An 885224-nucleotide genomic window follows, 5' to 3' on the forward strand; every position below is an offset into this window, starting at 1 on the left:
CTCTCACAGGCACTGAGAGCTCACCTTCACCCACTTCTCATCCCCTTATCACATATGTGTATGATGAAATAGTTTTTAACGTATTCTGTGTGTAAATTCTCCCAGAAAGGTAGTATCATATGATATGGCAGGTTGTGTGTGTTTTTCTGTCACTTTACTCAAAGAAAGTTAATGCCTTAGCATGCATGAGGTGTTCTTATTGTACCCCAACTCCTTGGAACACAGTAAACACCTCACCTATGAATACATTAAGAAACTGTGAAAATACAGTTCTTGATCAGCAAACCTAATGCATCTGAAATATGTTAGATTAAGATTTACCTTAATAGGACATATCAAATCAAAATATTCTCACACGGGGGAAATCTTCCTCTTCCTAGCTGGCTCCATCCTCTTACCTATCCTTCTCTCCTCACTCTCCCTAATCTCAAAACTATCTCTCTCTCACTTAACTCCCCAAACTATCTCCAAACTACATAAACGCTATCCAAACTCGAGTATCCAAACTATCAAAACTCAAAAAGTGAACTGACTGCAACTCTCCATAAAAAAAAACACATTTTAAATGGAGACTGAGGGGTTTCTACGCTTGGCATATAAATCTGACAAAATCTGAAGCGTTTACGGAAGCAGTCACGTGGTTGGGACGGGTAGTCAGGTTGCGGACGTCATCATTTTCGGCTCCTCCCCTAAATTAAGTAAACCGTCTCCTCCATTACTCCAAACACGCTTCGAAGCCTCAGCACATTTCAGAACATCACTACAGGAAGCTGCATGCAGGTGAGTCCAGAAAAGAATACATGTAGCGGTCAAACATTTGCAGAAATGTCTTCAAAGTGCTTTGTGTCATTGGTTTGATTCCTGCACCTGGACACGGGCAGTCAGAACATGTACTAAAGAGTAAAAAAGTTCAAATAACCTGGCTGCTATACACAGTTAGCATGTCCTGCTAATGCTAATGCTCTGCAAACCGTTGTACTCAAAGCAGAAACCAGAAACACAACATCAACTATAGATTTCAATAAGCCGGTCAGATGGACAAATAAAATGGAGCTTTATCCTTCTACCTGTGTGTTAAACACATTTTCCACTAAAGCTGCAGTTTTCTAAACTTTTTTCTGTAGTTTTAAAAAATTTAAAAAAATTTGATAATCAATGTAAAATTTAGAATTGTTCTTTCCGGACTTATCTGGGTATCATTTGGCTTTTTGATAAAACTGTGGAGTGAAAACATGTGATATGATGTGTTTAATGTGTTTTAGTGTTTAAAATCTTAAAATGGGATTTAATTATGGTCTATATAAATGCTTCAATTACATTAAGAGTTTATGTTGTTTGAAGAGGAGTCATAGCATTATAATATAGATTTGTCAGTGATCCAGGAAAGTATCACAGGAGCAGTAGAAATATACAGTTCAGTATCAGTGTCTGAATTCTCAGATTTACACTCACAAGCCCATTAAAAGACAGTCTGACTGTCCTCTTCAGAAGTGTCTCATGAAAGCTTCATTTTTCAGTTTCCTTTACATATCCAATATTTTCTTTTATCCACTTATCAAAAAGGACTGACCGCATGATAAAAAGGTTGTACATGTCTTTACTCATAAAGTCCACCTGCCAACATCTGGAGTTAAAATGGAGCTAAAATGATCCTTATTAGGAGGATCTGTGCAACTTTTAGGAGCTGATACTCTGATCTGACCACAACACAAGATCACTTTTTTCTCTTCAACTGGACACATAAGTTTACCAGTTAAGATAATTTCAGAATTAATATAAAGGAGATTGTAGGTTATTAAAACACTCCTTTATATTTAAATGACGGCCTCAGAATGGTCCACTTCATGTTGTTCTTCACAGTGTCTCAGATCAGTCAGACAGCTCCTGCTGACATGCTGTTCGCCACACAGAACTAGATCATTCCCCCACTGAAACATCACATCTTCTCAGTTTCAAGCCTCAGGCCAGACTGAAGCTCCCTGAGTGCTGAACCGTGGGCTTCAGAGTTTAACCTGTGACAAATCTGAGATTACTCTGTTACTTTTGTGGATCCATGACAGCTTCTGGAAATGAGAACAAATTTAGAAATAGAGAAAATCTGAACTTCAGGCTTTGGGATGATATTGGGACCCTTTCCTCAAACAGTATCATTGTCTTAATGTAGTAAAATGATTTAAGTTGATCATGTTACACTGACTCAGATGAGATTTATGGGCTATTGCACACAGTGGGTGTCATTCTACAGAGTATATTATACATTTATTAAAAAAAATCTTCTGAATTTGATCAAAAAGCTCCAAATATTTTGATCTGTGACCTCAGTGGGTCTTTAAAGAACCAGTTTAAAGTTCACAGGAATTTAAATTAAAACCACGGTAATAAGTTTAATTAAATGTGACTAGATGGTTAAAAATTGTCCACAAAGGTTTTCAAGAGAAGAAGAAAAGTGGGTGTGATTTAACATGCTGCACGCCACAGCTGGATCTTATTGTATGTACTGACAGTTGCAGACAGAGTCCATCAGTCGGAGGACCAGGACCAGAATGGAGCAGCAGAACCAGGATCCAAACCCCTCCACTAAGAACAGAGCCGGTTCATCCTCTGGTTCCACCGGGCTACAGGTCAGTGTGGAGGACATTAAAGACACGAGGACGAGTGTCGAGGCTCTGTGTATCGTCCGCTTGTTCTGCTTTTCCATCAAATGTGGAAAAAGTGTCAGCAAAGTATTTCCTGGTTTCATCTACCCTCTCTGATACAGATGTGCTTAGACTGAAAATATGCTGCAGGCTGAATGATCTGCTGGAAGAAACTCAGTGGCCAGATTGTTGTTGTGGGACATTTTCTAGCTCTCAGTCTTCAGATTTGAGAGGTTCAGGAGCTTATATTCATTGTTTGTGTTTAAAGTCTCTGGATTACATGAATTAAACCTGGTGGTGGTAATACTTCTGGGTCTTTAATGGTTAGATGACAGGTTTGTAGATCTCTCTACCTCAGGGTAAAGAGTTGTTTTAGAGCGAAACAAAGGTTGAGTTAAAACTGTTTCCCTGATAGCTGTTGAGCTCAATGGCTGCAGACCTCTGGGTTGTAATCTGGAACAAAGCGTTAGTGTAATGAATGTCATGTATTACCACCACTGTTACTTTTATTCATTTAAACCAGTGGTCATCAACCTTTTTCAGTCCAACCTCTACATGGTGTTTAACTGAACAACTTGGACAAGACTGTGCTTCATTCTATCATTTAGAAATATTGTAGCACAAGTTCCTTTTCAGAATTTCATCATGATAAAAAATAATTAGTGAAAGAGCAAAAAGCAAGAGTTTACTGCTTAAAAACCTGAACGTGTGTAGAACACATCAGAGCACAGTGTTGACAGCTGAGGGCACTTATAAACACACTCTCAGCATCTCAGCACGTTTGATCTGAGATATTGAGACCTGTGGCTCGGTCTATACACGTCCAGTTAGAATATGTTGGTTAGCTTAGAGAAATCTTTTCTGTGAACTTTCAAAAGGATCTAATCCTTCTTCCTCTCTGTCATTGCAGAAACATATAGCCCAAGAGGGCTCCAGATGTCACTCCTGTAAACACTGTGGGAAAGTTTTCAAAAGATCATCACATCTGAGGTATCATCAGAGGCTTCACACTGGAAAGAAACCATATAGCTGTGGTCAGTGTGGGGCAGCTTTCACTACATCTTCCTATCTTAAGATACACCAACGTATTCACACAGGAGAGAAACCTTACAACTGTAGTCAGTGTGGAGCAGCATTCACAACATCTTCCTATCTTAAGATACACCAACGTATTCACACAGGAGAGAAACCATACAGCTGTAGTCAGTGTGGAGCAGCATTCACAACATCTTCCTATCTTAAGAAACACCAACGTATTCACACAGCAGAGAAACCATACAGCTGTGGTCAGTGTGGAGCAGCTTTCACTCAATTATCTCACCTAAAGACTCACCAACGTATTCACACAGGAGAGAAACCATACAGCTGTGGTCAGTGTGGAGCAGCTTTCACTCAATTATGTCACCTAAAGGCTCACCAACGTATTCACACAGGAGAGAAACCATACAGCTGTGGTCAGTGTGGGGCAGCTTTCACTCAATTATCTGGTCTAAAGACACACCAACGTATTCACACAGGAGAGAAACCATACAGCTGTAGTCAGTGTGGAGCAGCTTTCACTCAATTATCTGGTCTAAAGACACACCAACGTATTCACACAGGAGAGAAACCTTACAGCTGTGGTCAGTGTGGGGCAGCTTTCGCTACATCTTCCCATCTTAAGACACATCAACGTATTCACACAGGAGAGAAACCTTACAGCTGTGGTCAGTGTAGAGCAGGTTTTGCTCAATTATCCAGTCTAAAGACACACCAACATACTCACACTGCGGATAAATTATTGGTTTAAACCAACAATATATTTTACGGCAGATAAGAAAACATTCACCTGGGAGCAGCAACAGGAACTACCAATCAGAAGAATTTCCCTTGTTCAGATTAAAAATCTTCTTTGTGGATTACCACCTTCTCTTGTCAGGACTTTTGTTCTGAATGTTCTGTGGGTAGCACATGTTTGAAGAGTCATTGAAAATGCTTTATAATTTGTTGGGATAGTTGGGAACTATGGACGGATCTCCCACCGTTCAAGATAAATATGGCATCAGTTGTGAGTTGATAGACAGAACAATATCAGTGCCTTGAGATGACATTGTTTTAATTTGGCGCTATATGAATAAAACTGAATTGAATTGAAAATGCAATCTTTTTTAAAGTAGATACACTTTTTATTCTATTATACTGAAAATATATGTTTTGTTTAAAGTTAAAATTCACAAAGTAGCTTTGCACCAGCTGTGGGTATGTTTGTAAACATACAACATCTTTAGAAGCAATATATCATTTCAGTTTGATGTAAAGTCTAGCTTTACACTTGTTTGTATTTCATTGTTCTGCATTTTATTAAAGGTCAGATGTCAACATTTCTCATGCGTTTCATCTTCTTGCTACAGAGATATTTAAAAAAAATTGTGTTTGGTTCTAATCTTTGTGCTAATCTTTCCCAAAGAATTTTTAACGCTGTCTGAAAAAGGTTTGGAGTTGTTCCCTGTACTTTCCAGACAGCTGTTTGATTGTCATGACTAAAGCTGAAAGTTAAGGCTGTTCCAACACTAAAAGGACACGAAGCTCAACTTCAAGCTGTGAAACTATGTCAAATGTCTGTTGTGTTGGTGTCAAGAAAATTCTCTCAAAATGAGGCTCAGAGTCGCTGGAGACAATACCAAACATTTATTCTCACAGCAAGGAGTCTGCATGACATATCAAGAAGCTGACACAGATTTGTCTGAGTTAAAAAACAAAACAATGATGCTATCACTATTTAGTTTCCACTTTGTTTTTTCTGTACATTTCTGTATATAACAGTGCTGAGCCTGAGTGAGATGGAGATTTCAATTTCCCAGAGGCAACCTCCCAAAGGGATCAATAAAGTCATCCATCCATCCTACAAGAACACTGGCCACACAAGGTTATGCGACATTCAGTCAAACAAGGATTAGACTGAAGTTAAAATAAGATAGATAGGACTCTCAGCACACAGTGTCTCTTGACCCTGCAGCATCTCACAAGTGGTACTTCCTTTTTGTCATAATATAACTTCATGATTTTTTTTTAACATATCTCTCCTGTTTATAATAGAAAAGAGGGTGTAAATTCACAGTAGAGTCATATATACACATGCATTTTCTTGTATATCTTCTACGTCATTGTCATTGTTAAACAGTTTGTTATGTTGTCCTCTGTTTGTTCTTGGCTCTCAGTCTCCATGTTGCTGATCCTGGATCTGCTGAGATGTCCCAGGTCATTGTTGGCTTTGATCCTCATACATTTCTTTTTGTCCTGAGAAAGAAGAAGTTCCAAAAAGAGAAACAGGGACTGCTTTTGAATTTGACACAGCCTATATCATGTCAGCGTTCATTTGGGTCTGCCGTTTTTCATTTAGTTTCAGACTTGTTATTGGATTCAAATGTTGATGAGTTTATGTGACAGATAGGCTCCAGTCCCCCTGAAACCATGTAAAGCAAATGGAAGGATGGATAGTTTGTGGCACCTTTATTCATTCATTCCACTTCGGTATTGAAATATTTTTGTTCCATTCATTGTAAAGTTATCCTGAAGATAGCAGGCAGGATTTGAACCAGCTCTTGCACCACTGGCAAGTTATGGTCTCTGTGAGGGGGTGAGCTGGTTCGTTGCGCAATTATTGATGAATGTAATTGGCAGATTGTCTATGATCAATATTATGTGTAATTGTACCGTATTTATTGATTGTTTAATAGAAAATGGGTATTTTGAGTCTCACACTATAACAAATATGACAGCACCTCAATGAATTCTCTATAATGAATTAGTTTTCTAAAGAGTTTCATAAAAAATCATGAAAATATTGACTGTCTGTCCTTCCAGAAACTTACATTCCACAGCTTTGAATAAGGTATTTGATATGATACCTTTTTAATCCACCTGGGAATATGACAGTATCATAATTATGATTGTATGAGCACAGTGGTCGATCCTGTAACGCCTATTGTTCAATCTGTACATGTTCCCATCAGGCCAGCTAATACGCAGCTATAATATGTCCAACCACAACTATGCAGATGACACTCAGACCTACGTGTCACTGACGGCAGAAGAACACGGGCCTGTAGATACATTGTGTCACTGCATCCAACAGATCAGTGTGTGGATGCAAAACAATTTTCTCCAGACAAAACTGAAATCATTGTCTGTGGCCCACAGAAACAAAGAGACAGTGTTATCGGTCAACTTGAGACTCTCTCTCTAAAACCTAATAATCAGGTTAGAAATATAAGGGTAATATTGAACTCAGACCTGAACTTTAACAGCCACATTAAATCAATAACATCAGCAGCTTTTTACCATCTAAAAAACATCACCAGAATCAAAGGAATAGTGTCTAAACCAGACTTAGAAAGACTAATCCATGCATTTGTCTCCAGCAGGCTGGACTACTGTAACGGCCTGCTCACTGGGCTCTAAACAGGCTGTAAGACAGCTGCAGTACATCCAGAACGCTGCTGCTCGAGTCCTAACTAGAGCCAGGAAATACAACCACATTAGTCTGGTGCTCAGGTCTCTGCTCTGGCTTCCTGTCGCTCAGAGAATAGACTTTAAAACAGCTCTGCTTGTGTACAAGTCTCTTCATGGTCTAGTGCCAAAGTACATCTCTGACATGTTAGAGCCATATGAACAAACTCCTGCTGGTGCCCAGAGTCAGGACTAAACAAGGTGAGACTGCGTTTTAGTTTTATGCTCCTAAAATCTGGAACAGTCTTCCAGAAGATGTGAGACAGGTCTCAGCTCTGACTGTGTTTAAATCCAGGCTGAAAACAGTTCTATTTAGCTGTGTATATGACTCTCGTCACTTTTCATTCAATTGATTAATGATTATTTTTTGTTTTATGGAATTATTTTATTTGCCTTCTTGTGATTTTATGTAGCTGTAAAGCACTTTAAATTGCCTTGTGTACAAATTGTGCTCTAAAAATAAACTTGCCTTGCCACATGAAACACAATCGATGTCATTTATTCACTTGCTACTGTACTGTTTGCTACCAACAATCAATAAAGTATAATTAATTTGATTTAAAGCATATTTGTGAGTGATCTTTTTTTTTCAATGCCGTTTATGCTTTTTACAGAACAATTGATATATTTAAGGATGGTTGAAGGCTGGTTAAAAGTAGTTAAATATTTCTGAAGCCCATTCTGATCTGTTTACATGTGCAAAATGATGTAATATTGTTTTACATGCGCTTAGTTGGAGAGCAAACTCCAACAAAACAACATGAGGGAGGTGTGGAGTTTTTTCATCGGTGGCCATGAAAAAAAGAGTGGCCAGGGAATGGAAGGAGGCCACTGAGTTAAACTTGTTCTTTAACCCCTCTAACTCCTGATTCCTTACCATCTACCTCGGATGAAGTCCCGCACGGTCTTGACGTTTATTTTAGGTAGGGGAATGCCAGCTTTGCAGAGAACAGGGTCATCCACTAAAATCCGGTGCTGGACCCGCTCGTATGCCTCCAGGATGGTCGTCTTCTCCGGACTGCTGCGTGACCCATGAGGACAATGCAGCCACAAAAGTTTCACCAGTGTGTACATTAGCCTGTTGTGCTGAGCACTTATGTTTTGTTGTGCTGGTGCGTAGCGTTTGGCCATCTTTACTTTCTGTATCACAGCAGCATCAACAAGGTCGTCTCTTTTAGTGCGGCAGTACAGAGTGTTGCCCCAGTGCGTCCTGTACAGCTGATTGAACTGCTGAGGCTGCTTGTGGTGCTCCTCCACGGCATTCCAGGCTTCCAGGATATTGTTCCTCTGCTCGGTGGTGAGTGACAGCTTGTCCTCTGTCAGGCCAATGTCCAAAAGAAGAGAGCAGAACTTTTCCAGCTGCTGAAAGCCAGGAAGAGGAGTTGGACTGCAGACATCCTCCTGTGCAAACAGTGACACACAAATGTTATGCCTGTCTAGTCTTATTTGCTTTTCATCTGCTTCTGTCTCTTGTGACTGCAAGTTTTTTAGATTTTGTAACGTTATGTTGACTTTGCACACGACCACGTTGACTTGTTAAGCTTTTTCCTCAGTGATTATTTCCTTCTTCTACACAAGCTTTAAATACTTTGCTACTGTTTTCACTGTTGTTTTAATGTCTAATTTAACTCCTGGCAAAGTGGCAACATTTGAAAACTCGTCTAACACTGGCTCATACGTAGCAGTTGAACGGCTTTAACTCCTGGAATAAAATGTACATCCACATCAACAAACAAACAGCTACTCACAAAGACTGGAAGGTGAGCACTAGCCATTTCACTGCTGGAGAGCCGGATGTGGGGCAGCTCAGCACTCAGCGCATTGTCACAGGTCTCCACCTCACTCTCGTAAGCCTCATCTGGCACATCTGGATCATGCTGCCCAGGCTGAAGCACCTCCTCCTCTGGATCCGGCCCATCGTTCACGATGTCTGCGAGAGAAAAAGGGCCCGATTCTCCTGTACTCTGACTAAACAGGTATTCCAACCCCAGCAGCTCATTAGAGGGGACATCAGCGGGAGCCTGGAAGTTTCCCTCCACAGTCTCTCCGAACAGCTGCAGACAGCGGGTGTTGAGGCGGTCGATAAGCGGTGCAGAGTAGATTCTGTGGTGCCGTCCTTTTCCCCCAAACACTGCATCAGAGCGGCGGTCAGAATTCCACCGTGCAATGCCACTTATCAGATAGACCTGATAGGGCCGGGCTGCGCAGTGGGGACCTGAACATCACAATAAAACACATGAGATGACTCACAGTGACACGTGTGACATTTTATAAATATCCACACTACACCTGTGTACCTGGGAGCATGTTGGGCAAAGTTTTGTGGAATCCTTCCAGGCTGTTGTTGCCACGCAGACATTTGTAGTAGGGCACATCCACTTTGTTGATGGTCGTTGTACGCGCCACCCTATACATGTAGATGTCTGGAGGATCCTGGATGCACTCCAGGTGTCGCCGCCCACATCTCATCAATGGCCGCTGCAAATACAAATGACGTACAGACACACAAACCGATTGTTGTGTAGACTTTTTTATGCCACACAACTAGTATTAATGTTGTAACTTTTAGTGTCAGGTCTTTATACCAGGTGTCTTGAAGAGGCTGACTCCACTCTCATCCAGCCCCGCGGGGCCTTTCAGTTCCTCAATGGCCAGGTTGATGAGCCTAAACGTTTCCTGCGCCCCTTGTGTGACCCGTCGCACGTCATATTTCAGCTGCTCCTTGGAAATAAAAAGGCGGATGACGTCCTCATCTGTCACAGCCTTCAGAGCTGTCGGGTCCTTGGCTCTGACAGCCTTGATGAGGAGCTCCATGTCTGCTCGGCTGTACGCCAGCACCGCCCCAGCAAGAGCAGACTTGAACTCTGCGTACTTGGAGTGAGACTCTGTGCGGACGGCTGCATCAAAACGGTGAATCCAGTGAAAGATGTGCAGACGCACAACCATTCCACTGTCCACCCAAGACTGGAACAAAGTCTCCACAGCTGTTGGGCCCTGTGCACGGCAACACCCACGGTCCACATACAGGATGCTGGGGACAGGTTGGTTGGCCAGCCGAAACCTCTCCATTACTCCACGGCACATAGGTCCCAGCTTCTCTGTGGACTCCTCACAGGTCAGCACAAAGGTCACTATCTGGGAGTACTCATTTCCAATGCTGGTGAACCTGAGCCGTGACCCTCACCAGACAGCTTCTTCACTACCTAAAAAACATTTGGAGTTAGCATCCCAACTTAGTTGCTTGTTCTTCTATAATTTAACAGTGCATGACAATATGTTTATAATAGGAAATATGTTCTGTATGCCACAATCTATGATTGCGTTTTGATTTACATACTTTCTTGGTGGAATCCATCTTTAGCACAGTGCCAAAAGTGGAAGGATCTGGCTCCTGTAGTCCTGCACGTTGTCGGCCTCTGCCAGCAGGAAGGCGTGGCGCAGGAGCCGTGCAGACGGGAGATCTCTTGGAGGAGGCGGAGCCTGAAATGTGTGACCTACTGCAGAAACAATCCCTCCAGGTTTCACTAAGCTCATAAGGAGTGTGGTGTACAGGTCTTTGCACTGAAGGTGCTTCTCCGTGTGGTTTTCCTGTATCTGACGCCACACCTTGACCATAGTGTTCCCTTCGGTTCGGTCCCTCAGAAAACGCACAGCATTCTTGTCCGCACCACGCCTGTTAGTGGAGGAAAAATTGGTAACTTTAGGTCGGTTCGAATAACTTCTTTAAAGACTGACACGTGCACACACGATGCTGAGTGTACTCACTTGCTAGTGAGGACGGCAGGGAACACAGCTTGATGTGCCTCGCTCAGTTGTGTTATAATAACAGGATCCCATGCAAGCCACCGACCTGTTGTGCCACCTTCACCACCCCTGGCTGACTTTGTGCAAGGCCCACAGCACAGGACCTCCGTCAGCATCGTGTACCAGTTGGATACGTCACAAATGTGACGTACCTGGAGTACAGATCAGGGAACAATATATAATAACAATAATAACATATAACAATATATAATCAAATCAAGAGGATTTTCAAGGAACTTTTGCATGTTTAGATACAATGTAATCATTATTCAACCATGATGTTTTTACTCTAACACAGCTGAATTGAGTTATACCCGGTGGTGGTAGCCAGACTTGTACAGGTACACATTACGACCCTTTCCAACACACTCATCGCCACAAGGACACTTCAGGGAAGATCTCCAGACTCCTACAGGGCGCCACACAAAGACACGGCAGCGTAAAAACAGGTGTGGTACAGGCAGAGCACCTCCGACGAAGCCTGGAGGTTCTGGAGGGGAAAACCACATGTGGTCTGACTTCATCACCCTTCGCCTCTTGAGCACACCAGGGATATCCTTGTAGATTTGAACGGCAGTGAAGAGACCTCTCTGTGTCCTCCTTTAGCCATGAGATGTCAGCTGCTGGAATGCCATTTGGGTTTTCCCAAAGACGTACCCAGCCCTCTAACTCCACCTGTAACACGCACAACACGTACAAAGCAAAGTTGTTTTTATGATTTGTAACATGAAATGATACACATGGAGCACAGTTTAAAGAAGCGTCTCACACTTATGTTTGCATTCACTGTAAATGTTACTTACAGGTGAGTCACTTAGAGGTGGTTTCAGTGGATAATCCTGGCCTTGGGATGCGGACGGGGCTTCAGTTGGCTGTGCAGCAGATTCCGGCTGATTGGGCGGGATCCTGGATATGCGCTTCTTGTGTGGCAGCTTGGGTGGTGCGGTGGACTCAGGCAGCTTGGGTGGTGCGGTGGACTCTGGCAGCTTGGGTGGTGCGGTGGACTCTGGCAGCAAAAAGCCTTTGGGAAACACTGTAGTCTGGCAGCTTTACCTTGTCTCTGGGACCAGAATCTTCAGTCTTAGACTCCTGGGACTGGGTAGAGTCTAAAAATGTATACATTTTTTTATCTTATATTATGACTTATTTACATAAAACTACTTCATATAAATTGACTGATGTGTCTTACTTACATTCCACAGCCTCGCATGCAGCTACCATCTCAGCTTCATCACCGGGCCATAATGAAGGACTAGACTTAGAGGTGCTTTCCTGCAGTTGCTGGACAATAAGGCAGTGTAACAATCAGAATGTATGATATACCACGTTTCACTTACTAAACACAAACAAGCATACTTACAACACTAAACACTCAACACTTAGTTGATGAAATACCACCTATTTGAGTATTTGTTATTTTCTGTGTAATTCTAACCTTTCTCTTTCTGAACACTTACTTTCTCCTTCTCATAAATATACTTTCTGAACCTCTTCATCGTCACACTTGTGATGTGGGTCACCGGTGTGTTCAACCACCTCCTCACTGAGCTGTAGGCCTTCTGTGCTCTGTCTCTCTCGCTGTCAGTGAACTGCTCTGGCTTCTTCTTTAATCTTCCATGCTGACTGTAGAGCTCCCACATCTCCTGAAAGCTGCTGTCCTCGAAGCCTTTCTGACCATAGATGCACCTGTCGATGTTTGCCTCAAGGACAATGGAGACTTGTGTGAAGCTCTCTGCATACTCAGCGAGGAAGTCTTTCACCCACTGGTTCACTGCCTCTCCTCTCTTTGGTGTGTTTGACTTCTCTGACTGTGCTTGTCAATTATGCTGGAATGATATATATTACCTTATTTCAAACAAGCATCATTTATATCATCTGACTGTGACAAACAGATTAGTAATTGAACCAAGAATGAAACAGATGTGTAAACATGCCACCAAATTTGGCATATTATATATATATATATATATATATATATATATATATATATCCTGAGCGTGCCTGAGGCGACTGTGGAAAGGAACGACTCCCATTTAACAGGAAGAAACCTCTTGCAGAACCAGACTCAGGAAGGGTGGCCAAAAAAAACCCCCACTTTGCTTTAAACCTTTATGTTGTCAAGCATTTGCATGACTAAGAGCATAGTTTGCTTGTGGAAGGGGTTCCATGGTGTAAAGGTCAGCACTCTGGACTTTGAATCCAGTGATCCGAGTTTAAATCTCGGTGGAACCTTCAGGTGTGCGCTGTCATGTTTATGTTCTGGAAAGAAGATGAGTGGATGAGGTTCGTCACACCAGAGTGTGTGATTGACCAATTCCAAAGAGAGGGCTTAAATTGGTTAATGTTGAAAAAGTAAAACATTCAGCTGAGAGGGTCTGTGCTATTTGCCTTCTCACCTCTGTGTGTCACTAATTGAATCTATTTGGTTTCTTCTTGCGTATTAATTTGCAATGCATATATTTTTCCATGCTCTCCATTTGGAATTTGGACACAGAAGCCAAAGGAGACGGAAACAGGAAAAACAATCTTTTATGAGGTGCGAATGGCGATCGCCCTCTTCATCACGGGCCCAGGTGTTTGCTGTCCGCCACTCCACCTCCCGGTGACCGGGTTCAGCGTCACCGGAATAACTCACAGACTTTTCCTTGCTGGTTTCTTGGTGGAGCTATTTATTGTGCCCCCTTTTCTCCCCACATGTGTGTTCAGTCCCAAAAATTACTACAGTCTGTACATATCTTTTTTTACCAATCAAGCCCACATCAGCTCCAGCTTTTACATCATTCCTAGCCATTTTTCACTCCCTTCTCCACCCGTCTTTCTCTATTTAAAGGGCTCCCTCTCTTAATTGAACTCCTCCCCCATAATCATCAACCTCCAGGTAACAGGTGCTCCTTATCACCTGCAGCCGACATAGATTCCCCCCGATACACAAAAATACTCATACACAACCACCAACATAACAGATTTTAGATAAGCACCCATCAGTGCCAGTGATGTCCCAGTCTCCATACTGATCCAACCCCAAACCCACAGACTAGTAGGTGTGCACCCCTAATAGCCTGCAGACTACAGATCAGGTCCTGGAAAATAAGGGACGGGGTCACTCCGTCACACAATCCCATGGTAACAATCAGCGACAAGGAGAACTACTCAAAAGCCTGTACAATTAACCCGGTGCCCACCCATGGGCCAACCAATCATCCAATCAAGGAGCTGCAATTTCTGAGCGCCAACTCCATGCGGTGCGCACAAGTTGGTACTGATTTAGGAAAAAGAGGATTGTACAATTTTACTCCTTGGTATGGATACTCTTTCAAAAAAGTCCAAAAAATGAAATATGTGGTTGACAAAACTGTGTGACTCAGTCCTTCAACACAAAAGGCAGGCAAAGGAAAAGATGTCCTCTCTATTTAATCATGGGAGGATGGCCTGACTACGATCAGGGACCTGAGCAGCAAAGAATAGATAGACATGATAAATAGTTATATATATGTACATACTAATCTCCAATACTACTATGACAAAAAGAGATCCAATGCACAGGTCCAAGTTGTACAGGAATGTGTTGTAGAAATTTGTTCTATATTTTTGTTGATTCCAGTACCTATATAATGCACATTTGTCACAGACGTTGTTTCTTACGGCCACACCACCCTGAATATCCCCGACCTCGTCTGATCTCGGAAGACAAGCAGGATTGGGCCTGGTTAGTACTTGGATGGGAGACTGCTTGGGAATACCAGGTGCTCTAAGCTTTTTCTCTTCTCACTACCACCTGCATGTCTTTTGTTGCAACGTCTGATCACCCTGTGACACATGAGGAAGTTGGTCATCTTCAGCTGCTGCTGCTTTGTTGGCAGACAGGAAGTGATCTGAGAGTCTCAGTTTCAACTGCAGGTAATAATCACATCAGGGATGAAGATGTGCCCACTACATATCAGCCTTTTTCGGCAATTATCTGGTTACATAGAGTAACCGTATGATTCCATTACCTATATAATGCACATTGGTGACAGCCATTGTTGCTAACGGCCACACCACCCTGAATATGCCCGACCTCATCTGATCTTGGAAGCCAAGCAGGGTTGGGCCTGGTTAGTACTTGGATGGGAGACTGCTTGCGAATACCAGGTGCTGTAAGCTTTTTCTCTTCTCTCTACCACCTGCATGTCTTTTGTTGCAACGTCTGATCACCCTGTGACACATGAGGAAGTTGGTCATCTTCAGCTGCTGCTGCTTTGTTGGCAGACACGAAGTGATCTAAGAGTCTCAGTTTCAACTGCAGGTAATAATCACATCAGGGATGAAGATGTGCCCACTACAAGTTAGCCTTTCTCGGCAATTATCTGGTTACATAGAGTAACCGTATGATTCCAGTACCTATATAATGCACATTTGTCAAAGACATTGTTGCTTACGGCCACACCACCCTGAAACTACCCGACCTCGTCTGATCTCGGAAGCCAAGCAGGGTTGGGCTTGGTTAGTACTTGGATGGGAGACTGCTTGGGAATACCAGGTGCTGTAAGCTTTTTCTCTTCTCACTACCCCCTGCATGTTTTTTGTTGCAACGTCTGATCACCCTGTGACACATGAGTAAGTTGGTCATCTTCAGCTGCTGCTGCTTTGTTGGCAGAAACGAAGTGATCTGAGAGTTTCAGTTTCAACTGCAGGTAATAATCACATCAGGGATGAAGATGTGCCCACTACATATCAGCCTTTCTCGGCAATTATCTGGTTACAAAGAGTAACCGTATGATTGCAGTACCTATATAATGCACATTGTTCACAGATATTGTTGCTTACGGCCACACCACCCTGAATATACCAGACCTTGTCTGATACCTGGAAGCCAAGCAGGGTTGGGCCTGGTTAGTACTTGGATGGGAGACTGCTTGGGAATACCAAGTGCTGTAAGCTTTTTCTCTTCTCTCTACCACCTGCATGTCTTTTGTTGCAACGTCTGATCACCCTGTGACACATGAGGAAGTTGGTCATCTTCAGCTGCTGCTGCTTTGTTGGCAGACACGAAGTGATCTGAGAGTCTCAGTTTCAACTGCAGGTAATAATCACATCAGGGATGAAGATGTGCCCACTACATATCAGCCTTTCTCGGCAATTATCTGGATACATAGAGCAACCGTATGATTCCAGTACCTATATAATGCACATTGTTCACCTATATTGTTACTTACGGCCACACCACCGTGAAAATACCCGACCTCGTCTGATCTCGGAAGCCAAGCAGGTTTGGGCCTGGTTAGTACTTGTATGGGAGACTGCTTGGGAATACCAGGTGCTGTAAGCTTTTTCTCTTCTCACTACCCCCTGCATGTTTTTTGTTGCAACGTCTGATCACCCTGTGACACATGAGTAAGTTGGTCATCTTCAGCTGCTGCTGCTATGTTGGCAGACACGAAGTGATCTGAGAGTCTCAGTTTCCACTGGAGAGAATAATCACGACAGGGAAGAAGATGTGCCCAATACGCATCAGCCTTTCTCGGCAATTATCTGGTTACATAGAGGAACTGTATGATTCTAGTACCTATATAATGCACATTTGTGACAGCCATTGTTGCTTACGGCCACACCACCCTGAATATGCCTTACTTTGGAAGCCAAGCAGGGTTGGGCCTGGTTAGTACTTGGATGGGAGACCGCTTGGGAATACCAGGTGCTGTAAGCTTTTTCTCTTCTCTCTACCACCTGCATGTCTTTTGTTGCAACGTCTGATCACCCTGTGACACATGAGGAAGTTGGTCATCTTCAGCTGCTGCTGCTTTGTTGGCAGACACGAAGTGATCTGAGAGTCTCAGTTTCAACTGCAGGTAATAATCACATCAGGGATGAAGATGTGCCCACTACATATCAGCCTTTCTCGGCAATTATCTGGATACATAGAGCAACCGTATGATTCCAGTACCTATATAATGCACATTGTTCACCTATATTGTTACTTACGGCCACACCACCGTGAAAATACCCAACCTCGTCTGATCTCGGAAGCCAAGCAGGTTTGGGCCTGGTTAGTACTTGTATGGGAGACTGCTTGGGAATACCAGGTGCTGTAAGCTTTTTCTCTTCTCACTACCCCCTGCATGTTTTTTGTTGCAACGTCTGATCACCCTGTGACACATGAGTAAGTTGGTCATCTTCAGCTGCTGCTGCTATGTTGGCAGACACGAAGTGATCTGAGAGTCTCAGTTTCCACTGGAGAGAATAATCACGACAGGGAAGAAGATGTGCCCAATACGCATCAGCCTTTCTCGGCAATTATCTGGTTACATAGAGGAACTGTATGATTCTAGTACCTATATAATGCACATTTGTGACAGCCATTGTTGCTTACGGCCACACCACCCTGAATATGCCTTACTTTGGAAGCCAAGCAGGGTTGGGCCTGGTTAGTACTTGGATGGGAGACCGCTTGGGAATACCAGGTGCTGTAAGCTTTTTCTCTTCTCTCTACCACCTGCATGTCTTTTGTTGCAACGTCTGATCACCCTGTGACACATGAGGAAGTTGGTCATCTTCAGCAGCTGCTGCTTTGTTGGCAGACACGAAGTGATATGAGAGTCTCAGTTTCAACTGCAGGTAATAATCACATCAGGGATGAAGATGTGCCCAGTACATATCAACCTTTCTCGGCAATTATCTGGTTACATAGAGGAACTGTATGATTCCAGTACCTATATAATGCACATTTGTGACAGACATTGTTGCTTACAGCCACACCACCCTGAATATGCCCGACCTAGTCTGATCTCGGAAGCCAAGCAGGGCTGGGCCTGGTTAGTACTTGGATGGGAGACAGCTTGGGGATACCAGGTGCTGTAAGCGTTTTCTCTTCTCTCTACCACCGGTATGTCTTTTGTTGCAACGTCTGATCACCCTGTGACACATGAGGAAGTTGGTCATCTTCAGGTGCTGCTGCTTTGTTGGCAGACACGAAGTGATCTGAGAGTCTCAGTTTCAACTGCAGGTAATAATCACATCAGGGATGAAGATGTGCCCACTACATATCAGCCTTTCTCGGCAATTATCTGGTTACAAAGAGTAACCGTATGATTCCAGTACCTATATAATGCACATTGGTGACAGCCATTGTTGCTTACGGCCACACCACCCTGAATATGCTCGACCTCGTCTGATCTCTGAAGCCAAGCAGGGTTGGGCCTGGTTAGTACTTGGATGGGAGACTGCTTTGGAATACCAGGTGCTGTAAGCTTTTTCTCTTCTCTCTACCACCTGCATGTCTTTTGTTGCAACGTCTGATCACCCTGTGACACATGAGGAAGTTGGTCATCTTCAGCTGCTGCTGCTTTGTTGGCAGACACGAAGTGATCTAAGAGTCTCAGTTTCAACTGCAGGTAATAATCACATCAGGGATGAAGATGTGCCCACTACAAGTTAGCCTTTCTCGGCAATTATCTGGTTACATAGAGTAACCGTATGATTCCAGTACCTATATAATGCACATTTGTCAAAGACATTGTTGCTTACGGCCTCACCACCCTGAAACTACCCGACCTCGTCTGATCTCGGAAGCCAAGCAGGGTTGGGCTTGGTTAGTACTTGGATGGGAGACTGCTTGGGAATACCAGGTGCTGTAAGCTTTTTCTCTTCTCACTACCCCCTGCATGTTTTTTGTTGCAACGTCTGATCACCCTGTGACACATGAGTAAGTTGGTCATCTTCAGCTGCTGCTGCTTTGTTGGCAGAAACGAAGTGATCTGAGAGTTTCAGTTTCAACTGCAGGTAATAATCACATCAGGGATGAAGATGTGCCCACTACATATCAGCCTTTCTCGGCAATTATCTGGTTACAAAGAGTAACCGTATGATTGCAGTACCTATATAATGCACATTGTTCACAGATATTGTTGCTTACGGCCACACCACCCTGAATATACCAGACCTTGTCTGATACCTGGAAGCCAAGCAGGGTTGGGCCTGGTTAGTACTTGGATGGGAGACTGCTTGGGAATACCAAGTGCTGTAAGCTTTTTCTCTTCTCTCTACCACCTGCATGTCTTTTGTTGCAACGTCTGATCACCCTGTGACACATGAGGAAGTTGGTCATCTTCAGCTGCTGCTGCTTTGTTGGCAGACACGAAGTGATCTGAGAGTCTCAGTTTCAACTGCAGGTAATAATCACATCAGGGATGAAGATGTGCCCACTACATATCAGCCTTTCTCGGCAATTATCTGGATACATAGAGCAACCGTATGATTCCAGTACCTATATAATGCACATTGTTCACCTATATTGTTACTTACGGCCACACCACCGTGAAAATACCCGACCTCGTCTGATCTCGGAAGCCAAGCAGGTTTGGGCCTGGTTAGTACTTGTATGGGAGACTGCTTGGGAATACCAGGTGCTGTAAGCTTTTTCTCTTCTCACTACCCCCTGCATGTTTTTTGTTGCAACGTCTGATCACCCTGTGACACATGAGTAAGTTGGTCATCTTCAGCTGCTGCTGCTATGTTGGCAGACACGAAGTGATCTGAGAGTCTCAGTTTCCACTGGAGAGAATAATCACGACAGGGAAGAAGATGTGCCCAATACGCATCAGCCTTTCTCGGCAATTATCTGGTTACATAGAGGAACTGTATGATTCTAGTACCTATATAATGCACATTTGTGACAGCCATTGTTGCTTACGGCCACACCACCCTGAATATGCCTGACTTTGGAAGCCAAGCAGGGTTGGGCCTGGTTAGTACTTGGATGGGAGACTGCTTGGGAATACCAGGTGCTGTAAGCTTTTTCTCTTCTCTCTACCACCTGCATGTCTTTTGTTGCAACGTCTGATCACCCTGTGACACATGAGGAAGTTGGTCATCTTCAGCAGCTGCTGCTTTGTTGGCAGACACGAAGTGATATGAGAGTCTCAGTTTCAACTGCAGGTAATAATCACATCAGGGATGAAGATGTGCCCAGTACATATCAGCCTTTCTCGGCAATTATCTGGTTACATAGAGGAACTGTATGATTCCAGTACCTATATAATGCACATTTGTGACAGACATTGTTGCTTACAGCCACACCACCCTGAATATGCCCGACCTAGTCTGATCTCGGAAGCCAAGCAGGGCTGGGCCTGGTTAGTACTTGGATGGGAGACAGCTTGGGAATGCCAGGTGCTGTAAGATTTTTCTCTTCTCTCTACCACCTGCATGTCTTTTGTTGCAACGTCTGATCACCCTGTGACACATGAGGAAGTTGGTCATCTTCAGCTGCTGCTGCTTTGTTGGCAGACACGAAGTGATCTGAGAGTCTCAGTTTCAACTGCAGGTAATAATCACATCAGGGATGAAGATGTGCCCACTACATATCAGCCTTTCTCGGCAATTATCTGGTTACATAGAGTAACCGTATGATTCCAGTACCTATATAATGCACATTGTTCACAGATATTGTTGCTTACTGCCACACCACCCTGAATATACCCCACCTCGTCTGATCCCGGAAGCCAAGCAGGATTGGGCCTGGTTAGTGCTTGGATGGGAGACCGCTTGGGAATGCCAGGTGCTGTAAGATTTTTCTCTTCTCTCTACCACCTGCATGTCTTTTGTTGCAACGTCTGATCACCCTGTGACACATGAGGAAGTTGGTCATCTTCAGCTGCTGCTGCTTTGTTGGCAGACACGAAGTGATCTGAGAGTCTCAGTTTCAACTGCAGGTAATAATCACATCAGGGATGAAGATGTGCCCACTACATATCAGCCTTTCTCGGCAATTATCTGGTTACATAGAGTAACCGTATGATTCCAGTACCTATATAATGCACATTGTTCACAGATATTGTTGCTTACTGCCACACCACCCTGAATATACCCCACCTCGTCTGATCCCGGAAGCCAAGCAGGATTGGGCCTGGTTAGTGCTTGGATGGGAGACCGCTTGGGAATGCCAGGTGCTGTAAGATTTTTCTCTTCTCTCTACCACCTGCATGTCTTTTGTTGCAACGTCTGATCACCCTGTGACACATGAGGAAGTTGGTCATCTTCAGCTGCTGCTGCTTTGTTGGCAGACACGAAGTGATCTGAGAGTCTCAGTTTCAACTACAGATAATAATCACATCAGGGATGATGATGTGCCCACTACAATTTAGCCTTTCTCGGCAATTATCTGGTTACATCAAGAAACTGTAATATTCTAGTACCTATATAATGCACATTTGTGACAGATATTGTTGCTTACGGCCACACCACCCTGAATATGAACGACCTCGTCTCATCTTGGAAGCCAAGCAGCGTTGGGCCTGGTTAGTACTTGTATGGGAGACCGCTTTGGAATACCAGGTGCTGTAAGCTTTTTCTCTTCTCTCTACCACATGCATGTCTTTTGTTGCAACGTCTGATCACCCGGTGACACATGAGGAAGTTGGTCATCTTCAGCTGCTGCTGCTTTGTTGGCAGACACGAAGTGATCTGAGAGTCTCAGTTTCAACTGCAGGTAATAATCACATCAGGGATGAAGATGTGCCCACTATATATCAGCCTTTCTCGGCAATTATCTGGTTACATAGTGTAACCGTATGATTCCAGTACCTATATAATGCACATTTGTGACAGACATTGTTGCTTACAGCCACACCACCCTGAATATAACCGACCTCGTCTGATCTCGGAAGCCAAGCAAGGTTGGGCCTTGTTATTACTTGGATGGGAGACCGCTTGGGAATACCAGGTGCTGTAAGCTTTTTCTCTTCTCTCTACCACATGCATGTCTTTTGTTGCAACGTCTGATCACCCTGTGACACATGAGGAAGTTGGTCATCTTCAGCTGCTGCTGCTTTGTTGGCAGACACGAAGTGATCTGAGAGTCTCAGTTTCAACTGCAGGTAATAATCACATCAGGGATGAAGATGTGCCCACTATATATCAGCCTTTCTCGGCAATTATCTGGTTACATAGAGGAACCGTATGATTCCAGTACCTATATAATGCACATTGTTCACAGATATTGTTGCTTACGGCCACACCACCCTGAACATGCCCAACCTCGTCTGATCTCGGAAGCCAAACAGGGTTGAGCCTGGTTAGTACTTGCATGGGAGACTGCTTGGGAATACCAGGAGCTATAAGCTTTTTCTCTTCTCTCTACCACATGCATGTCTTTTGTTGCAACGTCTGATCACCCTGTGACACATGAGGAAGTTGGTCATCTTCAGCTGCTGCTGCTTTGTTGGAAGACACGAAGGGATCTGAGATTATAAGTTTCAACTGCAGATAATAATCACGTCAGGGAAGAAGATGTGCCCACTACAAGTTAGCATTTCTCGGCAATTATCTGGTTACATACAGGAACTGTATGATTCCAGTACCGATATAATGCACATTTGTCACAGACGTTGTTGCTTACGGCCACACCACCCTGAACATGCCCGACCTCGTCTGATCTCGGAAGCCAAGCAGGGTCGGGCCTGGTTAGTACTTGGATGGGAGACCGCTTGGGAATACCAGGTGCTGTAAGCTTTTTCTCTTCTCTCTAGCACCTGCATGTCTTTTGTTGCAACGTCTGATCACCCTGTGACACATGAGGAAGTTGGTCATCTTCAGCTGCTGCTGCTTTGTTGGCAGACACGAAGTGATCTGAGAGTCTCAGTTTCAACTGCAGGTAATAATCACATCAGGGATTAAGATGTGCCCACTACATATCAGTCTTTCTCTGCAATTATCTGGTTACATAGAGTAACCATATGATTCCAGTACCTATATAATGCACATTGTTCACAGATTTTGTTGCTTAAGGCCACACCACCCTGAATATGCCCGACCTCGTCTGATCTCGGAAGCCAAGCAGGGTTGGGCCTGGTTAGTACTTGGATGGGAGACTGCTTAGGAATACCAGGTGCTGTAAGCTTTTTCTCTTCTCTCTACCACCTGCATGTCTATTGTTGCAACGTCTGATCACCCTGTGACACATGAGGAAGTTGGTCATCTTCAGCTGCTGCTGCTTTGTTGGCAGACACGAAGTGATCTGAAAGTCTCAGTTTCAACTGCAGGTAATAATCACATCAGGGATGAAGATGTGCCCACTACATATCAGCCTTTCTCGGCAATTATCTGGTTACATAGAGTAACCGTATGATTCCAGTAGCTATATAATGCATATTTGTGACAGACATTGTTGCTTACAGCCACACTACCCTGAATATGCCCGACCTCGTCTGATCTCGGATGCCAAGCAGGGTTGGGCCTGGTTAGTACTTGGATGGGAGACCGCTTGGGAATACCAGGTGCTGTAAGCTTTTTCTCTTCTCTCTACCACATGCATGTCTTTTGTTGCAACGTCTGATCACCCTGTGACACATGAGGAAGTTGGTCATCTTCAGCTGCTGCTGCTTTGTTGGCAGACACGAAGTGATCTGAGAGTCTCAGTTTCAACTGCAGGTAATAATCACATCAGGGATGAAGATGTGCCCACTATATATCAGCCTTTCTCGGCAATTATCTGGTTACATAGAGGAACCGTATGATTCCAGTACCTATATAATGCACATTGTTCACAGATATTGTTGCTTACGGCCACACCACCCTGAACATGCCCAACCTCGTCTGATCTCGGAAGCCAAACAGGGTTGGGCCTGGTTAGTACTTGCATGGGAGACTGCTTGGGAATACCAGGAGCTATAAGCTTTTTCTCTTCTCTCTACCACATGCATGTCTTTTGTTGCAACGTCTGATCACCCTGTGACACATGAGGAAGTTGGTCATCTTCAGCTGCTGCTGCTTTGTTGGAAGACACGAAGTAATCTGAGATTATAAGTTTCAACTGCAGATAATAATCACGTCAGGGAAGAAGATGTGCCCACTACAAGTTAGCATTTCTCGGCAATTATCTGGTTACATACAGGAACTGTATGATTCCAGTACCGATATAATGCACATTTGTCACAGACGTTGTTGCTTACGGCCACACCGCCCTGAACATGCCCGACCTCGTCTGATCTCGGAAGCCAAGCAGGGTCGGGCCTGGTTAGTACTTGGATGGGAGACCGCTTGGGAATACCAGGTGCTGTAAGCTTTTTCTCTTCTCTCTAGCACCTGCATGTCTTTTGTTGCAACGTCTGATCACCCTGTGACACATGAGGAAGTTGGTCATCTTCAGCTGCTGCTGCTTTGTTGGCAGACACGAAGTGATCTGAGAGTCTCAGTTTCAACTGCAGGTAATAATCACATCAGGGATTAAGATGTGCCCACTACATATCAGTCTTTCTCTGCAATTATCTGGTTACATAGAGTAACCATATGATTCCAGTACCTATATAATGCACATTGTTCACAGATTTTGTTGCTTAAGTCCACACCACCCTGAATATGCCCGACCTCATCTGATCTCGGAAGCCAAGCAGGGTTGGGCCTGGTTAGTACTTGGATGGGAGACTGCTTAGGAATACCAGGTGCTGTAAGCTTTTTCTCTTCTCTCTACCACCTGCATGTCTATTGTTGCAACGTCTGATCACCCTGTGACACATGAGGAAGTTGGTCATCTTCAGCTGCTGCTGCTTTGTTGGCAGACACGAAGTGATCTGAGAGTCTCAGTTTCAACTGCAGGTAATAATCACATCAGGGATGAAGATGTGCCCACTACATATCAGCCTTTCTCGGCAATTATCTGGTTACATAGAGTAACCGTATGATTCCAGTAGCTATATAATGCATATTTGTGACAGACATTGTTGCTTACAGCCACACTACCCTGAATATGCCCGACCTCGTCTGATCTCGGATGCCAAGCAGGGTTGGGCCTGGTTAGTACTTGGATGGGAGACCGCTTGGGAATACCAGGTGCTGTAAGCTTTTTCTCTTCTCTCTACCACCTGCATGTCTTTTGTTGCAACGTCTGATCACCCTGTGGCACATGAGGAAGTTGGTCATATTCAGCTGCTGCTGCTTTGTTGGCAGACACGAAGTGATCTGAGAGTCTCAGTTTCAACTGCAGGTAATAATCACATCAGGGATTAAGATGTGCCCACTACATATCAGCCTTTCTCTGCAATTATCTGGTTACATAGAGTAACCGTATGATTCCAGTACCTATATAATGCACATTTGTGACAGAGATTGTTGCTTACAGCCACACCACCCTGAATATGCCCGACCTCGTCTGATCTCGGAAGCCAAGCAGGGTTGGGCCTGGTTAGTACTTGGATGGGAGACCGCTTGGGAATACCAGGTCCTGTAAGCTTTATCTCTTCTCTCTACCACCTGCATGTCTTTTGTTGCAATGTCTGATCACCCTGTGACACATGAGGAAGTTGGTCATCTTCAGCTGCTGCTGCTTTGTTGGCAGACACGAAGTGATCTGAGAGTCTCAGTTTCAACTGCAGGTAATAATCACATCAGGGATTAAGATGTGCCCACTACATATCAGCCTTTCTCTGCAATTATCTGGTTACATAGAGTAACCATATGATTCCAGTACCTATATAATGCACAATGTTCACAGATATTGTTGCTTACGGCCACACCACCCTGAATATGCCCGACCTCGTCTGATCTCGGAAGCCAAGCAGGGTTGGGCCTGGTTAGTACTTGGATGGGAGACTGCTTAGGAATACCAGGTGCTGTAAGCTTTTTCTCTTCTCTCTACCACCTGCATGTCTATTGTTGCAACGTCTGATCACCCTGTGACACATGAGGAAGTTGGTCATCTTCAGCTGCTGCTGCTTTGTTGGCAGACACTAAGTGATCTGAGAGTCTCAGTTTCCGCTGGAGAGAATAATCACGACAGGGAAGAAGATCTGCCCAATACGCATCAGCCTTTCTCGGCAATTATCTGGTTACATAGAGGAACTGTATGATTCCAGTACCTATATAATGCACATTGTTCACAGATATTGCTGCTTACGGCCACACCACCCTGAATATACCCAACCTCGTCTGATCTCGGAAGCCAGGCAAGGTTGGTCCTGGTTAGTACTTGGATGGGAGACTGCTTGGGAATACCAGGTGCTGTAAGCTTTTTCTCTTCTCTCTACCACATGCATGTCTTTTGTTGCAACGTCTGATCACCCTGTGACACATGAGGAAGTTGGTCATCTTCAGCTGCTGCTTCTTTGTTGGCAGACACGAAGTGATCTGAGAGTCTCAGTTTCAACTGCAGATAATAATTACGTCAGGGAAGAAGATGTGCCCACTACATATCAGCCTTTCTCGGCAATTATCTGGTTACATAGAGGAACTGTATGATTCCAGTACCGATATAATGCACATTTGTCACAGACATTGTTGCTTACGGCCACACCACCCTGAATATGCCCGACCTCGTCTGACTTCGGAAGCCAAGCAGGGTTGGGCCTGGTTAGTACTTGGATGGGACACCGCTTGGGAATACCAGGTACTCTAAGCGTTTTCTCTTCTCTCTACCACCTGCATGTCTTTTGTTGCAACGTCTGATCACCCTGTGACACATGAGGAAGTTTGTCATCTTCAGCTGCTGCTGCTTTGTTGGCAGACACAAAGTGATCTGAGAGTCTCAGTTTCAACCACAGATAATAATCTCATCAGGGATGAAGATGTGCCCACTACAAGTTAGCCTTTCTCGGCAATTATCTGGTTACATAGAGGAACCGTATGATTCCAGTACCTATATAATGCACATTGTTCACAGATATTGTTGCTTACGGCCACACCACCCTGAATATGCCCGACCTCGTCTGATCTCGGAAGCCAAACAGGGTTGGGCCTTGTTAGTACTTGGATGGGAGACCACTTGGGAATCCAAGGAGCTGTAAGCTTTTTCTCTTCTCTCTACCACCTGCATGTCTTTTGTTGCAACGTCTGATCACCCTGTGACACATGAGGAAGTTGGTCATCTTCAGCTGCTGTTGCTTTGTTGGCAAACACGAAGTGATCTGAGAGTCTCAGTTTCAACTGCAGGTAATAATCACATCAGGGATGAAGATGTGCCCACTACATATCAGCCTTTCTCGGCAATTATTTGGTTACAAAGAGTAACCGTATGATTCCAGTACCTATATAATGCACATTGTTCACAGATATTGTTGCTTACGGCCACACCACCCTGAATATGCCCGACCTCGTCTGATCTCGGAAGCCAAACAGGGTTGGGCCTTGTTAGTACTTGGATGGGAGACCACTTGGGAATACCAGGTGCTGTAAGCTTTTTCTCTTCTCTCTACCACCTGCATGTCTTTTGTTGCAACGTCTGATCACCCTGTGACACATGAGGAAGTTGGTCATCTTCAGCTGCTGCTGCTTTGTTGGCAGACACGAAGTGATCTGAGAGTCTCAGTTTCAACTGCAGATAATAATCACGTCAGGGAAGAAGATGTGCCCACTAAAAGTCAGCCTTTCTCGGCAATTATCTGGTTACATAGAGGAACTGTATGATTCCAGTACCTATATAATGCACATTTGTCACTGACATCGTTGCTTACGGCCACACCACCCTGAACATGCCCGACCTCATCTGATCTAAGAAGCTAAGCAGGGTTGGACCTGGTTAGTAGTTGTATGGGAGACCGCTTGGGAATACCAGGTGCTGTAAAATTTTTCTCTTCTCTCTACCACCTGCATGTCTTTTGTTGCAACGTCTGATCACCCTGTGACACATGAGGAAGTCTGTCATCTTCAGCTGCTGCTGCTTTGTTGGCAGACACGAAGTGATCTGAGAGTCTCAGTTTCCGCTGGAGAGAATAATAACGACAGGGAAGAAGATGTGCCCACTACTTATCAGCCTTTCTCGGCAATTATCTGGTTACATAGAAGAACCGTATGATTCAAGTACCTATATAATGCACATTGTTCACAGATATTGTTGCTTACGGCCACACCACCCTGAACATGCCCGACCTCGTCTGATCCCGGAAGCCAAGCAGGGTTGGGCCTGGTTAGTACTTGGATGGGAGACTGCTTGGGAATACCAGGTGCTGTAAGCTTTTTCTCTTCTCTCTACCACCTGCATGTCTTTTGTTGCAACGTCTGATCACCCTGTGACACATGAGGAAGTTGGTCATCTTCAGCTGCTGCTGCTTTGTTGGCAGACACGAAGTGATCTGAGAGTCTCAGTTTCAACTGCAGATAATAATCACGTCAGGGAAGAAGATGTGCCCACTAAAAGTCAGCCTTTCTCGGCAATTATCTGGTTACATAGAGGAACTGTATGATTCCAGTACCTATATAATGCACATTTGTCACTGACATCGTTGCTTACGGCCACACCACCCTGAACATGCCCGACCTCGTCTGATCTCGGAAGCCAAGCAGGGTTGGGCCTGGTTAGTACTTGGATGGGAGACTGCTTGGGAATACCAAGTGCTGTAAGCTTTTTCTCTTCTCTCTACCACCTGCAGGTCTTTTGTTGCAACGTCTGATCACCCTGTGACACACGAGGAAGTTGGTCATCTTCAGCTGCTGCTGCTTTGTTGGCAGACACGAAGTGATCTGAGAGTCTCAGTTTCAACTGCAGATAATAATCACATCAGGGATGAAGATGTGCCCACTACAAGTTAGCCTTTCTCGGCAATTATCTGGTTACATAGAGGAACTGTATGATTCCAGTACCGATATAATGCACATTTGTCACAGACATTGTTGCTTACGGCCACACCACCCTGAACATGCCCGACCTCGTCTGATCTCGGAAGCCAAGCAGGGTCGGGCCTGGTTAGTACTTGGATGGGAGACGGCATGGGAATACCAGGTGCTGTAAGCTTTTTCTCTTCTCTCTGCCACCTGCATGTCTTTTGTTGCAACGTCTGATCACCCTGTGACACATGAGGAAGTTGGTCATCTTCAGCTGCTGCTGCTTTGTTGGCAGACACGAAGAGATCTGAGAGTCTCAGTTTCAACTGCAGGTAATAATCACATCAAGGATGAAGATATGCCCACTACATATCAGCCTTTCTTGGCAATTATCTGGTTACATAGAGGAACTGTATGATTCCAGTACCTATATAATGCACATTTGTCACAGACATTGTCGCTTACGGCCAAACCACCCTGAACATGCACGACCTCGTCTGATCTCGGAAGCCAAGCAGGGTTGGGCCTGGTTAGTACTTGGATGGGAGACCGCTTGGGAATACCAGGTGCTGTAAGCTTTTTCTGTTCTCTCTACCACCTGCATGTCTTTTGTTGCAACGTCTGATCACCCTGTGACACATGAGGAAGTTGGTCATATTCAACTGCTGCTGCTTTGTTGGCAGACACGAAGTGATCTGAGAGTCTCAGTTTCAACTGCAGGTAATAATCACATCAGGGATGAGGATGTGCCACTACATATCAGCCTTTCTCTGCAATTATCTGGTTACATAGAGTAACCGTATGATTCCAGTACCTATATAATGCACATTGTTCACAGACATTGTCGCTTACGGCCAAACCACCCTGAACATGCACGACCTCGTCTGATCTCGGAAGCCAAGCAGGGTTGGGCCTGGTTAGTATTTGGATGGGAGACCGCTTGGGAATACCAGGTGCTGTAAGCTTTTTCTCTTCTCTCTACCACCTGCATGTCTTTTGTTGCAACGTCTGATCACCCTGTGACACATGAGGAAGTTGGTCATCTTCAGCTGCTGCTGCTTTGTTGGCAGACACGAAGTGATCTGAGAGTCTCAGTTTCAACTACAGATAATAATCACATCAGGGATGAAGATGTGCCCACTACAAGTTAGCCTTTCTCGGTAATTATCTGGTTACATCGAGGAACAGTATGATTCCAGTACCTATATAATGCACATTTGTCACTGACATTGTCGCTTACGGCCAAACCACCCTGAACATGCCTGACCTCGTCTGATCTCGGAAGCCAAGCAGGGTTGGACCTGGTTACTACTTGGATGGGAGACTACTTGGGAATACCAGGTGCTGTAAGCTTTTTCTCTTCTCTCTAGCACCTGCATGTCTTTTGTTGCAACGTCTGATGACCCTGTGACACATGAGGAAGTTGGTCATCTTTAGCTGCTGCTGCTTTGTTGGCAGACACTAAGTGATCTGAGAGTCTCAGTTTCAGCTGGAGAGAATAATCACGACAGGGAAGAAGATGTGCCCACTACGCATCAGCCTTTCTCGGCAATTATCTGGTTACATAGAGGAACTGTATGATTCCAGTACCTATATAATGCACATTTGTAACAGACATTGTTGCTTACGGCCACGCCACCCTGAATATACCCAACCTCGTCTGATCTTGGAAGCCAAGCAGGGTTGGGCCTGGTTAGTACCTGGATGGGAGACCGGTTTGGAATACCAGGTGCTGTAAGCTTTTTCTCTTCTCTCTACCACATGCATGTCTTTTGTTGCAACGTCTGATCACCCTGTGACACATGAGGAAGTTGGTCATCTTCAGCTGCTGCTGCTTTGTTGGCAGACACGAAGTGATCTGAGAGTCTCAGTTTCAACTGCAGGTAATAATCACATCAGGGATGAAGATGTGCCCACTACATATAAGCCTTTCTCGGCAATTATCTGGTTACATAGTATAACCGTATGATTCCAGTACCTATATAATGCACATTGTTCACACATATTGTTGCTTACGGCCACATCACACTGAATATACCCTACCTCGTCTGATCTCGGAAGCCAAGCAGGGTTGGGCCTGGTTAGTACTTGGATGGGAGACTTCTTGGGAATACCAAGTGCTGTAAGCTTTTTCTCTTCTCTCTACCACCTGCATGTCTTTTGTTGCAACGTCTGATCACCCTGTGACACACGAGGAAGTTGGTCATCTTCAGCTGCTGCTGCTTTGTTGGCAGACACGAAGTGATCTGAGAGTCTCAGTTTCAACTGCAGATAATAATCACATCAGGGATGAAGATGTGCCCACTACAAGTTAGCCTTTCTCGGCAATTATCTGGTTACATAGAGGAACCGTATGATTCCAGTACCTATATAATGCACATTGTTCACAGATATTGTTGCTTACGGCCACACCACCCTGAACATGCCCAACCTCGTCTGATCTCAGAAGCCAAGCAGGGTTGGGCCTGTTTAGTACTTGGATGGGAGACTACTTGGGAATACCAGGTGCTGTAAGCTTTTCCTCTTCTCTCTACCACCTGCATGTCTTTTGTTGCAACGTCTGATCACCCTGTGACACATGAGGAAGTAGTTCATCTTCAGCTGCTGCTGCTTTGTTGGCAGACACGGAGTTATCTGAGAGTCTCAGTTTCAACTAAAGATAATAATCACGTCAGGGAAGAAGATGTGCCCACTACAAGTTAGCCTTTCTCGGCAATTATCTGGTTACATAGAGGAACTGTATGATTCCAGTACCGATATAATGCACATTTGTCACAGACATTGTTGCTTACGGCCACACCACCCTGAACATGCCCGACCTCGTCTGATCTCGGAAGCCAAGCAGGGTTGGGCCTGGTTAGTACATGGATGGGAGACCGCTTGGGAATACCAGGTGCTGTAAGCTTTTTCTCTTCTCTCTGCCACCTGCATGTCTTTTGTTGCAACGTCTGATCACCCTGTGACGCATGAGGAAGTTGGTCATCTTCAGCTGCTGCTGCTTTTTTGGCAGACACGAAGAGATCTGAGAGTCTCAGTTTCAACTGCAGGTAATAATCACATCAAGGATGAAGATATGCCCACTACATATCAGCCTTTCTTGGCAATTATCTGGTTACATAGAGGAACTGTATGATTCCAGTACCTATATAATGCACATTTGTCACAGACATTGTCGCTTACGGCCAAACCACCCTGAACATGCACGACCTCGTCTGATCTCGGAAGCCAAGCAGGGTTGGGCCTGGTTAGTACTTGGATGGGAGACTTCTTGGGAATACAAGGAGCTGTAAGCTTTTTCTCTTCTCTCTACCACATGCATGTATTTTGTTGCAACGTCTGATCACCCTGTGACACATGAGGAAGTTGGTCATCTTCAGCTGCTGCTGCTTTGTTGGAAGACACGAAGTAATCTGAGATTATAAATTTCAACTGCAGATAATAATCACGTCAGGGAAGAAGATGTGCCCACTACATATCAGCCTTTCTCTGCAATTATCTGGTTACATAGAGTAACCGTATGATTCCAGTACCTATATAATGCACATTGTTCACAGATATTGTTGCTTACGGCCACACCACCCTGAATATACCCAACCTCGTCTGATCTTGGAAGCCAAGCAGGGTTGGGCCTGGTTAGTACCTGGATGGGAGACCGGTTGGGAATACCAGGTGCTGTAAGCTTTTTCTCTTCTCTCTGCCACCTGCATGTCTTTTGTTGCAACGTCTGATCACCCTGTGACACATGAGGAAGTTGGTCATCTTCAGCTGCTGCTGCTTTGTTGGCAGACACGAAGTGATCTGAGAGTCTCAGTTTCAACTACAGATAATAATCACATCAGGGATGAAGATATGCCCACTACATATCAGCCTTTCTCGGCAATTATCTGGTTACATAGAGTAACCGTATGATTCCAGTACCTATATAATGCACATTTGTGATAGACATTGTTGCTTACGGCCACACCACCCTGAATATGCCTGACCTCGTCTGATCTCGGAAGCCAAGCAGGGTTGGGCCTGGTTAGTACTTGGATGGGAGACTGTTTGGGAATACCAGGTGCTGTAAGCTTTTTCTCTTCTCTCTGCCACCTGCATGTCTTTTGTTGCAACGTCTGATCACCCTGTGACACATGAGGAAGTTGGTCATCTTCAGCTGCTGCTGCTTTGTTGGCAGACACGAAGTGATCTGAGAGTCTCAGTTTCAACTACAGATAATAATCACATCAGGGATGAAGATATGCCCACTACATATCAGCCTTTCTCGGCAATTATCTGGTTACATAGAGTAACCGTATGATTCCAGTACCTATATAATGCACATTTGTGATAGACATTGTTGCTTACGGCCACACCACCCTGAATATGCCTGACCTCGTCTGATCTCGGAAGCCAAGCAGGGTTGGGCCTGGTTAGTACTTGGATGGGAGACTGTTTGGGAATACCAGGTGCTGTAAGCTTTTTCTCTTCTCTCTACCACCTGCATGTCTTTTGTTGCAACGTCTGATCACCCTGTGACACATGAGGAAGTTGGTCATCTTCAGCTGCTGCTGCTTTGTTGGCAGACACAAAGTGATCTGAGAGTCTCAGTTTCAACTGCAGGTAATAATCACATCAGGGATGAAGATGTGCCCACTACATATCAGCCTTTCTCGGCAATTATCTGGTTACATAGAGTAACCGTATGATTCCAGTACCTATATAATGCACATTTGTGACAGACATTGTTGCTTACGGCCACACCACCCTGAAAATGCCTGACCTCGTCTGATCTTGGAAGCCAAGCAGGGTTGGGCCTGGTTAGTACTTGGATGGCAGACTGCTTGGGAATACCAGGTGCTGTAAGCTTTTTCTCTTATCTGCACCACCTGTCTTTTGTTGCAATTTCTGATCACCCTGTGAAGTTAAGCAGGGTCGGGCCTGGTTAGTACTCGGTTAAATCCGGTTGTTCTACTGTACTTCTCTACAAAAACCAAAGAGGAAGCTGCTGTCCCATCAAAATTCAACATCTTCAAGATCAAAAAAGAAGTCCAGTTGCTCTTATGAATACTCTCCATCATTTCAGTTTATTTCTGACATTCAGCTTTTCATAGCACATGATGACTGTGTTGAAAATATGTGCAACAATGTAAACCACCAAGATATTCTGAATAATAATTGTATTTATTTTCACTGAGGCTTGTGTAAACCACAGACTGTATTTAGTGTAAACTGTGTTTTCATTCCTGAGCTGATCTCATTCACCTGATGACACTCCTTAACTGTCACTGTTGAAAAATTCCTCCAATTATTTATAGTTTAGATAGAAATTGTTAGAAACGTTTGTTTTTAATGTCCCTCATCAGGATGTAGAGGCATTACTGTGGTGAAGGAGTTTGTCCAAGTTTGGGGTTGAGTTAACGTCTGAAATCATGGGGGATGGATGGTAACATCACCGTCCTTTCAGTTGTTTTATTTAACTTAAATCATTCCTGTTGCACACATGCTTAGCTAACTGGCTAACGACACGTTTACTGTTAGCGAGTCAAGAGAGACCGCACACAGGCCGAGTTCAGTCTGAATGAACAGAGCAGGAGCTTTAACCTCCTCTACATCCCTGTGAGCAGGATGAAGGCATCCTCTTGTGTTAGTTTTCAGATTTCAGCTGTGAACCTGCAGGACGACATGAGAAAAGAGAGATTTAAACATCTGTAATATCACACTGTGTCAGTTTGTTCACAGGACTCACAACCTGTAACACTGATGCTGCTTTCAGGGAACTTCTTCCTGTTATTGTTTGTTTTTTTGTAAACTTTAACTTTATCAATAAGTGGCAGACCAAACCGCGCAGTCACCTCTCCATCTGTGGTCTCCAAACCCGACTGAAACTGAGGAGTCTGCTGGAAACTCCACTTTACTCTGACCCGCTCCACCCAAACTCGTACCTGTGACGATCCTTAAACAATACGTGGAACAGAACAATGAGAGTTAAACAGTTCTCAGCCCCACCACAAAACCTTTTCATTCATTTGGATGACATGATCCTTTCTTCATCATATTCTCATTAATGATCAGAGCTGAGTCAGATTTCTTTGAAAAGTCCATCACTGGCAGCAGCAGAAAGTGACTAAATATACTGAACATAATTACAATGTTTTCAGTATTTTTAGCTTGTGCTACTTTCTATTTGTGCTCCACCACATTCAGAGACTCTGTTGTACCTTTTAGTCCACTACATTCATCTGATAACTTCAGCACATTCAGACTAATACTAAAAAATATTAGAAAGAATAGAATCAGATCATAGAATATGATGTAAGATCACACACATCACCTTTAATCATTCCATAACACTTTATTCCAAAGTGTGCCATTCTGCCTCATTTATTCTATTTTTTACATTCAAATATGTTTTCATATGAATGTTTTTGTAATTTGAGTAAAATCAAAAGTAAATCTACAGTTTTTACATGAAACAAAATCTCTGTGGTTCTGATTCTGTAACTTATGTCCAAGAATTCTTCTTCCACTTCTTGTCTCTGAGAACAAATGACATCTCCTGTAATGACTGACATCATATAATATTGTTACATTTAGCTTTGATTTGAATCACTTTGAGGTTTCATGTTGTTCTTTTTGTTTTCGGAGTTTCTTCCAACATCTCAGAACACATTCAGAAACAAGTTTGAAGCGTTTGTGAGCAAACAGGTGAAACCCAGAATATGATCCTGAACCAAAGCAACTCTTCCAGCCACAGATGGCTTTCAACAAATATCTCTGAAACAAAGCAGTTACTTGTTGCCGCCGTGTGTTGCCACCATGAGGGATGCTGGTGGTGTGACAGCCTCACTCCCATTTTCACAGAAACACAATTCATGATCAGGATGAATCCACAATTTATTATTTCCAGAAAAAACATCCAGAATCAGAACATTTAGTTTCTGGGTTACCAAGTAGATCATTACTGAGAGTTTTCAAAGCAGCAGCAACATTTGATCTCTGAAACAGATCAAAGTAAGTTTAACTGCAGAATTATTTTCACATTTACAAAGTGATGAGATGTGAAAAGAATCTGTGATAAAGGAAGGTCTGCTGATTTCTCTGTTTGGCTCCATGAAGTGGAAGAGAAACAACAACATACAAACACATCAACACAAGGATTCAACTAACATTCAGAGCTCAGAGAAGTTTAGATGTTCATGTGGAGAAATCTTTCTGTGAATAAAACTCAGCATTAGCAGCGATATCCTCCATGCCTGCACAAACAGGAAAAAGCAGAAAATAAACAACAGAACAGCAGCGCAGAGACATCACAGCAATGAACTCTCAGCAACAAACTGACTGAATACCTTTATTTCACTTCACACAGCTCAGCTGTGGCTCCAGTCCATCCAATCCTAACTCCAGCATAGAGCGGCTGAGTGAATGTGGTCTGGACTCTGTGGAGGAGAGTCATGGCTTCAGAGACGCTGTAGAAGGACAGAATACCTGCTCTGTGATCCAGGTACACTCCTACTCTGGAGGACTGAGGACCTGAGATGGAGGCTTTCATCTTGTTGGACCAAAATTCAAAACTGTTTTGGGAACATTTTAATGCCCAAGATTTGTCATTATGTCCAAATCCACATTCATTCCCTGTTCTGCTGATGTTCTTGTATGCGACTGCTACATCAGCTCCTCCCCCTCTCCTCTCCACCTCCCAGTAACAGCGTCCAGTCAGACTCTCTCTGCTCAGGACCTGACACCATTCCGTGAATCTGTCTGGATGGGCAGAATAAGACTGAGGTTGTCTCATTACTGTCACTTTTCTGTTCCCCTCTGACACTAACAGATATGTGTTTGCTGTGTTTGGATCCAGTGTGATGTCACATGAATATCTTAAGAAGGCAGCTCTGCTCTTTGGCTCTGGTTCTGGTTGTGGCAGTAAAACATCCACTTCAGTGACTGTCAGTGAGCTGTTTGTCCATTTCTCTCTCAGAATGTCCTGTAGTTTCTCTCTGAGCTCTGACGCAGCTGCTGTCACATCCTCAAAGTACCTCAGAGGACGGGTATTGATGCTGGATGAGTGTGTAGACTCACTGAGTGCTGACACTGAGGGGTAGTTGTGTAGAAACTGGTTGTGATCGTCTGTGTGTGAGAGCTGCTTCAGCTCAGCATCTTTCCTCTTCAGCTCAGTGATCTCCTGCTCCAGCTTCTCCTGAAGCTCTTTGACTCGACTCACTTCAGTTTGCTGCTGGGATCTGAGCTGCTGCTTCACATCAGAGCTTCTTTTGTGGATGAGACGGATCAGCTCGGTGAAGATGTTCTCACTGTCCTCCACTGTTTTATCAGCAGACTGATTGATGGCCTCCACCTCCTGTTGAAGCAGCTTCACATCTTTCTCTCTGTCCTGGATTCTCTGCTGGATTTGTTGTCGACTCCCCTCCAGCTCTCTCTGCCTCTCAGTCCTTTCTGCTGCAGCTGACACTGTGTCGTGGCCTTTATGATCATCCACAGGGCAGAGATAACAGATAGACTTCTGATCAGTACGGCAGAACATCTTCATCACCTCATCATGACGACAGCAGATGTTCTCCTGGAGGCTCTTGGAGGGCTCCACCAGCTTGTGTTTCTTGAATGGAGTCACATCATAATGAGGCTGAAGGTGTTTCTCACAGTAAGAGACCAGACAGAATAAACAGGACTTGATGGCTTTCAGTTTTCTTCCAGAGCAGAAATCACAGGCCACATCTTCAGGTCCAGCATGGCAGAGATCAGCAGGAGCAGCTTGGACTCCAGTCTTCTTCAGCTGCTTCACTAAATCAGCTAACATGGTGCTTTTCTCCAGGACAGGCCTCGGTGTGAAAGTTTTCCTGCATTGAGGGCATCTGTGAATTCCCTTCTTATTCTTTCCATTCCAGTAGCCTTTAATACAGTTCATGCAGTAGCTGTGTCCACAGGGAATAGTCACCGGATCCTTCAGTAGATCCAGACAGATCGAACAAGAGAAGGTTTCCAGGTCCAGTTTAACACTTTTTTCAGCCATTTCCTCCATTTGGCAGAGCAGTGTGTGACTCTCAGAGCAGAAACACCGTCTGTGCTGTGATACAAAACTAATTCCACCTCCTTTTGTTGCAGCTGATCAGCTGATCTTCACTTAAGAGCTCCTCTACTATCACACAATGGTTTCACACATCCTCCCACCTTTAGATCAGTTTGGGGAGGGAACAAGAGAACAGTGCTGGTTTCACCTCAATCCAGGCAGGATTGTTCAAGGGGTTGTTGAATTCTTATTTGTTCTCTGTTGAAGGGAAAGATAAATTCATTAACCTTCCACTGAAAGTTCAACATGAAGAAAATTGGTTTCTATCAGATCAACATTGTCCGATACTTTTAGCAGGCAGCAGTACAGGAAATGTAAATGTTGCTGTTTCTTAGTATTTTCATGCTTTTCATTTATATTTATATAATCAGCCCTGCTCTGCAGCAGCTTGAAATTCATAAATCATGATCTTCTGCTGAAATTCTCTCCTGAATCTTCAGACTGATGCATTCAAGTGCGTGACATGAAACATGAGCTCTCATACGGCTGTTGGACTTCAGAAGAGGTAAAAACCTGCAGAGTTGAGCTGCCTGAAAACTAAAGCTGACCCCTAACCTGCAAACTTTCTGTACTCCTGGCTGGCTGGACCAGAGTCCAGAGAAGAGTCCAATATTAGCTCTTAACTCACATGTAGATATTACCGATTAAAGGTTTCTTAAGACTGCATCAGACATGTTTGATCATAATCTATCTATCGAGCTCTGTATGCTGACTGGTGTCTTCAGGCTGAGCCTGATAGAAACCCTCTTTGTCTCGTTGTCTCTGTGTAGAAAAGAAGCTGCATCTTAAGATGGAGTTCCTGTGGTGTTTTGTCCACTCTTGTCCACACTGAAAACACAAACAGCATAAAACAGCAGAATGACTTCTTTTTCAGCCTTTTTAAGTTGGCAGGAAACAACAAAACGCTTCACAGCAAACATCTGTTCAGAAGTGAGAAAACCCAGCTGAGCAGATTAGTGTGATCAGAGATTTCTGTGTTGCTCAGATAACATTTCATGTACTTTATGTTTCTGCGTCACGTCGACAGTATTGGGTGTGACGCCGTCATTGAGCATTCAAAGTTCTGCATTGAGGGACCGTGTTTCTCTGCAATTCACCATGCTGCTAGGGGTGTGTGGCTGTGTTTGTGTGGTTTCAGGGGTTATAGCTGAATCCTTGCTTTTTCTTCCGGTCACAGTTAACAACAGTAAACTATGGCAATAGAGGTGGAGCAGCTGTATTTGTAGTTGGAGCTAATCAATACTGAAGAACAAATGCTTATATTGCAAATGTTGAAGCGCAGGCGACAGAAAAGACGTTTGCGTCACTACGTTCACACACTGAGGGACCTGAACAAGTGCACTTTTGATACTTTTGAATATCAACGGGCCGATTTGACGAGCTTCTTCGCCGTGTACAGCCGTTAAGACCTGAAAAAGCAACTGCCGGAAATTACGTTTGGCCCAGAGATTTTCACTTCTGCTGCATCCCCTCCCCTCTGCAAAAATTGTGTATTCCTCTCAAGGTGCTAACTGTCTCCATTGTATTGTGATTAGCCACTCCACCCCCCACTGAGGTTGCTGCCTGTAATGACAAAGGCCAAACTGCTGTTTGAATGAACTCTGATCAGCCCAACATACTGTGTGTTGAGTTATGTCTGTTGTACACAGACTGTACAAAGACAGACCCTTTTTCATATTTATATTTCATTTAGCCAACTAACAGATGTTCACATTCACCTTATTTTGTGAGATGATTTCTATTTGTCATAACACTTGTTTTAATAATGGTCTGTTATTTTAGGAAGGGACATACTAAATCATTCATGAACGGTAATTTGGTTGTAGGTAAACCTCAATTTCAATGACAATTTACTCTGCCAAGCTCACAATGTGAGAGGACAAAGGACTGGAATTAGTGCCCCAAAAATTCCAATTTCAGCTTGGAAAAACTACAAACAGACGATATAACTTATATATAAATGTTTATTTCACACTAAGAAAAGTAGGCTCACTACATATGAAGGCTATACAAAGCACAGAAATGTAGCATACAGTTGTCCCATCTAGCAGTTTCCACATTCCCATGGTGAGTCTTTCCTACATTTGCCACAGGTGTATCTGCGGCAGCGTACACAAAGTTCGGTGCTTCTGTTATTATTGCAGAGTATGTGCACCTGGCACTGTGTCTTTTTCTTCTGAGAAACTCATCTCGCGAAGCTGCTGTTTGTGTTCTTCCCCTTTTCCTGCAAAAGCCTGTTTTGAAGTTCCTCTGCAAGCTCCAGCATGAACAGTTGGCAACGTTCTTTGGATCCTGTACATGCTGTGTACAAGACCTGTGCATTTGTGACAGCCATGTCAAGCAGATTGTAAAACACAGCCATGGGCCATCTCTGTGTTCCTGCACGCACCGAGTGGTTGCGTGATTTCTGGCCCATGATATCAACGCCTTTGAAATGGGTGTAATCAACAAAAGTGTTTGTTTTTTGTTTTTGGGTGTCCACAATTTCCACTTTCTGATGCATGGTGCTCAAAAGACAAACAAATTTTTTGTTGCAAACACCGTCAGCAAAGCACTTCCAGATGTGAACACCTGTGTGGAGTACAACTGGCGCCCCAAGGTTTCCTTTGCAGTTGCTGGTAACTCCCAACGATTTTTGTTGATGGTGCCAAGCAGAGTTGTTTTTCGTTGAAGAAGCCTGTTAGCCAAAGACAGAGAGGTAAAGAAATTGTCCATAGTTACAGTCCTTCCCTGGTCCATAAATGGTTCCATCAATTTCAAAACAACATTCTCTGACAGCCTCTCTCCCGTCGGACGAGTGGGATCTTTCCCTAAGTAAGGGATGGCATTACACATGTATTTTGTGTCCAGATCTATTACAATCCAAAACTTGAATCCAAACTTGTCAGGCTTTGATGCAGTGTACTGCAGAAAGGGACAACGAACCTTTGAAGGAAATAACTGCTCATCCACGGTAACATGCTGCCCTGGACCGTAGGACGACACACATTTCTGAACAAACCGCTGCCAGATGTCTGAAATTGCTGCAAATTTGTCCGTTTGTATGCACTCCTTGCGGGTCTCCTTGTTGTCGAAGCGAAGGTACCGCTTTATTTCAAGAAAGCGGTTACGGGGCATTATGGCTTTGACATCTGGGTTTCTGAATCTACTGGACCACATGAGTCGCATGGCACCAATGTAGCCCTTGGCAGCCCTGTGAAAAAAGATTGCGAGGAACGCCATCCGCTCGAAGACACTCATCTGCCAGCTGGGTTTTGTTCTACAGCCCTCCTGGATTGTGCAGTCTCTGATGGTCAACAACATGCTGATATCCAACAAACACAGGAAGCTTTGAAGGCGACTCGTGATTTTGTTTGTTGAAAACTCTGTTGGCCCTCCAGATCCATCAAATGCCATCTGTGAAGTTTCATGAGCAGAAAAGTCTCCAACTTTGCGGTGGAACCACATAGTGCCATCTTTCGCCTTTTCTGTGGATCCAGGTGTTATGCCCACATCTGCAACTTTTTGTTTTTTATTACAAGGGGGATTTACATGCCACGTGTCTTCCTCCTCATCTGACATGGCCTCTGTGTCTGGACTGTCCTGCTCAATCACATAATTGATCACCCGTCTCCTGGTGTGTCTTTGGAGGGGAGGATTTATTGGTGCAAGAGAAGTCGCATCCTCATCACTTGACGAATCTGTGACAACGTTTTCATTCTGAAATGCAAATCTCCACCATTAGATTCACAGTCCGACGTGCTCTGTAGAACTGCTAAAGCCTCCTGAGCACTGATCCCTCTTGGTTGCCTTGGTTGTGACATCGTGAAGTCTGGGTCTGTGTGCCAGGCATTCCCTATTTATGATTGTTTCTCGCCCACAACATTCACACCTTTTACGACACTCCCTTCCTCTCCCTTCCTTCATCGAATCTAAATTGTATGAAGCCCATTGAGTCTTACAAAAGGGCACATCAACTATAATCAAACCCACATAGTCAACTTGAAAGAGGCTATTTCTCAGATAACACAATTTGTCTTATGCCTTTGTCAAATGCCAGCACAGATTTTGTTACAAATGTTATTGTGGAAAAATAGCAAATGTGCCTTTTATGGCCAGTGATTCTTACAGAGGAGCACATCAGAGTTGCTGGCCTGCAGAATTTCCTTTGTGTGGGGGTGGGGTGCTGGCAGGGACACAGCTCAAAAATTAGGCTTCTTTACACAACAATGGGAGGCAGATAGTGGTATGTTAGACTTTTTTGGGGGGGATTCATACTTTGGGTACACTTTTGTAAACTTAAGAATGTTCAAGTTTAGTCTGAAGAAGTATTGAGTCAGTATACTTTCTAGTTCACTACAAGTACATGGTCCATAGTATACTTGCTATACTTATACTAATAACATACTTAATTAAATAAACTTCAGCTATACTACATTTTGCAAAGGGATGTCTTTAAGGTACATAAATGTAATGCAATTGAGCACACATATCATTTACTGTAAACTTTTAAACTCCAGTACTATATGATTAGTATTCTGCTAAATTAAAAGTAAGCATGAGCGAATGACTTGACATTATTCCATACTTGGATCAAGATAAACTAACTATTAGTACTTTGTGGCAGAAAGAAGTAGAATGTATGCTAAGATACAAGTATAAGCTTTAGTATTAAAATAGAAGTGTAAGTCTTAGTATTAATGTAATGACCATGTTAATACCTTCATTTTCCTATAGTTGCAAGTATCATTTACTCATAAAATGCACTTAGTAAGGAAAAGTGTGAAATTAAACAAAAGAATGGAAGAGGAAACAAGGAAACCACAGCTGCTCTTGAAAGTGATGAAAAAGAGGTAAGCTGAATATTATGCAACAGTTGTTCTAAGTGCCTGATTGTTTCAGCTCTCATATGAATAGGCTATTTCATTCCTCATTCATGTGGTCGGTAGTTCCAGACGACCAACAGGATGGTCTATGTGTCAGTGATACAACTGAGACAATGACTGTTATAATATCTACTGCATGAATGTTAAAAACAACAGCTTCTAAGCCTTGAACGCCCCACGTGTGGATTTAGCATTTGAACAGCCCATTCAGAAGAAAGCTGAAATATCTTCCAAAAGCAAGTTGTCAATTACTTTCTATTCAAGCACCCAAGATTGCAATGACTGAGGACGGAATACACCGTAACCGGGTACAATGAGTGTTCACACAAAGACAGTAAAGTATCTCATCTCATCTCATGAAAAACAACAGCACATCGTCAGGATGCCGGCTTCATGTAACTTGTCTTTCTGTGAAAAGCAAAAAATATTGGAACTCATGAAGTAGATAGTTGCTCATGCATCACTGCAGTTTTATCCATGGATGTATATATGGAGCCACATGTGAAGAAATGTACACTTAAGTTGTTTGCAAAGGGTATTTAATTAAAAGTTTGATCTACTTTAAAATTGCGATTATCATTGTCAGACATCACTTTAGGATCCATTCAGTCGTGTTATGTTTGTGGTTTTACAATCTTTTTAAAAATGTAGAGATGGATGTGGATGTGACACTGATGTTTTCCAGTCAGGGAAAGTGGAATAATGTTTAATGTCCTGTATTTGTGTCACTTACAGGATAGTGATGAGTCAGTCTATGGGGATGACAAAGTATTTATTAGTGGTCATATGTAAAGTATATTGCAGCGCTGGACTCGGAGTGACAGAGCTCTCGCAGGAAATCCATCAGGCCGAGCCCCGATATCAAGAAGCATTCCATATTTATATTCAGCTTTATCTCACAGAGGTTGTACTGTCCTCCTCGTGTTCTTTGGATGTGATAAATAATGGGTCTTAGTGCTGTTTTAGGCGTGTATCTAATGTACCAGACCTATCTACTCCAATAGAGATGTTTTGTCTGACCCAGTTGTTTTGTCTTGCTGTCATCCTAAGGTCTTGGACTATCTAAGGTCATCGATTGTGTAGTATGAGCAGAGTGTAAAAGTACCAGCTAGGAACATAGGTTTTTTAGTAAAATACAGAATATGAATACATAATGTCTAAGAACAAAGGCAATTATAACAATATCCAATACTAGGATTTGCTATAGATGTATACATAGAGGGTATCCTAGATATGTTACAGATTAGATCTTCCCGTATATCCCCGGAAACATTTTGGATATGTGGCAGATGCATAAACTTGTGTACTGTTGGATCTCTCTGGATATTAGATGTTTAAGAGCAGAGTTAAGTAACAGGCAGTCACATGTTTTACCCTTAACTCTCTCGAGGCAAAAGCAATACAATACACTACTTTCAACTGCTGTGTGGTTCCTATCAATTAAATACCACAGAGGGTGACAACTGAATGCTTTTCCTCCATTGACCCAACACGTTTAAAACACCCTGCAGTCTGCAGCATGGTGCTGCTGTGTACGATCAGGTCCTGCAGGCTCTCCAATGACGAAGCATTCTCAATCTAAAAATGGGATCTGTTACTCATTTCAAGTAGAAAAAGGAATTCTAAATAGAAATGGTATCAGAAAGCTGTCATGACAGAAAGTTTGAAGTGGACCAAATTGCTGGCTTTCCCAACCTTTCACATTTTCAGAGGGGTTTTATTATTTTGGAAGTGGGATTGCCGCTCCTTCTCTTTTAAACTCCCAAAGTTGTATAATGACTCCACTGCACATCTTACTGTGCCTCCTGAATCAAAGTATAATCAGATTTCGTCAGTCAGTAGATCAATGATGTTATAACTGGCTTTATTATTAGACATTATGTATTCATATTATGTATTTTTCTATATAAGCCATGTTCCCATTTTGTAGTTTTCCACTCTGCTCATACTACGTAATGTATGTCCTTGAAAAGGCCAAGACTTTAAGAGTGCATAACGGAACTAAATAACTGGGTCAGACAAAGCTTCTCTATCGTGTCAGATAGGTCTGGTACATTAGGTAAATGCCTAGAAAATACACTCACACACACACACGTTGTTTATATCATCCAAAGAACATGACAAAGATGGTGGTTGGCCTGCTCATGTCACCAATAACTGGCCAATTTTACTTGGTCGCGTGTAAATCAAACCTCTGTGAGATAAATGTGAAGAAGATAAATATGAAATATTTCTGGATATCGCGGCTCAGGATTCCCTGCGAGCGCTCTGTCACTCTGAGTCCAGCGCTGCTATACTTTACCTGTGATCACTAACAATTTAAGAATTCTCCAGCTTGTTCTCGGGCTTCTAAAAGAAAGAATCAGGCTAACACTGTGAATGACCACACACACAAATTGTGGCACCTAATTTAGGTCACTCTGTTATATCACTTTCCAGCAGCGCTCAGCTCACAATGACATCATCTGTCTGAATTCTTCTGGATAACAAACACACAAATATTATTCTCTCACATTAGTCTGCAGACTGTCAGCAGATCTTCCTGCAGTCTCCAGATTCATCTGATCTTCTTCTTTCACTGCTGATGTTCAAGGTGCTGAACGTGGATCTGTATGGCAAGCCATTTTAATGTTTAACAGGCAGACTGAATATGTGCTAAGGGAGACTGAGAGTCCATTTTATTTCTTGTTTTATTGAGGATATTTAAACGTTCTTAAAAATTACAATGGTGTAAAACACAGAAATAAAAGTTTATTTTAATTTAAACTGTGTGCATTATTATGATATACAGTATATGTTGACAATAATATCGTTTATTCTGCAATAATTTGTGGGACAATATATCGTCAAGCAAAACTTGTTATCGTCCCAGGCATATCCAACACTACATTTATTTTTAGGACAAACGTCACTTTTGCCATTCATGTGTATGGGGTTTGTCATTACAGATATCTACAATTCAGTTGCAGATATCCGCTATGTGAACTACGGATATCTGTAAGTGAATTAGGACAAGTCATAATTCCAGTTACAGATATCTTCCAGTTTCTACAAAGATAGCTCATATACACAGTTCTGTTGGAATGTTTCTGTACAGTCATCATGGACATTCATGTCATTTCCATTTAGTCATTTAGCAGATGCTTTGATCCAAAGTGACTCACAGGTGAGGAAACAACATCCCAGTGCAGTCAGGCATACCTCTCATTTCCCTGTATTAGTGTCCATCCTCCAGACTCCTGTGGATCCTTTTTACCTCACGCTAAAAAAGCCAATATCACAGACGGAGAAAAGTTAGATCATGAGAGAGAAAAAACTCTTGAAACTTTCTGTGAACAAAGCAAGGAGGTCAATAAATAAGTCTACACCTCATTACAGTGGTTAATATTTCTGTCTGAATACTTTTTTTGTTTGCATCTGTGTGGTTGTGGACATATTTGATCTAAGGGAACTTCAGATTGAAACCTCGCCAGTGAAGAACTGATAGTAGCACAACGTGTTGGTGTAAAAGACCACTCTGATGCTTAGAAGTCCATACTCCCACCAACTAGTTTAAAGCTGAATAATCCTTTCAGATGAGAGATGAAACGTCTTCAAGAACCAAGAAGAAGAAGAAGTTGCCCTTATTCAGGCTCTTACCCACAAAGTGTCACCGTGAGGAGCCCCCTTTCCAATCAGTAAACCTTCTTCTAAAAAAGTAGCCCTGAACAGCTGCCTCCAGCTCCTCTGAGGGACACACCTGCTGAACTGGTCATTGACATTAAAATAAAAAGGCTGCAGACAGACCAAAACTCCTGCATTGGAGATGAACCCTCTGTGTAATGCTTCTCACAGTTCATGAAAGAATATTATAAAATAACAAGGATTTTAACCATCTGTAATTATACTGGGGCAGCTGCTTATCTGAAGTGTTGCATATGTCACTGTGATCTATGTTATTAATGTCCAAAGACATGTGAGCTGTGTTTAGATTTAGCCAAAAGCTGAAGTGGAGAAGATCTTGGAATAAAAAAAGTAGAAAGGATGGTGCACAGTTTTTACAGTAATGAATGACACACAGTGGTTCCAACGGCGCCCTGGAGCTGTTCACATCTGGTCTTAACGTGATGATCAGAAAAGTGAACTAAGTACATCTGTGAACACGTTCAACAACGATTCAGCAGCTCCTTTCTCCACCTCTCAACCAAACTCTGTAGTTCTTGTGATGAGAGATTTCAACTCGTGTAACCTCTCCCAGGAACTGACGAGCTCCAAACAGCTGGTGACATGCGCCATGCAGGACAGCAACACACTGGACCACTTCTACTCCACCATAAAACCCTCATACCGCTCCATCCCCCACGCTGCTCTTGGACACTCCGACCACTGCATCATACAGATGGTCCCCACATACAGGCAGCAACTGAGAAGGGCCAAACCATCCAGGACTACAGTAAGGAGGTTGACTCCAGAGGCAAGGGACATGCTTCAGGACTGCATGGAGTCTACTGACTGGGAGTCACTGAGGGGCCCTGAGGATGCCAACGGCAGCTTTTCTGACACTGTATGTTCCTGCATCAGCTTCTGTGAGCAGGTCTGCCTCCCAACCAAAACCATCACAAGGCACAATAACCAAAAGCCCTGGTTCTCCAAGCAGCTCAGAGAGCTCAAGCGCCGGAAAGAGCAGGCGTACAGAGAGGGTGACATGGACACATTCAGGCTGGCCAGACAGGGCCTCAAGAAGGCCATCAAAAATGCTAAAGAGGACTATAGAGCCAGACTGGAGCGTGATTCAGGCACCAACGACCCTGCAGTTGTGTGGAGTCCTCTCAGAACCATCAGACACTACAAAGGTAGAAGCCCTGTGGTCGCCCCCTCCCCCAGACTAGCTGATGATCTCAACACCTTCTACACCAGGTTTGAGAGACCCCCTGCTGCTTTATTGTCTCCAATCCCCCCCCCCTTCTCTCTCTCTCTCTCACAGGCACTGAGAGCTCACCGCCACCCATTTCTCATCCCCTTATCACATATGTGTATGATGAAATATTTTTTAATGTATTCTGTGTGTAAAGTCTCCCAGAAAGGTAGTATCATATGATATGGCAGGTTGTGTGTGTTTTTCTGTCACTTTACTCAAAGAAAGTTAATGCCTTAGCATGCATGAGGTGTTGTTATTGTACCCCAACTCCTTGGAACACAGTAAACACCTCACCTATGAATACATTAAGAAACAGTGAAAATACAGTTCTTGATCAGCAAACCTAATGCATCTGATACATGTTAGATTAAGCTTTACCTTAACAGGACATATCAAATCAAAATATTCTCACACGGGGGAAATATTCCTCTTCCTAGCTGGCTCCATCCTCTTACCTATCCTTCTCTCCTCACTCTCCCTAATCTCAAAACTATCTCTCTCTCACTTAACTCCCCAAACTATCTCCAAACTATATTAACGCTATCAAAACTCTAGTATCCTGAACCTGAACTGACCGCAACTCTCCATAAAAAAAACACATCTTAAATGGAGATTGGGGGGTTTCTCTGCTTGTCAATACTCGGGTATATAAATCTGACAAAATCTGAAGCACTTCCGGAAGCAGTCACGTGGTTGGGACGGGTAGTGAGGTTGCGGACGTCATCCTTTTCGGCTCCTCCCCTAAATTAAGTAAACCGTCCCCTCCATTATTCCACACACGCTTCGAAGCCTCAGCACATTTCAGAACATCACTACAGGAAGCTGCATGCAGGTGAGTCCAGAAAAGAATACATGTAGCGGTCAAACATTTGCAGAAATGTCTTCAAAGTGCTTTGTATCATTGGTTTGATTCCTGCACCTGGACACGGGCAGTCAGAACATGCACTAAAGAGTAAAAAAGTTTAAATAACCTGGCTGCCATACACAGTTAGCATGTCCTGCTAATGCTAATGCTAATGCTCTGCAAACCGTTGTACTCAAAGCAGAAACCAGAAACACAACCTCAACTAACGATTTCAATAAGCCGGCAAGATGGACAAATAAAATGGAGCTTTATCCTTTTAGCTGTGTGTTAAACATACTTCTGTACCCTTTTCTTCCGATTTTCTCACCTCGTTGGACATTTTTTGACCATCTTGTTACAATTTCCACTAAAGCTGCAGTTTTCTAAACTTCTTTCTGTAGTTTTTCTGAAATCTTTTGTCATTTAAAAAATGTGATTATCAATTTAGAATTGTTCGTTCCGGCCTTATCTGGGTATCATTTGGCTTTTTGATCAAAATGTGGAGAAAAAACATGTGATATGATGTGTTTAATGTACACATTATGCCATATTTCATGATTAGATCTTAAAATGGGATTTAATTATGGTCACTATAAATACTTTAATTACATTAAGAGTTTATGTTGTTTGAAGAGGAGTCATAGCATTATAATATAGATTTGCCAGTGATCCAGGAAAGTATCACAGGAGCAGTAGAAATATACAGTTCAGCATCAGTGTCTGATTTCTCAGATTTACACTCAGAAGCCCATTAAAAGACAGTCTGACTGTCCTCTTCAGAAGTGTCTAATGAAAGTTTCATTATTCAGTTTCCTTTACATATCCAATATTTTCTTTTATCCACATATCAAAAAGGACTGACCGCATGATAAAAAGGTTGTACATGTCTTTACTCATAAAGTCCACCTGCCAACATCTGGAGTTAAAATGGAGCTAAAATGATCTTTATTAGGAGGATCTGTGCAACTTTTAGGAGCTGATACTCTGATCTGACCACAACACAAGATCACTTTTTACTCTTCAACTGGACACATGTTTACCAATTCAGATACTTTCAGAATCAAATAAAGGAGACTGTAGGTTATTTGGGTTGAAAAATATTTCAGAGTTTTATAGGTCTGTGAGTTTCCTTCATCTCAAACTTTAGGTTTCACTAAAGCAGCTTTCTGGAATGAATCACTGGACGAGCACTTCTGATGCCAGAAAAACACTCCTTTATATTTAAATGACAGCCTCAGAATGGTCCACTTCATGTTGTTCTTCAGAGTGTCTCAGATCAGTCAGACAGCTGCTGCTGACGTGCTGTTAGCCACACAGAACTAGATCATTCCCCCACTGAAACATTACATCTTCTCAGTTTCAAGCCTCAGTCCAGACTGAAGCTCCCTGAGTGCTGAACCGTGGGCTTCAGAGTTTAACCTGTTTCAAATCTGAGATTACTCTGTTACTTTTCTGGATCCATGACAGCTTCTGGAAATGAGAACAAATTTAGAACTAGAGAAAATCTGAACTTCAGGCTTTGGGATGATATTGGGACCCTTTCCTCAAACAGTATCATTGTCTTAATGTAGTAAAATGATTTAAGTTGATCATGTTACACTGACTCAGATGAGATTCATGGGATATTGCACACAGTGGGTGTCATTCTACAGAGTATATCATTAAATTTTTTTCTGAATTTGATAAAAAAGCTCCAAATATTTTGAACTGTGACCTTAGTAGGTCTTTTAAGAACCATTTTAAAGTTCTCAGGGATTTAAATAAAAACCACAGTAATAAGTTTAATGAAATGTGACTAGATGGTTAAAAACTGTCCAGAAAGGTTTTCAGGAGAAGAAGAAAAGTGGGTGTGATTTAACATGCTGCATGCCACAGCTGGATCTTATTGTATGTACTGACAGTTTCAGACAGAGTCCATCAGTCGGAGAACCAGGACCAGAATGGAGCAGCAGAACCAGGATCCAAACCCCTCCACTAAGAACAGAGCCGGTTCATCCTCTGGTTCCACCGGTCTTCAGGTCAGTGTGGATGACATCAAAGACACAAGGAGGAGTGTCAAGGCTCCGTGTATCGTCCGCTTGTTCTGCTTTTCCATGAAATGTTGAAAAGGTGTTAGCAAAGTGTTTCCTGGTTTCATCTCCTCTCCTTGATTCTGCTAAACTTTCTCCCACTGTAAAATGTGCAAAATTATATGATTTGAATAGCTAGTACCACATCAAATGTGGAAATAGTGTTTCTTGGTTTCATCTCCTCTCTCTGATACAGATGTGCTTAGACTGAAAATGTGCTGCAGGCTGAATGATCTGCTGGAAGAAACTCAGTGGCCAGATTGTTGTTGTGGGACATTTTCTGGCTCTCAGTCTTCAGATTTGAGAGGTTCAGGAGCTAATCTTCATTATTTGTGTTTAAAGTCTCTGGATTACATGAATTAAACCTGGTGGTGGTAATCCTTCTGGGTCTTTAATGGTTAGATGACAGGTTTGTAGCTCTCTCTACCTCAGGGTAAAGAGTTGTTTTAGAGAGAAACGAAGGTTGAGTTAAAAGTTTCCCTGACAGCTGTTGAGCTGAATGGCTGCAGACCTCTGGGTTGTAAGCTGGAACAAAGGGTTAGTGTCAAGAATGTCATGTATTACCACCACTGTTACTTTTATTCATTTAAACCAGTGGTCATCAACCTTTTTCAGTCCAACCTCTACAAGTTTTTTTTTTTTTTTTTTCCCTTGTCCTGTTCAGCATTATGGCAGCAGAATTGTAGTCTGAATACGTTTTATGCCAAACAGATTTGCTTTGCCAAGGGAAGTTTTATAAATGTAAAGCTACCCTTGATGCCCATTTATTTATTTCTGTTTACAATATATAACATGTAATAGAACTGAACCGGACCGGGGGACAAGGAAAGAAGAAGAGGAAACAGAACAAAAATAGAAACAAAAACCAGACAACCAGCTGCTACACCTGTACAAAAAAAAACAGACTCTGGTCTCTGTTGCGAATCCAGCCTTAGCGCCACCAGGAACACCTGAAAGCAGACAAGCAGAGAAAAAACAAACACACAAACAAACAAAAACAAGCACAAGTAGCGGCAATCGCATACAACACAGCTGTGGATATAGATGACCTGAGACGACATGATAATACATCACCCTACTGGGCTAATGAATGTGTGTAGTGGAGTGTAGTGGAGTGTAGTGGAGTGTAGTGGAGTGTAGTGGAGTGTAGTGGAGTGTAGTGGAGTGTAGTGGAGTGTAGTGGAGTGTAGTGGAGTGTAGTGTAGTGTAGTGTAGTGAGAGTGAGAGTGAGAGTGAGAGTGAGAGAGAGAGAGAGAGAGAATGAATATATGCAACACCCATGGCACAGGACCTACATGGTAACCGTGCTTAGTTATGAGTGTATAAGTGTACACGGCCACAATCCACAGCCCCCCCAAGCAATCAGAAGCAGGCAGAGAGGGCCACAAGACCCAGGCCACCAGCAGCCCCCACGGAGCACAGAACCCAGGAAGCCCACCGCAGGGACAACCACGCATCCACCCAGAATACTGCAGAGGAAGCCCCCGGACAGAGCCCCCATAAGCATAGGGCAGAGGCCCCCCAGGAGGCTGGGGCAACAGCCCACCGACCCCACCAGGCCCCAGCCGCCCAGACATGGGCCGTGCACCGGATCCGGGCCCCAGGAACCCGAGCGCCCCCAAACCCCCCGACAGAGGCCCCACCCAATACCCATGAGGGCCAAGCGCCCCAGACAGCCACACAGTGGGTCAGCGCCTGCCCCAGCACCCCTGGCCAAGTGCCCTGGGAGTCAAGACGTGCCCACAGGTGGGTGAAGTCGCGAGCAGCGGGGAGTGCCCCCCCATCGGGAGAAGCACAGGCAGGCCAGGCGACAGCAAGTCCCAGGCCCAATCATCATCACCACACACACTTTCACATCCTCCCTCCCTCGACTCCGCTGGGGTGTGTGTGTGTGTGTGTGTGTGTGTGTGTGTGTGTGGGGGGAACTGCAGAGTGCAGTCAAGGGGATGTGCAGAACACATCAGAGCACAGTGCTGACAACTGAGGCCACTTCTAAACACACTCTCAGCATTCATGTTTGATCTGAGATATTGAGACCTGTGGCTCGGTCTATACACGTCCAGTTAGAATATGTTGGTTAGCTTAGAGAAATCTTTTGTGTGAACTTCAGAAGGATCTAATCCTTCTTCCTCTCTGTCATTGCAGAAACATATAGCCCAAGAGGGATCCAGATGTCATTCCTGTAAACACTGTGGGAAAGTTTTCAAAAGATCATCACATCTGAGGTATCATCAGATGCTTCACACTGGAAAGAAACCATATAGCTGTGGTCAGTGTGGGGCAGCTTTCATTACATCTTCCCATTTCAAGAAACACCAACGTATTCACACAGGAGAGAAACCATACAGCTGTGGTCAGTGTGGAGCAGCTTTCACTACATCTTCCAATCTCAAGACACACCAACGTATTCACACAGGAGAGAAACCATACAGCTGTAGTCAGTGTGGGACAGCTTTCATGCAATTATTTCATCTAAAAACACACCAACATATTCACACAGGAGAGAAACCATACAGCTGTGGTCAGTGTGGAGCAGCTTTCACTCAATTATCTAACCTAAAGACACACCAGCGTATTCACACAAGAGAGAAACCATACAGCTGTAGTAAGTGTGGGGAAGCTTTCCCTACATCTTCCAATCTCAAGAGACACCAACGTATTCACACAGGAGAGAAACCATACAGCTGTAGTCAGTGTGAGACAGCTTTCACTACATTGTTTAGTCTAAAGAGACACCAACGTATTCACACAGGAGAGAAACCATACAGCTGTGGTCAGTGTGGGGCAGCATTCACATCTTCTTCCTATCTTAAGACACACCAACGTATTCACACAGGAGAGAAACCTCACAGTTGTGGTCAGTGTGGGGCAGCTTTCACTAAATCTTCCGATCTTAAAAAACACCAACGTATTCACACAGGAGAGAAACCTTACAGCTGTAGTCAGTGTGGGGCAGCTTTCTCTGAATTATCTAATCTAAAGACACACCAACGTATTCACACAGGAGAGAAACCATACAGCTGTACTCAGTGTGGAGCAGCTTTCACTACATCTTCCGGTCTTAAGACACACCAACATATTCACACAGGAGAGAAACCTTACAGCTGTGGTCAGTGTGGGGCAGCCTTCAGTACATCATCCCATCTTAAGAGACACCAACGTATTCACACAGAAGACAAACCATACAGTTGTAGTCAGTGTGGGGCAGGTTTCACTCAATTAGCTCATCTAAAGACACACCAACATATTCACACAGGAGAGAAACCATACAGCTGTACTCAGTGTGGAGCAGCTTTCACTACATCTTCCGGTCTTAAGAGACACCAACGTATTCACACAGAAGAGAAACCATACAGTTGTAGTCAGTGTGGGGCAGGTTTCACTCAATTAGCTAATCTAAAGACACACCAACGTATTCACACAGGAGAGAAACCATACAGCTGTGGTCAGTGTGGGGCAGCTTTCACTCAATCATCTAGTTTAAAGACACACCAACGTACTCACACTGTGGATAAATTATTGGTTTAAATCAACAATATATTTTACGGCAGATAAGAAAACATTCACCTGGGAGCAGCAACAGGAACTACCAATCAGAAGAATTTCCCCTGCTTAGATTAAAAATCTTCTTTCTGGATTACCACCTTCTTTTGTCAGGACTTTTGTTCTGAATGTTCTGTGGGTAGCACACGTTTGAAGAATCGTTGAAAGTGCTTTGTAATTTGTTGGGATTGTTTTAACTGTGGACAGATCTCCCACCGTTCAAGATAAATATGACATCAGTTGTGAGTTGATAGACAGACCAATATAAGTGCCATGAGATGACATTGTTTTAATTCGGCGCTATATGAATAAAACTGAATTGAATTTAATTAGCAATCTGTTTGAAAGTAGATACATATTTTATTCTATTACACTGAACATATATGTTTTGTTTAAAGTTAAAATTCACAAAGTAGCTGTGCACCAGCTGTGGGTATGTTTGTAAACATACATCTTTCGAAGCAATATATCATTTCAGTTTGATGTAAAGTCTAGCTTTGCACTTGTTTGTATTTTATTGTTCTGCATTTTATTTAAGGTCAGATGTCAACATTTCTCATGGGTTTCATGTTCTTGCTACAGAGATATTTTAAAAAAATGTGTGTTTGGTGCTAATCTTTGTGCTAATCTTTCCCAAAGACATAGAAATTTTTAACGCAGTCTTAAAAAGGTTTGGAGTTGTTCCCTGTACTTTCCAGACAGCTGTTTGATTGTCATGACTAAAGCTGAAAGTTAAGGCTGTTCCAACACTAAAAGGGCACAAGGCTCAACTTCAAGCTGTGAAACTATGTCAAATGTCTGTTGTGTTGTTGTCAAGAAAATTCTCTCAAAATGAGGCTCAGAGTCGCTGGAGACAATTAATACCAAACATTTATTCTCACAGCAAGGAGTCTGCATGAGATATCAAGAAGCAGACAAATTTGTCTGAGTTAAAAAAACAAAACATTGATACTATCGCTATTTAGTTTCCACTTTGTTTATTCTGTACATTTCTGTATATAACAGTGCTGAGCCTGAGTGAGATGGAGATTTCAATTTCCCAGAAGCAACCTCCCAAAGGGATTAATAAAGTCATCCATCCATCCTACGAGATCACTGGCCACACAATGTTATGTGACATTCAGTCAAACAAGGATTAGACTGAAGTTAAAATAAGATAGATAGGACTCTCAGCACACAGTGTCTCTTGACCCTGCAGCATCTCACACACGGTACTTGCTTTTTGTCATAGTATAACTTCATGACATTTCCCTCCTGTTTATAATAGAAAAGAGGGTGTAAATGCACAGTAGATTCATATATACACATGCATTTTTTTGTATATCTTCTACATCACTGTCATTGTTAAAAAGTTTGTTATGTTGACCTCTGTTTGTTCTTGGGTCTCAGTCTCCATGTTGCTGATCCTGGATCTGCTGAGATGTCCCAGGTCATTTTTGGCTTTAATCCTCTCACATTTATCTTTGTCCTGAGAAAGAAGAAGTTCCAAAAAGGGAAACAGGGACTGCTTTTGGATTTGACATAGCCTACATCATGTCAACATTCATTTGGGGCTTCAGTTTTTCATTTAGTTTCAGACTTGTTATTGGATTCAAATGTTGATGAGTTTCTGTGACAGATAGGCTCCAGTCCCCCTGAAACCATGTAAAGCAAATAGAAAGATGGAGAGTTTGTGGGACATTCATTCCACTTCGGTATTGAAATATTTTTGTTCCATTCAATGTAAAATTATCCTGAAGATAACGGGCAGGATTTGAACCAGCTGTTGCACCACTGACAAGTTATGGTCTCTGTTAAACTCACCAAGCCACCTTCCCAATTGAAGATGTTTTCGGAGTGCTTTTTAATTTGTATATTTAGTGTTGGAGCTGAAACTTCACTGAGTCATAAGTTTTGATCCCAGAATATCTGACGTTTAAAACATTCACCAAACAGCCTGAGCTATTCCACTGAACCCTTTGCTCTGACTGTTGCACAGACAGCAGTTTCATAATGAATCAGTCGGGGTGTTGAAAGGAATGTTTCCATGACATCGAACTCAGAGCCGTCTCCATTAACCTCAACAGTAAATATCATCTTCCCCTGTCCACACTACCTCTGTGAAGAATGTTTGCTGCAATTCTTCATTCACCATCCTGTCTCCTGTGTTACTAAGAACAGCAAATGAATAAGTAAAGTAAGTAAATGAGATCTTGTATGTGTCCAATGAGTGTGATCCTGACCGCATCAAAACCAGTCAAACGTCTGCTTAGTTCAGGTTAAATTGAAGGTTTAGCCAGTGGTGTTATTTATTTAGTCATTTACAAATCCTCTGAAAAGTAGATCATACACCAAATAAAGTTTGATTTATTCAAGCCTGCTCTTTAAAGTACAGAGCGATGTCACCTCCCAAACCCAACCCTGTCCCTGGTTCTGAAGGAGAGGAGGATGTTAGCGGAGGGCCCTGCTTAGAGTCCTGCTTCAGTAAACTACAGCAACCAAGTAAACCTGCGACACTTCTGCTGGGATCAAATTGATCTATGAGTGCTTAAAGATTCAATAAAGAAAAACATTCAGCTATTTCCAGCTCTGTTAGCATGAAGAGAATCCCCCTTTCTCCCAAAAAGATCCCAGGTGTTGCTCTTCAGGTGTTTCTGTAAGTTTATCACACCAGGTGGTGAAATGATATGAGTCACTCTACAGTTGTTGTAGATTTCAGCTGAGATTCAAACTAAAAGACACATTTTGTGTCTGAAACTGTGAGAGACTGTTCAAGTCGGACTGAAAGCAGATTCAGAGGGTTGTGATGTATGTTTTCTCCACCCAAATGAACTGTCAGACATGCAGCAGTGCTATGAAATCCACTTTAGAAGCTACATTTATTGGACACAGTGAAAGCTGACCATCTTTGTGGCTGAGATGGAGGTGATCTTTGTGATGGTGGATGGTCGTCTTGTTGCCTTCATGTTGACGAGCCGCTCTTGGTGTTGGATGAAGTCCCGCACGGTCTTGACGTTTATTTTAGGTAGGGGAATGCCAGCTTTGCAGAGAACCGGGTCATCCACTAAAATTGGGTGCTGGACCCGCTCGTATGCCTCCAGGATGGTCGTCTTCTCCGGACTGGTGCGTGACCCATGAGGACAATGCAGCCACAAAAGTTTCACCAGTGTGTACATTAGCCTGTTGTGCTGAGCACTTATGTTTTGTTGTGCTGGTGCGTAGCGTTTGGCCATCTTTACTTTCTGTATCACAGCAGCATCAACAAGGTCATCTCTTTTAGTGTATGTAGTCTGTCCTTTACCACGAGAGGCCTCACCACCATTTGAACAATTCAATTCAATTCAATTTTCTTTATATAGCGCCAGATTACAACAATTGTCATCTCAAGGCACTTAAATAATATAGTCCAATTCAAGCCAACTGGAATTCAATTCATTGTAATCATAATCCAATTCATTCATATAGAGCCAATTCAAAATAATATCCTAGCTAAGGAAACCAACAGATTGCACTGAAACTTGTCTTCAGTCTAATCGCCCGTCCTTAGCGTGCCTGTGGCGACTGTGGAAAGGAACGACTCCCTTTTAACAGGAAGAAACCTCTGGCAGAACCAGACTCAGGAAGGGTGGCCATCCGCCTCGACCAGCTGGGGTTTGAGAAGACAGAAAAGAGGGAAAAGAGGGGGGAAAAACACCATAACGCCATTCAAAGGATATCTGTTGGAACAGGGAAACACAAGTTAATAACCACAATAATGTCACATGTACATAAAATCAATTGAGAAATTAAACGGGGAAGAAGAGAGCAAAGTGAGGAAAGGTGTGACAGATGAGGTCCCCCAGCAGTCTAAGCCTATAACAGCGTAACTATGGGATGTTTCAGGATTACCTGAGCCATCCCTAACTATAAGCTTTATCAAAAAGGAAAGTTTTAAGCCTAATCTTAAAAGTGGAAAGGGTGTCTGTTTCCCGGACATTTACTGGCAGCTTATTCCACAAGAGAGAAACATCTTAGATCTAAAACATGAAATGCTCAAAGTATTTGTTATAACACTACATAAAGAACCATATTCCCACTTCCGACCTGTAGTTACAGGACCACAATAAGCACCCACAGATACGTGAGTTTCCTCTTTCACAGCTGAAACCTAAACCACCATCAGAGATTACATTTCATTCCTACAAAAAAAACCTTTCAGCCGTAGAAGCTGATGCTCAAATTTAGGTGGCATAAAAACTGAGCCTGTAATATGTGACCATTCCTGATGTGCCAGGCTGCGATTGGCTAAATGAACCACTCACAATGAATCAGCTAAATGAAGCTGCAGAAGATGTTTGTATGTATGCTTATTCTTTGCTTTGCTACCCGTAGGAAGTGTTGCATGTTCATTACAGCCAGCGTCACCTGAGACTGAGACTACAGAAGCTCATCTCCAGCATTTCACACAGGAGACGAGTCAGAAATGTCAATACAAGAAAACAAAGAGATGTTTAACCTTTGAAATTCTAAATTTTGAGATATATGAGACGTTTTATGGGATATGTTCTCAAAGAAGTCCAAATAAGACTTGAAATTATCAATTTACTGATATCAGTGAAATCTGTTGGTTTCCTTAAATAGGAAACTTTGTTTTTTTGAGTTGGACTCATTTGAAATTAATTGCATTTGATTTGTTTGGATTATGATTGGATTATAATGAATTGGTTTATACAGTCACCGACCACTTTATACGGTACACCTTGCTAGTAAAAGGTTGGAGCCATGATAGCATCACACAGTTGTTGCTGATTTGTCGGCTGCATTGAATTGAGACCCGGTGACTGTGGAGGCCATTGGAGCACAGTGAACTCATTGTCATGTTCAAGAAACCAGTTTGAGATGATCTGAGCTTTGTGACATGGTGCATTATCCTGCTGGAAGTAGGTAGTAGCCCTTGGTTTATCTCACCTTCTGTCAGATCCTTGCTGTTTCTGCCATCATTATCATTCTCCTCTTCTGTAATTTTCTGGTTTCTTTGCTGTGTCGTATTTTTTCTTGTTGTGTTCTTCAATTATTTTTACCTGCGCTTTTTGCTTATTTTCTTTATAAATATTTTAGCCACACATTATTTGACTGCTGCTGTTCCACATCTGGGTCCTCTACGCCATATACATCAGAAACATGGTAAATCTGACTCATTTCAAAGCCAACAACACACTCTGACAGAAAGTAAACACAAACTGAGCAGTGTTGTGTCTGCAGGCCAGTGCAGCGAGGAGAGCCTTAACCTTTAAACAGTTGAAACTAAACAATCACTTGACAACAACATGGCCCCACACAGGAGAACCTGCTCCTCAGCAGTTCACCTGCATCTCAAAGAGAAGGAACTCACCTCTGAGGACAGTAATGTCCACAGTTTGGTCAGAGAAGACGGATGGTTTTAAACAAAGGTTAAAGAAAGTCTTCAGTTTATTAATCTGGAAAAAACATCCAAATGAGCACGTGGCCTCAGGCATCACATATGTAACACCTACTTTGAGTCTTCACCTCAAACTCAAACTATTCACATTTTAAATCATGTGACCAAAACACCATTTTGACCCAAAAGACCAGCTTGGTCAGAAACAGACGAGACCCAAACTACTTTAAGCACTCTCAGCACTTTCATCAGCTGAGCTAGATTCACTCCTCCTGCTCAACGTGCTGCTTATCCTTCTGAAGATAATCAGACCATTGAACAGATACTGGGCCTCACAAAGGATCAGCTGCAAATCTCAGTCCATACTGGGGCCAATCAGAACTGTTTTGGCTGCATGAGCCACACAGAATCACACAGAGTGTCTGAATGTCACAGCTCACTGGTGGATGTTGAAAGTAAGAAGATAAATTGTGTTGTCAGTTATAAGTAGAATCAGATATCTAATCTGCATCAGACACAACAAACAGATCAGTGTTGACTGTCAGCTCTGTGCATTCATATCAGCACAACTCTCCTGTTCTCCAAATGATGTAGATGTGGAAATAGTTTGATTTCCTTTTATTAAAGTATTTTACTGAAGCAGCTGATTCAATGAGCGGATTTAAGAACAGAAACAGGAGGTGAGGCTTTTTTCTCGGGACTCTCAGTTCAGATACACATAAGCAGCAGAAAGCAGATATTTTGTAACATGACAGCGTAGGTAAGTGATGGTTATAGTCAGATTAAGTGTTATCATATTGTGCTGCACTATCATCTACGTCATACCCACTTGTGGTTTGCATTACAGGATGTTGCCGCCACATATGTTACAACATGGTCAGTCTTCAGCCAGCAGACACGATGAAGACAGCTCTGCTTGTTCTCTGTAAGTAGACAAAACAACTAATGATTATAATCAGAAACAATCCTGTGACTGATGTTTGTAAAGCCAAAAGTCAGATATGAGCGGACCAGCTCTCTGATTCAGCTGGAGATTTAAAGCGCAACACTTTGAGGTCTCAGTGACAGCTGATGAAGTAGAAGAAGTGTGTGACTCAGATGCATGTCTGTCACTGTGCTCACACTGTGGCTTAACTTTGATGTTTCAGTGCTGTTGAGCTCCTGCCAGACATCTGCCAGTCATGGTAAGTTTGGACCCTTGTGTGTGTGTTTAAAGTGTCGTGTCCAGTTTAGAACTGGGCACGTGTCCGGATTACACTGTAAATATTAGTTTATTTGATACTCTTTTTGAGGAACTTTCATGCGTGCTGCCCACCTCTCATCACTTCCTGTCTGGCGGTTTATTGCCTGCTGATGCAGTTTTTTTTGCCAGTCATTTGTGGCAGACAAAAGGATCAGTTTGTTCGTTGCTTTTTTCCATCTATTGCACTTAAAACTTTGAGTGTACGGGCGGCGTATCAAGTTTATCGTTGTTTGAATGAGTTATCCTCGTTTTTTAGACGACAACCCTTTAGAATTTTGTCGTACAGTATGTGAAAAAAGGCTGCCTTTTGTTCCGTTTCCTGTCAAGATGATTCCACACTGCTTAAATAATGTTGAGGTCCGGGCTCTGGGGAGGATTCATCCCTCCATAAGACCTGCTGCCACTGATCTTCAGTCCAGAAATGAAGACATCATGATGAGACTATTGGAGGAAGATAAAAAAAATGTCATTAAAAGGGACACAAAGTAATTACAGTAGGGTATCAGGATGGATGGAAGGGTCCACAAACAGCAGATAGTTTGGATTCTTTAAATAAACTGTCACCAATTATACACCAACCTAACAACTGGGAGGTTACAGAAACATTAGGAGAGGTCAAATCTACAGTTTGGTTCATTCAGAACATAAATACCACAGAAAACAGCAGCAGAATTATTTCACTTGATCCAGATAAATTCCTTCATAACAATCAGTTAATAATTATCAAAGTCTACCGTGAGGAGAAAACCTCACAGAGTGAATACAGAGGCTTCACCCTGAGGACAAAACCTCAAAGAGCGAATACAGAGGCTTCAGCCTGAGGAGAAAACCTCACAGAGCGAATACAGAGGCTTCACCCTGAGGAGAAAACCTCAAAGAGCGAATACAGAGGCTTCACCCTGAGGAGAAAACCTCACAGAGCGAATACAGAGGCTTCAGCCTGAGGAGAAAACCTCAAAGAGCGAAAACAGAGGCTTCACCCTGAGGAGAAAACCTCACAGAGCGAATACAGAGGCTTCACCCTGAGGAGAAAACCTCACAGAGCGAATACAGAGGCTTCACCCTGAGGAGAAAACCTCACAGAGCGAATACAGAGGCTTCAGCCTGAGGAGAAAACCTCACAGAGCGAATACAGAAGCTTCACCCTGAGGAGAAAACCTCACAGAGCGAATACAGAGGCTTCACCCTGAGGAGAAAACCTCACAGAGCGAATACAGAGGCTTCACCCTGAGGAGAAAACCTCACAGAGCGAATACAGAGGCTTCACCCTGAGGAGAAAACCTCAAAGAGCGAATACAGAGGCTTCACCATGAGGAGAAAACCTCACAGAGCGAATACAGAAGCTTCACCCTGAGGAGAAAACCTCAAAGAGCGAATACAGAGGCTTCACCCTGAGGAGAAAACCTCACAGAGCGAATACAGAGGCTTCACCCTGAGGAGAAAACCTCAAAGAGCGAATACAGAGGCTTCACCCTGAGGAGAAAACCTCACAGAGCGAATACAGAAGCTTCACCCTGAGGAGAAAACCTCAAAGAGCGAATACAGAGGCTTCACCCTGAGGAGAAAACCTCAGAGCGAATACAGAGGCTTCACCCTGAGGAGAAAACCTCACAGAGCGAATTCAGAGGCTTCACCCTGAGGAGAAAACCTCACAGAGCGAATTCAGAGGCTTCACCCTGAGGAGAAAACCTCACAGAGCGAATTCAGAGGCTTCACCCTGTGGAGAAAACCTCACAGAGCGAATACAGAGGCTTCACCCTGAGGAGAAAACCTCACAGAGTGAATACAGAGGCTTCACCCTGAGGAGAAAACCTCACAGAGCGAATTCAGAGGCTTCACCCTGAGGAGAAAACCTCACAGAGCGAATTCAGAGGCTTCACCCTGTGGAGAAAACCTCACAGAGCGAATACAGAGGCTTCACCCTGAGGAGAAAACCTCACAGAGCGAATACAGAGGCTTCACCCTGAGGAGAAAACCTCACAGAGCGAATACAGAGGCTTCACCATGAGGAGAAAACCTCACAGAGCGAATACAGAGGCTTCACCCTGAGGAGAAAACCTCACAGAGCGAATACAGAGGCTTCACCCTGAGGAGAAAACCTCAAAGAGCGAATACAGAGGCTTCACCATGAGGAGAAAACCTCACAGAGCGAATACAGAAGCTTCACCCTGAGGAGAAAACCTCAAAGAGCGAATACAGAGGCTTCACCCTGAGGAGAAAACCTCACAGAGCGAATACAGAGGCTTCACCCTGAGGAGAAAACCTCAAAGAGCGAATACAGAGGCTTCACCCTGAGGAGAAAACCTCACAGAGCGAATACAGAAGCTTCACCCTGAGGAGAAAACCTCAAAGAGCGAATACAGAGGCTTCACCCTGAGGAGAAAACCTCAGAGCGAATACAGAAGCTTCACCCTGTGGAGAAAACCTCACAGAGCGAATACAGAGGCTTCACCCTGAGGAGAAAACCTCACAGAGCGAATACAGAGGCTTCACCCTGAGGAGAAAACCTCACAGAGCGAATACAGAGGCTTCACCCTGAGGAGAAAACCTCACAGAGCGAATACAGAAGCTTCACCCTGAGGAGAAAACCTCACAGAGCGAATACAGAGGCTTCACCCTGAGGAGAAAACCTCACAGAGCGAATTCAGAGGCTTCACCCTGTGGAGAAAACCTCACAGAGCGAATACAGAAGCTTCACCCTGAGGAGAAAACCTCACAGAGCGAATACAGAGGCTTCACCCTGAGGAGAAAACCTCACAGAGCGAATACAGAGGCTTCACCCTGAGGAGAAAACCTCACAGAGCGAATACAGAGGCTTCACCCTGAGGAGAAAACCTCACAGAGCGAATACAGAAGCTTCACCCTGAGGAGAAAACCTCACAGAGCGAATACAGAGGCTTCACCCTGAGGAGAAAACCTCACAGAGCGAATTCAGAGGCTTCACCCTGTGGAGAAAACCTCACAGAGCGAATACAGAAGCTTCACCCTGAGGAGAAAACCTCACAGAGCGAATACAGAGGCTTCACCCTGAGGAGAAAACCTCACAGAGCGAATTCAGAGGCTTCACCCTGTGGAGAAAACCTCACAGAGCGAATACAGAAGCTTCACCCTGAGGAGAAAACCTCACAGAGCGAATACAGAGGCTTCACCCTGAGGAGAAAACCTCACAGAGCGAATACAGAGGCTTCACCCTGAGGAGAAAACCTCACAGAGCGAATACAGAGGCTTCACCCTGAGGAGAAAACCTCAAAGAGCGAATACAGAGGCTTCACCCTGAGGAGAAAACCTCACAGAGCGAATACAGAAGCTTCACCCTGAGGAGAAAACCTCACAGAGCGAATACAGAGGCTTCACCATGAGGAGAAAACCTCACAGAGCGAATTCAGAGGCTTCACCCTGTGGAGAAAACCTCAAAGAGCGAATACAGAGGCTTCACCCTGAGGAGAAAACCTCACAGAGCGAATACAGAAGCTTCACCCTGAGGAGAAAACCTCACAGAGCGAATACAGAGGCTTCACCCTGAGGAGAAAACCTCACAGAGCGAATACAGAGGCTTCACCCTGAGGAGAAAACCTCACAGAGCGAATACAGAGGCTTCACCCTGAGGAGAAAACCTCACAGAGCGAATTCAGAGGCTTCACCATGAGGAGAAAACCTCACAGAGCGAATACAGAGGCTTCACCCTGAGGAGAAAACCTCACAGAGCGAATACAGAGGCTTCAGCCTGAGGAGAAAACCTCACAGAGCGAATACAGAGGCTTCACCGTGAGGAGAAAACCTCACAGAGCGAATACAGAGGCTTCAGCCTGAGGAGAAAACCTCACAGAGCGAATACAGAGGCTTCACCCTGAGGAGAAAACCTCACAGAGCGAATACAGAGGCTTCAGCCTGAGGAGAAAACCTCACAGAGCGAATACAGAGGCTTCAGCCTGAGGAGAAAACCTCACAGAGCGAATTCAGAGGCTTCACCCTGTGGAGAAAACCTCACAGAGCGAATACAGAAGCTTCACCCTGAGGAGAAAACCTCACAGAGCGAATACAGAGGCTTCACCCTGAGGAGAAAACCTCACAGAGCGAATACAGAGGCTTCACCCTGAGGAGAAAACCTCACAGAGCGAATACAGAGGCTTCACCATGAGGAGAAAACCTCACAGAGCGAATTCAGAGGCTTCACCCTGTGGAGAAAACCTCAAAGAGCGAATACAGAGGCTTCACCCTGAGGAGAAAACCTCACAGAGCGAATACAGAGGCTTCACCCTGAGGAGAAAACCTCACAGAGCGAATTCAGAGGCTTCACCCTGTGGAGAAAACCTCACAGAGCGAATACAGAAGCTTCACCCTGAGGAGAAAACCTCACAGAGCGAATACAGAGGCTTCACCCTGAGGAGAAAACCTCACAGAGCGAATACAGAGGCTTCACCCTGAGGAGAAAACCTCACAGAGCGAATACAGAGGCTTCACCATGAGGAGAAAACCTCACAGAGCGAATTCAGAGGCTTCACCCTGTGGAGAAAACCTCAAAGAGCGAATACAGAGGCTTCACCCTGAGGAGAAAACCTCACAGAGCGAATACAGAGGCTTCACCCTGAGGAGAAAACCTCACAGAGCGAATACAGAGGCTTCACCCTGAGGAGAAAACCTCACAGAGCGAATTCAGAGGCTTCACCATGAGGAGAAAACCTCACAGAGCGAATACAGAGGCTTCACCCTGAGGAGAAAACCTCACAGAGCGAATACAGAGGCTTCACCGTGAGGAGAATGGCTTTAAATGGCTTCTAAAGAGTAATGTTTACTGATGAGGAGACAGAGGCCAGAAGCAGCCGGATGAACTCTGAATGAAATCTGCTCAGATTCATCCACAGACAAAAAAGTCCAAAAATACACTGAAAACAGCCAAAGAGTTTCTGGGTGTCGTGTTTGATATTAACCTCATGTAGCTCCATTTCAGTCCTGCAGACAGGTGAGTTTCTTTTAGTGTTTGTCAGCTCAGGCTGCACATGTTTGTCTGAACCTCTGAGAACAATAAGGAAATGTACTGTGTAAGTAAGAGAGACATGTTTTAAGTTAAAGTTTCCATCCATCTTAACTCAAAGGTATCTGAAGAGGAAATGTTTGTTCCTAATGAGATTTAGTACATGAGCATCTGGCTGATGGAAAAAAAAATCACCAGTTATTGTAAGTCACACGGAGAAGTGAAGTGAGCCTTTAAAACATGCACCATCAGCAGAATACAGTGAAAGAAAAGATGGTAATCTGTCTTTTTGTCTCCGTCAGCCTCCCTGACGGTCACTCCCAGCTGGTCTCAGTATTTCGAGTATGAGGACGTCTCCATCAGCTGCGAGCAGCTCGGCCCCGGTGAATGGACAGTGTGGAGATCCACCACAAAGTGAGTTCACCAGCACAACACTCATGTCACAGCAGAGAGAGTTTGACTGCTCAGATCACAAACTCTGTGCAGTCAGACCTCACAGGCATCTGCTTTCTGACTCTGAGGATTGCTTCTTTATTGTCGGCCACGGCAACTGATTTCATCTGCCTTAGGTGAGTAAATGTGTGTTGCTCATCACACACTCCTGCACTGCGCTGTGAAGATAAGGCCTCAGAAGCTTATCGACTTCCTGTTTTGTGAGCCTGACAGATGAGATCATTAAACAGCGCTAAGAGACGACGAGGCAACGCTGCCAAATCTAAACTGACAGCTTAGTGTCACATGTTAACAGGTGTCACAGTAAAGGCCCAGAAATGCACACATGGGGATGTTTTATGTTCTATAATGAAGCGTTCTTGATGGTTGAATCTTGTATTATGCCTCATCCTAACAAACCACAATGCCGTATAAAACAGGGAAAAGTCCCTGAACGTACTGGTTCTCTTGACGCTGTTATTACATATCCCCATAATCCACCGAGATAATGAGATTCATTCAAACATAAAGGGTCAAATTTATGTGGCGGGACCAGTATGGTGATAAATGTGGATTAGTGAGAGCAGACAAAAAGGTAAAGCAAAGCTATTACCACCATCCCAAACTGGGTTTACACAAATTCGCCACAGAGGAGGCTCGAGACAAACTCATCGAAGTAACATGTTTATTCCACAATATAAAAATAAAAGGATCATTATTAAAAGCCGAGCAGCTACTCACACATATACAAAGAAAGAGGGACACAGTTTTCTCTGGCTCAACTCCCAGAGTTGAGAGACAGGCAGGGCAGTAATCTAAAAAGAAAAGCACAACACAACATGCACGAAAAGAAGAGAAATTATACCACGCACCAACAGAAGACCACCACCCTGGAAATCCACCACCAGGAGCTGGCCGTGCCCTGTGCCAATTACAAAAGAAAGTTAAAAGATCAAAAGTAATAAATCAAGGTTCAATTACTTGAACGTACAAAATAATCAACAATAGTAAAACATAAATCAAATCATTCCCGTCAGGTCACAGCAGATTGCCAAGGCGACTGCTGAACGGCAATACAGCTGACCTGGCGCTGGGACAAGCAGCCGACCAGAAGAGGCTACACAAAGTAGCCCGAGTCTGTAGAGTGCAGATGGACGGAGAGTCAGGCCACTTCGACTGGTGTCCTATTAAAACATGGAGGTTGAGCCCAAGCCAGCAACATACAGAAAAATAATAAAGAAGCTTTCTACCGTAAAGAATTGTTAGGAGCGGCATTCACACAGGGTGAATCGGCAACCCCGGAAGTCTGAACCCAGCAGGCAATCACCACAGAGGTGAGGGAGGGAGTTTTATGTGCCACCAGCCGGCCCAGTGATCAATAACAGACAGGCACTGACATAGTGCAGTCAGGGCCTACTGCCACATTTATCATGTAACATTTCACCACGATTTACTGTAATACCGGTAACTGTTACATCCCTTGTGTGTGTGTGTGTGTGTGTGTGTGTGTGTGTGTGTGTGTGCTGCAGGGTAAGAAAACACATCTAACCCTCTGACTCCACACCTCTGATCAGAAGTCTTCTGCCAACAATGAGATAAATGCCTGAGTGTGGATGACTAACACAAATGGGATGTTCCCAGGTTGTCTCAGTGTGGCGTCGGATGGGGCACCCAGACCTCCTCCACCTGCAGCGTGAAGTCGCTGAAGCCCGATGACAGCGGAGTGTATTGGTGTGAATCCAAACACAGAGACAGCAGCAACGCCATCAACATCACTGTCACTGGTGAGACTCTTTCATCTCCTCTAAAGACACACATCCAGCCACTTACAGGTGATACACATGAGCTGCTGTAAAGGAAACGGGTTCCAACAAGGAGAAGTGAATCTCTGTGAGAGGATTCAGCTCAGAGGACACAGACCACAACCTTCACACGTTAACATGCAGTTCAGTTCAAATCTGATATTTGACAGCAACAAAAACACCAGAAATGCCAAGAAAGGCCAGAGAAAACATTTTAAAAGTTTATATTTCAGAGGTTCATCCATCCATCATCTGCCACTTATACAAAGTTGTCCAGGAGGGACACCCAGACATCCCTCTGCCCAGCGACACTCTCCAGCTCCTCCTAGGGGCTCCTGAAATGTTCCCAGGCCAGATGGGATATATGATCCAGCCTGCGTCTGACCCAGGTCTTTTCCCCACTGGAACTGCCTGGAAATATTTATGTTTTGGGGCAAATTCTGGCCTGGTACTGACTGAATTTTTCATTTGAAGTCATCACATCACAACACAAATGCAGATAAAACCTGGATCAGAAAGAACACGTTTCCAGGGTAACATACCTGCGCTCCACAGTGTACGGTGTCTGGCTCACCCACTCCCACTTCCCAGTCCTCCAATCAGACAAACCGACCCAGTAAAACCCAGGAACTGAGTGCTTGGGCACAAAGTCCTGCACAGACAGGAAGACAGAGACACATGTGGCAGAAGCTGCTGTGTTTGACAGGTCAGTGGATGAAGTGGAGCAGGGCTGGAACAGGGTATCAGTATGTTTTAAGCAGAGTCAGCCTCATCACATCCAGTTAGTTCAGACATAAATTCTGTTGCAGAATTGACTTTATTATTGCTCAGACCATTTTCAGGTGTACTTCTATCCTTTCATATCAAACATACAAAAAACACATATTTTCATGTTCAGATCCTGAATTTTTCCTTTATCTTTATTTTACTGCACTCATTTCAGCCTCCGGCAGGTGTCGCTTTTGTCTCCAAGTCTCTTTTTGTCTTATTAATTTCAAAACAAACACATTTTTCAGAACGTCAACAACATTCAGTGATCCTGCAGAGTCCTGCCCTCCCTGTGATGGAGGGAGATGACGTCACTCTGAGCTGTCAAATAAAAAATGGAACAAAGACCACTTCCTCCAACCTCCCAGCTGCTTTCTATAAAGATGGCTCCTCCATCAGGACTGAGCCTACAGGTCACATGACCCTCCACCATGTTACCAGGTCTGATGAAGGCCTCTACATGTGTAACATCAGCATTCACAAAAAGTCTCCACCCAGCTGGCTGCTGATAAGAGGTAAAGATCAACGCTGGCAAATGAAAATATGAATCATATTTAGTTTTTCTTCCCCACTGCAGAACTCCATCTGTTGGTACACAGAATATACCGTAAGTTGGGCTTTATTTATTTGATATGACATGAGATCATGTTGGGTTAGACGTCAACATAATGTTTTCCAGTAAGAGTCCATCAGATAACCAGTGTCTGCACACATGTACAGTAAGTCTGCAGTAATGATAAACTGCTTCCACAGTATTTGGGAGTCTGTCGGGAACATTTAAGGAAGCGCTGCTGTACACCCTAAGTTCCACTCTTTCTCTGATCCCAGATGATTCCAAACCACCATTTCTGACAGTGTCTCCAGACTCGTCTCAGCTGTTTGAGTATGACAAACTGTCCCTGAGCTGCAGCAACAACAGCAGCTCTCATGGATGGAGGATTCAAAGGTTCCTCTTGCATAACGGCATTCTGTCCAGCTGTGGTAAGGGATTGGGGATCCAGAATTCTGCTGAATGTACCATAGAAATAGCCAAAAAGCAGGACTCTGGAATCTACTGGTGTGAATCTCCTGCAAAGCAGCGGAGCAACTCCGTCAACATCTCTATAACCGGTAGGACCAGTGGAACCCAAACCCATACAACACTCATTTACATGATTATTAACTTATTGTGGAGGTAAATTAGAACAGATGTGCAGTCTTCAATGTTTAAAATGTTTGCTCCTCTTTCTTTAAGTCTGTTTCCTCCCACAGGGCCCAGTCTGCTCTGATTAGGCAGAAATGTTTGCAACTGATTATAATTTGTGATGTACTTCTATCCTTTCATATCAAACACACAAAAAAACACATTTTTTCATCCTATGTTCAGACAACCCAGTGATCCTGCAGAGTCCTGCCCTCCCTGTGATGGAGGGAGATGACGTCACACTGAGCTGTCGATCAAAGACCACTTCCTCCAACCTCCCAGCTGCTTTCTATAAAGATGGCTCCTCCATCAGGACTGAGCCTACAGGTCACATGACCCTCCACCATGTAACCAGGTCTGATGAAGGCCTCTACATGTGTAACATCAGCATTCACAAAAAGTCTCCACCCAGCTGGCTGCTGATAAGAGGTAAAGATCAATGCTGGCAAATGAAAATATGAATCATATTTAGTTTTTCTTCCCCACTGCAGAACTCCATCTGTTGGTACACAGAATATACCATATTTATTTTTTACATGAAGTTGTTATCTGCACATCTGACCCATATCTTACTGCACCACCATGACATTTGAAGCACAACAGCTCTTCAACAAACCAGTTTATTTTTCTTCTGTTCTTGGCACAAAATAAAAAACTCCCTCAGCTGCAGTGCTTCCTTCCATTTGGTCTCTATTGTACATTTTGACAGCCTTCGAGATGAAATACCGGACTGACCAATCAAAAACCTGTTGGGTTCTCGAGCTTTAGTTGTATTTGCGGTGAGAAAGGTAAAATCTTCAAATCCTGGACAAGCCCCAAAAGGTTAAGAGCCTTTTTTTATGGGTGTCTGAAACTCAAAGACTTTGTATGCTTATAAAAACAGAGCTGCTCAAACAACCTTCCTGTTTGTTGTCCACAGGACACAGTGCTCCTCGTTTAGTCGGTACAGGATGACGTTTGTTTCGTGATGTGACTGTTAACGGATGGGATTTTAGAACTTCCGATGAGCTGTGTTTGTGTTTGTTTTTCTTCCAGCTCTCAAGGTTTCTGAACCAACGCCGACTGCGCTGGACGTGGCGCCACATCCTGGTCTGCGCTCCGTACCTGATCTCCACCGTCCTCGTGGTGTCTTTGTATCGACACAGACCAACAGGTAAAGCTCCACTCACACCGACATCATGGTGATTTAAAAACTCAAGAGTCAGGGGAAGTCTCCAAGTGTTCTACCAACATGTTTTTTATCAACAACCAGTTCATCTCAGCGATGACTGAAGCAGTCAACAAATTAGCACAAAGCAGCAGACCTGGGGATAATCAGGAGTGACTTTACTAACAGCACAGCCGCAGCTTATTGCTGTAAAATCATAACAGGATGTAACTATGACTGAGACACTGCTTCCAACTGAGCTCATTTAAAACTGTTACTTCTTTAATCAAACTCCTGCTTTCACACCATCAGACTTCATTCTTCAGTTTAACTACAACTTCATTATTTTTCATGCTTCAGTTAAAAGGTTGAGCTGATTATTAAGTCATTAAATTATTTTAGATAATTATTGATAATAATTATTGATAATAATTACTGTGAAACGCCGTACGTGTTACATTACAATGATTTCAAATATTCAAAAGTAAGAAAAATGTTTTCTAAATTCTGCAGGAAGGAAACCACCTGTTTCCATGACAACGTCTCCACAAAATGAGGAAGATGAGGGACTGGACTATGATGATGCCGTGGCTCATATCACCACTGAACATCATTTCTGAAATACTGTCTTCAGCTGCACGTTCAGTTCAAACAAAATGACTGCTTTGTGTGTCGTGTTGCTTTTTTTTTGGATGTTCTTCATCATCACAATAAAGAAATTACTTTTTAACTTTCTGAAGGGTGTTTTCTTTGGTGTGTGATGCTTGAAACTTTTGATCTAATTATTTAAACAGTATTTTCCAACAGTTTGAATTGTCATTTAATGCCTGAATCCTTTCAGGTGTTGTTTTTCCTCTGTGAAGAACTTTACTTCACCTCATATTTCTAAATATGAGGTGTTCTGCCTAATTCCCCCCAGCCGGGGGGAATATTAAAATGTGAAAAAATCTTTAATAACATGGATCTTCTCTTGTAAAGTTCAAAGGATTTATTCACATAGAATTCAGGTATGGTTCACGTTGGCGTGGTGGTTAGCACCGTCTGTCTCTGTGTGGCCCTGTGATGGACTGGCGAGGTGTTCCCTGCCTACATTCTATATTCTGCCCTTAATTCTTACATGCATTGTACTCAGTGTTACTGTGTATAACCTGCAGATGGCCTCCTGCAAGATAGCAACATATCCTGTTTTTCTCTTTTCTCCCGAGGACATTGTGTGCTGTGATAAAGCTGCACTTTAAGGAGGATAGAAGGGGAGCTGGTACTTGCAGCTGTGTCTGTGTAACCTTGACTGTAGTTAGGGTGGAAAAGTAGATAAGAACACTCAACAATACCCAAGGAGCGATGAAGCAACAATGTGCATTATGACTGAAGTGTCTTCGGTCAGTTGTCAGAACAACTGTATTTTGTACTGTGTTGTTCTCCCTTGCAAGATATTATTATAAAAACCTCTTATATCCTCAGAAGAAAATAACTGACTCTGTGCATTACTAAAATTTCCACCACAATCTCATTTTAAACCCTGGTGAGAACCAGATGATTTCTTATTTTATCAAAACCCTAAATACGATGGAGAAGCTTAAATACCAGCAATGAGATAAGAATTAGATGTATGTACCAAATAATAATGTTGCTATTTGAGTATTTATGGAGCAAAGATGGTCAGAGGATCTCCAGTTTGTTCCTCAAAGAAAGATCGGAAGGGATTTGCATATTTCTCCCTCTACAGTGCAGAATATAATTAAAGCATTCAAGGAATCTGGAGGAATTTCTGTCACATTCTGCTCATCTGCTGTCTGCTGGTATTTTTCCACTCACCTGTCTCTGCTCCACTCTGTCAGGCAGCCACGCCCCACTCATCAGGCCAACTCCCTACACCTGTGGCAGCACCTGCCTCTCATCAACACTGGCTGCATTTAAGACTGCTCCTGTCATCTCCCTCGTGCCGGATTGTTCTCGTGTCACGCCAGACTTTCCAGCGGTCCTTTCTGGCCTGATCTCCTGTTGCCGACCTGCCTGTTTCAGCTCTGGCCTGGATATTACCTCAGTCTTCTGTCTCCGACAACGAGTTCTGTCTGTTCCCTTCTGTTTTTTGGCACAGCTCTTTACTGGACCTGTCTATAAGTTCAGCCATTAACAACTTACTACCTGTCTGCCTGTGCTGAGTGTGGATTCAAACCATACCCATGACCATTTCAGTGTGTAAAGGACAAGCATAAGCTGGACACCCGTGATCTCCGTAGGTTACGCCGTGAACAAGGGATCACTGTGGGAGACCTTTGTCAAGAACTACAATACACAGTTCCATTCACAAACTTTACTGTGCAGAAAAGAAGCCTTATGTTAACCTCGTCCAGGGGTGGCGTCCACTTCTCTGGGCTCAGGGGCATCTGGGATGGACCATCAGACAGTGGAAACATGTACTGTGGTTAGACCAATTAGTATTCCCGATCTTTGTTTATGCATTTGTCAGACGCTTTTATCCAAAGTGACTGACAAATGAGGATATAACATACAGCTAACATCAAAGCTAATTATAGCTTCATAGAAGGAAACAAGTTGTCAGAGCTGACAGGGAGGACACTGTAGAGGGAAGTACAGGGTAAGTGCTAAGATAGGAGATGCTGTCTGAGTTTGGGTTTTTCTAATTTCAACAGTATATAGCTAGCTAAAACCAGACTGGTGTAAAAATATCCTTTGTATAAGGCTGTACAGCGCATCATGTAGAAGACAGACACAATTACGTCAGAGGCTTTTCCGCCACAGAGTTGATTCTCAAGTCAAGTGCGTGCTCAAAGAAAAAAGCTTGGACACTCCAACGAGTAAAAGGAACACAGGTGAACTTATACAATACTGTATTAAACACACATAAGAAAATAAACAATTTACAAACCCTACCGGCAGTTACTTTTATTCCCTTTTTTAAAATGTCTTAACTGGGTGCACCCTAAATAAAACATCGGCCTCTCAGTTACTGGTGCACTCTTGTCATTGATCAGATCAGCAGCTGGCTTCAGAATTATAGCCTGTGACACGTATGAAGCCACCGCCGGGTGCTCAATAGTCTTAATTTTGGCCCTCATGTTGTACCATACCCTCAAGTTCCGTGATGAGTCTCTGCCTGAAGTGGAGGAGTTTAAATAGCTTAGGATCCTATTAAATCTAAAATGAATTTCAATTTTAAGTGTCAAATACTCTGGAAGAAAAATCTGTTAAAACTCAATGTCCCCAAAGACGAAGTAACAATTGTATCAATCTACTGAGAGTAAAATAAATAAAAGTGACAAATAGTGTATAAAGAAATGTTAAAAAGAATAAAATATTTCAGATACAATTTCTAAAAAAAGTGGAGTTTCCGATTTATAAAAAAAAAAAAAGTGAACATTCACATACTAAATACAAATTGAATGTAAAAAAAAGAAAAAGTGATTTTTGGAAAAATTTAAAAATTAGACATTTCAGATACAAAGTCCAACATTGAGACTTCAAAAAATCATGTAAAATATCAAATTTCTGAGATCAGAAATCACTAATTCTATAATTGCACAGCATCAGGATGAACCATGGCTGCTCAGCAAAATTCTGCTCATTGGAACAGAATCAGTGAAGATCTGTCAGCAGGTTGGAAATTCATCTTGGCTGATTGCAGCTCAGTGATTCCTCTCTAATATGTTTGTCACATGTGCAGCAAAATAACTGCAGCTGACAGCAACTGAATGGTCTCAGTGGAAGTGAGCTGCAGAGAAACACAACATACTGATATTCAGTGTGAAGCTTTGACTGGAAACACACAGAAAAACAACATCCTGGAAGAATGGCAGCTTCCATCTTTAAAGGACTGGAAGAGGAAGAAGTTTCCAAGGAATCATTCAGAAGAGTTTCAAACAGAAACTGACTGAATCCATGAATCTGAAAAGGTGTTTCTGAGTGAAACAGACAGACATGTACAGACTGAACTATCTGTTCAACAGTGATTCTCTGACAGGAGGAAACTCTTTATACTCAACACAGAGACACTGAGGAACCAAGTGGCCAGAACCAGAACCCAAATCCAGGATGCAGAGGTTCATCAGTGAATGTGATGTTGAAGGTGTGGAGGTGGATCAGTGTGTCAGAGGAGACTCTGTAGAAGGACAGAGTGCCAGCAGGACGGTCCACATACACTGCTGCTCTGTTAGAGACAGAGGAGGAGGAGGAGGAGATGGATGTTCGTATGTCTTTGTGCCAGATACAGTAACCTAAACGATCAGAGCAGCTCAAACTCCAGGAGTGATCATTGTATCCAAACATACACTCTCTGCCTCCTCTTCTTCTGATTCCTCTGTAACTCACTGATATAAAAACATCTCCTCTCCACTCGACCTCCCAGTAACAGCGACCAGTCAGAACATTTCTACACAGAAGCTGAGACCAGTCATGAAATCTGTCTGAATGATCAGGATATGACTGAACCTCCTCCACACGTGTCACCTTCCTGTTGTTGTCAGACAGTTCCAGTTTTCTGTTCACTGTGTTTGTGTCGATTGTGAGTTGACAGGAATCTGATGGAGAGAACAAACACAATCCAGCTGCAGTTATTGATCTATCATCTGTTCACTTTGATCAATGAGTGATGTGACAGTGTGAAGATGGTTGGATGTCATGAATCAGATGAAGAACACACTTACACTTCCTCAGACCTGGTGTCAACCATCGTTCTCCAGCAGGCTCCACCCTGAAAGGAGGAGGGGGGTCAGAGCAGCACAGTCTCTTTCAGCATGCAAACATGGACATTACATGGCTCTCACACACATTGTTCTACACTGAGAAAGAGTGTACAGCCCCATTTAAAAAACACATAAATATCCCTTTAACTGGATGAATAAAGTCTCTGAATCTGCTGAATATGTTTCCTTACAGGCTGTGCATTAACCAGGAGATGATTGCTGGTATGTATGTTCTCTTTGTGGTCCGTTTATCTCAGAAAAGACATGATAACCCTCCATCATTCTGACAGATCCACGCTGTTTTAAGGGGACACCTGCTAATGCTGGCAGACATTTCCTCCTCCTCCTTACAGAGGTTTTCTCCTCCCTCGCTGCTCGTCATCACTTCTAACCAGCTCATGAGTCGGTGAAAGGAAAAGGAGCGGACTGTGTCTGAAGTTATGGAAATAAGTTATCAAAGTATGTGGACAGTATGGGACGTTTCAGAAGTTTCATCTCCACTTCAGATCACACTTAAATTACACTGAAAATATTTGTGTGCACGGTCTGAAGAATGTGTGAAGTGTGCAATTCTCTTTATTTAATGTAGGAACATTTGTATGAGTGGTTTGTATATCTGTATGTGAGATGGAATCTAGACCCACCCAGGTGGACCCTGCCTCTCACCCTGTGGCTGTTGGGATAGGCTCCAGCTCCTGCGACCATGAATGAATTAAGCAGGTATAGAAAATGGATGAATGGATTTATGCATCTGGTCCCTGGACTTTGGGATAATTTTGGATGGCATTAAAACTTTATAATTTGGACACTGTAACAGGGAACCTGTTTGGTGTAAACTAAAAGCAACATTTGAGCAGAAGTACTTTAAACCAACAGTGAAGCCTGAAGCTGTAAAAGTAAAGATTTGGGTCTGAAGCAAGGCCTGGTCAACTGTCCATCATAGAATCCAACATGAATTCTTCATCATTTCAGAGGCTGTTTGAGGAAAATGTGAAAGATTGGAAAGATCTGTCTTCTTGGGTTCTAAAGCGAGTGTGAGGGACCATCAATAGATGTTGAACAGAGGATCTCAAGCTACGATCTTAAGTGTAGGGCTGGATCAGTTCACAGATGTCGGGAGGAAACTGTCCATGCAACGCTCTCAATGTCAAAACCAAAATTTCATAATTTATGCGTTAAAATACAGGAAGCCAATGAAGAGATTTTAAGACGGGGGTAATGTAGGCTCTTCTGTCAATGCTTGTCATGATACTCACAGCAGAATTTTGTACAAGCTGTAAACAAGTCAAATACTTCTTACTCAGACAGGTGAACAGCTGACTGATGTTTAACATGAACATGATCACATAGTGAGATGTAAGCTGTATCTCTGTAAGAGGAAAACAGTCTCACACAGTTTTTCAACCTTTATGCTGAAACTAATGTTTTTGTGCTGCAGGCTAACATAAAGCTGTTAAATGTTCTGTGTAAAGATCTGCCTGAGTGAACAAAGGAAAAAGGCTCCTACATTTAGGTTCATATAAAACTCAGAAACCAGCATGAAGGAAAAACACAGGGCTGAGTGAAGCACAGAAAACATCTCTTCCTCCTCCATCAGACATTGTGTGATGCTGCAGCAGACCTCTCCATACCTGAGAGTTACCAGCCTCCACTGTGGATCCTCCAGTCCAGCTGATAGCTGCTTCACTCCTGAGTCTCCTGGATGGTTGTAGCTCAGGTCCAGCTCTCTCAGATGGGAGGGGTTGGAGGTCAGAGCTGAGATCAGAGAAGCACAGCCTTCCTCTGTGATCAGACAGCCTGACAGGCTGCGGAAAACAACACAAACGGCAGATACTGAGAGAACTGCTCTGAAACTAAAGCTGAATGTGATCAAATGTGACATCACACACAGTGTTTGAATCACCTTCTCTGAACACTTCTTCTTTATTTTGGTGTTGTTTTAATTGGAGACCCCAACTTCTGTATATTAATTCACTTTCCTGAAAATTTATCCTAAAACCTCACGTCATCCCCAAAGTAAACTGAGAGCAGTTCCAGAACCACATGGAGTAGATGCTTCATTGTGTTTACAGTCCCTATATAGTCAGAATTTGTTCTCAAACTTACTCAGTCTAAGTGTTACTGGGACTGAGTTAAAAACATTTTTCTGACAAACTTTCTCAGTTAGATTTTTTTCTTTTCTGTAATCAGTTTCCTGTAGATGTTTATGCATTTAACAGACACTTTTATCCAGAGACTCTAAAGCCTTCATGCCCATGGTACCAAGCTGAATGTTTTTTTTTTGCAAACAGTGAAAAAAAAAAGACTGGACTACATTGTTGTCCACCGGTTTTAACCAGTTACAAAATGCTTGCATTTCTCGCCAAGCGTTAAATTTACATTTTCCCATAAAACATGAAATGGGTAAACTAATGTTAAAAACAAACTTCTTGTGTTGCTTCTGCTTGGCTTGGTGTCCTTGTCTGTTTGGTGGCCCGTGCTGTCGCAAAGTGACGTGATCAGACCCGGAGCAGTTGAGTTCTCAATTATTGGTACCACCACTCTTTATTTAGGCTACGTTATTTAATCAAAATAATAGTGGTGAAACTTCTGAGGAGAATGCAATACGGAGAAGTTACATATTGCACAAGTTTTAAGACCCATATATAAAAATTCAAGACATTTTCAAGTGTTTTTAAGGTATTATTTCCAAATTCATAAATTCAATGCTTTTAAGACTTTTTAAGACCCCACGGGAACCCTGTCTTAGGTCTTTATGAGGAGTTTGTTGATTCTTCAGGAAACACTTGAGAACAAGGTCTGCTCTGATGTGCAAACATTCATATGAGTTGGTGAGTTACCTCAATGTCGTAATTTCACTTTTTTTAATAGTTTAGTTTGTATTGTTGTTGGTATTGATTTTTCCTGCTATGATTGCTGAAACATAACATTTGTTATACAAAGGAATCAAGAGAACATTGGTTTTCTCACAGTCTGTCACATGTGCAAACATTAATACACTTTAGAGCTGTTTGAATTCAAATAAATCTGAAAGATCATTTAGAGCATGTCTCCAACAACATTTTCAGTCAAAGTCAAAAGAAATATTAAAAAATCATCTGTGATTAAAAACTAATGAGAAAAAATTACGTTTGAAAATATAATGAAAAATTCTAATTTAAACACCATCACTGGGTTAAAAAAAAGACACCAACAGCAGACACCATCCTGAACAGGTCAGCTGTTCATCCATGACTGTAAAGCAGAATTGAAATGATCAGCAGTTGAACAGTTGAATGAATCCTGACCTGAGAGCCTCCAGGTTACAGTTTGGACTCTTCAGTCCAGCAGAAAGCTGCTTCACTCCTGAATCCTGCAGGTTGTTGTTACTCAGGTCCAGTTCTGTCAGACTGGAGGACTGGGAGCTGAGAGCTGAGGATAGAGCTGCACATCCTTCATCTGAGAGGTTACAGCCACTCAGTCTAAGGAGAGAATAACAGGGAAAGAATGAAGTTATACCCGTTCAATCCAACTCATGATCATAGGGATGGAGCCTATCCCAGATGTCACTGGGTCAGAGGCAGGGTACATGCTCCACAGGTCGCCAGTCCATCACAGGGACACACATAGACAAAGCAGACAAACAACCACACACACGCTCACACTCATTAATTTAACTTTTCTAATAAAATGAATAATCATTCATAAGGTGTTGACATTCTTGCAGCATGTTTCTTTCCTCTTTATGTAAACTGATCTGATGTAACTGTTTGCTGTGAATCTGTGTTATCTACAAACTGAAATTATCTGAGAAATAACTTTTTTAAAAATGTTCTCTGCTTTTAACAAGTAAACAGAATATTTAAAACACATTTATCTCTGTACTTACAGAGCTTTGCTGGAGGCTTTGACCACTGGCAGCAGCCTCAGAAGAGCCTCCTCTGAAGCAGAGTATTTCTTCAGGTCAAACACATCCAGATCTTTTCCTGATGACAGTAAGATGAAGACCAGAGCTGACCACTGAGCAGGAGACAGTTCATCTGTGGAGAGACTTCCTGAACTCAGGTAACGTTGGATCTCTTCCACTAGAGAACGATCATTCAGTTCATTCAGACAGTGGAACAGATTGATGCTTCTCTCTGCAGACAGATTCTCACTGATCTTCTTCCTGATGTAATCAACTGTTTCCTGATTGGTCTGTGAGCTACTTCCTGTCTGTGTCAGCAGGCCTCGTAGGAGACTCTGATTGGTCTGCAGTGAAAGACCCAGGAGGAAGCGGAGGAACAGGTCCAGGTGTCCATTTGGACTCTGTAAGGCCTTGTTCACAGCACTCTGGTAGAAGAGAGTCTCTTTTAGTGATTTAGACTCCTGAAACTTTGATTGTTCTTCCATCAGGTTGACTCCAGAGTTGATGAAGGTCAGATGGACATGAAGAGCAGCCAGAAACTCCTGAACACTCAGATGGATGAAGCAGAACACCTTCTCCTGGTACAGCCCTCTCTCCTCTATAAAGATCTGTGTGAACACTCCTGAGCACACTGAGGCTGCTGAGATATCGATGCCACACTCTGTCAGGTCTGATTCATAGAAGATCAGGTTTCCTTTCTGCAGCTGCTCAAAAGCCAGTTTTCCCAGAGACTCAATCATCTTCCTGCTCTCTGGACTCCAGTGTGGATCTGTCTCAGCTCCTCCATCATACTTGACCTTCTTCACTTTGGCCTGAACCACCAGGAAGTGGATGTACATCTCAGTCAGGGTCTTGGGCAGCTCTCCTACCTCTCTGGTTTTCAACACATCCTCCAGAACTGTAGCAGTGATCCAGCAGAAGACTGGGATGTGGCACATGATGTGGAGGCTTCGTGATGTCTGGATGTGGGAGATGATGCTGCTGGCCTGCTTCTTATCTCTGAATCTCTTCCTGAAGTACTCCTCCTTCTGTGGGTCAGTGAACCCTCTGACCTCTGTCACCATGCCAACACAGTCAGGAGGGATCTGATTGGCTGCTGCAGGTCGTGTGGTTATCCAGAGGCGAGCAGAGGGAAGCAGTTTCCCCCTGATGAGGTTTGTCAGCAGCACATCCACTGAGGTGGACTCTGTAACATCAGTCAGGGGCTCCTTGTTGTGGAAGTCCAGAGGAAGTCGACACTCATCCAGACCATCAAAGATGAACACAACCTGGAACTCTTCAAAGCTGCAGATTTCTGCTTCTTTGGTTTCAGTAAAGAAGTGATGAACAAGTTCCACCAAGCTGAACTTTTTCTCTTTCAGCACATTCAGCTCTCTGAAAGTGAATGGAAACATGAACTGGATGTCCTGGTTGGCTTTGCCTTCAGCCCAGTCCAGAGTGAACTTCTGTGTTAAGACTGTTTTCCCAATGCCAGCCACTCCCTTTGTCATCACTGTTCTGATTGGTTCATCTCTTCCAGGTGGGAGTTTAAATATGTCTTCTTGTCTGATGGTTGTTTCTGCTCTGCCTGCTTTCCTGGATGCTGTTTCAATCTGTCTGACCTCATGTTCATCATTGACCTCTCCAGTCCCTCCCTCTGTGATGTAGAGCTCTGTGTAGATCTGATTCAGAAGGGTTGGGTTTCCTGCTTTAGAAATCCCCTCAAACACACACTGGAACTTCTTCTTCAGAGCAGATTTATGTTGGAAAACTGGGTCAAAAAGTTCTAAATAAACAACAAATAAGATCAGACAATACAATACACAGAAAATCTTCAAACTTTTCATTTCTCTGAGAATAAGTATTTGAACATCTGTTGTTCTGTGTGTTGAGACATCAGTAAATGTGTCATTTATCCAGCAGGTTAAATCTTTAGAGAAATCCTCTTACTGCTCTGCAGACGGTCAGCCAGCTCCTCCTGCTTCATTCTCCTCAGGAAGTGAACTGTGATCTTCACTAATGCCTCTCTGCTGCTCCTCTGCTCTTCATCCTCATCCTCCCTCTGACTCGCTAAGCATTCTGGGTAAACTGGACTCAGAACCTTCTGCATCTTCTTCAGCTCCTCCTTCACAAAAGTGACCATGTTGTCCTCCAGCAGCTGGAACAGAATACTATATGAATGAGCCAATCAGACTGAAGTCATGGAGCCAAACATCAGATCCATGTTGGACACACTGACAATCCACTGGTCTACAAAGTGCAGCATGGAGATGACTGTGAACGGAATAGATGGAAAAGTAGTTGTTGTACATGTACAGACCATAAATATGGAGTCCAGCTGTGTTTGATGCTGCTGGGCAGACTGACCACTGGGAACCTCTGAGCTCTGCTGGTCCACTCTGTGGAGGAATCATGAAGAATGAGCTCACATTCTGTCTGTCCACACAGAGACAAACACAAGGTAAAGCTCCATGAAGTGATGTGTGGATGTGAACAGTGAATCAGAGGACTCCCTGTAGTGGGAAAGCTTTACTAGTCCTGCTGATCCCACTGAGAATCAACAGCTCAGTCTGCAGCTGCTTGGAGCTTTCAGCTCACTTTGGTTGGGTCCAACAGCTCTCAGCAACCCCTTCAGAAAGCTTTCCCTCCCTGCTGAAGTGCCCTGGAGCAGGGCAGCCAGAGCCAGTGTGTGCTTGGATCAGACTGGTTGTACTGATATGCTCCCAGTGTTAGACAGATAGATGTTTAAAACAGAGTCGTCACTGAGAGAACTTTATCTGTGTTAGTAAAGTTGTACTGAAGATGTAAAGAATAAATTAAATGCTTTAGTTTCCGTCTGTCATCTCTAAACTATTCCAGTACATTTGAACATCTGGGTGGTGCCTTTTCCCTGGAGTATGTATTATAGATCGATCAGTCTTCTGGCACTCGGAGCTGGGTTTAGGTTCAGGTGAGCCTGGTTTTTCCAGCTTTCTAAAGAACACAAAATAATTTCAGCACTGCACTCAAAAGACAAAAAGACAAGTGATGACAAAACATTTGAAAGGATATTTTTGAAAATCTTATAAGATATTCAAAACCATGTTTGTTTGTCTATATTTCAACCACCTAAAACAGACCTGACTTTACTTTAGAAGTCAGCTGCTTCACACTTCCTACACTGTGTTAAGAGCCAAAGCACAAAGTGGCACCTGCTGGACCAGCTGGTGTCCTACAGACACTCAGAAACACCTCCTCCAACATCCATTCTTTCCTCTTTGACTGCTGTGTTTGTGGAAAACATCCAACACACACCGCTTCACATATGAACATAGAAATGGATGTGAAACAGAGCTGAGCTCACATTAAACTCATGTTGGAATAAAAACTGTTCAAACTGACTCTGCTACATTTTACTCTGTTACAACATTTACACTCAGCTCACCTCTGAAAGGATGGATGTTGGTCTGATTTGAAGAAAAGAGGTAGATCCATTGACCGGTCACTCTTCATGGACACACAGCTGGTTCCAGGTTCAGGTCTGAGTCTCTGATGGATCCTGAGAGAAAAACACTTGTTTTCTTCAGACTAAAGTATTCAGTGATAGTGTTTGAGTCTGCAGTGAGACGGCCTGTCAGAGAGTCAGTGTGGCTGCTGTGGAACAATGTAACAGCTCCCCCTTGTGGCAGCTCTGTCACTCTGCAGGCAGACGTCAGCAGGTGTGTGAAACTGGAAGCTGGATGTAATTTTACTGAGAGAAAACAGGAAGACTGAAGCTCTGAGCTTTCAGCATGGTTTCCTGACTTAGTCTTTACTGTTTGTGTGATCAGATTCATTCTGTCACGGTCGGCATAAACCTATCTGTGTGTGCCAAATATTTTGACATGGACTGCTTCCTCAATTTAGGTCAGTACAATGCAGGACTGGCAGCAAAACTTTTCCTAAAAGAGGTCATCCATGGGGAAAGGACAGACGATGTAAGTGTGCTTTGTGTTTCTTTTGTCCAATTACCACGAGCTAAGGCTAACCGCTAGTTCATGCAGGTACAAACGATGTTGAAATAAATTATTTATACAGCAGGTTGTGTTATATTAAGAGTATATACATTCTCAGGGTCTGACTCTGGCTCAAACATATAAGGTTGCAACTGTGTGTGGGCAGCCATGACCAGTGCTTGTGCTCAACCTCAGCCTGATGCCGAACCGAGGGGCGGAGTGAGCATTAGCAGCCGCAGCATGAAAATCTGACCGCCTCAGAGCAGAGTGCTACAGACAGGGCTGCTGTTTTTAATCTGTGAGGAATTTGACCAAATAATTTCACAGACATGTCATTAAGGTGCCTGGGATCTGTGTGAACCGGTGGAAAAGGGGTATAATTAGGCGCATTCCCACTGTAGGAACCTTTTGCAGTTCCTATAACCTTTTAAGGAACTAGGCCGTTTTTTCGTGCATTCGGACATACAGGAACTAGGGACCACGGCCCTCAGTTCCTAGAACCATTTTAGCTCCTTCTCCGAGGCGGGGTCTTTTCTGGGTTCCATAGGAACACATGACATAGGTGTTTGGTGGCTGGTAGCTCCGCCCCTTGACTGAAATATTTACTCATACGACACGGACACAACCGGCACCTGTTTAATAAGTTAAACTTGCACGTCGTCTCCTTTGTCTGCGGCACTCTGCTCTCCTTCATTCCTTCATGAAACAAAGAAGTATCGCCTGATGCTCGATTCTTCATCTCCTGACTCTCTGTGTGCTCTTCCAACCTCTTCCAACCATCTGAGACGCCTGATGTGATCGTCCATGATTAATATCACCGTCACGCAGACCATGAACACGGTGGCCTCCTCGCTCTCCATGTTAGCTTCTTGGTGGTGTTGTTTTTTCTTCTCTCCTTACTTTTTGCAGGTTTTGTTTTGTTGTTGAGTGGCGCTACAGTAACACGTCACGGTTGCAGATGGTTGCGTCACATCAGTCCCGACCAAGGTCCCCGACTTATGTGTGAATGCAAAATGAAACAGTTCCCCTGGGGAAGGGCAGTTCTTATAACTAAATTCGAGGTGGACAGTTCTTAGAACTGCCTTCTTAGAACTCTCTGTCCGAATGCACCTATTGTTCTCAATGAATTGAGAAAATTTCCTTTTTTTGGCGCTATCATTTTTTAATTTTCTGTAGAACCGTAAGTACTTTATTTTGAAGGACTTGAAACTATGTAATTAATGTAGTTTAATAGAACATTGGACAACAACAAAAGGAAAGGACGAACTTTGGTTCAAAGTTAAAATCAGAACAAATAAAAAGGCTAAAGGTAAGGTTTAGCACCATTTGAAAAGGAGGAACAAAGTATATTTCTGTGTACTTCCGAAATGTTTTGCATTAAATTAGTATAGCACATGCTAATTGGTGTAATTTGGAAATATTAAAAATTACGTTTAATTTCTTTTATCTATTTATATGTGTGTATATATATATATATATACACACATATATATGTGTATATATATATGTATATATGCATATATATGTATATATATATATACATATATATATATACATATATATGTGTGTATATGTATATATATACATATATATGTTTGCCACTCTTACGTTAGTTTAAGAGTGGCACATGCTTGAGAAAATTATAAAACAAAATAAACATCAGTAAGGCTCATCTTTGTTCGACTGGGAGCTACAGGTTGATTTGGTCGTTTTGTTCTTGTTTCTTCAGAAGGTCGTTTTAAACTGACGTCATTAAACACAACGTGTGAGAACGTAATATTTCTACATCAGCCGCCCTGTTCACTACATAATCAGCATCCTGTGAAAAAGCCACATCAGTGGACAGATATTCAGCAATATTCTCCCTTTGTTTTAATAAAGAGCTGCAGGACTGAACTAAAATATTACATTACACACATGATGCAGCTAATTAGTCTCATCAGAGACATCAGGAACTGATCCAAGTCTCAAGTAATTCAGCTGAAAACTGGTTACCATCTGAAACATGATGCAGCCTCCACTGAATACTGACAGATACTCACTGTTGGGCTGATGGAACATCATGCTGGAAATTAATCAACCAATCCTTTGACTGGTCGCTCTTAAGGGACACACAGCTGGGTTCAGGTTCAGGTTCTGGTTCTGGTTCTGGTTCTGGTTCTGGTTCAGGTTCTGGTTCTGGTTGGTTCCTGTGAATAAAGGTGGTTTGGTGATGTGAGTGCTGAGCTCTGACATGGAGAAGAGTCATGGACAGTTAGAGATGGTCATCTCACCTCTGAGCTTTGCTCTGGCTCTCATGTTCCCCACACAGAGTGGTTTTAGTGTCCTCACACTGATCCATGCTGCTGAATTCACATCAGCTCACACACACTTTCTACCTTCATCTGCAGAGGAAACACAAATCATTCATCTGCACATCAACTCAAATCCTCCTCTCCATCATTTGGGCTGTAAAAAGATCAGCTGCTGTACTTCCATCAGTCCACTAGATGGAGGCATGGAGCAGCACAGACATCATGATCCTGATGATGATGATGATGATGATGATGATGAAGCATTTCCATTCAGTGACACACACTGATTATCTGAACCTGCAGCACGATGATAAATCTGATATCTGAAACACTCTGATGGGCTGAATGCAGGACTGAACTGACATGAACAGCTATACTGTAGATAAGTAGCAGCAGGACTCCAGAAATCCATCCTGCAGGATCACTGCAGTCTGACAGGAACCACCAGGGGGCGCTCACTGCTCTCTGTTAAATATTATTCACTGATGAGTCCACATGATCACACACAGAGGCTCCAGACACACCTGAATTATGATCCTTCATAAAACAGGTTGAGTATCAGAGTCCAACAGGATCAGAGTCCAGGGTTAATCTGGATCTCATGTCAGGACTCTATTGTGAGTGTGTTCAGAGAGCAGTGATGAACAGAGTGTCAGTGAACAGCACATTCCAGTCAGAGTTCCTCTGTTGGAGGAGAAAACAGCAGCAGACTGAGTGGGAAACATTTCATGTTGGTAACAAGCTGCAGCTCCTCATCAACACACACTGATTGTTGCTGTTTACTCTCAGCTCACATGACTTGTGTCTCATCAGCAGAGGAAATCTCTCTCTGCTCAGAGACTTTGTTAAATGAATCAAAGTGTCACTTACTCAGCTTCTTCCATGAACTTCTTCCCTCTGCAGCTCTCTGCTGTCTGGACCAGGTCTGTGTGGAAGAAGAGGAAATCCTCTGCTGCTTCTCCGACATCAGTCCTCTGTGTCTGCAGGCTGCCGTCACTCTGAAACTCTGCAAAGCATAAAAGAGTCTTAAAGTGATCAGAGGTCAGCTTTATATGACTTTAATTCATAAATAATTAACCTGCAGAGCAAACAGCTTAAACAGAGCTGAGGCCTTCAGTCCGATCACTGATCAGCGCCTGGACATAAAAAACTGAAGAAAATTATTAATTTGTTCATGTCGTTGGAACCAAAGCTCTGGTGAAGACTTCAAGGCAAACTGAAAAGTGTTTTTTTCCCAGTTTGTGTGTGAGGGAAAAAGCTTTCAATGTGCTGCATTCAGGACCAAAGCTGACTCATGTTTGGTGATAATTCATCTCTTTCAGTGGTCACTGCTGGTACACGAGTTACAGGTGAGGTGGAAACACTTGATGTCAGAGAATCAGGTGAAGTTATTGTGACTTATAGAAGCTGCTGGACTGCAGCTAAACACTTTAAATGTTTCTGACAGCAAACATCCAATCAAAAGTGTTCAAAACAAGATAATAAAAATAAGACTAATGATAAACTTTTATGGGCTGGATGTGAATCGTGTGAAAGTTTGTGATTTATTGATCATTTTCAGTAGAAACTGATAAAAACATCATGTGGTTAACATGAATAATTTTAGAAGTGATGTTGAATTATTTCCATTGTTGTGAATAATATTAACAAATCCTGCTGTTGGTGAGAAAATCCCCACCTATTACCTGCCCTGCCCCCATCAGGGGTGGAGCTGTGACTCATTCCAGGCAGCAGCTCAGCTGTGCCTCAGTCTGTGGAGAGGAGAGTCCTCTTCTTTAACGCTCTGTTTGAACAAACTGTGAGTCTGAGCTTTGTCTTCAGTAACTTTCCTGTTTTACTTTATTGTTGTGTTTAATCCAAGTGGAAAACATTTAGTCTTGTTTCCTCTTTCCTTTTTGGTTTAGTTCAAGTAGTTTAAGAACAAACATTTAGAGTTTTGTCATTGTTTGCATTTCCTGTTAAAAAATCCTCTAAAACTAAAGCGTAAGTCTTCAAAATGTTGAGGTGACTAAAGCTTCCAGTCAAAGTGAACTGGGAGATGTTGCTTCATCATCATCAGAATCATGCTGTGTGTGCTGGGCTGCAGCTCCATGCCTCCATCTACTGGACTGATGGTAGAAATCCAGCAGCTTCCTCTGCCTCAGACTCCACACTTTAACTTTATTTGGAGATCAACAGGGATCAACATAATTAATATATTTATAATACAAAGGGAAGGGTTTTAAATCATGTGTGTAACCACCAATAATCTCTGGTTACAGCACCTAAGGGTCCAATATGAAGAGTACAGCTTTAACAAATCTTAAATATACTGAGGGGCATCACCGTGCTGCAGCTGAGGTGCAGATGAAGGTAGAAAGTGTGTGTGAGCTGATGTGAATTCAGCAGCATGGATCAGTGTGAGGACACTAAAACCACTCTGTGTGGGGAACATGAGAGCCAGAGCAAAGCTCCATCTCTAACTGTCCATGACTCTTCTATCAGCTCTCACATCAAACCATCAGCAGCAAACTTCTCCCAGTGCTGGAACTGGAGCCAGTTGTGTTCTTCCAGAGTGACCACAGAGAGGATTTTATTCAGCTTAGGATCAATATTCTGCCTCAGTGAGCTGAGTTGTGTTTGAGTGGTGGTGAAATGTAAAGAACTGTCTCTTTCTGCAGTGAAGTGGCTTTAGTGGGGTATGAAAATGTAAAAGCTATCAGAAGGTGCCTGTGTGGCTCTCTGCTGATGATTATCTACCCCACAGTTTGTTGCTGCATGTGGACTTGATTGTGCAGTTATTGTGGTCCTTCATGTGCAAAACAGGAACATCAGTGAGACGAGTAATCCAGGATGGTTCTTCTGGTAATTCTAGTGATCTAAACTTAACCGGCTCGTAGATGAAGGAGGACCCAGATTCACATGCAGGAGTCAGAGGAATGAGAACTTCATTCAGAACTCAATGAGCAGCCCTGGTCATACATGTGCTGAGGGAGGCGATGACTAATACAATCAGTAACAGCAACCAGGAGTGAAGCAGAAGCAGAACTGAACAAAAGGGACTGAGCAAACAAAATGAAACAGGAAGCAAACTGACTGACGTCCAAAAGTGAACTAATTTCAAGATGAAAAAGAACACTGAAATCCAGAGAACAAGATCAACACAAAAACTGAAACATTTAACGTAATAGCTTGCAAAATATGGAAAAATAGCGCTGAAAAAGAACATTTCCCACTTAAATAACACTAAACTTAACACAATTTAGCAGCTATGATGTGAACACAAAAAGAATAAACTCATCTGGCCATTTCGCCCACACGTTTATCAGCAGGTCATACTTTTCTGCTGCTGCTGGTACAAATGTGCCTTTCTCTGCTCTGCAGGTCATCTCTCATACTGGGGAACAGATTCTTTTCAACCTTTTGCTGTATCCTGACACTGGATTGGCTGCAGGAACTGGATGAGCGCTGGTCTCTGAGCACTTGGACTGGGTTTGGTTTCAGATTCATTTGCACATTGATGCTAAAAGCATCTTCAAAGCATCTCGCTCTGTTATTATTGCTTTTACTGTCATTTCTAAGAGCTTGAATATGCAGCTGGGCTCGAGTTCTGTGATGCACACTTTCATCTCCATTGATCCTTTCTGCAGTTCCACCACTGCTGGAACACTGATTAATGGTGAAATAACACAAGGCCAGGGCCGTACGCAGGGCCCAAAAAATACTGAGGTCATGAGTCAGAACTTCTAGTCGGGTTCAGGGGCTCCCCTGGAAATTTTTTTAATTCCGTTATTTAAATCTGGCCATTTTCAGAGTCTTAAAAGATCAAAAACAACATCATAATGACTTTTATTTGTTTTGTTTGTTATCAGAGAACATCAGCCTCATCCTAAATGATTTGCAAATGAGTTACAATGTAAAACTGGAGAATGAATTTCATCAAGTCATGGATTAGGAATAAAAAGGAATGAACTGTCCTGGGACAGAGGGATAATATATACAAATGCTTCATATTTCCTTCAGTATTTAAAATAGATACCCAAGCCCTATTTCACTATCATGTTGGTGATAGTGTCTAATCTGTTCACTCTTGTTAAGGAAAACCATCTTTTGAACATATTTCTATTATAATCTTACACAATACTTCAATTATCCTGCATTATACATCTGACTTTTAAAACATACACAGGTCTGGCATAGTCTCTTCCTTTTATAGTACCTGCTCTCCCTCTATCACTGCTCCTCTTCTTGCTGCTTGGCCCAAAGATGAGCTTGGTTTGGCTCAGCCTTTTCCTCCCTGTCCTGTTTTCCCTTTAGTGAAGAATATAAAAAACTGGACGATCTCACTCACCTGCACCTTAATGCTAACGTCAATAATATTGTTAATATTGTACATTTTTACACTTATATTTTAATACCCTACACTCGACACTTTTTTACTGAAGCATTTTCTCTTATTTTGTGTGGACTTATTGTGCCAAGTTCTTTTTTTTCGACATATTTATATTTAAATTCTTATCTTTAATTCTTGGTAGCAGGTAAAAAGAAAATTTCACTGCACATTGTACTATGTATGATTATGTATGTGACAAATAAAACTCTTGAATCTATAAACACAGTCAAATACTAAACTGATAGAAATGAAAACAATACTCCATTTCAACATCATGTTTTCAGATGTGTCAGAAATCTTAAAAAAAAAAACCTTGAGGGCGCTGCAGAGCTTTTGGAATTTGAGGTAAAAATGGGGCATTCTGAGGCTTTTTGAAGGACCATTATGGTGACTCATGAAGTAAGGGCAAGTTACCACAGAAAATGATTTATTATTATTATTTTGAAAATTAAAGGGGTGTTTTATTTTGTTTCTGCGCACGACTTCCTGTCCCGCGCGAGCTGCTCTGTGCAGTGTTGCTGCGTTGTGCTCCGGCATCCGGCAGAAATATAGAACAGGTTCAGCATCCAACGTTGAGAAATCAACACTGAATAAACGATTAATTTTCAATCGAAGACGTCGCTGACATTTCAATCGCAAAATGAATGTTGACTCAACCGGTGGAAATTGATTGACGACCGGTACTGACGGAGTTAACCAAAATGAAACTTTGATTCATGTTTCCTTGCTATCCGAGTAGGACGCTGGGCTGCAATAAAAATATCTCCACATTAGAATGCATTTTTTCTCACAGTCATCTACCACTTAAACTGCTCTCCACCTACATGTTTAGCTTGATGTGCTCCTCTTTCAGTGACTGGTGTGACTGACTGACTCACTAACGGTAACAACATCAAAGTCCGACTTGTGTGGTAGTTACCATAGCGACAGTGCATGTTGTTCTGACGCGCAGCACGTCTGCCCAAACTGAGACTGACGCACTTCACACCCACAATCAAACCACTTCACCATAATGGTTTTTTTAAAACAAATTCTCCAGAAACTGGAAGTGATCAATGCTGGATCATCTCTGGAATCACACAGTCTTAAAGTGGAGCTTCTTCTTCTTATGTTTCTATGCAGCTGAACACTCACATCATGATGATGACTGACGTGTGTAGAAATCCTGCTCTTCAGCACATTTCATTTCTCATCCAACGATGTTTAAAGTTCCCATTTTTCAGCTTTGATGCTGCTTCCACATCTCTTATTGTCTGTAATGCAGCTTCAGCTGTTATTTGATGTCTTTTGTTGAAACATGTGATCACCTCATGACACATCAGGAAGTTGATCAGCTTCAGCTGCTGCTGATTTGTTGGCAGACGCCTCAGTTTCTCTTTGGCTCTCAGTTTGCTGGTTCCTGGATTTCCTGGATCTGTTGACATGTCCCAGGTACTTGTTGTGTTTGATCCTCATACATTTAACTTTGTCCTTAGAAAGGATGAGTTCCAAAAAGGGAAACAGGGACTGCTTTTGCATTTGACACAGCCTATATCATGCCAATGTTCATTTGGGGCTGCAGTTTTTGCTTTAGTTTCAGACTTGTTATTAGGCTGGAATGTTGAGGAGTTTCTGTGACAGATAGGCTCCACTCCCCCTGAAACCATGAATTAAATTAAACAGGTAAAGAAAGCGGAAGGTGCTCTGATTTTGTTGAACTTTTAAGCTTCGTGTCTTAAAATATTCCATAGCTGAGTGCTTCTGTACAGCTCAGAGGCACATAGAGATTCATACCTGATATAAGTGTCTCCCCAACCTGCTGCCAGAGCTCTGCTTTTACAGCTTACTTGGCGTGTTTTTCAGTGATGTCATAAAGAGCTCGTCTCTCTGAATCGTGGTTATCAGCAGGTCCTCAGTTTGTTCACAAAAGATGGGCAAGTTTCTGTTAAAGGAATTCCAGGAATCCTCACATGCCTCTGCAGTTATCTGCACCTTTAAAAGGTGGATAAGGCACGAATGTCAGGGAGGGTTGCTGCTCCTGCAGTTAGATTTTTACTGTCGTTTCCTTTGCCTCTTTTGTTTCTACTTGCAGTTGAGTTGCTGACAGGGCAGGAGGGTTGACAGTATCTGGGTTCATGGAAACACAGGAGTCAGTTACAGAGTACCACAGCTTCTGAAGGTGCTGCTTAGGCCCGACACCTTTTTAGATTGAGGTGAAACAACTTTCAGAGAATTGGTTCAGCATTTCAGAGAGGAGATCTACTTCCTGATGACACAGCACTCACTGTTTTGGTTAAATAAAGCTGCCTCATCTGTAACTGCTGTGCTTTTCTTGCACAAACTGGGTGTGCACTGGACTGGCCTGCCTGCAGTCCTTGCCCAATAGAGAAGGTTGGAGAACTTTGAAACAACCACCACCCCGTGCTGTTGCACACCTTAAGACGTGTTTTCAGGAAGAATGGAAGAATGGGACAAATGTGGGTCCACACCTGTCAGCTGTGGACAGGGCAGTAAAAGCTAAACTGGATAGATAAGAAATCTTTAACACTTGGACAATAGCAGTAAATAATAACAGCAGATTATGATGGCTTTGAGGGAATAAAAATGGTTTAATAACCACAATAAATCAAATGTACATTTGTGGTGGAAATAGAAATAAACATAGTAACATAAAGAGTGAATACTGATTATATTCATTCTATATTTTATTTAACAGTAGAAAGTGTATGGAAATAATATTTACAAACACACATGAATACACACATGCATGCATTCATACATTAATAATATAATACATGTTTCAAAGAGAGAAAAAAATAAAAAAGATCAAATTAAATGAATAATAAGATGTAAAAAAAGACAAAAAAGGAGACAGAAAGACAGGACTCTTCTTTGAGCTTCAAACGTATTTGATTTCCATCAACTGGTTTGATTGATATGTGATTAAAATAATTGTCAGAATTTGTTTCTGAGTCGTCAGTTTCATTTGATTGAGACGTGAGTTTAGTTCTCAGACTTGGTTCTGGAGGTCTTTACCTGTATATAAAAGCAGCTCACTTCAACAGACCCAACGCTCTGACGTATATGCTTAAATAATACGTCATATTTGTGTTGTGTAGACAGTCAGATTGTCCCTTTTTGTCCCTTTGTTTCCTCTGCTGTCATCCAGACACAGTCTGATGTCCTGTTCACGTTTTTCACCATGTCAAAACGCAGACTTGGGCTTGAGAAGCCTGTTTAACATTTATTCTGTTTTACCCTGAAAAGACAGAGGCCATGTAATACCACCTGGGGGTCTCTGAAAGGCGTATTTCTGCTCTCTTGGTGGAAATAAAACAAAAAAAGATGTGAGTTCACAACAGGTTTGTTACTGCAGCACATTTACAGCAGCTTAGAAGAATGAAATGGGCTCAGTTTGTCATTTTGCTCCAAGAAAGTATCAGAAAATATGAGCCAGCTCTGTTTCATTCATCATCATAAGTTCTGCTCATTAAGTAAATTCATCTTGGCTGATTGCAGCTCAGTGATTCCTCTCTGATGTCACAGTTTGTCACATGTGCAGCAAACTAACTGCAGCTGACATCAACTGAATGGTCTCAGCTGAGCTGCAGGGAAACAAAATGTAAATGTATGTACAGACTGAGCTTTCTGTTCTACGGGGTATTTCTCAGACATTAAGAGTCTTTGTTCTAAACTCAACACAGAACCAGGCACATAGAGTGTGAATTTAAATCCAGGATGCAGAGGTTCAGTGAATGTGGTGTTGATGGCGCAGTAGTGGATCAGAGATGATGTTGTAGACGGAGAGAACGCCAGCAGCATGGTTCACATACACTGCTGCTCTGTTAGAGACAGAGGAGGAGATGGATGTTGGACTCTCACTCGGAGGTGAACTGTCCCAGAGGTCTACATTCCAGGACTGATCATTCCTTCCAAACACATTGTCAGAGTCATCAGGGAACTGCCTGCTGATTCCTCTGTAACTCACTGATATATAAACTCCTCCTCTCCACTCGACCTCCCAGTAACAGCGACCAGTCAGAACATTTCTACACAGCAGCTGATGACACCAATCATCAAATCTGTCTGGATGATCAGGATATGACTGAACCTCCTTCACACGTGTCACCTTCCTGTTGTTGTCAGACAGTTTCAGGTTTCTGTTCACTGTGTTTGTGTCGATTGTGAGTTGACAGGAATCTGATGGAGAGAACAAACACAATCCAGCTGCAGTTATTGATCTATCATCTGTTCACTTTGATCAATGAGTGATGTGACAGTGTGAAGATGGTTGGATGTCATGAATCAGATGAAGAACACACTTAAGCTACATTTATACTCTTCCATCAGTCTTCATTCATTATTCAAAGATCTGCGTCGAGGGAACACATTGCTCTGCAGTTCACCATGCCGGGGATCTAACAATTTCTGCTACCTGTAGAGAACTGTTACTTTGTGCTTTTGCGCAGAACCGATTTTCTAAGTTTGATTGGCACAACCATAATTTTTTTGAAACCCTGGTTGCGGTTAATGGTGAGTTAACAACGGCGGTGAGGGGACTGAAAATGTTTCAGTGAAACATCTGAAGATGCCAAAGCTTTTGTTTAAGTCTCAAGAAAGCCTTCAAAATCTTGAATAAGCTTAAAACTGTGATGGTGTTTTATTTGTGTTCAGGTGGAGGCAGACTGTGGGACTGACTGGGATGGACCACACGGCTCTGATGACCTCGGAGGTGAAACGGACCGAGTTGAAGGAGCCCAAGTGCAGCTTGAAGGACACCTGAGCGAGAACATGGCCAGGTCACCTGACCCCGATGTTCCCTTCATGGATGCACTCCACATCTATGCAGCCGCACCACAGCAGCTGATGCAGCCACAGCAGAACTGGACGAGTTCACCAACGTTCACACACTGCTGGATGGAAAAGTGCACCAAACACTTCATGTTCAATTGTCTTTATTCACCAAACTTTAACATTTGTAACTAAAACTTCAGATTGAAATGTTTGTTCTCAGTTCTCCTGAACTGTTACCAACCTCACACACTTCCAGTTAATGAGGTAAAGCCTTAACATGGCTCACTGCTCCACAGCCTTCAATGAGCAGCATGAAACAGAGGAACAGACTAACTGCTACAACTTTGAAATGTTCAACTTAAAGACGCTCAGTTTCTCACATTATTCACATCAGATCATTCCAAAGCCAAAGTCTGTACTTCTAACAGACGCTTGGAGCTTTTCTCTGAATGTCTGCTAGCTTTGGCTCTTCAGAGGCAGTTTCAGCAGGTCCTGCAGGCTGAGGCTACAGGCGTGGTCATTTCAGGAGGAACTCCTGCATACAGGTGCTGGGGAGGTATACTCCAACCTGTCCACAGCTTCAGGAGTTGGTGCAGTTCCTGAGAGGAGCCCACAGAGACACAGTCAGAAGTATTTAAAGCTGCCAATAAGATGCTGAACAGCAGAACTTTCTCAAGTTTACCCAAAGATCAAAGAATCTCTGCTTCACCTGTAAAAAGAAACTGGTCTTTCTGCGGTAAAATAAAACGATGTTTCCATCATGTTACCGGGTAGATTTTCCACCACCAGGTTTCATAAATATGGAGTCAGTGTGAAGAATCAGCAGCAGCTTTAGGAGATGAACATTGTTCAGGTCTGTTTCTCTGAGAGAACATTTACAATCTGAGCATTTTCAGTGTGGTCTCTCAGAAAGCCTGAGCTGCACGTCTCCTCCAGGCTGCTGTGCTCATCCTCACTATCTGGCATCGGCCTCATGATCCTTTTCAGGATGGTCTGAGAAGTAAAAACAGCCTCAGAGGCTTTCTTTATATAAACAACAGGTTGACGATCTCCTCACAGAGCAAAGAAAGGAGCTGTGAAACTCCTGAGCACTCTCCTCAATAACTATGGAGGAGGAGAGTGCAGCTGTGAAAATGATCAAACCAAAAGCCTCTCCACTCCAGGAGGAAAACAAAGAGCTATTAAAGATAAGAAACTCGCAGCTCTCCTAACCAGGCGGACTTAAACAAAAGAAGCTCTCTCAAAAACAGAGGCACTATGAAACCTTAACAGTTATCTATCAGCACACCTATAACGGCGGCACAAAGATCCTCCAAGAGCAAAACACAAAATCACTCCACTAACGGAGGGCTATGAAACTAAAACAATTAACCAACGCAAAAGCTCCGCTAACGGAGATGATTAAAAAATATCCCTCCAAAAAACAGAGGAACAAAACCAGGCTATGAAACTGAGCGTAATAAAACTAAAGCTACGGATAAAGAATAAATTACAACAAAGGATACGCTCGACTGCAGGCTGAAGGAAGCTGTGGCTGTGGAACAAAGAGGCGAGGGTGAGGCTCATGGTGGAAACAACACACTGGCACAAGACAAGGGAGACACAGACTATTAGAGCACAAGAGGAGCCAAGGAGAACAGCTGGAAACACTTTGGAATCAGGGAAGACAATCAGACGCAGACACAGGAGGAAGGGCAAGGTACCTGAAAGGAGAGGGACGTTAGTGATTTCAAAATAAAACAGGAAATGACGAGACAAGACATGAATCAAAACTTAAATCGTCACAGATTTCTTTTTTAAAAAAATCAGAGGTTTAAAAATACTTTTGACAGTAAAATTGCACATTGGAAAACAACTTAGACCCCAAATAGTGACCAAAGTCCGACTGTGTTTTAAGTACTTGAGGGAACTGAAAAAATGACATTAACATTAACTATCATGGCACAAGAAGCTCTGACAATGAAGACATTTTCTTAAAGTCCATGTGTGTGAAATGTTGGGATAATCTGTGTTTATATTTGAGTCACCTTCAAATGAAGAGAAGTTACAACATGAACAAGGGAACCCAGAGAAGGATGCAAGATTTGGATAGCAAGCATTTCCCAGCTGGTTGGCTGTTGTCATGCTTCCTGAGCGATTTACACAAGTCAAACAAATTCCCAACATCTGACACTGAAACACATGTTTGGTCCTGCAGTAAACCTGGAGATTAAGAGGGGTTTCCCCTTTTTTATCCTGTCAAAATAAAGAATGAGCAGATTTCTCACTCATTTTGGTCACAGGCCCATTATACGTGACTTACAGTTTATCATAGAGGGAGAAGGACAAGGAGAGGAGCCGTTCATCCCTGCACTCTGTGGGGCTACAGACCGGTGCGCAGCCGCAGCTTCTAGGCTTCGGACGTCATCATTTTCGGCTCCTCCCTTTCAGAACATCACTACAGGAAGCTGCATGCATGTGAGTCCAGAAAAGAATACATGTAGCGGTCAAACATTTGCAGAAATGTCTTCAAAGTGCTTTGTGTCATTGGTTTGATTCCTGCACCTGGACACGGGCAGACAGAACATGTACTAAAGAGTAAAAAAGTTCAAATAACCTGGCTGCTATACACAGTTAGCATGTAATGCTAATGCTAATCCGCAAACCGTTGTATTCAAAGCAGAAAGCAGAAACACAGCATCAACTATAGATTTCTTTTTTTTTTTTTTTTTTTTTTTTTTTTTTTTTTTTTTTTTTTTTTTTTTTTTTTTTTTTTTTTTTTTCCCCTTGTCCTGTTCAGCATTATGGCAGCAGAATTGTAGTCTGAATACCTTTGATGCCAAACAGATTTGCTTTGCCAAGGGAAGTTTTATAAATGTAAAGCTCCCCTTGATGCCCATTTATTTATTTCTGTTTACAATATATGACATGTAATAGAACTGAACCGGACCGGGGGACAAGGAAAGAAGAAGAGGAAAGAAGAGGAAACAGAACAAAAATAGAAACAAAAACCAGACAACCAGCTGCTACACCTGTAAAAAACAAAACAGACAACAATCCATGGCCTCTGAGGGGAATCCAGCCTTAGCGCCACCAGGAGCACCTGAAAGCAGACAAGCAGAGAAAAAACAAACACACAAACAAACAAAAACAAGCACAAGAAGCGGTAATCGCATACAACACAGCTGTGGAGAGATGACCTGAAACCACAGGATAACACATAAACTGCTTAGCGAGCATGCTACTGGGCTAATAAATGTGTGTGTGAGAACATGCAACACCCATGGCACAGGATCTACATGGTAACCGTGGTTAGTTATGAGTGTATAAGTGTACAGGGCCACAATCCACAGCCCCCCCCCAGCAATCAGAAGCAGGCAGAGAGGGCCACAAGACCCAGGCCACCAGCAGCCCCCACGGAGCACAGAACCCACGAAGCCCACCGCAGGGACAACCACGCATCCACCCAGAAGACTGCAGAGGAAGCCCCCGGATAGAGCCCCCATAAGCATAGGGCAGAGGCCCTCAGAGAGCCAGGGGCAACAGCCCACCGACCCCGCCAGGTCCCAGCCGCCCAGACATGGGCCGTGCACTGGACCCGGGCCCCGGGAGCCCGAGCGCCCCCAAACCCCCCGGCAGAGGCCCCACCCAATACCCAGGAGGGCCAAGTGCCCCAGACAGCCACGCAGTGGGTCAGCGCCTGCCCCAGCGCCCCTGGCCAAGTGCCCTGGGAGTCAAGACGTGCCCACAGGTGGGTGAAGTCGCGAGCAGCGGGGAGAGGCAACGCCGCCCCCCCATCGGGAGAAGCACAGGCAGGCCAGGCGACAGCAAGTCCCAGATCCAGGCCCAATCATTACCACACACACTTTCACGTCCCATACATCCACACGTCCTCCCTCCCTCGACTCCACTGGGGTGTAGTGCAGCGGGCACACCAGGGGGCCAGCAGCCCCCCAGCCACCACAGACCCCGAACCAACAGAACAATTAATTAATCCTCTTGGCCCCTCCCGCCCCGAGCAGCAACCAGGAAGCAGGGGTGTGGGAAGAAGACCCCTCCCCTCACCCTTCTGGCTCTTCAATATTTTCTAATAGTGAGCGATTAAAATTGAGGGGCAGCCCAACTTGTAGGACTGGGAGCGCGGCCCTCTGGGCAGCCTACATACCCAAAGAGCCCCGCCCACCAGATGCCACTCAGTGTAACCACCCCCCAAGACCTAATGTGTGTGTGTGAGTGTGTGTTTGATAAGTAGTAATGTCTAAGGTGTAATTAAAACAGGGGCGGGGAACTGCAGAGTGCAACCAAAGGGGACCACCTACGTGGCCCCATCCACTACACCCCACCGAACACACACGCCCCCAAAACCCTTCATGTGTGAGTGTGTGCTGTGTACAGGAGCCAGAAGGGAGAGGGGTATGGGGATATACACCGGGGGGAGCTACTCTTCCCCGGAGAAGGCAGCCAGGGACTGGCTGCAATAGGCATCCCCGCTACCTGGGAGCCAACCCAGGGCAGGAGGGGCTGATGTCCACCAGGCTCGGGGCCTGCAGCGACCATATTGCGGGAGCTACTGTACCCCCAGAAGGTACCCATCCCGCCCCACCCCACCCCGGAGGACCTCTACAAACAACAAACAAACAACAACAAAAAACAAACAAACAAACCTCCCGGTCACACCAGTCGCAGCAGCCCGGGCCTGAGACCCACCATCACACAGGCCACCCCTCCCCCCCCAACAGGGGAAAAGCACCGCCCCCCCCCACCGCACGCCCCAACACCCTGAAAAAAAAACAACCATCTGCGGACACCTTGGAGGTCCCAGAGCAACAAGCCCGGCACCAGGACCTGCACCAACCCACCCATACTGTGGCGCGTCCAGGACAACCCAGCCCCTCCAGGCACAGGCAGGGCCCCCCCCCGGGCGCAAGGCAGCGCCCAGCCACCAGGGCCCAGGCCCAGCACCACCACCCATGCCGGAGCGGCCCAGCCACCCGGCATAGAGCCAGCAGCCACCACCCCAAGGCCTCTAAGTGACCCCTCCCCACACCGCAAGACAGTCCCACCCGCAAGCCCCCAAAACTGCCCTCCAAGCCCGACACACAGTCCCCCCCAGCAATGACCAACCCGGTCCCCACGACCCGCGAGACCACCAGACACCCGAAGCCACACAGCCCCCCCCAGCACACACCCAACCGCCCAGAGCGACGGGACAGCAACCCACCACCACCACTATGTGATAAAGCTAATCAGCGGGAACCAGAGAGAGTTAAATTCAGCCAATTGATGTTTTGAGGAGGCAGACATTGTTTCCATGCTAATATAATCTAAAAGAAAATTTCTAAACTGGTTAATACACAGATTGTTCTTCGCTTTCCAGTTCATGAGAATAGTTTTCTTTGCGATACATAACACTGTGAGAACCATGTGTGCTGAGTTAATTTCCATGTTGATGTTGTCTAAGTCACCCAGTATGCACAGTCTGGGGCATGCAGGAATGCTACACTTTAGCCATGTTGATAGGTCCGCACAGACTTCAAGCCAGAACTTCTGGACAGGCGCACAGAACCACAAAGCGTGTGCATAATCATCAGGTGTGTTATCTGTGCAATGTGAGCAGATGTTTGAGTGTGTTAGACCCATCCTGAACATCCTTTGTCCTGTATAGTGTGTTCTATGAAGGATTTTGTATTGTATGAGCTGTAAATTAGAATTCTGAGTCATTCTGAAGGTGTTCAAACATATTTGTGGCCAGAAGCTATGACTAGAACTGATGGATAAATCTGCCTCCCATTTTGAGGATGGAAGAGACATTGTGTCATCTATTTTAGACAATAATTTATATATTTTTGATAGTAGTTTTGGGGTGCAGATGCTTAGAAATTCTGCTACCCTAGTCGGGAGTTGTAAGTCTGGTTGGTGGAGGATATATTTCTTTGTTATTATAGACTTAAGTTGTTGATATTCTAGGAATTTATTGCTGCCTATCTCGTGTTGTGATATGAGCTCATCAAATGAAATAAAATGTCCATTTTGGATTATATGTTCCAGATGTTTGATTCCTTTGATCTTCCACAGAGTAAAGTTTAGCATTTTTTTGTTTTGCAGTATGTCAGGATTGTTCCAGATGGGTGTAAGCTTACATGGGACAATTGAAGACTTTGTTATTTTAAGAAATTCCCACCAGGCTGTCAGAGAGGTGCTGATGTTAATGCTTTTGAAACATTTGTGATGTTTTACGTTTTGACTAATAAGTGGCAGGTCAGCGATTTCCAGATTATCACACAATGCTTGTTCTACATTTATCCATGGTTCATCTATTGGGCTAGGTTTAAACCATTTTGATATATACTGTAACCTATTGGCTAAGGAATAGTGCTGAAAATTAGGTAAATCTAATCCACCACTGTCCTTGGTCTTCTGTAGGGTTTTTAAACTAATACGTGGTGGTTTGTTTTTCCACAGAAATTTGGAGATGCAAGAATCTAGTGACTTAAACCAAGTAGCAGATGGTTTTATGGGGATCATTGAGAACAAATAATTAACTTTTGGTAGTATCATCATTTTAATGGTTGTAACTCTCCCCATAAGTGATATAGGTAAGGACTTCCAACGAGAGAGATCGTCCTCTACTGTCTTTAATAATTGCACATAATTTAGCTTTGTTAGCTCTGAGAGCCTGGAGGAAATGTTTATGCCTAAATATCTGATATTTCCTGACTGTAAAGTGATTGCAGGTATATTCTGGACTCTGCAGTTAATGGGCAGAACTGTGGTCTTAGACCAATTGATAGAGTAGTCAGAAAGTGCTGAGAATTTATTTATGAGTGTGATCGTGTGAGTGAGAGACGTTTGAGAGTTCTGAAGGAAAAGTAAAACATCATCAGCATAAAGACTTATTTTATGCTCAATATTTTGGGGTTGGATGCCTTTAATATTTCTATCTTGTCTGATAGCAGCTGCTAAAGGTTCGATGAAAATAGCAAAAAGTGAGGGAGAAAGTGGGCAACCCTGTCTTGTACCTCTCTGCAGACTGAAGTTTGGAGAGGTTTGATCATTTGTCCTAACACACGCATTTGGGGAGCTATATAATATCCTTATCCAGTTGATGAAATGTGACCCAAACCCAAATTTGTTTAATGCTGCAAATAAAAATTTCCAGTTCACTCGATCAAATGCTTTTTCTGCATCTAGAGAGACTATTGTGGTTTCCAGGTTGTTGATGGTAGAATAGTCTATGAGATTAATTAGCCTGCGAGTGTTAGTGGATGAGTGTCTACCCTTTATAAAACCTGTCTGGTCAGGATGTATTATAAGTGGAGTTATTTTTTCTATTCTTTTGGCGAGGGCTTTACAAATTATTTTGAGGTCTGCATTTATTAGAGATATTGGGCGGTAGCTGGATGGAAGTATGGGGTCTTTTCCTGGTTTCTGTAGCAAGATAATGTTAGCAGAGTTCATGTGTGGGGATAATCTGCCATTCTGCTTAACTTGTAATACCATTTTGTGAAATGCAGGTGCCAAAACAGTCCAAAATTCTTTGTAGAACTCTGCTGGAAAACCATCTGGTCCCGGGGCTTTGTTACTAGGCATATGTTGAAGGGCTTCATGGAGTTCTCCTATTGAAAGAGTTGAATCCAGAGCCATTGCCTGTTCGGTTTGTAATTTTGGAAGGTTGATATTACTAAGAAACTGATCTATGTTACTGTCTGATGGATCATTTTGTGATGAATATAAGGTTTTATAGAAGTCCCTAAAAGCATTGTTGATTACATCGGGGTCATGGGTGACATTTCCTTTTGAGTCTTTAACAGAAGTGATTGTTGTTTTCTCTTTGTTTCTCTTTAGTTGGTTAGCTAGGAACCTTCCAGATTTATTGCCGTGCTCAAAGTTCTCCAAGCGAAGTCTTTGTATGAGAAACTGTGTTTGTTTATCAATAATTTTGTTTAATTCAAGTTTAGCTTTTCTTAATTCATTCAGTGTGTGTTCCTCTTTGGAGGTACTGTAGACAATTTCTAATGATTTAATCCTGAGTTCTAAATCTGATTTCCTTGAACTTTCCCTCTTTTTCTTATTCGATGAAAAAGAGATTATTTTGCCTCTCATAACTGCTTTTCCGGCTTCCCAAAGAGTACAAGCTGACATTCCTGGCAGGTCATTATTTTCTAAATATACAGACCATTCCCTTTTGAAATAATTAATAAAATCAGGGTCTTTTAGTAATGATGTATTAAATCTCCAATTCCTAGCTGGTGGTGTAACTCTGTTATTCTTCAATGTGATAGAAACTGGAGCGTGATCACTGATAGTGATGGGGTGGATTTTGGTGTCTGAAATATCCCTCATCAAGGAACTGCTAACTAAGAAATAATCTATTCTTGAGTATGAGTGGTGTACCGGTGAGAAGAAGGTGTATTCTCTAAGAGTGGGGTGGTGGGAGCGCCAAGCATCACAAAGACCAAAATCTTTCATATACTGTTTAACAATATTCATGGACTGCCAGTTCCGCTGACTTCCTGAAGTACTGAGTCTGTCTACTCCTGAGTCTAATACCATGTTAAAGTCCCCTCCTATGATGAGTGTGTTATCTGAGTGATCAGAGAGTGAAGTGAAAAAGGAGTGAAAAAATGAGGGGTCATCCACATTTGGACCATATATATTTGCAATGCATAAATTCATATTTTGAACAGATAAATTAACTATTAGAAATCTACCTTCTGGATCTATAACTGTGTTGTTTACGGTGAAATTTACTCTTCTATTTATCAGAGTTGTAACAGGCTGAGTACACATGAGGAAACTGTGCTGTGGTGAGAACATCAGCTACAGTCTTTGATAAATGAATCTCCTGTAATAAAACAATGTCCGCCTGTAAATCCTTCAATTTATTGGAGATTTTTAATCTCTTCTCTCTGGACCCAGCTCCATGCACATTCCATGAGATAAACCTCAGTGTGGACATGCTCAGACTAACGCAGTGAGTGCTGGATGCTTGCTAAAAGCATCCCGTGCGTGTGTGTGCATATATGCTTCCGTGAACATGCCATTGTTGGTGTTTCAGTTGTCAGTATGAGCTTGCTACAATATGTACTTGCGCTGTCGATGCTGTGTGGAACTTGATTATGTGCTCTGCTCAAAACTCTATGTGCGCCGTGCTTGTTAACATTACTTATTAAGGTGGAAACGCAGCGGGTTGGGGAAGAAAGACAGAATAGAAAAACAGTGCAAAAGAGTGGAAGTGTGAGATAGAAAAAGGAAAAACAAAAACAAAAAAACATACCCAAATAAACAAATATGAACTGCATATATCCTATGCTGGTGAGACTGGCAGTGAGCTATATATTTTGCCTTGATAGATAACTGTGAATTGGATAGATTATTTCAGAGTTACTTATGTACCATCTATGGTGATATGATTTATACAAGTTAACGAATACAGATCACCTGGAGTTTAGAAGAGCCAAGGAGTGGTTTCCTGGTCGCGGTACAGCTGCCCGTTGATGAATAACTTATCCACCGCGATGACAGCTCGGGAGCCTCCTTCCATGAACTTTCTCCGGATGGGGAACAGAACCCTGCGTCTTTCCAGGATTTCTTTGGGAAACTGGTCGTTGACGCTGAAGTCCGTTCCTCTCAGCTCCCTGCCGCGGCCCCTCACCTGGACCTTCTGTTGATAATGCTCGAACTTGGCCACAATCGGTCTCGGTCGGCGGGCATCAGGTCTCTTCCCTCCCAGGCGGTGGACTCGGTGAAAAGTAATGTTTTTCACTACATCTCCTGGAAGTTTCAGCTGATTTTGAATGAAGCTTTTCACTGTGAGTTCAGGATCCTCGTCTGCCTGCTCCGGGATTCCAGAAAACACCAGATTGTCCCTCATACTACGAGCCTGGAGATCAATAATTGATTCTTTCATCCTCTTGTTCTCGTCAGAGATCCGGCTCATTCCTTCGGTGAGTGTTTTCACCGATCCTCTGAGGGTTGCGTTTTCTGCAGCCAGCGTCTGCACCTGTTGCTGGCTGAACTCCAACGACTCCCGTAATGCCTGGAACTCTCTGTGTAGAATTTCTAACAGAGACATACGGGCGTCGAAGCTGGATAATTTGTTATCGATCGATGTTAAAATGTCCGTCGAATCATTACCAGCTGGAGAAGTCGCTCCGGGTGACTCTTCATTGCGACTTCTCTTTGAAGTTGAAGCCTTGCTGCTAGCAGATGGGGTTTGGTTGGTTTTCCCCATGACGATCCTGTCAAAACACTCGTCGATGAAATCCGTGAGGCTCTCCAGGCTTTCTTCACTGTACTCCAGTGTTTTGTTTTTGTTTCACCCGATAATATATTTATTTAAACAGTAGTTATTGGCGTAATTATAATCTTACTATATTGTTTGCTGTATTTGAGGCGCGCCTTGTTTGAATCTGCCGATAGTCTCACACAATCTCGCGACACTACAGCATCACACACTACCCAACTATAGATTTCAATAAGCCGGTCAGATGGACAAATAAAATGGAGCTTTATCCTTTTAGTTGTGTGTGAAACATACTTCTGGGCCCTTTTGTTCCTCTTTTCTAACCTTTTTGAACAGTTTTTGACACATTTTCCACTAAATCTCTCGTTTTCTGAACTTCTTTCTGTAGTTTTGCTGAAATCTTATGTGATTTTTGAAGTTTGATGATCAATGTAAAATTTAGAATTGTTCTTTCCAGACTTATCTGGGTATCATTTGGCTTTTTGATTAAACTGTGGAACGAAAACATGTAATTTGATGTTTATTGTACACACTATGCCATATTTAATGATTAAATCTTAAAATGGGACTTAATTATGGTCAATATAAATACTTTAATTACATTAAGAATTGATGTTGTAGAAGAGGAGTCATAGCATTATTATAAAGACGTATCTGTGATCCAGGAAAGTATCACAGGAGCAGTAGAAATATACAGTTCAGTATCAGTGTCTGATTTCTCAGATTTACACTCAGAAGCTCATTAAAAGACAGTCTGACTGTCCTCTTCAGAAGCGTCTCATGAAAGCTTCATTATTCAGTTTCCTTTACATATCCATCATTTTCTTTTATCCACGTATCAAAAAGGACTGACCGCATGATAAAAAGATTGTACATGTCTTTACTCATAAAGTCCACCTGCCAACATCTGGAGTTAAAATGGAGCTAAAATGATCTTTATTAAGAGGATCTGTGCAACTTTTAGGAGCTGATACTCTGATCTGACCACAACACAAGATCACTTTTTACTGATTGACACATAAGTTTACCAGTTAAGATAATTTCAGAATCAAAATAAAGGAGACTGTAGGTTATTTGGTTTGAAAAACATTTCAGAGTTTTAAGGGTCTGAGAGTTTCCTTTATCTCAAACTTTAAGTTTCACTAAAGCAGCTTTCTGGAATGAGTCACTGGACGAGCACTTCTGATGCCAGAAAAACACTCCTTTACATTTAAATGACAGCCTCAGAATGGTCCACTTCTTGTTGTTCTTCAGAGTGTCTCAGATCAGTCAGACAGCTCCTGCTGACGTGCTGTTAGCCACACAGAACTAGATCATTCCCCCACTGAAACATCACATCTTCTCAGTTTCAAGCCTCAGTCCAGACTGAAGCTCCCTGAGTGCTGAACCGTGGGCTTTAGAGTTTAACCTGTTTCAAATCTGAGATTACTCTGTTACTTTTCTGGATCCATTACAGCTTCTGGAAATTTGTTTAAGTTTAAGTTGATCGTGTTACACCGACTAAGATGAAATTCATGGGATATTGCACACAGTAGGTGTCGTTCTACAGAGTATATTATTAAATTTTTTTTTTCAAATTTTGAGGTCACAGACCTTAGTGGGTCTTTAAAGAACAATTTCAAAGTTTTCCGGGATTTAAATAAAATCCACAGTAATAAGTTTAATGAAATGTGACTAGATGGTTAAAAACTGTCCAGAAAAGATACCCAGGGAGGAAAAAAAGTGGGTGTGATTTAACATGCTGCACGCCACAGCTGGATCTTATTCTATGTACTGACAGTTGCAGACAGAGTCCATCAGTCAGAGGACCAGGACCAGAATGGAGCAGCAGAACCAGGATCCTAACCCCTCCACCAGGAACAGAGCCAGCTCATCATCTGGTTCCACCGGGCGACAGGTCAGTGTCGAAGTTCCGTGTATCCTCCTCTCGTTCTGCTTTTCCATCAAATGTGGAAAAAGTCTCAGCAAAGTGTTTCCTGGTTTCATCTCCTCCCTCTGAGCTGCAGATACAGATGTGTTTAGACTGAACATATACTGAATGATCTGCTGGAAGAAAATCAGTGGGCAGATTGTTGTGGTGGGATGTTTTCTGGCTCTCAGTCTTCAGATTTGAGAGGTTCAGGAGGTAATCTTCATTATTTGTATTTAAAGTCTCTGATGAATTAAACCTGGTGGTGGTAATGTTTCTGGGTATTTAATGGTTAGATGGCAGGCTTGTAGAATATTAATTGGATTATGATTACAATGAATTGAATTCCAATTGGCTTGAATTAGACTATATTACTTAAGGGCCTTGAGATGACAATTGTTGTAATCTGGCGCTATATAAATAAAATTGAATTGAATTGAATTAGATCTCTCAACCTCAGTGTAAATAGTTGTTTTAGAGAGAAATAAAGCTTGAGTTAAAACAGACTGTGGTTCCTTGATGGCTGCAGACTTCTGGGTTAGCTGGAACAAAGGGTTAGTGTAAAGACTGTCATGTATTACCACCACTGTTACTTTTATTCGTTTAAACCAGTGATCATCAACCTTTTTCAGTCCCAACTCTACATGGTGTTTAAGTGAACAACTTGGACTAAACTGTGCTTCCTTCTATCATTTAGGAATATTGTAGCACAAGTTCCTTTTCAGAATTTCATCATGACAAATTAAGTAATTAGTGAAAGAATTATGTTATGGTGGGATGTTTTCTGGCTCCCAGTCTTCAGATTTGAGAGGTTCAGGAGCTAATCTTCATTATTTGTATTTAAAGTGATGAATTAAACCTCTTGGTGTTAATATTTCTGGGTATTTAATGGATGTAGTGGTAAGATTGTCACCTTTCATGTGGGTGACAAGGGTTCAAATCCCCTGCATGAAAGGTACTACCTCCAGTAGGGGTCCTCAGGCAAGACCCACTTACCCTGACTGCCTACCAATGTAAGTCGCTTTGGATAAAAGCATCTGCTAAATGCATAAAAACTTCAAAAGGATCCAAGTCTTCTTCCTCTCTGTTGTTGCAGAAACATGGGAAAGTTTTCAAAAGATCATCACAGAGGCTTCATACTGAAGAGAAACCTTACAACTGTGACCACTGTGGGACAAGCTTTAGTAGGAGTGATGACTTACAATCACAAAGACGTATTCACACAGGAAAGAAACCTTACAGCTGTGATCAGTGTGGGACAGCTTTCACGGTACTATCTAGTCTAAAAACACACCAACGTATTCACACAGGAGAGAAACCTTACAGCTGTGGTCAGTGTGGGATAAGTTTCACAAAATCTTGCCAACTAAAGACACACCTGCATGTTCACAATGGAGAGAAACCATACAGCTGTGGTCAGTGTGGGGCAGCTTTTACTGTATTATCTAGTCTAAAGACACACCGACGTATTCACACAGGAGAGAAACCTTACAGCTGTAGTCAGTGTGGGGCAGCTTTCACTGTAATATCTAGTCTAAAGACACACCAACGTATTCACACAGGAGAGAAACCTTACAGCTGTGGTCAGTGTGGGATAGGTTTCACTAAATCTTGTCATCTAAAGACACACCTACATGTTCACGATGGAGAGAAACCATACAGCTGTGGTCAGTGTGGGGCAGCTTTTACTGTATTATCTAGTCTAAAGACACACCAACGTATTCACACAGGAGAGAAACCTTACAGCTGTAGTCAGTGTGGGGCAGCTTTCACTGTAATATCTAGTCTAAAGACACACCAACGTATTCACACAGGAGAGAAACCTTACTGCTGTGGTCAGTGTGGGGCAGCTTTCACTACATCTTCCGATCTTAAAAAACACCAACGTATTCACACAGGAGAGAAACCATACAGCTGTGGTCAGTGTGGGGCAGCTTTCACCGCATTATCTAGTCTAAAGACACACCAACGTATTCACACAGGAGAGAAACCTTACAGCTGTGGTCAGTGTGGGGCAGCTTTCACTACATCTTCCGATCTTAAAAAACACCAACGTATTCACACAGGAGAGAAACCATACAGCTGTGGTCAGTGTGGGGCAGCTTTCACCGCATTATCTAGTCTAAAGAAACACCAATGTACTCGCACTGAAGATAAATGATTGGTTTGAATCAACAACATATATTACGGCAGATAAGAAAACATACACCTGGGAGCAGCAACAGGAAGTACCAATCAGAAGCCTTTCCTTTGTTCAGATTAAAAAAATCTTCTTTGTGGATTACCACCTCAGGATTTTGGTTCTGAATGTTCTATGGGTAGCACATGTTTGAAAAAAAGATTGAAAGTGCTTTATAATTTGTTGGGATTGTTTTAATATCTGACAGATTTCTCACTGTTCAAGAGAAACATGACATCAGTTGTGAGTTGATGGGCAGAACAATATATAATCTGTTTGAAAGTAGAAACATATTTTATTCTGTTATACTGAATATATGTTTTGTTTAAAGTGAAGATTCACCAGCTGTGGGTATTTATGTAAACATACAACATCTGTAGAAGTAACATATCATTTCAGTTTGATGTCTGTATGTCATTGTTCTGCATTTTATTAAAGGTCAGATGTCAACATTTCTCGTGCTTTTCATGTTCTTTCTACAGAGATATTTTTGAATAATAAGTGTTTGGTTATGTGGGAAAGTTGACCCTTATCATCTTTCCCAAAGACTCAGAAATCTTTCACGCAGTCTGAAAAGGGTTTGGATTTGTTCCCTGTACTTTCCAGACAGCTGTATGATGCTCATGACTGAAGCTGACAGTTAACGCTGTTCCAACACTAAAAGGGAATGAGGCTCAACTTCAAGATGTGAAACCGTTTCAAATGTCTATTGTCTTGGTGTCAAGAAAAATCTCTCAAAATGAGGCTCAGAGTAGCTGGAGACAATTAACACAAAACATTTATTCTTGTGGCAAGGAGTCTGCACAACATATCAGGAAGCTGACACAGAGTTGTCTGAGTTAAAAAAAATTATACTATCGCTATTTATGTTAATTACTACGAGATCACTAGCCACACAAGGTTATGAGACATTCAGTAAAACAAGGCTTAGACAAAAGCTGAAATAAGCTAGATAGGAGGCCTTCTCCATTCCAGTGTCCCTTGACCCTGCAAGATCTTTTAACGCATGCTACTTGCTTTTTCTCATAGTATAACTTCATGATATTTTTCTAACATTTCCTTCCTGTTTATACTAGAGGATTCGAGGGTGTAAATTCACTGTAGATTCAAACATACACAAGTTGTTTTTTTTTTTCAAACTTTGCATAACCTTGTATATGTTCAACATCATTGTTTTAACACTTCAGGGAGATTTCCATTGAACAGATCATTGAGAATTTACTCAGGTTCACTTTGCGCTTTAAACATCATCTGCATCCTTGTATCCATCATCCTCATGTAGCTCGCCGTATCGTCACTCTCTACCTGTTGATAAATTGTTTGGTGGTAAGGGTAGTCTCAATCAGTCTTTGGAACAGTCCTCTCAAGAATGGGACCTAATTGTTCAGCAATGCCTTGTAGATGTAATTTATCCAATCAACATTCTTATTTATTGTTGCCCACCAGAGAAGAAAAGATTCAAAACCTTAAAGCAACTTGATTTCTAGCTTTAAAGTCATCTGGGAGTCCTCAGAACCCCTATGCTATCCAGGTACACTCTGTTGTCAAATGAACCCCCAGGCACAGTTTAACACTTGGAGGCCGGTGCTGATGGCCTGTGGTCCTATTTATTTTCTTCAGGATAACTTCTATTAAATGGAACAAACTCTCCATCCTTCCATTTGCTTTACATGGTTTCAGGGGGACTGGAGCCTATCTGTCACAGAAACTCATCAACATTTGAATCCAATAACAAGTCTGAAACTAAATGAAAAACTGCAGCCCCAAATGAACGTTGGCATGATATAGGCTATGTCAGCTGTCCCTGTTGCACTTTTTTGGAACTTCTCCTTTCTCAGGACAAAGTTAAATGTATGAGGATCAAAGCCAACAATGACCTGGAACATCTCATCCAGGATCAGCAACATGGAGACTGAGAGCCAAAAAGAAACTGAGGTGTCTGCCAACAAATCAGCAAATTAAGCTGATTAACCTCCAGATGTGTCACAGGGTGATCAGATGTTTCAACAAAAGACATCAAATAACACCTGGAGCTGCATTACAGAATATAAGAGATGTGGAAGCGTCATCAAAGCTGAACAATGTGAACTTTAAACCTTGTTGGATGTGAAATGAAATGTGCTGAAAAACAGGATTTCTGCACACATCAGTCATCATCATGATGTGAGTGTTCAGCTGCATAGAAACATAAGAAGAAGCTCCACTTTAAGACTGTGTGATTCCAATGATCATGGCTTCCTTGACTCCTCTCTCAAACCATCTCTTCTCTGTCCAGAATGTGGACATTACTGTCCTCAAAAGAGTGTCCCTTCTCCTTGAGATGTAGGTGCACTGCTGAGTTTGACCTGAAGAGGTGGCTCTCCTATGCTGTGCCATGCGCTCGTGGAGCTGTTGTTTGGTCTCTCCTATAAAGAGGTCTGCACAGTCTTTGCTGCACTGCATACACAACACCACCCAGTTTGTGTTCGGGTGTTTAATCCTTGAACCAGTCTCTGTCTGAGGGTGTTCTTTGTTTTATTTAAATTAGTTGTTTAAACTCAGCTCAATGAGGCCTATAAGCTATATATAGTTGAAAGGGACTGTAGGTAATATGTCTGTATTACGACTTAAAATCAGCTAAGATGTTCTGAGTCAAAGTGAGCAGAACACAGGCAGAGTTCAGTCTAAATGAACAGAACAGGAGCTTTAACCTCCTCTACATCCCTGTGAGCAGGATGAAGGCGCCCTCTTGTGTTAGTTTTCAGATTTCAGCTGTGAACCTGCAGGACGACATGAGAAAAGAGAGATTTAAACATCTGTAATATCACACTGTGTCAGTTTGTTCACAGGACTCACAACCTGTAATACTGATGCTGCTTTCAGGGAACTTCTTCCTGTTATTGTTTGTTTTTTGTGAACTTTAACTTTATCAATAAGTGGCAGACCAAACAGCGCAGTCATCTCTCCATCTGTGGTCTCCAAACCCGACTGAAACTGAGGAGTCTGCTGGAAACTCCACTTTACTCTGACCCGCTCCACCCAAACTCGTACCTGTGACGATCCAAAAACAATACGTGGAACAGAACAATGAGAGTTAAACAGTTCTCAGCCCCACCACAAAACCTTTTCATTCATTTGGATGAAATCATCCTTTCTTCATCATATTCTCATTAATGATCAGAGCTGAGTCAGATTTCTTTGAAAAGTCCATCGCTGACAGCAGCAGAAAGTGACTAAATATACTGAACATAATTACAATGTTTTCAGTATTTTTAGCTTGTGCTACTTTCTATTTGTACTCCACCTCATTCAGAGACTCTGTTGTACCTTTTAGTCCACTACATTCATCTGATAACTTCAGCACATTCAGACTAATACTAAAAAACATCAGAAAGAACAGAATCAGATCATAGAATATGATATAAGATCACACACATCACCTTTAATCATTCCATAACACGTTATTCCAAAGTGTGCCATTCTGCCTCATTTATTCTATTTTTTACATTCAAATATGTTTTCATATGATTTTTTTTTTGTAGTTTGAGTAAAATCAAAAGTAAATCTACAGTTTTTACCTGAAACAAAATCTCTGTGGTTCTGATTCTGTAACTTATGTCCAAGAATTCTTCTTCCACTTCTTGTCTCTGAGAACAAATTACATCTCCTGTGATGACTGACCTCATATAATATTGTTACATTTAGCTTTGATTTGAATCACTTTGAGGTTTCATGTCGTTCTTTTTGTTTTCTGAGTTTCTTCCAACATCTCAGAACACGTTCAGAAACAAGTTTGAAGCGTTTGTGAGCAAACAGGTGAAACCCAGAATATGATCCTGAACCAAAGCAACTCTTCCAGCCACAGATGGCTTTCAACAAATATCTCTGAAACAAAGCAGTTACTTGTTGCCGCCGTGTGTTGCCACCATGAGGGATGCTGGTGGTGTGACAGCCTCACTCCCATTTTCACAGAAACACAATTCATGATCAGGATGAATCCACAATTTATTATTTCCAGAAAAACATCCAGAATCAGAACATTTAGTTTCTGGGTTACCAAGTAGATCATTACTGAGAGTTTTCAAAGCAGAAACAACATTTGATCTCTGAAACAGATCAAAGTAAGTTTAACTGCAGAATTATTTTCACATTTACAAAGTGATGAGATGTGAAAAGAATCTGTGATAAAGGAAGGTCTGCTGATTTCTCTGTTTGGCTCCATGAAGTGGAAGAGAAACAACAACATACAAACACATCAACACAAGGATTCAACTAACATTCAGAGCTCAGAGAAGTTTAGATTTTCATGTGGAGAAATCTTTCTGTGAATAAAACTCAGCATTAGCAGCGATATCCTCCATGGCTGCAGAAACAGGAAAAAGCAGCAAATAAACAACAGAACAGCAGCGCAGAGACATCACAGCAATGAACTCTCAGCAACAAACTGACTGAATACCTTTATTTCACTTCACACAGCTCAGCTGTGGCTCCAGTCCATCCAATCCTAACTCCAGCATAGAGCGGCTGAGTGAATGTGGTCTGGACTCTGTGGAGGAGAGTCATGGCTTCAGAGACACTGTAGAAGGACAGAATACCTGCTCTGTAATCCAGGTACACTCCTACTCTGGAGGACTGAGGACCTGAGATGGAGGCTTTCATCTTGTTGGACCAAAATTCAAAACTGTTTTGGTAACATTTTAATGCCCAAGATTTGTCATTACGTCCAAATCCACATTCATTCCCTGTTCTGCTGATGTTCTTGTATGCGACTGCTACATCAGCTCCTCCCCCTCTCCTCTCCACCTCCCAGTAACAGCGTCCAGTCAGACTCTCTCTGCTCAGGACCTGACACCATTCCGTGAATCTGTCTGGATGAGCAGAATAAGACTGAGGTTGTCTCATTACTGTCACTTTTCTGTTCCCCTCTGACACTAACAGATATGTGTTTGCTGTGTTTGGATCCAGTGTGATGTCACATGGATATTTTAAGAAGGCAGCTCTGCTCTTTGGCTCTGGTTCTGGTTCTGGCAGTAAAACATCCACTTCAGTGACTTGTCAGTGAGCTGTTTGTCCATTTCTCTCTCAGAATGTCCTGTAGTTTCTCTCTGAGCTCTGACGCAGCTGCTGTCACATCCTCAAAGTACCTCAGAGGACAGGTATTGATGCTGGATGAGTGTGTGGACTCACTGAGTGCTGACAGTGAGGGGTAGTTGTGTAGAAACTGGTTGTGATCCTCTGTGTGTGAGAGCTGCTTCAGCTCAGCATCTTTCCTCTTCAGCTCAGTGATCTCCTGCTCCAGCTTCTCCTGAAGCTCTTTGACTCGACTCACTTCAGTTTGCTGCTGGGATCTGAGCTGCTGCTTCACATCAGAGCTTCTTTTGTGGATGAGACGGATCAGCTCGGTGAAGATGTTCTCACTGTCCTCCACTGTTTTATCAGCAGACTGATTGATGGCCTCCACCTCCTGTTGAAGCAGCTTCACATCTTTCTCTCTGTCCTGGATTCTCTGCTGGATTTGTTGTTGTTATGGAAGTTTTTAATCGCTTCCTTCCTAATACCTCTGATGAGCAATGAAATAGAGAAACTTACTTTTTCTGCCGGCCGGCTAAGTTTTTATTCTTCGTTGCAAGGAAAAAGATCAGTCCACACCATTCAGCAGCAATGGTATGAAAAGATACAAACAAAAGGAATCCAGAGTATTTATACCTTTAGATGTGTAACAACATCTCCAGAGGGGGGCAGGATGCAGTCTTGATGATAAACAGGAGGTTAAAACAATTATCTTGTCTGAGTGTTAATTAAGAAGTAAATAGTTTAAAACAATTAGCGTGTCTGGGTGATACAAATGGTTAATGTGGATTGGAGGGTCTGTCAGTCCTGAGACATAAAAATTACCATCACAATTCTCCCTTTTGATTATTAATTAATCACTAACAGAAAACAAACTTAAGAAAAATAAAATGGATGAAAACTAAATGCAAGAGAATACTTAAGTATCCGGTATGCTATTTCAAGCAGATTTGAAAATGTATCATCGTGGTAGTTGATTAGAGCAGATAAAAGACTAACAAAACAAAGCAAACAAAAAAAAAAAAAAAAACAACCCAAAGAAAAACAAAATGAAAAAAATATCGGGTTAAGGAATATGAGGAGAGGTTGAATTTTGATCAGCATTATTGGCGTTCACCTGAACATATGTGGAGGAATGAATCATCTTTTTCATGAGCACGTTAGACAGCCTTTTCAATACACATGGAATTAAGGTGCAGAGCAAAAGGAAAATCATTACATATGGGATTATTGTTAAAAACCATGTTGGCCATCCTTGGCCCAAAGATTTCAGCCAAGGGAACCATGAGTCATTTATTACAGGAGGGAGTTGAATGGCATCTTTCATGTGTTTGATAATGTTGGTAATGTTCTCATATTCGTCGGAGTGGTTGTCTTCAATTCCAGAGGTCAACATGACCGTGTTAACATCTGACAGCATGTTAAGTAGGGCGTCATGTGGGTCTGGTGGCCCATTGACTATGACTGAGTTGTCTGTACATATCCGAGCTTGGATATTCAATTCCACACCAATACGTTACTGCATCAGTGGGTTTGACATCAGAGATGGTGATCTGGGCTCCGTTGGAATTTGGAAGTTTTGTTATTGTGAAGCGGTTTGGAGCAATGGTTTTGTCAGTGGTGGCAACGATCAAGTGCCAATCGTGTGGGCCGCAGGGGTCTCTGCATAGGTATTTGTCATACTTGGCATAATATGCCTGAACCCGTCCTGATTGCCAAATTTCAGGGTAAACGAGGCAGGTGAATGTTGCACTTTGACCTTCTGTCAAAGTGACAGTCCTGGCAGGTTTGTAGGTGTAAGCCTCCATCAGCTGTGCCAAACATGACAGCATCAGAATCAGGTGATGCATGGTGGAGTTTGGTGGAACACGTCTGGTTGGTGTTTGTTGAATCCACAGGGCCAATTCCACGGGTCGTCCTCTTTGGCGTCTGTGCGTCCTTGCACCGTCCGTCGTCTTTGGCCTCTGCTCGTCCTCGTGTCGTCCGTCACCGTCCGTCCTCTGTGCGTCCTCGTGTCGTCCGTCCTCGCGTCGATCACGTTGGCAGCTGGGCTCCTCCGTTGGCTCGGGGATCTTCCTGCAGTGGATGGCGTGAACCCACGTTGCCCTCTCGGCTATCTTCGCAATGGTATGCGTTGTCAGAATGGATCTCGTCACCGTTTGGAATTCCAGTGCTCCTTTCTGAAGTCGTTTCTCACCACCCAGGTTGGAAGTCTGCAGAGAGAGAGAGGGAGAGAATAAGTTTTTGCAATATTTTAGCATATATTCTCACATAGGCCAGTGGAGGGGAGTGGCCTGGTTACAGGTTTTACTCCCAGAGATGGAGGTCTGCCAAAATTGAAATTTTGATTTCAGAGTGCCATTTTCTCGTTTGACAACGTCTCTACTGGCAGGGTGTTATACACAATGTTGTCTGAGGTTAATGATAAGAAATTCACTAATTTGGGTTATTGCAGAATTGACAAAGTGAGAGCCATTATCGCTGCTCAGTTTTGGTGTAGTTGTAGTTCCCAGATGGGGAGTAATCTCTGTTAGCAGAGCCTTTGCTACCACTTGGCTACTCTGGTGTTTTGCTGGAAATACTTCAATCTATTTTGACCACGTCAACTATTACTAAGCAGCGTTTCTTTCCTTCTGCTGGTGACAGTTCTATGAAATCCATCATTAAGTGTTCGAATGGTCTGTCTGGTGATGGGTGAGCGATGTGTGTGACTGCTTTGGTTTTACCTTTTATGCGTTGCACAAACCATACGCGGTTGACTGATCTTCTGCTGTATGAACTGAAAATTCTTTGGTGAACCAGTGCTGGGTTATGGCATCCATCATCCCCCCTTTTGACACATGGTCCAATCCATGTGTCAATTTCGCGAAATGAGGGAAAAAATGTTTAGGTAGACAAGGCTTATTATCGGTTCCTCGCCACACATCTTCCTGTGGTGTGGCAAAAGATTGCACCGTTGTGAAAGAGGTGGAAATGGTGACAGGGATCAATTTTTAGTGGGTAGGAGTGTAGCTTCTTTTTCAGCAGCATCCACTCTTGCATTTCCTTGAGAGACAGGACCTGTGTTGTTAGTGTGAGCAAAGCGTTTACAAACAGAGATTGACTTTTTGGAATAAAATGGCATCAAGAAGAGCTGTGACTTTGTCATGATGGAGAATGGGTTTGCCGTTAGATTTTAGGAATTGTCTGTGTTTCCACAGAGTGTCAAAATCTTGGACAACCCAAACATGTGTCTGAAATCAGATTAGATGGTTACTGCTTTGTTGTTAGCTAGTCTGCATGCCTCTGTCAAAGCTATCAGTTCTGAGGAGGGAGTGAGCTGGGGAGAAGAATTTCATGATTAGTGACAACAGTAAAACCAACTCTGTTGTGACCCGTTTGTGGGTCACGTGAAGCTGATCCATCTGCAAAGAGAACCAAATGAGGGTTTGTTAATGTTGTTTCTTGGCAAGCAAACCGGTTGGGGGACAGCAACAGTTATGTTGTGTTCTGTCATCTGGTGTGGGGAGGAGAGTGGCAGGTTTTAACACAGGGTGTTTGACAGTGATGTTAGACATTTCTAAAAGTGTTTTGTTGTATCGTTGCCATTGTGCTGTGGAGAGGTAAGAAGTCTTTTGTTCAAGTAAAATCATGGACACATCAGAATAGCCCACAATGTCTCTGGAGGCCATAACTGCCTTTTCAGCTGCCGCCACATATCTGAATATATCTTGGGATCTGCAACCACGGGGTCCAGTTTTGAAGAAAAATAAGCTACAGGCCGCAGCTTATTTCCATGATCCTGCAACAAAACAGAAGTCATACATCCATCTTTTCCATCTACTGATTGAGTGAACGGTCTGGTAGGGTCAGGCAGGCCCAATGTTTGAGTGCTTTGTAAAGCAAGTTTTAGTTCTGTGAAAGATTGTTCTGCTTCAGGAGTCCATTTGATCTTATGTTTTGCTTGCAGGCCTTTGCCATGAATGAGGGAGGTGAGTGGAGCTTCAAGAATGGCATAGTTAGAAATGAACTGTCTACAGTAAGAGTACATAGCAAGAAAATTGCGATGGGTTTTGGAAGGTTCTGAATTGCATCAACTCTTTTTGTTGAAAGAGTCTTCCTTTCAGAAGTGATGACATGACCTAAGAAGACAAATTGAAGTTTAGACAAGCTGGCTTTGTGACCAGTTTTAGCCAGATGTTTCAAGGATTTGACTGTGTTGGCTTCACACTGCTCATTGGTCAGACTGCAGATCATGAGGTCATCAAAGCAGTGCCTGGGGAGAGAACAAAGGGTTCAAGACTGTCTGAGAGCTTCAATGCAAATGGTGGGACTTTCACAGTATCCTTGGCACAGACGTGTGAATGTGTAGTCCCTCCTATTGAATTTGAAAGCAAACCAGAATTAGCTTCCTGGGTGACCTGGAACACTGGAGGTGTCTGAAAGGTTGACCACTGAAAAGAATTTTGCATTAGTTGGTTGCATCACCTGCTTGCAGATCCTGAATATAGCGCCAGTCTGTTGGTTGATCTTTGCCTCTGATTTTATGACAGGAAACAAAGGCGTGCGTATTGGAGAATCGTTACGTGGAACAATTACTCCTGCTGCCTTAAGAGACTCAAAGAATGGTGGTATATTAACAATGGCTTTTTGTTTAAGTGAGTATTGAGCCTTGCAAGGTTTAAAGTCTGATTTTAGAATGATGACAACATTTTCACAATTTTTGACAAGGTTAACATCATACTTACTGTTGACTGTTCTTTGTGTGTGCACAAAAGATGTCAGTGAAGGTGAAAAAATAATAGATCTATCAGATGTTTGTTGCCTTTCGGCTGTAGGCTTACACAATTTCATAACTGGGCTCAAATCTTCCCAGCTATCCGATGTGTGTTTTTCTAGTGGGATGTGTGGGACTGAGTAGTCCATGGTGTATATGTTACGTTGAGCTGGTGTGAGAGAGACTGACACAGCGCATTTATGTTCTGTCCAAAAAATGTGTGTCAGTGTTAGTTTGTCAAACCTCTCCCTTAACCAGCTTTCCTCGTACGATTCGTCAGATTCTGGTGACAGATGGGAGGTACACTGCAGGTCCTCTTTGGCCATGAAGTCTGTTGAAATGATGTTTTTTGCTGAAACAAACTCAGGGAAGGTTGTTAGTGGTTGCAGATGCATATGTCATGTTCGAGGTGTGGAAGACAACTGGGGTTGGGATTATCATTTACACATCCAGTTCCTGCCTGTCAGGTTACTGGGACAGATTTTAGAAAGCAACATTTTTATTTATTTATTTTTTTTAATCAGTTTCTCTTCTAGTTTTTCCGTTTTTCTTAGTTTTTTTTTTTTTTTTAATCTAAGGGACCACCCTATTGGGAATCTGAGCTCATTTGTCCATAAATTTTAATATTTTAAGCTTTTATCCCCAAATCTCTTTTTCATGATTTCCACGATGGGCCCCTCCGGAGGCTCAACCACCTCAACGGAAAATCTCCCCATGCCGAATGGGGATGGGGAGGCCGTACGACAAATCCAGTCCAGACGTCTCTGTACTGGGTGCTTTTTTCAAATGCCAAGTCACAAATGCTAACTGTTTCGTATTTTGGCCACAAACAGCAAAAAACCCCTTCCTTTTGTGTTTTCTTTTCTTCTTTTTCTTTGTCCAAAGGATACAAGCAACAAACGGAATTATTACGTGTTCGTTTTAAAAGAGAAAGAATAGAAATAAAGAAAATAAAAAGAAGCCCCGTTACTTGTTTATCCAAGCACCGTAACATTACTTCGTCTAATTTAAACTGCTACAAGTAACAAAAAGCATGGCCACTTCGTCTTAACGCTACAAGTGGCAAAAAGCTGGCCAACTGTGGAGACCATGAAAAAACTCAAATGTGCCTAATTAAAACCCAAATTTGAAAGACAATGTATTAAGTCAATATTTCAAAACTCACCAGACGAGCTTCGCTGAACTCTGTTCTTGGAACCCCGGTGGCAGCGACTCAGGACGTGTTACCGGTTAGCCCTCCCGTCTCACAAATTAATTGAGGTTTGGAGGCTGGAAATAATCTATTTCTCCAGGATGGCCTGTCGCTTTCCGTGCCTCGTCCTGAACGGCTGCTCACGGGGTCCAGCCAACAACGCCAAACTGTTATGGAAGTTTTTAATCGCTTCCTTCCTAATACCTCTGATGAGCAATGAAATAGAGAAACTTACTTTTTCTGCCGGCCGGCTAAGTTTTTATTCTTCGTTGCAAGGAAAAAGATCAGTCCACACCATTCAGCAGCAATGGTATGAAAAGATACAAACAAAAGGAATCCAGAGTATTTATACCTTTAGATGTGTAACAACATCTCCAGGGGGGGGCAGGATGCAGTCTTGATGATAAACAGGAGGTTAAAACAATTATCTTGTCTGAGTGTTAATTAAGAAGTAAATAGTTTAAAACAATTAGCGTGTCTGGGTGATACAAATGGTTAATGTGGATTGGAGGGTCTGTCAGTCCTGAGACATAAAAATTACCATCACATTGTCGACTCCCCTCCAGCTCTCTCTGCCTCTCAGTCCTTTCTGCTGCAGCTGACACTGTGTCGTGGCCTTTATGATCATCCACAGGGCAGAGATAACAGATAGACTTCTGATCAGTACGGCAGAACATCTTCATCACCTCATCATGACGACAGCAGATGTTCTCCTGGAGGCTCTTGGAGGGCTCCACCAGCTTGTGTTTCTTGAATGGAGTCACATCATAATGAGGCTGAAGGTGTTTCTCACAGTAAGAGGCCAGACAGAACAAACAGGACTTGATGGCTTTCAGTTTTCTTCCAGAGCAGAAATCACAGGCCACATCTTCAGGTCCAGCATGGCAGAGATCAGCAGGAGCAGCTTGGAGTCCAGTCTTCTTCAGCTGCTCCACTAAATCAGCTAACATGGTGCTTTTCTCCAGGACAGGCCTCGGTGTGAAAGTTTTCCTGCATTGAGGGCATCTGTGAATTCCCTTCTTATTCTTTCCATTCCAGTAGCCTTTAATACAGTTCATGCAGTAGCTGTGTCCACAGGGAATAGTCACCGGATCCTTCAGTAGATCCAGACAGATCGAACAAGAGAGGGTTTCCAGGTCCAGTTTAACCCTTTTCTGAGCCATTTCCTCCATTTGGCAGAGCAGTGTGTGACTCTCAGAGCAGAAACACCGTCTGTGCTGTGATACAAAACTAATTCCACCTCCTTTTGTTGCAGCTGATCAGCTGATCTTCACTTAAGAGCTCCTCTACTATCACACAATGGTTTCACACATCCTCCCACCTTTAGATCAGTTTGGGGAGGGAACAAGAGAACAGTACTGGTTTCACCTCAATCCAGGCAGGACTGTTCAAGGGGTTGTTGAATTCTTATTTGTTCTCTGTTGAAGGGAAAGATAAATTCATTAACCTTCCACTTAAAGCTCAACATGAAGAAAATTGGTTTCTCTGAATCTATCAGATCAGCATTTTCCGCTCTGCAGCAGCTTGAAATTCATAAATCATGATCTTCTGCTGAAATTCTCTCCTGAATCTTCAGACTGATGCATTCAAGTGCGTGACATGAAACATGAGCTCTCATACGGTTGTTGGACTTCAGAAGAGGTAAAAACCTGCAGAGTTGAGCTGCCTGAAAACTAAAGCTGACCCCTAACCTGCAAACTTTCTGTACTCCTGGCTGGCTGGACCAGAGTCCAGAGAAGAGTCCAATATTAGCTCTTAACTCACATGTAGATATTACCGATTAAAGGTTTCTTAAGACTGCATCAGACATGTTTGATCATAATCTATCTATCGAGCTCTGTATGCTGACTGGTGTCTTCAGGCTGAGCCTGATAGAAACCCTCTTTGTCTCTTTGTCTCTGTGTAGAAAAGAAGCTGCATCTTAAGATGGAGTTCCTGTGGTGTTTTGTCCACTCTTGTCCACACTGAAAACACAAACAGCATAAAACAGCAGAATGACTTCTTTTTCAGCCTTTTTCAGTTGGCAGGAAACAACAAAACGCTTCACAGCAAACATCTGTTCAGAAGTGAGAAAACCCAGCTGAGCAGATTAGTGTTATCAGAGATTTCTGTGTTGCTCAGATAACATTTCATGTACTTTATGTTTCTGCGTCACGTCGACAGCATTGGGTGTGACGCCATCATTGAGCATTCAAAGTTCTGCATTGAGGGACCGTGTTTCTCTGCAATTCACCATGCTGCTAGGGGTGTGTGGCTGTGTTTGTGTGGTTTCAGGGGTTATAGCCGAATCCTTGCTTTTTCTTCCGGTCACAGTTAACAACAGTAAACTATGGCAATAGAGGTGGAGCAGCTGTATTTGTAGTTGGAGCTCATCAATACTGAATAACAAATGCTTGTATCGCAAATGTTGAAGCGCAGGCGACAGAAAAGACGTTTGCGGAGGTGGTCTGTACGACCACTAAACTGGTCAAGGCTGGGAACGAGTGAATTTACAACACTGGTTCACCCACTGAGGGACCTGAACAAGTGCACTTTTGATACTTTCGAATATCAACGGGCCGATTTGACGAGCTTCTTCGCCGTGTACGAAGATCCCCTCCCCTCTGCAAAAATTGTGTATTCCTCTCAAGGTGCTAACTGTCTCCATTGTATTGTGATTAGCCACTCCACCCCCACTGAGGTTGCTGCTTGTACAAAGGCCAAACTGCTGTTTGAATGAACTCTGATCAGCCCAACATACGGTGTGTTGAGTTATGTCTGTTGTACACAGACTGTACAAAGACAGACCCTTTTTCATATTTATATTTCATTTAGCCAACTAACAGATGTTCACATTCACCTTATTTTGTGAGATGATTTCTATTTGTCATAACACTTGTTTTAATAATGGTCTGTTATTTTAGGAAGGGACATACTAAATCATTCATGAACGGTAATTTGGTTGTAGGTAAACCTCAATTTCAATGACAATTTACTCTGCCAAGCTCACAATGTGAGAGGACAGAGGACTGGAATTAGTGCCCCAAAAACACAATTTCAGCTTGGAAAAACTACAAACAGACGATATAACTTCAGGAAGAATAAATGTTTATTTCACACTAAGAAAAGTAGGCTCACTACATATGAAGGCTATACAAAGCACAGAAATGTAGCATACAGTTGTCCCATCTAGCAGTTTCCACATTCCCATGGTGAGTCTTTCCTACATTTGCCACAGGTGTATCTGCGGCAGCGTACACAAAGTTTGGTGCTTCTGTTATTATTGCAGAGTATGTGCACCTGGCACTGTGTCTTTTTCTTCTGAGAAACTCATCTCGCGAAGCTGCTGTTTGCGTTCTTCCCCTTGTGCCTTTTCCTGCAAAAGCCTGTTTTGAAGTTCCTCTGCAAGCTCCAGCATGAACAGTTGGCGACTTTCTTTGGATCCTGTACATGCTGTGTACAAGACCTGTGCATTTGTGACAGCCATGTCAAGCAGATTGTAAAACACAGCCATGGGCCATCTCTGTGTTCCTGCACGCACCGAGTGGTTGCGTGATTTCTGGCCCATGATATCAACGCCTTTGAAATGGGTGTAATCAACAAAAGTGTTTGTTTTTTGTTTTTGGGTGTCCACAATTTCCACTTTCTGATGCATGGTGCTCAAAAGACAAACAGATTTTTTTGTTGCAAACACCGTCAGCAAAGCACTTCCAGATGTGAACACCTGTGTGGAGTACAACTGGCGCCCCAAGGTTTCCTTTGCAGTTGCTGGTAACTCCCAACGATTTTTGTTGATGGTGCCAAGCAGAGTTGTTTTTCGTTGAAGAAGCCTGTTAGCCAAAGACAGAGAGGTAAAGAAATTGTCCATAGTTACAGTCCTTCCCTGGTCCATAAATGGTTCCATCAATTTCAAAACAACATTCTCTGACAGCCTCTCTCCCGTCGGACGAGTGGGATCTTTCCCTAAGTAAGGGATGGCATTACACATGTATTTTGTGTCCAGATCTATTACAATCCAAAACTTGAATCCAAACTTGTCAGGCTTTGATGCAGTGTACTGCAGAAAGGGACAACGAACCTTTGAAGGAAATAACTGCTCATCCACGGTAACATGCTGCCCTGGACCGTAGGACGACACACATTTCTGAACAAACCGCTGCCAGATGTCTGAAATTGCTGCACATTTGTCCGTTTGTATAAGCTCCTTTCGGGTGTCCTTGTTGTCGAAGCGAAGGTACCGCTTTATTTCAAGAAAGCGGTTACGGGGCATTATGGCTTTGACATCTGGGTTTCTGAATCTACTGGACCACATGAGTCGCATGGCACCAATGTAGCCCTTGGCAGCCCTGTGAAAAAGGATTGCGAGGAACGCCATCCGCTCGAAGACACTCATCTGCCAGCTGGGTTTTGTTCTACAGCCCTCCTGGATTGTGCAGTCTCTGATGGTCAACAACATGCTGATATCCAACAAACACAGGAAGCTTTGAAGGCGACTCGTGATTTTGTTTGTTGAAAACTCTGTTGGCCCTCCAGATCCATCAAATGCCATCTGTGAAGTTTCATGAGCAGAAAAGTCTCCAACTTTGCGGTGGAACCACATAGTGCCATCTTTCGCCTTTTCTGTGGATCCAGGTGTTATGCCCACATCTGCAACTTTTTGTGTTTTATTACAAGGGGGATTTACATGCCACGTGTCTTCCTCCTCATCTGACATGGCCTCTGTGTCTGGACTGTCCTGCTCAATCACATAATTGATCACCCGTCTCCTGGTGTGTCTTTGGAGGGGAGGATTTATTGGTGCAAGAGAAGTCGCATCCTCATCACTTGACGAATCTGTGACAACGTTTTCATTCTGAAATGCAAAGTCCACATCTCCACCATTAGATTCACAGTCCGACGTGCTCTGTAGAACTGCTAAAGCCTGCTGAGCACTGATCCCTCTTGGTTGCCTTGGTTGTGACATCATGAAGTCTGGGTCTGTGTGCCAGGCATTCCCTATTTATGATTGTTTCTCGCCCACAACATTCACACCTTTTACGACACTCCCTTCCTCTCCCTTCCTTCATCGAATCTAAATTGTATGAAGCCCATTGAGTCTTACAAAAGGGCACATCAACTATAATCAAACCCACATAGTCAACTTGAAAGAGGCTATTTCTCAGATAACACAATTTGTCTTATGCCTTTGTCAAATGCCAGCACAGATTTTGTTACAAATGTTATTGTGGAAAAATAGCAAATGTGCCTTTTATGGCCAGTGATTCTTACAGAGGAGCACATCAGAGTTGCTGGCCTGCAGAATTTCCTTTGTGTGGAGGTGGGGTGCTGGCAGGGACACAGCTCAAAAATTAGGCTTCTTTACACAACAATGGGAGGCAGATAGTGGTATGTTAGACTTTTTTTGGGGGGATTCATACTTTGGGTACACTTTTGTAAACTTAAGAATGTTCAAGTTTAGTCTGAAGAAGTATTGAGTCAGTATACTTTCTAGTTCACTACAAGTACATGGTCCATAGTATACTTGCTATACTTATACTAATAACATACTTAATTAAATAAACTTCAGCTATACTACATTTTGCAAAGGGATGTCTTTAAGGTACATAAATATAATGCAATTGAGCACACATATCATTTACTGTAAACTTTTAAACTCCAGTACTATATGATTAGTATTCTGCTAAATTAAAAGTAAGCATGAGCGAATGACTTGACATTATTCCATACTTGGATCAAGATAAACTAACTATTAGTACTTTGTGGCAGAAAGAAGTAGAATGTATGCTAAGATACAAGTATAAGCTTTAGTATTAAAATAGAAGTGTAAGTCTTAGTATTAATGTAATGACCATGTTAATACCTTCATTTTCCTATAGTTGCAAGTATCATTTACTCATAAAATGCACTTAGTAAGGAAAAGTGTGAAATTAAACAAAAGAATGGAAGAGGAAACAAGGAAACCACAGCTGCTCTTGAAAGTGATGAAAAAGAGGTAAGCTGAATGTTATGCAACAGTTGTTCTAAGTGCCTGATTGTTTCAGCTCTCATATGAATAGGCTATTTCATTCCTCATTCATGTGGTCGGTAGTTCCAGACGACCAACAGGATGGTCTATGTGTCAGTGATACAACTGGGACAATGACTGTTATAATATCTACTGTATGAATGTTAAAAACAACAGCTTCTAAGCCTTGAACGCCCCACGTGTGGATTTAGCATTTGAACAGCTCATTCAGAAGAAAGCTGAAATATCTTCCAAAAGCAAGTTGTCAATTACTTTCTATTCAAGCACCCAAGATTGCAATGACTGAGGACGGAATACACCGTAACCGGGTACAATGAGTGTTCACACAAAGACAGTAAAGTATCTCATCTCATCTCATGAAAAACAACAGCACATCGTCAGGATGCCGGCTTCATGTAACTTGTCTTTCTGTGAGAAGCAAAAAATATTGGAACTCATGAAGTAGATAGTTGCTTATGCATCACTGCAGTTTTATCCATGGATGTATATATGGAGCCACATGTAAAGAAATGTACTCTTAAGTTGTTTGCAAAGGGTATTTAATTAAAAGTTTGATCTACTTTAAAATTGCGATTATCATTGTCAGACATCACTTTAGGATCCATTCAGTCGTGTTATGTTTGTGGTTTTACAATCTTTTTAAAAATGTAGAGATGGATGTGGAGGTGACACTGATGTTTTCCAGTCAGGGAAAGTGGAATAATGTTTAATGTCCTGTATTTGTGTCACTTACAGGATAGTGATGAGTCAGTCTACGGGGATGACAAAGTATTTATTAGTGGTCACATGTAAAGTATATTGCAGCGCTGGACTCGGAGTGACAGAGCTCTTGCAGGAAATCCATCAGGCCGAGCCCCGATATCCGGAAGCATTCCATATTTATATTCAGCTTTATCTCACAGAGGTTGTACTGTCCTCCTCGTGTTCTTTGGATGTGATAAATAATGTGTGTTAGTGCTGTTTTAGGCGTGTATCTAATGTACCAGACCTATCTACTCCAATAGAGATGTTTTGTCTGACCCAGTTGTTTCGTCTTGCTGTCATCCTAAGGTCTTGGACTATCTAAGGTCATCGATTGTGTAGTATGAGCAGAGTGTAAAAGTACCAGCTAGGAACACATGTTATTTAGTAAAATACAGAATATGAATACATAATGTCTAAGAACAAATGCAATTATAACAATATCCAATACTAGGATTTGCTATAGATGTGTACATAGAGGGTATCCTAGGATATGTTACAGATTAGATCTTCCCGTATATCCCCGGAAACATTTTGGATATGTGGCAGATGTGTAAACTTGTGTACTGTTGGATCTCTCTGGATATTAGGTGTTTTAGAGCAGAGTTAAGTAACAGGCAGTCACATGTTTTACCCTTAACTCGTTCGAGGCAAAAGCAATACAATACACTACTTTCAACTGCTGTGGGGTTCCTATCAATTAAATACCACAGAGGGACCCAATGTCTGTGCTTTGACATCGACCCAATGTCACGTACCAGAGAGGGATTCAGGACGGAGATGCAGGGTCGTGGTTTCAAGAGGGTTTTATTTAATAAACACAAGACAAGGTAGCGGCACTGCAGGGCGCTCTCCGGGCAGTGCGAACGAAACAGGCTATAAAACGCCTAAGCGCTCTCCTCTGTAACTACGAGGGAGGAGGAGCGCGGCTATGAAAGTTCAAAACATAAAGTCTCTCCAAAACGGGAGGAAAACCAAAAGCTATGAACTCTTAACAAAGCAAAGACGCGCTCTCAACGTGAGGCGGAATAAAACAAAGGCACACTCTTTACAAAACAGAGGTTCTATGAAAATGTAACTTTAACTTAACGCTCTACTTTAACGGAGGCGACTATGAATGGTTACAACAAAAAAATCACTCCGTAAAAATGGAGGAAAAACAAAGGCTCTGAAACTTACTGTTCAACAATAAATAAACTAAGGCTAAGGCTGTGAAATAAATTACCAAACAAGATGCACTGCAGGAGAGTCGCCCGCTGCAGGCCCGTGGAATCTGTGGAGACGAGACAAGACAAGGTGGCTGGTAGTGACGCTCAAAAGAGACAACATATTGGCGACGACACAAGGGAAACGCAGACTATTTGAACACATGAGGGACCAGGGGGAACAGGTGGAAACACTTGGGAATCAGGGAAGACAATGAGACGCATGACACGGGAGGATGGGCAAGTTACCTGAAACGAGAGGACAAGGTTAATTTCAAAATAAAACAGGAAGTGACGAGACAAGACATGGAACAGAGAATAAACCGTGACACCCAACACGTTTAAAACACCCTGCAGTCTGCAGCATGGTGCTGCTGTGTACGATCAGGTCCTGCAGGCTCTCCAATGACAAAGCATTCTCAATCTAAAAATGGGATCTGTTACTCATTTCAAGTAGAAAAAGGAATTATAAATAGAAATGGTATCAGAAAGCTGTCATGACAGAAAGTTTGAAGTGGACCAAATTGCTGGCTTTCCCAACCTTTCACATTTTCAGAGGGGTTTTATTATTTTGAAAGTGGGATTGCCTCTCCTTCTTTTTTAAACTCCCAAACTTGTGTAATGACTCCACTGCACATCTTACTGTGCCTCCTGAATCAAAGTATAATCAGATTTCGTCAGTCAGTGGATCAATGATGTTATAACTGGCTTTATTCTTAGACATTATGTATTCATATTATGTATTTTTCTAAATAAGCCATGTTCCCATTTTGTACTTTTCCACTCTGCTCATACTACGTAATGTATGTCCTTGAAAAGGCCAAGACTTTAAGAGTGCATAACGGAACTAAATAACTGGGTCAGACAAAGCTTCTCTATCGTGTCAGATAGGTCTGGTACATTAGATAAATGCCTAGAAAATACACTCACACACACACACGTTGTTTATATCATCCAAAGAACATGACAAAGATGGTGGTTGGCCTGCTCATGTCACCAATAACTGGCCAATTTTACTTGGTCGCGTGTAAATCAAACCTCTGTGAGATAAATGTGAAGAAGATAAATATGAAATATTTCTGGATATCGCGGCTCAGGATTCCCTGCGAGCGCTCTGTCACTCTGAGTCCAGCGCTGCTATACTTTACCTGTGATCACTAACAATTTAAGATTTCTCCAGCTTGTTCTTGGGCTTCTAATGAAAGAATCAGGCTAACACTGTGAATGACCACACACACAAATCGTGGCACCTAATTTAGGTCACTCTGTTATATCACTTTCCAGCAGTGCTCTGCTCACAATGACATCATCAGTCTGAATTCTTCTGGATAACAAACACACAAATATTATTCTCTCACATTAGTCTGCAGACTGTCAGCAGATCTTCCTGCAGTCTCCAGATTAATCTGATCTTCTTCTTTCACTGCTGATGTTCAAGGTGCTGACCGTGGATCTGTATGGCAAGCCATTTTAATGTTTAACAGGCAGACTGAATATGTGCTAAGGGAGACTGAGAGTCCATTTTATTTCTTGTTTTATTGAGGATATTTAAACGTTCTTAAAAATTACAATGGTGTAAAACACAGAAATAAAAGTTTATTTTAATTTAAACTGTGTGCATTATTATGATATACAGTATATGTTGACAATAATATCGTTTATTCTGCAATAATTTGTGGGACAATATATCGTCAAGCAAAACTTGTTATCGTCCCAGGCATATCCAACACTACATTTATTTTTAGGACAAACGTCACTTTTGCCATTCATGTGTATGGGGTTTGTCATTACAGATATCTACAATTCAGTTGCAGATATCCGCTATGTGAACTACGGATATCTGTAAGTGAATTAGGACAAGTCATAATTCCAGTTACAGATATCTTCCAGTTTCTACAAAGATAGCTCATATACACAGTTCTGTTGGAATGTTTCTGTACAGTCATCATGGACATTCATGTCATTTCCATTTAGTCATTTAGCAGATGCTTTGATCCAAAGTGACTCACAGGTGAGGAAACAACATCCCAGTGCAGTCAGGCATACCTCTCATTTCCCTGTATTTGTGTCCATCCTCCAGACTCCTGTGGATCCTTTTTACCTCACGCTAAAAAAGTCAATATCACAGACGGAGAAAAGTTAGATCATGAGAGAGAAAAAACTCTTGAAACTTTCTGTGAACAAAGCAAGGAGGTCAATAAATAAGTCTACACCTCATTACAGTGGTTAATATTTCTGTCTGAATACGTTTTTGTTTGCATCTGTGTGGTTGTGGACATATTTGATCTAAGGGAACTTCAGATTGAAACCTCGCCAGTGAAGAACTGAATGTAGCACAACGTGTTGGTGTAAAAGACCACTCTGATGCTTAAAGTCCATACTCCCACCAACTAGTTTAAAACGGAATAATCCTTTCAGATGAGAGATGAAACGTCTTCAAGAAGAAGAAGTTGCCCTTATTCAGGCTCTTACCCACAAAGTGTCACAGTGAGGAGCCCCCTTTCCAATCAGTAAACCTTCTTCTAAAAAAGTAGCCCTGAACAGCTGCCTCCAGCTCCTCTGAGGGACACACCTGCTGAACTGGTCATTGACATTAAAATAAAAAGGCTGCAGACAGACCAAAACTCCTGCATTGGAGATGAACCCTCTGTGTAATGCTTCTCACAGTTCATGAAAGAATATTATAAAATAACAATGATTTTAACCATCTGTAATTATACTGGGGCAGCTGCTTATCTGAAGTGTTGCATATGTCACTGTGATCTATGTTATTAATGTCCAAAGACATGTGAGCTGTGTTTAGATTTAGCCAAAAGCTGAAGTGGAGAAGATCTTGGAATAAAAAAAAGTGGAAAGGATAGTGCACAGTTTTTACAGTAATGAATGACACACAGTGGTTCCAACGGTGCCCTGGAGCTGTTCACATCTGGTCTTAACGTGATGATCAGAAAAGTGAACTAAGTACATCTGTGAACACATTCAACAACGATTCAGCAGCTCCTTTCTCCACCTCTCGGCCAAACTCGGTAGTTGTTGTGATGAGAGATTTCAACTCGTGTAACCTCTCCCAGGAACTGACGAGCTCCAAACAGCTGGTGACATGCACCATGCAGGACAGCAACACACTGGACCACTTCTACTCCACCATAAAACCCTCATACCGCTCCATCCCCCCCGCTGCCCTTGGACACTCCGACCACTGCATCATACAGATGGTCCCCACATACAGGCAGCAACTGAGAAGGGCCAAACCATCCAGGACTACAGTAAGGAGGTTGACTCCAGAGGCAAGGGACAGGCTTCAGGACTGCATGGAGTCTACTGACTGGGAGTCACTGAGGGGCCCTGAGGATGACAACGGCAGCTTTTCTGACACTGTATGTTCCTGCATCAGCTTCTGTGAGCAGGTCTGCCTCCCAACCAAAACCATCACAAGGTACAATAACCAAAAGCCCTGGTTCTCCAAGCAGCTCAGAGAGCTCAGGCGCCGGAAAGAGCAGGCGTACAGAGAGGGTGACATGGACACATTCAGGCTGCCAGACAGGGCCTCAAGAAGAAAGAGGACTATAGAGCCAGACTGGAGAGTGATTCAGGCACCAACGACCCTGGTTGGTAGAAGCCCTGTGGTCACCCCCTCCCCCAGACTAGCTGACGATCTCAACACCTTCTACACCAGGTTTGAGAGACCCCCTGCTGCTTTATTGTCTCCAATCACCCCCCCCCCCTTCTCTCTCTCTCTCTCTCTCTCTCTCACAGGCACTGAGAGCTCACCGCCACCCATTTCTCATCCCCTTATCACATATGTGTATGATGAAATAGTTTTTAACGTATTCTGTGTGTAAATTCTCCCAGAAAGGTAGCATCATATGATATGGCAGGTTGTGTGTGTTTTTCTGTCACTTTACTCAAAGAAAGTTAATGCCTTAGCATGCAGGAGGTGTTGTTATTGTACCCCAACTCCTTGGAACACAGTAAACACCTCACCTATGAATACATTAAGAAACAGTGAAAATACAGTTCTTGATCAGCAAACCTAATGCATCTGAAATATGTTAGATTAAGCTTTACCTTAATAGGACATATCAAATCAAACACGGGGGAAATCTTCCTCTTCCTAGCTGGCTCCATCCTCTTACCTATCCTTCTCTCCTCATTCTCCCTAATCTCAAAACTATCTCTCTCTCACTTAATTCCCCAAACTATCTCCAAATTACATTAACGCTATCCAAACTCGAGTATCCAAACTATCAAAACTCAAAAAGTGAACTGACTGCAACTCTCCATAAAAAAATGGAGACTGAGGGGTTTCTACGCTTGGCATATAAATCTGACAAAATCTGAAGCGTTTACGGAAGCAGTCACGTGGTTGGGACGGGTAGTGAGGTTGTGGACGTCATCATTTTCGGCTCCTCCCCTAAATTAAGTAAACCGTCTCCTCCATTACTCCAAACACGCTTCGAAGCCTCAGCACATTTCGGAACATCACTACAGGAAGCTACATGCAGGTGAGTCCAGAAAAGAATACATGTAGCGGTCAAATATTTGCAGAAATGTCTTCAAAGTGCTTTGTGTCATTGGTTTGATTCCTGCACCTGGACACGGGCAGTCAGAACATGTACTAAAGAGTAAAAAAGTTCAAATGACCTGGCTGCTATACACAGTTAGCATGTCCTGCTAATGCTAATGCTAATGCTCTGCAAACCGTTGTACTCAAAGCAGAAACCAGAAACACAACTATAGATGTACACACTATGCCATATTTCATGATTATATCTTAAAATGGGATTGAATTGTGGTCAATATAAATTGAATTACAATTACTTCAATTACATTAAGAGTTAGTTGTTTGAAGAGGAGTCATAGCATTATAATATAGATTTGTCAGTGATCCAGGAAAGTATCACAGGAGCAGTAGAAATATACAGTTCAGTATCAGTGTCTGATTTCTCAGATTTACACTCAGAAGCCCATTAAAAGACAGTCTGACTGTTTCCTTTACATATCCAATATTTTCTTTTATCCACATATCAAAAAGGACTGACCGCATGATAAAAAGGTTGTACATGTCTTTACTCATAAAGTCCACCTGCCCACATCTGGAGTTAAAATGGAGCTAAAATGATCTTTATTAAGGATCTGTGAAACTTTTAGGAGCTGATACTCTGATCTGACCACAACACAAGATCACTTTTTACTCTTTAACTGGACACGTATGTTTACCAGGTAAGATCATTTCAGAATCAAATAAAGGAGACTGTAGGTTATTTGTGCTGAAAAACCAAATAACCTGGTTGTTTTAAGGGTCTGAGAGTTTCCTTCATCTCAAACTTTAGGTTTCACTAAAGCAGCTTTCTGGAATGAATCACTGGACGAGCACTTCTGATGCCAGAAAAACACTCCTTTATATTTAAATGACAGCCTCAGAATGGTCCACTTCTTGTTGTTCTTCAGACTGTCTCAGATCAGTCAGACAGCTCCTGCTAACGTGTTGTTCGCCACACAGAACTAGATCATTCCCCCACTGAACCATCACATCTTCTCAGTTTCAAGCCTCAGTCCAGACTGAAGCTCCCTGAGTGCTGAACCGTGGGCTTCAGAGTTTAACCTGTGACAAATCTCAGATTACTCTGTTACTTTTCTGGATCCATGACAGCTTCTGGAAATGAGAACAAATTTAGAAACAGAGAAAATCGGAACTTCAGGCTTTGGGATGATATTGGGACCCTTTCCTCAAACAGTATCATTGTCTTAATGTAGTAAAATGATTTAAGTTGATCGTGTTACACTGACTCAGATGAGATTCATGGGATATTTCACACAGTGAGATTCGTTCTACAGAGTATATTATTTTTTTTTTTTTTAATTTGATCAAAAAGCTCCAAATATTTTGAACTGTGACCTTAGTGGGTCTTTAAAGAACCATTTAAAATTTCTCAGGGCTTTAAATAAAAACCACGGTAGTAAGTTTAATGAAATGTGACTTAGATGGTTAAAAACTGTCCAGAAAGGTTTTCAGGAGAGGAAGTAAAAAAGAAAAAGTGGGTGTGCTTTAACATGCTGCATGCATGGATCTTATTGTATGTACTGACAGTTTCAGACAGAGTCCATCAGTTGGAGGACCAGGACCAGAATGGAGCGGCAGAACCAGGATCCAAACACCTCCACTAAGAACAGAGCCAGCTCATCGTCTGGTTCCACCGGGCTACAGGTCAGTGTGGAGGACATTAAAGACACAAGGACAAGTGTCAAGGCTCCTTGTATCGTCCGCTTGTTCTGCTTTTACTTCAAGTGTGGAAAAAGTGTTTCTTGGTTTCATCTCCTCTCTCTGATACAGATGTGCTTAGACTGAAAATATGCTGCAGGCTGATTGATCTGCTGGAAGAAACTCAGTGGCTAGATTGTTGTGGTGGGACATTTTCTGTCAGTCTTCAGATTTGAGAGGTTCAGGAGCTAATATTCATTATTTGTGTTTAAAGTCTCTGGATTACATGAATTAAACCTGGTGGTGGTAATACTTCTGGGTCTTTAATGGTTAGATGACAGGTTTGTAGATCTCTCTACCTCAGGGTAAAGAGTTGTTTTAGAGAGAAACTAAGGTTAACCTAAAACTGTGTTTCCCTGATAATTGTTGAGCTCAAATGGTTAGTGTCAAGAATGTCATGTATTACCACCACTGTTACTTTTATTCATTTAAACCACTGGTCATCAACCTTTTTCAGTCCAACCTCTACATGGTGTTTAACTGAACAACTTGGACAAGACTGTGCTTCCTTCTATCATTTAGAAATATTGTAGCACAAGTTCCTTTTCAGAATTTCATCATGACAAAAAATAATTAGTGAAAGAGCAAAAAGCAAGAGTTTACTGTTTAAAAACCTGAATGTGTGCAGAACACATCAGAGCACAATGCTGACAGCTGAGGTCATTTACAAACACACTCTCAGCATTCATGTTTGATCTGAGATATTGAGACCTGTAGCTCGGTCTATACACATCCAGTTAGAATATGTTGGTTAGCTTAGAGAAATCTTTTGTGTGAACTTCAAAAGGATCTAAGTCTTTATTCTTCTCTGTCATTGCAGAAACATATAGCCCACGAGGGATCCAGATGTCACTCCTGTAAGCACTGTGGGAAAGTTTTCAAAAGATCATCACATCTGAGGTATCATCAGAGGCTTCACACTGGAAAGAAACCATATAGCTGTGGTCAGTGTGGGGCAGCTTTCACTCAATCATCTAGTCTAAAGACACATCAACGTATTCACACTGGAGAGAAACCATATAGCTGTGGTCAGTGTGGAGCAGCTTTCACTCGATCATCTAGTCTAAAGACACATCAACGTATTCACACAGGAGAGAAAGCATACAGCTGTGTTCAGTGTGGAACAGCTTTCACGACATCTTCCGATCTTAAGAAACACCAACGTATTCACACAGGAGAGAAACCATACAGCTGTGGTCAGTGTGGAGCAGCTTTCACTACATCTTCCAATCTTAAGCAACACCAACCTGTTCACACAGGAGATAAACCATACAGCTGTGGTCAGTGTGGAGCAGCTTTCACTCAATCATCTAGTCTAAAGAAACACCAACATATTCACACAGGAGAGAAACCATACAGCTGTGATCAGTGTGGAGCAGCTTTCACTCAATCATCTAGTCTAAAGAAACACCAACATATTCACACAGGAGAGAAACCATACAGCTGTGATCAGTGTGGAGCAGCTTTCACTCAATCATCTAGTCTAAAGAAACACCAACATATTCACACAGGAGAGAAACCATACAGCTGTGATCAGTGTGGAGCAGCTTTCACTCAATCATCTAGTCTAAAGAAACACCAACATATTCACACAGGAGAGAAACCATACAGCTGTGATCAGTGTGGAGCAGCTTTCACTCAATCATCTAGTCTAAAGAAACACCAACATATTCACACAGGAGAGAAACCATACAGCTGTGATCAGTGTGGAGCAGCTTTCACTCAATCATCTAGTCTAAAGAAACACCAACATATTCACACAGGAGAGAAAACATACAGCTGTGATCAGTGTGGAGCAGCTTTCACTCAATCATCTACTCTAAAGATACATCAACGTATTCACACAGGAGAGAAACCATACAGCTGTGGTCAGTGTGGAGCAGCTTTCACTACATCTTCCAGTCTTAAGCAACACCAACGTGTTCACACAGGAGAGAAAACATACTGCTGTGGTCAGTGTGGGACAGCTTTCGCTCAATTGTCTAGTCTAAAGAAACACCAACATATTCACACAGGAGAGAAACCATACAGCTGTTGTCAGTGTGGAGCAGCTTTCACTCAATCATCTAGTCTAAAGACACATCAACGTATTCACACAGGAGAGAAAGCATACGGCTGTGGTCAGTGTGGAGCAGGTTTCAATACATCTTCCAGTTTTAAGCAACACCAACGTGTTCACACAGGAGAGAAACCATACAGCTGTTGTCAGTGTGGAGCAGCTTTCGCTCAATTATCTAGTCTAAAGAGACACCAACGTACTCACACAGGAGAGAAACCATACAGCTGTAGTCAGTGTGGAGCAGCTTTCACTACATCTTCCAATCTTAAGAGACACCAACGTATTCACACAGGAGAGAAACCTTATAGCTGTGGTCAGTGTGGAGCAGGTTTTGCTCAATTATCTAGTGTAAAGACACACCAACGTACTCACATTGCGGATAAATTATTGGTTTAAATCAACAATATATTTTACGGCAGATAAGAAAACATTCACCTGGGAGCAGCAACAGGAACTACCAATCAGAAGAATTTCCCTTGTTCACATGAAAAATCTTCTTTGTGGATTACCACCTTCTCTTGTCAGGACTTTTGTTCTGAATGTTTTGTGGGTAGCACATGTTTGTAGAATCATTGAAAGTGCTTTATAATTTTTTGGGATTGTTTTAACTGTGGACAGATCTCCCACCGTTCAAGATAAATATGGCATCAGTTGTGAGTTAATAGACAGAACAATATGTGCCTTGAGGTGACATTGATTTAATTAAGCGCTATATGAATAAAACTGAATTGAATTGAATATGCAATCTGTTTGAAAGTAGATACATGTTTTATTCTATTATACTGAACATGTATGTTTTGTATAAAGTTAAAATTCACAAACATACCCACCAGCATCTTGCTACAGAGATATTTTTAAAAAATGTGTGTTTGGTTCTAATCTTTGTGCTAATCTTTCCCAAAGACTTAGACATTTTTAACGCAGTCTGAAAAAGGTTTGGAGTTGTTCCCTGTACTTTCCAGACAGCTGTTTGATTGTCATGACTAAAGCTGAAAGTTAAGGCTGTTCCAACACTAAAAGGGCACGAGGCTCAACTTCAAGCTGTGAAACTATGTCAAATGTCTCTGTTGGTGTCATGAAAATTCTCTCAAAATGAGGCTCAGAGTCGCTGGAGACAATTAATACCAAACATTTATTCTCACAGCAAGGAGTCTGCATGACATATCAAGAAGCTGACACAGAGTTGTCTGAGTTAAAATAAACAAAACAATGATACTATCGTTTTTTAGTTTCCAGTTAGTTTATTCTGTACATTTCTGTATATAACAGTGCTGAGCCTGAGTGAGATGGAGATTTCAATTTCCCAGAGGCAACCTCCCAAAGGGATTAATAAAGTCATCCATCCATCCAACGAGATCACTGGCCACACAAGGTTATGCGACATTCAGTCAAACAAGGATTAGATAAAAGTTGAAGTAAGATAGATAAGAGGACTCTCAGCACACAGTGTCTCTTGACCCTGCAGCATCTCACACGTGGTACTTGCTTTTTGTCATAGTATAACTTCATGATATTTTTTAACATTTCCTTACTGTTTATAATAGAAAAGAGGGTGTAAATTCACAGTAGATTCATATATACACATGCATTTTTTTTGTATATCTTCTACATCATTGTCATTGTTAAACAGTTTGTTATGTTGACCTCTGTTTGTTCTTGGCTCTCAGTCTCCATGAGAGATGTCCCAGGTCATTGTTGGCTTTGATCCTCACATTTATCTTTGTCCTGAGAAAGAAGAAATTCCAAAAAGTGAAACAGGGACTGCTTTTGGATTTGACACAGCTTATATCATGTCAACGTTCATTTGGGTCTGCCGTTTTTCATTTAGTTTCAGACTTGTTATTGGATTCAAATGTTGATGAGTTTCTGTGTCAGGCTCCAGTCCCCCTGAAACCATGTAAAGAAAGATGGAGAGTTTGTGGGACATTCATTCCACTTCGGTATTGAAATATTTTTGTTCCATTCAATGTAAAGTTATCCTGAGGATAACAGGCAGGATTTGAACCAGCTGTTGCACCACTGGCAAGTTATGGTCTCTGTTAAACTCATCAAGCCACCTTCCCACTTGAAGATGTTTTCGGAGTGCTTTTTAATTTGTATTTTTAGTGTTGGAGCTGAAACTTCACTGAGTCATAAGTTTTGATCCCAGAACATCTGACATTTAAAACATTCACCAAACAGTCTGAGCTATTCCACTGAACCCTTTGCTCTGACTGTTGCACAGGCAGCAGTTTCATAATGAATCAGTCGGGGTGTTGAAAGGAATGTTTCCATGACATCGAACTCAGAGCCGTCTCCATTAACCTCAACAGTAAATATCATCTTCCCCCGTCCACACTACCTCTGTGAAGAATGTTTGCTGCAATTCTTCATTCACCATCCTGTCTCCTGTGTTACTAAGAACAGCAAAGTAAAGTAAGTTACTAAGTAAAGTAAGTAAAAAGATCTGGTTTGTGTCCAATGAGTGTGATCCTGACCGCATCAAAACCAGTCAAACGTCTGCTTAGTTCAGGTTAAATTGAAGGTTTAGCCAGTGGTGTTATTTATTTAGTCATTTACAAATCCTCTGAAAAGTAGATCATACACCAAATGAAGTTTGATTTATTCAAGCCTGCTCTTTAAAGTACAGAGCGATGTCACCTCCCAAACCCAACCCTGTCCCTGGTTCTGAAGGAGAGGAGGATGTTAGCAACGACTACAGGCAATGTGAACTTGTCAAAAGTTTAAAACTGTATGTTTTTCCTTTGACTAAATATTAGGTCAAAGGTTAAGAAAATTGAGCATGCGCGGTCAAACGCAGTTTTAATTGCTATTAGCTTGCTGTGGTTTGACAGGGGAGCAAATAATTAACAACTGGCATGGAAAACTCATTTCGTGAGTTATTTTTTTACTACTTGAATCCATCTTCTCAGTATCTAGAAATACTATCAATCGTACAACTCGCATAACAATTGCCAAGATATATTTTTTGTGTTTAATGCAGCAGGACGATTGTATATCGCCCAGTTAGCAAGCTAGCATGCTAACGTGAAACTCTTTCTGACTTTATTGGCTAACTGCGCATGTCTTAATTTATGTAACAGTTGTCGTGAGTGGTGACGTTGGTGGAGTCTTACGTCTGTTATCTTTTATTTTTACTAAATTATTAAATATTGTACTACGCTGAATTTCACATCCAGCTCGGTTGTTGAGAGAAGGGGCAATTTCACTTTTTATAGACATAATATAAAAATATATATATTTGTCTGAACTAGAATTGAGTACCCTTCAGTTAATGATTTGTAAATACTTTAGCTACATTTAGCTATGACTTAATCACAACATTGTGTATTTAGTGTTTATTTTAGGACCCTGTTTTATGGCTCATTGTCTATTGGTTGAATCCTGCAGTTACCTCTGTTCTCCACCAGGGGCCGATAGAGCTCTATAAGTTGTTTTACAACCTAACAAACAGCTCAGTGACTTTCACTTGATCATTTTCATGTCTAATCTGTTCACAGATTATAAGTAAAACATGGTTTTAAGCCCCAGCTTTCACTCGGCATCAAGTCTGTTTGAGCCTCCTATTAGCTGGCTGGTAACGTAGTTGTGGGTGAAAGAGGTTACCAGTGTTAACAAACAACAAAGTTTACTCTACAAACCGGCAAACTGCCATTTGGTTGATATTTGGAAGCTAAGTTTGTCAACTGTTAATTATAACTGTTCCCAATGGAAAAGTGCTGAAGCTTTTAGTAAAGTCTGTGATTAGCATTTAGAATATTAGTGATGTTGTATCCAGCTGTGTGCCAGCCCACCTTACATCTGTTTGCTTTTCTGTTACTTTTCCTGCTCACATATACCTGTGTTTCCCAAATATATTAGGCAACCTATTCACAATACCAACATGATTTTTTGAACACCTTCTTTTCCTGCTCTTTTACCGGCAGATGTTACAGCTGACTTTACTGCAGCTTCTCCAGTGAGTAACCAAGAGAACAAGGAGCAGCTGACAAGGACACAAATGTGAGTGAGACAAAAAAATCACAAGCAGGTTATTATGTAATGATGTGTAATGTAAAGATAAATATAACTGTACACATAGATGTAGCAGTCAAATCCCATAATTTCATGTTTCTGGAGTCAGACAGCAGTGCAGCCCATTAAAAATTAGATTCTGACTTTGTAACGTCCCTTTATGTCCCTCCAGTCTCTCTCCATGCTGAATATATAAACATACAGACAGTAAACAGTTTAAAAGGTGCAGCACTTAGCTGTGATTTCTGTGCAGAGTTATAACTGTTATGGCTCAGATGTTTGTTACACGGTTGAATCCTGCAGGTATTTCTATTCTCCACTAGAAATGGACTGAGCTGATTTATTTATTTATTTATTTGTAGCACGAGTTTCTTGTTTACTTTGAATTCCAGCCTGACAAACAGATAAATGACTTATTTATTGATGCTTTACACATGTGAAGATAAACATTCACTTTAAAGGTTATTAGGAACACCTTGTAGTGGTTCTTAAGTGTGTTGTGTACTTTTCAGCAAATAAAACCAAAAATCCCATAAGTCACCCAGTGCAGTTCCCACCCCAGAACAATAGGTGGCAGTGTGAACATTATCACGCTCCATACTGAGTCAGTTTCATGGCGCCACAAACAAACAAAGAAAGAGGAAGCGCTAACTCTGTTAGCAGAAAAGAACCTGTGATCTGTGTGTTTTTATTCTTTTTTCTGGATGTCAGGTGTGTATTAAACAGTTTCCGGATGCTGTTTAAGTGAGATTTGGTTCACTTGAACTCCATGTTGGACCGTTGGTGGCTGCAGGGGGACAGATGGATGAAATAAGGGATTTCCTTCAGTTAGCCCAGTGGTTCTCAAACTTTTTCGTTCATTCCCCACTTTGGACAAGCGGGACTTTTCAACCCCACCTGGCCCCATCGTCCCAACACAATGCCAGTGAAATACGCCAAGCTTAACATTTTCAAGTAACATCATGCTGTATCTAAATTCTAACTCAATAACATCAAGACAAGATTGACAAGACAGGTGAGCAAGTGAACACAGCAAAGCTACAAGCTTAAAATGTTTCAATTTATTAAAGTAACATCAAGTAACATCCTGTTGTATCTAAATTCTAACAACATCAAATAACCGCAAGTTCAAAAATAAAGAAAAAAAGTGCAGCTGTGTCATAAGTTGCATCAAGTTAAAAAATAGAGAAAATAAAAGTGCCACTTTGCAATCTGTTAAAAAAAAGAAGAGAAATACATTTGGTGAACAGGTGAACATATGATTGTTATCCCTGCATTAGTGGCTGCAGTGAGCCTGTTTTGCATTGCACATCTTTTCAAAGCAGGGTTGCAGGCTTGATACCGCCACTCTCAAGTCATGCTCAATGTTCAGCTGAGATCTGTATTTTGTCTTCAGTGAAGCAACAGCTGAAAAGCCCATCTCACAGAGATATGTTGCAAAGGGAAGCAGAATGCACGCAGCTCTCTGCCCGATGAGTGGATACTCCCTCTCCACTCCAAACCAGAATTCACTCAGTCTGAGCCTTAAACCTCAGTCTCAGGGTGGAGTCAGATGTCATCTCAATAAACTGGTCCTCCTCAGCAGAGCTAAAATCAGCAGGTGCTGCAGGCAGAATATAAATAAATGAGCTTACTTGTCATTGCATAATAAACACAAATCTGTTTGCCAACAATCCATTCCAGTTAGTTGGTAGCAAACATCATAAATAAAATGTCAAAATACCAACCTGCTGCATTGAATGGATCCATAACCCAGGCATACTGAGCACTGTTGTTTGGGAAGTATTTTGAAACAATCCTCTCAGGGAAGAGATGTGCTGCTTAATACATGGGATCACTGTGGTGGCTCCAGAATCAGTGGTTTCAGCAACTTCACTCAGGTTCTCAAAGACATCTATGTTTGGCTGATCGAGGCGCCTGCCCCATACCTCGAGCTTTCGGGAGAATGCTGTGACCTTGTCTGCCAGGTGAGGTAGGTGCTTGTCTTTGCCTTGAAGCTGAAGATTTAATTCATTCAGCTTGCCAAACACATCGCTGAGGTAGGCCAGTTTAAGCAGAAATTGTTCATCACAGAACTTGCTTGCAGCCTCATACATGTGCTCCTCCTCCAAGAACATCCGAATCTCTGCCCTGAGCTCAAAGACACGCGACAGCACTTTACCCCGGGAGAGCCACCTTGCTTCACTGTGAAACAGCACAGATGTGTGATCAGCTCCCATTTCCTCACAAAGTGCGGAGAACAGTCGCGCTTTCAGGGGTCGGATTTTGATAAAATTCACCACGCTCACAACTTCTGTCAAAACCTCATTTAGTTCAGGGCTGAGCTGTCTTGACGCGAGCGCTTCCCTGTGAATAACACAGTGCGTCCAGTGCGCATCTGGCGCAACCCTCTTTATTAGCGCCTGCAGCCCGTTTCTTGACCCTGCCATTGTCTGTGCGCCATCAGAGCAAAAGCCCACACAGTTTTCCCATTTAAGATGGTGTTCTTTGAGGTAACTGTCCATGATCTTAAACAGCTCATCAGCTGTGGCTCTATTTTTTTATGTATTTGCAAAAGAGCAACTCCTCGCACAGTGACTCGCAATTCACAAAGCGCACGTACGAGATGAACAGGCAGTCTTTAGGCAAATGTTGAGTTCCTTTCGTTTGAACTTCTCCAACATTTAATCTGGTGAATGTATCTTTCAAAAAGCTTATTGTAAAAAAAATTATAAAGATAGGCATAAAAGGGAAATATTTCCTCCCGTTTGGCGCGCCCCACCTGTCACGTCTCTATTCCCCACCAGTAGGGCGCGCCCCACACTTTGAGAACCGCGGAGTTAGCCTGTTGTGCACATAAACAGCACTGCATTATGGGAAATAAGAAGTATGTTTTTAAAATGTTAAATGTTACATTATTTCACTCTTTTTTTTTAACAAACCTGCTTCCTCTGTACATATATGTAGAATCCCAGCCTCTGTAACCTCTGGTGTAGTTAGCTTATAGACTGTTAGCACCGTCAGTGTGCTCAGTATGTGTGTGAGTGACTCCCCCCTCAGTGAGCTGAACAACTCATACTTACTTGGCAGGGGAGACACCATGATCAAGAAGATGGTTCTCCCAAGGTGAGGCTCAGCCATTGCACTGAGGCTGTTCTGACCTTTGTGAATTCCCCAAATGTGGGAATGTCTACTGTTTAATTTCTGGTAGTGGGGGACTGCGTTCGCGCTCTCCCCTGATAAACTTGTTCAAAGAAAAATATAAATTCTGAGAGCTTAAGGTAGAAACAGTTACATGGAACAGTTTTTCACATCAGTTTACATCGGTTCAATCTTGATTCTTTACTTGTTTTATTTTGTTCACAACAGATATTAATTGTTGGGGAGACTGGAGCAGGGAAAAGCTCCAGTGGAAACAGCATCCTGGGAAGAGATGAATTCACTGCGGAGATCAGTCAGTCCTCAGGGAACACAGAAGCTCCACTCTGCTTTGGGATTTTAGCTTTTAACTGCAGAACTGTTCATATACAAGCTGAACCAGAGGAAAGTGGAGTTGAAAGATGAGACTATTGTGCGAATTAGTTCTTCACGTATGTTTTTAAAATGTGTTCAACTGTCGACAGCCGGCTTTATCACTTTATGTTTATGCATTTAGCTTTTATCCAAAGCAACTTACAAATGAGGATATAACGATGCAGCTAACAGCAAAGCTAACAATAAGCTACATAGAAGGAACACCATTAGCCAGGCTCTGTCAGAGGTGACAGTGTAGAAATGGAGTGCAGGCATAGAGGGAAGCACAGTTTAAGTGGCAGATTAAATTTATACACCTGAACAGGGACTTGAACCCTGGATCCTCAAATTAGATGTCTGATGCTCTGCCGACTGAGCTGAAGCAGGGGAGCAGTAGTCTGTATTTGAGGCGGAAGAAGAGGGAAAAGGGGGAAGACATTTTGAGAAAATGAGTGGAAAAAATGGAAGGAACTTGTAGTTATTTGTGTTTCTGCTGTCCATTTCAAGTAAAAGCACACAGTCTGGTGTATTCATTTGAGAAATCTAAGCTAACTTGACACTGCTATAGAATAGTGCAGGAGGCTCTCAATCCAAAGGTTGCCGGTTTGATTCCACCATTGGACATGAGACAAACTTTTACCAAGTGTTATCAAATGTAATTTTTAAATTTCTGAATTGAGTACTGCAACAATGTAGTCGTCTTCTATGAATGAGTTGAAAAAACTGAAGACACTCACTGAAATGTAACAAATTTATTACTAATTTCACACACACACAAACACTCAGAAACACATGTGAAATTAAACCTGAAGCAATAAAAACAGGAATAAATTAAATTCAAAATAGAAAAAAAAAGATATATAACATAAATAAAGTAAAAGCAATAAATGAACAAATATAGAAAATAATTAAATTTAGGAAACATTACAACAAGAGCAACAAGAGTACAATAATAACAATAAAATAGAATGAATAAAGAAATGATAAATACCAAAATAAAATACATACAATAAATAAACAAAAAATGGAAAATATTTAAAGTTATTAATTTCTTTCTTTATTAAGTAATTTAGAACAAGAAACAATATAAAATAGAATAAAAAGATAACTAAAACAAAACAAAATAAATACAATAAATTAACAAAAGAAACTAATTAGAACAGTAAATTAAGACATTTTTTTTCTTTTAAAACTATTTACATGCATATTGACATGTAAAGAATGATCTGAAACACTTTTTTTTCCCTCCCTCTTTCTCCTCATCTCCTGCATCCATTCTTCCAGAGACATTCTGTTATTTTTGGGACAGTATATATTCCCATAATACTGCCCATGACCATTTTCTTTTATGCGCGGCAGGTGGCACTGACGGCATTAGTTTTCTTCCACTGTGCGGGTGCACTTACGCTCTCCGGGTTGGCGGAGGTGAGGGCAGGGGACCAGACGGCACAATCTGTTTGTTTCCAGTTGGGATGACAAACACAACTGGCACAATGAAGGGGCTTAAAAGTACAGGAGCTGGAGGTGGTGGCTGACTGAACACCTGCCTCTGAGCTGCTGACTTCTGCTTATCCACTGCCTGTCCAGCTGTACTCTGGGGAGTCAGGCAGGTTGACCCCTTGCAGCAGAATGCTACTGTCCTGCCTCTTCAGCCTCTTATTGCGCCACTGAGTCAGTGTTGTTTGATTGCACTACTCTGCAGTTGTTTGATCAAGTGTTTCCCAGGATTTTAGGAGACTGTGGTGGGAGAGTCTCTGACCCTCGGGGGTTTTAATGTGTGTGTACGTTTTTAAGCCTGATGGATCACACTTAAGTGCATTTTGAGACCATGGATATAAATTGCTGTATATGAACATACGTTGATAAATAAGAACTTACAAAGGCATATCAGAAGTATTTTAAATTTAATTCAGAATAAAACAATACCAAAAACTAACTCAGTTGCTGAAGTTTATTAGGGAGGTCTGATTTCACCTAAAAATGAAGATAACTGCAATTAATCAAAAGAATGAAAGCAGGAGGTGCCTTTGGAACACACATTTTGTACCCTAGTCTGGTTATGTATCCAGTTCCCTGTAAATGGATTAAATATTAGGCACACCACTCAATGTAGGTGGAGAGCAGTTTAAGTGGTAGATGACTGTGAGACAAAATGCATTTTAATGTGGAGATATTTTTATTGCAGCCCAGCGTCCTACTCGGATAGCAAGGAAACATGAATCGAAGTTTAATTTTGGTTAACTCCGTCAATCAATTTCCACCGGTTGAGTCAACATTCATTTTGCGATTGAAATGTCAGCGACGTCTTCGATTGAAAATTAAACGTCTATTCAGTGTTGATTTCTCAACGTTGGATGCTGAACCTGTTCTATATTTCTGCCGGATGCCGGAGCACAACGCAGCAACACTGCACAGAGCAGCTCGCGCGGGACAGGAAGTCGTGCGCAGAAACAAAATAAAACACCCCGTTCATTTTCAAAATAATAATAATAAATAATTTTCTGTGGTAACTTGCCCTTACTTCAGGAGTCACCATAATGGTCCTTCAAAAAGCCTCAGAATGCCCCATTTTTACCTCAAATTTCAAAAGCTCTGCAGCGCCCTCAAGGTTTTTTAAGATTTCTGACACATCTGAAAACATGATGTTGAAATGGAGTATTGTTTTCATTTCTATCAGTTTAGTATTTGACTGTGTTTATAGATTCAAGAGTTTTATTTGTCACATACATAATCATACATAGTACAATGTGCAGTGACATTTTCTTTTTACCTGCTACCAAGAATTAAGGATAAGAATTTAAATATAAATATGTCGAATAAAAAAAAAACGTGGCAAAATAAGTCTAAGAAAATAAGAAAAATGCTTCAGTAAAAATGTGTTGAGTGTAGGGTATTAAAATATAAGTGTAAAAATGTACAATATTAACAATATTATTGACGTTAGCATTAAGGTTTTTTATATTCTTCACTAAAGGGAAAACAGGACAGGGAGGAAAAGGCTGAGCCAAACCAAGCTCATCTTTGGGCCAAGCGGCAAGAAGAGGAGCAGTGATAGAGGGAGAGCAGGTACTATAAAAGGAAGAGACTATGCCAGACCTGTGTATGTTTTAAAAGTCAGATGTATAATGCAGGATAATTGAAGTATTGTGTAAGATTATAATAGAAATATGTTCAAAAGCTGGTTTTCCTTAACAAGAGTGAACAGATTAGGCACTATCATCAACATGATAGTGTAATAGGGCTTGGGTATCTATTTTAAATACTGAAGGAAATATGAAGCATTTGTATATATTATCCCTCTGTCCCAGGACAGTTCATTCCTTTTTATTCCTAATCCATGACTTGATGAAATTCATTCTCCAGTTTTACATTGTAACTCATTTGCAAATCATTTAGGATGAGGCTGATGTTCTCTGATAACAAACAAAACAAATAAACCTAAAAGTCATTATGATGTTGTTTTTGTTCCTTTAGAACTCTGAAAATGGCCAGATTTAAATAACCGAATTTAAAAAATTTCCAGGGGAGCCCCCGAACCCAACTAGAAGTTCTGACTCATGACCTCAGTATTTTTTGGGCCTCTGCATCTAAAACCTCACTCAGGTAAAAGAATCAAAGTGTCATCAGCAACATTTACTAACACTTCCACCAGTAAAAGTATTTATTCTGCAGAGCAGCTCTCAGTGTTTGCTGTTAGATATAAAGTTGCCTGTTTGACAGTTTAAAGTGGCTGCACGTGCACTTTTTCTATCTGGCCTCAGTAAATCTCTGTAATTTATTCATTTGTGTTTGTAAAACATTGGAAACTTTATTTCTGAGCCCACATCAGTGGGTTCTGGTTGTTAACACGTAGATGAGGAGACAGTTCAGTGTGTGAGGATAAAAGCAGAGGAGAACCTGGGACACCTGAGCAGATCTGGGATCATAATGAATCTGCAGACTGCAGGAAGATCTGTTAACAGTCTGCAGACTAACGTGAGACAATAATATTTGTGTGTGTTTGGTATCCAGAAGAATTGAGACAGATGAAGTCACTGTGAGCTGAGCAGTGCTGGAAGATGATATGACAGAGTGACCTAAATGAGGTTTATGTGTGCGCTCATTTCCAGTCTTTGACAAAGATTGAAAAGTGAATTTATTTGAGTGATTTCCTTCCTGATGTGAAGTATGTCAAGAAGCTGTCCGTGTTGAGTGAGCAGCAGCGCCTCCTGCAGGTGTAAAAAGCGTACAGCACCTGGTATTCCCAGGCGGTCTCCCATCCAAGTACTAATCAGGCCCGACCCTGCTTAGCTTCCGAGATCGGACGAGATCGGGCGTGTTCAGGGTGGTATGGCCGTAAGCGAGAGAATCAGTCACAAATCAGCTTTTTATAGATGCTGAACCAACATCTATTACTGTGTTCTGACTTCTTCAATATTAATGTAACTGTTTAAAAATGAGCAATTTGTGATGATTTCATCTAACTAAGCAGCCTCGGTCTCTCTGTGTGACGCTGAACACAAAACTACACACAGGGAACAGAAGAGGTCGACAGACACTAAGTTATCTGAGAGTCTCACTTTCAGCTGCAGAGAACCAACACAAGAGAAGAACATGTGCAGGATCAGCATCAGCCTCTCAAGCCAATTACGTGAAAGAATAAAATAAACATGTGGTTCCTGCAGTTATATAATATATATTTGTTACAGTGACTCAAACAGGCCTAACGTTAGCCTGTTCGGGCCATGGTTAAAGCGAGTTTGGGCGGTTTCCCACCATAGTCCTGTGATTTTCTTAAAACCTTTTTACAGTTCCAAAGCCTAATTACTTTGAAAGTCCCACATTTGAAATGTTGTAGCACGAGTTTTCCGTTTTCACCAAGTTGACAGGATGGCATTTTGGCCGGACTTTCAAATTTGCAACGTGGAAATAAGGTTTTTTCAGTGAACGCAGCTTTAATGTGTCTGACGCAGAGAGGAGGATAAATGAGCTTCATAATGCACTGGCGCTGTCTTTCCTTTGAGAAATGGTGAAGTTTTTTTTTTTGTTATTTTGAATACAGTGTGGGTGAAGGAAAAATATGTCACGATATGAAATAATAATGAAAGCGACAGTTGTTTATGAGTACATTAAACGTCAGGGCTGCAGCCATAGTTAAATTTCCATGGAGCAGGGGAGTCGTTTGCTCCGTGTTCATTTGACTCAGTCTGAGTCTGCAGAGAAGCTGCGGCTGCGCACCGGTCTGTAGCCCCACAGAGTGCAGGGATGAACGGCTCCTCTCCTGGTGGTCCTTCTCCCTCTATGATAAACTGTAAGTCACGTATAATGGGCCTGTGACCAAAATGAGTGAGAAATCTGCTCATTCTTTATTTTGAAAGGATAAAAAAGGGGAAACCCCTCTTAATCTCCAGGTTTACTGCAGGACCAAACATGTGTTTCAGTGTCAGATGTTGGGAATTTGTTTGACTTGTGTAAATCGCTCAGGAAGCATGACAACAGCCAACCAGCTGGGAAATGCTTGCTATCCAAATCTTGCATCCTTCTCTGGGTTCCCTTGTTCATGTTGTAACTTCTCTTCATTTGAAGGTGACTCAAATATAAACACAGATTATCCCAACATTTCACACACATGGACTTTAAGAAAATGTGTTCATTGTCAGAGCTTCTTGTGCCATGATAGTTAATGTTAATGTCATTTTTTCAGTTCCCTCAAGTACTTCAAACACAGTCGGACTTTGGTCACTTTTTGAGGTCTAAGTTGTTTTCCAATGTGCAATTTTACTGTCAAAAGTATTTTTAAACCTCTGATTTTTTTAAAAGAAATCTGTCACAATTTAAGTTTTGATTCTTGTCTTGTTTCGTCATTTCCTGTTTTATTTTGAAATCACTAACGTCCCTCTCCTTTCAGGTACCTTGCCCTTCCTCCTGTGTCTGCGTCTGATTGTCTTCCCTGATTCCAAAGTGTTTCCAGCTGTTCTCCTTGGCTCCTCTTGTGCTCTAATAGTCTGTGTCTCCCTTGTCTTGTGCCAGTGTGTTGTTTCCACCATGAGCCTCACCCTCGCCTCTTTGTTCCACAGCCACAGCTTCCTTCAGCCTGCGGTCGAGCGTATCCTTTGTTGTAATTTATTCTTTATCCATAGCTTTAGTTTTATTACGCTCAGTTTCACAGCCTGGTTTTGTTCCTCTTTTTTTTTTGGAGGGATCTTTGTTGTAATCTTTTAATCATCTCCGTTAGCGGAGCTTTTGCGTTGGTTAATTGTTTTAGTTTCATAGCCCTCCGTTAGTGGAGTGATTTTGTGTTTTGCTCTTGGAGGATCTTTGCGCCGCCGTTATAGGTGTGCTGATAGATAACTGTTAAGGTTTCATAGTGCCTCTGTTTCTGAGAGAGCTTCTTTTGTTTAAGTCCGCCTCGTTAGGAGAGCTGCGAGTTTCTTATCTTTAATAGCTCTTTGTTTTCCTCCTGGAGTGGAGAGGCTTTTGGTTTGATCATTTTCACAGCTGCACTCTCCTCCTCCATAGTTATTGAGGAGAGTGCTCAGGAGTTTCACAGCCCCTTTCTTTTCTCTGTGAGGAGATCATCAACCTGTTGTTTATATAAATAAAGTCTTGACTTTGAACTCGACCCTGTGTCCTGAGGCCTCGACTAAATCTTCAGACATATTTTTATTTTGTCTATATTTAAGTTTTAGACTAATCGACGAGCAAATTGTTGGTCAGGAACATCCCTCGTGGGTCCAACTCGCCTCAGCTGAACTCAGATGGATCGTCCCAAGAAATCTACAGTACATCCGATGTGATAGAAGTACAGCCTACAACCCCTGTAGAGCTTCTGTTGCTGCTCTCTGTCACAGCTGTGGATTGTTTCTCCAGTCAGTAACTTGTTTGCTGCTCTGTCAGATAATGCAGCGACACGTGTTTCCTACAGACTGTCACAGACATTTTTGTGCTGTAGCTTTTGAATGCTGCTTTATCTACAGCTTAATTTAACTTAAAGCAGCACTTTGCTGCTTGTTTCCTCCTCTCTCCCCCTGCTTTTTCTGCCTCTGCTTTTATAAAAGTGCTGCTCTGTTCTGTTAATAAACCCTTTCAGTTTACAGCCTCTGAGGCTGTTTTTACTTCTCAGACCATCCTGAAAAGGATCATGAGGCCGATGCCAGATAGTGAGGATGAGCACAGCAGCCTGGAGGAGACGTGCAGCTCAGGCTTTCTGAGAGACCACACTGAAAATGCTCAGATTGTAAATGTTCTCTCAGAGAAACAGACCTGAACAATGTACATCTCCTAAAGCTGCTGCTGATTCTTCACACTGACTCAATATTTATGAAACCTGGTGGTGGAAAATCTACCCGGTAACATGATGGAAACATTGTTTTATTTTACCGCAGAAAGACCAGTTTCTTTTTACAGGTGAAGCAGAGATTCTTTGATCTTTGGGTAAACTTGAGAAAGTTCTGCTGTTCAGCATCTTATTGGCAGCTTTAAATACTTCTGACTGTGTCTCTGTGGGCTCCTCTCAGGAACTGCACCAACTCCTGAAGCTGTGGACAGGTTGGAGTATACCTCCCCAGCACCTGTATGCAGGAGTTCCTCCTGAAATGACCACGCCTGTAGCCTCAGCCTGCAGGACCTGCTGAAACTGCCTCTGAAGAGCCAAAGCTAGCAGACATTCAGAGAAAAGCTCCAAGCGTCTGTTAGAAGTACAGACTTTGGCTTTGGAATGATCTGATGTGAATAATGTGAGAAACTGAGCGTCTTTAAGTTGAACATTTCAAAGTTGTAGCAGTTAGTCTGTTCCTCTGTTTCATGCTGCTCATTGAAGGCTGTGGAGCAGTGAGCCATGTTAAGGCTTTACCTCATTAACTGGAAGTGTGTGAGGTTGGTAACAGTTCAGGAGAACTGAGAACAAACATTTCAGTCTGAAGTTTTATTTACAAATGTTAAAGTTTGGTTAATAAAGACGATTGAACATGAAGTGTTTGGTGCACTTTTCCATCCAGCAGTGTGTGAACGTTGGTGAACTCGTCCAGTTCTGCTGTGGCTGCATCAGCTGCTGTGGTGCGGCTGCATAGATGTGGAGTGCATCCATGAAGGGAACATCGGGGTCAGGTGACCTGGCCATGTTCTCGCTCAGGTGTCCTTCAAGCTGCACTTGGGCTCCTTCAACTCGGTCCGTTTCACCTCCGAGGTCATCAGAGCCGTGTGGTCCATCCCAGTCAGTCCCACAGTCTGCCTCCACCTGAACACAAATAAAACACCATCACAGTTTTAAGCTTATTCAATAGTTTGTAGGCTTTCTGGAGACTTAAACAAAAGCTTTGGCATCTTCAGATGTTTCACTGAAACATTTTCAGTTGCAGTTTTAAACTGAAGCTATGAAATCAGTTCTCCTCAGTATAAATATTAAGTTCTGTAATCTAGCCAAATCATTTTAGGCCTTTTAAATGTATCATTTAAATAATGGCTCCTGATATGATGCACTCAGCTGTTTTAACACACCTGATCAGGATCCTGAAGGTGTGTGAATGATGTCCAAAGCTGGTGGGGAGACTGGCTGCCTGCTGCTCTCAGGCCGTGATGCTTCCAAGCATCCATGAAGAAGGCAAGTTGCCTCTGCAGCTGAGGCAGAAAAGCCCAGTGGAGAGCAAAGAGATGACTCATCATCAGGGGTCAAAAGCCCTTCTCTCTCCAGGCTGAGAAACAGAGTATGGAATGGGTCAAGGACTGGAATGGAAACATCTGTCCATCAGCGTTCTATCCTGGAAGAACAAGAGACATGATTCAGAGAAACATTCCAAGCAGGAAGAGAAGATGTTTCTGCTCTGAATTAGAACTTCTAGCTGCTGGATGTTATGACTCTACAATGAGGAAACTGATGCTCATAAGTTCAGTGATGGCTTTAGAAATGTGTGTCCAGCCTAATCTGGTCTTGGTGGAGCACTCGCCTGAAAAACTAAGTCTGAAAAGGTTTGATGCTGCTGCAAATACAAACAGTTCCAACACAAGAAATAAGAAGAAGGAAAACATGTCTGAAGGTCTTTCCCCCTCAAATATACTTTACATTTAGGAAATGTGAAAAAACAACAGGCTCTGAAGCAGATGACAGATGTCATTCATGCTTTGTTCAGTGTTTTCTGTCAGTAATGGAGGACAAAGCAGAGTTTGTGAATGAGGCCAGTGAGAGTCCTGCAGAGGAACAGCAGGATGAACGTTGGGGAATAATAACACTCGTTATGTGCTCTCCTGCAGAGCTTTTCTCATAATACATCACTATGGAAACCTCACCGTTGGTTATGGAAACTCCTTCCTGTAACGTGTGAGTCTGGGTTCTCTCCTCGCTGTTCCACCATGAAATGGGCGACCTCAGTATTCTCAGCAGCCTGTCAGAGCACACAGCTGATGGCAAACCAGACGTGTTGATGGCACCAAGGAAGCTCTCCAGCACTGGAGATGCTCCATTGTTTGTTGCAGCAGACAGATGAACAGTTAAACGGCTGAAGCATCTATTCCAGCGTGAAGGACAAAGAAAAAGAAGATATAATGCATCAGATCTAAATCTGAAGAAGGTTCATTCACAGCTTCTTTGACACAAAGCAGAGAGACTGCACTGATGCAGCTTACAGAGGACTTTCACATAAGGATCCACTTCATATCAGACTCACTTTGCAGCAGCAGTCCCCTGGCATGAAGGAATGATTTCATCATTCTGTGTCCTGTGTTTGGGGGACTTAGTTGGATTTCTGCAAAGACGGCATCCAGCTCTGCGTCACTCAGTCAGAACAACATGTCCGACCTAAACCCCAGGAACTCCACCCGGGGAGTCTTAAGGTCGCTCAGGTTAGAATTCCACACTAAGACAGACGTGATTTCATGTAGATCTCATGGACAGACATCGCTGCCAAACATTCCCACAATGCACTTGGGCCTAACAGGTCTGGCAGTCTTTCCCAGCAGTGGATCCACTGACCTGTATGAACTGCCTTTCTGAGCTAAAATCATCAACTGGTTCACAGCTACGAGCCCTTAACTCACTGAACAAACTACAGCTGCAGCAGTGTTGTTCAGGCTGTTCACAGCAGAGTTAAACTGCAGTTTAACTCACTGATGACAAGGTCTTCTCCTCCTGCATGATCCCATGAAGATAAACTCCTCTGACACACTGATCCACCTCCACACCTTCAGCACCACATTCACTGAAGAACCTCTGCATCCTGCACTCTGCTCAGTTCATTCCTCTGTATCTTTATAGAAAGTGTCTTTCTGTCTGAGAAACACTCAGTGTTGAGCAGAAAGTTCACTCTGCACATACCTGCCTCTTTCATTCAGAAACACATTTTCAGCTTCATGGATTCATGGAGGGATGCACAGATATATCGTCCTAACATCGGTATCAGCCAATACTCAGCTTGTTATCTGCAATCGAGGAATCAGCAGAAAGGATAACATGAACCGATGGCATTGACTGATGTTGAGCTGGTGTTGCAGGAGCTTTGCCCTGAAACTGACCGGCTTGGCCTACAGTTGCAGATTCAGCAAATATCCAGTAGATGGAAGCTTAACTCCACAGCAGGCAATCTATTCTTCACAAGAACATTTTGTTTGGGTATACAAGTACTGAAGTCATTGAGTAGGTAAGAGTTTAACTTTTGAAACTGTGACTCCATTCTTCACCCTGGGCTGGGACTCCTGCCCCTGGAAATCTCCTTGACGACACCTCCTCCTGAATCTGATGAATAGCACCAGAAGTCATCTGGGACCTGGCTTGGCACCTCCTTCCACCACAGGCGCAACTGCCTCGGCCGCCGGATTAGTGGCACAATGTTCAAGGAACTTAGCTTTCAGAGCAGCCCCCAGGCCAGCGAAGAAGCGTCGAAACTTCTCCTCTCTTTGTGCCACATCTCCATAGTCGGGAAATGCCTCCACGACCAGCAAAAACGCAGACTTGCTCAAACAGGTTGGAGGAATCCTCGCGAGCTCACTGGAGTAGTCGCCGCCATCTCCCGTCCCTCCAGCCAAGGAAACTCCGGCTTCCGTCACCAGCAAAAGGAGCGGGTAGATCCACCAAACAGAGACCAACTGAACTTGACAGGGTCATGTCTCCACGCGGGGGGCAACACCCATTCCGAAATACCGCCATTCCGACATGCAAACGTCCCACCATTCCGACAAGGCTTTCAGTTTAAGGAAATGTGCGTTACTCAACAGGCGAGTCCCTTCTTTCTGTTCATGCAATTTATATGTTTAACACATGTTTACAGATAATTAAAAACACAAAGTCTCGGCAACTGGAGGAGGAGAAGCAGACCGCGGTGGTTTTCAATCACACACTCCAATGCCACTTGTTTCAACTTCCGAAAATTTAATCCAGGAAAAAAAGGCTTACAAATATGGACCGAAACGGCTCCATAACACGCACAAGAATCCAAAAGAAACGAAAGTTAACTAAAAGAAAGCAAATACGCAGCATGAAGTGGTCAAAATTGGTTTTACGCATGCCTATGTGCGTCTGGCACATGCGTCTTCGGGCGCTCCCACGTTGGTTTGTGGATGAAAGCTATATGTTCAGCTGTAATGTCATGTAAAAACAATCTCTACATGACATTTACTCCCAGGTGTGACCAGTTAGGTCCTTAAGATATCAACAGGCTGTATAAAGCCTTGCGCAACGGCTGTGTGTTTGTGCCAAATGCGCAAAGCCCCTCCGCGCTTCCCATAAGTACTCATAAATCACGTGAATTACATGAATAAACGTTTTTACTGCATTTTGTTGTGTTTTATACGTTCTATGCTGTCGTTTCTCTCCTCTCCTATTGGCAAGGCAAGGCAGAGTGCTCGCAACTGTGTCCTGTGCAGTAGCCGTGATCTGTAATTGCAATTATTACTTTTGCATATGATGACAGCGGGCAAAAGACGCATGGGCTCTGTGGAGAGCTCCGCTCCATCTGGCTGCTGTGACAGCTCACTGACACTGTATTTCTGCTTAATCAGTTTCAGTCTCGCCAGAGTTACATTAATATCTGTATTTTTATATTTGACATTTCAGGGGATTTTGATAATAGAATATTAAAGTTTGTTTGCAAGGCTGATATGCCGGCGCAAATACGCGCGCCGGCATATCAGCCTTCATTAGTGTAAAATGTTTTGGGTAAAACATAGGCTATTAAAAGGAACTGTCGGAATGGCGAGATGTCGGAATGGCAGCATGTAACCTCTCCACGCCGCGTGATGCTAACTTAGCCTCGCGCTAACTCACACAGCAAGCTAACTTCCATGGAGCGGCAAAAGTCTAAACATATAAAAACATCACCTCTGCCACCAATGTAACCAAGCTTGCTGGGTTCATTCAACTTAACACTTAAAATAAAAACATTAATGGAGACTGGATACTGAGTTTAACTTTCAGAACCTGCCGCCCCCGTTGTATTACTCCTCCCAGAATGCACTTTTCCAGCAGGACATTTGACATGAGAATACAATACAATACTGTCTGTTACACTTTATTATTAAGGTTAGTCATTTTAAATCAAAGAAAGGGGGATACAAGTGAAAGATATTGGTACGACTGGATTAATATAACCAAGCGTCGCTTTGAAGATACTTTGCCTCTTCACATAACGTGTCCATGGGGTGTTCATGACAGGCAGAGACACAGATGCAGCGTATACTGAGGTTAAAAAATGTGCGACATCTAGTGGTTGTTAGAATAACTGCACGTGAAAAGAAAAATGCTGGCCATGACATATTTATTCTTCTTTTTTAAAAAAAATCCTTAACCACGCTTGTTTTCTAATAATTTATATATATTTTATTACTAATAATTTAGCTAAGTGAAGCTCTTTTCTAAAACCAATCGGAAAGTGACGATGTTTGAAGTGAACTTGTTTGTTTACGTGTAACCGTGGCAACCAACAAAATGGCGTCCATGCGGGGGAGAGTCGCGTTATTTGAACATGCGTTTTAGGCTATACTACCTTTGTTTTGTGACTCTGACCAGTTGATGTTATTGCCTAAATCCAAGTATGAATTGATAAAAAATGTGTTAAAGGAAAGTGTTGATATGTTCTTAAAGAATTTTGAAGCAGTGTCGGTCTCACTTGACTTAAGTCAGTTGGTTGACAGATGAGTTCAAAGGCATTCAAAGGGACGCTACAGATGCCCACAAAAGCACAGGTGTGTCTGCTTGTATGAACATTGGACATCACATCAGTGATGTAAGTTGCTGTACTGTAGAGATTTTTGTGGAGCCCAGGAGGAACACCTGCTCAAAGTTAATGCACCCCGAGCCTCGGGGCTGTTGTAAGATTAAAAAAATGGAGTCCCAAAGCTGTAAGCTCTGGACTCCAGGTGGTGGCTTAATGTCTTCCCCATCTGTCAGGGCATCCTACCGGCCACTTCACTCAGAGGAGAGGAGCGAGACACCGGCCAGCCGCCACGATCCGGGACCGACGGAAGCCGCCCAGGGAGGCTTCGGCGTCGGTCCTGGACCGAAGAGCCGGCCGATGTCCCACCCAGCACGCTCCAGGCCAGGACAGTCTATCAGACTCCATAACTACCACCTGTATCACTGCAGGAGGGGCAGAGCCCACTGCAGAGACCCTGGAAGGAGTCTGATAGAGAGGCGACCCTTCACGGCTCCTCGAGGGAACGTGTAGGATTAAACTTTCAGTAGTCCTACTGGCCCTATTTATATGATTTCTACGTTCGAAATATGATCACATGACCAGTAGACACCGTCACTGTTGCCCCGGTTTTTACCATATATGGAAAAAAAGAACTCACAGAACCTTCCATAAATGGAAATCTGCAAACGTCAAACGAATATCCCCAAAATAGGGGTCTATCAGTGACATGATTGGTCACGTGTGCAGGTGAGGTTGGACGTGCATGCGTCACCCCAGCACCTCCATGCTCCATGGAAACATGGTCGGGATCAACATCAGCCTCTCAAGGCAATTCTGTGGTAAAATAGAGGAAACATGTCACAGTTCATGTTCATGTCACAGTTTATGTTTTAATAGTCTTGCTTTCAGGTTATGTTCAAGTCATGCTTGTTCATGTTCATGCCTCATAGCCACAGTCTTGTTATCTTGTTATCAAAGTTATTTATTCATAGTCTTGTCACAGTCACAGTTAATCATAGTCTTGTCTTATTTTTTCCATATCCTTGGTTTTTGTTAACGTTAAGTATTTTTGAATCCGGCTCTGTCACGCTTTTTGTTCTTGCTTTTTGCTCCCTGTTTTTTGGAATAAAACTTTTTGTTGAACATAAAGAACTGCATCTGGGTCCTACCTCGCCACGAATCGTGACAAAACATATGGTTCCAGCACCTATAGAATTGGGAGAAATGTGAGAAGTAAGTGAAACACTGATGCTAGTTCATGTTTAACAGCTTTAGCCCATTAAATACACATCTCTTTTAAAGGTTAACTGTTCTGGCCAACTGCTTAATAATACTTTATTTGTTTTATTACGTAGGATAATGTTTTGTCCTTCTTGTGGATTCAGCCTTGAATCAGTTCATGTGGCAAGGACATCAGATTATTGAGTCCTGATAAGACAACTGAAGGCAGTGTTTAAAAGACATTTTAAATTGGACTTCACAGTATAACTACACATTCATTTGAATACATGACCTCTGAACAACAAGATTATCATTGATCCACTTACTCTCTTAATGAAATCTGATTACACTGTGAATCAGGAAGCACAGTAAGATGTGCAGTGGAGTCATTACACAACTCTGGGAGTTTAAAAGAGAAGCAGAGGCAATCACACTTCCACCACTGAAAATGTTCCACTTTGGCAAAGGTGAAAGGTTGGGAAAGCCAGCAATTTGGTCCACTTCAAACTTTGTGTCATGACAGCTTTCTGATACCATTTCTATTTAGAATTCCAGAGGTCCCATTTTTAGATTGAGAATGCTTCGTCATTGGAGAGCCTGCAGGACCTGATCGTACACAGCAGCACCATGCTGCAGACTGCAGGGTGTTTTAAACGTGTTGGGTCAATGGAGGAAAAGCGTTCAGTTATCAATGATTACCTTCAGTGGTATTTAATTGATAAGAACCACACAGCATTTGAAAGGTAGTTTATTTTATTGCTCTTGCCCAGAAAGAGTTAAACATGTGACTGACTGTTAGTTAAAATCCTCTGTATTATTGCATTATAGCTTCAAAGATGGACTTGACAGCTTGCAGTTTGTCACAGCACTGCAGCAGTATCCTACAGTCCTGACCCCTGTTCTGTCACTCAAGTGAAAAGTTATCTGCCACAGACACGGAAAACTTATTCCAACCCCAGCTTAGTCCTGCCTGAAGTAACAAGAGGAAAACAAGAAGTTTGTGGGCAGACTGCCTTCTGACTGCGAAGGTTGGTCAGTTTAATCTTTATCAACATAAAATATCATCCCAAGTCTTGTTTTAGATTGACATTTTCAGTAAATTAGTCCAAATGCTTTCTACTTTTAGGAGACACTTCAGTGACCCTGGAGGAGATCTTCATGCTTGCCACAGGTGTAGCAGGCAAACCTCCTGCTGGCACGGATCCTGGAGCGTCCCTTCAGCTCCTCACCAGTTCAAACTACCCCATGGCAAATACATGTGCCAACACATTAAAGCCGCCTGTCTCTGATAACTGCAACAGCTTTAAAGCCAACATGAACTTTGGAATTAAGAATTCCTGCTTTGGATGCTTTTAAACACACTGAACTATGAACACCTGAAATGTCCCAAAAGAAAAAGGTTTTGTTCAGGTTGGAGATGTTAAACACTCAGCTTTAAACTCCTGTTTAAACCTCTGTTCTGTCTTCTCTTTTTAAAATCTACAAGGTGCCGGTGTTCCTCTGTGCCGGAGGGTAATGCATAAGAATAAAATGTTTTGCCATCCCAGTTTATTTGTCTAAATGTGAAATGAAGATAAAGTTCAGCCATGTTGTTCAGAGTGATGTAGTTCTCTACAGCAGACTGCCACTGAAGAGATGGTGTCAGAGCACTTTGTCTCTGTGGTTCTTCAAAGGGATGCAGGTCATCGTCCCCAACAGTAACTGGTGGTGCTGCTCAGGGTCTGTGAAGATGCTGAGAATCCACAGTTCATCCCATTGAATCTGGGAAGAAAATACAGAAAAACAACCAGATTTACTTTGTTTTCTCTCCAAGTTTAAATGTTGTTGGCGTTCCCTGCCAGTGATTGGCCAGATTTAGTCAACAAGACTCGTATGCAGAGACACCACAAGACGACATGATAAAAGCTCAAATACACCATCAAATAAATATTAGAACTAAAGTGATGCTGACTGAAGCATGAGTGTAAATTCTCAGACGTAATGACTGATTTTAAAGTGACAGCTTCAAGGAAGAAACTATTTTCTTTTTATATATATATAATTTAAAAAAAGCTCTCTGGTACATATACTGTTTTCTGAGCTTTTACAGCCTCAGTCCAACCTCAGGTTAAACTCATGTAACCATGATTTTCCTGTGAATGCTTCATGTAGATGTAATAAAAGGTCGCCCTGTTGTTTTTGCTTTAACATGGTTTGCAGTGTTCACCTGTGAGACAAATGATACATCACCTCTGCTCATCCAGATGTTCAGTTAGACTGCCGAACAGCACGGATAACGTGAGCGTTCCAGTGGTGCTTGTATTCATCCAGTTCTTTCTGTCGTGCTCCCAGACGGCTGTACCGCAGCAGCCTTGTGTGTTCGTAGCTGCTTTTGAACAGATGCTTCTCCCTCAAGTCACCAAACAGATCCATCCAAAACTGTGTGTGAGTACGCAAACACACATTTTATTCTGAGGAAATATATCACCTTCCTCCTGTAAAATACAGCTGAATTGCTGCCTGTTGTGTTTTAGGTAGTTTATTATGTAGAAGACATTTAAAATCTTAAGCAGGAACTGAATTGATTCAACATAAAAAAAACACCAAGTAAAAGCGAGCATTGTCTTCATCAGCACAGTCATCTACAGTAAATCCAAAAGTGTGATGTGAAGTAGATAATCAGTGAAGAATGAATATGAGATAAAAACCTTTGTTTGCCAAAGCAGGACCTCCAGCTTTCAGTTCACTGCTCAGATGCTGAAGTGCCATACATGTGACTTCTGGCTCCTGCAAATGCATCTCTGAGCGCTGATCTTAAGGAACGATGAAGTGCAGCCATCAGTCCATTTTCTGCCACAGTCTGTGCGGCGGCGCATTGGAAAAACTCAAAGCTCAGCGACACACTCAATGTCATTTTGAGCACCGACACCAGGATCATTGTTGGACTTTCCACATGTGAGCCACATCATTTTTGTTGAGAAGCCATCGATACGGCCACTTCAGGCAATCCCAAAAGGTTTCAGTTTGTCGTTCCCACCAACATGCCACACTGAACAATACTCTATTCCAGATGTGTCAGGTTCTCTTCTTCTGTTCATCACATCACATCTTCTGACTGTAAAAGAGTACTTTTGTTTCAGAGGCTGCCACATCGCTCTGTAACCTAAAAGCTGCCTGATCCCTGAGGTTCCTCAGAAAAAGCTGCCTGCACAGCAGCAACTGGAGCGTAGTTCGTCCTCTCGGTCAGGTCTGCATTTTGTAGTCTTTTGAAAGTGCTGACACTCACTGAAATGTTGTGCTTGGCTGCCAGTAAGTCCAGCATGATTTCAGAGGCAGGGTCCTCAGTGAAATACTTGTGGATAAGTTCATCCACCACAGCTGCTTCAGGACCTGATGGATGAATATATGAAAACACCACATGAGAAAAAAGTAAATCCACTGCATTTACACTCTTTCGTGTCAGGTTTTAAATGATTATGGATTAACAAAGTAAGAAACTGAACTTTGTAAATGGTTCACTTAGATTCTCATACATTTAGTGTTCATCCCAGTAGCTAAAAAAGAGTAGAGTAAAATGCCACCCTAAGTAGTGGAATTTGACATTTTATGTTGAGGGTGCCTCTCTGTTTTTCTGAATGTATTATTCTTCATCTGTTGCATTTAACATAAGCTATATGTTTTGAGTTTATTTGTTTTGAGGTATTCTCAATAATAATTCACAGTACAATGAAGAAATCCATAATCTTTAAGAAGATGATCAAAATATACCTTCCTCTTGAAGATTTCTGCATCATGAGCCACAGTGTGACAGGACAGGCTGAAGATTTATTCCACAAAATGGACAAAACATCATCTGGTAAAATACAAAGGGGAAAGGACTCTTAGCTTACACATGATGGTAATTTGCTGTGTAAAGTTGAGAAACTAATACTCATCTCACTGATAAAACAGTGATAACAGCACAGTTAATAAACATCCAGCATCAGTGTCTCACTTCCTTCTCAAACTTTTCCTAATTTCCCTCTCTTTATCCATTAAAACCTGAAAACTGCCCAATTGAGTTGTGGCTTGTTGTATTGCTTTTGTATTCTTTGACACTTCAGGGCCACCGTAGAGACCGCCTGGGAATACCAGCTGCTGTATTCGTGGCACCTCATTTAAGTCAGTCTGTTCTAACAGCTTCCAGCACTGCTCAGCTCACAGACTTCATCTGTCTGAATTCTTCTGGAAAACAAACACAAATTTTATTCTCTCACCTTCTCAATTCTCTGTATTGTTGAGGATGGTGAGAAGGGAAGAGTGAGGGGTTTCCTCTGAAAGTCCACTGTCATCTCTACAGTGTTGAGCGGGTTCAGCTCTGGGTGGTTCTGACTGCCCAGAGGACCAGGCTGGACCCTGCTTGGCTTCCAAGATCAGGTGTGTTCAGGGAGGTGTGGCTGTAAGCAACAGTCACTGTGACAAATATGGATTATATAGGTGCTGGAACCATGTTTCCTCTATTTTAAATCAGAGTTTATTTGAGAGGCTGATGCTGATCCTGCACATGTTCTTCTCTCACATGTTGGTTCTCTTCAGCTGAAAGTGAGACTCTCAGATAACTTAGTGTCTGTCGACCTCTTCTGTTCCCTGTGTGTAGTTTTGTGTTCATCGTCACACAGAGAGACATCCATCCATCCATTTTCTATACTGTCAATCGGGTAGCGGGTGGGCTGGGGCCTATCCCAGCAGTCATCGGGCGAAGGGCGGGGTACCCTGGACAGGTCGCCAGTCCATCACAGGGCCACATAGAGGCAAACAACACAAACAACCATGCACGCTCACACTCACTCCTAAGTGAGTTAAGAGAGATAAGTGATCACTTCTCTCGCTTATGGCCGTACTGCCCTGAACACACCTGACCTCATCTGAGCTCAGAATCTAACCAGGATTGGGCCTGGTCACTTAGATGGGAGACTGCCTGGGAACAACAGGTGCTGAAAGCTCTTTTGCTTCTCTTCAAAAACCAAAGAGGAAGCTGATGTCCCATTGAACTTCATATTAAGTTTGAAATTATCTCAACAACTTTCCCATTTTTCTCCAAAGACTGTGAATGAGAGCACACACAAATCATGGCATCTCATATAAGTCAGTCTGTTCTAACAGTTTCCAGCAGTGCTCAGCTCACAATGACTTCATCTGTCTGAATTCTGAGAAGTTAAAACATTTATAAAAAGTATTCCATCGAAATAATACCAAGAAAACTGAGCTTTTCCTGATAAGTTCAGGAAACTTTAGTGATATTAGGTAACTTTCCTCAAACAGATCGGTCAACATGTCTTGTACTGAAGTTACTGCATAAAGTCTCATATTATATTTAAAGTCTACTTTCATCAACTAAAAAGAGGTTGAGAAACAATCAATTCAAAGTCATCATAGCATATATAGACACTTGCTGTGTCTTTAAAGTTTGCTGCTCATACACAGAAGGTGGTTTGAAGAACTATTTTAATAGATTAAATGATGGACCCCATATAGTTTAGTCCCCAGAATGACCGAGATCATACATTTACAAGCACATAACATGTTCCTTAATATTAGTTTACTTCTTTTATAAATACTACTTGGATATAGTATATAGCAGAGTGTTAAAGCTGTTTCTCTTGGTTTCTGTGGTGTGTGACTTCCTCTCAGGAACACAGACAGCACGCAGACACATGTGACATCATGAACAGAGAAGGAATATTTCTGTGAAACATTAAAGCTGTAACGGATCAAATACAGGTGCAGATGAACAGGTTTTCATTGTAATCACACATGATGTTCAATACACACATACAGCAATCTGTTGTATTTTTGTACTGTGCTGTATCTTTTAAAATGGCTTCATGTTTAATATTCTATAGCAGCGAGCAGTTAATAATGCACAGACATGAGAAATTCAAAGGAGAGTCTTTGGAGTCTTCACTCCTGGACCTGTTGCCTAGGCGACCTGACCTCAGGTAATTATCGATTGTTGAAACAATGTCAATAAAATCTCCTTTAACTGTGAAGGAAGTGGAGTCTTTATTGATGGAAATGTGTCGCCCTCTGGCGGTGAAAATATAAATAGCATCATGTCAGTTTGGGAGTGTTTTTAAACGACTGAATACTTTGGTAGATTTCTTATCATTGTAATAATGAGCAACTGGACTTTCTGAATATTTCAGATTTTCTCATCTGAAAGATGTCTTCAGCTTTAACTAGTTGGTGACTGTCGGCTGATCAGCAGCTTAAAGACTATTCACACTTGGCAGGTCTGTACGGTCACACTGACACACCTCAGTCCAAACCATCTGTTTTCTTTGTCCAGAATGTGGACATTACTGTCCTCAAAAGAGTGTCCCTTCACCTTAAGATGGAGGTGAACCGCTTAGCCTTCAAACTGCACATCTGTATCTGTCAGATAAAAATATGATGACTCTACAGAAACGGACATTCAGGACCAGAGGGTGAAGAACTTAGAAGATGGGGACCTCACCCAACCAGAAAAGGATGTTTGCAGCAAAGCACTCAGTTTGGCCATTTCTCCACAACAGCTGCCAGTAGTGGACCTCATCACAGCTACTGAATCTGTGATAAGGACTGACAACATCTCAGAAGAAGGCAGAAACAAGCTCAGGAGGAGGAGGAGAGACACTCTGAGGAGGAACAACACAAACTGATCCCCAAACAGAACATGAAATGACGCAAACAAATAAACGGAGTCCAAAGGGATGCTGAACTTTGATGTCTGAATCCAGATGTTGTCAGTAAGAAATGTGGATTAGAACACGTAGAAAAACTGAACAAATAGTGTTGAAGCTGCTTCACAAGGTGATGGAAATATTAACATATTCACAAATATATCAGGTGTGAGTGTTGAGATTAAAACAAGATGTGATTTGTTCTGCAGGAACTGCCTCATTAACAAGCTTCTGCTCTCAAACTGCACAGATCTGAGCGCAGAATGGGATTTGTTGAATTTTTGGACATTTTCTGACCTTCCCATCAAACTGAAAATAATAATTGGACAACACACTAAAACACACATTTCTCGTGTAAATTAAACTTGTCCTGAGAGAAGTGGGTGCAGAATATTGAAAATACAGCCCCTAAACAGACATAAAAAGATCACACCAGCTTCTCAATGAGGAACATACATGTACATGTACCAGTTAAAGTCAGTTTTTGACACATTTATTTTGCTTTTGATACATAATTCTTGTTCTGACGATCAACATATTTCATTCACAGCAAGTTGTGTCCCTCCACACATGTGCAACACTTTTACCAAAACCAGTTCAACGTGGCATCAGAAAATAAACCGCGAGTGACACGACCAACAGGAAATGACATCATCAAGCCATGTGCTAACTAACACAATGAATAGAGCAAAACTAAGTCAGTAATGATGTGTAAAATGTAATTAATCCCACAGCACTTTACACTATGAAAGTATACGTGGATGTGCACAGAAAAGTGAACATCTGCACAAAGATGTCCCGGTTATCAGATTTCTATGGAACATTTTACTGATCTGATCTGCATGCAGTTCTGTCTTCACCCAGCTGTCTGTTTGACTGATTAAAGGAGAAAAGTGCTGATATGTTGGCAGCCCGTTAGCCATGGTTTGGTGAGGCAGAGTAAAGCTGTTCTCTGTGCAGCATCTACAGTGGAAGTACAGCAGATGTAGGGGTGCACAGTGTAAAACAGCTGTGTTAACAGCTGGTTTACTCCCCTGTTACTCGTGTCCTCTGCAGTGTGTTTGGGATAATGTGGGATGGGAATGTGTGGGCGAGCTGCTTCTGGGTTTTAGCTGTTCAGGAAACGGCTTTAAGGTTGATGGTGTGGTTTTGTAAATTTAACTCTTTATAATCAAGTGTTTGTAAGAATGAATGCGTACAGGAAATACTCAGAATATTTTGTATTGTGAAACTATTTTGTAAAACAGAGACACCTCCTCTGTAAGGATGTGGTTTGGCACCGTCAGTGGTCAGTTAGTTCGTTAAGGCCTGCTGATGGTGGAGGATGATCATGTCCCATTATGCCTCCATGCTGTTCTTGGCTCTGTGCACCTTTTCTAGATCAATAAAACAAATACTTTTGCACCATATTCTGTTTCTGCATTGCTGTCATCAGCTGCTCAGAAGCTGCCTGGTTACAGTCCTCTGATATATTTAGTTTCTCTGATCTTTTCCAAAGTGTTTGAGACCCTCCACCCATTGCACCGTCACCTTTATTACAGAAAGAAGACAAAAGTCTTTATTTAGATTATTCTCCAGTAGAACATAAAAGAATAATAACATCAGTAATTTCAAAAGAGCAAAAAAGCATAACATTCTGAAGGTTTTCACTTCAAATATCAACATGTTTGACTTAATTTATATTTTACATCATTAATTATTATTGAGGTAATTAAATGTTAGTAATTTTATTTAACTTACATGTTAAAGTTACTGTTAAAGTCCAAATGTTGTTTGTAAAGGATCATTTCAGTCCTCTTTGTGAGTGTTCAACAACAACATTTAGCAACTTTCTGCCATCAGAAACTAGTTCCAGTCCAGTTGTCCTTTCATCATCAAACAGGAAGTGAATGTGGAGAAACATCAGGATGAACCCTGGCTGCTCACCGAACTTCTGCTCATTGGAGCAGAATCAGTGAAGATCTGTCAGCTGGTTGGAAATTCATCTTGGCTGATTGCAGCTCAGTGATTCCTCTCTGATATCACAGTTTGTCACATGTGCAGCAAACTAACTGCAGCTGGCATGAACTGAATGGTCTCAGTTGAAGTGAGCTGTAGAGAAACACAACATACTGATATTCAGTGTGAAGCTTTGACTGGAAACACACAGAAAAACAACATCCTGGAAGAATGGCAGCTTCCATCTTTAAAGGACTGGAAGAGGAAGAAGTTTCCAAGGAATCATTTAGAAGAGTTTCAAACAGAAACTGACTGAATCCATGAATCTGAAAAGGTGTTTCTGAGTGAAAGAGACAGACATGTACAGACTGAACTATATGTTCAACAGTGATTCTCTGACAGGAGGAAACTCTTTAAACTTAACACAGAGACACTGAGGAACCAGGATACCAGACTGTAAATCCAGGATGCAGAGGTTCTTCAGTGAATGTGGTGTTGAAGGTGTGGAGGTGGATCAGTGTGTCAGAGGAGACTCTGTAGAAGGACAGAGTGCCAGCAGGACGGTCCACATACACTGCTGCTCTGTTAGAGACAGAGGAGGAGGAGGAGGAGATGGGTGTTCTTCTGTTATTGTGCCAGACAGAGTAAACTTCATCAGAGCACCTCAGACTCCAGGACTGATCATTCCATCCAAACACACAGTCTCTGTCTCCTCTCCTGCTGATTCCTCTGTAACTCACTGATATATAAGCTTCTCCTCTCCACTCGACCTCCCAGTAACAGCGACCAGTCAGAACATTTCTACACAGCACCTGAGGATACCAGCCATCAAATCTGTCTGGATGATCAGGATATGACTGAACCTCCTCCACAAGTGTCACCTTCCTGTTGTTGTCAGACAGTTTCAGTTTTCTGTTCACTGTGTTTGTGTCGATTGTGAGTTGACAGGAATCTGATGGAGAGAACAAACACAATCCAGCTGCAGTTATTGATCTATCATCTGTTCACTTTGATCAATGAGTGATGTGACAGTGTGAAGATGGTTGGATGTCATGAATCAGATGAAGAACACACTTACACTTCCTCAGACCTGGTGTCAACCATCGTTCTCCAGCAGGCTCCACCCTGAAAGGAGGACGGGGGTCAGAGGTCAGAAAAATGAGGAAAGAAAAGAAAGTGAAGAAAGAGAAGAACGATGGATGGAAGCTTCATTTTGAGGTTTAAAAGCACCAAATGTTTTCTGCAGTCAGATTATGGAGATTAGGTTTCTGTCTCTGAATTCAATTCTTCAAGTTTGGAAGAATTTTCACTGATTTTTCACTCATTTCTGAATCCAAATATGAGCTTTAAAAATTCTAATGAAATCACTTCAGTTTCTGACATCATGGTCTCTCCTGATGGTCACATTGTTTCTGCTGACTCCTCCTCTCAGTGTGTTTCAGGGCAGCCAAACATCCAGATCCTTGCTCAGACCCATTGGTCCATCTGAATGCTGCACAGCCAACCAGGGGAAGACATTCATCTAGAAAAGTTAGACTGGAAACACTCCCCTCATTCCACCCTCCACATTGAACATTAAAGGCTCAGAATAAGATCAGAGGAGATTCTATAGTCATTGGAAGTAAATTAGCTGCCAGGTGTTGTGATTTTATTGATCAGAATCACTCATTTATTTCAGCCTGATCACTTTTCAGGAATCTGAAACAGACTGAAAAGCCTCCAGCCTCTTCCTCTCCTTCCCCCAGTGTCCCTCTCTTCCTGTTTCTCTGGAATTCCTTGGATAGTGTTTATTGGATTGTCCCCCACCCGATGGGATGAAGAACAACCAAACGCAGCTCCAGTTCAACTTTGGTCTACTTGGTTCTCATCTGGAAGGACGGTCAGAACCACAGAAGGGCAGAACTCTTTGGACCTGGTACCGTGTGATCTCTGAGAAAGCTCATCTGCTTCCACAGTCTGACTGCTACACACTACACTAACACAATGACATCAGCCACTGGGACACACAAACACAGTCAGATGCAGAGCTATCTGGGCTTAAGACGAGCATCAGCTGTGGAGGAACACCTGAGCACAGAGACTGAACAGCAACACAGAACCACGTTAACAGAGGACACACTCAGTGCACACACACTGGCCACTGAGACGGGCCTCTATCAGAGATCATGGCTCCCTGTGGAGCAGAGAGGATGTACACAGTCCAACAGCAACACTGTGGAGACACAGCTACACTTTCTAACACAATGTGACTCATTCTAACAGCTGCCTGAAAAGGATCTGAAGAAATGTCCCTTCATATACCCACAGTTCTCCTTCTGCCCAGCACGGACAAACTGCCCGTTCTGTTAGGAGAAATGAAGCAGAGCTGGACCAGGCTTTGTCTCTGCTGTGGATGGCTTCAGAGAGCTGTGGAGAACCAAGGACTGGATCTGGTTCTGATTCTGTGCTTTTATAAGGGTCACATCTGTCAGCAGGAACATTCAAACACTGTGAAAAGTCTTCCAGAGCCACGGCAGGATCAGTAACAGAGAATATATGATCAGAGTAATTTCAAACATCCTGTAGATTCAAATGCTTCTCATTTCCTGTACTGACCATTAGAGACTGAGTGATTTTAGTGTCTCTGACACAGGTGATGTAGCAGTGATCACTAACATCACAAACTCCAGAGGCAGGGGATCTGTGTGCTCTGTCAGTAAGTCTGATATCAAGTCATGTGGAGCTCAGAGGATTGTTGAAGTTTGCTCTGGTGGCTTTATCTCTGAGCTGAAACACATCCAGTTCCACACACTGTTCTTTGAATGTGTTGGAGCTGTCAGAGAGCCGGTCCAGCTGAAGATCCCCCATGTGGGCGTATGGAGTGAGGGACACAGGTCTAATCCACATGTGCACATTTCCAGATGTACGGTGAACATGGTTTTATAAATCTTTGTGCTAAGCTAGGCTAACATGTCCTGGACCCATCTCTGTATCTGATCCAGGGTCAGAGGACCAACAGACACTTCTCACTGTTGTTCCTGCAGATGTTCTCCTTGGAGACCTCCTCCACAAATATCTGCTGTTTCTGTTCAACCAGTGTTTCTGCTGTGAGCAAAGGAAAAAGGCTCCTACATGTGTGATTGTTCATGTAACACTCAGCAGGAAGCAAAAACACAGGGCTGAGTGCAGGACAGAGAACATGTTTCCAGCTCTTCCTCCTCTATCAGACATTGTGTGTGGCTGCAGCAGGCCTCTCCATACCTGAGTTTGTGTGGATCCTTCAGTGCAGCCGTCAGCAGCTTCACTCCTGAGTCTCCTGGATGGTTGAAGCTCAGGTCCAGCTCTCTCAGATGGGAGGGGTTGGAGGTCACAGCTTCAGCCAGAGAAGCACAGCCTTCCTCTGTGATCAGACAGCCTGACAGGCTGCAGACACACAAAACAACACAGAAACTCTGAGAGAACTGCTCTGAAACTGAAGCTGAATGTCAGCAAATGTTGACCTGATGATGGAACTGAATAAAAGTCAGAGAATCATCAACTACTGTAACTGGTCCCTCTGAGGACGACTGATGACATCACAATCTATGAAATGTTGAGACATTTCAGTCTGAACCAAACTGGTGGATCAGCTTCAACATTTCAAACTGCAGGAGATATTAACAACATTCAAACATGCTGAAAAGTGTTCATGTTAAAGGAAGAATAAAAACATGCTGCATGCTGAACATGTGACTTCACACACAGAGGAAAATGGTTGAATCTTTAGTCTGCAAACAGGACCTGATTTATGTTCTTTATCTATTTTATGTGATTCATCAGATGTGTTTGAAATAACTTTAAAGATGATTTTCATCATTTTGCTCCAGTAACAAAGAGTTTCAGATAAAATGAGAAGAAAATATGAACAATATTCTGTGACAAACAAAGAGGAAACATGGCAGCAGTGAATGAAAAACCTGGATGAAAAGAAAACCTCTGAGAATATGTTTTATGTTTATGCATTTGGCAGACGATTTTATCCAAAGCGACTTACAGGTAGGCAGGTAGGGTAAGGGGGTCTTGCCTAAGGATATTGTGAATATTTCAACTTTTCACTCTTCACTGTACTCTCACGGTTTCTCTTCACTCTGCACACCTCAGACTTTCAGTACACCCCAAAGTCCTGTCATCTCCACAGATATTCTGCTGACTCTGCAGCTGTTGGCTGTATCAGTCAGCACAGTTACGTGCACATTTGAATGGAGCTTTGCTCACAGCCTGACTGGAGCATTTAACTGGAACACCATCCTTGTAACTGTTCACATGCAGAGGAGCAGAATCCAGTTACTGACTGAAGTCTGTGTGACGCTGCAACTCTGTGGACTAAGTGAGAAACATCTCATAGTTGGAGATTTTCCCAACAGAGCACTTTGTTCTCAGACTGCAGGTTTACTTGTTGTTCCCAGAGTTTCTAAAAGTAGAATGGGAGGCAGAGCCTTCAGTTATCAGGCCCCTCTCTGTGGAACCAGCTGCAAGTTTGGCTTCAGGAAGCAGATACTCTCTCTACCTTTAAGATTAAGCTGAAAACTTTCCTTTCTGATGAAGCTTATAGTTAGGGATGGCTCAGGTGACCCTGAAACATCTCATAGTTATGCTGCTGTAGGCCCAGACTGCTGTGGGTCCTTCCATGATGCACCTCTCCTCCCTCTGCTCTCTTTATTCTCCATGTTCATATGACATCATTGTTGTCATTAACTTGTGTTTCTCTTTCTCAGCAGGTATCTCTGGCCTGGTGTTATGGTACTTGTTGTCCCCTCTTTCCTTTCCTCTCAACCCCCAGCTGGTCGAGGCAGATGGCCACCCTTCCTGGTTCTGATGGAGGTTTCTTCCTGTTAAAAGGGAGTTTTTCTCTCCACAGTCACCTCGTACACGCTCAGGACAGGGGATTAGATCAAAGAGAAGTTTCAGTGCAATAACCATACAGATATCATCACTTTGTTCCAGTGCAGTGTGTCCACATTTAAAGGAGGTTTGATGCTCACATTTAGAGGAAAAAACAGATCATATTTCTGTAAAGTAGTTTACTTTGGGTATGTGATGGATCTCTGTTTTAGGAAATTTACAAATCTGCAGGAATGGAAAGGAGTTAAAGTAAAAGAGCATATGACAATAATTAATGCAACTTGTCTGAAAAGAGGTATGAAGAAGCAAAACGTCTTCCACAAAAATATATGTATACAGATGTACATACACATACCAAACTGTATTCAAACCTATATAACAACAACCCCAGCAGGCCCTTGAGAGACAATCACACCTAAGTACACATTCACACCCTTGTACATCAGCACTCGGAGTACAGAGACCCTCCCCAAACCCACAATCATCTGTGCCACAACCCGACACCACAGTCCCTCTGTCAGGCCCCGCCACCAACCCCAACCCTGCACCACACAGCACCAGGAGGAGGACAAAGTCCCTCAGACCCCCACGAACCAGCCCGGGAGTGAAGTGAAGACACCACATCAACATCATCAGCATCCGAGTCCCCGGCACCAATGCCGGAGAGCCAGCCCAGGCGCACCCAACCCCCCCGGCAGTCACCAAAATCACCAGTTTGAGCCTTTTTTTTTCCCCCAAACAGACATGCTTGGAAATTGATTCAGTTCTTTTTGAAGTTTATTCCAGACCTTCACACCACTGACTGAAATGCACATTGTCTTCATGGTGGTTCGAACCCTAAAGGTTCTGAAGTTAAGGTTTTCCCTGTAATCATAGCCCCCCACTCTATCAGTGAACAGTTTTTGGATATTATCTGGTAGTTGTTTATTTCTAGCTTTATACATCAGCTGAGCAGTTTGAATTTCTACCAGATCTGGGAGTTTGAGGAGGCAAGACTCTATAAATAATAAGTTAGTATGGTCATAGAATCCTGCCTTTGATAACATTCTGAGCCATCAGAGTGGTTCATGAGTTATTTAAGCCAGATAATCAAAAGGCAGAACAGATCAACCTGTTTCATTGATCAAGGTACCTGGAAGCTGGTTTTTTATCCATCTAAGCCAGAATTGTATCAGCTCTCAGCTGAAAAGTTCATGAATCCTTACCTGAGTTTTTCCAGTCTGCAGTTTGAACTCTTCAGTCCAGCAGAAAGCTGCATCACTCCTGAATCCTGCAGGTTGTTGTTACTCAGGCCCAGTTCTGTCAGATTGGAGGACTGTGAGCTGAGAGCTGAGGACAGAGCTTCACAGCTTCTCTCTGAGAGGTTACAGCCACTCAGTCTGAGGAGGAAATGAGATGGAAGGAAATAACTTGATCCATTAATCAATCAAACAACATTCATATTTGATTAGTGGAAGAATTCTGTTTCCCTGTTTGTTTCTGTTGATTTGTCCAAGGAAATAAATTATATGAATAAAATAAAAGAAGCTAAATATAGTTTTGTTTTAGAGTTTCTCATTTTCAAACACAACAAAACAGACAGAAAAACTAAATCTACATCTGTCTAAGCCAGATAACTAATTAATGAGATGGGAGCAAAAACACTTATTAGTTAATCAATCAATTAAACAAATTAATTGTAAAATTGATAAATAACTGTCACCAAGTTCTTCCTAAGAGAAACTGCTGAGTTTCTATTTCCAACAAAGTATCATCTCACATCACTTGTAAGATATTTTATTGTGAACTGACACTTCATAAATAAACTAAAGTTTATTTGAAACTTAGTTTAACGCTGATTCTGAAGTTTTTCACCAGTTAATAAGTAAATAATGTATTTAAAAAGAAATATATCTATGTTTGTACTTACAGAGCTTTGCTGGAGGCTTTGACCACTGGCAGCAGCCTCAGAAGAGCCTCCTCTGAAGCAGAGTATTTCTTCAGGTCAAACACATCCAGATCTTTTCCTGATGACAGTAAGATGAAGACCAGAGCTGACCACTGAGCAGGAGACAGTTTATCTGTGGAGAGACTTCCTGAACTCAGGGACTGTTGGATCTCCTCCACTAGAGAACGATCATTCAGTTCATTCAGACAGTGGAACAGATTGATGCTTCTCTCTGCAGACAGATTCTCACTGATCTTCTTCTTGATGTAATCAACTGTTTCCTGATTGGTCTGTGAGCTACTTCCTGTCTGTGTCAGCAGGCCTCGTAGGAGACTCTGATTGGTCTGCAGTGAAAGACCCAGGAGGAAGCGGAGGAACAGGTCCAGGTGTCCATTTGGACTCTGTAAGGCCTTGTTCACAGCACTCTGATGGAAGAGTCGAAGAGAATCTGCAGATTGATCTTCTCTTGTTTCGGATGTCCAGGAGGTTGTTTGTTGTTCTTTCTGCTGAGTGACACCAGAGAGTAAACCGAACATATTTCTCAAAGACTCAAAGACTCTCAAAGATTTTTGTGCCCTTGCGATATGAGCTGATGATGATGGCTGTTCTTCCATCAGGTTGACTCCAGAGTTGATGAAGGTCAGATGGACATGAAGAGCAGCCAGAAACTCCTGAACACTCAGATGGATGAAGCAGAACACCTTCTCCTGGTACAGCCCTCTCTCCTCTTTAAAGATCTGTGTGAACACTCCTGAGCACACTGAGGCTGCTGAGATATCGATGCCACACTCTGTCAGGTCTGATTCATAGAAGATCAGGTTTCCTTTCTGCAGCTGCTCAAAAGCCAGTTTTCCCAGAGACTCAATCATCTTCCTGCTCTCTGGACTCCAGTGTGGATCTGTCTCAGCTCCTCCATCATACTTGACCTTCTTCACTTTGGCCTGAACCACCAGGAAGTGGATGTACATCTCAGTCAGGGTCTTGGGCAGCTCTCCTACCTCTCTGGTTTTCAACACATCCTCCAGAACTGTAGCAGTGATACAGCAGAAGACTGGGATGTGGCACATGATGTGGAGGCTTTGTGATGTCTGGATGTGGGAGATGATCCTGCTGGCCTGCTTCTTATCTCTGAATCTCTTCCTGAAGTACTCCTCCTTCTGTGGGTCAGTAAACCCTCTGACATCTGTCACCATGCCAACACAGTCAGAAGGGATCTGATTGGCTGCTGCAGGTCGTGTGGTTATCCAGAGGCGAGCAGAGGGAAGCAGTTTCCCCCTGATGAGGTTTGTCAGCAGCACATCCACTGAGGTGGACTCTGTAACATCAGTCAGGGGCTCCTTGTTGTGGAAGTCCAGAGGAAGTCGACACTCATCCAGACCGTCAAAGATGAACACAACCTGGAACTCTTCAAAGCTGCAGATTCCTGCTTCTTTGGTTTCAGTAAAGAAGTGATGAACAAGTTCCACCAAGCTGAACTTTTTCTCTTTCAGCACATTCAGCTCTCTGAAAGTGAATGGAAACATGAACTGGATGTCCTGGTTGGCTTTGCCTTCAGCCCAGTCCAGAGTGAACTTCTGTGTTAAGACTGTTTTCCCAATGCCAGCCACTCCCTTTGTCATCACTGTTCTGATTGGTTCATCTCTTCCAGGTGGGAGTTTAAAGATGTCTTCTTGTCTGATGGTTGTTTCTGCTCTGTCTGCTTTCCTGGATGCTGTTTCAATCTGTCTGACCTCATGTTCATCATTGACCTCTCCAGTCCCTCCCTCTGTGATGTAGAGCTCTGTGTAGATCTGATTCAGAAGGGTTGGGTTTCCTGCTTTAGAAATCCCCTCAAACACACACTGGAACTTCTTCTTCAGAGCAGATTTATGTCGGAAAACTGGTTCAAAAAGTTCTAAATAAAAACAACAAATAAGATCAGTCAATACAATACACAGAAAATCTTCAAACCTTTAATTTATCTGAGAATGAGTATTTGAACATGTGTTGTTCTGTGTGTTGAGACATCAGTCCATCATTTATCCAGCAGGTTAAATCTTTAGAGAAATCCTCTTACTGCTCTGCAGACGGTCAGCCAGCTCCTCCTGCTTCATTCTCCTCAGGAAGTGAACTGTGATCTTCACTAATGCTTCTCTGCTGCTCCTCTGCTCTTCATCCTCATCCTCCCTCTGACTCTCTAAGCATTCTGGGTAAACTGGACTCAGAACCTTCTGGATCTTCTTCAGCTCCTCCTTCACAAAAGTGACCATGTTGTCCTCCAGCAGCTGGAACAGAATACTATATGAATGAGCCAATCAGACTGAAGTCATGGAGCCAAACATCAGATCTGTGTTGGACACACTGACAATCCACTGGTCTACAAAGTGCAGCATGGAGATGACTGTGAACAGAATAGATGGAAAAGTAGTTGTTGTACATGTACAGACCATAAATATGGAGTCCAGCTGTGTTTGATGCTGCTGGGCAGACTGACCACTGGGAACCTCTGAGCTCTGCTGGTCCACTCTGTGGAGGAATCGTGAAGAATGAGCTCACATTCTGTCTGTCCACACAGAGACAAACACAAGGTAAAGCTCCATGAAGTGATGTGTGGATGTGAACAGTGAATCAGAGGACTCCCTGTAGTGGGAAAGCTTTACTAGTCCTGCTGATCCCACTGAGAATCAACGGCTCAGTCTGCAGCTGCTTGGAGCTTTCAGCTCACTTTGGTTGGGTCCAACAGCTCTCAGCAACCCCTTCAGAAAGCTTTCCCTCCCTGCTGAAGTGCCCTGGAGCAAGGCAGCCAGAGCCAGTGTGTGCTTGGATCAGACTGGTTGTATTGGGCAACTCCCAGTGTGAAAGCCTCAGACGATGACTGTACAACATCATCTGATGATTATTTCCCAAAGACAGGAGACAAACTTTCATTGCAGCTTCCAAAAGCTCTGTTTAGTTAACTGGAAGAAGCAGAGTTACTGTCTGTTTACCAAGTTTCATTTCAGTCTTTCAGGACAAACTTTTGTTCTGTTGCTCACTAATTTGAACTTCTCAAAGCTTTAAGCAGCTAACCAGCACCCTGCTGACTGTTCCTCTCCTAAACCTGGAACACATCACACCTCCATCAGCTTGATGTGGTTCAGACGCACAGGTTTTTAATTCTAAATAAATCTATCTGTCCTCCTCCATCCAGCAACACCTGCCACCTGAGTGGAAGTTCCTACCTACACTGTGTTAGAGCCAAAGCACAAAGGTGACACCTGCTGGACCAGCTGGTGTCCTACAAACACTCAGAAACACCTCCTGCAACATCCATTCTTTCCTCTTAGACTGCTGTGTTTGTGGAAAACATCCAACACACACCGCTTCACATATGAACATAGAAATGGATGTGAAACAGAGCTGAGCTCACATTAAACACATGCTGGAATAAAAACTGTTCAAACTGACTCTGCTACATTTCACTCTGTTACAACATTTACACTCAGCTCACCTCTGAAAGGATGGATGTTGGTCTGATTTGAAGACAAGAGGAGGATCCATCGACCGGTCACTCTTCATGGACACACAGCTGGGTTCAGATCCAGGTCTGAGTCTCTGCTGGATCCTGACAGAAAAACACTTGTTTTCTTCAAACTAAAGTATTCAGTGATAGTGTTTGAGTCTGCAGTGAGACGGCCTGTCAAAGAGTCAGTGTGGCTGCTGTGGAACAATGTTACAGCTCCCCCTTGTGGCAGCTCTGCCACTCTGCAGGCAGACGTCAGCAGGTGTGTGAAACTGGAAGCTGGATGTCATTTTACTGAGAGAAAACAGGAAGAATGAAGTTCTGAGCTTTCAGTGTGGTTCTCTGACTCAGTCTTTACTGTTTGTGTGATCAGATTCATTCTGCTCTTTCAGAGACAAACTACAGCTGCACCACACTGGAAAACACCGACTTTGGAATGTTTGATTTTTCTGGAATATAAAGTGTCAGATTAAAAAATGAGATATTTTTTACCAGATAACATGAGCAGGTTTATTAGGAGAGAATTCATAACAGATCAGTTACTAACATTACTGGGTTGATTTGGTCGTTTTGTTCTTGTTTCTTCAGAAGGTCGTTTTAAACTGACGTCATTTAACACAACGCGTGAGAACGTAATATTTCTACATCAGCCGCCCTGTTCACTACATAATCAGCATCCTGTGAAAAAGCCACATCAGTGGACAGATATTCAGCAATATTCTCCCTTTGTTTTAATAAAGAGCTGCAGGACTGAACTAAATGATGCAGCTAATTAGTCTCATCAGAGACATCAAGAACTGATCCAAGTCTCAAGTAATTCAGCTGAAAAATGGTTATCATCTGAAACATGATGCAGCCTCCACTGAATACTGACAGATACTCACTGTTGGGCTGATGGAACATCATGTTGGAAATTAATAAACCAATCCTTTGACTGGTCGCTCTTAAAGGACACACAGCTGGGTTCAGGTTCGGGTTCAGGTTCAGGTTCAGGTTGTTTCCTGTGAATAAAGGTGGTTTGGTGATGTGAGTGCTGAGCTCTGACATGGAGAAGAGTCATGGACAGTTAGAGATGGTCATCTCACCTCTGAGCTTTGCTCTGGCTCTCATGTTCCCCACACAGAGTGGTTTTAGTGTCCTCACACTGATCCATGCTGCTGAATTCACATCAGCTCACACACACTTTCTACCTTCATCTGCAGAGGAAACACAAATCATTCATCTGCACATCAACTCACATCCTCCTCTCCGTGTGTCAGTGGATCTTATGCTCTGATAATAAAGACGTGTTTCAGTAATAAACTCATCAGAAATGTGTTGTTTTAACAGTGGACACATATGTTCGACATTCAGCTTTAAGGGTGAGATGTTAGAGGCTGATCTCACAGCCTGAGCGAAGAAACACGAGTTAGAATTCAGGGTCTGTTCACACAGAAGAACCTCAGAGGAAGCAGGAATACAACATGGCGTCTAACCAAACCGCTGCACGATGTCAGCTTCACATTCTCAGAATAAAACTTGAAGTTAAAGTCCTGCTCTGTGAAAACACACATGAGCTCAGTGAGATGAACTTCATCACACTGTGCACGTGAACATGTCAGTCATTGACTTTAATGGTCTGAAGCAGCTGAAAAAGTGCAGAGCAGTAAGAAATAAGTGAGCTCCTCTGAAATGGAGTCCATGCATAAAGCAGCTCAACATGGAAATGTTCCAGTAAAGCAGAAGTCCTTCATCTATGAAATCTGTGGAACTCTTTCAGGGAGTCCTGGCCAAGATAAGCAGCAATAAATACAGAACACAGGTCCAAAAGCACACAGCTGAAGCACAAACAAAAGACAAAAACAAGTGCATGCAGTGGAGTCGACCTCAAGAACTCTCAGTTTGGATTTAAAAGCGCTCCATGAAATGAGTTCAGTTCATTTTCAGTCTTTCTGCAACATATTCCATGTAACAGGAGCAGAGAGGACAAAAGCCCTTTGACCCGGTTCAGTCCAGACATCTGGAACAGAAAACCACAAATCTTCTGAACGGCCAGGTTACACTCATCAATAATATCTGCCAGCTGTGGGGAGAAGCAGGGGTTTTCTCTCCCCTTAACCCCGTATCTCCTTAAAGGGGCAAATGTATTCACAATGTGCAGAAATCATTCCCCAAAGCATGTCCAAGCTTTCTCTACATCAGGGATCAGTTCTATTTTCTTCCATTTCATATCAGACAGATTGCGATGATCAGCTTGTTCATTAAAGTCTTTAAGACTCCTCTTAGAAATAATAGCAGCTTCAGATTTGGGCACCTTCATGTTTCTAACAAAAGCAACAACACAGAGGTCACTTCAGTCACTGCAGAAGATGCCCACAGATGAGTATTTATGAGGAACATTTGTCAAAATCAAATCAATACAGGAGGACCTCTCAGGGTGGATGGAAAAGAAGAATGGAATCACAGAGTCATTTAAAATCATCTCAAGTTGTTTTAAGCCAGTCCCAATTCAGATCAGCAGCTCAGACAAGCTGACTATAATTCAGGACAGGACTGGACAGAAGATGCTTTAAAGACTGTAATGCTTCCTTGGAGGCAGATGGAGGCCTGTAGCACCCAACAACAGTTACACAGAGGTCCTTAGCAGTTTCCACATTCAGAGCCACACATTCACGTTGTTTCCACATGGATTTAGACAGAACTATAGAGGAATCAACTCTGGATTTAACGGAAGTAGCAACACCGCCACCACAAACACTGCATCCAGTTCTGTTCATATCTTCATCAGGAACAGATTTGGTCAGCCAGGTTACAGAAATTACAACCATGCCTGCATCTGTTGATTTAACCCAAATCCTGACCTCGTCCATCCTGGAGAACAAGCTGCACACATTAAGATGAACAATTTTAGGAGCAGACGAGGATTTAAAGTCAGATGGTGTCTGGATACACTGCAGCTCAGGACCAGGTTAGGTTGCATGTTACCAGATAAGAGAATAATAAGACCATCAACAATGTCTGCCTTGTAACTACATGTTAAAGCTGACATTTGATATGTAGAAACCAAGCAAGATCTCTCACAGAAGGGGAGGTAATTATGCAAAGCTGGCAGGCTTTGAAGTTGGGCTGAGTCTCTGGGCAGATGGGATGATAAGTTCATGTCCTGAGCCAAACAGATCGTACAGTAACTACAGAGCAAGTGCATCCATGAGCAACGTCCAACAGGCTCAACACATTATAGATGTTCTCACCCAGGAACCATCGTTTGCCCCGAAGTGCCACACAGTCAGTAAACTAAAGAAAATCAGAAGAAAAGCTTTTGTCCACAACCGTCAGCTCTTATTAAGGTAGAGTGAATGGATATCAGCAAGCTGTGCAGGCCTCAGATCATCCATGAACAGCCCATCATTTACACCGGACAGGTGGAGTAGAAGAAGAAGACGCTGTGTACAGAGCTGCTGTCTATAAGGTGTGTGTTTCATGTCCAACAGACGTGTCTGAGTCAAACTGTGTGGATTCAGGTATCCTTTGAATGGTGTTATGGTGTTTTTCCCCCCTCTTTTCCCTCTTTTCTGTCTTCTCAAACCCCAGCTGGTCGAGGCGGATGGCCACCCTTCCTGCGTCTGGTTCTGCCAGAGGTTTCTTCCTGTTAAAAGGGAGTCGTTCCTTTCCACAGTCGCCTCAGGCACGCTCAGGATGGGAGATTGGACTGAAGACAGTTTTCGGTGCAATCTGTTGGTTTCCTTAGCTAGGATATTATTTTTTGAATTGGCTCTATATGAATTAATTGGATTATGATTACAATTAATTGAATTCCAATTGGCTTGAATTGGACTATATTATTTAAGTGTCTTGAGATGACGATTGTTGTAATTTGGCGCTATATAAATAAAATTTAATTGAACTGAATTGAATCAAACATTCGAATCATTCCTGCTGACGGCTTCCTATTCACGAATCAAAGGGATGGGTATAAAGGGCCATTTTACTGCTTGTTTCCATGCTGATGGCTCTACACGAGGTCCTGGATGAAAACTGCTGCAGTTAGACGACTCAGATGAGGTCAGAATTATTCTAAAGGGGGAACAGAGTCTTTATGATTTGCGGAACCTTTCTTTGTCCCTAAATTCACAGAAGTCCTTGTCTCTCCATGTCAATCTTTATTTCCATGAGGATCTCCTGTTCATACATTTTTCTTCATTACTTTAAGAACTGCGGAGATTCTTCATCACTTGGAGACTCTTCTTCTTCTGTTCTTTTATCCAGAAACAAAGACTGCTGCTCCCTCTCCTTTCTTCCACCTGCCCGTGGTCAGCCTCTGCCACCGCTTCAATCCGAGTCATTTTTCTAACTACTTCCACAGCCTTTATTGTTGCCTGCATTAGTGATAGAATCATTGTTATCCTTTATGCTCACTTAATCAGAATATTTTTTTTACTTCTGCTTATGTAGCCACTATAGGACTGTAAGAAATGTTTGAGTTTCACTATTGAGAAGGATTCTTGTCTCAAAGTCAGAGCCCTTAAATAATCACCGGAGACAGTTGTCAGCAGTGAAGCGCAGTAACGTGTTACTGTAATCCGATTAGTTTTTCAAGTAACAAGTAAAGTAAGGGATTACAATTGCAAAAACAGTTATTAGTATACTTTTACTTTCCCGCAAGCAGGCCTCGTTACTGTGTTACTAAACTGTGATTTTGTTTGTGAGAGCGTCTCAAGACAATCATGTATGAGCGGTGTGATGTCAGCAAGAGATAACATGGAGCGCAGGAGAGAGCAGGACCGTGCAGCGTTTAATGCTTGGAAGTACCAACATTACTTTGAGTTTGAGTCGGTAAAAAGTGTCAAAAATATTAGCGTCCGCTGTACACTCTGCGTGGGAAGAAAAATTGTATCTACAGTGAAAAATTTCACCTCAAATCTGAGCAAGCACCGAGCAAGACAAGAGGTGTTGTTAGAAATTCTGTTCCCCTGAAATAATCATAGTGTTTGTCTGATGCTTACCACCTGTGCAAAGTTGTTTTGGGAAAATGACGAGAAGTCTGGTAATTGCCAGCTGTGTAAGGGAGTTATGGTTATAAATCAGGACATTTTGAGAATAACAAACGCCCCAGTTAGTTTGTCCAAGAATAGGCTCAAAATTACGCACACACCATGTCCGGGCTTTGTGCTTAGTGATGGGAACATGCAACATCTTCAAGGTCACTAAGAACAGGCAGATTCTACTTAATGAAGACCGCACCCTCAGTAAGGCAGAGATTTTGGGGAATCCGGGCTTGACACATCTCTCCAGACTTGATGCATCATTCTGTAATTCTGATACGGACCTGGTTGACAATAAAGGTTTCTGTGTTCGACCAACTCTGTGTCAGCAGAGTTCTTCCTGTATCATCTCCACACAGGCTGTTTGTGTCAGAATCGGGCAGGACTCTCCTGACAGAGAAAACAAGGGGCTATGAAATCCTAATACACTATCCTCAATAATTAGGCTTGAGGCTCGTGTAACTATAAAACTTAATGAAAATCAAACTCACTCAAAGCCAGGAGGAAAACGAAAGGCTATAAAAGATTATCTTTAATCTCTACGCACTCGTCTAACGAGGCGGAACAAACAAATGACGCTCTCCCGAAAACGGGGGCACCATGAAACTTTACAGAAAACCAAACACTCTCCATATAATGGAGGCTCTATGAAATTACAAATCACTAAACACAGCCGCTCCTTTAACGGAGGTGCTGTGAAACATTATAAACAAAAGATCACTCCCAAATGGAGGAAACCAAAACAGACTATGAACTTTAAACGAATCTAAACTATGGCTATGGTTCAAAACTTTACAAACAAAAGATCTCTCTGAAAGAGGAACGCTCAACTTCAAAGGACAAGGTAAGGTATGGAACACTGGAAAAGGCTCGGATGACAAACTCTCATAAGATTGTAGCGACACATTGGCACAAGACAGGGAAACACAGACTATTTGAACACACGGGGAGCCAAGGGGAACAGGTGGAAACACTTGGGAATCAGGGAAGACAATCAGACATTTGACACGGGAGGAAAGGCAAGGTACCTGAAACGAGAGGGAAGTTCATATTTGAAAATAAAACCGGAAATGACGAGACAACACATATTTCAAAACATAAAGCGTCAATGAATCCTGACAGTTTGAAGGCGACCATCCCCAATACACCACAATAGTCTTTTCCAAATTGAGTCGTGTTCACTTGAACAATAGTTACAAGTAACAGTAACAAGTAACAGATAACACAGTCAGTCACCCAAACATTTAATGTTTATTTACTCTTATTGCTGATATAAAAGGCTGGAAGCTCGGTCTGCTGGACACGAAAAATAAAACATGGAGGTTTTCCATGTTATTCCTGTAAACCACGTTTCTAATGTAACACATTACTGGATAAATTAAAGAGATTTCTAGTAGCTACCATAACTTTTAGTTATTAATGTCAGTTAATGTGCTTTGTGTCTGAAAATCATCTGCTCTAGCAGATGTAGTGTTGAAATAGCTTACTGTGTACCGTGTATTCCTCTCCTCAAATACACTGTCCCTGTGAAATATTTGAATATAATCTCCTGTTTAGCAGGACAGTCCTTAGCAAAAAGTCATTTATCCAAGTGTACTATCAGAGTATACTTATGTTATACTAAAATTGAGGTTTAAATTTAAAGTTTTTTTTAAGTTTGAAGTTTACATTTTATATTCTATATTTTCTATATTTAAGAATAGTATAGTGACATATACTTGTCTTATACTGAAAGTATAAAGAAAAGTCTAAGACTAAGTAGATTAATACTAAGACTTACACTTGTACTTTAATACTAAAGCTTATACTTGTACTTTAGTATACTTCTTGTTTCTTTCTGCCACAAAGTACAAATACTTAGTTTATCTTGATCCAAGAACAGAATAAGGTGAAGTTGTTGACTCAGCAAAGAAGGACTTGAGGCTCTTTGTCTTTTAAATGTTTTCAATAGTCATGTTTCCATCCAAAATTGATTCGAATAATTGGGAAATGCGCATTAAAAGAAATTCGAATCGTGTGTTTCCATCAAAAGTAGGGACTTTGGTGAAAACTACTACCTCGCGCAGTAGGGTAGTCACACTCGTCCTCTGGCCTCTGTCCTCTGGATGTCATTAATTTCTTTGAAGAATTTTTAAATAATTTGAGATCCCGACCCACTTCTGCTGAGCTTCCATTTTTCTGCCATGTACCGCTGCTTCAGACTTCTCCATGTATTTCTCAATGCAGTCCATGGTTTATCAAACCCCCGGCTACACATTTCCATGCGGAGCTCTTGATATATCCTGGTATTTCTCTGCTGTTTACTGTCAATGATAGCGGTTATTTGTTTATCCTTAATTAAAGTTAAAAACACCACAAGTTCTTCCTCCGTCCACACAAACCTTCCGTTGTCCGCCATGCTTGTTGTCTTGTGAGTGAGCCGCGAACACTGGAAGCAGTTGGGGTGAAAGTGCGCTACGACAGACTTGATGCGAACGCAGCTGTTTCTATTCCTTTGGAATCAACCAAAACCCGGTGCTGGCGAGCGTATTTTCATTTGTGCGAATCAGGGGATTTTAATTCGAATTATGGCGTTTCCATCAGAATTTTCCGATGCGATACTCCTCGAATGTCCCTAAACGTATTGTATGTTTTTTAAATGAACTGTCAGTGTAATGGTATCATTACCACCTTTCATGTGGGTGACTCGTGTTCACATTTCATGCATGACAGGTACCTCCTCCAGCTTTGGACAAGAGTTCCTGCAACATACATAAATATAAATATCTTCCTACAAGTAATATGTTAAGCAGAAAGAAGAATTTTCTTTTTGGTTTTAGTAATTCTAAGTTCAGAAATTTATACTTATCGTAGACTTCAATAACCTAAAATGTGGACTGGAAGTATATCAGTACACTAGAAGTATATAGATGAGTGTACTTTTGAAAACGTAATATGTTCCAATTTAGTCCGAAGAAGTATTAAATTAGTATACTTTCTAGTACACTACAAGTACATGCTCCATACTGCTAATACTTATACTCATGCATACTTCATAAAATTAACTTCAAGTATACTACTTTTGCTAAGGGAGAGGAGATGGATGTGGTAGCCGCAGCGTTTATGGGGGATCCGGGGGTTTCCCAATGAGTTTCACATTCCTGTGTCTTGTGAGAAATTCTTTTCCCCTGAATTAATCTGTTCCTCTGGTGTCGGGAGCGCGCACAAAAGCTGGAGAGGCGCATTATACAATCTGTACGCCATTTCTGATGACGCACACACCTATGATAGATACTAACAGGCCTATTCTAAAAAAAGAACCGACTGCGATCTGAGCAGTATAACTATTTTAGGCCGACATTTATGCAAAGTTTAACTTTGAACAGCTTCGTTCAGGACTTACTGACACCAGAAGTGACAACATGACGGACAGGCCGAACAGCTGCCTCCTTCGTCCCGACTTCACGGTTCCAGCTGTGAGTCCGGTGCCGTAAAGTTTGGAGCGGAGATTTCTGCTGAGACTGAGCTGCCCACAGCTGATGTTAACGAGTCACACATTAAAAACAGCTGAAATGACCTTCAGATGGAGCTTCACACGGAGAAAATCAGCTGCGCCACAACAGGACGCAGGACAAGTCAAACTGGGAGGAAACAGTTCTGACCCAATGAGAGATCAGTACCGGTGTCGCTCTAAAATTGTTATCCACGATAGAAATTATATCCCCTGACGCGGGAGCGCGCACTCGCTCAGTACAGCTGGCTCCTCCCTACCAGAGCCTTATAGAAAGTTTGTACACCTCTCTGCTCCTTACTATGCTTGATATCACCCACGTTAAGAGAAAATAACAGTATTCAGGTCACTTAAGTTATTGTTTGATGGTTGCTGTTATCAGAGGTTTTTCTAAGTCTATTATTTGCAGCACAATACATGCTTAGATTTGTCTTCTTAGGAAGGAAGGAAGGAATCGGGCGTGTTCAGGGTGGTATGGCCGTAAGCTAGAGAATCAGTCACATATCAGCTTTTTATATATGCTGAAACAACATCTATTACTGTGTTCTGATTTCTAAAATATAATGTAACTGTTTAAAAATTAGCAATTTGTGATGATTTCATCTAATTAAGCAGCCTCGCTCTCTCTGTGTGACGCTGAACACAAAACTACACACAGGGAACAGAAGAGGTCGACAGACACTAAGTTATCTGAGAGTCTCACTTTCAGCTGCAGAGAACCAACACGAGAGAGAAGAACATGTGCAGGATCAACATCAGCCTCTCAAGCCAATTATGTGAAAAACTAGAAGAAACATATGGTTCCAGCAGCTATATTATATATATTTGTCGCAGTGACTTTTTCTTACAGCCACACCACCCTGAACACGTCCGATCTTGGAAGTTAAGCAGGGGGCCTGGTTAGTACTCGGTTAAATCCGGTTGTTCTACTGTACTTCTCTACAAAAACCAAAGAGGAAGCTGCTGTCCCATCAAAATTCAACGTCTTCAAGATCAAAAAAGAAGTCCAGTTGCTCTTATGAATACTCTCCATCATTTCAGTTTATTTCTGACATTCAGCTTTTCATAGCACATGATGACTGTGTTGAAAATATGTGCAACAATGTAAACCACCAAGATATTCTGAATAATAATTGTATTTATTTTCACTGAGGCTTGTTTAAACCACAGACTGTATTTAGTGTAAACTGTGTTTTCATTCCTGAGCTGATCTCATTCACCTGATGACACTCCTTAACTGTCACTGTTGAAAAATCCCTCCAATCATTTATAGTTTAGATAGAAATTGTTAGAAACGTTTGTTTTTAATGTCCCTCATCAGGATGTAGAGTCATTACTGTGGTGAAGGAGTTTGTCCAAGTTTGTGGTTGAGTTAATGTCTGAAATCATGGGGGATGGATGGTAACATCACCGTCCTTTTGTCTTTCAGATCAGTGCAACTTCTTCAGGTCTTTGGTTGCATGGATGTTATTATCATGCAGGAGTCTTGAGGTCAGAGGTCAGTTTGGGATTTGTCTGAAGCCTCAGTTGAAAGAAACAGAGTCGTTATCTTCTATCACCATCTGAAGCCTCCACTTTTTGTCTTCTACACCTTTGCCTGTCCCCACACAGGTTACATTTCAGACCTCAACCATCTGAGCTGTGAAACATCTTCTGCTTCAGATGCTCATCACAGATAGAAGTTCTGACAGGATCTCCCACTCCTCCATTATAGATGTACTGAAATCCCTGCAGTGGTTTAGAGTTCAGGGTTTTGGGGGCATCAGATGGACCGTGATGTTGTCAGAGTACAGTCACGTTATTTCAGGTTAATATATTAAAGCCACTTTTTCTCTCACGTTCATCCCTCTGTCCAGATAAAAATGATGCTTTTCTCTGCTTAATAACAGAGCTCATCAGAGGTAAAAGTAATCCTGCCTCCTCAGTTTAAATCCCCTCACTGACCAGGATGTATATAGACTTAGCTGCATAACAGCATGATCAAAAAATAAAGCCTTTATCAGCACCTCAGACTGCAGCCTAACATGAAATGTTATCTGAGCCGCACAGAAATCACTGATCTGCTCAGCTGGGTTTTCTCACTTCTGAACAGATGTTTGCTGTGAAGCGTTTTGTTGTTTCCTGCCAACTGAAAAAGGCTGGAAAAGAAGTCATTCTGCTGTTTTATGCTGTTTGTGTTTTCAGTGTGGACAAGAGCGGACAAAACACCACAGGAACTCCATCTTAAGATGCAGCTTCTTTTCTACACAGAGACAAAGAGACAAAGAGGGTTTCTATCAGGCTCAGCCTGAAGACGCCAGTCAGCATACAGAGCTCGATAGATAGATTATGATCAAACATGTCTGATGCAGTCTTAAGAAACCTTTAATCGGTAATATCTACATGTGAGTTAAGAGCTAATATTTGGCTCTTCTCTGGACTCTGGTCCAGCCAGCCAGGAGTACAGAAAGTTTGCAGGTTAGGGGTCAGCTTTAGTTTTCAGGCAGCTGAACTCTGCAGGTTTTTACCTCTTCTGAAGTCCAACAGCCGTATGAGAGCTCATGTTTCATGTCACGCACTTGAATGCATCAGTCTGAAGATTCAGGAGAGAATTTCAGCAGAAGATCATGATTTAAGAATTTCAAGCTGCTGCAGAGCAGGGCTGATTCTATAAATATAAATGAAAAGCATGAAAATACTAAGAAACAGCAACATTTACATTTCCTGTACAGCTGCCTGCTAAAAGTATCGGACAATGTTGATCTGATAGAAACCAATTTTCTTCATGTTGAGCTTTAAGTGGAAGGTTAATGAATTTATCTTTCCCTTCAACAGAGAACAAATAAGAATTCAACAACCCCTTGAACAATCCTGCCTGGATTGAGGTGAAACCAGCACTGTTCCCTTGTTCCCTCCCCAAACTGATCTGAAGGTGGGAGGATGTGTGAAACCATTGTGTGATAGTAGAGGAGCTCTTAAGTGAAGATCAGCTGATCAGCTGCAACAAAAGGAGGTGGAATTAGTTTTGTATCACAGCACAGACGGTGTTTCTGCTCTGAGAGTCACACACTGCTCTGCCAAATGGAGGAAATGGCTCAGAAAAGGGTTAAACTGGACCTGGAAACCTTCTTTTGTTCGATCTGTCTGGATCTACTGAAGGATCCGGTGACTATTCCCTGTGGACACAGCTACTGCATGAACTGTATTAAAGGCTACTGGAATGGAAAGAATAAGAAGGGAATTCACAGATGCCCTCAAGGCAGGAAAACTTTCACACCGAGGCCTGTCCTGGAGAAAAGCACCATGTTAGCTGATTTAGTGGAGCAGCTGAAGAAGACTCCAAGCTGCTCCTGCTGATCTCTGCCATGCTGGACCTGAAGATGTGGCCTGTGATTTCTGCTCTGGAAGAAAACTGAAAGCCATCAAGTCCTGTTTATTCTGTCTGGCCTCTTACTGTGAGAAACACCTTCAGCCTCATTATGATGTGACTCCATTCAAGAAACACAAGCTGGTGGAGCCCTCCAAGAGCCTCCAGGAGAACATCTGCTGTTGTCATGATGAGGTGATGAAGATGTGCTGCCGTACTGATCAGAAGTCTATCTGTTATCTCTGCCCTGTGGATGATCATAAAGGCCACGACACAGTGTCAGCTGCAGCAGAAAGGACTGAGAGGCAGAGAGAGCTGGAGGGGAGTCGACAACAAATCCAGCAGAGAATCCAGGACAGAGAGAAAGATGTGAAGCTGCTTCAACAGGAGGTGGAGGCCATCAATCAGTCTGCTGATAAAACAGTGGAGGACAGTGAGAACATCTTCACCGAGCTGATCCGTCTCATCCACAAAAGAAGCTCTGATGTGAAGCAGCAGCTCAGATCCCAGCAGCAAACTGAAGTGAGTCGAGTCAAAGAGCTTCAGGAGAAGCTGGAGCAGGAGATCACTGAGCTGAAGAGGAAAGATGCTGAGCTGAAGCAGCTCTCACACACAGAGGATCACAACCAGTTTCTTCACAACTACCCCTCAGTGTCAGCACTCAGTGAGTCCACACACTCATCCAGCATCAATACCGTCCTCTGAGGTACTTTGAGGATGTGACAGCAGCTGCGTCAGAGCTCAGAGAGAAACTACAGGACATTCTGAGAGAGAAATGGACAAACAGCTCACTGACAGTCACTGAAGGGGATGTTTTACTGCCAGAACCAGAACCAGAGCCAAAGAGCAGAGCTGCCTTCTTAAAATATTCATGTGACATCACACTGGATCCAAACACAGCAAACACATATCTGTTAGTGTCAGAGGGGAACAGAAAAGTGACAGTAATGAGACAACCTCAGTCTTATTCTGCTCATCCAGACAGATTCACGGAATGGTGTCAGGTCCTGAGCAGAGAGAGTCTGACTGGACGCTGTTACTGGGAGGTGGAGAGGAGAGGGGGAGGAGCTGATGTAGCAGTCGCATACAAGAACATCAGCAGAACAGGGAATGAATGTGGATTTGGACGTAATGACAAATCTTGGGCATTAAAATGTTACCAAAACAGTTTTGAATTTTGGTCCAACAAGATGAAAGCCTCCATCTCAGGTCCTCAGTCCTCCAGAGTAGGAGTGTACCTGGATCACAGAGCAGGTGTTCTGTCCTTCTACAGCGTCTCTGAAGCCATGACTCTCCTCCACAGAGTCCAGACCACATTCACTCAGCCGCTCTATGCTGGAGTTAGGATTGGATGGACTGGAGCCACAGCTGAGCTGTGTGAAGTGAAATAAAGGTATTCAGTCAGTTTGTTGCTGAGAGTTCATTGCTGTGATGTCTCTGCGCTGCTGTTCTGTTGTTTATTTGCTGCTTTTTCCTGTTTGTGCAGCCATGGAGGATATCACTGCTAATGCTGAGTTTTATTCACAGAAAGATTTCTCCACATGAAAATCTAAACTTCTCTGAGCTCTGAATGTTAGTTGAATCCTTGTGTTGATGTGTTTGTATGTTGTTGTTTCTCTTCCACTTCATGGAGCCAAACAGAGAAATCAGCAGACCTTCCTTTATCACAGATTCTTTTCACATCTCATCACTTTGTAAATGTGAAAATAATTCTGCAGTTAAACTTACTTTGATCTGTTTCAGAGATCAAATGTTGCTGCTGCTTTGAAAACTCTCAGTAATGATCTACTTGGTAACCCAGAAACTAAATGTTCTGATTCTGGATGTTTTTCTGGAAATAATAAATTGTGGATTCATCCTGATCATGAATTGTGTTTCTGTGAAAATGGGAGTGAGGCTGTCACACCACCAGCATCCCTCATGGTGGCAACACACGGCTGCAACAAGTAACTGCTTTGTTTCAGAGATATTTGTTGAAACCCATCTGTGGCTGGAAGAGTTGCTTTGGTTCAGGATCATATTCTGGGTTTCACCTGTTTGCTCACAAACGCTTCAAACTTGTTTCTGAACGTGTTCTGAGATGTTGGAAGAAACTCAGAAAACAAAAAGAACGACATGAAACTTCAAAGTGATTCAAATCAAAACTAAATGTAACAATATTATATGATGTCAGTCATTACAGGAGATGTCATTTGTTCTCAGAGACAAGAAGTGGAAGAAGAATTCTTGGACATAAGTTACAGAATCAGAACCACAGAGATTTTGTTTCAGATAAAAACTGTAGATTTACTTTTTATTTTTACTCAAACTACAAAAACATTCATATGAAAACATATTTGAATGTAAAAAATAGAATAAATGAGGCAGAATGGCACACTTTGGAATAACGTGTAATGGAATGATTAAAGGTGATGTGTGTGATCTTACATCATATTCTATGATCTGATTCTGTTCTTTCTGATGTTTTTTAGTATTAGTCTGAATGTGCTGAAGTTATCAGATGAATGTAGTGGACTAAAAGGTACAACAGAGTCTCTGAATGTGGTGGAGCACAAATAGAAAGTAGCACAAGCTAAAAATACTGAAAACATTGTTATTATGTTCAGTATATTTAGTCACTTTCTGCTGCTGTCAGCGATGGACTTTTCAAAGAAATCTGACTCAGCTCTGATCATTAATGAGAATATGATGAAGAAAGGATGATTTCATCCAAATGAATGAAAAGGTTTTGTGGTGGGGCTGAGAACTGTTTAACTCTCATTGTTCTGTTCCACGTATTGTTTTTGGATCGTCACAGGTACGAGTTTGGGTGGAGCGGGTCAGAGTAAAGTGGAGTTTCCAGCAGACTCCTCAGTTTCAGTCGGGTTTGGAGACCACAGATGGAGAGGTGACTGCGCTGTTTGGTCTGCCACTTATTGATAAAGTTAAAGTTCACAAAAAAAGAAACAATAACAGGAAGAAGTTCCCTGAAAGCAGCATCAGTGTTACAGGTTGTGAGTCCTGTGAACAAACTGACACAGTGTGATATTACAGATGTTTAAATCTCTCTTTTCTCATGTCGTCCAGCAGGTTCACAGCTGAAATCTGAAAACTAACACAAGAGGACGCCTTCATCCTGCTCACAGGGATGTAGAGGAGGTTTAAGCTCCTGCTCTGTTCATTCAGACTGAACTCGGCCTGTGTGCGGTCTCTCTTGACTCGCTAACAGTAAACGTGTCGTTAGCCAGTTAGCTAAGCATGTGTGGAACAGGAATGATTTAAGAAAAATAAAACAACTGAAAGGACGGTGATGTTACCATCCATCCCCCATGATTTCAGACATTAACTCAACCCCATACTTGGACAAACTCCTTCACCACAGTAATGCCTCTACATCCTGATGAGGGACATTAAAAACAATCGTTTCTAACAATTTCTATCTAAACTATAAATAATTGGAGGGATTTTTAAACAGTGACAGTTAAGGAGTGTCATCAGGTGAATGAGATCAGCTCAGGAATGAAAACACAGTTTACACTAAATACAGTTACACAAGCCTCAGTGAAAATAAATACAATTATTATTCAGAATATCTTGGTGGTTTACATTGTTGCACATATTTTCAACACAGTCATCATGTGCTATGAAAAGCTGAATGTCAGAAATAAACTGAAATGATGGAGAGTATTCATAAGAGCAACTGGACTTCTTTTTTGATCTTGAAGACGTTGAATTTTGATGGGACAGCAGCTTCCTCTTTGGTTTGTGTAGAGAAGTACAGTAGAACAACCGGATTTAACCGAGTACTAACCAGGCCCGACCCTGCTTAACTTCACAGGGTGATCAGACGTTGCAACAAAAGACATGCAGGTGGTAGAGAGAAGAGAAAAAGCTTAAAGCACCTGGTATTCCCAAGCAGTCTCCCATCCAAGTACTAACCAGGCCCAACCCTGCTTGGCTTCCGAGATCAGACGAGGTCAGGCATATTCAGGGTGGTGTGGCCGTAAGCAACAATATCTGTGACAAATGTGCATTATATAGGTACTGGAATCATAGAGTTCCTCTATGTAACCAGATAATGTTATGGAAGTTTTCAATCGCTTCCTTCCTAATACCTCTGCTGAGCAATGAAATAGAGAAACTTACTTTTTCTGCCGACCGGCTAAGTTTTTATTCTTCGTTGCAAGGAAAAAGATCAGACCACACCATTCAGCAGCAATGGTATGAAAAGATACAGACAAAAGGAACACAAAGGATTTATACCTGAGGAGGTGGGCTTTGTTCTTTAGGTGTGTAACCACACCTCCAGGGGGGGTAGGATGCAGTCTTGATAATAATTAAGAAACAGGAGGTTAAAACAATTATCTTGTCTGAGTGTTAATTAAGAAGTAAATAGTTTAAAACAATTAGCGTGTCTGGGTGATACAAATGGTTATTGTGGATTGGAGAGTCTGTCAGTCCTGAGACATAAAATTTACCATCACAATAATTGCCGAGAAAGGCTGATGCATATTGGGCACATCTTCTTCCCTGTCGTGATTATTCTCTCCAGCGGAAACTGAGACTCTCAGATCACTTCGTGTCTGCCAACAAAGCAGCAGCAGCTGAAGATGACCAACTTCCTCATGTGTCAAAGGGTGATCAGACGTTGCAACAAAAGACATGCAGGTGGTCGAGAGAAGAGAAAAAGCTTACAGCAACTGGTATTCCCAAGCAGTCTCCCATCCAAGTACTAACCAGGCCCAACCCTGCTTGGCTTCCGAGATCAGACGAGGTTGGGCATGTTCAGGGTGGTGTGGCCTAAGCTACAATGTCTGTGACAAATGTGAATTATATAGGTACTGGAATCATACAGTTCCTCTATGTAACCAGATAATTGCCGAGAAAGGCAAACTTGTAGTGGGCACATCTTCTTCCCTGATGTGATTATTATCTGCAGTTGAAACTGAGAATCTCAGATCACTTCGTGTCTGCCAACAAAGCAGCAGCAGCTGAAGATGACCAATTTCCTCATGTGTCACAGGGTGATCAGACGTTGCAACAAAAGACATGCAGGTGGTAGAGAGAAGAGAAAAAGCTTAGAGCACCTGGTATTCCCAAGCGGTCTCCCATCCAAGTACTAACCAGGCCAAACGCTGCTTGGCTTATGAGATCAGACGAGGTCGGGCATGTTCAGGGTGGTGTGGCCGTAAGCAACAATATCTGTGAACAATGTGCATTATATAGGTACTTGAATCATACGGTTACTCTATGTAACCAGATAATTGCCGAGAAAGGCTGATATGTAGTGGGCAAATCTTCTTCCCTGTCGTGATTATTCTCTCCAGCGGAAACTGAGACTCTCAGATCACTTCGTGTCTGCCAACAAAGCAGCAGCAGCTGAAGATGACCAACTTCCTCATGTGTCACAGGGTGATCAGACGTTCAACAAAAGACATGCAGGTGGTAGAGAGAAGAGAAAAAGCTTACAGCACCTGGTATTCTGTCAGAAAAGTTTGCTTATTATCATTAAATAAAAGTCACAGCCAAAGAGGCCAGTTCATATCAAAACTTCACAAGGAGAAGTTTGGAGACAAAGAGAACTGTGTTCGAAGAAGGAATGTTGTCTCCCCACTGATTGTTATCTTTATAGCTCCCCAAATAAGGAGATGCCTCCAACCTAAGGAGATATGCCAGACCTGGGCATATAGAGGATTGTATGTATGTGTGTGTGTGTCACCTAATAAAAGAGCAAGGGAGGCAACCACTCGTTGGAGAACTCTTGTGAATCTGCAGAGAGAAGGTCCGTGTGTTGTTCTCCCCTTGCAAGTAAAATTCTGAGGCCTCTGAGGGATTTCTTGGTTTCATACCGTTGTCTGTTAGTTAATTTTTCTAACAGGTAGTTGTAACACAGGGTATATCATGAGATAAATGTTAAAAACCCTAACAGTCAGCCTCATTACATCCAGTTAGTTCAGACATAAATTCTGTTGCAGAATTGACTTTATTATTGCTCAGACCATTTTCAGGTGTACTTCTATCCTTTCATATCAAAAACACATATTTTCATGTTCAGGACCTGAATTTTTCCTTTATCTTTATTTTACTGCACTCATTTCAGCCACCGGCAGGTGTCGCTTTTGTCTCCATGTCTCTTTTTGTCTTATTAGTTTCAAAACAAACACATTTTTCAGAACGTCAAGAACATTCTGTGATCCTGCAGAGTCCTGCCCTCCCTGTGATGGAGGGAGATAACGTCACACTGAGCTGTCAAATAAAAAATGGAACAAAGACCACTTCCTCCAACCTCCCAGCTACTTTCTATAAAGATGGCTCCTCCATCAGGACTGAGCCTACAGGTCACATGACCCTCCACTATGTTACCAGGTCTGATGAAGGCCTCTACACGTGTAACATCAGCATTCATGGAGAGTCTCCACCCAGCTGGCTGCTGATAAGAGGTAAAGATCAACGCTGGCAAATGAAAATATGAAACATATTTAGTTTTTCTTCCCCACTGCAGAACTCCATCTGTTGGTACACAGAATATACCGTAAGTTGGGCTTTATTTATTTGATATGACATGAGATCATGTTGGGTTAGACGTCAACATAATGTTTTCCAGTAAGAGTCCATCAGATAACCAGTGTCTGCACACATGTACAGTAAGTCTGCAGTAATGATAAACTGCTTCCACAGTATTTGGGAGTCTGTCGGGAACATTTAAGGAAGCGCTGCTGTACACCCTAAGTTCCAGTCTTTCTCTGATCCCAGATGATTCCAAACCACCATTTCTGACAGTGTCTCCAGACTCGTCTCAGCTGTTTGAGTATGACAAACTGTCCCTGAGCTGCAGCAACAACAGCAGCTCTCATGGATGGAGGATTCAAAGGTTCCTCTTGCATAACGGCATTCTGTCCAGCTGTGGTAAGGGATTGGGGATCCAGAATTCTGCTGAATGTACCATAAAAATAGCCAAAAAGCAGGACTCTGGAATCTACTGGTGTGAATCTCCTGCAAAGCAGCGGAGCAACTCCGTCATCATCTCTATAACCGGTAGGACCAGTGGAACCCAAACCCATACAACACTCATTTACATGATTATTAACTTATTGTGGAGGTAAATTAGAACAGATGTGCAGTCTTCAATGTTTAAAATGTTTGCTCCTCTTTCTTTAAGTCTGTTTCCTCCCACAGGGCCCAGTCTGCTCTGATTAGGCAGAAATGTTTGCAACTGATTATAATTTGTGATGTACTTCTATCCTTTCATATCAAACACACAAAAAAACACATTTTTTCATCCTATGTTCAGACAACCCAGTGATCCTGCAGAGTCCTGCCCTCCCTGTGATGGAGGGAGATGACGTCACTCTGAGCTGTCAATCAAAGACCACTTCCTCCAACCTCCCAGCTGCTTTCTATAAAGATGGCTCCCCCATCAGGACTGAGCCTACAGGTCACATGACCCTCCACCATGTAACCAGGTCTGATGAAGGCCTCTACACGTGTAACATCAGCATTCACAAAAAGTCTCCACCCAGCTGGCTGCTGATAAGAGGTAAAGATCAACGCTGGCAAATGAAAATATGAATCATATTTAGTTTTTCTTCCCCACTGCAGAACTCCATCTGTTGGTACACAGAATATACCATATTTATTTTTTACATGAAGTTGTTATCTGCACATCTGACCCATATCTTACTGCACCACCATGACATTTGAAGCACAACAGCTCTTCAACAAACCAGTTTATTTTTCTTCTGTTCTTGGCACAAAATAAAAAACTCTCTCAGCTGCAGTGCTTCCTTCCATTTGGTCTCTATTGTACATTTTGACAGCCTTCGAGATGAAATACCTGACTGACCAATCAAAAACCTGTTGGGTTCTCGAGCTTTAGTTGCATTTGCGGTGAGAAAGGTAAAATCTTCAAATCCTGGACAAGCCCCAAAAGGTTAAGAGCCTTTTTTTATGGGTGTCTGAAACTCAAAGACTTTGTATGCTTATAAAAACAGAGCTGCTCAAACAACCTTCCTGTTTGTTGTCCACAGGACACAGTGCTCCTCGTTTAGTCGGTACAGGATGACGTTTGTTTCGGGATGTGACTGTTAACGGATGGGATTTTAGAACTTCCGATGAGCTGTGTTTGTGTTTGTTTTTCTTCCAGCTCTCAAGGTTTCTGAACCAACGCCGACTGCGCTGGACGTGGCGCGCCACATCCTGGTCTGCGCTCCGTACCTGATCTCCACCGTCCTCGTGGTGTCTTTGTATCGACACAGACCAACAGGTAAAGCTCCACTCACACCGACATCATGGTGATTTAAAAACTCAAGAGTCAGGGGAAGTCTCCAAGTGTTCTACCAACATGTTTTTTATGACCAACCAGTTCATCTCAGCGATGACTGAAGCAGTCAACAAATTAGCACAAAGCAGCAGACCTGGGGATAATCAGGAGTGACTTTACTAACAGCACAGCTGCAGCTTATTGCTGTAAAATCATAACAGGATGTAACTATGACTGAGACACTGCTTCCAACTGAGCTCATTTAAAACTGTTACTTCATTAAGCAAACTCCTGCTTTCACACCATCAGACTTCATTCTTCAGTTTAACTACATCTTCATTAGTTTTTATGCTTCAGTTAAAAGGTTGAGCTGATTATTAAGTCATTAAATTATTTTAAATAATTATTGATAATAATTATTGGTAATAATTATTGATAATAATTACTGTGAAACGCCGTACGTGTTACATTACAATGATTTCAAATATTCAAAAGTAAGAAAAATGTATTCTAAACTCTGCAGGAAGGAAACCACCTGTTTCCATGACAACATCTCCACAAAATGAGGAAGATGAGGGACTGGACTATGATGATGCCGTGGCTCATATCACCACTGAACATCATTTCTGAAATACTGTCTTCAGCTGCACGTTCAGTTCAAACAAAATGACTGCTTTGTGTGTCGTGTTGCTTTTTTTTTTTTTTGGATGTTCTTCATCATCACAATAAAGAAATTACTTTTTAACTTTCTGAAGGGTGTTTTCTTTGGTGTGGGATGCTTGAAACTTTTGATCTCATTATTTAAACAGTATTTTCCAACAGTTTGAATTGTCATTTAATGCCTGAATCCTTTCAGGTGTTGTTTTTCTTTTATGAAGAACTTTACTTCACCTCATATTTCTAAGTATGAGGTGTTCTGCTGAATTCCCCCCAGCCGGAAGGAAAATTTAAATTTGAAAAACAGATCTTCTCTTGTAAAGATCAAAGGATTTATTCTCATAGAATTCAGGTATGGTTCACGTTGGCGTGGTGGTTAGCACCGTCTGTCTCTGTGTGGCCCTGTGATGGACTGGCGAGGTGTTCCCTGCCTACATTCTAAATTCTGCCCTTAATTCTTACATGCATTGTACTCAGTGTTACTGTGTATAACCTGCAGATGGCCTCCTGCAAGATAGCAACATATCCTGTTTTTCTCTTTTCTCCTGAGGACATTGTGTGCTGTGATAAAGCTGCACTTTAAGGAGGATAGAAGGGGAGCTGGTACTTGCAGCTGTGTAACCTTGACTGTGGTTGGGGAGGAAAGGTAGACTTGATAAGAACACTCAACTATACCCAAGGAGTGATGACGCAACAATGTGCATTATAACTGAAGTGTCTTTGCCTCAGTTGTCAGAACAACTCTGTATTTTGTATTGTGTTGTTCTCTCTTGCAAGATTTTATTATAAAAGCCTCTTATATCCTCAGAAGAAAATAACTGACTCTGTGCATTACTAAAGTTTCCGTCACACCCACAAAAATATACATGAGGACATTGAGAGACTGGCTCTGAAATTGAAGCAGAATCTGACAAAAGATCTTTAAAAGCTGAACATTTCTCTTATTATTGGATCTGTGTTTAAGGTCTGCGTTTATGAGTACACCACTCAGTTTGTAACTAATTTCATATTTTTATTTTCAACAGCCATTTCAGGGATTTCCTCTGACAGCTCTCTGCCTCCTTTAAGGAGATGTTCTTCAACTCTAAACCTAAATACTCCTCAAGAGATGATAAGTTCAGGTATTTCAAAGTGAAGAAAACAAAATGAACACGAAATGCTGGTGTTTTTTTAAGCAAGATAAGTTTATGGTTATGTTGTTGTATTTAGCAGACGCTTTTATCCAAAGCGACTTACAAATGAAGATATAACAAGCTATATAAAAAGCTAACAATAAACTACATAGAAGGAACCCACTAGTCCGACTCTGTCAGAGGTGACAGAGATTGAGTGCAGGCATAGAGGGAAGTGCAGAAAGATAAAGTGCAGAGATAGAGGGGGTAGGTAAGTACAAGGTAAGTGCTAGGATAGGAGATGCTCTCTGAAGAGCTGGGTTTTCAAGAGTTTCTTGAAGATAGACAGGGACGCCCCTGTTCTGGTAGCGCTCAGTAGTCATTCCACCATCGTGGGACGACACATGAAAAGAGTTTGGATTGTCTTAGGCGTGGTGTAGGAGCTGCTAGACGACAATCCTGGGACAAACGGAGGGACCGAGTTGTGACATAAGCCTTTGCAAGAGCATTCAAGTAGATGGGAGCCGTTCCATTAAGCACTTTGTAGGCTAACATCAGTGACTTGAATTTGATGCGGGCGGCTAAAGGTAGCCAGTGGAGTTCAATGAACAGAGGGGAGACGTGTTCTTTTAGGCTGATCGAAGACCAGACGCGCCGCCGCGTACTGGACCATCTGCAGAGGTTTCATAGTACAGGCTGGGAGACCAGTTAGGAGAGCGTTGCAGTAGTCAAGGCGGGAGCTGACCATGGCCTGCACCAGGAGCTGGGTGGCATGTTGGGTTAGATATGGTCTGATCTTTCTTATGTTTAATAATGCAAAGCGGCATGAATGAGCAACTATAAGTTCTGCATTTGTACACATAAACTTTAGATTACTCATTGTCTAGGGTTAACTTTTAGTCTTTTGTAACCTGAGTTGCAGTAATTTACATCCTCCACTCAATCTGATAGCTGTCAAATACTGTGTCTTCTGAGCTGGCTGGTTTGGTGGTTCGATATCAACTACAAAACAAATGTAATGAAGTTTTAAAAATGCAGCAAAAGAGATGGGAATAAATGGAGATCTGACACATTACAAACTACAGGACAGTTAAGATTAGCTGTTGTTTGCATGAAGATAAAACAGATTTTAAAGGTGTTGCATCTAACATTCAGAAACACTTGGTGTAACTCTAGAGCACCAGAGCCTCTGACCAAAAGAAAAACTAATATAAACTTATTTACTTAAGGAACTTTATCTCGAGAGTGGCTGACTCTGGTCTTATCTCGCTCTGTGCTCGAGGCCTTTTAGGCCAAAGGATGTGAGCTCCTCAGATTACTGTGACCTGGATGACTTAGAATCTTCATCAACATGCAGTGTGTACTGATGTTAACTGTAAAGACATCCTCGACAGAAGATCTGCTTGTTGTATGAGGACAGAGTGTGTGTCTTATATGGAGGTGGAAGCCTGGTTCAAATATAGAAATAATTTCTTTGTATGTTACTGATTTAAATGTGTCCTGCTCCTACTGAACCCAAACCTCATCTAACCACTCTGCTGTGATGCTTTACTGAGCCCACTGTACCCTGGACTCTTCAACATCAAAAGTCCATCTACTGTTGATTTAGAAAAGATATCTTTAAGATCTGTAAGGAAAGAAGGAAAATCATGCTCACTGATAACTTTCCAGTGGATGTATGTGTATGTAAGATTGGTTTAAAGGTGTAAAGTTAGGGTTAAATGATGAATGTAAAGGAGTTGTTTGCTGTCAGTTGGTAAAAGGTAAAAGCTGCTGGTGGATTTGTTTGCAGGCAGATGGTGGAGACAAAAGTTGTTACTGATTTAAAAAAAAAAGAAAAAGAAGTTATTTATCAAAACTTAAATGTCGGAAATAATTTCCAGATTTGATCATATTTAACCATTGAACTCACATTTGTGTCAGACAGATTATTTGCTATCAAATAGATTTCTTAGATATTTTTTAGATGCTTTGGTTCATGTAAATGTCATAAAGGGAAGGATGCACTCCAGTCCCAGAAGACACATCAACATTCAGAAGCCCGTCTTCACTGATTAAAATGTTCCTGAAGCTTTAATTGTAAAGAACATTCATCTGAAAGAGTTGCATCTTGATAGAGACAGACGGCAGCATGTCATCAACCACCTTGTGGTAAATCTGTAGGAGCTCCTCCACTGAGTGGTTGAGAATCTTCAGAGGGCCGTCGTCCTGCAGCGGAGACCTGGAGGGCTGCAGGCCACAGGTGACACTGCTGGGAGATCTTCAGGTGGGATGAATTTTCATTCAACCCAATAAAAGATATAGAATGTCCAGAAATCTCATCGTTAGAAATCCAGTTACTTTCTCAAGCTGTTCCTGTGATTCTGAACTCTCTCAAACATGATGCATAATTATGGAATGATGTTTACGTTTTGTCAGGCATCAGCAAAGAAGTGGGGAGCAAATATTTCCAGACATAATCATTTAGTTGTAAAAATAAAAATAATTCCTTCTCCCCGTCGGGGAATCGAACCCCGGTCTCCCGCGTGACAGGCGGGGATACTCACCACTATACTAACGAGGAGATGACGTACTCACTGTGATGATGCTTTCACGGCCGGTCAGAAATTCGATGATTAATAATTTTTGAGGGAGACCATTGCTTATATCTGGTGTACTGGCTCCGCAGGGAATCCCATCTGTTCTTCATCTCTTTCGCTGACAGACAAAGTCAAACTGTGAGCAAAAATTGATTCACAACAGGTTTGTTACTGCAGCACATTTACAGCAGCTTAGAAGAATGAAATGGGCTGAGTTTGTCATTTTGCTCCAAGAAAGTATCAGAAAATATGAGCCAGCTCTGTTTCATTCATCATCATAAGTTCTGCTCATTAAGTAAATTCATCTTGGCTGATTGCAGCTCAGTGATTCCTCTCTGATATCACAGTTTGTCACATGTGCAGCAAACTAACTGCAGCTGACATCAACTGAATGGTCTCAGCTGAGCTGCAGAGAAACAAAATGTAAATGTATGTACAGACTGAGCTTTTTGTTCTACGGGGTATTTCTCAGACATTAAGAGAGTCTTTGTTCTAAACTCAACACAGAACCAGGCACATAGAGTGTGAATTTAAATCCAGGATGCAGAGGTTCAGTGAATGTGGTGTTGATGGTGCAGTAGTGGATCAGAGATGATGTTATAGACGGAGAGAACGCCAGCAGCATGGTTCACATACACTGCTGCTCTGTTAGAGACAGAGGAGGAGATGGATGTTGGACTCTCACTCGGAAGTGAACTGTCCCAGAGGTCTACATTCCAGGACTGATCATTCCTTCCAAACACATTGCTCTGCAGTTCACCATGCCGATGTTCTAACAATTTCTGCTACTTGTAGAGAACTGTTACTTTGTGCTTTTGTCTTTTTTATTTCTAAGTTTGATTGGCACAACCATCATTTTTTTAAACCCTGGTTGCGGCTCGTCAGTAAACGCTGTTTTAATGGTGAGTTAACAACGGCGGTGAGGGGACTGAAAATGTTTCAGTGAAACATCTGAAGATGCCAAAGCTTTTGTTTAAGTCTCCAGAAAGCCTACAAAATATTGAATAAGCTTAAAACTGTGATGGTGTTTTATTTGTGTTCAGGTGGAGGCAGACTGTGGGACTGACTGGGATGGACCACACGGCTCTGATGACCTCGGAGGTGAAACGGACCGAGTTGAAGGAGCCCAAGTGCAGCTTGAAGGACACCTGAGCGAGAACATGGCCAGGTCACCTGACCCCGATGTTCCCTTCATGGATGCACTCCACATCTATGCAGCCGCACCACAGCAGCTGATGCAGCCACAGCAGAACTGGACGAGTTCTCCAACGTTCACACACTGCTGGATGGAAAAGTGCACCAAACACTTCATGTTCAATTGTCTTTATTAACCAAACTTTAACATTTGTAAATAAAACTTCAGATTGAAATGTTTGTTCTCAGTTCTCCTGAACTGTTACCAACCTCACACACTTCCAGTTAATGAGGTAAAGCCTTAACATGGCTCACTGCTCCACAGCCTTCAATGAGCAGCATGAAACAGAGGAACAGACTAACTGCTACAACTTTGAAATGTTCAACTTAAAGACGCTCAGTTTCTCACATTATTCACATCAGATCATTCCAAAGCCAAAGTCTGTACTTCTAACAGACGCTTGGAGCTTTTCTCTGAATGTCTGCTAGCTTTGGCTCTTCAGAGGCAGTTTCAGCAGGTCCTGCAGGCTGAGGCTACAGGCGTGGTCATTTCAGGAGGAACTCCTGCATACAGCTGCTGGGGAGGTATACTCCAACCTGTCCACAGCTTCAGGAGTTGGTGCAGTTCCTGAGAGGAGCCCACAGAGACACAGTCAGAAGTATTTAAAGCTGCCAATAAGATGCTGAACATCAGAACTTTCTCAACTTTACCCAAAGATCAAAGAATCTCTGCTTCACCTGTAAAAAGAAACTGGTCTTTCTGCGGTAAAATAAAACAATGTTTCCATCATGTTACCGGGTAGATTTTCCACCACCAGGTTTCATAAATATGGAGTCAGTGTGAAGAATCAGCAGCAGCTTTAGGAGATGAACATTGTTCAGGTCTGTTTCTCTGAGAGAACATTTACAATCTGAGCATTTTCAGTGTGGTCTCTCAGAAAGCCTGAGCTGCACGTCTCCTCCAGGCTGCTGTGCTCATCCTCACTATCTGGCATCGGCCTCATGATCCTTTTCAGGATGGTCTGAGAAGTAAAAACAGCCTCAGAGGCTGTAAACTGAAAGGGTTTATTAACAGAACAGAGCAGCACTTTTATAAAAGCACAGGCAGAAAAAGCAGGGGGAGAGAGGAGGAGACAAGCAGCAAAGTGCTGCTTTAAGTTAAATTAAGCTGTCGATAAAGCAGCATTCAAAAGCTACAGCACAAAAATGTCTGTGACAGTCTGTAGGAAACACGTGTCGCTGCATTATCTGACAGAGCAGCAAACAAGTTACTGACTGGAGAAACAATCCACAGCTGTGACAGAGAGCAGCAACAGAAGCTCTACAGGGTCAGATGTGTCACAGGGTGATCAGATGTTTCAACAAAAGACATCAAATAACACCTGGAGCTGCATTACAGAATATAAGAGATGTGGAAGCGGCATCAAAGCTGAACAATGTGAACTTTAAACCTTGTTGGATGTGAAATGAAATGTGCTGAAAAACAGGATTTCTGCACACATCAGTCATCATCATGTTCAGCTGCATAGAAACATAAGAAGAAGCTCCACTTTAAGACTGTGTGATTCCAATGATCATGGCTTCCTTGACTCCTCTCTCAAACCATCTGTCTTCTCTGTCCAGAATGTGGACATTACTGTCCTCAAAAGAGTGTCCCTTCTCCTTGAGATGTAGGTGCACTGCTGAGTTTGACCTGAAGAGGTGGCTCTCCTATGTTGTGCCATGCGCTTGTGGAGCTGTTGTTTAGTCTCTCCTATAAAGAGGTCTTTGCTGCACTGCATACACAACACCACCCAGTTTGTGTTCGGGTGTTTAATCCTTGAACCAGTCTCTGTCTGAGGGTGTTCTTTGTTTTATTTAAATTAGTTGTTTAAACTCAGCTCAATGAGGCCTATAAGCTGTAAGGGACTGTAGGTAATATGTCTGTATTACGACTTAAAATCAGCAAAGATGTTCTGAGTCTAAGTGAGAAGAGCACAGGCAGAGTTCAGTCTAAATGAACAGAACAGGAGCTTAAACCTCCTCTACATCCCTGTGAGCAGGATGAAGGCGTCCTCTTGTGTTAGTTTTCAGATTTCAGCTGTGAACCTGCAGGACGACATGAGAAAAGAGAGATTTAAACATCTGTAATATCACACTGTGTCAGTTTGTTCACAGGACTCACAACCTGTAACACTGATGCTGCTTTCAGGGAACTTCTTCCTGTTATTGTTTCTTTTTTTGTGAACTTTAACTTTATCAATAAGTGGCAGACCAAACAGCGCAGTCACCTCTCCATCTGTGGTCTCCAAACCCGACTGAAACTGAGGAGTCTGCTGGAAACTCCACTTTACTCTGACCCGCTCCACCCAAACTCGTACCTGTGACGATCCTTAAACAATACGTGGAACAGAACAATGAGAGTTAAACAGTTCTCAGCCCCACCACAAAACCTTTTCATTCATTTAGATGAAATCATCCTTTCTTCATCATATTCTCATTAATGATCAGAGCTGAGTCAGATTTCTTTGAAAAGTCCATCGCTGACAGCAGCAGAATGTGACTAAATATACTGAACATAATTGCAATGTTTTCAGTATTTTTAGCTTGTGCTACTTTCTATTTGTGCTCCACCACATTCAGAGACTCTGTTGTACCTTTTAGTCCACTACATTCATCTGATAACTTCAGCAGATTCAGACTAATACTAAAAAACATCAGAAAGAACAGAATCAGATCATAGAATATGATGTAAGATCACACACATCACCTTTAATCATTCCATAACACGTTATTCCAAAGTGTGACATTCTGCCTCATTTATTCTATTTTTTACATTCAAATATGTTTTCATATGAATGTTTTGTAGTTTGAGTAAAATCAAAAGTAAATCTACAGTTTTTACCTGAAACAAAATCTCTGTGGTTCTGATTCTGTAACTTATGTCCAAGAATTCTTCTTCCACTTCTTGTCTCTGAGAACAAATGACATCTCCTGTAATGACTGACATCATATAATATTGTTACATTTAGCTTTGATTTGAATCACTTTGAAGTTTCATGTCGTTCTTTTTGTTTTCTGAGTTTCTTCCAACATCTCAGAACACGTTCAGAAACAAGTTTGAAGCGTTTGTGAGCAAACAGGTGAAACCCAGAATATGATCCTGAACCAAAGCAACTCTTCCAGCCACAGATGGGTTTCAACAAATATCTCTGAAACAAAGCAGTTACTTGTTGCCGCCGTGTGTTGCCACCATGAGGGATGCTGGTGGTGTGACAGCCTCACTCCCATTTTCACAGAAACACAATTCATGATCAGGATGAATCCACAATTTATTATTTCCAGAAAAACATCCAGAATCAGAACATTTAGTTTCTGGGTTACCAAGTAGATCATTACTGAGAGTTTTCAAAGCAGCAGCAACATTTGATCTCTGAAACAGATCAAAGTAAGTTTAACTGCAGAATTATTTTCACATTTACAAAGTGATGAGATGTGAAAAGAATCTGTGATAAAGGAAGGTCTGCTGATTTCTCTGTTTGGCTCCATGAAGTGGAAGAGAAACAACAACATACAAACACATCAACACAAGGATTCAACTAACATTCAGAGCTCAGAGAAGTTTAGATTTTCATGTGGAGAAATCTTTCTGTGAATAAAACTCAGCATTAGCAGCGATATCCTCCATGGCTGCACAAACAGGAAAAAGCAGCAAATAAACAACAGAACAGCAGCGCAGAGACATCACAGCAATGAACTCTCAGCAACAAACTGACTGAATACCTTTATTTCACTTCACACAGCTCAGCTGTGGCTCCAGTCCATCCAATCCTAACTCCAGCATAGAGCGGCTGAGTGAATGTGGTCTGGACTCTGTGGAGGAGAGTCATGGCTTCAGAGACGCTGTAGAAGGACAGAACACCTGCTCTGTGATCCAGGTACACTCCTACTCTGGAGGACTGAGGACCTGAGATGGAGGCTTTCATCTTGTTGGACCAAAATTCAAAACTGTTTTGGTAACATTTTAATGCCCAAGATTTGTCATTACGTCCAAATCCACATTCATTCCCTGTTCTGCTGATGTTCTTGTATGCGACTGCTACATCAGCTCCTCCCCCTCTCCTCTCCACCTCCCAGTAACAGCGTCCAGTCAGACTCTCTCTGCTCAGGACCTGACACCATTCCGTGAATCTGTCTGGATGAGCAGAATAAGACTGAGGTTGTCTCATTACTGTCACTTTTCTGTTCCCCTCTGACACTAACAGATATGTGTTTGCTGTGTTTGGATCCAGTGTGATGTCACATGAATATTTTAAGAAGGCAGCTCTGCTCTTTGGCTCTGGTTCTGGTTCTGGCAGTAAAACATCCACTTCAGTGACTGTCAGTGAGCTGTTTGTCCATTTCTCTCTCAGAATGTCCTGTAGTTTCTCTCTGAGCTCTGATGCAGCTGCTGTCACATCCTCAAAGTACCTCAGAGGACGGGTATTGATGCTGGATGAGTGTGTGGACTCACTGAGTGCTGACAGTGAGGGGTAGTTGTGTAGAAACTGGTTGTGATCGTCTGTGTGTGAGAGCTGCTTCAGCTCAGCATCTTTCCTCTTCAGCTCAGTGATCTCCTGCTCCAGCTTCTCCTGAAGCTCTTTGACTCGACTCACTTCAGTTTGCTGCTGGGATCTGAGCTGCTGCTTCACATCAGAGCTTCTTTTGTGGATGAGACGGATCAGCTCGGTGAAGATGTTCTCACTGTCCTCCACTGTTTTATCAGCAGACTGATTGATGGCCTCCACTTCCTGTTGAAGCAGCTTCACATCTTTCTCTCTGTCCTGGATTCTCTGCTGGATTTGTTGTCGACTCCCCTCCAGCTCTCTCTGCCTCTCAGTCCTTTCTGCTGCAGCTGACACTGTGTCGTGGCCTTTATGATCATCCACAGGGCAGAGATAACAGATAGACTTCTGATCAGTACGGCAGATCATCTTCATCACCTCATCATGACGACAGCAGATGTTCTCCTGGAGGCTCTTGGAGGGCTCCACCAGCTTGTGTTTCTTGAATGGAGTCACATCATAGTGAGGCTGAAGGTGTTTCTCACAGTAAGAGGCCAGACAGAATAAACAGGACTTGATGGCTTTCAGTTTTCTTCCAGAGCAGAAATCACAGGCCACATCTTCAGGTCCAGCATGGCAGAGATCAGCAGGAGCAGCTTGGAGTCCAGTCTTCTTCAGCTGCTTCACTAAATCAGCTAACATGGTGCTTTTCTCCAGGACAGGCCTCGGTGTGAAAGTTTTCCTGCATTGAGGGCATCTGTGAATTCCCTTCTTATTCTTTCCATTCCAGTAGCCTTTAATACAGTTCATGCAGTAGCTGTGTCCACAGGGAATAGTCACCGGATGCTTCAGTAGATCCAGACAGATCGAACAAGAGAAGGTTTCCAGGTCCAGTTTAACCCTTTTCTGAGCCATTTCCTCCATTTGGCAGAGCAGTGTGTGACTCTCAGAGCAGAAACACCGTCTGTGCTGTGATACAAAACTAATCCCACCTCCTTTTGTTGCAGCTGATCAGCTGATCTTCACTTAAGAGCTCCTCTACTATCACACAATGGTTTCAAACATCCTCCCACCTTCAGATCAGTTTGGGGAGGGAACAAGAGAACAGTGCTGGTTTCACCTCAGTCCAGGCAGGACTGTTCAAGGGGTTGTTGAATTCTTATTTGTTCTCTGTTGAAGGGAAAGATAAATTCATCAACCTTCCACTTAAAGCTCAACATAAAGAAAATTGGTTTCTCTGAATCTATCAGATCAACATTGTCCGATACTTTTAGCAGGCAGCTGTACAGGAAATGTAAATGTTGCTGTTTCTTAGTATTTTCATGCTTTTCATTTATATTTATATAATCAGCCCTGTTCTGATGCAGCTTAAAATTCATAAATCATGATCTTCTGCTGAAATGCTCACCTGAATCTTCAGACTGATGCATTCAAGTGCGTGACGTGAAACATGAGCTCTCATACGGCTGTTGGACTTCAGAAGAGGTAAAAACCTGCAGAGTTGAGCTGCCTGAAAACTAAAGTTGACCCCTAACCTGCAAACTTTCTGTACTCCTGGCTGGCTGGACCAGAGTCCAGAGAAGAGCCAAATATTAGCTCTTAACTCACATGTAGATATTACCGATTAAAGGTTTCTTAAGACTGCATCAGACATGTTTGATCATAATCTATCTATCAAGCTCTGTATGCTGACTGGTGTCTTCAGGCTGAGTCTGATAGAAACCCTCTTTGTCTCTTTGTCTCTGTGAAGAAAAGAAGCTGCATCTTAAGATGGAGTTCCTGTGGTGTTTTGTCCACTCTTGTCCACACTGAAAACACAAACAGCATAAAACAGCAGAATGACTTCTTTTCCAGCCTTTTTCAGTTGGCAGGAAACAACAAAACGCTTCACAGCAAACATCTGTTCAGAAGTGAGAAAACCCAGCTGAGCAGATCAGTGATTTCTGTGCGGCTCAGATAACATTTCATGTTAGGCTGCAGTCTGAGGTGCTGATAAAGGCTTTATTTTATGATCATGCTGTTATGCAGCTAAGTCTATATACATCCTGGTCAGTGAGGGGATTTAAACTGAGGAGGCAGGATTACTTTTACCTCTGATGAGCTCTGTTATTAAGCGGAGAAAAGCATCATTTTTATCTGGACAGAGGGATGAACGTGAGAGAAAAAGTGGCTTTAATATATTAACCTGAAATAACGTGACTGTACTCTGACAACATCACGGTCCATCTGATGCCCCCAAAACCCTGAACTCTAAACCACTGCAGGGATTTCTGTACATCTATAATGGAGGAGTGGGAGATCCTGTCAGAACTTCTATCTGTGATGAGCATCTGAAGCAGAAGATGTTTCACAGCTCAGATGGTTGAGGTCTGAAATGTAACCTGTGTGGGGACAGGCAAAGGTGTAGAAGACAAAAAGTGGAGGCTCCAGATGGTGATAGAAGATAACGACTCTGTTTCTTTCAACTGAGGCTTCAGACAGATCCCAAACTGACCTCTGACCTCAAGACTCCTGCATGATAATAACATCCATGCAACCAAAGACCTGAAGAAGTTGCACTGATCTGAAAGACAAAAGGACGGTGATGTTACCATCCATCCCCCATGATTTCAGACATTAACTCAACCCCAAACTTGGACAAACTCCTTCACCACAGTAATGACTCTACATCCTGATGAGGGACATTAAAAACAAACGTTTCTAACAATTTCTATCTAAACTATAAATGATTGGAGGGATTTTTCAACAGTGACAGTTAAGGAGTGTCATCAGGTGAATGAGATCAGCTCAGGAATGAAAACACAGTTTACACTAAATACACTCTGTCGTTTACACAATTCAATTCAATTCAATTCAATTCAATTCAATTTTATTTATATAGCGCCAGATTACAACAATTGTCATCTCAAGGCATTTAAGTAATATAGTCCAATTCAAGCTAATTGGAATTCAATTCAATTCACAAGCCTCAGTGAAAATAAATACAATTATTATTCAGAATATCTTGGTGGTTTACATTGTTGCACATATTTTCAACACAGTCATCATGTGCTATGAAAAGCTGAATGTCAGAAATAAACTGAAATGATGGAGAATATTCATAAGAGCAACTGGACTTCTTTTTTGATCTTGAAGACGTTGAATTTTGATGGGACAGCAGCTTCCTCTTTGGTTTTTGTAGAGAAGTACAGTAGAACAACCGGATTTAACCGAGTACTAACCAGGCCCCCTGCTTAACTTCCAAGATCGGACGTGTTCAGGGTGGTGTGGCCATAAGCAAAAGTCACTGTAACAAATATATAGTATATAGCTGCTGGAACCATATGTTTCTTCTAGTTTTTCACATAATTGGCTTGAGAGGCTGATGCTGATCCTGCACATGTTCTTCTCTCTCGTGTTGGTTCTCTGCAGCTGAAAGTGAGACTCTCAGATAACTTTGTGTCTGTCGACCTCTTCTGTTCCCTGTGTGCAGTTTTGTGTTCAGCGTCACACAGAGAAACCGAGGCTGCTTAGTTAGATGAAATCATCACAAATTGCTCATTTTTAAACAGTTACATTATCTTGAAGAAGTCAGAACACAATAACAGATGTTGTTTCAGCATCTATAAAAAGCTGATTTGTGACTGATTATCTCGCTTACGGCCACACCACCCTGAACACGCCCGATCTCGTCCGATCTCGGAAGCTAAGCAGGGTCGGGCCTGGTTAGTACTTGGATGGGAGACCGCCTGGGAATACCAGGTGCTGTAAGCTTTTTACACCTGCAGGAGGCGCTGCTGCTCACTCAACACGGACAGCTTCTTGACATACTTCACATCAGGAAGGAAATCACTCAAATAAATTCACTTTTCAATCTTTGTCAAAGACTGGAAATGAGCGCACACACAAACCTCATTTAGGTCACTCTGTCATATCATCTTCCAGCACTGCTCAGCTCACAGTGACTTCATCTGTCTCAATTCTTCTGGATACCAAACACACACAGATATTATTGTCTCACATTAGTCTGCAGACTGTTAACAGATCTTCCTGCAGTCTGCAGATTCATCCCATTTCCTTCCTTCCTAAGAATCCCTGCTGATATCCAAGGTGCTGATCCCAGATCTGCTCAGATGTCCCAGGTTCTCCTCTGCTTTTATCCTCACACACTGAACTGTCTCCTCATCTATGTTTTAACAACCAGAACCCACTGATGTGGGCTCAGAAATAAAGTTTCCATTGTTTTCCAAACACAAATGAATACATTTCAGAAATGTACTGAGGCCAGATAGAAAAAGTGCATGTGCAGCCACTTTAAACTGTCAAATAGGATATGTTATATTTATGTTTCGTTTTAAAAAGCGGTCCGGTAAACTGGAAGCATTGATATGGATCCAATTAAGAAAGCAATCAACGAAGGGTGGTGCGGCCACAAGCAACAATGTCTGTGACAAATGTGCATTATATAGGTACTGGAATCATACAGTTAATCATACAGATCAGACGTTGCAACAAAACACATGCAGGTGGTAGAGAGAAGAGAAAAAGTTTACAGCACCTGGTATTCCCAAGCTGTCTCACATCCAAGTACTAACAAGGTCCAACCCTTCTTGGCTTCCGAGATCAGACGAGGTCGGGTATGTTCAGGGTGGTGTGGCCGTAAGTAACAATCTCTGTGACAAATTTGCATTATATAGGTACTGGAATCATACAGTTCCTCTATGTAACCAGATAATTGCCGAGAAAGGCTGATGCGTATTGGGCACATCTTCTTCCCTGACGCGATTATTCTCTCCAGCTGAAATTGAGACTCTCAGATCACTTGGTGTCTGCCAACAAAGCAGCAGCAGCTGAAGATGACCAATTTCCTCATGTGTCACAAGGTGATCAAACGTTGCAACAAAAGACATGCAGGTGGTAGAGAGAAGAGAAAAAGCTTACAGCACCTGGTATTCCCAAGCAGTCTCCCATCCAAGTACTAACCAGGCCCAACCCTTCTTGGCTTCCGAGATCAGACGAGGTCGGGTTTATTCAGGGTGGTGTGGCCGTAAGCAACAATATCTGTGAACAATGCGCATTATATAGGTACTGGAATCATACGGTTCCTCTATGTAACCAGATTATTGCCGAGAAAGGCTGATATGTAGTGGGCACATCTTCTTCCCTGTCGTGATCATTCTGTGCAGCTGAAACTGAGACTCTCAGATCACTTGGTGTCTGCCAACAAAGCAGCAGCAGCTGAAGATGACCAATTTCCTCATGTGTCACAAGGTGATCAAACGTTGCAACAAAAGACATGCAGGTGGTAGAGAGAAGAGAAAAAGCTTACAGCACCTGGTATTCCCAAGCAGTCTCCCATCCATGTACTAACCAGGCCCAACCCTGCTTGGCTTCCAAGATCAGACGAGGTCAGGTATGTTCAGGGTGGTGTGGCCGTAAGCAACGATGTCTGTGACAAATATTCATTATATAGGTACTGGAATCATACGGTTCCTCTATGTAACCAGATAATTGCTGAGAAAGGCTAACTTGTAGTGGGCACATCTTCATCCCTGATGTGATTACTACCTGTAGTTGAAACTGAGACTCTCAGATCACTTCGTGTCTGCCAACAAAGCAGCAGCAGCTGAAGATGACCAACTTCCTCATGTGTCACAGGGTGATCAGACGTTGCAACAAAAGACATGCAGGTGGTCGAGAGAAGAAAAAAAGCTTACAGCACCTGGTATTCCCAAGCAGTCTCCCATCCAAGTACTAAACAGGCCCAACACTGCTTGGCTTCCGAGATCAGACGAGGTCAGGTATGTTCAGGGTGGTGTGGCCGTAAGCAACGATGTTTGTGACAAATGTGCATTATATAGGTACTGGAATCATACAGTTCCTCTATGTAACCAGACAACTGCCGAGAAAGGCTGATAAGTAGTGGGCACATCTTCTTCCCTGTCGTGATTATTCTCTCCAGCTGAAACTGAGACTCTCAGATCACTTCGTGTCTGCCAACAAAGCAGCAGCAGCTGAAGATGACCAACTTCCTCATGTGTCACAGGGTGATCAGACATTGCAACAAAAGACATTCAGGTGGTAGAGAGAAGAGAAAAAGCTTACAGCACCTTGTATTCCAAGGCAGTCTCCCATTCAAGTACTAACCAGGCCCGACCCTGCTGAGCTTCCGAGATCTGAGGAGATCGGGCGTGTTCAGGGTGGTGTGGCCGTAAGCGAGAGAGTCAGTCACAAATCAGCTTTTTATAGGTACTGAAACAACATCCATCACTGTGTTCTGACTTCTTCAAGATAATGTAACTGTTTAAAAATGAGCAATTTGTGATGATATCATCTAACTAAGCAGCCTCGCTCTCTCTGTGTGACGCTGAACACAAAACTACACACAGGGAACAGAAGAGGTCGACAGACACTAAGTTATCTGAGAGTCTCACTTTCAGCTGCAGAGAACCAACACGAGAGAGAAGAACATGTGCAGGATCAGCATCAGCCTCTCAAGCCAATTAGGTGAAAAACTAAAAGAAACATATGGTTCCAGCAGCTATATAATATATATTTGTTACAGTGACTTTTGCTTACGGCTGTCAGAAAAATTCTCTCAAAATTAGGCTCAGAGTCGCTGGATACGATTAACACAAAACATTTATTTCTTGCAAGAAAGAGACAAGTCCGCACAACCTGTCAGGAAGCTGGCTCAGAGTTGTCTGACTAACAAAATGGTGCTATTTCTATTTATAATGTTTATGTTTGCTGGCCACACAATGTTATGGGAAAGGGACATTCAATGTTATGGGAAATGGCGCATTTCTCACTATTTAATATTATGGGAAGACGAGTTCAGACAGTCAAAACACTTTTGCTTGCTACATAGTATTATGAGAACCAAAAGACAGGAGGAGTCCTCCCCCCATCACAGACACTCTTATTCATGCAGCTTTTCTCATAGTATAACTATATAATTTTTCTAACATTCCCTCCTGTTTATACTATGAAGAAAAAGGGAAAACCCTGCATCTTGTACAATTAACATTGAATCATTTTGAACCATTAACATTGAACATTTTTCACTGTTCGCAGTGCATAGGAGCGAAAAACCCATTTGCTGTATTTACGGGAAAATTCTCCTATGGCCCCATTCTCCTCCTGGCGACCGACCGCTTAATCACTCACTCAGTATCAAAGGTCGCACTCCGAACAGTTGATTCTAATGAATGGCGATGGACATATGTGTGATTAGCAAACACAAAATGAATACACAAACAAAAAATGAAAATAAGAATAATGAATAATAAATGAATGCAATTAATAAATAATATGAAATGGATATTAAATGGAAAAATTAATCAAATGAAAAATAATAACAAATGAAAATCAAGAATAGTCAAACAATATTAATAATAATACAATGCAGTTTATTCAGTCCACTCTGCAATCGTCTGCTTCTGGCCTAACATCAGTCCGGCTGGGTCTGGAACTGCTAAGCTATCTTGGAAGGAGAGGTTACTAGCACTTCACCTCCAGGAAGAGGTCTTTACCACCTCTTATTCCCTAACTAATCCTCTTTTAGGACACATCAGGATATAATTCAGCCATACTGTGGTTGGAGGCTGTAGATTGTTAGACGTTACTTGGTGGAATGAACTCTTCAAATCAGCTTTTCATTCAGTTGGGGTGGAGCGCTTAGCTTCGCCGTCCACCCTTTTGTTCCACCATCATCTTGGCATGATGGGAATTCCAGAATTCCAGAAACCTGGTCAGTTACCTGACTTTGAGTCCTGTAGTGGTTCTGCTGCTGATGCAGTTCATTTAACCTGTGGACAAATGTTAGCAGGAAAAAGCAACATATCATCTTTACAATGCTCTACATTCAGGAATTGTCTTTTAATAGGTCCAATTCCCATGTTCATTGGTCTTTCATATGAACGCAAAAATAATCATTAAAGAAATCATTGAGAATTCACTCAGGGTCATTCAAAGTACTTTAAATGTTATTTGTATCATCATCTCCATCATCCATGTGTCTCTCGTTGTCATCATCTCCCTCTACCTGTTGATACATTATGCTGGTAAGGATGGTTTCAATCAGTCTTTGGGACAGTCCTCTCAAGCATGTGATACAACATCAAGCACAGGTGGCTACTATGGCTCTTACAATAGACAGAGACCATCATGTCAGTGAAGGGGTCGTTGATTTTCTATCAGCTCTGCAGAGAGTGATGCGAGTCCCTCTTTGTGATTCTGCCATCTGCGGAAGTATTGTTAGGAATAAAGGAACAGGAAAAAGTTCCAAACATTTTAATTGTTCAGCCATGCCTTGTGGATGTAATTTATCCAATAAACATTTTTATTTATTGTTGCCCACCAGAAAAGAAAAGATTCAAAGTCTGTAGTTACTTGATTTCTAGCTTTAAATTCATCTGGGACTCAGAATTCCAATGCTATCTAGGTACACTCTGTTGTCAAATGAACCTCCAGACGCAGTTGAACGCTTGAGACATTGCAGCTTCTCACCCAAGGCCTTAAAGTCCCCCACAGGGAACAGACGGAAAGGCATCAGTAGTTGGGCTATTGTGCAGCTGCCAGTTAGGCAGAAGGACGGACCTCAGTTTCATATCCCCACACAGCCACCAGAGGTCTGCTCTCATGGAAGTCTGGTTCCGAAACCAAGATGCTGAGTAGTTACCTGCGTCCTGAGTGACAATAGATGGATTCGTGACAATTATCTGACATGAGTGTACCCACATTCTTACCTGTACCCCTGTGGATGAAACATATATAATTACCCTTATAAGCCAACGCTGAGGGCAGTACATCTCTTTTCTTAACTGCTGGGAACAACAAAGAGAGAGTTTTACATTGCTCTGTGTTAGGTACAAAAGATTCATTATGCAATTGTAATGCAATTGTAATGCTTCATTTCTAAATTTATGTTCTGGCTTTTGCACATTCAATACAATTAGATTGGTTATTTTGTCATGCTGTATACATTCTAACAAAATTCCAACTGATACACCGACGATTCTTCAGAAATTTTGTATTAACATACATTTCACATATGTACTTTTCAGAATACACATGGGCTTTTTGGTTGTCTTTACATAAAATAATTGAGCATAAGTCAATGTCAGCCACCCCATCTATTCCTGCAACAAAAAATAGGTTGACAAGTTGTCTGTTGGACCGGAGGGACCTCCTATCTCTGTGGTCAGTCTGTGTCTGTGTGATTCATTGTAATGCATTATCTTTTAGTTTTTTATTAATCTGTGCTTAATTCCATAGAATTAGCAATACGATAATAAGAATAATGATTAACAATACACAGCTGGTTCATTTTAACCTACAAAATCCTGGTAATCTGAATAGATGCCACGGCTGCTGTCTGTCTGTCCCTGTCTTATTTTAGCCACACCCTCTATTCTTGTTTTAGCCGTGGTTTTCTTCACTGAGGTTGAGACGAACCCCCTCCTGTTGAGAGAATTCCCCTTTGTAGTCAGACTTATGCCTCAGAGAACGGTGGTGGGTAACTAATCTTTCCCTACATCTGCAGGTCGTGGCCTTACTAGTTTACAGTGTGATGAGTGAATCCAGGATATATCAGTTTAGCTGCTGTGGTTTCTGTAAGCAGTACCTGCTATGAACCTTCCCACCGTGGGCTGGACCAGTTCTCTTTCTTTATCACTTTGATGAGGATCCAGTCTCCAGGTTTTAGAGATTCCTCCACAGGTTCACCTGGAACAGACTAGACAGAAGAGATCTCTCTACTTGTTAACATTTTCTAAGGTTTCTTCTCTTTCTTCATCATGTCCGGTGAATAGTTCTGTGGGAGTAAAAATGGTCATACATTATACATTATACAAATGGAGTTAATCCTGTGCTAGTTGGAGTAATGTGCATGTTTAGGACTACTAGTGGTAAACAGTAAACCCAATTCTTCCCAGTTTCTTCAGTCTTGACCTAATTATTCAATTGTGTCTCTCCAGCAAACTTGCTGATTGTGGATGATATGCACGGTGGTTTCTGAGATCTTTTTTTTTTAAGTTCTTCGCCATCAGGAAGATAATGTTGTTTACAAAGTGCGTCCCTGTTATCACTGTAGATTTTTTCAGAAATTCCAAATCTAGGTAACATTTAATTCACCGGTGTTGAGAGTGCATCTGCCTGTGTATATGGAAATACTTCAACTCATTTGGTAAAACATCACTTATCACCAGGGAGACCCCTTTATTTAATTCAATGAAATCCATACAAACTTGTTGAAAATGGTCCTCCGGCCTCGGGAACTGTCCTCGCCCCGGTCCTAGGCCATATGTATGGATCATATTTGGCACATATTTGACATGTTAGACAAAAATTCTTTATTATCATATTATGATATTATTATTTATTATAAATAAAACCATACACTGCAAAAACCTTGTTCATTATTGCTTCCATCCCTCCTGTAGAGACATGACGTGCTCCATGGCTCGATACTGAAGCATATTTAAACAAACTCTTTGGCAGTATAAGTTCTACATTTCATAGTAAATGGCACCTTTATTCTTCCAGATCTGTCCTTGTAAGTGTACATTTGGTTTTGCATCCATGGTCCAATTTAATGGACTAGTATATGCATCCAGTTTCTCAGAATACTCTATTCCTGGCTCCACCTTCTCCCAATCTGAGGCTTCTTCACATGCAGTCACAAACACACCTAAACGCCTCCAGTGGTCATCTGTGGGTTTGGAGAGTGACACATGGGGTGCATTCCATGATCTTAAAAACTTTCTCATGCTGTGGGAGAGTAAGCAGCTGACTGCACAACAACCCTCTTTATTCCAGTATAAGTGTTTTAACTTGGTACATGGTCTGTTTTTCTCCGAAAAAACGTTTCTCATTTGTTTAAAAGAAAAAAAATATGTACTCCCCTTGAGTATATTCGTAAGACAGTGCAGTGTAGTTCATGTGGTGACCTGAAGGTGAGCTCTCCTGAGGTGTGTTCTTTTGCCTTCTTAAGGAGAGGAAGCGTGATAGAACTGGGGCCTGTAGACACAAGATCCAAACTATACCAGTACGAAGGTGGTCTCATGCTGAATCATTGTTTGAGCGGACTTCATTTGAACTACAGTTAACCCTTTTTCTTCTGGAACTATTCTTAGCTGGAATAAATGGAGTAAAGCTCTTCCCAGCAAATTACAGGGACACAGAGTGGACAAGACAACTTGACAATCAGCACTTACCCCACTCCGTGTATCTGTTACTTTCAAGAGTTTTGATAAACGCTCAGGATGGCTCTTACCATTTGCTGATTTGACCCAAATAATTTCTTTGGATTCCTCAACTCCCGGAATGTCATCAGGATGGAATACAGTTCATGTTGCACCTGTGTCGCATAGAAAGTTACCCCCATCCCGGAAACATTCAATGTAATCTCAGGTTTGATGTCATACTGTAAGATAAGTTCAATTCCCTCTAAGTTTAACAATTTTTCTGGCTCTTCTGCTTCTATCCTGGTTACAGCTCCTGTTTTTTTCTTATTTAGTCATAACTGACTCCCAAACTCTTCCTCTATCTTACTGTTGCTCCTGCAGTCCCTCGCCCAATGCCCCCTCCTTCCACACAGCCGACATGTATCTCCTCCTGCTCTGTCTCTCCTTCTACGTCACTGCTCCTGTTGTGATCTGTGTTTTTGCTTTCCCTCATCACCTAAATAGTTGCTTCTCTCCCTTCCAATAAAAAGTTAAGTCCTTTCTTGCTTTTCTTTTTTGTTGTTAGAGCGCTCCTCTGCATGTCCTCTTTATTCCTTTATTCCATTGCTGTGCAAACACATTAAGATGACTGTTTATTGTCATGTTACAAGTCACACAAAATTACTCTCTGCATTTGACCCATCTAGTTTGGCACCTGTTGAACAAACATGCACACACCTTTCTGTTTAATTTAATTCATATTTATCTGCAGGCTTAGAAACTGCTTATAGTATTAATATATTACTCCATATATTACGCTGATTTATTGCAGCTGTCTTTAAATTTCTCTTTAAGAAAGCTATTGTTTGATATCTGACTCACATAGCATATTTCATTGCTGTGTTGTTGTTTTTTTTAAAATATATTTTATATATAAAATATAGATATATATATACTAATACTCACTTTAACCCATTCTGTGAGATAAATGCTTTAATCTCTAATGAATATGATGTCAGTTCATAAGTTTTAGGGAAGTTAGTCAATCAGAAGTAATGAAGCATTACTTAACTTAACATTAATATGTTAAATTCTCTATTTCCGGCTTATGTTTCTGATACACTTATGATTTTGTTGCAGAAGAGCTAATCTCAAATTTAGAAAATGTTTCAGTTTGGCTTGAAAACCATCTGCACCTGAAAGGTTTGACTGTCTGGTCTCAGACCTGCTTCAGGTGGAAATAATTTAAATTTATTCATTTATTTATTTATTTTTTTTTTAACTTTGTCATCTGTAAATCTCATCATGAACCTGGAGCTTTGATTTGCACCATTTTCGTTCGGCTCTCTGGCACTTCCTTTTCTGTGCCCTGACCGACTCTTCTTTTCTCACATGGTGCCCTTTGTCCACTTTTTAACCATTCTAACCTTGACAGGAGCAATGGTATCCAAAGCATTCAAAAGACTTGATGTGTAAGAGCTCCATAGATCATCATCATTATAACACAGAGTATTTTCAAAACTGATAAGGGGGGGTTTAGTCACACGCTAAGTTAGACCAAACATTTCAAGGAAAGCATTGAGTTCTTTAGCTTGCTTATTATGGGCTACATGCATGTGCAGCTTCAAGTCCCCTGTTCTGACTAAACAGTCAAAAGCAGTGCACTCAATTTAAAGAAATTCAGTAAAATCATCAATAAAATCATTCTGCGGTGAGACAAAGTATTTAAGATTGTTTTATCTCTATTTTTAAATGACACATGCTCGAATTAAGGACAAAAATATATATGTTTTATCTTGTGAGTGGGTATATTGGCCCTGAATATGGCACAAAGACCCTCCCCACTCTCGGTCTTGTCGTTTCATCTCTCAGTTAAACACATAAAATCAAGACTGTGAGATGAAAGTATCAAAAGCATTGTTAGACAGGAAAAAGTCAGAAAGCTGTTGGTATACAACTTTTCCTAGGACTTTGCCTAAGAATGGCAGGTTTGATATGGAAATGATAAAAATCTCAGCTTGTAAAACATCTTTTGCTCAGACAGTTTTTCCTGTGAAAGGAGTAAAGATTTGAAATGATCTGTTTGTTTGTCTGAGATCTTCTGAACTTTAACTCTTTAAGAGAGCTGCTAAATCTTAATACACAAACTTGTACAAATGTCTAGCTTTAATCCTTGTTTTTCTTTTTTTTTTTTTTATGAAACATGATTTTAGCACTCCCACTTAACTCCCGGTTAGCTTTAAAACAGGTATTTCCCCATACTGTCCTCTTGCAGCTAATTAATTTTCAGTGGAGTTATTTTGAGTACTACTGAATGAAACACTACTTCTGTCGTTATGTCACGAGCAACAACCAGATTCCAATGTTCACTTCAACTCAATTAGTCAGTAATACATTTTTTCTGTCGTCACCATCCGCAACATCACACGCCAGCAGCTGTTTCACTCTTATACATACATAGCAAATAAACCAACACTGCAGCCAAGCAGGAAAAAAATCACAATTTAACAAACAAATAATTCAGCAACCAGCCCTTTTAGCAAACCAACAATTCTATCACAAAGCAACATTTCAACATTGACCTATACCTTCAGCAACAATACACACACACACACCTGTTTTACTCCCATACATAGCAAATAAAACAACACTGCAGCAAAGACTTTAACAACCTTCGGAGGTTGGCAAAGATTTTAACAAACAATTCGACAAACAAACCATTTAACAACCAGCCCCTTTTTACAAACAAACAATCTTATCACAAAGCAACAATTCAACAATAACCTATCCTTTCAGCAACAATACACACAAACACACTTGTTTTTCCCCCCTACATACATAGCAAATAAAACAACACTGCAGCAAAGACTTTAGCAACCTTCGGAGGTTGGCAAAGACTTTAACAAACAATTCGACAAACAAACAATTTAACAATCAGGCTATTTAACAAACAAACGATTAGACGTATAACACTAACAAAAACTAACATGGATTTAAAACTTGCGATCTTTCATCGCAAACTCTCTTAAGAAAGATTCCGTTTCTAACGCGCGGCGCGGAGTTATTTATTCCTGTAATCTTCTCACACAGACTATGGACTAATCTTTTCTGACTGCATTTTTGTTGTTCTTGGTTAATCCCACCACTACACACGGTTACCAGTTAAAAGGTTGACCTTTTCTGACCGTTTCATATGTGGGTTATCCAACACAACATACAGTCCCCAGTTAAAAGGCTTTTTTCCTTTGCATCACCTTTTCTGACTGCTATTATGTTTTCATGGGTTAATCCTATACACAGTTACCAGTTAAAAAGCTGACCTTTTCTGACTGCTTTTATGGCTAATCCAACACAACCTACACACAGTTACCAGTTAAAAGGCTGACCTTTTCTGACTGCTATTAGGTTTTCATGGGTTAATCCTATACACAGTTACCAGTTAAAAAGCTGACTTTTTCTGACTGCTTCTTTTATGGATTAATCCAGCACAATTTACACACAGTTACCAGTTAAAAAGATGACCTTTTCTGACCGCTAATTAGGTTTTTATGGGTTAATCCTATACACAGTTACCAGTTAAAAGGATGACCTTTTCTGACTGCTTCTTTTATGGGTTAATCCAACACAACCTACATACGGTTACCAGTTAAAAGGCTTACTTTTTCTGACTGCTTCATTTGTGAGTGATCCAACATAACTTTTACACAGTTACCAGTTAAAAGGCTTCTTTACTAGGTTGCATTCGAAATAGTAATATTCTTAGGAAAATAGCAACGACTCAATCTATTTAAAAGCCTCCAATTACCATCAATTGCTAGTTAATTAATCAAAATTTTCCCTAATAATCACACTATTTCCAACCAACAATAGTAACACAAAGGGTTCCTTACCATAAATCCACTGGTAAGTTAAACAACGAAGAATCCAGCGAGTCTGTCCACTGATTCAAAAATAGATTCTGTCACCTTTCCTCCAGCCAGTGGCAGCCGGCCTCTATCAGAAACTGTGCTGAGAGGACTTCAGTTAGGAATCCTGGACTCCCCCGTGCACGGTTTCAGCTCCGATTCTGGAAGGGGGAAAGGACTTAGAATCCGGCTCGAAGGACCATTATGTTAGAAAAATTCTCTGTAAAATTAGGCTCAGAGTCGCTGGATACGATTAATTAACACAAAACATTTATTTCTTGCAAGAAAGAGACAAGTCCGCACAAATCCACACAACCTGTCGGGAAGACCGCTCAGAGTTGTCTCCCGACAAAATGGTGCTCCAGTTATTTATGTTGCTTATGCTTGCTGATCAAACAATGTTATGAGAAAAGGCGCTTTTCTCACCATTCATTATTATGGGTAGGAACATTCAATGTTATGGGGAAAGGTGCTTCTCTCCCCATTTCTTGTTATGGGAAGGAACATAAGAGGTGCTTCTCACCAGTTAATATTATGGGAAAGTCTAGTACCAGAGTCAAAACACTTTTGCTTGAATCATAGAAGGTGAACAGATGGAGTGACTCTTCTGTCATAGTATAACTATATAATTTTTCCAACACACACACACTCATACAGCACGTCTTAAGATACACATAACTACGTGCTTTTTCTAATCATTCATACACACATTCATACCCCCAATGATACACTGGGGGAGCAACGTGGGGTTCAGTGTCTTGCCCAAGGACGCTTCGACATGTATCCTAGGGAAGCCAGAGTCGAACCACCGACTCTTCCTCCTGAGCTACAGCCGCCCCCCTTACACGGTGCGAGCGAAATTTGGACATTGTTTTTGCCAACGGCTTCGACAGTTTATCTGTTAAAGAAGTTAAAAACAACCAACCGACCAACACAGGGACACAGAAGATACAAGAAAAAGACATTCTGCCCCGTAAAGATGATGTCCTCATCAAAAGGTCTGAACAACAGAGTTCATGCTACCTCTGCTGTAGACAAGTTGGAGGACTGAGATGTAAATATGCCTTAACAATCTGTAAATATTCTGTAATAACTCACTGTACATATAGAAATGATATGTACATAGTAATTGTAAATAGTTTTATATTTTTATAAATGTGATTTTTTTCATGTTCAAAACAACTTTACTGCTGTGTAAAATATCCTATTTGACTTACTGCTGTGCTGTGGTTCACTTCAGTTGATTGAAATTGTTTTTAAATTTTATACAAAGATTTGAATCAAGTTTTAAATTGTCGTGCTTTGATGTCAGCAGCTTAGTATAATAAAACGTTTGAATTTTCATTCTTAGCCAGGTTTAATGACACTTTGTATTACACTGTAGTTTATTTTAAAGTTCCCAATTTCATGCACTTTGTTCAATAAAACTGCTGCTATAAGCATGAAGCATTAGTTCTGTATTATAATTTAATGTTTTTGTGATTGTTGAAGATTTGGAACACAGATGCAGACATAAGGTAAGATAAGGTTGAGGTAGATGGTAAGGGATCAGGAGTTAGAGGGGTTAAAGAACAAGTTTAACTCAGTGGCCTCCTTCCATTCCCTGGCCACTCTTTTTTTCATGGCCACCGATGGTTCTCAGACCACTCCACACCTCCCTCATGTTGTTTTGTTGGAGTTTGCTCTCCAACTTTCTCCAACTAAGCACATGTAAAACAATATTACATCATTTTGCACATGTAAACAGATCAGAATCGGCTTCAGAAATATTTAACTACTTTTAACAAGCCTTCAACCATCCTTAAATATATAAATTGTTCTGTAAAAAGCATAAATGGCATTGATGAAAAAAGATCACTCACAAATATGCTTTAAATCAAATTAATTATACTTTATTGATTGTTGGTAGCAAACAGTACAGTAGCAAGTGAATAAATGACATCAATTGCGTTTCATGTGGCAAGACAAGTTTATTTGTAGAGCACAATTTGTACACAAGGCAATTTAAAGTGCTTTACAGCTACATAAAATCACAAGCAGGCAAATAAAATAATTCCATAAAACAAAAAAATAATCAATCAATTGAATGAAAAGTGAAGAGAGTCATATACACAGCTAAATAGAACTGTTTTCAGCCTGGATTTAAACATAGTCAGAGCTGAGACCTGTCTCACATCTTCTGGAAGACTGTTCCAGATTTTAGGAGCATAAAACTAAAACGCAGCCTCACCTTGTTTAGTCCTGACTCTGGGCACCAGCAGGAGACCTCTCCCTGAGGTTCTCAAGAGTCCCAGCTGGTTCATATGGCTCTAACATGTCAGAGATGTACTTTGGCACTAGACCATGAAGAGACTTGTACACAAGCAGAGCTGTTTTAAAGTCTATTCTCTGAGCGACAGGAAGCCAGAGCAGAGACCTGAACACTGGACTAATGTGGTTGTATTTCCTGGTTCTAGTCAGGACTCGAGCAGCAGCGTTTTGGAAGTACTGCAGCTGTCTTGAAGCCTGTTTAGAGCCCAGTGAGCAGGCTGTTACAGTAGTCCAACCTGCTGGAGACAAATACATGGATTAGTCTTTCTAAGTCTGGTTTAGACACTATTCCTTTGATTCTGGCCGTGTTTTTTAGATGGTAAAAAGCTGCTGATGTTATTGATTTAATGTGGCTGTTAGAGTCTCAAGGTGACCAATAACACTTTCTCTTTGTTTCTGTGGGCCACAGACAATGATTTCAGTTTTGTCTGGAGAAAATTGTTTTGCATCCACACACTGATCTGTTCGATGCAGTGACACAATGTATCTACAGGCCCGTGTTCTCCTGCCGTCAGTGACACGTAGGTCTGAGTGTCATCTGCATAGTTGTGGTAGGACATATTATAGCTGTGTATTAGCTGGCCTGATGGGAGCATGTACATATTGAACAATAGGCGTTACAGGATCGACCACTGTGCTCATACAATCATAATTATGATACTGTCATATTCCCAGGTAGCTTAAAAAGGTATAATATCAAGTACCTTATTCAAAGCTGTGGAATGTAAGTTTCTGGAAGGACAGACAGTCAATATTTTCATGATTTTTTATGAAACTCTTTAGAAAACTAATTCATTATAGAGAATTCATTGAGGTGCTATCATATTTGTTATAGTGTGAGACTCAAAATACCCATTTTCTGTTAAACAATCAATAAATAAGGTACAATTACACATAATCTTGACCGTAGACAATCTGCCAATTACATTCATCAATAATTGCACTACGAACCAGCTCACCCCCTCACAGAGACCATAACTTGCCAGTGGTGCAACAGCTGGTTCAAATCCTGCCTGTTATCTTCAGGATAACTTTACAATGAATGGAACAAAAATATTTCAATGCCGAAGTGGAATGAATGAATAAAGGTACTTCTATTAAATGGAACAAACTATCCATCCTTCCATTTGCTTTACATGGTTTCAGGGGGACTGGAGCCTATCTGTCACATAAACTCATCAACATTTGAATCCAATAACAAGTCTGAAACTTAATGAAAAACGGCAGACCCAAATGAACGCTGACATGATATAGGCTATGTCAAATTCAAAAGCAGTCCCTGTTTCTCTTTTTGGAACTTTTTCTTTCTCAGGACAAAAATAAATGTATGAGGATCAAAGCCAACAATGACCTGGGACATCTCAGCAGATCCAGGATCAGCAACATGGAGACTGAGAGCCAAGAACAAACAGAGGTCAACATAACAAACTGTTTAACAATGACAATGACGTAGAAGATATACAAAAAAATGCATGTGTATATATGACTCTACTGTGAATTTACACCCTCTTTTCTATTATAAACAGGAGAGATATGTTAAAAAAAAATCATGAAGTTATACTATGACAAAAAGGAAGTACCACGTGTGAGATGCTGCAGGGTCAAGAGACACTGTGTGCTGAGAGTCCTCCTATCTATCTTATTTCAACTTCTGTCTAATCCTTGTTTGACTGAATGTCGCATAACCTTGTGTGGCCAGTGATCTCGTAGGATGGATGGATGACTTTATTGATCCCTTTGGGAGGTTGCCTCTAAGAAATTGAAATCTCCATCTCACTCAGGCTCAGCACTGTTATATACAGAAATGTACAGAAAAAACAAAGTGGATACTAAATAGCGATAGCATCATTGTTTTTTTTTTTTTTAACTCAGACAAATCTGTGTCAGCTTCTTGATATGTCATGCAGACTCCTTGCAGTGAGAATAAATGTTTGGTATTGTCTCCAGCGACCCTGAGCCTCATTTTGAGAGAATTTTCTTGACACCAACACAACAGACATTTGACATAGTTTCACAGCTTGAAGTTGAGCCTCGTGCCCTTTTAGTGTTGGAACAGCCGTAACTTTCAGCTTTAGTCATGACAATCAAACAAAAAATGTCTAAGTCTTTGGGAAAGATTAGCACAAAGATTAGAACCAAACACAATTTTTTTAAAATATCTCTGTAGCAAGAACATGAGAAAACGCATGAGAAATGTTGACATCTAACCTTTAATAAAATGCAGAACAATGAAATACAAACAAGTGTAAAGCTAGACTTTACATCAAACTGAAATGATATATTGCTTCGAAAGATGTTGTATGTTTACAAACATACCCACAGCTGGTGCAAAGCTACTTTGTGAATTTTAACTTTAAACAAAACACATATGTTCAGTATAATAGAATAAAACATGTATCTACTTTCAAAAAGATTGCATTTTCAATTCAATTCAGTTTTATTCATATAGTACCAAATTAAAACAATGTCATCTCAAGGCACAGATATTGTTCTGAATATCAATTCACAACTGATGCCATATTTATCTTGAACGGTGGGAGATCTGTCCATAGTTCCCAACTATCCCAACAAATTATAAAGCACTTTCAATGATTCTTCAAACATGTGCTACCCACAGAACATTCAGAACAAAAGTCCTGACAAGAGAAGGTGGTAATCCAAAAAGAAGATTTTTAATCTGAACAACGGAAATTCTTCTGATTGGTAGTTCCTGTTGCTGCTCCCAGGGTTTCTTATCTGCCGTAAAATATATTGTTGATTTAAACCAATAATTTATCCACAGTGTGAGTACGTTGGTGTGTCTTTAGACTAGATAATCGAGCAAAATCTGCTCCACACTGACCACAGCTGTAAGGTTTCTCTCCTGTGTGAGTACGTTGGTGTTTCTTAAGATCGGAAGATGTAGTGAATGCTGTTCCACACTGACCACAGCTGTAAGGTTTCTCTCCTGTGTGAATACGTTGGTGTTTCTTAAGATCGGAAGATGTAGTGAAAGCTGCTCCACACTGACCACAGCTGTAAGGTTTCTCTCCTGTGTGAATACGTTGGTGTTGCTTAAGATTGGAAGATGTAGTGAAAGCTGCCCCACACTGACCACAGCTGTAAGGTTTCTCTCCTGTGTGAATACGTTGGTGTTTCTTAAGATCGGAAGATGTAGTGAAAGCTGCTCCACACTGACCACAGCTGTAAGGTTTCTCTCCTGTGTGAATACGTTGGTGTGTCTTTAGATTAGATGATCGAGCAAAACCTGCCCCACACTGACCACAGCTGTAAGGTTTCTCTCCTGTGTGAACACGTTGATGTGTCTTAAGACAGGAAGATGTAGCAAAACCTGTTCCACACTGACCACAGCTGTAAGGTTTCTCTCCTGTGTGAACACGTTGATGTGTCTTAAGACAGGAAGATGTAGCAAAACCTGTTCCACACTGACCACAGCTGTAAGGTTTCTCTCCTGTGTGAATACGCTGGTGTTTCTTTAGGTTAGATAATTGAGTGAAAGCTGCCCAACACTGACCACAACTGTAAGGTTTCTCTCCTGTGTGAATACGTTGGTGTGTCTTTAGACTGGATAATCGAGCAAAACCTGCTCCACACTGACCACAGCTGTAAGGTTTCTCTCCTGTGTGAATACGTTGGTGTATCTTAAGATGGGAAGATGTTGTGAATGCTGCTCCACACTGACTACAGCTGTATGGTTTCTCTCCTGTGTGAATACGTTGGTGTGTCTTAAGCTCGAAATATGTAATGAATGCTGCTCCACACTGACTACAGCTGTATGGTTTCTCTCCTGTGTGAATACGCTGGTGTTTCTTTAGGTTAGATAATTGAGTGAAAGCTGCTCCACACTGACCACAGCTGTATGGTTTCTTTCCAGTGTGAAGCCTCTGATGATACCTCAGATGTGATGATCTTTTGAAAACTTTCCCACAGTGTTTACAGGAGTGACATCTGGAGCCCTCTTGGGCTATATGTTTCTGCAATGACAGAGAGGAAGAAGGATTAGATCCTTCTGAAGTTCACACAAAAGATTTCTCTAAGCTAACCAACATATTCTAACTGGACGTGTATAGACCGAGCCACAGGTCTCAATATCTCAGATCAAACGTGCTGAGATGCTGAGAGTGTGTTTATAAGTGCCCTCAGCTGTCAACACTGTGCTCTGATGTGTTCTACACACGTTCAGGTTTTTAAGCAGTAAACTTGCTTTTTGCTCTTTCACTAATTATTTTTTGTCATGATGAAATTCTGAAAAGGAACTTGTGCTACAATATTTCTAAATATTTTCTAAATGATACGACACTCGTCCTCATGTCTTTAATATCCTCCACACTGACCTGAAGCCCGGTGGAACCAGAGGATGAGCCGACTCTGTTCTTGGTGGAGGGGTTTGGATCCTGGTTCTGCCGCTCCATTCTGGTCTTGGTCCTCCGACTGATGGACTCTGTCTGCAAATGTCAGTACATACAATAAGATCCAGCTGTGGCGTGCAGCATGTTAAACCACACCCACTTTTCTTCTTCTCTTGAAAAACTTTGTGGACAGTTTTTAACCATCTAGTCACATTTCATTAAACTTATTACTGTGGTTTTTATTTAAATCCCTGAGAACTTTAAAATGGTTCTTAAAAGACCCACTAAGGTCACAATTCAAAATATTTGGAGCTTTCTTTTAATCAAATTCAGAAAAAAATTAATAATATACTCTGTAGAACGACACCCACTGTGTGAAATATCCCATGAATCTCATTTGAGTCAGTGTAACATGATCAACTTAAATCTTTTTACTACATTAAGACAATTATACTGTTTGAGGAAAGGGTCCCAATATCATCCCAAAGACTGAAGTGCAGATTTTCTCTGTTTCTAAATTTGTTCTCATTTCCAGAAGCTGTCATGGATCCAGAAAAGTAACAGAGTAATCTCAGATTTGTCACAGGTTAAACTCTGAAGCCCACGGTTCAGCTCTCAGGGAGCTTCAGTCTGGACTGAGGCTTGAAACTGAGAAGATGTGATGTTTCAGTGGGGGAATGATCTAGTTCTGTGTGGCTAACAGCACGTCAGCAGGAGCTGTCTGACTGATCTGAGACACTCCGAAGAACAACATGAAGTGGACCATTCTGAGGCTGTCATTTAAATATAAAGGAGTGTTTTTCTGGCATCAGAAGTGCTCGTCCAGTGATTCATTCCAGAAAGCTGCTTTAGTGAAACCTAAAGTTTGAGATGAAGGAAATTCTCAGACCCTTAAAACTCTGAAATGTTTTTCAACCCAAATAACCTACAGTCTCCTTTATTTTGATTCTGAAATTATCTTAACTGGTGAACTTACATGTCCAGTTAAAGAGTAAAAAGTGATCTTGTGTTGTGGTCAGATCAGAGTATCAGCTCCTAAAAGTTGCACAGATCCTCCTAATAAAGATCATTTTAGCTCCATTTTAACTCCAGATGTTGGCAGGTGGACTTTATGAGTAAAGACATGTACAACCTTTTTATCATGTGGTCAGTCCTTTTTGATACGTGGATAAAAGAAAATATTGGATATGTAAAGGAAACTGAATAATGAAACTTTCATGAGACACTTCTGAAGAGGACAGTCAGACTGTCTTTTAATGGGCTTCCGAGTGTAAATCTGAGAAATCAGACACTGATACTGAACTGTATATTTCTACTGCTCCTGTGATACTTTCCTGGATCACTGACAAATCTATATTATAATGCTATAACTCCTCTTCAAACAACATAAACTCTTAATGTAATTGAAGCATTTATATTGACCATAATTAAATCCCATTTTAAGATTTTAAACACTAAAACACATTAAACACATCATATCAAATGTTTTCACTCCACAGTTTTATCAAAAAGCCAAATGATACCCAGATAAGCTCGGAAAGAACAATTCTAAATTTTACATTGATCATCAAGTTTTTTTAATTTTTTAAAACTACAGAAAAAAGTTTAGAAAACTGCAGCTTTAGTGGAAAATGTGTTTAACACACAGCTAAAAGGATAAAGCTCCATTTTATTTGTCCATCTGGCCGGCTTATTGAAATCTATAGTTGATGTTGTGTTTCTGGTTTCTGCTTTGAGTACAACGGTTAGCAGAGCATTAGCATTAGCATTAGCAGGACATGCTAACTGTGAATAGCAGCCAGGTTATTTGAACTTTTTTACTCTTTAGTACATGTTCTGACTGCCCGTGTCCAGGTGCAGGAATCAAACCAATGACACAAAGCACTTTGAAGACATTTCTGCAAATGTTTGACTGCTACATGTATTCTTTTCTGGACTCACCTGCATGCAGCTTCCTGTAGTGATGTTCCGAAATGTGCTGAGGCTTCGAAACGTGTGTGGAATAATGGAGGAGACGGTTTACTTCATTTAGGGGAGGAGCCGAAAAGGATGACGTCCACAACCTCACCACCCGTACCAACCACATGACTGCTTCCGTAAATGCTTCAGATTTTGTCAGATTTATATGCCAAGCATAGAAACCCCTCAGTCTCCATTTAAAATGTGTTTTTTTTTTTTATGGAGAGTTGCGGTCAGTTCACTCTTTGAGTTTTGATAGTTTGGATACTCGAGTTTGGATAGCGTTAATGTAATTTGGAGATAGTTTGGGGAGTTAAGTGAGAGAGAGAGATAGTTTTGAGATTAGGGAGAGTGAGGAGAGAACGATAGGTAAGAGGATGGAGCCACTTAGGAAGAAGAAGATTTCCCCCGTGTTTGATTTGATATGTGCTATAAAGGTAAATCTTAATCTAACATATATCAGATGCATTAGGTTTGCTGATCAAGACCTCCTGCATGCTAAGGCCTTAACTTTCTTTGAGTAAAGTGACAGAAAAACACACACAACCTGCCATATCATATGATGCTACCTTTCTGGGAGAATTTACACACAGAATACGTTAAAAACTATTTCATCATACACATATGTGATAAGGGGATGAGAAATGGGTGGCGGTGAGCTCTCAGTGCCTGTGAGAGAGAGAGAGAGAGAAGGGGGGGGGGTTGGAGACAAGAGTTTTTTTCTCTCTCATGATCTAACTTTTCTCCGTCTGTGATATTGGCTTTTTTAGCGTGAGGTAAAAAGGATCCACAGGAGTCTGGAGGATGGACACAAATACAGGGAAATGAGAGGTATGCCTGACTGCACTGGGATGTTGTTTCCTCACCTGTGAGTCACTTTGGATCAAAGCATCTGCTAAATGACTAAATGGAAATGACATTAATGTCCATGATGACTGTACAGAAACATTCCAACAGAACTGTGTATATGAGCTATCTTTGTAGAAACTGGATGTTTAAGGCTGTTAGTCTCAGTTGTTTCCAGATATTTGCCACATAGCTCGCTGTGAAAGCTGCCTTATACTTAACATGTAGAGATATAAAACCGTGGAGCTGATGGATCTGAAAGTGACATGAAATCACTTAAAGATGATTGTTATTTCAGTGTCAGGGGAAGGAAATCATATCACTATCAGCACATAATGAATGTCCTTGTGTAAATGCTTTGAGAAACGTGTTGAGCATCATGCCCTCACTGTGCATGTGTTCTGTTTCTGAGCTGTAATGTGGTACAAAGACTTCACATGAATTTAGGAAGTTTTCCTGCTCCTGTCTCAGTCTCAGTGCACTCTGGATTCATCCTCTGGGAAGCAGAAACATCCACAGGAAACTGATGAACATCTGTCCAACAAAATCAGCATCCTGATAAGCTGCTGCTAGAAGGACAAAATCCTGACCTGAGATCAGTCCAAGATCTGTCTTTTAAAATGGAATAAAGTGAAATGATGTGGTGAAATCTGCTGAAAGCTGTTAAACAACAAGTGCTGCTGGAAGTGTTTTCATGAAGAGCTCATTAAACTTTTTAAAGGAGGAATGGACTTTATTCCAGCAGCAGCTCAAAGCAGGAGATTCATATTTATCTGGACATTTGAATGAAAACATTCAGTATTAAATAAATGTCTTTAAAATGTCTTGCTTTTATTTATGGTGAATTGAAGTTTCATTTGGATCATTTTCCAGAACAAATCTTTGAAATGTTCACAGTTTTTATCTTTGAACCTTCAGAAAACTTATCTTAATAATAAGAAAAAGTTGAATAAAAGTTGAAATAAATAAAGACAGCAGAGAGGAAGAAACTCCCTCAGCTCAGTATGTTTGTGACTCTGTCTGAGATGGAGGTGAAATATGTGAACCTGGGCTGTGGTTTACTGCTCTCTCACAGCCGTTCTGTTTATTCACAGCTGAGAAATCATCTTTCTGAGGATGACCATAACCTTTATAAACATCACCACTATCTTTATTAATGATAAACATTTTCTGAATGTTTCTGCTTCTTTCTTCTGGTACCAGTATATCCAGTTTTCATCACACTGGTCAGTTCCACAGCTGAAGGAGACACTTTGACCAACTCTCCTGGTCAGTGTTCACTGGTCCTGAATCAGCTGTGCTGCCATGGCAACAAGCGCTGTAGAGACTCAAACAGACAGATGAAGGTCAGTGTGACAGTGTGTGTTCCAGGGGGAGTTTGCTGGCTCCTGATTGGCTGGAAACACTCACCTGAACACAGACAGCACAGAGCAGCAGCTGGGAGGAAAAGCATTTTGTGCAGTGGTGTTTCCTCTGGTGAACCTGGGGAGAAGTGGCGCTCTGATGCAGCTGAGGCCAAACAAGGACGAGCTGTGAGATCAGACCAGGGCCACGTGCTTTCTAACAGCTCCTCAGAGCTCCCATCAGCCCCTGCGGCCCACAGATAAGACCGCTGCTGCTGACTGACAGCTCAGCTGAAGCTGCTGTGTGGTTTCATGGTCTTGATTTGAATCTGACAGCAGATGATTAAAATCGGGGTCACATGATGCAGAAAGACTAAAAAACATTCATGTTCCCACAAACACATTCAGCTTGGTGGTGAATTTAGTAACACACACTGTTATCTGTTGTTTAACAGCTGGGATGAAAATGCACAACTACAAATCCACACAGCTCCTCAACTCTGATCCAACTCTTCAATGTGTTTGACTTCATTCAATAATGGAGCTGAATTTCTGCTGACTTTCATTCTTTTCCCACTCTGTCTTCTAACATGATGGATTTAGTTTGTCATGTTGTTCTTCATCATGTTTCCATCATGCAAACAAAGTCCTGTCAGTGTTCAGCTCTCAAACAGTTCACCTTCAGTTCCACTGACACACTGATGCCTGTGAATTCATCTCAAACTGACATTTTTATCAGTGCTGCAGTCTGTCCTTCACTCACATGGGTTGTTCTGGATCACATGGCTGGAACATGATATTTCCTCTGACCCACAAACACAACTACACTGCTGTCACTGTGCTGCTTATTGGGCTGTGAATGTTGTCAGAACAGCTTTTCAACAACAAGCTGAAGATGTGGCTGTTGTGCTGCTTTTGATTCACAGTCAGTGTAGACAATATGGAAAGTAGAGCTCAGGAGGTGCAGCTGAAGCTTTTGCTTCTTTCATCATTACTTATAGAGATGACACTGAAATGCTTTTGTATTAAGAGCTTTTATTGACTGTTTAAGGGTGACAGCTTCATGACACTTTCTCCAGTCTGACCCTCACTTGGAACACAATCAAACATACTGGGACATGTGGGAAAGGATCACAGTGTTCATACTGTACATATCTGAGAACATCCACAGGAAGACACTTTATCATTTACATGCTGATTCTGTCATTTTAACATCTTTCACAGTCAGATTTTTACTAGAAATGATGTTATAGACTGTATGTTGACACATAGAAATAATCCCATTCTGCTTGTAAGCAGCTCTGAATAGAAACAACCATAACTACACTGTTATTACTGTATTATGTTGATGCATGAAAACAGCTGAATGATTGTGCTGGAAACACTGAGAACAGCCTGAAGATGTGGCTGTTGTGTTACTTTTGCTTCACAGTCAGTGTAGACAACATACAAAGCAGCTTCAAAGATACTTCCAGGTGAGGCGTGCAGAAAGCAGCTGTGAGCACCGTAACATACAATAAATACATTATTACTGACCTGGACACTGATACATTCAGATTCAGTTATCACATATATATAAAGGATCTGCAGGTCACTGCTTCTGTTTTCATTTACATTTCACACAGCATTCATACAATCCATGTTTCCCACCATTGCCTGGGCTCTATGAACATGTGCTGCATATTATTTACAGTTAAGATCATAAAGCTGAAAAAGAGAGCAGAACAGCACACGTGATGACTGGTGACTGAGAACAGAGCACCATCGCTGCTGACATCACAAGAAGTGATGTCAGCACTGATTATGACCTCACAGTTCTGCATGACATCACAATGGAAACATGTCATCAAAGGACATGACATCACTGTAGTTTATAAAAGCCTGAAAGACAAACCGCCTGAAAAACAACACTTACTTAAAAAGTCCTTTTTGAGTCAAACCAAAATATCCTCTCCTGCACTTCTGTGGGGTGACAGAGTAGATGAAGAGATTCTGGAGAATGAGTCTGAGGGTTTCTACATATTTCCCTTTGAAAGTGGCAAAGAGGAAAGTTCTGAGGAAGCCGCCAACAGGCCAGAAGATGCAGAATCATCCCCAGGCCTCTGCAGCTCAACACAGCAAGAGGAAGTTTACAGACTCAGGAACCTCTCCCACTCCCTCTGTGGGCTGCACTCAGAGGGAATGGACTCCTTCCAAGGCCTCTGCTGCCACCAATTATGGCTCAGAGAAGTTTAAGGGGAATTTCTGCTTCCAGAGTAAAAGGAAAGTTTAAAGGAAAGGTTTAATTCCAGCAGCCTTAAAACTCTGTGGTGGACTGATCAAATCCAATGTGGAGGTGTGGATTTAGGGGAAAACCTCCTCGAACAGTCTGGTGTAATTGGGTCTAAAATACAAGTTGATGGTTCAGAAGAGTTTATTTTTGTTGTCAGCTCAGAGAGCTCGACTGGACAGAAACAGTCTAAATACAAATCAGGTTTCTACACATAGTTCTAAAGCTGTCACTGAGCACTGATGCTGAAGATGATCGTCCTGTTGGGACCAGTTGTAGGTTAGACTAAATACAGAGCAGCTTGAACAGATTCATATCATCCCTTTCTTCATTAAAGCAGAAAGTTTGTGCTTTTAGAACAGGAAAAGTTCTCCACCTTTTGGAATATGCAGATTATATAAAGTACTGTGGTCAAAAGTCTTAAAACACACTTCATTCCTTTATGTTTTGCCAGGATTGTGTCATTTCTTTAAGTATTCTTCAGGAATAGTTCTCCAGGCTTCTTGAAGGACATCCCAAAGCTCTTCTTTGGATGTCGGCTGCCTTTTGTTCCGTTCTCTGTCAGATGATCCCACACTGCTTCAATAATGTTGAGGTCCGGCTCTGGGGAGGATTCATGCCTCCATAAGACCTGTTGCCACTGATTTTCAGTCCACTTCTTGTATCATTTGGCATAGCTCAGCCTTTTCTCCCTGTTTCCCTTCCTTAAGAACGGCTTCTTGACAGCCACCCTTCCATGGAGACCATTTCTGATGAGGCTTCATTGAACAGTAGATGGATCAGCTGAAGGTCCAGATGCATCTCTCAGGTCCTGTCAGGTCTTTGCTGGATTTTTTCCTCTTTCTTAAGGACATCACTTTCAGATACTGTTCATCTGCTGTAGATAGTTTTTTAGGCCTGACACTTCTTCTTCTGTCCTCCACTTGTCCAGTTTCCTCAAATGTTTTAAGGACACACTGCACACCATGCTGAGATATGCCAAGGTTTCAGCTCATAGCTCTTTGGGAATCACCTTGTTGCTGTAAAAATACCATTTTCTGTCTGTCAAACTGTGTTATCTTTGGTGTTTTTCATAGATGCAACTAAAGAAATGGGAACAAATGATGTGTCTTTGTGACAGGCTGCGAGCAACAAAGTGCCTAAAGATCCAATTTAAAATGGCTTCTTTGCTAAGTTGTCTGTTATGTGTCGATACAACTGTTATAATTGGCTTTGATCTTAGACATTATAAATTCATATTCTGTATTTTACTAAATAACCTATGTTCCTAGCTGGTACTTTTCCACTCTGCTCATACTGCACAATCGATGACCTTAAAAGGGTCCAAGACTTTAGAATGACATAAACAACTGGGTCAGACAAAATATCTCTAGTAGAGTAGATAGGTCTGGTACATTAGATCCACGCCTAAAACAGCACTCACACACACACACATTGTTTATCACATCCAAAAAACACAACAAGGACAGCAGCTGGCCTGATCATGCCACTAAAAACTGGCCAATTATACTCTGACAAGTGTGAAAACAACTTCTGTGAGATAAAGCTGAATATAAATATGACATGTTTCCGGATAACGGGACTCGGCCTGACGGATTTCCTGCGGGAGCTCTGGCACTCCAAGTCCAGCGCTGCAATATACTTTACATGTGACCACTAATAAATACTTTTTTAATAAACGATTTCTCCAGCTTCTCCCTGTGTATGCGTGGGTTCTCTCCAGGTACTCCGGCTTCCTCCCACCATCCAAAAACATGCATGTCAGGTTAATTGGTGACTCCAAATTGTCCGTAGGAGTGAGTGTGAGCGTGCATGGTTGTTTGTCTCTATGTGGCCCTGTGACGGACTGGCGACCTGTCCAGGGTGTACCCTGCCTTTCGCCCGATGACTGCTGGGATAGGCTCCAGCCCACCCGCTACCCGATTAACGGACTGTCGGTATAGAAAATGGATGGATGGATTTCTCCAGCTTATTCTTGGGCTTCCAATGAAAAAATCGGGCTAACACAACACTGGTTCATCCCTTGAGTTAGGAGCCTTTTTTCTGCTTGAATGATTCATAGGTCAGAGTTAAGTGGCTTAACAAAGAAAAACACATTCCTCTGAAAATGCTCAGGTACAAGGACTGGACTGAAAAAGAGAGAAAAAGCAGAAAATGTCCAAGGAAAATTCTGAGAGACCTTCAGAAAGCTGGAGAACTATTGATCAGGACCACTTTAAAGATGACAGGACAGTCAGAAAGAAATGAGGCTGGATCAGGAGTTTGTAATGAAACAAATTCCCACTGTTTTGCCTTTTAATGCGATGCGATAAAACCCTTATTAAACAAGTTTAATGACATGTAGCTAAATGCTGATTTTTGCTCTAAAATACTCCTGAATACTAAATACTCTGAGAAGTGTTGTGCAAGTTCAAACTTAAACTTGTTCAAGGCTGAATTCAGTCTTCTTTCCCTCTTTTATAGCTGGCATCTGTTTTAGGACGCCACTTTCCATCAGTTTCTGTCGTGCTGGCTGATGTGGGAGTGTTGCTGTGTGCTTCCAAACAAATCTATAACTACACATGTCTGGAACTATCCAAATGCATTTGTATATATGGTGTTTCTGCCCGTGTCTGGTGCAGAAATCATCGCACAGTCTGAAGCTTTCACCTGAGTGAGCATCAGTCTTATGGGGAAAAATAAAAAAAATAACTTCACAAAACTATGAACCAAAACAGATAATCAGACACAATAAACTGATAACGAGTAGGACCAAAACAAACACATCAAAACAGCCAGAGACAAAGTCATGAATGAGAACAGAGACAAACAGAGACACAGCATATAGCAGTGTAGAAGTTTGCCTTTTGGGTATTTTATGTTACTTTTGCCTTGTTTTTTTAACCTGTTAGTATTAATGTATCTGTATGTGTGATACTGTTTTTTTAAAGTGAGTTAAATTTCTCTATTTGGTGCAGCTAACATGAACACATGACATATCGGCAGTAAAACTCCTTTTACAACATTAAATAAGAGGCGTCTGTGAGGTGAATATGGAGCTCCTGGCTGCATATTATTTGTCTGTTCCTATGAGCTGTCCCCAGGCACCACTCTGGAGCTCTGTGAGAATGCATTTCCAGCAGATAATCTATGTCGTCAAGTCATTTTTTGCAGGTTTTCAAGAGATTCTCCAATGCTGAGGTGTGAAACGGACTTTGGTGAACCACCAGCTGCTCAGCGAAAATGGCACCATGGCGAACACTTTCCTAACGACATCAAAGAGTTGCTAACGAGGTCCGAACACAGGTCCGAACACAGGTCCGAACAAGCATATACGTCACTAAAAATGGGGCAAAAGGGACATGTGACGTGACGTTGGAGGGGGCGCGGTTAACGCTTGAGTGTCGGCCATATTTTCCTTCGCATACAGGTTTGTAAACTTGATTAATACTCATAAAAGTAACGCCATGTATAAGCCGAATGTTAAACCGTGGGACAACCAAAATTAAATTTAATCTTCCGTCCTTTCGGCACTTTATCCAAGTTGTATTTCAACTTCCTTGTAACGTAGCCATTTTGCCAATGGAAGTTCTGCCTGTAATAGCGTCGCTGTTCATACCGGCATTGTGTGGTGACGGTGGGGATGTTAGTGATATGACAGAATCAGAAGGCAAATAGTAACTTATGTTTTTGTTTATTTGCCATATAAACTCGGCCGATTCCTCGGGGAAAGCCTTAAGATGTGAACGATCTTTTTTGCATTTATTGTCTGTCAGTGCAATAGTAATTCGTCGGCTATCTGTGTCGTTTTCTCCACTCTGGTAACGGAGCCTGGTTATGTGTTTGAGCAGAGCAGACAGATGTGTCCAGATGTATTAACCCTTGTGTTCTGGTCATATTTATATATGTTACTCAGGCAATGTTTGTTGGTCTGGTGGACCCGCTGCATTTTTGGGGTTTTTATTCAACACAATCAAACAATTTTATGTTAAAATACTCTACAGATGTTTACTTCATCCCAATTACAAGCAATATAAACAACATACATGATTAACATGTAATATAATCACATTTATGTATTAAAGTGCAATTCGTTTTTTTCTATAAAATGTGATTTAAAAAATAAAAAGGGTGGAAAACATTCAAGAAATGTGCAAATGAAGCAAGGTTTTTTGGTATAACTATTATGTATTATTCATTTGAACTTTTTTAGAACTTTGAACATTTACAAAACATAAGTAAGATCTCAATCTCAGCTTGGCTGCTGACCACTTGGTCCTGGGGCCTGCTGCTGTCTAGCTGTGGTTCATTCTCGTTTAGGAGATAGCTGATGATTAATGTCATCCTCTTCTAAAAGTCACTGTCAGACTCTGAATTTGATCTTCATATTCTGAAACCTCTGTCTTGACCAAAATCAATTTCAAGGCCTTGTGTGTGATGAATCTTTTGGTTGTTGCGGAGAATCGGTTGTATTAGTAGTTATCACTGGGAAAGCTATATTTATATATTGGCCAGGTTCTGAACTCTGTTCTGACGACGGGTGAAGGTGCAGGGTTGGAGGAGTTGTGCCATGGCATCGTCACTCGATACAAGAATGCGGGCCAAGCTGAACCTGAGGTCATCTATGTTGACCGGGACTGCTGCAGCCAGTCAGGTGGGTAAAAATGATAAAATTCTTTATCAAATATACGTTTGAAAAACTGTGTGCCACACACACTGTTACCACTCCACTTGTGGGAGGAGTGGTACTGGCAATTGGGCAGCGGCTGACTTTGTTTTTCACAGGTGTGTCTTCAGTGGTCAAACTCTTCCACCCATGGAGGTCTGCAGTGCGCTTGGACAGCTTCCATTTCATGCGGCGTTTTAACTGCGGCGTTAAGTTTACATTAAGTGTCTGTCTGTCTGTCTGTCTGTTCGCAGATGATTGCTCGTCTGTTACTGTGTGATTATTGTTACAATGTTAATAAAGTTTGATAATTTTACTTGAACCAAGAACAGCCTTCACGTTTTTATTTAATTTCCATTTGCAAAACAGGACGACAGTGAGTGTGAGTGACATCCATTTAATGCAATTGTCAAAAGTGAAGCCAGAATTACTTGGAGAATTATTTTACATTTATTAACAAAACCCAACACTCTTTGTCTCAACCAAAGATTTTGAAAAATACTTTCTTTGCTCAATTTGGAATTTGTTTCATTCACTTGTGTTGCACAAATAGTGATACAGATAGATAGCTAGTCTCTCAAATAATTGAGTGTACCAAAAAAAGAGGGGAAAAATGATGGGAGACTTATTGACATTTACAGTTATACACATTTTGTGTGCTGCCCCCTACAGTAGGCTTTAGTAACGTCCAAAGCACTGTGGTATGTTGGGGTGTTGCCACAATACAGGTTCGAATCCCACAAGAAACATGAAAATTAAATGATAAACCTTGCAATAAGTGCAGAGGTGTGTGTAAACAATGTTGAGAACATAAGAGAATAGAGAAAAGTGGATATAGTGTACGTTAATGTTGAAAAAGTGGAACATTCAGCTGAGAGGTTCTGTGCTATTTACCTTCTCACCTCTGGGTGTCACTAATTGAATCTATTTGGTTTCTTCTTCACTAAAGGGAAAACAGGATAGGGAGGAAAAGGCTGAGCCAAACCAAGCTCATCTTTGGGCCAAGCAGCAAGAAGAGGAGCAGTGATAGAGGGAGAGCAGGTGCTATAAAAGGAAGAGACTATGCCAGACCTGTGTACGTTTTAAAAGTCAGATGTATAATGCACGATAATTGAAGTATTGTGTAAGATTATAATAGAAATGTGTTCAAAAGATGGTTTTCCTTAACAAGAGTGAACAGATTAGACACTATCATCAACATGATAGTATAATAGGGCTTGGGTATCTATTTTAAATACTGAAGGAAATATGAAGCATTTGTATATATTATCCCTCTGTCCCAGGACAGTTCATTCCTTTTTATTCCTAATCCATGACTTGATGAAATTCATTCTCCAGTTTTACATTGTAACTCATTTGCAAATCATTTAGGGTGAGGCTAAAAACAAATAAACCTAAAAGTCATTATGATGTTGTTTTTGTTCCTTTAAGACTCTGAAAATGGCCATATTTAAATAACCGAATTAAAAAAATTTCCAGGGTAGCCCCCGAACCCAACTAGAAGTTCTGACTCATGACCTCAGTATTTTTTGGGCCTCTGCATCTAAAACCTCACTCAGGTAAAAGAATCAAAGTGTCATCAGCAACATTTACTAACACTTCCACCAGTAAAAGTATTTATTCTGCAGAGCAGCTCTCAGTGTTTGCTGTTAGATATAAAGTTGCCTGTTTGACAGTTTAAAGTGGCTGCTCGTGCACTTTTTCTATCTGGCCTCAGTAAATCTCTGTAATTTATTCATTTGTGTTTGGAAAACATCAGAAACTTCATTTCTGAGCCCACATCAGTGGGTTCTGGTTGTTAACACATAGATGAGGAGACAGTTCAGTGTGTGAGGATAAAAGCAGAGGAGAACCTGGGACATCTGAGCAGATCTGGGATCAGCACCTTGGATATCAGCAGGGATTCTTAGGAAGGAAGGAAATGGGATGAATCTGCAGACTGCAGGAAGATCTGTTAACAGTCTGCAGACTAATGTGAGACAATAATATCTGTGTGTGTTTGGTATCCAGAAGAATTGAGACAGATGAAGTCACTGTGAGCTGAGCAGTGCTGGAAGATGATATGACAGAGTGACCTAAATGAGTTTTATGTGTGCGCTCATTTCCAGTGTTTGACAAAGATTGAAAAGTGAATTTATTTGAGTGATTTCCTTCCTGATGTGAAGTATGTCATGAAGCTGTCCGTGTTGAGTGAGCAGCAGCGCCTCCTGCAGGTGTAAAAAGCTTACAGCACCTGGTATTCCCAGGCGGTCTCCCATCCAAGTACTAACCAGGCCCGACACTGCTTAGCTTCCGAGATCGGACGAGATCGGGCGTGTTCAGGGTGGTATGGCCGTAAGCGAGAGAATCAGTCACAAATCAGCTTTTTATAGATGCTGAAACAACATCTATTACTGTGTTCTGACTTCTAAAATATAATGTAACTGTTTAAAAATGAGCAATTTGTGATGATTTCATCTAACTAAGCAGCCTCGGTTTCTCTGTGTGACGCTGAACACAAAACTACACACAGGGAACAGAAGAGGTCGACAGACACTAAGTTATCTGAGAGTCTCACTTTCAGCTGCAGAGAACCAACACGAGAGAAGAACATGTGCAGGATCAGCATCAGCCTCTCAAGCCAATTAGGTGAAAAACTAAAAGGAACATATGGTTCAAGCAGATATATATATATATTTGTTACAGTGACTCAAACGGTTACATGCTGCCATTCCGACACTTTTTATTAAACGTCCCGCCATTCCGACACTTTTTTCCTCCTATGGTCGGAATGGCGGTATGTTTTTTTTTTTTTAACATACCGCCATTCCGACAGTTCCTTTTAATAGCCTATTTTTTACCCAAAACATTTTACACTAATTAAACTAAACAAACTTTAATAATCTATTATCAAAATCCCCTGAAATGTCAAATATAAAAATACAGATATTAATGTAACTCTGGCGAGACTGAAACTGATTAAGCAGAAATACAGTGTCAGTGAGCTGTCACAGCAGCCAGCTGGAGCGGAGCTCTCCACAGAGCCCATGCGTCTTTTGCCCGCTGTCATCATATGCAAAAGTAATAATTGCAATTACAGATCACGGCTACTGCACAGGACACAGTTGAGAGCACTCTGCCTTGCCTTGCCAATAGGAGAGGAGAGAAATGACAGCATAGAACGTATAAAACACAACAAAATGCAGTAAAAACGTTTATTCATGTAATTCACGTGATTTATGAGTACTTATGGGAAGCGCAGGGGGGCTTTGCGCATTTGGCACAAACACACAGCCGTTGCGCAAGGCTTTATACAGCCTGTTGATATCTTAAGGACCTAACTGGTCACACCTGGGAGTAAATGTCATGTAGAGATTGTTTTTACGTGACATTACAGCTGAACATATAGCTTTCATCCACAAACCAACGTGGGAGAACCCGAAGACGCATGTGCCAGACGCACATAGGCATGCGTAAAACCAATTTTGACCACTTCATGCTGCGTATTTGCTTTCTGTTAGTTAGCTTTCGTTTCTTTTGGATTCTTGTGCGTGTTATGGAGCCGTTTCGGTCCATATTTGTAAGCCTTTTTTTCCTGGATTAAATTTTCGGAAGTTGAAACAAGTGGTATTTGAGTGTGTGATTGAAAACCACCACTGTCTGCTTCTCCTCCTCCAGTTGCCGAGACTTTGTGTTTTTAATAACGCTTATCTGTAAACATGTGTTAAACATATAAATTGCATGAACAGAAAGAAGGGACTCGCCTGTTGAGTAACGCACATTTCCTTAAACTGAAAGCCTTGTCGGAATGGTGGGATGTCGGAATAGCGGGATGTCGGAATAGCGGGATGTCGGAATAGCGGGATGTCGGAATAGCGGGATGTCGGAATAGCGGGATGTCGGAATAGCGGGATGTCGGAATAGCGGGATGTCGGAATGGGTGTTGCCACCCGACTCAAACAGGCCTGACGTTAGCCTGTTCGGGCCATGGTTAAAGCGAGTTTGGGCGGTTTCCCACCATAGTCCTGTGATTTTCTTAAAACCTTTTTACAGTTCCAAAGCCTAATTACTTTGAAAGTCCCACATTTGAAATGTTGTAGCACGAGTTTTCCGTTTTCACCAAGTTGACAGGAAGGCATTTTGGCCGGACTTTCAAATTTGCAACGTGGAAATAAGGTTTTTTCAGTGAACGCAGCATGAATGTGTCTGACGCAGAGACGAGGATAAATGAGGTTCATAATGCACTGGCGCTGTCTTTCCTTGGAGAAATGGTGAAGTTTTTTTTTTTTTACTTTGAATACAGTGTGGGTGAAGGAAAAATATGTCACGCGAATGAAAGCAACAGTTGTTTATGAGTACATTAAACGTCAGGGCTGCCGTAATCAGCAGCCATAGTTAAATTTCCATGGAGCAGGGGAGTCGTTTGCTCCGTGTTCATTTGACTCAGTCTGAGTCTGCAGAGAAGCTGCGGCTGCGCACCGGTCTGTAGCCCCACAGAGTGCAGGGATGAACGGCTCCTCTCCGCTCAGCTTTTGCGTTGGTTAATTGTTTTAGTTTCATAGTCCTCCGTTAGTGGAGTGATTTTATGTTTTGCTCTTGGAGGATCTTTGCGCCGCCGTTATAGGTGTGCTGATAGATAACTGTTAAGGTTTCATAGTGCCTCTGTTTCTGAGAGAGCTTCTTTTGTTTAAGTCCGCCTCGTTAGGAGAGCGTGCGAGTTTCTTATCTTTAATAGCTCTTTGTTTTCCTCCTGGAGTGGAGAGGCTTTTGGTTTGATCATTTTCACAGCTGCACTCTCCTCCTCCATAGTTATTGAGGAGAGTGCTCAGGAGTTTCACAGCCCCTTTCTTTGCTCTGTGAGCAGATCATCAACCTGTTGTTTATATGAATAAACAGTCTTGACTTTGAACTCGACCCTGCATCTGTGTCCTGAGGCCTTGACTAAATCTTGAGACATATTTTCATTTTGTCTATATTAAAGTTTTAGACTAATCGTCGAGCAAATTGTTGGTCAGGAACATCCCTCGTGGGAGTCCAACTCGCCTCAGCTGACGAACTCAGATGGATCGTCCCAAGAAATCTACAGTACATCCGATGTGATAGAAGTACAACCTACAACCCCTGTAGAGCTTCTGTTGCTGCTCTCTTTCACAGCTGTGGATTGTTTCTCCAGTCAGTAACTTGTTTGCTGCTCTGTCAGATAATGCAGCGACACATGTTTCCTACAGACTGTCACAGTTACTTCTCAGACCATCCTGAAAAGGATCATGAGGCCGATGCCAGATAGTGAGGATGAGCACAGCAGCCTGGAGGAGACGTGCAGCTCAGGCTTTCTGAGAGACCACACTGAAAATGCTCAGATTGTAAATGTTCTCTCAGAGAAACAGACCTTACAATGTACATCTCCTAAAGCTGCTGCTGATTCTTCACACTGACTCCATATTTATGAAACCTGGTGGTGGAAAATCTACCCGGTAACATGATGGAAACATTGTTTTATTTTACCGCAGAAAGACCAGTTTATTTTTACAGGTGAAGCAGAGATTCTTTGATCTTTGGGTAAAGTTGAGAAAGTTCTGCTGTTCAGCATCTTATTGGCAGCTTTAAATACTTCTGACTGTGTCTCTGTGGGCTCCTCTCAGGAACTGCACCAACTCCTGAAGCTGTGGACAGGTTGGAGTATACCTCCCCAGCACCTGTATGCAGGAGTTCCTCCTGAAATGACCACGCCTGTAGCCTCAGCCTGCAGGACCTGCTGAAACTGCCTCTGAAGAGCCAAAGCTAGCAGACATTCAGAGAAAAGCTCCAAGCGTCTGTTAGAAGTACAGACTTTGGCTTTGGAATGATCTGATGTGAATAATGTGAGAAACTGAGCGTCTTTAAGTTGAACATTTCAAAGTTGTAGCAGTTAGTCTGTTCCTCTGTTTCATGCTGCTCATTGAAGGCTGTGGAGCAGTGAGCCATGTTAAGGCTTTACCTCATTAACTGGAAGTGTGTGAGGTTGGTAACAGTTCAGGAGAACTGAGAACAAACATTTCAATCTGAAGTTTTAGTTACAAATGTTAAAGTTTGGTTAATAAAGACGATTGAACATGAAGTGTTTGGTGCACTTTTCCATCCAGCAGTGTGTGAACGTTGGTGAACTCGTCCAGTTCTGCTGTGGCTGCATCAGCTGCTGTGGTGCGGCTGCATAGATGTGGAGTGCATCCATGAAGGGAACATCGGGGTCAGGTGACCTGGCCATGTTCTCGCTCAGGTGTCCTTCAAGCTGCACTTGGGCTCCTTCAACTCGGTCCGTTTCACCTCCGAGGTCATCAGAGCCGTGTGGTCCATCCCAGTCAGTCCCACAGTCTGCCTCCACCTGAACACAAATAAAACACCATCACAGTTTTAAGCTTATTCAATATTTTGTAGGCTTTCTTGAGACTTAAACAAAAGCTTTGGCATCTTCAGATGTTTCACTGAAACATTTTCAGTTGCAGTTTTAAACTGTGAAGCTATGAAATCAGTTCTCCTCAGTATAAATATTAAGTTCTGTAATTTAGCCAAATCATTTTAGGCCTTTTAAATGTATCATTTAAATAGTGGCTCCTGATATGATGCACTCAGCTGTTTTAACACACCTGATCAGGATCCTGAAGGTGTCTGAATGATGTCCAAAGCTGGTGGGGAGACTGGCTGCCTGCTGCTCTCAGGCCGTGATGGTTCCAAGCATCCATGAAGAAGGCAAGTTGCCTCTGCAGCTGAGGCAGAAAAGCCCAGTGGAGAGCAAAGAGATGACTCATCATCAGGGGTCAAAAGCCCTTCTCTCTCCAGGCTGAGAAACAGAGTATGGAATGGGTCAAGGACTGGAATGGAAACATCTGTCCATCAGCGTTCTATCCTGGAAGAACAAGAGACATGATTCAGAGAAACATTCCAAGCAGGAAGAGAAGATGTTTCTGCTCTGAATTAGAACTTCTAGCTGCTGGATGTTATGACTCTACAATGAGGAAACTGATGCTCATAAGTTCAGTGATGGCTTTAGAAATGTGTGTCCAGCCTAATCTGGTCTTGGTGGAGCACTCGCCTGAAAAACTAAGTCTGAAAAGGTTTGATGCTGCTGCAAATACAAACAGTTCCAACACATCACGATCCGTCACAACAGAAAGAAATCCTCCTCCTCTGTCTCTCACAGAGCAGCAGTGTATGTGGACCGTCCTGCTGGCACTCCACACCTTCAGCACCACATTCACTGAAGAACCTCTGCATCCTGCACTCTGCTCAGTTCATTCCTCTGTATCTTTATAGAAAGTGTCTTTCTGTCTGAGAAACACTCACTGTTGAGCAGAAAGTTCACTCTGCACATACCTGCCTCTTTCATTCAGAAACACATTTTCAGCTTCATGGATTCATGGAGGGATGCACAGATATATCGTCCTAACATCGGTATCAGCCAATATTCAGCTTGTTATCTGCAATCGAGGAATCAGCAAAAAGGATAACATGAACCGATGGCATTGACTGATGTTGAGCTGGTGTTGCAGGAGCTTTGCCCTGAAACTGACCAGCTTGGCCTACAGTTGCAGATTCAGCAAATATCCAGTAGATGGAAGCTTAACTCCACAGCAGGCAATCTATTCTTCACAAGAACATTTTGTTTGGGTTTACAAGTACTGAAGTCATTGAGTAGGTAAGAGTTTAACTTTTGAAATTGTGACTCCATTCTCCACCCTGGGCTGGGACTCCTGCCCCTGGAAATGTCCTTGATGACACCTCCTCCTGAATCTGATGAATAGCACCAGAAGTAATCTGGGACGACCTGGCTTGGCACCTCCTTCCACCACAGGTGCAACTGCCTCGGCCGCCGGATTAGTGGCACAATGTTCAAGGAACTTAGCTTTCAGAGCAGGACCCAGGCCAGCGAAGAAGCGTCGAAACTTCTCCTCTCATTGTGCCAAATCTCCATAGTCGGGAAATGCCTCCACGACCAGCAAAAACGCAGACTTGCTCAAACAGGTTGGAGGAATCCTCGTGAGCTCATCGTAGTAGTCGCCGCCATCTCCCGTCCTTCCAGCCAAGGAAACTCTGGCTTCCGTCACCAGCAAAAGGAGTGGGTAGATCCACCAAACAGAGACCAACTGAACTTGACAGGGTCATGTCTCCACGCCGCGTGATGCTAACTTAGCCTCACGCTAACTCACACAGCAAGCTAACTTCCATGGACCGGCAAAAGTCTAAACATATAAAAACATCACGTCTGTCACCAATGTAACCGAGCTTGCTGGGTTCATTCAACTTAACACTTTAAAATAAAAACATTAATGGAGACTGGATACAGAGTTTAACTTTCAGAACCTGCCGCCCCCGTTTTATTACTTCTACTCCCTCTCTGTACTTACTGCCTACAATACGACAACTCTAGCCAATGTGAGAGGACTCTTCACCAAAAAGCCAAGACAACGTTTCTGACAGTTGAATCGTACTGGAGTCTGCTGAAGTCCAACAATGGTAACTGGGATCAAGCACCAAAAATACAAGAGCGAGAGACGTTCATTGGAGCTCCAAACGTGTCTGATGGACGACTGTTTGGTGTCTAAGGTCCCAAAGATGCTTAAATTAGAAACTGAAGGCCAAACTACACACTGTTAGGTTTAAGCTTTAACATTCGTATCAGCCAATAAACCAGTCGGGATGTGTGTTTTTAGAAAAACTGTCATTTAAACTGTGATCTGTCACATTCAGAGCCTGGGTAGCTCAGTCGGTAGAGCATCAGACTTTTAATCTGAGGGTCCAGGGTTCCAGTCCCTGTTCAGGCGATACTACCTTTGAATATGTCATGGTTACTATCATTGCATTATCTTATACTTCTATGAATGCAGAGAACAACTCTACACTGGTCACTTTAAAGCCAATAGGTGCATTTGGACAGAGAGTTCTAAGAACTGTACACCTCCAATTTAACTATAAGAACTGCCCTTCCCCAGTGGAACTGTTTCATTTTCGATTCGCACATGAGTCGGGAACCTTGATCGGGACTGATGTGACGCAGCCGTCAGCGACAGACGTGTTACTTTAGCGCCACACTCAACAACAAAAAAAAACCCGCGAGGAGGCCACCGTGTTTATGGTCTGCATGACAGTGATATTAATCATGGATGATCACATCAGGCGTCTAAGATGGAGGCTGGAAGAGCACACAGCGAGAGTCAGGAGATGAAGAATCCAGCAGCGGGCGATACTTCTTCGATCCATGAAGGAGAGAAGAGCGCCGCAGACAAAGGAGACAACGTCTAAGTTTAACTTATTAAACAGGCGCCGGTTGTGTCCGTGTTGTATGAGTAAATATTTCAGACAAGGGGCGGAGTTACCAGCCACCAAACACCTACGTCATATGTGTTCCTGTTGAACCCAGAAAAGACCTCGGAGAAGGAGCTAAAATGGTTCTAGGAACTGAGGGCCGTGGTCCATAGTTCCTCTATGTCCGAATGCACGAAAAAACGGCCCTATTCCTGAACAGGTTCCAGGAACTGCAAAAGGTTCCTACAGTGGGAATGCTTCTTTGCTCCACTTCTGCTACTCTTAAAACATACGTTAAAGACAGCAAGGGTTATGATCTTCTTCGTTGTGTATGACGAGGTTTCTCAAAGACAATGAAAACACTTCCTCGTAGACATATTCACCGTTCTGAACAGCCAATGTGAGAGGACTCTTCACCAAAAAGCCAAGACAACGTTTCTGACAGTTGAATCGTATTGGAGTCTGCTGAAGTCCAACAATGGTAACTGGGATCAAGCACCAAAAATACAAGAGCGAGAGACGTTCATTGGAGTTCCAAACGTGTCTGATGGACGACTGTTTGGTGTCTCAGGTCCCAAAGATGCTTGAATTAGAAACTGAAGGCCAAACTACACACTGTTGGGTTTAAGCTTTAACATTCGTATCAGCCAATAAACCAGTCGGGTTGTGTGTTTTTATAAAAACTGTCATTTAAACTGTGATCTGTCACATTCAGAGCCTGGGTAGCTCAGTCGGTAGAGCATCAGACTTTTAATCTGAGGGTCCAGGGTTCCAGTCCCTGTTCAGGCGATACTACCTTTGAATATGTCATTGTTACTATCATTGTATTATCTTATACTTCTATGAATGCAGAGAACAACTCTACACTGGTCACTTTAAAGCCAATAGGTGCATTTGGACAGAGAGTTCTAAGAACTGTACACCTCCAATTTAACTATAAGAACTGCCCTTCCCCAGTGGAACTGTTTCATTTTCGATTCGCACATGAGTCGGGAACCTTGATCGGGACTGATGTGACGCAGCCGTCAGCGACAGATGTGTTACTTTAGCGCCACACTCAACAACAAAACAAAACCCGCGAGGAGGCCACCGTGTTTATGGTCTGCATGACAGTGATATTAATCATGGATGATCACATCAGGCGTCTAAGATGGAGGCTGGAAGAGCACACAGCGAGAGTCAGGAGATGAAGAATCCAGCAGCGGGCGATACTTCTTCATTTCATGAAGGAGAGAAGAGCGCCGCAGGCAAAGGAGACAACGTCTAAGTTTAACTTATTAAACAGGCGCCGGTTGTGTCCGTGTTGTATGAGTAAATATTTCAGACAAGGGGCGGAGCTACCAGCCACCAAACACCTACGTCATATGTGTTCCTGTTGAACCCAGAAAAGACCTCGGAGAAGGAGCTAAAATGGTTCTAGGAACTGAGGGCCGTGGTCCATAGTTCCTCTATGTCCGAATGCACGAAAAAACAGCCCTATTCCTGAACAGGTTCCAGGAACTGCAAAAGGTTCCTACAGTGGGAATGCTTCTTTGCTCCACTTCTGCTACTCTTAAAACATACGTTAAAGACAGCAAGGGTTATGATCTTCTTCGTTGTGTATGACGAGGTTTCTCAAAGACAATGAAAACACTTCCTCGTAGACATATTCACCGTTCTGAACAGCCAATGTGAGAGGACTCTTCACCAAAAAGCCAAGACAACGTTTCTGACAGTTGAATCGTATTGGAGTCTGCTGAAGTCCAACAATGGTAACTGGGATCAAGCACCAAAAATACAAGAGCGAGAGACGTTCATTGGAGCTCCAAACGTGTCTGATGGACGACTGTTTGGTGTCTAAGGTCCCAAAGATGTTTAAATTAGAAACTGAAGGCCAAACTACACACTGTTAGGTTTAAGCTTTAACATTCGTATCAGCCAATAAACCAGTCGGGTTGTGTGTTTTTATAAAAACTGTCATTTAAACTGTGATCTGTCACATTCAGAGCCTGGGTAGCTCAGTCGGTAGAGCATCAGACTTTTAATCTGAGGGTCCAGGGTTCCAGTCCCTGTTCAGGCGATACTACCTTTGAATATGTCATGGTTACTATCATTGCATTATCTTATACTTCTATGAATGCAGAGAACAACTCTACACTGGTCACTTTAAAGCCAATAGGTGCATTTGGACAGAGAGTTCTAAGAACTGTACACCTCCAATTTAACTATAAGAACTGCCCTTCCCCAGTGGAACTGTTTCATTTTCGATTCGCACATGAGTCGGGAACCTTGATCGGGACTGATGTGACGCAGCCGTCAGCGACAGATGTGTTACTTTAGCGCCACACTCAACAACAAAACAAAACCCGCGAGGAGGCCACCGTGTTTATGGTCTGCATGACAGTGATATTAATCATGGATGATCACATCAGGCGTCTAAGATGGAGGCTGGAAGAGCACACAGCGAGAGTCAGGAGATGAAGAATCCAGCAGCGGGCGATACTTCTTCATTTCATGAAGGAGAGAAGAGCGCCGCAGGCAAAGGAGACAACGTCTGAGTTTAACTTATTAAACAGGCGCCGGTTGTGTCCGTGTTGTATGAGTAAATATTTCAGACAAGGGGCGGAGCTACCAGCCACCAAACACCTACGTCATATGTGTTCCTGTTGAACCCAGAAAAGACCTCGGAGAAGGAGCTAAAATGGTTCTAGGAACTGAGGGCCGTGGTCCATAGTTCCTCTATGTCCGAATGCACGAAAAAACAGCCCTATTCCTGAACAGGTTCCAGGAACTGCAAAAGGTTCCTACAGTGGGAATGCTTCTTTGCTCCACTTCTGCTACTCTTAAAACATACGTTAAAGACAGCAAGGGTTATGATCTTCTTCGTTGTGTATGACGAGGTTTCTCAAAGACAATGAAAACACTTCCTCGTAGACATATTCACCGTTCTGAACAGCCAATGTGAGAGGACTCTTCACCAAAAAGCCAAGACAACGTTTCTGACAGTTGAATCGTATTGGAGTCTGCTGAAGTCCAACAATGGTAACTGGGATCAAGCACCAAAAATACAAGAGCGAGAGACGTTCATTGGAGCTCCAAACGTGTCTGATGGACGACTGTTTGGTGTCTAAGGTCCCAAAGATGTTTAAATTAGAAACTGAAGGCCAAACTACACACTGTTGGGTTTAAGCTTTAACATTCGTATCAGCCAATAAACCAGTCGGGTTGTGTGTTTTTATAAAAACTGTCATTTAAACTGTGATCTGTCACATTCAGAGCCTGGGTAGCTCAGTCGGTAGAGCATCAGAATCTGATGGTCCAGGGTTCCAGTCCCTGTTCAGGCGATACTACCTTTGAATATGTCATGGTTACTATCATTGCATTATCCTACCCTTCGGGACTGATGTGACACAACAGACATGGAACTTTAGCGCCACTCAACAACAAAGCCCGTGAAAAGTAAGGAGAGAAGAAAACCAAACAACACCACCAAGAAGCTAACATGGAGAGCGAGGAGGCCACCGTGTTCATGGTCTGCATGACGGTGATATTAATCATGGACGATCACTTCAGGCGTCTAAGATGGAGGCTGGAAGAGCGCACAGCGAGAGTCAGGAGATGAAGAATCGAGCAGCAGGCGATACTTCTTCTTTTCATGAAGACAAGAAGGAGAGCAGAGCGCCGCGGACAAAGGAGACGACGTTAATAAGTTTAACTTATTAAACAGAACCCCCAATGTATCCATCAGTGTATGAATGGACTAACCCAGTGTTGGAATGCATGTAGTTATGTGTAGACTTAAGATGTGCTGTATGAGCGTGAGTGCATGTAGTGTTAGAAGCACTTTGAGTGGTCAGTTAGACAAGAAAAGCACTATACAAGTCCATTTACCCACATGAGCTGAAGCAACTCATGAAGTTAAGAAGGCATTTCACTTCAAAGACAGATCACAACATGAACTGGTGTACAGCGCAGAGCCATTATTTATCTTGCATCTTCTAAAAAGTCAGGCAAATCTCTTCCTCTGCAGATGTAACTCGACATTTAAACGTCTGAAGGCTGGTGCAAAAAAATATAAAATAAAATGTCAATCAAGTTTATCAAATGAATTCACAATTTTAATCGTACAATCCAAAGCGCTCTGCTAATCAATACAAACAGTTTAACAATGCCTTTACAAGTTTGCAAGCGTTTTCATGACGATTATCTTCCAATCGAGGATATTTCCCTGAAAAAAATGGCAAATACATCACAACTATTTTCATTAACTGACTTAAAAACATCCCGCCTCAGTTACAGTTTACATCAGTTCCATTTTTACACCCACCCCTCATATGTGAATGAATTACCATACAATCTATAATCAGAAGAAGTCGAAGTAAGTTCCTCATTATTGTCCCATTATTCAGAACAATATTATTCAGTCTTTAAAAAGACACATTAAAGTGATAAAATTCATTCTTACAAATTAGGACACAAACTGTCTAAAGAGCATTAGCAGATACATCAACATATGTTTGGATTTTCTTATTCAAAAGTGATGAAGCAAGTCTGCAGCTATGCATGCGACACAAAGAGGACAAAGTCGGACACAGTGTTCACTAATTTGACCTGATCAAAGCTTCCATCTCACAGATGAATTTGAGTTGAAATTTATGATCAGATGTGTCCCAGCTCTGTGTTGCGTTCCTTTTAGGGATAACCAGTGCATATGGACCTGATTGACCTATCTCCTGCTCCACCCAGTACCTTAAAATGTAAACATGAGCAATATTAATAGCATTCATAGTACAGCTAATGCACTTAATTAAATCAAACAAGTTCAGTGTTGCAAGAAACAAACAGCTGACATCAAATCCTGGTGAAACAATAGTTTATACTTTGAATTTGCATTAAAACTAAATCCTTTCTTTTTCTGTCTCAGCACCGGGCCGTAGTCGTGGTCAATATTTATTTTTACTTACCCAAGAGTGTCGTTGCGTCCATCAATCCAGAACCAGGTGTTGTCAGTTTCTTTTAACCCAATCCAGTATCCATGGTTAGGGCTCTGGTAATACCGGATGTTTTTACTGACAAATTCCTAGAAGTCATGACATGGCGGATCATCGGAATCATTCACATTTTAGCAAAGGCATCAGTTATAATAATTTAAAAGAAAATGGAAATTTGGAAAATGCCATTTATGCTCTTTATAGCTCACCTGTTCTTGCAGATTATCAATAACAACCAGATCTGCAGCTTTGTCTTTGCAATAAGTTCGACTTTGTGGCCATGTCTTCCAACTTGGGGGTTCATCATAAAACAGGCAGCACTTTTCCTGGTAAAGAATCCAGCCGTCCCGACAGGGCTGACACTCACGAAATGGGCGGAGAAATTGATTAATTATTAAATCTAACATGTCAAAATCAAATGACAGCCTTTTTAAACTGACTGAAATTATACGGATTAGACCAACTTGGATTTTAATGAATGTGATTTAATTGGAATCTTATTACAATGAATTGGATTACAATTAGTTTAAAATGGACTGTAGTTGAAATGCCTCGAGATAACATTTGTTGCGATTTGATGGTATGTAAATAAAACTGAATGATAACAAATGATAAAACCTTAAAAGACTTATGACTGTTATCCTACATGAAGAACTATAAATCTATCTACTTCTAATATTTCCATTCTGGAGCATCTTTTTTGGCAGAATAAATCCAGCAGGTATAAACTCAAGATATTAAATGTTTTTTTCAACTTTATTAGTTGCATTTCAGGTCTGAAAAATGTTTTTAAAAAGTTGTGATGTGGGTTAGTAATAAAGAAAATTAGACATCAGATGATAGTTATTATGATTTGGCACAAAATATGTTCAGAGGAGCTAAAGTTTGTCCTCAAATGTGATTAAAAACAATGTTCCTCAGAGAAAGACTGGAAGGGATCTGCATATTTCTGCCTCTACAGAGCAGAATATCATTAAAGCATTCAAGGAATCTGGAGGAGTTTCAGTGTAAAGGACAAGGGAGCAAACCTAAGCTGGACACCCGTGACCTCTGACCCCTCAGACGGCGTTGCATCAAGAACCGTCATTCATCAACAGCTGATAGAAGCACGTGGACAAGGGATTACTGTGGAAACTTTTGTCAAGCACTACAATACAGAGTTCCATTCACAAGCTTTACTGTGCAGAAAAGAAGCCTCAGAAAAGAGGCGGCGTCCACTTCTCTGGGCTCGGAGGCGTCTGGGATGGACCATCACACGGTGGAAACGTGTACTGTGGTCAGACCCATCAGTATTCCAGATCTTTGTTGGAAGAAATGGAGCAAAGAGCAAAAGCAGCATCCAGCCTGCTGTCAGCAACCAGTCCCTGCAGCCAGGCTCTGTGATGGTATGGGGTTGGATCAGGGCCCTCGGCAAAGCTCATTTCCACTTCTGTGATGGCAGCATTAATGCAGAAAAGCTCACTGAGATTTTACAGCAACATATGCTGCCTTCAAGGCCACATCTTTTCCAGGGACGTCCAAGCATTGTTCAAGCAGACCATGGAAAACCACATTCTGACACATTCCAAAGGCCTGGCTGAGGAAGAAGAGGGTACGGGTGCTGGACTGGCTGCCTGAACTTTGAAATGACAAATATGGTTATGTGCCTGAACTGCTGCACAGTTTAAGATGATTTTACTGGAAGAAAAGCTCTTCATCACTTGATATTCTCAATGCCTGAATGTCTTTTCAGTGTCATGAGAAGGAAGATTACAAAGCTTTACAGGCATGCATTTTACAGGCCTGAAATGCATAAAGAGATATACACGACCAAGATGACGAAACAATGACGTCAAGGCTACTTTTTTTTGTTTTGGGACTCTCTAAAACAAGGCTTCTGAAAGCAGAGGGTTTTCTGATCAACATGAAACTCATGTTTTAATTCTCACTTTCTGAAGAAATCAGAAACATGACATCAAAATTGAAAATGTTGATGCAGGTCAGACGTTGCATCAGGGTTGAAAGGTAAGAATGTGTTCAAAACGGTTTAAATCTCTTTAAAGAAGGCAGAGAAGATTTTACTTTTGGAAAAACTAAAGTAACGCTTGTAGAATAAATAACTTATAGAAAACTGCATGCTTTTTATTCTAAATAAACTTTAAAAAGGGTATAAAGTACTGAATTTACCATCCTGCTAATAACATTTGGGTGTTTTTTTATGAAGTATAATGTTGTTAAATTACTTTATTATGTACTTACTTTTGTCAGGGCAGAATTAATTCACTGGAAATTTGTTGAATTTCAGGATGACTTCCAGCGTCCAGTTGAAGTCGTCTTTCTGTCTGTTCAGCTGCTCGGTCCGATTTTTTAAGACTTTCATCAGCTGCTCATTTTCTGCTTCGAGGTTTGCTTCCTGTTTGTTCATTACAATGGTAACTGAACGAAAAGAGAGAGCACGTCAGTCAGTCAATATATATCATATTTGCAGTTGATATGTCCATAATGCTACTGTTATAATTGGCTTTGATCTTAGACATTATAAATTCATATTCTGTATTTTCCTAAATAACGTTCCTAGCTGGTACTTTTCCACTTTGCTCATACTGCACAACAGATGACCTTAAATGGTCCAAGACCTTGGAATGACATAAACAACTGGGTCAGACAAAACATCTCTATTAGGGCAGATAGGTGTGGTACATTAGATCCACACCTAAAACAGCACACACACACACACACACATTGTTTATCACATCCAAAAAACACAACAAGGACAGCAACTGGCCTGAGCATGTCACCCAAAACTGGCCAATTATACTCTGACAAGTGTGAAAACAACTTCTGTGAGATAAAGCTGAATATAAATATAACATGTTTCCGGATAACGGGGCTCGGCCTGACGGATTTCCTGCGGGAGCTCTGGCACTCCGAGTCCAGCGCTGCAATATACTTTATTTGTGACCACTAATAAATACTTTTTTAATAAACGATTTCTCCAGCTTGTTCTTGAGCTTCCAATGAAAAAACCGGGCTAACAAAGTACATCTGTGAACACGTTCACCAAAGATTCAGCTGCTCTTTTCTCCACTGTGGAAACCTCTCGACCAAACTCAGTAGTTATTGTGTTGAGAGATTTCAACTCGTGTAACCTCTCCCAGGAACTGACGAGCTCCAAACAGCTGGTGACATGCGCCACGCAGGACAGCAACACACTGGACCACTTCTACTCCATCATAAAACCCTCATACCGCTCCATCCCCCACGCTGCCCTTGGACACTCCGACCACTGCATCATACAGATGGTCCCCACATACAGGCAGCAACTGAGAAGGGCCAAACCATCCAGGACTACAGTAAGGAGGTGGACTCCAGAGGCAAGGGACATGCTTCAGGACTGCATGGAGTCTACTGACTGGGAGTCACTGAGGGGCCCTGAGGATGACAACGGCAGCTTTTCTGACACTGTATGTTGCTGCATCAGCTTCTGTGAGCAGGTCTGCCTCCCAACCAAAACCATCACAAGGCACAATAACCAAAAGCCCTGGTTCTCCAAGCAGCTCAGAGAGCTCAGGCGCCGGAAAGAGCAGGCGTACAGAGAGGGTGACATGGACACATTCAGACTGGCCAGACAGGGCCTCAAGAAGGCCATCAAAAATGCTAAAGAGGACTATAGAGCCAGACTGGAGCGTGATTCAGGCACCAACGACCCTGCAGTTGTGTGGAGTCCCCTCAGAACCATCACAAACGTCCCCTCCCCCGGACTAGCTGACGATCTCAACACATTCTACACCAGGTTTGAGAGACCCCCTGCTGCTCCATTGTCTATATTATTGAATATATCCTCTTACCTATCCTTCTCTCCTCACTCTCCTCAATCTCAAAACTATCTCTCACTTAACTCCCCAAACTATCTCCAAACTATATTAATGCTTTCCAAACTCTAGTAACCAAACGATCCAAACTCAAAACCTGAACTGACTGTAACTCTCCATAAAAAAACACATTTTAAATGGAGACTGAGGGGTTTATATACCTGTCAATACTGACAAAATCTGAACCGCGTCCTGAAGCAGTCACGTCGTACGGCCGCATAGCGAAGCATAGACATATACAGTAGCGAGCCTTCTGACGTCATCATTTTCGGCTCCTCCCCTAAATGCAGCAAACCGTTCCCTCCGTTACTCCAGACAAGCCTCAGTCAGCACATCTCTGAACATCACAACAGGAAGCTGCGCACAGGTAAGTCAAGAAAAGAATACATGTAGCGGTCAAACATTTGCAGAAATGCCTTCAAATTGCTTTGTGTCATTGGTTTGATTCCTGCAGCTGGACACGGGCAGTCAGAACATGCACCAGAGAGTGAAAAAGTTTAAATAACCTGGCTGCTATTCACAGTTAGCATGTCCTGCTAATGCTAATGCTAATGCTCTGCAATACCAGACACACAGCCTCAGCTATAAATTTCCCTAAGCCGGCCAGATGGACAAATAACATGGAGCTTTATCCTTTTAGCTGTGTGTGAAACATACTTCTGGGCCCTTTTCTAACCGTTTTTAACAGTTTTTTTAATAAACTTCTTTCTGTAGTTTTGCTGAAATCTTTTGTCATTTAAAAAGTTTGATGATCATTGTAAAATTTAGAATAGTTCTTTCCAGGCTTATCTGGGTATCGTTTGGCTTTTTGATAAAACTGGAGCAAAAACATGAAGAGGAGTCATAGCATTATTATAAAAACTTGTCGGTGATCCAGGAAAGTATCACACGAGCAGAAGAAATACACAGTTATCCTCAGTATCAGTGTCCGATTTCTCAGATTTACACTCTGAGAAAGACACCATTAAAAGACAGTCTGACTGTCCTCTTCAGAAGTGTCTCATGAAAACTTCATTATTCAGTTTTCTTTACATATCCAATATTTTCTTTTATCCACGAATCAACAAGGATTGATGGCATTATAAAAAGGTTGTACATATATTTACTCATAAAGCCCACATCTGGAGTTAAAATGGAGCTAAAATGATCCTTATTAGGAGGATCTGTGCAACTTTTAGGAGCTGATACTCTGATCTGACCACAACACAAGATCACTTTTTTCTCTTCAACTGGACACATAAGTTTACCAGTTAAGATCATTTTGTAATTAAAATAAAGGAGATTGTAGGTTATTTGGGTTGAAAAACATTTCAGAGTTTTAAGGGTCTGTGAGTTTCCTTCATCTCAAACTTTAGGTTTCACTAAAGCAGCTTTCTGGAATGAATCACTGGACGAGCACTTCTGATGCCAGAAAAACACTCACACTTTATATTTAAATGACAGCCTCAGAATGGTCCACTTCATGTTGTTCTTCAGAGTGTCTCAGATCAGTCAGACAGCTCCTGCTGACGTGCTGTTAGCCACACAGAACTAGATCATTCCCCCACTGAAACATCACATCTTCTCAGTTTCAAGCCTCAGTCCAGACTGAAGCTCCCTGATAACTGAACTGTTCAAAAATGGGCTTCAGAGTGTAAATGTGACAAATCTGAGATTACTCTGTGTTGCTTTCCTGGATCCCTGACAGCTCTTGGAAATGAGAACAAATTTAGAAATAGAGAAAATCTGAACTTCAGGCTTTGGGATGATATTGGGACCCTTTCCTCAAACAATATCTTTGTCTTAATGTAGTAAAATGATTTAAGTTGATCATGTTACACTGACTCAGATGAGATTCATGGGATATTGCACACAGTGGGTGTCATTCTACAGAGAATTTTTTTTCTGAATTTGATCAAAAAGCTCAAAATATTTTGAACTGTGACCTTAGTGGGTCTTTAAAGAACCAGTTTAAAGTTCACAGGAATTTGAATAAAAACCACAGTTAAAAGTTTAATGAAATGTGACTAGTGTGGCTGTGTAGACGAATGGCTGACGGCTTTGCTTTGCGGTAAGACGTATTGCATCACTTCCTGTTGGTTTGTGTGTGCACTGTGACAGTTCTCGCTCTTCTTGAACTACTAATAATCACCTTATTTCTCCCTATAATTTACACATCTTGCATAGTTAACTCTATCCCATACTTGTTATATTCTAACGCTCACTCTTACAGATCTTTAGTTTTTATTTTTCACTTTTTAGCGGTGTGTCTGGTTCTCTAGCTTAGCATGGCTACCAGTTCTCTTCCTCTATCTCCTGCTTTCACCTGCTCCGTGTGTCAGATGTTTAGTTACTCCTCTGCCTCCTTTAGTGATAATGGTACATGTAACAAATGTAGTCTTTTTGTAGTTTTGGAGGCAAGGTTATCTGAATTGGAAGCTCGGCTCTGCACTGTTGAAAACCACCCGATAGCGAGCCAGGCTCCTTTAGTCAGTGCGGAGCCGCCTAGCGTAGCTAGCTCTGTTAGTCGTCCCCGAGCAGATCCCGAGTAGCCGGGACTTAAGAGTGGCTGGGTGACTGTCAGGAAGAGGAGTCATAGTCCTAAAGTTAAGCCCGTGGTTCACCATCAACCTGTCCACGTTTCTAATAGATTTTCCCCACTCAGCGACACACCCGCTGAGGAGAAAACCCTGGTAATTGGCAGCTCTATAGTCAGAAACGTGGCATTAGCGACACCAGCGACCATAGTCCAATGTATTCCAGGGGCCAGAGCGGGCGACATAGAATCCTATTTAAAACTGCTGGCTAAGGATAAACGTAAATACGGTAAAATAGTTATTCACGTCGGCGGTAATGACACCCGGTTACGCCAATCGGAGGTCACTAAAATTAATGTTGCATCGGTGTGTAATTTTGCCAAAACAATGTCGGACTCCGTAGTTTTCTCTGGACCCCTGCCAAATCTGACCAGTGATGACATGTTTAGCCGCATGTCCTCATTCAATCGCTGGTTGTCTAGATGGTGTCCAGCAAACAACGTGGGCTACATAGATAATTGGCAATCTTTCTGGAGAAAACCTGGTCTGATGAGGAGAGACGGCATCCATCCCACTTTGGAAGGAGCGGCTCTCATTTCTAGAAATATGGACGAATTTATTAGTCATCCAAAAACATGACATCCCAGGGTTGAGACCAGGATGCAGAGTTGTAGTCTTACACACTTCTCTGCGGCTTCCCACCTGATGCTGCCCCCCCCTCAATCAAAAAACACAAAAGGAGCAAATCCTCTTGTGCAAAAAAAAATTAAAACAAAAACTTTAACTGAACAAAAACATCAAACTATTAAATGTGGTTTGCTGAATATTAGATCTCTCCCTTTGAAGTCTCTGTTAGTGAATGATTTGATCTGTGATCATCATATTGATATATTTTGTCTTACAGAAACCTGGCTGCAGCAGGAGGATCATGTTAGCATTAATGAATCAACTCCCTCTGACTATTTAAATGTTCATGTTCCTAGAACCACAGGCAGAGGAGGAGGAGTGGCAGCTATCTTCAGATCAGGGTTACTAATCAGTCCTAGACCCAAGATTAGTTTTAGCTCTTTTGAATCTCTGATTCTCAGTTTTTCCCACCCAAAGTGGAAATCACAAAAACCTCTTGTGTTTGTTGTTGTGTATCGTCCACCTGGCCCTTATTCTGAGTTTCTGTCTGAATTCTCAGAGTTTTTATCCCAGTTAGTGGTGAGTACAGATAAAGTCATTGTAGTGGGTGACTTTAATATTCATGTAGATGTTGAAAATGACAGCCTAAATATTAACTTTAATTCTATATTAGACTCTATTGGATTTTCTCAAAGTGTTCACAGACCTACTCACTGCCTTAATCATACCCTTGACCTTGTGCTGACTTATGGCATTGAGAGTGAACAGTTAACAGTGTTCCCTCATAACCCTGTCTTGTCTGACCATTTTTTAATAACTTTTGAATTTACATTACTTGACTACACGGTTTCTGAGAAGAATTCTACATATAGAAGGTGTCTGTCAGAGAATGCTGTAACCAGATTTAAAGAGTTGATTTCATCATCCTTTTCTTCACTGCCATGTGCAGATATGACAGAGGACGGCTACCTAAATTTTACTCCAGTAGAACTTGACTCTCTTGTTGACAGCACTACAGCTTCAATGCGTACAACACTGGACAATGTTGCCCCTCTGAAAAGGAAGGTAATCAGTCAGAAGAGGTTGGCTCCTTGGTATAATTCACAGCTGCGTGCGTTAAAGCAGACTGCAAGAAAGCTGGAGAGACAGTGGCGTTCCTCTAATTTAGAAGAGTCTCAATTAGTCTGGAAAGATAGTTTAATAACGTATAAGAAAGCACTTCGTAAAGCTAGAACTGCGTATTATTCATTATTGATAGAAGAGAATAAGAATAATCCCAGGTTTCTTTTCAGCACTGTTGCCAGGCTGACAAAGAGTCCGAGCTCTGTTGAGCCATGTATTCCTTTAACTCTCAGCAGTGATGATTTCATGAGATTCTTCATCAATAAAATTGTTTCTATCAGAGAGAAGATTAATGGAATCCTTCCCATTATTATCACTGATCATCAAGTAGAGCAGCTTTAGAAGTATCTTTCGAACCTGAATTGTATTTAGACAGCTTCTGTCCAGTTGATCTTTCTGAGCTAACAACAGCAATAGTCTCTTCTAAACCATCAACTTGTATGTTAGACCCAATCCCAACCAGACTGTTCAAGGAGGTTTTCCCCTTAATTGACACTTCCATATTGGATTTGATCAATCGGTCTTTGTTGATAGGATATGTACCTCAGACTTTTAAGGTTGCTGTAATTAAACCTTTACTTAAAAAACCTACTCTTGATTCAGAAGTGTTGGCTAATTATCGACCTATATCCAATCTCCCTTTTTTGTCCAAAGTTCTTGAAAAAATAGTTGCAGCTCAACTTTGTGATCATTTACATAGAAATAATCTGTTTGAAGAGTTTCAGTCAGGATTCAGAGTGCATCATAGCACAGAAACGGCCCTGGTGAAAGTTACCAATGATCTCCTGTTAGCTTCTGATAGCGGACTTGTTTCTGTGCTTGTCCTGTTGGATCTCAGTGCTGCATTTGATACGATCGATCACACCATTCTGTTACAGAGACTTGAACATGTTATTGGGATTAAAGGAACTGCATTAGGCTGGTTTAAGTCATATTTATCTGATAGATTCCAGTTTGTTCTTGTAAATGAGGAATCTTCCTCACACGTTGGAGTAAGTCATGGAGTTCCTCAGGGTTCTGTGCTTGGACCGATTCTTTTTACTTTATACATGCTTCCATTAGGTAACATTATCAGACAGCATGGCATAAATTCCATTGTTATGCTGATGATACTCAGCTGTACTTATCTATGAAACCAGATGAAACCTACAGGTTGGTCAGGCTACAAGCCTGTCTTAAAGACATAAAGACCTGGATGACTCAGAACTGTCTGCTTTTAAATTCAGACAAAACTGAAGTTGTTCTCTTTGGACCTGAGCGCTTCAGGGAGAAATTGTCTAGTTATATAGTTACTCTAGATGGTATTTCCTTGGCTTCTAGTTCTACAGTGAGGAACCTTGGAGTTATTTTTGACCAGAATTTATCATTTGACGCACATATAAAACTGGTTTCTAGGACTGCCTTCTTTCACCTTCGTAATATTGCTAAAATCAGGAACATCCTGTCTCAGGGTGATGCAGAGAAACTAGTCCATGCATTTGTTACTTCAAGATTGGACTACTGTAATTCCTTATTATTGGGCTGTCCCACATATTCTCTGAAAAGCCTCCAGCTGATCCAAAATGCTGCAGCCAGAGTTCTGATGAGAACTAACAGGAGAGATCATGTTTCTCCAGTTTTAGCTTCTCTTCATTGGCTCCCTGTTAAATTCAGAATAGAATTTAAGATTCTTCTTCTCACATATAAAGTTCTTAATGACCGAGCTCCATCACATCTTAAAGATCTAATTGTAAGGTATTTTCCTAACAGAGCACTTCGCTCCCAAACTGCAGGTTTACTTGTTGTTCCCAGAGTTTCTAAAAGTAGAATGGGAGGTAGAGCCTTCAGTTATCAGGCCCCTCTCTTGTGGAATAAGCTGCCAGTAAATGTCCGGGAAACAGACACCCTTTCCACTTTTAAGATTAGGCTTAAAACTTTCCTTTTTGATAAAGTTTATAGTTAGGGATGGCTCAGGTAATCCTGAAACATCCCATAGTTAAGCTGCTATAGGCTTAGACTGCTGGGGGACCTCATCTGTCACACCTTTCCTCACTTTGCTCTCTTTTTCCCCCTGTTTAATTTCAAAATTGATTTTATGTACATGTGACATTATTGTGATTATTAACCTATGTTTCCCTGTTCCAACAGATATCCTTTGAATGGCGTTATGGTGTTTTTCCCCCCTCTTTTCCCTCTTTTCTGTCTTCTCAAACCCCAGCTGGTCGAGGCGGATGGCCACCCTTCCTGAGTCTGGTTCTGCCAGAGGTTTCTTCCTGTTAAAAGGGAGTCGTTCCTTTCCACAGTCGCCACAGGCACGCTCAGGACGGGAGATTGGAGTTGGAGATTGGAGAAGTTTCGGTGCAATCTGTTGGTTTCCTTAGCTAGGATATTAATTTTTGAATTGGCTCTATATGAATTAATTGGATTATGATTACAATGAATTGAATTCCAATTGGCTTGAATTGGACTATATTACTTAAGTGCCTTGAGATGACAATTGTTGTAATCTGGCGCTATATAAATAAAATTGAATTGAAATTGAATCATATTTAAATGTATTGTAAAATGATTACCATCTCTTCTTGTCCCTGTCGTTGTGCTATCCTCTCCTCCTTTCTCTCCTTCTGTCACTTTATTTATCTGCCTCTAGAGAATATTCTATCCTCTCTCCCTGGAATGTTATGTTCATGTCTTTCTTGCCTTTGTCCATTACTTTCTCTTCATCTCTTCTGTCCCTGTATTCTTCCTGCTCCTTAGTTCCTGTATTAGTCCTAGTCTTCTTTATTCATCTTCTTCTTATGACCAGGAGGCACAGTTGAGATCATACTCATACAAATCTGACCTTTCGTGCTTTGGCCTCAGCAAACCTGCCTATCACTGAGTCCATATCCAGTGTTTTTCAGACCTCATGTTCTATTGAAATGGTTGCGAGGGCAGACAGCCTGTGCTGAGACATTGTGGAACGCATGCACGTTTTCAGTCAGTTCAGTGTTGAAAAGCTTCTCTCACCTGAAGCTACAGTGACAGGGTGTCTTAGAGCTATGCTCAGATTTGGATAAATGTCTAAGACACTCTCCTTATATATATGCTCTAGCATTTCAAGTGGTGATGTGATGTGTGGGGGGAAGGACCGAACAGCTCCTTCGATCTCCATCTTAAGGTCCTCTGCATCCACATCCTCCACTGCTTGCTCCAGCTTTCTGCAGCACTCTTCAAGCTTTCCTCCCTGAACGGTGCTTCTCAATAGCTCAGATGAGTAAAGAAACCCATAAAGGTTATAGAAAACCTGCATGTTTGAGAATCTCTCTTTTAAAGTTGCACTGGCTGTGTCAACAAGATGGAGGAAAAACTCTCTTTTAAAGAGCTCCTCTGGAATAGACCGAGTCTCATCTCTCCCCTCATAATCGAACTGCCTTTTTCTTGCTCTCTGTCGCACCTCAGGCCAGCTCATCTCAACCTCCATCTTCTCTGCCATTTCCCTGGCATCTGTTTGTGCAGACTTAAAGCCATGCTCTCTAAATTCCTCCAGATAGTCGGACACTGCCATGACCTCTCTCCTTACAGTCTCAACTGACACACTGGGGCTCTGCAAGATTTTACTGACACGGTTTATGTGAAACAACACATTGTACCAAACAAAGGTACTCACCATGAATGACCACTTTGTCATGTTGTCTCTGAGGCTTTCAGCAGTGGAGGCACATTCTGGGTCCTTCTTCACTGTTGCACGCTCCTGCACAGCTGTCAACGCATCCACAATCTCAAGAAGCTGGTAGCGCACCACCTTAACAGCATCCAAACGACGATCCCATCTTGTTGTGCACAAGGCTTTTACTGACAAATCTTTCACATGATCCTGAAGAATTGTCCAACGTTGAACAGAGCCACTAAACAAATTATACAGCCTTTGCAATGTCCCAAAGTACCCTAAAGAAATTGTTTTGACTTGACAGCATCCCCAACCACCAGGTTTAATGTGTGGCTGCCACATGGAACACACAGTGCTTTGGGGTTGAGTTGAAGGTGCCTCGCCTGGACCCCTTGCCTTTTCCCTTGCATGTTGCTGCCTTTATCATATGACTGGTCATGGCAGTCGGAGAGATCCAAGCCCAGTCTTTCCAGGTGTCCCAGAAACAGGTCAAGAAGACCTTTGCCAGTGGTGTCATCTGCCACAAGGAATCCCATGAAGTGCTCATGGATGGACACTCCCTTTGTGAGCTCACAATTAACAATCCGCATTACCACTGACAGTTGCTCATCGTGGCTGACATCTGGTGTGCAGTCCATGATGATAGCATAATATTTCGCCCTTCTCACGCGCTCTACTAATGCATCAGTGGTGCACTGTGCAACAAGGCATATTAATTCATTTTGAATATGCTTACTGGGGTATGTATCTGTGAGCTGTTTTTCTTGAATTCTCCAGAGATGCTCCTTCATGACGGGGTCAAATTGAGCCATTAATTGCACTTGTCCCAGGAAATTGCCATTGCTATGTTCATACAGCTTCTCTCTGTGTCCTCTAAATGCAAGATTATGCTCAGCTAGATGGCTAACAATGGCAAGCAATCTTTTTCAAATTTATTTCCATCTAGTAGCTTCAGCATTTATGAGATCCTGTCTCACCTGATCAATAGCTGTGCCACTTCGAAGGTGAGTGCTCAGTGTGTGCCAGGCATCCATGTGTGAGACGTGTTGGACAGACCTCTCATGTTGCTTAAGGTGAGCTTAGAGGTTTTTCCAGTTGCTAAAGCCGGTGTTGGAGCTCAGCTGTGTATCTCCTTCATCAAAAAGCCGGCAACAAAAGCACATGACAGAATCCTTGGACTTGCTGTAGACTAGGCAGGACCTGTTGACAAAAAATTTTTGCTGAGCAGAAAGCAGAACTGAGCGGAGCGTTTTGGTGTGACTTTGAGCAGTGGATCGAACACCTATATTAGCGAGGAGCGGAAATTCTTACTGCTCAGCTCCTTTCACATGCTTTGGTTCAAATACATCATGTGAGAGACATCGGCTTTAGGAAGATCGTGTAACTTGTTGATAACTTGTCAATGATGTATACCAGAGTTTTGAGCAGTATCTATCCCCCTAAAATGCAACAACATAATTGTTTTTAGACTATCCGTGTTGGCAGCTGTGTTGCTAAGTGTCTCCAAATGAAACGGAACCGAAGGCACCCAGTCTACTGTCGGCTGTGTGTGCTCCATTGAGTGTAGTGATGTGTTGTTCGCGAACGATTCGTTCGAGATGAACTAATCTTTTATATGACTCGGGAGTAATGAGTAGTCTCAGTGAGTAATTCGTTCATTTTCACGCAGTATCCCTTCCTCCCCATATGACAGGCGGCTGCTGCATAAGCTCAGTCAGCAGGACAGGAAACAGTATTGATTCGTTCACAACTCAACTCCTCGCACAGGAAACAGTATTGATTCGTTCACGACTCAACTCCTCGGGTTACGGATCCTCGCACAGGAAACAGTATTGATTCGTTCACGACTCAACTCCTCGGGTTACGGATCCTCGCACAGGAAACAGTATTGATTCGTTCACAACTCAACTCCTCGCACAGGAAACAGTATTGATTCGTTCACGACTCAACTCCTCGGGTTACGGATCCTCGCACAGGAAACAGTATTGATTCGTTCACAACTCAACTCCTCGCACAGGAAACAGTATTGATTCGTTCACGACTCAACTCCTCGGGTTACGGCTCCTCGCACAGGAAACAGTATTGATTAATTCACGACTCAACTCCTCGGGTTACGGATCCTCGCACAGGAAACAGTATTGATTTGTTCACGACTCAACTCCTTGCACAGGAAACAGTATTGATTCGTTCACGACTCAACTCCTCGGGTTACGGCTCCTCGCACAGGAAACAGTATTGATTCGTTCACGACTCAACTCCTCGGGTTACGGATCCTCGCACAGGAAACAGTATTGATTCGTTCACGACTCAACTCCTCGGGTTACGGCTCCTCGCACAGGAAACAGTATTGATTCATTCACGACTCAACTCCTCGGGTTACGGCTCCTCGCACAGGAAACAGTATTGATTCATTCACGACTCAACTCCTCGGGTTACGGATCCTCGCACAGGAAACAGTATTGATTCGTTCACGACTCAACTCCTTGCACAGGAAACAGTATTGATTCGTTCACGACTCAACTCCTCGGGTTACGGCTCCTCGCACAGGAAACAGTATTGATTCGTTCACGACTCAACTCCTCGGGTTACGGATCCTCGCACAGGAAACAGTATTGATTCGTTCATGACTCAACTCCTGGGGTGACGGATCATTGCACAGGAAACAGTATTGATTCGTTCACGACTCAACTGCTGGCGGCTGGCGGCTAAAAACACTGTGAGATCGGGATGTATCCTAGCGACAGGATGTCAATAAATGATGTGGAAAGGAAGCTCAAAGAAGGTCTTTACAGCACACAGAAATTCAGCGGGAGCGGGTGAAGAAAACAGTCCCGCGCAGGGCTCTACTGTGGACTGAGAAACGAAGGAGGAAATGAATGATGTCTGATTTGTGATGTTCATTCATTTGTCATGAAATCATAATTAATTAGTGGTCTTCGGTTCTTGTAGATGTGTATAGTGTTGTTGTGTATATAATGCGTGAAGTGTGTAAATAGATAAATGATAATGTAATAATGTGAATAGATACTTTTGAAAATTATATCAACATATTGATTTTGTGTTATACTCTACCATAAAATAGTATAATATAATAATAATAATAATAATAAGAAGAAGACACAATAAATGCACTATGTAACATTTTAGGGAACTTATTGTTACTTTTTTCTCACTAAATTGTGTTACTAATTGTCTAAATGAATGTGAGTTTTACATTCATTTGTCCTCTACCAGCTGTCACGTGACAGGGCTGAACGGATCGTTCTCGTTCGTTAATTTGTCACGTGACAGCTACCGAGTCAGTGTCGGGCTTTAAACAACAATGGCAGAGAGGATACAGACACAAGTCACCTTATTGTGTATTTGCTTTCCCAGGTTTTCACATGGTTTAAATTGTTTGTGGCATTTCGTGTATTGTATTTTGTCAGCTCAGCTGAAGCAAACTATGTTTCCTTCAGTGTTAAGTGTTTAGAACCGTGGCCATTTAGTGCAACGCCTACAGTAGGGCTACAGCGCCACCTGCTGGAAATATGAACGAAATGATTCGTTCAAAGATTCGTTCAATTTACTGTTCGAGAGTAAACGATCCGATTCAGCCAAAAGAGTCGAACTTCCCAACACTAATTGAGTGGAGCCGACACAATGTAAGGATGCGTAAAAGAATGTAAACATGTTCATTAACGTTAGGAAGAACATACGGGATATTTATGATAGCGAGTTAAAAACACAAGTTGATATTGACAGCGAGTTATATAATAAACTCTCTTTCTGTGCCTGTTGCCTGCCCTTTTAATGTGAAAGTTTGATAAGATTTTGGCTTCTAATGTTTTAGTATGACAAGAAAATCACAAGATTTCATGAAATGATTTCAATGTATGTGTCTTTTGGACATTTGTACAGCAGTTGAGAATAATATCGTTAACCGTGATAATTTGGTCACTATAATTGGGTCATTACAATACAATTACATGTCCAAGGACAAGAGCGAAAGCTGTTCATAGGTCAGAATTTACTCAAAAAGTAATTTTACATTTGTCGTTTTGTCCTTAAACCCTGTATCAGATGAGTTTAATCTCTTAACAGAAATAGGTCAATAACATGTTTAGCCTGTGTATAAAACTGTTAGCATAGCTTCATCAGAAGAGGAAAAGTAACTCACTAATAATGCCTGATATTCTTCTCTAACTATGCTTGAGCACAAGCACACAAAATAGATTTAGAGTAGCTACACTTAGTGTTATCTGTCCAGATGTTGAACTGTTCCTTTCTCAGTGTAGAACAATGTGTGTGTGAGAGCCATGTAATGTCCATGTTTGCATGCTGAAAGAGACTGTGCTGCTCTGACCCCCCTCCTCCTTTCAGGGTGGAGCCTGCTGGAGAACGATGGTTGACACCAGGTCTGAGGAAGTGTAAGTGTGTTCTTCATCTGATTCATGACATCCAACCATCTTCACACTGTCACATCACTCATTGATCAAAGTGAACAGATGATAGATCAATAACTGCAGCTGGATTGTGTTTGTTCTCTCCATCAGATTCCTGTCAACTCACAATCGACACAAACACAGTGAACAGAAGACTGAAACTGTCTGACAGCAACAGGAAGGTGACATGGGTGGAGGAGGAGGTTCAGTCATATCCTGATCATCCAGACAGATTTGATGACTGGTGTCAGCTGCTGTGTAGAAATGTTCTGACTGGTCGCTGTTACTGGGAGGTCGAGTGGAGAGGAGGAGTTTATATATCAGTGAGTTACAGAGGAATCAGAAGGAGAGGAGGCAGAGACTGTGTGTTTGGATACAATGATCAGTCCTGGAGTCTGAGGTGCTCTGATGAAGTTTATTGTGTCTGGCACAATAACAGAGGAACACACACCTCCTCCTCCTCCTCCTCCTCCTCCTCCTCCTCCTCCTCCTCCTCCTCCTCCTCCTCCTCCTCCTCCTCCTCCTCCTCCTCCTCCTCTGTCTCTCACAGAGCAGCAGTGTATGTGGACCGTCCTGCTGGCACTCTGTCCTTCTACAGAGTCTCCTCTGACACACTGATCCACCTCCACACCTTCAACACCACATTCACTGAAGAACCTCTGCATCCTGGATTTGGAATCTGGTACAGGTTTCCTGGTTCCTCAGTGTCTCTGTGTTGAGTATAAAGAGTTTCCTCCTGTCAGAGAATCACTGTTGAACAGACAGTTCAGTCTGTACATGTCTGTCTCTTTCACTCAGAAACACCTTTTCAGATTCATGGATTCAGTCAGTTTCTGTTTGAAACTCTTCTAAATGATTCCTTGGAAACTTCTTCCTCTTCCAGTCCTTTAAAGATGGAAGCTGCCATTCTTCCAGGATGTTGTTTTTCTGTGTGTTTCCAGTCAAAGCTTCACACAGAATATCAGTATGTTGTGTTTCTCTGCAGCTCACTTCAACTGAGACCATTCAGTTCATGTCAGCTGCAGTTAGTTTGCTGCACATGTGACAAACTGTGATATCAGAGAGGAATCACTGAGCTGCAATCAGCCAAGATGAATTTCCAACCTGCTGACAGATCTTCACTGATTCTGCTCCAATGTTTAGGGACTCTGGTTTAAACTGATAGAATTACTCAGTTCTGTCAGAGACAGTCGAGTTCTGTTAGAAACTTTCTTCCTGGTTAACATGTCATAGGTGTGATGACTCTGTGATGACATCAGCAGAGAGTTTGACCAAAGCCTGTCTCATACATCTTACTAAGACCTAATTGTTAGAAAACTGTTAGAAAAAAAGGCAAATGTGTCTTTCTATTCAAATGTGTTTTAGTTTGTGTAGCAAAAGCTGTTAAAAAACATGGATCATATAAAGAATGCAGCAGAACTGAGTGTTTGTGTTAATATGGTGTTATCTACTCTAAACATTGTTTTCATTCTATCTGTTCTGTTTCCTGTCTTCTCTGCTAATTATTCACAATAATAAAGCTGAACTTCAACCTAAATGCAGCCGTGCTTCCTTAAAGCAAAAATTATTCAATGAATCTGATGCTGGTGTTTCACAGAGATGTTACTACACTGTTGTTGGTTTGATTGTTGAAGATTTGGATCATATATTGATATCTGACTGGAGTTATTTACCCCATTAAATGTGTAAATCTTCCACCTCTCCGTTAAAACAAAACTTGTTTCTGCAGAGAGTTTTATTCTGAAATAACTGAGTCATGCTTTTCTATCAGGATCCATCACAGACCAGATTTCCTGGAAGCTGAAAAACAGCTGGAAGGTCGCGCACGTGTGATGATCCAGACACATTTGATCACTTATTTAATCACTGATGTTATTCAGATAGTTAAGAGCTGACAATATTCTTGGTTTTCTTGCTGTAAACATTCAACACATCAGTTGTGGTTCAAAGCAAAATGTTGCAAAGCAAAATGCTGCAAAGGTGAAAATCTTTCTCTCACAGCGGTTGTGTTTTTCTGAGCGGTCTGATGTCTGTCTGGACAACTGGACTGGAAACGTGACTAAAACAATGAAGCTGCTGTTTTAGCAACCTCATGAAGTCAGGTGTTGTCCTGCTGTGAAAAACAGCAGCTGAGAGCTCAGATCAGGCATGAGGAGGGAAAACTGGGCAGAAACCTTCAAACACACCAGACTGAGAGCTGAAAGCACCCAACCACAGAGCCACAGCCAGGACCAGGACCCACAACCAGAACCAGGTACCATAGCTTTGGCAGAACTAACAATTAGCCACTTTAAATATGTTTTAAGGCTGTTAAAATGTTTTAATTTTACACTGATTAGGGTCAAATGTGGAACTAACAAATACAAAGAGTCTTCAAGGTCAGATTACAGTTTAAGTACAGACGGTTCACGCTTTGTTGTCCTCTGGTGGGACCATAAAGATGTGAAATGACAGCTGATCATCATGCTGATCTGTCATGTTCATGTTAGCTGCACCAAATAGAGAATTAAAAAAAAAAAAAGTATCACACAGACAGATACATTAATACTAACAGGTTTTAAAAAAACAAGCCAAAAGTAACATAAAATCCCCAAAATGCAAACATCTACACTGCTCTCTACACTGGAGAGTGAAACCTACTTTGAAGCGGACTCAGGTTCAGGTTGCTTCTTTCTGACCAGCAGCTGCAGCAGTTTCACCTCTGAAATCAATCTAAAGCAGTGTTTGTGCATGGAGTTTGTATTTTCTGTCAGTTTTGAACTGACAAAGGTGAAATGAGGGCTCAGCTGATTGGAAACGTTTAGTTCATGATCATGTTTAATGTGGTATAAACACAGCTTGAATGAATGCATGGACTTGATCTTTATCTGAGTGCATTTTAGATCAGACAGTTATTGCTCATTTAAATACAACTTATTCCTCAGAAGTTCATAAAACCATTCTTATCATCCAAGCTCTGCTTGAGCCACATTATTAACTGATATCATTCATCATAAAGCAATTCACTTTACATTTAGCATCCTACAGATGTAAATAATCTCTTCTCAAAGTGGTGCAGAGATGGTGGTTCGGTTGCTTGTTTGGTGGCTTCTGCTGCTTCGTGTTAACCTCGGCTCCCCATAGGACTGATGCTCACTTCAGACTGTGCAATGATTTCTGCACCAGACACGGGCAGAAACACCATATATACAAATGCATTTGGATAGTTCCAGACATGTGTAGTTATAGATTTGTTTGGAAGCACACAGCAACACTCCCACATCAGCCAGCACGACTGAAACTGATGGAAAGTGGCGTCCTAAAACAGATGCCAGCTATAAAAGAGGGAAAGAAGACTGAACTCAGCCTTGAACAAGTTTAAGTTTGAACTTGCACAACACTGATCAGAGTATTTAGTATTCAGGAGTATTTTACAGCAAAAATCAGCATTTAGCTACATGTCATTAAATTTGTTTAATAAGGGTTGTATCGCATCGCATTAAAAGGCAAAATAGTGGGAATTAGTTCCATTACAAACTCCTGATCCAGCCTCATTTCTTTCTGACTGTCCTGTCTTCTTTAAAGTGGTCCTGATCAATAGTTCTCCAGCTTTCTGAAGGAGTTTTTCTTTGGACATTTTCCGTCCAGTCCTGGTACCTGAGCATTTTCAGAGGAATGTGTTTTTAAGGTCACTTAACTCTGACCTATGAATGATTCAAGCAGAAAAAAAGGCTCCTAACTCAAGGGATGAACCAGTAAAACCTGACACAGGACCTGAGAGATGCATCTGGACCTTCAGCTGATCCATCTACTGTTGGCCCAAGCCTCATCAGAAATGGTCTCCATGGAAGGGTGGCTGTCAAGAAGCCATTCTTAAGGAAGGGAAACAGGGAGAAAAGGCTGAGCTATGCCAAATGACACAAGAAGTGGACTGAAAATCAGTGGCAACAGGTCTTATGGAGGCATGAATCCTCCCCAGAGCCTGGACCTTAACATTATTGAAGCAGTGTGGGATCATCTGACAGAGAACAGAACAAAAGGCAGCCGACATCCAAAGAAGAGCTTTGGTATGTCCTTCAAGGAGCCTGGAGAACTATTCCTGAAGAATACTTAAAGAAATGACACAATCCTGGCAAAACATTAAGGAATGAGGTGTGTTTTAAGACTTTTGATCACAGTACTTTATATAATCTGTATATTCCAAAAAGTTGAGAACTTTTGATTCTGCACAAGCTGGACATCCTCTGAGTGAGGAGTCACAGGAGCAGCAGAGACCTCTGACTGCTCGTTTAACAACAGGATATTTTCTTTGTTGGGTGTCTTGGAAACAGCAGAGACCTGGGATTGAGCGTTTTCTGAGCTCGGTGTTACAGTTTCTGGCCTGTTGGTGGCTTCCTCAGAACTTTCCTCTTTGCCACTTTCAAAGGGAAATATGTAGAAACCCTTGGACTCATTCTCCAGAATCTCTTCATCTACTCTGTCACCCCACAGAAGTGCAGGAGAGGATATTTTGGTTTGACTCAAAAAGGACTTTTTAAGTAAGTGTTGTTTTTCAGGCGGTTTGTCTTTCAGGCTTTTATAAACTACAGTGATGTCATGTCCTTTGATGACATGTTTCCACTATGATGTCATGCAGAACTGTGAGGTCATAATCAGTGATGACATCACTTCTTGTGATGTCATCACTGATCAGAATCAGCATGTAAATGATAAAGTGTCTTCCTGTGGATGTTCTCAGATATGTACAGTATGAACACTGTGATCCTTTCCCACATGTCCCAGCTGCTGCTGGAATAAAGTCCATTCCTCCTTTAAAAAGTTTAATGAGCTCTTCATGAAAACACTTCCAGCAGCACTTGTTGTTTCACAGCTTTCAGCAGATTTCACCACATCATTTCACTTTATTCCATTTTAAAAGACAGATCTTGGACTGATCTAAGGTCAGGATTTTGTCCTTCTAGCAGCAGCTTATCAGGACGCTGATTTTGTTGGACAGATATTCATTAGTTTCCTGTGGATGTTTCTGCTTCCCAGAGGATGAATCCAGAGTGCACTGAGACTGAGACAGGAGCAGGAAAACTTCCTAAATTCATGTGAAGTCTTTGTACCACATTACAGCTCAGAAACAGAACACATGCACAGTGAGGGCATGATGCTCAACACGTTTCTCAAAGCATTTACACAAGGACATTCATTATGTGCTGATAGTGATATGATTTCCTTCCCCTGACACTGAAATAACAATCATCTTTAAGTGATTTCATGTCACTTTTAGATCCATCAGCTCCACGGTTTTATATCTCTACATGTTAAGTATAAGGCAGCTTTCACAGCGAGCTATGTGGCAAATATCTGGGAAACAACTGAGACTAACAGCCTGAAACATCCAGTTTCTACAAAGATAGCTCATATACACAGTTCTGTTGGAATGTTTCTGTACAGTCATCATGGACATTAATGTCATTTCCATTTAGTCATTTAGCAGATGCTTTGATCCAAAGTGACTCACAGGTGAGGAAACAACATCCCAGTGCAGTCAGGCATACCTCTCATTTCCCTGTATTTGTGTCCATCCTCCAGACTCCTGTGGATCCTTTTTACCTCACGCTAAAAAAGCCAATATCACAGACGGAGAAAAGTTAGATCATGAGAGAGAAAAAAACTCTCTGTGAACAAAGCAAGGAGGTCAGTAAATAAGTCTACACCTCATTACAGTGGTTAATATTTCTGTCTGAATACGTTTTTGTTTGCATCTGTGTGGTTGTGGACATATTTGATCTAAGGGAACTTCAGATTGAAACCTCGCCAGTGAAGAACTGAATGTAGCACAACGTGTTGGTGTAAAAGACCACTCTGATGCTTAGAAGTCCATACTCCCACCAACTAGTTTAAAACTGAATAATCCTTTCAGGTGAGAGATGAAACGTCTTCAAGAACCAAGAAGAAGAAGAAGTTGCCCTTATTCAGGCTCTTACCCACAAAGTGTCACCGTGAGGAGCCCCCTTTCCAATCAGTAAACCTTCTTCTAAAAAAGTAGCCCTGAACAGCTGCCTCCAGCTCCTCTGAGGGACACACCTGCTAAACTGGTCATTGACATTAGAATAAAAAGGCTGCAGACAGAGCAAAACTCCTGCTTTGGAGATGAACCCTCTGTGTAATGCTTCTCACAGTTCATGAAAGAATATTATAAAATAACAATGATTTTAACCATCTGTAATTATACTGGGGCAGCTGCTTATCTGAAGTGTTGAATATGTCACTGTGATCTGTGTTATTAATGTCCAAACACATGTGAGCTGTGTTTAGATTTAGCCAAAAGCTGAAGTGGAGAAGAAGATCTTGGAATAAAGAAAGAGGAAAGGATGGTGCACAGTTTTTACAGTAATGAATGACACACAGTGGTTCTAACGGCGCCCTGGAGCTGTTCACATCTGGTCTTAACGTGATCAGAAAAGTGAACTAAGTACATCTGTGAACACGTTCAACAAAGATCCAGCAGCTCCTTTCTCCACTGTGGAAACCTCTCGGCCAAACTCTGTAGTTCTTGTGATGAGAGATTTCAACTCATGTAACCTCTCCCAGGAACTGACGAGCTCCAAACAGCTGGTGACATGCGCCATGCAGGACAGCAACACACTGGACCACTTCTACTCCACCATAAAACCCTCATACCGCTCCATCCCCCACGCTGCCCTTGGACACTCCGACCACTGCATCATACAGATGGTCCCCACATACAGGCAGCAACTGAGAAGGGCCAAACCATCCAGGACTACAGTAAGGAGGTGGACTCCAGAGGCAAGGGACATGCTTCAGGACTACTGACTGGGAGTCACTGAGGGGCCCTGAGGATGACAACGGCAGCTTTTCTGACACTGTATGTTCCTGCATCAGCTTCTGTGAGCAGGTCTGCTTCCCAACCAAAACCATCACAAGGCACAATAACCAAAAGCCCTGGTTCTCCAAGCAGCTCAGAGAGCTCAGGCGCCGGAAAGAGCAGGCGTACAGAGAGGGTGACATGGACACATTCAGGCTGAAATCCTCCTCTTCCAAGCTGGCTCCATCCTCTTGCATATCGTTCTCTCCTCACTCTGCTCAATCTCAAAACTATCTCTCTCTCACTTAACTCCACAAACTATCTCCAAACTTTATTAACGCTATCCAAACTCTAGTATCCAAACTCTATCCAAACCCTGAACTGACTTCTTCATCGAAAAAACACATTTTAAATGGAGACTGAGGGTTTTATATGCCTGTCAGTACTCTCGGCAAAATCTGAACCGCTTCCTTAAGCAGTCACGTGGAACGGCCAGGTAGCGAGGCTCCTGACGTCATCATTTTCGGCTCCTCCCCTAAATGGTATTGTGCTCAAAGCAGTGCACAATACCAGAAACACTTGAGCTATAGATTTCAATAAGCCGGCCAGATGGACAAGTAAAATGGAGCTTTATCATTTTAGCTGTGTGTGAAACAGACTTCTGGCCCTTTTTCTTCCTCTTTTCTTATCTTTATGGACAGTTTTGACCATCTTGTCACATTTTCCACTAAAGCTGCAGTTTTCTAAACTTATTTCTGTAGTTTTGCAGAAATTTTTTATGATTTAAAAAGTATGATTATCATTGTAAAATCTAAAATAGTTATTTCCAGGCTGATCTGGATATCATTTGGCTTATTGATAAAACTGTGGAGCGAAAACATGTGATCTGATGTGTTTAATGTACACATGCCACATCTCATGCTTAGATCTTAAAGTGGGACTTAAAGGGGAACTCCAGTATTTTTAATTCTAGACCTTATTTCAGAGGCACCGGGCCCGAGCCCGAGCGGTAAGTCTGCCGCAGCGTGCTTGTGGCACCACTAAAAACAAACTCCTAAAGCCACATTTGGAGCTATTTTGGGTTTAAACAAGGCACACACGGTAAAGTAAATAGACGATGGCCATTACTGTGCAGGCGCTGCCACCAAGCTATAGGAGCCAAAGGAGGCAACACTTCTAACCTCATAAAACACCTGCAGTGTCGTCACCCAGATTTACATGTTGAATACCAGGTTGGTATGCCCTGTTTATTTTCTAATTGGCTTATATTAGGCTATATTCTGCGTGTACAGGCTGAAGAATGAAGAGTTAAAAGATGTCAAAGCACCTAGAAAATACATAAAAAGGGAATCATTTTACAATGTTTATTGTATTTTGTCCTCTGTTTTATTATGATGGAGAAGCATCATTATTGTCAAATACATTTTTTTAAAAGGATTTGTTATCTTATGTTGATTATTTATATTAGTATTATGTTTATCATGCACATAACAACATACGTAATTAATAAGTATTTATAACTTGTACAAATACATTGAAGTTCATAAAAATAATAATAATAAAAAAAAAGGCTACAGTATCGCGATAATACCCGGAACCGTGAGACTTTGTCTGGTAGAGTATCTTGGTTACTTATTTTGGTATCGTGACAACTCTAATTGAGCGTGACATTCACGTTTATCGGTCTTTAGTCACACACTCCCCCACACATTGTATTTCTTGCGCTGAAAAAAAATTATATTATACATTTCTCTGGTGCGCCGCTATCGCTATGGACACGGCAGGAAACAAACACGACTCTCATGAGTTAAATTCAGTTTTATTTATATAGTGCTAAATTACAACAAATTTCATCTCAAGGCACTTAATATAGTCTAATTCAAGCCGATTGGAGTTAAATTCATTGTTATCATAATCCAATTAAATCCAATTAATTTATTTAAAAATAATCCAATTATCCAATCCAATTAATTGGCTCTAGAAATCTAGAGCCAATTCAAAAACAACAGCCTAGCTAAGGAAACCAACAGATTGCACTGAAACTTGTCTTCGGTCCAATCTCCCGTCCTGAGAGACACGACTCCCTTTTAACAGGAAGAAACCTCTGGCAGAACCAGACTCAGAAAGTGAGGCCATCTGCCTCGACTTGCTGGGGTTTGAGAGAGGAAAGGTGTGACAGATGAGGTCCCCCAGCAGTCTGGGCCTATAGCAGCATAACTATGGGATGTTTCAGGATTACCTGAGCCATCCCTAACTATAAGCTTTATCAAAAAGGGAAGTTTTAAGCCTAATCTTAAAAGTGGAAAAGGTGTCTGCTTCCCAGACATTTACTGGCAGCTTATTCCACAAGAGAGGGGCCTGATAACTGAAGGCTCGGCCTCCCATTCTACTTTTAGAAACTCTGGGAACAACAAGTAAACCTGCAGTTTGGGAGTGAAGTGCTCTGTTAGGAAAATATTTTACAATGAGATATTTTAAGATATGATGGAGCTCGATCATTAAGAGCTTTATATGTGAGGAGAAGAATCTTAAATTCTATTCTGAATTTAACAGAATTTTAAATATTTTGAACTGTGACCTTAGTGGGTCCTTAGTGTGGTTTAACATTCTGCACGCCACCGCTGGATCTTATTGTATGTACTGACAGTTGCAGACAGAGTCCATCAGTCGGAGGACCAGGACCAGAATGGAGCAGCAGAACCAGAATCCAAACCCCTCCACCAAGAACAGAGCCGGCTCATCCTCTGGTTCCACCGGGCTACAGGTCAGTGTGGAGGACATTAAAGACACGAGGACGAGTGTCGAGGCTCCGTGTATCGTCCGCTTGTTCTGCTTTTACTTCAAATGTGGAAAAAGTGTTTCTTGGTTTCATCTCCTCTCTCTGATACAGATGTGCTTAGACTGAACATGTGCTGCAGGCTGAATGATCTGCTGGAAGAAACTCAGTGGCCAGATTGTTGTGGTGGGACGTTTTCTGGCTCTCAGTCTTCAGATTTGAGAGGTTCAGGAGCTAATCTCCATTATTTGTGTTTAAAGTCTCTGGATTACATGAATTAAACCTGGTGGTGGTAATACTTCTGGGTCTTTAATGGTTAGATGACAGGTTTGTAGAACTCTATCTCAATGTGAAGAGTTATTTTAGAGAGAAACGAAGGCTGAGTTAAAACAGTGTTTCTCTGATGGCTGTTGAGCTCAATGGCTGCAGACCTCTGGGTTGTAAGCTGGAACAAAGGGTTAGTTTAAAGAATGTCATGTATTACCACCACTGTTACTTTTATTCATTTAAACCAGGGGTGCCCAACCTTGTTTGACCTAAGATCTACTTTTCAAGTTCAGCAACCACCCGAGATCTACCAGTCCAGTGTCAATATCACAAACCCACACCCATCATTTCCAACCTGCAGTAACTAACCACACAACACTTTTTCTTGTTGTCACACAACCACTACACATCACATCAAAAACCCTCTCAAACACACACAGACTTGCACAAATAAGTTGATCCAAAAAGAGCTGTCAGGTTCAAGGCACATCTTCTGAGACTGGGATACTTCTCCTCCACCAGTAGTTTCCAGAACACTACATGCTCTCCAGGTTGATCTCAATGTCATTTTGCAATGTCAGAATCTCATCCTCAAAAGCAGAGCTTTCCAGGTCAAAAAGTTATTTGACTTTGACGGCATTGTCATCAACACCGATACCTGTACTGTAATGGATAACAGTTGGCTGACTGCTCGATGGATACAAAGTCAGTAAAACGCCTCTCAAACTCTTACAAGATGCTCTGAACATGCTCCTGATAATGTGCACTGTCAAGCTGTGTCACACCTTTACCGTAACGTTATACTTCTGCTTACATGTGAGGGAAGTTGTGCAGGTTACCACTCTGCAGCCTGCTTTTAAACTTGTTCACTTTCAGTGAGGAAAGATGCATCTAAAAGCAACTCTGGCTTTGTATGGTAATCCACATGTTTTGAAAGCTTCAGGAAGTTCTTGATTTCAGGGAACAGCTCCATAAATCTGGTAAAACTTTCCCTCTGCTTAACCACCTAACATCCGTGTGAAGCAGCAGGTCTGTGTGCTCAGCATCATTCTCCTCTAAGTGAGCATGGAAAAGCCTTCTCTGCAGACTCCTGGCCTGAACTGAACACAAAATCTTCATTGCAATATTCATCACGTCTTTCATATTTAAAATCTTTCCACCCAACGCTTGCTGGTGAATTATACAATGATCATTCAAGATATCCGAGGAAGATTCACTTTCTTTGCACAGTGCAATGAACCCACTGGTGAGGCCCGTACTGCTGCTTCGAGAAAGGCTTCCTTCACAATTTCGCCGTCTTTGAATGGCTTCTTGTGTTTAGCAAGGACGTGACTGACGCAATAGTTGCGGCCTTACCCTGAAAATGGTAGGTCTTGGTCTCGGTTTCCCCTCAGCCGTGTTAACGTTTAGGAGTGCGTAACTGCTCTGATCGCTAGCTGCTTGCTACTGTTGACAGCTGTCAATTTTCGACCTTCGACTGCGATCAGGAGTGGAGTGGGACACAAAAATCCACCAGGACAATTCTGACTGCACTGGCCCACAACTGGCCAAACCCATCCCCTCCACCTCCCATATATCAACTACGCAAACAAAATGTAAGGACTTGCGTGCGGCCGTAGCCACGGTGATATGACGACACCGCCCCCACTGAGGAACTCAGCTCAAATGTTATGGTAATTTGCAACAATGTGTCCTGTCAACTCACCTGCATCACTAATTGACGCCTGGTTGTTTCGGAATAAATCCATAATTTTTTACCATTTTGATGCACTCTCCTCCAGCATCCGCTTCTTCTTCATTCGGGCTCTCCTTTCTCCTTTCTCTTATTTCCCTCCATCAGGTGTGACACAGAGCAAAACTAACATGCAATTCCGATTCCTCTTCGACCGTATGAACATCCGCTACTTCAATCTTGCCCGCTTTCTCTGACAGCCGCTCATTCATCTCATTCATGTATATATATGTGTGTGTGTATGTATGTGTGTGTATATATATATATATATATATATATATATATATATATATATATATATATATATATATATATATATTGGTTGGAAGTTAATCGGGACTACTTCCATAGCTGTCGGAAATCTTGGAGATATTCACGGGAACAGGCTTGATTGACAACAGTTTTAACTCAATGTGCCGCTCATGAACTTCACACGGCTGCGCAGGACAGTCTGCAGGCTGGTTCTCTTGAGCTCATTGGCCAACCGGGAAATCTCCCGGTTGTCCCTATGGCCACTCCGCCTCTGAACGCAATTGACTGGTTGGGATCTCCTGATTTAAACCAGTGGTCATCAACCTTTTTCAGCCCAACCTCTACATAATGTTTAAGTGAACAACTTGGACAAGCCTGTGCTTCCTTCTATCATTTAGAAATGTTGTACCACAAGTTCCTTTCCAGAAGTTCATCATGACAAAATATAATTAGTAAAAAAGCAAAAAACCCTGAACGTGTGCAGCTCTGTCTGTCAAGGTCCAGTTAGAATATGTTGGTTAGTGTAGGATAGCTTAGAGAAATCTTTTGTGTGAACTTCATGTTACATACTACTTAATATTTTTTACATTGCACAGCACTCTACCTTATTACTGCATACATGGTCTGTTATTTGTACTTACATTTTATACTTATAGCTTATTGTTGTAGCTACTTTTTTGCACATACTAGCATATATTTGATACTTTTTATCCTTATACTTCTTTTAATATTTTCTTATATTAAGACTTTTTTTATTCAGTTTTATTTTATTTTACTGTGTTGTTAGAGAGACCGAAAGTAAATATGTCTATGAATTACACAATTGACAATGAAGCTGACTTTGGCTTTGAAAAACATCTCATTCTTCTTCCTGTCTGTCATTGCAGAAACTTATAGCCAAAGAGGGATCAAGATGGCACTGCTGTAAGCACTGTGGGAAAGTTTTCAAAAGATCGTCACAGCTGAGGTATCATCACAGGCTTCATACTGGAGAGAAACCTTACAGCTGTGGTCAGTGTGGGGCAGCTTTCGCTACATCTTCCCATCTTAAGACACATCAACGTATTCACACAGGAGAGAAACCTTATAGCTGTGGTCAGTGTGGAGCAGCTTTAGCTACATCTTCCCATCTTAAGACACATCAACATATTCACACAGGAGAGAAACCTTACAGCTGTGGTCAGTGTGGGACAGCTTTCACTCAATTATCTAATCTGAAGACACACCAACGTATTCACACAGGAGAGAAACCTTACAGCTGTGGTCAGTGTGGAGCAACTTTCACTACATTTTCCCGTCTTAAGACACACCAACATATTCACACAGGAGAAAAACCTTACAGCTGTGGTCAGTGTGGGGCAGCTTTCACTGAATTATCTAGTCTAAAGAGACACCAACGTATTCACACAGGAGAGAAACCATACAGCTGTGGTCAGTGTGGGGCAGCTTTCACTGAATTATCTAGTCTAAAGAGACACCAACGTATTCACACAGGAGAAAAACCTTACAGCTGTGGTCAGTGTGGAGCAGCTTTCACTCAATTATCTAACCTGAAGAGACACCAGTGTAGTCGCTGCAGATAAATGATTGGTTTAAATTAGGGGTGCAACGGATCAAAAATCTCACGGTTCGCGGATCAGAGTCATGGATCGGATCATTTTTTGTATCGGCAAAAAAAAAAAAAAAAGACGAGACAAATAAACATAAGTTTAATCTTTTTGTTTATTAACACTTTTAAATAATTAAATTAAAATATATAAAAGCATCTTAATGTGCACAAGGCATAATATCTTCTTTTTAACATAATTAATGGAAAACAACTTAAAGTGCAACATAAAAAGGCATATTTCCTTCCTATAAACACACCCATACCATTTGCGATGGCTTTAACCCGGTTGGATTGTGCAACATGGGACTGCATAATTGCCGCGGTGATATGCCGTTGTTGAGCAGCCTCCGTTTTCACTCCTGTCAGTGAAACACTGGGGTGATGTTGCTTCAAATACGTGGCCATGCTTTATGTGTTTCCACTATTATTTGACTTTCTTGTGCCACAGTGCCTACACACCGTAATGGTTTTATCCATTACTGTCCTCAAAAGAGTGTCCCTTCTCCTTGGGATGTAGGTGCACTGCTGAGTTTGACCTGAAGAGGTGGCTCTCCTATGTTGTGCCATGCGCTCGTGGAGCTGTTGTTTGGTCTCTCCTATAAAGAGGTCTGCACACACAACACCACCCAGTTTGTGTTCGGGTGTTTAATCCTTTGGATGAACCAGTATATGTCTGAGGGTGTTCTTGGGTTGATTGAAATTAGTTTTATAAACTCAGTTCAATGAGGCCTACAAGCTGTGAATACTTGAAAGAGACTTTAGGTAATATGTCTGTATTACGACTTAAAATCAGCGAAGATGTTCTGAGTCAAAGTGAGCAGAACACAGGCAGAGTTCAGTCTGAATGAACAGAACAGGAGCTTAAACCTCCTCTACATCCCTGTGAGCAGGATGAAGGCGTCCTCTGTTAGTTTTCAGATTTCAGCTGTGAACCTGCAGGACGACATGAGAAAAGAGAGATTTAAACATCTGTAATATCACACTGTGTCAGTTTGTTCACAGGACTCACAACCTGTAACACTGATGCTGCTTTCAGGGAACTTCTTCCTGTTATTGTTTGTTTTTTGTAAACTTTAACTTTATCAATAAGTGGCAGACCAAACAGCGCAGTCACCTCTCCATCTGTGGTCTCCAAACCCGACTGAAACTGAGGAGTCTGCTGGAAACTCCACTTTACTCTGACCCGCTCCACCCAAACTCGTACCTGTGACGATCCAAAAACAATACGTGGAACAGAACAATGAGAGGTAAACAGTTCTCAGCCCCACCACAAAACCTTTTCACTCATTTGGATGACATGATCCTTTCTTCATCATATTCTCATTAATGATCAGAGCTGAGTCAGATTTCTTTGAAAAGTCCATCGCTGACAGCAGCAGAAAGTGACTAAATATACTGAACATAATTACAATGTTTTCAGTATTTTTAGCTTGTGCTACTTTCTATTTGTGCTCCACCACATTCAGAGACTCTGTTGTACCTTTTAGTCCACTACATTCATCTGATAACTTCAGCACATTCAGACTAATACTAAAAAACATCAGAAAGAACAGAATCAGATCATAGAATATGATGTAAGATCACACACATCACCTTTAATCATTCCATAACACGTTATTCCAAAGTGTGCCATTCTGCCTCATTTATTCTATTTTTTACATTCAGGTATGTTTTCATTCAAATGTTTTTGTAGTTTGAGTAAAAATAAAAAGTAAATCTACAGTTTTTACCTGAAACAAAATCTCTGTGGTTCTGATTCTGTGACTTTTGTCCAAGAATTCTTCGTCCACTTCTTGTCTCTGAGAACAAATTACATCTCCTGTAATGACTTACATCATATAATATTGTTACATTTAGCTTTGATTTGAATCACTTTGAGGTTTCATGTCGTTCTTTTTGTTTTCTGAGTTTCTTCCAACATCTCAGAACACGTTCAGAAACAAGTTTGAAGATTTGTGAGCAAACAGGTGAAACCCAGAATATGATCCTGAACCAAAGCAACTCTTCCAGCCACAGATGGCTTTCAACAAATATCTCTGAAACAAAGCAGTTACTTGTTGCAGCCGTGTGTTGCCACCATGAGGGATGCTGGTGGTGTGACAGCCTCACTCCCATTTTCACAGAAACACAATTCATGATCAGGATGAATCCACAATTTATTATTTCCAGAAAAACATCCAGAATCAGAACATTTAGTTTCTGGGTTACCAAGTAGATCATTACTGAGAGTTTTCAAAGCAGCAGCAACATTTGATCTCTGAAACAGATCAAAGTAAGTTTAACTGCAGAATTATTTTCACATTTACAAAGTGATGAGATGTGAAAAGAATCTGTGATAAAGGAAGGTCTGCTGATTTCTCTGTTTGGCTCCATGAAGTGGAAGAGAAACAACAACATACAAACACATCAACACAAGGATTCAACTAACATTCAGAGCTCAGAGAAGTTTAGATTTTCATGTGGAGAAATCTTTCTGTGAATAAAACTCAGCATTAGCAGTGATATCCTCCATGGCTGCACAAACAGGAAAAAGCAGCAAATAAACAACAGAACAGCAGCGCAGAGACATCACAGCAATGAACTCTCAGCAACAAACTGACTGAATACCTTTATTTCACTTCACACAGCTCAGCTGTGGCTCCAGTCCATCCAATCCTAACTCCAGCATAGAGCGGCTGAGTGAATGTGGTCTGGACTCTGTGGAGGAGAGTCATGGCTTCAGAGACGCTGTAGAAGGACAGAATACCTGCTCTGTGATCCAGGTACACTCCTACTCTGGAGGACTGAGGACCTGAGATGGAGGCTTTCATCTTGTTGGAGCAAAATTCAAAACTGTTTTGGGAACATTTTAATGCCCAAGATTTGTCATTACGTCCAAATCCACATTCATTCCCTGTTCTGCTGATGTTCTTGTATGCGACTGCTACATCAGCTCCTCCCCCTCTCCTCTCCACCTCCCAGTAACAGCGTCCAGTCAGACTCTCTCTGCTCAGGACCTGACACCATTCCGTGAATCTGTCTGGATGAGCAGAATAAGACTGAGGTTGTTTCATTACTGTCACTTTTCTGTTCCCCTCTGACACTAACAGGTATGTGTTTGCTGTGTTTGGATCCAGTGTGATGTCACATGAATATTTTAAGAAGGCAGCTCTGCTCTTTGGCTCTGGTTCTGGTTGTGGCAGTAAAACATCCACTTCAGTGACTGTCAGTGAGCTGTTTGTCCATTTCTCTCTCAGAATGTCCTGTAGTTTCTCTCTGAGCTCTGACGCAGCTGCTGTCACATCCTCAAAGTACCTCAGAGGACGGGTATTGATGCTGGATGAGTGTGTGGACTCACTGAGGGCTGACACTGAGGGGTAGTTGTGTAGAAACTGGTTGTGATCGTCTGTGTGTGAGAGCTGCTTCAGCTCAGCATCTTTCCTCTTCAGCTCAGTGATCTCCTGCTCCAGCTTCTCCTGAAGCTCTTTGACTCGACTCACTTCAGTTTGCTGCTGGGATCTGAGCTGCTGCTTCACATCAGAGCTTCTTTTGTGGATGAGACGGATCAGCTCGGTGAAGATGTTCTCACTGTCCTCCACTGTTTTATCAGCAGACTGATTGATGGCCTCCACCTCCTGTTGAAGCAGCTTCACATCTTTCTCTCTGTCCTGGATTCTCTGCTGGATTTGTTGTCGACTCCCCTCCAGCTCTCTCTGCCTCTCAGTCCTTTCTGCTGCAGCTGACACTGTGTCGTGGCCTTTATGATCATCCACAGGGCAGAGATAACAGATAGACTTCTGATCAGTACGGCAGAACATCTTCATCACCTCATCATGACGACAGCAGATGTTCTCCTGGAGGCTCTTGGAGGGCTCCACCAGCTTGTGTTTCTTGAATGGAGTCACATCATAATGAGGCTGAAGGTGTTTCTCACAGTAAGAGGCCAGACAGAATAAACAGGACTTGATGGCTTTCAGTTTTCTTCCAGAGCAGAAATCACAGGCCACATCTTCAGGTCCAGCATGGCAGAGATCAGCAGGAGCAGCTTGGAGTCCAGTCTTCTTCAGCTGCTCCACTAAATCAGCTAACATGGTGCTTTTCTCCAGGACAGGCCTCGGTGTGAAAGTTTTCCTGCAATGAGGGCATCTGGGAATTCCCTTCTTATTCTTTCCATTCCAGTAGCCTTTAATACAGTTCATGCAGTAGCTGTGTCCACAGGGAATAGTCACCGGATCCTTCAGTAGATCCAGACAGATCGAACAAGAGAAGGTTTCCAGGTCCAGTTTAACCCTTTTCTGAGCCATTTCCTCCATTTGGCAGAGCAGTGTGTGACTCTCAGAGCAGAAACACCGTCTGTGCTGTGATACCAAACTAGTTCCACCTCCTTTTGTTGCAGCTGATCAGCTGATCTTCACTTAAGAGCTCCTCTACTATCACACAATGGTTTCACACATCCTCCCAGCTTTAGATCAGCTTGGGGAGCTTGTTCCCTCCAGCTTGGGGAGGGAACAAGGGAACAGTGCTGGTTTCACCTCAATCCAGGCAGGACTGTTCAAGGGGTTGTTGACAAGAAATGTAAATGTTGCTATGTTTCATAGTATTTTCATGCTTTTCATTTATATTTATAGAATCAGCCCTGCTCTGCAGCAGCTTGAAATTCATAAATCATGATCTTCTGCTGAAATGCTCACCTGAATCTTCAGACTGATGCATTCAAGTGCGTGACATGAAACATGAGCTCTCATACGGCTGTTGGACTTCAGAAGAGGTAAAAACCTGCAGAGTTCAGCTGCCTGAAAACTAAAGCTGACCCCTAACCTGCAAACTTTCTGTACTCCTGGCTGGCTGGACCAGAGTCCAGAGAAGAGTCCAATATTAGCTCTTAACTCACATGTAGATATTACAGATTAAAGGTTTCTTAAGACTGCATCAGACATGTTTGATCATAATCTTTCTATCGAGCTCTGTATACTGACTGGCATCTTCAGGCTGAGCCTGATAGAAACCCTCTTTGTCTCTTTGTCTCTGTGTAGAAAAGAAGCTGCATCTTAAGATGGACTTACTGTGGTGTTTTTTCCACTCTTGTCCACACTGAAAACACAAACAGCATAAAACAGCAGAATGACTTCTTTTCCAGCCTTTTTCAGTTGGCAGGAAACAACAAAACGCTTCACAGCAAACATCTGTTCAGAAGTGAGAAAACCCAGCTGAGCAGATTAGTGTGATCAGAGATTTCTGTGTTGCTCAGATAACACTTCATGTACTTTATGTTTCTGCGTCACGTCGACAGTATTGGGTGTGACGCCGTCATTGAGCATTCAAAGTTCTGCATTGAGGGACCGTGTTTCTCTGCAATTCACCATGCTGCTAGGGGTGTGTGGCTGTGTTTGTGTGGTTTCAGGGGTTATAGCCGAATCCTTGCTTTTTCTTCCGGTCACAGTTAACAACAGTAAACTACGGCAATAGAGGTGGAGCAGCTGTATTTGTAGTTGGAGCTCATCAATACTGAAGAACAAATGCTTATATCGCAAATGTTGAAGCGCAGGCGACAGAAAAGACGTTTGCGGAGGTGGTCTGTACGACCACTAAACTGGTCAAGGCTGGGAACGAGTGAATTTACAACACTGGTTCACCCACTGAGGGACCTGAACAAGTGCACTTTTGATACTTTTGAATATCAACGGGCCGATTTGACGAGCTTCTTCGCCGTGTACGAAGATCCCCTCCCCTCTGCAAAAATTGTGTAATCCTCTCAAGGTGCTAACTGTCTCCATTGTATTGTGATTAGCCACTCCACCCCCACTGAGGTTGCTGTGAGGTTAATGACAAAGGCCAAACTGCTGTTTGAATGAACTCTGATCAGCCCAACATACTGTGTGTTGAGTTATGTCTGTTGTACACAGACTGTACAAAGACAGACCCTTTTTCATATTTATATTTTATTTAGCCAACTAACAGATGTTCACATTCACCTTATTTTGTGAGATGATTTCTATTTGTCATAACACTTGTTTTAATAATGGTCTGTTATTTTAGGAAGGGACATACTAAATCATTCATGAACGGTAATTTGGTTGTAGGTAAACCTCAATTTCAATGACAATTTACTCTGCCAAGCTCACAATGTGAGAGGACAGAGGACTGGAATTAGTGCCCCAAAAAACACAATTTCAGCTTGGAAAAACTACAAACAGACGATATAACTTCAGGAAGAATAAATGTTTATTTCACACTAAGAAAAGTAGGCTCACTACATATGAAGGCTATACAAAGCACAGAAATGTAGCATACAGTTGTCCCATCTAGCAGTTTCCACATTCCCATGGTGAGTCTTTCCTACATTTGCCACAGGTGTATCTGCGGCAGCGTACACAAAGTTCGGTGCTTCTGTTATTATTGCAGAGTATGCGCACCTGGCACTGTGTCTTTTTCTTCTGAGAAACTCATCTCGCGAAGCTGCTGTTTGCGTTCTTCCCCTTGTGCCTTTTCCTGCAAAAGCCTGTTTTGAAGTTCCTCTGCAAGCTCCAGCATGAACAGTTGGCGACTTTCTTTGGATCCCGTACATGCTGTGTACAAGACCTGTGCATTTGTGACAGCCATGTCAAGCAGATTGTAAAACACAGCCATGGGCCATCTCTGTGTTCCTGCACGCACCGAGTGGTTGCGTGATTTCTGGCCCATGATATCAACGCCTTTGAAATGGGTGTAATCAACAAAAGTGTTTGTTTTTTGTTTTTGGGTGTCCACAATTTCCACTTTCTGATGCATGGTGCTCAAAAGACAAACAGATTTTTTTGTTGCAAACACCGTCAGCAAAGCACTTCCAGATGTGAACACCTGTGTGGAGTACAACTGGCGCCCCAAGGTTTCCTTTGCAGTTGCTGGTAACTCCCAACGATTTTTGTTGATGGTGCCAAGCAGAGTTGTTTTTCGTTGAAGAAGCCTGTTAGCCAAAGACAGAGAGGTAAAGAAATTATCCATAGTTACAGTCCTTCCCTGGTCCATAAATGGTTCCATCAATTTCAAAACAACATTCTCTGACAGCCTCTCTCCCGTCGGACGAGTGGGATCTTTCCCTAAGTAAGGGATGGCATTACACTTGTATTTTGTGTCCAGATCTATTACAATCCAAAACTTGAATCCAAACTTGTCAGGCTTTGATGCAGTGTACTGCAGAAAGGGACAACGAACCTTTGAAGGAAATAACTGCTCATCCACGGTAACATGCTGCCCTGGACCGTAGGACGACACACATTTCTGAACAAACCGCTGCCAGATGTCTGAAATTGCTGCACATTTGTCCGTTTGTATGCGCTCCTTTCGGGTGTCCTTGTTGTCGAAGCGAAGGTACCGCTTTATTTCAAGAAAGCGGTTACGGGGCATTATGGCTTTGACATCTGGGTTTCTGAATCTACTGGACCACATGAGTCGCATGGCACCAATGTAGCCCTTGGCAGCCCTGTGAAAAAGGATTGCGAGGAACGCCATCAGCTCGAAGACACTCATCTGCCAGCTGGGATTTGTTCTAGGGCCCTCCTGGATTGTGCAGTCTCTGATGGTCAACAACATGCTGATATCCAACAAACACAGGAAGCTTTGAAGGCGACTCGTGATTTTGTTTGTTGCAAACTCTGTTGGCCCTCCAGATCCATCAAATGCCATCTGTGAAGTTTCATGAGCAGAAAAGTCTCCAACTTTGCGGTGGAACCACATAGTGCCATCTTTCGCCTTTTCTGTGGATCCAGGTGTTATGCCCACATCTGCAACTTTTTGTTTTTTATTACAAGGGGGATTTACATGCCACGTGTCTTCCTCCTCATCTGACATGGCCTCTGTGTCTGAACTGTCCTGCTCAATCACATAATTGACCACCCGTCTCTTGCACCAATAAATCCTCCCCTCTTTGGAGGATTTATTGGTGCAAGAGAAGTCGCATCCTCATCACTTGACGAATCTGTGACAACGTTTTCATTCTGAAATGCAAAGTCCACATCTCCACCATTAGATTCACAGTCCGACGTGCTCTGTAGAATTGCTAAAGCCTCCTGAGCACTGATCCCTCTTGGTTGCCTTGGTTGTGACATCGTGAAGTCTGGGTCTGTGTGCCAGGCATTCCCTATTTATGATTGTTTCTCGCCCACAACATTCACACCTTTTACGACACTCCCTTCCTCTCCCTTCCTTCATCGAATCTAAATTGTATGAAGCCCATTGAGTCTTACAAAAGGGCACATCAACTATAATCAAACCCACATAGTCAACTTGAAAGAGGCTATTTCTCAGATAACACAATTTGTCTTATGCCTTTGTCAAATGCCAGCACAGATTTTGTTACAAATGTTATTGTGGAAAAATAGCAAATGTGCCTTTTATGGCCAGTGATTCTTACAGAAGGGCACATCAGAGTTGCTGGCCTGCAGAATTTCCTTTGTGTGGGGGTGGGGTGCTGGCAGGGACACAGCTCAAAAATTAGGCTTCTTTACACAACAATGGGAGGCAGATAGTGGTATGTTTTGTTTTTTTTTTTGGGGGGGGGGTGGGGGGGGTGTCATACTTTGGGTACACTTTTGTAAACTTAAGAATGTTCAAGTTTAGTCTGAAGAAGTATTGAGTCAGTATACTTTCTAGTTCACTACAAGTACATGGTCCATAGTATACTTTCTATACTTATACTAATAACATACTTAATTAAATAAACTTCAGCTATACTACATTTTGCAAAGGGATGTCTTTAAGGTACATAAATGTAATGCAATTGAGCACACATATTATTTACTGTAAACTTTTAAACTCCAGTGCTATATGATTAGTATTCTGCTAAATTAAAAGTAAGCATGAGCGAATGACTTGACATTATTCCATACTTGGATCAAGATAAACTAACTATTAGTACTTTGTGGCAGAAATAAGTAGAATGTATGCTAAGATACAAGTATAAGCTTTAGTATTAAAATAGAAGTGTAAGTCTTAGTATTAATGTAATGACCATGTTAATACCTTTATTTTCCTATAGTTGCAAGTATCATTTACTCATAAAATGCACTTAGTAAGGAAAAGTGTGAAATTAAACAAAAGAATGGAAGAGGAAACAAGGAAACAACAGCTGCTCTTGAAAGTGATGAAAAAGAGGTAAGCTGTATGTTATGCAACAGTTGTTCTAAGTGCCTGATTGTTTCAGCTCTCATATGAATAGGCTATTTCATTCCTCATTCATGTGGTCGGTAGTTCCAGACGACCAACAGGATGGTCTATGTGTCAGTGATACAACTGAGACAATGACTGTTATAATATCTACTGTATGAATGTTAAAAACAACAGCTTCTAAGCCTTGAACGCCCCACGTGTGGATTTAGCATTTGAACAGCTCATTCAGAAGAAAGCTGAAATATCTTCCAAAAGCAAGTAGTCAATTACTTTCTATTCAAGCACCCAAGATTGCAATGACTGAGGACGTAATACACCGTAACCGGGTACAATGAGTGTTCACACAAAGACAGTAAAGTATCTCATCTCATATAATGAAAAACAACAGCACATTGTCAGGATGCCGGCTTCATGTAACTTGTCTTTCTGTGAAAAGCAAAAAATATTGGAACTCATGAAGTAGATAGTTGCTTATGCATCACTGCAGTTTTATCCATGGATGTATATATGGAGCCACATGTGAAGAAATGTACACTTAAGTTGTTTGCAAAGGGTATTTAATTAAAAGTTTGATCTACTTTAAAATTGCGATTATCATTGTCAGACATCACTTTAGGATCCATTCAGTCGTGTTATGTTTGTGGTTTTACAATCTTTTTAAAAATGTAGAGATGGATGTGGATGTGACACTGATGTTTTCCAGTCAGGGAAAGTGGAATAATGTTTAATGTCCTGTATTTGTGTCACTTACAGGATAGTGATGAGTCAGTCTATGGGGATGACAAAGTATTTATTAGTGGTCACATGTAAAGTATATTGCAGCGCTGGACTCGGAGTGACAGAGCTCTCGCAGGAAATCCATCAGGCCGAGCCCCGATATCAAGAAGCATTCCATATTTATATTCAGCTTTATCTCACAGAGGTTGTACTGTCCTCCTCGTGTTCTTTGGATGTGATAAATAATGTGTCTTAGTGCTGTTTTAGGCGTGTATCTAATGTACCAGACCTATCTACTCCAATAGAGATGTTTTGTCTGACCGAGTTGTTTCGTCTTGCTATGTCATCCTAAGGTCTTGGACTATCTAAGGTCATCGATTGTGTAGTATGAGCAGAGTGTAAAAGTACCAGCTAGGAACATAGGTTATTTAGTAAAATACAGAATATGAATACATAATGTCTAAGAACAAAGGCAATTATAACAATATCCAATACTAGGATTTGCTATAGATGTGTACATAGAGGGTATCCTAGGATATGTTACAGATTAGATCTTCCCGTATATCCCCGGAAACATTTTGGATATGTGGCAGATGCGTAAACTTGTGTACTGTTGGATCTCTCTGGATATTAGATGTTTAAGAGCAGAGTTAAGTAACAGGCAGTCACATGTTTTACCCTTAACTCTCTCGAGGCAAAAGCAATACAATACACTACTTTCAACTGCTGTGTGGTTCCTATCAATTAAATACCACTGAAGGTAATCATTCATAACTGAATGCTTTTCCTCCATTGACCCAACACGTTTAAAACACCCTGCAGTCTGCAGCATGGTGCTGCTGTGTACGGTCAGGTCCTGCAGGCTCTCCAATGACAAAGCATTCCCAATCTAAAAATGGGATCTGTTACTCATTTCAAGTAGAAAAAGGAATTATAAATAGAAATGGTATCAGAAAACTGTCATGACAGAAAGTTTGAAGTGGACCAAATTGCTGGCTTTCCCAACCTTTCACATTTTCAGAGGGGTTTTATTATTTTGGAAGTGGCATTGCCGCTCCTTCTCTTTTAAACTCCCAAAGTTGTGTAATGACTCCACTGCACATCTTACTGTGCCTCCTGAATCAAAGTATAATCAGATTTCGTCAGTCAGTGGATCAATGATGTTATAACTGGCTTTATTCTTAGACATTATGTATTCATATTATGTATTTTTCTATATAAGCCATGTTCCCATTTTGTACTTTTCCACTCTGCTCATACTACGTAATGTATGTCCTTGAAAAGGCCAAGACTTTAAGAGTGCATAACGGAACTAAATAACTGGGTCAGACAAAGCTTCTCTATCGTGTCAGATAGGTCTGGTACATTAGATAAATGCCTAGAAAATACACTCACACACACACACGTTGTTTATATCATCCAAAGAACATGACAAAGATGGTGGTTGGCCTGCTCATGTCACCAATAACTGGCCAATTTTACTTGGTCGCGTGTAAATCAAACCTCTGTGAGATAAATGTGAAGAAGATAAATATGAAATATTTCTGGATATCGCGGCTCAGGATTTCCTGCGAGTGCTCTGTCACTCTGAGTCCAGCGCTGCTATACTTTACCTGTGATCACTAACAATTTAAGATTTCTCCAGCTTGTTCTTGGGCTTCTAATGAAAGAATCAGGCTAACACTGTGAATGACCACACACACAAATCGTGGCACCTAATTTAGGTCACTCTGTTATATCACTTTCCAGCAGTGCTCTGCTCACAATGACATCATCAGTCTGAATTCTTCTGGATAACAAACACACAAATATTATTCTCTCACATTAGTCTGCAGACTGTCAGCAGATCTTCCTGCAGTCTCCAGATTCATCTGATCTTCTTCTTTCACTGCTGATGTTCAAGGTGCTGACCGTGGATCTGTATGGCAAGCCATTTTAATGTTTAACAGGCAGACTGAATATGTGCTAAGGGAGACTGAGAGTCCATTTTATTTCTTGTTTTATTGAGGATATTTAAACGTTCTTAAAAATTACAATGGTGTAAAACACAGAAATAAAAGTTTATTTTAATTTAAACTGTGTGCATTATTATGATATACAGTATATGTTGACAATAATATCGTTTAATCTGCAATAATTTGTGGGACAATATATCGTCAAGCAAAACTTGTTATCGTCCCAGGCATATCCAACACTACATTTATTTTTAGGACAAACGTCACTTTTGCCATTCATGTGTATGGGGTTTGTCATTACAGATATCTACAATTCAGTTGCAGATATCCGCTATGTGAACTACGGATATCTGTAAGTGAATTAGGACAAGTCATAATTCCAGTTACAGATATCTTCCAGTTTCTACAAAGATAGCTCATATACACAGTTCTGTGGAATGTTTCTGTACAGTCATCATGGACATTCATGTCATTTCCATTTAGTCATTTAGCAGATGCTTTGATCCAAAGTGACTCACAGGTGAGGAAACAACATCCCAGTGCAGTCAGGCATACCTCTCATTTCCCTGTATTTGTGTCCATCCTCCAGACTCCTGTGGATCCTTTTTACCTCACGCTAAAAAAGCCAATATCACAGACGGAGAAAAGTTAGATCATGAGAGAGAAAAAACTCTTGAAACTTTCTGTGAACAAAGCAAGGAGGTCAATAAATAAGTCTACACCTCATTACCATGGTTAATATTTATGTCTGAATACTTTTTTTGTTTGCATCTGTGTGTTTGTGGACATATTTGATCTAAGGGAACTTCAGATTGAAACCTCGCCAGTGAAGAACTGAATGTAGCACAACGTGTTGGTGTAAAAGACCACTCTGATGCTTAGAAGTCCATACTCCCACCAACTAGTTCAAAACTGAATAATCCTTTCAGATGAGAGATGAAACGTCTTCAAGAACCAAGAAGAAGAAGAAGTTGCCCTTATTCAGGCTCTTACCCACAAAGTGTCACCGTGAGGAGCCCCCTTTCCAATCAGTAAACCTTCTTCTAAAAAAGTAGCCCTGAACAGCTGCCTCCAGCTCCTCTGAGGGACACACCTGCTGAACTGGTCATTGACATTAGAATAAAAAGGCTGCAGACAGAGCAAAACTCCTGCTTTGGAGATGAACCCTCTGTGTAATGCTTCTCACAGTTCATGAAAGAATATTATAAAATAACAATGATTTTAACCATCTGTAATTATACTGGGGCAGCTGCTTATCTGAAGTGTTGCATATGTCACTGTGATCTATGTTATTAATGTCCAAACACATGTGAGCTGTGTTTAGATTTAGCCAAAAGCTGAAGTGGAGAAGAAGATCTTGGAATAAAGAAAGAGGAAAGGATGATGCACAGTTTTTACAGTAATGAATGACACACAGTGGTTCTAACGGCGCCCTGGAGCTGTTCACATCTGGTCTTAACGTGATCAGAAGAGTGAACTAAGTACATCTGTGAACACGGTCACCAAAGTTTCAGCTGCTCTTTTCTCCACTGTGGAAACCTCTCGGCCAAACTCGGCAGTTCTTGTGATGAGAGATTTCAATTCGTGTAACCTCTCCCAGGAACTGACGAGCTCCAAACAGCTGCTGACATGCGCCATGCAGGACAGCAACACACTGGACCACTTCTACTCCACCATAAAACCCTCATACCGCTCCATCCCCCACGCTGCCCTTGGACACTCCGACCACTGCATCATACAGATGGTCCCCACATACAGGCAGCAACTGAGAAGGGCCAAACCATCCAGGACTACAGTAAGGAGGTGGACTCCAGAGGCAAGGGACATGCTTCAGGACTGCATGGAGTCTACTGACTGGGAGTCACTGATGGGCCCTGAGGATGACAACGGCAGCTTTTCTGACACTGTATGTTCCTACATCAGCTTCTGTGAGCAGGTCTGCCTCCAAACCAAACCATCACAAGGCACAATAACCAAAAGCCCTGGTTCTCCAAGCAGCTCAGAGAGCTCAGGCGCCGGAAAGAGCAGGCATACAGAGAGGGTGACATGGACACATTCAGGCTGGCCAGACAGGGCCTCAAGAAGGCCATCAAAAATGCTAAAGAGGACTATAGAGCCAGACTGGAGAGTGATTCAGGCACCGACGACCCTGCAGTTGTGTGGAGTCCTCTCAGAACCATCAGACACTACAAAGGTAGAAGCCCTGTGGTCGCCCCCTCCCCCGGACTAGCTGACGATCTCAACACCTTCTACACAAGGTTTGAGAGACCCCCTGCTGCTTTATTGTCTCCAATCCTCCCCCCACCCCCCTCCCCTCTCTCACAGGCACTGAGAGCTCACCGCCACCCATTTCTCATCCCCTTATCACATATGTGTATGATGAAATATTTTTTAATGTATTCTGTGTGTAAAGTCTCCCAGAAAGGTAGTATCATATGATATGGCAGGTTGTGTGTGTTTTTCTGTCACTTTACTCAAAGAAAGTTAATGCCTTAGCATGCATGAGGTGTTGTTATTGTACCCCAACTCCTTGGAACACAGTAAACACCTCACATATGAATACATTAAGAAACTGTGAAAATACAGTTCTTGATCAGCAAACCTAATGCATCTGATATATGTTAGATTAAGCTTTACCTTAATAGGACATATCAAATCAAAATATTCTCACACGGGGGAAATCTTCCTCTTCCTAGCTGGCTCCATCCTCTTACTTATCCTTCTCTCCTCACTCTCCCTAATCTCAAAACTATCTCTCTCTCACTTAACTCCCCAAACTATCTCCAAACTATATTAACGCTATCAAAACTCTAGTATCCTGAACCTGAACTGACCGCAACTCTCCATAAAAAAAACACATCTTAAATGGAGATTGAGGGGTTTCTATGCTTGTCAATACTCGGGTATATAAATCTGACAAAATCTGAAGCACTTACGGAAGCAGTCACGTGGTTGGGACGGGTAGTGAGGTTGCGGACGTCATCCTTTTCGGCTCCTCCCCTAAATTAAGTTAGCCGTCCCCTCCATTACTCCACACACGCTTCGAAGCCTCAGCACATTTCAGAACATCACTACAGGAAGCTGCATGCAGGTGAGTCCAGAAAAGAATACATGTAGCGGTCAAACATTTGCAGAAATGTCTTCAAAGTGCTTTGTGTCATTGGTTTGATTCCTGCACCTGGACACGGGCAGTCAGAACATGTACTAAAGAGTAAAAAAGTTCAAATGACCTGGCTGCCATACACAGTTAGCATGTCCTGCTAATGCTAATGCTAATGCTCTGCAAACCGTTGTACTCAAAGCAGAAACCAGAAACACAACCTCAACTAACGATTTCAATAAGCCGGCAAGATGGACAAATAAAATGGAGCTTTATCCTTTTAGCTGTGTGTTAAACATACTTCTGGACCCTTTTCTTCCGATTTTCTCACCTCGTTGGACATTTTTTGACCATCTTGTCACAATTTCCACTAAAGCTGCAGTTTTCTAAACTTCTTTCTGTAGTTTTGCTGAAATCTTTTGTCATTTAAAAAATTTGATTATCAATTTAGAATTGTTCGTTCCGGCCTTATCTGGGTATCATTTGGCTTTTTGATCAAAATGTGGAGAAAAAACATGTGATATGATGTGTTTAATGTACACACTATGCCATATTTCATGATTAGATCTTAAAATGGGATTTAATTATGGTCACTATAAATACTTTAATTACATTAAGAGTTTATGTTGTTTGAAGAGGAGTCATAGCATTATAATATAGATTTGTCAGTGATCCAGGAAAGTATCACAGGAGCAGTAGAAAAATACAGTTCAGCATCAGTGTCTGATTTCTCAGATTTACACTCAGAAGCCCATTAAAAGGTAGTCTGACTGTCCTCTTCAGAAGTGTCTCATGAAAGCTACATTATTCAGTTTCCTTTACATATCCAATATTTTCTTTTATCCACGTATCAAAAAGAACTGACCGCATGATAAAAAGGTTGTACATGTCTTTACTCATAAAGTCCACCTGCCAACATCTGGAGTTAAAATGGAGCTAAAATTATCTTTATTAGGAGGATCTGTGCAACTTTTAGGAGCTGATACTCTGATCTGACCACAACACAAGATCACTTTTTACTCTTCAACTGGACACATGTTTACCAATTCAGATACTTTCAGAATCAAATAAAGGAGACTGTAGGTTATTTGGGTTGAAAAACATTTCAGAGTTTTAAGGGTCTGTGAGTTTCCTTCATCTCAAACTTTAGGTTTCACTAAAGCAGCTTTCTGGAATGAATCACTGGACGAGCACTTCTGATGCCAGAAAAACACTCCTTTATATTTAAATGACAGCCTCAAAATGGTCCACTTCATGTTGTTCTTCAGAGTGTCTCAGATCAGTCAGACAGCTCCTGCTGATGTGCTGTTCGCCGCACAGAACTAGATCATTACCCCACTGAAACATCACATCTTCTCAGTTTCAAGCCTCAGTCCAGACTGAAGCTCCCTGAGAGCTGAACCGTGGGCTTCAGAGTTTAACCTGTGACAAATCTGAGATTACTCTGTTACTTTTCTGGATCCATGACAGCTTCTGGAAATGAGAACAAATTTAGAACTAGAGAAAATCTGAACTTCAGGCTTTGGGATGATATTGGGACCCTTTCTTCAAACAGTATCATTGTCTTAATGTAGTAAAATGATTTAAGTTGATCATGTTACACTGACTCAGATGAGATTCATGGGATATTGCACACAGTGGGTGTCATTCTACAGAGTATATCATTACATTTTTTCTGAATTTGATAAAAAAGCTCCAAATATTTTGAACTGTGACCTTAGTGGGTCTTTTAAGAACCATTTTAAAGTTCTCAGGGATTTAAATAAAAACCACAGTAGTAAGTTTAATGAAATGTGACTAGATGGTTAAAAACTGCCCAGAAAGGTTTTCAGGAGAAGAAGAAAAGTGGGTGTGCTTTAACATGCTGCACGCCACAGCTGGATCTTATTGTATGTACTGACAGTTGCAGACAGAGTCCATCAGTCGGAGGACCAGGACCAGAATGGAGCGGCAGAACCAGGATCCAAACCCCTCCACCAAGAACAGAGCCGGCTCATCCTCTGGTTCCACCGGTCTTCAGGTCAGTGTGGATGACATCAAAGACACAAGGAGGAGTGTCAAGGCTCCGTGTATCGTCCGCTTGTTCTGCTTTTCCATGAAATGTTGAAAAGGTGTTAGCAAAGTGTTTCCTGGTTTCATCTCCTCTCCTTGATTCTGCTCAACTTTCTCCCACTGTAAAATGTGCAAAATTATATTATTTGAATAGCTAGTACCACTTCAAATGTGGAAATAGTGTTTCTTGGTTTCATCTCCTCTCTCTGATACAGATGTGCTTAGACTGAAAATGTGCTGCAGGCTGAATGATCTGCTGGAAGAAACTCAGTGGCCAGATTGTTGTTGTGGGACATTTTCTGGCTCTCAGTATTTGAGAGGATCAGGAGCTAATCTTCATTATTTGTGTTTAAAGTCTCTGGATTACATGAATTAAACCTGGTGGTGGTAATCCTTCTGGGTCTTTAATGGTTAGATGACAGGTTGGTAGCTCTCTCTACCTCAGGGTAAAGAGTTGTTTTAGAGAGAAACGAAGGTTGAGTTAAAACTGTTTCCCTGACAGCTGTTGAGCTGAATGGCTGCAGACCTCTGGGTTGTAAGCTGGAACAAAGGGTTAGTGTCAAGAATGTCATGTATTACCACCACTGTTACTTTTATTCATTTAAACCAGTGGTCATCAACCTTTTTCAGTCCAACCTCTACAAGTTTTTTTCTTTTCCCTTGTCCTGTTCAGCGTTATGGCAGCAGAATTGTAGTCTGAATACGTTTTATGCCAAACAGATTTGCTTTGCCAAGGAAAGTTTTATAAATGTAAAGCTCCCCTTGATGCCCATTTATTTATTTCTGTTTACAATATATAACATGTAATAGAACTGAACCGGACCGGGGGACAAGGAAAGAAGAAGAGGAAACAGAACAAAAATAGAAACAAAAACCAGACAACCAGCTGCTACACCTGTACAAAAAAAAACAGACAACAATCCATGGTCTCTGTTGCGAATCCAGCCTTAGCGCCACCGGGAACACCTGAAAGCAGACAAGCAGAGAAAAAAACAAACAAACACACAAACAAACAAAAACAAGCACAAGTAGCAGCAATCGCATACAACACAGCTGTGGATATAGATGACCTGAGACGACATGATAATACATCACCCTACTGGGCTAATGAATGTGTGTTGTGTTGTGTTGTGTTGTGTTGTGTGTGTGTGTGTCAGAGAGAGAGAGAACATGCAACACCCATGGCACAGGACCTACATGATAACCGTGCTTAGTTATGAGTGTATAAGTGTACACGGCCACAATCCACAGCCCCCCCAAGCAATCAGAAGCAGACAGAGAGGGCCACAAGACCCAGGCCACCAGCAGCCCCCACGGAGCACAGAACCCAGGAAGCCCACCGCAGGGACAACCACGCATCCACCCAGAATACTGCAGAGGAAGCCCCCGGACAGGGCCCCCATAAGCATAGGGCAGAGGCCCCCCAGGAGCCAGGGGCAACAGCCCACCGACCCCGCCAGGCCCCAGCCGCCCAGACATGGGCCGTGCACCGGACCCGGACCCCAGGAACCCGAGCGCCCCCAAACCCCCCGACAGAGGCCCCACCCAATACCCAGGAGGGCCAAGCGCCCCAGACAGCCACACAGTGGGTCAGCGCCTGCCCCAGCACCCCTGGCCAAGTGCCCTGGGAGTCAAGACGTGCCCACAGGTGGGTGAAGTCGCGAGCAGCGGGGAGTGCCCCCCCATCGGGAGAAGCACAGGCAGGCCAGGCGACAGCAAGTCCCAGACCCAGGCCCAATCATCACCACACACACTTTCACATCCACACATCCTCCCTCCCTCGACTCCGCTGGGGTGTAGCGCAGCGGGCACACCAGGGGGCCAGCAGCCCCCCAGTCACCACAGACCCCGAACCAGCAGAATAATTAATTCCTCCTGGCCCCTCCCGCCCGAGCAGCAACCAGGAAGCAGGGGTGTGAGAAGACCCCTCCCCTCACCCTTCTGGCTCTTCAATATTTTCTAATAGTGAGCGATTAAAATTGAGGGGTAGCCCTCTGGGCAGCCTACATACCCAAAGAGCCCCGCCCACCAGATGCCACTCAGTGCAACCACCCCCCAAGACCTAATGTGTGTGTGTGTGTTTGATAAGTAGTGATGTCTAAGGTGTAATTAAAACAGGGGCGGGGAACTGCAGAGTGCAGTCAAGGGGACCACCTCTGTGGCCCCATCCACTACACCCCACAGAACACACATGCCCCCAAAACCCTTCATGTGTGAGTATGTGCTGTGCACAGGAGCCAAAAGGGAGCTACTCTCCCCCGGAGAGGGCAGCCAGGGACTGGCTGCAATAGGCACCCCCACTACCAAGTTGTTTAATTGAACAACTTGGACAAGACTGTGCTTCCTTCTATCATTTAGAAATATTGTAGCACAAGTTCCTTTTCAGAATTTCATCATGACAAAAAATAATTAGTGAAAGATCAAAAAGCAAGAGTTTACTACTCAAAAACCTGAACGTGTGCAGAACACATCAGAGCACAGTGCTGACAACTGAGGGCACTTCTAAACACACTCTCAGCATTCATGTTTCATCTGAGATATTGAGACCTGTGGCTCGGTCTATACACGTCCAGTTAGAATATGTTGGTTAGCTTAGAGAAATCTTTTGTGTAAACTTCAAAAGGATCTAATCCTTCTTCCTTTCTGTCATTGCAGAAACATATAGCCCAAGAGGGATCCAGATGTCATTCCTGTAAACACTGTGGGAAAGTTTTCAAAAGATCATCACATCTGAGGTATCATCAGATGCTTCACACTGGAAAGAAACCATATAGCTGTGGTCAGTGTGGGGCAGCTTTCATTACATCTTCCCATTTCAAGAAACACCAACGTATTCATACAGGAGAGAAACCATACAGCTGTGGTCAGTGTGGAGCAGCTTTCACTACATCTTCCAATCTCAAGACACACCAACGTATTCACACAGGAGAGAAACCATACAGCTGTAATCAGTGTGGGACAGCTTTCATGCAATTATTTCATCTAAAGACACACCAACATATTCACACAGGAGAGAAACCATACAGCTGTGGTCAGTGTGGAGCAGCTTTCACTCAATTATCTAACCTAAAGACACACCAGCGTATTCACACAAGAGAGAAACCATACAGCTGTAGTAAGTGTGGGGAAGCTTTCCCTACATCTTCAAATCTCAAGAGACACCAACGTATTCACACAGGAGAGAAACCATACAGCTGTAGTCAGTGTGAGACAGCTTTCACTACATTGTTTAGTCTAAAGAGACACCAACGTATTCACACAGGAGAGAAACCGTACAGCTGTGGTCAGTGTGGGGCAGCATTCACATCTTCTTCCTATCTTAAGACACACCAACGTATTCACACAGGAGAGAAACCTCACAGTTGTGGTCAGTGTGGGGCAGCTTTCACTAAATCTTCCGATCTTAAAAAACACCAACGTATTCACACAGGAGAGAAACCTTACAGCTGTAGTCAGTGTGGGGCAGCTTTCTCTGAATTATCTAATCTAAAGACACACCAACGTATTCACACAGGAGAGAAACCATACAGCTGTACTCAGTGTGGAGCAGCTTTCACTACATCTTCCGGTCTTAAGACACACCAACATATTCACACAGGAGAGAAACCTTACAGCTGTGGTCAGTGTGGGGCAGCCTTCAGTACAACATCCCATCTTAAGAGACACCAACGTATTCACACAGGAGACAAACCATACAGTTGTAGTCAGTGTGGGGCAGGTTTCACTCAATTAGCTCATCTAAAGACACACCAACATATTCACACAGGAGAGAAACCATACAGCTGTACTCAGTGTGGAGCAGCTTTCACTACATCTTCCGGTCTTAAGAGACACCAACTTATTCACACAGAAGAGAAACCATACAGTTGTAGTCAGTGTGGGGCAGGTTTCACTCAATTAGCTAATCTAAAGACACACCAACGTATTCACACAGGAGAGAAACCATACAGCTGTGGTCAGTGTGGAGCAGCTTTCACTCAATCATCTAGTTTAAAGACACACCAACGTACTCACACTGTGGATAAATTATTGGTTTAAATCAACAATATATTTTACGACAGATAAGAAAACATTCACCTGGGAGCAGCAACAGGAACTACCAATCAGAAGAATTTCCCCTGTTTAGATTAAAAATCTTCTTTCTGGATTACCACCTTCTTTTGTCAGGACTTTTGTTCTGAATGTTCTGTGGGTAGCACATGTTTGAAGAATTGTTGAAAGTGCTTTGTAATTTTTTGGGATTGTTTTAACTGTGGACAGATCTCCCACCGTTCAAGATAAATATGACATCAGTTGTGAGTTGATAGACAGAACAATATAAGTGCCATGAGATGACATTGTTTTAATTCGGCGCTATATGAATAAAACTGAATTGAATTGAATATGCAATCTGTTTGAAAGTAGATACATATTTTATTCTATTACACTGAACATATATGTTTTGTTTAAAGTTAAAATTCACAACGTAGCTGTGCACCAGCTGTGGGTATGTTTGTAAACATACATCTTTCGAAGCAATATATCATTTCAGTTTGATGTAAAGTCTAGCTTTGCACTTGTTTGTATTTTATTGTTCTGCATTTTATTTAAGGCCAGATGTCAACATTTCTCATGGGTTTCATGTTCTTGCTACAGAGATATTTTAAAAAAATGTGTGTTTGGTGCTAATCTTTGTGCTAATCTTTCCCAAAGACATAGAAATTTTTAACGCAGTCTTAAAAAGGTTTGGAGTTGTTCCCTGTACTTTCCAGACAGCTGTTTGATTGTCATGACTAAAGCTGAAAGTTAAGGCTGTTCCAACACTAAAAGGGCACAAGGCTCAACTTCAAGCTGTGAAACTATGTCAAATGTCTGTTGTGTTGTTGTCAAGAAAATTCTCTCAAAATGAGGCTCAGAGTCGCTGGAGACAATTAATACCAAACATTTATTCTCACAGCAAGGAGTCTGCATGAGATATCAAGAAGCTGACACATATTTGTCTGAGTTAAAAAAACAAAACATTGATACTATCGCTATTTAGTTTCCACTTTGTTTATTCTGTACATTTCTGTATATAACAGTGCTGAGCCTGAGTGAGATGGAGATTTCAATTTCCCAGAAGCAACCTCCCAAAGGGATTAATAAAGTCATCCATCCATCCTACGAGATCACTGGCCACACAAGGTTATGTGACATTCAGTCAAACAAGGATTAGACTGAAGTTAAAATGAGATAGATAGGAGGACTCTCCGCACACAGTGTCTCTTGACCCTGCAGCATCTCACACATGGTACTTGCTTTTTGTCATAGTATAACTTCATGACATTTCCCTCCTGTTTATAATAGAAAAGAGGGTGTAAATTCACAGTAGATTCATATATACACATGCATTTTTTTGTATATCTTCTACATCACTGTCATTGTTAAAAAGTTTGTTATGTTGACCTCTGTTTGTTCTTGGCTCTCAGTCTCCATGTTGCTGATCCTGGATCTGTTGAGATGTCCCAGGTCATTTTTGGCTTTGAGAGACTGTTCAAGTCGGACTGAAAGCAGATTCAGAGGGTTGTGATGTATGTTTTCTCCACCCAAATGAACTGTCAGACATGCAGCAGTGCTGTGAAATCCACTTTAGAAGCTACAGTTATTGGACACAGTGAAAGCTGACCATCTTTGTGGCTGAGATGGAGGTGATCTTTGTGATGGTGGATGGTCGTCTTGTTGCCTTCATGTTGACAAGCCGCTCTTGGTGTTGGATGAAGTCCCGCACGGTCTTGACGTTTATTTTAGGTAGGGGAATGCCAGCTTTGCAGAGAACAGGGTCATCCACTAAAATTCGGTGCTGGACCCGCTCGTATGCCTCCAGGATGGTCGTCTTCTCCGGACTGGTGCGTGACCCATGAGGACAATGCAGCCACAAAAGTTTCACCAGTGTGTACATTAGCCTGTTGTGCTGAGCACTTATGTTTTGTTGTGCTGGTGCGTAGCGTTTGGCCATCTTTACTTTCTGTATCACAGCAGCATCAACAAGGTCGTCTCTTTTAGTGTATGTAGTCTGTCCTTTACCACGAGAGGCCTCACCACCATTTGAACAATTCAATTCAATTCAATTTTCTTTATATAGCGCCAGATTACAACAATTGTCATCTCAAGGCACTTAAATAATATAGTCCAATTCAAGCCAACTGGAATTCAATTCATTGTAATCATAATCCAATTCATTCATATAGAGCCAATTCAATAATTAATATCCTAGCTAAGGAAACCAACAGATTGCACTGAAACTTGTCTTCAGTCCAATCTCCCGTCCTGAGCGTGCCTGAGGCGACTGTGGAAAGGAACGACTCCCTTTTAACAGGAAGAAACCTCTGGCAGAACCAGACTCAGGAAGGGTGGCCATCCGCCTCGACCAGCTGGGGTTTGAGAAGACAGAAAAGAGGGAAAAGAGGGGGGGGGGGGGGGGGGGGGGGGACACCATAACGCCATTCAAAGGATATCTGTTGGAACAGGGAAACACAAGTTAATAACCACAATAATGTCACATGTACATAAAATCATTTGAGAAATTAAACAGGGGGAAGAAGAGAGCAAAGTGAGGAAAGGTGTGACAGATGAGGTCCCCCAGCAGTCTAAGCCTATAACAGCTTAACTATGGGATGTTTCAGGATTACCTGAGCCATCCCTAACTATAAGCTTTATCAAAAAGGAAAGTTTTAAGCCTAATCTTAAAAGTGGAAAGGGTGTCTGTTTCCCGGACATTTACTGGCAGCTTATTCCACAAGAGAGAAACATCTTAGATCTAAAACATCATGAAATGCTCAAAGTATTTGTTATAACACTACATAAAGAACCATATTACCACTTCTGACCTGTAGTTACAGGACCACAATAAGCACCCACAGATTGAGTTTCCTCATTCACAGCTGAAACCTAAACCACCATCAGAGATTACATTTCATTCCTACAAAAAAAAACTTTCAGCCGTAGAAGCTGATGCTCAAATTTAGGTGGCATAAAAACTGAGCCTGTAAATATGTGATCATTCCTGATGTGCCAGGCTGCCATTGGCTAAATGAACCACTCACAATGAATCAGCTAAATGAAGCTGCAGAAGATGTTTGTATGTATGCTTATTATTTGCTTTGCTACCCGTAGGAAGTGTTGCATGTTCATTACAGCCAGCGTCACCTGATACTGAGACTACAGAAGCTCATCTCCAGCATTTCACACAGGAGACGAGTCAGAAATGTCAATACAAGAAAACAAAGAGATGTTTAACGTTTGAAATTCTAAATTTTGAGATATATGAGACGTTTTATGGGATATGTTCTCAAAGAAGTACAAATAAGACTTGAAATTATCAATTTACTGATATCAGTGAAATCTGTTGGTTTCCTTAAATAGGAAACTTTGTTTTTTTGAGTTGGACTCATTTGAAATTAATTGCATTTGATTTGTTTGGATTATGATTGGATTATAATGAATTGGTTTATACAGTCACCGGCCACTTTATACGGTACACCTTGCTAGTAAAAGGTTGGAGCCATGATAGCGTCACACAGTTGTTGCTGATTTGTCGGCTGCATTGAATTGAGACCCGGTGACTGTGGAGGCCATTGGAGCACAGTGAACTCATTGTCATGTTCAAGAAACCAGTTTGAGATGATCTGAGCTTTGTGACATGGTGCAGTATCCTGCTGGAAGTAGGTAGTAGCCCTTGGTTTATCTCACCTTCTGTCAGATCCTTGCTGTTTCTGCCATCATTATCATTCTGCTCTTCTGTCATTTTCTGGTTTCTTTGCTGTGTCGTATTTTTTCTTGTTGTGTTATTTATTTTTACCTGCGCTTTTTAATTATTTTCTTTATAAATATTTTAGCCACACATTATTTGACTGCTGCTGTTCCACATCTGGGTCCTCTACGCCATATACATCAGAAACATGGTAAATCTGACTCATTTCAAAGCCAACAACACACTCTGACAGAAAGTAAACACAAACTGAGCAGTGTTGTGTCTGCAGGCCAGTGCAGCGAGGAGAGCCTTAACCTTTAAACAGTTGAAACTAAACAATCACTTGACAACAACATGGCCCCACACAGGAGAACCTGCTCCTCAGCAGTTCACCTGCATCTCAAAGAGAAGGAACTCACCTCTGAGGACAGTAATGTCCACAGTTTGGTCAGAGAAGACGGATGGTTTTAAACAAAGTTTAAAGAAAGTCTTCAGTTTATTAATCTGGAAAAAACATCCAAACGAGCACGTGGCCTCAGGCATCACATATGTAACACCTACTTTGAGTCTTCACCTCAAACTCAAACTATTCACATTTTAAATCATGTGACCAAAACACCATTTTGACCCAAAAGACCAGCTTGGTCAGAAACAGACGAGACCCAAACTACTTTAGCTTCAGCACTTTCATCAGCTGAGCTAGATTCACTCCTTCTGCTCAACGTGCTGCTTATCCTTCTGAAGATAATCAGACCATTGAACAGATACTGGGCCTCACAAAGGATCAGCTGCAAATCTCAGTCCATACTGGGGCCAATCAGAACTGTTTTGGCTGCATGAGCCACACAGAATCACACAGAATGTCTGAATGTCACAGCTCACTGGTGGATGTTGAAAGTAAGAAGATAAATTGTGTTGTCAGTTATAAGTAGAATCAGATATCTAATCTGCATCAGACACAACAAGCAGATCAGTGTTGACTGTCAGCTCTGTGCATTCATAGCAGCACAACTCTCCTGTTCTCCGAATTATGAGATGTGGAAATAGTTTGATTTCCTTTTATTAAAGTATTTTACTGAAGCAGCTGATTCAATGAGCGGATTTAAGAACAGAAACAGGACGTGAAGCTTTTTTCTCGGGACTCTCAGTTCAGATACACATAAGCAGCAGAAAGCAGATATTTCTGTCACATGACAGCGTAGGTAAGTGATGGTTATAGTCAGATTAAGTGTTATCATATTGTGCTGCACTATCATCTCCGTCATACCCACTTGTGGTTTTGCTTTACAGGATGTTGCCGCCACATGTGTTACATCACGGTCAGTCTTCAGCCAGCAGACACGATGAAGACAGCTCTGCTTGTTCTCTGTAAGTAGACAAAACAACTAATGATTATAATCAGAAACAATCCTGTGACTGATGTTTGTAAAGCCAAAAGTCAGATATGAGCGGACCAGCTCTCTGATTCAGCTGAAGATTTAAAGCGCGACACTTTGAGGTCTCAGTGACAGCTGATGAAGTAGAAGAAGTGTGTGACTCAGATGCATGTCTGTCACTGTGCTCACACTGTGGCTTAACTTTGATGTTTCAGTGTTGTTGAGCTCCTGCCAGACGTCTGCCAGTCATGGTAAGTTTGGACCCTTGTGTGTGTGTTTAAAGTGTCGTGTCCAGTTTAGAACTGGGCACGTGTCCGGATTGCACTGTAAATATTAGTTTATTTGATACTCTTTTTGAGGAACTTTCATGCGTGCTGCCCACCTCTCATCACTTCCTGTCTGGCGGTTTGTTGCCTGCTGATGCAGTTTTTTTTTTGCCAGTCATTTGTGGCAGACAAAAGGATCAGTTTGTTCGTTGCTTTTTTTCCATCTATTGCACTTAAAACTTTGAGTGTACAGGCGGCGTATCAAGTTTATCGTTGTTTGAATGAGTTGACGACAACCCTTTAGAATTTTGTCATACAGTATGTGCAAAAAGGCTGCCTTAATTCCGTTTCCTGTCAAGATGATCCCACACTAGTTCAATAATGTTGAGGTCCGGGCTTTCGGGAGGATTCATCCCTCCATAAGACCTGCTGCCACTGATCTTCAGTCCAGAAATGAAGACACCATGATGAGACTATTGGAGGAAGATAAAAAAAAGTCATTAAAAGGGACACAAAGTGATTACAGTAGGGTATCAGGATGGATGGAAGGGTCCACAAACAGCAGATAGTTTGGATTCTTTAAATAAACTGTCACCAATTATACACCACCCTAACAACTGGGAGGTTACAGAAACATTAAGAGAGGTCAAATCTACAGTTTGGTTCATTCAGAAAAGAAATACCACAGAAAACAGCTGCAGAATTATTTCACTTGGTCCAGATAAATTCCTTCATAACAATCAGTTAATAATTATCAAAGCCTACTGTGAGGAGAAAACCTCACAGAGCGAATACAGAGGCTTCAGCCTGAGGAGAAAACCTCACAGAGCGAATACAGAGGCTTCACCCTGAGGAGAAAACCTCACAGAGAGAATACAGAAGCTTCACCGTGAGGAGAAAACCTCACAGAGCGAATACAGAGGATTCACCCTGAGGAGAAAACCTCACAGAGCGAATAAAGAGGCTTCACCCTGAGGAGAAAACCTCACAGAGCGAATACAGAGGCTTCACCCTGAGGAGAAAACCTCACAGAGCGAATACAGAAGCTTCAGCCTGAAGAGAAAACCTCACAGAGCGAATACAGAGGCTTCACCCTGAGGAGAAAACCTCACAGAGCGAATACAGAGGCTTCACCCTGAGGAGAAAACCTCACAGAGCGAATACAGAGGCTTCACCCTGAGGAGAAAACCTCACAGAGCGAATACAGAAGCTTCAGCCTGAAGAGAAAACCTCACAGAGCGAATACAGAGGCTTCACCCTGAGGAGAAAACCTCACAGAGCGAATACAGAGGCTTCACCCTGAGGAGAAAACCTCACAGAGCGAATACAGAGGCTTCACCCTGAGGAGAAAACCTCACAGAGCGAATACAGAGACTTCACCCTGAGGAGAAAACCTCACAGAGCGAATACAGAGGCTTCACCCTGAGGAGAAAACCTCACAGAGTGAATACAGAGGCTTCACCCTGAGGAGAAAACCTCACAGAGCGAATACAGAGGCTTCACCCTGAGGAGAAAACCTCACAGAGCGAATACAGAGGCTTCACCCTGAGGAGAAAACCTCACAGAGCGAATACAGAGGCTTCACCGTGAGGAGAAAACCTCACAGAGCGAATACAGAGGCTTCAGCCTGAAGAGAAAACCTCACAGAGCGAATACAGAGGCTTCACCCTGAGGAGAAAACCTCACAGAGCGAATACAGAGGCTTCAGCCTGGGGAGAAAACCTCACAGAGCGAATACAGAGGCTTCACCCTGAGGAGAAAACCTCACAGAGCGAATACAGAGGCTTCACCCTGAGGAGAAAACCTCAGAGTGAATACAGAGGCTTCAGCCTGAAGAGAAAACCTCACAGAGCGAATACAGAAGCTTCACCCTGAGGAGAAAACCTCACAGAGCGAATACAGAGGCTTCACCCTGAGGAGAAAACCTCACAGAGCGAATACAGAAGCTTCACCCTGAGGAGAAAACCTCACAGAGCGAATACAGAGGCTTCACCCTGAGGAGAAAACCTCACAGAGCGAATACAGAGGCTTCAGCCTGAGGAGAAAACCTCACAGAGCGAATACAGAGGCTTCACCCTGAGGAGAAAACCTCACAGAGCGAATACAGAGGCTTCACCCTGAGGAGAAAACCTCAGAGTGAATACAGAGGCTTCAGCCTGAAGAGAAAACCTCACAGAGCGAATACAGAGGCTTCAGCCTGAGGAGAAAACCTCACAGAGCGAATACAGAGGCTTCACCCTGAGGAGAAAACCTCACAGAGCGAATACAGAGGCTTCACCCTGAGGAGAAAACCTCACAGAGCGAATACAGAGGCTTCACCCTGAGGAGAAAACCTCACAGAGCGAATACAGAGGCTTCACCCTGAGGAGAAAACCTCACAGAGCGAATACAGAGACTTCACCCTGAGGAGAAAACCTCACAGAGCGAATACAGAGGCTTCACCCTGAGGAGAAAACCTCACAGAGCGAATACAGAGGCTTCACCCTGAGGAGAAAACCTCACAGAGTGAATACAGAGGCTTCAGCCTGAGGAGAAAACCTCACAGAGCGAATACAGAGGCTTCACCCTGAGGAGAAAACCTCACAGAGCGAATACAGAGGCTTCACCCTGAGGAGAAAACCTCACAGAGCGAATACAGAGGCTTCAGCCTGAGGAGAAAACCTCACAGAGAGAATACAGAGGCTTCACCCTGAGGAGAAAACCTCACAGAGCGAATACAGAGGCTTCACCGTGAGGAGAAAACCTCACAGAGCGAATACAGAAGCTTCAGCCTGAAGAGAAAACCTCACAGAGCGAATACAGAGGCTTCACCCTGAGGAGAAAACCTCACAGAGCGAATACAGAGGCTTCACCCTGAGGAGAAAACCTCACAGAGCGAATACAGAGGCTTCACCCTGAGGAGAAAACCTCACAGAGCGAATACAGAGGCTTCACCCTGAGGAGAAAACCTCACAGAGCGAATACAGAGGCTTCACCCTGAGGAGAAAACCTCACAGAGTGAATACAGAGGCTTCACCCTGAGGAGAAAACCTCACAGAGCGAATACAGAGGCTTCACCCTGAGGAGAAAACCTCACAGAGCGAATACAGAGGCTTCACCCTGAGGAGAAAACCTCACAGAGCGAATACAGAGGCTTCACCCTGAGGAGAAAACCTCACAGAGCGAATACAGAGGCTTCACCCTGAGGAGAAAACCTCACAGAGCGAATACAGAGGCTTCACCCTGAGGAGAAAACCTCACAGAGTGAATACAGAGGCTTCACCCTGAGGAGAAAACCTCACAGAGCGAATACAGAGGCTTCACCCTGAGGAGAAAACCTCACAGAGCGAATACAGAGGCTTCACCCTGAGGAGAAAACCTCACAGAGCGAATACAGAGGCTTCACCCTGAGGAGAAAACCTCACAGAGCGAATACAGAGGCTTCACCGTGAGGAGAAAACCTCACAGAGCGAATACAGAGGCTTCACCCTGAGGAGAAAACCTCACAGAGCGAATACAGAGGCTTCAGCCTGGGGAGAAAACCTCACAGAGCGAATACAGAGGCTTCACCCTGAGGAGAAAACCTCACAGAGCGAATACAGAGGCTTCACCATGAGGAGAAAACCTCACAGAGCGAATACAGAGGCTTCACCCTGAGGAGAAAACCTCACAGAGCGAATACAGAGGCTTCACCCTGAGGAGAAAACCTCACAGAGCGAATACAGAAGCTTCACCCTGAGGAGAAAACCTCACAGAGCGAATACAGAGGCTTCACCCTGAGGAGAAAACCTCACAGAGCGAATACAGAGGCTTCAGCCTGAGGAGAAAACCTCACAGAGCGAATACAGAGGCTTCACCCTGAGGAGAAAACCTCAGAGTGAATACAGAGGCTTCAGCCTGAAGAGAAAACCTCACAGAGCGAATACAGAGGCTTCACCCTGAGGAGAAAACCTCACAGAGCGAATACAGAGGCTTCACCCTGAGGAGAAAACCTCACAGAGCGAATACAGAGGCTTCACCCTGAGGAGAAAACCTCACAGAGCGAATACAGAGGCTTCACCCTGAGGAGAAAACCTCACAGAGCGAATACAGAGACTTCACCCTGAGGAGAAAACCTCACAGAGCGAATACAGAGGCTTCACCCTGAGGAGAAAACCTCACAGAGCGAATACAGAGGCTTCACCCTGAGGAGAAAACCTCACAGAGTGAATACAGAGGCTTCACCGTGAGGAGAAAACCTCACAAAGCGAATACAGAGGCTTCAGCCTGAAGAGAAAACCTCACAGAGCGAATACAGAGGCTTCACCATGAGGAGAAAACCTCACAGAGCGAATACAGAGGCTTCACCCTGAGGAGAAAACCTCACAGAGCGAATACAGAGGCTTCAGCCTGAGGAGAAAACCTCACAGAGAGAATACAGAGGCTTCACCCTGAGGAGAAAACCTCACAGAGCGAATACAGAGGCTTCACCCTGAGGAGAAAACCTCACAGAGCGAATACAGAGGCTTCACCCTGAGGAGAAAACCTCACAGAGAGAATACAGAGGCTTCACCCTGAGGAGAAAACCTCACAGAGAGAATACAGAGGCTTCACCCTGAGGAGAAAACCTCACAGAGCGAATACAGAGGCTTCACCGTGAGGAGAAAACCTCACAGAGCGAATACAGAAGCTTCAGCCTGAAGAGAAAACCTCACAGAGCGAATACAGAGGCTTCACCCTGAGGAGAAAACCTCACAGAGCGAATACAGAGGCTTCACCCTGAGGAGAAAACCTCACAGAGCGAATACAGAGACTTCACCCTGAGGAGAAAACCTCACAGAGCGAATACAGAGGCTTCACCCTGAGGAGAAAACCTCACAGAGTGAATACAGAGGCTTCACCCTGAGGAGAAAACCTCACAGAGCGAATACAGAGGCTTCACCCTGAGGAGAAAACCTCACAGAGCGAATACAGAGGCTTCACCCTGAGGAGAAAACCTCACAGAGCGAATACAGAGGCTTCACCCTGAGGAGAAAACCTCACAGAGCGAATACAGAGGCTTCACCGTGAGGAGAAAACCTCACAGAGCGAATACAGAGGCTTCACCCTGAGGAGAAAACCTCACAGAGCGAATACAGAGGCTTCACCGTGAGGAGAAAACCTCACAGAGCGAATACAGAGGCTTCACCCTGAGGAGAAAACCTCACAGAGCGAATACAGAGGCTTCAGCCTGGGGAGAAAACCTCACAGAGCGAATACAGAGGCTTCACCCTGAGGAGAAAACCTCACAGAGCGAATACAGAGGCTTCACCATGAGGAGAAAACCTCACAGAGCGAATACAGAGGCTTCACCCTGAGGAGAAAACCTCACAGAGCGAATACAGAGACTTCACCCTGAGGAGAAAACCTCACAGAGCGAATACAGAGGCTTCACCCTGAGGAGAAAACCTCACAGAGCGAATACAGAAGCTTCACCCTGAGGAGAAAACCTCACAGAGTGAATACAGAGACTTCACCCTGAGGAGAAAACCTCACAGAGCGAATACAGAAGCTTCACCCTGAGGAGAAAACCTCACAGAGTGAATACAGAGACTTCACCCTGAGGAGAAAACCTCACAGAGTGAATACAGAGACTTCACCCTGAGGAGAAAACCTCACAGAGCGAATACAGAGGCTTCACCCTGAGGAGAAAACCTCAGAGTGAATACAGAGGCTTCAGCCTGAAGAGAAAACCTCACAGAGCGAATACAGAGGCTTCACCCTGAGGAGAAAACCTCACAGAGCGAATACAGAGGCTTCACCCTGAGGAGAAAACCTCACAGAGCGAATACAGAGGCTTCACCCTGAGGAGAAAACCTCAGAGTGAATACAGAGGCTTCAGCCTGAAGAGAAAACCTCACAGAGCGAATACAGAGGCTTCACCCTGAGGAGAAAACCTCACAGAGCGAATACAGAGGCTTCACCCTGAGGAGAAAACCTCACAGAGCGAATACAGAGGCTTCACCCTGAGGAGAAAACCTCACAGAGCGAATACAGAGGCTTCACCCTGAGGAGAAAACCTCACAGAGCGAATACAGAGGCTTCACCCTGAGGAGAAAACCTCACAGAGTGAATACAGAGGCTTCACCGTGAGGAGAAAACCTCACAGAGCGAATACAGAGGCTTCAGCCTGAAGAGAAAACCTCACAGAGCGAATACAGAGGCTTCACCATGAGGAGAAAACCTCACAGAGCGAATACAGAGGCTTCACCCTGAGGAGAAAACCTCACAGAGCGAATACAGAGGCTTCAGCCTGAGGAGAAAACCTCACAGAGAGAATACAGAGGCTTCACCCTGAGGAGAAAACCTCACAGAGCGAATACAGAGGCTTCACCCTGAGGAGAAAACCTCACAGAGCGAATACAGAGGCTTCACCCTGAGGAGAATGGCTTTAAATGGCTTCTAAAGAGTAATGTTTACTGATGAGGAGACAGAGGCCAGAAGCAGCCGGATGAACTCTGAATGAAATCTGCTCAGATTCATCCACAGACAACAAAGTCCAAAAATACACTGAAAACATCCAAAGAGTTTCTGGGTGTCGTGTTTGATATTAACCTCATGTAGCTCCATTTCAGTCCTGCAGACAGGTGAGTTTCTTTTAGTGTTTGTCAGCTCAGGCTGCACATGTTTGTCTGAACCTCTGAGAACAGTAAGGAAATGTACTGTGTAAGTAAGAGAGACATGTTTTAAGTTAAAGTTTCATCCATCTTAACTCAAAGGTATCTGAAGAGGAAATGTTTGTTCCTAATGAGATTTAGTACATGAGCATCTGGCTGATGGAAAAAAAAATCACCAGTTATTGTAAGTCACACGGAGAAGTGAAGTGAGCCTTTAAAACATGCACCATCAGCAGAATACAGTGAAAGAAAAGATGGTAATCTGTCTTTTTGTCTCCGTCAGCCTCCCTGACGGTCACTCCCAGCTGGTCTCAGTATTTCGAGTATGAGGATGTCTCCATCAGCTGCGAGCAGCTCGGCCCCGGTGAATGGACAGTGTGGAGATCCACCACAAAGTGAGTTCACCAGCACAACACTCATGTCACAGCAGAGAGAGTTTGACTGCTCAGATCACAAACTCTGTGCAGTCAGACCTCACAGGCATCTGCTTTCTGACTCTGAGGATTGCTTCTTTATTGTCGGCCACGGCAACTGATTTCATCTGCCTTAGGTGAGTAAATGTGTGTTGCTCATCACACACTCCTGCACTGCGCTGTGAAGATAAGGCCTCAGAAGCTTATCGACTTCCTGTATTGTGAGCCTGACAGATGAGATCATTAAACAGCGCTAAGAGACGACGAGGCAACGCTGCCAAATCTAAACTGACAGCTTAGTGTCACATGTTAACAGGTGTCACAGTAAAGGCCCAGAAATGCACACATGGGGATGTTTTATGTTCTATAATGAAGCGTTCTTGATGGTTGAATCTTGTATTATGCCTCATCCTAACAAACCACAATGCCGTATAAAACAGGGAAAAGTCCCTGAACGTACTGGTTCTCTTGACGCTGTTATTACATATCCCCATAATCCACCGAGATAATGAGATTAATTCAAACATAAAGGGTAAAATTTATCATGTAACATTTCACCACGATTTACTGTAATACCGGTAACCGTTACATCCCTTGTGTGTGTGTGTGTGTGTGTGTGTGTGTGTGTGTGTGTGTGTGTGCTGCAGGGTAAGAAAACACATCTAACCCTCTGACTCCACACCTCTGATCAGAAGTCTTCTGCCAACAATGAGATAAATGCCTGAGTGTGGATGACTAACACAAATGGGATGTTCCCAGGTTGTCTCAGTGTGGCGTCGGATGGGGCACCCAGACCTCCTCCACCTGCAGCGTGAAGTCGCTGAAGCCCGATGACAGCGGAGTGTATTGGTGTGAATCCAAACACAGAGACAGCAGCAACGCCATCAACATCACTGTCACTGGTGAGACTCTTTCATCTCCTCTAAAGACACACATCCAGCCACTTACAGGTGATACACATGAGCTGCTGTAAAGGAAACGGGTTCCAACAAGGAGAAGTGAATCTCTGTGAGAGGATTCAGCTCAGAGGACACAGACCACAACCTTCACACGTTAACATGCAGTTCAGTTCAAATCTGATATTTGACAGCAACAAAAACACCATCAATGCCAAGAAAGGCCAGAGAAAACATTTTAAAAGTTTATATTTCAGAGGTTCATCCATCCATCATCTGCCACTTATATAAAGTTGTCCAGGAGGGACACCCAGACATCCCTCTGCCCAGCGACACTCTCCAGCTCCTCCTGGGGGCTCCTGAAGCGTTCCCAGGCCAGATGGGATATATGATCCAGCCTGCGTCTGACCCAGGTCTTTTCCCCACTGGAACTGCCTGGAAATATTTATGTTTTGGGGCAAATTCTGGCCTGGTAGTGACTGAATTTTTCATTTGAAGTCATCACATCACAACACAAATGCAGATAAAACCTGGATCAGAAAGAACACATTTCCAGGGTAACATACCTGTGCTCCACAGTGTACGGTGTCTGGTTCACCCACTCCCACTTCCCAGTCCTCCAATCAGACAAACCGACCCAGTAAAACCCAGGAACTGAGTGCTTGGGCACAAAGTCCTGCACAGAAGGGAAGACAGAGACACATGTGACAGAAGCTGCTGTGTTTGACAGGTCAGTGGATGAAGTGGAGCAGGGCTGGAACAGGGTATCAGTATGTTTTAAGCAGAGTCAGCCTCATTACATCCAGTTACCGGTAGTTCAGACATAAATTCTGTTGCAGAATTGACTTTATTATTGCTCAGACCATTTTCAGGTGTACTTCTATCCTTTCATATCAAACATACAAAAAACACATATTTTCATGTTCAGATCCTGAATTTTTCCTTTATCTTTATTTTACTGCACTCATTTCAGCCTCCGGCATGTGTCGCTTTTGTCTCCAAGTCTCTTTTTGTCTTATTAATTTCAAAACAAACACATTTTTCAGAACGTCAAGAACATTCTGTGATCCTGCAGAGTCCTGCCCTCCCTGTGATGGAGGGAGATGACGTCACTCTGAGCTGTCAAATAAAAAATGGAACAAAGACCACTTCCTCCAACCTCCCAGCTGCTTTCTATAAAGATGGCTCCTCCATCAGGACTGAGCCTACAGGTCACATGACCCTCCACCATGTTACCAGGTCTGATGAAGGCCTCTACATGTGTAACATCAGCATTCACAAAAAGTCTCCACCCAGCTGGCTGCTGATAAGAGGTAAAGATCAACGCTGGCAAATGAAAATATGAATCATATTTAGTTTTTCTTCCCCACTGCAGAACAGAATATACCATATTTATTTTTTACATGAAGTTGTTATCTGTACATCTGACCCATATCTTACTGCACCACCATGACATTTGAAGCACAACAGCTCTTCAACAAACCAGTTTATTTTTCTTCTGTTCTTGGCACAAAATAAAAAACTCTCTCAGCTGCAGTGCTTCCTTCCATTTGGTCTCTATTGTACATTTTGACAGCCTTCGAGATGAAATACCTGACTGACCAATCAAAAACCTGTTGGGTTCTCGAGCTTTAGTTGCATTTGCGGTGAGAAAGGTAAAATCTTCAAATCCTGGACAAGCCCCAAAAGGTTAAGAGCCTTTTTTTATGGGTGTCTGAAACTCAAAGACTTTGTATGCTTATAAAAACAGAGCTGCTCAAACAACCTTCCTGTTTGTTGTCCACAGGACACAGTGCTCCTCGTTTAGTCGGTACAGGATGACGTTTGTTTCGTGATGTGACTGTTAACGGATGGGATTTTAGAACTTCCGATGAGCTGTGTTTGTGTTTGTTTTTCTTCCAGCTCTCAAGGTTTCTGAACCAACGCCGACTGCGCTGGACGTGGCGCCACATCCTGGTCTGCGCTCCGTACCTGATCTCCACCGTCCTCGTGGTGTCTTTGTATCGACACAGACCAACAGGTAAAGCTCCACTCACACCGACATCATGGTGATTTAAAAACTCAAGAGTCAGGGGAAGTCTCCAAGTGTTCTACCAACATGTTTTTTATGACCAACCAGTTCATCTCAGCGATGACTGAAGCAGTCAACAAATTAGCACAAAGCAGCAGACCTGGGGATAATCAGGAGTGACTTTACTAACAGCACAGCTGCAGCTTATTGCTGTAAAATCATAACAGGATGTAACTCTGACTGAGACACTGCTTCCAACTGAGCTCATTTAAAACTGTTACTTCATTAAGCAAACTCCTGCTTTCACACCATCAGACTTCATTCTTCAGTTCACTTCATTATTTTTCATGCTTCAGTTAAAAGGTTGAGCTGATTATGAAGTCATTAAATTATTTTAAATAATTATTGATAATAATTATTGATGATAATTATTGATAATAATTATTGATAATAATTACTGTGAAACACCGTACGTGTTACATTACAGTGATTTCAAATATTCAAAAGTAAGAAAAATGTATTCTAAACTCTGCAGGAAGGAAACCACCTGTTTCCATGACAACGTCTCCACAAAATGAGGAAGATGAGGGACTGGACTATGATGATGCCGTGGCTCATATCACCACTGAACATCATTTCTGAAATACTGTCTTCAGCTGCACGTTCAGTTCAAACAAAATGACTGCTTTGTGTCGTGTTGCTTTTTTTTTTGGATGTTCTTCATCATCACAATAAAGAAATTACTTTTTAACTTTCTGAAGGGTGTTTTCTTTGGTGTGTGATGCTTGAAACTTTTGATCTAATTATTTAAACAGTATTTTCCAACAGTTTGAATTGTCATTTAATGCCTGAATCCTTTCAGGTGTTGTTTTTCCTCTGTGAAGAACTTTACTCCACCTCATATTTCTAAATATGAGGTGTTCTGCCTAATTCCCCCAGCCGGAAGGAAAATTAAAATTTGAAAAACAGATCTTCTCTTGTAAAGATCAAAGGATTTATTCACATAGAATTCAGGTATGCTTCACGTTGGCGTGGTGGTTAGCACCGTCTGTCTCTGTGTGGCCCTGTGATGGACTGGCGAGGTGTTCCCTGCCTACATTCTAAATTCTGCCCTTAATTCTTACATGCATTGTACTCAGTGTTACTGTGTATAACCTGCAGATGGCCTCCTGCAAGATAGCAACATATTCTGTTTTTCTCTTTTCTCCCGAGGACATCGTGTGCTGTGATAAAGCTGCACTTTAAGGAGGATAGAAGGGGAGCTGGTACTTGCAGTCTGTGTAACCTTGACTGTGGTTGGGGAGGAAAGGTAGACTCGATAAGAACACTCAACTATACCCAAGGAGTGATGACGCAACAATGTGCATTATAACTGAAGTGTCTTTGCCTCAGTTGTCAGAACAACTCTGTATTTTGTACTGTGTTGTTCTCTCTTGCAAAATTTTATTCTAAAAGCCTCTTATATCCTCAGAAGAAAATAACTGACTCTGTGCATTACTAAAGTTTCCGTCACACCCACAAAACTACACATGAGGACATTGAGAGACTGGCTCTGAAATTGAAGCACAATCTGACAAAAGATCTTTAAAAGCTGAACATTTCTCTTATTATTGGATCTGTGTTTAAGGTCTGAGTTTATGAGTACACAACTCAGTTTTCATATTTTTATTTTCAACAGCCATTACAGGGATTTCCTCTGACAGCTCTCTGCCTCCTTTAAGGAGATGTTCTTCAACTCTAAACCTAAATACTGATCAAGAGATGATAAGTTCAGGTATTTCAAAGGGAAGAAAACAAAATGAACACGAAATGCTGGTGTTTTTTTAAGCAAGATAAGTTTTATGTTTATGTTTATGTATTTAGCAGACGCTTTTATCCAAAGCGACTTACAAATGAAGATATAACAAGCTATATAAAAAGCTAACAATAAACTACATAGAAGGAACCCACGAGTCCGACTCTGTCAGAGGTGACAGAGTAGAGATAGGGTGCAGGCATAGAAGGAAGTGCAGAAAGATAAATGCAAAGATAGAGGGGGTAGGGAAGTACAAGGTAAGTGCTGGGATAGGAGATGCTCTCTGAAGAGCTGGGTTTTCAAGAGCTTCTTGAAGATAGACAGGGACGCCCCTGTTCTGGTAGCGCTCAGTAGGTCATTCCACCATCGTGGGACGACACATGAAAAGAGTTTGGATTGTCTTAGGCGTGGTGTAGGAGCTGCTAGACGACAATCCTGGGAAGAACGGAGGGACCGAGTTGTGACATAAGCCTTTGCAAGAGCATTCAAGTAGATGGGAGCCGTTCCATTAAGCACTTTGTAGCTACCATCAGTGACTTGAATTTGATGCGGGCAGCTAAGGGTAGCCAGTGGAGTTCAATGAACAGAGGGGAGACGTGTGTTCTTTTAGGCTTATCGAAGACCAGACGCGCCGCCGCGTACTGGACCATCTGCAGAGGTTTCACAGCACAGGCTGGGAGACCAGTTAGGAGAGCATTGCAGTAGTTAAGGCGGGAGATGACCATGGCCTGCACCAGGAGCTGGGTGGCATGTTGGGTTAGATATGGTCTGATCTTTCTTATGTTTAGTAATGCAAAGCGGCATGAACGAGCAACTATAAGTTCTGCATTTGTACACATAAACTTTAGATTACTCATTGTCTAGGGTTAACTTTTAGTCTTTTGTAACCTGAGTTGCAGTAATTTACATCCTCCACTCAATCTGATAGCTGTCAAATACTGTGTCTTCTGAGCTGGCTGGTTTGGTGGTTCGATATCAACTACAAAACAAATGTAATGAAGTTTTAAAAATGCAGCAAAAGAGATGGGAATAAATGGAGATCTGACACATTACGAACTACAGGACAGTTAAGATTAGCTGCTGTTTGCATGAAGATAAAACAGATTTTAAAGGTGTTGCATCTAACATTCAGAAACACTTGGTGTAACTCTAGAGCACCAGAGCCTCTGACCAAAAGAAAAACTAATATAAACTTATTTACTTAAGGAACTTTATCTCGAGAGTGGCTGACTCTGGTCTTATCTCGCTCTGTGCTCGAGGCCTTTTAGGCCAAAGGATGTGAGCTCCTCAGATTACTGTGACCTGGATGACTTAGAATCTTCATCAACATGCAGTGTGTACTGATGTTAACTGTAAAGACATCCTCAACAGAAGATCTGCTTGTTGTATGAGGACAGAGTGTGTGTCTTATATGGAGGTGGAAGCCTGGTTCAAATATAGAAATAATTTCTTTGTATGTTACTGATTTAAATGTGTCCTGCTCCTACTGAACCCAAACCTCATCTAACCACTCTGCTGTGATGCTTTACTGAGCCCACTGTACCCTGGACTCTTCAACATCAAAAGTCCATCTACTGTTGATTTAGAAAAGATATCTTTAAGATCTGTAAGGAAAGAAGGAAAATCATGCTCACTGATAACTTTCCAGTGGATGTATGTGTGTGTAAGATTGGTTTAAAGGTGTAAAGTTAGGGTTAAATGATGAATGTAAAGCTGTTGGTGGATGGAGGCTGGAGTTGTTTGCTGTCAGTTGGTGAAAGCTGCTGGTGGATTTGTTTGCAGGCAGATGGTGGAGACAAAAGTTGTTACTGATTTAAAAAAAAAAAGAAAAATAAGTTATTTATCAAAACTTAAATGTCGGAAATAATTTCCAGATTTGATCATATTTAACCATTGAACTCATATTTGTGTCAGACAGATTATTTGCTATCAAATAGATTTCTTAGATATTTTTTAGATGCTTTGGTTCATGTAAATGTCATAAAGGGAAGGATGCACTCCAGTCCCAGAAGACACATCCACAGTCAGAAGCCCGTCTTCACTGATTAAAATGTTCCCGAAGCTTTAATTGTAAAGACCATTCATCTGAATGAGTTGCATCTTGATAGAGACAGACGGCAGCATGTCATCAACCACCTTGTGGTAAATCTGTAGGAGCTCCTCCACTGAGTGGTTGTGAATCTTCAGAGGGCCGTCGTCCTGCAGCAGAGACCTGGAGGGCTGCAGGCCACAAATGACACTGCTGAGAGATCTTCAGGTGGGATGAATTTTCATTCAACCCAATAAAAGATAGAATGTCCAGAAATCTCATCGTTAGAAATCCAGTTACTTTCTCAAGCAGTTCCTGTGATTCTGAACTTTCTCAAACGTGATGCATAATTATGGAATGATGTTTACGTTTTGTCAGGCATCAGCAAAGAAGTGGGGAGGAAATATTTCCAGACTTCAATCATTTAGTTGTAAAAATAAAAATAGTTCCTTCTCCCCGTCGGGGAATCGAACCCCGGTCTCCCGCGTGACAGGCGGGGAAACTCACCACTATACTAACGAGGAGATGACGTACTAACTGTGATGATGCTTTCACGGCCGGTCAGAAATTCGATGATTAATAATTTTTGAGGGAGACCATTGCTTATATCTGGTGTACTGCCTCCGCAGGGAATCCCATCTGTTCTTCATCTCTTTCGCTGACAGACAAAGTCAAACTGTGAGCAAAAATTGGTTCACAACAGGTTTGTTACTGCAGCACATTTACAGCAGCTTAGAAGAATGAAATGGGCTCAGTTTGTCATTTTGCTCCAAGAAAGTATCAGAAAATATGAGCCAGCTCTGTTTCATTCATCATCATAAGTTCTGCTCATTAAGTAAATTCATCTTGGCTGATTGCAGCTCAGTGATTCCTCTCTGATATCACAGTTTGTCACATGTGCAGCAAACTAACTGCAGCTGACATCAACTGAATGGTCTCAGTTGAGCTGCAGGGAACCAAAATGTAAATGTATGTACAGACTGAGCTTTTTGTTCTACGGGGTATTTCTCAGACATTAAGAGAGTCTTTGTTCTAAACTCAACACAGAACCAGGCACATAGAGTGTGAATTTAAATCCAGGATGCAGAGGTTCTTCAGTGAATGTGGTGTTGATGGTGCAGTAGTGGATCAGAGATGATGTTGTAGACGGAGAGAACGCCAGCAGCATGGTTCACATACACTGCTGCTCTGTTAGAGACAGAGGAGGAGATGGATGTTGGACTCTCACTCGGAAGTGAACTGTCCCAGAGGTCTACATTCCAGGACTGATCATTCCTTCCAAACACATTGCTCTGCAGTTCACCATGCCGATGTTCTAACAATTTCTGCTACTTGTAGAGAACTGTTACTTTGTGCTTTTGTCTTTTTTATTTCTAAGTTTGATTGGCACAACCATAATTTTTTGAAACCCTGGTTGCGGTTAATGGTGAGTTAACAACGGCGGTGAGGGGACTGAAAATGTTTCAGTGAAACATCTGAAGATGCCAAAGCTTTTGTTTAAGTCTCCAGAAAGCCTACAAAATATTGAATAAGCTTAAAACTGTGATGGTGTTTTATTTGTGTTCAGGTGGAGGCAGACTGTGGGACTGACTGGGATGGACCACACGGCTCTGATGACCTCGGAGGTGAAACGGACCGAGTTGAAGGAGCCCAAGTGCAGCTTGAAGGACACCTGAGCGAGAACATGGCCAGGTCACCTGACCCCGATGTTCCCTTCATGGATGCACTCCACATCTATGCAGCCGCACCACAGCAGCTGATGCAGCCACAGCAGAACTGGACGAGTTCACCAACGTTCACACACTGCTGGATGGAAAAGTGCACCAAACACTTCATGTTCAATCGTCTTTATTAACCAAACTTTAACATTTGTAACTAAAACTTCAGACTGAAATGTTTGTTCTCAGTTCTCCTGAACTGTTACCAACCTCACACACTTCCAGTTAATGAGGTAAAGCCTTAACATGGCTCACTGCTCCACAGCCTTCAATGAGCAGCATGAAACAGAGGAACAGACTAACTGCTACAACTTTGAAATGTTCAACTTAAAGACGCTCAGTTTCTCACATTATTCACATCGGATCATTCCAAAGCCAAAGTCTGTACTTCTAACAGACGCTTGGAGCTTTTCTCTGAATGTCTGCTAGCTTTGGCTCTTCAGAGGCAGTTTCAGCAGGTCCTGCAGGCTGAGGCTACAGGCGTGGTCATTTCAGGAGGAACTCCTGCATACAGGTGCTGGGGAGGTATACTCCAACCTGTCCACAGCTTCAGGAGTTGGTGCAGTTCCTGAGAGGAGCCCACAGAGACACAGTCAGAAGTATTTAAAGCTGCCAATAAGATGCTGAACATCAGAACTTTCTCAAGTTTACCCAAAGATCAAAGAATCTCTGCTTCACCTGTAAAAAGAAACTGGTCTTTCTGCGGTAAAATAAAACAATGTTTCCATCATGTTACCGGGTAGATTTTCCACCACCAGGTTTCATAAATATGGAGTCAGTGTGAAGAATCAGCAGCAGCTTTAGGAGATGAACATTGTTCAGGTCTGTTTCTCTGAGAGAACATTTACAATCTGAGCATTTTCAGTGTGGTCTCTCAGAAAGCCTGAGCTGCACGTCTCCTCCAGGCTGCTGTGCTCATCCTCACTATCTGGCATCGGCCTCATGATCCTTTTCAGGATGGTCTGAGAAGTAAAAACAGCCTCAGAGGCTTTCTTTATATAAACAACAGGTTGACGATCTCCTCACAGAGCAAAGAAAGGGGCTGTGAAACTCCTGAGCACTCTCCTCAATAACTATGGAGGAGGAGAGTGCAGCTGTGAAAATGATCAAACCAAAAGCCTCTCCACTCCAGGAGGAAAACAAAGAGCTATTAAAGATAAGAAACTTGCACGCTCTACTAACGAGGCGGACTTAAACAAAAGAAGCTCTCTCAGAAACAGAGGCACTATGAAACCTTAACAGTTATCTATCAGCACACCTATAACGGCGGCGCAAAGATCCTCCAAGAGCAAAACACAAAATCACTCCACTAACGGAGGGCTATGAAACTAAAACAATTAACCAACGCAAAAGCTCCGCTAACAGAGATGATTAAAAGATTACAGCAAAGATCCCTCCAAAAAGAACAGAGGAACAAAACCAGGCTGTGAAACTGAGCGTAATAAAACTAAAGCCACGGATAAAGAATAAATTACAACAAAGGATACGCTCGACTGCAGGCTGAAGGAAGCTGTGGCTGTGGAACAAAGACGCGAGGGTGAGGCTCATGGTGGAAACAACACACTGGCACAAGACAAGGGAGACACAGACTATTAGAGCACAAGAGGAGCCAAGGAGAACAGCTGGAAACACTTTGGAATCAGGGAAGACAATCAGACGCAGACACAGGAGGAAGGGCAAGGTACCTGAAAGGAGAGGGACGTTAGTGATTTCAAAATAAAACAGGAAATGACGAGACAAGACAAGAATCAAAACTTAAATCGTCACAGATTTCTTTTTTTTTTTTTTAAATCAGAGGTTTAAAAATACTTTTGACAGTAAAATTGCACATTGGAAAACAACTTAGACCCCAAAAAGTGACCAAAGTCAGACTGTGTTTTAAGTACTTGAGGGAACTGAAAAAATGACATTAACATTAACTATCATGGCACAAGAAGCTCTGACAATGAAGACATTTTCTTAAAGTCCATGTGTGTGAAATGTTGGGATAATCTGTGTTTATATTTGAGTCACCTTCAAATGAAGAGAAGTTACAACATGAACAAGGGAACCCAGAGAAGGATGCAAGATTTGGATAGCAAGCATTTCCCAGCTGCTTGGCTATTGTCATGCTTCCTGAGCGATTTACACAAGTCAAACAAATTCCCAACATCTGACACTGAAACACATGTTTGGTCCTACAGTAAACCTGGAGATTAAGAGGGGTTTCCCCTTTTTTATCCTTTCAAAATAAAGAATGAGCAGATTTCTCACTCATTTTGGTCACAGGCCCATTATACGTGACTTACAGTTTATCATAGAGGGAGAAGGACAAGGAGAGGAGCCGTTCATCCCTGCACTCTGTGGGGCTACAGACCGGTGCGCAGCCGCAGCTTCTCTGCAGACTCAGACTGAGTCAAATGAACACGGAGCAAACGACTCCCTGCTCCATGGAAATTTAACTATGGCTGCAGCCCTGACGTTTAATGTACTCATAAACAACTGTTGCTTTCATTCGCGTGACATATTTTTCCTTCACCCACACTGTATTCAAAGTAAAAAAAAACTTCACCATTTCTCCAAGGAAAGACAGCGCCAGTGCATTATGAAGCTCATTTATCCTCCTCTCTGCGTCAGACACATTCATGCTGCGTTCACTGAAAAAACGTTATTTCCACGTTACAAATTTGAAAGTCCGGCCGAAATGCCATCCTGTCAACTTGGTGAAAACGGAAAACTCGAGCTACAACATTTCAAATGTGGGACTTTCAAAGTAATTAGGCTTTGGAACTGTAAAAAGGTTTTAAGAAAATCACAGGACTATGGTGGGAAACCGCCCAAACTCGCTTTAACCATGGCCCGAACAGGCTAACGTTAGGCCTGTTTGAGTCACTGTAACAAATATATATTATATAGAACCATCATATGGAACCATATGAAAGTGAAAGTGAGACTCTCAGATAACTTATGGTCTGTCGACCTCTTCTGTTCCCTGTGTGTAGTTTTGTGTTCAGCGTCACACAGAGAGAGCGAGGCTGCTTAGTTAGATGAAATCATCACAAATTGCTCATTTTTAAACAGTTACATTATATTCTAGAAGTCAGAACACAGTGATAGATGTTGTTTCAGCATCTATAAAAAGCTGATTTGTGACTGCTTCTCTCGCTTACGGCCATACCACCCTGAACACGCCCGATCTCGTCTGATCTCGGAAGCTAAGCTGGGTCGGGCCTGGTTAGTACTTGGATGGGAGACCGCCTGGGAATACCAGGTGCTGTAAGCTTTTTACACCTGCAGGAGGCGCTGCTGCTCACTCAACACGGACAGCTTCATGACATACTTCACATCAGGAAGGAAATCGGTCAAATAAATTCACTTTTCAATCTTTGTCAAAGACTGGAAATGAGCGCACACATAAACCTCATTTAGGTCACTCTGTCATATCATCTTCCAGCACTGCTCAGCTCACAGTGACTTCATCTGTCTCAATTCTTCTGGATACCAAACACACACAAATATTATTGTCTCACATTAGTCTGCAGACTGTTAACAGATCTTCCTGCAGTCTGCAGATTCATCCCATTTCCTTCCTTCCTAAGAATCCCTGCTGATATCCAAGGTGCTGATCCCAGATCTGCTCAGATGTCCCAGGTTCTCCTCTGCTTTTATCCTCACACACTGAACTGTCTCCTCATCTACGTGTTAACAACCAGAACCCACTGATGTGGGCTCAGAAATAAAGTTTCCATTGTTTTCCAAACACAAATGAATAAATTACAGAGATTTACTGAGGCCAGATAGAAAAAGTGCACGTGCAGCCACTTTAAACTGTCAAACAGGCAACTTTATATCTAACAGCAAACACTGAGAGCTGCTCCGCAGAATAAATACTTTTACTGGTGGAAGTGTTAGTAAATGTTGCTGATGACACTTTGATTCTTTTGCCTGAGTGAGGTTTTAGATTCAGAACTTTTACTGGGAGTTGAATATTTCTCAGTGTGGCATCAGTAAAGGATCTACACCACTGTCACCTGACTCAAAATCAACACTAATCAAATTGAAAGAAGTTCATAATCAGCTTTTTTAAGTGAATTATAAGCTAAAGGCTTCCTGTTTGCCCCAGGTTAGGGTTAAGCTGATCCGGGTCAGGGGGTAAGTTGCACCGTCTGGAGGTGAACTGACCATCAAATTGAATCTAAATCAAAGCCATAAGAAATTTCAACCATAACTTACCTCTTTGAAAAACTGATTTAAAAGTCCATTATTGTTTTGTAAGTGGTCATATTCATTTTCTTCAGGATAACTTCACATTAAATCTGATAAAAAAAAAAATGTCATTAAAGTTGGAAACAGAAATGCTGAAGTGGAATGAATGAATAAATGTCCCCAAAACTTTCCATCCTTCCACTTTCTTTAATTCATGGTTTCAGGGGCACTGGAGCCTATCTGTCACAGAAACTCTTCAACATTCCAGTCTAATAACAAGTCTGAAACTAAAGCAAAAACTGCAGCCCCAAATGAACATTGGCGTGATATAGGCTGTGTCAAATGCAAAAGCAGTCCCAGTTTCCCTTTTTGGAACTCATCCTTTCTAAGGACAAAGTTAAATGTATGAGGATCAAACACAACAAGTACCTGGGACATGTCAACAGATCCAGGAAATCCAGGAACCAGCAAACTGAGAGCCAAAGAGAAACTGAGGCGTCTGCCAACAAATCAGCAGCAGCTGAAGCTGATCAACTTCCTGATGTGTCATGAGGTGATCACATGTTTCAACAAAAGACATCAAATAACAGCTGAAGCTGCATTAAAGACAATAAGAGATGTGGAAGCAGCATCAAAGCTGAAAAATGGGAACTTTAAACCTTGTTGGATGTGAAATTAAATGTGCTGAAGAGCAGGATTTCTACACACGTCAGTCATCATCATGATGTGAGTGTTCAGCTGCATAGAAACATAAGAAGAAGAAGCTCCACTTTAAGACTGTGTGATTCCAGAGATGATCCAGCATTGATCACTTCCAGTTTCTAGAGAATTTGTTTAAAAAAAGAAGCTTTCTGGTGAATTGATTTGATTGTGGATGTGAAGTGTGTCAACTCCCCCTGCAGGTTGTAGAGAGAAGAGAAAAAGCTTACAGCACCTGTTATTCCCAGCCGGTCTCCCATCCAAATACTAACCAGGCCCCCTGCTTAGCTTTCGAGATCGGGATGTTCAGGGTGGTGTGGCCGTAAGCAAAAGTCACCGTAACAAATATCTATTATATAGCTGCTTGAACCATATGTTTCTTTTAGTTTTTCACCTAATTGGCTTGAGAGGCTGATGCTGATCCTGCACATGTTCTTCTCTCTCGTGTTGGTTCTCTGCAGCTGAAAGTGAGACTCTCAGATAACTTAGTGTCTGTCGACCTCTTCTGTTCCCTGTGTGTAGTTTTGTGTTCAGCGTCACACAGAGAGACCGAGGCTGCTTAGTTAGATGATATCATCACAAATTGCTCATTTTTAAACAGTTACATTATATTTTAGAAGTCAGAACACAGTGATAGATGTTGTTTCAGCATCTATATAAAGCTGATTTGTCACTGATTCTCTCGCTTACGGCCATACCACCCTGAACACGCCCGATCTCGTCCGATCTCGGAAGCTAAGCAGGGTCGGGCCTGGTTAGTACTTGGATGGGAGACCGCCTGGGAATACCAGGTGCTGTAAGCTTTTTACACCTGCAGGAGGCGCTGCTGCTCACTCAACACGGACAGCTTCATGACATACTTCACATCAGGAAGGAAATCACTCAAATAAATTCACTTTTCAATCTTTGTCAAAGACTGGAAATGAGCGCACACACAAACCTCATTTAGGTCACTCTGTCATATCATCTTCCAGCACTGCTCAGCTCACAGTGACTTCATCTGTCTCAATTCTTCTGGATACCAAACACACACAAATATTATTGTCTCACATTAGTCTGCAGACTGTTAACAGATCTTCCTGCAGTCTGCAGATTCATCCCATTTCCTTCCTTCCTAAGAATCCCTGCTGATATCCAAGGTGCTGATCCCAGATCTGCTCAGATGTCCCAGGTTCTCCTCTGCTTTTATCCTCACACACTGAACTGTCTCCTCATCTATGTGTTAACAACCAGAACCCACTGATGTGGGCTCAGAAATAAAGTTTCCATTGTTTTACAAACACAAATGAATAAATTACAGAGATTTACTGAGGCCAGATAGAAAAAGTGCACGTGCAGCCACTTTAAACTGTCAAACAGGCAACTTTATATCTAACAGCAAACACTGAGAGCTGCTCTGCAGAATAAATACTTTTACTGGTGGAAGTGTTAGTAAATGTTGCTGATGACACTTTGATTCTTTTGCCTGAGTGAGGTTTTAGATTCAGAACTTTTACTGGGAGTTGAATATTTCTCAGTGTGGCATCAGTGCTTGTAAAGGATCTACACCACTGTCACCTGACTCAAAATCAACACTAATCAAATTGAAAGAAGTTCATAATCAGCTTTTTTAAGTGAATTATAAGCTAAAGGCTTCCTGTTTGCCCCATGTTAGGGTTAAGCTGATCCGGGTCAGGGGGTAAGTTGCACCGTCTGGAGGTGAACTGACCGTCAAATTGAATCTAAATCAAAGCCATAAGAAATTTCAACCATAACTTACCTCTTTGAAAAACTGATTTAAAAGTCTATTATTGTTTTGTAAGTGGTCATATTAATTTTCTTCAGGATAACTTCACATTAAATCTGATTTTTAAAAAAAATGTCATTAAAGTTGGAATCTTCCCTGAAACAGAAATGCTGAAGTGGAATGAATGAATAAATGTCCCCAAAACTTTCCATCCTTCCACTTTCTTTAATTCATGGTTTCAGGGGCACTGGAGCCTATCTGTCACAGAAACTCCTCAACATTCCAGCCTAATAACAAGTCTGAAACTAAAGCAAAAACTGCAGCCCCAAATGAACATTGGCATGATATAGGCTGTGTCAAATGCAAAAGCAGTCCCTGTTTCCCTTTTGGAACTCATCCTTTCTAAGGACAAAGTTAAATGTATGAGGATCAAACACAACAAGTACCTGGGACATGTCAACAGATCCAGGAAATCCAGGAACCAGCAAACTGAGAGCCAAAGAGAAACTGAGGCGTCTGCCAACAAATCAGCAGCAGCTGAAGCTGATCAACTTCCTGATGTGTCATGAGGTGATCACATGTTTCAACAAAAGACATCAAATAACAGCTGAAGCTGCATTACAGGCAATAAGAGATGTGGAAGCAGCATCAAAGCTGAAAAATGGGAACTTTAAACCTCGTTGGATGAGAAATGAAATGTGCTGAAGAGCAGGATTTCTACACACGTCAGTCATCATCATGATGTGAGTGTTCAGCTGCATAGAAACATAAGAAGAAGAAGCTCCACTTTAAGACTGTGTGATTCCAGTGATGATCCAGCATTGATCACTTCCAGTTTCTAGAGAATTTGTTTAAAAAAAGAAGCTTTCTGGTGAATTGGTTTGATTGTGGATGTGAAGTGTTTCAGCGCCCCCTGCAGGTTGTAGAGAGAAGAGAAAAAGCTTACAGCACCTGTTATTCCCAGCCGGTCTCCCATCCAAATACTAACCAGGCCCCCTGCTTAGCTTTCGAGATCGGGATGTTCAGGGTGGTGTGGCCGTAAGCAAAAGTCACCGTAACAAATATCTATTATATAGCTGCTTGAACCATATGTTTCTTTTAGTTTTTCACCTAATTGGCTTGAGAGGCTGATGCTGATCCTGCACATGTTCTTCTCTCTCGTGTTGGTTCTCTGCAGCTGAAAGTGAGACTCTCAGATAACTTAGTGTCTGTCGACCTCTTCTGTTCCCTGTGTGTAGTTTTGTGTTCAGCGTCACACAGAGAGACCGAGGCTGCTTAGTTAGATGATATCATCACAAATTGCTCATTTTTAAACAGTTACATTATATTTTAGAAGTCAGAACACAGTGATAGATGTTGTTTCAGCATCTATATAAAGCTGATTTGTCACTGATTCTCTCGCTTACGGCCATACCACCCTGAACACGCCCGATCTCGTCTGATCTCGGAAGCTAAGCAGGGTCGGGCCTGGTTAGTACTTGGATGGGAGACCGCCTGGGAATACCAGGTGCTGTAAGCTTTTTACACCTGCAGGAGGCGCTGCTGCTCACTCAACACGGACAGCTTCATGACATACTTCACATCAGGAAGGAAATCACTCAAATAAATTCACTTTTCAATCTTTGTCAAAGACTGGAAATGAGCGCACACACAAACCTCATTTAGGTCACTCTGTCATATCATCTTCCAGCACTGCTCAGCTCACAGTGACTTCATCTGTCTCAATTCTTCTGGATACCAAACACACACAAATATTATTGTCTCACATTAGTCTGCAGACTGTTAACAGATCTTCCTGCAGTCTGCAGATTCATCCCATTTCCTTCCTTCCTAAGAATCCCTGCTGATATCCAAGGTGCTGATCCCAGATCTGCTCAGATGTCCCAGGTTCTCCTCTGCTTTTATCCTCACACACTGAACTGTCTCCTCATCTACGTGTTAACAACCAGAACCCATTGATGTGGGCTCAGAAATAAAGTTTCCATTGTTTTACAAACACAAATGAATAAATTACAGAGATTTACTGAGGCCAGATAGAAAAAGTGCACGTGCAGCCACTTTAAACTGTCAAACAGGCAACTTTATATCTAACAGCAAACACTGAGAGCTGCTCTGCAGAATAAATACTTTTACTGGTGGAAGTGTTAGTAAATGTTGCTGATGACACTTTGATTCTTTTGCCTGAGTGAGGTTTTAGATTCAGAACTTTTACTGGGAGTTGAATATTTCTCAGTGTGGCATCAGTGCTTGTAAAGGATCTACACCACTGTCACCTGACTCAAAATCAACACTAATCAAATTGAAAGAAGTTCATAATCAGCTTTTTTAAGTGAATTATAAGCTAAAGGCTTCCTGTTTGCCCCATGTTAGGGTTAAGCTGATCCGGGTCAGGGGGTAAGTTGCACCGTCTGGGGGTGAACTGACCGTCAAACTGAATCTAAATCAAAGCCATAAGAAATTTCAACCATAACTTACCTCTTTGAAAAACTGATTTAAAAGTCCATTATTGTTTTGTAAGTGGTCATATTCATTTTCTTCAGGATAACTTCACATTAAATCTGATTTAAAAAAAAATGTCATTAAATTTGGAATCTTCCCTGAAACAGAAATGCTGAAGTGGAATGAATGAATAAATGTCCCCAAAACTTTCCATCCTTCCACTTTCTTTAATTCATGGTTTCAGGGGGAGTGGAGCCTATCTGTCACAGAAACTCCTCAACATTCCAGCCTAATAACAAGTCTGAAACTAAAGCAAAAACTGCAGCCCCAAATGAACATTGGCATGATATAGGCTGTGTCAAATGCAAAAGCAGTCCCTGTTTCCCTTTTTGGAACTCATCCTTTCTAAGGACAAAGTTAAATGTATGAGGATCAAACACAACAAGTACCTGGGACATGTCAACAGATCCAGGAAATCCAGGAACCAGCAAACTGAGAGCCAAAGAGAAACTGAGGCGTCTGCCAACAAATCAGCAGCAGCTGAAGCTGATCAACTTCCTGATGTGTCATGAGGTGATCACATGTTTCAACAAAAGACATCAAATAACAGCTGAAGCTGCATTACAGGCAATAAGAGATGTGGAAGCAGCATCAAAGCTGAAAAATGGGAACTTTAAACATCGTTGGATGAGAAATGAAATGTGCTGAAGAGCAGGATTTCTACACACGTCAGTCATCATCATGATGTGAGTGTTCAGCTGCATAGAAACATAAGAAGAAGAAGCTCCACTTTAAGACTGTGTGATTCCAGTGATGATCCAGCATCGATCACTTCCAGTTTCTAGAGAATTTGTTTAAAAAAAGAAGCTTTCTGGTGAATTGGTTTGATTGTGGATGTGAAGTGTTTCAGCGCCCCCTGCAGGTTGTAGAGAGAAGAGAAAAAGCTTACAGCACCTGTTATTCCCAGCCGGTCTCCCATCCAAATACTAACCAGGCCCCCTGCTTAGCTTTCGAGATCAGGCGTGTTCAGGGTGGTGTGGCCGTAAGCAAAAGTCACCGTAACAAATATCTATTATATAGCTGCTTGAACCATATGTTTCTTTTAGTTTTTCACCTAATTGGCTTGAGAGGCTGATGCTGATCCTGCACATGTTCTTCTCTCTCGTGTTGGTTCTCTGCAGCTGAAAGTGAGACTCTCAGATAACTTAGTGTCTGTCGACCTCTTCTGTTCCCTGTGTGTAGTTTTGTGTTCAGCGTCACACAGAGAGACCGAGGCTGCTTAGTTAGATGATATCATCACAAATTGCTCATTTTTAAACAGTTACATTATATTTTAGAAGTCAGAACACAGTGATAGATGTTGTTTCAGCATCTATATAAAGCTGATTTGTGACTGATTCTCTCGCTTACGGCCATACCACCCTGAACACGCCCGATCTCGTCCGATCTCGGAAGCTAAGCAGGGTCGGGCCTGGTTAGTACTTGGATGGGAGACCGCCTGGGAATACCAGGTGCTGTAAGCTTTTTACACCTGCAGGAGGCGCTGCTGCTCACTCAACACGGACAGCTTCATGACATACTTCACATCAGGAAGGAAATCACTCAAATAAATTCACTTTTCAATCTTTGTCAAAGACTGGAAATGAGCGCACACACAAACCTCATTTAGGTCACTCTGTCATATCATCTTCCAGCACTGCTCAGCTCACAGTGACTTCATCTGTCTCAATTCTTCTGGATACCAAACACACACAAATATTATTGTCTCACATTAGTCTGCAGACTGTTAACAGATCTTCCTGCAGTCTGCAGATTCATCCCATTTCCTTCCTTCCTAAGAATCCCTGCTGATATCCAAGGTGCTGATCCCAGATCTGCTCAGATGTCCCAGGTTCTCCTCTGCTTTTATCCTCACACACTGAACTGTCTCCTCATCTACGTGTTAACAACCAGAACCCACTGATGTGGGCTCAGAAATAAAGTTTCCATTGTTTTACAAACACAAATGAATAAATTACAGAGATTTACTGAGGCCAGATAGAAAAAGTGCACGTGCCGCCACTTTAAACTGTCAAACAGGCAACTTTATATCTAACAGCAAACACTGAGAGCTGCTCTGCAGAATAAATACTTTTACTGGTGGAAGTGTTAGTAAATGTTGCTGATGACACTTTGATTCTTTTGCCTGAGTGAGGTTTTAGATTCAGAACTTTTACTGGGAGTTGAATATTTCTCAGTGTGGCATCAGTGCTTGTAAAGGATCTACACCACTGTCACCTGACTCAAAATCAACACTAATCAAATTGAAAGAAGTTCATAATCAGCTTTTTTAAGTGAATTATAAGCTAAAGGCTTCCTGTTTGCCCCATGTTAGGGTTAAGCTGATCCGGGTCAGGGGGTAAGTTGCACCGTCTGGGGGTGAACTGACCGTCAAACTGAATCTAAATCAAAGCCATAAGAAATTTCAACCATAACTTACCTCTTTGAAAAACTGATTTAAAAGTCCATTATTGTTTTGTAAGTGGTCATATTAATTTTCTTCAGGATAACTTCACATTAAATCTGATTTAAAAAAAAAATGTCATTAAAGTTGGAATCTTCCCTGAAACAGAAATGCTGAAGTGGAATGAATGAATAAATGTCCCCAAAACTTTCCATCCTTCCACTTTCTTTAATTCATGGTTTCAGGGGGAGTGGAGCCTATCTGTCACAGAAACTCCTCAACATTCCAGCCTAATAACAAGTCTGAAACTAAAGCAAAAACTGCAGCCCCAAATGAACATTGGCATGATATAGGCTGTGTCAAATGCAAAAGCAGTCCCTGTTTCCCTTTTGGAACTCATCCTTTCTAAGGACAAAGTTAAATGTATGAGGATCAAACACAACAAGTACCTGGGACATGTCAACAGATCCAGGAAATCCAGGAACCAGCAAACTGAGAGCCAAAGAGAAACTGAGGCGTCTGCCAACAAATCAGCAGCAGCTGAAGCTGATCAACTTCCTGATGTGTCATGAGGTGATCACATGTTTCAACAAAAGACATCAAATAACAGCTGAAGCTGCATTACAGACAATAAGAGATGTGGAAGCAGCATCAAAGCTGAAAAATGGGAACTTTAAACATCGTTGGATGAGAAATGAAATGTGCTGAAGAGCAGGATTTCTACACACGTCAGTCATCATCATGATGTGAGTGTTCAGCTGCATAGAAACATAAGAAGAAGAAGCTCCACTTTAAGACTGTGTGATTCCAGAGATGATCCAGCATTGATCACTTCCAGTTTCTGGAGAATTTGTTTAAAAAAAGAAGCTTTCAGGTGAATTGATTTGATTGTGGATGTGAAGTGTTTCAGCGCCCCCTGCAGGTTGTAGAGAGAAGAGAAAAAGCTTACAGCACCTGGTATTCCCAGGCGGTCTCCCATCCAAATACTAACCAGGCCCCCTGCTTAGCTTTCGAGATCAGGCGTGTTCAGGGTGGTGTGGCCGTAAGCAAAAGTCACCGTAACAAATATCTATTATATAGCTGCTTGAACCATATGTTTCTTTTAGTTTTTTCACCTAATTGGCTTGAGAGGCTGATGCTGATCCTGCACATGTTCTTCTCTCTCGTGTTGGTTCTCTGCAGCTGAAAGTGAGACTCTCAGATAACTTAGTGTCTGTCGACCTCTTCTGTTCCCTGTGTGTAGTTTTGTGTTCAGCGTCACACAGAGAGACCGAGGCTGCTTAGTTAGATGATATCATCACAAATTGCTCATCTTTAAACAGTTACATCATATTCTAGAAGTCAGAACACAGTAATAGATGTTGTTTCAGCATCTATAAAAAGCTGATTTGTGACTGCTTCTTTCGCTTACGGCCATACCACCCTGAACACGCCCGATCTCGTCCGATCTCGGAAGCTAAGCAGGGTCGGGCCTGGTTAGTACTTGGATGGGAGACCGCCTGGGAATACCAGGTGCTGTAAGCTTTTTACACCTGTAGGAGGTGTTGCTCACTCAACACGGACAGCTTCATGACATACTTCACATTGGGAAGGAAATCACTCAAATAAATTCACTTTTCAATCTTTGTCAAAGACTGGAAATGAGCGCACACATAAAACTCATTTAGGTCACTCTGTCATATCATCTTCCAGCACTGCTCAGCTCACAGTGACTTCATCTGTCTCAATTCTTCTGGATACCAAACACACACAAATATTATTGTCTCACATTAGTCTGCAGACTGTTAACAGATCTTCCTGCAGTCTGCAGATTCATCCCATTTCCTTCCTTCCTAAGAATCCCTGCTGATATCCAAGGTGCTGATCCCAGATCTGCTCAGATGTCCCAGGTTCTCCTCTGCTTTTATCCTCACACACTGAACTGTCTCCTCATCTATGTGTTAACAACCAGAACCCACTGATGTGGGCTCAGAAATAAAGTTTCCAATGTTTTACAAACACAAATGAATAAATTACAGAGATTTACTGAGGCCAGATAGAAAAAGTGCACGTGCAGCCACTTTAAACTGTCAAACAGGCAACTTTATATCTAACAGCAAACACTGAGAGCTGCTCTGCAGAATAAATACTTTTACTGGTGGAAGTGTTAGTAAATGTTGCTGATGACACTTTGATTCTTTTGCCTGAGTGAGGTTTTAGATTCAGAACTTTTACTGGGAGTTGAATATTTCTCAGTGTGGCATCAGTGCTTGTAAAGGATCTACATCACTGTCACCTTTTATAAGTGAATTATAAGCTAAAGGCTTCCTGTTTGCCCCATGTTAGGGCGAAGCTGATCCGGGTCAGGGGGTAAGTTGCACCGTCTGGAGGTGAACTGACCATCAAACTGAATCTAAGCTTCTAGGCTTCGGACGTCATCATTTTCGGCTCCTCCCTTTCGGAACATCACTACAGGAAGCTGCATGCATGTGAGTCCAGAAAAGAATACATGTAGCGGTCAAACATTTGCAGAAATGTCTTCAAAGTGCTTTGTGTCATTGGTTTGATTCCTGCACCTGGACACGGGCAGTCAGAACATGTACTAAAGAGTAAAAAAGTTCAAATAACCTGGCTGCTATACACAGCTAGCATGTCCTGCTAATGCTAATGCTAATCCGCAAACCGTTGTATTCAAAGCAGAAAGCAGAAACACAGCATCAACTATAGATTTCAATAAGCCGGCCAGATGGACAAATAAAATGGAGCTTTATCCTTTTAGCTGTGTGTTAAACATACTTCTGCGCTCTTTTGTTCTTCTTTTCTAACCTTTTTGAACAGTTTTTGACACATTTTCCACTAAATCTGTCGTTTTCTAAACTTCTTTCTGTAGTTTTGCTGAAATCTTATGTGATTTTTGAAGTTTGATGATCAATGTAAAATTTAGAATTGTTCTTTCCAGACTTATCTGGGTATCGTTTGGCTTTTTGATTAAACTGTGGAACGAAAACATGTAATTTGATGTTTATTGTACACACTATGCCATATTTAAGGATTAAATCTTAAAATGGGACTTAATTATGGTCAATATAAATACTTTAATTACATTAAGAATTGATGTTGTAGAAGAGGAGTCATAGCATTATTATAAAGACGTATCTGTGATCCAGGAAAGTATCACAGGAGCAGTAGAAATACACAGTTATCCTCAGTATCAGTGTCTGATTTCTCATATTTACACTCAGAAGCCCATTAAAAGACAGTCTGACTGTCCTCTTCAGAAGTGTCTCATGAAAGTTTCATTATTCAGTTTCCTTTACATATCCAATATTTTCTTTTATCCACGTATCAAAAAGGACTGACCGCATGATAAAAAGGTTGTACATGTCTTTACTCATAAAGTCCACCTGCCAACATCTGGAGTTAAAATGGAGCTAAAATGATCTTTATTAAGAGGATCTGTGCAACTTTTAGGAGCTGATACTCTGATCTGACCACAACACAAGATCACTTTTTACTGATTGACACATAAGTTTACCAGTTAAGATAATTTCAGAATCAAAATAAAGGAGACTGTAGGTTATTTGGTTTGAAAAACATTTCAGAGTTTTAAGGGTCTGAGAGTTTCCTTCATCTCAAACTTTAGGTTTCACTAAAGCAGCTTTCAGGAATGAATCACTGGACGAGCACTTCTGATGCCAGTAAAACACTCCTTTATATTTAAATGACAGCCTCAGAATGGTCCACTTCATGTTGTTCTTCAGAGTGTCTCAGATCAGTCAGACAGCTCCTGCTGACGTGCTGTTAGCCACACAGAACTAGATCATTCCCCCACTGAACCATCACATCTTCTCAGTTTCAAGCCTCAGCCCAGACTGAAGCTCCCTGAGTGCTGAACCGTGGGCTTCAGAGTTTAACCTGTGTCAAATCTGAGATTACTCTGTTACTTTTCTGGATCCATTACAGCTTCTGGAAATTTGTTTAAGTTTAAGTTGATCGTGTTACACCGACTAAGATGAGATTCATGGGATATTGCACACAGTAGGTGTCGTTCTACAGAGTATATTATTAAAATTTTTTTTCAAATTTTGAGGTCACAGACCTTAGTGGGTCTTTAAAGAACAATTTCAAAGTTTTCAGGGATTTAAATAAAAACCACAGTAATAAGTTTAATGAAATGTGACTTAGATGGTTAAAAACTGTCCAGAAAAGATACCCAGGGAAGAAGAAAAGTGGGTGTGATTTAACATGCTGCATGCCACAGCTGGATCTTATTCTATGTACTGACAATTGCAGACAGAGTCCATCAGTCGGAGGACCAGGACCAGAATGGAGCAGCAGAACCAGGATCCTAACCCCTCCACCAGGAACAGAGCCAGCTCATCATCTGGTTCCACCGGGCTACAGGTCAGTGTCGAAGTTCCGTGTATCCTCCTCTCGTTCTGCTTTTCCATCAAATGTGGAAAAAGTCTCAGCAAAGTGTTTCCTGGTTTCATCTCCTCCCTCTGAGCTGCAGATACAGATGTGTTTAGACTGAACATGTACTGAATGATCTGCTGGAAGAAAATCAGTGGACAGATTGTTGTGGTGGGATGTTTTCTGGCTCTCAGTCTTCAGATTTGAGAGGTTCAGGAGGTAATCTTCATTATTTGTATTTAAAGTCTCTGATGAATTAAACCTGGTGGTGGTAATGTTTCTGGGTATTTAATGGTTAGATGGCAGGCTTGTAGAATATTAATTGGATTATGATTACAATGAATTGAATTCCAATTGGCTTGAATTGGACTATATTACTTAAGTGCCTTGAGATGACAATTGTTGTAATCTGGCGCTATATAAATAAAATTGAATTGAATTGAATTAGATCTCTCAACCTCAGTGTAAAGAGTTGTTTTAGAGAGAAATAAAGCTTGAGTTAAAACAGACTGTGGTTCCTTGATGGCTGCAGACTTCTGGGTTAGCTGGAACAAAGGGTTAGTGTAAAGACTGTCATGTATTACCACCACTGTTACTATTATTTATGTAAACCAGTGATCATCAACCTTTTTCAGCCCCAACTCTACATGGTGTTTAAGTGAACAACTTGGACTAAACTGTGCTTCCTTCTATCATTTAGGAATATTGTAGCACAAGTTCCTTTTCAGAATTTCATCATGACAAATTAAGTAATTAGTGAAAGAATTATGTTATGGTGGGATGTTTTCTGGCTCCCAGTCTTCAGATTTGAGAGGTTCAGGAGCTAATCTTCATTATTTGTATTTAAAGTGATGAATTAAACCTCTTGGTGTTAATATTTCTGGGTATTTAATGGATGTAGTGGTAAGATTGTCACCTTTCATGTGGGTGACAAGGGTTCAAATCCCCTGCATGAAAGGTACTACCTCCAGTAGGGGTCCTCAGGCAAGACCCACTTACCCTGACTGCCTACCAATGTAAGTCGCTTTGGATAAAAGCATCTGCTAAATGCATAGCAAACATAAAAGACATAAAACTTCAAAAGGATCCAAGTCTTCTTCCTCTCTGTTGTTGCAGAAACATGGGAAAGTTTTCAAAAGATCATCACAGCGGCTTCATACTGAAGAGAAACCTTATAACTGTGACCACTGTGGGACAAGCTTTAGTAGGAGTGATGACTTACAATCACACAGACGTATTCACACAGGAAAGAAACCTTACAGCTGTGATCAGTGTGGGACAGCTTTCACGGTACTATCTAGTCTAAAGACACACCAACGTATTCACACAGGAGAGAAACCTTACAGCTGTAGTCAGTGTGGGGCAGCTTTCACTGTAAAATCTAGTCTAAAGACACACCAACGTATTCACACAGGAGAGAAACCTTACAGCTGTGGTCAGTGTGGGATAGGTTTCACTAAATCTTGTCATCTAAAGACACACCTACATGTTCACAATGGAGAGAAACCATACAGCTGTGGTCAGTGTGGTGCAGCTTTTACTGTATTATCTAGTCTAAAGACACACCAACGTATTCACACAGGAGAGAAACCTTACAGCTGTAGTCAGTGTGGGGCAGCTTTCACTGTAATATCTAGTCTAAAGACACACCAACGTATTCACACAGGAGAGAAACCTTACAGCTGTGGTCAGTGTGGGGCAGCTTTCACTACATCTTCCGATCTTATAAAACACCAACGTATTCACACAGGAGAGAAACCATACAGCTGTGGTCAGTGTGGGGCAGCTTTCACCGCATTATCTAGTCTAAAGAAACACCAATGTACTCGCACTGAAGATAAAAGATTGGCTTGAATCAACAACATATATTACGGCAGATAAGAAAACATACACCTGGGAGCAGCAACAGGAAGTACCAATCAGAAGCCTTTCCTTTGTTCAGATTAAATAAATCTTCTTTGTGGATTACCACCTCAGGATTTTGGTTCTGAATGTTCTATGGGTAGCACATGTTTGAAAAAAAGATTGAAAGTGCTTTATAATTTGTTGGGATTGTTTTAATTGCTGACAGATTTCTCACTGTTCAAGAGAAACATGACATCAGTTGTGAGTTGATGGGCAGAACAATATATAATCTGTTTGAAAGTAGAAACATATTTTATTCTGTTATACTGAACATATGTTTTGTTTAAAGTGAAGATTCACCAGCTGTGGGTATTTATGTAAACATACAACATCTGTAGAAGTAACATATCATTTCAGTTTGATGTCTGTATGTCATTGTTCTGCATTTTATTAAAGGTCAGATGTCAACATTTCTCGTGCTTTTCATGTTCTTTCTACAGAGATATTTTTGAATAATAAGTGTTTGGTTATGTGGGAAAGTTGACCCTTATCATCTTTCCCAAAGACTCAGAAATCTTTAACGCAGTCTGAAAAGGGTTTGGATTTGTTCCCTGTACTTTCCAGACAGCTGTATGATGCTCATGACTGAAGCTGACAGTTAACGCTGTTCCAACACTAAAAGGGAACGAGGCTCAACTTCAAGATGTGAAACCGTTTCAAATGTCTATTGTCTTGGTGTCAAGAAAAATCTCTCAAAATGAGGCTCAGAGTAGCTGGAGACAATTAACACAAAACATTTATTCTTGTGGCAAGGAGTCTGCACAACATATCAGGAAGCTGACACAGAGTTGTCTGAGTTGAAAAAAATTATACTATCGCTATTTATGTTAATTACTACGAGATCACTAGCCACACAAGGTTATGAGACATTCAGAAAAACAAGGCTTAGACAAAAGCTGAAATAAGCTAGATAGGAGGCCTTCTCCATTCCAGTGTCCCTTGACCCTGCAAGATCTTTTAACGCTGCTACTTGCTTTTTCTCATAGTATAACTTCATGATATTTTTCTAACATTTCCTTCCTGTTTATACTAGAGGATTCGAGGGTGTAAATTCACTGTAGATTCAAACATACACATGTAGTTGTTTTTTTTGTTTGTTTTTTTTCAAACTTTGCATAACCTTGTATATGTTCAACATCATTGTTTTAACACTTCAGGGAGATTTCCCTTAAACAGATCATTGAGAATTTTCTCAGGTTCACGCAAGGCACTGCTTTGCGCTTTAAACATCATCTGCATCCTTGTATCCATCATCCTCATGTAGCTCGCCGTATCGTCACTCTCTACCTGTTGATAAATTGTTTGGTGGTAAGGGTAGTCTCAATCAGTCTTTGGAACAGTCCTCTCAAGAATGGGACCTAATTGTTCAGCAATGCCTTGTAGATGTAATTTATCCAATCAACATTCTTATTTATTGTTGCCCACCAGAGAAGAAAAGATTCAAAACCTGAAGCAACTTGATTTCTAGCTTTAAAGTCATCTGGGAGTCCTCAGAACCCCTATGCTATCCAGGTACACTCTGTTGTCAAATGAACCCCCAGGCACAGTTTAACACTTGGAGGCCGGTGCTGATGGTCTGTGGTCCTATTTATTTTCTTCAGGATAACTTCTATTAAATGGAACAAACTATCCATCCTTCCATTTGCTTTACATGGTTTCAGGGGGACAGGAGCCTATCTGTCACAGAAACTCATCAACATTTGAATCCAATAACAAGTCTGAAACTAAATGAAAAACTGCAGCCCCAAATGAACATTGGCATGATATAGGCTATGTCAGCTGTCCCTGTGTGCACTTTTTGGAACTTCTCCTTTCTCAGGGCAAAGCTAAATGTATGAGGATCAAAGCCAACAATGACCTGGAACATCTCAGCACATCCAGGATCAGCAACATGGAGACTGAGAGCCAAAAAGAAACTGAGGTGTCTGCCAACAAATCAGCAAATTAAGCTGATTAACCTCCAGATGTGTCACAGGGTGATCAGATGTTTCAACAAAAGACATCAAATAACACCTGGAGCTGCATTACAGAATATAAGAGATGTGGAAGCAGCATCAAAGCTGAACAATGTGAACTTTAAACCTTGTTGGATGTGAAATGAAATGTGCTGAAAAACAGGATTTCTACACACATCAGTCATCATCATGATGTGAGTGTTCAGCTGCATAGAAACAAAAGAAGAAGCTCCACTTTAAGACTGTGTGATTCCAATGATCATGGCTTCCTTGACTCCTCTCTCAAACCATCTGTCTTCTCTGTCCAGAATGTGGACATTACTGTCCTCAAAAGAGTGTCCCTTCTCCTTGAGATGTAGGTGCACTGCTGAGTTTGACCTGAAGAGGTGGCTCTCCTATGTTGTGCCATGCGCTCGTGGAGCTGTTGTTTGGTCTCTCCTATAAAGAGGTCTGCACAGTCTTTGCTGCACTGCATACACAACACCACCCAGTTTGTGTTCGGGTGTTTAATCCTTTGGATGAACCAGTATCTGTCTGAGGGTGTTCTTGGGTTTATTGAAATTAGTTGTTTAAACTCAGTTCAATGAGGCCTACAAGCTGTGAATAGTTAAAAGAGACATTAGGTAATATGTCTGTATTACGACTTAAAATCAGCAAAGATGTTCTGAGTCAAAGTGAGCAGAGCACAGGCAGAGTTCAGTCTGAATGAACAGAACAGGAGCTTAAACCTCCTCTACATCCCTGTGAGCAGGATGAAGGCGTCCTCTTGTGTTAGTTTTCAGATTTCAGCTGTGAACCTGCAGGACGACATGAGAAAAGAGAGATTTAAACATCTGTAATATCACACTGTGTCAGTTTGTTCACAGGACTCACAACCTGTAACACTGATGCTGCTTTCAGGGAACTTCTTCCTGTTATTGTTTGTTTTTTGTAAACTTTAACTTTATCAATAAGTGGCAGACCAAACAGCGCAGTCACCTCTCCATCTGTGGTCTCCAAACCCGACTGAAACTGAGGAGTCTGCTGGAAACTCCACTTTACTCTGACCCGCTCCACCCAAACTCGTACCTGTGACGATCCTGAAACAATACGTGGAACAGAACAATGAGAGTTAAACAGTTCTCAGCCCCACCACAAAACCTTTTCATTCATTTGGATGAAATCATCCTTTCTTCATCATATTCTCATTAATGATCAGAGCTGAGTCAGATTTCTTTGAAAAGTCCATCGCTGACAGCAGCAGAAAGTGACTAAATATACTGAACATAATTACAATGTTTTCAGTATTTTTAGCTTGTGCTACTTTCTATTTGTGCTCCACCACATTCAGAGACTCTGTTGTACCTTTTAGTCCACTACATTCATCTGATAACTTCAGCACATTCAGACTAATACTAAAAAACATCAGAAAGAACAGAATCAGATCATAGAATATGATGTAAGATCACACACATCACCTTTAATCATTCCATAACACGTTATTCCAAAGTGTGCCATTCTACCTCATTTATTCTATCTTTTATATTAAAGTATGTTTTCATTCGACTGTTTTTGTAATTTGAGTAAAATCAAAAGTAAATCTACAGTTTTTACCTGAAACAAAATCTCTGTGGTTCTGATTCTGTAACTTATGTCCAAGAATTCTTCTTCCACTTCTTGTCTCTGAGAACAAATTACATCTCCTGTAATGACTGACATCATATAATATTGTTACATTTAGCTTTGATTTGAATCACTTTGAGGTTTCATGTCGTTCTTTTTGTTTTCTGAGTTTCTTCCAACATCTCAGAACACGTTCAGAAACGAGTTTGAAGCGTTTGTGAGCAAACAGGTGAAACCCAGAATATGATCCTGAACCAAAGCAACTCTTCCAGCCACAGATGGGTTTCAACAAATATCTCTGAAACAAAGCAGTTACTTGTTGCAGCCGTGTGTTGCCACCATGAGGGATGCTGGTGGTGTGACAGCCTCACTCCCATTTTCACAGAAACACAATTCATGATCAGGATGAATCCACAATTTATTATTTCCAGAAAAACATCCAGAATCAGAACATTTAGTTTCTGGGTTACCAAGTAGATCATTACTGAGAGTTTTCAAAGCAGCAGCAACATTTGATCTCTGAAACAGATCAAAGTAAGTTTAACTGCAGAATTATTTTCACATTTACAAAGTGATGAGATGTGAAAAGAATCTGTGATAAAGGAAGGTCTGCTGATTTCTCTGTTTGGCTCCATGAAGTGGAAGAGAAACAACAACATACAAACACATCAACACAAGGATTCAACTAACATTCAGAGCTCAGAGAAGTTTAGATTTTCATATGGAGAAATCTTTCTGTGAATAAAACTCAGCATTAGCAGCGATATCCTCCATGGCTGCACAAACAGGAAAAAGCAGCAAATAAACAACAGAACAGCAGCGCAGAGACATCACAGCAATGAACTCTCAGCAACAAACTGACTGAATACCTTTATTTCACTTCACACAGCTCAGCTGTGGCTCCAGTCCATCCAATCCTAACTCCAGCATAGAGCGGCTGAGTGAATGTGGTCTGGACTCTGTGGAGGAGAGTCATGGTTTCAGAGACGCTGTAGAAGGACAGAATACCTGCTCTGTGATCCAGGTACACTCCTACTCTGGAGGACTGAGGACCTGAGATGGAGGCTTTCATCTTGTTGGACCAAAATTCAAAACTGTTTTGGGAACATTTTAATGCCCAAGATTTGTCATTACGTCCAAATCCACATTCATTCCCTGTTCTGCTGATGTTCTTGTATGCGACTGCTACATCAGCTCCTCCCCCTCTCCTCTCCACCTCCCAGTAACAGCGTCCAGTCAGACTCTCTCTGCTCAGGACCTGACACCATTCCGTGAATCTGTCTGGATGAGCAGAATAAGACTGAGGTTGTCTCATTACTGTCACTTTTCTGTTCCCCTCTGACACTAACAGATATGTGTTTGCTGTGTTTGGATCCAGTGTGATGTCACATGAATATTTTAAGAAGGCAGCTCTGCTCTTTGGCTCTGGTTCTGGTTCTGGCAGTAAAACATCCACTTCAGTGACTGTCAGTGAGCTGTTTGTCCATTTCTCTCTCAGAATGTCCTGTAGTTTCTCTCGGAGCTCTGACGCAGCTGCTGTCACATCCTCAAAGTACCTCAGAGGACGGGTATTGATGCTGGATGAGTGTGTGGACTCACTGAGTGCTGACAGTGAGGGGTAGTTGTGTAGAAAGTGGTTGTGATCCTCTGTGTGTGAGAGCTGCTTCAGCTCAGCATCTTTCCTCTTCAGCTCAGTGATCTCCTGCTCCAGCTTCTCCTGAAGCTCTTTGACTCGACTCACTTCAGTTTGCTGCTGGGATCTGAGCTGCTGCTTCACATCAGAGCTTCTTTTGTGGATGAGACGGATCAGCTCGGTGAAGATGTTCTCACTGTCCTCCACTGTTTTATCAGCAGACTGATTGATGGCCTCCACCTCCTGTTGAAGCAGCTTCACATCTTTCTCTCTGTCCTGGATTCTCTGCTGGATTTGTTGTCGACTCCCCTCCAGCTCTCTCTGCCTCTCAGTCCTTTCTGCTGCAGCTGACACTGTGTCGTGGCCTTTATGATCATCCACAGGGCAGAGATAACAGATAGACTTCTGATCAGTACGGCAGAACATCTTCATCACCTCATCATGACGACAGCAGATGTTCTCCTGGAGGCTCTTGGAGGGCTCCACCAGCTTGTGTTTCTTGAATGGAGTCACATCATAATGAGGCTGAAGGTGTTTCTCACAGTAAGAGGCCAGACAGAACAAACAGGACTTGATGGCTTTCAGTTTTCTTCCAGAGCAGAAATCACAGGCCACATCTTCAGGTCCAGCATGGCAGAGATCAGCAGGAGCAGCTTGGAGTCCAGTCTTCTTCAGCTGCTCCACTAAATCAGCTAACATGGTGCTTTTCTCCAGGACAGGCCTCAGTGTGAAAGTTTTCCTGCAATGAGGGCATCTGTGAATTCCCTTCTTATTCTTTCCATTCCAGTAGCCTTTAATACAGTTCATGCAGTAGCTGTGTCCACAGGGAATAGTCACCGGATCCTTCAGTAGATCCAGACAGATCGAACAAGAGAAGGTTTCCAGGTCCAGTTTAACCCTTTTCTGAGCCATTTCCTCCATTTGGCAGAGCAGTGTGTGACTCTCAGAGCAGAAACACCGTCTGTGCTGTGATACAAAACTAATTCCACCTCCTTTAGTTGCAGCTGATCAGCTGATCTTCACTTAAGAGCTCCTCTACTATCACACAATGGTTTCACACATCCTCCCAGCTTCAGATCAGTTTGGGGAGGGAACAAGGGAACAGTGCTGGTTTCACCTCAGTCCAGGCAGGATTGTTCAAGGGGTTGTTGAATTCTTATTTGTTCTCTGTTGAAGGGAAAGATAAATTCATTAACCTTCCACTTAAAGCTCAACATGAAGAAAATTGGTTTCTCTGCATCTATCAGATCAACATTGTCCGATACTTTTAGCAGGCAGCTGTACAGGAAATGTAAATGTTGCTGTTTCTTAGTATTTTCATGCTTTTCATTTATATTTGTATAATCAGCCCTGCTCTGCAGCAGCTTGAAATTCATAAATCATGATCTTCTGCTGAAATTCTCTCCTGAATCTTCAGACTGATGCATTCAAGTGTGTGACATGAAACATGAGCTCTCATACGGCTGTTGGACTTCAGAAGAGGTAAAAACCTGCAGAGTTCAGCTGCCTGAAAACTAAAGTTGACCCCTAACCTGCAAACTTTCTGTACTCCTGGCTGGCTGGACCAGAGTCCAGAGAAGAGTCCAATATTAGCTCTTAACTCACATGTAGATATTCTTAAGACTGCATCAGACATGTTTGATCATAATCTATCTATCGAGCTCTGTATACTGACTGGTGTCTCCAGGCTGAGTCTGATAGAAACCCTCTTTGTCTCTTTGTCTCTGTGTAGAAAAGAAGCTGCATCTTAAGATGGAGTTCCTGTGGTGTTTTGTCCACTCTTGTCCACACTGAAAACACAAACAGCATAAAACAGCAGAATGACTTCTTCTCCAGCCTTTTTCAGTTGGCAGGAAACAACAAAACGCTTCACAGCAAACATCTGTTCAGAAGTGAGAAAACCCAGCTGAGCAGATCAGTGATTTCTGTGCGGCTCAGATAACATTTCATGTTAGGCTGCAGTCTGAGGTGCTGATAAAGGCTTTATTTTATGATCATGCTGTTATGCAGCTAAGTCTATATACATCCTGGTCAGTGAGGGGATTTAAACTGAGGAGGCAGGATTACTTTTACCTCTGATGAGCTCTGTTATTAAGCGGAGAAAAGCATCATTTTTATCTGGACAGAGGGATGAACGTGAGAGAAAAAGTGGCTTTAATATATTAACCTGAAATAACGTGACTGTACTCTGACAACATCACGGTCCATCTGATGCCCCCAAAACCCTGAACTCTAAACCACTGCAGGGATTTCTGTACATCTATAATGGAGGAGTGGGAGATCCTGTCAGAACTTCTATCTGTGATGAGCATCTGAAGCAGAAGATGTTTCACAGCTCAGATGGTTGAGGTCTGAAATGTAACCTGTGTGGGGACAGGCAAAGGTGTAGAAGACAAAAAGTGGAGGCTCCAGATGGTGATAGAAGATAACGACTCTGTTTCTTTCAACTGAGGCTTCAGACAGATCCCAAACTGACCTCTGACCTCAAGACTCCTGCATGATAATAACATCCATGCAACCAAAGACCTGAAGAAGTTGCACTGATCTGAAAGACAAAAGGACGGTGATGTTACCATCCATCCCCCATGATTTCAGACATTAACTCAACCCCAAACTTGGACAAACTCCTTCACCACAGTAATGACTCTACATCCTGATGAGGGACATTAAAAACAATCGTTTCTAACAATTTCTATCTAAACTATAAATGATTGGAGGGATTTTTCAACAGTGACAGTTAAGGAGTGTCATCAGGTGAATGAGATCAGCTCAGTAATGAAAACACAGTTTACACTAAATACAGTCTGTGGTTTACACAAGCCTCAGTGAAAATAAATACAATTATTATTCAGAATATCTTGGTGGTTTACATTGTTGCACATATTTTCAACACAGTCATCATGTGCTATGAAAAGCTGAATGTCAGAAATAAACTGAAATGATGGAGAATATTCATAAGAGCAACTGGACTTCTTTTTTGATCTTGAAGACGTTGAATTTTGATGGGACAGCAGCTTCCTCTTTGGTTTTTGTAGAGAAGTACAGTAGAACAACCGAGTACTAACCAGGCCCGACCCTGCTTAACTTCACAGGGTGATCAGACGTTGCAACAAAAGACATGCAGGTGGTAGAGAGAAGAGAAAAAGCTTACAGCACCTGGTATTCCCAAGAGGTCTCCCATTCAAGTACTAACCAGCCCCAAACCTGCTTGGCTTCCGAGATCAGATGAGGTCGGGCATATTCAGGGTGGTGTGGCCGTAAGCAACAATATCTGCGAACAATGTGCATTATATAGGTACTGAAATCATACGGTTACTCTATGTAACCAGATAATTGCCGAGAAAGGCTGATATGTAGTGGGCACATCTTTATCCCTGATGTGATTATTACCTGCAGTTGAAACTGAGACTCTCAGATCACTTCGTGTCTGCCAACAAAGCAACAGCAGCTGAAGATGACCAACTTCCTCATGTGTCACAGGGTGATCAGACGTTGCAACAAAAGACATGCAGGTGGTAGAGAGAAGAGAAAAAGCTTACAGCACCTGGTATTCCCAAGAGGTCTCCCATTCAAGTACTAACCAGGCCCAACCCTGCTTGGCTTCCGAGATCAGACAAGGTCGGGCATGTTCAGGGTGGTTTGGCCGTAAGCGACAATGTCTGTCACAAATGTGCATTATATAGGTACTGGAATCATACGGTTACTCTATGTAACCAGATAATTGCAGAGAAAGGCTGATATGTAGTGGGCACATCTTCATCCCTGATGTGATTATTACCTGCAGTTGAAACTGAGACTCTCAGATCACTTCGTGTCTGCCAACAAAGCAGCAGCAGCTGAAGATGACCAACTTCCTCATGTGTCACAGGGTGATCAGACGTTGCAACAAAAGACATGCATGTGGTAGAGAGAAGAGAAAAAGCTTACAGCACCTGGTATTCCCAAGCGGTCTCCCATCCAATTACTAACCAGGCCCAACCCTGCTTGGCTTCCGAGATCAGACGAGGTCGGGGATATTCAGGGTGGTGTGGCTGTAAGCAACAATGTCTGTCACAAATGTGCATTATATAGGTACTGGAATCATACGGTTACTCTATGTAACCAGATAATTGCAGAGAAAGGCTGATATGTAGTGGGCACATCTTCATCCCTGATGTGATTATTACCTGCAGTTGAAACTGAGACTCTCAGATCACTTCGTGTCTGCCAACAAAGCAGCAGCAGCTGAAGATGACCAACTTCCTCATGTGTCACAGGGTGATCAGACGTTGCAACAAAAGATATGCAGGTGGTAGAGAGAAGAGAAAAAGCTTACAGCACCTGGTATTCCCAAGCGGTCTCCCATCCAAGTACTAACCAGGTCCAAACCTGCTTGGCTTCAGAGATCAGACGAGGTCGGGTATTTTCAGGGTGGTGTGGCCGTAAGCAACAATGTCTTTGACAAATGTGCATTATATAGGTACTGGAATCATACAGTTCCTCTATGTAACCAGATAATTGCCGAGAAAGGCTGATGCGTATTGGGCACATCTTCTTCCCTGTCGTGATTATTCTCTCCAGCGGAAACTGAGACTCTCAGATCACTTCGTGTCTGCCAACAAAGCAGTAGCAGCTGAAGATGACCAACTTCCTCATGTGTCACAGGGTGATCAGACGTTGCAACAAAAGACATGCAGGTGGTAGAGAGAAGAGAAAAAGCTTACAGCACCTCGTATTCCCAAGCAGTCTCCCATCCAAGTACTAACCAGGGCTAAACCTGCTTGGCTTCCGAGATCAGACGAGGTCGGGCATATTCAGGGTGGTGTGGCCGTAAGCAACACTATTGGTGAACAATGTGCATTATATAGGTACTGGAATCATACAATTCTTCTGTGTAACTAGATAATTGCCGAGAAAGGCTGATATGTAGTGGCCACATCTTCATCCCTGATGTGATTATTATCTGCAGTTGAAACTGAGACTCTCAGATCACTTCGTGTCTGCCAACAAAGCAGCAGCAGCTGAAAATGACGAACTTCCTCATGTGTCACAGGGTGATCAGACGTTGCAACAAAAGACATGCAGGTGGTAGAGAGAAGACTAAAAGCTTACAGCACCTGGTATTCCCAAGCTGTCTCCGATCCAAGTACTAACCAGGCCCAACCCTGCTTGGCTTCCGAGATCAGACGAGGTCGGGCATATTCAGGGTGGTGTGGGCGTAAGCAACAATATCTGTGAACAATGTGCATTATATAGGTACTGGAATCATACGGTTCCTCTATGTAACCAGATAATTGCCGAGAAAGGCTGATATTTAGTGGGCACATCTTCATCCCTGATGTGATTATTATCTGTAGTTGAAACTGAGACTCTCAGATCACTTTGTGGCTGCCAACAAAGCAGCAGCAGCTGAAGATGACCAACGTCCTCATGTGTCACAGGGTGATCAGACGTTGCAACAAAAGACATGCAGGTGGTAGAGAGAAGAGAAAAAGCTTACAGCACCTGGTATTCCCAAGTAGTCTCCCATCCAAGTACTAACCAGGCCCAACCCTGCTCGGCTTCCGAGATCAGACGAGGTGGGGTATATTCAGGGTGGTGTGGCCGTAAGCAACAATGCCTGTGACAAATGTGCATTATATAGGTACTGGAATCATACAGTTCCTCTATGTAACCAGATAATTGCCGAGAAAGGCTGATGCGTATTGGGCACATCTTCTTCCCTGTCGTGATTATTCTCTCCAGCGGAAACTGAGACTCTCAGATCACTTCGTGTCTGCCAACAAAGCAGCAGCAGCTGAAGATGACCAACTTCCTCATGTGTCACAGGGTGATCAGACGTTGCAACAAAAGACATGCAGGTGGTAGAGAGAAGAGAAAAAGCTTACAGCACCTGGTATTCCCAAGCGGTCTCCCATCCAAGTACTAACCAGGCCCAACCCTGCTTGGCTTCCGAGATCAGACGAGGTTGGGCATGTTCAGGGTGGTGTGGGCGTAAGCAACAATGTCTGTGACAAATGTGCATTATATAGATACTGGAATCATACGGTTACACTATGTAACCAGATAATTGCCGAGAAAGGCTGATATGTAGTGGGCACATCTTCATCCCTGATGTGATTATTACCTGCAGTTGAAACTGAGACTCTCAGATCACTTCGTGTCTGCCAACAAAGCAGCAGCAGCTGAAGATGACCAACTTCCTCATGTGTCACAGGGTGATCAGACGTTGCAACAAAAGACATGCAGGTGGTAGAGAGAAGAGAAAAAGCTAACAGCACCTGGTATTCCCAAGCGGTCTCCCATCCAAGTAATAACCAGGCCCAACCCTGCTTGGCTTCCGAGATCAGACGAGGTGGGGTATATTCAGGGTGGTGTGGCCGTAAGTAACAATGTGTGTAACAAATGTGCATTATATAGGTACTGGAATCATACGGTTACACTATGTAACCAGATAATTGCCGAGAAAGGCTGATATGTAGTGGGCACATCTTCATCCCTGATGTGATTATTACCTGCAGTTGAAACTGAGACTCTCAGATCACTTCGTGTCTGCCAACAAAGCAGCAGCAGCTGACGATGACCAACTTCCTCATATGTCACAGGGTGATCAGACGTTGCAACAAAAGACATGCAGGTGGTAGAGAGAAGAGAAATAGCTTACAGCACCTGGTATTCCCAAGCGGTCTCCCATCCAAGTACTAACCAGGCCCAACCCTGCTTGGCTTCCAAGATCAGACGAGGTGGGGTATATTCAGGGTGGTGTGGGCGTAAGCAACAATGTCTGTGACAAATGTGCATTATATAGGTACTGGAATCATACAGTTCCTCTATGTAACCAGATAATTGCCGAGAAAGGCTGATATGTAATGGGCACATCTTCTTCCCTGTCGTGATTATTCTCTCCAGCGGAAACTGAGACTCTCAGATCCCTTCGTGTCTGCCAACAAAGCAGCAGCAGCTGAAGATGACCAACTTCCTCATGTGTCACAGGGTGATCAGACGTTGCAACAAAAGACATGCAGGTGGTAGAGAGAAGAGAAAAAGCTTACAGCACCTGGTATTCCCAAGTAGTCTCCCATCCAAGTACTAACCAGGCCCAACCCTGCTTGGCTTCCGAGATCAGACGAGGTCGGGTATGTTCAGGGTGGTGTGGCCGTAAGCAACAATATCTGTGAACAATGTGCATTATATAGGTACTGGAATCATACAGTTCCTCTATGTAACCAGATAATTACCGAGAAAGGCTGATATGTAGTGGGCACATCTTCATCCCAGATGTGATTATTACCTGCAGTGGAAACTGAGAGTCTCAGATCACTTCGTGTCTGCCAACAAAGCAGTAGCAGCTGAAGATGACCAACTTCCTCATGTGTCACAGGGTGATCAGACGTTGCAACAAAAGATATGCAGGTGGTAGAGAGAAGAGAAAAAGCTTACAGCACCTGGTATTCCCAAGCGGTCTCCCATCCAAGTACTAACCAGGTCCAAACCTGCTTGGCTTCAGAGATCAGACGAGGTCGGGTATTTTCAGGGTGGTGTGGCCGTAAGCAACAATGTCTTTGACAAATGTGCATTATATAGGTACTGGAATCATACAGTTCCTCTATGTAACCAGATAATTGCCGAGAAAGGCTGATGCGTATTGGGCACATCTTCTTCCCTGTCGTGATTATTCTCTCCAGCGGAAACTGAGACTCTCAGATCACTTCGTGTCTGCCAACAAAGCAGTAGAAGCTGAAGATGACCAACTTCCTCATGTGTCACAGGGTGATCAGACGTTGCAACAAAAGACATGCAGGTGGTAGAGAGAAGAGAAAAAGCTTACAGCACCTCGTATTCCCAAGCAGTCTCCCATCCAAGTACTAACCAGGGCTAAACCTGCTTGGCTTCCGAGATCAGACGAGGTCGGGCATATTCAGGGTGGTGTGGCCGTAAGCAACAATATTGGTGAACAATGTGCATTATATAGGTACTGGAATCATACAATTCTTCTGTGTAACTAGATAATTGCCGAGAAAGGCTGATATGTAGTGGCCACATCTTCATCCCTGATGTGATTATTATCTGCAGTTGAAACTGAGACTCTCAGATCACTTCGTGTCTGCCAACAAAGCAGCAGCAGCTGAAAATGACGAACTTCCTCATGTGTCACAGGGTGATCAGACGTTGCAACAAAAGACATGCAGGTGGTAGAGAGAAGACTAAAAGCTTACAGCACCTGGTATTCCCAAGCTGTCTCCGATCCAAGTACTAACCAGGCCCAACCCTGCTTGGCTTCCGAGATCAGACGAGGTCAGGCATATTCAGGGTGGTGTGGCCGTAAGCAACAATATCTGTGAACAATGTGCATTATATAGGTACTGGAATCATACAATTCTTCTGTGTAACTAGATAATTGCCGAGAAAGGCTGATATGTAGTGGCCACATCTTCATCCCTGATGTGATTATTATCTGCAGTTGAAACTGAGACTCTCAGATCACTTCGTGTCTGCCAACAAAGCAGCAGCAGCTGAAGATGACCAACGTCCTCATGTGTCACAGGGTGATCAGACGTTGCAACAAAAGACATGCAGGTGGTAGAGAGAAGAGAAAAAGCTTACAGCACCTGGTATTCCCAAGTAGTCTCCCATCCAAGTACTAAACAGGCCCAACCCTGCTTGGCTTCCGAGATCAGACGAGGTCGGGCATGTTCAGGGTGGTGTGGCCGTAAGCAACAATGTCTGTCACAAATGTGCATTATATAGGTACTGGAATCATACGGTTACACTATGTAACCAGATAATTGCCGAGAAAGGCTGATGCGTATTGGGCACATCTTCTTCCCTGTCGTGATTATTCTCTCCAGCGGAAACTGAGACTCTCAGATCACTTCGTGTCTGCCAACAAAGCAGCAGCAGCTGAAGATGACCAACTTCCTCATGTGTCACAGGGTGATCAGACGTTGCAACAAAAGACATGCAGGTGGGAGAGAGAAGAGAAAAAGCTTACAGCACCCGGTATTCCCAAGTAGTCTCCCATCCAAGTACTAACCAGGCCCAACCCTGCTTGGCTTCCGAGATCAGACGAGGTCAGGTATATTCAGGGTGGTGTGGCCGTAAGCAACAATATCTGTGAACAATGTGCATTATATAGGTACTGGAATCATACGGTTACACTATGTAACCAGATAATTGCAGAGAAAGGCTGATATGTAGTGGGCACATCTTCATCCCTGATGTGATTATTACCTGCAGTTGAAACTGAGACTCTCAGATCACTTCGTGTCTGCCAACAAAGCAGTAGCTGCTGAAGATGACCAACTTCCTCATGTGTCACAGGGTGATCAGACGTTGCAACAAAAGACATGCAGGTGGTAGAGAGAAGAGAAACAGCTTACAGCACCTGGTATTCCCAAGCAGTCTCCCATCCAAGTACTAACCAGGCCCAACCCTGCTTGGCTTCCGAGATCAGATGAGGTCGGGTATGTTCAGGGTGGTGTGGCCGGAAGCAACAATGCTTGTGACAAATGTGCATTATATAGGTACTGGAATCATACGGTTACTCTATGTAACCAGATAATTGCCGAGAAAGGCTGATGCGTATTAGGCACATCTTCTTCCCTGTCGTGATTATTCTCTCCATCTGAAACTGAGACTCTCAGATCACTTCGTTTCTGCCAACAAAGCAGCAGCAGCCGAAGATGACCAACATCCTCATGTGTCACATGGTGATCAGACGTTGCAACAAAAGACATGCATGTGGTAGAGAGAAGAGAAAAAGCTTACAGCACCTGGTATTCCCAAGCGGTCTTCCATCCAAGTACTAACCAGGCCCAACCCTGCTTGGCTTCCAAGATCAGACGAGGTCAGGCATATTCAGGGTGGTGTGGCCGTAAGCAACAACATTGGTGAACAATGTGCATTATATAGGTACTGGAATCATACAGTTCCTCTATGTAACCAGATAATTGCCGAGAAAGAATGATATGTAGTGGGCACATCTTCTTCCCTGTCGTGATTATTCTCTCCAGCGGAAACTGAGACTCTCAGATCACTTCGTGTCTGCCAACAAAGCAGCAGCAGCTGAAGATGACCAACTTCCTCACGTGTCACAGGGTGATCAGACGTTGCAACAAAAGACATGCAGGTGGTAGAGAGAAGAGAAAAAGCTTACAGCACCTGGTATTCCCAAGCAGTCTCCCATCCAAGTACTAACCAGGCCCAACCCTGCTTGGCTTCCGAGATCAGACGAGGTCGGGCATGTTCAGGGTGGTGTGGCCGTAGACGACAATGTCTGTGACAAATGTGCATTATATAGGTACTGGAATCATACAGTTCCTCTATGTAACCAGATAATTGCCGAGAAAGGCTGATGCGTAGTGGGCACATCTTCTTCCCTGTCGTGATTATTCTCTCCATCTGAAACTGAGACTCTCAGATCACTTCGTGTCTGCCAACAAAGCAGCAGCAGCTGAAGATGACCAACGTCCTCATGTGTCACAGGGTGATCAGACGTTGCAACAAAAGACATGCAGGTGGTAGAGAGAAGAGAAAAAGCTTACAGCACCTGGTATTCCCAAGCGGTCTTCCATCCAAGTACTAACCAGGCCCAACCCTGCTTGGCTTCCAAGATCAGACGAGGTCAGGCATATTCAGGGTGGTGTGGCCGTAAGCAACAATATTGGTGAACAATGTGCATTATATAGGTACTGGAATCATAAGGTTCCTCTATGTAATCAGATAATTCCCGAGAAAGGCTGATATGTAGTGGGCACATCTTCTTCCCTGTCGTGATTATTCTCTCCAGTTGAAACTGAGACTCTCAGATCACTTCGTGTCTGCCAACAAAGCAGCAGCAGCCGAAGATGACCAACATCCTCATGTGTCACATGGTGATCAGACGTTGCAACAAAAGACATGCAGGTGGTAGAGAGAAGAGAAAAAGCTTACAGCACCTGGTATTCCCAAGCGGTCTTCCATCCAAGTACTAACCAGGCCCAACCCTGCTTGGCTTCCAAGATCAGACGAGGTCGGGCATATTCAGCGTGGTGTGGCCGTAAGCAACAATGCCTGTGACAAATGTGCATTATGTAGGTACTGGAATCATACAGTTCCTCGATGTAACCAGATAATTGCCGAGAAAGGCTAACTTGTAGTGGGCACATCTTCTTCCCTGTCGTGATTATTCTCTCCAGCTGAAACTGAGACTCTCAGATCACTTCGTGTCTGCCAACAAAGCAGAAGCAGCTGAAGATGACCAACTTCCTCATGTGTCACAGGGTGATCAGACGTTGCAACAAAAGACATGCAGGTGGTAGAGAGAAGAGAAAAAGCTTACAGCACCTGGTATTCCCAAGCGGTCTTCCATCCAAGTACTAACCAGGCCCAACCCTGCTTGGCTTCCAAGATCAGACGAGGTCAGGCATATTCAGGGTGGTGTGGCCGTAAGCAACAACATTGGTGAACAATGTGCATTATATAGGTACTGGAATCATACAGTTCCTCTATGTAACCAGATAATTGCCGAGAAAGAATGATATGTAGTGGGCACATCTTCTTCCCTGTCGTGATTATTCTCTCCAGCGGAAACTGAGACTCTCAGATCACTTCGTGTCTGCCAACAAAGCAGCAGCAGCTGAAGATGACCAACTTCCTCACGTGTCACAGGGTGATCAGACGTTGCAACAAAAGACATGCAGGTGGTAGAGAGAAGACTAAAAGCTTACAGCACCTGGTATTCCCAAGCTGTCGCCCATCCAAGTACTAACCAGGCCCAACCCTGCTCGGCTTCCGAGATCAGACGAGGTCGGGTATTTTCAGGGTGGTGTGGCCGTAAGCAACAATGTCTGTCACAAATGTGCATTATATAGGTACTGGAATCATACAGTTCCTCTATGTAACCAGATAATTGCCGAGAAAGGCTGATGCGTATTGGGCACATCTTCTTCCCTGTCGTGATTATTCTCTCCAGCGGAAACTGAGACTCTCAGATCACTTCGTGTCTGCCAACAAAGCAGCAGCAGCTGAAGATGACCAACTTCCTCATGTGTCACAGGGTGATCAGACGTTGCAACAAAAGACATGCAGGTGGTAGAGAGAAGAGAAAAAGCTTACAGCACCTGGTATTCCCAAGCGGTCTCCCATCCAAGTACTAACCAGGCCCAACCCTGCTTGGCTTCCGAGATCAGACGAGGTCGGGCATGTTCAGGGTGGTGTGGCCGTAAGCAACAATGTCTGTGACAAATGTGCATTATATAGGTACTGGAATCATACAGTTCCTCTATGTAACCAGATAATTGCCGAGAAAGGCTGATGCGTATTGGGCACATCTTCTTCCCTGTCGTGATTATTCTCTCCAGCGGAAACTGAGACTCTCAGATCACTTCGTGTCTGCCAACAAAGCAGCAGCAGCTGAAGATGACCAACTTCCTCATGTGTCACAGGGTGATCAGACGTTGCAACAAAAGACATGCAGGTGGTAGAGAGAAGAGAAAAAGCTTACAGCACCTGGTATTCCCAAGCGGTCTTCCATCCAAGTACTAACCAGGCCCAACCCTGCTTGGCTTCCAAGATCAGACGAGGTCAGGCATATTCAGGGTGGTGTGGCCGTAAGCAACAACATTGGTGAACAATGTGCATTATATAGGTACTGGAATCATACAGTTCCTCTATGTAACCAGATAATTGCCGAGAAAGAATGATATGTAGTGGGCACATCTTCTTCCCTGTCGTGATTATTCTCTCCAGCGGAAACTGAGACTCTCAGATCACTTCGTGTCTGCCAACAAAGCAGCAGCAGCTGAAGATGACCAACTTCCTCACGTGTCACAGGGTGATCAGACGTTGCAACAAAAGACATGCAGGTGGTAGAGAGAAGACTAAAAGCTTACAGCACCTGGTATTCCCAAGCTGTCGCCCATCCAAGTACTAACCAGGCCCAACCCTGCTCGGCTTCCGAGATCAGACGAGGTCGGGTATTTTCAGGGTGGTGTGGCCGTAAGCAACAATGTCTGTCACAAATGTGCATTATATAGGTACTGGAATCATACAGTTCCTCTATGTAACCAGATAATTGCCGAGAAAGGCTGATGCGTATTGGGCACATCTTCTTCCCTGTCGTGATTATTCTCTCCAGCGGAAACTGAGACTCTCAGATCACTTCGTGTCTGCCAACAAAGCAGCAGCAGCTGAAGATGACCAACTTCCTCATGTGTCACAGGGTGATCAGACGTTGCAACAAAAGACATGCAGGTGGTAGAGAGAAGAGAAAAAGCTTACAGCACCTGGTATTCCCAAGCGGTCTCCCATCCAAGTACTAACCAGGCCCAACCCTGCTTGGCTTCCGAGATCAGACGAGGTCGGGCATGTTCAGGGTGGTGTGGCCGTAAGCAACAATGTCTGTGACAAATGTGCATTATATAGGTACTGGAATCATACAGTTCCTCTATGTAACCAGATAATTGCCGAGAAAGGCTGATGCGTATTGGGCACATCTTCTTCCCTGTCGTGATTATTCTCTCCAGCGGAAACTGAGACTCTCAGATCACTTCGTGTCTGCCAACAAAGCAGCAGCAGCTGAAGATGACCAACTTCCTCATGTGTCACAGGGTGATCAGACGTTGCAACAAAAGACATGCAGGTGGTAGAGAGAAGAGAAAAAGCTTACAGCACCTGGTATTCCCAAGCGGTCTCCCATCCAAGTACTAACCAGGCCCAACCCTGCTTGGCTTCCGAGATCAGACGAGGTCGGGCATGTTCAGGGTGGTGTGGCCGTAAGCAACAATGTCTGTGACAAATGTGCATTATATCGGTACTGGAATCATACAGTTCCTCTATGTAACCAGATTATTGCCGAGAAAGGCTAACTTGTAGTGGGCACATCTTCTTCCCTGTCGTGATTATTATCTGCAGTTGAAACTGAGAATCTCAGATCACTTCGTGTCTGCCAACAAAGCAGCAGCAGCTGAAGATGACCAACTTCCTCATGTGTAACAGGGTGATCAGACGTTGCAACAAAAGACATGCATGTGGTAGAGAGAAGAGAAAAAGCTTACAGCACCTGGTATTCCCAAGCAGTCTCCCATCCAAGTACTAACCAGGCCCAACCCTGCTTGGCTTCCGAGATCAGACGAGGTCAGGCATTTTCAGGGTGGTTTGGCCGTAAGCAACAAAATCTGTGAACAATGTGCATTATATAGGTACTGGAATCATACGGTTACACTATGTAACCAGATAATTGCAGAGAAAGGCTAATTTGTAGTGGGCACATCTTCATCCTTGATGTGATTACTACCTGTAGTTGAAACTGAGACTTTCAGATCACTTCGTGTCTGCCGACAAAGCAGCAGCAGCTGAAGATGACCAACTTCCTCATGTGTCACAGGGTGATCAGACGTTGCAACAAAAGACATGTAGATGGTAGAGAGAAGAAAAAAAGCTTACAGCACCTGGTATTCCCAAGCGGTCTCCCATCCAAGTACTAACCAGGCCCAACCTTGTTAGGCTTCCGAGATCAGACGAGGTCGGGCAAATTCAGGGTGGTGTGGCTGTAAGCAACAATGTCTGTCACAAATGTGCATTATATAGGTACTGGAATCATAGAGTTCCTCTATGTAACCAGATAATTGCCAAGAAAGGCTGATATGTAGTGGGCATATCTTAATCCCTGATGTGATTATTACCTGCAGTTGAAACTGAGACTCTCAGATCACTTCGTGTCTGCCAACAAAGCAGCAGCAGCTGAAGATGACCAACTTCCTCATGTGTCACAGGGTGATCAGACGTTGCAACAAAAGACATGTAGGTGGTAGAGAGAAGAGAAAAAGCTTACAGCACCTGGTATTCCCAAGTAGTCTCCCACCCAAGTACTAACCAGGCCCAACCCTGCTTGGCTTCCGAGATCAGATGAGGTCGGGCATGTTCAGGGTGGTTTGGCCGTAAGCGACAATGTCTGTCACAAATGTGCATTATATAGGTACTGGAATCATAGAGTTCCTCTATGTAACCAGATAATTGCCAAGAAAGGCTGATATGTAGTGGGCATATCTTCATCCTTGATGTGATTACTACCTGTAGTTGAAACTGAGACTCTCAGATCACTTTTGTCTGCCAACAAAGCAGCAGCAGCTGAAGATGACCAACTTCCTCATGTGTCACAGGGTGATCAGACGTTGCAACAAAAGACATGCAGGTGGTAGAGAGAAGAGAAAAAGCTTACAGCACCTGGTATTCCCAAGTAGTCTCCCATCCAAGTACTAACCAGGCCCAACCCTGCTTGGCTTCCGAGATCAGACGAGGTCGGGCATGTTCAGGGTGGTTTGGCCGTAAGCGACAATGTCTGTTACAAATGTGAATTATATAGGTACTGGAATCATACAGTTCCTCTATGTAACCAGATAATTGCCAAGAAAGGCTGATATGTAGTGGGCATATCTTCATCCTTGATGTGATTACTACCTGTAGTTGAAACTGAGACTCTCAGATCACTTCGTGTCTGCCAACAAAGCAGCAGCAGCTGAAGATGACCAACTTCCTCATGTGTCACAGGGTGATCAGACGTTGCAACAAAAGACATGCATGTGGTAGAGAGAAGAGAAAAAGCTTACAGCACCTGGTATTCCCAAGCAGTCTCCCATCCAAGTACTAACCAGGCCCAACCCTGCTTGGCTTCCGAGATCAGACGAGGTCAGGCATTTTCAGGGTGGTGTGGCCGTAAGCAACAATATCTGTGAACAATGTGCATTATATAGGTACTGGAATCATACGGTTACACTATGTAACCAGATAATTGCAGAGAAAGGCTGATATGTAGTGGGCACATCTTCATCCCTGATGTGATTATTACCTGCAGTTGAAACTGAGACTCTCAGATCACTTCGTGTCTGCCAACAAAGCAGCAGCAGCTGAAGATGACCAACTTCCTCATGTGTCACAGGGTGATCAGACGTTGCAACAAAAGACATGCAGGTGGTAGAGAGAAGAGAAAAAGCTTACAGCACCTGGTATTCCCAAGCGGTCTCCCATCCAAGTACTAACCAGGCCCAACCCTGCTTGGCTTCCGAGATCAGACGAGGTCGGGCATATTCAGGGTGGTGTGGCTGTAAGCAGCAATGTCTGTCACAAATGTGCATTATATAGGTACTGGAATCATACGGTTACTCTATGTAACCAGATAATTGCCGAGAAAGGCTGATATGTAGTGGGCACATCTTCTTCCCTGTCGTGATTATTATCTGCAGTTGAAATTGAGAATCTCAGATCACTTCGTGTCTGCCAAAAAAGCAGCAGCAGCTGAAGATGACCAACTTCCTCATGTGTCACAGGGTGATCAGACGTTGCAACAAAAGACATGCAGGTGGTAGAGAGAGGAGAAATAGCTTACAGCACCTGGTATTCCCAAGTAGTCTCCCATCCAAGTACTAACCAGGCCCAACCCTGCTTGGCTTCCAAGATCAGACGAGGTTGGGCATGTTCAGGGTGGTGTGGCCATAAGCAGCAATATCTGTGAACAATGTGCATTATATAGGTACTGGAATCATATGGTTACTCTATGTAACCAGATAATTGCAGAGAAAGAATGATATGTATTGGGCACATCTTAATCCCTGATGTGAATATTACCTGCAGTTGAAACTGAGACTCTCCGATCACTTCGTGTCTGCCAACAAAGCAGCAGCAGCTGAAGATGACCAACTTCCTCATGTGTCACAGGGTGATCAGACGTTGCAACAAAAGACATGCAGGTGGTAGAGAGAAGAGAAAAAGCTTACAGCACGTGGTATTCCCAAGCAGTCTCCCATCCAAGTACTAACCAGGTCCAACCCTGCTTGGCTTCCGAGATCAGACGAGGTTGGGTATATTCAGGGTGGTGTGGCCGTAAGCAACAATGTCTGTGACAAATGTGCATTATATAGGTACTGGAATCATACAGTTCCTCTATGTAACCAGATAATTGCCGAGAAAGAATGATATGTAGTGGGCACATCTTCTTCCCTGTCGTGATTATTCTCTCCAGCGGAAACTGAGACTCTCAGATCACTTCGTGTCTGCCAACAAAGCAGCAGCAGCTGAAGATGACCAACTTCCTCATGTGTCACACGGTGATCAGACGTTGCAACAAAAGACATGTAGATGGTAGAGAGAAGAAAAAAAGCTTACAGCACCTGGTATTCCCAAGTAGTCTCCCATCCAAGTACTAACCAGGACCAACCCTGCTTGGCTTCCGAGATCAGACGAGGTAGGGCATGTTCAGGGTGGTGTGGCCGTAAGCAACAATGTCTGTGACAAATGTGCATTATATCGGTACTGGAATCATACAGTTCCTCTATGTAACCAGATAATTGCCAAGAAAGGCTGATATGTAGTGGGCACATCTTCATCCCTGATGTGATTACTACCTGTAGTTGAAACTGAGACTCTCAGATCACTTCGTGTCTGCCAACAAAGCAGCAGCAGCTGAAGATGACCAACTTCCTCATGTGTCACAGGGTGATCAGGCGTTGCAACAAAAGACATGCATGTGGTAGAGAGAAGAGAAAAAGCTTACAGCACCTGGTATTCCCAAGCGGTCTCCCATCCAAGTACTAACTAGGCCCAACCCTGCTTGGCTTCCGAGATCAGACGAGGTCGGGCATATTCAGGGTGGTGTGGCTGTAAGCAGCAATGTCTGTCACAAATGTGCATTATATAGGTACTGGAATCATACGGTTACTCTATGTAACCAGATAATTGCCGAGAAAGGCTGATATGTAGTGGGCACATCTTCATCCCTGATGTGATTATTACCTGCAGTTGAAACTGAGACTCTCAGATCACTTTGTGTCTGCCAACAAAGCAGCAGCAGCTGAAGATGACCAACTTCCTCATGTGTCACAGGGTGATCAGACGTTGCAACAAAAGACATGCAGGTGGTAGAGAGAAGAGAAATAGCTTACAGCACCTGGTATTCCCAAGCGGTCTCCCATCCAAGTACTAACTAGGCCCAACCCTGCTTGGCTTCCAAGATCAGACGAGGTCTGGTATATTCAGGGTGGTTTGGCCGTAAGCAACAATGTCTGTCACAAATGTGCATTATATAGGTACTGGAATCATACGGTTACACTATGTAACCAGATAATTGCCGAGAAAGGCTGATATGTAGTGGGGACATCTTCATCCCTGATGTGATTATTACCTGCAGTTGAAACTGAGACTCTCAGATCACTTCGTGTCTGCCATCAAAGCAGCAGCAGCTGAAGATGACCAACTTCCTCATGTGTCACAGGGTGATCAGACGTTGCAACAAAAGACATGCATGTGGTAGAGAGAAGAGAAAAAGCTTACAGCACCTGGTATTCCCAAGCGGTCTCCCATCCAAGTACTAACCAGGCCCAACCCTGCTTGGCTTCCGAGATCAGACGAGGTCGGGCATGTTCAGGGTGGTGTGGCCGTAAGCAACAATGTCTGTGACAAATGTGCATTATATCGGTACTGGAATCATACAGTTCCTCTATGTAATCAGATAATTGCCGAGAAAGGCTAACTTGTAGTGGGCACATCTTCTTCCCTGACGTGATTATTACCTGCAGTTGAAACTGAGACTCTCAGATCACTTCGTGTCTGCCAACAAAGCAGCAGCAGCTGAAGATGACCAACTTCCTCATGTGTCACAGGGTGATCAGACGTTGCAACAAAAGACATGTAGGTGGTAGAGAGAAGAGAAAAAGCTTACAACAGCTGGTATTCCCAAGAAGTCTCCCATCCAAGTAATAACCAGGCCCAACCCTGCTTGGCTTCCGAGATCAGACGAGGTTGGGCATGTTCAGGGTGGTGTGGCCGTAAGCAACAATATCTGTGAACAATGTGCATTATATAGGTACTGGAATCATACGGTTCCTCTATGTAACCAGATAATTGCCGAGAAAGGCTGATATGTAGTGGGCATATCTTCATCCTTGATGTGATTACTACCTGTAGTTGAAACTGAGACTCTCAGATCACTTCGTGTCTGCCAACAAAGCAGCAGCAGCTGAAGATGACCAACTTCCTCATGTGTCACAGGGTGATCAGACGTTGCAACAAAAGACATGCAGGTGGTAGAGAGAAGAGAAAAAGCTTACAGCACGTGGTATTCCCAAGCAGTCTCCCATCCAAGTACTAACCAGGTCCAACCCTGCTTGGCTTCCGAGATCAGACGAGGTTGGGTATATTCAGGGTGGTGTGGCCGTAAGCAACAATATCTGTGAACAATGTGCATTATATAGGTACTGGAATCATACGGTTACACTATGTAACCAGATAATTGCCGAGAAAGGCTGATGCGTATTGGGCACATCTTCTTCCCTGTCGTGATTATTCTCTCCAGCGGAAACTGAGACTCTCAGATCACTTCGTGTCTGCCAACAAAGCAGCAGCAGCTGAAGATGACCAACTTCCTCATGTGTCACACGGTGATCAGACGTTGCAACAAAAGACATGTAGATGGTAGAGAGAAGAAAAAAAGCTTACAGCACCTGGTATTCCCAAGTAGTCTCCCATCCAAGTACTAACCAGGACCAACCCTGCTTGGCTTCCGAGATCAGACGAGGTAGGGCATGTTCAGGGTGGTGTGGCCGTAAGCAACAATGTCTGTGACAAATGTGCATTATATCGGTACTGGAATCATACAGTTCCTCTATGTAACCAGATAATTGCCAAGAAAGGCTGATATGTAGTGGGCACATCTTCATCCCTGATGTGATTACTACCTGTAGTTGAAACTGAGACTCTCAGATCACTTCGTGTCTGCCAACAAAGCAGCAGCAGCTGAAGATGACCAACTTCCTCATGTGTCACAGGGTGATCAGGCGTTGCAACAAAAGACATGCATGTGGTAGAGAGAAGAGAAAAAGCTTACAGCACCTGGTATTCCCAAGCGGTCTCCCATCCAAGTACTAACTAGGCCCAACCCTGCTTGGCTTCCGAGATCAGACGAGGTCGGGCATATTCAGGGTGGTGTGGCTGTAAGCAGCAATGTCTGTCACAAATGTGCATTATATAGGTACTGGAATCATACGGTTACTCTATGTAACCAGATAATTGCCGAGAAAGGCTGATATGTAGTGGGCACATCTTCATCCCTGATGTGATTATTACCTGCAGTTGAAACTGAGACTCTCAGATCACTTTGTGTCTGCCAACAAAGCAGCAGCAGCTGAAGATGACCAACTTCCTCATGTGTCACAGGGTGATCAGACGTTGCAACAAAAGACATGCAGGTGGTAGAGAGAAGAGAAATAGCTTACAGCACCTGGTATTCCCAAGCGGTCTCCCATCCAAGTACTAACTAGGCCCAACCCTGCTTGGCTTCCAAGATCAGACGAGGTCTGGTATATTCAGGGTGGTTTGGCCGTAAGCAACAATGTCTGTCACAAATGTGCATTATATAGGTACTGGAATCATACGGTTACACTATGTAACCAGATAATTGCCGAGAAAGGCTGATATGTAGTGGGGACATCTTCATCCCTGATGTGATTATTACCTGCAGTTGAAACTGAGACTCTCAGATCACTTCGTGTCTGCCATCAAAGCAGCAGCAGCTGAAGATGACCAACTTCCTCATGTGTCACAGGGTGATCAGACGTTGCAACAAAAGACATGCATGTGGTAGAGAGAAGAGAAAAAGCTTACAGCACCTGGTATTCCCAAGCGGTCTCCCATCCAAGTACTAACCAGGCCCAACCCTGCTTGGCTTCCGAGATCAGACGAGGTCGGGCATGTTCAGGGTGGTGTGGCCGTAAGCAACAATGTCTGTGACAAATGTGCATTATATCGGTACTGGAATCATACAGTTCCTCTATGTAATCAGATAATTGCCGAGAAAGGCTAACTTGTAGTGGGCACATCTTCTTCCCTGACGTGATTATTACCTGCAGTTGAAACTGAGACTCTCAGATCACTTCGTGTCTGCCAACAAAGCAGCAGCAGCTGAAGATGACCAACTTCCTCATGTGTCACAGGGTGATCAGACGTTGCAACAAAAGACATGTAGGTGGTAGAGAGAAGAGAAAAAGCTTACAACAGCTGGTATTCCCAAGAAGTCTCCCATCCAAGTAATAACCAGGCCCAACCCTGCTTGGCTTCCGAGATCAGACGAGGTTGGGCATGTTCAGGGTGGTGTGGCCGTAAGCAACAATATCTGTGAACAATGTGCATTATATAGGTACTGGAATCATACGGTTCCTCTATGTAACCAGATAATTGCCGAGAAAGGCTGATATGTAGTGGGCATATCTTCATCCTTGATGTGATTACTACCTGTAGTTGAAACTGAGACTCTCAGATCACTTCGTGTCTGCCAACAAAGCAGCAGCAGCTGAAGATGACCAACTTCCTCATGTGTCACAGGGTGATCAGACGTTGCAACAAAAGACATGCAGGTGGTAGAGAGAAGACTAAAAGCTTACAGCACCTGGTATTCCCAAGTAGTCTCCCATCCAAGTACTAACTAGGCCCAACCCTGCTTGGCTTCCGAGATCAGACGAGGTCGGGCATGTTCAGGGTGGTGTGGCCGTAAGCAACAATGTCTGTGACAAATGTGCATTATATAGATACTGGAATCATACGGTTACACTATGTAACCAGATAATTGCCGAGAAAGGCTGATATGTAGTGGGCACATCTTCATCCCTGATGTGATTATTACCTGCAGTTGAAACTGAGACTCTCAGATCACTTCGTGTCTGCCAACAAAGCAGCAGCAGCTGAAGATGACCAACTTCCTCATGTGTCACAGGGTGATCAGACGTTGCAACAAAAGACATGTAGATGGTAGAGAGAAGAAAAAAAGCTTACTGCACCTGGTATTCCCAAGTAGTCTCCCATCCAAGTACTAACCAGGCCCAACCCTGCTTGGCTTCCGAGATCAGACGAGGTCGGGCATATTCAGGGTGGTGTGGCCGTAAGCAACAATGTCTGTGACAAATGTGCATTATATCGGTACTGGAATCATACAGTTCCTCTATGTAATCAGATAATTGCCGAGAAAGGCTAACTTGTAGTGGGCACATCTTCTTCCCTGACGTGATTATTATCTGCAGTTGAAACTTAGAATCTCAGATCACTTCGTGTCTGCCAACAAAGCAGCAGCAGCTGAAGATGACCAACTTCCTCATGTGTCACAGGGTGATCAGACGTTGCAACAAAAGACATGTAGGTGGTAGAGAGAAGAGAAAAAGCTTACAACAGCTGGTATTCCCAAGAAGTCTCCCATCCAAGTAATAACCAAGCCGAACCCTGCTTGGCTTCCGAGATCAGACGAGGTTGGGCATGTTCAGGGTGGTGTGGCCGTAAGCAACAATATCTGTGAACAATGTGCATTATATAGGTACTGGAATCATACGGTTCCTCTATGTAACCAGATAATTGCCGAGAAAGGCTGATATGTAGTGGGCATATCTTCATCCTTGATGTGATTACTACCTGTAGTTGAAACTGAGACTCTCAGATCACTTCGTGTCTGCCAACAAAGCAGCAGCAGCTGAAGATGACCAACTTCCTCATGTGTCACAGGGTGATCAGACGTTGCAACAAAAAACATGCAGGGGGTAGTGAGAAGAGAAAAAGCTTACAGCACCTGGTATTCCCAAGCAGTCTCCCATCCAAGTACTAACCAGGCCCAACCCTGCTTGGCTTCTGAGATCGGGCATATTCAGGGTGGTGTGGCCGTAAGCAACAATATCTGTGAACAATGTGCATTATATAGGTACTGGAATCATAGGGTTCCTCTATGTAACCAGATAATTGCCGAGAAAGGCTAACTTGTAGTGGGCACATCTTCTTCCCTGACGTGATTATTATCTGCAGTTGAAACTTAGAATCTCAGATCACTTCGTGTCTGCCAACAAAGCAGCAGCAGCTGAAGATGACCAACTTCCTCATGTGTCACAGGGTGATCAGACGTTGCAACAAAAGACATGCAGGTGGTAGAGAGAAGAGAAAAAGCTTACAGCACCTGGTATTCCCAAGCGGTCTCCCATCCAAGTAATAACCAGGCCCAACCCTGCTTGGCTTCCAAGATCAGACGAGGTCGGGTATGTTCAGGGTGGTGTGGCCGTAAGCAACAATATCTGTAACAAATGTGCATTATATAGGTACTGGAATCATACAGTTCCTCTATGTAACCAGATAATTGCCGAGAAAGGCTGATGCGTATTGGGCACATCTTCTTCCCTGTCGTGATTATTCTCTCCAGCGGAAACTGAGACTCTCAGATCACTTCGTGTCTGCCAACAAAGCTGCAGCAGCTGAAGATGACCAACTTCCTCATGTGTCACAGGGTGATCAGACGTTGCAACAAAAGACATGCAGGTGGTAGAGAGAAGAGAAAAAGCTTAAAGCCCCTGGTATTCCCAAGCGGTCTCCCATCCAAGTACTAACCAGGTCCAACCCTGCTTGGCTTCCGAGATCAGACGAGGTCGGGAATGTTCAGGGTGGTGTGGCCGTAAGCAACAATGTCTGTGACAAATGTGCATTATATCGGTACTGGAATCATACAGTTCCTCTATGTAATCAGATAATTGCCGAGAAAGGCTAACTTGTAGTGGGCACATCTTCTTCCCTGACGTGATTATTATCTGCAGTTGAAACTTAGAATCTCAGATCACTTCGTGTCTGCCAACAAAGAAGCAGCTGAAGATGACCAACTTCCTCATGTGTCACAGGGTGATCAGACGTTGCAACAAAAGACATGCAGGTGCTAGAGAGAAGAGAAAAAGCTTACAGCACCTGGTATTCCCAAGTAGTCTCCCATCCAAGTACTAACCAGGCCCAACCCTGCTTGGCTTCCGAGATCAGACGAGGTCGGGTATTTTCAGGGTGGTGTGGCTGTAAGCAACAATGTCTGTGACAAATGTGCATTATATAGGTACTGGAATCATACAGTTCCTCGATGTAACCAGATAATTGCAGAGAAAGGCTGATGCGTATTGGGCACATCTTCTTCCCTGTCGTGATTATTCTCTCCAGTGGAAACTGAGACTCTCAGATCACTTCGTGACTGCCAACATAGCAGCAGCAGCTGAAGATGACCAACTTCCTCATGTGTCACAGGATGATCAGACGTTGCAACAAAAGACATGCAGGTGCTAGAGAGAAGAGAAAAAGCTTACAGCACCTGGTATTCCAAAATAGTCTCCCATCCAAGTACTAACCAGGCCCAACCCTGCTTGGCTTCCGAGATCAGACAAGGTCGGGCATATTCAGGGTGGTGTGGCTGTAAGCAGCAATGTCTGTGACAAATGTGCATTATATAGGTACTGGAATCATACAGTTCCTCGATGTAACCAGATAATTGCCGAGAAAGGCTGATGCGTATTGGGCACATCTTCTTCCCTGTCGTGATTATTCTCTCCAGCGGAAACTGAGACTCTCAGATCACTTCGTGTCTGCCAACATAGCAGCAGCAGCTGAAGATGACCAACTTCCTCATGTGTCACAGGGTGATCAGACGTTGCAACAAAAGACATGCAGGTGCTAGAGAGAAGAGAAAAAGCTTACAGCACCTGGTATTCCCAAGTAGTCTCCCATCCAAGTACTAACCAGGCCCAACCCTGCTTGGCTTCCGAGATCAGACGAGGTCGGGTATTTTCAGGGTGGTGTGGCTGTAAGCAACAATGTCTGTGACAAATGTGCATTATATAGGTACTGGAATCATACAGTTCCTCGATGTAACCAGATAATTGCAGAGAAAGGCTGATGCGTATTGGGCACATCTTCTTCCCTGTCGTGATTATTCTCTCCAATGGAAACTGAGACTCTCAGATCACTTTGTGTCTGCCAACAAAGCAGCAGCAGCTGAAGATGACCAACTTCCTCATGTGTCACAGGGTGATCAGACGTTGCAACAAAAGACATGCAGGTGCTAGAGAGAAGAGAAAAAGCTTACAGCACCTGGTATTCCCAAGTAGTCTCCCACCCAAGTACTAACCAGGCCCAACCCTGCTTGGCTTCCGAGATCAGACGAGGTCGGGCATGTTTAGGGTGGTTTGGCCGTAAGCGACAATGTCTATCACAAATGTGCATTATATAGGTACTGGAATCATACGGTTACTCTATGTAACCAGATAATTGCCAAGAAAGGCTGATATGTAGTGGGCATATCTTCATCCCTGATGTGATTATTACCTGCAGTTGAAACTGAGACTCTCAGATCACTTCGTGTCTGCCAACAAAGCAGCAGCAGCTGAAGATGACCAACTTCCTCATGTGTCACAGGGTGATCAGACGTTGCAACAAAAGACATGCAGGTGGTAGAGAGAAGAGAAAAAGCTTACAGCACCTGGTATTCCCAAGCAGTCTCCCATCCAAGTACTAACCAGGCCCAACCCTGCTTGGCTTCTGAGATCAGACGAGGTCGGGCATGTTCAGGGTGGTGTGGCCGTAAGCAACAATGTCTGTGACAAATGTGCATTATATCGGTACTGGAATCATACAGTTCCTCTATGTAATCAGATAATTGCAGAGAAAGGCTAACTTGTAGTGGGCACATCTTCTTCCCTGACGTGATTATTATCTGCAGTTGAAACTTAGAATCTCAGATCACTTCGTGTCTGCCAAAAAGCAGCAGCAGCTGAAGATGACCAACTTCCTCATGTGTCACAGGGTGATCAGACGTTGCAACAAAAGACATGCATGTGGTAGAGAGAAGAGAAAAAGCTTACAGCACCTGGTATTCCCAAGCGGTCTCCCATCCAAGTACTAACTAGGCCCAACCCTGCTTGGCTTCCGAGATCAGACGAGGTCAGGCATATTCAGGGTGGTGTGGCTGTAAGCAACAATGTCTGTCACAAATGTGCATTATATAGGTACTGGAATCATACGGTTACTCTATGTAACCAGATAATTGCCGAGAAAGGCTGATATGTAGTGGGCACATCTTCATCCCTGATGTGATTATTACCTGCAGTTGAAACTGAGACTCTCAGATCACTTTGTGTCTGCCAACAAAGCAGCAGCAGCTGAAGATGACCAACTTCCTCATGTTTCACAGGGTGATCAGACGTTGCAACAAAAGACATGTAGGTGGTAGAGAGAAGAGAAAAAGCTAACAGCACCTGGTATTCCCAAGTAGTCTCCCATCCAAGTACTAACCAGGCCCAACCCTGCTTGGCTTCCGAGATCAGACGAGGTTGGGCATATTCAGGGTGGTGTGGCCGTAAGCAACAATATCTGTGAACAATGTGCATTATATAGGTACTGGAATCATACGGTTACACTATGTAACCAGATAATTGCCGAGAAAGGCTAACTTGCAGCTGGCAAATCTTCATCCTTGATGTGATTATTATCTGTAGTTGAAACTGAGAATCTCAGATCACTTTGTGTCTGCCAACAAAGCAGCAGCAGCTGAAGATGACCAACTTCCTCATGTGTCACAGGGTGATCAGACGTTGCAACAAAAGACATGCAGGTGGAAGAGAGAAGAGAAATAGCTTACAGCACCTGGTATTCCCAAGCGGTCTCCCATCCAAGTACTAACCAGGCCCAACCCTGCTTGGCTTCCGAGATCAGACGAGGTCGGGCATGTTCAGGGTGGTTTGGCCGTAGGCGACAATGTCTTTGACAAATGTGCATTATATAGGTACTGGAATCATACAGTTCCTCTATGTAACCAGATAATTGCCGAGAAAGGCTGATGCGTATTGGGCACATCTTCTTCCCTGTCGTGATTATTCTCTCCAGCGGAAACTGAGACTCTCAGATCACTTCGTGTCTGCCAACAAAGCAGCAGCAGCTGAAGATGACCAACTTCCTCATGTGTCACACGGTGATCAGACGTTGCAACAAAAGACATGCAGGTGGTAGAGAGAAGAGAAAAAGCTTACAGCACCTGGTATTCCCAAGTAGTCTCCCATCCAAGTACTAACCAGGACCAACCCTGCTTGGCTTCCGAGATCAGACGAGGTAGGGCATGTTCAGGGTGGTGTGGCCGTAAGCAACAATGTCTGTGACAAATGTGCATTATATAGGTACTGGAATCATACGGTTACACTATGTAACCAGATAATTGCCAAGAAAGGCTGATATGTAGTGGGCACATCTTCATCCCTGATGTGATTATTACCTGCAGTTGAAACTGAGACTCTCAGATCACTTCGTGTCTGCCAACAAAGCAGCAGCAGCTGAAGATGACCAACTTCCTCATGTGTCACAGGGTGATCAGACGTTGCAACAAAAGACATGCATGTGGTAGAGAGAAGAGAAAAACCTTACAGCACCTGGTATTCCCAAGCGGTCTCCCATCCAAGTACTAACCAGGCCCAACCCTGCTTGGCTTCCGAGATCAGACGAGGTCGGGCATGTTCAGGGTGGTGTGGCCGTAAGCAACAATGTCTGTGACAAATGTGCATTATATCGGTACTGGAATCATACAGTTCCTCTATGTAATCAGATAATTGCCGAGAAAGGCTAACTTGTAGTGGGCACATCTTCTTCCCTGACGTGATTATTATCTGCAGTTGAAACTTAGAATGTCAGATCACTTCGTGTCTGCCAACAAAGCAGCAGCAGCTGAAGATGACCAACTTCCTCATGTGTCACAGGGTGATCAGACGTTGCAACAAAAGACATGTAGGTGGTAGAGAGAAGAGAAAAAGCTTACAACAGCTGGTATTCCCAAGAAGTCTCCCATCCAAGTAATAACCAGGCCCAACCCTGCTTGGCTTCCCGAGATCAGACGAGGTTGGGCATGTTCAGGGTGGTGTGGCCCGTAAGCAACAATATCTGTGAGTAATGTGCATTATATAGGTACTGGAATCATACGGTTACTCTATGTAACCAGATAATTGCAGAGAAAGGCTGATATGTAGTGGGCACATCTTCATCCCTGATGTGATTATTATCTGCAGTTGAAACTGAGACTCTCAGATCCCTTCGTGTCTGCCAACAAAGCAGCAGCAGCTGAAGATGACCAACTTCCTCATGTGTCACAGGGTGATCAGACGTTGCAACAAAAGACATGTAGGTGGTAGAGAAAAAGCTTACAGCACCTGGTATTCCCAAGTAGTCTCCCATCCAAGTACTAACCAGGACCAACCCTGCTTGGCTTCCGAAATCAGACGAGGTCGGGCATGTTCAGGGTGGTGTGGCCGTAAGCAACAATGTCTGTGACAAATGTGCATTATATCGGTACTGGAATCATACAGTTCCTCTATGTAATCAGATAATTGCCGAGAAAGGCTAACTTGTAGTGGGCACATCTTCTTCCCTGACGTGATTATTATCTGCAGTTGAAACTTAGAATCTCAGATCACTTCGTGTCTGCCAACAAAGCAGCAGCAGCTGAAGATGACCAACTTCCTCATGTGTCACAGGGTGATCAGACGTTGCAACAAAAGACATGTAGGTGGTAGAGAGAAGAGAAAAAGCTTACAACAGCTGGTATTCCCAAGAAGTCTCCCATCCAAGTAATAACCAGGCCCAACCCTGCTTGGCTTCCGAGATCAGACGAGGTCGGGCATATTCAGGGTGGTGTGGCCGTAAGCAACAATGTCTGTGACAAATGTGCATTATATCGGTACTGGAATCATACAGTTCCTCTATGTAACCAGATGATTGCCGAGAAAGGCTGATGCGTAGTGGGCACATCTTCTTCCCTGTCGTGATTATTATCTGCAGTTGAAACTGAGAATCTCAGATCACTTCGTGTCTGCCAACAAAGCAGCAGCAGCTGAAGATGACCAACTTCCTCATGTGTCACAGGGTGATCAGACGTTGCAACAAAAGACATGCAGGTGCTAGAGAGAAGAGAAAAAGCTTACAGCACCTGGTATTCATAAGCAGTCTCCCATCCAAGTACTAACCAGGCCCAACCTTGCTTGGCTTCCGAGATCAGACGAGGGTTGGCATATTCAGGGTGGTGTGGCTGTAAGCAACAATGTCTGTGACAAATGTGCATTATATAGGTACTGGAATCATACGGTTACTCTATGTAACCAGATAATTGCAGAGAAAGGCTGATATGTAGTGGGCACATCTTCATCCCTGATGTGATTATTATCTGCAGTTGAAACTGAGACTCTCAGATCCCTTCGTGTCTGCCAACAAAGCAGCAGCAGCTGAAGATGACCAACTTCCTCATGTGTCACAGGGTGATCAGACGTTGCAACAAAAGACATGTAGGTGGTAGAGAAAAAGCTTACAGCACCTGGTATTCCCAAGCGGTCTCCCATCCAAGTACTAACTAGGCCCAACCCTGCTTGGCTTCCGAGATCAGACGAGGTCGGGCATATTCAGGGTGGTGTGGCTGTAAGCAACAATGTCTGTCACAAATGTGCATTATATAGGTACTGGAATCATACGGTTACTCTATGTAACCAGATAATTGCCAAGAAAGGCTGATATATAGTGGGCATATCTTCATCCCTGATGTGATTATTACCTGCAGTTGAAACTGAGACTCTCAGATCACTTCGTGTCTGCCAACAAAGCAGCAGCAGCTGAAGATGACCAACTTCCTCATGTGTCACAGGGTGATCAGACGTTGCAACAAAAGACATGCAGGTGGTAGAGAGAAGAGAAAAAGCTTACAGCACCTGGTATTCCCAAGCAGTCTGCCATCCAAGTACTAACCAGGCCCAACCCTGCTTGGCTTCTGAGATCAGACGAGGTCGGGCATGTTCAGGGTGGTGTGGCCGTAAGCAACAATGTCTGTGACAAATGTGCATTATATCGGTACTGGAATCATACAGTTCCTCTATGTAATCAGATAATTGCAGAGAAAGGCTAACTTGTAGTGGGCACATCTTCTTCCCTGACGTGATTATTATCTGCAGTTGAAACTTAGAATCTCAGATCACTTCGTGTCTGCCAAAAAGCAGCAGCAGCTGAAGATGACCAACTTCCTCATGTGTCACAGGGTGATCAGACGTTGCAACAAAAGACATGCATGTGGTAGAGAGAAGAGAAAAAGCTTACAGCACCTGGTATTCCCAAGCGGTCTCCCATCCAAGTACTAACTAGGCCCAACCCTGCTTGGCTTCCGAGATCAGACGAGGTCAGGCATATTCAGGGTGGTGTGGCTGTAAGCAACAATGTCTGTCACAAATGTGCATTATATAGGTACTGGAATCATACGGTTACACTATGTAACCAGATAATTGCCGAGAAAGGCTAACTTGCAGCTGGCAAATCTTCATCCTTGATGTGATTATTATCTGTAGTTGAAACTGAGAATCTCAGATCACTTTGTGTCTGCCAACAAAGCAGCAGCAGCTGAAGATGACCAACTTCCTCATGTGTCACAGGGTGATCAGACGTTGCAACAAAAGACATGCAGGTGGAAGAGAGAAGAGAAATAGCTTACAGCACCTGGTATTCCCAAGCGGTCTCCCATCCAAGTACTAACTAGGCCCAACCCTGCTTGGTTTCCGAGATCAGACGAGGTCGGGCATGTTCAGGGTGGTTTGGCCGTAGGCGACAATGTCTTTGACAAATGTGCATTATATAGGTACTGGAATCATACAGTTCCTATATGTAACCAGATAATTGCCGAGAAAGGCTGATGCGTATTGGGCACATCTTCTTCCCTGTCGTGATTATTCTCTCCAGCGGAAACTGAGACTCTCAGATCACTTCGTGTCTGCCAACAAAGCAGCAGCAGCTGAAGATGACCAACTTCCTCATGTGTCACACGGTGATCAGACGTTGCAACAAAAGACATGCAGGTGGTAGAGAGAAGAGAAAAAGCTTACAGCACCTGGTATTCCCAAGTAGTCTCCCATCCAAGTACTAACCAGGCCCAACCCTGCTTGGCTTCCGAGATCAGACGAGGTCGGGCATGTTCAGGGTGGTGTGGCCGTAAGCAACAATGTCTGTGACAAATGTGCATTATATCGGTACTGGAATCATACAGTTCCTCTATGTAATCAGATAATTGCCGAGAAAGGCTAACTTGTAGTGGGCACATCTTCTTCCCTGACGTGATTATTATCTGCAGTTGAAACTTAGAATGTCAGATCACTTCGTGTCTGCCAACAAAGCAGCAGCAGCTGAAGATGACCAACTTCCTCATGTGTCACAGGGTGATCAGACGTTGCAACAAAAGACATGTAGGTGGTAGAGAGAAGAGAAAAAGCTTACAACAGCTGGTATTCCCAAGAAGTCTCCCATCCAAGTAATAACCAGGCCCAACCCTGCTTGGCTTCCCGAGATCAGACGAGGTTGGGCATGTTCAGGGTGGTGTGGCCCGTAAGCAACAATATCTGTGAGTAATGTGCATTATATAGGTACTGGAATCATACGGTTACTCTATGTAACCAGATAATTGCAGAGAAAGGCTGATATGTAGTGGGCACATCTTCATCCCTGATGTGATTATTATCTGCAGTTGAAACTGAGACTCTCAGATCCCTTCGTGTCTGCCAACAAAGCAGCAGCAGCTGAAGATGACCAACTTCCTCATGTGTCACAGGGTGATCAGACGTTGCAACAAAAGACATGTAGGTGGTAGAGAAAAAGCTTACAGCACCTGGTATTCCCAAGTAGTCTCCCATCCAAGTACTAACCAGGACCAACCCTGCTTGGCTTCCGAAATCAGACGAGGTCGGGCATGTTCAGGGTGGTGTGGCCGTAAGCAACAATGTCTGTGACAAATGTGCATTATATCGGTACTGGAATCATACAGTTCCTCTATGTAATCAGATAATTGCCGAGAAAGGCTAACTTGTAGTGGGCACATCTTCTTCCCTGACGTGATTATTATCTGCAGTTGAAACTTAGAATCTCAGATCACTTCGTGTCTGCCAACAAAGCAGCAGCAGCTGAAGATGACCAACTTCCTCATGTGTCACAGGGTGATCAGACGTTGCAACAAAAGACATGTAGGTGGTAGAGAGAAGAGAAAAAGCTTACAACAGCTGGTATTCCCAAGAAGTCTCCCATCCAAGTAATAACCAGGCCCAACCCTGCTTGGCTTCCGAGATCAGACGAGGTCGGGCATATTCAGGGTGGTGTGGCCGTAAGCAACAATATCTGTGAACAATGTGCATTATATAGGTACTGGAATCATACGGTTCCTCTATGTAACCAGATAATTGCCGAGAAAGGCTGATATGTAGTGGGCATATCTTCATCCCTGATGTGATTATTACCTGCAGTTGAAACTGAGACTCTCAGATCACTTCGTGTCTGCCAACAAAGCAGCAGCAGCTGAAGATGACCAACTTCCTCATGTGTCAAAGGGTGATCAGACGTTGCAACAAAAGACATGCAGGTGGTAGAGAGAAGAGAAAAAGCTTACAGCACCTGGTATTCCAAAGCAGTCTCCCATCCAAGTACTAACCAGGCCCAACCCTGCTTGGCTTCCGAGATCAGACGAGGTCGGGCATATTCAGGGTGGTGTGGCCGTAAGCAACAATATCTGTGAACAATGTGCATTATATAGGTACTGGAATCATACAGTTCCTCTATGTAAGCAGATAATTACCGAGAAAGGCTGATATGTAGTGGGCACATCTTCATCCCAGATGTGATTATTACATGCAGTTGAAACTGAGACTCTCAGATCACTTAGTGTCTGCCAAAAAGCAGCAGCAGCTGAAGATGACCAACTTCCTCATGTGTCACAGGGTGATCAGACGTTGCAACAAAAGACATGCAGGTGGTAGAGAGAAGAGAAAAAGCTTAAAGCCCCTGGTATTCCCAAGCGGTCTCCCATCCAAGTACTAACCAGGCCCAACCCTGCTTGGCTTCCGAGATCAGACGAGGTCGGGCATGTTCAGGGTGGTGTGGCCGTAAGCAACAATGTCTGTGACAAATGTGCATTATATCGGTACTGGAATCATACAGTTCCTCTATGTAACCAGATGATTGCCGAGAAAGGCTGATGCGTAGTGGGCACATCTTCTTCCCTGTCGTGATTATTATCTGCAGTTGAAACTGAGAATCTCAGATCACTTCGTGTCTGCCAACAAAGCAGCAGCAGCTGAAGATGACCAACTTCCTCATGTGTCACAGGGTGATCAGACGTTGCAACAAAAGACATGCAGGTGCTAGAGAGAAGAGAAAAAGCTTACAGCACCTGGTATTCATAAGCAGTCTCCCATCCAAGTACTAACCAGGCCCAACCTTGCTTGGCTTCCGAGATCAGACGAGGGTTGGCATATTCAGGGTGGTGTGGCTGTAAGCAACAATGTCTGTGACAAATGTGCATTATATAGGTACTGGAATCATACGGTTACTCTATGTAACCAGATAATTGCAGAGAAAGGCTGATATGTAGTGGGCACATCTTCATCCCTGATGTGATTATTATCTGCAGTTGAAACTTAGAATCTCAGATCACTTCGTGTCTGCCAACAAAGCAGCAGCAGCTGAAGATGACCAACTTCCTCATGTGTCACAGGGTGATCAGACGTTGCAACAAAAGACATGTAGGTGGTAGAGAAAAAGCTTACAGCACCTGGTATTCCCAAGCGGTCTCCCATCCAAGTACTAACTAGGCCCAACCCTGCTTGGCTTCCGAGATCAGACGAGGTCGGGCATATTCAGGGTGGTGTGGCTGTAAGCAACAATGTCTGTGACAAATGTGCATTATATCGGTACTGGAATCATACAGTTCCTCTATGTAATCAGATAATTGCAGAGAAAGGCTAACTTGTAGTGGGCACATCTTCTTCCCTGACGTGATTATTATCTGCAGTTGAAACTTAGAATCTCAGATCACTTCGTGTCTGCCAACAAAGCAGCAGCAGCTGAAGATGACCAACTTCCTCATGTGTCACAGGGTGATCAGACGTTGCAACAAAAGACATGCAGGTGGTAGAGAGAAGACTAAAAGCTTACAGCACCTGGTATTCCCAAGCTGTCTCCGATCCAAGTACTAACCAGGCCCAACCCTGCTTGGCTTCCGAGATCAGACGAGGTCGGGCATATTCAGGGTGGTGTGGCCGTAAGCAACAATATCTGTGAACAATGTGCATTATATAGGTACTGGAATCATACGGTTACACTATGTAACCAGATAATTGCCGAGAAAGGCTAACTTGCAGCTGGCAAATCTTCATCCTTGATGTGATTATTATCTGTAGTTGAAACTGAGAATCTCAGATCACTTTGTGTCTGCCAACAAAGCAGCAGCAGCTGAAGATGACCAACTTCCTCATGTGTCACAGGGTGATCAGACGTTGCAACAAAAGACATGCAGGTGGTAGAGAGAAGAGAAAAAGCTTACAGCACCTGGTATTCCCAAGCAGTCTGCCATCCAAGTACTAACCAGGCCCAACCCTGCTTGGCTTCCGAGATCAGACGAGGTCGGGCATGTTCAGGGTGGTGTGGCCGTAAGCAACAATGTCTGTGACAAATGTGCATTATATCGGTACTGGAATCATACAGTTCCTCTATGTAATCAGATAATTGCAGAGAAAGGCTAACTTGTAGTGGGCACATCTTCTTCCCTGACGTGATTATTATCTGCAGTTGAAACTTAGAATCTCAGATCACTTCGTGTCTGCCAACAAAGCAGCAGCAGCTGAAGATGACCAACTTCCTCATGTGTCACAGGGTGATCAGACGTTGCAACAAAAGACATGTAGGTGGTAGAGAGAAGAGAAAAAGCTTACAACAGCTGGTATTCCCAAGTAGTCTCCCATCCAAGTACTAACCAGGCCCAACCCTGCTTGGCTTCTGAGATCATACGAGGTTGGGCATATTCAGGGTGGTGTGGCCGTAAGCAACAATATCTGTGAACAATGTGCATTATATAGGTACTGGAATCATACGGTTACACTATGTAACCAGATAATTGCCGAGAAAGGCTAACTTGCAGCTGGCAAATCTTCATCCTTGATGTGATTATTATCTGTAGTTGAAACTGAGAATCTCAGATCACTTTGTGTCTGCCAACAAAGCAGCAGCAGCTGAAGATGACCAACTTCCTCATGTGTCACAGGGTGATCAGACGTTGCAACAAAAGACATGCAGGTGGAAGAGAGAAGAGAAATAGCTTACAGCACCTGGTATTCCCAAGCGGTCTCCCATCCAAGTACTAACTAGGCCCAACCCTGCTTGGTTTCCAAGGTCAGACGAGGTCTGGTATATTCAGGGTGGTTTGGCCGTAAGCAACAATGTCTGTAACAAATGTGCATTATATAGGTACTGGAATCATACAGTTCCTCTATGTAACCAGATAATTGCCGAGAAAGAATGATATGTAGTGGGCACATCTTCTTCCCTGTCGTGATTATTCTCTCCAGCGGAAACTGAGACTCTCAGATCACTTCGTGTCTGCCAACAAAGCAGCAGCAGCTGAAGATGACCAACTTCCTCATGTGTCACAGGGTGATCAGACGTTGCAACAAAAGACATGCATGTGGTAGAGAGAAGAGAACAACCTTACAGCACCTGGTATTCCCAAGCGGTCTCCCATCCAAGTACTAACCAGGCCCAACCCTGCTTGGCTTCCGAGATCAGACAAGGTCGGGCATGTTCAGGGTGGTGTAGCCGTAAGCAACAATGTCTGTGACAAATGTGCATTATATCGGTACTGGAATCATACGGTTACACTATGTAACCAGATAATTGCCGAGAAAGGCTAACTTGTAGTGGGCACATCTTCTTCCCTGACGTGATTATTATCTGCAGTTGAAACTTAGAATCTCAGATCACTTCGTGTCTGCCAACAAAGCAGCAGCAGCTGAAGATGACCAACTTCCTCATGTGTCACAGGGTGATCAGACGTTGCAACAAAAGACATGTAGGTGGTAGAGAGAAGAGAAAAAGCTTACAACAGCTGGTATTCCCAAGAAGTCTCCCATCCAAGTAATAACCAGGCCCAACCCTGCTTGGCTTCCCAAGATCAGACGAGGTTGGGCATGTTCAGGGTGGTGTGGCCGTAAGCAACAATATCTGTGAACAATGTGCATTATATAGGTACTGGAATCATACGGTTACTCTATGTAACCAGATAATTGCCGAGAAAGGCTGATATGTAGTGGGCATATCTTCATCCCTGATGTGATTATTACCTGCAGTTGAAACTGAGACTCTCAGATCACTTCGTGTCTGCCAACAAAGCAGCAGCAGCTGAAGATGACCAACTTCCTCATGTGTCACAGGGTGATCAGACGTTGCAACAAAAGACATGCAGGTGGTAGAGAGAAGAGAAAAATCTTACAGCACCTGGTATTCCCAAGCGGTCTCCCATCCAAGTACTAACCAGGCCCAACCCTGCTTGGCTTCCGAGATCAGACGAGGTCGGGCATGTTCAGGGTGGTGTGGCCGTAAGCAACAATGTCTGTGACAAATGTGAATTATATAGGTACTGGAATCATACAGTTCCTCTATGTAACCAGATAATTGCCGAGAAAGGCTGATGCGTAGTGGGCACATCTTCTTCCCTGTCGTGATTATTATCTGCAGTTGAAACTGAGAATCTCAGATCACTTCGTGTCTGCCAACAAAGCAGCAGCAGCTGAAGATGACCAACTTCCTCATGTGTAACAGGGTGATCAGACGTTGCAACAAAAGACATGCATGTGGTAGAGAGAAGAGAAAAAGCTTACAGCACCTGGTATTCCCAAGCAGTCTCCCATCCAAGTACTAACCAGGCCCAACCCTGCTTGGCTTCCGAGATCAGACGAGGTCGGGCATGTTCAGGGTGGTGCGGCCGTAAGCAACAATATCTGTCAACAATGTGCATTATATAGGTACTGGAATCATACGGTTCCTCTATGTAACCAGATGATTGCCGAGAAAGGCTGATGCGTAGTGGGCACATCTTCTTCCCTGTCGTGATTATTCTCTCCAGCGGAAACTGAGACTCTCAGATCACTTTGTGTCTGCCAAAAAAGCAGCAGCAGCTGAAGATGACCAACTTCCTCATGTGTCACAGGGTGATCAGACGTTGCAACAAAAGACATGTAGATGGTAGAGAGAAGAAAAAAAGCTTACAGCACCTGGTATTCCCAAGTAGTCTCCCATCCAAGTACTAACCAGGACCAACCCTGCTTGGCTTCCGAGATCAGACGAGGTCGGGCATGTTCAGGGTGGTGTGGCCGTAAGCAACAATGTCTGTGACAAATGTGCATTATATCGGTACTGGAATCATACGGTTACTCTATGTAATCAGATAATTACCGAGAAAGGCTGATATGTAGTGGGCACATCTTCATCCCAGATGTGATTATTACCTGCAGTGGAAACTGAGAGTCTCAGATCCCTTCGTGTCTGCCAACAAAGCAGCAGCAGCTGAAGATGACCAACTTCCTCATGTGTCACAGGGTGATCAGACGTTGCAACAAAAGACATGCAGGTGGTAGAGAGAAGAGAAAAAGCTTACAGCACCTGGTATTCCCAAGTAGTCTCCCATCCAAGTACTAACCAGGCCCAACCCTGCTTGGCTTCCGAGATCAGACGAGGTCGGGTATGTTCAGGGTGGTGTGGCCGTAAGCAACAATATCTGTGAACAATGTGCATTATATAGGTACTGGAATCATATGGTTACTCTATGTAACCAGATAATTGCAGAGAAAGAATGATATGTAGTGGGCACATCTTAATCCCTGATGTGATTATTACCTGCAGTTGAAAGTGAGACTCTCAGATCACTTCGTGTCTGCCAACAAAGCAGCAGCAGCTGAAGATGACCAACTTCCTCATGTGTCACAGGGTGATCAGACGTTGCAACAAAAGACATGCAGGTGGTAGAGAAAAGAGAAATAGCTTACAGCACCTGGTATTCCCAAGTAGTCTCCCATCCAAGTACTAACCAGGCCCAACCCTGCTTGGCTTCCGAGATCAGACGAGGTCGGGCATGTTCAGGGTGGTGTGGCCGTAAGCAACAATGTCTGTGACAAATGTGCATTATATAGGTACTGAAATCATACAGTTCCTCTATGTAACCAGATAATTACCGAGAAAGGCTGATATGTAGTGGGCACATCTTCATCCCAGATGTGATTATTACCTGCAGTGGAAACTGAGACTCTCAGATCACTTCGTGTCTGCCAACAAAGCAGCAGCAGCTGAAGATGACCAACTTCCTCATGTGTCACAGGGTGATCAGACGTTGCAACAAAAGACATGCAGGTGGTAGAGAGAAGACTAAAAGCTTAAAGCACCTGGTATTCCCAAGCTGTCTCCGATCCAAGTACTAACCAGGCCCAACCCTGCTTGGCTTCCGAGATCAGACGAGGTCGGGCATATTCAGGGTGGTGTGGCCGTAAGCAACAATATCTGTGAACAATGTGCATTATATAGGTACTGGAATCATACGGTTCCTCTATGTAACCAGATAATTGCCGAGAAAGGCTGATATTTAGTGGGCACATCTTCATCCCTGATGTGATTATTATCTGTAGTTGAAACTGAGACTCTCAGATCACTTCGTGTCTGCCAACAAAGCAGCAGCAGCTGAAGATGACCAACTTCCTCATGTGTCACAGGGTGATCAGACGTTGCAACAAAAGACATGCAGGTGGTAGAGAGAAGAGAAACAGCTTACAGCACGTGGTATTCCCAAGCAGTCTCCCATCCAAGTACTAAACAGGCCCAGCCCTGCTTGGCTTCCGAGATCAGACGAGGTCGGGCATATTCAGGGTGGTGTGGCTGTAAGTAACAATGCTTGTGACAAATGTGCATTATATAGGTACTGGAATCATACGGTTACTCTATGTAACCAGATAATTGCCGAGAAAGGCTGACTTGTAGTGGGCACATCTTCATCCCTGATGTGATTATTATCTGTAGTTGAAACTGAGACTCTCAGATCACTTCGTGTCTGCCAACAAAGCAGCAGCAGCTGAAGATGACCAACTTCCTCATGTGTCACAGGGTGATCAGACGTTGCAACAAAAGACATGCAGGTGGGAGAGAGAAGAGAAAAAGCTTACAGCACCTGGTATTCCCAAGCAGTCTCCCATCCAAGTACTAACCAGGCCCAACCCTGCTTGGCTTCCGAGATCAGACGAGGTCGGGCATGTTCAGGGTGGTGTGGCCGTAAGCAACAATATCTGTGAACAATGTGCATTATATAGGTACTGGAATCATACAGTTCCTCTATGTAACCAGATAATTGCGGAGAAAGGCTAACTTGTAGTGGGCACATCTTCATCCCTGATGTGATTATTATCTGTAGTTGAAACTGAGACTCTCATATCACTTCGTGTCTGCCAACAATGCAGCAGCAGCTGAAGATGACCAACTTCCTCATGTGTCACAGGGTGATCAGACGTTGCAACAAAAGACATGCAGGTGGTAGAGAGAAGAGAAACAGCTTACAGCACCTGGTATTCCCAAGCAGTCTCCCATCCAAGTACTAACCAGGCCCAACCCTGCTTGGCTTCCGAGATCAGACGAGGTCGGGCATGTTCAGGGTGGTGTGGCCGTAAGCGACAATATCTGTGACAAATGTGCATTATATAGGTACTGGAATCATACGGTTCCTCTATGTAACCAGATAATTGCCGAGAAAGGCTGATATGTAGTGGGCACATTTTCTTCCCTGTCGTGATTATTCTCTCCAGCGGAAACTGAGACTCTCAGATCACTTAGTGTCTGCCAACAAAGCAGCAGCAGCTGAAGATGACCAACTTCCTCATGTGTCAGAGGGTGATCAGACGTTGCAACAAAAGACATGCAGGTGGGAGAGAGAAGAGAATAAGCTTACAGCACCTGGTATTCCCATGTAGTCTCCCATCCAAGTACTAACCAGGCCCAACCCTGCTTGGCTTCGAAGATCAGACGAGGTCGGGCATATTCGGGGTGGTGTGGCTGTAAGTAACAATGCTTGTGACAAATGTGCATTATGTAGGTACTGGAATCATACAGTTCCTCGATGTAACCAGATAATTGCCGAGAAAGGCTGATGCGTATTGGGCACATCTTCATCCCTGATGTGATTATTACCTGCAGTTGACACTGAGACTCTCAGATCACTTCGTGTCTGCCAACAAAGCAGCAGCTGAAGATGACCAACTTCCTCATGTGTCACAGGGTGATCAGACGTTGCAACAAAAGACATGCAGGTGGGAGAGAGAAGAGAAAAAGCTTACAGCACCTGGTATTCCCAAGCAGTCTCCCATCCAAGTACTAACCAGGCCCAACCCTGCTTGGCTTCCGAGATCAGATGAGGTCGGGTATGTTCAGGGTGGTGTGGCCGTAAGCAACAATATCTGTGAACAATGTGCATTATATAGGTACTGGAATCATACAGTTCCTCTATGTAACCAGATAATTGCCGAGAAAGGCTAACTTGTATTGGGCACATCTTCTTCCCTGTCGTGATTATTCTCTCCAGCGGAAACTGAGACTCTCAGATCACTTCGTGTCTGCCAACAAAGCAGCAGCAGCTGAAGATGACCAACTTCCTCATGTGTCACAGGGTGATCAGACGTTGCAACAAAAGACATGCAGGTGGTAGAGAGAAGAGAAAAAGCTTACAGCACCTGGTATTCCCAAGCGGTCTCCCATCCAAGTACTAACCAGGCCCAACCCTGCTTGGCTTCCGAGATCAGACGAGGTCGGGCATGTTCAGGGTGGTGTGGCCGTAAGCAACAATATCTGTGAACAATGTGCATTATATAGGTACTGGAATCATACAGTTCCTCTATGTAACCAGATAATTGCCGAGAAAGGCTAACTTGTAGTGGGCACATCTTCTTCCCTGTCGTGATTATTCTCTCCAGCGGAAACTGAGACTCTCAGATCACTTCGTGTCTGCCAACAAAGCAGCAGCAGCTGAAGATGACCAACTTCCTCATGTGTCACAGGGTGATCAGACGTTGCAACAAAAGACATGCAGGTGGTAGAGAGAAGAGAAACAGCTTACAGCACGTGGTATTCCCAAGCAGTCTCCCATCCAAGTACTAAACAGGCCCAGCCCTGCTTGGCTTCCGAGATCAGACGAGGTCGGGCATATTCAGGGTGGTGTGGCCGTAAGCAACAATATCTGTGAACAATGTGCATTATATAGGTACTGGAATCATACGGTTACACTATGTAACCAGATAATTGCAGAGAAAGGCTGATATGTAGTGGGCACCTCTTCATCCCTGATGTGATTATTACCTGCAGTTGAAACTGAGACTTTCAGATCACTTCGTGTCTGCCAACAAAGCAGCAGCAGCTGAAGATGACCAACTTCCTCATGTGTCACAGGGTGATCAGACGTTGCAACAAAAGACATGCAGGTGGTAGAGAGAAGAGAAACAGCTTACAGCACGTGGTATTCCCAAGCAGTCTCCCATCCAAGTACTAAACAGGCCCAACCCTGCTTGGCTTCCGAGATCAGACGAGGTCGGGCATATTCAGGGTGGTGTGGCTGTAAGTAACAATGCTTGTGACAAATGTGCATTATATAGGTACTGGAATCATACGGTTACTCTATGTAACCAGATAATTGCCGAGAAAGGCTGACTTGTAGTGGGCACATCTTCATCCCTGATGTGATTATTATCTGTAGTTGAAACTGAGACTCTCAGATCACTTCGTGTCTGCCAACAAAGCAGCAGCAGCTGAAGATGACCAACTTCCTCATGTGTCACAGGGTGATCAGACGTTGCAACAAAAGACATGCAGGTGGGAGAGAGAAGAGAAAAAGCTTACAGCACCTGGTATTCCCAAGCAGTCTCCCATCCAAGTACTAACCAGGCCCAACCCTGCTTGGCTTCCGAGATCAGACGAGGTCGGGCATATTCAGGGTGGTGTGGCCGTAAGCAACAATATCTGTGAACAATGTGCATTATATAGGTACTGGAATCATACGGTTACACTATGTAACCAGATAATTGCAGAGAAAGGCTGATATGTAGTGGGCACCTCTTCATCCCTGATGTGATTATTACCTGCAGTTGAAACTGAGACTTTCAGATCACTTCGTGTCTGCCAACAAAGCAGCAGCAGCTGAAGATGACCAACTTCCTCATGTGTCACAGGGTGATCAGACGTTGCAACAAAAGACATGCAGGTGGTAGAGAGAAGAGAAACAGCTTACAGCACGTGGTATTCCCAAGCAGTCTCCCATCCAAGTACTAAACAGGCCCAGCCCTGCTTGGCTTCCGAGATCAGACGAGGTCGGGCATATTCAGGGTGGTGTGGCTGTAAGTAACAATGCTTGTGACAAATGTGCATTATATAGGTACTGGAATCATACGGTTACTCTATGTAACCAGATAATTGCCGAGAAAGGCTGACTTGTAGTGGGCACATCTTCATCCCTGATGTGATTATTATCTGTAGTTGAAACTGAGACTCTCAGATCACTTCGTGTCTGCCAACAAAGCAGCAGCAGCTGAAGATGACCAACTTCCTCATGTGTCAGAGGGTGATCAGACGTTGCAACAAAAGACATGCAGGTGGTAGAGAGAAGAGAAAAAGCTTACAGCACCTGGTATTCCCAAGCGGTCTTCCATCCAAGTACTAACCAGGCCCAACCCTGCTTGGCTTCCGAGATCAGACGAGGTCGGGCATGTTCAGGGTGGTTTGGCCATAAGCGACAATGTCTGTGACAAATGTGCATTATATAGGTACTGGAATCATACAGTTCCTCTATGTAACCAGATAATTGCCGAGAAAGGCTGATATGTAGTGGGCACATCTTCTTCCCTGTCGTGATTATTCTCTCCAGCTGAAACTGAGACTCTCAGATCACTTCGTGTCTGCCAACAAAGCAGAAGCAGCTGAAGATGACCAACTTCCTCATGTGTCACAGGGTGATCAGACGTTGCAACAAAAGACATGCAGGTGGGAGAGAGAAGAGACTAAGCTTACAGCACCTGGTATTCCCATGTAGTCTCCCATCCAAGTACTAACCAGGCCCAACCCTGCTTGGCTTCCAAGATCAGACGAGGTCGGGCATATTCGGGGTGGTGTGGCCGTAAGCAACAATGCCTGTGACAAATGTGCATTATGTAGGTACTGGAATCATACAGTTCCTCTATGTAACCAGATAATTGCCGAGAAAGGCTGATGCGTAGTGGGCACATCTTCTTCCCTGTCGTGATTATTCTCTCCAGCGGAAACTGAGACTCTCAGATCACTTCGGGTCTGCCAACAAAGCAGCAGCAGCTGAAGATGACCAACTTCCTCATGTGTCACAGGGTGATCAGACGTTGCAACAAAAGACATGCAGGTGGTAGAGAGAAGAGAAAAAGCTTACAGCACCTGGTATTCCCAAGCGGTCTCTCATCCAAGTACTAACCAGGTCCAACCCTGCTTGGCTTCCGAGATCAGACGAGGTCGGGCATATTCAGGGTGGTGTGGCTGTAAGTAACAATGCTTGTGACAAATGTGCATTATGTAGGTACTGGAATCATACAGTTCCTCGATGTAACCAGATAATTGCCGAGAAAGGCTGATGCGTATTAGGCACATCTTCTTCCCTGTCGTGATTATTCTCTCCAGCGGAAACTGAGACTCTCAGATCACTTCGTGTCTGCCAACAAAGCAGCAGCTGAAGATGACCAACTTCCTCATGTGTCACAGGGTGATCAGACGTTGCAACAAAAGACATGCAGGTGGGAGAGAGAAGAGAAAAAGCTTACAGCACCTGGTATTCCCAAGCAGTCTCCCATCCAAGTACTAACCAGGCCCAACCCTGCTTGGCTTCCGAGATCAGATGAGGTCGGGTATGTTCAGGGTGGTGTGGCCGTAAGCAACAATACCTGTGAACAATGTGCATTATATAGGTACTGGAATCATACAGTTCCTCTATGTAACCAGATAATTGCCGAGAAAGGCTAACTTGTAGTGGGCACATCTTCATCCCTGATGTGATTATTACCTGCAGTTGAAACTGAGACTCTCAGATCACTTCATGTCTGCCAACAAAGCAGCAGCAGCTGAAGATGACCAACTTCCTCATGTGTCAGAGGGTGATCAGACGTTGCAACAAAAGACATGCAGGTGGTAGAGAGAAGAGAAAAAGCTTACAGCACCTGGTATTCCCAAGCGGTCTTCCATCCAAGTACTAAGCAGGCCCAACCCTGCTTGGCTTCCGAGATCAGACGAGGTCGGGCATGTTCAGGGTGGTGTGTCCGTAAGCAACAATGCCTGTGACAAATGTGCATTATGTAGGTACTGGAATCATACAGTTCCTCGATGTAACCAGATAATTGCCGAGAAAGGCTAACTTGTAGTGGGCACATCTTCTTCCCTGATGTGATTATTACCTGCAGTTGAAAGTGAGACTCTCAGATCACTTCGTGTCTGCCTACAAAGCAGCAGCAGCTGAAGATGACCAACGTCCTCATGTGTCACAGGGTGATCAGACGTTGCAACAAAAGACATGCAGGGGGTAGAGAGAAGAGAAAAAGCTTACAGCACCTGGTATTCCCAAGCAGTCTCCCATCCAAGTACTAACCAGGCCCAACCCTGCTTGGCTTCCGAGATCAGACGAGGTCGGGCATGTTCAGGGTGGTGTGGCCGTAAGCAACAATGTCTGTGACAAATGTGCATTATATCGGTACTGGAATCATACAGTTCCTCTATGTAACCAGATAATTGCCGAGAAAGGCTGATGCTTATTGGGCACATCTTCTTCCCTGTCGTGATTATTCTCTCCAGCGGAAACTGAGACTCTCAGATCACTTCGTGTCTGCCAACAAAGCAGCAGCAGCTGAAGATGACCAACTTCCTCATGTGTCACAGGGTGATCAGACGTTGCAACAAAAGACATGCAGGTGGTAGAGAGAAGAGAAAAAGCTTACAGCATCTGGTATTCCCAAGCGGTCTCCCATCCAAGTACTAACCAGGCCCAACCCTGCTTGGCTTCCGAGATCAGACGAGGTCGGGCATGTTCAGGGTGGTGTGGCCGTAAGCAACAATATCTGTGAACAATGTGCATTATATAGGTACTGGAATCATACGGTTACACTATGTAACCAGATAATTGCAGAGAAAGGCTGATATGTAGTGGGCACCTCTTCATCCCTGATGTGATTATTACTTGCAGTTGAAACTGAGACTCTCAGATCACTTCGTGTCTGCCAACAAAGCAGCAGCAGCTGAAGATGACCAACTTCCTCATGTGTCACAGGGTGATCAGACGTTGCAACAAAAGACATGCATGTGGTAGAGAGAAGAGAAAAAGCTTACAGCACCTGGTATTCCCAAGCAGTCTCCCATCCAAGTACTAACCAGGCCCAACCTTGCTTGGCTTCCGAGATCAGACGAGGTCGGGCAAATTCAGGGTGGTGTGGCTGTAAGCAACAATGTCTGTCACAAATGTGCATTATATAGGTACTGGAATCATACAGTTCCTCTATGTAACCATATAATTGCTGAGAAAGGCTGATGCGTATTAGGCACATCTTCTTCCCTGTCGTGATTATTCTCTCCAGCGGAAACTGAGACTCTCAGATCACTTCGTGTCTGCCAACAAAGCAGCAGCAGCTGAAGATGACCAACTTCCTCATGTGTCACAGGGTGATCAGACGTTGCAACAAAAGACATGCAGGGGGTAGAGAGAAGAGAAAAAGCTGACAGCACCTGGTATTCGCAAGCAGTCTCCCATCCAAGTACTAACCAGGCCCAACCCTGCTTGGCTTCCGAGATCAGACGAGGTCGGGCATATTCAGGGTGGTTTCGCCATAAGCGACAATGTCTGTGACAAATGTGCATTATATCGGTACTGGAATCATACAGTTCCTCTATGTAACCAGATAATTGCCGAGAAAGGCTGATATTTAGTGGGCACATCTTCTTCCCTGTCGTGATTATTCTCTCCAGCGGAAACTGAGACTCTCAGATCACTTCGTGTCTGCCAACAAAGCAGCAGCAGCTGAAGATGACCAACTTCCTCATGTGTCACAGGGTGATCAGACGTTGCAACAAAAGACATGCAGGTGGTAGAGAGAAGAGAAAAAGCTTACAGCACCTGGTATTCATAAGCAGTCTCCCATCCAAGTACTGACCAGGCCCAACCCTGCTTGGCTTTTGAGATCAGACGAGGTTGGGCATGTTCAGGGTGGTGTGGCCGTAAGCAACAATATCTGTGAACAATGTGCATTATATAGGTACTGGAATCATACGGTTACACTATGTAACCAGATAATTGCCGAGAAAGGCTAACTTGTAGTGGGCACATCTTCTTCCCTGTCGTGATTATTATCTGCAGTTGAAACTTAGAATCTCAGATCACTTCGTGTCTGCCAACAAAGCAGCAGCAGCTGAAGATGACCAACTTCCTCATGTGTCACAGGGTGATCAGACGTTGCAACAAAAGACATGCATGTGGTAGAGAGAAGAGAAAAAGCTTACAGCACCTGGTATTCCCAAACAGTCTCCCATCCAAGTACTAACCAGGCCCAACCCTGCTTGGCTTCCGAGATCAGACGAGGTCGGGCATGTTCAGGGTGGTTTGGCCGTAAGCAACAATATCTGTGAACAATGTGCATTATATAGGTACTGGAATCATACGGTTACACTATGTAACCAGATAATTGCAGAGAAAGGCTGATATGTAGTGGGCACCTCTTCATCCCTGATGTGATTATTACCTGCAGTTGAAACTGAGACTTTCAGATCACTTTGTGTCTGCCAACAAAGCAGCAGCAGCTGAAGATGACCAACTTCCTCATGTGTCACAGGGTGATCAGACGTTGCAACAAAAGACATGCATGTGGTAGAGAGAAGAGAAAAAGCTTACAGCACCTGGTATTCCCAAGCAGTCTCCCATCCAAGTACTAACCAGGCCCAACCCTGCTTGGCTTCCGAGATCAGACGAGGTCGGGCATGTTCAGGGTGGTTTGGCCATAAGCGACAATGTCTGTGACAAATGTGCATTATATAGGTACTGGAATCATACAGTTCCTCTATGTAACCAGATAATTGCCGAGAAAGGCTGATGCGTATTGGGCACATCTTCTTCCCTGTCGTGATTATTCTCTCCAGCGGAAACTGAGACTCTCAGATCACTTCGTGTCTGCCAACAAAGCAGCAGCAGCTGAAGATGACCAACGTCCTCATGTGTCACAGGGTGCTCAGACGTTGAAACAAAAGACATGCAGGTGGGAGAGAGAAGAGAAAAAGCTTACAGCACCTGGTATTCCCAAGCAGTCTCCCATCCAAGTACTAACCAGGCCCAACCCTGCTTGGCTTCCGAGATCAGACGAGGTCGGGCATGTTCAGGGTGGTGTGTCCGTAAGCAACAATGCCTGTGACAAATGTGCATTATGTAGGTACTGGAATCATACGGTTCCTCTATGTAACCAGATAATTGCCGAGAAAGGCTGATGCGTAGTGGGCACATCTTCTTCCCTGTCGTGATTATTCTCTCCATCTGAAACTGAGACTCTCAGATCACTTCGTGTCTGCCAACAAAGCAGCAGCAGCTGAAGATGACCAACTTCCTCATGTGTCACAGGGTGATCAGACGTTGCAACAAAAGACATGCAGGTGGGAGAGAGAAGAGAATAAGCTTACAGCACCTGGTATTCCCATGTAGTCTCCCATCCAAGTACTAACCAGGCCCAACCCTGCTTGGCTTCCGAGATCAGACTAGGTCGGGCATGTTCAGGGTGGTGTGGCCGTAGACGACAATGTCTGTGACAAATGTGCATTATATAGGTACTGGAATCATACAGTTCCTCTATGTAACCAGATAATTGCCGAGAAAGGCTGATGCGTAGTGGGCACATCTTCTTCCCTGTCGTGATTATTCTCTCCATCTGAAACTGAGACTCTCAGATCACTTCGTGTCTGCCAACAAAGCAGCAGCAGCTGAAGATGACCAACGTCCTCATGTGTCACAGGGTGATCAGACGTTGCAACAAAAGACATGCAGGTGGTAGAGAGAAGAGAAAAAGCTTACAGCACCTGGTATTCCCAAGCGGTCTTCCATCCAAGTACTAACCAGGCCCAACCCTGCTTGGCTTCCAAGATCAGACGAGGTCGGGCATATTCAGGGTGGTGTGGCCGTAAGCAACAATATTGGTGAACAATGTGCATTATATAGGTACTGGAATCATAAGGTTCCTCTATGTAACCAGATAATTCCCGAGAAAGGCTGATATGTAGTGGGCACATCTTCTTCCCTGTCGTGATTATTCTCTCCAGTTGAAACTGAGACTCTCAGATCACTTCGTTTCTGCCAACAAAGCAGCAGCAGCCGAAGATGACCAACATCCTCATGTGTCACAGGGTGATCAGACGTTGCAACAAAAGACATGCATGTGGTAGAGAGAAGAGAAAAAGCTTACAGCAACTGGTATTCCCAAGCGGTCTTCCATCCAAGTACTAACCAGGCCCAACCCTGCTTGGCTTCCAAGATCAGACGAGGTCGGGCATATTCAGGGTGGTGTGGCCGTAAGCAACAACATTGGTGAACAATGTGCATTATATAGGTACTGGAATCATACAGTTCCTCTATGTAACCAGATAATTGCCGAGAAAGAATGATATGTAGTGGGCACATCTTCTTCCCTGTCGTGATTATTCTCTCCAGCGGAAACTGAGACTCTCAGATCACTTCGTGTCTGCCAACAAAGCAGCAGCAGCTGAAGATGACCAACTTCCTCACGTGTCACAGGGTGATCAGACGTTGCAACAAAAGACATGCAGGTGGTAGAGAGAAGACTAAAAGCTTACAGCACCTGGTATTCCCAAGCGGTCTCCCATCCAAGTACTAACCAGGCCCAACCTTGTTAGGCTTCCGAGATCAGACGAGGTCGGGCAAATTCAGGGTGGTGTGGCTGTAAGCAACAATGTCTGTCACAAATGTGCATTATATAGGTACTGGAATCATACGGTTATTCTATGTAAACAGATAATTGCCGAGAAAGAATGATATGTAGTGGGCACATCTTAATCCCTGATGTGATTATTACCTGCAGTTGAAACTGAGACTCTCAGATCACTTCGTGTCTGCCAACAAAGCAGCAGCAGCTGAAGATGACCAACTTCCTCATGTGTCACAGGGTGATCAGACGTTGCAACAAAAGACATGTAGGTGGTAGAGAGAAGAGAAAAAGCTTACAGCACCTGGTATTCCCAAGTAGTCTCCCACCCAAGTACTAACCAGGCCCAACCCTGCTTGGCTTCCGAGATCAGATGAGGTCGGGCATGTTCAGGGTGGTTTGGCCGTAAGCGACAATGTCTGTCACAAATGTGCATTATATAGGTACTGGAATCATAGAGTTCCTCTATGTAACCAGATAATTGCCAAGAAAGGCTGATATGTAGTGGGCATATCTTCATCCTTGATGTGATTACTACCTGTAGTTGAAACTGAGACTCTCAGATCACCTTTGTCTGCCAACAAAGCAGCAGCAGCTGAAGATGACCAACTTCCTCATGTGTCACAGGGTGATCAGACGTTGCAACAAAAGACATGCAGGTGGTAGAGAGAAGAGAAAAAGCTTACAGCACCTGGTATTCCCAAGTAGTCTCCCATCCAAGTACTAACCAGGCCCAACCCTGCTTGGCTTCCGAGATCAGACGAGGTCGGGCATGTTCAGGGTGGTTTGGCTGTAAGCGACAATGTCTGTTACAAATGTGAATTATATAGGTACTGGAATCATACAGTTCCTCTATGTAACCAGATAATTGCCAAGAAAGGCTGATATGTAGTGGGCATATCTTCATCCTTGATGTGATTACTACCTGCAGTTGAAACTGAGACTCTCAGATCACTTCGTGTCTGCCAACAAAGCAGCAGCAGCTGAAGATGACCAACTTCCTCATGTGTCACAGGGTGATCAGACGTTGCAACAAAAGACATGCAGGTGGTAGAGAGAAGAGAAAAAGCTTACAGCACCTGGTATTCCCAAGCGGTCTCCCATCCAAGTACTAACCAGGCCCAACCCTGCTTGGCTTCCGAGATCAGACGAGGTCGGGCATGTTCAGGGTGGTGTGGCCGTAAGCAACAATGTCTGTGACAAATGTGCATTATATCGGTACTGGAATCATACAGTTCCTCTATGTAACCAGATGATTGCCGAGAAAGGCTAACTTGTAGTGGGCACATCTTCTTCCCTGTCGTGATTATTCTCTCCAGCGGAAACTGAGACTCTCAGATCACTTCGTGTCTGCCAACAAAGCAGCAGCAGCTGAAGATGACCAACTTCCTCATGTGTCACAGGGTGATCAGACGTTGCAACAAAAGACATGCAGGTGGTAGAGAGAAGAGAAAAAGCTTACAGCACCTGGTATTCCCAAGTAGTCTCCCACCCAAGTACTAACCAGGCCCAACCCTGCTTGGCTTCCGAGATCAGACGAGGTCGGGCATGTTCAGGGTGGTTTGGCCGTAAGCGACAATGTCTGTCACAAATGTGCATTATATAGGTACTGGAATCATACAGTTCCTCTATGTAACCAGATAATTGCCAAGAAAGGCTGATATGTAGTGGGCATATCTTCATCCTTGATGTGATTACTACCTGTAGTTGAAACTGAGACTCTCAGATCACTTCGTGTCTGCCAACAAAGCAGCAGCAGCTGAAGATGACCAACTTCCTCATGTGTCACAGGGTGATCAGACGTTGCAACAAAAGACATGCACGTGGTAGAGAGAAGAGAAAAAGCTTACAACACCTGGTATTCCCAAGCGGTCTCCCATCCAAGTACTAACCAGGCCCAACCCTGCTTGGCTTCCGAGATCAGACGAGGTCGGGCATGTTCAGGGTGGTGTGGCCGTAAGCAACAATGTCTGTGACAAATGTGCATTATATCGGTACTGGAATCATACGGTTCCTCTATGTAACCAGATAATTGCCGAGTAGGCTAACTTGTAGTGGGCACATCTTCTTCCCTGACGTGATTATTATCTGCAGTTGAAACTTAGAATCTCAGATCACTTCGTGTCTGCCAAAAAAGCAGCAGCAGCTGAAGATGACCAACTTCCTCATGTGTCACAGGGTGATCAGACGTTGCAACAAAAGACATGCAGGTGGTAGAGAGAGGAGAAATAGCTTACAGCACCTGGTATTCCCAAGTAGTCTCCCATCCAAGTACTAACCAGGCCCAACCCTGCTTGGCTTCCAAGATCAGACGAGGTTGGGCATGTTCAGGGTGGTGTGGCCGTAAGCAACAATATCTGTGAACAATGTGCATTATATAGGTACTGGAATCATACGGTTCCTCTATGTAACCAGATAATTGCAGAGAAAGGCTGATATGTAGTGGGCACATCTTAATCCCTGATGTGAATATTACCTGCAGTTGAAACTGAGACTCTCCGATCACTTCGTGTCTGCCAACAATCCAGCAGAAGCTGAAGATGACCAACTTCCTCATGTGTCACAGGGTGATCAGACGTTGCAACAAAAGACATGCAGGTGCTAGAGAGAAGAGAAAAAGCTTACAGCACCTGGTATTCCCAAGTAGTCTCCCATCCAAGTACTAACCAGGCCCAACCCTGCTTGGCTTCCGAGATCAGACGAGGTCGGGCATGTTCAGGGTGGTTTGGCCGTAAGCGACAATGTCTGTCACAAATGTGCATTATATAGGTACTGGAATCATAGAGTTCCTCTATGTAACCAGATAATTGCAGAGAAAGGCTGATATGTAGTGGGCACATCTTCTTCCCTGTCGTGATTATTATCTGCAGTTGAAACTGAGACTCTCAGATCACTTCGTGTCTGCCAACAAAGCAGCAGCAGCTGAAGATGACCAACTTCCTCATGTGTCACAGGGTGATCAGACGTTGCAACAAAAGACATGCAGGTGGTAGAGAGAAGAGAAAAAGCTTACAGCACGTGGTATTCCCAAGCAGTCTCCCATCCAAGTACTAACCAGGCCCAACCCTGCTTGGCTTCCGAGATCAGACGAGGTCGGGTATATTCAGGGTGGTGTGGCCGTAAGCAACAATATCTGTGAACAATGTGCATTATATAGGTACTGGAATCATACGGTTCCTCTATGTAACCAGATAATTGCTGAGAAAGGCTGATGCGTATTAGGCACATCTTTTTCCCTGTCGTGATTATTCTCTCCAGCGGAAACTGAGACTCTCAGATCACTTCGTGTCTGCCAACAAAGCAGCAGCAGCTGAAGATGACCAACTTCCTCATGTGTCACAGGGTGATCAGACGTTGCAACAAAAGACATGCAGGTGGTAGAGAGAAGAGAAAAAGCTTACAGCACCTGGTATTCCCAAGTAGTCTCCCACCCAAGTACTAACCAGGCCCAACCCTGCTTGGCTTCCGAGATCAGACGAGGTCGGGCATGTTTAGGGTGGTTTGGCCGTAAGCGACAATATCTGTCACAAATGTGCATTATATAGGTACTGGAATCATACAGTTCCTCTATGTAACCAGATAATTGCCAAGAAAGGCTGATATGTAGTGGGCATATCTTCATCCTTGATGTGATTACTACCTGTAGTTGAAACTGAGACTCTCAGATCACTTTTGTCTGCCAACAAAGCAGCAGCAGCTGAAGATGACCAACTTCCTCATGTGTCACAGGGTGATCAGACGTTGCAACAAAAGACATGCAGGTGGTAGAGAGAAGAGAAAAAGCTTACAGCACCTGGTATTCCCAAGTAGTCTCCCACCCAAGTACTAACCAGGCCCAACCCTGCTTGGCTTCCGAGATCAGACGAGGTCGGGCATGTTCAGGGTGGTTTGGCCGTAAGCGACAATGTCTGTCACAAATGTGCATTATATAGGTACTGGAATCATAGAGTTCCTCTATGTAACCAGATAATTGCCAAGAAAGGCTGATATGTAGTGGGCATATCTTCATCCTTGATGTGGTTACTACCTGTAGTTGAAACTGAGACTCTCAGATCACTTCGTGTCTGCCAACAAAGCAGCAGCAGCTGAAGATGACCAACTTCCTCATGTGTCACAGGGTGATCAGACGTTGCAACAAAAGACATGCACGTGGTAGAGAGAAGAGAAAAAGCTTACAGCACCTGGTATTCCCAAGCGGTCTCCCATCCAAGTACTAACCAGGCCCAACCCTGCTTGGCTTCCGAGATCAGACGAGGTCGGGCATGTTCAGGGTGGTGTGGCCGTAAGCAACAATGTCTGTGACAAATGTGCATTATATCGGTACTGGAATCATACGGTTCCTCTATGTAACCAGATAATTGCCGAGTAGGCTAACTTGTAGTGGGCACATCTTCTTCCCTGACGTGATTATTATCTGCAGTTGAAACTTAGAATCTCAGATCACTTCGTGTCTGCCAAAAAAGCAGCAGCAGCTGAAGATGACCAACTTCCTCATGTGTCACAGGGTGATCAGACGTTGCAACAAAAGACATGCAGGTGGTAGAGAGAGGAGAAATAGCTTACAGCACCTGGTATTCCCAAGTAGTCTCCCATCCAAGTACTAACCAGGCCCAACCCTGCTTGGCTTCCAAGATCAGACGAGGTTGGGCATGTTCAGGGTGGTGTGGCCGTAAGCAACAATATCTGTGAACAATGTGCATAATATAGGTACTGGAATCATACGGTTCCTCTATGTAACCAGATAATTGCAGAGAAAGGCTGATATGTAGTGGGCACATCTTAATCCCTGATGTGAATATTACCTGCAGTTGAAACTGAGACTCTCCGATCACTTCGTGTCTGCCAACAATCCAGCAGAAGCTGAAGATGACCAACTTCCTCATGTGTCACAGGGTGATCAGACGTTGCAACAAAAGACATGCAGGTTCTAGAGAGAAGAGAAAAAGCTTACAGCACCTGGTATTCCCAAGTAGTCTCCCATCCAAGTACTAACCAGGCCCAACCCTGCTTGGCTTCCGAGATCAGACGAGGTCTGGCATGTTCAGGGTGGTTTGGCCGTAAGCGACAATGTCTGTCACAAATGTGCATTATATAGGTACTGGAATCATAGAGTTCCTCTATGTAACCAGATAATTGCAGAGAAATGCTAACTTGTAGTGGGCATATCTTCATCCTTGATGTGATTACTACCTGTAGTTGAAACTGAGACTCTCAGATCACTTCGTGTCTGCCAACAAAGCAGCAGCAGCTGAAGATGACCAACTTCCTCATGTGTCACAGGGTGATCAGACGTTGCAACAAAAGACATGCACGTGGTAGAGAGAAGAGAAAAAGCTTACAGCACCTGGTATTCCCAAGCGGTCTCCCATCCAAGTACTAACCAGGCCCAACCCTGCTTGGCTTCCGAGATCAGACGAGGTCGGGCATGTTCAGGGTGGTGTGGCCGTAAGCAACAATGTCTGTGACAAATGTGCATTATATCGGTACTGGAATCATACGGTTCCTCTATGTAACCAGATAATTGCCGAGTAGGCTAACTTGTAGTGGGCACATCTTCTTCCCTGACGTGATTATTATCTGCAGTTGAAACTTAGAATCTCAGATCACTTCGTGTCTGCCAAAAAAGCAGCAGCAGCTGAAGATGACCAACTTCCTCATGTGTCACAGGGTGATCAGACGTTGCAACAAAAGACATGCAGGTGGTAGAGAGAGGAGAAATAGCTTACAGCACCTGGTATTCCCAAGTAGTCTCCCATCCAAGTACTAACCAGGCCCAACCCTGCTTGGCTTCCAAGATCAGACGAGGTTGGGCATGTTCAGGGTGGTGTGGCCGTAAGCATCAATATCTGTGAACAATGTGCATTATATAGGTACTGGAATCATACGGTTCCTCTATGTAACCAGATAATTGCAGAGAAAGGCTGATATGTAGTGGGCACATCTTAATCCCTGATGTGAATATTACCTGCAGTTGAAACTGAGACTCTCTGATCACTTCGTGTCTGCCAACAATCCAGCAGAAGCTGAAGATGACCAACTTCCTCATGTGTCACAGGGTGATCAGACGTTGCAACAAAAGACATGCAGGTGCTAGAGAGAAGAGAAAAAGCTTACAGCACCTGGTATTCCCAAGTAGTCTCCCATCCAAGTACTAACCAGGCCCAACCCTGCTTGGCTTCCGAGATCAGACGAGGTCGGGCATGTTCAGGGTGGTTTGGCCGTAAGCAACAATGTCTGTCACAAATGTGCATTATATAGGTACTGGAATCATAGAGTTCCTCTATGTAACCAGATAATTGCAGAGAAAGGCTGATATGTAGTGGGCACATCTTCTTCCCTGTCGTGATTATTATCTGCAGTTGAAACTGAGACTCTCAGATCACTTCGTGTCTGCCAACAAAGCAGCAGCAGCTGAAGATGACCAACTTCCTCATGTGTCACAGGGTGATCAGACGTTGCAACAAAAGACATGCAGGTGGTAGAGAGAAGAGAAAAAGCTTACAGCACGTGGTATTCCCAAGCAGTCTCCCATCCAAGTACTAACCAGGCCCAACCCTGCTTGGCTTCCGAGATCAGACGAGGTCGGGTATATTCAGGGTGGTGTGGCCGTAAGCAACAATATCTGTGAACAATGTGCATTATATAGGTACTGGAATCATACGGTTACACTATGTAACCAGATAATTGCCGAGAAAGGCTGATGCGTATTGGGCACATCTTCTTCCCTGTCGTGATTATTCTCTCCAGCGGAAACTGAGACTCTCAGATCACTTCGTGTCTGCCAACAAAGCAGCAGCAGCTGAAGATGACCAACTTCCTCATGTGTCACAGGGTGATCAGACGTTGCAACAAAAGACATGCAGGTGGTAGAGAGAAGAGAAAAAGCTTACAGCACCTGGTATTCCCAAGTAGTCTCCCACCCAAGTACTAACCAGGCCCAACCCTGCTTGGCTTCCGAGATCAGACGAGGTCGGGCATGTTCAGGGTGGTTTGGCCGTAAGCGACAATATCTGTCACAAATGTGCATTATATAGGTACTGGAATCATACGGTTCCTCTATGTAACCAGATAATTGCCGAGTAGGCTAACTTGTAGTGGGCACATCTTCTTCCCTGACGTGATTATTATCTGCAGTTGAAACTTAGAATCTCAGATCACTTCGTGTCTACCAAAAAAGCAGCAGCAGCTGAAGATGACCAACTTCCTCATGTGTCACAGGGTGATCAGACGTTGCAACAAAAGACATGCAGGTGGTAGAGAGAAGAGAAAAAGCTTACAGCACCTGGTATTCCCAAGTAGTCTCCCACCCAAGCACTAACCAGGCCCAACCCTGCTTGGCTTCCGAGATCAGACGAGGTCGGGCATGTTCAGGGTGGTGTGGCCGTAAGCAACAATGTCTGTGACAAATGTGCATTATATCGGTACTGGAATCATACGGTTCCTCTATGTAACCAGATAATTGCCGAGTAGGCTAACTTGTAGTGGGCACATCTTCTTCCCTGACGTGATTATTATCTGCAGTTGAAACTTAGAATCTCAGATCACTTCGTGTCTACCAAAAAAGCAGCAGCAGCTGAAGATGACCAACTTCCTCATGTGTCACAGGGTGATCAGACGTTGCAACAAAAGACATGCAGGTGGTAGAGAGAAGAGAAAAAGCTTACAGCACCTGGTATTCCCAAGTAGTCTCCCACCCAAGCACTAACCAGGCCCAACCCTGCTTGGCTTCCGAGATCAGACGAGGTCGGGCATGTTTAGGGTGGTTTGGCCGTAAGCGACAATATCTGTCACAAATGTGCATTATATAGGTACTGGAATCATACAGTTCCTCTATGTAACCAGATAATTGCCAAGAAAGGCTGATATGTAGTGGGCATATCTTCATCCTTGATGTGATTACTACCTGTAGTTGAAACTGAGACTCTCAGATCACTTTTGTCTGCCAACAAAGCAGCAGCAGCTGAAGATGACCAACTTCCTCATGTGTCACAGGGTGATCAGACGTTGCAACAAAAGACATGCAGGTGGTAGAGAGAAGAGAAAAAGCTTACAGCACCTGGTATTCCCAAGTAGTCTCCCACCCAAGTACTAACCAGGCCCAACCCTGCTTGGCTTCCGAGATCAGACGAGGTCGGGCATGTTCAGGGTGGTTTGGCCGTAAGCGACAATGTCTGTCACAAATGTGCATTATATAGGTACTGGAATCATAGAGTTCCTCTATGTAACCAGATAATTGCCAAGAAAGGCTGATATGTAGTGGGCATATCTTCATCCTTGATGTGGTTACTACCTGTAGTTGAAACTGAGACTCTCAGATCACTTCGTGTCTGCCAACAAAGCAGCAGCAGCTGAAGATGACCAACTTCCTCATGTGTCACAGGGTAATCAGACGTTGCAACAAAAGACATGCACGTGGTAGAGAGAAGAGAAAAAGCTTACAGCACCTGGTATTCCCAAGCGGTCTCCCATCCAAGTACTAACCAGGCCCAACCCTGCTTGGCTTCCGAGATCAGACGAGGTCGGGCATGTTCAGGGTGGTGTGGCCGTAAGCAACAATGTCTGTGACAAATGTGCATTATATCGGTACTGGAATCATACGGTTCCTCTATGTAACCAGATAATTGCCGAGTAGGCTAACTTGTAGTGGGCACATCTTCTTCCCTGACGTGATTATTATCTGCAGTTGAAACTTAGAATCTCAGATCACTTCGTGTCTGCCAAAAAAGCAGCAGCAGCTGAAGATGACCAACTTCCTCATGTGTCACAGGGTGATCAGACGTTGCAACAAAAGACATGCAGGTGGTAGAGAGAGGAGAAATAGCTTACAGCACCTGGTATTCCCAAGTAGTCTCCCATCCAAGTACTAACCAGGCCCAACCCTGCTTGGCTTCCAAGATCAGACGAGGTTGGGCATGTTCAGGGTGGTGTGGCCGTAAGCAACAATATCTGTGAACAATGTGCATAATATAGGTACTGGAATCATACGGTTCCTCTATGTAACCAGATAATTGCAGAGAAAGGCTGATATGTAGTGGGCACATCTTAATCCCTGATGTGAATATTACCTGCAGTTGAAACTGAGACTCTCCGATCACTTCGTGTCTGCCAACAATCCAGCAGAAGCTGAAGATGACCAACTTCCTCATGTGTCACAGGGTGATCAGACGTTGCAACAAAAGACATGCAGGTTCTAGAGAGAAGAGAAAAAGCTTACAGCACCTGGTATTCCCAAGTAGTCTCCCATCCAAGTACTAACCAGGCCCAACCCTGCTTGGCTTCCGAGATCAGACGAGGTCTGGCATGTTCAGGGTGGTTTGGCCGTAAGCGACAATGTCTGTCACAAATGTGCATTATATAGGTACTGGAATCATAGAGTTCCTCTATGTAACCAGATAATTGCAGAGAAATGCTAACTTGTAGTGGGCATATCTTCATCCTTGATGTGATTACTACCTGTAGTTGAAACTGAGACTCTCAGATCACTTCGTGTCTGCCAACAAAGCAGCAGCAGCTGAAGATGACCAACTTCCTCATGTGTCACAGGGTGATCAGACGTTGCAACAAAAGACATGCACGTGGTAGAGAGAAGAGAAAAAGCTTACAGCACCTGGTATTCCCAAGCGGTCTCCCATCCAAGTACTAACCAGGCCCAACCCTGCTTGGCTTCCGAGATCAGACGAGGTCGGGCATGTTCAGGGTGGTGTGGCCGTAAGCAACAATATCTGTGAACAATGTGCATAATATAGGTACTGGAATCATACGGTTCCTCTATGTAACCAGATAATTGCAGAGAAAGGCTGATATGTAGTGGGCACATCTTAATCCCTGATGTGAATATTACCTGCAGTTGAAACTGAGACTCTCCGATCACTTCGTGTCTGCCAACAATCCAGCAGAAGCTGAAGATGACCAACTTCCTCATGTGTCACAGGGTGATCAGACGTTGCAACAAAAGACATGCAGGTTCTAGAGAGAAGAGAAAAAGCTTACAGCACCTGGTATTCCCAAGTAGTCTCCCATCCAAGTACTAACCAGGCCCAACCCTGCTTGGCTTCCGAGATCAGACGAGGTCTGGCATGTTCAGGGTGGTTTGGCCGTAAGCGACAATGTCTGTCACAAATGTGCATTATATAGGTACTGGAATCATAGAGTTCCTCTATGTAACCAGATAATTGCAGAGAAATGCTAACTTGTAGTGGGCATATCTTCATCCTTGATGTGATTACTACCTGTAGTTGAAACTGAGACTCTCAGATCACTTCGTGTCTGCCAACAAAGCAGCAGCAGCTGAAGATGACCAACTTCCTCATGTGTCACAGGGTGATCAGACGTTGCAACAAAAGACATGCACGTGGTAGAGAGAAGAGAAAAAGCTTACAGCACCTGGTATTCCCAAGCGGTCTCCCATCCAAGTACTAACCAGGCCCAACCCTGCTTGGCTTCCGAGATCAGACGAGGTCGGGCATGTTCAGGGTGGTGTGGCCGTAAGCAACAATGTCTGTGACAAATGTGCATTATATCGGTACTGGAATCATACGGTTCCTCTATGTAACCAGATAATTGCCGAGTAGGCTAACTTGTAGTGGGCACATCTTCTTCCCTGACGTGATTATTATCTGCAGTTGAAACTTAGAATCTCAGATCACTTCGTGTCTGCCAAAAAAGCAGCAGCAGCTGAAGATGACCAACTTCCTCATGTGTCACAGGGTGATCAGACGTTGCAACAAAAGACATGCAGGTGGTAGAGAGAGGAGAAATAGCTTACAGCACCTGGTATTCCCAAGTAGTCTCCCATCCAAGTACTAACCAGGCCCAACCCTGCTTGGCTTCCAAGATCAGACGAGGTTGGGCATGTTCAGGGTGGTGTGGCCGTAAGCATCAATATCTGTGAACAATGTGCATTATATAGGTACTGGAATCATACGGTTCCTCTATGTAACCAGATAATTGCAGAGAAAGGCTGATATGTAGTGGGCACATCTTAATCCCTGATGTGAATATTACCTGCAGTTGAAACTGAGACTCTCTGATCACTTCGTGTCTGCCAACAATCCAGCAGAAGCTGAAGATGACCAACTTCCTCATGTGTCACAGGGTGATCAGACGTTGCAACAAAAGACATGCAGGTGCTAGAGAGAAGAGAAAAAGCTTACAGCACCTGGTATTCCCAAGTAGTCTCCCATCCAAGTACTAACCAGGCCCAACCCTGCTTGGCTTCCGAGATCAGACGAGGTCGGGCATGTTCAAGGTGGTTTGGCCGTAAGCAACAATGTCTGTCACAAATGTGCATTATATAGGTACTGGAATCATAGAGTTCCTCTATGTAACCAGATAATTGCAGAGAAAGGCTGATATGTAGTGGGCACATCTTCTTCCCTGTCGTGATTATTATCTGCAGTTGAAACTGAGACTCTCAGATCACTTCGTGTCTGCCAACAAAGCAGCAGCAGCTGAAGATGACCAACTTCCTCATGTGTCACAGGGTGATCAGACGTTGCAACAAAAGACATGCAGGTGGTAGAGAGAAGAGAAAAAGCTTACAGCACGTGGTATTCCCAAGCAGTCTCCCATCCAAGTACTAACCAGGCCCAACCCTGCTTGGCTTCCGAGATCAGACGAGGTCGGGTATATTCAGGGTGGTGTGGCCGTAAGCAACAATATCTGTGAACAATGTGCATTATATAGGTACTGGAATCATACGGTTACACTATGTAACCAGATAATTGCCGAGAAAGGCTGATGCGTATTGGGCACATCTTCTTCCCTGTCGTGATTATTCTCTCCAGCGGAAACTGAGACTCTCAGATCACTTCGTGTCTGCCAACAAAGCAGCAGCAGCTGAAGATGACCAACTTCCTCATGTGTCACAGGGTGATCAGACGTTGCAACAAAAGACATGCAGGTGGTAGAGAGAAGAGAAAAAGCTTACAGCACCTGGTATTCCCAAGTAGTCTCCCACCCAAGTACTAACCAGGCCCAACCCTGCTTGGCTTCCGAGATCAGACGAGGTCGGGCATGTTCAGGGTGGTTTGGCCGTAAGCGACAATATCTGTCACAAATGTGCATTATATAGGTACTGGAATCATAGAGTTCCTCTATGTAACCAGATAATTGCCAAGAAAGGCTGATATGTAGTGGGCATATCTTCATCCTTGATGTGGTTACTACCTGTAGTTGAAACTGAGACTCTCAGATCACTTCGTGTCTGCCAACAAAGCAGCAGCAGCTGAAGATGACCAACTTCCTCATGTGTCACAGGGTGATCAGACGTTGCAACAAAAGACATGCACGTGGTAGAGAGAAGAGAAAAAGCTTACAGCACCTGGTATTCCCAAGCGGTCTCCCATCCAAGTACTAACCAGGCCCAACCCTGCTTGGCTTCCGAGGTCGGGCATGTTCAGGGTGGTGTGGCCGTAAGCAACAATGTCTGTGACAAATGTGCATTATATCGGTACTGGAATCATACGGTTCCTCTATGTAACCAGATAATTGCCGAGTAGGCTAACTTGTAGTGGGCACATCTTCTTCCCTGACGTGATTATTATCTGCAGTTGAAACTTAGAATCTCAGATCACTTCGTGTCTGCCAAAAAAGCAGCAGCAGCTGAAGATGACCAACTTCCTCATGTGTCACAGGGTGATCAGACGTTGCAACAAAAGACATGCAGGTGGTATAGAGAGGAGAAATAGCTTACAGCACCTGGTATTCCCAAGTAGTCTCCCATCCAAGTACTAACCAGGCCCAACCCTGCTTGGCTTCCGAGATCAGACGAGGTCGGGCATGTTCAGGGTGGTGTGGCCGTAAGCAACAATGTCTGTGACAAATGTGCATTATATCGGTACTGGAATCATACGGTTCCTCTATGTAACCAGATAATTGCCGAGTAGGCTAACTTGTAGTGGGCACATCTTCTTCCCTGACGTGATTATTATCTGCAGTTGAAACTTAGAATCTCAGATCACTTCGTGTCTGCCAAAAAAGCAGCAGCAGCTGAAGATGACCAACTTCCTCATGTGTCACAGGGTGATCAGACGTTGCAACAAAAGACATGCAGGTGGTAGAGAGAGGAGAAATAGCTTACAGCACCTGGTATTCCCAAGTAGTCTCCCATCCAAGTACTAACCAGGCCCAACCCTGCTTGGCTTCCAAGATCAGACGAGGTTGGGCATGTTCAGGGTGGTGTGGCCGTAAGCATCAATATCTGTGAACAATGTGCATTATATAGGTACTGGAATCATACGGTTCCTCTATGTAACCAGATAATTGCAGAGAAAGGCTGATATGTAGTGGGCACATCTTAATCCCTGATGTGAATATTACCTGCAGTTGAAACTGAGACTCTCTGATCACTTCGTGTCTGCCAACAATCCAGCAGAAGCTGAAGATGACCAACTTCCTCATGTGTCACAGGGTGATCAGACGTTGCAACAAAAGACATGCAGGTGCTAGAGAGAAGAGAAAAAGCTTACAGCACCTGGTATTCCCAAGTAGTCTCCCATCCAAGTACTAACCAGGCCCAACCCTGCTTGGCTTCCGAGATCAGACGAGGTCGGGTATTTTCAGGGTGGTTTGGCCGTAAGCGACAATGTCTGTCACAAATGTGCATTATATAGGTACTGGAATCATAGAGTTCCTCTATGTAACCAGATAATTGCAGAGAAAGGCTGATATGTAGTGGGCACATCTTCTTCCCTGTCGTGATTATTATCTGCAGTTGAAACTGAGACTCTCAGATCACTTCGTGTCTGCCAACAAAGCAGCAGCAGCTGAAGATGACCAACTTCCTCATGTGTCACAGGGTGATCAGACGTTGCAACAAAAGACATGCAGGTGGTAGAGAGAAGAGAAAAAGCTTACAGCACGTGGTATTCCCAAGCAGTCTCCCATCCAAGTACTAACCAGGCCCAACCCTGCTTGGCTTCCGAGATCAAACGAGGTCGGGTATATTCAGGGTGGTGTGGCCGTAAGCAACAATATCTGTGAACAATGTGCATTATATAGGTACTGGAATCATACGGTTACACTATGTAACCAGATAATTGCCGAGAAAGGCTGATGCGTATTGGGCACATCTTCTTCCCTGTCGTGATTATTCTCTCCAGCGGAAACTGAGACTCTCAGATCACTTCGTGTCTGCCAACAAAGCAGCAGCAGCTGAAGATGACCAACTTCCTCATGTGTCACAGGGTGATCAGACGTTGCAACAAAAGACATGTAGATGGTAGAGAGAAGAAAAAAAGCTTACAGCACCTGGTATTCCCAAGTAGTCTCCCATCCAAGTACTAACCAGGACCAACCCTGCTTTGCTTCCGAGATCAGACGAGGTAGGGCATGTTCAGGGTGGTGTGGCCGTAAGCAACAATGTCTGTGACAAATGTGCATTATATAGATACTGGAATCATACGGTTACACTATGTAACCAGATAATTGCCGAGAAAGGCTGATAGGTAGTGGGCACATCTTCATCCCTGATGTGATTATTACCTGCAGTTGAAACTGAGACTCTCAGATCACTTCGTGTCTGCCAACAAAGCAGCAGCAGCTGAAGATGACCAACTTCCTCATGTGTCACAGGGTGATCAGACGTTGCAACAAAAGACATGCAGGTGGTAGAGAGAAGAGAAAAAGCTTACAGCACCTGGTATTCCCAAGCGGTCTCCCATCCAAGTACTAACCAGGCCCAACCCTGCTTGGCTTCCGAGATTAGACGAGGTTGGGGATGTTCAGGGTGGTGTGGCCGTAAGCAACAATATCTGTGAACAATGTGCATTATATAGGTACTGGAATCATACGGTTCCTCTATGTAACCAGATAATTGCCGAGAAAGGCTGATATGTAGTGGGCATATCTTCATCCTTGATGTGATTACTACCTGTAGTTGAAACTGAGACTCTCAGATCACTTCGTGTCTGCCAACAAAGCAGCAGCAGCTGAAGATGACCAACTTCCTCATGTGTCACAGGGTGATCAGACGTTGCAACAAAAGACATGCAGGTGGTAGAGAGAAGAGAAAAAGCTTACAGCACCTGGTATTCCAAAGCAGTCTCCCATCCAAGTACTAACCAGGCCCAACCCTGCTTGGCTTCCGAGATCAGACGAGGTCGGGCATATTCAGGGTGGTGTGGCCGTAAGCAACAATGTCTGTGACAAATGTGCATTATATCGGTACTGGAATCATACAGTTCCTCTATGTAATCAGATAATTGCCGAGAAAGGCTAACTTGTAGTGGGCACATCTTCTTCCCTGACGTGATTATTATCTGCAGTTGAAACTTAGAATCTCAGATCACTTCGTGTCTGCCAACAAAGCAGCAGCAGCTGAAGATGACCAACTTCCTCATGTGTCACAGGGTGATCAGACGTTGCAACAAAAGACATGTAGGTGGTAGAGAGAAGAGAAAAAGCTTACAACAGCTGGTATTCCCAAGAAGTCTCCCATCCAAGTAATAACCAAACCCAACCCTGCTTGGCTTCCGAGATCAGACGAGGTTGGGCATGTTCAGGGTGGTGTGGCCGTAAGCAACAATATCTGTGAACAATGTGCATTATATAGGTACTGGAATCATACGGTTCCTCTATGTAACCAGATAATTGCCGAGAAAGGCTGATATGTAGTGGGCATATCTTCATCCTTGATGTGATTACTACCTGTAGTTGAAACTGAGACTCTCAGATCACTTCGTGTCTGCCAACAAAGCAGCAGCAGCTGAAGATGACCAACTTCCTCATGTGTCACAGGGTGATCAGACGTTGCAACAAAAAACATGCAGGTGCTAGAGAGAAGAGAAAAAGCTTACAGCACCTGGTATTCCCAAGTAGACTCTCATCCAAGTACTAACCAGGCCCAACCCTGCTTGGCTTCCGAGATCGGGCATATTCAGAGTGATGTGGCCGGAAGCAACAATATCTGTGAACAATGTGCATTATATAGGTACTGGAATCATAGGGTTCCTCTATGTAACCAGATAATTGCCGAGAAAGGCTAACTTGTAGTGGGCACATCTTCTTCCCTGACGTGATTATTATCTGCAGTTGAAACTTAGAATCTCAGATCACTTCGTGTCTGCCAACAAAGCAGCAGCAGCTGAAGATGACCAACTTCCTCATGTGTCACAGGGTGATCAGACGTTGCAACAAAAGACATGCAGGTGGTAGAGAGAAGAGAAAAAGCTTAAAGCCCCTGGTATTCCCAAGCGGTCTCCCATCCAAGTACTAACCAGGCCCAACCCTGCTTGGCTTCCGAGATCAGATGAGGTTGGGCATGTTCAGGGTGGTGTGGCCGTAAGCAACAATGGCTGTGACAAATGTGCATTATATCGGTACTGGAATCATACAGTTCCTCTATGTAATCAGATAATTGCCGAGAAAGGCTAACTTGTAGTGGGCACATCTTCTTCCCTGACGTGATTATTATCTGCAGTTGAAACTTAGAATCTCAGATCACTTCGTGTCTGCCAACAAAGCAGCAGCTGAAGATGACCAACTTCCTCATGTGTCACAGGGTGATCAGACGTTGCAACAAAAGACATGCAGGTGCTAGAGAGAAGAGAAAAAGCTTACAGCACCTGGTATTCCCAAGTAGTCTCCCATCCAAGTACTAACCAGGCCCAACCCTGCTTGGCTTCCGAGATCAGACGAGGTCGGGTATTTTCAGGGTGGTGTGGCTGTAAGCAACAATGTCTGTGACAAATGTGCATTATATAGGTACTGGAATCATACAGTTCCTCGATGTAACCAGATAATTGCAGAGAAAGGCTGATGCGTATTGGGCACATCTTCTTCCCTGTCGTGATTATTCTCTCCAGTGGAAACTGAGACTCTCAGATCACTTCGTGTCTGCCAACAAAGCAGCAGCAGCTGAAGATGACCAACTTCCTCATGTGTCACAGGATGATCAGACGTTGCAACAAAAGACATGCAGGTACTAGAGAGAAGAGAAAAAGCTTACAGCACCTGGTATTCCAAAATAGTCTCCCATCCAAGTACTAACCAGGCCCAACCCTGCTTGGCTTCCGAGATCAGACGAGGTCGGGCATATTCAGGGTGGTGTGGCCGTAAGCAACAATATCTGTGAACAATGTGCATTATATAGGTACTGGAATCATACGGTTCCTCTATGTAACCTGATAATTGCCGAGAAAGGCAAACTTGTAGTGGGCACATCTTCTTCCCTGACGTGATTATTACCTGCAGTTGAAAGTGAAACTCTCAGATCACTTCGTGTCTGCCAACAAAGCAGCAGCAGCTGAAGATGACCAACTTCCTCATATGTCACAGGGTGATCAGACGTTGCAACAAAAGACATGCAGGTGGTAGAAAGAAGAGAAATAGCTTACAGCACCTGGTATTCCCAAGCAGTCTCCCATCCAAGTACTAACCAGGCCCAACCCTGCTTGGCTTCCAAGATCAGACGAGGTGGGGTATATTCAGGGTGGTGTGGCCGTAAGCAACAACATCTGTGACAAATGTGCATTATATCGGTACTGGAATCATACAGTTCCTCTATGTAACCAGATAATTGCCGAGAAAGGCTAACTTGTAGTGGGCACATCTTCATCCCTGATGTGATTATTACCTGCAGTTGAAACTTAGAATCTCAGATCACTTCGTGTCTGCCAACAAAGCAGCAGCTGAAGATGACCAACTTCCTCATGTGTCACAGGGTGATCAGACGTTGCAACAAAAGACATGTAGGTGGTAGAGAGAAGAAAAAAAGCTTACAGCACCTGGTATTCCCAAGCAGTCTCCCATCCAAGTACTAACCAGGCCTAACCCTGCTTGGCTTCAGAGATCAGACGAGGTCGGGTATGTTCAGGGTGGTTTGGCCGTAAGCAACAATGTCTGTGAACAATGTGCATTATATAGGTACTGGAATCATACAGTTCCTCTATGTAAGCAGATAATTACCGAGAAAGGCTGATATGTAGTGGGCACATCTTCATCCCAGATGTGATTATTACATGCAGTGGAAACTGAGACTCTCAGATCACTTAGTGTCTGCCAAAAAGCAGCAGCAGCTGAAGATGACCAACTTCCTCATGTGTCACAGGGTGATCAGACGTTGCAACAAAAGACATGCAGGTGGTAGAGAGAAGAGAAAAAGCTTACAGCACCTGGTATTCCCAAGCAGTCTCCCATCCAAGTACTAACCAGGTCCAACCCTGGTTGGCTTCCGAGATCAGACGAGGTCGGGTATTTTCAGGGTGGTGTGGCCGTAAGCAACAATGTCTTTGACAAATGTGCATTATATAGGTACTGGAATCATACAGTTCCTCTATGTAACCAGATAATTGCCGAGAAAGGCTGATGCGTATTGGGCACATCTTCTTCCCTGTCGTGATTATTCTCTCCAGCGGAAACTGAGACTCTCAGATCACTTCGTGTCTGCCAACAAAGCTGCAGCAGCTGAAGATGACCAACTTCCTCATGTGTCACAGGGTGATCAGACGTTGCAACAAAAGACATGCAGGTGCTAGAGAGAAGAGAAAAAGCTTAAAGCCCCTGGTATTCCCAAGCGGTCTCCCATCCAAGTACTAACCAGGCCCAACCCTGCTTGGCTTCCGAGATCAGACGAGGTCGGGCATGTTCAGGGTGGTGTGGCCGTAAGCAACAATGTCTGTGACAAATGTGCATTATATCGGTACTGGAATCATACAGTTCCTCTATGTAATCAGATAATTGCCGAGAAAGGCTAACTTGTAGTGGGCACATCTTCTTCCCTGACGTGATTATTATCTGCAGTTGAAACTTAGAATCTCAGATAAATTCGTGTCTGCCAACAAAGCAGCAGCTGAAGATGACATACTTCCTCATGTGTCACAGGGTGATCAGACGTTGCAACAAAAGACATGCAGGTGCTAGAGAGAAGAGAAAAAGCTTACAGCACCTGGTATTCCCAAGTAGTCTCCCATCCAAGTACTAACCAGGCCCAACCCTGCTTGGCTTCCGAGATCAGACGAGGTCGGGTATTTTCAGGGTGGTGTGGCTGTAAGCAACAATGTCGGTGACAAATGTGCATTATATAGGTACTGGAATCATACGGTTACTCTATGTAACCAGATAATTGCCAAGAAAGGCTGATATGTAGTGGGCATATCTTCATCCCTGATGTGATTATTACCTGCAGTTGAAACTGAGACTCTCAGATCACTTCGTGTCTGCCAACAAAGCAGCAGCAGCTGAAGATGACCAACTTCCTCATGTGTCACAGGGTGATCAGACGTTGCAACAAAAGACATGCAGGTGGTAGAGAGAAGAGAAAAAGCTTACAGCACCTGGTATTCCAAAGCAGTCTCCCATCCAAGTACTAACCAGGCCCAACCCTGCTTGGCTTCGGAGATCAGACGAGGTCGGGCATATTCAGGGTGGTGTGGCCGTAAGCAACAATATCTGTGAGTAATGTGCATTATATAGGTACTGGAATCATACGGTTACTCTATGTAACCAGATAATTGCAGAGAAAGGCTGATATGTAGTGGGCAAATCTTCATCCCTGATGTGATTATTATCTGCAGTTGAAACTGAGACTCTCAGATCACTTCGTGTCTGCCAACAAAGCAGCAGCAGCTGAAGATGACCAACTTCCTCATGTGTCACAGGGTGATCAGACGTTGCAACAAAAGACATGTAGGTGGTAGAGAAAAAGCTTACAGCACCTGGTATTCCCAAGTAGTCTCCCATCCAAGTACTAACCAGGCCCAACCCTGCTTGGCTTCCGAGATCAGACGAGGTCGGGCATGTTCAGGGTGGTGTGGCCGTAAGCAACAATGTCTGTGACAAATGTGCATTATATCGGTACTGGAATCATACAGTTCCTCTATGTAATCAGATAATTGCCGAGAAAGGCTAACTTGTAGTGGGCACATCTTCTTCCCTGACGTGATTATTATCTGCAGTTGAAACTTAGAATCTCAGATCACTTCGTGTCTGCCAACAAAGCAGCAGCAGCTGAAGATGACCAACTTCCTCATGTGTCACAGGGTGATCAGACGTTGCAACAAAAGACATGCAGGTGCTAGAGAGAAGAGAAAAAGCTTACAGCACCTGGTATTCCCAAGTAGTCTCTCATCCAAGTACTAACCAGGCCCAACCCTGCTTGGCTTCCGAGATCGGGCATATTCAGGGTGGTGTGGCCGTAAGCAACAATATCTGTGAACAATGTGCATTATATAGGTACTGGAATCATAGGGTTCCTCTATGTAACCAGATAATTGCCGAGAAAGGCTAACTTGTAGTGGGCACATCATCATCCCTGATGTGATTATTATCTGTAGTTCAAACTGAGACTCTCAGATCACTTTGTGTCTGCCAACAATCCAGCAGCAGCTGAAGATGACCAACTTCCTCATGTGTCACAGGGTGATCAGACGTTGCAACAAAAGACATGTAGGTGGTAGAGAAAAAGCTTACAGCACCTGGTATTCCCAAGTAGTCTCCCATCCAAGTACTAACCAGGCCCAACCCTGCTTGGCTTCCGAGATCAGACGAGGTCGGGTATTTTCAGGGTGGTGTGGCTGTAAGCAACAATGTCTGTGACAAATGTGCATTATATAGGTACTGGAATCATACAGTTCCTCGATGTAACCAGATAATTGCAGAGAAAGGCTGATGCGTATTGGGCACATCTTCTTCCCTGTCGTGATTATTCTCTCCAGTGGAAACTGAGACTCTCAGATCACTTCGTGTCTGCCAACAAAGCAGCAGCAGCTGAAGATGACCAACTTCCTCATGTGTCACAGGATGATCAGACGTTGCAACAAAAGACATGCAGGTACTAGAGAGAAGAGAAAAAGCTTACAGCACCTGGTATTCCAAAATAGTCTCCCATCCAAGTACTAACCAGGCCCAACCCTGCTTGGCTTCCGAGATCAGACGAGGTCGGGCATATTCAGGGTGGTGTGGCCGTAAGCAACAATATCTGTGAACAATGTGCATTATATAGGTACTGGAATCATACGGTTCCTCTATGTAACCTGATAATTGCCGAGAAAGGCAAACTTGTAGTGGGCACATCTTCTTCCCTGACGTGATTATTACCTGCAGTTGAAAGTGAAACTCTCAGATCACTTCGTGTCTGCCAACAAAGCAGCAGCAGCTGAAGATGACCAACTTCCTCATATGTCACAGGGTGATCAGACGTTGCAACAAAAGACATGCAGGTGGTAGAAAGAAGAGAAATAGCTTACAGCACCTGGTATTCCCAAGCAGTCTCCCATCCAAGTATTAACCAGGCCCAACCCTGCTTGGCTTCCAAGATCAGACGAGGTGGGGTATATTCAGGGTGGTGTGGCCGTAAGCAACAACATCTGTGACAAATGTGCATTATATCGGTACTGGAATCATACAGTTCCTCTATGTAACCAGATAATTGCCGAGAAAGGCTAACTTGTAGTGGGCACATCTTCATCCCTGATGTGATTATTACCTGCAGTTGAAACTTAGAATCTCAGATCACTTCGTGTCTGCCAACAAAGCAGCAGCTGAAGATGACCAACTTCCTCATGTGTCACAGGGTGATCAGACGTTGCAACAAAAGACATGTAGGTGGTAGAGAGAAGAAAAAAAGCTTACAGCACCTGGTATTCCCAAGCAGTCTCCCATCCAAGTACTAACCAGGCCTAACCCTGCTTGGCTTCAGAGATCAGACGAGGTCGGGTATGTTCAGGGTGGTTTGGCCGTAAGCAACAATGTCTGTGAACAATGTGCATTATATAGGTACTGGAATCATACAGTTCCTCTATGTAAGCAGATAATTACCGAGAAAGGCTGATATGTAGTGGGCACATCTTCATCCCAGATGTGATTATTACATGCAGTGGAAACTGAGACTCTCAGATCACTTAGTGTCTGCCAAAAAGCAGCAGCAGCTGAAGATGACCAACTTCCTCATGTGTCACAGGGTGATCAGACGTTGCAACAAAAGACATGCAGGTGGTAGAGAGAAGAGAAAAAGCTTACAGCACCTGGTATTCCCAAGCAGTCTCCCATCCAAGTACTAACCAGGTCCAACCCTGGTTGGCTTCCGAGATCAGACGAGGTCGGGTATTTTCAGGGTGGTGTGGCCGTAAGCAACAATGTCTTTGACAAATGTGCATTATATAGGTACTGGAATCATACAGTTCCTCTATGTAACCAGATAATTGCCGAGAAAGGCTGATGCGTATTGGGCACATCTTCTTCCCTGTCGTGATTATTCTCTCCAGCGGAAACTGAGACTCTCAGATCACTTCGTGTCTGCCAACAAAGCTGCAGCAGCTGAAGATGACCAACTTCCTCATGTGTCACAGGGTGATCAGACGTTGCAACAAAAGACATGCAGGTGCTAGAGAGAAGAGAAAAAGCTTAAAGCCCCTGGTATTCCCAAGCGGTCTCCCATCCAAGTACTAACCAGGCCCAACCCTGCTTGGCTTCCGAGATCAGACGAGGTCGGGCATGTTCAGGGTGGTGTGGCCGTAAGCAACAATGTCTGTGACAAATGTGCATTATATCGGTACTGGAATCATACAGTTCCTCTATGTAATCAGATAATTGCCGAGAAAGGCTAACTTGTAGTGGGCACATCTTCTTCCCTGACGTGATTATTATCTGCAGTTGAAACTTAGAATCTCAGATAAATTCGTGTCTGCCAACAAAGCAGCAGCTGAAGATGACATACTTCCTCATGTGTCACAGGGTGATCAGACGTTGCAACAAAAGACATGCAGGTGCTAGAGAGAAGAGAAAAAGCTTACAGCACCTGGTATTCCCAAGTAGTCTCCCATCCAAGTACTAACCAGGCCCAACCCTGCTTGGCTTCCGAGATCAGACGAGATCGGGTATTTTCAGGGTGGTGTGGCTGTAAGCAACAATGTCGGTGACAAATGTGCATTATATAGGTACTGGAATCATACGGTTACTCTATGTAACCAGATAATTGCCAAGAAAGGCTGATATGTAGTGGGCATATCTTCATCCCTGATGTGATTATTACCTGCAGTTGAAACTGAGACTCTCAGATCACTTCGTGTCTGCCAACAAAGCAGCAGCAGCTGAAGATGACCAACTTCCTCATGTGTCACAGGGTGATCAGACGTTGCAACAAAAGACATGCAGGTGGTAGAGAGAAGAGAAAAAGCTTACAGCACCTGGTATTCCAAAGCAGTCTCCCATCCAAGTACTAACCAGGCCCAACCCTGCTTGGCTTCGGAGATCAGACGAGGTCGGGCATATTCAGGGTGGTGTGGCCGTAAGCAACAATATCTGTGAGTAATGTGCATTATATAGGTACTGGAATCATACGGTTACTCTATGTAACCAGATAATTGCAGAGAAAGGCTGATATGTAGTGGGCAAATCTTCATCCCTGATGTGATTATTATCTGCAGTTGAAACTGAGACTCTCAGATCACTTCGTGTCTGCCAACAAAGCAGCAGCAGCTGAAGATGACCAACTTCCTCATGTGTCACAGGGTGATCAGACGTTGCAACAAAAGACATGTAGGTGGTAGAGAAAAAGCTTACAGCACCTGGTATTCCCAAGTAGTCTCCCATCCAAGTACTAACCAGGCCCAACCCTGCTTGGCTTCCGAGATCAGACGAGGTCGGGCATGTTCAGGGTGGTGTGGCCGTAAGCAACAATGTCTGTGACAAATGTGCATTATATCGGTACTGGAATCATACAGTTCCTCTATGTAATCAGATAATTGCAGAGAAAGGCTAACTTGTAGTGGGCACATCTTCTTCCCTGACGTGATTATTATCTGCAGTTGAAACTTAGAATCTCAGATCACTTCGTGTCTGCCAACAAAGCAGCAGCAGCTGAAGATGACCAACTTCCTCATGTGTCACAGGGTGATCAGACGTTGCAACAAAAGACATGCAGGTGCTAGAGAGAAGAGAAAAAGCTTACAGCACCTGGTATTCCCAAGTAGTCTCTCATCCAAGTACTAACCAGGCCCAACCCTGCTTGGCTTCCGAGATCGGGCATATTCAGGGTGGTGTGGCCGTAAGCAACAATATCTGTGAACAATGTGCATTATATAGGTACTGGAATCATAGGGTTCCTCTATGTAACCAGATAATTGCCGAGAAAGGCTAACTTGTAGTGGGCACATCATCATCCCTGATGTGATTATTATCTGTAGTTCAAACTGAGACTCTCAGATCACTTTGTGTCTGCCAACAATCCAGCAGCAGCTGAAGATGACCAACTTCCTCATGTGTCACAGGGTGATCAGACGTTGCAACAAAAGACATGTAGGTGGTAGAGAAAAAGCTTACAGCACCTGGTATTCCCAAGTAGTCTCCCATCCAAGTACTAACCAGGACCAACCCTGCTTGGCTTCTGAGATCAGACGAGGTCGGGCATGTTCAGGGTGGTGTGGCCGTAAGCAACAATGTCTGTAACAAATGTGCATTATATAGGTACTGGAATCATACAGTTCCTCTATGTAACCAGATAATTGCCGAGAAAGGCTGATATGTAGTGGGCACATCTTCTTCCCTGTCGTGATTATTCTCTCCAGCGGAAACTGAGACTCTCAGATCCCTTCGTGTCTGCCAACAAAGCAGCAGCAGCTGAAGATGACCAACTTCCTCATGTGTCACAGGGTGATCAGACGTTGCAACAAAAGACATGCAGGTGGTAGAGAGAAGAGAAAAAGCTTAAGGCACCTGGTATTCCCAAGCAGTCTCCCATCCAAGTACTAACCAGGCCCAACCATGCTTGGCTTCCGAGATCAGACGAGGTCGTGTATGTTCAGGATGGTTTGGCCGTAAGCAACAATGTCTGTGACAAATGTGCATTATATAGGTACTGGAATCATACAGTTCCTCTATGTAACCAGATAATTGCCGAGAAAGGCTAACTTGTAGTGGGCATATCTTCATCCTTGATGTGATTACTACCTGTAGTTGAAACTGAGACTCTCAGATCACTTCGTGTCTGCCAACATAGCAGCAGCAGCTGAAGATGACCAACTTACTCATGTGTCACAGGGTGATCAGACGTTGCAACAAAAGACATGCAGGTGCTAGAGAGAAGAGAAAAAGCTTACAGCACCTGGTATTCCCAAGTAGTCTCCCATCCAAGTACTAACCAGGCCCAACCCTGCTTGGCTTCCGAGATCAGACGAGGTCGGGTATTTTCAGGGTGGTGTGGCTGTAAGCAACAATGTCTGTGACAAATGTGCATTATATAGGTACTGGAATCATACAGTTCCTCGATGTAACCAGATAATTGCAGAGAAATGCTGATGCGTATTGGGCACATCTTCTTCCCTGTCGTGATTATTCTCTCCAGTGGAAACTGAGACTCTCAGATCACTTCGTGTCTGCCAACAAAGCAGCAGCAGCTGAAGATGACCAACTTCCTCATGTGTCACAGGGTGATCAGACGTTGCAACAAAAGACATGCAGGTGCTAGAGAGAAGAGAAAAAGCTTACAGCACCTGGTATTCCCAAATAGTCTCCCATCCAAGTACTAACCAGGCCCAACCCTGCTTGGCTTCCGAGATCAGACGAGGTCGGGCATATTCAGGGTGGTGTGGCCGTAAGCAACAATATCTGTGACAAATGTGCATTATATAGGTACTGGAATCATACAGTTCCTCTACGTAACCAGATAATTTCAGTGAAAGGCTGATGCGTAGTGGGCACATCTTCTTCCCTGACGTGATTATTACCTGCAGTTGAAAGTGAGACTCTCAGATCACTTCGTGTCTGCCAACAAAGCAGCAGCAGCTGAAGATGACCAACTTCCTCATGTGTCACAGGGTGATCAGACGTTGCAACAAAAGACATGCAGGTGCTAGAGAGAAGAGAAAAAGCTTACAGCACCTGGTATTCCCAAATAGTCTCCAATCCAAGTAATAACCAGGCCCAACCCTGCTTGGCTTCCGAGATCAGACGAGGTGGGGTATATTCAGGGTGGTGTGGCCGTAAGTAACAATGTGTGTAACAAATGTGCATTATATAGGTACTGGAATCATACGGTTACACTATGTAACCAGATAATTGCCGAGAAAGGCTGATATGTAGTGGGCACATCTTCATCCCTGATGTGATTATTACCTGCAGTTGAAACTGAGACTCTCAGATCACTTCGTGTCTGCCAACAAAGCAGCAGCAGCTGAAGATGACCAACTTCCTCATATGTCACAGGGTGATCAGACGTTGCAACAAAAGACATGCAGGTGGTAGAGAGAAGAGAAATAGCTTACAGCACCTGGTATTCCCAAGCGGTCTCCCATCCAAGTACTAACCAGGCCCAACCCTGCTTGGCTTCCAAGATCAGACGAGGTGGGGTATATTCAGGGTGGTGTGGCCGTAAGCAACAATGTCTGTAACAAATGTGCATTATATAGGTACTGGAATCATACAGTTCCTCTATGTAACCAGATAATTGCAGAGAAAGGCTGATATGTAGTGGGCACATCTTCATCCCTGATGTGATTATTACCTGCAGTTGAAACTGAGACTCTCAGATCCCTTCGTGTCTGCCAACAAAGCAGCAGCAGCTGAAGATAACCAACTTCCTCATGTGTCACAGGGTGATCAGACGTTGCAACAAAAGACATGCAGGTGGTAGAGAGAAGAGAAAAAGCTTACAGCACCTGGTATTCCCAAGCAGTCTCCCATCCAAGTACTAACAAGGCCCAACCATGCTTGGCTTCCGAGATCAGACGAGGTCGGGTATGTTCAGGGTGGTGTGGCCGTAAGCAACAATATCTGTGAACAATGTGCATTATATAGGTACTGGAATCATATGGTTACTCTATGTAACCAGATAATTGCAGAGAAAGAATGATATGTAGTGGGCACATCTTAATCCCTGATGTGATTATTACCTGCAGTTGAAAGTGAGACTCTCAGATCACTTCGTGTCTGCCAACAAAGCAGCAGCAGCTGAAGATGACCAACTTCCTCATGTGTCACATGGTGATCAGACGTTGCAACAAAAGACATGCAGGTGGTAGAGAGAAGAGAAAAAGCTTACAACACCTCGTATTCCCAAGCAGTCTCCCATCCAAGTACTAACCAGGCCCAACCCTGCTTGGCTTCCGAGATCAGACGAGGTCGGGCATGTTCAGGGTGGTGTGGCCGTAAGCAACAATGTCTGTGACAAATGTGCATTATATAGGTACTGGAATCATACAGTTCCTCTATGTAACCAGATAATTACCGAGAAAGGCTGATATGTAGTGGGCACATCTTCATCCCAGATGTGATTATTACCTGCAGTGGAAACTGAGACTCTCAGATCACTTCGTGTCTGCCAACAAAGCAGTAGCAGCTGAAGATGACCAACTTCCTCATGTGTCACAGGGTGATCAGACGTTGCAACAAAAGACATGCAGGTGGTAGAGAGAAGAGAAAAAGCTTACAGCACCTGGTATTCCCAAGCAGTCTCCCATCCAAGTACTAACCAGGCCCAACCCTGCTTGGCTTCCGTGATCAGACGAGGTCGGGCATGTTCAGGGTGGTGTGGCCGTAAGCAACAATGTCTGTGACAAATGTGCATTATATAGGCACTGGAATCATACAGTTCCTCTATGTAACCAGATAATTGCCAAGAACGGCTGATATGTAGTGGGCACATCTTCATCCCAGATGTGATTACTACCTGTAGTTGAAACTGAGACTCTCAGATCACTTCGTGTCTGCCAACAAAGCAGCAGCAGCTGAAGATGACCAACTTCCTCATGTGTCACATGGTGATCAGACGTTGCAACAAAAGACATGCAGGTGGTAGAGAGAAGAGAAAAAGCTTACAGCACCTGGTATTCCCAAGCAGTCTCCCATCCAAGTACTAACCAGGGCTAAACCTGCTTGGCTTCCGAGATCAGACGAGGTCGGGCATGTTCAGGGTGGTGTGGCCGTAAGCAACAATATCTGTGAACAATGTGCATTATATAGGTACTGGAATCATACGGTTCCTCTATGTAACCAGATAATTGCCGAGAAATGCTAACTTGTAGTGGGCACATCTTCTTCCCTGTCGTGATTATTCTCTCCAGCGGAAACTGAGACTCTCAGATCACTTCGTGTCTGCCAACAAAGCAGCAGCAGCTGAAGATGACCAACTTCCTCATGTGTCACATGGTGATCAGACGTTGCAACAAAAGACATGCAGGTGGTAGAGAGAAGAGAAAAAGCTTACAGCACCTGGTATTCCCAAGCAGTCTCCCATCCAAGTACTAACCAGGGCTAAACCTGCTTGGCTTCCGAGATCAGACGAGGTCGGGCATGTTCAGGGTGGTGTGGCCGTAAGCAACAATATCTGTGAACAATGTGCATTATATAGGTACTGGAATCATACGGTTCCTCTATGTAACCAGATAATTGCCGAGAAATGCTAACTTGTAGTGGGCACATCTTCTTCCCTGTCGTGATTATTCTCTCCAGCGGAAACTGAGACTCTCAGATCACTTCGTGTCTGCCAACAAAGCTGCAGCAGCTGAAGATGACCAACTTCCTCATGTGTCACAGGGTGATCAGACGTTGCAACAAAAGACATGCAGGTGGTAGAGAGAAGAGAAAAAGCTTACAGCACCTCGTATTCCCAAGCAGTCTCCCATCCAAGTACTAACCAGGGCTAAACCTGCTTGGCTTCCGAGATCAGACGAGGTCGGGCATATTCAGGGTGGTGTGGCCGTAAGCAACAATATTGGTGAACAATGTGCATTATATAGGTACTGGAATCATACAATTCTTCTGTGTAACTAGATAATTGCCGAGAAAGGCTGATATGTAGTGGGCACATCTTCATCCCTGATGTGATTATTATCTGCAGTTGAAACTGAGACTCTCAGATCACTTCGTGTCTGCCAACAAAGCAGCAGCAGCTGAAAATGACCAACTTCCTCATGTGTCACAGGGTGATCAGACGTTGCAACAAAAGACATGAATGTGGTAGAGAGAAGAGAAAAAGCTTACAGCACCTCGTATTCCCAAGCAGTCTCCCATCCAAGTACTAAACAGGCCCAACCCTGCTTGGCTTCCGAGATCAGACGAGGTCGGGCATGTTCAGGGTGGTGTGGCCGTAAGCAACAATGTCCGTCACAAATGTGCATTATATAGGTACTGGAATCATACGGTTACACTATGTAACCAGATAATTGCCGAGAAAGGCTGATGCGTATTGGGCACATCTTCTTCCCTGTCGTGATTATTCTCTCCAGCGGAAACTGAGACTCTCAGATCACTTCGTGTCTGCCAACAAAGCAGCAGCAGCTGAAGATGACCAACGTCCTCATGTGTCACAGGGTGATCAGACGTTGCAACAAAAGACATGCATGTGGTAGAGAGAAGAGAAAAAGCTTACAGCACCTGGTATTCCCAAGCAGTCTTCCATCCAAGTACTAACCAGGCCCAACCCTGCTTGGCTTCCAAGATCAGACGAGGTCGGGCATATTCAGGGTGGTGTGGCCGTAAGTAACAATGCTTGTGACAAATGTGCATTATATAGGTACTGGAATCATACAGTTACTCTATCTAACCAGATAATTGCCGAGAAAGGCTAACTTGTATCGGGCACATCTTCTTCCCTGATGTGATTATTACCTGCAGTTGAAACTGAGACTCTCAGATCACTTCGTGTCTGCCAACAAAGCAGCAGCAGCTGAAGATGAACAACGTCCTCATGTGTCACAGGGTGATCAGACGTTGCAACAAAAGACATGAAAGTGGTAGAGAGAAGAGAAAAAGCTTACTGCACCTGGTATTCCCAAGTAGTCTCCCATCCAAGTACTAACCAGGCCCAACCCTGCTTGGCTTCCGAGATCAGACGAGGTCGGGCATGTTCAGGGTGGTGTGGCCGTAAGCAACAATGTCTGTGACAAATGTGCATTATATAGGTACTGGAATCATACAGTTCCTCTATGTAACCAGATAATTACCGAGAAAGGCTGATATGTAGTGGGCACATCTTCATCCCAGATGTGATTATTACCTGCAGTGGAAACTGAGACTCTCAGATCACTTCGTGTCTGCCAACAAAGCAGTAGCAGCTGAAGATGACCAACTTCCTCATGTGTCACAGGGTGATCAGACGTTGCAACAAAAGACATGCAGGTGGTAGAGAGAAGAGAAAAAGCTTACAGCACCTGGTATTCCCAAGCAGTCTCCCATCCAAGTACTAACCAGGCCCAACCCTGCTTGGCTTCCGTGATCAGACGAGGTCGGGCATGTTCAGGGTGGTGTGGCCGTAAGCAACAATGTCTGTGACAAATGTGCATTATATAGGCACTGGAATCATACAGTTCCTCTATGTAACCAGATAATTGCCAAGAACGGCTGATATGTAGTGGGCACATCTTCATCCCAGATGTGATTACTACCTGTAGTTGAAACTGAGACTCTCAGATCACTTCGTGTCTGCCAACAAAGCAGCAGCAGCTGAAGATGACCAACTTCCTCATGTGTCACATGGTGATCAGACGTTGCAACAAAAGACATGCAGGTGGTAGAGAGAAGAGAAAAAGCTTACAGCACCTGGTATTCCCAAGCAGTCTCCCATCCAAGTACTAACCAGGGCTAAACCTGCTTGGCTTCCGAGATCAGACGAGGTCGGGCATGTTCAGGGTGGTGTGGCCGTAAGCAACAATATCTGTGAACAATGTGCATTATATAGGTACTGGAATCATACGGTTCCTCTATGTAACCAGATAATTGCCGAGAAATGCTAACTTGTAGTGGGCACATCTTCTTCCCTGTCGTGATTATTCTCTCCAGCGGAAACTGAGACTCTCAGATCACTTCGTGTCTGCCAACAAAGCAGCAGCAGCTGAAGATGACCAACGTCCTCATGTGTCACAGGGTGATCAGACGTTGCAACAAAAGACATGCATGTGGTAGAGAGAAGAGAAAAAGCTTACAGCACCTGGTATTCCCAAGCAGTCTTCCATCCAAGTACTAACCAGGCCCAACCCTGCTTGGCTTCCAAGATCAGACGAGGTCGGGCATATTCAGGGTGGTGTGGCCGTAAGTAACAATGCTTGTGACAAATGTGCATTATATAGGTACTGGAATCATACAGTTACTCTATCTAACCAGATAATTGCCGAGAAAGGCTAACTTGTATCGGGCACATCTTCTTCCCCGATGTGATTATTACCTGCAGTTGAAACTGAGACTCTCAGATCACTTCGTGTCTGCCAACAAAGCAGCAGCAGCTGAAGATGAACAACGTCCTCATGTGTCACAGGGTGATCAGACGTTGCAACAAAAGACATGAAAGTGGTAGAGAGAAGAGAAAAAGCTTACTGCACCTGGTATTCCCAAGCTGTCGCCCATCCAAGTACTAACCAGGCCCAACCCTGCTTGGCTTCCGAGATCAGACGAGGTCGGGCATATTCAGGGTGGTGGGGCCGTAAGCAACAATGTCTGTCACAAATGTGCATTATATCGGTACTGGAATCATACAGTTCCTCTATGTAACCAGATAATTGCCGAGAAAGGCTAACTTGTAGTGGGCACATCTTCTTCCCTGTCGTGATTATTCTCTCCAGCTGAAACTGAGACTCTCAGATCACTTCGTGTCTGCCAACAAAGCAGAAGCAGCTGAAGATGACCAACTTCCTCATGTGTCACAGGGTGATCAGACGTTGCAACAAAAGACATGCAGGTGGTAGAGAGAAGACTAAAAGCTTACAGCACCTGGTATTCCCAAGCTGTCGCCCATCCAAGTACTAACCAGGCCCAACCCTGCTTGGCTTCCGAGATCAGACGAGGTCGGGCATATTCAGGGTGGTGTGGCCGTAAGCAACAATGTCTGTCACAAATGTGCATTATATAGGTACTGGAATCATACAGTTCCTCTATGTAACCAGATAATTGCCGAGAAAGGCTGATGCGTATTGGGCACATCTTCTTCCCTGTCGTGATTATTCTCTCAAGCGGAAACTGAGACTCTCAGATCACTTCGTGTCTGCCAACAAAGCAGCAGCAGCTGAAGATGACCAACTTCCTCATGTGTCACAGGGTGATCAGACGTTGCAACAAAAGACATGCAGGTGGGAGAGAGAAGAGAAAAAGCTTACAGCACCTGGTATTCCCAAGCAGTCTCCCATCCAAGTACTAACCAGGCCTAACCCTGCTTGGCTTCCGAGATCAGACGAGGTCGGGCATATTCAGGGTGGTGTGGCCGTAAGCAACAATGTCTGTCACAAATGTGCATTATATAGGTACTGGAATCATACAGTTCCTCTATGTAACCAGATAATTGCCGAGAAAGGCTGATGCGTATTGGGCACATCTTCTTCCCTGTCGTGATTATTCTCTCAAGCGGAAACAGAGACTCTCAGATCACTTCGTGTCTGCCAACAAAGCAGCAGCAGCTGAAGATGACCAACTTCCTCATGTGTCACAGGGTGATCAGACGTTGCAACAAAAGACATGCAGGTGGGAGAGAGAAGAGAAAAAGCTTACAGCACCTGGTATTCCCAAGCAGTCTCCCATCCAAGTACTAACCAGGCCCAACCCTGCTTGGCTTCCGAGATCAGACGAGGTCGGGTATTTTCAGGGTGGTGTGTCCGTAAGCAACAATGCCTGTGACAAATGTGCATTATGTAGGTACTGGAATCATACAGTTCCTCGATGTAACCAGATAATTGCCGAGAAAGGCTAACTTGTATCGGGCACATCTTCTTCCCTGATGTGATTATTACCTGCAATTGAAACTGAGACTCTCAGATCACTTCGTGTCTGCCAACAAAGCTGCAGCAGCTGAAGATGACCAACTTCCTCATGTGTCACAGGGTGATCAGACGTTGCAACAAAAGACATGCAGGGGGTAGAGAGAAGAGAAAAAGCTTACAGCACCTGGTATTCCCAAGCAGTCTCCCATCCAAGTACTAACTAGGCCTAACCCTGCTTGGCTTCCGAGATCAGACGAGGTCGGGCATGTTCAGGGTGGTTTGGCCATAAGCGACAATGTCTGTCACAAATGTGCATTATATAGGTACTGGAATCATACAGTTCCTCTATGTAACCAGATAATTGCCGAGAAAGGCTAACTTGTATCGGGCACATATTCTTCCCTGATGTGATTATTACCTGCAGTTGAAACTGAGACTCTCAGATCACTTCGTGTCTGCCAACAAAGCAGCAGCAGCTGAAGATGACCAACTTCCTCATGTGTCACAGGGTGCTCAGACGTTGAAACAAAAGACATGCAGGTGGGAGAGAGAAGAGAAAAAGCTTACAGCACCTGGTATTCCCAAGCAGTCTCCCATCCAAGTACTAACCAGGCCCAACCCTGCTTGGCTTCCGAGATCAGACGAGGTCGGGTATTTTCAGGGTGGTGTGTCCGTAAGCAACAATGCCTGTGACAAATGTGCATTATGTAGGTACTGGAATCATACAGTTCTTCGATGTAACCAGATAATTGCCGAGAAAGGCTGACTTGTATCGGGGACATATTCTTCCCTGATGTGATTATTACCTGCAGTTGAAACTGAGACTCTCAGATCACTTCGTGTCTGCCAACAAAGCAGCAGCAGCTGAAGATGACCAACTTCCTCATGTGTCACAGGGTGATCAGACGTTGCAACAAAAGACATGCAGGTGGGAGAGAGAAGAGAATAAGCTTACAGCACCTGGTATTCCCATGTAGTCTCCCATCCAAGTACTAACCAGGCCCAACCCTGCTTGGCTTCCGAGATCAGACGAGGTCGGGCATGTTCAGGGTGGTGTGGCCGTAAGCAACAATATCTGTGACAAATGTGCATTATATAGGTACTGGAAACATACAGTTCCTCTACGTAAACAGATAATTGCCGAGAAATGCTAACTTGTAGTGGGCACATCTTCATCCCTGATGTGATTATTATCTGTAGTTGAAACTGAGACTCTCAGATCACTTTGTGGCTGCCAACAAAGCAGCAGCAGCTGAAGATGACCAACTTCCTCATGTGTCACATGGTGATCAGACGTTGCAACAAAAGACATGCAGGTGGTAGAGAGAAGAGAAAAAGCTTACAGCACCTGGTATTCCCAAGCAGTCTCCCATCCAAGAACTAACCAGGCCCAACCCTGCTTGGCTTCCGTGATCAGACGAGGTCGGGCATGTTCAGGGTGGTGTGGCCGTAAGCAACAATGTCTGTGACAAATGTGCATTATATAGGCACTGGAATCATACAGTTCCTCTATGTAACCAGATAATTGCCAAGAACGGCTGATATGTAGTGGGCACATCTTCATCCCAGATGTGATTATTATCTGTAGTTGAAACTGAGACTCTCAGATCACTTTGTGGCTGCCAACAAAGCAGCAGCAGCTGAAGATGACCAACGTCCTCATGTGTCAAAGGGTGATCAGACGTTGCAACAAAAGACATGCAGGTGGTAGAGAGAAGAGAAAAAGCTTACAGCACCTGGTATTCCCAAGCGGTCTCCCATCCAAGTACTAACCAGGCCCAAACCTGCTTGGCTTCCGAGATCAGACGAGGTCGGGCATGTTCAGGGTGGTGTGGCCGTAAGCAACAATATTGGTGAACAATGTGCATTATATAGGTACTGGAATCATACAATTCTTCTGTGTAACTAGATAATTGCCGAGAAAGGCTGATATGTAGTGGGCACATCTTCATCCCTGATGTGATTATTATCTGCAGTTGAAACTGAGACTCTCAGATCACTTCGTGTCTGCCAACAAAGCAGCAGCAGCTGAAAATGACCAACTTCCTCATGTGTCACAGGGTGATCAGACGTTGCAACAAAAGACATGCATGTGGTAGAGAGAAGAGAAAAAGCTTACAGCACCTCGTATTCCCAAGCAGTCTCCCATCCAAGTACTAAACAGGCCCAACCCTGCTTGGCTTCCGAGATCAGACGAGGTCGGGCATGTTCAGGGTGGTGTGGCCGTAAGCAACAATGTCTGTCACAAATGTGCATTATATCGGTACTGGAATCATACGGTTACACTATGTAACCAGATAATTGCCGAGAAAGGCTGATGCGTATTGGGCACATCTTCTTCCCTGTCGTGATTATTCTCTCCAGCGGAAACTGAGACTCTCAGATCACTTCGTGTCTGCCAACAAAGCAGCAGCAGCTGAAGATGACCAACTTCCTCATGTGTCACAGGGTGATCAGACGTTGCAACAAAAGACATGCATGTGGTAGAGAGAAGAGAAAAAGCTTACAGCACCTGGTATTCCCAAGCGGTCTTCCATCCAAGTACTAACCAGGCCCAACCCTGCTTGGCTTCCAAGATCAGACAAGGTTGGGCATATTCAGGGTGGTGTGGCCGTAAGCAACAATATTGGTGAACAATGTGCATTATATAGGTACTGGAATCATACAGTTCCTCGATGTAACCAGATAATTGCCGAGAAAGGCTAACTTGTAGTGGGCACATCTTCATCCCTGATGTGATTATTACCTGCAGTTGAAACTGAGACTCTCAGATCACTTCGTGTCTGCCAACAAAGCAGCAGCAGCCGAAGATGACCAACATCCTCATGTGTCACATGGTGATCAGACGTTGCAACAAAAAACATGCAGGTGGTAGAGAGAAGAGAAAAAGCTTACAGCACCTCGTATTCCCAAGCAGTCTCCCATCCAACTACTAATCAGGGCTAAACCTGCTTGGCTTCCGAGATCAGACGAGGTCGGGCATATTCAGGGTGGTGTGGCCGTAAGCAACAATATTGGTGAACAATGTGCATTATATAGGTACTGGAATCATACAATTCTTCTGTGTAACTAGATAATTGCCGAGAAAGGCTGATATGTAGTGGGCACATCTTCATCCCTGATGTGATTATTATCTGCAGTTGAAACTGAGACTCTCAGATCACTTCGTGTCTGCCAACAAAGCAGCAGCAGCTGAAAATGACCAACTTCCTCATGTGTCACAGGGTGATCAGACGTTGCAACAAAAGACATGCATGTGGTAGAGAGAAGAGAAAAAGCTTACAGCACCTCGTATTCCCAAGCAGTCTCCCATCCAAGTACTAAACAGGCCCAACCCTGCTTGGCTTCCGAGATCAGACGAGGTCGGGCATGTTCAGGGTGGTGTGGCCGTAAGCAACAATATCTGTGACAAATGTGCATTATATAGGTACTGGAATCATACAGTTCCTCTACGTAACCAGATAATTTCAGTGAAAGGCTGATGCGTAGTGGGCACATCTTCTTCCCTGATGTGATTATTACCTGCAGTTGAAACTGAGACTCTCAGATCACTTTGTGTCTGCCAACAAAGCAGCAGCAGCTGAAGATGACCAACTTCCTCATGTGTCACAGGGTGATCAGACGTTGCAACAAAAGACATGCATGTGGTAGAGAGAAGAGAAAAAGCTTACAGCACCTGGTATTCCCAAGCGGTCTTCCATCCAAGTACTAACCAGGCCCAACCCTGCTTGGCTTCCGAGATCAGACGAGGTCGGGCATGTTCAGGGTGGTGTGGCCGTAAGCAACAATGTCTGTCACAAATGTGCATTATATAGGTACTGGAATCATACGGTTACACTATGTAACCAGATAATTGCCGAGAAAGGCTGATGCGTATCGGGCACATCTTCTTCCCTGTCGTGATTATTCTCTCCAGCGGAAACTGAGACTCTCAGATCACTTCGTGTCTGCCAACAAAGCAGCAGCAGCTGAAGATGAACAACGTCCTCATGTGTCACAGGGTGATCAGACGTTGCAACAAAAGACATGCAAGTGGTAGAGAGAAGAGGAAAAGCTTACTGCACCTGGTATTCCCAAGTAGTCTCCCATCCAAGTACTAACCAGGCCCAACCCTGCTTGGCTTCCGAGATCAGACGAGGTCGGGCATATTCAGGGTGGTGGGGCCGTAAGCAACAATGTCTGTCACAAATGTGCATTATATCGGTACTGGAATCATACAGTTCCTCTATGTAACCAGATAATTGCCGAGAAAGGCTAACTTGTAGTGGGCACATCTTCTTCCCTGACGTGATTATTATCTGCAGTTGAAACTTAGAATCTCAGATCACTTCGTGTCTGCCAACAAAGCAGCAGCAGCTGAAGATGACCAACTTCCTCATGTGTCACAGGGTGATCAGACGTTGCAACAAAAGACATGCAGGTGGTAGAGAGAAGAGAAAAAGCTTACAACACCTCGTATTCCCAAGCAGTCTCCCATCCAAGTACTAACCAGGCCCAACCCAGCTTGGCTTCCGAGATCAGACGAGGTCGGGCATATTCAGGGTGGTGTGGTCGTAAGCAACAATGTCTGTGACAAATGTGCATTATATAGGTACTGGAATCATACAGTTCCTCTATGTAACCAGATAATTGCCAAGAACGGCTGATATGTAGTGGGCACATCTTCATCCCAGATGTGATTATTACCTGCAGTTGAAACTGAGACTCTCAGATCACTTCGTGTCTGCCAACAAAGCAGCAGCAGCTGAAGATGACCAACTTCCTCATGTGTCACATGGTGATCAGACGTTGCAACAAAAGACATGCAGGTGGTAGAGAGAAGAGAAAAAGCTTACAGCAACTGGTATTCCCAAGCGGTCTCCCATCCAAGTACTAACCAGGCCCAAACCTGCTTGGCTTCCGAGATCAGACGAGGTTGGGCATGTTCAGGGTGGTGTGGCCGTAAGCAACAATATTGGTGAACAATGTGCATTATATAGGTACTGGAATCATACAATTCTTCTGTGTAACTAGATAATTGCCGAGAAAGGCTGATATGTAGTGGGCATATCTTCATCCCTGATGTGATTATTATCTGTAGTTGAAACTGAGACTCTCAGATCACTTCGTTTCTGCCAACAAAGCAGCAGCAGCTGAAAATGACCAACGTCCTCATGTGTAACAGGGTGATCAGACGTTGCAACAAAAGACATGCAGGTGGTAGAGAGAAGAGAAAAAGCTTACAGCACCTGGTATTCCCAAGCGGTCTCCCATCCAAGTACTAACCAGGCCCAACCCTGCTTGGCTTCCGAGATCAGACGAGGTCGGGCATGTTCAGGGTGGTGTGGCTGTAAGCAACAATATCTGTGACAAATGTGCATTATATAGGTACTGGAAACATACAGTTCCTCTACGTAAACAGATAATTGCCGAGAAATGCTAACTTGTAGTGGGCACATCTTCATCACTGATGTGATTATTATCTGTAGTTGAAACTGAGACTCTCAGATCACTTTGTGGCTGCCAACAAAGCAGCAGCAGCTGAAGATGACCAACGTCCTCATGTGTCACAGGGTGATCAGACGTTGCAACAAAAGACATGCAGGTGGTAGAGAGAAGAGAAAAAGCTTACAGCACCTGGTATTCCCAAGCGGTCTCCCATCCAAGTACTAACCAGGCCCAAACCTGCTTGGCTTCCGAAATCAGACGAGGTCGGGCATATTCAGGGTGGTGTGGCCGTAAGCAACAATATCTGTGAACAATGTGCATTATATAGGTACTGGAATCATACGGTTCCTCTATGTAACCAGATAATTGCCGAGAAATGCTAACTTGTAGTGGGCACATCTTCTTCCCTGTCGTGATTATTCTCTCCAGCGGAAACTGAGACTCTCAGATCACTTTGTGTCTGCCAACAAAGCTGCAGCAGCTGAAGATGACCAACTTCCTCATGTGTCACAGGGTGATCAGACGTTGCAACAAAAGACATGTAGGTGGTAGAGAGAAGAGAAAAAGCTTACAACAGCTGGTATTCCCAAGCAGTCTCCCATCCAAGTACTAACCAGGGCTAAACCTGCTTGGCTTCCGAGATCAGACGAGGTCGGGCATATTCAGGGTGGTGTGGCCGTAAGCAACAATATTGGTGAACAATGTGCATTATATAGGTACTGGAATCATACAATTCTTCTGTGTAACTAGATAATTGCCGAGAAAGGCTGATATGTAGTGGGCACATCTTCATCCCTGATGTGATTATTATCTGCAGTTGAAACTGAGACTCTCAGATCACTTCGTGTCTGCCAACAAAGCAGCAGCAGCTGAAAATGACCAACTTCCTCATGTGTCACAGGGTGATCAGACGTTGCAACAAAAGACATGCATGTGGTAGAGAGAAGAGAAAAAGCTTACAGCACCTCGTATTCCCAAGCAGTCTCCCATCCAAGTACTAAACAGGCCCAACCCTGCTTGGCTTCCGAGATCAGACGAGGTCGGGCATGTTCAGGGTGGTGTGGCCGTAAGCAACAATGTCTGTCACAAATGTGCATTATATAGGTACTGGAATCATACAGTTCCTCTATGTAACCAGATAATTGCCGAGAAAGAATGATATGTAGTGGGCACATCTTCTTCCCTGTCGTGATTATTCTCTCCAGCGGAAACTGAGACTCTCAGATCACTTCGTGTCTGCCAACAAAGCAGCAGCAGCTGAAGATGACCAACTTCCTCATGTGTCACAGGGTGATCAGACGTTGCAACAAAAGACATGCAGGGGGTAGAGAGAAGAGAAAAAGCTTACAGCACCTGGTATTCCCAAGCAGTCTCCCATCCAAGTACTAACCAGGCCTAACCCTGCTTGGCTTCCGAGATCAGACGAGGTCGGGCATGTTCAGGGTGGTTTGGCCATAAGCGACAATGTCTGTGACAAATGTGCATTATATAGGTACTGGAATCATACAGTTCCTCTATGTAACCAGATAATTGCCGAGAAAGGCTAACTTGTATCGGGCACATATTCTTCCCTGATGTGATTATTACCTGCAGTTGAAACTGAGACTCTCAGATCACTTCGTGTCTGCCAACAAAGCAGCAGCAGCTGAAGATGACCAACTTCCTCATGTGTCACAGGGTGCTCAGACGTTGAAACAAAAGACATGCAGGTGGGAGAGAGAAGAGAAAAAGCTTACAGCACCTGGTATTCCCAAGCAGTCTCCCATCCAAGTACTAACCAGGCCCAACCCTGCTTGGCTTCCGAGATCAGACGAGGTCGGGTATTTTCAGGGTGGTGTGTCCGTAAGCAACAATGCCTGTGACAAATGTGCATTATATAGGTACTGGAATCATACAGTTCCTCGATGTAACCAGATAATTGCCGAGAAAGGCTAACTTGTATCGGGCACATCTTCTTCCCTGATGTGATTATTACCTGCAATTGAAACTGAGACTCTCAGATCACTTCGTGTCTGCCAACAAAGCTGCAGCAGCTGAAGATGACCAACTTCCTCATGTGTCACAGGGTGATCAGACGTTGCAACAAAAGACATGCAGGTGGGAGAGAGAAGAGAATAAGCTTACAGCACCTGGTATTCCCATGTAGTCCCCCATCCAAGTACTAACCAGGCCCAACCCTGCTTGGCTTCCGAGATCAGACGAGGTCGGGCATTTTCAGGGTGGTGTGGCCGTAGACGACAATGTCTGTGACAATTGTGCATTATATAGGTACTGGAATCATACGGTTCCTCTATGTAACCAGATAATTGCCGAGAAAGGCTGATGCGTAGTGGGCACATCTTCTTCCCTGTCGTGATTATTCTCTCCAGCTGAAACTGAGACTCTCAGATCACTTCGTGTCTGCCAACAAAGCAGAAGCAGCTGAAGATGACCAACTTCCTCATGTGTCACAGGGTGATCAGACGTTGCAACAAAAGACATGCAGGTGGTAGAGAGAAGACTAAAAGCTTACAGCACCTGGTATTCCCAAGCTGTCGCCCATCCAAGTACTAACCAGGCCCAACCCTGCTTGGCTTCCGAGATCAGACGAGGTCGGGCATATTCAGGGTGGTGTGGCCGTAAGCAACAACATTGGTGAACAATGTGCATTATATAGGTACTGGAATCATACAGTTCCTCTATGTAACCAGATAATTGCCGAGAAAGAATGATATGTAGTGGGCACATCTTCTTCCCTGTCGTGATTATTCTCTCCAGCGGAAACTGAGACTCTCAGATCACTTCGTGTCTGCCAACAAAGCAGCAGCAGCTGAAGATGACCAACTTCCTCATGTGTCACAGGGTGATCAGACGTTGCAACAAAAGACATGCAGGGGGTAGAGAGAAGAGAAAAAGCTTACAGCACCTGGTATTCCCAAGCAGTCTCCCATGCAAGTACTAACCAGGCCTAACCCTGCTTGGCTTCCGAGATCAGACGAGGTCGGGCATGTTCAGGGTGGTTTGGCCATAAGCGACAATGTCTGTGACAAATGTGCATTATATAGGTACTGGAATCATACAGTTCCTCTATGTAACCAGATAATTGCCGAGAAAGGCTAACTTGTATCGGGCACATATTCTTCCCTGATGTGATTATTACCTGCAGTTGAAACTGAGACTCTCAGATCACTTCGTGTCTGCCAACAAAGCAGCAGCAGCTGAAGATGACCAACTTCCTCATGTGTCACAGGGTGCTCAGACGTTGAAACAAAAGACATGCAGGTGGGAGAGAGAAGAGAAAAAGCTTACAGCACCTGGTATTCCCAAGCAGTCTCCCATCCAAGTACTAACCAGGCCCAACCCTGCTTGGCTTCCGAGATCAGACGAAGTCGGGTATTTTCAGGGTGGTGTGTCCGTAAGCAACAATGCCTGTGACAAATGTGCATTATGTAGGTACTGGAATCATACAGTTCCTCGATGTAACCAGATAATTGCCGAGAAAGGCTAACTTGTATCGGGCACATATTCTTCCCTGATGTGATTATTACCTGCAGTTGAAACTGAGACTCTCAGATCACTTCGTGTCTGCCAACAAAGCAGCAGCAGCTGAAGATGACCAACTTCCTCATGTGTCACAGGGTGATCAGACGTTGCAACAAAAGACATGCAGGTGGGAGAGGGAAGAGAATAAGCTTACAGCACCTGGTATTCCCATGTAGTCTCCCATCCAAGTACTAACCAGGCCCAACCCTGCTTGGCTTCCGAGATCAGACGAGGTCGGGCATGTTCAGGGTGGTGTGGCCGTAGACGACAATGTCTGTGACAAATGTGCATTATATAGGTACTGGAATCATACGGTTCCTCTATGTAACCAGATAATTGCCGAGAAAGGCTGATGCGTAGTGGGCACATCTTCTTCCCTGTCGTGATTATTCTCTCCATCTGAAACTGAGACTCTCAGATCACTTCGTGTCTGCCAACAAAGCAGAAGCAGCTGAAGATGACCAACGTCCTCATGTGTCACAGGGTGATCAGACGTTGCAACAAAAGACATGCATGTGGTAGAGAGAAGAGAAAAAGCTTACAGCACCTGGTATTCCCAAGCGGTCTTCCATCCAAGTACTAACCAGGCCCAACCCTGCTTGGCTTCCAAGATCAGACAAGTTTGGGCATATTCAGGGTGGTGTGGCCGTAAGCAACAATATTGGTGAACAATGTGCATTATATAGGTACTGGAATCATACAGTTCCTCGATGTAACCAGATAATTGCCGAGAAAGGCTAACTTGTAGTGGGCACATCTTCATCCCTGATGTGATTATTACCTGCAGTTGAAACTGAGACTCTCAGATCACTTCGTGTCTGCCAACAAAGCAGCAGCAGCCGAAGATGACCAACATCCTCATGTGTCACATGGTGATCAGACGTTGCAACAAAAAACATGCAGGTGGTAGAGAGAAGAGAAAAAGCTTACAGCACCTCGTATTCCCAAGCAGTCTCCCATCCAACTACTAATCAGGGCTAAACCTGCTTGGCTTCCGAGATCAGACGAGGTCGGGCATATTCAGGGTGGTGTGGCCGTAAGCAACAATATTGGTGAACAATGTGCATTATATAGGTACTGGAATCATACAATTCTTCTGTGTAACTAGATAATTGCCGAGAAAGGCTGATATGTAGTGGGCACATCTTCATCCCTGATGTGATTATTATCTGCAGTTGAAACTGAGACTCTCAGATCACTTCGTGTCTGCCAACAAAGCAGCAGCAGCTGAAAATGACCAACTTCCTCATGTGTCACAGGGTGATCAGACGTTGCAACAAAAGACATGCATGTGGTAGAGAGAAGAGAAAAAGCTTACAGCACCTCGTATTCCCAAGCAGTCTCCCATCCAAGTACTAAACAGGCCCAACCCTGCTTGGCTTCCGAGATCAGACGAGGTCGGGCATGTTCAGGGTGGTGTGGCTGTAAGCAACAATATCTGTGACAAATGTGCATTATATAGGTACTGGAATCATACAGTTCCTCTACGTAACCAGATAATTTCAGTGAAAGGCTGATGCGTAGTGGGCACATCTTCTTCCCTGATGTGATTATTACCTGCAGTTGAAACTGAGACTCTCAGATCACTTTGTGTCTGCCAACAAAGCAGCAGCAGCTGAAGATGACCAACGTCCTCATGTGTCACAGGGTGATCAGACGTTGCAACAAAAGACATGCAGGTGGTAGAGAGAAGAGAAAAAGCTTACAGCACCTGGTATTCCCAAGTAGTCTCCCATCCAAGTACTAACCAGGCCCAACCCTGCTTGGCTTCCGAGATCAGACGAGGTCGGGCATGTTCAGGGTGGTGTGGCCTTAAGCAACAATGTCTGTCACAAATGTGCATTATATAGGTACTGGAATCATACGGTTACACTATGTAACCAGATAATTGCCGAGAAAGGCTGATGCGTATTGGGCACATCTTCTTCCCTGTCGTGATTATTCTCTCCAGCGGAAACTGAGACTCTCAGATCACTTCGTGTCTGCCAACAAAGCAGCAGCAGCTGAAGATGACCAACGTCCTCATGTGTCACAGGGTGATCAGACGTTGCAACAAAAGACATGCATGTGGTAGAGAGAAGAGAAAAAGCTTACAGCACCTGGTATTCCCAAGCGGTCTTCCATCCAAGTACTAACCAGGCCCAACCCTGCTTGGCTTCCAAGATCAGACGAGGTCGGGCATATTCAGGGTGGTGTGGCTTTAAGTAACAATGCTTGTGACAAATGTGCATTATATAGGTACTGGAATCATACAGTTCCTCTATGTAACCAGATAATTGCCAAGAACGGCTGATATGTAGTGGGCACATCTTCATCCCAGATGTGATTATTACCTGCAGTTGAAACTGAGACTCTCAGATCACTTCGTGTCTGCCAACAAAGCAGCAGCAGCTGAAGATGACCAACTTCCTCATGTGTCACATGGTGATCAGACGTTGCAACAAAAGACATGCAGGTGGTAGAGAGAAGAGAAAAAGCTTACAGCAACTGGTATTCCCAAGCGGTCTCCCATCCAAGTACTAACCAGGCCCAAACCTGCTTGGCTTCCGAGATCAGACGAGGTTGGGCATGTTCAGGGTGGTGTGGCCGTAAGCAACAATATTGGTGAACAATGTGCATTATATAGGTACTGGAATCATACAATTCTTCTGTGTAACTAGATAATTGCCGAGAAAGGCTGATATGTAGTGGGCATATCTTCATCCCTGATGTGATTATTATCTGTAGTTGAAACTGAGACTCTCAGATCACTTCGTTTCTGCCAACAAAGCAGCAGCAGCTGAAAATGACCAACGTCCTCATGTGTAACAGGGTGATCAGACGTTGCAACAAAAGACATGCAGGTGGTAGAGAGAAGAGAAAAAGCTTACAGCACCTGGTATTCCCAAGCGGTCTCCCATCCAAGTACTAACCAGGCCCAACCCTGCTTGGCTTCCGAGATCAGACGAGGTCGGGCATGTTCAGGGTGGTGTGGCTGTAAGCAACAATATCTGTGACAAATGTGCATTATATAGGTACTGGAAACATACAGTTCCTCTACGTAAACAGATAATTGCCGAGAAATGCTAACTTGTAGTGGGCACATCTTCATCACTGATGTGATTATTATCTGTAGTTGAAACTGAGACTCTCAGATCACTTTGTGGCTGCCAACAAAGCAGCAGCAGCTGAAGATGACCAACGTCCTCATGTGTCACAGGGTGATCAGACGTTGCAACAAAAGACATGCAGGTGGTAGAGAGAAGAGAAAAAGCTTACAGCACCTGGTATTCCCAAGCGGTCTCCCATCCAAGTACTAACCAGGCCCAAACCTGCTTGGCTTCCGAAATCAGACGAGGTCGGGCATATTCAGGGTGGTGTGGCCGTAAGCAACAATATCTGTGAACAATGTGCATTATATAGGTACTGGAATCATACGGTTCCTCTATGTAACCAGATAATTGCCGAGAAATGCTAACTTGTAGTGGGCACATCTTCTTCCCTGTCGTGATTATTCTCTCCAGCGGAAACTGAGACTCTCAGATCACTTTGTGTCTGCCAACAAAGCTGCAGCAGCTGAAGATGACCAACTTCCTCATGTGTCACAGGGTGATCAGACGTTGCAACAAAAGACATGTAGGTGGTAGAGAGAAGAGAAAAAGCTTACAACAGCTGGTATTCCCAAGCAGTCTCCCATCCAAGTACTAACCAGGGCTAAACCTGCTTGGCTTCCGAGATCAGACGAGGTCGGGCATATTCAGGGTGGTGTGGCCGTAAGCAACAATATTGGTGAACAATGTGCATTATATAGGTACTGGAATCATACAATTCTTCTGTGTAACTAGATAATTGCCGAGAAAGGCTGATATGTAGTGGGCACATCTTCATCCCTGATGTGATTATTATCTGCAGTTGAAACTGAGACTCTCAGATCACTTCGTGTCTGCCAACAAAGCAGCAGCAGCTGAAAATGACCAACTTCCTCATGTGTCACAGGGTGATCAGACGTTGCAACAAAAGACATGCATGTGGTAGAGAGAAGAGAAAAAGCTTACAGCACCTCGTATTCCCAAGCAGTCTCCCATCCAAGTACTAAACAGGCCCAACCCTGCTTGGCTTCCGAGATCAGACGAGGTCGGGCATGTTCAGGGTGGTGTGGCCGTAAGCAACAATGTCTGTCACAAATGTGCATTATATAGGTACTGGAATCATACAGTTCCTCTATGTAACCAGATAATTGCCGAGAAAGAATGATATGTAGTGGGCACATCTTCTTCCCTGTCGTGATTATTCTCTCCAGCGGAAACTGAGACTCTCAGATCACTTCGTGTCTGCCAACAAAGCAGCAGCAGCTGAAGATGACCAACTTCCTCATGTGTCACAGGGTGATCAGACGTTGCAACAAAAGACATGCAGGGGGTAGAGAGAAGAGAAAAAGCTTACAGCACCTGGTATTCCCAAGCAGTCTCCCATCCAAGTACTAACCAGGCCTAACCCTGCTTGGCTTCCGAGATCAGACGAGGTCGGGCATGTTCAGGGTGGTTTGGCCATAAGCGACAATGTCTGTGACAAATGTGCATTATATAGGTACTGGAATCATACAGTTCCTCTATGTAACCAGATAATTGCCGAGAAAGGCTAACTTGTATCGGGCACATATTCTTCCCTGATGTGATTATTACCTGCAGTTGAAACTGAGACTCTCAGATCACTTCGTGTCTGCCAACAAAGCAGCAGCAGCTGAAGATGACCAACTTCCTCATGTGTCACAGGGTGCTCAGACGTTGAAACAAAAGACATGCAGGTGGGAGAGAGAAGAGAAAAAGCTTACAGCACCTGGTATTCCCAAGCAGTCTCCCATCCAAGTACTAACCAGGCCCAACCCTGCTTGGCTTCCGAGATCAGACGAGGTCGGGTATTTTCAGGGTGGTGTGTCCGTAAGCAACAATGCCTGTGACAAATGTGCATTATATAGGTACTGGAATCATACAGTTCCTCGATGTAACCAGATAATTGCCGAGAAAGGCTAACTTGTATCGGGCACATCTTCTTCCCTGATGTGATTATTACCTGCAATTGAAACTGAGACTCTCAGATCACTTCGTGTCTGCCAACAAAGCTGCAGCAGCTGAAGATGACCAACTTCCTCATGTGTCACAGGGTGATCAGACGTTGCAACAAAAGACATGCAGGTGGGAGAGAGAAGAGAATAAGCTTACAGCACCTGGTATTCCCATGTAGTCCCCCATCCAAGTACTAACCAGGCCCAACCCTGCTTGGCTTCCGAGATCAGACGAGGTCGGGCATTTTCAGGGTGGTGTGGCCGTAGACGACAATGTCTGTGACAATTGTGCATTATATAGGTACTGGAATCATACGGTTCCTCTATGTAACCAGATAATTGCCGAGAAAGGCTGATGCGTAGTGGGCACATCTTCTTCCCTGTCGTGATTATTCTCTCCAGCTGAAACTGAGACTCTCAGATCACTTCGTGTCTGCCAACAAAGCAGAAGCAGCTGAAGATGACCAACTTCCTCATGTGTCACAGGGTGATCAGACGTTGCAACAAAAGACATGCAGGTGGTAGAGAGAAGACTAAAAGCTTACAGCACCTGGTATTCCCAAGCTGTCGCCCATCCAAGTACTAACCAGGCCCAACCCTGCTTGGCTTCCGAGATCAGACGAGGTCGGGCATATTCAGGGTGGTGTGGCCGTAAGCAACAACATTGGTGAACAATGTGCATTATATAGGTACTGGAATCATACAGTTCCTCTATGTAACCAGATAATTGCCGAGAAAGAATGATATGTAGTGGGCACATCTTCTTCCCTGTCGTGATTATTCTCTCCAGCGGAAACTGAGACTCTCAGATCACTTCGTGTCTGCCAACAAAGCAGCAGCAGCTGAAGATGACCAACTTCCTCATGTGTCACAGGGTGATCAGACGTTGCAACAAAAGACATGCAGGGGGTAGAGAGAAGAGAAAAAGCTTACAGCACCTGGTATTCCCAAGCAGTCTCCCATGCAAGTACTAACCAGGCCTAACCCTGCTTGGCTTCCGAGATCAGACGAGGTCGGGCATGTTCAGGGTGGTTTGGCCATAAGCGACAATGTCTGTGACAAATGTGCATTATATAGGTACTGGAATCATACAGTTCCTCTATGTAACCAGATAATTGCCGAGAAAGGCTAACTTGTATCGGGCACATATTCTTCCCTGATGTGATTATTACCTGCAGTTGAAACTGAGACTCTCAGATCACTTCGTGTCTGCCAACAAAGCAGCAGCAGCTGAAGATGACCAACTTCCTCATGTGTCACAGGGTGCTCAGACGTTGAAACAAAAGACATGCAGGTGGGAGAGAGAAGAGAAAAAGCTTACAGCACCTGGTATTCCCAAGCAGTCTCCCATCCAAGTACTAACCAGGCCCAACCCTGCTTGGCTTCCGAGATCAGACGAAGTCGGGTATTTTCAGGGTGGTGTGTCCGTAAGCAACAATGCCTGTGACAAATGTGCATTATGTAGGTACTGGAATCATACAGTTCCTCGATGTAACCAGATAATTGCCGAGAAAGGCTAACTTGTATCGGGCACATATTCTTCCCTGATGTGATTATTACCTGCAGTTGAAACTGAGACTCTCAGATCACTTCGTGTCTGCCAACAAAGCAGCAGCAGCTGAAGATGACCAACTTCCTCATGTGTCACAGGGTGATCAGACGTTGCAACAAAAGACATGCAGGTGGGAGAGGGAAGAGAATAAGCTTACAGCACCTGGTATTCCCATGTAGTCTCCCATCCAAGTACTAACCAGGCCCAACCCTGCTTGGCTTCCGAGATCAGACGAGGTCGGGCATGTTCAGGGTGGTGTGGCCGTAGACGACAATGTCTGTGACAAATGTGCATTATATAGGTACTGGAATCATACGGTTCCTCTATGTAACCAGATAATTGCCGAGAAAGGCTGATGCGTAGTGGGCACATCTTCTTCCCTGTCGTGATTATTCTCTCCATCTGAAACTGAGACTCTCAGATCACTTCGTGTCTGCCAACAAAGCAGAAGCAGCTGAAGATGACCAACGTCCTCATGTGTCACAGGGTGATCAGACGTTGCAACAAAAGACATGCATGTGGTAGAGAGAAGAGAAAAAGCTTACAGCACCTGGTATTCCCAAGCGGTCTTCCATCCAAGTACTAACCAGGCCCAACCCTGCTTGGCTTCCAAGATCAGACAAGTTTGGGCATATTCAGGGTGGTGTGGCCGTAAGCAACAATATTGGTGAACAATGTGCATTATATAGGTACTGGAATCATACAGTTCCTCGATGTAACCAGATAATTGCCGAGAAAGGCTAACTTGTAGTGGGCACATCTTCATCCCTGATGTGATTATTACCTGCAGTTGAAACTGAGACTCTCAGATCACTTCGTGTCTGCCAACAAAGCAGCAGCAGCCGAAGATGACCAACATCCTCATGTGTCACATGGTGATCAGACGTTGCAACAAAAAACATGCAGGTGGTAGAGAGAAGAGAAAAAGCTTACAGCACCTCGTATTCCCAAGCAGTCTCCCATCCAACTACTAATCAGGGCTAAACCTGCTTGGCTTCCGAGATCAGACGAGGTCGGGCATATTCAGGGTGGTGTGGCCGTAAGCAACAATATTGGTGAACAATGTGCATTATATAGGTACTGGAATCATACAATTCTTCTGTGTAACTAGATAATTGCCGAGAAAGGCTGATATGTAGTGGGCACATCTTCATCCCTGATGTGATTATTATCTGCAGTTGAAACTGAGACTCTCAGATCACTTCGTGTCTGCCAACAAAGCAGCAGCAGCTGAAAATGACCAACTTCCTCATGTGTCACAGGGTGATCAGACGTTGCAACAAAAGACATGCATGTGGTAGAGAGAAGAGAAAAAGCTTACAGCACCTCGTATTCCCAAGCAGTCTCCCATCCAAGTACTAAACAGGCCCAACCCTGCTTGGCTTCCGAGATCAGACGAGGTCGGGCATGTTCAGGGTGGTGTGGCTGTAAGCAACAATATCTGTGACAAATGTGCATTATATAGGTACTGGAATCATACAGTTCCTCTACGTAACCAGATAATTTCAGTGAAAGGCTGATGCGTAGTGGGCACATCTTCTTCCCTGATGTGATTATTACCTGCAGTTGAAACTGAGACTCTCAGATCACTTTGTGTCTGCCAACAAAGCAGCAGCAGCTGAAGATGACCAACGTCCTCATGTGTCACAGGGTGATCAGACGTTGCAACAAAAGACATGCAGGTGGTAGAGAGAAGAGAAAAAGCTTACAGCACCTGGTATTCCCAAGTAGTCTCCCATCCAAGTACTAACCAGGCCCAACCCTGCTTGGCTTCCGAGATCAGACGAGGTCGGGCATGTTCAGGGTGGTGTGGCCTTAAGCAACAATGTCTGTCACAAATGTGCATTATATAGGTACTGGAATCATACGGTTACACTATGTAACCAGATAATTGCCGAGAAAGGCTGATGCGTATTGGGCACATCTTCTTCCCTGTCGTGATTATTCTCTCCAGCGGAAACTGAGACTCTCAGATCACTTCGTGTCTGCCAACAAAGCAGCAGCAGCTGAAGATGACCAACGTCCTCATGTGTCACAGGGTGATCAGACGTTGCAACAAAAGACATGCATGTGGTAGAGAGAAGAGAAAAAGCTTACAGCACCTGGTATTCCCAAGCGGTCTTCCATCCAAGTACTAACCAGGCCCAACCCTGCTTGGCTTCCAAGATCAGACGAGGTCGGGCATATTCAGGGTGGTGTGGCTTTAAGTAACAATGCTTGTGACAAATGTGCATTATATAGGTACTGGAATCATACAGTTACTCTATCTAACCAGATAATTGCCGAGAAAGGCTAACTTGTATCGGGCACATCTTCTTCCCTGATGTGATTATTACCTGCAGTTGAAACTGAGACTCTCAGATCACTTCGTGTCTGCCAACAAAGCAGCAGCAGCTGAAGATGAACAACGTCCTCATGTGTCACAGGGTGATCAGACGTTGCAACAAAAGACATGCAAGTGGTAGAGAGAAGAGGAAAAGCTTACTGCACCTGGTATTCCCAAGTAGTCTCCCATCCAAGTACTAACCAGGCCCAACCCTGCTTGGCTTCCGAGATCAGACGAGGTCAGGCATATTCAGGGTGGTGGGGCCGTCAGCAACAATGTCTGTCACAAATGTGCATTATATCGGTACTGGAATCATACAGTTCCTCTATGTAACCAGATAATTGCCGAGAAAGGCTAACTTGTAGTGGGCACATCTTCTTCCCTGTCGTGATTATTCTCTCCAGCTGAAACTGAGACTCTCAGATCACTTCGTGTCTGCCAACAAAGCAGCAGCAGCTGAAGATGACCAACTTCCTCATGTGTCACAGGGTGATCAGACGTTGCAACAAAAGACATGCAGGTGGGAGAGAGAAGAGAAAAAGCTTACAGCACCTGGTATTCCCAAGCAGTCTCCCATCCAAGTACTAACCAGGCCCAACCCTGCTTGGCTTCCGAGATCAGACGAGGTCGGGTATTTTCAGGGTGGTGTGTCCGTAAGCAACAATGCCTGTGACAAATGTGCATTATATAGGTACTGGAATCATACAGTTCCTCGATGTAACCAGATAATTGCCGAGAAAGGCTAACTTGTATCGGGCACATCTTCTTCCCTGATGTGATTATTACCTGCAATTGAAACTGAGACTCTCAGATCACTTCGTGTCTGCCAACAAAGCTGCAGCAGCTGAAGATGACCAACTTCCTCATGTGTCACAGGGTGATCAGACGTTGCAACAAAAGACATGCAGGTGGTAGAGAGAAGAGAAACAGCTTACAGCACCTGGTATTCCCAAGCAGTCTCCCATCCAAGTACTAACCAGGCCCAACCCTGCTTGGCTTCCGAGATCAGACGAGGTCGGGTATTTTCAGGGTGGTGTGTCCGTAAGCAACAATGCCTGTGACAAATGTGCATTATGTAGGTACTGGAATCATACAGTTCCTCGATGTAACCAGATAATTGCCGAGAAAGGCTAACTTGTATCGGGCACATATTCTTCCCTGATGTGATTATTACCTGCAGTTGAAACTGAGACTCTCAGATCACTTCGTGTCTGCCAACAAAGCAGCAGCAGCTGAAGATGACCAACTTCCTCATGTGTCACAGGGTGATCAGACGTTGCAACAAAAGACATGCAGGTGGGAGAGAGAAGAGAATAAGCTTACAGCACCTGGTATTCCCATGTAGTCTCCCATCCAAGTACTAACCAGGCCCAACCCTGCTTGGCTTCCGAGATCAGACGAGGTCGGGCATTTTCAGGGTGGTGTGGCCGTAGACGACAATGTCTGTGACAATTGTGCATTATATAGGTACTGGAATCATACGGTTCCTCTATGTAACCAGATAATTGCCGAGAAAGGCTAACTTGTATCGGGCACATATTCTTCCCTGATGTGATTATTCTCTCCATCTGAAACTGAGACTCTCAGATCACTTCGTTTCTGCCAACAAAGCAGCAGCAGCCGAAGATGACCAACATCCTCATGTGTCACATGGTGATCAGACGTTGCAACAAAAAACATGCAGGTGGTAGAGAGAAGAGAAAAAGCTTACAGCAACTGGTATTCCCAAGCGGTCTTCCATCCAAGTACTAAACAGGCCCAACCCTGCTTGGCTTCCAAGATCAGACGAGGTCAGGCATATTCAGGGTGGTGTGGCCGTAAGCAACAATGTCTGTCACAAATGTGCATTATATAGGTACTGGAATCATACAGTTCCTTGATGTAACCAGATAATTGCCGAGAAAGGCTAACTTGTAGTGGGCACATCTTCATCCCTGATGTGATTATTACCTGCAGTTGAAACTGAGACTCTCAGATCACTTCGTGTCTGCCAACAAAGCAGCAGCAGCCGAAGATGACCAACATCCTCATGTGTCACATGGTGATCAGACGTTGCAACAAAAAACATGCAGGTGGTAGAGAGAAGAGAAAAAGCTTACAGCAACTGGTATTCCCAAGCGGTCTTCCATCCAAGTACTAACCAGGCCCAACCCTGCTTGGCTTCCAAGATCAGACGAGGTCGGGCATATTCAGGGTGGTGTGGCCGTAAGCAACAATGCCTGTGACAAATGTGCATTATGTAGGTACTGGAATCATACAGTTCCTCGATGTAACCAGATAATTGCCGAGAAAGGCTAACTTGTAGTGGGCACATCTTCTTCCCTGTCGTGATTATTCTCTCCAGCTGAAACTGAGACTCTCAGATCACTTCGTGTCTGCCAACAAAGCAGAAGCAGCTGAAGATGACCAACTTCCTCATGTGTCACAGGGTGATCAGACGTTGCAACAAAAGACATGCAGGTGGTAGAGAGAAGAGAAAAAGTTTACAGCAACTGGTATTCCCAAGCGGTCTTCCATCCAAGTACTAACCAGGCCCAACCCTGCTTGGCTTCCAAGATCAGACGAGGTCGGGCATATTCAGGGTGGTGTGGCCGTAAGCAACAATGTCTGTCACAAATGTGCATTATATAGGTACTGGAATCATACAGTTCCTCGATGTAACCAGATAATTGCCGAGAAAGGCTGATGCGTAGTGGGCACATCTTCTTCCCTGTCGTGATTATTCTCTCCATCTGAAACTGAGACTCTCAGATCACTTCGTGTCTGCCAACAAAGCAGCAGCAGCTGAAGATGACCAACTTCCTCATGTGTCACAGGGTGATCAGACGTTGCAACAAAAGACATGCAGGTGGGAGAGAGAAGAGAAAAAGCTTACAGCACCTGGTATTCCCAAGCGGTCTCCCATCCAAGTACTAACCAGGCCCAACCCTGCTTGGCTTCCGAGATCAGACTAGGTTGGGTATTTTCAGGGTGGTGTGGCCGTAAGCGACAATGTCTGTGACAAATTTGCATTATATAGGTACTGGAATCATACAGTTCCTCGATGTAACCAGATAATTGCCGAGAAAGGCTAACTTGTAGTGGGCACATCTTCATCCCTGATGTGATTATTACCTGCAGTTGAAACTGAGACTCTCAGATCACTTCGTGTCTGCCAACAAAGCAGCAGCAGCTGAAGATGACCAACTTCCTCATGTGTCACAGGGTGATCAGACGTTGCAACAAAATACATGCAGGTTGTAGAGACAAGAGAAAAAGCTTACAGCACCTGGTATTCCCAGGCGGTCTCCCATCCAAATACTAACCAGGCCCCCTGCTTAGCTTTCGAGATCAGGCGTGTTCAGGGTGGTGTGGCCGTAAGCAAAAGTCACCGTAACAAATATCTATTATATAGCTGCTTGAACCATATGTTTCTTTTAGTTTTTCACCTAATTGGCTTGAGAGGCTGATGTTGATCCTGCACATGTTCTTCTCTCTCATGTTGGTTCTCTGCAGCTGAAAGTGAGACTCTCAGATAACTTAGTGTCTGTCGACCTCTTCTGTTCCCTGTGTGTAGTTTTGTGTTCAGCGTCACACAGAGAGACTGAGGCTGCTTAGTTAGATGAAATCATCACAAATTGCTCATTTTTAAACAGTTACATTATATTTTAGAAGTCAGAACACAGTGATAGATGTTGTTTCAGCATCTATAAAAAGCTGATTTGTGACTGATTCTCTCGCTTACGGCCATACCACCCTGAACACGCCCGATCTTGTCAGATCTAGGAAGCTAAGCAGGGTCGGGCCTGGTTAGTACTTGGATGGTAGAAAAAGTGCACGTGCCGCCACTTTAAACTGTCAAACAGGCAACTTTATATCTAACAGCAAACGCTGAGAGCTGCTCTGCAGAATAAATACTTTTACTGGTGGAAGTGTTAGTAAATGTTGCTGATGACACTTTGATTCTTTTGCCTGAGTGAGGTTTTAGATGCAGAGGCCCAAAAAATACTGAGGTCATGAGTCAGAACTTCTAGTCGGGTTCGGGGCTCCCCTGGAAATTTATTTAATTTCATTATATAAATCTGGCCATTTTCAGAGTCTTAAAGGAACAAAAACAACATCATAATGACTTTTAGGTTTATTTGTTTAGTTTGTTATCAGAGAACATCAGCCTCATCCTAAATGATTTGCAAATGAGTTACAATGTAAAACTGGAGAATGAATTTCATCAAGTCATGGATTAGGAATAAAAAGGAATGAACTGTCCCGGGACAGAGGGATAATATATACAAATTAAACTTTGATTCATGTTTCCTTGCTATCTGAGTAGGACGCTGGGCTGCAATACAAATATCTCCACATTAAAATGCATTTTTTCTCACAGTCATCTACCACTTAAACTGCTCTCCACCTACATGTTTAGCTTGATGTGCTCCTCTTTCAGTGACTGGTGTGACTGACTGACTCACTAACGGTAACAACATCAAAGTCCGACTTGTGTGGTAGTTACCATAGCGACAGTGCATGTTGTCGATGACGCGCAGCACGTCTGCCCAAACTGAGCCACTGTTTTATTAAACAGCGCTACTCTTGGCTCTTCAAATATAAAATCACCACAATTTCAGCAACAAAATAAAAATTAAAAATACAGAGGACACGACCTCGGTGTCCTCTATGGTAGTTACTGCCTTGCTCCTATGATTAGATAGAGAGGACAGCTGATTTTCCTTTGCCTGCCTTTTGTGTTGAAGGACTGAGTCACACAGTTTTATCAACCACATATTTTATTTTTTGGACGTTTTTGAAAGAGTATCCATACCAAGGAGTAAAATTGTACAATCCTCTTTTTCCTAAATCAGTACAAACTTGTGCGCACCGCATGGAGTTGGCGCTCAGATCCCGGCCGGCAGAAATTGCTGCTCCTTGATTGGATGATTGGTTGGCCCATGGGTGGGCACCGGGTTAATTGTGCAGGCTTTTGAGTAGTTCTCCTTGTTGCTGATTGTTACCATGGGATTGTTTTTCCTGTTTCCTTCTCCTTTGGCTTCTGTGTCCAAATTCCAAATGGAGAGCATGGAAAAATATATGCATTGCCAATGACTATGCAAGAAGAAACCAAATAGATTCAATTAGTGACACCCAGAGGTGAGAAGGCAAATAGCACAGAAACTCTCAGCTGAATGTTCCACTTTTTCAACATTAACCAATTTAAGCCCTCTCTTTGGAATTGGTCAATCACTCTGGTGTGACTGGATAACTGACTAACCTCATCCACTCATCTTCTTTCCAGAACACAAACATGACAGCACACCTGAAGGTTCCACCGAGATTTGAACTCGGATCACTGGATTCAAAGTCCAGAGTGCTGACCTTTACACCATGGAACCCCTTCCACAGTCAAACTATGCTCTTATTCATGCAAATGCTTGACAACATAAAGGTTAAATTTTTCAGCGGTGCTCTTACAGTTTGTATTCTTAATATGGGCACGACAGTTAAGCAACACATTCTGTATCTTCGCTGGTCAAAGGAATGGGGTTCGATTCCTTGACAGGGAGGGTGCCATTTTCGCTGAGCAGCTGGTGGTTCACCAAAGTCCGTCACACCTCAGCATTGGAGAATCTCTTGAAAACGTCCAAAAAATGACTTTACGACAGAGATTATCTGCTGGAAATGCATTCTCACAGAGCTCCAGAGTGGTGCCTGGGGACAGCTCATAGGACGCAGGGCGGGATCCGCTTTTGTACGATGCAGAACATTTGCTGTTTTCTTTCCAGCATGTCAAGAATAGCAGATGAGGCTCCCTCCTATCCATAATTATGAATATGTTGATGTTGCCATCAGTAACGTGCAGTCATACATCTACACACAAGAATGAAATAAACAGAGTTGGAGCAAGCAAAGACCTTCCGCGTGTGAGGCGAATGTGATAATCGCTACACTACGGAAACTGTTGCTGTGCCTACTGTTGAGAATTCCAACAGACAAATAATAGATAGATTTATCCATTATCATTTTTTAGTTGATGTTAATCATCAAAAAGTCCATTTTAATCATTCTTTTGGAAAGTAGTGTTTCTACCATGTTTGAGAGAAAATGGCCTGGGTGTGCAGGCTTTTGAGTAGTCAAACCCCAGCTGGTTGAGGCGGGTGGCCACCCTTCCTGAGTCTGGTCCTGCCAGAGGTTTCTTCCTGTTAAAAGGGAGTCGTTCCTTTCCACAGTCGCTCAGGCTCGCTCAGGACGGGAGATTGGACTGAAGACAAGTTTAGAGAGAGAGAGAGAAAGAGAAAAACAATAACAATAAAAAAAGATCTGTCAGTCTATCAGACCATTCCACAGATGTACTTTCTTACCGCCCGTAACCAAGCGAGAGGAAGAATGCGCGCTAATTACTGCACCCGTCCCGCTCATAGACGTCACTTTTTTCTTGACGCATTTGGCGCGACCCAGATTCCAACGACACTGGAGCGGGACTGCGGAGCGGGGGTCTGACTCTGAGGTAAGTGCAACTTCTTTTTTGGGCAATAGTCCCATGCAGAGAGTAAGCCATCAAGTTGGATAATGGAGCAGTGGGCTATGTTGTTGATCTCATCAAACCAAGTCGAACTTTCTGCCCTCCATGGTGCTGATTTCCTGCTATTTCTCCCCATTTATCTCATCCCTCTACCCAGTGCTGTCAGCTCCTTTTGATCCAGACCCACTGACTGATTTCCTAACTTATGACATGAGGTTACCGTGGCTTGTGTGTCACCAACTCAGCAGTTTTCGAGAGTTTCCGAGTCGGGAATTAAAACACAGGGACTGTACCGTATTTTCACGACCATAAGGCGCACATAAAAGTTTTAGATTTTCTTCAAAATGTGCAGCGCGCCTTATAGTGCAGTGCGCCCTGTCAGACAGTGTCTCACTCCTGCGGAGGAGTGTTGTTGTAAGGCGGACATAGTAGAGAACACCATGAGAACGTTAAAGGGTGAAGTGGGAGCGTTGATTGTACCGGTATATAAAAGTACAGGGGTGTGTGTTTAAACTGAAGGCCATCAACTACGCGGAGGAACATGGGAATCGAGCAGCCGCGAGAGAATTTAAGATCAACGGATCGATGGTTCGCAAGTGGAGGAAGCTGGAAAACGAGCTCCGACAGGTGAAGAAGACGCAGCTGAGTTTCCGTGGAAATAAGGAGAGGTGGCCCAAGTTGGAGGAAAGACTCGAGCAGTGGATCATCGAGCAAAGAACGAGTGGGAGAAGCGTTTCGACGGTCACCATTCGACTTAAAGCGGCAACGCTAGCAGAAGAAATGAAAATCGAACATTTCCAAGGAGGTCCGTCTTGGTGCTTTCGTTTCATGAAACGGTGCCATTTTTCCATCCGGACCAGGACTACAGTAGCGCAGAAACTTCCAGCGGATTATAATGAAAAGCTGGCCAGCTTCCGCTCCTACTGCTTTAAACATATCACCGATAAACACATCCAGCCCAGCCACATCACTAATATGGATGATGGATATGGACTTTCGACATCACGGTGAGTCACACTGTGGAGAAGACTGGGACCAGCGCGGTAGCGATACGCACAACGGGGTACGAGAAGTCTTCTTTTACTGTTGTGCTAGGCTGCCATGCTAATGGACAGAAACTGCCGCCTATGGTGATTTTTAAGAGAAAGACTTTGCCTAAAGAGAAGTTTCCAGCTGGAGTTATCAGTAAGGCAAATGAAAAGGGCTGGATGGATGAGGAAATGATGAAAGAGTGGCTGCGGGAGGTGTATGTAAGAAGACCAGGTGGTTTTTTCCACGCATCGCCATCGCTGTTGATCTGTGACTCTATGCGTGCCCATCTCACAGCCGATGTGAAAACACAAGTTAAGCAAACGAACTCTGAGCTTGCTATCATTCCGGGAGGCCTGACAAAGGAACTCCAACCGCTGGACATTGGTGTGAATCGGCCGTTCAAAGTCAGACTGCGAGCGGCGTGGGAGCAATGGATGACTGATGGAGACCATAGTTTCACTAAGGGTGGAAGGCAACGCCGGGCAAGTTACGCCACAGCTTGTGAGTGGATTGTAGATGCTTGGGCTAACGTGTCTGCTAGCACTGTTGTTCGAGCTTTCGCAAAAGCCGGCATCATTTCCGAGGAGCCACACGGCTTTTACAGTGAAGACAGTGAACCTGGCATGTTTGATGGCGATTTAGCACAGCTGTTCAATGCAGAAACAGAAGATGAAGACTTCGATGGGTTTGAGTTATGACGCACACTTGCTTGTTCAACCGTGTTTTTAATTAAGCACAAACAAACTCAGTTTTGCTCCCGATCTATTTTTAAATACAAAAACTTGTATGCTTGTGTGGATTGTATATAAAACTCACGCCCTATAATTAGGTGCGCCTTATGTGTGTTAAAAACACAGTAACGGCACACCACTGAGACTGCGCCTTTTAGTACGGTGCGCCGTATGGTCGTGAAAAAACGGTATATTTCTACGGGCTCCACCCACGCTGTGGAATGGCTTCTCCACGGCCTGCGGCGTCGGTCGCTTTCCACCGGGTGCACCGGCTTTTTAATGTATGTTCTCCCCTCCTGATTTAAATAAACACTTTTTTGATGTATCTCCAACTTTAAATAACTTAATTATTCAATTCAAGATCAAGGCAAAACTTGTGCAATATAAATAATCAACATCTCTCTAAAATATTTTTTTCTAGGACAAGAACCAATCTGAAGTTGTGACTCTCCTGGCAAGTGAGTGTGATGAATGGGGACAAATCTACCCCCTGCTGAGCCACTTGGCAGCAGTTGCGCTGGTCAACCCAGTTTCCAGGGTAAACTGTGAGAGAGACTTCTCCACAATGAATCGAGTAAGGCAAAATGCCATGACCAGAGTTTCTGAGTGGTGTGCCTAATATTTAATCCATTTACAGGGAACTGGATACATAACCAGACTAGGGTACAAAATGTGTGTTCCAAAGGCACCTCCTGCTTTCATTCCTTTTGATTAATTGCAGTTATCTTCATTTTTAGGTGAAATCAGACCTCCCTAATAAACTTCAGCAACTGAGTTAGTTTTTGGTATTGTTTTATTCTGAATTAAATTTAAAATACTTCTGATATTCCTTTGTAAGTTCTTATTTATCAACGTATGTTCATATACAGCAATTTATATCCATGGTCTCAAAATGCACTTAAGTGTGATCCATCAGGCTTAAAAACGTACACACACATTAAAACCCCCGAGGGTCGGAGACTCTCCCACCACAGTCTCCTAAAATCCTGGGAAACACTTGATCAAACAACTGCAGAGCAGTGCAATCAAACAACACTGACTCAGTGGCGCAATAAGAGGCTGAAGAGGCAGGACAGTAGCATTCTGCTGCAAGGGGTCAACCTGCCTGACTCCCCAGAGTACAGCTGGACAGGCAGTGGATAAGCAGAAGTCAGCAGCTCAGAGGCAGGTGTTCAGTCAGCCACCACCTCCAGCTCCTGTACTTTTAAGCCCCTTCATTGTGCCAGTTGTGTTTGTCATCCCAACTGGAAACAAACAGATTGTGCCGTCTGGTCCCCTGCCCTCACCTCCGCCAACCCGGAGAGCGTAAGTGGGAATATATACTGTCCCAAAAAGAACAGAATGTCTCTGGAAGAATGGATGCAGGAGATGAGGAGAAAGAGGGAGGAAGAAAAAAAATGGTTTCAGATCATTCTTTACATGTCAATATGCATGTAAATAGTTTTAAAAGAAAAAAAATGTCTTAATTTACTGTTCTAATTAGTTTCTTTTGTTAATTTATTGTATTTATTTTGTTTTGTTTTAGTTATCTTTTTAGCTAAGTTAGCTTAGATTTCTCAAATGAATACACCAGACTGTGTGCTTTTACTTGAAATGGACAGCAGAAACACAAATAACTACAAGTTCCTTCCATTTTTTCCACTCATTTTCTCAAAATGTCTTCTTTTCCTTCATTTTTCTCCTTCCCCCTTTTCCCTCTTCTTCCGCCTCAAATACAGACTACTGCTCCCCTGCTTCAGCTCAGTCGGCAGAGCATCAGACGTCTAATTTGAGGATCCAGGGTTCAAGTCCCTGTTCAGGTGTATAAATTTAATCTGCCACTTAACCTGTGCTTCCCTCTATGCCTGCACTCCATTTCTACACTGTCACCTCTGACAGAGCCTGGCTAATGGTGTTCCTTCTATGTAGCTTATTGTTAGCTTTGCTGTTAGCTGCATCGTTATATCCTCATTTGTAAGTTGCTTTGGATAAAAGCTAAATGCATAAACATAAAGTCATAAAGCCGGCTGTCGACAGTTGAACACATTTTAAAAACATACGTGAAGAACTAATTCGCACAATAGTCTCATCTTTCAACTCCACTTTCCTCTGGTTCAGCTTGTATATGAACAGTTCTGCAGTTAAAAGCTAAAATCCCAAAGCAGAGTGGAGCTTCTGTGTTACCTGAGGACTGACTGATCTCTGCAGTGAATTCATCTCTTCCCAGGATGCTGTTTCCACTGGAGCTTTTCCCTGCTCCAGTCTCCCCAACAATTAATATCTGTTGTGAACAAAATAAAACAAGTAAAGAATCAAGATTGAACCGATGTAAACTGATGTGAAAAACTGTTCCATGTAACTGTTTCTACCTTAAGCTCTCAGAATTTATATTTTTCTTTGAACAAGTTTATCAGGGGAGAGCGCGAACGCAGTCCCCCACTACCAGAAATTAAGCAGTTGACATTCCCACATTTGGGGAATTCACAAAGGTCAGAACAGCCTCAGTGCAATGGCTGAGCCTCATCTTGGGTGAACCATCTTCTTGATCATGGTATCTCCCCTGCCAAGTAAGTATGAGTTGTTCAGCTCACTGAGGGGGGAGTCACTCACACACATACTGAGCACACTGACGGTGCTAACAGTCTATAAGCTAACTACACCAGAGGTTACAGAGGCTGGGATTCTACATATATGTACAGAGGAAGCAGGTTTGTTAAAAAAAAAGAGTGAAATAATGTAACATTTAACATTTTAAAAACATACTTCTTATTTCCCATAATGCAGTGCTGTTTATGTGCACAACAGGCTAACTGAAGGAAATCCCTTATTTCATCCATCTGTCCCCCTGCAGCCACCAACGGTCCAACATGGAGTTCAAGTGAACCAAATCTCACTTAAACAGCTTCCGGAAACTGTTTAATACACACCTGACATCCAGAAAAAAGAATAAAAACACACAGATCACAGGTTCTTTTCTGCTAACAGAGTTAGCGCTTCCTCTTTCTTTGTTTGTGGCGCCATGAAACTGACTCAGTATGGAGCGTGATAATGTTCACACTGCCACCTATTGTTCTGGGTTGGGAACTGCACTGGGTGACTTATGGGATTTTTGGTTTTATTTGCTGAAAAGTACACGACACACTTAAGAACCACTACAAGGTGTTCCTAATAACCTTTAAAGTGAATGTTTATCTTCACATGTGTAAAGCATCAATAAATAAGTCATTTATCTGTTTGTCAGGCTGGAATTCAAAGTAAACAAGAAACTCGTGCAACAAATAAATAAATAAATAAATCAGCTCAGTCCATTTCTAGTGGAGAACAGAAATACCTGCAGGATTCAACCGTGTAACAAACATATGAGCCATAACAGTTATAACTCTGCACAGAAATCACAGCTAAGTGCTGCACCTTCTAAACTGTTTACTGTCTGTATGTTTATATATTCAGCATGGAGAGAGACTGCAGGGACATAAAGGGACGTTACAAAGTCAGAATCTAATTTTTAATGGGCTGCACTGCTGTCTGACTCCAGAAACATGAAATTATGGGATTTGACTGCTACATCTATGTGTACAGTTATATTTATCTTTACATTACACATCATTACATAATAACCTGCTTGTGATTTTTTTGTCTCACTCACATTTGTGTCCTTGTCAGCTGCTCCTTGTTCTCTTGGTTACTCACTGGAGAAGCTGCAGTAAAGTCAGCTGTAACATCTGCCGGTAAAAGAGCAGGAAAAGAAGATGTTCAAAAAATCATGTTGGTATTGTGAATAGGTTGCCTAATATATTTGGGAAACACAGGTATATGTGAGCAGGAAAAGTAACAGAAAAGCAAACAGATGTAAGGTGGGCTGGCACACAGCTGGATACAACATCATGACATCACTAATATTCTAAATGCTAATCACAGACTTTACTAAAAGCTTCAGCACTTTTCCATTGGGAACAGTTATAATGAACAGTTGACAAACTTAGCTTCCAAATATCAACCAAATGGCAGTTTGCCGGTTTGTAGAGTAAACTTTGTTGTTTGTTAACACTGGTAACCTCTTTCACCCACAACTACGTTACCAGCCAGCTAATAGGAGGCTCAAACAGACTTGATGCCGAGTGAAAGCTGGGGCTTAAAATCATGTTTTACTTATAATCTGTGAACAGATTAGACATGAAAATGATCAAGTGAAAGTCACTGAGCTGTTTGTTAGGTTGTAAAACAACTTATAGAGCTCTATCGGCCCCTGGTGGAGAACAGAGGTAACTGCAGGATTCAACCAATAGACAATGAGCCATAAAACAGGGTCCTAAAATAAACACTAAATACACAATGTTGTGATTAAGTCATAGCTAAGTGTAGCTAAAGTATTTACAAATCATTAACTGAAGGGTAGTCAATTCTAGTTCAGACAAATATATATTTTTTATATTAGGTCTATAAAAAGTGAAATTGCCCCTTCTCTCAACAACCGAGCTGGATGTGAAATTCAGCGTAGTACAATATTTAATAATTTAGTAAAAATAAAAGATAACAGACGTAAGACTCCACCAACGTCACCACTCACGACAACTGTTACATAAATTAAGACATGCGCAGTTAGCCAATAAAGTCAGAAAGAGTTTAACGTTAGCATGCTAGCTTGCTAACTGGGCGATACACAATCGTCCTGCTGCATTAAACACAAAAAATATATCTTGGCAATTGTTATGCGAGTTGTACGATTGATAGTATTTCTAGATACTGAGAAGATGGATTCAAGTAGTAAAAAAATAACTCACGAAATGAGTTTTCCATGCCAGTTGTTAATTATTTGCTCCCCTGTCAAACCACAGCAAGCTAATAGCAATTAAAACTGCGTTTGACCGCGCATGCTCAATTATCTTAACGTTTGACCCAATATTAAGTCAAAGGAAAAACATACAGTTTTAAACTTTTGACAAGTTCACATTGCCTGTAGTCGTTGGTATTTATTAAAACTAGCTTATGATATTTCAGAGTTTAATTTGAAGAAATAAATTACATGGTAACTTAATTAGCTTATTATGTCCACCTGCTGACCGAAGGGTTAATTAGGGTTTTATCTTAAACAAATCTTAGGTATCAGGTTCTGCGACACATAACAGTATTTTGTCTATGACAAGAAATAAATTGAAATTTAGAAAAGTCAACAAGTTAACTGAAAATACAATAAATAATATCCCCTTATTCTAATCATATAAATATAAAGAAAGTAGGATGTGTGCAACATTGATAAAAGCAATGCATTCTCTTTTCCCTCAGACACTTAAAACCCATATCAAATTAAAATAATACAAGAACAAAATATGTGTCTGGTTAAGGGTCCAGCAGGTCAGTTCTGGATAATTTGTTTGACTGATTTCAAGAGGATATATAGATGAAAATGTTTGTGTCTGCATTACAAATATCAGGTATGAACTAAACAATCGTGGCTACAAGTATTCATGACAACAAAATTGAAAAATGAATAGAAAACAAAAAATAGATAAATCCAGGCATTATCAAGAAAGTATTTACCTCTTCTTTTGGCAGATGAATTTCACTTGAAAAAAGGAGGTGGAGAGTTTGTGATCCTATGTAAAATACCACAAAACAAGTCCAGTTTTAAATAAAACTGATTTTAATCAAGATAACATCATGACACCATGTGCATTTTTAACACATTAACCAATCGCCAAACATCATTCTTTGATAGATATCACAAAAAAAATCAAAATAAACTATAGAAATCACCTTAAATACACCAATTACAGAGTGTTGATCACATTCATTGAAACTACAACAGGTTAAAGGCATTTATCATTAATAGTTCTGCTTTATATTAGGGCCTCTTTTCACTTATATTTCACTATTTGGACAATCTGTAATGAATGAACACCTAAAACAGAACACAAGACATTATAAAGATAAATCAACGTTGGTGGGCATTGTTTGCTTAATTTAAGTGGCAATAAAACAAAGCACTTCATCAGAAAATCAGTGTCAAAAATATATTTTGGAAAGACCTCAAGACATACATGTTTGAGGAAGCTGCGTAAACTGTGATAATGTCACAAGTTCAGTCGCAGCAGTGGTACTTACAGCTTTTGTTCCACAAAAGGAGCAGTATTCTTTTGTATTTTAGCTTTAGACTGACAACTTTTTTTGCTCAGTTTTCCTCTGAGCCACAAAGATGGTCAGATTTCACTGTGTCCAATAACTGTAGCTTCTAAAGTGGATTTCATAGCACTGCTGCATGTCTGACAGTTATCACAAAATTTGGGTGGAAAAACAAACAAATCACAACCCTCTGAATCTGCTTTCAGTCCGACTTGAACAGTCTCTCACAGTTTCAGACACAAAATGTGTCTTTTAGTCTGAATCTCAGCTGAAATCTACAACAACTGTAAAGTGACTTCTATCATTTCACCACCTGGTGTGATAAACTTACAAAAACACCTCAAGAGCAACACCTGGGATCTTTTTGGGAGAAAAGGGGATTCTCTTCATGCTAACAGAGCTGGTAATAAATCATTTATGGATCCTACAGAGTGAAACAAAAATAAATGTGATTTCTGACCCTTGACATTTTGTCCTTTTATGAGAAAAATATTCCAGATTTTAATCCCATGGAGGGAGCCGATGAAGTAAAGATTGATGTGCATAAAAACATTAAAAACCTCTCTTGTAAGTTCTCGGTTCAAGTTTTATTTTGCTTCAGCTGCATGTTTTTCTTTATTGAATCTTTAAGCACTCATAGATCAATTTGATCCCAGCAGAAGTGTCGCAGGTTTACTTGGTTGCTGTAGTTTACTGAAGCAGGACTCTAAGCAGGGCCCTCCGCTAACATCCTCCTCTCCTTCAGAACCAGGGACAGGGTTGGGTTTGGGAGGTGACATCGCTCTGTACTTTAAAGAGCAGGCTTGAATAAATCAAACTTCATTTGGTGTATGATCTACTTTTCAGAGGATTTGTAAATGACTAAATAAATAACACCACTGGCTAAACCTTCAATTTAACCTGAACTAAGCAGAAGTTTGACTGGTTTTGATGCAATCAGGATCACACTCATTGGACACATACAAGATCTCATTTACTTACTTTACTTATTCATTTGCTGTTCTTAGTAACACAGGAGACAGGATGGTGAATGAAGAATTGCAGCAAACATTCTTCACAGAGCTTGTGTGGACGGGGGAAGATGATATTTACTGTTGAGGTTAATGGAGACGGCTCTGAGTTCGATGTCATGGAAACATTCCTTCAAACACCCGACTGATTCATTATGAAACTGCTGCCTGTGCAACAGTCAGAGCAAAGGGTTCAGTGGAATAGCTCAGTTTGGTGAATGTTTTAAACGTCAGATGTTCTGGGATCAAAACCTATGACTCAGTGAAGTTTCAGCTCCAACACTAAAAATACAAATTAAAAAGCACTCCGAAAACATCTTCAAGTGGGAAGGTGGCTTGGTGAGTTTCACAGAGACCATAACTTGCCAGTGGTGCAACAGCTGGTTCAAATTCTGCCTGTTATCTTCAGGATAACTTTACATTGAATGGAACAAAAAGATTTCAATACCGAAGTGGAATGAATGAATAAATGTCCCACAAACTATCCATCCTTCCATTTGCTTTACATGGTTTCAGGGGGACTGGAGCCTAAAGTGGGGAGAATACAAATTCAGTGCGATTTTCTGGATTTTATTTTCAGATTCCGTCACTCACACTTGAAGAGCACCTATTATAAAAGATTTTTACATGCATTGCAAGTGTGAAAACCAGCTAAATCGGCAGCGTATCAAATACTTGTTCTCCCCACTGTATCTGTCACAGAAACTCGTCAACATTTGAATCCAATAACAAGTCTGAAACTAAATGAAAAACTGCAGCCCCAAATGAATGTTGGCATGATATAGGCTATGTCAAATCCAAAAGCAATCCCTGTTTCACTTTTTGGAACTTCTCCTTTCTCAGGACAAAAATAAATGTGAGGATCAAAGCCAACAATGACCTGGGACATCTCAGCAGATCCAGGATCAGCAACATGGAGACTGAGAGCCAAAAACAATCAGAGGACAACATTACAAACTGTTTAACAATGACAATGATGTAGAAGATATACAAACAAATGCATGTGTATATATGAATCTACTGTGAATTTACACCCTCTTTTCTATTATAAACAGGAGGGAAATATCATGAAGTTATACTATGACAAAAAGCAAGTACCATGTGTGAGATGCTGCAGGGTCAAGAGACACTGTGTGCTGAGAGTCCTCCAATCTTATTTGAACTTCAGTCTAATCCTTGTTTGACTGAATGTCACATAACCTTGTGTGGCCAGTGTTCTTGTAGGATGGATGGATGACTTTATTGATCCCTTTGGGAGGTTGCTTCTGGGAAATTGAAATCTCCATCTCACTCAGGCTCAGCACTGTTATATACTGAATTATATACAAAAATGTAAAGAATAAACAAAGTGGAAACTAAATAGCGATAGTATCAATGTTTTTTTTTTTTAACTCAGACAAATCTGTGTCAGCTTCTTGATATGTCATGCAGACTCCTTGCTGTGAGAATAAATGTTTGGTATTAATTGTCTCCAGCGACTCTGAGCCTCATTTTGAGAGAATTTTCTTGACACCAACACAACAAACATTTGACATAGTTTCACAGCTTGAGGTTGAGCCTCGTGTCCTTTTAGTGTTGGAACAGCCTTAACTTTCAGCTTTAGTCATGACAATCAAACAGCTGTCTGGACAGTACAGGCAAAAACTCCAAACCTTTTTCAGACTGCGTTAAATATTTCTAAGTCTTTGGGAAAGATTAGCACAAAGATTAGAACCAAACACACATTTTTAAATATAAATTAAATATCTCTGTAGCAAGAACATGAAACGCATGAGAAATGTTGACATCTGACCTTTAATAAAATGCAGAGCAATGAAATACAAACAAGTGTAAAGCTAGACTTTACATCAAACTGAAATGATATATTGCTTCTAAAGACGTTGTATGTTTACGAACATACCCACAGCTGCTTTGTGAATTTTAACTTTAAACAAAACATACATGTTCAGTATAATAGAATAAGACATGTATCTACTTTCAAACAGATTGCATATTCAATTCAATTCAGTTTTATTCATATAGAGCCGAATTAAAACAATGTCATCTCAAGGAACTTACATCGTTCTGTCTATCAACTCACAACTGATGTCATATTTATCTTGAACGGTGGGAGATCTGTCCACAGTTAAAACAATCTCAAAAAATTATAAAGCACTTTCAATGATTCTTCAAACATGTGCTACCCACAGAACATTCAGAACAAAAGTCCTGACAAGAGAAGGTGGTAATCCAGAAAGACGAGTTTTAATCTGAACAGGGGAAATTCTTCTGACTGGTAGTTCCTGTTGCTGCTCCCAGGTAAATGTTTTCTTATCTGCCGTAAAATATATTGTTGATTTAAACCAAAAATGTATCCACAGTGTGAGTAAGTTGGTGTGTCTTTAGACTAGATAATCGAGCAAAATCTGCTCCACACTGACCACAGCTGTATGGTTTCTCTCCTGTGTGAATACGTTGGTGTGTCTTTAGATTAGATGATTCAGTGAAAGCTGCTCCACACTGACCACAGCTGTATGGTTTCTCTCCTGTGTGACTACGTTGGTGTTTCTTAAGATCGGAAGATGTAGTGAAATCTGTCCCACACTGACCACAGCTGTATGGTTTCTCCCCAGTGTGAATACGTTGGTGTGTCTTCACACTAGATAATCGAGCAAAAGCTGCTCCACACTGACCACAGCTGTATGGTTTCTCTCCTGTGTGAATACGCTGGTGTTTCTTAAGAACGGAAGATGTAGTGAAAGCTGCCCCACACACACCGCAGCTGTAAGGTTTCTCTCCTGTGTGAATACGTTGGTGTGTCTTTAGACTAGATGATACCGTGAAAGCTGCCCCACACTGACCACAGCTGTATGGTTTCTCTCCTGTGTGAATACGTTGGTGTGTCTTTAGATTGGATGATTCAGTGAAAGCTGCTCCACACTGACTACAGATGTATGGTTTCTCTCCTGTGTGAATACGTTGGTGTGTCTTAAGATGGGAAGATGTAATGAAAGCTGCCCCACACTGACTACAGATGTGTGGTTTCTCTCCTATGTGAATAAGTTGGTGTGTCTTAAGACCAGAAGATGTAGTGAAAGCTGTCTCACAGTGACCACAGCTGTATGGTTTCTCTCCTGTGTGAATACGTTGGTGTGTCTTTAGACTAGATGATACTGTGAAAGCTGCCCCACACTGACCACAGCTGTATGGTTTCTCTCCTGTGTGACTACGTTGGTGTTTCTTAAGATCGGAAGATGTAGTGAAAGCTGCCCCACACTGACCACAGCTGTATGGTTTCTCTCCTGTGTGAATACCTTGGTGTCTCTTAAGATGGGAAGATGTAGTGAAAGATGCGCCACAGTGACCACAGCTGTATGGTTTCCCTCCTGTGTGAATACGTTGGTGTTTCTTAAGACCGGAAGATGTAGTGAAAGCTGCCCCACACTGACCACAGCTGTACGGTTTCTCTCCTGTGTGAATACGTTGGTGTGTCTTTAGACGAGATGATTGAGTGAAAGCTGCTCCACACTGACAACAGCTGTATGGTTTCTCTCCTGTGTGAATACGTTGGTGTCTCTTAAGATCGGAAGTTGTAGTGAAAGCTGCTCCACACTGATCACAGCTGTATGGTTTCTTTCCTGTGTGAATATGTTGGTGTGTCTTAAGCTGGGAAGATGTAGTGAAAGCTGCTCCACACTGACCACAGCTGTAAGGTTTCTCTCCTGTATGAATAAGTTGGTGTGCCTTTAGACGAGATGATTGAGTGAAAGCTGCTCCACACTGACCACAGCTGTATGGTTTCTCTCCTGTGTGAATACGTTGGTGTGCCTTCAGACTAGATGATTGAGTGAAAGCTGCTCCACACTGACCACAGCTGTATGGTTTCTTTCCTGTGTGAATACGTTGGTGTCTCTTAAGCTGGGAAGATGTAGTGAAAGCTGCTCCACACTGACCACAGCTGTAAGGTTTCTCTCCTGTATGAATAAGTTGGTGTGCCTTTAGACGAGATGATTGAGTGAAAGCTGCTCCACACTGACAACAGCTGTATGGTTTCTCTCCTGTGTGAATACGTTGGTGTGCCTTCAGACTAGATGATTGAGTGAAAGCTGCTCCACACTGACTACAGCTGAATGGTTTCTTTCCTGTGTGAATACGTTGGTGTCTCTTAAGATGGGAAGATGTTGTGAAAGCTGCCCCACACTGACCACAGCTGTATGGTTTCTCTCTTGTGTGAATACGTTGGTGTTTCTTAAAATTGGAAGATGTAGTGAAAGCTGCCCCACACTGACAACAGCTATATGGTTTCTTTCCAGTGTGAAGCCTCTGATGATACCTCAGATGTGAAGATCTTTTGAAAACTTTCCCACAGTGTTTACAGGAGTGACATCTGGATCCGTCTTGGGATATATGTTTCTGCAATGACAGAAAGGAAGAAGGATTAGATCCTTTTGAAGTTCACACAAAAGATTTCTCTAAGCTAACCAACATATTCTAACTGGACGTGTATAGACCGAGCCACAGGTCTCAATATTTCAGATCAAACATGAATGCTGAGAGTGTGTTTATAAGTGCCCTCAGCCCTCAGAGATCTACAAACCTGTTCTTTAACCATTAAAGACCCAGAAGTATTACCACCACCAGGTTTAATTCATGTAATCCAGAGACTTTAAACACAAATAATGAAGATTAGCTCCTGAACCTCTCAAATCTGAAGACTGAGAGCAAGAAAATGTCCCACCACAACAATCTGGCCACTGAGTTTGTTCCAGCAGCTCATTCAGCCTGCAGCACATTTTCAGTCTAGGCACATCTGTATCAGTGAGGAAATGCAACCAAGAAAAACTTTTTCCACATTTGAAGTAAAAGCAGAACAAGCGGACGATACGCGGAGCCTCAACACTCGTCCTCATGTCTTTGATGTCCTCCACACTGACCTGAAGCCCGGTGGAACCAGAGGATGAGCCGTCTCTGTTCCTGGTGGAGGGGTTTGGATCCTGGTTCTGCTGCTCCATTCTGGTCCTGGTCCTCTGACTGATGGACTCTGTCTGCAACTGTCAGTACATACAATAAGATCCAGCTGTGGCGTGCAGCATGTTATATCACACCTACTTTTCTTCTTCTCCTGAAAACCTTTCTGGACACTTTTTAACCATCTAGTCACATTTCATTAAACTTATTACTGTGGTTTTTAAGAGAACTTTAAAATGGTTCTTAAAAGACCTACTAAGGTCACAATTCAAAATATTTGGAGCTTTTTTTTATCAAATTCAGAAAAAATGCAATAATATACTTTGTAGAACGACACCCACTGTGTGAAATATCCCATGAATCTCATCTGAGTCAGTGTAACATGATCAACTTAAATCATTTTACTACATTAAGACAATGATATTGTTTGAGGAAAGGGTCCCAATATCATCCCAAAGCCTGAAGTGCAGATTTTCTCTATTTCTAAATTTGTTCTAATTTCCAGAAGCTGTCATGGATCCAGAAAAGTAACAGAGTAATCTCAGATTTGACACAGGTTAAACTCTGAAGCCCACGGTTCAGCACTCAGGGAGCTTCAGTCTGGACTGAGGCTTGAAACTGAGAAGATGTGATGTTTCAGTGGGGGGATGATCTAGTTCTGTGTGGCTAACAACACGTCAGCAGGAGCTGTCTGACTGATCTGAGACACTCTGAAGAACAACGTGAAGTGGACCATTCTGAGGCTGTCATTTAAATATAAAGGAGTGTTTTTCTGGCATCAGAAGTGCCCGTCCAGTGACTCATTCCAGAAAGCTGCTTTAGTGAAACCTAAAGTTTGAGATGAAGGAAACTCTCAGACCCTTAAAACTCTGAAATGTTTTTCAACCCAAATAACCTACAGTCTCCTTTATATTGATTCTGAAATTATCTTAACTGGTAAACTTACGTGTCCAGTTAAAGAGTAAAAAGTGATCTTGTGTTGTGGTCAGATCAGAGTATCAGCTCCTAAAAGTTGCACAGATCCTCCTAATAAAGATCATTTTAGCTCCATTTTAACTCCATATGTTGGCAGGTGGACTTTATGAGTAAAGACATGTACAACCTTTTTATCATGCGGTCAGTCCTTTTTTATACGTGGATAAAAGAAAATATTGGATATGTAAAGGAAACTGAAAAATTAAGCTTTCATGAGACGCTTCTGAAGAGGACAGTCAGACTGTCTTTTAATGGGCTTCTGAGTGTAAATCTGAGAAATCAGACACTGATACTGAACTGTATATTTCTACTGCTCCTGTGATACTTTCCTGGATCACTGACAAATCTATATTATCATGCTATAACTCCTCTTCAAACAACATAAACTCTTAATGTAATTGAAGCATTTATATTGACCATAATTAAACCCCATTTTAAGATTTTAAACACTAAAACACATTAAACACATCATATCAAATGTTTTCACTCCACAGTTTTATCAAAAAGCCAAATGATACCCAGATAAGCTCGGAAAGAACAATTCTAAATTTTACATTGATCATCAAATTTTTTTAATTTTTTAAAACTACAGAAAAAAGATTAGAAAACTGCGGCTTTTTTGGAAAATGTGTTTAACACACAGCTAAAAGGATAAAGCTCCATTTTATTTGTCCATCTGGCCGGCTTATTGAAATCTATAGTTGATGTTGTGTTTCTGCTTTCTGCTTTGAGTACAACGGTTTGCAGAGCATTAGCATTAGCATTAGCAGGACATGCTAACTGTGAATAGCAGCCAGGTTATTTGAACTTTTTTACTCTTTAGTACATGTTCTGACTGCCCGTGTCCAGGTGCAGGAATCAAACCAATGATATAAAGTACTTTGAAGACATTTCTGCAAATGTTTGACCGCTACATGTATTCTTTTCTGGACTCACCTGCATGCAGCTTCCTTTAGTGATGTTCTGAAATGTGCCCAGATTTCGAAGCGTGTTTGGAGTAATGGAGGAGACGGTTTACTTAATTTAGGGGAGGGGCCGAAAATGATGATGTCTGCAACCTCACTACCCGTCCCAACCACGTGACTGCTTCCGGAAGTGCTTCAGATTTATATGCCTGTGTATTGACAAGCATATAAACCCCCCAGTCTCCATTTAAAAGTGGGTTTTTTTTTTATGGAGAGTTGCGGTCAGTTCACTTTTTGAGTTTTGATAGTTTGGATACTCGAGTTTTGATAGCGTTAATGTAGTTTGGAGATAGTTTGGGGAGTTAAGTGAGAGTGAGATAGTTTTGAGATTTGGGAGAGTGAGGAGAGAAGGATAGGTAAGAGGATGGAGCCAGCTAGGAAGAGGAAGATTTCCCCCATGTGAGAATATTTTGATTGTTTACTGTGTTCCAAGGAGTTGGGGTACAATAAGAACACCTCCTGCATGCTAAAGCATTAACTTTCTTTGAGTAAAGTGACAGAAAAACACACACAACCTGCCATATCATATGATACTACCTTTCTGGGAGAATTTACACACAGAACACATTAAAAAGTATTTCATCATACACATATGTGATAAGGGGATGAGAAGTGGGTGGTGGTGAGCTCTCAGTGCCTGTGAGAGAGAGAGAAGGGAGAGGGGGGGGGGGGGGGGATTGGAGACAATAAAGCAGCAGGGGGTCTCAAACCTTGTGTAGAAGGTGTTGAGATCGTCAGCTAGTCCGGGGGAGGGGACGACCACAGGGCTTCTACCTTTGTAGTTTCTGATGGTTCAGAGGGGACTCCAACAACTGCAGGGTCGTTGGTGCCTGAATCCCTCTCCAGTCTGGCTCTATAGTCCTCTTTAGCATTTTTGATGCTGTCTGGCCAGTCTGAATGTGTCCATGTCACCCTCTCTGTACGCCTGCTCTCTCCGGCGCCTGAGCTCTCTGAGCTGCTTGGAGAACCAGGGCTTTTGGTTATTGTACCTTGTGATGGTTTTGGTTGGGAGGCAGACCTGCTCACAGAAGCTGATGCAGGAACATACAGTGTCAGAAAAGCTGCCGTTGTCATCCTCAGGGCCCCTCAGTGACTCCCAGTCAGTAGACTCCATGCAGTCCTGAAGCCTGTCCCTTGCCTCTGGAGTCCACCTCCTTACTGTAGTCCTGGATGGTTTGGCCCTTCTCAGTTGCTGCCTGTATGTGGGGACCATCTGTATGATGCAGTGGTCGGAGTGTCCAAGGGCAGCGTGGGGGATGGAGCGGTATGAGGGTTTTATGGTGGAGTAGAAGTGGTCCAGTGTGTTGCTGTCCTGCATGGCGCATGTCACCAGCTGTTTGGAGCTCGTCAGTTCCTGGGGGAGGTTACATGAGTTGAAATCTCTCATCACAAGAACTATCGAGTTGGCCGAGAGGTGGAGAAAGGAGCTGCTGGATTGTTGTTGAACGTGTTCACAGATGTACTTAAATCACTTTTCTGATCACGTTAAGACCAGATATGAACAGCTCAAGGGCGCCTTTCCTCTTTCTTTATTCCAAGATCTTCTTCTCCACTTCAGCTTTTGGCTAAATCTAAACACAGCTCACGTGTCTTTGGACATTAATAACATAGATCACAGTGACATATGCAACACTTCAGATAAGCAGCTGCCCCAGTATAATTACAGATGGTTAAAATCATTGTTATTTTATAATATTCTTTCATGAACTGTGAGAAGCATTACACAGAGGGTTCATCTCCAAAGCAGGAGTTTTGGTCTGTCTGCAGCCTTTTTATTTTAATGTCAATGACCAGTTCAGCAGGTGTGTCCCTCAGAGGAGCTGGAGGCAGCTGTTCAGGGCTACTTTTTCAGAAGAAGGTTTACTGATTGGAAAGGGGGCTCCTCACGGTGACACTTTGTGGGTAAGAGCCTGAATAAGGGCAACTTCTTCTTCTTCTTGGTTCTTGAAGACGTTTCATCTCTCATCTGAAAGGATTATTCAGTTTTAAACTAGTTGGTGGGAGTATGGACTTCTAAGCATCAGAGTGGTCTTTTACACCAACACGTTGTGCTACATTCAGTTCTTCACTGGCGAGGTTTCAATCTGAAGTTCCCTTAGATCAAATATGTCCACAACCACACAGATGCAAACAGAAACGTATTCATACAGAAATATTAACCACTGTAATGAGGTGTAGACTTATTTATTGACCTCCTTGCTTTGTTCACAGAAAGTTTCAAGAGTTTTTTTCTCTCTCATGATCTAACTTTTCTCCATCTGTGATATTGGCTTTTTTAGCGTGAGGTAAAAAGGATCCACAGGAGTCTGGAGGATGGACACAAATACAGGGAAATGAGAGGTATGCCTGACTGCACTGGGATGTTGTTTCCTCACCTGTGAGTCACTTTGGATCAAAGCATCTGCTAAATGACTAAATGGAAATGACATGAATGTCCATGATGACTGTACAGAAACATTCCAACAGAACTGTGTATTTGAGCTATCTTTGTAGAAACTGGATGTTTCAGGCTGTTAGTCTCAGTTGTTTCCAGATATTTGCCACATAGCTCGCTGTGAAAGCTGCCTTATACTTAACATGTAGAGATATAAAACTGTGGAGCTGATGGATCTAAAAGTGACATGAAATCACTTAAAGATGATTGTTATTTCAGTGTCAGGGGAAGGAAATCATATCACTATCAGCACATAATGAATGTCCTTGTGTAAATGCTTTGAGAAACGTGTTGAGCATCATGCCCTCACTGTGCATGTGTTCTGTTTCTGAGCTGTAATGTGGTACAAAGACTTCACATGAATTTAGGACGTTTTCCTGCTCCTGCCTCAGTCTCAGTGCACTCTGGATTCATCCTCTGGGAAGCAGAAACATCCACAGGAAACTGATGAACATCTGTCCAACAAAATCAGCGTCCTGATAAGCTGCTGCTAGAAGGACAAAATCCTGACCTGAGATCAGTCCCAGATCTGTCTTTTAAAATGGAATAAAGTGAAATGATGTGGTGAAATCTGCTGAAAGCTGTGAAACAACAAGTGCTGCTGGAAGTGTTTTCATGAAGAGCTCATTAAACTTTTTAAAGGAGGAATGGACTTTATTCCAGCAGCAGCTCAAAGCAGGAGATTCATATTTATCTGGACATTTGAATGAAAACATTCAGTATTAAATAAATGTCTTTAAAATGTCTTGTTTTTATTTATGGTGAATTGAAGTTTCATTTGGATCATTTTCCAGAACAAATCTTTGAAATGTTCACAGTTTTTATCTTTGAACCTTCAGAAAACTTCTCTTAATAAGAAGAAAAAGTTGAATAAAAGTTTAAATAAATAAAGACAGCAGTGAGGAAGAAACTCCCTCAGCTCAGTATGTTTGTGACTCTGTCTGAGATGGAGGTGAAATATGTGAACCTGGGCTGTGGTTTACTGCTCTCTCCCAGCCGTTCTGTTTATTCACAGCTGAGAAATCATCTTTCTGAGGATGACCATAACCTTTATAATCATCACCACTATCTTTATTAATATCCAGAATCACTGTGAATGTTTCTGCTTCTTTCTTCTGGTACCAGTATATCCAGTTTTCATCACACTGGTCAGTTCCACAGCTGAAGGAGACACTTTGACCAACTCTCCTGGTCAGTGTTAACTGGTCCTGGATCAGCTGTGCTGCCATAGCAACCAGCGCTGGAGAGACTCAAACAGACAGATGAAGGTCAGTGTGACAGTGTTTGTTCCAGGTGGAGTTTGCTGGCTCCTGATTGGCTGGAACATGAGATTTCCTCTGACCCACAAACACAACTACACTGCTGTCACTGTGCTGCTTATTGGGCTGTGAATGCTGTCAGAACAGCTTTTCAACAACAAGCTGAAGATGTGGCTGTTGTGCTGCTTTTGATTCACAGTCAGTGTAGACAACATACAAAGCAGCTTCAAAGATACTTCCAGGTGAGGCGTGCAGAAAGCAGCTGTGAGCACCGTAACATACAATAAATACATTATTACTGACCTGAACACTGATACATTCAGATTCAGTTATCACATATATAGAAAGGATCTGCAGGTCACTGCTTCTGTTTTCATTTACATTTCACACAGCATTCATACAATCCATGTTTCCCACCATTGCCTGGGCTCTATGAACATGTGCTGCATATTATTTACAGTTAAGATCATAAAGCTGAAAAAGAGAGCAGAACAGCACACGTGATGACTGGTGACTGAGAACAGAGCACCATCGCTGCTGACATCACAAGAAGTGATGTCATCACTGATTATGACCTCACAGTTCTGCATGACATCACAATGGAAACATGTCATCAAAGGACATGACATCACTGTAGTTTATAAAAGCCTAAAAGACAAACCGCCTGAAAAACAACACTTAGTTAAAAAGTCCTTTTTGAGTCAAACCAAAATATCCTCTCCTGCACTTCTGTGGGGTGACAGAGTAGATGAAGAGATTCTGGAGAATGAGTCTGAGGGTTTCTACATATTTCTCTTTGAAAGTGGCAAAGAGGAAAGTTCTGAGGAAGCCGCCAACAGGCCAGAAGATGCAGAATCATCCCCAGGCCTCTGCAGCTCAACACAGCAAGAGGAAGTTTACAGACTCAGGAACCTCTCCCACTCCCTCTGTGGGCTGCACTCAGAGGGAATGGACTCCCTCCAAGGCCTCTGCTGCCACCAATTATGGCTCAGAGAAGTTTAAGGGGAATTTCTGCTTCCAGAGTAAAAGGAAAGTTTAAAGGAAAGGTTTAATTCCAGCAGCCTTAAAACTCTGTGGTGGACTGATCGAATCCAATGTGGAGGTGTGGATTTAGGGGAAAACCTCCTCGAACAGTCTGGTGTAATTGGGTCTAAAATACAAGTTGATGGTTCAGAAGAGTTTATTTTTGTTGTCAGCTCAGAGAGCTCGACTGGACAGAAACAGTCTAAATACAAATCAGGTTTCTACACATACTTCTAAAGCTGTCACTGAGCACTGATGCTGAAGATGATCGTCCTGTTGGGACCAGTTGTAGGTTAGACTAAATACAGAGCAGCTTGAACAGATACATATCATCCCTTTCTTCATTAAAGCAGAAAGTTTGTGCTTTTAGAACAGGAAAAGTTCTCAACTTTTTGGAATATGCAGATTATATAAAGTACTGTGGTCAAAAGTCTTAAAACACACCTCATTCCTTTATGTTTTGCCAGGATTGTGTCATTTCTTTAAGTAGTCTTCAGGAATAGTTCTCCAGGCTTCTTGAAGGACATCCCAAAGCTCTTCTTTGGATGTCGGCTGCCTTTTGTTCCGTTCTCTGTCAGATGATCCCACACTGCTTCAATAATGTTGAGGTCCGGGCTCTGGGGAGGATTCATGCCTCCATAAGACCTGTTGCCACTGATTTTCAGTCCACTTCTTGTATCATTTGGCATAGCTCAGCCTTTTCTCCCTGTTTCCCTTCCTTAAGAACGGCTTCTTGACAGCCACCCTTCCATGGAGACCATTTCTGATGAGGCTTCATTGAACAGTAGATGGATCAGCTGAAGGTCCAGATGCATCTCTCAGGTCCTGTCAGGTCTTTGCTGGATTTTTTCCTCTTTCTTAAGGACATCACTTTCAGATACTGTTCATCTGCTGTAGATAGTTATTTAGGCCTGACACTTCTTCTTCTGTCCTCCACTTGTCCAGTTTCCTCAAATGTTTTAAGGACACACTGCACACCATGCTGAGATATGCCAAGGTTTCAGCTCATAGCTCTTTGGGAATCACCTTGTTGCTGTAAAAATACCATTTTCTGTCTGTCAAACTGTGTTATCTTTGGTGTTTTTCATAGATGCAACTAAAGAAATGGGAACAAATGATGTGTCTTTGTGACAGGCTGCGAGCAACAAAGTGCCTAAAGATCCAATTTAAAATGGCTTCTTTGCTAAGTTGTCTGTTATGTGTCGATACAACTGTTATAATTGGCTTTGATCTTAGACATTATAAATTCATATTCTGTATTTTACTAAATAACCTATGTTCCTAGCTGGTACTTTTCCACTCTGCTCATACTGCACAACAGATGACCTTAAAAGGGTCCAAGACCTTACAAGGACATAAACAGCTGGGTCAGACAAAACATCTCTATTAGGGCAGATAGGTCTGGTACATTAGATCCACGCCTAAAACAGCACTCACACATACACACACATTGTTTATCACATCCAAAAAACACAACAAGGACAGCAGCTGGCCTGATCATGCCACTAAAAACTGGCCAATTATACTCTGACAAGTGTGAAAACAACTTCTGTGAGATAAAGCTGAATATAAATATGACATGTTTCCGGATAACGGGACTCGGCCTGACGGATTTCCTGCGGGAGCTCTGGCACTCCAAGTCCAGCGCTGCAATATACTTTACATGTGACCACTAATAAATACTTTTTTAATAAACGATTTCTCCAGCTTCTCCCTGTGTATGCGTGGGTTCTCTCCAGGTACTCCGGCTTCCTCCCACCATCCAAAAACATGCATGTCAGGTTAATTGGTGACTCCAAATTGTCCGTAGGAGTGAGTGTGAGCGTGCATGGTTGTTTGTCTCTATGTGGCCCTGTGACGGACTGGCGACCTGTCCAGGGTGTACCCTGCCTTTCGCCCGATGACTGCTGGGATAGGCTCCAGCCCACCCGCTACCCGATTAACGGACTGTCGGTATAGAAAATGGATGGATGGATTTCTCCAGCTTATTCTTGGGCTTCCAATGAAAAAATCGGGCTAACACAACACTGGTTCATCCCTTGAGTTAGGAGCCTTTTTTCTGCTTGAATGATTCATAGGTCAGAGTTAAGTGGCTTAACAAAGAAAAACACATTCCTCTGAAAATGCTCAGGTACAAGGACTGGACTGAAAAAGAGAGAAAAAGCAGAAAACGTCCAAGGAAAATTCTGAGAGACCTTCAGAAAGCTGGAGAACTATTGATCAGGACCACTTTAAAGATGACAAGACAGTCAGAAAGAAATGAGGCTGGATCAGGAGTTTGTAATGAAACTAATTCCCACTGTTTTGCCTTTTAATGCGATGCGATACAACCCTTATTAAACAAGTTTAATGACGTGTAGCTAAATGCTGATTTTTGCTCTAAAATACTCCTGAATACTAAATACTCTGAGAAGTGTTGTGCAAGTTCAAACTTAGACTTGTTCAAGGCTGAATTCAGTCTTCTTTCCCTCTTTTATAGCTGGCATCTGTTTTAGGACGCCACTTTCTGTCGTGCTGGCTGATGTGGAAGTGTTGCTGTGTGCTTCCAAACATATCTATAACTACACATGTCTGGAACTATCCAAATGCATTTGTATATATGGTGTTTCTGCCCGTGTCTGGTGCAGAAATCATCGCACAGTCTGAAGCTTTCACCTGAGTGAGCATTAGTCTTATGGGGAAAAATAAGGAAAATAACGTCACAAAACTATGAACCAAAACAGATAATCAGACACAATAAACTGATAACGAGTAGGACCAAAACAAACACATCAAAACAGCCAGAGACAAAGTCATGAATGAGAACAGAGACAAACAGAGACACAGCATATAGCAGTGTAGAAGTTTGCCTTTTGGGTATTTTATGTTACTTTTGCCTTGTTTTTTTAACCTGTTAGTATTAATGTATCTGTATGTGTGATACTGTTTTTTTAAAGTGAGTTAAATTTCTCTATTTAGTGCAGCTAACATGAACACATGACATATCGGCAGTAAAACTCCTTTTACAACATTAAATAAGAGGTGTCTGTGAGGTGAATATGGAGCTCCTGGCTGCATATTATTTGTCTGTTCCTATGAGCTGTCCCAAGGCACCACTCTGGAGTTCTGTGAGAATGCATTTCCAGCAGATAATCTATGTCGTAAAGTCATTTTTTGCAGGTTTTCAAGAGATTCTCCAATGCTGAGGTGTGAAACGGACTTTGGTGAACCACCAGCTGCTCAGCGAAAATGGCACCATGGCGAACACTTTCCTAACGACATCAAAGAGTTCCTAACGAGGTCCGAACACAGGTCCGAACACAGGTCCGAACAAGCATATACGTCACTAAAAATGGGGCAAAAGGGACACGTGACGTGACGTTGGAGGGGGCGCGGTTAACGCTTGAGTGTCGGCCATATTTTCCTTCGCATACACTTGTGACAAGCACGAGAACAAGGTTTGTAAACTTGATTAATACTCATAAAAGTAACGCCATGTATAAGCCGAATGTTAAACCGTGGGACAACCAAAATTAAATTTAATCTTCCGTCCTTTCGGCACTTTATCCAAGTTGTATTTCAACTTCCTTGTAACGTAGCCATTTTGCCAATGGAAGTTCTGACTGTAATAGCGTCGCTGTTCATACCGGCATTGTGTGGTGACGGTGGGGATGTTAGTGATATGACAGAATCAGAAGGCAAATAGTAACTTATGTTTTTGTTTATTTGCCATATAAACTCGGCCGATTCCTCGGGGAAAGCCTTAAGATGTGAACGATCTTTTTTGCATTTATTGTCCGTCAGTGCAATAGTAATTAATCGGCTATCTGTGGCGTTTTCTCCACTCTGGTAACTGAGCCTGGTTATATGTTTGAGCAGAGCAGACAGATGTGTCCAGATGTATTAACCCTTGTATTCTGTTCATATTTTTGTTACTCAGGCAATGTTTGTTGGTCTGGTGGACCCGCTGCATTTTTTGGGGTTTTCAATTCAACACAATCAAACAATTTTATGTTAAATTACTCTACAGATGTTTACTTCATCCCAATTACAAGCAATATAAACAACATACATGATTAACATGTAATATAATCACATTTATGTATTAAAGTGCAATTCGTTTTTTTCTATAAAATGTGATTTAAAAAATAAAAAGGATGGAAAACATTCAAGAAATGTGCAAATGAAGCAAGGTTTTTTGGTATAACTATCATGTATTATTCATTTGAACTTTGAACATTTACAAAACATAAGTAAGATCTCAATCTCAGCTCGGCTGCTGACCACTTGGTCCTGGGGCCTGCTGCTGTCTAGCTGTGGTTCATTCTCGTTTAGGAGATAGCTGATGATTAATGTCATCCTCTTCTAAAAGTCACTGTCAGACTCTGAATTTGATCTTCATATTCTGAAACCTCTGTCTTGACCAAAATCAATTTCAAGGCCTTGTGTGTGATGAATCTTTTGGTTGTTGCGGAGAATCGGTTGTATTAGTAGTTATCACTGGGAAAGCTATATTTATATATTGGCCAGGTTCTGAACTCTGTTCTGACGACGGGTGAAGGTGCAGGGTTGGAAGAGTTGTGCCATGGCATCGTCACTCGATACAAGAATGCGGGCCAAGCTGAACCTGAGGTCATCTATGTTGACCGGGACTGCTGCAGCCAGTCAGGTGGGTGAAAATGATAAAATTCTTTATCAAATATACATTTGAAAAACTGTGTGCCACACACACTGTTACCACTCCACTTATGGGAGGAGTGGTACTGGCAATTGGGCAGCGGCTGACTTTGTTTTTCACAGGTGTGTCTTCAGTGGTCAAACTCTTCCACCCATGGAGGTCTGCAGTGCGCTTGGACAGCTTCCATTTCATGCGGCGTTTTAACTGCGGCGTTAAGTTTACATTAAGTGTCTGTCTGTCTGTCTGTCTGTTCGCAGATGATTGCTCGTCTGTTACTGTGTGATTATTGTTACAATGTTAATAAAGTTTGATCATTTTACTTGAACCAAGAACAGCCTTCACGTTTTTATTTAATTTCCATTTGCAAAACAGGACGACAGTGAGTGTGAGTGACATCCATTTAATGCAATTGTCAAAAGTGAAGCCGGAATTACTTGGAGAATTATTTTACATTTATTAATAAAACCCAACACTCTTTGTCTCAACCAAAGATTTTTGAAAAATACTTTCTTTGCTCAATTTGGAATTTGTTTCATTCACTTGTGTTGCACAAATAGTGATACAGATAGATAGCTAGTCTCTCAAATAATTGAGTGTACCAAAAAAAGAGGGGAAAAATGATGGGAGACTTATTTACATTTACAGTTATACACATTTTGTGTGCTGCCCCCTACAGTAGGCTTTAGTAACGTCCAAAGCACTGTGGTATGTTGGGGTGTTGCCACAATACAGGTTCGAATCCCACAAGAAACATGAAAATTAAACAGATGATAAACCTTGCAATAAGTGCAGAGGTGTGTGTAAACAATGTTGAGAAGATAAGAGAATAGAGAAAAGTGGATATAGTGTACGTTCCCCCCTTCCTCTTTTTTTCCTTTTCTCTCCTTTCGGGCAGTCCCTTTTGCCCCATTTTTGGCGTAAAGGTCAGCACTCTGGACTTTGAATCCAGAGTTCAAATCTCGGTGGAACCTTCAGGTGTTTGCTGTCATGTTTATGTTCTGGAAAGAAGATGAGTGGATGAGGTTAGTCAGTTGTCAAGTCACACCAGAGTGTGTGATTGACCAATTCCAAAGAGAGGGCTTAAATTGGTTAATGTTGAAAAAGTGGAACATTCAGCTGACAGGGTCTGTGCTATTTGCCTTCTCACCTCTGGGTGTCACTAATTGAATCTATTTGGTTTCTTCTTCACTAAAGGGAAAACAGGATAGGGAGGAAAAGGCTGAGCCAAACCAAGCTCATCTTTGGGCCAAGCAGCAAGAAGAGGAGCAGTGATAGAGGGAGAGCAGGTGCTATAAAAGGAAGAGACTATGCCAGACCTGTGTACGTTTTAAAAGTCAGATGTATAATGCAGGATAATTGAAGTAATGTGTAAGATTATAATAGAAATGTGTTCAAAAGCTGGTTTTCCTTAACAAGAGTGAACAGATTAGACACTATCATCAACATGATAGTGTAATAGGGCTTGGGTATCTATTTTAAATACTGAAGGAAAGATGAAGCATTTGTATATATTATCCCTCTGTCCCAGGACAGTTGATTCCTTTTTATTCCTAATCCATGACTTGATGAAATTCATTCTCCAGTTTTACATTGTAACTCATTTGCAAATCATTTAGGATGACGCTAAAAACAAATAAACCTAAAAGTCATTCTGATGTTGTTTTTGTTCCTTTAAGACTCTGAAAATGGCCAGATTTAAATAACCGAATTAAATAAATTTCCAGGGGAGCCCTCGAACCCGACTAGAAGTTCTTACTCATGACCTCAGTATTTTTTGGGCCTCTGCATCTAAAACCTCACTCAGGTAAAAGAATCAAAGTGTCATCAGCAACATTTACTAACACTTCCACAGTAAAAGTATTTATTCTGCAGAGCAGCTCTCAGTGTTTGCTGTTAGATATAAAGTTGCCTGTTTGACAGTTTAAAGTGGCTGCACGTGCACTTTTTCTATCTGGCCTCAGTAAATCTCTGTAATTTATTCATTTGTGTTTGTAAAACATTGGAAACTTTATTTCTGAGCCCACATCAGTGGGTTCTGGTTGTTAAAACATAGATGAGGAGACAGTTCAGTGTGTGAGGATAAAAGCAGAGGAGAACCTGGGACATCTGAGCAGATCTGGGATCAGCACCTTGGATATCAGCAGGGATTCTTAGGAAGGAAGGAAATGGGATGAATCTGCAGATTGCAGGAAGATCTGTTAACAGTCTGCAGACTAATGTGAGACAATAATATTTGTGTGTGTTTGGTATCCAGAAGAATTGAGACAGATGAAGTCACTGTGAGCTGAGCAGTGCTGGAAGATGATATGACAGAGTGACCTAAATGAGTTTTATGTGTGCGCTCATTTCCAGTCTTTGACAAAGATTGAAAAGTGAATTTATTTGAGTGATTTCCTTCCTGATGTGAAGTATGTCAAGAAGCTGTCCGTGTTGAGTGAGCAGCAGCGCCTCCTGCAGGTGTAAAAAGCTTACAGCACCTGGTACTCCCAGGCGGTCTCCCATCCAAGTACTAACCAGGCCCGACCCTGCTTAGCTTCCGAGATCGGACGTGTTCAGGGTGGTATGGCCGTAAGCGAGAGAATCGGTCACAAATCAGCTTTTTATAGATTCTGAAATATAATGTTACTGTTTAAAAATGAGCAATTTGTGATGATTTCATCTAACTAAGCAGCCTCGCTCTCTCTGTGTGACGCTGAACACAAAACTACACACAGGGAACAGAAGAGGTCGACAGACACTAAGTTATCTGAGAGTCTCACTTTCACTTTCATATGGTTCCATATGATGATTCTATATAATATATATTTGTTACAGTCACTCAAACAGGCCTGATGTTAGCGTGTTCGGGCCATGGTTAAAGCGAGTTTGGGCGGTTTCCCACCATAGTCCTGTGATTTTCTTAAAACCTTTTTACAGTTCCAAAGCCTAATTACGTTGAAAGTCCCACATTTGAAATGTTGTAGCACGAGTTTTCCGTTTTCACCAAGTTGACAGGATGGCATTTTGGCCGGACTTTCAAATTTGCAACGTGGAAATAACGTTTTTTCAGTGAACGCAGCATGAATGTGTCTGACGCAGAGAGGAGGATAAATGAGCTTCATAATGCACTGGCGCTGTCTTTCCTTGGAGAAATGGTGAAGTTTTTTTTTTGTTATTTTGAATACAGTGTGGGTGAAGGAAAAATATGTCACGCGAATGAAAGCAACAGTTGTTTATGAGTACATTAAACGTCAGGGCTGCAGCCATAGTTAAATTTCCATGGAGCAGGGAGTCGTTTGCTCCGTGTTCATTTGACTCAGTCTGAGTCTGCAGAGAAGCTGCGGCTGCGCACCGGTCTGTAGCCCCACAGAGTGCAGGGATGAACGGCTCCTCTCCTTGTCCTTCTCCCTCTATGATAAACTGTAAGTCACGTATAATGGGCCTGTGACCAAAACGAGTGAGAAATCTGCTCATTCTTTATTTTGAAAGGATAAAAAAGGGGAAACCCCTCTTAATCTCCAGGTTTACTGCAGGACCAAACATGTGTTTCAGTGTCAGATGTTGGGAATTTGTTTGACTTGTGTAAATCGCTCAGGAAGCATGACAACAGCCGACCAGCTGGGAAATGCTTGCTATCCAAATCTTGCATCCTTCTCTGGGTTCCCTTGTTCATGTTGTAACTTCTCTTCATTTGAAGGTGACTCAAATATAAACACAGATTATCCCAACATTTCACACACATGGACTTTAAGAAAATGTGTTCATTGTCAGAGCTTCTTGTGCCATGATAGTTAATGTTAATGTCATTTTTTTCAGTTCCCTCGAGAACTTCAAACACAGTCGGACTTTGGTCACTTTTTGGGGTCTAAGTTGTTTTCCAATGTGCAATTTTACTGTCAAAAGTATTTTTAAGCCTCTAATTCTTTTTAAAAGAAATCTGTCACAATTTAAGTTTTGATTCTTGTCTTGTCTCGTCATTTCCTGTTTTATTTTGAAATCACTAACGTCCCTCTCCTTTCAGGTACCTTGCCCTTCCTCCTGTGTCTGCGTCTGATTGTCTTCCCTGATTCCAAAGTGTTTCCAGCTGTTCTCCTTGGCTCCTCTTGTGCTCTAATAGTCTGTGTCTCCCTTGTCTTGTGCCAGTGTGTTGTTTCCACCATGAGCCTCACCCTCGCCTCTTTGTTCCACAGCCACAGCTTCCTTCAGCCTGCAGTCGAGCGTATCCTTTGTTGTAATTTATTCTTTATCCGTAGCTTTAGTTTTATTACGCTCAGTTTCACAGCCTGGTTTTGTTCCTCTGTTTTTTTTTGGAGTGATCTTTGTTGTAATCTTTTAATCATCTCTGTTAGCGGAGCTTTTGCGTTCGTTAATTGTTTTAGTTTCATAGCCCTCCGTTAGTGGAGTGATTTTGTGTTTTGCTCTTGGAGGATCTTTGCGCCGCCGTTATAGGTGTGCTGATAGATAACTGTTAAGGTTTCATAGTGCCTCTGTTTCTGAGAGAGCTTCTTTTGTTTAAGTCCGCCTCGTTAGGAGAGCTGCGAGTTTCTTATCTTTAATAGCTCTTTGTTTTCCTCCTGGAGTGGAGAGGCTTTTGGTTTGATCACTTTCACAGCTGCACTCTCCTCCTCCATAGTTATTGAGGAGAGTGCTCAGGAGTTTCACAGCCCCTTTCTTTGCTCTGTGAGCAGATCATCAACCTGTTGTTTATATGAATAAAGTCTTGACTTTGAACTCGACCCTGCATCTGTGTCCTGAGGCCTCGACTAAATCTTGAGACATATTCTTGTTTTAGACTAATCGACGAGCAAATTGTTGGTCAGGAACATCCCTCGTGGGTCCAACTCGCCTCAGCTGAACTCAGATGGATCGTCCCTAGAAATCTACAGTACATCCGATGTGATAGAAGTACAGCCTACAACCCCTGTAGAGCTTCTGTTGCTGCTCTCTGTCACAGCTGTGGATTGTTTCTCCAGTCAGTAACTTGTTTGCTGCTCTGTCAGATAATGCAGCGACACGTGTTTCCTACAGACTGTCACAGACATTTTTGTGCTGTAGCTTTTGAATGCTGCTTTATCGACAGCTTAATTTAACTTAAAGCAGCCCTTTGCTGCTTGTTTCCTCCTCTCTCCCCCTGCTTTTTCTGCCTGTGCTTTTATAAAAGTGCTGCTCTGTTCTGTTAATAAACCCTTTCAGTTTACAGCCTCTGAGGCTGTTTTTACTTCTCAGACCATCCTGAAAAGGATCATGAGGCCGATGCCAGATAGTGAGGATGAGCACAGCAGCCTGGAGGAGACGTGCAGCTCAGGCTTTCTGAGAGACCACACTGAAAATGCTCAGATTGTAAATGTTCTCTCAGAGAAACAGACCTGAACAATGTACATCTCCTAAAGCTGCTGCTGATTCTTCACACTGACTCCATATTTATGAAACCTGGTGGTGGAAAATCTACCCGGTAACATGATGGAAACATTGTTTTATTTTACTGCAGAAAGACCAGTTTCTTTTTACAGGTGAAGCAGAGATTCTTTGATCTTTGGGTAAAGTTGAGAAAGTTCTGCTGTTCAGCATCTTATTGGCAGCTTTAAATACTTCTGACTGTGTCTCTGTGGGCTCCTCTCAGGAACTGCACCACCTCCTGAAGCTGTGGACAGGTTGGAGTATACCTCCCCAGCACCTGTATGCAGGAGTTCCTCCTGAAATGACCACGCCTGTAGCCTCAGCCTGCAGGACCTGCTGAAACTGCCTCTGAAGAGCCAAAGCTAGCAGACATTCAGAGAAAAGCTCCAAGCGTCTGTTAGAAGTACAGACTTTGGCTTTGGAATGATCTGATGTGAATAATGTGAGAAACTGAGCGTCTTTAAGTTGAACATTTCAAAGTTGTAGCAGTTAGTCTGTTCCTCTGTTTCATGCTGCTCATTGAAGGCTGTGGAGCAGTGAGCCATGTTAAGGCTTTACCTCATTAACTGGAAGTGTGTGAGGTTGGGAACAGTTCAGGAGAACTGAGAACAAACATTTCAATCTGAAGTTTTATTTACAAATGTTAAAGTTTGGTTAATAAAGACGATTGAACATGAAGTGTTTGGTGCACTTTTCCATCCAGCAGTGTGTGAACGTTGGTGAACTCGTCCAGTTCTGCTGTGGCTGCATCAGCTGCTGTGGTGCGGCTGCATAGATGTGGAGTGCATCCATGAAGGGAACATCGGGGTCAGGTGACCTGGCCATGTTCTCGCTCAGGTGTCCTTCAAGCTGCACTTGGGCTCCTTCAACTCGGTCCGTTTCACCTCCGAGGTCATCAGAGCCGTGTGGTCCATCCCAGTCAGTCCCACAGTCTGCCTCCACCTGAACACAAATAAAACACCATCACAGTTTTAAGCTTATTCAATATTTTGTAGGCTTTCTGGAGACTTAAACAAAAGCTTTGGCATCTTCAGATGTTTCACTGAAACATTTTCAGTTGCAGTTTTAAACTGAAGCTATGAAATCAGTTCTCCTCAGTATAAACATTAAGTTATGTAATCTAGCCAAATCATTTTAGGCCTTTTAAATGTATCATTTAAATAATGGCTCCTGATATGATGCACTCAGCTGTTTTAACACACCTGATCAGGATCCTGAAGGTGTCTGAATGATGTCCAAAGCTGGTGGGGAGACTGGCTGCCTGCTGCTCTCAGGCCGTGAAGGTTCCAAGCATCCATGAAGAAGGCAAGTTGCCTCTGCAGCTGAGGCAGAAAAGCCCAGTGGAGAGCAAAGAGATGACTCATCATCAGGGGTCAAAAGCCCTTCTCTCTCCAGGCTGAGAAACAGAGTATGGAATGGGTCAAGGACTGGAATGGAAACATCTGTCCATCAGCGTTCTATCCTGGAAGAACAAGAGACATGATTCAGAGAAACATTCCAAGCAGGAAGAGAAGATGTTTCTGCTCTGAATTAGAACTTCTAGCTGCTGGATGTTATGACTCTACAATGAGGAAACTGATGCTCATAAGTTCAGTGATGGCTTTAGAAATGTGTGTCCAGCCTAATCTGGTCTTGGTGGAGCACTCGCCTGAAAAACTAAGTCTGAAAAGGTTTGATGCTGCTGCAAATACAAACAGTTCCAACACAAGAAATAAGAAGGAAAACATGTCTGAAGGTCTTTCCCCCTCAAATATACTTTACATTTAGGAAATATGAAAAAACAACAGGCTCTGAAGCAGATGACAGATGTCATTCATGCTTTGTTCAGTGTTTTCTGTCAGTAATGGAGGACAAAGCAGAGTTTGTGAATGAGGCCAGTGAGAGTCCTGCAGAGGAACAGCAGGATGAACGTTGGGGAATAATAACACTCGTTATGTGCTCTCCTGCAGAGCTTTTCTCATAATACATCGCCATGGAAACCTCACCGTTGGTTATGGAAACTCCTTCCAGGAACGTGTGAGTCTGGGTTCTCTCCTCGCTGTTCCACCATGAAATGGGCGACCTCAGTATTCTCAGCAGCCTGTCAGAGCGCACAGCTGATGGCAAACCAGACGTGTTGATGGCACCAAGGAAGCTCTCCAGCACTGGAGATGCTCCATTGTTTGTTGCAGCAGACAGATGAACAGTTAAACGGCAGAAGCATCTATTCCAGCGTGAAGGACAAAGAAAAAGAAGATATAATGCATCAGATCTAAATCTGAAGAAGGTTCATTCACAGCTTCTTTGACACAAAGCAGAGAGACTGCACTGATGCAGCTTACAGAGGACTTTCACATAAGGATCCACTTTATATCAGACTCACTTTGCAGCAGCAGTCCCCTGGCATGAAGGAATGATTTCATCATTCTGTGTCCTGTGTTTGGGGGACTTAGTTGGATTTCTGCAAAGACGGCATCCAGCTCTGCGTCACTCAGTCAGAACAACATGTCCGCCCTAAACCCCAGGAACTCCACCCGGGGAGTCTTAAGGTCGCTCAGGTTAGAATTCCACACTAAGACAGACGTGATTTCATGTAGATCTCATGGACAGAGCTCGCTGCCAAACATTCCCACAATGCACTTGGGCCTAACAGGTCTGGCAGTCTTTCCCAGCAGTGGATCCACTGACCTGTATGAACTGCCTTTCTGAGCTAAAATCATCAACTGGTTCACAGCTACGAGCCCTTAACTCACTGAACAAACTACAGCTGCAGCAGTGTTGTTCAGGCTGTTCACAGCAGAGTTAAACTGCAGTTTAACTCACTGATGACAAGGTCTTCTCCTCCTGCCTGATCCCATGAAGATAAACTCCTCTGACACACTGATCCACCTCCACACCTTCAGCACCACATTCACTGAAGAACCTCTGCATCCTGCACTCTGCTCAGTTCATTCCTCTGTATCTTTATAGAAAGTGTCTTTCTGTCTGAGAAACACTCACTGTTGAGCAGAAAGTTCACTCTGCACATAGCTGCCTCTTTCATTCAGAAACACATTTTCAGCTTCATGGATTCATGGAGGGATGCACAGATATATCGTCCTAACATCGGTATCAGCCAATACTCAGCTTGTTATCTGCAATCGAGGAATCAGCAGAAAGGATAACATGAACCGATGGCATTGACGTTGATGTTGAGCTGGTGTTGCAGGAGCTTTGCCCTGAAACTGACCGGCTTGGCCTACAGTTGCAGATTCAGCAAATATCCAGTAGATGGAAGCTTAATTCCACAGCAGGCAATCTATTCTTCACAAGAACATTTTGTTTGGGTTTACAAGTACTGAAGTAATTGAGTAGGTAAGAGTTTAACTTTTGAAACTGTGACTCCATTCTTCACCCTGGGCTGGGACTCCTGCCCCTGGAAATCTCCTTGACGACACCTCCTCCTGAATCTGATGAATAGCACCAGAAGTCATCTGGGATGACCTGGCTTGGCACCTCCTTCCACCACAGGTGGAACTGCCTCGGCCGCCGGATTAGTGGCACAATGTTCAAGGAACTTAGCTTTCAGAGCAGGACCCAGACCAGCGAAGAAGCGTCGAAACTTCTCCTCTCTTTGTGCCACATCTCCATAGTCGGGAAATGCCTCCACGACCAGCAAAAACGCAGACTTGCTCAAACAGGTTGGATGAATCCTCGCGAGCTCACCGTAGTAGTCGCCGCCATCTCCCGTCCCTCCAGCCAAGGAAACTCTGGCTTCCGTCACCAGCAAATGGAGCGGGTAGATCCACCAAACAGAGACCAACTGAACTTGACAGGGTCATGTCTCCACGCCGCGTGATGCTAACTTAGCCTCGCGCTAACTCACACAGCAAGCTAACTTCCATGGACCGGCAAAAGTCTAAACATATAAAAACATCAGCTCTGCCACCAATGTAAGCGAGCTTGCTGGGTTAATTCAACTTAACACTTTAAAATAAAAACATTAATGGAGACTGGATACAGAGTTTAACTTTCAGAACCTGCCGCCCCCGTTTTATTACTCCTCCCAGAATCCTCGGTACTTACTGCCTACAATACGACAACTCTAGCCAATGTGAGAGGACTCTTCACCAAAAAGCCAAGACAACATTTCTGACAGTTGAATCGTACTGAAGCCCGCTGGAGTCCAACAATGGTAACTGGGATCAAGCACCAAAAATACAAGAGCGAGAGACGCTCATTGGAGCTCCAAACGTGTCTGATGGACGACTGTTTGGTGTCTCAGGTCCCAAAGATGCTTGAATTAGAAACTGAAGGCCAAACTACACACTGTTAGGTTTAAGCTTTAACATTTGTATCAGCCAGTAAACCAGTTGGGTTGTGTGTTTTTATAAAAAGTGTCACTTAAACTGTGATCTGTCACATTCAGAGCTTGGAATCACGTTGCCCCATTTCCATTTTTGGTGATAGCCAATCACGATGGCACTTCTCCATAATTCAGCCCAACAGCCAATCACGTTGCCCCGTTTCCATTTTTGGTAATAGCCAATCACGATGGCACTTCTCCATAATTCAGCCCAACAGCCAATCACGTTGCCCCATTTCCATATGTGCTGATAGCCAATCACGATGGCACTTCTCCATAATTCAGCCCAGCAGGACTTCAGGTGACTTTAACTACAGAAGGTAAATATATCGTTTTTTCTACGTGGCGATTTTTTTGTCAAACATGCTAATGCTATTGTACTGCTCTATATTGTACTGCTAATCAGTACGACATATTAACTTCTGTTGTCACAAAATTCTTAAATATGCATTGCTGCTACTAGTATTAGCTGATAACAAGCTAGGGTATGAATGAAATCTATGTAGTATTCACTTCTGTTGTAATATATGTGTAATATGTAGGCTACTGCTATTAGTTAATAATTAGCTGTGTGTTTGTGTGATTGTATGCAAGTAAGAACTTATGTGTGTGCATGAATATATATATTTTAATAAGTTAAAAATAGTGCACATTGGTCATATTTCTGTGATGTACAAATATTAGCTGTTTGGTATAAATATTCTTTCTCTGTTAATGGCAGATGGCTTCCAAACAAAAAAAAAACAACACAGGGCCATGGGAGAGGAGGAGTGGATATCCCGCCTGCGAAAATTTGCTGCCTCGGGTGTTTGGCCCTCTGAGGCAGGAAACAGACCAGCACCTCGGCAGAAAAAGTGGCATGATCTGTATCTGAAAGGTAAACCTGCACAGAGTGATATGTGTATCATATTAAATGTAAAGCTGTGACATATTTAAAGGGAACACCTTCTTATTTGCTGTCAAACATTAATACAGATTGAGAAATGCCCAATGCAGATGAGGGGACAAATGTCACTGTTTGGAGGTGCACAGAGCTGTAACTGCGGTTTGCATGCAAAGAAGGTATCAGAAGGCTCTCATACATTTATGACGTGCTGGTGGCAGAGCAGCCAGGGCCCTCACCTGCAGATTCACCACCACCAAAGGACGTCTCCTTAGCTGGTGATGAACCGAGAAGACCCATTGTGACTTTGGTATCAGTAAGTAATGAGGATTTACTTATGCTGATATTTATATTAATATTATTAATATACTCAACTGTATAAAATGTACAAAGCCCCAGTTAAGGTTATGTTTTTCTTTTTGTCAGTTTACAAAGCCACGGTTTGGTGGCTGTCATGGTGCCATGCTGAAGCCAAACTTAAGTTTGGCTGATAAGCATTCATCTAAGGTAATGTAAAGAGAATGATACATAGGTTGACTTTGATTTAAAAAAATGTACATTGTTATTGTTTTCATGTAGCAGTAACTATAGTGGCACTTTCATGCATTTCATTCATTTCATGTTGAAATGATCTGGTTTTATTGACTGCTATACCCATAATGATAGATAGATTAATTCACTATCATCTATGGTTATCCTATATTGTGAACTGTGCCTTTATTCCCTCAGACGTCTGATTTATCCAACCGCATCACAAGCCCCACCAAAAGAAAAGTATCACCACCTGGCTGCAGTCCCAAGAAGTTTCTGCAGATCGTTTCTCCTCTGTCTCTTCCTCCATCTCCATCTCCTGTACTTTTAAACCCCAGTCCATTCATTGAGCCAGTTGTGTTTGTCATCCCAAATGGAAACAAACAGATTGTGCCATCTGATTCCCTGCCCTCACCTCCACTAACCCGGAGAGCTTACGCCCGCACGGTGGAAAAAAACAAATGCTGTCAGTGTCACCTGCCGTGCATAAAAGAAAATGGTAGTATTATGGGAAGATATACTGTCCCATTTATTTTTTTCTATTTTTAATTGTTTAATTTATTCCTGTTTTTATTACTTCAGGTTTAATTTCACACATGTTTCTGAGTGTTTGTGTGTGTGAAATTAGTAATAAATTTGTTACATTTCAGTGAGTGTCTTCAGTTTTTTCTGCAAACATGCAAACTCATTCAGAGAAGAAGATTACATTGTTGCAGCACTTAATTCAGAAATTTAAAAATGACCATAAAAGTACATTTGATAACACTTGCTAAACGTTTGTGTCATCTTCCAATGGTGGAATCGAACCGGTGACCTTTGGATTAAGAGCCTCCTATACTATTCCACAGCAAAGTGTCATGTTCGTGTAGATTTCTCAAATGAATACACCAGAATGTGTGCTTTTACTTGAAATGGACAGCAGAGACACAAATAACTAAAAGTCCATTCCATTTTTTTCCCTCATATTCTCAAAAATTCCTCTTTTTGTTCACTTTTCCCCTTCCCCCTTCTTCCCCCTTTTCCCCCTTCTTCCCCCCCTCATACAGACTATTGTTCCCCAGCTTCCTCATATTCTCAAAAATTCCTCTTTTTGTTCACTTTTCCCCTTCCCCCTTCTTCCCCCTTTTCCCCCTTCTTCCCCCCCTCATACAGACTATTGTTCCCCAGCTTAACTGTGATCTGTCACATTCAGAGCTTGGAATCACGTTGCCCCATTTCCATTTTTGGTGATAGCCAATCACGATGGCACTTCTCCATAATTCAGCCCAACAGCCAATCACGTTGCCCCGTTTCCATTTTTGGTAATAGCCAATCACGATGGCACTTCTCCATAATTCAGCCCAACAGCCAATCACGTTGCCCCATTTCCATATGTGCTGATAGCCAATCACGATGGCACTTCTCCATAATTCAGCCCAGCAGGACTTCAGGTGACTTTAACTACAGAAGGTAAATATATCGTTTTTTCTACGTGGCGATTTTTTTGTCAAACATGCTAATGCTATTGTACTGCTCTATATTGTACTGCTAATCAGTACGACATATTAACTTCTGTTGTCACAAAATTCTTAAATATGCATTGCTGCTACTAGTATTAGCTGATAACAAGCTAGGGTATGAATGAAATCTATGTAGTATTCACTTCTGTTGTAATATATGTGTAATATGTAGGCTACTGCTATTAGTTAATAATTAGCTGTGTGTTTGTGTGATTGTATGCAAGTAAGAACTTATGTGTGTGCATGAATATATATATTTTAATAAGTTAAAAATAGTGCACATTGGTCATATTTCTGTGATGTACAAATATTAGCTGTTTGGTATAAATATTCTTTCTCTGTTAATGGCAGATGGCTTCCAAACAAAAAAAAAACAACACAGGGCCATGGGAGAGGAGGAGTGGATATCCCGCCTGCGAAAATTTGCTGCCTCGGGTGTTTGGCCCTCTGAGGCAGGAAACAGACCAGCACCTCGGCAGAAAAAGTGGCATGATCTGTATCTGAAAGGTAAACCTGCACAGAGTGATATGTGTATCATATTAAATGTAAAGCTGTGACATATTTAAAGGGAACACCTTCTTATTTGCTGTCAAACATTAATACAGATTGAGAAATGCCCAATGCAGATGAGGGGACAAATGTCACTGTTTGGAGGTGCACAGAGCTGTAACTGCGGTTTGCATGCAAAGAAGGTATCAGAAGGCTCTCATACATTTATGACGTGCTGGTGGCAGAGCAGCCAGGGCCCTCACCTGCAGATTCACCACCACCAAAGGACGTCTCCTTAGCTGGTGATGAACCGAGAAGACCCATTGTGACTTTGGTATCAGTAAGTAATGAGGATTTACTTATGCTGATATTTATATTAATATTATTAATATACTCAACTGTATAAAATGTACAAAGCCCCAGTTAAGGTTATGTTTTTCTTTTTGTCAGTTTACAAAGCCACGGTTTGGTGGCTGTCATGGTGCCATGCTGAAGCCAAACTTAAGTTTGGCTGATAAGCATTCATCTAAGGTAATGTAAAGAGAATGATACATAGGTTGACTTTGATTTAAAAAAATGTACATTGTTATTGTTTTCATGTAGCAGTAACTATAGTGGCACTTTCATGCATTTCATTCATTTCATGTTGAAATGATCTGGTTTTATTGACTGCTATACCCATAATGATAGATAGATTAATTCACTATCATCTATGGTTATCCTATATTGTGAACTGTGCCTTTATTCCCTCAGACGTCTGATTTATCCAACCGCATCACAAGCCCCACCAAAAGAAAAGTATCACCACCTGGCTGCAGTCCCAAGAAGTTTCTGCAGATCGTTTCTCCTCTGTCTCTTCCTCCATCTCCATCTCCTGTACTTTTAAACCCCAGTCCATTCATTGAGCCAGTTGTGTTTGTCATCCCAAATGGAAACAAACAGATTGTGCCATCTGATTCCCTGCCCTCACCTCCACTAACCCGGAGAGCTTACGCCCGCACGGTGGAAAAAAACAAATGCTGTCAGTGTCACCTGCCGTGCATAAAAGAAAATGGTAGTATTATGGGAAGATATACTGTCCCATTTATTTTTTTCTATTTTTAATTGTTTAATTTATTCCTGTTTTTATTACTTCAGGTTTAATTTCACACATGTTTCTGAGTGTTTGTGTGTGTGAAATTAGTAATAAATTTGTTACATTTCAGTGAGTGTCTTCAGTTTTTTCTGCAAACATGCAAACTCATTCAGAGAAGAAGATTACATTGTTGCAGCACTTAATTCAGAAATTTAAAAATGACCATAAAAGTACATTTGATAACACTTGCTAAACGTTTGTGTCATCTTCCAATGGTGGAATCGAACCGGTGACCTTTGGATTAAGAGCCTCCTATACTATTCCACAGCAAAGTGTCATGTTCGTGTAGATTTCTCAAATGAATACACCAGAATGTGTGCTTTTACTTGAAATGGACAGCAGAAACACAAATAACTACAAGTTCATTCCATTTTTTCCCCTCATATTCTCAAAAACTCCTCTTTTCCTTCATTTTTCCCCTTCCCCCTTCTTCCCCCTTTTCCCCCTTCTTCCCCCCCTCATACAGACTATTGTTCCCCAGCTTCCCCCCCTCATACAGACTATTGTTCCCCAGCTTTTGTTCCCCAGCTTTCACGATGGCACTTCTCCATAATTCAGCCCAACAGCCAATCACGTTGCCCCGTTTCCATTTTTGGTAATAGCCAATCACGATGGCACTTCTCCATAATTCAGCCCAACAGCCAATCACGTTGCCCCATTTCCATATGTGCTGATAGCCAATCACGATGGCACTTCTCCATAATTCAGCCCAGCAGGACTTCAGGTGACTTTAACTACAGAAGGTAAATATATCGTTTTTTCTACGTGGCGATTTTTTTGTCAAACATGCTAATGCTATTGTACTGCTCTATATTGTACTGCTAATCAGTACGACATATTAACTTCTGTTGTCACAAAATTCTTAAATATGCATTGCTGCTACTAGTATTAGCTGATAACAAGCTAGGGTATGAATGAAATCTATGTAGTATTCACTTCTGTTGTAATATATGTGTAATATGTAGGCTACTGCTATTAGTTAATAATTAGCTGTGTGTTTGTGTGATTGTATGCAAGTAAGAACTTATGTGTGTGCATGAATATATATATTTTAATAAGTTAAAAATAGTGCACATTGGTCATATTTCTGTGATGTACAAATATTAGCTGTTTGGTATAGATATTCTTTCTCTGTTAATGGCAGATGGCTTCCAAACAAAAAAAAAACAACACAGGGCCATGGGAGAGGAGGAGTGGATATCCCGCCTGCGAAAATTTGCTGCCTCGGGTGTTTACCTCGGCAGAAAAAGTGGCATGATCTGTATCTGAAAGGTAAACCTGCACAGAGTGATATGTGTATCATATTAAATGTAAAGCTGTGACATATTTAAAGGGAACACCTTCTTATTTGCTGTCAAACATTAATACAGATTGAGAAATGCCCAATGCAGATGAGGGGACAAATGTCACTGTTTGGAGGTGCACAGAGCTGTAACTGCGGTTTGCATGCAAAGAAGGTATCAGAAGGCTCTCATACATTTATGACGTGCTGGTGGCAGAGCAGCCAGGGCCCTCACCTGCAGATTCACCACCACCAAAGGACGTCTCCTTAGCTGGTGATGAACCGAGAAGACCCATTGTGACTTTGGTATCAGTAAGTAATGAGGATTTACTTATGCTGATATCTATATTAATATTATTAATATACTCAACTGTATAAAATGTACAAAGCCCCAGTTAAGGTTATGTTTTTCTTTTTGTCAGTTTACAAAGCCACGGTTTGGTGGCTGTCATGGTGCCATGCTGAAGCCAAACTTAAGTTTGGCTGATAAGCATTCATCTAAGGTAATGTAAAGAGAATGATACATAGGTTGACTTTGATTTTAAAAAATGTACATTGTTATTGTTTTCATGTAGCAGTAACTATAGTGGCACTTTCATGCATTTCATTCATTTCATGTTGAAATGATCTGGTTTTATTGACTGCTATACCCATAATGATAGATAGATTAATTCACTATCATCTATGGTTATCCTATATTGTGAACTGTGCCTTTATTCCCTCAGACGTCTGATTTATCCAACCGCATCACAAGCCCCACCAAAAGAAAAGTATCACCACCTGGCTGCAGTCCCAAGAAGTTTCTGCAGATCGTTTCTCCTCTGTCTCTTCCTCCATCTCCATCTCCTGTACTTTTAAACCCCAGTCCATTCATTGAGCCAGTTGTGTTTGTCATCCCAAATGGAAACAAACAGATTGTGCCATCTGATTCCCTGCCCTCACCTCCACTAACCCGGAGAGCTTACGCCCGCACGGTGGAAAAAAACAAATGCTGTCAGTGTCACCTGCCGTGCATAAAAGAAAATGGTAGTATTATGGGAAGATATACTGTCCCATTTATTTTTTTCTATTTTTAATTGTTTAATTTATTCCTGTTTTTATTACTTCAGGTTTAATTTCACACATGTTTCTGAGTGTTTGTGTGTGTGAAATTAGTAATAAATTTGTTACATTTCAGTGAGTGTCTTCAGTTTTTTCTGCAAACATGCAAACTCATTCAGAGAAGAAGATTACATTGTTGCAGCACTTAATTCAGAAATTTAAAAATGACCATAAAAGTACATTTGATAACACTTGCTAAACGTTTGTGTCATCTTCCAATGGTGGAATCGAACCGGTGACCTTTGGATTAAGAGCCTCCTATACTATTCCACAGCAAAGTGTCATGTTCGTGTAGATTTCTCAAATGAATACACCAGAATGTGTGCTTTTACTTGAAATGGACAGCAGAAACACAAATAACTACAAGTTCATTCCATTTTTTCCCCTCATATTCTCAAAAACTCCTCTTTTCCTTCATTTTTCCCCTTCCCCCTTCTTCCCCCTTTTCCCCCTTCTTCCCCCCCTCATACAGACTATTGTTCCCCAGCTTTAGCGGAGTCGGTAGAGCATCAGACTTTTAATCTGAGGGTCCAGGGTTCCAGTCCCTGTTCAGGCGATGCTACCTCTGAATATGTCATAGTTACATAGTCCTACACTTCGGGATTGATGTGACGCAACAGACATGTAACTTTAGCGCCACTCAACAACAAAACCCGTGAAAAGTAAGGAGAGAAGAAAACAAAACAACACCACCAAGAAGCTAACATGGAGAGCGAGGAGGCCACCGTGTTTACGGTCTGCATGACAGTGATATTAATCATGGACGATCACATCAGGCGTCTAAGATGGAGGCTGGAAGAGCGCACAGCGAGAGTCAGGAGATGAAGAATCGAGCAGCAGGCGATACTTCTTCTTTTCATGAAGACAAGAAGGAGAGCAGAGCGCCGCGGACAAAGGAGACGACGTTAATAAGTTTAACTTTTTAAACAGGTGCCGGTTGTGTCCGTGTTGCATGAGTAAAGATTTCAGACAAGGGGCGGAGCTACCAGCCATCTAACACCTACGTCATGTTCCTGTGGAACCCAGAAAAGACCTCGGAGAAGGAGCTAAAATGGTTCTAGGAACTGAGTGCTGTGGTCCCTGGTTCCTGTATGTCCGAATGCACGAAAAAACGGCCCTATTTCTGAAAAGGTTATAGGAACTGCAAAAGGTTCCTACAGTGGGAATGCTTCTTTGCTCCACTTCTGCTACTCTTAAAACATACGTTAAAGACAGCAAGGGTTATGATCTTCTTCGTTGTGTATGACGAGGTTTCTCAAAGACAATGAAAACACTTCCTCGTAGACATATTCGCTGTTCTGAACAGCCAATCAGAGCGGACTCACCAATAGACAAGACAACGTTTCTGACAGATACTACCTCTGAATATGTCATGGTTACTATCATCTTACACTTCTATGAATGCACCGTCAGGTAGACTGATCACTATTAGTTTAGTACAAGTGCGTTTACTTAATTCATTTTTGTTTCCCCACGCTTCTCCTGAGCAACGACTGTTGCAGTGGGTGATTTGTGGATGCACCACACCCACCATCTGTATCTAACAAACATCCTAGAAAAGTCTTGATGTTCTGCTGCACAGTTTGTGAAGCAAGAACGTCCAGATTTTTTAAAATGAAAGAGGACGCGTTTTCTTTTTCACATGAATGCAATTACAGGAAGAACCAGAGGAAACCAAAGCATCTGGGTGTAGCAGAGCATGATGGCTTCAGAGGATGCTTAGTATGATTATTCCCCCGGCTTTAACACAGAGATTGTTTATCACCTGGCGTGGCTGTAGCTCAGGAGGAATCAGCAATCAGGAGGTCAGTGGTTCAACTCCAGCTTCCAGACACTGAACCCCCAATGTATCCATCAGTGTATGAATGGACTAACCCAGTGTTGGAATGCATGTAGTTATGTGTAGACTTAAGATGTGCTGTATGAGCGTGAGTGCATGTAGTGTTAGAAGCACTTTGAGTGGTCAGTTAGACAAGAAAAGCACTATACAAGTCCATTTACCCACATGAGCTGAAGCAACTCATGAAGTTAAGAAGGCATTTCACTTCAAAGACAGATCACAACATGAACTGGTGTACAGCGCAGAGCCATTATTTATCTTGCATCTTCTAAAAAGTCAGGCAAATCTCTTCCTCTGCAGATGTAACTCGACATTTAAACGTCTGAAGGCTGGTGCAAAAAAATATAAAATAAAATGTCAATCAAGTTTATCAAATTAATTCACAATTTTAATCGTACAATCCAAAGCGCTCTGCTAATCAATACAAACAGTTTATCAATGCCTTTACAAGTTTGCAAGCGTTTTCATGACGATTATCTTCCAATCGAGGATATTTCCCTGAAAAAAATGGCAAATACATCACAACTATTTTCATTAACTGACTTAAAAACATCCCGCCTCAGTTACAGTTTACATCAGTTCCATTTTTACACCCACCCCTCATATGTGAATGAATTACCATACAATCTATAATCAGAAGAAGTCGAAGTAAGTTCCTCATTATTGTCCCATTATTCAGAACAATATTATTCAGTCTTTAAAAAGACACATTAAAGTGATAAAATTCATTCTTACAAATTAGGACACAAACTGTCTAAAGAGCATTAGCAGATACATCAACATATGTTTGGATTTTCTTATTCAAAAGTGATGAAGCAAGTCTGCAGCTATGCATCCGACACAAAGAGGACAAAGTCGGACACAGTGTTCACTAATTTGACCTGATCAAAGCTTCCATCTCACAGATGAATTTGAGTTGAAATTTATGATCAGATGTGTCCCAGCTATGTGTTGCGTTCCTTTTAGGGATAACCAGTGCATATGGACCTGATTGACCGATCTCCTGCTCCACCCAGTACCTTAAAATGTAAACATGAGCAATATTAATAGCATTCATAGTACAGCTAATGCACTTAATTAAATCAAACAAGTTCAGTGTTGCAAGAAACAAACAGCTGACATCAAATCCTGGTGAAACAATAGTTTATACTTTGAATTTGCATTAAAACTAAATCCTTTCTTTTTCTGTCTCAGCACCGGGCCGTAGTCGTGGTCAATATTTATTTTTACTTACCCAAGAGTGTCGTTGCGTCCATCAATCCAGAACCAGGTGTTGTCAGTTTCTTTTAACCCAATCCAGTATCCATGGTTAGGGCTCTGGTAATACCGGATGTTTTTACTGACAAATTCCTGGAAGTCATGACATGGCGGATCATCGGAATCATTCACACTTTAGTAAAGGCATCAGTTATAATAATTTAAAAGAAAATGGCAATTTGGAAAATGCCATTTATGCTCTTTATAGCTCACCTGTTCTTGCAGATTATCAATAACAACCAGATCTGCAGCTTTGTCTTTGCAATAAGTTTGACTTTGTGGCCATGTCTTCCAACTTGGGGGTTCATCATAAAACAGGTAGCACTTTTCCTGGTAAAGAATCCAGCCGTCCCGACAGGGCTGACACTCACGAATTGGGCGGAGAAATTGATTAATTATTAAATCTAACATGTCAAAATCAAATGACAGCCTTTTTAAACTGACTGAAATTATACGGATTAGACCAACTTGGATTTTAATGAATGTGATTTAATTGGAATCTTATTACAATGAATTGGATTACAATTAGTTTAAAATGGACTGTAGTTGAAATGCCTCGAGATAACATTTGTTGCGATTTGATGGTATGTAAATAAAACTGAATGATAACAAATGATAAAACCTTAAAAGACTTATGACTGTTATCCTACATGAGGAACTATAAATCTATCTACTTCTAATATTTCCATTCTGGAGCATCTTTTTTGGCAGGACGTTTTCTTCCAGAATAAATCCAGCAGGTATAAACTCAAGATATTAAATGTTTTTTTCAACTTTATTAGTTGCATTTCAGGTCTGAAAAATGTTTTTAAAAAGTTGTGATGTGGGTTAGTAATAAAGAAAATTAGACGATAGTTATTATGATTTGGCACAAAATATGTTCAGAGGAGCTAAAGTTTGTCCTCAAATGTGATTAAAAACAATGTTCCTCAGAGAAAGACTGGAAGGGATCTGCATATTTCTGCCTCTACAGAGCAGAATATCATTAAAGCATTCAAGGAATCTGGAGGAGTTTCAGTGTAAAGGACAAGGGAGCAAGCCTAAGCTGGACACCCGTGACCTCTGACCCCTCAGACGGCGTTGCATCAAGAACCGTCATTCATCAACAGCTGATAGAAGCACATGGACAAGGGATTACTGTGGAAACCTTTGTCAAGCACTACAATACAGAGTTCCATTCACAAGCTTTACTGTGCAGAAAAGAAGCCTCAGAAAAGAGGCGGCGTCCACTTCTCTGGGCTCGGAGGCGTCTGGGATGGACCATCACACGGTGGAAACGTGTACTGTGGTCAGACCCATCAGTATTCCAGATCTTTGTTGGAAGAAATGGAGCAAAGAGCAAAAGCAGCATCCAGCCTGCTGTCAGCAACCAGTCCCTGCAGCCAGGCTCTGTGATGGTATGGGGTTGGATCAGGGCCCTCGGCAAAGCTCATTTCCACTTCTGTGATGGCAGCATTAATGCAGAAAAGCTCACTGAGATTTTACAGCAACATATGCTGCCTTCAAGGCCACATCTTTTCCAGGGATGTCCAAGCATTGTTCAAGCACACCATGGAAAACCACATTCTGACACATTCCAAAGGCCTGGCTGAGGAAGAAGAGGGTACGGGTGCTGGACTGGCTGCCTGAACTTTGAAATGACAAATATGGTTATGTGCCTGAACTGCTGCACAGTTTAAGATGATTTTACTGGAAGAAAAGCTCTTCATCACTTGATATTCTCAATGCCTGAATGTCTTTTCAGTGTCATGAGAAGGAAGATTATAAAGCTTTACAGGCATGCATTTTACAGGCCTGAAATGCATAAAGAGATATACACGACCAAGATGACGAAACAATGACGTCAAGGCTACTTTTTTTTGTTTTGGGACTCTCTAAAACAAGGCTTCTGAAAGCAGAGGGTTTTCTGATCAACATGAAACTGATGTTTTAATTCTCACTTTCTGAAGAAATCAGAAACATGACATCAAAATTGAAAATGTCGATGCAGGTCAGACGTTGCATCAGGGTTGAAAGGTAAGAATGTGTTCAAAACGGTTTAAATCTCTTTAAAGAAGGCAGAGAAGATTTTACTTTTGGAAAAACTAAAGTAACGCTTGTAGAATAAATAACTTATAGAAAGCTGCATGCTTTTTATTCTAAATAAACTTTAAAAAGGGTATAAAGTACTGAATTTACCATCCTGCTAATAACATTTGGGTGTTTTTTTATGAAGTATAATGTTGTTAAATGACTTTATTATGTACTTACTTTTGTCAGGGCAGAATTAATTCACTGGAAATTTGTTGAATTTCAGGATGACTTCCAGCGTCCAGTTGAAGTCGTCTTTCTGTCTGTTCAGGTGCTTGGTCTGATTTTCTAAGATTTCAATCTCCACCATCATCAGATCGGTCCGATTCTTCAGGACTCTGTTGTCGGCAGTCAGCTGCTCGGTCCGATTTTTTAAGACTTTCATCAGCTGCTCATTTTCTGCTTCGAGGTTTGCTTCCTGTTTGTTCATTACAATGGTAACTGAACGAAAAGAGAGAGCACGTCAGTCAGTCAATATATATCATATTTGCAGTTGATATGTCCATAATGCTACTGTTATAATTGGCTTTGATCTTAGACATTATAAATTCATATTCTGTATTTTCCTAAATAACGTTCCTAGCTGGTACTTTTCCACTTTGCTCATACTGCACAACAGATGACCTTAAATGGTCCAAGACCTTAGAATGACATAAACAACTGGGTCAGACAAAACATCTCTATTAGGGCAGATAGGTCTGGTACATTAGATCCACGCCTAAAACAGCACTCACACACACATTGTTTATCACATCCAAAGAACACAACAAGGACAGCAGCTGGCCTGAGCATGTCACCCAAAACTGGCCAATTATACTCTGACAAGTGTGAATACAACTTCTGGGAGATAAAGCTGAATATAAATATAACATGTTTCCGGATAACGGGACTCGGCCTGACGGATTTCCTGCGGGAGCTCTGGCACTCCGAGTCCAGCGCTGCAATATACTTTACATGTGACCACTAATAAATACTTTTTTAATAAACGATTTCTCCAGCTTGTTCTTGAGCTTCCAATGAAAAAACCGGGCTAACAAAGTACATCTGTGAACACGTTCACCAAAGATTCAGCTGCTCTTTTCTCCACTGTGGAAACCTCTCGACCAAACTCAGTAGTTATTGTGTTGAGAGATTTCAACTCGTGTAACCTCTCCCAGGAACTGACGAGCTCCAAACAGCTGGTGACATGCGCCATGCAGGACAGCAACACACTGGACCACTTCTACTCCACCATAAAACCCTCATACCGCTCCATCCCCCACGCTGCCCTTGGACACTCCGACCACTGCATCATACAGATGGTCCCCACATACAGACAGCAACTGAGAAGGGCCAAACCATCCAGGACTACAGTAAGGAGGTGGACTCCAGAGGCAAGGGACAGGCTTCAGGACTGCATGGAGTCTACTGACTGGGAGTCACTGAGGGGCCCTGAGGATGACAACGGCAGCTTTTCTGACACTGTATGTTGCTGCATCAGCTTCTGTGAGCAGGTCTGCCTCCCAACCAAAACCATCACAAGGTACAATAACCAAAAGCCCTGGTTCTCCAAGCAGCTCAGAGAGCTCAGGCGCTGGAAAGAGCAGGCATACAGAAAGGGTGACATGGACACATTCAGACTGGCCAGACAGGGCCTCAAGAAGGCCATCAAAAATGCTAAAGAGGACTATAGAGCCAGACTGGAGCGTGATTCAGGCACCAACGACCCTGCAGTTGTGTGGAGTCCCCTCAGAACCATCACAAACGTCCCCTCCCCCGGACTAGCTGACGATCTCAACACCTTCTACACCAGGTTTGAGAGACCCCCTGCTGCTCCATTGTCTATATTATTGAATATATCCTCTTACCTATCCTTCTCTCCTCACTCTCCTCAATCTCAAAACTATCTCTCACTTAACTCCCCAAACTATCTCCAAACTATATTAATGCTTTCCAAACTCTAGTATCCAAACGATCCAAACTCAAAACCTGAACTGACTGTAACTCTCCATAAAAAAACACATTTTAAATGGAGACTGAGGGGTTTATATACCTGTCAATACTTAAGACAAAATCTGAACCGCGTCCTGAAGCAGTCACGTCGTACGGCCGCATAGCGAAGCATAGACATATACAGTAGCGAGCCTTCTGACGTCATAATTTTCAGCTCCTCCCCTAAATGCAGCAAACCGTTCCCTCCGTTACTCCAGACAAGCCTCAGTCAGCACGTCTCTGAACATCACAACAGGAAGCTGCGTACAGGTAAGTCAAGAAAAGAATACATGTAGCGGTCAAACATTTGCAGAAATGCCTTCAAATTGCTTTGTGTCATTGGTTTGATTCCTGCAGCTGGACACGGGCAGTCAGAACATGCACCAGAGAGTGAAAAAGTTTAAATAACCTGGCTGCTATTCACAGTTAGCATGTCCTGCTAATGCTAATGCTAATGCTCTGCAATACCAGACACACAGCCTCAGCTATAAATTTCCCTAAGCCGGCCAGATGGACAAATAACATGGAGCTTTATCCTTTTAGCTGTGTGTGAAACATACTTCTGGGCCCTTTTCTAACCGTTTTTAACAGTTTTTTTTATAAACTTCTTTCTGTAGTTTTGCTGAAATCTTTTGTCATTTAAAAAGTTTGATGATCATTGTAAAATTTAGAATAGTTCTTTCCAGGCTTATCTGGGTATCGTTTGGCTTTTTGATAAAACTGGAGCAAAAACATGAAGAGGAGTCATAGCATTATTATAAAAACTTGTCGGTGATCCAGGAAAGTATCACACGAGCAGAAGAAATACACAGTTATCCTCAGTATCAGTGTCCGATTTCTCAGATTTACACTCTGAGAAAGACACCATTAAAAGACAGTCTGACTGTCCTCTTCAGAAGTGTCTCATGAAAACTTCATTATTCAGTTTTCTTTATATATCCAATATTTTCTTTTATCCACGAATCAACAAGGATTGATGGCATTATAAAAAGGTTGTACATATATTTACTCATAAAGCCCACATCTGGAGTTAAAATGGAGCTAAAATTATCTTTATTAGGAGGATCTGTGCAACTTTTAGGAGCTGATACTCTGATCTGACCACAACACAAGATCACTTTTACTCTTCAACTGGACACATAAGTTTACCAGTTAAGATCATTTTGTAATTAAAATAAAGGAGATTGTAGGTTATTTGGGTTGAAAAACATTTCAGAGTTTTAAGGGTCTGAGAGTTTCCTTCATCTCAAATTTTAGGTTTCACTAAAGCAGCTTTCTGGAATGAATCACTGGACGGGCACTTCTGATGCCAGAAAAACACTCCTTTATATTTAAATGACAGCCTCAGAATGGTCCACTTCATGTTGTTCTTCAGAGTGTCTCAGATCAGTCAGACAGCTCCTACTGACGTGCTGTTAGCCACACAGAACTAGATCATTCCCCACTGAAACATCACATCTTCTCAGTTTCAAGCCTCAGTCTAGACTGAAGCTCCCTGATAACTGAACTGTTAAAAAATGGGCTTCAGAGTGTAAATGTGACAAATCTGAGATTACTCTGTGTTGCTTTCCTGGATCCCTGACAGCTCTTGGAAATGAGAACAAATTTAGAAATAGAGAAAATCTGAACTTCAGGCTTTGGGATGATATTGGGACCCTTTCCTCAAACAATATCTTTGTCTTAATGTAGTAAAAAGATTTAAGTTGATCATTTTACACTGACACAGATGAGATTCATGGGATATTGCACACAGTGGGTGTCATTCTACAGAGTGTATTATTACATTTTTTCTGAATTTGATCAAAAAGCTCCAAATATTTTGAACTGTGACCTTAGTGGGTCTTTAAAGAACCAGTTTAAAGTTCACAGGAATTTGAATAAAAACCACAGTTAAAAGTTTAATGAAATGTGACTAGATGGTTAGAAACTGTTCAGAAAGCTTATCAAGAGAAGAAGAAAAGTGGGTGTGGTTTAACATTCTGCACGCCACAGCTGGATCTTATTGTATGTACTGACAGTTGCAGACAGAGTCCATCAGTCGGAGGACCAGGACCAGAATGGAGCAGCAGAACCAGGATCCGAACCCCTCCACCAGGAACAGAGCCGGCTCATCCTCTGGTTCCACCGGACTACAGGTCAGTGTGGAGGACGCTAAAGACATGTGGACGAGTTTTGAAGTTCCGTGTATCCTCCGCTTGTTCTGGTGTTTCCTGGTTTCATCTCCTCTCTCTCTGAACTGGAGATACAGATGTGCTGCAGGCTAAATGATCTGCTGGAAGAAAATCAGTGGGCAGATTGTTGTGGTGGGCTTCAGATTTGAGAGGTTCAGGAGCTAATCTTCATTATTTGTGTTTATAGTCTCTGGATTACATTAATTAAACCTGGTGGTGGTAATACTTTAATGGTTAAATGTTAAATGACAGGTTTGTAGAGCTCTCTACCTCAGTGTAAATAGTTGTTTTAGAGTAAAGCTAAGACTATTTCCCTGTTTGCTGTTGAGCTGAATGGCTGTAGACCACTGGGTTGTAAGCTGGAACAAAGGGTTAGTGTAAAGAATGCTATGTATTACCACAACTGTTACTTTTATTAATTTAAACCATTATTCATCAACCTTTTTCAGCCCAACCTTTAAATGGTGTTTAAGTGTACAACTTGGACAAGACTGTGCTTCCTTCTATCATTTAGAATTATTGTAGCACAAATTCCCTTTCAAAGTTTCATCTTGACAAAAAATAATTAGTAAAAGAGCAAAAAGCAAGAGTTTACTGCTTAAAACCCTGAATGTGTGCTGAACACATCAGAGCATAGTACTGATAGCTGAGGGTACTTATAAACACACCCTCAGCCTTCACGTTTGATCGGAAATATTGAGACCTGTGTGGATAGGTCCGTCCAGGTCCAGTTAGAATATGTTGGTTAGCAAAGGTTAGATTAGAGAAATCTTTTGTGTTAACTTCAAAAGGATCAAAGTCTTCTTCCTCTCTGTCATTGCAGAAACATATAGCCCAAGAGGGATCCAGATGGTGCCGTTATAAGCACTGTGGGGAAGTTTTCAAAAGATCATCACATCTGAGGTATCATCAGAAGCTTCATAAAGGAGAGAAACCTTACAGCTGTTGTCAGTGTCGGGCAGCTTTCACTAAGACTTCCCATCTTAAGACACACCAACGTATTCACACAGGAGAGAAACCTTACAGCTGTGGTCAGTGTGGAGCAGCTTTCACTACATCTTCCAATCTTAAGACACACAAACGTATTCACACAGGAGAAAAACCATACAGCTGTGGTCAGTGTGGGGCAGGTTTCACTCAATTAGCTAATCTACAGAGACACCAACGTATTCACACAGGAGAGAAACCATACAGCTGTGGTCAGTGTGGGGCAGCTTTCACCGCATTATCTGGTCTAAAGAAACACCAACGTATTCACACAGGTGAGAAACCATACAGCTGTGGTCAGTGTGGAGCAGCTTTCACTACATCTTCCAATCTTAAGACACACAAACGTATTCACACAGGAGAGAAACCTTACAGCTGTGGTCAGTGTGGAACAGCTTTCACTCACTTATCTAGTCTAAAGACACACCAGCGTATTCACACAGGAGAGAAACCATACAGCTGTGGTCAGTGTGGGGCAGCTTTCACTCAATTATCTCACCTAAAGAAACACCAACGTATTCACACAGGAGAGAAACCATACAGCTGTGGTCAGTGTGGGGCAGCTTTCACTCAATCATCTAGTCTAAAGAAACACCAACGTATTCACACAGGAGAGAAACCATACAGCTGTGGTCAATGTGGGGCAGGTTTCACAGCATTATCTGGTGTAGAGAAACACCAACATATTCACACAGGAGAGAAACCATACAGCTGTGGTCAGTGTGGGGCAGCTTTCACTCAATCATCTAGTCTAAAGAAACACCAACGTATTCACACAGGAGAGAAACCATACAGCTGTGGTCAATGTGGGGCAGGTTTCACAGCATTATCTGGTGTAGAGAAACACCAACATATTCACACAGGAGAGAAACCATACAGCTGTGGTCATTGTGAAGCAGCTTTCACTCAATTATCTAGTCTAAAGAGACACGAACATACTCACACTGCAGATAAATGACTGGTTTAAATCAACAAATTTTATAGCATATAAGACAACGTTAACTTGGGAGCAGGAACAGTAACTACCAATCAAAAGCCTTTCTTTTGTTCAGATTAAAACTATTTTGTGTGGATTACCACCTTCTCTTGTCAAGACTTTTGTTCTGAATTTTCTGTGGGTAGCACATGTTTGAAGAACTATTGAAAGTGCTTTATAAATTGTTGGGATTGTTTTAACTGTGGCCAGCTCTCCCACCATTCAAGACAAACATGGCATCGATTATGAGTGTATGGACAGAACTATATGCAATCTGTTTGAAACTAGAAACATATTTTATTCTGTTATACTGAACATTTATATTTTGTTTAAAGTTAAGATTCACGAAGTAGCTTTGCACAAGCTGTGGGTATTTATGTAAATATACAACATCTGTAGACACAATATATAATTTCATTTTAATGTGAAGTCTAGCTTTACACTAGTCTGTATTTCATTGTTCTGCATTTTATTAAAGGTCAGATGTCAACACTTCTCATGCTTTTCAGAGATATTTTTGAAGAAAATGTGTGTTTGGTTACGAGGGAAAGTTGGACTTATATTCCCCAAAGACCCAGAAATCTTTAACAGTCTGAAAAAGGTTTGGATTTGTTCCCTGTACTTTCCAGATAACTGTTTAATGACTGAAGTTGAAAGTTAAGGCTGTTCCAACACTAAAAGGGCACAAGGCTCAACTTCAAGCTGTGAAACTGTTTCAAATGTCTGTTGTGTTGGTGTCAAGAAAATTCTCTCAAAATGAGACTCAGAGACAATTAACACAAAACATTTATTTTCATAGCAAGGTGTCTGCATGACATATCAGGAAACTGACACAGAGTTGTCTGAGTTAAAAAGATTATACTATTGCTATTTATGCCACACAAGGTCATGAGACATTCAGTAAAACAAGGTTTAGATGGAAGCTGAAATAAGATAGATAGGCCTTCTCCAGCACCCTTGACCCTTGTACCTGTGACGGTCCTTAAACAATACGTGGAACAGGACAATGAGAGTTGAACAGTTCTCAGCCCCACCACAAAATCTCAAAATTTCTTCATCATATTCTCATTAATGATCAGAGCTGAGTAAGATTTCTTTGAAAAGACAGAATAAACAGGACTTGATGGCTTTCAGTTTTCTTCCAGAGCAGAAATCACAGGCCACATCTTCAGGTCCAGCATGGCAGTGATCAGCAGGAGCAGCTTGGAGTCCAGTCTTCTTCAGCTGCTTCATTAAATCAGCTAACATGGTGCTTTTCTCCAGGACAGGCCTCGGTGTGAAAGTTTTCCTGCAATGAGGGCATCTGTGAATTCCCTTCTTATTCTTTCCATTCCAGTAGCCTTTAATACAGTTCATGCAGTAGCTGTGCCCACAGGGAATAGTCACCGGATCCTTCAGTAGATCCAGACAGATCGAACAAGAGAAAGTTTCCAAGTCCAGTTTAACACTTTTCTGAGCCATTTCCTCCATTTGGCAGAGCAGTGTGTGACTCTCAGAGCAGAAACACCGTCTGTACTGTGATATAAAACTAATTCCACCTCCTTTTGTTGCAGCTGATCTTCACTTAAGAGCTCCTCTACTATCACACAATGGTTTCACACATCCTCCCACCTTCAGATCAGTTTAGGGAGGGAACAAGGAAGTTTCCGCTTGAAATTCTTAAATCATGATCTTCTTCTGAAATGTTAACCTAAATCTTCTCCCTGGTGCATTCAAGTGCGTGACATGAAACATGAGCTCTCATACGGCTGCTGGACTTCAGAATAGGTAAACACCTGCAGAGTTGAGCTGCCTGAAAACTAAAGCTGACCCCTAACCTGCAAACTTTCTGTACTCCTGGCTGGCTGGACCAGAGTCCAGAGAAGAGTCCAATATTAGCTCTTAACTCACATGTAGATTTGACCTATTAAAGGTTTGTTAAGACTGCATTGTCATTTCAATTTTCACTTAAATAATATAGTCCAATTCAAGCCAATTGGAATTCAATTAATTAATTTCAAAATAATCAAATTAATTCATGTAGAGCCAATTAAAAAAAAAATATCCTAGCTAAGGAAACCAACAGATTGCACTGAAACTTGTCTTCAGTCTAATCTCCCGTCCTGAGCGTGCCTGTGGCGACTGTGGAAAGGAACGACTCCCTTTTAACAGGAAGAAACCTCTGGCAGGACCAGACTCAGGAAGGGTGGCCATCCGCCTCGACCAGCTGGGGTTTGAGAAGACAGAAAAGAGGGGGGAAAAACACCATACCACCATTCAAAGGACACCTGTTGGAACAGGGAAACAGAAATTAATAACCACAATAATGTCACATGTACATAATAGCAATTGAGAAATTAAACAGGGGGAAAAAGAGAGCAAAGTGAGGAAAGGTGTGACAGATGAGGTCCCCCAGCAGTCTAAGCCTATAGCAGCTTAACTATGGGATGTTTCAGGATCACCTGAGCCATCCCTAACTATAAGCTTTATCGAAAAGAAAAGTTTTAAGTCTAATCTTAAAAGTGGAAAGGGTGTCTGCTTCCCGGACATTTACTGGCAGCTTATTCCACAAGAGAGGGGCCTGATAACTGAAGGCTCTACCTCCCATTCTACTTTTAGAAACTCTGGGAACAACAAGTAAACCTGCAGTTTGGGAGCGAAGTGCTCTGTTAGGAAAATATCTTACAATTAAATCTTTAAGATATGATGGAGCTCGGTCATTAAGAACTTTATATGTGAGAAGAAGAATCTTAAATTCTATTCTGAATTTAACAGGGAGCCAATGAAGAGAAGCTAAAACTGGAGAAACATGATCTCTCCTGTTAGTTCTCATCAGAACTCTGGCTGCAGCATTTTGGATCAGCTGGAGGCTTTTCAGAGAATATGTGGGACAGCCCAATAATAAGGAATTACAGTAGTCCAATCTTGAAGTAACAAATGCATGAACTAGTTTCTCTGCATCACCTTGAGACAGGATGTTCCTGATTTTGGCAATATTACGAAGGTGAAAGAAGGCAGTCCTAGAAACCAGTTTTATATGTGCGTCAAATGATAAATTCTGGTCAAAAATAACTCCAAGGTTCCTCACTGTAGAACTAGAAGCCAAGGAAATACCATCTAGAGTAACTATATAACTAGACAATTTCTCCCTGAAGTGCTCAGGTCCAAAGAGAACAACTTCAGTTTTGTCTGAATTTAAAAGCAGACAGTTCTGAGTCATCCAGGTCTTTATGTCTTTAAGACAGGCTTGTAGCCTGACCAACCTGTAGGTTTCATCTGGTTTCATAGATAAGTACAGCTGAGTATCATCAGCATAACAATGGAAATTTATGCCATGCTGTCTGATAATGTTACCTAATGGAAGCATGTATAAAGTAAAAAGAATCGGTCCAAGCACAGAACCCTGAGGAACTCCATGACTTACTCCAAAGTGTGAGGAAGATTCCTCATTTACAAGAACAAACTGGAATCTATCAGATAAATATGACTTAAACCAGCCTAATGCAGTTCCTTTAATCCCAATAACATGTTCAAGTCTCTGTAACAGAATGCTGTGATCGATCGTATCAAATGCAGCACCGAGATCCAACAGGACAAGCACAGAAACAAGTCCGCTATCAGAAGCTAACAGGAGATCATTGGTAACTTTCACCAGTGCCGTTTCTGTGCTATGATGCACTCTGAATCCTGACTGAAACTCTTCAAACAGATTATTTCTATGTAAATGATCACAAAGTTGAACTGCAACTATTTTTTCAAGAACTTTGGACAAAAAAGGGAGATTGGATATAGGTCGATAATTAGCCAACACTTCTGAATCAAGAGTAGGTTTTTTAAGTAAAGGTTTAATTACAGCAACCTTAAAAGTCTGAGGTACATATCCTATCAACAAAGACCGATTGATCAAATCCAATATGGAAGTGTCAATTAAGGGGAAAACCTCCTTGAACAGTCTGGTTGGGATTGGGTCTAACATACAAGTTGATGGTTTAGAAGAGACTATTGCTGTTGTTAGCTCAGAAAGATCAACTGGACAGAAGCTGTCTAAATACAATTCAGGTTCGAAAGATACTTCTAAAGCTCCTCTACTTGATGATACATCAGTGATAATAATGGGAAGGATTCCATTAATCTTCTCTCTGATAGAAACAATTTTATTGATGAAGAATCTCATGAAATCATCACTGCTGAGAGTTAAAGGAATACATGGCTCAACAGAGCTCGGACTCTTTGTCAGCCTGGCAACAGTGCTGAAAAGAAACCTGGGATTATTCTTATTCTCTTCTATCAATAATGAATAATAAGCAGTTCTAGCTTTACGAAGTGCTTTCTTATACGTTATTAAACTATCTTTCCAGACTAATTGAGACTCTTCTAAATTAGAGGAACGCCACTGTCTCTCCAGCTTTCTTGCAGTCTGCTTTAACGCACGCAGCTGTGAATTATACCAAGGAGCCAACCTCTTCTGACTGATTACCTTCCTTTTCAGATGGGCAACATTGTCCAGTGTTGTACGCATTGAAGCTGTAGTGCTGTCAACAAGAGAGTCAAGTTCTACTGGAGTAAAATTTAGGTAGCCATCCTGTGTCATATCAGCACATGGCAGTGAAGAAAAGGATGATGAAATCAACTCTTTAAATCTGGTTACAGCATTCTCTGACAGACACCTTCTATATGTAGAATTCTTCTCAGAAACCGTGTAGTCAAGTAATGTAAATTCAAAAGTTATTAAAAAATGGTCAGACAAGACAGGGTTATGAGGGAACACTGTTAACTGTTCACTCTCAATGCCATAAGTCAGCACAAGGTAAAGGGTATGGTTAAGGCAGTGAGTAGGTCTGTGAACACTTTGAGAAAATCCAATAGAGTCTAATATAGAATTAAAGTTAATATTTAGGCTGTCATTTTCAACATCTACATGAATATTAAAGTCACCCACTACAATGACTTTATCTGTACTCAGCACTAACTGGGATAAAAACTCTGAGAATTCAGAGAGAAACTCAGAATAAGGGCCAGGTGGACGATACACAACAACAAACACAAGAGGTTTTTGTGATTTCCACTTTGGGTGGGAAAAACTGAGAATCAGAGATTCAAAAGAGCTAAAACTAATCTTGGGTCTAGGACTGATTAGTAACCCTGATCTGAAGATAGCTGCCACTCCTCCTCCTCTGCCTGTGGTTCTAGGAACATGAACATTTAAATAGTCAGAGGGAGTTGATTCATTAATGCTAACATGATCCTCCTGCTGCTGCCAGGTTTCTGTAAAACAAAATGATAAATCAATATGATGATCACAAATCAAATCATTCACTAACAGAGACTTCGAAGGGAGAGATCTAATATTCAGCAAACCACATGATGTGTAAAGAAACAGGACAGAGTTAAGAAAAGGAATCAAAGTGAAACTGTAAATACAGTCAAACCTGCTTCTTCATTATTTGTTTATTGTAGGGTTTGTGTTTAAGTTATGGGGAAGTTTGAAATCTGAAAGTATAGATATTTCTCAGGTTTGTGAATATACCCACATCTGGCCGCCCATCTCCCCCTACACACTTCCAGATTATAAGAGTCTGGAGTCCAACTATATCTCGTTGGTACGGCTCCACCTTACACACCGGCTCTGGCTCCTTCCTAGTTTGTGATGCCAGGAATCAGGCCAAGGCCCCTGCCTTCACTCACTGCCCACTTCATAATGCAAACTCCAACTCAATGTTTCTCCCTGCAGGTGGTGAGTCTTCCTCTGTGATCAGACAGGCTGCAGACACACAAAACAACACTCAGGAAGACACTGAAAGACTGACTCTGAAATTAAAGCTGAACATTTCTCCTATCATTGGATCTGTGTTTAAGGTCTGAGTTTATGAGTACACAACTCAGTTTGTGACTAATTTCATATTTTTATTTTCAACAGTCATTACAGGGATTTCCTCTGACAGCTCTCTGCCTCCTTTAAGGAGATGTTCTTCAACTCTAAACCTAAATACTCCTCAAGGGATGATAAGTTCAGGTATTTCAAAGGGAAGAAAACAAAATGAACACGAAATGCTGTTATTTTTTTTGAGCTGAGATAAATTCTGCATCTGTACACAAACATTAGATTACTCATTGTGTAGGGATAACTCTTTTGTAACCTAAGTTGTGTAATTTATATCCTCCACTCAATCTGATAGCTGTCAAATACTGTGTCTTCTGAGCTGGCTGGTTTGGTGGTTCAATATCAACTACAAAACAAATGTAATGAAGTTTTAAAAATGCAGCGAAAGAGTTGGGAATAAATGGAGATCTGTCATTACGAACTACAGGACAGTTAAGATTAGCTGTTTGCATGAAGATAAAATAGATTTTAAAGGTGTTGCATCTAACATTCAGAAACTCTAGAGCACCAGAGCCTCTGACCAAAAGAAACGCTAAAATAAACCTATTTACTTGAAGAACTTCAGAAGTTTATAAGACACTTTCTCTCATGAATGGGTGACTCTGGTCTTATCTCGCTCTGTGCTCGAGGCCTTTTAGGCCAAAGGATGTGAGCTCCTCGGATTACTGTGACCTGGATTACTGAGAATCTTCATCAATATGTTAACTGTAAAGATGTGAAGCTCGGACAGGAGATCTGCTTGTTGTATGAGGACAGAATGTGTGTCTTATATGGAGGTGGGAGCCTGGCTCAAATACAGAAATAATTTATTTGTATGTTTCTGATTTAAATGTGTCCTCTCAGGAGCTCTGAAGTACTATCAGTAATACTGAGCGGGACTCTGCATTGATGGTAATTTGTCTCTATCTGGTGGCGAATATATGAACTGCAAGACGTTCGTTTAATGAACACAGAAGCGTTCAACTTTAGGAGGAAGTGAAACTCTTCCAGTGGTTCCTGCAGAATCCTGACTTATTGGATGGTTCCAGCCACGAAGAAGCACCGTCTGCAGAAGACGAGCAGAACGGACACAGTGGACCTGATGCTGGAGATGTACTGAACACAGATGCAATGGTTGGGACAAAGATGGTTGGAGAGAAGACACAGAGGAGTGAAGGTCAGCTGGAGAAAGAGAAGCACCTCCAATTCTATCTGATACTAATATCAGTGAAAATGGTCTTCTTCTACTGTTCGATGTGCTCAGTAATTTCAGTTCTACATCGCTCAGGTTCAGTCTTGATTGGGTTGGGTTTACTTTCTCTCACAGCCTGCTGTGTTTTTCACTAACTGATTTTATCTGAGTGTGTGTGTGTGTGTGTGTGTACTGTATTTAGTCGACGTAAAGGTGTCTTTAACAGAAGGCACGAGGCTGTTCTCCTCTTAAGATTTATCTCTGTGCTTCACCCCGGCAGAAGCAAACAGTGAGGGGGCGGGGCTTGTTCCAGACTCTCAGCTGCTCTCCCATTGGTTATTGCTGATGACATCAGAGACGGACAAAGTTCCTACTGGCTCCTGAAGCCGGTGTAGTGAGTGTGTTTCTGGAGGAACGACAGCAGTGACACTTGTAATGTTCACAGCTTCTGTTTGACACCTCAGAGTTTATAAAACTCATACAACACTATCAGAACACATTGTCATTGTCATGGACCTTTATGAGCACACACACACACTCAGGACCTACATGATTACCGTGCTTAGTAATGAGTGTATAAGTGTACACACAATCCACAGCGACCCGAGAGGGCCAAGCGCCCCAGACATGCCCACAGGTGGGTGAAGCAGCGGGGAGAGACAATCCTATAAATGATGTGATCATGTGACCGGCACTAAAGACTAAAATACTTTATAAAGAATCATTTAAAATGTAGAATATTCAAGTTACACAAAGAGCAGAGAGACCTCGATAAAATGAAAACTGACTTTTCAACAACATTTCTTTGTCTTTTGTGGAGTCTTTTTTGTCCAAAGTTTTGGTCGACTTTCTTTAAAAAGTGATAAATCAGCTATATTCCTGAGGAGCCCTCTCCACATCTGCTGAATACAGAAAGTTTGGACGTGTTTGTAGCTGCTGCTGCTGTCCCAGCCATGATGTGTCCACACTGTGTGTTCAGAATGAAGGATTAGAAATGAGTGGATCTGAAGTGGAGGCCAGAGGCAGCTGGGAACAACAAGACGCTCCTGGACACAATTCATGCATGTTATCAGAATCAGAAATACTTTATTAATCCCCGAGGGGAAATTATTTAGAAACAAGAGTTTAAAAAAAAAAGATAAGAATGCTCAGTGTGAGCAGCCAAACGACATATTTTCACAGAGGAGAGATGAAGGTGTGGCTGCACACACTGATGAAGGATAAGAAGCTGTCTGGGTTAAACAAAAAGATTTAAAAGATATGATTTAAAAGCTGTCAGGGCAGCTTCTGTATAATTCATCATTGTTGAAGTGACATGAACGTTTTTCTTTTATCTTGGCGTAACTCTTTATTAATAATATCAATAAGCACTGATCAGCTGACTTCCTTTACTTAAAGCCAAGCAGCTCCTTCATGATGGATCACATGACGTGTCAACATGAATCAGATGAAACTGAGCTGTGAGCCTCTGCTGGTAGATGAGGTGATGACAGAAATCTGACAACATTCCAGCTGACAGCAGCAGTTTACCTGCAACAATGTCAGGAAGCCTCATTGTTCAGGTGGGAGTCGCACAGACTCACACAGACTCTGATGAGTTTGTTCAAAGCTTCCACCTGTTGAAGTGACCCACAGTCAAAGCTCTGACAGGACTGCTGCAGAACAGATGTTCACACATCACTGAGCCTCTCTGTCTGTCTGTTTCTGTGTGTGACTTCAGCTGTTTTATCTTTCCTCCATCAGGAAACTCAACGTTCCAGAGAACTGAACCTTCAGGTTTACAGGTAAGGTGGAACAGAGAAGAGTCATCTTAAAGCAGGGCCGGGTGTGAGTCCGTCAGTGTTTCCAGCTCAGCTCGGATGAAGTCCTCCGTCTGTCAGCGCTCTGCAGCTCCAACCACCCAACTGCTCCATCTGTGAGGGAAACCAGGACTCTGCCGTGAGTCTCTTTCATGTTTCAGCTTCTTTTGTCTGTCAGAGTGTTGCTGCTTCAGCAGGAAACAGCTGATCAGAATGACTGCAGAAACTTTATTGATCCTGCAGGGAAACAGCTCTGTTACAGCACGCAGTTAAGAAAGGAGGAAGCAGGGGAGGGGAAATAAATCCCAGTCAGAATATGAAGAAGGCAGAAAGTGTGAAAACATGATGAGATGTGTTCAGATGTTAGGTTATGGGCTGGATATTTGTTTTTAAATGTGTGAACACGGAGCGTCCCGGCCTCCACAGGAGTGAACGATGTTTTTCTGGGGCAGAATCTTATTTCAGAAGGGTTTGAACATCTTTTGGCAGTGATTGTAACTCTGAGTGCTGCAGAGCTGAACTTCGATCAGCTGAGAAAGAAATGACTGAACTGTAACTCTCAGTCAGGAAATGTTCTCATGGATTAAGCAGTCATGACCATTATATGTGATCTGTGAGAACAGATTATGAAATGACTCCAGAGAACAGGAAGTGTGTCTGTGTGCTGCTGTGATGGTGTTCAACCTGCATCAACAGGCGACAATCGTGACCTTTGGACTGTTTCTCATGTTTGTTGAATCTGAGCCATGGACAAACCAAAGGAACTGCAGAACCTGACTGTAAATCAACATATTTTAAACCTTTTCTTTTCTCGTTGAGAAAGGTCCTACCTGTGCTGCCTCCATCACAGGTGGAGCTCTGACTCATTCCAGGAAGCAACTCACCTGTGTTACATTCTGTTGTGTTCAAACGTCGAGTGGAGCGTCGTCTTCTTCAACACTTTGGCCTGTTTGAACAAACTGTGAGTTTGAACTTTGTCTTCAGTAACTTTCCTGTTAGTTTCTGTAATGTTTGGGGAACATGTTCACTTCTTATTTCAGAACAAACTTTGATCACTCTCAGGACACTCTCAAGACAATAGAAGCTAAATGAATAAAAATAAAAAGGAGATGAAAGAAAACAATAAAATACAAAAGATCAAATTCAGACGTCATCATCTTCTCAGGTAGAAATCCACACAGAAGAGGTGAGACTGAAGCAGTGATTTAAACATATCTACAGTCTGCTTCTATGGAAAGGTGAACAGTTCTACAGATGTGCAGCCGCTGCTAAAGCTCGATCAGCTCTGTGTTTTAATGTTGGAACATCGAATAGAAATTGACTGGTCGACCGCAGTGCTCCTACAGGGGTGTGGATGTTGAGAAGATCTGAGAAATAAGAAGGTGCCAATCCATTTAAAACTTATAAAGCAACAATTTAATCTGCAGAAAAGACTGGTTCAAACTGATATACATTGAATTCCAGGAGTCAAGTGGAGAGTTTTTTACAGGTCTTTAAATCAGAGTTAAAGCTTCACCTCGGCTGTCACTTTAAGTTTTAAAAATATGGTTTTAATAACTGCACTGATCTGCTTCTCCAACATGTCAGAGCTGTCAGAAATCATTCCCAGATTTTTAACAGCAGAGTGATTAAATGGAGCCAAAGGACCAAGAAAACCAGCAGAAAAATGCCAAGATGATCTGATATGAAACAGAGAATCAGAGCCAATCAGTGGAGGAACAGCTGATCTTTTTATTGCCCAAATGATGGAAATGAGGATTTGTGTTTCCTCTGCAGATGAAGGTAGAAAGTGTGTGAGCTGATGTGAATTCAGCAGCATGGATCAGTGTGAGGACACTAAAACCACTCTGTGTGGGGAACATGAGAGCCAGAGCAAAGCTCAGAGGTGAGATTACCATCTCTAACTGTCCATGACTCTTCTCCATGTCAGAGCTCAACACTCACATCACCAAACCACCTTTATTCACAGGAAGGGACATAGACCTGGATCCATGTGTGTGTCCTCAAAGAGTGACTTACTAAAGGATCACCCACTTTTCAAATTACAGGCCTCAAAAGCAGGGTAAGTTAACATCAGTTATTTGATTTAAAGATAATTAAGTATATCATGGATGCAGGCTTAAAGCATTTTTTTTCCCATCAGGATCCACCAGAGACCTGAACCTGAACCCAGCTGTGTGTCCTTTAAGAGCAACCAGTCACATAATTGGTTGATTAATTTCCAACATGATGTTCCATCAGAACAACAGTGAGTATCTGTCAGTATTCAGTGGAGGCTGCATCATGTTTCAGATGATAACCAGTTTTCAGCTGAATTACTTGAGACTTGGATCAGTTCTTGATGTCTCTGATGAGACTAATTAGCTGCATCATGTGTGTAATGTGATATTTTAGTTCAGTCCTGCAGCTCTTTATTAAAACAAAGGGAGAATATTTCTGCATATCTGTTCACTGATGTGGCTTTTTCACAGGATGCTGATTATGTAGTGAACAGGGCGGCTGATGTAGAAATATTACGTTCTCACACGTTGTGTTTAATGACATCAGTTTAAAACGACCTTCTGAAGAAACAAGAACAAAATGACCAAATCAGCCCAGTAATGTTAGTAACTGATCTGTTATCAATTATCTCCTAATAAACCTGCTCATGTGATCTGGTGAAAAGATCTAATTTTTTAATCTGACACTTTATATTCCAGAAAAATTAAATATTCCAAAGTCAGTTTTCCAGTGTGGTGCAGCTGTAGTTTGTCTCTGAAAGAGCAGAATGAATCTGATCACACAAACAGTAAAGAATGAGTCAGGGAACCATACTGAAATCTCAGAGCTTCAGTCTTCCTGTTTTCTCTCAGGTAAAATTACATCCAGCTTCCAGTTTCACACACCTCCTGACGTCTGCCTGCAGAGTGACAGAGCTGCCACAAGGGGGAGCTGTTACATTGTTCCACAGCAGCCACACTGACTCTCTGACAGGCCGTCTCACTGCAGACTCAAACACTATCACTGAATACTTTAGTTTGAAGAAAACAAGTGTTTTTCTGTCAGGATCCAGCAGAGACTCAGGCCTGAACCTGGAATCAGCTGTGTGTCCATGAAGAGTGACCGGTCAATGAATCCTCCTATCAGATTCAAATCAGACCAAGATCCATCCTTTAAGAGGTGAGCTGAGTGTAAATGTTGTAACAGAGTGAAATGCAGCAGACTCAGTTTGAACAGTTTTTATTCCAACATGTGTTTAATGTGAGCTCAGCTCTGTTTCACATCCATTTCTATGTTCATATGTGAAGCGGTGTGTGTTGGATGTTTTCCACAAACACAGCAGTCACAGAGGAAAGAATGAATGTTGGAGGAGGTGTTTCTGAGTGTCTGTAGGACACCAGCTGGTCCAGCAGGTGTCACCTTTGTGCTTTGGCTCTAACACAGTGTAGGTAGGAACTTCCACTTAGGTGGCAGGTGTTGCTGGATGGAGGACAGATAGATTTATTTAGAATTAAAAACCTGTACGTCTGAACCACATCAAGCTGATGGAGGTGTGATGTGTTCCAGGTTCAGGAGAGGATCAGTCACCAGGGTGCTGGTTAGCTGCTTAAAGCTTTGAGAAGTTCAAATTAGTAAGCAACAGAACAAAAGTTTGTCCTGAAAGACTGAAATTAAACTTGGTAAACAGACAGTAACTCTGCTTCTTCCAGTTAACTAAACAGAGCTTTTGGAAGCTGCAATGAAAGTTTGTCTCCTGTCTTTGGGAAATAATCATCAGATGATGTTGCACAGTCATCGTCTGAGGCCTTCACACTGGGAGCTGCCCAGGACAACCAGTCTGATCCAAGCACACACTGGCTCTGGCTGCCTTGCTCCAGGGCACTTCAGCAGGGAGGGAAAGCTTTCTGAAGGGGTTGCTGAGAGCTGTTGGACCCAACCAAAGTGAGCTGAAAGCTCCAAGCAGCTGCAGACTGAGCTGTTGATTCTCAGTGGGATCAGCAGGACTAGTAAAGCTTTCCCACTGCAGGGAGTCCTCTGATTCACTGTTCACATCCACACATCACTTCATGGAGCTTTACCTTGTGTTTGTCTCTGTGTGGACAGACAGACTGTGAGCTCATTCTTCATGATTCCTCCACAGAGTGGACCAGCAGAGCTCAGAGGTTCCCAGTAGGCAGTCTGCCCAGCAGCATCAAACACAGCTGGACTCCATATTTATGGTCTGTACATGTACAACAACTACTTTTCCATCTATTCTGTTCACAGTCATCTCCATGCTGCACTTTGTAGACCAGTGGATTGTCAGTGTGTCCAACATGGATCTGATGTTTGGCTCCATGATTTCAGTCTGATTGGCTCATTCATATAGTATTCTGTTCCAGCTGCTGGAGGACAACATGGTCACTTTTGTGAAGGAGGAGCTGAAGAAGATCCAGAAGGTTCTGAATCCAGATTACCCAGAATGCTTAGAGCGTCAGAGGGAGGATGAGGATGAAGAGCAGAGGAGCAGCAGAGAGGCATTAGTGAAGATCACAGTTCAATTCCTGAGGAGAATGAAGCAGGAGGAGCTGGCTGACCGTCTGCAGAGCAGTAAGAGGATTTCTCTAAAGATTTAACCTGCTGGATAAATGACACATTTACTGATGTCTCAACACACAGAACAACACATGTTCAAATACTCATTCTCAGATAAATTAAAGGTTTGAAGATTTTCTGTGTATTGTATTGACTGATCTTATTTGTCGTGTTTATTTAGAACTTTTTGACCCAGTTTTCCGACATAAATCTGCTCTGAAGAAGAAGTTCCAGTGTGTGTTTGAGGGGATTTCTAAAGCAGGAAACCCAACCCTTCTGAATCAGATCTACACAGAGCTCTACATCACAGAGGGAGGGACTGGAGAGGTCAATGATGAACATGAGATCAGACACATTGAAACAGCATCCAGGAAAGCAGACAGAGCAGAAACAACCATCAGACAAGAAGACATCTTTAAACTCCCACCTGGAAGAGATGAACCAATCAGAACAGTGATGACAAAGGGAGTGGCTGGCATTGGGAAAACAGTCTTAACACAGAAGTTCACTCTGGACTGGGCTGAAGGCAAAGCCAACCAGGACATCCAGTTCATGTTTCTATTCACTTTCAGAGAGCTGAATGTGCTGAAAGAGAAAAAGTTCAGCTTGGTGGAGCTTGTTCATCACTTCTTTACTGAAACCAAAGAAGCAGGAATCTGCAGCTTTGAAGAGTTCCAGGTTGTGTTCATCTTTGACGGTCTGGATGAGTGTCGACTTCCTCTGGACTTCCACAACAAGGAGCCCCTGACTGATGTTGCAGAGTCCACCTCAGTGGATGTGCTGCTGACAAACCTCATCAGGGGGAAACTGCTTCCCTCTGCTCGCCTCTGGATAACCACACGACCTGCAGCAGCCAATCAGATCCCTCCTGACTGTGTTGACATGGTGACAGAGGTCAGAGGGTTCACTGACCCACAGAAGGAGGAGTACTTCAGGAAGAGATTCAGAGATAAGAAGCAGGCCAGCAGCATCATCTCCCACATCCAGACATCACGAAGCCTCCACATCATGTGCCACATCCCAGTCTTCTGCTGGATCACTGCTACAGTTCTGGAGGATGTGTTGAAAACCAGAGAGGGAGGAGAGCTGCCCAAGACCCTGACTGAGATGTACATCCACTTCCTGGTGGTTCAGGCCAAAGTGAAGAAGGTCAAGTATGATGGAGGAGCTGAGACAGATCCACACTGGAGTCCAGAGAGCAGGAAGATGATTGAGTCTCTGGGAAAACTGGCTTTTGAGCAGCTGCAGAAAGGAAACCTGATCTTCTATGAATCAGACCTGACAGAGTGTGGCATCAATATCTCAGCAGCCTCAGTGTACTCAGGAGTGTTCACACAGATCTTTAAAGAGGAGAGAGGGCTGTACCAGGAGAAGGTGTTCTGCTTCATCCATCTGAGTGTTCAGGAGTTTCTGGCTGCTCTTCATGTCCATCTGACCTTCATCAACTCTGGAGTCAACCTGATGGAAGAACAATCAAAGTCTCAAAAGTCTAAAACACTAACAGAGACTCTCTTCTACCAGAGTGCTGTGAACAAGGCCTTACAGAGTCCAAATGGACACCTGGACCTGTTCCTCCGCTTCCTCCTGGGTCTTTCACTGCAGACCAATCAGAGTCTCCTACGAGGCCTGCTGACACACACAGGAAGTAGCTCACAGACCAATCAGAAAACAGTCGATTACATCAAGAAGAAGATCAGTGAGAGTCTGTCTGCAGAGAGAAGCATCAATCTGTTCCACTGTCTGAATGAACTGAATTATCGTTCTCTAGTGGAGCAGATCCAACAGTCCCTGAGTTCAGGAAGTCTCTCCACAGATAAACTGTCTCCTGCTCAGTGGTCAGCTCTGGTCTTCATCTTACTGTCATCAGGGAAAGATCTGGATGTGTTTGACCTGCAGAAATACTCTGCTTCAGAGGAGGCTCTTCTGAGGCTGCTACCAGTGGTCAAAGAATCCAACAAAGCTCTGTAAGTACATACCTGGTTTAAACCACTTCTAGTAGTGGCAGCCAGGTGACGTTAGTTGACTGTGTGAAACCTTAAAACCCTGCCCTTCCACTCATTCAGAAACAAGAACAGGTCATTCTACAGCAGAATTTTCTAATTTATTATTTCCATGTGAAAGGTTCTGCATGAATGGTCTTTGGGGCTTTTTTGTGCCAAGGTCACTGGGCTGCAATGGCCTGTTGCTCTTCATCGTAGCTGTAATTTTGTCATGAACCTTGGTTGTTGTCGTCACTCACATTTATTACATTCGGATGAGTCACGCTGCTTGGCGCTGCTACTCGTCCTCCCTAGCTGCCATAGCTAACCCTCTCAGCATGATTGTTATCTCTAATGTCAGTTGTCCTTGTATTTTTGTGTAAATAATTTTGTATATCCATGTTTATTACTTGCAGTAATAAATGGCAATTTACTGCTCTGACCATAAGCTTTGTAATTGGCTAACACGTTGCCTTAACTCATTGGTCGGATTGTATGATTGACAAATCAATATAGATAGATTTAAAAGAAGGCTACTCCTACGAAAAAAAAAAACAAATAAAATAAACAGAAAACTTTGCTTTTAGTCCAGGGCACAGCTGACTCCATGGGCGGGCATGGCTCCCCAATGCCCGCCCATGCTGCCAGGACTGTGTAAGTACAGATATAGAGGGATGTGTATGAATATACTGCTGTTATTTTTATAGGAGAGAAAGTCACAGATTACTACTGATTTAATTATTTTCTCCTCAGACTGAGTAGCTGTACCCTCTCAGATGAAGGATGTGCAGCTGTGTCCTCAGCTCTCAGCTCCCAGTCCTCCAGTCTGACAGAACTGGACCTGAGTATCTGTGACTCAGGAGTGAAGCAGCTGTCTGATGGACTGCAGAGTCCACACTGTAACCTGGAAACTCTCAGGTCAGGTTTATCTGCTGTTTCAGCTTCATACAGTCTCTATGAAGCAATAATCTGAAAAATCCACAATGTAAAAGTCTCCAGATCTGTGTGACTGTCCTCTGATCTAGTCTGCACAGCACACACACATGAACTCATGAATTACAGGAAATGATTTAGCATTTAGCAGCACCTCCAAATCCGAGACCATGGTCCTCAGCCAGAAAATGGTGGAATGCTCTCTCCGGGTCAGGAATGAGATCCTTCCCCAAGTGGAGGAGTTCAAGTATCTCGGGATCTTGTTCACGAGTGAGGGACGAATGGAGTGTGAGATTGACGGGTGGGTTGGTGCAGAGCCCGCAACACTGCGGACGCTGCACCGGTTGTATGACCGACCCGTCGTTGTGAAGAAGGAGCTGAGCCAGAAGGCAAAGCTCTCGATTGACTGGTGAATCTACGTTCCCATCCTCACCTATGGTCACGAGTTGTGGGTAGTGACCGAAAGAACGAGATTGCGAATACAAGCGGCTGAAATGGGTTTCCTCCGCAGGGTGTCTGGGCTCTTCCTTAGAGATAGGGTGAGAAGCTCAGTCATCCGGGAGGGGCTCGGAGTAAAACCGCTGCTCCTCCGCATCGAGAGGAGCCAGATGAGGTGGCTCGGGCATCTGGTTAGGATACAGGGACGTCTGGTTTCTCTGCTCAAGCTGCTGCCCCCACGACCCGACCCGAAAAAACAGAGGCATTATGAAACATTAGCTGTAATCTTAAACTCGCCTTTAATGGCGGCACAAAACCTTTCAAGAACAATAAATAAGTGGCTCCGCTAGCAGAGGTTTCTATTAAATATTATCAAACCAAAAATCTCTCCAAACGGGAGGAACAAAACAGGCTATGAAACACTTACCATGGATTTAATAAATACATTAGCTATGACTGTGAATAATTGACAAATAAATATGCTCTGCAGGAGAGTCGCTCGACTGCAGGCTTGAGGCAAGACTGTGACAAGAAGGCTAGATTGAGGCTCGTGGCAAGAGGCAACATACTGGCACAAGACAAGGGAAACACAGACTATTTGAACACATGAGGGACCAAGGGGAACAGGTGGAAACACTTGGGAATCAGGGAAGACAATCAGACACTTGACACGGGAGGAAGGGCAAGATACCTGAAAGGAGAGGGGAAAGTTAGTGATTTTTCAAAATAAAACAGGAAATGACGAGACAAAGTATTTAGACAGATTAACACATTTGTGAAGCTGTTATTGTCCAGACAATAAAATGAGCTGTTGTCAGCTCCAGTACAATAATCTCCCCTTCACCTGTCTCTCCTCTCAGATGATTTGTGAAATAATAACATTGAGATTACATCACGGAGATGATTGCATTATCACAAAGGGAATGATGTGCTGATAAATGTTAGACTTTGTTCCTGGTTGGCAGCTCTGAAGTCAGCCCCACCATCAATCTGATGGGATTAGTTCCTAAGGTTTGTTCCCAATGAAACCCTCTGCTGTTTGAATAAGATTCTGAGGTTGTCTCTGATAAGCTGCAGTTCCAAGGTGGACAGGCTCAGCCACCATGTGGACTCCATGTTTCACTCTTGATGTGTCTTTGAGCATTAAAAACCACCGCATGGACATGATCACAGGCTTATAAACCTGATGTTCCCTATAAGTGGTCTTTCAGTCCACATTCAGCATTAGAGGTGATTGATTCTGATCCCAACTGTTCTTTTTCTCTGTAATTGTCTCTTCAGGCTGAGTGTCTGTAACCTCTCAGATGAAGGATGTGCAGCTCTGTCCTCAGCTCTCAGCTCCCAGTCCTCCAGTCTGACAGAACTGGACCTGAGTAACAACAACCTGCAGGATTCAGGGGTGAAGCAGGTGTCTGCTGGACTGAAGAATCCAAACTGCAGACTGGAAACACTCAGGTCAGGATTCATCAAACTGTTTTTATGAACAGCTAACAGAACACCTGTGGATGGTCTTTGTATGATTGTTACAGCAGCTTTAGGCCTCTGACACCACAGGGATTTGCCTGAATCTTTAACCTGGCCCACAACCTGAACCTGGAAGAATGTCTTTTTTGGGTCATTTGGTCAGTTTCCTTTGGGCTGCGTTTTCATCCAATAAATAATTTAGAGTGAAGATTCAGGCAAAGTTATTTGAGTGAGTTGTCCTCCTGAGCCCAACTGATGGGCGGGGCAAACAAGTTGTCAACAAGTGTTGTACCTCGTTCCTTCTAACTTACCTTATATGCATGACATTACGTTCCCTTTCAGTCGATTCACTCGGTACAACCCATATAGTCTGGGACACATATACACGCCCCGCAAAGCAGCCGTCAAACCTGAGTCAGAACTAGCACCCGAGTGCAGTTCAGACCCAGCAGAAAGAACAGAGTGAGCCACCGAAGGGCTTGTCGTATCCAAGCAGTAGAACTGAACAAAAGTGTGTGGTGATGACCAACTGGCTGCAGCACAGACATCACCCACAGAAACTCGTATAAACAGGGCCATGATGCTGCCACGACCCTGGTTGAATGAGCTCTGACACCATGAGGTGGAGGGAGACCCCTGCTGCTGTAAGGTAGAGAAGTAGCCTTACCCTACAATCCAATGAGACAGTCTCTGTCGAGACAGAGCTTTGCCCCTTGCTGGATGGACAAAACATACAAACAACAGGTCACATAAACACACAATCTGTGTGCGGTCAATGTCAGCATGCAACGAATGCACTGGGCACAGGGAATGTTACCACCTCTGCTCTTCAGTTTCAAAAGGAGGGGTGTAGAGCTCCATCATAATGAAGCTGTAGTCAGATGGAATAACTTGAGGTAAGAAAGCTGCATTTGGGCATAAAGTCACCTTAGAGCAATCTAATGGAAACTGAGTGCAAAACAGATGCACTCTCTGTGCTGCTGACTTGGGATCAGTGAGTTTTTCTGAAAATTCACATAAAACCCCATCGTCTGGATGTGAGACCAAACAAGCGACAGGTGTGCTGCAACTTGCTCTCTGGAACTCTCTGTGAAAGCCCAATTGTCCAGATATGCTAGGATGCCGATACCCCTCTTTGGAGAGCTAGCGCTGCTTCAACACACTTCGTAAAGGTGCAGGGAGCGAGCGACAGACCGAAGGGCCCCACCAGGGATCCATAGGACAATGCCCTCGAACACAAACCTCAGAAACTGTCTGTAGTCTGGATTAATTACTATGGGAAAGTAAACGTCTTTGAGATCGATTGATGCAAACCAATCTCCCGGGCCGACTGCGTTCAGCAGCTGCCTGAACTTGTACGTTCCTCTGTATTTGTTCAACACTCGCAAGTCTAAAATAGGGCGGAGCCCCCCTCCTTTCTTTGGAACAACGAAATAACGGCTGTAGCAGCCTTTGTTTGCCTCCAAGGTGGGAACAACTTGTATTGTTTTCTTTTCCAACAGAGAGTTTATTTCCTCTCCCAGAACTCCCACTGCTCAGTTTCCTACAAAACATTAATTTACAACCCAAATGTAATGCGCTGGTTTCATGTCGGAAATGTAGCCGGTAACCCATAGCAACGGTTCTTGCTATCCACGGAGTGGGCGCAAATGTGCACCAGAGAAGCAGGCAGGCTGCCAAGCAACTGACCTGTAGAACTGTTAGAGGTGATCTTTGTGTGGACAACATTGGCTGACTACCCTCTCGGTCACGCACAGACTTTTTCAATACAAATTGCACTCTTTATTGAAACATCTGGAACGTTTACACAAGCATAGGTAACTTTTGCTATGAGTCCCTGAGAAACAATTAATACACCCGAACTGAGGGCAACCTGAGGCAACATAAGTGCACTTGTGTGAGAGGGGAAATCGTGCTTGAGACACTGTGTCAGGGGAACACAATGTCTTTTGGGACACGGTCCAAGAACTGAACAAAGATGGCGCCTCTTGGGTGGCAGCAGTTGTGTGGTAGCCACGTCTCCCTGCAGCTGAAGCTCCTGTCCGTGCAGTTCCACAGCTGGGAGGTCTGTGGGTTCTTCTCGCAAGGAGTCAAGTCTCTCTGCAGGCGTAGTGGTGGACCTTTACTGCAGGCTGACTGGAGGGAAATTTTACCAGGGTTTTGCGGCTTCATTGACTGGGACCCTGTACCCACGGAGAATGCTGCCCTCTTCACGGGAGGCGGCGGTACTGCAGGTTTGTGAGCACTCACTGTTGTGGGTCTCACATCGCGTCTGGTAATAACACTACGCAGCACTTCGGTCTGCTTCTTCCTCAGATCAAACTTTGGCTCTATGGCAACAAGTGATTGTCCATGTATCCAGCTGATGTATCTCTGCTTCAGAGCTTTTTGAGCAGGAGGAGGGGACAACGATACAGCAAGATGAATGATGTGTCATCTTGGCTTGCTGGCGCAGCAGTGGTGGCGGTACATTGACCTGAGGACAATACGTCGTAGTTGTCATCTGGCAAACAGCTAAGGACCACATTAAGATTTCTGTTTGTGCTGCTATTTTTTTTTATAAAATTGATAACATGGGATGGATTATGAACATAAAGTTTATTTTATTTTGTAACATCTTAAATAATTTGAGGTTTGTAATGTGAACCGTATGTGACGTGGAAACCCTACACACCTGTACAAATTAAGTTTTTCCCATTCATTAGCTCCATAAGTATTTTGGCACAGCCTTCAAGACAGCTGGCAGGTGAACAATGCTTGTCGCACTATTATCTCCATATAGCACTTAATTTGCACAATAAAGGCTTTCATATTTGTACCCGTTGTTATATGTTTGATGATTGAAGAAACTATCGGATTTTCCAATTTGCACATTTAATGACTAAAAGGACCATCATATCTATTGTGTGCATTCCTTGTTGAGTGTTGTGAGGTATGCTTGTCAATAAGATTCATACTTAAATAAGGGGCGGCTGTAGCTCAGGAGGAAGAGCAGTCGCCCACCAATCGGAAGGTCGGTGGTTTGACTCCGGCTTCCGTTGCTTGTCGAAGCGTCCTTGTCAAGTGGCAAGACATTGAACCCCACGTTGCCTCCCAGTGTATTGGGGTATGAATGTGTGTATGAATGATTAGAAAAAGCACGTAGTTATGTATCGTAAGACGTGCTGTGTGAGTGGGGTGAATGCGGCATGTAGTGAAGTGCTTTGAGTGGTCTGTTAGACTAGAAAAGTCCATTTACCATCATTTCTAGTATTTTGTGACTCATCAAGATTTTATGTATTGCATGTACCGTGAGAATGAAATCATGAAATATTTGTTGTGTTTATGTCTTTAAAGCAGTTTTCATCATGCTGTAAGAATTTAAGGGAATAATGTTACTAATCACTGTCATTCTGCTTCCAACTGAAAATGAGTCTCGATGGGTTGAGCACGGAAGCTGGCGACAGAACGCACAAGCCTCAGGCTCCATCAACGCTTTCCTAGCGTGGACGATCCCCAGACAGACGGGGCACGCTTCATGCTGGTCCTTCTCATTAAGCAATAAGCTGCACCCCTGAGGACAGTGGCGAATAGAGGAGTTTTGTTTCACGTGTTTTAACTTGGTGCTCATAGCGAGACAGTAAGCTTGTCACCAAAATGACAACCTGAAACCAGCTGAAGCAGTGACTAACACCAACAAGAGTGGTAATTCAGAGTTCGCTGTAGCCTTAAGGGAGAACAAGGCTAACTAGCAGAAACTAGGGAGTCTGAAATCAACAGAGGCGTTCTTAGCGAAGTGAAGAGCATAAGAACTGAGGAGTCATTCCTGATGACTGTATATACAGTGCAGGTGGGGCTGACTCACACGTCATTTGCCTGAAGGCGTGACTCGAGGTGTCTTCTGCCAGGGCATGATATCCCATCCTACATGTGTTGAATCGACTGAAAGGAAACTCCCATTAACAATATATGTTTAATACCATGTACATTCAATCTGTTAATTCTATTCAACACAGTACAATTCAGTTACAGTACACGTTGTAAACATTAAGGATAAGACATACACACAGCCAGAACATTGGAAACAATGTCTTAATACAGCTCCAATCACATTAAGCTTTAATGTAGACCTGGTTCTAATCAACTCTGAAACTCTGCCACCAAAAATCAGCTTAATTGGAAGCAAAGTTCAAAGTTTCACAAAGACATCCCTTTATTATAAGCCCAGACATAAAATGATGTGTGTTTGAACGCTGTAACAGTTTGATCCAAAGCACTGAAGCAGCAGAGGTAAATACATGGAGTGATACAGTGCCAACAGCCTGCACACGCTCCCACAGAATCAGACCAGTTTCTGGTGGACCATCACTTTTTGGAACAACACCGGTCCTCAGCCCATCGCCCCGATATTGTCCTTCTGCCAACTGATGTGTTGACTCGTTTATGATGCCACCATTTCTTTTTTTTACCTCTGCAGGGTCCTTTGTTCAGACTTTATAGAGTTGATTCGTCTGTTTCTTTTTTCCATCCAGCAGCTTTTCTTCTGTTTCCAGAACTAAGATCAGCAAATAAAACAGATTTAATTTTCTCTGCTTCACTGATGAGCGTCTCAGTTTCACATTTGTTAAATCAGCTTCTTCTTTACTGCTGCTCTCACTGTGGTGCAGACCATATTTTATCTGAAAAGGACTCAGTAGGGGAGTGTCTGCATGTATTTCTGGCTAAAATAGGAAATCAGGTTCATCCATGTGTGTGTAGTTTGATTCTAACTTAGATTTATGAAGACACAAAGTCAGTAATGTGAGAGAGTTCCAGTTTCTCTGAACATTTAATGATATTCAGCTTCAGTTTCAGAGCAGTTCTCTCAGAGTTTCTGTGTTGTTTTGTGTGTCTGCAGCCTGTCAGGCTGTCTGATCACAGAGGAAGGCTGTGCTTCTCTGGCTGAAGCTGTGACCTCCAACCCCTCCCATCTGAGAGAGCTGGACCTGAGCTACAACCATCCAGGAGACTCAGGAGTGAAGCTGCTGAGGGCTGCACTGAAGGATCCACACAAACTCAGGTATGGAGAGGCCTGCTGCAGCCACACACAATGTCTGATAGAGGAGGAAGAGCTGGAAACATGTTCTCTGTCCTGCACTCAGCCCTGTGTTTTTGCTTCCTGCTGAGTGTTACATGAACAATCACACATGTAGGAGCCTTTTTCCTTTGCTCACAGCAGAAACACTGGCTGAACAGAAACAGCAGATATTTGTGGATCTTCACAATCACCTGTATCAGAGACACTAAAATCACTCAGTCTCTAATGGTCAGTACAGGAAATGAGAAGCATTTGAATCTTCAGGATGTTTGAAATGACTCTGATCATAAATTCTCTGTTACTGATCCTGCCGTGACTCTGGAAGACTTTTCACAGTGTTTGAATGTTCCTGCTGACAGATGTGGCCCTTATAAAAGCACAGAATCAGAACCGGATCCAGTCCTTGGTTCTCCACAGCTCTCTGAAGCCATCCACAGCAGAGACAAAGCCTGGTCCAGCTCTGCTTCATTTCTCCTAACAGAACGGGCAGTTTGTCCGTGCTGGGCAGAAGGAGAACTGTGGGTATATGAAGGGACATTTCTTCAGATCCTTTTCAGGCAGCTGTTAGAATGAGTCACATTGTGTTAGAAAGTGTAGCTGTGTCTCCACAGTGTTGCTGTTGGACTGTGTACATCCTCTCTGCTCCACAGGGAGCCATGATCTCTGATAGAGGCCCGTCTCAGTGGCCAGTGTGTGTGCACTGAGTGTGTCCTCTGTTAACGTGGTTCTGTGTTGCTGTTCAGTCTCTGTGCTCAGGTGTTCCTCCACAGCTGATGCTCGTCTTAAGGCCAGATAGCTCTACATCTGACTGTGTTTGTGTGTCCCAGTGGCTGATGTCATTGTGTTAGTGTAGTGTGTAGCAGTCAGACTGTGGAAGCAGATGAGCTTTCTCAGAGAGCACACAGTACCAGGTCCAAAGAGTTCTGCCCTTCTGTGGTTCTGACCGTCCTTCCAGATGAGAACCAAGTAGACCAAAGTTGAACTGGAGCTGTGTTTGGTTGTTCTTCATCCCATCTCTGGCTGGGATGAAGAAAAAAAAAGAAAATGTTGCAGACAATCCAATAAACACTATCCAGGGAATTCCAGAGAAACAGGAAGAGAGGGACACTGGGGGAAGGAGAGGAAGAGGCTGGAGGCTTTTTGGTCTGTTTCAGATTCCTGTAAAGTGATCAGGCTGAAATAAATTATTCTGATTCTCATCAATAAAATCACAACACCTGGCAGCTGATATACTTCCAATGACTATAGATTCTCCTCTGATCTTATTGTGAGCCTTTAATGTTCAGTATGGAGGGTGGAATGAGGGGAGTGTTTCTAGTCTAACTTTTCTAGATGAATGTCTTCCCCTGGCTGGCTGTGCAGCATTCAGATGGACCAATGGGTCTGAGAAAGGATCTGGATGTTTGGCTGCCCTGGAACATACTGAGAGGAGGAATCAGCAGAAACAATGTGAACACCAGGAGAGACCATGATGTCAGAAACTGAAGTGATTTTATTAGAAGTTTTAAAGCTCATATTTGGATTCAGAAATGAGTGAAAAATCAAAGTGAAAATTCTTCCAAACTTGAAGAATTGAATTCAGAGACAGAAACTTCATCTCCATAATCTGACTGCAGACAACATTTGGTGCTTCTCAACTTCAGCAGGAGCTCAGACAGATTTCCTTGCATCCATTGGGCCTCATACAAGAACTGTTGTATAAACAGATTTGTTCTTAAGTCGTGCGTATGAGTTATTTAAGAGAATCTGCACATTCACCAATGTTTTCGTATTTTAAGTTTTCTTTCAGGTACGACCAGAATTTACGAGTGATCCAGACCTGTCGTAGGAGTTATGTAGTCCGCTTAATAATGTACTAATTAAATAATGCACTAATTGAAGGTTAATTTGACTCTGTATATAACAAGGCCAGGGCCTTGACTGGACTGCCAAACATAGTCGGAGCAATAGACTGCACAAATAGACGTGTCAAAGCACCTTTGCTGTTGTGGAGCGCACTTGTGAGCTGAAGGCCTGGTGTGTCGTGATACAGCGGGGAGGGGGGAGGGCTGCTCTATGGAAGGCATGCTGCTTTTGGCGCAATATTGCCATGAACAAGTTTCTCCCACTACCTGAACCAGCCCAGGCAGACCAGAAGGTGTGGTGCCAGAAGACCTCCCTCATGGACCGCCCCATCAAAGTGCCATCATGATGAGGCAACAAATGATTTCACGGCTTTAGCTGCAGTCATCAAGCGCTTGCCCATGGCGAGACATTTTTAATTATTTTTAAGCCATTTTCATATCAAGCCATTTTTTCTTTTTTTTCTGTGACATTACGAACTACAGGTGACACGGAATTAACAGCAGTCGTAATTACTTTCTTCGCTTTAGCAGGTCCCATAATTCCACTGGTGACACTGCTAAAAATTACAGATTTTCCTTTTTGGATCTCTGAAAGCAGAACTTCAATCAAAGAGCCCGTAAAGTTGTTCTATTTGCGCCTTAATGTCATTCTCACGACTCAACACTTCCTGACACAGGAGAACGGAAACGTAGCCTTATATGGTATTATGCTGGGCATGGAATATGCAAATATACTATCCTCGTGCACGTGCACATTCATCAATAGGTGCATTCCCACTGTAGGAACATTTTGCAGTTCCTATAACCTTTTCAGGAACTAGGCTGTTTTTTCGCGCAATCGGACATACAGGAACTCGGGACCACGGCCCTCAGTTCCTAGAACCATTTTAGCTCCTTCTCCGAGGCAGGGTCCTTTCTGGGTTCCATAGAAACACATGACGTAGGTGTTTGGTGGTTGGTAGCTATGCCACTTGTCTGAAATATTTATTCATATGACATGTAACAAACGACGCATGTTTAATAAGTTAAACTTGCATGTCGTCTCCTTTGTCTGTGGCGCTCTGCTCTCCTTCTTTCCTTCATGAAACGAAGAAGTGTCGCCTGCTGCTCGATTCTTCGTCTCCTGACTCTCGCTGTGTGCTCTTCCAGCCTCCATCTTAGATGCCTGATGTGATCGTCCATGATTAATATTACCGTCATGCAGACCATGAACACGGTGGATTCCTCGCTCTACATGTTAGCTTCTTGGTGGTGTTGTTTTGTTTTCTTCTCTCCTTACTTTTCGTGGGTTTTGTTTTGTTGTTGAGTGGCGCTACAGTAACACGTCACTGTCGCAGACGGTTACGTCACATCAGTCCCGACCAAGGTCCCCGACTTATGTGCAAATGCAAAATGAAACTGAAATGACTAAATTCGAGGTGGACAGTTCATAGAACTGCGTTCCTAGAACTCTGTGTCCGAATGCGCCTATTTACGCAGGTCGTGTACACACTTTTTCCAAAGTTAAGAGCGTTTGTTGAATCTGACATGGCGTGTTCGTACGAGACCTTTTTCCGAAAAAAGTGAGAGAAATTTAGAATAAAAATACAAAAATGTTCTTGCATGAGGCCCATTGTTCTTTTCTTTCATCACTTTATTTTCTTTCCTCATTTTTCTGACCTCTGACCCCCTTCCTTCTTTCAGGGTGGAGCCTGCTGGAGAACAATGGTTGACACCAGGTCTGAGGAAGTGTAAGTGTGTTCTTCATCTGATTCATGACATCCAACCATCTTCACACTGTCACATCTCGGGCTGGGTATCAATAAAAAAATTTCGATTCCGGTACCAATACCGATACCAATTTTATTATATCAATTCTAACAAACAGGAAATTACATTCCACATAACAGTACAAATCTTCAGTTTTATTTTTCAGCTCAGTATTTTTCCAATCCAAGCAGTTTTCTTATGGAAAAAATTAACAACAAATAATTTCCAGTGCAAAACAGTTGCAAACAAGTGACAGATTGGTGTCTAATACTACGTCTAATCCTACATACTGAGGATACTTTCCAGAAAAGTCAACATGTCTGCTTTCTGCACGTATGAAAGTTGCAGTAACATTAAGATTACTGCCAGATTTCGCTGAACGTTAATTTACCTGTTAAAATGCCACACACTGCGCCGTCCTCTGTACTCTTAGATGAAGCAGGATCTGTGCTGAATGCTGAGAGGAGGATGATTGCAGTCAGACCTTCTTGCAGTAAAACACGGAGCAACTTTCTGCTCCTAAATTGATTTTGTGCACGGTAAAATAATTAATTAAATTAGTCGTGTTGCTTTCCTTAGCAACAAATACTTTTTGGCATATGTTGCATAGCGCACTATTGGCGTCAATCTTGGTGAAATGGAGCCACGCTTTTGACCTCGGTGGCATTGTTTAACCGGTTTGACAACATGCACACAACTACAGTTCCTGACGCAGATACACGTGAATCCCGTCTGTGGGTGTAACCATTTTTTCCTGCATGTTGCAAAGTGTAACGTTAATACAGCCAATCGAGGGTAGCATGATCAGTTCTTTATCACATTGATCAATCTCTGGGTACCAAAACTTGGCACGGAAAGACGAGGCATGTTTTGATAAGCGGTACTACCGAAGCATTTTGGTCGGTGCCTTAAAAGAACCGAAGTTATATACCCAGCCGTAGTCACATCACTCATTGATCAAAGTGAACAGATGATAGATCAATAACTGCAGCTGGATTGTGTTTGTTCTCTCCATCAGATTCCTGTCAACTCACAATCGACACAAACACAGTGAACAGAAACCTGAAACTGTCTGACAACAACAGGAAGGTGACACATGTGGAGGAGGTTCAGTCATATCCTGATCATCCAGACAGATTTGATGAGTGGTGTCAGCTGCTGTGTAGAAATGTTCTGACTGGTCGCTGTTACTGGGAGGTCGAGTGGAGAGGAGGAGTTTATATATCAGTGAGTTACAGAGGAATCAGCAGGAGAGGAGACAGAGACTGTATGTTTGGATACAATGATCAGTCCTGGCATCTGAGCTGCTCTGATTATTTTGGTTACTCTGTCAGGCACAATAACCGAGAAACACCCATCCCCTCCTCCTCCTCCTCCTCCTCCTCCTCCTCCTCCTCTGTCTCTCACAGAGCAGCAGTGTATGTGGACCGTCCTGCTGGCACTCTGTCCTTCTACAGAGTCTCCTCTGACACACTGATCCACCTCCACACCTTCAACACCACATTCACTGAAGAACCTCTGCATCCTGGATTTGGGTTCAGGTTATGTTCACCTGTTTCCTCAGTGTCTCTGTGTTGAGTTTAAAGAGTTTCCTCCTGTCAGAGAATCACTGTTGAACAGATAGTTCAGTCTGTACATGTCTGTCTCTTTCACTCAGAAACACCTTTTCAGATTCATGGATTCAATCAGTTTCTGTTTGATACTCTTCTAAATGATTCCTTGGAAACTTCTTCCTCTTCCAGTCCTTTAAAGATGGAAGATGCCATTCTTCCAGGATGTTGTTTTTCTGTGTGTTTCCAGTCAAAGCTTCACACTGAATATCAGTATGTTGTGTTTCTCTGCAGCTCACTTCAACTGAGACCATTCAGTTGATGTCAGCTGCAGTTAGTTTGCTGCACATGTGACAAACTGTGATATCAGAGAGGAATCACTGAGCTGCAATCAGCCAAGATGAATTTCCAACCTGCTGACAGACCTTCACTGATTCTGCTCCAATGTTTAGGGACTCTGGTTTAAACTGATAGAATTACTCAGTTCTGTCAGAGACAGTCGAGTTCTGTTCGAAAACTTTCTTCCTGGTTAACTTGTCATAGGTGTGATGACTCTGTGATGACATCAGCAGAGAGTTTGACCAAAGCCTGTCTCATACATCTTACTAAGACCTCAGAAAATTGGGTCAAATTGTTGGGGGGGGGGAGGCAGATGTGTCTTTCTATTCAAATGTGTTTTAGTTTGTTTCAAAAGCTTTTAAAAAAACATGGATCATATAAAGAAAGCAGCAGAACTGAGTGTTTGTGTTAATATGGTGTTATCTATTCTAAATATTGTTTTCCTTCTATCTGTTCTGTTTCCTGTCTGTCTTCTCTGCTAATTATTCACAATAATAAAGCTGAACTTCAACCTAAATGCAGCCGTGCTTCCTTAAAGCGTAAATGATTCAATGAATCTGATGCTGATGTTTCACAGAGATGTTACTACATTGTTGTTTGTTTGATTGTTGAAGATTTGGATCATATATTGATATCTGACTGGACTTATTTACCCCATTAAATGTGTAAATCTTCCACCTCTCCGTTAAAACAAAACTTGTTTCTGCAGAGAGTTTTATTCTGAAATAACTGAGTCATGCTTTTCTATCAGGATCCATCACAGACCAGACTTCCTGGAAGCTGAAAAACAGCTGGAAGGTCGCACACGTGTGATGATCAAAAGTTTACAATATTCTTGGTTTTCCTGCTGTAAACATTCAACACATTCGTTTTTAAGAGGTTCAAAGCAAAATGTTGCAAAGGTGAAAATCTTCCTCTCACAGCGGTTGTGTTTTTCTGAGCGGTCTGATGTCTGTCCCGCAACCAACTGGACTGGAAACGTCACTAAAACAATGAAGCTGCTGTTTTAGCAACCTCATGAAGTCGAGTGTCGTCCTGCTGTGAAAAACAGCAGCTGAGAGCTCAGATCAGGCATGAGGAGGGAAAACTGGGCAGAAACCTTCAAGCACACCAGACTGAGAGCTGAAAGCACCCAACCACAGAGCCACAGCCAGGACCAGGACCCACAATGTTAAAATGTTTTCATTTTACACTGATTAGGGTCAAATGTGGAACTAACAGATACAAAGAGTCTTTAAGATCAGATTACAGTTTAAGTACAGACGGTTCACGCTTTGTTGTCCTCTGGTGGGACCATAAAGATGTGAAATGACAGCTGATCATCCTGCTGATTTAGCTGCTGCTCTGATGCCACATGTTAACATCTGTCTGTTTGTCTCCAGGTGAACCATGACGAAGTGTACTCTGACCGTCTTTGTCCTGCTGAACGTCTTCACGCTGCTCAGGATTCCTGCAGGTGAGACACATCAAACATCTTCATCATTTAGAGTTTCAGCTGCTTTCACACAGAAAAACTCTAAACTACCTCACAGAGGAGACAAAGACCTGCCTGATGCAACCAGGAGCTCCATATTCACCTCACAGAAGCCTCTTATTTAATGTTGTAAAAGGAGTTTTACTGCCGATCTGTCATGTGTTCATGTTAGCTGCACCAAATAGAGAAATTTCACTCACTTTAAAAAAAACAGTATCACACATACAGATACATTAATACAGGTTAAAAAAACAAGGCAAAAGTAACATAAAATCCCCAAAATGCAAACTTCTACACTGCTATATCTTTCTAGAAGTTTAAAGTGGAGAGTGAAACCTACTTTGAAGCGGACTCAGATTCAGGTTGCTTCTTTCTGACCAGCAGCTTCAGCAGTTTCACCTCTGAAATCAATCTAAAGCAGTGTTTGTGCATGGAGTTTGTATTTTCTGTCAGTTTTGAACTGAGGAAGGTGAAATGAGGGCTCAGCTGATTGGAAACGTTTAGTTCATGATAATTTTTAATGTGTTATAAACACAGCTTGAATGAATGAATGCATGGACTTGATCTTTATCTGAGTGCATTTTAGATCAGACAGTTATAGCTCATTTAAATACAACTTATTCCTCAGAAGTACAAGAAGAACTTGTATTTTAGACCCAATTACACCGGACTGTTCGAAGAGGTTTTCCCCTAAATCCACACCTCCACATTGGATTTGATCAGTCCACCACAGAGTTTTAAGATTGCTGGAATTAAACCTTTACTTGAAACTTTCCTTTTACTCTGGAACCAGAAATTCCCCTTAAACTTCTCTGATAAAAATGTCAGTTTGAGATGAATTCACAGGCATCAGTGTGTCAGTGGAACTGAAGGTGAACTGTTTGAGAGCTGAACACTGACAGGACTTTGTTTGCATGATGGAAACATGATGAAGAACAACATGACAAACTAAATCCATCATGTTAGAAGACAGAGTGGGAAAAGAATGAAAGTCAGCAGAAATTCAGCTCCATTATTGAATGAAGTCAAACACATTGAAGAGTTGGATCAGAGTTGAGGAGCTGTGTGGATTTGTAGTTGTGCATTTTCATCCCAGTTGTTAAACAACAGATAACAGTGTATGTTACTAAATTCACCACCAAGCTGAATGTGTTTGTGGGAACATGAATGTTTTTTAGTCTTTCTGCATCATGTGACCCCGATTTTAATCATCTGCTGTCAGATTCAAATCAAGACCATGAAACCACACAGCAGCTTCAGCTGAGCTGTCAGTCAGCAGCAGCGGTCTTATCTGTGGGCCGCAGGGGCTGATGGGAGCTCTGAGGAGCTGTTAGAAAGCACCTTCATCTGTCTGTCTGTGTCTCCACAGCGCTGGTTGCCATGGCAACACAGCTGATTCAGGACCAGTTAACACTGACCAGGAGAGTTGGTCAAAGTGTCTCCTTCAGCTGTGGAACTGACCAGTGTGATGAAAACTGGATATACTGGTACCAGAAGAAAGAAGCAGAAACATTCACAGTGATTCTGGATATTAATAAAGATAGTGGTGATGTTTATAAAGGTTATGGTCATCCTCAGAAAGATGATTTCTCAGCTGTGAATAAACAGAACGGCTGTGAGAGAGCAGTAAACCACAGCCCAGGTTCACATATTTCACCTCCATCTCAGACAGAGTCACAAACATACTGAGCTGAGGGAGTTTCTTCCTCTCTGCTGTCTTTATTTATTTCAACTTTTATTCAACTTTTTCTTATTATTAAGAGAAGTTTTCTGAGGGTTCAAAGATAAAAACTGTGAACATTTCAAAGATTTGTTCTGGAAAATGATCCAAATGAAACTTCAATTCACCATAAATAAAAGCAAGACATTTTAAAGACATTTATTTAATACTGAATGTTTTCATTCAAATGTCCAGATAAATATGAATCTGCTGCTTTGAGCTGCTGCTGGAATAAAGTCCATTCCTCCTTTAAAAGGTTTAATGAGCTCTTCATGAAAACACTTCCAGCAGCACTTGTTGTTTCACAGCTTTCAGCATATTTCACCACATCATTTCACTTTATTCCATTTTAAAAGACAGATCTTGGACTGATCTCAGGTCAGGATTTTGTCCTTCTAGCAGCAGCTTATCAGGACGCTGATTTTGTTGGACAGATGTTCATCAGTTTCCTGTGGATGTTTCTGCTTCCCAGAGGATGAATCCAGAGTGCACTGAGACTGAGACAGGAGCAGGAAAACTTCCTAAATTCATGTGAAGTCTTTGTACCACATTACAGCTCAGAAACAGAACACATGCACAGTGAGGGCATGATGCTCAACACGTTTCTCAAAGCATTTACACAAGGACATTCATTATGTGCTGATAGTGATATGATTTCCTTCCCCTGACACTGAAATAACAATCATCTTCAAGTGATTTCATGTCACTTTTAGATCCATCAGCTCCACAGTTTTATATCTCTACATGTTAAATATAAGGCAGCTTTCACAGCGAGCTATGTGGCAAATATCTGGAAACAACTGAGACTAACAGCCTGAAACATCCAGTTTCTACAAAGATAGCTCATATACACAGTTCTGTGGAATGTTTCTGTACAGTCATCATGGACATTCATGTCATTTCCATTTAGTCATTTAGCAGATGTTTTGATCCAAAGTGACTCACAGGTGAGGAAACAACATCCCAGTGCAGTCAGGCATACCTCTCATTTCCCTGTATTTGTGTCCATCCTCCAGACTCCTGTGGATCCTTTTTACCTCACGCTAAAAAAGCCAATATCACAGACGGAGAAAAGTTATCATGAGAGAGAAAACAACTCTTGAAACTTTCTGTGAACAAAGCAAGGAGGTCAATAAATAAGTCTACACCTCATTACAGTGGTTAATATTTCTGTCTGAATACGTTTTTGTTTGCATCTGTGTGGTTGTGGACATATTTGATCTCAGGGAACTTCAGATTGAAACCTCGCCAGTGAAGAACTGAATGTAGCACAACGTGTTGGTGTAAAAGACCACTCTGATGCTTAGAAGTCCATACTCCCACCAACTAGTTTAAAGCTGAATAATCCTTTCAGATGAGAGATGAAACGTCTTCAAGAACCAAGAAGAAGAAGTTGCCCTTATTCAGGCTCTTACCCACAAAGTGTCACTGTGAGGAGCCCCCTTTCCAATCAGTAAACCTTCTTCTAAAAAAGTAGCCCTGAACAGCTGCCTCCAGCTCCTCTGAGGGACACACCTGCTGAACTGGTCATTGACATTAGAATAAAAAGGCTGCAGACAGAGCAAAACTCCTGCTTTGGAGATGAACCCTCTGTGTAATGCTTCTCACAGTTCATGAAAGAATATTACAAAATAACAATGATTTTAAGCATCTGTAATTATACTGGGGCAGCTGCTTATCTGAAGTGTTGCATATGTCACTGTGATCTATGTTATTAATGTCCAAACACATGTGAGCTGTGTTTAGATTTAGCCAAAAGCTGAAGTGGAGAAGAAGATCTTGGAATAAAGAAAGAGGAAAGGATGATGCACAGTTTTTACAGTAATGAATGACACACAGTGGTTCTAACGGCGCCCTGGAGCTGTTCACATCTGGTCTTAACGTGATCAGAAAAGTGATTTAAGTACATCTGTGAACACGTTCACCAAAGATTCAGCTGCTCTTTTCTCCACTGTGGAAACCTCTCGGCCAAACTCAGTAGTTATTGTGTTGAGAGATTTCAACTCGTGTAACCTCTCCCAGGAACTGACGAGCTCCAAACAGCTGGTGACATGCGCCATGCAGGACAGCAACACACTGGACCACTTCTACTCCACCATAAAACCCTCATACCGCTCCATCCCCCACGCTGCCCTTGGACACTCCGACCACTGCATCATACAGATGGTCCCCACATACAGGCAGCAACTGAGAAGGGCCAAACCATCCAGGACTACAGTAAGGAGGTGGACTCCAGAGGCAAGGGACATGCTTCAGGACTGCATGGAGTCTACTGACTGGGAGTCACTGAGGGGCCCTGAGGATGACAACGGCAGCTTTTCTGACACTGTATGTTCCTGCATCAGCTTCTGTGAGCAGGTCTGCCTCCCAACCAAAACCATCACAAGGTACAATAACCAAAAGCCCTGGTTCTCCAAGCAGCTCAGAGAGCTCAGGCGCCGGAAAGAGCAGGCGTACAGAGAGGGTGACATGGACACATTCAGACTGGCCAGACAGGGCCTCAAGAAGGCCATCAAAAATGCTAAAGAGGACTATAGAGCCAGACTGGAGAGTGATTCAGGCACCAACGACCCTGGTTGGTAGAAGCCCTGGGGTCGCCCCCTCCCCCAGACTAGCTGATGATCTCAACACCTTCTACACCAGGTTTGAGAGACCCCCTGCTGCTTTATTGTCTCCAACCCCCCCCCTTCTCTCTCTCTCTCACAGACACTGAGAGCTCACCGCCACCCACTTCTCATCCCCTTATCACATATGTGTATGATGAAATACTTTTTAACGTATTCTGTGTGTAAATTCTCCCAGAAAGGTAGTATCATATGATATGGCAGGTTGTGTGTATTTTTCTGTCACTTTACTCAAAGAAAGTTAAGGCCTTAGCATGCATGAGGTGTTCTTATTGTACCCCAACTCCTTGGAACACAGTAAACACCTCACCTATGAATACATTAAGAAACAGTGAAAATACAGTTCTTGATCAGCAAACCTAATGCATCTGAAATATGTTAGATTAAGATTTACCTTAACAGGACATATCAAATCAAACACGGGGGAAATCTTCCTCTTCCTAAGTGGCTCCATCCTCTTACCTATCCTTCTCTCCTCACTCTCCCTAATCTCAAAACTATCTCTCTCTCTCACTTAACTCCCCAAACTATCTCCAAATTACATTAACGCTATCCAAACTCGAGTATCCAAACTATCAAAACTCAAAGAGTGAACTGACGAAAAAAAAAAACACATTTTAAATGGAGACTGAGGGGTTTCTATGCTTAATACTCGGGCATATAAATCTGACAAAATCTGAAGCATTTACGGAAGAAGTCACGTGGTTGGGACGGGTAGTGAGGTTGCAGACAGCATCATTTTCGGCTCCTCCCCTAAATGAAGTAAACCGTCTCCTCCATTACTCTAAACACGCTTCGAAGCCTCAGCACATTTCAGAACATCACTACAGGAAGCTGCATGCAGGTGAGTCCAGAAAAGAATACATGTAGCGGTCAAACATTTGCAGAAATGTCTTCAAAGTACTTTGTGTCATTGGTTTGATTCCTGCACCTGGACACGGGCAGTCAGAACATGTACTAAAGAGTAAAAAAGTTCAAATAACCTGGCTGCTATTCACATTTAGCATGTCCTGCTAATGCTAATGCTAATGCTAATGCTAATCCGCAAACCGTTGTATTCAAAGCAGAAAGCAGAAACACAACATCAACTATAGATTTCAATAAGCCGGTCAGATGGACAAATAAAATGGAGCTTTATCCTTTTAGCTGTGTGTTAAACACATTTTCCACTAAAGCTGCAGTTTTCTAAACTTTTTTCTGTAGTTTTAAAAAATTAAAAAAAATTGATGATCAGTGTAAAATTTAGAATTGTTCTTTCCGGGCTTATCTGGGTATCATTTGGCTTTTTGATAAAACTGTGGAGTGAAAACATGTGATATGATGTGTTTAATGTGTTTTAGTGTTTAAAATCTTAAAATGGGATTTAATTATGGTCTATATAAATGCTTCAATTACATTAAGAGTTTATGTTGTTTGAAGAGGAGTTATAGCATTATAATATAGATTTGTCAGTGATCCAGGAAAGTATCACAGGAGCAGTAGAAATATACAGTTCAGTATCAGTGTCTGATTTCTCAGATTTACACTCAGAAGCCCATTAAAAGACAGTCTGACTGTCCTCTTCAGAAGTGTCTCATGAAAGCTTCATTATTCAGTTTCCTTTACATATCCAATATTTTCTTTTATCCACGTATCAAAAAGGACTGACCGCATGATAAAAAGGTTGTACATGTCTTTACTCATAAAGTCCACCTGCCAACATCTGGAGTTAAAATGGAGCTAAAATTATCTTTATTAGGAGGATCTGTGCAACTTTTAGGAGCTGATACTCTGATCTGACCACAACACAAGCTCACTTTTTACTCTTCAACTGGACACATATGTTTACCAGGTAAGATAATTTCAGAATCAAAATAAAGGAGATTGTAGGTTATTAAAACACTCCTTTATATTTAAATGACGGCCTCAGAATGGTCCATCTCATGTTGTTCTTCAGAGTGTCTCAGATCAGTCAGACAGCTCCTGCTGACGTGCTGTTAGCCACACAGAACTAGATCATTCCCCCACTGAACCATCACATCTTCTCAGTTTCAAGCCTCAGTCCAGACTGAAGCTCCCTGAGTGCTGAACCGTGGGCTTCAGAGTTTAACCTGTGACAAATCTGAGATTACTCTGTTACTTTTCTGGATCCATGACAGCTTCTGGAAATGAGAACAAATTTAGAAACGGAGAAAATCTGAACTTCAGTCTTTGGGATGATATTGGGACCCTTTCCTCAAACACTATCATTGTCTTAATGTAGTAAAATGATTTAAGTTGATCATGTTACACTGACTCAGATGAGATTTATGGGCTATTGCACACAGTGGGTGTCATTCTACAGAGTATATTATACATTTATTAAAAAAAATCTTCTGAATTTGATCAAAAAGCTCCAAATATTTTGATCTGTGACCTCAGTGGGTCTTTAAAGAACCAGTTTAAAGTTCACAGGAATTTAAATTAAAACCACGGTAATAAGTTTAATTAAATGTGACTAGATGGTTAAAAATTGTCCACAAAGGTTTTCAAGAGAAGAAGAAAAATGGGTGTGCTTTAACATGCTGCACGCCACAGCTGGATCTTATTGTATGTACTGACAGTTTCAGACAGAGTCCATCAGTCGGAGGACCAGGACCAGAATGGAGCAGCAGAACCAGGATCCAAACCCCTCCACTAAGAACAGAGCCAGCTCATCGTCTGGTTCCACCGGGCTACAGGTCAGTGTGGAGGACATTAAAGACACGAGGACGAGTGTCGAGGCTCTGTGTATCGTCCGCTTGTTCTGCTTTTACTTCAAATGTGGAAAAAGTGTCAGCAAAGTATTTCCTGGTTTCATCTACCCTCTCTGATACAGATGTGCTTAGACTGAAAATGTGCTGCAGGCTGAATGATCTGCTGGAAGAAACTCAGTGGCCAGATTGTTGTTGTGGAACATTTTCTGGCTCTCAGTCTTCAGATTTGAGAGGTTCAGGAGCTTATATTCATTGTTTGTGTTTAAAGTCTCTGGATTACATGAATTAAACCTGGTGGTGGTAATATTTCTGGGTCTTTAATGGTTAGATGACAGGTTTGTAGATCTCTCTACCTCAGGGTAAAGAGTTGTTTTAGAAAGAAACAAAGGTTGAGTTAAAACTGTTTCCCTGATAGCTGTTGAGCTCAATGGCTGCAGACCTCTGGGTTGTAAGCTGGAACAAAGGGATAGTGTAATGAATTTCATGTATTACCACCACTGTTACTTTTATTCGTTTAAACCAGTGATCATCAACCTTTTTCAGTCCAACCTCTACATGGTGTTTAACTGAACAACTTGGACAAGACTGTGCTTCATTCTATCATTTAGAAATATTGTAGCACAAGTTCCTTTTCAGAATTTCATCATGACAAAAAATAATTAGTGAAAGAGCAAAAAGCAAGAGTTTACTGCTTAAAAACCTGAACGTGTGTAGAACACACCAGAGCACAGTGCTGACAGCTGAGGGCACTTATAAACACACTCTCAGCATTCATGTTTGATCTGAGATATTGAGACCTGTGGCTCGGTCTATACACGTCCAGTTAGAATATGTTGGTTAGCTTAGAGAAATCTTTTGTGTGAACTTCAAAAGGATCTAATCCTTCTTACTCTCTGTCATTGCAGAAACATATAGCCCAAGAGAGCTACAGATGTCACTCTTGTAAACACTGTGGGAAAGTTTTCAAAAGCTCATCACATCTGAGGTGTCATCGGAGGCTTCACACTGGAAAGAAACCATATAGCTGTGGTCAGTGTGGGGCAGGTTTTGCTCGATTATCCAGTCTAAAGACACACCAACATATTCACACAGGAGAGAAACCTTACAACTGTGGTCAGTGTGGCACGGCATTCACTACATCTTCCAATCTTAAGAAACACCAACGTATTCACACAGGAGAGAAACCTTACAGCTGTGGTCAGTGTGGAGCAGCTTTCACTAATTCTTCCGATCTTAAGACACACCAACGTATTCACACAGGAGAGAAACCATACAGCTGTGGTCAGTGTGGAGCAGCTTTCACTAAATTATATGGTCTAAAGACACACCAACGTATTCACACGGGAGAGAAACCATACAGCTGTAGTCAGTGTGGAGCGGCATTCACAACATCTTCCAATCTTAAGAAACACCAACGTATTCACACAGGACAGAAACCATACAACTGTGGTCAGTGTGGAGCAGCTTTCACTACATCTTCCTATCTTAAGATACACCAACGTATTCACACAGGACAGAAACCTTACAGCTGTAGTCAGTGTGGAGCAGCATTCACTGCATCTTCCTATCTTAAGATACACCAACGTATTCACACAGGAGAGAAACCATACAGCTGTGGTCAGTGTGGAGCAGCTTTCACTAAATTATATGGTCTAAAGACACACCAACGTATTCACACAGGAGAGAAACCTTACAGCTGTGGTCAGTGTGGAGCAGGTTTTGCTCGATTATCCAGTCTAAAGACACATCAACGTACTCACACAGGAGAGAAACCTTACAACTGTGGTCAGTGTGGCGCAGCATTCACTACATCTTCCAATCTTAAGAAACACCAACGTATTCACACAGGAGAGAAATCTTACAGCTGTGGTCAGTGTGGGGCAGCTTTCCCTACATCTTCCCATCTTAAGACACATCAACGTATTCACACAGGAGAGAATCCCTATAGCTGTGGTCAGTGTGGAGCAGCTTTCACTCAATTATCTCACCTAAAGACTCACCAACGTATTCACACTGCGGATAAATTATTGGTTTAAATCAACAATATATTTTACGGCAGATAAGAAAACATTCACCTGGGAGCAGCAACAGGAACTACCAATCAGAAGAATTTCCCTTGTTCAGATTAAAAATCTTCTTTTTGGATTACCACCTTCTCTTGTCAGGACTTTTGTTCTGAATGTTCTGTGGGTAGCACATGTTTGAAGAATCATTGAAAGTGCTTTATAATTTGTTGGGATAGTTGGGAACTATGGACAGATCTCCCACCGTTCAAGATAAATATGGCATCAGTTGTGAATTGATATACAGAACAATATCAGTGCCTTGAGATGACATTGTTTTAATTTGGCGCGATATGAATAAAAATGAATTGAATTGCAAATGCAATCTTTTTAAAAGTAGATACACATTTTATTCTATTATACTGAACATATATGTTTTGTTTAAAGTTAAAATTCACAAAGTAGCTGTGCACCAGCTGTGGGTATGTTTGTAAACATACAACATCTTTAGAAGCAATATATCATTTCAGTTTGATGTAAAGTCTAGCTTTACACTTGTTTGTATTTCATTGTTCTGCATTTTATTAAAGGTTAGATGTCAACATTTCTCATGAGTTTCATGTTCTTGCTACAGAGATATTTTTAAAAAATGTGTGTTTGGTTCTAATCTTTGTGCTAATCTTTCCCAAAGACTTAGAAATTTTTAACGCAGTCTGAAAAAGGTTTGGAGTTGTTCCCTGTACTTTCCAGACAGCTGTTTGATTGTCATGACTAAAGCTGAAAGTTAAGGCTGTTCCAACACTAAAAGGGCACGAGGCTCAACTTCAAGCTGTGAAACTATGTCAAATGTCTGTTGTGTTGGTGTCAAGAAAATTCTCTCAAAATGAGGCTCAGAGTCGCTGGAGACAATACCAAACATTTATTCTCACAGCAAGGAGTCTGCATGACATATCAAGAAGCTGACACAGATTTGTCTGAGTTTTAAAAAAAAAACAATGATGCTATCGCTATTTAGTTTTCACTTTGTTTATTCTGTACATTTTTGTATATAGCTCAGTATATAACAGTGCTGAGCTTGAGTGAGATGGAGATTTCAATTTCCCAGAGGCAACCTCCCAAAGGGGATTAATAAAGTCATCCATCCATCCATCCTATGAGATCACTGGCCACACAAGGTTATGCGACATTCAGTCAAACAAGGATTAGACAGAAGTTGAAATAAGATAGATAGGAGGACTCTCAGCGCACAGTGTCTCTTGACCCTGCAGCATCTCACACGTGGTACTTCCTTTTTGTCATAATATAACTTCATGATTTTTTTTTAACATATCTCTCCTGTTTATAATAGAAAATAGGGTGTAAATTCACAGTAGAGTCATATATACACATGCATTTTTTTGTATATCTTCTACGTCATTGTCATTGTTAAACAGTTTGTAATGTTGTCCTCTGTTTGTTCTTGGCTCTCAGTCTCCATGTTGCTGATCCTGGATCTGCTGAGATGTCCCAGGTCATTGTTGGCTTTGATCCTCATACATTTAACTTTGTCCTCAGAAAGAAGAAGTTCCAAAAAGAGAAACAGGGACTGCTTTTGAATTTGACACAGCCTATATCATGTCAGCGTTCATTTGGGGCTGCCGTTTTTCATTTAGTTTCAGACTTGTTATTGGATTCAAATGTTGATGAGTTTCTGTGACAGATAGGCTCCAGTCCCCCTGAAACCATGTAAAGCAAATGGAAGGATGGATAGTTTGTGGCACCTTTATTCATTCATTCCACTTCGGTATTGAAATATTTTTGTTCCATTCATTGTAAAGTTATCCTGAGGATAACAGGCAGGATTTGAACCAGCTGTTGCACCACTGGCAAGTTATCGGTCACCTTGAGACTCTCTCTCTAAAACCTTATAATCAGGTTAGAAATATAGGGGTAATATTGAACTCAGACCTGAACTTTAACAGCCACATTAAATCAATAACATCAGCAGCTTTTTACCATCTAAAAAACATGGCCAGAATCACAGGAATAGTGTCTAAACCAGACTTAGAAAGACTAATCCATGTATTTGTCTCCAGCAGGTTGGACTACTGTAACAGCCTGCTCACTGGGCTCTAAACAGGCTGTAAGACAGCTGCAGTACATCCAGAACTCTGCTGCTCGAGTCCTGACTAGAACCAGGAAATACAACCATATTAGTCCAGTGCTCAGGTCTCTGCACTGGCTTCCTGTCGCTCAGAGAATAGACTTTAAAACAGCTCTACTCCTGTACATCTCTGACATGTTAGAGCCATATGAACCAACTTGAACTCTGAGAACCTCAGGGAGAGGTCTCCTGCTGGTGCCCAGAGTCAGGACTAAACAAGATGAGGCTGCGTTTTAGTTTTATGCTCCTAAAATCTGGAACAGTCTTCCAGAAGATGTGAGACAGGTCTCAGCTCTGACTATGTTTAAATCCAGGCTGAAAACGGTTCTATTTAGCTGTGTATATGACTCTCTTCACTTTTCATTCAATTGATTAATGATTATTTTTTGTTTTATGGAATTATTTTATTTGCCTGCTTGTGATTTTATGTAGCTGTAAAGCACTTTAAATTGCCTTGTGTACAAATTGTGCTCTACAAATAAACTTGCCTTGCCACACGAAACACAATCGATGTCATTTATTCACTTGCTACTGTACTGTTTGCTACCAACAATCAATAAAGTATAATTAATTTGATTTAAAGCATATTTGTGAGAGTGATCTTTTTTTTTCAATGCCATTTATGCTTTTTACAGAACAATTGATATATTTAAGGATGGTTGAAGGCTGGTTAAAAGTAGTTAAATATTTCTGAAGCCGATTCTGATCTGTTTACATGTCCAAAATGATGTAATATTGTTTTAAATGCGCTTAGTTGGAGAAAGTTGGAGAGCAAACTCCAACAAAACAACATGAGGGAGGTGTGGAGTGGTCTGAGAACCATCGGTGGCCATGAAAAAAAGAGTGGCCAGGGAATGGAAGGAGGCCACTGAGTTAAACTTGTTCTTTAACCCCTCTAACTCCTGATCCCTTACCATCTACCTCAACCTTATCTTACCTTATGTCTGCATCTGTGGTCCAAATCTTCAACAATCACAAAAACATTGAATGATATTACAGAACTCCTGCTTCATGCTTATAGCAGCAGTTTTATTGAACAAAGTGCATGAAATTGGGAACTTTAAAATAAACTACAGTGTAATACAAAGTGTCATTAAACCTGGCTAAGAATAAAAAATTCAAACGTTTTATTATACTAAGCTGCTGACATCAAAGCACTACAATTTAAAACTTGATTCAAATCTTTGTATAAAATTTAAAAACTATTTCAATCAACTGAAGTGAACCACAGCACAGCAGTAAGTCAAATAGGATATTTTACACAGCAGTAAAGTTGCTTTGAACATGAAAAAATCACATTTATAAAAATATAAAACTATTTACAATTACTATGTACATATCATTTCTATATGTACAGTGAGTTATTCCAGAATATTTACAGATTGTTAAGGCATATTTACATCTCAGTCCTCCAACTTGTCTACAGCAGAGGTGAAGTCTTCATAGCATAAACTCTGTTGTTCAGACCTTTTGATGAGGACATCATCTTTACGGCAGAATGTCTTTCTCTTGTATCTTCTGTGTCCCTGTGTTAGTCGGTTGGATGTTTTTAACTTCTTTAACAGATAAACTGTTGAAGTTGTTGGCAAAAACAATGTCCAAATTTCGCTGGCACCGTCTCTTCGCTTTCTCTGACATGTGATTGGCTGCCTGCCTGGTGAGTCCGGCGAAGCTATTGGTAGTCTACGGTCAAAGTTCGGTGGGCCACCTGATTGGTCAGTTGTCTACGGTCGCTTTGCACGACCGTAGAACGGACACCTGCGAACTCCCCAAATGTGGGAATCTCAGCTGCATAATTTCTGGTAGTGGGGGACTGCGTTCGCGCTCTCCCCTGATAAACTTGTTTAAAGAAAAATATCAATTCTGAGAGCTTAACGACTGGAGCAGGGAAAAGCTCCAGTGGAAACAGCATCCTGGGAAGAGATGAATTCACTGCAGAGATCAGTAAGTCCTCAGGTAACACAGAAGCTCCACTCTGCTTTGGGATTTTAGCTTTTAACTGCAGAACTGTTCATATACAAGCTGAACCAGAGGAAAGTGGAGTTGAAAGATGAGACTATTGTGCGAATTAGTTCTTCACGTATGTTTTTAAAATGTGTTCAACTGTCGACAGCCGGCTTTATGACTTTATGTTTATGCATTTAGCTTTTATCCAAAGCAACTTACAAATGAGGATATAATGATGCAGCTAACAATAAGCTACATAGAAGGAACACCATTAGCCAGGCTCTGTCAGAGGTGACAGTGTAGAAATGGAGTGCAGGCATAGAGGGAAGCACAGGTTAAATGGCAGATTAAATTTATACACCTGAACAGGGACTTGAACCCTGGATCCTCAAATTAGATGTCTGATGCTCTGCCAACTGAGCTGAAGCAGGGGAGCAATAGTCTGTATTAGAGGCGGAAGAAGAGGGAAAAGGGGGAAGGAGAAAAATTAAGGAAAATAAGCCATTTTGAGAAAATGAGTGGAAAAAATGGAAGGAACTTGTAGTTATTTGTGTTTCTGCTGTCCATTTCAAGTAAAAGCACACAGTCTGGTGTATTCATTTGAGAAATCTAAACTAACATGACACTCTGCTGTAGAATATTGTAGGAGGCTCTCAATCCAAAGGTTGCCGGTTCGATTCCACCATTGGACATGAGACAAACTTTTACCAAGCGTTATCAAATGTAACTAAATGTACTTTTATAGTAATTTTTACATTTATGAATTGAGTACTGCAACATTGTAGTCGTCTTCTATGAATGAGTTGAAAAAACTGAAGACACTCACTGAAATGTAACAAATTTATTACTAATTTTACACACACACAAACACTCAGAAACACGTGTGAAATTAAACCTGAAGCAATAAAAACAGGAATAAATTAAATTCAAAATAGAAAAAATAAATGACAAATAACAAATAAAGTAAAAGCAATAAATGAACAAATATAGAAAATAATTAAATTTAGGAAACATTACAACAAGAGCAACAAGAGTACAATAATAATAATAAGATAGAATGAATAAAGAAATGATAAATACCAAAATAAAATACATACAATAAATACACAAAAAATGTTTAAAGTTATTAATTTCTTTATTTATTAAGTAATTTAGAACAAGAAACAATATAAAATAGAATAAAAAGATAAATAAAACAAAACAAAATAAATACAATAAATGAACAAAAGAAGAAACTAATTAGAACAGTAAATTAAGAAAAAAAAAATATTTTAAAACTATTTACATGCATATTGACATGTAAAGAATGATCTGAAACCATTTTTTTTCTTCCTCCCTCTTTCTCCTCATAAAGACATTCTGTTCTTTTTGGGACAGTATATATTCCCATAATACTGCCCATGACCATTTTCTTTTATGCGCGGCAGGTGGCACTGACGCCATTAGTTTTTTTCCACTGTGCGGGTGCACTTACGCTCTCCGGGTTGGCGGAGGTGAGGGCAGGGGACCAGACGGCACAATCTGTTTGTTTCCAGTTGGGATGACAAACACAACTGGCACAATGAAGGGGCTTAAAAGTACAGGAGCTGGAGGTGGTGGCTGACTGAACACCTGCCTCTGAGCTGCTGACTTCTGCTTATCCACTGCCTGTCCAGCTGTACTCTGGGGAGTCAGGCAGGTTGACCCCTTGCAGCAGAATGCTACTGTCCTGCCTCTTCAGCCTCTTATTGCGCCACTGAGTCAGTGTTGTTTGATTGCACTACTCTGCAGTTGTTTGATCAAGTGTTTCCCAGGATTTTAGGAGACTGTGGTGGGAGAGTCTCTGACCCTCGGGGGTTTTAATGTGTGTGTACGTTTTTAAGCCTGATGGATCACACTTAAGTGCATTTTGAGACCATGGATATAAATTGCTGTATATGAACATACGTTGATAAATAAGAACTTACAAAGGCATATCAGAAGTATTTTAAATTTAATTCAGAATAAAACAATACCAAAAACTAACTCACTTGCTGAAGTTGATTACGGAGGTCTGATTTCACCTAAAAATGAAGATAACTGCAATTAATCAAAAGGAATGAAAGCAGGAGGTGCCTTTGGAACACACATTTTGTACCCTAGTCTGGTTATGTATCCAGTTCCCTGTAAATGGATTAAATATTAGGCACACCACTCAATGTAGGTGGAGAGCAGTTTAAGTGGTAGATGACTGTGAGACAAAATGCATTTTAATGTGGAGATATTTTTATTGCAGCCCAGCGTCCTACTCGGATAGCAAGGAAACATGAATCAAAGTTTAATTTGGGTTAACTCCGTCAGTACCGGTCGTCAATCAATTTCCACCGGTTGAGTCAACATTCATTTTGCGATTGAAATGTCAGCGACGTCTTCGATTGAAAATTAAACGTCTATTCAGTGTTGATTTCTCAACGTTGGATGCTGAACCTGTTCTATATTTCTGCCGGATGCCGGAGCACAACGCAGCAACACTGCACAGAGCAGCTCGCGCGGGACAGGAAGTCGTGCGCAGAAACAAAATAAAACACCCCGTTCATTTTCAAAATAATAATAATAAATAATTTTCTGTGGTAACTTGCCCTTACTTCAGGAGTCACCATAATGGTCCTTCAAAAAGCCTCAGAATGCCCCATTTTTACCTCAAATTTCAAAAGCTCTGCAGCGCCCTCAAGGTTTTTTAAGATTTCTGACACATCTGAAAACATGATGTTGAAATGGAGTATTGTTTTCATTTCTATCAGTTTAGTATTTGACTGTGTTTATAGATTCAAGAGTTTTATTTGTCACATACATAATCATACATAGTACAATGTGCAGTGACATTTTCTTTTTACCTGCTACCAAGAATTAAGGATAAGAATTTAAATATAAATATGTCGAATAAAAAAAAAACGTGGCAAAATAAGTCTAAGAAAATAAGAAAAATGCTTCAGTAAAAAAGTGTCGAGTGTAGGGTATTAAGATATAAATGTAAAAATGTACAATATTAACAATATTATTGACGTTAGCATTAAGGTTTTTTATATTCTTCACTAAAGGGAAAACAGGACAGGGAGGAAAAGGCTGAGCCAAACCAAGCTCATCTTTGGGCCAAGCAGCAAGAAGAGGAGCAGTGATAGAGGGAGAGCAGGTACTATAAAAGGAAGAGACTATGCCAGACCTGTATACGTTTTAAAAGTCAGATGTATAATGCAGGATAATTGAAGTATTGTGTAAGATTATAATAGAAATATGTTCAAAAGCTGGTTTTCCTTAACAAGAGTGAACAGATTAGGCACTATCATCAACATGATAGTGTAATAGGGCTTGGGTATCTATTTTAAATACTGAAGGAAATATGAAGCATTTGTATATATTATCCCTCTGTCCCAGGACAGTTCATTCCTTTTTATTCCTAATCCATGACTTGATGAAATTCATTCTCCAGTTTTACATTGTAACTCATTTGCAAATCATTTAGGATGAGGCTGATGTTCTCTGATAACAAACAAAACAAATAAACCTAAAAGTCATTATGATGTTGTTTTTGTTCCTTTAGAACTCTGAAAATGGCCAGATTTAAATAACCGAATTTAAAAAATTTCCAGGGGAGCCCCCGAACCCAACTAGAAGTTCTGACTCATGACCTCAGTATTTTTTGGGCCTCTGCATCTAAAACCTCACTCAGGTAAAAGAATCAAAGTGTCATCAGCAACATTTACTAACACTTCCACCAGTAAAAGTATTTATTCTGCAGAGCAGCTCTCAGTGTTTGCTGTTAGATATAAAGTTGCCTGTTTGACAGTTTAAAGTGGCTGCACGTGCACTTTTTCTATCTGGCCTCAGTAAATCTCTGTAATTTATTCATTTGTGTTTGTAAAACATTGGAAACTTTATTTCTGAGCCCACATCAGTGGGTTCTGGTTGTTTACACATAGATGAGGAGACAGTTCAGTGTGTGAGGATAAAAGCAGAGGAGAACCTGGGACATCTGAGCAGATCTGGGATCATAATGAATCTGCAGACTGCAGGAAGATCTGTTAACAGTCTGCAGACTAACGTGAGACAATAATATTTGTGTGTGTTTGGTATCCAGAAGAATTGAGACAGATGAAGTCACTGTGAGCTGAGCAGTGCTGGAAGATGATATGACAGAGTGACCTAAATGAGTTTTATGTGTGCGCTCATTTCCAGTCTTTGACAAAGATTGAAAAGTGAATTTATTTGAGTGATTTCCTTCCTGATGTGAAGTATGTCATGAAGCTGTCCGTGTTGAGTGAGCAGCAGCGCCGCCTGCAGGTGTAAAAAGCTTACAGCACCTAGTATTCCCAGGCGGTCTCCCATCCAAGTACTTTCAGCTGCAGAGAACCAACACAAGAGAAGAACATGTGCAGGATCAGCATCAGCCTCTCAAGCCAATTACGTGAAAGAATAAAATAAACATATGGTTCCTGCAGTTATATAATATATATTTGTTACGGTGACTCAAACAGGCCTAACGTTAGCCTGTTCGGGCCATGGTTAAAGCGAGTTTGGGCGGTTTCCCACCATAGTCCTGTGATTTTCTTAAAACCTTTTTACAGTTCCAAAGCCTAATTACTTTGAAAGTCCCACATTTGAAATGTTGTAGCACGAGTTTTCCGTTTTCACCAAGTTGACAGGATGGCATTTTGGCCGGACTTTCAAATTTGCAACGTGGAAATAAGGTTTTTTCAGTGAACGCAGCATGAATGTGTCTGACGCAGAGAGGAGGATAAATGAGCTTCATAATGCACTGGCGCTGTCTTTCCTTGAAAGAAATGGTGAAGTTTTTTTTTTGTTATTTTGAATACAGTGTGGGTGAAGGAAAAATATGTCACGATATGAAATAATAATGAAAGCGACAGTTGTTTATGAGTACATTAAACGTCAGGGCTGCAGCCATAGTTAAATTTCCATGGAGCAGGGGAGTCGTTTGCTCCGTGTTCATTTGACTCAGTCTGAGTCTGCAGAGAAGCTGCGGCTGCGCACCGGTCTGTAGCCCCACAGAGTGCAGGGATGAACGGCTCCTCTCCTGGTCCTTCTCCCTCTATGATAAACTGTAAGTCACGTATAATGGGCCTGTGACCAAAATGAGTGAGAAATCTGCTCATTCTTTATTTTGAAAGGATAAAAAAGGGGAAACCCCTCTTAATCTCCAGGTTTACTGCAGGACCAAACATGTGTTTCAGTGTCAGATGTTGGGAATTTGTTTGACTTGTGTAAATCGCTCAGGAAGCATGACAATAGCCAACCAGCTGGGAAATGCTTGCTATCCAAATCTTGCATCCTTCTCTGGGTTCCCTTGTTCATGTTGTAACTTCTCTTCATTTGAAGGTGACTCAAATATAAACACAGATTATCCCAACATTTCACACACATGGACTTTAAGAAAATGTGTTCATTGTCAGAGCTTCTTGTGCCATGATAGTTAATTGTTAATGTCATTTTTTTCAGTTCCCTCAAGTACTTCAAACACAGTCGGACTTTGGTCACTTTTTGAGGTCTAAGTTGTTTTCCAATGTGCAATTTTACTGTCAAAAGTATTTTTAAACCTCTGATTTTTTTAAAAGAAATCTGTCACAATTTAAGTTTTGATTCTTGTCTTGTCTCGTCATTTCCTGTTTTATTTTGAAATCACTAACGTCCCTCTCCTTTCAGGTACCTTGCCCTTCCTCCTGAGTCTGCGTCTGATTGTCTTCCCTGATTCCAAAGTGTTTCCAGCTGTTCTCCTTGGCTCCTCTTGTGCTCTAATAGTCTGTGTCTCCCTTGTCTTGTGCCAGTGTGTTGTTTCCACCATGAGCCTCACCCTCGCCTCTTTGTTCCACAGCCACAGCTTCCTTCAGCCTGCAGTCGAGCGTATCCTTTGTTGTAATTTATTCTTTATCCATAGCTTTAGTTTTATTACGCTCAGTTTCATAGCCTGGTTTTGTTCCTCTGTTCTTTTTGGAGGGATCTTTGTTGTAATCTTTTAATCATCTCCGTTAGCGGAGCTTTTGCGTTGGTTAATTGTTTTAGTTTCATAGCCCTCCGTTAGTGGAGTGATTTTGTGTTTTGCTCTTGGAGGATCTTTGCGCCGCCGTTATAGGTGTGCTGATAGATAACTGTTAAGGTTTCATAGTGCCTCTGTTTCTGAGAGAGCTTCTTTTGTTTAAGTCCGCCTCGTTAGGAGAGCTGCGAGTTTCTTATCTTTAATAGCTCTTTGTTTTCCTCCTGGAGTGGAGAGGCTTTTGGTTTGATCATTTTCACAGCTGCACTCTCCTCCTCCATAGTTATTGAGGAGAGTGCTCAGGAGTTTCACAGCCCCTTTCTTTGCTCTGTGAGCAGATCCTCAACCTGTTGTTTATATAAATAAAGTCTTGACTTTGAACTCGACCCTGCATCTGTGTCCTGAGGCCTCGACTAAATCTTCAGACATATTTTTACTTTGTCTAAATTGAAGTTTTAGACTAATCGACGAGCAAATTGTTGGTCAGGAACATCCCTCGTGGGTCCAACTCTCCTCAGCTGAACTCAGATGGATCGTCCCGAGAAATCTACAGTACATCCGATGTGATAGAAGTACAGCCTACAACCCCTGTAGAGCTTCTGTTGCTGCTCTCTGTCACAGCTGTGGATTGTTTCTCCAGTCAGTAACTTGTTTGCTGCTCTGTCAGATAATGCAGCGACACGTGTTTCCTACAGACTGTCACAGACATTTTTGTGCTGTAGCTTTTGAATGCTGCTTTATCGCCAGCTTAATTTAACTTAAAGCAGCACTTTGCTGCTTGTTTCCTCCTCTCTCCCCCTGCTTTTTCTGCCTCTGCTTTTATAAAAGTGCTGCTCTGTTCTGTTAATAAACCCTTTCAGTTTACAGCCTCTGAGGCTGTTTTTACTTCTCAGACCATCCTGAAAAGGATCATGAGGCCGATGCCAGATAGTGAGGATGAGCACAGCAGCCTGGAGGAGACGTGCAGCTCAGGCTTTCTGAGAGACCACACTGAAAATGCTCAGATTGTAAATGTTCTCTCAGAGAAACAGACCTGAACAATGTACATCTCCTAAAGCTGCTGCTGATTCTTCACACTGACTCCATATTTATGAAACCTGGTGGTGGAAAATCTACCCGGTAACATGATGGAAACATTGTTTGATTTTACCGCAGAAAGACCAGTTTCTTTTTACAGGTGAAGCAGAGATTCTTTGATCTTTGGGTAAACTTGAGAAAGTTCTGCTGTTCAGCATCTTATTGGCAGCTTTAAATACTTCTGACTGTGTCTCTGTGGGCTCCTCTCAGGAACTGCACCAACTCCTGAAGCTGTGGACAGGTTGGAGTATACCTCCCCAGCACCTGTATGCAGGAGTTCCTCCTGAAATGACCACGCCTGTAGCCTCAGCCTGCAGGACCTGCTGAAACTGCCTCTGAAGAGCCAAAGCTAGCAGACATTCAGAGAAAAGCTCCAAGCGTCTGTTAGAAGTACAGACTTTGGCTTTGGAATGATCTGATGTGAATAATGTGAGAAACTGAGCGTCTTTAAGTTGAACATTTCAAAGTTGGAGCAGTTAGTCTGTTCCTCTGTTTCATGCTGCTCATTGAAGGCTGTGGAGCAGTGAGCCATGTTAAGGCTTTACCTCATTAACTGGAAGTGTGTGAGGTTGGTAACAGTTCAGGAGAACTGAGAACAAACATTTCAGTCTGAAGTTTTATTTACAAATGTTAAAGTTTGGTTAATAAAGACGATTGAACATGAAGTGTTTGGTGCACTTTTCCATCCAGCAGTGTGTGAACGTTGGTGAACTCGTCCAGTTCTGCTGTGGCTGCATCAGCTGCTGTGGTGCGGCTGCATAGATGTGGAATGCATCCATGAAGGGAACATCGGGGTCAGGTGACCTGGCCATGTTCTCGCTCAGGTGTCCTTCAAGCTGCACTTGGGCTCCTTCAACTCGGTCCGTTTCACCTCCGAGGTCATCAGAGCCGTGTGGTCCATCCCAGTCAGTCCCACAGTCTGCCTCCACCTGAACACAAATAAAACACCATCACAGCTTTAAGCTTATTCAATAGTTTGTAGGCTTTCTGGAGACTTAAACAAAAGCTTTGGCATCTTCAGATGTTTCACTGAAACATTTTCAGTTGCAGTTTTAAACTGAAGCTATGAAATCAGTTCTCCTCAGTATAAATATTAAGTTCTGTAATCTAGCCAAATCCTTTTAGGCCTTTTAAATGTATCATTTAAATAATGGCTCCTGATATGATGCACTCAGCTGTTTTAACACACCTGATCAGGATCCTGAAGGTGTCTGAATGATGTCCAAAGCTGGTGGGGAGACTGGCTGCCTGCTGCTCTCAGGCCGTGATGCTTCCAAGCATCCATGAAGAAGGCAAGTTGCCTCTGCAGCTGAGGCAGAAAAGCCCAGTGGAGAGCAAAGAGATGACTCATCATCAGGGGTCAAAAGCCCTTCTCTCTCCAGGCTGAGAAACAGAGTATGGAATGGGTCAAGGACTGGAATGGAAACATCTGTCCATCAGCGTTCTATCCTGGAAGAACAAGAGACATGATTCAGAGAAACATTCCAAGCAGGAAGAGAAGATGTTTCTGCTCTGAATTAGAACTTCTAGCTGCTGGATGTTATGACTCTACAATGAGGAAACTGATGCTCATAAGTTCAGTGATGGCTTTAGAAATGTGTGTCCAGCCTAATCTGGTCTTGGTGGAGCACTCGCCTGAAAAACTAAGTCTGAAAATGTTTGATGCTGCTGCAAATACAAACAGTTCCAACACAAGAAATAAGAAGAAGGAAAACATGTCTGAAGGTCTTTCCCCCTCAAATATACTTTACATTTAGGAAATGTGAAAAAACAACAGGCTCTGAAGCAGATGACAGATGTCATTCATGCTTTGTTCAGTGTTTTCTGTCAGTAATGGAGGACAAAGCAGAGTTTGTGAATGAGGCCAGTGAGAGTCCTGCAGAGGAACAGCAGGATGAACGTTGGGGAATAATAACACTCGTTATGTGCTCTCCTGCAGAGCTTTTCTCATAATACATCACTATGGAAACCTCACCGTTGGTTATGGAAACTCCTTCCTGTAACGTGTGAGTCTGGGTTCTCTCCTCGCTGTTCCACCATGAAATGGGCGACCTCAGTATTCTCAGCAGCCTGTCAGAGCGCACAGGTGATGGCAAACCAGACGTGTTGATGGCACCAAGGAAGCTCTCCAGCACTGGAGATGCTCCATTGTTTGTTGCAGCAGACAGATGAACAGTTAAACGGCTGAAGCATCTATTCCAGCGTGAAGGACAAAGAAAAAGAAGATCTAATGCATCAGATCTAAATCTGAAGAAGGTTCATTCACAGCTTCTTTGACACAAAGCAGAGAGACTGCACTGATGCAGCTTACAGAGGACTTTCACATAAGGATCCACTTCATATCAGACTCACTTTGCAGCAGCAGTCCCCTGGCATGAAGGAATGATTTCATCATTCTGTGTCCTGTGTTTGGGGGACTTAGTTGGATTTCTGCAAAGACGGCATCCAGCTCTGCGTCACTCAGTCAGAACAACATGTCCGACCTAAACCCCAGGAACTCCACCCGGGGAGTCTCAAGGTCGCTCAGGTTAGAATTCCACACTAAGACAGACGTGATTTCATGTAGATCTCATGGACAGACATCGCTGCCAAACATTCCCACAATGCACTTGGGCCTAACAGGTCTGGCAGTCTTTCCCAGCAGTGGATCCACTGACCTGTATGAACTGCCTTTCTGAGCTAAAATCATCAACTGGTTCACAGCTACGAGCCCTTAACTCACTGAACAAACTACAGCTGCAGCAGTGTTGTTCAGGCTGTTCACAGCAGAGTTAAACTGCAGTTTAACTCACTGATGACATGGTCTTCTCCTCCTGCCTGATCCCATGAAGATAAACTCCTCTGACACACTGATCCACCTCCACACCTTCAGCACCACATTCACTGAAGAACCTCTGCATCCTGCACTCTGCTCAGTTCATTCCTCTGTATCTTTATAGAAAGTGTCTTTCTGTCTGAGAAACACTCAGTGTTGAGCAGAAAGTTCACTCTGCACATACCTGCCTCTTTCATTCAGAAACACATTTTCAGCTTCATGGATTCATGGAGGGATGCACAGATATATCGTCCTAACATCGGTATCAACCAATATTCAGCTTGTTATCTGCAATCAAGGAATCAGCAGAAAGGATAACATGAACCGATGGCATTGACTGATGTTGAGCTGGTGTTGCAGGAGCTTTGCCCTGAAACTGACCGGCTTGGCCTACAGTTGCAGATTCAGCAAATATCCAGTAGATGGAAGCTTAATTCCACAGCAGGCAATCTATTCTTCACAAGAACATTTTGTTTGGGTTTACAAGTACTGAAGTCATTGAGTAGGTAAGAGTTTAACTTTTGAAACTGTGACTCCATTCTTCACCCTGGGCTGGGACTCCTGCCCCTGGAAATCTCCTTGACGACACCTCCTCCTGAATCTGATGAATAGCACCAGAAGTCATCTGGGACCTGGCTTGGCACCTCCTTCCACCACAGGCGCAACTGCCTCGGCCGCCGGATTAGTGGCACAATGTTCAAGGAACTTAGCTTTCAGAGCAGCCCCCAGGCCAGCGAAGAAGCGTCGAAACTTCTCCTCTCTTTGTGCCACATCTCCATAGTCGGGAAATGCCTCCACGACCAGCAAAAACGCAGACTTGCTCAAACAGGTTGGAGGAATCCTCGCGAGCTCACTGGAGTAGTCGCCGCCATCTCCCGTCCCTCCAGCCAAGGAAACTCCGGCTTCCGTCACCAGCAAAAGGAGCGGGTAGATCCACCAAACAGAGACCAACTGAACTTGACAGGGTCATGTCTCCACGCGGGGGGCAACACCCATTCCGAAATACCGCCATTCCGACATGCAAACGTCCCACCATTCCGACAAGGCTTTCAGTTTAAGGAAATGTGCGTTACTCAACAGGCGAGTCCCTTCTTTCTGTTCATGCAATTTATATGTTTAACACATGTTTACAGATAATTAAAAACACAAAGTCTCGGCAACTGGAGGAGGAGAAGCAGACCGCGATGGTTTTCAATCACACACTCCAATGCCACTTGTTTCAACTTCCGAAAATTTAATCCAGGAAAAAAAGGCTTACAAATATGGACCGAAATGGCTCCATAACACGCACAAGAATCCAAAAGAAACGAAAGTTAACTAAAAGAAAGCAAATACGCAGCATGAAGTGGTCAAAATTGGTTTTACGCATGCCTATGTGCGTCTGGCACATGCGTCTTCGGGCGCTCCCACGTTGGTTTGTGGATGAAAGCTATATGTTCAGCTGTAATGTCATGTAAAAACAATCTCTACATGACATTTACTCCCAGGTGTGACCAGTTAGGTCCTTAAGATATCAACAGGCTGTATAAAGCCTTGCGCAACGGCTGTGTGTTTGTGCCAAATGCGCAAAGCCCCTCCGCGCTTCCCATAAGTACTCATAAATCACGTGAATTACATGAATAAACGTTTTTACTGCATTTTGTTGTGTTTTATACGTTCTATGCTGTCGTTTCTCTCCTCTCCTATTGGCAAGGCAAGGCAGAGTGCTCGCAACTGTATCCTGTGCAGTAGCCGTGATCTGTAATTGCAATTATTACTTTTGCATATGATGACAGCGGGCAAAAGACGCATGGGCTCTGTGGAGAGCTCCGCTCCATCTGGCTGCTGTGACAGCTCACTGACACTGTATTTCTGCTTAATCAGTTTCAGTCTCGCCAGAGTTACATTAATATCTGTATTTTTATATTTGACATTTCAGGGGATTTTGATAATAGAATATTAAAGTTTGTTTGCAAGGCTGATATGCCGGCGCAAATACGCGCGCCGGCATATCAGCCTTCATTAGTGTAAAATGTTTTGGGTAAAACATAGGCTATTAAAAGGAACTGTCGGAATGGCGAGATGTCGGAATGGCAGCATGTAACCTCTCCACGCCGCGTGATGCTAACTTAGCCTCGCGCTAACTCACACAGCAAGCTAACTTCCATGGAGCGGCAAAAGTCTAAACATATAAAAACATCACCTCTGCCACCAATGTAACCGAGCTTGCTGGGTTCATTCAACTTAACACTTAAAATAAAAACATTAATGGAGACTGGATACTGAGTTTAACTTTCAGAACCTGCCGCCCCCGTTTTATTACTCCTCCCAGAATGCACTTTTCCAGCAGGACATTTGACATGAGAATACAATACAATACTGTCTGTTACACTTTATTATTAAGGTTAGTCATTTTAAATCAAAGAAAGGGGGATACAAGTGAAAGATATTGGTACGACTGGATTAATATAACCAAGCGTCGCTTTGAAGATACTTTGCCTCTTCACATAACGTGTCCATGGGGTGTTCATGACAGGCAGAGACACAGATGCAGCGTATACTGAGGTTAAAAAATGTGCGACATCTAGTGGTTGTTAGAATAACTGCACGTGAAAAGAAAAATGCTGGCCATGACATATTTATTCTTCTTTTTTAAAAAAAATCCTTAACCACGCTTGTTTTCTAATAATTTATATATATTTTATTACTAATAATTTAGCTAAGTGAAGCTCTTTTCTAAAACCAATCGGAAAGTGACGATGTTTGAAGTGAACTTGTTTGTTTACGTGTAACCGTGGCAACCAACAAAATGGCGTCCATGCGGGGGAGAGTCGCGTTATTTGAACATGCGTTTTAGGCTATACTACCTTTGTTTTGTGACTCTGACCAGTTGATGTTATTGCCTAAATCCAAGTATGAATTGATAAAAAATGTGTTAAAGGAAAGTGTTGATATGTTCTTAAAGAATTTTGAAGCAGTGTCGGTCTCACTTGACTTAAGTCAGTTGGTTGACAGATGAGTTCAAAGGCATTCAAAGGGACGCTACAGATGCCCACAAAAGCACAGGTGTGTCTGCTTGTATGAACATTGGACATCACATCAGTGATGTAAGTTGCTGTACTGTAGAGATTTTTGTGGAGCCCAGGAGGAACACCTGCTCAAAGTTAATGCACCCCGAGCCTCGGGGCTGTTGTAAGATTAAAAAAATGGAGTCCCAAAGCTGTAAGCTCTGGACTCCAGGTGGTGGCTTAATGTCTTCCCCATCTGTCAGGGCATCCTACCGGCCACTTCACCCAGAGGAGAGGAGCGAGACACCGGCCAGCCGCCTCGATCCAGGACCGACGGAAGCCGCCCAGGGAGGCTTCGGCGTCGGTCCTGGACCGAAGAGCCGGCCGATGTCCCACCCAGCACGCTCCAGGCCAGGACAGTCTATCAGACTCCATAACTACCACCTGTATCACTGCAGGAGGGGCAGAGCCCACTGCAGAGACCCTGGAAGGAGTCTGATAGAGAGGCGACCCTTCACGGCTCCTCGAGGGAACGTGTAGGATTAAACTTTCAGTAGTCCTACTGGCCCTATTTATATGATTTCTACGTTCGAAATATGATCACATGACCAGTAGACACCGTCACTGTTGCCCCGGTTTTTACCATATATGGAAAAAAAGAACTCACAGAACCTTCCATAAATGGAAATCTGCAAACGTCAAACGAATATCCCCAAAATAGGGGTCTATCAGTGACATGATTGGTCACGTGTGCAGGTGAGGTTGGACGTGCATGCGTCACCCCAGCACCTCCATGCTCCATGGAAACATGGTCGGGATCAACATCAGCCTCTCAAGGCAATTCTGTGGTAAAATAGAGGAAACATGTCACAGTTCATGTTCATGTCACAGTTTATGTTTTAATAGTCTTGCTTTCAGGTTATGTTCAAGTCATGCTTGTTCATGTTCATGCCTCATAGCCACAGTCTTGTTATCTTGTTATCAAAGTTATTTATTCATAGTCTTGTCACAGTCACAGTTAATCATAGTCTTGTCTTATTTTTTCCATATCCTTGGTTTTTGTTAACGTTAAGTATTTTTGAATCCGGCTCTGTCACGCTTTTTGTTCTTGCTTTTTGCTCCCTGTTTTTTGGAATAAAACTTTTTGTTGAACATAAAGAACTGCATCTGGGTCCTACCTCGCCACGAATCGTGACAAAACATATGGTTCCAGCACCTATAGAATTGGGAGAAATGTGAGAAGTAAGTGAAACACTGATGCTAGTTCATGTTTAACAGCTTTAGCCCATTAAATACACATCTCTTTTAAAGGTTAACTGTTCTGGCCAACTGCTTAATAATACTTTATTTGTTTTATTACGTAGGATAATGTTTTGCCCTTCTTGTGGATTCAGCCTTGAATCAGTTCATGTGGCAAGGACATCAGATTATTGAGTCCTGATAAGACAACTGAAGGTAGTGTTTAAAAGACATTTTAAATTGGACTTCACAGTATAACTACACATTCATTTGAATACATGACCTCTGAACAACAAGATTATCATTGATCCACTGACTCTCTTAATGAAATCTGATTACACTGTGAAGCAGGAAGCACAGTAAGATGTGCAGTGGAGTCATTACACAACTCTGGGAGTTTAAAAGAGAAGCAGAGGCAATCACACTTCCACCACTGAAAATGTTCCACTTTGGCAAAGGTGAAAGGTTGGGAAAGCCAGCAATTTGGTCCACTTCAAACTTTGTGTCATGACAGCTTTCTGATACCATTTCTATTTAGAATTCCAGAGGTCCCATTTTTAGATTGAGAATGCTTCGTCATTGGAGAGCCTGCAGGACCTGATCGTACACAGCAGCACCATGCTGCAGACTGCAGGGTGTTTTAAACGTGTTGGGTCAATGGAGGAAAAGCGTTCAGTTATCAATGATTACCTTCAGTGGTATTTAATTGATAAGAACCACACAGCATTTGAAAGGTAGTTTATTTTATTGCTCTTGCCCAGAAAGAGTTAAACATGTGACTGACTGTTAGTTAAAATCCTCTGTATTATTGCATTATGGCTTCAAAGATGGACTTGGCAGCTTGCAGTTTGTCACAGCACTGCAGCAGTATCCTACAGTCCTGACCCCTGTTCTGTCACTCAAGTGAAAAGTTATCTGCCACAGACAAGGAAAACTTATTCCAACCCCAGCTTAGTCCTGCCTGAAGTAACAAGAGGAAAACAAGAAGTTTGTGGGCAGACTGCCTTCTGACTGCGAAGGTTAGTCAGTTTAATCTTTATCAACATAAAATATCATCCCAAGTCTTGTTTTAGATTGACATTTTCAGTAAATTAGTCCAAATGCTTTCTACTTTTAGAAGGAGACACTTCAGTGACCCTGGAGAAGATCTTCATGCTTGCCACAGGTGTAGCAGGCAAACCTCCTGCTGGCACGGATCCTGGAGCGTCCCTTCAGCTCCTCACCAGTTCAAACTACCCCATGGCAAATACATGTGCCAACACATTAAAGCCGCCTGTCTCTGATAACTGCAACAGCTTTAAAGCCAACATGAACTTTGGAATGAAGAATTCCCACTTTTAAACACACTGAACTATGAACACCTGAAATGTCCCAAAAGAAAAAGGTTTTGTTCAGGTTGGAGATGTTAAACACTCAGCTTTAAACTCCTGTTTAAACCTCTGTTCTGTCTTCTCTTTTTAAAATCTACAAGGTGCCGGTGTTCCTCTGTGCCGGAGGGTAATGCATAAGAATAAAATGTTTTGCCATCCCAGTTTATTTGTCTAAATGTGACATGAAGATAAAGTTCAGCCATGTTGTTCAGAGTGATGTAGTTCTCTACAGCAGACTGCCACTGAAGAGATGGTGTCAGAGCACTTTGTCTCTGTGGTTCTTCAAAGGGATGCAGGTCATCGTCCCCAACAGTAACTGGTGGTGCTGCTCAGGGTCTGTGAAGATGCTGAGAATCCACAGTTCATCCCATTGAATCTGGGAAGAAAATACAGAAAAACAACCAGATTTACTTTGTTTTCTCTCAAAGTTTAAATGTTGTTGGCGTTCCCTGCCAGTGATTGGCCAGATTTAGTTAACAAGACTCGTATGCAGAGACACCACAAGACGACATGATAAAAGCTCAAATACACCATCAAATAAATATTAGAACTAAAGTGATGCTGACTGAAGCATGAGTGTAAATTCTCAGACATAATGACTGATTTTAAAGTGACAGCTTCAAGGAAGAAACCTTTTTTTTTTTTTTTTATCATAAAAAAAAGCTCTCTGGTCCATATACTGTTTTCTGAGCTTTTACAGCCTCAGTTCAACCTCAGGTTAAACTCATGTAACCATGATTTTCCTGTGAATGCTTCATGTAGATGTAATAAAAGGTCGCCCTGTTGTTTTTGCTTTAACATGGTTTGCAGTGTTCACCTGTGAGACAAATGATACATCACCTCTGCTCATCCAGATGTTCAGTTAGACTGCCGAACAGCACGGATAACGTGAGCGTTCCAGTGGTGTTTGTATTCGTCCAGTTCTTTCTGTCGCGCTCCCAGACGGCTGTATCGCAGCAGCCTTGTGTGTTCGTAGCTGCTTTTGAACAGATGCTTCTCCCTCAAGTCACCAAACAGATCCGTCCAAAACTGTGTGTGAGTATGCAAACACACATTTTATTCTAAGGAAATATATCACCTTCCTCCTGTAAAATACAGCTGAATTGCTGCCTGTTGTGTTTTAAGTAGTTTATTATGTAGAAGACATTTAAAATCTTAAGCAGGAACTGAATTGATTCAACATATTAAAAAAAAAACACCAAATAAAAGCGAGCATTGCCTTCATCAGCACAGTCATCTACAGTAAATCCAAAAGTGTGATGTGAAGTAGATAATCAGTGAAGAATGAATACGAGATAAAAACCTTTGTTTGCCAAAGCAGGACCTCCAGCTTTCAGTTCACTGCTCAGATGCTGAAGTGCCATACATGTGACTTCTGGCTCCTGCAAATGCATCTCTGTGCGCTGATCTTAAGGAACGATGAAGTGCTGCCATCAGTCCATTTTCTGCCACAGTCTGTGCGGCGGCGCATTGGAAAAACTCAAAGCTCAGCGACACACTCTATGTCATTTTGAGCACCGACACCAGGATCATTGTTGGACTTTCCACATGTGAGCCACATCATTTTTGTTGAGAAGTCATCGATACGGCCACTTCAGGCAATTCCAAAAGGTTTCAGTTTGTCGTTCCCACCAACATGCCACACTGAACAATACTCTATTCCAGATGTGTCAGGTTCTCTTTTTGTGTTCATCACATCACATCTTCTGACTGTAAAAGAGTACTTTTGTTTCAGAGGCTGCCACATCGCTCTGTAACCTAAAAGCTGCCTGATCCCTGAGGTTCCTCAGAAAAAGCTGCCTGCACAGCAGCAACTGGAGCGTAGTTCGTCCTCTCGGTCAGGTCTGCATTTTGTCTTCTTTTGAAAGTGCTGACACTCACTGAAATGTTGTGCTTGGCTGCCAGTAAGTCCAGCATGATTTCAGAGGCAGGGTCCTCAGTGAAATACTTGTGGATAAGTTCATCCACCACGGCTGCTTCAGGACCTGATGGATGAATATATGAAAACACCACATGAGAAAAAGTAGATCCACTGCATTTATACTCTTTGGTGTCAAGTTTTAAACAATTATTGATTAACAAAGTAAGAAACTGAATATTGTTAATGATTCACTTAGATTCTCATACATTTAGTGTTCATCCCAGTGACTAAAACGCAGCAGAGTTGGAAACCTTGCAAAATGCCACCCGAAGTAGTGGGATTTGACATTTTATTTTGAGGGTGCCTCTCTGTTTTTCTGAATGTAATATTCTTCATCTGTTGCATTTAACATAGTTTGCATGTTTTGAGTTTCAGCCATACCTGGGTGGTAATCTCAGTGATAATTCACAGTACAATGAAGAAATCCATAATCTTTAAGAAGATGATCAAAATATACCTTCCTCTTGAAGATTTCTGCATCATGAGCCACAGTGTGACAGGCCAGGCTGAAGATTTATTCCACAAAATGGACAAAACATCATCTGGTAAAATACAAAGGGGAAAGGACTCTTAGCTTACACATGATGGTAATTTGCTGTGTAAAGTTGATAAACTAACACTCATCTCACTGACAAAACAGTGATAACAGCACAGTTAATAAACATTATCCAGCATCAGTGTCTCACTTCCTTCTCAAACTTTTCCTAATTTCCCTCTCTTTATCCGTTAAAACCCAAGCGTTGTGGCTTGTTGTGTTGCTTTTGTATTCTTTGACACTTCAGGGCCACCGTAGAGACCGCCTGGGAATACCAGCTGCTGTATTCGTGGCACCTCATTTAAGTCAGTCTGTTCTAACAGTTTCCAGCACTGCTCAGCTCACAGACTTCATCTGTCTCAATTCTTCTGGAAAACAAACACAAATTTTATTCTCTCACCTTCTCAATTCTCTGTATTGTTGAGGATGGTGAGAAGGGAAGAGTGAGGGGTTTCCTATGAAAGTCCACTGTCATCTCCACAGTGTTGAGCGGGTTCAGCTCCGGGTGGTTCTGACTGCCCAAGAGGACCAGGCTGGACCCTGCTTGGCTTCCAAGATCAGGTGTGTTCAGGGAGGTGTGGCTGTAAGCAACAGTCACTGTGACAAATATGGATTATATAGGTGCTGGAACCATGTTTCCTCTATTTTAAAACAGAGTTCATATGAGAGGCTGATGCTGATCCTGCACATGTTCTTCTCTCGTGTTCGTTCTCTTCAGCTGAAAATGAGACTTTCAGATAACTTAGTGTCTGTCAACCTCTTCTGTTCCCTGTGTGTAGTTTTGTGTTCAGCGTCACACAGAGAGACAGAGGAAGCTTAATTCAATAATATATGTTGTTTCTGCATCTATAAAAACCTTGTTTACGATCACTTCTATCGCTTATGGCCGTACTGCCCTGAACACACCTGACCTCATCTGAGCTTAGAAGCTAACCAGGATTGAGCCTGGTCACTTAGATGGGAGACTGCCTGGGAACAACAGGTGCTGAAAGCTCTTTTGCTTCTCTACAAAAACCAAAGAGGAAGCTGCTGTCCCATTGAACTTCATATTAACTTAATAGCTTAGATGGCATCTCATCTAAGTCAATCTGTTCTAACAGTTTCCAGCAGTGCTCAGCTCACAATGACTTCATCTGTCTGAATTCTGAGAAGTTAAAACATTTATAAAAAGTATTCTATCAAAATAATACCAAGAAAACTGTTCTTTTCCTGATAAGTTCAGGAAACTTTAGTGATATTAAGTAACTTCCCTCAAACAGATCGGTCAACATGTCTGTACTGGAGTTACTGCATAAAGTCTCATATTATATTTAAAGTCTACTTTCATCAACTAAAAAGAGGTTGAGAAACAATCAATTCAAAGTCATCATAGCATATATAGACACTTGCTGTGTCTTTAAAGTTTGCTGCTCATACACAGAAGGTGGCTTGAAGAAATATTTTAATAGATTAAATGATGGACCCCGGTTTAGTCCCCAGAATGACCAAGATCATACATTTACAAGCACTTGTGTTTACTTCTTTTATAAATACTACTTGGATGTAGTATATAGCAGAGTGTTAAAGCTGTTTCTCTTGATTTCTGTGGTGTGTGACTTCCTCTCAGGAACACAGACAGCACGCAGACACATGTGACATCATGAACAGAGAAGGAATATTTCTGTGAAACGTTAAAGCTGTAACGGATCAAATACAGGTGCAGATGAACAGGTTTTCATTGTAATCACACATGATGTTCAATACACACATACAGCAATCTGTTGTATATTTATACTCTGTTGTGGACTGAGCTGTATCTTTTAAAATGGCTTCATGTTTAATATTCTATAGCAGTGAGCAGTTAATAATGCACAGACATGAGAAATTCAAAGCAGACTCTTTGGAGTCTTCACTCCTGGACCTGTTGCCTAGGCGACCCGACCTCAGGTAATTATCGATTGTTGAAACATGTTCAGTCTTTAATGTCAATAAAATCTCCTTTAACTGTGAAGGAAGTGGAGTCTTTATTGATGGGGATATGTCGCCCTCTGGCGATGAAAATATAAATAGCATCATGTCAGTTTGGGAGTGTTTTTAAACGACTGAATAATTTGGTAGATTTCTTATCATTGTAATAATGAGCAACTGGACTTTCTGAATATTTCACTTCTCATCTGAAAGATGTCTTCAGCTTTAACTAGTTGGTGACTGTCGGCTTATCAGCAGCTTAAAGACTATTCACACTTGGCAGGTCTGTACGGTCACACTGACACACTTCAGTCCAAACCATCTGTTTTCTTTGTCCAGAATGTGGACATTACTGTCCTCAAAAGAGTGTCCCTTCACCTTAAGATGGAGGTGAACTGCTGAGCCTTCAAACTGTACATCTGTATGTGTCAGATAAAAATATGATGACTCTGCAGACAGGGACATTCAGGACCAGAGGGTGAAGAACTTAGAAGATGGGGACCTCACATAACCAGAAAAGGATGTTTGCAGCAAAGCACTCAGTTTTACCATTTCTCCACAACAGCTGCCAGTGGTGGACCTCATCACAGCTGCTGAATCTGTGATAAGGGCTGTCAACATCTCAGAAGAAGGCAGAAACAAGCTCAGGAGGAGGAGAGACACTCTGAGGAGGAACAACACAAACTGATGCCCAAACAGAACAAGAAATTACACAAACAAATAAACGGAGTCCAAAGGGATCCTGAACTTTGATGTCTGAATCCAGATGTTGTCAGTAAGAAATGTGGATTAGAACACGTAGAAAAACTGAACAAATACTGCTGAAACTGCTTCACAACGTGATGGAAATATTAATATATTCACAAATATATCAGGTGTGAGTGTTGAGATTAAAACAATATGTGATTTGTTCTGCAGGAACTGCCTCATTAACAAGCTTCTGCTCTCAAACTGCACAGATCTGAGCGCTGAATGTGATTTGTTGAATTTCTGGACATTTTCTGACCTTCCCATCAAACTGAAAATAATAAATGCACAACACACTAAAACACACATTTCTTGTGTGAATTAAACTTGTCCTGAGAGAAGTGGGTGCAGAATATTGAAAATACAGCCCCTAAAAAGACATAAAAAGATCACACCAGCTTCTCAATGAGGAACATACATGTACATGTACCAGTTAAAGTCAGTTTTTGACATATTTATTTAGCTTTTGATACATAATTCTTGTTCTGACGATCAACATATTTCATTCACAGCAAGTTGTGTCCCTCCACACATGCGCAACACTTTTACCAAAACCAATTCAATGTGGCATCAGAAAATAAACCGCGAGTGACACGACCAACAGGAAATGACATCATCAAGCCATGTGCTAACTAACACAATGAACAGACCAAAACTAAGTCAGTAACGATGTGTAAAATGCAATTAATCATACAGCACTTCACACTATGAAAGTATACGTAGATGTGCACAGAAAAGTGAACATCTGCACACAAGATGTCCCGGTTATCAGATTTCTATGGAACATTTTACTAATCTGATCTGCATGCAGTTCTGTCTTCACCCAGCTGTCTGTTTGACTGATTAAAGGAGAAAAGTGCTGATATGTTGGCGGCCCGTTAGCCATGGTTTGGTGAGGCAGAGTAAAGCTGTTCTCTGTGCAGCATCTACAGTGGAAGTACAGCAGATGTAGGGGTGCACGGTGTAAAACAGCTGTGTTAACAGCTGGTTTACTCCCCTGTTACTCGTGTCCTCTGCAGTGTGTTTGGGATAATGTGGGATGGGAATGTGTGGGCGAGCTGCTTCTGGGTTTTAGCTGTTCAGGAAACAGCTTTAAGGTTGATGGTGTGGTTTTGTAAATTTAACTCTTTATAATCAAGTGTTTGTAAGAATGAATGCGTACAGGAAATACTCAGAATATTTTGTATTGAAACTATTTTGTAAAACAGAGACACCTCCTCTGTAAGGATGTGGTTCGGCACCGTCAGTCGTCAGTTAGTCCGTTAAGGCCTGCTGATGGTGGAGGATGATCATGTCCCACGATGCCTCCATGCTGTTCTTGGCTCTGTGTATCTTTTCTAGATAAATTAAACAAATAGTTTTGTACCATATTCTGTTTCTGCGTTTCTGTAATCAGCTGCTCAGAAGCTGCCTCTGATATATTTAGTTTCTCTGATCTTTTCCAAAATGTGTTAGACCCTCCACCCATTGCACCGTCACCTTTATTACAGAAAGAAGACAAAGTCTTTGAAAAGTTTCTGTCCATAATTTAGATGATTCTCCAGTAGAACATAAAAGAATAATAACATTAATAATATCAAAAGAGCAAAAAAGCATAAAATTCTGAAGGTTTTCACCTCAAATATCAACATGTTTGACTTAATTTACATTTTACATCAATTATTATTGAGGTGATTAAATGTTAGTAATTTTATTTAACTTATATGTTTACATATAGGAGGAGGAGGAGGAGGAGGAGAAGATGGGTGTTCTTATATTACTGTGACAGACAGAGCAACCTCCATCACAGCAGTTCAGACTCCAGGACAGACCATTGTTTCCAAACACACAGTCACTGCCTCCTCTCCTGCTGATTCCTCTGTAACTCAATGAAATCTCAACATCTCCTCTCCACTCGACCTCCCAGTAACAGCGACCAGTCAGAACATTTCTACATAGCAGCTGAGGACACTTGTCATGAAATCTGTCTGGATGATCAGGATATGACTGAACCTCCTCCACACTTGTCACCTTCCTGTTGTTGTCAGACAGTTTCAGTTCTTTGTTCACTGTGTTTGTGTCGATTGTGAGTTGACAGGAATCTGATGGAGAGAACAAACACAATCCAGCTGCAGTTATTGATCTATCATCTGTTCACTTTGATCAATGAGTGATGTGACAGTGTGAAGATGGTTGGATGTCATGAATCAGATGAAGAACACACTTACACTTCCTCAGACCTGGTGTCAACCATCGTTCTCCAGCAGGCTCCACCCTGAAAGGAGGAGGGGGGTCAGAGAAGCACCGTATGGATATTTATTTCACTCATCTACTTGTTAGCATTGAGAAGAAACCACTTTACTGTGACTGCATGTTGTTTGGCATCAATCCTCAGAATTCTCTCATCTTTGCTGGAATCTTCTCCACATCTGTCACTTTGTACACTGACTGCACAGCTGAGAGCTGAACATTAACTAACTTTATCAGAGTTATTTTACATGGAAATACATTAATTGTCATGACTTATGCTTTGATTAATTTCTTGTCTTGTCATTTCCTATTTTATTTTATTGTCTGGACAATAACAGCTTCACAAATGTGTTAATCTGTCTAAATACTTTGCACATGATGACAACACTGTCACGATTTACGTTCTGTTCGTTCGTCATTTCCTGTTTTATTTTGAAAAATCACTAACTTTCCCCTCTCGTTTCAGGTATCTTGCTCTTCCTCCCGTGTCAAGCGTCTGATTGTCTTCCCTGATTCCCAAGTGTTTCCACCTGTTCGCCCTTGGTCCCTCATGTGTTCAAATAGTCTGCGTTTCCCTTGTCTTGTGCCACTATGTTGTCTCTTCCCATGAGCTTCATGACTTGCCTCTTGTGCCATCGTTTTCTCAGTGACCACAGCCATAGTTTCCACGAGCCTGCAGTGAGCGATCCGCCTGCAGAGCTATCTTGTTTTGTAATTTATTCATAGCCATAGTTAGTTTATTTATCACGGTAAGTTCCATAGCCTGTATTGTTACTCCCTTTTGGAATGATTTTGATTTGTTAACGTTTCATAGAAACCTCTGTTAGTGGAGTGATTTGCATTTTGTTCTTTAAGATCTGTCACGCCTCCGTTAAAGGAGTACTTTAAGTTTATAGTTAAAGTTTCATAGTGCCTCTGTTTTTTTTTTGTTTTTTAAGAGTGTCTTTTGTTTAAATCCGCCTCAATAGGAGAGCATGAGTTTGTTTGTTATTGTTCACAGCCCTTTACGTTTTCCTCCAGAGTGGAGTTATTTCGATAATTTTTCATAGCAGTAATCTCCCCAGCCATAGTTATTGTGGAGAGCACTTCAGAATTTTCACAGCCTTTTCCGTTGCTCTGCTCGGACATCCTCACCTGCCTTGCTGCCTTGTTTATATTACTCAACACTTTGCTTTTGAAAAGACCCTGCATCTGTGTCATGTCTCCCGAGGTTCGTGACATTAATGAATATGTGTGCACTTAATGTTAGTAGCTTTTACTATTATTCTTCTACTTTCCGCTGCAATTGAAGTCTATGGCAGCCCCTAGAACCCAATGGTAAAAACTTTATAAATTTGGCACACGTATTCAGGACATTACCATGAGAAAGTCAAGAATTTTCGTGCACAAAAAGTGAACTCCTGAGCGCTACCAACACGTTAAAGCTTGAAGTGCATTCAGCTGCATAACTTTGGACTCGTTGGTGACATGACATTGACTATGACGTCAATTTCCGCCTTACTAGAGTTTCTGTCATTTCAGCGGTCGCAAATTTTGACCGATTGGCACAAACTATCTTTGGACCAATCCACACAAAAGCTAAGAGATGGCTTTTTCAATTTCAACTTTGTTCATCCACTACAAACCAAACTTTGCAGCGAAACTGGAAGTGAGGCCATATCTCTGTGATGTATTGATGCCAAACTTGGTGTATGGACTCATGCCTTCCTTAGCACCCATAGGCTTGCCTGCTGTACTGCTACAACTGCCCAGCAGTCCTCCGACCCATAAAGCTGGCAAAGTCCTAGATCTCGTTTTCTCAAGAAACTGTGCCACAGAGGCCCTATCTGTCACACCTCTGCATTTCTCTGACCACTATTTCATTCAGTTCAGAGTGAGTCTCCTGAGAAGACCATCTGCTTCTACCCCTATGGTTTCCTTCCCCCGCAATCTCCGCAACCTGTCACCCACCCGCTTCTCTTCCGTTGTTGCCTCCGCTCTTCCAACCTTCAGCACATTCTCCTCCCTTCAGGTTAATGATGCCACGGAGTCCCTTTGCTCTACACTGAGCTTATCTCTGGATAGTCTGTGTCCTCTATCAACCAAACCCGCCCGATCCTCCCAGTCTCACCCCTGGCTTAATGATACTCTCCGAGCGTTGCGCACCAATCTCAGAGCTGCCGAAAGGAAATGGCACAAGTCAAAAGATCCTGCAGATCTCGCTAAACTCCAGGTGCTACTGTCATCATTCGCATCCAGTGTTACTGATGCAAAAAGTCTTTCTATATCAACAAGATTCATAGTACTACTGACACCCGGAAACTTTTTTCCACCTTCAAAACTCTACTTAATCCTCCGCCACCTGCTACCAATCTAACAGCAGACACCTTTGCCTCATTTTTTACTGACAAAGTGGCAGCTATAAGCAAACAGTTTACCGAACCACAAAATCTGCATGCAGAAGTCCTACTGCATCATTTTCCTCATTTACCCCTCTCGCTCAGAGCAGTGTGTCTAAACTTCTCACATGTAGCTGTCCTACTACATGCCCGCTGGACCCCATTCCTACTAATCTTCTCCAATCCATTGCTTATACTGTAACTGCAGAAGTCACGCATGTGATTAATGCTTCACTGACATCGGGCACATTTCCTACCACATTCAAGCAAGCTCAGGTTACACCGCTGCTCAAGAAACCTTCCCTTCCTCCAACTCATGTGGAGAATTATCAGCCGGTCTCTCTCCTCCCGTTTCTGTCTAAAATCATTGAAAGGGCGGTCTTTAAGCAGGTCCCCGATTACCTCTCACATAACAACCTCCTTGACCCAAACCAATCTGGGTTTAAAAGTGGACACTCCACCGAAACGCCTCTGTTGGCTGTGACAGAAGCCTTAAAAGAAGCCAGAGCGACAGCTAAGTCCTCTGTACTTATCCTGCTCGACTTATCAGGTGCATTTGACACTGTCAACCACAGTATCCTTTTGTCCATACTCTCTAGCATGGGCATCACAGGGAGAGCACACTCCTGGTTTGAATCATACCTCACTGGTCGGTCCTTCAAAGTATCCTGGCTTGGTCATACTTCTGCAGCGCACCACCTCGCCACAGGGGTCCCCCAAGGTTCAGTACTGGGACCTCTTCTCTTTGCCATATACACCAACTCACTGGGACAGATCATCCGATCACATGGCTTCTCATACCAATGTTATGCTGATGATACCCAGCTCTATCTGTTATTCCCACCTGACGACCTCACGGTCTCAGCACGAATCTCAGACTGTCTCTCTGACATATCAACATGGATGAAAGCCCATCACCTCCAACTTAACCTCCCAAAAACTGAACTGCTTGTCTTCCAAGCCAAACCAACCATACACCACAGCATCTGCATCCAAACCGAATCCCTATCTCTTGCTCCATCAAAGGTTGCTTGAAACATGGGTGTCATGATTGATGACAAACTAACCTTCAAAGATCACGTTACCTCGGTTGCTCGTTCGTGCCGCTTTGCATTACTAAACGTAAGAAAGATCAGACCATACCTAACCCAACATGCCACCCAGCTCCTGATGCAGGCCATGGTCATCTCCCGTCTTGACTATTGCAATGCTCCCCTAACTGGTCTCCTAGCCTGTACTATTAAACCTCTGCAGATGGTCCAGAACGCGGTGGCGCGTCTGGCCTTCAATCAGCCTAAAAGAGCACGTCACCCCTCTGTTCATTGAACTCCACTGGCTACCCTTAGCCGCTCGCATCAAATTCAAGTCACTGATGTTAGCCTACAAAGTGCTTAATGGAACGGCTCCCATCTACTTGAATGCTCTTGCAAAGGCTTATGTCACAACTCGGTCCCTCCGTTCGTCCCAGGATTGTCGTCTAGCAGTGCCTACACCACGCCTAAGACAATCCAAACTCTTTTCATGTGTCGTCGATGGTGGAATGACCTACTGAGCGCTACCAGAACAGGGGCGTCCCTGTCTATCTTCAAGAAACTCTTGAAAACCCAGCTCTTCAGAGAGCACCTCCTATCCCAGCACTTACCTTGTACTTCCCTACCCCCTCTATCTTTGCACTTTATCTTTCTGCACCTCCTTCTATGCCTGCACTCTATCTCTACTCTGTCACCTCTGACAGAGTCGGACTATTGGGTTCCTTCTATGTAGTTTATTGTTAGCTTTTTATATAGCTTGTTTTATCTTCATTTGTAAGTCGCTTTGGATAAAAGCGTCTGCTAAATACATAAACATATATGATCAGAGTCATTTCAAACATCCTGAAGATTCAAATGCTTCTCATTTCCTGTGCTGATCATTAGAGTCTGAGTGATTTTAGTGTCTCTGACACAGGTGATGGAGAGGGGTGATCACTAACATCACAAACTCCAGAGGCAGGGGATCTGTGTGCTCTGTCAGTAAGTCTGATATCAAGTCATGTGGAGCTCAGAGGATTGTTGAAGTTTGCTCTGGTGGCTTTATCTCTGAGCTGAAACACATCCAGTTCCACACACTGTTCTTTGAATGTGTTGGAGCTGTCAGAGAGCCGGTCCAGCTGAAGATCCTCATTATTATCAACTCACAGGAGGCACAAAGGCTAATTTAGAACCGCTGTGTACACACTGAATACTCAATGTCTGTTCATTTGAAACAAATATTTGAAAAAATATGTTTTGAAACTAAAAGTCTGATTTTTTTAACTTTGAAGTTTCATTAATTTTTTCAAAAACCTTTTATTATTTCAAATTATCTTTTTTCATTATTTTTCTATTTTAAGTTGTTTTTTCCTCAGTTTCAGGTACTTTTCACATTCAGATCCTTTTTTCAGTTTCAACTTTTTGGCATTGATATGGTAATTTACAATTAACAATCTAGAATGATTCATGCCCTCATTATGAGTCCAAATCAGAATGCAGATTCTGCAAAACTTCAGGAGACTGCAAAAGGAAACAACTTGTGTTTTCCTCTTTTCAGATCATACCAGAGTGAGGGGTTCCACTGACTGTCGCCTTCATTTTGACCGGGTTTTTGTAGGTGATTAAACTAAACAGACAAATGCTGCAATGACACTCAACATGGATGAAAGAATTTGGAGGGAATGAGTGTTCAGAGACAAAAATATTTCCTGCTCCATATACTCCTTAATATTTATCACATCTTAATTTTCTGGGTCTGCTGCTGTGATTCACCATCAGGAGCCTCCAATCAGCAGGAGCATTCTACAATTACATGTTTCTAATTTGACTGGGATTTATGAGGGAATCCTTACCTGAACCACAGGGGTTTATAAATCTATGCGCTAAGCTAGGCTAACATGTCCTGGACCCATCTCTGTATCTGATCCAGGGTCAGAGGACAAACAGACACTTCTCACTGTTGTTCCTGCAGATGTTCTCCTCGGAGACCTCCTCCACAAATATCTGCCGTTTCTGTTCAACCAGTGTTTCTGCTGTGAGCAAAGGAAAAAGGCTCCTACATGTGTGATTGTTCATGTAACACTCAGCAGGAAGCAAAAACACAGAGCTGAGTGCAGGACAGAGAACATGTTTCCAGCTCTTCCTCCTCTATCAGACATTGTGTGTGGCTGCAGCAGGCCTCTCCATACCTGAGTTTGTGTGGATCCTTCAGTGCAGCCGTCAGCAGCTTCACTCCTGAGTCTCCTGGATGGTTGTAGCTCAGGTCCAGCTCTCTCAGATGGGAGGGGTTGGAGGTCACGGCTTCAGCCAGAGAAGCACAGCCTTCCTCTGTGATCAGACAGCCTGACAGGCTGTAGACACACAAAACAACACAGAAACTCTGAGAGAACTGCTCTGAAACTGAAGCTGAATGTCACCAAATTGTTCAGAGAAACTGGAACTGTCTCACATTACTGACTTTGTGTCTTCATAAATCTGAGTCAGAATCAAACTACACACGTGGATGAACCTGATTTCCTATTTTAGCCACAAATACATGCAGACACTCCCCTACTGAGTCCTTTTCAGATAAAATATGGTCTGCACCACAGTGAGAGCAGCAGGAAAGAAGAAGCTGCTTTAACAAATGTGAAACTGAGACGCTCATCAGTGAAGCAGAGAAAATTAAATCTGTTTTATTTGCTGATCTTAGTTCTGGAAACAGAAGAAAAGCTGCTGGATGGAAAAAAGAAACAGAAGAATCAACTCTGTAAAGTCTGAACAAAGGACCCTGCAGAGGTAAAAAAAGAAATGGTGGCATTAAAAACGAGTCAACACATCAGGTGGCAGAAGGACAGCATCGTGGCGATGGGCTGAGGACCGGTGTTGTTCCAAAAAGTGATGGTCCACCAGAAACTGGTCTGATTCTGTGGGAGCGTGTGCTGGCTGTTGGAGCTGTATCACTCCATGTATTTACCTCTGCTGCTTCAGTGCTTTGGATCAAACTGTTACAGCGTTCAAACACAAATCATTTTATGTCTGGGCTTATAATAAAGGGATGTCTTTGTGAAACTTTGAACTTTGCTTCCAATTAAGCAGATTTTTGGTGGCAGAGTTTCAGAGTTGATTAGAACCAGGTCTACATTTAAGCTTAACGTGATCAGAGCTGTATTAAGACATTGTTTCCAATGTTCTGGCTGTGTGTGTGTCTTATCCTTAATGTTTACAACGTGTCCTGGCAGAAGACACCTCTAGTCACGCCTTCAGGCAAATGACGTGTGAGTCAGCCCCACCTGCACTGTATATACAGTCATCAGGAATGACTCCTCAGTTCTTATGCTCTTCACTTCGTTAAGAACGCCTCTGTTGATTTCAGACTCCCTAGTTTCTGCTAGTTAGCCATATTCTCCCAGAAGGCTACAGCCAACTCTGAATTAGCTTAACCACTCTTGCTGGTGTTAGTCACTGCTTCCTGCTGGTCAGCTGGTTTCTGGTTGTCATTCTGGTGACAAGCTTACTGTCTCGCTATGAGCAACAGGCTAAAATAGTGAAGCAAAACTCCTCTATTCGCCCCGGTCCTCAGGGGTGCAGCTTATGGCTTAATGAGAAGGACCAGCATGAAGCGTGCCCCGTCTGTCTGGGGATCGTCCACGCCAGGAAAGCGTTGATGGAGCCTGAGGCTTGTGGTTCTGTCGCCAGCTTCCGTGCTCAACCCATCGAGACTAATTTTCAGTTGGAAGCAGAATGACAGTGATTAGTAACATTATTCCCTTAAATCCTTACAGCACGATGAAAACTGCTTTAAAGACATAAACACAACAAATATTTCATGATTTTATTCTCACTAAATAAATAAACCTTGTAATAAATAAAATCTTGATGAGTCACAAAATACTAGAAATGATATAAATATGGTTCAAGTTTGAATCTTATTGACAAGCATACCTCACAAAGCTCCACAAGGAATGCACCCAATAGATATGATGGTCCTTTTAGTCATTAAATGTGCAAATTGGAAAATCCGATAGTTTCTTCAATCATCAAACATATAACAACGGGTACAAATATGAAAGCCTTTATTGTGCAAATTAAGTGCTACATGGAGATAACAAAGCATTGTTCACCTGCCAGCTGTCTTGAAGGCTGTGCCAAAATACTTATGGAGCTAATGAATGGGAAAAGCTTAATTTGTACAGGTGTGTAGGGTTTCCACGTCACATACGGTTCACATTACAAACCTCAAATTATTTAAGATGTTACAGAATAAAATAAACTTTATGTTCATAATCCATCCCATGTTATCAATTTTATTTTAAAAAAATTGCAGCACAAACAGAAATCTTAATGTGGTCCTTAGCAGTTTGCCAGATGACAACTACGACATATTGTCCTCAGGTCAATGTACCGCCACCGCTGCTGTGCCGGCAAGCCAAGATGACACATCATTTATCTTGCTGTATCGTTATCCCCTCCTCCTGCTCAAAAAGCTCAAACAGGTTTTTATCCCCCGTCTGAGCCAACTACGGTGAAAAATCATCTGCTGATGTATCCAGCAGATGATACATCAGCTGGATACATGGACAATCACTCGTTGCCATAGAGCCAAAGTTTAATCTGAGGAAAAAGCAGACCGAAGTGCTGCGTAGTGTTATTACCAGACGCGATGTGAGACCCACAGCGGTGAGTGCTCACAAACCTGCAGTACCGCCGCCTCCCGTGAAGAGGGCAGCATTCTCCGTGGGTACAGGGTCCCAGTCAATGAAGCCGCAAAACCCTGGTAAAATTTCCCTCCAGTCAGCCTGCAGTAAAGGTCCACCACTACGCCTGCAGAGAGACAACTCCTTGCGAGAAGAACCCACAGACCTTCCAGCTGTGGAACTGCACAGACAAGAGCTTCAGCTGCAGGGAGACGTGGCTACCACACAACTGTTGCCACCCAAGAGGCGCCATCTTTGTTCAGTTCTGGGACCGTATCCCAAAAGACATTGTGTTCCCCTGACACAGTGTCTCAAGCCCAATTTCCCCTCTCACACAAGTGTACTTATGTTGCCTCAGGTTGCCCTCAGTTCGGGTGTATTAGCATTAGGGACTCATAGCAAAAGTTACCTATGCTTGTGTAAACGTTCCAAGTGTTTCAATAAAGAGTGCATTTTGTATTGAAAAAGTCTGTGCGTGACCGAGAGGGTAGTCAGCCAATGTTGTCCACACAAAGATCACCTCTAACAGTTCTACAGGTCAGTTGCTTGGCAGCCTGCCTGCTTCTCTGGTGGATAGCAAGAACCGTTGCTATGGGTTACCGGCTACATTTCCGACATGAAACCAGCGCATTACATTTGGGTTGTAAATGAATGTTTTGTAGGAAACTGAGCAGTGGGAGTTCTGGGAGAGGAAATAAACTCTCTATTGGAAAAGAAAACAATACAAGTTGTTCCCACTTTGGAGGCAAACAAAGGCTGCTACAGCCGTTATTTCGTTGTTCCAAAGAAAGGAGGGGGGCTCCGCCCTATTTCGGACTTGCGAGTGTTGAACAAATACAGAGGAACGTACAAGTTCAGGCAGCTGCTGAACGCACGCAGTCGGCCCGGGAGATTGGTTTGCAACGATCGATCTCACTGACGTTTACTTTCCCGTAGTAAGTAATCCAGACTACAGACAGTTTCTGAGGTTTGTGTTCGAGGGCATTGTCCTATGGATCCCTGGTGGGGCCCTTCGGTCTGTCGCTCGCTCCCTGCACCTTTACGAAGTGTGTTGAAGCAGCGCTAGCTCTCCAAAGAGGGGTATCGGCATCCTAGCATATCTGGACAATTGGGATTTCACAGAGAGTTCCAGAGAGCAAGTTGCAGCACACCTGTCGCTTGTTTGGTCTCACATCCAGACGATGGGGTTTTCTGTGAATTTTCAGAAAAACTCACTGATCCCAAGTCAGCAGCACAGAGAGTGCATCTGTCTTGCACTCAGTTTCCATCAGATGGCTCTAAGGTGACTTTATGCCCAAATGCAGCTTTCTTACCTCAAGTTATTCCATCTGACTACAGCTTCATTATTATGGAGCTCTTAAGTTTCTACTCCCCTCCTTTTGAAACTGAAGAGCAGAGGTGGTTACATTCCCTGTGCCCAGTGCATTCGTTGCATGCTGACATTGACCGCAAACAGATTGTGTGTTTGTGTGACCAGTTGTTTGTATTTTTTGTCCATCCAGCCAGGGGCAAAGCTCTGTCTCGGCAGAGACTGTCTCATTGGATTGTAGGGTAAGGCTACTTCTCTACCTTACAGCAGCAGGGGTCTCGCTCCACCTCTTGGTGTCAGAGCTCATTCAACCAGGGTTGTGGCAGCATCATGGCCCTGTTTAGAGGAGTTTCTGTGGGTGATGTCTGTGCTGCAGCCAGTTGGTCATCATCACACACTTTTGTTTGGTTCTAAAGCTTGGATGTGACAGGCCCTTCCGTCGCTTACTCTGTTCTTTCTGCTGGGTCTGAACTGCACCAGGGTGCTGGTTCTGACCCAGGTGTGACGGCTGCTTTGCAGGGTGTGTATATATGTCCTTTACTATATGGGTTGTACTGAGTGAATCGACTGAAAGGGAACGTAATGTCATGCATAAAAGGTAAGTTAGAAGGAACGAGGTACAACACTTGTTTACAACTTGTTTGCCCCGCCCATCAGTTGGGCTCAGAAGGACAACTCACTCAAATAACTTTGCATGAATCTTCATTGTACATTTTTGGATGATAACGCAGCCCAAAGAAAACTGACCAAATGACCCAAAAAAGACTTTCCGGATTCTTCCAGGTTCAGGTTGTGGGCAAGGTTCCAGATTCAGGTAAATTCCTGTGGTGTCAGAGGCCAAAAGCTGCTGTAACAATCATACAAAGACCATCCACAGGTGTTCTGTTAGCTGTTCATAAAAACAGTTTGATGAATCCTGACCTGAGTGTTTCCAGTCTGCAGTTTGGATTCTTCAGTCCAGCAGACACCTGCTTCACCCCTGAATCCTGCAGGTTGTTGTTACTCAGGTCCAGTTCTGTCAGACTGGAGGACTGGGAGCTGAGAGCTGAGGACACAGCTGCACATCCTTCATCTGAGAGGTTACAGACACTCAGTCTGAAGAGACAATTACAGAGAAAAAGAACAGCTGGGATCAGAATTAATCACCTCTAATGCTTAATGTGGACTGAAAGACCACTTATAGGGAACATCAGGTTTATAAGCCTGTGATCATGTCCGTGTGGTGGTTTTTAATGCTCAAAGACACATCAAGAGTGAAACATGGAGTCCACATGATGGCTGAGCCTTTTCACTTTGGAACTGCAGCTTATCAGAGACAGTCTCAGAATCTTATTCAAACAGCAGAGGGTTTCATGGGGAACAAACCTTAGGAACTAATCCCATCAGATTGATGGTGGGGCTGACTTCAGAGCTGCCAATCAGGAACAAAATCTAACATTTATCAGCACATCATTCCCTTTGTGATAATGCAATCATCTCCGTGATGTAATCTCAATGTTATTATTTCACAAATCATCTGAGAGGAGAGACAGGTGAAGTGGAGATTATTGTACTGGCGCTGACAACAGCTCATTTTATTGTCTGGACAATAACAGCTTCACAAATGTGTTAATCTGTCTAAATACTTTGCACATGATGACAACACTGTCACGATTTACGTTCTGTTCGTTCGTCATTTCCTGTTTTATTTTGAAAAATCACTAACTTTCCCCTCTCGTTTCAAGTATCTTGCCCTTCCTCCCGTGTCAAGTGTCTGATTGTCTTCCCTGATTCCCAAGTGTTTCCACCTGTTCCCCTTGGTCCCTCATGTGTTCAAATAGTCTGTGTTTCCCTTGTCTTGTGCCAGTATGTTGCCTCTTGCCATGAGCCTCAATCTAGCCTTCTTGTCACAGTCTTGCCTCAAGCCTGCAGTCGAGCGACTCTCCTGCAGAGGATATTTATTTGTAAATTATTCACAGTCATAGCTTATGTATTTATTAGATCCATGGTAAGTGTTTCATAGCCTGTTTTGTTCCTCCCGTTTGGAGAGATTTTTGGTTTGATAATATTTAATAGAAACCTCTGCTAGCGGAGCCACTTATTTATTGTTCTTGAAAGGTTTTGTGCCGCCATTAAAGGCGAGTTTAAGATTACAGCTAATGTTTCATAATGCCTCTGTTTTTTCGGGTCGGGTCGCGGGGGCAGCAGCTTGAGCATAGAAACCAGGCATCCCGGCCACTTCCTCCAGCTCTTCCGGGGGGACCCCGAGGTGTTCCCAGGCCAGCCGAGAGACACAGTCTCTCCAGCGTGTCCTGGGTCTCCCCCGGGGTTTCCTCCCAGTGGGACATACCCGGAACACCTCCCCAGGGAGGCGTCCAGGAGGCATCCTAACCAGATGCCCGAGCCACCTCATCTGACTCCTCTCAATGTGGAGGAGCAGCGGTTCTACTCCAAGCCCCTCCCGGATGACTGAGCTTCTCACCCTATCTCTAAGGGAGAGCCCAGACACCATGTGGAGGAAACCCATTTTGGCTGCTTGTATTCGCAATCTCGTTCTTTCAGTCACTACCCACAGCTCGTGACCATAGGTGAGGGTAGGAACGTAGATTCACCAGTAAATCGAGAGCTTCGCCTTCTGGCTCAGCTCCTTCTTCACAACGACGGGTCGGTGCAGAGCCCGCAACACTGTGGACCCGCACTGATCCGTCCGTCAATCTCCCGCTCCATTCATCCCTCACTCGTGAACAAGACCCCGAGATACTTGAACTCCTCCACTTGGGGAAGGATCTCATTCCCGACCCGGATAGAGCATTCATAGAGACTATATGAAGCTGAAACAGCAGAGAAACCTGACCTGAGAGTTTCCAGGTTACAGTGTGGACTCTGCAGTCCTTCAGACAGCTGCTTCACTCCTGAGTCATAGATACTCAGGTCCAGTTCTGTCAGACTGGAGGACTGGGAGCTGAGAGCTGAGGACAGAGCTGCACATCCTTCATCTGAGAGGGTACAGCTACTCAGTCTGAGGAGAAAATAATTAAATCAGTAGTAATCTGTGACTTTCTCTCCTATAAAAATAACAGCAGTATATTCATACACATCCCTCTATATCTGTACTTACACAGTCCTGGCAGCATGGGCGGGCATTGGGGAGCCATGCCCGCCCATGGAGTCAGCTGTGCCCTGGACTAAAAGCAAAGTTTTCTGTTTATTTTATTTGGGTTTTGTTTTTTTCGTATGAGTAGCCATCTTTCAAACCTATCTATATTGATTTGTCAATCATACAATCCGACCAATGAATTAAGGCAACGTGTTAGCCAATTACAAAGCGTTGTGGTCTGGTCGTCAGAGCAGTAAATTGCCACTTATTACTGCAAGTAATAAACATGGATATACAAAATTATTTACACAAAAATACAAGGACAACTGACATTAGAGTTAACAATCATGCTGAGAGGGTTAGCTATGGCAGCTAGGGAGGACGAGTAGCAGCGCCAAGCAGCGTGACTCATCTGCATGGAATAAATGTGAGTGACGACAACAACCAAGGTTCATGACAAAATTACAGCTACGATGAACAGCAACAGGCCATTGCAGCCTAGTGACCTTGGCACAGAAAATCCCCAAGGACCATTCATGTAGAACTTTTCACAGGGAAATAATAAATTAGAAAATTCTGCTGTAGAATGACCTGTTCTTGTTTCTGAATGAGTGGAAGGGCAGGGTTTTAAGGTTTCACACAGTCAACTAACGTCACCTGGCTGCCACTCTACTAAAAGTGATTAAACCGGGTCTGTACTTACAGAGCTTTGTTGGAGGCTTTGACCACTGGTAGCAGCCTCAGAAGAGCCTCCTCTGAAGCAGAGTATTTCTGCAGGTCAAACACATCCAGATCTTTTCCTGATGACAGTAAGATGAAGACCAGAGCTGACCACTGAGCAGGAGACAGTTTATCTGTGGAGAGACTTCCTGAACTCAGGTAACGTTGGATCTCCTCCACTAGAGAACGATAATTCAGTTCATTCAGACAGTGGAACAGATTGATGCTTCTCTCTGCAGACAGATTCTCACTGATCTTCTCCTTGATGTAATCAACTGTTTCCTGATTGGGCTGTGAGCTACTTCCTGTCTGTGTCAGCAGGCCTCGTAGGAGACTCTGATTGGTCTGCAGTGAAAGACCCAGGAGGAAGCGGAGGAACAGGTCCAGGTGTCCATTTGGACTCTGTAAGGCCTTGTTCACAGCACTCTGGTAGAAGAGAGTCTCTTTTAGTGTTTTAGACTCCTGAGACTTTGATTGTTCTTCCATCAGGTTGACTCCAGAGTTGATGAAGGTCAGATGGACATGAAGAGCAGCCAGAAACTCCTGAACACTCAGATGGATGAAGCAGAACACCTTCTCCTGGTACAGCCCTCTCTCCTCTATAAAGATCTGTGTGAACACTCCTGAGTACACTGAGGCTGCTGAGATATCGATGCCACACTCTGTCAGGTCTGATTCATAGAAGATCAGGTTTCCTTTCTGCAGCTGCTCAAAAGCCAGTTTTCCCAGAGACTCAATCATCTCCCTGCTCTCTGGACTCCAGTGTGGATCTGTCTCAGCTCCTCCATCATACTTGACCTTCTTCACTTTGGCCTGAACCACCAGGAAGTGGATGTACATCTCAGTCAGGGTCTTGGGCAGCTCTCCTCCCTCTCTGGTTTTCAACACATCCTCCAGAACTGTAGCAGTGATCCAGCAGAAGACTGGGATGTGGCACATGATGTGGAGGCTTCGTGATGTCTGGATGTGGGAGATGATCCTGCTGGCCTGCTTCTTATCTCTGAATCTCTTCCTGAAGTACTCCTCCTTCTGTGGGTCAGTGAACCCTCTGACCTCAGTCACCATGCCAACACAGTCAGGAGGGATCTGATTGGCTGCTGCAGGTCGTGTGGTTATCCAGAGGCGAGCAGAGGGAAGCAGTTTCCCCCTGATGAGGTTTGTCAGCAGCACATCCACTGAGGTGGACTCTGTAACATCAGTCAGGGGCTCCTTGTTGTGGAAGTCCAGAGGAAGTCGACACTCATCCAGACCGTCAAAGATGAACACAACCTGGAACTCTTCAAAGCTGCAGATTCCTGCTTCTTTGGTTTCAGTAAAGAAGTGATGAACAAGTTCCACCAAGCTGAACTTTTTCTCTTTCAGCACATTCAGCTCTCTGAAAGTGAATGGAAACATGAACTGGATGTCCTGGTTGGCTTTGCCTTCAGCCCAGTCCAGAGTGAACTTCTGTGTTAAGACTGTTTTCCCAATGCCAGCCACTCCCTTTGTCATCACTGTTCTGATTGGTTCATCTCTTCCAGGTGGGAGTTTAAAGATGTCTTCTTGTCTGATGGTTATTTCTCCTCTGTCTGCTTTCCTGGATGCTGTTTCAATCTGTCTGACCTCATGTTCATCATTGACCTCTCCAGTCCCTCCCTCTGTGATGTAGAGCTCTGTGTAGATCTGATTCAGAAGGGTTGGGTTTCCTGCTTTAGGAATCCCCTCAAACACACACTGGAACTTCTTCTTCAGAGCAGATTTATGTCGGAAAACTGGGTCAGAAAGTTCTAAATAAACACAACAAAAAAGATCAGTCAATACAATACACAGAAAACCTTCAAACTTTTAATTTATCTGAGAATGAGTATTTGTTCTGTGTGTTGAGACATCAGTAAATGTGTCATTTATCCAGCAGGTTAAATCTTTAGAGAAATCCTCTTACTGCTCTGCAGACGGTCAGCCAGCTCCTCCTGCTTCATTCTCCTCAGGAAGTGAACTGTGATCTTCACTAATGCCTCTCTGCTGCTCCTCTGCTCTTCATCCTCATCCCCCTTCTGACTCTCTAAGCATTCTGGGTAATCTGCACTCAGAACCTTCTGGATCTTCTTCAGCTCCTCCTTCACAAAAGTGACCATGTTGTCCTCCAGCAGCTGGAACAGAATACTATATGAATGAGCCAATCAGACTGAAATCATGGAGCCAAACATCAGATCCATGTTGGACACACTGACAATCCACTGGTCTACAAAGTGCAGCATGGAGATGACTGTGAACAGAATAGATGGAAAAGTAGATGTTGTACATGTACAGACCATAAATATGGAGTCCAGCTGTGTTTGATGCTGCTGGGCAGAGTGACCACTGGGAACCTCTGAGCTCTGCTGGTCCACTCTGTGGAGGAATCATGAAGAATGAGCTCACAGTCTGTCTGTCCACACAGAGACAAACACAAGGTAAAGCTCCATGAAGTGATGTGTGGATGTGAACAGTGAATCAGAGGACTCCCTGCAGTGGGAAAGCTTTACTAGTCCTGCTGATCCCACTGAGAACCAACAGCTCAGTCTGCAGCTGCTTGGAGCTTTCAGCTCACTTTGGTTGGGTCCAACAGCTTTCAGCAACCCCTTCAGAAAGCTTTCCCTCCCTGCTGAAGTGCCCTGGAGCAAGGAAGCCAGAGCCAGTGTGTGCTTGGATCAGACTGGTTGTACTGGGCAGCTCCCAGTGTGAAGGCTTCAGACGATGACTGTACAACATCATCTGATGATTATTTCCCAAAGACAGGAGACAAACTTTCATTGTAGCTTCCAAAAGCTCTGTTTAGTTAACTGGAAGAAGCAGAGTTACTGTCTGTTCACCAAGTTTCATTTAACTTCTCAAAGCTTTAAGCAGCTAACCAGCACCCTGGTGACTGTTCCTCTCCTAAACCTGGAACACATCACACCTCCATCAGCTTGATGTGGTTCAGACGTACAGGTTTTTAATTCTAAATAAATCTATCTGTCCTCCTCCATCCAGCAACACCTGCCACCTGAGTGGAAGTTCCTACCTACACTGTGTTAGAGCCAAAGCACAAAGTGACACCTGCTGGACCAGCTGGTGTCCTACAGACACTCAGAAACACCTCCTGCAACATCCATTCTTTCCTCTGTGACTGCTGTGTTTGTGGAAAACATCCAACACACACCGCTTCACATATGAACATAGAAATGGATGTGAAACAGAGCTGAGCTCACATTAAACACATGTTGGAATAAAAACTGTTCAAACTGACTCTGTAAAGACAATATTTACACTCAGCTCACCTCTTAAAGGATGGATGTTGGTCTGATTTGAATAAAATAGGACGATTCATCGACCGGTCGCTCTTCATGGACACACAGCTGGTTCCAGGTCCAGGTCTGAGTCTCTGATGGATCCTGAGAGAAAAACACTTGTTTTCTTCAAACTAAAGTATTCAGTGATAGTGTTTGAGTCTGCAGTGAGACGGCCTGTCAGAGAGTCAGTGTGGCTGCTGTGGAACAATGTTACAGCTCCCCCTTGTGGCAGCTCTGCCACTCTGCAGGCAGACGTCAGCAGGTGTGTGAAACTGGAAGCTGGATGTAATTTTACTGAGAGAAAACAGGAAGACTGAAGCTCTGAGCTTTCAGTATGGTTCCCTGACTCAGTCTTTACTGTTTGTGTGATCAGATTAATTCTGCTCTTTTAGAGACAAACTGCAGCTGCACCACACTGGAAAACACTGACTTTGGAAAATATGATTTTTCTGGAATATAAAGTGTCAGATTAAAAAAATAGATCTTTTCACCAGATAACATGAGCAGGTTTATTAGGAGAGAATTAATAACAGATCAGTTACTAACATTACTGGGTTGATTTGGTCATTTTGTTCTTGTTTCTTCAGAAGCTTGTTTTAAACTGATGTCATTAAACACAACGTGTCAGAACGTAATATTTCTACATCAGCCGCCCTGTTCACTACATAATCAGCATCCTGTGAAAAAGTCACATCAGTGGACAGATATTCAGCAATATTCTCCCTTTGTTTTAATAAAGAGCTACAGGACTGAACTAAAATATCACATTACACACATGATGCAGCTAATTAGTCTCATCAGAGACATCAAGAACTGATCCACGTCTCAAGTAATTCAGCTGAAAACTGGTTATCATCTGAAACATGATGCAGCCTCCACTGAATACTGACAGATACTCACTGTTGGGCTGATGGAACATCATGTTGGAAATGAGTTAAGAACTCCTTTGACTGGTCGCTCTTAAAGGACACACAGCTGGGTTCAGGTTCAGGTTCAGGTTGTTTCCTGTGAATAAAGGTGGTTTGGTGATGTGAGTGCTGAGCTCTGACATGGAGCAGAGTCATGGACAGTTAGAGATGCTCATCTCACCTCTGAGCTTTGCTCTGGCTCTCATGTTCCCCACACAGAGTGGTTTTAGTGTCCTCACACTGATCCATGCTGCTGAATTCACATCAGCTCACACACACTTTCTACCTTCATCTGCAGAGGAAGCACAAATCATTCATCTGCACATCAACTCAAATCCTCCTTTCCATCATTTGGGCTGTAAAAAGATCAGCTGCTCCTCTGATTGGTTCTGATTCTCTGTTTCATATCAGTCCGAGTTTAATCGTTATCGGCATTAATTGTCTTTCTGGAGTCTCAGCAAAGTGATGCTTGAAAATAAAACAGATATTTTAAATTAATACACACAATAAAAGATAAAACTTAAGAAAGAAAAAGCTTTTCAAAACTCCAGTTCCAGCAATTTCACTGTTCATACAGATAAACTTATATTAAAAGACACCACTAATAACAGTTTTTTTTAAGTCTGAAATATTTAGTTACAAAAGAAAAAAAGTGTAAAACAAAACTAGAAAATAATAGATACTATTCATAGATACTAAAATGTAATGTTTTTCATTTGAAAAATGAACAAATAATAATGCATTGCTTTTCAGATAATCTCCAGATAAATGACATGTTGTTTCAGCTCTAATTTAGTGACACCATAAAGCAGAATTAAAACTGATTTTAAGTTTGTTTGTGGGATGAAGAGACATTTTTATTCAGTGAAGAAACTGAACAGTGAGAAACAAGGAAAAACTGGTCTGACATGTACCGACTGTACTGGAACATGGAGGAGGGTTGTGATCAAGGTAATGAAACTTAAACCTGCCTGACTCCTATTACACAGCAATAAAACCACACCTTCACCAGGATGTTACTGTTTGTCTTTCAGGGCGTCAAAGATAAACAGCAGTGAGTTTCTGTGTCTGACTTTAATGGATGAAACCACAGTTATTCCCACAGTTATTCCCACAAATTATAACTTAATGTGGTTTATTTTGTGAATAAAACAATAAATAATATGTTTCTAATCAATAACCATGTAAATGATAATCATGCAGATTTTTCTTCAAACACAACAGAGCTGAAATAAGAAGTGAACATGTTCCCCAAACATTACAGAGCAGAAACAAACAGGAAAGTTACTGAAGACAAAGTTCAGACTCACAGTTTGTTCAAACCAAGTGTTGAAGAAGACGAGGCTCCACAGACTGAGACACAGGTGAGCTGCTGCTGGAATCAGTCAGAGCTCCACCCCTGATGGGGGCAGGACAGGTAGGAGGGAGGAGCAGCAACAGGATCTGATTTCATCTTTATCTCTGAGTTTAACAGCAGCTTGTAACCTTGTTGTAACATTTCTGATTCGTTTTAAAATGAATGAACAGTTTCATCAGTCTTTCTCTCACTCCTGACTCCTATCAGCCATCATCTGCTTATTTCCTCCATCATGTCTCACTGAGCAGTTTTCTCACATTAGGTAGGGATCATGATGGAGGTCAGAATGGTAACTGACCATCTCACAGCCAGTCTGGGACTTGGAGGCATCCTGCTTTGGTATCAGGCAGACTGGTCATGTTGACTCTGAAGCAACAATCAGATGGAGGAGGGAACATGCTCATTAACATCACTGATGGTGGATAGAAAGAGAGCATTTTCTGTCCATCTGAGCATGAATAGGACTGAAACAGATGACCTGGCTGAACACTCCCTCTACAACATGTTCCTGCTTAAGTTTGAAGCTTTAAAAGTATTCTGACACCTCTGAAACTTGTTGTGTTTCACACAGCATGCCTTATTTATTTCATGATGACTGTGTTTGAGGAGATTAACAGAACCCGTAAACATCTTACTGTTTGATTGTGCTGAAAATGTCGAAGAATGACCCGAATTCATGGTGAGAAAAGTGTTGAATGTTTGCAGCTGGTTCAGTAAAGCAGCTGAAGTCTCATCAATCAGCTTTGATGCATCCTGTGAGTGGAAATGAGTCTAAAAGTTCTTTTTGTCTGGATTGTCGGGGCAGACTTTATGCCTCTACAATGTATTCAAAGTGGTTAATATCAGCAGGGCTGGGCCACATCTGGTGGACTTATAGCTGAATTTAGGTCAAAGGAAGCTGCAGATGAGCAATTATTTGCTCGTTCTGTAAATGACTCCCAGATGCAGTAAACATTTATTTCATTATGTATCGTACTGCAGGAAGACTGTACCTGCCTTTTTAGTTTTAAACTAAACTAAATGTTGTTTAGAGTAAAGATTTATGGGAAGAAAGCAGAGGCTGGAAGCAGGAACTGGAATCTGACTGATATCTGATGGTTTACAAGTCAAAGTCCAGAGAAGAACAGAAGTTGTTCAGACCTGAAACTTTGCTTGGCCAAAGTTACAGGAGTGAAAGGCAGCAGCAGTTGGGTCCAGAGTTTCTCACAAAGACAGAAAATAAGTGTTCTGGCTCGACCAAGAGAGATCAGGGAGATCTAAAAGCTGATGTTGGAGACTGATCTCCAGCAGAAGGTAACTGGAGATGGAGGCCAACCACTGCACACCAGGAACCAGTTCTGTGATTAAACATGATTAAACCCTAACAAGGGGAGACCAAAGTATGGTTCACATGACCTCATCAACACTCATCACAGATGATTTTATCTTTAATTATGAATTAATTTGTCCCCTTCAGGGGAATAAAGGCTGGAGGGAACATTTACACATCTGTCATGTTTGGATTATTAGCGCCAAACAATGCTCAGGTTATGCAGCTCCTTTTTAAAAGCTGCCTTTGGTCTTCATCAATGTTGACTTTTTATGCACCAAAATGTTTAATATGCATCTGTTTTAATTTGATTTTTAACAGATCCTCAGAAACACGAATGTCTACATGTTTCAGGATCCTTCAAACTTTTCCTCAAGCTGTTATCTGACAGCAGCTCTGAGAGTTTATCACCTGTATGGCACACACAGGCCAGGAAGATGTTACAGGAATGTTCATTTCAGACAGAGGACAGGGACACGTGAGAATCAGCGCTCACAGGAGGTGCGTGTTAATCACTAAAAGTTGTGATTGTGACAGTAAAACAAATCTGAGGTTGGTCTCCAGCAAAGTTAGTGAAAAATATTGTTTCAGAGCTCAGCCCCCTGTTTATGTGCAGGATTTAACTCTGATTTACTCACTGTTAACACTTCACTGCTTTACTTTATACATTGAGCACTTAAATGACTTTTCTATCTTCTTGTTAGTTTTTACTCATTTCAGTGTGTTATGTGGTGTGAGAAGAATGTGTTCAGATGAAGGTGCTTTTATGAGTCATTCTTTTCAGTTATCACAGACAACACCAGTGTTTATTTTCACAACATCCAGTCAGACTGCGTGAAGAAGGCGTGACAGTAGAGGTGAGAAACAACAGCAGCATTACGACAGATTTATTCCAAATAAAGCCAATACAGAAAATTGTTAATATTTATATATTTTTTTTCCATTTTATTCAGGGGCGTCACTCGGTCTTAAGGACAGGGGGGGGCTTAGCCCCCAGGAGATGCACAGGATGTGAGCGAACGTAGCGCACAAGCGCAAAACATCACAAACAGCTAAAAAAGGCAGAGAAAATATTTCTTATTATCATTATTTCAGTCCTTTTCTTTAATATAGTACAAAAACTATCATAGGTTTGCACAGAAGAAGAAAAAGAAAAAAAATGGCTCCAATTGCGAGTTCCTTGGTGGATGGAAGCGTCTGTTTTTAAGGGTGACAAATGGCTCTATCACTCTGTTGTGACTCAGAGGCTGAAGCTTGTCTTTTTCAATTGACATGACTCCAAGACTGTGAAGTCTTTTCTGAGCCATTGTTTGAGGCAGGCAGGAATGCAGCCGACGCAGTGCACTACAGGACGTTCCACATGAGCAGCTGCTCACAGGCACTGTTAGGGATGGTTGCCTTCAGAGAGGGAAACATGTCTGTAATCTGAGACAATAAGATGGAGGGTTTGAAAGAGGAGATGAAGCATCTGAAGCTGTCAGACTCCTCCTCCTCTGACTCAGTCTGAGAACAATGTGGAGTTAAAGAAAACACAGGCATCTGTTTTAAAGGACTCACTGATGTTATGACTGGAAATCCAAAAATGATATGAAATTTGAGTATTTTACCCATGAAATATCATTGTGTTCACCTTCTGATCAAACTGTTTCATCGTTCTTTGGGGACCTGGGATGTATCTATATTGGCCACTAAGTTACCTTCAGTTATGACAAAAGAACATTTACATGAAATCTGCCTGAAGGGCAACAGCTCACAGAGAGGCTGCAGTATCAGTAGCTCCTGCACCAGGAAATTATTTTCCTTTAGAAAATGTATTCCTAAATAAAGCAAGGGTTGTCTGTGAAAACACTAAAATAATTTCCTCTATATTTGTGCCTAATCAGTAACTGTTATAATAAACATCAATACTCACATTATAAGGACAGCAGGAGGCTGAATCTGTGAAATCACTGTAAAAGTAAAACTTACAATGAAAAGACAAACCCACAGAGTGACCTGATGGAAAAAAAACATACAGAGTGATAAAAGATGCTTCTACAGGTCTGCAATGAACCTGTTTGTCTGGATTCAGCCTGTATTTTCCATCTAGTTTGTTTGTGATGGATGAAAGATTAACATTTAAATCAGCTGATGGTAAGAGAATCAAGGAGGTTGTTTACAGACAATATATCTGTGGATGAACATCCAACTTCTGTTTCCCGGGCAAGAAAGTTTCTGACCACCAGAAACTTTGTTTTCAAGTCAATGCTGTAGTGTTTTGCAAGTTCATTCAAGTGTGTGATTCACATCTAGGACTACATGCCTGAATGCCCTTCAGTAGCCCTGCCAACCATCCTATCCACACAAGGGAAAAGTAACTCTCTTTTCAATGCGTGAGTTGTTTTTATTTCAGTGTGTGAAACCTGCAGTTTCCTCCAGCACAAAATCTGATCACAGATACTGTGAGTGTGACACAGGGCTTTGGTTCTCTCATGCAGCTCTGTGGCAAATGCATCAGTGCGTTTGCCCTTAAGTGTGTCACACACTGCTTGTTTGCAGATCAAAGCTTCTGCCAGGTCTACAGTCTCTTTCTGAAGGAGCTTGCGGAGTCCTTCGGTTACAGACAGAAGTGACTGAAACATCAGAAGTGCATTGACTGCTGAGAACTTATAGAGCTTTGCTCTGAGACCAACAGCTCCAATGGCAGAAAGGCACTCTCCAAAAGACAATGTCTCAGGAACTGTAGATTGTGGCTGTTTCTGCTTGAACTAAGCTGCCAACAGCAGATATTATAGTCAAACATTAAAAATAGCTTCTATTAACTTCAGACGGAGAAAATAACCTGCGTCACAAAAAGATGGAAGTTTAGTTTCACTTTCAGCTTGAGTAAAACTAAACTCTGAAATATACATCCAACAAAGAGTTTAAGAGCAATTAAAAACCAGTGTTTACTTAAAGCTTTATATAAATTTATAAAAATAATTCTATCAAAATAATACAAAGAAAACTGAGCTTTTCTTGATAAGTTCAGGAAACTTTAGTGATATTAAGTAACTTCCCTCAAACACATCGATCAACATGTCTTCTACTGAAGTTACTAAGTTAAAATCTAATATTATATTTAAAGTAACCTTTATTCAACCAGGAAGTCTCACTGAGATCAGAGAGCTAATGCAAGAGTCCAGATCATCATCTGATCTGAGGAATCTTATATCTCTGTGATTTTAAACTGGATGAAGAAGGAATTACTGAAGATAATCTACACTGTCAACACATTTGCCAAGAATCCTTCTTCCAGCCGACAGCTTCAAACAGTTAAACACAGTGATGGATGAGGACTAACTTCCTGCTCTGAATCTGCTGTGTGCAGAGTTCACTTTCATCCATGTCATTAGTTTCTGACTCTTCTTGTCACAGACGCCACGCTCAGTCTCTTCTTCTCTGTCTAGTTATTTTGTTGTGACGTCTGTCACCGGCCGATGGAAACACCACCCATTACTGTCCCATCCATGTAGGCTGAAAGCAGTCCTAATGTTGGGAAGACTCACAGTGATGGAACAGAATAAGTCGCTGATAATCACCAGAAAATATATCAAAACCACGGTTTAGACTGGGATTTGTACTGTGCAGGAGCTCTGTAGTTTTAGTGCTGCGACAGATGCACCAGATGTGTGCAGGGAGACAACATCTGTCATCATGTGACAAACTGTGAACACATCAAGGTGACATCTCTCAGGTCTGCACAGCAATCAGAGTCATCCTGGATCCTGCTGTCTGTGTAAAACTGATAAAATGTTAAAAGTCTCCTGTGTGTCTGTATCAGCTCCAGCAGCGGTGCTGTAATGGTGATGATGGGATGAGACATGAATACCACAGTTTTTCATATTTACAGTTAACTGGAGTTGATTTATCTATTGTCAGGAACCAAAATAAAACTAAATTGTAAAAAGCTCAGGCTGAAATTATGACTTCTGTGTTGTTCGGGTCGGTTTCGTCCCAGTTACAAAAATAAGATTAGAAAGCAATAATTAGAGCCACAGATGACATCATCAGTGCAATGTCAGCCAACCCACTGACAGCCAGCTCCTCTCCTCATCATGTGAGCTTTAGGGGATTCTCATTTTGCCTTGTTATCCAGTTTACCTGCACAGAAACAGAACAAGCAAAGACGGGCATGTCCACACATGTGAGCTGAGTTCAGTGTGGAGTTGGTGACCTGCAGAGTGCACATCTCCAATGTGCAGCATGCCAAAATGAAAAGAAGATTCTCAGTGAGAGAAGTTCTGGATAATATTTCTGGTGAAAATGAGGGAGAGGACACAGAGCAGCATGGAGATACGGATGAGCAGGTTTCTGAGGAGGAAGACAAAGTGGAATATCATCCAGAAGACACTCATCTGATGAGTCAGATGAGGAGGTCACCGGTGCTGAAGCTGCTCCTGCTGAAAGACTCAAGTCCAAAAATGGTAAGATGTGTTGGAGCTCAGTACCTCATGATGTACATGATGGCAGGGCAGCTGCTGCAGATGTCATCAAAATGACTCCTGGAATCACAGGGTTTGCTGTGACCAGAATCAGTGACATCAACACATGTTTTGAGCTATTTATGCCATTAAAAAGAGTCAAACCTTGAAGGAACAAAAGTCCATGGCAACATGTGGAAAGACACTGATGAGGAACACCTGGATGCTTCTTCTTTTTGCTGGAGTGCACAGATCCTGCAATGAGGCCACTGATCGTCTCTGGGACGCATCGACAGGAAGAAATATTTTCGAGCAACAATGTCACTTCAGACCTTTCAAATGATATCAAGAGTCCTCAGATTTGACAACAGAGATACCAGAGAAAGATCTGACCAGCCTGCTCCCATCAGGGCTGCCTGGGACAGATGGGTGCAGCTCCTTCCACTGTCTAATGTCTTGTTTAATGTCCAATTGTTTTCTCCTCATACATTTTTTTGAACAGGAAAACATCTGAAAAACCTTTTAAATCATTATGTTGAGAATTCCAAAGTTTGACTCCTGCAGCTGAGATACACATTTGTTTTAAATTGGTTAAATTGGTTGTCCCAGTAGAGGGCCTGTGTAGAAATCCCTCCGTTAGCTCTCCTATAGCCGCAAGTAGCTACATAACAGCACCTATGAACTAACAGAGCTATAGTACATGTTCGTTCATTCATTTTTCTTAAAGTATTGGTGAAATTAAGACAGATAATGTCTTATTTAGAGGCTGCATCGTCCCATTAACTCCGTTATATGGATATACGCTGATCGCGAGTTTTCTAAATAGCTCCCGAAGGACGCCGACTTTCGCCAAACTCTTCTGTGAGTAGATGAAACGTATTTCATGCCAGAAATAAGGTCCAGGTTTTAAAATACAGGAGTTCCCCTTTAAAGCAACTCCTCTCACACCAAAGCTATTTAACTCTGAAAGTTATATCGAATGATCAATAGTGTGAAAAGCTTTCTTCAGCTCAATGAATGGTTCATATGGTAAACTTCTTTCTGTCTGTTGCAGTTGGGATTTCTTCTGTCACCTTCATTATTGCTGCAGCTGTAGACCTATTTGACCCAAACCCATATTGACTCTCATTCAATAAGCTGTTGTTTTCAATAAAACTATCTAGTTTCTGAACAAACTGTGAAAGTATTGATATTGGTCTGCAGCTGTTAAAGCTATGTCTATCTGATGTCTTTTGTTGAAACATGTGATCACCTCATGACACATCAGGAAGTTGATTAGCTTCAGCTGCTGCTGATTTGTTGGCAGACGCCTCAGTTTCTCTTTGGCTCTCAGTTTGCTGGTTCCTGGATTTCCTGGATCTGTTGACATGTCCCAGGTACTTGTTGTGTTTGATCCTCATACATTTAACTTTGTCCTTAGAAAGGATGAGTTCCAAAAAGGGAAACAGGGACTGCTTTTGCATTTGACACAGCCTATATCATGCCAATGTTCATTTGGGGCTGCAGTTTTTGCTTTAGTTTCAGACTTGTTATTAGACTGGAATGTTGAGGAGTTTCTGTGACAGATAGGCTCCAGTCCCCCTGAAACCATGAATTAAAGAAAGTGGAAGGATGGAAAGTTTTGGGGACATTTATTCATTCATTCCACTTCAGCATTTCTGTTTCAGGGAAGATTCCAACTTTAATGACATTTTTTTTTATCAGATTTAATGTGAAGTTATCCTGAAGAAAATGAATATGACCACTTACAAAACAATAATGGACTTTTAAATCAGTTTTTCAAAGAGGTAAGTTATGGTTGAAATTTCTTATGGGTTTGATTTAGATTCAGTTTGACGGTCAGTTCACCCCTAGACGGTGCAACTTAACCCCTGACCCGGATCAGCTTAGCCCTAACCTGGGGCAAACAGGAAGCCTTTAGCTTATAATTCACTTATAAAAGGTGACAGTGGTGTAGATCCTTTACAAGCACTGATGCCACACTGAGAAATATTCAACTCCCAGTAAAAGTTCTGCATCAGCAACATTTACTAACACTTCCACCAGTAAAAGTATTTATTCTGCAGAGCAGCTCTCAGTGTTTGCTGTTAGATATAAAGTTGCCTGTTTGACAGTTTAAAGTGGCTGCACGTGCACTTTTTCTATCTGGCCTCAGTAAATCTCTGTAATTTATTCATTTGTGTTTGTAAAACATTGGAAACTTTATTTCTGAGCCCACATCAGTGGGTTCTGGTTGTTAACACATAGATGAGGAGACAGTTCAGTGTGTGAGGATAAAAGCAGAGGAGAACCTGGGACATCTGAGCAGATCTGGGATCAGCACCTTGGATATCAGCAGGGATTCTTAGGAAGGAAGGAAATGGGATGAATCTGCAGACTGCAGGAAGATCTGTTAACAGTCTGCAGACTAATGTGAGACAATAATATTTGTGTGTGTTTGGTATCCAGAAGAATTGAGACAGATGAAGTCACTGTGAGCTGAGCAGTGCTGGAAGATGATATGACAGAGTGACCTAAATGAGTTTTATGTGTGCGCTCATTTCCAGTCTTTGACAAAGATTGAAAAGTGAATTTATTTGACCGATTTCCTTCCTGATGTGAAGTATGTCATGAAGCTGTCCGTGTTGAGTGAGCAGCAGCGCCTCCTGCAGGTGTAAAAAGCTTACAGCACCTGGTATTCCCAGGCGGTCTCCCATCCAAGTACTAACCAGGCCCGACCCTGCTTAGCTTCCGAGATCGGACGAGATCGGGCGTGTTCAGGGTGGTATGGCCGTAAGCGAGAGAATCAGTCACAAATCAGCTTTTTATAGATGCTGAAACAACATCTATTACTGTGTTCTGACTTCTAGAATATAATGTAACTGTTTAAAAATGAGCAATTTGTGATGATATCATCTAACTAAGCAGCCTCGGTCTCTCTGTGTGACGCTGAACACAAAACTACACACAGGGAACAGAAGAGGTCGACAGACCATAAGTTATCTGAGAGTCTCACTTTCACTTTCATATGGTTCCATATGATGGTTCTATATAATATATATTTGTTACAGTGACTCAAACAGGCCTAACGTTAGCCTGTTCGGGCCATGGTTAAAGCGAGTTTGGGCGGTTTCCCACCATAGTCCTGTGATTTTCTTAAAACCTTTTTACAGTTCCAAAGCCTAATTACTTTGAAAGTCCCACATTTGAAATGTTGTAGCACGAGTTTTCCGTTTTCACCAAGTTGACAGGATGGCATTTCGGCCGGACTTTCAAATTTGTAACGTGGAAATAACGTTTTTTCAGTGAACGCAGCATGAATGTGTCTGACGCAGAGAGGAGGATAAATGAGCTTCATAATGCACTGGCGCTGTCTTTCCTTGGAGAAATGGTGACGTTTTTTTTTTTTACTTTGAATACAGTGTGGGTGAAGGAAAAATATGTCACGCGAATGAAAGCAACAGTTGTTTATGAGTACATTAAACGTCAGGGCTGCAGCCATAGTTACATTTCCATGGAGCAGGGAGTCGTTTGCTCCGTGTTCATTTGACTCAGTCTGAGTCTGCAGAGAAGCTGCGGCTGCGCACCGGTCTGTAGCCCCACAGAGTGCAGGGATGAACGGCTCCTCTCCTGGTCCTTCTCCCTCTATGATAAACTGTAAGTCACGTATAATGGGCCTGTGACCAAAATGAGTGAGAAATCTGCTCATTCTTTATTTTTGAAATGATAAAAAAGGGGAAACCCCTCTTAATCTCCAGGTTTACTGTAGGACCAAACATGTGTTTCAGTGTCAGATGTTGGGAATTTGTTTGACTTGTGTAAATCGCTCAGGAAGCATGACAATAGCCGACCAGCTGGGAAATGCTTGCTATCCAAATCTTGCATCCTTCTCTGGGTTCCCTTGTTCATGTTGTAACTTCTCTTCATTTGAAGGTGACTCAAATATAAACACAGATTATCCCAACATTTCACACACATGGACTTTAAGAAAATGTGTTCATTGTCAGAGCTTCTTGTGCCATGATAGTTAATGTTAATGTCATTTTTCAGTTCCCTCAAGTACTTCAAACACAGTCGGACTTTGGTCACTTTTTGGGGTCTAAGTTGTTTTCCAATGTGCAATTTTACTGTCAAAAGTATTTTTAAACCTCTGATTTTTTTTAAAGAAATCTGTGACGATTTAAGTTTTGATTCTTGTCTTGTCTCGTCATTTCCTGTTTTATTTTGAAATCACTAACGTCCCTCTCCTTTCAGGTACCTTGCCCTTCCTCCTGTGTCTGCGTCTGATTGTCTTCCCTGATTCCAAAGTGTTTCCAGCTGTTCTCCTTGGCTCCTCTTGTGCTCTAATAGTCTGTGTCTCCCTTGTCTTGTGCCAGTGTGTTGTTTCCACCATGAGCCTCACCCTCGCCTCTTTGTTCCACAGCCACAGCTTCCTTCAGCCTGCAGTCGAGCGTATCCTTTGTTGTAATTTATTCTTTATCCATAGCTTTAGTTTTATTACGCTCAGTTTCACAGCCTGGTTTTGTTCCTCTGTTCTTTTTGGAGTGATCTTTGTTGTAATCTTTTAATCATCTCTGTTAGCGGAGCATTTGCGTTGGTTAATTGTTTTAGTTTCATAGCCCTCCGTTAGTGGAGTGATTTTGTGTTTTGCTCTTGGAGGATCTTTGCGCCGCCGTTATAGGTGTGCTGATAGATAACTGTTAAGGTTTCATAGTGCCTCTGTTTCTGAGAGAGCTTCTTTTGTTTAAGTCCGCCTCGTTAGGAGAGCTGCGAGTTTCTTATCTTTAATAGCTCTTTGTTTTCCCCCTGGAGTGGAGAGGCTTTTGGTTTGATCATTTTCACAGCTGCACTCTCCTCCTCCATAGTTATTGAGGAGAGTGCTCAGGAGTTTCACAGCCCCTTTCTTTGCTCTGTGAGCAGATCGTCAACCTGTTGTTTATATAAAAAAAAAGCCTCTGAGGCTGTTTTTACTTCTCAGACCATCCTGAAAAGGATCATGAGGCCGATGCCAGATAGTGAGGATGAGCACAGCAGCCTGGAGGAGACGTGCAGCTCAGGCTTTCTGAGAGACCACACTGAAAATGCTCAGATTGTAAATGTTCTCTCAGAGAAACAGACCTGAACAATGTTCATCTCCTAAAGCTGCTGCTGATTCTTCACACTGACTCCATATTTCTGAAACCTGGTGGTGGAAAATCTACCCGGTAACATGATGGAAACATTGTTTTATTTTACCGCAGAAAGACCAGTTTCTTTTTACAGGTGAAGCAGAGATTCTTTGATCTTTGGGTAAACTTGAGAAAGTTCTGCTGTTCAGCATCTTATTGGCAGCTTTAAATACTTCTGACTGTGTCTCTGTGGGCTCCTCTCAGGAACTGCACCAACTCCTGAAGCTGTGGACAGGTTGGAGTATACCTCCCCAGCACCTGTATGCAGGAGTTCCTCCTGAAATGACCACGCCTGTAGCCTCAGCCTGCAGGACCTGCTGAAACTGCCTCTGAAGAGCCAAAGCTAGCAGACATTCAGAGAAAAGCTCCAAGCGTCTGTTAGAAGTACAGACTTTGGCTTTGGAATGATCTGATGTGAATAATGTGAGAAACTGAGCGTCTTTAAGGTGAACATTTCAAAGTTGTAGCAGTTAGTCTGTTCCTCTGTTTCATGCTGCTCATTGAAGGCTGTGGAGCAGTGAGCCATGTTAAGGCTTTACCTCATTAACTGGAAGTGTGTGAGGTTGGTAACAGTTCAGGAGAACTGAGAACAAACATTTCAATCTGAAGTTTTAGTTACAAATGTTAAAGTTTGGTTAATAAAGACAATAGAACATGAAGTGTTTGGTGCACTTTTCCATCCAGCAGTGTGTGAACGTTGGTGAACTCGTCCAGTTCTGCTGTGGCTGCATCAGCTGCTGTGGTGCGGCTGCATAGATGTGGAGTGCATCCATGAAGGGAACATCGGGGTCAGGTGACCTGGCCATGTTCTCGCTCAGGTGTCCTTCAAGCTGCACTTGGGCTCCTTCAACTTGGTCCGTTTCACCTCCGAGGTCATCAGAGCCGTGTGGTCCATCCCAGTCAGTCCCACAGTCTGCCTCCACCTGAACACAAATAAAACACCATCACAGTTTTAAGCTTATTCAATATTTTGTAGGCTTTCTTGTTTCACTGAAACATTTTCAGTTGCAGTTTTAAACTGAAGCTATGAAATCAGTTCTCCTCAGTATAAATATTAAGTTCTGTAATCTCGCCAAATCCTTTTAGGCCTTTTAAATGTATCATTTAAATAATGGCTCCTGATATGATGCACTCAGCTGTTTTAACACACCTGATCAGGATCCTGAAGGTGTCTGAATGATGTCCAAAGCTGGTGGGGAGACTGGCTGCCTGCTGCTCTCAGGCCGTGAAGGTTCCAAGCATCCATGAAGAAGGCAAGTTGCCTCTGCAGCTGAGGCAGAAAAGCCCAGTGGAGAGCAAAGAGATGACTCATCATCAGGGGTCAAAAGCCCTTCTCTCTCCAGGCTGAGAAACAGAGTATGGAATGGGTCAAGGACTGGAATGGAAACATCTGTCCATCAGCGTTCTATCCTGGAAGAACAAGAGACATGATTCAGAGAAACATTCCAAGCAGGAAGAGAAGATGTTTCTGCTCTGAATTAGAACTTCTAGCTGCTGGATGTTATGACTCTACAATGAGGAAACTGATGCTCATAAGTTCAGTGATGGCTTTAGAAATGTGTGTCCAGCCTAATCTGGTCTTGGTGGAGCACTCGCCTGAAAAACTAAGTCTGAAAATGTTTGATGCTGCTGCAAATACAAACAGTTCCAACACAAGAAATAAGAAGGAAAACATGTCTGAAGATCTTTCCCCCTCAAATATACTTTACATTTAGGAAATATGAAAAAACAACAGGCTCTGAAGCAGATGACAGATGTCATTCATGCTTAGTTCAGTGTTTTCTGTCAGTAATGGAGGACAAAGCAGAGTTTGTGAATGAGGCCAGTGAGAGTCCTGCAGAGGAACAGCAGGATGAACGTTGGGGAATAATAACACTCGTTATGTGCTCTCCTGCAGAGCTTTTCTCATAATACATCGCTATGGAAACCTCACCGTTGGATACGGAAACTCCTTCCGGTAACGTGTGAGTCTGGGTTCTCTCCTCGCTGTTCCACCATGAAATGGGCGACCTCAGTATTCTCAGCAGCCTGTCAGAGCGCACAGCTGATGGCAAACCAGACGTGTTGATGGCACCAAGGAAGCTCTCCAGCACTGGAGATGCTCCATTGTTTGTTGCAGCAGACAGATGAACAGTTAAACGGCTGAAGCATCTATTCCAGCGTGAAGGACAAAGAAAAAGAAGATATAATGCATCAGATCTAAATCTGAAGAAGGTTCATTCACAGCTTCTTTGACACAAAGCAGAGAGACTGCACTGATGCAGCTTACAGAGGACTTTCACATAAGGATCCACTTCATATCAGACTCACTTTGCAGCAGCAGTCCCCTGGCATGAAGGAATGATTTCATCATTCTGTGTCCTGTGTTTGGGGGACTTAGTTGGATTTCTGCAAAGATGGCATCCAGCTCTGCGTCACTCAGTCAGAACCACATGTCCGACCTAAACCCCAGGAACTCCACTCGGGGAGTCTTAAGGTCGCTCAGGTTAGAATTCCACACTAAGACAGACGTGATTTCATGTAGATCTCATGGACAGAGCTCGCTGCCAAACATTCCCACAATGCACTTGGGCCTAACAGGTCTGGCAGTCTTTCCCAGCAGTGGATCCACTGACCTGTATGAACTGCCTTTCTGAGCTAAAATCATCAACTGGTTCACAGCTACGAGCCCTTAACTCACTGAACAAACTGCAGCTGCAGCAGTGTTGTTCAGGCTGTTCACAGCAGAGTTAAACTGCAGTTTAACTCACTGATGACAGGGTCTTCTCCTCCTGCCTGATCCCATGAAGATAAACTCCTCTGACACACTGATCCACCTCCACACCTTCAGCACCACATTCACTGAAGAACCTCTGCATCCTGCACTCTGCTCAGTTCATTCCTCTGTATCTTTATAGAAAGTGTCTTTCTGTCTGAGAAACACTCAGTGTTGAGCAGAAAGTTCACTCTGCACATACCTGCCTCTTTCATTCAGAAACAAAAGCGTCGTTTTGAAGATACTTTGCCTCTTCACATAACGTGTCCATGAGGTGTTCATGACAGGCAGAGACACAGATGCAGCCCATACTGAGGTTAAAAATATGCGACATCTAGTGGTTATTAGAATAACTGCATGTGAAAAGAAAAATGCTGGCCATGACATAACTATTTTTTTTTTTTAATCCTTAACGGCGCTTGTTTTCTAATAATAGTTTTTTCGTATAACTAATCATTTAACCAAGTGAAGCTATTTTCTAAAACCAACCGGAAAGAGACAATGTTTGAAGTGAACTTGTTTGTTTACGTGTAACCATGGCAACCAACAAAATGGCGGCCGTGCGGGGGAGAGTCGTGTTATTTGAACATGCGTTTTAGACTATACTACCTTTGTTTTGTGACTCTGACCAGGTGATGTTATTGCCTAAATCCAAGTATGAATTGATAAAAAGGTGTTAAAGGAAAGTGTTGATATGTTCTTAAAGAATTTTGAAGCAGAGTTGGTCTCACTTGACATAAAGTCAGTTGGTTAACAGATGAGTTCAAAGGCTTTCAAAGGGACGCAACAGATGCCCACAAAAGCACAGATGTGTCTGCTTGTATGAACATTGGACATCACATCAGTGATGTAAGTTGCTGTACTGTAGAGATTTTTGTGGAGCCCAGGAGGAACACCTGCTCAAAGTTAATGCACCCCGAGCCTCGGGGCTGTTGTAAGATTAAAAAAATGGAGTCCCAAAGCTGTAAGCTCTGGACTCCAGGTGGTGGCTTAATGTCTTCCCCATCTGTCAGGGCATCCTACCGGCCACTTCACCCAGAGGAGAGGAGCGAGAAACCGGCCAGCCGCCTCGATCCAGGACCGACGGAAGCCGCCCAGGGAGGCTTCGGCGTCGGTCCTGGACCGAAGAGCCGGCCGATGTCCCACCCAGCACGCTCCAGGCCAGGGCAGTCTATCAGACTCCATAACTACCACCTGTATCACTGCAGGAGGGGCAGAGCCCACTGCAGAGACCCTGGAAGGAGTCTGATAGAGAGGCGACCCTTCACGGCTCCTCGAGGGAACGTGTAGGATTAAACTTTCAGTGGTCCTACTGGCCCTATTTATATGATTTCTACGTTCGAAATATGATCACATGACCAGTAGACACCGTCACTGTTGCCCCGGTTATTACCATATATGGAAAAAAAGAACTCACAGAACCTTCCATAAATGGAAATCTGCAAACGTCAAACGAATATCCCCAAAATAGGGGTCTATCAGTGACATGATTGGTCACGTGTGCAGGTGAGGTTGGACGTGCATACGTCACCCCAGCACCTCCATGCTCCATGGAAACATGGTCGGGATCAACATCAGCCTCTCAAGGCAATTCTGTGGTAAAATAGAGGAAACATGTGGTTCCAGCACATATAGAATTGGGAGAAATGTGAGAAATAAATGAAACACTGATGCTAGTTCATGTTTAACAGCTTTAGCCCATTAAATACACATCTCTTTTAAAGGTTAACTGTTCTAGCCAACTCCTTAATAATACTTTATTTGTTTTATTACGTAGGATAATGTTTTGCCCTTCTTGTGGATTCAGCCTTGAATCAGTTCATGTGGCAAGGACCTCAGATTATTGAGTCCTGATAAGACAACTGAAGGCAGTGTTTAAAAGACATTTTAAATTGGACTTCACAGTATAACTACACATTCATCTGAATACATGATCTCTGAACAACAAGATTATCATTGATCCACTTACTCTCTTAATGAAATCTGATTACACTGTGAATCAGGAAGCACAGTAAGATGTGCAGTGGAGTCATTACACAACTCTGGGAGTTTAAAAGAGAAGCAGAGGCAATCACACTTCCAAAAGAATAAAACACCACTGAAAATGTTCCACTTTGGCAAAGGTGAAAGGTTGGGAAAGCCAGCAATTTGGTCCACTTCAAACTTTGTGTCATGACAGCTTTTTGATACCATTTCTATTTAGAATTGCAGAGGTCCCATTTTTAGATTGAGAATGCTTGGTCATTGGAGAGCCTGCAGGACCTGATCGTACACAGCAGCACCATGCTGCAGACTGCAGGGTGTTTTAAACGTGTTGGGTCAATGGAGGAAAAGCATTCAGTTATCAATGATTACCTTCAGTGGTATTTAACTGATAAGAACTACACAGCATTTGAAAGGTAGTTTATTTTATTGCTCTTGCCCAGAAAGAGTTAAACATGTGACTGACTGTTAGTTAAAATCCTCTGTATTATTGCATTATAGCTTCAAAGATGGACTTGGCAGCTTGCAGTTTGTCACAGCACTGCAGCAGTATCCTACAGTCCTGACCCCTGTTCTGTCACTCAAGTGAAAAGTTATCTGCCACAGACACGGAAAACTTATTCCAACCCCAGCTTAGTCCTGCCTGAAGTAACAAGAGGAAAACAAGAAGTTTGTGGGCAGACTGCCTTCTGACTGCGAAGGTTAGTCAGTTTAATCTTTATCAACATAAAATATCATCCCAAGTCTTGTTTTAGATTGACATTTTCAGTAAATTAGTCCAAATGCTTTCTACTTTTAGAAGGAGACACTTCAGTGACCCTGGAGGAGATCTTCATGCTTGCCACAGGTGTAGCAGGCAAACCTCCTGCTGGCACGGATCCTGGAGCATCCCTTCAGCTCCTCACCAGTTCAAACTACCCCATGGCAAATACATGTGCCGACACATTAAAGCCGCCTGTCTCTGATAACTACAACAGCTTTAAAGCCAACATGAACTTTGGAATGAAGAATTCCCCTGGCTGTGGATGCTTTTAAACACACTGAACTATGAACACCTGAAATGTCCCAAAAGAAAAAGGTTTTGTTCAGGTTGGAGATGTTAAACACTCAGCTTTAAACTCCTGTTTAAACCTCTGTTCTGTCTTCTCTTTTTAAAATCTACAAGGTGCCGGTGTTCCTCTGTGCCGGAGGGTAATGCATAAGAATAAAATGTTTTGCCATCCCAGTTTATTTGTCTAAATGTGACATGAAGATAAAGTTCAGCCATGTTGTTCAGAGTGATGTAGTTCTCTACAGCAGACTGCCACTGAAGAGATGGTGTCAGACCACTTTGTCTCTGTGGTTCTTCAAAGGGATGCAGGTCATCGTCCCCAACAGTAACTGGTGGTGCTGCTCAGGGTCTGTGAAGATGCTGAGAATCCACAGTTCATCCCATTGAATCTGGGAAGAAAATACAGAAAAACAACCAGATTTACTTTGTTTTCTCTCAAAGTTTAAATGTTGTTGGCGTTCCCTGCCAGTGATTGGCCAGATTTAGTCAACAAGACTCGTATGCAGAGACACCACAAGACGACATGATAAAAGCTCAAATACACCATCAAATAAATATTAGAACTAAAGTGATGCTGACTGAAGCATGAGTGGAAATTCTCACATATAATGACTGATTTTAAAGTGACAGCTTCAAGGAAGAAACTATTTTCTTTTTTTTATATATAATTTAAAAAAAGCTCTCTGGTCCATATACTGTTTTCTGAGCTTTTACAGCCTCGGTCCAACCTCAGGTTAAACTCATGTAACCATGATTTTCCTGTGAATGCTTCATGTAGATGTAATAAAAGGTCGCCCTGTTGTTTTTGCTTTAACATGGTTTGCAGTGTTCACCTGTGAGACAAATGATACATCACCTCTGCTCATCCAGATGTTCAGTTAGACTGCCGAACAGCACGGATAACGTGAGCGTTCCAGTGGTGCTTGTGTTCGTCCAGTTCTTTCTGTCGCGCTCCCAGACGGCTGTACCGCAGCAGCCTTGTGTGTTCGTAGCTGCTTTTGAACAGATGCTTCTCCCTCAAGTCACCAAACAGATCCATCCAAAACTGTGTGTGAGTATGCAAACACACATTTTATTCTAAGGAAATATATCACCTTCCTCCTGTAAAATACAGCTGAATTGCTGCCTGTTGTGTTTTAAGTAGTTTATTATGTAGAAGACATTTAAAATCTTAGGCAGGAACTGAATTGATTCAACATATAAAAAAAAAAACACCAAGTAAAAGCGAGCATTGCCTTCATCAGCACAGTCATCTACAGTAAATCCAAAAGTGTGATGTGAAGTAGATAATCAGTGAAGAATGAATACGAGATAAAAACCTTTGTTTGCCAAAGCAGGACCGCCAGCTTTCAGTTCACTGCTCAGATGCTGAAGTGCCATACATGTGACCTCTGGCTCCTGCAAATGCATCTCTGTGCGCTGATCTTAAGGAACGATGAAGTGCTGCCATCAGTCCATTTTCTGCCACAGTCTGTGCGGCGGCGCATTGGAAAAACTCAAAACTCAGCGACACACTCAATGTCATTTTGAGCACCGACACCAGGATCATTGTTGGACTTTCCACATGTGAGCCACATCATTTTTGTTGAGAAGCCATCGATACGGCCACTTCAGGCAATTCCAAAAGGTTTCAGTTTGTCGTTCCCACCAACATGCCACACTGAACAATACTCTATTCCAGATGTGTCAGGTTCTCTTCTTCTGTTCATCACATCACATCTTCTGACTGTAAAAGAGTACTTTTGTTTCAGAGGCTGCCACATCGCTCTGTAACCTAAAAGCTGCCTGATCCCTGAGGTTCCTCAGAAAAAGCTGCCTGCACAGCAGCAACTGGAGCGTAGTTCTTCCTCTCGGTCAGGTCTGCATTTTGTAGTCTTCTTTTGAAAGTGCTGACACTCACTGAAATGTTGTGCTTGGCTGCCAGTAAGTCCAGCATGATTTCAGAGGCAGGGTCCTCTGTGAAATACTTGTGGATAAGTTCATCCACCACAGCTGCTTCAGGACCTGATGGATGAATATATGAAAACACCACATGAGAAAAAGTAGATCCACTGCATTTATACTCTTTGGTGTCAAGTTTTAAACAATTATTGATTAACAAAGTAAGAAACTGAATATTGTTAATGATTCACTTAGATTCTCATACATTTAGTGTTCATCCCAGTGACTAAAACGCAGCAGAGTTGGAAACCTTGCAAAATGCCACCCGAAGTAGTGGGATTTGACATTTTATTTTGAGGGTGCCTCTCTGTTTTTCTGAATGTAATATTCTTCATCTGTTGCATTTAACATAGTTTGCATGTTTTGAGTTTCAGCCATACCTGGGTGGTAATCTCAGTGATAATTCACAGTACAATGAAGAAATCCATAATCTTTAAGAAGATGATCAAAATATACCTTCCTCTTGAAGATTTCTGCATCATGAGCCACAGTGTGACAGGCCAGGCTGAAGATTTATTCCACAAAATGGACAAAACATCATCTGGTAAAATACAAAGGGGAAAGGACTCTTAGCTTACACATGATGGTAATTTGCTGTGTAAAGTTGATAAACTAACACTCATCTCACTGACAAAACAGTGATAACAGCACAGTTAATAAACATTATCCAGCATCAGTGTCTCACTTCCTTCTCAAACTTTTCCTAATTTCCCTCTCTTTATCCGTTAAAACCCAAGCGTTGTGGCTTGTTGTGTTGCTTTTGTATTCTTTGACACTTCAGGGCCACCGTAGAGACCGCCTGGGAATACCAGCTGCTGTATTCGTGGCACCTCATTTAAGTCAGTCTGTTCTAACAGTTTCCAGCACTGCTCAGCTCACAGACTTCATCTGTCTCAATTCTTCTGGAAAACAAACACAAATTTTATTCTCTCACCTTCTCAATTCTCTGTATTGTTGAGGATGGTGAGAAGGGAAGAGTGAGGGGTTTCCTATGAAAGTCCACTGTCATCTCCACAGTGTTGAGCGGGTTCAGCTCCGGGTGGTTCTGACTGCCCAAGAGGACCAGGCTGGACCCTGCTTGGCTTCCAAGATCAGGTGTGTTCAGGGAGGTGTGGCTGTAAGCAACAGTCACTGTGACAAATATGGATTATATAGGTGCTGGAACCATGTTTCCTCTATTTTAAAACAGAGTTCATATGAGAGGCTGATGCTGATCCTGCACATGTTCTTCTCTCGTGTTCGTTCTCTTCAGCTGAAAATGAGACTTTCAGATAACTTAGTGTCTGTCAACCTCTTCTGTTCCCTGTGTGTAGTTTTGTGTTCAGCGTCACACAGAGAGACAGAGGAAGCTTAATTCAATAATATATGTTGTTTCTGCATCTATAAAAACCTTGTTTACGATCACTTCTCTCGCTTATGGCCGTACTGCCCTGAACACACCTGACCTCATCTGATCTCAGAAGCTAACCAGGATTGGGCCTGGTCATTATTTAGATGGGAGACTGCCTGGGAACAACAGGTGCTGAAAGCTCTTTTGCTTCTCTTCAAAAACCAAAGAGGAAGCTGCTGTCCCATTGAACTTCATATTAAGTTTGAAATTATCTCAACAACTTTCCCATTTTTCTCCAAAGACTGTGAATGAGAGCACACACAAATCATGGCATCTCATATAAGTCAGTCTGTTCTAACAGTTTCCAGCAGTGCTCAGCTCACAGACTTCATCTGTCTGAATTCTGAGAAGTTAAAACATTTATAAAAAGTATTCCATCGAAATAATACCAAGAAAACTGAGCTTTTCCTGATAAGTTCAGGAAACTTTAGTGATATTAAGTAACTTTCCTCAAACAGATCGGTCAACATGTCTTGTACTGAAGTTACTGCATAAAGTCTCATATTATATTTAAAGTCTACTTTCATCAACTAAAAAGAGGTTGAGAAACAATCAATTCAAAGTCATCATAGCATATATAGACACTTGCTGTGTCTTTAAAGTTTGCTGCTCATACACAGAAGGTGGTTTGAAGAACTATTTTAATAGATTAAATGATGGACCCCATATAGTTTAGTCCCCAGAATGACCGAGATCATACATTTACAAGCACAAGTTGTTCCTTAATATTACTTTACTTCTTTTATAAACACTACTTGGATATAGTATATAGCAGAGTGTTAAAGCTGTTTCTCTTGGTTTCTGTGGTGTGTGACTTCCTCTCAGGAACACAGACAGCACGCAGACACATGTGACATCATGAACAGAGAAGGAATATTTCTGTGAAACGTTAAAGCTGTAACGGATCAAATACAGGTGCAGATGAACAGGTTTTCATTCTAATCACACATGATGTTCAATACACACATACAGCAATCTGTTGTATGTTTGTACTCTGTTGTGGACTGTGCTGTATCTTTTAAAATGGCTTCATGTTTAATATTCTATAGCAGCGAGCAGTTAATAATGCACAGACATGAGAAATTCAAAGCAGACTCTTTGGAGTCTTCACTCCTGGATCTGTTGCCTAGGCGACCCGACCTTGGGTAATTATTGATTGTTGAAACGTGTTCAGTCTTTAATGTCAATAAAATCTCCTTTAACTGTGAGGAAGTGGAGTCTTTATTGATGGGAATATGTCGCCCTCTAGTGGTGAAAAGATAAATAGCATCACGACTGAATACTTTAGTTCTTATAACTGTAATAATGAGCAACTGGACTTTATGGATATTTCACTTCTCATCTGAAAGATGTCTTCAGCTTTAACTAGTTGGTGACTGTCGGCTTATCAGCAGCTTAAAGACTATTCACACTTGGCAGGTCTGTACGGTCACACTGACACACCTCAGTCCAAACCATCTGTTTTCTTTGTCCAGAATGTGGACGTTACTGTCCTCAAAAGAGTGTCCCTTCACCTTAAGATGGAGGTGAACTGCTGAGCCTCCAAACTGGACATCTGTATGTGTCAGATAAAAATATGATGACTCTACAGAAACGGACATTCAGGACCAGAGGGTGAAGAACTTAGAAGATGGGGACCTCACCCAACCAGAAAAGGATGTCGTACCTGATCCTGAACTTTGATGTCTGAATCCAGATGTTGTCAGTAAGAAATGTGGATTAGAGCACGTAGAAAAACTGAACAAATACTGCTGAAGCTGCTTCACAATGTGATGGAAATATTAATATATTCACAAATATATCAGGTGTGAGTGTTGAGATTAAAACAATATGTGATTTGTTCTGAAAGAACTGCCTCATTAACGAGCTTCTGCTCTCAAACTGCACAGATCTGAGCGCTGAATGTGATTTGTTGAATTTCTGGACATTTTCTGACCTTCCCATCAAACTGAAAATAATAAATGCACAACACACTAAAACACACATTTCTTGTGTAAATCAAACTTGTCCTGAGACAAGTGGGTGCAGAATATTGAAAATACAGCCCCTAAAAAGACAAAGATCACACCAGCTTCTCAATGAGGAACATACATATACATGTACCAGTTAAAGTCAGTTTTTGACCCATTTATTTTGCTTTTGATAGACAATTCTTGTTCTGACGATCAAAATATTTGATTCACTGAGAGTTGTGTCCCTCCACACATGCGCATCATCTTTCAAAAGTTTCAGTCCATTATTTAGATGATTCTCCAGTACAAGATAAAGGAATAAAAACATCAATAATATCAAAAGAGCAAAAAATAAAGCATTAAATTCTGAAGGTTTTCACCTCAAATATCAACATGTTTGACTTCATTTTACATCAATTATTATTGTGGTGATAAAATGTTAGAATTTTTTATTTAATTGATTTTATCTTAAATATTTTCAACTGTTAAAGTCCAAATATTGTGTATAAAGGATCATTTCAGTCCTCTTTGTGAGTGTTCAACAACAACATTTAGCAACTTTCTGCCATCAGAATCTAGTTCCAGTCCAGTTGTCCTTTCATCATCTCACAGGAAGTGAATGTGGAGAAACATCAGGATGAACCCTGGCTGCTCACCGAACTTCTGCTCATTGGAGCAGAATCAGTGAAGATCTGTCAGCAGGTTGGAAATTCATCTTGGCTGATTGCAGCTCAGTGATTCCTCTCTGATATCACAGTTTGTCACATGTGCAGCAAACTAACTGCAGCTGACATCAACTGAATGGTCTCAGTTGAAGTGAGCTGCAGAGAAACACAACATACTGATATTCAGTGTGAAGCTTTGACTGGAAACACACAGAAAAACAACATCCTGGAAGAATGGCAGCTTCCATCTTTAAAGGACTGGAAGAGGAAGAAGTTTCCAAGGAATCATTTAGAAGAATTTCAAACAGAAACTGACTGAATCCATGAATCTGAAAAGGTGATTCTGAGTGAAAGAGACAGACATGTACAGACTGAAGTATCTGTTCAACAGTGATTCTCTGACAGGAGGAAACTCTTTATACTCAACTCAGAGACACTGAGGAACCAGGATACCAGACTGTAAATCCAGGATGCAGAGGTTCTTCAGTGAATGTGGTGTTGAAGGTGTGGAGCTGGATCAATGTGTCAGAGGAGACTCTGTAGAAGGTCAGAGTGCCAGCAGGACGGTCCACATACACTGCTGCTCTGTGAGAGACAGAGGAGGAGGAGGAGGAGGAGGAAATGTGTGTTCCTCTGTTATTGTGACAGACAGAGTAACCTCCATTAGAGCACCTCAGACTCCAGGACTGATAATTGTATCCAAACAAACAGTCTCCTCCTCTCCTGTTGATTCCTCTGTAACTCACTGCTATATTAACTCCTCCTCTCCACTCGACCTCCCAGTAACAGCGACCAGTCAGAACATTTCTCCACAGCAGCTGAGGACACTTGTCATTAAATCTGTCTGGATGATCAGGATATGACTGAACCTCCTCCACATGTGTCACCTTCCTGTTGTTGTCAGACAGTTTCAGGTTTCTGTTCACTGTGTTTGTGTCGATTGTGAGTTGACAGGAATCTGATGGAGAGAACAAACACAATCCAGCTGCAGTTATTGATCTATCATCTGTTCACTTTGATCAATGAGTGATGTGACAGTGTGAAGATGGTTGGATGTCATGAATCAGATGAAGAACACACTTACACTTCCTCAGACCTGGTGTCAACCATCGTTCTCCAGCAGGCTCCACCCTGAAAGGAGGAGGGGGGTCAGAGAAGCACCGTATGGATATTTATTTCACTCATCAACTTGTTAGCATTGAGAAGAAACCACTTTACTGTGACTGCATGTTGTTTGGCATCAATCCTCAGAATTCTCTCATCTTTGCTGGAATCTTCTCCACATCTGTCACTTTGTACACTGACTGCACAGCTGAGAGCTGAACATTAACTAACTTTATCAGAGTTATTTTACATGGAAATAAACCAAAACCAAAGCACACACCTGCTTTCCTGTGATTTTATCAGACCACACAATGTTCGTAAGATCAGTGGCTGCTGGTTAATGTGTCGTCTTAATAGGCAGCATCTCAGGCCCTATTTTAGACTCAATGGGCCTCATGCAAGAACATTTCAGTATTTTTATTCTAAATTTCTCTCACTTTTTTCGTATGAAGGTCTCAAAGGAACATGCCAAGCCAGATTCAACAAACGCTCTTAACTTCGGAAAAAGTGTGCAAACGACCTGCGTAACTGATGAATACCACCCGTGCGTATTTAAGTGCACGTGCACCAGGATAGTATATTTGCATACTCCACGCCCAAAAAAAACCATATAAGGCTACATTTCCGCTCTCCTGGGCCAGGAAGTGTTGAGCGTTGAACAGAGGTGTCAAAAATATTCACATTCATTACCCAAGTAGAAATATAGACACTAGAGTTTAAAAAGACTTCTGTAGAAGTTGAAGTATCAACTCAAGCTTTTTACTCAAGTAGAAGTATGAAAGTACTGGCTTCAAAACTACTTAAAGTATAAAAGTAAAAGTAATGTATAAAAAAAAAAAATTATAGGCCCCGCATCACAGGGGCCTATAGCACACCACACGACCCATACAAATACAGCAAATACATTAATTGTCATGACTTATGCTTTGATTAATTTCTTGTCTCTTCATTTCCTGTTTGATTTTGAAAAATTACTAACTTTTCCCTCTCGTTCCAGGTATCTTGCCCTTCCTCCCGTGCCAAGGGTCTGATTGTCTCCCCTGATTCCCAAAGTGTTCCCGCCTGTTCCCCTTGGTCCCTCATGTGTTCAAATAGTCTGCGTTTCCCTTGTCTTGTGCCAGTATGTCTCTTCCCATGAACTTCATGACTTGCCTCTTGTTCCATCGTTTTCACAGTGACCACAGCCATAGTTTCCACGAGCCTGCAGTGAGCGATCCTCCTGCAGAGCTGTCTTGTTTTGTAATTTATTCATAGCCATAGTTAGTTTATTTATCACGGTAAGTTCCATAGCCTGTTTTGTTGCTCCCTTTTGGAAAGATTTTGATTTGTTAACATTTCATAGAAACCCCCGTTAGTGGAGTGATTTGCATTTTGTTCTTTAAGATCTGTCACGCCTCCATTAGAGGAGTGCTTTAAGTTTTTAAAGTTTTTTTTGTATAAATCCGCCTCAATAGGAGAGCGTGAGTTTGTTTGTTATTGTTCACAGCCCTTTATGTTTTCCTCCAGAGTGGAGAGTTATTTCGATAATTTTTCATAGCGGTAATCTCCCCAGCCATAGTTATTGTGGAGAGCGCTTTAGGATTTTCACAGCCTTTTCCGTTGCTCTGCTCGGACATCCTCACCTGCCTTGCTGCCTTGTTTATATTAATCAACACTTTGCTTTTGAAAAGACCCTGCATCTGTGTCCTGTCTCCCGAGGTTCGTGACATTAATGAACCATATGTGTGCTACTTAATGTTAGTAGCTTTTACTATTATTCTTTTACTTTCCACTGCAATTGAAGTCTATGGCAGCCCCTAGAACGCAATGGTAAAATGTTTTTAAATTTGGCACACGTATTCAGGACATTACCATGAGAAAGTCAAGAATTTTCGTCCACAAAAAGTGAACTCCTGAGCGCTACCAACACGTTAAAGTTTGAAGTTAAAGCATTCAGCTGCATAACTTTGTAATAACAGCCTCCTTGACCCAAACCAATCTGGGTTTAAAAGTGGACATTCCACCAAAACGGCTCTGTTAGCTGTGACAGAAGCCTTAAAAGAAGCCAGAGCGACAGCTAAGTCCTCTGTACTTATCCTGCTCGACTTATCAGCTGCATTTGACACTGTCAACCACAGTATCCTTTTGTCCATACTCTCTAGCATGGGCATCACAGGGAGAGCACACTACTGGTTTGAATCATACCTCACTGGCTTGGTCACACTTCTGCAGCGCACCACCTCGCCACAGGGGTCCCCCAAGGTTCAGTACTGGGACCTCTTCTCTTTGCCATATACAGCAACTCACTGGGACAGATCATCCGATCACATGGCTTCTCATACCAATGTTATGCTGATGATACCCAACTCTATCTGTCATTCCCACCTGACGACCACACGGTCTCAGCACGAATCTCAGACTGTCTCTCTGACATATCAACATGGATGAAAGCCCATCACCTCCAACTTAACCTCCCAAAAACTGAACTGCTTGTCTTCCCAGCCAAACCAACCATACACCACAGCATTTGCATCCAAACCGAATCCCTATCTCTTGCTCCATCAAAGGTTGCTAGAAACTTGGGTGTCATGATTGATGACCAACTAACCTTCAAAGATCACGTTACCTCGGTTGCTCGTTCATGACGCTTTGCATTACTAAACATAAGAAAGATCAGACCATACCTAACCCAACATGCCACCCAACTCCTGGTGCAGGCCATGGTCATCTCCCGCCTACTGCAATGCTCTCCTAACTGGTCTCCCAGCCTGTGCTGTGAAACCTCTGCAGATGGTCCAGAACGCAGTGGCACATCTGGTCTTCGATCAGCCTAAAAGAACACACGTCACCCCTCTGTTCATTGAACTCCACTGGCTACCCTTAGCCGCCCGCATCAAATTCAAGTCACTGATGTTAGCCTACAAAGTGCTTAATGGAACGGCTCCCATCTACTTGAATGCTCTTGCAAAGGCTTTTGTCACAACTCGGTCCCTCCGATCGTCCCAGGATTGTCGTCTAGCAGCTCCTACACCACACCTAAGACAATCCAAACTCTTTTTATGTGTCGTCCCACGATGGTGGAATGACCTACTGAGCGCTACCAGAACAGGGGCATCCCTGTCTATCTTCAAGAAACTCTTGAAAACCCAGCTCTTCAGAGAGCATCTCCTATCCCAGCACTTACCTTGTACTTCCCTACCCCCTCTATCTTTGCACTTAATCTTTCTGCACTTCCTGCTATGCCTGCACTCTATCTCTGTCACCTCTGACAGAGTCGGACTAGTGGGTTCCTTCTATGTAGTTTATTTTTAGCTTTTTATATAGCTTGTTATATCTTCATTTGTAAGTCGCTTTGGATAAAAGCGTCTGCTAAATACATAAACATGAACATAAATGCTGCAATGACACTCAACATGGATGAAAGAATTTGGAGGGAATGAGTGTTCAGGGACAAAAATATTTCCTGCTCCATATACTCCTTAATATTCATCACATCTAACTTAATTTTCTGGGTCTACTGCTGTGATTCACCATCAGGAGACTTCAATCAACAGGCGCATTCTACAAGTACATATTTCTAATTTGACTGTGATTTATGAGGGAAACTTTACCTTAACCACAGGGGTTTATAAATATATGTGCTAAGCTAGGCTAACATGTCCTGGACCCATCTCTGTATTTGATCCAGGGTCAGAGGACCAACAGACACTTCTCACTGTTGTTCCTGCAGATGTTCTCCTCGGAGACCTCCTCCACAAATATCTGCTGTTTCTGTTCAACCAGTGTTTCTGCTGTGAGCAAAGGAAAAAGGCTCCTACGTGTGTGATTGTTCATGTAACACTCAGCAGGAAGCAAAAACACAGGCCTGAGTGCAGGACAGAGAACATGTTTCCAGCTCTTCCTCCTCTATCAGACATTGTGTGTGGCTGCAGCAGGCCTCTCCATACCTGAGTTTGTGTGGATCCTTCAGTGCAGCTGTCAGCAGCTTCACTCCTGAGTCTCCTGGATGGTTGTAGCTCAGGTCCAGCTCTCTCAGATGCGAGGGGTTGGCGGTCACAGCTTCAGCCAGAGAAGCACAGCCTTCCTCTGTGATCAGACAGCCTGACAGGCTGTAGACACACAAAACAACACAGAAACTCTGAGAGAACTGCCTCACATTACTGACTTTGTGTCTTCATAAATCTCAGTCAGAATCAAACTACACACACGTGGATGAATCTAATTTCCACTCCCATTTTAGCCACAAATACATGCAGACAATCCCCTACTGAGTCCTTTTCAGATAAAAATATGGTCTGCACCACAGTGAGAGCAGCAGTAAAGAAGAAGCTGATTTAACAAATGTGAAACTGAGACACTCATCAGTGAAGCAGAGAAAATTAAATCTGTTCTATTTACTGATCTTAGTTCTGGAATCACCAACAGAAGAAAAGCTGCTGGATGGAAAAAAGAAACAGAAGAATCAACTCTGTAAAGTCTGAGCAAAGGACCCTGTAGAGGTAAAAAAAAGAAATGGTGGCATTAGAAACGAGTCAACACATCAGGTGGCAGAAGGACAGCATCGGGGCAATGGGCTGAGGACCGGTGTTGTTCCAAAAAGTGATGGTCCACCAGAAACTGGTCTGATTCTGTAGGAGCGTGTGCTGGCTGTTGGCACTGTATCACTCCATGTATTTACCTCTGCTGCTTCAGTGCTTTGGATCAAAACTGTTACAGCGTTCAAACACACATCATTTTATGTCTGGGCTTATAATAAAGGGATGTCTTTGTGAAACTTTGAACTTTGCTTCCAATTAAGTTGATTTTGGTGGCAGAGTTTCAGAGTTGATTAGAACCAGGTCTACATTTAAGCTTAACGTGATTGGAGCTGTATTAAGACATTGTTTCCAATGTTCTGGCTGTGTGTGTGTCTTATCCTTAATGTTTACAACGTGTCCTGGCAGAAGACACCTCTAGTCACGCCTTCAGGCAAATGACGTGTGAGTCAGCCCCACCTGCACTGTATATACAGTCATCAGGAATGACTCCTCAGTTCTTATGCTCTTCATTTCGCTAAGAACGCCTCTGTTGATTTCAGACTCCCTAGTTTCTGCTAGTTAGCCTTGTTCCCCCAGAAGGCTACAGCGAACTCTGAATTAGCTTAACCACTCTTGTTGGTGTTAGTCACTGCTTCCTGCTGGTCAGCTGGTTTCTGGTTGTCATTCTGGTGACAAGCTTACTGTCTCGCTGTGAGCACCAGGCTAAAACACATGAAGCAAAACTCCTCTATTCGCCACTGTCCTCAGGGGTGCAGCTTATTGCTTAATGAGAAGGACCAGCATGAAGCATGCCCCGTCTGTCTGGGGATCGTCCACGCCAGGAAAGCATTGATGGAGCCTGAGGCTTGTGCGTTCTGTCGCCAGCTTCCGTGCTCAACCCATCGAGACTCATTTTCAGTTGGAAGCAGAATGACAGTGATTAGTAACATTATTCCCTTAAATCCTTACAGCACTATGAAAACTGCTTTAAAGACAAAAACGCAACAAATATTTCATGATTTTATTCTCACGGTACGTGCAATAAATACAATCTTGATGAGTCACAAAATACTAGAAATGATTTAAATATGGTTCAAGTTTGAATCTTATTGACAAGCATACCTCACAAAGCTCCACAAGGAATGCACAGAATAGATATGATGGTCCTTTTAGTCATTAAATGTGCAAATTGGAAAATCCGATAGTTTCTTCAATCATCAAACATATAACAACGGGTACAAATATGAAAGCCTTTATTGTGCAAATTAAGTGCTATATGGAGATAATAGTGCGACAAGCATTGTTCACCTGCCAGCTGTCTTGAAGGCTGTGCCAAAATACTTATGGAGCTAATGAATGGGAAAAACTTAATTTGTACAGGTGTGTAGGGTTTCCACGTCACATACGGTTCACATTACAAACCTCAAATTATTTAAGATGTTACAGAATAAAATAAACGTTATGTTCATAATCCATCCCATGTTATTAATTTTATAATAAAAAAAAATAGCAGCACAAACAGAAATCTTAATGTTGTCCTTAGCAGTTTGCCAGATGACAACTACGACGTATTGTCTCAGGTCAATGTACCGCCACCACTGCTGCGCCAGCAAGCCAAGATGACACATCATTCATCTTGCTGTATCGTTATCCCCTCCTCCTGCTCAAAAAGCTATGTAGCAGATGATACATCAGCTGGATACATGGACAATCACTCTTTGCCATACAGGCAAAGTTTGATCTGAGGAAGAAGCAGACCGAAGTGCTGCGTAGTGTTATTACCAGACGCGATGTGAGACCCACAGCAGTGAGTGCTCACAAACCTGCAGTACCGCCGCCTCCCGTGAAGAGGGCAGCATTCTCCGTGGGTACAGGGTCCCAGTCAATGAAGCCGCAAAACCCTGGTAAAATTTCCCTCCAGTCAGCCTGAAGTAAAGGTCCACCACTATGCCTGCAGAGAGACTTGACTCCTTGCGAGAAGAACCCACAGACCTCCCAGCTGTGGAACTGCACGGACAGGAGCTTCAGCTGCAGGGAAACGTGGCTACCACACAACTGCTGCCACCCAAGAGGCGCCCTCTTTGTTCAGTTCTGGGACCGTGTCCCAAAAGACATTGTGTTCCCCTGACACAGTGTCTCAAGCACGATTTCCCCTCTCACACAAGTGCACTTATGTTGCCTCAGGTTACCCTCAGTTCGGGTGTATTAATTGTTTCTCAATGACTCATAGCAATGGTGCTTGTGTAAACGTTCCAGATGTTTCAATAAAGAGTGCATTTTGTATTGTCTGTGCATGACCGAGAGGGCAGTCAACCAATGTTGTCCACACAAAGATCACCTCTAACAGTTCTACAGGTCAGTTGCTTGGCAGCCTTCTCTGGTGCACATTTGCGCCCACTCCGCGGATAGCAAGAACCGTTGCTATGGGTTACCGGCTACATTTCCGACATGAAACCAGCGCATTTCATTTGGGTTGTAAATGAATGTTTTGTAGGAAACTGAGCAGTGGGAGTTCTGGGATAGGAAATAAACTCTCTGTTGGAAAAGAAAACAATACAAGTTGTTCCCACCTTGGAGGCAAACAAAGGCTGCTACAGCCGTTATTTCGTTGTTCCAAAGAAAGGAGGGGGGCTCCGCCCTATTTTGGACTTGCGAGTGTTGAACAAATACAGAGGAACATACAAGTTCAGGCAGCTGCTGAACGCACGCAGTCGGCCCGGGAGATTGGTTTGCAACAATTGATCTCACAGACGTTTACTTTCCCATAGTAAGTAATCCACACTACAGACAGTTTCTGAGGTTTGTGTTCGAGGGTATTGTCCTATGGATCCCTGGTGGGGCCCTTCGGTCTGTCGCTCGCTCCCTGCACCTTTACGAAGTGTGTTGAAGCAGCGCTAGCTCTCCAAAGAGGGGTATCGGCATCCTAGCATATCTGGACAATTGGGACTTCACAGAGAGTTCCAGAGAGCAAGTTGCAGCACACCTGTCGCTTGTTTGGTCTCACATCCAGACGATGGGGTTTTCTGTGAATTTTCAGAAAAACTCACTGATCCCAAGTCAGCAGCACAGAGAGTGCATCTGTTTTGCACTCAGTTTCCATTAGATTGCTCTAAGGTGACTTTATGCACAAATGCAGCTTTCTTACCTCAAATTATTCCATCTGACTACAGCTTCATTATGATGGAGCTCTTAAGTTTCTACTCTCCTCCTTTTGAAACTGGGGAGCAGAGGTGGTTACATTCCCTGTGCTCAGTGCATTCGTTGCATGCTTACATTGACCGCAAACAGATTGTGTGTTTGTGTGACCAGTTGTTTGCATGTTTTGTCCATCCAGCCAGGGGCAAAGCTCTGTCTCTGCAGAGACTGTCTCATTGGATTGTAGGGTAAGGCTATTTCTCTACCTTACAGCAGCAGGAGTCTCGCTCCACCTCTTGGTGTCAGAGCTCATTCAACCAGGGGTGTGGCAGCATCATGGGCCCTGTTTAGAGGAGTTCCTCTGGGTGATGTCTGTGCTGCAGCCAGTTGGTCATCACCACACACTTTTGTTCAGTTCTACAGCTTGGATGTGACAGGTCCTTCGGTGGCTCACTCTGTTCTTTCTGCTGGGTCTGAACTGCACCAGGGTGCTGGTTCTGACCCAGGTTTGACGGCTGCTTTGCAGGGTGTGTATATATGTCCCATACTATATGGGTTGTACCGAGTGAATCGACTGAAAGGGAACGTAATGTCATGCATAAAAGGTAAGTTAGAAGGAACGAGGTACAACACTTGTTTGCCCCGCCCATCAGTTGGGCTCAGGAGGACAACTCACTCAAATAACTTTGCATGAATCTTCACTCTAAATTATTTATTGGATGATAACGCAGCCCAAAGAAAACTGACCAAATGTCAGAAAAGTTTGCTTATTATCATTAAATAAAAGTCACAGCCAAAGAGGCCATTTCATATCAAAACTTTACAAGGAGAAGTTGGGAGACAAAGAGAACTGTGTTTGAAGAAGGAATGTTGTCTCCCCACTGATTGTTATCTTTATAGCTCCCCAAATAAGGAGATACCTCCAAACTAAGGAGATATGCCAGACCTGGGCACATAGGGGATTGTATGTATGTGTGTGTGTGTCACCTAGGGAGGCAACCACTCGTTGGAGAACTCTTGTGAATCTCCAGAGAGAAGGTTTGTGTGTTGTTCTCCCCTTGCAAGTAAAATTCTGAGGCCTCTGAGGGATTTCTTGGTTTCATACCGTTGTCTGCGAGTTAATTTTTCTAACATTTTGGTCCTTCGAGCCGGATCCAACATTTTGTACGAGGGTTTCTACCGGGAGGGCCGAAACTCTGTAGACTGTGCACAGCCCGACTAGGTCGGAGGAAAGACGCACGGGGCTAAAATTCTCCATTTGCAAGAGAAGGCCCTTTCCGGGAGAACTCCTCACAAATGACGGCATCCAAGCGCAGTTTTACAATGGACAGTGGATGAGACCAAGAAAAAGAAAAAACAGCTGAATCGTGAGTAACATTTTTTTTTTAATATAAGAGAGGTTTGAGTCCTCACCTAAGAACATAAAAAAAAGACAAAAAATAAAATAAGTGGTTAGGGGGGGTTAAAGTCCCCGCCTAAAAGAAAGGGTGTTTAGGAAAAAAGAAAGACAAAAAAATAAAATAAGTGTTTAGGGGGGGTTAAAGTCTTTTTAAAAAAAAAAAAAAAGGGGGGGGTTTGAGTCCCTACCTTATGGGAAAAGGAGGGTTAAAGTCCCTACCTAAGGAAAAGGGGGGTTAAAGTCCCTACCTAATGGGTACCCGGTGTTTGTAAGTCTATAGTATTTGTTTTTGAATGTGTTTTTAAGTGTGTCAGTATTTGTATTGTGCAATTGCGCTGTTTTGAGTGTGCACGTGAAAGGGTGAGAGGCGCTGGTTTGAGTGTGCGCGGGAGAGGGTGCAACTCGCTGTTTTGAGTGTGTGTGTGTGTAGGAGCCGGTTTGAGTGTGTGTATAAGAGAAAGGAACGAGTGATTGGAACAGAGTTTTGTTGAAGCAGCAGAGTAACTGGGAACCTAACGGTGTCAACAAAGGTTACTGACTGTTGAAGTAGACAAACTCGGACATTCATTAAGGACAAAGATATTAATAAAATGGGGAATGTGAATGGTACGATGGACGGGGAGGGGGATCGTAAATTTATGGAACAGCAACGCCCCGGTTCATGTCAATACCTAAATAACTGGAAAAGAAAATGTGTTTTTTTGGGAAAATTGTCAGTCCCTCAGTGCCAAGTGCTGGTGAACAAATTAAAAGATAAAGATAAAAATAAAGGTCGAAAACAGGACGGACCCAAAACCACTACTGCAAAAGTGTGGTTGGCTGAAGCTCATAAGAGGAAATTAGGGGAAGAGAAAGGGAGAAAGGCACAATATGTGCTGTTGTCCATCCTGAAGATAATAAAACAACCCCCCCTCCATCTCTGGTGCTTTTGCCATACTCTGTGGAGGGAGCAGGGGGAGGGGAGTCACTGACTCCTGTGACACCTCCACAGATCTTCCTTAATTTATGGACCAGGTCATGCATGCAGAGAAAGTGACACAGAAAAAAAGAAGAATAGAGAAAAGAAAGCTGATGTGTTTGTGGCAGACAGCTGTGATAATTATTTGGGAGGAGATGCAGGTGTGTTTTATATGGAAGGTCCAAGCTGGCACAACAGAGGACGAGGAAGAGGTAGAGGTTTCTCCAGAGGAAGAGTAAAACTTTCAGATATAGAATGTTGGTCATGTGGCAGGCCAGGACATTTTAGCAGAAACTGTCCTGAAAAAAAGAAACAACAATGATTAGACAGAGAGCAGCCGAGTGCAGAAAATGGAGAGGAAAAGCCAAAAGTGGTGGATGAGATGTTGGATTTAGTGGATATCTGCACAATGGCTGATAGCATGCCCCAAATTACTTTACTTGTACAAGGGAAACCATATGTGTTTTTATGTGATTCAGGAGCATGCCGCACTGTGATGAGAGATGATTGCCACAAGTTCTCTACATCTAAAGATAGCATTTTTGTAAGATCAGCAGGTGGAGAGGTGCAAAAGAAACCTATGTCCACCAAAATAAAGTTAGAATTTCCAGAAAAAGGTGGAAGTTCCTGGGGACAAGTGGTGCTTTCCACAGCCTGCCCCTTTAATCTACTAGGACGAGACTTTATGGCAAAAATGAAAATTGCCATATACCCAGCAGAGAATGGGGGCATGTTGGCACGTCAATATGCAGAGACCCTTGTTATACAAGGCTCTGGGGAACCACACTATCACTGGTCCTTGGACTTACCAACTGTCGATATAACAGGCACTGCAAATCAGCTGGCTGATCTGACAGCTGAAGTCACTCGTCACCCAAAGAGCACCTCTCCCCCAGGGGGTTATCATGTTACAGTGAGGTTTAAGAAAACCACTGGTCCAGATTATGCATTTGACAAGGCTTTTTGTCGATTAGGTCCACAAAGAGTTGTTCTTACCGCATGTTATTGGAAAGAAGATAGCTGTTTTTGTTTATGTACTCTTACCCCGGAAATGAATAGATTGGTGCAACATGGGAAGACACCACATGTGTCCATGGCCATAAATGGCTGGACAGACTGGAAACATTTGAACCAATCAGCATTATATGTCAAAGACGTCACTGACTGGAGATCTGATGAGCAGAAAGGCTGGCAGTTCAGCCCTTCAACACACTGTTAAACCAGTTGTGACCAGAGTCAACTCATTTCTCTGTGATAGAGTTGAGAAATGCTTTATTTTCTATCCCAATTCATCCAGACTCTCAGTATTGGTTTGCATTTACTTTTGAAGGGAAAATATCCACTTTTACAAGGCTGCCCCAGGGGTATGCAGAAAGTCCAACTATCTTTGCAGAGGCTATAGCAAATTGTTAAGCCGAATTTGTTCCTCTCCAAGGTAGCTAGATACTGGCGTATGTGGATGACAACCTAGTGGCAGGAAAGTCACAACAGAAATGCAAACAAGACACCATAGCTACACTCAGCTATGGTAAGCCGATAGCTTATTTCTCTAAAAGACTGGATCCGGTGGCCACACCCCACTGCGTACAAGCAGAAGCAGAGGCTACCAAAGTTCCACTGGAAAGCCAGTAACTCATAAAGAACTGCTGCGAGATTTGCTGGACGCAATATTGCTACCAAAAGCTATTGTGGTCTGCATATGTGCAGCACACACACAAAAGGAACAGACTTTGTAAGCAAAGGAAATTATTTTGTAGATAAAGCTGCAAAAGAAGCTGCAATGTCACACGTTTTAACTATGACTATGGAAAATTCTGTTTTAAAAGACATGCAACAACAAGCACCAGACAGCAAAACAACTCTGTGGTGCAATAAAGGAGCAATTTTGAAAGATGACATCTACACCTGACCGTTTGGAAAACCAATCTTGCTAAAATCCATGTATAAATGGGCAGCAATTGTGGCACAATTTTTCTAACACCAAATGACCCAAAAAAGACTTTCCAGATTCTTCCAGGTTCAGGTTGTGGGCCAGGTTCCAGATTCAGGTAAATTCCTGTGGTGTCAGAGGCCAAAAGCTGCAGTAACAATCATACAAAGACCATCCACAGGTGTTCTGTTAGCTGTTCATAAAAACAGTTTGATGAATCCTGACCTGAGTGTTTTCAGTCTGCAGTTTGGATTCTTCAGTCCAGCAGACACCTGCTTCACCCCTGAATCCTGCAGGTTGTTGTTACTCAGGTCCAGTTCTGTCAGACTGGAGGACTGGGAGTTGAGAGCTGAGGACAGAGCTGCACATCCTTCATCTGAGAGGGTACAGACACTCAGCCTGAAGAGACAATTACAGAGAAAAAGAACAGCTGGGATCAAAATCAATCACCTCTAATGCTGAATGTGGACTGAAAGACCACTTATAGGGAACATCGGATTTATAAGGCTGTGATCATGTCCATGTGGTGGACATAGCTTATGTATTTATTAAATCCATGGTAAGTGTTTCATAGCCTGTTTTGTTCCTCCCGTTTGGAAAGATTTTTGGTTTGATAATATTTCATAGAAACCTCTGCTAGCAGAGCGATTTATTTATTGTTCTTGAAAGGTTTTGTGCCGCAATTAAAGGCAAGTTGAAGATTACAGCTAATGTTTCATAATGCCTCTGTTTTTTCGGGTCGGGTCGCGGGGGCAGCAGCTTGAGCAGAGAAACCCAGACGTCCCTGTCCCCGGCCACTTCCTCCAGCTTTTCCGGGGGGACCCCGAGGCATTCCCAGGCCAGCCGAGAGACATAGTCTCTAGAACGTGTCCTGGGTCTTCCCCGGGGTCTCCCAGTGGGACGTACCCGAAACAGAGGCATCCAGGAGGCATCCCGAGCCACCTCATCTGGCTCCTCTCAATGCGGAGGAGCAGTGGTTCTACTCCGAGCCCCTCCCGGATGACTGAGCTTCTCACCCTATCTCTAAGGAGAGCCCAGACACCCTGCGGAGGAAACCCATTTCAGCCGCTTGTATTCGCGATCTCGTTCTTTCAGTCACTACCCACAGCTCATGACCATAGGTGAGGGTAATGTAGATTGACCAGTAAATCCAGAGCTTTGCTTTCTGGTTCAGCTCCTTGTTCACAACGACGGGTCGGTGCAGAGCCCGCAACACTGCAGACGCCGCACCGATCCGCCCGTCAATCCCAAGCTCCATTTGTCCCTCACTCGTGAACAAGACCCTGAGATACTTGAACTCCTCCACTTGGGGAAGGATCTCATTCCCGACCCGGAGAGGGCATTCCACCCTTTTCTGGCTGAGGACCATGGTCTCGGATTTGGAGGTGCTGCTAAATGCTAAATAATTTCCTGTAATTCTACCAGACTATGAATAAATGTTTCAACCAGAGTTCATGTGTGTGTGCTGTGCAGACTAGATCAGAGGACAGTCACACAGATCTGGAGACTTTTACATTGTGGATTTTCTTTTTCAGATTATTGCATCATAGAGACTGTATAAAGCTGAAACAGCAGAGAAACCTGACCTGAGAGTTTCCAGGTTACAGTGTGGACTCTGCAGTCCATCAGACAGCTGCTTCACTCCTGAGTCACAGATACTCAGGTCCAGTTCTGTCAGACTGGAGGACTGGGAGCTGAGAGCTGAGGACACAGCTGCACATCCTTCATCTGAGAGGTTACAGCTACTCAGTCTGAGGAGGAAATAATGAGATAAGTTGTAATGCCCGCCCATGGAGTCAGCTGTGCCCTGGACTAAAAGCAAAGTTTATTTTATTTGGGTTTTGTTTTTTTTCGTAGGAGTAGCCATCTTTTAAACCTATCTATATTGATTTGTCAATCATACAATCCGACCAACGAATTAAGGCAACGTGTTAGCCAATTACAAAGCGTTGTGGTCTGGTCGTCAGAGCAGTTGCCACTTATTGCTGCAAGTAATAAACATGGATATACAAAATTATTTACTCAAAACTACAAGGACAACTGACAGAGTTAACAATCATGCTGAGAGGGTTAGCTATGGCAGCTAGGGAGGACGAGTAGCAGCGCCAAGCAGCGTGACTCGTCTGCATGGAATAAATGTGAGTGAAGACAACAACCAAGGTTAGTGACAAAATTACAGCTACGATGAAGAGCAACAGGCAATTGCAGCCTAGTGACCTTGGCACAGAAAAGCCCCAAAGACCATTCATGTAGAACGTTTCACAGGGAGATAATAAATTAGAAAATTATGCTGGAGAATGACCTGTTCTTGTTTCTGAATGAGTGGAAGGACAGGGTTTTAAGAAGGTTTCACACAGTCAACTAACGTCACCTGGCTGCCACTCTACTAAAAGTGGTTAAACCGGGTTTGTACTTACAGAGCTTTGTTGGATTCTTTGACCACTGGTAGCAGCCTCAGAAGAGCCTCCTCTGAAGCAGAGTATTTCTGCAGGTCAAACACATCCAGATCTTTCCCTGATGACAGTAAGATGAAGACCAGAGCTGACCACTGAGCAGGAGACAGTTTATCTGTGGAGAGACTTCCTGAACTCAGGGACTGTTGGATCTCCTCCACTAGAGAACGATCATTCAGTTCATTCAGACAGTGGAACAGATTGATGCTTCTCTCTGCAGACAGATTCTCACTGATCTTCTTCTTGATGTAATCAACTGTTTTCTGATTGGTCTGTGAGCTACTTCCTGTCTGTGTCAGCAGGCCTCGTAGGAGACTCTGATTGGTCTGCAGGGAAAGACCCAGGAGGAAGCGGAGGAACAGGTCCAGGTGTCCATTTGGACTCTGTAAGGCCTTGTTCACAGCACTCTGGTAGAAGAGAGTCTCTTTTAGTGTTTTAGACCCCTGAGACTTTGATTGTTCTTCCATCAGGTTGACTCCAGAGTTGATGAAGGTCAGATGGACATGAAGAGCAGCCAGAAACTCCTGAACACTCAGATGGATGAAGCAGAACACCTTCTCCTGGTACAGCCCTCTCTCCTCTATAAAGATCTGTGTGAACACTCCTGAGTACACTGAGGCTGCTGAGATATCGATGCCACATTCTGTCAGGTCTGATTCATAGAAGATCAGGTTTCCTTTCTGCAGCTGCTCAAAAGCCAGTTTTCCCAGAGACTCAATCATCTTCCTGCTCTCTGGACTCCAGTGTGGATCTGTCTCAGCTCCTCCATCATACTTGACCTTCTTCACTTTGGCCTGAACCACCAGGAAGTGGATGTACATCTCAGTCAGGGTCTTGGGCAGCTCTCCTCCCTCTCTGGTTTTCAACACATCCTCCAGAACTGTAGCAGTGATCCAGCAGAAGACTGGGATGTGGCACATGATGTGGAGGCTTCGTGATGTCTGGATGTGGGAAATGATGCTGCTGGCCTGCTTCTTATCTCTGAATCTCTTCTTGAAGTACTCCTCCTTCTGTGGGTCAGTGAACCCTCTGACCTCTGTCACCATGCAAATACAGTCAGGAGGGATCTGATTGGCTGCTGCAGGTCGTGTGGTTATCCAGAGGCGAGCAGAGGGAAGCAGTTTCCCCCTGATGAGGTTTGTCAGCAGCACATCCACTGAGGTGGACTCTGTAACATCAGTCAGGGGCTCCTTGTTGTGGAAGTCCAGAGGAAGTCGACACTCATCCAGACCGTCAAAGATGAACACAACCTGGAACTCTTCAAAGCTGCAGATTCCTGCTTCTTTGGTTTCAGTAAAGAAGTGATGAACAAGTTCCACCAAGCTGAACTTTTTCTCTTTCAGCACATTCAGCTCTCTGAAAGTGAATGGAAACATGAACTGGATGTCCTGGTTGGCTTTGCCTTCAGCCCAGTCCAGAGTGAACTTCTGTGTTAAGACTGTTTTCCCAATGCCAGCCACTCCCTTTGTCATCACTGTTCTGATTGGTTCATCTCTTCCAGGTGGGAGTTTAAAGATGTCTTCTTGTCTGATGGTTGTTTCTGCTCTGCCTGCTTTCCTGGATGCTGTTTCAATCTGTCTGACCTCATGTTCATCATTGACCTCTCCAGTCCCTCCCTCTGTGATGTAGAGCTCTGTGTAGATCTGATTCAGAAGGGTTGGGTTTCCTGCTTTAGAAATCCCCTCAAACACACACTGGAACTTCTTCTTCAGAGCAGATTTAAGTTGGCAAACTGGGTCAAAAAGTTCTAAATAAAACACAACAAATAAGATCAGTCAATACAATTCTTCAAACCTTTATCTGAGAATGAGTATTTGAACATGTGTTGTTCTGTGTGTTGAGACATCAGTAAATGTGTCATTTATCCAGCAGGTTAAATCTTTAGAGAAATTCTCTTACTGCTCTGCAGACGGTCAGCCAGCTCCTCCTGCTTCATTCTCCTCAGGAAGTGAACTGTGATCTTCACTAATGCCTCTCTGCTGCTCCTCTGCTCTTCATCATCATCCTCCCTCTGACTCTCTAAGCATTCTGGGTAAACTGGACTCAGAACCTTCTGGATTTTCTTCAGCTCCTCCTTCACAAAAGTGACCATGTTGTCCTCCAGCAGCTGGAACAGAATACTATATGAATGAGCCAATCAGACTGAAGTCATGGAGCCAAACATCAGATCCATGTTGGACACACTGACAATCCACTGGTCTACAAAGTGCAGCATGGAGATGACTGTGAACAGAACAGATGGAAAAGTAGTTGTTGTACATGTACAGACCATAAATATGGAGTCCAGCTGTGTTTGATGCTGCTGGGCAGACTGACCACTGGGAACCTCTGAGCTCTGCTGGTCCACTCTGTGGAGGAATCATGAAGAATGAGCTCACATTCTGTCTGTCCACACAGAGACAAACACAAGGTAAAGCTCCATGAAGTGATGTGTGGATGTGAACAGTGAATCAGAGGACTCCCTGCAGTGGGAAAGCTTTACTAGTCCTGCTGATCCCACTGAGAATCAACAGCTCAGTCTGCAGCTGCTTGGAGCTTTCAGCTCACTTTGGTTGGGTTCCAACAGCTCTCAGCAACCCCTTCAGAAAGCTTTCCCTCCCTGCTGAAGTGCCCTGGAGCAAGGCAGCCAGAGCCAGTGTGTGCTTGAATCAGACTGGTTGTACTGGTATGTTCCCAGTGTTAGACAGATAGAGGTTTAAAACAGAGTCGTCACTGAGAGAACTTTATCTGTGTTCGTAAAGTTGTACCTTTGAACATCTGGGTGGAGCCTTTTCCTTGGAGTATGTTTTATAGATCGATCAGTCTTCTGGCACTCGGAGCTGGATTTAGGTTCAGGTGAGCCTGGTTTTTCCAGCTTTCTAAAGAACACAAAATTATTTCAGCACTGCACTCAAAAGACAAAAAGACAAGTGATGACAAAACATTTAAAAGGATATTTTTGAAATTCTTATAAGATATTCAAAACCATGTTTGTTTGTCTATATTTCAACCACCTAAAACAGACCTGACTTTACTTTGGAAGTCAGCTGCTTCACACTTCCTACACTGTGTTAAGAGCCAAAGCACAAAGTGGCACCTGCTGGACCAGCTGGTGTCCTACAGACACTCAGAAACACCTCCTCCAACATCCATTCTTTCCTCTTTGACTGCTGTGTTTGTGGAAAACATCCAACACACACCGCTTCACATATGAACATAGAAATGGATGTGAAACAGAGCTGAGCTCACATTAAACACATGTTGGAATAAAAACTGTTCAAACTGACTCTGCTACATTTTACTCTGTTACAACATTTACACTCAGCTCACCTCTTAAAGGATGGATGTTGGTCTGATTTGAAGACAAGAGGAATATCCATCGACCGGTCACTCTTCATGGACACACAGCTGGGTTCAGATCCAGGTCTGAGTCTCTGCTGGATCCTGAGAGAAAAACACTTGTTTTCTTCAAACTAAAGTATTCAGTGATAGTGTTTGAGTCTGCAGTGAGACGGCCTGTCAGAGAGTCAGTGTGGCTGCTGTGGAACAATGTTACAGCTCCCTCTTGTAGCAGCTCTGCCACTCTGCAGGCAGACGTCAGCAGGTGTGTGAAACTGGAAGCTGGATGTAATTTTACCTGAGAGAAAACAGGAAGACTGAAGCTCTGAGCTTTCAGCATGGTTCCTTGACTCAGTCTTTACTGTTTGTGCGATCAGATTCATTCTGCCACGGTCGGCATAAACCTATCTGTGTGTGCCAAATATTTTGACACGGACTGCTTCCTCAATTTGGGTCAGTACAATGCAGGACTCGCAGAAAAACATTTCCTAAAAGAGGTCATCCGTGGGGAAAGGACAGACGATGTAAGTGTGCTTTGTGTTTCTTTTGTCCAATTACCACGAGCTAATGCTAACCGCTAGTTCATGCAGGTACAAACGATGTTGAAATAAATTATTTATACAGCAGGTTGTGTTATATTAGAGTATATACATTCTCAGGGTCTGACTCTGGCTCAAACATATAAGGTTGCAACTGTGTGTGGGCAGCCATGACCAGTGCTTGTGCTCAACCTCAGCCTGATGCCGAACCGAGGGGCGGAGTGAGCATTAGCAGCCAGTCGCAGCATGAAAATTTGACCGCCTCAGAGCAGAGTGCTACAGACAGGGCTGCTGTTTTTGATCTGTGAGGAATTTGACCAAATCATTTCACAGACATGTCATTAAGGTGCCTGGGATCTGTGTGAACTGGTGGAAAAGGGCTATAATTAGGCGCACTCCCACTGTAGGAACCTTTTGCAGTTCCTATAACCTTTTAAGGAACTAGGCCGTTTTTTCGTGCATTCGGACATACAGGAACTAGGGACCACGACCCTCGGTTCCTATTACCATTTTAGCTCTTTCTCTGAGGCAGGGTCTTTTCTGGGTTCCATAGGAACACATATGACGTAGGTGTTTGGTGGCTGGTAGCTCCGCCCCTTGTCTGAAATATTTACTCATACGACATGGACACAACAGCGCCTGTTTAATAAGTTAAACTTATTAACGTCGTCTCCTTTGTCTGAGGCGCTCGAAGAAGTATCGCCTGCTGCTCGATTCTTCGTCTCCTGACTCTCACTGTGAGCTCTTCCAGCCTCCATCTTAGACGCCTGATGTGATCGTCCATGATTAATATCACCGTCATGCAGACCCGACCAAGGTCCCCGACTTATGTGCGAATGCAAAATGAAACAGTTCCCCTGGGGAAGGGCAGTTCTTATGACTAAATTCGAGGTGGACAGTTCTTAGAACTCTCTGTCCGAATGCGCCTATTGTTCTCAATGAATTGAGAAATTTTCCTTTTTTTGGCGCTATTATTTTTTAATTTCCTGTAGAACCGGAAGTATTTTATTTTGAAGGACATAAAACTATGTAATTAAGGTAGTTTAATAGAACATTGGACAACAACAAAAGGAAAGGACGAACTTTGGTTCAAAGTTAAAATCAGGACAAATAAAAAGGCTAAAGGTAAGGTTTAGCACCATTTGAAAAGGAGGAACAAAGTATATTTCTGTGTACTTCAGGAATGTTTTGCATTAAATTAGTAGAGCACATGCTAATTGATGTAATTTGGAAATGGTAAAAATTACCTTTCATTTCTTTTATTTATATATATATATATGTTTGCCACTCTTACACATGCTTGAGAAAGTTATAAAACAAAATAAACATCAGTAAGGCTCATCTTTGTTCGACTGGGAGCTACAGGTTGATTTGGTCGTTTTGTTCTTGTTTCTTCAGAAGGTCGTTTTAAACTGACGTCATTAAACACAAGTGTGAGAACGTAATATTTCTAATACATCAGCCGCCCTGTTCACTACATAATCAGCATCCTGTGAAAAAGCCACATCAGTGGACAGATATTCAGCAATATTCTCCCTTTGTTTTAATAAAGAGCTGCAGGACTGAACTAAAATATCACATTACACACATGATGCAGCTAATTAGTCTCATCAGAGACATCAAGAACTGATCCAAGTCTCAAGTAATTCAGCTGAAAACTGCTTATCATCTGAAACATGATGCAGCCTCCACTGAATACTGACAGATACTCACTGTTGGGCTGATGGAACATCATGTTGGAAATCAATCAACCAATCCTTTGACTGGTCGCTCTTAAGGGACACACAGCTGGGTTCAGGATCAGGTTCAGGTTCAGGTTCAGGTTGGTTCCTGTGAATAAAGGTGGTTTGGTGATGTGAGTGCTGAGCTGAGCTGAGCTCTGACATGGAGAACAGTCATGGACAGTTAGAGATGGTCATCTCACCTCTGAGCTTTGCTCTGGCTCTCATGTTCCCCACACAGAGTGGTTTTAGTGTCCTCACACTGATCCATGCTGCTGAATTCACATCAGCTCACACACACTTTCTACCTTCATCTGCAGAGGAAACACAAATCATTCATCTGCACATCAACTCAAATCCTCTCCATCATTTGGGCTGTAAAAAGATCAGCTGCTGTACCTCCATCAGTCCGCTAGATGGAGGCATGGAGCTACCACCCAGCACACTCATGATGATGATGGACCATTACGTACATTTACTGACATGAAACAGGACGGAAATCAACTGATTTAACGTCTGAACCAGAAACTGAATAATGTGCTGTTAATAACAGAACCTTCTACCCTGGGAAGGTTCCATCTTTGTCTGTAGGTTCCATCTTATGTTTAAAAGTACAAATAAAAAGTCTCTGATAAAAACTCAAATGAAACGTTTTAACTTTTAGTTGAATTCAACAAACAAAAATAAACAAAGATGAAGGATTATTACTCACATACAAAGGAAAGGAAAAAGCTGAATAAAACATCACAAACTGATCAATAAAGTAGACAGAACATCTGAATCTATTTAATTTCATCATTAGACGATATTAGTGGATTATATGTTCCATCAGAGCTGCACACAGCTTCATAACTGACTACAGTCAGACACATTTAACTGACATTCATGTTATTTTATTCTGAAAGGTGACACAGGAAGCAGCAGGAACCTGCTGTGTCTGACTTTAACGGAGGAGCTGATGGTTTCATTCTATGAAGATCAGTTCTTCATGTAGAAAACAAACATCATCAGCTGATCATCGTGTTGTTAGATTCCAGTTCATCAATAATCTGATTATCATGTAGATTTGTCTTAAAACTCAAAAGTGATCAAAGTTTGTTCTGAAATAAGAAGGGAGCATGTTCCCCAAACATTACAGAGCAGAAACAAACAGCTTACAGGTTACAGGAAACCGTTCTGTTGTCATCAGAGAGTCAAAGCAGATGAGGCTGGAATGCAGCATCAATCAGGTCCGGCCTCTCCCAGAACATAACATCACTGTGTGTAAAGTCATCCTCAGCTCAACTCATTTTTCCAGCCCATGAATTTGATTAACTGAGGACTTAAAATTGAAAACGTTCATAATCCAGGTTTACCTTCAGCTGAACAGCAGCAACAAGTCTCTGAAGGTCACAATAACTTTCTGTGATGCCTTAACAAGCGTTTCTGTGAAGAGATGCAGAGCAATAAAAGATTCACTGATCTCCTCTGAAATGGAAGAAATGTAAAGTTGAAACATGAAAATTGTTGAGGAAAGCTAAAGTTCTTTAAGTAGAGTAAATGTAGCTTATTGCTTCCAACACATGAAGTTACAGAACCAGACAAACACTGAGAAACTGAGCCTGATGCTGTGCTAACAGCCAGAATTCAGCACACTGTGGGCTGGGCTTACAGTGGATGCTCTTTGCTCAGGTAAAAGCTACAAATCCTAGAAAAGCTCAGATAAAGTTCTGCAGTGACTGTATCTGCCAATCAACAAGCCAGTGTTGTTCTGAAATATGATTCTTTGCTAAGTCTGATTTGGTCTGTAGTTAACCTATTACAGCACTGTCAGATGCATTCAGCTGGACTTCTGCTCAGTGGGTGTTATAGGGGGATAAATCCTTCACAAAGACTTTCCACAATCTTAGAATCTGTAAAAAAATTAACTTTCCATCTGCTTTTTTAAAACTTACTGTGGACAGTTCATACCATTTTTGGATTTCCAGTCATAACATCAGTGAGTCCTTTAAAACAGATGCCTGTGTTTTCTTTAACTCCACATTGTTCTGAGACTGAGTCAGAGGAGGAGGAGTCTGACAGCTTCAGATGCTTCATCTCCTCTTTCAAACCCTCCTTCTTATTGTCTCAGATTACAGACATGTTTCCCTCTCTGAAGGCAACCATCCCTAACAGTGCCTGTGGGCAGCTGCTCATGTGGAACGTCCTGTAGTGCACTGCGTCGGCTGCATTCCTGCCTGCCTCAAACAATGGGTCAGAAAAGACTTTACAGTCTTGCAGTCATGTCAATTGAAAAAGACGAGCTTCAGCCTCTGAGTCACAACAGAGTGATAGAGCCATTTGTCACCCTTAAAAACAGACGGAATTCTTTGCTTCCATCCACCAAGTAACTCGCAATTGGAGCCATTTGTTTCTTGTTAATGCTGTAAATATGCTGTTACTGTGCAAACCTGTGATAGTTTTTGTACTGTATTAAAGAAACAGACTGAAATAATAATTAATTATTTCTCAGTCTACGTTAGCTGTTTGTGAAGTTTTGTGCTCGTGCGCTACGTTCACTCACATCCTGTTCCTCTCTGGGGGCTAAGCCCCCCCTGTCCTTAAGACCTAGTGACGCCCCTGACATCAACTCAAATCCTCCTTCCTTTTAAGGGTTAACATGTTGCTGAATAAATTTTATCTTTAGTAGGATCTACTCTTTCATTTTCAACCATTCCAATAATTTGGTTAGATTTTCATCAGCAGGAGCAGCTCTTTACAGAGTTTTTATGAATGCAGCCCCTGATCTTAAACATCTCCTCTTTTTTTTTCCTGCAGACACCTGAAAAACAGCAGCATTTGTGCTCTGAAAGTAATGAATAAATATCAACAATAGAAACTAAAGGATGATTTAAAGAATTATTTCTGTCTGAATGTGAAGTCTGACTGAAAGAGCAGCAGAATCCCACACTGCAGGTTCTGATTGGTCCAACTGGATCCTGCAGCACAATGCAGGAAGTGAAAAGACTGAACCACAATGAACACTAAACCCCTTCATACATACACTGCATCACAGCTTCATAACGGAAGGTCTGACAGGAAGCTGCTCTTTCTGACTTTAAAGGTGGAGACGACACTTTGATTCCAGGAAATAAAAACATGAAGCAGTTTGTTTGAGAAGGAAACAAATTAAAAAAATATCTTGTTGTTTGATTCCAGTTAATCAATAATCTGATAATCATCTATATTTGTTTTCAAACACAAACTGATCAACGTTTGCTCTGAAATAAGAAGTGAACATGTTCTCCAACATTACAGAGCAGAAACAAACAGGAAAGTCTGAACTTACAGATTGTTCAGAGCTAAAGAAGGAGAAGAGTCTCCGCTCGACAGACTGAGACACAGGTGAGCTGCTTCCTGGAACCAGTCAGAGCAGAGTTCCCCTGTGATGGAGTGAGGACTGATAAAACCTGTCTGACCAGTGGAGTTCATGTTAAAACACATCTCCAAGTTCCTGAACAACAAACTGATCCGAAAACATTTATTCTGCCGTTCTCTCTGAATGAGCAGTGAGTTTCTGTGTCCGACTTTAATGGAAGAAACCACAGTTAGTCCCACAAATTAAAACACAATGGGATTTATTTTGTGAATAAAACAAATAAATCACATTATGTTTCTAATCAATAACAATGTAAATGATAATCATGCAGATTTATCTTCAAACTCAACAGTGATCAAACTGGAGCTGAAATAAGAAGTGAACATGTTCCCCAAACATTACAGAGCAGAAACAAACAGGAAAGTTACTGAAGACAAAGTTCAGACTCACAGTTTGTTCAAACCAAGTGTTGAAGAAGACGAGGCTCCACAGACTGAGACACAGGTGAGCTGCTGCTGGAATCAGTCAGAGCTCCACCCCTGATGGGGGCAGGACAGGTAGGAGGGAGGAGCAGCAACAGGATCTGATTTCATCTTTATCTCTGAGTTTAACAGCAGCTTGTAACCTTGTTGTAACATTTCTGATTTGTTTTAAAATGAATGAACAGTTTCATCAGTCTTTCTCTCACTCCTGACTCCTATCAGCCATCATCTGCTTATTTCCTCCATCATGTCTCACTGAGCAGTTTTCTCACATTAGGTAGGGATCATGATGGAGGTCAGAATGGTAACTGACCATCTCACAGCCAGCCTGGGACTTGGAGGCGTCCTGCTTTGGTATCAGGCAGACTGGTCATGTTGACTCTGAAGCAACGATCAGATGGAGGAGGGAACATGCTCATTAACATCACTGATGTTGGATAGAAAGAGAGCATTTTCTGTCCATCTGAGCATGAATAGGACTGAAACAGATGACCTGGCTGAACACTCCCTCTACAACATGTTCCTGCTTAAGTTTGAAGCTTTAAAAGTATTCTGACACCTCTGAAACTTGTTGTGTTTCACACAGCATGCCTTATTTATTTCACGATGACTGTGTTTGAGGAGATTAACAGAACCCGTAAACATCTTACTGTTTGATTGTGCTGAAAATGTAGAAGAATGACCCGAATTCATGGTGAGAAAAGTGTTGAATGTCTGCAGCTTATTATTCTCCCGCTTCCGTCACGTTTTTCGGCGCGCTACTCGTCCCACAGCGAAGGTCCCCTTGGAGGCTTCTGAACTCAGCCATACAAGGTCACACACACATCATTCAAAGTTTGTGTGTGACAGGAAAGACTCAGCTTTAACCGGTGTAAAGGGCTTGTTAATAGCTTATACGGCTTTGACACAACGGCAGTTTACGTTTTAGGTGTCCAGAGGAGCTAATTTTCTGGCTCCCACTCTAATCCTCACTCTACAAATCTTTAAAAAATGATTTTTGCCTCACAGATTTCTCACAAATCCCCTCTGAGCGCAGAGAGAGAACATTAAATCCCATTATAAAACGGGCGAGGCCTGAAATCAGTCGGAAAAATAATTTTAAAACTGCCATAATAAAGGAGCCACGGGGGTTAGAAGAATAAAAATGACACCGCTGGCTTCCCCCGTCCCTTCTGGCGCTCACGGTGAAAGAATTATTCGGATACGACTTCTACTTTTCGAACAGCAACCGTTTGTTCCAGATTTCTTCCTCAAAATGAAAACCCCATGATTTTAAGGGGACAAAGTGAGGTGCAGATTTGTCAGTGGGCACGTGCAGCTGTTGCCCACAGCAACTAATTAGGAGGCCAGACTCAACGAGCCCCAAACTGTCCTATTTTAGAGGGCAGTAACTCAGCCATACGGTATCACAGAGACATCATTCAAACTTTAAAATGTTCACAAGACATTCAGCTATTATGTGATTATACAGCTTTTTCAAATATTAAGCCAATTGTGAAATATGACAGTTTAAAAAAACATGAACATTTTTGCTCCTTCTTGATTTTTATGAATGAGAAGATTAGAGTGGCAGACTGATCATTTGAACTTTTTCTGATATTCAAACAAATGCCTCTAACTTTCATGCTGTTTAACTCAGACAAACAAATTATACCTTAAAATGTAGGTACACTTGTCCTCTTCCAGCTGATGTAACTACTAAATAGCTCACATTTACAGAATTTCAGCTATGAGCCTTGAAGCGAGAGAAACCTTTCAATTTCTCTCACTAACTCCAATGGAAATTTGGTGGAACGCCAGAGACAGGTTCAACTGTGTTCAACCTGCTGCCGTTTAAATTTTTTTCACTCCATTGAAATAAAAACTACATTGCCGCGTTCCTCCAAGCCTTCTGCTTCTTACGGTCTTCAAATTATTTTCCTCGCTCTTCCGGTTTTCTCACAGGAGGTCATGCAATTTCTGCAGGTTATACAGGGAGAGAGCTGCAGCTGTTGACAAACATTGCTATCACTGATGACATCACTCTTCCACTCCCTGCTGTATATTACACTGAAGCCATTTTAACTATTAATCACTTGATTTCTGATAAATTTCCACTAGATTCAGCTTTTTGAGCATGTTCAACTAATCCCATTCAGCTACTTTTCTTTCTTAAAGCTCCAGCTCCTTTCAAAAAGACATTTCAGGCCTTTTGAAACAACATGGCGGCCCTATTATAAAAGCTTTATGCCAGCCTGTGTTCACTCATGTTTTCCATTATTCAGAACATATTAACAGGTTCATGCCAGCCCCTGATGAGACAAATGCGCGCGATAGCGCGCACTAACTCATGTTTTCCATTAATCTGAACAGATTAATAGGTTCAGGCCAGACCCTGATGAGACAAATGCGCGCGATAGCGCGCACTAACTCATGTTTTTCATTAATCTGAACAGATTAATAGGTTCATGCCAGCCCCTGATGAGACAAATGCGCGCGATAGCGCGCACTAACTCATAAATTTCCTTTAATCTGAACAGATTAACAGCTTCATGGCAGCCCCTGACGACACAAATGCGCGCGATAGCGCGCATTCACTCATATGTTCTCCATTATTCTGAACAGATCAACCGGGCCTTATGTGTCTAAAGCAGGCAGATTTCACCAGAACAAGCCTGAATCTCATATTTAAGACTGGATTATGATCATATAATGCTTGACTGGCAACTACCAGCTTCTCTGTGTCTGTGTGTGGACGGGCAGAAGACGGGCAGCAGCTGGGCACCCATCAAAATTTCTTCAGAAATTTTCTAGTTTCCAATACAATGGAGAAATGGATGTGAAACAGAGCTGAGCTCACATTAAACACATGTTGGAATAAAAACTGTTCAAACGGACTCTGCTACATTTTACTCTGTTACAACATTTACACTCAGCTCACCTCTGAAAGGATGGATGTTGGTCTGATTTGAAGTAAAGAGGTAGATCCATTGACTCATTGCTCTTAAAGGAGACACAGCTGGGTTCAGGTTCAGGTTCAGGTTGGTTCCTGTGAATAAAGGTGGTTTGGTGATGTGAGTGCTGAGCTCTGACATGGAGAAGAGTCATGGACAGTTAGAGGTCATCTCACCTCTGAGCTTTGCTCTGGCTCTCATGTTCCCCACACAGAGTGGTTTTAGTGTCCTCACACTGATCCATGCTGCTGAATTCACATCAGCTCACACACACTTTCTACCTTCATCTGCAGAGGAAACACAAATCATTCATCTGCACATCAACTCAAATCCTCCTCTCCATCATTTGGGCTGTAAAAAGATCAGCTGCTGTTCTTCCACCAGTCCACTAGAGGGAGGCATGGAGCAGCACAGACATCATGATGATGATGATGATGATGATGATGATGATGATGATGATGATGATGATGATGATGATGAAACATTTCCATTTACTGACACACACTGATTATCTGAACCTGCAGCATGATGATAAATCTGATATCTGAAACACTCTGATGGGCTGAATGCAGGACTGAACTGACATGAACAGCTATACTGTAGATAAGTAGCAGCAGGACTCCAGAAATCCATCCTGCAGGATCACTGCAGTCTGACAGGAACCACCAGGGAGCGCTCACTCCTCTCTGTTAAATATTATTCACCCACTGATGAGTCCACATGATCACACACAGAGGCTCCAGACACACCTGAATTATGATCCTTCATAAAACAGGTTGAGTATCAGAGTCCAACAGGATCAGAGTCCAGGATTAATCTGGATCTCATGTCAGGACTCTATTGTGAGTGTGTTCAGAGAGCAGTGATGAACAGAGTGTCAGTGAACAGCACATTCCAGTCAGAGTTCCTCTGTTGGAGGAGAAAACAGCAGCAGACTGAGTGGGAAACATTTCATGTTGGTAACAAGCTGCAGCTCCTCATCAACACACACTGATTGTTGCTGTTTACTCTCAGCTCACATGACTTGTGTCTCATCAGCAGAGGAAATCTCTCTCTGCTCGGAGACTTTGTTAAATGAATGTGAAGTGTCACTTACTCAGCTTCTTCCATGAACTTCTTCCCTCTGCAGCTCTCTGCTGTCTGGACCAGGTCTGTGTGGAAGAAGAGGAAATCCTCTGCTGCTTCTCCGACATCAGTCCTCTGTGTCTGCAGGCTGCCGTCACTCTGAAACTCTGCAAAGCATAAAAGAGTCTTAAAGTGATCAGAGGTCAGCTTTATATGACACAGTCAGGTGTGTTCAGGTGTGACTGATGATTTCTGACTCTCCTTCAGGGGCTGCTAAAGTACACAGAACCTCTTTTTAAGTAGAGGCACATCTACTTTTGTAAAAAATTAACTAAAATACTTTGTCAAAAATAAAAGTTCTGCTTCAACTTAAAAAGTACGGGTTCTGAAATGTACCTTTTTGGTCTAAAAGTACAAAGTAACCTGTTTTAAGGGAAATTTCCACAGCTCTGTGAATGCAAAGCTAACTGAACCTCACATCATCACCTTTATTCAACCAGGAAGTCTCACTGAGATCAGAGAGCTAATGCAAGAATGTCCGGATCATCATCTGATCTGAGGAATCTTATATCTCTGTGATTTTAAACTGGATGAAGAAGGAATTACTGAAGATAATCTACACTGTCAACACATTTGCCAAGAATCCTTCTTCCAGCCGACAGCTTCAAACAGTTAAACACAGTGATGGGTGAGGACTAACTTCCTGCTCTGAATCTGCTGTGAGCAGAGTTCACTTTCATCCATGTCATTAGTTTCTGACTCTTCTTGTCACAGACGCCACGCTCAGTCTCTTTGTCTCTGTCTCGTTATTTTGTTGTTATGTCTGTCACCGGCTGATGGAAACACCACCCATTACTGTCCCATCCATGTAGGCTGAAAGCAGTCCTAATGTTGGGAAGACTCACAGTGATGGAACAGAATAAGTCGCTGATAATCACCAGAAAATATATCAAAACCACGGTTTAAACTGGGATTTGTACTGGAGCTCTGTAGTTTTAGTGCTGCGACAGATGCACCAGATGTGTGCAGGGAGACAACATCTGTCATCATGTGACAAACTGTGAACACATCAAGGTGACATCTCTCAGGTCTGCACAGCAATCAGAGTCATCCTGGATCCAGCTGTCTGTGTAAAACTGATACTGATAAAATGTTAGAAGTCTCCTGTGTGTCTGTATCAGCTCCAGCAGCGGTGCTGTAATGGTGATGATGGGATGAGACATGAATACCACAGTTTTTCATCTTTACAGTTAACTGGAGTTGATTTATCTATTGTCAGGAACCAAAATAAAACTAGATTGTAAAAAGCTCAGGCTGAAATTAGGACTTCTGTGTTGTTCGGGTCGGTTTCGTCCCAGTTACAAAAATAAGATTATAAAGCAATAATTAGAGCCACAGATGACATCATCAGGGCACTGTCAGCCAACACACTGACAGCCAGCTCCTCTCCTCATCATGTGAGCTTTAGGGGATTCTCATTTTGCCTTGTTATCCAGTTTACCTGCACAGAAACAGAACAAGCAAAGACAGGCATGTCCACACATGTGAGCTCAGTTCAGTGTGGAGTTGGTGACCTGCAGAGTGCACATCTCCAATGTTCAGCATGCCAAAATGAAAAGAAGATTCTCAGTGAGAGAAGTTCTGGGTAATATTTCTGGTGAACATGAGGGAGAGGACACAGAGCAGCATGGAGATACGGATGAGCAGGTTTCTGAGGAGGAAGACAAAGTGGAATATCATCCAGAAGACACTCATCTGATGAGGAGGTCACCGGTGCTGAGGCTGCTCCTGCTGAAAGACTCAAGTCCAAAAATGGTAAGATGTGTTGGAGCTCAGTACCTCGTGATGTACATGATGGCAGGGCAGCTGCTGCAGATGTCATCAAAATGACTCCTGGAATCACAGGGTTTGCTGTGACCAGAATCAGTGACATCAACACATGTTTTGAGCCATTTATGCCATTAAAAAGAGTCAAACCTTGAAGGAACAAAAGTCCATGGCAACATGTGGAAAGACACTGATGAGGAACACCTGGATGCTTCTTCTTTTTGCTGGAGTGCACAGATCCTGCAATGAGGCCACTGATCGTCTCTGGGACGCATCGACAGGCAGAAATATTTTCGAGCAACAATGTCACTTCAGACCTTTCAAATGATATCAAGAGAACAACAGAGACACCAGAGAAAGATCTGACCAGCCTGCTCCCATCAGGGCTGCCTGGGACAGATGGGTGCAGCTCCTTCCACTGTCTAATGTCTTATTTAATGTCCAATTGTTTTCTCCTCATACATTTTTTTGTATATGTTTATGCATTTAGCAGACGCTTTTATCCAAAGCAACTTACAGGTAGGCAGATAGGGTAAGGGGGCCTTGCCTAAGTACCCCTACTGGAGGTAGCAGTACCTCTCATGCAGGGGATTTGAACCCAGGTCACCCACATGAAATGTGGCAATCTTAACACTACACTATCCAGTCCAGTGTTTGAACAGGAAAACATCTGAAAAACCTTTTAAATCATTATGTTGAGAATCCCAAAGTTTGACTCCTGCAGCTGAGATACACATTTGTTTTAAATTGGTTAAATTGGTTGTCCCAGTAGAGGGCCTGTGTAGAAATCCCTCCGTTAGCTCTCCTATAGCCGCAAGTAGCCACATAACAGCACCTCTGAGCTAACAGAGCTATAGTACACGTTCGTTCATTCATTTTTCTTAAAGTATTGGTGAAATTAAGACAGATAATGTCTTATTTAGAGGCTGCATCGTCCCATTAACTCCGTTATATGGATATACGCTGATCGCGAGTTTTCTAAATAGCTCCCGAAGGACGCCGACTTTCGCCAAACTCTTCTGTGAGTAGATGAAACGTATTTCATGCCAGAAATAAGGTCCAGGTTTAAAAATACCGGAGTTGCCCTTTAAAGCAACTCCTCTCACACCAAAGCTATTTAACTCTGAAAGTTATATTGAATGATCAATAGTGTGAAAAGCTTTCTTCAGCTCAATGAATGGTTCATATGGTAAACTTCTTTCTGTCTGTTGCAGTTGGGATTTCTTCTGTCACCTTCATTATTGCTGCAGCTGTAGACCTATTTGAACCAAACCCATATTGACTCTCATTCAATAAGCTGTTGTTTTCAATAAAACTATCTAGTTTCTGAACAAACTGTGAAAGTATTGATATTGGTCTGCAGCTGTTAAAGCTATGTCTATCTGATGTCTTTAGTTGAAACATGTGATCACCTCATGACACATCAGGAAGTTGATCAGCTTCAGCTGCTGCTGATTTGTTGGCAGACGCCTCAGTTTCTCTTTGGCTCTCAGTTTGCTGGTTCCTGGATTTCCTGGATCTGTTGACATGTCCCAGGTACTTGTTGTGTTTGATCCTCATACATTTAACTTTGTCCTTAGAAAGGATGAGTTCCAAAAAGGGAAACAGGGACTGCTTTTGCATTTGACACAGCCTATATCATGCCAATGTTCATTTGGGGCTGCAGTTTTTGCTTTAGTTTCAGACTTGTTATTAGACTGGAATGTTGAGGAGTTTCTGTGATAGATAGGCTCCAGTCCCCCTGAAACCATGAATTAAAGAAAGTGGAAGGATGGAAAGTTTTAGGGACATTTATTCATTCATTCCACTTCAGCATTTCTGTTTTGGGAAAGATTCCAACTTTAATTAAATCTTTTTATTAAATTTAATGTGAAGTTATCGTGAAGAAAATTAATATGACCACTTATAAAACAAAAATAGACTTTTAAATAAGTTTTTCAAAGAGGTAAGTTATGGTTGAAATTTCTTATGGGTTTGATTTAGATTCAGTTTGATGGTCAGTTCACCTCCAGACGGTGCAACTTAACCCCTGACCCGGATCAGCTTAACCCTAACCTGGGGCAAACAGGAAGCCTTTCGCTTATAATTCACTTATAAAAGCTGATTATGAACTTCTTTCAATTTGATTAGTGTTGATTTTGAGTCAGGTGACAGTGGTGTAGATCCTTTACAAGCACTGATGCCACACTGAGAAATATTCAACTCCCAGTAAAAGTTCTGCATCTAAAACCTCACTCAGGTAAAAGAATCAAAGTGTCATCAGCAACATTTACTAACACTTCCACCAGTAAAAGTATTTATTCTGCAGAGCAGCTCTCAGTGTTTGCTGTTAGATATAAAGTTGCCTGTTTGACAGTTTAAAGTGGCTGCACGTGCACTTTTTCTATCTGGCCTCAGTAAATCTCTGTAATTTATTCATTTGTGTTTGGAAAACATCGGAAACTTCATTTCTGAGCCCACATCAGTGGGTTCTGGTTGTTAACACGTAGATGAGGAGACAGTTCAGTGTGTGAGGATAAAAGCAGAGGAGAACCTGGGACATCTGAGCAGATCTGGGATCAGCACCTTGGATATCAGCAGGGATTGTTAGGAAGGAAGGAAATGGGATGAATCTGCAGACTGCAGGAAGATCTGTTAACAGTCTGCAGACTAATGTGAGACAATAATATCTGTGTGTGTTTGGTATCCAGAAGAATTGAGACAGATGAAGTCACTGTGAGCTGAGCAGTGCTGGAAGATGATATGACAGAGTGACCTAAATGAGTTTTATGTGTGCGTTCATTTCCAGTCTTTGACAAAGATTGAAAAGTGAATTTATTTGAGTGATTTCCTTCCTGATGTGAAGTATGTCATGAAGCTGTCCGTGTTGAGTGAGCAGCAGCGCCTCCTGCAGGTGTAAAAAGCTTACAGCACCTGGTATTCCCAGGCGGTCTCCCATCCAAGTACTAACCAGGCCCGACCCTGCGTAGCTTCCGAGATCGGACGAGATCGGGCGTGTTCAGGGTGGTATGGCCGTAAGCGAGAGAACCAGTCACAGATTAGCTTTTTATAGATGCTGAAACAACATCTATTACTGTGTTCTGACTTCTAAGCTATAATGTAACTGCTTAAAAATGAGCAATTTGTGATGATTTCATCTAACTAAGCAGCCTCGCTCTCTCTGTGTGACGCTGAACACAAAACTACACACAGGGAACAGAAGAGGTCGACAGACACAAAGTTATCTGAGAGTCTCACTTTCAGCTGCAGAGAACCAACACGAGAGAGAAGAACATGTGCAGGATCAGCATCAGCCTCTCAAGCCAATTAGGTGAAAAACTAAAAGGAACATATGGTTCAAGCAGATATATATATATATTTGTTACAGTGACTCAAACGGTTACATGCTGCCATTCCGACATCTCGCCATTCCGACATTGGCCTCCAATTGTCGGAATGGCGACACTTAATTTTTTATTAAACGTCCCGCCATTCCGACACTTTTTTCCTCCTATGGTTGGAATGGCGGTATGTTTTGTTTTTTTTTAACATACCGCCATTCCGACAGTTCCTTTTAATAGCCTATTTTTTACCCAAAACATTTTACACTAATGAAACTAAACAAACTTTAATAATCTATTATCAAAATCCCCTGAAATGTCAAATATAAAAATACAGATATTAATGTAACTCTGGCGAGACTGAAACTGATTAAGCAGAAATACAGTGTCAGTGAGCTGTCACAGCAGCCAGCTGGAGCGGAGCTCTCCACAGAGCCCATGCGTCTTTTGCCCGCTGTCATCATATGCAAAAGTAATAATTGCAATTACAGATCACGGCTACTGCACAGGACACAGTTGAGAGCACTCTGCCTTGCCTTGCCAATAGGAGAGGAGAGAAATGACAGCATAGAACGTATAAAACACAACAAAATGCAGTAAAAACGTTTATTCATGTAATTCACGTGATTTATGAGTACTTATGGGAAGCGCGGATGGGCTTTGCGCATTTGGCACAAACACACAGCCGTTGCGCAAGGCTTTATACAGCCTGTTGATATCTTAAGGACCTAACTGGTCACACCTGGGAGTAAATGTCATGTAGAGATTGTTTTTACGTGACATTACAGCTGAACATATAGCTTTCATCCACAAACCAACGTGGGAGAGCCCGAAGACGCATGTGCCAGACGCACATAGGCATGCGTAAAACCAATTTTGACCACTTCATGCTGCGTATTTGCTTTCTGTTAGTTAGCTTTCGTTTCTTTTGGATTCTTGTGCGTGTTATGGAGCCGTTTCGGTCCATATTTGTAAGCCTTTTTTTCCTGGATTAAATTTTCGGAAGTTGAAACAAGTGGCATTTGAGTGTGTGATTGAAAACCACCACTGTCTGCTTCTCCTCCTCCAGTTGCCGAGACTTTGTGTTTTTAATAACGCTTGTCTGTAAACATGTGTTAAACATATAAATTGCATGAACAGAAAGAAGGGACTCGCCTGTTGAGTAACGCACATTTCCTTAAACTGAAAGCCTTGTCGGAATGGTGGGACGTTTGCATGTCGGAATGGTGGGATGTCGGAATAGCGGGATGTCGGAATGGGTGTTGCCACCCGATTCAAACAGGCCTGACGTTAGCCTGTTCGGGCCATGGTTAAAGCGAGTTTGGGCGGTTTCCCACCATAGTCCTGTGATTTTCTTAAAACCTTTTTACAGTTCCAAAGCCTAATTACTTTGAAAGTCCCACATTTGAAATGTTGTAGTACGAGTTTTCCGTTTTCACCAAGTTGACAGGAAGGCATTTTGGCCGGACTTTCAAATTTGCAACGTGGAAATAAGGTTTTTTCAGTGAACGCAGCATGAATGTGTCTGACGCAGAGACGAGGATAAATGAGGTTCATAATGCACTGGCGCTGTCTTTCCTTGGAGAAATGGTGAAGTTTTTTTTTTTTTACTTTGAATACAGTGTGGGTGAAGGAAAAATATGTCACGCGAATGAAAGCAACAGTTGTTTATGAGTACATTAAACGTCAGGGCTGCCGTAATCAGCAGCCATAGTTAAATTTCCATGGAGCAGGGGAGTCGTTTGCTCCGTGTTCATTTGACTCAGTCTGAGTCTGCAGAGAAGCTGCGGCTGCGCACCGGTCTGTAGCCCCACAGAGTGCAGGGATGAACGGCTCCTCTCCGCTCAGCTTTTCCGTTGGTTAATTGTTTTAGTTTCATAGTCCTCCGTTAGTGGAGTGATTTTATGTTTTGCTCTTGGAGGATCTTTGCGCCGCCGTTATAGGTGTGCTGATAGATAATTGTTAAGGTTTCATAGTGCCTCTGTTTCTGAGAGAGCTTCTTTTGTTTAAGTCCGCCTCGTTAGGAGAGCGTGCGAGTTTCTTATCTTTAATAGCTCTTTGTTTTCCTCCTGGAGTGGAGAGGCTTTTGGTTTGATCATTTTCACAGCTGCACTCTCCTCCTCCATAGTTATTGAGGAGAGTGCTCAGGAGTTTCACAGCCCCTTTTTTTGCTCTGTGAGCAGATCATCAACCTGTTGTTTATATGAATAAACAGTCTTGACTTTGAACTCGACCCTGCATCTGTGTCCTGAGCCCTCAACAAAATCTTGAGACATATTTTCATTTTGTCTATATTAAAGTTTTAGACTAATCGTCGAGCAAATTGTTGGTCAGGAACATCCCTCGTGGGTCCAACTCGCCTCAGCTGACGAACTCAGATGGATCGTCCCAAGAAATCTACAGTACATACGATGTGATAGAAGTACAACCTACAACCCCTGTAGAGCTTCTGTTGCTGCTCTCTGTCACAGCTGTGGATTGTTTCTCCAGTCAGTAACTTGTTTGCTGCTCTGTCAGATAATGCAGCGACACATGTTTCCTACAGACTGTCACAGTTACTTCTCAGACCATCCTGAAAAGGATCATGAGGCCGATGCCAGATAGTGAGGATGAGCACAGTAGCCTGGAGGAGACGTGCAGCTCAGGCTTTCTGAGAGACCACACTGAAAATGCTCAGATTGTAAATGTTCTCTCAGAGAAACAGACCTGAACAATGTACATCTCCTAAAGCTGCTGCTGATTCTTCACACTGACTCCATATTTATGAAACCTGGTGGTGGAAAATCTACCCGGTAACATGATGGAAACATTGTTTTATTTTACTGCAGAAAGACCAGTTTATTTTTACAGGTGAAGCAGAGATTCTTTGATCTTTGGGTAAAGTTGAGAAAGTTCTGCTGTTCAGCATCTTATTGGCAGCTTTAAATACTTCTGACTGTGTCTCTGTGGGCTCCTCTCAGGAACTGCACCAACTCCTGAAGCTGTGGACAGGTTGGAGTATACCTCCCCAGCACCTGTATGCAGGAGTTCCTCCTGAAATGACCACGCCTGTAGCCTCAGCCTGCAGGACCTGCTGAAACTGCCTCTGAAGAGCCAAAGCTAGCAGACATTCAGAGAAAAGCTCCAAGCGTCTGTTAGAAGTACAGACTTTGGCTTTGGAATGATCCAATGTGAATAATGTGAGAAACTGAGCGTCTTTAAGTTGAACATTTCAAAGTTGGAGCAGTTAGTCTGTTCCTCTGTTTCATGCTGCTCATTGAAGGCTGTGGAGCAGTGAGCCATGTTAAGGCTTTACCTCATTAACTGGAAGTGTGTGAGGTTGGTAACAGTTCAGGAGAACTGAGAACAAACATTTCAATCTGAAGTTTTATTTACAAATGTTAAAGTTTGGTTAATAAAGACGATTGAACATGAAGTGTTTCGTGCACTTTTCCATCCAGCAGTGTGTGAACGTTGGTGAACTCGTCCAGTTCTGCTGTGGCTGCATCAGCTGCTGTGGTGCGGCTGCATAGATGTGGAGTGCATCCATGAAGGGAACATCGGGGTCAGGTGACCTGGCCATGTTCTCGCTCAGGTGTCCTTCAAGCTGCATTTGGGCTCCTTCAACTCGGTCCGTTTCACCTCCGAGGTCATCAGAGCCGTGTGGTCCATCCCAGTCAGTCCCACAGTCTGCCTCCACCTGAACACAAATAAAACACCATCACAGCTTTAAGCTTATTAAATATTTTGTAGGCTTTCTTGAGACTTAAACAAAAGCTTTGGCATCTTCAGATGTTTCACTGAAACATTTTCAGTTGCAGTTTTAAACTGTGAAGCTATGAAATCAGTTCTCCTCAGTATAAATATTAAGTTCTGTAATTTAGCCAAATCATTTTAGGCCTTTTAAATGTATCATTTAAATAGTGGCTCCTGATATGATGCACTCAGCTGTTTTAACACACCTGATCAGGATCCTGAAGGTGTCTGAATGATGTCCAAAGCTGGTGGGGAGACTGGCTGCCTGCTGCTCTCAGGCCATGATGGTTCCAAGCATCCATGAAGAAGGCAAGTTGCCTCTGCAGCTGAGGCAGAAAAGCCCAGTGGAGAGCAAAGAGATGACTCATCATCAGGGTTCAAAAGCCCTTCTCTCTCCAGGCTGAGAAACAGAGTATGGAATGGGTCAAGGACTGGAATGGAAACATCTGTCCATCAGCGTTCTATCCTGGAAGAACAAGAGACATGATTCAGAGAAACATTCCAAGCAGGAAGAGAAGATGTTTCTGCTCTGAATTAGAACTTCTAGCTGGTGGATGTTATGACTCTACAATGAGGAAACTGATGCTCATAAGTTCAGTGATGGCTTTAGAAATGTGTGTCCAGCCTAATCTGGTCTTGGTGGAGCACTCGCCTGAAAAACTAAGTCTGAAAATGTTTGATGCTGCTGCAAATACAAACAGTTCCAACACATCACGATCCGTCACAACAGAAAGAAATCCTCCTCCTCTGTCTCTCACAGAGCAGCAGTGTATGTGGACCGTCCTGCTGGCACTCCACACCTTCAGCACCACATTCACTGAAGAACCTCTGCATCCTGCACTCTGCTCAGTTCATTCCTCTGTATCTTTATAGAAAGTGTCTTTCTGTCTGAGAAACACTCACTGTTGAGCAGAAAGTTCACTCTGCACATACCTGCCTCTTTCATTCAGAAACACATTTTCAGCTTCATGGATTCATGGAGGGATGCACAGATATATCGTCCTAACATCGGTATCAGCCAATATTCAGCTTGTTATCTGCAATCGAGGAATCAGCAGAAAGGATAACATGAACCGATGGCATTGACTGATGTTGAGCCCACCCTGGGCTGGGACCCCTGCCCCTGGAAATCTCCTTGATGACACCTCCTCCTGAATCTGATGAATAGCACCAGAAGTCATCTGGGACGACCTGGCTTGGCACCTCCTTCCACCACAGGTGCAACTGCCTCGGCCGCCGGATTAGTGGCACAATGTTCAAGGAACTTAGCTTTCAGAGCAGGACCCAGGCCAGCGAAGAAGCGTCGAAACTTCTCCTCTCTTTGTGCCAAATCTCCATAGTCGGGAAATGCCTCCACGACCAGCAAAAACGCAGACTTGCTCAAACAGGTTGGAGGAATCCTCGTGAGCTCATCGTAGTAGTCGCCGCCATCTCCCGTCCCTCCAGCCAAGGAAACTCTGGCTTCCGTCACCAGCAAAAGGAGCGGGTAGATCCACCAAACAGAGACCAACTGAACTTGACAGGGTCATGTCTCCACGCCGCGTGATGCTAACTTAGCCTCACGCTAACTCACACAGCAAGCTAACTTCCATGGACCGGCAAAAGTCTAAACATATAAAAACATCACCTCTGTCACCAATGTAACCGAGCTTGCTGGGTTAATTCAACTTAACACTTTAAAATAAAAACATTAATGGAGACTGGATACAGAGTTTAACTTTCAGAACCTGCCGCCCCCGTTTTATTACTTCTACTCCCTCTCTGTACTTACTGCCTACAATACGACAACTCTAGCCAATGTGAGAGGACTCTTCACCAAAAAGCCAAGACAACGTTTCTGACAGTTGAATCGTACTGGAGTCTGCTGAAGTCCAACAATGGTAACTGGGATCAAGCACCAAAAATACAAGAGCGAGAGACGTTCATTGGAGCTCCAAACGTGTCTGATGGACGACTGTTTGGTGTCTAAGGTCCCAAAGATGCTTAAATTAGAATCTGAAGGCCAAACTACACACTGTTAGGTTTAAGCTTTAACATTCGTATCAGCCAATAAACCAGTCGGGTTGTGTGTTTTTATAAAAACTGTCATTTAAACTGTGATCTGTGACATTCAGAGCCTGGATAGCTCAGTCGGTAGAGCATCAGACTTTTAATCTGAGGGTCCAGGGTTCCAGTCCCTATTCAGGCTATACTACCTTTGAATATGTCATGGTTACTATCATTGCATTATCTTATACTTCTATGAATGCAGAGAACAACTCTACACTGGTCACTTTAAAGCCAATAGGTGCATTTGGACAGAGAGTTCTAAGAACTGTACACCTCCAATTTAACTATAAGAACTGCCCTTCCCCAGTGGAATTGTTTCATTTTCGATTCGCACATGAGTCGGGAACCTTGATCGGGACTGATGTGACGCAGCCGTCAGCGACAGATGTGTTACTTTAGCGCCACACTCAACAACAAAACAAAACCCGCGAGGAGGCCACCGTGTTTATGGTCTGCATGACAGTGATATTAATCATGGATGATCACATCAGGCGTCTAAGATGGAGGCTGGAAGAGCACACAGCGAGAGTCAGGAGATGAAGAATCCAGCAGCGGGCGATACTTCTTCGATCCATGAAGGAGAGAAGAGCGCCGCAGACAAAGGCGACAACGTCTAAGTTTAACTTATTAAAAAGGCGCCGGTTGTGTCCGTGTTGTATGAGTAAATATTTCAGACAAGGGGCGGAGCTACCAGCCACCAAACACCTACGTCATATGTGTTCCTGTTGAACCCAGAAAAGACCTCGGAGAAGGAGCTAAAATGGTTCTAGGAACTGAGGGCCGTGGTCCATAGTTCCTCTATGTCCGAATGCTCGAAAAAACGGCCCTATTCCTGAACAGGTTCCAGGAACTGCAAAAGGTTCCTACAGTGGGAATGCTTCTTTGCTCCACTTCTGCTACTCTTAAAACATACGTTAAAGACAGCAAGGGTTATGATCTTCTTCGTTGTGTATGACGAGGTTTCTCAAAGACAATGAAAACACTTCCTCGTAGACATATTCACCGTTCTGAACAGCCAATGTGAGAGGACTCTTCACCAAAAAGCCAAGACAACGTTTCTGACAGTTGAATCGTATTGGAGTCTGCTGAAGTCCAACAATGGTAACTGGGATCAAGCACCAAAAATACAAGAGCGAGAGACGTTCATTGGAGCTCCAAACGTGTCTGATGGACGACTGTTTGGTGTCTAAGGTCCCAAAGATGCTTAAATTAGAAACTGAAGGCCAAACTACACACTGTTATGTTTAAGCTTTAACATTCTTATCAGCCAATAAACCAGTCGGGTTGTGTGGTTTTATAAAAACTGTCATTTAAACTGTGATCTGTGACATTCAGAGCCTGGATAGCTCAGTCGGTAGAGCATCAGACTTTTAATCTGAGGGTCCAGGGTTCCAGTCCCTATTCAGGCTATACTACCTTTGAATATGTCATGGTTACTATCATTGCATTATCTTATACTTCTATGAATGCAGAGAACAACTCTACACTGGTCACTTTAAAGCCAATAGGTGCATTTGGACAGAGAGTTCTAAGAACTGTACACCTCCAATTTAACTATAAGAACTGCCCTTCCCCAGTGGAATTGTTTCATTTTCGATTCGCACATGAGTCGGGAACCTTGATCGGGACTGATGTGACGCAGCCGTCAGCGACAGATGTGTTACTTTAGCGCCACACTCAACAACAAAACAAAACCCGCGAGGAGGCCACCGTGTTTATGGTCTGCATGACAGTGATATTAATCATGGATGATCACATCAGGCGTCTAAGATGGAGGCTGGAAGAGCACACAGCGAGAGTCAGGAGATGAAGAATCCAGCAGCGGGCGATACTTCTTCGATCCATGAAGGAGAGAAGAGCGCCGCAGACAAAGGCGACAACGTCTAAGTTTAACTTATTAAAAAGGCGCCGGTTGTGTCCGTGTTGTATGAGTAAATATTTCAGACAAGGGGCGGAGCTACCAGCCACCAAACACCTACGTCATATGTGTTCCTGTTGAACCCAGAAAAGACCTCGGAGAAGGAGCTAAAATGGTTCTAGGAACTGAGGGCCGTGGTCCATAGTTCCTCTATGTCCGAATGCTCGAAAAAACGGCCCTATTCCTGAACAGGTTCCAGGAACTGCAAAAGGTTCCTACAGTGGGAATGCTTCTTTGCTCCACTTCTGCTACTCTTAAAACATACGTTAAAGACAGCAAGGGTTATGATCTTCTTCGTTGTGTATGACGAGGTTTCTCAAAGACAATGAAAACACTTCCTCGTAGACATATTCACCGTTCTGAACAGCCAATGTGAGAGGACTCTTCACCAAAAAGCCAAGACAACGTTTCTGACAGTTGAATCGTATTGGAGTCTGCTGAAGTCCAACAATGGTAACTGGGATCAAGCACCAAAAATACAAGAGCGAGAGACGTTCATTGGAGCTCCAAACGTGTCTGATGGACGACTGTTTGGTGTCTAAGGTCCCAAAGATGCTTAAATTAGAAACTGAAGGCCAAACTACACACTGTTATGTTTAAGCTTTAACATTCTTATCAGCCAATAAACCAGTCGGGTTGTGTGGTTTTATAAAAACTGTCATTTAAACTGTGATCTGTGACATTCAGAGCCTGGATAGCTCAGTCGGTAGAGCATCAGACTTTTAATCTGAGGGTCCAGGGTTCCAGTCCCTATTCAGGCTATACTACCTTTGAATATGTCATGGTTACTATCATTGCATTATCTTATACTTCTATGAATGCAGAGAACAACTCTACACTGGTCACTTTAAAGCCAATAGGTGCATTTGGACAGAGAGTTCTAAGAACTGTACACCTCCAATTTAACTATAAGAACTGCCCTTCCCCAGTGGAACTGTTTCATTTTCGATTCGCACATGAGTCGGGAACCTTGATCGGGACTGATGTGACGCAGCCGTCAGCGACAGATGGGTTACTTTAGCGCCACACTCAACAACAAAACAAAACCCGCGAGGAGGCCACCGTGTTTATGGTCTGCATGACAGTGATATTAATCATGGATGATCACATCAGGCGTCTAAGATGGAGGCTGGAAGAGCACACAGCGAGAGTCAGGAGATGAAGAATCCAGCAGCGGGCGATACTTCTTCATTTCATGAAGGAGAGAAGAGCGCCGCAGGCAAAGGAGACAACGTCTAAGTTTAACTTATTAAACAGGCGCCGGTTTTGTCCGTGTTGTATGAGTAAATATTTCAGACAAGGGGCGGAGCTACCAGCCACCAAACACCTACGTCATATGTGTTCCTGTTGAACCCAGAAAAGACCTCGGAGAAGGAGCTAAAATGGTTCTAGGAACTGAGGGCCGTGGTCCATAGTTTCTCTATGTCCGAATGCACGAAAAAACAGCCCTATTCCTGAACAGGTTCCAGGAACTGCAAAAGGTTCCTACAGTGGGAATGCTTCTTTGCTCCACTTCTGCTACTCTTAAAACATACGTTAAAGACAGCAAGGGTTATGATCTTCTTCGTTGTGTATGACGAGGTTTCTCAAAGACAATGAAAACACTTCCTCGTAGACATATTCACCGTTCTGAACAGCCAATGTGAGAGGACTCTTCACCAAAAAGCCAAGACAACGTTTCTGACAGTTGAATCGTATTGGAGTCTGCTGAAGTCCAACAATGGTAACTGGGATCAAGCACCAAAAATACAAGAGCGAGAGACGTTCATTGGAGCTCCAAACGTGTCTGATGGACGACTGTTTGGTGTCTAAGGTCCCAAAGATGCTTAAATTAGAAACTGAAGGCCAAACTACACACTGTTAGGTTTAAGCTTTAACATTCGTATCAGCCAATAAACCAGTCGGGTTGTGTGTTTTTATAAAAACTGTCATTTAAACTGTGATCTGTGACATTCAGAGCCTGGATAGCTCAGTCGGTAGAGCATCAGACTTTTAATCTGAGGGTCCAGGGTTCCAGTCCCTATTCAGGCTATACTACCTTTGAATATGTCATGGTTACTATCATTGCATTATCTTATACTTCTATGAATGCAGAGAACAACTCTACACTGGTCACTTTAAAGCCAATAGGTGCATTTGGACAGAGAGTTCTAAGAACTGTACACCTCCAATTTAACTATAAGAACTGCCCTTCCCCAGTGGAACTGTTTCATTTTCGATTCGCACATGAGTCGGGAACCTTGATCGGGACTGATGTGACGCAGCCGTCAGCGATTGATGTGTTACTTTAGCGCCACACTCAACAACAAAACAAAACCCGCGAGGAGGCCACCGTGTTTATGGTCTGCATGACAGTGATATTAATCATGGATGATCACATCAGGCGTCTAAGATGGAGGCTGGAAGAGCACACAGCGAGAGTCAGGAGATGAAGAATCCAGCAGCGGGCGATACTTCTTCATTTCATGAAGGAGAGAAGAGCGCCGCAGGCAAAGGAGACAACGTCTAAGTTTAACTTATTAAACAGGCGCCGGTTGTGTCCGTGTTGTATGAGTAAATATTTCAGACAAGGGGCGGAGCTACCAGCCACCAAACACCTACGTCATATGTGTTCCTGTTGAACCCAGAAAAGACCTCGGAGAAGGAGCTAAAATGGTTCTAGGAACTGAGGGCCGTGGTCCATAGTTTCTCTATGTCCGAATGCACGAAAAAACAGCCCTATTCCTGAACAGGTTCCAGGAACTGCAAAAGGTTCCTACAGTGGGAATGCTTCTTTGCTCCACTTCTGCTACTCTTAAAACATACGTTAAAGACAGCAAGGGTTATGATCTTCTTCGTTGTGTATGACGAGGTTTCTCAAAGACAATGAAAACACTTCCTCGTAGACATATTCACCGTTCTGAACAGCCAATTTGAGAGGACTCTTCACCAAAAAGCCAAGACAACGTTTCTGACAGTTGAATCGTATTGGAGTCTGCTGAAGTCCAACAATGGTAACTGGGATCAAGCACCAAAAATACAAGAGCGAGAGACGTTCATTGGAGCTCCAAACGTGTCTGATGGACGACTGTTTGGTGTCTAAGGTCCCAAAGATGTTTAAATTAGAAACTGAAGGCCAAACTACACACTGTTAGGTTTAAGCTTTAACATTCGTATCAGCCAATAAACCAGTCGGGTTGTGTGTTTTTATAAAAACTGTCATTTAAACTGTGATCTGTCACATTCAGAGCCTGGGTAGCTCAGTCGGTAGAGCATCAGACTTTTAATCTGAGGGTCCAGGGTTCCAGTCCCTGTTCAGGCGATACTACCTTTGAATATGTCATGGATACTATCATTGCATTATCTTATACTTCTATGAATGCAGAGAACAACTCTACACTGGTCACTTTAAAGCCAATAGGTGCATTTGGACAGAGAGTTCTAAGAACTGTACACCTCCAATTTAACTATAAGAACTGCCCTTCCCCAGTGGAAGTGTTTCATTTTCGATTCGCACATGAGTCGGGAACCTTGATCGGGACTGATGTGACGCAGCCGTCAGCGACAGACGTGTTACTTTAGCGCCACACTCAACAACAAAACAAAACCCGCGAGGAGGCCACCGTGTTTATGGTCTGCATGACAGTGATATTAATCATGGATGATCACATCAGGCGTCTAAGATGGAGGCTGGAAGAGCACACAGCGAGAGTCAGGAGATGAAGAATCCAGCAGCGGGCGATACTTCTTCATTTCATGAAGGAGAGAAGAGCGCCGCAGACAAAGGAGACAACGTCTGAGTTTAATTTATTAAACAGGCGCCGGTTGTGTCCGTGTTGTATGAGTAAATATTTCAGACAAGGGGCGGAGCTACCAGCCACCAAACACCTACGTCATATGTGTTCCTGTTGAACCCAGAAAAGACCTCGGAGAAGGAGCTAAAATGGTTCTAGGAACTGAGGGCCGTGGTCCATAGTTCCTCTATGTCCGAATGCATGAAAAAACAGCCCTATTCCTGAACAGGTTCCAGGAACTGCAAAAGGTTCCTATAGTGGGAATGCTTCTTTGCTCCACTTCTGCTACTCTTAAAACATACGTTAAAGACAGCAAGGGTTATGATCTTCTTCGTTGTGTATGACGACTTTTCTCAAAGACAATGAAAACACTTCCTCGTCGACATATTCACCGTTCTGAACACCCAATGTGAGAGGACTCTTCACCAAAAAGCCAAGACAACTTTTCTGACAGTTGAATCGTACTGGAGTCCGCTGGAGTCCAACAATGGTAACTGGGATCAAGCACCAAAAATACAAGAGCGAGAGACGTTCATTGGAGCTCCAAACGTGTCTGATGGATGACTGTTTGGTGTCTAAGGTCCCAAAGATGCTTAAATTAGAAACTGAAGGCCAAACTACACACTGTTAGGTTTAAGTTTTAACATTCGTATCAGCCAATAAACCAGTCGGGTTGTGTGTTTTTATAAAAAGTGTCATTTAAACTGTGGTCTGTCACGTTCAGAGCCTGGATAGCTCAGTCGGTAGAGCATCAGACTTTTAATCTGAGGGTCCAGGGTTCCAGTCCCTGTTCAGGCGATGCTACCTCTGAATATGTCATAGTTACTATCATTGCATTATCCTACACTTCGGGATTGATGTGACACAACAGACATGTAACTTTAGCGCCACTCAACAACAAAGCCCGTGAAAAGTAAGGAGAGAAGAAAACCAAACAACACCACCAAGAAGCTAACATGGAGAGCGAGGAGGCCACCGTGTTCATGGTCTGCATGACGGTGATATTAATCATGGACGATCACATCAGGCGTCTAAGATGGAGGCTGGAAGAGCGCACAGCGAGAGTCAGGAGATGAAGAATCCAGCAGCAGGCAATACTTCTTCTTTTCATGAAGACAAGAAGGAGAGCAGAGCGCCGCGGACAAAGGAGACGACGTTAATAAGTTTAACTTATTAAACAGGTGCCGGTTGTGTCCGTGTTGCATGAGTAAACATTTCAGACAAGGGGCGGAGCTACCAGCCATCAAACACCTACATCATGTTCCTGTGGAACCCAGAAAAGACCTCGGAGAAGGAGCTAAAATGGTTCTAGGAACTGAGTGCTGTGGTCCCTGGTTCCTGTATGTCCGAATGCACGAAAAAACGGCCATATTTCTGAAAAGGTTATAGGAACTGCAAAAGGTTCCTACAGTGGGAATGCACCTAATGTGTTCTTTGCTCCACTTCTGCTACTCTTAAAACATACGTTAAAGACAGCAAGGGTTATGATCTTCTTCGTTGTGTATGACGAGGTTTCTCAAAGACAATGAAAACACTTCCTCATAGACATATTCGCTGTTCTGAACAGCCAATCAGAGCGGACTCACCAATAGACAAGACAACGTTTCTGACAGATACTACCTCTGAATATGTCATGGTTACTATCATCTTACACTTCTATGAATGCACCGTCAGGTAGACTGATCACTATTAGTTTAGTACAAGTGCGTTTACTTAATTCATTTTTGTTTCCCCACGCTTCTCCTGAGCAACGACTGTTGCAGTGGGTGATTTGTGGATGCACCACACCCACCATCTGTATCTAACAAACATCCTAGAAAAGTCTTGATGTTCTGCTGCACAGTTTGTGAAGCAAGAACGTCCAGATTTTTTAAAATGAAAGAGGACGCGTTTTCTTTTTCACATGAATGCAATTACAGGAAGAAACAGAGGAAGCCAAAGCAACTAGGTGTAGCAGAGCATGATGTCTTCAGAGGATGCTTAGTATGATTATTCCCCCGGCTTTAACACAGAGATTGTTTGTCACCTGGTGTGGCTGTAGCTCAGGTGGAATCAGCAATCAGGAGGTCAGTGGTTCAACTCCAGCTTCCAGACACTGAACCCCCAATGTATCCATCAGTGTATGAATGGACTAACCCAGTGTTGGAATGCATGTAGTTATGTGTAGACTTAAGATGTGCTGCATGAGTGCATGTAGTGTTAGAAGCACTTTGAGTGGTCAGTTAGACAAGAAAAGCACTATACAAGTCCATTTTACCCACATGAGCTGAAGCAACTCATGAAGTTAAGAAGGCATTTCACTTCAAAGACAGATCACAACATGAACTGGTGTACAGCGCAGAGCCATTATTTATCTTGCATCTTCTAAAAAGTCAGGCAAATCTCTTCCTCTGCAGATGTAACTCAACATTTAAACGTCTGAAGGCTGGTGCAAAAAAATATAAAATAAAATGTCAATCAAGTTTATCAAATGAATTCACAATTTTAATCGTACAATCCAAAGCGCTCTGCTAATCAATACAAACAGTTTATCAATGCCTTTACAAGTTTGCAAGCGTTTTCATGACGATTATCTTCCAATCGAGGATATTTCCCTGAAAAAAATGGCAAATACATCACAACTATTTTCATTAACTGACTTAAAAACATCACTCCTCAGTTACAGTTTACATCAGTTCCATTTTTACACCCACCCCCCATATGTGAATGAATTACCATACAATCTATAATCAGAAGAAGTCGAAGTAAGTTCCTCATTATTGTCCCATTATTCAGAACAATATTATTCAGTCTTTAAAAAGACACATTAAAGTGATAAAATTCATTCTTACAAATTAGGACACAAACTGTCTAAAGAGCATTAGCAGATACATCAACATATGTTTGGATTTTCTTATTCAAAAGTGATGAAGCAAGTCTGCAGCTATGCATGCGACACAAAGAGGACAAAGTCGGACACAGTGTTCACTAATTTGACCTGATCAAAGCTTCCATCTCACAGATGAATTTGAGTTGAAATTTATGATCAGATGTGTCCCAGCTCTGTGTTGCGTTCCTTTTAGGGATAACCAGTGCATATGGACCTGATTGACCTATCTCCTGCTCCACCCAGTACCTTAAAATGTAAACATGAGCAATATTAATAGCATTCATAGTACAGCTAATGCACTTAATTAAATCAAACAAGTTCAGTGTTGCAAGAAACAAACAGCTGACATCAAATCCTGGTGAAACAATAGTTTATACTTTGAATTTGCATTAAAACTAAATCCTTTCTTTTTCTGTCTCAGCACCGGGCCGTAGTCGTGGTCAATATTTATTTTTACTTACCCAAGAGTGTCGTTGCGTCCATCAATCCAGAACCAGGTGTTGTCAGTTTCTTTTAACCCAATCCAGTATCCATGGTTAGGGCTCTGGTAATACCGGATGTTTTTACTGACAAATTCCTAGAAGTCATGACATGGCGGATCATCGGAATCATTCACACTTTAGCAAAGGCATCAGTTATAATAATTTAAAAGAAAATGGAAATTTGGAAAATGCCATTTATGCTCTTTATAGCTCACCTGTTCTTGCAGATTATCAATAACAACCAGATCTGCAGCTTTGTCTTTGCAATAAGTTCGACTTTGTGGCCATGTCTTCCAACTTGGGGGTTCATCATAAAACAGGTAGCACTTTTCCTGGTAAAGAATCCAGCCGTCCCGACAGGGCTGACACTCACGAAATGGGCGGAGAAATTGATTAATTATTAAATCTAACATGTCAAAATCAAATGACAGCCTTTTTAAACTGACTGAATTTATACGGATTAGACAAACTTGGATTTTAATGAATGTGATTTAATTGGAATCTTATTACAATGAATTGGATTACAATTAGTTTAAAATGGACTGTAGTTGAAATGCCTCGAGATAACATTTGTTGCGATTTGATGGTATGTAAATAAAACTGAATGATAACAAGTGATAAAACCTTAAAAGACTTATGACTGTTATCCTACATGAGGAACTATAAATCTATCTACTTCTAATATTTCCATTCTGGAGCATCTTTTTTGGCAGGACGTTTTCTTCCAGAATAAATCCAGCAGGTATAAACTCAAGATATTAAATGTTTTTTTTCAACTTTATTAGTTGCATTTCAGGTCTGAAAAATGTTTTTAAAAAGTTGTGATGTGGGTTAGTAATAAAGAAAATTAGACATCAGATGATAGTTATTATGATTTGGCACAAAAGATGTTCAGAGGAGCTAAAGTTTGTCCTCAAATGTGATTAAAAACAATGTTCCTCAGAGAAAGACTGGAAGGGATCTGCATATTTCTGCCTCTACAGAGCAGAATATCATTAAAGCATTCAAGGAATCTGGAGGAGTTTCAGTGTAAAGAACAAGGGAGCAAGCCTAAGCTGGACATCCGTGACCTCTGACCCCTCAGACAGCGCTGCATCAAGAACCGTCATTCATCAACAGCTGATAGAAGCACATGGACAAGGGATTACTGTGGAAACTTTTGTCAAGCACTACAATACAGAGTTCCATTCACAAGCTTTACTGTGCAGAAATGAAGCCTGATGTTAACCTCGTCCAGAGGCGGCGCCCACTTCTCTGGGCTCGGAGGCATCTGGGATGGACCATCACACGGTGGAAACGTGTACTGTGGTCAGACCCATCAGTATTCCAGATCTTTGTTGGAAGAAATGGAGCAAAGAGCAAAAGCAGCATCCAGCCTGCTGTCAGCAACCAGTCCCTGCAGCCAGGCTCTGTGATGGTATGGGGTTGGATCAGGGCCCTCGGCAAAGCTCATTTCCACTTCTGTGATGGCAGCATTAATGCAGAAAAGCTCACTGAGATTTTACAGCAACATATGCTGCCTTCAAGGCCACATCTTTTCCAGGGACGTCCAAGCATTGTTCAAGCACACCATGGAAAACCACATTCTGACACATTCCAAAGGCCTGGCTGAGGAAGAAGAGGGTACGGGTGCTGGACTGGCTGCCTGAACTTTGAAATGACAAATATGGTTATGTGCCTGAACTGCTGCACAGTTTAAGATGATTTTACTGGAAGAAAAGCTCTTCATCACTTGATATTCTCAATGCCTGAATGTCTTTTCAGTGTCATGAGAAGGAAGATTATAAAGCTTTACAGGCATGCATTTTACAGGCCTGAAATGCATAAAGAGATATACACGACCAAGATGACGAAACAATGACGTCAAGGCTACTTTTTTTTGTTTTGGGACTCTCTAAAACAAGGCTTCTGAAAGCAGAGGGTTTTCTGATCAACATGAAACTCATGTTTTAATTCTCACTTTCTGAAGAAATCAGAAACATGACATCAAAATTGAAAATGTTGATGCAGGTCAGACGTTGCATCAGGGTTGAAAGGTAAGAATGTGTTCAAAACGGTTTAAATCTCTTTAAAGAAGGCAGAGAAGATTTTACTTTTGGAAAAATTAAAGTAACGCTTGTAGAATAAATAACTTATAGAAAACTGCATGCTTTTTATTCTAAATAAACTTTAAAAAGGGTATAAAGTACTGAATTTACCATCCTGCTAATAACATTTGGGTGTTTTTTTATGAAGTATAATGTTGTTAAATGACTTTATTATGTACTTACTTTTGTCAGGGCAGAATTAATTCACTGGAAATTTGTTGAATTTCAGGATGACTTCCAGCGTCCAGTTGAAGTCGTCTTTCTGTCTGTTCAGGTGCTTGGTCTGATTTTCTAAGATTTCAATCTCCACCATCATCAGATCGGTCCGATTCTTCAGGACTCTGTTGTCGGCAGTCAGCTGCTCGGTCCGATTTTTTAAGACTTTCATCAGCTGCTCATTTTCTGCTTCGAGGTTTGCTTCCTGTTTGTTCATTACAATGGTAACTGAACGAAAAGAGAGAGCACGTCAGTCAGTCAATATATATCATATTTGCAGTTGATATGTCCATAATGCTACTGTTATAATTGGCTTTGATCTTAGACATTATAAATTCATATTCTGTATTTTCCTAAATAACGTTCCTAGCTGGTACTTTTCCACTTTGCTCATACTGCACAACAGATGACCTTAAATGGTCCAAGACCTTAGAAGGACATAAACAACTGGGTCAGACAAAACATCTCTAGTAGAGTAGATAGGTCTGGTACATTAGATCCACACCTAAAACAGCACACACACACACATTGTTTATCACATCCAAAGAACACAACAAGGACAGCAGCTGGCCTGAGCATGTCACCCAAAACTGGCCAATTATACTCTGACAAGTGTGAAAACAACTTCTGTGAGATAAAGCTGAATATAAATATGAAATGTTTCCGGATAACGGGACTCGGCCTGACGGATTTCCTGCGGGAGCTCTGGCACTCCGAGTCCAGCGCTGCAATATACTTTACATGTGACCACTAATAAATACTTTTTTAATAAACGATTTCTCCAGCTTGTTCTTGAGCTTCCAATGAAAAAACCGGGCTAACAAAGTACATCTGTGAACACGTTCACCAAAGATTCAGCTGCTCTTTTCTCCACTGTGGAAACCTCTCGACCAAACTCAGTAGTTATTGTGATGAGAGATTTCAACTCGTGTAACCTCTCCCAGGAACTGACGAGCTCCAAACAGCTGGTGACATGCGCCATGCAGGACAGCAACACAGTCCACACTTCTAGTCCACCATAAAACCCTCATACCGCTCAATCCCCCCCGCTGCCCTTGGACACTCCGACCACTGCATCATACAGATGGTCCCCACATACAGGCAACTGAGAAGGGCCAAACCATCCAGGACTACAGTAAGGAGGTGGACTCCAGAGGCAAGGGACAGGCTTCAGGACTGCATGGAGTCTACTGACTGGGAGTCACTGAGGGGCCCTGAGGATGACAACGGCAGCTTTTCTGACACTGTATGTTGCTGCATCAGCTTCTGTGAGCAGGTCTGCCTCCCAACCAAAACCATCACAAGGTACAATAACCAAAAGCCCTGGTTCTCCAAGCAGCTCAGAGAGCTCAGGCGCTGGAAAGAGCAGGCATACAGAAAGGGTGACATGGACACATTCAGACTGGCCAGACAGGGCCTCAAGAAGGCCATCAAAAATGCTAAAGAGGACTATAGAGCCAGACTGGAGCGTGATTCAGGCACCAACGACCCTGCAGTTGTGTGGAGTCCCCTCAGAACCATCACAAACGTCCCCTCCCCCGGACTAGCTGACGATCTCAACACCTTCTACACCAGGTTTGAGAGACCCCCTGCTGCTCCATTGTCTATATTATTGAATATATCCTCTTACCTATCCTTCTCTCCTCACTCTCCTCAATCTCAAAACTATCTCTCACTTAACTCCCCAAACTATCTCCAAACTATATTAATGCTTTCCAAACTCTAGTATCCAAACGATCCAAACTCAAAACCTGAACTGACTGTAACTCTCCATAAAAAAACACATTTTAAATGGAGACTGGGCGTTTATATACCTGTCAATACTTAAGACAAAATCTGAACCGCGTCCTGAAGCAGTCACGTCGTACGGCCGCATAGCGAAGCATAGACATATACAGTAGCGAGCCTTCTGACGTCATCATCTTCGGCTCCTCCCCTAAATGCAGCAAACCGGTCCCTCCGTTACTCCAGACAAGCCTCAGTCAGCACGTCTCTGAACATCACAACAGGAAGCTGCGTACAGGTAAGTCAAGAAAAGAATACATGTAGCGGTCAAACATTTGCAGAAATGCCTTCAAATTGCTTTGTGTCATTGGTTTGATTCCTGCAGCTGGACACGGGCAGTCAGAACATGCACCAGAGAGTGAAAAAGTTTAAATAACCTGGCTGCTATTCACAGTTAGCATGTCCTGCTAATGCTAATGCTAATGCTCTGCAATACCAGACACACAGCCTCAGCTATAAATTTCCCTAAGCCGGCCAGATGGACAAATAACATGGAGCTTTATTCTTTTAGCTGTGTGTGAAACATACTTCTGGGCCCTTTTCTAACCGTTTTTAACAGTTTTTTTTAATAAACTTCTTTCTGTAGTTTTGCTGAAATCTTTTGTCATTTAAAAAGTTTGATGATCATTGTAAAATTTAGAATAGTTCTTTCCAGGCTTATCTGGGTATCGTTTGGCTTTTTGATAAAACTGGAGCACAAACATGAAGAGGAGTCATAGCATTATTATAAAAACTTCCAGGAAAGTATCACACGAGCAGAAGAAATACACAGTTATCCTCAGTATCAGTGTCCGATTTCTCAGATTTACACTCTGAGAAAGACACCATTAAAAGACAGTCTGACTGTCCTCTTCAGAAGTGTCAGAATGAAAACTTCATTATTCAGTTTTCTTTACATATCCAATATTTTCTTATATCCACGAATCAACAAGGATTGATGGCATTATAAAAAGGTTGTACATATATTTACTCATAAAGCCCACATCTGGAGTTAAAATGGAGCTAAAATGATCTTTATTAGGAGGATCTGTGCAACTTTTAGGAGCTGATACTCTGATCTGACCACAACACAAGATCACTTTTTTCTCTTCAACTGGACACATAAGTTTACCAGTTAAGATCATTTTGTAATTAAAATAAAGGAGATTGTAGGTTATTTGGGTTGAAAAACATTTCAGAGTTTTAAGGGTCTGAGAGTTTCCTTCATCTCAAACTTTAGGTTTCACTAAAACAGCTTTCTGGAATGAATCACTGGACGAGCACTTCTGATGCCAGAAAAACACTCCTTTATATTTAAATGACAGCCTCAGAATGGTCCACTTCATGTTGTTCTTCAGAGTGTCTCAGATCAGTCAGACAGCTCCTGCTGACGTGCTGTTAGCCACACAGAACTAGATCATTCCCCCACTGAAACATCACATCTTCTCAGTTTCAAGCCTCAGTCCAGACTGAAGCTCCCTGAGAACTGAACTGTTCAAAAATGGGCTTCAGAGTGTAAATGTGACAAATCTGAGATTACTCTGTGTTGCTTTCCTGGATCCCTGACAGCTCTGGGAAATGAGAACAAATTTAGAAATAGAGAAAATCTGAACTTCAGGCTTTGGGATGATATTGGGACCCTTTCCTCAAACAGTATCATTGTCTTAATGTAGTAAAATGATTTAAGTTGATCATGTTACACTGACTCAGATGAGATTCATGGGATATTTCACACAGTGGGTGTCATTCTACAGAGAAATTTTTTGCTGAATTTGATCAAAAAGCTCCAAATATTTTGAACTGTGACCTTAGTGGGTCTTTAAAGAACCAGTTTAAAGTTCACAGGAATTTGAATAAAAACCACAGTTAAAAGTTTAATGAAATGTGACTAGATGGTTAGAAACTGTTCACAGAAAGCTTATCAAGAGAAGAAGAAAAGTGGGTGTGATTTAACATGCTGCACGCCACAGCTGGATCTTATTGTATGTACTGACAGTTTCAGACAGAGTCCATCAGTCGGAGGACCAGGACCAGAATGGAGCAGCAGAACCAGGATCCGAACCCCTCCACCAGGAACAGAGCCGGCTCATCCTCTGGTTCCACCGGACTACAGGTCAGTGTGGAGGACGCTAAAGACATGTGGACGGGTTTTGAAGTTCCGTGTATCCTCCGCTTGTTCTGGTGTTTCCTAGTTTCATCTCCTCTCTCTCTGAACTGAACTGGAGATACAGATGTGCTGCAGGCTAAATGATCTGCTGGAAGAAAATCAGTGGGCAGATTGTTGTGGTGGGCTTCAGATTTGAGAGGTTCAGGAGCTAATCTTCATTATTTGTGTTTATAGTCTCTGGATTACATTAATTAAACCTGGTGGTGGTAATACTTTAATGGTTAAATGTTAAATGACAGGTTTGTAGAGCTCTCTACCTCAGTGTAAATTGTTGTTTTAGAGTGAAGCTAAGACTATTTCCCTGTTTGCTGTTGAGCTGAATGGCTGTAGACCACTGGGTTGTAAGCTGGAACAAAGGGTTAGTGTAAAGAATGCTATGTATTACCACAACTGTTACTTTTATTAATTTAAACCATTATTCATCAACCTTTTTCAGCCCAACCTTTAAATGGTGTTTAAGTGTACAACTTGGACAAGACTGTGCTTCCTTCTATCATTTAGAATTATTGTAGCACAAATTCCCTTTCAAAGTTTCATCTTGACAAAAAATAATTAGTAAAAGAGCAAAAAGCAAGAGTTTACTGCTTAAAACCCTGAATGTGTGCTGAACACATCAGAGCATAGTACTGATAGCTGAGGGTACTTATAAACACACCCTCAGCCTTCACGTTTGATCGGAAATATTGAGACCCGTGTGGATGGGTCCGTCCAGGTCCAGTTAGAATATGTTGGTTAGCAAAGGTTAGATTAGAGAAATCTTTTGCGTTAACTTCAAAAGGATCAAAGTCTTCTTCCTCTCTGTCATTGCAGAAACATATAGCCCAAGAGGGATCCAGATGGTGCCGTTATAAGCACTGTGGGGAAGTTTTCAAAAGATCATCACATCTGAGGTATCATCAGAAGCTTCATAAAGGAGAGAAACCTTACAGCTGTTGTCAGTGTGGGGCAGCTTTCACTACAACTTCCCATCTTAAGACACACCAACGTATTCACACAGGAGAGAAACCTTACAGCTGTGGTCAGTGTGGAACAACTTTCACTCAATTATCTAGTCTAAAGACACACCAACGTATTCACACAGGAGAGAAACCATACAGCTGTGGTAAGTGTGGGGCAGCTTTCACCACATTATCTGGTCTAAAGAAACACCAACGTATTCACACAGGTGAAAAACCATACAGCTGTGGTCAGTGTGGGGCAGCTTTCACCGCATTATCTGGTCTAAAGAAACACCAATGTATTCACACAGGAGAGAAACCTTACAGCTGTGGTCAGTGTGGAACAGCTTTCACTCAATTATCTAGTCTAAAGACACACCAACGTATTCACACAGGAGAGAAACCATACAGCTGTGGTCAGTGTGGGGCAGCTTTCACCGCATTATCTGGTCTAAAGAAACACCAATGTATTCACACAGGAGAGAAACCTTACAGCTGTGGTCAGTGTGGAACAGCTTTCACTCAATTATCTAGTCTAAAGACACACCAACGTATTCACACAGGAGAGAAACCATACAGCTGTGGTCAGTGTGGGGCAGCTTTCACCGCATTATCTGGTCTAAAGAAACACCAACGTATTCACACAGGTGAGAAACCATACAGCTGTGGTCAGTGTGGAGCAGCTTTCACTACATCTTCCAATCTTAAGACACACAAACGTATTCACACAGGAGAGAAACCTTACAGCTGTGGTCAGTGTGGAACAGCTTTCACTCAATCATCTAGTCTAAAGACACACCAACGTATTCACACAGGAGAGAAACCATACAGCTGTGGTCAATGTGGGGCAGGTTTCACTCAATTAGCTACTCTAAAGAAACACCAACGTATTCACACAGGAGAGAAACCATACAGCTGTGGTCAGTGTGGAGCAGCTTTCACAGCATTATCTGGTGTAGAGAAACACCAACATATTCACACAGGAGAGAAACCATACAGCTGTGGTCATTGTGAAGCAGCTTTCACTCAATTATCTAGTCTAAAGAGACACGAACATACTCACACTGCAGATAAATGACTGGTTTAAATCAACAAATTTTATAGCATATAAGACAACGTTAACTTGGGAGCAGGAACAGTAACTACCAATCAAAAGCCTTTCTTTTGTTCAGATTAAAACTATTTTGTGTGGATTACCACCTTCTCTTGTCAAGACTTTTGTTCTGAATTTTCTGTGGGTAGCACATGTTTGAAGAACTATTGAAAGTGCTTTATAAATTGTTGGGATTGTTTTAACTGTGGCCAGCTCTCCCACCATTCAAGACAAACATGGCATCGATTATGAGTGTATGGACAGAACTATATGCAATCTGTTTGAAACTAGAAACATATTTTATTCTGTTATACTGAACATTTATATTTTGTTTAAAGTTAAGATTCACGAAGTAGCTTTGCACAAGCTGTGGGTATTTATGTAAATATACAACATCTGTAGACACAATATATAATTTCATTTTAATGTGAAGCCTAGCTTTACACTAGTCTGTATTTCATTGTTCTGCATTTTATTAAAGGTCAGATGTCAACACTTCTCATGCTTTTCAGAGATATTTTTGAAGAAAATGTGTGTTTGGTTACGAGGGAAAGTTGGACTTATATTCCCCAAAGACCCAGAAATCTTTAACAGTCTGAAAAAGGTTTGGATTTGTTCCCTGTACTTTCCAGTTAACTGTTTAATGACTGAAGTTGAAAGTTAAGGCTGTTCCAACACTAAAAGGGCACAAGGCTCAACTTCAAGCTGTGAAACTGTTTCAAATGTCTGTTGTGTTGGTGTCAAGAAAATTCTCTCAAAATGAGACTCAGAGACAATTAACACAAAACATTTATTTTCACAGCAAGGTGTCTGCATGACATATCAGGAAACTGACACAGAGTTGTCTGAGTTAAAAAGATTATACTATTGCTATTTATGCCACACAAGGTCATGAGACATTCAGTGAAACAAGGTTTAGATAGAAGCTGAAATAAGATAGATAGGCCTTCTCCAGCACCCTTGACCCTTGTACCTGTGTCGGTCCTTAAACAATACGTGGAACAGGACAATGAGAGTTAAACAGTTCTCAGCCCCACCACAAAATCTTTTCATTCATTTGGATGAAATCATCCTTTCTTCATCATATTCTCATTAATGATCAGAGCTGAGTGAGATTTCTTTGAAAAGACAGAATAAACAGGACTTGATGGCTTTCAGTTTTCTTCCAGAGCAGAAATCACAGGCCACAGCTTCAGGTCCAGCATGGCAGAGATCAGCAGGAGCAGCTTGGAGTCCAGTCTTCTTCAGCTGCTTCACTAAATCAGCTAACATGGTGCTTTTCTCCAGGACAGACCTCGGTGTGAAAGTTTTCCTGCAATGAGGGCATCTGTGAATTCCCTTCTTATTCTTTCCATTCCAGTAGCCTTTAATACAGTTCATGCAGTAGCTGTGTCCACAGGGAATAGTCACCAGATCCTTCAGTAGATCCAGACAGATCGAACAAGAGAAGGTTTCCAAGTCCAGTTTAACCCGTTTCTGAGCCATTTCCTCCCTTTGGCAGAGCAGTGTGTGACTCTGAGAGCAGAAACACCGTCTGTGCTGTGATACAAAACTAATTCCACCTCCTTTTGTTGCAGCTGATCTTCACTTAAGAGCTCCTCTACTATCACACAATGGTTTCACACATCCTCCCACCTTCAGATCAGTTTGGGGAGGGAACAAGGACGTTTCCGCTTGAAATTTATAAATCATGATCTTCTTCTGAAATGTTCACCTAAATCTTCTCCCTGGTGCATTCAAGTGCGTGACATGAAACATGAGCTCTCATACGGCTGTTGGACTTCAGAAGAGGTAAAAGCCTGCAGAGTTGAGCTGCCTGAAAACTAAAGCTGACCCTTAACCTGCAAACTTTCTGTACTCCTGGCTGGCTGGACCAAAGTCCAGAGAAGAGTCAAATATTAGCTCTTAACTCACATGTAGATTTGACCTATTAAAGGTTTGTTAAGACTGCATTGTCATTTCAACAATTGTCATCTCAAGGCACTTAAATAATATAGTCCAATTCAAGCCAATTGGAATTCAATTAATTAATTTCAAAATAATCAAATTAATTCATGTAGAGCCAATTAAAAAATAATATCCTAGCTAAGGAAACCAACAGAATGCACTGAAACTTGTCTTCAGTCTAATCTCCCGTCCTGAGTGTGCCTGAGGCGACTGTGGAAAGGAACGACTCCCTTTTAACAGGAAGAAACCTCTGGCAGAACCAGACTCAGGAAGGGTGGCCATCCGCCTCGACCAGCTGGGGTTTGAGATGACAGAAGAGGGTGAAAAAACACCATAACACCATTCAAAGGATATCTGTTGGAACAGGGAAACATAGGTTAATAACCACAATAATGTCACATGTACATAATAGCAATTGAGAAATTAAACAGGGGGAAAAAGAGAGCAAAGTGAGGAAAGGTGTGACAGATGAGGTCCCCCAGCAGTCTAAGCCTATAGCAGCTTAACTATGGGATGTTTCAGGATTACCTGAGCCATCCCTAACTGTAAGCTTTATCGAAAAGGAAAGTTTTAAACCAAATCTTAAAAGTGGAAAGGGTGTCTGCTTCCCGGACATTTACTGGCAGCTTATTCCACAAAAGAGAGGCCTGATAACTGAAGGCTCTGCCTCCCATTCTACTTTTAGAAACTCTAGGAACCACAAGTAAACCTGCAGTTTAGGAGCGAAGTGCTCTGTTAGGAAAATATCTTACAATGAGATCTTTAATATATGATGGAGCTTGGTCATTAAGAGCTTTATATGTGAGGAAAAGAATCTTAAATTCTATTCTGAATTTAACAGGGAGCCAATGAAGAGAAGCTAAAACTGGAGAAACATGATCTCTCCTATTAGTTCTCATCAGAACTCTGGCTGCAGCATTTTGGATCAGCTGGAGGCTTTTCAGAGAATATGTGGGACAGCCCAATAATAAGGAATTACAGTAGTTCAATCTTGAAGTAACAAATGCATGAACTAGTTTCTCTGCATCACCCTGAGACAGGATGTTCCTGATTTTAACAATATTACGAAGGTGAAAGAAGGCAGTCCTAGAAACCAGTTTTATATGTGCGTCAAATGATAAATTCTGGTCAAAAATAACTCCAAGGTTCCTCACTGTAGAACTAGAAGCCAAGGATCCAGCTGTCTGTATAAAACTGATACTGATAAAATGTTAAAAGTCTCCTGTGTTTCTGTATCAGCTCCAGCAGCGGTGCTGTAATGGTGATGATGGGATGAGACATGAATACCACAGTTTTTCATATTTACAGTTAACTGGAGTTGATTTATCTATTGTCAGGAACCAAAATAAAACTAAATTGTAAAAAGCTCAGGCTGAAATTATGACTTCTGTGTTGTTAGGTTCGGTTTCGACCCAGTTACAAAAATAAGATTGTAAAGCAATAATTAGAGCCACAGATGACATCATCAGGGCACTGTCAGCCAACACACTGACAGCCAGCTCCTCTCCTCATCATGTGAGCTTTAGGGGATTCTCAGTTTGCCTTGTTATCCAGTTTACCTGCACAGAAACAGAACAAGCAAAGACGGGCATGTCCACACATGTGAGCTCAGTTCAGTGTGGAGTTGGTGACCTGCAGAGTGCACATCTCCAATGTGCAGCATGCCAAAATGAAAAGAAGATTCTCAGTGAGAGAAGTTCTGGTGAAAATGAGGGAGAGGACACAGAGCAGCATGGAGATATGGATGAGCAGGTTTCTGAGGAGGAAGACAAAGTGGAATATCATCCAGAAGACACTCATCTGATGAGTCAGATGAGGAGGTCACCGGTGCTGAAGCTGCTCCTGCTGAAAGACTCAAGTCCAAAAATGGTAAGATGTGTTGGAGCTCAGTACCTCATGATGTACATGATGGCAGGGCAGCTGCTGCAGATGTCATCAAAATGACTCCTGGAATCACAGGGTTTGCTGTGACCACAATCAGTGACATCAACACATGTTTTGAGCTATTTATGCCATTAAAAAGAGTCAAACCTTGAAGGAACAAAACTCCATGGCAACATGTGGAAAGACACTGATGAGGAACACCTGGATGCTTCTTCTTTTTGCTGGAGTGCACAGATCCTGCAATGAGGCCACTGATCGCCTCTGGGACGCATCGACAGGCAGAAATATTTTCGAGCAACAATGTCACTTCAGACCTTTCAAATGATATCAAGAGTCCTCAGATTTGACAACAGAGATACCAGAGAAAGATCTGACCAGCCTGCTCCCATCAGGGATGTCTGGGACAGATGGGTGCAGCTCCTTCCACTGTCTAATGTCTTGTTTAATGTCCAATTGTTTTCTCCTCATACATTTTTTTGTATATGTTTATGCATTTAGCAGACGCTTTTATCCAAAGCAACTTACAGGTAGGCAGATAGGGTAAGGGGGCCTTGCCTAAGTACCCCTACTGGAGGTAGCAGTACCTCTCATGCAGGGGATTTGAACCCAGGTCACCCACATGAAATGTGGCAATCTTAACACTACACTATCCAGTCCAGTATTTGAACAGGAAAACATCTGTAAAACCTTTTAAATCATTATGTTGAGAATTCCAAAGTTTGACTCCTGCAGCTGAGATACACATTTGTTTTAAATTGGTTAAATTGGTTGTCCCAGTAGAGGGCCTGTGTAGAAATCCCTCCGTTAGCTCTCCTATAGCCGCAAGTAGCTACATAACAGCACCTATGAGCTAACAGAGCTATAGTACACGTTCGTTCATTCATTTTTCTTAAAGTATTGGTGAAATTAAGACAGATAATGTCTTATTTAGAGGCTGCATCGTCCCATTAACTCCGTTATATGGATATACGCTGATTGCGAGTTTTCTAAATAGCTCCCGAAGGACGTCGACTTTCGCCAAACTCTTCTGTGAGTAGATGAAACGTATTTCATGGCAGAAATAAGGTCCAGGTTTTAAAATACCAGAGTTCCCCTTTAAAGCAACTCCTCTCACACCAAAGCTATTTAACTCTGAAAGTTATATCGAATGATCAATAGTGTGAAAAGCTTTCTTCAGCTCAATGAATGGTTCATATGGTAAACTTCTTTCTGTCCGTTGCAGTTGGGATTTCTTCTGTCACCTTCATTATTGCTGCAGCTGTAGACCTATTTGACCCAAACCCATATTGACTCTCATTCAATAAGCTGTTGTTTTCAATAAAACTATCTAGTTTCTGAACAAACTGTGAAAGTATTGATATTGGTCTGCAGCTGTTAAAGCTATGTCTATCTGATGTCTTTACTTGAAACATGTGATCACCTCATGACACATCAGGAAGTTGATCAGCTTCAGCTGCTGCTGATTTGTTGGCAGACGCCTCAGTTTCTCTTTGGCTCTCAGTTTGCTGGTTCCTGGATTTCCTGGATCTGTTGACATGTCCCAGGTACTTGTTGTGTTTGATCCTCATACATTTAACTTTGTCCTTAGAAAGGATGAGTTCCAAAAAGGGAAACAGGGACTGCTTTTGCATTTGACACAGCCTATATCATGCCAATGTTCATTTGGGGCTGCAGTTTTTGCTTTAGTTTCAGACTTGTTATTAGACTGGAATGTTGAGGAGTTTCTGTGACAGATAGGCTCCAGTCCCCCTGAAACCATGAATTAAAGAAAGTGGAAGGATGGAAAGTTTTGGGGACATTTATTCATTCATTCCACTTCAGCATTTCTGTTTCAGGGAAGATTCCAACTTTAATGAAATTTTTTTTTAAATCAGATTTAATGTGAAGTTATCCTGAAGAAAATGAATATGACCACTTACAAAACAATAATGGACTTTTAAATCAGTTTTTCAAAGAGGTAAGTTATGGTTGAAATTTCTTATGGCTTTGATTTAGATTCAGTTTGACGGTCAGTTCACCCCCAGACGGTGCAACTTAACCCCTGACCCGGATCAGCTTACCTGGGGCAAACAGGAAGCCTTTAGCTTATAATTCACTTATAAAAGCTGACAGTGGTGTAGATCCTTTACAAGCACTGATGCCACACTGAGAAATACTCAACTCCCAGTAAAAGTTCTGCATCTAAAACCTCACTCAGGCAAAAGAATCAAAGTGTCATCAGCAACATTTACTAACACTTCCACCAGTAAAAGTATTTATTCTGCAGAGCAGCTCTCAGTGTTTGCTGTTAGATATAAAGTTGCCTGTTTGACAGTTTAAAGTGGCTGCACGTGCACTTTTTCTATCTGGCCTCAGTAAATCTCTGTAATTTATTCATTTGTGTTTGGAAAACATTGGAAACTTTATTTCTGAGCCCACATCAGTGGGTTCTGGTTGTTAACACATAGATGAGGAGACAGTTCAGTGTGTGAGGATAAAAGCAGAGGAGAACCTGGGACATCTGAGCAGATCTGGGATCAGCACCTTGGATATCAGCAGGGATTCTTCGGAAGGAAGGAAATGGGATGAATCTGCAGACTGCAGGAAGATCTGTTAACAGTCTGCAGACTAATGTGAGACAATAATATCTGTGTGTGTGTTTGGTATCCAGAAGAATTGAGACAGATGAAGTCACTGTGAGCTGAGCAGTGCTGGAAGATGATATGAATGAGTGACCTAAATGAGGTTTGTGTGTGCGCTCATTTCCAGTGTTTGACAAAGATTGAAAAGTGAATTTATTTGACTGATTTCCTTCCTGATGTGAAGTATGTCAAGAAGCTGTCCGTGTTGAGTGAGCAGCAGCGCCTCCTGCAGGTGTAAAAAGCTTACAGCACCTGGTATTCCCAGGCGGTCTCCCATCCAAGTACTAACCAGGCCCGACCCTGCTTAGCTTCCGAGATCAGACGAGATCGGGCGTGTTCAGGGTGGTATGGCCGTAAGCGAGAGATTCAGTCACAAATCAGCTTTATATAGATGCTGAAACAACATCTATCACTGTGTTCTGACTTCTAAAATATAATGTAACTGTTTAAAAATGAGCAATTTGTGATGATTTCATCTAACTAAGCAGCCTCGGTCTCTCTGTGTGACGCTGAACACAAAACTACACACAGGGAACAGAAGAGGTCGACAGACACTAAGTTATCTGAGAGTCTCACTTTCAGCTGCAGAGAACCAACACGAGAGAGAAGAACATGTGCAGGATCAGCATCAGCCTCTCAAGCCAATTAGGTGAAAAACTAAAAGAAACATATGGTTCAAGCAGCTATATAATAGATATTTGTTACGGTGACTTTTGCTTACGGCCACACCACCCTGAACACGCCCGATCTCGAAAGCTAAGCAGGGGGCCTGGTTAGTATTTGGATGGGAGACCGCCTGGGAATACCAGGTGCTGTAAGCTTTTTCTCTTCTCTCTACAACCTGCAGGGGGCGCTGACACACTTCTCATCCACAATCAAATCAATTCACCAGAAAGCTTCTTTTTTTAAACAAATTCTCCAGAAACTGGAAGTGATCAATGCTGGATCATCTCTGGAATCACACAGTCTTAAAGTGGAGCTTCTTCTTCTTCTGTTTCTATGCAGCTGAACACTCACATCATGATGATGACTGACATGTGTAGAAATCCTGCTCTTCAGCACATTTCAGTTCACATCCAACAAGGTTTAAAGTTCCCATTTTTCAGCTTTGATGCTGCTTCCACATCTCTTATTGTCTGTAATGCAGCTTTAGCTGTTTTGTCTGTTTTGTTGGTCTGGTGATCAGTCACCTTCCTGCTGGTTCATTTTGGAGGATTTAACCTGAAGGAGAAACTATTTATAGCTGTGGCTGGCTGCCTAAAGCCACTTCACAGGTCTGTGAGTGTGCTTCACAGCTATAAAAACACTAGAAGCTCTATACTGGACGCAGGAATCACTTGGAATATCTTTGAATCCTTCACAAGATATTCAGCCTTCGATATAACAAAGTAAATCACATGTTGGACATATATAACCTTATGTATGATCCAAGAAAGAAATCATTCACAAAATTAAAACCTCTAAATTAATTTCACTATAGGGTGAAATGAATAACTAACTATCCAGTTACATGCTGAGAAACCTTTGGTCCTGAATTTCACATCAATGCTAATTTTATACATCACATCAGGTCCAATTTCCATACACTGACGTAATGATAGGAGGGTAGTGTTATGTCTCTGTGACCGTTTTGCATTCTTTGTCCTGTTCTGTGTTTTTGTCTTAGCTTCAGGTCTGCCATGTGCCAGGCTGCGATTGGCTAAATGAACCACTCACAATGAATCAGCTAAATGAAGCTGCAGAAGATGTTTGGATGTATGCTTATTCTTTGCTTTGCTACCCGTAGGAAGTGTTGCATGTTCATTACAGCCAGCGTCACCTGAGACTGAGACTCCAGAAGCTCATCTCCAGCATTTCACACAGGAGACGAGTCAGAAATGTAAATACAAGAAAACAAAGAGATGTTTAACCTTTGAAATTCTAAATTTTGAGATATATGAGACGTTTTATGGGATATGCTTCTCAAAGAAGTCCAAATAAGACTTGGAATTATCAATTTACTGATATCAGTGAAATCTGTTGGTTTCCTTAAATAGGAAACTTTGTTTTTTTGAGTTGGACTCATTTGAAATTAATTGCATTTGATTTGTTTGGATTATGATTGGATTGAAATGAATTGGTTTATACAGTCACCGGCCACTTTATTCGGTACACCTTGCTAGTAAAAGGTTGGAGCCATGATAGCATCACACAGTTGTTGCTGATTTGTCGGCTGCATTGAATTGAGACCCGGTGACTGTGGAGGCCATTGGAGCACAGTGAACTCATTGTCATGTTCAAGAAACCAGTTTGAGATGATCTGAGCTTTGTGACATGGTGCATTATCCTGCTGGAAGTAGGTAGTAGCCCTTGGTTTATCTCACCTTCTGTCAGATCCTTGCTGTTTCTGCCATCATTATCATTCTCCTCTTCTGTCATTTTCTGGTTTCTTTGCTGTGTCGTATTTTTTCTTTTTGTGTTCTTCAATTATTTTTACCTGCGCTTTTTGCTTATTTTCTTTATAAATATTTTAGCCACACATTATTTGACTGCTGCTGTTCCACATCTGGGTCCTCTACATCATATACATCAGAAACATGGTAAATCTGACTCATTTCAAAGCCAACAACACACTCTGACAGAAAGTAAACACAAACTGAGCAGTGTTGTGTCTGCAGGCCAGTGCAGCGAGGAGAGCCTTAACCCTTAAACAGTTGAAACTAAACAATCACTTGACAACAACATGGCCCCACACAGGAGAACCTGCTCCTCAGCAGTTCACCTGCATCTCAAAGAGAAGGAACTCACCTCTGAGGACAGTAATGTCCACAGTTTGGCCAGAGAAGACGGATGGTTTTAAACAAAGTTTAAAGAAAGTCTTCAGTTTATTAATCTGGAAAAAACATCCAAACGAGCACGTGGCCTCAGGCATCACATATGTAACGCCTACTTTGAGTCTTCACCTCAAACTCAAACTATTCACATTTTAAATCATGTGACCAAAACACCATTTTGACCCAAAAGACCAGCTTGGTCAGAAACAGACGAGACCCAAACTACTTTAGCTTCAGCACTTTCATCAGCTGAGCTAGATTCACTCCTTCTGCTCAACGTGCTGCTTATCCTTCTGAAGATAATCAGACCATTGAACAGATACTGGGCCTCACAAAAGATCAGCTGCAAATCTCAGTCCATACTGGGGCCAATCAGAACTGTTTTGGCTGCATGAGCCACACAGAATCACACAGAATGTCTGAATGTCACAGCTCACTGGTGGATGTTGAAAGTAAGAAGATAAATTGTGTTGTCATGTTATAAGTAGAGTCAGATATCTAATCTGCATCAGACACAACAAGCAGATCAGTGTTGACTGTCAGCTCTGTGCATTCATATCAGCACAACTCTCCTGTTCTCCGAATTATGAGATGTGGAAATAGTTTGATTTCCTTTTATTAAAGTATTTTACTGAAGCAGCTGATTCAATGAGCGGATTTAAGAACAGAAACAGGACGTGAGGCTTTTTTCTCGGGACTCTCAGTTCAGATACACATAAGCAGCAGAAAGCAGATATTTTTGTAACATGACAGCGTAGGTAAGTGATGGTTATAGTCAGATTAAGTGTTATCATATTGTGCTGCACTATCATCTCCGTCATACCCACTTGTGGTTTGCATTACAGGATGTTGCTGCCACATATGTTACAACACGGTCAGTCTTCAGCCAGCAGACACGATGAAGACAGCTCTGCTTGTTCTCTGTAAGTAGACAAAACAACTAATGATTATAATCAGAAACAATCCTGTGACTGATGTTTGTAAAGCCAAAAGTCAGATATGAGCGGACCAGCTCTCTGATTCTGCTGAAGATTTAAAGCGCGACACTTTGAGGTCTCAGTGACAGCTGATGACGTAGAAGAAGTGTGTGACTCAGATGCATGTCTGTCACTGTGCTCACACTGTGGCTTAACTTTGATGTTTCAGTGTTGTTGAGCTCCTGCCAGACGTCTGCCAGTCATGGTAAGTTTGGACCCTTGTGTGTGTGTTTAAAGTGTCGTGTCCAGTTTAGAACTGGGCACGTGTCCGGATTAAACTGTAAATATTAGTTTATTTGATACTCTTTTTGAGGAATTTTCATGCGTGCTGCCCACCTCTCATCCTTTCCTGTCTGGCGGTTTGTTGCCTGCTGATGCAGTTTTTTTTTTGCCAGTCATTTGTGGCAGACAAAAGGATCAGTTTGTTCGTTGCTTTTTTCCATCTATTGCACTTAAAACTTTGAGTGTACGGGCGGCGTATCAAGTTTATCGTTGTTTGAATTAGTTATCCTCGTTTTTTAGACGACAACCCTTTAGAATTTTGTCATACAGTATGTGCAAAAAGGCTGCCTTTTGTTCCGTTCTCTGTCAGATGATCCCACACTGCTTAAATAATGTTGAGGTCCAGGCTCTCGGGAGGATTCATCCCTCCATAAGACCTGCTGCCACTGATCTTCAGTCCAGAAATGAAGACACCATGATGAGACTATTGGAGGAAGATAAAAAAAATTTCATTAAAAGGGAGACAAAGTAATTACAGTAGGGTATCAGGATGGATGGAAGGGTCCACAAACAGCAGACAGTTTGGATTCTTTAAATAAACTGTCACCAATTATACACCAACCTAACAACTGGGAGGTTACAGAAACATTAGGAGAGGTCAAATCTACAGTTTGGTTCATTCAGAACAAAAATACCACAGAAAACAGCAGCAGAATTATTTCACTTGGTCCAGATAAATTCCTTCATAACATCCAATTAATAATTATCAAAGCCTACTGTGAGGAGAAAACCTCACAGAGCGAATACAGAGGCTTCACCCTGAGGAGAAAACCTCACAGAGCGAATACAGAGGCTTCACCCTGAGGAGAAAACCTCACAGAGCGAATACAGAAGCTTCAGCCTGAGGAGAAAACCTCACAGAGCGAATACAGAGGCTTCAGCCTGAGGAGAAAACCTCACAGAGCGAATACAGAGGCTTCAGCCTGAGGAGAAAACCTCACAGAGCGAATACAGAGGCTTCACCCTGAGGAGAAAACCTCACAGAGCGAATACAGAGGCTTCAGCCTGAGGAGAAAACCTCACAGAGCGAATACAGAGGCTTCACCCTGAGGAGAAAACCTCACAGAGCGAATACAGAGGCTTCAGCCTGAGGAGAAAACCTCACAGAGCGAATACAGAGGCTTCACCCTGAGGAGAAAACCTCACAGAGCGAATACAGAGGCTTCAGCCTGAGGAGAAAACCTCACAGAGCGAATACAGAGGCTTCAGCCTGAGGAGAAAACCTCACAGAGCGAATACAGAGGCTTCACCCTGAGGAGAAAACCTCACAGAGCGAATACAGAGGCTTCAGCCTGAGGAGAAAACCTCACAGAGCGAATACAGAGGCTTCACCCTGAGGAGAAAACCTCACAGAGCGAATACAGAGGCTTCACCCTGAGGAGAAAACCTCACAGAGCGAATACAGAAGCTTCAGCCTGAGGAGAAAACCTCACAGAGCGAATACAGAGGCTTCAGCCTGAGGAGAAAACCTCACAGAGCGAATACAGAGGCTTCAGCCTGAGGAGAAAACCTCACAGAGCGAATACAGAGGCTTCACCGTGAGGAGAAAACCTCACAGAGCGAATACAGAGGCTTCAGCCTGAGGAGAAAACCTCACAGAGCGAATACAGAGGCTTCACCCTGAGGAGAAAACCTCACAGAGCGAATACAGAGGCTTCACCCTGAGGAGAAAACCTCACAGAGCGAATACAGAGGCTTCACCCTGAGGAGAAAACCTCACAGAGTGAATACAGAGGCTTCACCCTGAGGAGAAAACCTCACAGAGCGAATACAGAGGCTTCAGCCTGAGGAGAAAACCTCACAGAGCGAATACAGAGGCTTCAGCCTGAGGAGAAAATCTCACAGAGCGAATACAGAGGCTTCACCCTGAGGAGAAAACCTCACAGAGCGAATACAGAGGCTTCACCCTGAGGAGAAAACCTCACAGAGCGAATACAGAGACTTCACCGTGAGGAGAAAACCTCACAGAGCGAATACAGAGGCTTCACCCTGAGGAGAAAACCTCACAGAGCGAATACAGAGGCTTCACCGTGAGGAGAAAACCTCACAGAGTGAATACAGAGGTTTCACCGTGAGGAGAAAACCTCACAGAGCGAATACAGAGACTTCACCCTGAGGAGAAAACCTCACAGAGCGAATACAGAGGCTTCACCCTGAGGAGAAAACCCTCACAGATTGAATACAGAGGCTTCACCGTGAGGAGAAAACCTCACAGAGTGAATACAGAGGTTTCACCGTGAGGAGAAAACCTCACAGAGCGAATACAGAGACTTCACCCTGAGGAGAAAACCTCACAGAGCGAATACAGAGGCTTCACCCTGAGGAGAAAACCCTCACAGATTGAATACAGAGGCTTCACCCTGAGGAGAAAACCTCACAGAGCGAATACAGAGGCTTCACCCTGAGGAGAATGGCTTTAAATGGCTTCTAAAGAGTAATGTTTACTGATGAGGAGACAGAGGCCAGAAGCAGCCAGATGAACTCTGAATGAAATCTGCTCAGATTCATCCACAGACAACAAAGTCCAAAAATACACTGAAAACAGCCAAAGAGTTTCTGGGTGTCGTGTTTGATATTAACCTCATGTAGCTCAATTTCAGTCCTGCAGACAGGTGAGTTTCTTTTAGTGTTTGTCAGCTCAGGCTGCACATGTTTGTCTGAACCTCTGAGAACAGTAAGGAAATGTACTGTGTAAGTAAGAGAGACATGTTTTAAGTTAAAGTTTCCATCCATCTTAACTCAAAGGTATCTGAAGAGGAAATGTTTGTTCCTAATGAGATTTAGTACATGAGCATCTGGCTGATGGAAAAAAAAATCACCAGTTATTGTAAATCACACGGAGAAGTGAAGTGAGCCTTTAAAACATGCACCATCAGCAGAATACAGTGAAAGAAAAGATGGTAATCTGTCTTTTTGTCTCCGTCAGCCTCCCTGACGGTCACTCCCAGCTGGTCTCAGTATTTCGAGTATGAGGACGTCTCCATCAGCTGCGAGCAGCTCGGCCCCGGTGAATGGACAGTGTGGAGATCCACCACAAAGTGAGTTCACCAGCACAACACTCATGTCACAGCAGAGAGAGTTTGACTGCTCAGATCACAAACTCTGTGCAGTCAGACCTCACAGGCATCTGCTTTCTGACTCTGAGGATTGCTTCTTTATTGTCGGCCACGGCAACTGATTTCATCTGCCTTAGGTGAGTAAATGTGTGTTGCTCATCACACACTCCTGCACTGCGCTGTGAAGATAAGGCCTCAGAAGCTTATCGACTTCCTGTTTTGTGAGCCTGACAGATGAGATCATTAAACAGCGCTAAGAGACGACGAGGCAACGCTGCCAAATCTAAAGTGACAGCTTAGTGTCACATGTTAACAGGTGTCACAGTAAAGGCCCAGAAATGCACACATGGGGATGTTTTATGTTCTATAATGAAGTGTTCTTGATGGTTGAATCTTGTATTATGCCTCATCCTAACAAACCACAATGCCGTATAAAACAGGGAAAAGTCCCTGAACGTACTGGTTCTCTTGACGCTGTTATTACATATCCCCATAATCCACCGAGATAATGAGATTCATTCAAACATAAAGGGTAAAATTTATGTGGCGGGACCAGTATGGTGATAAATGTGGATTAGTGAGAGCAGACAAAAAGGTAAAGCAAAGCTATTACCACCATCCCAAACTGGGTTTACACAAATTCGCCACAGAGGAGGCTCGAGACAAACTCATCGAAGTAACATGTTTATTCCACAATATAAAAATAAAAGGATCATTATTAAAAGCCGAGCAGCTACTCACACATATACAAAGAAAGAGGGACACAGTTTTCTCTGGCTCAACTCCCAGAGTTGAGAGACAGGCAGGGCAGTAGTCTAAAAAGAAAAGCACAACACAACATGCACGAAAAGAAGAGAAATTATACCACGCACCAACAGAAGACCACCACCCTGGAAATCCACCACCAGGAGCTGGCCGTGCCCTGTGCCAATTACAAAAGAAAGTTAAAAGATCAAAAGTAATAAATCAAGGTTCAATTACTTGAACGTACAAAATAATCAACAATAGTAAAACATAAATCAAATCATTCCCGTCAGGTCACAGCAGATTGCCAAGGCGACTGCTGAACGGCAATACAGCTGACCTGGCGCTGGGACAAGCAGCCGACCAGAAGAGGCTACACAAAGTAGCCCGAGTCTGTAGAGTGCAGATGGACGGAGAGTCAGGCCACTTCGACTGGTGTCCTATTAAAACATGGAGGTTGAGCCCAAGCCAGCAACATACAGAAAAATAATAAAGAAGCTTTCTACCGTAAAGAATTGTTAGGAGCGGCATTCACACAGGGTGAATCGGCAACCCCGGAAGTCTGAACCCAGCAGGCAATCACCACAGAGGTGAGGGAGGGAGTTTTATGTGCCACCAGCCGGCCCAGTGATCAATAACAGACAGGCACTGACATAGTGCAGTCAGGGCCTACTGCCACATTTATCATGTAACATTTCACCACGATTTACTGTAATACCGGTAACCGTTACATCCATTGTGTGTGTGTGTGTGTGTGTGTGTGTGTGTGTGCGCTGCAGGGTAAGAAAACACATCTAACCCTCTGACTCCACACCTCTGATCAGAAGTCTTCTGCCAACAATGAGATAAATGCCTGAGTGTGGATGACTAACACAAATGGGATGTTCCCAGGTTGTCTCAGTGTGGCGTCGGATGGGGCACCCAGACCTCCTCCACCTGCAGCGTGAAGTCGCTGAAGCCCGATGACAGCGGAGTGTATTGGTGTGAATCCAAACACAGAGACAGCAGCAACGCCATCAACATCACTGTCACTGGTGAGACTCTTTAATCTCCTCTAAAGACACACATCCAGCCACTTACAGGTGATACACATGAGCTGTTGTAAAGGAAACGGGTTCCAACAAGGAGAAGTGAATCTCTGTGAGAGGATTCAGCTCAGAGGACACAGACCACAACCTTCACACGTTAACATGCAGTTCAGTTCAAATCTGATATTTGACAGCAACAAAAACACCAGAAATGCCAAGAAAGGCCAGAGAAAACATTTTAAAAGTTTATATTTCAGAGGTTCATCCATCCATCATCTGCCACTTATACAAAGTTGGGTAGCAGAGCCAAGAGGTCCATGAGGGACACCCAGACATCCCTCTGCCCAGCGACACTCTCCAGCTCCTCCTAGGGGCTCCTGAAATGTTCCCAGGCCAGATGGGATATATGATCCAGCCTGCGTCTGACCCAGGTCTTTTCCCCACTGGAACTGCCTGGAAATATTTATGTTTTGGGGCAAATTCTGGCCTGGTAGAGACTGAATTTTTCATTTGAAGTCATCACATCACAACACAACTGCAGATAAAACCTGGATCAGAAAGAACACGTTTCCAGGGTAACATACCTGTGCTCCACAGTGTATGGTGTCTGGCTCACCCACTCCCACTTCCCAGTCCTCCAATCAGACAAACCGACCCAGTAAAACCCAGGAACTGAGTGCTTGGGCACAAAGTCCTGCACAGACAGGAAGACAGAGACACATGTGACAGAAGCTGCTGTGTCTGACAGGTCAGTGGATGAAGTGGAGCAGGGCTGGAACAGGGTATCAGTATGTTTTAAGCAGAGTCAGCCTCATTACATCCAGTTAGTTCAGACATAAATTCTGTTGCAGAATTGACTTTATTATTGCTCAGACCATTTTCAGGTGTACTTCTATCCTTTCATAAAAAACACATATTTTCATGTTCAGATCCTGAATTTTTCCTTTATCTTTATTTTACTGCACTCATTTCAGCCTCCGGCATGTGTCGCTTTTGTCTCCAAGTCTCTTTTTGTCTTATTAGTTTCAAAACAAACACATTTTTCAGAACGTCAACAACATTCAGTGATCCTGCAGAGTCCTGCCCTCCCTGTGATGGAGGGAGATGACGTCACTCTGAGCTGTCAAATAAAAAATGGAACAAAGACCACTTCCTCCAACCTCCCAGCTGCTTTCTATAAAGATGGCTCCTCCATCGGGACTGAGCCTACAGGTCACATGACCCTCCACCATGTTACCAGGTCTGATGAAGGCCTCTACACGTGTAACATCAGCATTCACAAAAAGTCTCCACCCAGCTGGCTGCTGATAAGAGGTAAAGATCAACGCTGGCAAATGAAAATATGAATCATATTTAGTTTTTCTTCCCCACTGCAGAACTCCATCTGTTGGTACACAGAATATACCGTAAGTTGGGCTTTATTTATTTGATATGACATGAGATCATGTTGGGTTAGACGTCAACATAATGTTTTCCAGTAAGAGTCCATCAGATAACCAGTGTCTGCACACATGTACAGTAAGTCTGCAGTAATGATAAACTGCTTCCACAGTATTTGGGAGTCTGTCGGGAACATTTAAGGAAGCGCTGCTGTACACCCTAAGTTCCACTCTTTCTCTGATCCCAGATGATTCCAAACCACCATTTCTGACAGTGTCTCCAGACTCGTCTCAGCTGTTTGAGTATGACAAACTGTCCCTGAGCTGCAGCAACAACAGCAGCTCTCATGGATGGAGGATTCAAAGGTTCCTCTTGCATAACGGCATTCTGTCCAGCTGTGGTAAGGGATTGGGGATCCAGAATTCTGCTGAATGTACCATAGAAATAGCCAAAAAGCAGGACTCTGGAATCTACTGGTGTGAATCTCCTGCAAAGCAGCGGAGCAACTCCGTCAACATCTCTATAACCGGTAGGACCAGTGGAACCCAAACCCATACAACACTCATTTACATGATTATTAACTTATTGTGGAGGTAAATTAGAACAGATGTGCAGTCTTCAATGTTTAAAATGTTTGCTCCTCTTTCTTTAAGTCTGTTTCCTCCCACAGGGCCCAGTCTGCTCTGATTAGGCAGAAATGTTTGCAACTGATTATAATTTGTGATGTACTTCTATCCTTTCATATCAAACACACAAAAAAACACATTTTTTCATCCTATGTTCAGACAACCCAGTGATCCTGCAGAGTCCTGCCCTCCCTGTGATGGAGGGAGATGACGTCACACTGAGCTGTCGATCAAAGACCACTTCCTCCAACCTCCCAGCTGCTTTCTATAAAGATGGCTCCTCCATCAGGACTGAGCCTACAGGTCACATGACCCTCCACCATGTAACCAGGTCTGATGAAGGCCTCTACATGTGTAACATCAGCATTCACGAAAAGTCTCCACCCAGCTGGCTGCTGATAAGAGGTAAAGATCAATGCTGGCAAATGAAAATATGAATCATATTTAGTTTTTCTTCCCCACTGCAGAACTCCATCTGTTGGTACACAGAATATACCATATTTATTTTTTACATGAAGTTGTTATCTGCACATCTGACCCATATCTTACTGCACCACCATGACATTTGAAGCACAACAGCTCTTCAACAAACCAGTTTATTTTTCTTCTGTTCTTGGCACAAAATAAAAAACTCCCTCAGCTGCAGTGCTTCCTTCCATTTGGTCTCTATTGTACATTTTGACAGCCTTCGAGATGAAATACCGGACTGACCAATCAAAAACCTGTTGGGTTCTTGAGCTTTAGTTGCATTTGCGGTGAGAAAGGTAAAATCTTCAAATCCTGGAAAAGCCCCAAAAGGTTAAGAGCCTTTTTTATGGGTGTCTGAAACTCAAAGACTTTGTATGCTTATAAAAACAGAGCTGCTCAAACAACCTTCCTGTTTGTTGTCCACAGGACACAGTGCTCCTCGTTTAGTCGGTACAGGATGACGTTTGTTTCGTGATGTGACTGTTAACGGATGGGATTTTAGAACTTCCGATGAGCTGTGTTTGTGTTTGTTTTTCTTCCAGCTCTCAAGGTTTCTGAACCAACGCCGACTGCGCTGGACGTGGCGCCACATCCTGGTCTGCTCTCCGTACCTGATCTCCACCGTCCTCGTGGTGTCTTTGTATCGACACAGACCAACAGGTAAAGCTCCACTCACACCGACATCATGGTGATTTAAAAACTCAAGAGTCAGGGGAAGTCTCCAAGTGTTCTACCAACATGTTTTTTATGAACAACCAGTTCATCTCAGCGATGACTGAAGCAGTCAACAAATTAGCACAAAGCAGCAGACCTGGGGATAATCAGGAGTGACTTTACTAACAGCACAGCTGCAGCTTATTGCTGTAAAATCATAACAGGATGTAACTATGACTGAGACACTGCTTCCAACTGAGCTCATTTAAAACTGTTACTTCTTTAATCAAACTCCTGATTTCACACCATCAGACTTCATTCTTCAGTTCACTTCATTATTTTTCATGCTTCAGTTAAAAGGTTGAGCTGATTATTAAGTCATTAAATTATTTTAAATAATTATTGATAATAATTACTGTGAAACGCCGTACGTGTTACATTACAGTGATTTCAAATATTCAAAAGTAAGAAAAATGTATTCTAAACTCTGCAGGAAGGAAACCACCTGTTTCCATGACAACGTCTCCACAAAATGAGGAAGATGAGGGACTGGACTATGATGATGCCGTGGCTCATATCACCACTGAACATCATTTCTGAAATACTGTCTTCAGCTGCACGTTCAGTTCAAACAAAATGACTGTTTTGTGTGTCGTGTTGCTTTTTTTTTGGATGTTCTTCATCATCACAATAAAGAAAGGACTTTTTAACTTTCGGAAGGGTCTTTTCTTTGGTGTGTGATGCTTGAAACTTTTGATCTAATTATTTAAACAGTATTTTCCAACGGTTTGAATTGTCATTTAATGCCTGAATCCTTTCAGGTGTTGTTTTTCCTCTGTGAAGAACTTTACTTCACCTCATATTTCTAAGTATGAGGTGTTCTGCCTAATTCCCCCAGCCGGGGGGAATATTAAAATGTGAAAAAATCTTTAATAACATGGATCTTCTCTTGTAAAGATCAAAGGATTTATTCTCATAGAATTCAGGTATGGTTCACGTTGGCGTGGTGGTTAGCACCGTCTGTCTCTGTGTGGCCCTGTGATGGACTGGCGAGGTGTTCCCTGCCTACATTCTAAATTCTGCCCTTAATTCTTACATGCATTGTACTCAGTGTTACTGTGTATAACCTGCAGATGGCCTCCTGCAAGATAGCAACATATCCTGTTTTTCTCTTTTCTCCCGAGGACATTGTGTGCTGTGATAAAGCTGCACTTTAAAGAGGATAGAAGGGGAGCTGGTACTTGCAGCTGTGTCTGTGTAACTTTGACTGTAGTTAGGGTGGAAAAGTAGATAAGACTCAACTATACCCAAGGAGCGATGCAGCAACAATGTGCATTATGACTGAAGTGTCTTCGGTCAGTTGTCAGAACAACTGTATTTTGTACTGTGTTGTTCTCCCTTGCAAGATATTATTATAAAAACCTCTTATATCCTCAGAAGAAAATAACTGACTCTGTGCATTACTAAAATTTCCACCACAATCTCATTTTAAACCCTGGTGAGAACCAGATGATTTCTTATTTTATCAAAACCCTAAATACGATGGAGAAGCTTAAATACCAGCAATGAGATAAGAATTAGATGTATGTACCAAATAATAATGTTGCTATTTGAGTATTTATGGAGCAAAGATGGTCAGAGGATCTCCAGTTTGTTCCTCAAAGAAAGATCGGAAGGGATTTGCATATTTCTCCCTCTACAGTGCAGAATATAATTAAAGCATTCAAGGAATCTGGAGGAATTTCTGTCACATTCTGCTCATCTGCTGTCTGCTGGTATTTTTCCACTCACCTGTCTCTGCTCCACTCTGTCAGGCAGCCACGCCCCACTCATCAGGCCAACTCCCTACACCTGTGGCAGCACCTGCCTCTCATCAACACTGGCTGCATTTAAGACTGCTCCTGTCATCTCCGTCGTGCCGGATTGTTCTCGTGTCACGCCAGACTTTCCAGCGGTCCTTTCTGGCCTGATCTCCTGTTGCCGACCTGCCTGTTTCAGCTCTGGCCTGGATATTACCTCAGTCTTCTGTCTCCGACAACGAGTTCTGTCTGTTCCCTTCTGTTTTTTGTCACAGCTCTTTACTGGACCTGTCTATAAGTTCAGCCATTAACAACTTACTACCTGTCTGCCTGTGCTGAGTGTGGATTCAAACCATACCCATTTCAGTGTGTAAAGGACAAGCCTAAGCTGGACACCCGTGATCTCCGTAGGTTACGCCGTGAACAAGGGATCACTGTGGGAGACCTTTGTCAAGAACTACAATACACAGTTCCATTCACAAACTTTACTGTGCAGAAAAGAAGCCTTATGTTAACCTCGTCCAGGGGTGGCGTCCACTTCTCTGGGCTCAGGGGCATCTGGGATGGACCATCAGACAGTGGAAACATGTACTGTGGTTAGACCAATTAGTATTCCCGATCTTTGTTTATGCATTTGTCAGACGCTTTTATCCAAAGTGACTGACAAATGAGGATATAACATACAGCTAACATCAAAGCTAATTATAGCTTCATAGAAGGAAACAAGTTGTCAGAGCTGACAGGGAAGACACTGTAGAGGGAAGTACAGGGTAAGTGCTAAGATAGGAGATGCTGTCTGAGTTTGGGTTTTTCTAATTTCAACAGTATATAGCTAGCTAAAACCAGACTGGTGTAAAAATATCCTTTGTATAAGGCTGTACAGCGCATCATGTAGAAGACAGACACAATTACGTCAGAGGCTTTTCCGCCACAGAGTTGATTCTCAAGTCAAGTGCGTGCTCAAAGAAAAAAGCTTGGACACTCCAACGAGTAAAAGGAACACAGGTGAACTTATACAATACTGTATTAAACACACATAAGAAAATAAACAATTTACAAACCCTACCGGCAGTTACTTTTATTCCCTTTTTTAAAATGTCTTAACTGGGTGCACCCTAAATAAAACATCGGCCTCTCAGTTACTGGTGCACTCTTGTCATTGATCAGATCAGCAGCTGGCTTCAGAATTATAGCCTGTGACACGTATGAAGCCACCGCCGGGTGCTCAATAGTCTTAATTTTGGCCCTCATGTTGTACCATACCCTCAAGTTCCGTGATGAGTCTCTGCCTGAAGTGGAGGAGTTTAAATAGCTTAGGATCCTATTAAATCTAAAATGAATTTCAATTTTAAGTGTCAAATACTCTGGAAGAAAAATCTGTTAAAACTCAATGTCCCCAAAGACGAAGTAACAATTGTATCAATCTACTGAGAGTAAAATAAATAAAAGTGACAAATAGTGTATAAAGAAATGTTAAAAAGAATAAAATATTTCAGATACAATTTCTAAAAAAAAGTGGAGTTTCCGATTTATAAAAAAAAAAAAAGTGAACATTCACATACTAAATACAAATTGAATGTAAAAAAAAGAAAAAGTGATTTTTGGAAAAATTTAAAAATTAGACATTTCAGATACAAAGTCCAACATTGAGACTTCAAAAAATCATGTAAAATATCAAATTTCTGAGATCAGAAATCACTAATTCTATAATTGCACAGCATCAGGATGAACCATGGCTGCTCAGCAAAATTCTGCTCATTGGAACAGAATCAGTGAAGATCTGTCAGCAGGTTGGAAATTCATCTTGGCTGATTGCAGCTCAGTGATTCCTCTCTAATATGTTTGTCACATGTGCAGCAAAATAACTGCAGCTGACAGCAACTGAATGGTCTCAGTGGAAGTGAGCTGCAGAGAAACACAACATACTGATATTCAGTGTGAAGCTTTGACTGGAAACACACAGAAAAACAACATCCTGGAAGAATGGCAGCTTCCATCTTTAAAGGACTGGAAGAGGAAGAAGTTTCCAAGGAATCATTTAGAAGAGTTTCAAACAGAAACTGACTGAATCCATGAATCTGAAAAGGTGTTTCTGAGTGAAACAGACAGACATGTACAGACTGAACTATCTGTTCAACAGTGATTCTCTGACAGGAGGAAACTCTTTATACTCAACACAGAGACACTGAGGAACCAAGTGGCCAGAACCAGAACCCAAATCCAGGATGCAGAGGTTCATCAGTGAATGTGATGTTGAAGGTGTGGAGGTGGATCAGTGTGTCAGAGGAGACTCTGTAGAAGGACAGAGTGCCAGCAGGACGGTCCACATACACTGCTGCTCTGTTAGAGACAGAGGAGGAGGAGGAGATGGATGTTCGTATGTCTTTGTGCCAGATACAGTAACCTAAACGATCAGAGCAGCTCAAACTCCAGGAGTGATCATTGTATCCAAACATACACTCTCTGCCTCCTCTTCTTCTGATTCCTCTGTAACTCACTGATATAAAAACATCTCCTCTCCACTCGACCTCCCAGTAACAGCGACCAGTCAGAACATTTCTACACAGAAGCTGAGACCAGTCATGAAATCTGTCTGAATGATCAGGATATGACTGAACCTCCTCCACACGTGTCACCTTCCTGTTGTTGTCAGACAGTTCCAGTTTTCTGTTCACTGTGTTTGTGTCGATTGTGAGTTGACAGGAATCTGATGGAGAGAACAAACACAATCCAGCTGCAGTTATTGATCTATCATCTGTTCACTTTGATCAATGAGTGATGTGACAGTGTGAAGATGGTTGGATGTCATGAATCAGATGAAGAACACACTTACACTTCCTCAGACCTGGTGTCAACCATCGTTCTCCAGCAGGCTCCACCCTGAAAAGAGGAGGGGGGTCAGAGCAGCACAGTCTCTTTCAGCATGCAAATGGACATTACATGGCTCTCACACACATTGTTCTACACTGAGAAAGAGTGTACAGCCCCATTTAAAAAACACATAAATATCCCTTTAACTGGATGAATAAAGTCTCTGAATCTGCTGAATATGTTTCCTTACAGGCTGTGCATTAACCAGGAGATGATTGCTGGTATGTATGTTCTCTTTGTGGTCCGTTTATCTCAGAAAAGACATGATAACCCTCCATCATTCTGACAGATCCACGCTGTTTTAAGGGGACACCTGCTAATGCTGGCAGACATTTCCTCCTCCTCCTTACAGAGGTTTTCTCCTCCCTCGCTGCTCGTCATCACTTCTAACCAGCTCATGAGCCGGTGAAAGGAAAAGGAGCGGACTGTGTCTGAAGTTATGGAAATAAGTTATCAAAGTATGTGGACAGTATGGGACGTTTCAGAAGTTTCATCTCCACTTCAGATCAGACTTAAATTACACTGAAAATATTTGTGTGCACGGTCTGAAGAATGTGTGAAGTGTGCAATTCTCTTTATTTAATGTAGGAACATTTGTATGAGTGGTTTGTATATCTGTATGTGAGATGGAATCTAGACCCACCCAGGTGGACCCTGCCTCTCACCCTGTGGCTGTTGGGATAGGCTCCAGCTCCTGCGACCATGAATGAATTAAGCAGGTATAGAAAATGGATGAATGGATTTATGCATCTGGTCCCTGGACTTTGGGATAATTTTGGATGGCATTAAAACTTTATAATTTGGACACTGTAACAGGGAACCTGTTTGGTGTAAACTAAAAGCAACATTTGAGCAGAAGTACTTTAAACCAACAGTGAAGCCTGAAGCTGTAAAAGTAAAGATTTGGGTCTGAAGCAAGGCCTGGTCAACTGTCCATCATAGAATCCAACATGAATTCTTCATCATTTCAGAGGCTGTTTGAGGAAAATGTGAAAGATTGGAAAGATCTGTCTTCTTGGGTTCTAAAGCGAGTGTGAGGGACCATCAATAGATGTTGAACAGAGGATCTCAAGCTACGATCTTAAGTGTAGGGCTGGATCAGTTCACAGATGTCGGGAGGAAACTGTCCATGCAACGCTCTCAATGTCAAAACCAAAATTTCATAATTTATGCGTTAAAATACAGGAAGCCAATGAAGAGATTTTAAGACGGGGGTAATGTAGGCTCTTCTGTCAATGCTTGTCATGATACTCACAGCAGAATTTTGTACAAGCTGTAAACAAGTCAAATACTTCTTACTCAGACAGGTGAACAGCTGACTGATGTTTAACATGAACATGATCACATAGTGAGATGTAAGCTGTATCTCTGTAAGAGGAAAACAGTCTCACACAGTTTTTCAACCTTTATGCTGAAACTAATGTTTTTGTGCTGCAGGCTAACATAAAGCTGTTAAATGTTCTGTGTAAAGATCTGCCTGAGTGAACAAAGGAAAAAGGCTCCTACATTTAGGTTCATATAAAACTCAGAAACCAGCATGAAGGAAAAACACAGGGCTGAGTGAAGCACAGAAAACATCTCTTCCTCCTCCATCAGACATTGTGTGATGCTGCAGCAGACCTCTCCATACCTGAGAGTTACCAGCCTCCACTGTGGATCCTCCAGTCCAGCTGATAGCTGCTTCACTCCTGAGTCTCCTGGATGGTTGTAGCTCAGGTCCAGCTCTCTCAGATGGGAGGGGTTGGAGGTCAGAGCTGAGATCAGAGAAGCACAGCCTTCCTCTGTGATCAGACAGCCTGACAGGCTGCGGAAAACAACACAAACGGCAGATACTGAGAGACCTGCTCTGAAACTAAAGCTGAATGTGATCAAATGTGACATCACACACAGTGTTTGAATCACCTTCTCTGAACACTTCTTCTTTATTTTGGTGTTGTTTTAATTGGAGACCCCAACTTCTGTATATTAATTCACTTTCCTGAAAATTTATCCTAAAACCTCACGTCATCCCCAAAGTAAACTGAGAGCAGTTCCAGAACCACATGGAGTAGATGCTTCATTGTGTTTACAGTCCCTATATAGTCAGAATTTGTTCTCAAACTTACTCAGTCTAAGTGTTACTGGGACTGAGTTAAAAACATTTTTCTGACAAACTTTCTCAGTTAGATTTTTTTCTTTTCTGTAATCAGTTTCCTGTAGATGTTTATGCATTTAACAGACACTTTTATCCAGAGACTCTAAAGCCTTCATGCCCATGGTACCAAGCTGAATGTTTTTTTTTTGCAAACAGTGAAAAAAAAAAGACTGGACTACATTGTTGTCCACCGGTTTTAACCAGTTACAAAATGCTTGCATTTCTCGCCAAGCGTTAAATTTACATTTTCCCATAAAACATGAAATGGGTAAACTAATGTTAAAAACAAACTTCTTGTGTTGCTTCTGCTTGGCTTGGTGTCCTTGTCTGTTTGGTGGCCCGTGCTGTCGCAAAGTGACGTGATCAGACCCGGAGCAGTTGAGTTCTCAATTATTGGTACCACCACTCTTTATTTAGGCTACGTTATTTAATCAAAATAATAGTGGTGAAACTTCTGAGGAGAATGCAATACGGAGAAGTTACATATTGCACAAGTTTTAAGACCCATATATAAAAATTCAAGACATTTTCAAGTGTTTTTAAGGTATTATTTCCAAATTCATAAATTCAATGCTTTTAAGACTTTTTAAGACCCCACGGGAACCCTGTCTTAGGTCTTTATGAGGAGTTTGTTGATTCTTCAGGAAACACTTGAGAACAAGGTCTGCTCTGATGTGCAAACATTCATATGAGTTGGTGAGTTACCTCAATGTCGTAATTTCACTTTTTTTAATAGTTTAGTTTGTATTGTTGTTGGTATTGATTTTTCCTGCTATGATTGCTGAAACATAACATTTGTTATACAAAGGAATCAAGAGAACATTGGTTTTCTCACAGTCTGTCACATGTGCAAACATTAATACACTTTAGAGCTGTTTGAATTCAAATAAATCTGAAAGATCATTTAGAGCATGTCTCCAACAACATTTTCAGTCAAAGTCAAAAGAAATATTAAAAAATCATCTGTGATTAAAAACTAATGAGAAAAAATTACGTTTGAAAATATAATGAAAAATTCTAATTTAAACACCATCACTGGGTTAAAAAAAAGACACCAACAGCAGACACCATCCTGAACAGGTCAGCTGTTCATCCATGACTGTAAAGCAGAATTAAAATGATCAGAAGTTGAACAGTTGAATGAATCCTGACCTGAGAGCCTCCAGGTTACAGTTTGGACTCTTCAGTCCAGCAGAAAGCTGCTTCACTCCTGAATCCTGCAGGTTGTTGTTACTCAGGTCCAGTTCTGTCAGACTGGAGGACTGGGAGCTGAGAGCTGAGGATAGAGCTGCACATCCTTCATCTGAGAGGTTACAGCCACTCAGTCTAAGGAGAGAATAACAGGGAAAGAATGAAGTTATACCCGTTCAATCCAACTCATGATCATAGGGATGGAGCCTATCCCAGCTGTCACTGGGTCAGAGGCAGGGTACATGCTCCACAGGTCGCCAGTCCATCACAGGGACACACATAGACAAAGGAGACAAACAACCACACACACGCTCACACTCATTAATTTAACTTTTCTAATAAAATGAATAATCATTCATAAGGTGTTGACATTCTTGCAGCATGTTTCTTTCCTCTTTATGTAAACTGATCTGATGTAACTGTTTGCTGTGAATCTGTGTTATCTACAAACTGAAATTATCTGAGAAATAACTTTTTTAAAAATTTTCTCTGCTTTTAACAAGTAAACAGAATATTTAAAACACATTTATCTCTGTACTTACAGAGCTTTGCTGGAGGCTTTGACCACTGGCAGCAGCCTCAGAAGAGCCTCCTCTGAAGCAGAGTATTTCTTCAGGTCAAACACATCCAGATCTTTTCCTGATGACAGTAAGATGAAGACCAGAGCTGACCACTGAGCAGGAGACAGTTCATCTGTGGAGAGACTTCCTGAACTCAGGTAACGTTGGATCTCTTCCACTAGAGAACGATCATTCAGTTCATTCAGACAGTGGAACAGATTGATGCTTCTCTCTGCAGACAGATTCTCACTGATCTTCTTCCTGATGTAATCAACTGTTTCCTGATTGGTCTGTGAGCTACTTCCTGTCTGTGTCAGCAGGCCTCGTAGGAGACTCTGATTGGTCTGCAGTGAAAGACCCAGGAGGAAGCGGAGGAACAGGTCCAGGTGTCCATTTGGACTCTGTAAGGCCTTGTTCACAGCACTCTGGTAGAAGAGAGTCTCTTTTAGTGATTTAGACTCCTGAAACTTTGATTGTTCTTCCATCAGGTTGACTCCAGAGTTGATGAAGGTCAGATGGACATGAAGAGCAGCCAGAAACTCCTGAACACTCAGATGGATGAAGCAGAACACCTTCTCCTGGTACAGCCCTCTCTCCTCTATAAAGATCTGTGTGAACACTCCTGAGCACACTGAGGCTGCTGAGATATCGATGCCACACTCTGTCAGGTCTGATTCATAGAAGATCAGGTTTCCTTTCTGCAGCTGCTCAAAAGCCAGTTTTCCCAGAGACTCAATCATCTTCCTGCTCTCTGGACTCCAGTGTGGATCTGTCTCAGCTCCTCCATCATACTTGACCTTCTTCACTTTGGCCTGAACCACCAGGAAGTGGATGTACATCTCAGTCAGGGTCTTGGGCAGCTCTCCTCCCTCTCTGGTTTTCAACACATCCTCCAGAACTGTAGCAGTGATCCAGCAGAAGACTGGGATGTGGCACATGATGTGGAGGCTTCGTGATGTCTGGATGTGGGAGATGATGCTGCTGGCCTGCTTCTTATCTCTGAATCTCTTCCTGAAGTACTCCTCCTTCTGTGGGTCAGTGAACCCTCTGACCTCTGTCACCATGCCAACACAGTCAGGAGGGATCTGATTGGCTGCTGCAGGTCGTGTGGTTATCCAGAGGCGAGCAGAGGGAAGCAGTTTCCCCCTGATGAGGTTTGTCAGCAGCACATCCACTGAGGTGGACTCTGTAACATCAGTCAGGGGCTCCTTGTTGTGGAAGTCCAGAGGAAGTCGACACTCATCCAGACCATCAAAGATGAACACAACCTGGAACTCTTCAAAGCTGCAGATTCCTGCTTCTTTGGTTTCAGTAAAGAAGTGATGAACAAGTTCCACCAAGCTGAACTTTTTCTCTTTCAGCACATTCAGCTCTCTGAAAGTGAATGGAAACATGAACTGGATGTCCTGGTTGGCTTTGCCTTCAGCCCAGTCCAGAGTGAACTTCTGTGTTAAGACTGTTTTCCCAATGCCAGCCACTCCCTTTGTCATCACTGTTCTGATTGGTTCATCTCTTCCAGGTGGGAGTTTAAATATGTCTTCTTGTCTGATGGTTGTTTCTGCTCTGCCTGCTTTCCTGGATGCTGTTTCAATCTGTCTGACCTCATGTTCATCATTGACCTCTCCAGTCCCTCCCTCTGTGATGTAGAGCTCTGTGTAGATCTGATTCAGAAGGGTTGGGTTTCCTGCTTTAGAAATCCCCTCAAACACACACTGGAACTTCTTCTTCAGAGCAGATTTATGTTGGAAAACTGGGTCAAAAAGTTCTAAATAAACAACAAATAAGATCAGACAATACAATACACAGAAAATCTTCAAACTTTTCATTTCTCTGAGAATAAGTATTTGAACATCTGTTGTTCTGTGTGTTGAGACATCAGTAAATGTGTCATTTATCCAGCAGGTTAAATCTTTAGAGAAATCCTCTTACTGCTCTGCAGACGGTCAGCCAGCTCCTCCTGCTTCATTCTCCTCAGGAAGTGAACTGTGATCTTCACTAATGCCTCTCTGCTGCTCCTCTGCTCTTCATCCTCATCCTCCCTCTGACTCGCTAAGCATTCTGGGTAAACTGGACTCAGAACCTTCTGCATCTTCTTCAGCTCCTCCTTCACAAAAGTGACCATGTTGTCCTCCAGCAGCTGGAACAGAATACTATATGAATGAGCCAATCAGACTGAAATCATGGAGCCAAACATCAGATCCATGTTGGACACACTGACAATCCACTGGTCTACAAAGTGCAGCATGGAGATGACTGTGAACGGAATAGATGGAAAAGTAGTTGTTGTACATGTACAGACCATAAATATGGAGTCCAGCTGTGTTTGATGCTGCTGGGCAGACTGACCACTGGGAACCTCTGAGCTCTGCTGGTCCACTCTGTGGAGGAATCATGAAGAATGAGCTCACATTCTGTCCGTCCACACAGAGACAAACACAAGGTAAAGCTCCATGAAGTGATGTGTGGATGTGAACAGTGAATCAGAGGACTCCCTGCAGTGGGAAAGCTTTACTAGTCCTGCTGATCCCACTGAGAATCAACAGCTCAGTCTGCAGCTGCTTGGAGCTTTCAGCTCACTTTGGTTGGGTCCAACAGCTCTCAGCAACCCCTTCAGAAAGCTTTCCCTCCCTGCTGAAGTGCCCTGGAGCAGGGCAGCCAGAGCCAGTGTGTGCTTGGATCAGACTGGTTGTACTGATATGCTCCCAGTGTTAGACAGATAGATGTTTAAAACAGAGTCGTCACTGAGAGAACTTTATCTGTGTTCGTAAAGTTGTACTGAAGATGTAAAGAATAAATTAAATGCTTTAGTTTCCGTCTGTCATCTCTAAACTATTCCAGTACATTTGAACATCTGGGTGGTGCCTTTTCCCTGGAGTATGTATTATAGATCGATCAGTCTTCTGGCACTCGGAGCTGGGTTTAGGTTCAGGTGAGCCTGGTTTTTCCAGCTTTCTAAAGAACACAAAATAATTTCAGCACTGCACTCAAAAGACAAAAAGACAAGTGATGACAAAACATTTGAAAGGATATTTTTGAAAATCTTATAAGATATTCAAAACCATGTTTGTTTGTCTATATTTCAACCACCTAAAACAGACCTGACTTTACTTTAGAAGTCAGCTGCTTCACACTTCCTACACTGTGTTAGAGCCAAAGCACAAAGGTGACACCTGCTGGACCAGCTGGTGTCCTACAGACACTCAGAAACACCTCCTCCAACATCCATTCTTTCCTCTTTGACTGCTGTGTTTGTGGAAAACATCCAACACACACCGCTTCACATATGAACATAGAAATGGATGTGAAACAGAGCTGAGCTCACATTAAACACATGTTGGAATAAAAACTGTTCAAACTGACTCTGCTACATTTTACTCTGTTACAACATTTACACTCAGCTCACCTCTTAAAGGATGGATGTTGGTCTGATTTGAAGAAAAGAGGTAGATCCATTGACCGGTCACTCTTCATGGACACACAGCTGGTTCCAGGTTCAGGTCTGAGTCTCTGATGGATCCTGAGAGAAAAACACTTGTTTTCTTCAAACTAAAGTATTCAGTGATAGTGTTTGAGTCTGCAGTGAGACGGCCTGTCAGAGAGTCAGTGTGGCTGCTGTGGAACAATGTTACAGCTCCTCCTTGTGGCAGCTCTGCCACTCTGCAGGCAGACGTCAGCAGGTGTGTGAAACTGGAAGCTGGATGTAATTTTACTGAGAGAAAACAGGAAGACTGAAGCTCTGAGCTTTCAGCATGGTTTCCTGACTTAGTCTTTACTGTTTGTGTGATCAGATTCATTCTGTCACGGTCGGCATAAACCTATCTGTGTGTGCCAAATATTTTGACATGGACTGCTTCCTCAATTTAGGTCAGTACAATGCAGGACTGGCAGCAAAACTTTTCCTAAAAGAGGTCATCCATGGGGAAAGGACAGACGATGTAAGTGTGCTTTGTGTTTCTTTTGTCCAATTACCACGAGCTAAGGCTAACCGCTAGTTCATGCAGGTACAAACGATGTTGAAATAAATTATTTATACAGCAGGTTGTGTTATATTAAGAGTATATACATTCTCAGGGTCTGACTCTGGCTCAAACATATAAGGTTGCAACTGTGTGTGGGCAGCCATGACCAGTGCTTGTGCTCAACCTCAGCCTGATGCCGAACCGAGGGGCGGAGTGAGCATTAGCAGCCGCAGCATGAAAATCTGACCGCCTCAGAGCAGAGTGCTACAGACAGGGCTGCTGTTTTTAATCTGTGAGGAATTTGACCAAATAATTTCACAGACATGTCATTAAGGTGCCTGGGATCTGTGTGAACCGGTGGAAAAGGGGTATAATTAGGCGCATTCCCACTGTAGGAACCTTTTGCAGTTCCTATAACCTTTTAAGGAACTAGGCCGTTTTTTCGTGCATTCGGACATACAGGAACTAGGGACCACGGCCCTCAGTTCCTAGAACCATTTTAGCTCCTTCTCCGAGGCGGGGTCTTTTCTGGGTTCCATAGGAACACATGACATAGGTGTTTGGTGGCTGGTAGCTCCGCCCCTTGACTGAAATATTTACTCATACGACACGGACACAACCGGCACCTGTTTAATAAGTTAAACTTGCACGTCGTCTCCTTTGTCTGCGGCACTCTGCTCTCCTTCATTCCTTCATGAAACAAAGAAGTATCGCCTGATGCTCGATTCTTCATCTCCTGACTCTCTGTGTGCTCTTCCAGCCTCTTCCAACCATCTGAGACGCCTGATGTGATCGTCCATGATTAATATCACCGTCACGCAGACCATGAACACGGTGGCCTCCTCGCTCTCCATGTTAGCTTCTTGGTGGTGTTGTTTTTTCTTCTCTCCTTACTTTTTGCAGGTTTTGTTTTGTTGTTGAGTGGCGCTACAGTAACACGTCACGGTTGCAGATGGTTGCGTCACATCAGTCCCGACCAAGGTCCCCGACTTATGTGTGAATGCAAAATGAAACAGTTCCCCTGGGGAAGGGCAGTTCTTATAACTAAATTCGAGGTGGACAGTTCTTAGAACTGCCTTCTTAGAACTCTCTGTCCGAATGCACCTATTGTTCTCAATGAATTGAGAAAATTTCCTTTTTTTGGCGCTATCATTTTTTAATTTTCTGTAGAACCGTAAGTACTTTATTTTGAAGGACTTGAAACTATGTAATTAATGTAGTTTAATAGAACATTGGACAACAACAAAAGGAAAGGACGAACTTTGGTTCAAAGTTAAAATCAGAACAAATAAAAAGGCTAAAGGTAAGGTTTAGCACCATTTGAAAAGGAGGAACAAAGTATATTTCTGTGTACTTCCGAAATGTTTTGCATTAAATTAGTATAGCACATGCTAATTGGTGTAATTTGGAAATATTAAAAATTACGTTTAATTTCTTTTATCTATTTATATGTGTGTATATATATATATATATACACACATATATATGTGTATATATATATGTATATATGCATATATATGTATATATATATATACATATATATATATACATATATATGTGTGTATATGTATATATATACATATATATGTTTGCCACTCTTACGTTAGTTTAAGAGTGGCACATGCTTGAGAAAATTATAAAACAAAATAAACATCAGTAAGGCTCATCTTTGTTCGACTGGGAGCTACAGGTTGATTTGGTCGTTTTGTTCTTGTTTCTTCAGAAGGTCGTTTTAAACTGACGTCATTAAACACAACGTGTGAGAACGTAATATTTCTACATCAGCCGCCCTGTTCACTACATAATCAGCATCCTGTGAAAAAGCCACATCAGTGGACAGATATTCAGCAATATTCTCCCTTTGTTTTAATAAAGAGCTGCAGGACTGAACTAAAATATTACATTACACACATGATGCAGCTAATTAGTCTCATCAGAGACATCAGGAACTGATCCAAGTCTCAAGTAATTCAGCTGAAAACTGGTTATCATCTGAAACATGATGCAGCCTCCACTGAATACTGACAGATACTCACTGTTGGGCTGATGGAACATCATGCTGGAAATTAATCAACCAATCCTTTGACTGGTCGCTCTTAAGGGACACACAGCTGGGTTCAGGTTCAGGTTCTGGTTCTGGTTCTGGTTCTGGTTCTGGTTCAGGTTCTGGTTCTGGTTGGTTCCTGTGAATAAAGGTGGTTTGGTGATGTGAGTGCTGAGCTCTGACATGGAGAAGAGTCATGGACAGTTAGAGATGGTCATCTCACCTCTGAGCTTTGCTCTGGCTCTCATGTTCCCCACACAGAGTGGTTTTAGTGTCCTCACACTGATCCATGCTGCTGAATTCACATCAGCTCACACACACTTTCTACCTTCATCTGCAGAGGAAACACAAATCATTCATCTGCACATCAACTCAAATCCTCCTCTCCATCATTTGGGCTGTAAAAAGATCAGCTGCTGTACTTCCATCAGTCCACTAGATGGAGGCATGGAGCAGCACAGACATCATGATCCTGATGATGATGATGATGATGATGATGATGATGATGAAGCATTTCCATTCAGTGACACACACTGATTATCTGAACCTGCAGCACGATGATAAATCTGATATCTGAAACACTCTGATGGGCTGAATGCAGGACTGAACTGACATGAACAGCTATACTGTAGATAAGTAGCAGCAGGACTCCAGAAATCCATCCTGCAGGATCACTGCAGTCTGACAGGAACCACCAGGGGGCGCTCACTGCTCTCTGTTAAATATTATTCACTGATGAGTCCACATGATCACACACAGAGGCTCCAGACACACCTGAATTATGATCCTTCATAAAACAGGTTGAGTATCAGAGTCCAACAGGATCAGAGTCCAGGGTTAATCTGGATCTCATGTCAGGACTCTATTGTGAGTGTGTTCAGAGAGCAGTGATGAACAGAGTGTCAGTGAACAGCACATTCCAGTCAGAGTTCCTCTGTTGGAGGAGAAAACAGCAGCAGACTGAGTGGGAAACATTTCATGTTGGTAACAAGCTGCAGCTCCTCATCAACACACACTGATTGTTGCTGTTTACTCTCAGCTCACATGACTTGTGTCTCATCAGCAGAGGAAATCTCTCTCTGCTCAGAGACTTTGTTAAATGAATCAAAGTGTCACTTACTCAGCTTCTTCCATGAACTTCTTCCCTCTGCAGCTCTCTGCTGTCTGGACCAGGTCTGTGTGGAAGAAGAGGAAATCCTCTGCTGCTTCTCCGACATCAGTCCTCTGTGTCTGCAGGCTGCCGTCACTCTGAAACTCTGCAAAGCATAAAAGAGTCTTAAAGTGATCAGAGGTCAGCTTTATATGACTTTAATTCATAAATAATTAACCTGCAGAGCAAACAGCTTAAACAGAGCTGAGGCCTTCAGTCCGATCACTGATCAGCGCCTGGACATAAAAAACTGAAGAAAATTATTAATTTGTTCATGTCGTTGGAACCAAAGCTCTGGTGAAGACTTCAAGGCAAACTGAAAAGTGTTTTTTTCCCAGTTTGTGTGTGAGGGAAAAAGCTTTCAATGTGCTGCATTCAGGACCAAAGCTGACTCATGTTTGGTGATAATTCATCTCTTTCAGTGGTCACTGCTGGTACACGAGTTACAGGTGAGGTGGAAACACTTGATGTCAGAGAATCAGGTGAAGTTATTGTGACTTATAGAAGCTGCTGGACTGCAGCTAAACACTTTAAATGTTTCTGACAGCAAACATCCAATCAAAAGTGTTCAAAACAAGATAATAAAAATAAGACTAATGATAAACTTTTATGGGCTGGATGTGAATCGTGTGAAAGTTTGTGATTTATTGATCATTTTCAGTAGAAACTGATAAAAACATCATGTGGTTAACATGAATAATTTTAGAAGTGATGTTGAATTATTTCCATTGTTGTGAATAATATTAACAAATCCTGCTGTTGGTGAGAAAATCCCCACCTATTACCTGCCCTGCCCCCATCAGGGGTGGAGCTGTGACTCATTCCAGGCAGCAGCTCAGCTGTGCCTCAGTCTGTGGAGAGGAGAGTCCTCTTCTTTAACGCTCTGTTTGAACAAACTGTGAGTCTGAGCTTTGTCTTCAGTAACTTTCCTGTTTTACTTTATTGTTGTGTTTAATCCAAGTGGAAAACATTTAGTCTTGTTTCCTCTTTCCTTTTTGGTTTAGTTCAAGTAGTTTAAGAACAAACATTTAGAGTTTTGTCATTGTTTGCATTTCCTGTTAAAAAATCCTCTAAAACTAAAGCGTAAGTCTTCAAAATGTTGAGGTGACTAAAGCTTCCAGTCAAAGTGAACTGGGAGATGTTGCTTCATCATCATCAGAATCATGCTGTGTGTGCTGGGCTGCAGCTCCATGCCTCCATCTACTGGACTGATGGTAGAAATCCAGCAGCTTCCTCTGCCTCAGACTCCACACTTTAACTTTATTTGGAGATCAACAGGGATCAACATAATTAATATATTTATAATACAAAGGGAAGGGTTTTAAATCATGTGTGTAACCACCAATAATCTCTGGTTACAGCACCTAAGGGTCCAATATGAAGAGTACAGCTTTAACTAATCTTAAATATACTGAGGGGCATCACCGTGCTGCAGCTGAGGTGCAGATGAAGGTAGAAAGTGTGTGTGAGCTGATGTGAATTCAGCAGCATGGATCAGTGTGAGGACACTAAAACCACTCTGTGTGGGGAATATGAGAGCCAGAGCAAAGCTCCATCTCTAACTGTCCATTACTCTTCTATCAGCTCTCACATCAAACCATCAGCAGCAAACTTCTCCCAGTGCTGGAACTGGAGCCAGTTGTGTTCTTCCAGAGTGACCACAGAGAGGATTTTAATCAGTTTAGGATCAATATTCTGCCTCAGTGAGCTGAGTTGTGTTTGAGTGGTGGTGAAATGTAAAGAACTGTCTCTTTCTGCAGTGAAGTGGCTTTAGTGGGGTATGAAAATGTAAAAGCTATCAGAAGGTGCCTGTGTGGCTCTCTGCTGATGATTATCTACCCCACAGTTTGTTGCTGCATGTGGACTTGATTGTACGTGAGCTTCCCCTGAATAACTATTTGCATATGCTGAGCAGTTATTGTGGTCCTTCATGTGCAAAACAGGAACATCAGTGAAACGAGTAATCCAGGATGGTTCTTCTGGTAATTCTAGTGATCTAAACTTAACCGGCTCGTAGATGAAGGAGGACCCAGATTCACATGCAGGAGTCAGAGGAATGAGAACTTCATTCAGAACTCAATGAGCAGCCCTGGTCATACATGTGCTGAGGGAGGCGATGACTAATACAATCAGTAACAGCAACCAGGAGTGAAGCAGAAGCAGAACTGAACAAAAGGGACTGAGCAAACAAAATGAAACAGGAAGCAAACTGACTGATGTGCAAAAGGGAACTAATTTCAAGATGAAAAAGAACAGAAATCCAGAGAACAAGATCAACATGAAAACTGAAACATTTAACGTAATAGCTTGCAAAATATGGAAAAATAGCGCTGAAAAAGAACATTTCCCACTTAAATAACACTAAACTTAACACAATTTAGCAGCTATGATGTGAACATAAAAAGAATAAACTCATCTGGCCATTTCACCCACACATTTATCAGCAGGTCATACTTTTCTGCTGCTGCTGGTACAAATGTGCCTTTCTCTGCTCTGCAGGTCATCTCTCATACTGGGGAACAGATTCTTTTCAACCTTTTGCTGTATCCTGACACTGGATTGGCTGCAGGAACTGGATGAGCGCTGGTCTCTGAGCACTTGGACTGGGTTTGGTTTCAGATTCATTTGCACATTGATGCTAAAAGAATCTTCTAAGCATCTCGCTCTGTTATTATTGCTTTTACTGTCATTTCTAAGAGCTTGAATATGCAGCTGGGCTCGAGTTCGGTGATGCACACTTTCATCTCCATTGATCCTTTCTGCAGTTCCACCACTGCTGGAACACTGATTAAAGGTGAAATAACACAAGGCCAGGGCCGTACGCAGGGCCCAAAAAATACTGAGGTCATGAGTCAGAACTTCTACTCGGGTTCAGGGGCTCCCCTGGACATTTTTTTAATTCCGTTATTTAAATCTGGCCATTTTCAGAGTCTTAAAGGAACAAAAACAACATCATAATGACTTTTAGGTTTATTTGTTTTGTTTGTTATCAGAGAACATCAGCCTCATCCTAAATGATTTGCAAATGAGTTACAATGTAAAACTGCAGAATGAATTTCATCAAGTCATGGATTAGGAATAAAAAGGAATGAACTGTCCTGGGACAGAGGGATAATATATACAAATGCTTCATATTTCCTTCAGTATTTAAAATAGATACCCAAGCCCTATTACACTATCATGTTGATGATCGTGTCTAATCTGTTCACTCTTGTTAAGAAAAACCAGCTTTTGAACATATTTCTGTTATAATCTTACACAATACTTCAATTATCCTGCATTATACATCTGACTTTTAAAACGTATACAGGTCTGGCATAGTCTCTTCCTTTTATAGTACTTGCTCTCCCTCTATCACTGCTCCTCTTCTTGCTGCTTGGCCCAAAGATGAGCTTGGTTTGGCTCAGCCTTTTCCTCCCTGTCCTGTTTTCCCTTTAGTGAAGAATATAAAAAACCTTAATGCTAACGTCAATAATATTGTTAATATTGTACATTTTTACACTTATATCTTAATACCCTACTCTCAACACTTTTTTACTGAAGCATTTTTCTTATTTTGTGTGGACTTATTTTGCCAAGTTTTTTTTTATGCGACATATTTATATTTAAATTCTTATCTTTAATTCTTGGTAGCAGGTAAAAAGAAAATTTCACTGCACATTGTACTATGTATGATTATGTATGTGACAAATAAAACTCGTGAATCTATAAACACAGTCAAATACTAAACTGATAGAAATGAAAACAATACTCCATTTCAACAGCATGTTTTCAGATGTGTCAGAAATCTTTAAAAAAAAAACCTTGAGGGCGCTGCGGAGCTTTTGAAATTTGAGGTAAAAATGGGGCATTCTGAGGCTTTTTGAAGGACCATTATGGTGACTCCTGAAGTAAGGGCAAGTTACCACAGAAAATTATTTATTATCATTATTATTTTCAAAATGAACGGGGTGTTTTATTTTGTTTCTGCGCACGACTTCCTGTCCCGCGCGAGCTGCTCTGTGCAGTGTTGCTGCGTTGTGCTCCGGCATCCGGCAGAAATATAGAACAGGTTCAGCATCCAACGTTGAGAAATCAACACTGAATAAACGTTTCATTTTCAATCGAAGACGTCGCTGACATTTCAATCGCAAAATGAATGTTGACTCAACCGGTGGAAATTGATTGACGACCGGTACTGACGGAGTTAACCAAAATTAAACTTTGATTCATGTTTCCTTGCTATCCGAGTAGGACGCTGGGCTGCAATAAAAATATCTCCACATTAAAATGCATTTTTTCTCACAGTCATCTACCACTTAAACTGCTCTCCACCTACATGTTTAGCTTGATGTGCTCCTCTTTCAGTGACTGGTGTGACTGACTGACTCACTAACGGTAACAACATCAAAGTCCGACTTGTGTGGTAGTTACCATAGCGACAGTGCATGTTGTTCTGACGCGCAGCACGTCTGCCCAAACTGAGACTGACGCACTTCACACCCACAATCAAACCACTTCACCATAATGGTTTTTTTTAAACAAATTCTCCAGAAACTGGAAGTGATCAATGCTGGATCATCTTTGGAATCACACAGTCTTAAAGTGGAGCTTCTTCTTCTTATGTTTCTATGCAGCTGAACACTCACATCATGATGATGACTGACGTGTGTAGAAATCCTGCTCTTCAGCACATTTCATTTCTCATCCAACGAGGTTTAAAGTTCCCATTTTTCAGCTTTGACGCTGCTTCCACATCTCTTATTGTCTTTAATGCAGCTTCAGCTGTTATTTGATGTCTTTTGTTGAAACATGTGATCACCTCATGACACATCAGGAAGTTGATCAGCTTCAGCTGCTGCTGATTTGTTGGCAGACGCCTCAGTTTCTCTTTGGCTCTAAGTTTGCTGGTTCCTGGATTTCCTGGATCTGTTGACATGTCCCAGGTACTTGTTGTGTTTGATCCTCATACATTTAACTTTGTCCTTAGAAAGGATGAGTTCCAAAAAGGGAAACAGGGACTGCTTTTGCATTTGACACAGCCGATATCATGCCAATGTTAATTTGGGGCTGCAGTTTTTGCTTTAGTTTCAGACTTGTTATTAGACTGGAATGTTGAGGAGTTTCTGTGACAGATAGGCTCCAGTCCCCCTGAAACCATGAATTAAATTAAACGGGTAAAGAAAGCGGAAGGTGCTTTGATTTTGTTGGACTTTTAAGCTCCATAGCTGAGTGCTTCTGTACAGCTCAGAGGCACATAGAGATTCATACCTGATATAAGTGTCTCCCCAACCTGCTGCCAGAGCTCTGCTTTTACAGCTTAGTTGGTGTTGTGTTTTTCAGTGATGTCATAAAGAGCTCCTCTCTCTGAATCATGGTTATCAGCAGGTCCTCAGTTTGTTCACACCAGATGGGCAAGTTTCTGTTAAACTCTTGCTTGTGTGGAGAGATGCGTGATGCAAGAAGTCAGACATTTTGCTTCAGGGAGACATAAATAGTGAAAGAGCAACACTACTGTCTTGATGTGTTATCAGTGGTGCAACGAATGCTGGATCATATCTCTGGTCTGCTACCTGCTCATGAGTTTTGCTTTTAAATTGATCTTTTATTTCTGTTTTTCACTTTCTTGTCCCTGGTGGTTCCTGCAGGAATCCTCACATGCCTCTGCAGTTATCTGCACCTTTAAAAGGTGGATAAGGCACGAATGTCAGGGAGGGTTGCTGCTCCTGCAGTTAGATTTTTACTGTCGTTTCCTTTGCCTCTTTTTTTTCTACTTGCAGTTGAGTTGCTAACAGGGCAGGAGGGTTGACAGTATCTGGGTTCATGGAAACACAGGAGTCAGTTACAGAGTACCACAGCTTCTGAAGGTGCTGCTTAGGCCCGACACCTTTTTAGATTGAAACAACTTTCAGAGAATTGGTTCAGCATTTCAGAGAGGAGATCTACTTCCTGATGACACAGCACTCACTGTTTTGGTTAAATAAAGCTGCCTCACCTGTGACTGCTGTGCTTTTCTTGCACAAACTGGGCGTGCACTGGACTGGACTGGCCTGCAGTCCTTGCCCAACAGAGAAGGTTGGAGAACTTTGAAACAACCACCACCCCGTGCTGTCGCACACCTTAAGACGTGTTTGCAGGAAGAATGGAAGAATGGGACAAATGTGGGTCCACACCTGTCAGCTGTGGACAGGGCAGTAAAAGCTAAACTGGATAGATAAGAAATCGTTAACACTTGGACAATAGCAGTAAATAATAACAGCAGATTATGATGGCTTTGAGGGAATAAAAATGGTTCAATAACCACAATAAATCAAATGTACATTTGTGGTGGAAATAGAAATAAACATGGTAACATAAAGTGTGAATACTGATTATATTCATTCTGTATTTTATTTGTTCTTTAACCACAACAACAGTAGAAAGTGTATGGAAATAATATTTACAAACACACATGAATACACACATGCATGCATTTATACATTAATAATATAATACATGTTTCAAAGAGAGAAAAATAAACAAGATCAAATTAAATGAATAATAAGATGTAAAAAAAGACAAAAAAGGAGACAGAAAGACAGGACTCTTCTTTGAGCTTCAAACGTATTTGATTTCCATCAACTGGTTTGATTCATATGTGATTAAAATAATTGTCAGAATTTGTTTCTGAGTCGTCAGTTTCATTTGATGGAGACGTGAGTTTAGTTCTCAGACTTGGTTCTGGAGGTCTTTACCTGTATATAAAAGCAGCACACTTCAACAGACCCAACGCTCTGACAGATATGCTTAAATAATACGTCATATTTGTGTTGTGTAGACAGTCAGATTGTCCCTTTTTGTCCCTTTGTTTCCTCTGCTGTCATCCAGAAACAGTCTGATGTCCTGTTCACGTTTTTCACCATGTCAAAACGCAGACTTGGGCTTGAGAAGCCTGTTTAACATTTATTCTGTTTTACCCTGAAAAGACAGAGGCCATGTAATACCACCTGGGGGTCTCTGAAAGGCGTATTTCTGCTCTCTTGGTGGAAATAAAACAAAAAAAGATGTGAGTTCACAACAGGTTTGTTACTGCAGCACATTTACAGCAGCTTAGAAGAATGAAATGGGCTCAGTTTGTCATTTTGCTCCAAGAAAGTATCAGAAAATATGAGCCAGCTCTGTTTCATTCATCATCCTAAGTTCTGCTCATTAAGTAAATTCATCTTGGCTGATTGCAGCTCAGTGATTCCTCTCTGATATCACAGTTTGTCACATGTGCAGCAAACTAACTGCAGCTGACATCAACTGAATGGTCTCAGTTGAGCTGCAGGGAAACAAAATGTAAATGTATGTACAGACTGAGCTTTCTGTTCTACGGGGTATTTCTCAGACATTAAGAGAATCTTTGTTCTAAACTCAACACAGAATCAGGGAAGACAATCAGACGCAGACACAGGAGGAAGGGCAAGGTACCTGAAAGGAGAGGGACGTTAGTGATTTCAAAATAAAACAGGAAATGACGAGACAAGACAAGAATCAAAACTTGAATCGTGACAGATTTCTTTTTAAAAAAAAACAGAGGTTTAAAAATACTTTTGACAGTAAAATTGCACATTGGAAAACAACTTAGACCCCAAAAAGTGACCAAAGTCCGACTGTGTTTGAAGTACTTGAGGGAACTGAAAAAATGACATTAACATTAACTATCATGGCACAAGAAGCTCTGACAATGAAGACATTTTCTTGAAGTCCATGTGTGTGAAATGTTGGGATAATCTGTGTTTATATTTGAGTCACCTTCAAATGAAGAGAAGTTACAACATGAACAAGGGAACCCAGAGAAGGATGCAAGATTTGGATAGCAAGCATTTCCCAGCTGGTTGGCTGTTGTCATGCTTCCTGAGCGATTTACACAAGTCAAACAAATTCCCAACATCTGACACTGAAACACATGTTTGGTCCTGCAGTAAACCTGGAGATTAAGAGGGGTTTCCCCTTTTTTATCCTTTCAAAATAAAGAATGAGCAGATTTCTCACTCATTTTGGTCACAGGCCCATTATACGTGACTTACAGTTTATCATAGAGGGAGAAGGACCAGGAGAGGAGCCGTTCATCCCTGCACTCTGTGGGGCTACAGACCGGTGCGCAGCCGCAGCTTCTCTGCAGACTCAGACTGAGTCAAATGAACACGGAGCAAACGACTCCCCTGCTCCATGGAAATTTAACTATGGCTGCAGCCCTGACGTTTAATGTACTCATAAACAACTGTTGCTTTCATTCGCGTGACATATTTTTCCTTCACCCACACTGTATTCAAAGTAAAAAAAAACTTCACCATTTCTCCAAGGAAAGACAGCGCCAGTGCATTATGAAGCTCATTTATCCTCCTCTCTGCGTCAGACACATTAAAGCTGCGTTCACTGAAAAAAACGTTATTTCCACGTTGCAAATTTGAAAGTCCGGCCAAAATGCCATCCTGTCAACTTGGTGAAAACGGAAAACTCGTGCTACAACATTTCAAATGTGGGACTTTCAAAGTAATTAGGCTTTGGAACTGTAAAAAGGTTTGAAGAAAATCACAGGACTATGGTGGGAAACCGCCCAAACTCGCTTTAACCATGAACCGAATAGGCCAACGTTAGGCCTGTTTGAGTCACTGTAACAAATATCTATTATATAGCTGCTTGAACCATATGTTTCTTTTAGTTTTTCACCTAATTGGCTTGAGAGGCTGATGCTGATCCTGCACATGTTCTTCTCTCGTGTTGGTTCTCTGCAGCTGAAAGTGAGACTCTCAGATAACTTAGTGTCTGTCGACCTCTTCTGTTCCCTGTGTGTAGTTTTGTGTTCAGCGTCACACAGAGAGACCGAGGCTGCTTAGTTAGATGAAATCATCACAAATTGCTCATTTTTAAACAGTTACATTATATTCTAGAAGTCAGAACACAGTAATATATGTTGTTTCAGCATCTATAAAAAGCTGATTTGTGACTGATTATCTAGCTTACGGCCATACCACCCTGAACACGTCCGATCTCGGAAGCTAAGCAGGGTCGGGCCTGGTTAGTACTTGGATGGGAGACCGCCTGGGAATACCAGGTGCTGTAAGCTTTTTACACCTGCAGGAGGCGCTGCTGCTCACTCAACACGGACAGCTTCATGACATACTTCACATCAGGAAGGAAATCGGTCAAATAAATTCACTTTTCAATCTTTGTCAAAGACTGGAAATGAGCGCACACATAAACCTCATTTAGGTCACTCTGTCATATCATCTTCCAGCACTGCTCAGCTCACAGTGACTTCATCTGTCTCAATTCTTCTCGATACCAAACACACACACAGATATTATTGTCTCACATTAGTCTGCAGACTGTTAACAGATCTTCCTGCAGTCTGCAGATTCATCCCATTTCCTTCCTTCCTAAGAATCCCTGCTGATATCCAAGGTGCTGATCCCAGATCTGCTCAGATGTCCCAGGTTCTCCTCTTCTTTTATCCTCACACACTGAACTGTCTCCTCATCTACGTGTTAACAACCAGAACCCACTGATGTGGGCTCAGAAATAAAGTTTCCAATGTTTTACAAACACAAATGAATAAATTACAGAGATTTACTGAGGCCAGATAGAAAAAGTGCACGTGCAGCCACTTTAAACTGTCAAACAGGCAACTTTATATCTAACAGCAAACACTGAGAGCTGCTCTGCAGAATAAATACTTTTACTGGTGGAAGTGTTAGTAAATGTTGCTGATGACACTTTGATTCTTTTACCTGAGTGAGGTTTTAGATGCAGAACTTTTACTGGGAGTTGAATATTTCTCAGTGTGGCATCAGTGCTTGTAAAGGATCTACACCACTGTCACCTTTTATAAGTGAATTATAAGCTAAAGGCTTCCTGTTTGCCCCAGGTTAGGGCTAAGCTGATCCGGGTCAGGGGGTAAGTTGCACCGTCTGGGGGTGAACTGACCATCAAACTGAATCTAAATCAAAGCCATAAGAAATTTCAACCATAACTTACCTCTTTGAAAAACTCATTTAAAAGTCCATTATTGTTTTGTAAGTGGTCATATTAATTTTCTTCAGGATAACTTCACATTAAATCTGATAAAAAAAAAATGTCATTAAAGTTGGAATCTTCCCTGAAACAGAAATGCTGAAGTGGAATGAATGAATAAATGTCCCCAAAACTTTCCATCCTTCCACTTTCTTTAATTCATGGTTTCAGGGGGACTGGAGCCTATCTGTCACAGAAACTCCTCAACATTCCAGTCTAATAACAAGTCTGAAACTAAAGCAAAAACTGCAGCCCCAAATGAACATTGGCATGATATAGGCTGTGTCAAATGCAAAAGCAGTCCCCGTTTCCCTTTTTGGAACTCATCCTTTCTAAGGACAAAGTTAAATGTATGAGGATCAAACACAACAAGTACCTGGGACATGTCAACAGATTCAGGAAATCCAGGAAACAGCAAACTGAGAGCCAAAGAGAAACTGAGGCGTCTGCCAACAAATCAGCAGCAGCTGAAGCTGATCAACTTCCTGATGTGTCATGAGGTGATCACATGTTTCAACAAAAGACATCAAATAACAGCTGAAGCTGCATTAAAGACAATAAGAGATGTGGAAGCAGCATCAAAGCTGAAAAATGGGATCTTTAAACCTTGTTGGATGTGAAATTAAATGTGCTTGAAGAGCAGAATTTCTACACACGTCAGTCATCATCATGATGTGAGTGTTCAGCTGCATAGAAACATAAGAAGAAGAAGCTCCACTTTAAGACTGTGTGATTCCAGAGATGATCCAGCATTGATCACTTCCAGTTTCTGGAGAATTTGTTTAAAAAAAGAAGCTTTCTGGTGAATTGATTTGATTGTGGATGTGAAGTGTGTCAGCGCCCCCTGCAGGTTGTAGAGAGAAGAGAAAAAGCTTACAGCACCTGGTATTCCCAGGCGGTCTCCCATCCAAATACTAACCAGGCCCCCTGCTTAGCTTTCGAGATCAGGCGTGTTCAGGGTGGTGTGGCCGTAAGCAAAAGTCACCGTAACAAATATCTATTATATAGCTGCTTGAACCATATGTTTCTTTTATTTTTTTCACCTAATTGGCTTGAGAGGCTGATGCTGATCCTGCACATGTTCTTCTCTCTCGTGTTGGTTCTCTGCAGCTGAAAGTGAGACTCTCAGATAACTTAGTGTCTGTCGACCTCTTCTGTTCCCTGTGTGTAGTTTTGTGTTCAGCGTCACACAGAGAGACCGAGGCTGCTTAGTTAGATGAAACCATCACAAATTGCTCATTTTTAAACAGTTACATTATATTCTAGAAGTCAGAACACAGTGATAGATGTTGTTTCAGCATCTATAAAAAGCTGATTTGTGACTGATTATCTCGCTCACGGCCATACCACCCTGAACACGCCCGATCTCGTCCGATCTCGGAAGCTAAGCAGGGTCGGGCCTGGTTAGTACTTGGATGGGAGACCGCCTGGGAATACCAGGTGCTGTAAGCTTTTTACACCTGCAGGAGGCGCTGCTGCTCACTCAACACGGACAGCTTCATGACATACTTCACATCAGGAAGGAAATCACTCAAATAAATTCACTTTTCAATCTTTGTCAAAGACTGGAAATGAGCGCACACATAAACCTCATTTAGGTCACTCTGTCATATCATCTTCCAGCACTGCTCAGCTCACAGTGACTTCATCTGTCTGAATTCTTCTGGATACCAAACACACACAAATATTATTGTCTCACATTAGTCTGCAGAATGTTAACAGATCTTCCTGCAGTCTGCAGATTCATCCCATTTCCTTCCTTCCTAAGAATCCCTGCTGATATCCAAGGTGCTGATCCCAGATCTGCTCAGATGTCCCAGGTTCTCCTCTGCTTTTATCCTCACACACTGAACTGTCTCCTCATCTATGTGTTAACAACCAGAACCCACTGATGTGGGCTCAGAAATAAAGTTTCCAATGTTTTCCAAACACAAATGAATAAATTACAGAGATTTGCTGAGGCCAGATAGAAAAAGTGCACGAGCAGCCACTTTAAACTGTCAAACAGGCAACTTTATATCTAACAGCAAACACTGAGAGCTGCTCTGCAGAATAAATACTTTTACTGGTGGAAGTGTTAGTAAATGTTGCTGATGACACTTTGATTCTTTTACCTGAGTGAGGTTTTAGATGCAGAACTTTTACTGGGAGTTGAATATTTCTCAGTGTGGCATCAGTGCTTGTAAAGGATCTACACCACTGTCACCTGACTCAAAATCAACACTAATCAAATTGAAAGAAGTTCATAATCAGCTTTTTTAAGTGAATTATAAGCTAAAGGCTTCCTGTTTGCCCCAGGTTAGGGTTAAGCTGATCCGGGTCAGGGGTTAAGTTGCACCGTCTGGGGGTGAACTGACCGTCAAACTGAATCTAAATCAAACCCATAAGAAATTTCAACCATAACTTACCTCTTTGAAAAACTGATTTAAAAGTCCATTATTGTTTTGTAAGTGGTCATATTAATTTTCTTCAGGATAACTTCACATTAAATCTGATAAAAAAAAAATGTCATTAAAGTTGGAATCTTCCCTGAAACAGAAATGCTGAAGTGGAATGAATGAATAAATGTCCCCAAAACTTTCCATCCTTCCACTTTCTTTAATTCATGGTTTCAGGGGGACTGGAGCCTATCTGTCACAGAAACTCCTCAACATTCCAGTCTAATAACAAGTCTGAAACTAAAGCAAAAACTGCAGCCCCAAATGAACATTGGCATGATATAGGCTGTGTCAAATGCAAAAGCAGTCCCTGTTTCCCTTTTTGGAACTCATCCTTTCTAAGGACAAAGTTAAATGTATGAGGATCAAACACAACAAGTACCTGGGACATGTCAACAGATCCAGGAAATCCAGGAACCAGCAAACTGAGAGCCAAAGAGAAACTGAGGCGTCTGCCAACAAATCAGCAGCAGCTGAAGCTGATCAACTTCCTGATGTGTCATGAGGTGATCACATGTTTCAACTAAAGACATCAGATAGACATGGCTTTAACAGCTGCAGACCAATATCAATACTTTCACAGTTTGTTCAGAAACTAGATAGTTTTATTGAAAACAACAGCTTATTGAATGAGAGTCAATATGGGTTTGGGTCAAATAGGTCTACAGCTGCAGCAATAATGAAGGTGACAGAAGAAATCCCAACTGCAACGGACAGAAAGAAGTTTACCATATGAACCATTCATTGAGCTGAAGAAAGCTTTTCACACTATTGATCATTCAATATAACTTTCAGAGTTAAATAGCTTTGGTGTGAGAGGAGTTGCTTTAAAGGGGAACTCCTGTATTTTAAAACCTGGACCTTATTTCTGGCATGAAATACGTTTCATCTACTCACAGAACAGTTTGGTGAAAGTCGGCGTCCTTCGGGAGCTATTTAGAAAACTCGCGATCAGCGTATATCCATATAACGGAGTTAATGGGACGATGCAGCCTCTAAATAAGACATTATCTGTCTTAATTTCACCAATACTTTAAGAAAAATGAATGAACGAACGTGTACTATAGCTCTGTTAGCTCATAGGTGCTGTTATGTGGCTACTTGCGGCTATAGGAGAGCTAACGGAGGGATTTCTACACAGGCCCTCTACTGGGACAACCAATTTAACCAATTTAAAACAAATGTGTATCTCAGCTGCAGGAGTCAAACTTTGGAATTCTCAACATAATGATTTAAAAGGTTTTTCAGATGTTTTCCTGTTCAAAAAAATTTATGAGGAGAAAACAATTGGACATTAAACAAGACATTAGACAGTGGAAGGAGCTGCACCCATCTGTCCCAGACAGCCCTGATGGGAGCAGGCTGGTCAGATATTTCTCTGGTATCTCTGTTGTCAAATCTGAGGACTCTTGATATCATTTGAAAGGTCTGAAGTGACATTGTTGCTCGAAAATATTTCTTCCTGTCGATGCGTCCCAGAGGCGATCAGTGGCCTCATTGCAGGATCTGTGCACTCCAGCAAAAAGAAGAAGCATCCAGGTGTTCCTCATCAGTGTCTTTCCACATGTTGCCATGGAGTTTTGTTCCTTCAAGGTTTGACTCTTTTTAATGGCATAAATAGCTCAAAACATGTGTTGATGTCACTGATTGTGGTCACAGCAAACCCTGTGATTCCAGGAGTCATTTTGATGACGTCTGCAGCAGCTGCCCTGCCATCATGTACATCATGAGGTACTGAGCTCCAACACATCTTACCATTTTTGGACTTGAGTCTTTCAGCAGGAGCAGCTTCAGCACCGGTGACCTCCTCATCAGATGAGTGTCTTCTGGATGATATTCCACTTTGTCTTCCTCCTCAGAAACCTGCTCATCCGTATCTCCATGCTGCTCTGTGTCCTCTCCCTCATGTTCACCAGAAATATTATCCAGAACTTCTCTCACTGAGAATCTTCTTTTCATTTTGGCATGCTGCACATTGGAGATGTGCACTCTGCAGGTCACCAACTCCACACTGAACTGAGCTCACATGTGTGGACATGCCCGTCTTTGCTTGTTCTGTTTCTGTGCAGGTAAACTGGATAACAAGGCAAAATGAGAATCCCCTAAAGCTCACATGATGAGGAGAGGAGCTGGCTGTCAGTGTGTTGGCTGTCAGTGCCCTGATGATGTCAGCTGTGGCTCTAATTATTGCTTTCTAATCTTATTTTTGTAACTGGGTCGAAACCGACCCTCACAACACAGAAGCCATAATTTCAGCCTGAGCTTTTTACAATTTAGTTTTATTTTGGTTCCTGACAATAGATAAATCAACTCCAGTTAACTGTAAAGATGAAAAACTGTGGTATTCATGTCTCATCCCATCATCACCATTACAGCACCGCTGCTGGAGCTGATACAGACACACAGGAGACTTCTAACATTTTATCAGTATCAGTTTTACACAGACAGCTGGATCCTTGGCTTCTAGTTCTACAGTGAGGAACCTTGGAGTTATTTTTGACCAGAATTTATCATTTGACGCACATATAAAACTGGTTTCTAGGACTGCCTTCTTTCACCTTCGTAATATTGCTAAAATCAGGAACATCCTGTCTCAGGGTGATGCAGAGAAACTAGTTCATGCATTTGTTACTTCAAGATTGGACTACTGTAATTCCTTATTATTGGGCTGTCCCACATATTCTCTGAAAAGCCTCCAGCTGATCCAAAATGCTGCAGCCAGAGTTCTGATGAGAACTAACAGGAGAGATCATGTTTCTCCAGTTTTAGCTTCTCTTCATTGGCTCCCTGTTAAATTCAGAATAGAATTTAAGATTCTTCTTCTCACATATAAAGTTCTTAATGACCGAGCTCCATCATATCTTAAAGATCTCATTGTAAGATATTTTCCAAACAGAGCACTTCACTCCCAAACTGCAGGTTTACTTGTTGTTCCCAGAGTTTCTAAAAGTAGAATGGGAGGCAGAGCCTTCAGTTATCAGGCCCCTCTCTTGTGGAATAAGCTGCCAGTAAATGTCCGGGAAGCAGACACCCTTTCCACTTTTAAGATTAGGCTTAAAACTTTCCTTTTTGATAAAGCTTATAGTTAGGGATGGCTCAGGTAATCCTGAAACATCCCATAGTTAAGCTGCTATAGGCTTAGACTGCTGGGGGACCTCATCTGTCACACCTTTCCTCACTTTGCTCTCTTTTTCCCCCTGTTTAATTTCTCAATTGCTATTATGTACATGTGACATTATTGTGGTTATTAATTTCTGTTTCCCTGTTCCAACAGGTGTCCTTTGAATGGTGTTATGGTGTTTTTCCCCCCTCTTTTCCCTCTTTTCTGTCTTCTCAAACCCCAGCTGGTCGAGGCGGATGGCCACCCTTCCTGAGTCTGGTTCTGCCAGAGGTTTCTTCCTGTTAAAAGGGAGTCGTTCCTTTCCACAGTTGCCACAGGCACACTCAGGACGGGAGATTAGACTGAAGACAAGTTTCAGTGCAATCTGTTGGTTTCCTTAGCTAGGATATTATTTTTTAATTGGCTCTACATGAATTAATTTGATTATTTTGAAATTAATTAATTGAATTCCAATTGGCTTGAATTGGACTATATTATTTAAGTGAAAATTGAAATGACAATGCAGTCTTAACAAACCTTTAATAGGTCAAATCTACATGTGAGTTAAGAGCTAATATTGGACTCTTCTCTGGACTCTGGTCCAGCCAGCCAGGAGTACAGAAAGTTTGCAGGTTAGGGGTCAGCTTTAGTTTTCAGGCAGCTCAACTCTGCAGGTTTTTACCTCTTCTGAAGTCCAGCAGCCGTATGAGAGCTCATGTTTCATTTCACGCACTTGAATGCACCAGGGAGAAGATTTAGGTTAACATTTCAGAAGAAGATCATGATTTAAGAATTTCAAGCGGAAACTTCCTTGTTCCCTCCCTAAACTGATCTGAAGGTGGGAGGATGTGTGAAACCATTGTGTGATAGTAGAGGAGCTCTTAAGTGAAGATCAGCTGCAACAAAAGGAGGTGGAATTAGTTTTGTATCACAGCACAGACGGTGTTTCTGCTCTGAGAGTCACACACTGCTCTGCCAAATGGAGGAAATGGCTCAGAAAAGTGTTAAACTGGACTTGGAAACCTTCTCTTGTTCGATCTGTCTGGATCTACTGAAGGATCCGGTGACTATTCCCTGTGGACACAGCTACTGCATGAACTGTATTAAAGGCTACTGGAATGGAAAGAATAAGAAGGGAATTCACAGATGCCCTCATTGCAGGAAAACTTTCACACCGAGGCCTGTCCTGGAGAAAAGCACCATGTTAGCTGATTTAATGAAGCAGCTGAAGAAGACTGGACTCCAAGCTGCTCCTGCTGATCACTGCCATGCTGGACCTGAAGATGTGGCCTGTGATTTCTGCTCTGGAAGAAAACTGAAAGCCATCAAGTCCTGTTTATTCTGTCTTTTCAAAGAAATCTTACTCAGCTCTGATCATTAATGAGAATATGATGAAGAAATTTTGAGATTTTGTGGTGGGGCTGAGAACTGTTCAACTCTCATTGTCCTGTTCCACGTATTGTTTAAGGACCGACACAGGTACAAGGGTCAAGGGTGCTGGAGAAGGCCTATCTATCTTATTTCAGCTTCTATCTAAACCTTGTTTCACTGAATGTCTCATGACCTTGTGTGGCATAAATAGCAATAGTATAATCTTTTTAACTCAGACAACTCTGTGTCAGTTTCCTGATATGTCATGCAGACACCTTGCTATGAAAATAAATGTTTTGTGTTAATTGTCTCTGAGTCTCATTTTGAGAGAATTTTCTTGACACCAACACAACAGACATTTGAAACAGTTTCACAGCTTGAAGTTGAGCCTTGTGCCCTTTTAGTGTTGGAACAGCCTTAACTTTCAACTTCAGTCATTAAACAGTTATCTGGAAAGTACAGGGAACAAATCCAAACCTTTTTCAGACTGTTAAAGATTTCTGGGTCTTTGGGGAATATAAGTCCAACTTTCCCTCGTAACCAAACACACATTTTCTTCAAAAATATCTCTGTAAAGCATGAGAAGTGTTGACATCTGACCTTTAATAAAATGCAGAACAATGAAATACAGACTAGTGTAAAGCTAGACTTCACATTAAAATGAAATTATATATTGTGTCTACAGATGTTGTATATTTACATAAATACCCACAGCTTGTGCAAAGCTACTTCGTGAATCTTAACTTTAAACAAAATATAAATGTTCAGTATAACAGAATAAAATATGTTTCTAGTTTCAAACAGATTGCATATAGTTCTGTCCATACACTCATAATCGATGCCATGTTTGTCTTGAATGGTGGGAGAGCTGGCCACAGTTAAAACAATCCCAACAATTTATAAAGAACTTTCAATAGTTCTTCAAACATGTGCTACCCACAGAAAATTCAGAACAAAAGTCTTGACAAGAGAAGGTGGTAATCCACACAAAATAGTTTTAATCTGAACAAAAGAAAGGCTTTTGATTGGTAGTTACTGTTCCTGCTCCCAAGTTAACGTTGTCTTATATGCTATAAAATTTGTTGATTTAAACCAGTCATTTATCTGCAGTGTGAGTATGTTCGTGTCTCTTTAGACTAGATAATTGAGTGAAAGCTGCTTCACAATGACCACAGCTGTATGGTTTCTCTCCTGTGTGAATATGTTGGTGTTTCTCTACACCAGATAATGCTGTGAAGCCTGCCCCACATTGACCACAGCTGTATGGTTTCTCTCCTGTGTGAATACGTTGGTGTGTCTTTAGACTAGATGATTGAGTGAAAGCTGTACCACATTGACCACAGCTGTATGGTTTCTCTCCTGTGTGAATACGTTGGTGTGTCTTTAGACTAGATGATTGAGTGAAAGCTGCCCCACACTGACTACAGCTGTATGGTTTCTCTCCTGTGTGAATACGTTGGTGTTTCTTTAGGTGAGATAATTGAGTGAAAGCTGCCCCACACTGACCACAGCTGTATGGTTTCTCTCCTGTGTGAATACGTCGGTGTGTCTTTAGACTAGATAAGTGAGTGAAAGCTGTTCCACACTGACCACAGCTGTAAGGTTTCTCTCCTGTGTGAATACGTTTGTGTGTCTTAAGCTTGGAAGATGTAGTGAAAGCTGCTCCACACTGACCACAGCTGTATGGTTTCTCTCCTGTGTGAATACGTTGGTGTGTCTTTAGACTAGATAATTGAGTGAAAGCTGTTCCACACTGACCACAGCTGTAAGGTTTCTCTCCTGTGTGAATACGTTGGTGTTTCTTTAGACCAGATAATGCGGTGAAAGCTGCCCCACACTGACCACAGCTGTATGGTTTCTCTCCTGTGTGAATACGTTGGTGTCTCTGTAGATTAGCTAATTGAGTGAAACCTGCCCCACACTGACCACAGCTGTATGGTTTCTCTCCTGTGTGAATACGTTTGTGTGTCTTAAGATTGGAAGATGTAGTGAAAGCTGCTCCACACTGACCACAGCTGTAAGGTTTCTCTCCTGTGTGAATACGTTGGTGTGTCGTAAGATGGGAAGTCTTAGTGAAAGCTGCCCCACACTGACAACAGCTGTAAGGTTTCTCTCCTTTATGAAGCTTCTGATGATACCTCAGATGTGATGATCTTTTGAAAACTTCCCCACAGTGCTTATAACGGCACCATCTGGATCCCTCTTGGGCTATATGTTTCTGCAATGACAGAGAGGAAGAAGACTTTGATCCTTTTGAAGTTAACACAAAAGATTTCTCTAATCTAACCTTTGCTAACCAACATATTCTAACTGGACCTGGACGGACCTATCCACACAGGTCTCAATATTTCCGATCAAACGTGAAGGCTGAGGGTGTGTTTATAAGTACCCTCAGCTATCAGTACTATGCTCTGATGTGTTCAGCACACATTCAGGGTTTTAAGCAGTAAACTCTTGCTTTTTGCTCTTTTACTAATTATTTTTTGTCAAGATGAAACTTTGAAAGGGAATTTGTGCTACAATAATTCTAAATGATAGAAGGAAGCACAGTCTTGTCCAAGTTGTACACTTAAACACCATTTAAAGGTTGGGCTGAAAAAGGTTGATGAATAATGGTTTAAATTAATAAAAGTAACAGTTGTGGTAATACATAGCATTCTTTACACTAACCCTTTGTTCCAGCTTACAACCCAGTGGTCTACAGCCATTCAGCTCAACAGCAAACAGGGAAATAGTCTTAGCTTTACTCTAAAACAACTATTTACACTGAGGTAGAGAGCTCTACAAACCTGTCATTTAACATTTAACCATTAAAGTATTACCACCACCAGGTTTAATTAATGTAATCCAGAGACTATAAACACAAATAATGAAGATTAGCTCCTGAACCTCTCAAATCTGAAGCCCACCACAACAATCTGCCCACTGATTTTCTTCCAGCAGATCATTTAGCCTGCAGCACATCTGTATCTCCAGTTCAGAGAGAGAGGAGATGAAACCAGGAAACACCAGAACAAGCGGAGGATACACGGAACTTCAAAACTCGTCCACATGTCTTTAGCGTCCTCCACACTGACCTGTAGTCCGGTGGAACCAGAGGATGAGCCGGCTCTGTTCCTGGTGGAGGGGTTCGGATCCTGGTTCTGCTGCTCCATTCTGGTCCTGGTCCTCCGACTGATGGACTCTGTCTGCAACTGTCAGTACAAACAATAAGATCCAGCGGTGGCGTGCAGCATGTTTTTACACACATCCACTTTTCTTCTTCTCTTGATAAGCTTTCTGAACAGTTTCTAACCATCTAGTCACATTTCATTAAACTTTTAACTGTGGTTTTTATTCAAATTCCTGTGAACTTTAAACTGGTTCTTTAAAGACCCACTAAGGTCACAGTTCAAAATATTTGGAGCTTTTTGATCTAATTCAGAAAAAAATTAATAATATACTCTGTAGAATGACACCCACTGTGTGAAATATCCCATGAATCTCATCTGAGTCAGTGTAACATGATCAACTTAAATCATTTTACTACATTAAGACAAAGATACTGTTTGAGGAAAGGGTCCCAATATCATCCCAAAGCCTGAAGTTCAGATTTTCTCCGTTTCTAAATTTGTTCTCATTTCCAGAAGCTGTCATGGATCCAGAAAAGTAACAGAGTAATCTGAGATTTGTCACAGGTTAAACTCTGAAGCCCACGGTTCAGCACTCAGGGAGCTTCAGTCTGGCCTGAGGCTTGAAACTGAGAAGATGTGATGGTTCAGTGGGGGAATGATCTAGTTCTGTGTGGCTAACAGCACGTCAGCAGCAGCTGTCTGACTGATCTGAGACACTCTGAAGAACAACATGAAGTGGACCATTCTGAGGCTGTCATTTAAATATAAAGGAGTGTTTTTCTGGCATCAGAAGTGCTCGTCCAGTGATTCGTTCCAGAAAGCTGCTTTAGTGAAACCTAAAGTTTGAGATGAAGGAAACTCACAGACCCTTAAAACTCTGAAATGTTTTTCAACCCAAATAACCTACAATCTCCTTTATTTTAATTACGAAATTATCTTAACTGGTAAACTTATGTGTCCAGTTGAAGTGTAAAAAGTGATCTTGTGTTGTGGTCAGATCAGAGTATCAGCTCCTAAAAGTTGCACAGATCCTCCTAATAAGGATCATTTTAGCTCCATTTTAACTCCAGATGTGGGCTTTATGAGTAAATATATGTACAACCTTTTTATAATGCCATCAATCCTTGTTGATTCGTGGATAAAATAAAATATTGGATATATAAAGAAAACTGAATAATGAAGTTTTCATGAGACACTTCTGAAGAGGACAGTCAGACTGTCTTTTAATGGTGTCTTTCTCAGAGTGTAAATCTGAGAAATCGGACACTGATACTGAGGATAACTGTGTATTTCTTCTGCTCGTGTGATACTTTCCTGGATCACCGACAAGTTTTTATAATAATGCTATGACTCCTCTTCATGTTTTTGCTCCAGTTTTATCAAAAAGCCAAACGATACCCAGATAAGCCTGGAAAGAACTATTCTAAATTTTACATTGATCATCAAACTTTTTAAATGACAAAAGATTTCAGCAAAACTACAGAAAGACGTTTATTAAAAAAACTGTTAAAAACGGTCAGAAAAGGGCCCAGAAGTATGTTTCACACACAGCTAAAAGGATAAAGCTCCATGTTATTTGTCCATCTGGCCGGCTTAGGGAAATTTATAGCTGAGGCTGTGTGTCTGGTATTGCAGAGCATTAGCATTAGCATTAGCAGGACATGCTAACTGTGAATAGCAGCGAGGTTATTTAAACTTTTTCACTCTCTGGTGCATGTTCTGACTGCCCGTGTCCAGCTGCAGGAATCAAACCAATGACACAAAGCAATTTGAAGGCATTTCTGCAAATGTTTGACCGCTACATGTATTCTTTTCTTGACTTACCTGTACGCAGCTTCCTGTTGTGATGTTCAGAGACGTGCTGACTGAGGCTTGTCTGGAGTAACGGAGGGAACGGTTTGCTGCATTTAGGGGAGGAGCCGAAAATGATGACGTCAGAAGGCTCGCTACTGTATATGTCTATGCTTCGCTATGCGGCCGTACGACGTGACTGCTTCAGGAAGCGGTTCAGTCTAAAGTATTGACAGGTATATAAACGCCCAGTCTCCATTTAAAATGTGTTTTTTTATGGAGAGTTACAGTCAGTTCAGGTTTTGAGTTTGGATAGTTTGGATACTAGAGTTTGGAAAGCATTAATAATAATAACTAGTTTGGAGATAGTTTGGGGAGTTAAGTGAGAGATAGTTTTGAGTTTGAGGAGAGTGAGGAGAGAAGGATAGGTAAGAGGATATATTCAATAATATTTACTTACAGACATGTGATAAGAGGGGCGAGTAGGAGATGAGGGATGGGTGTTAAGGGGAGTAACGAGTGGGGCGGTGAGCTCTCAGTGCCTACAAGAAAGGTGGGAGGTGGGGGTGGGGGGTTGGAGACAATGGAGCAGCAGGGGGTCTCTCAAACCTGGTGTAGAAGGTCTTGAGATCGTCAGCTAGTCCGGGGGAGGGGACGTTTGTGATGGTTCTGAGGGGACTCCACACAACTGCAGGGTCGTTGGTGCCTGAATCACGCTCCAGTCTGGCTCTATAGTCCTCTTTAGCATTTTTGATGGCCTTCTTGAGGCCCTGTCTGGCCAGTCTGAATGTGTCCATGTCACCCTCTCTGTACGCCTGCTCTTTCCGGCGCCTGAGCTCTCTGAGCTGCTTGGAGAACCAGGGCTTTTGGTTATTGTGCCTTGTGATGGTTTTGGTTGGGAGGCAGACCTGCTCACAGAAGCTGATGCAGGAACATACAGTGTCAGAAAAGCTGCCGTTGTCATCCTCAGGGCCCCTCAGTGACTCCCAGTCAGTAGACTCCATGCAGTCCTGAAGCATGTCCCTTGCCTCTGGAGTCCACCTCTTTACTGTAGTCCTGGATGGTTTGGCCCTTCTCAGTTGCTGCCTGTATCTGGGGACCATCTGTATGATGCAGTGGTCGGAGTGTCCAAGGGCAGCGTGGGGGATGGAGCGGTATGAGGGTTTTATGGTGGAGTAGAAGTGGTCCAGTGTGTTGCTGTCCTGCATGGCGCATGTCACCAGCTGTTTGGAGCTCGTCAGTTCCTGGGAGAGGTTACACGAGTTGAAATCTCTCATCACAATAACTACTGAGTTTGGTCGAGAGGTTTCCACAGTGGAGAAAAGAGCAGCTGAATCTTTGGTGAACGTGTTCACAGATGTACTTTGTTAGCCCGGTTTTTTCATTGGAAGCTCAAGAACAAGCTGGAGAAATCGTTTATTAAAAAAGTATTTATTAGTGGTCACAAATAAAGTATATTGCAGCGCTGGACTCGGAGTGCCAGAGCTCCCGCAGGAAATCCGTCAGGCCGAGCCCCGATATCCGGAAACATGTCATATCTATATTCAGCTTTATCTCATAGAAGTTGTTTTCACACTTGTCAGAGTATAATTGGCCAGTTTTTAGTGGCATGATCAGGCCAGCCGCTGTCCTTGTTGTGTTCTTTGGATGTGATAAACAATGTGTGTGTATGTGTGAGTGCTGTTTTAGGCGTGGATCTAATGTACCAGACCTATCTGCCCTAAAAGAGATGTTTTGTCTGACCCAGTTGTTTATGTCATTCTAAGGTCTTGGACCATTTAAGGTCATCGATTGTGCAGTATGAGCAGAGTGGAAAAGTACCAGCTAGGAATATAGGTATTTTTTGGAAAATACAGAATATGAATTTATAATGTCTAAGAACAAAGCCAATTATAACAGAAGCATTACACAGAGGGTTCATCTCCAAAGCAGGAGTTTTGGTCTGTCTTTTTGTTTTAATGTCAATGACCAGTTCAGCAGGTGTGTCCCTCAGAGGAGCTGGAGGCAGCTGTTCAGGGCTACTTTTTCAGAAGAAGGTTTACTGATTGGAAAGGGGGCTCCTCACGGTGACACTTTGTGGGTAAGAGCCTGAATAAGGGCAACTTCTTCTTCTTCTTGGTTCTTGAAGACGTTTCGTCTCTCATCTGAAAGGATTATTCAGCTTTAAACTAGTTGGTGGGAGTATGGACTTCTAAGCATCAGAGTGGTCTTTTACACCAACACGTTGTGCTACATTCAGTTCTTCACTGGCGAGGTTTCAATCTGAAGTTCCCTCAGATCAAATATGTCCACAACCACACAGATGCAAACAAAAACGTATTCAGACAGAAATATTAACCACTGTAATGAGGTGTAGACTTATTTATTGACCTCCTTGCTTTGTTCACAGAAAGTTTCAAGAGTTTTTTTCTCTCTCATGATCTAACTTTTCTCAGTCTGTGATATTGGCTTTTTTAGCGTGAGGTAAAAAGGATCCACAGGAGTCTGGAGGATGGACACAAATACAGGGAAATGAGAGGTATGCCTGACTGCACTGGGATGTTGTTTCCTCACCTGTGAGTCACTTTGGATCAAAGCATCTGCTAAATGACTAAATGGAAATGACATTAATGTCCATGATGACTGTACAGAAACATTCCAACAGAACTGTGTATATGAGCTATCTTTGTAGAAACTGGAAGATATCTGTAACTGGAATTATGACTTGTCCTAATTCACTTACAGATATCCGTAGTTCACATAGCGGATATCTGCAACTGAATTGTAGATATCTGTAATGACAAACCCCATACACATGAATGGCAAAAGTGACGTTTGTCCTAAAAATAAATGTAGTGTTGGATATGCCTGGGACGATAACAAGTTTTGCTTGACGATATATTGTCCCACAAATTATTGCAGAATAAACTATATTATTGTCAACATATACTGTATATCATAATAATGCACACAGTTTAAATTAAAATAAACTTTTATTTCTGTGTTTTACATCATTGTAATTTTTAAGAACGTTTAAATATCCTCAATAAAACAAGAAATAAAATGGACTCTCAGTCTCCCTTAGCACATATTCAGTCTGCCTGTTAAACATTAAAATGGCTTGCCATACAGATCCACGGTCAGCACCTTGAACATCAGGAGTGAAAGAAGAAGATCAGATGAATCTGGAGACTGCAGGAAGATCTGCTGACAGTCTGCAGACTAATGTGAGAGAATAATATTTGTGTGTTTGTTATCCAGAAGAATTCAGACTGATGATGTCATTGTGAGCAGAGCACTGCTGGAAAGTGATATAACAGAGTGACCTAAATTAGGTGCCACGATTTGTGTGTGTGGTCATTCACAGTGTTAGCCTGATTCTTTCATTAGAAGCCCAAGAACAAGCTGGAGAAATCTTAAATTGTTAGTGATCACAGGTAAAGTATAGCAGCGCTGGACTCAGAGTGACAGAGCGCTCGCAGGAAATCCTGAGCCCCGATATCCAAAAATATTTCATATTTCATATAACGCGACCAAGTAAAATTGGCCAGTTATTGGTGACATGAGCAGGCCAACCACCATCTGTGTCATGTTCTTTGGATGAGATAAACAACGTGTGTGTGTGTGAGTGTATTTTCTAGGCATTTATCTAATGTACCAGACCTATCTGACACGATAGAGAAGCTTTATCTGACCCAGTTATTTAGTTCCGTTATGCACTCTTAAAGTCTTGGCCTTTTCAAGGACATACATTACATAGTATGAGCAGAGTGGAAAAGTACAAAATGGGAACATGGCTTATTTAGAAAAATACATAATATGAATACATAATGTCTAATAATAAAGCCAGTTATAACATCATTGATCCACTGACTGACGAAATCTGATTATACTTTGATTCAGGAGGCATAGTAAGATGTGCAGTAGAGTCATTACACAACTTTGGGAGTTTAAAAGAGAAGGAGCGGCAATCCCACTTCCAAAATAATAAAACCCCTCTGAAAATGTGAAAGGTTGGGAAAGCCAGCAATTTGGTCCACTTCAAACTTTCTGTCATGACAGCTTTCTGATACCATTTCTATTTAGAATTCCTTTTTCTACTTGAAATGAGTAACAGATCCCATTTTTAGATTGAGAATGCTTCGTCATTGGAGAGCCTGCAGGACCTGACCGTACACAGCAGCACCATGCTGCAGACTGCAGGGTGTTTTAAACGTGTTGGGTCAATGGAGGAAAAGCATTCAGTTATGAATGATTACCTTCAGTGGTATTTAATTGATAGGAACCACACAGCAGTTGAAAGTAGTGTATTGTATTGCTTTTGCCTCGAGAGAGTTAAGGGTAAAACATGTGACTGCCTGTTACTTAACTCTGCTCTTAAACATCTAATATCCAGAGAGATCCAACAGTACACAAGTTTACGCATCTGCCACATATCCAAAATGTTTCCGGGGATATACGGGAAGATCTAATCTGTAACAGATCCTAGGATACCCTCTATGTACACATCTATAGCAAATCCTAGTATTGGGTATTGTTATAATTGCCTTTGTTCTTAGACATTATGTATTCATATTCTGTATTTTACTAAATAACCTATGTTCCTAGCTGGTACTTTTACACTCTGCTCATACTGCACAATCGATGACCTTAGATAGTCCAAGACCTTAGGATGACAGCAAGACGAAACAACTGGGTCAGACAAAACATCTCTATTGGAGTAGATAGGTCTGGTACATTAGATACACGTCTAAAACAGCACTAACACACATTATTTATCACATCCAAAGAACACGAGGAGGACAGTACAACCTCTGTGAGATAAAGTTGAATATAAATATGGAATGCTTCCGGATATCGGGGCTCGGCCTGATGGATTTCCTGCAAGAGCTCTGTCACTCCGAGTCAAGCGCTGCAATATACTTTACATGTGACCACTAATAAATACTTTGTCATCCCCATAGACTGACTCATCACTATCCTGTAAGTGACACAAATACAGGACATTAAACATTATTCCACTTTCCCTGAATGGAAAACATCAGTGTCACATCCACATCCATCTCTACATTTTTAAAAAGATTGTAAAACCACAAACATAACACGACTGAATGGATCCTAAAGTGATGTCTGACAATGATAATCGCAATTTTAAAGTAGATCAAACTTTTAATTAAATACCCTTTGCAAACAACTTAAGAGTACATTTCTTTACATGTGGCTCCATATATACATCCATGGATAAAACTGCAGTGATGCATAAGCAACTATCTACTTCATGAGTTCCAATATTTTTTGCTTTTCACAGAAAGACAAGTTACATGAAGCTGGCATCCTGACGATGTGCTGTTGTTTTTCATTATATGAGATGACATACTTTACTGTCTTTGTGTGAACACTCATTGTACCCGGTTACGGTGTATTCTGTCCTCAGTCATTGCAATCTTGGGTGCTTGAATAGAAAGTAATTGACAACTTGCTTTTGGAAGATATTTCAGCTTTCTTCTGAATGAGCTGTTCAAATGCTAAATCCACACGTGGGGCGTTCAAGGCTTAGAAGCTGTTGTTTTTAACATTCATACAGTAGATATTATAACAGTCATTGTCCCAGTTGTATCACTGACACATAGACCATCCTGTTGGTCGTCTGGAACTACCGACCACATGAATGAGGAATGAAATAGCCTATTCATATGAGAGCTGAAACAATCAGGCACTTAGAACAACTGTTGCATAACATTCAGCTTACCTCTTTTTCATCACTTTCAAGAGCAGCTGTGGTTTCCTTGTTTCCTCTTCCATTCTTTTGTTTAATTTCACACTTTTCCTTACTAAGTGCATTTTATGAGTAAATGATACTTGCAACTATAGGAAAATGAAGGTATTAACATGGTCATTACATTAATACTAAGACTTACACTTCTATTTTAATACTAAAGCTTATACTTGTATCTTAGCATACATTCTACTTCTTTCTGCCACAAAGTACTAATAGTTAGTTTATCTTGATCCAAGTATGGAATAATGTCAAGTCATTCGCTCATGCTTACTTTTAATTTAGCAGAATACTAATCATATAGTACTGGAGTTTAAAAGTTTACAGTAAATAATATGTGTGCTCAATTGCATTACATTTATGTACCTTAAAGACATCCCTTTGCAAAATGTAGTATAGCTGAAGTTTATTTAATTAAGTATGTTATTAGTATAAGTATAGCAAGTATTCTATGGACCATGTACTTGTAGTGAACTAGAAAGTATACTGACTCAATACTTCTTCAGACTAAACTTGAACATTCTTAAGTTTACAAAAGTGTACCCAAAGTATGAACCCCCCCCAAAAAAAAGTCTAACATACCACTATCTGCCTCCCATTGTTGTGTAAAGAAGCCTAATTTTTGAGCTGTGTCCCTGCCAGCACCCCACCCCCACACAAAGGAAATTCTGCAGGCCAGCAACTCTGATGTGCTCCTCTGTAAGAATCACTGGCCATAAAAGGCACATTTGCTATTTTTCCACAATAACATTTGTAACAAAATCTGTGCTGGCATTTGACAAAGGCATAAGACAAATTGTGTTATCTGAGAAATAGCCTCTTTCAAGTTTACTATGTGGGTTTGATTATAGTTGATGTGCCCTTTTGTAAGACTCAATGGGCTTTATACAATTTAGATTCGATGAAGGAAGGGAGAGGAAGGGAGTGTCGTAAAAGGTGTGAATGTTGTGGGCGAGAAACAATCATAAATAGGGAATGCCTGGCACACAGACCCAGACTTCACGATGTCACAACCAAGGCAACCAAGAGGGATCAGTGCTCAGGAGGCTTTAGCAGTTCTACAGAGCACGTCGGACTGTGAATCTAATGGTGGAGATGTGGACTTTGCATTTCAGAATGAAAACGTTGTCACAGATTCGTCAAGTGATGAGGATGCGACTTCTCTTGCACCAATAAATCCTCCCCTCCAAAGACGCACCAGGAGACAGTTGGTCAACTATGTGATTGAGCAGGACAGTACAGACACAGAGGCCATGTCAGATGAGGAGGAAGACACGTGGCATGTAAATCCCCCTTGTAATAAAACACAAAAAGTTGCAGATGTGGGCATAACACCTGGATCCACAGAAAAGGCGAAAGATGGCACTATGTGGTTCCACTGCAAAGTTGAAGACTTTTCTGCTCATGAAACTTCACAGATGGCATTTGATGGATCTGGAGGGCCAACAGAGTTTGCAACAAACAAAATCACGAGTCGCCTTCAAAGCTTCCTGTGTTTGTTGGATATCAGCATGTTGTTGACCATCAGAGACTGCACAATCCAGGAGGGCCGTAGAACAAATCCCAGCTGGCAGATGAGTGTCTTCGAGCTGATGGCGTTCCTCGCAATCCTTTTTCACAGGGCTGCCAAGGGCTACATTGGTGCCATGCGACTCATGTGGTCCAGTAGATTCAGAAACCCAGATGTCAAAGCCATAATGCCCCGTAACCGCTTTCTTGAAATAAAGCGGTACCTTCGCTTCGACAACAAGGAGACCAGCAAGGAGCGCATACAAACGGACAAATGTGCAGCAATTTCAGACATCTGGCAGCGGTTTGTTCAGAAATGTGTGTCGTCCTACGGTCCAGGGCAGCATGTTACCGTGGATGAGCAGTTATTTCCTTCAAAGGTTCGTTGTCCCTTTCTGCAGTACACTGCATCAAAGCCAGACAAGTTTGGATTCAAGTTTTGGATTGTAATAGATCTGGACACAAAATACATGTGTAATGCCATCCCTTACTTAGGGAAAGATCCCACTCGTCCGACGGGAGAGAGGCTGTCAGAGAATGTTGTTTTGAAATTGATGGAACCATTTATGGACCAGGGAAGGACTGTAACTATGGACAATTTCTTTACCTCTCTGTCTTTGGCTAACAGGCTTCTTCAACGAAAAACAACTCTGCTTGGCACCATCAACAAAAATCGTTGGGAGTTACCAGCAACTGCAAAGGAAACCTTGGGGCGCCAGTTGTACTCCACACAGGTGTTCACATCTGGAAGTGCTTTGCTGACGGTGTTTGCAACAAAAACATTTGTTTGTCTTTTGAGCACCATGCATCAGAAAGTGGAAATTGTGGACACCCAAAAACAAAAAACAAACACTTTTGTTGATTACAACCATTTCAAAGGCGTTGATATCATGGGCCAGAAATCACGCAACCACTCGGTGCGTGCAGGAACACAGAGATGGCCCATGGCTGTGTTTTACAATCTGCTTGACATGGCTGTCACAAATGCACAGGTCTTGTACACAGCATGTACGGGATCCAAAGAAAGTCGCCAACTGTTCATGCTGGAGCTTGCAGAGGAACTTCAAAACAGGCTTTTGCAGGAAAAGGCACAAGGGGAAGAACACAAACAGCAGCTTCGCGAGATGAGAGTTTCTCAGAAGAAAAAGACACAGTGCCAGGTGCACATACTCTGCAATAATAACAGAAGCACCGAACTTTGTGTACGCTGCCGCAGATACACCTGTGGCAAATGTAGGAAAGACTCACCATGGGAATGTGGAAACTGCTAGATGGGACAACTGTATGCTACATTTCTGTGCTTTGTATAGCCTTCATATGTAGTGAGCCTACTTTTCTTAGTGTGAAATAAACATTTATTCTTCCTGAAGTTATATCGTCTGTTTGTAGTTTTTCCAAGCTGAAATTGTGTTTTTGGGGCACTAATTCCAGTCCTCTGTCCTCTCACATTGTGAGCTTGGCAGAGTAAATTGTCATTGAAATTGAGGTTTACCTACAACCAAATTACCGTTCATGAATGATTTAGTATGTCCCTTCCTAAAATAACAGACCATTATTAAAACAAGTGTTATGACAAATAGAAATCATCTGACAAAATAAGGTGAATGTGAACATCTGTTAGTTGGCTAAATAAAATATAAATATGAAAAAGGGTCTGTCTTTGTACAGTCTGTGTACAACAGACATAACTCAACACACCGTATGTTGGGCTGATCAGAGTTCATTCAAACAGCAGTTTGGCCTTTGTCATTACAGGCAGCAACCTCAGTGGGGGGTGGAGTGGCTAATCACAATACAATGGAGACAGTTAGCACCTTGAGAGGATTACACAATTTTTGCAGAGGGGAGGGGATCTTCGTACACGGCGAAGAAGCTCGTCAAATCGGCCCGTTGATATTCGAAAGTATCAAAAGTGCACTTGTTCAGGTCCCTCAGTGGGTGAACCAGTGTTGTAAATTCACTCGTTCCCAGCCTTGACCAGTTTAGTGGTCGTACAGACCACCTCCGCAAACGTCTTTTCTGTCGCCTGCGCTTCAACATTTGCGATATAAGCATTTGTTATTCAGTATTGATGAGCTCCAACTCCAAATACAGCCGCTCCACCTCTATTGCCATAGTTTACTGTTGTTAACTGTGACCGGAAGAAAAAGCAAGGATTCGGCTATAACCCCTGAAACCACACAAACACAGCCACACACAGCATGGTGAATTGCAGAGAAACACGGTCCCTCAATGCAGAACTTTGAATGCTCAATGATGGCGTCACACCCAATGCTGTCGACGTGACGCAGAAACATAAAGTACATGAAATGTTATCTGAGCAACACAGAAATCTCTGATCACACTAATCTGCTCAGCTGGGTTTTCTCACTTCTGAACAGATGTTTGCTGTGAAGCATTTTGTTGTTTCCTGCCAACTGAAAAAGGCTGGAAAAGAAGTCATTCTGCTGTTTTATGCTGTTTGTGTTTTCAGTGTGGACAAGAGTGGACAAAACACCACAGGAACTCCATCTTAAGATGCAGCTTCTTTTCTACACAGAGACAAAGAGGCAAAGAGGGTTTCTATCAGGCTCAGCCTGAAGACACCAGTCAGTATACTGAGCTCGATAGATAGATTATGATCAAACATCTCTGACGCAGTCTTAAGAAACCTTTAATCGGTAATATCTACATGTGAGTTAAGAGCTAATATTGGACTCTTCTCTGGACTCTGGTCCAGCCAGCCAGGAGTACAGAAAGTTTGCAGGTTAGGGGTCAGCTTTAGTTTTCAGGCAGCTCAACTCTGCAGGTTTTTACCTCTTCTGAAGTCCAACAGCCGTATGAGAGCTCATGTTTCATGTCACGCACTTGAATGCACCAGGGAGAAGATTTAGGTGAACATTTCAGCAGAAGATCATGATTTAAGAATTTCAAGCTGCTGCAGAGCAGGGCTGATTATATAAATATAAATGAAAAGCATGAAAATACTAAGAAACAGCAACATTTACATTTCCTGTACAGCTGCCTGCTAAAAGTATCGGACAATGTTGATCTGATAGATGCAGAGAAACCAATTTTCTTCATGTTGAGCTTTAAGTGGAAGGTTAATGAATTTATCTTTCCCTTCAACAGAGAACAAATAAGAATTCAACAACCCCTTGAACAATCCTGCCTGGATTGAGGTGAAACCAGCACTGTTCTCTTGTTCCCTCCCCAAACTGATCTGAAGCTGGGAGGATGTGTGAAACCATTGTGTGATAGTAGAGGAGCTCTTAAGTGAAGATCAGCTGATCAGCTGCAACAAAAGGAGGTGGAATTAGTTTTGTATCACAGCACAGACGGTGTTTCTGCTCTGAGAGTCACACACTGCTCTGCCAAATGGAGGAAATGGCTCAGAAAAGTGTTAAACTGGACCTGGAAACCTTCTTTTGTTCGATCTGTCTGGATCTACTGAAGGATCCGGTGACTATTCCCTGTGGACACAGCTACTGCATGAACTGTATTAAAGGCTACTGGAATGGAAAGAATAAGAAGGGAATTCACAGATGCCCTCATTGCAGGAAAACTTTCACACCGAGGCCTGTCCTGGAGAAAAGCACCATGTTAGCTGATTTAGTGGAGCAGCTGAAGAAGACTCCAAGCTGCTCCTGCTGATCTCTGCCATGCTGGACCTGAAGATGTGGCCTGTGATTTCTGCTCTGGAAGAAAACTGAAAGCCATCAAGTCCTGTTTATTCTGTCTGGCCTCTTACTGTGAGAAACACCTTCAGCCTCATTATGATGTGACTCCATTCAAGAAACACAAGCTGGTGGAGCCCTCCAAGAGCCTCCAGGAGAACATCTGCTGTCGTCATGATGAGGTGATGAAGATGTTCTGCTGTACTGATCAGAAGTCTATCTGTTATCTCTGCCCTGTGGATGATCATAAAGGCCACGACACAGTGTCAGCTGCAGCAGAAAGGACTGAGAGGCAGAGAGAGCTGGAGGGGAGTCGACAACAAATCCAGCAGAGAATCCAGGACAGAGAGAAAGATGTGAAGCTGCTTCAACAGGAGGTGGAGGCCATCAATCAGTCTGCTGATAAAACAGTGGAGGACAGTGAGAACATCTTCACCGAGCTGATCCGTCTCATCCACAAAAGAAGCTCTGATGTGAAGCAGCAGCTCAGATCCCAGCAGCAAACTGAAGTGAGTCGAGTCAAAGAGCTTCAGGAGAAGCTGGAGCAGGAGATCACTGAGCTGAAGAGGAAAGATGCTGAGCTGAAGCAGCTCTCACACACAGAGGATCACAACCAGTTTCTACACAACTACCCCTCAGTGTCAGCACTCAGTGAGTCCACACACTCATCCAGCATCAATACCCGTCCTCTGAGGTACTTTGAGGATGTGACAGCAGCTGCGTCAGAGCTCAGAGAGAAACTACAGGACATTCTGAGAGAGAAATGGACAAACAGCTCACTGACAGTCACTGAAGTGGATGTTTTACTGCCAGAACCAGAACCAGAGCCAAAGAGCAGAGCTGCCTTCTTAAAATATCCATGTGACATCACACTGGATCCAAACACAGCAAACACATATCTGTTAGTGTCAGAGGGGAACAGAAAAGTGACAGTAATGAGACAACCTCAGTCTTATTCTGCTCATCCAGACAGATTCACGGAATGGTGTCAGGTCCTGAGCAGAGAGAGTCTGACTGGACGCTGTTACTGGGAGGTGGAGAGGAGAGGGGGAGGAGCTGATGTAGCAGTCGCATACAAGAACATCAGCAGAACAGGGAATGAATGTGGATTTGGACGTAATGACAAATCTTGGGCATTGAAATGTTACCAAAACAGTTTTGAATTTTGGTCCAACAAGATGAAAGCCTCCATCTCAGGTCCTCAGTCCTCCAGAGTAGGAGTGTACCTGGATCACAGAGCAGGTATTCTGTCCTTCTACAGCGTCTCTGAAGCCATGACTCTCCTCCACAGAGTCCAGACCACATTCACTCAGCCGCTCTATGCTGGAGTTAGGATTGGATGGACTGGAGCCACAGCTGAGCTGTGTGAAGTGAAATAAAGGTATTCTGTCAGTTTGTTGCTGAGAGTTCATTGCTGTGATGTCTCTGCGCTGCTGTTCTGTTGTTTATTTGCTGCTTTTTCCTGTTTGTGCAGGCATGGAGGATATCACTGCTAATGCTGAGTTTTATTCACAGAAAGATTTCTCCACATGAAAATCTAAACTTCTCTGAGCTCTGAATGTTAGTTGAATCCTTGTGTTGATGTGTTTGTATGTTGTTGTTTCTCTTCCACTTCATGGAGCCAAACAGAGAAATCAGCAGACCTTCCTTTATCACAGATTCTTTTCACATCTCATCACTTTGTAAATGTGAAAATAATTCTGCAGTTAAACTTACTTTGATCTGTTTCAGAGATCAAATGTTGCTGCTGCTTTGAAAACTCTCAGTAATGATCTACTTGGTAACCCAGAAACTAAATGTTCTGATTCTGGATGTTTTTCTGGAAATAATAAATTGTGGATTCCTCCTGATCATGAATTGTGTTTCTGTGAAAATGGGAGTGAGGCTGTCACACCACCAGCATCCCTCATGGTGGCAACACACGGCGGCAACAAGTAACTGCTTTGTTTCAGAGATATTTGTTGAAACCCATCTGTGGCTGGAAGAGTTGCTTTGGTTCAGGATCATATTCTGGGTTTCACCTGTTTGCTCACAAACGCTTCAAAGTCGTTTCTGAACGTGTTCTGAGATTTTGGAAGAAACTCAGAAAACAAAAAGAACGACATGAAACCTCAAAGTGATTCAAATCAAAGCTAAATGTAACAATATTATATGATGTCAGTCATTACAGGAGATGTCATTTGTTCTCAGAGACAAGAAGTGGAAGAAGAATTCTTGGACAAAAGTCACAGAATCAGAACCACAGAGATTTAGTTTCAGGTAAAAACTGTAGATTTACTTTTGATTTTACTCAAACTACCAAAACATTCGAATGAAAACATACCTGAATGTAAAAAATAGAGTGAATGAGGTAGAATGGCACACTTTGGAATAACGTGTTATGGAATGATTAAAGGTGATGTGTGTGATCTTACATCATATTCTATGATCTGATTCTGTTCTTTCTGATGTTTTTCAGTATTAGTCTGAATGTGCTGAAGTTATCAGATGAATGTAGTGGACTAAAAGGTACAACAGAGTCTCTGAATGAGGTGGAGTACAAATAGAAAGTAGCACAAGCTGAAAACATTGTAATTATGTTCAGTATATTTAGTCACTTTCTGCTGCTGTCAGCGATGGACTTTTCAAAGAAATCTGACTCAGCTCTGATCATTAATGAGAATATGATGAAGAAAGGATGATTTCATCTAAATGAATGAAAAGGTTTTGTGGTGTGGCTGAGAACTGTTTAACTCTCATTGTTCTGTTCCACGTATTGTTTTTGGATCGTCACAGGTACGAGTTTGGGTGGAGCGGGTCAGAGTAAAGTGGAGTTTCCAGCAGACTCCTCAGTTTCAGTCGGGTTTGGAGACCACAGATGGAGAGGTGACTGCGCTGTTTGGTCTGCCACTTATTGATAAAGTTAAAGTTCACAAAAAAAGAAACAATAACAGGAAGAAGTTCCCTGAAAGCAGCATCAGTGTTACAGGTTGTGAGTCCTGTGAACAAACTGACACAGTGTGATATTACAGATGTTTAAATCTCTCTTTTCTCATGTCGTCCTGCAGGTTCACAGCTGAAATCTGAAAACTAACAGAGGACGCCTTCATCCTGCTCACAGGGATGTAGAGGAGGTTTAAGCTCCTGTTCTGTTCATTCAGACTGAACTCTGCCTGTGTTCTGCTCACTTTGACTCAGAACATCTTCGCTGATTTTAAGTCGTAATACAGACATATTACCTAAAGTCTCTTTCAAGTATTCACAGCTTGTAGGCCTCATTGAACTGAGTTTATAAAACTAATTTCAATCAACCCAAGAACACCCTCAGACATATACTGGTTCATCCAAAGGATTAAACACCCAAACACAAACTGGGTGGTGTTGTGTATGCAGTGCAGCAAAGACTGTGCAGACCTCTTTATAGGAGAGACCAAACAACAGCTCCACGAGCGCATGGCACAACATAGGAGAGCCACCTCTTCAGGTCAAACTCAGCAGTGCACCTACATCCCAAGGAGAAGGGACACTCTTTTGAGGACAGTAATGGATAAAACCATTACGGTGTGTAGGCACTGTGGCACAAGAAAGTCAAATAATAGTGGAAACACATAAAGCATGGCCACGTATTTGAAGCAACATCACCCCAGTGTTTCACTGACAGGAGTGAAAACAGAGGCTGCTCAACAACGGCATATCACCGCGGCAATTATGCAGTCCCATGTTGCACAATCCAACCGGGTTAAAGCCATCGCAAATGGTATGGGTGTGTTTATAGGAAGGAAATATGCCTTTTTATGTTGCACTTTAAGTTGTTTTCCATTAATTATGTTAAAAAGAAGATATTATGCCTTGTGCACATTAAGATGCTTTTATATATTTTAATTTAATTATTTAAAAGTGTTAATAAACAAAAAGATTAAACTTATGTTTATTTGTCTCGTCTTTTTTTTTTTTTTTTGCCGATACAAAAAATTATCCGATCCATGACTCTGATCCGCGAACCGTGAGATTTTTGATCCGTTGCACCCCTAATTTAAACCAATCATTTATCTGCAGCGACTACACTGGTGTCTCTTCAGGTTAGATAATTGAGTGAAAGCTGCTCCACACTGACCACAGCTGTAAGGTTTTTCTCCTGTGTGAATACGTTGGTGTCTCTTTAGACTAGATAATTCAGTGAAAGCTGCCCCACACTGACCACAGCTGTATGGTTTCTCTCCTGTGTGAATACGTTGGTGTCTCTTTAGACTAGATAATTCAGTGAAAGCTGCCCCACACTGACCACAGCTGTAAGGTTTTTCTCCTGTGTGAATATGTTGGTGTGTCTTAAGACGGGAAAATGTAGTGAAAGTTGCTCCACACTGACCACAGCTGTAAGGTTTCTCTCCTGTGTGAATACGTTGGTGTGTCTTCAGATTAGATAATTGAGTGAAAGCTGTCCCACACTGACCACAGCTGTAAGGTTTCTCTCCTGTGTGAATATGTTGATGTGTCTTAAGATGGGAAGATGTAGCTAAAGCTGCTCCACACTGACCACAGCTATAAGGTTTCTCTCCTGTGTGAATACGTTGATGTGTCTTAAGATGGGAAGATGTAGCGAAAGCTGCCCCACACTGACCACAGCTGTAAGGTTTCTCTCCAGTATGAAGCCTGTGATGATACCTCAGCTGTGACGATCTTTTGAAAACTTTCCCACAGTGCTTACAGCAGTGCCATCTTGATCCCTCTTTGGCTATAAGTTTCTGCAATGACAGACAGGAAGAAGAATGAGATGTTTTTCAAAGCCAAAGTCAGCTTCATTGTCAATTGTGTAATTCATAGACATATTTACTTTCGGTCTCTCTAACAACACAGTAAAATAAAATAAAACTGAATAAAAAAAGTCTTAATATAAGAAAATATTAAAAGAAGTATAAGGATAAAAAGTATCAAATATATGCTAGTATGTGCAAAAAAGTAGCTACAACAATAAGCTATAAGTATAAAATGTAAGTACAAATAACAGACCATGTATGCAGTAATAAGGTAGAGTGCTGTGCAATGTAAAAAATATTAAGTAGTATGTAACATGAAGTTCACACAAAAGATTTCTCTAAGCTATCCTACACTAACCAACATATTCTAACTGGACCTTGACAGACAGAGCTGCACACGTTAAGGGTTTTTTGCTTTTTTACTAATTATATTTTGTCATGATGAACTTCTGAAAAGGAACTTGTGGTACAACATTTCTAAATGATAGAAGGAAGCACAGGCTTGTCCAAGTTGTTCACTTAAACATTATGTAGAGGTTGGGCTGAAAAAGGTTGATGACCACTGGTTTAAATCAGGAGATCCCAACCAGTCAATTGCGTTCAGAGGCGGAGTGGCCATAGGGACAACCGGGAGATTTCCCGGTTGGCCAATGAGCTCAAGAGAACCAGCCTGCAGACTGTCCTGCGCAGCCGTGTGAAGTTCATGAGCGGCACATTGAGTTAAAACTGTTGTCAATCAAGCCTGTTCCCGTGAATATCTCCAAGATTTCCGACAGCTATGGAAGTAGTCCCGATTAACTTCCAACCAATATATATATATATATATATATATATATATATATACACACACATACACACACACATATATATACATGAATGAGATGAATGAGCGGCTGTCAGAGAAAGCGGGCAAGATTGAAGTAGCGGATGTTCATACGGTCGAAGAGGAATCGGAATTGCATGTTAGTTTTGCTCTGTGTTACACCTGATGGAGGGAAATAAGAGAAAGGAGAAAGGAGAGCCCGAATGAAGAAGAAGCGGATGCTGGAGGAGAGTGCATCAAAATGGTAAAAAATTATGGATTTATTCCGAAACAACCAGGCGTCAATTAGTGATGCAGGTGAGTTGACAGGACACATTGTTGCAAATTACCATAACATTTGAGCTGAGTTCCTCAGTGGGGGCGGTGTCGTCATATCACGGTGGCTACGGCCGCACGCAAGTCCTTACATTTTGTTTGCGTAGTTGATATATGGGACGTGGAGGGGATGGGTTTGGCCAGTTGTGGGCCAGTGCAGTCAGAATTGTCCTGGTGGATTTTTGTGTCCCACTCCACTCCTGATCGCAGTCGAAGGTCGAAAATTGACAGCTGTCAACAGTAGCAAGCAGCTAGCGATCAGAGCAGTTACGCACTCCTAAACGTTAACACGGCTGAGGGGAAACCGAGACCAAGACCTACCATTTTCAGGGTAAGGCCGCAACTATTGCGTCAGTCACGTCCTTGCTAAACACAAGAAGCCATTCAAAGACGGCGAAATTGTGAAGGAAGCCTTTCTCGAAGCAGCAGTACGGGCCTCACCAGTGGGTTCATTGCACTGTGCAAAGAAAGTGAATCTTCCTCGGATATCTTGAATGATCATTGTATAATTCACCAGCAAGCGTTGGGTGGAAAGATTTTAAATATGAAAGACGTGATGAATATTGCAATGAAGATTTTGTGTTCAGTTCAGGCCAGGAGTCTGCAGAGAAGGCTTTTCCATGCTCACTTAGAGGAGAATGATGCTGAGCACACAGACCTGCTGCTTCACACGGATGTTAGGTGGTTAAGCAGAGGGAAAGTTTTACCAGATTTATGGAGCTGTTCCCTGAAATCAAGAACTTCCTGAAGCTTTCAAAACATGTGGATTACCATACAAAGCCAGAGTTGCTTTTAGATGCATCTTTCCTCACTGAAAGTGAACAAGTTTAAAAGCAGGCTGCAGAGTGGTAACCTGCACAACTTCCCTCACATGCAAGCAGAAGTATAACGTTACGGTAAAGGTGTGACACAGCTTGACAGTGCACATTATCAGGAGCATGTTCAGAGCATCTTGTAAGAGTTTGAGAGGCGTTTTACTGACGTTGTATCCATCGAGCAGTCAGCCAACTGTTATCCATTACAGTACAGGTATCGGTGTTGATGACAATGCCGTCAAAGTCAAATAACTTTTTGACCTGGAAAGCTCTGCTTTTGAGGATGAGATTCTGACATTGCAAAATGACATTGAGATCAACCTGGAGAGCATGTAGTGTTCTGGAAACTACTGGTGGAGGAGAAGTATCCCAGTCTCAGAAGATGTGCCTTGAACCTGACAGCTCTTTTTGGATCAACTTATTTGTGCAAGTCTGTGTGTGTTTGAGAGGGTTTTTGATGTGATGTGTAGTGGTTGTGTGACAACAAGAAAAAGTGTTGTGTGGTTAGTTACTGCAGGTTGGAAATGATGGGTGTGGGTTTGCGATATTGACACTGGACTGGTAGATCGCGGGAGGTTACAGAACTTGAAAAGTAGATCTTAGGTCAAAAAAGGTTGGGCACCCCTGGTTTAAATGAATAAAAGTAACAGTGGTGGTAATACATGACATTCTTTAAACTAACCCTTTGTTCCAGCTTACAACCCAGAGGTCTGCAGCCATTGAGCTCAACAGCCATCAGAGAAACACTGTTTTAACTCAGCCTTCGTTTCTCTCTAAAATAACTCTTCACATTGAGATAGAGTTCTACAAACCTGTCATCTAACCATTAAAGACCCAGAAGTATTACCACCACCAGGTTTAATTCATGTAATCCAGAGACTTTAAACACAAATAATGGAGATTAGCTCCTGAACCTCTCAAATCTGAAGACTGAGAGCCAGAAAACGTCCCACCACAACAATCTGGCCACTGAGTTTCTTCCAGCAGATCATTCAGCCTGCAGCACATGTTCAGTCTAAGCACATGTGTATCAGAGAGAGGAGATGAAACCAAGAAACACTTTTTCCACATTTGAAGTAAAAGCAGAACAAGCGGACGATACACGGAGCCTCGACACTCGTCCTTCTGTCTTTAATGTCCTCCACACTGACCTGTAGCCCGGTGGAACCAGAGGATGAGCCGGCTCTGTTCTTGGTGGAGGGGTTTGGATTCTGGTTCTGCTGCTCCATTCTGGTCCTGGTCCTCCGACTGATGGACTCTGTCTGCAACCGTCAGTACATACAATAAGATCCAGCGGTGGCGTGCAGAATGTTAAACCACACTAAGGACCCACTAAGGTCACAGTTCAAAATATTTAAAATTCTGTTAAATTCAGAATAGAATTTAAGATTCTTCTCCTCACATATAAAGCTCTTAATGATCGAGCTCCATCATATCTTAAAATATCTCATTGTAAAATATTTTCCTAACAGAGCACTTCACTCCCAAACTGCAGGTTTACTTGTTGTTCCCAGAGTTTCTAAAAGTAGAATGGGAGGCCGAGCCTTCAGTTATCAGGCCCCTCTCTTGTGGAATAAGCTGCCAGTAAATGTCTGGGAAGCAGACACCTTTTCCACTTTTAAGATTAGGCTTAAAACTTCCCTTTTTGATAAAGCTTATAGTTAGGGATGGCTCAGGTAATCCTGAAACATCCCATAGTTATGCTGCTATAGGCCCAGACTGCTGGGGGACCTCATCTGTCACACCTTTCCTCTCTCAAACCCCAGCAAGTCGAGGCAGATGGCCTCACTTTCTGAGTCTGGTTCTGCCAGAGGTTTCTTCCTGTTAAAAGGGAGTCGTGTCTCTCAGGACGGGAGATTGGACCGAAGACAAGTTTCAGTGCAATCTGTTGGTTTCCTTAGCTAGGCTGTTGTTTTTGAATTGGCTCTAGATTTCTAGAGCCAATTAATTGGATTGGATAATTGGATTATTTTTAAATAAATTAATTGGATTTAATTGGATTATGATAACAATGAATTTAACTCCAATCGGCTTGAATTAGACTATATTAAGTGCCTTGAGATGAAATTTGTTGTAATTTAGCACTATATAAATAAAACTGAATTTAACTCATGAGAGTCGTGTTTGTTTCCTGCCGTCTCCATAGCGATAGCGGCGCACCAGAGAAATGTATAATATAATTTTTTTTCAGCGCAAGAAATACAATGTGTGGGGGAGTGTGTGACTAAAGACCGATAAACGTGAATGTCACGCTCAATTAGAGTTGTCACGATACCAAAATAAGTAACCAAGATACTCTACCAGACAAAGTCAAAGTATTATCGCGATACTGTAGCCTTTTTTTTATTATTATTATTTTCATGAACTTCAATGTATTTGTACAAGTTATAAATACTTATTAATTACGTATGTTGTTATGTGCATGATAAACATAATACTAATATAAATAATCAACATAAGATAACAAATCCTTTTAAAAAAATGTATTTGACAATAATGATGCTTCTCCATCATAATAAAACAGAGGACAAAATACAATAAACATTGTAAAATGATTCCCTTTTTATGTATTTTCTAGGTGCTTTGACATCTTTTAACTCTTCATTCTTCAGCCTGTACACGCAGAATATAGCCTAATATAAGCCAATTAGAAAATAAACAGGGCATACCAACCTGGTATTCAACATGTAAATCTGGGTGACGACACTGCAGGTGTTTTATGAGGTTAGAAGTGTTGCCTCCTTTGGCTCCTATAGCTTGGTGGCAGCGCCTGCACAGTAATGGCCATCGTCTATTTACTTTACCGTGTGTGCCTTGTTTAAACCCAAAATAGCTCCAAATGTGGCTTTAGGAGTTTGTTTTTAGTGGTGCCACAAGCACGCTGCGGCAGACTTACCGCTCGGGCTCGGGCCCGGTGCCTCTGAAATAAGGTCTAGAATTAAAAATACTGGAGTTCCCCTTTAAGTCCCACTTTAAGATCTAAGCATGAGATGTGGCATGTGTACATTAAACACATCAGATCACATGTTTTCGCTCCACGGTTTTATCAATAAGCCAAATGATATCCAGATCAGCCTGGAAATAACTATTTTAGATTTTACAATGATAATCAAACTTTTTAAATCATAAAAAATTTCTGCAAAACTACAGAAATAAGTTTAGAAAACTGCAGCTTTAGTGGAAAATGTGACAAGATGGTCAAAACTGTCCATAAAGATAAGAAAAGAGGAAGAAAAAGGGCCAGAAGTCTGTTTCACACACAGCTAAAATGATAAAGCTCCATTTTACTTGTCCATCTGGCCGGCTTATTGAAATCTATAGCTCAAGTGTTTCTGGTATTGTGCACTGCTTTGAGCACAATACCATTTAGGGGAGGAGCCGAAAATGATGACGTCAGGAGCCTCGCTACCTGGCCGTTCCACGTGACTGCTTAAGGAAGCGGTTCAGATTTTGCCGAGAGTACTGACAGGTATATAAAACCCTCAGTCTCCATTTAAAATGTGTTTTTTCGATGAAGAAGTCAGTTCAGGGTTTGGATAGAGTTTGGATACTAGAGTTTGGATAGCGTTAATAAAGTTTGGAGATAGTTTGTGGAGTTAAGTGAGAGAGAGATAGTTTTGAGATTGAGCAGAGTGAGGAGAGAACGATATGCAAGAGGATGGAGCCAGCTTGGAAGAGGAGGATTTCAGCCTGAATGTGTCCATGTCACCCTCTCTGTACGCCTGCTCTTTCCGGCGCCTGAGCTCTCTGAGCTGCTTGGAGAACCAGGGCTTTTGGTTATTGTGCCTTGTGATGGTTTTGGTTGGGAAGCAGACCTGCTCACAGAAGCTGATGCAGGAACATACAGTGTCAGAAAAGCTGCCGTTGTCATCCTCAGGGCCCCTCAGTGACTCCCAGTCAGTAGTCCTGAAGCATGTCCCTTGCCTCTGGAGTCCACCTCCTTACTGTAGTCCTGGATGGTTTGGCCCTTCTCAGTTGCTGCCTGTATGTGGGGACCATCTGTATGATGCAGTGGTCGGAGTGTCCAAGGGCAGCGTGGGGGATGGAGCGGTATGAGGGTTTTATGGTGGAGTAGAAGTGGTCCAGTGTGTTGCTGTCCTGCATGGCGCATGTCACCAGCTGTTTGGAGCTCGTCAGTTCCTGGGAGAGGTTACATGAGTTGATATCTCTCATCACAAGAACTACAGAGTTTGGCCGAGAGGTTTCCACAGTGGAGAAAAGAGCTGCTGGATCTTTGTTGAACGTGTACACAGATGTACTTAGTCCACTTTTCTGATCATCACGTTAAGACCAGATGTGAACAGCTCCAGGGCGCCGTTAGAACCACTGTGTGTCATTCATTACTGTAAAAACTGTGCACCATCCTTTCCTCTTTCTTTATTCCAAGATCTTCTTCTCCACTTCAGCTTTTGGCTAAATCTAAACACAGCTCACATGTCTTTGGACATTAATAACATAGATCACAGTGACATATGCAACACTTCAGATAAGCAGCTGCCCCAGTATAATTACAGATGATTAAAATCATTGTTATTTTATAATATTCTTTCATGAACTGTGAGAACATTACACAGAGGGTTCATCTCCAAAGCAGGAGTTTTGGTCTGTCTGCAGCCTTTTTATTTTCGTGTCAATGACCAGTTCAGCAGGTGTGTCCCTCAGAGGAGCTGGAGGCAGCTGTTCAGGGCTACTTTTTTAGAAGAAGGTTTACTGATTGGAAAGGGGGCTCCTCACGGTGACACTTTGTGGGTAAGAGCCTGAATAAGGGCAACTTCTTCTTCTTCTTGGTTCTTGAAGACGTTTCATCTCTCACCTGAAAGGATTATTCAGTTTTAAACTAGTTGGTGGGAGTATGGACTTCTAAGCATCAGAGTGGTCTTTTACACCAACACGTTGTGCTACATTCAGTTCTTCACTGGCGAGGTTTCAATCTGAAGTTCCCTTAGATCAAATATGTCCACAACCACACAGATGCAAACAAAAACGTATTCAGACAGAAATATTAACCACTGTAATGAGGTGTAGACTTATTTACTGACCTCCTTGCTTTGTTCACAGAGAGTTTTTTTCTCTCTCATGATCTAACTTTTCTCCGTCTGTGATATTGGCTTTTTTAGCGTGAGGTAAAAAGGATCCACAGGAGTCTGGAGGATGGACACAAATACAGGGAAATGAGAGGTATGCCTGACTGCACTGGGATGTTGTTTCCTCACCTGTGAGTCACTTTGGATCAAAGCATCTGCTAAATGACTAAATGGAAATGACATTAATGTCCATGATGACTGTACAGAAACATTCCAACAGAACTGTGTATATGAGCTATCTTTGTAGAAACTGGATTTTTCAGGTAGTTAGTCTCAGTTGTTTCCAGATATTTGCCACATAGCTCGCTGTGAAAGCTGCCTTATACTTAACATGTAGAGATATAAAACCGTGGAGCTGATGGATCTAAAAGTGACATGAAATCATTTAAAGATGATCGTTATTTCAGTGTCAGGGGAAGGAAATCATATCACTGTCAGCACATAATGAATGTCCTTGTGTAAATGCTTTGAGAAACGTGTTGAGCATCATGCCCTCACTGTGCATGTGTTCTGTTTCTGAGCTGTAATGTGGTACAAAGACTTCACATGAATTTAGGAAGTTTTCCTGCTCCTGCCTCAGTCTCAGTGCACTCTGGATTCATCCTCTGGGAAGCAGAAACATCCACAGGAAACTGATGAATATCTGTCCAACAAAATCAGCGTCCTGATAAGCTGCTGCTAGAAGGACAAAATCCTGACCTTAGATCAGTCCAAGATCTGTCTTTTAAAATGGAATAAAGTGAAATGATGAGGTGAAATCTGCTGAAAGCTGTGAAACAACAAGTGCTGCTGGAAGTGTTTTCATGAAGAGCTCATTAAACTTTTTAAAGGAGGAATGGACTTTATTCCAGCAGCAGCTGGGACATGTGGGAAAGGATCACAGTGTTCATACTGTACATATCTGAGAACATCCACAGGAAGACACTTTATCATTTACATGCTGATTCTGATCAGTGATGACATCACAAGAAGTGATGTCATCACTGATTATGACCTCACAGTTCTGCATGACATCATAGTGGAAACATGTCATCAAAGGACATGACATCACTGTAGTTTATAAAAGCCTGAAAGACAAACCGCCTGAAAAACAACACTTACTTAAAAAGTCCTTTTTGAGTCAAACCAAAATATCCTCTCCTGCACTTCTGTGGGGTGACAGAGTAGATGAAGAGATTCTGGAGAATGAGTCTGAGGGTTTCTACATATTTCCCTTTGAAAGTGGCAAAGAGGAAAGATCTGAGGAAGCCGCCAACAGGCCAGAAGCTGTAACACCGAGCTCAGAAAACGCTCAATCCCAGGTCTCTGCTGTTTCCAAGACACCCAACAAAGAAAATATCCTGTTGTTAAACGAGCAGTCAGAGGTCTCTGCTGCTCCTGTGACTCCTCACTCAGAGGATGTCCAGCTTGTGCAGACTCAAAAGTTCTCAACTTTTTGGAATATGCAGATTATATAAAGTACTGTGGTCAAAAGTCTTAAAACACACCTCATTCCTTAATGTTTTGCCAGGATTCTGTTATTTATTTAAGTATTCTTCAGGAATAGTTCTCCAGGCTCCTTGAAGGACATCCCAAAGCTCTTCTTTGGATGTCGGCTGCCTTTTGTTCTGTTCTCTGTCAGATGATCCCACACTGCTTCAATAATGTTAAGGTCCAGGCTCTGGGGAGGATTCATGCCTCCATAAGACCTGTTGCCACTGATTTTCAGTCCACTTCTTGTGTCATTTGGCATAGCTCAGCCTTTTCTCCCTGTTTCCCTTCCTTAAGAACGGCTTCTTGACAGCCACCCTTCCATGGAGACCATTTCTGATGAGGCTTGGGCCAACAGTAGATGGATCAGCTGAAGGTCCAGATGCATCTCTCAGGTCCTGTGTCAGGTTTTGCTGGTCCATCCCTTGGGTTAGGAGCCTTTTTTTCTGCTTGAATCATTCATAGTTCAGAGTTAAGTGACCTTAAAAACACATTCCTCTGAAAATGCTCAGGTACCAGGACTGGACGGAAAATGTCCAAAGAAAAACTCCTTCAGAAAGCTGGAGAACTATTGATCAGGACCACTTTAAAGAAGACAGGACAGTAAGAAAGAAATGAGGCTGGATCAGGAGTTTGTAATGAAACTAATTTCCACTGTTTTGCCTTTTAATGCGATGCGATACAACCCTTATTAAACAAGTTTAATGACATGTATCCAAATGCTGATTTTTGCTGTAAAATACTCCTGAATACTAAATACTCTGAGCAGTGTTGTGCAAGTTCAAACTTAAACTTGTTCAAGGCTGAGTTCAGTCTTCTTTCCCTCTTTTATAGCTGGCATCTGTTTTAGGACGCCACTTTATGTCAGTTTCTGTCGTGCTGGCTGATGTGGGAGTGTTGCTGTGTGCTTCCAAACATATCTATAACTACACATGTCTGGAACTATCCAAATGCATTTGTATATATGGTGTTTCTGCCCGTGTCTGGTGCAGAAATCATTGCACAGTCTGAAGTGAGCATCAGTCCTATGGGGAGCCGAGGTTAACACGAGGCAGCAGAAGCCACCAAACAAGCAACCTAACCACCATCTCTGCACCACTTTGAGAAGAGATTATTTACATCTGTAGGATGCTAAATGTAAAGTGAATTGCTTTATGATGAATGATATCAGTTAATAATGTGGCTCAAGCAGAGCTTGGATGATAAGAATGGTTTTATGAACTTCTGAGGAATAAGTTGTATTTAAATGAGCAATAACTGTCTGATCTAAAATGCACTCAGATAAAGATCAAGTCCATGCATTCATTCAAGCTGTGTTTATACCACATTAAAAAGGATCATGAACTAAACGTTTCCAATCAGCTGAGTCCTCATTTCACCTTCGTCAGTTCAAAACTGACAGAAAATACAAACTCCATGCACAAACACTGCTTTAGATTGATTTCAGAGGTGAAACTGCTGCAGCTGCTGGTCAGAAAGAAGCAACCTGAACCTGAGTCAGCTTCAAAGTAGGTTTCACTCTCTACTTTAAACTTCTAGAAAGACATAGCAGTGTAGAAGTTTGTATTTTGGGGATTTTATGTTACTTTTGGCTTGTTTTTAATCTGTTAGTATTAATATATCTGTATGTGATACTTTTTTTTTTAAATTCTCTATTTGGTGCAGCTAACATGAACATGACAGATCAGCATGATGATCAGCTGTCATTTCACATCTTTATGGTCCCACCAGAGGACAACAAAGCGTGAACCATCTGTACTTAAACTGTAATCTGACCTTGAAGACTCTTTGTATTAGTTAGTTCCACATTTGACCCTAATCAGTGTAAAATTAAAACATTTTAACAGCCTTAAAACATATTTAAAGTGGCTAATTGTTAGTTCTGCCAAAGCTATGGTACCTGGTTCTGGTTGTGGGTCCTGGTCCTGGCTGTGGCTCTGTGGTTGGGTGCTTTCAGCTCTCAGTCTGGTGTGTTTGAAGGTTTCTGCCCAGTTTTCCCTCCTCATGCCTGATCTGAGCTCTCAGCTGCTGTTTTTCACAGCAGGACGACACTCGACTTCATGAGGCTGCTAAAACAGCAGCTTCATTGTTTTAGTGACGTTTCCAGTCCAGTTGGTTGCGGGACAGACATCAGACCGCTCAGAAAAACACAACCGCTGTGAGAGAAAGATTTTCACCTTTGCAACATTTTGCTTTGTACCTCTTAAAAACTAATGTGTTGAATGTTTGCAGCAGGAAAACCAAGAATTTTGTCAACTCTTAAATATCTAAATAACCAGTGATAATCAGTGATTAAACATCAGTGTCTGGATCATCACACGTGCGCGACCTTCCAGCTGTTTTTCAGCTTCCAGGAAATCTGGTCTGTGATGGATCCTGATAGAAAAGCATGACTCAGTTATTTCAGAATAAAACTCTCTGCAGAAACAAGTTTTGTTTTAACGGAGAGGTGGAAGATTTACACATTTAATGGGGTAAATAACTCCAGTCAGATATCAATATATGATCCAAATCTTCAACAATCAAACAAACAACAGTGTAGTAACATCTCTGTGAAACATCAGCATCAGATTCATTGAATCATTTACGCTTTAAGGAAGCACGGCTGCATTTAGGTTGAAGTTCAGCTTTATTATTGTGAATAATTAACAGAGAAGACAGAACAGATAATGAAAACAATATTTTGAATAGATAACACCATATTAACACAAACACTCAGTTCTGCTTCTTTCTTTATATGATCCATGTTTTTTTAAAAGCTTTTGCAACACAAACTAAAACACATTTGAATAGAAAGACACATCCACCCCCCCCCCCCCCACCCCCCCCAACAATTTGACCCAATTTTCTGAGGTCTTAGTGAGATGTATGAGACAGGCTTTGGGTCAAACTCTCTGCTGGTGTCATCACAGAGTCATCACACCTATGACAAGTTAACCAGGAAGAAAGTTTTCGAACAGAACTCGACTGTCTCTGACAGAACTGAGTAATTCTATCAGTTTAAACCAGAGTCCCTAAACATTGGAGCAGAATCAGTGAAGATCTGTCAGCAGGTTGGAAATTCATCTTGGCTGATTGCAGCTCAGTGATTCCTCTCTGATGTCACAGTTTGTCACATGTGCAGCAAACTAACTGCAGCTGACATGAACTGAATGGTCTCAGTTGAAGTGAGCTGCAGAGAAACACAACATACTGATATTCAGTGTGAAGCTTTGACTGGAAACACACAGAAAAACAACATCCTGGAAGAATGGCAGCTTCCATCTTTAAAGGACTGGAAGAGGAAGAAGTTTCCAAGGAATCATTTAGAAGAGTTTCAAACAGAAAGTGACTGAATCCATGAATCTGAAAAGGTGTTTCTGAGTGAAAGAGACAGACATGTACAGACTGAACTATCTGTTCAACAGTGATTCTCTGACAGGAGGAAACTCTTTATACTCAACACAGAGACAACCAGGAAACAGGTGACCAGACTGTAAATCCAGGATGCAGAGGTTCCTCAGTGAATGTGGTGTTGAAGGTGTGGAGGTGGATCAGTGTGTCAGAGGAGACTCTGTAGAAGGACAGAGTGCCAGCAGGACGGTCCACATACACTGCTGCTCTGTTAGAGACAGAGGAGGAGGAGGAGGAGGAGGAGGAGGAGGAGGAGGAGGAGGAGGAGGAGGAGGAGGAGGAGGAGGAGGAGATGTGTGTTCCTCTGTTATTGTGAAAGACAGAGTAACCTCCATCAGAGCACCTCAGACTCCAGGACTGATCATTGTATCCAAACAAACAGTCTTCTCCTCTCCTTCTGATTCCTCTGTAACTCACTGATATATAAACCTTTCCTCTCCACTCGACCTCCCAGTAACAGCGACCAGTCAGAATATTTCTACACAGCAGCTGATGACACCAGTCATCAAATCTGTCTGGATGATCAGGATATGACTGAACCTCCTCCACACATGTCACCTTCCTGTTGTTGTCAGACAGTTTCAGGTTTCTGTTCACTGTGTTTGTGTCGATTGTGAGTTGACAGGAATCTGATGGAGAGAACAAACACAATCCAGCTGCAGTTATTGATCTATCATCTGTGCACTTTATCAATGAGTGATGTGACAGTGTGAAGATGGTTGGATGTCATGAATCAGATGAAGAACACACTTACACTTCCTCAGACCTGGTGTCAACCATCGTTCTCCAGCAGGCTCCACCCTGAAAGGAGGAGGGGGTCAGAGCAGCACAGAGTCTCTTTCAGCATGCAAACATGGACATTATATGGCTCTCACACACACATTGTTCCACACTGAGAAAGGAACAGTCCAACATCTGGATACATCCACTGGAATGGAGCATCTGAAAACTAGAATGAAAGCTATTTGATCAACACTGAAACGTACAAAACTCCTTTCAATCATCTCTGCACAGCAGATTATGGACTCATGCAGAGATGCTTTCATTATTTGATTTATCTCAGAAAAAGGAGGAAAGAAAAGAAAGTGAATAAAGAGAAGAACGATGGATGGAAGGAAATCTTTCTGAGCTCATTCTGAAGTTTAAAAGCACCAAATGTCTTCTGCAGTCAGATTATGGAGATGAAGTTTCTGTCTCTGAATTCAATTCTTCAAGTTTGGAAGAATTTTCACTTTGATTTTTCCCTCATTTCTGAATCCAAATATGAGCTTTAAGAATTCTAATGAAATCACTTCAGTTTCTGACATCATGGGCTCTCCTGATGGTCACATTGTTTCTGCTGACTCCTCCTCTCAGTATGTTTCAGGGCAGCCAAACATTCAGATCCTTTCTCAGACCCATTGGTCCATCTGAATGCTGCACAGCCAGCCAGGGGAAGACATTCATCTAGAAAAGTTAGACTAGAAACACTCCCCTCATCCCACCCTCCACACTGAACATTAAAGGCTCAGAATAAGATCAGAGGAGAATCTATAGTCATTGGAAGTATATCAGCTGCCAGGTGTTGTGATTTTATTGATCAGAATCCCTCATTTATTTCAGCCTGATCACTTTTCAGGAATCTGAAACAGACTGAAAAGCCTCCAGCCTCTTCCTCTCCTTCCCCCAGTGTCCCTCTCTTCCTGTTTCTCTGGAATTCCTTGGATAGTGTTTATTGGATTGTCCCCCACCTTTTTTTCCTTTTCTTCCTCCCAGCCAGAGATGGGATGAAGAACAACCAAACACAGCTCCAGTTCAACTTTGGTCTACTTGGTTCTCATCTGGAAGGACGGTCAGAACCACAGAAGGGCAGAACTCTTTGGACCTGGTACTGTGTGGCTCTGTCAGTAAGTCTGATATCAAGTCATGTAGAGCTCAGAGGATTGTTGAAGTTTGCTCTGGTGGTTTTATCTCTGAGCTGAAACACATCCAGTTCCACACACTGTTCTTTGAATGTGTTGGAGCTGTCAGAGAGCCGGTCCAGCTGAAGATCCCCCATGTGGGCGTATGGAGTGAGGGACACAGGTCTAATCCACATGTGCACATTTCCAGATGTACGGTGAACATGGTTTTATAAATCTTTGTGCTAAGCTAGGCTAACATGTCCTGGACCCATCTCTGTATCTGATCCAGGGTCAGAGGACCAACAGACACTTCTCACTGTTGTTCCAGCAGATGTTCTCCTTGGAGACCTCCTCCACAAATATCTGCTGTTTCTGTTCAACCAGAGTTTCTGCTGTGAGCAAAGGAAAAAGGCTCCTACATGTGTGATTGTTCATGTAACACTCAGCAGGAAGCAAAAACACAGGGCTGAGTGCAGGACAGAGAACATGTTTCCAGCTCTTCCTCCTCTATCAGACATTGTGTGTGGCTACAGCAGGCCTCTCCATACCTGAGTTTATGTGGATCCTTCAGTGCAGCCGTCAGCAGCTTCACTCCTGAGTCTCCTGGATGGTTGTAGCTCAGGTCCAGCTCTCTCAGATGGGAGGGGTTGGAGGTCACAGCTTCAGCCAGAGAAGCACAGCCTTCCTCTGTGATCAGACAGCCTGACAGGCTGCAGACACACAAAACAACACAGAAACTCTGAGAGAACTGCTCTGAAACTGAAGCTGAATGTCATCAAACGTTCAGAGAAACTGGAACTGTCTCACATTACTGACTTTGTGTCTTTGTGCTAAGCTAGGCTAACATGTCCTGGACCCATCTCTGTATCTGATCCAGGGTCAGAGGACCAACAGACACTTCTCACTGTTGTTCCTGCAGATGTTCTCCTTGGAGACCTCCTCCACAAATATCTGCTGTTTAGGCCTCTGAACTCTTTATGCTGTCAGAGGCCTAAAGCTGCTGTAACAATCATACAAAGACCATCCACAGGTGTTCTGTCAGCTGTTTATAAAAACAGTTTGATGAATCCTGACCTGAGTGTTTCCAGTCTGCAGTTTTGATTCTTCAGTCCAGCAGACAACTGCCTCACCCCTGAATCCTGCAGGTTGTTGTTACTCAGGTCCAGTTCTGTCAGACTGGAGGACTGGGAGCTGAGAGCTGAGGACAGAGCTGCACATCCTTCATCTGAGAGGTTACAGCTACTCAGTCTGAGGAGGGAATAATGAGATAAGCAATAATCTGTGACTTTCTCTCCTATAAAAACAACAGCAGTATATTCATACATATCCCTCTATATCTGTGCTTACAGAGCTTTGCTGGAGGCTTTGACCACTGGCAACAGCCTCAGAAGAGCCTCCTCTGAAGCAGAGTATTTCTTCAGGTCAAACACATCCAGATCTTTTCCTGATGACAGTAAGATGAAGACCAGAGCTGACCACTGAGCAGGAGACAGTTTATCTGTGGAGAGACTTCCTGAACTCAGGGACTGTTGGATCTGCTCCACTAGAGAACGATAATTCAGTTCATTCAGACAGTGGAACAGATTGATGCTTCTCTCTGGAGACAGATTCTCACTGAACTTCTTCTTGATGTAATCAACTGTTTCCTGATTGGTCTGTGAGCTACTTCCTGTCTGTGTCAGTAGGCCTCGTAGGAGACTCTGATTGGTCTGCAGTGAAAGGCCCAGGAGGAAGCGGAGGAACAGGTCCAGGTGTCCATTTGGACTCTGTAAGGCCTTGTTCACAGCACTCTGGAAGAAGAGAGTCTCTTTTAGTGTTTCAGACTCCTGAGACTTTGATTGTTCTTCCATCAGGTTGACTCCAGAGTTGATGAAGGTCAGATGGACATGAAGAGCAGCCAGAAACTCCTGAACACTCAGATGGATGAAGCAGAACACCTTCTCCTGGTACAGCCCTCTCTCCTCTATAAAGATCTGTGTGAACACTCCTGAGCACACTGAGGCTGCTGAGATATCGATGCCACACTCTGTCAGGTCTGATTCATAGAAGATCAGGTTTCCTTTCTGCAGCTGCTCAAAAGCCAGTTTTCCCAGAGACTCAATCATCTTCCTGCTCTCTGGACTCCAGTGTGGATCTGTCTCAGCTCCTCCATCATACTTGACCTTCTTCACTTTGGCCTGAACCACCAGGAAGTGGATGTACATCTCAGTCAGGGACTTGGGCAGCTCTCCTCCCTCTCTGGTTTTCAACACATCCTCCAGAACTGTAGCAGTGATCCAGCAGAAGACTGGGATGTGGCACATGATGTGGAGGCTTCGTGATGTCTGGATGTGGGAGATGATGCTGCTGGCCTGCTTCTTATCTCTGAATCTCTTCCTGAAGTACTCCTCCTTCTGTGGGTCAGTGAACCCTCTGACCTCTGTCACCATGCCAACACAGTCAGGAGGGATCTGATTGGCTGCTGCAGGTCGTGTGGTTATCCAGAGGCGAGCAGAGGGAAGCAGTTTCCCTCTGATGAGGTTTGTCAGCAGCACATCCACTGAGGTGGACTCTGTAACATCAGTCAGGGGCTCCTTGTTGTGGAAGTCCAGAGGAAGTCGACACTCATCCAGACCGTCAAAGATGAACACAACCTGGAACACTTCAAAGCTGCAGATTCCTGCTTCTTTGGTTTCAGTAAAGAAGTGATGAACAAGCTCCACCAAGCTGAACTTTTTCTCTTTCAGCACATTCAGCTCTCTGAAAGTGAATGGAAACATGAACTGGATGTCCTGGTTGGCTTTGCCTTCAGCCCAGTCCAGAGTGAACTTCTGTGTTAAGACTGTTTTCCCAATGCCAGCCACTCCCTTTGTCATCACTGTTCTGATTGGTTCATCTCTTCCAGGTGGGAGTTTAAAGATGTCTTCTTGTCTGATGGTTGTTTCTGCTCTGCCTGCTTTCCTGGATGCTGTTTCAATGTGTCTGATCTCATGTTCATCATTGACCTCTCCAGTCCCTCCCTCTGTGATGTAGAGCTCTGTGTAGATCTGATTCAGAAGGGTTGGGTTTCCTGCTTTAGGAATCCCCTCAAACACACACTGGAACTTCTTCTTCAGAGCAGATTTATGTTGGAAAACTGGGTCAAAAAGTTCTAAATAAACAACAAATAAGATCAGTCAATACAATACACAGAAAATCTTCAAACTTTTCATTTCTCTGAGAATAAGTATTTGAACATGTGTTGTTCTGTGTGTTGAGACATCAGTAAATGTGTATTTTATCCAGCAGGTTAAATCTTTAGAGAAATCCTCTTACTGCTCTGCAGACGATCAGCCAGCTCCTCCTGCTTCATTCTCCTCAGGAAGTGAACTGTGATCTTCACTAATGCCTCTCTGCTGCTCCTCTGCTCTTCATCCTCATCCCCCTTCTGACTCTCTAAGTATTCTGGGTAATCTGGACTCAGAACCTTCTGCATCTTCTTCAGCTCCTCCTTCACAAAAGTGACCATGTTGTCCTCCAGCAGCTGGAACAGAATACTATATGAATGAGCCAATCAGACTGAAATCATGGAGCCAAACATCAGATCCATGTTGGACACACTGACAAACCACTGGTCTACAAAGTGCAGCATGGAGATGACTGTGAACAGAATAGATGGAAAAGTAGTTGTTGTACATGTACAGACCATAAATATGGAGTCCAGCTGTGTTCGATGCTGCTGGGCAGACTGACCACTGGGAACCTCTGAGCTCTGCTGGTCCACTCTGTGGAGGAATCATGAAGAATGAGCTCACATTCTGTCTGTCCACACAGAGACAAACACAAGGTAAAGCTCCATGAAGTGATGTGTGGATGTGAACAGTGAATCAGAGGACTCCCTGCAGTGGGAAAGCTTTACTAGTCCTGCTGATCCCACTGAGAATCAACAGCTCAGTCTGCAGCTGCTTGGAGCTTTCAGCTCACTTTGGTTGGGTCCAACAGCTCTCAGCAACCCCTTCAGAAAGCTTTCCCTCCCTGCTGAAGTGCCCTGGAGCAAGGCAGCCAGAGCCAGTGTGTGCTTGGATCAGACTGGTTGTACTGGTATGTGTTAGACAGATAGATGTTTAAAACAGACTCGTCACTGAGAGAACTTTATCTGTGTTCGTAAAGTTGTACCTTTGAACATCTGGGTGGAGCCTTTTCCCTGGAGTATGTATTATAGATCGATCAGTCTTCTGGCACTCGGAGCTGGGTTTAGGTTCAGGTGAGCCTGGTTTTTCCAGCTTTCTAAAGAACACAAAATAATTTCAGCACTGCACTCAAAAGACAAAAAGACAAGTGATGACAAAACATTTAAAAGGATATTTTTGAAATTCTTATAAGATATTCAAAACCATGTTTGTTTGTCTATATTTCAACCACCTAAAACAGACCTGACTTTACGTTAGAAGTCAGCTGCTTCACACTTCCTACACTGTGTTAAGAGCCAAAGCACAAAGGTGACACCTGCTGGACCAGCTGGTGTCCTACAGACACTCAGAAACACCTCCTGCAACATCCATTCTTTCCTCTGTGACTGCTGTGTTTGTGGAAAACATCCAACACACACCGCTTCACATATGAACATAGAAATGGATGTGAAACAGAGCTGAGCTCACATTAAACACATGTTGGAATAAAAACTGTTCAAACTGACTCTGCTACATTTTACTCTGTTACAACATTTACACTCAGCTCACCTCTTAAAGGATGGATGTTGGTCTGATTTGAAGTCATTACGATGATCCATTGACCGGTCACTCTTCATGGACACACAGCTGGGTTCAGGTCCAGGTCTGAATCTCTGCTGGATCCTGACAGAAAAACACTTGTTTTCTTCAAACTAAAGTATTCAGTGATAGTGTTTGAGTCTGCAGTGAGACGGCCCGTCAGAGAGTCAGTGTGGCTGCTGTGGAACAATGTTACAGCGCCCCCTTGTGGCAGCTCTGCCACTCTGCAGGCAGACGTCAGCAGGTGTGTGAAACTGGAAGCTGGATGTACTTTTACCTGAGAGAAAACAGGAAGACTGAAGCTCTGAGCTTTCAGCATGGTTCCCTGACTTAGTCTTTACTGTTTGTGTGATCAGATTCATTCTGCCACGGTCGGCATAAAACTATCTGTGTGTGCCAAGTATTTTATTTTGAAGGACACGAAACTATGTAATTAATGTAGATTAATAGAACATTGGACAACAAAAGGAAAGGACGAACTTTGGTTCAAAATTTAAATCAGGACAAATAAAAAGGCTAAAGGTAAGGTTTAGCACCATTTGAAAAGGAGGAACAAAGTATATTTCTGTGTACTTCAGGAATGTTTTGCATTAAATTAGTATAGCACAGGCTAATTGATGTAATTTGGAAATGGTAAAAATTACGTTTCATTTCTTTTATTTATTTATATGTAAATAAGGATGGATATATATATATATATATATATATATATATATATATCCATCCATCATCTGCCGCTTATCCGGGGGTCGGGTCGCGGGGGCAGCAGCTTGAGCAGCTTGAGCAGAGAAACCAGACGTCTCTGTCCCCGGCCACTTCCTCCAGCTCTTCCGGGGGGACCCCGAGGCGTTCCCAGGCCAGCCGAGAGACATAGTCTCTCCAACGTGTCCTGGGTCTCCCCCGGGGTATCCTCCCAGTGGGACGAGCCCGGAACACCTCCCCAGGGAGGCGTCCAGGAGGCATCCTAACCAGATGCCCGAGCCACCTCATCTGACTCCTCTCAATGCGGAGGAGCAGCGGTTCTACTCCGAGCCCCTCCCGGATGACTGAGCTTCTCACCCTATCTCTAAGGGAGAGCCAGACACCCTGCGGAGGAAACCCATTTCGGCCGCTTGTATTCGCGATCTCGTTCTTTCGGTCACTACCCACAGCTCGTGACCATAGGTGAGGATGGGAACGTAGATTGACCAGTAAATAGAGAGCTTCGCCTTCTGGCTCAGCTCCTTCTTCACAACGACGGGTCGGTGCAGAGCCCGCAACACTGCGGACGCTGCACCGATCCGCCCGTCAATCTCCCGCTCCATTCATCCCTCACTCGTGAACAATTCAATTTCAATTCAATTTCAATTTTTTTTATTTATATAGCGCCAGATTACAACAATTGTCATCTCAAGGCACTTAAGTAATATAGTCCAATTCAAGCCAATTGGAATTCAATTCATTGTAATCATAATCCAATTAATTCATATAGAGCTAATTCAAAAAAATTAATATCCTAGCTAAGGAAACCAACAGATTGCACCGAAATGTGTCTTCAGTCCAATCTCCCGTCCTGAGCGTGCCTGTGGCAACTGTGGAAAGGAACGACTCCCTTTTAACAGGAAGAAACCTCTGGCAGAACCAGACTCAGGAAGGGTGGCCATCCGCCTCGACCAGCTGGGGTTTGAGAAGACAGAAAAGAGGGAAAAGAGGGGGGAAAAACACCATAACGCCATTCAAAGGATATCTGTTGGAACAGGGAAACATAGGTTAATAACCACAATAATGTCACATGTACATAAAATCAATTTTGAAATTAAACAGGGGGAAAAAGAGAGCAAAGTGAGGAAAGGTGTGACAGATGAGGTCCCCCAGCAGTCTAAGCCTATAGCAGCTTAACTATGGGATGTTTCAGGATTACCTGAGCCATCCCTAACTGTAAGCTTTATCGAAAAGAAAAGTTTTAAGCCTAATCTTAAAAGTGGAAAGGGTGTCTGTTTCCCGGACATTTACTGGCAGCTTATTCCACAAGAGAGGGGCCTGATAACTGAAGGCTCTACCTCCCATTCTACTTTTAGAAACTCTGGGAACAACAAGTAAACCTGCAGTTTGGGAGCGAAGTGCTCTGTTAGGAAAATATCTTACAATTAAATCTTTAAGATATGATGAAGCTCGGTCATTAAGAACTTTATATGTCAGAAGAAGAATCTTAAATTCTATTCTGAATTTAACAGGGAGCCAATGAAGAGAAGCTAAAACTGGAGAAACATGATCTCTCCTGTTAGTTCTCATCAGAACTCTGGCTGCAGCATTTTGGATCAGCTGGAGGCTTTTCAGAGAATATGTGGGACAGCCCAATAATAAGGAATTACAGTAGTCCAATCTTGAAGTAACAAATGCATGAACTAGTTTCTCTGCATCACCCTGAGACAGGAAGACCCCGAGATACTTGAACTCCTCCACTTGGGGAAGGATCTCATTCCCGATATATATATATACTCCCCCCTGAGCTGTCACCTTATCGTGGTGGGGGAGTTTGCGTGCCCCAATGAGTCTGGGAGCTATGTTGCCCGGGGCTTCAAGCCCCTGGTAGGGTCAACCAAGGCAAACAGATCCTAGATGAGGGACTAGACAAAGAACAGCTCAAAAGACTCCTTATGATGAACAAAAAATTTGGACCTCGTGATCCCTTGCCCGGATATGGGACACCGGGGCCTCCCCCCGGAGCCAGGCCCGGGGGTGGGGCCCGGCAGCGGGCGCCTGGTGGCCGGGCCTGTGCCCATGGGGCTCGGTCGGGCATAGCCCGAAATCATGACGTGGGTCCCCCTTCCGACGGGCTCACCACCCGTGGGAGGGGCCAAGGGGGTCGGGTGCTATGTGAGCTGGGTAGCAGCCGAAGGCGGAGGCCTTGGCGGTCTGATCCTCGGCTACTGAAGCTGGCACTTGGGATGTGGAACGTCACCTCTCTGATGGGGAAGGAGCCGGGGCTGGTGCGCGAGACTCTGGAACCAGTCCCCTTGAGTATATATATATATATGTGTATGTATATATGTTTGCCACTCTTACGTTAGTTTAAGAGTGGCACATGCTTGAGAAAGTTATAAAACAAAATAAACATCAGTAAGGCTTATCTTTGTTCGACTGGGAGCTACAGGTTGATTTGGTCATTTTGTTCTCGTTTCTTCAGAAGGTCGTTTTAAACTGACGTCATTAAACACAACGTGTGAGAACGTAATATTTCTACATCAGCCGCCCTGTTCACTACATAATCAGCATCCTGTGAAAAAGTCACATCAGTGGACAGATATTCAGCAATATTCTCCCTTTGTTTTAACAAAGAGCTGCAGGACTGAACTAAAATATCACATTACACACATGATGCAGCTAATTAGTCTCATCAGAGACATCAAGAACTGATCCAAGTCTCAAGTAATTCATCTGAAACATGATGCAGCCTCCACTGAATACTGACAGATACTCACTTTTGGGCTGATGGAACATCATGCTGGAAATCAATAATCTGATCCTTTGACTGGTCGCTCTTAAAGGACACACAGCTGGGTTCTGGTTCAGGTTCTGGTTCTGGTTGGTTCCTGTGAATAAAGGTGGTTTGGTGATGTGAGTGCTGAGCTCTGACATGGAGAAGAGTCATGGACAGTTAGAGATGCTCATCTCACCTCTGAGCTTTGCTCTGGCTCTCATGTTCCCCACACAGAGTGGTTTTAGTGTCCTCACACTGATCCATGCTGCTGAATTCACATCAGCTCACACACACTTTCTACCTTCATCTGCAGAGGAAACACAAATCATTCATCTGCACATCAACTCAAATCCTCCTCTCCATCATTTGGGCTGTAAAAAGATCAGCTGCTGTACCTCCATCAGTCCACTAGATGGAGCCATGGAGCTACCACCCAGCACACTCATGATGATGATGGACCATTACGTACATTTACTGACATGAAACAGGACGGAGATCAACTGATTTAACGTCTGAACCAGAAACTGACTAATATGCTGTTAATAATAGTGCTGTCAAGAGATTAAAAAAAATTTGAGATGAATTAATTATGATCTGTAATTAATTGATCTAATTAATCTATTTTAATCTCACCTAATAGAAATGCTGAAAAAAGCCTTCAACTTGAGGTATTTCCATTTAAAATCATTACATTATTGCAGCAAATCAAAAGAGTGATAAATAACAAAAAAGCAGCTTTATGAAGTAATTTATGGTTTTTAACAGATTTGAACAGATGCTGTACGAGCCATTTACATTCCACTGTATTTGAGACTAGTCCCAAGCACTGCCTGCAACCTTTAGTTTCAAGCTTTTTTCAATCTCCAAATAATTAGAAAATAAAAATAAAATAAAACATCAAATCCATATAAAGTGCTGTAAGTTAACACATCAAAAAAACAGTAACAACACTTTTTAGATCAATAGAAGTACTGGACACTGAACTTGTTGCTTTTCCTCTGCTTCAGATAATATAAAATAAATAAAACAGAACCAGCAATCACAGTGCTGTTAGCACATCAAAAATAACATTGTTCATCATCACAAAATAAAGTGCTGAAATAACATCAAGCAATCACTTCTAATTGGGGTACAGATGACATGGCAGCTATGCTGACCTCATGCTTCTTATTTCTTCTTCTTCAGCCAGTCGCTGAGACAGACCAGCTTGGTCACATTTTCTGGGAGCAAGGCTGCCCTTTTCTTTTGTACTATGTGGCCTGCGAGACTAAACAGTCTCTCACAAGGTACGGAGGTTGCCGGGGAGGCCAGGTACTTGCGTGCCACGACTGACAGCTTTTCATAGGCTCCTGAGTGAGCATACCACCACTGCAGGGGACAGTCATCAATACTGATGCTGGGCTCTGCTCTGTAGCGCTGCAGCTCTCCGGACTCCATTCCATCTTCTTCTGAGTCAGACCCAAGCAGAAGAGCGCTCCTCCTCTTCTTCTGAGCTGGTTGATCATCCTCTGTGGAGGGCTGGAGAGTAGCTGCTCTTCTAGGCTCTGCTGCTTGGAGCATGTTTTCCAGACTGGTCCACACCTGAATGAATGAATGAATACATAGATGGACAGGTAGATTTATTTTATTTTGTGCAGCACTTTGTGTTGCATTTCCTATATGTAAAAAGTGCTATATAAATAAAGCTTGATTTGATAAAATTGGACTCAATAGTCCAGCTTATCCTTATAGTCTTTACTTGTTCCCTCTTTTCTCTTGGAAGACATTTCAAATCCTTGAAACGTGGATCCAGTGCTGTGGCCACCTTGAACCACGTCTCATTGACTACAGCTTGCCGTGCTTCCAGGTCCCTCTGGAAGGCATTCTTGAACTTCACCACATAGGCTGGATCATCATCAGTGATGTCCATGACACGGTCCAGATGGCGAAAAGCAGGCAGCACTACAGAGCAAGAGACGTAGGCCTCACCACCCAGCAGCTCAGTCACATACCTGTAGAGGTGGATAAGTTTGAAAAATAAACATCGCTGGACATTTAAATTTCCAATTTAATTGCCCCGAGAAGTACTACCTAATGTTCATTCATTTTTGGATGACACATGTGTAGTTTATTTCATTAAAATGGACAGGTGTTTATTTGGGCTTACCTGCATGGTTCAAGCAGGACCTCCAGCCTCTGCAGTTTCCCCCACTCAGCTTCGGTTAGCATGACCCATCTGTGGTTGTTCTGTTGGTCCAACGTAGCCTGGACAGCCTCTCGGTTGCATAGGAGGCGTGAGACCATTGCGAGTGTCGAATTCCACCTGGTTGGTACATCTTGTATAAGTTGCTCGCTTTTTTTTTCCAAGTGCAACTTGTTGCTGGTTAAGTTCTGTGGTACTTGCAGGGCTTTGTTTGAAATGGCCAACAATCTTGCGGCACTTTGCAAGTACACCAGCAAACCCACTGCCATCGAGGCAGACTGTGATGGTCCTCTGGAGAATGTGAGCATTGCAGGCGATGTGCTCATATGGAAGGGCTCTCATAGCAGCCAGCATGTTTGCTGCGCTATCTGTATCGATGGTGGATATCTTATTTTCAATTCCCCAGTCATTTGCCACATTGAGGAACTGTTCGGCGCATTTATCAGCAAAGTGCCTGGTTTCTGTTTTCATGACGGTCAGCGCAAACGAGTTGAGGTTCCACTCACCATCAATAAAGTGTCCGGTCACCCCCAAATAGCTGTGGTTGCCAGCTGAGGTCCAGTGATCTCCGGTTATAGCAACAAAGTTGGGCGAATCCTCCACCAAAATCTCAAGTTTGTTTTTCTTTTCGCCGTCGTACATCTTGCTGATTTTGGTCGTCACTGTAGTCCTGCACGGTGGCTTGTATGATGGGTCATTGGACGCAGTTTGCAACACCTCTGTTAACCCCTCGTCTTCCACTATGTTTATCGGCCTGCAGTTCATCGCTATCCACTTGGCAAGAACATTCGTCAGCCTGTCGGTCGCAGACTTGCTCATACGCGGGATGTTCTCCTCGAGTTTAGTTTGGCGAAGAGCTTTGCTATAGATCGCTAAATTGCTAACGTTAGCTGTGGCTGCACTCGCGACTGGGTGCTTTGCGTTGATGTGGTAGGCTAAACTTGAGCTACTTCGGTGGTAAGCAAACTCCTTCTTACAAAGAATGCAGATCACTCTACCTTTATCAATGGTGCCGTCGAGGCGTTTGTGAAATGTAAATTTTCCATTCATTGGACCGACAACTCTTACATGCTCCTCCATTTTCAAGTCTCCTCACCTTGCCCAACTACAGTGGGAGCCTATCAGCTTATCCCAAACCATCCAAACACAATGACAGCCAATCAATGTCCACTTCAGGGTGTGACAGACCATTGATTTCCAACCCAAGTACAAGAAGCCCAACGTATAAAAACGGATTTTAAAAAAAGGCAACTGGCATTCAGAAACAGCAAAATTAGAGATTAAAAATTAGATTAACGTGATTAAAAAATATAACGCACTAAAAATCCCTGTAATTAATTAATCTCCATTAACGCGATAATTTGACAACCCTGGTTAATAACAGAACCTTCTACCCTGGGAAGGTTCCATCTTTGTCTGTAGGTTCCATCTTATGTTTAAAAGTACAAATAAAATGTCTCTGATAAAAGCTGAATAAAACATCACAAACTGAGCCATAAAATAGAGAGAACATCTGAATCTACTCCATTTCATCATTAGACAATATTAGTGGATTATATGTTCCATCAGAGCTGCACACAGCTTCATAACTGACTACAGTCAGACACATTTTAACTGACATTCATGTTATTTTATTCTGAAAGGTGACACAGGAAGCAGCAGGAAGCTGCTGTGTCTGACTGTAATGGAGGAGCTGATGGTTTCATTCTATGAAGATCAGTTCTTCATGTAGAAAACAAACATCATCAGCTGATCATCGTGTTGTTTGATTCCAGTTCATCAATGATCTGATAATCATGGAGATTTGTCTTAAAACTCAAAAGTGATCAATGTTTTTTCTGAAATAAGAAGTGAACATGTTCCCCAAACATTACAGAGCAGAAACAAACAGCTTACAGGTTACAGGAAACCGTTCTGTTGTCATCAGAGAGGCTGGAATGCAGCATCAATCAGGTCCGGCCTCTGAGCCCATGAATTTGATTAACTGAGGAATTAAAAGTGAAAATGTTTTTAAAAGTTTACCTTCAGCTGAACAGCAGCAACAAGTCTCTGAAGGTCACAATAACTTTCTATGATGCCTTAACAAGCGTTTCTGTGAAGAGATGCAGAGCAATAAAAGATTCACTGATCTCCTCTGAAAAGGAAGAAATGTAAAGTTGAAACATTTTTTTAGGAAAGCTAAAGTTGTTTAAGTAGAGTAAATGTAGCTTATTGCTTCCAACACATGAAGTTACAGAACCAGACAAACACTCAGAAACTGAGCCAGATGCTGTGCTAACAGCCAGAATTCAGCACACTGCGGGCTGGGCTTACAGTGGATGCTCTTTGCTCAGGTAAAAGCTACAAATCCTAGAAAAGCTCAGATAAAGTTCTGCAGTGACTGTATCTGCCAATCAACAAGCCAGTGTTGTTCTGAAATATGATTCTTTGCTAAGTCTGACCCTCTTTGGTCTGTAGTGAACCTATTACAGCACTGTCAGATGCATTCAGCTGGACTTCTGCTCAGTGGGTGTTATAGGGGGATAAATCCTTCACAAAGACTTTCCACAACCTAAGAATCTGTTAAAAAATTAACTTTCCATCTGCTTTTTTAAACTTACTGTGGACAGGCGTGTAGAAATGGACTGAAATGTGGTTTTGGAGACCATTCTTACAGTGGATGCATAAAGATTGTCCCTGAAGGTTAGTATGCAGGGTTCCTGCTCAGAAAAGAGCTGAAAACCTAAAGAAATTATCTAAAATCCAAAGCAATGTCAGTTTCATGTCCTCTGCTGCAGAAAGACTGTGGACAAAACACAAAGCCAGATTCTCCAAATCCTTCCCATTTTTTCAAAACGGAAACCAACTCTTTAAAATTATGTGTATATCTATATGATGAATATTAGGAAATGGGCTCTTAATGCCAATATTGTGAAAGAAATATGATTTATTGTCTAATTCTTTTCATTATTACATACATGTAACAGTGCCTTGTTTCGTAGAACCTGTCAGCTAATCTATAAATGATCATATTTATGATTTGGTGCCTGTTTTCAACACTTCACATTGTTAATGAAAAACATTTCCATTGTAACATTTGTTTTAATCACACCATTATCACTAATATGTTACATTATCTATTATCTATTTTATATTTTTATTATTTATTTCAGTAAAATGTCTTACATTAATGTGTTTAACTGATGACAGGGTGTGACTTTGTTTCAATCATTTTGGAGGAAGGGGGGCGGTGGACTGTCTCAGCTCAGGCCGCATTCAGAGGCTCAGACAGCGGGAGAGAAGCGACTCATCTCCGCCTCAGGAACAGGCTGATTCAGGCAGGAAGAAATGCCACAGATCGTCAGAAATGGGAGCTATGCAGGAACAACGACTCCGTGTTTAAGCCTTCACCATCATTCTAGTCTGCTGCTGCTCTTATTCCACATATTGTACTCACACAGTAACACAAAAGGCGGACATGTTCTACACGGCGCGTTGCTGCTCCCACAAACAACTTGGGACCATTTTAAGTAACCAAAGAGTGGGAGTAAATATTGTTGGAAAGTTTTAATCATAGATCTATCTCGCCCTGTTCTGTTTGAAATTACTCTTAGAGCACTTTGCTGGATTCTGGACTGTCACACAATCTTATAATTCATGCAGTTCAAAAATAAAATATCAAAGATTAAGATCGATGCAGAACATCATCAGCCCTCATTGTCTGAGATGAGAAAATGCTTTTCATTTGAAACTGAACAGTCACTTTTCTTTATGGGACGTTTATTTACTGTATTTTGCGCACTATAAGTTTTCTGTGCTTAACCCATACATAAGGAGCACCTGATTATAAGGTGTATGTATTACCTAATGTTCTCGGATTGGTTTATCGCTGCCAGCACACGTAGTGCATGTATTACGTCCCTGTGTCAGGGGGAAATGGACTGACGGTCAAAGAAAACATGATCGGTGGTTTTTACACTTATAAACTTATAAACTGCACATTGATCTGCATCACCCATCTCAGACTGAAGAACAGGCACTAACTGGGACATGGGCAAAAGCATTAGTGATGACACGATTCAATCGCTAAGTACCAGCTCGATACTATCTTTGCCACATTCAGAGTGACTGGGATCCGCCTGACCCTGGATTCACACCGAAGTGGCCAGTTGCTATTCTTTTCCAATGTACGAGAGCGAAGAGATGCGGCAAAAGTGAACGCGGCGGTGAGCGACACGAAGGGATAGCTGAGTGATGCGGAGGGGGATTAATGTCCCAATGAATGCTTGGCGCTCCCCGCGGGTTAATTCAAAATGGCGGCATCCGTGACAGATTGTCGATTCCAGTGCACACATAAGGCGCACCAGATTGTATGGCGCACGGCCGTTTTTTGTGAAAATTTAAGGCTTTTAGGTGCGCCTTATGGTGCGGAAACTATGTTAAGTCTGAAGAATCACTCTAAGACAACATGAATGATTTTAACATGATCATCTGAAGCCTGTCAGCCAACTTTAATATCGCCACATTGACTGGTTCATGTTCAGCACAGCTTGGGAACTGGACTCCCCATTGATTGTGATACGTGAAAAGATAAACTGCATCATTTCGCTTTAATCAACACTTACTAGATGCTCTGTTTCAAAATCAAATAATAATCGCTGTAATCATGCTGATACGAACATGTTCACCACAAACCATAATCTCGCCCAGGACACTAAAACTGCTCTCAGATAATAAGAGAAAAAACGCTCCCTTTCCTCTTCAACCCCCCCAACAAGCCTCCATTTGATGTGTTTGCTTGAACTTTACACAGCAAATTGTATTTGTCTACCAGTTCGGAGCCTCCTGAGTTACTGTACAGAGACAGGGCTTTGCTTTAATTTGAGGTTTCCATCAGTATATAAACAAGTGTGAAGGAGATGTTCTGTATTTCTGTTGGAAGTGGCTGTTTTAAGCCAACTGCAGCTGCCAAAGAGCAAATATTCACATAAAATACCTCAGTTTAGGATATAAAATGTGTGAAACAGTATAAATGATCAGGTCATAGAGCCGAGAAGGAAAATGTCCACATCCTATTTTAAAGGAAGTCACTTTAAAGTGCGTTCTTGTCCAAACGACTTACTTCCTGTTGGACGGAAAATGCGGACATATTGTAACGTATTTTATGAGTTTGATACGTTAAACAATTTTTCTTGTTTCAGTCTGATTTATATTGTACCAATGCATTTTTAATTAAAGCTCTGTGACAACCACAGAAAGTGAGAACCGCTCTGCGGCGGCTGAGCTGAGGCCGCGTTTAGTGGCTCAAACAGCGGCCAACAGCAGCTCAAATCCGCCTCCTCTGAAGGCCCAAAACGCATCTTTCGTCATCAGGAAGACGAGCAACAAAAGTAGAAACAAAGTTGATCTATGTTCATCTGCTGAGCATCAGTTCACCATGCTGCTTCTCTTATGACACAGATTCACAGAAACATGATTAAATCTATAAAATAAAATTACATTTATTTGTGTGTCCGTTCATACAAAGTGTGAAGCGGCAGATTTCTGCTGAAACTAAGCTGCCAACAGCTGAAGTTAACAAGTCAAACAAGAAAACCTCGTAATATTACCTCCAGATTACGGTTGAGACGGTTAAAATTAACTGCAACACACCCAAAAAGAAAGTGAAAGTAAACGAAACTGTTTTGTTTGATTTGTACCACCAGAGGGCGACAAAGCACCATCCCCGAACACTGCAACTTCTCCCCAATTTAAGGAGATAAATTGCATCAGAACAGTGATGAAGAGGAAGAAAAATAGGATTAGATTTTAGAAGTATCAGACTTTAAATAACAAATGAAATACAATAATATAGCAGATAAAAGTATCCTGGAATCTGTTTGCACCACATGTCGAAATCATATTAAAAAAAATATTGACAAAAATAATCTGGAAATAAAAATTGAAAAAAAAAAATCAGATCTGAAATTCACCCTTAATCTGTGAATTCATATTTTATTTGCTTCTAGTTTCAATTCGCTATAAATATAATAATATAATAATAATAAAATAAATATTTTGTTTTGTTGTTTCTCCAATTGCAGATGTCAAATTACGTTTATCAGCAATAAAGCAAAAATAATTATTACATTAATATATACGACAGTTTTAATCGTTTGATGCAAAAATCTGATGGTACTGTGATAGTGATAGATATGGCTCTACTTTCTACTATTTTCCATTACTATTTCTACTATTTTCACATGTGAACATAATGAACATGTGACTCCGTGTTTGTGAAGCAATAGTTGTGTTTGAGTTGGTTCTGAGTTGTTTAAAAGTGTTTTTCTTTGAACAGCAGTCAGAGTTGTGCTCTTTCATACCTGTTATGTTAGATCACTGTTAGTTTTATGGTAAAACCAGGTCTAAAAATCTTTATCCAGTTAAAACAAGACAGTCTTGCTGCAATTATGGTGTTTCACTGCACTTAGCTCAAACTTTTTAAACTGTATCACAACCACTGATATAAATGTACATATATTCAGACTAACAACAGTAGTAGGATGTAGGATGAATGAATCACATTAATAACTAAATTCTCCAATTACACTGGAGGAGATTACAGAAATCATAGTTGTGACATTACTGATGGAAGTGGACCAGGATTTATCAAATTATTCTAATTTAGAGGTTAGCAGACCTGTTTCCATAGATAAATGATGGAAAAGAAGATTTCTGTTGTGGACATTCTCCTCCTTCAGCTAAACCTGTTTCCAAAGTAAAAATATTTCAAACGTTTAAGCATCAACGGAAGTCTAACGACAGAATGTAAACTTGCCAGTAAACTCTTCCCATTTCCTCCGGATGTGAATGTTTCTATTGTTGTCACGTTCTGACTTTATCTAGTTGTTCCAGGCATTTCCTGTTGAAATGTAGGGAAAACAACTAAACCAACACACGGTAATGAATCCAACCTTCATGGGGAAGAATAAATGAGGGTAAAAGAAGTCAATAAGAACACAAACACAGAACTGTTGCTCTGGTTGTGAAAATACCAAAAATAAAAGTAAACTTTGGTTGTAAAGTCACAAAAAGATTAAAAGAGAACATTAAAAGAGGGAACCATGAATAAAAATAAGGTTGAGCTGAGTCTGAATACTTGTTCCTGCCTTTAGAGGAAAGTCGGAATAAAAGCGGTGCTGACCACAGATCACTAACCTTCCACAGGCTTTCAGACAGTTGGACCCGGTTCGGTGGCCCGGTTCTACATAACAGCAGAGCCGAGTGAGGAGAAGAAGCAGAAATATGTTTTAAAGTCCACAGTTTGAGCTGCAACAAACCAACTGTGAAACTGTCCCAGCTGCGCATGGAGGAACAGTTTCTTCGCTTTTATTTCCTTTTATAGCGTTTTTGCCGCCACACCTCCCTCCCTCCCTTCCCTCTCTCCCTCCCCTCCCTCTCTGTCCCCCCCCCTCTCCCTTCCCTCTCTCTCGCCCCTCCCTCTCTGTCCGTCCCCCCTCTCCCTTTCCTCTGTCTCTCCCCTCCCTCTCTGTCTCTCCCCTCCCTCTCTGTCCGCCCCCCCCTCCCTCCCTCTCTCCCTTCCCTCTCTCTCTCCCCTCCCTCTCTGTCCGCCCCCCTCTCCCTTCCCTCTGTCTCTCCCCTCCCTCTCTGTCCGTCCCCCCTCCCTCCCTCCCTCCCTTCCCTATCTCTCTCCCCTCCCTCTCTGTCTGCCCCCCCCTCTCCCTTCCCTCTCTCTCTCCCCTCCCTCTCTGTCCGCCCCCCCTCTGCCTTCCCTCTGTCTCTCCCCTCCCTCTCTGTCCCCCCCCTCTCCCTTCCCTCTCTCTCGCCCCTCCCTCTCTGTCCGTCCCCCCTCTCCCTTTCCTCTGTCTCTCCCCTCCCTCTCTGTCTCTCCCCTCCCTCTCTGTCCGTCCCCCCTCCCTCCCTCCCTCCCTTCCCTATCTCTCTCCCCTCCCTCTCTGTCTGCCCCCCCCTCTCCCTTCCCTCTGTCTCTCCCCTCCCTCTCTGTCCGTCCCCCCTCTCCCTTCCCTCTGTCTCTCCCCTCCCTCTCTGTCCGTCCCCACTCCCTCCCTCCCTCCCTCCCTCCCTCCCTCCCTCCCTCCCTCCCTCCCTCCCTCCCTTCACTTTTTTCAGCCTGTGGTTGAAAGCACTCAAAGACTAAACATTTCTGAATGGGTGACTCATGGATTAAACTTCCTTATGTTTAAAGAGATTTTAAAACTTTGAGTAAAAGTAGCAGCCTCACTTTAAAATGGGCCTCTTGTCTTTTTTACATCCTGCAAACAAAACTTTTAAGATAAACTGTATCTTGAAGATGTGTTACTGAATATTCAAACCACTGAATGTCACAATGAACCACGGAGGCACGAAGATCTACACCAAACTGGAGCCCCTTCTGTTAAAGGAGCAGTGGTGCTGCGATGGCTCGCGCGAGCGGTGTTGATGACATCACGGTGTCGTGCTGTCGCGAGTCGATGTGCCAGACCAGTAGTTGCAATCTTCTCCGCCACAGAGGTGTCGCTGCTACGTGAAGGTTACTGCTAACTACTCTACAATGACCAAAGAGGGGGAGAAAACAATGCCCCCGTGAAGAGCAGGAGGAGCAGCAGGCAATGATGCTGCTGCAGTATCTGGAAGATGAAATGCTGCTTAGAACCTTGACGGCAAAAAGGCGACGAAAGAGAAAGATTACTGCCAGAATAGCTGATGAGTCTGCAGAAGCTGAAATTTCAATAGGTGTGTCATCACCATCATAGTCTGATATAGTACTTAGAATATTATTCTAGTGTGTTGTGTTACCTTTTGTTTATTATGAAATAGAAATAGAAATGGACACACTTGGGAATTATCTGTCTTTCAGGATGCAATAATAAAAATAGATCGTCCGAATATTCCTAATAGATCGGTTTTATACAGCGCTTTTCATAATACTCAAAGCCGCTTCCAGTGAATACCAGTCAATGAAATAAGCGCAAATTCTTAACAAAAGTATTTTACATGACAACTGTCAGCCGTGAGTTTTAGAATTGGTCCATCTTTGTCGTTCTCTGCGCACTACAAGTTACACATTTTGACTGGTGCATGACTAAGCTCCGCCTCTTCATGGCGCGCCAGGCAGAAATACGTCTATTTGACGTCACGCACAATGCGCGCCGGGAGCAATGTATCAACTATAAAACAAGCTTTACCCTTGTTCCCTGTGAAAGGTAGAGCCCCCTGAGCTGGAAGGACAGGGTCAGACTCCCTCTGCTGACCCAGATTTGAATGTAATTACACAAAAGCACAGAAACACTGCTGCCAAACGGGTAAGAGACTGAACCAAACTGAAATGATCACCAGAACAGCAGTGAGCAGGCTAAAAAGTAAGACAGCTAACTCAAAATTGTGAAGTTAAGACGTTTTATTTTGGTCAAACCTCTGTCTTGAGTGTGCTGTTCATTCTTCTTTACTATAAACGCAAGATGCACAACAGGTCCCAAGACTCTCCCGTCATGTGGAATTACTTCTGATTGATTTGAAATAGGTTCATGGTAAACTGATGTAAAACGCACATTCAGTTCTGTACATTACAATGTTTTTATTGAATAACTTCTCAATTTTTCCAGGAACAACTTTCAGCAGAACATCATCATGTCGGGCTCAGAGTTGTGTAACGGAGTAAATAGTTATTATTCCACTTGCTTTTATTATTGTAATATTGGAAGTTACAGCATTGTGTGTGGTATGTTGGCTCTTGGGCGTCTCCTCCTTAATGCTGGCGTGGTTACGTCATAAGCTGCACCTGATGGACGTATTGGGACGGATGCCTCCGAGGTAAGTTGGTTCCTTTTCACAGTCTGTATGTGGGAGTTCTTTTTAAATTCCTTCATTAAGCATTTCCATTCCTCTGCAGTGTGTGTGAATTTAACCGTGCCTGACCAGCATTCTCACGTGTTATGCAGGAGAGAATAAACGGCCGGTGCAGGCGAAATCCAACCAGTCTCAATACGATTCTTAAAACACAACACAGGGTACTATCAGAGAAAGAGAGACCTGAACCTGCCAGTACCAAGGACTGGCATGGTTACAGTTGTTTTCTCTTTTTGTTGTGGTGACCTTTCTTCTGATGTGGTCGATTCTATAGACAAAGACAGGACAGGAAAAAGGTATGTGGGTTAAAAAAGTATGTGGGGTTTATTCGTTTATTCAGTGTTTTTCAATTCCGGTCCTTGGGACCCACTGCCCTGCAGGACTTAGAGGTTTCCTGCTTCAGCACAACTGATTCAGTTCAAGGCATCATTAGCAGGCTTTGTCCAGGACTTAATCTTTTGATGTGATCCATTTAATCTGAATCAGGTGTGTAGATGCAGGGAAACATCTAAAACCTGCAGGACAGCGGCCCTCCAGGACCGACTTTGGACATCCCTGTGATAGATGGTATCAAACCTTTTCCATGTCCATAAGGTGACAGGACTTTACTTGTACATTATAAAGTGCCTGTTGTTGTGAGTCAGTGATGTCAGCTTTTTCCACACTTTCTTCATTTGCCAAATACAGGAATTAAACAACTAAGAAGAACCTAAAACTTCAAGAACAAAGTTTTAGGTTAAAAAACAAAAGGGAGCCAGTGTTACCTGGTATGCACGGCCTGTGTGGTTGGCTGTGTTCTGGCACTTTCTGCTGGGATCCACGGTTCATCCTCTTTCTTACATTCCGTAGTCTCTCTTCAATGAAGCCTGTTGCTGGATAGCTGGTAACGTTTCCAGCATTTCTACAACTGCGGCTTTTAGTATACCACATTTCCTGGAAATAAATAAGATAGAACTTTCATCATCCCATAAGTTTTGCAGTAGAGACGAGACATCAGTTACAGATAATGAACAGTTACGGGAAACGTGGTAAAAGTTAAAAAAAAAGAAAGAGAAGGTTTATATATATATATATATATATACATACATACATACATACATACACACACATGCACAAACACGGGCACATGGACGGGTCACGTTGTAACGTTAATAAAAAAAAATGCACTGAATCGCACAGCTACTTCAAATTTTAAACCAGGAGTGCCCAAACTTTTGCATTCCACTGTATGGAGACACAGCATACAGGGCATATACGTGTATGAGCGAAAAGAAGGATCCCTTCCACCTTATAGGACACTATTTGTTTTTAATAAAATTAATTCACATCATTAGAAAAAGCGTGTTTTAAGTCAGCTTCCTCTTCCATGTGAACGATGGAAAATAAACTCACATAGCCACTGCTGGATCCTTCATTCAGGCACGGAAAGGTTCTGCACCAATGAACGTGACAGAAACTCCTTCACGTTAAGTGGTTGGCCTGTAAATACAGTAAATAAATAGAAAAATAAATAAAGGAAACACTTTTACAGTTCAAGCTATTTATTTGATATTTTACTATAAATATAAAATATCAGAGAGCTTAATTCTCAACCAAATACCTTTGTGAGCGTCAGCTGGAAACCTGAAACACTTCTGTTTAGGTTATGACTCCAGGTGAACTATATATTGGACATACCTCTCTCTCCAAATCTCTCAATTAAGAAAGATACCAGAATTTGGGTTAATGAAATTCTTTGTTTTCTCGTGATGAGGCCACTTTCATCAAGGCTCCTCATTATGTCTGGGCCATTGGCCGTTAAAGAGAGAACCTGCCGGATGTTCTGAAAAAAGAATAGGCCTCGTTGTTTAAGATTCAATTTAACCCTGATATTCCAACGTTGAGACATAACTAAAAAGATAAACATTTGATATCTTAAAGTTTTCATAGCAAAAGGAAAGAGTACTGAAGTGATTGATCCAGGTGTGTCTGAGTTGTCACAATGGTCAGACACACCTGCATTAATTAGTTGGTCCAATAATGTAAGACAGGAAATAAAGGAGCTGCCTTAAGTTCAGGAAGTAGTGGAGCTGTACATAGAGCCCATTCCACTTAATTTCTTTCCTTTCCCCAGATCCACCGGCTAGTTTGAGTGCTTACATTTAAAAATGAAAGAAACACTCTCTATTGGTGGCACTGCGTGTAGAAACAACACACACTCTGCTTCAGATTCCTCCCGGCGTGGCATGGTGTCCACTTCCTGTCTTCTGGATTTATTTGGGATGGCATGCTCAGATGGAGTGCCAGGTTGCTCAAGGCAGAGCATTTGAAGCCTTCTGCAGAGAAGAAAAGTAAAGTATACATATTGAGTTTCCTGTTTCTTGTGTGCAGGAACAAAGTTAATAGTAAGGCCAGGATCAGTGTCATAGGGTTAAAGTGGAAAGTGTTTAGCTTTCAAACAATTGAGAAAAAATAAATAATTTTTTTCCACTTACAGGAACAATTAGTTGTCTCAAGTTCTTTCCCGACCGATTAGTCCAAATATTTATCTTGTCATTCAGTGAGGGATGTGATATTGATCCTTGTGTACCGATCCGCTGGCATTGTGACTGGATTCCCTTTCTTTAATATATGACAGTAACTATTCTACAACTAATTTAGTTTTCAGAGTTTTCACTTAAAGCAGTTTGCAAGTGGCAATTCAGTTGCTAGATTGGTCTGAAAAAGTCTGTAGCACAGAGATGTATTTAGTGTCATCATGCTCTCTGTATGACATCCACCCCCTTACAGGTCACAGAAGACACAGCAGCACCAGAACAAGTAGAATTTAACCCCTCAGAGCAAAGACCAGAGGTGCCTTCAACGTGGAGGAAACTAAAAAAACTATATGACGCCAAAACATCAAGAGAGAAAGAAACAGCAGCGTTTAGCGTTCGCACACAAGACGAGTCAGCACTTTGCTAACGTCAAATAAATGCAAAATCTTCTCTGTACATTATATTATATTAACATCAATAAAATATCAATCCAATTCATTTGCCTTCTGTACAGCTGCATCTTTTCATCCTGAACAACTGCACTGACTGAAAGTATCAGTGCATTGTTCTCACAACTGTTAAGAGCATTATTGTGTCATTCAGATAAGAATATGAATATATGTTCCTTCACAAATTATTATTACACTGATTTATGTGTTTATATAAAATAATAAATTATTTAAAAAAATATTTACACACTTGTTATTTGATCAGAATAAGGTTAAAAGGTTATTTTCTTTGAAGAAATTTAAATATTGTTGATATCTGGTGTGCATTTTGAATATCTGCAGCATAATTCTTACTTGTTATCGTTTGTTATTCTTGCACTTTTACACATCTATGTCACGATTTACGTTCTGTTTCATGTCTTGTCTCGTCATTTCCTGTTTTATTTTGAAAACTCACTGACCTTCTCCTCTCGTTTCAGGTATCTTGCCCTTCCTCCCGTGTCAAGCGTCTCATTGTCTTCCCTGATTCCAAAGTGTTTCCACCTGTTCCCCTCGGTCCCTCATGTGTTCAAATAGTCTGCGTTTCCCTTATCTTGTGCCAGTATGTGTCTCTGTTTGAGCTACATTAGCAGCCTTACTTTGAACCATAGTTTCCACAGTCTTAGATTCCATGTGCCTTCAGTGATCGATCCTCCTGCAGAGCTATCTTGTTTTGTAATTTATTCTTATTGCCAGTCATAGTTTATTTATTAAAACGGTAAGTTTTCATAGCCTTGTTTGTTCCTCCGTTTTCAGGGAGAGATTTTTCGTTGTAACCTTTCATAGTCGCCTCCGTTAAAGGAGAGCTTTAAGTTTCTAGTTAATGTTTCATAGTGCCTCTGTTTTGTAAAGAGTGCGTCTTTTGTTTAAATCTGCCTCATTAGGAGAGCGAGAGTTTGTTTGTTACTGTTCATAGCTTTTCTGTTTTCCTCCCAGTTTGCAGAGATTTATATTGGTTAACTTTCATAGCTGCACTCATCCTCCACGCCATAGTTACTGAGGAGAGCGCTTAGGTTTTCCATAGCCCGTTCTTTTGCTCTGCCTGGAGATCGCCCTGCCTTGCTGTGCTTTGTTTGAGAATAAAACCCCTTGTGAATCCGTAAAGACTCTGTGTTGTGAGTCCCCTGGTTACTGACGATCTACGGTTTGTATTTACTTGTAAATTTTATTTTGACGTGTCAGATTACATTATGGTTGTCTGGATTAGATTTAGACTTTAGAAATTATTGTTACTAACTTGTCGCTAAAATAAATCTAAAGGCATATGTCACAAATATATGAGGAAGCATGTTCCAGGAATTATTATTATTCAATAAGAATAATGATGTAATTTGTGGATTTTTATCATTCATAACCCCACATGGCAGCAAAATTTCTTCCACGGACAAATGATGGTTTGGATATCTGAAATGAGTATTTTAAAGGAATGATTTGATGTTTATCTGCGCTGCACTTCCAGCATCAACACTGACAATGCTCATTTAGACTTTTGTGTGTCTTGAATTTGGTTTTGACAAGTAATTTCTACTTATCAGGAATGTTCTTGTGGAAAAGTGCACCTACGGTTCCTATTAGTACGACTGTAATTTTGACCATAAGGAATGACATTGGAGGTTGTGGTATATAACGGATGGTTGCCTTCAAACAGCCGCTGTCTAGATGGTACAGGAAGAACTCTGCTTACACAGATCGAACACCGAGGTAGTTTATTGGTCACCAGGTCCGTATTAGAATGACAGATGCATGCATCAAATCTGGAGAGATCCTTGAAGCCAAAAAGTCTGTATCATCTCTCCCTCAGTGGGGGTGCTTCTCCCCTTATATTGGGTAAAACCTTTCCCTATGGGGTTGAGCCTGGGTGGGCTCAATAGTTAGGCTGAAAGATGCATGTATATCTATGTATCCCTGGTGTGGCTGTCCAGGACATCACTTCACTAAGGGAGTTACACATGGGTACTAAGGGATGTTTCTCCAGATGTTCATGGTTACCATTCATCTCCTGTCTGGACACACCGAACACATGAACCTGATGCCACTACAAGGTATTTATGTGAAGCAGTTTATACAGTAAATGTTAAAGCAGTTTTCCATGGACACAATGCACTGATTCAAAAGAAGTCCTTCAATGAAAAGTGTCACCTCTGAAGAAAAGGAAGTTCATGGTGTGTGTATTTAGGAAACAGCACTTTAAGCATTGAGGTAGTTTTATTAGTAAAGGGTTGAAACAAACTGATAACCTGTTCCAGCGACCTGCTACAAGAATGTCCAGTGGCGTCTGCACGTGTCCTGTCAGCCAGACAGGCTCCATCATGAGCTCCAACCTGTCCGGCGGCTGGCGGAAGCCTGTCCCACCAGTCTTGTCCTGGGGCCCTGACACCGCTGTCGACTGAGGAGATTTTTCCCAGTTGCAGAACAATACTCGCTGGACTAAGCTACTGAGTTCTTCGGCGACGGACAGGAGTCGAAGCGTGTGTCCATTAATGAGGGGACGGCTTGCCCGGTGTCGCTTGGGGGTCTGAAAAAAAAAATAGAGGGTGCAGGAACTACGCAATGAGTTCATGAACATATCAGAAGTGGTTTGGTGTCTATCTTTAAAAACAAGAGTTTTTACAAAATAAAAGCCTTGAATACGAATGAATCACATATACCAATTACTTATGCCTTTTTAAAAGAAAATTAAAAGCTTTCCTTGATAATAGAAGGTATGGGAACTACACAATTATAGTTACAACGCTGGAAAATAGGCGAATGTCAAATATAAAACCAATTTCACCCCGCTGTCGAAGTGAAGGCTGTGGCAGCTTCTTCCAGACTTTTACAGCTGCTCTGACACTAAAAAATGGGACGATTCCATTTTTCAAAGGACGGTTGGCAACCCTATCTGGCACCCTGTAGCAGCTGCATCTGCAAAACTGTGGCAGCTCATTTTGCCACCGGAAGTGCCGTTGTTGGTCTGTACTGCCACATCTGACCTTGCTGTCTCTCTCCACCGCCCCCCTTCCTCCAAAATGATTGAAACAAAGTCACACACTCATGGGTTTACATGATGAGATTAACTGGATTATAGCTATAGTTGGGTTATGCTCCTTATCTGAGCAAGGGTAATAATCCTTGGAACTCATTTCATGGAGCGCTTTTAAATCCAAACTGAGAGTTCTTGAGGCCGACTCCACTGCATGCACTTGTTTTTTTTCTTTTGTTTGTGCTTCAGCTGTGTGCTTTTGGACCTGTGTTCTGTATTTATTGCTGCTTATCTTGGCCAGGACTCCTTGAAAGAGTTCCACAGACTTCATAGATGTAGGACTTCTGCTTTACTGGAACATTTCCATGTTGAGCTGCTTAATGCTTGGACTCCATTTCAGAGGAGCTCACTTGTCTTACTGCTCTGTACTTTTTCAGCTGCTTCAGACCATTAAAGTCAATGACTGACATGTTCATGTGCACAGTGTGATGAAGTTCATCTCACTGAGCTCATGTGTATTTTCACAGAGCAGGACTTTAACTTTCAGTTTTATTCTGAGAATGTGAAGCTGACATCATGCAGCGGTTTGGTTAGACGCCATGTTGTATTCCTGCTTCCTCTGGGGTTCTTCTGTGTGAACAGACCCTGAATTCTAACTCGTGGATCGTGTTTCTACGCTCAGACTGTGAGATCAGCCTCTAACATCTCACCCTTAAAGCTGAATGTCGAACATATATGTCCACTGTTAAAACAACACATTTGTGATGAGTCTTTTTTTTTATCAGAGCATAAGATCCACTGACACATGGAGAGGAGGATTTGAATTGATGTGCAGGTGAATGATTTGTGTTTCCTCTGCAGATGAAGGTAGAAAGTGTGTGTGAGTTGATGTGAATTCAGCAGCATGGATCAGTGTGAGGACACTAAAACCACTCTGTGTGGGGAACATGAGAGCCAGAGCAAAGCTCAGAGGTGAGATGACCATCTCTAACTGTCCATGACTCTTCTCCATGTCAGAGCTCAGCACTCACATCACCAAACCACCTTTATTCAAAGGAAGCAACCTGAACCAGAACCAGAACCTGAAACAGAGTCTGAACCTGGACCGAGCTGTGTGTCCTTTACGAGCGACAAGTCAAGGCTCTGAACCATGTTCAGCCAACTGTATACAGCTGAAAATGGAATCAGAAATGCTGATAATCTGTAGGTTTAGTTGATTTATGAAGCACCTGTTTTTATCATCAGGTGGAACCAGGACCTGCACATGGAACCTCCCATAATCCAGAAAGAGAAACAGGGTCGGCCTGTTAAAGGGTAAGTACTTTGCTTACAGGTGTTCTTTAGCTGTGTGCTACACGACAGTAATAGATATGACAGTATTAGGTTTAGAGTGATCATGAGAAAAGCATGCAAGTGTGGATTTGATCATAACAGCCCATTTAAACCTGACACCAAGACTCAAAGACACCAAACACAGCTCTGTTCTAGCAGTCATTTATATGAGCAACACTAATGCTCAACATTTCTTTTCTGACAAATAATATTAATAATAATAAATAAAGGGTTATCTTCACCACAGTATTTGAATAGATCAAAAATAAAACATCTTTAATGAATGAACTGGGAAATTAATTGCAAATCATGTCAATAAAAGAACAACTGCATTTGAACCATAAGCTAAAGAGGAAGGTAGGTGGTGCATTTAGTCCAGGTGTAACACCACCACTCAACATATATGAAGAATCAAGGGATGCTGATCAGTTTCTGGAATCAAATGTTAGCTCGTGGTCATAGTTGCTATTTTGTTTCCACCATGCAAGTGGACCAGATTATCTCTGTGCTCTGATGTCAGCTCTGTCCATTGTAACAGATGCTTGAGCCACAATAATTTACGTGAGAAATACATTGTGGAAAATGTAGGATTCAGAATACTTGACTGAACCTGACTGAAGTCAACCTCCTGAAAGGTTGGTTGCTGCAAATTAAATTTTGTCTCGACAGTATACTGTTTCTTTTACTCTGATAACATCTCATACCTAAAACATCAGCATTACAAAGGGCCTCAGAACTTCTTCTACAGTTCCTACTCATTTTCTGACAGGTCCGGGACACAGTGACCTTTCTTGGTGCTAAAACAGGGACATTGCTGCTTAAACCATCATCCCAGAGTTCCACAATGTTGAAACTTTGAGCTTTGAAAGAAGGTTTAGCTTTTTTTCAAAGAAGTGGTAATCCTTGCACTTGTTTAGAAGTGTCTAACCAGATTCCTGCAGCCCTGAAGTGTGTAATGTACAGCTGTACAGTGTGGGCTGAAATAGAAACCCCCTGAATGGATTAAGTTATAGAATATGGGTGGATGGATGACGATGGTACGATACATGTGAAACTTCTATGGAGCTGGTGTTGGTACTTTGTTTCAGTAGAATCAATTAAGATCTGACAAATGCAGTCCACCTCTCTTTTTAATACAGAATATGAGAAGATAGATCCAGGTGTTAAAGAATCACCAAAGAAACTATCCATCCATTCATCCATTATCTACCGCTTCTCCGGGTGTCGGATTACGGGAGCAGCAGCTTGAGCAGAGAAACCCAGACGCCCCTGTCCCCGGTCACTTCCTCCAGCTCTTCCGGGGAGACCCCGAGGTGTTCCCAGGCCAGCCAAGAGACATAGTCTCTACAACGTGTCCTGGGTCTTCCCCGGGGTCTCCTCCCAGTGAGATGTGCCTGGAACACCTCACCAGGGAGGCGTCCAGGAGGCATCCTAACCAGATGCCCGAGCCACCTCATCTGGCTCTTCTCAAAGCGGAGGAGCAGCGGTTCTACTCCGAGCCCCTCCCGGGGCTTCTCTGACTGAGCTTCTCACCCTATCTCTAAGGGAGAGCCCAGACACCCTGCGGAGGAAACACATTTTGGCAATCTCGGTCTTTCGGTCACTACCCACAACTCGTGACCATAATTGAGGGTAGGAACGTAGATTGACCAGTAAATCTAGAGCTTCGCCTTCTGGTTCAGCTCCTTCTTCCCAACGACAGGTCGGTGCAGAGCCCGCAACACTGCAGACACCGTACCGAGCCACCCGTCAATCTCACGTTCCATTCATCCCTCACTCATGAACAAGACCCCGAGATACTTGAACTCCTCCACTTGGGGAAGGATCTCATTCCCGACCCGGAGAGAGTATTCCACCCTTTTTCGGCTGAGGACCATGGTCTCGGCTTTGGAGGTGTTGATTCTCATCCCAGCCGCTTCACACTCGGCTGCAAATCGTTCCAGTGAGAGCTGAAGGTCAAAGCCCGACAACGCTAACAGTAGTTTATTTTAAAGTTCCCAATTTCATGCACTTTGTTCAATAAAACTGCTGCTATAAGCATGAAGCATGAGTTCTGTAATATCATTCAATGTTTTTGTGATTGTTGAAGATTTGGAACACAGACTAAGGTAAGATAAGGTTGAGGTAGATGGTAAGGGATCAGGAGTTAGAGGGGTTAAAGAACAAGTTTAACTCAGTGGCCTCCTTCCATTCCCTGGCCACTCTTTTTTTCATGGCCACCGATGGTTCTCAGACCACTCCACACCTTCCTCATGTTGTTTTGTTGGAGTTTGCTCTCCAACTTTCTCCAACTAAGCGCATGTAAAACAATATTACATCATTTTGCACATGTAAACAGATAAGAATCGGCTTCAGAAATATCTAACTACTTTTAACCAGCCTTCAACCATCCTTAAATATATCAATTGTTCTGTAAAAAGCATAAATGGCATTGAAAAAAAAGATCACTCTCACAAATATGCTTTAAATCAAATTAATTATACTTTGATTGTTGGTAGCAAACAGTACAGTAGCAAGTGAATAAATGACATCGATTGTGTTTCATGTGGCAAGGCAAGTTTATTTGTAGAGCACAATTTGTACACAAGGCAATTTAAAGTGCTTTACAGCTACATAAAATCACAAGAAGGCAAATAAAATAATTCCATAAAACAAAAAATAATCATTAATCAATTGAATGAAAAGTGAAGAGAGTCATATATACAGCTAAATAGAACCATTTTCAGCCTGGATTTAAACATTGTCAGAGCTGAGACCAGTCTCACATCTTCTGGAAGACTGTTCCAGATTTTAGGAGCATAAACCTGAAACACAGCCTCACCTTGTTTAGTCCTGACTCTGGGCACCAGCAGGAAACCCCTCCCTGAGGTTCTCAGAGTTCAAGTTGGTTCATATGGCTCTAACATGTCAGAGATGTACACGAGCAGAGCTGTTTTAAAGTCTATTCTCTGAGCGACAGGAAGCCAGAGCAGAGACCTGAGCACTGGACTAATATGGTTGTATTTCCTGGTTCTAGTCAGGACTCGAGCAGCAGCGTTCTGGATGTACTGCAGCTGTCTTACAGCCTATTTAGGGCCCAGTGAGCAGGCCGTTACAGTAGTCCAGCCTGCTGGAGACAAATGCATGGATTAGTCTTTCTAAGTCTGGTTTAGACACTATTCCTTTGATTCTGGCCATGTTTTTTAGATGGTAAAAAGCTGCTGATGTTATTGATTTAATGTGGCTGTTAAGAGTCTCAAGGTGACCGATAACACTTTCTCTTTCTTTCTGTGGGCCACAGACAATGATTTCAGTTTTGTCTGGAGAAAATTGTCTTGCATCCACACACTGATCTGTTCGATGCAGTGACACAATGTATCTACAGGCCCGTGTTCTTCTGCCGTCAGTGACACGTAGGTCTGAGTGTCATCTGCATAGTTGTGGTTGGACATATTATAGCTGCGTATTAGCTGGCCTGATGGGAGCATGTACAGATTGAACAATAGGTGTTACAGGATCGACCACTGTGCTCATACAATCATAATTATGATACTGTCATATTCCCAGGTGGATTAAAAAGGTATCATATCAAATACCTTATTCAAAGCTGTGGAATGTAAGTTTCTGGAAGGACAGACAGTTTTTATGAAACTCTTTAGAAAACTAATTCATTATAGAGAATTCATTGAGGTGCTATCATATTTGTTATAGTGTGAGACTCAAAATACCCATTTTCTGTTAAACAATCAATAAATAAGGTACAATTACACATAATATTGATCATAGACAATCTGCCAATTACATTCATCAATAATTGCACTACGAACCAGCTCACCCCCTCACAGAGACCATAACTTGCCAGTGGTGCAAGAGCTGGTTCAAATTCTGCCTGTTACCTTCAGGATAACTTTACAATGAATGGAACAAAAATATTTCAATACCGAAGTGGAATGAATGAATAAAGGTGCCACAAACTATCCATCCTTCCATTTGCTTTACATGGTTTCAGGGGGACTGGAGCCTATCTGTCACAGAAACTCATCAACATTTGAATCCAATAACAAGTCTGAAACTAAATGAAAAACAGCAGACCCAAATGAACGCTGACATGATATAGGCTATGTCAAATTCAAAAGCAGTCCCTGTTTCTCTTTTTGGAACTTCTTCTTTCTCAGGACAAAAATAAATGTATGAGGATCAAAGCCAACAATGACCTGGGACATCTCAGCAGATCCAGGATCAGCAACATGGAGACTGAGAGCCAAGAACAAACAGAGGTCAACATAACAAACTGTTTAACAATGACAATGACGTAGAAGATATACAAAAAAATGCATGTGTATATATGACTCTACTGTGAATTTACACCCTCTTTTCTATTATAAACAGGAGAGATATGTTAAAAAAAAATCATGAAGTTATATTATGACAAAAAGGAAGTACCACGTGTGAGATGCTGCAGGGTCAAGAGACACTGTGTACTGAGAGTCCTCCTATCTATCTTATTTCAACTTCTGTCTAATCCTTGTTTGACTGAATGTCGCATAACCTTGTGTGGCCAGTGATCTCGTTGGATGGATGGATGACTTTATTGATCCCTTTGGGAGGTTGCCTCTGGGAAATTGAAATCTCCATCTCACTCAGGCTCAGCACTGTTATATACAGAAATGTACAGAATAAACAAAGTGGAAACTAAATAGCGATAGCATCATTGTATTTTTTTTAACTTAGATAAATCTGTGTCAGCTTCTTGATATGTCATGCAGACTCCTTGCTGTGAGAATAAATGTTTGGTATTGTCTCCAGCGACTCTGAACCTCATTTTGAGAGAATTTTCTTGACACCAACACAACAGACATTTGACATAGTTTCACAGCTTGAAGTTGAGCCTCGTGCCCTTTTAGTGTTGGAACAGCCTTAACTTTCAGCTTTGGTCATGACAATCAAACAGCTGTCTGGAAAGTACAGGGAACAACTCCAAACCCTTTTCAGACTGCGTTAAAAATGTCTAAGTCTTTGGGAAAGATTAGCACAAAGATTAGAACCAAACACAATTTTTTTTAAAATATCTCTGTAGCAAGAAGATGAAACGCATGAGAAATGTTGACATCTAACCTTTAATAAAATGCAGAACAATGAAATACAAACAAGTGTAAAGCTAGACTTTACATCAAACTGAAATGATATATTGTTTCTAAAGATGTTGTATGTTTACAAACATACCCACAGCTGGTGCACAGCTACTTTGTGAATTTTAACTTTAAACAAAACATATATGTTCAGTGTAATATAATAAAACGTGTATCTACTTTCAAAAAGATTTTCAATTCAATTCAGTTTTATTCATATAGCGCCAAATTAAAACAATGTCATCTCAAGGCACTGATATTGTTCTGTATATCAACTCACAACTGATGCCATATTTATCTTGAACGGTGGGAGATCTGTCCACAGTTAAAACTATCCCAACAAATTATAAAGCACTTTCAATGATTCTTCAAACATGTGCTACCCACAGAACATTCAGAACAAAAGTCCTGACAAGAGAAGGTGGTAATCCACAAAGAAGATTTTTAATCTGAACAAGGGAAATTCTTCTGATTGGTAGTTCCTGTTGCTGCTCCCAGGTTTTCTTATCTGCCGTAATATATATTGTTGATTTAAACCAAGAATTTATCCGCAGTGTGAATACGTTGGTGAGTCTTTAGACTAGATAATCGAGCAAAACCCGCTCCACACTGACCACAGCTGTAAGGTTTCTCTCCTGTGTGAATACGTTGGTGTTTCGTAAGATCGGAAGATGTAGTGAAAGCTGCTCCACACTGACCACAGCTGTAAGGTTTCTCTCCTGTGTGAATACGTTGGTGTTTCTTAAGATCGGAAGATGTAGTGAATGCTGCTCCACACTGACCACAGCTGTAAGGTTTCTCTCCTGTGTGAATACGTTGGTGAGTCTTTAGGTGAGATAATTGAGTGAAAGCTGCCCAGCACTGACCACAACTGTATGGTTTCTCTCCTGTGTGAATACGCTGGTGTGTCTTTAGGTTAGATAATTGAGTGAAAGCTGCTCCACATTGACCACAGCTGTATGGTTTCTCTCCTGTGTGAATATGTTGGTGTTTCTTTAGGTTAGATAATTGAGTGAAAGCTGCTCCACACTGACCACAGCTATATGGTTTCTCTCCTGTGTGAATACGCTGGTGTTTCTTAAGATGGGAAGATGTAGTGAATGCTGCTCCACACTGACCACAGCTGTAAGGTTTCTCTCCTGTGTGAATACGTTGGTGTGTCTTTAGACTGGATAATCGAGCAAAACCTGCTCCACACTGACCACAGATGTAAGGTCTCTCTCCTGTGTGAATACGTTGGTGTTTCTTAAGATCGGAAGATGTAGTGAATGCTGCTCCACACTGACCACAGCTGTAAGGTTTCTCTCCTGTGTGAATACGTTGGTGTGTCTTAAGCTCGAAATATGTATTGAATGCTGCTCCACACTGACTACAGCTGTAAGGTTTCTCTCCTGTGTGAATACGTTGGTGAGTCTTTAGGTGAGATAATTGAGTGAAAGCTGCCCAACACTGACCACAACTGTATGGTTTGTTTCCTGTGTGAATACGCTGGTGTGTCTTTAGGTTAGATAATTGAGTGAAAGCTGCTCCACACTGACCACAGTTGTATGGTTTCTCTCCTGTGTGAATACGTTGGTGTTTCTTTAGGTTAGATAATTGAGTGAAAGCTGCTCCACACTGACCACAGCTGTATGGTTTCTCACCTGTGTGAATACGTTGGTGTTTCTTAAAATCGGAAGATGTAGTGAAAGCTGCCCCACACTGACCACAGCTATATGGTTTCTTTCCAGTGTGAAGCCTCTGATGATACCTCAGATGTGATGATCTTTTGAAAACTTTCCCACAGTGTTTACAGGAGTGACATCTGGAGCCCTCTTGGGCTATATGTTTCTGCAATGACAGAGAGGAAGAAGGATTAGATCCTTCTGAAGTTCACACAAAAGATTTCTCTAAGCTAACCAACATATTCTAACTGGATGTGTATAGACTGAGCCACAGGTCTCAATATCTCAGATCAAACGTGCTGAGATGCTGAGAGTGTGTTTAGAAGTGCCCTCAGTTGTCAGCACTGTGCTCTGATGTGTTCTGCACACGTTCAGGTTTTTAAATCAGTAAACTGTTGCTTTTTGCTCTTTCACTAATTATTTTTTGTCATGATGAAATTCTGAAAAGGAACTTGTGCTACAATATTTCTAAATGATAGAATGAAGCACAGTCTTGTCCAAGTTGTTCAGTTAAACACCATGTAGAGGTTGGACTGAAAAAGGTTGATGACCACTGGTTTAAATGAATAAAAGTAACAGTGGTGGTAATACATGACATTCATTACACTATCCCTTTGTTCCAGTTTACAACCCAGAGGTCTGCAGCCATTGAGCTCAACAGCAATCAAGGAAACACTGTTTTAACTCAACCTTTGTTTCGCTCTAAAACAACTCTTTACCCTGAGGTAGAGAGATCTACAAAACTTGTAATTTAACAATTAAAGACCCAGAAGTATTACCACCACCAGGTTTAATTCATGTAATCCAGAGACTTTAAACTCAAATAATGAAGATTAGCTCCTGAACCTCTCAAATCTCAAGACTGAGAGCCAGAAAAATGTTCTTCCAGCAGATCATTCAGCTTGCAGCACATGTTCAGTCTAAGCACATCTGTATCAGAGAGAGGAGATGAAACCAGAAAACACTGATGACACTTGTTCCACATTTGATTCAAAAGCAGAATGAGCAGAGGATGCACGGAGCCTCGACACTCGTCCTCGTATCTTTAATATCCTCCACACTGACCTGTAGCCCAGGTGAACCAGAGGATGAGCTGGCTCTGTTCCTAGTGGAAGAGTTCGAATCCTGGTTCTGCTGCTCCATTCTGGTCCTGGTCCTCCGACTGATGGACTCTGTCTGAAACTGTCAGTACAAACAATAAGATCCAGCTGTGGCATGCAGCATGTCAAACCACACCCACTTTTCTTCTTCTCTTGAAAACCTTTCTGGGCAGTTTTTAACCATCTAGTCACATTTAATTAAACTTATTACCGTGGTTTTTATTTCAATGGTCACAGTTCAAAATATTTGGAGCTTTTTGATCAAATTCAGAATTTTTTTTTATAATAAATGTATAATATAATATATGTATAATATACTCTGTAGAATGACACCCACTGTGTGCAATAGCCCATGAATCTCATCTGAGTCAGTGTAACATGATCAACTTAAATCATTTTACTACATTAAGACAATTATACTGTTTGAGGAAAGGGTCCCAATATCATCCCAAAGCCTGAAGTTCAGATTTTCTCTATTTCTAAATTTGTTCTCATTTCCAGAAGCTCTCAGGGATCCAGAAAAGTAACAGAGTAATCTCAGATTTGTCACATTTACACTCTGAAGCCCACGGTTCAGCACTCAGGGAGCTTCAGTCTGGACTGAGGCTTGAAACTGAGAAGATGTGATGTTTCAGTGGGGGAATGATCTAGTTCTGTGTGGCTAACAGCATGTCAGCAGGAGTTGTCTGACTGATCTGAGAAACTCTGAAGAACAACATGAAGTGGACCATTCTGAGGCTGTCATTTAAATATAAAGGAGTGTTTTTCTGGCATCAGAAGTGCTCGTCCAGTGACTCATTCCAGAAAGCTGCTTTAGTAAAACCTAAAGTTTGAGATGAAGGAAACTCTCAGACCCTTAAAACAACCAGGTTATTTGGTTTTTCAGCACAAATAACCTACAGTCTCCTATATTTGATTATGAAATGATCTTACCTGGTAAACATACGTGTCCAGTTAAAGAGTAAAAAGTGATCTTGTGTTGTGGTCAGATCAGAGTATCAGCTCCTAAAAGTTGCACAGATCCTCCTAATAAAGATCATTTTAGCTCCATTTTAACTCCAGATGTTGGCAGGTGGACTTTATGAGTAAAGACATGTACAACCTTTTTATCATGCGGTCAGTCCTTTTTGATACGTGGATAAAAGAAAATATTGGATATGTAAAGGAAACTGAAAAATGAAGCTTTCATGAGACACTTCTGAAGAGGACAGTCAGACTATCTTTTAATGGGCTTCTGAGTGTAAATCTGAGAAATCAGACACTGATACTGAACTGTATATTTCTACTGCTCCTGTGATACTTTCCTGGATCACTGACAAATCTATATTATAATGCTATAACTCCTCTTCAAACAACATAAACTCGTAATGTAATTAAAGTATTTATAGTGACCATAATTAAATCCCATTTAAAAATATAATAATGAAATATGGCATAGTGTGTACATTAAACACATCATATCACATGTTTTTTCTCCACATTTTGATCAAAAAGCCAAATGATACCCAGATAAGCCTGGAACGAACAATTCTAAATTTTACATTGATCATCAATTTTTTTAAATGACAAAAGATTTCAGCAAAACTACAGAAAGAAGTTTAGAAAACTGCAGCTTTAGTGGAAATTGTGACAAGGTGGTCAAAACTGTCCAACAAGGTGAGAAAATCGGAAGAAAAGGGTCCAGAAGTATGTTTAACACACAGGTAGAAGGATAAAGCTCCATTTCATTTGTCCATCTGACCGGCTTATTGCAATCTATAGTTGATGTTGTGTTTCTGGTTTCTGCTTTGGGTACAACGGTTAGCAGAGCATTGGCATTAGCATTAGCATTAGCAGGACATGCTAACTGTGAATAGCAGCCAGGTTATTTGAACTTTTTTACTCTTTAGTACATGTTCTGACTGCCCGTGTCCAGGTGCAGGAATCAAACCAATGACACAAAGTACTTTGAAGACATTTCTGCAAATGTTTGACCGCTACATGTATTCTTTTCTGGACTCACCTGCATGTAGCTTCCTGTAGTGATGTTCTGAAATGTGCTGAGGCTTCGAAGCGTGTGGGGAGTAATCTTCTTCTTCTTCTTCTTCTTCTTCTTCTTCTTCTTCTTCTTCTTTGATGTTTAATGGCAGCTGGCATCCTTGGTGTTGCATATGCCGCCATCTACTGGACTAAATTTCTCTCTTTTTTTTTCTTTCTTCTTTCTTCTTTTCTATATTCTTTTAATTATTCCAGTATTTACCAAGAATCTTATTGTTATTCTCCTCCCTTCTTTAGACTTAGCAGATTCTACTATGTTTTTCAAATTATATTCTGTTATTCCTGCCCTCTGCAGCCCTATCTTCATTATTTCCCTCTCCCTTCCTTATCTGGGACATGCTATCAACACATGTTCCACTGTTTCCTTCTCCCCACAGCTACACTGCCCAGTTGGATGTTTCCCCATTATCTTAAGTGTATTATTCAGTTTACAATTACCTATTCTTATCCTGCTAATAATGACTTGTTCTGTTCTGTTCTGTCTATAACACCCTGCCTCTCCTGCTACACTTTGTAATTTATATAAATGTCTTCCTTTTTCCTGTTTCTTCCAATATTGATTCCACTGATTGTTTATTTCTTTCCATACTAAACTGTTCCCTTCTGTTTTTGATAATTTTACTTTCATTTCCACCACCTCTTTCTTTACTGCATCCTTACCAGCTTTGTCTACTTTTTCATTTCCTTTTATTCCTACATGAGCTGGTACCCACATGAACACTATTTCCCTCCCCTGTTGCATTAACCTGGATGTTTTTAACTGTATTTCATATAAAATTTCCTGATGTGTTTTTGCAGTTCCGTTTTTAATACTTAAGAGTGATGAAAATGAATCGCTACATATAACTATTCTCCTATCCCTCACCCCCTCCATCCATTCTATTGCTATCAATATTGCACATAATTCCACTGCATATATACTTAAATGATCTGATGTTCTTCTTGAAATTGTCTTATTATAAATGGGAACCACCATTGCTGCTGCTGTTGCTCCTGTTGCCTGTTCTTTGGACCCATCTGTATATATATACACATATTCTCCATATTTTTCCTCCACATAGTTATAAAATTCCTGCACTAGATCTGCTGTTTTATTTCTTTCCTTGATGTTCCACATGTTTAAGTCTACATTTGTTTCTTGTAGCATCCATTTTGGTATTGTTGTCCAAAGAACTGTTGGGCTGAATTCCATACGTTGTATTTTTAGTTGTTCTGCTAAACCCTCACTGACCCACCCAAAGCTCTTTTTTCCTCTTTCCCCTTTTCCCAGCACATCTCCAGAACTCTCTTTGCTGGATGTTCTTCTTTGTGTCCTTTTAAATTTACCCAGTAGTTGGCTATCAGCTGTTTTCTTCTGAGCCCTAGTGGCATTTCTCCTGCTTCAACCTGTAGTGAACATATTGGTGCTGTTTTTATTGCTCCGAGACAAGTTCTTAATGCTCTGGCTTGGATTATATCTAATTGTGAGAGTACTGTTTTTGCTGCCGATCCATATCCCACACAACCGTAATCTATTCTAGACCTTATTAATGCTATGTATATATATTTTAATGCTGTAAAATCCGCACCCCACTCTAACCCAGCCAAACATCTCATAATATTCAATACTCTCTTACTTCTCTCTACAATTCCCTTCACATGCTCCCTCCATGTTAATCTAGAATCCATTATCATTCCTAAGAATCGAAAGCTGTTTACTCTCTCTAAGTTCTTTCTGTACAAGTTTAACTTTTTAATTTCACTAATTTTCTTTTTTGAGAAGAACATTACTTTACTTTTCTCCACTGAACATTTAAAACCCCACTCTTCTCCCCATTTCTCCACTTGATCTATCCCTTCCTGTAGTTTCTTAACTATGTGATCTATGTTGCCTCCCCTCTTCCATAATGCTCCATCATCTGCAAACAAAGATCGTCCCATTCCTGCTGGTATACTGTCGAATATATCGTTTATCATTATTGTAAATAACGTAGGACTTATCACACTCCCCTGCGGTGTACCATTCTCTACCATATAGCTCTCTGACACCTCCGACCCTATTTTAACTTATTTTAACTTAACTTATAACTTATAACGTATAACTCTTTCACATAAAAAATCATATATTCACATAGTCCAGTTAAACATGTTTCCCTCAATTCCCATTGGATGCATTTTAATCAGCAATCCCTCTCTCCACAACATGTCATATGCCTTTTCCACATCAAAAAACACTGCTGCCACTGTTTCTCCATTTACTTGTGCTTTTCTTATATCATCTTCAATGCATACTACTGGATCAATAGTGCTCCGACCTCTTCTAAACCCACTCTGATGTCTAGTTACCAATCCCCTTATTTCTATATAATACATCATTCTTTCATTTATCATTCTTTCCATTATCTTACCTATATGGGATGTTAGTGCTATGGGCCTGTAATTTATTGTCTTACTATGATCTTTCCCCGGCTTCCTAATTGGTACTATTATTGCCTCCTTCCAACTTCGTGGTATTTTCCCCTCTTTCCAGACTTTATTGAATAATGTTAATATCTTTGTTAATCCCCCCTCACTTAAATGTTTGATCATAGTGTAACATATCTCATCTTTGCCTGGTGGACTCCTTCTTGTATTCTCTATTGCTCGTTTCATTTCTCTAATTGTAAATGGTACATCTAATTCGTTTTCTCTACATTCCTTTCTTTTTAACACCTCCCTGTTTTCGTCTCTCTTTTTCTTCCTTCCATTTCTTCCCTCCTCAGTTAAATTATTTGAACTGTGCACCACAACAAAGGTTTTAACCATTAATTCCGCCTTTTCTTTATTAGTTATAGCCACTTCATCTCCAGAACTCAGGACTGGATAAGTCCAATCCTTCCTATCCCCTCCCATTTTACTCAACATTCCCCATACTTCTCCTATCTTAGTTTTGTTCCCAATAGATCCACAGAATTTCCTCCAATACGACCTCTTTGCTTGTCTTATTGTTTTCCTTACCATTGCTTGCGCTTGCTTATACTGAATCAAATGTTGAAAGTTATGGTATCTTTTAACTAACTTAAATGCTTTATTTCTACTCGTTATTGCTTGTTTGCATTTTTCATCCCACCATGGTACTAACTTGTTTTTCTTTCTCCCTGAACTTTTAGGTATACATCTGTTTGCTGCTGATATAATCCCCTGCTTTATGTCCCTCTCCATCATTTCCACCTCCACGTTATCATTAACCCGATCCAGATTTTCTTCACTTTCCTTTGTAAACTCTATCCAATTTGCTTTTTCTAAGAGCCATCTTCCCCCTACTCTCTCCGTGTCCTGTACTGTCTCTATATTTATTTTATTATATATAGGGTAGTGATCACTTCCTATGGTCCCTTTTTGATACACATTCCAGTCACACAGTGGTGCTAATACATTCATCACTATTGTCAGGTCTATAGCCGACTCCTTCCCGGTATTTACATCTATCCTTGTTCCTCTTCCATCATTCACACAAACCAGATTCTGTCCATCTAACATTTCTTCTACTATTTCTCCATTACTGTCATTTTTCTCACTCCCCCACAATGTATTATGAGCATTAAAATCTCCACACCACACTGTATTTCCATTGGTCTTGCCCTCCATTTCTTCCAGTTTCTTTATATCCAACTTCCTGCATGGGTTATAAAAGTTTATTATTGCCAACTTTCTCTTCCCTATCCATATTTCTATTATAATAGTCTCTATCTCAACTCCAATATCGATAACCCTGTAAGGAATGCGCTCTTTAACAAACGTGACACACCCACCTCCTACCCCTTCTTCCCTGTCCCTTCTGACTGCCACGTATCCTGTGATAATAAAATCTAAATTTGGTTTTAACCATGATTCCTGTATGCATAATATGTCTGGTTTTTCCTGCTGACTATATATGAATTGTTTAAATTCCTGACCATTAGCAATTAGACTTCTTGCATTCCATTGAAGAATTATCATTATTATTAATACTATCCAATACACGATGAATCTTGACTGGCCTGAACACTTAACTCATCTCTCACTTCTTCCCATCGTATCCCCCTCATACCCAGATGATGTACTGCTGCTTTGACTATGATTTGTATTCTTTCTGTTTTAGATTTAACATCTGCAGTCGCATTTATTACCCCTGCTACAAATGTCACCAATCTTTTTATCTCCTCCACCATTTTCTTTTCAATTTCTTGCCCAATATCCGTCACCACTTGTTTCTCTCTTTGCTTCTGTTTATCATTCTCCTTTCCCGCTCTCCTGGCAGCTTCAGCATACAATATTTTCTCATTCACTTTCATCCGCTGCACTGTTATTTCTTTCTTCATAGCCTCACATCCCCAGTATGCTACACTATGTTCTCCTCCACAGTTACAGCATTTTGGTTTCACACCTGTCCCACATTTCCCATATTCATGGTCCCCTCCACACCTTGCACACCTTCTTTTCCCTGTGCACGTGCTAGCAATATGTCCGTACTCTTGACAGTTAAAGCACCTCATTGGTTTTGGGACAAATTCTCTAACACTATACTTCATAAATCCAAAATAAATTTCTTTTGGGATCGTTTTTGCATCGAATTCTATAACCACTGTTTCTGATTCTTTTTTCTCAGGCCCTCTTGTCATTCTTTTAACATCTTTAACTGTTGTATTTCTTACTCTCAGGTTTTCTATTACGACTTTCATACTGATTCCAAGGGGAACCCCTGTTATCACTCCCTTACATCCAAAACTTCTCTGCTCTCCAACTCTCACCGTTTTTGTAACTTTCACTTTTCCTACACTCACCATTAACCGAGCTTTTTCTACTTGTGTATCTGTGTTGCACCCGATTAGCAAGTTTCCATCTCCTAACTGTGGGGAGTAATGGAGGAGACGGCTTACTTTATTTAGGGGAGGAGCCGAAAATGATGATGTCCGCAACCTCACTACCCGTCCCAACCACGTGACTGCTTCCGGAAGTGCTTCAGATTTTGTCAGATTTATATGCCCGAGTATTGACAAGCATAGAAACCCCTCAGTCTCCATTTAAAATGTGTTTTTTTTTATGGAGAGTTGCGGTCAGTTCACTTTTTGAGTTTTGATAGTTTGGATACTAGAGTTTGGATAGCGTTTATGTAGTTTGGAGATAGTTTGGGGAGTTAAGTGAGAGAGAGATAGTTTTGAGATTAGGGAGAGTGAGGAGAGAAGGATAGGTAAGAGGATGGAGCCAGCTAGGAAGAGGAAGATTTCCCCCGTGTGAGAATATTTTGATTTGATATGTCCTGTTAAGGTAAAGTTTAATCTAACATATTTCAGATGCATTAGGTTTGCTGATCAAGAACTGTATTTTCACAGTTTCTTAATGTATTCATAGGTGAGGTGTTTACTGTGTTCCAAGGAGTTGGGGTACAATAACAACACCTCCTGCATGCTAAGGCCTTAACTTTCTTTGAGTAAAGTGACAGAAAAACACACACAACCTGCCATATCATATGATGCTACCTTTCTGGGAGAATTTACACACAGAATACGTTAAAAACTATTTCATCATACACATATGTGATAAGGGGATGAGAAGTGGGTGGCGGTGAGCTCTCAGTGCCTGTGAGAGAGAGAGAGAGAGAGGGGGGGGGGGGGGTGATTGGAGACAAGAGTTTTTTTCTCTCTCATGATCTAACTTTTCTCCGTCTGTGATATTGGCTTTTTTAGCGTGAGGTAAAAAGGATCCACAGGAGTCTGGAGGATGGACACAAATACAGGGAAATGAGAGGTATGCCTGACTGCACTGGGATGTTGTTTCCTCACCTGTGAGTCACTTTGGATCAAAGCATCTGCTAAATGACTAAATGGAAATGACATGAATGTCCATGATGACTGTACAGAAACATTCCAACAGAACTGTGTATATGAGCTATCTTTGTAGAAACTGGATGTTTCAGGCTGTTAGTCTCAGTTGTTTCCAGATATTTGCCACATAGCTCGCTGTGAAAGCTGCCTTATACTTAACATGTAGAGATATAAAACTGTGGAGCTGATGGATGTAAAAGTGACATGAAATCACTTAAAGATGATCGTTATTTCAGTGTCAGGGGAAGAAAATCACATCACTATAACCTTGTGTAAATGCTTTGAGAAACGTGTTGAGCATCATGCCCTCACTGTGCATGTGTTCTGTTTCTGAGCTGTAATGTGGTACAAAGACTTCACATGAATTTAGGAAGTTTTCCTGCTCAGTCTCAGTCTCAGTGCACTCTGGATTCATCCTCTGGGAAGCAGAAACATCCACAGTTAGATATCAATATATGACCAAATCTTCAACAATCAAACCAACAACAATGTAGTAACATCTCTGTGAAACATCAGCATCAGATTCATCGAATCATTTACGCTTTAAGGAAGCACGGCTGCATTTAGGTTGAAGTTCAGCTTTATTATTGTGAATAATTCGCAGAGAAGACAGACAGGAAACAGAACAGATAGAATGAAAACAATATTTAGAGTAGATAACACCATATTAACACAAACACTCAGTTCTGTTGCTTTCTTTATATGATCCATGTTTTTTTAAAAGCTTTTGAAACAAACTAAAACGCATTTGAATAGAAAGACACATCTACCTTTTTTTTTCTAACAATTTGACCCAATTTTCTGAGGTCTTGGTAAGATGTATGAGACAGGCTTTGGTCAAACTCTCTGCTGGTGTCATCACAGAGTCATCACACCTATGACATGTTAACCAGGAAGAAAGTTTTCTAAAAGAACTCGACTGTCTCTGACAGAACTGAGTAATTCTATCAGTTTAAACCAGTCCCTAAACATTGGAGCAGAATCAGTGAAGATCTGTCAGCAGGTTGGAAATTCATCTTGGCTGATTGCAGCTCAGTGATTCCTCTCTGATATCACAGTTTGTCACATGTGCAGCAAACTAACTGCAGCTGACATCAACTGAATGGTCTCAGTTGAAGTGAGCTGCAGAGAAACACAACATACTGATATTCAGTGTGAAGCTTTGACTGGAAACACACAGAAAAACAACATCCTGGAAGAATGGCAGCTTCCATCTTTAAAGGACTGGAAGATGAAGAAGTTTCCAAGGAATCATTTAGAAGAGTTTCAAACAGAAACTGACTGAATCCATGAATCTGAAAAGGTGTTTCTGAGTGAAAGAGACAGACATGTACAGACTGAACTGTCTGTTCAGCAGTGATTCTCTGACAGGAGGAAACTCTTTATACTCAACACAGAGACACTGAGGAACCAGGTAAACAGAACTTGAACCCAAATCCAGGATGCAGAGGTTCTTCAGTGAATGTGGTGTTGAAGGTGTGGAGGTGGATCAGTGTGTCAGAGGAGACTTTGTAGAAGGACAGAGTGCCAGCAGGACGGTCCACATACACTGCTGCTCTGTTAGAGACAGAGGAGGAGGAGGAGGGGGAGGAAGAGGAGGAGGAGGGGGAGGAGCCTGTTCCTCTGTTATTGTGCCAGACAAAGTAACTTTCCTGATAACAGATCAGACTCCAGGACTGATCATTGTATCCAAACTCACAGTCATCTCTGCCTCCTCTCCTTCTGATTCCTCTGTAACTCACTGATATATAAGCTTCTCCTCTCCACTCGACCTCCCAGTAACAGCGACCAGTCAGAACATTTCCACACAGCAACTGAGGCCACTTGTAATCAAATCTGTCTGGATGATCAGGATATGACTGATCCTCCACCACACATGTCACCTTCCTGTTGTTGTCAGACAGTTTCAATCCGCTGTTCATTGTGTTTGTGTCGATTGTGAGTTGACAGGAATCTGATGGAGAGAACAAACACAATCCAGCTGCAGTTATTGATCTATCATCTGTGCACTTTGATCAATGAGTGATGGGACAGTGTGAAGATGGTTGGATGTCATGAATCAGATGAAGAACACACTTACACTTCCTCAGACCTGGTGTCAACCATCGTTCTCCAGCAGGCTCCACCCTGAAAGGAGGAGGGGGGTCAGAGGTAAAAAAAATGAGGAAAGAAAAGAAAGTGAAGAAAGAGAAGAACAATGGATGGAAGGAAATCTGTCTGAGCTCATTCTGAAGTTTAAAAGCACCAAATGTTTTCTGCAGTCAGATTATGGAGATGAAGTTTCTGTCTCTGAATTCAATTCTTCAAGTTTGGAAGAATTTTCACTTTGATTTTTCACTCATTTCTGAATCCAAATATGAGCTTTAAAAATTCTAATGAAATCACTTCAGTTTCTGACATCATGGTCTCTCCTGATGGTCACATTGTTTCTGCTGACTCCTCCTCTCAGTATGTTTCAGGGCAGCCAAACATCCAGATCCTTTCTCAGACCCATTGGTCCATCTGAATGCTGCACAGCCAGCCAGGGGAAGACATTCATCTAGAAAAGTTAGACTAGAAACACTCCCCTCATTCCACCCTCCACACTGAACATTAAAGGCTCAGAATAAGATCAGAGGAGAATCTATAGTCATTGGAAGTATATCAGCTGCCAGCTATTGTGGATCTTTGATCAGAATCACTTATTTATTTCAGCCTGATCACTTTTCAGGAATCTGAAACAGACTGAAAAGCCTCCAGCCTCTTTTTCTCCTTCCCCCAGTGTCCCTCTCTTCCTGTTTCTCTGGAATTCCTTGGATAGTGTTTATTGGATTGTCCTCCGCCTTTTATCTTTTTCTTCATCCCAGATTCTTCAATCACAGCTCCAGTTCAACTTTGGTCTACTTGGTTCTCATCTGGAAGGACGGTCAGAACCACAGAAGGGCAGAACTCTTTGGACCTGGTACTGTGTGATCTCTGAGAAAGCTCATCTGCTTCCACAGTCTGACTGCTACACACTACACTAACACAATGACATCAGCCACTGGGACACACAAACACAGTCAGATGCAGAGCTATCTGGGCTTAAGACGAGCATCAGCTGTGGAGGAACACCTGAGCACAGAGACTGAACAGAAACACAGAACCTTGTTAACAGAGGACACACTCAGTGCACACACACTGGCCACTGAGACGGGCCTCTATCAGAGATCATGGCTCCCTGTGGAGCAGAGAGGATGTACACAGTCCAACAGCAACACTGTGGAGACACAGCTACACTTTCTAACACAATGTGACTCATTCTAACAGCTGCCTGAAAAGGATCTGAAGAAATGTCCCTTCATATACCCACAGTTCTCCTTCTGCCCAGCACGGACAAACTGCCCGTTCTGTTAGGAGAAATGAAGCAGAGCTGGACCAGGCTTTGTTTCTGCTGTGGATGGCTTCAGAGAGCTGTGTGGAGAACCAAGGACTGGATCTAGTTCTGATTCTGTGCTTTTATAAGGGCCACATCTGTCAGCAGGAACATTGACAGAGAATATATGATCAGAGTCATTTCAAACATCCTGAAGATTCAAATGCTTCTCATTTCCTGTGCTGATCATTAGAGACTGTGATGTTAGTGTCTCTGACACAGGTGATTGTGCAGATCCAAAAATATCTGCTGTTTCTGTTCAACCAGTGTTTCTGCTGTGAGCAAAGGAAAAAGGCTCCTACATGTGTGATTGTTCATGTAACACTCAGCAGGAAGCAAAAACACAGGGCTGAGTGCAGGACAGAGAACATGTTTCCAGCTCTTCCTCCTCTATCAGACATTGTGTGCAGCTCTATACCTGTGTTTGTGTGGATCACTGGGACAGATCATCCGATCGCATGGCTTCTCATACCAATGTTACGCTGATGATAACCAGCTCTATCTGTCATTCCCACCTGATGACCACGCGGTCTCAGCACGAATCTCAGACTGTCTCTCTGACATATCAACATGGATGAAAGCCCATCACCTCCAACTTAACCTCCCAAAAACTGAACTGATTTTCTTCCCAGCCAAACCAACCATACAACACAGCATCTGCATCCAAACCAAATCCCTATCTCTTTCTCCATCAAAGGTTGCTAGAAACTTGGGTGTCATGATTGATGACCAACTAACCTTCAAAGATCACATCACCTCGGTTGCTCGTTCATGACGCTTTGCATTACTAAACATAAGAAAGATCAGACCATACCTGACCCAACATGCCACCCAACTCCTGGTGCAGGCCATGGTCATCTCCCGCCTTGACTACTGCAATGCTCTCCTAACTGGTCTCCCAGCCTGTGCTGTGAAACCTCTACAGATGGTCCAGAACGCGGCGGCGTGTCTGGTCTTCGATCAGCCTAAAAGAGCACACGTCACCCCTCTGTTCATTGAACTCCACTGGCTACCCTTAGCCGCCTGCATCAAATTCAAGTCACTGATGGTAGCCTACAAAGTGCTTAATGGAACGGCTCCCATCTACTTGAATGCTCTTGCAAAGGCTTATGTCACAACTCGGTCCCTCCGTTGGTCCCAGGATTGTCGTCTAGCAGCTCCTACACCACGCCTAAGACAATCCAAACTCTTTTCATGTGTCGTCCCACGATGGTGGAATGACCTACCGAGCGCTACCAGAACAGGGCCGTCCCTGTCTATCTTCAAGAAGCTCTTGAAAACCCAGCTCTTCAGAGAGCATCTCCTATCCTAGCACTTACCTTGTCCTTACCTACCCCCTCTATCTTTGTACTTTATCTTTCTGCACCTCTTTCTATGCCTGCAACCCTATTGTCACCACTGACAGAGTCGGACTAGTGGGTTCCTTCTATGTAGTTTATTGTTAGCTTTTTATATAGCTTGTTATATCTTCATTTGTAAGTCGCTTTGGATAAAAGCGACTGCTAAATACATAAACATAAACATTGTGTGTGGCTGCAGCAGGCCTCTCCATACCTGAGTTTATGTGGATCCTTCAGTGCAGCCGTCAGCAGCTTCACTCCTGAGTCTCCTGGATGGTTGTAGCTCAGGTCCAGCTCTCTCAGATGGGAGGGGTTGGAGGTCACAGCTTCAGCCAGAGAAGCACAGCCTTCCTCTGTGATCAGACAGCCTGACAGGCTGAAAACACACAAAACAACACAGAAACTCTGAGAGAACTGATCTGAAACTGAAGCTGAATGTCATCAAATGTTCAGAGAAACTGAAACTGTCTCATATTACTGACTTTATGTCTTCATAAATCTGAGTCAGAATCAAACTGCACACACATGGATGAACCCGATTTCCACTAATCTTAGCCACAAATACATGCAGACACTCCCCCACTTAGTCCTTTTCAGATAAAATATGGTCTGTACCACAGAGAGAGCAGCAGTAAAGAAGAAGCTAATTCAACAAATGTGAAACTGAGACACTCATCAGTGAAGCAGAGAAAATTAAATCTGTTTTATTTGCTGATCTTAGTTCTGGAAACAGAAGAAAAGCTGCTGGATGGAAAAAAGAAACAGAAGAATCAACTCTGTAAAGTCTGAACAAAGGACCCTGCAGAGGTAAAAAAGAAATGGTGGCATTAGAAACGAGTCAACACATCAGGTGGCAGAAGGACAGCATCGGGGCGATGGGTTGAGGACCGGTGTTGTTCCAAAAAGTGATGGTCCACCAGAAACTGGTCTGATTCTGTGGGAGCGTGTGCTGGCTGTTGGATTTGTATCGCTCCATGTATTTATCTCTGCTGCTTCAGTGCTTTAGATCAAACTGTTACAACGTTCAAACACACATAATTTTTTGTCTGGGCTTATAATAAAGAGATGACTTTGTGAAACTTTGAACTTTGCTTCCAATTAAGCTGATTTTTGGTGGAAGTGTTTCAGAGTTGGTCAGAACCAGGTCTACATTAAAGCTTAACGTGATCAGAGCTGTATTAAGACATTATTTCCAATGTTCTGGCTGTGTGTATGTCTTATCCTTTATGTTTACAACTTATACTGTCACTGAATTGTAATGTGTTGAATAGAATTTATAGATCAAATGTACATGAAATTAAACATGTGCATGTTGTTAATGGTAGTTTCCTTTCAGTCGATCCACTCGGTACAACACATGTAGGATGGGATGTCACGCCCTGGCGTGTTCTGGCAGAAGACACCTCTAATCACGCCTTCATGCAGTGATAACGTGTGATGACGTGTGAGGGGCCCCACCCACACAGTAATTACAGTCATCATTCCAATCATTCCTCAGTTCTTACGCTCTTCACTTCACTAAGAACGCCTCTGTTGATCTCAGGCTCCCTAGTTTCTGCTAGTTAGCCTTGTTCTCCCAGAAGGCGACAGCCAACTCTGAATTAGCGTAACCACTCTTGTTGGTGTTAGTCACTGCTGCCTGCTGGTTAGGGTACCTGGCTGCAGAGCGCTGATTTCGGGTCATTTTGGTGGGTGCCTTCTGGATGCACAAGTAGCTCCCCGAATACGGTTGCTACGGGCCCCGAACCTTGTGTACCTGTGGCAGATCCCAGGAAACGGGGGTGTATACTGCTCTGGCTGCCCTCTCTGGGGGAGCTTTTCTCCACCGGTCTATATCCCCATACCACTCTCCCTTCTGGCTCACACAGCACACACTCACACATGTAGGGTTTTGGGGCCGTGTGTGTTCTGTGGCGCATAGTGGATAGGGCCACGTAGGTGGTCCACTTTGCTGCACTCTACAGCCTTCTGCCCCTGTTTTAATTACATCTTAGACATTACTACTTATTAGACACATACATATTAGATCTGGTAGGCGGGGTTATCTGGGTATGTAGGCTGCCCAGTGGGCCACGCCCCCAGTTCTAGAAGGTTGCGTGCCCCTCAATTTTAATCGCTCACTATTAGAAAATATTCAAGAGCCAGAGAGGCGAGGGGAGGGGTCTTCCTACACCCCTGTTGCCCGGTTGCTGCCTGGGATGGGAGGGGTTGCTGCCTGGGGCGGAAGTTGTTCTGCTGCTTTTATTTTTTATTAATATAATTATCTATATTATTATATAATTATATATTATTATGTATTTTTTAAAATTTAGTCCTCTGGCCTGCTTGTGCTGCTCCTGATCGGGGGGGGGGGCATTGCCTCTCCCCGCTTTCACCCACCTGTGGGCACGTCTTGACTCCTGGGGCACTTGGACATGGGCACTGCAGCATGCGCTGGCCCACTATGCTTGGCTTTATGGGGCACCTGGCCCTCTCAGGTATTGGGTGGGGCCGGTGGGTTTGGGAAACTTGGGCTTTTTGGGTCTGGGTCCGGCGCACGGGCCGTGTCTGGGTGGCTGGGGCCTGGCGGGGGCGGTGGGTTGTTGCCCCTGGTTCCCGGGGGGCCTCTGCCCTATGCTTGTGGGGGCTCTGTCCGGGGGCTTCCCCTGCAATCTTCTGGGTGGATGCGTGGTTGTCCCTGCAGTGGGCTTCCCAGGTTCTGTGCTCCGTGGGGGCTGCTGGTGGCCTGGGTCTTGTGGCCCTCTCTGCCTGCTTCTGATTGCTGCGGGGGGTTGTGGATTATGGCCCTATACACTTATACAAACTTATCATGTGGGACGTGCCATGTGTATCGTAGGTTCATGCACACACACACATACACATTAATTAGCCCAGTAGCATGCTCACTAAGCAGTTGTTGTGTTATCCTGTGGTTTCATGTCATCTATATCCGCATTTATGTTGTTTGTGATTGCTGCTACTTGTGTTTTTTCGTTGTTTTTTTTGTTTGTGTGTTTGTTTGTTTGTTTTCTCTGCTTGTCTGCTTTCAGGTGCTCCTGCTGGCTTTAAGGCTGGATTCCCCACAGAGGCCATGGATTGGGCTCAGGAGGACAACTCACTCAAATAACTTTATATGAATCTTAACATTATTTAATGGATGAAAATTCAGAACAAAAGGAAACTGACAAAATGACCCAAAAAAGACTTTCCACGTTCTTCCAGGTTCAGGTTGTGGGCCAGGTTCCAGGTTCAGGTAGGTTCCTGTGGTGTCAGAGGCCTAAAGCTGCCGTAACAATCATACAAAGTTGTTGTATCATAAAAACAGTTTGATGAATCCTGACCTGAGTGTTTCCAGTCTGCAGTTTGGATTCTTCAGTCCAGCAGACACCTGCTTCGCCCCTGAATCCTGCAGGTTGTTGTTACTCAGGTCCAGTCCTGTCAGTCTGAAGGACTGGGAGCTGAGAGCTGAGGACAGAGCTGCACATCCTTCATCTGAGAGGCTACAGTCATTCAGCCTGAAGAGACAATTACAGAGCAAAAGAACAGCTGGGATCAAAATCAATCACCTCTAATGCTGAATGTGGACTGAAAGACCACTTTTATAGGGGACATCAGGTTTATAAGCCTGTGATCATGTCCGTGCGGTGGTTTTTAATGCTCAAAGACACATCAAGAGTGAAACATGGAGTCCACATGGTGGCTGAGGCTTTCCACCTTGGAACTGCAGCTTATCAGAGACAGTCTCAGAATCTTATTCAAACAGCAGAGGGTTTCATGGGGAACAAACCTTAGGAACTAATGCCATCAGATTGATGGTGGGGCTGACTTCAGAGCTGCCAACCAGAAACAAAGTCTAACATTTATCTGCACATCATTCCCTTTGTGATAATGCAATCATCTCAGTGATGTAATCTCATAATGTCATTATTTCACAGTTATCTGAGAGGAGAGACAGGTGAAGTGGTGATACAGGTACTGGAGCTGAGAACAGCAGACAAACAGCCTGTAGATTGTTCCATAATGTCTCTCTGATAGATCTCAGTGGGAAGTGTCGGGCGACTCTAAACTGAGCTCCTCTCAGGTCCTGTCCTGTTCACCATGTATATAACTGACAGAGTTTCACACTGACCTAATGGTCGTGTCCGTCTTTATGCTGATGACACAGTCCTCTGTTATAGAGCTCAAACTATCAGCATAGATACTGACAAACTGCAGCTTGTCGTCTTCAAAGAACTTTTTAAATGTGGAACTTGTTTAAAATGCAGATAATCCTGTTTTCTACAACTGTGACTGTGGATGGAACTTTTTTTGACTTTATAAAATAAATGTTTTTTCTAATATTTGGACAGAAGACAGACTAACTGTTAAACTCATGAATCAGATTTAAGTGACATGTGTAAAACTGAGTTTTTGTACAGAAATGAGGCAGTTTTTCTACATTGTGTGGATACAGAATGGAGAAGGAAATGTTGATCTATATGCATCCATCATTCTCTACTCTGACACTCTGGATGCCATCTATCACTCTGCAGTTAGATCTGTGACAGGTTAACCTTCAGCTTCATCACTGCACTCTTCATCAGACTATAGAGTGTCCTCTCTGTGGAAACTGGACATGTGGAACTTATCAAATATGTTCTGCTGACTGACTTCAGTTACAGGATCCATCAGTAAATACTGAGCTTCGTTTTCATGGAATAAGGAACAGATACTGAATTTAAATACGTTGGTGTGCCTAAACAAGAAGAAGATGGAAAGCAGTGACAACTACAACTTACAGACTTTCTATCAGTGCTGTTTACGCTTTCATCTGTTTTATTATGTGTTTGGAGAATTATTCTCACACTGTTGAATATTTCACCCTCCTATATAATTTCCTTTTGGGATAGATAAAATATTTTTCATTTCATTCATTGACACATTTTAACTGTCTTCTTTTGTAATATCATCTTTGACGACAGGAACTCGTCCCACTCTGCTCCAGCATGAAAACAGCTTCACCTGAGAGTTTCCAGTCCACAGTTTGGACTTTGCAAAAAAAAATGTAAAATGCAAATCACAGCTGCACTCTATCACCAATCACCTCCCTTGGTAACCAAATAAGGTCTGAGTCAGCAGAATTGTTGTTTGGAGTTCCTCAAGGTTCTGTTTTGGGTCTGGTATTATTCCTGTTGTATTTGATTCCTTTGGGAAAAATCATCCAGAGCTTTTCAGATGTTTCCCACCACATGTTTGCTGATGACATCCAGCTTTACTGCTCTTTCAAGCCAACTGAGCTCCAGAGACTAAAATCCTTAGTTAATTGCTTGGTGGAGATAAAACAACGGCTAAGTGATAACATCTTACAGTTAAATGTGGACAAAACAGAAACACTGGTTATTGCCCCTGATGACTCTATTCCGGGGATAAACCAATACTTGGGTGACTTGGGCCAGTCTGTGAAGCCGAGCCTTAGAATCCTGGGTGTTGTGTTTGACAAAGACTTGTCATTAGTACAACACTGTAAACATCTCACCAAAAACTGCTTTTTTCAACTGAGGAAAATCTCCAAACTCAGAAAAATGGTGTCACAAAATGATTTAGAGCTAATAATCCATGCCTTTGTGTCTTCACGTTTAGACTATTGTAACAGTTTGTTTTTATGTCTAAACAAGAAGGAGCTGTCTCGTCTGCAATTAGTGCAAAACTCTGCAGCAAGAATTTTGGCCCGCTCTAATAGGAGGACTCACATAACCCCTATTCTTAAAGCCCTTCATTGGCTGCCAGTTTCCTCTAGGATAAATTTTAAAATTCTGGTTTTAACCTTCAGAGCATTACATGGTCAGGCTCCATCCCACATCAGTGATCTGATCCAGCCATACACCCGAGCTCAGAATCTGAGGTCTGTGGATCAAAATTTACTTATGGTGCCACGCACTCGCTTCCGGACCAGAGGAGACCAATCCTTCCAAGCTGTTGCTCCCAGGCTTTGGAACGATCTTCCGCTCTCTCTGCGTTCGATGGAATCTGTTGACTCCTTTAAAAGACAACTTAAGGGTTTGTTTAGTCGGTTTTGGGCTGATATGATTGTTACTGAGTTGTCTTGGCCTTTTTAAAATTGTATGTATTTCCTGTTTTATTGTTCTTCTGTAAAGCGCTCTGCGACCCTGGTCTGTGAAGGGCGCTGTACAAATAAAGCTTACTTACTTATTTAGTTTCCAGGTTTCCCTCAATCATGGCAGAATCCTCACCTCACATTCCATGGTTCAATTTACGTTTGTTCACAGTCTTGTCAGGTCAGGTTTTTGCCTCTTAGTTTCCATAGTTTTAGTCTTAGTCTTGTCTTGTTTTCATTAACCATGGTCTTGTCTTGTTTTGTTTGTCATAGTTTAAGATTATTGATATGCGGCTCAGGGGCGCTTTTTGTTTGTGTTTTGAAATTCTTGAGTTCTGCATCTGGGTCCTCCTTGCCACACCACCGTCTCTGACAGTTTTAAAGCAGTGACTTTGAAAAGCTTTATGGAAACAGAACACAACTTCCTGAATGTCTCCAAAAGCTTTTTCTGCTCTCTGAAGGCATTTTTGGCTTTTTTCTAAAATAAATTAATATAATTAAGATGTTAGTCACATGACTGATCACATGACCAATCAGCTGCTGGATGAAGCAGAGGAGTAGGAGTTGTTCAGCCTCTCATCATTGCCTCCAAAGTGATTGTGTCTGTTCTGATAACTGCAGTAAAACAGACGACACATGAACAGCCTGACTCACAGTTCAGTTTGGATCCTCCCAACAGTCAAAGCTGAAATCAGCTGGAATGTTCAACTTTCTAATATTTATCCTGTTATCTGATGAAAACGGTGTTTTTTCTCCAGATTTCACATGTTTAACATGAGAAAATGAATCCACAAACATAAAAATCACTCTGCATGTATTTGATGTATATTTTCACATTTCTGCACATCTTTTTCTTCATGATGTTAAACAACATGTGTTTGCGGATGGAAATGACACGCTTTAAGAAAACTACAACAGATGTACTGAATCATTTCCTGTAATTCTGCCAGGCTATAAATAAATGTTCCAACCAGTGTTCATGTGTGTGTGCTGTGCAGATCAGATCGGAGGAAAGTGACTCAGATCTGGAGACATTTTACTTCGTGGATTTTAAAATGGATCTGAAGATGTTTTCACAGAGACTGTATGAGGCTGAATGAGCAGAGAAAGCTGACCTGAGAGTTTCCAGGTTACAGTGTGGACTCTGCAGTCCATCAGACAGCTGCTTCACTCCTGAATCCTGCAGGTTGTTGTTACTCAGGTCCAGTTCTGTCAGACTGGAGGACTGGGAGCTGAGAGCTGAGGACAGAGCTGCACATCCTTCATCTGAGAGGTTACAGCTACTCAGTCTGAGGAGAAAATAATGAGATAAGCAGTAATCTGTAACTTTCTCTCCTATAAAAACAGCAGCAGTATATTCATACACATCCCTCTATATCTGTACTTACAGAGCTTTGTTGGAGGCTTTGACCACTGGCAGCAGCCTCAGAAGAGCCCCCTCTGAAGCAAAGTATTTCTTCAGGTCAAACACATCCAGATCGTTTCCTGATGACAGTAAGATGAAGACCAGAGCTGACCACTGAGCAGGAGACAGTTTATCTGTGGAGAGACTTCCTGAACTCAGGGACTGTTGGATCTGCTCCACTAGAGAACGATCATTCAGTTCATTCAGACAGTGGAACAGATTGATGCTTCTCTCTGCAGACATATTCTCACTGATCTTCTTCTTGATGTACTCGACGGTTTCCTGATTCGTCTGTGAGATACTTCCTGTCTGTGTCAGCAGGCCTCGTAGGAGACTCTGATTGGTCTGCAGTAAAAGACCCAGCAGGAAGCGGAGGAACAGGTCCAGGTGTCCATTTGGACTCTGTAAGGCCTTGTTCACAGCACTCTGGTAGAAGAGAGTCTCTTTTCGTGTTTTTGTTTCCTGAGACTTTGATTGTTCTTCCATCAGGTTGACTCCAGAGTTGATGAAGGTCAGATGGACATGAAGAGCAGCCAGAAACTCCTGAACACTCAGATGGATGAAGCAGAACACCTTCTGCTGGTACAGCCCTCTCTCCTCTATAAAGATCTGTGTGAACACTCCTGAGTACACTGAGGCTGCTGAGATATCGATGCCACACTCTGTCAGGTCTGATTCATAGAAGATCAGGTTTCCTTTCTGCAGCTGCTCAAAAGCCAGTTTTCCCAGAGACTCAATCATCTTCCTGCTCTCTGGACTCCAGTGTGGATCTGTCTCAGCTCCTCCATCATACTTGACCTTCTTCACTTTGGCCTGAACCACCAGGAAGTGGATATACATCTCAGTCAGGGTCTTGGGCAGCTCTCCTCCCTCTCTGGTTTTCAACACATCCTCCAGAACTGTAGCAGTGATCCAGCAGAAGACTGGGATGTGGCACATGATGTGGAGGCTTCGTGATGTCTGGATGTGGGAGATGATCCTGCTGGCCTCCTTCTTATCTCTGAATCTCTTCCTGAAGTACTTCTTCTTCTGTGGGTCAGTGAACCCTCTGACCTCTGTCACCATGCCAACACAGTCAGAAGGGATCTGATTGGCTGCTGCAGGTCGTGTGGTTATCCAGAGGCGAGCCGAGGGAAGCAGTTTCCCCCTGATGAGGTTTGTCAGCAGCACATCCACTGAGGTGGACTCTGTAACATCAGTCAGGGGCTCCTTGTTGTGGAAGTCCAGAGGAAGTCGACACTCATCCAGACCGTCAAAGATGAACACACCCTGGAACTCTTCAAAGCTGCAGATTCCTGCTTCTTTGGTTTCAGTAAAGAAGTGATGAACAAGCTCCACCAAGCTGAACTTTTTCTCTTTCAGCACATTCAGCTCTCTGAAAGTGAATGGAAACATGAACTGGATGTCCTGGTTGGCTTTGCCTTCAGCCCAGTCCAGAGTGAACTTCTGTGTTAAGACTGTTTTCCCAATGCCAGCCACTCCCTTTGTCATCACTGTTCTGATTGGTTCATCTCTTCCAGGTGGGAGTTTAAAGATGTCTTCTTGTCTGATGGTTGTTTCTGCTCTGTCTGCTTTCCTGGATGCTGTTTCAATCTGTCTGACCTCATGTTCATCATTCACCTCTCCAGTCCCTCCCTCTGTGATGTAGAGCTCTGTGTAGATCTGATTCAGAGGGGTTGGGTTTCCTGCTTTAGAAATCCCCTCAAACACACACTGGAACTTCTTCTTCAGAGCAGATTTAAGTTTATGTCCACAAACTAGAGGAAAAAGTTCTGAATGAAGACAACAAAAAACATCAATAAATAAACATTTCAACCCTGTAAAGAATTAGTATTTGAACATGTGTTGTTCTGTGTGTTGAGACATCAGTAAATGTGTAATTTATCCAGCAGGTTAAATCTTTAGAGAAATCCTCTTACTGCTCTGCAGACGGTCAGCCAGCTCCTCCTGCTTCATTCTCCTCAGGAAGTGAACTGTGATCTTCACTAAAGCCTCTCTACTACTCCTCTGCTCTTCATCCTCATCCTCCCTCTTACTCTCTAAGCATGCTGGGTAATCTGGACTCAGAACCTTCTGCATCTTCTTCAGCTCCTCCTTCACAAAAGTGACCATGTTGTCCTCCAGCAGCTGGAACAGAATACTATATGAATGAGCCAATCAGACTGCAATCATGGAGCCAAACATCAGATCCATGTTGGACACACTGACAATCCACTGGTCTACAAAGTGCAGCATGGAGATGACTGTGAACAGAATAGATGGAAAAGTAGTTGTTGTACATGTACAGACCATAAATATGGAGTCCAGCTGTGTTTGATGCTGCTGGGCAGACTGACCACTGGGAACCTCTGAGCTCTGCTGGTCCACTCTGTGGAGGAATCATGAAGAACGAGCTCACATTCTGTCTGTCCACACAGAGACAAACACAAGGTAAAGCTCCATGAAGTGATGTGTGGATGTGAACAGTGAATCAGAGGACTCCCTGCAGTGGGAAAGCTTTACTAGTCCTGCTGATCCCACTGAGAAGCAACAGCTCAGTCTGCAGCTGCTTGGAGCTTTCAGCTCACTTTGGTTGGGTCCCAACAGCTCTCAGCAACCCCTTCAGAAAGCTTTCCCTCCCTGCTGAAGTGCCCTGGAGCAAGGCAGCCAGAGCCAGTGTGTGCTTGGATCAGACTGGTTGTACTGGGCAGCTCCCAGTGTGAAGGCCTCAGACGATGACTGTACAACATCATCTGATGATTATTTTCCAAAGACAGGAGACAAACTTTCATTGTGGCTTCCAAAAGCTCTGTTTAGTTCAGCGGGAGCGGGATGAAAAAAAACAGTCCTGCGCAGGGCTCTCGTTCCTACCTCCACTGTGTTCGAGTCAAAGCACAAAGGTGATACCTGCTGGACCAGCTGGTGTCCTACAGACACTCAGAAACACCTCCTCCAACATCCACTGGATCCTGACAGAAAAACACTTATTTTCTTCAGACTAATGTATTCAGTGATAGTGTTTGAGTCTGCAGTGAGACGGCCTGTCAGAGAGTCAGTGTGGCTGCTGTAGAACAATGTTACAGCTCCCCCTTGTGGCAGCTCTGCCACTCTGCAGGCAGACGTCAGCAGGTGTATGAAACTGGAAGCTGGATGTAATTTTACCTGAGAGAAAACAGGAAGACTGAAGCTCTGAGCTTTCAGTATGGTTCCCTGACTCAGTCTTTACTGTTTGTGTGATCAGATTCATTCTGCTCCTTCAGAGACAAACTACAGCTGCACTACACTGGAAAACACTGACTTTGGAATATTTGATTTTTCTGGAATATAAAGTGTCAGATTAAAAAATTAGATCTTTTCACCAGATAACATGAGCAGGTTTATTAGGAGAGAATTAATAACAGATCAGTTACTAACATTACTGGGTTGATTTGGTCCTTTTCTTTTTTCTTCAGAAGGTCGTTTTAAACTGACGTCATTAAACACAACGTGTGAGTACGTAATATTTCTACATCAGCCGCCCTGTTCACTACATAATCAGCTCCTGTGAAAAAGCCACATCAGTGGAGAGATATTCAGCAATATTCTCCCTTTGTTTTAATAAAGAGCTGCAGGACTGCACTAAAATATCACATTACACACATGATGCAGCTAATTAGTCTCATCAGAGACATCAAGAACTGATCCACGTCTCAAGTAATTCAGCTGAAAACTGGTTATCATCTGAAACATGATGCAGCCTCCACTGAATACTGATCGATACTCACTGTTGGGCTGATGGAACATCATGTTTGAAATCCCAAATGATTCCCCTTGACTTGTCGCTCTTAAAGGACACACAGCTGGGTTCAGGTTCACGTTTCCTATGGATCCAGATAGGAAAATATGTTCTTAGAGTCAGTGCCACTTAGATAAAAAGGATGTGGGTTTGACAGTGTGGCTTCTGACACCAGAACAGCTGCATCAGTGACAGTCATGTTAGAGTCAGAAACTGATTAAAAAAGGAGGAGCCGGGCTGCAGGCTGGCTTACAGAAGAACACAGCCAAGGCTAGAGCAGGTTCAACAGCACACTTTAACTGAATGCTGAACACAACTTACTGTTGTTCTGATGGAACATCATGTTTGAAATCCCAAATGATTCCCCTTGACTTGTCACTCGTAAAGGACACACAGCTGGGTTCAGGTTCACGTTTCCTATGGATCCAGACAGGAAAATATGTTCTTAGAGTCAGTGCCACTTAGATAAAAAGGATGTGGGTTTGACAGTGTGGCTTCTGACACCAGAACAGCTGCATCAGTGACAGTCATGTTAGAGTCAGAAACTGATTAAAAAGGAGGAGCCGGGCTGCAGGCTGGCTTACAGAAGAACACAGCCAAGGCTAGAGCAGGTTCAACAGCACACTTTAACTGAATGCTGAACACAACTTACTGTTGTTCTGATGGAACATCATGTTTGAAATCCCAAATGATTCCCCTTGACTTGTCACTCGTAAAGGACACACAGCTGGGTTCAGGTTCTGATTCAGATTCAGGTCTCTGGTGGATCCTGATGGGATAAAAATATTTTAAGCCTGCATGCATGATATACTTAATTATCTTTAACTCCAATAACTGATGTTAACTTACTCTGCTTTCGAGGCCTGTAATTTGAAAAGTGGATGATCCTTTAGTAAGTCACTCTTTGAGGACACACACATGGATCCAGGTCTATGTCCCTTCCTGTGAATAAAGGTGGTTTGGTGATGTGAGTGCTGAGCTCTGACATGGAGAAGAGTCCTGGACAGTTAGAGATGGTCATCTCACCTCTGAGCTTTGCTCTGGCTCTCATGTTCCCCACACAGAGTGGTTTTAGTGTCCTCACACTGATCCATGCTGCTGAATTCACATCAGCTCACACACTTTCTACCTTCATCTGCAGAGGAAACACAAATCATTCATCTGCACATCAACTCAAATCCTCCTCTCCATCATTTGGGCTGTAAAAAGATCAGCTGCTCCTCCGATTGGCTCTGATTCTCTGTTTCACATCAGTCTCAGTTTAATCATTTTTGTCATTAATTGTGTTTCCAGAGTCTCAGCAAAGTGATGCTTTAAAAAAAAAACAGATTTTAAATTAATACATACAATAAATATTGCTAAAATCAGGGTGATGCAGAGAAACTAGTTCATGCATTTGCTACATCAAGATTGGACTACTGTAATTCCTTATTATTGGGCTCTCAGACATATTCTCTGAAAAGCCTCCAGCTGATCCAAAATGCTGCAGCCAGAGTTCTGATGAGAACTAACAGGAGAGATCATGTTTCTCCAGTTTTAGCTTCTCTTCATTGGCTCCCTGTTAAATTCAGAATAGAATTTAAGATTCTTCTTCTCACATATAAAGCTCTTAATGACCGAGCTCCATCATATCTTAAAGATCTAATTGTAAGGTATTTTCCTAACAGAGCACTTCGCTCCCAAACTGCAGGTTTACTTGTTGTTCCCTTCTAAAAGTAGAATGGGAGGTAGAGCCTTCAGTTATCAGGCCCCTCTCTTGTGGAATAAGCTGCCAGTAAATGTCCGGGAAACAGACACCCTTTCCACTTTTAAGATTTGGTTTAAAACTTTCCTTTTTGATAAAGCTTATAGTTAGGGATGGCTCAGATGACCCTGAAACATCCCATAGTTAAGCTGCTATAGGCTTAGACTGCTGGAGGATCTCATCTGTCACACCTTTCCTCACTTTGCTCTCTTTTTCCCCCTGTTTAATTTCTCAATTGCTAATATGTACATGTGACATTATTGTGGTTATTAACTTGTGTTTCCCTGTTCCAACAGGTATCCTTTGAATGGCGTTATGGTGTTTTTCCCCCCTCTTTTCTGTCTTCTCAAACCCCAGCTGGTCGAGGTGGATGGCCACCCTTCCTGAGTCTGGTTCTGCCAGAGGTTTCTTCCTGTTAAAAGGAAGAAACCACAGTCCACAGTCGCCTCAAGCATGCTCAGGATGGGAGATTGGACTGAAGATAAGTTTCGGTGCAATCTGTTGGTTTCCTTAGCTATATATGACTATATTATCTAAGTGCCTTGAGATGACAATTGTTGTAATCTGACGCTATATAAATAAAACTGAATTGAATTGAATAAAAGGTAAAACTTACAGAAGAAGCTTTTCAAAACTCCAGTTCCAGCAATTTCACTGTTTATACAGAGAAACTTATATTAGAGACGCCACTAAAACCTGTTTTTCAGATGATGTTTTCAATAGTTTTTTATTCACAGTTTGAAATATTTAGTTACAAAGAAAAGTGCACAAAAAAATCTAATATATTTCTATTGTGATGGACTGGCTTTTTATTCAGTGAAGACAAGAAACTTAACACTGAGAAACAAGGAAAAACTGGTCTGACGTGTACCGACTATACTGGAACATGTAGTTGGTTATTATCAAGATGATGGAAATTAAAAACCTTTGAAAAACCTGCCTGACTGCTGTTATACAGCAGCAAAACCACACCTTCATCCAGGATGTTACTGTTTGTCTTTAAAGGCATAAAAGATAAACAGCAGTGAGTTTCTGTGTCTGACTTCAATGGAAAAAACCACAGTTATTTCCACAAATTCAAACTCAATGTGATTTATTTTGTGAATAAAACAAATAAATCACATTATGTTTCTAATCAATAGCAATGTAAATGATAATCATGCAGATTTATCTTCAAACACAACAGTGATCAAACTGGACCTGAAATAAGAAGCGAACATGTTCCCCAAACATTACAGAGCAGAAACAAACAGGAAAGTTACTGAAGACAAAGTTCAGACTCACAGTTTGTTCAAACCAAGTGTTGAAGAAGACGAGGCTCCACAGACTGAGACACAGGTGAGCTGCTGCTGGAATCAGTCAGAGCTCCACCCCTGATGGGGGCAGGACAGGTAGGAGGGAGGAGCAGCAACATGATCTGATTTCATCTTTATCTCCGAGTTTAACAGCAGCTTGTAACCTTGTTGTAACATTTCTGATTTGTTTTAAAATTTGTTTCATCAGTCTTACTCTCACTCCTGACTCCTATCAGCTGTCAGGTTTGATGCATCCTGGGAGTGGAAATGAGTCGTCAGGTGCTCTGAAAGTTCTTTTTGTCTGGATTGTAGGGGCAGACTTTATGCCTCTACAATGTATTCAAAGTGGTTCATATCAGCAGGGCTGGGCCACATCTGGTGGACTTGTAGCTGAGTTTAGGTCAAAGGAAGCTGCAGATGAGCAATTATTTGCTCGTTCTGTAAATGACTCCCAGATGCAGCACAACATTTATTTCATTATGCATTGTACTGCAGGAAGACTGTACCTGCCTTTTTAGTTTTAAACTAAACTAAATGTTGTTTAGAGTAAAGATTTATGGGAATAAAGCAGAAGCTGGAAGCAGGAACTGGAATCTGACTGATATCTGATGGTTTACAAGTCAAAGTCCAGAGAAGAACAGAGGTTGTTCAGAGCTGAAACTTTGCTTGGCCAAAGTTACAGGAGTGAATGGCACCAACAATTGGATCCAGAGTTTCTCACAAAGACAGAAAATAAGTGTTCTGGCTCGACCAAGAGAGATCAGGGAGATTTAAAAGCTGATGTTGGAGACTGATCTCCAGCAGAAGGTAACTGGAGATGGAGGCCAAGCACTGCACACCAGGAACCAGTTCTGTGATTAAACATGATTAAACCCTAACAAGGGGAGACCAAAGTATGGTTCACATGACCTCATCAACACTCATCACAGATGATTTTATCTTTAATTATGAATTAATTCTTTGTCCCCCTTCAGAGGAATAAAGGCTGGAGTGGACATTTACACATCTGTCATGTTTGGATCATTAGCTCCAAACAATGCTCAGGTTATGCAGCTCCTTTTTAAAAGCTGCCTTTGGTCTTCATCAATGTTGACTTTTTATGTACCAGAATGTTTGATATGCATCTGTTTTAATTTTATCTTTAACAGATTCTCAGGAACATGAATGCCTACATGTTTCAGGATCCTTCAAAGTTTTCCTCAAGCTGTTATCTGACAGCAGCCTCTGAGAGTTTATCACCTGTATGGCACACACAGGCCAGGAAGATGTTACAGGAATGTTCATTTCAGACAGAGGACAGAGACACTTGAGAATCAGCGCTCACAGGAGATGCGTGTTAATCACTAAAAGTTGTGATTGTTGTTAGGTACTGGAGAGGGCTGGATCCAAAAGCGAACAGGAGACAGAAGGTAGAGGTCAAAAGGGCCAGATTGGTAATGGGACACAGGTGGGAATGGTGAGAGCGCTCCTCCCAGCCTGAAAAAACAACCGGAGACAACCAGCCAGCACCCAGGTACAAACATAACTAAAAGCAGGCAACAAAGGTAATCACCACAGATCGGTCGGTCTCTAGCAAAGTTTGTGAAAAATATTGTTTCAAAGCCCAGCCCCGTGTTTATGTGCAGGATTTAACTCTAATTTACTCACTGTTAACACTTCACTACTTTATTTTATACATTGTGCACTTAAATGACTTTTCTATCTTCTTGTTAGTTTTTATTCATTTCAGTGTGTTATGTGGTGTGAGAAGGATGTGTTCAGATGAAGGTGCTTTTATGAGTCATTATTTTCATAACATCCAGTCAGACTGGATTCTTTGTCAGTGGCGTGACGGCAGAGGGGAAAAACAACAGCAGTCTTACTGTTGTGATTGCACTTGGTTGTGTTTGTGTTAAAAATTCCAGGCCTGAGCAGGTATCCAGGAAGTCAAGGGTAAAGTCTGGACTGCTCCTGCCAGCACATCTGCTGTTCGTCTGCATTCATTAGAGCTGGCCTCTTAAGGACCTGCAGGCCATCCAGACTTTGTCTTTCAGCCTCTGTCGGGTTCTCAGTGATTCTTGTGAAACCGTCCTAGAGTCTTTGGGCCTCATGCAAGAACCGTTCGTACGAACAGATTCATTCTTAAATTGTGTGTATGAGTTATTTAAAGGGGAAATCCGGTATTTTTAGACCTTATTTATGGCACGAAATACGTTTATCTACTCACCGAGAACAGTTTGGCAAAAGTCGGCGCTCTTCGGAAGTTATTTAGAAAACTCGCAATGGACGGGGTATAAAATAAGGAAAAATAAGGCATTATCTGTCTTTATTTCACCAATACTTTAAGAAGAATGAATGAATGAACGTGTACTATAGCTCTGTTAGCTCATAGCACTTGTGGCTATAGGAGAGCTAACGGAGGGATTTCTACACAGGCACTCTACTGGGACCACTTCATCCACACGCCCCCCTGGAGCACAGTTTATTTACTCCTTTCTCTGTGACAGTCGGCTAACTTCACACGGAGTTTGCTACTGCTAGTTTTGTGCAACATTGCAGGATATTTATCAAATTTTGACAATGTGAACGACGACTTTGAGTAAGATGGACGTTCTTACCGGAGTGAATGAGTTGTGCTGCAGCCATGCCTGTCGATGAAGTGGTCCCAGTAGAGTGCCTGAGAGATGACTTTAATGGAAGAAACCACAGTTATTCCCACAGATTGAAACTCAATGTGACTTATTTTTTGAATAAAACAAATAAATCACATTATGTTTCTAATCAATAATAATGTAAATGATAATCATGCAGATTTTTTGGGGGGAGGGGGCTGCTCTATGGAAGGCATGCTGTGTTTTGCACAATATTGCCATGAAAGAGGGTCTCCCACTACCTGAACCAGCCCAGGCAGACCAGAAGGTAGTGTGATGCCCCATCAAAGTGCCATCATGATGAGGCAACAACTGAGGAGCCTCATTAGAGGAGCAAGTGTTTTATTTGACACCCGTCACATTGCTTTTGAATACTCTAGTAAATATGTTGATGATTAATCTGTTTTACGGTTGAAGGGAGCTTCTGTTTCTGAGCCTGACAGAATCTGTATCCCCTGTCTTTATAGCTTATTTTATATTTTATCACCAGCTGTTCTTATTCCACAGATACTTTAGGAGTACATTGCCACCATCCTGTTTTCTTTACATGAAAAGTCCAAAATTATTTTAGTTAACAACAGCGTCCTCTTTTCCAGTGATTTGTTCTGTTTCTTGTGAAAATATAATTTGCCAATAAGAAGCTTATCCTCATATATTCTGCAGTCTGTGCTAACTTTTTAGGACCTGGAGATAATTATGCAAATGAGGTGAGGTCAGGGGGAGGTGAACACTTTGTGAGCTAATAGTTGAGATTTTACGGATATTGAAGAAGGTTATTAAGACAACTCTCGACCAACGAGAATTTATCCAAAAGAATATGAAAAAGTTGTTCTATACAAGCTCAAAGGCAGGTATCCAGCTCTTTCAAGCAATAGACAGACAAACTTCTTCTTCGATGAAAAGCAGCTGTTTACAACATCGAAGGTAAGACGCACCGAACTTTTTTTAAAAATCCATTTCACAAATCTGACGGTGAAAACAAAGTGAAAAGATAAAATAAATGCCAGCCCTTACATTACACCAAAGGCTTAACAGCAAGATCAACAATAATTTTTGGCCTTAAGGCGTTTTGACGCCAGTATTTCCAATTCAAGTAGAAAACATGCTTCCAGAAGATTATTTTACTTATTTTTTCTTTGTGTGATTATGTGGTTCTTAATCATTTTGATTGACTAAAACAATGGAATTACTTTTGTAGGTATATATTGTTCTATATTTTCAGAGTATTAATTCTAGTTTCTTGTTGTTCTATTGATTGTTATAATTTGCAAATAGAAATGGTTGTGGTTGTTGCACAGTACAGTAGATAAGTTATGTTGTGGTTAACAGTTGCGGGTTGGTTGTGCATCAATTGATTAGTAATACCTTAAGGCTCCAGCAGGGGGAAGCACGTCTCTCTACCTCACTTATTACATATGAGTGAAGTGGAGAACGAGTGTCGTGCATTTTCCTTAATCTTCCCTCATTACTCTGCCTATTTTAAGGGCAAAACTATTACTGTGCTGCCTTTTCATATCACAGTTGTACAGAGTGATAGTCTCCATATAACATGTCCCTATACTGAGGCTTAAGTCGTCAGTAACTACAACTATTGAGGTCTAAATGACTTCTGTTATTATGCTATTGTGTCTAAATCCAGTTTATTATTTACAGTTTATTACTTAATAACTAGTGTGGGTTAGGGTTAGAAGGTTCAGTGTGGTTCTTTCTCATACTACAAAGTACAATGTTGTTCATCGTTGAAACTTGATTAGAAGTGGATAAATAAGAAGTAAGATTTAAGTCAGTTTGATAGAAGGAATTAATTTTATAGCAAAATCCGTATTTGTGCATAACTTATAGTGGTAAGCTTATTTTCGGGTTACTGAAGAATAAGTGCAGTTCTTTCTCATAGTAGGTAATACAACAAAGTTTATTATCTAAACTTGTTTAGAAATAGATAGATTTTGGGTTTTGCGGCTTTGCTTTGCGGTAAGACGTATTGCATCACTTCCTGTTGCTTTGTGTGTGCACTGTGACATTTCTTGCTCCTCTTGAACTACTAATAATCACCTTGTTTCTCCCTATAATTTACACATCTTGCATAGTTAACTCTATCGCATACTTGTTAAATTCTAACGCTCACTCTTACAGATATTTAGTCTTTATTTTTCACTTTTTAGCGGTGTGTCTGGTTCTCTAGCTAGCATGACTACCAGTTCTCTTCCTCTATCTCCTGCTTTCACCTGCTCCGTGTGTCAGATGTTTAGTTACTCCTCTGCCTCCTTTAGTGGTAATGGTACATGTAACAAATGTAGTCTTTTTGTAGTTTTGGAGGCAAGGTTATCTGAATTGGAAGCTTGGCTCTGCACTGTTGAAAACCACCCGATAGCGAGCCAGGCCCCTTTAGTCAGTGCGGAGCCACCTAGCGTAGCTAGCTCTGTTAGTCGTCCCCGAGCAGATCCCGAGCAGCCGGGACTTAAGAGTGGCTGGGTGACTGTCAGGAAGAGGAGTCATCGTCCTAAAGTCAAGCCCGTGGTTCACCATCAACTTGTCCACGTTTCAAATAGATTTCCCCCACTCAGCGACACACCCGCTGAGGACAAAACCCTGGTAATTGGCAGCCCTATAGTCAGAAACGTGGCATTAGCGACACCAGCGACCATAGTCAAATGCATTCCAGGGGCCAGAGCGGGCGACATAGAATCCTATTTAAAACTGCTGGCTAAGGATAAGCGTAAATACGGTAAAATAGTTATTCACGTCGGCGGTAATGACACCCGGTTACGCCAATCGGAGGTCACTAAAACTAATGTTGCATCGGTGTGTAATTTTGCCAAAACAATGTCGGACACCGTAGTTTTCTCTGGACCCCTGCCAAATCTGACCAGTGATGACATGTTTAGCCACATGTCCTCATTCAATCGCTGGCTGTCTAGATGGTGTCCAGCAAACAACGCGGGCTACATAGATAATTGGTAATCTTTCTGGAGAAAACCTGGTCTGATTAGGAGAGACGGCATCCATCCCACTTTGGAAGGAGCTCTTCTAATTTCTAGAAACATGGACGAATTTATTAGTCATCCAAAAACATGACAACCCAGGGTTGAGACCAGGATGCAGAGTTGTAGTCTTACACACTTCTCTGCGGCTTCCCACCGTATGCTGCCCCCCCCTCAATCAAAAAACACAAAAGGAGCAAATCCTCTTGTGCAAAAAAAATTTAATACAAAAACTTTAACTGAACAAAAACATCAAACTATTAAATGTGGTTTGCTGAATATTAGATCTCTCCCTTCGAAGTCTCTGTTAGTGAATGATTTGATTTGTGATCATCATATTGATATATTTTGTCTTACAGAAACCTGGCTGCAGCAGGAGGATCATGTTAGCATTAATGAATCAACTCCCTCTGACTATTTAAATGTTCATGTTCCTAGAACCACAGGCAGAGGAGGAGGAGTGGCAGCTATCTTCAGATCAGGGTTACTAATCAGTCCTAGACCCAAGATTAGTTTTAGCTCTTTTGAATCTCTGATTCTCAGTTTTTCCCACCCAAAGTGGAAATCACAAAAACCTCTTCCACTTGTTGTTGTGTATCGTCCACCTGGCCCTTATTCTGAGTTTCTGTCTGTGAGTTTTTATCACAGTTAGTGCTGAGTACAGATAAAGTCATTTTACATATAAAAGGTGTCTGTCAGAGAATGCTGTAACCAGATTTAAAGAGTTGATTTCATCATCCTTTTTTTCACTGCCATGTGCTGATATGACAGAGGACGGCTACCTAAATTTTACTCCAGTAGAACTTGACTCTCTTATTGACAGCACTATAGCTTCAATGCGTACAACACTGGACAATGTTGCCCCTCTGAAAAGGAAGGTAATCAGTCAGAAGAGGTTGGCTCCTTGGTATAACTCACAGCTGCGTGCGTTAAAGCAGACTGCAAGAAAGCTGGAGAGACAGTGGCGTTCCTCTAATTTAGAAGAGTCTCAATTAGTCTGGAAAGATAGTTTAATAACGTATAAGAAAGCACTTCGTAAAGCTAGAACTGCTTATTATTCATCATTGATAGAAGAGAATAAGAATAATCCCAGGTTTCTTTTCAGCACTGTTGCCAGGCTGACAAAGAGTCCGAGCTCTGTTGAGCCATGCGTTCCTTTAACTCTCAGCAGTGATGATTTCATGAGATTCTTTATCAATAAAATTGTTTCTATCAGTGAGAAGATTAATGGAATCCTTCCCACTATTATCACTGATGTATCATCAAGTGCAGCAGCTTTAGAAGTATCTTTATAACCTGATTTGTATTTAGACAGCTTCTGTCCAGTTGATCTTTCTGAGCTAACAACAGCAATAGTCTCTTCTAAACCATCAACTTGTATTTTAGACTCAATCCCAACCAGACTGTTCAAGCAGGTTTTCCCCTTAATTGACACTTCCATATTGGATTTGATCAATCGGTCTTTGTTGACAGGATATGTCCCTCAGACTTTTAAGGTTGCTGTAATTAAACCTTTACCTAAAAAAACTACTCTTGATTCAGAAGTGTTGGCTAATTATCGACCTATATCCAATCTCCCTTTTTTGTCTAAAGTTCTTGAAAAAATAATTGCAGTTCAACTTTGTGATCATTTTGAAGAGTTTCAGTCAGGATTCAGAGTGCATCATAGCACAGAAACAGCACTGGTGAAAGTTACCAATGATCTCCTCTTAGCCTCTGATAGCGGACTTGTTTCTGTACTTGTCCTGTTGGATCTCAGTGCTGCATTTGATACGATCGATCACAGCATTCTGTTACAGAGACTTGAACATGTTATTGGGATTAAAGGAACTGCATTAGGCTGGTTTAAGTCATATTTATGATAGATTCCAGTTTGTTCTTGTAAATGCAGAATCTTCCTAACACATTGGAGTAAGTCATGGAGTTCCTCAGGGTTCTGTGCTTGGACCAATTCTTTTTACTTTGTACATGCTTCCATTAGGTAATTATTATTATTAGACAGCATGGCATAAATTTCCGTTGTTATGCTGATGATACTCAGCTGTACTTATCTATAAAACCAGATGAAATCAATAGGTTGGTCAGACTACAAGCCTGTCTTAAAGACATAAAGACCTAGATGACTCAGAACTGTCTGCTTTTAAATTCAGACAAAACTGAAGTTGTTCTCTTTGGACCTGAGCGCTTCAGGGAGAACTTGTCTAGTTATATAGTTACTCTAGATGGTATTTCCTTGGCTTCTAGTTCTACAGTGAGGAACCTTGGAGTTATTTTGACCAGAATTTATCATTTGATGCACATATAAAACTGGTTTCTAGGACTGCCTTCTTTCACCTTCGGAATATTGCTAAAATCAGGAACATCCTGTCTCAGGGTGATGCAGAGAAACTAGTTCATGCATTTGTTACTTTAAGATTGGACTACTGTAATTCCTTATTATTGGGCTGTCCCACATATTCCCTGAAAAGCTTCCAGCTGATCCAAAATGCTGCAGCCAGAGTTCTGATGAGAACTAACAGGAGAGATCATGTTTCTCCAGTTTTAGCTTCTCTTCATTGGCTCCCTGTTAAATTCAGAATAGAATTTAAGATTCTTCTCCTCACATATAAAGCTCTTAATGACCGAGCTCCATCATATCTTAAAGATCTCATTGTAAGATATTTTCCTAACAGAGCACTTCGCTCCCAAACTTCAGGTTTACTTGTTGTTCCCAGAGTTTTTAAAAGTAGAATGGGAGGCAGAGCCTTCAGTTATCAGGCCCCTCTCTTGTGGAATAAGCTGCCAGTAAATGTCCAGGAAACAGACACCCTTTCCACTTTTAAGATTAGGCTTAAAACTTTCCTTTTTGATAAAGCTTATAGTTAGGGATGGCTCAGATAATCCTGAAACATCCCATAGTTAAGCTGCTATAGGCTTAGACTGCTGGGGGACCTCATCTGTCACACCTTTCCTCACTTTAGTCTCTTTTTCCCTCCGTTTAATTTTTCAATTGATTTTATGTACATGTGACATTATTGTGGTTATTAATTTCTGTTTCCCTGTTCCAACAGGTATCCTTTGAATGGTGTTGTGGTGTTTTTTCCCCCTCTTTTCTGTCTTCTCAAACCCCAGCTGGTCGAGGCGGATGGCCACCCTTCCTGAGTCTGGTTCTGCCAGAGGTTTCTTCCTGTTAAAAAGGAGTCGTTCCTTTCCACAGTCGCCACAGGCACGCTCGGGACGGGAGATTGGACTGAAGACAAGTTTCAGTGCAATCTGTTGGTTTCCTTAGCTAGGATATTATTTTTTTAATTGTCTCTATATTAATTAATTGGATTATGATTACAATGAATTGAATTCCAATTGGCTTGAATTTGACTATATTATTTAAGTGCCTTGAGATTACAATTGTTGTAATTTGGCACTATATAAATAAAATTTAATTGAACTGAAATTGAATGTTGACAGCAGGAAAACCAAGAATATTGTCAACTCTTAAATATCTGAATAACATCAGTGATTAAATAAGTGATCAAATGTGTCTGGATCATCACACGTGCGTGACCTTCCAGCTGTTTTTCAGCTTCCAGGAAATCTGGTTATTTCCTCAGTTATTTAAGAATAAAATTCTCTCTGAATAAACAAGTTTTGTTTTAACGGAGAGGTGGAAGATTTACACATTTAATGGGGTAAATAAGTCCAGTCAGATATCAATATACGATCCAAATCTTCAACAATCAAACCAACAACAATGTAGTAACATCTCTGTGAAACATCAGCATCAGATTCATTGAATCATTCACGCTTTAAGGAAGCACGGCTGCATTTAGGCTGAATTTCAGCTTTATTATTGTGAATAATTCGCAGGAAACAGAACAGATATAATGAAAACAATATTTAGAGCAGATAACACCATATTAACACAAACGCTCAGTTCTGCTGCTTTCTTTATATGATCCATGTTTTTTAAAAACTTTTGCATCACAAACTAACACACATTTGAATAGAAAGACACATCTGCCTTTTTTCTAACAATTTGACCTAATTTTCTGAGGTCTTAGTAAGATGTATGAGACAGGCTTTGGTCAAACTCTCTGCTGGTGTCATCACAGAGTCATCACGCCTGTGACAAGTTAGCCAGGAAGAAAGTTTCTAACAGAACTCGACTGTCTCTGACAGAACTGAGTAATTCTATCAGTTTAAACCAGAGTCCCTAAACATTGGAGCAGAATCAGTGAAGATCTGTCAGCAGGTTGGAAATTCATCTTGGCTGATTGCAGCTCAGTGATTCCTCTCTGATATCACAGTTTGTCACATGTGCAGCAAACTAACTGCAGCTGACATGAACTGAATGGTCTCAGTTGAAGTGAGCTGCAGAGAAACACAACATACTGATATTCAGTGTGAAGCTTTGACTGGAAACACACAGAAAAACAACATCCTGGAAGAATGGCAGCTTCCATCTTTAAAGGACTGGAAGAGGAAGAAGTTTCCAAGGAATCATTCAGAAGAGTTTCAAACAGAAACTGACTGAATCCATGAATCTGAAAAGGTGTTTCTGAGTGAAAGAGACAGACATGTACAGACTGAACTATCTGTTCAACAGTGATTCTCTGACAGGAGGAAACTCTTTATACTCAACACAGAGACACTGAGGAAACAGGTGAACAGAACCTGAACCCAAATCCAGGATGCAGAGGTTCTTCAGTGAATGTGGTGTTGAAGGTGTGGAGGTGGATCAGTGTGTCAGAGGAGACTCTGTAGAAGGACAGAGTGCCAGCAGGACGGTCCACATACACTGCTGCTCTGTGAGAGACAGAGGAGGAGGAGGAGGGGGAGGAGGAGGAGCAGGAGGAGGAGGAGCAGGAGGAGGAGGAGCAGGAGGAGGAGGAGGAGGAGGAGGAGGAGGAGGAGATGGGTGTTTCTCGGTTATTGTGCCTGACAGAGTAACCAAAATAATCAGAGCAGCTCAGATGCCAGGACTGATCATTGTATCCAAACAAAGAGTCGTCACTGCCTCCTCCTCTCCTGTTGATTCCTCTGTAACTCACTGATATAAAAACTCCTCCTCTCCACTCAACCTCCCAGTAACAGCGACCAGTCAGAACATTTCTACACAGCAGCTGATGATACCACTCATCAAATCTGTCTGGATGATCAGGATATGACTGAACCTCCTTCACACCTGTCACCGTCCTGTTGTTGTCAGACAGTTCCAGTTTTCTGCTCACTGTGTTTGTGTCGATTGTGAGTTGACAGGAATCTGATGGAGAGAACAAACACAATCCAGCTGCAGTTATTGATCTATCATCTGTTCAATTTGATCAATGAGTGATGTGACTACGGCTGGGTTCCCGATCTTCGGTTCTTTTAAGGCACCGACCGAAATGCTTCGGTAGTAGTTTCGGTACCCAGAGATTAATCAATGAGATAAAGAACTGATCATGCTACCCTTGATTGGCTGTATTAACGTTACACTTTGCAACATTCAGGAAAATATGGTTACACCCACAGACGGGATTCAAGTGTATCTGCGTCAGGAACTGTAGTTGTGTGTTTGTCGTCGAACCGGTTAAACAATGCCACCGAGGTCAAAAGCGTGGCTCCATTTCACCAGGATTGATGCCAATAGTGCGCGATGCAACATATGCCAAAAAGTCATCGCTGCTAAGGACAGCAACAGACTAATTTAATTAATTATTTGACCGTGCACAAAATCAATTTAAGAGCAGAAAGTTGCTCGTGTTTGACTGCTAGAAGGTCGGACCGCAACCATCCTCCTGTCAGCATTCAAATCAGCCTGTGGACGCCACAGAGCCCCGAGCGGCATAATTCAAAATCTTTACCACTGGACTCGGCTTCATCTAAGAGTACAGAGGACAGCGCAGTGTGTGGCATTTTAACAGGTAAATTAACGTTCAGCGAAATCCGGCAGTCATCTTAATGTTACTGCAACTTTCATATGTGCAGAAAGCAGACATGTTGACTTTTCTGGAAAGTATCCTCAGTATGTAGGATAGTATTAGACACCAATCTGTCACTTGTTTGCAACTGTTTCGCACTGGAAATTATTTGTTGTTAATTTTTTCTGTAAGAGAACTGCTTGGATTGGAAAAATAATGAGCTGACAAATAAAACTGAAGATTTTTACTATTATGTGTAATGTAATTTCCTTTTTTGTTAGAATTGATATTATAAAATTGGTATCAGTATTGGTACCAGAATAGAAAAATTTTGATTGATACCCAGCCCTTGATGTGACAGTGTGAAGATGGTTGGATGTCATGAATCAGATGAAGAACACACTTACACTTCCTCAGACCTGGTGTCAACCATCGTTCTCCAGCAGGCTCCACCCTGAAAGGAGGAGAGGGGTCAGAGGTCAGAAAAAGGAGGAAATAAAAGAAAGAGAAGAACAATGGGCCTCATGCAAGAACATTTTTGTATTTTTATTCTAAATTTCTCTCACTTTTTTCGTAAAAAGGTCTCGTACGAACACGCCATGTCAGATTCAACAAATGCTCTTAGCTTCGGAAAAGGTGTGTAAACGACCTGCGTAAATAGGCGCATTCGGACACAGAGTTCTAAGAACTGTCCACCTCAAATTTAGTTATTAGAACTGTCCTTCCCCAGCGGAACTGTTTCATTTTGCATTTGCACATAAGTCAGGGACCTTGGTCGGGACTGATGTGACGCAACCGTCTGCGACAGTGACGTGTTACTTTAGCGCCACTCAACAACAAAACCCGCGAAAAGTAAGGAGAGAAGAAAACAAAACAACACCACCAAGAAGCTAACATGGAGAGCGAGGAGGCCACCGTGTTTATGGTCTGCATGACGGCGGTATTAATCATGGACGATCATATCGACCGTCTAAGATCGAGGCTGGAAGAGCACACAGAGAGAGGAGACGAAGAATCGAGCAGCAGGCGATGCTTCCTTGTTTCATAAAGGAAAGAAGGAGAGCAGAGCGATGTAGACAAAGGAGACGACATATAAGTTCAACTTATTAAACAGGCGCCGGTTGTGTCCGTGTCGTATGAGTAAACATTTCAGACAAGGGGCGGAGCTACCAGCCACCAAACATCTACGTCATATGTTCCTATGGAACCCAGAGAAGACCTTGCCTCAGAGAAGGAGCTAAAATGGTTCTAGGAACTGAGGGCCGTGGTCCCTAGTTCCTGTATGTCCGAATGCACGAAAAAACGGCCTAGTTCCTGAAAAGGTTATAGGAACTGCAAAATGTTCCTACAGTGGGAATGCGCCTATTGATGAATGTGCACGTGCACGAGGATAGTATATTTGCATATTCCATGCCCAACATAATACCATATAAGGCTACGTTTCCGTTCTCCTGTGCCAGGAAGTGTTGAGTCGTGAGAATGACATCAAGGCGCAAATAGAACAACTTTTCGGGCTCTTTGATTGAAGTTCTGCTTTCAGAGATCCAAAAAGGAAAATCTGTCATTTTTAGCAGTGTCACCAGTGGAATTATGGGACCTGCTAAAGCGAAGAAAGTAATTACGACTGCTGTTAATTCCGTGTCACCTGTAGTTCGTAATGTCACCGAAATGAAGAAGAAATGGCTTGATATGAAAATGGCTTAAAAATAATTAAAAATGTCTCGCCATGGGCAGGCGCTTGATGACTGCAGCTAAAGCCGTGAAATCATTTGTTGCCTCATCATGATGGCACTTTGATGGGGAGGTCTTCTGGCACCACACCTTCTGGTCTGCCTGGGCTGGTTCAGGTAGTGGGAGAAACTTGTTCATGGCAATATTGTGCCAAACATGCCTTCGTTAGAGCAGCCCTCCCCCTCCCCCGCTGTATCACGACACACCAGGCCTTCAGCTCACAAGTGCGCTCCACAACTGCAAAGGTGCTTTGACACGTCTATTTGTGCAGTCTATTGCTCCGACTATGTTTGGCAGTCCAGTCAAGGCACTGGCCTTGTTATATACAGAGTCAAATTAACCTTCAATTAGTGCATTATTTAAGTCAAACAGAATTACGTCAGCATAATTATGGGGGATGATGTATATATTTATCTATGATTGCTTCAAAGTAATTAAATATATAATCCATTAGTCAAGCAAACTTGATTCGAATAACAGCAGACTATTTTACATAACTCCTACGACAGGTCTGGATCACTCATAAATTCTGGTCGTACCTGAAAGAAAACTTAAAATGCTAAAACATTGGTGAATGCGCAAATTCTCTTAAATAACTCATACGCACGACTTAAGAACAAATCTGTTTGTACAACAGTTCTTGTATGAGGCCCAATGGATGCAAGGAAATCTGTCTGAGCTCATTCTGAAGTTTAGAAGCACCAAATGTTGTCTGCAGTCAGATTATGACAATGACGTTTCTGTCATTGGAAGTATATCAGCTGCCAGGTGTTGTGGTTTTATTGATCAGAATCACTCATTTATTTCAGCCTGATCACTTTTTAGGAATCTGAAACAGACTTAAAAGCCTCCAGCCTCTTTCTCTCCTTCCCCCAGTGTCCCTCTCTTCCTGTTTCTCTGGAATCCCTTGGATAGTGTTTATTGGATTGTCCCCAACTTTTTTTTCTTTTTCTTCATCCCAGCCAGAAATGGGATGAAGAACAACCAAACACAGCTCCTGTTCAACTTTGGTCTAATTGGTTCTCATCTGGAAGGACGGTCAGAACCACAGAAGGGCAGAACTCTTTGGACCTGGTACTGTGTGATCTCTGAGAAAGCTCATCTGCTTCCACAGTCTGACTGCTACACACTACACTAACACAATGACATCAGCCACTGGGACACACAAACACAGTCAGGTGCAGAGCTATCTGGCCTTAAGACGAGCATCAGCTGTGGAGGAACACCTGAGCACAGAGACTGAACAGCAACACAGAACCACGTTAACAGAGGACACACTCAGTGCACACACACTGGCCACTGAGACGGGCCTCTATCAGAGATCATGGCTCCCTGTGGAGCAGAGAGGATGTACACAGTCCAACAGCAGCACTGTGGAGACACAGCTACACTTTCTAACACAATGTGACTCATTCTAACAGCTGCCTGAAAAGGATCTGAAGAAATGTCCCTTCATATACCCACAGTTCTCCTTCTGCCCAGCACGGACAAACTGCCCGTTCTGTTAGGAGAAATGAAGCAGAGCTGGACCAGGCTTTGTCTCTGCTGTGGATGGCTTCAGAGAGCTGTGTGGAGAACCAAGGACTGGATCTGGTTCTGATTCTGATTCTGTGCTTTTATAAGGGCCACATCTGTCAGCAGGAACATTCAAACACTGTGAAAAGTCTTCCAGAGCCACGGCAGGATCAGAGACAGAGAATATATGATCAGAGTCATTTCAAACATCCTGAAGATTCAAATGCTTCTCATTTCCTGTGATTTCCTGTGAGACTGAGTGATTTTAGTGTCTCTGACACAGGTGATTGTGCAGATCCAAAAATATCTGCTGTTTCTGTTCAACCAGTGTTTCTGCTGTGAGCAAAGGAAAAAGGCTCCTACATGTGTGATTGTTCATGTAACACTCAGCAGGAAGCAAAAGCACAGGGCTGAGTGCAGGACAGAGAACATGTTTCCAGCTCTTCCTCCTCTATCAGACATTGTGTGGCTGCAGCAGGCCTCTCCATACCTGAGTTTGTGTGGATCCTTCAGTGCAGCCGTCAGCAGCTTCACTCCTGAGTCTCCTGGATGGTTGTAGCTCAGGTCCAGCTCTCTCAGATGGGAGGGGTTGGAGGTCACAGCTTCAGCCAGAGAAGCACAGCCTTCCTCTGTGATCATACAGCCTGACAGGCTGCAGACACACAAAACAATACATAAACTGAGAGAACTGCTCTGAAACTGAAGCTGAATGTCATCAAATGTTCAGAGAAACTGGAACTGCCTCACAGTACTGACTTTGTGTCTTCATAAATCTAAGTCAGAATCAAACTGCACACACATGGATGAACCTGATTTCCACTAATTTTAGTCAAGAATACATGCAGACACTCCCCCACTTTGTCCTTTTCAGATAAAATATGGTCTGCACCATAGTGAGAGCAGCATTAAAGAAGAAGCTGATTTAACAAATGTGAAACTGAGACGCTCATCAGTGAAGCAGAGAAAATTAAATCTGTTTTATTTGCTGATCTTAGTTCTGGAATCACCAACAGAAGAATAGCTGCTGGATGGAAAAAAAGAAACAGAAGAATCAACTCTGTAAAGTCTGAGCAAAGGACCCTGCAGAGGTAAAAAAGAAATGGTGGCATTAAAAACGAGTTAACACTCGTCAGGTGGCAGAAGGACAGCATCGGGGCGATGGGTTGAGGACCGGTGTTGTTCCAAAAAGTGATGGTCCACCAGAAACTGGTCTGATTCTGTGGGAGCGTGTGCTGGCTGTTGGAGCTGTATCACTCCATGTATTTACCTCTGCTGCTTCAGTGCTTTGGATCAAACTGTTACAGCGTTCAAACACACATCATTTTTTGTCTGGGCTTATAATAAAGAGACGACTTTGTGAAACTTTGAACTTTGCTTCCAATTAAGCAGATTTTTGGTGGAAGTGTTTCAGAGTTGATTAGAACCAGGTCTACATTTAAGCTTAACGTGATCAGAGCTGTATTAAGACATTATTTCCAATGTTCTGGCTGTGTGTGTGTCTTATCCTTAATGTTTACAACTTATACTGTCACTGAATTGTACTGTGTTGAGTTGAATTTATAGATCAAATGTACATGAAATTAAACATGTATATTGTTAATGGTAGTTTCCTTTCAGTCGATCCACTCGGTACAAGACATGTAGGATGGGATGTCATGCCCGGCGTGTCCCGACAGAAGACACCTCTAATCAAGTCTTCAGGCAAATGACGTGTGATGGGCCCCACCCGCTCTGTATATACAGTCATCATTTCAGTCATTCTGGGTCACACCCGAGTGTGTGTTTATTTATTCAATTTTTTTTTTACAATTTGCTTTCTTTTTCTTTTTTTTTTAAAGTAGGGGCACTGGCGCATGCGCTGGCCCACTGTGTGGCTGTCTGGCCCTCTCGGGTATAGGGTGGGGCCTCTGCCGGGGGGGTTGGGGGCGCTCGGGCTCTTGGTGCCTTGGTCCGGCGCACGGCCCATGTCTAGGTGGCTGGGGTCTGGCGGGTCGGTGGGCTGTTGCCCCTGGTTCCCGGGGGGCCTCTGCCCTATGCTTGTGGGGGCTCTGTCCGGGGCCTTCCCCTGCAGTCTTCTGGGTGGATGCGTGGTTGTCCCTGCAGTGGGCTTCCTGGGTTCTGTGCTCCGTGGGGGCTGCTGGTGGCCTGGGTCTTGTGGCCCTCTCTGCCTGCTTCTGGTTGCTGAGGGGGTTGTGGATTGTGGTCCTGTACACTTATACACTCATAACTAGGCAGGGTTATCATGTGGGACGTGCCATGTGTATTGCAGGTTCATTCACACACATTCACTAGCCTAGTTGCATGCTCGCTAAGCAGTTGTTTTGTTATCCTGTGGTTTGAGATCATCTATATCCACAGTTGGGTTGTATGTGATTGCTGCTACTTGTGCCTCTTTTGTTTGTTTGTGTGTTTATTTTTTCTCTGCTTGTCTGCTTTCAGGTGCTCCTGGTGGCTCTAAGGCTGGATTCCCCACAGAGGCCGTGGATTGTCTTCTGTTTTGTTTTTACAGGTGTAGCAGCTGGTTTTCTGGTTTTTCATTGTTTGTCTCTTTCTATTTCTGTTCCGTTTCTCTTTATTTTCTCTTCCTCTTTCCCTGTCCCCCGGTTCGGTTCAGCACTATTTTATGTTAAGTATTGTAACAAAAATAAAAAAATTAAGCAGTTGATGGGCATCAAGGGCAGCTTTACATTCATAAAGATGCAAAGAAAATCTGTTTAGCCTAAACAGTATTCAGATTACAATTCTGCTGTCATAATGCTGGACAGGAAAAGGGGAAAAAAAACTGTTTTTGGTGCTGGTTTTGACCCATGTTTGACCTGTATATATGTCCCATACTATATGTGTTACAGGTGCAACAGTACAGGTAACCAATAGTTTTCTCATAAAATTTTCTCTTTATTTTGCTTGCCAGCAAAAACTGTAAACATACCAGTATCACTGGTGTACTGAATAATATAACACTTTTCTTTCAAGTTAACAGTTACCTTGAAAGAACTTTTCAAATGGTAAAATTAAAATTCTTATTCTTAGCACAGAAATTCCGACATTCTTGTACAACTTGAACGCACCATCAGTCGAAGCACACAAACACTGCCCTCTCAATGCGCGCTGCAATGTACATACGTCTTAGTAACGGAACATTACTGTGCTGTTAGACTCTGTTAGCCCAGCTATCCAGACAAGAGACCAGCCCCCACTAGACGGCCCACCGACTATCGGCAATCGCCAGTTCGGCGGCAAGCCACCGGGAAATGTCTTGGTGCTCCCAATGGCTAGTCCACCACTGCTCTCAACTCCTAGTGTTGGCCATGCCTCTTTGTTTTCTTTTTTCCACTTCTGTGTGCAAGCTGTGCTTTGAACTCGCCTCCATTTATAACAGTGTGACTGACAGGGGGTGCGTGGGTAGAGGCAGACAGTGACTGGACATTAGCAGCGCAAAAATTAATTGCAAAACCGAAAACCCACGGTCCATAAGGGTGTATTGTTCGAACGGTTCGATATTTAACCGAGTACCGCTGCATCCCTAATATGTGTTGTAGCGAGTGAATCTGAAAGGGAACGTAATGTCATGCTTATAAGTTAAAGGTTGAATATGTAGAATGCGCAGAATATCGACATCTAGAGGCTCAAGAGTGTAGTTGCAACAACATAAAAATAAATCCAGCAGTTGAGTTGCCGGGTTCGTTGCCAAAGCATCGCAAAGCGATCAGCCTGCACATAAACAGTAACACTGTAGCAGATTGTATTAGCCTCATACTCGGTAGGTCAAAGCTGCGTGCGGTAGGCCACGACTATGTTAAGGGGACTCGCCCGGCTCTGGCCGAGACACCACGTCCGCCAGCTGTCTGCGGCAAAGGAGAGAGGTCACTAACACTAAACACTAACCGGGGGCTCACACCAAAAGCGTCGTGAGCGGCATGAGCGGCCAGCTGCCATTCATTTTCAATGTAAGCTGGCGTCGATGAGCGGCCGGCGTTGTGAGCTTCGTGAGCGTCGTGAGCTTCAAGAGTTGAGGAAGGCTCAACTTTATGCAAATGAGCAGTGACGCGACGACAGCCAATTAGGGTCGATCTGGATTCCGAAGGCGGAAAAAAGGTGGAAAAAAGCGGAAAAGGGCGGAAAACGGCAGAGCGCAAACACAAAGAAACACAAAGAAGGCTGCCAAGAGTACAATCCATGGTGAAAGAGGGAACCGATGTATGGATGGATTATTATATATATATGCTAGTTGCAATACATATAAGCCCCGCCCCTTTAGCCGCTTCCGGCTTCTCTGGCCACTTCCGGCGGCAGAAGAAGTACAATCGGCGGGTTGTGAGCGTTGTGAGCGGCTCACAACGCTTTTGGTGTGAGCCCCCGGTAACAGCCACAAACGGTCCAAAAATGTAAAGAAACGGCACACGCGACCTAATTGTTCTTGACAGGAAGGAGGAGTATACCTGAGATAAACAAACATGGAGCATCAGTAACGTGTGTTGACACTTTGTTTTGTTGCATTTCTCCTTCTTTTTAACAAAAATACACGCAATACACAACGGATAATTTTACAATCACTAGGCTGGATAACAATGTAACAATAAAAAATATAGCTACAGGGTTATAACAACAACCGCTCGCTCTCCTCGCTTTAACTCAATGTGGCTCATCACTAACGGCAACAACGGCAAAAAATTCAACTAACTGGTCGAGTAGAAAAGTCGCCATTTCAGAGTGCATCTTGATGCCGTGGAACTCTTTTCCCTGCGTCCATCTAGTGTAGGCATTGTCGATATTTACTTTAGTTTTCGCCCTTCTCAGTCACTTCTCAGTCACTGCTGGGTTGGATAACGCACCGGTCGCCGGGTCCCTGCCATTTTACCCAGTGCCAGCACAGCTGTGTGGAAGTAGAGACCAGACCGTACTTGGCAACCCGCAATGATGGGCCGCTATTGGCTGGTACAATGTAAACACCAAGTCATTTTCGAACCTCAAAATTTCTTAAATTATTTAATTCAGACTAAATATAATTTTTTAAGGAAACACTGTACTGTCATTCTGCACCCCTCTAAACACCTTGTGGATGTATTATTTTTGAAAAAATATAGCTTTTCATAACAATCCTACACATTCAACCTTTAATGCTACCCACAAACCAGAAGACTTTGAAAATATTTAGAAAAGACTCTGAAAGACTATCAGCTCACATTTAAAGACTAGTGTTTAGAGTTTTTTTAGTCCCAGACTAGCCTCAGACTAAAGATTTTACAAAGACTATGAATCTTGTAGGGTCACTATTTACAAGACTACAACTAGATTTGTTAGATTTTTTTCCCATCATGCAATTTTTTTCCCCATCATGCTCAGCACAAGTTTTACAAAAACGGAGAAGAAGCAACTTTTAGCTACTCTTGTCTGTGCAGTGGTTTGTAGTGAAAAACCCAACAAAAAGAAGAGAAACGCCACAGAATATTGCTCGTTCTTCTACGTCCACCGACATGTTTGTTATTGACTGTCTGCTTTCCTGTTTCCGATTTTGTCAGTGCTCATCTATTGGTTGTTGATTGTGTTATGTCACTGCGACCTGCGATAATATTAAACACGTTTGATATGATCCCAAGCCCAAGACTAGGGAAAGACTGGTCTGAAACGCAGTCGCAGACCGCAGATTACCACCTTAAACTTAACGATTGAGATGACGGGAGCGCACCGAGACTCCAGTTAGACTCCTAAAGACTGTCAGTTTTTAGACTCCAGTTAGACTCCTAAAGACTGTCAGTTTTTAGTCTGGGACTGTAAAAATCATTTGGTGTAAGCCCAGCATCAGTTAGAAGGAACGAGGTACAACACTTGTTTACAACTTGTTTGCCCCGCCCATCAGTTGGGCTCAGGAGTACAACTCACTCAAATAACTTTGTATGAATCTTCACATTATTTATTGGTTGAAAATGCAGCCCAAAAGGAAACTGGAAAAATGACCCAAGAAATACTTTCCAGGTTCTTCCAGGTTCAGGTTGTGGGCCAGGTTCCAGGTTCAGATAAGTTCCTGTGGTGTAAGAGGCCTAAAGCTGCTGTAACAATCATACGAAGACCATCCACAGGTGTTCTGTTAGCTATTCATAAAAAACAGTTTGATGAATCCTGACCTGAGTGTCTCCAGTTTGCAGTTTGGATTCTTCAGTCCAGCAGACACCTGTTTCACCCCTGAATCCTGCAGGTTGTTGTTACTCAGGTCCAGTTCTGTCAGACTGGAGGACTGGGAGCTGAGAGCTGAGGACAGATCTGCACAGCTTCTCTCTGAGAGGTTACAGCCACTCAGTCTGAGGAGGAAATAATGTGTTCAGTAGTAATCTGTGACTTTCTCTCCTATTAAAACAACAGCAGTATATTCATACACATCCCTCTATATATGTACTTACAGAGCTTTGTTGGAGGCTTTGACCACTGGCAGCAGCCTCAGAAGAGCCTCCTCTGAAGCAGAGTATTTATTCAGGTCAAACACATCCAGATCTTTTCCTGATGACAGTAAGATGAAGACCAGAGCTGACCACTGAGCAGGAGACAGTTTATCTGTGGAGAGACTTCCTGAACTCAGGGACTGTTGGATCTGCTCCACTAGAGAACGATCATTCAGTTCATTCAGACAGTGGAACAGATTGATGCTTCTCTCTGCAGACGGACTCTCACTAATCTTCTTCTTGATGTAATCGACTGTTTCCTGATTGGTCTGTGAGCTACTTCCTGTCTGTGTCAGCAGGCCTCGTAGGAGACTCTGATTGGTCTGCAGTGAAAGACCCAGGAGGAAGCGGAGGAACAGGTCCAGGTGTCCATTTGGACTCTGTAAGGCCTTGTTCACAGCACTCTGGTAGAAGAGAGTCTCTTTTAGTGTTTTAGACTTCTGAGACTTTGATTGTTTTTCCATGAGGTTGACTCCAGAGCTGATGAAGGTCAGATGGACATGAAGAGCAGCCAGAAACTCCTGAACACTCAGATGGATGAAGCAGAACACCTTCTCCTGGTACAGCCCTCTCTCTTCTTTAAAGATCTGTGTGAACACTCCTGAGTACATTGAGGCTGCTGAGATATCGATGCCACACTCTGTCAGGTCTGATTCATAGAAGATCAGGTTTCCTTTCTGCAGCTGCTCAAAAGCCAGTTTTCCCAGAGACTCAATCATCTTCCTGCTCTCTGGACTCCAGTGTGGATCTGTCTCAGCTCCTCCATCATACTTGACCTTCTTCACTTTGGCCTGAACCACCAGGAAGTGGATGTACATCTCAGTCAGAGTCTTGGGCAGCTCTCCTCCCTCTCGGGTTTTCAACACATCCTCCAGAACTGTAGCAGTGATCCAGCAGAAGACTGGGATGTGGCACATGATGTGTATGCTTCGTGATGTCTTGATGTGGGAGATGATCCTGCTGGCCTGCTCCTCATCTCTGAATCTCTTCCTGAAGTACTTCTTCTTCTGTGGGTCAGTGAACCCTCTGACCTCTGTCACCATGTCAACACAGGTAGAAGGGATCTGATTGGCTGCTGCAGGTCGTGTGGTTATCCAGAGGCGAGCAGAGGGAAGCAGTTTCCCCCTGATGAGGTTTGTCAGCAGCACATCCACTGAGGTGGACTCTGCAACATCAGTCAGGGGCTCCTTGTTGTGGAAGTCCAGAGGAAGCCGACACTCATCCAGACCATCAAAGATGAACGCAACCTGGAACTCTTCAAAGCTGCAGATTCCTGCTTCTTTGGTTTCAGTAAAGAAGTGATGAACAAGTTCCACCAAGCTGAACTTTTTCTCTTTCAGCACATTCAGCTCTCTGAAAGTGAATGGAAACATGAACTGGATGTCCTGGTTGGCTTTGCCTTCAGCCCAGTCCAGAGTGAACTTCTGTGTTAAGACTGTTTTCCCAATGCCAGCCACTCCCTTTGTCATCACTGTTCTGATTGGTTCATCTCTTCCAGGTGGGAGTTTAAAGATGTCTTCTTGTCTGATTGTTGTTTCTGCTCTGTCTGCTTTCCTGGATGCTGTTTCAATCTGTCTGACCTCATGTTCATCATTGACCTCTCCAGTCCCTCCCTCTGTGATGTAGAGCTCTGTATAGATCTGATTCAGAGGGGTTGGGTTTCCTGCTTTAGGAATCCCCTCAAACACACACTGGAACTTCTTCTTCAGAGCAGATTTTTGTCGGCAAACTGGGTCAAAAAGTTCTAAATAAACATGACAAATAAGATCAGTCAATACAATACACAGAAAATCTTCAAACTTTTAATTTATCTGAGAATGAGTATTTGAACATGTGTTGTTCTGTGTGTTGAGACATCAGTAAATGTGTCATTTATCCAGCAGGTTAAATCTTTAGAGAAATCCTCTTACTGCTCTGCAGACGGTCAGCCAGCTCCTCCTGCTTCATTCTCCTCAAGAAGTGAACTGTGATCTTCACTAATGCCTCTCTGCTTCTACTCTGCTCCTCATCCTCCCTCTGACTCTGTAAGCATTGTGGGTAATCTGGACTCAGAGCCTTCTGGATCTTCTTCAGCTCCTCCTTCACAAAAGTGACCATGTTGTCCTCCAGCAACTGGAACAGAATACTATATGAATGAGCCAATCAGACTGAAATCATGGAGCCAAACATCAGATCCATGTTGGACACACTGACAATCCACTGGTCTACAAAGTGCAGCATGGAGATGACTGTGAACAGAATAGATGGGAAAGTAGTTGTTGTACATGTACAGACCATAAATATGGAGTCCAGCTGTGTTTGATGCTGCTGGGCAGACTGACCACTGGGAACCTCTGAGCTCTGCTGGTCCACTCTGTGGAGGAATCATGAAGAATGAGCTCACATTCTGTCTGTCCACACAGAGACAAACACAAGGTAAAGCTCCATGAAGTGATGTGTGGATGTGAACAGTGAATCAGAGGACTCCCTGTAGTGGGAAAGCTTTACTAGTCCTGCTGATCCCACTGAGAATCAACAGCTCAGTCTGCAGCTGCTTGGAGCTTTCAGCTCACTTTGGTTGGGTCCCAACAGCTCTCAGCAACCCCTTCAGAAAGCTTTCCCTCCCTGCTGAAGTGCCCTGGAGCAAGGCAGCCAGAGCCAGTGTGTGCTTGGAGCAGACTGGTTGTACTGGGCAGCTCCCAGTGTGAAGGCCTCAGACGATGACTGTACAACATCATCTGATGATTATTTCCCAAAGACAGGGGACAAACTTTCATTGTAGCTTCCAAAAGCTCTGTTTAGTTCAGCGGGAGCGGGATGAAAACAACAGTCCTGCGCAGGGCTCTCGTTCCTACCTCCACTGTGTTCGAGTCAAAGCACAAAGGTGATACCTGCTGGACCAGCTGGTGTCCTACAGACACTCAGAAACACCTCCTCCAACATCCACTGGATCCTGACAGAAAAACACTTGTTTTCTTCAGACTAATGTATTCAGTGATAGTGTTTGAGTCTGCAGTGAGACGGCCTGTCAGAGAGTCAGTGTGGCTGCTGTGGAACAATGTTACAGCTCCCCCTTGTGGCAGCTCTGTCACTCTGCAGGCAGACGTCAGCAGGTGTGTGAAACTGGAAGCTGGATGTAATTTTACCTGAGAGAAAACAGGAAGACTGAAGCTCTGAGCTTTCAGTATGGTTCTCTGACCCAGTCTTTACTGTTTGTGTGATCAGATTCATTCTGCTCTTTCAGAGACAAACTACAGCTGCACTACACTGGAAAACACTGACTTTGGAATATTTGATTTTTCTGGAATATAAAGTGTCAGATTAAAAAATTAGATCTTTTCACCAGATAACATGAGCAGGTTTATTAGGAGAGAATTAATAACAGATCAGTTACTAACATTACTGGGTTGATTTGGTCCTTTTCTTTTTTCTTCAGAAGGTCGTTTTAAACTGACGTCATTAAACACAACGTGTGAGAACGTAATATTTCTACATCAGCCGCCCTGCTCACTACATAATCAGCATCCTGTGAAAAAGCCACATCAGTGGACAGATATTCAGCAATATTCTCCCTTTGTTTTAATAAAGAGCTGCAGGACTGAACTAAAATATCCCATTACACACCTGATGCAGCTAATCAGTCTCATCAGAGACATCAAGAACTGATCCAAGTCTCAAGTCATTCAGCTGAAAACTGGTTATCATCTGAAACATGATGCAGCCTCCACTGAATACTGACAGATACTCACTGTTGGGCTGATGGAACATCATGTTTGAAATCCCAAATGATTCCCCTTGACTTGTCGCTCTTAAAGGACACACAGCTGGGTTCAGGTTCACGTTTCCTATGGATCCAGACAAGAAAATATGTTCTTAGAGCCAGTGCCACTTAGATAAAAAGGATGTGGGTTTGACAGTGTGGCTTCTGACACCAGAACAGCTGCATCAGTGACAGTCATGTTAGAGTCAGAAACTGATTAAAAAGGAGGAGCCGGGCTGCAGGCTGGCTTACAAAGGAACACAGCCAAGGCTAGAGCAGGTTCAACAGCACACTTTAACTGAATGCTGAACACAACTTACTGTTGTTCTGATGGAACATCATGTTTGAAATCCCAAATGATTCCCCTTGACTTGTCACTCGTAAAGGACACACAGCTGGGTTCAGGTTCACGTTTCCTATGGATCCAGACAGGAAAACATGGTCTTACAGTCAGTACCACTAAGATAAAAAGGAGGGTGGGTTTGACAGTGTGGCTTCAGACGCCAGAAGAGCAGCATGACAGTCATCTTAGATTCAGAAACTGATTAAAAAGGAGGAGCCGGGCTGCAGGCTGGCTTACAGAGGAACACAGCCAAGGCTAGAGCAGGTTCAACAGCTTCAAGTGAATACTGAACACAACTTACTGTTGTTCTGATGGAACATTGTGTTTGAAATCCCAAATGATTCCCCTTGACTTGTCGCTCTTCAAAGACACACAGCTGGGTTCTGGTTCAGGTTCAGGTTCAGGTTCAGGTTCAGGTTCAGGTTCAGGTTGGTTCCTGTGAATAAAGGTGGTTTGGTGATCTGAGTGCTGAGCTCTGACATGGAGCAGAGTCATGGACAGTTTGAGATGGCCATCTCACCTCTGAGCTTTGCTCTGGCTCTCATGTTCCCCACACAGAGTGGTTTTAGTGTCCTCACACTGATCCATGCTGCTGAATTCACATCAGCTCACACACTTTCTACCTTCATCTGCAGAGGAAACACAAATCATTCATCTGCACATCAACTCACATCCTCCTCTCCATCATTTGGGCTGTAAAAAGATCAGCTGCTCCTCCGATTGGCTCTGATTCTCTGTTTCACATCAGTCTCAGTTTAATCATTTTTGTCATTAATTGTGTTTCTGGAGTCTCAGCAAAGTTATGCTTTCAAATAAAACAGATTTTAAATTAATACATGCAATAAATATTGCTAAAGGAACATCCTGTCTCAGGGTGATGCAGCCAGAGTTCTGATGAGAACTAACAGGAGAGATCATGTTTCTCCAGTTTTAGCTTCTCTTCATTGGCTCCCTGTTAAATTCAGAATAGAATTTAAGATTCTTCTCCTCACATATAAAGCTCTTAATGACCGAGCTCCATCATATCTTAAAGATCTCATTGTAAGATATTTTCCTAACAGAGCACTTCGCTCCCAAACTGCAGGTTTACTTGTTGTTCCCAGAGTTTCTAAAAGTAGAATGGGAGGTAGAGCCTTCAGTTATCAGGCCCCTCTCTTGTGGAATAAGCTGCCAGTAAATGTCCAGGAAGCAGACACCCTTTCCACTTTTAAGATTAGGCTTAAAACTTTCCTTTTCGATAAAGCTTATAGAAAAAAGGAAAGTTTTTTTAAAGCTTATACTCCCCCCTGAGCTGTCACCTTATCGTGGTGGGGGAGTTTGCGTGTCCCAATGAGTCTGGGAGCTATGTTGCCCGGGGCTTCAAGCCCCTGGTAGGGTCACCCAAGGCAAACAGATCCTAGATGAGGGACCAGACAAAGAACAGCTCAAAAGACTCCTTATGATGAACAAAAAATTTGGACCTCATGATCCCTTGCCCGGATATGGGACACCAGGGCCTCCCCCCGGAGCCAGGCCCGGGGGTGGGGCCCGGCAGCAGGTGCCTGGTGGCCGGGCCTGTGCCCATGGGGCTCGGTCGGGCATAGCCCGAAATCATGACGTGGGTCCCCCTTCCGACGGGCTCAACACCCGTGGGAGGGGCCAAGGGGGTCGGGTGCTATGTGAGCTGGGTGGCAGCCGAAGGCGGAGGCCTTGGCGGTCTGATCCTCGGCTACTGAAGCCAGCTCTTGGGACGTGGAACGTCACCTCTCTGATGGGGAAGGAGCCGGAGCTGGTGCGCGAGGCTGAGCGGTTCCGGATAGATATAGTCGGACTCACCTCGACGCATGGCTTGGGCTCTGGAACCAGTCCTCTTGAGAGGGGTTGGACTCTCTTCCACTCTGGAGTTGCCCATGGTGAGAGGCGCAGAGCAGGTGTGGGCATACTTATTGCCCCCCGGCTGTGTGCCTGTACATTGGGGTTTACCCCAGTGAACGAGAGGGTAGCCTCCCTCCGCCTTCGGGTGGGGGGACGGGTCCTGACTGTTGTTTGTGCCTATGCGCCAAACAGCAGTTCAGAGTACCCACCCTTTTTGGAGTCTCTGGGGGAGGCACTGGAGAATGCTCCTACCGGAGACTCCCTCGTTCTGCTGGGGGACTTCAATGCTCACGTGGGCAATGACAGTGAGACCTGGAGGGGTGTGATTGGGAGGAACGGCCCCCCCGATCTGAATCAGAGTGGTGTTATGTTGTTGGACTTCTGTGCCAGTCATGGACTGTCCATAACGAACACCATGTTCAGACATAAGGGTGTCCATATGTGCACTTGGCACCAGGACACCCTTGGCCGCAGTTCGATGATCGACTTTGTGGTTGTATCATCGGACTTGCGGCCGTATGTCCTGGACACTCGGGTGAAGAGAGGGGCGGAGCTGTCAACTGATCACCACCTGGTGGTGGTGAGTTGGCTCCGCTGGTGGGGGAGGATGCCTTGTTCACGAGTGAGGGACGAATGGAGCGGGAGATTGACGGGCGGATCGGTGCGGCGTCTGCAGTGTTGCGGGCTCTGCACCGACCCGTCGTTGTGAAGAAGAAGCTGAGCCAGAAGGCAAAGCTCTCTATTTACTGGTCAATCTACGTTCCCATCCTCACCTATGGTCACGAGTTGTGGGTAGTGACCGAAAGAACAAGATCGCGAATACAAGCGGCCGAAATGGGTTTCCTCCGCAGGGTGTCTGGGCTCTCCCTTAGAGATAGGATGAGAAGCTCAGTCATCCGGGAGGGGCTCGGAGTAGAACCGCTGCTCCTCCGCATTGAGAGGAGTCAGATGAGGTGGCTCGGGCATCTGGTTAGGATGCCCCCTGGACGCCTCCCTGGGGAGGTGTTCCGGGCACTTCCCACTGGGAGGAGACCCCGGGGGAGACCCAGGACACGTTGGAGAGACTATGTCTCTCGGCTGGCCTGGGAACGCCTCGGGGTCCCCCCGGAAGAGCTGGAGGAAATGGCCGGGGACAGGGACGTCTGGGTCTGGGTAAGCGGCAGATGATGGATGGATGGATGGATAAAGCTTATAGTTGGGGATGGCTCAGGTAATCCTGAAACATCCCATAGTTAAGCTGCTATAGGCTTAGACTGCTGGAGGACCTCATCTGTCACACCTTTCCTCATTTTGCTCTCTTTTTCCCCCTGTTTAATTTCTCAAATGATTTTATGTACATGTGACATTATTGTTGTTGTTAACTTGTGTTTCCCTGTTCCAACAGGTATCCTTTGAATGGTGTTATGGTGTTTTTCCCCCCTCTTTTCCCTCTTTTCTGTCGAGGCGGATGGCCAACCTTCCTGAGTCTGGTTCTGCCAGAGGTTTCTTCCTGTTAAAAGGGAGTCGTTCCTTTCAGTCGCCACAGGCACGCTCAGGACGGGAGATTGGACTGAAGATAAGTTTCGGTGTAATCTGTTGGTTTCCTTAGCTAGGATATTATTTTTTGAATTGGCTCTATATGAATTAATTGGATTATGATTACAATGAATTGAATTCCAATTGGCTTGAATTGGACTATATTATCTAAGTGCTTTGAGATGACAATTGTTGTAATCTGACGCTATATAAATAAAACTGAATTGAATTGAATGAAAGGTAAAACTTACAGAAGAAGCTTTTAAAACTCCAGTTCCAGCAATTTCACTGTTTATACAGAGAAACTTATATTAGAGACACCACTAAAACCTGTTTTTCAGATGATGTTTTCAATAGTTTTTTATTCACAGTTTGAAATATTTAGTTACAAAGAAAAGTGCACAAAAAAATCGAACATATTTCTACTGTGATGGACTGGCTTTTTGTTCAGTGAAGACAAGAAACTTAACACTGAGAAACAAAGAAAAACTGGTCTGACGTGTACCGACTGTACTGGAACACGGAGGTAGTTATGAGGTGATGGAAATTAAAAATCTTGAAAAACCTGCCTGACTCCTGTTATACAGCAGCAAAACCACACCTCCATCCAGGATGTTACTGTTTGTCTTTAAAGGCATAAAAGATAAACAGCAGTGAGTTTCTGTGTCTGACTTCAATGGAAAAAACCACAGTTATTTCCACAAATTCAAACTCAATGTGATTTATTTTGTGAATAAAACAAATAAATCACATTATGTTTCTAATCAATAGCAATGTAAATGATAATCATGCAGATTTATCTTAAAACACAACAGTGATCAAACTGGACCTGAAATTAGAAGTGAACATGTTCCCCAAACATTACAGAGCAGAAACAAACAGGAAAGTTACTGAAGACAAAGTTCAGACTCACAGTTTGTTCAAACCAAGTGTTGAAGAAGACGAGGCTCCACAGACTGAGACACAGGTGAGCTGCTGCTGGAATCAGTCAGAGCTCCACCCCTGATGGGGGCAGGACAGGTAGGAGGGAGGAGCAGCAACAGGATCTGATTTCATCTTTATCTCTGAGTTTAACAGCAGCTTGTAACCTTGTTGTAACATTTCTGATTCGTTTTAAAATTAATGAACAGTTTCATCAGTCTTACTCTCACTCCTGACTCCTATCAGCTGTCAGGTTTGATGCATCCTGGGAGTGGAAATGAGTCGTCAGGTGCTCTGAAAGTTCTTTTTGTCTGGATTGTAGGGGCAGACTTTATGTCCCTACAATGTATTCAAAGTGGTTAATATCAGCAGGGCTGGGCCACATCTGGTGGACTTGTAGCTGAGTTCAGGTCAAAGGAAGCTGCAGATGAGCAATTATTTGCTCGTTCTGTAAATGAGTCCCAGATGCAGCACAACATTTATTTCATTATGCATTGTACTGCAGGAAGACTGTACCTGCCTTTTTAGTTTTAAACTAAACTAAATGTTGTTTAGAGTAAAGATTTATGGGAATAAAGCAGAAGCTGGAAGCAGGAACTGGAATCTGACTGATATCTGATGGTTTACAAGTCAAAGTCCAGAGAAGAACAGAGGTTGTTCAGAGCTGAAACTTTGCTTGGCCAAAGTTACAGGAGTGAATGGCACCAACAATTGGGTCCACAAAGACAGAAAATAAGTGTTCTGGCTCGACCAAGAGAGATCAGGGAGATTTAAAAGCTGATGTTGGAGACTGATCTCCAGCAGAAGGTAACTGGAGATGGAGGCCAAGCACTGCACACCAGGAACCAGTTCTGTGATTAAACATGATTAAACCCTAACAAGGGGAGACCAAAGTATGGTTCACATGACCTCATCAACACTCATCACAGATGATTTTATCTTTAATTATGAATTAATTCTTTGTCCCCCTTCAGAGGAATAAAGGCTGGAGTGGACATTTACACATCTGTCATGTTTGGATCATTAGCTCCAAACAATGCTCAGGTTATGCAGCTCCTTTTTAAAAGCTGCCTTTGGTCTTCATCAATGTTGACTTTTTATGTACCAGAATGTTTGATATGCATCTGTTTTAATTTTATCTTTAACAGATTCTCAGGAACATGAATGCCTACATGTTTCAGGATCCTTCAAAGTTTTCCTCAAGCTGTTATCTGACAGCAGCCTCTGAGAGTTTATCACCTGTATGGCACACACAGGCCAGGAAGATGCTACAGGAATGTTCATTTCAGACAGAGGACAGAGACACTTGAGAATCAGCGCTCACAGGAGATGCGTGTTAATCACTAAAAGTTGTGATTGTTGTTAGGTACTGGAGAGGGCTGGATCCAAAAGCGAACAGGAGACAGAAGGTAGAGGTCAAAAGGGCCAGATTGGTAATGGGACACAGGTGGGAATGGTGAGAGCGCTCCTCCCAGCCTGAAAAAACAACCGGAGACAACCAGCCAGCACCCAGGTACAAACATAACTAAAAGCAGGCAACAAAGGTAATCACCACAGATCGGTCGGTCTCTAGCAAAGTTTGTGAAAAATATTGTTTCAAAGCCCAGCCCCGTGTTTATGTGCAGGATTTAACTCTAATTTACTCACTGTTAACACTTCACTACTTTATTTTATACATTGTGCACTTAAATGACTTTTCTATCTTCTTGTTAGTTTTTATTCATTTCAGTGTGTTATGTGGTGTGAGAAGGATGTGTTCAGATGAAGGTGCTTTTATGAGTCATTATTTTCATAACATCCAGTCAGACTGGATTCTTTGTCAGTGGCGTGACGGCAGAGGGGAAAAACAACAGCAGTCTTACTGTTGTGATTGCACTTGGTTGTGTTTGTGTTCAAAATTCCAGGCCTGAGCAGGTATCCAGGAAGTCAAGGGTAAAGTCTGGACTGCTCCTGCCAGCACATCTGCTGTTCGTCTGCATTCATTAGAGCTGGCCTCTTAAGGACCTGCAGGCCATCCAGACTTTGTCTTTCAGCCTCTGTCGGGTTCTCAGTGATTCTTGTGAAACCGTCCTAGAGTCTTTGGGCCTCATGCAAGAACCGTTCGTACGAACAGATTCATTCTTAAATTGTGTGTATGAGTTATTTAAAGGGGAAATCCGGTATTTTTAGACCTTATTTATGGCACGAAATACGTTTATCTACTCACCGAGAACAGTTTGGCAAAAGTCGGCGCTCTTCGGAAGTTATTTAGAAAACTCGCAATGGACGGGGTATAAAATAAGGAAAAATAAGGCATTATCTGTCTTTATTTCACCAATACTTTAAGAAGAATGAATGAATGAACGTGTACTATAGCTCTGTTAGCTCATAGCACTTGTGGCTATAGGAGAGCTAACGGAGGGATTTCTACACAGGCACTCTACTGGGACCACTTCATCCACACGCCCCCCTGGAGCACAGTTTATTTACTCCTTTCTCTGTGACAGTCGGCTAACTTCACACGGAGTTTGCTACTGCTAGTTTTGTGCAACATTGCAGGATATTTATCAAATTTTGACAATGTGAACGACGACTTTGAGTAAGATGGACGTTCTTACCGGAGTGAATGAGTTGTGCTGCAGCCATGCCTGTCGATGAAGTGGTCCCAGTAGAGTGCCTGAGAGATGACTTTAATGGAAGAAACCACAGTTATTCCCACAGATTGAAACTCAATGTGACTTATTTTTTGAATAAAACAAATAAATCACATTATGTTTCTAATCAATAATAATGTAAATGATAATCATGCAGATTTTTTGGGGGGAGGGGGCTGCTCTATGGAAGGCATGCTGTGTTTTGCACAATATTGCCATGAAAGAGGGTCTCCCACTACCTGAACCAGCCCAGGCAGACCAGAAGGTAGTGTGATGCCCCATCAAAGTGCCATCATGATGAGGCAACAACTGAGGAGCCTCATTAGAGGAGCAAGTGTTTTATTTGACACCCGTCACATTGCTTTTGAATACTCTAGTAAATATGTTGATGATTAATCTGTTTTACGGTTGAAGGGAGCTTCTGTTTCTGAGCCTGACAGAATCTGTATCCCCTGTCTTTATAGCTTATTTTATATTTTATCACCAGCTGTTCTTATTCCACAGATACTTTAGGAGTACATTGCCACCATCCTGTTTTCTTTACATGAAAAGTCCAAAATTATTTTAGTTAACAACAGCGTCCTCTTTTCCAGTGATTTGTTCTGTTTCTTGTGAAAATATAATTTGCCAATAAGAAGCTTATCCTCATATATTCTGCAGTCTGTGCTAACTTTTTAGGACCTGGAGATAATTATGCAAATGAGGTGAGGTCAGGGGGAGGTGAACACTTTGTGAGCTAATAGTTGAGATTTTACGGATATTGAAGAAGGTTATTAAGACAACTCTCGACCAACGAGAATTTATCCAAAAGAATATGAAAAAGTTGTTCTATACAAGCTCAAAGGCAGGTATCCAGCTCTTTCAAGCAATAGACAGACAAACTTCTTCTTCGATGAAAAGCAGCTGTTTACAACATCGAAGGTAAGACGCACCGAACTTTTTTTAAAAATCCATTTCACAAATCTGACGGTGAAAACAAAGTGAAAAGATAAAATAAATGCCAGCCCTTACATTACACCAAAGGCTTAACAGCAAGATCAACAATAATTTTTGGCCTTAAGGCGTTTTGACGCCAGTATTTCCAATTCAAGTAGAAAACATGCTTCCAGAAGATTATTTTACTTATTTTTTCTTTGTGTGATTATGTGGTTCTTAATAATTTTGATTGACTAAAACAATGGAATTACTTTTGTAGGTATATATGTTCTATATTTTCAGAGATTGTTATAATTTGCAAATAGAAATGGTTGTGGTTGTTGCACAGTACAGTAGATAAGTTATGTTGTGGTTAACAGTTGCGGGTTGGTTGTGCATCAATTGATTAGTAATACCTTAAGGCTCCAGCAGGGGGAAGCACGTCTCTCTACCTCACTTATTACATATGAGTGAAGTGGAGAACGAGTGTCGTGCATTTTCCTTAATCTTCCCTCATTACTCTGCCTATTTTAAGGGCAAAACTATTACTGTGCTGCCTTTTCATATCACAGTTGTACAGAGTGATAGTCTCCATATAACATGTCCCTATACTGAGGCTTAAGTCGTCAGTAACTACAACTATTGAGGTCTAAATGACTTCTGTTATTATGCTATTGTGTCTAAATCCAGTTTATTATTTACAGTTTATTACTTAATAACTAGTGTGGGTTAGGGTTAGAAGGTTCAGTGTGGTTCTTTCTCATACTACAAAGTACAATGTTGTTCATCGTTGAAACTTGATTAGAAGTGGATAAATAAGAAGTAAGATTTAAGTCAGTTTGATAGAAGGAATTAATTTTATAGCAAAATCCGTATTTGTGCATAACTTATAGTGGTAAGCTTATTTTCGGGTTACTGAAGAATAAGTGCAGTTCTTTCTCATAGTAGGTAATACAACAAAGTTTATTATCTAAACTTGTTTAGAAATAGATAGATTTTGGGTTTTGCGGCTTTGCTTTGCGGTAAGACGTATTGCATCACTTCCTGTTGCTTTGTGTGTGCACTGTGACATTTCTTGCTCCTCTTGAACTACTAATAATCACCTTGTTTCTCCCTATAATTTACACATCTTGCATAGTTAACTCTATCGCATACTTGTTAAATTCTAACGCTCACTCTTACAGATATTTAGTCTTTATTTTTCACTTTTTAGCGGTGTGTCTGGTTCTCTAGCTAGCATGACTACCAGTTCTCTTCCTCTATCTCCTGCTTTCACCTGCTCCGTGTGTCAGATGTTTAGTTACTCCTCTGCCTCCTTTAGTGGTAATGGTACATGTAACAAATGTAGTCTTTTTGTAGTTTTGGAGGCAAGGTTATCTGAATTGGAAGCTTGGCTCTGCACTGTTGAAAACCACCCGATAGCGAGCCAGGCCCCTTTAGTCAGTGCGGAGCCACCTAGCGTAGCTAGCTCTGTTAGTCGTCCCCGAGCAGATCCCGAGCAGCCGGGACTTAAGAGTGGCTGGGTGACTGTCAGGAAGAGGAGTCATCGTCCTAAAGTCAAGCCCGTGGTTCACCATCAACTTGTCCACGTTTCAAATAGATTTCCCCCACTCAGCGACACACCCGCTGAGGACAAAACCCTGGTAATTGGCAGCCCTATAGTCAGAAACGTGGCATTAGCGACACCAGCGACCATAGTCAAATGCATTCCAGGGGCCAGAGCGGGCGACATAGAATCCTATTTAAAACTGCTGGCTAAGGATAAGCGTAAATACGGTAAAATAGTTATTCACGTCGGCGGTAATGACACCCGGTTACGCCAATCGGAGGTCACTAAAACTAATGTTGCATCGGTGTGTAATTTTGCCAAAACAATGTCGGACACCGTAGTTTTCTCTGGACCCCTGCCAAATCTGACCAGTGATGACATGTTTAGCCACATGTCCTCATTCAATCGCTGGCTGTCTAGATGGTGTCCAGCAAACAACGCGGGCTACATAGATAATTGGTAATCTTTCTGGAGAAAACCTGGTCTGATTAGGAGAGACGGCATCCATCCCACTTTGGAAGGAGCTCTTCTAATTTCTAGAAACATGGACGAATTTATTAGTCATCCAAAAACATGACAACCCAGGGTTGAGACCAGGATGCAGAGTTGTAGTCTTACACACTTCTCTGCGGCTTCCCACCGTATGCTGCCCCCCCCTCAATCAAAAAACACAAAAGGAGCAAATCCTCTTGTGCAAAAAAAATTTAATACAAAAACTTTAACTGAACAAAAACATCAAACTATTAAATGTGGTTTGCTGAATATTAGATCTCTCCCTTCGAAGTCTCTGTTAGTGAATGATTTGATTTGTGATCATCATATTGATATATTTTGTCTTACAGAAACCTGGCTGCAGCAGGAGGATCATGTTAGCATTAATGAATCAACTCCCTCTGACTATTTAAATGTTCATGTTCCTAGAACCACAGGCAGAGGAGGAGGAGTGGCAGCTATCTTCAGATCAGGGTTACTAATCAGTCCTAGACCCAAGATTAGTTTTAGCTCTTTTGAATCTCTGAGTCTCAGTTTTTCCCACCCAAAGTGGAAATCACAAAAACCTCTTCCACTTGTTGTTGTGTATCGTCCACCTGGCCCTTATTCTGAGTTTCTGTCTGTGAGTTTTTATCACAGTTAGTGCTGAGTACAGATAAAGTCATTTTACATATAAATGGTGTCTGTCAGAGAATGCTGTAACCAGATTTAAAGAGTTGATTTCATCATCCTTTTTTTCACTGCCATGTGCTGATATGACAGAGGACGGCTACCTAAATTTTACTCCAGTAGAACTTGACTCTCTTATTGACAGCACTATAGCTTCAATGCGTACAACACTGGACAATGTTGCCCCTCTGAAAAGGAAGGTAATCAGTCAGAAGAGGTTGGCTCCTTGGTATAACTCACAGCTGCGTGCGTTAAAGCAGACTGCAAGAAAGCTGGAGAGACAGTGGCGTTCCTCTAATTTAGAAGAGTCTCAATTAGTCTGGAAAGATAGTTTAATAACGTATAAGAAAGCACTTCGTAAAGCTAGAACTGCTTATTATTCATCATTGATAGAAGAGAATAAGAATAATCCCAGGTTTCTTTTCAGCACTGTTGCCAGGCTGACAAAGAGTCCGAGCTCTGTTGAGCCATGCGTTCCTTTAACTCTCAGCAGTGATGATTTCATGAGATTCTTTATCAATAAAATTGTTTCTATCAGTGAGAAGATTAATGGAATCCTTCCCACTATTATCACTGATGTATCATCAAGTGCAGCAGCTTTAGAAGTATCTTTATAACCTGATTTGTATTTAGACAGCTTCTGCCCAGTTGATCTTTCTGAGCTAACAACAGCAATAGTCTCTTCTAAACCATCAACTTGTATTTTAGACTCAATCCCAACCAGACTGTTCAAGCAGGTTTTCCCCTTAATTGACACTTCCATATTGGATTTGATCAATCGGTCTTTGTTGACAGGATATGTCCCTCAGACTTTTAAGGTTGCTGTAATTAAACCTTTACCTAAAAAAACTACTCTTGATTCAGAAGTGTTGGCTAATTATCGACCTATATCCAATCTCCCTTTTTTGTCTAAAGTTCTTGAAAAAATAATTGCAGTTCAACTTTGTGATCATTTTGAAGAGTTTCAGTCAGGATTCAGAGTGCATCATAGCACAGAAACAGCACTGGTGAAAGTTACCAATGATCTCCTCTTAGCCTCTGATAGCGGACTTGTTTCTGTACTTGTCCTGTTGGATCTCAGTGCTGCATTTGATACGATCGATCACAGCATTCTGTTACAGAGACTTGAACATGTTATTGGGATTAAAGGAACTGCATTAGGCTGGTTTAAGTCATATTTATGATAGATTCCAGTTTGTTCTTGTAAATGCAGAATCTTCCTAACACATTGGAGTAAGTCATGGAGTTCCTCAGGGTTCTGTGCTTGGACCAATTCTTTTTACTTTGTACATGCTTCCATTAGGTAATTATTATTATTAGACAGCATGGCATAAATTTCCGTTGTTATGCTGATGATACTCAGCTGTACTTATCTATAAAACCAGATGAAATCAATAGGTTGGTCAGACTACAAGCCTGTCTTAAAGACATAAAGACCTAGATGACTCAGAACTGTCTGCTTTTAAATTCAGACAAAACTGAAGTTGTTCTCTTTGGACCTGAGCGCTTCAGGGAGAACTTGTCTAGTTATATAGTTACTCTAGATGGTATTTCCTTGGCTTCTAGTTCTACAGTGAGGAACCTTGGAGTTATTTTGACCAGAATTTATCATTTGATGCACATATAAAACTGGTTTCTAGGACTGCCTTCTTTCACCTTCGGAATATTGCTAAAATCAGGAACATCCTGTCTCAGGGTGATGCAGAGAAACTAGTTCATGCATTTGTTACTTTAAGATTGGACTACTGTAATTCCTTATTATTGGGCTGTCCCACATATTCCCTGAAAAGCTTCCAGCTGATCCAAAATGCTGCAGCCAGAGTTCTGATGAGAACTAACAGGAGAGATCATGTTTCTCCAGTTTTAGCTTCTCTTCATTGGCTCCCTGTTAAATTCAGAATAGAATTTAAGATTCTTCTCCTCACATATAAAGCTCTTAATGACCGAGCTCCATCATATCTTAAAGATCTCATTGTAAGATATTTTCCTAACAGAGCACTTCGCTCCCAAACTTCAGGTTTACTTGTTGTTCCCAGAGTTTTTAAAAGTAGAATGGGAGGCAGAGCCTTCAGTTATCAGGCCCCTCTCTTGTGGAATAAGCTGCCAGTAAATGTCCAGGAAACAGACACCCTTTCCACTTTTAAGATTAGGCTTAAAACTTTCCTTTTTGATAAAGCTTATAGTTAGGGATGGCTCAGATAATCCTGAAACATCCCATAGTTAAGCTGCTATAGGCTTAGACTGCTGGGGGACCTCATCTGTCACACCTTTCCTCACTTTAGTCTCTTTTTCCCTCCGTTTAATTTTTCAATTGATTTTATGTACATGTGACATTATTGTGGTTATTAATTTCTGTTTCCCTGTTCCAACAGGTATCCTTTGAATGGTGTTGTGGTGTTTTTTCCCCCTCTTTTCTGTCTTCTCAAACCCCAGCTGGTCGAGGCGGATGGCCACCCTTCCTGAGTCTGGTTCTGCCAGAGGTTTCTTCCTGTTAAAAAGGAGTCGTTCCTTTCCACAGTCGCCACAGGCACGCTCGGGACGGGAGATTGGACTGAAGACAAGTTTCAGTGCAATCTGTTGGTTTCCTTAGCTAGGATATTATTTTTTTAATTGTCTCTATATTAATTAATTGGATTATGATTACAATGAATTGAATTCCAATTGGCTTGAATTTGACTATATTATTTAAGTGCCTTGAGATTACAATTGTTGTAATTTGGCACTATATAAATAAAATTTAATTGAACTGAAATTGAATGTTGACAGCAGGAAAACCAAGAATATTGTCAACTCTTAAATATCTGAATAACATCAGTGATTAAATAAGTGATCAAATGTGTCTGGATCATCACACGTGCGTGACCTTCCAGCTGTTTTTCAGCTTCCAGGAAATCTGGTTATTTCCTCAGTTATTTAAGAATAAAATTCTCTCTGAATAAACAAGTTTTGTTTTAACGGAGAGGTGGAAGATTTACACATTTAATGGGGTAAATAAGTCCAGTCAGATATCAATATACGATCCAAATCTTCAACAATCAAACCAACAACAATGTAGTAACATCTCTGTGAAACATCAGCATCAGATTCATTGAATCATTCACGCTTTAAGGAAGCACGGCTGCATTTAGGCTGAATTTCAGCTTTATTATTGTGAATAATTCGCAGGAAACAGAACAGATATAATGAAAACAATATTTAGAGCAGATAACACCATATTAACACAAACGCTCAGTTCTGCTGCTTTCTTTATATGATCCATGTTTTTTAAAAACTTTTGCATCACAAACTAACACACATTTGAATAGAAAGACACATCTGCCTTTTTTCTAACAATTTGACCTAATTTTCTGAGGTCTTAGTAAGATGTATGAGACAGGCTTTGGTCAAACTCTCTGCTGGTGTCATCACAGAGTCATCACGTCTGTGACAAGTTAGCCAGGAAGAAAGTTTCTAACAGAACTCGACTGTCTCTGACAGAACTGAGTAATTCTATCAGTTTAAACCAGAGTCCCTAAACATTGGAGCAGAATCAGTGAAGATCTGTCAGCAGGTTGGAAATTCATCTTGGCTGATTGCAGCTCAGTGATTCCTCTCTGATGTCACAGTTTGTCACATGTGCAGCAAACTAACTGCAGCTGACATGAACTGAATGGTCTCCGTTGAAGTGAGCTGCAGAGAAACACAACATACTGATATTCAGTGTGAAGCTTTGACTGGAAACACACAGAAAAACAACATCCTGGAAGAATGGCAGCTTCCATCTTTAAAGGACTGGAAGAGGAAGAAGTTTCCAAGGAATCATTCAGAAGAGTTTCAAACAGAAACTGACTGAATCCATGAATCTGAAAAGGTGTTTCTGAGTGAAAGAGACAGACATGTACAGACTGAACTATCTGTTCAACAGTGATTCTCTGACAGGAGGAAACTCTTTATACTCAACACAGAGACACTGAGGAAACAGGTGAACAGAACCTGAACCCAAATCCAGGATGCAGAGGTTCTTCAGTGAATGTGGTGTTGAAGGTGTGGAGGTGGATCAGTGTGTCAGAGGAGACTCTGTAGAAGGACAGAGTGCCAGCAGGACGGTCCACATACACTGCTGCTCTGTGAGAGACAGAGGAGGAGGAGGAGGGGGAGGAGGAGGAGCAGGAGGAGGAGGAGCAGGAGGAGGAGGAGCAGGAGGAGGAGGAGGAGGAGGAGGAGGAGATGGGTGTTTCTCGGTTATTGTGCCTGACAGAGTAACCAAAATAATCAGAGCAGCTCAGATGCCAGGACTGATCATTGTATCCAAACAAAGAGTCGTCACTGCCTCCTCCTCTCCTGTTGATTCCTCTGTAACTCACTGATATAAAAACTCCTCCTCTCCACTCAACCTCCCAGTAACAGCGACCAGTCAGAACATTTCTACACAGCAGCTGATGATACCACTCATCAAATCTGTCTGGATGATCAGGATATGACTGAACCTCCTTCACACCTGTCACCGTCCTGTTGTTGTCAGACAGTTCCAGTTTTCTGCTCACTGTGTTTGTGTCGATTGTGAGTTGACAGGAATCTGATGGAGAGAACAAACACAATCCAGCTGCAGTTATTGATCTATCATCTGTTCAATTTGATCAATGAGTGATGTGACTACGGCTGGGTTCCCGATCTTCGGTTCTTTTAAGGCACCGACCGAAATGCTTCGGTAGTAGTTTCGGTACCCAGAGATTAATCAATGAGATAAAGAACTGATCATGCTACCCTTGATTGGCTGTATTAACGTTACACTTTGCAACATTCAGGAAAATATGGTTACACCCACAGACGGGATTCAAGTGTATCTGCGTCAGGAACTGTAGTTGTGTGTTTGTCGTCGAACCGGTTAAACAATGCCACCGAGGTCAAAAGCGTGGCTCCATTTCACCAGGATTGATGCCAATAGTGCGCGATGCAACATATGCCAAAAAGTCATCGCTGCTAAGGACAGCAACAGACTAATTTAATTAATTATTTGACCGTGCACAAAATCAATTTAGCGGTGAAGCGGGAGGGAGTGGGCGGGAGTGAGCGGGAGCGGGCTGGAGCGGGAGGGAGCGGGCGGGATTGAGCGGGAGCGGGAGGGAGCGGGCGGAATCGAGCGGGAGCGGGCTGGAGCGGGAGGGAGCGGGCGGGAGCGAGCGGGAGCGGGAGGGAGCGGGCGGGATTGAGCGGGAGCGGGAGGGAGCGGGCGGAAGCGAGCGGGAGCGGGTGGGAGTGAGCGATATGAACTTTGCCGCGGGCAGAAGCGGGAGGGAGCGGGAAGAGGAGGGAGCGAGCGAAAGCGGGCGGAAGCGGGAAGGAGCGGGCGGGACAGGGCGGGAGCCGGCGGGAGCGGGAGGGAGCAATATGAACTTTGCCGCGGGCAGAAGCGGGAGGGAGCAGGCGGGAGCGAGCGGGAGCGGGAGGGAGCGGGCGGGAGCGGGTGGGAGCGAGCAATATGAACTTTGCCGCGGGCAGAAGCGGGAGGGAGCGAGCGGGAGCGTGCGGGAGCGAGCAGCATGAACTTTGCCGCGGGCAGAAGTGGGCGGGAGCGGGAGGGAGCGGGCGGGAGCGAGCGGGAGTTAAACTGTCAACAAATGTAGACATTTTTAAATCCAGGTTAAAAACATTTCTTTTCTCATGTGCAGAAAGTTGCTCGTGTTTGACTGCTAGAAGGTCGGACCGCAACCATCCTCCTGTCAGCATTCAAGTCAGCCTGTGGACGCCACAGAGCCCCGAGCGGCATAATTCAAAATCTTTACCACTGGACTCGGCTTCATCTAAGAGTACAGAGGACAGCGCAGTGTGTGGCATTTTAACAGGTAAATTAACGTTCAGCGAAATCCGGCAGTCATCTTAATGTTACTGCAACTTTCATATGTGCAGAAAGCAGACATGTTGACTTTTCTGGAAAGTATCCTCAGTATGTAGGATAGTATTAGACACCAATCTGTGACTTGTTTGCAACTGTTTCGCACTGGAAATTATTTGTTGTTAATTTTTTCTGTAAGAAAACTGCTTGGATTGGAAAAATAATGAGCTGACAAATAAAACTGAAGATTTTTACTATTATGTGTAATGTAATTTCCTTTTTTGTTAGAATTGATATTATAAAATTGGTATCAGTATTGGTACCAGAATAGAAAAATTTTGATTGATACCCAGCCCTTGATGTGACAGTGTGAAGATGGTTGGATGTCATGAATCAGATGAAGAACACACTTACACTTCCTCAGACCTGGTGTCAACCATCGTTCTCCAGCAGGCTCCACCCTGAAAGGAGGAGAGGGGTCAGAGGTCAGAAAAAGGAGGAAATAAAAGAAAGAGAAGAACAATGGGCCTCATGCAAGAACATTTTTGTATTTTTATTCTAAATTTCTCTCACTTTTTTCGTAAAAAGGTCTCGTACGAACACGCCATGTCAGATTCAACAAATGCTCTTAGCTTCGGAAAAGGTGTGTAAACGACCTGCGTAAATAGGTGCATTCGGACACAGAGTTCTAAGAACTGTCCACCTCAAATTTAGTTATTAGAACTGTCCTTCCCCAGCGGAACTGTTTCATTTTGCATTTGCACATAAGTCAGGGACCTTGGTCGGGACTGATGTGACGCAACCGTCTGCGACAGTGACGTGTTACTTTAGCGCCACTCAACAACAAAACCCGCGAAAAGTAAGGAGAGAAGAAAACAAAACAACACCACCAAGAAGCTAACATGGAGAGCGAGGAGGCCACCGTGTTTATGGTCTGCATGACGGCGGTATTAATCATGGACGATCATATCAACCGTCTAAGATCGAGGCTGGAAGAGCACACAGAGAGAGGAGACGAAGAATCGAGCAGCAGGCGATGCTTCCTTGTTTCATAAAGGAAAGAAGGAGAGCAGAGCGATGTAGACAAAGGAGACGACATATAAGTTCAACAGGCGCCGGTTGTGTCCGTGTCGTATGAGTAAACATTTCAGACAAGGGGCGGAGCTACCAGCCACCAAACATCTACGTCATATGTTCCTATGGAACCCAGAGAAGACCCTGCCTCGGAGAAGGAGCTAAAATGGTTCTAGGAACTGAGGGCCGTGGTCCCTAGTTCCTGTATGTCCGAATGCACGAAAAAACGGCCTAGTTCCTGAAAAGGTTATAGGAACTGCAAAATGTTCCTACAGTGGGAATGCGCCTATTGATGAATGTGCACGTGCACGAGGATAGTATATTTGCATATTCCATGCCCAACATAATACCATATAAGGCTACGTTTCCGTTCTCCTGTGCCAGGAAGTGTTGAGTCGGGAGAATGACATCAAGGCGCAAATAGAACAACTTTTCGGGCTCTTTGATTGAAGTTCTGCTTTCAGAGATCCAAAAAGGTAATTTAGTCTGTCATTTTTAGCAGTGTCACCAGTGGAATTATGGGACCTGCTAAAGCGAAGAAAGTAATTACGACTGCTGTTAATTCCGTGTCACCTGTAGTTCGTAATGTCACCGAAATGAAGAAGAAATGGCTTGATATGAAAATGGCTTAAAAATAATTAAAAATGTCTCGCCATGGGCAGGCGCTTGATGACTGCAGCTAAAGCCGTGAAATCATTTGTTGCCTCATCATGATGGCACTTTGATGGGGAGGTCTTCTGGCACCACACCTTCTGGTCTGCCTGGGCTGGTTCAGGTAGTGGGAGAAACTTGTTCATGGCAATATTGTGCCAAACATGCCTTCGTTAGAGCAGCCCTCCCCCTCCCCCGCTGTATCACGACACACCAGGCCTTCAGCTCACAAGTGCGCTCCACAACTGCAAAGGTGCTTTGACACGTCTATTTGTGCAGTCTATTGCTCCGACTATGTTTGGCAGTCCAGTCAAGGCACTGGCCTTGTTATATACAGAGTCAAATTAACCTTCAATTAGTGCATTATTTAAGTCAAACAGAATTACGTCAGCATAATTATGGGGGATGATGTATATATTTATCTATGATTGCTTCAAAGTAATTAAATATATAATCCATTAGTCAAGCAAACTTGATTCGAATAACAGCAGACTATTTTACATAACTCCTACGACAGGTCTGGATCACTCATAAATTCTGGTCGTACCTGAAAGAAAACTTAAAATGCTAAAACATTGGTGAATGCGCAAATTCTCTTAAATAACTCATACGCACGACTTAAGAACAAATCTGTTTGTACAACAGTTCTTGTATGAGGCCCAATGGATGCAAGGAAATCTGTCTGAGCTCATTCTGAAGTTTAGAAGCACCAAATGTTGTCTGCAGTCAGATTATGACAATGACGTTTCTGTCATTGGAAGTATATCAGCTGCCAGGTGTTGTGGTTTTATTGATCAGAATCACTCATTTATTTCAGCCTGATCACTTTTTAGGAATCTGAAACAGACTTAAAAGCCTCCAGCCTCTTCCTCTCCTCCCCCCAGTGTCCCTCTCTTCCTGTTTCTCTGGAATCCCTTGGATAGTGTTTATTGGATTGTCCCCAACTTTTTTTTCTTTTTCTTCATCCCAGCCAGAAATGGGATGAAGAACAACCAAACACAGCTCCTGTTCAACTTTGGTCTAATTGGTTCTCATCTGGAAGGACGGTCAGAACCACAGAAGGGCAGAACTCTTTGGACCTGGTACTGTGTGATCTCTGAGAAAGCTCATCTGCTTCCACAGTCTGACTGCTACACACTACACTAACACAATGACATCAGCCACTGGGACATACAAACACAGTCAGGTGCAGAGCTATCTGGCCTTAAGACGAGCATCAGCTGTGGAGGAACACCTGAGCACAGAGACTGAACAGCAACACAGAACCACGTTAACAGAGGACACACTCAGTGCACACACACTGGCCACTGAGACGGGCCTCTATCAGAGATCATGGCTCCCTGTGGAGCAGAGAGGATGTACACAGTCCAACAGCAACACTGTGGAGACACAGCTACACTTTCTAACACAATGTGACTCATTCTAACAGCTGCCTGAAAAGAATCTGAAGAAATGTCCCTTCATATACCCACAGTTCTCCTTCTGCCCAGCACGGACAAACTGCCCGTTCTGTTAGGAGAAATGAAGCAGAGCTGGACCAGTCTTCAGAGAGCTGTGTGGAGAACCAAGGACTGGATCTGGTTCTGATTCTGTGCTTTTATAAGGGCCACATCTGTCAGCAGGAACATTCAAACACTGTGAAAAGTCTTCCAGAGCCACGGCAGGATCAGAGACAGAGAATATATGATCAGAGTCATTTCAAACATCCTGAAGATTCAAATGCTTCTCATTTCCTGTGATTTCCTGTGAGACTGAGTGATTTTAGTGTCTCTGACACAGGTGATTGTGCAGATCCAAAAATATCTGCTGTTTCTGTTCAGCCAGTGTTTCTGCTGTGAGCAAAGGAAAAAGGCTCCTACATGTGGGATTGTTCATGTAACACTCAGCAGGAAGCAAAAACACAGGGCTGAGTCCAGGACAGAGAACATGTTTCCAGCTCTTCCTCCTCTATCAGACATTGTGTGTGGCTGCAGCAGGCCTCTCCATACCTGAGTTTGTGTGGATCCTTCAGTGCAGCCGTCAGCAGCTTCACTCCTGAGTCTCCTGGATGGTTGTAGCTCAGGTCCAGCTCTCTCAGATGGGAGGGGTTGGAGGTCACAGCTTCAGCCAGAGAAGCACAGCCTTCCTCTGTGATCATACAGCCTGACAGGCTGCAGACACACAACACAAAACAATACATAAACTGAGAGAACTGCTCTGAAACTGAAGCTGAATGTCATCAAATGTTCAGAGAAACTGGAACTGCCTCACAGTACTGACTTTGTGTCTTCATAAATCTAAGTCAGAATCAAACTGCACACACGTGGATGAACCTGATTTCCACTAATTTTAGTCAAGAATACATGCAGACACTCCCCCACTTTGTCCTTTTCAGATAAAATATGGTCTGCACCACAGTGAGAGCAGCATTAAAGAAGAAGCTGATTTAACAAATGTGAAACTGAGACACTCATCAGTGAAGCAGAGAAAATTAAAGTTTTATTTGCTGATCTTAGTTCTGGAAACAGAAGAAAAGCTGCTGGATGGAAAAAAAGAAACAGAAGAATCAACTCTGTAAAGTCTGAGCAAAGGACCCTGCAGAGGTAAAAAAGAAATGGTGGCATTAAAAACGAGTTAACACTCGTCAGGTGGCAGAAGGACAGCATCGGGGCGATGGGCTGAGGACCGGTGTTGTTCCAAAAAGTGATGGTCCACCAGAAACTGGTCTGATTCTGTGGGAGCGTGTGCTGGCTGTTGGAGCTGTATCACTCCATGTATTTACCTCTGCTGCTTCAGTGCTTTGGATCAAACTGTTACAACGTTCAAACACACATCATTTTATGTCTGGGCTTATAATAAAGAGACGACTTTGTGAAACTTTGAACTTTGCTTCCAATTAAGCTGATTTTTGGTGGAAGTGTTTCAGAGTTGATCAGAACCAGGTCTACATTAAAGCTTAACGTGATCAGAGCTGTATTAAGACATTGTTTCCAATGTTCTGGCTGTGTGTGTGTCTTATCCTTTATGTTTACAACTTATACTGTAACTGAATTGTACTGTGTTGAGTTGAATTTATAGATCAAATGTACATGAAATTAAACATGTATATTGTTAATGGTAGTTTCCTTTCAGTCGATCCACTCGGTACAACACATGTAGGATGGGATGTCATGCCCGGCGTGTCCCGACAGAAGACACCTCTAATCAAGTCTTCAGGCAAATGACGTGTGATGGACCCCACCCGCTCTGTATATACAGTCATCATTTCAGTCATTCTGGGTCACTGTTGCCCCCCCCCCCCCCCCCCACAGAGGCTGTGGATTGTCTTCTGTTTTGTTTTTACAGGTGTAGCAGCTGGTTTTCTGGTTTTTCATTGTTTGTCTCTTTCTATTTCTGTTCCGTTTCTCTTTATTTTCTCTTCCTCTTTCCCTGTCCCCCGGTTCGGTTCAGCACTATTTTATGTTAAGTATTGTAACAAAAATAAAAAAATTAAGCAGTTGATGGGCATCAAGGGCAGCTTTACATTCATAAAGATGCAAAGAAAATCTGTTTAGCATAAACAGTATTCAGATTACAATTCTGCTGTCATAATGCTGGACAGGAAAAGGGGAAAAAAAACTGTTTTTGGTGCTGGTTTTGACCCATGTTTGACCTGTATATATGTCCCATACTATATGTGTTACAGGTGCAACAGTACAGGTAACCAATAGTTTTCTCATAAAATTCTCTCTTTATTTTGCTTGCCAGCAAAAACTGTAAACATACCAGTATCACTGGTGTACTGAATAATATAACACTTTTCTTTCAAGTTAACAGTTACCTTGAAAGAACTTTTCAAATGGTAAAATTAAAATTCTTATTCTTAGCACAGAAATTCCGACATTCTTGTACAACTTGAACGCACCATCAGTCGAAGCACACAAACACTGCCCTCTCAATGCGCGCTGCAATGTACATACGTCTTAGTAACGGAACATTACTGTGCTGTTAGACTCTGTTAGCCCAGCTATCCAGACAAGAGACCAGCCCCCACTAGACGGCCCACCGACTATCGGCAATCGCCAGTTCGGCGGCAAGCCACCGGGAAATGTCTTGGTGCTCCCAATGGCTAGTCCACCACTGCTCTCAACTCCTAGTGTTGGCCACGCCTCTTTGTTTTCTTTTTTCCACTTCTGTGTGCAAGCTGTGCTTTGAACTCGCCTCCATTTATAACAGTGTGACTGACAGGGGGTGCGTGGGTAGAGGCAGACAGTGACTGGACATTAGCAGCGCAAAAATTAATTGCAAAACCGAAAACCCACGGTCCATAAGGGTGTATTGTTCGAACGGTTCGATATTTAACCGAGTACCGCTGCATCCCTAATATGTGTTGTAGCAAGTGAATCTGAAAGGGAACGTAATGTCATGCTTATAAGTTAAAGGTTGAATATGTAGAATGCGCAGAATATCGACATCTAGAGGCTCAAGAGTGTAGTTGCAACAACATAAAAATAAATCCAGCAGTTGAGTTGCCAGGTTCGTTGCCAAAGCATCGCAAAGCGATCAGCCTGCACATAAACAGTAACACTGTAGCAGATTGTATTAGCCTCATACTCGGTAGGTCAAAGCTGCGTGCGGTAGGCCACGACTATGTTAAGGGGACTCGCCCGGCTCTGGCCGAGACACCACGTCCGCCAGCTGTCTGCGGCAAAGGAGAGAGGTCACTAACACTAAACACTAACCGGGGGCTCACACCAAAAGCGTCGTGAGCGGCATGAGCGGCCAGCTGCCATTCATTTTCAATGTAAGCTGGCGTCGATGAGCGGCCGGCGTTGTGAGCTTCGTGAGCGTCGTGAGCTTCAAGAGTTGAGGAAGGCTCAACTTTATGCAAATGAGCAGTGACGCGACGACAGCCAATTAGGGTCGATCTGGATTCCGAAGGCGGAAAAAAGGCGGAAAAAAGGTGGAAAAAAGCGGAAAAGGGCGGAAAACGGCAGAGCGCAAACACAAAGAAACACAAAGAAGGCTGCCAAGAGTACGATCCATGGTGAAAGAGGGAACCGATGTATGGATGGATTATTATATATATATGCTAGTTGCAATACATATAAGCCCCGCCCCTTTAGCCGCTTCCGGCTTCTCTGGCCACTTCCGGCGGCAGAAGAAGTACAATCGGCGGGTTGTGAGCGTTGTGAGCGGCTCACAACGCTTTTGGTGTGAGCCCCCGGTAACAGCCACAAACGGTCCAAAAATGTAAAGAAACGGCACACGCGACCTAATTGTTCTTGACAGGAAGGAGGAGTATACCTGAGATAAACAAACATGGAGCATCAGTAACGTGTGTTGACACTTTGTTTTGTTGCATTTCTCCTTCTTTTTAACAAAAATACACGCAATACACAACGGATAATTTTACAATCACTAGGCTGGATAACAATGTAACAATAAAAAATATAGCTACAGGGTTATAACAACAACCGCTCGCTCTCCTCGCTTTAACTCAATGTGGCTCATCACTAACGGCAACAACGGCAAAAAATTCAACTAACTGGTCGAGTAGAAAAGTCGCCATTTCAGAGTGCATCTTGATGCCGTGGAACTCTTTTCCCTGCGTCCATCTAGTGTAGGCATTGTCGATATTTACTTTAGTTTTCGCCCTTCTCAGTCACTTCTCAGTCACTGCTGGGTTGGATAACGCACCGGTCGCCGGGTCCCTGCCATTTTACCCAGTGCCAGCACAGCTGTGTGGAAGTAGAGACCAGACCGTACTTGGCAACCGGCAATGATGGGCCGCTATTGGCTGGTACAATGTAAACACCAAGTCATTTTCGAACCGTCAAAATTTCTTAAATTATTTAATTCAGACTAAATATAATTTTTTAAGGAAACACTGTACTGTCATTCTGCACCCCTCTAAACACCTTGTGGATGTATTATTTTTGAAAAAATATAGCTTTTCATAACAATCCTACACATTCAACCTTTAATGCTACCCACAAACCAGAAGACTTTGAAAATATTTAGAAAAGACTCTGAAAGACTAGTGTTTAGAGTTTTTTTAGTCCCAGACTAGCCTCAGACTAAAGATTTTACAAAGACTATGAATCTTGTAGGGTCACTATTTACAAGACTACAACTAGATTTGTTAGATTTTTTTCCCATCATGCAGTTTTTTTCCCCATCATGCTCAGCACAAGTTTTACAAAAACGGAGAAGAAGCAACTTTTATCTACTCTTGTCTGTGCAGTGGTTTGTAGTGAAAAACCCAACAACAAGAAGAGAAACGCCACAGAATATTGCTCGTTCTTCTACGTCCACCGACATGTTTGTTATTGACTGTCTGCTTTCCTGTTTCCGATTTTGTCAGTGCTCATCTATTGGTTGTTGATTGTGTTATGTCACTGCGACCTGCGATAATATTAAACACGTTTGATATGATCCCAAGCCCAAGACTAGGGAAAGACTGGTCTGAAACGCAGTCGCAGACCGCAGATTACCACCTTAAACTTAACGATTGAGATGACGGGAGCGCACCGAGACTCCAGTTAGACTCCTAAAGACTGTCAGTTTTTAGACTCCAGTTAGACTCCTAAAGACTGTCAGTTTTTAGTCTGGGACTGTAAAAATCATTTGGTGTAAGCCCAGCATCAGTTAGAAGGAACGAGGTACAACACTTGTTTACAACTTGTTTGCCCCGCCCATCAGTTGGGCTCAGGAGTACAACTCACTCAAATAACTTTGTATGAATCTTCACATTATTTATTGGTTGAAAATGCAGCCCAAAAGGAAACTGGCAAAATGACCCAAGAAATACTTTCCAGGTTCTTCCAGGTTCAGGTTGTGGGCCAGGTTCCAGGTTCAGATAAGTTCCTGTGGTGTAAGAGGCCTAAAGCTGCTGTAACAATCATACGAAGACCATCCACAGGTGTTCTGTTAGCTATTCATAAAAAACAGTTTGATGAATCCTGACCTGAGTGTCTCCAGTTTGCAGTTTGGATTCTTCAGTCCAGCAGACACCTGTTTCACCCCTGAATCCTGCAGGTTGTTGTTACTCAGGTCCAGTTCTGTCAGACTGGAGGACTGGGAGCTGAGAGCTGAGGACAGATCTGCACAGCTTCTCTCTGAGAGGTTACAGCCACTCAGTCTGAGGAGGAAATAATGTGTTCAGTAGTAATCTGTGACTTTCTCTCCTGTGAAAACAACAGCAGTATATTCATACACATCCCTCTATATATGTACTTACAGAGCTTTGTTGGAGGCTTTGACCACTGGCAGCAGCCTCAGAAGAGCCTCCTCTGAAGCAGAGTATTTATTCAGGTCAAACACATCCAGATCTTTTCCTGATGACAGTAAGATGAAGACCAGAGCTGACCACTGAGCAGGAGACAGTTTATCTGTGGAGAGACTTCCTGAACTCAGGGACTGTTGGATCTGCTCCACTAGAGAACGATCATTCAGTTCATTCAGACAGTGGAACAGATTGATGCTTCTCTCTGCAGACAGACTCTCACTGATCTTCTCCTTGATGTAATCGACTGTTTCCTGATTGGTCTGTGAGCTACTTCCTGTCTGTGTCAGCAGGCCTCGTAGGAGACTCTGATTGGTCTGCAGTGAAAGACCCAGGAGGAAGCGGAGGAACAGGTCCAGGTGTCCATTTGGACTCTGTAAGGCCTTGTTCACAGCACTCTGGTAGAAGAGAGTCTCTTTTAGTGTTTTAGACTTCTGAGACTTTGATTGTTTTTCCATGAGGTTGACTCCAGAGCTGATGAAGGTCAGATGGACATGAAGAGCAGCCAGAAACTCCTGAACACTCAGATGGATGAAGCAGAACACCTTCTCCTGGTACAGCCCTCTCTCCTCTATAAAGATCTGTGTGAACACCCCTGAGTACACTGAGGCTGCTGAGATATCGATGCCACACTCTGTCAGGTCTGATTCATAGAAGATCAGGTTTCCTTTCTGCAACTGCTCAAAAGCCAGTTTTCCCAGAGACTCAATCATCTTCCTGCTCTCTGGACTCCAGTGTGGATCTGTCTCAGCTCCTCCATCATACTTGACCTTCTTCACTTTGGCCTGAACCACCAGGAAGTGGATGTACATCTCAGTCAGAGTCTTGGGCAGCTCTCCTCCCTCTCGGGTTTTCAACACATCCTCCAGAACTGTAGCAGTGATCCAGCAGAAGACTGGGATGTGGCACATGATGTGTATGCTTCGTGATGTCTTGATGTGGGAGATGATCCTGCTGGCCTGCTCCTCATCTCTGAATCTCTTCCTGAAGTACTTCTTCTTCTGTGGGTCAGTGAACCCTCTGACCTCTGTCACCATGTCAACACAGGTAGAAGGGATCTGATTGGCTGCTGCAGGTCGTGTGGTTATCCAGAGGCGAGCAGAGGGAAGCAGTTTCCCCCTGATGAGGTTTGTCAGCAGCACATCCACTGAGGTGGACTCTGCAACATCAGTCAGGGGCTCCTTGTTGTGGAAGTCCAGAGGAAGTCGACACTCATCCAGACCGTCAAAGATGAACACAACCTGGAACTCTTCAAAGCTGCAGATTCCTGCTTCTTTGGTTTCAGTAAAGAAGTGATGAACAAGTTCCACCAAGCTGAACTTTTTCTCTTTCAGCACATTCAGCTCTCTGAAAGTGAATGGAAACATGAACTGGATGTCCTGGTTGGCTTTGCCTTCAGCCCAGTCCAGAGTGAACTTCTGTGTTAAGACTGTTTTCCCAATGCCAGCCACTCCCTTTGTCATCACTGTTCTGATTGGTTCATCTCTTCCAGGTGGGAGTTTAAAGATGTCTTCTTGTCTGATGGTTGTTTCTGCTCTGTCTGCTTTCCTGGATGCTGTTTCAATCTGTCTGACCTCATGTTCATCATTGACCTCTCCAGTCCCTCCCTCTGTGATGTAGAGCTCTGTATAGATCTGATTCAGAGGGGTTGGGTTTCCTGCTTTAGGAATCCCCTCAAACACACACTGGAACTTCTTCTTCAGAGCAGATTTTTGTCGGCAAACTGGGTCAAAAAGTTCTAAATAAACATGACAAATAAGATCAGTCAATACAATACACAGAAAATCTTCAAACTTTTAATTTATCTGAGAATGAGTATTTGAACATGTGTTGTTCTGTGTGTTGAGACATCAGTAAATGTGTCATTTATCCAGAAGGTTAAATCTTTAGAGAAATCCTCTTACTGCTCTGCAGACGGTCAGCCAGCTCCTCCTGCTTCATTCTCCTCAGGAAGTGAACTGTGATCTTCACTAATGCCTCTCTGCTTCTACTCTGCTCCTCATCCCCCCTCTGACTCTGTAAGCATTGTGGGTAATCTGGACTCAGAGCCTTCTGGATCTTCTTCAGCTCCTCCTTCACAAAAGTGACCATGTTGTCCTCCAGCAACTGGAACAGAATACTATATGAATGAGCCAATCAGACTGCAATCATGGAGCCAAACATCAGATCCATGTTGGACACACTGACAATCCACTGGTCTACAAAGTGCAGCATGGAGAGGACTGTGAACAGAATAGATGGAAAAGTAGTTGTTGTACATGTACAGACCATAAATATGGAGTCCAGCTGTGTTTGATGCTGCTGGGCAGACTGACCACTGGGAACCTCTGAGCTCTGCTGGTCCACTCTGTGGAGGAATCATGAAGAATGAGCTCACATTCTGTCTGTCCACACAGAGACAAACACAAGGTAAAGCTCCATGAAGTGATGTGTGGATGTGAACAGTGAATCAGAGGACTCCCTGCAGTGGGAAAGCTTTACTAGTCCTGCTGATCCCACTGAGAATCAACAGCTCAGTCTGCAGCTGCTTGGAGCTTTCAGCTCACTTTGGTTGGGTCCCAACAGCTCTCAGCAACCCCTTCAGAAAGCTTTCCCTCCCTGCTGAAGTGCCCTGGAGCAAGGCAGCCAGAGCCAGTGTGTGCTTGGAGCAGACTGGTTGTACTGGGCAGCTCCCAGTGTGAAGGCCTCAGACGATGACTGTACAACATCATCTGATGATTATTTCCCAAAGACAGGGGACAAACTTTCATTGTAGCTTCCAAAAGCTCTGTTTAGTTCAGCGGGAGCGGGATGAAAACAACAGTCCTGCGCAGGGCTCTCGTTCCTACCTCCACTGTGTTCGAGTCAAAGCACAAAGGTGATACCTGCTGGACCAGCTGGTGTCCTACAGACACTCAGAAACACCTCCTCCAACATCCACTGGATCCTGACAGAAAAACACTTATTTTCTTCAGACTAATGTATTCAGTGATAGTGTTTGAGTCTGCAGTGAGACGGCCTGTCAGAGAGTCAGTGTGGCTGCTGTGGAACAATGTTACAGCTCCCCCTTGTGGCAGCTCTGCCACTCTGCAGGCAGACGTCAGCAGGTGTGTGAAACTGGAAGCTGGATGTAATTTTACCTGAGAGAAAACAGGAAGACTGAAGCTCTGAGCTTTCAGTATGGTTCTCTGACCCAGTCTTTACTGTTTGTGTGATCAGATTCATTCTGCTCCTTCAGAGACAAACTACAGCTGCACTACACTGGAAAACACTGACTTTGGAATATTTGATTTTTCTGGAATATAAAGTGTCAGATTAAAAAATGAGATATTTTCACCAGATAACATGAGCAGGTTTATTAGGAGAGAATTAATAACAGATCAGTTACTAACATTACTGGGTTGATTTGGTCCTTTTCTTTTTTCTTCAGAAGGTCGTTTTAAACTGACGTCATTTAACACAACGTGTGAGAACGTAATATTTCTACATCAGCCGCCCTGCTCACTACATAATCAGCATCCTGTGAAAAAGCCACATCAGTGGACAGATATTCAGCAATATTCTCCCTTTGTTTTAATAAAGAGCTGCAGGACTGAACTAAAATATCCCATTACACACCTGATGCAGCTAATCAGTCTCATCAGAGACATCAAGAACTGATCCAAGTCTCAAGTAATTCAGCTGAAAACTGGTTATCATCTGAAACATGATGCAGCCTCCACTGAATACTGACAGATACTCACTGTTGGGCTGATGGAACATCATGTTTGAAATCCCAAATGATTCCCCTTGACTTGTCGCTCTTAAAGGACACACAGCTGGGTTCAGGTTCACGTTTCCTATGGATCCAGACAAGAAAATATGTTCTTAGAGCCAGTGCCACTTAGATAAAAAGGATGTGGGTTTGACAGTGTGGCTTCTGACACCAGAACAGCTGCATCAGTGACAGTCATGTTAGAGTCAGAAACTGATTAAAAAGGAGGAGCCGGGCTGCAGGCTGGCTTACAAAGGAACACAGCCAAGGCTAGAGCAGGTTCAACAGCACACTTTAACTGAATGCTGAACACAACTTACTGTTGTTCTGATGGAACATCATGTTTGAAATCCCAAATGATTCCCCTTGACTTGTCACTCGTAAAGGACACACAGCTGGGTTCAGGTTCACGTTTCCTATGGATCCAGACAAGAAAATATGTTCTTAGAGCCAGTGCCACTTAGATAAGAAGGATGTGGGTTTGACAGTGTGGCTTCAGACGCCAGAAGAGCAGCATGACAGTCATCTTAGATTCAGAAACTGATTAAAAAGGAGGAGCCGGGCTGCAGGCTGGCTTACAGAGGAACACAGCCAAGGCTAGAGCAGGTTCAACAGCTTCAAGTGAATACTGAACACAACTTACTGTTGTTCTGATGGAACATTGTGTTTGAAATCCCAAATGATTCCCCTTGACTTGTCGCTCTTCAAAGACACACAGCTGGGTTCTGGTTCAGGTTCAGGTTCAGGTTGGTTCCTGTGAATAAAGGTGGTTTGGTGATCTGAGTGCTGAGCTCTGACATGGAGCAGAGTCATGGACAGTTAGAGATGGCCATCTCACCTCTGAGCTTTGCTCTGGCTCTCATGTTCCCCACACAGAGTGGTTTTAGTGTCCTCACACTGATCCATGCTGCTGAATTCACATCAGCTCACACACACTTTCTACCTTCATCTGCAGAGGAAACACAAATCATTCATCTGCACATCAACTCACATCCTCCTCTCCATCATTTGGGCTGTAAAAAGATCAGCTGCTCCTCCGATTGGCTCTGATTCTCTGTTTCACATCAGTCTCAGTTTAATCATTTTTGTCATTAATTGTGTTTCTGGAGTCTCAGCAAAGTTATGCTTTCAAATAAAACAGATTTTAAATTAATACATGCAATAAATATTGCTAAAGGAACATCCTGTCTCAGGGTGATGCAGCCAGAGTTCTGATGAGAACTAACAAGAGAGATCATGTTTCTCCAGTTTTAGCTTCTCTTCATTGGCTCCCTGTTACATTCAGAATAGAATTTAAGATTCTTCTCCTCACATATAAAGCTCTTAATGACCGAGCTCCATCATATCTTAAAGATCTTATTGTTAGATATTTTCCCAACAGAGCACTTCGCTCCCAAACTGCAGGTTTACTTGTTGTTCCCAGAGTTTCTAAAAGTAGAATGGGAGGTAGAGCCTTCAGACCCACGTCATGATTTCGGGCATAGCCCGAAATCATGACGTGGGTCCCCCTTCCGACGGGCTCAACACCCGTGGGAGGGGCCAAGGGGGTCGGGTGCTATGTGAGCTGGGTGGCAGCCGAAGGCGGAGGCCTTGGCGGTCTGATCCTCGGCTACTGAAGCTAGCTCTTGGGACGTGGAACGTCACCTCTCTGATGGGGAAGGAGCCGGAGCTGGTGCGCGAGGCTGAGCGGTTCCGGCTAGATATAGTCGGACTCACCTCGACGCATGGCTTGGGCTCTGGAACCAGTCCTCTTGAGAGGGGTTGGACTCTCTTCCACTCTGGAGTTGCCCATGGTGAGAGGCGCAGAGCAGGTGTGGGCATACTTATTGCCCCCCGGCTGTGTGCCTGTACATTGGGGTTTACCCCAGTGAACGAGAGGGTAGCCTCCCTCCGCCTTCGGGTGGGGGGACGGGTCCTGACTGTTGTTTGTGCCTATGCGCCAAACAGCAGTTCAGAGTACCCACCCTTTTTGGAGTCTCTGGGGGAGGCACTGGAGAATGCTCCTACCGGAGACTCCCTCGTTCTGCTGGGGGACTTCAATGCTCACGTGGGCAATGACAGTGAGACCTGGAGGGGTGTGATTGGGAGGAACGGCCCCCCCGATCTGAATCAGAGTGGTGTTATGTTGTTGGACTTCTGTGCCAGTCATGGACTGTCCATAACGAACACCATGTTCAGGCATAAGGGTGTCCATATGTGCACTTGGCACCAGGACACCCTTGGCCGCAGTTCGATGATCGACTTTGTGGTTGTATCATCGGACTTGCGGCCGTATGTCCTGGACACTCGGGTGAAGAGAGGGGCGGAGCTGTCAACTGATCACCACCTGGTGGTGAGTTGGCTCCGCTGGTGGGGGAGGATGCCGATCAGACCTGGCAGGCCCAAACGTATTGTGAGGGTCTGCTGGGAGCGTTTGTCAGAATCCCCCGTCAGAAGGAGCTTTAACTCCCACCTCCGGCAGAGCTTCAACCATAGGTTGGGGTGGGGGACATTGAGTCCGAATGGACCATGTTCCGTGACTCCATTGCCGAGGCAGCTGATCAGTGTTGTGGCCGTAAGGTGGTCGGTGCCTGTCGTGGCGGCAACCCTCGAACCAACCCTGGAAGCAGCTGATAGGTACCGGCTGAGGTTGCCGAGGTGGTCAAAAAGCTCCTCGGTGGCAAGGTCCCGGGGGTGGATGAGGTCCGTCCTGAGTTTCTCAAGGCTCTGGATGTTGTAGGGCTGTCTTGGCTGACACGCCGCTGCAGCATCGCGTGGACATCGGGGACAGTGCCTCTGGACTGGCAGATTGGGGTGGTGGTCCCCCTCTTTAAAAAGGGGGACCGGAGGGTGTGTTCCAACTATAGGAGTATCACACTCCTCAGCCTCCCTGGTAAGGTCTATTCGGGGGTATTGGAGAGGAGGATCCGTCGGATAATCGAGCCTCGGATTCAGGAGGTACAGTGTGGCTTTCGTCCTGGTCGTGGAACAGTGGACCAGCTCTATACCCTCGGCAGGATCCTGGAGGTGGCATGGGAGTTCGCCCAACCAGTCTACATGTGTTTTGTGGACTTGGAGAAAGCGTTCGACCGTGTCCCTCGTGGAGTCCTGTGGGGGGTGCTCCGGGAATATGGAGTGCCGGACCCCTTGATAGGGGCCGTTCGGTCTCTGTATGACCGGTGCCAGAGTTTGGTCCGCATTTCCGGCAGTAAGTCGAATACGTTTCCGGTGAGAGTTGGACTCCGTCAGGGCTGCCCTTTGTCACCGATTCTGTTCCTAACTTTTATGGACAGAATTTCTAGGCGGAGCCAGGGCGTTGAGTGTGTCCGATTTGGCGACCTCGGAATCGGGTCTCTGCTTTTTGCAGATGATGTGGTTCTGTTAGCGTCGTCAGGCCGTGACCTTCAGCTCTCACTGGAGCGATTCGCAGCCGAGTGTGAAGCGGCTGGGATGAGAATCAGCACCTCCAAATCCGAGACTATGGTTCTCAGCCGGAAAAGGGTGGAATGCTCTCTCCGGGTCAGGAATGAGATCCTTCCCCAAGTGGAGGAGTTCAAGTATCTCGGGGTCTTGTTCACGAGTGAGGGACGAATGGAGCGGGAGATTGACGGGCGGATCGGTGCGGCGTCTGCAGTGTTGCGGGCTCTGCACCGACCCGTCGTTGTGAAGAAGAAGCTGAGCCAGAAGGCAAAGCTCTCTATTTACTGGTCAATCTACGTTCCCATCCTCACCTATGGTCACGAGTTGTGGGTAGTGACCGAAAGAACAAGATCGCGAATACAAGCGGCCGAAATGGGTTTCCTCCGCAGGGTGTCTGGGCTCTCCCTTAGAGATAGGATGAGAAGCTCAGTCATCCGGGAGGGGCTCGGAGTAGAACCGCTGCTCCTCCGCATTGAGAGGAGTCAGATGAGGTGGCTCGGGCATCTGGTTAGGATGCCCCCTGGACGCCTCCCTGGGGAGGTGTTCCGGGCACTTCCCACTGGGAGGAGACCCCGGGGGAGACCCAGGACACGTTGGAGAGACTATGTCTCTCGGCTGGCCTGGGAACGCCTCGGGGTCCCCCCGGAAGAGCTGGAGGAAGTGGCCGGGGACAGGGACGTCTGGGTCTGGGTAAGCGGCAGATGATGGATGGATGGATGGATAAAGCTTATAGTTGGGGATGGCTCAGGTAATCCTGAAACATCCCATAGTTAAGCTGCTATAGGCTTAGACTGCTGGAGGACCTCATCTGTCACACCTTTCCTCATTTTGCTCTCTTTTTCCCCCTGTTTAATTTCTCAAATGATTTTATGTACATGTGACATTATTGTTGTTGTTAACTTGTGTTTCCCTGTTCCAACAGGTATCCTTTGAATGGTGTTATGGTGTTTTTCCCCCCTCTTTTCCCTCTTTTCTGTCGAGGCGGATGGCCACCCTTCCTGAGTCTGGTTCTGCCAGAGGCTTCTTCCTGTTAAAAGGGAGTCGTTCCTTTCAGTCGCCACAGGCACGCTCAGGACGGGAGATTGGACTGAAGATAAGTTTCGGTGTAATCTGTTGGTTTCCTTAGCTAGGATATTATTTTTTGAATTGGCTCTATATGAATGAATTGGATTATGATTACAATGAATTGAATTCCAATTGGCTTGAATTGGACTATATTATCTAAGTGCCTTGAGATGACAATTGTTGTAATCTGACGCTATATAAATAAAACTGAATTGAATTGAATAAAAGGTAAAACTTACAGAAGAAGCTTTTAAAACTCCAGTTCCAGCAATTTCACTGTTTATACAGAGAAACTTATATTAGAGACGCCACTAAAACCTGTTTTTCAGATGATGTTTTCAATAGTTTTTTATTCACAGTTTGAAATATTTAGTTACAAAGAAAAGTGCACAAAAAAATCGAACATATTTCTACTGTGATGGACTGGCTTTTTATTCAGTGAAGACAAGAAACTTAACACTGAGAAACAAGGAAAAACTGGTCTGACGTGTACCGACTGTACTGGAACACGGAGGTAGTTATGAGGTGATGGAAATTAAAAATCTTGAAAAACCTGCCTGACTGCTGTTATACAGCAGCAAAACCACACCTCCATCCAGGATGTTACTGTTTGTCTTTAAAGGCATAAAAGATAAACAGCAGTGAGTTTCTGTGTCTGACTTCAATGGAAAAAAACACAGTTATTTCCACAAATTCAAACTCAATGTGATTTATTTTGTGAATAAAACAAATAAATCACATTATGTTTCTAATCAATAGCAATGTAAATGATAATCATGCAGATTTATCTTCAAACACAACAGTGATCAAACTGGACCTGAAATAAGAAGTGAACATGTTCCCCAAACATTACAGAGCAGAAACAAACAGGAAAGTTACTGAAGACAAAGTTCAGACTCACAGTTTGTTCAAACCAAGTGTTGAAGAAGACGAGGCTCCACAGACTGAGACACAGGTGAGCTGCTGCTGGAATCAGTCAGAGCTCCACCCCTGATGGGGGCAGGACAGGTAGGAGGGAGGAGCAGCAACAGGATCTGATTTCATCTTTATCTCTGAGTTTAACAGCAGCTTGTAACCTTGTTGTAACATTTCTGATTTGTTTTAAAATTAGTTTCATCAGTCTTACTCTCACTCCTGACTCCTATCAGCTGTCAGGTTTGATGCATCCTGGGAGTGGAAATGAGTCGTCAGGTGCTCTGAAAGTTCTTTTTGTCTGGATTGTAGGGGCAGACTTTATGCCTCTACAATGTATTCAAAGTGGTTCATATCAGCAGGGCTGAGCCACATCTGATGGACTTGTAGCTGAGTTTAGGTCAAAGGAAGCTGCAGATGAGCAATTATTTGCTCGTTCTGTAAATGACTCCCAGATGCAGCACAACATTTATTTCATTATGCATTGTACTGCAGGAAGACTGTACCTGCCTTTTTAGTTTGAAACAAAACTAAATGTTATTTAGAGTAAAGATTTATGGGAATAAAGCAGAAGCTGGAAGCAGGAACTGGAATCTGACTGATATCTGATGGTTTACAAGTCAAAGTCCAGAGAAGAACAGAGGTTGTTCAGAGCTGAAACTTTGCTTGGCCAAAGTTACAGGAGTGAATGGCACCAACAATTGGGTCCAGAGTTTCTCACAAAGACAGAAAATAAGTGTTCTGGCTCGACCAAGAGAGATCAGGGAGATCTAAAAGCTGATGTTGGAGGCTGATCTCCAGCAGAAGGTAACTGGAGATGGAGGCCAAGCACTGCACACCAGGAACCAGTTCTGTGATTAAACATGATTAAACCCTAACAAGGGGAGACCAAAGTATGGTTCACATGACCTCATCAACACTCCTCACAGATGATTTTATCTTTAATTATGAATTAATTTGTCCCCCTTCAGAGGAATAAAGGCTGGAGTGGACATTTACACATCTGTCATGTTTGGATCATTAGCTCCAAACAATGCTCAGGTTATGCAGCTCCTTTTTAAAAGCTGCCTTTGGTCTTCATCAATGTTGACTTTTTTATGTACCAAAATGTTTAATATGCATCTGTTTTAATTAGATTTTTAACAGATCCTCAGAAACATGAATGCCTACATGTTTCAGGATCCTTCAAAGTTTTCCTCAAGCTGTTATCTGACAGCAGCTCTGAGAGTTTATCACCTGTATGGCACACACAGGCCAGGAAGATGTTACAGGAATGTTCATTTCAGAAGGAGGACAGGGACACGTGAGAATCAGCGCTCACAGGAGATGCGTGTTAATCACTAAAAGTTGTGATTGTTGTTAGGTACTGGAGAGGGCTGGATCCAAAAGCGAACAGGAGACAGAAGGTAGAGGTCAAAAGGGGTTTATTCAGTGAGGTGGACGGAGGCTCCGTATCCTGGTGACTCCGCGCAAGGCTGGGGAGATGAGTGGTTCCCGTGTTCCGAAGATCTCGTGTGTGTACTCGTGACGTCAGGCTTGGATACGGGCTGCGGGCTGGCTCGGTGGCAGGCTGGGCTGGGTACAGATCTCTGAACGGTGTATCCAACTGGCATGCGTGTTCGTCCGTCGTGAGGCAATAATCCGACACCGCAGGACAGGAGGGAGCAAGCTTTAACAGGTGCCAGATTGGTAATGGGACACAGGTGGGAATGGTGAGAGCGCTCCTCCCAGCCTGAAAAAACAACCGAAGACAACCAGCCAGCACCCAGGTACAAACATAACTAAAAGCAGGCAACAAAGGTAATAATCACCACAGATTGTGACAGTAAAACCAATCTGAGGTCGGTCTCCAGCAAAGTTAGTGAAAAATATTGTTTCAAAGCCCAGCCCCGTGTTTATGTGCAGGATTTAACTCTAATTTACTCACTGTTAACACTTCACTGCTTTATTTTATACATCTTCTTGTTAGTTTTTACTCATTTCAGTGTGTTGTGTGGTGTGAGAAGGACGTGTTCAGATGAAGGTGCTTTTATGAGTCATTCTTTTCATAGCATCCAGTCAGACTGGATTCTTTGTCAGTGGCGTGACGGCAGAGGGGAAAAACGTACCAACAACAACCGAACGTTTTTCTTTTTTTTTTTTCTTTTTTTTATCAATTTCACAAATCTGACGGTGAAAACAAAGTGAAAAGATAAAATAAATGCCAGCCCTTACATTACACCAAACAGCAAGATCAACAATTACTTTTGGCCTTAAGGCTTTTTGACCAAATTAGTTTTGACGCCAGTATTTCCAATTCAAGTAGAAAATATGCTTCCAGAACATTATTTTACTTATTTTTCTTTGTGTGATTATGTGGTTCTTAATCATTTTGATTGACTAAAACAATGGAATTACTTTTGTAGGTATATATGGTCTATATTTTCAGAGTATTAATTCTAGTTTCTTGTTGTTCTATTGATTGTTATAATTTGCAAATAGAAATGGTTGTGGTTTTTGCACAGTACAGTAGATAAGTTATGTTGTGGTTAACAGTTGCGGGTTGGTTGCGCATCAATTGATTAGTAATACCTTAAGGCTCCAGCAGGGGGAAGCACGTCTCTCTACCTCACTTATTACATATGAGTGAAGTGGAGAACGAGTGTCGTGCATTTTCCTTAATCTTCCCTCATTACTCTGCCTATTTTAAGGGCAAAACTATTACTGTGCTGCCTTTTCATATCACAGTTGTACAGAGTGATAGTCTCCATATGACATGTCCCTATACTGAGGCTTAAGTCGTCAGTAACTACAACTATTGAGGTCTAAATGACTTCTGTTATTATGCTATTGTGTCTAAATCCAGTTTATTATTTACAGTTTATTACTTAATAACTAGTGTGGGTTAGGGTTAGAAGGTTCAGTGTGGTTCTTTCTCATACTACAAAGTACAATGTTGTTCATCGTTGAAACTTGATTAGAAGTGGATAAATAAGAAGTAAGATTTAAGTCAGTTTGATAGAAGGAATTAATTTTATAGCAAAATCCGTATTTGTACATAACTTATAGTGGTAAGCTTATTTTCGGGTTACTGAAGAATAAGTGCAGTTCTTTCTCATAGTAGGTAATACAACAAAGTTTATTATCTAAACTTGTTTAGAAATAGATAGATAAAATGGACACAACAGGTTTAAGTGTAATTCAATTTAATTTAGTGCAACTTCCAGAGGAAAGTTTATTCTTGGATGTGCCTTATTTCCCTGAGAAAAGATTTTCCCCAGACTTTTGTAGAAAAAGTGGTTTTTCCTAAGTTTAGAAATTACACCAAAGTTTATTCTTGAAAGCTGTTAAGACAAAGGAGACAGCAATGTGATTTTGTGTGAATATTTTAATTTTATAGTGAAATCCGTTTTTGGGCATAACTCCCTGGGAAATGCTTCTTGGATTTTTGTACAATACTATTCAATTCAATTCAATTAGTGTTCTTATGCTAAGACGATACATTTTATTATTACAGGTTTATTTGATAAAACTGCGATATATATGAAGGAGGAAACATCATTACAGTTTTTAGTATTAGTTACTGCTGCTTATTGTCAGGGTTCGGTGGAGAGGTAGGACCCAGATGCAGCTCTTTTCCAAAAATCAAAAGGTTTATTCCACAAAAACACAAGAACAGGGAGCAAAGGCAAAAACAAAGCGCAGCAGAGCCGGATCAAAAATACTTAACTATGAAAACATAACAAGACTATGACCGTGAATAAATAACTAGGAACAGGACTATGAAAAAACAAGACAGGACTATGGTTAACTGTGGCAAGACTGAATAAACACAGGAACATGACTATGAGGCATAACCAGACTTATCTCTGTGGCAAGGCAAGAAGGGATAGTGAGGATTCTGCGATGACTGAAAGCAAACCAGGAGACTAAATACTGTGGGAGTGATAAGTGAACGAGGTGCAGCTGTGAACTATGAAGCAGGTGATGTGAGTGAACCGAGGCGGCAGGGGAAAAACAGAACTAGAACATAACCTGAAAACAAGATAATTAAACATAAACTGTGACATGAAACCTAAACTGTGACACTTGTTTTCCCTGCTAATCAACCTAAAGTCTAAAGCAGTTTATATGCTCACTACCTCAAGACAGATTTTTTTTTCTGTCAGGTGGCCATGGATCAAGACTGACGAACAACCTCGTGCAGAACAAGTTGTTTTAGTCACCACCAACCCTAGAGCTGAGAGGAAAAGAGTGGAGAGGCCCTTATCATGCCCAAGCTGTGTGGTCCAAAAGTCTGAGTCATGGGACCAGCAGAGGAGAGATTGATAATGTACCGATAATGTGTTTGACAAATTTAATAGTAAGGGGCAACAAACGATTGGGAAAGTTGAGGAATGCTAAAAAAAACCCCACCTGTTTGGGGCATTCTACAAGTGAACAGGTGAATGTCAAGGTTGGTTATAAAAAGAGCATCCCCGAAAGTTCAGTCTCAGTTGTTCACAAGCAAGGATGGGGCAAGGCTCACCACTGCGTGAGAAAATAGTCCAACAGTTTAAGAAAAATAATGTTTCTCAATGTACAATTGCAAGGAATGTAGGGATTTTATCATCGACTGTCCATAATATAATCAAAAGATACAGAGAATCTGGAGAAACATCTGCACGTAATCGGCAGGCGCAGAAATCCACATTGAATGCCCACTATCTTCAATCTCTGCATTAAAAACCAACAAATAAGATAAACGGATTGGATTGGATGGGATTGGATGGAGTTTATCGGCAATTGAAGGGAGGATCGTGATATTTTTTTCAAATGGTGATCTTTAAGGCGATCTTGAATTAATTTAATGCAGTAAGATGTTAATAATAAGCCAAGATTAGTTAATAGCTACCAAGATGCATTTGTGCTTAATCTGGCCGCAGCACCTGATCTCGCAGGTGGTTGGGGGTATTTTTGCGGTCTTGGGGTGATGAACTTGCATGTGCCCAAATAAATTTGCCATCTGCTTATCCTTCACAGGCACACATTTTTTGCACATTGTGCAAATAGGTTGCGGTAGGTCTGTAGGCTCACCGTTGACATAAATATGCCCAAATAGCTGATTTAGCATTCCTTTTTGGCACTAAATAGCTCTCGGCCATGTCAGCACCAGGCCAGGCCAACAAACTGCACAGATTACTAAATAAACTAGACATTCTCATAGCTAAAGAAGAAATAGATCAATGATTCCAAAGAAAAATCCATCCATCCATTATCTGCTGCTTCTCTGGGGTTCGGGTCACGGGGGCAGCAGCTTGAGCAGAGAAGCCCAGACCCCCCTGTCACCGGCCACTTCCTTCAGCTCTTCAAAGCTCTTCCAAGAGGCGTTCCCAGGTCAGCTGAGAGACAGTCTCTCCAACGTGTCCTGGGTCTTCCCTGGGGTCCAAAGAAATAATGATAGTAAAAGAAAAAAATCAATACAAGATGTACAAGATGTCACTTGGGTGATGGATTATAAAATGAGAAAGTATTGCACTAGATGGCCGTAATCACAGTGGGGAGTGGATATATTGCACGTATGGAAGATAATGACTACAATAAATAAAAACAGCAGTATTAACAGGGTTGCAAAAGATAATAAGTATTGGACATGGAGAGTAATGCACCTGAGTACTGATGAAGAGCTAAATTATTCTTTGTGTACTTTGGCTTTGGTCCAGGAAAAGAATGTTTTTCTGAGCCGAGAGGTGCAGGCTGTTGGATCTGTCCGAAGGCAACAAGTCAAACAGATGATGTTCTCAGTGAACGGGGTATTGAAGGATGGATCTGGACCTCCTTAGGATGCTGGAGCGAGCAAGGCAGGCAAAGAGCGGCCAATAATCCTTTGAACAATGTTAACAACCCTCCGAAGTCCCTTCGTGGAGCTCCCAGGGTATCGGTGAGTACATGAGTAGACATTCTATTGTGGAAAGACACTTTATCAGCTGCTTCTATTCTAATTTGCTTTTCCTGAGGAGTCAGGAAATGTAGTCATCACTGGTCCCTTTTTACTACTGCTTTGCGGTGTATGGACCAAGTAAGATCCTTGTGCATATGGATTCCCACAAATTTGAAGGATTGCTCACTCTCCACACTGTTCACATTGACGTGGAGAGGGGCGTGGTCCGATCTGGATCTCCTAAAGTCTAACTTTCTTGGTTTTCCTTGTGTTCAGCAGATTATTTTCTTAACACCACACTAC

General features: G+C 42.7%; 29 protein-coding genes, 4 long non-coding RNA genes, 193 other non-coding genes and 151 pseudogenes across 231 annotated transcripts; 82 read left to right on the forward strand and 295 right to left on the reverse strand.

Moving 5' to 3' along the window:
• The first annotated feature begins 2543 nt into the window (after positions 1–2543).
• On the forward strand, positions 2544–53694 carry LOC140290750 (uncharacterized). The gene is made up of 4 exons (XM_072379369.1): positions 2544–2588; positions 3547–4357; positions 52367–53326; positions 53423–53694. The coding sequence occupies exons 1-4, from the start codon at positions 2544–2546 to the stop codon at positions 53692–53694; spliced, it is 2088 nt and encodes a 695-aa protein (XP_072235470.1).
• Positions 13089–13160, forward strand: trnaq-uug (transfer RNA glutamine (anticodon UUG)). The gene has a single exon. It is a non-coding gene; the product is annotated as a tRNA-Gln (tRNA).
• LOC140287941 (5S ribosomal RNA) lies at positions 14565–14683 on the forward strand (annotated as a pseudogene).
• Positions 14953–15071, forward strand: LOC140299784 (5S ribosomal RNA; annotated as a pseudogene).
• LOC140291332 (5S ribosomal RNA) lies at positions 15341–15459 on the forward strand. Its single transcript, XR_011912443.1, has one exon. It is a non-coding gene; the product is annotated as a 5S ribosomal RNA (ribosomal RNA).
• LOC140295093 (5S ribosomal RNA) lies at positions 15729–15848 on the forward strand (annotated as a pseudogene).
• Positions 16118–16236, forward strand: LOC140317479 (5S ribosomal RNA; annotated as a pseudogene).
• Positions 16506–16614, forward strand: LOC140293132 (5S ribosomal RNA; annotated as a pseudogene).
• On the forward strand, positions 16884–17002 carry LOC140291074 (5S ribosomal RNA; annotated as a pseudogene).
• Positions 17272–17380, forward strand: LOC140293133 (5S ribosomal RNA; annotated as a pseudogene).
• On the forward strand, positions 17650–17768 carry LOC140289245 (5S ribosomal RNA; annotated as a pseudogene).
• On the forward strand, positions 18038–18156 carry LOC140305406 (5S ribosomal RNA; annotated as a pseudogene).
• Positions 18426–18544, forward strand: LOC140298235 (5S ribosomal RNA). Its single transcript, XR_011913901.1, has one exon. It is a non-coding gene; the product is annotated as a 5S ribosomal RNA (ribosomal RNA).
• Positions 18814–18933, forward strand: LOC140295094 (5S ribosomal RNA; annotated as a pseudogene).
• LOC140317490 (5S ribosomal RNA) lies at positions 19203–19321 on the forward strand (annotated as a pseudogene).
• LOC140294370 (5S ribosomal RNA) lies at positions 19591–19699 on the forward strand (annotated as a pseudogene).
• On the forward strand, positions 19969–20087 carry LOC140287259 (5S ribosomal RNA; annotated as a pseudogene).
• LOC140296425 (5S ribosomal RNA) lies at positions 20357–20475 on the forward strand (annotated as a pseudogene).
• LOC140296426 (5S ribosomal RNA) lies at positions 20745–20863 on the forward strand (annotated as a pseudogene).
• LOC140296965 (5S ribosomal RNA) lies at positions 21133–21251 on the forward strand (annotated as a pseudogene).
• Positions 21521–21639, forward strand: LOC140278473 (5S ribosomal RNA; annotated as a pseudogene).
• On the forward strand, positions 21909–22027 carry LOC140294820 (5S ribosomal RNA; annotated as a pseudogene).
• Positions 22297–22415, forward strand: LOC140300014 (5S ribosomal RNA). The gene has a single exon (XR_011914789.1). It is a non-coding gene; the product is annotated as a 5S ribosomal RNA (ribosomal RNA).
• LOC140300328 (5S ribosomal RNA) lies at positions 22685–22803 on the forward strand (annotated as a pseudogene).
• Positions 23073–23191, forward strand: LOC140297632 (5S ribosomal RNA). The gene has a single exon (XR_011913350.1). It is a non-coding gene; the product is annotated as a 5S ribosomal RNA (ribosomal RNA).
• LOC140290972 (5S ribosomal RNA) lies at positions 23461–23579 on the forward strand (annotated as a pseudogene).
• LOC140300494 (5S ribosomal RNA) lies at positions 23849–23967 on the forward strand. Its single transcript, XR_011914836.1, has one exon. It is a non-coding gene; the product is annotated as a 5S ribosomal RNA (ribosomal RNA).
• Positions 24237–24355, forward strand: LOC140314133 (5S ribosomal RNA; annotated as a pseudogene).
• On the forward strand, positions 24625–24743 carry LOC140297633 (5S ribosomal RNA). The gene has a single exon (XR_011913351.1). It is a non-coding gene; the product is annotated as a 5S ribosomal RNA (ribosomal RNA).
• LOC140295914 (5S ribosomal RNA) lies at positions 25013–25131 on the forward strand. Its single transcript, XR_011912914.1, has one exon. It is a non-coding gene; the product is annotated as a 5S ribosomal RNA (ribosomal RNA).
• LOC140295736 (5S ribosomal RNA) lies at positions 25401–25519 on the forward strand. Its single transcript, XR_011912897.1, has one exon. It is a non-coding gene; the product is annotated as a 5S ribosomal RNA (ribosomal RNA).
• On the forward strand, positions 25789–25907 carry LOC140289594 (5S ribosomal RNA; annotated as a pseudogene).
• Positions 26177–26295, forward strand: LOC140285356 (5S ribosomal RNA; annotated as a pseudogene).
• On the forward strand, positions 26565–26683 carry LOC140298272 (5S ribosomal RNA). Its single transcript, XR_011913934.1, has one exon. It is a non-coding gene; the product is annotated as a 5S ribosomal RNA (ribosomal RNA).
• On the forward strand, positions 26953–27071 carry LOC140297847 (5S ribosomal RNA). Its single transcript, XR_011913547.1, has one exon. It is a non-coding gene; the product is annotated as a 5S ribosomal RNA (ribosomal RNA).
• On the forward strand, positions 27341–27459 carry LOC140293116 (5S ribosomal RNA; annotated as a pseudogene).
• LOC140298669 (5S ribosomal RNA) lies at positions 27729–27847 on the forward strand. Its single transcript, XR_011914293.1, has one exon. It is a non-coding gene; the product is annotated as a 5S ribosomal RNA (ribosomal RNA).
• Positions 28117–28235, forward strand: LOC140298348 (5S ribosomal RNA). The gene has a single exon (XR_011914004.1). It is a non-coding gene; the product is annotated as a 5S ribosomal RNA (ribosomal RNA).
• Positions 28505–28623, forward strand: LOC140297969 (5S ribosomal RNA). Its single transcript, XR_011913658.1, has one exon. It is a non-coding gene; the product is annotated as a 5S ribosomal RNA (ribosomal RNA).
• Positions 28893–29011, forward strand: LOC140292153 (5S ribosomal RNA). The gene has a single exon (XR_011912520.1). It is a non-coding gene; the product is annotated as a 5S ribosomal RNA (ribosomal RNA).
• Positions 29280–29398, forward strand: LOC140298405 (5S ribosomal RNA). The gene has a single exon (XR_011914055.1). It is a non-coding gene; the product is annotated as a 5S ribosomal RNA (ribosomal RNA).
• Positions 29668–29786, forward strand: LOC140301924 (5S ribosomal RNA; annotated as a pseudogene).
• On the forward strand, positions 30056–30174 carry LOC140299189 (5S ribosomal RNA; annotated as a pseudogene).
• Positions 30444–30562, forward strand: LOC140288995 (5S ribosomal RNA; annotated as a pseudogene).
• On the forward strand, positions 30832–30950 carry LOC140268930 (5S ribosomal RNA; annotated as a pseudogene).
• On the forward strand, positions 31220–31338 carry LOC140289721 (5S ribosomal RNA). Its single transcript, XR_011912282.1, has one exon. It is a non-coding gene; the product is annotated as a 5S ribosomal RNA (ribosomal RNA).
• LOC140272856 (5S ribosomal RNA) lies at positions 31608–31726 on the forward strand (annotated as a pseudogene).
• On the forward strand, positions 31996–32114 carry LOC140284974 (5S ribosomal RNA). The gene has a single exon (XR_011910233.1). It is a non-coding gene; the product is annotated as a 5S ribosomal RNA (ribosomal RNA).
• On the forward strand, positions 32384–32502 carry LOC140297824 (5S ribosomal RNA). Its single transcript, XR_011913525.1, has one exon. It is a non-coding gene; the product is annotated as a 5S ribosomal RNA (ribosomal RNA).
• On the forward strand, positions 32772–32890 carry LOC140297825 (5S ribosomal RNA). The gene has a single exon (XR_011913526.1). It is a non-coding gene; the product is annotated as a 5S ribosomal RNA (ribosomal RNA).
• LOC140298744 (5S ribosomal RNA) lies at positions 33160–33278 on the forward strand (annotated as a pseudogene).
• A 5300-nt stretch (positions 53695–58994) lies between the features above and the next one.
• Positions 58995–71316, forward strand: LOC140290766 (sialoadhesin-like). Its single transcript, XM_072379370.1, has 11 exons — positions 58995–59070; positions 59389–59541; positions 59934–60011; positions 60235–60270; positions 65604–65715; positions 67360–67517; positions 68552–68818; positions 69132–69413; positions 69670–69915; positions 70522–70639; positions 71147–71316. The coding sequence occupies exons 1-11, from the start codon at positions 58995–58997 to the stop codon at positions 71187–71189; spliced, it is 1569 nt and encodes a 522-aa protein (XP_072235471.1). The 3' UTR covers positions 71190–71316.
• A 3527-nt stretch (positions 71317–74843) lies between these two features.
• Positions 74844–637181, reverse strand: LOC140291809 (NLR family CARD domain-containing protein 3-like). Its single transcript, XM_072379443.1, has 12 exons — positions 636949–637181; positions 635797–635907; positions 635586–635702; positions 589629–589742; positions 85345–85364; positions 82626–82725; positions 81522–81600; positions 81152–81359; positions 79205–80987; positions 78624–78797; positions 76968–77141; positions 74844–75344 (listed from the first exon to the last, which is right to left on the reverse strand). The coding sequence occupies exons 2-12, from the start codon at positions 635862–635864 to the stop codon at positions 75233–75235; spliced, it is 2949 nt and encodes a 982-aa protein (XP_072235544.1). The 5' UTR covers positions 635865–635907; positions 636949–637181; the 3' UTR covers positions 74844–75232.
• Positions 106659–108938, forward strand: LOC140295616 (uncharacterized). The gene is made up of 2 exons (XM_072379669.1): positions 106659–106736; positions 107845–108938. The coding sequence occupies exons 1-2, from the start codon at positions 106659–106661 to the stop codon at positions 108907–108909; spliced, it is 1143 nt and encodes a 380-aa protein (XP_072235770.1). The 3' UTR covers positions 108910–108938.
• LOC140297497 (U1 spliceosomal RNA) lies at positions 143264–143427 on the forward strand. Its single transcript, XR_011913226.1, has one exon. It is a non-coding gene; the product is annotated as a U1 spliceosomal RNA (small nuclear RNA).
• LOC140270225 (5S ribosomal RNA) lies at positions 147924–148042 on the reverse strand. Its single transcript, XR_011907695.1, has one exon. It is a non-coding gene; the product is annotated as a 5S ribosomal RNA (ribosomal RNA).
• On the reverse strand, positions 166456–172127 carry LOC140295632 (stonustoxin subunit alpha-like). The gene is made up of 4 exons (XM_072379670.1): positions 171939–172127; positions 169878–170098; positions 167716–167762; positions 166456–167589 (listed from the first exon to the last, which is right to left on the reverse strand). Exons 1-4 carry the CDS (start codon positions 172125–172127, stop codon positions 167057–167059), a joined length of 990 nt encoding a protein of 329 aa, XP_072235771.1. The 3' UTR covers positions 166456–167056.
• On the forward strand, positions 181643–197682 carry LOC140295648 (high affinity immunoglobulin gamma Fc receptor I-like). The gene is made up of 6 exons (XM_072379672.1): positions 181643–181717; positions 194944–195181; positions 195495–195776; positions 196033–196278; positions 196885–197004; positions 197525–197682. The coding sequence occupies exons 1-6, from the start codon at positions 181643–181645 to the stop codon at positions 197629–197631; spliced, it is 1068 nt and encodes a 355-aa protein (XP_072235773.1). The 3' UTR covers positions 197632–197682.
• Positions 192632–192750, reverse strand: LOC140300330 (5S ribosomal RNA; annotated as a pseudogene).
• LOC140295543 (5S ribosomal RNA) lies at positions 193430–193547 on the reverse strand (annotated as a pseudogene).
• LOC140295719 (5S ribosomal RNA) lies at positions 193817–193935 on the reverse strand (annotated as a pseudogene).
• trnad-guc (transfer RNA aspartic acid (anticodon GUC)) lies at positions 201262–201333 on the reverse strand. The gene has a single exon. It is a non-coding gene; the product is annotated as a tRNA-Asp (tRNA).
• LOC140291980 (tripartite motif-containing protein 16-like) lies at positions 206150–208008 on the reverse strand. Its single transcript, XM_072379454.1, has one exon. It carries the CDS (start codon positions 207928–207930, stop codon positions 206248–206250), a length of 1683 nt encoding a protein of 560 aa, XP_072235555.1. The 5' UTR covers positions 207931–208008; the 3' UTR covers positions 206150–206247.
• Positions 210641–210759, forward strand: LOC140319923 (5S ribosomal RNA). Its single transcript, XR_011917989.1, has one exon. It is a non-coding gene; the product is annotated as a 5S ribosomal RNA (ribosomal RNA).
• On the reverse strand, positions 211532–211650 carry LOC140296670 (5S ribosomal RNA; annotated as a pseudogene).
• LOC140298316 (5S ribosomal RNA) lies at positions 211920–212038 on the reverse strand. The gene has a single exon (XR_011913974.1). It is a non-coding gene; the product is annotated as a 5S ribosomal RNA (ribosomal RNA).
• On the reverse strand, positions 212308–212426 carry LOC140300827 (5S ribosomal RNA; annotated as a pseudogene).
• Positions 212696–212814, reverse strand: LOC140300229 (5S ribosomal RNA; annotated as a pseudogene).
• Positions 213084–213202, reverse strand: LOC140304378 (5S ribosomal RNA; annotated as a pseudogene).
• LOC140295664 (uncharacterized) lies at positions 227128–228780 on the reverse strand. The gene is made up of 2 exons (XM_072379673.1): positions 228703–228780; positions 227128–228342 (listed from the first exon to the last, which is right to left on the reverse strand). Exons 1-2 carry the CDS (start codon positions 228778–228780, stop codon positions 227128–227130), a joined length of 1293 nt encoding a protein of 430 aa, XP_072235774.1.
• Positions 242001–242119, reverse strand: LOC140269505 (5S ribosomal RNA). Its single transcript, XR_011907627.1, has one exon. It is a non-coding gene; the product is annotated as a 5S ribosomal RNA (ribosomal RNA).
• trnak-uuu (transfer RNA lysine (anticodon UUU)) lies at positions 248484–248556 on the forward strand. The gene has a single exon. It is a non-coding gene; the product is annotated as a tRNA-Lys (tRNA).
• On the forward strand, positions 249754–249826 carry trnak-uuu (transfer RNA lysine (anticodon UUU)). Its single transcript has one exon. It is a non-coding gene; the product is annotated as a tRNA-Lys (tRNA).
• On the forward strand, positions 251024–251096 carry trnak-uuu (transfer RNA lysine (anticodon UUU)). The gene has a single exon. It is a non-coding gene; the product is annotated as a tRNA-Lys (tRNA).
• LOC140295680 (uncharacterized) lies at positions 281249–283581 on the forward strand. The gene is made up of 3 exons (XM_072379674.1): positions 281249–281260; positions 281451–281609; positions 282886–283581. The coding sequence occupies exons 1-3, from the start codon at positions 281249–281251 to the stop codon at positions 283579–283581; spliced, it is 867 nt and encodes a 288-aa protein (XP_072235775.1).
• On the reverse strand, positions 285817–287890 carry LOC140292076 (tripartite motif-containing protein 16-like). Its single transcript, XM_072379461.1, has one exon. It carries the CDS (start codon positions 287888–287890, stop codon positions 286217–286219), a length of 1674 nt encoding a protein of 557 aa, XP_072235562.1. The 3' UTR covers positions 285817–286216.
• Positions 303300–306080, forward strand: LOC140295696 (uncharacterized). The gene is made up of 4 exons (XM_072379675.1): positions 303300–304122; positions 304456–304560; positions 305811–305823; positions 306002–306080. Exons 1-4 carry the CDS (start codon positions 303300–303302, stop codon positions 306078–306080), a joined length of 1020 nt encoding a protein of 339 aa, XP_072235776.1.
• On the forward strand, positions 328524–328642 carry LOC140268832 (5S ribosomal RNA). The gene has a single exon (XR_011907565.1). It is a non-coding gene; the product is annotated as a 5S ribosomal RNA (ribosomal RNA).
• On the forward strand, positions 330949–331067 carry LOC140305239 (5S ribosomal RNA). Its single transcript, XR_011915342.1, has one exon. It is a non-coding gene; the product is annotated as a 5S ribosomal RNA (ribosomal RNA).
• On the forward strand, positions 333391–333509 carry LOC140312133 (5S ribosomal RNA). The gene has a single exon (XR_011916944.1). It is a non-coding gene; the product is annotated as a 5S ribosomal RNA (ribosomal RNA).
• LOC140305847 (5S ribosomal RNA) lies at positions 335834–335952 on the forward strand. The gene has a single exon (XR_011915381.1). It is a non-coding gene; the product is annotated as a 5S ribosomal RNA (ribosomal RNA).
• Positions 337815–337920, reverse strand: LOC140296961 (5S ribosomal RNA; annotated as a pseudogene).
• LOC140306749 (5S ribosomal RNA) lies at positions 338278–338396 on the forward strand. The gene has a single exon (XR_011915784.1). It is a non-coding gene; the product is annotated as a 5S ribosomal RNA (ribosomal RNA).
• On the forward strand, positions 341178–343118 carry LOC140295727 (uncharacterized). Its single transcript, XM_072379676.1, has 2 exons — positions 341178–341255; positions 342381–343118. The coding sequence occupies exons 1-2, from the start codon at positions 341178–341180 to the stop codon at positions 343116–343118; spliced, it is 816 nt and encodes a 271-aa protein (XP_072235777.1).
• LOC140292901 (tripartite motif-containing protein 16-like) lies at positions 347517–349330 on the reverse strand. The gene has a single exon (XM_072379497.1). It carries the CDS (start codon positions 349278–349280, stop codon positions 347598–347600), a length of 1683 nt encoding a protein of 560 aa, XP_072235598.1. The 5' UTR covers positions 349281–349330; the 3' UTR covers positions 347517–347597.
• On the reverse strand, positions 351504–351622 carry LOC140300748 (5S ribosomal RNA; annotated as a pseudogene).
• Positions 351892–352010, reverse strand: LOC140295286 (5S ribosomal RNA). Its single transcript, XR_011912855.1, has one exon. It is a non-coding gene; the product is annotated as a 5S ribosomal RNA (ribosomal RNA).
• On the reverse strand, positions 352280–352398 carry LOC140297701 (5S ribosomal RNA). The gene has a single exon (XR_011913413.1). It is a non-coding gene; the product is annotated as a 5S ribosomal RNA (ribosomal RNA).
• Positions 352668–352786, reverse strand: LOC140299017 (5S ribosomal RNA). The gene has a single exon (XR_011914606.1). It is a non-coding gene; the product is annotated as a 5S ribosomal RNA (ribosomal RNA).
• LOC140292029 (5S ribosomal RNA) lies at positions 353056–353174 on the reverse strand (annotated as a pseudogene).
• On the reverse strand, positions 353444–353562 carry LOC140298490 (5S ribosomal RNA; annotated as a pseudogene).
• LOC140307252 (5S ribosomal RNA) lies at positions 353832–353950 on the reverse strand (annotated as a pseudogene).
• Positions 354220–354338, reverse strand: LOC140299980 (5S ribosomal RNA; annotated as a pseudogene).
• On the reverse strand, positions 354608–354726 carry LOC140272485 (5S ribosomal RNA; annotated as a pseudogene).
• On the reverse strand, positions 354996–355114 carry LOC140299970 (5S ribosomal RNA; annotated as a pseudogene).
• Positions 355384–355502, reverse strand: LOC140299966 (5S ribosomal RNA). Its single transcript, XR_011914785.1, has one exon. It is a non-coding gene; the product is annotated as a 5S ribosomal RNA (ribosomal RNA).
• Positions 355772–355890, reverse strand: LOC140299019 (5S ribosomal RNA). The gene has a single exon (XR_011914608.1). It is a non-coding gene; the product is annotated as a 5S ribosomal RNA (ribosomal RNA).
• On the reverse strand, positions 356160–356278 carry LOC140292030 (5S ribosomal RNA; annotated as a pseudogene).
• Positions 356548–356666, reverse strand: LOC140299238 (5S ribosomal RNA; annotated as a pseudogene).
• On the reverse strand, positions 356936–357054 carry LOC140295145 (5S ribosomal RNA). Its single transcript, XR_011912842.1, has one exon. It is a non-coding gene; the product is annotated as a 5S ribosomal RNA (ribosomal RNA).
• LOC140291130 (5S ribosomal RNA) lies at positions 357324–357442 on the reverse strand. The gene has a single exon (XR_011912423.1). It is a non-coding gene; the product is annotated as a 5S ribosomal RNA (ribosomal RNA).
• On the reverse strand, positions 357712–357830 carry LOC140295452 (5S ribosomal RNA). The gene has a single exon (XR_011912871.1). It is a non-coding gene; the product is annotated as a 5S ribosomal RNA (ribosomal RNA).
• LOC140298929 (5S ribosomal RNA) lies at positions 358100–358218 on the reverse strand. The gene has a single exon (XR_011914524.1). It is a non-coding gene; the product is annotated as a 5S ribosomal RNA (ribosomal RNA).
• On the reverse strand, positions 358488–358606 carry LOC140298602 (5S ribosomal RNA). Its single transcript, XR_011914233.1, has one exon. It is a non-coding gene; the product is annotated as a 5S ribosomal RNA (ribosomal RNA).
• On the reverse strand, positions 358876–358994 carry LOC140298930 (5S ribosomal RNA). Its single transcript, XR_011914525.1, has one exon. It is a non-coding gene; the product is annotated as a 5S ribosomal RNA (ribosomal RNA).
• On the reverse strand, positions 359264–359382 carry LOC140299677 (5S ribosomal RNA; annotated as a pseudogene).
• Positions 359652–359770, reverse strand: LOC140298931 (5S ribosomal RNA). Its single transcript, XR_011914526.1, has one exon. It is a non-coding gene; the product is annotated as a 5S ribosomal RNA (ribosomal RNA).
• On the reverse strand, positions 360040–360158 carry LOC140299242 (5S ribosomal RNA; annotated as a pseudogene).
• Positions 360428–360546, reverse strand: LOC140298343 (5S ribosomal RNA). Its single transcript, XR_011914000.1, has one exon. It is a non-coding gene; the product is annotated as a 5S ribosomal RNA (ribosomal RNA).
• On the reverse strand, positions 360816–360934 carry LOC140298932 (5S ribosomal RNA). The gene has a single exon (XR_011914527.1). It is a non-coding gene; the product is annotated as a 5S ribosomal RNA (ribosomal RNA).
• Positions 361204–361322, reverse strand: LOC140299244 (5S ribosomal RNA; annotated as a pseudogene).
• Positions 361592–361710, reverse strand: LOC140298355 (5S ribosomal RNA). The gene has a single exon (XR_011914011.1). It is a non-coding gene; the product is annotated as a 5S ribosomal RNA (ribosomal RNA).
• On the reverse strand, positions 361980–362098 carry LOC140298367 (5S ribosomal RNA). Its single transcript, XR_011914022.1, has one exon. It is a non-coding gene; the product is annotated as a 5S ribosomal RNA (ribosomal RNA).
• Positions 362368–362486, reverse strand: LOC140292331 (5S ribosomal RNA). Its single transcript, XR_011912537.1, has one exon. It is a non-coding gene; the product is annotated as a 5S ribosomal RNA (ribosomal RNA).
• Positions 362756–362874, reverse strand: LOC140303691 (5S ribosomal RNA; annotated as a pseudogene).
• On the reverse strand, positions 363144–363262 carry LOC140302413 (5S ribosomal RNA). The gene has a single exon (XR_011914966.1). It is a non-coding gene; the product is annotated as a 5S ribosomal RNA (ribosomal RNA).
• LOC140266063 (5S ribosomal RNA) lies at positions 363531–363649 on the reverse strand. Its single transcript, XR_011906737.1, has one exon. It is a non-coding gene; the product is annotated as a 5S ribosomal RNA (ribosomal RNA).
• Positions 363919–364037, reverse strand: LOC140291976 (5S ribosomal RNA). Its single transcript, XR_011912504.1, has one exon. It is a non-coding gene; the product is annotated as a 5S ribosomal RNA (ribosomal RNA).
• LOC140298699 (5S ribosomal RNA) lies at positions 364307–364425 on the reverse strand. Its single transcript, XR_011914322.1, has one exon. It is a non-coding gene; the product is annotated as a 5S ribosomal RNA (ribosomal RNA).
• Positions 364695–364813, reverse strand: LOC140297841 (5S ribosomal RNA). Its single transcript, XR_011913541.1, has one exon. It is a non-coding gene; the product is annotated as a 5S ribosomal RNA (ribosomal RNA).
• On the reverse strand, positions 365083–365201 carry LOC140315847 (5S ribosomal RNA; annotated as a pseudogene).
• Positions 365471–365589, reverse strand: LOC140309817 (5S ribosomal RNA; annotated as a pseudogene).
• Positions 365859–365977, reverse strand: LOC140290225 (5S ribosomal RNA). The gene has a single exon (XR_011912333.1). It is a non-coding gene; the product is annotated as a 5S ribosomal RNA (ribosomal RNA).
• LOC140299759 (5S ribosomal RNA) lies at positions 366247–366365 on the reverse strand (annotated as a pseudogene).
• Positions 366635–366753, reverse strand: LOC140298380 (5S ribosomal RNA). Its single transcript, XR_011914033.1, has one exon. It is a non-coding gene; the product is annotated as a 5S ribosomal RNA (ribosomal RNA).
• Positions 367023–367141, reverse strand: LOC140291943 (5S ribosomal RNA; annotated as a pseudogene).
• Positions 367411–367529, reverse strand: LOC140315852 (5S ribosomal RNA; annotated as a pseudogene).
• On the reverse strand, positions 367799–367917 carry LOC140309821 (5S ribosomal RNA; annotated as a pseudogene).
• LOC140290236 (5S ribosomal RNA) lies at positions 368187–368305 on the reverse strand. The gene has a single exon (XR_011912334.1). It is a non-coding gene; the product is annotated as a 5S ribosomal RNA (ribosomal RNA).
• Positions 368575–368693, reverse strand: LOC140299760 (5S ribosomal RNA; annotated as a pseudogene).
• Positions 368963–369081, reverse strand: LOC140298392 (5S ribosomal RNA). The gene has a single exon (XR_011914044.1). It is a non-coding gene; the product is annotated as a 5S ribosomal RNA (ribosomal RNA).
• LOC140291944 (5S ribosomal RNA) lies at positions 369351–369469 on the reverse strand (annotated as a pseudogene).
• Positions 369739–369857, reverse strand: LOC140297956 (5S ribosomal RNA). Its single transcript, XR_011913646.1, has one exon. It is a non-coding gene; the product is annotated as a 5S ribosomal RNA (ribosomal RNA).
• LOC140297925 (5S ribosomal RNA) lies at positions 370127–370245 on the reverse strand. Its single transcript, XR_011913618.1, has one exon. It is a non-coding gene; the product is annotated as a 5S ribosomal RNA (ribosomal RNA).
• Positions 370515–370633, reverse strand: LOC140296701 (5S ribosomal RNA; annotated as a pseudogene).
• On the reverse strand, positions 370903–371011 carry LOC140290246 (5S ribosomal RNA; annotated as a pseudogene).
• Positions 371281–371399, reverse strand: LOC140297733 (5S ribosomal RNA). Its single transcript, XR_011913443.1, has one exon. It is a non-coding gene; the product is annotated as a 5S ribosomal RNA (ribosomal RNA).
• Positions 371669–371787, reverse strand: LOC140305770 (5S ribosomal RNA; annotated as a pseudogene).
• LOC140299030 (5S ribosomal RNA) lies at positions 372054–372172 on the reverse strand. The gene has a single exon (XR_011914618.1). It is a non-coding gene; the product is annotated as a 5S ribosomal RNA (ribosomal RNA).
• On the reverse strand, positions 372442–372560 carry LOC140300752 (5S ribosomal RNA; annotated as a pseudogene).
• LOC140299043 (5S ribosomal RNA) lies at positions 372830–372948 on the reverse strand. The gene has a single exon (XR_011914629.1). It is a non-coding gene; the product is annotated as a 5S ribosomal RNA (ribosomal RNA).
• LOC140298187 (5S ribosomal RNA) lies at positions 373218–373336 on the reverse strand. The gene has a single exon (XR_011913857.1). It is a non-coding gene; the product is annotated as a 5S ribosomal RNA (ribosomal RNA).
• Positions 373606–373724, reverse strand: LOC140298315 (5S ribosomal RNA). Its single transcript, XR_011913973.1, has one exon. It is a non-coding gene; the product is annotated as a 5S ribosomal RNA (ribosomal RNA).
• Positions 373993–374111, reverse strand: LOC140297856 (5S ribosomal RNA). Its single transcript, XR_011913555.1, has one exon. It is a non-coding gene; the product is annotated as a 5S ribosomal RNA (ribosomal RNA).
• Positions 374381–374499, reverse strand: LOC140300291 (5S ribosomal RNA; annotated as a pseudogene).
• On the reverse strand, positions 374769–374887 carry LOC140286862 (5S ribosomal RNA). Its single transcript, XR_011911324.1, has one exon. It is a non-coding gene; the product is annotated as a 5S ribosomal RNA (ribosomal RNA).
• On the reverse strand, positions 375157–375275 carry LOC140309832 (5S ribosomal RNA; annotated as a pseudogene).
• LOC140289932 (5S ribosomal RNA) lies at positions 375545–375663 on the reverse strand. The gene has a single exon (XR_011912303.1). It is a non-coding gene; the product is annotated as a 5S ribosomal RNA (ribosomal RNA).
• LOC140299901 (5S ribosomal RNA) lies at positions 376316–376434 on the reverse strand (annotated as a pseudogene).
• Positions 376704–376822, reverse strand: LOC140272277 (5S ribosomal RNA; annotated as a pseudogene).
• Positions 377092–377210, reverse strand: LOC140296131 (5S ribosomal RNA; annotated as a pseudogene).
• LOC140290247 (5S ribosomal RNA) lies at positions 377473–377591 on the reverse strand. Its single transcript, XR_011912335.1, has one exon. It is a non-coding gene; the product is annotated as a 5S ribosomal RNA (ribosomal RNA).
• LOC140301073 (5S ribosomal RNA) lies at positions 377861–377979 on the reverse strand (annotated as a pseudogene).
• On the reverse strand, positions 378248–378366 carry LOC140297857 (5S ribosomal RNA). Its single transcript, XR_011913556.1, has one exon. It is a non-coding gene; the product is annotated as a 5S ribosomal RNA (ribosomal RNA).
• On the reverse strand, positions 378636–378754 carry LOC140298215 (5S ribosomal RNA). Its single transcript, XR_011913882.1, has one exon. It is a non-coding gene; the product is annotated as a 5S ribosomal RNA (ribosomal RNA).
• On the reverse strand, positions 379024–379142 carry LOC140309272 (5S ribosomal RNA). Its single transcript, XR_011916365.1, has one exon. It is a non-coding gene; the product is annotated as a 5S ribosomal RNA (ribosomal RNA).
• On the reverse strand, positions 379795–379913 carry LOC140299902 (5S ribosomal RNA; annotated as a pseudogene).
• On the reverse strand, positions 380183–380301 carry LOC140272282 (5S ribosomal RNA; annotated as a pseudogene).
• On the reverse strand, positions 380571–380689 carry LOC140297432 (5S ribosomal RNA). The gene has a single exon (XR_011913167.1). It is a non-coding gene; the product is annotated as a 5S ribosomal RNA (ribosomal RNA).
• On the reverse strand, positions 380958–381076 carry LOC140298891 (5S ribosomal RNA). The gene has a single exon (XR_011914489.1). It is a non-coding gene; the product is annotated as a 5S ribosomal RNA (ribosomal RNA).
• LOC140296132 (5S ribosomal RNA) lies at positions 381346–381464 on the reverse strand (annotated as a pseudogene).
• Positions 381727–381845, reverse strand: LOC140290258 (5S ribosomal RNA). Its single transcript, XR_011912336.1, has one exon. It is a non-coding gene; the product is annotated as a 5S ribosomal RNA (ribosomal RNA).
• On the reverse strand, positions 382115–382233 carry LOC140297874 (5S ribosomal RNA). Its single transcript, XR_011913571.1, has one exon. It is a non-coding gene; the product is annotated as a 5S ribosomal RNA (ribosomal RNA).
• LOC140298082 (5S ribosomal RNA) lies at positions 382503–382621 on the reverse strand. The gene has a single exon (XR_011913761.1). It is a non-coding gene; the product is annotated as a 5S ribosomal RNA (ribosomal RNA).
• Positions 382891–383009, reverse strand: LOC140294139 (5S ribosomal RNA; annotated as a pseudogene).
• On the reverse strand, positions 383279–383397 carry LOC140300329 (5S ribosomal RNA; annotated as a pseudogene).
• LOC140299668 (5S ribosomal RNA) lies at positions 383667–383785 on the reverse strand (annotated as a pseudogene).
• LOC140294489 (5S ribosomal RNA) lies at positions 384055–384174 on the reverse strand (annotated as a pseudogene).
• LOC140285289 (5S ribosomal RNA) lies at positions 384444–384562 on the reverse strand. Its single transcript, XR_011910388.1, has one exon. It is a non-coding gene; the product is annotated as a 5S ribosomal RNA (ribosomal RNA).
• On the reverse strand, positions 384832–384950 carry LOC140297584 (5S ribosomal RNA). Its single transcript, XR_011913306.1, has one exon. It is a non-coding gene; the product is annotated as a 5S ribosomal RNA (ribosomal RNA).
• LOC140297897 (5S ribosomal RNA) lies at positions 385220–385338 on the reverse strand. Its single transcript, XR_011913592.1, has one exon. It is a non-coding gene; the product is annotated as a 5S ribosomal RNA (ribosomal RNA).
• LOC140299978 (5S ribosomal RNA) lies at positions 385608–385726 on the reverse strand. Its single transcript, XR_011914786.1, has one exon. It is a non-coding gene; the product is annotated as a 5S ribosomal RNA (ribosomal RNA).
• LOC140309334 (5S ribosomal RNA) lies at positions 385996–386114 on the reverse strand. Its single transcript, XR_011916374.1, has one exon. It is a non-coding gene; the product is annotated as a 5S ribosomal RNA (ribosomal RNA).
• On the reverse strand, positions 386384–386502 carry LOC140302342 (5S ribosomal RNA; annotated as a pseudogene).
• LOC140268950 (5S ribosomal RNA) lies at positions 386772–386890 on the reverse strand (annotated as a pseudogene).
• Positions 387160–387278, reverse strand: LOC140270851 (5S ribosomal RNA). The gene has a single exon (XR_011907728.1). It is a non-coding gene; the product is annotated as a 5S ribosomal RNA (ribosomal RNA).
• Positions 387548–387666, reverse strand: LOC140270922 (5S ribosomal RNA). Its single transcript, XR_011907747.1, has one exon. It is a non-coding gene; the product is annotated as a 5S ribosomal RNA (ribosomal RNA).
• Positions 387936–388054, reverse strand: LOC140285461 (5S ribosomal RNA; annotated as a pseudogene).
• Positions 388321–388439, reverse strand: LOC140298760 (5S ribosomal RNA). The gene has a single exon (XR_011914377.1). It is a non-coding gene; the product is annotated as a 5S ribosomal RNA (ribosomal RNA).
• Positions 388709–388827, reverse strand: LOC140298404 (5S ribosomal RNA). Its single transcript, XR_011914054.1, has one exon. It is a non-coding gene; the product is annotated as a 5S ribosomal RNA (ribosomal RNA).
• Positions 389097–389215, reverse strand: LOC140299287 (5S ribosomal RNA; annotated as a pseudogene).
• LOC140314248 (5S ribosomal RNA) lies at positions 389485–389603 on the reverse strand (annotated as a pseudogene).
• Positions 389873–389991, reverse strand: LOC140314019 (5S ribosomal RNA). The gene has a single exon (XR_011917108.1). It is a non-coding gene; the product is annotated as a 5S ribosomal RNA (ribosomal RNA).
• LOC140268957 (5S ribosomal RNA) lies at positions 390261–390379 on the reverse strand (annotated as a pseudogene).
• LOC140293195 (5S ribosomal RNA) lies at positions 390649–390767 on the reverse strand. Its single transcript, XR_011912649.1, has one exon. It is a non-coding gene; the product is annotated as a 5S ribosomal RNA (ribosomal RNA).
• On the reverse strand, positions 391037–391155 carry LOC140299218 (5S ribosomal RNA; annotated as a pseudogene).
• LOC140299961 (5S ribosomal RNA) lies at positions 391425–391543 on the reverse strand (annotated as a pseudogene).
• On the reverse strand, positions 391810–391928 carry LOC140298772 (5S ribosomal RNA). The gene has a single exon (XR_011914388.1). It is a non-coding gene; the product is annotated as a 5S ribosomal RNA (ribosomal RNA).
• Positions 392198–392316, reverse strand: LOC140301050 (5S ribosomal RNA; annotated as a pseudogene).
• Positions 392586–392704, reverse strand: LOC140271043 (5S ribosomal RNA). Its single transcript, XR_011907833.1, has one exon. It is a non-coding gene; the product is annotated as a 5S ribosomal RNA (ribosomal RNA).
• LOC140294541 (5S ribosomal RNA) lies at positions 392974–393092 on the reverse strand. Its single transcript, XR_011912793.1, has one exon. It is a non-coding gene; the product is annotated as a 5S ribosomal RNA (ribosomal RNA).
• Positions 393362–393480, reverse strand: LOC140299027 (5S ribosomal RNA). The gene has a single exon (XR_011914615.1). It is a non-coding gene; the product is annotated as a 5S ribosomal RNA (ribosomal RNA).
• LOC140304400 (5S ribosomal RNA) lies at positions 393750–393868 on the reverse strand (annotated as a pseudogene).
• LOC140293561 (5S ribosomal RNA) lies at positions 394138–394256 on the reverse strand (annotated as a pseudogene).
• On the reverse strand, positions 394526–394644 carry LOC140292000 (5S ribosomal RNA). The gene has a single exon (XR_011912506.1). It is a non-coding gene; the product is annotated as a 5S ribosomal RNA (ribosomal RNA).
• On the reverse strand, positions 394914–395032 carry LOC140293607 (5S ribosomal RNA). Its single transcript, XR_011912690.1, has one exon. It is a non-coding gene; the product is annotated as a 5S ribosomal RNA (ribosomal RNA).
• Positions 395302–395420, reverse strand: LOC140298361 (5S ribosomal RNA). The gene has a single exon (XR_011914016.1). It is a non-coding gene; the product is annotated as a 5S ribosomal RNA (ribosomal RNA).
• On the reverse strand, positions 395690–395808 carry LOC140304624 (5S ribosomal RNA; annotated as a pseudogene).
• LOC140297618 (5S ribosomal RNA) lies at positions 396078–396196 on the reverse strand. Its single transcript, XR_011913337.1, has one exon. It is a non-coding gene; the product is annotated as a 5S ribosomal RNA (ribosomal RNA).
• Positions 396466–396584, reverse strand: LOC140301644 (5S ribosomal RNA; annotated as a pseudogene).
• Positions 396854–396972, reverse strand: LOC140303694 (5S ribosomal RNA; annotated as a pseudogene).
• On the reverse strand, positions 397242–397360 carry LOC140302497 (5S ribosomal RNA). Its single transcript, XR_011914974.1, has one exon. It is a non-coding gene; the product is annotated as a 5S ribosomal RNA (ribosomal RNA).
• On the reverse strand, positions 397629–397747 carry LOC140277747 (5S ribosomal RNA). The gene has a single exon (XR_011909166.1). It is a non-coding gene; the product is annotated as a 5S ribosomal RNA (ribosomal RNA).
• On the reverse strand, positions 398017–398135 carry LOC140298416 (5S ribosomal RNA). The gene has a single exon (XR_011914065.1). It is a non-coding gene; the product is annotated as a 5S ribosomal RNA (ribosomal RNA).
• Positions 398405–398523, reverse strand: LOC140283143 (5S ribosomal RNA). Its single transcript, XR_011909972.1, has one exon. It is a non-coding gene; the product is annotated as a 5S ribosomal RNA (ribosomal RNA).
• LOC140298812 (5S ribosomal RNA) lies at positions 398793–398911 on the reverse strand. The gene has a single exon (XR_011914422.1). It is a non-coding gene; the product is annotated as a 5S ribosomal RNA (ribosomal RNA).
• On the reverse strand, positions 399180–399298 carry LOC140294365 (5S ribosomal RNA). The gene has a single exon (XR_011912776.1). It is a non-coding gene; the product is annotated as a 5S ribosomal RNA (ribosomal RNA).
• LOC140266185 (5S ribosomal RNA) lies at positions 399568–399686 on the reverse strand. Its single transcript, XR_011906841.1, has one exon. It is a non-coding gene; the product is annotated as a 5S ribosomal RNA (ribosomal RNA).
• On the reverse strand, positions 399956–400074 carry LOC140297928 (5S ribosomal RNA). Its single transcript, XR_011913619.1, has one exon. It is a non-coding gene; the product is annotated as a 5S ribosomal RNA (ribosomal RNA).
• LOC140298188 (5S ribosomal RNA) lies at positions 400344–400462 on the reverse strand. The gene has a single exon (XR_011913858.1). It is a non-coding gene; the product is annotated as a 5S ribosomal RNA (ribosomal RNA).
• LOC140283198 (5S ribosomal RNA) lies at positions 400731–400849 on the reverse strand. Its single transcript, XR_011909977.1, has one exon. It is a non-coding gene; the product is annotated as a 5S ribosomal RNA (ribosomal RNA).
• On the reverse strand, positions 401119–401237 carry LOC140298428 (5S ribosomal RNA). The gene has a single exon (XR_011914076.1). It is a non-coding gene; the product is annotated as a 5S ribosomal RNA (ribosomal RNA).
• Positions 401506–401624, reverse strand: LOC140294376 (5S ribosomal RNA). The gene has a single exon (XR_011912777.1). It is a non-coding gene; the product is annotated as a 5S ribosomal RNA (ribosomal RNA).
• On the reverse strand, positions 401894–402012 carry LOC140298207 (5S ribosomal RNA). The gene has a single exon (XR_011913875.1). It is a non-coding gene; the product is annotated as a 5S ribosomal RNA (ribosomal RNA).
• On the reverse strand, positions 402282–402400 carry LOC140298441 (5S ribosomal RNA). Its single transcript, XR_011914089.1, has one exon. It is a non-coding gene; the product is annotated as a 5S ribosomal RNA (ribosomal RNA).
• Positions 402669–402787, reverse strand: LOC140294387 (5S ribosomal RNA). Its single transcript, XR_011912778.1, has one exon. It is a non-coding gene; the product is annotated as a 5S ribosomal RNA (ribosomal RNA).
• Positions 403057–403175, reverse strand: LOC140266306 (5S ribosomal RNA). The gene has a single exon (XR_011906952.1). It is a non-coding gene; the product is annotated as a 5S ribosomal RNA (ribosomal RNA).
• LOC140297929 (5S ribosomal RNA) lies at positions 403445–403563 on the reverse strand. The gene has a single exon (XR_011913620.1). It is a non-coding gene; the product is annotated as a 5S ribosomal RNA (ribosomal RNA).
• LOC140283266 (5S ribosomal RNA) lies at positions 403833–403951 on the reverse strand. The gene has a single exon (XR_011909983.1). It is a non-coding gene; the product is annotated as a 5S ribosomal RNA (ribosomal RNA).
• LOC140298509 (5S ribosomal RNA) lies at positions 404220–404338 on the reverse strand. The gene has a single exon (XR_011914150.1). It is a non-coding gene; the product is annotated as a 5S ribosomal RNA (ribosomal RNA).
• Positions 404607–404725, reverse strand: LOC140299774 (5S ribosomal RNA; annotated as a pseudogene).
• On the reverse strand, positions 404994–405112 carry LOC140283385 (5S ribosomal RNA). The gene has a single exon (XR_011910080.1). It is a non-coding gene; the product is annotated as a 5S ribosomal RNA (ribosomal RNA).
• On the reverse strand, positions 405382–405500 carry LOC140298453 (5S ribosomal RNA). Its single transcript, XR_011914099.1, has one exon. It is a non-coding gene; the product is annotated as a 5S ribosomal RNA (ribosomal RNA).
• LOC140294399 (5S ribosomal RNA) lies at positions 405769–405887 on the reverse strand. The gene has a single exon (XR_011912780.1). It is a non-coding gene; the product is annotated as a 5S ribosomal RNA (ribosomal RNA).
• Positions 406157–406275, reverse strand: LOC140298208 (5S ribosomal RNA). The gene has a single exon (XR_011913876.1). It is a non-coding gene; the product is annotated as a 5S ribosomal RNA (ribosomal RNA).
• Positions 406545–406663, reverse strand: LOC140298465 (5S ribosomal RNA). The gene has a single exon (XR_011914110.1). It is a non-coding gene; the product is annotated as a 5S ribosomal RNA (ribosomal RNA).
• On the reverse strand, positions 406933–407051 carry LOC140298210 (5S ribosomal RNA). The gene has a single exon (XR_011913878.1). It is a non-coding gene; the product is annotated as a 5S ribosomal RNA (ribosomal RNA).
• On the reverse strand, positions 407321–407439 carry LOC140298477 (5S ribosomal RNA). Its single transcript, XR_011914121.1, has one exon. It is a non-coding gene; the product is annotated as a 5S ribosomal RNA (ribosomal RNA).
• LOC140294411 (5S ribosomal RNA) lies at positions 407708–407826 on the reverse strand. The gene has a single exon (XR_011912781.1). It is a non-coding gene; the product is annotated as a 5S ribosomal RNA (ribosomal RNA).
• On the reverse strand, positions 408096–408214 carry LOC140292447 (5S ribosomal RNA). Its single transcript, XR_011912548.1, has one exon. It is a non-coding gene; the product is annotated as a 5S ribosomal RNA (ribosomal RNA).
• Positions 408484–408602, reverse strand: LOC140297930 (5S ribosomal RNA). The gene has a single exon (XR_011913621.1). It is a non-coding gene; the product is annotated as a 5S ribosomal RNA (ribosomal RNA).
• Positions 408872–408990, reverse strand: LOC140283507 (5S ribosomal RNA). Its single transcript, XR_011910110.1, has one exon. It is a non-coding gene; the product is annotated as a 5S ribosomal RNA (ribosomal RNA).
• Positions 409260–409368, reverse strand: LOC140306456 (5S ribosomal RNA; annotated as a pseudogene).
• Positions 409637–409755, reverse strand: LOC140309399 (5S ribosomal RNA). Its single transcript, XR_011916377.1, has one exon. It is a non-coding gene; the product is annotated as a 5S ribosomal RNA (ribosomal RNA).
• LOC140294423 (5S ribosomal RNA) lies at positions 410024–410142 on the reverse strand. Its single transcript, XR_011912782.1, has one exon. It is a non-coding gene; the product is annotated as a 5S ribosomal RNA (ribosomal RNA).
• On the reverse strand, positions 410412–410530 carry LOC140296239 (5S ribosomal RNA). The gene has a single exon (XR_011912945.1). It is a non-coding gene; the product is annotated as a 5S ribosomal RNA (ribosomal RNA).
• LOC140298389 (5S ribosomal RNA) lies at positions 410800–410918 on the reverse strand. Its single transcript, XR_011914042.1, has one exon. It is a non-coding gene; the product is annotated as a 5S ribosomal RNA (ribosomal RNA).
• LOC140310159 (5S ribosomal RNA) lies at positions 411188–411306 on the reverse strand (annotated as a pseudogene).
• Positions 411576–411694, reverse strand: LOC140298412 (5S ribosomal RNA; annotated as a pseudogene).
• LOC140297433 (5S ribosomal RNA) lies at positions 411964–412082 on the reverse strand. The gene has a single exon (XR_011913168.1). It is a non-coding gene; the product is annotated as a 5S ribosomal RNA (ribosomal RNA).
• On the reverse strand, positions 412352–412470 carry LOC140294123 (5S ribosomal RNA; annotated as a pseudogene).
• On the reverse strand, positions 412740–412848 carry LOC140297256 (5S ribosomal RNA; annotated as a pseudogene).
• Positions 413118–413236, reverse strand: LOC140304848 (5S ribosomal RNA; annotated as a pseudogene).
• LOC140299057 (5S ribosomal RNA) lies at positions 413503–413621 on the reverse strand. The gene has a single exon (XR_011914641.1). It is a non-coding gene; the product is annotated as a 5S ribosomal RNA (ribosomal RNA).
• LOC140297879 (5S ribosomal RNA) lies at positions 413891–414009 on the reverse strand. Its single transcript, XR_011913576.1, has one exon. It is a non-coding gene; the product is annotated as a 5S ribosomal RNA (ribosomal RNA).
• On the reverse strand, positions 414279–414397 carry LOC140298704 (5S ribosomal RNA). Its single transcript, XR_011914326.1, has one exon. It is a non-coding gene; the product is annotated as a 5S ribosomal RNA (ribosomal RNA).
• Positions 414664–414782, reverse strand: LOC140300232 (5S ribosomal RNA; annotated as a pseudogene).
• On the reverse strand, positions 415051–415169 carry LOC140297416 (5S ribosomal RNA). Its single transcript, XR_011913153.1, has one exon. It is a non-coding gene; the product is annotated as a 5S ribosomal RNA (ribosomal RNA).
• Positions 415439–415557, reverse strand: LOC140298892 (5S ribosomal RNA). Its single transcript, XR_011914490.1, has one exon. It is a non-coding gene; the product is annotated as a 5S ribosomal RNA (ribosomal RNA).
• On the reverse strand, positions 415824–415942 carry LOC140299069 (5S ribosomal RNA). Its single transcript, XR_011914653.1, has one exon. It is a non-coding gene; the product is annotated as a 5S ribosomal RNA (ribosomal RNA).
• Positions 416212–416330, reverse strand: LOC140300785 (5S ribosomal RNA; annotated as a pseudogene).
• On the reverse strand, positions 416593–416711 carry LOC140309464 (5S ribosomal RNA). Its single transcript, XR_011916383.1, has one exon. It is a non-coding gene; the product is annotated as a 5S ribosomal RNA (ribosomal RNA).
• LOC140290883 (5S ribosomal RNA) lies at positions 416981–417089 on the reverse strand (annotated as a pseudogene).
• Positions 417352–417470, reverse strand: LOC140299081 (5S ribosomal RNA). The gene has a single exon (XR_011914664.1). It is a non-coding gene; the product is annotated as a 5S ribosomal RNA (ribosomal RNA).
• On the reverse strand, positions 417740–417858 carry LOC140297880 (5S ribosomal RNA). Its single transcript, XR_011913577.1, has one exon. It is a non-coding gene; the product is annotated as a 5S ribosomal RNA (ribosomal RNA).
• Positions 418128–418246, reverse strand: LOC140303673 (5S ribosomal RNA; annotated as a pseudogene).
• Positions 418513–418631, reverse strand: LOC140300233 (5S ribosomal RNA; annotated as a pseudogene).
• On the reverse strand, positions 418900–419018 carry LOC140297418 (5S ribosomal RNA). Its single transcript, XR_011913154.1, has one exon. It is a non-coding gene; the product is annotated as a 5S ribosomal RNA (ribosomal RNA).
• LOC140298893 (5S ribosomal RNA) lies at positions 419288–419406 on the reverse strand. Its single transcript, XR_011914491.1, has one exon. It is a non-coding gene; the product is annotated as a 5S ribosomal RNA (ribosomal RNA).
• On the reverse strand, positions 419673–419791 carry LOC140279494 (5S ribosomal RNA). Its single transcript, XR_011909338.1, has one exon. It is a non-coding gene; the product is annotated as a 5S ribosomal RNA (ribosomal RNA).
• LOC140300786 (5S ribosomal RNA) lies at positions 420061–420179 on the reverse strand (annotated as a pseudogene).
• On the reverse strand, positions 420442–420560 carry LOC140309517 (5S ribosomal RNA). The gene has a single exon (XR_011916385.1). It is a non-coding gene; the product is annotated as a 5S ribosomal RNA (ribosomal RNA).
• LOC140290884 (5S ribosomal RNA) lies at positions 420830–420938 on the reverse strand (annotated as a pseudogene).
• Positions 421201–421319, reverse strand: LOC140300766 (5S ribosomal RNA; annotated as a pseudogene).
• On the reverse strand, positions 421589–421707 carry LOC140281400 (5S ribosomal RNA; annotated as a pseudogene).
• Positions 421977–422095, reverse strand: LOC140299093 (5S ribosomal RNA). Its single transcript, XR_011914675.1, has one exon. It is a non-coding gene; the product is annotated as a 5S ribosomal RNA (ribosomal RNA).
• On the reverse strand, positions 422365–422483 carry LOC140288081 (5S ribosomal RNA). The gene has a single exon (XR_011911986.1). It is a non-coding gene; the product is annotated as a 5S ribosomal RNA (ribosomal RNA).
• Positions 422753–422871, reverse strand: LOC140289834 (5S ribosomal RNA; annotated as a pseudogene).
• Positions 423141–423259, reverse strand: LOC140295262 (5S ribosomal RNA). Its single transcript, XR_011912853.1, has one exon. It is a non-coding gene; the product is annotated as a 5S ribosomal RNA (ribosomal RNA).
• LOC140300314 (5S ribosomal RNA) lies at positions 423529–423647 on the reverse strand (annotated as a pseudogene).
• On the reverse strand, positions 423917–424035 carry LOC140299882 (5S ribosomal RNA; annotated as a pseudogene).
• On the reverse strand, positions 424305–424423 carry LOC140299041 (5S ribosomal RNA). The gene has a single exon (XR_011914627.1). It is a non-coding gene; the product is annotated as a 5S ribosomal RNA (ribosomal RNA).
• On the reverse strand, positions 424693–424811 carry LOC140281800 (5S ribosomal RNA; annotated as a pseudogene).
• LOC140281811 (5S ribosomal RNA) lies at positions 425081–425199 on the reverse strand (annotated as a pseudogene).
• On the reverse strand, positions 425469–425587 carry LOC140292031 (5S ribosomal RNA; annotated as a pseudogene).
• On the reverse strand, positions 425857–425975 carry LOC140299720 (5S ribosomal RNA; annotated as a pseudogene).
• On the reverse strand, positions 426245–426363 carry LOC140302325 (5S ribosomal RNA; annotated as a pseudogene).
• Positions 426633–426751, reverse strand: LOC140298067 (5S ribosomal RNA). Its single transcript, XR_011913747.1, has one exon. It is a non-coding gene; the product is annotated as a 5S ribosomal RNA (ribosomal RNA).
• Positions 427021–427139, reverse strand: LOC140299042 (5S ribosomal RNA). Its single transcript, XR_011914628.1, has one exon. It is a non-coding gene; the product is annotated as a 5S ribosomal RNA (ribosomal RNA).
• On the reverse strand, positions 427409–427527 carry LOC140281819 (5S ribosomal RNA; annotated as a pseudogene).
• LOC140302337 (5S ribosomal RNA) lies at positions 427797–427915 on the reverse strand (annotated as a pseudogene).
• On the reverse strand, positions 428185–428303 carry LOC140316878 (5S ribosomal RNA; annotated as a pseudogene).
• LOC140298013 (5S ribosomal RNA) lies at positions 428573–428691 on the reverse strand. Its single transcript, XR_011913698.1, has one exon. It is a non-coding gene; the product is annotated as a 5S ribosomal RNA (ribosomal RNA).
• On the reverse strand, positions 428961–429079 carry LOC140298197 (5S ribosomal RNA). Its single transcript, XR_011913867.1, has one exon. It is a non-coding gene; the product is annotated as a 5S ribosomal RNA (ribosomal RNA).
• LOC140292741 (5S ribosomal RNA) lies at positions 429349–429467 on the reverse strand. The gene has a single exon (XR_011912599.1). It is a non-coding gene; the product is annotated as a 5S ribosomal RNA (ribosomal RNA).
• Positions 429737–429855, reverse strand: LOC140309627 (5S ribosomal RNA; annotated as a pseudogene).
• On the reverse strand, positions 430125–430243 carry LOC140292753 (5S ribosomal RNA). Its single transcript, XR_011912601.1, has one exon. It is a non-coding gene; the product is annotated as a 5S ribosomal RNA (ribosomal RNA).
• Positions 430513–430631, reverse strand: LOC140306006 (5S ribosomal RNA). The gene has a single exon (XR_011915397.1). It is a non-coding gene; the product is annotated as a 5S ribosomal RNA (ribosomal RNA).
• On the reverse strand, positions 430901–431019 carry LOC140309932 (5S ribosomal RNA; annotated as a pseudogene).
• LOC140292921 (5S ribosomal RNA) lies at positions 431289–431407 on the reverse strand. The gene has a single exon (XR_011912621.1). It is a non-coding gene; the product is annotated as a 5S ribosomal RNA (ribosomal RNA).
• Positions 431677–431795, reverse strand: LOC140299722 (5S ribosomal RNA; annotated as a pseudogene).
• Positions 432065–432183, reverse strand: LOC140299144 (5S ribosomal RNA; annotated as a pseudogene).
• Positions 432453–432571, reverse strand: LOC140295300 (5S ribosomal RNA; annotated as a pseudogene).
• LOC140299723 (5S ribosomal RNA) lies at positions 432841–432959 on the reverse strand (annotated as a pseudogene).
• On the reverse strand, positions 433229–433347 carry LOC140267277 (5S ribosomal RNA). The gene has a single exon (XR_011907204.1). It is a non-coding gene; the product is annotated as a 5S ribosomal RNA (ribosomal RNA).
• On the reverse strand, positions 433617–433735 carry LOC140299824 (5S ribosomal RNA; annotated as a pseudogene).
• On the reverse strand, positions 434005–434123 carry LOC140300876 (5S ribosomal RNA; annotated as a pseudogene).
• On the reverse strand, positions 434393–434511 carry LOC140273165 (5S ribosomal RNA; annotated as a pseudogene).
• Positions 434781–434899, reverse strand: LOC140299377 (5S ribosomal RNA). The gene has a single exon (XR_011914726.1). It is a non-coding gene; the product is annotated as a 5S ribosomal RNA (ribosomal RNA).
• LOC140298489 (5S ribosomal RNA) lies at positions 435169–435287 on the reverse strand. The gene has a single exon (XR_011914131.1). It is a non-coding gene; the product is annotated as a 5S ribosomal RNA (ribosomal RNA).
• LOC140295288 (5S ribosomal RNA) lies at positions 435557–435675 on the reverse strand (annotated as a pseudogene).
• On the reverse strand, positions 435945–436063 carry LOC140299724 (5S ribosomal RNA; annotated as a pseudogene).
• Positions 436333–436451, reverse strand: LOC140299316 (5S ribosomal RNA; annotated as a pseudogene).
• Positions 436721–436839, reverse strand: LOC140292765 (5S ribosomal RNA). The gene has a single exon (XR_011912603.1). It is a non-coding gene; the product is annotated as a 5S ribosomal RNA (ribosomal RNA).
• On the reverse strand, positions 437109–437227 carry LOC140298063 (5S ribosomal RNA). The gene has a single exon (XR_011913743.1). It is a non-coding gene; the product is annotated as a 5S ribosomal RNA (ribosomal RNA).
• Positions 437497–437615, reverse strand: LOC140298014 (5S ribosomal RNA). The gene has a single exon (XR_011913699.1). It is a non-coding gene; the product is annotated as a 5S ribosomal RNA (ribosomal RNA).
• Positions 437885–438003, reverse strand: LOC140301893 (5S ribosomal RNA; annotated as a pseudogene).
• LOC140298289 (5S ribosomal RNA) lies at positions 438273–438391 on the reverse strand. The gene has a single exon (XR_011913950.1). It is a non-coding gene; the product is annotated as a 5S ribosomal RNA (ribosomal RNA).
• On the reverse strand, positions 438661–438779 carry LOC140298385 (5S ribosomal RNA). Its single transcript, XR_011914038.1, has one exon. It is a non-coding gene; the product is annotated as a 5S ribosomal RNA (ribosomal RNA).
• On the reverse strand, positions 439049–439167 carry LOC140298590 (5S ribosomal RNA). Its single transcript, XR_011914222.1, has one exon. It is a non-coding gene; the product is annotated as a 5S ribosomal RNA (ribosomal RNA).
• LOC140295301 (5S ribosomal RNA) lies at positions 439437–439555 on the reverse strand (annotated as a pseudogene).
• LOC140299875 (5S ribosomal RNA) lies at positions 439825–439943 on the reverse strand (annotated as a pseudogene).
• On the reverse strand, positions 440213–440331 carry LOC140298683 (5S ribosomal RNA). Its single transcript, XR_011914306.1, has one exon. It is a non-coding gene; the product is annotated as a 5S ribosomal RNA (ribosomal RNA).
• On the reverse strand, positions 440601–440719 carry LOC140268104 (5S ribosomal RNA; annotated as a pseudogene).
• LOC140273180 (5S ribosomal RNA) lies at positions 440989–441107 on the reverse strand (annotated as a pseudogene).
• LOC140299389 (5S ribosomal RNA) lies at positions 441377–441495 on the reverse strand. The gene has a single exon (XR_011914727.1). It is a non-coding gene; the product is annotated as a 5S ribosomal RNA (ribosomal RNA).
• Positions 441765–441883, reverse strand: LOC140298492 (5S ribosomal RNA). Its single transcript, XR_011914133.1, has one exon. It is a non-coding gene; the product is annotated as a 5S ribosomal RNA (ribosomal RNA).
• Positions 442153–442271, reverse strand: LOC140295289 (5S ribosomal RNA; annotated as a pseudogene).
• On the reverse strand, positions 442541–442659 carry LOC140299725 (5S ribosomal RNA; annotated as a pseudogene).
• LOC140299317 (5S ribosomal RNA) lies at positions 442929–443047 on the reverse strand (annotated as a pseudogene).
• On the reverse strand, positions 443317–443435 carry LOC140292777 (5S ribosomal RNA). The gene has a single exon (XR_011912605.1). It is a non-coding gene; the product is annotated as a 5S ribosomal RNA (ribosomal RNA).
• On the reverse strand, positions 443705–443823 carry LOC140298064 (5S ribosomal RNA). The gene has a single exon (XR_011913744.1). It is a non-coding gene; the product is annotated as a 5S ribosomal RNA (ribosomal RNA).
• On the reverse strand, positions 444093–444211 carry LOC140298016 (5S ribosomal RNA). Its single transcript, XR_011913700.1, has one exon. It is a non-coding gene; the product is annotated as a 5S ribosomal RNA (ribosomal RNA).
• LOC140301898 (5S ribosomal RNA) lies at positions 444481–444599 on the reverse strand (annotated as a pseudogene).
• Positions 444869–444987, reverse strand: LOC140298290 (5S ribosomal RNA). Its single transcript, XR_011913951.1, has one exon. It is a non-coding gene; the product is annotated as a 5S ribosomal RNA (ribosomal RNA).
• Positions 445257–445375, reverse strand: LOC140298386 (5S ribosomal RNA). The gene has a single exon (XR_011914039.1). It is a non-coding gene; the product is annotated as a 5S ribosomal RNA (ribosomal RNA).
• On the reverse strand, positions 445645–445763 carry LOC140298591 (5S ribosomal RNA). The gene has a single exon (XR_011914223.1). It is a non-coding gene; the product is annotated as a 5S ribosomal RNA (ribosomal RNA).
• On the reverse strand, positions 446033–446151 carry LOC140295302 (5S ribosomal RNA; annotated as a pseudogene).
• On the reverse strand, positions 446421–446539 carry LOC140299876 (5S ribosomal RNA; annotated as a pseudogene).
• LOC140298684 (5S ribosomal RNA) lies at positions 446809–446927 on the reverse strand. Its single transcript, XR_011914307.1, has one exon. It is a non-coding gene; the product is annotated as a 5S ribosomal RNA (ribosomal RNA).
• LOC140268116 (5S ribosomal RNA) lies at positions 447197–447315 on the reverse strand (annotated as a pseudogene).
• LOC140275140 (5S ribosomal RNA) lies at positions 447585–447703 on the reverse strand (annotated as a pseudogene).
• LOC140292789 (5S ribosomal RNA) lies at positions 447973–448091 on the reverse strand. Its single transcript, XR_011912606.1, has one exon. It is a non-coding gene; the product is annotated as a 5S ribosomal RNA (ribosomal RNA).
• Positions 448361–448479, reverse strand: LOC140292801 (5S ribosomal RNA). The gene has a single exon (XR_011912608.1). It is a non-coding gene; the product is annotated as a 5S ribosomal RNA (ribosomal RNA).
• On the reverse strand, positions 448749–448867 carry LOC140297787 (5S ribosomal RNA). Its single transcript, XR_011913491.1, has one exon. It is a non-coding gene; the product is annotated as a 5S ribosomal RNA (ribosomal RNA).
• On the reverse strand, positions 449137–449255 carry LOC140276578 (5S ribosomal RNA; annotated as a pseudogene).
• Positions 449525–449643, reverse strand: LOC140301646 (5S ribosomal RNA; annotated as a pseudogene).
• On the reverse strand, positions 449913–450031 carry LOC140269436 (5S ribosomal RNA; annotated as a pseudogene).
• Positions 450301–450419, reverse strand: LOC140298139 (5S ribosomal RNA). Its single transcript, XR_011913813.1, has one exon. It is a non-coding gene; the product is annotated as a 5S ribosomal RNA (ribosomal RNA).
• Positions 450689–450794, reverse strand: LOC140296962 (5S ribosomal RNA; annotated as a pseudogene).
• On the reverse strand, positions 452727–452798 carry trnaq-uug (transfer RNA glutamine (anticodon UUG)). Its single transcript has one exon. It is a non-coding gene; the product is annotated as a tRNA-Gln (tRNA).
• Positions 458079–458242, reverse strand: LOC140297498 (U1 spliceosomal RNA). The gene has a single exon (XR_011913227.1). It is a non-coding gene; the product is annotated as a U1 spliceosomal RNA (small nuclear RNA).
• Positions 465135–488135, reverse strand: LOC140295743 (uncharacterized). The gene is made up of 4 exons (XM_072379678.1): positions 488118–488135; positions 487807–487973; positions 486414–486636; positions 465135–467189 (listed from the first exon to the last, which is right to left on the reverse strand). Exons 1-4 carry the CDS (start codon positions 488133–488135, stop codon positions 465135–465137), a joined length of 2463 nt encoding a protein of 820 aa, XP_072235779.1.
• LOC140299808 (5S ribosomal RNA) lies at positions 481523–481631 on the reverse strand (annotated as a pseudogene).
• On the reverse strand, positions 498471–499136 carry LOC140292716 (uncharacterized). The gene is made up of 3 exons (XR_011912596.1): positions 498988–499136; positions 498752–498867; positions 498471–498536 (listed from the first exon to the last, which is right to left on the reverse strand). It is a non-coding gene; the product is annotated as an uncharacterized lncRNA (long non-coding RNA).
• On the forward strand, positions 517555–518105 carry LOC140292550 (uncharacterized). The gene is made up of 3 exons (XR_011912565.1): positions 517555–517664; positions 517749–517841; positions 517923–518105. It is a non-coding gene; the product is annotated as an uncharacterized lncRNA (long non-coding RNA).
• LOC140295759 (NLR family CARD domain-containing protein 3-like) lies at positions 520146–535772 on the forward strand. The gene is made up of 7 exons (XM_072379679.1): positions 520146–520348; positions 520515–522297; positions 523066–523230; positions 524965–525138; positions 530024–530185; positions 533731–533777; positions 534815–535772. The coding sequence occupies exons 1-7, from the start codon at positions 520156–520158 to the stop codon at positions 535372–535374; spliced, it is 3084 nt and encodes a 1027-aa protein (XP_072235780.1). The 5' UTR covers positions 520146–520155; the 3' UTR covers positions 535375–535772.
• LOC140292583 (uncharacterized) lies at positions 572684–578964 on the reverse strand. Its single transcript, XR_011912572.1, has 3 exons — positions 578759–578964; positions 573160–573206; positions 572684–573033 (listed from the first exon to the last, which is right to left on the reverse strand). It is a non-coding gene; the product is annotated as an uncharacterized lncRNA (long non-coding RNA).
• On the reverse strand, positions 583284–588089 carry LOC140291947 (NLR family CARD domain-containing protein 3-like). Its single transcript, XM_072379452.1, has 3 exons — positions 586334–588089; positions 585388–585552; positions 583284–583649 (listed from the first exon to the last, which is right to left on the reverse strand). Exons 1-3 carry the CDS (start codon positions 587839–587841, stop codon positions 583448–583450), a joined length of 1875 nt encoding a protein of 624 aa, XP_072235553.1. The 5' UTR covers positions 587842–588089; the 3' UTR covers positions 583284–583447.
• On the reverse strand, positions 600316–600434 carry LOC140307353 (5S ribosomal RNA). Its single transcript, XR_011915815.1, has one exon. It is a non-coding gene; the product is annotated as a 5S ribosomal RNA (ribosomal RNA).
• On the forward strand, positions 611946–612064 carry LOC140296058 (5S ribosomal RNA; annotated as a pseudogene).
• LOC140295775 (stonustoxin subunit alpha-like) lies at positions 614024–623062 on the reverse strand. The gene is made up of 5 exons (XM_072379680.1): positions 623016–623062; positions 621923–622147; positions 619571–619732; positions 615625–615671; positions 614024–615498 (listed from the first exon to the last, which is right to left on the reverse strand). The coding sequence occupies exons 1-5, from the start codon at positions 623060–623062 to the stop codon at positions 614963–614965; spliced, it is 1017 nt and encodes a 338-aa protein (XP_072235781.1). The 3' UTR covers positions 614024–614962.
• LOC140295791 (NLR family CARD domain-containing protein 3-like) lies at positions 629976–633436 on the reverse strand. The gene is made up of 4 exons (XM_072379681.1): positions 633325–633436; positions 632285–632363; positions 631915–632122; positions 629976–631762 (listed from the first exon to the last, which is right to left on the reverse strand). Exons 1-4 carry the CDS (start codon positions 633390–633392, stop codon positions 629976–629978), a joined length of 2142 nt encoding a protein of 713 aa, XP_072235782.1. The 5' UTR covers positions 633393–633436.
• Positions 637182–648138: 10957 nt separating the features above from the next.
• Positions 648139–648257, reverse strand: LOC140272916 (5S ribosomal RNA). Its single transcript, XR_011907988.1, has one exon. It is a non-coding gene; the product is annotated as a 5S ribosomal RNA (ribosomal RNA).
• Positions 648258–654407: 6150 nt separating this feature from the next.
• On the forward strand, positions 654408–654480 carry trnak-uuu (transfer RNA lysine (anticodon UUU)). The gene has a single exon. It is a non-coding gene; the product is annotated as a tRNA-Lys (tRNA).
• Positions 654481–655677: 1197 nt separating this feature from the next.
• trnak-uuu (transfer RNA lysine (anticodon UUU)) lies at positions 655678–655750 on the forward strand. The gene has a single exon. It is a non-coding gene; the product is annotated as a tRNA-Lys (tRNA).
• A 1197-nt stretch (positions 655751–656947) lies between these two features.
• trnak-uuu (transfer RNA lysine (anticodon UUU)) lies at positions 656948–657020 on the forward strand. Its single transcript has one exon. It is a non-coding gene; the product is annotated as a tRNA-Lys (tRNA).
• Positions 657021–658217: 1197 nt separating this feature from the next.
• trnak-uuu (transfer RNA lysine (anticodon UUU)) lies at positions 658218–658290 on the forward strand. Its single transcript has one exon. It is a non-coding gene; the product is annotated as a tRNA-Lys (tRNA).
• Positions 658291–659487: 1197 nt separating this feature from the next.
• Positions 659488–659560, forward strand: trnak-uuu (transfer RNA lysine (anticodon UUU)). The gene has a single exon. It is a non-coding gene; the product is annotated as a tRNA-Lys (tRNA).
• A 1197-nt stretch (positions 659561–660757) lies between these two features.
• On the forward strand, positions 660758–660830 carry trnak-uuu (transfer RNA lysine (anticodon UUU)). The gene has a single exon. It is a non-coding gene; the product is annotated as a tRNA-Lys (tRNA).
• An 8655-nt stretch (positions 660831–669485) lies between these two features.
• On the forward strand, positions 669486–675539 carry LOC140290782 (uncharacterized). Its single transcript, XM_072379371.1, has 4 exons — positions 669486–669563; positions 670279–670329; positions 670428–671565; positions 675256–675539. Exons 1-4 carry the CDS (start codon positions 669486–669488, stop codon positions 675537–675539), a joined length of 1551 nt encoding a protein of 516 aa, XP_072235472.1.
• Positions 675540–678340: 2801 nt separating this feature from the next.
• Positions 678341–678459, reverse strand: LOC140312788 (5S ribosomal RNA). The gene has a single exon (XR_011917003.1). It is a non-coding gene; the product is annotated as a 5S ribosomal RNA (ribosomal RNA).
• A 356-nt stretch (positions 678460–678815) lies between these two features.
• Positions 678816–678921, forward strand: LOC140296462 (5S ribosomal RNA; annotated as a pseudogene).
• A 2842-nt stretch (positions 678922–681763) lies between these two features.
• On the forward strand, positions 681764–685206 carry LOC140292594 (uncharacterized). The gene is made up of 3 exons (XR_011912574.1): positions 681764–681836; positions 682060–682095; positions 685099–685206. It is a non-coding gene; the product is annotated as an uncharacterized lncRNA (long non-coding RNA).
• An 861-nt stretch (positions 685207–686067) lies between these two features.
• LOC140290798 (Fc receptor-like protein 5) lies at positions 686068–689443 on the forward strand. The gene is made up of 5 exons (XM_072379372.1): positions 686068–686186; positions 686864–687006; positions 688048–688314; positions 688628–688909; positions 689166–689443. Exons 1-5 carry the CDS (start codon positions 686068–686070, stop codon positions 689441–689443), a joined length of 1089 nt encoding a protein of 362 aa, XP_072235473.1.
• Positions 689444–692706: 3263 nt separating this feature from the next.
• On the reverse strand, positions 692707–700509 carry LOC140290814 (NLR family CARD domain-containing protein 3-like). Its single transcript, XM_072379373.1, has 6 exons — positions 700503–700509; positions 698666–700448; positions 698085–698258; positions 696305–696602; positions 694761–694842; positions 692707–694634 (listed from the first exon to the last, which is right to left on the reverse strand). The coding sequence occupies exons 1-6, from the start codon at positions 700507–700509 to the stop codon at positions 694099–694101; spliced, it is 2880 nt and encodes a 959-aa protein (XP_072235474.1). The 3' UTR covers positions 692707–694098.
• On the reverse strand, positions 700496–848902 carry LOC140292301 (uncharacterized). 6 transcript variants are annotated; one of them, XM_072379481.1, is made up of 6 exons: positions 769494–770215; positions 765486–765596; positions 765291–765401; positions 702087–702200; positions 700983–701061; positions 700498–700820 (listed from the first exon to the last, which is right to left on the reverse strand). In XM_072379481.1, the coding sequence occupies exons 2-6, from the start codon at positions 765551–765553 to the stop codon at positions 700587–700589; spliced, it is 606 nt and encodes a 201-aa protein (XP_072235582.1). In that variant the 5' UTR covers positions 765554–765596; positions 769494–770215; the 3' UTR covers positions 700498–700586. The 6 variants fall into 6 exon arrangements, with proteins under 6 accessions (XP_072235584.1, XP_072235582.1, XP_072235583.1 ...); XM_072379477.1 differs by lacking the exons at positions 765291–765401; positions 765486–765596; positions 769494–770215 and adding exons at positions 844884–845018; positions 845103–845211; positions 848865–848902 and having other exon boundaries at positions 700514–700820; XM_072379483.1 differs by lacking the exons at positions 765291–765401; positions 765486–765596; positions 769494–770215 and adding exons at positions 704806–704825; positions 704910–705163 and having other exon boundaries at positions 700496–700820; positions 702087–702174.
• On the forward strand, positions 714798–714906 carry LOC140298781 (5S ribosomal RNA; annotated as a pseudogene).
• LOC140296964 (5S ribosomal RNA) lies at positions 716724–716829 on the reverse strand (annotated as a pseudogene).
• On the forward strand, positions 717187–717305 carry LOC140268225 (5S ribosomal RNA). The gene has a single exon (XR_011907521.1). It is a non-coding gene; the product is annotated as a 5S ribosomal RNA (ribosomal RNA).
• LOC140295807 (uncharacterized) lies at positions 723859–761933 on the reverse strand. Its single transcript, XM_072379682.1, has 7 exons — positions 761800–761933; positions 760767–760845; positions 760397–760604; positions 758450–760232; positions 744550–744688; positions 742631–743307; positions 723859–724915 (listed from the first exon to the last, which is right to left on the reverse strand). The coding sequence occupies exons 1-7, from the start codon at positions 761865–761867 to the stop codon at positions 723859–723861; spliced, it is 4011 nt and encodes a 1336-aa protein (XP_072235783.1). The 5' UTR covers positions 761868–761933.
• Positions 766053–767733, reverse strand: LOC140292917 (E3 SUMO-protein ligase ZBED1-like). The gene is made up of 3 exons (XM_072379498.1): positions 767436–767733; positions 767028–767280; positions 766053–766870 (listed from the first exon to the last, which is right to left on the reverse strand). Exons 1-3 carry the CDS (start codon positions 767570–767572, stop codon positions 766457–766459), a joined length of 804 nt encoding a protein of 267 aa, XP_072235599.1. The 5' UTR covers positions 767573–767733; the 3' UTR covers positions 766053–766456.
• LOC140295823 (uncharacterized) lies at positions 790234–792509 on the reverse strand. Its single transcript, XM_072379683.1, has 2 exons — positions 792432–792509; positions 790234–791532 (listed from the first exon to the last, which is right to left on the reverse strand). Exons 1-2 carry the CDS (start codon positions 792507–792509, stop codon positions 790234–790236), a joined length of 1377 nt encoding a protein of 458 aa, XP_072235784.1.
• LOC140295871 (NLR family CARD domain-containing protein 3-like) lies at positions 800888–842448 on the reverse strand. The gene is made up of 7 exons (XM_072379687.1): positions 842411–842448; positions 840462–842244; positions 840189–840362; positions 834557–834718; positions 831228–831274; positions 829536–830180; positions 800888–801447 (listed from the first exon to the last, which is right to left on the reverse strand). The coding sequence occupies exons 1-6, from the start codon at positions 842445–842447 to the stop codon at positions 829555–829557; spliced, it is 2829 nt and encodes a 942-aa protein (XP_072235788.1). The 5' UTR covers position 842448; the 3' UTR covers positions 800888–801447; positions 829536–829554.
• Positions 801454–814616, reverse strand: LOC140295839 (uncharacterized). The gene is made up of 7 exons (XM_072379684.1): positions 814512–814616; positions 812521–812963; positions 812248–812421; positions 808380–808553; positions 805274–805435; positions 802406–802479; positions 801454–802279 (listed from the first exon to the last, which is right to left on the reverse strand). Exons 1-7 carry the CDS (start codon positions 814614–814616, stop codon positions 801714–801716), a joined length of 1698 nt encoding a protein of 565 aa, XP_072235785.1. The 3' UTR covers positions 801454–801713.
• Positions 806618–819385, reverse strand: LOC140295855 (protein NLRC3-like). Its single transcript, XM_072379686.1, has 10 exons — positions 819320–819385; positions 817318–817426; positions 817141–817233; positions 816944–817060; positions 816613–816708; positions 814827–814905; positions 814457–814664; positions 812958–814309; positions 807439–807621; positions 806618–806758 (listed from the first exon to the last, which is right to left on the reverse strand). Exons 2-10 carry the CDS (start codon positions 817383–817385, stop codon positions 806618–806620), a joined length of 2337 nt encoding a protein of 778 aa, XP_072235787.1. The 5' UTR covers positions 817386–817426; positions 819320–819385.
• Positions 848903–858298: 9396 nt separating the features above from the next.
• On the reverse strand, positions 858299–871902 carry LOC140268913 (NLR family CARD domain-containing protein 3-like). Its single transcript, XM_072364253.1, has 6 exons — positions 871818–871902; positions 869869–871651; positions 869596–869769; positions 864656–864817; positions 861357–861403; positions 858299–859685 (listed from the first exon to the last, which is right to left on the reverse strand). Exons 1-6 carry the CDS (start codon positions 871852–871854, stop codon positions 859066–859068), a joined length of 2823 nt encoding a protein of 940 aa, XP_072220354.1. The 5' UTR covers positions 871855–871902; the 3' UTR covers positions 858299–859065.
• Between the last annotated feature and the right edge of the window lie 13322 nt (positions 871903–885224).

This window comes from Leuresthes tenuis, unplaced genomic scaffold (genome assembly GCF_036924035.1).
Source record: "Leuresthes tenuis unplaced genomic scaffold, fLeuTen1.0.hap1 SCAF_1, whole genome shotgun sequence".
Taxonomy (NCBI): Eukaryota; Metazoa; Chordata; class Actinopteri; order Atheriniformes; family Atherinopsidae; genus Leuresthes; species Leuresthes tenuis.

What these genes read in the sequence shown, in the direction of transcription:
- LOC140295791 (XM_072379681.1), bottom strand. Translation starts at nt 633,392, where the DNA reads ATGAAGAGTGACCGGTCGATGGATATTCCTCTTGTCTTCAAATCAGAC. An exon ending in CAACATCCATCCTTTAAGAG is followed by an intron (nt 632,364 to 633,324) that starts GTGAGCTGAGTG and finishes ATTCCTCCACAG; the next exon opens with AGTGGACCAGCAGAGCTCAG. An exon ending in GGCTGACCGTCTGCAGAGCA is followed by an intron (nt 631,763 to 631,914) that starts GTAAGAGAATTT and finishes TGTTTTATTTAG; the next exon opens with AACTTTTTGACCCAGTTTGC.
- LOC140290766 (XM_072379370.1), top strand. Translation starts at nt 58,995, where the DNA reads ATGGCCCCACACAGGAGAACCTGCTCCTCAGCAGTTCACCTGCATCTC. An exon ending in GACAGCTCTGCTTGTTCTCT is followed by an intron (nt 60,012 to 60,234) that starts GTAAGTAGACAA and finishes TTGATGTTTCAG; the next exon opens with TGCTGTTGAGCTCCTGCCAG. An exon ending in CGTCAACATCTCTATAACCG is followed by an intron (nt 69,414 to 69,669) that starts GTAGGACCAGTG and finishes TCCTATGTTCAG; the next exon opens with ACAACCCAGTGATCCTGCAG.
- LOC140295616 (XM_072379669.1), top strand. Translation starts at nt 106,659, where the DNA reads ATGGAGCAGCAGAACCAGGATCCTAACCCCTCCACCAGGAACAGAGCC. An exon ending in CTGGTTCCACCGGGCGACAG is followed by an intron (nt 106,737 to 107,844) that starts GTCAGTGTCGAA and finishes CTGTTGTTGCAG; the next exon opens with AAACATGGGAAAGTTTTCAA.
- LOC140295855 (XM_072379686.1), bottom strand. Translation starts at nt 817,385, where the DNA reads ATGGATCAGTGTGAGGACACTAAAACCACTCTGTGTGGGGAACATGAG. An exon ending in GATGTTCCATCAGAACAACA is followed by an intron (nt 814,906 to 816,612) that starts GTAAGTTGTGTT and finishes ATTCCTCCACAG; the next exon opens with AGTGGACCAGCAGAGCTCAG. An exon ending in GAGTCAAGACGTGCCCACAG is followed by an intron (nt 806,759 to 807,438) that starts GTGGGTGAAAGC and finishes TTGTGCATCCAG; the next exon opens with AAGGCACCCACCAAAATGAC.
- LOC140295807 (XM_072379682.1), bottom strand. Translation starts at nt 761,867, where the DNA reads ATGAAGAGTGACCGGTCAATGGATCATCGTAATGACTTCAAATCAGAC. An exon ending in AGCTGGACTCCATATTTATG is followed by an intron (nt 760,605 to 760,766) that starts GTCTGTACATGT and finishes ATTCTGTTCCAG; the next exon opens with CTGCTGGAGGACAACATGGT. An exon ending in ATCAACTACGCAAACAAAAT is followed by an intron (nt 743,308 to 744,549) that starts GTAAGGACTTGC and finishes CTGTCATTGCAG; the next exon opens with AAACTTATAGCCAAAGAGGG.
- LOC140295648 (XM_072379672.1), top strand. Translation starts at nt 181,643, where the DNA reads ATGGAGCGCAGGAGAGAGCAGGACCGTGCAGCGTTTAATGCTTGGAAG. An exon ending in CAGCTGGCTGCTGATAAGAG is followed by an intron (nt 195,182 to 195,494) that starts GTAAAGATCAAC and finishes CTCTGATCCCAG; the next exon opens with ATGATTCCAAACCACCATTT. An exon ending in GTATCGACACAGACCAACAG is followed by an intron (nt 197,005 to 197,524) that starts GTAAAGCTCCAC and finishes TAAACTCTGCAG; the next exon opens with GAAGGAAACCACCTGTTTCC.
- LOC140292917 (XM_072379498.1), bottom strand. Translation starts at nt 767,572, where the DNA reads ATGGTCTCACGCCTCCTATGCAACCGAGAGGCTGTCCAGGCTACGTTG. An exon ending in GTCCTGCTTGAACCATGCAG is followed by an intron (nt 767,281 to 767,435) that starts GTAAGCCCAAAT and finishes CCACCTCTACAG; the next exon opens with GTATGTGACTGAGCTGCTGG. An exon ending in CAAGAGAAAAGAGGGAACAA is followed by an intron (nt 766,871 to 767,027) that starts GTAAAGACTATA and finishes TCATTCATTCAG; the next exon opens with GTGTGGACCAGTCTGGAAAA.
- LOC140290798 (XM_072379372.1), top strand. Translation starts at nt 686,068, where the DNA reads ATGCACGAAAAGAAGAGAAATTATACCACGCACCAACAGAAGACCACC. An exon ending in AGAAAGTTAAAAGATCAAAA is followed by an intron (nt 686,187 to 686,863) that starts GTAATAAATCAA and finishes GGATGTTCCCAG; the next exon opens with GTTGTCTCAGTGTGGCGTCG. An exon ending in CGTCAACATCTCTATAACCG is followed by an intron (nt 688,910 to 689,165) that starts GTAGGACCAGTG and finishes TCCTATGTTCAG; the next exon opens with ACAACCCAGTGATCCTGCAG.
- LOC140295759 (XM_072379679.1), top strand. Translation starts at nt 520,156, where the DNA reads ATGGTCACTTTTGTGAAGGAGGAGCTGAAGAAGATCCAGAAGGTTCTG. An exon ending in TGCAGACTGGAAACACTCAG is followed by an intron (nt 525,139 to 530,023) that starts GTCAGGATTCAT and finishes GTGTGTCTGCAG; the next exon opens with CCTGTCAGGCTGTCTGATCA. An exon ending in AAGGATCCACACAAACTCAG is followed by an intron (nt 530,186 to 533,730) that starts GTATGGAGAGGC and finishes TCCTTCTTTCAG; the next exon opens with GGTGGAGCCTGCTGGAGAAC.
- LOC140295680 (XM_072379674.1), top strand. An exon ending in ATCAACTACGCAAACAAAAT is followed by an intron (nt 281,610 to 282,885) that starts GTAAGGACTTGC and finishes CTGTCATTGCAG; the next exon opens with AAACTTATAGCCAAAGAGGG.
- LOC140292076 (XM_072379461.1), bottom strand. Translation starts at nt 287,890, where the DNA reads ATGGCTCAGAAAAGGGTTAAACTGGACCTGGAAACCTTCTCTTGTTCG.
- LOC140295727 (XM_072379676.1), top strand. Translation starts at nt 341,178, where the DNA reads ATGGAGCAGCAGAACCAGGATCCTAACCCCTCCACCAGGAACAGAGCC. An exon ending in CTGGTTCCACCGGGCTACAG is followed by an intron (nt 341,256 to 342,380) that starts GTCAGTGTCGAA and finishes CTGTTGTTGCAG; the next exon opens with AAACATGGGAAAGTTTTCAA.
- LOC140295775 (XM_072379680.1), bottom strand. Translation starts at nt 623,062, where the DNA reads ATGCCGATACCCCTCTTTGGAGAGCTAGCGCTGCTTCAACACACTTC. An exon ending in GCGCTGCTTCAACACACTTC is followed by an intron (nt 622,148 to 623,015) that starts GTAAAGGTGCAG and finishes CTGTCCGTGCAG; the next exon opens with TTCCACAGCTGGGAGGTCTG. An exon ending in GACACCAGGTCTGAGGAAGT is followed by an intron (nt 615,499 to 615,624) that starts GTAAGTGTGTTC and finishes TCTCTCCATCAG; the next exon opens with ATTCCTGTCAACTCACAATC.
- LOC140295632 (XM_072379670.1), bottom strand. Translation starts at nt 172,127, where the DNA reads ATGTTGATGTGGTGTCTTCACTTCACTCCCGGGCTGGTTCGTGGGGGT. An exon ending in TCTGTACTCCGAGTGCTGAT is followed by an intron (nt 170,099 to 171,938) that starts GTACAAGGGTGT and finishes ATTTGCTGACAT; the next exon opens with TCAGCTTCAGTTTCAGAGCA. An exon ending in GACACCAGGTCTGAGGAAGT is followed by an intron (nt 167,590 to 167,715) that starts GTAAGTGTGTTC and finishes TCTCTCCATCAG; the next exon opens with ATTCCTGTCAACTCACAATC.
- LOC140292901 (XM_072379497.1), bottom strand. Translation starts at nt 349,280, where the DNA reads ATGGAGGAAATGGCTCAGAAAAGGGTTAAACTGGACCTGGAAACCTTC.
- LOC140290782 (XM_072379371.1), top strand. Translation starts at nt 669,486, where the DNA reads ATGGAGCAGCAGAACCAGGATCCGAACCCCTCCACCAGGAACAGAGCC. An exon ending in CTGGTTCCACCGGACTACAG is followed by an intron (nt 669,564 to 670,278) that starts GTCAGTGTGGAG and finishes ACACACCCTCAG; the next exon opens with CCTTCACGTTTGATCGGAAA. An exon ending in GTGTGGATGGGTCCGTCCAG is followed by an intron (nt 670,330 to 670,427) that starts GTCCAGTTAGAA and finishes CTGTCATTGCAG; the next exon opens with AAACATATAGCCCAAGAGGG.
- LOC140291809 (XM_072379443.1), bottom strand. Translation starts at nt 635,864, where the DNA reads ATGGATCAGTGTGAGGACACTAAAACCACTCTGTGTGGGGAACATGAG. An exon ending in CAACATCCATCCTTTCAGAG is followed by an intron (nt 81,601 to 82,625) that starts GTGAGCTGAGTG and finishes ATTCCTCCACAG; the next exon opens with AGTGGACCAGCAGAGCTCAG. An exon ending in TGTAACCTGGAGGCTCTCAG is followed by an intron (nt 77,142 to 78,623) that starts GTCAGGATTCAT and finishes TGTTTTCCGCAG; the next exon opens with CCTGTCAGGCTGTCTGATCA.
- LOC140291980 (XM_072379454.1), bottom strand. Translation starts at nt 207,930, where the DNA reads ATGGAGGAAATGGCTCAGAAAAGGGTTAAACTGGACCTGGAAACCTTC.
- LOC140295839 (XM_072379684.1), bottom strand. Translation starts at nt 814,616, where the DNA reads ATGCAGAAGGTTCTGAGTCCAGATTACCCAGCATGCTTAGAGAGTAAG. An exon ending in AGGCTTTAGTGAAGATCACA is followed by an intron (nt 812,964 to 814,511) that starts GTTCACTTCCTG and finishes CTCTTCTACCAG; the next exon opens with AGTGCTGTGAACAAGGCCTT. An exon ending in TGTAACCTGGAAACTCTCAG is followed by an intron (nt 808,554 to 812,247) that starts GTCAGCTTTCTC and finishes TTGTCTCTTCAG; the next exon opens with GCTGAATGACTGTAGCCTCT.
- LOC140295664 (XM_072379673.1), bottom strand. Translation starts at nt 228,780, where the DNA reads ATGGAGCGGCAGAACCAGGATCCAAACCCCTCCACCAAGAACAGAGTC. An exon ending in CTGGTTCCACCGGGCTTCAG is followed by an intron (nt 228,343 to 228,702) that starts GTCAGTGTGGAG and finishes CTGTCATTGCAG; the next exon opens with AAACATATAGCCCAAGAGGG.
- LOC140290814 (XM_072379373.1), bottom strand. An exon ending in AAAGCCTCCAGCAAAGCTCT is followed by an intron (nt 698,259 to 698,665) that starts GTAAGTACAGAG and finishes TTCTCTCCTTAG; the next exon opens with ACTGAGTGGCTGTAACCTCT. An exon ending in GACACCAGGTCTGAGGAAGT is followed by an intron (nt 694,635 to 694,760) that starts GTAAGTGTGTTC and finishes TCTCTCCATCAG; the next exon opens with ATTCCTGTCAACTCACAATC.
- LOC140295823 (XM_072379683.1), bottom strand. Translation starts at nt 792,509, where the DNA reads ATGGAGCAGCAGAACCAGGATTCGAACTCTTCCACTAGGAACAGAGCC. An exon ending in CTGGTTCACCTGGGCTACAG is followed by an intron (nt 791,533 to 792,431) that starts GTCAGTGTGGAG and finishes CTGTCATTGCAG; the next exon opens with AAACATATAGCCCAAGAGGG.
- LOC140292301 (XM_072379478.1), bottom strand. Translation starts at nt 845,170, where the DNA reads ATGGATCAGTGTGAGGACACTAAAACCACTCTGTGTGGGGAACATGAG. An exon ending in AATGTTCCATCAGAACAACA is followed by an intron (nt 702,201 to 844,883) that starts GTAAGTTGTGTT and finishes TTTTTCTCTCAG; the next exon opens with GATCCATCAGAGACTCAGAC. An exon ending in AGCTGGACTCCATATTTATG is followed by an intron (nt 700,821 to 700,982) that starts GTCTGTACATGT and finishes ATTCTGTTCCAG; the next exon opens with CTGCTGGAGGACAACATGGT.
- LOC140291947 (XM_072379452.1), bottom strand. Translation starts at nt 587,841, where the DNA reads ATGACAAAGGGAGTGGCTGGCATTGGGAAAACAGTCTTAACACAGAAG. An exon ending in AAAGCCTCCAACAAAGCTCT is followed by an intron (nt 585,553 to 586,333) that starts GTAAGTACAGAC and finishes TTTTCTCCTCAG; the next exon opens with ACTGAGTAGCTGTACCCTCT. An exon ending in TGTAACCTGGAAACTCTCAG is followed by an intron (nt 583,650 to 585,387) that starts GTCAGGTTTCTC and finishes TTGTCTCTTCAG; the next exon opens with ACTGAGTGTCTGTAACCTCT.
- LOC140295743 (XM_072379678.1), bottom strand. An exon ending in GGCAGGAGTCCCAGCCCAGG is followed by an intron (nt 486,637 to 487,806) that starts GTGAAGAATGGA and finishes ACGCTGGAATAG; the next exon opens with ATGCTTCTGCCGTTTAACTG. An exon ending in TTTCCATAACCAACGGTGAG is followed by an intron (nt 467,190 to 486,413) that starts GTTTCCATGGCG and finishes CTGTCATTGCAG; the next exon opens with AAACATATATCCCAAGACGG.
- LOC140268913 (XM_072364253.1), bottom strand. Translation starts at nt 871,854, where the DNA reads ATGAAGCAGGAGGAGCTGGCTGACCGTCTGCAGAGCA. An exon ending in GGCTGACCGTCTGCAGAGCA is followed by an intron (nt 871,652 to 871,817) that starts GTAAGAGGATTT and finishes ATGTTTATTTAG; the next exon opens with AACTTTTTGACCCAGTTTGC. An exon ending in GACACCAGGTCTGAGGAAGT is followed by an intron (nt 859,686 to 861,356) that starts GTAAGTGTGTTC and finishes TCTCTCCATCAG; the next exon opens with ATTCCTGTCAACTCACAATC.
- LOC140295696 (XM_072379675.1), top strand. Translation starts at nt 303,300, where the DNA reads ATGCTTCACACTGGAAAGAAACCATATAGCTGTGGTCAGTGTGGGGCA. An exon ending in AGCTTTCACTACATCTTCCG is followed by an intron (nt 304,123 to 304,455) that starts GTCTTAAGACAC and finishes TCACTCAATTAG; the next exon opens with CTAATCTAAAGACACACCAA.
- LOC140295871 (XM_072379687.1), bottom strand. Translation starts at nt 842,447, where the DNA reads ATGAAGCAGGAGGAGCTGGCTGACCGTCTGCAGAGCA. An exon ending in AAAGCCTCCAACAAAGCTCT is followed by an intron (nt 840,363 to 840,461) that starts GTAAGTACATAT and finishes TTTCCTCCTCAG; the next exon opens with ACTGAGTGGCTGTAACCTCT. An exon ending in GACACCAGGTCTGAGGAAGT is followed by an intron (nt 830,181 to 831,227) that starts GTAAGTGTGTTC and finishes TCTCTCCATCAG; the next exon opens with ATTCCTGTCAACTCACAATC.
- LOC140290750 (XM_072379369.1), top strand. Translation starts at nt 2,544, where the DNA reads ATGGAGCAGCAGAACCAGGATCCAAACCCCTCCACTAAGAACAGA. An exon ending in ACCCCTCCACTAAGAACAGA is followed by an intron (nt 2,589 to 3,546) that starts GCCGGTTCATCC and finishes CTGTCATTGCAG; the next exon opens with AAACATATAGCCCAAGAGGG. An exon ending in CTGTGGTCAGTGTAGAGCAG is followed by an intron (nt 4,358 to 52,366) that starts GTTTTGCTCAAT and finishes ACTGTGGGAAAG; the next exon opens with TTTTCAAAAGATCATCACAT.